The sequence below is a fragment of the Schistocerca nitens genome, chromosome 4, assembly GCF_023898315.1.
Source record: "Schistocerca nitens isolate TAMUIC-IGC-003100 chromosome 4, iqSchNite1.1, whole genome shotgun sequence".
NCBI lineage: Eukaryota > Metazoa > Arthropoda > Insecta > Orthoptera > Acrididae > Schistocerca > Schistocerca nitens.
Window position 1 is genome coordinate 913,069,177 of NC_064617.1, and position 1,153,433 is coordinate 914,222,609.

The 1,153,433-nt window shown below is 42.4% G+C and overlaps 2 protein-coding genes, 4 long non-coding RNA genes and 2 pseudogenes across 15 annotated transcripts; 6 read left to right on the forward strand and 2 right to left on the reverse strand.

The window, feature by feature from the left end:
• Window positions 1-4,980: 4,980 nt before the first annotated feature.
• On the reverse strand, window positions 4,981-487,719 carry LOC126253494 (cytochrome P450 6k1-like). Of its 9 annotated transcripts, XM_049954876.1 has the most exons (9): window positions 487,565-487,719; window positions 474,698-474,924; window positions 456,478-456,716; window positions 451,900-452,162; window positions 438,189-438,388; window positions 431,149-431,370; window positions 429,602-429,853; window positions 418,912-419,020; window positions 225,757-226,152 (listed from the first exon to the last, which is right to left on the reverse strand). In XM_049954876.1, exons 2-9 carry the CDS (start codon window positions 474,915-474,917, stop codon window positions 226,095-226,097), a joined length of 1,563 nt encoding a protein of 520 aa, XP_049810833.1. In that variant the 5' UTR covers window positions 474,918-474,924; window positions 487,565-487,719; the 3' UTR covers window positions 225,757-226,094. The 9 variants fall into 9 exon arrangements, with proteins under 9 accessions (XP_049810830.1, XP_049810832.1, XP_049810831.1 ...); XM_049954873.1 differs by lacking the exons at window positions 225,757-226,152; window positions 418,912-419,020 and adding an exon at window positions 4,981-5,384; XM_049954875.1 differs by lacking the exons at window positions 225,757-226,152; window positions 418,912-419,020; window positions 429,602-429,853; ... (3 more) ...; window positions 456,478-456,716; window positions 474,698-474,924 and adding exons at window positions 4,982-5,384; window positions 25,053-25,304; window positions 28,420-28,641; ... (2 more) ...; window positions 55,169-55,407; window positions 78,180-78,406 and having other exon boundaries at window positions 487,565-487,691.
• Window positions 150,093-150,210, forward strand: LOC126254862 (5S ribosomal RNA; annotated as a pseudogene).
• On the forward strand, window positions 351,459-351,576 carry LOC126254306 (5S ribosomal RNA; annotated as a pseudogene).
• Window positions 487,720-660,511: 172,792 nt separating the features above from the next.
• LOC126253507 (uncharacterized) lies at window positions 660,512-688,793 on the forward strand. Its single transcript, XR_007545985.1, has 2 exons — window positions 660,512-660,591; window positions 688,524-688,793. It is a non-coding gene; the product is annotated as an uncharacterized LOC126253507 (long non-coding RNA).
• Window positions 688,794-732,397: 43,604 nt separating this feature from the next.
• On the forward strand, window positions 732,398-753,778 carry LOC126253511 (uncharacterized). Of its 2 annotated transcripts, none has more exons than XR_007545990.1 (2): window positions 732,398-732,433; window positions 753,477-753,778. It is a non-coding gene; the product is annotated as an uncharacterized LOC126253511 (long non-coding RNA). The 2 variants fall into 2 exon arrangements; XR_007545989.1 differs by lacking the exon at window positions 732,398-732,433 and adding an exon at window positions 747,409-747,544.
• A 194,443-nt stretch (window positions 753,779-948,221) lies between these two features.
• On the reverse strand, window positions 948,222-964,831 carry LOC126252658 (uncharacterized). The gene is made up of 3 exons (XM_049953561.1): window positions 964,748-964,831; window positions 953,460-953,664; window positions 948,222-948,528 (listed from the first exon to the last, which is right to left on the reverse strand). The coding sequence occupies exons 1-3, from the start codon at window positions 964,829-964,831 to the stop codon at window positions 948,293-948,295; spliced, it is 525 nt and encodes a 174-aa protein (XP_049809518.1). The 3' UTR covers window positions 948,222-948,292.
• Window positions 964,832-1,044,347: 79,516 nt separating this feature from the next.
• Window positions 1,044,348-1,056,650, forward strand: LOC126253509 (uncharacterized). The gene is made up of 2 exons (XR_007545987.1): window positions 1,044,348-1,044,388; window positions 1,056,400-1,056,650. It is a non-coding gene; the product is annotated as an uncharacterized LOC126253509 (long non-coding RNA).
• Window positions 1,056,651-1,086,400: 29,750 nt separating this feature from the next.
• Window positions 1,086,401-1,099,450, forward strand: LOC126253512 (uncharacterized). Its single transcript, XR_007545991.1, has 2 exons — window positions 1,086,401-1,086,509; window positions 1,099,125-1,099,450. It is a non-coding gene; the product is annotated as an uncharacterized LOC126253512 (long non-coding RNA).
• Window positions 1,099,451-1,153,433: the final 53,983 nt, after the last annotated feature.

The window sequence follows — 1,153,433 nt, forward strand, 5'->3', positions numbered from 1 at the left end:
AACTGCTTTAATCCCAAATGCAACAACTGCAAGCTGAGCATGATAAATAAATAACTGAAAAATATTGTTGTTTTCTGAGTGTGCTGCATATCGAAAAGGTAATTCATCAGATGCGATGAAGATTTCTGGAGCATCTGTGATAGTTATAGGGTAAGCACTATGCATGAGCAACAGATCTTCTGATCTTTACAGATTTCATAAGAACGCTGTCATTGACACTGCCCCCCCCCCCCCCCAAAAAAAAAAAAAAACAAAAAAAAACGGAAGCGAAAATGAGATGGCAATAACAGGGCACTGATTGCAAAACACAGACATCCACAGAGATATTCTGTTAGCCACGATTATACAAAGCCTCACGTCCTTCATGTATGCTGTGCAGATAAACAATGCGCAATGATCAAAAGGTGCGCTACAGAGGCATAGAGAAATGAAAGCTGGGACTGTGAAAAGGGACGCAATACATTGAAAGTAAAGTCTTTAATGCAGTGAACACATAGTGTGTAGTGGGGCTTCTTGGAACGTAGGACAGCCGTTGTAGGTAGCTGAATGATCGCCATGACGATTTGCGCACTTTTGACTTCCGAATGCGTGGCTTGTTACATGACTACTATCGGTGGTTGTTCTCACACTGAACATATCTGGTAGGTAGCTGACAGTAATTAGCTGTATGAAAAAATTTGAGAGAACGCTTCCATTGTGTTTCCACCTTCATTCGAGCATTATATGGCGAAGGTCATAGATAGAGTCATTTGTTGGTGCTGCAAGCAGGGAGACACGGCAAATGGGCTGAGCCACCAACATACACTCCTGGAAATTGAAATAAGAACACCGTGAATTCATTGTCCCAGGAAGGGGTAACTTTATTGACACATTCCTGGGGTCAGATACATCACATGATCACACTGACAGAACCACAGGCACATAGACACAGGCAACAGAGCATGCACAATGTCGGCACTAGTACAGTGTATATCCACCTTTCGCAGCAATGCAGGCTGCTATTCTCCCATGGAGACGATCGTAGAGATGCTGGATGTAGTCCTGTGGAACGGCTTGCCATGCCATTTCCATCTGGCGCCTCAGTTGGACCAGCGTTCGTGCTGGACGTGCAGACCGCGTGAGACGACGCTTCATCCAGTCCCAAACATGCTCAATGGGGGACAGATCCGGAGATCTTGCTGGCCAGGGTAGTTGACTTACACCTTCTAGAACACGTTGGGTGGCACGGGATACATGCGGACGTGCATTGTCCTGTTGGAACAGCAAGTTCCCTTGCCGGTCTAGGAATGGTAGAACGATGGGTTCGATGACGGTTTGGATGTACCGTGCACTATTCAGTGTCCCCTCGACGATCTCCAGTGGTGTACGGCCAGTGTAGGAGATCGTTCCCCACACCATGATGCCGGGTGTTGGCCCTGTGTGCCTCGGTCGTATGCAGTCCTGATTGTGGCGCTCACCTGCACGGCGCCAAACACGCATACGACCATCATTGGCACCAAGGCAGAAGCGACTCTCATCGCTGAAGACGACACGTCTCCATTCGTCCCTCCATTCACGCCTGTTGCGACACCACTGGAGGCGGGCTGCACGATGTTGTGGCGTGAGCGGAAGACGGCCTAACCGTGTGCGGGACCGTAGCCCAGCTTCATGGAGACGGTTGCGAATGGTCCTCGCCGATACCCCAGGAGCAACAGTGTCCCTAATTTGCTGGGAAGTGGCGGTGCGGTCCCCTACGGCACTGCATAGGATCCTACGGTCTTGGCGTGCATCCGTGCGTCGCTGCGGTCCGGTCCCAGGTCGACGGGCACGTGCACCTTCCGCCGACCACTGGCGACAACATCGATGTACTGTGGAGACCTCACGCCCCACGTGTTGAGCAATTCGGCGGTACGTCCACCCGGCCTCCCGCATGCCCACTATGCGCCCTCGCTCAAAGTCCGTCAACTGCACATACGGTTCACGTCCACGCTGTCGCGGCATGCTACCAGTGTTAAAGACTGCGATGGAGCTCCGTATGCCACGGTAAACTGGCTGACACTGACGGCGGCGGTGCACAAATGCTGCGCAGCTAGCGCCATTCGACGGCCAACACCGCGGTTCCTGGTGTGTCCGCTGTGCCGTGCGTGTGATCATTGCTTGTACAGCCCTCTCGCAGTGTCCGGAGCAAGTATGGTGGGTCTGACACACCGGTGTCAATGTGTTCTTTTTTCCATTTCCAGGAGTGTAGTAACATAATTTTACGTGAACGGCGCGACTAACAATGCAGATCTCGGTCCTGGTATCTCAGATAGTAATTTCGGAATTTCTTGTTTCATTGGAGGTCTGGAAACTGCCCTGATTTCGGCGGGCGTATTGTCTGTCTTATTTGCGCTCTGTCTCGCTGCTTGCGGGATAACTTCACTGCGTGTTAAAATCTCAGTTTGGAGGTTACTAAACTGCTTCTGCAGATCTTCTTCGTTTCGTATAAATTGTTTTTCCTTTTGAACCTATTTGAAGTTCAAATGTGTGTGAAATCTTCGGTTTGACTCAATGCCCAGGCGTATCAAGGCCGTTATTACGACCAGAGGTGGTTGTTCTGGGTACTGATTTCTCAGGATCTATGCACCCAAATTGCGTGAAAATGTAATCTCATGTCAGTTCTAGTATAATAAAAATGTTCAAATGTGCGTGAAATCTTATGGGACTTAACTGCTAAGGTCATCAGTCCCTAAGCTTACACACTACTTAATCTAAATTATCCTAAGGACAAACACACGCACCCATGACCAAGGGAGGGCTCGAACCTCCGCCGGGATCAGCCGCACAGTCCATGACTGCAGCGCCTGAGACCGCTCGGCTAATCCTGCGCGGCTGAACCTATTTTAAGTTATGATGCTAAGTCATTATTGAACATCGTTCGTTAACTCGGGTTTCTATCTCCCTTTGTGTTCGTGTCATCAATTTACAGGAGTCTTCCATAAGACACACAGTAACAGTTCACTGGTTTACTGGTTTATTTTTAGGTTTCGACAACGGCAAACTGCCAAAGAAAACTAAGAGAAAACCTAAAAAATTAGCAAAGTTACAACAGTAGACCAAATAACTACAAATGGACTTATAATACTTGTTACAAGTCGATGCTTCCGTCGCATTCCTGAGGTGGACGTCGCATATCTAGCTGCATCTCTGTGTACATCTTGTCACACATGTCAATAAATTTATTCTTCCCACCTTAATATGTCCCCTCTACAGTAATGCAGTTCATGTCACTACATTCCAAGCACACATCATCATATTACCAGTCGGCTTGATACTCTTACCAGAAACAAAAGTCTTTGCGTTGCCATCGCGGTCCTTTTACAGACACAATCAAAATGTTTATTTGCTTTTGTTTTCCTCACTGCACATTCTACTATTTCGTCGCCCTTCAACCTTGTATAAAATACATCACAAAAATTTCAAAAAATTGCAGTTACATGTTTGCTCAGATAGAAAATGAAAACATGTATACAAACTGTTCCTTATACCAGTAACAGGTTTTGTTATTCGTTCGTTTACAACAGGTAGATGTATGTTTTGAAATACTTCAGATAACTTCTTTAAAATTTGGCAGATGAAAGAAAAATATCTTACGTATTACTGTACAGAATATGTGTTTATTGTCAGCTAAGATGTTTGCCCCATTGCAAATTTTCGTATTCTTTCTTACAGTTGGTTTCTGCATACCTGTTATCCCATCTAGAGAAAATCTAAAAAATAAAAAATATCCTTGTGTTTAATTTTTCTGTCACTATCGCGTATACTAAAGTTTTAATATTTTAAGTGAAACATAGAAAATGTTCATAACTATTTGTTTAATCAACTCCATATTTTATTTGAAAACATAGTAGTTCCAGATGCTGCGATTTCTCCTGCTTGTCAGTTTCGCACCTAGGACCTTAACTTAAGGTATACAAAGGTACGCCACAACAATACTGGAGACACATAAAGGACTCATTGTCATTAGTCTACCACATAGGTCAACTTGAGATTAATATTTAGGTTGTTATCCACTGGCATTCAGGCAAATGACAGTGTTCACTTCTCTGGCGACAGAATATCATGAATCTTGCTTCTTTTTTGTAAGAAATTGAAAGTGCACCTATCTGGTGCGTGAAGTTAATGAAGTTCCAGTAAAATGAGTTTAAGGAAATCGTCATAGATTTTCGGAATTATTTCTAAACATAAGAACCTACATGTTCATACCATTATTGAAATTATACGTACGAGTATAAATAGCTGACTACCTCTCGGAAGTGAGAAAGTATTAATTTGAGCAATAGTTCCTAATGTTCAGCGTATACACTTTAGAGCAGTGGTAGTCAACTTGGTCCCTTCCTCCAACTAGTGAGCGTTCCAGCTTTCATGGTGAATTGGTCGGTGGTAAGGCTTTTAAATATTTTTTACAACGTTTTCGTAAAATTTTGATGTAAAATATTGGGAAGTAATTTTTATTATGTGTTTAACTTCCAGTAACTCTGCTTTATATATTTTCGGAGGTTAACTTTACTTCAGTACTTTGTAAAACACCATTACTGTGGAACTGGAGGGCGCTTTGAAAATTTTGCTACCAGCAAATGCACAAAATTTCGTGGTACGTAAAAAAGATAGACTGCCTCTGATTTAGAAAATAGCCCCGTCATTTAAAAACCCTCTTTTCCGCAAATATCCTTTTAATAAAATCACTAAATCACTTTCCAATGGTGTTTTACAAAATCGTATACTTTCGACTGCCTGACGCACCTGTTTTCATGTGAGCCTGGCATCTCACAATTTCAACTGGCATCTTTCGCCTATGCATTCAACAGAGAGAGGGTTGTATAAAATTGCCGTCCAGTGGCAGGAATAGACAATGACCACTGGATATTTCCATGTTCATAATCTTCCGAAAAGCTGTTGAAATAATAACCATTATCTTACCCAAATAGAAAAAACTTTTAATGCTTGGACTAGAGAAACGTGTTTCTTTATTTGCAATAAGCGCAAAGACGTAATACAGGCTGGCCAGTATTGAACACTTGTTTGCTATACAATCATAAACAATTCATTCTTTCCGGAAAGCCAATATGTGAGAAATTTGTAGTCCTCTGCAAGTCATAAAGCACACGATTACATGGTCACAACAGAAACAGTGTACCACAGTTTAAGACATAAAATTTGACACCCTGCAATTTTCTATTGTTATTTAATGTTGTCGTCCTAGATTCGCTTTTTAAACTGAACATGGATGCCAGTTTTAGACATGAGGATGGCGGATCTAGGGTGGAAATCCAGATTTGCTTTCGTCTTCCCTGTCGGTCGCACGTTGTACTTTGACAGCAAGTTCACGAGACCCACTTTGGTTTGCAACAGGCCGAGCCTCATACCTGAAACACACAAAAATCAGACGGTTAAATAGATACATCGAAATGGGATGCTTAAAAGCTGCATAGCAATCGTTGTGAACAGCGAGGCACTATGTTTGTTTATAGCGACATCGAGATCGAAGGAAAGGTGGAAACGTCACTATATAAACGGTGCACGGAAGGAAACTGTGCAACAGGATCCATATTGTCCGTCCATAAAGTTGGATGAATAGGTTTTCTAGAAGTGAAACGTAATTTTCTCAGTGAAATCACTGAATACAAGGTGATCATCAACACCAAATGTTCCTCCAATACACGTAAAGCATTTAAGAACAAGTGCGATGTATGTGCTGGTCCAATTATAGGAAAGCACTACAAAGTCACGAAGGAGGTATGCTACCATGTTGAAAATGCTGGATAGGTTGCTGAGGGAAAAGTCGTCAACTGAGTGCAAAGTGACTTTATTAATCGAATATTACGCATTTCGGCGTTTGCCATCATCAGACATCTGTAGAACTAAAATGAAATAGATCACATAACCACACATGAAATAAAAATGGGTTACAAAACCAACGTAGAGATACAAATAAAAAAATTACAATCATAAAAAAGGCTCGTACCTTGGGACTTCAAGTAATAAGTGGACATAATAATTACATGTTGTAGTGGTAACAAACATGACAAACAAGACTACTGACCAATATGCAAGGATGCCAATTAGAACACCAGATGGCATTGCAAAAATGGGTGTGGCGCTCTACAGCGCCATCACAGGAATTACATATGGCTCACAAATTTGTATCCTTGTGTAATGGTCTCGTTTGTTACCACTACAACATTTGATTATTGTATCCACTTGTTACCTGAAGTTCCACGGTGCGTGTCGTATTACGATTATAATGTTTTTGTTTCTATGTCTACGTTGGGTCTGTAATCTATTTTTATTTCATATGTAGGTATGTGATTTGGTTTACTTTAAGCGATATGTATGAAGGCAAACGCCGAAACGCATAATATTGAACTGATAAAGTCGTTTTGCATTCACTCAGTGACTTTTCCCTCAGTGATCTATCCAGAATTTTTCAATCTACAAGTATTCAATACAAAGGATTTGATATTGTTAAACTTCAAAATCCAGAACCCTGAAATAGGAGTAACTCTCGATTTCTACGGGTTTCAGGTCTCGGGAAGAAACAGAAATGACGGTTGTTGGCTTCGTGTTAGGAAAGACGGATAACATTCACAGAGATAAGGTGTGAATTGAAAGGATAATTTAACAATACCAACATTAACAGGGTGGTACAACAACGGCGTAAGATTTTCAGTGGTGGAGGTGTCTCAGCGGTTTCAGAAGCTACACTTCTAGTGGTGAGAAGCGGGACTGAGTTCCCCGGAGACAGTCATGAACCGAGGGGCACGACCTGTGATCATGCAGGAAGGAAAGTTATTTTTTAGCAATGCGTTACGGAGCCAGAACGTTGTGAGGTTGAAAGTATGCTGATGAACCACTGTCCACCACGGGCTTGGATGGCACACGTTGCGATTTCGGGTACGTGACTCGGTAGTTAAGGAATATAACCGGAGGAGAGACAAATGGAGAATTATTCTAGCGAAGATATGCGCCACAAATGGGGAAATCCACTAATATAAGGGACTCTGACAAAGGCGAGAGTGTTACGACTTGGCCACTGCGAACACAACTCGTGGATCCGGTCCAAATGATCGGCTGTCACATCCTACTGCCGTAGCCTCTACGGAAATTAGTTGGACAGGGGAACCCACAACCGGCGACAAAGTATTAGACGTCCACGCCTCATTAGAGAACGTGGACGTTTGCAGCTTGCAAGCTCTGCAGAGTACAACAGTCGCCGATCGAGACAAGCCCGACGACACAGTTCAGACAGAAACGTTTTAGAGGACACCGTTCATCGAATACTATTTAACATGGGGCTCTGCAGTACACGATCCCTACGTATGTTACCCAAAGACATAATCAAATACGATTGCAGTGGGCACGGAATCTTGGACGGGAAATGTCGCCTGGTGGTATGAATGAACTTCCTTGTTTCACCAGACTGACAATCAAGTCCAGATAGTCTATCAAATAAATGAACAGTTGGTCGTAAGACGCAGCGCATCATAGACGCAGGCCCGTAGAGGCGGTATTACACTGTGGGCGTCACTCACCTATGACCTGTGACCCGTGGTAGCAATCGAAGGCACCACGGCAGCTGAGGACTATATGAACATTACTGAGGTCCACCTACATCCTTTCTTGCTTGATACGATATTGCAGTGCCTGTGTTGTTCAGGAGTACTATGCAATGTTCCATCGGACATACACGCGTGTTCGAAGGAACAGGCACCGCGGCGACTGCAGCCGTTATGCAATACGTGAAACGTGTTCGCATTTGGAAATATGGACAACCATCAGTTGTATAATGGAACGGCGACGGACTTCCTGCTTATCGCGAGCGGTTGTCTTACCTCCGAGCGGGGTGGCGCAGTGGTTAGCACACCGGACTCGCATTCGGAAGCACGACGGTTCAATCCCGCGTCCGGCCGTCCTGATTTAGGTTTTCCGTGATTTCCCTAAATCACTCCAGGCAAATGCCGGGATGGTTCCTTTGAAAGGGCACGGCCGACTTCCTTCCCCGTCCTTCCCTAATCTGATGAGACCGATGACCTCGCTGTCTGGTCTCTTCCGCCAAACAACCCCAACCCTCGCCTTACCATTAGGCTACCCGTGGGTGCTGCATGGCCAAACTGAAACTTCTATAAAGAGAGTTATATTAATACCGGGCTCACGGGCGTTGATATATATCAACGGGGACAGGTGAAAGTGTGTGCCCCGACTGGGACTCGAACCCGGGATCTCCTGCTTACATGGCAGACGCTCTATCCATCTGAGCAACCGAGGGCACAGAGGATAGCGCGACTGCAGGGACTTATCCCTTGCACGCTTCCCATGAGACCCACTTTATCACCTTGTATATCCACACACTACATGCGTAGTGTCCCACCCCAACACACTTATTACACGTGGAAGACATTCTTTCCAAGTCGCGTAAGAGTTCGGAGAATATGTGTGCACCTGTACAGAAGAAGAAGGTCGTCATGGCCGGTATTGCCAGAACTATAAAAAAATGTGTGAAATCTTATGGGACTTAACTGCTTAGGTCAACAGTCCCTATGCTTAAACACTACTTAACGTAAATTAGCCTAAGGACAAACACACAAACCCATGCCCGAGGGAGGACACGAACCTCCGCCGGGACCAGCCACACAGTCCATGACTGCAGCGCCCAAGACCGCTCGGCTAACCCCGCGCTGCACCAGAACTATATATTTATACGGATATGGTGTCTGTTCTTTCGGACATGTCCCAAAGAACAGACACCATATCCATAGAAACTTCTATCGTATATGTCGTCAAAGATATGGTCGTCCATATTCGCAACTGCGAATATATTTCACGTGTTTCGTAAAGGCTGTAGTCACCGCAACGTCTGTTTCTTCTGATATTCTTGCATTTCCGAGGAACACTGCATCACGCTTATGAACAATACAGCCACTGCAATATCGTCTGTATCCGCCGACACCATGCAAATCGACTTTCAGGTAAAATGTTTCCGCTGTACAGGGATATACATGGATGTACCAGTGTAGGTGGTAGACACACGGTTGACGACATACGGAAGTTTGGGTCTGCCCGTGAAGTGTGCACGAATAGCCTAATACGAGTTCTCGGAATCACCACGAGAGGTCAGCGCTAGCCCAGCGAGTTTTCACGTGATATTCATTGGAATGTTGCCTATAAACAGTGCCACACCAGTGCTCTTGGAAGAGAGCTGTTGCGGTGACGTGGCTCTGTTGTTATTCCCGCGTAGTGATTAGCGAAGATGGAAAAAAATCGAGATTCGAGCAGTCATTAAGTACTTCGTAAAGAAAAGCATGAAAGCAAAGGACATTCATGCCGATTACCAGAATACACTGAGGGACTCGGCTCCTGCATTTTCAGCTGTTGCCAAGTGGACAAATCAATTTAAATTTGGTCGGGAGAGCTTAGATGATGATTCGCACAGAGGTCGGCCAAGATGTATCACTACTCGAGAAATCGTTTCAAATGTGTACAAAATGGTCATGGAGGATCGCCGATTAAAAGTGGGTGATATTGCTCACGCTTGCCAGAAGTCATCTGAAAGGTTATATGACTTTTTAACTGAAGAATTATCTGCAAGATGGGTGCCGCGGCTCTTGACGCGTACCCGCACACATGTGCCGTCGCCATGGCAAAATTACACGAACTAAGGTGTGAATTGTTGCCACACCCGCTTTATTCACCTGATATGGCTCCACTTGATATGAGAGGGAAGCAGTGGTTGGGAAGGGAGTGAGACAGGGCTGTAGCATATCCCCGATGTTATTCAATCTGTATATTGAGCAAGCAGTAAAGGAAACAAAAGAAAAATTCGGAGTAGGAATTAAAATCCATGGAGAAGAAATAAAAATTTTGAGGTTCGCCGATGACATTGTAATTCTGTCAAAGACAGCAAAGGGCCTGGAAGAGCAGCTGAACGGAATGGACAGTGTCTTTAAAGGAGGATATAAGATGAACATTGATAAAAGCAAAACGAGAATAATGGAATGTAGTCGAATTGAATCGGATGATGCTGCGGGAATTAGGTTAGGAAATGAGACGCTTAAAGTAGTAAATGAGTTTTTCTATTTGGGGCGCAAAATAACTGATGATGGTCGAAGTAGTGAGGGTATAAAATGTAGACTGGCAATGGCAAGGAAAGCGTTTCTGAAGAAGAGAAATTTGTTAACATCGAGTATAGATTTAAGTGTCAGGAAGTCGTTTCTGAAAGTATTTGTGGAGTGTAGCCATGTATGGAAGTGAAACGTGGACGATAAATAGTTTAGACAAGAACAGAATAGAAGCTTTCGAAATGTGGTGCTACAGAAGAATGCTGAAGATTAGATGGGTAGATCACATAACTAAGGAGGAGGTACTGAATAGAATTGGAGAGAAGAGAAATTTGTGGCACAACTTGACTAGAAGAAGGGATCCGGTTGGTAGGGCATATTATGAGGCATGAAGGGATCACCAATTTAGTATTGGAGGGCAGCGTGGAGGGTATGAATCGTAGAGGGAGACCAAGAGATGAATATACTACACAGTTTCAGAAGGATGTAGGCTGCAGTAGATACTGGAAGATGAAGAACCTTGCACAGGATAGAGTATCATGGAGAGCTGCATCAAAACAGTCTCTGGACTGAAGACCTCAACAACAACAATGGCTCCATTAGACTTCCATGTCTTCCCAAAACTGAAAATTTTTCTTGGTGGACGAAGATTCACTTAAAACGAAGAACTGATAGCCGGAGTTGAAAACTATTTTGCAGGCCTGGAGGAAACCCATTTTCGAGATGGGATCAAGACACTGGTACATCGTTGGACCAAGTGCATTTATCGACAAGGAGACTGGATTTAAAAATAAAACAAATGCAGTGATGTAAGTAGTTTATTTTCTATTCCGTTCCGACAACTTTTCAAACCACCCTCGTAGTAAGGCGACGACTCGCGATAGGCTGGAAATCCGGGTTCGAGTCCCGATGCCGCACAAATTTTCACTGTCGGCATTCCATTGTACAACCGATGGTTATCTATATTCGTAACTGCGAATATTTGTCATGTAATTCGTGTTTGATGTCTTTGCTGGCAGCTGTGGTGTCTTCAAAAAGCGTAACTTTCGATGTCATAAGACCAGAATCGTGTTAGTGGTTTGAGGAGCATGATAGTGTACTCGTGCTGTTGTCTTGGCTACAAAATGTGCCTTATCTGTACTTGATTTAATACACTGGGGACGCTATGGAGCACCAGATTTGCGTCCACAAATTGAGTCACGAGTGTACAGATGTCTGCCGCCACAACCTCGGGAAACCCAACAATGACTTGTCGAACCCATGACACTCACAACTGCTGCTGTATTGCCTTCCGAAGGTGGACCAACACGCTTTTAACCAGGAGATTGGTCATAATGTTCTGTCTCCCCCGTGTAAAGAAAACATACATTCCTTTCCTGGATTTCAATCTAGGTTCTTCATAAAATGCTAAAGAAACTTCTCTGGTAACATGACAATGAACAGATCACCGTTTCGTTACTGGCCATGTTCTTAATGGTATTTTGAAATTTATTAACCATGTTGCGTGTTATTCTGAAGTGGGAAAATCAGTACTGGTTTTCGTTGTCTCTGATATACTTTGAGCCGTAGCTCGGTGAGTATCTTTTATGCACGCCGAACTGCACCCAGCCCTGTCATACAGAGTTAAGATGTACACTATCTGATCAAAATTATTCAGACACCCCTGTGTAACGCGGATCTAACCGCTACACATCATGAGAGGCGGATATGCCAGTATAAGAGTAGGTGGTAGGTATTAAGTTATCAGTAGGGGAGCAGTAACGGCAATGACTTCGAATGTGGACTACTCATTGCATGTCACCCGTGTAACATAAGGTGACTTCTGGTGGAAAGTGGACGATTAGAAACAAGTGATTTGGAGTGATGAATCACGTTATACCCTGCGGAAATCCGACAGAAGGGTTTACCCGAGAACGATGCTTCTCTCATGTGTAGCGCCAGTACTGAAGTACAAAGAAGGTGGTGTTACTATATGAGTATGTTTTTCGTGGTGGAGTTTGGTCCTTTATTACTCTTAAAAAAAACGTTAAATGCGGTAGGATATGAACATATTTCACAGCATTGTGAGGAACAGTTTTTATGTGCACGACAGTGCTACCTGTCTCAAAGCAGCATTTGTGAGGCAGTGTTTTGTGGAAAATAACATTCCTGAAATGGACTGACCTGCCCAGAGTTTCTGGCCTGAAGCCAGTCGTCTTTGCTGTGAGTTAGATCGTCGACTTCGCTCCAGATTTCAGCTTCCAACACCACTGCCTTCTCTGATCTCGACTCTTGAGGGAGAACGGGCTGCCATTCCTCCTCAGAAATTCAGACACCTCATTGAAAGTGTCCCCAGGAGAGTTCAAGCCGCCATGAAAGCGAACGGTGGACACAACTCATATTATTGTCCGCTAGTAGGTGTCCAGATTCTTTTGATCAGATAATATATATATATATATATATATATATATATATATATATATATATATATATATATATATATATACACTCCTGGAAATTGAAATAAGAACACCGTGAATTCATTGTCCCAGGAAGGGGAAACTTTATTGACACATTCCTGGGGTCAGATACATCACATGATCACACTGACAGAACCACAGGCACATAGACACAGGCAACAGAGCATGCACAATGTCGGCACTAGTACAGTGTATATCCACCTTTCGCAGCAATGCAGGCTGCTATTCTCCCATGGAGACGATCGTAGAGATGCTGGATGTAGTCCTGTGGAACGGCTTGCCATGCCATTTCCACCTGGCGCCTCAGTTGGACCAGCGTTTGTGCTGGACGTGCAGACCGCGTGAGACGACGCTTCATCCAGTCCCAAACATGCTCAATGGGGGACAGATCCGGAGATCTTGCTGGCCAGGGTAGTTGACTTACACCTTCTAGAGCACGTTGGGTGGCACGGGATACATGCGGACTTGCATTGTCCTGTTGGAACAGCAAGTTCCCTTGCCGGTCTAGGAATGGTAGAACGATGGGTTCGATGACGGTTTGGATGTACCGTGCACTATTCAGTGTCCCCTCGACGATCACCAGTGGTGTACGGCCAGTGTAGGAGATCGCTCCCCACACCATGATGCCGGGTGTTGGCCCTGTGTGCCTCGGTCGTATGCAGTCCTGATTGTGGCGCTCACCTGCACGGCGCCAAACACGCATACGACCATCATTGGCACCAAGGCAGAAGCGACTCTCATCGCTGAAGACGACACGTCTCCATTCGTCCCTCCATTCACGCCTGTCGCGACACCACTGGAGGCGGGCTGCACGATGTTGGGGCGTGAGCGGAAGACGGCCTAACGGTGTGCGGGACCGTTGCCCAGCTTCATGGAGACGGTTGCGAATGGTCCTCGCCGATACCCCAGGAGCAACAGTGTCCCTAATTTGCTGGGAAGTGGCGGTGCGGTCCCCTACGGCACTGCGTAGGATCCTACGGTCTTGGCGTGCATCCGTGCGTCGCTGCGGTCCGGTCCCAGGTCGACGGGCACGTGCACCTTCCGCCGACCACTGGCGACAACATCGATGTACTGTGGAGACCTCACGCCCCACGTGTTGAGCAATTCGGCGGTACGTCCACCCGGCCTCCCGCATGCCCACTATACGCCCTCGCTCAAAGTCCGTCAACTGCACATACGGTTCACGTCCACGCTGTCGCGGCATGCTACCAGTATTAAAGACTGCGATGGAGCTCCGTATGCCACGGCAAACTGGCTGACACTGACGGCGGCGGTGCGCAAATGCTGCGCAGCTAGCGCCATTCGACGGCCAACACCGCGGTTCCTGGTGTGTCCGCTGTGCCGTGCGTGTGATCATTGCTTGTACAGCCCTCTCGCAGTGTCCGGAGCAAGTATGGTGGGTCTGACACACCGGTGTCAATGTGTTCTTTTTTCCATTTCCAGGAGTGTATATATATATATATATATATATATATATATATATATATATATATATATATATATATATCACAGAATCTGTCATATGTCATGAACGGTTCAAGATGTCGAGACAGAGTGTGAGGTGGCCATCCCATCGGACACCTCAGCTGTCACTTCACATTTTTATTAATGCAAAGACGAAACTCAATGCCCCTTTAATGTAGCTGTTTAAATGTAAAGGTACCGTAAGAGTAGAAATTGCTCATAAGAGTACTGCGCTCCTCTAATGATCACGTGAACCCTCATGTTTTGTTGGAGCCTATCACTGTGTGCTGTTAATGATACAACTACAGGCATTATACCAGTCTCTGATGAAGTGTATAAAATGACTACTCGAGGCTCTGCTACTGATACTAGTTTTGTACAGTAACAGTTGATGCCGAGAAGCAAAGTGAACAATAATAATTTAAAATTAAAACAACGGTTAATCGTCGGTTTCTTCTTTAATTTAATCGTCTTCCCCCAAAAATTAATGCAATTAAAATTTAAAATGACGTAATCAGGAAATGTATGACTCACTCAACCGGTTTTCTCTGTCATTGATCCAGATAAAACAGCACGTTATTGACATGCACCATAAACCATCAATTCAAGCGCAGAAGGCAGACTGAGACACACTTTAACGTACAGGCTATGGGATTCAGTGCTCAAGAGTAGATGTTGCATGCTGCTGATTCTTTCACTAAGATTTCGTTTTGTACTCCTATTAGATCATACAAAAATAAAACAATTGCGGAAATAAAAGAAGACATATGCTGCGACATAGGCATAAATACACAGTTCTTATACTAAACGACGCAATCAATTAATTATACACAAACTGCAGTAACAACTTCACGTCTCAGAAATGCGGTCGCAGTATACCGGCTTTTGACAAAAGATATCAGGCAAAAGCAAGATTGTTATTGCAATATGGCGTAAAACTTTTTTATTTTACTGAGGTATAGTAGTAACTTAAGTTTATTTCAGAGGAACTGTTCAAGTTTAAGGATATTCGGTAAGTCTTGGCAAAAGAAGTGCAATGATACAAAGTAATGTTTATAGAGGAACATTTCGTAAAATCTTGAAGACGGCTGGAAATTATAAGTAGTACGGGTTTAGTTGTGGTGTAGTAATTTTGAATGTCTACCATCGATGTCTGTGGTAATACAGCTATATCAAGAAATCCCTTCCCCTCTCTCCTCTTTCTCTTTTGCAGGTAAAAAATAGCAGAGAAAATTCCAAGCTGGTGGAAATAGCCTAGTTATGATAGCTAAAATTAGCATAAAAATTCTATATGACGGAAACGGCAAAATGTACCGATGCAAAAATATAAATTTCCAATTTTGAGACGTAACTAAAACATAAATTATACGTGGTATCTGTTCTTGGTCCTCTACAGCTCCCTGTAGTACCATGGAAGTCATTCCCTGACGTCTTAACAGATCCCCTAGCATCTTCTCCCCTCTCCTGTCAGTGTTTTCCACATACGAAGGTTGCCCAGAAAGTAATACGCCGCAATTTTTTCCTTCTACAGTTCTCTTTTGAACATAATACTACACACACGAAAGAATAGTGTTTTATCTTCACGCCCTATTTTTCCGTGTAATCTCCATCCCATTCTATGGCCTTCCTCCAGCGCGAAACAAGGGCGTGTATGGCCTGCCAGAACCAATCCTTGTCCTGGTGGCGGAGCCAGTGCTTCACTGTGTGTGAATCACCTCCTCATCGTCCTCAACATGTCTTCCACGAATGGCATCATCATTTAAAGGCCGAAACAAGTGAAGTCCGAGGGGGGGGGGGGGGGGGGTACGTTGGATGAGGTAACACTGTCCAGCTCTGTTTTGCGATGTGTTCAGCAGTCCTCAGACTTGGATGGGACCCAGCGTTATCGTGTAGCGGCAAAACATCTCCTGGGTTGCTATGGCGCCGGAAGCGCGCCTTGAGTTTTGTTAACGTGTTGACATATGCTACTGAATTAATGGTACTGCCTCTTGGCATCACATTAATGAGAAACGCACCTTCAAAGTCCCAGAACACGGTGATCATCACCTTACCGGCGGAAGCAGTTGCTTTGAATTTTTTTCTTCTGTGGGGAATGGGAATGTCGCCATTCCATCGACTGTCGTTTAGTTTTGGACTCAAAATGGGGAAGCAAGGTTTCGTCATCTGTCACAATCCAGGACAAGAAGGCCTCCCCCTCAGCTTCAAAACATTGCAACAAATTAAGACAAATGTTTTTTCTGTGCCATTTGTGACCTACCGTTAGACACCGCGGGACCCACTCCCACACTTTTGAATATCCAAGAGTGCGAATAATTGCACCCACTCTTCCTTTGCTGATTGACAGATGAGGCGCCAACTGCCGAGTACGTAATGCGTCTGCACTCCCGAATGACAACATCAGCTCGCTGCAACAAGTCAGGTGTGTCAGCCTTGGATGGTCGTCCCGACCACTGCAAATCGTGGAGCTCCGCCGAACAGCCTTCTGATAATCTCAACTTCCGTGCCCAGCGACTAACTATACTTCTGTTGGCTTCTGCTCCACAGAATTTGCACAAGCGTTTGTGAATATTCCCCACAATTTCTTTCTATGCAGTGAGAAATTCACCGGTCGGTGTGGCGGAGCGGTTCTAGGCGCTTCAGTCTGGAACTGCGAGACTGCTGCGGTCGCAGGTTCGAATCCTGCCTCGGGCATGGATGTTTGTGATGTCCGTAGGTTAGTTAGGTTTAAGTAGTTCTAAGTTCTAGGGGACTGATGACCTCAGATGTTAAGCCACTGACGGTACGTTACTTGTAACGTACATCACCTGGAGACGCCATTTTGAACCTGTCCTGCAGGTACTGTGTCTGTCGGAAGTGACGGAAGTTGTCGCGCTCACTCAGGAGAGTACACATAATACATGCGTAACGTTTCGCATTCATAGCGTTGTTTTCGGCTCAGAAAAAAAAAATGCTCGCATTACTTTCTGGGCAACCCTCGTATTTCTTTCCTCTATGTTCCTGCGCAGAGCCTGCTCATTTCTACGTTATCATTCCACCGAATTTTCAGCATTAATCTGCAGCACCACATCTCAAATGCTTCGATCGTCTTCTGTTCCGGTTTTCCCTCAGACCATGTTTCACTACCATACAATGCTGTGCCCCAAAAGTACACTCTCAGAAATTTCTTTCTCGGATTGAGGCCTATATTTGATGCTAGTAGACCTCTCTTGGCCAGGAATACCATTTTTACCAGCGCTAGTCTACTTTTGACGTTCTCCTTTCTCCATCCATCATTGGTTATTTTGCTTCCTATGTATTAGGATTCCTTAATTTCATCTTCTTTATGACCATCAATCCTGGTGATAAGATTCTCGCTGTTTTCATTTCTGCTACTTCTCATTACTTTTTTCTTTCTTCGATTTACTCTCAATCCATGTTCTGCACTCATCAGACTGTTCATTCCATTCATCAAAACATGTAATTTTTCTTCACTGTCACTCATGATAGCAGTGTCGTATCATTGATATCCTTTCACCTTGAATTTTAGTTCCACTCGTCAATCTTTTTTCTATTTCCATCATTGCTTCCTCAATGTACAGATTGAACAATAGGGACGAGTAAGATTACATCCCTACCTTACACGCATTTTAATCCGAGCATTTCGTTCTTGGTCGTCCAATCTTATTATTCCCTCTTGACTCTTGTACATATTGTATGTTACTCGTCTCTCTCTACAGCTTAGCCAATTTTTCTAAGAATTTCGAACGTCTTGCACCAGTTTACATTATCGAACGCATTTTCCTGGTCGATATATCCTATGAACGTGTCTTGATTTTTCTTGCTTCCATTATCAACCGCTACGTCAAGATTGCCTCTCTGGTGCCTTTGCTTTCCTAAAACCAAACTGATCGTCATCTAATACACACTGAATTTTCTTTTCCATTCTTCTGTTTGTTATTCTTGTAAGCATCTTGGATGCATGAGCTGTTAAGCTGATTGTGTGATAATTCTCGCACTTGTCAGCTTTTGAAATATTCGGAATTGTATGGATGATATTTTTATGAACGTAAGATGGCATGTCGCCAGACTCATACATTCTACACACCAATGTGAATAGTCGTTTTGTTGTCACTTCACCCAATGACTTCAGAAATTCTGATAGAATGTTATCTATCCCTTCTGTCCGCCCCGATAGCTGAATGGTCAGCGTGATGGACTGCCGTCCTAAGGGGCCCGTGTCTGATTCCCAGCTGGGTCGGGACTGGGTGTTGTGTTATCATCATTTCATCTCCATCCGGCGCGCAGATCGCTCAGTGTGGCGTGGAATTTAATAAAACCTGCACCAAGTCGGCCGGACCTGCCCCGCAAGGGGCCTCCCGGCCAATGACGCCAAACGCTCAATTCCATCTACCCTTCTGCCTTATTTGATCTTAAGTCTTCCAAAGCCCTCTTTAATTCTGATTCCAATACTGGATCCCCTATCTCTTCTAAATCGACTCTTGATTCTTCTCTTCTATCATACCAGACAAATCTTTCCCCTTATAGTGGCCTTCGATGTACCCTTTGCACCTAACCGCTATCACTGTGCATTTTACAGTGGAATTCCAGTTGCACTCTTAATGTTACCACCTTTGCTTTATATTTCTCGGAAGGTTGTTTTGACGTTTCTATATGCTGAGTCAGTCCTCCAACAAACATTTCTTTTTCGATTTCTTCACATTTTTTCATGCAGCCATTTCATCTTAGTTTCCCTGCACATCGTATTTCATCCCTCAGCGACTTGTATTTCAGTATTCCTGAATTTCCCTGAACATTTTTGTCTTTTCTTCTTTCATCAATCAGCTGAAGCATTTCTTCTGTTACCCATGGTTTCCTCGCAGCCACCTTCTTTGTACCTATGTCTTTCTTTCCAACTTCCGTAGCTGCCGTTTTTAGAGATGTCTATTCCTCTTGAACTGTACTGCCTACTCAGCTATTCCTTATTGCTGTATCTGTAGCCTTATAGAACTTCAAGCGTATCTCCTCATTCCTTAGTAGTTTTTTATCCTACTTCTTTGTGTATTGATTCTTCCTGACTAATCTCTTAAACTTCAGGCTACTCTTCACTACTACTAAATTGTGGTTTGAGTCTGTATCTGTCCTGGGTACGCATTACAATCCAGTATCTGATTTCGGAATCTCTGTCTCACCCTGATGTAATCTAACTGATATCTTCCCGTATCAGCCGGCCTTTTCCAAGTACACTTCCTCCTCTTGTGATTCTTGAACAGAGTATTCACTTTTACTAGCTGTAATTTATTGCGGAACTCAATTAGCCTTTCTCCTCTCTTATTCTTTTTCGCAGTCCATATTATCCTGTAGCCTTTTCTTCTGCTCCTTCTTCTACAACTGCATTCCAGTCCCCTATGATTATCAGATTTTCATCTCCCTTGACATACTGTATTACCGTTTCAATATCCTCATATTCTTTCTTTCTCTCTTCATCTTCAGCTTGCGACGTCTGTATGTATAGCTGAACCATCGTTGTCGGTATTGGTTTGCAGTCGATTCTGTTAAGTACTATCCTATCACTGAGCTCTTCACAGTAGCACACTCTCTGCCCTACCTTCCTATTCATAACGAATCCTAATCCCGTTATACCATATTCTGCTGCTGTTGATATTACCCTATACCAGAAATCTTTTTCTTCTTTCCATTTCACTTCACGGACCCTTCTATATCTAGATTGTTCCTTTGCATTTCGATTTTCAAATTTTCTAGCTTCCCTACCACCCTCAAGCTCCTAACGTTCCACGCCCCGACTCGTAGAACGTTATCCTTTTGATGGTTATTCATTCTTCTTATCATGGTCACCTCCCCCTTGGCAGTCCCGTGCCGGAGATCCGAATGGAGGGCTATTCCGGAATCTTTTTGCAATGGAGAGATCGTCATGACACTTTTTCAATTACAGGCCGCATGTACTGTGGATACATGTTACGTTTCTTTTACGCAGTGTTTCCAGTTCCCCACCGCAAGGACAAGAAAGTGCCCTGAAACTCTGTAGGTTCCTCCACCCTCTTTGACAAGGCCATTGGCAGAATGAGAGTGACTTCTTATGCCGCAAGTCTTCGGCCTTCAATGGTGATTATTAAGCAAAATTTAAGGGCTGGCAAGTTTCAAACCTGGGACCGAGGACTTTTTGATTACTGATCAAAGTCGCTACCACTAGATCACGGGCGATCAGCTCTGTTCATCTGAAATCTGATCTCACCTGTCCACAACACTGTTTTTCAGTCGCATAGGATCCAACCGATACGGTCACGAACCCAGGAGAGGCAGTGCTGGCGATGTCGTGCTGTTAACAAAGGTACTCGCGTCGGTCGTTTGCTGTTATAGCCCAGTAATGCCAAATTTCCCTGCACTGTCCTAACGGGTACGTTAGTCGTATGTCACACGTTTCTGTGGTTATTTCACGCAGTGTTGCTTGTTTGTTAGGATGCAAAACTCTATAAAGACCGCTGCTTTCGGTCGTTATGTGAAGGCCGTCGGTCTTTGCGTTGTGCTTGATGAGAGGTAACGCCTGAAATTTGGTATTCTCGGCACACTTTTGGTACTGTGGATCTCGCAATATTGAATTCCCTCACGATGTACAAAATGGAGTATCCCATGCGTCCAGCTCCAACTACGATTCCGCGTTCGAAGCCTGTTAATTCCCGTCATGGGGCCATAATCACGTCGGAAACCTTGTTACGAAAGACAGCTTCGCCAGAGCACTGCCCTTTTACAACTTCTGTCTGCAATGCTACCGCCATATGTTTATGGACATATCCCTGGCACAGAGAAGCAACTGAAAGAGTTGAAGTTGAAGACAAATAAGTCGTCAGGTCAAGATTGAATCCCATGCGATTTTAAAAAGAATACTCTGCAGCACTGGACTCTTTTTACGAGGGTCATTCAATAATTAAAGAGACGAATTGGTCTGGAGAAAAAAGCGTTTATTTTCACAAAACAATACTTTTTCTACTTTTCAACATAATTCCCTTAAACATTTATGCACTTATTCCAAAGGGCTACAAGCTTTTTGATTCCGACTGCAAAGAACTCTTTAGCTTGATGTTTGAAGCAATTTCAATCAAACGTTTTCACGTCCTCGTTGTCCTAGAACCTCTTCCCACGTAATGCCTAATTCAGTGCACCAAAGAAATGGAAATCACTAGGTGCTAAATGTGGACTGTAAGGGGGATGAGGCAGTACTTCCCAGCCCATTTTGTCGATGATTTCACGCGTTAGTTGCGCAATATGAGGACATTCGTTGTCTTGCTGGAGAATCGCACCTGTCCTCTGAGATCCACGACGTCTCTCTCTCAAATCTGTCTTCACCTTGTTTAAAAGCAAAGTCGAGTAGTATTGGCTGTTCATTGTACGCTGCTCTTCGAGATAATCACAAAAAACTGGACCTTCATCATCGCAAAATACCGTTAACATGATTTTTCCTGCTGATGCTTGGGTTTTGAATTTTTTCTTGACAGTCGAGTTGATGTGCTTCCACTCCATGCTTTGTCTTTTTGATTCTGTCTCATAATAGTGATCCCGAGTTTCATCACAAGTTAAAACTGTGTTGAGGAAGTGCTCACCTTCTCTTTCATAACGTTCCTTCAGCTCTGTATACACTCTCAAACTTGTTTCCTTGTGTAGCCGCGTCAACTCCTTTGTGACCCATCTTGCATTGTTTGGCGGTACTTCAGCTTATCACAGATAATGTTATGAACTGTAGCAGTACGAACTTGAACCTCATCAACTTTCATTTCTACAGTCACATGGCGGTTGGCACGAATAGTGTCATCAATTCGACTCCAAAGTGAGGGAGCTGAAACTGCAACTGATCAGCCAGAACGTCGTTCGTCAATCACGGAGTCCCGACAATTTTTCAACTGCTCTACCCGCTTATAAAAATTTGGGGGATTCGTACAACCTTCACCATAAACTTCAGGCATTCTGCAGTACATATTACCTGGTTTCCCGCCTTCGAAGGTAAAAAACGAATAGCAGAAAGTTGTTCAATTAATGTGGACGTTTCAGGCGGACTCGCCATCTTGAAATGTATTTTTGAAGTTATAAACAAAACAATTTTGGTACATCAGGTGATCAGTGCTCATTCCAGTGACGCCAACTTAAAGCCATAAAAGGACCAAACTTGCCCTACTAACAGTTTTTTCCCCAGAACAATTTGTCTCCTTAATTATTGAATGACCCTCATATATCGGCATATCGCTACCCCATGACGTAAGTCATATCAGTGTATGTCGGAGCTAAGTGTATGCGGACGTGGGCAAATTGCTGATGCTTCTATGGTAGGTGCTTGCCTAATCAAAGGAGCCGACGTCTTTGGTATGACAAGGGGCACTATATCGAAGACTTATACTGCATATAGGAAATGTGGAAAAAATCATCCGGTGAATACCAACGTTGACAAAGGTGTGTTTTCAGTTATAGTGACGGGCGGTCATCAAAGATGATTGTGACGAAAAATAAGATGACTAGAGCTGCAAAAGTCACTGTCGCACTGAATGACGCACTAGCGGACCCTGCCATCACCAAACGAAAGGAGGTCCACAAGAAGGGAACTGTAGGACCCACTGGATTTACGAAACCACTCATCAGTGATTCAGATTCCCGTCACGGAAAAAAAGTGCCGAAGTCATAAAACCTGGACTGTGGAGCCAATGTCGGCTTAAGACCCCAAGGGACATAGGTTGCTGCTTGGGTCCCCAAAGTAAGAGGGGCGCCCGAGAGCAAGATTTGTATACACGGCATCTCAATTGCAATGGAAACTGACGTGAATGAAAGTGTAAGAGGGAAAAGGACGTGGGGAGGGAGGGGGGGGGGCTGTGTGGAAACATGTTCTCGAATCGCCCTGTATGATGGAAAGGAAGAAAGTCGTTTGATGGTGTGAGACTTGTTCCACAATTCTTCCACCTCCCGCGTGATTTTATGTCTGAAGTGTGAAAAGTAGCCGGCGGGGGGGGGGGGGGTAGAGGATTTGGTCACGGACCCCACGGTTACTCTTCAATGTCGCGTTACTGCCAAAGATTATGTGACGATTTTGGCTGATCATATCCATCCCATGGTACAATGTTTGATCCCCCAGTGGTAACGCAGTTCCACACAGTTCGCACCGTTCAGGGCTGGTTTTGTGAGAACGAGGATCAATTGTCACGTCTCCCTGTGCACCACAGTCAGCAGATCTTAATATCTCTGAGCCTTTGTAGTGTACTTTGGAGAGAAGAGTGTGTAACCGCCATACGATACCGCCATCGTTACCTGAACTAGCCACTGTTTTGCAGGAAGGATGGTATAAGATATCCTTGGAAACAATATACGACCTGTGTTTATCAGTTCAATGATGTTGTTTAGAATGCCAACGGTTCTGCTACATTGTACACTCTAAGGGAAAAAAACCGACGCACCACGAAGGAATTGTCTGAATGGGGCAGAAATCGGTAGATGTGATTTACATGCACAAACAGATGATTACAGTTTCAGAAAAAAATGGTCGGTTTATTCACACCTTTGGGCCTTATGCAAGCAGTTATTCCGCTTGGCATTGATTGATAGATTTGTTAGACATTCTCTTGAGGGATTTAGCGTCAAATTCTGCCCAACTGGCGCGTTAGATCGTCAAAATCCACAGCCCGACTTGAGGGCTGTGCCCATGATGGTCCAAACGTTCTCAATTGGGGGAGAGATCCGGCGACCTTGTTCGACAAAGGTAGGGTTTGGCGAGCACGAAAACAAGCAGTAGAAGCCCTCGCTGTGTGTGAGCGGCCATTATCTTGCTGAAATGTAATCCCAGAGTGGCTGGCCATGAAGGACAACAAAACGGGGCGTAGAATAGCGGCGACGACGTATCGTAGTGCTGTAATGGTACCACGGATGACAACCAAAGGGATCCTGCTGTGAGAAGAAATTTCACCCTTGAGCATCAGTCCTGGTTGTCGCGCCGTATAGCGTGCGACACTCAGGTTGGTATCCTACCACTGTCTGGGGCGCCTCTAGACACATCTTTGGCCTGGAATCTCGAGACACATGTTCGGCCTGACTGGAGTAAAATTGTCTTCAGTGATGAGTCCCACTTCGACCTGAGCCTGAGGACCAGCGAGAACGTGTCTGGACACGTCCTGGACAGTGGTGAGATACCAGACTGAGAGCGTTTGGAGCATTATGAACAGGGCCCCCCAGCCAGCTCGGGATTTTGACGACATAAAGCGCCAGTTGGGCAGAATGAGGCACGATATCCTGTAGGTCGACGTCCAACACTCTATCAATCAATGTCAAGCTGAATAACTGGTGTATAAGCGGCAGAGGCGTGGCAACGCGTTATTCACTTGCTCAATTTGGGAAGGTCTTTTTCTCGAATAAATTACGAATTGGGCATTTTTCCTGAAATTATAATCATTTGTGCCTCTGTACATGTATATTACATCTACCGATTTCTGTTCCATCCTGATGTTCGTGGTGCGTCGTTTCTGTTATCTTAGAGTGTATAGTAATGTGTTCTGTTTTCGAATTTTTGTCCAACGCCTGTACCTCCCTTTCCGTAACAGATAGTATCCAGGGACATTAACAAAAATTCCTGTTTAACAGCATAGAACACTGATCGAAATGTTTACTACTTTTCCCACAGGACGTGGACGGTGACTGATCGCTTGTTCGCTAGGTGGTGACTGATGAGGTAGATTTACGGGTGGCGAGCAACTGTGAAGACTGGGCGTTGGTTGGGGAAGCGATCGTCACTACCGCGGCTTGTAAACTGTAAGCATAACAATGTTATCTCGCTACCCTCATTTCCATCCACTGTCTTGTCTAAAGACCTTATAATGTTTCTGTAGCTTGGAAAAATTCGTACGGGGTAACATATTTTGTACTTTGTAATCTGTAAGTATGGCTACACACTGTGTGCCCCATCTTTTCTAAGAGCAACGGTGATGAAGCCCAAACCGATCCAGGATTAGAACGAAGATGATGAATCGACACACTAAAAATCCGAGTTAACGTAAGTGTCGATCTTAGAGCAGGCAGCATCCGACAACGTACGTACCTATGCAATTACGTGGTCCATCCCCAAAAGGCAGGTAGGTATACGGCTGTCGCTGAGCTTTGGCCTCTTCGGAGAATCTCTCAGGGTCGAAACGTTCAGGGTCAGGGTAATACTTGGGGTCACGGTGAAGGCCCAGCACAGACACCGCTATTTTAGTTCCTTTCTCTAGAACGACGTCGCTGTCTGGAATCTTGTAATCTTGGTTACACTCTCTGATCAGAGTGGTCAATGGTGGGTTCTTCCTGAGAGACTCTGGAAACAAAAATAGAAAGAAAGAAATTATAATGCAAGCAACATGACTGTTTGGACTGGTAAAAAGATAGCACACTCTATCACGCCAGGCAACTAATCGCTTGTTTCTCAGTCGAACGCCATAGTTGTGTGAATCAGTGCCATAGAGTGCAGATGTGGCAGGGAAAAGATTTTTTAAATCAAGCATTAAACCGTCATGTCACATTGGCAAGAGAGATTTGTGCATTGCTTCCTACAGTTTCTGGCTGTCACTGGCGATCATTATTTCAATAAATAGGGTCTACCCCGGAGATGTTTGGTGGTAGACAGTATTTCCTTCGGTAGACCACGAGCTGAATGGTACCAAAAGCTAACATAACTCACTCATTTATCATCATTTCCAATTATCAACGTCACGAGGCTTCGCCGTAGAACGATAACGCTATGGTCAACGAACGGTCTGGAACTACGAATTTTTTCTTTAAATTATACGAATGCGTGGTGTCTGTTGTTTAAGACATGTCCGAAAGAATAGACACCATGCATTCACGTAATTGATTCGCCTAGATGAGGAGTTGACAACATCCCATTAGAATTACTGATAGCGTTGTGAGAACCAGCCCTGACAAAACTCTACCATCTGGTGGGCAAGATGTATGAGACTGGCGAAATACCTTCAGACTTCAAGAAGATTATAATAATTCCCATCCCAATGAAAGCAGGTGTTGACAGGTGTGAAAATTACCGAACTGTCAGTTTAATAAGTCACGGCTGCAAAATAATAGCGCGAATTATTTACAGACGAATCGAAAAACTGGTAGAAGCCGACCTTGGGGAAGATCAGTTTGGATTCCGTAGGAATGTTGGAACACGCGAGGCAATACTGACCCAACGACGTCTCTTAGAAAATAGATTAAGGAAAGGCAAACCAACAGTTCTAGCATTTGTAGACGCAGAGAAAGCTTTCGACAATGTTGACTAGAATATTCTCTTTTGAATTCTGAAAGTGGAAGGGGTGAAATTCAGGGAACGAAAGTCTATTTACAATTTGTAGAGAAACCAGATGACAGTTATAAGAGTCGAGGGGCATGAAAGAGAAGCAGTGGTTGGGAAGGCAGTGAGACAGGGTTGTAGTCTATCCCCGATGTTATTCAGTCTGTATATTGAGCAAGCAAATTGGAAACAAAAGAAAAATTTGGAGTAGGAATTAAAATCCATGGAGAAAAAAATTAAAACTTCGAGATTTATCGATGACATTGTATTTCTGTCAGAGACAGCAAAGGACCTGGAAGAGCAGTTGAACAGAATGGACAGTGTCTTAAAATGAGGATATAAGATGAACATTAACAAAGCAAAACGAGGATATTGGAATGTAGTCGAATTAAATCAGGTGATGCTGAGGGACTTAGATTAGGAAATGAGACACTTAAAGTAGTATATGAGTTTTACTATTTGGGGAGCAAAATAACTGATGATGGTAGAAGTAGAGAGGATATGAAATGTAGACTGGTTATGGCAAGGAAAGCGTTTGTGAAGAAGAGAAATTTGTTAACATCGAGAATAGATTTAAGTGTCAGAAAGTCATTTATGTAAGTATTTGTGTGGAGTGTAGCCATGTACGGAAGTGAAACATAAACGATAAATAGTTGCCGGCCGAAGTGGCCGTGCGGTTAAAGGCGCTGCAGTCTGGAACCGCAAGACCGCTACGGTCGCAGGTTCGAATCCTGCCGGCATGGATGTTTGTGATGTCCTTAGGTTAGTTAGGTTTAACTAGTTCTAAGTTCTAGGGGACTAATGACCTCAGTAGTTGAGTCCCATAGTGCTCAGAGCCATTTGATAAATAGTTGAGACGAGAAGAGAACGGAGGATTTCGAAATGTGGTGCTACAGAGGAATGCTGAAGATTAGATGGACAGATCACGTAACTAATGAGGAGGTACTGAACAGAACTGGGGACAAGAGAAATCTGTGGCACAACTTGACAAGAAGAAGGGATCGGTTGGTAGGACATGTTCTGAGGCATCAAGAGATCACAAATTTAGTACTGGAGGGCAGCGTTGAAGGTAAAAATAGTAGAGGGGGACCAAGAGATGAATACAGTAAGCAGTTTCAGAAGGATGTAGGTTTCAGTAGTTATTTGGAGATGAAGAAGCTTGCACAGAATAGGGTAGCATGGAGAGTTGCATCAAACCAGTCTCTGGGCTGAAGACCACAACAACAGATAAGGAATCCGATCCACCTTCTTCAGTGCGGATGCACAAGTCCGTTCGATCTCCTGCGGAGAGTAGCGAGCATGAAGGAACTGGACAGGGACTGCGGATAGATCGCACTCGGTGGGAGTTTGAGTCGGCCATGGGGCGTGCCGAGATAGTGCGCGCAGTTGCGATAAAAACTGTGTCCGGGTGGCGCAGTGGTTAACGCACCTGCACAGAAAGCTGGAGGTCCCTGGTTCGGTACACTTTTTCACAAGTCGCCCCTGATTCCGCCTGTTGTCCTGATGCAGCTGACATCAGTAATTCCTTTCCCTTCTCCCCCCCCCCCCCCCCGCCACTTTCAATTTACATATTACTCTTTCAAGGTTTCCCGATGAAATTACTGTCATTTTTCACATTATTTCTACAGTTTCTCTACTCATCCTTCTACACATTCCTCGTGTACTCATCACTTACATGTTATCTGAGCTCTAATTAAAAGTTTGGCTACTTTAACCCACACATAGACATCTCTACAGTTTCTTGTAATTTTTTTTTTTTCCACGATTTTTGTGAATCTCTTCAGCGATGAGATGGTTCACCAAACAATACTTAAATTCCAGCTATTGCCCATTCTGTGAAGAAATAGACGTTCACGGAGCGTTTAATTTGTGACATTCCATTCTCCTCCGGCCATATGATCTAAGTGTTGAAGAACCAAAGCCCTCCCACACTCATCCCCTGCACCACCAATTCCGCTCCCCCCCCCCCCCCCCTGCTCTGACTGAGGATGCGTTTTCTTCTGTCCTGTCTGTGCATGAAGAGTAAACAACACAAAGTGTCAAAATATTTTGGACAAAAGGTTGTTCTTTTAATGGTTTGAAAAGAAGGTAAAACGCTTCAGAACTGATGGCTAATTACGATTTAAAGATTGTTTTTCCTTACCTGATAAAACCTTGTCAAGGTAGGTCATTCTGGCGATGGCGTCGTAAGTAATTTCGCCCTCGTTTTCCCTGAGCACTGTGTCGATTTCATCGTGTAGTTTGCTCTGTATGTCAGGGTTGAAAGCCAGCTCGTGCAGAGTAAAGCTCGTCGCTGTCGAAGACGTCTCGAAGCCCGCCACAAAGAAGATAAACGCCTGTGCAGCCAAGTCTCCCATCGATAATTCTGCAAAAAGACGGACGATACTTAAACATGAAAATGTGAACGGCAATGTCATTTGGTGTAAGTCAAATTTGTATTAAATTGATCAGAAACATTTTAGAGCCTAAAATTATGATCTGAGACAGTGTTATCCAATCACATCTGACATAGCACATCCGTTGGTGAAATAGTTAATACTGTAGCTCCTTTGAGGTAGTGCTTTATTCTATTGAAACCTGCGCAATTTCTTTTAAAATACACCTCCAACAATTAAGGTAGTAGTGTAGCCTTAACAGGGCTTAACTGTTTCGTGATTCGATAGTGAAATGAAAGTAAATAATATTAGTATTGTCGATTACACGTACGGACTACATATAACTAAGAGTGAAAATTCCTAGGTAGGTGAATTACTGAGAGGTCGGGAGAAAGCAGAAAATTAAGACTAATAAATTCATTTCAAATCCGAGAATAGTTCCATCATATAACGTAAGATCCAGCTTTGTAAGTCTTATCTCAGTACGTGTTGTTACTACACTCCTGGAAATTGAAATAAGAACACCGTGAATTCATTGTCCCAAGAAGGGGAAACTTTATTGACACATTCCTGGGGTCAGATACATCACATGAACACACTGACAGAACCACAGGCACATAGACACAGGCAACAGAGCATGCACAATGTCGGTTCTAGTACAGTGTATATCCACCTTTCGCAGCAATGCAGGCTGCTATTCTCCCATGGAGACGATCGTAGAGATGCTGGATGTAGTCCTGTGGAACGGCTTGCCATGCCATTTCCACCTGGCGCCTCAGTTGGACCAGCGTTCGTGCTGGACGTGCAGACCGCGTGAGACGACGCTTCATCCAGTCCCAAACATGCTCAATGGGGGACAGATCCGGGGATCTTGCTGGCCAGGGTAGTTGACCTACACCTTCTAGAGCACGTTGGGTGGCACGGGATACATGCGGACGTGCATTGTCCTGTTGGAACAGCAAGTTCCCTTGCCGGTCTAGGAATGGTAGAACGATGGGTTCGATGACGGTTTGGATGTACCGTGCACTATTCAGTGTCCCCTCGACGATCACCAGTGGTGTACGGCCAGTGTAGGAGATCGCTCCCCACACCATGATGCCGGGTGTTGGCCCTGTGTGCCTCGGTCGTATGCAGTCCTGATTGTGGCGCTCACCTGCACGGCGCCAAACACGCATACGACCATCATTGGCACCAAGGCAGAAGCGACTCTCATCGCTGAAGACGACACGTCTCCATTCGTCCCTCCATTCACGCCTGTCGCGACACCACTGGAGGCGGGCTGCACGATGTTGGGGCGTGAGCGGAAGACGGCCTAACGGTGTGCGGGACCGTAGCCCAGCTTCATGGAGACGGTTGCGAATGGTCCTCGCCGATACCCCAGGAGCAACAGTGTCCCTAATTTGCTGGGAAGTGGCGGTGCGGTCCCCTACGGCACTGCGTAGGATCCTACGGTCTTGGCGTGCATCCGTGCGTCGCTGCGGTCCGGTCCCAGGTCGACGGGCACGTGCACCTTCCGCCGACCACTGGCGACAACATCGATGTACTGTGGAGACCTCACGCCCCACGTGTTGAGCAATTCGGCGGTACGTCCACCCGGCCTCCCGCATGCCCACTATACGCCCTCGCTCAAAGTCCGTCAACTGCACATACGGTTCACGTCCACGCTGTCGCGGCATGCTACCAGTGTTAAAGACTGCGATGGAGCTCCGTATGCCACGGCAAACTGGCTGACACTGACGGCGGCGGTGCACAAATGCTGCGCAGCTAGCGCCATTCGACGGCCAACACCGCGGTTCCTGGTGTGTCCGCTGTGCCGTGCGTGTGATCATTGCTTGTACAGCCCTCTCGCAGTGTCCGGAGCAAGTATGGTGGGTCTGACACACCGGTGTCAATGTGTTCTTTTTTCCATTTCCAGGAGTGTATTTTTCCACCCGTCGGAACGTCTAACTGCTGATTAAATTTATTTGCTTTAAGGAAAATTACGGAAAGGATAAACTTGGATCTAATAAACGTATATTAACAGTGGGTGTAACGATGTTACATGTGTCGTACTCTGACTCAGTCAGGTGTGACGACAGAGCTACCCACAAAAGATAACACGGACCACAGAAGCTACAAGCCCTGTGCGGCTGGTCCCGGCGGAGGTTTGAGTCCTCCCTCGGGCATGGGTGTGTGTGTTTGTCCTTAAGATAATTTAGGTTAAGTAGTGTGTAAGCTTATGGACTTATGACCTCAGCAGTTAAGTCCCATAAGATTTCACACACATTTGAACATATTTTTAGCTACAAGCAGTCTTCAAAGTGAATCGTAGAATATCTGGACATTAACTGCGAAGAATTTTTTTTTGATCGTGGTGAATTAAAAGATGCTCCATTGTCCGTAATAAAATCGTCAACGTAAATTTTATCGAGAGTATTATCGGACCTGGTCATTGGTGTTTGTGACATATAACACTGAATTCGTTTTCTACATGTACTGGAAGATAGCAACAAGAGCTTCCTTCAATTCTCAAGACAGATATGGTGTTCGAACAGCGTTGGTAAATAGTGTGTAGATTCATAGTTGGAGATTTTTTTTGATGATACGTAGAAGGCAACGTCTGAAGAGGAAAAAGTCTATTTATGGTGGTTTCTTCCCCCCCCCTTTTTTTTTTTTTTTTTTTTTTTGATGAGTAAGAGTAATGCCACTAAAGCAGCGTTGTTAAACACGGTTTTCCGAAACTCCATCACCAAAGAAGGCGAAGTAAATATTCTTGAATTCAAATCAAGAACAACTGGAGAGATGAGAAACATAGAAGTAGGTATCTTCGATGTAGCAAAGCAGCTTAAATCACTTAATAAAGCCAAGGCTTCCAGACCAGATGGTATACCAGTTAGGTTCCTCTCAGAGTATGCTGATATAATAGCTCCATATTTAGCAGTTATATACAACCGCTCGTTCACTGAAAGATCCGTCCTAAAGAATGGAAAATTGCTCAAGTCACATCAATACCCAAAAAGGGAAATGGGAGTAGTCCGCTGAATTACAGGCCCATATCACTAACGTCGATTTGCAGTAGGGGTTTGGAACATATACTGTATTCGAACATTATGAAGTATCTCGAGGAAAACGAGTTATTGACACATAGAACGGATTCAGAAAATATCGTTCTTGCAAAACACGACTAGCTCTTTATACTCATGAAGTAATGAGTGCTATCAACAGGGAATGTCAAATTGATTCCGTATTTTAGATTTCCAGAATGCTTTCGACAGCGTTCCTCACATGCGTCTTGTAACCAAACTGCGTGCCTACCCAGTATCGCCTCAGTTGTGCGACTGGATTCGTGATTTCCTGTCAGGAAGGTCACAACTGGTAATCGAGTAAACCAGAAGTAGTATCCGGCGTTCCTCAAGCAAGTGTTCTAAGCTCTCTACTGTTCCTGATCTATATTAACGACATAGGAGACAATCTGAGTAGTCGTCTCAGATTGTTTGCAGATGATGCTGTCACTTATCGTCTTGTAAAGTCATCAGATGACCAAAACGAATTGCAAAATAATTTAGATAAGATATCTGTATGGTGGGAAAAGGGGAAATTGACCCTAAACAAAGAAAAGTGTGAAATTATTCACACGAGTACTAAAAGAAATCCGCCAAATTTCGATTACGCGATACGTCAGACAAATCTGCTTTCTCGTTTGCTTCTCCGAAGAAAATCTCGTGGCGTCAGATATAATCGTGTTGTTGTTCTGGTCTTCAGTCCATACACAGGTTTGATGCAGCTCCCCATGCTACCCTATTCTGTGCAAGCCTCTTCATCTCCGGACAACTACTGCAACTTACATCCTTCTGAATCTGCTTAGCGTATTCATCTCTTACTCTCCCTCTACGATTTTTACCCTCCACGCTTCCCTCCAGTACTAAATTGGTGATCCCTTGATGCCTCAGAACGTGTTCTACCAACCGACCCTTCTTCTAGTCAAGTTGTGCCACAGATTGCTCTTCTCCCCAATTCTGTGTATAATCATACGTGCATGATTATGAAGAACATACTCTGCTGTGAAGATTGCGGTGCAGTGGTATGTTGTAAAGGGACATGTAGGGAAGCAGTCTACTCATGCTGTATAAAATTCACATCAGTCTTTCCATTGTGTGCCAGCCTAGTTCGCTGTAACTAGCTCTGGCGTCATAAATGTTGCGCAATAATGAAATCATTTTCGAGTGAAGTGTTAATTCTGGGATGACTTTAATGATCTATCTTCAGTTTGCGTATGTCGTATTTTCACGTGCCGCCGCGGGACAAACATTCTATCATTATTTAGCGTGGCGTTTGATGAACATTATCATCAAATTATGGCGAGCATTCACTTAAACATTTAATTTGGACAGTTATAGTTGCATCAGCGCATTAGACTCTGAACTGCTCTAGTAGTTGGATTGTGTGGATGTTTTTTTTTTTTTATCTGTGACTTTCAGAATATAGCGAACGTTTTTACAGGATCGTTTTTGATTACGAATCCCAGACAATCTCCTAATTCCTCAGAGCTATAAGTGTATTTCTCAGATGAAGTGGGCACTAGGAATTCTAATTACAGGCTTCACGTTTTGCTAATCACTTTCTGGTTGCCAATATTAGAGAGCCAGTGTCGAGAACGGCAAAAGACAGCATAAATAATAGGAACATTTATACTGGGTGGCCCAAAAAGGATGGTCGGATTTGAACTGCGTAGTACCATTGAAAGGTGAGGAGGGGGGACCACTGCCGGCCGTCTGCAAGTCGGCCATTACACCCAGTTTGCCACGAGATGGCGCAGTGGACGGTCGAGCATCGTGTTTTTGCTGTGGAACAGTTTTTCAGAAATTATGAATCGTTTATTACTGTGCAACGATTGTTTCGACAACGTTTTGGTGTAGCGCGTGATGGACCCATTCCAGATCGCAGATCCATATCACGTTGGGTGACTGCATTCCGGACAACAGGGTCTGTCAAAAGTGGCAAATCTACAGGGCGTACACGTACGGCAGTTACTCCACAGAACATTGATGATGTTAGAGCGTCAGTGCTGCAAAGCCCGCGTCGTTCCACTAGGCGTCGTGCTCAAACTTTAGGACTCAGCCGTAGTTCGTTGCAGCGTATTTTAAGCCGTGAGTTACAGTTTCACCCATACAAAATTATGATCACGCAAAAGCTGTATGATCGTGATTTTGAGCAGCGAAGACGATTTTGTGAATCAATGCTTGACATCTTGTACTCTAATAATGATGTTGTGCTTCTATGTCAGATGAAGCCCATTTCCATTTAGACGGCTATGTCAATAAACAAAACTGCGGGTACTGGGCAGCAGATAATCCCAGAGAATTGCACCAAAAGCCTCTTCATAGTGCTAAGGTAACAGTCTGGTGTGGAATTTCAAGATTGGGGATTGTTGGTCCTTATTTTTTTGAGGAGAACAACGCTACAGTCACAGTGACCTCGAAACGTTACGTTAACATGCTACGTAGCTTTTTGGTGCCGAAACTGCGAGAGTTATATGTAAATCGAGATCGAATTTGGTTTCAACAGGACGGGGCCATGGCCCACACAGCCAATGACTCCATGTGTGTTTTAAGGCGGATGTTCCCCCACCACATCATCTCGCGTTTTGGAGAAGTCCACTGGCCCGCGAGATCACCTGACCTCTCAGCCTGTGATTTTTTTCTTTGGGGATACCTAAAGTCAAAAGTCTACGTACAGAAGCCCCGAAACTTAATTGATCTGAAGGAGGCAATCAGTGCGGAAATTATGGCAATTCAAGAAGAAACAGTAGTGAAAGTGATGGAAAATTTCGAGGAAAGACTTGTGGAATGCATCACCGAGGAAGGACACCATCTTCCGGAAGTCATTTTCCGTACATGATTTTTTGTGGTTAGTTCTTGTAATTGGGTGCCTGGGAGCATTTAGTTACGTAATTGAATAAAATTAATTTGTAAAACTGATGGAGTTATAGTTATTTAAAATGTGACCATCCTTTTTGGGCCACCCTGTATAACAATTAATTCCACCCGCCGCCCCACATAAGGTTAATCGGCCGGGAAATGCATCTTTTCTACATTACATTACAAACCAAACATTATATAACAACATAAAATCCACCAGCCGCCCCACAGATAGCATCGAGCACTGTTAATGTGAGCAGGTCAGCAACAGAATGTCACCCCTTTCGGAAAGACTGGCTGGAATCGACCAGCACACATGACGCGCCTGCGTTTCTGTACAAATGCCACGTTATTCTACGGAAGCTGTGTCTTTCATTTCGTTGTCAGTGCCCAAACTAAAGCTAAGATATAACAGTAACTTACATCACAACTACCTGACACAATTACCTGCTGCAACGGAATTTCGTCAAATGTTTTTTTGAATTAATTAGGCTAAGTTATAAGGAGATACAGTGTGTAAAATTTAAATAACACTTCCTAACTGTACTTTTCGTACATAGTTACATTCTTGGGAATGGAGATTTTCATATTGCATTTTCCAAGATACTTTTCTACCTAAAAGCCCATAGCTCTAAATCCGAGAAATAAAAGTGGCTGCTGAGGAAAGATATTGTGTCGTAACACACTACTTCTAAAGCTTAAAACAAATAGTACATCGGCTACGAGTGTGTGATATGTGAAAGCAGTTTATATAATAAGCACATTGTACGTTTTTATATCTAAGTGCTCATCTCTGAGTAGACACGTAGGTGACCGAGTCTAGGATAGAATTAACGACCCATTCACGACGGTTCGACTGGCATGTCCTGTTTGTGGTTTTAGGAATTTTCGTATATGTGTTTAGCTAAACATTGGACTCTTTCCCAATATCCAATACAGGAGTGCAGCAGATAACTTGTAGAACTTGAAAATACATGGAACAGGATTTATACGACCCTTAAACAAATGGTGTACATCGTTTTACCTCCGCCTGCCACATCCTCTTCCTATAGACAATGAAGACCTAGAAACAACAGGAAGTATTGATGATGATGATGAGGTCCCATAGTCCGAGGAGCGTAGGGAACGATGCGGGAGACCCGCACCGCCTTACTAGGCAAGGTCCTAGCGGAGGTGGTTTGCCATTGCCTTCCTCCGACCGTAATGGGAATGAATGATGATGATGAAGACGACACAACATCACCCAGTCATCTCGACGCAGGCAAAATCACTGACCGATCTGGGGAATCGAACCCGGAACCCCGTGCGCGAGAAGAGGGAACGCTACCGCAAGTCCACTGGTACTGTGAATATGCCACAAAGCCGCAAGGCGATAAAAAAGAAGAACTTACTGTCGGTAGTGTCGATGTCCTTCTGCTGCTCACCCTCCGCTGCCTGTCCTTTGTCAGGATCGACGTACCCCTTATTTTTGAGCTGAATAAGAAGATCCATGAAATCTTTCCGTCTAAAGTTATTCTTCTCTCTGTAAGTGACAGTGTCTACAACCATTTGCTGAAAATATTTGCTGACTGCCGACGGTCCACCTTTTAACCTGCAAAGGAAAAGTAACAGTTAATTAATATTAATACAACAACTCCTAAAATGTACCCTGTGTCACACAAGGTTTCACCTCCGCGCCACTTCGTAGTCACTGAAGGATGCCCAGAGCTTGCGGCTACAGAAGAATGTCGGCGCTCACCACTCCCTAGGTAGGAAAAACCATATTCACCACGTCTCTACCAAGCCAACGAAGGTTGACTTCCCTTCGTACTCCGCTAAGAAACTTTGAGCTCCCTGAGGTGCGTGACCTTCGGCATGGTCCAGAAACAATGAAAATTTTTCCCCAGCGCTCCACGGTATTGGGAGGGGAACGACAGCATGCGGAAGTTTTTTTTTTTTTTTTAAAATCACTGAGAACTAAAGAGGATCTGTGTAGTGGATGGTCAAATTTTTATTTTATTGGTTGTTTTGGACTCGTTTTTTAGGTATTCTCAGGTCCATCAACATCAGTACAGTTGTACGTTGTCTATCTAATGGCTCCCAGTGGCAAAAAAATTGGTTTTCAGTATCTCATCAATTACTGACAAATTTTAAAAATTGAAAATACTGTCGTAATCTAGTCATTAACAGCTATAATCGTACGTAAGAGATTTAACCCAATTAGACAAGTATTACAGTTAAAAACTGTGCAAATGGGTTGAGACAGCATAATACGTGGCGAGCAAATCACCCAGAATACATTTATCCAGTACTGGCTTCCCTTGATTTTCATTTCTTCGCTCAAGTGAATCGCTGGCTAAGGGCATAGGATTTTTGCACAGACAACGAGCTACAGACCAGCTTACGCAATTGGCAGAAATCACAGGCGACTACCTTTTATTACTAGGGTATTGGAATACTGGTACCACGCTACGACAAATGTCTAAGTCGAAGCGGTGGCTATGTAGTGAAGCAACTGGAATGTGTAGCTAAATGTTACAAATGAAGCATTTTTGTTTTTACCGTGGTTTGCATTTCGCGATCAGTTGGAGGCTGAAAAAAAGCCCTCTTACAAAAAGAACCAGCTTCGAATTATAATACATATTCACTGGTTGCCTCCCAGAATGGATAACCATACCTACAAAGCACCCACTTTCTTTTGTCGCATCTCCCCTACACTGTTAGAGGTTCTGGACCATTATGACACAGGCGTTTCCGATCCATGAAAAGCTACGTAAGAGAGCATGGCTCTTGTTTCCGAATTGTCGCAGCAGTTTTGCATTCCTCAACATAAAAAAAAAAAAAAAAATGGTTCAAATGGCTCTGAGCACTATGGGACTCAACTGCTGAGGTCATTAGTCCCCTAGAACTTAGAACTAGTTAAACCTAACTAACCTAAGGACATCACACACATCCATACCCGAGGCAGGATTCGAACCTGCGACCGTAGCGGTCTCGCGGTTCCAGACTGCAGCGCCAGAACCGCGCGGCCACTTCGGCCGCCCAACATAAACCCGGCAATTTCTTACCACTTGCCTGGGTTCCAAGGAGGAGGGATATTTCTAACTCCTTCGACATCAGTAGTGTCACTATCGATAGGGTCACCGAGCTGCACAGTTCGCGATGCAAACATTGTTCCCTGTCATAACCAGATACCCTGGGCCAAGCAGCACAACTACATTAACTACTGGCGCCCTATAAAAACAAACACCTCAGGTCGTACTGTCAGCCCGTGTATTCCAGACATTGCTGCCACCAGCATTTCTGATGACTACTGATGCTATGGAACTGTTTTAGGGTTGGACATTGAATCTCGATGCGCTTGTTCCTGTATTCTTTCGATGAGTTGGCTGTCGTCCAGTAACCAACGCCAGTATACTTTTACCAGTGATTCCGGTCTGGTTTGGCTTACATTAAATAAAGTATATCACTCGGGCATCTTCAAAACAGAGAGAGCTACTAACTTTGGAAGTTAGGTCTGCCCAGAGTGTTACAATAAAGACGAGGCGCCACAAGAGCCTTTGCGAAGTCATACGAACAAACAGAGCACTAAACTGGAGCTCACAGGGCGTGATAAGGGTCGTCAACAACGCGGTTTGGAGGTACAATAAGAAATTTTTCTTCCCAGTGCTGTGGTATCAAGGTCATCATTTGCATGAACGATACCTCCACACACATGTAGGCTCTACAGCAGAGAAACCGCTATCTCAGAGAGTCTTTTTCTTTTGTATAGTTAATCACGTTCAACGAGAGTCCTCTGGTTTTTCATTATTTACCAAATTTATTTTACTTCGTCTTTGTGGGCAGTTGCCCTTCCTGTCCCCACAGAAGTTAGTTAACCTGAAAGGTGTCAGTATGGCAACATAACACCGCGACACCCAAATTGATAAGTAAATGACTTAAACAATTAGGTATAATAATTAAGAAAAGAAATTAGCTAGAAAACTGAGGCAGTATTATATTACAATAAGAATAGCGAAAACAGAATAAGGATCGCAGTATACGTAGAGGAAATATTTGAATTTTAATTCCTGGAGCCTACCACAATTTAATCGCCAGCGGCTGAAGCGCGAGAAAACAAGACAGCGCATTCGGGGGTAGAAGCAGCCAGTGTACCCAGAACTGCAAGTCAGCACGGCGAGCTAAGTCTCGAAAGTGGAGGAGCTGGTGCAGGGATATTGAAAAAGGATTCGGAGTATAAGACCTAGTTTCCACCCTTTCACGTTGGATCCTGTGGACGACTCCAGAAGTGCACCCAGGCCAAAGGTTAAACAGTCAACGCTGAGTTTTATTGTTGTGGACAGTAGAGAATTTGCAGTGTTTATTAAAGTAATTAAAGTAACATTTATAGTTTGTCTCCATGTCGGTCAGTCGTAGTGAATAATGTACAGAAGTCATAGGATACTTCCTAATGTCGTATCGGACCTGCTTTGGCCTGGTTTAGTGCATCAACTGATGTGGCACTGACTCTACAAGTCGTTGGAAGTCCATTGCAGAAATACTCAGCAAATCTGTGTCTATAGCCGTCCATAATTGCGAAAGTTCTGCCAGTGCAGAATTTTGGGCACGAACTGAACTCTCGGTTACGTACGGTAGATGTACAATGAGGTTAATGTCTGGAGGTTTGGGTGGCCAAATCATGATCTCGAGTTGCCCAGAATTTGGTTCCAAGCAAATCTCGAATAATTGTGTCCCAGTGACAAACATCGTCGTTTGGGAACAGGAAGTCCATGAATGGCTGAAAATGTCTGCAGGTAGCTGAACACAAGCATTTCCAGAGAATGATCGGTTGAGCTGGGCCAGAGGTCCCAGTCAGTTCCACGTAAACATAGCTCACACCATTAAGGACAACTTGATTCCATGGCTTCGTCGGGTCTCGCTACACTCGAACCCTAGCATCAGTTCTTACCAACTGAAATCGAGGCTCATCTGACCACACCACGATTTTCCAGATGTGTATGATCCAACTGATATGCTAACGAACCGAGGACAGGTTTTGTAGGCGATGTTGTGCTGTTAGGAAAGTCACTCTTGTTGACAGTCCGCTGCCATAGCCCATTAACGGCAAATTTAGCCGGACTGTCCTAACGGATACATTCGTCGTACGTCCAACATCGATATCTGCGGTTATTTCACGCAGTGTTGTTTGTCCATTAACAATGACAGCTCTACGCAAACAGCGCTGCTTTCAATCGTTAAGTGGAGGCCATCGGCCACTGCGTTGACGGTGGTGAGAGGTGATGCCTGAAATCTGGTATTCTCAGCACGCTCTCGACAAAGTGGATCGTGGAATACTAAATTTCGCAACGATTTCCGAAACGGAATGTCCCATGCATCTAGCGCCAACTATCATTCCACGTTCAAAGTCTGTTAATTCTCGTACTGCGACCATAACAACGTCGGAAACCTGTCCAGATGTATCACCTGAGTACAAATGACAGCTATGCCAGCGCACAGCCCTTTTATACCTTGTGTACGTGGTACTGCCGCCATCTGTATACGTGCATATTGCCTTCCCATCAATTTTGCCACATCATTATAATTGAAAATATTTGGAAACTGTGGTGTTTCACTTCACTGCCACCAAGAATCGTGAGTAGTGGGGTGATACGCCACTATCAAGATAGATACAGGTCGATTGGTTGGTTTGGACTGGAGGAGACTAAACCGCAAGGTCATCAGTCCCTTCATCCGCTAAGTGACAAATCAGGAGTAGTCGTCAAAGGCAGGAAGCGAAAGGTAAATCATGGAAAGGCTAAGGTTAGCTAACACAATAAAAAGCCATATATAAAATCCTGAAAAAAAAACAGCACAGGCAAGTCGTTAAAAGATCAGTCAAGGCAAGGTATTAAAACCAGGAAATTAAAAGGAATAAAGAGAACAAAAAGGTGGAGAGTCCAGGCTGGGACACCGAGGAAGGTCTGCCAAGGCACTCGTGGAGGGGAGGGAGGGAGCATGAGAGGGTGCCACCAACCTCTCAGGTTGACAATGAGGCCAGAATGAACTACCTTACAGGGATGAATAGAGACTACCTTTGTGAGCGAGACATAACACCAGATCAGCTGTTTTGGCATAGTCTGTTAGCACCAGAGGTAGCGTGCCATGAAGATTGTGATTCCCTCTCAAAACAGCCAAATGACAGCAGTCTATGGGAAAGTGAGCCAATGTCACGGGGCTTTGAATCAGCAGTGAAGGGTATTCTCACACCAGAGAATGTGGCCATGAGTCAGCCAAGTGTGGCCAATGCAGAGTCTATGGAGGATGATAAATGTAGTGTCGGCAGACTTGCCAACACTACGCACACTAATTGAAAGGGGCGGCCAAGATGCACGCGCTAACTCACGAAGGATGGAGTGAGGTCTGAAACAGGATACGTAATGTATGCTATAAAGAAAAGTACGTAGCTTCTGAAATACTTAACTTTAATCCATCATTTGTATACATCGTTCTTGATGAGACATCTGGAGATTGTGGCGATACAAGTGAGACTCTTTAGAAACAAGCTATCTAAGGCTAATGGCGCCTTGCTAGGTCGTAGCCATGGACTTAGCTGAAGGCTATTCTGTCTCTCGGCAAATGAGAGAAAGGCTTCGTCAGTGTAGTCGCTAGCAAAGTCGTCGTACAACTGGGGCGAGTGCTAGTACGTCTCTCTAGACCTGCCGTGTGGTGGCGATCGGTCTGCGATCCTGACAGTGGCGACACGCGGGTCCGACATGTACTAATGGACCGCGGCCGATTTAAGTTACCACCTAGCAAGTGTGGTGTCTGGCGGTGACACCACAATAAATCCCTGTGAGACGTTCGCAGGAAAGACTGTCATGTGGCTGTGGTCTCCTTAACTGTCCTCAATTTGTAGGGGGAGATTGGGGTAGAACATACAGAGTTCCAGACTTCCAGCAGTCGTTGGTGTATAAAAGACCAAAGGTCCAGTTCTGGGAGCCCCATTTCCAGACTTGGCATCCTGGTGGACAGCTTGACTAACTGTTCATCTCGTTCAATTCCCGAAATGCCACCATGACTTGGGGTCCAGACGAATACGACTGGCCATCCAGCTTCATGGAACTGTGAGCCAAGATCCTGGATAGCAGTAACCAGTGGATGAGGAGAGTAGTATTAGTCTATAGCCTGAAGGTTGCTAAAGGTGTCACTACAGATTGGGATATCCTTGCCAATGCAAGAAGGAACATGACTAAGGGCTAGTTTTATGGCCATCAATTCACCAGTGAACACACTGCACCCGTTTGGCAGAGAGCGGAGTTAACTGCACTCTGCAGGACCAATGGAGCTTTCGAGACAAATGCGAAGTTGGAGTGCAACCTTGTGTGGGGGCAGATGCGCTTTCTTCCTCACCAGAGGCGACAGTGGAGGGAGTTACACATCTGGAAAGAGACATTGCAGGCGTGCAACAACTTTAGGCGCAGTTCTGGGTCACTGGTGTGTGAGATGGAGCTCGCTTATAGGGAAAAGGACAGAATCATGAAGGGGGTTTAGCAGCCGTAATGCTAAGGGTGATGCTGAACCACAGACAAGACTCCCACAATCAAGATGTAAGAGAATCAAGGCTTTGTAGAACCACAAAAGAATAGAGCGATCAGCCACGAAAGCTGGGAACCAGAGACCAGTCCTAAAAAGCGGTGTATCTCAACTACAATTCACAACTAAGAGAAGATCTGGATGTGGATGGGCAGTACGATAGCAACATAAGTGCATGGCATGAGTCTTGTGAGCTGAAAACGGAAGCCATGGGTGAGAGCCCATGACTGCGCCTTTTGCAAGGCACCCTTTAGGTGACTCTCAGGAACACCCATGATAAAGGGCCAATAATAAAAGCAAAAATCATCAACATATAAGGAGGGTGATACCGAAGACATCACAGCTACCACCAGAAAGCGGAAGATACTCGCACAGTGCCCAGCAGTACCATGTTATCTTGGATGTGAGGGGTACTGAGTGAAGCACCCACTTGAACCTGGAACATACAGTATGGCAGGAAGTTTTTGGCCAAAATGGTGAATAGATCTTTGAGACCCTACTCGTGTAACGTACTAAGGATGTGGTGACTCCATGTCGTGACATAAGCCTTCTGAATGTCGAAAAAGACAGCGATGACATGCTGACGACGTGGAAAGCCCGACCGTCTGGGTGGTGGAGTCCAGGTGAACCAAATTATCAGCAGTGGAGCTGCCTTTGCGAAAACCAGCCTGAGATGTAGCCAAAAGGCCTTGAAACTCAAGGAGCCAACACAGCTGCTTGCTCACCATGCAGTCGAGCAACTTATAGAGAACGTTGGTAAGGCTGATCAGGCGATAACTGTTCATCTCTAGGAGGTTCTTGTTTGGTTTCAGTACCGGAACTATCCCGCTTACTCGCCACTGAGATGGGAACTCACCCTTGTTCTATGTCCATTTAAAGAGCGCAAGGATGTGACACTGACAATCCACTGAGAAATGTTTCAGCATTTGATTCTGGATGTGATCTGGCCCTGTGGGAGTATCAGGACAATGGGCTGGGGCACTGGAGAATTCCCATTCACTGAATGTAGGATTATCTGGTTCCAGATGGCGGGTACTAAGAGATGGTGCATTTGCTCCACTCGCTGTTTTATGTGCCAAGTGTGGGGTGGTAGGCCTCAGACACAGATGCACAAGCATAATGCTCAGAAAAATGATCAGCGACAGAGTCTGGATCAATATAAACAGCCCCATCTAAGGAAATACTTGATACAACTGTAGGGGACTGGACGCTGTAAAGGTATCTGATCTTTACTTTTACCTATGATAGAGATGTATATGGTCCAATAGTGTAAATGTTCCATTCCCAGGATTTTTGCTTTTGTTGTTTTATGAGACAGTGAAAGCAGGCACAGAGCCATTTTGAAGGCAGTGAGGAGCTCTAGTGTTGGAGAGCCTGCCTATGATCTCTAATGGCTGCAGCAATCCCTTAGGTCCACCATGGTACTATCTTATGACAGGGAGATCATGAGGAAGAGAGGATGGCTTGATGGCTGCCAAAAGAATGGCTGCCACTGTATGCTAAACAGCCGCGTCGATGCTCCCATGTGATGGGGAGCCAAGGACAACAGCAGTGAACCATCTCAGTCAGCATTATGGAGAACCCATCTGGGTGGGCGCCCAGCTGAGCAACGCTGAGGGAGGGACAGGTTGACAGAGAAGTAGTTACTACCACACAGGTCATCATGGAACCTGCAGTGTACAGATGGTAGAAGACCAGGGCTGTAAAATGAGAGATCAATGGCCAAATAATTGCAGTGTGCCACACTGAAGTGTGTTGGGCAATAGAGTTCAAGGGACGAAGGTCGACCCATGCCAGTAAAGTTTCAATGTCGTTACCATGGCCAGTGATCATTGTGCCACCCCACAAAGAGTAGTGGGCGTTGAAGTTGCCTAAGACTATAAAAGATGGGAGGAGCTGAGAGAGTAATGCAGTGAATCCTGGAGCATGATATCATTGGGAGGGAGATAAACGTTAAAGATGGTAAAATCCTGATGGGCCCTACCCAAACAGCTATAGCCCCCAAAGGTATATTAAGAGGGACAAGGTCGCTATATAGAGAGTCCAGCATATACACACAAACTCTACCTGATACCCTCTCATAGTATGATTCTTAAATTAACATGGGAGCCATGAAGAGCAGGCATTAGAGTTCCTGGGAACCATGATTAGAAAGGTGTCCCCAATTTGGTTTCGTGGCAAGAGGAAGAATGAGAAGTCCAACAGCCAGCAGCCGTGGTTCCTTCAACCACCAGCTGGAATCTGACTGTGGACCTGTAGGAGCCTGTAGGAGAGTTCTGAGGTGCCTCTTCCTAGCCTGAGAAGCCAGAGGAGGATATGGAGTCTTCAGCTGGGGGATGGTGACCAGTGTCCTCGGCAGATGGAGAGGCAATGTGCCTGAAGTGGGTGCAGTGGAACACAAGAAGGGCACCCAATCTCCTGGTGGGGCAGGTATCAGCGGGCAACTCTGAGGGCTCACTGTAAGAGGTCCAACAGATGAAGGCACCATCGATAGAGAAGGCGAGGATGTTGCACCTGTATGGTAAGATTGTGTCATTTGTATCGAATTAAGATGTCCATACTTTTTTCTGGCCTCTTATGAGATTGTCAAGGGTCTTATACCTCTGGAGTTTCTTCTTAAAAATGGAGTAATCTCGTGAGCAGGGAGATTGGAGTTCGCCACAGTTTACACAGATGGGGGGAGGAGGGGGGAAGCGTGATACAAGGAATGTTTCATGCAGCAGATGTCCACAATCCTTGCAGACAGGGGTCTGAACTTAAAACATCTGAAGCATCTCATTTGAGGAAGAACATAGGGTTTCACATTACATTGGCAGACCATCGCCTTGAACTTCTCAGGTAATGTATCACCATCTAAAGCCAAGATAAAGGCCCCAGTAGCAACTCTGTTTTCCCTTGGTCTCCTTTGGACACAACAGATGAAGTATACACCCCATCACACAGATGAGAATGAAAAAGATCATACTGAAAGATGACACTCTGGTCCATTTTGAGACTCTTGTGGGGAGTGACAGTTACAGGAATGTTACACAACATTTCAAAAGAGAGCAGTGCCTGTAACTGGGCAGAAGATAACACTTCAATAAAAAGAGAACCGCTCTTCGTTTTAGAAAGGGCTACAACGTCCCTGTATTTATCTTGAATGTGGCCTTTGAGGCCATAAAGGTGACCCCATCGATTCTGGTACAGACCACGTATTGGAGGAAGGACTTTTCCCCTTGTTATCTATTCCTGGGTTCCTCCCATGACGTGGCCACGGAAGGAAATCCATGTGGATTGTATTTAATTGCATCATACATGGCCTTTCCATCCTTAGAGACTGCTAGAACCGTGAGCCCACCAGCAGGAGAAAGTTTAAGTAGCTTCATGTGTTAACTATCTGCCATGGTGCTACTCGTTCCGAATGGGGGTTCTCCCCTTAGGCATCACCCAGCCACTGTCATACTGCATGGCATACATGGTGAGTATGCAGTGCAGGCACCAACGTATGATCCCTGCGTGGAAGGGGGCTAACATCGTGTAGGTATTTGACGACCTCTCCCCCGCCCCCAGAACGGGATGGCTACCAAGCTGGGTTTTGGGCATACTATGACAAGACAACTGTAAGGGAGGGTGCCAGGGTGGAAGGACAAAGGTGGAGCATATACCACAGTTAGCGACTTTCACTGCACAACATGCAAATCTGTAAAATTTGGAAAAGATGGAAGGTAAAACCCAATAATGGGTACCATATAATCGTTAATAGAAGGTGAAGATAGCGCTGGGGCTGAAACCAGAAATCAAGACCAAAATCGTGAACCAATTCCAGGCAGGGTCTGCACTAAAAGGGTGAACCATATCCAGGCACGGTCTGCATCGAAAGGACCATCCGCCGGGATGTCGGAAGAAGTGACGGATAGTCGAATTATAGGTTTCAAGCAGAGAAAGAGGAAGTGATGCTGAATCAGGTGGGGCCCCATGGTAGCAAACACGTGCTCACCAAAGTGTGGTGAGCCCCTTGGGGGTAACAGAGACACAGCTCGAAGGTTGAACCGGATGGGCGAGTAGAATGTCGCTCCATCTTGATTGCACAGTAAGCTTTGTTAATTTTCATAATCGGTAGTAACGCCGTCTAAGTAACGTCGCGCAGGCAGTGAACTTTAGGAATGTGTTTAAGTGGTTAAGTTTATTTCTGCTAATGAGGAGAAACTACTAAGGCTTGGCTGCAAGTATTTAAGGAGCGAAGTTATGTTGTATGTGGAGTATCAGTCGCGATTATTATGGTAGGTTGGGCACGGCATACTATCAGTCTGTTAACTCTTCCGGTGTTGTGATATTGTCGTCGATAATGGAGTTTTGGTCGTGACTTGTATTGCAGTGGATCTTTTCCGCTTGGAGTATACCTAATCAATTGCTTCCGGCTTTTCCAAACAAATCTGGAGAGGTGTGCTGAGTCCTGCGTGGCAGAGAGCATTACTTGAATCTCCCCAACGTAGATCAGCTTTGCTATGACATTTATACAAACTAAATTCTTACATGAGTGAAATTTTACTGTGTGGGTTTTGTACCACTGGTATCGGTATACTCGCTTTTGAGCAAGTTCCATGAATTATGATAAGCGACATCTTTGGTTTAGTTTCGATGCAATTACAAATGTACAACCACTTTTCTTGGCCCACTGGGTCTCCAAAATACGGATAACTTCTGTCGGAATTAGTTTTTCTAGCGGTCCTAGGCGCTTAAGTCTGTAACCGCGCGAGCGCTACGGTCGCAGGTTCGAATCCTGTGTGTGATGTCCTTAGGTTAGTTAGGTTTAAGTAGATCTAAGTTCTAGGGGACTGATGACCCCAGATGTTAAGTCCCATAGTGCTCAGAGCCATTTGACCCAAATAGTTTTTCTTCGTTTGTAGGTCTATTACATTTCCCCAATTGTGGTCGTATTGGAAACTTAATTAGGGTGCATTCATACTGAGAACCGTACTGGAAGTAAGATCAGGTGGGATGATAGACTGAGGAAGTGCGGCTAGTCTTCAAGGACGCAGTACTGGTTGGAGGTCAGAGTCAATATTTGATAACGCACTCCTGTAAACTGCCACTTGCTGTAACAATGCGTTATGCCAATGTTCGTTATGAATTAGGGTTTGACTTTATAATTTCTCTCAGTCAGTCGAAGTATTTTCGTTGTCTTCGTCGGTAACGTATTTGTCAAATTCAGATTGCGAATCAGTCTGGTCACGAAAGGATACGAGAAATGTTTCAAACCTTAGGAAGGGAAATGACGTGCGCCAAATATCTATGATCCGAGTAAACATTGTTTTGTTTTTTATCGCATTTAAATATTTGTGTATCGTATTTTAAAAATCGGAGATCTGGGATCACCCCTGGACCTGTCTAAACGAACTTGGAAAACCGTCTAAAAGTCTAACTCACGTTGGCGCGGGTAACAGACCAATAGTTGTCAACCAGTCGCACAGATTTGCTTTCTGTGCTAATGTACTGTGTCAGAGCCGGTCACCTCTGCCTCAGAGACTATTTTAAGAAAAAAGTCGTGTCAGAATGAGAAATTAAAAATCCTCCCACTGTAAGTGGGTGGCGAAAGACGTCCTGTCAATTTTGGATTAGCATTAGACTGTATTACTTGAGGACAACCACCTTAGTGGTTGGGGCCTCCCGTTAAATATTGCTTGCGAGTGTTCTGCTCCCATGCTGCCCAACACCATTAAAAGGAAAATAAAGACCAAATGCAGCAAAAACGAAAATAATCCAGATATACCTAAACACATCGTACAATAAAACCTCATAACGAAAAACTCACTCCACAATAGAAACAGAAGATTGCATTCCATGTCAAAGAAAATCAGAAAGATCTTCGGAAAAACGAGAAATTAAAAGAGTCTTTACAATAAATAGTTTTAACAAAGAAGTCTTTATAAATTATAAAAAAGGTACAACAGTTAAACAAATGTAGGAAGGATGCTATGTGTCAGCATAGACGCTTACGATGCCAGTGTGGACAAAAATAACAAATTCTAAGGTGTGTGTAAGAGGTGCGGACTGTTAGGATGATAAACTCTAAAAGTGCTTAAATACTTTTCACTGGGAGTGATGTGAAAGGCTATGTATGTATGTGAATTGAAATCGTAAGGAAATCATCGTGATTTGCATTATGTTTAGTGGGTTGCTATGCTTGAGCTATGTAGTGGAGGCATACTTGGAGGATCTCAGAAATGATTTATTGTGCCTCGTGCTTCACTTTGTACACAGACAAGATTTTCCTGGTTCGCATAATAGACATAACGAGGGCACCAACACTTTAGAAGCAAACACGCGGCGGATGTACCATGCAAAGAAAATCCGTCAGGAACAGCTGCGCATCATCACATTGTGAGAGGGCGACAAAAAGTTCCCAAACTCCCACACAAAAAAGCGAAGATGCGTTTCCTCATTTCTTTAGAGTACACAGCTGAACATTAAGGGGACCACACCGTGGTTCAGGTAAAAAAAAATCGATTTTCTGTTTTCATCATATTTAGATAGATTAAGGTTTTATTTAACTACTCTGGAAAGGATTTTGCTGAAAATAAATTTTTCGAGCATTCGGAGAGCATTTTCCTACCATGTGTGTTTATGTGCCACACCCACTTTTCTGTCACCCACTATCAACTCTAAGCCATATTGAGATGCCATTATTAGCAAAATAGAATGTGTAGGCCATGTTCAAAAATGTTTGGGAACAAGACTGATATGCGAGGAAAAAAATTAGAAGATGGAAAACTGTTGACCAGACAGGGTTGGTTAACTATGAAATAGAAAACTTGCAGGTATACTATGGGCACGCAATTAGGAGAAATAAAGAAAATCTGGCGGCAATGAAGAGAGATGTTTGGGCCACATTCTTCCATAAGTCCTGTACTGATGATAAGCCATGTTATGGATTGTGTCCATCAGGAGAAAACTCGTGGTGCAAATACAATAGGGCTCAGGCAACTGGAGAATCTTATTCTCACCAGCATTCTCTTCCTGCTGCTGTTATTACAGCAATTAAACCTATTTTCAGAGACTTGGCTCATCCTCACCTTCTAAGGAAATGTGTGCGTGGGCAGACACAGAACCCAAATCAATGTTTCAGCAGCATAATTTGGAACAGCCCTTCCTAAAACTGTAATTGCAGGCATGCATACAATGAAACTAGGAGTTCATGATGCTGTTGTTACATTAAATTGTGGTAATATTGGAAAGTGTTGGGTACTGAAAAAGCTGGGAATTAATCCTGGTGAAAATATGTTCACTGGACTGCTACATTGCGATAAAATGAGGATAGCCGCTGCAGACAGGTCTGCATCTAATATGGCCAAGAAAGCAAGACAAACATCCAGGAAGGTGAAAAAGAAGCTGGAAGACCTGCTAGAGGCCAAAGAAGGGCCATAATATGCAGCAGGACAATTTTAGTTAACTGTAAGTAGCAAATTTCAGAAGCTTTTTCTTTAAAGTCAATTTCCCGCAAACTAAAATTTTCAGTACATGTGTCCCATTATATCAGAAACTATCATAGATAAATGAATGAAATTTTCAGAGACTCTGCATAACATAAAAAGCCACCTCTAGTACTACATTCATTAATGTTTACCCATTAGGAAGTTCACAAAAAAATATTTTCTGCAGAAAAAACTTAATATTTTTTGTTGATAAATTTAAAAAAGTATTTCTTAAAATCTATAAAATGGATAAAGTAGATTTTGGTACAGTTGACTCTATTAGCATCATGTAACATACAGTACAAATATTAAGGTTCTGCATCAAATAGTTTTTTCTGAAATGGGTCAAATACTTGCCTAAATTAACGTGGAATAAATAGGCAGGGTGTGGTTCCCTTAACTCCCCACGGAGAGTACCTCCCAGAAGCTAGGGACGAGGTAACGCATGTGACAAACGGGTTCTTGGATTCCTAACGTCCTCAGAATAAGCATCACTCCAGTTTTCGTCAGCGAAATACGCCACCATCCTAGATGCTGACATAGACATGTGTGCCACAGTGGTATCTGAGTGCTAACACAAAAGTTTCACGTTGTCAAATAGTTGTAAGGAACTCTGTTTCCCCGCTGTAGCTTAAATTTGAATTCCACGTGTCACAGCAGAAAACTACTGTTTGGCTATTGAAAGCTCTTTGTTTCCTCAGCTTTGAGCTCCTCATACGTGGTAAGAACCACTGGCTGGATGTTAAGATCTATCGACATCTACTGGTAAGTTTAAGATGCACTTTGTGACACAGCTCGATGGGGGTTTGAACCACTGCGCAACTTCGCTGATCATATCAGCCCTTTTGTATCAACTTATTTACTTTGCTGGAATGGAGTATGAGAGATCTTACCCGAGGCTGGCAAGTAGCGTTGGTCTGAGAAACATCAGAAGGACAAAGATGCCCGTGGCCGTAGAGGGCTCGAACATCTTTCTGCCCCACTGCCGGAACTCGTGCTCCGGGTTCCGCAGGCAGTTGCACTCCTGGCCGAAGGCGACGGAGGAGATGACGTCTGTGGTGAACCGCGCTATCAGCTCCCGAACTTCCACAGACTCCCCGCGGTCCGCCATTTCCCCCACCACGTCCGCCATCTCCCTCCCGCAGTCCTGGATAATCTGTCAGACAAACAGACAAAATGTCTCGCTGCCAATGCACATAGCAGGATACCGTGCTTCAGCAAACTAGCATATTACAGGGTTATGAACGCGTCTGTAAATATTTCATTTTTTTATTCGACGTCATTGAAACATACACTCTGTGATCAAAAGTATCCGGACGCCCCCAAAAACATACGTTTTTCATATTAGGTGCATTATGCTGCATTCTACTGCCACGTACTCCATATCAGCGACCTCAGTAGTTATCAGACATCGTGAGAGAGCAGAATGGGGCGATCTGCGAAACTCTCAGGCTTCAAAAGTGGTCAGGCGATTTGGTGTCACTTGTGTCATACGTCTGTACGCGAGATTTCCACACTCCTGAACTTCCATACTTAATCTGTGAAGTGGAAACGTGAAGGGACACGAGCAGCACAATAGTGTACAGGCCTACCTTGTCTGTTGACTGACAGAGACCGCCGACACTTGAATGTGTAATAGACAGACATATATCCAGACCATCACGCAGGAATTCTAAACTGCTAAGGATCCACTGCAAGTACTACGACAATTAGGCGGGAGGTGAGAAAACTTGGATTTCATGGTCGAGCGGCTGCTCATAAGCCACACATCACTATGGTAAATGCCAAATGACGCCTAGCTTGGTGTAAGGAGCTTAAACAATGGACGATTGAACAGTGGCAGAACGTTGTGTGGAGTGACGCATCACTGTACACTATGTGGCGATCCGATGGCAGGGTGTGGGTACGGCGAATGCCCGATGAACGTCATCTGACAGCGAGTGTTGTGCCAACAGTGAAGCTAGGAGGCGGCGGTGTCATGGTGTGGTCGTGTTTTTCATGAAGGGGGCTTGCACCCCTTGTTGTTTAGTGGGGCACTATCACAGCACAGGCATACACTGATGTTTTAGGCACCTTCTCGTTTTCCACTATTGAAGAGCAATTCGTGGATGGCGATTGCACCTTTCAACACGATCGAGCACCTGTTCATAACGCACGACCTGTGGTGAAGTGGTAACACGACAATAACATCCCTATAATGGACTGGCCTGCACAGAGTCAAATGGGTCAAATGGCTCTAAGCACTATGGAACTTATCTGAGGTCATCAGTCCCCTAGACTTAGAACTACTTATACCTAACTAACCTACGGACATCACACACATCCATGCCCGAGACAGGATTCTAACGTGCGACCGGAGTAGCAGCGCGGCTCCAGACTCAAGCGCTTAGAACCGCTCGGCCACAGCGGTCGGCCCTGCACGGAGTCCTGAACCGAATCCTATAGAACACCTTTGGGATGCTTGGAACACAGACCTCGTGCCAGGCCTCACCGACCGACATCGATACCTCTCCTCAGTGCAGCCCTCCTTGAAGAATGGGCTGCCATTCCGCAAGAATCCTTCCAGCACCTGATTGAACGTATGCCTGTGAGAGTGGAAGCTGTCATCAAGGCTAAAAGTGGAACAACACCATACTGAATTCGTGCATTACCGATGGACGGCGTTGTAAGCCACTTCCCGTCAGGTGTCCTGATACTTTTGATCACATAGTGTATCTTCCACGCTAAGGACATATAAATACTAAAATACACACAATACTGAAACGTCGCAGTGCAAAGGAAACAAAATCACTCATTAGAATTGAGATCAGAGATGATCAAACTAGGTAAGCAATGCAGTTGAAGGTGTACTTCATGAACATCCACACAACAGTTGCGCTGACAGTTTGAGTACAGTTGCAGTCAAAGGTAGGTGATTCTGATCGGCAAAAGGAACACTTCAACCAGAGAAAACTATAGACTAGGAGTTTGCAAAATCAACCAATAATAGACCTGATGTCGCACAAGTCGCACAAATTATTTGTGGAACAGATGACAGTTTCTCACTGGTGGCAAGGCGGTAGGGAAGAGAAGATTAGCGGTGGGACAACTGGAACATGTGTGCTTTATCTGAAATCGGTGAAAAGACACTCCCCCCCACGCTGCCTTCTACACGCAGTACTGGTCAGCATACCTGTGGATCGGGGACGACCAAGAATTCGGCATGCGAGTAGTGCTCTTGCTCGTGTGCCATAGCTCTCTTGCCTGGTTGCAAACTAGCCCTACCGCAACGCCACGGAGTCTCAGCGAGAGGAGGGGGAAGAGAGGAAAACGGCGAAAGTTTCGCATTTAAATGGCAATACAGTCTCAAATTTCACAGCACTATAGACCACAAACAAAACAAATTTTTAGTGTTATTTTATTTATTTTTGGAGTGCTGAAGACTTAACACAAGTTTTGTCTGCTACAAGCAGTCAGTAGCGTAGTGACACAGACAGTTTCACAGATTTTCGCACTCTGGTTGCCACATAATCGTGATGAATTTAGTTTCATAATCGGAAAGAAGTCTTTCATATTGATCCATACATTGCTACCGCATTTTCAGTCTCATTATGGAGATGTGCAAACTCTTTCTGATGGAAACAACATAGTCCTCCGGGACATTTTTAACGTAAAAGAATTTGGCTTTTAAACAGAAATTACATTGCAGATCAGTCAGTTCCATTTGTAAATACACAGAGGCACTTTCATCTGAAACTGCAAACGGTATCGAAAACAGTTCGAGTCCGCAGCTCGTGGTCGTGCGGTAGCGTTCTCACTTCCCGCGCCCGGGTTCCCGGGTTCGATTCCCGGCGGGGTCAGGGATTTTCTGTGCCTCGTGATGACTGGGTGTTGTGTGATGTCCTTAGGTTAGTTAGGTTTAAGTAGTTCTAAGTTCTAGGGGACTGATGACCATAGATGTTAAGTCCCATAGTGCTCAGAGCCATTTGAACCCTTTGAAACAAAGCAGTTCGAAAACAGGGGTAAGTTGGGAAATGTCCGCAAAACGTTTAGAAAACTGTCCATATGATTATTTCAAGGCCACAATGAATTCTCCAAACCGCACGTTTTCTTTAACGCCAGTGCTATTAGGAAATTTGACGGTGTGCTTTCTTCAGAATTTTTCACTGCGATTTTATTTTTAAACGCACCTCCATAAAATCAGAAATGACTTGTGTCTCATCTCGCAATATCTTACTGTGGTAGTGTGTAGTCGAATTCACTTAAAATGCGAGGTCTGCAATCCATTCCACGTGTTATACTTTTCGTTTCTGCGTCCCTTTTTCATCCTTAAATTCAAAAATAGGTGGTTTCAAATCGCAAATCCCTCCAGGCATGGTTCAAATGGCTCTGAGAACTACTTAAACCTAACTAACCTAAGGACATCACCCAGTCATAGAAAATCCCTGACCCCGCCGGGAATCGAACCCGGGAACCCGGGCGGGGGAAGCGAGAACGCTACCGCACGTCCACGAGCTGCGGACCCTCCAGGCATGCCGTTTGACTTAACTAAAGTACTTTGAAGTAATACTCAGGATGATTCTCGAAGATATGCAAATATTTTAATATGTTATTCTACAAGTCAAACGAAAGAAAAAAGTTCATATAAACTTAGGTCCGGAAATGTTTGGTTACGGAGTTAGGCAAATAAAATATTTTGCCTGAAATTTAGCAACTTCTCTAATCTGAAGCCATCGCAAAAGTGTTCGAGATTAAAGTATAGCACGATTTCCATTTACTTTGTTGTTATTGGTCTGGCGAATCTAATAATATATATCATGTATGACGCTCTATAAACTTTAGGCCAAAACTGACCTTCTGCGAAGCAATATTTGATCAAGTCATCATTCCATCATTATGACATATACCTTGGAGTATTGTTCTGATCACTAGAGTGTGAGCCGGCTTCCTGGATTACGTCTGACCTCTCGCCTTACGACTGTATATAATTAACATTCAGACATGCTGGTGGCAATAGATGAATGGAATGGGAACATTACGCTCTGCACGAGACTTTCAATTTACTTAGAGAACATAGCTGTGAGCAAAGAGAGATGGCGTTTTCAGGTTAATTATTCACTGGGTAATTAGCTGGAAAATGTGAAAAGTCAGTTCTGCTATTTCCTCATGGACGGCAATCAGCCTAGAAGAGTGTGACGTAGGAACTACCGATTTTTTCGAGTGAAGCCTACAGGGAAAGCCATAATATCGATATAAAATGGTTGCATATTTCGTCATGCAGATTAAAATTTATTATTTGTAAGGTTTAATCTATACTTGCATAAGAGGCATAAACACTAAAGGGAAACATAAATATAATTTCCATTGTCTATCCAAACATTACTGCGGATTAAGGCAAAACATTTTTCTGCTGGAAAGTGCCAAAATTACCAAGTGATGATTTGAGGAAACAATGAAACTACAATCGGTTCGGGACCTATGGATTCTAGCAGGATTCACATTCTGCCTACACTCTTCCATCAATCTTGATATAAGAAAAATATTTACAGGCTACGAGAGATAAGTTTTGTCTCTCGACCTTTGAATCTGTAGCAGAAAATGATTACACCGTGCCCTAGCACCGCATAACGACTCACCTTGAACATGCCCTTCAGTTTGCCAGATGTGAACGTGGGGCTTAACTTGGTTCTCAGCTGTCGCCACTCCTTTCCTTCCAACGCGGCGAGGTGCCTGTTCAGCGGATCTCCGTTGTCGATGAAATTTCCCCTGTCGTGGAACGTCGTGAAATCCTTGACAAGGACGTTGCGAAGCAGGTCTGGGTCGCGGATAAGCAGCATAGGACGATCAACTCCATAAAATCCGACATACCTCTCACCTGAAATGGCAGGGGAAGACGAGATAAACTAACAACTCTCTCGTATAATAACAATTACAGGTCACCAAAATTATCGTATTCACTCTAAATGTGAACTAGGTTCATGGAAGAGACTAATAGAACAACAGGTGCATATCAACGCTTCAGTGTCGTTTGAAAACCCTCACGCTGCCCCGCCCCTTTTTATACATATGTTAAATCCCGAAAACCCCAAGGAACTCGGTTAGTCATTGTTGGCTATGTAAGGTCAGCTATAATATATTTCAGCGATCACTATGAGTTGTGACACTGAAACGTTTGTCCCAAAGACAATATAGTGAACAGTCATATCCAGAAAGTTGGGGCTCCGCCTACGTCGAATTGTGCATCCCTAGGTACTAATGGGCCATAAGTGACTGCTATCACTGCCCCCCATAGCCTTCCAATCTATCCAGAAGGTCTGCTGGATGCTACGGATGCCCAAGTTCACAAACGTGTTCGCATGGCCAATCTGTCACAAGAAAGATGGAGAACTCGACCGACCACCAATACCTTTAAAATGCTTCATTTTTCTTTTTGTGTTTTTTTCCTTTGTTGCATTTCAGTTCCTCATCTGGGACAGGCTGGCACTTGCATAGGTGCTGCTCTTCAGCCGAGAGACATTAAGTACATAAAAGGAAGACATTTAAAACAAAATAAACGCATAAACGCATTCTCTGAAAATTATTTCGAGCAGTTAGTTCATGAGCACATGCGAATAGTAAACGGTTGTGAGAACACCCTTGACCTCTTAGAAACAAATAATCCACAGTTAACAACCAGCATCAAAACCGATATAGGGATTAGTGAACACAGGGTTGTCGTAGCGAGATTGATACTGTAATCTCCAAATCCTCGAAAAATAAGCGAAAAACATACCTATTCAGAAAAGCAGATAAAAATTCACTTGACGCCTTCCTGAGAGACAATCTCCACTCATTCCAAATTAATAATACAAGTGTAGACGAGATGTGGCTTAAATTCAAAGAAATAGTATAGACAGCAATTGAGAGGTTTCTACCAAATAAATTAACAAACGACGGAGCTGATCCTCCTTGGTACACAGAACGGGTTAGAACACTGTTGCAGAAACAATGAAACAAACATGCCAAATTTAAACAGACGCAAAATCCACAAGATTGGCGATCCTTTACAGAAGCTCGAAATTTAGCGCGGAGTTCAATGCGAGACGCCTATAACAGTTTCCACAACGAAACTTTGTCTCGAAACCTGGCAGAAAATCCACAGAGATTCTGGTCGTATGTGAAGTACGTTAGCAGCAAGAAACAATCAGTGCCTTCTCTGCGCGACAGCAACGGAGATACTATCGAAGACAGTGCTGCCAAAGCAGATTTACTAAACACAGCCTTCCGAAATGCCTTCACAAAAGAAGACGAAGTAAATATTCCAGAATTCTAATCGAGAACAGCTGCCAAGATGAGTAACGTAGAAGTAAATATCCTCGGAGTAGTGAAGCAACTCAAATCACTTAGTAGAACAAGTCTTCTGGTCCAGACTGTATACCAATTAGGTTCCTTTCGGAGTATGCTGATGCACTAGCTCCATACTTAACACTCATATACAGCCGTTCGCTAGACGAAAGATCCGTACCCAAAAACAGGAAAGTTGCACAGGTCACACTAATATTCAAGAAAGGTAGTTGGAGTAAGCCACTAAATTACAGGCCCCTATCGCTAACGTCGATATGCACCAGGATTTTAGAACATATATTGTGTTCGAACATTATGAATTACCTCGAAAGAAACGGTCTATTGACATACAGTCAACATGGGTTTAGGGAACATCGTTCCTGTGAAACACAACTAGCTCTTTATTCACATAAAGCGCTGAGTGCTATTGACAAGGGATTTCAGATCGATTCCGTATTCCTCGATTTCCGGAAGGCTTTTGACAATGTACCACACAAGCGGCTCGTAGTGAAATTGAGCGGTTATGGAATATCGTCTCAGTTATGTGACTGGATTCGCGATTTCCTGCCAAAGAGGTCACAGTTCGTAGTAATTGACGGAAAGTCATCGAGTAAAGCAGAAGTGATTTCAGGCGTTCCCCAAGGTAGTGTTAAGGCCCTTTGCTGTTCCTTATCTATATAAACTATTTGGGAGACAATCAGAGCAGCCGTCTTCGGTTGTTTGCAGATGACGCTGTCGTTTATAGACTAATAAAGTCGTCAGAAGATCAAAACAAACTGCAAAACGATTTAGAAAAAATATCTGAATGGTGCGAAAAGTGGCAGTTGACCTTAAATAACGAAAAATGTGAGGTCATCCACACGAGTGCTAAAAAAAAACTCGTTAAACTTCGGTTGCACGATGAATCAGTCTAACCCTAAAAGCCGTAAATTCAACTAAATACCTAGGTATTACAATTACGAACAACTTAAATTGGAAAGAACACATAGGAAATGTTGTGGGAAAGGCTAACCAAAGGCTGCGTTTTATTGGCAGGAGACTTAGAAAATGTAACAGACCTACTAAGGAGACTGCCTACACTACGCTTGTCCGTCCTCTTTTAGAATACTGCTGCGCCGTGTGAGATCCTTACCTGGTAGGACTGACGGAGTACATCGAAAAAGTTCAAAGAAAGGCAGCACGTTTCGTATTATCGTGAAATATGGGAGACAGTGTCACTGAAATGATACAGAATTTTGGTTGGAAATCATTAAAAGAAAGGCTTTTTTTGTTGCGACGGAATCTTCTCACGAAATTCCAATCACCAACTTTCTCCTCCGAATGCGAAAACATTTTGTTGACACCGACCTACATTGGGCGGAACGATCACCACGATAAAATAAGGGAAATCAGAGCTCGTACATTCTTTCCGCGCGCTATACGAGATTTGAATAATAGAGAATTGCGAAGGTGGTTCAAAAATGGCTCTGAGCACTATGGGAGTTAACTGCTGTGGCCATCAGTTCTCTAGAACTTAGAACTACTTAAACCTAACCAACCTAAGGACATCACAAACATCCATGCCCGAGGCAGGATTCGAACCTGCGACCGTAGCGGTCACGTGGTTCCAGACTGTAGCGCCTAGAACCGCATGGCCACTCCGGCCGGCGTGAAGGTGGTTCAATGAACCATCTGCCAGGCACTTAAATGTGATTTGCAGAGTATCCATGTAGATTTAGATGTAGATGTAGATAAAGGAGAAAACATGGTGGAACGTAGATCTAAAAAGGGGAAATATAATGGAAGAGAGCATATCGAAAATGGGATGACTGTGAAAATGGAGATAAAAATCTAAAAAGGTATTTTACACAAAAAAATCACACACTGTAAGGATTAAAAGAACACAAGACGAAGTATGACCAGAGCATAAAAGTTGCAGAATGATTATAGCAGCCACGCGATGGGAGACAAAGCGCAGAACAATCATGGACAGCAAAACTATATACAATTCAAACACAAGATTAAAACCACAGCACTAGATGTCACTGTAGAACGGCACCGAACACAACGCTGATGAAGCACACTGATGATGAAGAACAAACTGGGAGGATCTGCCAGGGGTAGGGATAAGAGGGAAAAGGAAGAAAGGGGGACAAGGGGCAGTGGTAAAGGGGAGACACAAGGGGGATTGTGTGGGGGACGCGCCAGAAGGGGGCCAGGGAGGAAAGGACAGGAGAGTAAAACAGCCGAGGAGGAAGTGCAGAGACTCAGGGGGGAAGAAGGAAAAACCAGTCTGGGACAGGGGATTTGGAGGATCCATCTTGGTGGCAGCTGTGAAAAATCTGGGCACTCTGGGTGAAGAGGTGGTCGATGGAGGGGGTGGACTCCAAAAAGACCTGCATGAGGTAAGTGGGACTGGAGGCATTGTGGATACAGCAGGCAGAGTAGGTTTCCAGGTCAGGGTGAGAGATTATATCAGCCATCACCTCATCCTCCATGATTACTGGACTGAGCTTGCTGATCATGGCCATGTAGGCTGGGGGGCAATGGGGAGGCTGGGGCTGACAAGGAGAGGAAGAGGAGAGGAAGGGTATCAGTGATGCAGAGGAGGTCCATATGTAAGAAGGGGAGGGGGATTTGATGAGGACTGTCCCCATGGGGAATCAGTTGGTAGATGGAGCACCTGGGAGATATTTTTGTATCTCCATGGTAAGGGTGCAGGCATCGAGGAACTTGGGGTCTGAGGTTCACAGGACAAAGGTGTGGAGTGGGGACTGGGGTATGGGTGACAGTAGGAGGGGTGGTATCCATGGTGACGATGGCAGGAGGGGGAGGTGGAGGGTGAGGGTAGCCTGGGAGGAGAGAGAGATCAGTCAGGCATGGTGGTGGATGTGCTGGGAAGTGCAGTTGGTTCTGTGGTGTCAGTTGTGGCCAGGTGTGACACAGTGCAGGTGGGGAGGCAGACGATGAAGTGATTGGTTGGGGGGTGGGGGTGAGAGGGGAGAAGCTGACCATCTGAGAGGTTGCAGTGGAGGTGGCAGCTGAGGCATACGTGAAGGCAGGGGTAGGAGTGAGAGCCATTGCGCGTGAGGAGGCTGGGGAAAGGGAGTAGAGGTGGAGGTAGACAGGAGGGGAGTGAGATGGGGGAATAGGTGAGTGGGGGGAGGGAAGGCAAGGTGGAAGGGGGGATGCCAGGGGGGGCACTCCAGGAAGTGATAGTGGAAGTGGGGAAGGGGGATTTCATTTTTCATCCAAGAGCGATTATATTACAGTACTTCTTTAGTAGCATGCTGTCCGCTCCTGCAGTTTGTGCTAGTGAATGGTGTTTCGTCTCGTTTTCGTGCTTGTGCATTTTTTGGAGAATGCAAGAAGCGTTTAAGCGTAAACAGTACACACATTTAGAACAAACAAACATATGTCAAAATGCTGTGACCTGCAGTAGAAACGGTGGGCACACATACACGTAGAGGGCTTTACGCTGCCAGTCTACAGTGTGGTTCCAGTTAGTAACGATCAGAACTCCTTAGAGGGCGCTTGCAATGGACCACATTATGATTTCGAGGGCCACGAGATGGGCCGTGGTGTAGTGTCACTGCATGTGACACTGCATTTCTTATGGTTGCCAGCAGATATCTCCAGTGGGAAGCGAGTAAGTATTTCTGACGAGTTTAGTAATTCTTGACAGTGCGTTTAAATACACCCAAGCTCTCGGTAGTACATGACAAGTTGAGACCTGTAGTGGGTACCTTTTCAATTGCATATTGACTTACAAACATTGGCGCATCGTGCAAGAGTAATATCAGACGACGATAACCTGCCCCATGAACTGAGCCATCTACACAAGGTTTTCAGGAAGAACAGCTACAGCGCCCATCAGGTGAAAGAAGTGATTTCTGGGAAATATCAGAATAGGACCACCGACGAAGAGCAGGAAAAGAAACTGCTTTGTTGCAATTCTGTGGCTCTGTGTCGGGCAAAATAAGCCGCCTGTTGAAAATATACAAGATCAAATCAATCTTCAGGCCTCCAAAGAAAATCCGTCAATTACTGAGACCAGTTAAAGATGCAGTAGGTCTCAGAACACCTGTAGTCTACGAAATACCTTGTGAGTGTGGCCAGAAGTACGTCGGACAAACAGTGCGCACTGTGGAATAACGGAGGAAAGAACATGAGAGGTATTATCACCTACACTATCCAGAGAAATCTGCATTAGCTGAGCATGCGTTAGAAAACGGTCACCACATAAAATCTGACGATACCCCTGTCGTGGCTCGCACTAATGGCTTCTGGGACAGTTTAATAAAGTAAGCTATTGAAATAAAAATTACCGCAAACACCCTGAATAGAGACGGTGGCTTGAAGCTCTGCGCTGCGTGGGATCCAGCGATCGCGTGGTTAAAGAGGGCTGATCGAGCGCCAACTCAAAACATGTCCATATATGGCAATGTCACGGGCATCAGTGATGTCACAGCCGGCAGCTAGCGTATATAAGGCGCACCAACAGCCCACTGACAGCTCCCCCTCCCGGATGAAGAACTTCGCCGTGACATCTACCCTTCCTTCCAACTATAATCTGGCCTTGTTCCCCCCTCCCCCCTCCCCAGGGCCCCTTTCCCTCTTTCCTCCTTCTCCCAGAGCGGATTTTCCTGTCCCCCCCCTCCCCTGAGACCCTGCACCCCATCCTTGCCTCTCTCCTTCCCACATCCCTCCCTCCCTAGCCCTCTTCCACGCGCCCCCCCCCTGGTCACCTCCCCCATCTCTTCCCCTCCCTCCCTTCTTCAGGTCTCCCTCATCTCCTAGCGCCTGGCAGATCCTCTGTGTTGCTCTTCATCAGTGTGCCACATCAGTGTTGTTTAGTGCTGTTTCTCGTGTGCGTCAAGAGGTGTGATTTTAATTGTGTCCTGCCTTGCGGTTCGCCGTCAGTGTTACATTATGTGCTATGCCATACGTCGCTACCTTTATGCTCCAGTCATACTGTGCCTCGTGTTCTTTTAACCGTCGCAGTGTGTGGCTTTTTGTGTGTGCTACTTTTGAACAGTTTTTTATCTCCATTTTAGTCACCCCGTTTTTTTGTCTATTGCCTTCCATGATGTTCCCCTTTTTTATATCTATGTTCACCTTATTCTCTCCTTTGCTGTTTTTAACTGTCTTCTATTGTTTTGTTCTATGTCTTTCGGCTGAAGAGCAGCGCCTATGCTGCTGCCAGCCCGCCCCGATGGGGAATTGAAATACAATAAAGGAAAAAAAAACCCACTGACAGTCACACCACTTGACAACAGGGTGATTTCCTCACGATGTTACGAGCTCTCAAGGATTATGGAGAAGTGTAAAATATCAGTCTGATATAAGGGACCATGGTCTGGAAACTACTGGGTCGATAGTTATAAGTGAAAATCGTTCTGGTACCTCTGGCAGTGGACCTACCCTACTGCTTTCCATATTTTGAGAAATGGTAAATAAAATAAGCAAAAATGGTCTCTTAACATGGGCTCTAAAATGAATACCTTAAGAGCTACGAGCACTTGTTCATTTTCTTTCTGCTATGAAACATCTTCGTTCCGTTGAACAAGTGTTCATAGCTTTTAAAGTATGCATTTTAGAGCCAATATACACTGTACATTTTTCTTCTTGTTTCAGTCAACACTACCTTCTTCCGAAGTATGGAAAGCAAGGAGCCAGCAGTAGAAGAGGTCCACTGATATAACTTTCGAATCGATCGTTTCCGGATCAGAATACCTTACCGTTCTTCATCGTTCCTGAAAGTTTGTAACGTCGTCACTGAATCACCCTGCATACTGCCACTGCTGGCAGAGCCATACTGGACATTCTACTAGTTAGTCAGCTGTTTATTTGACAGTACGATAGTGAAGCCATAGTCACACTACATAACATTTTTCTTTAAAATAGAGAGTTACATTAGCGGTTTCAACGAACTACGTCATTTTCAAATGTAAAACATTGGTTGTAGAATATATAATGGGAATTGTGACCATACATCTAACAACAATTACGAAAAATGATGATAGCAGGCAACTGAGGCAATGGCGGCACTATCAAGTCACAACAAGTTATTCCCATGATTACCCAACCGTTCATTCCATATCCTAATGTAGAACAGATAAAAACTACATCACAGTAAAAATTGCAAAAGATTCTTGCAAATGTATCCTGTGTGATACAAATTCAGAAATCTAAAAATTAAATTTTTTTCTTTATTAGATTTCAATCCCCCCTCCCAAAAGAGGGGGGAGGCTAGCAGCAACGCAATATGTTGCTCTACAGCCTACAGAAAAGTTAAAACACATAATGAGAATAGAAACAAAGAAGAAAACAGGCGATAAAACGGTGACATTGTAAAAAACGGTAAAATGGCGGTAAGGTGTGGAATTTAAAGTATAAAAAAAACATTGCGGTGATGATGTGGATGAAGAAGTAGACGGACACAAGTAAAAAACATGGTGACAGTCTGGTTCCTGTCCGCACCAGATAAAAAAACACAACTAGCGACAGTATGGTGGCTGATCGCAACACTGAGAGGAGATGCACAACACTGAACACTCACTTATAACAGCACTAGATACGTGACCCAGACCTATGACGGTGAAAAGGGGGGCCCGATGGAGGGAGGGGACATAGAAGAGAGGGGGCTGGTAAGAATTATTTTTTTTTTCTTTATTGTGAATTCATTCCTGTGTCCCATATGGGCAGGGGAGGGCTGTCAGCAGCACAATCCGCCGCTCTTCAGCCAAGTGATATAACAACTAATACAATAATAAAATGTTACATATAAGGCAGTAAAAAGGGAACCATAAAACAGAGCAGGGGGAGATAATGGAGGTAAAAGTACACTGACATGGAGACGTTCATGGGAAGACAATTAAAATGTCGACCAAAAGTTAAAGAACACAGTTGGCGATTCATAGAATACAAAAAAGTCACTGAAGTCACACGCACAGGATAAAAGTTGGACACAGTATTAAAAACACTCCAGAACAACACACTTTAAACCCAGTTGGAGCCCACACGATGAAGAATAAAACTGCCAGGTGGGACCTGCCAAGGGAGACGCCTGAGAAGATGGAAAAGGAGGGGAGAGCAAGGGGTGGCAGGGGAGGGGGTGGGATGAAAAGAGAATGGGGGTCATCAGCGGGTGCACCAAGAGGCAGGAAACAGGTGGGGCAGGAGAGTAAGACGGAAGACAAGGCAGAAGGAAGCTCAGAGACACTGAAGGGGAGCACAAGAGAGGGAGGGGGAGTAGGAGGGGAAAGCCACTCAGGAGAAGGGAGGGGGAGGAGAGGGAGCCCTGAGGAGGAGGCAGGAGGACTGTGGGGTTAGAGTTGGTAGCAAGGATAGATGTTGGGGCAAAGCTTATCATCTGGGATGGGTAGATGGTGGAAGTTGCATTGGGAAAGGAGGCGGAGGGTGTGGAGATGGAGAGAGGGTGGGATATAATGGTAAAGGCGCGGCAATGGGCTGGGGGTGGAGAGGAAGGGAGACACCAGGGGGTGAGGGGGATCAAGGACAGCATATAGTGTGTGGATATGTTCAAGGAAAAGGAGAAGGTGGGGGAAGGGGGATGAGGTCGTAGAGGATGCGCGTGGGGGGCGGACTGTGGATGCATAAGGCGAGGCAGAGTGCATGGCGTTCGAGGATTTGTAGTGATTTACAGAACCTGGGAGGGTGGAAAGGCAGGCAATGCTGGCATAACAGAGGGTGGGAGGCATCAAGGATTTGTAGATGTGAAGGGTGGTGGAAGGATGCAGACCCCATGTCTGGCCGGACAGAAGTTTCAGGAGGTGGACCCTGTTGTGAGCCTTGTGTTGGATGGTAAGGAGATGGGGAGTCCAGGTGAGGTGGCTGTCGAGGGTGAGGCCAAGGTATTTTCGGGTAGGAGTGAGATTAATAGGACGGCCATAAATGGTGAGGTAGATATCATGGAGATGGAAAAAGTGGGTGGTGCGTCCTATGATGATCGCCTGGGTCTTGGAGGGGTTGATACGGAGGAACCACTGGTTGCACCAAGCAGTGAATTGGCCAAGGTGGGTTTGGAGGGAACGTTGGAACCGTTGGAGGGTAGGATATAGGGCTAGGAAGGAGGTGTCATCAGCATATTGGAGGAGATGAACAGGCAGGGGAGGTTTGGGCGTATTAGCAGTGTACAGGAGATAGAGGAGAGGGGAAAGGATGGAGCCTTGGGGCAGGCTGGCAGAGGGATTAAAAATTATTTTTTTTTCCTTTATTGTAATTTTTACACCTATACATATACATAGGTAGGCTGGCAGCAGCATCTTACGCTGCTCTTCAGCCTTCAAGTTGACAATGAGAAAAAACATGAAGAAGATACATAATACACCCCTGGAAATTGAAATAAGAACACCGTGAATTCATTGTCCCAGGAAGGGGAAACTTTATTGACACATTCCTGGGGTCAGATACATCACATGATCACACTGACAGAACCACAGGCACATAGACACAGGCAACAGAGCATGCACAATGTCGGCAAGAGTACAGTGTATATCCACCTTTCGCAGCAATGCAGGCTGCTATTCTCCCATGGAGACGATCGTAGAGATGCTGGATGTAGTCCTGTGGAACGGCTTGCCATGCCATTTCCACCTGGCGCCTCAGTTGGACCAGCGTTCGTGCTGGACGTGCAGACCGCGTGAGACGACGCTTCATCCAGTCCCAAACATTCTCAATGGGGGACAGATCCGGAGATCTTGCTGACCAGGGTAGTTGACTTACACCTTCTAGAGCACGTTGGGTGGCACGGGATACATGCGGACGTGCATTGTCCTGTTGGAACAGCAAGTTCCCTTGCCGGTCTAGGAATGGTAGAACGATGGGTTCGATTACGGTTTGGATGTACCGTGTACTATTCAGTGTCCCCTCGACGATCACCAGTGGTGTACGGCCAGTGTAGGAGATCGCTCCCCACACCATGATGCCGGGTGTTGGCCCTGTGTGCCTCGGTCGTATGCAGTCCTGATTGTGGCGCTCACCTGCACGGCGCCAAACACGCATACGACCATCATTGGCACCAAGGCAGAAGCGACTCTCATCGCTGAAGACGACACGTCTCCATTCGTCCCTCCATTCACGCCTGTCGCGACACCACTGGAGGCGGGCTGCACGATGTTGGGGCGTGAGCGGAAGACGGCCTAACGGTGTGCGGGACCGTAGCCCAGCTTCATGGAGACGGTTGCGAATGGTCCTCGCCGATACCCCAGGAGCAACAGTGTCCCTAATTTGCTGGGAAGTGGCGGTGCGGTCCCCTACGGCACTGCGTAGGATCCTACCGTCTTGGCGTGCATCCGTGCGTCGCTGCGGTCCGGTCCCAGGTCGACGGGCACGTGCACCTTCCGTCGACCACTGGCGACAACATCGATGTACTGTGGAGACCTCACGCCCCACGTGTTGAACAATTCGGCGGTACGTCCACCCGGTCTCCCGCATGCCCACTATACGCCCTCGCTCAAAGTCCGTTAACTGCACATACGGTTCACGTCCACGCTGTCGCGGCATGCTACCAGTGTTAAAGACTGCGATAGAGCTCCGTATGCCACGGCAAACTGGCTGACACTGACGGCGGCGGTGCACAAATGCTGCGCAGATAGCGCCATTCGACGGCCAACACCGCGGTTCCTGCTGTGTCCGCTGTGCCGTGCGTGTGATCATTGCTTGTACAGCCCTCTCGCAGTGTCCGGAGCAAGTATGGTGGGTCTGACACACCGGTGTCAATGTGTTCTTTTTTCCATTTCCAGGAGTGTAGATAGATTGACAGACAAAAAACAGTAGACACAGAAATACAAAACACGGAGCCGTTCACATTCGACGAAAATTACACTGAAGCACGTTGGCACGGCGCACAAATACATGATTCGACGTCACAGGTGAACGTTGGAGTGTGACGGTGAACACTAACACAAACATGACGGCACACACACGAGAAACTGATGGCGATGATCTCTGGTGCGCGAATGTCCATGTAGTGTGTACAAATCCGGGGACCTGCCAAGAGGGGAAGAATGGTGAGGGGGAGGGAGAGGGGTGAGCAAAGATGCCAATGGCAGAGGAGACGGGAGTAGGAACAGAGGGAGGGGAAGCCCGGGGGAGGAGTGGGGATAGAGGGAGGAGGGAGAGAAGGGAGAGGTTACCAATAGGAACAAGACACAGGAGGAGGGAGGGAGGATCAAAGTTGGTAGGAGGGATAGATGGAGGGGTGGAGGGCATCATCAGGGAGGGGAGCTGGCGGAAGCCACCTTGGGAGAGGGTGTGGAGAGTGGAAAGATGGAGAGCAGGTGGGACATGGAAGTACAGGCGCAGCAGCAGACAGGGGCGGGAGAGGATGGGAGAGACCAGTGGGTGAGGAGGATCGAGTTTACGGGAGGTGTAGAGGATCTGTATCCGTTCGAGGAAAAGGAGGAGGTGGGGGAAGGGAATGAGGTCATATAGGATCCGTGTGGGGGAGGGGAGAGGGATGCGATAGGCGAGTCAAGGAGCATGGCGTTCTAGGATCTGAGGGGATTTGTAAAAGGTAAGGGGAGCGGAGATCCGGGCAGGGTGGGCGTAGCAAAGGATAGGGCGAATGAGAGATTTATAGGTATGGAGTATGGTGTAGGGGTCCAGACCCCAAGTTTGGCTGGAAAGGAGTTTGAGGAGACAGAGGTGGGAGCGTGCCTTGGCTTGGATTGTCCGGAGGTGGGGGGTCCAGGAGAGGCGACGGTCGAGGGTGACACCAAAGTACTTAAGGGTGGAGGTGAGGGCGATAGGATGGCCATAGATATGTAGAAATCGAGGAGGCGGAAGGAAGGGGTGGTTTTGCCTACAATGATCACCTGGGGTTTGGCAGGATTGACCTTAAGCAACCACTGGTTGCACCAAGCGGTGAACCGGTCAAGATGGGATTGGAGAAGGTGTTGGGAGCGCTGCAGGGTGGGGGCAAGGGCAAGGAAGGCAGTGTCATCGGCGTACTGGAGAAGGTAAATGGGGGGTGAAGGCGGCGGCGTGTCCGTTGTATACAAGAGGTACAGCAGAGGGGAGAGGACGGAGCCCTGGGGCACACCGGCTGAGGGGAAAAAGGTGTAGGAATCCGTGTTGTGGATGGTGACGTAGGAAGGACGTTGGGAAAGAAAGGAGCCGATCAGATGGACGTGGTTAATAGGGAGGGCGAAGGTTTGGAGCTTGAAGAGGAGACCGGAATGCCACACGCGGTCATAGGCTCGTTCGAGGTCAAGGGAGAGGAAGAGAGCGGAACGACGGGAATTAAGCTGTTCGGAGAGGAGATGAGTGAGGTGAAGGAGAAGGTCATCGGAAGAGAAGGACGGCCGAAAGCCACACTGTGTAACGGGAAGGAGGCGGTGCTGGCGGAGATGCTGGTGGATGCGTCGGGTGAGGATGGATTCCAGAAAAATTAAACACATATATGTATATTTAATCATTATCATGGCGCCAACTCCGATGAGATAAACACATATAATAACCAAACCATAAGTTTAATAAGAACGGCAAGCTCTATATTGAATGCAGCACATAATTTTACTACGAATGTCAATTTTACTATCAATTTCAAAACACGCTGCACTCTCATATAGGACTGACACACTACTAACTTGCTAACATAACATTGCTCCATTTTCCTGGTAACCCATTCTGTGACTAGAGGGCATGACTGTAGTATAGAAACACACAACACAAGACAGGATCTTCATAAAAATAATAGGCGCTTGATGTCGCCACTGTCAAGTTTTAACGAAACTAGTCTCTAGTTGAAACACAAACACAAACCAAAAACTGGTATACAAACCAAAATACTGGTATACAGCTTTAAAATTAGATAGAAAAGCATAGTCGATAAAGTATGAAAACAAAGAAATACAGCATTATAACAACTAAAATATTGTTATACATACATTACAAAATACCAGTTCGTTGCTTCCAATTAAGAAATCCTATGTTACAGTCTTTCACAGAGACAAGTACAAAAAACAAATTAAAGTCCTATTTACTAGATACATTAACTATGTATTACGTCAAAACACTATATATCACAAGCATAATTCTTTTAAAGAAAAAATTATGTACTGTGACTATAGCGTCGCTACTGTAGTGTCAAATAAACATTTAACTCATATTATAGTCACACTCCTTTGCGACAATTATGGTCAACTACCTTCAAGAATAGACTGGCGTTCATAGTTGGTGACCAAACTTGCCATGACTCAACTTCAGTGTTTGTAAAGTTATTTTAAACTTCTCCTTTTTCTTGCGATTTGGCCCACATCGTCGCTTGATTGGCATGATTAGGGTCGGATTTGGCATAGATGCCCTTCCTATCGCACCCTGTTACCCCTGGGACGGAATACGTGTACAACTGTCTGTGTGTAGTGTTATTGATGTGAAAGTGCGCTTTAGTTTTCTAAAATCCTGGGAATCATGTAACTGAGATGGGACTTGGGTATCAGTCTGGTATTCAGGCAGTGAGATGAAGGAAACCACCTAAAAATCACATCCACGCTGAACGGCACACCGATCCTCGACGTGAATCCACTGGGCGGATTCGATCCGCATTTCCGAATGCGCCTCTTTATCCCGCATGGCTCTCCGGGCGGGCATTGTACAGTTATTTTAATAAATTATTGATAATTGTGTCTTAGTCTCTGTTGCCACCATTATTCTGTACAGTTCCATTTTGCCTTGAGACGAAGCTATATGATTACTGAGTGCTTAGCAAGCCACTTCAATACAGCATCTTCTTTCTGTGGTATAGGGCTACCACGTTTATGTTCGACACCAAGCTTATTTGGTGAACACAACATCAATATTTTTCATGGCAACTGCTGTTTACATTACATGTGAAACACATTTTTCTTTCCATTCACTACAGTATCTCTCTTTCACTAGGAAAAGGATATTAAATTACTGTCAAGACTGAAAAACTTAATATGTTGTTGTATACTGATAAGTGATATTAAGATGGCTAAGCAGGGTTGGCTAGAGCACAAATGTATGTAGAGGCTTATCTCACTAGGGGTAAGATAGATACTGCCTACAGGAAAATTAAAGAGACCTTTGGAGCAAAGAGAACTACTTGTATGAATATCAAGAGCTCAGATGGAAACCCAGTTCTAAGCAAAGAAAGGAAAGCAGAAAGGTGGAAGGAGTATATAGAGGGTCTACACAAGGGCGATGTACTTGAGGACAATATATTAGGGAAATGGAAGAGGATGTAGATGAAGATGAAATGGGAGATACGATACTGCTTGAAGAATTTGACAGAGCACTGAAAGACCTGAGTCGAAACAAGGCCCCGGGAGTAGACAACATTCCATTAGAACTACTGATGGCCTTGGGAGAGCCAGTCCTGACAAAACTCTACCATCTGGTGAGCAAGATGTATGAGACAGGCGAAATACCCTCAGACTTCAAGAAGAATATAATAATTCCAATCCCAAAGAAAGCAGGTGTTGACAGATGTGAAATTTATCGAACTATCAGTGTAATAAGTCACAGCTGCAAAATACTAACGCGAATTCTTTACAGACGAATGGAAAAACTGGTAGAAGTCGACCTCGGGGAAGATCAGTTTGGATTCCGTAGAAATGTTGGAACCTTTACAGACGAATGGAAAAACTGGTAGAAGTCGACCTCGGGGAAGATCAGTTTGGATTCCGTAGAAATGTAGGAACACGTGAGGCAGTACTGACCCCACGACTTATCTTAGAAGCTAGATTAAGGAAAGGGAAACCTACGTTTCTAGCATTTGTAGACTTAGAGAAAGCTTTTGACAAAGTTGACTGTAATACTCTCTTTCAAATTCTGAAGGTGGCAGGGGTAAAATACAGGGAGCGAAAGGCTATTTACAGTTTGTACAGAAACCAGGTAGCAGTTATAAGAGTCGAGGGACATGAAAGGGAAGCAGTGGTTGGAAAGGGAGTGAGACAGGGTTGTAGCCTCTCCCCGATGTTATTTAATCTGTATATTGAGCAAGCAGTGAAGGAAACAAAAGAAAAATTCGGAGTAGGTATTAAAATCCATGGAGAAAAATAAAAACTTTGAGGTTCGCCGATGACATTGTAATTCTGTCAGAGACAGCAAAGGACTTGGAAGAGCAGTTGAACGGAATGGATAGTGTCTTGAAAGGAGAATATGAGATGAACATCAAGAAAAGCAAAACGAGGATAATGGAATGTAGTCTAATTAAGTCGGGTGATGCTGAGGGAATTAGATTAGGAAATGAGACGCTTAAAATAGTTTTGGAGTTTTGCTATTCGGGAAGCAAAATAACTGATGATGGTCGAAGTAGAGAGGATATAAAATGTAGACTGGCAATGGCAAGGAAAGCGTTTCTGAAGAAAAGAAATTTGTTACATCGAGTACAGATTTAAGTGTCAGGAAGTCGTTTTTGAAGGTATTAGTATGGAGTGTAGCCATGTGTGGGAGTGAAACATGGACGATAACTAGTTTGGACAAGAAGAGAATAGAAGATTTTGAAATGTGGTGTTACAGAAGAATGCTGTAGATGGATAGATCACGTAACTAATGAGGAGGTATTGACTAGAATTGGGGAGAAGAGAAATTTGTGGCACAACTTGACTAGAAGAAGTGATCGGTTGGTAGGACATGTTCTGAGGCATCAAGAGATCACCAATTTAATATTTCAGGGCATCGTGGAGGGTAAAAATCGTAGAGGGAGACCAAGATATGAATACACTAAACAGATTCAGGAGGATGAAGGCTGCAGTAGGCACTGGGAGATGAAGAAGCTTGCACAGGATAGAGCAGCATGGAGAGCTGCATCAAACCAGTCTCAGGACTGAAGACCACAACAACAACAAGAAGATTTGTTCCATTATATACATCCACTTACAGATTTATTGTGATAGCCGGAATGTGTAACTTTAACACACTCCTCGAGCCGTTACTGTGACTAGCGCGATTTGTCTGGACTGAGTTCTGTTGAATGCAGCGATCATCAGGGAGCGTAGAAAATGATAAAGAAGGTACACGGAATTGACGAGGACGTTGCAGTATATCTGATCACTAAGCGTCCAGTTTCACTCAACGAAGCGCTCGCTAAAGCGAATATGAAATGTGTAGCGTGGTCAGTACTGCGCGGATAGCGTGCTGAAAGGAAATCAGCAGTACTTTGTTTCTATGTGCCCGCTGCATTGTGCGCCGTGGCAGTGAAGGATATGAAAAGGAAACCGTCACTAAAGATGAAAAAATGGATTAGCAGACGGGAGAACCTCTTTTGGAGGACTTATCATTGAATGTAATAAAAATACTTAATTTAAATAATTGTAAGATATAACCATTTTTCACTGTACATAATCGACTGTGTTTATTCAGAAAACCCTTCTTAGCTGTGTGTTATATACAGGACTCCTGACAAGTGAACAACCGAAATTCGAAAGCTGTCAAAAAAAAGTTGTTGTACGTAAACATCATCATTGCCAGCTTCACTTCAGTTTCTCACCTGTTAAATGTAACTCCATCTTGGGCTCAGGATTGTGGAACAGCGGCTGATCGATAAAATGTAATAGTACTGTACCAGCAGCCGTTATTTTGATATTGTTTTCTTAGGCAACCAGTTTTGACGTTCCAATTACGTTATCTTCAGGCCTGTAGCATGGATGACACCAAGTACCACTCGTGCATGTCTAACACAAAGCACCAAAATACATATCTAGTTCCGTAGATACCCGAAGTTAATGATGGTGTGTGCTCGTTATAAATGTGACAGAAACTCATACGTTGTTGATGCAGAGTTTTCCTTTCCTTTCTAATTTCATCCACTGTTGTTGTGGACTCTACACTTCTACTCTTGTAACAAATGCGAAGTTTAATTTAATCCTGTAACGCGCTTTTTGCTTTTGTGGTAATCTTTACTTCCGATTATTACAATGAAGGCTTTCATGATCGGTCGTGGAAGTTGCTGGTGAATATTTCCTCTTTTATTTCCTGACGTTTCGTGCCGAGCTGCGTTGGATATCTTTAGAGGAGCCCTCGTTTCATTGAGACTTGACGACTGATTGATCGGACGTCAGAGAGCGACTTAAAAACTGAAAATGGGGCGTGGAACAAGTCTACCACTGCCGATCACGTGTAAACTTCCACCAAGCCTCTTTTTTAACCGCCGACGCAAACAGAAGGCTCTTACAAGTTTAACGTGTGTATCTGTGGCAGCGTAGCTCCCAAACTAAAGGTCGAATTGTAATTTTTTAAATTTGAAATCGGGATGGTTCTTAGCTAGTCCCATGAATGTGTGTTTAGCTGTTCAAACTTCGTCAGCTAAATTAAGTAAAAATGTTTTCCGCCAGCGCGCTCTCTTTATTCACGCGACGTAATACGTAAGAGCTGCTTCAGGCATCGTAGTAGTAGATTGTAGAGCTCAAAAATGTCTAAGTAAAAGCACACGAGAACCTATGTTCATCTTTTACGGTTGGCCAACAATGGTAATTTTTGTCATTTGAAGTCCTACGTTCAGCACCTATAAAGGAGAAGAAGGGTGGTAGTGATTCAACTGTAAAAGATAAACATATGCTCTCGCAGATATTTTTGTACCTCTTTTTGAGATCTACAGTCAGTACTAAATCAAATAATTTTTATGTAATGGTTTAGGCAGCCTACTGCAAGAGAGCGCAGTGGCAGCTCACTTTCTTCCAACTTGATTTAGAATTATCGCCTGTACTTATGTTTCCTGAAACGTAGCGATTAAATGTATGCCGGCCGCTGTGGCCGAGCGGTTCTAGGTGCTTCAGTCCGGAACCGCGCTGATGCTACGGTCGCAGGTTCGAGTCCTGCCTCGGGCATGGATGTGTGTGCTGTCCTTAGGTTAGTTAGGTTTAAGTAGTTCTAAGTTCTAGGGGACTGATAACCTCAGATGTTAAGTCCCATAGTGCTTAGAGCCATTTGCTCCAATAAATGTATGTGAGAATTAAAGAAAGAAACACATAAATCACATAAGCGAAAACGATCCCGCGTCGCAATTTCGTGTTTCATCCCGGAAAGTATTTGTGTGAATGCGGGGATAGAGTGTCGATAGTACCGTGTCTTCTAGTAAAATATAAAGTTTAAAAAGTGTGAAATAAAACTTAAAGACTAAAAAACTCTAAAAAAATGTATTGCCATTTAAGTTTAACATAAGTGATAACGTTTAGAACCAAGTGTCGTCGCGTCGAAGTACCGCTAAGTAAATAAATCAAAAAGAAATATATATAAAACTGATAAAGTATGAAATTGAAATACGAGTAAGCTACCTGGGCAACGTAGGTAAATATCAAAACGACGATATCATATCGTTGGGTCTAAGTCTTAAGTAATTTACTCGGAAAAATTCGGAATACAGACACAATTGGCAACGACGTATGCCCTCAGGCGACTGGCCGTTGTGGTCGCCGCATACGTCACGCCCCACGCGTTGCATGCCACACGGCGTGCGATTCGTGCTCGCCTTTTAATGAAGCGTGAGTTAGTACGCTATCATCAAACCACTGCAGGACATAGTTAGACCAGTGCATGAAACCAGGTTCGTACGTAATTACGTAAAAGTATGATGGAAAAAAAACTAGGTACACTACTTGCCATTAAAATTGCTACACCACGAAGATGACGTGCTACAGACGCGAAATTTAACCGACAGGAAGAAGATGCTGTGATACGCAAATGATTAGCTTTTCAGAGCATTCACACAAGGTTGGCGCCGGTGGCGACACCTGCAACGTGCTGACATGAGGAAAGTTTCCAACCGATTTCTCATACACAAAGAGCAGTTGACCGGCGTTGCCTGGTGAAACGTTGTTGTGATGCCTCGTGTAAGGAGGAGAAATGCGTATCATCGCGTTTCCGACTTTTATAAAGGTCGGATTGTAGTCTGTCACGATTGCGGTTTATCGTATCGCGACATTGCTCCTAGCGTTGGTCGAGATCCAATGACTGTTAGCAGAATACGGAATCGGTGGGTTCAGGAGGGTAATACGGAGCGTCGTGCTGGATCCCAACGGCCTCGTATCACTAGCAGTCAAGATGTCAGGCGCCTTATCCGCAGTTACAGCCGTAACGGATCGTGCAGCGACGTCTCGATTCCTGAGTCAATAGATGGGGTCGTCTGCAAGACAACAACCATCTGCACGAACAGTTCGACGACGTTTGCAGCAGCATGGACTATCAGCTCGGAGACCATGGCTGCGGTTACCCTTGACGCTGCATCACAGACAGGAGCACCTGCGATGGTGTACTCAACGACGAACCTGGGTGCACGAATGCAACACGTAATTTTTTCGGATGAATCCAGGTTCTGTTTTCAGCATCATGATGGTCGCATCCGTGTTTGGCTACATCGCGGTGAATGCACATTGGAAGCGTGTATTCGTCAACGCCGTACTGGCGTATCACCCGGCGTTTTGGTATGGGGTGCCATTGGTTACACGTCTCGGTCAGCTCTTGTTCGCCTTCACGGCACTTTGAATAGTGGACGATACATTTCAGATGTGTTACGACCCGTGTCTCTACCCTTCATTCGATTCCTGCAAAACCCTACATTTCAACAGGATAATGCACGACCGCATGTTGCAGGTCCTGTACGGGCCTTTCTGGATACAGAAAATGTTAGACTGCTGCCCTCGCCAGCACATTCTCCAGATCTCTCACCAATGGAAAACATCTGGTCAATGGTGGCCGAGCAACTGGCTCGTCACGATACGCCAGTCTCTACTTTTGATGAACTGTGGTATCATGTTGAAGCTGCATGGGCAGCTGTACCTGTACACGCCATCCAAGCTCTGTTTGACTCAATGCCCATTCGTATCAAGGCCGTTATTACGGCCAGAGGTGGTTGTTTTGGTCACTGATTTCTCAGGATCTATGCATCCAAATTGCGTGGAAATGTAATTACTTGTCAGTTCTAGTATAATATATTTGTCCAATAAATACACGTTTGTCATCTGCATTTCTTCTTGGTGTAGCAATTTTAATGGCCAGTAGTGTAACTCTCCTCCTTAACAATGTTAGGCTAATTAAAGACGGATTGGTTTTTCATATTTTACATAATAAGTAATTATAACTTCATAGCGATTTTGAGGTGTGGATGTGGGACGCACAGGACTGGAAGAGATGACGCCAAATAGAAGACGCTTATACCCAGCAATAGCGGAAGTGTGCTGTTCTAGAAAAGATAGCTGCTAATAAATTCTTTTTTTTAAAAAAAAAAATTAGTTAGCGGCATAGAGAGAGAGAGAGAGTATTTTTTTGTGCAGGTTTTTTAAAATTTTGGAATTTAAGTTATATCGAAGTATTTATTTCGCTCTCCGACGTCCGATGTTAGCTCACATTTATGTCTGATGCGCCGTTGTTCTATGAGCCTCACGAGTTTGCTTTTGACTGCGCTACGACCTGCTTCACTAAGAGCGCCGGTGCCACTATAGGACATCCCAGCGCCCCTCTTTTATATAGGACGTTTCTATTTAGAACAAAGTTATTGCAGTGTAGCGCTCACGACACCACAAATGGTCACAACTCGACGCCTATATCATGACATGGTGCAACGACGCCCCCTAAATGTGGTCGAACTAAAATATCCTGACGTACGGTGGCGCGTGATGTGGAAGACTGTACACGATGCCATGCTTCATTCCGATGTCGTTTCCCAATGGTACGTAGTCGTTAATGGGAAGCTGGTGACGCAAGAACATCTCTACAATATCCACATAGCAGAATCTCCCAATTGTGTGGGTTGTAATACGGTAAATTCTGACGAGCACCGCCTCACCTGTGGAGAGGCGGAACCGGTTTGGCACCTAGTGCGGCAGATGCTGGCTTATCTCTTGCGAGTTAGGCCGGTGCATATATCTGCACGCGCGTTATTATTTCCGGATGAGACATTTTACCCCAAGACTCGAACCAACTCCGTCACCTTGATACGTGGACATGCGGTCCATTACCTCTGTCGTGACGGACACAAGAATTTACTTGACTTCTGGCACTATTTGCAAGAAAGACATCATACTATTTCCGGGCATAACAGATATCGACAATACTTCGCAAACTACCTATGGAGTGCCTTTCACAGCCCGCCGTGTAGCTGGAATGTTCCAGGCAATCGCAGATGAGGTCAGAACGAACTGCAAACGATCATATATTGAACAATCTTTATCAGTGGGCGCAGTCGCTGGGAAGCCCAACTACGAAGTGGTAGCTTTATTTTCATGTTATTTACGTTTACTATCTTCGATGGTGTCTTCATTCTGTTTTAGTTTTCCAGTCCTGATTAACTATGACTGTTCACACATTGATATCTATATAAATAAATAAAAACTAAAAAAAAAATCCGTCAGTCGGCAAGAGTCAGCGGAAACAAAAACTGAAGCTGCTCTGGACAAGACGCCAGCAACAAAAATGTTTCATAGACCACGACCATACAAGTGTCACCAGCAGCTAATTTTTACTTCTGATGTCAAAAAGAGACTGATTCAGTTAATACTGTCCAACTAAAACATTCACGCGTTCTGTGCACTTCGTTGGCACACACTGGCGACTAGGATCTTTAGTCGTTATAGATCCTGAATTTATGGTAGGAAAATATGACGTGCTAAATTTAACTGGATTCAATATTCGAAATATGGACTTCTTCATGAAGACTAAAATACGGAATTACCAAGCAATCGGCAGTGAAGTGCTATTACTACAAACATGTCTTATGTATTACATTATAGAAATTACATATTATCAGCTAATAAAGTCAATGAGTTTCTTGCTAGTTGTCGTGATCGACTGTGCTAAATAATCGATGGTCGAGTATGAAAAGAAATCACATGCTTTCTGTTCGAAATCATTTTGATGGTTCGCCGCGGGAGCTTATGAACACACAGCTACAGACGCCCTCGCCGTTTGAAAGCACACGTGTAAGTGAATGCTTCGGCTTCTCTCGGCATAATTCGTGTGTCATCGTACACGCTATCACGCACGCATATACAATAGAGTTGCCGTCGGTTCTGCAGCAGCCAGTTTCAGCAACTCCGCAGACTCGAGGAACGTATAACTGGGCTCTAGCAACACACGTTTCACTCAGCTCACGGATCGAGACCGTAAAAAATCATCTCTTGAGTACTATAAACTTACCGATAAAGTAAGCCCTATGATTCTTAATCCGCTCTGTACGCACATTGGTTTCTCAACACGCCCTGAATACAAAAGATAAGTGATGAATCTCCAGGAAGAGCTCGCGATTCCGGGCGGGAGATTCAGTTCGCAGTAAATAATGCACAAAAGATGCAAGAATTAACACAGCTGCTATTATAATCCCACTTAATAATGCCCAATGAAAATTCTACGAAAATTACTTACTTGGCAGTCGATTGTATATTCTCTGCATGGTCACACCGAAAGCTTCCCTGCCGAGAAAGGTTCTCGTGAAGTTTCCAAACGGGAGAGTAGGTTCCGCGTACGGCACTCCCTTGTTCTTCCAGCACTTGTAGCTACTGGAGAACCACAGGTAGAGAGCGAGCACGGCCGCCGACAAAACGACGACCAAGTCGCCGATCCAGGATTCCAGAAGCAGCGCCATCTGCAGTCTGGAAAAAGGAAAAGAAGAAACGGTGTCAGCATCCAGCGGAAATTTAGCAAGGTGTCTTTGGACGCGCGCGCCGTGTTAGGTAAGCTTTTTGCAGGCTTCGGGGTTCACGACAAAAGTAACTGACTGAGTGTAAGTATGTGTATTTGTAAACTATACATAAACGAGGATCTAACTATGTTTATAGATGTATGGAAACGCTGTGTGAAAAGCAAACCCTTGTTCCGCACTCCGTTCCCGTACTGCGGGCAGTATGTTTTTTAAAACTAACATGGAAACCTCACCTACTGATAATTCAACAAAAGCGCCCAGTAGAATAAAACTACTAGCAGGCCAAACACGGGGATTGCAACCCTCCACTATCCTTCACGCACACGAAACCTTGATCCGACTTATCCTTTGCTATGCCAATGTTGTATGAGTATTCGTTCCACCCAGCTTCTGTCAGTTCCTCGAAATACTTGAACGCCGTGCATTCCGCCTCGCTTTCCACGACCGTTCTTTCTCTTACGAGGATCCTCTATCATTTCATCAAATTCCCATCTCGTCTCACTCACACCTCTGTACTTTGTACCGGGTTCCCGGGTTCGATTCCCCGCGGGGTCAGGGATTTTCTCTGCCTCGTGATGACTGGGTGTTGTGTGATGCCCTTAGGTTAGTTAGGTTTAAGTAGTTCCAAGTTCTAGGGGACTGATGACCTCAGATGTTAAGTCCCATAGTGCTCAGAGCCATCTGTACTTTGTTGGCACACTCCATCGTCTCAACATCCCTCAAATACAAATCTCTGCGCATATTTTAAGACACCGCACACCGAATTCTACCCAGATCTCGGAAGGCTTGCATTGAGAATAACAGGTCATAACACGATGCTACTAATATACACTCCTGGAAATGGAAAAAAGAACACATTGACACCGGTGTGTCAGACCCACCATACTTGCTCCGGACACTGCGAGAGGGCTGTACAAGCAATGATCACACGCACGGCACAGCGGACACACCAGGAACCGCGGTGTTGGCCGTCGAATGGCGCTAGCTGCGCAGCATTTGTGCACCGCCGCCGTCAGTGTCAGCCAGTTTGCCGTGGCATACGGAGGTCCCTCGCAGTCTTTAACACTGGTAGCATGCCGCGACAGCGTGGACGTGAACCGTATCTGCAGTTGACGGACTTTGAGCGAGGGCGTATAGTGGACATGTGGGAGGCCGGGTGGACGTACCGCCGAATTGCTCAACACGTGGGACGTGAGGTCTCCACAGTACATCGATGTTGTCGCCAGTGGTCGGCGGAAGGTGCACGTGCCCGTCGACCTGGGACCGGACCGCAGCGACGCACGGATGCACGCCAAGACCGTAGGACCCTACGCAGTGCCGTAGGGGACCGCACCGCCACTTCCCAGCAAATTAGGGACACTGTTGCTCCTGGGGTATCGGCGAGGACAATTCGCAACCGTCTCCATGAAGCTGGGCTACGGTCCCGCACACCGTTAGGCCGTCTTCCGCTCACGCCCCAACATCGTGCAGCCCGCCTCCACAGTGGTGTCGCGACAGGCGTGAATGGAGGGACGAATGGAGACGTGTCGTCTTCAGCGATGAGAGTCGCTTCTGCCTTGGTGCCAATGATGGTCGTATGCGTGTTTGGCGCCGTGCAGGTGAGCGCCACAATCAGGACTGCATACGACCGAGGCACACAGGGCCAACACCCGGCATCATGGTGTGGGGAGCGATCTCCTACACTGGCCGTACACCACTGGTGATCGTCGAGGGGACACTGAATAGTGCACGGTACATCCAAACCGTCATCGAACCCATCGTTCTACCATTTTAGACTGGCAAGGGAACTTGCTGTTCCAACGGGACAATGCACGTCCGTATGTATCCCGTGCCACCCAACGTGCTCTAGAAGGTGTAAGTCAACTACCCTGGCCAGCAAGATCTCCGGATCTGTCACCCATTGAGCATGTTTGGGACTGGATGAAGCGTCGTCTCACGCGGTCTGCACGTCCGGCACGAACGCTGGTCCAACTGAGGCGCCAGGTGGAAATGGCATGGCAAGCCGTTCCACAGGACTACATCCAGCATCTCTACGATCGTCTCCATGGGAGAATAGCAGCCTGCATTGCTGCGAAAGGTGGATATACACTGTACTAGTGCCGACATTGTGCATGCTCTGTTGCCAATGTCTATGTGCCTGTAGTTCTGTCAGTGTGATCATGTGATGTTTCTGACCCCAGGAATGTGTCAATAAAGTTTCCCCTTCCTGGGACAATGAATTCACGGTGTTCTTATTTCAATTTCCAGGAGTGTATTAACAGCTAGCCAGCGATTTCTCATGGTAACAGCACAGCTAGCGACTGATTAAACCAGAAAAGTGCTGGAACAGAGAAGTGCTGTGTATAAAAGATGTGTAAAAGATATGTACATAATTATTCATTCTCTATATAGTGTAGTCGTGTTTCATCCATTTAATAAATGTTTGTAATGTCTTCGTTATGTCTCATCAACTACAGACACAACATTACCAACTGCCATCTTTCCCCACCTCTCTGCCGGCCGGTGTGGCCGAGCGGTTCTAGGCGGTTCAGTGCGGAACCGAACGACCTCTACGGTCGCAGGTCTGAATCTTGCCTCGGGCATGCATGTGTGTGATGTCCTTAGGTTAGTTAGGTTTAAGTAGTGGTAAGATCTTGGGTACTGATGGCCTCAGATGTTAAGTCCCATTGTGCTCAGAGACATCTGAAACATTTTTGAACCCACCTCTCTCACACTTCATCAAGCCTACCCCTTCTATTTCCATCTTACGCTACCACTCTCCTCTTCATTCTACTGTCTTCCTCATAGGTAATTCTCCTACTTCTTTTCTGTCTCCCTTTAATGGCTCAAAATGGCTCTGAGCACTATGGGACTTAACATCTTAGGTCATCAGTCCCCTAGAACTTAGAACTACTCAAACTTAACTAACCTAACGACATCACACACATCCATACTCGAGGAAGGATTCGAACCTGCGACCGTAGCGGTCTCGCGGTTCCAGATTGAAGCGCCTAGAACCGTTCGGCCACCTACGGCCGGCCTCCCCTCAATCCACCCAAAAATAAACTCTCATCTCTACAGTTACAATCCAACGGACCTCTAAACCTATACGGATATCCTACATCTAATGTTTCTGTCACCCAAATATGTTTCCACTAGAGCAGTTACTTCATGTTTTAGTCAAAGTGTAGTGCTGCTTCTTCGTGTTTCTTTACTTTCATTCTGCCTTTTAGATTTTTTTCATTTCATGAAATATCGAAAACTCTGCTTTAAAATGCACGCTATTTCAATGATAAACGGTGCCGTGCGGTTCATGGCACCAGTCCCTTCCTTGTCCAGTTCCATGCGACGACGGAATCCTAAATGCCGTTGACTCATTAACGTGGCAGTAGTCGCAGAGTGAGCCAGGCGTGTGATTGATCCTGTATCTTTTCCGCTTTTTCGAGATCGTTTCCGTAACTGCATCGTACCAGACGGAGCGCACGGAAGATGGCAGCCCCGCGTGAAGCACGTTTTCCCTGGGCAGCGATGAGTCTGAAGCGTAACAGAGGCGGGCGAGTGTGCCGGGACTTAGCCCAGTTCACTGCTAGTAGCTCCACTTCACCTTAATGCGTCTGCGCGTAGCGCGCAAATATTGCACAGTAATTAATTATAAAATTAAGTCAAAATTTCTTTATCACACTTTGTTAACATATACTTTAATGTAATAACATTTTAAATGTCAAGTCTTAAAGTAATTAAATCAATAGTTTTCATAAAAAATACCGTTTTAAGAAAAAATAAGTGGCGCTAAATAATAATGATAGAAAGCCAGAATTTGGTCATAATGTTCCAATGCATGTCAGAAATAAATGGTGCAAGTTTCAATAGGATAGAATAAAAATTATCTTCAGAATCCACATTTTTAAGAAAAATTGAAGGCGCTAAATATTAGACTTAGAAATGTAAAAATATGTATGATGCTTCAGTTCAAAATAAAAATAAGAAACTAAGAGACCACGTTAAGCTACCTCTAATAGTTTTCGAGTAATTTAATGAAAGCCAAATTTGTAACTAAAACATACCCATTTGTAGTAGATTAAGTACCTGTAATTTTAATGCTAGAAAATTTATAGAGTGATAGAGCTACAGTACACGTGGTCTAGGGGTAGCGTCTTTGATTCATAATCAAAAACGTCTTCGGTCCCGGGTTCGATCCCCGCCACTGCCTAAATGTTGATAAATAATCAGCATTGGCGGCCGAATACTTCCGGCATAAGAAGTCAGCCTCATACTGCCAACGGTCTTGTCAAAGAGGGCGGAGGAGCGGATAGAGGTTCAGGGCACTCTCTTGTCCTAGGGGTGGGAAATTGCCCCTAAAGGCGGAAGAATCAGCAATGATCAACGACATGAGGATGCAGAAGGCAATGGAAACCACTGCATTAAACACACGTAACGTGTATCCACAGGACATGTGGCCTGTAATTGAAGAAGTGTCATGATGATCTCTCCATTGGTTTGAGAGTAAATCGGAGAAAGACGAAGGTAATGAGAAGTAGTAGAAATGAGAACAGCGAGAAACTTAACATCAGGATTGATGGTCACGAAGTCAATGAAGTTAAGGAATTCTGCTACTTAGGCAGTAAAATAACCAATGACGGACGGAGCAAGGACATCAAAAGCAGACTCGCTATGGCAAAAAAGGCATTTCTGGCCAAGAGAAGTCTACTAATATCAAATACCGGCCTTAATTTGAGGAAGAAATTTCTGAGGATGTACGTCTGGAGTACAGAATTGTATGGTAGTGAAACATGGACTGTGGGAAAACCGGAACAGAAGAGAATCGAAGCATTTGAGATGTGGTGCTATAGACGAATGTTGAAAATTAGGTGGACTGATAAGGTAAGGAATGAGGAGGTTCTACGCAGAATCGGAGAGGAAAGGAATATGTGGAAAACACTGATAAGGAGAAGGGACAGGATGATAAGACATGTGCTAAGACATGAGGGAATGACTTCCATGGTACTAGAGAGAGCTGTAGAGGGCAAAAACTGTAGAGGAAGACAGAGATTGGAATACGTCAAGCAAATAATTGAGGACGTAGGTTGCAAGTGCTACTCTGAGATGAAGAGGTTAGCACAGGAAAGGAATTCGTGGCAGGCCGCATCAAACCAGTCAGTAGACTGATGACCAAAAAAAAAAAAAAAAAAAAGAGCTACAACAAATTTTAGGAGCGAAATATTAATAACAACCAATACAAGGGCTTTTAAAGTTACAATTCAGAGGTAATGATCTACTGTCAGTCCCACTCTATAAATTCTAGAAGGCAAATTTTTTATTCAAGCGAGCTGAAACTTTTTCTTTTGTTTCTAACAACTTACCTGAATTCAGGTGACAATTAAGAAGATTCTAAATTAATTCATAACTTTGATATTACAGATTATGTGTCCGAGAAAACGGTCGTTCAGGGACTGCTGCTGTGTGCATAAGGCAGATGACAGCAGATGTTCCCTTGGCCGTCTGCTGCGGCACATATATAAGTACAGTCCGAGAGGCAGGAAGAGGTCCACCTCTACAGCTCTACAACCTTCAACTCCTTCCATCAATTCCCCCTCCCAGATGATGCCCTCTCTCCTTCCATTTATCCCTCCTATCAACTCTGATCCTCACCTCCCCCTCCATCCGTGTGTCCTTTTCCCGGGCTCTCTCTACCCCCCCCCTTTCTATCCTGTTTTTCCCCATCTACCCTCTCTCTGACTCCTTTCTCTCCCCTCCCCCCTGCCCCCATCTGCAGCCGTGTCACCTCTGTAGTGCTGTGAATGTTCAGTGCTGTGCGTCCCCTGTCAATGTTGCGAACAACCACCATACTGTTGCTAGTTGTGTTTTTTATCTCGTGCGAACAGAAACCAGACTGTCGCCGTGTTTTTTTCATTGTGCCTGTCTACTTACTGTGTGTCTCATCCGCAGCGCCAACGACGTGTTTTTATATTTTAAATTCCACAACATACCGACATTTTATAGTTTCTTACAATGTCACTGTTTTATCACCTGTTTTTATTGTTTTGTTTATATCCTCATTATGTTTTTCAACTTTTCTGTAGGCTGTAGAGCGACCTATTACGCTGCTGTCAGCCCCCCCCCCCGCCCCCCCGCCCCCCCATCCCCTCCGCGAGGGGGGGGGAGAATCGAAATGTAATAAAGGAAAACAAAAAAAAGGAAGAAGTTCACTTCGGACTCAGCCACTGTAAGATCCGCGTCTGTCAAACGCCGGATTGCGCTCTGCCTTGGATGACGTCAGAGAAGGACTGTGACAAAACGCATATTTTCCGTACTAACTGATAGTGCACTCGCGAGGTCTGTACACCATCCTGGTTCGCTTAGATTTGTGCGCCGTCCGTGAATTCTCCAAATTGGCGTGGCAAGTGGTGGCTATTACTTCCACTTGTGTGGCGAGTATTTATTTCGAACATTTATTCGAGTATTAGTAGTCAGGACTAAAGACAATTTGGTGGGAACGTACTGTAGAGGTCGCCTCTGAACTGATAACAATGCTGTTTAGGATATAAAGACTTACTGTTAGTTGAACATTTTGACTTTCAAAATGTTGTGCATGAGATACTTTACTAAATATGTGTATGAACTGGAACTTTATACCCTCATTTATTATCATAGTCCTGATCCCGCTAAGCAGAAAGAGAATAGAAACATTTCTTTCAGTTGGTTGGACAAGAATGTGGACGTGCAGACTGGGAACTATTGTCAGTATGTTCTCCATCGCTTTCTGGCTGACCGCAAAAATAGTTGCCAGGCTCGAGTGAGAAAGACGGCGAACTGCAAACACTAACTACATAAACTAACAACTAAAAGTTATATACATTTTACCCTCCGCCCCACAAGTCAGACGGGAACTTGGGGACTTCTGTGTGAGGTGGATGTTGCAGCAGGTCATCGTAAACGTGGTCCGTTGATTTTCCTCGTCATTATAGCTCTTTTCGAGGCACTATAGCTAGATATACCTTGGTTATAAATTATTCCGCTGCATGCTCTGGTGTTGAAAAAGAAACCAGAAACTATGAGAGAGTCTTATATGCCCAATTTAAATATAAATTTTTATCTACATCTAAATCATTGTCTACAAAAGTTGTTTGTAATTCACACTTAAGTGCTTGGCAGAGGGTTCATTGAACGATCTGCAGACTATTTCTCTACCGTTCCACTCTCGAAGAATGCGCAGGAGTAACGAACACCTTTTCGTGCGAATTCCGATTTCTCTTATTTTATTGCGATGATAATTTTTTCTGTCCAGGAGGGCGGCAAAAAAAATTTTCGCATTCGGTGGAGAAAGACGGCGATTTAAATTTCGTGAAAAGGTCTCGCCGCAACGAAATACGTCTTGTTTTAATGATTGCTATTCCATCTCGCCTATCAGATCCGTGCTACTTTCTCCACTATTTCGCGATTACACAAAACGAGCTGCCCTACATTACAAATTCGATGTTTTTTCGTCACTTACTGTGAATGGGGGAAATCACGAATACATTCACAGAACTGAAATAATACTCCATTCAAAAGCCGTCTGGAAAACTAGAAATATGGAATCAATTTTAGTTCCTTTGTTCACAGCACTCATTACTTCGTGTGAATAAAGCGGTAGTTGTGTTTTGCAAGAACGATACTTTCTGAATCCGTACTCTCTATGTGTCAAAAGATCTTGGGCAAATTTCATCGCTAATAACTTTAAAAAAGCAGAATTTACAATAAATAAATAAATAAATAAATAAAAATAGTCGTACTGTAGATGAAATCTCTCGTCATCGCTCTCATAAATTGATCATCTCTACCAACCAACTGTCTGCACTTGCAATCTTGGATTTTCCCTGACCGTAATGAAAACCGAAAGAAAGGTAGGACTTTCGGGCGAACGCTTGCATGACCACTAAACACTTTACAGGAGGATATGAAGCGTACAGTTGGACGCGAAGTTCGGCTGGGTGGAATATAAACACGACAGCCACCGACCATTGCCGCAAGCGAACCGTGCGACCTCGTTGCGGAGTCCGAAAGAGCTCGCACTGCTACTACCCCTGTCTATGAGTGACTGCAAGGATGTTTTTACGTTTGGCCACGTGTGTCTATAAGTAATTATCCGTAATTTCAAAGGCACTGCGAGGAACCCATTGAAGATGCGTGATACGCATTGCTGAAACAGGGAAACACATCGTTCTGTTTAACGCTAGCCAAATAAAAGTTAGAAAGTAACTGGCACTCGATATTTTTTTCGTGTTGTCCTCGTCCGACAAGCACGCTTTACTTATCTACAGCGATCTAAAAACTTCAAGCACTGTCTTTATCAGGAGCGGAAGGGAAAGCCGAACATGATAAGAGCGATAAAAAAAACATACGCCGAATCGGTCTATCTCACAATAATTACAAATAATGTGTGAAACTCTTTTTACTGCTAATGTGTTTAAAATGTGTCGTGTAAAATGTTTATTTCAGTACCGGAGTTGCCGTTGTTTAGGTGCACAGATTCAGAGCTATTATAAATGATTCATTCATTTTCAAAGCTACATATTTTCCCAACTGTTACATGTGCAGATATGATCGATGCATTAATAGAACTCACCGTGTCTGCATTTTGCACTTCACAAATTGTCTATGAGTGCCCCTCTACTCACACGACACTCGTCCAAGAAATAGGTAAGTCCTTTCCATAGCTCATGTCCTTAGGTTAGTTAGGTTCAATTAGTTCGAAGTTCTAGGGGACTAATGACCTCAGAAGTTGAGTCCCATAGTGCTCAGAGCCATTTTTTGAAATTCTCGGATTCAGCAGCCGGTTGTGTAAACAGCCACAACTGCAGCATATCAAGATAAGAGGTATCTGTCACAATCTTCTGATTGAAAATCGGCTCATACAGCTTCGTTTGTGACATTTCACAGCAAACATCAACCTTCGGCCGATTCTCGTTCATGTGCCACAGTTTCACGATGATGTTCCGTGCCCCATATGTTTATAGAGACAACAGTGCCCCTAAACTGTCGATACGAACACAAAGCGCTCTGTTTATATGGCGTTTCTCCATAATTCCTCCTGAAAGTAAACTGCTCTGTTGCAACAGATAAACATCTCAAATTTTCAACACACAAAAGCTTTTTTCTTGCTCTGATGCCATTTTTTTAAGCCATTACATCGTAACGCCAAATAGTGGGCACAATAAAAAATGGCTCTGAGCACTATGGGACTCAACTGCTGAGGTCATTAGTCCCCTAGAACTTAGAACTAGTTAAACCTAACTAAGGACATCACAAACATCCATGCCCGAGGCAGGATTCGAACTTGCGACCGTAGCGGTCTTGCGGTTCCAGACTGCAGCGCCTTTAACCGCACGGCCACTTCGGCCGGCAGTGGGCACAATACAGACTCAGTAAGTTTCCGGTTGTATTCATGCATCAGTCATACGTTTTTCATATTAGATGCATTGTGCTGCCACCTACTGCCAGGTACCCCATGTCAGGGGCCTCAAAAGTCATTCCATATCGTGAGAGAGCAGAATGGGGCACTTTGCGGATCTCACAGTCTTCGAACGTGGTCAGACGATTGGGTGTCACTTGTGTCATACGTCTGTACGTGAGATTTCCACACTCCTAAACATCCCTAGGTTCACTGTTTCCGATGTGATAGTGAAGTGGAAACGTGAAGAGACACGCACAGCACAAAAGCGTACAGGCCGACCTCGTTTGTTGACTGACATAGAGAGTCCAGTTGAGGAGGGTTGTAATGTGTTATAGGCAGACATCTGTCCAGACCACCACATAGGAACTCCAAACAGCATCAAGATCCACTGCAAGTACTATGACAGCTAGACGAGAGGTGAGAAAACTTGAATGTTAAAGTCGTGTGGCTGCTCATAAGCCACACATCACGCCGGTAAATGCCAAACAACATCTAGCTTGGTGTAAGGAGAGTAAACATTCGACGATTAAACAGTGGAAGAACGTTGTGTGGAGTGACGAATCACGGTACACAATGTGGCGATCCGATGGCAGGGTGTGGATATGGTGAATGCCCGGTGAACGTCATCTGCCAGCGTGTATAATGCCAACAGTAAAATTCGGAGGCGATGGTGTTATGGTGTGGTTGTGTTTTTCATGGAGGGGGCTTGCACCCCTTGTTTTGCATGCCACTATCACAGCACTAAAGTGATGTTTCAAGCACCGTTTTGCTTCCCACTGTTGAAGAGAAATTCGGGGATGGCGATTGCATCTTTCAACACGATCGAGCACCTGTTCGTAATGCACGAACTGTGGCGGAGTGGTTATGCGACAATAACGTCCCTGTAATGGACTGGCCTGCACAGAGTACCGATCTGAATGTGTAGGAACGCCGACTTCGTGCCAGGCCTCACCGACCGTCATCGATACCTCTCCTCAGTGCAGCACTCCCTGAACAATGGGCTGCCATTCCCCAAGAAGCCTTCCAGCACTTGGTTGAACGTATGCCTGTGAGAGTGGAAGTTGTCATCAAGGCTAATGGTGGGCCAACACCATATTGAATTCAAGTATTACCGATGGAGGGCGCCACGAACTTGTAAGTAATTTTCAGCCAGGTGTTCGGATACTTTTGATCACATAGTGTATTTGTAAACGTAATACTTTGGAAAATAAACAGCTTTGAAAACGAATGTATCATTTATAGTATCTCTGTATTCTTCTCAGAAGAAACAGATCGCTCCTTGAAAAAATATTTGTCTCAGCTTCAGAGAACTTTATGTTTTGCCTTCATATTCTTTTCACAGATTTATCAGTTGGGATATTATGCATGGCTGTTAATATAGTTCCGTCACGCTAAACAGCTATAGTTGTTCAAGGTAGTCAATGTCATTTCAGCATTCCAGATATGCACCTGCTGTGAATATGGCCAATTTGTGAACTAAAATAGGAACTGGAGCGTCACCTACAGTCTCAGGAGCCCTATTTCGTTATTGAAGATGTACTAAATCCTGTTAAATAAATCCTTAACGAAGTTGGAAGACGTCTGTCATGACTAGATGTGCGCAGTTAACAAAAATAATGACGAATCTGACTGATCCGTTTATAGGAATTCAGGCTACCCATTCAGCAAACAGCTGTTACTTACAAATGCCCGAAGGGATTTCAGCACTTTTGTACCACTGTCACTGGGTACCTTTACTCAGTTCTTATTTTCTGGACTACTGGGTTCTGCTGAACTCTCTTTACATTATTGTGTAACTGTAGCTTTTCATCTGCATAGGGAACTGCTCTCGCAAATTACACTTTTGAACATCACATAACACGATGATTATGTCATTTATAAACAACAATTATTTGCTTAGTAGGCAAATCTGAATTCCTATAATGTAGTCTCCAAACACGGCTATTATTAGAGTTTAAAAACAAAGCCAACTGAATCTTCCTTCTCTCGTCAACTATGAGCCGAAGGAGTCGATAATTTAATTCCTCAGTAACGCTATTGCTTCCAGTGCGTTTTATGTAACGAGCGGTCTGGCGGAATACGGAACTGCACCCTCCATCATCTTGTTTACTTGGTTCTTTCACAGCAAGAGAACATCTACTGCGGTCTTGAATGGTTACGTCGTTGGTTTGTAACGTGGGACGGAAAGAGGGATTGAGGATTAATTACGGTTGAACTTCACCTCAACGTCGAAGTCATCAATGAAGGAACACTGGCTCAGAATGATGACTCTTACTTCACATGATTTAGGAAAACCTCATGGAACCTAAATCTGAATTTACAATACTATGAGGTGGCAACGCATATAAAGCTTTTCATTACGTCTGGAGAACCATGATTTTGCACAATAGCTGTACGTCATTTTACTGAAACCCCGACTTCCAGTGAAACAGCAGACCATCCTCATACTTCTTAAAGAGGATAATAGGCACAATGATCAAAAATTGTTGTCCATGAAAATCAAATTTGTAGACCAAACACCACTGTCGTAGGTCTGAACTGTTTTTAATCAAGTCTTAACATGCTATAATTCCTATGAAAAAATAATGTATCCGCATTATTTTATGAGAAAGTAACTAATATGTAAGAATATATTTATTATCAACGTTAATTCACAAAATTTCCGTGTATGGTGTGGTTGTAAAGCTTGTAATTAATGTGAAGCTAGAATTAGAACATAAAAAAGAGACACTAAATGGACCAGACATGCAATGATAACCTATATCAAGAGTTCACAGTCTTCGTTACAATAATTTTCATGAAGGACGTTCTGTGGCTTGAGGAAAAGATTAAACTGACGATACATTGTAAAGTATGGACATCGTACACGATGTGGACACTAAACTATATTGTAAATCCCAGATAACAATGGAGCACTGCAGAGCCCTGTGCCCATATAGAAATGAATATCCGAGAATTCGGTGAGACAGATTTTCATGAATGTTCATGTATAGACAAAGCTGGTACGCCATAAGTTCAACAAATGTCAGATACATGCACATATGTTACAATTTCAAAATCGGTGACGGTTTTCCTTGGGCACTTATGGTTCTCAATTGTTGAGGTGATGTTCTGCCGCCATACACACCACTGACGAAAAGAAGTTATGTGGAATTTTGCGGACGGCGATGACTTCTGGACTTTCTACAAAAAGTATGCTGATGAGTTCCGATATCAGCGTGATCATCCAGAGTCATAGACGGGCTCGAAGATTGTGTATTGTATTACTAAAACCGGGTGAATATAAACGAGCCAGTAAATACGGCTGATGGTCTTATTGTTACGTCGCTAAAAATAATAACTCACTGATGGTCTCCGCCAATAATACAGCAAATTTTAACCATCTTGCATCTTAGCTGTAGTGCTTGAAACGAAGAAGATGGATGTGAGAATTGTGATACGAAAGGCGAGTGGCTAATTACGGTTTATTGGGAGAGTTTTAGGAAAGTGTAGTTCATCTGTGAAGGAGGCCGCTTGTAAGATGCTGGTGCGACCTAGTCTCGGGTACTGCTTGAGTGTTTGGACTCCACACCAGGTGGAAGCAATTCAGAGGCGGGCTGCAAGATTTCTTACCGTGAGGTCCGAATAACACGCCGGTGGGTTAGAACAACACGAAAGTGTTACAGATATGCTTTGGGATCCCAGATGGGAATCCCTGGAAAGAAGGCAACGTTCTTTTCGAGGAACCCTATTGAGAAAATATAGAGCACAGGCATTTGAAGCTGCCTGCAGAGCGACCCTACAACCAACGTATATTTCGCCTAAGGACCACGAAGATAAGATACGAGAAATTAGAGTAAAGGGTACCCTCCGCAAAGCAAGTGGTTTGTGGAGTATGTATGTAGATACAGATGTAAATGAAGTGTTTGAGGTGAGATGTTGCACAAGGGTGCTGAAAAATAAGATGGAAAACGAGGAGTTGACGAGGAACGGAATATGTGGAAAATACTAACTTTGAGAAGGGAGAGGATGATAGGATATGTTTTGAGACGTTCGGGAATAGCTACCACATTATAAGGGGTACCTGAAGATGGAAAACAAATGTAGGAAATGCCAGAAATTAATGTACAACAAATAACTGAGGAGGTTTGCCAAGGAGAGAAAATAATGGCAAGCTGCATCAAACCAGCCAGAAGACTAATAAAAATAAGGTGTAAACAGAATAAAAACGACAGCCCAGGCTACACAAATAACATACTGAAACAAAGTGTGAAGGACAATAAAAGAAACTGCTGACCTGTAACGTCAAGGTTCCTCGGTATTTGCTCCAATGAAAAGCCAGAAGGAAAGCAGCTTCTACCACAGGCAGCTAGTAGGCTGCACTCCTCAGGTGCTGAACTTCTTCCGAAGCTGTCAGAAGCCGGTGTGTGGTGAAACTGCAGCCGCGTCGCTACGACGCCGTATTTAAGTCTCTGAGGACGCGGCACAGGCTGTGACGCGTCAGAAGCACACTGAGATAAAGGCGGCACACCCAGGTCAGCTTCCTACACAACTTATCTCTGGCCAACGAGGAGAATCTGCGATAAACACGTTATCTCACATTTCGTTGCGTCATTACTATTACTGCCTTAGTCTGGAGACTGACATGATGCAGTACTATCCAGTGCAAGACTCCTCGACTCTGCGTAACTGTGCCTGCCTATACCCACGAGCAGTCGCAGAGGAAGTTCGACTGCAACTCTGGCGGAAATATCGGTTTTATTGACTGACAGTTATTTTAAAACACGGCGCGGAACCAGACCCGCAAAAACTATTTACTAACAAACTACGGCAGTCGAAGCCTATGCACAGACAACTTACATTCATTTCAACATGCTAGCTCTAGTGAGGCCTTGGTCGCATCTAGGATTTTCTCCTACACCTCCCTCTCTCAGCAAACTGACTATTCCTTGATGCCTCAGGATGTGTCATTTCAATAGACCCCTTCTTCTAGTCAAGTTGTGTCCTAAATTTTGTTTTTTCCACAGTTCATCCAGTGTCTCATGAGTTACATGACCTACACCATCCTTCTCAAAAGGAATGATAGTAAAGAAATGGACGCTAACTTGAAATAACTTTATACTGATCGACAATAATCTCACGAAGAGTATTAAGTGCCAGATATAGAATCATACTTGAAGTTCTTTGCATAACGATTCAACTGTATTCAGGGACGTAACTCTTGGAACATTCAGAAGGCTTGTAGTTGCCATAGTAGTTTTTTCCTTCTTGAGTTTAGTATCCTGAACGGGTAAAATTCTCTGCTATACTTTGAATAATGCAGTGGTTATACAGCTTCCTGGAGAATGTAGTTGATTCGTCAGTGGAGCTGCAACTTTTCGGCTAAAGCTGAAACCTGGTTAAAGTCGTTAATCTCTCGCTATGAACCTTCCGGAATCGGTCGATTGGTATGACAGCGTAGTTAATGAAAACTAGATGGTAGGTCCTCGAATTCATTAACCCATCCAGAAAAGAATAATAGTATTCTTCGAAATAAAACTGACCATGTCTGCAGGTGCATGCTACTAATCCAATTGGCATTAATCCGAACGATCTATAGGACATCGCAGTGCTTCGTAAAAAGGAATTAAGGTTTAGATAAAAATAATCATCAACACGTTCCTTTTTGCATATAAATCAGTTTTTATTCTTCAGACAATACTTTCCCAACGTAAGTTCGAATAAATCTAACAGTGATTCGTTAGTATTAATGACTTAAGCTTTCCTGAGATCAAAATTTTCGCCATGGCGGTTTACAACAGTGCCTTGATTTTACAAAGAATCTCAACTCTGTTCTCTGCATTTCGGTTCTCGCTGAAATGCGTCCGCTGCATTCCAGCTTGCTATTAACATTGGTAATTCTCAGGATACTAGTAATGCTGTGAGTGTAAGAGCGCTGAGCGTATTCGCAGGCATTTATCTTTGATTTTCAATGTTCTTGATGGAATGTTTCTTAATATCGTGTCAGTCCAAAATTTGCCTGGCGTAATGCAGCAACTACACGTGGCGTGGATTCAACAAGTCGTTGTATGTTCCCTGCAGAAATATTAAGCCACGCTGCCTCTATAGCCGTCCATAATTGCGAAAATGTTGCCAGTGCAGGATTTTGTGCACGAACTGACCTCCCGATTATGTCCCATAAATGTTCGATGGAATCATGTCCGACGATCTGAATGGGAAAATCATTCTCTCTAATTGTTGAGAATGTTCCTCAAACCAATTGCGAACAACTGTGGTTCGGTGACATGACGCACCGTCATCCATAAAAAATTTCATGGTTGTTTGGGAACATGAAGTTAATGGATGGCTGCAAATGGTCTCGATGTAGCCGAACATAGCCATTTCCAGTCAATGATCGTTTCAGTTGGACCAGGAGACACAGTCTGGTGCATGTAGAATTTTAGATTTTTTTTTTTTTGCTCGCGTATCATGTCATTTCTGAAAACCCAGAATCTACTCTGAAGGAATCAACATGGATTCCGGAAACAGCGATCGTGTGAGACCCAACTCGCTTTGAAACTTCCTGGCAGATTAAAACTGTGTGCCCGACCGAGACTCGAACTCGGGAGTGAAAATCTCATTCTGTAAACATCCCCCAGGCTGTGGCTAAGCCATGTCTCCGCAATATCCTTTCTTTCAGGAGTGCTAGTTCTGCAAGGTTCGCAGGAGAGCTTCTGTAAAGTTTTGAAGGCAGGAGACGAGATACTGGCAGAAGTAAAGCTGTGAGAACGGGGCGTGAGTCGTGCTTCGGTAGCTCAGATGTTAGAGCACTCGCCCGCGAAAGGCAAAGAGGTCCCGAGTTCGAGTCTCGGTCGGGCACACAGTTTTAATCTGCCAGGAAGTTTCATATCTTCGCACACTCCGCTGCAGAGTGAAAATCTCATTCCCCAACTCCCTTTATTTGTTCATGAGACCCAGAAAATATTAGATACAGGCTCCCAGGTAGATGCCATTTTCCTTGACTTCCGGAAGGCGTTCGATACAGTTCCGCACTGTCGCCTGATAAACAAAGTAAGAGCCTACGGAATATCAGACCAGCTGTGTGGCTGGATTGAAGAGTTTTTAGCAAACAGAACGCAGCCCGTTGTTCTCAATGGAGAGCGTCTATAGACGTTAAAGTAACCTCTGGCGTGCCACAGGGGAGTGTTATGGGACCATTGCTTTTCACAATATATATAAATGACCTAGTAGATAGTGTCGGAAGTTCCATGCGGCTTCTCGAGGGTGATGCTGTAGTATACAGAAAAGTTGCAGCATTACAAAATTGCAGTGAAATGCAGGAAGATCTGCAGCGGATAGGCACTTGGTGCAGGGAGTGGCTAATGTAATGTATTGCGAATACATAGAAAGAAGGATCCTTTATTGTGTGATTATATGATAGCGGAACAAACACTGGTAGCAGTTACTTCTGTAAAATATCTGGGACTATGCGTACGGAACGATTTGAAGTGGAATAATCACATAAAATTAATTGTTGGTAAGGCGGGTACGAGGTTGAGATTCATTGGGAGAGTCCTTAGAAAATGTAGTCCATCAACAAAGGAGGTGGCTTACAAAATACTCGTTCGACCTATACTTGAGTATTGCTCATCAACGTGGGATCTGTACCAAGTCGGGTTCACAGAGGAGATAGAGAAGATCCAAAGAAGGGCGGCGCGTTTCGTCACAGGGTTATTTGGTAAGCGTGATAGCGTTACGGAAATGATTAGCGAACTCAAGTGGCAGACTCTGCAAGAGAGGCGCTCTGCATCGCGGTGTAGCTTGCTGTCCAGCTTTCGAGAGTGTGCGTTTCTGGATGAGGTATCGAATATATTGCTTCCCCCTACTTATACCTCCCGAGGAGATCACGAGTGTAAAATTAGAGAGATTCGAGAGCGCACGGAGGCTTTCCGGCAGTCGTTCTTCCCGCGAACCATACGCGACTGGAACAGTAAAGGGAGGTAATGACAGTGGCACGTAAAGTGCCCTCCGCCACACACCGTTGGGTCGCTTGCCGAGTATAAATGTAGATGTAGATGTAGATGTAGAACTCACATCATATGGAGCACCACCAGCTTGCACAGTGTCTTGTTGACAACTTGTGTCCATAGCTTCGTGGGTCGGCGCCTCACTCGAATCCTACCATCTCCGCTTACGTCGTACGCCCCACATTATTTCACGCAATGTTGCTTGTCTGCTAGCACTGACAACTCTACTTAAACACTACTGCTTTCGGTAGTTAACCGAAAGCCTTCGGCCACCGCTCCGTCCGTGGTGAGAGGTAATGTCTGAAATTTGATATTCTCAGCATGTCTTGACGCTCTAGATCTTGGAATGTTGACTTCCCTAACAACTTCGGAAATGGAATGTCCCACGCCTCTAGCTCCAACTACCATTCCGCGTTCAAAGTCTGTTTATTATCAACGTGCGGCCATCGTCACGTCAGGAACCTTTCCCCATGAAAGATGTGAGTGCAAATGAGAGCACCGACAATGCTCCGCCCTTTTGTGCCTTGCGTACACGATATTACCGTCATCTGTATATGTGCATAGCGCTATCCCATGACCTTTGTCGCCTCAATGTAACATACTGTGTTCTTTGATGAAAAAGTTTCACTGCTGATGCACCACCAACTTCCGAACTCCTAAGGCAATCATAAATCTGCGAGTAGGGGTTTAACGGGCGGGGGTCGTTGTCGTTGGAGCGCCGAGTAGCTCGGTAATTGGGTCTGATGGAAAGCGTGTCCGGATGGCCGAAGCGGCTAAGATAACCTTTCTAGAGAAGCGGAGCATCCGGTTCCGAGTCACAGTGTAAGGTGGTCATGCCATTTGGTTTTTGCGTGTCACCGATGTGCACATCAGAGACCGAGCAATTGATGTTACTGTTAAACAGTCTTTGGTCTCGCCGTGGCACAGTCTTTGCATCTGAGCAGTCTGATACTTTTTTAATTTAAGCGTGGTAGGTGATGGACGTATTTAGTAGCACCTGTGTGGACTTGTGATTGTATCTGTTAGTTGAAGAAATGAGCAAGGATGTATATGATATATACAACGAAAGCGAAAGGAATCTATATTTTGAGTAATGTGACTGATTTTAAAGAGACGAAGTACGAGGTAAGACTGCAGCACTGCCTATCTAATTTGTCGGAATGATTACTGTCACTCAGTTAACTTTCTCAGAGCTGAGAGAAATACATCCCCCCCCCCCCTCCTCCACCGCTTCGCTTCCCTGAGTCATGCAGTAACATTTTAACTGATTAAGCTATTTGGTTTTTTATGGAAATTCTCTGTTAACGTTGTACCCTTTCTAAATCTCTCTTCACTTTGCTGAGCATAGTATTGTTGAGAAAAGTGTTGTGTGTGAAGATTATGCGAGCTTTTACTCTGTCTTTTTTTGATTATATACTTTCATCTAAAATCGTTGTCTTGGAATATCATTCAATAGCAATAGTTACTCTCCCCAACTCACTGTTTATCATTACGCATTACCTCATGCAACAGTTCTGGTATATCATTTAGAAACAGAAATGTAGCTTAGCCGCTGCCTGCTTGCTGTTTACTGTTGTGCTTTCAAATGGTTCAAATTTCTCTGAGCACTATGGAACTTAACGTCTGAGGTCATCTGTCCCCTAGAACTTAGAACTACTTAAACCTACCTAACCTAAGGACATCACACACATCCATGCCCGAGGCAGGATTCGAACCTGCGACCGTAGTGGTCGCGCGGTTCCAGACTGTAGCGCCTAGAACCGCTCTGCCACTCCGGCCGGCATGTTGAGCTTTCGAGAAATCTGCAACAATGTTGTCAAGACGAGAGATAAGTGGAAATTTTGATAAGGACCAGATAATTGTTTTATTTCTGTTGCGCGTTTAATACAAAGCAAGCTGCATTCAGATCAGTTACAGTTCACTTCAAATTAGGTTCTTTTTAGTCAAAGGTTAGCATACGAGTGTAAGCTGGATAACAGTTTGTGAATACATATTTTTGGTAATACGTAGACTTTTATAGAATGGTAGATAAAGTTGGACTAAATTTCATACCAAAACAAATTTAATGACGAGGTTACACTAGTTTACCAGAAATTTTCAACTCTCGCCGTTGGTTTGCCGCAGTGCCTTGTGCAGGCGGAAATCCTTATTTCCTTCCCATTCATTTGCCACCCAGTACCCTTCCCATTCCTTTCACCCGAATTACTCATGTAATAAATCCCAGCTGACTCATCGTGAATGGCGTCAGACAGCACTCATATCTATAAAAACATAAGTCAGTTTTTGTCTTCAGAGCGTGGCTTTCTTGAAGATATACGGGCCATGCACATGGATGGTTGTTAGTATGGCGCTGCCAATACTCAAGTTAGCAGACGCCACTTCATTTTAGTCTGTTTAACCAGTTGCCAGTGATATGGAGGTACATCTTAAGAGGACACCATTGCACAGGAACTAACCTTACTATTTTACTATTCTTATTTATATTTAGTCTTGATCGCTTTTAGAGATTATAGTATCATAGTTTTGATGGTAAAGACTTGACCTTCGATACACATAAATTTATGAAACGTCCCCTTAAAACAATTATACATGACTGTCCTTAAACTGACACACAATATTTTTAGCGCAACGCAGTCTGGCTTTCAATAATCCCTACAAAAGAATGGCCCTGACTAACATTAACCTATACCTTTCACAAATCACTTACCTCACAAAAATCTTCGTTACTCGAAGTACTGCAATACAGCGAGCGCCACTACTGCCAGCTAAATAAAAGATTCAAACTACTGAAGGCACTAACTATTAATAGGTATAGTTAGCAAATGAAAGATTTTGATAGAGAACAAACAATGTATTTACCTCAATAGTGTTCAAAAGTCATAATGTATATAGCAGTTCATGACATCCAGTCTTACAAATTTCAAAACTCCGCCATCTCTCTCCCCACATCCACCACTGTTGGCGGCTCACCTCCAACTGCGCAATGCTACGCGCTGTTCTGTCGAGCCCAACACTAAAATGGCAGACAACAATGCAAACTAGCCACAGACTGCACACAGCACAGCCAGTGATTTTCATACAGAGCGCTACGTAACGTTGCCAATAAGAAAACATAAACAGCCTACTTACAACGGCTTCGGCCTGTATGCTCACGCTACTCTCAGAACTACTTTATGGATTTTGATACGATTTTAGTGATAGACAGACGGATTTAGCTTTATGTATATAATTGATTACCGCTAAGTAATGACGAGTGTGTGTATTGTCTACTGTTTCTCATTTAATTGGCATTTGGAGTGACATCACGTGGCAAAGATGAGAGGTAAGAGCTGGAGAGCAGCAGAGAAGGCAGCATCTGGCTGGAAAACCAGTAAGGTAAACAACCGCCGAAACTCCAGAGAGCTGCAGAGCGTGACCAGAATTTATCTTGGGCCTGGTGGTCTAGCAATAAAGCGTATATGGAGATCGAAAGATCGTGATGTAGAATCCTGGTCGGACGATGGATTTTTCTTCATTTTCTTCTCAGGGCACCTTTTCCTGACGGAGGTCGGCGGTCCACGTAGTCAGCAAAACCTGGGTGTGATGTTGCAGCATCGACGAAGTGTCGAGCAGTTGTACTATCTCCACACGACCTTCAGACACGAGTTCCTTCATCTTCGAACGGAACGTTTTCCCTTGTATTTTCCATTCAATGACAAATTATAGCAAGTGGTATTGCTCGCCTCTTGTAATGTGCCGCCATAGGTATTGAGTTTCCCTTTGTTTTATAGTGAGCAATAGTTCCTTTTGCTTTTTCATCCGATGAAGGACATCTTCGTTTGAAATTTTCAACACTCAAGGTATGCGAAAGAAACAGCGACACATATATGTTTGAAAAGCATCAATTCTTGTCTCTAGATATTGTTCATGGATTCAGCTTTTGAATCCCTACAGAAAAATGGAGATCAAGTAGCAAGAATCATTCATATTCACATTATCAGAATGAGAAGTTTTCTTCATACAAATAAATTGTCTCCTGGCCTGTTATATTCTAGGTCTGTTCTTTTAACCTAGCATTCACCACTCAACAGGTGGAGATTTGACAGAAAGGACACGTAGTTCGGATTCCAAACCAAACTGTAGGTCCTCTCTCTCCAATTGGATAATTGGGATATGTCGCCGAAGTGGCGATGGACATTGAGCGACATTTGTTTGCTTGTTATGGCGTACATCTCTCGTACTCGACTGCCATTACTTTCGATTATTACCTATACTTATTTCGTATTTTTTTCGGCATTCGTAAGTACTTGTACTTGATGTCGTGTTATGCGGCCTCTTCATGGTGTTTACCACAAATAAATCCCGCAGCGTTACTTCTCAGTCCTCTTGCCGTAGCTACATGGGTATCAGCAACTGTTGTCCTCGAACGTTTCCGCCTTTTCCTCGTGGTTACCCATATCAGGTTTATAGTTGACTAGCTGCAGTGCCCGGCATTGCCGGGACGTTTAATACCTGTCACTCAAAGTGAGTGGTCTTGAGCCTTGTTGATCCTCATAGCGAAACGTACTGCACAGGAAATTGTAATCGCTTGCAATCGAAGGGCATATTTGAGTCACTGTGTCAGCGGAATGCAGTGAATACTTCTTCACCTGTAAGGAAAGATGATTAGCTCCACCATCTTTTATTACATTTTGCAACAAGTATCTCATTTTGTTTTTTTGGAGGATTCGTCTTCTATTGTTTCAACTCCGCTTTCACTGTTACAAGTAGGGCTATGGTTTGGCACGGCTAGAATTGTTCGAACAGTTTACGTCACATTTCGGCAATTCTGTACGATCTGTACGATCTTTCGATCGACCCGCGATATAATGACTTTTATTGGTACTATATCCACGACCTACCTCAACGTTTGTATGACACTGTGGATTTAACTGCGAAACACGGATTGAAATATCTTCTAGGGTGTATGTCATTGTAACAAATTCTCGAGCTTTCCCTCTCCGTGTGATCTAGTGGCATCTGATGGTACTCTCTTCAAGACGGGTATTGCCCCTGTAATTTATTCTCGCGATAGGAATTGCGGTCAGTTTACCAGGACATATTTTGTTTGTTGAGTTTCTAATTTTTCGGTAGTGTTCTTCATTGTTTGAACTGAATGTAGAAATTTGAAGTAAATCGGCTAAGAAATTGAAGTAAATGGGTCAAGTACGTTTCTCCTCTATATATTTAACGTATATATTTATGTATTTTGTATATTTAAAAAACTAGCCTACGTCTGACCCAATGTTCATTCAAGCATCGTCTAGAAATATGAAGTAAATCGGCCAAGAATTTTTAGAGAGTTTTGGTAACAATCTTTCCCCTTTATACATTTCCTATCCATATGTTTCCACACAGATTAAAAACTCGTATGTCGACAGTGATCTTCCTCTTCTCTTGAAGGTTAAGTGTGCAAAATTTCATCAAGATCTGAATAAAACTGTAGATTTGTATGAATTACCAACAAACGGATACTCTTCTTTATACAATTATATAGATTTGTTTTTGGCAGGCAGGGTCTCTATTTAGTTCAACTTTGGTTCAGCCTGTGACTTCCACCCAATGTCCTACGGTGGCTTTATTTTTGTAGACAGCATGAATAACTGGTGGCAATTTTAGGACAAGAGACATTTTTCCAGGCCGCGCTTGAAGGTTGGGGTTCCTTGCAGCTATCATTTGCAATGCTCTTATGGTGGTCCACCCACGATAGATGTTTGCCTACTCGTTGTGTGGGCATGGAACCACATTTTGCTGTTGCTAGGTAAGCTATTTTTTATCCATTTCAAATGATTGTTCTAGTTTCTAAATTTTAATTTTTTAAATTTTTTAACTGTTTAAAGAAGTAGGTTACAACTATTGTTTTCCGATGAACATGATGCTGGGGCTAACAGCCCGAAACTGTGGTACGTATTGCGACTTCTGTCATGTGAGATTTCGGTCAGTAAAAGTAATTTACAACTGTGGCGGATTTGTTTACCATGAACATGTTGCAGAACAGTTGTGGATGTCCCACAATGTCTGTGTGTCCAAGCTAATGTCAGGAAGTACTGTAGCGATTTCACTAATATACTGATTTAGAAGCAAGATTCCTGTGTATAATTTATTACCGCCACGCCCATTAGCCCGGTCGTAGTTATTTAATGCTACCCGTTCGAAGGCGGGACGGGTCGCTAGCATGCGATAATTCTAACAACTGGTATCAACATTCCTCTCTCAGTTCTTTTATCAAAATCGTGGTGTGGCTAAAAGCATAAAACTTTGATCGTGATTGTTAGGTTAGTTCATTGCAACGCTTTCTAGAATTCGGAATTAGTTGAGTGGAAACGAAAGTGTCCATATACCAGTCGAAGTTTTTAGACTTGTGATGCATACAGAACGAAAGTATTGTGTTATCTGTATCTTGTTTTCCCATCAAAACTTTTCTAAGCGTCAATGTAGAAAACCGGATGCTCATTTTCAACATACAGTTTCACACGAAGCTTCAAAGTCAGATTATATTAATCGCGTTTTGAGCACTGTTCTTGTTTTGATGTGATAGTAGCTTGAATCTTATTTAAGCCACTAGTGTCTGTTTAGAAACTGGGGAAGTAACAGAATGTAACAGTAACGTTATAGCATTAGAAGAATAGCAGTTCAGATTTCATTATTTCAGGACAAACTAAAGCACTCTGCACACACACTATTTGTTCAAAAGTATCCGGACACCTCTATGCAATGTGTAATAGATCACTAGATGTCAAGAGAGGAGGATCCACCAGTATAAAAGGAGGGGGGTAGTATTGTGCTAGCCGGCCGTTGTGGCTGAACGGTTCTAGGCGTTTCAGTCCGGAACCGCGCTGTTACTACGGTCGCAGGTTCCAATCCTGTCTCGGGCATGGATGTGTTTGATGTCCTTAGGTTAGTTAGATTTAAGTAGTTCTAAGTTCTAGGGGAATGATGACCTCAGCTGTTAAGTCCCATAGTGCTTAGAGCCATTTGAACCATTTTAGTATTGTGCTGTTAGTAGAGAAGAACTGGCAGCAGAATGGGTCGATCAGGAGAGCTCAGTGACTTCGGACGTGGACTAATCATTGATGTCCCCTGAGTAAAATACCCATCAAGACATTTAAACCCTTCTAAAGCTACTAAAGTTGGCTGTTGTTGATGTGAATGTGAAACGTAAACGCGGGGGAACAAACCATAGCTAAACGGAAAGCAGGCAGAACTCACGTGCTGACAGATAGGGACCTTCGAGCGTTGAGGAGGATGTTTATAAATAATCAAGTGAAATCCGAGGAAGAAAGTACTAGTGAGTTCCAAAGTGCAACCAGTAGGCCAGGTACACAATGACTGTGCGTTGCGTAGGTAGTTAAAACAGCGGGGTACACTGGTCGAGGAACTCCCCATAAACCACACATTTCTGCAATCAGTGCTAAGTGACGCTTCATATGGTGTAAAGGGTGACGACACTGGACAATGGATGACTGGGAACGAGTGATCTGGAGTGATGAATCACGCTACATGCTGTGGCAATTCGATGGGATGGTTTGAGTATGCAAATGGCTGGAGAACTTTATAGGCCATCAGGGTGTAGCGCCAACAGTGAAGCACGGAAGAAATACTGTAATCGCATCAAGGTGGTTTTAACGTTAAGCGCGTGGTCCCGTTACTGCGATATAGAAGTCGCTAAGTGCATTGTGTACTGAGTAAATCAGAGCAACGGCTTTATGACACACCTGGCGTCAGAATCGGTGCATGCGGTCCACTCCATAGAGCGTGCAACGTCGTCCTGGCAAGTAGTCTCATCGTACCAAATTCTTTAAAAATTTGAACGCTGTATTATAATCACTGAAATAACAGCACTTCGGAGACGATCAGCATGACAGTGCACCGTTTCATAAAGTAACATCTGGGAGGCGATGCTTTGTGGACAGTAACACTCCTTAAACAGACTGGCCTCCCCAGAGTCTCAATTGCTGCCGATACTATTTCTTTGAATTAAAGTCACATCTGGACTACACTTATATTATTAATTTGGAAGCGGTGGAGATTGTCTCCCAGGAAGGCGTCAAGTGAATTACTGGAAAAATTGGAAATTTGTGGTAAGATCTTATGGGACCAAACTGCTGAGGTCATCGGTCCCCAATCTTACACTCTACTTAATCTAACTAACTTACGCTAAGGATAACACACACGCCCATGTCCGAGGGAGGACTCGAACCTCCGACAGAGGGAGCCGCGGGGACAATGACAAGGCGCCCAGACTGCTCGGCTACCCCGCGCGGCAAATGAATTTCTCTCTGCTTTTTTGAATAGGTAATTTTTCGTTTATTTTTGAAGGGTTTGCAGGTTACAATATTAAATCTCTATACGACAACCCTGTGTTCACTAATCCCTGTATCCGTTTTGATGCTCGTTATTAACTCAGGATTATTTGTCGCTTAGAAGTCAAGTGTGTTTTCACAACCTTTTACAATTCGCGTGGGCTCATGAATTAACTGCATGAAATAATTTTCAGAGAATGCGTTTAGCACAATTTAGGATGATGTTTTATGCGTATCTCCGGAATTAAACATGTATTTTCTCCAACATGTCGAGGGTGCATTAAAGTCACCACCAACTATAATCGTAAGAGTTGGGTTCGTGTTTGAAATCAAACTCAAGTTTTCTTTGAACCTTTCAGCAACTGTATCATCTGAATTGGGAAGTCGGTAAAAGGATCCAATTATTATTTTATTCCGGTGACTGAAGCCCTTTCTTGTTTCTTTTTCCCCCAGACCCTCTAACCTCAGAAACCACCCAGTCCACGGTACACAGCCCCTGCTACCCGTGTAGCCGCCTCCTGCGTATAGTGGACATCTGACCTATTCAGCGGAGCCCGAAACCCAACCACCGTTTGGCGCAAGTCGAGGAATCTGCAGCTTACGCGGTCGCTGAACCGTCTGAGCCTCTGATTCAGACCCTCCAATCGGCTCTGTTCCAGAGGTTCGCAATCGGTCGTGTCGACTATGCTGCAAATGGTCAGCTCTGCTTTCATCTTGCAAATACGACTGGCAGCCTTAACCACTTCTGTTAGCCGCTCGAAACCAGAGAGAATCTCTTCTGATCTAAAGTGACACACATCATTGGCACAGACGTGAGCAACCACCTGCAGCTGGCTGCACCCTGTGCTCTTCATGGCATCCTGGAGGACCCTCTCCACATCTGGAATGACTCCACCCGGTATGCACACGGAGTGCACATTGGTTTTCTTTCCCTTCTTGGTAGCCATGTCCCTAAAGGGCCCCATAACGCGCCTAACATTGGAGCACCGTCTGTGATTGTCCGGATCTTTCATGCTGAGAGGTTTCCTCTGACGCAGGACAACGACAGCATCTGGCTCAGCGACAGTGTCAGCCACAGACAGCGCCTGGAAGCTGTTTGTCAGACTAACCGCGGAGGTCTTACGCGCGGCGGCCTGGAAAGTCTTTCGCCGCCTGCTTCGCCCCGGGGCGACCTCCCACTCGACCACAGGTGAGGGGTCAGCCTCAGTGGGAGCAGTAACTGGGCTGGCCTCCGGTGAGGACCGATCGGAGGACTCTGACGTGCTGGACGTCCATTGGATCCCAACGGCCGGCCCACAACAGTGGTGCCCATCCACTGCAGGCTCAAGCTGTGTAACCTAAGCCATCACAGCCTGAAGCTGAGAGCGAAGTGTCACCAACTCGGATCGCATCAGCACACAACAATCGCAGTCCCTGTCCATACTTAAGACCGTGGAAAAGTAAACTATGCAGATAAACGGACTATCGGCACGTGCTGCGCAAACGCAGGAACTATGTCTAATAAATTAGATTAATACGCAGATATTCAAAAACCTAACTACCGAAGCACTCAGGTGAAACTAAATAATTCGCCCCTGATTAGAAACTTGTAATATGTCATAAAAATCGGTTTACTTTCCGACGCAAGCGAAAACGAAAGAAGTGTTGCTATTAGATTTTAAACAAACATGCAGTAACTGAAGAAACGAAACTATTAAAGCACACAGATGATATTATAAAATTCGCTGCTGGTTAGGAACTCGTAAAAGTCACAATGTCGGTTACTTCCCTGTTACTGCTTGGGTCTCGGCCGCCTACTGCTACCTGACTGTTCCTTCACGTTTCCACCTCACAATCGAAACGGTCGACGTGAGCATCTGTAGGAATGAAATGTTTCCGATGGATCTGTTGCGCGTTGCGAGCGGGCGCGTGTGTGTACCTCTGTATTCGATGTTACTGGCTCCCCTGACAGACTCATTTTTCTGTTACTGCTTCTCTACTAACAACACAATATTTACTGTCCGCTTTTATACTGCTGAATCCGCCTCTCGTGGCATCTAGGGATAAACTCGGTGTGACATAGAGGTGTCCGGATACTTTTGATCACATAGTGAGTAAAGAACCACGCAATTGCATTCAGTCTTCAAGATGCTGTCTACTCCTGTTCGTCGCATCTGTAAGGAGGCTTATGATGTAGACGTTAAGTATAATACTGATGGTGTAACTGCCGCCAGTCAGCAATTATTACGAGTATTCCTTATCTGCGCGTACGGGATTAACCTCCGCTCGGCGCTGAAGTTATCTGCGAGTCAAGTCATCCTGTGAATTTGCCAATATTTCCATGCCCTTTAATCCAAATACATATCATCACCACTCAGCTTACAACAACATGTAGAACGAGCATGCAACGGTTTCAACAACAAGACTTGCACCAGTGGAGGCATAGTTTGATCAGTCACGGATAACATTGAAGTCTTGACGATATCTCGAGGTGGGAAATTTTCCAAGCCATATATTTTCCAGGCGAGAAATGGATTCAGAAGTGCTAATATTGAGGTATTTACAGACGGGGCAATAGACTGCCTCGTCACGTCTGCTTGAGCAGCCTGAGCTATAAATGCACAGGACGTGCATGAGTAAAATTACCGTAGTTATATCGGTAGGGGCGTAATTATGGAACCAGTCATTATAAATATCCGGGAGCGCGAACCATATACGTGAGGCATTCAGCACGACGATCTTGATTTCTCACTTTTAACTTTCTCCGTCCGAGTAGACCTTGGAAGGCGCAACGGCACCGACCGTCCACCATGTCATCTTCAGCCGATAGGCGTCACTGGAGGCGGATATGAGGGGCATGTATGTGGTTACTATATCGCTCTCCCAGTCGATGTCAATTTTCGTAGCCGGAGCCGCCTTTTCTCAGTTAAATAGCTTCTCAACTGGCCTCAGCAACTGAGCACTCCACTTGCCAACGGCACAGCGCACGGCACACCCGGACCGTTACCCACCCAATTGTTAGCCCAGAACGACAGCGCTTAACTTCGGTGATGTGACGAGAACTGGTATTACCACTATGGTAAGGCAAATGCTCTCAGTGTTAACTACGTAGGTATTAATCACTGGTACCTACTCTTTTTGCTGTTCCTAAGCTAATCTCCCTCCAAACAGGCCTTGGAATGCCCAACGGTACCGACCGGCCACCGTGTCATCCTCAGCCCACAGGCGTCACTGGATGCGGATATGGAGGAGTATATGGTCAGCAGACCGCTCTCCCGGCCGTACGCCAGCGTACGAGACCGGAGCCGCTACTTCTGAATCAAGTAGCTCCTCAGTTTGCCTCACAAGGGCTGAGTGCACCCCGCTTGCCAACAGCACTCGGCAGACAATGGTCACCCATCCAAGTGCTAGCCCAGTCCGACAGCGCTTAACTTCGGTGATCTGACGGGAACCGGTGTTACCAGTCGGCAAGGCCGTTGGCTTTGCTGTTCCTAATTTTTATAAAAGATTTAGGAGACCATATGAGCAACCCTCTTAGATTGCTTGCAGATGACGCTGTCGTTTACCGTCTAGTAAAGTCATCAAAACCAATTTAAAAAAGACTTAAAGAGATAACAACTACGTGTAGAACCAGCATACACTTTGTAGACTGCAGAAAGTAGCCGTTGGTCTAAATATATAAGATTCCGTTAAATTTCGGTTACATGATAAATCATAAAAATCTAAAGGCTGTAAATTCAACTAAGTGACTGCGTTCTGTCGGCAGAACATTTAGATGATGCAAACGATTTACTAATGCGGCTGCCTACACTACCGTTACACATCCTTTTCCGGAGTACTGCTGCACGGTATGGGATTCTTACCAGATAGGATCGACGGAGGAAATCGAAGAAGTTCAAAGAAGGGCAGCTCGTTTTGTACTTGTATTATTGCTAAACAGGGGCGAGAGCGTCGCCAATGTTATAATCGTGTTGAGATGGCAGTCATTAAATTAAAGGCGTTTCTCGTGGCGGGAAGACCCTTTCAAGAAATTCCAGTCACCAATCTTCTCCTCTGAATGTGAAATTATTTTTTTGATGCACACATACACAGGCAGAGATGATCATCGTAATTAAATAAATCAGAGCTCACATGGAAAGGTTTAAGGGTTCGATAGCGAAACGGTAGAGAAATTTTCTGAAGGTAGTTAGATGAACATGCTGGCAAGTAGACATGTAGATGTATGGCTTTATCTATGTGAGAACATACACAGCTACACTGTGGATTACTTGTGGTCGTGGCTTCATCTAGCGACTAGTAATAATGAAGTTTTCTTTACCCGGTCAGAATCCGAACCAGTGTACGATACGCCTTGGACCCATGGATGCCCACGTGAACGTTCCCCAGACCATAATGCAGCCGCCGCCAGCTTGTCTCCGTCCCACAGTATACGTGTCAGGGAGCTGTTTCCATGGGAGAAAAGGGATTAGCGCCCTCCCATCGGCACAATGAAAATGGTACCGGGATTTATCAGACCGTCCAACGCACTGCCACTGTGCTAACGTCCAGCACCGATGATCACGTGCCCAATTTAATTGTAGTTGGCGAGGTCGTGGTGTTAACATTGCCACATGCGTGGGTCGTCAGCTGCGTAGGCCCATCATTAGGAGTGTCTGGTGCACTGTGTTCAGACACACTTGTACTCTGACCAGCATTAAAGTCTGATGTTAGTTCCGCCACAGTTCGACCCCTGCCCTGTTTTACCAGTCTGTTCATACGAGGTGCATTCAAGTTCTAAGGCCTCCGATTTTTTTTCTCCGGACTGGAAAGAGATAGAAACATGCCCATTGTTTTAAAATGAGGCCGCATTCATTGTCAATACGTCCCAGAGATGGCAGCACCGTACGGCAGATGGAATTTTACCGCCAGCGGCGAGAATGAGAACTGTTTTAAATACTTAAAATGGCGACGTTTTCCTTACTTGAACAGCGTGCAATCATTCGTTTTCTGAATTTGCGTGGTGTGTAACCAATTGAAATTCATCGACAGTTGAAGGAGACATGTGGTGATGGACTTATGGATGTGTCGAAAGTGCGTTCGTGGGTGCGACAGTTTATGAAGGCAGAACATCGTGTGACAACAAACCGAAACAACCTCGGACTCGCACAAGCCGGTCTGACGACATGATCGAGAAAGTGGAGAGAATTGTTTTGGGGGATCGCCGAATGACTGTTGAACAGATCGCCTCCAGAGTTGACATTTCTGTGGGTTCTGTGCACACAATCCTGCATGACGACCTGAAAATGCGAAAAGTGTCATCCAGGTGGGTGCCACGAATGCTGACAGACGACCACACGGCTGCCCACGTGGCATGTTGCCGAGCAATGTTGACGCGCAACGACAGCAGGAATGGGACTTTCTTTTCGTCGGTTGTGACAATGGATGAGACGTGGATGCCATTTTTCAGTCCAGAAACAAAGCGCCAGTCAGCTCAATGGAAGCACACAGATTCACCGCCACCAAAAAAATTTCGGGTAACCGCCAGTGCTGAAAAAATGATGGTGTCCATGTTCTGGGACAGCGAGGGCGTAATCCTTACCCATTGCGTTCCAAAGGGCACTACGGTAACAGGTGCATCCTACGAAAATGTTTTCAAGAACAAATTCCTTCCTGCACTGCAACAAAAACGTCCGGGAAGGGCTGCGCGTGTGCTGTTTCACCAAGACAACGCACCCGCACATCGAGCTAACGTTACGCAACAGTTTCTTTGTGATAACAACTTTGAAGTGATTGCTCATGCTCCCTACTCACCTGACCTGGCTCCTAGTGTCTTTTGGCTTTTTCCAACAATGAAAGACACTCTCCGTGGCCGCACATTCACCGTGCTGCTATTGCCTCAGCAATTTTTCAGTGGTCAAAACAGACGCCTGAAGAAGCCTTCGCCGCTGCCATGGAATCGTGGCGTCAGCGTTGTGAAAAATGTGTACGTCTGCAGGGCGATTACGTCGAGAAGTAACGCCAGTTTCATCGATTTCGGGTGAGTAGTTAATTAGAAAAAAAATCGGAGGCCTTAGAACTTGAATGCACCTCGTACTACGACGTCCGACAGCTCCAATGAGTGGCGGCCGCCCAATCCCACGACTTCCGGACGTGGTTTCACCTTGATTTCCCGCCACGTGTTGAAGACACTCACCACAGCACTCCTCGAACACCTGACAAGTTGTGCAGTTCCCGAAATGCTCTTCCGTGCCTCTGGTTCATCATAGTCTGCCCTCGGTCAAACTTAGATAGGTCGCGAGCCTTCCCCATTATACACATGGACAGCTCACTCACTGATGCTACGTACACCGTTCGCGCGTCTACCGGCAGTCTTTCCTCGCCAGGTGACGCTGCTATCGCCTGGACAGATTTATTTCGATGGTAGGTATGTGCTGCTGGTCGCGTACTGTGTACGACAAACACCAATACTACATTTTTTTTTAAATTCTTCCACATAGTCTTCATTCTCATTACTATCAGTGTTTCTGATTCATGAGTTGAACAACACAAACATCTTCAGATGTCTTCCAGTACTTGTGTTCTCTCTGTTGTTAGCTGCTGTGTGAACTGATATCTTCATTGATTAAATGTGATCTCCAGCGAACATGGGTATCTATTTCATCGTCTTCATACTTTTATTTTTTTAGTTATTTGGCTTATCAAATTAGGATTATATTTTCTCACATTTTCACGAAGAAACATTTTCTTGTTTAACTCAACATTTCGTATCATGTTGTTAAAATAATTTGCTTGTAACGCTCGCCTTTTCTTTAATAGTTTTCAGTTTCTTTTTTTACACTAAGGCCTACAAAACAGGCCATCACAAAACAATTGTTTTCAAATGTTCTACGCAGCCTTTCCATAAAATTGCCACTCTCACCCGACCTTACAATTCCGGGCACGGAAAGTTTATGTCTCACTGCCACCAGTTCGGACTAGCGCCGAATGTTGCTTACACATGCTCTGAGGTGACGAGCCTGTAGATCGCCTTCTATGGATATGTCGTGGGTTTAAGAACGAGGAAGATTCGCTAAAGAAATGTATAACAGACGAGAGCTTCAGCTGGCCAGTCGAGAAACCGATTTTCAGAAATTGTGGAACGAAGTTAACGTTCCCAATATATAAATAATTATATTAGTTACCGAAGTTAAAAAAAAAGTTCTGCTTGTAAGACTTACGTGTCCTCCACACTTAATATTCCACAAAAATTACGATATTTTTCTGATTATTATGATACTTAGCATTAAAGAATGTGAAGCACACTTAAGTGCACTGTTACGAACGTAAAGCATTATATTCCCAAGGCTGCACAATTATAATTAGTTATATTGAGTACTGCAACATTGAAAAGGTAATGACATCTACTCTCGTTGGTCACGGATCTTGAATGAAAACTAAACCTAAATTCGTGGCAATAGAAAAAACCGAAATGGAGTGTGTCCTAAAATAAATAATAAGGCCAATATCTAAATTTTTTTCCTGCTCTGTTTTGCTTTAATGTCCTGATACAATTTTTCCTTGTACTTCTGATAGTCCTTCTATATCCTGCTTGATGTTATTTAGTATCTCTTCCAATTTCATGAAAGTATAATTGAATCTTAGTGTTTTGTAATTAATTAAATATTGTAGAAGCACTCCGGTTTCTCTCATCGCTGTTGTACAAGGTTCTTATAATTAAACTTTCGATACTGAGAGGGCCCCCATAAAAACTGTGATAGAAGGGCAATGAAACATTTTGGAAACATTTATAAGGACGCACGGAAGAGAAATAACGAAAAAAACTTTGAAAGAAACAGATTTCAATTTCGAAATTAGAGGGTTCCATTTGTTAATTGCGTACCATGATTACGTTCTAGGTTACAAACGTTGCTCAGTGAGACGACCATCTGCATTCACGATTTCCTGGTACCACACTAGACAGCTCTACTGCTGCCCGAAACAACGCTGGACCGTAGAATGTTCAACTGTCGTGGCACAGCACGTGCATTCCTTCAAGATCGCACAACGCATCCAGCATTATCAGCCTTGGCGACTGTAACTTCAACAGTTTGTGGCTCATGAGCAATTCCCAAATCACCAGTTAATTCGAACTTCCGAAACATATTCTTCAACCGCGGTGCGGAAAGAGGGCCTCTCCGTATTCCTTTAACGCGTCGATACTCGCGAAGTGCAGCAGGGCTACTGCTGTTGTTTCTATACAACAGATTTACGAGTGAAGCCCTGCTCAGATTCTCCAGACCCTTGTTGACTGTCTGCAACTGTAATGCAGTGTTTCAGCCCTACGTCGCCTTACCAGTACCGGCACCTAACGGCACGTTAAGGCAATAATACTTCAAACAACGCTAATGCTACAACGCAGTCTTAATATCTTTCCTGTGATGTTGCGTACCCATACAGTACGTACTTCCATCTAAACTGGCTCAAGTAGCAAAATTTTAGGTTTTACCACCCAGTAGATTTATTAACACTTTTTTTTTTTTTAGCGAGATGCCAGTACAGAAGATAGCCTGAGTTCCCTCGAAAAACTAGCTTCAAAAATGTTTCACTCATCCTGGAGTACGAACATCTCAGGATATTTTACTGGCATAAGGTCAGGTAAACAATTTTAATTTAAAAATGACAAGAAGAGGATTGCGGATGAGTTATATACCGCCACCAAGGTAGTTGCCAGAGAATGAGCACAGCAACAGATTTTGTAAAGGTGGAGAAGGAAACCAGCACGTTCTTGTCAAAGCTACCAGCTCGGAATTCGCGTTTGGTGATTTAGATAAACTACAGGAAACCTAAACCAAATCGGTGAATCCGAGCCTCATTCCTCCCGCAAGAAAGAAGAATAAGAATAAGAGAACACATCCATAATCGCGGCACACCGCTAAAAAGACCGTTAAATGGTGTCCGTTCTCACATCTTGAGTATATGCTGTCTCTGTGCCGCGTGGCGTGTAGGTTCCGACAACAAGCATGTTGTACCAAAAAGTATTTATGAAAACCATGCTGCATCGCGCATGTCTATTGTAATTAATTCAACTAAAAATGTGAAAAGCGAAGTTTTATCCGGTTGCTTCATTGTTAGCGTTACAACTGTCTCACTTTGTTAGAGATACTATTTTCTCTAACACAGCAAGAATTTTTTTCTCCTACCTCAGTCAGCTGTCCAGATCGTGTCCAAACTGCGTAATTCATTGCACACTGTTTCATTGTTCGGTGAACAGAGCCCACACTTCTCAAGCGTTAGTACTGCTGACAGTGTAACCACATGGGTGTAGTACGGCATACGTGACATTCTCACATTATTCCACTGACATTCAAACGCTGTCGGAGGTAAAACATTCGGGCAACTTATTACTTCTTCCAATATGCATCTCGCGAAATTATCGCGACGGGGCGACCTTGGCTGCTGGAGCCCCTTATAAGGGCCTCACCAGCGATCGTGCACTATTCGCAACTTGAACAGATTGAAGGAGGGGGGGGGGGGCGATGAGAGTGCAGCGAGAACTACCTGCTGCTTCGCATTGTAAGGTGGCTTGTGGAGTATAGATCAGATGTCAATGTAAACGAAATGTGGGTTAATTAGCAAGGGAGACCACTGAGAAAGACGAAATGATGCATTATGGGGTAATTCCACGTTAGATGGATTTGATTACGTAGTTCTGCTCAAAATCTTTAATACACTATGTTATGACAAAATTTCACCCAATTTTAAGTAGCTTGCTATCTTCATATAGTTGGTTTAGGAGGTTCTATTGCTGTATTTTGTCGTTTCTTCTTCTTCTTCTGCATCTTGCACTCTTCAGGTACAGTATTAGGCAAAATTGCCTGCTACGAAAGCCACCTCTGTCGGGGTCTTCCTCTATCTCTTCTTCCTTTCTAGCCCCTCGCTCTCCGTTCTTTCTAGGTCCTCGTTCCCTTTTCTCCTATAATCAAGAATTTCATGATTTTGACATAATTTTTAGTTATCTTCTAATATCGTGATTACGTAGTCCGTCTTCTGTAGTAGAACCATTAACTCTTCTCAGGAGTTTCATTTATTGTGCCTGAATACGGCTTTCTTGCCTTTTGTTAATCACTTAGGTCTCGCTTCTATAGGACAGTGTGAGGACTGCAATAGTTTTGTAGTATATCTTCCCTAGTTTTGTTTTTAAGGCTTCTGTTACTTGTTGCACACTACCAGTTGAATTTAATAATCTTAAATACCATTTCACATGCTAAGTATCTGAAGTGGTTCACTTCTTCTAAAATCTCGTGATATATCACTATTTTGGGTCCAATTCTCCTTTCTCCTTGGAGGCCATTTTCTTAGTTTTTTCTGTTGAGATCTTCATCTTAGATTCGCACTTATTATGTTTCCGTAAGTAATTTCCTTTGTGTAGTTGCTCTTCTTTATGTGCTACGGATCTCTATATCATCAGCATACAGAAAGTTATTTAAAGGAGTTGTCCTTTCTTTGTACATACTTTTTTGGTGGTGGTGGTTGTTAGTGTTTAACGTCCCGTCGACAACGAGGTCATTAGAGACGGAGCGCAAGATCGGGTTAGTGAAGGATTGGGAAGGAAATCGGCCGTGCCCTTTCAAAGGAACCATCCCGGCATTTGCCTGAAACGATTTAGGGAAATCACGGAAAACCTAAATCAGGATGGCTGGAGACGGGATTGAACCGTCGTCCTCCCGAATGCGAGTCCAGTGTGCTAACCACTGCGCCACCTCGCTCGGTATACTTTTTTGTAATTTTGCTATGCATAAATGCATTATCTCATTCATATAATCGTTCAACAAATTTGGGAAGATCAGGAGCCTCAATAGTTATGTTTCCGTTGAGATCTTCAGTGACAATGGTGTTCTGATATTAACTTTTATCGAATTTATTAGATGTTTCTGAAATCCGATATTCATCATTGTCTTCCAAAGTTTCTGTCTATTGGCATTGTCAAAAGCTATTTTTAAAAAAATCAGTAATAGGAATCACTGTTTCTTTATTATATTCTCTGTGTTTCTGTATTATTTGCTGTAAAAGACAAACTGCGTCTATCAATGAGCGTCCTTTCCCAAAACCCGTTTGTCCTTCATCAAGTATTACTTCTGTTATGTTTTAAATTTTGTGTTTAAAATCTTAGTATGTATCGGCACGCTGGATCCATTAAACTTTTCCCTCTTCAGTTACTGCGTAAGCGTTTGTGTTTAATTTAAAAACCGATGTAAATCTAGCAATCTTCTAGACTTTGGGAATACCCTTGCTATTCCAATATTCGTTTAATAGATGTAGCAATCGTAGGTGTAGCCTCATTCCTGCATATTTTAGCAATTCACCATTAATACCATTTCTTCCTGTAATTTTTCTGTTTCTTCTTTTTTTATTCTTTTTACATTCTCCTCACCCCAGAGAAGCACTTGCAAATCCTCAATTATTTGTTGGGTGTATTCCAATTTCTGTCTTCCGATACAGTTTTTACCCTCAGCAGCTTCCCCAAGTCCAATGGGGTATCCTGATGTAGTATCATCGTATCTATTCTTTTTGTCAGTGTTTCCCATATGTTCCTTTCTTCTCCGATTCTGAGGCAAACATATTTCTATTTATTACCTTATCAGTCCATCAGAGTTTCTAAGTTCTTCCGTAACATCACATCTCAAAGGCTTTTATTCTCTTCTGCTCTAGCTTTCCAACGGTCCATGATTCACTATGTTCCAAACGTACTTTTCTTAGAAATTTCTTTCTCAGATTAAAGCTACTTTTGATACTAATATTCTTATCTTCGCGAGAAATACCGTTTTTGTCTGTTGTAGTCTGCTTTTTTTGTCCTCCTTGCTTTACCCATCATGGGTTGTTTTTCTACATAAATTTTGCGTACCAACTTGAAGAGATGTTTGGTTGCTACAGCCCCCCATAATTTTAGAACTTTTGATGGATGGCTGTGTATATCTTGAGCATTATTTGATCACTAGTCTTCCAAAGCTCTTTTAAATTCTGTCTCTGATCGTAGATCATCTACCACTTCCCTATCGACTGCAGTGTACTCTGCTCTCACGTCTTCAGATAATTCCTCCCCCCCCCCCCCCCCAATAGAAGCTTTAAATGTGCGCTCTCTCCTGACTCCTGAGTTCGTGGAATTCCCATCATACTTTTAATGTTGGCAACATCGATTTTAATTTCACCGAAGGCTGATCTGCGTTTTCTGCAAGCTGATTTAGTCCTTCCGACGATCATTTCTATTTCGATTTCTTCACCTCTTTCCTGCTGCCATTTCGCCTTAGCTTCCCTGCACACCCTACTTATTTCATCACTAAGTGATTGATAGAAATGTATTACTGTCTTTCAATGAATATTATTGTACTTCTTTCCTTCGCCTATAAATTGAAGTATTTCTGTTGTTACCCGAGGCTTCTTCACAGTTACTTTCCTAGTACCTCGAGACGTGGCAATGTGCTGTCATAACATTGCGCTTACTCAAATTTAAAATCTACAATTTAAACCATTAAGAAATGCAATTCACTAGAAAACATGTTAATTGATGTAGAATTGTATTGTAATAAAACTGATAAAAAGAGCATAACTATCGTAGTATACAGAATGGAGATATTTGAGTATTAACTAAGTGACCCTCCAGAACTGACTCAGGGGTGGCTGGAGCGCGAATATGCCGGATAGCATGTACGGGGTGCGATGTTACTGATCTGCTTGTAACGAGACTGTGGGGCAGATGTACGGCTCTGAATTATGCTTGGCTGGTGAATGTCCTAGGGAGGAGCGGTACATCGTCTGCTTTATGCCCTGTTGCTGTATAAACAAAATATTTTACCCTGCTGCTGTATTAAAAAAATATTTTATTAAAAGATGAACCTGATGTTAGATAGTTGAGGGTAGACAAGTTTTGTGAATTATAAATTAATGAACATAAACAAAAAAGGAACATTTGTAATAAACTAGGCAGCACTGCATATTTAACTTTTAAGAACGGATGGCTCAGTCTCCTACTGAATGGTGGTCCTACAAGAACGCGTAAATCAATTATTGAAATCTATCACAGTCGTTCAGTTATCCTGTGTGATACGAAACACGACAAACTCACCTCATAGATTTAGCCACGAGGTGTACTCGATACATACGTTTCTTTATCTGCGTTCTTATATGCCTGTAAGTTAGATCCGATTAGCGATCCAAAGTCTCTCCACATACATTCAGTCACATCACGCTGCTCGTACACTCCGATGGTAGAAAACCAGAGTCTCCCGTCTTCATCACGTGGTGTTATCACTTCTCTTCGACTATCCTGCTCCAAAGACTACTTTTTCCACCCACCAACGTCATGATACTTCAGCCAATGAGAGCTCGATCAGCCCCCCCCCCCTCCCATCACCGGCCTTGGTGGCCGAGCGGTTCTAGGCGCTACAGTCTGGAACCACGCGACCGCCTCGGTCGCAGGATCGAATGCTGCCTCGGGCATGGGTGTGCGTGTGATGTCCTTAGGTTAGTTAGGTTTAAGTAGTTCTAAGTTCTAGGACTGATGACCTCAGAAGTTACGTCCCATAGTGCTCAGAGCCATTTGAACCAACCCTCCTCTCCCCCCCCTCCCCCCCCACGCCAAATAACACACTTCGTACGATATTGTGGCACATATGCAAATTGACCACCATTCCTACACTAATGATTTTGTAACTAAAATACATATTCAATTGATAGGTTATGTCATGACGCGTCTGTTGACACCAATGCTTATCATTTTTATTACATATCTTCTTAACATCAGCCTATCAGCCTATTTGTGCTTCTAACGGACCCTCATTGTAGTCAACATTGATCATAGATTAATAAATCGATTCACTAATAACTACACACTGCTTCATTTTACAAGAGTAAGTGTGGAGAACGATCTGGTTCGACACGCTTAGACATATCAGCTAAACATTATAGAATATTTAATAACAATAATGTAATATTCGTCGTTTGTCTCTATGATGACTACCGTGCAATGCCATTACCAGCCATATGGTTTGTTGTCTATCATCACTCAGTATCTGTAAACATTTGTAATGAAATAAATGATTTAACTGTAAATATATTTGTGATTTCAGTTGGAAATTTTTTTATACGGTGTGTAATGCACTCTGTTGATTGACCTGATTCTCTTGTATTTACTGCGCCAGTCTTTCTAACCTCATGTCATGTTATTAAAGTGTGTTCCGTGTTTGCCGTTAGCCAGCCCTATACCTTAGTGTCCAACTACTGCAGTCCATCGCAGCTGACCTGTGGCAGCCTGTGATTGCCCTGCTGGTAAAATCCGGTAGCTCGTTCGCACTAATCTCGTCATCGTCATTGACCATAGGCCCTTTCCACAGCGGCTTAGCGTAAATCATTTTCAAGCTTCTAGCTCTTTCTCAATGTTTACTCAGACTCAAAACCCACTTAACTCTCTGTTACGTTTCACTGTAGTCTTTGGAATCTCCCAAGACTCGTCCTCCACCGCTCAACAAACATTAACTACTTCTTATGTTCAGTTCCATCAAGTGATTCTCCATGGCTACAGGAGTCGGGCCTCCAATATCACCAGCACAGTTGAGAAGAGTAAGAGCAGCCACAGGGATACACAGAAGGGATACAATGTGTAAGTTAAGAAACAGCTGACAACATGGTTACGATGACGCGACCTGTACTTCAGAAAATCGGAATTCCAGAAGAGATAAACGAAGCAGCTACTCGTAATCAATATTTTTATATCTGCACGTGATCACGAGATTCGTCACTGATACGGCAGAGTCGTGCTCAGCGTGACATTGCACTTCTCTGTCAGGTGGCACGTTTACAGATTCTGTGTAGTGGGGTGATCTCATACTCACTGTATTTTGTCAGCTCTATTAATGGAAATCAAGCTGTTGACTGATATAGATAGTAAATTTCAAGTCAGCATGACACTGCCTTTTGCCGTGTGAACTATTGGTTAAAATACGATAACGTAGTTTGCTTATGACGATACCAGTAGACGCTCTGCATTTTATCAACAAAATTCAAGTATACTTGTGGTGATGGCAATGTAAATGCTAGCCATTTTATTGAGAATGGGAGTGGGTCTCGTTCGGTATTCTCTATGGTAGATAGTGGTGAAATCGTAGACAGCTTAAGTATTGCATAAAAATCAAAAGAGCTGTAATGCTGCGCTTGTTTACGATAATTTTACGCGTGGGAGACGTTTAACATTTGTAAAATGTTATACTTGACGAACTGATGACACCAGGTAGTTATATTTAAAGTGCAACTACTAACAGAGGCCAGTGTGCGCTGTAATTAGGCAGGGAAACTTGATAGATAATCTAATGCGTTAATGCGGAACAGATTAATGCTGGAAAAAAATTTGTTCCAATTATAGCCACCAGGTGCAAACCTGGCGCTGTATAACATCTCGTCGACGTCTCCGGTGCTCAGGTGAAAAAGTTGTGTAAGCAGCGGTTGATAATGACATGAACATTGCGCCTTTCCCGCTTGTTTGACCTTTCCTGCCCACGTCCGGTCCCTAATCCATTACATGCGCAAACATTTCTATACGTCTTTTCTCCATTCATAGCGCTAGATTTGCACCCGATGGCCAAATCTGAAATGATTTTTTTCCAGTGTGAATTGATTAAACATTAAGGCATTGGAATATCTAATACGTTTCTCAGCTATATGGTAGTAACAGCCCACGCTGTATCTCTGTGAGTAGCTGCAGTTTTATTACAACCACCCAGTAGGTTTGAGAGCTCTCTCTCCAAAAGGTTAGTTTACTCGGGCTGTATTTGACCCGTATAGCGTTGTCGTCAACATTGCTGTACTGTGGTAGGCAATATACGGTTTTCGCGATATGGCCGGACAATATTACTGGTATTGCAGGTAACTGCTGATGTTCCTCCGAAGAACTGCCAGTGTTGTCCACCAAAGGTGGAGAATATTTCGTATTGTCGGACAACATCTATCTCTGTCATTGTCACTAATTCCTTCTCGTCTTGCTGTCATCTCTGTTTCCTGCTTCTCTTCAGCACAGCGCTGCTGTCACGTATCTGAACAAAACAACATCGTTTCGCTTTTGTTTGAAAGTTTGCGCGCATATGTTGTTGTTGTTGTGGTCTTCAGTCCAGAGACTGATTTGATGCAGCTCTCCATGCTACTCTATCCTGTGCAAGCTTCTTCATCTCCCAGTACCTACTGCAACCTACTTCCTTCTGAATCTGTTTAGTGTATACATCTCTTGGTCTCCCTCTACGATTTTTACCCTCCACGCTGCCATCCAATACTAAATTGGTGATCCCTTGATGCCTCAGAATATGCCCTACCAACCGATCCCTTCTTCTAGTCAAGTTGTGCCACAAATTTCTCTTCTCCCCAATCCTATTCAATACTTCTTGATTAGTTATGTGATATACCCATCTAATCTTCAGCATTCTTCTGTAGCACCACATTTCGAAAGCTTCTATTCTCTTCTTGTCCAAACTATTTATCGTCCATGTTTCACTTCCACACATGGCAACACTCCATACAAATACTTTTAGAAACGACGTCCTGACACTTAAAACTATACTCGATGTTAAAAAATTTCTCTTCCTCAGAAATGCTTTCCTTGCCATTGCCAGTCTACATTTTCTATCCTCTCTACTTCGACCATCATCAGTTATTTTGCTCCCCAAATAGCAAAACTCCTTTACTACTTTAAGTGTCTCATTTCCTAATCTAATTCCCTCAGAATCACCCTACTTAATTCGACTAAATTCCATTATCCTTGTTTTGCTTTTGTTGATGTTCATCTTATATCCTTCTTTCAAGACACTATCCATTCCGTTCAACTGCTCTTCCAAGTCCTTTGCTGTCTCTGACAGAATTACAATGTCATCGGCGAATCTCAAAGTTTTTACTTCTTCTCCATGGATTTTAATACCTACTCCGAATTTTTCTTTTGTTTCCTTCACTGCTTGCTCAATATACAGATTAAATAACATCGGGGAGAGGCTACAACCCTGTCTCACTCCCTTCCCAACCACTGCTTCCCTTTCATGTCCCTCGACACTTATAACTGCCATCTGGTTGCTGTACAAATTGTAAATAGCTTTTCGCTCCCTGTATTTTACCCCTGCCACCTTCAGAATTTGAAAGAGAGTATTCCAGTCCATATTGTCAAAAGCTTTCTGTAAGTCTACAAATGCTAGGAACGTAGGTTTGCCTTTCCTTAATCAGGCTTCTAAGATAAGTCGTAGGGTCAGTATTGCCTCAGGTGTTCCGATATTTCTACGGAATCCAAACTGATCTTCCCCGAGGTCGGATTCTACCAGGTTTTGCATTCGTCTGTAAAGAATTAGTGTTAGTATTTTGCAATCGTGACTTATTAAACTGATAGTTCGATAACTTTCACATCTGTCAACACCTGCTTTCTTTGGGATTGGAATTATTATATTCTTCTTGAAGTCTGAGGGTATTTCGCCTGTCTCATACATCTTGCTCACCAGATGGTAGTGTTTTGTCAGGACTGGCTCTCCCAAGGCTGTCAGTAGTTGTAATGGAATGTTGTCTACTCCCGGAGCTTTGTTGCGAATCAGGTCTTTCAGTGCTCTGTAAAACTCTTCACGCAGTATCTTATCTCCCATTTCGTCTTCATCTACATCCTCTTCCATTTCCATAATATTGTCCTCAAGTACATCTCCCTTGTATAAACCCTCTATATACTCTTTCCACCTTTCTGCTTTCCCTTCTTTGCTTAGAACTGGGTTTCCATCTGAGCTCTTGATAGTCATACAAGTGGTTCTCTTTTCTCCAAAGGTCTCTTTAATTTTACTGTATGCAGTATCTATCTTCCCCTAGTGAGATAAGCCTCTACATCCTTAAATTTGTCCTCTAGCCATCCCTGCTTAGCCATTTTGCACTTCCTGTCGATCTCATTTTTGAGACGTTTGTATTCCTTTTTGCCTGCTTCATTTATTGCATTTTTATATTTTCTCCTATCATCAATTAAATGCAATATTTCTTCTGTTACCCAAGGATTTCTACTAGCCCTCGTCTTTTTACCTACTTGATCCCCTGCTGCCTTCACCACTTCATCCCTCAAAGCTACCCATTCTTTTTCTACTGTATTTGCTTCCCCCATTCTTGCCAATTGTTCCCTTATGCTCTCCCTGAAACTCTGTACAACCTCTGGTTTAGTCAGTTTATCCAGGTCCCATCTCCTTAATTTCCTACCTTTTTGCAGTTTCTTCAGTTTTAATCTACACTTCATAACCAATAGATTGTGGTCAGAGTCCACGTCAGTCCCTGGAAATGTCTTACAATTTAAAACCTGGTTCCTAAATCTCTGTCTTACCATTATATAATCTATATGAAACCTGTCAGTATCTCCAGGCTTCTTCCAAGTATAAAATCTTCTTTTATGATTCTTGAACCAAGTGTTAGCTATGATTAGGTTGTGCTCTGTGCAAAATTCCACCAGGCAGCTGCCTCTTTCGTTTCTTACCCCCAATCCATATTCACCTACTATGTTTCCTTCGCCGGCCGCGGTGGTCTCGCGGTTCTAGGCGCGCAGTCCGGAGCCGTGCGACTGCTACGGTCGCAGGTTCGAATCCTGCCTCGGGCATGGATGTGTGTGATGTCCTTAGGTTAGTTAGGTTTAAGTAGTTCTAAGTTCTAGGGGACTGATAACCACAGCAGTTGAGTCCCATAGTGCTCCGAGCCATTTGAACCATTTTTTTTTGTTTCCTTCTCTCCCTTTTCCTACTGACGAATTCCAGTCACCCATGACTATTAAATTTTCATCTCCCTTCACTATCTGAATCATTTCTTCTATTTCATCATACATTTCTTCAATTTCTTCGTCTCTGCAGAGCTAGTAGGCATGTAGACTTGTACTACTGTGGTAGGCGTGGGCTTCGTATCTATCATGGCCACAATAATGCGTTCACTACGCTGTTTGTAGTAGCTTACCCGCATTCCTATTTTCCTATTTATTATTAAACCTACTCCTGCATTGCCCCTATTTGATTTTGTGTTTATAACCCTGTAGTCACCTGACCAGAAGCCTTGTTCCTCCTGCCACCGAACTTCACTAATTCCCACTATATCTAACTTTAACCTATCCATTTTCCTTTTTAAATTTGCTAACCTACCTGCCCGATTAAGGGATCTGACATTCCACACTCCGTAGAACGCCAGTTTTCTTTCTCCTGAAACGACATCCTCTTGAGTAATCCCCGCCCGGAGATCCGAATGGGGGACTACTTTACCTCCGGAATGTTTTACCCAAGAGGACGCCATCATCATTTAACCATACAGTAAAGCTGCATGCCCTCGGGAAAAATTACGGCCGTAGTTTCCCCTTGCTTTCAGCCGTTCGCAGTACCAGCACAGCAAGGCTGATTTGGTTAGTGTTACAAGGCCAGATCAGTCAATCATCCAGACTGTTGCCCTTGTAACAACTGAAAAGACTGCTGCCCCTCTTCAGGAACCACACGTTTGTCTGGCCTCTCAACAGATACCCCTCCGTTGTGGTTGCACCTACGGTACGGCTATCTGTATCGCTGAGGCACGCAAGCCTCCCCACCAACGGCAAGGTCCATGGTTCATGGGGGGGGGGGGAATAAATATAAATAAAAATAGTATACTTATTTTAAAGTTACCTTAATGACATCCTTCAGTCCTCCTACCAAAGTATTGCATACTTCTGGCACCAAGAGTCATTTCTTTTCGGTTCATCATTCGTCGTTAGCCAATAGGTAATGGACGTTGAACGTTCTTTCTCTGTCCACAAAATTTTCTTCCCGCTTAGTTGTTCACGAAAGAAAGTGCTTCTTATAACGCTGCACCAGACGGTGATTGAGTTACTCGCATGTAAGCCTTCATGATACATAAAGTATAGTTTTGCTTTCACTCCCAAGTGCTACTTGGTCATCTGCAACAGTTGTACTTCCACCGACAAACCCAACCTTGCGGCTGACAGAAGGTCATCTATGGACACATCCTACGTTGCCTTGCCAGGAAAGCGACTAATGGGACGAGCGGAAGCTGAATATAATCAGGTAGCAGTCAAACTGAACGAGACCTGGCCCTGTGTATTTTTGTATCATCAATTCCCAACTGAGGTACCTGTCATAGCACCTTACGTGGTAAATCTTAGTGTGCTTGACTCAGACCTTATGTAACCTCTATACAATACCAGGAATTAAAAAGGAGAAAAAATTGAAAACACAACAACATAGGCAACTGTAACTTAAAAAAAAATCTCTAATTCTTACAACTAATCGTGCCCCATCTTAACTTGGACGCTGTCTAGCATAATGTCTATGACTGCAGCAAATGTAACGCTTGACTGTTGCTGACCATGCACACGGTGCATGTGATCTAGCTGCGTGCTCCTCGGCAGTCACATGTCGTTGCAATCTTAGCATTACCTCAAAATTGTGCGAGGTCTACGGCTTCTTCACGTTTATTATTAAACTTCACCCTCAAGTTCCTTCAGCAATCTTGTCTCTCAGTCATAACCCTTACATACGAAACATGGGAGCGAGAAGCAGAAGAAGAGGAGGAAGAAAAACAGTTAATCCACTCACCCTGAAAGTTGGACTGTATGATAATGCTGTGTGCATAAAGAAATTCTGTGTCTCAGATATTATCATCACGTGTAGTTGCGAGCGAACGGTTGTCGAGGGGAGTCGTAAGTGCCGGCCGGCGTGGCCGTGTGGTTCTAGGCGCTACAGTCTGGAACCGCGTGACCGCTACGGTAGCAGGTTCGAATCCTGCCTCGGGCATGGATGTGTGTAATGTCCTTAGGTTAGTTAGGTTTAAGTAGTTCTAAGTTATAGGGGACTGATGACCTTAGAAGTCATTTTTTTGGAGTCGGAACTGATTCTACGCAGCGTGAGGTAGAGAGAGGCCGCGCGACATGAGAGGTAGCAGCCTGCCGTGATTGTGCTTGTATAGTCGGAGGGGACTTTAGTATTAATTGAGGAGTTTTGGGAATTTGCCTTTCTGCCGCACGTAATTGTTGATTGCTCGTGCACTGGAGGGATTTTGTCAGATTTTTGCAGGCATACATTGAGAGGAATATTCGTATCTTTGTTGTGGCCAGAAACGTGTTTGTTGAGTGTAGACATTGTGGAATAATTAAAAGTCTGTGTAAGGTTTGTCAGTGTTTAAATAATGTACTGAAAATATAATAGTCTATAGACTTTATAGGTTTCTTCATTTTTCTCTGCATCGTTTAAGGCTAGTTGACCAAACTCCTTCTGATCATTCAGTTTCTATGTATAAAAAATATGACAGTACTTATTATAATTGGCCCGTGCATTGCATTTTACATGATCGCATTTTGGATGTGAAATATTTTAGCATGTTGCTAATCATGCAATTGCAACGGAAAGACGAGGAAAGTTGTCTGTTGCGTACAGGAGCATTGCAGAACAGTTGTTAGGAGACGTTAGAGAATTTTTTTTAAACTCGCAGTCCTTTAGTTGAGAATTGAATTCTTTATATTTCGTGGGAGGCCAAATTAATTTTTCGTTTATATTTCTTTTTGTTCTCAATTAGATTGCTAGTACTGTCAGATGCAAAGTCACATATTTCCATGCGTTTTTCAACAGAACTAATAATAATTATTTAAAAGATTTACGAATGCGTTCTTGATGCTCCCTGCTGCATTTGCTGTCGCTGTCCTCGCTACAGGTGTCCATGGAGAAAAGCTTCTGACATCACTTGTGGGAAAGGGTGGTAGATGACCTCTACAGAGAGGGAAGGGGCGGGGGGGAGCTGGTCCGCTGGTGATCAGGAGTGCCTTCAGCTCCATATATTCTATTTGCATACGTTCCTTTCTATCCCAACAGACTACACCAATCGTGAGATGCTAGATGAAGAGATGATGATCACTGGCCCCAAGGCTCTGGCTAGTGTCAGTGCAGCATGCTTATAAGCAAGCAGCCTCTTCTCAAGGCACCCATGTGGCGTAATCTTGCACAGCAGGTGTTGAGATTGCACGGTCAGCACTGCAGTGGTATAGTGCCACATCAGTTCCTATACATCAGTCATGGTGGACTTATGTGGCAGTAAGCGTCCTTCCTACTACCCGGCCGGCCGGTGTGGCTGTGCGGTTATAGGCGCTTCTGTCTGGAACCGCGGACCGCTATGGTCTCAAGTTCGAATCCTGCCTCGGGCATGGATGTGTGTATTGTCCTTAGGTTAGTTAGGTTTAAGTAGTTCTAGGGGCTGATGACCTCAGAAGTTAAATCACATAGTGCTCAGAGTCATTTGAACCATTTGATTTGAACCCCCCCTCCCCCTTAAGGCTCTGGCTGGCCAGACAGTACAGCATGCTTAAGTCAACATGTGGCATCGCCTCACCCAGCAGGTGGGCATATTATATGGCCAGCAGTTCAGTGGTTTAGTGCAGGATCAGCTCCCAAACATCATACGTGATGGGGCTAATGGGGCTAGGAGGTGATCAGCGCCCCCAAGACTCTGGCTGATCTCAGACAGTGGATCATGTCTAAATCAGCCTCATATCTGGCTCCCATGAGGCATTTCCTCTTAATGCAGGCAGTGCCGTCGGCAATCTAATGGTATAGTGCTGCGTCAGCTCCCAGGCAATCGTTGGTGCTCCATTGTGAACGACTCCACAAAGTTAGTCATTAAGAATCGGCAGATGCGTGACAGTGCCTGACGCCTCAAGGTGTGTGCACTTGAACCACAGGATGTCAGCATCAATGCTGGCAGCAGCAGAGTTTATCTAGACGTGGTATTCATGGCTGGGTGGTTCAGTGTCCCAGTCACTAACTATCTTCCCTCAAATCAAGCAGCATCCAGATGGAGGATCCATCAGCTGGAAGGCATCAAGTCATTTTGATTTGGACGCAGGCAGATCCACAACTGGCAAAGACAGTGTCTAGTGGAGACAGCTGGATGATCCATTTTGGGATGTTGGCTGGTGCAGATTTCCCCTAGTAGCCGGCTCCTAAGGTGTCTACTACTATTTGTCTATAATGGGCAGTATTATTGAGAGTTCAGTTCACTACTACTGCTGAATTGGCAGGTCTTCTCTCCAGCAGACTTCGGCAGAGCGACCTTTATTGTCAGAGACCTGCTGTATGTGTACCTCTGACGCGTCTTCACAGAAGGGAACGTCTAGAGTGGAGTCTTCAGTATGCCACCTGAATGGTCGAACAGTGTTCAAATGTTTGCTTCACATGTGAGTCTCAGTTTGGTCTCGAGAATGAGTCTCGAGAGATATGCATCTGGAGGGAACCTGTAACATGATTTTGGGACCCAAAAATTGTGGAAATAGACCGATATCTGAGAGGATCGCTAATGGTTTGGGCAGGCATTCTGTTGATTATTAGAACACCTCTTCATGAGATTGTGTAGGTGAATTGCCAGGCATCGTGACGAGATCTTGGGATATTATACGCTGTTGTTGCGAGGTACTGTGGGCCCAGACTTCGTATTGATGGACGCTAATGCTGTACCTCAAAGAGTACGGTGGCTGATGTTTTCTTGGAAGCGGAAGATATTGCACGTATAGCGTGGCCCGCTCGCTCTCCCGGTTTGAATTCCATGGAGCATGTCTGGGATGCCTAGAGAGACAGATTGCATCGCGTCAGCTTTCACCATCCATTCTCCAAGAGTTGCGAGCAGCTCTGCATGAAGAATGGACGTTTTTGCCTCAACATGAAATCGATGACTTCATTCACAGCATGCCCAATCGCTGTCAGGCCTGTACTGCTGCCAGAGGAGGTCACACGCCTTACTGAGGACATTAACCAGTTGTCGGAAGGTGTGTGCAAATCCGTTGAGTTGGTAAAAACGAAGAACATTTTTGTCTACCGTTATGCATGTTGCAACTGTTTATGTTCTGTATTCTTCACATTGGTCCTACTTTACTATCATCTGTTTGTACTGCTTGGTTGTAAAATGAATGTAAGCTTTCAAAATTTCCCTTTATTGCTTTAATTTTCGACTCCAGGGTAGATCATCCAGGATTTAGATGAGACGTGAATATAGAAATTGCAGCGCCATTTTCTGTACAGAAAAGATTACGGTGTACCACATTTTAGAAGAATTTAAGTGACTTAGAAATGTTACAGCCATAGTATCTATCATTATCTTCGAAATAAGTTGGTATACTTTTAGCTTGATTAAATTATCACTGTGAATAGTTGGTGTCATATCGGTAGTGCGAATCTGTCTCACAGCAGTGGTTTTTTATCATTCGACTTTATCTCTCTGCGCGTTGTCGTCTTCCAAATATTGTAGAAATTATTGTCTCTCTAATATATGTGTTTTTCTTTTCATATTTAATGGACGTACCAAAATTATAACGAAACAAATGAGAAAGAGGAAGGGAGGGTGCCAGGTACTAACTAATATCACGAAATTCCGATCCTGTGCGAGACGAACAAGACTACCTACAGGTCAGACCTTTTCTTTTATCATGTGTTTTGGTTTATTTCTAGAGTAGTAGCGTTTCTGAATTTCATTTGTACATTGTAGCCACAATTTTTCAAATCTAAATCCATTTATTACGCATCAATTTCCGTATTGCACTTAATGACGGAGAAAAAACGCAAGCTAGTATAAAGCGAAGTGCTCTGAGTTTTCTTGTAGACTGGCAACCATTACCCGACTTTTTAACACGAGACATTTCACGGCGGGTGGTACTGCTTTATTAATTCTACAACATAGTAACAATTCCTATCTTTTATGCACTTAGTTTGCAATAATTTTAAAAATGAAAATGGGCGAACAGAATCAGCCGCCAATAAAGCCTGTAGACCAAGTTAATGAAATTTTGGAGAAAGGTGCAATGAAGATTTTGAACTATGGAGCAGGAATGCTAACAAAAATCGAACAAATCTCTACATCATAGGAACAACTATATACTGCTCAGTTCGACACCGTACATGTGCCAACTAATGAGGGGAGCATGGAGGGGTGGCAGCAAGTAAGGGGAGCTTTGAATGAAAAAAGGAGAATTATTGAGGTAAGAAACACGGTATAATTAATTATAAAGGGTACAAAAGGCGTGCCTAAGGAAAATGAGCAGAATAGCAAGTGCTGGGAGGAGCCGTTATAACCCTACCACTGCTATTGTAATTTAGTATGCTTTTACCAAAATAGCAGAATCCTGTCTCTATGTTGACACGTATAACCCTCTTACTAAAATTTAGTTTAGTTTCCAAATAAAGTACACTATGGGAGGATAGTCCTGTTTATAGGAAAAGCTAATCAATAATCCTTTTTACAGGATTTGACCGTGTGTTGTGTCTAATGGATAAGTAAATCAGACTATTCACTTCTTTTGCTAAGATCTTACCCAGCAGTTAGACAGAAACGCAGTATGAATAATATTATGCTGTATCTAGGACAACTTAGTTCCAAGTTCATTTAGTGGTTTAAAACATGTACTAATGGTCGCCAGCCTATCCAGGCAATGAAAAGTGAAGTATTGGAAAAGCAGAAGTATGAATTTTGCCTATTTTCTTGCTACTGTTTAATTTGGTTCTTCAAAAAAAGAATATTACTCCACTTAAACAATGTTGGAGTACACCCTTATACATTACGTTTTGAAAAGAGAGAAAGTCCAATGGATAACTTCAAGGAAGCAAAAAAATTTGGGCAGTGGGGAACTTTAGAAAAGCACTTTCCATAATAAACAAACTTAAATACCAAAAAACTTAGATAATAAAGCACACACTTTTTATACCGAACGTTTAACTTCAAGAAAACCTCTTTCTTAGTGGTATTTACTTTCAACAGCTATTACTCTTAGAACTAATTCTGTATATTCATTTAACAGATTCTAGTAACTTGGCTTCACTCTGACTGAATTTTACGTAATCAAACTTTTACTATAACACTTTGTAATAGTTAAAAAAACTTTTTTATTATTTACACAAAAACTGTTTAAATGGTGTCTCTTTATATTAACTTGGCACTTCATAAGTCTGTAAAACAGGATACTCGGATTAATCAAACACCAGGAAGGAACCCTATATGAAATAACAGGGTGAAGCAGTTTAAAGTTCAAGAATGATTATTGAAACACAGTTTAAATTAATGGTTCACGCTGTACAAAAGTAAAAACAAAAACAAATCTTATCTGTTGGCTGTAGGCTTGGGTGTGGCGAACAATTCAGACGGCTATACTACCCACAGTACGGTCTACAGGCATCTTGCTGTATGGGCTCAATTTCTCTTCTTGGCGTCGTTCAGTTTACATAAAGTAACCCAACAACAGGCAGCTAGGCCGTAAGACGTTTGCAGTCTTCATCCGAGGCATTTCTGTGCAAATTTGCAGGCAAGTCTTCTGCTGCTCCACAAAGGTGTTGCCTCAATCAGTGTGTGACTTACTTGCTCTAGGTAGCGCGCCAGTTCGCCCTTGCCACGTTTCCGCTCCCCAGAGACACTTTCGTTTCAAACAAAAGCACACTGGATTTTACATAACACCGATTGCTTACATTATTCCCAAGCGTGACCGTCCCTTAAATTGTCAAATTTACACCTACATGAACAATTTACACACACAAATATTTTTGAATACATAATTTCATTAGAAAATTATTTAACGTAATAAACAATTTACATAGTATTTTACATACATTACTCACTTACACTGCAAAGAACTTCAAAGTCCAGTATAGCATACTTTACTTTACATTTACAGAAAATATAGTACGAATATGCGAAAATTTAAAGCAAAAAAAAAAAAAATAGAAATTTAAACGAACCATAAACAAATAATGTTATACCATCAAAACAGAGTTGCGACGGATCAAAATCTGCAGTGCTAGGAGGTTGCGTGTTGACAGGTCCGATGCTGAAGGCAGAGTTCCTTCTGGAAGCGACACTACACCCACAATCCCCAGAACCTCTTGCGACCTTCCCACTTCGCTGCAGGCGACGCTTGTAAAGCGTGCCTCGCCAGCAATCTCTAGCCAGTACGAAGTACTCTTGAGCAGTAATAAAGGCCAATTCTGATGGGCAAGATGAAATAAAATAAAGTAACTAAAAATCACTACCAAAAAGCTTTCTAATTTCTCAGATCAAGTGACCCCCTGCGCAACCTTTTCCCCTTCCACATGAGTGATGACTCACAATGTTGACGGGATAGCACCAGATGCTCCCTAGAAACGACGGGTTGCCCCGATATCTGACTTACAGACTGGAGGAGGGCGAGTGTTATACAGTCTATAGCTTTTGAGGTAGGGGCATAAATTCACAAAAAATGTATAATGCGACAGTTTAGGGAGCACAATGTACAACTGGGGGCCTGAGATGGTGTAACTTGCCTGCGCAGAGCAAACTTCAGAAATCAGTGACGAACGTGGGGGGGGGAGGGAGGCATTATCTGACCACTGACAAGTACATCAGAAATCGGTGGTAGAAAACACTCAGGGCAATGGGTATTAGAGGGGTGCATCGTACAAATAGAGGCGTGTAATTGTGAAAGGCTCTATTTTATTGATAATTAACATCTCATTTCATCCAGAAGAGCGTTAAATTTTCGAAGTACAGTTAAATTTGAACTGGTGATGCAAGTGAAGGAGATTACTGTTGTTACTGAAGTTGTGTTGTAGGCAGTGTGCGATTTGTGCTTTTACCAGGGGGGGGGGATGTCTTGGGGGTTAGTATAATTATATATGTTACTAGCTTGGACTGTGGCGTTACCCATGGATAAACAGTTATTTATAAATAGATGTTAATGCCGAAACTCACTATTCACGCGTATGCACTATCAGAAAAGCCACTTTGTGAGATGTTTTAGTAAACCTTCAAATTTAGATCTCTCCTGTGTTGATCAGGAACCATCATGTCTCAGTTTTTCAAAGAGATGGACAAGAGAACTGTGACTTTCAAGAAAAGCTCGAAAAGCATTAAATGAGGAAGCAACCCAACGTACGTGAAAAATATGGCCTACTTTTAATAGCTGCGAGGATAATTCTTGTGAAACACTTTGTAGTAGTCTGATTTTTGGGACTTCGAGAAAACACAGAATATAAGGAATCTAAAAAAACCTTTATATGGTATACATCTGCTACATCATTCATAACATCGTGGACAGCTAATTTCATTTTATGGTTCATACAATGAACGACAGTTAAATCCTTATGTAAATGACTACGCAGTAGAGCGGCTACGGCTTTGTAAGGTGCAAGCATTGTTGAGCCACCATCCGTTGCGACACCTACAAGGTGGTTTTTTAGTTCATAATTTGTAATGCCATACTTTTCAAGAGCTGCTAACAGTGTGCTGAAATGCATTCTCCTGTCCCACTTTCTCATTCAACGATGTCAAAAAAATAATCGCAAGCAACTCCCTCAAAGGACAAACGTATATATATTATTATTCAAGTTTTATTGGAAACCGTTGTACTTTCGTCCATCATGATACAAGCTCGCAAGTAAACGGATGACGCACCTTAGACCAAAGCAACAATGACAACATGTTAATGATGATTTAGTTCTAAATGTTTTGAAATGCTTAACTACTACATGCATGGAGAGCTGCATCAAATCAGTCTCTGGACTGAAGACAACAACAATAACTACTAGATAAAACTTTTTCAAAATTAATAAGCAAACATATTAATAGTATTAATAGTAAGACCGTATTAAAAACTTTCAGTGTCGGCGCCACAAATTTAAATTATATGTGCGTGGGAAAACAAACATCCCAGGTTGGGATGCATAAACTAAAACCAGAGGAGGGGATGGTCTGATGCAGAGAGGGGGAAATCCCCCCCCCCATCCCCCCCTGCAAATCGCACACTGGTTGTAGATCACTTCGAAGTGTCTGGAGAACAATATGACACAGGAGCAGGAGTTGGAGCAGATCTCATTTCACAGGTCAGGGAGGCATCAAAATACGCAGCGCACATAGTTATCATAGTGATTATAACAGGAAGGTTTAAAAGAATGTACTGCCATTTAGACATAAGTTAATTTAGAAAGGTATCAAATTGATGTTCTTAAGTTTTACCTTCCACAAGAAAGCAAAAATGGGTAATTCTGTTTTAAATTCATTTTATATTCAAAATCTGATATAGTAGAACCGTAACGGCCAGTAATGTCGTTCGGGACTGGGAGGAATGGGTGTTTGCTGCTGAGCAGACATCTGTTTTCACATTTTTTATTTAATATTTTCAACTCAGATTTCGTTAACAACAAAACTTTGAGGTCGGATTCCAAGCTGGAGCGTACGACGTTGGAGTAAGCTGGACGCCAGATGCGAGAAGCCGCCCATCTCGACCACAGCGGACACCGTCGCAACGGCAGCGCGCACCCATGAGCCGCTGAGTACAGGACGAACGGGTAGCAGAGGCACTCTCATTCTGAAACGGAGAACTGAGTAAGAAATTTTATCTCACCTCAGGCAATAACACCACTGGCTGACGACGCTTAAAATCACATCAAAATATTTAACTAAGCATCGTCCGAAAACTTAAGCAGAACTGGATTAAATAAAAGTTCTGGCCTCAACGAACATTGAACGTGGTAACAACCCGTACAGTGGTTCAAAACCTAGCATTCATAATGAATAGTTCGCATACTTATGATTTTTCCAAGCGCCTAGTTATTAATAAAAGTTACTAGGCGTTAGTAGCTGTCGCTCTTTAACCACAACGACAGATACTTAAGCTAGACCGCTCACTTATGAACTTCAATGAGGTTAGCGTCACTTAATATTGTGATAGTAGGCGCTCATAATGAAATGTGATTGAAATAAGCACTAGCCGCAGCTTAAACTAGGTTTTTAGTTTAGATCAGGGTCTTAACCTCTTTATAATTGAGCAGATACTGGCTTGCTCAAATGACAAAACAGGCCTTAGCCTGGTCGATTCTGACACTGGCCCAGTATAGGGCTGTAGCTTTAATAGTAACCAACGCTCTATTCACACGACATTTACATTTAGTAGGGATAGTGAAGTTAATGGCAGAATGAAATTGAGTACGTGAATGAAATGTGAAACTATTTCCTAACATAAAACTTTTTACAGTATACAGTCTACGGTAACTCAGCGTGTTCGGTCAGAGTGTTAGCTGCCCTCTGTAATAAAAAAAAAATGCGTTAATGGATCAACGACGAACTGAAACTGGTGTCTTGCGACGCCCGCTACGAGCAGCTGCAACGAACGAAAACGAACAAAATGAGACTAAAAAAGAGAGAGAGAGACAGAAAGAGAGAGAGAAAGGGTAACGACCACGACAACAGCGACCACACATCCGTTGTTCCAACGCAACACAAAGGCACAAATTAATGAATGTGCACAAATGGTTCAAATGGCTCTGAGCACTATGGGACTTAACATCTGTGGTCATCAGTATCCTAGAACTTAGAACTACCTAAACCTAACTAACCTAAGGACATCACAAACATCCATGCCCAAGGCAGGATTCGAACCTGCGCGGTTCCGGACTGAGCGCCTAGAACCTCTAGACCACCGCGGCCGGCGAATATGCACACAGTTGTGAAAGAAATAGCATGGACAAGTATACCAAATGTCACATAAAACAGCCAACAAGGACATCGTTCCTTAGAACTAGCTAAAACATACAATGGTAATTCTCAAGCCATACGCTGATCAATAGAAAAGTAATATCAAGAACACCCAGAGTAAATACAGACCAAAAAGGCGACAACGCAAGGAAACGCTCCCATGTTCTCTAACAACCAAACAGTCAACAAGATCATATTACTAAAATGCAGGCAGTTAATTTTTTCTGTTTAACACGGCTGTTGCAAGCCATGTATCATCAAACACCACCACATAGTTATCATCTAACGTACGGTAGTGCTTCCAGTCTTAATTCAGTTACTCAAGATTCCACACAGTACACAAGTGAGGATTTCTGGTCGTTCCTCTCGAATGACATGCAACTTATTTCCTCGCCAATACTCTTATCGTACCACTAAGATGGGCAATCAGATTTTAAACATATGCCATAAGGACTTCGAAACACATCACCTAATACAAGGAACCAGACAGACAGACTATAAACTAATAATCTTTCACGTAGCTGAACTACTAAAACACAAACGACACCTGTGTGCTTAATCACCGATCACATGTCATAGCGGAACGACTCACGCGGGAGCTACAACCGATTCTTGAAAACGTGTTACATGATAGAGTAGGAACGTACGCCAACCAAATTCACTACAGATCCACTCTGACAACAGCCTGTCGGTGCCTGCAGCAGGAAAGCAACCTTTATCTGCTGCTGATAGAACATGGCCGAGACTGGCAGGACTTCCACGTTTCAAAATAAGCTAACGAGCAATGTGGCAGCAAAGAGAAACAATTGAAGAGCACTCCCACTTACAGACGCATACTGCATAAGATCTAACACTACGCCGATTTCGTTGCACATGACCTAACTCACTACGTGAATGGTGCTACCACAATTAAGTAAATCGACTACAGGATTTCAAGAAGATTGCGCAGCTCAGACCTCTAGGTGCAGCTGACAGCAGCATCAGGGATAAACTTTCGAGGAGTAAACCTCCAAATGTTTGGCACGCATGTTAAGCGTAAATATTCCAATAGGAATTGAACGTCACGCTGGAAACCTCGCCAAGCAATCGAAACGATTTGACTACACGTGGTGCCAAAAAAAGCCAGCAACACTCACTCTCATTGGTGCAAAACATGGGACCGATACTAAATTAAGAATTATTCCTACACGCGGCTCACAGACCAAACAAACATCACGTATTCCTAATCACTCTCGACGCGTCGATTACTAAACCACTCTCAGTGGAGCCGTCGCATTTGAGAACATGTATTTAATTTTTTTTTAATTTATTGGATTTCTGGAGGTGCCTATTCAGCCAGATCAACAGTGGAATGTCAATTATGACGACACGGACACCCAGTCCCTGAGCGGAGAAAATCTCCGATCAGGCCGGGAATCGATCACAGTGCTTTTTGCTAATTTATGACAGATGATAGATTAGGAACAGAAACACGCACAACATCCACTGCAAACCATGAGAACTTCAGCTTGGGCGGCCGTTGTGACAGAGTGGTTCTAGGGGCGTCAGTTTGGAACCGCGCGACCGCTACGTTCGCAGGTTCGAATACTGCCTCGGGCATGGATGTGTGTGATGTCCTTAGGTTAGTTAGGTTTAAGTAGTTCTAAGTTTTAGGGGACTGATGACCTCAGAAGTTAAGTCCCACAGTGCTCAGAGCCAATATATATGTGCACAAAGTCTTCAATGTATTTAGTGTTTTCCACATTTTTTATTAGAAGATACAAATCATAAGGTCACTACAGCTCAGTCAGTGGGAAGCTAGTAAACTGAATAACCTGATTTGTATAAATTTATTTTCTGCTTAAGAATAAGTTTCCTTTGAACTTACTTATTCCGCTTAAGACCAAGTTATCTGACTGATTTCGCTATAATTACCACACGTGTTCATAAATTTGACACTCCCGTCACATTCTCTTCATTGTAAACATTTACAATTGGGACATAGTGGGTAAAACTTACTTTTTGAAAGAACAGTGCAATTGCACATTCAGAAAGGTTGACGCTGGGTGCAGAAATAGACTGACGGTTGTTTTTGTCAGTCAGGTTAAGTGCATACGTGAGTGGCACTAGAAAAAAATCCAAAGTAGTTTGTACATCCTGAACAGGCATTCAGGGGGCACTGAGACTGAGTTTATTCCAGAAATAGATCGAAAACCTGTCTGAACAAGCAGGTGCTCAGGCGGACTGCTTCCACATGTAGTCTTATGGAGCTGCCTCAAATAGGTCTAAATCTATATGGAGATCATTCGTCTGTGACGCCTTAGGTACCGGCATTAAACACTAGTGTGGTGGGTGTACATCTCCATGCATTTCCCCCTCAGCTTCCTTTGTACTGCGGTGAGGCAGCCGCCTGGATTGGGGGCCAGACAGTGTGGTGGGGAACCTAGAGCAACATGTGTGGCTAACTGTTGTCAGTACACGTGCAGGCACTGTGGAGAGCAGACGTGCTTGGGATGGTGTGGCGATCATGACACTGCTCACAGTTGACAGCTCGCCTCAGGCAAGGTGTTTGGCTTAGCTGTTCTGCAAACATCTTAGTGCCCTACAGACAAAGCAGCCCCATATATTTACATAAATTAAACAACGCCCTATCCTAGTCCGCCTCACACTGACATCTGCATTGCTGGCAGTGCAGCCTAATTTATCTACATCGTTCGAAAACAAAACCCACTGACACACTAGTGAAAAAAATTATTGATTCAAAACTCAAACTCAACATGTGTAACTGATGAAGCAAATAATTTCAGTGAGGGAAAGCTTATTAAAATTACAAGATAAAAGTAGTGAAATGAATGACTGAATAAAGAAATTCAAAGCTGATAACTATAATATAGTATTCACTTTGTGGTGTCACAGCCAGACACCACACTTGCTAGGTGGTAGCCTTTAAATCGGCCGCGGTCCGGTAGTATACGTCGGACCCGCGTGTCGCCACTATCAGTGATTGCAGACCGCGCGCCGCCACACGGCAGGTCTAGAGAGACTTCCTAGCACTCGACCCAGTTGTACAGCCGACTTTGCTAGCGATGGTTCACTGACAAATTACGCTCTCATTTGCGGAGACGATAGTTAGCATAGCCTTCAGCTACGTCATTTGCTACGACCTAGCAAGGCGCCATTGTCATTTGCTATTTATCTTGTGATGCATGTACCGTCAGACCGATATTTACCAATTATGGATTAAAGTTAAGTATTCCAGAAGCTACGTACTTTTTTTACTAGACTCAACTCCTTTAACTGTTCCAGACCTCACGCCAGCCTGCGTGAGCTTAAATGCGTGCCTTTCGGCTATCTCATAGTGGCTTGGCTGTCTTGCCAAGTCACAACACACTTTCCAAACAGATCGCCAGCCCCTGAGTAACACTCAAAGAGAAAAGTGCTTCTAAAGTATACAAATTACTCGGTAGCCTGTAATGAACGCACATTTTTGTTCTAAGTCAGCGATAACAGGAAAAAAAATAGTGTTTCTTTAAGATACCCTCACTGCAAAGCAAAATAATATACATATTGACAGTAAAAAACTTTTTCAGTTTTGACTGAACAGGCAAAGACTTAACAACCTGAAGCATTCGGCGTCAAAGCAGCAAAAGCCTGCACTACGTGTTCCGGCGTAACATCGTCCCCGGCACGTCGGCCTGGAACGTTACAGCAGAGAGGGCTGCGAGACAACGTCAGCCAGCAGTAGGACGACACCAGGACAGGAGCAGCCCCTATTCGAAGAGAATATAAGCGCCGCACAGCACAGCCGCGGCCGCACTAGAAGACGAGCCGTCATCCAAAGGCTTTATTCGTGACTTACGAACTGTTGTGTTCTGCTAGCATTGAAACTGTATATACCAAAGGACATAGATTAGTTGCATGTCGCCAATAGCTTGCGACACCTCTTTGTGAAAACGCAAAGGCCAGTCGTTGTGGCCGAGCGGTTCTAGTCGCTTCAGTCCAAAACCGCGCTGATACTATGGTTGCAAGTTCGAATCCTGCCTAGCGCATGGATGTGTGTGATGTCCTTAGGTTAGTTAGGTTTAAGTAGTTCTAAGTTCTAGGGGGCTGATGACCTCAGATGTTAAACCCCATAGAGCTTGGAGCCATTTTTATTTGAAAACGCGAAGTTAAGTATTTGTCAATTTACCATCTGTAATAAACTCCTTTAATAAGGTTTGCTTGAATCGTTGTCTAGCTATCCGCGAAAACAGATTCCTAGACGAGTGGGCGGGATATGACATTTGGTGACGAGTTATATGAAGGACTCAGTGCCAGGCGGCCACGGAATTTTATTTTGTGTTTTGCTGGCGCCAACCCTTCAAGTGGGCATGACGGATATATCCGTCGCGCTCTGCTAATTCACAGCGGATTGGACGGATGTATACGTGCGCTGTGCTCTGTGGCTAGTAGCTGCTGGGGATGACGAGGTATCAGTCTGCAGCTGAAACTGTTATATTTTTTGAGCTTCGTCCACTGGACGACAGCTCTCTTCACCCAACAGTGCGTATTCTGGACTAGCTATAACATTTTCCACTCGATCACGCGTCGACAGTATGCGTCCTGTGAAGAAGCAGTAAAAGCGAGCATTTTTCATATGTGTTGACCGCCGCTTTAATGAGTCATCTTTTCAATGACGAAAAAAGTCATTTATCACATTCGGAAATAGTGCAGCTCCGTTTAGAAATTTTCCTGACAGTTCTCAAAGTTTTAAAGCTGTGGATGCTGAGCCTAGAGAAAGTGACTTCGATTTAGAAACATCTGACGACTGTACCCTAATGCGGCAGGCGGTGCCTAGAACATCTGTGCATGCTGGTTCACCTCGTGACCAATATTTGTCCAGTGGTAGTAGTGGTACACTTCTGCCTATAAAATAATATAATATGATGAGTTGTTTTGTGGATGGTGCTTTGAGCAAAATAATAGATGAACAGACGATTTTATTGCACAACAGTTCATAGCTTTTCAACACATTTTAGCAGGTCGCCCCAGGATTCTTAGCTGACAGGATACTTCAAGGGATGATGTAAAAACACTTACTGGAATGCTCATACTTTAAGGAACTATTCACGAGCCACAACACAAGACATATTTTTCTTCAGGAACCTGATGGGTGTAAAGCGGTTTCATCTTTAATTGAAATGTCTCCACTTTGCAGACAATACCTCGTATGATCGACTAGGTACTACAAGCAGAAAACTATTCAAAAGTCATCCTATTATGAAGCATCTGTGGTGTAAATTCAGATCAGTATACATCCAGGAAGGAACATCACCGTTGACGAATCTTTGTCGCTCTGGAAAAGACGGCTTGGATGGTGGCTGATTATTCTATCAAAACGCAGCAGATTCGGAACTCTTTGAAAGCATCTCCGTATATGTATGGGACTTTATTGTTTACACTACAAAGGACGCTAATTGTTGTAGCTACTATCCAGAAGAAGCAATAACGTCTAGAATTGTTTTCGACCGCACGCATGATCTACTCGGGAAAGATCGCTGCATTTATCTTGACAGCTGGTAAACCAATCAAGATTTGTTTGACAAACTGACCAACAAAACATGGATGTTGTCAGCACACGGCGGAAAGACAGGATCGGGTTCCCTGACTTCCTAAAAAAGGAAAAACTGAAGAAAGGGCAGTACTAACAGGGTACAGAGGTAAAAAAAATAGTAACGAGAAGGAAGGAAAAAGAGACGTTGTTATGGTCAGCACCTCTCATGACGATACATTTTTAAAAGTAAAGTCTAAGAATAGAATCGTTAAAAAACCACATTCGTTGATTACAACAAGAATATAGGAGGTATGGATAGGGCGATTCTCACTTGCACAGCTGTTATCATAAGCTTTTCCCCTACTTGTTGGACACTGTACGCTTCACTGCACAAGTTCTGTACAACAAGCACGGTGGCGAACAAAGTAGAATGGGCTTCGTGATTAGTCTTGCCCAACAGGTGGCCACGTCTTCACCACAAAAAGCGACGTCGGTAGGACGGCCACCTCTAACGACGAAAGCAACACGCCTAACAGCCAGCCATTTTCCAGACATTCTGCCGCCCACGTCGAATGCGAAGTTTCCTTGTGCGTATCACCTTGCTGTACAATATTTTACACTGAAAACGACTTGTAACATGGTGAAAATAAGTTTTAGTTAACTTCTGCTATATATGTTATTCATTCTCACTCAGTATCAATCTAAATTACAAAAGGTATACATGAAGGAAAAGGGTGAGAAAAATACACAGCGCGCTGGTGCGAATTACCCACTGAAGACGGGGCGCGTGCACGCAAACTACACACTTAACAGGTTAATTCTCTCTTGTCTTTATTTGCTGGCGTGTTTACTTGCTTTAACAGTCTCTTACCGTGCTTTTGCTAAGCACTGTTTTCAGGAGGGTGTTGCAGAAAATTTCTTTGATTTTGTACTTATTTTTCTTGCTTGCCTTGTCTGTTTCTTGCATTTGTCTCTTCCAACATATCCACCCCATCAATCCCATCCCTTGCTCAGGCGCCACAGCTGCCAGCGTTAGATGCAGCACAGCTAATGCAGATGTTTCACTTCTAGACTCAGCAAATATCTACCCTGCTCAACACGGTGCAGCAGCTACTGGCCAACGCTGTGCGCCCGACGGAACAAGCAACACCTACAGCAGCTATACCGCATTTTCGTCAGTTTCTTGAAGAAGAAGAGGAATGTCTCTAGTTGTTGCACCAGTCTGAAGCCCAAATACACTCCTGGAAATTGAAATAAGAACACCGTGAATTCATTGTCCCAGGAAGGGGAAACTTTATTGACACATTCCTGGGGTCAGATACATCACATGATCACACTGATAGAACCACAAGCACATAGACACAGGCAACAGAGCATGCACAATGTCGGCACTAGTACAGTGTATATCCACCTTTCGCAGCAATGCAGGCTGCTATTCTCCCATGGAGACGATCGTAGAGATGCTGGATGTAGTCCTGTGGAACGGCTTGCCATGCCATTTCCACCTGGCGCCTCAGTTGGACCAGCGTTCGTGCTGGACGTGCAGACCGTGTGAGACGACGCTTCATCCAGTCCCAAACATGCTCAATGGGGGACAGATCCGGAGATCTTGCTGGCCAGGGTAGTTGACTTACACCTTCTAGAGCACGTTGGGTGGCACGGGATACATGTGGACGTGCATTGTCCTGTTGGAACAGCAAGTTCCCTTGCCGGTCTAGGAATGGTAGAACGATGGGTTCGATGACGGTTTGGATGTACCGTGCACTATTCAGTGTCCCCTCGACGATCACCAGTGGTGTACGGCCAGTGTAGGAGATCGCTCCCCACACCATGATGCCGGGTGTTGGCCCTGTGTGCCTCGGTCGTATGCAGTCCTGATTGTGGCGCTCACCTGCACGGCGCCAAACACGCATACGACCATCATTGGCACCAAGGCAGAAGCGACTCTCATCGCTGAAGACGACACGTCTCCATTCGTCCCTCCATTCACGCCTGTCGCGACACCACTGGAGGCGGGCTGCACGATGTTGGGGCGTGAGCGGAAGACGGCCTAACGGTGTGCGGGACCGTAGCCCAGCTTCATGGAGACGGTTGCGAATGGTCCTCGCCGATACCCCAGGAGCAACAGTGTCCCTAATTTGCTGGGAAGTGGCGGTGCGGTCCCCTACGGCACTGCGTAGGATCCTACGGTCTTGGCGTGCATCCGTGCGTCGCTGCGATCCGGTCCCAGGTCGACGGGCACGTGCACCTACCGCCGACCACTGGCGACAACATCGATGTACTGTGGAGACCTCACGCCCCACGTGTTGAGCAATTCGGCGGTGCGTCCACCCGGCCTCCCGCATGCCCACTATACGCCCTCGCTCAAAGTCCGTCAACTGCACATACGGTTCACGTCCACGCTGTCGCGGCATGCTATCAGTGTTAAAGACTGCGATGGAGCTCCGTATGCAACGGCAAACCGGCTGACACTGACGGCGGCGGTGCACAAATGCTGCGCAGCTAGCGCCATTCGACGGCCAACACCGCGGTTCCTGGTGTGTCCGCTGTGCCGTGCGTGTGATCATTGCTTGTACAGTAGAGATGGGGGATCCGCTCTTGAACTAATTCATAGAGTTGGATCTTTCAAAGGAGTGAACAATCAGTGATTCAGAAAAAAAGAACGGTAGCTCCAAACGTTTCCCACGGCAGTGAGAGAGAGAGAGAGAGAGAGAGAGAGAGAGAGAGAGACGGAGCATATCAGCAGCGCCTCTGCTGGTCAGAGCACAGTGCACGCCACACAACACAGCCAGCGCCGGCCTCTGCCCTGCTTCTACCTTGGCTGCCTGCATTGTGCAGTGCCCCATTGGATTTTGTGTTTCACATATGCCGTGCCGTCTCTGTGCGTCGTCTGCCGTGTGCAGTGTCTGGCGCAGCTTAACTTCGCATCGCACTCTGTCGGCGATCGTTTCAGTCGCACGTCCTGCCCTCTGGGCAGTTGATGCGAGCAACAGGACAGAGAGCCACCTAGCGGATAACATAGGAACTACTTGCAAAAACCTGCTCGCAAGGGAACCGACGATTTGGCTCGGAGCGGGTGAGCTCCCCCCACCCTCGGAACTCGCCCGCTCAACGCTCACCCCACCGTCTCGACTCTAGCCAGAGCATTGAGCAAAGCGACTCAGGTGTCACTCTGGTCTCTGCGGTCTCAGCTCATGCAGTAATACAGCTCGCGGATCGACCTGCTCGACTCAGCGCCTCTGCATCGGAGTTCCTCTCTACTGGATATTGTTCTTCGTAGTAATACCGCTATGTATATTACATTATTATGTTATGGATACATCAATCGTTTTTATTTTATTTTTATTTGTTTAAACTGATTAGATTAGGTTCCTGATGACTCCTCTTACCATAGGATTTTTATTATGGATACTCGAATTTACGCCTTAATTACGAGCGAACCGATAAACGTATCGCAAAATGTGATACACCAATATTTTCCTTGTTTTATTCTGCGTAAGGCTATATGCAGCACTTTCGTTTTACAGTCAAATTTATATTTTTTTTTCTTATCCTGGTACGGATTTTGCGATTTTAGGCGTCTTCGGAAGGAAACGTTCACTTTAAAAATATATGGCTTGCGATGTATTTGTATGAGGTTAATGAAATTTTAATACATTATAGCCAAATATATTGTTAATGTAAATCTCAAGTTACAACATTTTCCGATCGCCCAAAAAACCACGATAGTGCAAAATAAATCAATAATCAAAAACTTTGTTATATCGTGGAAATTTCAATAAACAATACAAAATTCTTACTCATTATCTGTGTTACTTCAAAATAGGATCAAATAAGATCAAAATACAGGTATAGTACTGGAATAAACCAAGTTTAAAGGGCAATGTGCCTTCCATTTATTTTCTATTGCAAGTGAGTGGTGAGTCATGAAAAAGAGCTAATTCATTTCAGGGAGCGAACAGTTCTGATCCAATCTCTGAAAAGAACAGTTTTGCCCATCTCTATTGTACAGCCCTCTCGCAGTGTCCGGAGCAAGTATGGTGGGTCTGACACACCGGTGTCAATGCGTTCTTTTTTCCATTTCCAGGAGTGTAATTGCTCACAATGTACCAGGTACTGTGAAACTTCCCTATTTCTTGTCCACAGTAGGAAGTGCACTGTTAAGACATATCCAGAAGTTAGAATATAACTTCACTCCACTTTAAATGAACTTTCGTATAACCAGGTTGCAGATTCGCTAACTATTATGGCCAACAAGTGGATGTGGTAGCAGCTAGGCATCATTTCTTTAACTATAAAAAGCAGTCAGAACAAACTTATTGAGTGTTGGTAACAGATTTGCAGCATATGACTAGGAAATGCAAATGCAAATGTGCTTGTGGGGCTTTATATTCAGATGTAATGTTGCGTGATGCGATGATCGTGTACAATGTACCTGATTTCAAACTCAGAGAACAGATTTTGAAACAGTCTAATCTATTTTTTTCAACAGGTAGTGCAAATACTAGATCAGTACGATTCAGGTGCCCTGTCGGCCGATAAATTTGGTGGGTTGAGTCCCTTGTTTGCGATCAGCCCATTCGGTAGTAGCAGCTTGCGCTCGGCACGCAAGGTAAACAAAGCTCCACACCACGTAAGGGGCACGCTAAACAGGCGGCTACACAGGCGAACAGATAGGTCTTGCCCTCGGTGTTATTCATGGCAGAAACGTGATGACTGCCCCTCCTGCCAACCTCAGTGTTGTGCTTGTGGCAAGAAAGGAAATCTACAATTCATAGGTTTACAACGGAACAAACATAATTCGACCCACTCACAAAAATCTAGTCACAAGGCCCATGTCACTAATGCAGTATATTTAAAGTCTGCGCTGGCCAGTGTGGCCGAGCGCTTCTGGGCGCTACGGTCGCAGGTTCGAATCCTGCCTCGGGCATGGATGTGTGTGATGTCCTTCGTTAGGTTTAAGTAGTTCTAAGTTCTAGGGGACTGATGACCTCAGAAGTTAAGTCCCATAGTGCTCAGAGCCATCTGAACCATTTAAAGTCTGCAGCAGGCATAAGCAAAACTGACACGTGAGCAGTTTATTCAGTGATACACCAGCCCAGCAAACTTTTTGTTCAGTTGCTTCTTTGTGGGAAATTTCAGTTGGACAAGGTGCCTCTTTGTGAGCGGACGCAAGGAGAATTGGCCACTCTTCGGGAGCAGGTGGAGGCTCTGTCTGTTAGGCTCATCGAGCTCGAGGCGCAGGCGTCGGCTCGTAGTGACGTTGGGGCAACTGTGGTGAGACCTATGCCTACTTCGGTGGCCTTGGAATCACATGGAACCCCTGATGTCGCTGCGTCTTCCGGCAGTGAGCATCTTACCGGTCAGCCATCACTCCAGGGTGAATGGCGGACAGTGGTGGGCTCGCGCGAGCCTGGCCGAAAGGCGAAGGTGGGATCTGGCCGCGTGGCAGCTGCCTTACCCCTTTCCAACAGGTACGGGGTGCTTCCTAGTGGTGATGACATCGTTTCCGAGCCACCACAGGATGCCTCGCCTGTTGGGCCAGTGGCCGATTCTCCGGCAAGGTCCCGACGGTCACAGAGGGCGGGCCTATTAGTTATAGGGAGCTCCAACGTTAGGCGGGTTATGGAGCCCCTCAGGAAAATAGCGGGTAGGTCGGGGAAGAATGCCAGTGTGCACTCGGTGTGCTTGCCGGGGGGTCTCGTCCGTAATGTGGAGGAGGCCCTTCCGGCAGCTATTGAACGCACTGGGTGTGACCGGCTGCAGATAGTAGCACATGTCGGAACGAATGACGCCTGCCGCTTGGGTTCTGAGGCCATCCTTGGTTCCTTCCGGCGGCTGGCTGATTTGGTGAAGACAACCAGCATCGCACGCGGAGTGCAAGCTGAGCTTAATATCTGCAGCATAGTGCCCAGAGTCGATCGCGGTCCTCTGGTTTGGAGCCGTGTGGAGGGTCTAAACCAGAGGCTCAGACGACTCTGCGACTATAATGGTTGCAAATTCATCGACCTCCGTTATTGGGTGGAGAACTGTAGGGCACCCCTAGCCAGGTCAGGCGTGCACTACACACCGGAAGCAGCTACTAGGGTAGCAGAGTACGTGTGGCGTGCACACGGGGGTTTTTTAGGTTAGAGGGACCCCCCCTTGGGCGAAACGATAAAATACCTGACGGCTTACCAGAGAGAACATTATCATCGTTGATAAAGAACGTCCGTCCTCAGAGACCAAAAACAGGAAAAGTTAACGTAATATTGGTAAACTGCAGGAGTATCCAGGGCAAGGTTCCTGAATTACTATCTCTTATTGAAGGAAATAGTGCACATATAGTATTAGGAACGGAAAGTTGGTTAAAACCGGAAGTGAACAGTAACGAAATCCTAGACACAGAATGGAATATATACCGCAAGGATAGGATAAACGCCAATGGTGGAGGAGTATTTATAGCAGTAAAGAATTCAATAATATCCAGTGAAGTTATTAGCGAATGCGAATGTGAAATAATCTGGGTTAAGTTAAGTATCAAAGGTGGGTCAGATATGATAGTCGGATGCTTCTATAGACCACCTGCATCAGCAACCGTAGTAGTTGAGCGCCTCAGAGAGAACCTGCAGAACGTCGTGAAGAAGTTTCGTGATCATACTATTGTAATAGGGGGAGACTTCAATCTACCAGGTATAGAATGGGATAGTCACACAATCAGAACTGGAGCCAGGGACAGAGACTCTTGTGACATTATTCTGACTGCCTTGTCCGAGAATTACTTCGAGCGGATAGTTAGAGAACCAACCCGTGAAGCTAACGTTTTAGACCTCATAGCAACAAATAGACCGGAACTTTTCGACTCCGTGAATGTAGAAGAGGGTATCAGTGATCATAAGTCAGTGGTTGCATCAATGACTACAAGTGTAATAAGAAATGCCAAGAAAGGAAGGAAAATATATTTGCTTAACAAGAGTGATAGGGCACAAATCGCAGAATATCTGAGTGACCACCATCAAACGTTCATTTCTGAGGAAGAGGATGTGGAACAAAAATGGAAAAAATTCAGAAACATCGTCCAGTACGCCTTAGATAAGTTCGTACCGACTAAGGTCCAAAGCGAGGGGAAAGATCCACCGTGGTATAACAATCATGTACGAAAGGTACTACGGAAACAAAGAAAGCTTCATCATAGGTTTAAGAGTAGTCGAATCATAGCTGATAAGGAAAAGCTGAACGAAGCGAAAAAGAGCGTAAAGAGAGCAATGAGAAAAGCATTCAACGAATTCGAACATAAAACACTGGCAAACAATCTAAACAAGAACCCTAAAAAGTTTTGGTCATATGTAAAATCGGTAAGCGGATCTAAATCCCCTATTCAGTCACTCGTTGACCACGATGGCACCGAAACAGAGGACGACCGAAGAAAGGCAGAAATACTGAATTCAGTGTTCCGAAACTGTTTCACTGCGGAAAATCGTAACACGGTCCCTGACTTCAGCCGTCGCACGGACGCCAAAATGGAAAATATTGAAATAAACGATATCGGAATTGAAAAACAACTGCTATCACTTAGTAGCGGAAAAGCATCCGGACCAGACGAGATACCCTTAAGATTCTACAGTGATTATGCTAAAGAACTTGCCCCCTTTCTATCAGCAATTTATCGTAGATCTCTGGAAGAACGTAAAGTACCTAGCGACTGGAAGAAAGCGCAGGTCGTTCCCATTTTCAAGAAGGGTCATAAATCAGATGCGAATAATTATAGGCCTATTTCGCTTACGTCAATCTGTTGTAGAATAATGGAACATGTTTTGTGTTCTCGTATTATGACGTTCTTAGATAATGCAAATCTCCTTCATCATAACCAACATGGATTCCGCAAACAGAGATCATGTGAAACTCAGCTCGCCCTATTTGCCCAAGAAATTCACAGTGCCGTAGACACTGGCGAGCAGATTGATGCCGTATTCCTGGACTTCAGGAAGGCATTTGATACGGTTCCGCACTTACGTTTAGTGAAAAAAATACGAGCTTACGGAATATCGGACCAGGTTTGTGATTGGATTCAGGATTTCCTAGAAGAAAGAACACAACATGTCATTCTTAACGGTTCAAAATCTGCAGATGTAGAGGTAATTTCGGGAGTACCGCAAGGAAGCGTGATAGGACCTTTATTGTTTACAATATACATAAATGACTTAGTTGACAACATCGGTAGCTCCGTGAGGCTATTTGCAGATGACACGGTTGTCTACAAGAAAGTAGCAACATCAGAAGACTCGTACGTACTCCAGGAAGACCTGCAGAGGATTAATGAATGGTGCGACAGCTGGCAGCTTTCCCTAAACGTAGATAAATGTAATATAATGCGCATACATAGGGGCAGAAATCCATTCCAGTACGATTATGCCATAGGTGGTAAATCATTGGAAGCGGTAACGACCGTAAAATACTTAGGAGTTACTATCCGGAGCGATCTGAAGTGGAATGATCACATAAAACAAATAGTGGGAAAAGCAGGCGCCAGGTTGAGATTCATAGGAAGAATTCTAAGAAAATGTGACTCATCGACGAAAGAAGTAGCTTACAAAACGCTTGTTCGTCCGATTCTTGAGTATTGCTCATCAGTATGGGACCCTTACCAGGTTGGATTAATAGAAGAGATAGACATGATCCAGCGAAAAGCAGCGCGATTCGTCATGGGGACATTTAGTCAGCGCGAGAGCGTTACGGAGATGCTGAACAAGCTCCAGTGGCGGACACTTCAAGAAAGGCGTTACGCAATACGGAGAGGTTTATTATCGAAATTACGAGAGAGCACATTCCGGGAAGAGATGGGCAACATATTACTACCGCCCACATATATCTCGCGTAATGATCACAACGAAAAGATCCGAGAAATTAGAGCAAATACGGAGACTTACAAGCAGTCGTTCTTCCCACGCACAATTCGTGAATGGAACAGGGAAGGGGGGATCAGATAGTGGTACAATAAGTACCCTCCGCCACACACCGTAAGGTGGCTCGCTGGGTATAGATGTAGATGTAGATTGCTAAATCGTCACACTTATGAACTGTTAGGCTTCCTACGCCTGTCAAAAACTAGCAAGCAACTGATGGCTTATAAAGGACAAGACATTTCCATTCTCAGAAAATGTACTTTGCCTGCCATGTATTACTCGCATATTCAAACAGTGACTTTTATGGTGCTACAATGACGCGATTGTGAGAACATATTTGGTCTTGATTAATTTGATTTGTTTGTCTTTAACATTTAGTGTTGTCAGTGTCTGCATTCCATGTACAAGACAGTGTAGCTAGCTTGCTAAAAGAATTTTGAAGGTTTAGGCACGGCTAACAATTTTGCTGCACGTGTTACTCTGGCATGAACGTCCATAGAAAGAAGGTGTTCGAAGTGATGACCATTGATATCATTGCAGTGCTGAAATCTTTTTATCATGGATTGAGTGGTATTCCTTATCACTTTGGCACTTATGGAAGAACGTGCTCTGACAATTCTCTCTCGCATGTCTTCAGGTGTCGTTGGAACGCCTTTATAAACAATGTCTTTTACGAATCCCCGCAAGAAAAAATCCAGAGGCATCAAGTCTGGCGAACGAGCCGGCCGCGATACATCTCCTCCGCATCCAATCCAACGATATGGGAACTGTGTCTACAACTCTTTTCTAGCCATCAGCAAAAATTGTGCCGGACACCCATAGTGTCGATATCACATTCTGTTCCTCGTTCCTAAAGGTATTTCTTCCAATAATAGAACTACTGGTTCTTGCAGGAATGGTGTATTTCCTACCATTAAGATTTCCTTCAATGAAATAAGGGCCTATAATTCTGTCCTCCAGAATCCCACACCATACATTCACCGAGCACGGTTTTTGGTGTGCAACTTGCCGCAGCCAACATGGATTTTTAGTTGCCCAATAATGCATGTTGCCAACGACCCTGCCGCAGTGGTAACACCGGTTCCCGTCAGATCGCCGAAGTTAAGCGCTGTCTGGCTGGGATAGCACTTGGATGGGTGACCACCCCGTCTGCCGAGTGCTGTTGGCAAGCGGGGTGCACTCAGCTCTTGTGAGGAAAGCTGAGGAGCTACTTGATGGAGAAGTAGCGGCTCCGGTCTCGTAAACTGACATACAGCCGGGAGAGAGGTGTGCTGACCATATGCCCCTCCATATTCGCATCCCGTGACGCCTGTGGGCTGAGTATGAGACGGCGGCCGGTCGGTACCGTTGACCTTCCAAGGCCAGTTCGGACGGAGTTTAGTTTCGTTTTTTTTATGCAGATTAACACATTTCCATGGTTCGCGAATGTAGCATCATCAGCAAATAAAATCAAATTAATAAATGTCTCATCCCTCTGAATCTGAAGTTGACCCCATCGGCAGAATTCAGTGCGACGCAAACAATCTGTACCAGTTAATTCTTGGTGAAGACTGACAGGGTAAGGGTGATATTTACGGCGATGCAGAACACGAACAACACTACTCCGGCTCATGCCAGATTCCCTTGCGATTTGACGGAAACTAACACAAGGATCTCTAACCACAGTGGCCAGAGTACGAATTTCCTTTTCCTTGTCAGTAACTTTGCTTTGCCAGATATTTTTCCGATGCGTTAAAGATCCCGTTGTTCTCAATTTATCGTACACATATTTAAATGTACGACGTGTAGGGTTAGTATGCTGAGTATATCTTTTAGCGTATAAATGGCAAGCATATCGACTTGTTCTTCGAAGGAATATATCATTCACATTCGCTTGATTCGACGATACTAGTCTTACAGTTCCTGTCAGTGTTGTAATGCGAAACCGTCAAATGTTGCTTACATGTTAATGGCACGTTAGATGGATATGCCGTATTCGGCGAATATTTACTATTTGCACGATATACGAGAGAGAGTTGTCAGAGCATGTGCTTCTATAAGTGCTGAAGTGATAAGGAATACCATTCAATCCATGATAAAAGGATTGCAGGCCGCGCGGAGTGGCCGTGCGGGTAGAGGCGCCGTGTCACGAATTGCACATTGCACCCCCCCCCCCCTCCCCCGCGACGGAGGTTTAAGTCCTCCCTCGAGCATAGGTGTGTGTATGTGTTGTTCTTACAAGGGAACCTCCCCATCGCACCCCCCTCAGATTTAGTTATAAGTTGGCACAGTGGATAGGCCTTGAAAAACTGAACACAGATCAATTGAGAAAACAGGAAGAAGTTATGTGGAACTGTGAAAAAATAAGCAAAATATACAAACTGAGTAGTTCATGGGAAGAGAGGCAATATCAAGGATACTGGGATCGCAGGAGCGGCGTGGTCTCGTGGTAACGTGAGCAGCTGCGGAACGAAAGGTCCTTGGTTCAAATCTTCCATCGGGTGAAAATTTTAATTTTTTATTTTCAGTTTATGTGACAAACTCTTATGTTTTCATCACTTTTTTGGGAGTGATTATCACATCCACAAGAAAACCTAAATCGGGCAAGGTAGAAGAATCTTTTTACCCATTCGCCAAGTGTACAAGGTAGGTGGGTCGACAACATATTCCTGTCATGTGACTTACATGCCGTCACCAGTGTCGTATAGAATATATCAGACGTGTTTACCTGTGGAGGAATCGGTTGACCTTGCGATCAAATGTTTTCGGTTCCCATTGGAGAGGCACGTCCTTTCGTCTACTAATCCCACGGTTTTGCGATGCGGTCACAAAACACAGACACTAAACTTATTACAGTGAACAGAGACGTCAATGAACGAACGGACCGATAATAACTATGCAAAAATAAAGAAAGTAAAATTTTAACTCGAGGGAAGACTTAAACCAAGGACCTCTCGTTCCGCAGCAGCTCACGCTTCCACGGGACCACACAGCTCCTGTACTGAGATCGTCCATTATGTTGCCTATGTGGCACATGGACTACTCAGTTTGTATATTTTGCTTATTTTTTCACAGTTCCACACAACATCTTCCTGTTTTCTCAATTGATCTGTGTTCAGTTTATCAAGGCCTATCCACTGTGCCAACTTATAACTAAATCTGAGGGGGGTGCGATAGGGAGGTTCCCTTGTTAGCATAAGTTAGTTTAAGTAGTGTGTAAGTCTAGGGACCTATGACCTCAGCAGTTTGGTCCCATAGGAATTCACACAAATCTGAACAACTGAAGATTGCAGCACTGCACTGATACCAATGGTCATCACTTCGAACATCTTCTGTAAATGGACGTTCATGCCACCTTTTTGACCTCCCTTGACCTGCAAAGACCTTACTGTTACACATCACTGGATTCGGCTCGATACCCGCTATCAGAAAATAAGTACCGAACTACAGCATCTCAGTTAAAAAAGAACAAAGTTCGCCTTCATATTTCTGACGCGACCCCACCTAGCAACAAAAAACCAACGTCATATTATGGCCGCCTTTGTTCCATGCAACACTTTTCCTACAAACTCTTCAGCTACAGATGTTCTAGGTGGCAATTGTTAGTGACTGACCCTGTATAAAATACCTTACATATAAGCTACTAGAAAACAAAATGCACTTAATAAATCACAGTGTTGCAATGAGTTCATTGTAATGAAAACCCTGTTTGCAAACACAATAATTAAAAAATATTAGCATTTATGATTATTGCGGTTTATAAAGTTTCTAGTAATTGAGCCTAGTACACAATTTACATTTGTAGTACGTTAAATGGAAGCAGATACGCAAGAAATTATGACAGCAAGTTACTTGTACTATTAAAAAAAATTACTAACAGTTATAAACAATTTATCTAATTATGTTCCATAACTACGGATTCCTGACATCAACACTGTTTATAAAATAAGCACCAGCGTCCCAGTCCATGATTTAACAAAAGTCTTATGTGTAGTTAACCATCTTCGATTTTTTAATGTATCTGAAGTTAGTAGGTTGACTAGGAATATGTTAGAGGTTTTGATGTGGTTTTATAGTCATAAATAAGTACACACATGCTAAAAATAATGTAACAATACTTATTATGGGGTCGCAAACTGACCGTGAATGTTTATTTTCTGTTCTAGAATGCATGTATACACTCTAAGACAGAAGAAGAACGCACCACGATGGAAGCATCTAACTACCTGAACAGCACGGAAATTGGTAGATGTGACGTATACGTACAGACAAACAAATTATTGGAATTTCGGCAAAAAACGACGATTTATTCGAGAGGAAGTGCTTCAGAAGTTGAGCAAGTCAATAACATGTTGGTCCAAAAATGGCTCTGTGCACTATGGGACTTAACATCTCAGATCATCAGTCCCCTAGAACTTAGAACTACTTAAACCTAACTAACCTAAGGACATCACACAAATCCATGCCCGAGGTAGAATTCGAACCTGCGACCATAGCGGTCGCGCGGTTCCAGACTGAAGCGCCTAAAACCGCTCGGCCACACTGACCGGCCATTTTGGTCCACCTCTGTCCTTTATAAAAACAGTTTTTCATTTTGTCACTGATTGATAGAGTTGCAAGATGTCCTCCTCAGGTATATCGTGCCGCATTCTGTCCAATTGGCGCATTAGTTCATCAAAATCTCGACCTAGTTGAAGGGCCCCACCCATAATGGTCCGAAGGTTCTCATTTTGAGAGAGATCCGGCGATCTGGTCAATATAGGGTTTGGCAAGCGTGAAGACAAGCAGTAGAAATTCTCACCGTGTGCAGGTGGACATTATCTTGCTGAAATATAAGCCCAGGATTACGTGCCATGAAGAACAAAAAAACTTGGTGTAGAATATCGTCGACGTACCGCTATTTTGCAAGGGTACCACAGATGACAATCAAAGAGCTCCTGCTGTGAAATGAAGTATCACGCCAGACCATCATTCCTGGCTGTCGGACTGAATGACGACTGACAGTGAGGTTGGCATGCCACTGCCGCCTGGGGCGTCTCCAGACACGTCTTCACTGGTCACCAGGCCCTGGAATCTCATTGACTGGAGTCCCACTTCGAGCTCAGTGCCGATGGATAGTGCAACATACATTATGCAAATACATCTCAATACTTCTCCATTGTCGGCATAATATACAGGGTGTTACAAAAAGGTACGGCCAAACTATCAGTAAACATTCCTCACACACAAAGAAAGAAAATATGTTACGTGGACATGTGTTCGGAAATGCTTACTTTCCATGTTAGAGGTCATTTTATTACTTCTCCTCAGATCACATTGATCATGGAATGGAAAAACACAGAAACAGAATGTACTGTGGGGCGGCTGGTGGATTTAATGTTGTTATTTAAATGTAGAATGTAATGTAGAAAAGATGCATTTCCCGGCCGATTAACCATATGTGGGGCGGCGGGTGGATGTATTGTTATTTAAAATGTTCCTATTATTTATGCTGTCTTTTGCCGTTCTCAACACTGGCTCTCTAACTACAATATTGGCAACCAGAAAGTGATTAGCAAAACGTGAAGCCTGTAATTAGAATTCCTAGTGCCCAATTCATCTGAGAAATACACTTATAGCTACAGCTTATAGCTCTGAGGAATTAGGAGATTGTCTGGGATTCATAATCAAAAACGATTCTCTAAAAATGTTCACTATATTCTGAAAGTCACAGACCAAAAAGTATCCACACAATCCAACTAACAGAGCAGTTCAGAGTCTGATGCGCTGATGCAACAATAACTGTTCAAATTAAATGTTTAAGTGCATGCTCGCCATAATTTGATGATAATGTTCATCAAACGCCACGCTAAATAATGGTAGAGTGGTTGTCCCGCAGCGGCACGTGAAAATACGACATACGCAAACTGAAGATAGATCATTAAAGTCATCCCAGAATTAACACTTCACTCGAAAACGATTTCATGGTTACGCGTATCCCGAGTAACTTATTACGGCATCCGAGGCTGTTTATAGCAATGATACCGACGCGACGCGACTCCCGACACAGGTGGTGCGCTAATCAGCGTCTGGAGAGAACTGGGGCCTTACTTCCTTTCGCAGCGTTCTTATATATAAAGCCGCGGTGCGGACGGCTAAGGGAACGCCTGATCAAATCGGCTGTCCCGACTAGCCGCTGGGCTAGTAATGCACCACTTTAAGTTATTGAATAAATCATCGATTCCTTTTCTGATGGCCGATGAAGCTCTCAATTTAAATGTGCATTCAGCACACAGGTAAGTAATCATAATAAAAGTCTGACGTGGCTAAGTCAAATATTTTGGGCGAGAGAATTAATTTAATTACACTACACGCAGTAGACGAGCTCTGAACTTGCCCTTTGGAGATAAGTTATCGCTATAGTTTTATAGTTATTCAATTGAAACTTCTCACATCTTTATGATTATAGCGGATCTCCCTTCTACATAAATTTAAACATCCTAGCCTTATTTATTCGCCTACTTAATCTATCTTGCTTCCTTAATTTCTAAGACAAAAACCAGAAAATCATGAATTTCAACAAAAATTTTAATTTGTGAGATCCTGAATACTTTTTCTACTAAATTATTATGAAAAAGGAATCTAAATATAAATTTTTAAGTTTCTAGCTCTTTTCTGTTGCGCCAATGATTTTTACAGAAAAACGTCCAAATTTCGAAAATAGTTAAAGTTATTGAACTGACATTCAACACATATTGATATAGCTAGAAAAGTTTCAGGTTATTTACTTGATTTTTAAAGTATTGCGCAACATTTATGACGTCAGAGCTAGGCTGGCACACAATGGGAAGACTGTTGTGAATTTTATAAGGCGTGAGTAGGCTGCGTCCCTACAGTACCAGCGTGACTTCAAACACTTTGTTACAGGAAATGTTCAAAATGTCCTCCGTTTGCGAGGATACATGCATCCACCCTCCGTCGCATGTAATTTCTGATGCGCTGATGCAGCCCTGGAGAATGGCGTATTGTATCACAGCCGTCCACAATACGAGCACGAGGAGTCTCTACCTTCGGTACCGGGGTTGTGTAGACAAGAGCTTTCAAATGCCCCCATAAATGAAAGTCAAGAGTGTTGAGGTCAGGAGAGCGTGGAGGCCATGGTCTTGGTCCGCCTCTAACAATCCATCGGTCACCGAATCTGGTGCTGAGAAGCGTAGGAACACTTCGACTGAAATGTGGAGGAGCTCCATCGTGCATGAACCATATGTTGTGTCGTACTTGTAAAGGCACATGTTCTAGCAGCACAGGTAGAGTATCCCGTATGAAATCATGATAACGTGCTCCATTGAGCGTAGGTGGAAGAACATGGGGCCCAATCAAGACATCACCAACAATGCCTGCCCAAACCACAGAAAATCTGTGTTGATGACGTGATTGCACAATTGCGTGCGGATTCTCGTCAGCCCACACATGTTGATTGTGAAAATTTACAATTTGATCACGTTGGAACGAAGCCTCATCCGTAAAGCGAACATTTGCATTGAAATGAGGATTGACACATTGTTGGATGAACCATTCTCAGAAGTGTACCCGTGGAGGCCAATCAGCTGCTGATAGTGCCTGCACACGCTGTACGTGGTACGGAAACAACTGGTTCTCCCGTAGCACTCTCCACACAGTGACGTGGTCAACGTTACCTTGTACAGCAGCAACTTCTCTGACGCTGACATTAGGGCTATCGTCAACTGCACGAAGAATTGCCTCGGCCATTCCAGGTGTCCTTGTGTTCTAGGTCTTCCCCAGTCGCAAGTCATAGGCTGGAATGTTCCGTGCTCCCTAAGACGCCGACCAATTGCTTCGAACGTCTTCCTGTCGGGACACCTTTGTTCTGGAAATCTGTCTCGATACAAACGTACCGCGCCACGGCTAATGCCCCGTGCTATTCCATACATCAAATGGGCATCTGCCAACTCCGCATTTGTAAACATTGCACTGACTCTAAAACCACGTGCGTGATGAACACTAACCTGTTGATGCTACATACTGATGTGCTTGGTGCTAGTACTGTAGAGCAATGAGACGCATGTCAACACAAGCACCGACGTCAACATTACCTTCCTTCAATTGGGCCAACTGGCGGTGAGTAGAGGAAGTACAGTACATACTGACGAAACTAAAGTGAGCTCTAACATGGAAATTAAGCGTTTCCGGACACATGTCCACATAACATCTTTTCTTTATTTGTGTGTGAGGAATGTTTCCTGAAAGTTTGGCCGTACCTTTTTGTAACACCCTGTATACACATGAAATATTCAGGTGTTTGTGTGCGATCTAGGGTATTGTGAAATATAAAAGTAAAACCTTCAAGGACCAAGAATGCTAAGTATGTTTTTATTTTTGAAGAATGGTTGGGACAAATCTAAGTTGCCATCATTGTATGTGTAAAGCATACAGATCGCATTTTACAATCATAATGAGGTCAGATATAATAAGGTGGGGTACATACACTGGTCAGCCAGAACATTCTGACCACCGAACCACTATCGATATCAAACCATCCAGGCAGCAGCAGCGTCTTCTGGCGACGAATGACTGCTAGATAGATACAAGCACGAAGCGTGTAGTATCAATGAGACTACTGTCCCTATGTAGAATGGGGAAGGATCGCGATCTGAGTGTGACTGAAGGCAAACTGCGTGGACCCAGAAGTTCGGCACGAGCATTTCGGAAACTGCATGTCTTGCTGGGTGTTCGAGGAGTGCTGTGGTGAGTGTCTTCAACACGTGGTGAAACCAAGATGATACCACTTCCAGACATTGTGGGGTTGGGCGACCACCGCTCATTATAGAAGTCGGATGGCGTGGGCTGGACAGACTGGTAAAACAGGATAGGCGGCGAACTGTGGTGGAACTAACATCAGACTTTAATGCTGGGCGGAGAGCAAGAGTCTGAACACACAGTGCAGTGAACACTCTTAACAATGGGCCTCCGTAGCTGGCGACTCATGCGTATGCCAGTCGGCAACTATGACTGAAATGGGCATGTGACCATCGACAATGGACGGCGGCTCATTGGTAGAGAATTGCTTGGTCTGATGAATCCCGATACCTTCATCATACCGGTGAGAGGACGCGAATCCGTAGTCTTCCAGGCTAACAGCTTCTTGACACCTGTAGTGTGTGACGGAGACAAACTGGTGGCGGCTCCATCATGCTCTGGGGAACATTGACGTGGGCATCTATGGATCCAGTGGAGCTCATTGAAGGCACCGTGATGGCCAAGGAGTATCGTACACTGGTTGCAGACCGCATACACTCCTTCATGACGATAATGTGTCCTGATGGCAGTGGCATATTTCAACAAGATAATGCATCATGTCACTAGGTCAGGAACGTGATGTGTGATGGAGTGGTTCGAGGAAGGCAGTTCAGAGTTCCAGGTGATGTGCTGGCCTCCCAGCGCGCCAGATCTGAACCCGACCAAACACATCTGGGATGTGATTGGACGTGGCATCAGAGCTTATCGCTCCCCTCCCCATAATTTACGGGAGGAAGGCGACTTGTGTATGTGCATGCAGTGTCAACTTCCTACAGCGACCTACCCATGCCTCACTGCTTGATGTCAGAATCCATCGCCAGTGGACATAGTGGACATAGTGGTTATTAGTTGCGTGGTCATAGTGTTCTGGTGGTTAGTGTACGTTGGAGATGTATTTGCGTAAGGTATGTTGTTTGTATCCAGTTCGTGAAAATACAGGGTGTCCCAGCTATCTTGTCCACCCAAAATATCTCTGGAACAATAACAGCTATTGGAAAACGACTTTCACCGGTATCAATGTAGGGCTGGAGCCCATGAATGTACATATTTGGAAACATTCTAAAACGAAAGCATATGTGTTTTTTAACACAAACTTATGCTTTTCTAAATGGACCTCCTATATTTTTTCTTCAGCAACCCATTGCATGACAAAGCACATACACAATGGCGTTAATTGCATCGCAATATTCCCATTACATCCCGAGATATTGAGACACGAAGTTGACGCTTGAAACACCCGACATGCGCTGCTAGCTCACGTCCTGAGGCTCAGGCGTGAACCCCATGCTGCCCGTAATCGCGATGTGATTGACATGTGTAATCACACCTCCATACTTATCAAGAGGTCCGAAATGAATAATACGGTCTGCTGCCATCAACTCTCATGAGCACATAATGGTTTCCCTCTTGCACGTTTTACGTATCTACGTACACAATATGAACCAGTACCGATCGGTGTACACCCGTCAGGTTGTCTTATTTATCCTGCACACCCAAAATAAGGATTATCTAATGCGGTATATGACCCATTGTGCCTGTCGCGCAGGGCCTGGCTCTACCTAGTCAAGTGTCCAACGTAGTTCCCACTACTGCCACAGTTACCACTTCGCCTTGTTTATGATTTGCGACCCATGCAAACTCCTGCACTCCACCACCCTCCGAGCATCCCATTTGTTGGTGCTTTGGCGTGCAGTACACCGCTCGCCAGTGTAGTCGTGCATCAGAGTAATCTAGTGACGGCACGGATGTAGTACACATTGTGAATAAACGTTGTGTTGTGGAACTTATACTGTACAGTATAATGTACACACATGAAGATATGGTAGAAATGCTGCTGATCTATGGAGAATGTACGTTGACGGGAAATACGTTATGAGATTGCTTGTTTGTTGATAGTACTGTTAGCGAACATTATGATTATTAAGTTAATATGTCTGTTTTGTACCCTACTCTACATACCTGTACTGTACCCTGTTATAGGTGGACGAAATGCTGTTCAGGCAGAACGACTGTACAGAAGACGATTCCCTGACAAGCCATCGCCTTCGCGCCGGATGTTTGGTCGTCTCGCATCTCGTCTACGTGAAACGGGAAGCTTAAATCGAAGACCTCGACATCGTCATAGAACACGCACAGATGAACGTGCTGAAGTTGCTGTGCTCGCTACCATAGCTGTGAATCCTCAAATCAGCACACGTCAAATTGAACTTGAAGTTGGTGTGTCGAAATCAAGTGCACAGCGTATTCTTAAACGTCATAAATTTCATCCTTACCATGTCCATTTACACCAGGATCTTCATGGAAATGACTTCCGCAATAGGGTAACATTTTGTCGGTGGGCTCATGAAAAACTTCTGACTAATCCAAATTTTTTTGCAGATGTTCTCTTTACCGACGAGGCATCATTCTCCAACAAAGGAATTGTCAATATGAGGAATATGCATTATTGGTCCGCAGACAATCCAAAATGGCTCCGTCAGGTAGAGCATCAACGTCCGTGGAAAGTTAATGTTTGGTGTGGGATTATTGGAGATACCATTATCGGACCTTTCTTTATAAATGGCATCCAAAATGGCAGACAATACTCCAGATTTATACGACACAATCTTCCTGTTCTCTTGGACACCGTACCTCTGAACCGGAGAATGGTCATGTGGTATCAGCATGACGGATGCCCTGCACATAACGCCTTACGAGCACGACGACTTCTGAACCGTAAGTTACCTGGTAGGTGGATTGGACGAGGTGGCCCAGTTAGGTGGCCTGCCCAATCTCCGGACCTTACACCGCTGGATTATTTTTTTTGGGAAGCAGTGAAGGATTCTGCTTACCAACATGAACCAACAACACCAGAGGACATGAAGTAACGCATTATTGATGCTTGTACAGCCATCAAAGAGGAAACAGTTGCACGAAGTAGGGCATCCTTCATCTGCAGAGTGACCCTATGTATGCAAGCCAATGGGCATCACTTTGAGCATGAGATGTGAACGCTATGTTTAGTATGTAGTGCTGGTATCACATTGGAAGTTTCTACAAAGGGCCATCTTACCCAGTGATGTTAAGAAACATTTGTTTGCAACAATTTGTCATTTAACGCATTAGATAAACATAACATTGATAATTATGTGATAATAAAACTAATTGGTTAAACATGTTTACATTCATCTTCTATGTCCTACCTGAACTTCCCAAATCAAATCATTTTTACCTAAACAACGGTAAAACTTTTAGTCCACTTGCTCGTTTCACTAAAACCATCAACATGAATTTTACTATTACGAGTGAATGATATACTGTCACTTGCGCTAGATCTACAGTAAAGTGAAGTTTTAACGTTGAACGGCATTACCTTTTTAGTAACGGATTAACGATAAGCGAAGTTAACTTTGTGACTAACGTTGCGATACACAGATATGTTACAGAACCGCATCAGCCATAGCCTATGGGATAAATACCTGCTGGAATGTACGACGTTAATGCAGGATGGCAGCAGACCGTATTATTCGTTTCGGACCTCTTGATAAGTATGGAAGTGTGATTACGCATGTCAATCACATCGCGATTACGGGTAGCATGGGGTTCACGCCTGAGCCTCAGGACGTGCGCTAGCAGCGCATGTCGGGTGTTTCAAGCGTCAACGTCGCGTCTTAATATCTCGGGATGTAATGGGAATATTGCGATGCAATCAACGCCATTGTATATGTGCTTTGTCATGCTATGGATTGCTGAAGGAAAAATATAGGAGGTCCATTTAAAAAAAAACATAAGTTTGTGTTAAAAAACACATATGCTTTCGTTTTAGAATGTTTCCAAATATGTACATTCATGGGCCCCAGCCCTACATTGATACCGGTGAAAGTCGTTTTCCAATGGCTGTTATTGTTCCAGAGATATTTTGGGTGGACACGATAGCTGGGACACCCTGTATATACCCCACCTTAATGTATGTGACCTGATTATGACTGTAATTCACGATCTATGTGCTTTACAGATCCGATTATAGTAACTTAGAGTTATTCCAACTAGTCATCAATAATAAATTTATAATTAGCGATCTTGGCTGTTCAAGGTTTTACTTCTATATTTTATGGTTTGGCTGTGGACAGTCAGGGTAAGAGGTTGGCGGGGTTACTTTCGTGGCCAGAGTGCTGCAGAGCCTAATACAGCGTTGGTGGAACAGAATGTGTCGTGTGTTGAACACTTGGAAATATTTTTGTGCTTTGTATTTCTGTTGGGGCTTACAATTTTTGAAGCCACTTTCAGTGACTGGTTCTTTTGTGACCAGCAATATTCATCATTGCTTAACTGTTGATTCACAGCTGTGAATTTTAAATTTTGCTGCATGTCGTGAATTAAAACTGTGTGATGAACTTGTTCTGTGTTAGTTGCAATGCTCATGATGATTGTGAACTCTGGATTTCGCAACGAATTTCAGTGAAATTTCGTGCCAATGAACTCTGACATTTGTCTACAGGTTCTTTGTCAGTTAAAGCGAAGATTTATGCACTTATTCTGGATGTTCTACTGTGTGTAAATGCTTTGTTTGCACTAAGTAGCTACATTTTGCTCTGCTATTCGAATATTTTTCAGTTGAGCTATCAAATTTGTATGATGATGATATTTGATTTGTGTGGTGCTCAGAGTCCTAGTTTTACACAGTACAATTTTTTTACACAGTCCAATCTAGCCAATGTCACGAATGATGATGATGATGATGACGATGATGAAATGATGAGGACAACACAAACACCCAGTACCTGCTCAGAGAAAATCCCCACCCCGGCCGGGAATCGAATCCAGGACGCCATGATCCAGAGGCAGCAACACTACGCGCTAGACCACGAGCTGCGGACTCCTATTCATATGAGTCTACTTTTGAAAAATGTATTTATGTGCTTACTGAAATAAATGTTTTGCTCAAATTGTAAACAGACTGTTTTAGGCAACATCAATAGCCTATGGGGCCTTTTTCATACATTTCATCCTTATTCATCTACTTATTTACTGCACACTTTGTTGTTTGCTCACTAAATTGGTCTCTCTGTTAAATAACGTTTCAGGATTAACATTTTGATTGGATTTAGACTTAAAAGTGATAGTGTTCGACCACATCCTACTGATTTGCCGGCCGGAGTGGCCGTGAGGTTCTGGGCACTACAGTCTTGAGCCGAGCGACCGCTACAGTCGCAGGTTCGAATCCTGCCTCGGGCATGGATGTGTGTGATGTCCTTAGGTTAGTTAGGTTTAATTAGTTCTAAGTTCTAGGCGACGGATGACCTCAGAGGTTAAGTCGCATAGTGCTCAGAGCCATTTTCACCTACTGATTTCAGCTAGCCACACTAATTTTATGTCATGTGTTGCACACATCAGGCAGACTGCCCAGTCACATCTGAGTTGTGAAATTTTAAGGCGTCTGCATGTTCCGTCGTAATTGGGTTGGTTCGACCAGGATTGGACTGCATTTGTCGTTTTGTGATTTCTTTTGGGACTGGACGTCCCGTTAAATTCTTTCCAAGCCTTAGTATTAGGCAAGGTATGGAGGTCAGGTCTTAATGTTGTGTGGCAAAGGCAGCTGTTGTACCGCATTCAGTGTGATCATTAGGCATGATAAAACATCGCAAAGTTTTAAACATGGCTGCTTCGTTCAGAGACCGTTTCTAAATTAAAACTGAAACAAATGAGCCCTCTGTCACTATTATTAGTCAATAAGACTAAAAATAATATTATTAGTCAATAAGACTAAAATAATAGTGACTGAGGGCTCATTTGTTTCAATTTTAATTGTGATAAGACATGTTAGGATCAGCAGGTGGAGACGGAAGCTACAATTAGCATCTATGAGCAGCAGGCAGTTGTCCATGTGGGAGTTGGGATCACTTCTAGGCAGCCGTCAGCAGTCCATGTCCCAAGCAATGGATCACGTCACTGCAAGCAGCATCTTCAAACAGTGGCACTGTCTTCACACAGTGGTGACCCCATGATGCGGCATCTGAAGTCAGCAGTGTCTCAACACGAGCCACAACATCTTACAGAGGCAGCTTCACGAAGGCAGTATCTCCACAAAACTGCTTCTGAAAGTGGACAGCCTCACCCAGTGGCATGTTCATAGAGCAGCGTCTTTATGCAGTCGTTGTGACTGTCAGACAGAGGGCATAGATCATGATACAGAACCTAGAATGCAAAGATAAAAAATAGATCTGGAAACTCAGTGTGTGTTAGGAAATCAGCTTGAATTAATGATAAATATGTGACTTAATATCGCAGTAACATTGGGGAAATACAATCTAATTGTGAGGAAATGAAATCGGAATTTGAGAATATACAGTCTGAATTAGTTGGGGAATTCGAAACAAAGACTGGGAATCTGGAAACTAGCATTGAGAATATAAAACCCGAACTAGTTGAGGAAATGGAATAAAATCTCGTTAATAGTTTTAAGGAATTAACATCAGAACTGGAGGATGAAATAAATAAAGTGAGGGAAGAAATTGATTAAGTGGAGTGAGCCGTGCTGGAGCTTGCATTGGTGCTGTTCGTAGGGTTCCGCCCTCTGTTGGAGGCCAGACGGTATCGTTTGGTTGGCATGGTCGTGGTTGTTTGTCTTCTTCTCGTGTTGACTGGTGCCCCTCGGATTCGTAAGCGTTGCCTGACCGCTAGTGCCAGCAGCGGTGGTTATCGATACGTAGTAACTGTTGCCCTATCTTTGGGGCGACGTCGTTGTTTTTCCGGATTGTGTGAGTAGGCAGCTCGGTTGGGGACTGAGTAGGAGCCAGGTCTGCACAGTTGGTGAACCCGCCAGAACAGCTGGCGGCGCGCATGGACTGCCGCATGGAAGGGCTGTGGTCACGAGGTCCTGCAGGCTTTGAGATGAGTGCATTTCAATTCAAGTAGAGAAACCTCCACCATTGGGATATCTCGCGATTCTCCAGTGACTCGGATTCGTGTTTCTGCTCGTAGTGTCAATGAGGCGAAGAGCAGCAAGTGGAGTGCTTGGGGAAAGCGGATCTGATTACCTTTCAAAAATTGTTCAAATGGCTCTGAGCACTATGGGACTTAACATCTGAGGTCATCAGCCCCTAGACTTAGAACTACTTAAACCTAACCAGCCTAAGGACATCACACACATCCATGCCCGAGGTAGGATTCGAACCTGCGACCGTAGCAGTTGCGCAGTTTCAGACTGAAGTGCTCGGCCACAACGGCCGGTGATTAGCTTTCCTCGACTTCTTATTACTATTTACTGCGTTCAGCTTGTTACAATTTGTTAAGTTGAACCAGCTGTATTCTTCCCGCCTAGTGGTCGCTAACGCCCCAGTTGCCTGCCCTGGGAGTTAGTGTATGTAACAGCAGTGTACGTTTCCTCGCCTTGCCGCTGCTGTCCGGTAAGACGAGTATTTTTCACAGCTTTCTTGATAGTAGGCCGGTTGGTGATTCTTCTACTCTGGTGGTAGTGAATCCTTCCCCGTTCTGGGCGCTCTAAGCACAGTATTCTGAGGGCATAGTGCAGTCCGCCGCTTCCGGCTTTGGCGTGTTGTGCCATTCTTGCATTTAGTTTATTGGATGGCAGGTAGCTTCAGCGAGATTATCATTAGTTATTCGTTAGACTACCACTAGTCTGAGTTACCATCTTGTGCATTGAATGTAACTCTTGGCTGCCTATCTCATCACTTGCGAAAGTGTTTGTTGCCAGACCTTTCACAGTGGTTGATTCATGTAGCACCGTCTGGATCAGTTGCTTGTTTTCTTAATTAACTTTTGCTGTTGTATTTGCTGTTTTACAGCAGGTTTCAAAATGTTTCATATTACTGCCGTTCCGAGCGTGTAAGGTCTTCAACCGTGATTGTGGTCATTTGATTTGAAAAAATAATTCGATATTTGTATTTTATTTACTGCCATTCCTGGCGTTTGATACCTTCTGCTGTGTTTGTGGCCACTTACTTTTAATATTTCAATACCTGTAAGTTGTAATTGCAGCGAGCTCTTAAACATTCTTAATTTATTGTCATTCTTGGCGTGTAAGGCCTTGAGCCATGATCACAGTGGCTTGTTTTTTTTTAAACATTGTCTGTATCTGTATTTTATGGTGGTTTGCTAAATTGCAATGCACTGAAAACACTATTATTATCACAGTTGTTTATTCCTTCATTAATAATGTGTGGTAGTTTTTTATTTATTGTTGAGTCTGGAATAAATGTTTCAAAAATAAATGTGTAACTGCAAAAGGCAACCTATAGTAACCGGTTACGGCCCCGTCCACAGTCGTAACCGATTCCTGCTTTCCCTTGACTACCAGGTTTCATGGAGGAAGATTTACAAAATGGCTCTGAGCACTATGGGACTTAACTTCTGAGATCATCAGTCCCCTAGAAGTTAGAAATACTTAAACCTAACTAACCTAAGGACATCACACACATCCATGCCCGAGGCAGGATTCGAACCTGCGACCGTAGCGGTCGCGCGGTTCCAGACTGTAGCTCCTAGAACTGCTTGCCCACCCGGGCCAGCTGGAAGATTTACAGAAACTGCAAGTAAAAGTGAAATTAATGCCAAACTGGTAGAGGGAGTTAGTAATAAATTTAATGAGGTAGAAAATGGATTGGTAGCCAAGGTGAAAGGCGTGCAAAGTGATCCTGTGGGGCAAATCGAGACACAAGAGTGGAAGTTTAGGGACTATGTATTACAAGTAGATGCAGAGTTTAAAGTTACGAATGTAGAGAGGGAGGGTAGTGGAAGCTTTAAGACCTACAAAAGTGGTGAGGGGAATGGAGGGGAAGAGGTGGGGAGGGTATGTTAAGGAGGGGGTGTGGGATGGGGGATATGTGGTAGCATATAAAGGTAAAGGTCAAATGCCAAATTTTTCATTTCTACTGGTGGCTCTAGATTCAAAGGAACAGACGTTGTTTATGATTCGTCTCAGGGGCCCCTTAAATGTAGAACTCTGTATGCGCACCACAGCCATCTGTCAAAAACTGACAGTTGTATAATAGCTATTTATTTAGTTGTAATAAAATCCAGAAGTATTGCAGAAATTAGATGATAATTCCATAAAACGAGGGAAAGGTAACTTTTAATGAACCTACCGTATAATTAAGACCTCCAGTCATGGAGGCTGCTACCATAACTCCTGCAATCGCTACCGCATCGACCGTGGCAGATGTTCAACCCTGACACAAAATTAGTACACTCTTTAGAACAAAGGCAGCTCATCCGATTAAAGGACGCACGTTTTTCTAAGCGCAGTCTTCAGTATGTATGAATGCTCAGTGCTGTGTGCCATAAACGTTATGGGTTGTTTCATCAGAATTATACACTCTATGTATGGTATCGTTCCTACTTTGCGTGCTGGTATCCTTATATCACAGTTCAACACTTCTTAAATACTGATCGATGTAGCTCTTGATTCACTTTCTCTGGTTCATTTAATAGCAATGCTGTTGGTTGGGATGCCTGAATGGCAGGTTTTTCTTCAGTCAGTTTTATTTTTATTTCTGTAACTGCGCTCCACTATAACCTACACTTTCTGTGTGTGGTTTTTTTTCTCCTGTCTAGTTTAAAAGCCTGTCTTCTATGTTGGTCACCGTTCCAAAGGCAGATTGTCTGATTGCAGGCGTTAAGAAATTCCTGTTTTGCATGGTTATAAAAATATAAGAAACCGACAATGACATAAGTAATTTCGTGTAGAAAATGCTTACAGTTACAATGCTGTGAGGTCTTTGAAAGAAGACATCAACACTCCCAGAAGTCCCATCGAGCGGAGTGGTTAAGATACACTACCTGCCATTAAAATGGCTACACCACGAAGATGACGTGCTACAGACGCGAAATTTAACCGACAGAAAGGAGATGCTGTGATATGCAAATGATTAAATTTTCAGAGCATTCACACAAGGTTGGCGCCGGTGGCGACATCTACAACGTGCTGCCATGCGGAAAGTTTCCAACCAATTTCTCATACACAAACAGCAGTTGACCGGCGTTGCCTGGCGAAACGTTGTTGTGATGCCTCGTGTAAGGAGGAGAAATGCGTACCATCACGTTTCCGACTTTGATAAAGGTCGGATTGTAGCCTATCGCGATTGCGGTTTATCGTATCGCGGCACTGCTGCTCGCGTTGGTCGAGATCCAATGACTGTTAGCAGAATATGGAGTCGGTGGGTTCAGGAGGGTAATACGGAACGCCGTGCTGGATCCCAACGCCCTCGTATCACTAGCAGTCGAGATGACAGGCATCTTTTCCACATGGCTGTAACGGATTAGCCACGTCTCGATCCCTGAGTCAACAGATGGGAACGTTTGCAAGACAACAACCAGCTGCCCGAACGGTTCGACGACGTTTGTAGCAGCATGGACTCTCAGCTCGGAGACCATGGCTGCGGTTACCCTTGACGCTGCATCACAGACAGGAGCACCTGCGATGGTGTACTCAACGACGAACCTGGGTGCACGAATGCAACACGTAATTTTTTCGGATGAGTCCAGGTTCTGTTTACAGCATCATGATGGTCGCATCCGTGTTTGGCGACATCGCGGTGGACGCAAATTGGAAGCATGTATTCGTCATCGGAAGACTGGCGTATCACTCTGCGTGATGGTATGGGGAGCCATTGATTACACGTCTTGGTCACCTCTTGTTCCCATTGACGGAACTTTGGATAGTGGACGTTATATTTCAGATATGTTACGATCCGTGGCTCTACCCTTCATTCGGTCCCTGCGAAACCCTACATTTCAGCAGGATGATGCACGACCACATGTTGCAGGTCCTGTACGGGCCTTTCTGGATACAGAAAATGTTCGACTGCTGTCCTGGCCAGCACATTCTCTTGATCTCTGACCAATTGAAAACGTCTGGTCAATGGTGGCCGAGCAACTGGCTCGTCACAATACGCCAGTCGCTACTCTTGATGAACTGTGGTATTGTGTTGAAGCTGCATGGGCAGCTGTACCTGTACACGCCATCCAAGCTGTGTTTGACTCAATGCCCAGGCGTATCAAGGCCGTTATTACGGCCAGAGGTGGTTGTTCTGGGTACTGATTTCTCAGGGTCTACGCACCCAAATTGCGTGAAAATGTAATCACACGTCAGTTCTAGTATAATATATTTTCCAATGAATACCCGTTTATCATCTGGATTTCTTCTTGGTGTAGCAATTTTAAAGGCCAGTAGTGTAGAACACAGCGCCTTGTGCAGCAGCTACCAGCGGGACTTGATATGTGTTGCACGTTTAGTGGCAGTGTAACTCATATACGACCAGCAGTTAATGGTGGACTGGCTATCTCTGGCACTGATAACATAGTGCCTCTGTTCACCAGTCTTATTGGAGGTATCTGCGTCGCGGAGGTCCGCATTCTCAACACCGACGTTTTTGAGTTTCCCGTTTCTCGCGCAATTTGTCTGCTACTGATGTGCGGATTAGCCGCGACAGCAGCTAAAACACCTACTTGGGCATCATCATTTGTAGCAGGTCGTGGATGACGTTTCACATGTGGCTGAACACTTCCTGTTTCCTTAAATAGTGTAACTATCTGGCGAACGGTCCGGACACTTGGATGATGTCGTCCAGGATAACGAGCAGCATACATAGCACACGCGCTTTGGGCATTTTGATCACAAGAGCCATACATCAACACGATAGCGACCTTTTCCGCAATTGGTAAACGGTCCATTTTAACACGGTTAATGTACACGAAGCAAATACCGCCCGCACTGGCGGAATGTTACGTGATACCACGTACTTATACGTGTGTGACTATTACAGCGCCATCTATCAGAAAGCGAAGAAAGTGGTCCAACTAAAGCATTCATATTTCTTTACGTACACACGAATATGTAATAAAAATGGGGGTTCCTATTTTAAAAAGCGCAGTTGATATCCGTTTGACCTATGGCAGCGCCATCTAGCGGGCCAACGATAGCGCCATCCGGTTTCCCCCTTTCAAGCTAGACGAGTTTCGTTCTTTGTAGTTTTTTTCGTTCGATGCTTATTTCGTGAGTTATTTGGCTCGGTCACTATTAAATGATCACCCTGTTTAAAAGGAAAGTCATTGGAATTGCTTATTAAGTAAACTGTTGACAACAGATAAATTTGGAAGAAGAATTTTCGCCTTTGAAGTTAGTGTATTTCGTATAAAAGGTCTCTGCGTACGAATCGAGAAGTTCCCCTGAATAATTACCCCGGAATGAAAGTCTCCACCGCGATATATTTGTTTCCATCTCATTTAGCGTGTTGTAATTACCTGTTAGTTGACGATCCGTTTTGCTTTATTAACAGTAATGCCACGAGAGAAGCAGTTCTGACTTTGCCCTTCATAACGGAACAAAGACCGAAGAAAAGTCGAGATACACTCATAGGATTCGTCGATCTAGAAAACGCCTTCTGCAACGTGACATGGAGCAAGTTGTTCGAAGTTGTGAGAAAAACAGGAGTAAGCTATAGGTAAGAGGAGTAATAAACAATATATACAAGAACCGTGAGGGAACAATAAGAGTGGAAGAACAAGAACGAAGTGCTCGGATTAAAAAGGGTTTAAGACTAGGATGCAGTTTTCGCCCCTACTGTTCAAGCTATACGCGAACAAGCAATAACGGAAATAAAAGACCGGTTCATGATAAGATTCACTGATGACATTACTATCCTTAGTGAAAGTGAAGAACTATTAACCATCTAGAATGAGATTTTGGCTCTACAGCGGAGTGTGCGCTGATATGAAACTTCCTGGCAGGTTAAAACTGTGTGCCGGGCCCAGACTCGAACTCGGGACCTTTGCCTTTCGCGGACAAGTGCTCTACCAAACATGACTCACACCCCGTCCTCACAGATTTACTTCTGCCAGTACCTCGTCTCCTACCTTTCTTTCAGGAGTGCTAGTTGTGCAAGATTCACTGGAGAGCTTCTGTAAAGTTTGGAAGGTAGAAGCGGAGTACTGGCAGAAGTAAAGCTGTGAGGACGGGGCGTGAGTCGTGTTTGGTAAAGTACTTGCCCGTAAAAGCAAAGGTTCCGAGTTCGAGTCTCGGTCGGGCACTCAGTTTCAATTTGCCAGGAAGTTTTATTAACAATCTGTTGAATAGAATCAACAGTCTAATGAGAATAGAATTAGGATTAAGAGTGAACCGGAAAAAAAGATGAAAATAATGAGAAGCAGCACAAATGAAAATGGGGAGAAACTTAGTATCGAAATTGGGGGTCAAGAAGTAGACAAAGTTAAGGAGTTCCGCTACCTTGGAAGCAAAATAATCTATGACGGACAACGAAATGAAACATAGAAATGAATCATAAACAGCGGTATAACTGAAACAGAATAGAATCGAAGTGTTTGAGATGTGGTGCTACAGAAGAATGTTGAAAATAAAGTGGACTGATAAGACTAGGAATCGCGAAGGTTTCTGCAGAATCAGCGAAGAAAAGAACATATATCGTCGGTAAAGCAGATGCCAGGCTGAGATTCATTGGAAGAATCCTGAGAAAATGCAGTCCGAAAAGAAAGGAAGTAGGTTACAGTACACATGTTCGCCCACTGCTTGAATACTGCTCACCGGTGTGGGATCTGTACCAGATGGGGCTGATAGAAGAGATAGAGAAGATCCAAAGGAGAGGAGCGCGCTTCGTTGCAGGTTCATTTTGTAATCGCGAAAGCGTTACGGAGATGATAGATAAACCCCAGTGGAAGACTCTGCAAGAGAAACGCTCAGTAGTTCGGTACGGGCTTCTGTTGAAGTTTCGAGAACATACCTTCACCGAGGGGTCCAGCAGTATATTAGTATATTGCTCCCTCCTACGTATATCTCGCGTGGAGACCATGAGGATAAAATCAGAGAGATCAGAGCCCACACAGAGGCATACCGACAGTCTTTCTTTCCACGAACAATACGAGAATGGAATAGAAGGGAGAACCGATAGAGGTACTCAAAGTACCCTCCACCACACACCGTCAGGTGGCTTGCGGTGTATAGATGTAGATGTAGATATGGAAAACACTGCCAAGAAGAAGGGGCAGTGCAGTAGGACAGATGTTAAAATGTCAGGAAATAACTTCCCAGGTACTAGACTGAATGCTAAAGGGTAAAAACTCTAGGGGGAGACAGACTGAAATTCATCCAACAAACAATTCAGCACGTAGGGTGCAAGTGCTACCCAGAGATAAAGAGGTTAGCGTAGGAGACGAATTCGTGTTGGGCTGCATCAAACCATTCAGAAGACTGACGAGTCAAGAAAAAAAAAGTTACCTGTTACAGGAGGGACAATGGTTGCACTTTCACGCCGCGACTGCCTGTCGTCGCAGTCACAGAGCGCTTCCAGCAGCTGCAGCCGGGGCAGAATGTCAAGGAAGACTCGGACGGCGAACCGGTCTGTGGCGGTCAAGGGCGTGGCTGTCGCCTGACTCACGGCCAGACCCGCCCAGAAACTACGTCGCACCCTCTAGGCTACTAGTTCCTCACCCATGATAGACTTTGGCGGGTCGCCAATGGACGACTCCAGCCTACCTGCTACGAGGTCGGCGCTGCACGGGTAAACAGCGACAGCGCCATCAGGCGCAGCTCAGCCCTGGTCTCCACGCGAAAGGAAGAGGAAGGAAGGAAGGCCACAGCTTAAGAGCTCGTCATTAAGGGCTGATCACATTCTTGAATTAGGATAAGGAAGCGTACCAGCCGTGTCTGAGCTGTGCAGGTTTTCTCACAATGTATCGATTTCTGTTCTTGCGATCTTTGGCTAGCATGTTGCCGCTGGAGTCTACCGCCCGGTGGCGTGGCGGCTCCGGGCGTGGTGGCCAGATCGGTGGCCATTATGACCTGAGGAATTAAGCTGTAACTATCTTTCCGTGGGCCCTCTTCGCTGTGGTGTTAGCTGTTGGCAGCCCACCAGTACTGGCATCATGTTACCCAGAAGATCCAACGGAAAGCAGCACACTTCGTTACAGAATCATTTAGTAACCGCGAAAGCGTTTCGGAGGTGATAGATAAACTCCAGTGGAAGACTCTGCAGGAGAGACGCTCAGTAGCTCGGTACGGCCTTTTGTTGAAGTTTCGAGAACATACCTTCACCGAGGAGTCAAGCAGTATATTCCTCCCTCCTACGTATATCTCGCGAAGAGACCATGACGATAAAATCAGAGAGATTAGAGGCCACACAGAGGAATACCGACAATCTTTCGTTCCACGAACAATACGAGACTAGAATAGAAGGTTCAAATCGCTCTGAGCACTATGCGACTTAACTTCTGAGGTCATCAGTCGCCTAGAACTTAGAACTAATTAAACCTAACTAACCTAAGGACATCACACACATCCATGCCCGAGGCAGGATTCGAACCTGCGACCGTAGCGGTCGCTCGGTTCCAGACTGTAGCTCCTAGAACCGCACGGCCACTCCGGCCGGCGGAATAGAAGGGAGAACCGATAGAGATACTCAAAGTTCCCTCCGCCACACACCGTCAGGTGGCTTGTGGAGTATCGATGTAGATGTAGATGTAGATGTACGTTACTGTGTACCGAAGGGCACCGAGCTGTCAGAGGAGGGCTCACTGTCATTTTCGTCTGTCCTCCTTCTGTCGTTGGGTATGGACGCCCGCGTCTCCATGGTATTCGAAGGCCAATCAGTCTCCAAGATCTGTTAGATATTTTAGACTGATTCATTGGCTGATATCTTATTATAATTTGTTCTATGTGTTAAACTTATCTATCTGTGGTGCTTGTGAACCTTTAGCCACTGTATACCGCCCTGTTCCAGAAGGAAGCTTTTCTTGTCCGCCTCCCGTTAATTCTTCTGAGTCTTAAGGTAAATTATTGCTGATGTAGTTTTCAACTGAAGGAGCAGTGAAATGTTTAGTTTTACCACTTACCATGGATGTTTAATTGTTCATGTTGGAATGTATGTCTGCTTTCCTATTTTATTGGCCTGTTCATAATTTGTTTTTGTTGTTCTGGTTTTCTTGAAGCTAATGCTGACGGCCAATGATGTCTAAGAGATTGTGTGGTGTGTCTGTTATATTTAAGTGGCTCATATAAATTTTAGTCTGTTCCAGGATGTATTTCTTCTCTGCAAACCGCTATAGTCTAATGTGTGTATGGATGAGCTTTGAATGTCATGCGAGTGTCTTTTTGCCTGCTTTAATGTGCTAAAAAAGAATTCGATATTTCTATTTTACTGCTGAAATTATTTTTTTAAGGTATCTGTACCTGGTTTCTTAAATCTTTTAGTTGTTATGGTTTTTGGTAAGAGCTCAGATAATTAATTCTAGCATGAGAGTTATTTTTTTGATGAATGGCCCTGTTGGTATTCTGTGTAATTAAAGCTATTTGTGCCCCAGGGAACTGTCGTTAATGATATTTTGTACTACGTTGCTGGTACGTGTTACTCAGGATCGGGCCCTACTTACTGATGTGTCGTCGACTTGCTTAGCCGGCTTTTTATGTTACTTGGAGTGCATACGCTCGGTAGCTCTCGCAGCTGTCTGTCTTTCATGCCGTTTCCTCCAACCGCAACCGCACTACTTAATGTTTCTCTTCAAGTTATGTTTATACTTGGAATAACTCTGAATTCGTATCCGTTAGCTTGTGGCCTTCATCTTAAGTGAATTTGGATGTGTGTTGGGATCCCGACATATACCTTAATCCGTTGTAAGTAATTATTCTTGTGTTATTGGAAAATTTGTTAAATCATCAATTGATGTGTGTTCCTGGGCTCAAAATTATCTTAGATAGATATTGGTGTTAAATTGTTTTTCGTTGTCCTAAGTATGATTTTAGCTTTTTCTTTTGTCAGTCAAGTTTAAGTCATGTTTTATTCTGACCATTTGGTAATTAAGGCCCTTCTGATGCGCCCTGGTGCTGTTGTTTAGATTTACATCTGGTTTCAATACAACTTTACCCTTACTTCATTTTGTGTCTTATGTAGGGCATGTCTTGCCTTTAGGAATAGTAAGTCATATGGAGTTACAGTTAACTTTCAATTTTCTGTAAGTTATTTAAATTGACATTGACTTTTAAGAGTCTCATTTCTTCGGCTTTTAATTAATTAAAACAGACTTAATTAGCCCGTTATGTGACCGAAACCGTGTAAAGTAAATTTGTGTTCTACTAGTGAATGAAGTGTGTAAAATCCCCACCGGCCGTTGTGGCCGAGTGGTTTTAGGCGCTTCAGTCCGGAACCGCGCTGCTGCTACGGTCGCAGGGTCTAATCCTGCCTTGGGCTTGAATGTGTGTGATGTCCTTAGGTTAGTTACGTTTAAGTAGTTCTAACTCTATGGGACTGATGACCTCAGATGTTAAATCCCATAGTGCTCAGGGCCATTTGAACCATTTGTAAAATCTCCCTTTTTGGTTTTGTCATCGTTTTTGGTAGGATCACAGATTAATTAATTCTAGATTAACTAATTCTATTCTAAGAGTTACTTATTTGATTCATGGCTGTGTGTTGGGGTTCTAATGAAAATTATTTGTGCTGCAGGGAACTATAGTTAGTAATTTTTTGTTCCTCATTAATGGTACGTGTTGCCTAGGACCGGGTCCCACTTATTCATGGCCCATCAGCTTGCTTAACCGGGTGTTTGCGTTATTTGGAGTACATATACTCGGCAGCTCTCGCAGCTGTCTGTCTTTCGCACTGTTTCCTCCAACCGCAGCCGCACCATTTAATGTTCCCTTTAGAGTTAAGTTTGTACTTGGAATAATTCTGAATTTGTATCCGTTAGCTTGTGGCCATCACCTTAAGCAAGTTTTGATGTGCTTCGAGATACCATTAAATACCTTCATCTGTTGTAACGTAATTACTTTGTGACATAGGAAAATGTGTTAAATCTTCAATTGATGTGTGTTCCTGGACTCAAAATTACCTTCCCTAGATATTGGTGTTGAATTGTTTTCCATTGTTTTAAATATGATTTTAGTTTCTTTCTTTTTTTCAGTGAAGTTTAAAGTCATGTTTTATTCTCACCATTTATTAATTAAGGCCTTACTGATCTGTTCTGGTACTGCTGTTTAGATTATTACGAGTTTACGCTTATTCCATTCTGTCTTATATAAGACGTGTCTTTCCTGGAAGAATATCAAGTCATGTTGGTTAAAGTCACCCATAAATTTTCTGTAAATTATTTAAATTGACACTGAATTATAAGTCTCTTTTCTTGGACTTTTAATTAATTAAAATCAGGGTTAATTGGCTGCTATGTGATTAAATCTGTTTGAAATAAATTTGTATTCTACCAGCGAATGAAGTGTGTAAAATCCCCAGTGGTCCAGTTCTTCGCGGTTTTCCTACGAGGCTGACATAAGAGGCCGCAATTATCTCACTACCTCCGTAATTGGTTATTTTGCTGCCCAGTAGCATAATTCATTAATGTCATCTACTTCGTGACCATCAATCCTGGTTTAAGTTTCTCGCTGCTCTCATTTCTGCTACTTCTCATTACTTTCGTCTTTCTTCGATTGTTTCTCAATCCATATTCTTTACTCATTAGACTGTTCATTTCATGCAGCACATCATATAACTTTTTTTCTCTTTCAATAAGGGTAGCAATGTCATCAGTGTATCCTTTCACTTTCAATTTTAATCCCACTCCTGCACGTATCTTTCATTTCCAACATTCCTTCTTCGATGTACAGATTGAACTATTGGGGTGAAAGACTACAGTCCTATGTTACACCTTTTTTAATTCGGACACTTCATTTTGGTTGTCCACCGTTATTATTTGCTCTTGGCTGTTGTAAATATTGTGCATTACCCGTTTTCCCCTATAGCTTACCTCTCTTTTTCTCAGAATTTCGTACATATTGCAACATTTTACATTGTCGAACGCTTTTTATAAGTCGACACTTACTAAGAACGTGTATTGATTTTTCTTTAGCCTTGTTTCCATTACACTGGCCAACAACGAAAATGTTTCGGACTCAAAAAATCTGATTCTTATGTATTTACATCTGCTGGATTAACAAATCATTATAAAAATGAGAGATTGGCTTTTGCTTTTGTGATAAGGTGACATTTCATTTTTATAGTGAACATTTTCAGTTTGGGGAAAGTTTTCTATTCGGAGTTGGCACACCTGTCCAATCAGATAAACGCAAATGCTCTTAAGTTGCGGTGACTGTAAGTTTCATATAGTTTCTGCTGTAATTATCATAAAGCTGAATTTCTTTTTTGAGAGTACTTTTTGTAGCGTAAAAATGCCACCAACATTTGTAAATAAGGTGAATAATTTTTCTTACATTTGTGGTGAAATATTTTCCTCACAGAAACGAAATCTGACGGCTCTTGTGAAGACCGCCTGTCAGCATTATTTCGGTATAACAATAGGGTACCAGGATAAGTCTTGGGCTCCACATATATGTAGCAACGCTTGGTCAGATACTGTGCGAGAATGACTGAAAAACATAGAAACGATCTATAGCTTTTGCTGTGCCTATGGTTTGGCTAGTAGAAACCCTTGGGTAACAGAAGAAATATTGAATTTAATTGATTAAAGGAGAAAATATAGAAATACAGTAAATGAAGCAGGCAAAAAGTAATACAAACGTCTCAAAAATGAGATCGACAGGAAGTGCAAAATGGCTAAGCAGGGATGGCTAGAGGACAAATGCAAGGATGTAGAGGCTTATCTCACTAGATAGATACTGCCTACATGAAAATTAAAGAGACCTTTGGAGAGAAGAGAACCACTTGCATGAACAAAATGGCTCTGAGCACTATGCGACTTAACTTCTGAGGTCATCAGTCGCCTAGAACTTAGAACTAATTATACCTACCTAACCTAAGGACATCACACACATCCATGCCCGAGGCAGGGTTCGAACCTGCGACCGCAGCGGTCGCGCGGTTCCAGACTGTAGCGCCCAGAACCGTACGGCCACTCCGCCCGGCTTTGCATGAACATCAAGAGCTTTGGTGGAAACCCAGTTCTAAGCAAAGAAGGGAAAGCAGAAAGGTGGAAGGAGTATATAGAGGGTCTATACAAGGGCGATGTACTTGAGGACAATATTATGGAAATGGAAGAGGATGTAGATGAAGATGAAATGGGAGATACGATACTGCGTGAAGAGTTCGACAGAGCACTGAAAGATCTGAGTCGAAACAAGGCCCCGGGAGTAGACAACATTCCATTAGAACTACTGACAGCCTTGGGAGAGCCAGGCCTAACAAAATTCTACCATCTAGTGAGCAAGATGTATGAGACAGGCGAAATACCCTCAAACTTCAAGAAGAATATAATGATTCCAATCCCAAAGAAAGCAGGTGTTGACAGATGTGAAAATTATCGAACTATCAGTTTAATAAGCACGGCTGCAAAATACTAACACGAATTCTTTACAGACGAATGGAAAAACTGATAGAAGCCGACCTCGGGGAAGATCAGTTTGGATTCCATAGAAATGTTGGAACACGTGAGGCAATACTGACCCTACGACTTATCTTAGAAGAAAGATTAAGGAAAAGCAAACCTACGTTTCTAGCATTTGTAGACTTAGAGAAAGATTTTGACAATGTTGATTGGAATACTCTCTTTCAAATTCTGAAGGTTGCAGGGGTAAAATACAGGGAGCGAAAGGCTATTTACAATTTGTACAGAAACCAGATGGCAGTTATAAGAGTCGAGGGGTATGAAAGGGAAGCAGTGGTTGGGAAGGGAGTGAGACAGGGTTGTAGCCTATCCCCGATGTTATTCAATTTGAATATTGAGCAAGCAATAAAGGAAACAAAAGAAAAGTTTGGAGTAGGTATAAAAATCCGTGGAGAAGGAATAAAAACTTTTAGGTTCGCCGATGACATTGTAAATCTGTCAGAGACAGCAAAGGACTTGGAAGAGCAGTTGAATGGAATGGACAGTGTCTTGAAAGGAGGATATAAGATGAACATCAACAAAAGCAAAACGATGATAATGGAATGTAGTCGAATGCTGACGAAATTAGATTAGGAAATGTGACACTTAAATTAGTAAAGGAGTTTTGCTATTTGGGGAGCAAAATAACTGATGATGGTCGAAGTAGAGAGGATATAAAATGTAGACTGGCAATGGCAAGGAAAGCTTTTCTGAAGAAGAGAAATTGTTAACATCGAGTATAGATTTAAGTGTCAGGAAGTGGTTTCTGAAAGTATTTGTATGGAGTGTAGCCATGTATGGAAGTGAAACGTGGACGGTAAATAGTTTAGACAAGAAGAGAATAGAAGCTTTCGAAATGTGGCGTTACAGAAGAATGCTGAAGATTAGATTGGTATCACATAACTAATGAGGAGGTATTGAATAGAATTGGGGAGAAGAGGAGCTTGTGGCACAACTTGACTAGAAGAAGGGATCGGTTGGTAGGACATGTTATGAGACATCGAGGGATCACCAACTTAGTATTGGAGGGCAGCGTGGAGGGTAAAAATAGTAGAGGGAGACCAAGAGATGAATACACTAAGCAGATTCAGAAGGATGTAGGCTGCAGTAGGTACTGTGAGATGAAGAAGCTTGCATAGGATAGAGTAGCGTGGAGAGCTGCATCAAACCAATCTCAGGACTGAAGACCACAACAACAACATGGTTTGGCGGGAGGGTACAAACCATACAGATCACTGTTTTTCCTGCTGGACTCCTCTTATAAAGGCAGGATCGCATTCAGATAGTTTACTAGTTCCTACTCCATCCGAAAATTGTGTGTCTGAAGTAGAAAATGAAGACAGTGTGGAACAACAAGAAGGAGAACCAAACAAGCTTCCACGTCCAGCAACCCTGATTTTGAGGGAAAATACGATAAACCGCACAGAGTCAAGCGGAACAAAGTGATCTCATTATAGACCCTGACCTGTCAAAGCAGAGGGCAGAAATTCTTGAGAGGCGACTGCAGCAGTGGAATCTTCTCGAAACTGATGTCACAGGCTCACGGTACAGAAAACGCACAATGAAATGCTTTCCTTTGTGGAGAAGGAAAACAATCTTGTTGATTGCTACGACTTTAATGGCCTGATGGAATCCTTGAATTTGAACCACGATACAATTAAGTGGAGCTATTGATAGACTCCTCCAAGCTTAGTCTGAAAGCCATGTTACTTCACAAAGACAAGCGTCTTCCTTCTATTCCTGTTGGTCATGCAGTTCGCATGAAGGAGGCATGTAAATATGACAATCTTCTTTGACTCAGTCAAATATCATGAACACAAATGGAAAAATCTATTGTGATCTAAAAGTCATCGCCATACTCTTACGAATACAACTGAGGTACACAAAACATTGCTGCTTCTTATGTGTGTAGGACAGTAGGGATAGGAAATTGCGTTATATTAAAGCAGACTGACCTGCAAGAAATCTTACCCCTTAATAGAAAAATGTCGTTGCCGAGCCTCTCGTGAACCCAAAAGACGTTCTTCTTCCGCGCCTGCATATCAAGCTGTGTTTGATGAAAAATTTTGTCGAAGATATGAACCAAGAAGGATGGGCCTTTAAGTAAATAAGAGAAAAATTTGCGAAATTAAGTTATGCAAAAGTTAAGGAAGGCATTTTCATCGGAACACAAATTCGAGAACTTGCAATGGATCCTGCATTAGACCACGCTTTAGAGTGGAAAGAAAAGGAAGCTTGTGAAGCCTTCAAGGGTTGTTCGTGGACTTGTAGACAACTAAAGAGATGATAACTATACTCAGTTGTTTACAGTGCTCCTGCAAAAATACCATAACCTTGGATGCAACATATCCCTTAAAATCCATTTTCTCCACACTCACCTAGACTTTCTCCCTTCTGGTTGTGGAGCTGTCAGTGATGGACATGAAGAAAGACTCCATCAGGACATTTCTGTTACGGAACAAAAACATCAGGGCCATTGGAACGAAACAGTTCTTGCGTTACAAGAGGAACGCAAAAAACGACGATCTCATGCAGCCACCATATGATTTTCTTCAGACCCAACCATCTGCGAGATATTCTTCCTGCAATTTAGAACTCTTAAATTGCAACTACCATTTAAAAAAATTCTAATACACTTTCAATGTTGTTAGCATATGTAATTAAAATGTATCTTTTTCTCTTAATTCGTTAATATGAAGAACTTCCACACAGTGCGTATCACAGAAACTAGAGCTAACAAAAATTTTTCATTGTCATATTCTTTTTTCTCGTCTCAAATTTAGTATGAACTGAGTCATGAAGTGCAGGGAACATTCAAAAATTGTTGTTTTGTTGACCAGTGTTGTCAGCCGCAGCGTCAGAATTGCCTCTGTGTTGACGTTACCGTTCCTGAAGTCAAACTGATAGTCATGTAACACATCCTCAGTTTTCTTTCCTGTTCTTGTGTTTGTTATTATTGTAAGCAACTTTAATGCATCAGCTATTAAGCTGATTGTGTGATAATTCTCGCACTTGTCATCTCTTGCAGTCTCCGGAATTGTGTGGAAAAAAATTTCCGAAAGTCAGATGGTATGTCGCCAGACTCGTACATTGTACACACCAACGTTGCAAAGTCTCTCAATGATTTTAGAAATTCTCTTGTGATGTTATCTGTCCGCTCTGCCATATTTCATCTTACGTCCTCCAAAGCTCTTTTAAATTCTGATTTTTGTACTGGATCCCCTATCTCTTCTAATTCGACTCCTGTTTCTTCTTCTATCACGTTATGAGACAATTGCTTCCCCTCATACAGATCTTCACTGTACTCTTTCCACCTATCTGGTCTCTCCTTTGCATTTAACTGTGGAAGTCCCCTTGCACCCTTAATGTTACCACCCACACTTTTAATTTCACCCAAGGTTGTATTAATTTTCCCACATGCTGAGTCAGTCCTTCCGACCATCATTTCTTTTTCGAGTTCTTAATATCTTTGATGCAGCCATTTTGCCGTAGCTTACCTGCACTTCCTATTTATTTCATTACTCAGTGACTTTTATTTCTGTATTCTTGAATCTCCCTGAACCTTTTTGTACTTCCTTCTTTCATCACTCAGCTGAAGTACTTCTTCTGTTACCTATGGTTCTTTCGCAGTTACTTCCTTTGTACCTATGTTTTCATTTCCAACTTCTCTTACTGGAATTTTTAGAGATGTCCAGTCCTCTTTAACTGTACTGCCTGCTTAGCTATTCATTATTGCTGTATTTATATCCTTAGAGAACTTCAATTTTATCTCACCATTCCTCAGCACTTACGTATCCCATTACTTCCATATTGATTCTTCCTTACTTATCTCTTAACTTCAGCCTACTCTTCATCACTACTACATTGTGATCTGTGTGTATATCTGCTTCTGTGTAGTCCTTACGATTCAGCATCTGATTTCTGAATATATCTAACCATGATGTAATCTAACTGAAACCTTCAGGATCCTCAGGCCTTTTCCACGTATACCTCCTCCTCTTGTGATTCTTGAACAGAGTGTTCGCTATTACTATCTGAAATTTATTACAGAATTCAATTAGTCTTTCGCCTCTCTCATTCCTTGCCCCAAGCCCATATTCTCCTGTAACCATTTCTTCTACTCCCTCTCCTACAACTGCATTCCAGTCCCTCATAACTATTAGATTTTCATCTCCATTTACGCACTGTATTACCCAATCAGTATCCTCATACACTTTCTCTAGCTTTTCAACTTGCAGCGTCGGCATGTATACCTGAATTATTATTGTCTGTGTTGGTTTTCTGTCGGATTCTGATAAGAACAACCCTATCAAGGAAGTGATCACAGTACCACACTCTCAGTCCTACATCCCTAGTCATGACGAATCCTACTCCCATTATACCATTTTCTGCTGCTGTTGATCTTACCCATTACTCATCTGAATAGAAATCCTTGTCTTCTTTCCATTTCACTTCACTGACCCCTACTACATCCAGATTAAGCCTTTGCATTTCCATTTTGAAATGTTCTAGTTTCCCTACCACGTTCAAGCTTCTGACGGATTTCCTGCCTGGCTGAGATAAGAGGCCGTAATTATCACATTTCAGTGTGCTTTCGAAGGAGCAATTCCGACATATACCTTGATTTCCCGGCATGGCATCACACAGCATCATGTCTCAAGTGAACAGAGGAGAAAGTCTCGAACTGAATTCACTCGTCCACAACGATATTATTGTAGGATCTATGTAGCCTAACCGAAGGAGCCTTTTTTGTTGTTGTGTAGTCACCAGTCTGAAGACTGGTTTGTTTCTATCTGTCAGCCTCTTCATCTCTTAATAACTATAGCAATGTACGTGCATTTGAACCTGATTATCGAAATCAAGCACAGGTCTGCCCCCCATTACTAAATTGCGATTCCTTGATGCCTCAGCTTGCATCCTATAAAATGACCCTTACTTTAAGTCAAGTTCCGCCATAGGTTTCTTTTAGCCGCAGCTTGACTCAGCACCTCCTCATTACTGAGGCATTCTTCTGTGACATCACATTTCAAAAGCTTCTAATATCTTACAATCTTGAAGGCTTTTCGTTCACGTTTCATTTCCGTTTGAGGTTACAGCACAGAACAAATACTTTCAGGAATTACATCGTTCACTTATAATTAGATATTAACAAATTCCTCTTTTTCAGAAATGTTGCCATTCTACATTTTGTATCCTCTCAGCTTCTTCCATCATTAGGGTTTTTCAGCTCAACTAGCAAAATTCATATATTCCTTTTAGAGCCTCATTTTTTAATCTAATTCCCTCAGCATTACCTAATTTAATCGACTAATGTTTTGCATTTGTTAATGTTTACCTTATATCCTCCATTCAAGAGGCTGTTCCTACCTTCGAACTTGTCTTCAACTCGTTTGCCATCTCTATCAGAATTACGCTATACATTTAAAAAGAAAGAAAGAGAGATGTGGTATTACTGACTGGGAGAGGGCAGGTTCAGCCACATAAGCCAGAACGCTTTCATCATCTGCATGCAATATCATGATTCATCTAGGTGTATGAGAGCTGCTTCTTAAGTTTATCTGTTGAGTGTATGTTACTGTAATGGATTTGTGTGTAGTGTGGCGTCATGTCTGTGTTTTATGATGATGAGAGAAGGTAGGAAGTGAAACTTGGTGATGTTACATAGCACCAAGGGGGATGCTGAGCCTAAATTCCCATCTGATGGATTTATCACTATCAGCTGTGTCTGATACCGTCACTACAGGACGCGAGCACAAGGACTGGTTTTCTGGAACTCAACATCACCCTGTCTCCTCCCCTTGTCAGTTAAATATTGGTAGTGAAAATTTCTGCTACATTAGGGCGCTAGCATGACACAAATTATGCGGGTATTGTCCTGCATATCATGCGACGTGGAAACCTGAATAGATGCTATGTTGATGTTAAACACAGTACAGGGTGAAAGTCTTGACTGCAAGTAACAATACTTCAAGTCATTACTGAAGAACACATGCAGAATCGTCTTTAACAGTAACACATAATCACACACAGTTGCAAACCAAAGTCCAGATCAAAAAATGGGGCAAAAATAAGTACTCTACCTTGGTGACGTATGGGGCAATTTGTTACAGTTTTGATGTAACGTAGCAATATATGGGGCAATTTGTCATAATTTTTTTCTGTATGCATAAATACGTTATAATTTTGGTGTATTATGTTGCTGTAGAGGTCAAATTATAACAACTTTGCTGTAACATGTCTATGTATGGGTGATTTGAAACATGTTTGTTGTACCAGGGGCTATTTGATACACTTTGAGTGTAACACACATACATCATCACATTTTTGTTCAAATTTTAAAACAAAATTGTCAAAATCGTTTAGTGCCTAGGTTGAAATTTAATAAAAAATGTGATGGCCAGTTACCTTCTGTTGCAAGTAACAATCGCGCTCAGATCTGCGAATAAGCAAAATGCAGAAAATCCTCTTGCGAAAACCTCTTATAACTTAATGTTCAAGATGAAAGTGTTCAAAGACAGCATAAGATACATACAAAGGTGAAACCTACTACTCTAATGAAGAAAGGCATTACACAACACTGTGGGTGAAAGAACCATGGTATATAAAAATGAACAAGCATTAAACCAACACAAAATATTATGCTTTTAAAATAACCTACATGCTCATCTTAAATGGTGACTACATAGGGAGATAGATTTACTTAAGGAATTGGAGATAAATAATTGCATGAAGAAGGCCGTGGTAGAGTTTTAAATAAGCTGAAAGATTTCAATCAAAATTACTACTTTCAGTATTAAGGAGATGGGACCTGGATAAACTGAAAGAACCAGAGGTTGTACAGAGTTTCAGGGAGAGCATAAGGGAACAATTGACAGGAATGGGGGAAAGAAATACAGTAGAAGAAGAATGGGTAGCTTTGAGGGATGAAATAGTGAAGGCAGCAGAGGATAAAATAGGTAAAAAGACGAGGGTTAGTGTAAACCCTTGGGTAACAGAAGAAATATTGAATTTAATTGATGAAAGGAGAAAATATAAAAATGCAGTCAATGAAGCAGGCAAAAAGGAATACAAACGTCTCAAAAATGAGATCGACAGGAAGTGCAAAACGGCTAAGCAGGGGTGGCTAGAGGACAAATGTAAGGATGTAGAGGCTTATCTCACTAGGGGTAAGATAAATACTGCCTATAGGAAAATTAAAGAGACCTTTGGAGAAAGGAGAACCACTTGCATGAATATCAAGAGCTTTGGTGGAAACCCAGTTCTAAGCAAAGAAGGGAAAGCAGAAAAGTGGAAGGAGTATATAGAGGGTTTGTACAAGGGCGATGTACTTGAGGACAATATTATGGAAATGGAAGAGGATGTAGATGAAGATGAAATGGGAGATATGGTACTGCATGAAGAGTTTGACAGAGCACTGAAGGACCTTATTCGAAACAAGGCCCCCGAAGTAGACAACATTATATTAGAACTACTGACAGCCTTGGGAGAGCCAGGCCTGACGAAACTCTACCATCTGGTGAGCAAAAAGTATGAGACAGGCGAAATTCCCTCAGACTTCAAGACGAATATAATAATTCCAATCCCAAAGAAAGCAGGTGTTGACAGATGTGAAAATTACCGAACTATCTGTTTAATAAGTCACGGCTGCAAAATACTAACACGAATTCTTTACAGACGAATGGAAAAACTGATAGAAGCCGACCTCGGGGAAGATCAGTTTGGATTCCGTAGAAATGTTGGAACACGTGAGGCAATACTGACCCTACGACTTATCTTAGAAGAAAGGTTAAGTAAAAGCAAACCTACGTTTCTAGCATTTGTACACTTAGAGAAAGCTTTTGACAATGTTGGTTGGAATACTCTCCTTCAAATTCTGAAGGTGGCATGGGGTAAAATACAGGGAGCGAAAGGCTATTTACAATTTGTACAGAAACCAGATGGCAGTTGTAAGAGTTGAGGGGTATGAAAGGGAAGCAGTGGTTGGGAAGGGAGTGAGACAGGGTTGTAGCCTACCCCCAATGTCATTCAGTCTGTATATTGAGCAAGCAATAAAGGAAACAAAAGAAAATTTCGGAGAAGGCATTAAAATCCATGGAGAAGAAATAAAAACTTTAAGGTTCGCCGATGACATTGTAATTTTGTCAGAGACAGCAAAGAGCTTGGAAGAGCAGATGAACGGAATGGACAGTGTCTTGAAAGGAGGGTATAAGATGAACATCAACAAAAGAAAAACGAGGATAATGGAATGTAGTCGAATTAAGTCAGGTGATGCTGAGGGAATTAGATTAGGACATGGGACACTTAAAGTAGTAAAGGAGTTTTGCTATTTGGGGAGCAAAATACACTACTGGCTATTAAAATTGCTACACCAAGAAGAAATGCAGATGATAAACGGGTATTCCATGGACAAATATATTATACTAGAACTGGCATGTGATTACATTTTCACGCAATTTGGGTGGATAGATCCTGAGAAATCAGTACCCAGGACAACTACCTCTGGCCATAATAACGGCCTAGATACGCCTGGGCATTGAGTCAAAGAGAGCTTGGATGGCGTGTACAGGTACAGCTGCCCATGCACCTTCCACACGATACCACGGTTCATCAAGAGTAGTGACTGGCGTCTTGTGACTTGCCATTTCTTCGCCCACCATTGACCAGACGTTTTCAATTGGTGAGAAATCTGGAGAATGTGCTGCCCAGGCAGCAGTCGAACATTTTCTGTATCCAGAAAGGCCCGTACAGGACCTGCAACATGCGGTCGTGTATTATCCTGCTGAAATGTAGGGTTTCGGAGGTATCGAATTAAGGATAGAGCCACGGGTCGTAACACATCTGAAATGTAACGTCCACTATTCAAAGTGCCGTCAATGCGAACAAGAGGTGACCGAGACGTGTAACCAAGGGCACCCCATACCCTCACGCCGAGTGAAACGCCAGTATGGCGATGACGAATAAACGCTTCCAATGTGCGTTCACCGCCATGTCGCCAAACACGGATGCGACCATCATGATGCTGTAAACAGAACCTGGATTCATCCGAAAAAATGACGTTTTGCCATTCGTGCACCCAGGTTCGTCGTTGAGTACACCATCGCAGGCGCTCCTGTCTGTGATGCAGCGTCAAGGGTAACCGCAGCCATGGTCTCCGAGCTGATAGTCCATGCTGCTGCAAACATCGTCTAACTGTTCGTGCAGATGGTTGTTGTCTTGCAAACGTCCCCATCTGTTGACTCAGGGATCCGTTATAGCCATGCGGATAAGATGCCTGTCATCGCGACTGCTCGTGATACGAGGCCGTTGGGATCCAGCACGGCGTTCCGTATCACCCTCCTGAACCCACCGATTCCATATTCTGCTAACAGTCAGTGGATCTCGACCAACGGGAGCAGCAATGTCGCGATACGATAAACAACAATGGCGATATGCTATAATCCGACCTTTATCAAAGTCGGAAACGTGATGGTACGCATTTCCCATCGTTACACGAGGCACCACAACAATGTTTCACCAGGCAACGCCGGTCAACTGCTGTTTGTGTATGAGTAACCGGTTGGAAACGTTCCTCATGTCAACACGTTGTAGGTGTCGCCACCGGCGTCAACCTTGTGTGTGTGCTCTGAAAAGCTAATCATTTGCATATCACAGCATCTTCGTCCTGTCGGTTAATTTTCACGTCTCTAGCACGTCATGTTCGTGGTGTAGCAATTTTAATGGCCAGTAGTGTAACTGATGATGGTCGAAGTAGAGAGGATATAAAATGTAGACTGGCAGTGGCAAGGAAAGCGATTCTGAAGAAGAAAAATTTGTTAACATCGAGTATAGATTTAAGTGTCAGGAAGTCGTTTCTGAAAGTACTTGTATGGAGTGTAGCCATGTATGGAAGTGAAACGTGGACCATAAATAGTTTAGACAAAAAGAGGATAGAAGCTTTCGAAATGTGGTGCTACAGAAGAATGCTGAAGATTAGATGGGTGGATCACATAACTAATGAGGAGGAATTGAATAGAATTGGGGAGAAGCGGAGCTTGTGGCACAACTTGACTAGAAGAAGGGATCGGTTGGTAAGACATGTTCTGAGACATCGAGGAATCACCAATTTAGTATTGGAGGGCAGCGTGGAGGGTAAAAATCGTTGAGGGACACCAGGAGATGAATACACTAAGCAGATTCAGAAGGATGTAGGCTGCAGTAGGTACTGGGAGATGAAGAAGCTAGCAGAGGATAGAGTAGCATGGAGAGCTGCATGAAACCAGTCTCAGGACTGAAGACCACAACAACAACAACAGTATTAATCATGAATTGCAATAGAATTCTTGGCAAGTTTAGTGATGAAAGACGTTAGTATCTCCAGCATTTGGACTATGTGGCCACGATCTGCCATATAACTGCACCTGCATGTACATCTGCAAACTGGATCACTTCACCCACAAGACAATACCTGCATGACATAGGTGTGAATGTGGTTGTACAGATGGAAGCTCGTTATCGTATAAGTGACTGGACGGCAAAGACACGGAAAGTTCTTGAACGTTAGGACAGTATGTCTCTCCGTATAACGGCTCTCTCCAATTTTTAAAATTTCATAGTAGATATTCTGCGTTCTTCGACAGACCAGCATTCCTGTAGGATAAAATATCGCCAACAGATGGAAAGAGTTTATAGTCTGTCAATGTTTTATTGCTCTACGTTTTTGTACAAACTTATCAATGTGAAAAACGACAGTGCTTTGTGTAGGAAATCTAGGCAACTGCAATGTTGTATGATGTTTGAAAGGAGATATTCAGAATACCCAGTAGTTCCGTCGAACCAAATGATCGAGATGGAATATATGGCCCTGAGTGGCAGCTACTGGTAGGACTTGAAACGAGACACCCGTTAAGTGGCACAGTGACTCACATACAACCAGCAGTTAATACAGGACCCCCAACCTCGGACGCTGGTTACGGGGTGTCTCTGCCCACGAGTGTTACTGGAAGTGTTTACGACACGGAAGTCTCATAGAATACTGGACAATTCTTACACATATGCTGTACACACTGAAAATTTATGCCGCCTTAAGTATGCAAGGCCGCTGTCATTGAATGTACAATATTCTGAGTGATCAGGCTGCGTCATTCCTAAAAGGTATAACCATGTTTGCATGCCCGTAAGTGCAAGATATCAGTTGTGTAGTGCTGCCGTGACAGGTCGAATTACGTAAGACTTTGTAAGTTTGACGGTTTACTAACGGGCCATGAGACTACATTCCACCGAAGCCGTGCGTCTAGTGAGAGAAAAGAAATTTGTGGACGTGTACTGTTTTCAGATCAATATTCTTCATTAAGCAAAGACATCTTAAAAGAGCAAAAATTGTTATATTAATAATTTTTATTATTCTCGCCTCATTCCGAATTAAAATTCTTATCAGGTCGATAAATACACTGACGAGAAAAACCGCAACACCGAAAGTAATTAATATAGAGTAGTGAAATTTCTGGAATACATTTGTCTATGTACATATTTCAGTGATTAACATTGCAAGACTACAGATTAAGGTAAGCGCGAGATAAGGTATTGCAAATGTGAGGTGCTGGTACATTAAAAACCTATGTAAAAGTCAGAAAGTCGAATGGAAGGATGCAAACGTGCATGCATTGTGTTGTACAGGTACCAGACGTCAGTTTGTGGGATGGAGTTCGGTGCTGTTGCACTTGGTCGGTCAATACAGAGACGGTTAATGCCGTTTGCGGATGACGTTGGAGTTGGCGTGCTCGACTGGAGAGAGATCTGATGACTGAGCAGACCAAGGCGACATGTCGACACAATGTAGTGCATGCCGGTTTAAAACAGTGGTACGTGGCGAGCGATATTATGTTGGAAAATACCACTTGGAATGCTGTTCATGAATGGCAGCACAACAGGTCGAAACACCAGACTGACGTACAGATTTGTCGTCAGGGTGGGTGGGACAATAACGAAAGCGGTCCTGCTGTCACACGACACTGCACCCCAGACTGTAACCACAACTGTACGTAGAGTGTGTCTAGCACGCAGACAGGTTGGTTGCAGGCCCTCAACTGGCCCCGTGCTAACCAGTACGCGGTCATCACCGGCACCGAGGCAGAACCAGTGTAACCTCCCCTCACTTATCGACCTTAATGACAGTGAAAAATTAAACCACGTCTACCTAATGGAAATTTGGGAAAAGCAATCGTTACCGAAGTTAATCTGTCGGCAAAGAGGGAGGAAAGGGTTACACCTAAATGAAAGGAAAAATGCAAATGTAACTGGTGGAAATTAATTTTGAAAAGGGGTAAAGTTAATAAAGAAAGTAAATGTGCGGTCGTTACGTTAACAATTAACTGGCGTTAATTAGATATTTGTGATTTGGGGAAAATTGCGGCCGCCAGTCCTATGGACAACTACTATAATAACTGAAAAAGAAAGGTTATTGCACATATAATTAGCTCTAAAAGCGTGGCAACTGAAGGTTGACACGTGTTGTGTGAAAACTGAATGTTTGTCAGAAGTAATAAATTTCGCTACACTCTGACTTAATTTATCAAAAGAATTAATAAAACCGGAAAATTGAAAGTTAATTTAGTGACTGAAATTAATAGTGAACTTTGTTTCTGAAGCACTACAAAATTCAATAAAATAAGGTTAGTCTTGGGCTACCTCAACAATCATTTCAAAAGCTACTTGAATCTAAGCAATTTAGAAGTAAGGGATTTAACTTTGAACTTGCATTAAATGATTCTGAACAATTAACAGTAGTAAAATTTAGTACGTACCAAGCTGACCTGCAGTCACAGGTAAGCTAAAATATCGTAACAAAACTCGCACTCTTAATTTGTGCTTGTGTAATCTAAATATTGTAGCCAGCTATAAATAATTTAACTGAACTTTGAAATTAAGGCAGTGAAATTGAATTATATTATTTTAATGCTGGCGTTTGAATTTCAACGACACTCGGGTTCATTTCGGAAAAGGAAGGGACCCTGCTTGGCAATACGATTGGGACAATGAGCAACAAAGGTTCATGCTAAGTTGCTGTAATTTTGTGATGCAACAATTTTAAAAGCTGAGGTCTGCCATACAGTTCTGAAACTTTACGTGCTTTTAGTCTTCCTTGTTGGTTGGTTGAAGGTATGAAGCCATCGGTCGAGGAGGTGGCGACAGTCACTCATTGTCGGCCGTCGCAGTTGCAGAAGCTGGATGTTGGCGCGCCTTCTTCTCGACACGGTCACCAGGCGAAACGGGCTCTTGGTGTGCGCCAGCTAATGATTCCCGACTGCAACACCGTGTCAAAATCTATCATGGTAAGTCGAGGGCAATTACATGCTGCCAAACCACGGAAGCACGGCAACTCGCGGGAGCGTCACTCAACACACCTGGTACACCGCCCTACTCCAGACAGACTGCTCTGCCCGCGCTCCATGCGGCAGAGTTAACACTACCAAAGATATTAAACACTTTGGTTCTCCACACGACCTATCGATGTATTCGTTCGATAGAATAGTTTTCCCTAGGCAAGACCAGCGTATAAATACAAATAGCATTTACAAAACAAACCAATTATACATCGTCATAAATGCATGAACATGTATATACTAGTAGTAAAACAATTGTTGTTGTTGTGGTCTTCAGTCCTGAGACTGGTTTGATGCAGCTCTCCATGCTACTCTATCCTGTGCAAGCTTCTTCATCTCCCAGTACCTACTGCAACCTACATCCTTCTGAATCCGCTTAGTGTATTCATCTCTTGGTCTCCCTCTAAGATTTTTACCCTCCACGCTGCCCTCCAAGACTAAATTGGTGATCCCTTGATGCCTCAAAACATGTCCTACCAGCCGGTCCCTTCTTTTTGTCAAGTTGTGCCACAACTCCTCTTCTCCCCAATTCTATTCAATACCTCCTCATTAGTTATGTGATCTACCCATCTAATCTTCAGCATTCTTCTGTAGCACCACATTTCGAAAGCTTCTATTCTCTTCTTGTCCAAACTATTTATCGTCCATGTTTCACTTCCATACATAGCTACACTCCATACAAATACTTTCAGAAACGACTTCCTGACACTTAAATCTATACTCTATGTAACAAATTTCTCTTCTTCAGAAACGCTTTCCTTGCCATTGCCAGTCTACATTTTATATCCTCTCCACTTCGACCATCATCAGTTACACTACTGGCCATTAAAATTGCTACACCACGAACATGACGTGCTACAGACGCGAAATTTAACCGACAGGAAGAAGATGCTGTGATATGCAAATGATTAGCTTTTCAGAGCATTCACACAAGGGTGACGCCGGTGGCGACACCTACAACGTGCTGACATGAGGAAAGTTTCCAACCCATTTCTCGTACACAAACAGCAATTGACCGGCGTTGCCTGGTGAAACGTTGTTGTGATGCCTCGTGTAAAGTGGAGAAATGCGTACCATCACGTTTCCGACTTTGATAAAGGTCAGATTGTAGCATATTGCGATTGCGGTTTATCGTATCGCGACATTGTTGCTCGTGTTGGTCGAGATCCAATGACTGTTAGCAGAATATGGAATCGGTGGGTTCAGGAGGGTAATACGGAACGCCGTGCTGGATCCCAACGGCCTCGTATCACTAGCAGTCTAGATGACAGGCATCTTATCCGCATGGCTGTAACGGATCGTGCAGCTGCGTCTCGATCCCTGAGTCAACAGATGGGGACGTTTGCAAGACAACAACGATCTGCACGAACAGTTCGACAACGTTTGCAGCAGGATGGACTATCAGCTCGGAGACCATGGCTGTGGTTACCCTTGACGCTGCATCAAAGACAGGAGCGCCTGCGATGGTGTACTCAACGACGAACCTGGGTGCACGAATAGCGAAACGTCATTTTTTCGGATGATCCAGGTTCTGTTCACAGCATCACGATGGTCGCATCCGTGTTTGGCGGCATCGCGGTGAACGCACATTGGAAGCATGTATTCGTCATCGCCATACTGGCGTATCACCCGGCGTGATGGTATAGGGTCTGTAACATTATGTGATTGCCTTATCATTTTAAATCATTAATTAATCGAGCAGTCGCTCGGCAACAGCTACAGTTAGCAAATAATGTTGCGAAAATGTAAAAGGTGAACGACCTGTGACGTAACTTGTTTATTGTCGAAGCGCCGTCAGAGATACTGTGAGTTATTGACTTTGAAAACCGCGGCGCGAAAAACGGACAGAAGAAGAACATTTTTACACATTTTGTTTAGATGTACGAGATATTCTCGATGAACAGTTACTCATTCTTCTCTTGTCTCCTGTAACTTGTGTCGGACGCGCATGTCTTGCCGCCGTATTATTATTGTCAAAATTAATATTGTTCTAGTGTAAAGTAAATGTGTAATACTAAAAGTGCCTAGCAGTAGATTTATTGTGCGACGTGTATGTGAAAACGTCAAAGGAATTGTTTTCATTAAGAGAAGTGCCAGTCAAAACGGCATCCATGTTAAATCCGTCATTGCAGTGTAAGTTTGTCTATTACTTGCCATAAATTCAGAGTTAAATGGAACTGGTGTATGGACTATTCATTTACTATAGAATCTATGTCTCACTTCTTCATGAAATTATTTAATTTTCTTTATATTTCTGCCAAATAGAGAGTTCACAGTCACGAATTCTTTCGTCGAGTTCGGACGGAAGTTGCATGCGGCGAAATATTTTCTCCGCACCATATTCTACTGGTAAATGCATGATAAACTACGGTCCCTTAGGAAATTTATGTTGAGCTATCCAAAAATAATTATATTTTGAATAGGCATTTACTCTCCTCTGCAATGCAACTTCCGACTGATCAGACGATCCAACAAGAAACAGCCGCACACGGTCGGCGTTCGCAAATATGTTTCCACCGCTGATTATAGCTATATGTTACAGCACAAAAGTAAACATTTTGTTATAATTAGCGGCTACGAACAGGGACATTTATAACTGTATGTTTATGTATACACATTACGTTAACATATCGTTATAATTGGCGCCCGAACAGGGACTCGAATTAAAAAAAAAAACTTAAAGGAATAAAAATTTGTGTAAGATAGGCATTGTGGAAATATTCATAAATAATTGTAGCTAATCTTGTGCTTTTTATTTGTTACATGACATCAAACGCCATCCAATAAAATTTCCATTGAGCGAAAGAAACGAGATATTCAGAGAAAATTACGGAAGAGATTTTTTTTTTGGAACAGAATTTGTGCGAACATCTAGTTGCAACGCCCAAGGCAGTCATCAGTAACGTAAGTTAAAATTTCGTTAGCCGTAGCCAAGCTTCCTTAATTTCAGCCGACATTAATCAATTTGTGACGATCTTTATTAGTTGCAGTAAAATTTGCTTTGAATTCAGTAGATTGCATTTAGTAGATTAGTAATTTCTTCAAGTACTGTTTAAATTCCATTGTTGTGTATTGCATATCATTTGTTTTTAAATGTCCGCTGCCTGTTCACGGAGGTGACCAGCCTGTTTTCATTTATTTTGACCAGTGTGCAGCCATACTTTCTTTACGGTCCAGAATAGTCTCTTGTTCTCGTGACGTGCAACTCCCGACATTCCGAACTTGGACGTAGCAGTGACAACCGACTCGCAACCGATAAATTACATCTCTGTCGACAGCTGACGGCCGTAGCTCAAACGAACTTCATTGACTTACTGTTTATAAATAAGTGAGCTATGGCAGACGATAAAATGTCATCACTAGATTCAAATGAACAGAATGGAATGAGTGAAGTGTCGCGTCGCTTACGGTCCCGCAGGGTAATTAATAGGGCTGAGACACCAATAGAAACAATTGTAGAAAGTGAAGTGGGAAATCTTACGGACTTTGGTGCCTCACACCATAATGTTACCGGTACTGAACTAGACAATGCCAGCATAGTTTCTGCCACTAGTAGTCGTAGCCATATACCGGTTACAAGGGAGGCAGGTGAAAGCAATTCAGGGATAGTGACAGACGATGTATTCAAACAGCTACTGACTCAAATAAGTCAAATGATGCAGGACGGAAATAGCCAATTGAAAGAGGAAAATCGCCAAATGGTGAATTCCATTAAAAATGATTTGAAAGAGGAAAATCGCCAAATGGTGAATTCCATTAAAAATGATTTGAAAGACGAAAATCGCCAAATGTTAGCCTCGATTGAAGATAAACTGTCTACAGTAAGCGAAGAAATAAAAACTGTTAGAGAAAACGTAGCCAAAGAAGTAGCAAAGCAAGTTAAGGATGCTGTTTCTCAAATGCGAAGTGGAATAATTATCGAACTGAATGACACTTTAGCTACCATGCAAAGCGAGACAGCTGACATCCGAAACGCAACCAAGAATCTGGATTCCACCGTAACCACGGTTAATCACAGATTAGACAGAGTAACTACGCAGGTAGAAAAATTAACCGAGGGAATGTCAAACTTGACTCTGGAAACGGAAACGAAAGTAAAGGAGAGGCTAGATAGTCATGAGAGAGAATTTAGAGAAAAGTATGAGAACTGGATTGCTGGAAAGGACAAATTTGTCGAAGATAAAATTAACAAAGACCTAGTAGAGACTGTGAAAGCAACCACTCTTGGTATCTTGTCAGCTCCTGGAAGCTCCGGAGATACCGTAATGTCTGAACTCGGTAGCATTAGGCGTACCCTTCAGCAAGAATTACCAAATTGGAAGGAAGAGGTAACGGAACAGCTAAATAACCTGAAGGCACAAGTGAGTAGTAGTTCCCGAATACAGAGACCGAATTATCCTAACTCTTTAGCCTCAGAGGAAGAAGAATTATTTCGGCAATTCCGAATACCTGTTGTATCTAATGAACACACTTCACCACCACATATTCTAGTTAGTCACCGAAACCAAGAATCTGACTCAGTAGTAAAAATGATGAAGGAAGAAAGCATGATAAAGCATCGAGTTTTTCAAACCTTTAACCCAGAAAAACGAAATATCCACCCAATTGTCTTTCTTCGTGGATTCTCCGGCATTTTTCCAAATTCGTGGACTGATAGACAGCGTATCCAATTTGTTACCGGATATATAGGTGGCGAATCGGCAATATGGGGAACAGAAATGGTTGATAAGTGTCGAACATATGAGGAGTTTGAGCACTGTTTCCTCAGCAAATTTTGGAGCGAAGGTGTTCAGAAGCGCCTTCGTAAAGAAGTCTATAATGCAGAACAATTGGACCCCAGGAATAGTAGCCTGAGAATGTACTTCGAAAAATATCTTGGCAAAATTAGGTATTGGGATAACCCTATCAATAGTAAAGATGTAATTATGATTCTCAAGTCTAAATTACCCATTTCGATTCGTGAAAAGCTGATAGCCATACCAGATGATGATCCAGATACCTTTCTGTCGATATTAGATTCCCTAGATCTGATCTATGTGGACATGAGAGCTAACAAACCGCGGAATACTCCGCACAATTCTTGGCCACAACATTACGACAGTAACGGCTATGAAAAGCCAGGGAACGGTTACAAAAATAGTAACGATTGGCAAAACGGAAATAAAGGCAATGGGTATCCGCACAAAAGGAATAGACATAATCAACACAACCGATTCAATCCCGTGTATAACACGACTGGTAACCAGTACGGCAATCAATCGTACAAGCAGAAGTTTGGAAACGGTTTCAGTCAAAAAGGTTGGCAACAGCAGAGCGGATCGCAATGGAATGCACCGTACTCGCGCAGCCAACACTCAGATTACGGTCAGCAACAAACAGCTGATAACGCCCACTCATACCAATACAACTCCGCGCCTAGTAAAAATCAAGCGCAGGGAATGTACAGAAACACACAGTTTAACGGCAAACCACAGTGTGAAGGTGGATTTCACAGTAACAATTCCGGAAATCATAATAGTAATAAAAATCATCAGACCCCGCGAAGGCATTACAATCCCCCTGTATTTTTCGCAAACGCGGAAGACAGTAACATACGAAGCTCTCAATTAGCAAGCTTCAAAGTGAGACAAACTATTTGATTATGAACTGTAAAAAAAATTGTGTACATAGTAGTGTATAAGTGAAGGCTTAAAATGCTGTGGAAGTCCACCACAGACACGAAGCAATGCATCGTTGTTATAAGTAAGTGATAATTTAATTCACGATGAAGATAAAAAGTGTTAAACGTGCAGATAGGCCGACGGACAATGATAGTCCGGTTGTGTAACCGAAGGCGGTGATGTGATGACGTGCAGTGCATCGGAAACCAGGTGTGTTAGCTGCTTTACAAAGTGCGAGCGCTAGCCTACCTTAAAATCTTCAAAATCGGCTGGAAAATGAGGAGACAGGGATGGTTTCAATGGAGTCTCTGTCCCTGGTAATCCTCGTCCCTCCGCACCAGCTCAGCAAACCACAAAATACCACAACACCATCGACGCAACGTGTTCACTGAACCGTGCGCGGAAAAGCTGAAGTACCGCGTGGAGGCTGGTGAGCGCCTCGAGTTGCGATTCAGCTCTAACAATCAGCCTGTGTCAACGTCCATCGACGCAACAAACGCGTTAAATTTAAAGTGATGTACTTGCACAGCACTCCCGCTGCAGTTCGACGAAACGGACTTTCCATGAAAGCCGCTCCCAAAATAAAAGACTCTTATATGAGTTCACAACATATCACATACTATGCTAATGTTATATCCCGTGGATGAAATGCGAACAGCCAAACCACACGCGAATAGTGACAAAGTCAAATTCCTATGAATCCCAAGTCCTAAAATTAGATTTAAGCTTAGTTCTTAGACTAATGGGTATTTATATTTTTTGTTACATGTAACGTGTGTACGTAACGTGCGAGTGAGCCTCGCCCGCCAGAGCTGATGAAAAGTTTTCTACTCGGAGACCGCAAAGTAGCGATTCAACTTCTCAAGGCATAAGCTTCACCTGGAGAATAATCAAATTTTAACTTTCCTGTCAATACACAAACAATGAAAGCGTAAAAATTATAACAACTAGTGAGCAATGGAAAATGGACACGTGTGAGAAATTCCATGTGTGAGAAGTATATGTGTATAAAAATGGACACGTGTGAGAAATTCCATGTGTGAGAACTATGTGTGTATAAAAAGATGAATCCTATGTGTTTTCTTTCAGGAGAAAAGAGCCTATGAGCTCTGGACAATAACTTGAGGCCACAAAGATGGTCGTTATGAACTCTGTGAAAAAAAAAAGACTGTAATGAGTATAATTGTAAACTTCGTAGATTTACTGTCTTAGTCTTTAAATTTTTTTTTTTGTGTATCTTTACCTTAAGAACTGACTTTGTCTATGAATGAGAGATCACCATATTTGTGTAATCCTAATAATCAAATGACAGGAATACTGTGTTTGATCAATGTAAATCTGTAAAGTACTCAATCCCATAATGTTAACGGCGACATGTGAATCTTGGTAATCTCCTTGATTTCCAAGATTCCCATGGAAGGCAATGTAACATTATGTGATTGCCTTATCATTTTAAATCATTAATTAATCGAGCAGTCGCTCGGCAACAGCTACAGTTAGCAAATAATGTTGCGAAAATGTAAAAGGTGAACGACCTGTGACGTAACTTGTTTATTGTCGAAGCGCCGTCAGAGATACTGTGAGTTATTGACTTTGAAAACCGCGGCGCGAAAAACGGACAGAAGAAGAACATTTTTACACATTTTGTTTAGATGTACGAGATATTCTCGATGAACAGTTACTCATTCTTCTCTTGTCTCCTGTAACTTGTGTCGGACGCGCATGTCTTGCCGCCGTATTATTATTGTCAAAATTAATATTGTTCTAGTGTAAAGTAAATGTGTAATACTAAAAGTGCCTAGCAGTAGATTTATTGTGCGACGTGTATGTGAAAACGTCAAAGGAATTGTTTTCATTAAGAGAAGTGCCAGTCAAAACGGCATCCATGTTAAATCCGTCATTGCAGTGTAAGTTTGTCTATTACTTGCCATAAATTCAGAGTTAAATGGAACTGGTGTATGGACTATTCATTTACTATAGAATCTATGTCTCACTTCTTCATGAAATTATTTAATTTTCTTTATATTTCTGCCAAATAGAGAGTTCACAGTCACGAATTCTTTCGTCGAGTTCGGACGGAAGTTGCATGCGGCGAAATATTTTCTCCGCACCATATTCTACTGGTAAATGCATGATAAACTACGGTCCCTTAGGAAATTTATGTTGAGCTATCCAAAAATAATTATATTTTGAATAGGCATTTACTCTCCTCTGCAATGCAACTTCCTACTGATCAGACGATCCAACAAGAAACAGCCGCACACGGTCGGCGTTCGCAAATATGTTTCCACCGCTGATTGTAGCTATATGTTACAGCACAAAAGTAAACATTTTGTTATAATTAGCGGCTACGAACGGGGACATTTATAACTGTATGTTTATGTATACACATTACGTTAAAATATCGTTATAGGTCCCATTGGTTACTCGTCTCGGTCACCTCTTGTTCGCATTGACGGCACTTTGAACAGTGGACGTTACATTTCAGATGTGTTACGACCCGTGACTCTACCCTTCATTCGATCCCTGCGAAACCCTACATTTCAACAGGATAATGCACGACCGCATGTTGCAGGTCCTGTACGGGCCTTTGTGGATACAGAAAATGTTTGACTGCTGCCCTGGCCAGCACATTCTCCAGATCTCTCACTAATTGAAAACGTCTGGTCAATGGTGGCCGAGCAACTGACTCGTCACAATACGCCAGTCACTACTCTTGATGAACTGTAGTATCGTGTTGAAGCTGCAAGGGCAGCTGTACTTGTATACGCCATCCAAGCTCTGTTTGACTCAACGCCAAGGTGTATCAAGGCCGTTATTACGGCCAGAGGTGGTTGTTCTGGGTACTGATTTCTCGGGATCTATTCATCCAAATTGCGTGAAAATGTAATCACTTGTCAGTTATAGTATAATATATTCGTCCAATGAATACCCGTTTATCATCTTCATTTCTTCTTGGTGTAGCAATTTTAACGGCCAGTAGTGTATTTACCTTAATAGTTTTCAAAAGTCATAATATATACATAAATTCGTGGCATGCAGTTTGACAAATTTCCTTTTTCTGACGGACACACGTACAGACTGTCCGCTCATATTAACATCTCAAAACTCTGGCAGCTCTCTCCCCACACCTCACTGCAGGCGGCTCACCTCCAACTGCCCAGCGCTACGGGCTGTTCACATCCAACTGCCCAACACTACACTAGCGAATGTTCCAACAATGAGTCCAACCAGTCACAAACTGCACACAGCACAGTCAGCGATTTTAATACAGAGCGCTACATGGCGTCACCAACATAAAAACCTAAACAGCCTACTTACAGTAGTACCATGTGGCCGCCCGAAACCCAGGCTTCTGGCGACCGTACATTCTCGTGTCCACCACTGCCAGCAATTATGTACAGTGGCTACATTCCTGCCAAGTATTTCCGCTATACCGAAAAAGGAACTCCCAGCTTCTCTTAGTCGTATTACACGATCTCGTTCAAACTCAGCGAGGTGCTGACAACGGCGTCTTTGTCACCTTATATACATTTTGTCTAACATCAACTCACCACGTCCAGTCTCAAAAGTAACTAACGCGCACGACCTTTACATCCGGTACTTGAAGCAGACCTGATTTACTTCCTCATAGTGGTACTACTAATGCCACTATTATGCGAACGGCGCGAAAATTGGATGGACACTATCGTTCAGTTGTAGAAACATGGCTACTAAGTCTGCTTTATGACGCACAATTTCTTTTTGGTGTTGCAACTTGTTTTGCCGTCAGTGTATTGTCAACATAGCATGGGTGGGCGGTTTGTTGACACAAAAAGTAAAGGCAGAAAAGCGGAATCTTTTGCATCAAGTGTCATGTTTCACAGTGTACTTCCGTTTCTTAAACCTCCATGAAAGGTAATTCCATTGCCCACCCTGACTGCTACGCAGTCAGTGTCACTTATCGTCAACTTATTTGGACTGTTTTCAAGTGCATGCTTCTATACTCGTAGATTTACACTGTCACTCTTAGTGGAAAACACTGGTGAGTACTGTTCTCTGCACTGATCGCTCTCCACCGGCCTCCAGTAACTGGAAATGCTGATTCTCGCAGTACTTGCATCAACAGTAGGACGCTGTTTTTACGTCTCAGGAAATTGGCTACTGTGTTTCCAAGGGGGGAGGGGTAATTCCAATGGTCACCAACTAGCCAACTCTTGGACTTGCTTCATCTCTACCACACTTTATTTTCTTTCTTTTTTCAGGTGCCTATCTTTCCTTTTTGTCACCATCATGTCCTCTTGCTCAATTGTTTCCATTTCTTTCGTTTTAAATGCTCATATGTATTTCTACTGGTTTGCTACCTGTGTGCGTCTCTATCCGTTTTGTCGTAATATATCTGCATCGACATTTATATTCCACAAGTCATTTTGTGGTTTGTATCGGAGGGTACTTTGTGTTCTATTGTCATCTCTTCCCTTTTCTTTTCCAGTTGTGAATGGTGCGGGGGAAGAATGAATGTTGGTAAGCTTTCGTAGGAGCTCTAACCTCTCTAATTCTATGTAGTCTTTTCGAGAGATGTGTCTAGGAGGAAGCGTTATATTTGTTGACGCTTCTAAGAACGTCGCTCTCGGAATTTAAAAGCAGCCAACATCGTGGTACACTAAACGAACGTATAATGAAAGGCGTTGTTCTCGTTTGGATCTTCCAGATTTCTTCTATCAGTCTCTCTTCGTATATGTAGACTTTCACGGCCGCAACTATTATGTCCATTATAATTATCCGAGCTGTTATGCCGTGGTGTGTTGGACCTTACATCGAGCTACGGACCCCCTTGAAGATGTCTTCCGCAGTCGGAGACGAAACGTTGGGAATTGACAGAGAATTCATCAACCGACCACGGCATAACAGCCCGGATAATTATAATGGGCATTTTTAAATATTATTGTTATTATATTCTTGTTGTTATTCGTTTAAGATAGTTTTAAAACATTCTGTTCTGAATGGCAGTAAACTATTCCAATCCTTTCTTCATTCGAATCTGGTTCATTCGTTCTTCTGGTTCTATACTGACTCTGGTTAAAACATGTTCATCTTCCTCCAGGCACGTTATAACCAGTTTCAATGTCTGGTACATCATTATAAGTTTGCAATATGCAGAAATTTCTAAACAATGGTTTTGGCATCAAAGCCATTTTGAATAAGAAATTTTCAGTTGGCCAATTGAATCTCTTTCTGTGCTATTTTTTTTACAAATGTGAATATCAGTGAGGTTCAGTTCTACGTTTTCTCCCATTTTAATGCATATCATCATTAATCAGGATTCCTGCCCAAGTCGATAATTACGAGCACAAGATCCCACCATTAAACTGGTGTATTTCTTACATCTTGATCCAGAGCGTATTGCGTGAATAAGTTGTAACGTTTGTTATTGTTACTTGCGGTTCCTCCAAAGTCAGGTGTCTCCTTAACAGAGTAATGTAAGTATCATACTTACATAACTAATCTTGCAATGACGGACGTAGCGTTTAGTTTGTGGGTGGACTACACATCCTGAGGATTCTTTCAATGAGTCTCAGACTGGCATCTGCCTAAACTGCGATCGGTTTTAAATGGTCGTTGCTCCTTAAACTGCTCCGTACTCTTACTCTCAGGTATTTAATTGATGTGACTGCATCCAGTGACAGTTCGGCAATTGTGTGATCATAGAATAAAGTGTTTATCCGCCTGTTTGTGTGCGATGCGTTACGTTTATGATGAGGGTCAACTTCCAATTCCTGCACCAAACGTCGATCCCCTGGAAGTCATTCTGTGTTTCGCTAGTTTCCTAGCGTTGCGATTCTCTGTATGCTGCGGCATCATTCGCAGAAAACATTATGACATTATGCAGCTGTCGACCTCATCTACTTCGTAATTTATATACTGTATATTGCGAACATTAATGTTTCTATAGCACTCTGTTGGGACACGGGCGAAGTTACTTTGAGGCTTCAAGATTGCTCTTCGTTAAGAATGAGATGTTGTGTTCTGTTTCTAAGATGTTTTTAACCCAATCACAAGACTTGTGTGACATTCCATACGTTTGTATTTTGTCCATTAGGTAACAGTATATCCCTCTCTCTCCCAGTAATTCCCATCACGCAGCTCTCATTTCTCGGAGAGAAATCCTCGGTGTTTGATCGGTTTTGCGTAAAAGTCCATATCTCACTGCCATAAATCAAACCTGTCAATACCCACTTCCCATTCCACAGACGTTGGATGCTCTGTATGATAAACTAATTAATTTTGCAACTGCAAGACTATTTTTGATCTTACGTTTACATCTGCCGCTCAAAAAATGGTTCAAATGGCTCTGAGCACTAAGAGACTTAACTTCTGAGGTCATCAGTCGCCTAGAACTTAGAACTAATTAAACCTAACTAGCCTAAGGACATCACACACAGCCATGCCCAAGGCAGGATTCGAACCAGCGACCGTAGCAGCAGCGCGGTTCCAGACTGAACCGCCTAGAACCGCTCGGCCACAGCGGCCAGCTAACCACGAAACATGGGCGTTCCTATGCACAGTATCCTACAGGTAGTGTAACACATTCTCCCCTAATTTTCTTTCTGCAAACGCCGTGCATAAGAAACCTTCTCCCTAAATCTCAACGAGCGACATGGTGCTGCGGTCCACCCACACTTTGGTTTTCTGCGGCTTCCGTTTGAAAAGTGCGCTGGCATATTACTGCCCGTGCTTCCCTAAACCGAGCTTGTGCTTCATGGCTAATGAACTCGTCATCGACAAGGCGTTAAAGCATTATTTTCCTCCTGGCCCGAGACAGCCAAAGATTCTCAGTGACCTCCAGCCTCCTAGCAGGGTGGAGCCAGCAGCTGTATCAGCGTTTCATTTAGTTTAGTTCTTCTCTAACTTACTTCTGAGCAGAAGTGGACAGTAGCTGATCATTAACCTGTTTTTAAAAGTGCCGTTTATTTTTGTTGTAAGGGCTATCGTATTTTCCGACCATTTGTATTGGATGCTGTAACGTTCCCTGGCAAACTCACGATATTAATAAAATAAAATTTATTTGTACCATATACGCCGCTCTGAGCAATCTGTATATACTGTAATTATTTAACAAAAATATTATTGAATTTTGTGTAAAAGACATTTGTTATTATCGTAATATTTTTTTTGTAGTAATATTCTTTCTGTATTTAGGATAGTAATTTTTCTATATTTATTATGTGATTGTAAAATGTGACAGTATCAGCGATAACAGAGATGTGAAATTTAGCCAGAGGAGAATAATATTGTCAAATTACGAAGAAATGTTAATAGTCAGCAGTCGTATAAAAGAACCATGTACAGCGTATTCTTTGGTCTTCTCTATGTAGAGGCGCATGCGAGAAGAAGCTGTGTCGATGCGATTCATGAAAGGGTAGAAGTCTTTTGTCTCTGTCTAGACTTAGCCGCCATTAGAGGAGGCGTTACGAATTAATGTGAGTTCAATTATTGTTTGATCTAAATATATCAGAATTTATCAAAAGTGTGTATTATTAATGTAAATTAGCTTGCCCATGTCATCTATATTATTTCTTTAAAGAATTTTCAGCATTTTTAGCGGTGTTGCTGGGCTGTGCCGCGACCGATCGATTTGCAGCGGCGGCACATTTAAAAAAATTGTTCCGCTAAAGAAAAAATCAACCAAACCCGTAAATCGGGAACAGATAGATAAAAATTAACAGTGGATTAAGAAATTGTTCTTCCTTTACAGTGATCCTGAGACTGAAGAATTTTTAACCTAATAATACATTTGTGCATTCCTAGACGGATAGTTAATGTTAGTTAACATTGAAATTTAACAATTTTGGTTCTTTCAAATAGCTTAACTGTATAGCGAAGTAGGTTTGATCAGTGATAATTAAATGTCGGCTTGGCAATAATTAACCATTTTCTGCTAATAGAGATAACCTTGTGTTCTATAGTTAACGCCGGGATAGAATTCAGTAATTATTTAACAAAAAAATTCACTGCATTTAGAAAATGTGTGTCAAGGCCGTGAAATTTCGTTAAAATGCGTTTACTTTGTTGTGTAGCTTCCCGCCGCATAAGTCGCAGGTGTCGCTTTACTTAATTGATTCCGTGACTGTTGCAAACAGCAAATATTCAGTAGATCTCCAGCCTCCTAACACAGGGCAACTAAGCTAGCAGCTTATCGTCTGTATACAGATTATATATATATATATCGTTTGGATTAGTGATAATCTTACTTACTTCTATATCTGCATCTGCATCTACATCAACACGATTACACGAAATGGCAGAGAGTTCATCGAACCACCTCTAAGCGATTTCTCTATCGTTCCACTCTCGAACAGCGTGCGGGAAAACAGAGCACTTAAATTGTTCTGTGCGAGCTCTGATTTCTCTTGTTTTATCAACATGATAGTTTCTCCGTATGTAGGTGGGTAACAAAAAATTATCTTCACGATCGGAGGAGAATGTTGATGATTGAAATTTCACGACATCTTGCACAACGACAATCGCCTTTGTCTTAGATTGCCACCAGAATTCACCTATCATATCTGTGGCACCCTCTCCCCTATTTCGCGATAATACAAAACGAGCTGCCCTTCTTTGAACTTTGTCGATGTCCTCCGTCAGTCGTCCCATGTGATGCGGATGCCCCACTGCACTGCAGTACTCTAGAAGAGGACGGACAAGCTTGTTGTAAGCAATTTCTTTAGTAGACCTGTTGCAGTTTCTACGTATTTCTGACAGTAAATCGCCGTCTTTCGTTTGCTTCACCCACAACATTACCACTTCGAGTTCTTCATAATTGTAAGCTCTAATATTTGTTTGAATTTACAGCCTTTTGATCTTTGTGATTTATCGTGTAACAGAGATGTAGCGGATTTCTTTTAGTAATGGTTTGGGTGAATTCACAGTTTTCATTATTTAGAGTCAGTTTTCACTTTCCGCACTGTACAGACATCTTGTCTAAAACGATTTTGCAATTGGTTTTGACCATATGATGACTTTACAAACCGTTATGTGACAACATCATCTGTCAACCATCTAAGTGTTTCCTATCTCGTTTATATAGATCAGGAACAGCAGACGATCTACAGCACTTCCTTGGGAACCACCAGATATTACTTCTATTTTACTTGACGACTTTCCGTCAGTTACTACAAACTGTAAGCTTTTGGCAGGAAGTCACTAATCCAGTCACATTCCATAGGCACGCAATTTGATTAGAAGTCGCTTGTGAGGAACGGTGTCAAAAGCCTTCCGGAAATCTAAAAATATGGAATCAATTTGACATCCCCTGTCGACAGCATTCATTACTATGCGAGAATAGACAAGTAGTTGTGGTGTTTCGCAAGAACGATATTTTCTGAATCCGCGTTGACTATTTGTCAATAAATCGTTTTCTTCAAGGTAATACAGAATGTTCGAACGCAGTATATGTTCCAAAACCCTACTGCAAATCGACGTTAATAGTATGAGTGTAGTTCAACGGATTACGCCTATTTCCTTTCTTGGTTGGCGGTGTGACTTTCCACTCTTTCGGTACGGATATTTCGACGAGTGAGCGGTTGTACGTGTTTACCAAGTATGGAGCTATTGTATCAGCATACGCTGAAAGGAATCTGACTAGTATACAGTCTGGACGGTAGAGTAGAAGCGAACAGTAGTGAACAGTAGGTGGTTATTTAGCTGTTTTTAGTACAGCTGTTAATTTTTATTGTAAGAGCTGGGGAATTCAGTTTTCCTTGGTTAGGGTCACGTTACATTACCTTGGTTCAGACGATAACTGATTAAAGATGGATGATGTTGTGTACGGATGAATGGGAGTTCAGCACTGTCATTAACAGTCGGAACATGTACTGGCCATGGTCGACCAGCTTCAGGCTGCTGCCCTGGGCTGCCGTGGCGTTTGGGCATAAACGAATGTCCTGGCGCCTCTGGAGGCGACGGTTTCACCTAAGATCTCTGATGCTGCTGCGTCTTTCGATTCGCGCGCCCCCGCTGATCGAAACTTACTTGACTGTGATTGGCGAACAGAGGCTGGGGCGCGAATCTCTGGGTGGAAGGCGAAAGAGGCTACCAATCGCACAGCTGTCCCATTACGCCTTGAAAGCAAGTTTGAGGCATTACCTGCTCCTGCTGGGTCAACAGTGGACGCCTCATTTGTTGGAACTACAGTCGATCTTCCTGAGAGGTCTGGACAACCGCAGACAATGTGACGGTCTGTCATTGCGAACTTCAGTGTTAGGATTCCCTCAGCAACAAAGATGGCAAATCGGGGGAGGGAGTGTTGTCTCATCTGAGATGTAGAAGTGGCTCTACCGGGATCGGTTTTCCACAGTCGGTGCACCCTGCTGCAGATTGCGGCTCATGTAGACACGATTGACGTCTGCCGCCTCGGTTCCCACAGGCAGTTTACTGATTTGGTGAAGCGATCGGAGTCCTCTGTTTTGGAGCAGAGTGGAAGGTGTAAAGCAGAGGCTCAGACCTTTCTTCTAGGATATTGGAGACAAATTTTTCCACCCCTCTGCCCCCCCCCCCCTCCTACAGGGTGGATAATTGTAGGTTTCCTCTTAATAGGCCAGGCATGGACTACATTCAAGAAGGGGCTACTAGGATAGCGGGGTAAATTTGGCGTGCCAGTGTGGCTTTTTTAAGATAGAGAAATCCCTTGATAAGTCCTCTAAGTTACACGTGAGACCAGACAGCGTAACATTCGTCACAACAGATTGGATATAGAAAATCTTAACATAGTATTAGTTAACTGCAGGAGTGTCTATGCAGAGATCCCAGAATTAGTCTCGCCTCGTATAAACGGTAACAAGGTCTACAAAGTACTAGGGACAGAAAGCTAGTTGAAACCGAAAGTCAATAGTAATGGAATTATAAATTCCGATTGCAATATACGTCGCAAAGATAGGTTGAACGGTGATGGTTGAGGCGTCTTTATACTAAAGAAAAAAGAGGACAATGCCTAGTGAGATTAGTACAGATTCCGAATGAAGAATAATTTTAGCGACAACAAGGCTTAAAGGTGGATAAGACATGGTCATTGGATGCTTTCACAGAACCCCTGCCTCACCACCAGTGGTTGAGAAGAAACTTCGAGAATACTTCGCTTCAACTTTCTTGTGATATTATAGTTGTAGGTGGGGATTTTTACCTACCACCTACAGACTGTCAGGCTCAACTGATTACGACGGGTGGTAGGGACAGAGAATTATGTGAAATTGTTCTAAGTGCTTTATCCGAAAATTACCTTGGCAGTTTTTCAGAGAACCAACTAGTGGGGATAAAGTCATATAACTTAATGACAGATCCGATCTTTTCTACTCAGAACAGGAAATCAGTGATCACGAAGCTGTTACTATTGTTACAGCATCGCTGAATAGTGCTGTAAATAGTAATACAAAGAAAGGCAGGATCATCTTCCTGCTTTGCAAGAGCGAGAAAGAACAAAATTCAGATTACTTGACCGGTCAGCACCAATTTCATCTCCAGCACTGACAACGTTGAGTATCAATGATCCTCGACACCTAATGCATAAGCACCGAAAACAACGTGTCCGGCTGAAATCCCGCAGGAGTTTCATTGAAACTACTGAAGAGCTTGCCACCAAGCCCGTCGCAAGGCGGCTATCTCTCTGGGAAGAAATGGTGCCACACTCCACAATGGAACTACTTGAGGAGGGATCTGCAGGATTTCAACTACCTTTTACAACTTGGAGGTCATTAAACCGGCTGCGCACTGGAGTAACTGGGTGCAAATCAAACCTATTTAAATGGGGCTACAGTGATAGCGATAGGTGTGAATGCGGAGCAATACAGGACTTGGACCACCTATTGATTTGCCCAGATATGTCTATAACATGCACTAAAGATGATATTTTGAAAGTCAATGACAAAGCAAACTACGTTGCTAAGTACTGGGAAGGGAAGATATAATTGGTGCATCCGGATACGGAAGAAGAAGAAGAATGGACGCCTCCTAACGAAGTGGATCCGGGTTCGATTCCTGGCCGGGTTGGCGATTTTGTCCGCTCGCGGATTGGGTATTGTGTGGTCCTCATCATCATTTGATCCTCATCACCGGCGCGCAAGTCGCCCAATGTGGCGTCGAATGAAATAAGACTTGCACTTGGAGGCCGAACTTCCCCGAATGGGGCCTCCCGGCCAACGACGCCATACGATCATTTCAAATCAGTAGACGGATCGAAGCCGTCTATCCAGACCTTTTGTGACCATAACAGCAGTGAAACTCAGGACGACACAAGAAAGGCCGAAATACTAAACGTTGTTGTTTTAGAACCCTTTCACAGCGGAAGATTGCACTGTAGTGTCTCTTTTGAACTACAAAATCACAGACATGGGACAGAAAAGCAGCTAAAATTGCTCAACGGGGGGAAGGTCACTGGACCTGACGAGATACCAGAACTGTTCTAAACAGATCATGCAAAAGAAGTTGTCCCTCTTCCAGCAGTAGTGTACCGTAGGTGTTGCACGAGCGAAGTGTTTCTGATGACTGGAAAAAAGCATGGGTCACTCTCGTTTTGAAGAACTGTCGGCCAACAGACGCCCAAAACCATAGGCGTACCTACATTCTGATTTCGGTCAGTTGCAGAATTTTGGAACTTGTATTATGGTCGTGTATTATGACATTTATGGAGGCCGAAAATTTCCTTTGTAGGAAGAAAGATGGGTTCCGGAGACTACGATCGTGGGAAACCAAGTTCGCTCTGTTCGTTCACGAGACCCAGAAGGCATTAGGTACAAGATTCTTGACTTGGATTCCATACAGTTCCGTACCGCTGCCAAATGAAAAAAAAAGACGATGGTGATGATGTCTGGTTTGTGGGGCGATCAACTGCGCGGACGTCAGCGACCGTACAAAGTCACAATTTTTACAGAGTTCAATTTTGTTTTCCCACAGTCCAATCTAGACACTGTCACAGGTGATCATGATGATTATGCAGCGATGAGCACAACGCAAACACCCAGTCCCCGAAAAAAAAGATAAGCATACTAAATCAGACCTTCTGTGTGACTGGACTGAAGAGTTTTTAGCAAACCATATCCCCTACGACAGATCTCATTATACGTGTGTATGAATTACACCTTATAGACGTGATTCTCTTCCCCCATGAACCATGGACCTTGCCGTTGGTGGGGAGGCTTGCGTGCCTCAGCGATACAGATGGCCGTACCGTAGGTGCAACCACAACGGAGGGGTATCTGTTGAGAGGCCAGACAAACATGTGGTTCCTGAAGAGGGGCAGCAGCCTTTTCAGTAGTTGCAGGGGCAACAGTCTGGATGATTGACTGATCTGGCCTTGTAACATTAACCAAAACGGCCTTGCTGTGCTGGTACTGCGAACGGCTGAAAGCAAGGGGAAACTACAGCCGTAATTTTTCCCGAGGACATGCAGCTTTACTGTATGATTAAATGATGATGGCGTCCTCTTGGGTAAAATATTCCGGAGGTAAAATAGTCCCCCATTCGGATCTCCGGGCGGGGACTACTCAAGAGGACGTCGTTATCAGGAGAAAGAAAACTGGCGTTCTACGGATCGGAGCGTGGAATGTCAGATCCCTTAATCGGGCAGGTAGGTTAGAAAATTTAAAAAGGGAAATGGATAGGTTAAAGTTAGATATAGTGGGAATTAGTGAAGTTCGGTGGCAGGAGGAACAAGACTTTTGGTCAGGTGATTACAGGGTTATAAATACAAAATCAAATAGGGGTAATGCAGGAGTAGGTTTAATAATGAATAAAAAAATAGGAATGCGGGTAAGCTACTACAAACAGCATAGTGAACGCATTATTGTGGCCAAGATAGACACGAAGCCCACGCCTACTACAGTAGTACAAGTTTATATGCCAACTAGCTCTGCAGATGATGAAGAAATTGATGAAATGTATGACGAGATAAAAGAAATTATTCAGGTAGTGAAGGGAGACGAAAATTTAATAGTCATGGGTGACTGGAATTCGTCAGTAGGAAAAGGGAGAGAAGGAAACATAGTAGGTGAATATGGATTGGGGGGAAGAAATGAAAGAGGAAGCCGCCTTGTAGAATTTTGCACAGAGCATAACTTAATCATAGCTAACACTTGGTTCAAGAATCATAAAAGAAGGTTGTATACCTGGAAGAATCCTGGAGATACTAATAGGTATCAGATAGATTATATAATGGTAAGACAGAGATTTAGGAACCAGGTTTTAAATTGTAAGACATTTCCAGGGGCAGATGTGGATTCTGACCACAATCTATTGGTTATGAATTGCAGATTGAAACTGAAGAAACTGCAAAAAGGTGGGAATTTAAGGAGATGGGACCTGGATAAACTGAAAGAACCAGAGGTTGTAGAGAGTTTCAGGGAGAGCATAAGGAAACAATTGACAGGAATGGGGGAAAGAAATACAGTAGAAGAAGAATGGGTAGCTCTGAGGGATGAAGTAGTGAAGGCAGCAGAGGATCAAGTAGGTAAAAAGACAAGGGCTAATAGAAATCCTTGGGTAACAGACGAAATATTGAATTTAATTGATGAAAGGAGAAAATATAAAAATGCAGTAAATGAAGCAGGCAAAAGGGAATACAAACGTCTCAAAAATGAGATCGACAGAAAGTGCAAAATGGCTAAGCAGGGATGGCTAGAGGACAAATGTAAGGATGTAGAGGCTTGTCTCGCTAGGGGTAAGATAGATACTGCCTACAGGAAAATTAAAGAGACCTTTGGAGAGAAGAGAACCACTTGTATGAATATCAAGAGCTCAGATGGCAACCCAGTTCTAAGCAAAGAAGAGAAGGCAGAAAGGTGGAAGGAGTATATAGAGGGTTTATACAAGGGCGATGTACTTGAGGACAGTATTATGGAAATGGAAGAGGATGTAGATGAAGATGAAATGGGAGATAAGATACTGCGTGAAGAGTTTGACAGAGCACTGAAAGACCTGAGTCGAAACAAGGCCCCGGGAGTAGACAACATTCCATTAGAACTACTGATGGCCTTGGGAGAACCAGTCATGACAAAACTCTACCATCTGGTGAGCAAGATGTATGAGACAGGCGAAATACCCACAGACTTCAAGAAGAATATAATAATTCCAATCCCAAAGAAAGCAGGTGTTGACAGATGTGAAAATTACCGAACTATCAGTTTAATAAGTCACAGCTGCAAAATACTAACGCGAATTCTTTACAGACGAATGGAAAAACTGGTAGAAGCGGACCTCGGGGAAGATCAGTTTGGATTCCGTAGAAATGTTGGAACACGTGAGGCAATACTAACCTTACGACTTATCTTAGAAGAAAGATTAAGAAAAGGCAAACCTACGTTTCTAGCATTTGTAGACTTAGAGAAAGCTTTTGACAACGTTAACTGGAATACTCTCTTTCAAATTCTGAAGGTGGCAGGGGTAAAATACAGGGAGCGAAAGGCTATTCACAATTTGTACAGAAACCAGATGGCAGTTATAAGAGTCGAGGGGCTTGAAAGGGAAGCAGTGGTTGGGAAAGGAGTGAGACAGGGTTGTAGCCTCTCCCCGATGTTATTCAATCTGTATATTGAGCAAGCAGTAAAGGAAACAAAAGAAAAATTCGGAGTAGGTATTAAAATTCATGGAGAAGAAGTAAAAACTTTGAGGTTCGCCGATGACATTGTAATTCTGTCAGAGACAGCAAAGGACTTGGAAGAGCAGTTGAACGGAATGGACAGTGTCTTGAAAGGAGGATATAAGATGAACATCAACAAAAGCAAAACGAGGATAATGGAATGTAGTCAAATTAAATCGGGTGATGCTGAGGGGATTAGATTAGGAAATGAGACACTTAAAGTAGTAAAGGAGTTTTGCTATTTAGGGAGTAAAATAACTGATGATGGTCGAAGTAGAGAGGATATAAATTGTAGACTGGCAATGGCAAGGAAAGCGTTTCTGAAGAAGAGAAATTTGTTAACATCGAGTATAGATTTAAGTGTCAGGAAGTCGTTTCTGAAAGTATTTGTATGGAGTGTAGCCAGGTATGGAAGTGAAACATGGACGATAACCAGTTTGGACAAGAAGAGAATAGAAGCTTTCGAAATGTGGTGCTACAGAAGAATGCTGAAGATAAGGTGGGTAGATCACGTAACTAATGAGGAGGTATTGAATAGGATTGGGGAGAAGAGAAGTTTGTGGCACAACTTGACTAGAAGAAGGGATCGGTTGGTAGGACATGTTTTGAGGCATCAAGGGATCACAAATTTAGCATTGGAGGGCAGTGTGGAGGGTAAAAATCGTAGAGGGAGACCAAGAGATCAATACACTAAGCAGATTCAGAAGGATGTAGGTTGCAGTAGGTACTGGGAGGTGAAGAAGCTTGCACAGGATAGAGTAGCATGGAGAGCTGCATCAAACCAGTCTCAGGACTGAAGACCACAACAACAACAACAACAGACGTGATTCTTGCGACGCAAATGTAGTTGTAGTCTGTATCCTACAGCAAATGGAAAAGATCCGAGATAGTGTGGTAGCAGAATTTTATCTGCGCAGACATGTGTCTTGAAGTTCAACAACAACATGAACTAACTAGCGTAGCTGAAAATTTTATTTAAAATAAAAATAGCATACTTCTCTCGGCTTTAAATATATTATAACTGACGTAGCACGTTCGTGAACTTCGTATTTACGAGAATACTTGTAGACGTGTGGAAGACGTGAAAGGTTAACCTGAATAACGATAATGGACTAAGAAATAAGTTCGTAAGAACACCAAATTATATGTACACTTAATACGAGATGGTTCAAAAAGTAAATAAAAAATTTCATGTTTCATTTGCAAACCCTGCTCAACGCACCAAGTGTATTTCCATGACCATCCATATACAATAAACAAAGAAGAATCAACATTTATTAGCATTAATGCTCGAAATGTTATTTGATGGGTAAAAGAGCAACGCAGTCTGAAAATTTGGATGACTCAATCAAAATTGTATATTGATTCCTAAGTGTTCTTACGAAGTTATGCCCTCGAATAAAGACCTAAATTTTACCATGTTCAACACAAACTGAAAAAGCACGTATCGTACTCTACAGCAAATAAATTTAGGCATTATGGGTAAAACTGCAGAAAATTTGGAGCATTTGGCAATAGTAGCGGAAAAACCGGTTCAGAGCGTGACGTCAGGCAGAGAGACAGAATCATAGATCCAGGAGATGTGCGATGTGCAGTGTTCACACTGTAAGGACTGGTTACTTGGCTGGCTCGAAGAGGGCGCTTTAACGCGCCTGCTGAGCACAAGACGGATTATGGACCTGGCTGAACGATCTGAAAGCGACGACAGCAACTCGATACCAACACATGTGAAGCATGACAGATGCAAAATTTTAAAGAATGCGTTTATAACGACTAACTACACTCCTGGAAATGGAAAAAAGAACACATTGACACCGGTGTGTCAGACCCACCATACTTGCTCCGGACACTGCGAGAGGGCTGTACAAGCAATGATCACACGCACGGCACAGCGGACACACCAGGAACCGCGGTGTTGGCCGTCGAATGGCGCTAGCTGCGCAGCATTTGTGCACCGCCGCCGTCAGTGTCAGCCAGTTTGCCGTGGCATACGGAGCTCCATCGCAGTCTTTAACACTGGTAGCATGCCGCGACAGCGTGGACGTGAACCGTATGTGCAGTTGACGGACTTTGAGCGAGGGCGTATAGTGGGCATGCGGGAGGCCGGGTGGACGTACCGCCGAATTGCTCAACACGTGGGGCGTGAGGTCTCCACAGTACATCGATGTTGTCGCCAGTGGTCGGCGGAAGGTGCACGTGCCCGTCGACCTGGGACCGGACCGCAGCGACGCACGGATGCACGCCAAGACCGTAGGATCCTACGCAGTGCCGTAGGTGACCGCACCGCCACTTCCCAGCACATTAGGGACACTGTTGCTCCTGGGGTATCGGCGAGGACCATTCGCAACCGTCTCCATGAAGCTGGGCTACGGTCCCGCACACCGTTAGGCCGTCTTCCGCTCACGCCCCAACATCGTGCAGCCCGCCTCCAGTGGTGTCGCGACAGGCGTGAATGGGGGGACGAATGGAGACGTGTCGTCTTCAGCGATGAGAGTCGCTTCTGCCTTGGTGCCAATGATGGTCGTATGCGTGTTTGGCGCCGTGCAGGTGAGCGCCACAATCAGGACTGCATACGACCGAGGCACACAGGGCCAACACCCGGCATCATGGTGTGGGGAGCGATCTCCTACACTGGCCGTACACCACTGGTGATCGTCGAGGGGACACTGAATAGTGCACGGTACATCCAAACCGTCATCGAACCCATCGTTCTACCATTCCTAGACCGGCAAGGGAACTTGCTGTTCCAACAGGACAATGCACTTCCGCATGTATCCCGTGCCACCCAACGTGCTCTAGAAGGTGTAAGTCAACTACCCTGGCCAGCAAGATCTCCGGATCTGTCCCCCATTGAGCATGTTTGGGACTGGATGAAGCGTCGTCTCACGCGGTCTGCACGTCCAGCACGAACGCTGGTCCAACTGAGGCGCCAGGTGGAAATGGCATGGCAAGCCGTTCCACAGGACTACATCCAGCATCTCTACGATCGTCTCCATGGGAGAATAGCAGCCTGCATTGCTGCGAAAGGTGGATATACACTGTACTAGTGCCGACATTGTGCATGCTCTGTTGCCTGTGTCTATGTGCCTGTGGTTCTGTCAGTGTGATCATGTGATGTATCTGACCCCAGGAATGTGTCAATAAAGTTTCCCCTTCCTGGGACAATGAATTCACGGTGTTCTTATTTCAATTTCCAGGAGTGTATTTGCTGCTTAGAATTAACTGCGTAATTGGGAATAACTAAAGCTGAATGTCTAATAATACCCACATGTTTCTTGCTAAAATCACCTTTCTCCGTCTTTTTCAGAACTGAAATAATAACTTTGCACGTTTTGGAATACAGACTAACGCCAATAAATTATCTTTCTCGAGTATGATCCTGTGATCGTGGAAACACTCTCTCGTCTTTACTTTCGCCTGGTGTAATGGTTTACGGAGTGGAGTAGTGGTTGTGGTGGTGGTTATCCGAAAATGCAGAGATTTTTACAATTTCGGGGAACGAATTCACTAGAAAAAAAAAAGACCGCGAAATTTAGGAGAATGTTGTCAAACTGTGCAGTCGAATGGTAGAGTAAAGGAAGAGTGTTACTGAATATGGGCTGCAGTCTAATTCAAGAATTTTTCTTCTTCAGGAGACACTGAGGGATATGGTATCATATGTTAAAAATGTATCCAATCACTAAAATAAATGTAGGCGCTTCAGTCTGGAACCGCGCTGCCGCTACGGTCGCAGGTTCGAATCCTGCCTCAGGCATGGATGTGTGTGATGTCCTTAGGTTAGCTAGGTTTAAGTAGTTCTAAGTCTAGGGGACTGATGACCTCAGATGTTAAGTCCCGTAGTGCTTAGAGCCATTTGAACCATTTGAACTAAAATAAAACTTCGGAGAGCGATTTCTAAATGAAAGAATCGAGCTTGAATTTCTCCTCTCCTCCTTCCCTTTATCCCTCTCTCTCTCTCTCTCTCTCTCTCACACACACACACACACACATACACACTCCTCCCTTTCCCTTTAACCCCTTGCTTTCAAAAATAAAAAATAAAATTTAAAATTTAAAAATCCAGCAGTTTTAGTTTAAATTGTTTAAATTACACTTTTTCTCTTAATCTCTCTCTCTCCCTTTGTCTCTCTCTCTCTCTCACTCACTCACCCCTCTTTTACTTTCCTTCCCTATCATTAACATCAAAATCTAGGAAATACTTAGTTTTAAATCCCCTATCACATTACCGATTCTTCATTCTCAATTTATCCGTTCCTCATATCCTTTCCTCTCTCCTTTAACATAAACGGAATCATGATATACTTCTCTTTAACGTCTATTTTGATTACTTTTGTTTTGAAGTTCCACCTCACTCCCCATTCGTTGCTATCTCTCTACCCTTTTATTTCACATCTCTTCCTCTCTGTTTCCCTTCTTCTTCTTCTTCTTCTTTTTCTCTCTGTCTATCTCTTACTCTGTGTCTCTCTCCATCTCTTTCCTGCACACACACACAAATACATACACACACGAGTCGAAGGTGTAAGAGAGGTCTTTGCATAAAGAGAGATGCACGATACAGTGATTCATTTCGGCAGCATATCGATTTCTCAAGTGAGGCATGGAGATTCGCTATTAGTTTCCGACTTCTGAAGGCGAGTCTTGTTATTTAGTGCAGAGGTGAAAGACTTTACGGCAGCTTCGGGTAGTGATGGCTGATCGCGGAAACTTTATAATTGTAAGTAGAGTGTGTGGAGAGTTAGAAGAAACTGAAGTATTATAGAAGGCACCCATTCGTGATTTGTGTAACTAACTGCACATAGTAGGCTTCCTTAAAAAAAAAATTGTTTCCGTGAGAAGTGATATGTTTGGCTTCTTGTCACTACAGGTTTTTTTTTTGCTTTGAACATTGGTTTTGAGATTGTTCTTTGCTGACACTTTTTAATAATATTGTGGTGTTAAATTTGGGAGTCAAATAGCATGTAGTGGCGATGTATGTTTCCACTCTACTGATAGGGCTTATGAACTTGACTGAGTATAAAGAGATTAAAAGTGAGGTGACGTTCTTTATCCTTGTCTCACGGGTCAACACGAGGTAGATGTCTCTTGTCCAGGTCTGCGAATAAATTTTTCCCATAATAGCGTAATTGCCTCGTATATTGAGGCTGCATACGTTATCGCACTGGGACTGTACCGACATTCGCCAACGTGAACACAAGCAGTGTAACTAAGAAAAAAAAACGTTTATGACATGTATTAGGGGCCGCGTGGGATTAGCCGAACGGTCTCAGGCACTGCAATCGTGGACTGTGCAGCTGGTCCCGGCGGAGGTTCAATTCCTCCCTCGGGCATGGGTGTGTGTGTTTGTCCTTATGATAATTTAGGTTAAGTAGCGTGTAAGCTTAGGGACTGATGACGTTAGCATTTAAGTCCCATAAGATTTTTTTTTAAAAAACATCTATTAGGGATTTGTTTGCCACGAAGGGACAAGTAGAACTAGGAGAACTAACAGTCACAATAAACTTGTTTTTGTGCCAGGATCTTTAATCACACCATGGGGTTCAAGGTGCTGAGATTGTCTAAAATTGTTGCTAACTGCTTCTACGATGAGGTCTCAGTTTTATACAGAAGAAATTGTCCACCTACTTAACAAATTGGTCAGTGCCATTCAGTAATTAATGCAGTTATATATTCACAAAACTCTAAAATTCTGTTGGCTGAAGCAGAAAAACTCTGGTTGTAACTATCGCATAATTCAATAATTTTGTAAGTTTTTCATCTTTAGATCTGCAAGTTACTGAATCAAGTTTATGAGAAGAATTATGATGCAGCGTTTTCTTAACATTCCTTTGTCAACTCTCGGTCTGATGGCTTGCAGATGCAGAATATTAGTCCTCCAGCGAGTTTCGACCCAACACATAATACGGCCATTACTTCATATGACAGCCACAACACCACCTTTTCTCCGTTATTACCTGTCTTTTTGTTCGTCACTTTTCGGCTAGCAGTTTTGTGTCGTTATGGTATGACACCTCTTTCACTCCGTGGATGAAAACTTCATTCAGCTTTCTTATTACATGGAGTGGCCAGTCCCGCGAGCGAACACGCTGTGCTACACTGCTGACGTCACTAAGCTAGCGAGCCATTAATGTAACTTCTCCTCTGTTACTGCCACGGTGACTGGTATGGTAGATAATTAGAGACGAGATTAGCTTTATTTTCTGAGTGAAATAACGTTTTTGAACTCAAACCATAAATCTGATAACCCGAAATCTCATCTTACATGAAAATTACTTGCTTTATTTATGGAAATGACAAGATAACATCAAACAGATTTAGCAAGACAAGTCTGTACCCCTTCAGGAAGAAAAATATTCTTCAATGAAACATGCCCACTGCCGATCCATTTCCTGAGTGGGCTTGGATGTGTGGAATGCAGCTCGCGCCATAAACGCTGCCGTCAGTTTGGGTCAGGGAACAAATATCAAACGAACAAGCTACCTGTTTCAATCCCAATTTCTGTAACTAGCCTTCGGGATTAGGGTGTAGATAGTAAGCATACTCAAATGCAGCAACTGAAAGCTGGGCGCGATAAATCAATAGCTGACAAAATTATTGTTGTTTCCTGTCCTGAGTGTACTGCAAATCGAAAAGCTAATTCATCAGATACGATCAAGATTTTTGGAGCATCTATGATAGTTATAGTGTAAACACTATGCATGAGTAACAGATCTTTTGATCTTTACAGACTGAAAACCGATTTCTTAAGAACGCCGTCATTGCCACCGCCCTCCCCCTCCCCCCCAACCCCCGAAAAAAAAAATAGGAAGTGAAAATGAGATGACAACGACAGGGCACTGATTGCAAACCACTGACATCCACAGAGATATTCCGTAAGCCATGATTATATAAAGCCTCACGTCCTTCATGTATACTGTGCAGATAAACAATGCGCAATGACATAAAAGGTGAGCTATAAAGGCATACAAAAATGAAAGCTGGGACTGTGAAATGGAGCGCAGCACAGTGACAGTAAGGTCTTTAGTATGTCATTCTAAAGCAAAACTGTCATTCAGTCTACAGTAATAAGTAGAACTAAAAGTAGCTTCTGCCCTTAATGATTAAGAAAGAGTCAGTTCTGATGCATGGCCAATAAAGTGAAAACCTCATGACGAATGAAGTGTTCAGTTTGCAGTACGCTTAAGATACAGCCAAACCACAACAACAACGAGCTCCACTTAGACGAGCGTTGAACACGTTGGCTGGTAGTTTCATGTTAAGGAAGTCTCTAGGCTATCACTACAGTCGTATGAGAATCATTGAGAAGTAACTGCTGAGTATTGAGCATTATCAGTGTAACTGTGCTGGTGTACGCCTTTGCCAGCACACTAGTGGGGACTTGTAGGCCGTGGCCCTACTAAAGGTGCTGGTTATCATTGATTCCAGTTACTGGTGGCCTCGATTATTGCACGAGGGACTCGCACTCGGTGTCATTGTTATGGAACAGTAGAGCCAGTATATTCCAGATCTCGTGTAGTGGGCCTGAGTTCATCGATCCTATGAAGGAGTTCCTGCGTTGCGTATGCGATGTGATCGGAGATGCGTGGGATGTTCGGTTCGGCGTGAAGGTCGGCAATCAGGGTTCATGTTGGAGCTCCTAAGATGAGGCGGAGGCATGTCCTTTGAATGACTTGTAGTGGCCGAAGGTGGATGGGCTCGTAGTTGCCCACGTGGAGCAGCCATAAAGAAGTGCAGGTAAAGCTGTCGCCCGATGTAGCCGAAGCTTCATTCGAACATTCATCTGGGAACATGTAGTTCATGCAAGACGGAGCTCGATTCCATCGAAGCAGGAGACTGTTTGATGTGCTGGAGGAGCACTTTGGGTACCGCATTCTGACTCTCGGGTACCCAGAGGCCACTGGAATAGGCCTCGATTGGCCGCCATAATCTCCGGATCTGAAAACATGCGACTCCTTCTTGCGAGACTCTATTAAAGACAAGGTGTACAGCAATAACCCCAAAACCAATGCTGAGATGAAAACAGCTATTCAGGATGTCATCGACTACATCGATGCTCCGACAATTCAGCGGGTCATGCAGACTTTCGCTATTAGTCTGGGCCACATCATCACCAATAATGGCAGACATATCGAATATGTCATAAACTAAATCCGAATATCTGTAGTGACCTTTACATGTTGAATAAAGTGTGTGCACGCCATAGTTTGTAACCAGTTTATGTTTTTTTTCGTACAGTTCAATAATTGTCACCATGTATATCCGAATCTGAGTCGATAAGGAAGCAACAATACTTGCCTCTTCATCACACATACAAAGAGCGTTGTTGTTAACAAAGATGTGTGATTCTCTGCGCGTGTGGCCATAGTTGATTTGTTGCAGACAACTGGGCCGATTTTGAGTACGGTGCCACGGTTTCTTTTGGTTATGTGGCCGGTGGCGATTCCAGGCCTAACGATGGCTTCTTCGTTTACGACTGGCGCTTTTGTGCAACAGTGAGGCGAGCTGGAGCTGTGCCTGTACTGTAGGGCGCTGAGGTCGTATGCGAACGAGCATGGAGACGTGCAGACTGTGTGGGCTGACCTTCAAAACGCCTGGGGTATCTGTACACCGGGCGACGTTGCTTCCCTTCCGCCGTTTGGTCCTCCGGCTCAGCGAGCGACTATCTTCTTTACCTTTCCTTGTGTGGGCCCACTTGTTTACCGTCATTGTCAACGACTGCTTCTGAAGTGTGTTCATTTAACATTGCAGACCCTGGAGCTGTTCGTTAATGTTCAGTTGCTGCTAGAGTCGTATAGCAGCGGTGTCATAAAGGCTGACGCCATCACTTGCTTGCGTCACCAGCAAAGTGTTTGCCTGTTACGTCATTGGACGAACTTTTTCTGCTACTGATGTTAAAGAATTAAAATGTTTTTCTGCGTCGCCATGTTTTTTTTACCGATAATGGTAGTTGTGTTCAAAAGGTGACGCAGCGTTGCATCCAAAAATGCTTCTTCCTCGACGATGTTCCTCAAGTGGCACCAGAATTCCGACGGTGTTATAAAGCCGATACATTCAAACAGGAATACTTGTTTACATGCGCTGGTTCACTGATTTATAGCCGGCCGCGGTGGTCTAGCGGTTCTAGGCGCTCAGTCAGGAACCGCGGGACTGCTACGGTCGCAGGTTCGAATCCTGCCTCGGGCATGGATGTGTGTGATGTCCTTAGGTTAGTTAGGTTTAAGTAGTTCTAAGTTCTAGGGGACTTATGACCACAGATGTTGAGTCCCATAGTGCTCAGAGCCATTTGAACCATTTGAACTGATTTACACATTCGGCTGATTAAGGTGTCCCTCAGGTTGGGACATTTGTATTGCGTGTTGCGAGGTGGTTTTAATATAATGTGCGAAATCATTGTGACTGCTCTTATATCCAAGATGTTAACTGCCACAGAAAAGTTTGTGTGATCGCTAATAATAATTTTGCGTGAACGCCACGACTAACAATGCAGATCTCGGTTCTGGTTTCTCAGATAGGAATTTAAGAATCTTTTCTTTCATTGGAGGTCTGGAAACTGCGCTGGTTTCGGCGGGCGTATTGTCTGTCTTATTTGCTGTGTGTCTCGCTGCTTGCAGGAATAACTTCACTGCGTGTTACAATATGAGTTTAGAGGTTACTAAACTGCTTTTGCAGATCTACGTTCCGTATAAGTTGTTTTTCCTTCTGAACCTGTTTGAAGTTATGATACGAAGTCATTACTGAACATCGTTCGTTAACTCAGGTTTCTATGTTCCTTTGTGTTCCACGTGTCACCAGTCTATAGGAGTCTACCATAAGACACACAGCAACAGTTCTCTAGTATTCCCATAACCGGATGAGCTGGTTCATTTTTAGGATTCGAAAGAACACTTCGACAACGGCAAGCTAGCAAAGAACTGTCAAAGAAAACCTAAAAAATCAGCAAAGTTACAACAGTAGACCAAATAACTACAAATGGACTTTAAATGCTTGTTACAAGTCGATGCATCCGTCGCATTCCTGACTTGGACGTCGCATATCTTAGTGGCAACTCTGTGACTCTTTTACATCTTGACACACACGTCAATAAATTTCTTCTTCACACCTTAATATGTCGCCACCGCAATAATGCAGTTCAAAATTTCACGTCTTCATATCACTACATTCTAAGCATACATCATCATATTACCAGTCGGCTGCAGAATGCTACTGCTTGATACTTTTACCATAAGCAAAAGTCTTTGCGTAACCATTGCGGTCCTTTTACAGACGTAATGAAAACATTTATATGCTTTTGTTTTCCTCACTGCACATTCTACTATTTAGTCACCCTTCAACTTTGTTTAAAATACATCACAAAAATTTCAAAAATTGCAGTTACATGTTTGCTCAGATGGAAAATGAAAACATTTATACAAACTGTTCATTATGCCAGTAACAGGTTTTGATATTCGTTCGTTTACAACAAGTAGACGTATGTGTTGAAATACTTAGGAAAACGTATTCAAATTTTGGCAGATGAAAGAAAGAAAAATATCTTACGTATTGTTGTTGTTGTGGTCTTCATCCTGAGACTGGTTTGATGCAGCTCTCCATGCTACTCTATCCTGTGCAAGCTTCTTCATCTCCCAGTACTTACTGCAACCTACATCCTTCTGAATCTGTTTAGTGTATTCATCTCTTGGTCTCCCTCTACGATTTTTACCCTCCGCGCTGCCCTCCAATGCTAAATTTGTGATCCCTTGATGCCTCAGAACATGTCCTACCAACCGGTCCCTTGTTCTTGTCAAGTTGTAACCGCAAACTCCTCTTCTCCCCAATTCTATTCAATACCTCTTCATTAGTTATGTGATCTTCCCATCTAATCTTCAGCATTCTTCTGTAGCGCCACATTTAGAAAGATTCTATTCTCTTCTTGTCCAAACTATTTATCGTCCATGTTTCACTTCCATACATGGCTGCACTCCATACAAATACTTTCAGAAACGACTTCGTGACACTTCAGTCTATACTCGATGTTAGCAAATTTCTCTTCTTCAGAAATGCTTTCCTTGCCATTGCCAGTCTACATTTTATATCCTCTCTACTTCGACCATCATCAGTTATTTTGCTCCCCAAATAGCAAAACTCCTTTACTACTTTAAGTGTCTCATTTCCTAATCTAATTCCCTCAGCATCACCAGACTTAATTCGACTACATTCCATTATCCTCGTTTTGCTTTTGTTGATGTTCATCTTATATCCTCCTTTCAAGACACTATCAATTCCGTTCAACTGCTCTACCAAGTCCTTTGCTGTCTCTGACAGAATTACAATGTCATCGGCGAACCTCAAAATTTTTATTTCTTCTCCATGGATTTTAGTACCTACTCCGAATTTTTCTTTTGTTTCCTTTACTGATTGCTCAATATACAGATTGAATAACATCGGGGAGAGTCTACAACCCTGTCTCGCTCCCTTCCCAACCATTGCTTCCCTTTCATGCACCTCGACTCATATAACTGCCATCTGGTTTCTGTACAAAATACTTACGTATTACTGTACAGAATATGTGTTCATAGCCAGATACGATGTTCTGCCACATTGCAAATTTTCGTATTCTTTCTTACGGTTGGTTTCTGCATACCTGTTACGCTATCTACAGAAAATCTAAAAAATAAAAGAAATATCCTCGTGATTAATTTTGTTGTCAATAACGCATATGCTACAGTTTTAATATTTTAAGTGAAACATAGAAAATGTTGATAACTATTTGTTTAATCAGTTCCATATTTTATTTGAAAATACGATAGTTTCGGATGCTGCGATTTCTCCTGCATGTCAAAAAAAAAAAAAAAAAAAAAATGGCCCTGAGCGCTATGGGACTTAACATCTTAGGTCATCAGTCCCCTATAACTTAGAACTACTTAAACCTAACTAACCTAAGGACATCACACACAACCATGCCCGAGGTAGGATTCGAACCTGCGACCGCAGCAGTCCCACGGTTCCGGACTGCAGCGCCTAGAACCGCAAGACCACCGCGGCCGGCTCCTGCTTGTCAGTTTAGCACCTAGGCCATTAATTTAACGTATACAAAGGTAAGCCACAACAATACACAACACACATAAGGGGTTCATTGTCATTGGTCTACCACTCAGGTCAATTTGAGTGTAATATTTAGGTTTTTATCCACTGGCATCCAGGCAAATGACAGTGTTTGCTTCTCTGTCGATACAAATCATGAATGTTGCTTCTTTGTTGTAAGAAATCGAAATTGCACCTATCTGTTGGATCAAAGGCCACCCCCCCTCCCCTCCCCCCTTCTTACAGGCGTGCAGTTAATGAAGTTCCAGTAAAATGACTTTAAGAAAATCGTCATAGATTTTCAGAATTATTTCTAAACATAAGAACCTACATGTTCATACCATTACTTAAATTATACGTATAAATAACTGATTACCATTCGGAAGTGAGAAAGTATTAATTTCAGCAATAGTTCCTGATGTTCAGCGTATACACTTTAGAGCAGTGGTAGTCCACTTTGTCCCGTTCGTCCAAATGGTGGGCGTTCTAGCTTTCATGGTGGATGGGTCGTCGGTAAGGCTCTTAAATATTTCTCATAACGTTTTCGTAAAATTTTGATGTAAAGTATTTGGTAAGTAATTTTTAATATGTGTTTAACTTCGTGTAACTCCGCTTTATAAATTTTCTAAGGTTAAATTTACTTCAGTACTTTGTAAAACAACATTGCTGTGGAACTGGCGGGCGTTTAGAAAATTTTGCTACCACCAAAGGTACAAAATTTCGTGGTACGTAAAAAAGGTTGACTTCCTCTAATTTAGAAAATGGCCCCGTCATTTAAAGACCCTCATTTCCACAAATATACTTTTAATAAAATCACAAAACCAATTTCGAACGGTGTTTTACAAAATCGTAGACTTTTGACCGCCTGACGCACCTGTTTTCAAGTAAGCCTGGCATCTCACAATTTCAACTGGCATCTTTTGCCTATGCATAAAATTGCCATCCGGTGGCAGGACCAGACAATGACCTCTGGCTATTACGATTTTCATATCCTTCCGAAAAGCAGTTGGAGTAATAACCATAATCTTACCCAAACAGAAAAAAGTTTTAATGGCTGGACTAGAGAAATGTGTTTCTTTATTTGCAATAAGCGCAAAGACGTAATACAGTCTGGCCAGTGTTGAACACTTGTGCGCTATACAATCATAAACAATTCATTCTTTCCGGAAAGCCAATATGTGAGGAATTTGTAGTCCTCTGCAAGTCATAATGCATAGGATTACATGGTCACAACAGAAACAATGTAACACAGTTTAAGACATAATTGTTATTTAATGTTGTCGTCCTAGAATCGCTTTTCAAACTTAACATGGATGCCAGTTTTAGACATGAGGATGCCGGACCTAGGGTGGAAATCCAGGTTTGCTTTCGTGTTCCCGGTGGGTCGCACGTTGTACTTTGACAGCAAGTTGACGAGACCCACTTTGGTTTGCAACAGGCCGAGCCTCATACCTGAAACACACAAAAATCAGACGGTTAAACAGTCATCGAAACGGGATGCTTAAAAGCTGCATAGCAATCGTTGTCAACAGCAAGGCACTACGTTTGTTTATAGCGACGTCGGAATCGAAGGAAAGGTGAAAACGTCACTATGTAAACGGTGTACGGAAGGAAAGAGTGCAGCAGGGCCCATGTTGTCCGCCCATAAAGTTGGATGATAAGGTTCTCAAGAAGTGAAACGTAATTTGCTCAGTGAATTCAGTGAATACGAGATGATCATCAACACGAAATGTTCCTCCAATACACGTAAAGCATTTAAGAACAAGTGCGCTGTGTGTGCTGGTCCAATTATAGGAAAAGCCTACAAAGTCATGAAGGAAGTATGCTACCATGTTGAAAATTATGCATAGTCTGCAAAATGCTGGATAGGTCGCTGAGTGAAAAGTTGTTGACTGAATGCAGAGTGACTTTATTAATCGAATATTATATCTGTAGAACTAAAATAAAATAGATCACAATATCACATATGAAATAAAAATAGGTTACAGAACCAACGTAGAGATACAAATAAAAACATTAATATCATAAAAAAGGCTCGAACCTTGGGACATAATTACATGTTGTAGTGGTAACAAACATGACAACAACAATGGCTCCATTAGACTTCCATCTCTTCCCAAAACTGAAAATTTTTCTTAGTGGACGAAGATTCACTTAAAACGAAGAAATGATAGCCGGAGTTGACAACGATTTTGCAGGCCTGGAGCAAACTCATTTTCGAGATGGGATCAAGACACTGGTACATCATTGGACCAAGTGCATTTATCTACAAGGAGACTGAATTTAAAAATAAAAAAAATGCAGTGATGTAAGTACTTTTTTTGTATTCCGTTCCGAGAACTTTTCAAACCACCCTCGTAGTAAGGCGACTACTCGTGATAGGCTGGAAATCCGGGTTCGAGTCCCGACGCGTCACAAATTTTTACTGTCGTCATTCCATTATACAACCGATGGTTGTCTATATTCACAATTGCGCATATGTTTCATGTAATTCGTGCTCGATGTCTTTGCTGGCAGCTGTGGTGTCTTCGAAAAGCGTAACTTTCGATGTCACAAGACCAGAATCGTGTTAGTGGTTTGAGGAGCATGATAGTGTACTTATGTTGATGTCTTGGCTACAAAATTTGCCCTATCTGTACCTGATTTAATACACTGGGGACGCTATGGAGCACCAGATTTGCGTCCACAAATGGAGTCACGAGTGTACAGATGTCTGCCGCCACAACCTCGGGAAACCCATGACACAACAGCTGCTGTATTGCCTTCCGAAGGTGGACTATAAATTGTTAAAGAAACTGCTATGGTAACATGCTAATGAACAAATCATCATTTAGTTACTGGCCACGTTCTTGATAGTATTTTTAAATTAATTAACCATGTTGCGTGTTATGATGTCGTGGGAAAATCAGTACTGGTTTTCGTTGCCTCTGATATACACTACTGGCCATTAAAATTTCTACACCACGAAGATGCCGTGCTACAGACGCGAAATTTAACCGACAGGAAGAAGATGCTGTGATATGCAAATGATTAGTTTTCAGAGCATTCACAAAGGGTTGGCGCCGGTGGCGACACCTACAACGTGCTGACATGAGGAACGTTTCCAACCGATTACTCATACACAAACAGCAGTTGACCGGCGTTGCCTGGTGAAACGTTGTTGTGATGCCTCGTGTAAGGAGGAGAAATGCGTACCATCACGTTTCCGACTTTGATAAAGGTCGGATTGTAGCCTATCGCGATTGTGGTTTATCGTATCGCGACACTGCTGCTCACGTTGGTCGAGATCCAATGACTGTTAGCAGAATATGGAATCGGTGGGTTCAGGAGGGTAATACGGAACGCCATGGTGGATCCCAACGGCCTCGTATCACTAGCAGTCGAGAGGACAGGCATCTTATCCGCATGGCTGCAACGGATCGTGCAGCCACGTCTCGATCCCTGAGTCAACAGATGGGGACGTTTACAAGACAGCAACCATCTGCACGAACAGTTCGACGACGTTTGCAGCAGCATGGACTATCAGCTCGGAGACCACGGCTGTGGTTACTCTTGACGGTGCATCACAGACAGGAGCGCCTGCGATGGTGTACTCAACGACGAACCTGGGTGCACGAATGGCAAAACGTCATTTTTTCGGATGAATCCAGGTTCTGTTTAAAGCATCATGATGGTCGCATCCGTGTTTGGCGTCATCGCGGTGAACGCACATTGGAAGCGTGTATTCGTCGTCGCCATACTGGCGTATCACCCGGCGTGATGGTATGGGGTGCCATTGGTTACACGTCTCGGTCACCTCTTGTTCGCACTGAGGGCACATTGAACAGTGGACGTTACATTTCAGATGTGTTACGACCCGTGGCTCTACCCTTCATTCGATCCGTGCGAAACCCTACATTTCATCAGGATAATGCACGACCGCATGTTGCAGGTCCTGTACAGGTCTTTCTGGATACAGAAAACGTTCAACTGCTGCCCTGGCCAGCACATTCTCCAGATTTCTCACCAACTGAAAACGTCTGGTCAATGGTGGCCGAGCCACTGGCTCGTCAGAATACGCCAGTCACTACTCGTAATGAACTGTGGTATCGTGTTGAAGCTGCATGGGCAGCTGTACCTGTACACGCCATCCAAGCCCTCTTTCACCCAATGCCCAGGCGTATCAAGGCCGTTATTAAGTCCAGAGGTGGTTGTTCTGGGTACTGATTTCTCAGGATGTATGCACCCTAATTGCGTGAAAATGTAATCACATGTCAGTTCTAGTATAATATATTTTTCCAATGAATACCCGTTTATCATCTGCATTTCTTCTTGGTGTAGCAATTTTAATGGCCAGTAGTGTAAATTTCTAATTTTGAGACGTAACTAAAACATAAATTATACGTGGCATCTGTTCTTGGCCCTCTACAGCTGCCTGTAGCACCATGGAAGTCATTCCCTGATGTAATAACAGATGCCCCATCATCCTCTCCCCTCTCCTATAGTGTTTTCCATACACGAGGGTTGCCTAGAAAGTAATGCACCGCATTTGTTTCGTTCTACAATACATTTTTGAAGATAATGAGAATTACACACACGAAAGAATGGTGTTTTGTCTACACGTTCTATTTTTCCACATCTCCATCCCATTCTATGGCCTTCGTCCAGTGCGAAACAAGGGCGTGTATGCCCTGTCGATACCAATCCTTGTCCTGGTAGCGGAGCCAGCGCTTCACTGTGTCAATCACCGTCTCATCGTCCTCAACATATCTTCCACAAATGGCATCATTTAATGGCCAAGACAAGCGAAGACCGAGGGGCTAGGTCAGGGTTGTGCGGTGGATGGGGTAACACTGTCCAACTCTGTTTTGCGATGTGTTCAGTAGTCCTCAGACTTGGGTGGGGCCGAGCGTTATCGTGTTGCAGCAAAACATCTCCTTGGTTGCTGTGGCGCCGGGAGCGCGTCTCGAGATTTGTCAACGTGTTGACACATGCTTCTGAATTAATGGTACCTTCTCTTGGCATCACATCTATGAGAAACACACCTTCACAGTCCTAGAACACGGTAATCATGACCTTACCGGCGGAAGCAGTTGCTTTGAATTTTCTCTTCTGTGGCGAGTGGGAATGGTGCCATTCCATCAACTGTCGTTTTGTTTCAGACTCAAAATGGTGAACCAAGGTTTCATCATCTGTCACAGTCCAGGACAAGAAGGCGCCCCACTCAGCTTCAAAACGTTGCAACAAATCAAGACAAATGTTTTTTCTGTGCATTTTGTGATCCACCGTTAAACACCGCGGGACCCATCTTGCACACACTGAATCTCAAAGAGTGCAAATAATTGCACCCACACTTCCTTTGCTGATTGACAGATGCATCGCCAACTGCCGACTCGTAATGCGTCTGCCCTCGCGAATAACAACATCAGCTCGCTGCAGCAAGTCAGGTGTGACAGCCTGGGGTGGTCTCCCTGATCGCTGAAAATCGTGGAGCTCCGCCGAACCGCCTTCTGATGACGTCACCCCCGTGCCCAGCGACTAACTATACTTCTGTTGATACCAGATGCTCCACAGACTTTGCACAAGCGTTTGTGAATATTCCCCACAGAGAAATTCAATGACGATACGTTGCTTGTAACGTACATCACTTAGAGACGACATTTTGAAACTGTCCTACAGGTACACTATGCGTCGGAAGTGACGCAGCTTGGCGTGCTCACGCAGGTGACTACACATAATACATACGTAACGTTTCGCATTCGTAGCTTTGTTTTCGACTGTGGAAAAAAATGCGGTGCAGAACTTTCTTTCCTCTCTGCTCCTGCGCAGAGCCATCTCATTCCTACCTTATCAGTCCTAATTTTCAACATTCGTCTGCAGCACCACATCTCAAATGCTTCGATTGTCTTCTGTTCCGGTTTTCCCACTGTCTATGTTTCACTACCATACAATGCTGTGCCCCAAAAAGTACATTCTCACAAAAATTTCTTCCTCGAATTGAGGCCTTATTTGATGCTAGTTTACCTCTCTTGGCCAGGAATGTTCTTTTTACCAGTGCTAGTCTACATTTGATGTTCTCCTTGCTGTATCCGTCGTTGGTTATTTTGCTTCCTAGGTATTAGGATTCCTTAATTTCATCTACTTTATGACCATCAATCCTGATGATAAGATTCTCGCTGTTTTTATTTCTGCTACTTCTCATTACATTCGTCTGTCTTCAACTTACTCTCAATCCATATTCTGCACTCATCAGACTGTTCATTCCATTCATCAAATCATGTAATTCTTCTTCACTCTCACTCACGATAGCAATGTCATTAGCGAATCGTATCATTGATATCCTTTCACCTTGAATTTTAATTCTACTCCTTTATCATTCTTCTATTTCCCTTATTGCTTCCTCGATGTACAGATGGAACTTTAGGGACGAGAAAGAGTACATCCCTGTCTTACACCCTTTCTAACCCGAGCATTTCGTTCTTGGTCGTCCAATATTATTATTCCCTCTTGGCTATTGTACATATTGTATATTACTCGTCTCTACATAAAGCTTAGAATACACTCCTGGAAATGGAAAAAAGAACACATTGACACCGGTGTGTCAGACCCACCATACTTGCTCCGGACACTGCGAGAGGGCTGTACAAGCAATGATCACACGCACGGCACAGCGGACACACCAGGAACCGCGGTGTTGGCCGTCGAATGGGGCTAGCTGCGCAGCATTTGTGCACCGCCGCCGTCAGTGTCAGCCAGTTTGCCGTGGCATACGGAGCTCCATCGCAGTCTTTAACACTGGTAGCATGCCGCGACAGCGTGGACGTGAACCGTATGTGCAGTTGACGGACTTTGAGCGAGGGCGTATAGTGGGCATGCGGGAGGCCGGGTGGACGTACCGCCGAATTGCTCAACACGTGGGGCGTGAGGTCTCCACAGTACATCGATGTTGTCGCCAGTGGTCGGCGGAAGGTGCACGTGCCCGTCGACCTGGGACCGGACCGCAGCGACGCACGGATGCACGCCAAGACCGTAGGATCCTACGCAGTGCCGTAGGGGACCGCACCGCCACTTCCCAGCAAATTAGGGACACTGTTGCTCCTGGGGTATCGGCGAGGACCATTCGCAACCGTCTCCATGAAGCTGGGCTACGGTCCCGCACACCGTTAGGCCGTCTTCCGCTCACGCCCCAACATCGTGCAGCCCGCCTCCAGTGGTGTCGCGACAGGCGTGAATGGAGGGACGAATGGAGACGTGTCGTCTTCAGCGATGAGAGTCGCTTCTGCCTTGGTGCCAATGATGGTCGTATGCGTGTTTGGCGCCGTGCAGGTGAGCGCCACAATCAGGACTGCATACGACCGAGGCACACAGGGCCAACACCCGGCATCATGGTGTGGGGAGCGATCTCCTACACTGGCCGTACACCACTGGTGATCGTCGAGGGGACACTGAATAGTGCACGGTACATCCAAACCGTCATCGAACCCATCGTTCTGCCATTCCTAGACCGGCAAGGGAACTTGCTGTTCCGACAGGACAATGCACGTCCGCATGTATCCCGTGCCACCCAACGTGCTCTAGAAGGTGTAAGTCAACTACCCTGGCCAGCAAGATCTCCGGATGTGTCCCCCATTGAGCATGTTTGGGACTGGATGAAGCGTCGTCTCACGCGGTCTGCACGTCCAGCACGAACGCTGGTCCAACTGAGGCGCCAGGTGGAAATGGCATGGCAAGCCGTTCCACAGGACTACATCCAGCATCTCTACGATCGTCTCCATGGGAGAATAGCAGCCTGCATTGCTGCGAAAGGTGGATATACACTGTACTAGTGCCGACATTGTGCATGCTCTGTTGCCTGTGTGCCTGTGGTTCTGTCAGTGTGATCATGTGATGTATCTGACCCCAGGAATGTGTCAATAAAGTTTCCCCTTCCTGGGACAATGAATTCACGGTGTTCTTATTTCAATTTCCAGGAGTGTATTTTTCTCAGAATTTCTAGCATCTTGCACCAGTTTACATTATCGAACGGATTTTCTGGTCGATATATCCTATGAGCGTGTCTTGAGTTTTCTTTAGAATTGCTTCCATTATCAACCGCAACATCAGGATTGCCTCTCTGGTGCCTTTGCTTTCCTAAAGCCATACCGATCGTCATCTAATACAAACTAAATTTTTTTCCATTCTTCTGTATATTATTCTTGTAAGCAACTTGGATGGATGAGCTGTTAAGCTGATTGTGCGGTAATTCCCGCAATTGTCAGCTCTTGAAATCTCCAGAATTGGATGGATAATATTTTTACGAGAGTCAGATGGTATGTCGCCAGACTCATACATTCCATACACCAACGTGGATAGTCGTTTTGTTGGCATTCCCCCCAATGACTTTAGAAATTCTTATGGAATGTTATCTATCCCTTCTGCCTTATTTGATCTTAAGTCGTCCAGAGCACTCTTAAATTCTGATTCTAATACTGGAGCCCCTATTTCTAAATCGACTCCTGTTTTTTTCTCTTCTATCACATCAGACAAATTTTTCCCTTTATAGTGGCCTTCGATGTACCCTTTCCACCTATCCGCTATCTCCTTTGCATTTAACAATGGAGTACCGGTTGCACTATTAATGTTACCAGTCTTGCTTTTAATTTCGCCGAAGGTTGTTATGACGGTCCTATATGCTGAGTCAGTACTCCGACAATCATTTCTTCTTCGATTCTTCACATTTTTCTTGCAGCCGTTTCGTCTCAGTTTCCTGCACATCCTATTTCATTCCTCAGAGACTTGTATTGCTGTATTCCTGAATTTCCCTGAACATATTTGTCTTTCCTTCTTTCATCGATCATCGATGTCTTCTGTTAACCATGGTTTCCTCGCAGTTACCTTCTTTGTACCTAATTCTTCTATATCTTTCTTTCCAACTTCTGTGATTGCTGTTTTTAGAGATATCCATTCCTCTTGAACTGTACTGTCTACTGAGCTATTCCTTATTGCTGTATCTATAGCCTTAGAGAACTTCAATGGTATCTCCTCATTCCTTAGTAGTTCTTTATCCCACTTCTTTGCGTATTGATTCTCCCTGACTAATCTCTTAAACTTCACCCTACTCTTCATTACTACTACATCGGGGTTTCAGTCTATATCTGCTCCTGGGTACTACGCCTTGCAGTCCAGTATCTGTCTGATTTCGGAATCTCTGTCTGACTTAAATCTTTCCGTATCACGCGGCCTTTTCCAAGTATACTTCCTCCTCTTGTGATTCTTGAACAGAGTATTCACTATTACTAACTGTAATTTATTACGGAACTCAATTAGTCTTTCTCCTGTCATTCCTTTTATCAGTCCATATTCTCCCGTGGCCTGTTCTTCTACTCCTTTCTCTACAACTGCTTTCGAGTTTCCCATGATTATCAGATTTTCATCTCCCTTGACGTACTGTATTACCATTTCAGTATCCTCACATACTTATCTCTTCATCTTCAGCTTGCGTCGTCGGCATGTATAGCTGAACCATCGTTGTCGGTGTTGGTTTGCAGTCGATTCTGTTAAGTACTATCCTATCACTGAGCTCTTCACAGTAGCACACTCTCTGCCCTACCTTCCTATTCATAACGAATCCTAATCCCGTTTTAACATATTCTGCTGCTGTTGATATTACCCTATACTCACCTGACCTGAGACACTCGCGTCGGTCGTTTGCTGCTATAGCCCAGTAATGCCAGATTTCCCTGCGCTGTCCTAACGGGTACTTTAGTCGTATGCCACACGTTTGTTTCACGCAGTATTGCTTGTTTGTTAGTATGGAAAACTCTACGCAGACCGCTGATTTCGGTCGTTATGTGAAGGCCGTCGATCACTGCATTGTGCTTGATGAGAGGCAACGTCTTAAATTTGGTATTCTCGGCTCACTCTTGAACTGTGGATCTCGGAATATTGAATTCTCTCACGATTTCCGAAATGGAATGCCCCGTGCGTCAGGCTCCAACCACCATCCCGCATTCGAAGCCTGTTAATTCCCGTCTTGGGGCCATAATCACGTAGAAACCTTGTGACGAAAGACAGCTCCGCCAACGCACTGCCTTTTTGCAACTTCTGTACGCGGTGCTACCACCATATATATATATATGTGTGTGTGTTTGTGTGTGTGTGTGTGGACATATCGCTGTCCCATGATTTTAGTCACATCAGTGTATGTCGGAGCTAAGTGTATTCAAACGTGGGCAAATTGCTGATGCTTATTTAGCAGGTGTTTGGTGTGTCAAGAGGCTCTATATCGAAGACTTATACGGCGTATAGGGAAAGTGGAAAAACATCATCCGGTGAGTACTAACGTTGCCAAAGGTGTGTCTTAAGTGATCGTGACGGGCGGTCATCGAAGAGGATGGTGACGAAAAATAAGGTGACAAGAGCTGCAAACGTCACTATCGCACTCAATGACGCACTAGCGGACCCTGCTATCACCAAAACGAAAGGAGCTCCATAAGCAGGAAACTGTAGGGCCCAATGGATTTCCGAAATCACTCATCAGTGATACGGATTCCCGTCACGGAATAAAATGCGCCGAAGCTATAAAAGTTCGACTGCGTAGCCAGAGTCGGTTTAACAACCCAAGGGTCACCAGCCGTCGCTTGGGACTCCAAGCTGAGAGGGGCGCCAGACGTCCCACTACCGAAACATTTCTATATATGGCGTATCACAGTTAGTAGCGGCCGCTTTGTTCTCCAGACTGAAGGGGCGTCCGAGTGCAAGATTTGTCTACACTGCATCTCAATTAGCAGCGGAAACTGACGAGAATGAAAGCGTACGCGGGAAAAGGGCGAAAGAGGGGGGTTGTGTGGAGACATGTTCTCGAATCGCCATGTATGATGCAACGGAAGAAAGTTATTTGATCGGATGAGTCTTGTTCCAGACTCCTTCCAACTTCTGGGTGAGTTTATGTCTCAAAAGTGTGAAGCATGGCGGGCGGTTCGGTGAGGATTTGGTAATCTGCAGGAGTATCCAGGGCAAGGTTCCTGAATTAGTATCTCTTATTGAAGGAAATAGTGCGCATATAGTATTAGGAACGGAAAGTTGGTTAAAACCGGAAGTGAACAGTAACGAAATCCTAGACACAGAATGGAATATATACCGCAAGGATAGGATAAACGCCAATGGTGGAGGAGTATTTATAGCAGTAAATAATTCAATAATATCCAGTGAAGTTATTAGCGAATGCGAATGTGAAATAATCTGGGTTAAGTATCAAAGGTGGGTCAGATATGATAGTCGAATGCTTCTATAGACCACCTGCATCAGCAACCGTAGTAGTTGAGCGCCTCAGAGAGAACCTGCAGAACGTCGTGAAGAAGTTTCGTGATCATACTATTGTAATAGGGGGAGACTTCAATCTACCAGGTATAGAATGGGATAGTCACACAATCAGAACTGGAGCCAGGGACAGAGACTCTTGTGACATTATCCTGACTGCCTTGTCCGAGAATTACTTCGAGCAGATAGTTAGAGAAACAACTCGTGAAGCTAACGTTTTAGACCTCATAGCAACAAATAGACCGGAACTTTTCGACTCCGTGAATGTAGAAGAGGGTATCAGTGATCATAAGTCAGTGGTTGCATCAATGACTACAAGTGTAATAAGAAATGCCAAGAAAGGAAGGAAAATATATTTGCTTAACAAGAGTGATAGGGCACAAATCGCAGAATATCTGAGTGACCACCATCAAACGTTCATTTCTGAGGAAGAGGATGTGGAACAAAAATGGAAAAAATTCAGAAACATCGTCCAGTACGCCTTAGATAAGTTCGTACCGACTAAGGTCCAAAGCGAGGGGAAAGATCCACCGTGGTATAACAATCATGTACGAAAGGTACTACGGAAACAAAGCTTCACCATAGGTTTAAGAGTAGTCGAATCATAGCTGATAAGGAAAAGCTGAACGAAGCGAAAAAGAGCGTAAAGAGAGCAATGAGAGAAGCATTCAACGAATTCGAACATAAAACATTGGCAAACAATCTAAACAAGAACCCTAAAATGTTTTGGTCATATGTAAAATCGGTAAGCGGATCTGAATCCCCTATTCAGTCACTCGTTGACCACGATGGCACCGAAACAGAGGACGACCGAAGAAAGGCAGAAATACTGAATTCAGTGTTCCGAAACTGTTTCACTGCGGAAAATCGTAACACGGTCCCTGACTTCAGCCGTCGCACGGACGCCAAAATGGAAAATATTGAAATAAACGATATCGGAATTGAAAAACAACTGCTATCACTTAGTAGCGGAAAAGCATCCGGACCAGACGAGATACCCTTAAGATTCTACAGTGATTATGCTAAAGAACTTGCCCCCTTTCTATCAGCAATTTATCGTAGATCTCTGGAAGAACGTAAAGTACCTAGCGACTGGAAGAAAGCGCAGGTCGTTCCCATTTTCAAGAAGGGTCATAAATCAGATGCGAATAATTATAGGCCTATTTCACTTACGTCAATCTGTTGTAGAATAATGGAACATGTTTTGTGTTCTCGTATTATGACGTTCTTAGATAATACAAATCTCCTTCATCATAACCAACATGGATTCCGCAAACAGAGATCATGTGAAACTCAGCTCGCCCTATTTGCCCAAGAAATTCACAGTGCCGTAGACACTGGCGAGCAGATTGATGCCGTATTCCTGGACTTCAGGAAGGCATTTGATACGGTTCCGCACTTACGTTTAGTGAAAAAAATACGTGCTTACGGAATATCGGACCAGGTTTGTGATTGGATTCAGGATTTCCTAGAAGAAAGAACACAACATGTCATTCTTACCGGTTCAAAATCTGCAGATGTAGAGGTAATTTCGGGAGTACCGCAAGGAAGCGTGATAGGACCTTTATTGTTTACAATATACATAAATGACTTAGTTGACAACATCGGTAGCTCCGTGAGGCTATTTGCAGATGACACGGTTGTCTACAAGAAAGTAGCAACATCAGAAGACTCGTACGTACTCCAGGAAGACCTGCAGAGGATTAATGAATGGTGCGACAGCTGGCAGCTTTCCCTAAACGTAGATAAATGTAATATAATGCGCATACATAGGGGCAGAAATCCATTCCAGTACGATTATGCCATAGGTGGTAAATCATTGGAAGCGGTAACGACCGTAAAATACTTAGGAGTTACTATCCGGAGCGATCTGAAGTGGAATGATCACATAAAACAAATAGTGGGAAAAGCAGGCGCCAGGTTGAGATTCATAGGAAGAATTCTAAGAAAATGTGACTCATCGACGAAAGAAGTAGCTTACAAAACGCTTGTTCGTCCGATTCTTGAGTATTGCTCATCAGTATGGGACCCTTACCAGGTTGGATTAATAGAAGAGATAGACATGATCCAGCGAAAAGCAGCGCGATTCGTCATGGGGACATTTAGTCAGCGCGAGAGCGTTACGGAGATGCTGAACAAGCTCCAGTGGCGGACACTTCAAGAAAGGCGTTACGCAATACGGAGAGGTTTATTATCGAAATTACGAGAGAGCACATTTCGGGAAGAGATGGGCAACATATTACTACCGCCCACATATATCTCGCGTAATGATCACAACGAAAAGATCCGAGAAATTAGAGCAAATACGGAGACTTACAAGCAGTCGTTCTTCCCACGCACAATTCGTGAATGGAACAGGGAAGGGGGGATCAGATAGTGGTACAATAAGTACCCTCCGCCACACACCGTAAGGTGGCTCGCGGAGTATAGATGTAGATGTAGATGTAGACATATGATGGTATTCCACGGACCCCATGGTTACTCTGCAAGGTCGCATTACTGTCAAGGGTTATGTGACGATTTTGGCTGATCCCATGGTACAATGTCTGATACCCAATTGTTACGCTGTTCCACAAAGCTCACATCGTCCAGTGTTGGTTTTTTAAGCACGAGAATCAATTGCCACGGCTCCCCTGGGCAGCACAACTACCAGATATTAATATTTCTGAGCCTTTGTAGTCTACTTTGGATAGACTGATCGCCATACTCCTCCATCGTCGTTACCTGAGCTTGCTACTGTTTTACAGGAAGAATGGTATAAGATCTGTGTTTATCCATTCAATGACCTTCTTTAGTAGGCCAACAGTTTTACTACAATGTACTCTCTTAGGGGAAAAAAGCCGAGGCACCACGAAGGAGTTATCTGAATTGGGCAGAGGTTGGTAGATGTGTTTTACATGCACAAATATACTATAACAAAACTTCCTGGCAGATTAAAACTGTGTGCCAGACCGTGACTCGAACTCGAGACCTTTGCCTTTCTCGGGCAAGTGCTCTACCATCTGAGCTACCCAAACACGACTCAGGCCTCGTCCTCACAGACTTACTTCCGCCATTACCTCGTCTCCTACTTTACAAACGTCACGGAAGCTCTCCTGCGAACCTACCTCCCCAGGCTGTGGCTAAGCCATGTCTCCGCAATATCCTTTCTTCCAGGAGTGCTAGTTCTGCAAGGTTCGCAAGAGAGCTTCTGTAAAGTTTAGAAGGTAGGAGACGAGGTAATGGTGGAAGTAAGGCTGTAAGGACACGGCGTGAGTCGTGCTTGGGTAACTCAGATGGTAGAGTACTTGCTTCCGAAAGGCAAAGGTCCCGAGTTCGAGTCTCGGTCCGCCATACAGTTTTAATCTGCCAGGAAGTTTCATATCAGCGCACACTTCACTGCAGAGTGAAAATCTCATTCAGACTATTACAATTTCAGAAAAAATGGTCGGTTTGTACAAGAAAAAGGGATTCACAAACTGAGCAAGCCAATAACGCATTGTCCCACCTCTGAGCCTTATGAAAAACGTTATTCCGCTTGGCATTGATTGATTGATTTGTTGGGTTTCCTCTTGAGGGATATAGCGTCAAATTCTGTCCAATTGGCGCGTTAGATCGTCAAAATCCATAGCTGATTTGAGGGCTGTGCCCATAATGGTCCAAACGTTCTCAATTGGGGAGAAATCCGGCGACCTTGTTTGCCAAGGTGGGGTTTGGCGAGCACGAAAACAAGCAGTGTTAAACGGGGCGTAGAATATCGTCGACATATCGCAGTATTGTAAAGGTGTCACGGATGACAACCAAAGGAATCCTGCTGTGAGAAGAAATTTCACCCCAGAGCGTCACTCCTGGTTGTCGCGCCGTATGGCGTGCTACACTCAGGTTGGTATCCTACCACTGTCTGGGGCGCCTCTAGACACATCTTTGGCCTGGAATCTCGAGACACATGTCCGGCCTGACTGGAGTAAAATTGTCTTCAGTGATGTGTCCCACTTCGACCTGCGCCTGAGGACCAGTGAGAACGTGTCTGGACACGCCCTGGACAGTGGTGAGATACCAGACTGAGAGCGTTTGGAGCATTATGAGCAGCGCCCCCCAGCCAGCTCGAGATTTTGACGACATAAAGCGCCAGTTGGGTAGAATGAGGCACGATATCCTGTAGGTCGACGTCCAACACTCTATCAATCAATGTCAAGCTGAATAACTGGTGGTATAAGCGGCAGAGGCGTGGCAACGCGTTATTCACTTGCTCAATTTGGGAAGGTCTTTTTCTCGAATAAATTACGAATTGGGCATTTTTCCTGAAATTATAATCATTTGTGCCTCTGTACATGTATATTACATCTACCGATTTCTGTTCCATCCTGATTACTCGTTCGTGGTGCGCCGTTTCTGTTATCTTAGTGTGTATAGTAATGTGTTCTGTTTTGGAATTTTTGTCCAACCCCTGTACCTCCCTTTCCGTAACAGATAGTATCCAGGGACATTAACAAAAATTCCTGTTTAACAGCATAGAACACTGATCGAAATGTTTACTACTTTTCCCACAGGACGAGGACGGTGACTGATCGCTTGTTCGCTAGGTGGTGACTGATGAGGTAGATTTAGGGGTGGCGACCAACTGTGAAGACTGGGTGTTGGTAGGGGAAGCGATCGTCACTACTGCGGCATGTAAACTGTAAGCATAACAGTCTTACCTCGCTACCCTCATTTCCACTCACTGTCATGTCTAAAGACCTTATAATCTTTCTGTAGCTTGGAAAAATTCGTACGGGGTAACATATTTTGTACTGATGTAATCTGTAAGTATGGCTACACACTTTGTGCTCCATCTTTTCTGAGATAAACGGTGATAAAGCCCAAACCGATCCAGGATTCGAACAAAGGTGAGGAATCGACTCACTAAAAATCCGAGTTAACGTAAGTGTCGATCTTAGAGCAGGCAGCATCCGACAACGTACGTACCTATGCAATTACGTGGTCCATCCCCAAAAGGCAGGTAGGTATACGGCTGTCGCTGAGCTTTGGCCTCTTCGGAGAATCTCTCAGGGTCGAAACGTTCAGGGTCAGGGTAATACTTGGGGTCACGGTGAAGGCCCAGCACAGACACCGCTATTTTAGTTCCTTTCTCTAGAACGACGTCGCTGTCTGGAATCTTGTAATCTTGGTTACACTCTCTGATCAGAGTGGTCAATGGTGGGTTCTTCCTGAGAGACTCTGGAAACAAAAATAGAAAGAAAGAAATTATAATGCAAGCAACATGACTGTTTGGACTGGTAAAAAGATAGCATACTCCATCACGCCAGGCAACTAATCGCTTGTTTCTCAGTCGAACGCCATAGTTGTGTGAATCAGTGCCATAGAGTGCAGATGTGGCAGGGAAAAGATTTTTTAAATCAAGCATTAAACCGTCATGTCACATTGGCAAGAGAGATTTGTGCATTGCTTCCTACAGTTTCTGGCTGTCACTGGCGATCATTATTTCAATAAATAGGGTCTACCCCGGAGATGTTTGGTGGTAGACAGTATTTCCTTCGGTAGGCCACGAGCTGAATGGTACCAAAAGCTAACATAACTCACTCATTTATCATCATTTCCAATTATCAACGTCACGAGGCTTCGCCATAGAACGGTAACGCTATGGTCAACGAACGGTCTGGAACTACGAATTTATTCTTTCAATTATATGAATGCGTGGTGTCTGTTGTTTAAGACATGTCCGAAAGAATAGACACCATGCATTCACGTAATTGATTCGCCTAGATGAGGATTTGACAACATCCCATTAGAATTACTGATAACGTTGTGAGAACCAGCCCTGACGAAACTCTACCATCTGGTGGGCAAGATGAATGAGACTGGCGAAATACCTTCAGACTTCAAGAAGATTATAATAATTCCCATCCCAATGAAAGCAGGCGTTGACAGGTGTGAAAATTACCGAACTGTCAGTTTAATAAGTCACGGCTGCAAAATAATAGCGCGAATTATTTACAGACGAATCGAAAAACTGGTAGAAGCCGACCTTGGGGAGGATCAGTTTGGATTCCGTAGGAATGTTGGAACACGCGAGGCAATACTGACCCAACGACGTCTCTTAGAAAATAGATTAAGGAAAGGCAAACCAACAGTTCTAGCATTTGTAGACGCAGAGAAAGCTTTCGACAATGTTGACTAGAATATTCTCTTTTGAATTCTGAAAGTGGAAGGGGTGAAATTCAGGGAACGAAAGTCTATTTACAATTTGTAGAGAAACCAGATGACAGTTATAAGAGTCGAGGGGCATGAAAGAGAAGCAGTGGTTGGGAAGGGAGTGAGACAGGGTTGTAGTCTATCCCCGATGTTATTCAGTCTGTATATTGAGCAAGCAAATTGGAAACAAAAGAAAAATTTGGAGTAGGAATTAAAATCCATGGAGAAAAAATTAAAACTTCGAGATTTGTCGATGACATTGTATTTCTGTCAGAGACAGCAAAGGACCTGGAAGAGCAGTTGAACAGAATGGACAGTGTCTTAAAATGAGGATATAAGATGAACATTAACAAAGCAAAATGAGGATATTGGAATGTAGTCGAATTAAATCAGGTGATGCTGAGGGACTTAGATTAGGAAATGAGACACTTAAAGTAGTATATGAGTTTTACTATTTGGGGAGCAAAATAACTGATGATGGTAGAAGTAGAGAGGATATGAAATGTAGACTGGTTATGGCAAGGAAAGCGTTTGTGAAGAAGAGAAATTTGTTAACATCGAGAATAGAGTTAAGTGTCAGAAAGTCATTTATGTAAGTATTTTTGTGGAGTGTAGCCATGTACGGAAGTGAAACATAAACGATAAATAGTTGAGACGAGAAGAGAACAGAGGATTTCGAAATGTGGTGCTACAGAGGAATGCTGAAGATTAGATGGACAGATCACGTAACTAATTAGGAGGTACTGAACAGAACTGGGGACAAGAGAAATCTGTGGCACAACTTGACAAGAAGAAGGGATCGGTTGGTAGGACATGTTCTGAGGCATCAAGAGATCACAAATTTAGTACTGGAGGGCAGCGTTGAGGGTAAAAATAGTAGAGGGGGACCAAGAGATGAATACAGTAAGCAGTTTCAGAAGGATGTGGATTTCAGTAGTTATTTGGAGATGAAAAAGCTTGCACAGAATAGGGTATCATGGAGAGTTGCATCAAACCAGTCTCTGGGCTGAAGACCACAACAACAGATGAGGAATCCGATCCACCTTCTTCAGTGCGGATGCACAAGTCCGTTCGATCTCCTGCGTAGAGTAGCGAACATGAAGGAACTGGACAGGGACTGCGGATAGATGGCACTCGGTGGGAGTTTGAGTCGGCCATGGGGCGTGCCGAGATAGTGCGCGCAGTTGCGATAAAAACTGTGTCCGGGTGGCGCAGTGGTTAACGCACCTGCACAGAAAGCTGGAGGTCCCTGGTTCGGTACACTTTTTCACAAGTCGCCCCTGATTCCGCCTGTTGTCCTGATGCAGCTGACATCAGTAATTCCTTTCCCTTCTCCCGCCCCCCCCCCCCCACGTTCAATTTACATATTACTCTTTCAAGGTTTCCCGATGAAATTACTGTCATTTTCACATTATTTCTACAGTTTCTTTACTCATCCTTCTTACACATTCCTCGTGTACTCATCACTTACTTGTTATCTGAGCCTAATTAAAAGTTTGGCTACTTTAACCCACACATAGACATCTCTACAGTTTCTTGTAATTTTTTTTCCACGATTTTTGTGAATCTGTTCAGCGATGAGATGGTTCACCAAACAATACTTAAATTCCAGCTATTGCCCATTCTGTGAAGAAATAGACGTTCACGGAGCGTTTAATTTGTGACATTCCATTCTCCTCCCGCCATATGATCTAAGTGTTGAAGAACCAAAGCCCTCCCACACTCATCCCCTGTGCACCACCAATTCCGCTCCCCCCCCCCCCCCCCTGCTCTGACTGAGGATGCGTTTTATTCTGTCCTGTCTGTGCATGAAGAGTAAACAACACAAAGTGTCAAAATATTTTGGACAAAAGGTTGTTCTTTTAATGGTTTGAAAAGAAGGTAAAACGCTTCAGAACTGATGGCTAATTACGATTTAAAGATTGTTTTTCCTTACCTGATAAAACCTTGTCAAGGTAGGTCATTCTGGCGATGGCGTCGTAAGTAATTTCGCCCTCGTTTTCCCTGAGCACTGTGTCGATTTCATCGTGTAGTTTGCTCTGTATGTCAGGGTTGAAAGCCAGCTCGTGCAGAGTGAAGCTCGTCGCTGTCGAAGACGTCTCGAAGCCCGCCCCAAAGAAGATAAACGCCTGTGCAGCCAAGTCTCCCATCGATAATTCTGCAAAAAGAAGGTCGATACTTAAACATGGAAATGTGAACGGCAATGTCATTTGATGTAAGTCAACTTCGTATGAAATTGATCAGAAACATTTTAGAGCCTAAAATTATGATCTGAGACAGTGTTATCCAATCACGTCTGACATAGCACATCCGTTGGTGAAATAGTTAATACTGTAGCTCCTTTGAGATAGTGCTTTATTCTACTGAAGCCTGCGCAATTTCTTTTAAAATACACCTCCAACAATTAAGGTAGTAGTGTAGCCTTAACAGGGCTTAACTGTTTCGTGATTCGATAGTGAAATGAAAGTAAATAATATTAGTATTGTCGATTACACGTACGGACTACATATAACTAAGAGTGAAAATTCCTAGGTAGGTGAATTACTGAGAGGTCGGGAGAAAGCAAAAAATTAATAAATTCAGTTCAAATCCGAGATACGATCCACCATATAACGTAAGATCCAGCTTTGTAAGTCTCATCTCAGTACGTGTTATTACTATTTTTCCACCCGTCGGAACGTCTAACTGCTGATTAATTTTATTTGCTTTAAGGAAAATTACGGAAAGGATAAACTTGGATCTAATAAACGTATATTAACAGTGGGTGTAACTATGTTACATGTGTCGTACTCTGACTCAGCCAGGTGTGACGACAGAGCTACCCACAAAAGATAACACGGACCACAGAAGCTACAAGCCCTGTGCGGCTGGTCCCGGCGGAGGTTTGAGTCCTCCCTCGGGCATGGGTGTGTGTGTTTGTCCTTAAGATAATTTAGGTTAAGTAGTGTGTAAGCTTATGGACTTATGACCTCAGCAGTTAAGTCCCATAAGATTTCACACACATTAGAACATATTTTTAGCTACAAGCAGTCTTCAAAGTGAATCGTAGAATATCTGGACATTAACTGCGAAGAATTTTTTTTTTTTTAAGTGGTGAATTACAAGATGATCCATTGTCCGTAATAAAATCGTCAACGTAAATTTTATCGAGAGTATTATCGGACCTGGTCATTGGTGTTTGTGACATTGGTGTGACATTGTGTCATTGTGACATTGTGTCATTGGTGTTTGTGACATATAACACTGGAAGATAGCAACAAGAGCTTCCTTCAATTCTCAAGACAGATATGGTGTTCGAGCAGCGTTGGTAAATAGTGTGTAGATTCATAGTTGGAGATTTTTTTTGATGATACGTAGAAGGCAACGTCAGAAGAGGAAAAAGTCTATTTATGGTGGTTTCTTTTTTTTCCCCCTTTTTGTTTTGATGAGTAAGAGTAATGCTACTAAAGCAGCGTTGTTAAACACGGTTTTCCGAAACTCCATCACCAAAGAAGGCGAAGTAAATATTCTTGAATTCAAATCAAGAACAACTGAAGAGATGAGAAACATAGAAGTAGGTATCTTCGGTGTAGCAAAGCAGCTTAAATCACTTAATAAAGGCAAGGCTTCCAGTCCAGATGGTATACCAGTCAGGTTCCTCTCAGAGTATGCTGATATAATAGCTCCATATTTAACAGTTATATACAACCGCTCGTTCACTGAAAGATCCGTCCTAAAGAATGGAAAATTGCTCAAGTCACATCAATAGCCAAAAAGGGAAATGGGAGTAGTCCGCTGAATTACAGGCCCATATCACTAACGTCGATTTGCAGTAGGGGTTTGGAACATATACTGTATTCGAACATTATGAAGTATCTCGAGGAAAACGAGTTATTGACACATAGTCAGAACGGATTCAGAAAATATCGTTCTTGCAAAACACGACTAGCTCTTTATACTCATGAAGTAATGAGTGCTATCAACAGGGGATGTCAAATTGATTCCGTATTTTTAGATTTACAGAAGGCTTTCGACAGCGTTCCTTACATGCATCTTCTAACCATACTGATTGCCTATGTAATATCGCCTCTGTTGTGCGACTGGATTCGTGATTTCCTATCAGAAAGGTCACAGTTCGTAATAACAGACGGAAAGCCATCGAGTAAAACAGAAGTAATATCCGGCGTTGCTCAAGGAAGTGTTCTAGGCTCTCTCACTGTTCCTGATCTATATTAACGACATAGGAGACAATCTGAGTAGTCGTCTTAGATTGTTTGCAGATGATGCTGTCACTTATCGTCTTGTAAAGTCATCAGATGACCAAAACGAATTGCAAAATAATTTAGATAAGATATCTGTATGGTGGGAAAAGGGGAAATTGACCCTAAACAAAGAAAAGTGTGAAATTATTCACACGAGTACTAAAAGAAATCCGCCAAATTTCGATTACGCGATACGTCACACAAATCTGCTTTCTGGTTTGCTTCTCCGAAGAAAATCTCGTGGCATCAGATATAATCGTGTTGTTGTTCTGGTCTTCAGTCCATACACACGTTTGATGCAGTTTCCCATGCTTCTCTATTCTGTGGAAGCCTCTTCATCTCCGATTAACTACTGCAACTTACATCTTTCTGAATCTGGTTAGCATATTCATCTCTTAGTCTTCCTCTACGATTTTTACCCTCCACACTTCCCTCCACTACTAAATTGGTGATCCTAAGGTGCCTCAGAACGTGTTCTATCAACCGACCCTTCCTCTAGTCAAGTTGTGCCACATATTGCTCTTCTCCCCAATTCTGTGTATAATCATACGTGCATGATTATGAAGAACATACTCTGCTGTGAAGATTGCGGTGTCGTGGTATGTTGTAAAGAGACAGCATCGAGCACTGTTAATGCGAGCAGGTCAGCAACAGAATGTCACCCCTTTCGGAAAGACTGGCTGGAATCGGCCAGCACACATGACGCGCCTGCGTTTCTGTACAAGTGCCACGTTATTCTGCGCAAGCTGTGCCTTTCATTTTGTTGTCAGTGGCCAGACTAAAGCTAAGATATAACAGTAACTTGCATCACAATTACCTGACACAATTGCCTGCTGCAACTGAATTTCCTTAAATGTTTTCTAGAATTAATCAGGCTAAATTATCAGGAGATACAGCGTGTAAAATTTAAATAACACTTCCTAACTGTACTTTTCGTACATAGTTACATTCTTGGGAATGGAGATTTTCATATTGCTTCTTCCAAGACACTTTTCTACCTAAAAGCCCATAGCCCTAAATCCGAGAAATAAATGAGGCTGAGGAGGAAAAATATTGTGTCGTAGCACACTACTTGGAAAGCTACGAGTGTGTGATATGTGACAGCAGTTTATATAATAAGCACATTGTACGTTTTTATACCTAAGTGCTCATCTCTGAGTAGACACGTAGGTGATCGAGTCTAGGATAGAATTAACGACCCATTCACGACGGTTCGACTGGCATGTCCTGTTTGTGGTTTTAGGAATTTTCGTATATGTGTTTAGCTAAACATTGGACTCTTTCCCAATATCCAATACAGGAGTGCAGCAGATAACTTGTAGAACTTGAAAATACATGGAACAGGATTTATACGACCCTTAAACAAACGGTGTACATCGTTTTACCTCCGCCTGCCACATCCTCTTCCTATAGACAATGAAGACCTAGAAACAACAGGAAGTATTGATGATGATGATGAGGTCCCATAGTCCGAGGAGCGTAGGGAACGATGCGGGAGACCCGCACCGCCTTACTAGGCAAGGTCCTAGCGGAGGTGGTTTGCCATTGCCTTCCTCCGACCGTAATGGGAATGAATGATGATGATGAAGACGACACAACATCACCCAGTCATCTCGACGCAGGGAAAATCCCTGACCGATCTGGGGAATCGAACCCGGGACCCCACGCGCGAGAAGAGGGAACGCTACCGCAAGTCCACTGGTACTGTGAATATGCCACAAAGCCGCAATGCAATAAAACAGAACAACTTACTGTCGGTAGTGTCGATGTCCTTCTGCTGCTCACCCTCCGCTGCCTGTCCTTTGTCAGGATCAACGAACCCCTTATTTTTGAGCTGAATAAGAAGATCCATGAAATCTTTCCGTCTAAAGTTATTCTTCTCTCTGTAAGCGACAGTGTCTACAACCATTTTCTGAAAATATTTGCTGACTGCCGACGGTCCGCCTTTTAACCTGCAAAGGAAAAGTAACAGTTAATTAATATTAATACAACAACTCCTAAAATGTACCCTGTGTCACTCAAGGTTTCACCTCCGCGCCACTTCGTAGTCACTGAAGGATGCCCAGAGCTTGCGGCTACAGAAGAATGTCGGCGCTCGCCACTCCCTAGGTAGGAAAAACCATATTCACCATGTCTCTACCAAGCCAACGAAGGTTGACTTCCCTTCGTACTCCGCTAAGAAACTTTGAGCTCCCAGAGGTGCGTGACCTTCGGCATGGTCCAGAAACAATGAAAATTAATCCCCAGCGCTCCACGGTATTGGGAGGGGAACGACAGCACGCGGAAGTTTTTTTTTTTTTTAAAAAAAATCAATGAGAACTAAAGAGGATCTGTGTAGTGGATGGTCAAATTTTTATTTTATTGGGTTCCTTTGGACTCGTTTTTTAGGTATTCTCAGGTCCATCAACATCAGTACAGTTGTACGTTGTCTATCTAATGGCTCCCAGTGGCAAAAAAAATTGGTTTTCAGTATCTCATCAATTACTGACAAATTTTAAAAATTTAAAATACTGTCGTAATCTACTCATTAACGGCTATAATCGTACGTAATAGATTTAACCCAATTAGACAAGTATTACAGTTAAAAACTGTGCAAATGGGTTGAGACAGCATAATACGTGGCGAGCAAATCACCCAGAATACATTTATCCAGTACTGGCTTCCCTTGATTTTCATTTCTTCGCTCAAGTGAATCGCTGCCTACGAGCATAGCATTTTTGCACAGACAACGAGCTACAGACCAGCTTACGCAATTGGCAGAAATCACAGGCGACTACCTTTTATTACTAGGGTATTGGAATACTGGTACCACGCTACGACAAATGTCTAAGTCGAAGCAGTGGCTATGTAGTGAAGCAACTGGAATGTGTAGCTAAATGTTACAAATGAAGCATTTTTGTTTTTACCGTGGTTTGCATTTCGCGATCAGTTGGAGGCTGAAAAAAAGCCCTCTTACAAAAAGAACCAGCTTCGAATTATAATACATATTCACTGGTTGCCTCCCAGAATGGATAACCATACCTACAAAGCACCCACTTTCTTTTGTCGCATCTCCCCTACACTGTTAGAGGTTCTGGACCATTATGACACAGGCGTTTCCGATCCATGAAAAGCTACGTAAGAGAGCATGGCTCTTGTTTCCCAATTGTCGCAGCAGTTTTGCGTTCCTCAACATAAACCCGGCAATTTCTTACCACTTGCCTGGGTTCCAAGGAGGAGGGATATTTCTACCTCCTTCGACATCAGTAGTGTCACTATCGATAGGGTCACCGAGCTTCACAGTTCGCGATGCATACAGTGTTCCCTGTCATAACCAGATACCCTGGGCCAAGCAGCACCACTACATTAACTACTGACGCCCTATAAAAACAAACACCTCAGGTCGTACTGTCAGCCCGTGTATTCCAGACATTGCTGCCACCAGCATTTCTGATGACTACTGATGCTGTGGAACTGTTTTCGGGTTGGACATTGAATCTCGATGCGCTTGTTCCTGTATTCTTTCGATGGGTTGGCTGTTGTCCAGTAACCAACGCCAGTATACTTTTACCAGTAATTCCGGTCTGGTTTGGCTTACATTAAATAAAGTATGTCACTCGGGCATCTTCAAAACACAGAGAGCTACTAACTTTGGAAGTTAGGTCTGCCCAGAGTGTTACAATAAAGACGAGGCGCCACAAGAGCCTTTGCGAAGTCATACGAACAAACAGAGCACTAAACTGGAGCTCACAGGGCGTGATAAGGGTCGTCAACTACGCGGTTTGGAGGTACAATAAGAAATTTTTCTTCCCAGTGCTGTGGTATCAAGGTCATCATTTGCATGAACGATACCTCCACATACATGTAGGCTCTACAGCAGAGATAACCGTTATCTCAGAGAGTCTTTTTCTTTTGTATAGTTAATCACGTTCAACGAGAGTCCTCTGGTTTTTCATTATTTACCAAATTTATTTTACTTCGTCTTTGTGGGCAGTTGCCCTTCCTGTCCCCACAGAAGTTAGTTAACCTGAGAGGTGTCAGTATGGCAACATAACACCGCGACACACAAATTGATAAGTAAATGACTTAAACAATTAGGTATAATAATTAAGAAAAGAAATTAGCTAGAAAACTGAGGCAGTATTATATTACAATAAGAATAGCGAAAACAGAATAAGGATCGCAGTATACGTAGAGGAAATATTTGAATTTTAATTCCTGGAGCCTACCACAATTTAATCGCCAGCGGCTGAAGCGCGAGGAAAAAAGACAACGCATTCGGGGGTAGAAGCAGCCATTGTACCCAGAACTGCAAGTCAGCACGGCGAGCTAAGTCTCGAAAGTGGAGGAGCTGGTGCAGGGATACTGAAAAAGGATTCGGAGTATAAGACCTAGTTTCCACCCTTTCACGTTGGATCCTGTGGACGACTCCAGAAGTGCACCCAGGCCAAAGGTTAAACAGTCAACGCTGAGTTTTATTGTTGTGGACAGTAGAGAATTTGCAGTGTTTATTAAAGTAATTAAAGTAACATTTATAGTTTGTCTCCATGTCGGTCAGTCGTAGTGAATGATGTACAGAAGTCATAGGATACTTCCTAATGTCATATGGGACCTGCTTTGGCCTGGTTTAGTGCATCAACTGATGTGGCACTGACTCTACAAGTCGTTGGAAGTCCATTTCAGAAATACTCAGCAAATCTGTGTCTATAGCCGTCCATAATTGCGAAAGTGCTGCCAGTGCAGAATTTTGGGCACGAACTGAACTCTTGGTTACGTACGGTAGATGTACAATGAGGTTAATGTCTGGAGGTTTGGGTGGCCAAATCATGATCTCGAGTTGCCCAGAATTTGGTTCCAAGCAAATCTCGAATAATTGTGTCCCAGTGACAAACATCGTCGTTTGGGAACAGGAAGTCCATGAATGGCTGAAAATGTCTCCAGGTAGCTGAACACATGCATTTCCAGAGAATGATCGGTTGAGCTGGGCCAGAGGTCCCAGTCAGTTCCACGTAAACATAGCTCACACCATTAAGGACAACTTGATTCCATGGCTTCGTCGGGTCTCGCTACACTCGAACCCTAGCATCAGTTCTTACCAACTGAAACCGAGGCTCATCTGACCACACCACGATTTTCCAGATGTGTATGATCCAACTGATATGCTAACGAACCGAGGACAGGTTTTGTAGGCGATGTTGTGCTGTTAGGAAAGGCACTCTTGTTGACAGTCCGCTGCCATAGCCCATTAACGGCAAATTTAGCCGGACTGTCCTAACGGATACATTCGTCGTACGTCCAACATCGATATCTGCGGTTATTTCACGCAGTGTTGTTTGTCCATTAACAATGACAGCTCTACGCAAACAGCGCTGCTTTCAATCGTTAAGTGGAGGCCATCGGCCACTGCATTGTCCGTGATGAGAGGTGATGCCTGAAATCTGATATTCTCAGCACGCTCTCGACACTGTGGATCGTGGAATACTAAATTTCGTAACGATTTCCGAAACGGAATGTCCCATGCATCTAGCGCCAACTATCATTCCACGTTCAAAGTCTGTTAATTCTCGTACTGCGACCATAATAACGTCGGAAACCTGTCCAGATGTATCACCTGAGTACAAATGACAGCTATGCCAGCGCGCAGCCCTTTTATACCTTGTGTATGTGGCACTGCCGCCATCTGTATATGGGCATATTGCCTTCCCATCAATTTTGCCACATCATTATAATTGAAAATATTTGGAAACTGTGGTGTTTCACTTCACTGCCACCAAGAATCGTGAGTAGTGGGGTGATACGCCACTATCAAGATAGACACAGGTCGATTGGTTGGTTTGGACTGGAGGAGACTAAACCGCAAGGTCATCAGTCCCTTCATCCGCTAAGTGACAAATCAGGAGTAGTCGTCAAAGGCAGGAAGCGAAAGGTAAATCATGGAAAGGCTAAGGTTAGCTAACACAATAAAAAGCCATATATAAAATCCTGAAAAAAAAAAACAGCACAGGCAAGTCGTTAAAAGATCAGTCAAGGCAAGGTATTAAAACCAGGAAATTAAAAGGAATAAAGAGGACAAAAAGGTGGAAAGGTAGAGTCCAGGCTGGGACACCGAGGAAGGTCTGCCAAGGCACTCATGGAGGGGGGGGGGGGAACATGAGAGGGTGCCACCAACCTCTCAGGTTGACAATGAGGCCAGAATGAACTACCTTACAGGGATGAATGGAGACTACCTTTGTGAGCGAGACATAACACCAGATCAGCTGTTTTGGCATAGTCTGTTAGCACCAGAGGTAGCGTGCCAGGAAGATTGTGATTCCCTCTCAAAACAGCCAAATGACAGCAGTCTATGGGAAAGTGAGCCAATGTCACGGGGCTTTGAATCAGCAGTGAAGGGTATTCTCACACCAGAGAATGTGGCCATGAGTCAGCCAAGTGTGGCCAATGCAGAGTCTATGGAGGATGATAAATCCCTGTGAGACGTTCGCAGGAAAGACTGTCATGTGGCTGTCGTCTCCTTAACTGTCCTCAATTTGTAGGGGGAGATTGGGGTAGAACATACACAGTTCCAGACTTCCAGCAGTCGATGGTGTATAAAAGACCAAAGGTCCAGTTCTGGGAGCCCCATTTCCAGACTTGGCATCCCGGTGGACAGCTTGACTAACTGTTCAGCTCGTTCAGTTCCCGAAATGCCACCATGACTGGGGGTCCAGACGAATACGACTGGCCATCCAGCTTCATGGAACTGTGAGCCAAGATCCTGGATAGCAGTAACCAGTGGATGAGGAGAGTAGTATTAGTCTATAGCCTGAAGGTTGCTAAAGGTGTCACTACAGATTAGGATACCCTTGCCAATGCAAGAAGGAACATGACTAAGGGCTAGTTTTATGGCCATCAATTCACCAGTGAACACACTGCACCCGTTTGGCAGAGAGCGGAGTTAACTGCACTCTGCAGGACCAATGGAGATTTCGAGACAAATGCGAAGTTGGAGTGCAACCTTGTGTGGGGGCAGATGCGCTTTCTTCCTCACCAGAGGCGACAGTGGAGGGAGTTACACTTCTGGAAAGAGACATTGCAGGCGTGCAACAACTTTAGGCGCAGTTCTGGGTCACTGGTGTGTGAGATGGAGCTCGCTTATAGGGAAAAGGACAGAATCATGAAGGGGGTTTAGCAGCCGTAATGCTAAGGGTGATGCTGAACCACAGACAAGACTCCCACAATCAAGATGTAAGAGAATCAAGGCTTTGTAGAACCACAAAAGAATAGAGCGATCAGCCACGAAAGCTGGGAACCAGAAACCAGTCCTAAAAAGCGGTGTATCTCAACTACAATTCACAACTAGGAGAAGATCTGGATGTGTTTGGGCAGTACGATAGCAACAGAAGTGCATGGGATGAGTCTTGTGAGCTGAAAACGGAAGCCATGGGTGAGAGCCCATGACTGCGCCTTTTGCAAGGCACCCTTTAGGTGACTCTCAGGAACACCCATGATAAAGGGCCAATAATAAAAGCAAAAATCATCAACATATAAGGAGGGTGATACCGAAGACCTCACAGCTACCACCAGAAAGCGGAAGATACTCGCACAGTGCCCAGCAGTACCATGTTATCTTGGATTTGAGGGGTACTGAGTGAAGCACCCACTTGAACCTGGAACATACAGTATGGCAGGAGGTTTTTGGCAAAAATGGTGAATAGATCTTTGAGACCCTACTCGTGTTACGTACTAAGGATGTGGTGACTCCATGTCGTGACATAAGCCTTCTGAATGTCGAAAAAGACAGCGATGACATGCTGACGACGTGGAAAGCCCGTCCGTCTGGGTGGTGGAGTCCAGGTGAACCAAATTATCAGCAGTGGAGCTGCCTTTGCGAAAACCAGCCTGAGATGTAGCCCAAAGGCCTTGAAACTCAAGGAGCCAACACAGCTGCTTGCTCACCATGCAGTCGAGCAACTTATAGAGAACGTTGGTAAGGCTGATCAGGCGATAACTGTTCATCTCTAGGAGGTTCTTGCTTGGTTTCAGTACCGGAACTATCCCGCTTACTCGCCACTGAGATGGGAACTCACCCTTGTTCTATGTCCATTTAAAGAGCGCAAGGATGTGACACAGACAATCCACTGAGAAATGTTTCAGCATTTGATTCTGGATGTGATCTGGCCCTGTGGGAGTATCAGGACAATGGGCTGGGGCACTGGAGAATTCCCATTCACTGAATGTAGGATTATCTGGTTCCAGATGGCGGGTACTAAGAGATGGTGCATTTGCTCCACTCGCTGTTTTATGTGCTAAGTGTGGGGTGGTAGGCCTCAGACACAGATGCACAAGCATAATGCTCAGCAAAATGATCAGCGACAGAGCCTGGATCAGTCCATCTAAGGAAATACTTGATACAACTGTAGGGGACTGGACGCTGTAAAGGTATCTGATCTTTACTTTTACCTATGATAGAGATGTATATGGTCCAATAGTGTAAATGTACCATTCACAGGATTTTTGCTTTTGTTGTTTTATGAGACAGTGAAAGCAGGCACAGAGCCATTTTGAAGGCAGTGAGGAGCTCTAGTGTAGCGCGCCGTTTATGGTGTTGGAGAGCCTGCCTATGATCTCTAATGGCTGCAGCAATCCCTTAGGTCCACCATGGTACTATCTTATGACAGGGAGATCATGAGGAAGAGAGGATGGCTTGATGGCTGCCAAAAGAATGGCTGCCACTGTATGCTAAACAGCCGCGTCGATGCTCCCATGTGATGGGGAGCCAAGGACAACAGCAGAGGTGAACCATCTCAGTCAGCATTATGGAGAACCCATCTGGGTGGGCGCCCAGCTGAGCAACACTGATGGAGGGACAGGTTGACAGAGAAGTAGTTACTACCACACAGGTCATCATGGAACCTGCAGTGTACAGATGGTAGAAGACCAGGGCTGTAAAATGAGAGATCAATGGCCAAATAATTGCAGTGTGCCACACTGAAGTGTGTTGGGCAATAGAGTTCAAGAGACGAAGGTCGACCCATGCCAGTAAAGTTTCAATGTCGTTACCATGGCCAGTGATCATTGTGCCACCCCACAAAGAGTAGTGGGCGTTGAAGTTGCCTAAGACTAGAAAAGGTGGGAGGAGCTGAGAGAGTAATGCAGACAGTGCATCCTGGAGCATGATATCATTGGGAGGGAGATAAACGTTAAAGATGGTAAAATCCTGATGGGCCCTACCCAAACAGCTATAGCCCCCAAAGGTATATTAAGAGGGACAAGGTCGCTATATAGAGAGTCCAGCATATCCACACAAACTCTACCTGATACCCTCTCATAGTATGATTCTTAAATTAACCTTGGGAGCCATGAAGAGCAGGCATTAGAGTTCCTGGGAACCATGATTAGAAAGGTGTCCCCAATTTGGTTTCGTGGCAAGAGGAAGAATGAGAAGTCCAACAGCCAGCAGCCGTGGTTCCTTCAACCACCAGCTGGAATCTGACTGTGGACCTGTAGGAGCCTGTAGGAGAGTTCTGAGGTGCCTCTTCCTAGCCTGAGAAGCCAGAGGAGGATATGGAGTCTTCAGCTGGAGGATGGTGACCAGTGTCCTCGGCAGATGGAGAGGCAATGTGCCTGAAGTGGGTGCAGTGGAACACAAGAAGGGCACCCAATCTCCTGGAGGGGCAGGTATCAGCGGGCAACTCTGAGGGCTCACTGTAAGAGGTCCAACAGATGAAGGCACCATCGATAGAGAAGGCGACGATGTTGCACCTGTATGGTAAGATTGTGTCATTTGTATCGAATTAAGATGCCCATACTTTTTTCTGGCCTCTTATGAGATTGTCAAGGGTCTTATACCTCTGGAGTTTCTTCTTAAAAATGGAGTAATCTCGTGAGCAGGGAGATTGGAGTTCGCCACAGTTTACACAGATGGGGGGAGGAGGGGGGAAGCGTGATACAAGGAATGTTTCATGCAGCAGATGTCCACAATCCTTGCAGACAGGGGTCTGAACTTAAAACATCTGAAGCATCTCATTTGAGGAAGAACATAGGGTTTCACATTACACTGGCAGACCGTCGCCTTGAACTTCTCAGGTAATGTATCAAAATCTAAAGCCAAGATAAAGGCCCCAGTAGCAACTCTGTTTTCTCTTGGTCTCCTTTGGACACAACAGATGAAGTATACACCCTATCACACAGATGAGAATGAAAAAGATCATACTGAAAGATGACACTCTGGTCCATTTTGAGACTCTTGTGGGGAGTGACAGTTACAGGAATGTTACACAACATTTCAAAAGAGAGCAGTGCCTGTAACTGGGCACAAGATAACACTTCAATAAAAAGGGAACCGCTCTTCCTTTTAGAAAGGGCTGCAACGTCCCTGTATTTATCTTGAATGTGGCCTTTGAGGCCATAAAGGTGACCCCATCGAGTCTGGTACAGACCACGTATTGGAGGAAGGACTTTTCCCCTTGTTATCTATTCCTGGGTTCCTCCCATGACGTGGCCACGGAAGGAAATCCATGTGGATTGTATTTAATTGCATCATACATGGCCTTTCCATCCTTAGAGACTGCTAGAACCGTGAGTCCACCAGCAGGAGAAAGTTTAAGTAGCTTCATGTGTTAACTATCTGCCATGGGGCTACTCGTTCCGAATGGGGGTTCTCCCCTTAGGCATCACCCAGCCACTGTCATACTGCATGGCATACATGGTGAGTATGCAGTGCAGGCACCAACGTATGATCCCTGCATGGAAGGGGGCTAACATCGTGCAGGTATTTGACGACCTCTCCCCCGCCCCCAGAACGGGATGGCTACCAAGCTGGGTTTTGGGCATACTATGACAAGACAACTGTAAGGGAGGGTGCCAGGGTGGAAGGACAAAGGTGGAGCATATACCACAGTTAGCGACTTTCACTGCACAACATGCAAATCTGTAAAATTTGGAAAAGATGGAAGGTCAAACCCAATAATGGGTACCATATAATCGTTAATAGAAGGTGAAGATAGCGCTGGGGCTGAAACCAGAAATCAAGACCAAAATCGTGAACCAATTCCAGGCAGGGTCTGCACTAAAAGGGTGAACCATGTCCAGGCACGGTCTGCATCGAAAGGACCATCCGCCGGAATGTCGGAAGAAGTGACGGATAGTCGAATTATAGGTTTCAAGCAGAGAAAGAGGAAGTGATGCTGAAACAGGTGGGGCCCCATGGTAGCAAACACGTGCTCACCAAAGTGTGGTGAGCCCCTTGGGGGTAACAGTGACACAGCTCGAAGGTTGAACCGGATGGGCGAGTAGAATGTCGCTCCATCTTGATTGCACAGTAAGCTTTGTTAATTTTCATAATCGGTAGTAACGCCGTCTAAGTAACGTCGCGCAGGCAGTGAACTTTAGGAATGTGTTTAAGTGGTTAAGTTTATTTCTGCTAATGAGGAGAAACTACTAAGGCTTAGCTGCAAGTATTTAAGGAGCGAAGTTATGTTGTATGTGGAGTATCAGTCGCCATTATTATGGTAGGTTGGGCACGGCATACTATCAGTCTGTTAACTCTTCCGGTGTTGTGATATTGTCGTCGATAATGGAGTTTTGGTCGTGACTTGTATTGCAGTGGATCTTTTCCGCTTGGAGTATACCTAATCAATTGCTTCCGGCTTTTCCAAACAAATCTGGAGAGGTGTGCTGAGTCCTGCGTGGCAGAGAGCATTAATTGAATCTCCCCAACGTAGACCAGCTTTGCTATGACATTTATACAAACTAAATTCTTACATGAGTGAAATTTTACTGTGTGGGTTTTGTACCACTGGTATCGGTATACTCGCTTTTGAGCAAGTTCCATGAATTATGATAAGCGACACCTTTGGTTTAGTTTCGATGCAATTACAAATGTACAACCACTTTTCTTGGCCCACTGGGTCTCCAAAATACGGATAACTTCTGTCGGAATTAGTTTTTCTAGCGGTCCTAGGCGCTTAAGTCTGTAACCGCGCGACCGCTACGGTCGCAGGTTCGAATCCTGTGTGTGATGTCCTTAGGTTAGTTAGGTTTAAGTAGATCTAAGTTCTAGGGGACTGATGACCCCAGATGTTAAGTCCCATAGTGCTCAGAGCCATTTGACCCAAATAGTTTTTCTTCGTTTGTAGGTCTATTACATTTCCCCAATTGTGGTCGTGTTGGAAACTTAATTAGGGTGCATTCATACTGATAACCATACTGGAAGTAAGATCAGGTGGGATGATAGACTGAGGAAGTGCGGCTAGTCTTCAAGGACGCAGTACTGGTTGGAGGTCAGAGTCAATATTTGATAACGCACTCCTGTAAACTGCCACTTGCTGTAACAATGCGTTATGCCAATGTTCGTTATGAATTAGGGTTTGACTTTATAATTTCTCTCAGTCAGTCGAAGTATTTTCGTTGTCTTCGTCGGTAACGTATTTGTCAAATTCAGATTGCGAATCAGTCTGGTCACGAAAGGATACGAGAAATGTTTCAAACCTTAGGAAGGGAAATGACGTGCGCCAAATATCTATGATCCGAGTAAACATTGTTTTGTTTTTTATCGCATTTAAATATTTGTGTATCGTATTTTAAGAATCGGAGATCTGGGATCACCCCTGGACCTGTCTAAACGAACTTGGAAAACCGTCTAAAAGTCTAACTCACGTTGGCGCGGGTAAAAGACCAATAGTTGTCAACCAGTCGCACAGATTTGCTTTCTGTGCTAATGTACTGTGTCAGAGCCGGTCACCTCTGCCTCAGAGACTATTTTAAGAAAAAAGTCGTGTCAGAATGAGAAATTAAAAATCCTCCCACTGTAAGTGGGTGGCGAAAGACGTCCTGTCAATTTTGGATTAGCATTAGACTGTATTACTTGAGGACAACCACCTTAGTGGTTGGGGGCCTCCCGTTAAATATTGCTTGCGAGTGTTCTGCTCCCATGCAGCCCAACACCATTAAAAGGAAAATAAAGACCAAAGGCAGCAAAAACGAAAATAATCCAGATATACCTAAACACATCGTACAATAAAACCTCATAACGAAAAACTCACTCCACAATAGAAACAGAAGATTGCATTCCATGTCAAAGAAAATCAGAAAGATCTTCGGAAAAACAAGAAATTAAAAGAGTCTTTACAATAAATAGTTTTAACAAAGAAGTCTTTATAAATTGTAGAAAAGGTACAACAGTTAAACAAATATAGGAAGGATGCTATGTGTCAGCATAGACGCTTACGATGCCAGTGTGGACAAAAATAACAAATTCTAAGGTGTGTGTAAGAGGTGCGGACTGTTAGGATGATAAACTCTAAAAGTGCTTAAATACTTTTCACTGGGAGTGATGTGAAAGGCTATGTATGTATGTGAATTGAAATCGTAAGGAAATCATCGTGATTTGCATTATGTTTAGTGGGTTGCTATGCTTGGGCTATGTAGTGGAGGCATACTTGGAGGATCTCAGAAATGATTTATTGTGCCTCGTGCTTCACTTTGTATACAGACAAGATTTTCCTGGTTCGCATAATAGACATAACGAGGGCACCAACACTTTAGAAGCAAACACGCGGCGGATTTACCATGCAAAGAAAATCCGTCAGGAACAGCTGCGCATCATCAGGCGACAAAAAGTTCCCAAACTCCCACACAAAAAAGCGAAGATGCGTTTCCTCATTTCTTTAGAGTACACAGCTGAACATTAAGGGGACCACACCGTGGTTCAGGTAAAAAAAAATCGATTTTCTGTTTTCATCATATTTAGATAGATTAAGGTTTTATTTAACTACTCTGGAAAGGATTTTGCTGAAAATAAATTTTTCGAGCATTCGGAGAGCATTTTCCTACCATGTGTGTTTATGTGCCACACCCACTTTTCTGTCACCCACTATCAACTCTAAGCCATATTGAGATGCCATTATTAGCAAAATAGAATGTGTAGGCCATGTTCAAAAATGTTTGGGAACAAGACTGATATGCGAGGAAAAAAATTAGAAGATGGAAAACTGTTGACCAGACAGGGTTGGTTAACTATGAAATAGAAAACTTGCAGGTATACTATGGGCACGCAATTAGGAGAAATAAAGAAAATCTGGCGGCAATGAAGAGAGATGTTTGGGCCACATTCTTCCATAAGTCCTGTACTGATGATAAGCCATGTTATGGATTGTGTCCATCAGGAGAAAACTCGTGGTGCAAATACAATAGGGCTCAGGCAACTGGAGAATCTTATTCTCACCAGCATTCTCTTCCTGCTGCTGTTATTACAGCAATTAAACCTATTTTCAGAGACTTGGCTCATCCTGACCTTCTAAGGAAATGTGTGCGTGGGCAGACACAGAACCCAAATCAATGTTTCAGCAGCATAATTTGGAACAGCCCTTCCTAAAACTGTAATTGCAGGCATGCATACAATGAAACTAGGAGTTCATGATGCTGTTGTTACATTAAATTGTGGTAATATTGGAAAGTGTTGGGTACTGAAAAAGCTGGGAATTAATCCTGGTGAAAATATGTTCACTGGACTGCTACATTGCGATAAAATGAGGATAGCCGCTGCAGACAGGTCTGCATCTAATATGGCCAAGAAAGCAAGACAAACATCCAGGAAGGTGAAAAAGAAGCTGGAAGACCTGCTAGAGGCCAAAGAAGGGCCATCATATGCAGCAGGACAATTTTAGTTAACTGTAAGTAACAAATTTCAGAAGTTTTTTCTTTAAAGTCAATTTCCCGCAAACTAAAATTTTCAGTACATGTGTCCCATTATATCAGAAACTATCATAGATAAATGAATGAAATTTTCAGAGACTCTGCATAACATAAAAAGCCACCTCTAGTACTACATTCATTAATGTTTACCCATTAGGAAGTTCACAAAAAAATATTTTCTGCAGAAAAAACTTAATATTTTTTGTTGATAAATTTAAAAAAGTATTTCTTAAAATCTATGAAATGGATAAAGTAGATTTTGGTACAGTTGACTCTATTAGCATCATGTAACATACAGTACAAATATTAATGTCCTGCATCAAATAGTTTTTTCTGAAATGGGTCAAATACTTGCCTAAATTAACGTGGAATAGATAGGCAGGGTGTGGTTCCCTTAACTCCCCACGGAGAGAGCCTTCCAGAAGCTAGGGACGAGGTAACGCATGTGACAAACAGGTTCTTGGATTCCTAACGTCCTCAGAATAAGCATCACTCCAGTTTTCGTCAGCGAAATACGCCACCATCCTAGATGCTGACATAGACATGTGTGCCACAGTGATATCTGAGTGCTGACACAAAAGTTTCACGTTGTCAAATAGTTGTAAGGAACTCTGTTTCCCCGCTGTAGCTTAAATTTGAATTCCACGTGTCACAGCAGAAAACTACTGTTTGGCTATTGAAAGCTCTTTGTTTCCTCAGCTTCGAGCTCCTCATACGTGGTAAGAACCACTGGCTGGATGTTAAGATCTATCGACATCTACTGGTAAGTTTAAGATGCACTTTGTGACACAGCTCGATGGGGGTTTGAACCACTGCGCAACTTCGCTGATCATATCAGCCCTTTTGTATCAACTTATTTACTTTGCTGGAATGGAGTATGAGAGATCTTACCCGAGGCTGGCAAGTAGCGTTGGTCTGAGAAACATCAGAAGGACAAAGATGCCCGTGGCCGTAGAGGGCTCGAACATCTTTCTGCCCCACTGCCGGAACTCGTGCTCTGGGTTCCGCAGGCAGTTGCACTCCTGGCCGAAGGCGACGGAGGAGATGACGTCTGTGGTGAAGCGCGCTATCAGCTCCCGAACTTCCACAGACTCCCCGCGGTCCGCCATTTCCCCCACCACGTCCGCCATCTCCCTCCCGCAGTCCTGGATAATCTGTCAGACAAACAGACAAAATGTCTCGCTGCCAATGCACATAGCAGGATACCGTGCTTCAGCAAACTAGCATATTACAGGGTTATGAACGCGTCTGTAAATATTTCATTTTTTTTATTCGACGTCATTGAAACATACACTCTGTGATCAAAAGTATCCGGACGCCCCCAAAAACATACGTTTTTCATATTAGGTGCATTATGATGCCATCTACTGCCACGTAGTCCATATCAGCGACCTCAGTAGTCATTAGACATCGTGAGAGAGCAGAATGGGGCGATCTGCGAAACTCACAGACTTCAAACGTGGTCAGGTGATTTGGTGTCACTTTGTCATACGTCTGTACGCGAGATTTCCACACTCCTGAACTTTCATACTTAAACAGTTTCGATGTGATAGTCAAGTGGAACCGTGAAGGAACACGTACAGCACAAGAGTGTACAGGCCTACCTCGTCTGTTGACTGACATAGACCGCCGACACTTGAAGAGATCGTAATGTGTAATAGGCAGACATATATCCAGACCATCACGTAGGAATTCCAAACTGCTCAGGATCCACTGCAAGTACTAAGACAATTAGGTAGAAGGTGAGAAAACTTGGATTTCATGGTCGAGCGGCTGCTCATAAGCCACACATCACTCTGGTAAATGCCAAATGACGCCTAGCTTTGTGTAAGGATCTTAAACATTGGACGATTGAACAATGGCAGAACGTTGTGTGGAGTGACGCATCACTGTAGGCTATGTGGCGATCCGATGGCAGGGTGTGGGTACGGCGAATGCCCGATGAACGTCATCTGCCAGCGAGTGTGGTGCCAACAGTAAAGCTAGGAGGCGGCGGTGTCATGGTGTGGTCGTGTTTTTCTTGGGGGGGGGGGGGGGGGGGCTTGCACCCCTTGTTGTTTAGTGGGGCACTATCACAGGCATACATTGATGTTTTAGGCACCTTCTCGCTTTCCACGGTGGAAGAGCAATTCGTGGATGGCGATTGCACCTTTCAACACGATCGAGCACCTGTTCATAATGCACGGCCTGTGGTGAAGTGGTTAGACGAGAATAACATCCCTATAATGGACTGGCCTGCACAGAGTCAAATGGGTCAAATGGCTCTAAGCACTATGGAACTTGACATCTGAGGTCATCAGTCCCCTAGACTTAGAACTACTTAAACCTAACTAACCTGCGGACATCACACACATCCATGCTCGAGACAGGATTCTAACGTGCGACCGGAGCAGCAGCGCGGCTCCAGACTCAAGCGCCTAGAACCGCTCGGCCACAGCGGCCGGCCCTGCACGGAGTCCTGAACCGAATACTATAGAACACCTTTGGGATGCCTGGAACGCAGACCTCGTGCCAGGCCTCACCGACCGACATCGATACCGCTCAGTGCAGCCCTCCTTGAAGAATGGGCTGCCATTCCGCAAGAATCCTTCCAGCACCTGATTGAACGTATGCCTGCGAGAGAGGAAGCTGTCATCAAGGCTAAAAGTGGAACAACACCATACTGAATTCCTGCATTACCGATGGACGGCGTTGTAAGTCACTTCCCGTCAGGTGTCCTGATACTTTTGATCACATAGTGTATCTTCCACGCTAAGGACATATAAATACTAAAATACACACAATACTGAAACGTCGCAGTGCAAAGGAAACAAAATCACTCATTAGAATTGAGATCAGAGATGATCAAACTAGGTAAGCAATGCAGTTGAAGGTGTACTTCATGAACATCCACACAAAAGTTGCGCTGACAGTTTGAGTACAGTTGCAGTCAAAGGTAGGTGATTCTGATCGGCAAAAGGAACACTTCAACCAGAGAAAACTATAGACTATAAGTTTGCAAAATCAACCAATAATAGACCTGATGTCGCACAAATTATTTGTGGAACAGATGACAGTTTCTCACGGGTGCCAAGGCGGTAGGGAAGAGAAGATTAGCGGTGGGACAACTGGAACATGTGTGCTTTATCTGAAATCGGTGAAAAGACACACTCCCCCCCCCCCCACGCTGCCTTCTACACGCAGTACTGGTCAGCATACCTGTGGATCGGGGACGACCAAGAATTCGGCACGCGAGCAAGAGCTCGTGTGCCATAGCTCTCTTGCCTGGTTGCAAACTAGCCCCACCGCAAAGCCACGGAGTCTCAGCGTGAGGAGGGGGAAGAGAGAAAAACGGCGAAAGTTTCGCATTTAAATGGCAATACAGTCCCAAATTTCACAGTACTATAGACCACAAACAAAACAAATTTTTAGTGTTATTTTATTTATTTTTGGAGTTCTGAAGACTTAACACAAGTTTTGTCTGCTACAAGCTGTCAGCAGCGTAGTGACACAGACAGTTTCACAGATTTTCGCACTCTGGTTGCCACATAATCGTGATGAATTTAGTTTCATAATCGGAAAGAAGTCTTTCATATTGATCCATACATTACTACCGCATTTTCAGTCTCATTATGGAGATGTGCAAACTCTTTCTGATGGAAACAACATAGTCCTCCGGGACATTTTTAACGTAAAAGAATTTGGCTTTTAAACAGAAATTACATTGCAGATCAGTCAGTTCCATTTGTAAATACACAGAGGCACTTTCATCTGAAACTGCAAACGGTATCGAAAACAGTTCGAGTCCGCAGCTCGTGGTCGTGCGGTAGCGTTCTCGCTTCCCGCGCCCGGGTTCCCAGGTTCGATTCCCGGCGGGGTCAGGGATTTTCTGTGCCTCGTGATGACTGGGTGTTGTGTGATGTCCTTAGGTTAGTTAGGTTTAAGTAGTTCTAAGTTCTAGGGGACTGATGACCATAGATGTTAAGTCCCATAGTGCTCAGAGCCATTTGAACCCTTTGAACCAAAACAGTTCGAAAACAGGGGTAAGTTGGGAAATGTCCGCAAAACGTTTAGAAAACTGTCCATATGATTATTTCAAGGCCACAATGAATTCTCCAAACCGCACGTTTTCTTTAACGCCAGTGGTATTAGGAAATTTGACGGTGTGCTTTCTTCAGAATTTTTCACTGCGATTTTATTTTTAAACGCACCTCCATAAAATCAGAAATGACTTGTGTCTCATCTCGCAATATCTTACTGTGGTAGTGTGTAGTCGAATTCACTTAAAATGCGAGGTCTGCAATCCATTCCACGTGTTCTACTTTTCGTTTCTGCGTCCCTTTTCCATCCTTAAATTCAAAAATAGGTGGTTTCAAATCGCAAATCCCTCCAGGCATGGTTCAAATGGCTCTGAGAACTACTTAAACCTAACTAACCTAAGGACATCACCCAGTCATAGAAAATCCCTGACCCCGCCGGGAATCGAACCCGGGAACCCGGGCGCGGGAAGCGAGAACGCTACCGCACGTCCACGAGCTGCAGACCCTCCAGGCATGCCGTTTGACTTAACTAAAGTACTTTGAAGTAATACTCAGGATGATTCTCGAAGATATGCAAATATTTTAATATGTTATTCTACAAGTCAAACGAAAGAAAAAAGTTCATATAAACTTAGGTCCGGAAATGTTTGGTTACGGAGTTAGGCAAATAAAATATTTTGCCTGAAATTTAGCAACTTCGCTAATCTGAAGCCATCGCAAAAGTGTTCGAGATTAAAGTAAAGCACGATTTCCATTTACTTTGTTGTTATTGCTCTGGCGAATCTAATAATATATATCATGTATGACGCTCTATAAACTTTAGGCCAAAACTGACCTTCTGCGAAGCAATATTTGATCAAGTCATCATTCCATCATTATGACATATACCTTGGAGTATTGTTCTGATCACTAGAGTGTGAGCCGGCTTCCTGGATTACGTCTGACCTCTCGCCTTACGACTGTATATAATTAACATTCAGACATGCTGGTGGCAATAGATGAATGGAATGGGAACATTACGCTCTGCACGAGACATTCAATTTACTTAGAGAACATAGCTGTGAGCAAAGAGAGATGGCGTTTTCAGGTTAATTATTCACTGGGTAATTAGCTGGAAAATGTGAAAAGTCAGTTCTGCTATTTCCTCATGGACGGCAATCAGCCTAGAAGAGTGTGACGTAGGAACTACCGATTTTTTCGAGTGAAGCCTACAGGGAAAGCCATAATATCGATATAAAATGGTTGCATATTTCGTCATGCAGATTAAAATTTATTATTTGTAAGGTTTAATCTATACTTGCATAAGAGGCATAAACACTAAAGGGAAACATAAATATAATTTCCATTGTCTATCCAAACATTACTGCGGATTAAGGCAAAACATTTTTCTGCTGGAAAGTGCCAAAATTACCAAGTGATGATTTGAGGAAACAATGAAACTACAATCGGTTCGGGACCTATGGATTCTAGCAGGATTCACATTCTGCCTACACTCTTCCATCAATCTTGATATAAGAAAAATATTTACAGGCTACGAGAGATAAGTTTTGTCTCTCGACCTTTGAATCTGTAGCAGAAAATGATTACACCGTGCCCTAGCACCGCATAACGACTCACCTTGAACATGCCCTTCAGTTTGCCAGATGTGAACGTGGGGCTTAACTTGGTTCTCAGCTGTCGCCACTCCTTTCCTTCCAACGCGACGAGGTGCCTGTTCAGCGGATCTCCGTTGTCGATGAAATTTCCCCTGTCGTGGAACGTCGTGAAATCCTTGACAAGGACGTTGCGAAGCAGGTCTGGGTCGCGGATAAGCAGCATAGGACGATCAACTCCATAAAATCCGACATACCTCTCACCTGAAATGGCAGGGGAAGACGAGATAAACTAACAACTCTCTCGTATAATAACAATTACAGGTCACCAAAATTATCGTATTCACTCTAAATGTGAACTAGGTTCATGGAAGAGACTAATAGAACAACAGGTGCATATCAACGCTTCAGTGTCGTTTGAAAACCCTCACGCTGCCCCGCCCCTTTTTATACATATGTTAAATCCCGAAAACCCCAGGGAACTCGGTTAGTCATTGTTGGCTATGTAAGGTCAGCTATAATATATTTCAGCGATCACTATGAGTTGTGACACTGAAACGTTTGTCCCAAAGACAATATAGTGAACAGTCATATCCAGAAAGTTGGGGCTCCGCCTACGTCGAATTGTGCATCCTTAGGTACTAATGGGCCATAAGTGACTGCTATCACTGCCCCCCCCCCCCCCCCCCCCATAGCCTTCCAATCTATCCAGAAGGTCTGCTGGATGCTACGGATGCCCAAGTTCACAAACGTGTTCGCATGGCCAATCTGTCACAAGAAAGATGGAGAACTCGACCGACCACCAATACCTTTAAAATGCTTCATTTTTCTTTTTGTGTTTCTTTCCTTTGTTGCATTTCAGTTCCTCATCTGGGACAGGCTGGCACTTGCATAGGTGCTGCTCTTCAGCCGAGAGACATTAAGTATATAAAAGGAAGACATTTAAAACAAAATAAACGCATAAACGCATTCTCTGAAAATTATTTCGAGCAGTTAGTTCATGAGCACATGCGAATAGTAAACGGTTGTGAAAACACCCTTGACCTCTTAGAAACAAATAATCCACAGTTAACAACAACAACCAGCATCAAAACCGATATAGGGATTAGTGAACACAGGGTTGTCGTAGCGAGATTGATACTGTAATCTCCAAATCCTCGAAAAATAATCGAAAAACATACCTATTCAGAAAAGCAGATAAAAATTCACTTGACGCCTTCCTGAGAGACAATCTCCACTCATTCCAAATTAATAATACAAGTGTAGACGAGATGTGGCTTAAATTCAAAGAAATAGTATAGACAGCAATTGAGAGGTTTATACCAAATAAATTAACAAACGACGGAGCTGATCCTCCTTGGTACACAGAACGGGTTAGAACACTGTTGCAGAAACAATGAAACAAACATGCCAAATTTAAACAGACGCAAAATCCACAAGATTGGCGATCCTTTACAGAAGCTCGAAATTTAGCGCGGAGTTCAATGCGAGACGCCTATAACAGTTTCCACAACGAAACTTTGTCTCGAAACCTGGCAGAAAATCCACAGAGATTCTGGTCGTATGTGAAGTACGTTAGCAGCAAGAAACAATCAGTGCCTTCTCTGCGCGACAGCAACGGAGATACTATCGAAGACAGTGCTGCCAAAGCAGATTTACTAAACACAGCCTTCCGAAATGCCTTCACAAAAGAAGACGAAGTAAATATTCCAGAATTCTAATCGAGAACAGCTGCCAAGATGAGTAACGTAGAAGTAAATATCCTCGGAGTAGTGAAGCAACTCAAATCACTTAGTAGAACAAGTCTTCTGGTCCAGACTGTATACCAATTAGGTTCCTTTCGGAGTATGCTGATGCACTAGCTCCATACTTAACACTCATATACAGCCGTTCGCTAGACGAAAGATCCGTACCCAAAAACAGGAAAGTTGCACAGGTCACACTAATATTCAAGAAAGGTAGTTGGAGTAAGCCACTAAATTACAGGCCCATATCGCTAACGTCGATATGCACCAGGATTTTAGAACATATATTGTGTTCGAACATTATGAATTACCTCGAAAGAAACGGTCTATTGACATACAGTCAACATGGGTTTAGGGAACATCGTTCCTGTGAAACACAACTAGCTCTTTATTCACATAAAGTGCTCAGTGCTATTGACAAGGGATTTCAGATCGATTCCGTATTCCTCGATTTCCGGAAGGCTTTTGACAATGTACCACACAAGCGGCTCGTAGTGAAATTGAGCGGTTATGGAATATCGTCTCAGTTATGTGACTGGATTCGCGATTTCCTGTCAAAGAGGTCACAGTTCGTAGTAATTGACGGAAAGTCCTCGAGTAAAGTAGAAGTGATTTCAGGCGTTCCCCAAGGTAGTGTTAAGGCCCTTTGCTGCTCCTTATCTATATAAACTATTTGGGAGACAATCAGAGCAGCCGTCTTCGGTTGTTTGCAGATGACGCTGTCGTTTATAGACTAATAAAGTCGTCAGAAGATCAAAACAAACTGCAAAACGATTTAGAAAAAATATCTGAATGGTGCGAAAAGTGGCAGTTGACCTTAAATAACGAAAAATGTGAGGTCATCCACACGAGTGCTAAAAAAAAAAACTCGTTAAACTTCGGTTGCACGATGAATCAGTCTAACCCTAAAAGCCGTAAATTCAACTAAATACCTAGGTATTACAATTACGAACAACTTAAATTGGAAAGAACACATAGGAAATGTTGTGGGAAAGGCTAACCAAAGGCTGCGTTTTATTGGCAGGAGACTTAGAAAATGTAACAGACCTACTAAGGAGACTGCCTACACTACCCTTGTCCGTCCTCTTTTAGAATACTGCTGCGCCGTGTGAGATCCTTACCTGGTAGGACTGACGGAGTACATCGAAAAAGTTCAAAGAAAGGCAGCACGTTTCGTATTATCGTGAAATATGGGAGACAGTGTCACTGAAATGATACAGGATTTTGGTTGGAAATCATTAAAAGAAAGGCTTTTTTTGTTGCGACGGAATCTTCTCACGAAATTCCAATCACCAACTTTCTCCTCCGAATGCGAAAACATTTTGTTGACACCGACCTACATTGGGCGGAACGATCACCACGATAAAATAAGGGAAATCAGAGCTCGTACATTCTTTCCGCGCGCTATACGAGATTTGAATAATAGAGAATTGCGAAGGTGGTTCAAAAATGGCTCTGAGCACTAAGGGAGTTAACTGCTGTGGCCATCAGTTCTCTAGAAGTTAGAACTACTTAAACCTAACCAACCTAAGGACATCACACACATCCATGCCCGAGGCAGGATTCGAACCTGCGACCGTAGCGGTCACGTGGTTCCAGACTGTAGCGCCTAGAACCGCATGGCCACTCCGGCCGGCGTGAAGGTGGTTCAATGAACCATCTGCCAGGCACTTAAATGTGATTTGCAGAGTATCCATGTAGATGTATATGTAGATGTAGATAAAGGAGAAAACATGGTGGAACGTAGATCTAAAAAGGGGAAATATAATGGAAGAGAGCATATCGAAAAGGGGATGACTGTGAAAATGGAGATAAAAATCTAAAAAGGTATTTTACACAAAAAAAATCACACACTGTAAGGATTAAAAGAACACAAGACGAAGTATGACCAGAGCATAAAAGTTGCAGAATGATTATAGCAGCCACGCGATGGGAGACAAAGCGCAGAACAATCATGGACAGCAAAACTATATACAATTCAAACACAAGATTAAAACCACAGCACTAGATGTCACTGTAGAACGGCACCGAACACAACGCTGATGAAGCACACTGATGATGAAGAACAAACTGGGAGGATCTGCCAGGGGTAGGGATAAGAGGGAAAAGGAAGAAAGGGGGACAAGGGGCAGTGGTAAAGGGGAGACACAAGGGGGATTGTGTGGGGGACGCGCCAGAAGGGGGCCAGGGAGGAAAGGACAGGAGAGTAAAACAGCCGAGGAGGAAGTGCAGAGACTCAGGGGGGAAGAAGGAAAAACCAGTCTGGGACAGGGTATTTGGAGGATCCATCTTGGTGGCAGCTGTGAAAAATCTGGGCACTCTGGGTGAAGAGGTGGTCGATGGAGGGGGTGGACTCCAAAAAGACCTGCATGAGGTAAGTGGGACTGGAGGCATTGTGGATACAGCAGGCAGAGTAGGTTTCCAGGTCAGGGTGAGAGTTTATATCAGCCATCACCTCATCCTCCATGATTACTGGACTGAGCTTGCTGATCATGGCCATGTAGGCTGGGGGGGCAATGGGGAGGCTGGGGCTGACAAGGAGAGGAAGAGGAGAGGAAGGGTATCAGTGATGCAGAGGAGGTCCATATGTAAGGAGGGGAGGGGGATTTGATGAGGACTGTCGCCATGGGGAATCAGTTGGTAGATGGAGCACCTGGGAGATATTTTTGTATCTCCATGGTAAGGGTGCAGGCATCGAGGAACTTGGGGTCTGAGGTTCACAGGACAAAGGTGTGGAGTGGGGACTGGGGTATGGGTGACAGTAGGAGGGGTGGTATCCATGGAGACGATGGCAGGAGGGGGAGGTGGAGGGTGAGGGTAGCCTGGGAGGAGAGAGAGATCAGTCAGGCATGGTGGTGGAGGTGCAGGGAAGTGCAGTTGGTTCTGTGGTGTCAGTTGTGGCCAGGTGTGACACAGTGCAGGTGGGGAGGCAGACGATGAAGTGATTGGTTGGGGGGTGGGGGTGAGAGGGGAGAAGCTGACCATCTGAGAGGTTGCAGTGGAGGTGGCAGCTGAGGCATACGTGAAGGCAGGGGTAGGAGTGAGAGCCATTGCGCGTGTGGAGGCTGGGGAAATGGAGTAGAGGTGGAGGTAGACAGGAGGGGAGTGAGATGGGGGAATAGGTGAGTGGGGGGAGGGAAGGCAAGGTGGAAGGGGGGATGCCAGGGGGGGCACTCCAGGAAGTGATAGTGGAAGTGGGGGAGGGGGATTTCATTTTTCATCCAAGAGCGATTATATTACAGTACTTCTTTAGTAGCATGCTGTCCGCTCCTGCAGTTTGTGCTAGTGAATGGTGTTTCGTCTCGTTTTCGTGCTTGTGCATTTTTTGGAGGATGCAAGAAGCGTTTAACCGTAAACAGTACACACATTTAGAACAAACAAACATATGTCAAAATGCTGTGACCTGCAGTAGATACGGTGGGCACACATAGAGGGCTTTATGCTGCGAGGCCAGTCTACAGTGTGGCTCCAGGTAGTAACGATCAGAACTCCCTAGAGGGCGCTTGCAATGGACCACATTATGATTTCGAGGGCCACGAGATGGGCCGTGGTGCAGTGTCACTGCATGTGACACTGCATTTCTTATGGTTGCCAGCAGATATCTCCAGTGGGAAGCGAGTAAGTATTTCTGACGAGTTTAGTAATTCTTGACAGTGCGTTTAAATACACCCAAGCTCTCGGTAGTACATGACAAGTTGAGACCTGTAGTGGGTACCTTTTCAATTGTATATTGACTTACAAACATTGGCGCATCGTGCAAGAGTAATATCAGACCACGATAACCTGCCCCATGAACTGAGCCATCTACGCAAGGTTTTCAGGAAGAACAGCTACAGCGCCCATCAGGTGAAAGAAGTGATTTCTGGGAAATATCAGAATAAGACCACCGACGAAGAGCAGGAAAAGAAACTGCTTTGTTGCAATTCTGTGGCTCTGTGTCGGGCAAAATAAGCCGCCTGTTGAAAATATACAAGATCAAATCAATCTTCAGGCCTCCAAAGAAAATCCGTCAATTACTGAGACCAGTTAAAGATGCAGTAGGTCTCAGAACACCTGTAGTCTACGAAATACCTTGTGAGTGTGGCCAGAAGTACGTCGGACAAACAGTGCGCACTGTGGAATAACGGAGGAAAGAACATGAGAGGTATTATCACCTACACTATCCAGAGAAATCTGCATTAGCTGAGCATGCGTTAGAAAACGGTCACCACATAAAATCTGACGATACCCCTGTCGTGGCTCGCACTAATGGCTTCTGGGACAGTTTAATAAAGTAAGCTATTGAAATAAAAATTACCACAAACACCCTGAATAGAGACGGTGGCTTGAAGCTCTGCGCTGCGTGGGATCCAGCGATCGCGTGGTTAAAGAGGGCTGATCGAGCGCCGACTCAAAACATGTCCATATATGGCAATGTCACGGGCATCAGTGATGTCACAGCCGGCAGCTAGCGTATATAAGGCGCACCAACAGCCCACTGACAGTCACACCACTTGACAATGGCCAAGGAGTGCTTGGCCGAAAGCTCGTGTAGTTTTAATCAGGCAAATAGTCTGCAAATAAATATTCGTCCTCCATCCGTGGATATAAGCGGACACACTGCTTTACTCATAATGTGATCTCCAGAGTCTCACAGCGTCGCAGTATCCTGTCAAGTGTAGCAGTGTGCGTGTACTAAAGGACTGTGCCAGTACTTAAACAGGGTGATTTCCTCACGATGTTACGAGCTCTCAAGGATTATGGAGAAGTGTAAAATATCAGTCTGATATAAGGGACCATGGTCTGGAAACTACTGGGTCGATAGTTATAAGTGAAAATCGTTCTGGTACCTCTGGCAGTGGACCTACCCTACTGCTTTCCATATTTTGAGAAATGGTAAATAAAATAAGCAAAAATGGTCTCTTAACATGGGCTCTAAAATGAATACCTTAAGAGCTACGAGCACTTGTTCATCTTCTTTTTGCTATGAAACATCTTCGTTCCGTTGAACAAGTGTTCATAGCTTTTAAAGTATGCATTTTAGAGCCAATATACACTGTACATTTTCTTCTTGTTTCAGTCAACACTACCTTCTTCCGAAGTATGGAAAGCAAGGAGCCAGCAGTAGAAGAGGTCCACTGATATAACTTTCGAATCGATCGTTTCCGGATCAGAATACCTTACCGTTCTTCATCGTTCCTGAAAGTTTGTAACGTCGTCACTGAATCACCCTGCATACTGCCACTGCTGGCAGAGCCATACTGGACATTCTACTAGTTAGTCAGCTGTTTATTTGACAGTACGATAGTGAAGCCATAGTCACACTACATAACAGTTTTCTTTAAAATAGAGAGTTACATTAGCGGTTTCAACGAACTACGTCATTTTCAAATGTAAAACATTGGTTGTAGAATATATAATGGGAATTGTGACCATACATCTAACAACAATTACGAAAAATGATGATAGCAGGCAACTGCGGCAATGGCGGCACTATCAAGTCACAACAAGTTATTCCCATGATTGCCCAACCGTTCATTCCATATCCTAATGTAGAACAGATAAAAACTACATCACAGTAAAAATTGCAAAAGATTGTTGCAAATGTATCCTGTGTGATACAAATTCAGAAATCTAAAAATTAAATTTTTTTCTTTATTAGATTTCAATCCCCCCTCCCAAGAGAGGGGGGAGGCTAGCAGCAACGCAATATGTTGCTCTACAGCCTACAGAAAAGTTAAAACACATAATGAGAATAGAAACAAAGAAGAAAACAGGCGATAAAACGGTGACATTGTAAAAAACTGTAAAATGGCGGTAAGGTGTGGAATTTAAAGTATAAAAAAGACATTGCGGTGATGATGTGGATGAAGAAGTAGACGGACACAAGTAAAAAACATGGTGACAGTCTGGTTCCTGTCCGCACCAGATAAAAAAACACAACTAGCGACAGTATGGTGGCTGATCGCAACACTGAGAGGAGATGCACAACACTGAACACTCACTTATAACAGCACTAGATACGTGACCCAGACCTATGACGGTGAAAAGGGGGGGCCAGATGGGGGGAGGGGACATAGAAGAGAGGGGGCTGGTAAGAATTATTTTTTTTCTTTATTGTGAATTCATTCCTGTGTCCCATATGGGCAGGGGAGGGCTGTCAGCAGCACAATCCGCCGCTCTTCAGCCAAGTGATATAACAACTAATACAAGAATAAAATGTTACATATAAGGCAGTAAAAAGGGAACCATAAAACAGAGCAGGGGGAGATAATGGAGGTAAAAGTACACTGACATGGAGACGTTCATGGGAAGACAATTAAAAAAGTCGACCAAAAGTTAAAGAACACAGTTGGCGATTCATAGAATACAAAAAAGTCACTGAAGTCACACGCACAGGATAAAAGTTGGACACAGTATTAAAAACACTCCAGAACAACACACTATGAACCCAGTTGGAGCCCACACGATGAAGAATAAAACTGCCAGGTGGGACCTGCAAAGGGAGACGCCTGAGAAGATGGAAAAGGAGGGGAGAGCAAGGGGCGGCAGGGGAGGGGGTGGGATGAAAAGAGAATGGGGGTCATCAGCGGGTGCACCAAGAGGCAGGAAACAGGTGGGGCAGGAGAGTAAGAGGGAAGACAAGGCAGGAGGAAGCTCAGAGACACTGAAGGGGAGCACAAGAGAGGGAGGGGGAGTAGGAGGGGAAAGCCACTCAGGAGAAGGGAGGGGGAGGAGAGGGAGCCCTGAGGAGGAGGCAGGAGGACTGTGGGGTTAGAGTTGGTAGCAAGGGTAGATGTTGGGGCAAAGCTTATCATCTGGGATGGGTAGATGGTGGAAGTTGCATTGGGAAAGGAGGCGGAGGGTGTGGAGATGGAGAGAGGGTGGGATATAATGGTAAAGGCGCGGCAATGAGCTGGGGGTGGAGAGGAATGGAGACACCAGGGGGTGAGGGGGATCAAGGACAGCATATAGTGTGTGGATGTGTTCAAGGAAAAGGAGAAGGTGGGGGAAGGGGATGAGGTCGTAGAGGATGCACGTGGGGGGCGGACTGTGGATGCAGAAGGCGAGGCAGAGTGCATGGCGTTCGAGGATTTGTAGTGATTTATAGAACCTGGGAGGGTGGAAAGGCAGGCAATGCTGGCATAACAGAGGATGGGACGCATCAAGGATTTGTAGATGTGAAGGGTGGTGGAAGGATGCAGACCCCATGTCTGGCCGGACAGAAGTTTCAGGAGGTGGAGCCTGTTGTGAGCTTTGTGTTGGATGGTAAGGAGATGGGGAGTCCAGGTGAGGTGGCTGTCGAGGGTGAGGCCAAGCTATTTTCGGGTAGGAGTGAGGTTGATAGGACGGCCATAAATGGTGAGGTAGATATCATGGAGATGGAAAGAGTGGGTGGTGCGTCCTATGATGATCGCCTGGGTATTGGAGGGGTTGATACGGAGGAACCACTGGTTGCACCAAGCAGTGAATTGGTCAAGGTGGGTTTGGAGGGAACGTTGGAACCGTTGGAGGGTAGGATATAGGGCTAGGAAGGAGGTGTCATAAGCATATTGGAGGAGATGAACAGGCAGGGGAGGTTTGGGCATATTAGCAGTGTACAGGAGATAGAGGAGAGGGGAAAGGATGGAGACTTGGGGCAGGCTGGCAGAGGGATTAAAAATTAATTTTTTTTCCTTTATTGTAATTTTTACACCTATACATATACATAGGTAGGCTGGCAGCAGCATCTTACGTTGCTCTTCAGCCTTCAAGTTGACAATGAGAAAAAACATGAAGAAGATACATAATACACCCCTGGAAATTGAAATAAGAACACCGTGAATTCATTGTCCCAGGAAGGGGAAACTTTATTGACACATTCCTGGGGTCAGATACATCACATGATCACACTGACAGAACCACAGGCACATGGACACAGGCAACAGAGCATGCACAATGTCGGCACTAATACAGTGTATATCCACCTTTCGCAACAATGCAGGCTGCTATTCTCCCATGGAGACGATCGTAGAGATGCTGGATGTAGTCCTGTGGAACGGCTTGCCATGCCATTTCCACCTGGCGCCTCAGTTGGACCAGCGTTCGTGCTGGACGTGCAGACCGCGTGAGACGACGCTTCATCCAGTCCCAAACATGCTCAATGGGGGACAGATCCGGAGATCTTGCTGGCCAGGGTAGTTGACTTACACCTTCTAGAGCACGTTGGGTGGCACGGGATACATGCGGACGTGCATTGTCCTGTTGGAACAGCAAGTTCCCCTGCCGGTCTAGGAATGGTAGAACGATGGGTTCGATGACGGTTTGGATGTACCGTGCACTATTCAGTGTCCCCTCGACGATCACCAGTGGTGTACGGCCAGTGTAGGAGATCGCTCCCCACACCATGATGCCGGGTGTTGGCCCTGTGTGCCTCGGTCGTATGCAGTCCTGATTGTGGCGCTCAGCTGCACGGCGCCAAACACGCATACGACCATCATTGGCACCAAGGCAGAAGCGACTCTCATCGCTGAAGACGACACGTCTCCATTCGTTCCTCCATTCACGCCTGTCGCGACACCACTGGAGGCGGGCTGCACGATGTTGGGGCGTGAGCGGAAGACGGCCTAACGGTGTGCGGGACAGTAGCCCAGCTTCATGGAGACGGTTGCGAATGGTCCTCGCCGATACCCCAGGAGCAACAGTGTCCCTAATTTGCTGGGAAGTGGCGGTGCGGTCCCCTACGGCACTGCGTAGGATCCTACGGTCTTGGCGTGCATCCGTGTGTCGCTGCGGTCCGGTCCCAGGTCGACGGGCACGTGCACCTTCCGCCGACCACTGGCGACAACGTCGATGTACTGTGGAGACCTCACGCCCCACGTGTTGAGCAATTCGGCGGTACGTCCACCCGGCCTCCCGCATGCCCACTATACGCCCTCGCTCAAAGTCCGTCAACTGCACATACGGTTCACGTCCACGCTGTCGCGGCATGCTACCAGTGTTAAAGACTGCGATGGAGCTCCGTATGCCACGGCAAACTGGCTGACACTGACGGCGGCGGTGCACAAATGCTGCGCAGCTAGCGCCATTCGACGGCCAACACCGCGGTTCCTGGTGTGTCCGCTGTGCCGTGCGTGTGATCATTGCTTGTACAGCCCTCTCGCAGTGTCCGGAGCAAGTATGGTGGGTCTGACACACCGGTGTCAATGTGTTCTTTTTTCCATTTCCAGGAGTGTAGATAGATTGACAGGCAAAAAACAGTAGACACAGAAATACAAAACACGGAGCCGTTCACATTCGACGAAAATTACACTGAAACATGTTGGCACGGCGCACAAACACATGATTCGACGGCACAGGTGAACGTTGGAGTGTGACGGTGAACACTAACACAAACATGACGGCACACACACGAGAAACTGATGGGATGATCTCTGGTGCGCGAATGTCCATTTAGTGTGTACAAATCCGGGGACCTGCCAAGAGGGGAAGAATGGTGAGGGGGAGGGAGAGGGGTGAGTAAAGATGCCAATGGCAGAGGAGACGGGAGTAGGAACAGAGGGAGGGGAAGCCCGGGGGAGGAGTGGGGATAGAGGGAGGAGGGCGAGAAGGGAGAGAGGGTGCCCATAGGAACAAGACACAGGAGGAGGGAGGGAGGATCAAAGTTGGTAGGAGGGATAGATGGAGGGGAGGAGGGCATCATCAGGGAGGCGGAGCTGGCGGAAGCCACCTTGGGAGAGGGTGTGGAGAGTGGAAAGATGGAGAGCAGGTGGGACATGGAAGTACAGGCGCAGCAGCGGACAGGGGTGGGAGAGGATGGGAGAGACCAGTGGGTGAGGAGGATCGAGTTTACGGGAGGTGTAGAGGATCTGTATCCGTTCGAGGAAAAGGAGGAGGTGGGGGAAGGGAATGAGGTCATATAGGATCCGTGTGGGGGAGGGGAGAGGGATGCGATAGGCGAGTCAAGGAGCATGGCGTTCTAGGATCTGAGGGGATTTGTAAAAGGTAGGGGGAGCAGAGATCCAGGCAGGGTGGGCGTAGCAAAGGATAGGGCAAATGAGGGATTTATAGGTATGGAGTATGGTGTAGGGGTCCAGACCCCAAGTTTGGCTGGAAAGGAGTTTGAGGAGACAGAGGTGGGAGCATGCCTTGGCTTGGATTGTCTGGAGGTGGGGGGTCCAGGAGAGGCGACGGTCGAGGGTGACACCAAAGTACTTAAGGGTGGAGGTGAGGGCGATAGGATGGCCATAGATATGTAGAAATCGAGGAGGCGGAAGGAAGGGGTGGTTTTGCCTACAATGATCACCTGGGGTTTGGCAGGATTGACCTTAAGCAACCACTGGTTGCACCAAGCGGTGAACCGGTCAAGATGGGATTGGAGAAGGTGTTGGGAGCGCTGCTGGGTGGGGGCAAGGGCAAGGAAGGCAGTGTCATCGGCGTACTGGAGAAGGTAAATGGGGGGTGAAGGCGGCGGCATGTCCGCTGTATACAAGAGGTACAGCAGAGGGGAGAGGACGGAGCCCTGGAGCACACCGGCTGAGGGGAAAAAGGTGTAGGAATCCGTGTTGTGGATGGTGACGTAGGAAGGACGTTGGGAAAGAAAGGAGCCGATCAGATGGACGTGGTTAATAGGGAGGGCGAAGGTTTGGAGCTTGAAGAGGAGACCGGAATGCCACATGCGGTCATAGGCTCGTTCGAGGTTAAGGGAGAGGAAGAGAGCGGAACGACGGGAATTAAGCTGTTCGGAGAGGAGATGAGTGAGGTGAAGGAGAAGGTCATCGGAAGAGAAGGACGGCCGAAAGCCACACTGTGTAACGGGAAGCAGGCGGTGCTGGCGGAGATGCTGGTGGATGCGTCGGGTGAGGATGGATTCCAGAAAAATTAAACACGTATATGTATATTTAATCATTATCATAGCGCCAACTCCGATGAGATAAACACATGTAATAACCAAACCATAAGTTTAATAAGAACGGCAAGCTCTATATTGAATGCAGCACATAATTTTACTATGAATGTCAATTTTACTATGAATTTCAAATCACGCTGCACTCTCATATAGGACTGACACACTACTAACTTGCTAACATAACATTGCTCCATTTTCCTGGTAACCCATTCTGTGACTAGAGGGCATGACTGTAGTATAGAAACACACAACACAAGACAGGATCTTCATAAAAATAATAGGCGCTTGATGTCGCCACTGTCAAGTTTTAACGAAACTAGTCTCTAGTTGAAACACAAACACAAACCAAAAACTGGTATACAAACCAAAATACTGGTATACAGCTTTAAAATTAGATAGAAAAGCATAGTCGATAAAGTATGAAAACAAAGAAATACAGCATTATAACAACTAAAATATTGTTATACATACATTACAAAATACCAGTTCGTTGCTTCCCATTAAGAAATCCTATGTTACAGTCTTTCACACAGACAATTACAAAAAACAAATTAAAGTCCTATTAACTAGATACATTAACTATGTATTATGTCAAAACACTATATATCACAAGCATAATTCCTTTAAAGAAAAAATTATGTACTGTGACTATAGCGTCGCTACTGTAGTGTCAAATAAACATTTAACTCATATTATAGTCACACTCCTTTGCGACAATTATGGTCAACTACCTTCAAGAATAGACTGGCGTTCATAGTTGGTGACCAAACTTGCCATGACTCAACTTCAGTGTTTGTAAAGTTATTTTAAACTTCTTCTTTTTCTTGCGATTTGGCCCACATCGTTGCATGATTGGCATGATTAGGGTCGGATTTGGCATAGATGCCCTTCCTATCGCACCCTGTTACCCCTGGGACGGAATACGTGTACAACTGTCTGTGTGTAGTGTTATTGATGTGAAAGTGCGCTTGAGTTTTCTAAAATCCTGGGAATCATGTAACTGAGATGGGACTTGGGTATCAGTCTGGTATTCAGGCAGTGAGATGAAGGAAACCACCTAAAAATCACATCCACGCTGAACGGCACACCGATCCTCGACGTTAATCCACTGGGCGGATTCGATCCGCATTTCCGAATGCGCCTCTTTATCCCGCATGGCTATCCGGGCGGGCATTGTACAGTTATTTTAATAAATTATTGATGTGTCTTAGTCTCTGTTGCCACCATTATTCTGTACAGTTCCATTTTGCCTTGTGACGAAGCTATATGATTACTGAGTGCTTAGCAAGCCACTTCAATACAGCATCTTCTTTCTGTGGTATAGGGCTACCACGTTTATGTTCGACACCAAGCTTATTTGGTGAACACAACATCAATATTTTTCATGGCAACTGCAGTTTACATTACATGTGAAACACATTTTTCTTTCCATTCACTACAGTATCTCTCTTTCACTAGGAAAAGGATATTAAATTACTGTCAAGACTGAAAAACTTAATATGTTGTTGTATACTGATAAGTGATATTAAGATGGCTAAGCAGGGTTGGCTAGAGCACAAATGTATGTAGAGGCTTATCTCACTAGAGGTAAGATAGATACTGCCTACAGGAAAATTAAAGAGACCTTTGGAGCAAAGAGAACTACTTGTATGAATATCAAGAGCTCAGATGGAAACCCAGTTCTAAGCAAAGAAAGGAAAGCAGAAAGGTGGAAGGAGTATATAGAGGGTCTACACAAGGGCGATGTACTTGAGGACAATATATTAGGGAAATGGAAGAGGATGTAGATGAAGATGAAATGGGAGATACGATACTGCTTGAAGAATTTGACAGAGCACTGAAAGACCTGAGTCGAAACCAGGCCCTGGGAGTAGACAACATTCCATTAGAACTACTGATGGCCTTGGGAGAGCCAGTCCTGACAAAACTCTACCATCTGGTGAGCAAGATGTATGAGACAGGCGAAATACCCTCAGACTTCAAGAAGAATATAATAATTCCAATCCCAAAGAAAGCAGGTGTTGACAGATGTGAAATTTACCGAACTATCAGTTTAATAAGTCACAGCTGCAAAATACTAACGCGAATTCTTTACAGACGAATGGAAAAACTGGTAGAAGTCGACCTCGGGGAAGATCAGTTTGGATTCCGTAGAAATGTTGGAACCTTTACAGACGAATGGAAAAACTGGTAGAAGTCAACCTCGGGGAAGATCAGTTTGGATTCCGTAGAAATGTAGGAACACGTGAGGCAGTACTGACTCCACGACTTATCTTAGAAGCTAGATTAAGGAAAGGGAAACCTACGTTTCTAGCATTTGTAGACTTAGAGAAAGCTTTTGACAAAGTTGACTGTAATACTCTCTTTCAAATTCTGAAGGTGGCAGGGGTAAAATACAGGGAGCGAAAGGCTATTTACAGTTTGTACAGAAACCAGGTAGCAGTTATAAGAGTCGAGGGACATGAAAGGGAAGCAGTGGTTGGAAAGGGAGTGAGACAGGGTTGTAGCCTCTCCCCGATGTTATTTAATCTGTATATTGAGCAAGCAGTGAAGGAAACAAAAGAAAAATTCGGAGTAGGTATTAAAATCCATGGAGAAAAATAAAAACTTTGAGGTTCGCCGATGACATTGTAATTCTGTCAGAGACAGCAAAGGACTTGGAAGAGCAGTTGAACGGAATGGATAGTGTCTTGAAAGGAGAATATGAGATGAACATCAAGAAAAGCAAAACGAGGATAATGGAATGTAGTCTAATTAAGTCGGGTGATGCTGAGGGAATTAGATTAGGAAATGAGACGCTTAAAATAGTTTTGGAGTTTTGCTATTCGGGAAGCAAAATAACTGATGATGGTCGAAGTAGAGAGGATATAAAATGTAGACTGGCAATGGCAAGGAAAGCGTTTCTGAAGAAAAGAAATTTGTTACATCGAGTACAGATTTAAGTGTCAGGAAGTCGTTTTTGAAGGTATTAGTATGGAGTGTAGCCATGTATGGAAGTGAAACATGGACAATAACTGGTTTGGACAAGAAGAGAATAGAAGCTTTTGAAATGTGGTGTTACAGAAGAATGCTGTAGATGGATAGATCACGTAACTAATGAGGAGGTATTGACTAGAATTGGGGAGAAGAGAAATTTGTGGCACAACTTGACTAGAAGAAGTGATCGGTTGGTAGGACATGTTCTGAGGCATCAAGAGATCACCAATTTAATATTTCAGGGCATCGTGGAGGGTAAAAATCTTAGAGGGAGACCAAGAGATGAATACACTAAACAGATTCAGGAGGATGAAGGCTGCAGTAGGCACTGGGAGATGAAGAAGCTTGTACAGGATAGAGCAGCATGGAGAGCTGCATCGAACCAGTCTCAGGACTGAAGAGCACAACAACAACAACAAGATTTGTTCCATTATATACATCCACTTACAGATTTATTGTGATAGCCGGAATGTGTAACTTTAACACACTCCTCGAGCCGTTACTGTGACTAGCGCGATTTGTCTGGACTGAGTTCTGTTGAATGCAGCGATCATCAGGGAGCGTAGAAAATGATAAAGAAGATACACGGAATTGACGAGGACGTTGCAGTATATCTGATCACTAAGCGTCCAGTTTCACTCAACGAAGCGCTCGCTAAAGCGAATAGGAAATGTGTAGCGTGGTCAGTACTGCGCGGATAGCGTGCTGAAAGGAAATCAGCAGTTCTTGGTTTCTATGTGCCCGCTGCATTGTGCGCCGTGGCAGTGAAGGATATGAAAAGGAAACCGTCACTAAAGATGAAAAAATGGATTAGCAGACGGGAGAACCTCTTTTGGAGGACTTATCATTGAATGTAATAAAAATACTTAATTTAAATAATTGTAAGATATAACCATTTTTCACTGTACATAATCGACTGTGTTTATTCAGAAAACCCTTCTTAGCTGTGTGTTATATACAGGACTCCTGACAAGTGAACAACCGAAATTCGAAAGCTGTCAAAAAAAAAAGTTGTTGTACGTAAACATCATCATTGCCAGCTTCACTTCAGTTTCTCACCTGTTAAATGTAACTCCATCTTGGGCTCAGGATTGTGGAACAGCGGCTGATCGATAAAATGTAATATTACTGTACCAGCAGCCGTTATTTTGATATTGTTTTCTTAGGCAACCAGTTTCGACGTTCCAATTACGTTATCTTCAGGCCTGTAGCATGGATGACACCAAGTACCACTCGTGCATGTCTAACACAAAGCACCAAAATACATATCTAGTTCCGTAGATACCCGAAGTTAATGATGGTGTGTGCTCGTTATAAATGTGACAGAAACTCATACGTTGTTGATGCAGAGTTTTCCTTTCCTTTCTAATTTCATCCACTGTTGTTGTGGCCTCTACACTTCTACTCTTGTAACAAATGCGAAGTTTCATTTAATCCTGTAACGCGCTTTTTGCTTTTGTGGTAATCTTTACTTCCGATTATTACAATGAAGGCTTTCATGATCGGTCGTGGAAGTTGCTGGTGAATATTTCCTCTTTTATTTCCTGACGTTTCGTGCCGAGTTGCGTTGTATATCTTTAGAGGAGCCCTCGTTTCATTGAGACTTGACGACTGATTGATCGGACGTCAGAGAGCGACTTAAAAACTGAAAATGGGGCGTGGAACAAGTCTACCACTGCCGATCGCGTGTAAACTTCCACCAAGCCTCTTTTTTAACCGCCGACGCAAACAGAAGGCTCTTACAAGTTTAACGTGTGTATCTGTGGCAGCGTAGCTCCCAAACTAAAGGTCCAATTGTAATTTTTTAAATTTGAAATCGGGATGGTTCTTAGCTAGTCCCATGAATGTGTGTTTAGCTGTTCAAACTTCGTCAGCTAAATTAAGTAAAAATGTTTTCCGCCAGCGCGCTCTCTTTATTCACGCGACGTAATACGTAAGAGCTGCTTCAGGCATCGTAGTAGTAGATTGTAGAGCTCAAAAATGTCTAAGTAAAAGCACACGAGAACCTATGTTCATCTTTTACGGTTGGCCAACGATGGTAATTTTTGTCATTTGAAGTCCTACGTTCAGCACCTATAAAGCAGAAGAAGGGTGGTAGTGATTCAACTGTAAAAGATAAACATATGCTCTCGCAGATATTTTTGTACCTCTTTTTGAGATCTACAGTCAGTACTAAATCAAATAATTTTTATGTAATGGTTTAGGCAGCCTACTGCAAGAGAGCGCAGTGGCAGCTCACTTTCTTCCAACTTGATTTAGAATTATCGCCCGTACTTATGTTTCCTGAAACGTAGCGATTAAATGTATACCGGCCGCTGTGGCCGAGCGGTTCTAGGTGCTTCAGTCCGGAACCGCGCTGATGCTACGGTCGCAGGTTCGAGTCCTGCCTCGGGCATGGATGTGTGTGCTGTCCTTAGGTTAGTTAGGTTTAAGTAGTTCTAAGTTCTAGGGGACTGATAACCTCAGATGTTAAGTCCCATAGTGCTTAGAGCCATTTGCTCCAATAAATGTATGTGAGAATTAAAGAAAGAAACACATAAATCACATAAGCGAAAACGATCCCGCGTCGCAATTTCGTGATTCATCCCGGAAAGTATTTGTGTGAATGCGGGGATAGAGTGTCGATAGTACCGTGTCTTCTAGTAAAATATAAAGTTTAAAAAGTGTGAAATAAAACTTAAAGACTAAAAAACTCTAAAAAAATGTATTGCCATTTAAGTTTAACATAAGTGATAACGTTTAGAACCAAGTGTCGTCGCGTCGAAGTACCGCTAAGTAAATAAATCAAAAAGAAATACATCTAAAACTGATAAAGTATGAAATTGAAATACGAGTAAGCTACCTGGGCAACGTAGGTAAATATCAAAACGACGATATCATATCGTTGGGTCTAAGTCTTAAGTAATTTACTCGGAAAAATTCGGAATACAGACACAATTGCCAACGACGTCTGCCCTCAGGCGACTGGCCGTTGTGGTCGCCGCATACGTCACGCCCCACGCGTTGCATGCCACACGCCGTGCGATTCGTGCTCGCCTTTTAATGAAGCGTGGGTTAGTACGCTATCATCAAACCACTGCAGGACATAGTTAGACCAGTGCATGAAACCAGGTTCGTACGTAATTACGTAAAAGTATGATGGAAAAAAAAACTAGGTACACTACTGGCCATTAAAATTGCTACACCACGAAGATGACGTGCTACAGACGCGAAATTTAACCGACAGGAAGAAGATGCTGTGATACGCAAATGATTAGCTTTTCAGAGCATTCACACAAGGTTGGCGCCGGTGGCGACACCTACAACGTGCTGACATGAGGAAAGTTTCCAACCGATTTCTCATACACAAACAGCAGTTGACCGGCGTTGCCTGGTGAAACGTTGTTGTGATGCCTCGTGTAAGGAGGAGAAATGCGTACCATCACGTTTCCGACTTTGATAAGGGTTGGATTGCAGCCTGTCGCGATTGCGGTTTATCGTATCGCGACATTGCTGCTAGCGTTGGTCGAGATCCAATGACTCTTAGCAGAATATGGAATCGGTGGGTTCAGGAGGGTAATACGGAACGCCGTGCTGAATCCCAACGGCCTCATATCACTAGGAGATGACAGGCATCTTATCCGCAGTTACAGCCGTAACGGATCGTGCAGCCACGTCTCGATTCCTGAGTCAACAGATGGGGACGTTTGCAAGACAACAACCATCTACACGGATAGTTCGACGACGTTTGCAGCAGCATGGACTATCAGCTCGGAGACCATGGCTGCGGTTACCCTTGACGCTGCATCACAGACAGGAGCGCCTGCGATGGTGTACTCAACGAAGAACCTGGGTGCACGAATGGCAACACGTAATTTTTTCGGATGAATCCAGGTTCTGTTTACAGCATCATGATGGTCGCATCCGTGTTTGGCTACATCGCGGTGAACGCACATTGGAAGCGTGTATTCGTCATCGCCGTACTGGCGCATCACCCGGCGTAATGGTATGGGGTGCCATTGGTTACACGTCTCGGTCAGCCCTTGTTCGCCTTCACGGCACTCTGAACAGTGAACGATACATTTCAGATGTGTTACGACCCGTGTCTCTACCCTTCATTCGATCCCTGCGAAACCCTACATTTCAGCAGGATAATGCACGACCGCATGTTGCAGGTCCTGTACGGGCCTTTCTGGATACAGAACATGTTCGACTGCTGCCCTGGTCAGCACATTCTCCAGATCTCTCACCAACTGAAAACATCTGGTCAATGGTGGCCGAGCAACTGGCTCGTCACGATACACCAGTCTCTACTCTTGGTGAACTGTGGTATCGTGTTGAAGCTGCAAGGGCAGCTGTACCGGTACACGCCATCCAAGCTCTGTTTGACTCAATGCCCAGTCGTATCAAGGCCGTTTTTGGCACTGATTTCTCAGGATCTATGCACCCAAATTGCGTGGAAATGTAATTACATGTCAGTTCTAGTATAATATATTTGTCCAATGAATACACGTTTGTCATCTGCATTTGTTCTTGCTGCAGCAATGTTAATGGCCAGTAGTGTAACTCTCCTCCTTAACAATGTTAGGCTAATTAAAGACGGATTGGTTTTTCATATTTTCCATAATAAGTAATTATAACTTCACTAGCGATTTTGAGGTGTGGATGTGGGACGCACAGGACTGGAAGAGATGACGCCAAACAGAAGACGCTTATACCCAGCAATAGAGGAAGTGTGCTGTTCTAGAAAGGATAGCTGCTAATAAATTCTTTTTTTTTAATTTAGTTAGCGGCATAGAGAGAGAGAATTTTTTTGTGCAGGTTTTTTTAAAATTTTGTAATTTAAGTTTTTTCGCAGTATTTATTTCGCGCTCCGACGTTCGATCGGTCAGTCGGCAAGAGTCAGGGAAAACAGGGCACCACTGAAGATGGCCAGCCCCACTCTCGACAAGACGCCAGCAACAAAAATGTTTCATAGGCCACGACCATACAAGCGTCACCAGCAGCTAATTTTTACTTCTGATGTCAAAAAGAGACTGATTCAGTTAATACTGTCCAACTAAAACGTTCACGCGTTCTGTGCACTTCGTTGCCACACACTGGCGTCTCCTAAACCCGACGTCCATAAACAATTATATTCTCATATAAAACTTTAGGACGTGATAACAAGATGAACTAATTAGCCTGGCTGCAGTCCTTTTGAAGGAGTTTGGTCTCAAGGTTCACTTGTGCTGGCAGTGTGTTTGCTGTTGTTGTTGTTGTTGTTGTTGTGGTCTTCAGTCCTGAGATTGGTTTGATGCAGCTCTCCATGCTACTCTATCCTGTGCAAGTTTTTCATCTCCCAGTACCTACTGCAACCTACATCCTTCTGAATCTGCTTAGTGTATTCATCTCTTGGTCTCCCTCTACGATTTTTACCCTCCACGCTGCCCTCCAATACTAAATTGGTGATCCCTTGATGCCTCAGAACATGTCCTACCAACCGATCCCTTCTTCTGGTCAAGTTGTGCCACAAACTTCTCTTCTCCCCAATCCTATTCAATACTTCCTCATTAGTTATGTGATCTACCCATCTAATCTTCAGCATTCTTCTGTAGCACCACATTTCGAAAGCTTCTATTCTCTTCTTGTCCAAACTATTTATCGTCCATGTTTCACTTCCATACATGGCTACACTCCATACGAATACTTTCAGAAATGACTTCCTGACACTTAAATCAATACTGGATGTTAACAAATTTCTCTTCTTCAGAAACGCTTTCCTTGCCATTGCCAGCCTACATTTTATATCCTCTCTACTTCAACCATCATCAGTTATTTTGCTCCCCAAATAGCAAAATTCCTTTACTACTTTAAGTGCCTCATTTCCTAATCTAATTCCCTCAGCATCACCTGACTTAATTAGACTACATTCCATTAACCTTGTATTGCTTTTGTTGATGTTCATCTTATATCCTCCTTTCAAGATACTGTCCATTCCATTCAACTGCTCTTCCAAGTCCTTAGCTGTCTCTGACAGAATTACAATGTCATCGGCGAACCTCAAAGTTTTTATTTCTTCTCCATGAATTTTAATACCTACTCCGAATTTTTCTTTTGTTTCCTTTACTGCTTGCTCAATATACAGATTGAACAACATCGGGGAGAGGCTACAACCCTGTTTGCTGTATCAACCAGTAATCAACAGCTTTATTCATATTACGACGTTTTATTAGTAAATACAGATCATACAATTGTACACAGCTATTATTGTAAAAAAGTTTTTACTACTATGCTGGGCTCAAAAGAGGAAAGTACTCTTATTATGGTATATCTTTCAAGCCGTTCATGCCAGCTCATACTTGATAATGGTCATTTGACCGAAACTAGTTGTTGTTGTTGTTGTGGTCTTCAGTTTCTTCATCTCCTAGTACCTACTGCAGCCTACATCCTTCTGAATCTGCTTCGTGTATTCATCTCTTGGTCTCCCTCTACGATTTTTACCCTCTACGCTTCCCTCCAGTACTAAATTGGTGATCCCTTGATGCCTCAGAACATGTCCTACCAACCGATCCCTTCTTCTAGTCAAGTTGTGCCACAAACTTCTCTTCTCCCCAATTCTATTCAATACCTCTTCATTAGTTATATGATTTACGCATCTAATCTTCAGCATTCTTCTGTAGCACCACATTTCGAAAGCTTCTATTCTCTTCTTGTCCAAACTATTTATCGTCCATGTTTCACTTCCATACATGGCTACACTCCATACAAATACTTTCAGAAATGACTTCCTGACACATCTATACTCGATGTTAACAAATTTCTCTTCTTGAGAAACGCTTTCCTTGCCATTGCCAGTCTACATTTTATATCCTCTCTACTTCAACCATCATCAGTTATTTTGCTCCCCAAATAGCAGCAAAGTGAATTAACAATTATTTGACTGGTGAATGTCCCTACCTCCAACCATACATAAAAGAATTTACAGCGTCAACAAAAATCAGGCCTCGACCAAGTTTTTCCAATGGTGCCAACCAAACTTTGGTAGATAATCACAAAAATGCACGATTTGTCGGTCACATGATCTACATTAAGGTTACCTAAACAACCTGTGGCGTCGGTTAAACATCTATATGTAATCATGACTCTCTCCACCAGTTTAGGGTATGTCAGGTCACAAAAACAAAGTATAAATACATTCTTCATAGTGGAAGTAGTTTTATGGCTACCAACGATTCAGTTTATGTTAGTTTTTAAGTAAAATAGCTTCTCCTTTGTACATAACAGTAATCTAAATGTGTAATAATGTGTTAGCAACAATAGTTATCATCCATTCGTTCCATAAATATTTCTGCCTTATTAATAAAATACAAAAAGTGTAATTTTAACCAAATTTAAAAAGACAGTGAAATGATGTGTAAAATATCTCATCTTATAGGAATTTTTCTGTTGATTCCTAAACCGGCCTTAGAGTTTGATAGTCTGTAATATTTACGAATTTATGGAGAAACAAAACTGGCGTCTACGGATAGGAGCGTGGATTTGATGTTACAGAAGAATGCTGAAGTTTAGATGGGTAAATTACATAACTAATGAGGATGTTCTGAATAGAGTTACGGATAAAAAATTTTTGAGGCACAGCCTGACTAGCAGAAGGGATCGGTTGATAGGACACATTCTGAGACATCAAGGGATCACCAATTTAGCAATGGGGGTAAAAATCGTGGGCCGAGAGCAAGTGAAGAATACAGTAAGCAGATTCAGAAGGATGTAGGTTACACTAGTTATTTGGAGACGAAAAGGGTTGCACAGGGCAGAATATCATAGAGAGCTGCATCAAACCAAACTTCAGACGGAATGCTACAACAACAATGGGGGATTTAACTTTGAGATTGATATTTTATTAAGAATAACTCACCTGAAGCATTTAGGTTACAGTTTATTGCTTAAAACATATTCTTTTGGTGTGTTGCATTGGTTGAATGAACGTTACTTTTCAAAACGATCATTTTAGTGAATTCTGTTGTTGTATCATAAATTCTCTTGTTGATACTTGACACAATTTTGTAATTAGCTTAAGGAATAGGTGTCCCATGAAAGCAATGACCTAACTATGATCTTTAGTCGTTTATGGTAGGAAAATATGACGTGCTAAATTTAACTAGATTCAATATTCGAAATATGGACTTCTTCATGAAGACTAAAATACGGAATCACCAAGCAATCGGCAGTGAAGTGCTATTACTACAAAGATGTCTTATGTATTACATTATAGAAATTACATATTATGAGCTAATAAAGTCAATGAGTTTCTTGCTAGTGGTCGTGATCGACTGTGCTAAATAATCGATGGTCGAGTATGAAAAGAAATCACATGCTTTCTGTTCGAAATCATTTTGATGGCACGCCGCGGGAGCTTATGAACACACAGCTACAGACGCCCTCGCCGTTTGAAAGCACACGTGTAAGTGAATACTTCGGCTTCTCTCGGCATTAATCGTGTGTCATCGTACGCGCTATCACGCACGCATATACAATAGAGTTGCCGTCGGTACTGCAGCAGCCAGTTTCAGCAACTCCGCAGACTCGAGGAACGTATAACTGGGCTCTAGCAACACACGTTTCACTCAGCTCACGGATCGAGACCGTAAAAAATCGTCTCTTGAGTACTATAAACTTACCGATAAAGTAAGCCCTATGATTCTTAATCTGCTCTGTACGCACATTGGTTTCTCAACACGCCCTGAATACAAAAGATAAGTGATAAATCTCCAGGAAGAGCTCGCGATTCCGGGCGGGAGATTCAGTTCGCAGTAAATAATGCACAAAAGATGCAAGAATTAACACAGCTGCTATTATAATCCCACTTAATAATGCCCAATGAAAATTCTACGAAAATTACTTACTTGGCAGTCGATTGTATATTCTCTGCATGGTCACACCGAAAGCTTCCCTGCCGAGAAAGGTTCTCGTGAAGTTTCCAAACGGGAGAGTAGGTTCCGCGTACGGCACTCCCTTGTTCTTCCAGCACTTGTAGCTACTGGAGAACCACAGGTAGAGAGCGAGCACGGCCGCCGACAAAACGACGACCAAGTCGCCGATCCAGGATTCCAGAAGCAGCGCCATCTGCAGTCTGGAAAAAGGAAAAGAAGAAACGGTGTCAGCGTCCAGCGGAAATTTAGCAAGGTGTCTTTGGACGCGCGCGCCGTGTTAGGTAAGCTTTTTACAGGCTTCGGGGTTCACGACAAAAGTAACTGACTGAGTGTAAGTACGTGTATTTGTAAACTATACATAAACGAGGATCTAACTATGTTTATAGATGTATGGAAACGCTGTTTGAAAAGCAAACCCTTGCTCCGCACTCCGTTCCCGTACTGCGGGCACTATGTTTTTTAAAACTAACATGGAAACCTCACCTACTGATAATTCAACAAAAGCGCCCAGTAGAATAAAACTACTAGCAGGCCAAACACGGGGATTGCAACCCTCCACTATTCTTCACGCACACGAAACCTTGATCCGGCTTATCCTTTGCTATGCCAATGTTGTATGAGTATTCGTTCCACCCAACTTCTGTCAGTTCCTCGAAATACTTGAACGCCGTGCATTCCGCCTCGCTTTCCACGACCGTTCTTTCTCTTACGAGGATCCTCTATCATTTCATCAAATTCCCATCTCGTCTCACTGATACCTCTGTACTTTGTCCCGGGTCCCCGGGTTCGATTCCCTGCGGGGTCAGGGATTTTCTCTGCCTCGTGATGACTGGGTGTTGTGTGATGTCCTTAGGTTAGTTAGATTTAAGTAGTTCCAAGTTCTAGGGGACTGATGACCTCAGATGTTAAGTCCCATAGTGCTCAGAGCCATCTGTACTTTGTTGGCACACTCCATCGTCTCAACATCCCTCAAATACAAATCTCTGCGCATATTTTAAGACACCGCACACCGAATTCTACCCAGATCTCGGAAGGCTTGCATTGAGAATAAAAGGACATAACACGATGCTACTAATATATTAACAGCTAGCCAGCGATTTCTCATGGTAACAGCACAGCTAGCGACTGATTAAACCAGAAAAGTGCTGGAACAGAGAAGTGCTGTCTATAAAAGATGTGTAAAAGATATGTACATAATTATTCATCCTCTATATAGTGTAGTCGTGTTTCATCCATTTAATAAATGTTTGTAATGTCTTCGTTATGTCTTATCAACTACAGACACAACATTACCAACTGCCATCTTTCCCCACCTCTCTGCCGGCCGGTGTGGCCGAGCGGTTCTAGGTGGTTCAGTGTGGAACCGAACGACCGCTACGGTCGCAGGTTCGAATCTTGCCTCGGGCATGCATGTGTGTGATGTCCTTAGGTTAGTTAGGTTTAAGTAGTGGTAAGATCTTGGGTACTGATGGCCTCAGATGTTAAGTCCCATTGTGCTCAGAGACATCTGAAACATTTTTGAACCCACCTCTCTCACACTTCATCAAGCCTACCCCTTCTATTTCCATCTTACGCTACCACTCTCCTCTTCATTCTACTGTCTTCCTCATAGGTAATTCTCCTACTTCTTTTCTGTCTCCGTTCAATGGCTCAAAATGGCTCTGAGCACTATGGGACTTAACATCTTAGGTCATCAGTCCCCTAGAACTTAGAACTACTCAAAGTTAACTAACCTAACGACATCACACACATCCATACTCGAGGCAGGATTCGAACCTGCGACCGTAGCGGTCGCGCGGTTCCAGATTGAAGCGCCTAGAACCGTTCGGCCACCAACGGCCGGCCTCCCCTCAATCCACCCAAAAATAAACTCTCATCTCTACAGTTACAATCCAACGGACCTCTAAACCTATACAGATATCCTACATCTAATGTTTCTGTCACCCAAATATGTTTCCACTAGAGCAGTTACTTCATGTTTTAGTCAAAGTGTAGTGCTGCTTCTTCGTGTTTCTTTACTTTCATTCTGCCTTTTAGATTTTTTTCATTTCATGAAATATCGAAAACTCTGCTTTAAAATGCACGCTATTTCAATGATAAACGGTGCCGTGCGGTTCATGGCACCAGTCCCTTCCTTGTCCAGTTCCATGCGACGACGGAATCCTAAATGCCGTTGACTCATTAACGTGGCAGTAGTCGCAGAGTGAGCCAGGCGTGTGATTGATCCTGTATCTTTTCCGCTTTTTCGAGATCGTTTCCGTAACTGCATCGTACCAGACGGAGCGCACGGAAGATGGCAGCCCCGGGTGAAGCACGTTTTCCCTGGGCAGCGATGAGTCTGAAGCGTAACAGAGGCGGGCGAGTGTGCCGGGACTTAGCCCAGTTCACTGCTAGTAGCTCCACTTCACCTTAATGCGTCTGCGCGTAGCGCGCAAATATTGCACAGTAATTAATTATAAAATTAAGTCAAAATTTCTTTACCACACTTTGTTAACATATACTTTAATGTAATAACATTTTAAATGTCAAGTCTTAAAGTAATTAAATCAATAGTTTTCATAAAAAATACCGTTTTAAGAAAAAATAAGTGGCGCTAAATAATAATGATAGAAAGCCAGAATTTGGTCATAATGTTCCAATGCATGTCAGAAATAAATGGTGCAAGTTTCAATAGGATAGAATAAAAATTATCTTCAGAATCCACATTTTTAAGAAAAATTGAAGGCGCTAAATATTAGACTTAGAAATGTAAAAATATGTATGATGCTTCAGTTCAAAATAAAAATAAGAAACTAAGAGACCACGTTAAGCTACCTCTAATAGTTTTCGAGTAATTTAATGAAAACCAAATTTGTAACTAAAACATACCCATTTGTAGTAGATTAAGTACCTGTAATTTTAATGCTAGAAAATTTATAGAGTGATAGAGCTACAGTACACGTGGTCTAGGGGTAGCGTCTTTGATTCATTATCAAAAACGTATTCGGTCCCGGGTTCGATCCCCGCCACTGCCTAAATTTTGATAAATAATCGGCATTGGCGGCCGAATACTTCCGGCATAAGAAGTCAGCCTCATTCTGCCAACGGCCTTGTCAAAGAGGGCGGAGGAGCGGATAGAGGTTCAGGGCACTCTCTTGTCCTAGGGGTGGGAAATTGCCCCTAAAGGCGGAAGAATCAGCAATGATCAACGACATGAGGATGCAGAAGGCAATGGAAACCACTGCATTAAACACACGTAACGTGTATCCACAGGACATGTGGCCTGTAATTGAAGAAGTGTCATGATCATCTCTCCATTGGTTTGAGAGTAAATCGGAGAAAGACGAAGGTAATGAGAAGTAGTAGAAATGAGAACAGCGAGAAACTTAACATCAGGATTGATGGTCATGAAGTCAATGAAGTTAAGGAATTCTGCTACTTAGGCAGTAAAATAACCAATGACGGACGGAGCAAGGAGGACATCAAAAGCAGACTCGCTATGGCAAAAAAGGCATTTCTGGCCAAGAGAAGTCTACTAATATCAAATACCGGCCTTAATTTGAGGAAGAAATTTCTGAGGATGTACGTCTGGAGTACAGAATTGTATGGTAGTGAAACATGGACTGTGGGAAAACCTGAACAGAAGAGAATCGAAGCATTTGAGATGTGGTGCTATAGACGAATGTTGAAAATTAGGTGGACTGATAAGGTAAGGAATGAGGAGGTTCTACGCAGAATCGGAGAGGAAAGGAATATGTGGAAAACACTGATAAGGAGAAGGGACAGGATGATAAGACATGTGCTAAGACATGAGGGAATGACTTCCATGGTACTAGAGAGAGCTGTAGAGGGCAAAAACTGTAGAGGAAGACAGAGATTGGAATACGTCAAGCAAATAATTGAGGACGTAGGTTGCAAGTGCTACTCTGAGATGAAGAGGTTAGCACAGGAAAGGAATTCGTGGCAGGCCGCATCAAACCAGTCAGTAGACTGATGACCAAAAAAAAAAAAAAAAAAAAAAAAAAAAAAAAAAAAAAAAAAAAAAAAGAGCTACAACAAATTTTAGGAGCGAAATATTAATAACAACCAATACAAGGGCTTTTAAAGTTACAATTCAGAGGTAATGATCTACTGTCAGTCCCACTCTATAAATTCTAGAAGGCAAATTTTTTATTCAAGCGAGCTGAAACTTTTTCTTTTGTTTCTAACAACTTACCTGAATTCAGGTGACAATTAAGAAGATTCTAAATTAATTCATAACTTTGATATTACAGATTATGTGTCCGAGAAAACGGTCGTTCAGGGACTGCTGCTGTGTGCATAAGGCAGATGACAGCAGATGTTCCCTTGGCCGTCTGCTGCGGCACATATATAAGTACAGTCCGAGAGGCAGGAAGAGGTCCACCTCTACAGCTCTACAACCTTCAACTCCTTCCATCAATTCCCCCTCCCAGATGATGCCCTCTCTCCTTCCATTTATCCCTCCTATCAACTCTGATCCTCACCTCCCCCTCCCTCCGTGTGTCCTTTTCCCGGGCTCTCTCTACCCCCCCCTTTCTATCCTGTTTTTCCCCATCTACCCTCTCTCTGACTCCTTTCTCTCCCCTCCCCCCTGCCCCCATCTGCAGCCGTGTCACCTCTGTAGTGCTGTGAATGTTCAGTGCTGTGCGTCCCCTGTCAATGTTGCGAACAACCACCATACTGTTGCTAGTTGTGTTTTTTATCTCGTGCGAACAGAAACCAGACTGTCGCTGTGTTTTTTTCATTGTGCCTGTCTACTTACTGTGTGTCTCATCCGCAGCGCCAACGACGTGTTTTTATATTTTAAATTCCACAACATACCGACATTTTATAGTTTCTTACAATGTCACTGTTTTATCACCTGTTTTTATTGTTTTGTTTATATCCTCATTATGTTTTTCAACTTTTCTGTAGGCTGTAGAGCGACCTATTACGCTGCTGTCAGCCCCCCCCCCGCCCCCCCCGCCCCGCCATCCCCTCCGCGAGGGGGGGGGGGGAGAATCGAAATGTAATAAAGGAAAACAAAAAAAAGGAAGAAGTTCACTTCGGACTCAGCCACTGTAAGATCCGCGTCTGTCAAACGCCGGATTGCGCTCTGCCTTGGATGACGTCAGAGAAGGACTGTGACAAAACGCATATTTTCCGTACTAACTGATAGTGCACTCGCGAGGTCTGTACACCATCCTGGTTCGCTTAGATTTGTGCGCCGTCCGTGAATTCTCCAAATTGGCGTGGCAAGTGGTGGCTATTACTTCCACTTGTGTGGCGAGTATTTATTTCGAACATTTATTCGAGTATTAGTAGTCAGGACTAAAGACAATTTGGTGGGAACGTACTGTAGAGGTCGCCTCTGAACTGATAACAATGCTGTTTAGGATATAAAGACTTACTGTTAGTTGAACATTTTGACTTTCAAAATGTTGTGCATGAGATACTTTACTAAATATGTGTATGAACTGGAACTTTATACCCTCATTTATTATCATAGTCCTGATCCCGCTAAGCAGAAAGAGAATAGAAACATTTCTTTCAGTTGGTTGGACAAGAATGTGGACGTGCAGACTGGGAACTATTGTCAGTATGTTCTCCATCGCTTTCTGGCTGACCGCAAAAATAGTTGCCAGGCTCGAGTGAGAAAGACGGCGAACTGCAAACACTAACTACATAAACTAACAACTAAAAGTTATATACATTTTACCCGCCGCCCCACAAGTCAGACGGGAACTTGGGGACTTCTGTGTGAGGTGGATGTTGCAGCAGGTCATCGTAAACGTGGTCCGTTGATTTTCCTCGTCATTATAGCTCTTTTCGAGGCACTATAGCTAGATATACCTTGGTTATAAATTATTCCGCTGCATGCTCTGGTGTTGAAAAAGAAACCAGAAACTATGAGAGAGTCTTATATGCCCAATTTAAATATAAATTTTTATCTACATCTAAATCATTGTCTACAAAAGTTGTTTGTAATTCACACTTAAGTGCTTGGCAGAGGGTTCATTGAACGATCTGCAGACTATTTCTCTACCGTTCCACTCTCGAAGAATGCGCAGGAGTAACGAACACCTTTTCGTGCGAATTCCGATTTCTCTTATTTTATTGCGATGATAATTTTTTCTATCCAGGAGGGCGGCAAAAAAAATTTTCGCATTCGGTGGAGAAAGACGGCGATTTAAATTTCGTGAAAAGGTCTCGCCGCAACGAAATACGTCTTGTTTTAATGATTGCTATTCCATCTCGCCTATCAGATCCGTGCCACTTTCTCCACTATTTCGCGATTACACAAAACGAGCTGCCCTACATTACAAATTCGATGTTTTTTCGTCACTTACTGTGAATGGGGGAAATCACGAATACGTTCACAGAACTGAAATAATACTCCATTCAAAAGCCGTCTGGAAAACTAGAAATATGGAATCAATTTTAGTTCCTTTGTTCACAGCACTCATTACTTCGTGTGAATAAAGCGGTAGTTGTGTTTTGCAAGAACGATACTTTCTGAATCCGTACTCTCTATGTGTCAAAAGATCTTGGGCAAATTTCATCGCTAATAACTTTAAAAAAGCAGAATTTACAATAAATAAATAAATAAATAAATAAAAATAGTCGTACTGTAGATGAAATGTCTCGTCATCGCTCTCATAAATTGATCATCTCTACCAACCAACTGTCTGCACTTGCAATCTTGGATTTTCCCTGACCGTAATGAAAACCGAAAGAAAGGTAGGACTTTCGGGCGAACGCTTGCATAACCACAAAACACTTTACAGGAGGATATGAAGCGTACAGTTGGACGCAAAGTTCGGCTGGGTGGAATATAAACACGACAGCCACCGACCATTGCCGCAAGCGAACCGTGCGACCTCGTTGCGGAGTCCGAAAGAGCTCGCACTGCTACTACCCCTGTCTATGAGTGACTGCAAGGATGTTTTTACGTTTGGCCACGTGTGTCTATAAGTAATTATCCGTAATTTCAAAGGCACTGCGAGGAACCCATTGAAGATGCGTGATACGCATTGCTGAAACAGGGAAACACATCGTTCTGTTTAACGGTAGCCAAATAAAAGTTAGAAAGTAACTGGCACTCGATATTTTTTTCGTATTGTCCTCGTCCGACAAGCACGCTTTACTTATCTACAGCGATCTAAAAACTTCAAGCACTGTCTTTATCAGAAGCGGAAGGGAAAGCCGAACATGATAAGAGCGATAAAAAAAACATACGCCGAATCGGTCTATCTCACAATAATTACAAATAATGTGTGAAACTCTTTTTACTGCTAATGTGTTTAAAATGTGTCGTGTAAAATGTTTATTTCAGTACCGGAGTTGCCGTTGTTTAGGTGCACAGATTCAGAGCTATTATAAATGATTCATTCATTTTCAAAGCTACATATTTTCCCAACTGTTACATGTGCAGATATGATCGATGCATTAATAGAACTCACCGTGTCTGCATTTTGCACTTCACAAATTGTCTATGAGTGCCCCTCTACTCACACGACACTCGTCCAAGAAATAGGTAAGTCCTTTCCATAGCTCATGTCCTTAGGTTAGTTAGGTTCAATTAGTTCGAAGTTCTAGGGGACTAATGACCTCAGAAGTTGAGTCCCATAGTGCTCAGAGCCATTTTTTGAAATTCTCGGATTCAGCAGCCGGTTGTGTAAACAGCCACAACGGCAGCATATCAAGATAAGAGGTATCTGTCACAATCTTCTGATTGAAAATCGGCTCATACAGCTTCGTTTGTGACATTTCACAGCAAACATCAACCTTCGGCCGATTCTCGTTCATGTGCCACAGTTTCACGATGATGTTCCGTGCCCCATATGTTTATAGAGACAACAGTGCCCCTAAACTGTCGATACGAACACAAAGCGCTCTGTTTATATGGCGTTTCTCCATAATTCCTCCTGACAGTAAACTGCTCTGTTGCAACAGATAAACATCTCAAATTTTCAACACACAAAAGCTTTTTTCTTGGTCTGATGCCATTTTTTAAGCCATTACATCGTAACGCCAAATAGTGGGCACAATAAAAAATGGCTCTGAGCACTATGGGACTCAACTGCTGAGGTCATTAGTCCCCTAGAACTTAGAACTAGTTAAACCTAACTAACCTAAGGACATCACAAACATCCATGCCCGAGGCAGGATTCGAACCCGCGACCGTAGCGGTCTTGCGGTTCCAGACTGCAGCGCCTTTAACCGCACGGCCACTTCGACCGGCAGTGGGCACAATACAGACTCAGTAAGTTTCCGGTTGTATTCATGCATCAGTCATACGTTTTTCATATTAGATGCATTGTGCTGCCACCTACTGCCAGGTACCCCATATCAGGGACCTCAAAAGTCATTACATATCGTGAGAGAGCAGAATGGGGCACTTTGCGGATCTCACAGGCTTCGAACGTGGTCAGACGATTGGGTGTCACTTGTGTCATACGTCTGTACGTGAGATTTCCACACTCCTAAACATCCCTAGGTTCACTGTTTCCGATGTGATAGTGAAATGGAAACGTGAAGAGACACGCACAGCACAAAAGCGTACAGGCCGACCTCGTTTGTTGACTGACATAGAGAGTCAACAGTTGAGGAGGGTTGTAATGTGTTATAGGCAGACATCTGTCCAGACCACCACATAGGAACTCCAAACTGCATCAAGACCCACTGCAAGTACTATGACAGCTAGACGAGAGGTGAGAAAACTTGAATGTTAAAGTCGTGTGGCTGCTCATAAGCCACACATCACGCCGGTAAATGCCAAGCGACATCTAGCTTGGTGTAAGGAGAGTAAACATTCGACGATTAAACAGTGGAAGAACGTTGTGTGGAGTGACGAATCACGGTACACAATGTGGCGATCCGATGGCAGGGTGTGGATATGGTGAATGCCCGGTGAACGCCATCTGCCAGCGTGTATAATGCCAACAGTAAAATTCGGAGGCGATGGTGTTATGGTGTGGTTGTGTTTTTCATGGAGGGGGCTTGCACCCTTGTTTTGCATGCCACTATCACAGCACTAAAGTGATGTTTCAAGCACCGTTTTGCTTCCCACTGTTGAAGAGGAATTCGGGAATGGCGATTGCATCTTTCAACACGATCGAGCACCTGTTCGTAATGCATGAACTGTGGCGGAGTGGTTATGCGACAATAACGTCCCTGTAATGGACTGGCCTGAACAGAGTACCGATCTGAATGTGTAGGAACGCCGACTTCGTGCCAGGCCTCACCGACCGTCATCGATACCTCTCCTCAGTGCAGCACTCCCTGAACAATGGGCTGCCATTCCCCAAGAAGCCTTCCAGCACTTGGTTGAACGTATGCCTGCGAGAGTGGAAGTTGTCATCAAGGCTAATGGTGGGCCAACACCATATTGAATTCAAGTATTACCGATGGAGGGCGCCACGAACTTGTAAGTAATTTTCAGCCAGGTGTTCGGATACTTTTGACCACATAGTGTATTTGTAAACGTAATACTTTGGAAAATAAACAGCTTTGAAAACGAATGTATCATTTATAGTATCTCTGTATTCTTCTCAGAAGAAACAGATGGCTCCTTGAAAAAATATTTGTCTCAGCTTCAGAGAACTTTATGTTTTGCCTTCATATTCTTTTCACAGATTTATCAGTTGGGATATTATACATGGCTGTTAATATAGTTCCGTCACGCTAAACAGCTATAGTTGTTCAAGGTAGTCAATGTCATTTCAGCATTCCAGATATGCACCTGCTGTGAATAAGGCCAATTTGTGAACTAAAATAGGAACTGGAGCGTCACCTACAGTCTCAGGAGCCCTATTTCGTTATTGAAGATGTACTAAATCCTGTTAAATAAATCCTTAACGAAGTTGGAAGACGTCTGTCATGACTAGATGTGCGCAGTTAACAAAAATAATGACGAATCTGACTGATCCGTTTATAGGAATTCAGGCTACCCATTCAGCAAACAGCTGTTACTTACAAATGCCCGAAGGGATTTCAGCACTTTTGTACCACTGTCACTGGGTACCTTTACTCAGTTCTTATTTTGTGGACTACTGGGTTCTGCTGAACTCTCTTTACATTATTGTATAATTGTAGCTTGTCATCTGCATAGGGAACTGCTCTCGCAAATTACACTTTTGAACATCACATAACACGATGATTATGTCATTTATAAACAACAATTATTTGCTTAGTAGGCAAATCTGAATTCCTATAATGTAGTCCCCAAACACGGCTGTTATTAGAGTTTAAAAACAAAGCCAACTGAATCTTCCTTCTCTCGTCAACTATGAGCCCAAGGGGTCGATAATTTAATTCCTCAGTAACGCTATTGCTTCCAGTGCGTTTTATGTAACGAGCGGTCTGGCGGAATACGGAACTGCACCCTCCATCATCTTGTTTACTTGGTTCTTTCACAGCAAGAGAACATCTACTGCGGCCTTGAATGGTTACGTCGTTGGTTTGTAACGTGGGACGGAAAGAGGGATTGAGGATTAATTACGGTTGAACTTCACCTCAACGTCGAAGTCATCAATGAAGGAACACTGGCTCAGAATGATGACTCTTACTTCACATGATTTAGGAAAACCTCATGGAACCTAAATCTGAATTTACAATACTATGAGGTGGCAACGCATATAAAGATTTTCATTACGTCTGGAGAACCATGATTTTGCACAATAGCTGTACGTCATTTTACTGAAACCCCGACTTCCAGTGAAACAGCAGACCATCCTCATACTTCTTAAAGAGGATAATAGGCACAATGATCAAAAATTGTTGTCCATGAAAATCAAATTTGTAGACCAAACACCACTGTCGTAGGTCTGAACTGTTTTTAATCAAGTCTTAACATGCTATAATTCCTATGAAAAAATAATGTATCCGCATTATTTTATGAGAAAGTAACTAATATGTAAGAATATATTTATTATCAACGTTAATTCACAAAATTTCCGTGTATGGTGTGGTTGTAAAGCTTGTAATTAATGTGAAGCTAGAATTAGAACATAAAAAAGAGACACTAAATGGACCAGAGATGCAATGATAACCTATATCAAGAGTTCACAGTCTTCGTTACAATAATTTTCATGAAGGACGTTCTGTGGCTTCAGGAAACGATTAAACTGACGATACATTGTAAAGTATGGACATCGTACACGATGTGGACACTAAACTATATTGTAAATCCCAGATAACAATGGAGCACTGCAGAGCCCTGTGCCCATATAGAAATGAATATCCGAGAATTCGGTGAGACAGATTTTCATGAATGTTCATGTATAGACAAAGCTGGTACGCCATAAGTTCAACAAATGTCAGATACATGCACATATGTTACAATTTCAAAATCGGTGACGGTTTTCCTTGGGCACTTATGGTTCTCAATTGTTGAGGTGATGTGCTGCCGCCATACACACCACTGACGAAAAGAAGTTATGTGGAATTTTGCGGACGGCGATGTCTTCTGGACTTTCTACAAAAAGTATGGTGATGAGTTCCGATATCAGCGTTATCATCCAGAGTCATAGACGGGCTCGAAGATGGTGTATTGTATTACTAAAACCGGGTCAATATAAACGAGCCAGTAAATACGGCTGATGGTCTTATTGTTACGTCGCTAAAAATAATAACTCACTGATGGTCTCCGCCAATAATACGGCAAATTTTAACCATCTTGCATCTTAGCTGTAGTGCTTGAAACGAAGAAGATGGATGTGAGAATTGTGATACGAAAGGCGAGTGGCTAATTACGGTTTATTGGGAGAGTTTTAGGAAAGTGTAGTTCATCTGTGAAGGAGACCGCATGTAAGATGCTGGTGCGACCTAGTCTCGGGTACTGCTTGAGTGTTTGGACTCCACACCAGGTGGAAGCAATTCAGAGGCGGGCTGCAAGATTTCTTACCGTTAGGTCCGAATAACACGCCGGTGGGTTAGAACAACACGAAAGTGTTACAGATATGCTTTGGGATCCCAGATGGGAATCCCTGGAACGAAGGCAACGTTCTTTTCGAGGAACCCTATTGAGAAAATATAGAGCACAGGCATTTGAAGCTGCCTGCAGAGCGACCCTACAACCAACGTATATTTCGCCTAAGGACCACGAAGATAAGATACGAGAAATTAGAGTAAAGGGTACCCTCCGCAAAGCAAGTGGTTTGTGGAGTATGTATGTAGATACAGATGTAAATGAAGTGTTTGAGGTGAGATGTTGCACAAGGGTGCTGAAAAATAAGATGGAAAACGAGGAGTTGACGAGGAACGGAATATGTGGAAAATACTAACTTTGAGAAGGGAGAGGATGATAGGATATGTTTTGAGACGTTCGGGAATAGCTACCACATTATAAGGGGTACCTGAAGATGGAAAACAAATGTAGGAAATGCCAGAAATTAATGTACAACAAATAACTGAGGAGGTTTGCCAAGGAGAGAAAATAATGGCAAGCTGCATCAAACCAGCCAGAAGACTAATAAAAATAAGGTGTAAACAGAATAAAAACGACAGCCCAGGCTACACAAATAATATACTGAAACAAAGTGTGAAGGACAATAAAAGAAACTGCTGACCTGTAACGTCAAGGTTCCTCGGTGTTTGCTCCAACGAAAAGCCAGAAGGAAAGCAGCTTCTACCACAGGTAGCTAGTAGGCTGCACTCCTCAGGTGCTGAACTTCTTCCGAAGCTGTCAGAAGCCGGTGTGTGAGGAAACTGCAGCCGCGTCGCTACGACGCCGTATTTAAGTCTCTGAGGACGCGGCACAGGCTGTGACGCGTCAGAAGCACACTGAGATAAAGGCGGCACACCCAGGTCAGCTTCCTAAACAACTTATCTCTGGCCAACGAGGAGAATCTGCGATAAACACGTTATCTCGCATTTCGTTGCGTCATTACTATTACTGCCTTAGTCTGGAGACTGACATGATGCAGTACTATCCAGTGCAAGACTCCTCGACTCTGCGTAACTGTGCCTGCCTATACCCACGAGCAGTCGCAGAGGAAGTTCGACTGCAACTCTGGCGGAAATATCGGTTTTATTGACTGACAGTTATTTTAAAACACGGCGCGGAACCAGACCCGCAAAAACTATTTACTAACAAACTACGGCAGTCGAAGCCTATGCACAGACAACTTACATTCATTTCAACATGCTAGCTCTAGTGAGGCCTTGGTCGCATCTAGGATTTTCTCCTACACCTCCCTCTCTCAGCAAACTGACTATTCCTTGATGCCTCAGGATGTGTCATTTCAATAGACCCCTTCTTCTAGTCAAGTTGTGTCCTAAATTTTGTTTTTTCCACAGTTCATCCAGTGTCTCATGAGTTACATGACCTACACCATCCTTCTCAAAAGGAATGAAAGTAAAGAAATGGACGCTAACTTGAAATAACTTTATACTGATCGACAATAATCTCACGAAGAGTATTAAGTGCCAGATATAGAATCATACTTGAAGTTCTTTGCATAACGATTCAACTGTATTCAGGGACGTAACTCTTGGAACATTCAGAAGGCTTGTAGTTGCCATAGTAGTTTTTTCCTTCTTGAGTTTAGTATCCTGAACGGGTAAAATTCTCTGCTATACTTTGAATAATGCAGTGGTTATACAGCTTCCTGGAGAATGTAGTTGATTCGTCAGTGGAGCTGCAACTTTTCGGCTAAAGCTGAAACCTGGTTAAAGTCGTTAATCTCTCGCTATGAACCTTCCGGAATCGGTCGATTGGTATGACAGCGTAGTTAATGAAAACTAGATGGTAGGTCCTCGAATTCATTAACCCATCCAGAAAAGAATAATAGTATTCTTCGAAATAAAACTGACCATGTCTGCAGGTGCATGCTACTAATCCAATTGGCATTAATCCGAACGATCTATAGGACATCGCAGTGCTTCGTAAAAAGGAATTAAGGTTTAGATAAAAATAATCATCAACACGTTCCTTTTTGCATATAAATCAGTTTTTATTCTTCAGACAATACTTTCCCAACGTAAGTTCGAATAAATCTAACAGTGATTCGTTAGTATTAATGACTTAAGCTTTCCTGAGATCAAAATTTTCGCCATGGCGGTTTACAACAGTGCCTTGATTTTACAAAGAATCTCAACTCTGTTCTCTGCATTTCGGTTCTCGCTGAAATGCGTCCGCTGCATTCCAGCTTGCTATTAACATTGGTAATTCTCAGGATACTAGTAATGCTGTGAGTGTAAGAGCGCTGAGCGTATTCGCAGGCATTTATCTTTGATTTTCAATGTTCTTGATGGAATGTTTCTTAATATCGTGTCAGTCCAAAATTTGCCTGGCGTAATGCAGCAACTACACGTGGCGTGGATTCAACAAGTTGTTGTATGTTCCCTGCAGAAATATTAAGCCACGCTGGCTCTATAGCCGTCCATAATTGCAAAATGTTGCCAGTGCAGGATTTTGTGCACGAACTGACCTCCCGATTATGTCCCATAAATGTTCGATGGAATCATGTCCGACGATCTGAATGGGAAAATCATTCTCTCTAATTGTTGAGAATGTTCCTCAAACCAATTGCGAACAACTGTGGTTCGGTGACATGACGCACCGTCATCCATAAAAAATTTCATGGTTGTTTGGGAACATGAAGTTAATGGATGGCTGCAAATGGTCTCGATGTAGCCGAACATAGCCATTTCCAGTCAATGATCGTTTCAGTTGGACCAGGAGACACAGTCTGGTGCATGTAGAATTTTAGATTTTTTTTTTTTTTGCTCGCGTATCATGTCATTTCTGAAAACCCAGAATCTACTCTGAAGGAATCAACATGGATTCCGGAAACAGCGATCGTGTGAGACCCAACTCGCTTTGAAACTTCCTGGCAGATTAAAACTGTGTGCCCGACCGAGACTCGAACTCGGGAGTGAAAATCTCATTCTGTAAACATCCCCCAGGCTGTGGCTAAGCCATGTCTCCGCAATATCCTTTCTTTCAGGAGTGCTAGTTCTGCAAGGTTCGCAGGAGAGCTTCTGTAAAGTTTTGAAGGCAGGAGACGAGATACTGGCAGAAGTAAAGCTGTGAGAACGGGGCGTGAGTCGTGCTTCGGTAGCTCAGATGTTAGAGCACTCGCCCGCGAAAGGCAAAGAGGTCCCGAGTTCGAGTCTCGGTCGGTCACACAGTTTTAATCTGCCAGGAAGTTTCATATCAGCGCACACTCCGCTGCAGAGTGAAAATCTCATTCCCCAACTCCCTTTATTTGTTCATGAGACCCAGAAAATATTAGATACAGGCTCCCAGGTAGATGCCATTTTCCTTGACTTCCGGAAGGCGTTCGATACAGTTCCGCACTGTCGCCTGATAAACAAAGTAAGAGCCTACGGAATATCAGATCAGCTGTGTGGCTGGATTGAAGAGTTTTTAGCAAACAGAACGCAGCCCGTTGTTCTCAACGGAGAGCGTCTATAGACGTTAAAGTAACCTCTGGCGTGCCACAGGGGAGTGTTATGGGACCATTGCTTTTCACAATATATATAAATGACCTAGTAGATAGTGTCGGAAGTTCCATGCGGCTTCTCGAGGGTGATGCTGTAGTATACAGAAAAGTTGCAGCATTACAAAATTGCACTGAAATGCAGGAAGATCTGCAGCGGATAGGCACTTGGTGCAGGGAGTGGCTAATGTAATGTATTGCGAATACATAGAAAGAAGGATCCTTTATTGTGTGATTATATGATAGCGGAACAAACACTGGTAGCAGTTACTTCTGTAAAATATCTGCGACTATGCGTACCGAACGATTTGAAGTGGAATAATCACATAAAATTAATTGTTGGTAAGGCGGGTACCAGGTTGAGATTCATTGGGAGAGTCCTTAGAAAATGTAGTCCATCAACAAAGGAGGTGCCTTACAAAATACTCGTTCGACCTATACTTGAGTATTGCTCATCAACGTGGGATCTGTACCAAGTCGGGTTCACAGAGGAGATAGAGAAGATCCAAAGAAGGGCGGCGCGTTTCATCACAGGGTTCTTTGGTAAGCGTGATAGCGTTACGGAAATGTTTAGCAAACTCAAGTGGCAGACTCTGCAAGAGAGGCGCTCTGCATCGCGGTGTAGCTTGCTGTCCAGCTTTCGAGAGGGTGCGTTTCTGGATGAGGTATCGAATATATTGCTTCCCCCTACTTATACCTCCCGAGGAGATCACGAGTGTAAAATTAGAGAGATTCGAGAGCGCACGGAGGCTTTCCGGCAGTCGTTCTTCCCGCGAACCATACGCGACTGGAACAGTAAAGGGAGGTAATGACAGTGGCACGTAAAGTGCCCTCCGCCACACACCGTTGGGTGGCTTGCCGAGTATAAATGTAGATGTAGATGTAGAACTCACATCATATGGAGCCACCACCAGCTTGCACAGTGTCTTGTTGACAACTTGTGTCCATAGCTTCGTGGGTCGGCGCCTCACTCGAATCCTACCATCTCCGCTTACGTCGTACGCCCCACATTATTTCACGCAATGTTGCTTGTCTGCTAGCACTGACAACTCTACTTAAACACTACTGCTTTCGGTAGTTAACCGAAAGCCTTCGGCCACCGCTCCGTCCGTGGTGAGAGGTAATGTCTGAAATTTGATATTCTCAGCATGTCTTGACGCTCTAGATCTTGGAATGTTGACTTCCCTAACAACTTCGGAAATGGAATGTCCCACGCCTCTAGCTCCAACTACCATTCCGCGTTCAAAGTCTGTTTATTATCAACGTGCGGCCATCGTCACGTCAGGAACCTTTCCCCATGAAAGATGTGAGTGCAAATGAGAGCACCGACAATGCTCCGCCCTTTTGTGCCTTGCGTACACGATATTACCGTCATCTGTATATGTGCATAGCGCTATCCCATGACCTTTGTCGCCTCAATGTAACATACTGTGTTCTTTGATGAAAAAGTTTCACTGCTGATGCACCACCAACTTCCGAACTCCTAAGGCAATCATAAATCTGCGAGTAGGGGTTTAACGGGCGGGGGTCGTTGTCGTTGGAGCGCCGAGTAGCTCGGTAATTGGGTCTGATGGAAAGCGTGTCCGGATGGCCGAAGCGGCTAAGATAACCTTTCTAGAGAAGCGGAGCATCCGGTTCCGAGTCACAGTGTAAGGTGGTCATGCCATTTGGTTTTTGCGTGTCACCGATGTGCACATCAGAGACCGAGCAATTGATGTTACTGTTAAACAGTCTTTGGTCTCGCCGTGGCACAGTCTTTGCATCTGAGCAGTCTGATACTTTTTTAATTTAAGCGTGGTAGGTGATGGACGTATTTAGTAGCACCTGTGTGGACTTGTGATTGTATCTGTTAGTTGAAGAAATGAGCAAGGATGTATATGATATATACAACGAAAGCGAAAGGAATCTATATTTTGAGTAATGTGACTGATTTTAAAGAGACGAAGTACGAGGTAAGACTGCAGCACTGCCTATCTAATTTGTCGGAATGATTACTGTCACTCAGTTAACTTTCTCAGAGCTGAGAGAAATACATCCCCCCCCCCCTCCTCCACCGCTTCGCTTCCCTGAGTCATGCAGTAACATTTTAACTGATTAAGCTATTTGGTTTTTTATGGAAATTCTCTGTTAACGTTGTACCCTTTCTAAATCTCTCTTCACTTTGCTGAGCATAGTATTGTTGAGAAAAGTGTTGTGTGTGAAGATTATGCGAGCTTTTACTCTGTCTTTTTTTGATTATATACTTTCATCTAAAATCGTTGTCTTGGAATATCATTCAATAGCAATAGTTACTCTCCCCAACTCACTGTTTATCATTACGCATTACCTCATGCAACAGTTCTGGTATATCATTTAGAAACAGAAATGTAGCTTAGCCGCTGCCTGCTTGCTGTTTACTGTTGTGCTTTCAAATGGTTCAAATGACTGTGAGCACTATGGAACTTAACGTCTGAGGTCATCTGTCCCCTAGAACTTAGAACTACTTAAACCTACCTAACCTAAGGACATTACACACATCCATGCCCGAGGCAGGATTCGAACCTGCGACCGTAGTGGTCGCGCGGTTCCAGACTGTAGCGCCTAGAACCGCTCTGCCACTCCGGCCGGCATGTTGAGCTTTCGAGAAATCTGCAACAATGTTGTCAAGACGAGAGATAAGTGGAAATTTTGATTAGGACCAGATAATTGTTTTATTTCTGTTGCGCGTTTAATACAAAGCAAGCTGCATTCAGATCAGTTACAGTTCACTTCAAATTAGGTTCTTTTTAGTCAAAGGTTAGCATACGAGTGTAAGCTGGATAACAGTTTGTGAATACATAGTTTTGGTAATACGTAGACTTCTATAGAATGGTAGATAAAGTTGGACTAAATTTCGTACCGAAACAAATTTAATGACGAGGTTACACTAGTTTACCAGAAATTTTCAACTCTCGCCGTTGGTTTGCCGCAGTGCCTTGTGCAGGCGGAAATCCTTATTTCCTTCCCATTCATTTCCCAATCAGTACCCTTCCAATTCCTTTCACCCAAATTACTCATGTAATAAATCCTAGCTGACTCATCGTGAATGGCGTCAGACAGCACTCATATCTATAAATACATAATTCAGTTTTTGTCTTCAGAGCGTGGCTTTCTTGAAGATATACGGGCCATGCACATGGATGGTTGTTAGTATGGCGCTGCCAATACTCAAGTTAGCAGACGCCACTTCATTTTAGTCTGTTTAGCCAGTTGCCAGTGGTATGGAGGTACATCTTAAGAGGACACCATTGCACAGGAACTAACCTTACTATTTTACTATGCTTATTTATATTTAGTCTTGATCGCTTTTAGAGATTATAGTATCATAGTTTTGATGATAAAGACTTGACCTTCGATACACATAAATTTGAGTCTTTTCTGCACTGTAAATCGGTGGTTGAGCCGACGTTTTAACGTTTAATGTGCTTTTATCTACACATAGTATAAATTGAAGTCCTCCACCACGGCTTCGGCCTGTGTGCTCACGCTACTCTCAGAACTACTTTAGGGATTTTGATGTGATTTTAGTGATAGACAGACGGATTTAGCTTTATGTATATAATTGATTACCGCTAAGTAATGAAAAGTGTGCGTATTATCTACTGTTTCTCATTTAATTGGCATTTGGAGTGACACCACGTGGCAAAGATGAGAGGTAAGAGCTGGAGAGCAGCAGAGAAGACAGTATCTGACTGGAAAACCAGTAAGGTAAACAACCGCCGCAACTCCAGAGAGCTGCAGAGCCTGCAGCTTGGGCCAGGTGGTCTAGCAATAAAGCGTATCTGGAGATGGGAAGGTCGTGATGTTGAATCCTGGTCGGACGATGGATTTTTCTTCATTTTCTTCTCAAGGCACCTTCTCCTGACGGAGGTCTGCGGTCCACGTAGTCAGCAAACTCTGGTTGTGATGTTGCAGCATCGACGCCATCTTCTGTCGAGCAGTTGTTCTATCTCCATACGACCTTCAAATGGTTCAAATGGCTCTGAGCACTATGGGACTCAACTGCTGTGGTCATAAGTCCCCTAGAACGTAGAACTACTTAAACCTAACTAACCTAAGGACAGCACACAACACCCAGCCATCACGAGGCAGAGAAAATCCCTGACCCCGCCGGGAATCGAACCCGGGAACCCGGGCGTGGGAAGCGAGAACGCTACCGCACGACCACGAGATGCGGGCCAATACGACCTTCAGCCACGAGTTCCCTCGTCTTCCAACGCAACCTTTTCCCTTGTATTTTCCCTTCAATGACAAATTATAGCAATTGGTATTGCTCGCCTCTTGCAATGTGCCATAGGTATTGAGTTTCCCTTTGTTTTATAGTGAGCAATAGTTCTTTTTGCTTTTTCATCGCATGAGGGACATCTTCGTTTGAAATTTTCAACACTCAAGGTATGCGAAAGAAACAGCGACACATATATGTTTGAAAAGCACCAATTCTTGTCTCTAGATATTGTTCATGGGTTCAGCTTTTGAATCCACACAGAAAAATGGAGATCAAGTAGCGAGAATCATTCACATTCTCATTATCAGAATGAGACGTTTTCTTCATACCAATAAATTGTCTGCTGGCCTGTTCTAGTCCAGATCTGTTCTTTTAACGTAATATTCATCACTCAGCGGGTTGAGATTTGACAGAAAGGACACGTAGTTCGGATTCCAAATCAAACTGTAGGTCCTCTCTCCCCAATTGGATAACTGGGATATGTCGCCGAAGTGGCGATGGACATTGACCGACATTTGTTTGCTTGTTACGGCGTACATCTCTCGTACTCGACTGCCATTACTTTCGGATATTACCTATACTTATTTCGTATTTTTTTCGCCATTCGTAAGTTGTTTCAAATGGCTCTGAGCACTATGGGACTCAACTGCTGAGGTCATTAGTCCCCTAGAACTTAGAACTAGTTAAACCTAACTAACCTATGGACATCACAAACATCCATCCCCAAGGCAGGATTCGAACTTGCGACCGTAGCGGTCTTGCGGTTCCAGACTGCAGCGCCTTTAACCGCACGGCCACTTCGGCCGGCCATTCGTAAGTACATTTACTTGATGTCGTGTTATGCGGCCTCTTCATGGTGTTTACCACAAATACATCCCGCAGCGTTACTTCTCAGTCCTCTTGCCGTAGCTACATGGGTATCAGCAATTGTTGGCCTCGAATGTGTCCGTCTTTTCCTCGTGGTTCCCCATATCAGGTTTATAGTTGACTAGCTGCAGTGCCCGGCATTGCCGGGACGTTTAATAACTTCCACACAAAGTGGGTGGTTCAAATGGCTCGGAGCACTATGGGACTTAACTTCCGAGGTCATCAGTCCTGTAGAACTTAGAACTACTTAAAGCTAACTAACCTAAGGACATCACACACATCCATGCCTGAGGCAGCATTCGAACCTGCGGCCGTAGCGGTCGCGCAGTTCCAGACTGTAGCGCCTAGAACCGCTCGCCCACTTCGGCCGGCAAAGTGGGTGGTCCAGAGCCTTGTTGATCCTCATAGCGGAAGCATGCTGCACAGGAAACTGTAATCGCTTCAAATCGAAGGGCATATTTGAGTCACTGTGTCAACGGAATGCAATGAATACGTCTTCACCTGTATGGACAGATGATTAGCTGCACCATCTGTTATTACATTTTGCAACAAGTATCTCATTTTGTTTTTTGGAGAACTCGTCTTCTGTTGTTTCAGCGCTGTTTTCACTGTTAGTAGTTGGGCTGTGGTTGAGCATTACTCGAATTGTTCAAACCTTTTACTTCACAGTTCGTCAGTTCTCGTGTTCTGTACTATCTTTCGGTCGACCCGCGATATAATGACTTTTGTTGGTACTATATCCACGACCTACCTCGGCGTTTGTATGACACTGTGGGTTTAACTGCGAAACACGGACTGAAATATCTTCTAGGGTATATGTGATTGTAACAACGGCAACCATCAATCGATAAGAGTCTGCAATCACGTTTCTGTCAAATTCTCGAGCTTTCGCTCTCCCTGTGATCTAGTGGCATCTGATGGTACTCTCTTCAAGACGGGTATTGCCTCTGTAATTTATTCTCGCGATAGGAATTACGGTCAGTTTACCACGACATATTTTGTTTGTTGAGTGTCTAATTTTTCAGTAGTGTCCTTCATTGTCTGGACTGAATTTGAAGTAAATCGGGTAAGAACTTCAAGTAAATGGGTCAAGTACTTCTCGAGTATTTGGTATGAACGTTTCTCCTCTATATATTTCATGTATATAGTTATATATTTTGTATATTTAAAAAAGTAGCCTACGTCTGCCCCAATGTTCATTAAAGCATCGTCTAGAAATATGAAGTAAATCGGCCAAGAATTTTTAGAGAGTTTTCGTAACAATCTTTCCCCTTTATACATTTCCTATTCATATGTTTCCACACAGTATGTCGACAGTGATCTTCCTCTTCTCTTGAAGGTTAAGTGTGCAAAATTTCATCAAGATCTGAATAAAACTGTAGATTTGTATGAATTACCAACAAACGGATACTCTTCTTTATACAATTATATAGATTTACTTTTTGCAGGCAGGGTCTCTATTTAGTTCAACTTTGGTTCAGCCTGTGACTTCCACCCAGTGTCCTACGGTGGCTTTATTTTTGTAGACTGCATGAATAATCGGTGGCAATTTTAGGACAAGAGACATTTTTCCAGGCCGCGCTTGAAGGTTGGGGTACCTTGCAGCCATCATTTGCAATGCTCTTATGATGGTCCACCCACGGTAGATGTTTGCCTACTCGTTGTGTGGGCGTGGAATCACATTTTGCTGTTGCTAGGTAGGCTATTTTTCAACCATTTCAAATGATTGTTTTAGTTTCTAAATTTTAATTTTTTAAATTTTTTTAACTGTTTAATGAAGTATGTTGCAACTACTGTTTTGCTTCAGATTTCAGATGAACATAATGCTGGGGCTAACACCCCGAAACTGTGGTATGTATTTCGACTTCAGTCATGTGAGATTTCGGTCAGTAAAAGTAATTTACAACTATGGCGGATTTGTTTACCATGAACATGTTGCAGAACAGTTGTGGATGTCCCACAATGTCTGTGTGTCCAAACTAATGTCAGGAAGTACTGTAGCGATTTCACTAATATATTGATTTAGGAGCAAGATTTCTGTGTATAATTTATTACCGCCACGCCCATTAGCCCGGTCGTAGTTATTTAGTGCTACCCGTTCGAAGGCGGGACGGGTCGCTAGCATGCGATAATTCTAACAACTTGTGTCAATATTCCTCTCTCAGTTCTTTTATCAAAATCGTGGTGTGGCTAAAAGCATAAAACTTTGATCGTGATAGTTAGGTTAGCTCATTGCAATGCTTTCTAGAATTCGGAATTACTTGAGTGGAAACGAAAGTGTCCACATACCAGTTGACGTTTTTAGATTGAGATGGATACAGAACGAAAATATTGTCTTATCTGTATCTTGTTTTCTCATCAAAACTCTTCTAAGCGTTAAAATAGAAAACTGGATCCTCATTTACAACATACAGTTTGACACGAAGCTTCAAAGTCAGCTTGTATTGATCGCGTTTTGAGTACTGTTCTTGTTTTGATGTGATAGTAGCTTGAATTTTATTTAAGTCACTAGTGTCTGTTTAAAAACTGGGGAAGTAACATAATGTAACAGTAACGTTATAGCATTAGAAAAATAGCAATTCAGATTTCATTATTTCAGGACAAACTAAAGCATTCTGCAGACACACTATTTGTTCAAAAGTATCCGGACACCCATATGTAACGCGTAATAGATCACTAGATGTCAAGAGAGGAGGATCCGCCAGTATAAAAGGAGGGGGGTAGTATTGTGCTAGCCGGCCGTTGTGGCTGAACGGTTCTAGGCGTTTCAGTCCGGAACCGCGCTGCTACTACGGTCGCAGGTTCCAATCCTGTCTCGGGCATGGATGTGTTTGATGTCCTTAGGTTAGTTAGATTTAAGTAGTTCTAAGTTCTAGGGGAATGATGACCTCAGCTGTTAAGTCCCATAGTGCTTAGAGCCATTTGAACCATTTGCGTATTGTGCTGTTAGTAGAGAAGAACTGACAGCAGAATGGGTCGATCAGGAGAGCTCAGTGACTTCGGACGTGGACTAATCATTGATGTCCCCTGAGTAAAATACCCATCAAGACATTTAAACCCTTCTAAAGCTACTAAAGTTGGCTGTTGTTGATGTGAATGTGAAACGTAAACGCGGGGGAACAAACCATAGCTAAACGGAAAGCAGGCAGAACTCACGTGCTGACAGATAGGGACCTTCGAGCGTTGAGGAGGATGTTTATAAATAATCAAGTGAAATCCGAGGAAGAAAGTACTAGTGAGTTCCAAAGTGCAACCAGTAGGCCAGGTACACAATGACTGTGCGTAGGTAGTTAAAACAGCGGGGTACACTGGTCGAGGAACTCCCCATAAACCACACATTTCTGCAATCAGTGCTAAGTGACGCTTCATATGGTGTAAAGGGTGACGACACTGGACAATGGATGACTGGGAACGAGTGATCTGGAGTGATGAATCACGCTACATGCTGTGGCAATTCGATGGGATGGTTTGAGTATGCAAATGGCTGGAGAACTTTATAGGCCATCAGGGTGTAGCGCCAACAGTGAAGCACGGAAGAAATACTGTAATCGCATCGAGGTGGTTTTAACGTTAAGCGCGTGGTCCCGTTACTGCGATATAGAAATCGCTAAGTGCATTGTGTACTGAGTAAATCAGAGCAACGGCTTTATGACACACCTGGCGTCAGAATCGGTGCATGCGGTCCACTCCATAGAGCGTGCAACGTCGTCCTGGCAAGTAGTCTCATCGTACCAAATTCTTTAAAAATTTGAACGCTGTATTATAATCACTGAAATAACAGCACTTCGGAGACGATCAGCATGACAGTGCACCGTTTCATAAAGTAACATCTGGGAGGCGATGCTTTGTGGACAGTAACACTCCTTAAACAGACTGGCCTCCCCAGAGTCTCAATTGCTGCCGATACTATTTCTTTGAATTAAAGTCACATCTGGACTACACTTATATTATTAATTTGGAAGCGGTGGAGATTGTCTCCCAGGAAGGCGTCAAGTGAATTACTGGAAAAATTGGAAATTTGTGGTAAGATCTTATGGGACCAAACTGCTGAGGTCATCGGTCCCCAATTTTACACTCTACTTAATCTAACTAACTTACGCTAAGGATAACACACACGCCCATGTCCGAGGGAGGACTCGAACCTCCGACAGAGGGAGCCGCGGGGACCATGACAAGGCGCCCAGACTGCTCGGCTACCCCGCGCGGCAAATGAATTTCTCTCTGCTTTTTTGAATAGGTAATTTTTCGTTTATTTTTGAAGGGTTTGCAGGTTACAATATTAAATCTCTCTACGACAACCCTGTGTTCACTAATTCCTGTATCCGTTTTGATGTTCGTTATTAACTCAGGATTATTTGTCGCTTAGAAGTCAAGTGTGTTTTCACAACCTTTTACAATTCGCGTGGGCTCATGAATTAACTGCATGAAATAATTTTCAGAGAATGCGTTTAGCACAATTTAGGATGATGTTTTATGCGTATCTCCGGAATTAAACATGTATTTTCTCCAACATGTCGAGGGTGCATTAAAGTCACCACCAACTATAATCGTAAGAGTTGGGTTCGTGTTTGAAATCAAACTCAAGTTTTCTTTGAACCTTTCAGCAACTGTATCATCTGAATTGGGAAGTCGGTAAAAGGATCCAATTATTATTTTATTCCGGTGACTGAAGCCCTTTCTTGTTTCTTTTTCCCCCAGACCCTCTAACCTCAGAAACCACCCAGTCCACGGTACACAGCCCCTGCTACCCGTGTAGCCGCCTCCTGCGTATAGTGGACATCTGACCTATTCAGCGGAGCCCGAAACCCAACCACCGTTTGGCGCAAGTCGAGGAATCTGCAGCCTACGCGGTCGCTGAACCGTCTGAGCCTCTGATTCAGACCCTCCAATCGGCTCTGTTCCAGAGGTTCGCAATCGGTCGTGTCGACTATGCTGCAAATGGTCAGCTCTGCTTTCATCTTGCAAATACGACTGGCAGCCTTAACCACTTCTGTTAGCCGCTCGAAACCAGGGAGAATCTCTTCTGATCTAAAGTGACACACATCATTGGCACAGACGTGAGCAACCACCTGCAGCTGCCTGCACCCTGTGCTCTTCATGGCATCCTGGAGGACCCTCTCCACATCTGGAATGACTCCACCCGGTATGCACACGGAGTGCACATTGGTTTTCTTTCCCTTCTTGGTAGCCATGTCCCTAAAGGGCCCCATAACGCGCCTAACATTGGAGCACCGTCTGTGATTGTCCGGATCTTTCATGCTGAGAGGTTTCCTCTGACGCAGGACAACGACAGCATCTGGCTCAGCGACAGTGTCAGCCACAGACAGCGCCTGGAAGCTGATTGTCAGACTAACCGCGGAGGTCTTACGCGCGGCGGCCTGGGAAGTCTTTCGCCGCCTGCTTCGCCCCGGGGCGACCTCCCACTCGACCACAGGTGAGGGGTCAGCCTCAGTGGGAGCAGTAACTGGGCTGGCCTCCGGTGAGGACCGATCGGAGGACTCTGACGTGCTGGACGTCCATTGGATCCCAACGGCCGGCCCACAACAGTGGTGCCCATCCACTGCAGGCTCAAGCTGTGTAACCTAAGCCATCACAGCCTGAAGCTGAGAGCGAAGTGTCACCAACTCGGATCGCATCAGCACACAACAATCGCAGTCCCTGTCCATACTTAAGACCGTGGAAAAGTAAACTATGCAGATAAACGGACTATCGGCACGTGCTGCGCAAACGCAGGAACTATGTCTAATAAATTAGATTAATACGCAGATATTCAAAAACCTAACTACCGAAGCACTCAGGTGAAACTAAATAATTCGCCCCTGATTAGAAACTTGTAATATGTCATAAAAATCGGTTTACTTTCCGACGCAAGCGAAAACGAAAGAAGTGTTGCTATTAGATTTTAAACAAACATGCAGTAACTGAAGAAACGAAACTATTAAAGCACACAGATGATATTATAAAATTCGCTGCTGGTTAGGAACTCGTAAATGTCACAATGTCGGTTACTTCCCTGTTACTGCTTGGGTCTCGGCCGCCTACTGCTACCTGACTGTTCCTTCACGTTTCCACCTCACAATCGAAACGGTCGACGTGAGCATCTGTAGGAATGAAATGTTTCCGATGGATCTGTTGCGCGTTGCGAGCGGGCGCGTGTGTGTACCTCTGTATTCGATGTTACTGGCTCCCCTGACAGTCTCATTTTTCTGTTACTGCTTCTCTACTGACAACACAATATTTACTGTCCGCTTTTATACTGCTGAATCCGCCTCTCGTGGCATCTAGGGATAAACTCGGTGTGACATAGAGGTGTCCGGATACTTTTGATCACATAGTGAGTAAAGAACCACGCAATTGCACTCAGTCTTCAAGATGCTGTCTACTCCTGTTCGTCGCATCTGTAAGGAGGCTTATGATGTAGACGTTAAGTATAATACTGATGGTGTAACTGCCGCCAGTCAGCAATTATTACGAGTATTCCTTATCTGCCCGTACGGGATTAACCACCGCTCGGCGCTGAAGTTATCTGCGAGTCAAGTCATCCTGTGAATTTGCCAATATTTCCATGCCCTTTAATCCAAATACATATCATCACCACTCAGGTTACAACAACATGTAGAACGAGCATGCAACGGTTTCAACAACAAGACTTGCACCAGTGGAGGCATAGTTTGATCAGTCACGGATAACATTGAAGTGCACTGTTACGAACGTAAAGCATTATATTCCCAAGGCTGCACAATTATAATTAGTTATATTGAGTACTGCAACATTGAAAAGGTAATGACATCTACTCTCGTTGGTCACGGATCTTGAATGAAAACTAAACCTAAATTCGTGGCAATAGAAAAAACCGAAATGGAGTGTGTCCTAAAATAAATAATAAGGCCAATATCTAAATTTTTTTCCTGCTCTGTTTTGCTTTAATGTCCTGATACAATTTTTCCTTGTACTTCTGATAGCCCTTCTATATCCTGCTTGATGTTATTTAGTATCTCTTCCAATTTCATGAAAGTATAATTGAATCTTAGTGTTTTGTAATTAATTAAATATTGTAGAAGCATTCCGGTTTCTCTCATCGCTGTTGTACAAGGTTCTTATAATTAAACTTTCGATACTGAGAGGGCCCCCATAAAAACTGTGATAGAAGGGCAATGAAACATTTTGGAAACATTTATAAGGACGTACGGAAGAGAAATAACGAAAAAAACTTTGAAAGAAACAGATTTCAATTTCGAAATTAGAGGGTTCCATTTGTTAATTGCGTACCATGATTACGTTCTAGGTTACAAACGTTGCTCAGTGAGACGACCATCTGCATTCACGATTTCCTGGTACCACACTAGACTGCTCTACTGCTGCCCGAAACAACGCTGGACCGTAGAATGTTCAACTGTCGTGGCACAGCACGTGCATTCCTTCAAGATCGCACAACGCATCCAGCATTATCAGCCTTGGCGACTGTAACTTCAACAGTTTGTGGCTCATGAGCAATTCCCAAATCACCAGTTAATTCGAACTTCCGAAACATATTCTTCAACCGCGGTGCGGAAAGAGGGCCTCTCCGTATTCCTTCAACGCGTCGATACTCGCGAAGTGCAGCAGGGCTACTGCTGTTGTTTCTATACAACAGATTTACGAGTGAAGCCCTGCTCAGATTCTCCAGACCCTTGTTGACTGTCTGCAACTGTAATGCAGTGTTTCAGCCCTACGTCGCCTTACCAGTACCGGCACCTAACGGCACGTCAAGGCAATAATACTTCTAACAACGCTAATGCTACAACGCAGTCTTAATATCATTCCTGTGATGTTGCGTACCCATACAGTACGTACTTCCATCTAAACTGGCTCAAGTAGCAAAATTTTAGTTTTTACCACCCAGTAGATTTATTAACACTTTTTTTTTAGCGAGATGCCAGTACAGAAGATAGCCTGAGTTCCCTCGAAAAACTAGCTTCAAAAATGTTTCACTCATCCTGGAGTACGAACATCTCAGGATATTTTACTGGCATAAGGTCAGGTAAACAATTTTAATTTAAAAATGACAAGAAGAGGATTGCGGATGAGTTATATACCGCCACCAAGGTAGTTGCCAGAGAATGAGCACAGCAACAGATTTTGTAAAGGTGGAGAAGGAAACCAGCACGTTCTTGTCAAAGCTACCAGCTCGGAATTCGCGTTTGGTGATTTAGATAAACTACAGGAAACCTAAACCAAATCGGTGGATCCGAGCCTCATTCCTCCCGCAAGAAAGAAGAATAAGAATAAGAGAACACATCCATAATCGCGGCACACCGCTAAAAAGACCGTTAAATGGTGTCCGTTCTCACATCTTGAGTATATGCTGTCTCTGTGCCGTGTGGCGTGTAGGTTCCGACAACAAGCATGTTGTACCAAAAAGTATTTATGAAAACCATGCTGCATCGCGCATGTCTATTGTAATTATTCAACTAAAAATGTGAAAAGCGAAGTTTTATCCGGTTGCTTCATTGTTAGCGTTACAACTGTCTCACTTTGTTAGAGATACTATTTTCTCTAACACAGCAAGAATTTTTTTCTCCTACCTCAGTCAGCTGTCCAGATCGTGTCCAAACTGCGTAATTCATTGCACACTGTTTCATTGTTCGGTGAACAGAGCCCACACTTCTCAAGCGTTACTACTGCTGACAGTGTAACCACATGGGTGTAGTACGGCATACGTGACATTCTCACATTATTCCACTGACATTCAAACGCTGTCGGAGGTAAAACATTCGGGCAACTTATTACTTCTTCCAATATGCATCTCGCGAAATTATCGCGACGGGGCGACCTTGGCTGCTGGAGCCCCTTATAAGGGCCTCACCAGCGATCGTGCACTATTCGCAACTTGAACAGAGATTGAGGGAGGGGGGGGGGGGATGAGAGTGCAGCGAGAACTACCTGCTGCTTCGCATTGTAAGGTGGCTTGTGGAGTATAGATCAGATGTCAATGTAAACGAAATGTGGGTTAATTAGCAAGGGAGACCACTGAGAAAGACGAAATGATGCATTATGGGGTAATTCCACGTTAGATGGATTTGATTACGTAGTTCTGCTCAAAATCTTTAATACACTATGTTATGACAAAATTTCACCCAATTTTAAGTAGCTTGCTATCTTCATATAGTTGGTTTAGGAGGTTCTATTGCTGTATTTTGTCGTTTCTTCTTCTTCTTCTGCATCTTGCACTCTTCAGGTACAGTATTAGGCAAAATTGCCTGCTACGAAAGCCACCTCTGTCGGGGTCTTCCTCTATCTCTTCTTCCTTTCTAGCCCCTCGCTCTCCGTTCTTTCTAGGTCCTCGTTCCCTTTTCTCCTATAATCAAGAATTTCATGATTTTGACATAATTTTTAGTTATCTTCTAATATCGTGATTACTTAGTCCGTCTTCTGTAGTAGAACCATTAACTCTTCTCAGGAGTTTCATTTATTGTGCCTGAATACGGCTTTCTTGCCTTTTGTTAATCACTTAGGTCTCGCTTCTATAGGACAGTGTGAGGACTGCAATAGTTTTGTAGTGTATCTTCCCTAATTTTGTTTTTAAGGCTTCTGTTACTTGTTGCACACTACCAGTTGAATTTAATAATCTTAAATACCATTTCACATGCTAAGTATCTGAAGTGGTTCACTTCTTCTAAAATCTCGTGATCTATCACTATTTTGGGTCCAATTCTCCTTTCTCCTTGGAGGCCATTTTCTTAGTTTTTTCTGTTGAGATCTTCATCTTAGATTCGCACTTATTTGTTTCCGTAAGTAATTTCCTTTGTGTAGTTGCTCTTCTTTATGTGCTAGGATCTCTATATCATCAGCATATAGAAAGTTATTTAAAGGAGTTGTCCTTTCTTGGTACATACTTTTTTGTAATTTTGCTATGCATAAATGCATTATCTCATTCATATAATCGTTCAACAAATTTGGGAAGATCAGCAGCCTCAATAGTTATGTTTCCGTTGAGATCTTCAGTGACAATGGTGTTCTGATATTAACTTTTATCGAATTTATTAGATGTTTCTGAAATCCGATATTCATCATTGTCTTCCAAAGTTTCTGTCTATTGGCATTGTCAAAAGCTATTTTAAAAAAAAATCAGTAATAGGAATCACTGTTTCTTTATTATATTCTCTGTGTTTCTGTATTATTTGCTGTAAAAGACAAACTGCGTCTATCAATGAGCGTCCTTTCCCAAAACCCGTTTGTCCTTCATCAAGTATTACTTCTGTTATGTTTTAAATTTTGTGTTTAAAATCTTAGTATGTATCGGCACGCTGGACCCATTAAACTTTTCCCTCTTCAGTTACTGCGTAAGCGTTTGTGTTTAATTTAAAAACCGATGTAAATCTAGCAATCTTCTAGACTTTGGGAATACCCTTGCTATTCCAATATTCGTTTAATAGATGTAGCAATCGTAGGTGTAGCCTCATTCCTGCATATTTTAGCAATTCACCATTAATACCATTTCTTCCTGTAATTTTTCTGTTTCTTCTTTTTTTATTCTTTTTACATTCTCCTCACCCCAGAGAAGCACTTGCAAATCCTCAATTATTTGTTGGGTGTATTCCAATTTCTGTCTTCCGATACAGTTTTTACCCTCAGCAGCTTCCCCAAGTCCAATGGGGTATCCTGATGTAGTATCATCGTATCTATTCTTTTTGTCAGTGTTTCCCATATGTTCCTTTCTTCTCCGATTCTGAGGCAAACATATTTCTATTTATTACGTTATCAGTCCATCAGAGTTTCTAAGTTCTTCCGTAACATCACATCTCAAAGGCTTTTATTCTCTTCTGCTCTAGCTTTCCAACGGTCCATGATTCACTATGTTCCAAACGTACTTTTCTTAGAAATTTCTTTCTCAAATTAAAGCTACTTTTGATACTAATATTCTTATCTTCGCGAGAAATACCGTTTTTGTCTGTTGTAGTCTGCTTTTTTTGTCCTCCTTGCTTTACCCATCATGGGTTGTTTTTCTACATAAATTTTGCGCACCAACTTGAAGAGATGTTTGGTTGCTACAGCCCCCCATAATTTTAGAACTTTTGATGGATGGCTGTGTATATCTTGAGCATTATTTGATCACTAGTCTTCCAAAGCTCTTTTAAATTCTGTCTCTGATCGTAGATCATCTACCACTTCCCTATCGACTCGACTGCAGTGTACTCTGCTCTCACGTCTTCAGATAATTCCTCCCCCCCACCCCCCCCAATAGAAGCTTTAAATGTGCGCTCTCTCCTGACTCCTGAGTTCGTGGAATTCCCATCATACTTTTAATGTTGGCAACATCGATTTTAATTTCACCGAAGGCTGATCTGCGTTTTCTGCAAGCTGATTTAGTCCTACCGACGATCATTTCTATTTCGATTTCTTCACCTCTTTCCTGCTGCCATTTCGCCTTAGCTTCCCTGCACACCGTACTTATTTCATCACTAAGTGATTGATAGAAATGTATTACTGTCTTTCAATGAATATTATTGTACTTCTTTCCTTCGCCTATAAATTGAAGTATTTCTGTTGTTACCCGAGGCTTCTTCACAGTTACTTTCCTAGTACCTCGAGACGTGGCAATGTGCTGTCATAACATTGCGCTTACTCAAATTTAAAATCTACAATTTAAACCATTAAGAAATGCAATTCACTAGAAAACATGTTAATTGATGTAGAATTGTATTGTAATAAAACTGATAAAAAGAGCATAACTATCGTAGTATACAGAATGGAGATATTTGAGTATTAACTAAGTGACCCTCCAGAACTGACTCAGGGGTGGCTGGAGCGCGAATATGCCGGATAGCATGTACGGGGTGCGATGTTACTGATCTGCTTGTAACGAGACTGTGGGGCAGATGTACGGCTCTGAATTATGCTTGGCTGGTGAATGTCCTAGGGAGGAGCGGTACATCGTCTGCTTTATGCCCTGTTGCTGTATAAACAAAATATTTTACCCTGCTGCTGTATTAAAAAAATATTTTATTAAAAGATGAACCTGATGTTAGATAGTTGAGGGTAGACAAGTTTTGTGAATTATAAATTAATGAACATAAACAAAAAAGGAACATTTGTAATAAACTAGGCAGCACTGCATATTTAACTTTTAAGAACGGATGGTTCAGTCTCCTACTGAATGGTGGTCCTACAAGAACGCGTAAATCAATTATTGAAATCTATCACAGTCGTTCAGTTATACTGTGTGATACGAAACACGACAAACTCACCTCATAGATTTAGCCACGAGGTGTACTCGATACATACGTTTCTTTATCTGCGTTCTTATATGCCTGTAAGTTAGATCCGATTAGCGATCCAAAGTCTCTCCACATACATTCAGTCACATCACGCTGCTCGTACACTCCGATGGTAGAAAACCAGAGTCTCCCGTCTTCATCACGTGGTGTTATCACTTCTCTTCGACTATCCTGCTCCAAAGACTACTTTTTCCACCCACGAACGTCATGATACTTCAGCCAATGAGAGCTCGATCAGCCCCCCCCCCCCCTCCCATCGCCGGCCTTGGTGGCCGAGCGGTTCTAGGCGCTACAGTCTGGAACCACGCGACCGCCTCGGTCACAGGTTCGAATGCTGCCTCGGGCATGGGTGTGCGTGTGATGTCCTTAGGTTAGTTAGGTTTAAGTAGTTCTAAGTTCTAGGACTGATGACCTCAGAAGTTACGTCCCATAGTGCTCAGAGCCATTTGAACCAACCCTCCTCTCCCCCCCCCCCCACGCCAAATAACACACTTCGTACGATATTGTGGCACATATGCAAATTGACCACCATTCCTACACTAATGATTTTGTAACTAAAATACATATTCAATTGATAGGTTATGTCATGACGCGTGTGCTGACACCAATGCTTATCATTTTTATTACATATCTTCTTAACATCAGCCTATCAGCCTATTTGTGCTTCTAACGGACCCTCATTGTAGTCAACATTGATCATAGATTAATAAATCGATTCACTAATAACTACACACTGCTTCATTTTACAAGAGTAAGTGTGGAGAACGATCTGGTTCGACACGCTTAGACATATCAGCTAAACATTATAGAATATTTAATAACAATAATGTAATATTCGTCGTTTGTCTCTATGATGACTACCGTGCAATGCCATTACCAGCCATATGGTTTGTTGTCTATCATCACTCAGTATCTGTAAACATTTGTAATGAAATAAATGATTTAACTATAAATATATTTGTGATTTCAGTTGGAAATTTTTTTATACGGTGTGTAATGCACTCTGTTGATTGACCTGATTCTCTTGTATTTACTGCGCCAGTCTTTCTAACCTCATGTCATGTTATTAAAGTGTGTTCGGTGTCTGCTGTTAGCCAGCCCTATACCTTAGTGTCCAACTACTGCGATCCATCGCGGCTGACCTGCGGCCGCCTGTGATTGCCCTGCTGGTAAAATCCGGTAGCTCGTTCGCACTAATCTCGTCATCGTCATTGACCATAGGCCCTTTCCACAGCGGCTTAGCGTAAATCATTTCCAAGCTTCTAGCTTTTTCTTCATGTTTCCTCAGACTCAAAATCCACTTAACTCTGTTACGTTTCACTGTAGTCTTTGGAATCTCCCAAGACTCGTCCTCCACCGCTCAACAAACATTAACTACTTCTTATGTTCAGTTCCATCAAGTGATTCTCCATGGCTACAGGAGTCGGGCCTCCAATATCACCAGCACAGTTGAGAAGAGTAAGAGCAGCCACAGGGGTACACAGAAGGGATACAATGTATAAGTTAAGAAACAGCTCACAACATGGTTACGATGACGCGACCTGTACTTCAGAAAATCGGAATTCCAGAAGAGATAAACGAAGCAGCTACTCGTAATCAATATTTTTATATCTGCACGTGATCACGAGATTCGTCACTGATACGGCAGAGTCGTGCTCAGCGTGACATTGCACTTCTCTGTCAGGTGGCACGTTTACAGATTCTGTGTAGTGGGGTGATCTCATACTCACTGTATTTTGTCAGCTCTATTAATGGAAATCAAGCTGTTGACTGATATAGATAGTAAATTTCAAGTCAGCATGACACTGCCTTTTGCCGTGTGAACTATTGGTTAAAATACGATAACGTAGTTTGCTTATGACGATACCAGTAGACGCTCTGCATTTTATCAACAAAATTCAAGTATACTTGTGGTGATGGCAATGTAAATGCTAGCCATTTTATTGAGAATGGGAGTGGGTCTCGTTCGGTATTCTCTATGGTAGATAGTGGTGAAATCGTAGACAGCTTAAGTATTGCATAAAAATCAAAAGAGCTGTAATGCTGCGCTTGTTTACGATAATTTTACGCGTGGGAGACGTTTAACATTTGTAAAATGTTATACTTGACGAACTGATGACACCAGGTAGTTATATTTACAGTGCAACTACTCACAGAGGCCAGTGTGCGCTGTAATTATCGTATGGCAGGGAAACTTGATAGATAATCTAATGCGTTAATGCGGAACAGATTAATGCTGGAAAAAAATTTGTTCCAATTATAGCCACCAGGTGCAAACCTGGCGCTGTATAACATCTCGTCGACGTCTCCGGTGCTCAGGTGAAAAAGTTGTGTAAGCAGCGATTGATAATGACATGAACATTGCGCCTTTCCCGCTTGTTTGACCTTTCCTGCCCACGTCCCGTCCCTAATCCATTACATACGCAAACATTTCTATATGTCTTTTCTCCATTCATAGCGCTAGATTTGCACCCGATGGCCAAATCTGAAATGATTTTTTTCCAGTGTGAATTGATTAAACATTAAGGCATCGGAATATCTAATACGTTTCTCAGCTATATGGTAGTAACAGCCCACGCTGTATCTCTGTGGGTAGCTGCAGTTTTATTGCAACCACCCAGTAGGTTTTGAGAGCTTTCTCTCCAAAAGGTTTGTTTACTCGGGCTGTATTTGACCCGTATAGCGTTGCCGTCAACATTGCTATACTGTGGTTGCAATATACAGTTTTCGCGATATGGCCGGACAATATTGCTGGTATTGCAGACAACTGCTGACGTACCTCCGCAGAACTGCCAGTGTTGTCCACCAAAGGTGGAGAATATTTCGTATTGTCGGACAACATCTATCTCTGTCATTGTCACTAATTCCTTCTCGTCTTGCTGTCATCTCTGTTTCCTGCTTCTCTTCAGCACAGCGCTGCTGTCACGTATCTGAACAAAACAACATCGTTTCGCTTTTGTTTGAAAGTTTGCGCGCATATGTTGTTGTTGTTGTGGTCTTCAGTCCAGAGACTGATTTGATGCAGCTCTCCATGCTACTCTATCCTGTGCAAGCTTCTTCATCTCCCAGTACCTACTGCAACCTACATCCTTCTGAATCTGCTTAGTGTATTCATCTCTTGGTCTCCCTCTACGATTTTTACCCTCCACGCTGCCCTCCAATACTAAATTGGTGATCCCTTGATGCCTCAGAATATGCCCTACCAACCGATCCCTTCTTCTAGTCAAGTTGTGCCACAAATTTCTCTTCTCCCCAATCCTATTCAATACTTCTTGATTAGTTATGTGATATACCCATCTAATCTTCAGCATTCTTCTGTAGCACCACATTTCGAAAGCTTCTATTCTGTTCTTGTCCAAACTATTTATCGTTCATGTTTCACTTCCATACATGGCAACACTCCATACAAATACTTTTAGAAACGACGTCCTGACACTTAAACCTATACTCGATGTTAAAAAATTTCTCTTCCTCAGAAATGCTTTCCTTGCCATTGCCAGTCTACATTTTCTATCCTCTCTACTTCGACCATCATCAGTTATTTTGCTCCCCAAATAGCAAAACTCCTTTACTACTTTCAGTGTCTCATTTCCTAATCTAATTCCCTCAGCATCACCCTACTTAATTCGACTAAATTCCATTATCCTTGTTTTGCTTTTGTTGATGTTCATCTTATATCCTTCTTTCAAGACACTATCCATTCCGTTCAACTGCTCTTCCAAGTCCTTTGCTGTCTCTGACAGAATTACAAGGTCATCGGCGAATCTCAAAGTTTTTATTTCTTCTCAATGGATTTTAATACCTACTCCGAATTTTTCTTTTGTTTCCTTCACTGCTTGCTCAATATACAGATTAAATAACATCGGGGAGAGGCTACAACCCTGTCTCACTCCCTTCCCAACCACTGCTTCCCTTTCATGTCCCTCGACACTTATAACTGCCATCTGGTTGCTGTACAAATTGTAAATAGCTTTTCGCTCCCTGTATTTTACCCCTGCCACCTTCAGAATTTGAAAGAGAGTATTCCAGTCCATATTGTCAAAAGCATTCTGTAAGTCTACAAATGCTAGGAACGTAGGTTTGCCTTTCCTTAATCTGGCATCTAAGATAAGTCGTAGGGTCAGTATTGCCTCAGGTGTTCCGATATTTCTACGGAATCCAAACTGATCTTCCCCGAGGTCGGATTCTACCAGGTTTTGCATTCGTCTATAAAGAATTAGTGTTAGTATTTTGCAGTCGTGACTTATTAAACTGATAGTTCGATAATTTTCACATCTGTCAACACCTGCTTTCTTTGGGATTGGAATTATTATATTCTTCTTGAAGTCTGAGGGTATTTCGCCTGTCTCATACATCTTGCTCACCAGATGGTAGTGTTTTGTGAGGACTGGCTCTCCCAAGGCTGTCAGTAGTTGTAATGGAATGTTGTCTACTCCCGGAGCTTTGTTGCGAATCAGGTCTTTCAGTGCTCTGTCAAACTCTTCATGCAGTATCATATCTCCCATTTCATCTTCATCTACATCCTCTTCCATTTCCATAATATTGTCCTCAAGTACATCGCCCTTGTATAGACCCTCTATATACTCTTTCCACCTTTCTGCTTTCCCTTCTTTGCTTAGAACTGGGTTTCCATCTGAGCTCTTGATAGTCATACAAGTGGTTCTCTTTTCTCCAAAGGTCTCTTTAATTTTCCTGTAGGCAGTATCTATCTTCCCCTAGTGAGATAAGCCTCTACATCCTTAAATTTGTCCTCTAGCCATCCCTGCTTAGTCATTTTGCACTTCCTGTCGATCTCATTTTTGAGACGTTTGTATTCCTTTTTGCCTGCTTCATTTATTGCATTTTTATATTTTCTCCTATCATCAATTAAATGCAATATTTCTTCTGTTACCCAAGTATTTCTACTAGCCCTCGTCTTTTTACCTACTTGATCCCCTGCTGCCTTCACCACTTCATCCCTCAAAGCTACCCATTCTTTTTCTACTGTATTTGCTTCCCCCATTCTTGCCAATTGTTCCCTTATGCTCTCCCTGAAATTCTGTACAACCTCTGGTTTAGTCAGTTTATCCAGGTCCCATCTCCTTAATTTCCTACCTTTTTGCAGTTTCTTCAGTTTTAATCTACACTTCATAACCAATAGATTGTGGTCAGAGTCCACGTCTGTCCCTGGAAATGTCTTACAATTTAAAACCTGGTTCCTAAATCTCTGTCTTACCATTATATAATCTATATGAAACCTGTCAGTATCTCCAGGCTTCTTCCAAGTATAAAATCTTCTTTTATGATTCTTGAACCAAGTGTTAGCTATGATTAGGTTGTGCTCTGTGCTAAATTCCACCAGGCAGCTGCCTCTTTCGTTTCTTACCCCCAATCCATATTCACCTACTATGTTTCCTTCTCTCCCTTTTCCTACTGACGAATTCCAGTCACCCATGACTATTAAATTTTCATCTCCCTTCACTATCTGAATAATTTCTTTTATTTCATCATACATTTCTTCAATTTCTTCGTCATCTGCAGAGCTAGTAGGCATGTAGACTTGTACTACTGTGGTAGGCGTGGGCTTCGTATCTATCATGGCCACAATAATGCGTTCACTACGCTGTTTGTAGTAGCTTACCCGCATTCCTATTTTCCTATTTATTATTAAACCTACTCCTGCATTGCCCCTATTTGATTTTGTGTTTATAACCCTGTAGTCACCTGACCAGAAGCCTTGTTCCTCCTGCCACCGAACTTCACTAATTCCCACTATATCTAACTTTAACCTATCCATTTCCCTTTTAAATTTGCTAACCTACCTGCCCGATTAAGGGATCTGACATTCCACACTCCGTAGAACGCCAGTTTTCTTTCTCCTGAAACGACATCCTCTTGAGTAGTCCCCGCCCAGAGATCCGAATGGGGGACTACTTTACCTCCGGAATGTTTTACCCAAGAGGACGCCATCATCATTTAACCATACAGTAAAGCTGCATGCCCTCGGGAAAAATTACGGCCGTAGTTTCCCCTTGCTTTCAGCCGTTCGCAGTACCAGCACAGCAAGGCTGTTTTGGTTAGTGTTACAAGGCCAGATCAGTCAATCATCCAGACTGTTGCCCTTGCAACAACTGAAAAGACTGATGCCCCTCTTCAGGAACCACACGTTTGTCTGGCCTCTCAACAGATACCCCTCCGTTGTGGTTGCACCTACGGTACGGCTATCTGTATCGCTGAGGCACGCAAGCCTCCCCACCAACGGCAAGGTCCATGGTTCATGGGGGGGGGGGGGGAGGGGGGGGGGAATAAATATAAATAAAAATAGTATACTTATTTTAAAGTTACCTTTCTGACATCCTTCAGTCCTCCTACCAAAGTATTGCATACTTCTGGCACCAAGAGTAATTTCTTTTCGGTTCATCATTCGTCGTTAGCCAATAGGTAATGGACGTTGAACGTTCCTTCTCTGTCCACAAAATTTTCTTCCCGCTTAGTTGTTCACGAAAGAAAGTGCTTCTTATAACGCTGCACCAGACGGTGATTGAGTTACTCGAATGTAAGCCTTCGTGATACATAAAGTATAGTTTTGCTTTCACTCCCAAGTGCTACTTGGTCATCTGCAACAGTTGTACTTCCACCGACAAACCCAACCTTGCGGCTGACAGAAGGTCATCTATGGACACATCCTACGTTGCCTTGTCAGGAAAGCGACTAATGGGACGAGCGGAAGCTGAATATAATCAGGTAGCAGTCAAACTGAACGAGACCTGGCCCTGTAATGAAGCATTCAGTTTCCTGTGTATTTTTGTATCATCAATTCCCAACTGAGGTACCTGTCATAGCACCTTACATGGTAAATCTTAGTGTGCTTGACTCAGACCTTATGTAACTTCTATACAATACCAGGAATTAAAAAGGAGAAAAAATTGAAAACACAACAACATAGGCAACTGTAACTTAAAAAAAAATCTCTAATTCTTACAACTAATCGTGCCCCATCTTAACTTGGTAGGCTGTCTAGCATAATGTCTATGACTGCAGCAAATGTAACGCTTGACTGTTGCTGACCATGCACACGGTGCATGTGATCTAGCTGCGTGCTCCTCGGCAGTCACATGTCGTTGAAATCTTAGTATTACCTCAAAATTGTGCGAGGTCTACGGCTTCTTCACGTTTATTATTAAACTTCACCCTCAAGTTCCTTCAGCAATCTTGTCTCTCAGTCATAACCCTTACATACGAAACATGGGAGCGAGAAGCAGAAGAAGAGGAGGAAGAAAAACAGTTAATCCACTCACCCTGAAAGTTGGACTGTATGATAATGCTGTGTGCATAAAGAAATTCTGTGTCTCAGATATTATCATCACGTGTAGTTGCGAGCGAACGATTGTCGAGGGGAGTCGTAAGTGCCGGCCGGCGTGGCCGTGTGGTTCTAGGCGCTACAGTCTGGAACCGCGTGACCGCTACGGTAGCAGGTTCGAATCCTGCCTCGGGCATGGATGTGTGTAATGTCCTTAGGTTAGTTAGGTTTAAGTAGTTCTAAGTTATAGGGGACTGATGACCTTAGAAGTCATTTTTTTGGAGTCGGAACTGATTCTACGCAGCGTGAGGTAGAGAGAGGCCGCGCGACATGAGAGGTAGCAGCCTGCCGTGATTGTGCTTGTATAGTCGGAGGGGACTTTAGTATTAATTGAGGAGTTTTGGGAATTTGCCTTTCTGCCGCACGTAATTGTTGATTGCTCGTGCACTGGAGGGATTTTGTCAGATTTTTGCAGGCATACATTGAGAGGAATATTCGTATCTTTGTTGTGGCCAGAAACGTGTTTGTTGAGTGTAGACATTGTGGAATAATTAAAAGTCTGTGTAAGGTTTGTCAGTGTTTAAATAATGTACTGAAAATATAATAGTCTATAGACTTTATAGGTTTCTTCATTTTTCTCTGCATCGTTTAAGGCTAGTTGACCAAACTCCTTCTGATCATTCAGTTTCTATGTATAAAAAATATGACAGTACTTATTATAATTGGCCCGTGCATTGCATTTTACATGATCGCATTTTGGATGTGAAATATTTTAGCATGTTGCTAATCATGCAATTGCAACGGAAAGACGAGGAAAGTTGTCTGTTGCGTACAGGAGCATTGCAGAACAGTTGTTAGGAGACGTTAGAGAATTTTTTTTAAACTCGCAGTCCTTTAGTTGAGAATTGAATTCTTTATATTTCGTGGGAGGCCAAATTAATTTTTCGTTTATATTTCTTTTTGTTCTCAATTAGATTGCTAGTACTGTCAGATGCAAAGTCACACATTTCCATGCGTTTTTCAACAGAACTAATAATAATTATTTAAAATATTTACGAATGCGTTCTTGATGCTCCCTGCTGCATTTGCTGTCGCTGTCCTCGCTACAGGTGTCCATGGAGAAAAGCTTCTGGCATCACTTGTGGGAAAGGGTGGTAAATGACCTCTACAGAGAGGGAAGGGGCGGGGGGGGAGCTGGTCCGCTGGTGATCAGGAGTGCCTTCAGCTCCATATATTCTATTTGCATACGTTCCTTTCTATCCCAACAGACTACACCAATCGTGAGATGCTAGATGAAGAGATGATGATCACTGGCCCCAAGGCTCTGGCTAGTGTCAGTGCAGCATGCTTATAAGCAAGCAGCCTCTTCTTAAGGCACCCATGTGGCGTAATCTTGCACAGCAGGTGTCGAGATTACACGGTCAGCACTGCAGTGGTATAGTGCCACATCAGTTCCTATACATCAGTCATGGTGGACTTATGTGGCAGTAAGCGTCCTCCCTACTACCCGGCCGGCCGGTGTGGCTGTGCGGTTATAGGCGCTTCTGTCTGGAACCGCGGACCGCTATGGTCTCAAGTTCGAATCCTGCCTCGGGCATGGATGTGTGTATTGTCCTTAGGTTAGTTAGGTTTAAGTAGTTCTAGGTGACTGAAGTTAAATCACATAGTGCTCAGAGTCATTTGAACCATTTGATTTGAACCCCCCTCCCCCTTAAGGCTCTGGCTGGCCAGACAGTTCAGCATGCTTAAGTCAGCATGTGGCATCGCCTCACCCAGCAGGTGGGCATATTATACGGCCAGCAGTTTAGTGGTTTAGTGCAGGATCAGCTCCCAAACATCATACGTGATGGGGTTAATGGGGCTAGGAGGTGATCAGCGCCCCCAAGACAGTGGATCTCAGACAGTGGATCATGTCTAAATCAGCCTCATATCTGGCTCCCATGAGGCATTGCCTCTTAATGCAGGCAGTGCCGTCGGCAATCTAATGGTATAGTGCTGCGTCAGCTCCCAGGAAATCGTTGGTGCTCCATTGTGAACGGCTCCACAAAGTTGGTCATTAAGAATCGGCAGATGCGTGACAGTGCCTGACGCCTCAAGGTGTGTGCACTCGAACCACAGGATGTCAGCATCAATGCTGGCAGTCAAGGGTTACAAGGTGACAAACAGCAGCAGAGTTTACCTAGACGTGGTATTCGTGGCTGGGTGGTTCAGTGTCCCAGTCACTAACTATCTTCCCTCAAATCAAGCAGCATCCAGATGGAGGATCCATCAGCTGGAAGGCATCAAGTCATTTTGATTTGGACGCAGGCAGATCCACAACTGGCAAAGACAGTGTCTAGTGGAGACAGCTGGATGATCCATTTTGGGATGTTGGCTGGTGCAGATTTCCCCTAGTAGCTGGCTCCTAAGGTGTCTACTACTATTTGTCTATAATGGGCAGTATTATTGAGAGTTCAGTTCACTACTACTGCTGATTTGGCAGGTCTTCTCTCCAGCAGACTTCGGCAGAGTTACCTTTATTCTCAGAGACCTGCTGTATGTGTACCTCTGACGCGTCTTCACAGAAGGGAACGTCTAGAGTGGAGTCTTCAGTATGCCACCTGAATGGTCGAACAGTGTTCAAATGTTTGCTTCACATGTGAGTCTCAGGTTGGTCTGGAGAATGAGTCTCGAGAGATATGCATCTGGAGGGAACCTGTAACATGATTTTGGGACCCAAAAATTGTGGAAATAGACCTATATCTGGGAGGATCGCTAATGGTTTGGGCAGGCATTCTGTTGATTATTAGAACACCTCTTCATGAGATTGTGCAGGTGAATTGCCAGTCATCGTGACGAGATCTTGGGATATTATACGCTGTTGTTGCGAGGTGCTGTGGGCCCAGACTTCGTATTGATGGACGCTAATGCTGTACCTCAAAGAGTACGGTGGCTGATGTTTTCTTGGAAGCGGAAGATATTGCACGTATAGCGTGGCCCGCTCGCTCTCCCGGTTTGAATTCCATGGAGCATGTCTGGGATGCCTAGAGAGACAGATAGCATCGCGTCAGCTTTCACCATCCATTCTCCAAGAGTTGCGAGCAGCTCTGCATGAAGAATGGACGTTTTTGCCTCAACATGAAATCGATGACTTCATTCACAGCATGCCCAATCGCTGTCAGGCCTGTACTGCTGCCAGAGGAGGTCACACGCCTTACTGAGCACATTAACCAGTTGTCGGAAGGTGTGTGCAAATCCGTTGAGTTGGAAAAAACGAAGAACATTTTTGTCTACCGTTATGCATGTTGCAACTGTTTATGTTCTGTATTCTTCACATTGGTCCTACTTTACTATCACCTGTTTGTACTGCTTTGTTGTAAAATGAATGTAAGCTTTCAAAATTTCCCTTTATTGCTTTAATTTTCGACTCCAGGGTAGATCATCCAGGATTTAGATGAGACATGAATATAGAAATTGCAGCGCCATTTTCTGTACAGAAAAGATTACGGTGTACCACATTTTAGAAGAATTTAAGTGACTTAGAAATGTTACAGCCATAGTATCCATCATTATCTTCGAAATAAGTTGGTATACTTTTAGCTTGATTAAATTATCACTGTGGATAGTTGATGTCATATCGGTAGTGCGAATCTGTCTCACAGCAGTGGTTTTTTATCATTCGACTTTATCTCTCTGCGCGTTGTCGTCTTCCAAATATTGTAGAAATTATTGTCTCTCTAATATATGTGTTTTTCTTTTAATATTTAATGGACGTACCAAAATTATAACGAAACAAATGAGAAAGAGGAAGGGAGGGTGCCAGGTACTAAGTAATATCACGAAATTCCGATCCTGTGCGAGACGAACAAGACTACCTACAGGTCAGACCTTTTCTTTTATCATGTGTTTTGGTTTATTTCTAGAGTAGTAGCGTTTCTGAATTTCATTTGTACATTGTAGCCACAATTTTTCAAATCTAAATCCATTTATTACGCATCAATTTCCGTATTGCACATAATGACGGAGAAAAAACGCAAGCTAGTAGAAAGCGAAGTGCTCTGAGTTTTCTTGTAGACTGGCAACCATTACCCGACTTTTTAACACGAGACATTTCACGGCGGGTGGTACTGCTTTATTAATTCTACAACATAGTAACAATTCCTATCTTTTATGCACTTAGTTTGCAATAATTTTAAAAATGAAAATGGGCGAACAGAATCAGCCACCAATAAAGCCTGTAGACCAAGTTAATGAAATTTTGGAGAAAGGTGCGATGAAGATTTTGAACTATGGAGCAGGAATGCTAACAAAAATCGAACAAATCTCTACATCATAGCAACAACTATATACTGCTCAGTTCGACACCTTACATGTGCCAACTAATGAGGGGAGCATGGAGGGGTGGGCAGCAAGTAAGGGGAGCTTTGAATGAAAACAGGAGAATTATTGAGGTAAGAAACACGGTATAATTAATTATAAAGGATACAAAAGGCGTGCCTAAGGAAGACGAGCAGAATAGCAAGTGCTGGGAGGAGCCATTATAACCCTACCACTACTATTGTAATTTAGTATGCTTTTACCAAAATAGCAGAATCCTGTCTCTACGTTGACACGTATAACCCTCTTACTAAAATTTAGTTTAGTTTCCAAATAAAGTACACTATGGGAGGATAGTCCTGTTTATAGGAAAAGCTAATCAATAGAGTTATCCTTTTTACAGGATTTGACCGTGTGTTGTGTCTAATGGATAAGTAAATCAGACTATTCACTTCTTTTGCTAAGATCTTACCCAGCAGTTAGAAACGCAATATGAATAATATTATGCTGTATCTAGGACAACTTAGTTCCAAGTTCATTTAGTGGTTTAAAACATGTACTAATGGTCGCCAGCCTATCCAGGCAATGAAAAGTGAAGTATTGGAAAAGCAGAAGTATGAATTTTGCCTATTTTCTTGCTACTGTTTAATTTGGTTCTTCAAAAAAAGAATATTACTCCACTTAAACAATGTTGGAGTACACCCTAATACATTACGTTTTGAAAAGAGAGAAAGTCCAATGGATAACTTCAAGGAAGCAAAAAAATTTGGGCAGTGGGGAACTTTAGAAAAGCACTTACCATTATAAACAAACTTAAATACTAAAAAACTTAGATAATAAAGCACACACTTTTTATACCGAACGTTTAACTTCAAGAAAACCTCTTTCTTAGTGGTATTTACTTTCAACAGCTATTACTCTTTGAACTAATTCTGTATATTCATTTAACAGATTCTAGTAACTTGGCTTCACTCTGACTGAATTTTACGTAATCAAACTTTTAGTATAACACTTTGTAATAGTTAAGAAAACTTTTTTATTATTTACACAAAAACTGTTTAAATGGTGTCTCTTTATATTAACTTGGCACTTCATAAGTCTGTAAAACAGGATACTCGGATTAATCAAACACCAGGAGGGAACCCTATATGAAATAACAGGGTGAAGCAGTTTAAAGTTCAAAAATGATTATTGAAACACAGTTTAAATTAATGGTTCACGCTGTACAAAAGTAAAAACAAAAACAAATCTTATCTGTTGGCTGTAGGCTTGGGTGTGGCGAACAATTCAGACGGCTATACTACCCACAGTACGGTCTACAGGCATCTTGCTGTATGGGCTCAATTTCTCTTCTTGGCGTCGTTCAGTTTACATAAAGTAACCCAACAACAGGCAGCTACGCCGTAAGACGTTTGCAGTCTTCATCCGAGGCATTTCTGTGCAAATTTGCAGGCAAGTCTTCTCCTGCTCCACAAAGGTGTTGCCTCAATCAGTGTGTGACTTACTTGCTCTAGGTAGCGCGCCAGTTCGCCCTTGCCACGTTTCCGCTCCCCAGAGACACTTTCGTTTCAAACAAAAGCACACTGGATTTTACATAACACCGATTTCTTACATTATTCCTAAGCGTGACCGTCCCTTAAATTGTCAAATTTACATCTACATGAACAATTTATACACACAAATATTTTTGAATACATAATTTCATTAGAAAATTATTTAACGTAATAAACAATTTACATAGTATTTTACATACATTACTCACTTACACTGCAAAGAACTTCAAACTCCAGTATAGCATACTTTACTTTACATTTACAGAAAATATAGTACGAATATGCGAAAATTTAAAGCAAAAAAAAAAAAAAAATAGAAATTTAAACGAACCATAAACAAATAATGTTATACCATCAAAACAGAGTTGCGACGGATCAAAGTCTGCAGTGCTAGGAGGTTGCGTGTTGACAGGTCCGATGCTGAAGGCAGAGTTCCTTCTGGAAGCGACACTACACCCACAATCCCCAGAACCTCTTGCGACCGTCTTCCCACTTCGCTGCAGGCGACGCTTGTAAAGCGTGCCTCGCCAGCAATCTCTAGCCAGTACGAAGTACTCTTGAGCAGTAATAAAGGCCAATTCTGATGGGCAAGATGAAATAAAATAAAATAACTAAAAATCACTGCCAAAAAGCTTCCTAATTTCTCAGATCAAGTGACCCCCTGCGCAACCTTTTCCCCTTCCACATGAGTGATGACTCACAATGTTGATGGGATAGCACCAGATGCTCCCTAGAAACGACGGGTTGCCCCGATATCTGACTTACAGACTGGAGGAGGGCGAGTGTTATACAGTCTATAACTTTTGAGGTAGGCGCATAAATTCACAAAAAATGTATAATGCGACAGTTTAGGGAGCACAATGTACAACTGGGGGCCTGAGATGGTGTAACTTGCCTGCGCAGAGCAAACTTCGGAAATCAGTGACGAACGCGAGGGGAGGGGTGGGGGGGGGGGGGCGGGGTGGGAGGGAGGCATTATCTGACCACTGACAAGTACATCAGGAATCGGTGGTAGAAAACACTCAGGGCAATGGGTATTAGAGGGGTGCATCGTACAAATAGAGGCGTGTAATTGAGAAAGGCTCTATTTTATTGATAATTAACATCTCATTTCATCCAGAAGAGCGTTAAATTTTCGAAGTACAGTTAAATTTGAACTGGTGATGCAAGTGAAGGAGATTACTGTTGTTACTGAAGTTGTGTTGTAGGCAGTGTGCGATTTGTGCTTTTACCAGTGGGGGGGGGGGGGGATGTCTTAGGGGGTTAGTATAATTATACATGTTACTAGCTTGGATCGTGGCGTTACCCATGGATAAACAGTTATTTATAAATAGATGTTAAGGCCGAAACTCACTATTCACGCGTATGCACTATCAGAAAAGCCACTTTGTGAGATGTTTTAGTAAACCTTCAAATTTAGATCTCTCCTGAGTTGATCAGGAACCATCATGTCTCAGTTTTTCAAAGAGATGGACAAGAGAACTGTGACTTTCAGGAAAAGCTCGAAAAGCATTAAATGAGGAAGCAACCCAACGTACGTGAAAAATATGGCCTAGTTTTAATAGCTGCGAGGATAATTCTTGTGAAACACTTTGTAGTAGTCTGATTTTTGGGACTTCGAGAAAACACAGAATATAAGGAATCTAAAAAAACCTTTATATGGTATACATCTGCTACATCATTCATAACATCGTGGACAGCTAATTTCATTTTATGGTTCATACAATGAACGACAGTTAAATCCTTATGTAAATGACTACGCAGTAGAGCGGCTACGGCTTTGTAAGGTGCAAGCATTGTTGAGCCACCATCTGTTGCGACACCTACAAGGTGGTTTTTTAGTTCATCATTTGTAATGCCATACTTTTCAAGAGCTGCTAACAGTGTGCTGAAATGCATTCTCCTGTCCCACTTTCTCATTCAACGATGTCAAAAAAAGAATCGGAAGCAACTCCCTCAAAGGACAAACGTATATATATTATTATTCAAGTTTTATTGGAAACCGTTGTACTTTCGTCCATCATGATACAAGCTCGCAAGTAAACGGATGACGCACCTTAGACCAAAGCAACAATGACAACATGTTAATGATGATTTAGTTCTAAATGTTTTGAAATGCTTAACTACTACATGCATGGAGAGCTGCATCAAATCAGTCTCTGGACTGAAGACAACAACAATAACTACTAGATAAAACTTTTTCAAAATTAATAAGCAAACATATTAATAGTATTAATAGTAAGACTGTATTAAAAACTTTCAGTGTCGGCGCCACAAATTTAAATTATATGTAAAGTTTTACTTCAGTGCGTGGGAAAACAAACATCCTAGGTTGGGATGCATAAACTAAAACCAGAGGAGGGGATGGTCTGATGCAGAGAGGGGGAAATCCCCCCCCCCCATCCCCCCCCTGCAAATCGCACACTGGTTGTAGATCACTACGAAGTATCTGGAGAACAATATGACACAGGAGCAGGAGTTGGAGCAGATCTCATTTCACAGGTCAGGGAGGCATCAAAATACGCAGCGCCCATAGTTATCATAGTGATTATAACAGGAAGGTTTAAAAGAATGTACTGCCACTTAGGCATAAGTTAATTTAGAAAGGTATCAAATTGATGTTCTTAAGTTTTACCTTCCACAAGAAAGCAAAAATGGGTAATTATGTTTTAAATTCATTTTATATTCAAAATCTGATATAGTAGAACCGTAACGGCCAGTAATGTCGTTCGGGACTGGGAGGAATGGGTGTTTGCTGCTGAGCAGACATCTGTTTTCACATTTTTTATTTAATATTTTCAACTCAGATTTCGTTAACAACAAAACTTTGAGATCGGATTCCAAGCTGGAGCGTACGACGTTGGAGTAAGCTGGACGCCAGATGCGAGAAGCCGCCCATCTCGACCACAGCGGACACCGTAGCAACGGCGGCGCGCACCCGTGAGCCGCTGAGTACAGGACGAACGGGTAGCAGAGGCACTCTCATTCTGAAACGGAGAACTGAGTAAGAAATTTTATCTCACCTCAGGCAATAACACCACTGGCTGACGACGCTTAAAATCACATCAAAACATTTAACTAAGCATCGTCCGAAAACTTCAGCAGAACTGGATTAAATAAAAGTTCTGGCCTCAACGAACATTGAACGTGGTAACAACCCGTACAGTGGTTCAAAACCTAGCATTCATAATGAATAGTTCACATACTTATGATTTTTCCAAGCGCCTAGTTATTAATAAAAGTTACTAGGCGTTAGGAGACAGTAGCTGTCGCTCTTTAACCACAACGACAGATAAGCTAGACCGCTCACTTATGAACTTCAATGAGGTTAGCGTCACTTAATATTGTGATAGTAGGCGCTCATAATGAAATGTGATTGAAATAAGCACTAGCCGCAGCTTAAACTAGGTTTTTGGTTTAGATCAGGGTCTTAACCTCTTTATAATTGAGCAGATATCGGCTTGCTCAAATAACAAAGCAGGCCTTAGCCTGGTCGATTCTGACAGTGGCCCAGTATAGGGCTGTAGCTTTAATAGTAACCAACGCTCTATTCACACGACATTTACATTTAGTAGGAATAGTGAAGTTAATGGCAGAATGAAATGGAGTACGTGAATGAAATGTGAAACTATTTCCTAACATAAAACTTTTTACAGTATACAGTCTACGGTAACTCAGCGTGTTCGGTCAGAGTGTTAGCTGCCCTCTGTAATAAAAAAAAAAATGCGTTAATGGATCAACGACGAACTGAAACTGGTGTCTTGCGACGCCCGCTACGAGCAGCTGCAACGAACGAAAACGAACAAAATGAGACTAAAAAAGAGAGAGAGAGAGAGAAAGAGAGAGAGAGAGAGAGAGAAAGGGTAACGACCGCGACAACAGCGACCACACATCCGTTGTTCCAACGCAACACAAAGGCACAAATTAATGAATGTGCACAAATGGTTCAAATGGCTCTGAGCACTATGGGACTTAACATCTGTGGTCATCAGTCCCCTAGAACTTAGAACTACCTAAACCTAACTAACCTAAGGACATCACAAACATCCATGCCCGAGGCAGGATTCGAACCTGCGCGGTTCCGGATTGAGCGCCTAGAACCTCTAGACCACCGCGGCCGGCGAATATGCACACAGTTGTGAAAGAAATAGCATGGACAAGTATACCAAATGTCACATAAAACAGCCAACAAGGACATCGTTCCTTAGAACTAGCTAAAACATACAATGGTAATTCTCAAGCCATACGCTGATCAATAGAAAAGTAATATCAAGAACACCCAGAGTAAATACAGACCAAAAAGGCGACAACGCAAGGAAACGCTCCCATGTTCTCTAACAACCAAACAGTCAACAAGATCATATTACTAAAATGCAGGCAGTTAATTTTTTCTGTTTAACACGGCTGTTGCAAGCCATGTATCATCAAACACCACCACATAGTTATCATCTAACGCACGGTCGGTAGTGCTTCCAGTCTTAATTCAGTTACTCAAGATTCCACACAGTACACAAGTGAGGATTTCTGGTCGTTCCTCTCGAATGACATGCAACTTATTTCCTCGCCAATACTCTTATCGTACCACTAAGATGGGCAATCAGATTTTAAACATATGCCATAAGGACTTCGAAACACATCACCTAATACAAGGAACCAGACAGACAGACTATAAACTAATAATCTTTCACGTAGCTGAACTACTAAAACACAAACGACACCTGTGTGCTTAATCACCGATCACATGTCATAGCGGAACTACTCACGCGGGAGCTACAACCGATTCTTGAAAACGTGTTACATGATAGAGTAGGAACGTACGCCAACCAAATTCACTACAGATCCACTCTGACAAAAGCCTGTCGGTGCCTGCAGCAGGAAAGCAACCTTTATCTGCTGCTGATAGAACATGGCCGAGACTGGCAGGACTTCCACGTTTCAAAATAAGCTAACGAGCAATGTGGCAGCGAAGAGAAACAATTGAAAAGCACTCCCACTTACAGACGCATACTGCATAAGATCTAACACTACGCCGGTTTCGTTGCACATGACCTAACTCACTACGTGAATGGTGCTACCACAATTAAGTAAATCGACTACAGGGTTTCAAGAAGATTGCGCAGCTCAGACCTCTAGGTGCAGCTGACAGCAGCATCGGGAATAAACGTTCGAGGAGTAAACCTCCAAATGTTTGGCACGCATGTTAAGCGTAAATATTCCAATAGGAATAGAACGTCACGCTGGAAACACGTGGTGCCAAAAAAAGCCAGCAACACTCACTCTCATTGGTGCAAAACATGGGACCGATACTAAATTAAGAATTATTCCTACACGCGGCTCACAGACCAAACAAACATCACGTATTCCTAATCACTGTCGACGCGTCGATTACTAAACCACTCTCAGTGGAGCCGTCGCATTTGAGAACATGTATTTAATTTTTTTTAATTTATTGGATTTCTGGAGGTGCCTATTCAGCCAGATCAACAGTGGAATGTTAATTATGACGACACGGACACCCAGTCCCTGAGTGGAGAAAATCTCCGATCAGGCCGGGAATCGATCACAGTGCTTTTCGCTAATTTATGACAGTTGATAGATTAGGAACAGAAACACACACAACATCCACTGCAAACCATGAGAACTTCAGCTTGGGCGGCCGTTGTGACCGAGTGGTTCTAGGGGCGTCAGTTTGGAACCGCGCGACCGCTACGGTCGCAGGTTCGAATACTGCCTCGGGCATGGATGTGTGTGATGTCCTTAGGTTAGTTAGGTTTAAGTAGTTCTAAGTTCTAGGGGACTGATGACCTCAGAAGTTAAGTCCCACAGTGCTCAGAGCCAATATATATGTGCACAAAGTCTTCAATGTATTTAGTGTTTTCCACATTTTTTATTAGAAGATACAAAACATAAGGTCACTACAGCTCAGTCAGTGGGAAGTTAGTAAACTGAATAACCTGATTTGTATAAATTTATTTTCTGCTTAAGAATAAGTTTCCTTTGAACTTACTTATTCCGCTTAAGACCAAGTTATCTGACTGATTTCGCTATAATTACCACACGTGTTCATAAATTTGACACTCCCGTCACATTCTCTTCATTGTAAACATTTACAATTGGGACATAGTGGGTAAAACTTACTTTTTGAAAGAACAGTGCAATTGCACATTCAGAAAGGTTGACGCTGGGTGCAGAAATAGACTGACGGTTGTTTTTGTCAGTCAGGTTGAGTGCATACGTGAGTGGCACTAGAAAAAAATCCAAAGTAGTTTGTACATCCTGAGCAGGCATTCAGGGGGCACTGAGACTGAGTTTATTCCAGAAATAGATCGAAAACCCGTCTGGACAAGCAGGTGCTCAGGCTGACTGCTTCCACATGTAGTCTTATGGAGCTGCCTCAAATAGGTCTAAATTTATATGGAGATCATTCGTCTGTGACGCCTTAGGTACCGGCATTAAACACTAGTGTGCTGGGTGTACATCTCCATGCATTTCCCCCTCAGCTTCCTTTGTACTGCGGTGAGGCAGCCGCCTGGATTGGGGGCCAGACAGTGTGGTGGGGAACCTAGAGCAACATGTGTGGCTAACTGTTGTCAGTACACGTGCAGCCACTGTGGCGAGCAGACGTGCTTGGGATGGTGTGGCGATCATGACACTGCTCACAGTTGACAGCTCGCCTCAGGCAAGGTGTTTGGCTTAGCTGTTCTGCAAACATCTTAGTGCCCTACAGACAAAGCAGCCCCATATATTTACATAAATTAAACAACGCCCTATCCTAGTCCGCCTCACACTGACATCTGCATTGCTGGCAGTGCAGCCTAATTTATCTACATCGTTCGAAAACAAAACCCACTGACACACTAGTGAAAAAAATTATTGATTCAAAACTCAAACTCAACATGTGTAACTGATGAAGCAAATAATTTCAGTGAGGGAAAGCTTATTAAAATTACAAGATAAAAGTAGTGAAATGAATGACTGAATAAAGAAATTCAAAGCTGATAACTATAATATAGTATTCACTTTGTGGTGTCACAGCCAGACACCACACTTGCTAGGTGGTAGCCTTTAAATCGGCCGCGGTCCGGTAGTATACGTCGGACCCGCGTGTCGCCACTATCAGTGATTGCAGACCGAGCGCCGCCACACGGCAGGTCTACTGGTCTAGAGAGACTTCCTAGCACTCGACCCAGTTGTACAGCCGACTTTGCTAGCAATGGTTCACTGACAAATTACGCTCTCATTTGCGGAGACGATAGTTAGCATAGCCTTCAGCTACGTCATTTGCTACGACCTAGCAAGGCGCCATTGTCATTTGCTATTTATCTTGTGATGCATGTACCGTCAGACCGATGTTTACCAATTATGGATTAAAGTTAAGTATTCCAGAAGCTACGTACTTTTTTTACTAGATTCAACTCCTTTAACTGTTCCAGACCTCACGCCAGCCTGCGTGAGCTTAAACGCGTGCCTTTCGGCTATCTCATAGTGGCTTGGCTGTCTTGCCAAGTCACAACACACTTTCCAAACAGGTCGCCAGCCCCTGAGTAACACTCAAAGAGAAAAGTGCTTCTAAAGTATACAAATTACTCGGTAGCCTGTAATGAACGCACATTTTTGTTCTAAGTCAGCGATAACAGGAAAAAAATAGTGTTTCTTTAAGATACCCTCACTGCAAAGCAAAATAATATACATATTGACAGCAAAAAACTTTTTCAGTTTTGACTGAACAGCCAAAGACTTAACAACCTGAAGCATTCGGCGTCAAAGCAGCAAAAGCCTGCACTACGTGTTCCGGCGTAACATCGTCCCCGGCACGTCGGCCTGGAACGTTACAGCAGAGAGGGCTGCGAGACAACGTCAGCCAGCAGTAGGACGACACCAGGACAGGAGCAGCCCCTATTCGAAGAGAATATAAGCGCCGCACAGCACAGCCGCGGCCGCACTAGAAGACGAGCCGTCATCCAAAGGCTTTATTCGTGACTTACGAACTGTTGTGTTCTGCTAGCATTGAAACTGTATATACCAAAGGACATAGATTAGTTGCATGTCGCCAATAGCTTGCGACACCTCTTTGTGAAAACGCAAAGGCCAGTCGTTGTGGCCGAGCGGTTCTAGTCGCTTCAGTCCAAAACCGCGCTGATACTATGGTTGCAAGTTCGAATCCTGCCTAGCGCATGGATGTGTGTGATGTCCTTAGGTTAGTTAGGTTTAAGTAGTTCTAAGTTCTAGGGGGCTGATGACCTCAGATGTTAAACCCCATAGAGCTTGGAGCCATTTTTATTTGAAAACGCGAAGTTAAGTATTTGTCAATTTACCATCTGTAATAAACTCCTTTAATAAGGTTTGCTTGAATCGTTGTCTAGCTATCCGCGAAAACAGATTCCTAGACGAGTGGGCAGGATATGACATTTGGTGACGAGTTATATGAAGGACCCAGTGCCAGGCGGCCACGGAATTTTATTTTGTGTTTTGCTGGCGCCAACCCTTCAAGTGGGCATGACGGATATATCCGTCGCGCTCTGCTAATTCACAGCGGATTGGACGGATGTATACGTGCGCTGTGCTCTGTGGCTAGTAGCTGCTGGGGATGACGAGGTATCAGTCTGCAGCTGAAACTGTTATATTTTTTGAGCTTCGTCCACTGGACGACAGCTCTCTTCACCCAACAGTGCGTATTCTGGACTAGCTATAACATTTTCCACTCGATCACGCGTCGACAGTATGCGTCCTGTGAAGAAGCAGTAAAAGCGAGCATTTTTCATATGTGTTGACCGCCGCTTTAATGAGTCATCTTTTCAATGACGAAAAAAGTCATTTATCACATTCGGAAATAGTGCAGCTCCGTTTAGAAATTTTCCTGACAGTTCTCAAAGTTTTAAAGCTGTGGATGCTGAGCCTAGAGAAAGTGACTTCGATTTAGAAACATCTGACGACTGTACCCTAATGCGGCAGGCGGTACCTAGAACATCTGTGCATGCTGGTTCAGCTCGTGACCAATATTTGCCCAGTGGTAGTAGTGGTACACTTCTGCCTATAAAATAATATAATATGATGAGTTGTTTTGTGGATGGTGCTTTGAGCAAAATAATAGATGAACAGACGATTTTATTGCACAACAGTTCATAGCTTTTCAACACATTTTAGCAGGTCGCCCCAGGATTCTTAGCTGACAGGATACTTCAAGGGATGATGTAAAAACACTTACTGGAATGCTCATACTTTAAGGAACTATTCACGAGCCACAACACAAGACATATTTTTCTTCAGGAACCTGATGGGTGTAAAGCGGTTTCATCTTTAATTGAAATGCCTCCACTTTGCAGACAATACCTCGTGTGATCGACTAGGTACTACAAGCAGAAAACTATTCAAAAGTCATCCTATTATGAAGCATCTGTGGTATAAATTCAGATCAGTATACACCCAGGAAGGAACATCACCGTTGACGAATCTTTGTCGCTCTGGAAAAGACGGCTTGGATGGTGGCTGATTATTCTATCAAAACGCAGCAGATTCGGAACTCTTTGAAAGCATCTCCGTATATGTATGGGACTTTATTGTTTACACTACAAAGGACGCTAATTGTTGTAGCTACTATCCAGAAGAAGCAATAACGTCTAGAATTGTTTTCGACCGCACGCATGATCTACTCGGGAAAGATCGCTGCATTTATCTTGACAGCTGGTAAACCAATCAAGATTTGTTTGACAAACTGACCAACAAAACATGGATGTTGTCAGCACACGGCGGAAAGACAGGATCGGGTTCCCTGACTTCCTAAAAAAGGAAAAACTGAAGAAAGGGCAGTACTAACAGGGTACAGAGGTAAAAAAAATAGTAATGAGAAGGAAGGAAAAAGAGACGTTGTTATGGTCAGCACTTCTCATGACGATACATTTTTAAAAGTAAAGTCTAAGAATAGAATCGTTAAAAAACCACATTCGTTGATTACAACAAGAATATAGGAGGTATGGATAGGGCGATTCTCACTTGCACAGCTGTTATCATAAGCTTTTCCCCTACTTGTTGGACACTGTACGCTTCACTGCACAAGTTCTGTACAACAAGCACGGTGGCGAACAAAGTAGAATGGTCTTCGTGATTAGTCTTGCCCAACAGGTGGCCACGTCTTCACCACAAAAAGCGACGTCGGTAGGACGGCCACCTCTAACGACGAAAGCAACACGCCTAACAGCCAGCCATTTTCCAGACATTCTGCCGCCCACGTCGAATGCGAAGTTTCCTTGTGCGTATCACCTTGCTGTACAATATTTTACACTGAAAACGACTTGTAACATGGTGAAAATAAGTTTTAGTTAACTTCTGCTATATATGTTATTCATTCTCACTCAGTATCAATCTAAATTACAAAAGGTATACATGAAGGAAAAGTGTGAGAAAAGTACACAGCGCGCTGGTGCAAATTACCCACTGAAGACGGGGCGCGTGCAAGCAAACTACACACTTAACAGGTTAATTCTCTCTTGTCTTTATTTGCTGGCGTGTTTACTTGCTTTAACAGTCTCTTACCGTGCTTTTGCTAAGCACTGTTTTCAGGAGGGTGTTGCAGAAATTTTCTTTGATTTTGTACTTATTTTTCTTGCTTGCCTTGACTGTTTCTTGCATTTGTCTCTTCCAACATATCCACCCCATCAATCCCATCCCTTGCTCAGGCGCCACAGCTGCCAGCGTTAGATGCAGCACAGCTAATGCAGATGTTTCAGTTCCAGACTCAGCAAATATCTACCCTGCTCAACACGGTGCAGCAGCTACTGGCCAACGCTGTGCGCCCGACGGAACAAGCAACACCTACAGCAGCTATACCGCATTTTCGTCAGTTTCATGAAGAAGAAGAGGAATGTCTCTAGTTGTTGCAACAGTCTGAAGCCCAAATACACTCCTGGAAATTGAAATAAGAACACCGTGAATTCATTGTCCCAGGAAGGGGAAACTTTATTGACACATTCCTGCGGTCAGATACATCACATGATCACACTGATAGAACCACAAGCACATAGACACAGGCAACAGAGCATGCACAATGTCGGCACTAGTACAGTGTATATCCACCTTTCGCAGCAATGCAGGCTGCTATTCTCCCATGGAGACGATCGTAGAGATGCTGGATGTAGTCCTGTGGAACGGCTTGCCATGCCATTTCCACCTGGCGCCTCAGTTGGACCAGCGTTCGTGCTGGACGTGCAGACCGTGTGAGACGACGCTTCATCCAGTCCCAAACATGCTCAATGGGGGACAGATCCGGAGATCTTGCTGGCCAGGGTAGTTGACTTACACCTTATAGAGCACGTTGGGTGGCACGGGATACATGTGGACGTGCATTGTCCTGTTGGAACAGCAAGTTCCCTTGCCGGTCTAGGAATGGTAGAACGATGGGTTCGATGACGGTTTGGATGTACCGTGCACTATTCAGTGTCCCCTCGACGATCACCAGTGGTGTACAGCCAGTGTAGGAGATCGCTCCCCACACCATGATGCCCGGGTGTTGGCCCTGTGTGCCTCGGTCGTATGCAGTCCTGATTGTGGCGCTCACCTGCACGGCGCCAAACACGCATACGACCATCATTGGCACCAAGGCAGAAGCGACTCTCATCGCTGAAGACGACACGTCTCCATTCGTCCCTCCATTCACGCCTGTCGCGACACCACTGGAGGCGGGCTGCACGATGTTGGGGCGTGAGCGGAAGACGGCCTAACGGTGTGCGGGACCGTAGCCCAGCTTCATGGAGACGGTTGCGAATGGTCCTCGCCGATAACCCATGAGCAACAGTGTCCCTAATTTGCTGGGAAGTGGCGGTGCGGTCCCCTACGGCACTGCGTAGGATCCTACGGTCTTGGCGTGCATCCGTGCGTCGCTGCGGTCCGGTCCCAGGTCGACGGGCACGTGCACCTTCCGCCGACCACTGGCGACAACATCGATGTACTGTGGAGACCTCACGCCCCACGTGTTGAGCAATTCGGCGGTGCGTCCACCCGGCCTCCCGCATGCCCACTATACGCCCTCGCTCAAAGTCCGTCAACTGCACATACGGTTCACGTCCACGCTGTCGCGGCATGCTACCAGTGTTAAAGACTGCGATGGAGCTCCGTATGCCACGGCAAACCGGCTGACACTGACGGCGGCGGTGCACAAATGCTGCGCAGCTAGCGCCATTCGACGGCCAACACCGCGGTTCCTGGTGTGTCCGCTGTGCCGTGCGTGTGATCATTGCTTGTACAGCCCTCTCGCAGTGTCCGGAGCAAGTATGGTGGGTCTGACACACCGGTGTCAATGTGTTCTTTTTTCCATTTCCAGGAGTGTAATTGCTCACAATGTACCAGGTACTGTGAAACTTCCCTATTTCTTGTCCACAGTAGGAAGTGCACTGTTAAGACATATCCAGAAGTTAGAATATAACTTCACTCCACTTTAAATGAACTTTCGTATGACCAGGTTGCAGATTCGCTAACTAACTACTATGGCCAACAAGTGGATGTGGTAGCAGCTAGGCATCATTTCTTTAATTATAAAAAATGGTCAGAACAAACTTATTGAGTGTTGGTAACAGATTTGCAGCATATGACTAGGAAATGCAAATGCAAATGTGCTTATGGGGCTTTATATTCAGATGTTATGTTGCGTGATGCGATGATCGTGTACAATGTACCTGATTTCAAACTCAGAGAACAGATTTTGAAACAGTCTAATCTATTTTTTTCAACAGGTAGTGCAAATACTAGATCATTACGATTCAGGTGCCCTGTCGGCCGATAAATTTGGTGGGTTGAGTCCCTTGTTTGCGATCAGCCCATTCGGTAGTAGCAGCTTGCGCTCGGCACGCAAGGTAAACAAAGCTCCACACCACGTAAGGGGCACGCTAAACAGGCGGCTACACAGGCGAACAGATAGGTCTTGCCCTCGGTGTTATTCATGGCAGAAACGTGATGACTGCCCCTCCTGCCAACCTCAGTGTTGTGCTTGTGGCAAGAAAGGACATCTACAATTCATAGGTTTACAACGGAACAAACATAATTCGACCCACTCACAAAAATCTAGTCACAAGGCCCATGTCACTAATGCAGTATATTTAAAGTCTGCGCTGGCCAGTGTGGCCGAGCGCTTCTGGGCGCTACGGTCGCAGGTTCGAATCCTGCCTCGGGCATGGATGTGTGTGATGTCCTTCGTTAGGTTTAAGTAGTTCTAAGTTCTAGGGGACTGATGACCTCAGAAGTTAAGTCCCATAGTGCTCAGAGCCATCTGAACCATTTAAAGTCTGCAGCAGGCATAAGCAAAACTGACACGTGAGCAGTTTATTCAGTGATACACCAGTCCAGCAAACTTTTTGTTCAGTTGCTTCTTTGTGGGAAATTTCAGTTGGACAAGGTGCCTCTTTGACATTGCTAAATCGTCACACTTATGAACTGTTAGGCTTCCTACGCCTGTCAAAAACTAGCAAGCAACTGATGGCTTATAAAGGACAAGACATTTCCATTCTCAGAAAATGTACTTTGCCTGCCATGTATTACTCGCATATTCAAACAGTGACTTTTATGGTGCTACAATGACGCGATTGTGAGAACATATTTGGTCTTGATTAATTTGATTTGTTTGTCTTTAACATTCAGTGTTGTCAGTGTCTGCATTCCATGTACAAGACAGTGTAGCTAGCTTGCTAAAAGAATTCTGAAGGTTTAGGCAAGGCTAACAATTTTGCTGCACGTGTTACTCTGGCATGAACGTCCATAGAAAGAAGGTGTTCGAAGTGATGACCATTGATATCATTGCAGTGCTGAAATCTTTTTATCATGGATTGAGTGGTATTCCTTATCACTTTGGCACTTATCGAAGAACGTGCTCTGACAATTCTCTCTCGCATGTCTTCAGGTGTCGTTGGAACGCCTTTATAAACAATGTCTTTTACGAATCCCCGCAAGAAAAAATCCAGAGGCATCAAGTCTGGCGAACGAGCTGGCCGCGATACATCTCCTCCGCATCCAATCCAACGATATGGGAACCGTGTCTACAACTCTTTTCTAGCCATCAGCAAAAATTGTGCCGGACACCCATAGTGTCGATACCACATTCTGTTCCTCGTTCCTAAAGGTATTTCTTCCAATAATAGAACTACTGGTTCTTGCAGGAATGGTGTATTTCCTACCATTAAGATTTCCTTCAATGAAATAAGGGCCTATAATTCTGTCCTCCAGAATCCCACACCATACATTCACCGAGCACGGTTTTAGGTGTGCAACTTGCCGCAGCCAACATGGATTTTTAGTTGCCCAATAATGCATGTTGCCAACGACCCTGCCGCAGTGGTAACACCGGTTCCCGTCAGATCGCCGAAGTTAAGCGCTGTTTGGCTGGGATAGCACTTGGATGGGTGACCACCCCGTCTGCCGAGTGCTGTTGGCAAGCGGGGTGCACTCAGCTCTTGTGAGGAAACCTGAGGAGCTACTTGATGGAGAAGTAGCGGCTCCGGTCTCGTAAACTGACATACAGCCGGGAGAGAGGTGTGCTGACCATATGCCCCTCCATATTCGCATCCCGTGACGCCTGTGGGCTGAGTATGAGACGGCGGCCGGTCGGTACCGTTGACCTTCCAAGGCCAGTTCGGACGGAGTTTAGTTTCGTTTTTTTTATGCAGATTAACACATTTCCATGGTTCGCGAATGTAGCATCATCAGCAAATAAAATCAAATTAATAAATGTCTCATCCCTCTGAATCTGAAGTTGACCCCATCGGCAGAATTCAGTGCGACGCAAACAATCTGTACCAGTTAATTCTTGGTGAAGACTGACAGGGTAAGGGTGATATTTACGGCGATGCAGAACACGAACAACACTACTCCGGCTCATGCCAGATTCCCTTGCGATTTGACGGAAACTAACACAAGGATCTCGAACCACAGTGGCCAGAGTACGAATTTCCTTTTCCTTGTCAGTAACTTTGCTTTGCCAGATATTTTTCCGATGCGTTAAAGATCCAGTTGTTCTCAATTTATCGTACACATATTTAAATGTACGACGTGTAGGGTTAGTACGCTGAGTATATCTTTCAGCGTATAAATGGCAAGCATATCGACTTGTTCTTCGAAGGAATATATCATTCACATTCGCTTGATTCGACGATACTAGTCTTACAGTTCCTGTCAGTGTTGTAATGCGAAACCGTCAAATGTTGCTTACATGTCAATGGCACGTTAGATGGATATGCCGTATTCGGCGAATATTTACTATTTGCACGATATACGAGAGAGAGTTGTCAGAGCATGTGCTTCTATAAGTGCTGAAGTGATAAGGAATACCATTCAATCCATGATAAAAGGATTGCAGGCCGCGCGGAGTGGCCGTGCGGGTAGAGGCGCCGTGTCACGAATTGCACATTGCACCCCCCCCCCCCCCCCCCCCACCACCGCGACGGAGGTTTAAGTCCTCCCTCGAGCATCGAGCATAGGTGTGTGTGTGTGTTGTTCTTACAAGGGAACCTCCCCATCGCACCCCCCTCAGATTTAGTTATAAGTTGGCACAGTGGATAGGCCTTGAAAAACTGAACACAGATCAATTGAGAAAACAGGAAGAAGTTATGTGGAACTGTGAAAAAATAAGCAAAATATACAAACTGAGTAGTTCATGGGAAGATAGGCAATATCAAGGATATTGGGATCGCAGGAGCGGCGTGGTCTCGTGGTAACGTGAGCAGCTGCGGAACGAAAGGTCCTTGGTTTGAAATCTTCCATCGAGTGAAAATTTTAGTTTTTTATTTTCAGTTTATGTGACAAACTCTTATGTTTTCATCACTTTTTTGGGAGTGATTATCACATCCACAAGAAAACCTAAATCGGGCAAGGTAGAAGAATCTTTTTACCCATTCGCCAAGTGTACAAGTTAGGTGGGTCGACAACATATTCCTGTCATGTGACGTACATGCCATCACCAGTGTCGTATAGAATATATCAGACGTGTTTACCTGTGGAGGAATCGGTTGACGTATGACCTTGCGATCAAATGTTTTCGGTTCCCATTGGAGAGGCACGTCCTTTCGTCTACTAATCCCACGGTTTTGCGATGCGGTCACAAAACACAGACACTAAACTTATTACAGTGAACAGAGACGTCAATGAACGAACGGACCGATAATAACTATGCAAAAATAAAGAAAGTAAAATTTTAACTCGAGGGAAGACTTAAACCAAGGACCTCTCGTTCCGCAGCAGCTCACGCTTCCACGGGACCACACAGCTCCTGTACTGAGATCGTCCATTATGTTGCCTATGTGGCACATGGACTACTCAGTTTGTATATTTTGCTTCTTTTTTCACAGTTCCACACAACATCTTCCTGTTTTCTCAATTGATCTGTGTTCAGTTTATCAAGGCCTATCCACTGTGCCAACTTATAACTAAATCTGAGGGGGGTGCGATAGGGAGGTTCCCTTGTAAGTTAGTTTAAGTAGTGTGTAAGTCTAGGGACCTATGACCTCAGCAGTTTGGTCCCATAGGAATTCACACAAATCTGAACAACTGAAGATTGCAGCACTGCACTGATACCAATGGTCATCACTTCGAACATTTTCTGTAAATGGACGTTCATGCCACCTTTTTGACCTCCCTTGACCTGCAAAGACCTTACTGTTACACATCACTGGATTCGGCTCGATACCTGCTATCAGAAAATAAGTACCGAACTACAGCATCTCAGTTAAAAAAGAACAAAGTTCGCCTTCATATTTCTGACGCGACCCCACCTAGCAACAAAAAACCAACGTCATATTATGGCCGCCTTTGTTCCATGCAACATTTTTCCTACAAACTCTTCAGCTACAGATGTTCTAGGTGGCAATTGTTAGTGACTGACCCTGTATAAAATACCTTACATATAAGCTACTAGAAAACTAAATGCACTTAATAAATCACAGTGTTGCAAGGAGTTCATTGTAATGAAAACCCTGTTTGCAAACACAATAATTAAAAAATATTAGCATTTATGATTATTGCGGTTTATAAAGTTTCTAGTAATTGAACCTAGTACACAATTTACACTTGTAGTACGTTAAATGGAAGCAGATACGCAAGAAATTATGACAGCAAGTTACTTGTACTATTAAAAAAATTACTAACAGTTATAAACAATTTATCTAATTATGTTCCATAACTACAGATTCCTGACATCAACACTGTTTATAAAATAAGCACCAGCGTCCCAGTCCATGATTTAACAAAAGTCTTATGTGTAGTTAACCATCTTCGATTTTTTAATGTATCTGAAGTTAGTAGGTTGACTAGGAATATGTTAGAGGTTTTGATGTGGTTTTATAGTCATAAATAAGTACACACATGCTAAAAATAATGTAACAATACTTATTATGGGGTCGCAAACTGACCGTGAATGTTTATTTTCTATTCTAGAATGCATGTATACACTCTAAGACAGAAAAAGAACGCACCACGATGGAAGCATCTAACTACCTGAACAGCACGGAAATTGGTAGATGTGACGTATACGTACAGACAAACAAATTATTGGAATTTCGGCAAAAAAGGACGATTTATTCGAGAGGAAGTGCTTCAGAAGTTGAGCAAGTCAATAACATGTTGGTCCAAAAATGGCTCTGTGCACTATGGGACTTAACATCTCAGATCATCAGTCCCCTAGAACTTAGAACTACTTAAACCTAACTAACCTAAGGACATCACACAAATCCATGCCCGAGGTAGAATTCGAACCTGCGACCATAGCGGTCGCGCGGTTCCAGACTGAAGCGCCTAAAACCGCTCGGCCACACTGACCGGCCATTTTGGTCCACCTCTGTCCTTTATAAAAACAGTTTTTCATTTTGTCACTGATTGATAGAGTTGCAAGATGTCCTCCTCAGGTATATCGTGCCGCATTCTGTCCAATTGGCGCATTAGTTCATCAAAATCTCGACCTAGTTGAAGGGCCCCACCCATAATGGTCCGAAGGTTCTCATTTTGAGAGAGATCCGGCGATCTGGTCAATATAGGGTTTGGCAAGCGTGAAGACAAGCAGTAGAAATTCTCACCGTGTGCAGGTGGACATTATCTTGCTGAAATATAAGCCCAGGATTACGTGCCATGAAGAACAAAAAAACTTGGTGTAGAATATCGTCGACGTACCGCTATTTTGCAAGGGTACTACAGATGACAATCAAAGAGCTCCTGCTGTGAAATGAAGTAGCACGCCAGACCATCATTCCTGGCTGTCGGACTGAATGACGACTGACAGTGAGGTTGGCATGCCACTGCCGCCTGGGGCGTCTCCAGATACGTCTTCACTGGTCACCAGGCCCTGGAATCTCATTGACTGGAGTCCCACTTCGAGCTCAGTGCCGATGGATAGTGCAACATACATTATGCAAATATACAGGGTGTTACAAAAAGGTACGGCCAAACTATCAGTAAACATTCCTCACACACAAAGAAAGAAAATATGTTACGTGGACACGTGTTCGGAAATGCTTACTTTCCATGTTAGAGGTCATTTTATTACTTCTCCTCAGATCACATTGATCATGGAATGGAAAAACACAGAAACAGAATGTACTGTGGGGCGGCTGGTGGATTTAATGTTGTTATTTAAATGTAGAATGTAATGTAGAAAAGATGCATTTCCCGGCCGATTAACCATATGTGGGGCGGCGGGTGGATTTATTGTTATTTAAAATGTTCCTATTATTTATGCTGTCTTTTGCCGTTCTCAACACTGGCTCTCTAACTACAATATTGGCAACCAGAAAGTGATTAGCAAAACGTGAAGCCTGTAATTAGAATTCCTAGTGCCCACTTCATCTGAGAAATACACTTATAGCTACAGCTTATAGCTCTGAGGAATTAGGAGATTGTCTGGGATTCATAATCAAAAACGATTCTCTAAAAATGTTCACTATATTCTGAAAGTCACAGACCAAAAAGTATCCACACAATCCAACTAACAGAGCAGTTCAGAGTCTGATGCGCTGATGCAACAATAACTGTTCAAATTAAATGTTTAAGTGCATGCTCGCCATAATTTGATGATAATGTTCATCAAACGTCACGCTAAATAATGGTAGAGTGGTTGTCCCGCAGCGGCACGTGAAAATACGACATACGCAAACTGAAGATAGATCATTAAAGTCATCCCAGAATTAACACTTCACTCGAAAACGATTTCATGGTTACGCGTATCCCGAGTAACTTATTACGGCATCCGAGGCTGTTTATAGCAATGATACCGACGCGACGCGACTCCCGACACAGGTGGAGCGCTAATCAGCGTCTGGAGAGAACTGGGGCCTTACTACCTTTCGCAGCGTTCTTATATATAAAGCCGCGGTGCGGACGGCTAAGGGAACGCCTGATCAAATCGGCTGTCCCGACTAGCCGCTGGGCTAGTAATGCACCACTTTAAGTTATTGAATAAATCATCGATTCCTTTTCTGATGGCCGATGAAGCTCTCAATTTAAATGTGCATTCAGCACACAGGTAAGTAATCATAATAAAAGTCTGACGTGGCTAAGTCAAATATTTTGGGCGAGAGAATTAATTTAATTACACTACACGCAGTAGACGAGCTCTGAACTTGCCCTTTGGAGATAAGTTATCGCTATAGTTTTATAGTTATTCAATTGAAACTTCTCACATCTTTATGATTATAGCGGATCTCCCTTCTACATAAATTTAAACATCCTAGCCTTATTTATTCGCCTACTTAATCTATCTTGCTTCCTTAATTTCTAAGACAAAAACCAGAAAATCATGAATTTCAACAAAAATTTTAATTTGTGAGATCCTGAATACTTTTTCTACTAAATTATTATGAAAAAGGAATCTAAATATAAATTTTTAAGTTTTTAGCTCTTTTCTGTTGCGCCAATGATTTTTACAGAAAAACGTCCAAATTTCGAAAATAGTTAAAGTTATTGAACTGACATTCAACACATATTGATATAGCTAGAAAAGTTTCAGGTTATTTACTTGATTTTTAAAGTATTGCGCAACATTTATGACCTTCAGAGCTAGGCTGGCACACAATGGGAAGACTGTTGTGAATTTTATAAGGCGTGAGTAGGCTGCGTCCCTACAGTACCAGCGTGACTTCAAACACTTTGTTACAGGAAATGTTCAAAATGTCCTCCGTTTGCGAGGATACATGCATCCACCCTCCGTCGCATGTAATTTCTGATGCGCTGATGCAGCCCTGGAGAATGGCGTATTGTATCACAGCCGTCCACAATACGAGCACGAGGAGTCTCTACCTTCGGTACCGGGGTTGTGTAGACAAGAGCTTTCAAATGCCCCCATAAATGAAAGTCAAGAGGGTTGAGGTCAGGAGAGCGTGGAGGCCATGGTCTTGGTCCGCCTCTAACAATCCATCGGTCACCGAATCTGGTGCTGAGAAGCGTAGGAACACTTCGACTGAAATGTGCAGGAGCTCCATCGTGCATGAACCATATGTTGTGTCGTACTTGTAAAGGCACATGTTCTAGCAGCACAGGTAGAGTATGCCGTATGAAATCATGGTAACGTGCTCCATTGAGCGTAGGTGGAAGAACATGGGGCCCAATCAAGACATCACCAACAATGCCTGCCCAAACCACAGAAAATCTGTGTTGATGACGTGATTGCACAATTGCGTGCGGATTCTCGTCAGCCCACACATGTTGATTGTGAAAATTTACAATTTGTTCACGTTGGAACGAATCCTCATCCGTAAAGCGAACATTTGCACTGAAATGAGGATTGACACATTGTTGGATGAACCATTCGCAGAAGTGTACCCGTGGAGGCCAATCAGTTGCTGATAGTCCCTGCACACGCTGTACGTGGTACGGAAACAACTGGTTCTCCCGTAGCACTCTCCACACAGTGACGTGGTCAACGTTACCTTGTACAGCAGCAACTTCTCTGACGCTGACATTAGGGCTATCGTCAACTGCACGAAGAATTGCCTCGTCCATTCCAGGTGTCCTTGTGTTCTAGGTCTTCCCCAGTCGCGAGTCATAGGCTGGAATGTTCCGTGCTCCCTAAGACGCCGACCAATTGCTTCGAACGTCTTCTTGTCTGGAAACCTTTGTTCTGGAAATCTGTCTCGATACAAACGTACCGCGCCACGGCTAATGCCCCGTGCTATTCCATACATCAAATGGGCATCTGCCAACTCCGCATTTGTAAACATTGCACTGACTCTAAAACCACGTGCGTGATGAACACTAACCTGTTGATGCTACATACTGATGTGCTTGGTGCTAGTACTGTAGAGCAATGAGATGCATGTCAACACAAGCACCGACGTCAACATTACCTTCCTTCAATTGGGCCAACTGGCGGTGAGTCGAGGAAGTACAGTACATACTGACGAAACTAAAATGAGCTCTAACATGGAAATTAAGCGTTTCCGGAGACATGTCCACATAACATCTTTTCTTTATTTGTGTGTGAGGAATGTTTCCTGAAAGTTTGGCCGTACCTTTTTCTAACACCCTGTATACACATGAAATATTCAGGTGTTTGTGTGCGATCTAGGGTATTGTGAAATATAAAAGTAAAACCTTCAAGGACCAAGAATGCTAAGTATGTTTTTCTTTTTGAAGAATGGTTGGGACAAATTTAAGTTGCCATCATTGTATGTGTAAAGCATACAGATCGCAATTTACAATCATAATGAGGTCAGATATAATAAGGTGGGGTACATACACTGGTCAGCCAGAACATTCTGATCACCGAACCACTATCGATATCAAACCATCCAGGCAGCAGCAGCGTCTTCTGGCGAGGAATGACTGCTAGATAGATACAAGCACGAAGCGTGTAGTATCAATGAGACTACTGTCCCTATGTAGAATGGGGAAGGATCGCGATCTGAGTGTGACTGAAGGCAAACTGCGTAGACCCAGAAGTTCGGCACGAGCATTTCGGAAACTGCATGTCTTGCTGGGTGTTCGAGGAGTGCTGTGGTGAGTGTCTTCAACACGTGGTGAAACCAAGATGATACCACTTCCAGACATTGTGGGGTTGGGCGACCACCGCTCATTATAGAAGTCGGATGGCGTGGGCTGGACAGACTGGTAAAACAGGATAGGCGGCGAACTGTGGTGGAACTAACATCAGACTTTAATGCTGGGCAGAGAGCAAGAGTCTGAACACACAGTGCAGTGAACACTCTTAACAATGGGCCTCCGTAGCTGGCGACTCATGCGTATGCCAGTCGGCAACTATGACTGAAATGGGCATGTGACCATCGACAATGGACGGCGGCTCATTGGTAGAGAATTGCTTGGTCTGATGAATCCCGATACCTTCATCATACCGGTGAGAGGACGCGAATCCGTAGTCTTCCAGGCTAACAGCTTCTTGACACCTGTAGTGTGTGACGGAGACAAGCTGGTGGCGGCTCCATCATGCTCTGGGGAACATTGACGTGGGCATCTATGGATCCAGTGGAGCTCATTCAAGGCACCGTGATGGCCAAGGAGTATCGTACACTGGTTGCAGACCGCATACACTCCTTCATGACGATCATGTGTCCTGATGGCAGTGGCATATTTCAACAAGATAATGCATCATGTCACTAGGTCAGGAACGTGATGTGTGATGGAGCGGTTCGAGGAAGGCAGTTCAGAGTTCCAGGTGATGTGCTGGCCTCCCAGCGCGCCAGATCTGAACCCGACCAAACACATCTGGGATGTGATTGGACGTGGCATCAGAGCTTACCGCTCCCCTCCCCATAATTTACGGGAGGAAGGCGACTTGTGTATGTGCATGCAGTGTCGACTTCCTCCAGCGACCTACCCATGCCTCACTGCTTGATGTCAGAATCCATCGCCAGTGTTATCCGTCCTAAAGGTGGACATAGTGGTTATTAGTTGGGTGGTCATAGTGTTCTGGTGGTTAGTGTACGTTGGAGATGTATTTGCGTAAGGTATGTTGTTTGTATCCAGTTTGTGAAAATACAGGGTGTCCCAGCTATCTTGTCCACCCAAAATATCTCTGGAACAATAACAGCTATTGGAAAACGGTATCAATGTAGGGCTGGGGCCCATGAATGTACATATTTGGAAACATTCTAAAACGAAAGCATATGTGTTTTTTAACACAAACTTATGTTTTTTTAAATGGACCTCCTATATTTTTTCTTCAGCAACCCATTGCATGACAAAGCACATACACAATGGCGTTAATTGCATCGCAATATTCCCATTACATCCCGAGATATTGAGACGCGAAGTTGACGCTTGAAACACCCGACATGCGCTGCTAGCGCACGTCCTGAGGCTCAGGCGTGAACCCCATGCTGCCCATAATCGCGATGTGATTGACATGCGTAATCACACCTCCATACTTATCAAGAGGTCCGAGACGAATAATACGGTCTGCTGCCATCAACTCTCATGAGCACATAATGGTTTCCCTCTTGCACGTTTTACCTATCTACGTACACAATATGAACCAGTACCGATCGGTGTACACCCGTCAGGTTGTCTTATTTATCCTGCACACCCAAAATAAGGTTTATCTAATGCGTTATATGACCCATTGTGCCTGTCGCGGAGGGCCTGGCTCTACCTAGTCAAGTGTCCAACGTAGTTCCCACTACTGCCACAGTTACCACTTCGCCTTGTTTATGATTTGCGACCCATGCAAACTCCTGTACTCCACTACCCTCCGAGCATCCCATTTGTTGGTGCTTTGGCGTGCAGTACACCGCTCGCCAGTGTAGTCGTGCATCAGAGTAATCTAGTGACGGCACGGCTGTAGTACACATTGTGAATAAACGTTGTGTTGTGGAACTTATACTGTACAGTATAATGTACACACATGAAGATATGGTAGAAATGCTGCTGATCTATGGAGAATGTACGTTGACGGGAAATACGTTATGAGATTGCTTGTTTGTTGATAGTACTGTTAGCGAACATTATGATTATTAAGTTAATATGTCTGTTTTCTACCCTACTCTACATACCTGTACTGTACCCTGTTATAGGTGGACGAAATGCTGTTCAGGCAGAACGACTGTACAGAAGACGATTCCCTGACAAGCCATCGCCTTCGCGCCGGATGTTTGGTCGTCTCGCATCTCGTCTACGTGAAACGGGAAGCTTAAATCCAAGACCTCGACATCGTCATAGAACACGCACAGATGAACGTGCTGAAGTTGCTGTGCTCGCTACCATAGCTGTGAATCCTCAAATCAGCACACGTCAAATAGAACTTGAAGTTGGTGTGTCGAAATCAAGTGCACAGCGTATTCTTAAACGTCATAAATTTCATCCTTACCATGTCCATTTACACCAGGATCTTCATGGAAATGACTTCCGCAATAGGGTAACATTTTGTCGGTGGGCTCATGAAAAACTTCTGACTAATCCAAATTTTTTTGCAGATGTTCTCTTTACCGACGAGGCATCATTCTCCAACAAAGGAATTGTCAGTATGAGGAATATGCATTATTGGTCCGCAGACAATCCAAAATGGCTCCGTCAGGTAGAGCATCAACGTCCGTGGAAAGTTAATGTTTGGTGTGGGATTATTGGAGATACCATTATCGGACCTTTCTTTATAAATGGCATCCAAAATGGCAGACAATACTCCAGATTTATACGACACAATCTTCCTGTTCTCTTGGACACCGTACCTCTGAACCGGAGAATGGTCATGTGGTATCAGCATGACGGATGCCCTGCACATAACGCCTTACGAGCACGACGACTTCTGAACCGTAAGTTACCTGGTAGGTGGATTGGACGAGGTGGCCCAGTTAGGTGGCCTGCCCAATCTCCGGACCTTACACCGCTGGATTATTTTTTTTTGGGAAGCAGTGAAGGATGCTGTTTACCAACATGAACCAACAACACCAGAGGACATGAAGTAACGCATTATTGATGCTTGTACAGCCATCAAAGAGGAAACAGTTGCACGAAGTAGGGCATCCTTCATCTGCAGAGTGACCCTATGTATGCAAGCCAATGGGCATCACTTTGAGCATGAGATGTGAACGCTATGTTTAGTATGTAGTGCTGGTATCACATTGGAAGTTTCTACAAAGGGCCATTTTACCCAGTGATGTTAAGAAACATTTGTTTGCAACAATTTGTCATTTAACGCATTAGATAAACATAACATTGATAATTATGTGATAATAAAACTAATTGGTTAAACATGTTTACATTCATCTTCTATGTCCTACCTGAACTTCCCAAATCAAAACATTTTTACCTAAACAACGGTAAAACTTTTAGTCCACTTACTCATTTCACTAAAACCATCAACATGAATTTTACTATTACGAGTGAATGATTAACTGTCACTTGCGCTAGATCTACAGTAAAGTAAAGTTTTAACGTTGAACGGCATTACATTTTTAGTAACGGATTAACGATAAGCGAAGTTAACTTTGTGACTAACGTTGCGATACACAGATATGTTACAGAACCGCATCAGCCCTAGCCTATGGGATAAATACCTGCTGGAATGTACGACGTTAATGCAGGATGGCAGCAGACCGTATTATTCGTTTCGGACCTCTTGATAAGTATGGAAGTGTGATTACGCATGTCAATCACATCGCGATTACGGGTAGCATGGGGTTCACGCCTGAGCCTCAGGACGTGCGCTAGCAGCGCATGTCGGGTGTTTCAAGCGTCAACGTCGCGTCTTAATATCTCGGGATGTAATGGGAATATTGCGATGCAATCAACGCCATTGTATATGTGCTTTGTCATGCTATGGATTGCTGAAGGAAAAATATAGGTGGTCCATTTAAAAAAAAACATAAGTTTGCGTTAAAAAACACATATGCTTTCGTTTTAGAATGTTTCCAAATATGTACATTCATGGGCCCCAGCCCTACATTGATACCGGTGAAAGTCGTTTTCCAATAGCTGTTATTGTTCCAGAGATATTTTGGGTGGACACGATAGCTGGGACACCCTGTATATACCCCACCTTAATGTATGTGACCTGATTATGACTGTAATTCACGATCTATGTGCTTTACAGATCCGATTACAGTAACTTAGAGTTATTCCAACCAGTCATCAATAATAAATTTATAATTAGCGATCTTGGCTGTTCAAGGTTTTACTTCTATATTTTATGGTTTGGCTGTGGACAGTCAGGGTAAGAGGTTGGCGGGGTTACTTTCGTGGCCAGAGTGCTGCAGAGCCTAATACAGCGTTGGTGGAACAGAATGTGTCGTGTGTTGAACACTTGGAAATATTTTTGTGCTTTGTATTTCTGTTGGGGCTTACAATTTTTGAAGCCACTTTCAGTGACTGGTTCTTTTGTGACCAGCAATATTCATCATTGCCTAACTGTTGATTCACAGCTGTGAATTTTAAATTTTGCTGCATGTCGCGAATTAAAACTGTGTGATGAACTTGTTCTGTGTTAGTTGCAATGCTCATGATGATTGTGAACTCTGGATTTCGCAACGAATTTCACTGAAATTTCGTGCCAATGAACTCTGACATTTGTCTACAGGTTCTTTGTCAGTTAAAGCGAAGATTTATGCACTTATTCTGGATGTTCTACTGTGTGTAAATGCTTTGTTTGCACTAAGTAGCTACATTTTGCTCCGCTATTCGAATATTTTTCAGTTGAGCTATCAAATTTGTATGATGATGATACTTGATTTGTGTGGTGCTCAGAGTCCTAGTTTTACACAGTACAATTTTTTTACACAGTCCAATCTAGCCAATGTCACGAATGATGATGATGATGATGACGATGATGAAATGATGAGAACAACACAAACACCCAGTACCTGCTCAGAGAAAATCCCCACCCCGGCCGGGAATCGAATCCAGGACGCCATGATCCAGAGGCAGCAACACTACGCGCTAGACCACGAGCTGCGGACTCCTATTCATATGAGTCTACTTTTGAAAAATGTATTTATGTGCTTACTGAAATAAATGTTTTGCTCAAATTGTAAACAGACTGTTTTAGGCAACATCAATAGCCTATGGGGCCTTTTTATACATTTCTTCCTTATTCATCTACTTATTTACTGCACACTTTGTTGTTTGCTCACTAAATTGGTCTCTCTGTTAAATAACGTTTCAGGATTAACATTTTGATTGGATTTAGACTTAAAAATGATAGTGTTCGACCACATCCTACTGATTTGCCGGCCGGAGTGGCCGTGAGGTTCTGGGCACTACAGTCTGGAGCCGAGCGACCGCTACAGTCGCAGGTTCGAATCCTGCCTCGGGCATGGATGTGTGTGATGTCCTTAGGTTAGTTAGGTTTAATTAGTTCTAAGTTCTAGGCGACGGATGACCTCAGAGGTTAAGTCGCATAGTGCTCAGAGCCATTTTCACCTACTGATTTCAGCTAGCCACACTAATTTTATGTCATGTGTTGCACACATCAGGCAGACTGCCCAGTCACATCTGAGTTGTGAAATTTTAAGGCGTCTGCATGTTCCGTCGTAATTGGGTTGGTTCGACCAGGATTGGACTGCATTTGTCGTTTTGTGATTTCTTTTGGGACTGTACGTCCCGTTAAATTCTTTCCAAGCCTTAGTATTAGGCAAGGTATGGAGGTCAGGTCTTAATGTTGTGTGGCAAAGGCAGCTGTTGTACCGCATTCAGTGTGATCATTAGGCATGATAAAACATCGCAAAGTTTTAAACATGGCTGCTTCGTTCAGTGACCGTTTCTAAATTAAAACTGAAACAAATGAGCCCTCTGTCACTATTATTAGTCAATAAGACTAAAAATAATATTATTAGTCAATAAGACTAAAATAATAGTGACTGAGGGCTCATTTGTTTCAATTTTAATTGTGATAAGGCATGTTAGGATCAGCAGGTGGAGACGGAAGCTACAATTAGCATCTATGAGCAGCAGGCAGTTGTCCATGTGGGAGTTGGGATCACTTCTAGGCACCCGTCAGCAGTCCATGTCCCAAGCAATGGATCACGTCACTGCAAGCAGCATCTTCAAACAGTGGCACTGTCTTCACACAGTGGTGACCCCATGATGCGGCATCTGAAGTCAGCAGTGTCTCAACACGAGCCACACCATCTTACAGAGGCAGCTTCACGAAGGCAGTATCTCCACAAAACTGCTTCTGAAAGTGGACAGCCTCACCCAGTGGCATGTTCATAGAGCAGCGTCTTTATGCAGTCGTTGTGACTGTCAGACAGAGGGCATAGATCATGATACAGAACCTAGAATGCAAAGATAAAAAATAGATCTGGAAACTCAGTGTGTATTAGGAAATCAGCTTGAATTAATGATGAATATGTGACTTAATATCGCAGTAACATTGGGGAAATACAATCTAATTGTGAGGAAATGAAATCGGAATTTGAGAATATACAGTCTGAATTAGTTGGGGAATTCGAAACAAAGACTGGGAATCTGGAAACTAGCATTGAGAATATAAAACCTGAACTAGTTGAGGAAATGGAATAAAATCTCGTTAATAGTTTTAAGGAATTAACATCAGAACTGGAGGATTAAATAAATAAAGTGAGGGAAGAAATTGATTAAGTGGAGTGAGCCGTGCTGGAGCTTGCATTGGTGCTGTTTGTAGGGTTCCGCCCTCTGTTGGAGGCCAGACGGTATCGTTTGGTTGGCATGGTCGTGGTTGTTTGTCTTCTTCTCGTTTTGACTGGTGCCCCTCGGATTCGTAAGCGTTGCCTGACCGCTAGTGCCAGCAGCGGTGGTTATCGATACGTAGTAACTGTTGCCCTATCTTTGGGGCGACGTCGTTGTTTTTCCGGATTGTGTGAGCAGGCAGCTCGGTTGGGGACTGAGTAGGAGCCAGGTCTGCACAGTTGGTGAACCCGCCAGAACAGCTGGCGGCGCGCATGGACTGCCGCATGGAAGGGCTGTGGTCACGAGGTCCTGCAGGCTTTGAGATAAGTGCATTTCAATTCAAGTAGAGAAACCTCCACCATTGGGATATCTCGCGATTCTCCAGTGACTCGGATTCGTGTTTCTGCTCGTAGTGTCAATGAGGCTAAGAGCAGCAAGTGGAGTGCTTGGGGAAAGCGGATCTGATTACCTTTCAAAAATTGTTCAAATGGCTCTGAGCACTATGGGACTTAACATCTGAGGTCATCAGCCCCTAGACTTAGAACTACTTAAACCTAACCAGCCTAAGGACATCACACACATCCATGCCCGAGGTAGGATTCGAACCTGCGACCGTAGCAGTTGCGCAGTTTCAGACTGAAGTGCTCGGCCACACCGGCCGGTGATTAGCTTTCCTCGACTTCTTATTACTATTTACTGCGTTCAGCCTGTTACAATTTGTTAAGTTGAACCAGCTGTATTCTTCCCGCCTAGTGGCCGCTAACGCCCCAGTTGCCTGCCCTGGGAGTTAGTGTATGTAACAGCAGTGTACGTTTCCTCGCCTTGCCGCTGCTGTCCGGTAAGACGAGTATTTTTCACAGCTTTCTTGATAGTAGGCCGGTTGGTGATTCTTCTACTCTGGTGGTAGTGAATCCTTCCCCGTTCTGGGCGCTCTAAGCACAGTATTCTGAGGGCATAGTGCAGTCCGCCGCTTCCGGCTTTGGCGTGTTGTGCCATTCTTGCATTTAGTTTATTGGATGGCAGGTAGCTTCAGCGAGATTATCATTAGTTATTCGTTAGACTACCACTAGTCTGAGTTACCATCTTGTGCATTGAATGTAACTCTTGGCTGCCTATCTCATCACTTGCGAAAGTGTTTGTTGCCAGACCTTTCACAGTGGTTGATTCATGTAGCACCGTCTGGATCAGTTGCTTGTTTTCTTAATTAACTTTTGCTGTTGTATTTGCTGTTTTACAGCAGGTTTCAAAATGTTTCATATTACTGCCGTTCCGGGCGTGTAAGGTCTTCAACCGTGATTGTGGTCATTTGATTTGAAAAAATAATTCGATATTTGTATTTTATTTACTGCCATTCCTGGCGTTTGATACCTTCTGCTGTGTTTGTGGCCACTTACTTTTAATATTTCAATACCTGTAAGTTGTAATTGCAGCGAGCTCTTAAACATTCTTAATTTATTGTCATTCTTGGCGTGTAAGGCCTTGAGCCATGATCACAGTGGCTTGTTTTTTTTTAAACATTGTCTGTATCTGTATTTTATGGTGGTTTGCTAAATTGCAATGCACTGAAAACACTATTATTATCACAGTTGTTTATTCCTTCATTAATAATGTGTGGTAGTTTTTTATTTATTGTTGAGTCTGGAATTAATGTTTCAAAAATAAATGTGTAACTGCAAAAGGCAACCTATAGTAACCGGTTACGGCCCCGTCCACAGTCGTAACCGATTCCTGCTTTCCCTTGACTACCAGGTTTCATGGAGGAAGATTTACAAAATGGCTCTGAGCACTATGGGACTTAACGTCTGAGATCATCAGTCCCCTAGAAGTTAGAAATACTTAAACCTAACTTACCTAAGGACATCACACACATCCATGCCCGAGGCAGGATTCGAACCTGCGACCGTAGCGGTCGCGCGGTTCCAGACTGTAGCTCCTAGAACCGCTTGCCCACCCGGGCCAGCTGGAAGATTTACAGAAACTGAAAGTAAAAGTGAAATTAATGCCAAACTGGTAGAGGGAGTTAGTAATAAATTTAATGAGGTAGAAAATGGATTGGTAGCCAAGGTGAAAGGCGTGCAAAGTGATCCTGTGGGGCAAATCGAGACACAAAGTGGAAGTTTAGGGACTATGTATTACAAGTAGATGCAGAGTTTAAAGTTACGAATGTAGAGAGGGAGGGTAGTGGAAGCTGTAAGACCTACAAAAGTGGTGAGGGGAATGGAGGGGAAGAGGTGGGGAGGGTATGGGAAGGAGGGGGTGTGGGATGGGGGATATGTGATAGCATATAAATATATAGAAGCCGACCTCGGGGAAGATCAGTTTGGATTCCGTAGAAATACTGGAACACGTGAGGCAATACTGACCTTACGACTTATCTTAGAAGAAAGATTAAGGAAAGGCAAACCTACGTTTCTAGCATTTGTAGACTTAGAGAAAGCTTTTGACAATGTTGACTGGAATACTCTCTTTCAAATTCTAAAGGTGGCAGGGGTAAAATACAGGGAGCGAAAGGCTATTTACAATTTGTACAGAAACCAGATGGCAGTTATAAGAGTCGAGGGACACGAAAGGGAAGCAGTGGTTGGGAAGGGAGTAAGACAGGGTTGTAGCCTCTCCCCGATGTTATTCAATCTGTATATTGAGCAAGCAGTGAAGGAAACAAAAGAAAAATTCGGAGTAGGTATTAAAATCCATGGAGAAGAAATAAAAACTTTGAGGTTCGCCGATGACATTGTAATTCTGTCAGAGACAGCAAAGGACTTGGAAGAGCAGTTGAACGGAATGGATGGTGTCTTGAAGGGAGGACATAAGATGAACATCAACAAAAGCAAAACGAGGATAATGGAATGTAGTCGAAGTAAGTCGGGTGATGTTGAGGGTATTAGATTAGGAAATGAGACACTTAAAGTAGTAAAGGAGTTTTGCTATTTGGGGAGCAAAATAACCGATGATGGTCGAAGTAGAGAGGATATAAAATGTAGACTGGCAATGGCAAGGAAAGCGTTTCTGAAGAAGAGAAATTTGTTAACATCGAGTATAGATTTAAGTGTCAGGAAGTCTTTTCTGAAAGTATTTGTATGGAGTGTAGCCATGTATGGAAGTGAAACATGGACGATAAATAGTTTGGACAAGAAGAGAATAGAAGCTTTCGAAATGTGGTGCTACAGAAGAATGCTGAAGATTAGATGGGTAGATCACATAACTAATGAGGAGGTACTGAATCGGATTGGGGAGAAGAGGAGTTTGTGGCACAACTTGACCAGAAGAAGGGATCGGTTGGTAGGACATGTTCTGAGGCATCAAGGGATCACCAATTTAGTATTGGAGGGCAGCGTGGAGGGTAAAAATCGTAGGGGGAGACCAAGAGATGCATACACTAAGCAGATTCAGAAGGATGTAGGTTGCAGTAGGTACTGGGAGATGAAGAAGCTTGCACAGGATAGAGTAGCATGGAGAGCTGCATCAAACCAGTCTCAGGACTGAAGACCACAACAACAACATAAAGGTAAAGGTCAAATGCCAAATTTTTCATTTCTACTGGTGGCTCTAGATTCAAAGGAACAGACGTTGTTTATGATTCGTCTCAGGGGCCCCTTAAATGTAGAACTCTGTATGCGCACCACAGCCATCTGTCAAAAACTGACAGTTGTATAATAGCTATTTATTTAGTTGTAATAAAATCCAGAAGTATTGCAGAAATTAGATGATAATTCCATAAAACGAGGGAAAGGTAACTTTTAATGAACCTACCGTATAATTAAGACCTCCAGTCATAGAGGCTGCTACCATAACTCCTGCAATCGCTACCACATCGACCGTGGCAGATGTTCAACCCTGACACAAAATTAGTACACTCCTTAGAACAAAGGCAGCTCATCCGATTAAAGGACGCACGTTTTTCTAAGCGCAGTCTTCAGTATGTATGAACGCTCAGTGCTGTGTGCCATAAACGTTATGGGTTGTTTCATCAGAATTATACACTCTATGTATGGTATCGTTCCTACTTTGCGTGCTGGTATCCTTATATCACAGTTCAACACTTCTTAAATACTGATCGATGTAGCTCTTGATTCACTTTCTCTGGTTCATTTAATAGCAATGCTGTTGGTTAGGATGCTTGAATGGCAGGTTTTTCTTCAGTCAGTTTTATTTTTATTTCTGTAACTGCGCTCCACTATAACCTACACTTTCTGTGTGTGGTTTTTTTTCTCCTGTCTAGTTTAAAAGCCTGTCTTCTATGTTGGTCACCGTTCCAAAGGCAGATTGTCTGATTGCAGGCGTTAAGAAATTCCTGTTTTGCATGGTTATAAAAATATAAGAAACCGACAATGACATACGTAATTTCGTGTAGAAAATGCTTACAGTTACAATGCTGTGAGGTCTTTGAAAGAAGACATCAACACTCCCAGAAGTCCCATCGAGCGGAGTGGTTAAGATACACTACCTGCCATTAAAATGGCTACACCACGAAGATGACGTGCTACAGACGCGAAATTTAACCGACAGAAAGGAGATGCTGTGATATGCAAATGATTAAATTTTCAGAGCATTCACACAAGGTTGGCGCCGGTGGCGACATCTACAACGTGCTGCCATGCGGAAAGTTTCCAACCAATTTCTCATACACAAACAGCAGTTGACCGGCGTTGCCTGGCGAAACGTTGTTGTGATGCCTCGTGTAAGGAGGAGAAATGCGTACCATCACGTTTCCGACTTTGATAAAGGTCGGATTGTAGCCTATCGCGATTGCGGTTTAACGTATTGCGACATTGCTGCTCGCGTTGGTCGAGATCCAATGACTGTTAGCACAATATGGAATCGGTGGGTTTAGGAGGGTAATACGGAACGCCGTGCTGGATCCCAACGCCCTCGTATCACTAGCAGTCGAGATGACAGGCATCTTTTCCACATGGCTGTAACGGATTAGCCACGTCTCGATCCCTGAGTCAACAGATGGGAACGTTTGCAAGACAACAACCAGCTGCCCGAACGGTTCGACGACGTTTGCAGCAGCATGGACTCTCAGCTCGGAGAGCATGGCTGCGGTTACCCTTGACGCTGCATCACAGACAGGAGCGCCTGCGGTGGTGTACTCAACGACGAACCTGGGTGCACGAATGGCAAAACGTCATTTTTTCGGATGAATCCAGGTTCTGCTTACAGCATAATGATGGTCGCATCCGTGTTTGGCGACATCGCGGTGGACGCAAATTGGAAGCATGTATTCGTCATCGGAAGACTGGCGTATCACTCTGCGTGATGGTATGGGGAGCCATTGGTTACACGTCTTGGTCACCTCTTGTTCCCATTGACGGAACTTTGGATAGTGGACGTTATATTTCAGATATGTTACGATCCGTGGCTCTACCCTTCATTCGGTCCCTGCGAAACCCTGCATTTCAGCAGGATGATGCACGACCACATGTTGCAGGTCCTGTACGGGCCTTTCTGGATACAGAAAATGTTCAACTGCTGTCCTGGCCAGCACATTCTCTTGATCTCTGACCAATTGAAAACGTCTGGTCAATGGTGGCCGAGCAACTGGCTCGTCACAATACGCCAGTCGCTACTCTTGATGAACTGTGGTATTGTGTTGAAGCTGCATGGGCAGCTGTACCTGTACACGCCATCCAAGCTGTGTTTGACTCAATGCCCAGGCGTATCAAGGCCTTTATTACGGCCAGAGGTGGTTGTTCTGGGTACTGATTTCTCAGGGTCTACGCACCCAAAGTGCGTGAAAATGTAATCACACGTCAGTTCTAGTATAATATATTTGTCCAATGAATACCCGTTTATCATCTGGATTTCTTCTTGGTGTAGCAATTTTAAAGGCCAGTAGTGTAGAACACAGCGCCTTGTGCAGCAGCTACCAGCGGGACTTGATATGTGTTGCACGTTTAGTGGCAGTGTAACTCATATACGACCAGCAGTTAATGGTGGACTGGCTATCTCTGGCACTGATAACATAGTGCCTCTGTTCACCAGTCTTATTGGAGGTATCTGCGTCGCGGAGGTCCGCATTCTCAACACCGACGTTTTTGAGTTTCCCGATTCTCGCGCAATTTGTCTGCTACTGATGTGCGGATTAGCCGCGACAGCAGCTAAAACACCTACTTGGGCATCATCATTTGTAGCAGGTCGTGGGTGACGTTTCACATGTGGCTGAACACTTCCTGTTTCCTTAAATAGTGTAACTATCTGGCGAACGGTCCGGACACTTGGATGATGTCGTCCAGGATAACGAGCAGCATACATAGCACACGCGCTTTGGGCATTTTGATCACAAGAGCCATACATCAACACGATAGCGACCTTTTCCGCAATTGGTAAACGGTCCATTTTAACACGGTTAATGTACACGAAGCAAATACCGCCCGCACTGGCGGAATGTTACGTGATACCACGTCCTTATACGTGTGTGACTATTACAGCGCCATCTATCTGAAAGCGAAAAAAGTGGTCCAACTAAAACATTCATATTTCTTTACGTACACACGAATATGTAATAAAAATGGGGGTTCCTATTTTAAAAAGCGCAGTTGATATCCGTTTGACCTATGGCAGCGCCATCTAGCGGGCCAACGATAGCGCCATCCGGTTTCCCCCTTCAAGCTAGACGAGTCTTTGTAGTTTTTTTCGTTTGGTGCTTATTTCGTGAGTTATTTGGCTCGGTCACTATTAAATGATCACCCTGTTTAAAAGGAAAGTCATTGGAATTGCTTATTATGTAAACTGTTGACAACAGATAAATTTGGAAGAAGAATTTTCGCCTTTGAAGTTAGTGTATTTCGTATAAAAGGTCTCTGCGTACGAATCGAGAAGTTCCCCTGAATAATTACCCCGGAATGAAAGTCTCCACCGCGATATATCTGTTTCCATCTCATTTAGCGTGTTGTAATTACCTGTTAGTTGACGATCCGTTTTGCTTTATTAACAGTAATGCCACGAGAGAAGCAGTTCTGACTTTGCCCTTCATAACGGAACAAAGACCGAAGAAAAGTCGAGATACACTCATAGGATTCGTCGATCTAGAAAACGCCTTCTGCAACGTGACATGGAGCAAGCTGTTCGAAGTTGTGAGAAAAAGAGGAGTAAGCTATAGGTAAGAGGAGTAATAAACAATATATACAAGAACCGTGAGGGAACAATAAGAGTGGAAGAACAAGAACGAAGTGCTCGGATTAAAAAGGGTTTAAGACTAGGCTGCAGTTTTTCGCCCCTACTGTTCAAGCTATACGCGAAGAAGCAATAACGGAAATAAAAGACCGGTTCATGATAAGATTCACTGATGACATTACTATCCTTAGTGAAAGTGAAGAACTATTAACAATCTAGAATGAGATTTTGGCTCTACAGTGGAGTGTGCGCTGATATGAAACTTCCTGGCAGGTTATAACTGTGTGCCGGGCCCAGACTCGAACTCGGGACCTTTGCCTTTCGCGGGCAAGTGCTCTACCAAACACGACTCACACCCCGTCCTCACAGATTTACTTCTGCCAGTACCTCGTCTCCTACCTTTCTTTCAGGAGTGCTAGTTGTGCAAGATTCACTGGAGAGCTTCTGTAAAGTTTGGAAGGTAGAAGCGGAGTACTGGCAGAAGTAAAGCTGTGAGGACGGGGCGTGAGTCGTGTTTGGTAGAGTACTTGCCCGTAAAAGCAAAGGTTCCGAGTTCGAGTCTCGGTCGGGCACTCAGTTTCAATTTGCCAGGAAGTTTTATTAACAATCTGTTGAATAGAATCAACAGTCTAATGAGAATAGAATTAGGATTAAGAGTGAACCGGAAAAAAAGATGAAAATAATGAGAAGCAGCACAAATGAAAATGGGGAGAAACTTAGTATCGAAATTGGGGGTCAAGAAGTAGACAAAGTTAAGGAGTTCCGCTACCTTGGAAGCAAAATAATCTATGACGGACAACGAAATGAAACATAGAAATGAATCATAAACAGCGGTATAACTGAAACAGAATAGAATCGAAGTGTTTGAGATGTGGTGCTACAGAAGAATGTTGAAAATAAAGTGGACTGATAAGACTAGGAATCGGGAAGGTTTCTGCAGAATCAGCGAAGAAAAGAACATATATCGTCGGTAAAGCAGATGCCAGGTTGAGATTCATTGGAAGAATCCTGAGAAAATGCAGTCCGAAAAGAAAGGAAGTAGGTTACAGTACACATGTTCGCCCACTGCTTGAATACTGCTCACCGGTGTGGGATCTGTACCAGATGGGGCTGATAGAAGAGATAGAGAAGATCCAAAGGAGAGCAGCGCGCTTCGTTGCAGGATCATTTTGTAATCGCGAAAGCGTTACGGAGATGATAGATAAACCCCAGTGGAAGACTCTGCAAAAGAAACGCTCAGTAGTTCGGTACGGGCTTCTGTTGAAGTTTCGAGAACATACCTTCACCGAGGAGTCCAGCAGTATATTAGTATATTGCTCCCTCCTACGTATATCTCGCGAGGAGACCATGAGGATAAAATCAGAGAGATCAGAGCCCACACAGAGGCATACCGACAGTCTTTCTTTCCACGAACAATACGAGAATGGAATAGAAGGGAGAACCGATAGAGGTACTCAAAGTACCCTCCGCCACACACCGTCAGGTGGCTTGCGGGGTATAGATGTAGATGTAGATATGGAAAACACTGCCAAGAAGAAGGGGCAGGGCAGTAGGACAGATGTTAAAATGTCAGGAAATAACTTCCCAGGTACTAGACTGAATGCTAAAGGGTAAAAACTCTAGGGGGAGACAGAGACTCAAATTCATCCAACAAACAATTCAGCACGTAGGGTGCAAGTGCTACCCAGAGATGAAGAGGTTAGCTTAGGAGACGAATTCGTGTTGGGCTTCATCAAACCATTCAGAAAACTGACGAGTCAAGAAAACAAAAGTTACCTGTTACAGGAGGGATAATGGTTGCACTTTCACGCCGCGACTGCCTGTCGTCGCAGTCACAGAGCGCTTCCGGCAGCTGCAGCCGGGGCAGAATGTCAAGGAAGACTCGGACGGCGAACCGGTCTGTGGCAGTCAAGGGCGTGGCTGCCGCCTGACTCACGGCCAGACCCGCCCAGAAACTACGTCGCCCCCTCTAGGCTACTAGTTCCTCACCCCTGATAGACTTTGGCGGGTCGCCAATGGACGACTCCAGCCTACCTGCTACGAGGTCGGCGCTGCACGGGTAAACAGCGACAGCGCCATCAGGCGCAGCTCAGCCTTGGTCTCGACACGAAAGGAAGAGGAAGGAAGGAAGGAAGGCCACAGCTTAAGAGCTCGTCATTAAGGGCTGATCACATTCTTGAATTAGGATAAGGAAGCGTACCAGCCGTGTCTGAGCAGTGCAGGTTTTCTCACAATGTATCGATTTCTGTTCTTGCGATCTTTGGCTAGCATGTTGCCGCTGGAGTCTACCGCCCGGTGGCGTGGCGGCTCCGGGCGTGGTGGCCAGATCGGTGGCCATTATGACCTGAGGAATTAAGCTGTAACGATCTTTCCGTGGGCCCTCTTCGCCACGGTGTTAGCAGCCCACCAGTACTGGCATCATGTTACCCAGAAGATCCAACGGAGAGCAGCGCACTTCGTTACAGAATCATTTAGTAACCGGGAAAGCGTTTCGGAGGTGATAGATAAACTCCAGTGGAAGACTCTGCAGGAGAGTCGCTCAGTAGCTCGGTATGGCCTTTTGTTGAAGTTTCGAGAACATACCTTCACCAAGGAGTCAAGCAGTATATTCCTCCCTCCTACGTATATGTCGCGAAGAGACCATGACGATAAAATCAGAGAGATTAGAGGCCACACAGAGGAATACCGACAATCTTTCGTTCCACGAACAATACGAGACTAGAATAGAAGGTTCAAATCGCTCTGAGCACTATGCGACTTAACTTCTGAGGTCATCAGTCGCCTAGAACTTAGAACTAATTAAACCTAACTAACCTAAGGACATCACACACATCCATGCCCGAGGCAGGATTCGAACCTGCGACCGTAGCGGTCGCTCGGTTCCAGACTGTAGCGCCTAGAACCGCACGGCACTCCGGCCGGCGGAATAGAAGGGAGAACCGATAGAGATACTCAAAGTTCCCTCCGCCACACACCGTCAGGTGGCTTGTGGAGTATCGATGTAGATGTAGATGTAGATGTACGTTACTGTGTACCGAAGGGCACCGAGCTGTCAGAGGAGGGCTCACTGTCATTTTCGTCTGTCCTCCTTCTGTTGTTGGGTATGGACGCCCGCATCTCCATGGTATTCGAAGGCCAATCAGTCTCCAAGATCTGTTAGATATTTAGACTGATTCATTGGCTGATATCTTATTATAATTTGTTCTATGTGTTAAACTTATCTATCTGTGGTGCTTGTGAACCTTTAGCCACTGTATACCGCCCTGTTCCAGAAGGAAGCTTTTCTTGTCCGCCTCCCGTTAATTCTTCTGAGTCTTAAGGTAAATTATAGCTGATGTAGTTTTCAACTGAAGGAGCAGTGAAATGTTTAGTTTTACCACTTACCATGGATGTTTAATTGTTCATGTTGGAATGTATGTCTGCTTTCCTATTTTATTGGCCTGTTCATAATTTGTTTTTGTTGTTATGGTTTTCCTGAAGCTAATGCTGACGGCCAATGATGTCTAAGAGATTGTGTGGTGTGTCTGTTATATTTAAGTCGCTCATATAAATTTTAGTCTGTTCCAGGATGTATTTCTTCTCTGCAAACCGCTATAGTCTAATGTGTGTATGGATGAGCTTTGAATGTCATGCGAGTGTCTTTTTGCCTGCTTTAATGTGCTAAAAAAGAATTCGATATTTCTATTTTACTGCTGAAATTATTTTTTAAGGTATCTGTACCTGGTTTCTTAAATCTTCTAGTTGTTATGGTTTTTGGTAAGAGCTCAGATAATTAATTCTAGCATGAGAGTTATTTTTTTGATGAATGGCCTTGTTGGTATTCTGTGTAATTAAAGCTATTTGTGCCCCAGGGAACTGTCGTTAATGATATTTTGTACTACGTTGCTGGTACGTGTTACTCAGGATCGGGCCCTACTTACTCATGTCTCGTCGACTTGCTTAGCCGGCTTTTTATGTTACTTGGAGTGCATACGCTCGGTAGCTCTCGCAGCTGTCTGTCTTTCATGCCGTTTCCTCCATCCGCAGCCGCACTACTTAATGTTTCTCTTCAAGTTATGTTTATACTTGGAATAACTCTGAATTCGTATCCGTTAGCTTGTGGCCTTCATCTTAGTGAATTTGGATGTGTGTTGGGATCCCGACATATACCTTAATCCGTTGTAAGTAATTATTCTTGTGTTATTGGAAAATTTGTTAAATCATCAATTGATGTGTGTTCCTGGGCTCAAAATTATCTTAGATAGATATTGGTGTTAAATTGTTTTTCGTTGTCCTAAGTATGATTTTAGCTTTTTCTTTTGGCAGTCAAGTTTAAGTCATGTTTTATTCTGACCATTTGGTAATTAAGGCCCTTCTGATGCGCCCTGGTGCTGTTGTTTAGATTTACATCTGGTTTCAATACAACTTTACCCTTACTTCATTTTGTGTCTTATGTAGGGCATGTCTTGCCTTTAGGAATAGTAAGTCATATGGAGTTACAGTTAACTTTCAATTTTCTGTAAGTTATTTAAATTGACATTGACTTTTTTGAGTCTCATTGCTTCGGCTTTTAATTAATTAAAACAGACTTAATTAGCTGTTATGTGACCGAAACCGTGTAAAGTAAATTTGTGTTCTACTAGTGAATGAAGTGTGTAAAATCCCCACCGGCCGTTGTGGCCGAGTGGTTTTAGGCGCTTCAGTCCGGAACCGCGCTGCTGCTACGGTCGCAGGGTCTAATCCTGCCTTGGGCTTGAATGTGTGTGATGTCCTTAGGTTAGTTACGTTTAAGTAGTTCTAACTCTATGGGACTGATGACTTCAGATGTTAAATCCCATAGTGCTCAGAGCCATTTGAACCATTTGTAAAATCTCCCTTTTTGGTTTTGTCATCGTTTTTGGTAGGATCACAGATTAATTAATTCTAGATTAACTAATTCTATTCTAAGAGTTATTTATTTGATTCATGGCTGTGTGTTGGGGTTCTAATGAAAATTATTTGTGCTGCAGGGAACTATAGTTAGTAATTTTTTGTTCCTCATTAATGGTACGTGTTGCCTAGGACCGGGTCCCACTTATTCATGGCCCATCAGCTTGCTTAACCGGGTGTTTGCGTTATTTGGAGTACATATACTCGGCAGCTCTCGCAGCTGTCTGTCTTTCGCACTGTTTCCTCCAACCGCAGCCGCACCATTTAATGTTCCCTTTAGAGTTAAGTTTGTACTTGGAATAATTCTGAATTTGTATCCGTTACCTTGTGGCCATCACCTTAAGCAAGTTTTGATGTGCTTCGAGATACCATTAAATACCTTCATCTGTTGTAACGTAATTACTTTGTGTCATAGGAAAATGTGTTAAATCTTCAATTGATGTGTGTTCCTGGACTCAAAATTACCTTCCCTAGATATTGGTGTTGAATTGTTTTCCATTGTTTTAAATATGATTTTAGTTTCTTTCTTTTTTTCAGTGAAGTTTAAAGTCATGTTTTATTCTCACCATTTATTAATTAAGGCCTTACTGATCTGTTCTGGTACTGCTGTTTAGATTATTACGAGTTTACGCTTATTCCATTCTGTCTTATATAGGGCGTGTCTTTCCTGGAAGAATATCAAGTCATGTTGGTTAAAGTCACCCATAAATTTTCTGTAAATTATTTAAATTGACACTGAATTATAAGTCTCTTTTCTTGGACTTTTAATTAATTAAAATCAGGGTTAATTGGCTGCTATGTGATTAAATCTGTTTGAAATAAATTTGTATTCTACCAGCGAATGAAGTGTGTAAAATCCCCAGTGGTCCAGTTCTTCGCGGTTTTCCTACGAGGCTGACTTAAGAGGCCGCAATTATCTCACTACCTTTTGCTGCCCAGTAGCATAATTCATTAATGTCATCTACTTCGTGACCATCAATCCTGGTTTAAGTTTCTCGCTGCTCTCATTTCTGCTACTTCTCATTACTTTCGTCTTTCTTCGATTGTTTCTCAATCCATATTCTTTACTCATTAGACTGTTCATTTCATGCAGCACATCATATAACTTTTTTCTGTTTCAATAAGGGTAGCAATGTCATCAGTGTATCCTTTCACTTTCAATTTTAATCCCACTCCTGCACCTATCTTTCATTTCCAACATTCCTTCTTCGATGTACAGATTGAACTATTGGGGTGAAAGACTACAGTCCTATGTTACACCTTTTTTAATTCGGACACTTCATTTTGGTTGTCCACCGTTATTATTTGCTCTTGGCTGTTGTAAATATTGTGCATTACCCATTTTCCCCTATAGCTTACCTCTCTTTTTCTCAGAATTTCGTACATATTGCAACATTTTACATTGTCGAACGCTTTTTATAAGTCGACACTTACTAAGAACGTGTATTGATTTTTCTTTAGCCTTGTTTCCATTACACTGGCCAACAACGAAAATGTTTCGGACTCAAAAACATCTGATTCTTATGTATTTACATCTGCTGGATTAACAAATCATTATAAAAATGAGAGATTGGCTTTTGCTTTTGTGATAAGGTGACATTTCATTTTTATAGTGAACATTTTCAGTTTGGGGAAAGTTTTCTATTCGGAGTTGGCACACCTGTCCAATAAGATAAACACAAATGCTCTTAAGTTGCTGTGACTGTAAGTTTCATATAGTTTCTGCTGTAATTATCATAAAGCTGAATTTCTTTTTTGAGACTACTTTTTGTAGCGTAAAAATGCCACCAACATTTGTAAATAAGGTGAATAATTTTTCTTACATTTGTGGTGAAATATTTTCCTCACAGAAACGAAATCTGACGGCTCTTGTGAAGACCGCCTGTCAGCATTATTTCGGTATAACAATAGGGTACCAGGATAAGTCTTGGGCTCCACATATATGTAGCAACGCTTGGTCAGATACTGTGCGAGAATGACTGAAAAACATAGAAACGATCTATAGCTTTTGCTGTGCCTATGGTTTGGCTAGTAGAAACCCTTGGGTAACAGAAGAAATATTGAATTTAATTGATTAAAGGAGAAAATATAAAAATACAGTAAATGAAGCAGGCAAAAAGGAATACAAACGTCTCAAAAATGAGATCGACAGGAAGTGCAAAATGGCTAAGCAGGGATGGCTAGAGGACAAATGCAAGGATGTAGAGGCTTATCTCACTAGATAGATACTGCCTACATGAAAATTAAAGAGACCTTTGGAGAGAAGAGAACCACTTGCATGAACAAAATGGCTCTGAGCACTATGCGGCTTAACTTCTGAGGTCATCAGTCGCCTAGAACTTAGAACTAATTAAACCTACCTAACCTAAGGACATCACACACATCCATGCCCGAGGCAGGGTTCGAACCTGCGACCGCAGCGGTCGCGCGGTTCCAGACTGTAGCGCCCAGAACCGCACGGCCACTCCGCCCGGCTTTGCATGAACATCAAGAGCTTTGGTGGAAACCCAGTTCTAAGCAAAGAAGGGAAAGCAGAAAGGTGGAAGGAGTATATAGAGGGTCTATACAAGGGCGATGTACTTGAGGACAATATTATGGAAATGGAAGAGGATGTAGATGAAGATGAAATGGGAGATACGATACTGCGTGAAGAGTTCGACAGAGCACTGAAAGATCTGAGTCGAAACAAGGCCCCGGGAGTAGACAACATTCCATTAGAACTACTGACAGCCTTGGGAGAGCCAGGCCTAACAAAATTCTACCATCTAGTGAGCAAGATGTATGAGACAGGCGAAATACCCTCAAACTTCAAGAAGAATATAATGGTTCCAATCCCAAAGAAAGCAGGTATTGACAGATGTGAAAATTATCGAACTATCAGTTTAATAAGCACGGCTGCAAAATACTAACACGAATTCTTTACAGACGAATGGAAAAACTGATAGAAGCCGACCTCGGGGAAGATCAGTTTGGATTCCATAGAAATGTTGGAACACGTGAGGCAATACTGACCCTACGACTTATCTTAGAAGAAAGATTAAGGAAAAGCAAACCTACGTTTCTAGCATTTGTAGACTTAGAGAAAGCTTTTGACAATGTTGATTGGAATACTCTCTTTCCAATTCTGAAGGTGGCAGGGGTAAAATACAGAGAGCGAAAGGCTATTTACAATTTGTACAGAAACCAGATGGCAGTTATAAGAGTCGAGGGGTATGAAAGGGAAGCAGTGGTTGGGAAGGGAGTGAGACATGGTTGTAGCCTATCCCCGATGTTATTCAATTTGAATATTGAGCAAGCAGTAAAGGAAACAAAAGAAAAGTTTGGAGTAGGTATAAAAATCCATGGAGAAGGAATAAAAACTTTTAGGTTCGCCGATGACATTGTAAATCTGTCAGAGACAGCAAAGGACTTGGAAGAGCAGTTGAATGGAATGGACAGTGTCTTGAAAGGAGGATATAAGATGAACATCAACAAAAGCAAAACGATGATAATGGAATGTAGTCGAATGCTGACGAAATTAGATTAGGAAATGTAACACTTAAATTAGTAAAGGAGTTTTGCTATTTGGGGAGCAAAATAACTGATGATGGTCGAAGTAGAGAGGATATAAAAAGTAGACTGGCAATGGCAAGGAAAGCTTTTCTGAAGAAGAGAAATTGTTAACATCGAGTATAGATTTAAGTGTCAGGAAGTGGTTTCTGAAAGTATTTGTATGGAGTGTAGCCATGTATGGAAGTGAAACGTGGACGGTAAATAGTTTAGACAAGAAGAGAATAGAAGCTTTCGAAATGTGGCGTTACAGAAGAATGCTGAAGATTAGATTGGTATCACATAACTAATGAGGAGGTATTGAAGAGAATTGGGGAGAAGAGGAGCTTGTGGCACAACTTGACTAGAAGAAGGGATCGGTTGGTAGGACATGTTATGAGACATCGAGGGTTCACCAACTTAGTATTGGAGGGCAGCGTGGAGGGTAAAAATAGTAGAGGGAGACCAAGAGATGAATACACTAAGCAGATTCAGGAGGATGTAGGCTGCAGTAGGTACTGTGAGATGAAGAAGCTTGCATAGGATAGAGTAGCGTGGAGAGCTGCATCAAACCAATCTCAGGACTGAAGACCACAACAACAACATGGTTTGGCGGGAGGGTACAAACCATACAGATCACTGTTTTTCCTGCTGGACTCCTCCTATAAAGGCAGGATCGCATTCAGATAGTTTACTAGTTCCTACTCCATCCGAAAATTGTGTGTCTGAATTAGAAAATGAAGACAGTGTGGAACAACAAGAAGGAGAATCAAACAAGCTTCCACGTCCAGCAACCCTGATTTTGAGGGAAAATACGATAAACCGCACAGACTGAGTCAAGCGGAACAAAGTGATCTCATTATAGACCCTGGCCTGTCAAAGCAGAGGGCAGAAATTCTTGAGAGGCGACTGCAGCAGTGGAATCTTCTCGAAACTGATGTCACAGGCTCACGGCACAGAAAACGCATAATGAAATGCTTTCCTTTGTGGAGAAGGAAAACAATCTTGTTGATTGCTACGACTTTAATGGCCTGATGGAATCCTTGAATTTGAACCACGATACAATTAAGTGGAGCTATTGATAGACTCCTCCAAGCTTAGTCTGAAAGCCATGTTACTTCACAATGGCAAGCGTCTTCCTTCTATTCCTGTTGGTCATGCAGTTCGCATGAAGGAGACATGTAAATATGACAATCTTCTTTGACTCAGTCAAATATCATGAACACAAATGGAAAAATCTATTGTGATCTAAAAGTCATCGCCATACTCTTACGAATACAACTGAGGTACACAAAACATTGCTGCTTCTTATGTGTGTAGGACAGTAGGGATAGGAAATTGCGTTATATTAAAGCAGACTGACCTGCAAGAAATCTTACCCCTTAATAGAAAAATGTCGTTGCCGAGCCTCTCGTGAACCCAAAAGACGTTCTTCTTCCGCGCCTGCATATCAAGCTGTGTTTGATGAAAAATTTTGTCGAAGATATGAACCAAGAAGGATGGGCCTTTAAGTAAATAAGAGAAAAATTTGCGAAATTAAGTTATGCAAAAGTTAAGGAAGGCATTTTCGTCGGAACACAAATTCGAGAACTTGCAATGGATCCTGCATTAGACCACGCTTTAGAGTGGAAAGAAAAGGAAGCTTGTGAAGCCTTCAAGGGTTGTTCGTGGACTTGTAGACAACTAAAGAGATGATAACTATACTCAGTTGTTTACAGTGCTCCTGCAAAAATACCATAACCTTGGATGCAACATATCCCTTAAAATCCATTTTCTCCACACTCACCTAGACTTTCTCCCTTCTGGTTGTGGAGCTGTCAGTGATGGACATGAAGAAAGACTCCATCAGGACATTTCAGTTACGGAACAAAAACATCAGGGCCATTGGAACGAAACAGTTCTTGCGTTACAAGAGGAACGCAAAAAACGACGATCTCATGCAGCCACCATATGATTCTCTTCAGACCCAACCATCTGCGAGATATTCTTCCTGCAATTTAGAACTCTTAAATTGCAACTACCATTTAAAAAAATTCTAATACACTTTCAATGTTGTTAGCATATGTAATTAAAATGTATCTTTTTCTCTTAATTCGTTAATATGAAGAACTTCCACACAGTGCGTATCACAGAAACTGGAGCTAACAAAAATTTTTCATTGTCATATTCTTTTTTCTCGTCTCAAAATTAGTATGAACTGAGTCATGAAGTGCACGGAACATTCAAAAATTGTTGTTTTGTTGACCAATGTTGTCAGCCGCAACGTCAGAATTGCCTCTGTGTTGACGTTACCGTTCCTAAAGTCAAACTGATAGTCATGTAACACATCCTCAGTTTTCTTTTCTGTTCTTGTGTTTGTTATTATTGTAAGCAACTTTAATGCATCAGCTATTAAGCTGATTGTGTGATAATGCTCGCACTTGTCATCTCTTGCAGTCTCCGGAATTGTGTGGAAAAAATTTCCGAAAGTCAGATGGTATGTCGCCAGACTCGTACATTGTACACACCAACGTTGCAAAGTCTCTCAATGATTTTAGAAATTCTCTTGTGATGTTATCTGTCCGCTCTGCCATATTTCATCTTACGTCCTCCAAAGCTCTTTTAAATTCTGATTTTTGTACTGGATCCCCTATCTCTTCTAAATCGACTCCTGTTTCTTCTTCTATCACGTTATGAGACAATTGCTTCCCCTCATACAGATCTTCACTGTACTCTTTCCACCTATCTGGTCTCTCCTTTGCATTTAACTGTGGAAGTCCCCTTGCACCCTTAATGTTACCACCCACACTTTTAATTTCACCCAAGGTTGTATTAATTTTCCCACATGCTGAGTCAGTCCTTCCGACCATCATTTCTTTTTCAAGTTCTTAATATCTTTGATGCAGCCATTTCGCCGTAGCTTCCCTGCACTTCCTATTTATTTCATTCCTCAGTGACTTTTATTTCTGTATTCTTGAATTTCCCTGAACCTTTTTGTACTTCCTTCTTTCATCACTCAGCTGAAGTACTTCTTCTGTTACCTATGGTTCTTTCGCAGTTACCTCCTTTGTACCTATGTTTTCATTTACAACTTCTCTTACTGGAATTTTTAGAGATGTCCAGTCCTCTTTAACTGTACTGCCTGCTTAGCTATTCAATATTGCTGTATTTATATCCTTAGAGAACTTCAATTTTATCTCACCATTCCTCAGCACTTACGTATCCCATTACTTCCATATTGATTCTTCCTTACTTATCTCTTAACTTCAGCCTACTCTTCATCACTACTACATTGTGATCTGTGTGTATATCTGCTTCTGTGTAGTCCTTACGATTCAGTATCTGATTTCTGAATAAGTCTAACCATGATGTAATCTAACTGAAACCTTCCGGATCCTCAGGCCTTTTCCACGTATACCTCCTCCTCTTGTGATTCTTGAACAGAGTGTTCGCTACTACTATCTGAAATTTATTACAGAATTCAATTAGTCTTTCGCCTCTCTCATTCCTTGCCCCAAGCCCATATTCTCCTGTAACCATTTCTTCTACTCCCTCTCCTACAACTGCGTTCCAGTCCCTCATAACTATTAGATTTTCATCTCCCTTTACGCACTGTATTACCCAATCAGTATCCTCATACGCTTTCTCTAGCTTTTCAACTTGCAGCGTCGGCATGTACACCTGAATTATTATTGTCTCTGTTGGTTTGCTGTCGGATTCTGCTAAGAACAACCCTATCATGGAACTGTTCACAGTACCACACTCTCAGTCCTACATCCCTATTCATGACGAACCCTACTCCCATTATACCATTTTCTGCTGCTGTTGATCTTACCCATTACTCATCTGAATAGAAATCCTTGTCTTCTTTCCATTTCACTTCACTGACCCCTACTACATCCAGATTAAGCCTTTGCATTTCCATTTTGAAATGTTCTAGTTTCCCTACCACGTTCAAGCTTCTGACGGGATTTCCTGCCTGGCTGAGATAAGAGGCCGTAATTATCACATTTCAGTGTGCTTTCGAAGGAGCAATTCCGACATATACCTTCATTTCCCGGCATGGCATCACACCGCATCATGTCTCAAGTGAACAGAGGAGAAAGTCTCGAACTGAATTCACTCGTCCACAACGATATTATTGTAGGATCTATAGCCTAACCGAAGGAGCCTTTTTTGTTGTTGTGTAGTCACCAGTCTGAAGACTGGTTTGTTTCTATCTGTCAGCCTCTTCATCTCTTAATAACTATAGCAATGTACGTGAATTTGAACCTGATTATCGAAATCAAGCACAGGTCTCCCCCCCATTACTAAATTGCGATTCCTTGATGCCTCAGCTTGCGTCCTATAAAATGACCCTTACTTTAAGTCAAGTTCTGCCATAGGTTTCTTTTAGCCGCAGCTCGACTCAGCACCTCCTCATTACTGAGGCATTCTTCTGTGACGTCACATTTCAAAAGCTTCTAATATCTTACAATCTTGAAGGCTTTTCGTTCACGTTTCATTTCCGTTTGAGGTTACAGCTCAGAACAAATACTTTCAGGAATTACATCGTTCACTTATAGTTAGATATTAACAAATTCCTCTTTTTCAGAAATGTTGCCAGTCTACATTTTGTATCCTCTCAGCTTCTTCCATCATTAGGGTTTTTCAGCTCAACTAGCAAAATTCATCTACACTCCTGGAAATTGAAATAAGAACACCGTGAATTCATTGTCCCAGGAAGGGGAAACTTTATTGACACATTCCTGGGGTCAGATACATCACATGATCACACTGACAGAACCACAGGCACATAGACACAGGCAACAGAGCATGCACAATGTCGGCACTAGTACAGTGTATATCCACCTTTCGCAGCAATGCAGGCTGCTATTCTCCCATGGAGACGATCGTAGAGATGCTGGATGTAGTCCTGTGGAACGGCTTGCCATGCCATTTCCACCTGGCGCCTCAGTTGGACCAGCGTTCGTGCTGGACGTGCAGACCGCGTGAGACGACGCTTCATCCAGTCCCAAAGATGCTCAATGGGGGACAGATCCGGAGATCTTGCTGGCCAGGGTAGTTGACTTACACCTTCTAGAGCACGTTGGGTGGAACGGGATACATGCGAACGTGCATTGTCCTGTTGGAACAGCAGGTGCCCTTGCCGGTCTAGGAATGGTAGAACGATGGGTTCGATGACGGTTTGGATGTACCGTGCACTATTCAGTGTCCCCTCGACGATCACCAGTGGTGTACGGCCAGTGTAGGAGATCGCTCCCCACACCATGATGCCGGGTGTTGGCCCTGTGTGCCTCGGTCGTATGCAGTCCTGATTGTGGCGCTCACCTGCACGGCGCCAAACACGCATACGACCATCATTGGCACCAAGGCAGAAGCGACTCTCATCGCTGAAGACGACACGTCTCCATTCGTCCCTCCATTCACGCCTGCGCGACACCACTGGAGGCGGGCTGCACGATGTTGGGGCGTGAGCGGATGACGGCCTAACGGTGTGCGGGACCGTAGCCCAGCTTCATGGAGACGGTTGCGAATGGTCCTCGCCGATACCCCAGGAGCAACAGTGTCCCTAATTTGCTGGGAAGTGGCGGTGCGGTCCCCTACGGCACTGCGTAGGATCCTACGGTCTTGGCGTGCATCCGTGCGTCGCTGCGGTCGGGTCCCAGGTCGACGGGCACGTGCACCTTCCGCCGACCACTGGCGACAACATCGATGTACTGTGGAGAACTCACGCCCCACGTGTTGAGTAATTCGGCGGTACGTCCACCTGGCCTCCCGCATGCCCACTATACGCCCTCGCTCAAAGTCCGTCAACTGCACATACGGTTCACGTCCACGCTGTCGCGGCATGCTACCAGTGTTAAAGACTGCGATGGAGCTCCGTATGCCACGGCAAACTGGCTGACACTGACGGCGGCGGTGCACAAATGCTGCGCAGCTAGCGCCATTCGACGGCCAACACCGCGGGTCCTGGTGTGTCCGCTGTGCCGTGCGTGTGATCATTGCTTGTACAGCCCTCTTGCAGTGCCCGGAGCAAGTATGGTGGGTCTGACACACCGGTGTCAATGTGTTCTTTTTTCCAAATCCAGGAGAGTATTCCTTTTAGAGCCTCATTTTTTAATCTAATTCCCTCAGCATTACCTAATTTAATCGACTAATGTTTTGCATTTGTTAATGTTTACCTTATATCCTCCATTCAAGAGGCTGTTCCTACCTTCGAACTTGTCTTCAACTCGTTTGCCATCTCTATCAGAATTACGCTGTACATTTAAAAAGAAAGTAAGAGAGATGTGGTATTACTGACTGGGAGAGGGCAGGTTCAGCCACATAAGCCAGAACGCTTTCATCATCTGCATGCAATATCATGATTCATCTAGGTGTATGAGAGTTGCTTCTTAAGTTTATCTGTTGAGTGTATGTTACTGTAATGGATTTGTGTGTAGTGTGGCGTCATGTCTGTGTTTTATGATGATGAGAGAAGGTAGGAAGTGAAACTTGGTGATGTTACATAGCACCAAGGGGAATGCTGAACCTAAACTCCCATCTGATGGATTTATCACTATCAGCTGTGTCTGATACCGTCACTACAGGACGCGAGCACAAGGACTGGTTTTCTGGAACTCAATATCACCCTGTCTCCTCCCCTTGTCAGTTAAATATTGGTAGTGAAAATTTCTGCTACATTAGGGCGCTAGCATGACACAAATTATGCGGGTATTGTCCTGCATATCATGCGACGTGGAAACCTGAATAGATGCTATGTTGATGTTAAACACAGTACAGGGTGAAAGTCTTGACTGCAAGTAACAATACTTCAAGCCATTACTGAAGAACAAATGCAGAATCGTATTTAACAGTAACACATAATCACACACAGTTGCAAACCAAAGTCCAGATCAAAAAATGGGGCAAAAATAAGTACTCTACCTTGGTGACGTATGGGGCAATTTGTTACAGTTTTGATGTAACGTAGCAATATATGGGGCAATTTGTCATAATTTTTTTCTGTATGCATAGATACGTTATAATTTTGGTGTATTATGTTGCAGTAGAGGTCAAATTATAACAACTTTGCTGTAACATGTCTATGTATGGGTGATTTGAAACATGTTTGTTGTACCAGGGGCTATTTGATACAATTTGAGTGTAACACACATACATCTTCACATTTTTGTTCAAATTTTAAAACAAAATTATCAAAATCGTTTAGTGCCTAGGTTGACATTTAATAAAAAATGTGATGGCCAGTTACCTTCTGTTGCAAGTAACAATCGCGCTCAGATCTGCGAATAAGCAAAATGCAGAAAATCCTCTTGTGAAAACCTCTTATAATTTAATGTTCAAGGTGAAAGTGTTCAAAGACAGCATAAGATACATACAAAGGTGAAACCCACTACTCTAATGAAGAAAGGCATTACACAACACTGTGGGTAAAAGAACCATGGTATATAAAAATGAACAAGCATTAAACCAACACAAAATATTATGCTTTTAAAATAATCTACATGTTCATCTTAAATGGTGACTACATAGGGAGATAGATTTACTTAAGGAATTGGAGATAAATAATTGCATGAAGAAGGCTGTGTTAGAGTTTTAAATAAGCTGAAAGATTTCAATCAAAATTACTACTTTTAGTATTAAGGAGATGGGACCTGGATAAACTGAAAGAAACAGAGGTTGTACAGAGTTTCAGGAAGAGCATAAGGGAACAATTGACAGGAATGGGGGAAAGAAATACAGTAGAAGAAGAATGGGTAGCTTTGAGGGATGAAATAGTGAAGGCAGCAGAGGATAAAATAGGTAAAAAAGACGAGGGTTAGTGGAAACCCTTGGGTAACAGAAGAAATATTGAATTTCATTGATGAAAGGCGAAAATATAAAAATGCAGTCAATGAGGCAGGCAAAAAGGAATACAAACGTCTCAAAAATGAGATCGACAGGAAGTGCAAAATGGCTAAGCAGGGGTGGCTAGAGGACAAATGTAAGGATGTAGAGGCTTATCTCACTAGGGGTAAGATAAATACTGCCTATAGGAAAATTAAAGAGATCTTTGGAGAAAGGAGAACCACTTGCATGAATATCAAGAGCTTTGGTGGAAAACCAGTTCTAAGCAAAGAAGGGAAAGCAGAAAAGTGGAAGGAGTATGTAGAGGGTTTATACAAGGGCGATGTACTTGAGGACAATATTATGGAAATGGAAGAGGATGTAGATGAAGATGAAATGGGAGATATGGTACTGCATGAAGAGTTTGACAGAGCACTGAAGGACCTTAGTCGAAACAAGGCCCCCGAGGTAGACAACATTATATTAGAACTACTGACAGCCTTGGGAGAGCCAGGCCTGACGAAACTCTACCATCTGGTGAGCAAAAAGTATGAGACAGGCGAAATTCCCTCAGACTTCAAGATGAGTATAATAATTCCAATCCCAAAGAAAGCAGGTGTTGACAGATGTGAAAATTACCGAACTATCAGTTTAATAAGTCACGGCTGCAAAATACTAACACGAATTCCTTACAGACGCATGGAAAAACTGATAGAAGCCGACCTCGGGGAAGATCAGTTTGGATTCCGTAGAAATGTTGGAACACGTGAGGCAATACTGACCCTATGACTTATCTTAGAAGAAAGGTTAAGTAAAGGCAAACCTACGTCTCTAGCATTTGTAGACTTAGAGAAAGCTTTTGACAATGTTGATTGGAATACTCTCCTTCCAATTCTGAAGGTGGCAGGGGTAAAATACAGGGAGTGAAAGGCTATTTACAATTTGTACAGAAACCAGATGGCAGTTATAAGAGTCGAGGGGTATGAAAGGGAAGCAGTGGTTGGGAAGGGAGTGAGACATGGTTGTAGCCTATCCCCGATGTCATTCAGTCTGTATATTGAGCAAGCAATAAAGGAAACAAAAGAAAATTTCGGAGAAGGCATTAAAATCCATGGAGAAGAAATAAAAACTTTGAGGTTCGCCGATGACATTGTAATTTTGTCAGAGACAGCAAAGAGCTTGGAAGAGCAGCTGAACGGAATGGACAGTGTCTGAAAGGAGGGTATAAGATGAACATCAACAAAAGAAAAACGAGGATAATGGAATGTAGTCGAATTAAGTCGGGTGATGCTGAGGGAATTAGATTAGGAAATGAGACACTTAAAGTAGTAAAGGAGTTTTGCTATTTGGGGAGCAAAATACACTACTGGCCGTTAAAATTGCTACACCAAGAAGAAATGCAGATGATAAACGGGTATTCCGTGGACAAATATATTATACTAGAACTGACATGTGATTACATTTTCACGCAATTTGGGTGGATAGATCCTGAGAAATCAGTACCCAGGACAACTACCTCTGGCCATAATAACGGCCTAGATACGCCTGGGCATTGAGTCAAAGAGAGCTTGGATGGCGTGTACAGGTACAGCTGCCCATGCACCTTCCACACGATACCACAGTTCATCAAGAGTAGTGACAGGCGTCTTTTGACTTGCCATTTCTTCGCCCACCATTGACCAGACGTTTTCAATTGGTGAGAAATCTAGAGAATGTGCTGCCCAGGGCAGCAGTCGAACATTTTCTGTATCCAGAAAGGCCCGTACAGGACCTGCAACATGCGGTCGTGTATTATCCTGCTGAAATGTAGGGTTTCGGAGGTATCGAATTAAGGATAGAGCCACGGGTCGTAACACATCTGAAATGTAACGTCCACTATTCAAAGTGCCGTCAATGCGAACAAGAGGTGACCGAGACGTGTAACCAATGGCACCCCATACCCTCACGCCGAGTGAAACGCCAGTATAGCGAGGACGAATAAACGCTTCCAATGTGCGTTCACCGCCATGTCGCCAAACACGGATGCGACCATCATGATGCTGTAAACAGAACCTGGATTCATCCGAAAAAATGACGTTTCGCCATTCGTGCACCCAGGTTCGTCGTTGAGTACACCATCGCAGGCGCTCCAGTCTGTGATGCAGCGTCAAGAGTAACCACAGCCATGGTCTCCGAGCTGATAGTCCATGCTGCTGCAAACATCGTCTAACTGTTCGTGCAGATGGTTGTTGTCTTGCAAACGTCCCCATCTGTTGACTCAGGGATCGAGACGTGGCTATACGATCCGTTATCGCCATGCGGATAAGATGCCTGTCATCGCGACTGCTACTGATACGAGGCCGTTGGGATCCAGCACGGCGTTCCGTATCACCCTCCTGAACCCACCGATTCCATATTCTGCTAACAGTCAGTGGATCTCGACCAACGGGAGCAGCAATGTCGCGATACGATAAACCACAATCGCGATATGCTATAATCCGACCTTTATCAAAGTCGGAAACGTGATGGTACGCATTTCCCATCGTTACACGAGGCACCACAACAATGTTTCACCAGGCAACGCCGGTCAACTGCTGTTTGTGTATGAGTAATCGGTTGGAAACTTTCCTCATGTCAGCACGTTGTAGGTGTCGCCACCGGCGTCAACCATGTGTGAATGCTCTGAAAAGCTAATCATTTGCATATCACAGCATCTTCTTCCTGTCGGTTAAATTTCGCGTCTGTAGCACGTCATGTTCGTGGTGTAGCAATTTTAATGGCCAGTAGTGTAACTGATGATGGTCGAAGTAGAGAGGATATAAAATGTAGACTGGCAGTGGCAAGGAAAGCGATTCTGAAGAAGAAAAATTTGTTGACATCGAGTATAGATTTTAATGTCAGGAAGTCGTTTGAAAGTATTTGTATGGAGTGTAGCCATGTATGGAAGTGAAACGTGGACCATAAATAGTTTAGACAAAAAGAGGATAGAAGCTTTCGAAATGTGGTGCTAGAAGAATGCTGAAGATTAGATGGGTGGATCACATAACTAATGAGGAGGTATTGAATAGAATTGGGGAGAAGCGGAGCTTGTGGCACAACTTGACTAGAAGAAGGGATCGGTTGGTAAGACATGTTCTGAGACATCGAGGAATCACCAATTTAGTATTGGAGGGCAGCGTGGAGGGTAAAAATCGTTGAGGGGGACCAAGAGATGAATACACTAAGCAGATTCAGAAGGATGTAGGCTGCAGTAGGTACTGGGAGATGAAGAAGCTTGCAGAGGATAGAGTAGCATGGAGAGCTGCATGAAACTAGTCTCAGGACTGATGACCACAACAACAACAACAGTATTAATCATGAATTGCAATAGAATTCTTGGCAAGTTTACTGATGAAAGACGTTAGTATCTCCAGCATTTGGACTATGTGGCCACGGTCTGCCATATAACTGCACCTGCATGTACATCTGCAAACTGGATCACTTCACCCACAAGACAATACCTGCATGACAGGTGTGAATGTGGTTGTACGGATGGAAGCTCGTTATCGTATAGGTGACTGGACGGCAAAGACACGGAAAGTTCTTGAACGTTAGGACAGTATGTCTCTCCGTATAAGGGCTCTCTCAAAATTTTAAAATTTCATAGTAGATATTCTGCGTTCTTCGACAGACCAGCATTCCTGTAGGAAAAAATATCGCCAACAGATGGCAAGAGTTTATAGTCTGTCAATGTTTTATTGCTCTACGTTTTTGTACAAACTTATCAATGTGAAAAACGACAGTGCTTCGTGTAGGAAATCTAAGCAACTGCAATGTTGTATGATGTTTGAAAGGAGATATTCAGAATACCCAGTAGTTCCGTCGAACCAAATGATCGAGATGGAACATTTGGCCCTGAGTGGCAGCTACTGGTAGGACTTGAAACGAGACACCCGTTAAGTGGCACAGTGGCTCACATACAACCAGCAGTTAATACAGGACACCCAACCTCGGACGCTGGTTACGGGGTGTCTCTGCCCACGAGTGTTACTGGAAGTGTTTACGACACGGAAGTCTCATAGAATACTGGACAATTCTTACACATATGCTGTACACACTGAAAATTTATGCCGCCTTAAGTATGCAAGGCCGCTGTCATTGAATGTACAATATTCTGAGTGATCAGGCTGCGTCATTCCTAAAAGGTATAACCATGTTTGCATGCCCGTAAGTGCAAGATATCAGTTGTGTAGTGCTGCCGTGACAGGTCGAGTTACGTAAGACTTTGTAAGTTTGACGGTTTACTAACGGGCCATGAGACTACATTCCACCGAAGCCGTGCGTCTAGTGAGAGAAAAGAAATTTGTGGACGTGTACTGTTTTCAGATCAATATTCTTCATTAAGCAAAGACATCTTAAAAGAGCAAAAATTGTTATATTAATAATTTTTATTATTCTCGCCTCATTCCGAATTAAAATTATTATCAGGTCGATAAATACACTGACGAGAAAAACCGCAACACCGAAAGTAATTAATATAGAGTAGTGAAATTTCTGGAATACATTTGTCTATGTACATATTTGAGTGATTAACATTGCAAGACTACAGATTAAAGTAAGCGCGAGATAAGGTATTGCAAATGTGAGGTGCTGGTACATTAAAAACCTATGTAAAAGTCAGAAAGTCGAATGGAAGGATGCAAACGTGCATGCATTGTGTTGTACAGGTACCAGACGTCAGTTTGTGGGATGGAGTTCGGTGCTGTTGCACTTGGTCGGTCAATACAGAGACGGTTAATGCCGTTTGCGGATGACGTTGGAGTTGGCGTGCTCGACTGGAGAGAGATCTGATGACTGAGCAGACCAAGGCGACATGTCGACACAATGTAGTGCATGCCGGTTTAAAACAGTGGTATGTGGGCGAGCGATATTATGTTGGAAAATACCACTTGGAATGCTGTTCATGAATGGCAGCACAACAGGTCGAAACACCAGACTGACGTACAGATTTGTCGTCAGGGTGAGTGGGACAGTAACGAAAGCGGTCCTGCTGTCACACGACGCTGCACCCCAGACTGTAACCACAACTGTACGTAGAGTGTGTCTAGCACGCAGACAGGTTGGTTGTAGGCCCTCAACCGGCCCCGTGCTAACCAGTACACGGTCATCATCGGCGCCGAGGCAGAACCAGTGTAACGTCCCCTCACTTATCGACCTTAATGACAGTGAAAAATTAAACCACGTCTACCTAATGGAAATTTGGGAAAAGCAATCGTTACCGAAGTTAATCTGTCGGCAAAGAGGGAGGAAAGGGTTACACCTAAATGAAAGGAAAAATGCAAATGTAACTGGTGGAAATTAATTTTGAAAAGGGGTACAGTTAATAAAGAAAGTAAATGTGCAGTCGTTACGTTAACAATTCACTGGCGTTAATTAGATATTTGTGATTTGGGGAAAATTGCGGCCGCCAGTCCTATGGACAACTACTATAATAACTGAAAAAGAAAGGTTATTGCACATATAATTAGCACTAAAAGCGTGGCAACTGAAGGTTGACACGTGTTGTGTGAAAACTGAATGTTTGTCAGAAGTAATAAATTTCGCTACACTCTGACTTAATTTATCAAAAGAATTAATAAAACCGGAAAATTGAAAGTTAATTTAGTGACTGAAATTAATAGTGAACTTTGTTTCTGAAGCACTACAAAATTCAATAAAATAAGGTTAGTCTTGGGCTACCTCAACAATCATTTCAAAAGCTACTTGAATCTAAGCAATTTAGAAGTAAGGGATTTAACTTTGAACTTGCATTAAATGATTCTGAACAATTAACAGTAGTAAAATTTAGTACGTACCAAGCTGACCTGCAGTCACAGGTAAGCTAAAATATCGTAACAAAACTCGCACTCTTAACTTGTGCTTGTGTAATCTAAATATTGTAGCCAGCTATGAATAATTTAACTGAACTTTGAAATTAAGGCAGTGAAATTGAATTATATTATTTTAATGCTGGCGTTTGAATTTCAACGACACTCGGGTTCATTTCGGAAAAGGAAGGGACCCTGCTTGGCAATGCAATTGGGACAAGGAGCAACAAGGGTTCATGCTAAGTTGCTGTAATTTTGTGATGCAACAATTTTAAAAGCTGAGGTCTGCCATACAGTTCTGAAACTTTACGTGCTTTTAGTCTTCCTTGTTGGTTGATTGAAGGTTTGAAGTCGTCGGTCGAGGAGGTGGCGACAGTCACTCATTATCGGCCGTCGCTGTTGCAGAAGCTGGATGTTGGCGCGCCTTCTTCTCGACACGGTCACCAGGCGAAACGGGCTCTTGGTGAGCGCCAGCTAATGATTCCCGTCTGCAACACCGTGTCAGAATCTATCATGGTAAGTCGAGGGCAATTACATGCTGCCAAACCACGGAAGCGCGGCAACTCGCGGGAGCGTCACTCAACACACCTAGTACACCGCCCTACTCCAGACAGACTGCTCTGCTCGCGCTCCATGCGGCAGAGTTAACACTACCAAAGATCTTAAACACTTTGGTTCTCCACACGACCTATCGATGTATTCGTTCGATAGAATAGTTTTCCCTAGGCAAGACCAGCGTATAAATACAAATAGCATTTACAAAACAAACCAATTATACATCGTCATAAATGCATGAACATGTATATACTAGTAGTAAAACAATTGTTGTTGTTGTGGTCTTCAGTCCTGAGACTGGTTTGATGCAGCTCTCCATGCTACTCTATCCTGTGCAAGCTTCTTCATCTCTCAGTACCTACTGCAACCTACATCCTTCTGAATCTGCCTAGTGTATTCATCTCTTGGTCTCCCTCTAAGATTTTTACCCTCCACGCTGCCCTCCAAGACTGAATTGGTAATGCCTTGATGCCTCAAAACATGTCCTACCAGCCGGTCCCTTCTTTTTGTCAAGTTGTGCCACAACTCCTCTTCTCCCCAATTCTATTGAATACCTCCTCATTAGTTATGTGATCTACCCATCTAATCTTCAGCATTCTTCTGTAGCACCACATTTCGAAAGCTTCTATTCTCTTCTTGTCCAAACTATTTATCGTCCATGTTTCACTTCCATACATAGCTACACTCCATACAAATACTTTCAGAAACGACTTCCTGACAATTAAATCTATACTCTATGTAAAAAATTTCTCTTCTTCAGAAACGCTTTCCTTGCCATTGCCAGTCTACATTTTATATCCTCTCCACTTCGACCATCATCAGTTACACTACTGGCCATTAAAATTGCTACACCACGAACATGACGTGTTACAGACGCGAAATTTAACCGACAGGAAGAAGATGCTGTGATATGCAAATGATTAGCTTTTCAGAGCATTCACACAAGGGTGACGCCGGTGGCGACACCTACAACGTGCTGACATGAGGAAAGTTTCCAACCCATTTCTCATACACAAACAGCAATTGACCGGCGTTGCCTGGTGAAACGTTGTTGTGATGCCTCGTGTAAAGAGGAGAAATGCGTACCATCACGTTTCCGACTTTGATAAAGGTCGGATTGTAGCATATTGCGATTGCGGTTTATCGTATCGCAATATTGTTGCTCGCGTTGGTCGAGATCCACTGACTGTTAGCAGAATATGGAATCGGTGGGTTCAGGAGGGTAATACGGAACGCCGTGCTGCATCCCAACGGCCTCGTATCACTAGCAGTCTAGATGACAGGCATCTTATCCGCATGGCTGTAACGGACCGTGCAGCTGCGTCTCGATCCCTGAGTCAACAGATGGGGACGTTTGCAAGACAACAACGATCTGCACGAACAGTTCGACGACGTTTGCAGCAGCATGGACTATCAGCTCGGAGACCATGGCTGCGTTTACCCTTGACGCTGCATCAAAGACAGGAGCGCCTGCGATGGTGTACTCAACGACAAACCTGGGTGCACGAATAGCGAAACGTCATTTTTTCGGATGATCCAGGTTCTGTTTACAGCATCACGATGGTCGCATCCGTGTTTGGCGACATCGCGGTGAACGCACATTGGAAGCATGTATTCGTCATCGCCATACTGGCGTATCACCCGGCGTGATGGTATAGGGTCCCATTGGTTACTCGTCTCGGTCACCTTCTGTTCGCATTGACGGCACTTTGAACAGTGGACGTTACATTTCAGATTTGTTACGACCCGTGGCTCTACCCTTCATTCGATCCCTGCGAAACCCTACATTTCAGCAGGATAATGCACTACCGCATGTTGCAGGTCCTGTACGGGCCTTTGTGGATACAGAAAATGTTCGACTGCTGCCCTGGCCAGCACATTCTCCAGATCTCTCACTAATTGAAAACGTCTGGTCAATGGTGGCCGAGCAACTGGCTCGTCACAATACGCCAGTCACTACTCTTGATGAACTGTAGTATCGTGTTGAAGCTGCAAGGGCAGCTGTACCTGTATACGCCATCCAAGCTCTGTTTGACTCAACGCCAAGGCGTATCAAGGCCATTATTACGGCCAGAGGTGGTTGTTCTGGGTACTGATTTCTCGGGATCTCTTCATCCAAATCGCGTGAAAATGTAATCACATGTCAGTTATAGTATAATATATTCGTCCAATGAATACCCGTTTATCATCTTCATTTCTTCTTGGTGTAGCAATTTTAATGGCTCGTAGTGTATTTACCTTAATAGTTTTCAAAAGTCATAATATATACATAAATTCGTGGCATGCAGTTTGACAAATTTCCTTTTTCTGACGGACACACGTCCAGATTGTCCGCTCATATTAACATCTCAAAACTCTGGCAGCTCTCTCCCCACACCTCACTGCAGGCGGCTCACCTCCAACTGCCCAGCGCTACGGGCTGTTCACATCCAACTGCCCAACACTACACTAGCGAATGTTCCAACAATGAGTCCAACCAGTCACAAACTGCACACAGCACAGTCAGCGATTTTAATACAGAGCGCTACATGGCGTCACCAACATAAAAACCTAAACAGCCTACTTACAGTAGTACCATGTGGCCGCCCGAAACCCAGGCTTCTGGCGACCGTACATTCTCGTGTCCACCACTGCCAGCAATTGTGTACAGTGGCTACATTCCTGCCAAGTATTTCCGCTATACCTAAAAAGGAACTCCCAGCTTCTCTTAGTCCTATTACACGATCTCGTTCAAACTCAGCGAGGTGCTGACAACGGCGTCTTTGTCACCTTATATACATTTTTGTCTAACATCAACTCACCACGTCCAGTCTCAAAAGTAACTACCGCGCACGACCTTTACATCCGGTACTTGAAGCAAACCTGATTTACTTCCTCATAGTGGTACTACTAATGCCACTATTATGCGAACGGCGCGAAAATTGGATGGACACTATCGTTCAGTTGTAGAAACATGGCTACTAAGTCTGCTTTATGACGCACAATTTCTTTTTGGTGTTGCAACTTGTTTTGCCGTCAGTGTATCGTCAACATAGCATGGGTGGGCGGTTTGTTGACACAAAAAGTAAAGGCAGAAAAGCGGAATCTTTTGCATCAAGTGTCATGTTTCACAGTGTACTTCCGTTTCTTAAACCTCCATGAAAGGTAATTCCATTGCCCACCCTGACTGCTACGCAGTCAGTGTCACTTATCGTCAACTTATTTGGACTGTTTTCAAGTGCATGCTTCTGTACTCGTAGATTTACACTGTCACTCTTAGTGGAAAACACTGGTGAGTACTGTTCTCTGCACTGATCGCTCTCCAACGGCCTCCAGTAACTGGAAATGCTGATTCTCGCAGTACTTGCATCAACAGTTGGACGCTGTTTTTACGTCTCAGGAAATTGGCTACTGTGTTTCCAAGGGGGGGAGGGGTAATTCCAATGGTCACCAACCAGCCAACTCTTGGACTTGCTTCATCTCTACCACACTTTATTTTCTTTCTTTTTTCAGGTGCCTATCTTTCCTTTTTGTCACCATCATGTCCTCTTGCTCAATTGTTTCCATTTCTTTCGTTTTAAATGCTCATATGTATTTCTACTGGTTTGCTACCTGTATGCGTCTCTATCCGTTTTGTCGTAATATATCTGCATCGACATGTATATTCCACAAGTCATTTTGTGGTTTGTATCGGAGGGTACTTTGTGTTCTATTGTCATCTCTTCCCTTTTCTTTTCCAGTTGTGAATGGTGCGGGGGAAGAATGAATGTTGGTAAGCTTTCGTAGGAGCTCTAACCTCTCTAATTCTATATCGTCTTTTCGAGAGATGTGTCTAGGAGGAAGCGTTATATTTGTTGACGCTTCTAAGAACGTCGCTCTCGGAATTTAAAAGCAGCCAACATCGTGGTACACTAAACGAACGTATAATGAAAGGCGTTGTTCTCGTTTGGATCTTCCAGATTTCTTCTATCAGTCTCTCTTCGTATATGTAGACTTTCACGGCCGCAACTATTATGTCCATTATAATTATCAGAGCTGTTATGCCGTGGTGTGTTGGACCTTCCATCGAGCTACGGACCCCCTTGAAGATGTCTTCCGCAGTCGGAGACGAAACGTTGGGAATTGACAGAGAATTCATCAACCGACCACGGCATAACAGCCCGGATAATTATAATGGGCATTTTTAAATATTATTGTTATTATATTCTTGTTGTTATTCGTTTAAGATAGTTTTAAAACATTCTGTTCTGAATGGCAGTAAACTATTCCAATCCTTTCTTCATTCGAATCTGGTTCATTCGTTCTTCTGGTTCTATACTGACTCTGGTTAAAACATGTTCATCTTCCTCCAGGCACGTTATAACCAGTTTCAATGTCTGGTACATCATTATAAGTTTGCAATATGCAAAAATTTCTAAACAATAGTTTTGGCATCAAAGCCATTTTGAATAAGAAATTTTCAGTTGGCCAGTTGAATCTCTTTCTGTGCTATTTTTTTACAAATGTGAATATCAGTGAGGTTCAGTTCTACGTTTTCTCCCATTTTAATGCATATCATCATTAATCAGGATTCCTGCCCAAGTCGATAATTACGAGCACAAGATCCCACCATTAAACTGGTGTATTTCTTACATCTTGATCCAGAGCGTATTGCGTGAATAAGTTGTAACGTTTGTTATTGTTACTTGCGGTTCCTCCAAAGTCAGGTGTCTCCTTAACAGAGTAATGTAAGTATCATACTTACATAACTAATCTTGCAATGACGGACGTAGCGTTTAGTTTGTGGGTGGACTACACATCCTGAGGATTCTTTCAATGAGTCTCAGACTGGCATCTGCCTAAACTGCGATCGGTTTTAAATGGTCGTTGCTCCTTAAACTGCTCCGTACTCTTACTCTCAGGTATTTAATTGATGTGACTGCATCCAGTGACAGTTCGGCAATTGTGTGATCATAGAATAAAGTGTTTATCCGCCTGTTTGTGTGCGATGCGTTACGTTTATGATGAGGGTCAACTTCCAATTCCTGCACCAAACGTCGATCCCCTGGAAGTCATTCTGTGTTTCGCTAGTTTCCTAGCGTTGCGATTCTCTGTATGCTGCGGCATCATTCGCAGCTGTCGACCTCATCTACTTCGTAATTTATATACTGTATGTTGCGAACATTAATGTTTCTATAGCACTCTGTTGGGACACGGGCGAAGTTACTTTGAGGCTTCAAGATTGCTCTTCGTTAAGAATGAGATGTTGTGATCTGTTTCTAAGATGTTTTTAACCCAATCACAAGACTTGTGTGACATTCCATACGTTTGTATTTTGTCCATTAGGTAACAGTATATCCCTCTCTCTCCCAGTAATTCCCATCACGCAGCTCTCATTTCTCGGAGAGAAATCCTCGGTGTTTGATCGGTTTTGTGTAAAAGTCCATATCTCACTGTCATAAATCAAACCTGTCAATACCCACTTCCCATTCCACAGACGATGGATGCTCTGTATAGTAAACTAATTAATTTTGCAACTGCAAGACTATTTTTGATCTTACGTTTACATCTGCCGCTCAAAAAATAGTTCAAATGGCTCTGAGCACTAAGCGACTTAACTTCTGAGGTCATCAGTCGCCTAGAACTTAGAACTAATTAAACCTAACTAGCCTAAGGGCATGACACACAGCCATGCCCAAGGCAGGAATCGAACCAGCGACCGTAGCAGCAGCGCGGTTCCAGACTGAACCACCTAGAACCGCTCGGCCACAGCGGCCAGCTAACCACGAAACATGGGTGTTCCTATGCACAGTATCCTACAGGTAGTGTAACACATTCTCCCCTAATTTTATTTCTGCAAACGCCGTGCATAAGAAACCTTCTCCCTAAATCTCAACGAGTGACATGGTGCTGCGGTCCACCCACACTTTGGTTTTCTGCGGCTTCCGTTTGAAAAGTGCGCTGGCATATTACTGCCCGTGCTTCCCTAAACCGAGCTTGTGCTTCGTGGCTAATGAACTCGTCACCGACAAGGCGTTAAAGCATTATTTTCCTCCTGGCCCGAGACAGCCAAAGATTCTTAGTTACGTCCAGCCTCCTAGCAGGGTGGAGCCAGCAGCTGTATCAGCGTTTCATTTAGTTTAGTTCTTCTCTAACTTACTTCTGAGCAGAAGTGAACAGTAGCTGATCATTAACCTGTTTTTAAGAGTGCCGTTTATTTTTGTTGTAAGGGCTATCGTATTTTCCGACCATTTGTATTGGATGCTGTAACGTTCCCTGGCAAACTCACGATATTAATAAAATAAAATTTATTTGTACCATATACGCCGCTCTGAGCAATCTGTATATACTGTAATTATTTAACAAAAATATTATTGAATTTTGTGTAAAAGACATTTGTTATTATCGTAATATTTTTTTTGTAGTAATATTCTTTCTGTATTTAGGATAGTAATTTTTCTATATTTATTATGTGATTGTAAAATGTGTCAGTATCTGCGATAACAGAGATGTGAAATTTAGCCAGAGGAGAATAATATTGTCAAATTACAAAGAAATGTTAATAGTCAGCAGTCGTATAAAAGAACCATGTACAGCGTATTCTTTGGTCTTCTCTATGTAGAGGCGCATGCGAGAAGAAGCTGTGTCGATGCGATTCATGAAAGGGTAGAAGTCTTTTGTCTCTGTCTAGACTTAGCCGCCATTAGAGGAGGCGTTACGAATTAATGTGAGTTCAATTATTGTTTGATCTAAATATATCAGAATTTATCAAAAGTGTGTATTATTAATGTAAATTAGCTTGCCCATGTCATCTATATTATTTCTTTAAAGAATTTTCAGCATTTTTAGCGGTGTTGCTGGGCTGTGCCGCGACCGATCGATTTGCAGCGGCGGCACATTTAAAAAATTGTTCCGCTAAAGAAAAAATCAACCAAACCCGTAAATCGGGAACAGATAGATAAAAATTAACAGTGGATTAAGAAATTGTTCTTCCTTTACAGTGATCCTGAGATAGTTAATGTTAGTTAACATTGAAATTTAACAATTTTGGTTCTTTCAAATAGCTTAACTGTATAGCGAAGTAGGTTTGATCAGTGATAATTAAATGTCGGCTTGGCAATAATTAACCATTTTCTGCTAATAGAGATAATCTTGTGTTCTATAGTTAACGCCGGGATAGAATTCAGTAATTATTTAACAAAAAAATTCACTGCATTTAGAAAATGTGTGTCAAGGCCGTGAAATTTCGTTAAAATGCGTTTACTTTGTTGTGTAGCTTCCCGCCGCATAAGTCGCAGGTGTCGCTTTACTTAATTGATTCCGTGACTGTTGCAAACAGCAAATATTCAGTAGATCTCCAGCCTCCTAACACAGGGCAACTAAGCTAGCAGCTTATCGTCTGTATACAGATTATATATATATATATCGTTTGGATTAGTGATAATCTTACTTACTTCTATATCTGCATCTGCATCTACATCAACACGATTACACGAAATGGCAGAGAGTTCATCGAACCAACTCTAAGCGATTTCTCTATCGTTCCACTCTCGAACGGCGTGCGGGAAAACAGAGCACTTAAATTGTTCTGTGTGAGCTCCGATTTCTCTTGTTTTATCAACATGATAGTTTCTCCGTATGTAGGTGGGTAACAAAAAATTATCTTCACGATCGGAGGAGAATGTTGATGATTGAAATTTCACGAGATCTTGCACAACGAAAATCGCCTTTGTCTTAGATTGCCACCAGAATTCACCTATCATATCTGTGGCGCCCTCTCCCCTATTTCGCGATAATACAAAACGAGCTGCCCTTCTTTGAACTTTGTCGATGTCCTCCGTCAGTCGTCCCATGTGATGCGGATGCCCCACTGCACTGCAGTACTCTAGAAGAGGACGGACAAGCTTGGTGTAAGCAATTTCTTTAGTAGACCTGTTGCACTTTCTACGTATTTCTGACAGTAAATCGCCGTCTTTCGTTTGCTTCACCCACAACATTACCACTTCGAGTTCTTCATAATTGTAAGCTCTAATATTTGTTTGAATTTACAGCCTTTTGATCTTTGTGATTTATCGTGTAACAGAGATGTAGCGGATTTCTTTTAGTAATGGTTTGGGTGAATTCACAGTTTTCATTATTTAGAGTCAGTTTTCACTTTCCGCACTGTACAGACATCTTGTCTAAAACGATTTTGCAATTGGTTTTGACCATATGATGACTTTACCAACCGTTATGTGACAACATCATCTGTCAACCATCTAAGTGTTTCCTATCTCGTTTATATAGATCAGGAACAGCAGACGATCTACAGCACTTCCTTGGGAACCACAAGATATTACTTCTATTTTACTTGACGACTTTCCGTCAGTTACTACAAACTGTAAGCTTTTGGCAGGAAGTCACTAATCCAGTCACATTCCATAGGCACGCAATTTGATTAGAAGTCGCTTGTGAGGAACGGTGTCAAAAGCCTTCCGGAAATCTAAAAATATGGAATCAATTTGACATCCCCTGTCGACAGCATTCATTACTATGCGAGAATAAACAAGTAGTTGTGGTGTTTCGCAAGAACGATATTTTCTGAATCCGCGTTGACTATTTGTCAATAAATCGTTTTCTTCAAGGTAATACAGAATGTTCGAACGCAGTATATGTTCCAAAATCCTACTGCAAATCGACGTTAATAGTATGAGTGTAGTTCAACGGATTACGCCTATTTCCTTTCTCGGTTGGCGGTGTGACTTTCCACTCTTTCGGTACGGATATTTCGACGAGTGAGCGGTTGTACGTGTTTACCAAGTATGGAGCTATTGTATCAGCATACGCTGAAAGGAATCTGACTAGTATACAGTCTGGACGGTAGAGTAGAAGCGAACAGTAGTGAACAGTAGGTGGTTATTTAGCTGTTTTTAGTACAGCTGTTAATTTTTATTGTAAGAGCTGGCATATTTTTCCACTGTTGGGGGAATTCAGTTTTCCTTGGTTAGGGTCACGTTACATTACCTTGGTTCAGACGATAACTGATTAAAGATGGATGATGTTGTGTACGGATGAATGGGAGTTCAGCACTGTCATTAACAGTCGGAACATGTACTGGCCATGGTCGACCAGCTTCAGGCTGCTGCCCTGGGCTGCCGTGGCGTTTGGGCATAAACGAATGTCCTGGCGCCTCTGGAGGCGACGGTTTCACCTAAGATCTCTGATGCTGCTGCGTCTTTCGATTCGCGCGCCCCCGCTGATCGAAACTTACTTGACTGTGACTGGCGAACAGAGGCTGGGGCGCGAATCTCTGGGTGGAAGGCGAAAGAGGCTACCAATCGCACAGCTGTCCCATTACGCCTTGAAAGCAAGTTTGAGGCATTACCTGCTCCTGCTGGGTCAACAGTGGACGCCTCATTTGTTGGAACTACAGTCGATCTTCCTGAGAGGTCTGGACAACCGCAGACAATGTGACGGTCTGTCATTGCGAACTTCAGTGTTAGGAATCCCTCAGCAACAAAGATGGCAGATCGGGGGAGGGAGTGTTGTCTCATCTGAGATGTAGAAGTGGCTCTACCTGGATCGGTTTTCCACAGTCGGTGCACCCTGCTGCAGCAGATTGCGGCTCATGTAGACACGATTGACGTCTGCCGCCTCGGTTCCCACAGGCAGTTTACTGATTTGGTGAAGCGATCGGAGTCCTCTGTTTTGGAGCAGAGTGGAAGGTGTAAAGCAGAGGCTCAGACCTTTCTTCTAGGATATTGGAGACAAATTTTTCCACCCCTCTGCCCCCCCCCCCCTCCTACAGGGTGGATAATTGTAGGTTTCCCCTTAATAGGCCAGGCATGGACTACATTCAAGAAGGGGCTACTAGGATAGCGGGGTAAATTTGGCGTGCCAGTGTGGCTTTTTTAAGATAGAGAAATCCCTTCATAAGTCCTCTAAGTTACCCTCTGAGACCAGACAGCGTAACATTCGTCACAACAGATTGGATATAGAAAATCTTAACATAGTATTAGTTAACTGCAGGAGTGTCTATGCAGAGATCCCAGAATTAGTCTCGCCTCGTATAAACGGTAACAAGGTCTACAAAGTACTAGGGACAGAAAGCTAGTTGAAACCGAAAGTCAATAGTAATGGAATTATAAATTCCGATTGCAATATACGTCGCAAAGATAGGTTGAACGCTGATGGTTGAGGCGTCTTTATACTAAAGAAAAAAGAGGACAATGCCTAGTGAGATTAGTACAGATTCCGAATGAAGAATAATTTTAGCGACAACAAGGCTTAAAGGTGGATAAGACATGGTCATTGGATGCTTTCACAGAACCCCTGCCTCACCACCAGTGGTTGAGAAGAAACTTCGAGAATACTTCGCTTCAACTTTCTTGTGATATTATAGTTGTAGATGGGGATTTTTACCTACCACCTACAGACTGTCAGGCTCAACTGATTACGACGGGTGGTAGGGACAGATAATTATGTGAAATTGTTCTAAGTGCTTTATCCGAAAATTACCTTGGCAGTTTTTCAGAGAACCAACTAGTGGGGATAAAGTCATATAACTTAATGACAGACCCGATCTTTTCTACTCAGAACAGGAAATCAGTGATCACGAAGCTGTTACTATTGTTACAGCATCACTGAATAGTGCTGTAAATAGTAATACAAAGAAAGGCAGGATCATCTTCCTGCTTTGCAAGAGCGAGAAAGAACAAAATTCAGATTACTTGACCGGTCAGCACCAATTTCATCTCCAGCACTGACAACGTTGAGTATCAATGATCCTCGACACCTAATGCATAAGCACCGAAAACAACGTGTCCGGCTGAAATCCCGCAGGAGTTTCATTGAAACTACTGAAGAGCTTGCCAACAAGCCCGTCGCAAGGCGGCTATCTCTTTGGGAAGAAATGGTGCCACACTCCACAATGGAACTACTTGAGGAGGGATCTGCAGGATTTCAACTACCTTTTACAACTTGGAGGTCATTAAACCGGCTGCGCACTGGAGTAACTGGGTGCAAATCAAACCTATTTAAATGGGGTTACAGTGATAGCGATAGGTGTGAATGCGGAGCAATACAGGACTTGGACCACCTATTGATTTGCCCAGATATGTCTATAACATGCACTGAAGATGATATTTTGAAAGTCAATGACAAAGCAAACTACGTTGCTAAGTACTGGGAAGGGAAGATATAATTGGTGCATCCGGATACGGAAGAAGAAGAAGAATGGACGCCTCCTAACTAAGTGGATCCGGGTTCGATTGCTGGCCGGGTTGGCGATTTTCTCCGCTCGCGGATTGGGTATTGTGTGGTCCTCATCATCATTTGATCCTCATCACCGGCGCGCAAGTCGCCCAATGTGGCGTCGAATGAAATAAGACTTGCACTTGGAGGCCGAACTTCCCCGAATGGGGCCTCCCGGGCAACGACGCCATACGATCATTTCAAATCAGTAGACGGATCGAAGCCGTCTACCCAGACCTTTTGTGACCATAACAGCAGTGAAACTCAGGATGACACAAGAAAGGCCGAAATACTAAACGTTGTTGTTTTAGAACCCTTTCACAGCGGAAGATTGCACTGTAGTGTCTCTTTTGAACTACAAAATCACAGACATGGGACAGAAAAGCAGCTAAAATTGCTCAACGGGAGGAAGGTCACTTGACCTGACGAGATACCAGAACTGTTCTAAACAGATCATGCAAAAGAAGTTGTCCCTCTTCCAGCAGTAGTGTACCGTAGGTGTTGCACGAGCGAAGTGTTTCTGATGACTGGAAAAAAGCATGGGTCACTCTCGTTTTGAAGAACTGTCGGCCAACAGACGCCCAAAACTATAGGCGTACCTACATTCTGATTTCGGTCAGTTGCAGAATTTTGGAACTTGTATTATGGTCGTGTATTATGACATTTATGGAGGCCGAAAATTTCCTTTGTAGGAAGAAAGATGGGTTCCGGAGACTACGATCGTGGGAAACCAAGTTCGCTCTGTTCGTTCACGAGACCCAGAAGGCATTAGGTACAAGATTCTTGACTTGCATTCCATACAGTTCCGTACCGCTGCCAAATGAAAAAAAAGACGATGGTGATGATGTCTGGTTTGTGGGGCGATCAACTGCGCGGTCATCAGCGACCGTACAAAGTCACAATTTTTACAGAGTTCAATTTTGTTTTCCCACAGTCCAATCTAGACACTGTCACAGGTGATCATGATGATTATGCAGCGATGAGCACAACGCAAACACACAGTCCCCGAAAAAAAAGAGAAGCATACTAAATCAGACCTTCTGTGTGACTGGACTGAAGAGTTTTTAGCAAACCATATCCCCTACGACAGATCTCATTATACGTGTGTATGAATTACACCTTATAGACGTGATTGTTGCGACGCAAATGTGGCTGTACTCTGTATCCTACAGCAAATGGAAAAGATCCGAGATAGTGTGGTAGCAGAATTTTATCTGCGCAGACATGTGTCTTGAAGTTCAACAACAACATGAACTAACTAGCGTAGCTGAAAATTTCATTTAAAATAAAAATAGCATACTTCTCTCGGCTTTAAATATATTAAAGCTGACGTAGCACGTTCGTGAACTTCGTATTTACGAGAATACTTGTAGACGTGTGGAAGACGTGAAAGGTTAACTTGAATAACGATAATGGACTAAGAAATAAGTTCGTAAGAACACCAAATTATATGTACACTTAATACGAGATGGTTCAAAAAGTAAATAAAAAATTTCGTGTTTCATTTGCAAACCCTGCTCAACGCACCAAGTGTATTTCCATGACCATCCATATACAATAAACAAAGAAGAATCAACATTTATTAGCATTAATGCTCGAAATGTTATTTGATGGGTAAAAGAGCAACGCAGTCTGAAAATTTGGATGACTCAATCAAAATTGTATATTGATTCCTAAGTGTTCTTACGAAGTTATGCCCTCGAATAAAGACCTAAATTTCACCATGTTCAACACAAACTGAAAAAGCACGTAACGTACTCTACAGCAAATAAATTTAGGCATTATGGGTAAAACTGCAGAAAATTTGGAGCATTTGGCAATAGTAGCGGAAAAACCGGTTCAGAGCGTGACGTCAGGCAGAGAGACAGAATCATAGATCCAGGAGATGTGCGATGTGCAGTGTTCACATTGTAAGGACTGGTTACTTGGCTGGCTGGAAGAGGGCGCTTTAACGCGCCTGCTGAGCACGAGACGGATTATGGACCTGGCTGAACGATCTGAAAGCGACGACAGCAACTCGATACCAACACATGTGAAGCATGACAGACGTAAAATTTTGAAGAATGCGTTTATAAGGACTAACTATTTGCTGCTTAGAATTAACTGCGTAATTGGGAATAACTAAAGCTGAATGTCTAATAATACCCACATGTTTCTTGCTAAAATCACCTTTCTTCGTCTTTTTCAGAACTGAAATAAGAACTTTGCACGCTTTGGAATTCAGACTAACGCCAATAAATTACCTTTCTCGAGTATGATCCTGTGATCGTGGAAACACTCTCTTGTCTTTACTTTCGCCTGGTGTAATGGTTTACGGAGTGGAGTAGTGGTTGTGGTGGTGGTTATCCGAAAATGCAGAGATTTTTACAATTTCGGGGAACGAATTCACTAGAAAAAAAAAGACCGCGAAATTTAGGAGAATGTTGTCAAACTGTGCAGTCGAATGGTAGAGTAAAGGAAGAGTGTTACTGAATATGGGCTGCAGTCTAATTCAAGAATTTTTCTTCTTCAGGAGACACTGAGGGATATGGTATCATATGTTAAAAATGTATCCAATCACTAAAATAAATGTAGGCGCTTCAGTCTGGAACCGCGCTGCCGCTACGGTCGCAGGTTCGAATCCTGCCTCAGGCATGGATGTGTGTGATGTCCTTAGGTTAGCTAGGTTTAAGTAGTTCTAAGTCTAGGGGACTGATGACCTCAGATGTTAAGTCCCGTAGTGCTTAGAGCCATTTGAACCATTTGAACTAAAATAAAACTTCGGAGAGCGATTTCTAAATGAAAGAATCGAGCTTGAATTTCTCCTCTCCTCCTTCCCTTTATCCCTCTCTCTCTCTCTCTCTCTCTCTCTCACACACACACACACACATACACACTCCTCCCTTTCCCTTTAACCCCTTGCTTTCAAAAATAAAAAATAAAATTAAAAATTTAAAAATCCAGCAGTTTTAGTTTAAATTGTTTAAATTACACTTTTTCTCTTAATCTCTCTCTCTCCCTTTGTCTCTCTCTCTCTCTCTCTCACTCACTCACCCCTCTTTTACTTTCCTTCCCTATCATTAACATCAAAATCTAGGAAATACTTAGTTTTAAATCCCCTATCACATTACCGATTCTTCATTCTCAATTTATCCGTTCCTCATATCCTTTCCTCTCTCCTTTAACATAAACGGAATCATGATATACTTCGCTTTAACGTCTATTTTGATTACTTTTGAATCTTTTGTTTTGAAGTTCCACCTCACTCCCCATTCGTTGCTATCTCTCTACCCTTTTATTTCACATCTCTTCCTCTCTGTTTCCCTTCTTCTTCTTCTTCTTCTTTTTCTCTCTGTCTATCTCTTACTCTGTGTCTCTCTCCATCTCTTTCCTGCACACACACACACAAATACATACACACACGAGTCGAAGGTGTAAGAGAGGTCTTTTCATAAAGAGAGACGCACGATACAGTGATTCATTTCGGCAGCATATCGATTTCTCAAGTGAGGCATGGAGATTCGCTATTAGTTTCCGACTTCTGAAGGCGAGTCTTGTTATTTAGTGCAGAGGTGAAAGACTTTACGGCAGCTTCGGGTAGTGATGGCTGATCGCGGAAACTTTATAGTTGTAAGTAGAGTGTGTGGAGAGTTAGAAGAAACTGAAGTATTATAGAAGGCACCCATTCGTGATTTGTGTAACTAACTGCACATAGTAGGCTTCCTAAAAAAAAAAAAAAAAAAAAAAAAAAAAAAAAAAAAAAAAAAAGAAAATATTGTTTCCGTGAGAAGTGATATGTTTGGCTTCTTGTCACTACAGGGTTTTTTTTTTGCTTTGAACATTGGTTTTGAGATTGTTCTTTGCTGACACTTTTTAATAATATTGTGGTGCTAAATTTGGGAGTCAAATAGCATGTAGTGGCGATGTATGTTTCCACTCTACTGATAGGGCTTATGAACTTGACTGAGTATAAAGAGATTAAAAGTGAGGTGACGTTCTTTATCCTTGTCGCACGGGTCAACATTAGGTAGATGTCTCTTGTCCAGGTCTGCGAATAAATTTTTCCCATAATAGCGTAATTGCCTCGTATATTGAGGCTGCATACGTTATCGCACTGGGACTGTACCGACATTCGCCAACGTGAACACAAGCAGTGTAACTAAGAAAACAAAACGTTTATGACATGTATTAGGGGCCGCGTGGGATTAGCCGAACGGTCTCAGGCACTGCAATCGTGGACTGTGCAGCTGGTCCCGGCGGAGGTTCAATTCCTCCCTCGGGCATGGGTGTGTGTGTTTGTCCTTATGATAATTTAGGTTAAGTAGCGTGTAAGCTTAGGGACTGATGACGTTAGCATTTAAGTCCCATAAGATTTTCTTTTTTTAAAAACATCTATTAGGGATTTGTTTGCCACGAAGGGACAAGTAGAACTAGGGGAACTAACAGTCACAATGAACTTGTTTTTGTGCCAGGATCTTTAATCACACCATGGGGTTCAAGGTGCTGAGATTGTCTAAAATTGTTGCTAACTGCTTCTACGATGAGGTCTCAGTTTTCTACAGAAGAAATTGTCCACCTACTTAACAAATTGGTCAGTGCCACTCAGTAATTAATGCAGTTATATATTCACAAAACTCTAAAATTCTGTTGGCTGAAGCAGAAAAACTCTGGTTGTAACTATCGCATAATTCAATAATTTTGTAAGTTTTTCATCTTTAGATCTGCAAGTTACTGAATCAAGTTTATGAGAAGAATTATGATGCAGCGTTTCATTAACATTCCTTTGTCAACTTTCTGTCTGATGGCTTGCAGATGCAGAATATTAGTCCTCCAGCGAGTTTCGACCCAACACATAATACGGCCATTACTTCATATGACAGCCACAACACCACCTTTTCTCCGTTATTACCTGTCTGTTTGTTCGTCATTTTCCGCTAGCAGTTTTGTGTCGTTATGGTATGACACCTCTTTCACTCCGTGGATGAAAACTTCATTCAGCTTTCTTATTACATGGAGTGGCCAGTCCCGCGAGCGAACACGCTGTGCTACACTACTGACGTCACTAAGCTAGCGAGCCAGCGAGCCATTAATGTAACTTCTCCTCTGTTACTGCCACGGTGACTGGTATGGTAGATAATTAGAGACGAGATTAGCTTTATTTTCTGAGTGAAATAACGTTTTTGAACTCAAACCATAAATCTGATAACCCGAAATCTCATCTTACATGAAAATTACTTGCTTTATTTATGGAAATGACAAGAAAACATCAAACAGATTTAGCAAGACAAGTCTGTACCCCTTCAGGAAGAAAAATATTCTTCAATGAAACATGCCCACTGCCGATCCATTTCCTGAGTGGGCTTGGATGTGTGGAATGCAGCTCGCGCCATAAACGCGGCCGTCAGTTTGGGTCAGGAAACAAATATCAAACGAACAAGCAACCTGTTTCAGTCCCAATTTCTGTAACCAGCCTTCGGGATTAGGGTGTAGATAGTAAGCATACTCAAATGCAGCAACTGAAAGCTGGGCGCGATAAATCAATAGCTGACAAAATTATTGTTGTTTCCTTTCCTGAGTGTACTGCAAATCGAAAAGCTAATTCATCAGATACGATCAAGATTTTTGGAGCATCTATGATAGTTATAGTGTAAACACTATGCATGATTATCAGATCTTTTGATCTTTACAGACTGAAAACCGATTTCTTAAGAACGCTGTCATTGCCACCGCCCTCCCCCCCCCCTCCCAACCCCCGAAAAAAAAAATAGGAAGTGAAAATGAGATGACAACGACAGGGCACTGATTGCAAACCACTGACATCCACAGAGATATTCCGTAAGCCACGATTATATAAAGCCTCACGTCCTTCATGTATACTGTGCAGATAAACAATGCGCAATGACCAAAAAGGTGAGCTATAAAGGCATACAAAAATGAAAGCTGGGACTGTGAAATGGAGCGCAGCACAGTGACAATAAGGTCTTTAGTATGTCATTCTAAAGCAAAACTGTCATTCAGTCTACAGTAATAAGTAGAACTAAAAGTAGCTTCTGCCCTTAATGATTAAGAAAGAGTCAGTTCTGATGCATGGCCAATAAAGTGAAAACCTCCTGACGAATGAAGTGTTCAGTTTGCAGTACGCTTAAGATACAGCCAAACCACAACAACAACAACAAGAGCTCCACTTAGACGAGCGTTGAACACGTTGGTTGGTAGTTTCATGTTAAGGAAGTCTCTAGGCTATCACTACAGTCGTATGAGAATCATTGAGAAGTAACTGCTGAGAATTGAGCATTATCAGTGTAACTGTGCTGGTGTACGCCTTTGCCAGCACACTAGTGTGTGTGTGTGGGGGGGGGGGGGGGGAGGGGTGAGCCGAAGTACTGCCATGCATTAAGGCTGGAATTCTGGGATGGCTGGGTACAGGCATTTATGCAAGCTTTATTCAGACTTAAGCTGGGAGGGGGGGGGGGGACTTGTAGTCCGTGGCCCTACTAAGGTGCTGGTTATCATTGATTCCAGTTACTGGTGGCCTCGATTATTGCACGAGGGACTCGCACTCGGTGTCATTGTTATGGAACAGTAGAGCCAGTATATTCCAGATCTCGTGTAGTGGGCCTGAGTTCATCGATCCTATGAAGGAGTTCCTGCGTTGCGTATGCGATGTGATCGGAGATGCGTGGGATGTTCGGTTCGGCGTGAAGGTCGGCAATCAGGGTTGATGTTGGAGCTCCTAAGATGAGGCGGAGGCATGTCTTTTGAATGACTTGTAGTGGCCGAAGGTGGATGGGCTCGTAGTTGCCCACGTGGAGCAGCCATAAAGAAGTGCAGGTAAAGCTGTCGCCCGATATAGCCGAAGCTTCATTCGAACATTCATCTGGGAACATGTAGTTCATGCAAGACGGAGCTCGATTCCATCGAAGCAGGAGACTGTTTGATGTGCTGGAGGAGCACTTTGGGTACCGCATTCTGACTCTCGGGTACCCAGAGGCCACTGGAATAGGCCTCGATTGGCCGCCATAATCTCCGGATCTGAAAACATGCGACTCCTTCTTGCGAGACTCTATTAAAGACAAGGTGTACAGCAATAACCCCAAAACCAATGCTGAGATGAAAACAGCTATTCAGGATGTCATCGACTACATCGATGCTCCGACAATTCAGCGGGTCATGCAGACTTTCGCTATTCGTCTGGGCCACATCATCACCAATAATGGCAGACATATCGAATATGTCATAAACTAAATCCGAATATCTGTAGTGACCTTTACATGTTGAATAAAGTGTGTGCACGCCATAGTTTGTAACCAGTTTATGTTTTTTTTCGTACAGTTCAATAATTGTCACCCTGTATATCCGAATCTGAGTCGATAAGGAAGCAACAATACTTGCCTCTTCATCACACATACAAAGAGCGTTGTTGTTAACAAAGATGTGTGATTCTCTGCGCGTGTGGCCATAGTTGATTTGTTGCAGACAACTGGGCCGATTTTGAGTACGGTGTCACGGTTTCTTTTGGTTATGTGGCCGGTGGCGATTCCAGGCCTAACGATGGCTTCTTCGTTTACGACTGGCGCTTTTGTGCAACAGTGAGGCGAGCTGGAGCTGTGCCTGTACTGTAGGGCGCTGAGGTCGTATGCGAACGAGCATGGAGACGTGCAGACTGTGTGGGCTGACCTTCAAAACGCCTGGGGTCTCTGTACACCGGGCGACGTTGTTTCCCTTCCGCCGTTTGGTCCTCCGGCTCAGCGAGCGACTATCTTCTTTACCTTTCCTTGTGTGGGCCCACTTGTTTACCGTCATTGTCAACGACTGCTTCTGAAGTGTGTTCATTTAACATTGCAGACCCTGGAGCTGTTCGTTAATGTTCAGTTGCTGCTAGAGTCGTATAGCAGCGGTGTCATAAAGGCTGACGCCATCACTTGCTTGCGTTACCAGCAAAGTGTTTGCCTGTTACATCATTGGACGAACTTTTTCTGCTACTGATGTTAAAGAATTAAAATGTTTTTCTGCGTCGCCATGTTTTTTTTTTTTACCGATAATGGTAGTTGTGTTCAAAAGGTGACGCAGCGTTGCATCCAAAAATGCTTCTTCCTCGACGATGTTCCTCAAGTGGCACCAGAATTCCGACGGTGTTATAAAGCCGATACATTCAAACAGGAATACTTGTTTACATGCGCTGGTTCACTGATTTACACATTCGGCTGATTAAGGTGTCCCTCAGGTTGGGACATTTGTATTGCGTGTTGCGAGGTGGTTTTAATATAATGTGCGAAATCATTGTGACTGCTCTTATATCCAAGATGTTAACTGCCACAGCAAAGTTTGTGTGATCGCTAATAATAATTTTGCGTGAACGCCACGACTAACAATGCAGATCTCGGTTCTGGTTTCTCAGATAGGAATTTAAGAATCTTTTCTTTCATTGGAGGTCTGGAAACTGCGCTGGTTTCGGCGGGCGTATTGTTTGTCTTATTTGCTGTGTGTCTCGCTGCTTGCAGGAATAACTTCACTGCGTGTTACAATATGAGTTTAGAGGTTACTAAACTGCTTTTCCAGATCTACGTTCCGTATAAGTTGTTTTTCCTTCTGAACCTGTTTGAAGTTATGATACGAAGTCATTACTGAACATCGTTCGTTAACTCAGGTTTCTATGTTCCTTTGTGTTCCACGTGTCACCAGTTTATAGGAGTCTACCATAAGACACACAGCAACAGTTCTCTAGTATTCCCATAACCGGATGAGCTGGTTCATTTTTATGATTCGAAAGTACACTTCGACAACGGCAAGCTAGCAAAGAACTGTCAAAGAAAACCTAAAACATCAGCAAAGTTACAACAGTAGACCAAATAACTACAAATGGACTTAAAATGCTTGTTACAAGTCGATGCATCCGTCGCATTCCTGACTTGGACGTCGCATATCTTAGTGGCATCTCTGTGACTCTTTTACATCTTGACACACACGTCAATAAATTTCTTCTTCACACCTTAATATGTCGCCACCGCAATAATGCAGTTCAAAATATCACGTCTTCATATCACTACATTCTAAGCATACATCATATTACCAGTCGGCTGCAGAATGCTACTGCTTGATACTTTTACCATAAGCAAAAGTCTTTGCGTAACCATTGCGGTCCTTTTACAGACGCAATGAAAACATTTATATGCTTATGTTTTCCTCACTGCACATTCTACTATTTAGTCACCCTTCAACTTTGTTTAAAATACATCACAAAAATTTCAAAAATTGCAGTTACATGTTTGCTCGGATGGAAAATGAAAACATTTATACAAACTGTTCATTATGCCAGTAACACGTTTTGATATTCGTTCGTTTACAACAAGTAGACGTATGTGTTGAAATACTTAGGAAAACGTATTTAAATTTTGGCAGATGAAAGAAAGAAAAATATCTTACGTATTGTTGTTGTTGTGGTCTTCATCCTGAGACTGGTTTTATGCAGCTCTCCATGCTACTCTATCCTGTGCAAGCTTCTTCATCTCCCAGTACTTACTGCAACCTACATCCTTCTGAATCTGTTTAGTGTATTCATCTCTTGGTCTCCCTCTACGATTTTTACCCTCCACGCTGCCTCCAATGCTAAATTTGTGATCCCTTGATGCCTCAGAACATGTCCTACCAACCGGTCCCTTGTTCTTGTCAAATTGTAACTACAAACTCCTCTTCTCCCCAATTCTATTCAATACCTCCTCATTAGTTATGTGATCTTCCCATCTAATCTTCAGCATTCTTCTGTAGCGCCACATTTAGAAAGATTCTATTCTCTTCTTGTCCAAACTATTTATCGTCCATGTTTCACTTCCATACATGGCTGCACTCCATACAAATACTTTCAGAAACGACTTCGTGACACTTCAGTCTATACTCGATGTTAACAAATTTCTCTTCTTCAGAAATGCTTTCCTTGCCATTGCCAGTCTACATTTTATATCCTCTCTACATCGACCATCATCAGTTATTTTGCTCCCCAAATAGCAAAACTCCTTTACTACTTTAAGTGTCTCATTTCCTAATCTAATTCCCTCAGCATCGCCAGACTTAATTCGACTACATTCCATTATCCTCGTTTTGCTTTTGTTGATGTTCATCTTATATCCTCCTTTCAAGACACTATCAATTCCGTTCAACTGCTCTACCAAGTCCTTTGCTGTCTCTGACAGAATTACAATGTCATTGGCGAACCTCAAAATTTTTATTTCTTCTCCATGGATTTTAATACCTACTCCGAAATTTTCTTTTTGTTTCCTTTACTGCTTGCTCAATATACAGATTGAATAACATCGGGGAGAGTCTAGAACCCTGTCTCACTCCCTTCCCAACCATTGCTTCCCTTTCATGCACCTCGACTCATATAACTGCCATCTGGTTTCTGTACAAAATACTTACGTATTACTGTACAGAATATGTGTTCATAGCCAGATAAGATGTACTGCCACATTGCAAATTTTCGTATTCTTTCTTACGGTTGGTTTCTGCATACCTGTTACGCTATCTACAGAAAATCTAAAAAATAAAAGAAATATCCTCGTGATTAATTTTGTTGTCAATAACGCATATACTAAAGTTTTAATATTTTAAGTGAAACATAGAAAATGTTGATAACTATTTGTTTAATCAGTTCCATATTTTATTTGAAAATACAGTAGTTTCGGATGCTGCGATTTCTCCTGCATGTCAAAAAAAAAAAAAAAAAATGGCCCTGAGCGCTATGGCACTTAACATCTTAGGTCATCAGTCCTCTATAACTTAGAACTACTTAAACCTAACTAACCTAAGGACATCACACACAACCATGCCCGAGGTAGGATTCGAACCTGCGACCGCAGCAGTCCCACGGTTCCGGACTGCAGCGCCTAGAACCGCAAGACCACCGCGGCCGGCTCCTGCTTGTCAGTTTAGCACCTAGGCCATTAATTTAACGTATACAACGGTAAGCCACAACAATACACAACACACATAAGGGGTTCATTGTCATTGGTCTACCACTCAGGTCAATTTGAGTGTAATATTTAGGTTTTTATCCCCTGGCATCCAGGCAAATGACAGTGTTTGCTTCTCTGTCGATACAAATCATGAATGTTGCTTCTTTGTTGTAAGAAATCGAAATTGCACCTATCTGTTGGATCAAAGGCCACCCCCCCCTCCCCTCCCCCCTTCTTACAGGCGTGCAGTTAATGAAGTTCCAGTAAAATGACTTTAAGAAAATCGTCATAGATTTTCAGAATTATTTCTAAACATAAGAACCTACACGTTCATACCATTACTTAAATTATACGTATAAATAACTGATTACCTCTCGGAAGTGAGAAAGTATTAATTTCAGCAATAGTTCCTGATGTTCAGCGTATACACTTTAGAGCAGTGGTAGTCCACTTTGTCCCGTTCGTCCAAATGGTGGGCGTTCTAGCTTTCATGGTGGATTGGTCGTCGGTAAGGCTCTTAAATATTTCTCATAACGTTTTCGTAAAATTTTGATGTAAAGTATTTGGTAAGTAATTTTTAATATGTGTTTAACTTCGTGTAACTCCGCTTTATAAATTTTCTAAGGTTAAATTTACTTCAGTACTTTGTAAAACAACATTGCTGTGGAACTGGCGGGCGTTTAGAAAATTTTGCTACCACCAAAGGTACAAAATTTCGTGGTACGTAAAAAAGGTTGACTTCCTCTGATTTAGAAAATAGCCCCGTCATTTAAAGACCCTCATTTCCACAAATATACTTTTAATAAAATCACAAAACCAATTTCGAACGGTGTTTTACAAAATCGTAGACTTTTGACCGCCTGACGCACCTGTTTTCAAGTAAGCCTGGCATCTCACAATTTCAACTGGCATCTTTTGCCTATGCATAAAATTGCCATCCGGTGGCAGGACCAGACAATGACCTCTGGCTATTTCGATTTTCATATCCTTCCGAAAAGCAGTTGGAGTAATAACCATAATCTTACCCAAACAGAAAAAAGTTTTAATGACTGGACTAGAGAAACGTGTTTCTTTATTTGCAATAAGCGCAAAGACGTAATACAGTCTGTCCAGTGTTGAACACTTGTGCGCTATACAATCATAAACAATTCATTCTTTCCGGAAAGCCAATGTGTGAGGAATTTGTAGTCCTCTGCAAGTCATAATGCATAGGATTACATGGTCACAACAGAAACAACGTAACACAGTTTAAGAGATAATTGTTATTTAATGTTGTCGTCCTAGAATCGCTTTTCAAACTGAACATGGATGCCAGTTTTAGACATGAGGATGGCGGACCTAGGGTGGAAATCCAGGTTTGCTTTCGTCTTCCCGGTGGGTCGCACGTTGTACTTTGACAGCAAGTTGAGGAGACCCACTTTGGTTTGCAACAGGCCGAGCCTCATACCTGAAACACACAAAAATCAGACGGTTAAACAGTCATCGAAACGGGATGTTTAAAAGCTGCATAGCAATCGTTGTCAACAGCAAGGCACTACGTTTGTTGATAGCGACGTCGGGATCGAAGGAAAGGTGAAAACGTCACTACGTAAACGGTGTACGGAAGGAAACAGTGCAGCAGGGCCCATATTGTCCGCCCATAAAGTTGGATGATAAGGTTCTCAAGAAGTGAAACGTAATTTGCTCAGTGAATTCAGTGAATACGAAATGATCATCAACACGAAATTTTCCTCCAATACACGTAAAGCATTTAAGAACAAGTGCGCTGTGTGTGCTGGTCCAATTATAGGAAAACCCTACAAAGTCATGAAGGAAGTATGCTACCATGTTGAAAATTATGCATAGTCTGCAAAATGCTGGATAGGTCGCTGAGTGAAAAGTTGTTGACTGAATGCAGAGTGACTTTATTAATCGAATATTATATCTGTAGAACTAAAATAAAATAGATCACAGTATCACACATGAAATAAAAATAGGTTACAGAACCAACGTAGAGATACAAATAAAAACATTAAAATCATAAAAAAGGCTCGTACCTTGGGACATAATTACATGTTGTAGTGGTAACAAACATGTCAACAACAATGGCTCCATTAGACTTCCATCTCTTCCCAAAACTGAAAATTTTTCTTAGTGGACGAAGATTCACTTAAAACGAAGAAGTGATAGCCGGACAACGATTTTGCAGGCCTGGAGCAAACTCATTTTCGAGATGGGATCAAGACACTGGTACATCATTGGACCAAGTGCATTTATCTACAAGGAGACTGAATTTAAAAATAAAAAAATGCAGTGATGTAAGTACTTTATTTTCTATTCCGTTCCGACAACTTTTCAAACCACCCTCGTAGTAAGGCGACGACTCGGAATAGACTGGAAATCCGGGTTCGATTCCCGTTGCGGCACACATTTTCAATGTCGTCATTCCATTATACAACCGATGATTGTCTATATTCGGAAATGCGAATATGTTTCATGTAATTCGTGCTCGATGTCTTTGCTGGCAGCTGTGGTGTCTTCGAAAAGCGTAACTTTCGATGTCATAAGACCAGAATCGCGTTAGTGGTTTGAGGAGCATGATAGTGTACTTATGTTGATGTCTTGGCTACAAAATTTGCCCTATCTGTACCTGATTTAATACACTGGGGACGCTATGGAGCACCAGATTTGCGTCCACAAATTCAGTCACGAGTGTACAGATGTCTGCTGCCACAACCTCGGGAAACCCATGACACTCACAACAGCTGCTGTATTGCCTTCCGAAGGTGGACTATAAATTGTTAAAGAAACTGCTATGGTAACATGCTAATGAACAAATCATCATTTAGTTACTGGCCACGTTCTTGATAGTATTTTTAAATTAATTAACCATGTTGCGTGTTATGATGTCGTGGGAAAATCAGTACTGGTTTTCGTTGCCTCTGACATACACTACTGGCCATTAAAATTGCTACACCACGAAGATGCCGTGCTACAGACGCGAAATTTAACCGACAGGAAGAAGATGCTGTGATATGCAAATGATTAGTTTTGAGAGCATTCACAAAGGGTTGGCGCCGGTGGCGACACCTACAACGTGCTGACATGAGGAAAGTTTCCAACCGATTTCTCATACACAAACAGCAGGTGACCGGCGTTGCCTGGTGAAACGTTGCTGTGATGCCTCGTGTAAGGAGGAGAAATGCGTACCATCATGTTTTCGACGTTGATAAAGGTCGGATTGTAGCCTATCGCGATTGTGGTTTATAGTATCGCGACACTGCTGCTCGCGTTGTCAAGATCCAATGACTGTTAGCAGAATATGGAATCGGTGTGTTCAGGAGGGTAATACGGAACGCCGTGCTGGATCCCAACGGCCTCGTATCACTAGCAGTCGAGAGGACAGGCATCTTATCCGCATGGCTGCAACGGATCGTGCAGCCACGTCTCGATCCCTGAGTCAACAGATGGGGACGTTTGCAAGACAACAACCATCTGCACGAACAGTTCGACGACGTTTGCAGCAGCATGGACTGTCAGCTCGGAGACCACGGCTGTGGTTACTCTTGACGGTGCATCACAGACAGGAGCGCCTGCGATGGTGTACTCAACGACGAACCTGGGTGCACGAATGGCAAAACGTCATTTTTTCGGATGAATCCAGGTTCTGTTTAAAGCATCATGATGGTCGCATCTGTGTTTGGCGTCATCGCGGTGAACGCACATTGGAAGCGTGTATTCGTCATCGCCATACTGGCGTATCACCCGGCGTAATGATATGGGGTGCCATTGGTTACTCGTATCCGTCACCTCTTGTTCGCACTGAGGGCACTTTGAACAGTGGACGTTACATTTCAGATGTGTTACGACCCGTGGCTCTACCCTTCATTCGATCCCTGCGAAACCCTACATTTCAGCAGGATAATGCACGACCGCATGTTGCAGGTCCTGTACAGGCCTTTCTGGATACAGAAAACGTTCAACTGCTGCCCTGGCCAGCACATTCTCCAGATTTCTCACCAACTGAAAACGTCTGGTCAATGGTGGCCGAGCCACTGGCTCGTCAGAATACGCCAATCACTACTCGTAATGAACTGTGGTATCGTGTGGAAGGTGCATGGGCAGCTGTACTTGTACACGCCATCCAAGCCCTCTTTCACCCAATGCCCAGGCGTATCAAGGCCGTTATTAAGGCCAGAGGTGGTTGTTCTGGGTACTGATTTCTCAGGATGTATGCACCCTAATTGCGTGAAAATCTAATCACATGTCAGTTCTAGTATCATATATTTTTCCAATGAATACCCGTTTATCATCTGCATTTCTTCTTGGTGTAGCAATGTTAATGGCCAGTAGTGTAAATTTCTAATTTTGAGACGTAACTAAAACATAAATTACACGTGGCATCTGTTCTTGGCCCTCTACAGCTGCCTGTAGCACCATGGAAGTCATTCCCTGATGTATTAACAGATGCCCCATCATCCTCTCCCCTCTCCTGTAGTGTTTTCCATACACGAGGGTTGCCTAGAAAGTAATGCACCGCATTTGTTTCGTTCTACAATACATTTTTGAAGATAATGAGAATTACACACACGAAAGAATGGTGTTTTGTCTACACGTTCTATTTTTGCACATCTCCATCCCATTCTACGGCCTTCGTCCAGCGCGAAACTAGGGCGTGTATGCCCTGTCGACACCAATCCTTGTCCTGGTAGCGGAGCCAGTGCTTCGCTGTGTCAATCACCGTCTCATCGTCCTCAACATATCTTCCACAAATGGCATCATTTAATGGCCAAGACAAGCGAAGACCGAGGAGCTAGGTCAGGGTTGTGCGGTGGATGGGGTAACACTGTCCAACTCTGTTTTGCGATGTGTTCAGTAGTCCTCAGACTTGGGTTGGACCGAGCGTTATCGTGTTGCAGCAAAACATCTCCTTGGTTGCTGTGGCGCCAGGAGCGCGTCTCGATATTCGTCAACGTGTTGACACATGCTTCTGAATTAATGGTACCTTCTCTTGGCATCACATCTATGAGAAACACACCTTCACAGTCCTAGAACACGGTAATCATGACCTTACCGGCGGAAGCAGTTGCTTTGAATTTTCTCTTCTGTGGCGAGTGGGAATGGTGCCATTCCATCAACTGTCGTTTTGTTTCAGACTCAAAATGGTGAACCAAGGTTTCATCATCTGTCACAGTCCAGGACAAGAAGGCGCCCCACTCAGCTTCAAAACGTTGCAACAAATCAAGACAAATGTTTTTTCTGTGCATTTTGTGATCCACCGTTAAACACCGCGGGACCCATCTTGCACACACTTTTGAATCTCAAAGAGTGCAAATAATTGCACCCACACTTCCTTTGCTGATTGACAGATGCAACGCCAACTGCCGAGTCGTAATGCGTCTGCCCTCGCGAATAACAACATCAGCTCGCTGCAGCAAGTCAGGTGTGACAGCCTGGGGTGGTCTCCCTGATCGCTGAAAATCGTGGAGCTCCGCCGAACCGCCTTCTGATGACGTCACCCCCCGTGCCCAGCGACTAACTATACTTCTGTTGATAGCAGATGCTCCACAGACTTTGCACAAGCGTTTGTGAATATTCCCCACAGAGAAATTCAATGACGATACGTTGCTTGTAACGTACATCACTTAGAGGCGACATTTTGAAACTGTCCTACAGGTACACTATGCGTCGGAAATGACGGAGCTTTGCGTGCTCACGCAGGAGACTACACATAATACATACGTAACGTTTCGCATTCGTAGCTTTGTTTTCGACTGTGAAAAAAAATGCGGTGCAGTACTTTCTTTCCTCTCTGCTCCTGCGCAGAGCCACCTCATTCCTACCTTATCAGTCCTCCTAATTTTCAACATTCGTCTGCAGCACCACATCTCAAATGCTTCGATTGTCTTCTGTTCCGGTTTTCCCACAGTCTATGTTTCACTACCATACAATGCTGTGCCCCAAAAAGTACATTCTCAGAAATTTCTTCCTCGAATTGAGGCCTTATTTGATGCTAGTTTACCTCTCTTGGCCAGGAATGTCCTTTTTACCAGTGCTAGTCTACATTTGATGTTCTCCTTGCTGTATCCGTCGTTGGTTATTTTGCTTCCTAGGTATTAGGATTCCTTAATTTCATCTACTTTATGACCATCAATCCTGATGATAAGATTCTCGCTGTTTTCATTTCTGCTACTTCTCATTACTTTCGTCTGTCTTCAACTTACTCTCAATCCATATTCTGCACTCATCAGACTGTTCATTCCATTAATCAAATCATGTAATTCTTCTTCAGTCTCACTCAGGATAGCAATGTCATTAGCGAATCGTATCATTGATATCCTTTCACCTTGAATTTTAATTCTACTCCTTTATCGTTCTTCTATTTCCATTATTGCTTCCTCGATGTACAGATGGAACTTTAGGGACGTGAAAGAGTACATCCCTGTCTTACACCCTTTCTAACCCGAGCATTTCGTTCTTGGTCGTCCAATATTATTATTCCCTCTTGGCTATTGTACATATTGTATATTACTCGTCTCTACATAAAGCTTAGAATATTTTTCTCAGAATTTCTAGCATCTTGCACCAGTTTACATTATCGAACGCTTTTTCCTGGTCGATATATCCTATGAGCGTGTCTTGAGTTTTCTTTAGAATTGCTTCCATTATCAACCGCAACATCAGGATTGCCTCTCTGGTGCCTTTGCTTTCCTAAAGCCATACCGATCGTCATCTAATACAAACAGAATTTTTTTCCATTCTTCTGTATATTATTCTTGTAAGCAACTTGGATGGATGAGCTGTTAAGCTGATTGTGCGGTAATTCCCGCAATTGTCAGCTCTTGAAATCTCCAGAATTGGATAGATAATATTTTTACGAGAGTCAGATGGTATGTCGCCAGACTCATACATTCCATACACCAACGTGGATAGTCGTTTTGTTGGCACTCCCCCCAATGACTTTAGAAATTCTTATGGAATGTTATCTATCCCTTCTGCCTTATTTGATCTTAAGTTGTCCAGAGCACTCTTAAATTCTGATTCTAATACTGGATCCTCTATTTCTAAATCGACTCCTGTTTTTTCTCTTCTATCACATCAGACAAATTTTTCCCTTTATAGTGGCCTTCGATGTACCCTTTCCACCTATCCGCTATCTCCTTTGCATTTAACAATGGAATACCGGTTGCACTATTAATGTTACCAGTCTTGCTTTTAATTTCACCGAAGGTTGTTATGACGGTCCTATATGCTGAGTCAGTACTCCGACAATCATTTATTCTTCGATTCTTCACATTTTTCTTGCAGCCGTTTCGTCTCAGTTTCCTGCACATCCTATTTCATTCCTCAAAGACTTATATTGCTATATTCCCGAATTTCCCTGAACATATTTGTCTTTCCTTCTTTCATCGATCATCGATGTCTTCTGTTAACCATGGTTTCCTCGCAGTTACCTTCTTTGTACCTAATTCTTCTATATCTTTCTTTCCAACTTCTGTGATTGCTGTTTTTAGAGATATCCATTCCTCTTGAACTGTACTGTCTACTGAGCTATTCCTTATTGCTGTATCTATAGCCTTAGAGAACTTCAATGGTATCTCCTCATTCCTTAGTAGTTCTTTATCCCACTTCTTTGCGTATTGATTCTTCCTGACTAATCCCTTAAACTTCACCCTACTCTTCATTACTGCTACATCGAGTTTTCAGTCTATATCTGCTCCTGGGTACTACGCCTTGCAGTCCAGTATCTGTCTGATTTCGGAATCTCTGTCTGACTTAAATCTTTCCGTATCACGCGGCCTTTTCCAAGTATACTTCCTCCTCTTGTGATTCTTGAACAGAGTATTCACTATTACTAACTGTAATTTATTACGGAACTCAATTAGTCTTTCTCCTGTCATTCCTTTTATCAGTCCATATTCTCCTGTGGCCTGTTCTTCTACTCCTTTCTCTACAACTGCATTCGAGTTTCCCATGATTATCAGATTTTCATCTCCCTTGACGTACTGTATTACCGTTTCAATATCCTCACATACTTATCTCTTCATCTTCAGCTTGCGTCGTCGGCATGTATAGCTGAACCATCGTTGTCGGTGTTGGTTTGCAGTCGATTCTGTTAAGTACTATCCTATCACTGAGCTCTTCACAGTAGCACACTCTCTGCCCTACCTTCCTATTCATAACGAATCCTAATCCCGTTTTAACATATTCTGCTGCTGTTGATATTACCCTATACTCACCTGAGCTGAGACACTCGCGTCGGTCGTTTGCTGCTGTAGCCCAGTAATGCCAGATTTCCCTGCGCTGTCCTAACGGGTACTTTAGTCGTATGTCACACGTTTGTTTCACGCAGTATTGCTTGTTTATTAGTATGGAAAACTCTACGCAGACCGCTGATTTCGGTCGTTATGTGAAGGCCGTCGATCACTGCATTGTGCTTGATGAGAGGCAACGTCTTGAATTTGGTATTCTCGGCACACTCTTGAAGTGTGGATCTCGGAATATTGAATTCTCTCACGATTTCCGAAATGGAATACCCCGTGCGTCAGGCTCCAACCACCATCCCGCATTCGAAGCCTGTTAATTCCCGTCTTGGGGCCATAATCACGTAGAAACCTTGTGACGAAAGACAGCTCCGCCAACGCACTGCCTTTTTGCAACTTCTATACGCGGTGCTACCACCATATATATATATATATATATATATATATATATATATATATATATGTGTGTGTGTGTGTGTGTGGACATATCGCTGTCCCATGATTTTAGTCACATCAGTGTATGTCGGAGCTAAGTGTATTCAAACGTGGGCAAATTGCTGATGCTTATGTAGCAGGTGTTTGGTGTGTCAAGAGGCTCTATATCGAAGACTTATACGGCGTATAGGGAAAGTGGAAAAGCATCATCCGGTGAGTACTAACGTTGCCAAAGGTGTGATCGTGACGGGCGGTCATCGAAGAGGATGGTGACGAAAAATAAGTTGACAAGAGCTGCAAACGGCACTGTCGCACTCAATGACGCACTAGCGGACCCTGCCATCACCAAAACGAAAGGAGCTCCATAAGCAGGAAACTGTAGGGCCCACTGGATTTCCGAAATCACTCATCAGTGATACGGATTCCCGTCACGGAATAAAATGCGCCGAAGCTATAAAAGTTGGACTGCGTAGCCAGAGCCGGTTTAACAACCCAAGGGACACCAGCCGTCGCTTGGGACTCCAACCTGAGAGGGGCGCCACTACCGAAACATTTCTATACATGGGGTATCACAGTTAGTAGCGGCCGCTTTGTTCTCCAGACTGAAGGGGCGTCCGAGTGCAAGATTTGTCTACACTGCATCTCAATTAGCAGCGGAAACTGACGAGAATGAAAGCGTACGCGGGAAAAGGGTGAAAGAGGGGGGTTGTGTGGAGACATGTTCTCGAATCGCCATGTATGATGCAACGGAAGAAAGTTATTTGATCGGATGAGTCTTGTTCCAGACTCCTTCCAACTTCTGGGTGAGTTTATGTCTCAAAAGTGTGAAGCATGGCGGGCGGTTCGGTGAGGATTTGGGCAGACATATCATGGTATTCCACGGACCCCATGGTTACTCTGCAAGGTCGCATTACTGTCAAGGGTTATGTGACGATTTTCGCTGATCCCATGGTACAATGTCTGATACACAATTGTTACGCTGTTCCACAAAGCTCACATCGTCCAGTGTTGGTTTTGTAAGCACGAGAATCAATTGCCACGGCTCCCCTGGGCAGCACAACTACCAGATATTAATATTTCTGAGCCTTTGTAGTCTACTTTGGATACACTGATCGCCATACTCCTCCATCGTCGTTACCTGAACTTGCTACTGTTTTACAGGAAGAATGGTATAAGATCTGTGTTTATCCATTCAATGACCTTCTTTAGTAGGCCAACAGTTTTACTACAATGTACTCCCTTAGGGGAAAAAAGCCGAGGCACCACGAAGGAGTTATCTGAATTGGGCAGAGGTTGGTAGATGTGTTTTACATGCACAAATATACTATAACAAAACTTCCTGGCAGATTAAAACTGTGTGCCAGACCGTGACTCGAACTCGAGACCTTTGCCTTTCTCGGGCAAGTGCTCTACCATCTGAGCTACCCAAACACGACTCAGGCCTCGTCCTCACAGCCTTACTTCCGCCATTACCTCGTCTCCTACTTTCCAAACGTCACGGAAGCTCTCCTGCGAACCTACCTCCCCAGGCTGTGGCTAAGCCATGTCTCCGCAATATCCTTTCTTCCAGGAGTGCTAGTTCTGCAAGGTTCGCAGGAGAGCTTCTGTAAAGTTTAGAAGGTAGGAGACGAGGTAATGGTGGAAGTAAGGCTGTGAGGACACGGCGTGAGTCGTGCTTGGGTAACTCAGATGGTAGAGTACTTGCTTCCGAAAGGCAAAGGTCCCGAGTTCGAGTCTCGGTCCGCCATACAGTTTTAATCTGCCAGGAAGTTTCATATCAGCGCACACTTCACTGCAGAGTGAAAATCTCATTCAGACTATTACAATTTCAGAAAAAATGGTCGGTTTGTACAAGAAAAAGGGATTCACAAACTGAGCAAGCCAATAACGCATTGTCCCACCTCTGAGCCTTATGAAAACAGTTATTCCGCTTGGCATTGATTGATTGATTTGTTGGGTTTCCTCTTGAGGGATATAGCGTCAAATTCTGTCCAATTGGCGCGTTAGATCGTCAAAATCCATAGCTGATTTGAGGGCTGTGCCCATAATGGTCCAAACGTTCTCAATTGGGGAGAAATCCGGCGACCTTGTTTGCCAAGGTGGGGTTTGGCGAGCACGAAAACAAGCAGTATTAAACGGGGCGTAGAATGTCGTCGACATATCGCAGTATTGTAAAGGTGCCACGGATGACAACCAAAGGAATCCTGCTGTGAAAAGAAATTTCACCCCAGAGCGTCACTCCTGGTTGTGGTGCCGCATGGCGTGCGACAGTCAGGTTGGTATCCGACCACTGTCTGGGGCGCCTCTAGACACATCTTTGGCCTGGAATCTCGAGACACATGTTCCGCCTGACTGGAGTAAAATTGTCTTCAGTGATGAGTCCCGCTTCGACCTGAGCCTGAGGACCAGCGAGAACGTGTCTGGACACGCCCTGGACAGTGGTGAGATACCAGACTGAGAGCGTTTGGAGCATTATGAACAGGGCCCTCCAGCCAGCTCGGGATTTTGACGTCACAAAGAGCCAGTTGGGCAGAATGAGGCACGATATCCTGCAGGTGGACGTCTAACACTCTATCAATCAAAGCCGAATAACTGGTGGCATAACCGGCAGAGGTGTGGCAACGCATTATTGACCTGCTCAATTCGTGAAGCTCTTTCTTTCGAATATATTATGAATTGTTTATTTTTTTCTGAAATTATAATCATCTATGTCGCTGTACATGTATATTACATCTACAGATTTCTGTTCCATTCTGATAACTCGTAGGTGGTGCGTCGTTTATTTTATCTTAGAGTGTATGGTAATGTCTTCTCATTTCATATTTTTGGCCAACTCCTCTACCACCCTTTGCATAACAGATAGTATCCAGTGACGTTAACAAAAATTCCTGTTTAGCAACATAGAACACTGCTCAAAATGTTTACTATCTTTCCCACAGGACGTGGGCGGTGACTGTTCGCTTATGCTCGAGGTAGTGACTGATGAGGTAGATTTAGGGGTGGCAACCAACTGTGAAGACTGGGCGTTGGTTGGGGAAGCGATCGTTACTACCGCGGCATGTAAACTGTAAGCGTAACAGTCTTACCTCGCTTCCCACATTTCCACCAACTGTCTTGTCTAAAGACCTTATAATCTTTCTGTTGTTTGGAAAAATTCGTACGGGGTAACATATTTTGTGTTGTTGTAATCTGTAAGTGTGGCTACACACTGTGTAGTCTTTCCTAAGAGCAACGGTGATACAGTCCAAACCGATCCAGGATTCGAACAAAGGTGAGGAATCGACGCACTAAAAATCCGAGTTAACGTAAGTGTCGATTTTAGAGCAGGCAGAATCCGATAACGTACTTACCTATGCAATTACGTGGTCCATCCCCAAAAGGCAGGTAGGTATACGGCTGTCGCTGAGCTTTGGCCTCTTCGGAGAATCTCTCAGGGTCGAAACGTTCAGGGTCAGGGTAATACTTGGGGTCACGGTGAAGGCCCAGCACAGACACCGCTATTTTAGTTCCTTTCTCTAGAACGACGTCGCTGTCTGGAATCTTGTAATCTTGGTTACACTCTCTGATCAGAGTGGTCAATGGTGGGTTCTTCCTGAGAGACTCTGGAAACAAAAATAGAAAGAAAGAAATTATAATGCAAGCAACATGACTGTTTGGACTGGTAAAAAGATAGCACACTCTATCACGCCAGGCAACTAATCGCTTGTTTCTCAGTCGAACGCCATAGTTGTGTGAATCAGTGCCATAGAGTGCAGATGTGGCAGGGAAAAGATTTTTTAAATCAAGCATTAAACCGTCATGTCACATTGGCAAGAGAGATTTGTGCATTGCTTCCTACAGTTTCTGGCTGTCACTGGCGATCATTATTTCAATAAATAGGGTCTACCCCGGAGATGTTTGGTGGTAGACAGTATTTCCTTCGGTAGGCCACGAGCTGAATGGTACCAAAAGCTAACATAACTCACTCATTTATCATCAATTCCCATTATCAAGGTCATGAGTCTTCGCCACAGCACGGTAACGCTATGGTCAAAGAACGGTCCGGAACTACGAATTTATTCTTTAAATTATACGAATGCGTGGTGTCTGTTGTTTAAGACATGTCCGAAAGAATAGACACCATGCATTCATGTAATTGATTCACCTAGATGGGGAGTACACAACATTCCATTAGAACTACTGATAGCGTTGTGAGAACCAGCCCTGACAAAACCCTACCATCTCGTGGCCAAGAAGTATGAGACTGGCGAAATTCCCTCATACTTCAAGATCAGTAATACCTTTCGCTTCACCCGCTGCCCCCCCCCCTCCCCCCCCTACACTTTCAATTTATATATTACTCTTTCAAGTTTTCCCATTTAAACTTCCGTCATTTTTTACATTATTTCTATAGTTTCTCTATCCATCTTTCTTACACATTCCAAGTGTACTCATAGTTTGTTTGTTATCTGAGCTCTAAGTAAGTTTGGCTACTTTAACCCGCATATAGACGTCTCTACAGTTTCTTGTAATTTGCTTTCCATGCTTTTTGTGAATCGGTTCTGTGGTGAGATGGTTCACCAAATAAGACTTAAATCCGAGCTAATGCTCAGTCTGCGAAGGAAAAGACGTTGACGGAACGTTTAATCTGTGACCTTCAATTCCTCCCGCTATATGACCTAAGTGTTGAAGAACCACCCCTCCCCCTCCCTATCCCCTCCACCATCAATTACCGCCCCCCCCCCTCCCAGCTCTTACTGACGATGCCTTTTTTTCTGTCATGTCTGTCCACGAAGAGTAAATAACTCATAGCGTCAAAATATTTAGGACAAAATGTTGTGCTTTTAATGGACTGAAATAAAGGTAAAACGCTTAAGAACTAATAGCCAACTACGATTTTAAGAATGCTTTTCCTTACCTGATAAAACCTTGTCAAGGTAGGTCATTCTGGCGATGGCGTCGTACGTAATTTCGCCGTCGTTTTCCCTGAGCACTGTGTCGATTTCATCGTGTAGTTTGCTCTGTATGTCAGGGTTGAAAGCCAACTCGTGCAGAGTAAAGCTCGTCGCTGTCGAAGAAGTCTCGAAGCCCGCCGCAAAGAAGATAAACGCCTGTGCAGCCAAGTCTCCCATCGATAATTCTGCAAAAAGACGGAAGATACTTAAACATGGAAATGTGAACGGCAATGTCATTTGTTGTAGGTCAACTTTGTATGAAATTTATCAGAAACATTTTAGAGCCTAAAATTATGATCTGAGACAGTGTTATCCAATCACGTCTGACATAGCACATCCGTTGGTGAAATAGTTAATACTGTAGCTCCTTTGAGGTAGTGCTTTATTCTATTGAAACCTGCGCAATTTCTTTTAAAATATACCTCCAACAAGTAGGGTAGTAGTGTAGCCTTACCAGGGCTTAACTGTTTTATGATTCGATGGTGAAATGAAAGTAAATAATATCAGTATTGTCGATTACACGTACGGACTACATATAACTGAGATTGAAAATTCCCAAGTAGGTGATTATTTGAGAGGTTGGGAGAAAGCAGAAAATTAAGACTAATAAATTCATTTCAAATCCGAGAATAGTTCCATCATATAACGTAAGATCCAGCTTTGTAAGTCTTATCTCAGTACGTGTTGTTAGTACTTTTCTACACGTCGGACCGTCTAACCACTGATTAAATTTATTTGCTTTACGGAAAATTACGGAAAGGATAAACTTGGATCTTATAAACGTATATTAACAGTGGGTGTAACTATGTACAGGGTGTTTCAAAATGACCAGTATATTTGAAACGGCAATAAAAACTAAACGAGGATCGATAGAAATACACCGTTTGTTGCAATATGCTTGGGACAACAGTACATTTTCAGGCGGACAAACTTTCGAAATTGCAGTAGTTACAATTTTCAACAACAGATGGCGCTGCAAGTGATGTGAAAGATATAGAAGACAACGCAGTCTGTGGGTGCGCCATTCTGTACGTCGTCTTTCTGCTGTAAGCGTGTGCTGTTCACAACGTGCAAGTGTGCTGTGGACAACATGGTTTATTCCTTAGAACAGAGGATTTTTCTGGTGTTGGAATTCCACCGCCTAGAACACAGTGTTGTTGCAATAAGACGAAGTTTTCAACGGAGGTTAAATGTAACCAAAGGACCGAAAAGCGATACAATAAAGGATCTGTTTGAAAAATTTCAACGGACTGGGAACGTGACGGATGAACGTGCTGGAAAGGTAGGGCGACCGCGTACGGCAACCACAGAGGGCAACGCGCAGCTAGTGCAGCAGGTGATCCAACAGCGGCCTCGGGTTTCCGTTCGCCGTGTTGCAGCTGCGGTCCAAATGACGCCAACGTCCACGTATCGTCTCATGCGCCAGAGTTTACACCTCTACCCATACAAAATTCAAACGCGGCAACCCCTCAGCGCCGCTACCATTGCTGCACGAGAGACATTCGCTAACGATATAGTGCACAGGATTGATGACGGCGATATGCATGTGGGCAGCATTTGGTTTACTGACGAAGCTTATTGTTACCTGGACGGCTTCGTCAATAAACAGAACTGGCGCATATGGGGAACCGAAAAGCCCCATGTTGCAGTCCCATCGTCCCTGCATCCTCAAAAAGTACTGGTCTGGGCCGCCATTTCTCCAAAGGAATCATTGGCCCATTTTTCAGATCCGAAACGATTACTGCATCACGCTATCTGGACATTCTTCGTGAATTTGTGGCGGTACAAACTGCCTTAGACGACACTGCGAACACCTCGTGGTTTATGCAAGATGGTGCCCGGCCACATCGCACGGCCGACGTCTTTAATTTCCTGAATGAATATTTCGATGATCGTGTGATTGCTTTGGGCTATCCGAAACATACAGGAGACGGCGTGGATTGGCCTCCCTATTCGCCAGACATGAATCCCTGTGACTTCTTTCTGTGGGGACACTTGAAAGACCAGGTGTACCGCCAGAATCCAGAAACAATTGAACAGCTGAAGCAGTACATCTCATCTGCATGTGAAGCCATTCCGCCAGACGCGTTGTCAAAGGTTTCGGGTAATTTCATTTAGAGACTACGCCATATTATTGCTACGCATGGTGGATATGTGGAAAATATCGTACTATAGAGCTTCCCAGACCGCAGCGCCATCTGTTGTTGACAATTGTAACTACTGTAATTTCGAAAGTTTGTCTGCCTGAAAATGTACTGTTGTCCCAAGCATATTGCAACAAACGGTGTATTTCTATCGCTGCTCGTTTAGTTTTTATTACCGTTTCAAATATACCGGTCATTTTTGAAACACCCTGTAGCATGTGTCGTTTTCTGACTCAGTCAGGTGTGACGACAGAGCCACCTACAAAAGATAACATGGACCACAGAAGCTACAAGCCGTCTTCAAAGTGAATCGTAGAATATCTGGACATTAACTGCGAAGAATTTTTTTATGATCGTGGTTACTTAAAAGATGCTCCATTGTCCGTAGTAAAATGGTCTATGTAAATTTTATCTAGAGTATTATCGGAGCTGGTCATTGGCGTTTGTGACGTATAACACTGAATTCATTTTCTAAATATACTGCAAGATAGCAACAAGAGCTTCCTTTAATGATCAAGTCAGATATGGTGTTCGAGCAGTGTTGGTAAATACTGTGTAGATTCATAGCGGGAGATTTTTTTTTGGATGATAAGTAGAAGGAACGTCTGAAGAGGAAAAAGTCTGTTTTTGTTTTATTTATTTATTTATTTTTGGATCAGTAAGAGTAGTGCCACTAAATCAGCGTTGTTAAACACGGCCGGCCGTTGTGGCCGTGAGGTTAAAGGCGCTTCAGTCTGGAACCGCGTGACCGCTACGGTCGCAGGTTCTAATCCTGCCTCGGGCATGGATGTGTGTGATGTCCTTAGGTTAGTTAGGTTTAAGTAGTTCTAAGTTCTAGGGGACTGATGACCACAGAAGTTAAGTCCCATAGTGCTCAGAGCCATTTGAACCATTTGTTAAACACGGTTTTCCAAAAGTCCATCACCAAAGAAGACGAAGTAAATATTCCTGAATTCAAATCAAGAACAACTGCTAAGATGAGAAACATAGAAGTAGGTATCTTCGATGTAGCAAAGCAGCTTAAATCACTTAATAAAGGCAAGGCTTTCGATCCAGATGGTATACCAGTCATGTTCCTCTGAGAGTATGCTGATACAATAGCTCCATATTTAGCAATTATATACAACCGCTCACTCACTGAAAGATCCGTCCTATAGAATGGAGCCGAACATTATGAAGTACCTCGAAGAAAACGAGTTATAGTCAGAACGGATTCAGAGAATATCGTTCTTGCGAAACACGACTAGCTCTTTATACTCATGAAGTAATGAGTGCTATCAACAGGGGATGTCAAATTGATTCCGTATTTTTAGATTTCCAGAAGACTTTCGACAACGTTCCTCACATGCGTCTTCTAACCTAACTGAGTGCCTATGGAATATCACCTCTGTTGTGCGACTGGATTAGTGATTTCCTATCAGAAAGGTCACAGTTGGTAATAACAGACGGAAAGCCATCGATTAAAACAGAAGTAATATCCGGCGTTGCTCAAGGACGTGTTCTAGGCTCTCCACTGTTCCTGATCTATATTAACGACATAGGAGACAATCTGAGTAGTCGTCTTAGATTGTTTGCAGATAATGCTGTCACTTATCGTCTTGTGAAGTCATCAGATGAACAAAACGATTTGCAAAATGATTTAGATGAGATATCTGTATGGTGGGAAAAGGGGAAATTGACCCTAAACAAAGAAAAGTGTGAAATTATTCACACGAGTACTAAAAGAAATCCACCAAATTTCGATTACGCGATACGTCACACAAATCTGCTTTCTCGTTTGCTTCTCCGAAGAAAATCTAGTGGCGTCAGATATAATCGTGTTGTTGTTCTGGTCTTCAGTCCACACACAGGTTTGATGCAGCTCCCCATGCTACCCTATTCTGTGCAAGCCTCTTCATCTCCGGACAACTACTGCAACTTACATCCTTCTGAATCTGCTTAGCGTATTCATCTCTTACTCTCCCTCTACGATTTTTACCCTCCACGCTTCCCTCCAGTACTAAATTGGTGATCCCTTGATGCCTCAGAACGTGTTCTACCAACCGACCCTTCTTCTAGTCAAGTTGTGCCACAGATTGCTCTTCTCCCCAATTCTGTGTATAATCATACGTGCATGATTATGAAGAACATACTCTGCTGTGAAGATTGCGGTGCAGTGGTATGTTGTAAAGGGACATGTAGGGAAGCAGTCTACTCAGGCTCTATAAAATTCACATCAGTCTTTCCATTGTGTGCCAGCCTAGTTCGCTGTAACTAGCTCTGGCGTCATAAATGTTGCGCAATACTTTAAAAATCAAGTAAATAACCTGAAACGTTTCTATCATGTCAGGAGTAATACTAAAACAATATGTGTTGAATGTGAGTTCAATAACTTTAACCATTTTCGAAATTTGGACGTTCTTCTGTAAAAATCATTGGCGCAACAGAAAAGTGCTAGAGACTTAAAAATTTATATTTAGATTCCTTTTTCATAATAATTTAGTAGAAACAGTCTTCTGGATCTCACAAATTAAGATTTTAGTTGAAATTCAATATTTTGTGGTTTTTGTCTTAAAAATTAGGGAAGCAAGATAGATTAAGTAGGCTAATAAATAAGGCTAGGATGTTTAACTTTAAGTAGAATGGAGATCCGCTATAATCATAAAGATGTGAGAAGTTTCAACTGAATAACTATAGAACTATAGCGATAGTGTATCTCCAAAGGGCAAGTTCAGAGCTTGTCTACTGCGTGTAGTGTAATTAAATTAATTCTCTCGCCCAAAATAATTGACTTAGCCACGTCAGACTTTTATTATGATTACTTACCTGTGTGCTGATTGCACATTTAAATTGAGAGCTTCATCCTCCATCAGCAAAGGAAGCAATGATTTATTCGATAACTTAAAGTGGTGCATTACTAGCCCAGCGGCTAGTCGGGAGAGCCGATTTGATCAGGCGTTCCCTTAGCCGTCCGCACCGCGGCTTTATATATAAGAACGCTGCGCGAGGAAGAAATGCCCCAGTTCTCTCCAGACGCTGAATAGCACACCATCTGTGTCGCTATCATTGCTATAAACAGCCTCGGATGCCGTATTGAGTTACTCGGGATACGCGTAACCATGAAATCATTTTCGAGTGAAGTGTTAATTCTGGGATGACTTTAATGATCTATCTTCAGTTTGCGTATGTCGTATTTTCACGTGCCGCCGCGGGACAAACATTCTACCATTATTTAGCGTGGCGTTTGATGAACAGTATCATCAAATTATGGCGAGCATTCACTTAAACATTTAATTTGGACAGTTATAGTTGCATCAGCGCATTAGACTCTGAACTGCTCTAGTAGTTGGATTGTGTGGATGTTTTTTTTTTTATCTGTGACTTTCAGAATATAGCGAACGTTTTTACAGGATCGTTTTTGATTGTGAATCCCAGACAATTTCCTAATTCCTCAGAGCTATAAGTGTATTTCTCAGATGAAGTGGGCACTAGGAATTGTAATTACAGGCTTCACGTTTTGCTAATCACTTTCTGGTTGCCAATATTAGAGAGCCAGTGTCGAGAACGGCAAAAGACAGCATAAATAATAGGAACATTTATATAACAATTAATTCCACCCGCCGCCCCACATAAGGTTAATCGGCCGGGAAATGCATCTTTTCTACATTACATTACAAACCAAACATTATATAACAACATAAAATCCACCAGCCGCCCCACAGATAGCATCGAGCACTGTTAATGTGAGCAGGTCAGCAACAGAATGTCACCACTTTCGGAAAGACTGGCTGGAATCGACCAGCACACATGACGCGCCTGCGTTTCTGTACAAATGCCACGTTATTCTGCGGAAGCTGTGTCTTTCATTTTGTTGTCAGTGCCCAAACTAAAGCTAAGATATAACAGTAACTTACATCACAACTACCTGACACAATTACCTGCTGCAACGGAATTTCGTCAAATGTTTTTTGAATTAATTAGGCTAAGTTATAAGGAGATACAGTGTGTAAAATTTAAATAACACTTCCTAACTGTACTTTTCGTACATAGTTACATTCTTGGGAATGGATATTTTCATATTGCTTTTTCCAAGATACTTTTCTACCTAAAAGCCCATAGCTCTAAATCCGAGAAATAAAAGTGGCTGCTGAGGAAAGATATTGTGTCGTAACACACTACTTCTAAAGCTTAAAACAAATAGTACATCGGCTACGAGTGTGTGATATGTGAAAGCAGTTTATATAATAAGCACATTGTACGTTTTTATACCTAAGTGCTCATCTCTGAGTAGACACGTAGGTGACCGAGTCTAGAATAGGATTAACGACCCATTCACGACGGTTCGACTGGCATGTCCTGTTTGTGGTTTTAGGAATTTTGTTATATGTGTTATGCTAAATATTGGACTCTTTCCCAATATCCAATACAGCAGTGCAACAGATAACCTGTAGAACTTGAAAATACATGGAACAGGATTTATACGACCCTTAAACAAACGGTGTACATCGTTTTACATCCACCTCCCACATCCTCTTCCTATAGACAGTGAAGACCTAGAAACAACAGGAAGTATTGATGATGATGATGAGGTCCCTTACTCCGAGGAGCGTAGGGGACGATGAGGGAAACGCGCACCGCCTTACTAGGCAAGGTCCTAGCGGAGGTGGTTTGCCATTGCCTTCCTCCGACCGTAATGGGGATGAATGATGATGATGAAGACGACACAACATCACCCAGTCATCTCGAGGCAGGGAAAATCCCTGATCCCGCAGGGAATCGAACCCGGAACCCCGTGCGCGAGAAGAGGGAACGCTACCGCAAGTCCACTGGTACTGTGAATATGCCACAAAGCCGCAAGGCGATAAAAAAGAAGAACTTACTGTCGGTAGTGTCGATGTCCTTCTGCTGCTCACCCTCCGCTGCGTGTCCTTTGTCAGGATCGACGAACCCCTTATTTTTGAGCTGAATAAGAAGATCCATGAAATCTTTCCGTCTAAAGTTATTCTTCTCTCTGTAAGCGACAGTGTCTACAACCATTTGCTGAAAATATTTGCTGACTGCCGACGGTCCGCCTTTTAACCTGCAAAGGAAAAGTAACAGTTAATTAATATTAATACAACAACTCCTAAAATGTACCCTGTGTCGCTCAAGGTTCCACCTCCGCGCCACTTCGTAGTCACTGAAGGATGCCCAGAGCTTGCGGCTACAGAAGAATGTCGGCGCTCACCACTCCCTAGGTAGGAAAAACCATATTCACCACGTCTCTACCAAGCCAACGAAGGTTGAGTTCCCTACGTACGCAGCTAAGAAACTTTGAGCTCCCTGAGGTGCGTGACCTTTGGCATGGTCCAGAAACAATGAAAATTATTCCCCAGCGCTCCACGGTATTGGGAGGGGAACGACAGCATGCGGAAGTTCTTTTTTTTTTTTTAAAAAAATCACTGAGAACTAAAGAGGATCTGTGTAGTGGATGGTCAAATTTTTATTTTATTGGGTTGTTTTGGACTCGTTTTTTAGGTATTCTCAGGTCCATCAACATCAGTACAGTTGTACGTTGTCTATCTAATGGCTCCCAGTGGCAAAAAAAATTGGTTTTCAGTATCTCATACAATTACTGACAAATTTTAAAAATTTAAAATACTGTCGTAATCTAGTCATTAACAGCTATAATCGTACGTAAGATATTTAATCCAATTAGACAAGTATTACAGTTAAAAACTGTGCAAATGGGTTGAGACAGCATAATACGTGACGAGTAAATCAACCAGAATACATTTATCCAGTATTGACGTCCCCTGATTTTCATTTCTTCGCTCATGTGAATCGCTGGCTAAGGGCATAGGATTTTGGCACAGACAACGAGCTACAGACCAGCTTACGCAATTTGCAGAGATCACAGGCGACTACCTTTTATGACTACGATATTAGAATGCTGGTACCATGCTACGACAAATGTCTTAGTCGAAGCGGTGGCTATGTAGTGAAGCAACTGGAATGTGTGGCTAAATGTTGCAAATGAAGCATTTTTGTTTTTATTGTGGTTTGCATTTCGCGATCAGTTGCAGGCTGAAAAAAAGCCCTCTCACAATAAGAACCAGCTTCGAATTATAATACATATTCACTGGTTGCCTCCCAGAATGGATAACCATACCTGCAAGGCTCCCACTTTCTATTGTTGCATCTCCCCTACACCGTTGGAGGTTTTGGACCATTATGACACAGGCGTTTCCGATCCATGAAAAGCTGTCTAAGAGAGTATGGCTCTTGTTTCCCAATTGTCGCAGGCGTTTTGCATTCATCAACATAAACCCGGCCATTTCTTACCACTTGCCTGGGTTCCAAGGAGGAAGGATATTTCTACCTCCTTCGACATCAGTAGTGTCACTATCGACAGGGTCACCGAGCTGCACAGTTCGCGATGCAAGCAGTCTTGGTTTTCTCTGTCATAACAAGGTACCCTAGGCCAAGCAGCACCACTACATTAACTACTGACGCCCTATAAAAACAACCACCTCATGTCATACTGTCAGCCCGTCTATTCCAGACATTTAATATTGATGCCACCAGCATGTTATTCTGATGACTACTGATGCTATGGAACTGTTTTGGGGTTGGACATTGAATCTCGATGCGCTTGTTCCTGTGTTCTGTCGATGAGTTAGCTGTTGTCCAGTAACTAACGCCAGTATACTTTTACCAGTGATTCCGGTCTGGTTTGGATTACATTAAATAAAGTATGTCATTCGGGCATCTTCAGAACACAGAAAGCTACTAACTTTGGAAGTCGGGTCTGCCCAGAGTGTTACAATAAAGAACTATACTGGAGCTCACAGGGTGTGAAAAAGGACCTCAACAACGCAGTTTGGAAGTACTATAAGAGATTTTTCTTCCCAGTGCTCTGGTATGAAGGTCATCATTTGCATGAACGATACCTCCACATACATGTAGACTCTAGAGCATTGATAACCGCTATCTCAGAGAGTCTTTTTCTTTTGTATAGTTAATCCCGTTCTATGAGGGTCCCCTGGTTTCTCATTACTTATCAAATTTATTTTACTTTGTCTTTGTGGGCAGTTGCCCCTCCTGTCCCCACAGAAGTTAGTTAACCTGAGAGGTGTCAGTATGGCGACATAACACCGCGACACCCAAATTCATAAGTAAACGACTTAAACAATTAGGTATAATAATTAAGAAAAGAAATTAGCTAGAGAACTGAGGCAGTATTATATTACAATAAGAATAGTAAAAACAGAATAAGGATCGTAGTATACGTAGTCGACATATTTGAATTTAAATTCCTGGAGCTTACCACAATTTAGTCGGCAGCGGCTGAAGTGCGATAAGACAAGATAGCGCGTTCGGGGGTAGAAGCAGCCAGTGTACCCAGAACAGCAAGTCAGCATCGTGGGCTAAGTCTCGAAAGTGGAGGAGCTGGTGCAGGGATACTGGAAAAGGATTCGGAGTAGAAGACCTTGTTTCCACCCTTTCACATTGGATCCTGTGGACGACTCCAGAAGTGAACCCAGGCCAAAGGTTAAACAATCCACGTTAAGTTTTATTGTTGTGGACAGTAGAGAATCTGCAGTGTTTATTATTAAAGTAATTAAAGTAACATTTAGAGTTTGTCTCCATGTCGGTCAGTCGTAGGGAATGATATTCAGAAGTCATAGGATATCTCCTAATGTCGTATGGGACCTGCTTTGGCCTGGTTTAGTGCATCAACTGATGTGGCACTGACTATACAAGTCGTTGGAAGTCCATTGCAGAAATACTCAGCAATTCTGTGTCTATAGCCATCCATAATTGCGAAAGTGCTGCCAGCGCAGAATTTTGGGCACGAACTGAACTCTCGGTTACATACCGTAGTTGTTCAATGAGTTTAATGTCTGGAGGTTTGGGTGGCCAAATCATACTCTCGAGTTTCCCAGAATTTTCTTCCCAGCAACCGCGAATAATTGTGTCCTAGTGACACAAAATCGTTGTTTGAGAAGGAGAAGTCCATAAATGGCTGCAAATGTCTCCGGGTAGCTGAATATAAGCATTTCCAGAGAATGATCGGTTCAGCTGGGCGAGAGGACCCAGTCAGTTCCATATAAACATAGCCCACACCATTATGGACAACCTGATTCCATGGATTCGTGGGGTCTCGCTACACTCGAACCCTACCATCAGTTCTTACCAACTGAAATCGAGGCTCATCTGACCACACCACGATTTTCCAGGTGTGTATGATGCAACTGATATGCTAACGAACCGAGGACAGGTTTTGTAGGCGATGTTGTGCTGTTAGGAAAGGCACTCTTGTTGATAGTCCGCTGCCATAGCCCATTAACGGCAAATTTAGCCGGACTGTCCTAACGGATACATTCGTCGTACGTCCAACATCGATATCTGCGGTTATTTCACGCAGTGTTGTTTGTCCATTAACAATGACAGCTCTACGCAAACAGCGCTGCTTTCAATCGTTAAGTGGAGGCCATCGGCCACTGCGTTGACGGTGGTGAGAGGTGATGCCTGAAATCTGGTTTTCTCAGCACGCTCTCGACACTGAGGATCGTGGAATACTAAATTTCGTAACGATTTCCGAAACGGAATGTCCCATGCATCTAGCGCCAACTATCATTCCACATTCAGAGTCTGTTAATTCCCATACTGCAGCCATAACAACGTCGGAAACCTGTCCAGATGTATCACCTGAGTACAAATGACAGCTATTCCAGCGCGCAGCCCTTTTATACCTTGTGTATGTGGTACTGCCGCCATCTTTATATGTGCATATTGCCTTCCCATGAATTTTGCCACTTCAGTAAAATTGAAAACAGAGTTAATATTTCGTAAACTGTGGTGTTTCACTTCACTGCCACCAAGATTCGTGAGCAGTGGGGTGATACGCCACTATCAAGAGAGACACAAGCTGATTGGTTGGTTTGGAGTGGAGGAGACTAAACTGCAAGGTCATCAGTCCCTTCATCTGCTAAGTGACGAATCAGGAGTAGTCGCCAAATACAGGAAGCGAAAGATAAATCCTGTGTAGCAAACACAATAAAAAAGCCAAAGATAAGAACCCAGAGAAAAACAGCACAGGCAAGTCGTTAAAAGATCAGTCAAGGCAGGGTATTAAAACGAGGAAATAAAAGAGAATAAAGAGAATAAAAAGGTGGAAAGGTAGAATCCAGGCTGGGACACCGAGCAAGGTCCGCCAAGGCACTCGTGAGAAGTGGGCAGGGAGCATGAAAGGGTGCCACCAACATCTCAGGTTGTCAATGAGACCAGAAAGGCGTACCTTACAGGTATGAATAGAGACTACGCAGATCAGTTGCTTTGGCATAGTCTGCTAGCACCAGAATTAGTGTGCCAGGAAGATTAAGATTCCCCCTCAAAACAGCCAAATTACGGCAGTCTATGAGAAAGTGAGCCACTGTCAGGGGTCTTTGCATCAGCAATGAAGGGTATTCTCACATCTCACATCGGAGAATGTGGCCATGAGTCAGCCAAGTGTGGGCAATGTAGAGTCTATGTAGGATGATGAATCCCTGCGAGAAGCATGCAGGAAAGACTGCCATGTCATTGTGGTCTCCTTAACTGTCCTTGATTTATTTGGGGAGATCAGGATAGACCATTCTGAGTTCGAGACCTCCAGCAGTCGATGGTGTATAAAAGGCCAAATGTCCAGTTCTGGGACCACCATTCCCAGAATTGGCATCCTGGTGGACAGCCTGACCAACTGGTCAGCTCATTAAGTTTCCGAAATCCCTCCACGACTGAGGGTCCAGACAAATACGACTGGCCATCCAGCTTCATGGAACTCTGAGACAACATCCTGCATAGCAGTAACCAGTGGATGGGGAAAGTAGTATTAGTCTATAGTAGTCTATAGCCTGAAGGCTGTTAAGGGAGTCGCTTCAGATTAGGATACCCTTTCCAGTGCAAGAACGAACATGACCAAGGGCTAGTTATATGGCCATCAATTCATCAGTGAAGACACTGCAGCCGTTTGGCAGAGAGCGGAGTTCACTGCACCCTGCATGTGTGTATGTCGACTGTTGAGCCATTGGTGAACACCGCTTCTGAATCAAGATGCGTCTCAAGGACAGCCATGAATAGGCAGCGAAAAATTGTGGGGTCAGTGGAATATTTTGGACCAATGGAGATTTCGAGACAAATCCGAAGTCGGGGTGCAAGCTTGTGCGGGGGCAGATGCGATTTCTTCCTAACCAGAGGCAACAGCAGAGGGAGTTGCACTTCTGAAAAGAGACACTGCAGGCGTGCAACAATAGTAGACGCAGTTCTGGGTAACTGGTGTTGGATATGAAGCAACCTTCTAGGGAAAAGGACACTGTAGTTGCAATGTTCAAGGAAGCTACGAACGCTTACAGGGTAATTCAGCAGCTGTTGTTAGCACCTGATAGGTAATGAACTGTAGCCTCGGTTGTTCACAGCGCGAGTTCAGAAGGCTCCTATCGCTAGTCGGACCTCACCCCATGATGAAGGGGTGAGGGTGAAGCTGAACCATAGACAAGACTCCAACAATGAAAATAAAAGAGAATCAAGGCTTTGTAGAGCCACACAAGGATAAAGCGATCTGCACCCCAGTTATTGTTACTGAAGCAGTGAATTTTATTGAAGTGTCACCAGCACTTTCACTTAAGTTGGCGAAGGTAGCGAAGCCACGTAAGCTAAGAATCAAAGAACAGTCCTAAAAAGCGGTGTACCTCAACTAAAATTCGCAACTAGGTGAAGCTCTGAGTGTGGATGGACAGTACGATAGCGACAGAAGTGCATTTAAAGAGGGCAAGGGTGTGACACTGACAATCCACTGAGAGATGTTTCAGCATTTGATTGTGGATGCGATCTGGCCCTGTGGCAGTATCAGGGCAATGGGCTGGGGCACTGGGGAGTTCTCATTCACTGAATGTAGGATTATCTGGTTCCAGATGGCTGTTAGAAAAATATAGATGCATTTGCTCCACTCGCTGTTTTATGAGACAGAAGGTGGGATGGTAGGCCTCAGACATAGATGCACGAGCATAATGCTCAGCAAAATTATCAGCGACAGAGACTGGATCAGTATAAGCGGCACCATCTAAGGAAATACTTGATACACCTGCAGGGGAGTGGACGCTGTAAAGGTATCTGATCTTTCAAAAATGTGTGTGAAATCTTATGGGACTTAACTGTTAAGGTTATCAGTCCCTAAGCTTGCACACTACTTAACCTAAATTATCCTAAGGACAAACTCACACACCCACGCCCGAGGGAGGACTCGAACCTCCGCCGGGACCAGCCACGTAGTCTATGACTGCAGCGCCTTAGACCGCTCGGCTAATCCCGCGCGGCTATCTGATCTTTGCCTGTACCTATGATGAAGATGTATGTGGTCCAAGAGTGGAAATTTACCATTACCAGCATTTTTGCTTTTGTTGTTTTATGAAACAGTGAAAGTAGGCACAGAGCCATTTTGAAGGTAGCGAGGTGCTCTAGTGAAGGGCGCCGTTTATGGCATTGGAGAGCCTGCCTATGATCTCTAATGACTGCAGCAATCCTTTAGGTCCACCGTGGTAGTATCTTCTGAGAGAGCGATCATGAGGAAGAGGGGATGGCGTTTTGGCTGCCAAAAGAATGCCATTGTATGCTAAACAGCTGCATCGATGGGGAGCCAAGGAGGACAGCAGAGGTGAACTATCCCAGTCAGCATTATGGAGACCATCTGGGTGGGCACCCAGGTGAGCAACGCTGAGGGAGTAATGGGATGACTGGGAAGTGGTCACTACCACACAGGTCATTATGGAACCTCCAGTGTACACATGGTAGAAGACCATGGATGTAAAATGAGAGATCAATGGCCAAATAATTTCTGTGTGCCACGCTGAAGTGTGTTTGGCATTAGAGTTCAAAAGATAAAGGTCGAGCCATGCCACTAAAGTTTCAATGTCTTTACCACGGCCAGTGATCATTGTACCACCCCACAAAGAGTAATGGGCGTTGAAGTTGCCTAAGACTAGAAAATGTGGGAGGAGCTGAGAGAGTAATGTAGGCAGTGCATCCTGGAGCATGACATCATTGGGAGGATGATAAACGTTGAAGGTGGTAAAATCCTGATGGGCCCTAACCAAACAGCTATAGTCTCCAAAGGTATATTAAGAGGGACAAGGTCGCTGTATGGAGAGTCCATCACATACACACAAACTTCACCTGATACCCTCTCAGCCAGCTGGGGTGGCTGAGCACTGCTAGGAGCTACAGTCTGGAACCGCACGACCAATACGGTCGCAGGTTCGAATCCTGCCTCGGGCATGGATGTGTGTGATGGCATTAGGTTAGTTCGGTTTAAGTAGTTCTAAGTTCTAGGGGACTGCTGACCTCAGAAGTTGAGTCCCATAGTGCTCAGAGCCATTTGAACCATTTGATATGATTCTTAAAATAACATTGGGAGCCATGAAGGGCAGGCATTCCAGTTTCTGGAAACCACGTTTCTTGGATGGCAATACGGAATGCAACGTAAGTGTTCAAAAACTGCCATAGCTCTGCCAGGTGGTGGAAAAATCCGCTACAACTCCATTGGAGGATGAGATAAACAGAATATTGTGGATGCATGAAGCGACCAAGGGGGGTGGGGGGAGTCAGGGTTATGTGCTGCCACCACCTGAAATGTCAGAGGATCCACTGGCATAGGTTCTGTCACACCTTGCCTGATGAGATCTCCACCTTGGAAGCAGAAGGAATACATGCACAGTCTGGTGGCGTGGAGGCCATTCTAGTTTCCTTCATCTTAGAGGATTGGGAAGGTGCTCCCAATTTGGTTTCGTGGCAAGAGGAAATATGAGAAGACCAACAGCCATCAGCCAGGGTTCCTTCAACTACCAGCTGGAATCTGACTGTGGACGAGGAGGAGTCATGGAAGGAAGACTTCTGAGGGGCCTCTTCCTAGCTTGAGAAGCCAGAGGAGGATATGGGGCCTTCAGCTGGGGGATAGCGACCATTGTACCTGGCAGGTTGGGAGGCTATGCGCCTGAAATGGGTGTAGTGGCAGCACCAGAAGGGCCCCCAATCGCCTGGCGGGGAATGTATCAGATGGCAGCTCTGAGGGCTCTCAGTAAGAGGACCAACAGAGGAAGGCACCGTCGATAGATAAGGCGACGATGTTGCAGCTGTATTGCAAGATTGTATCATTTGTGTGGAATTAAGATATTCATACTCTGACCTCTTAAGAGATTGTCAAGTCTTATACCCCTGGAGATTTTTCTTATACATCAAAATGGAGTAATCTGATTAGCAGGGAGAGTGGAGTTCGCCACAGTTTACACAGATGGGGGGGATACAAGGAATGTTTCGTGCAGCAGATGTCCACAATCCTTGCAGACAGGGATCTGAACTTCATACATCTGAAGCATTTCATTTGAGAAAGAACATAAGGTTTCACATTACACTGGTAGACCATCACCTTGACCTTCTCAGGCAATGTATCACCATCTAAAGCCAAGATGAAGGCCCCAGTAGCAACTTTGTTTTCCCTTGGTCCCCTTTGTACACAGCAGTTGAAGTACATGCCCCATCACCCAAAGCTGGCCCGCAGCTGAGAATGAAAAAGAAGATCATACTGAAAGATGACGCCCTGGTCAATTTTCACTCTTGTGGGAAGTGACAGTTACAGGAATGTCACACAACATTTCACAAGAGAGCAGCGCCTGTGACTGGGTAGAAGATAACGTTTCAATAAAGAGGGAATCGATCTTCATCTTAGAAATGGCTGCAACTTCCCTGTATTTGTCTTGAATGTGGCCTTTGAGGCCAAAAAGGTGACCCCATTGATTCTGGTACATACCAGGTATTGGGGGAAGGATTTTTTCCCCTTGTTATCTATTCCTGGGTTCCTCTCATGGCGTGGCCAGGGAAGGAAATGCATTTGGATTGTATTTAATTACATCATAACATGGCCTTTCCATCTGAACAGACTGCTGGAGCCGTGAGCCCACCAGCAGGAGAAAGTTTAACTAGCTTCTTGTGTTAACCATCTGCCATGGTGCCACTCATTCCGAATGATACCACAGTTAGCGACCTTCTCTGCACAACATGCAATTCTGTAAAATTTGGAAAAGATGGAAGGTCAAACATAATAATGGGGACCATATAATCGTTAATAGAAGGTGAAGATAGCGCTGGAGCTGAAACCAGAAATCAAGACCAAAATCTTGAACCAAGTCCAGGCAGGATCTGCACTAACAGGATGAACCAAGTCCAGGTAGGATCTGCATCGAAAGGATTATCCGCCGGAAAGTCGGAGGAAGTGAGAGATAGTCGAGGGTAGGTTTCCAGCACAGAAAGAGGAAGTCGTGCTGAAATAGCTGGAGCCCCGTGGTAGCCAAACAAGTACACACCAATGAGTGGTGAGCCCCATGGGTGTAACAGAGAGACAGCTCGAAGGTTGAACCGGATGGGCATGCTTAGAATGTCGCTCCATCTTGATTGCACAGTAAGGTTTATTAATTTTCATACTGGTAGTAACACTGTCTAAGTAACGTCGCACAGGCAGTGAACTTTATGAACGTATTTAAGTATATTTCTGCTGGTGAGAAATTACTAAGGCTTAGCTTTAAGTATTTAAGGAGCGAAGTTATGTTGTATGCGGAGTATCACTCCCGAGTATAATGGTAGGTTGGGCACGGCGTACTATCAGCCTGTTAACTACTCAGGTGTTGTGATATTGTCGTCGATGATGGAGTTTTGGTCGTGACTTGTAATTTAGTGGATAGTTTCCGCTTGGAGAATATCTAATCAATTGCTTCCGGCTTTTACAAACAATCCTGGCGAAGTGTGCTGAGTCCTGCGTGGCAGAGAGCATTAATCTCCCCAACGTAGATTAGCTGTGCTATGACATCTATACAAAATAAAGTTTACGTGAGTGAAATTATAGTGTGTGGGTTTTGTACCACTGGTATCGGTATACTCGCTTTTGAGCAAGAACTATGAATTATGATAAGCGACATCTTTTATTTGGTTTCGATGCAATTACGAATGTACAACCACTTCTTTTGCGCACACTGGGTCTCCACAATACGGATAACTTTTGTCAGATTAGTTTTTCTTTGTTCGTAGGTCTATTAAAATTCCCCAATTGTGGTCGTGTTGTAAACTTAATTAGGTAACATTCATACTGACAACCGTACTGGAAGTAAGATCAATTGGGATGATAGATTGAGGAAGTGCGGCTGGTCTTGAAGGACGTAGTACTGGTTGGAGGTCAAAGTCAATATTTCATAACGTACCCCTGTACTCTGCCGCTTACTGTAACAGTGCGTTATGTCAATTTTCGTTATGAATTAGGGTTTGGCTTTCTAATTCCTCTCAGTCAGCCGATGCATTTTTGTTGTCTTCTTCGGTAACGTAATTTTCAGATTCAGACTGCGAGTCAATCTGGTCACGACAGATATGAGAAATGTTTCGAATCTTATGGAGGGAAGTGGCGTGCGCCAAGTACACTCCTGGAAATGGAAAAAAGAACACATTGACACTGGTGTGTCAGACCCACCATACTTGCTCCGGACACTGCGAGAGGGCTGTACAAGCAATGATCACACGCACGGCACAGCGGACACACCAGGAACCGCGGTGTTGGCCTTCGAATGGCGCTAGCTGCGCAGCATTTGTGCACCGCCGCCGTCAGTGTCAGCCAGTTTGCCGTGGCATACGGAGCTCCATCGCAGTCTTTAACACTGGTAGCATGCCGCGACAGCGTGGACGTGAACCGTATGTGCAGCTGACGGACTTTGAGCGAGGGCGTATAGTGGGCATGCGGGAGGCCGGGTGGACGTACCGCCGAATTGCTCAACACGTGGGGCGTGAGGTCTCCACAGTACATCGATGTTGTCGCCAGTGGTCGGCGGAAGGTGCACGTGCCCGTCGACCTGGGACCGGACCGCAGCGACGCACGGATGCACGCCAAGACCGTAGGATCCTACGCAGTGCCGTAGGGGACCGCACCGCCACTTCCCAGCAAATTAGGGACACTGTTGCTCCTGGGGTATCGGCGAGGACCATTCGCAACCGTCTCCATGAAGCTGGGCTACGGTCCCGCACACCGTTAGGCCGTCTTCCGCTCACGCCCCAACATCGTGCAGCCCGCCTCCAGTGGTGGCGCGACAGGCGTGAATGGAGGGACGAATGGAGACGTGTCGTCTTCAGCGATGAGAGTCGCTTCTGCCTTGGTGCCAATGATGGTCGTATGCGTGTTTGGCGCCGTGCAGGTGAGCGCCACAATCAGGACTGCATACGACCGAGGCACACAGGGCCAACACCCGGCATCATGGTGTGGGGAGCGATCTCCTACACTCGCCGTACACCACTGGTGATCGTCGAGGGGACACTGAATAGTGCACGGTACATCCAAACCGTCATCGAACCCATCGTTCTACCATTCCTAGACCGGCAAGGGAACTTGCTGTTCCAACAGGACAATGCACGTCCGCATGTATCCCGTGCCATCCAACGTGCTCTAGAAGGTGTAAGTCAACTACCCTGGCCAGCAAGATCTCCGGATCTGTCCCCCATTGAGCATGTTTGGGACTGGATGAAGCGTCGTCTCACGCGGTCTGCACATCCAGCACGAACGCTGGTCCAACTGAGGCGCCAGGTGGAAATGGCATGGCAAGCCGTTCCACAGGACTACATCCAGCATCTCTACGATCGTCTCCATGGGAGAATAGCAGCCTGCATTGCTGCGAAAGGTGGATATACACTGTACTAGTGCCGACATTGTGCATGCTCTGTTGCCTGTGTCTATGTGGCTGTGGTTCTGTCAGTGTGATCATGTGATGTATCTGACCCCAGGAATGTGTCAATAAAGTTTCCCCTTCCTGGGACAATGAATTCACGGTGTTCTTATTTCAATTTCCAGGAGTGTATCTACGATCCGTGTAAACATTATTTTGTTTTTTATCGTATTTAAATGTTTGTATATCGTATTTTAAGAACCGGAGATCGGGGATCACCCCAGGAACTGTCTAAACGAACTTGGAAAACTGTCTAAAAATCAAACTCACGTTGGAACGTGTAACAGACCAATGGTTGTCAACCAGCCACAGAGTTGTGATCCCTGTGCTAATGCAATGTGTCAGAGGTGGTCACCTCTGCCTCAGAGACTACTTTAAGGAAAAGTCGTGTCAGAATGAGAAATTAAAGATCATCCCGCTATAGGTGGGTGGCGAAAGACGGACAGTGAAGTTTGGATTAGCATCAGAGTACATTACTTAAGGACAACCACCTTAGTGGTTGGGGGCCTCCCGTTAGGTACTGTGTGGGAGTGTTCTGTTCCCATTAAAAGGAAAATAAAGACCAAAGCAGAAAAAGCGAAAATAAACCAGATATACCTAAACACAGCATAAAGTAAACTCTCATAATGAAAAATTTGCTCCTCGCTAGAAACAGAAGACTGCATACCATTTCAAAGAAAATCAGGAGGATCTTCAGAAAAACAAGAAATTAAAACAGTCTTTAGAATAAATAGTCGTAACAAAAAGGTATTTATAAATGGCAAAAAAGGTACAACAGTTAAACAAATATAGGAAGGATGCTATGTGTCAGCATAGACGCTTAGGATGCCAGTATGGACAAAAATAACAAATCCTAATGTTTGTATAAGAGGTGCGGACTGTTAGGACGATAAGCTCTAAAAGTGCTTAAATATTTTTGACTGGAAGTGCTGTGAACGTCTATGTGTGGGTGTGAGTTGAAATCGTAAGGTATCGTCGTGATTTACATTATGTTTTTGCGGGATGCGATGCTTGGGCTACGTAGAGGAGGCATGCCTGGCGGATCTCAGAAATGATTTATTGTGCCCTGCGCTTCACTTTGTATACAGACAAGATTTCCTGGTTCGCATAACAGACATAGCGAGCGTACCAACACTTTCCGAGCAAACACGAGGTGGATGTACCATGCAACGAAAATCCGTCAGGAACAGCCGCGCATCATCACATTGTGAGAGCGTGACAAAAAATTCCCAAACTCCCAGACAAAATAGCAATGGTGCGTTTCCTCATAACTTCTTTAGAATACACAGCTGAACATTAACTCCCCACGGAGAGTGCCTCCCAGAATGTAGGGGAGAGGTAACGTATGTGACAAACGGATTCTTGGATTCCTAACGTCCGCAGAATAAGCATCACTCGAGTTATTGTTAGCGAAACACGCCACCATCCTAGATGCTGACATAGACATGTGTGCCACAGTGGTATCTGAGTCCTAAAACAAAAGTTTCACGGTGTTCAATAGTTGTAAGGAACTCTGCTTCCCGCTGTAGCTTAAATTCGCATTCCATGTGTCACAGCACGAAACTACCGTTTGGCGATTGAAATCTCTTCGTTTCCTCAGTTTTTATCTCATCATACGTGGCAAGAACCACTGGCTGAAAGTTAAGATCATTGATCTATCGACATCTACTGGTAGGTTTAAGCTGCACTTTGCGACACAGCTCGAAGGGGGTTTGAACCGCTATGCTTCTGATTGCGAGACCGGTACAGCGCAACTTCGCTGATCATATCAGCCCTCTTGTATCGACTTATTTTCTTTGCTGGAATGGAGTATGAGAGATCTTACCTGAGGCCAGCGAGTAGCGTCGGTCTGAGCAAGACCAGAAGGAAAAAGATGCCCGTGGCCGTAGAGGGCTCGAACATCTTTCTGCCCCACTGCCGGAACTCGTGTTCCGGGTTCCGCAGGCAGTTGCACTCCTGGCCGAAGGCGACGGAGGAGATGACGTCTGTGGTGAAGCGCGCTATCAGCTCCCGAACTTCCACAGACTCCCCGCGGTTCTCCATTTCCCCCACCACGTCCGCCATCTCCCTCCCGCAGTCCTGGATAATCTGTCAGACAAACAGACAAAATGTCTCGCTGCCAATGCACATAGCAGGATACCGTGCTTCAGCAAACTAGCATATTACAGGGTTATGAACGCGTCTGTAAATATTTCATTTTTTTTATTCGACGTCATTGAAACATACACTCTGTGATCAAAAGTATCCGGACGCCCCCAAAAACATACGTTTTTCATATTAGGTGCATTATGATGCCATCTACTGCCACGTACTCCATATCAGCGACCTCAGTAGTCATTAGACATCGTGAGAGAGCAGAATGGGGCGATCTGCGAAACTCACAGACTTCAAACGTGGTCAGGTGATTTGGTGTCACTTTGTCATACGTCTGTACGCGAGATTTCCACACTCCTGAACTTTCATACTTAAACAGTTTCGATGTGATGGTGAAGTGGAACCGTGAAGGAACACGTACAGCACAAGAGTGTACAGGCCTACCTAGTCTGTTGACTGACAGAGACCGCCGACACTTGAAGAGATCGTAATGTGTAATAGGCAGACATATATCCAGACCATCACGTAGGAATTCCAAACTGCTCAGGATCCACTGCAAGTACTAAGACAATTAGGTAGGAGGTGAGAAAACTTGGATTTCATGGTCGAGCGGCTGCTCATAAGCCACACATCACTCTGGTAAATGCCAAATGACGCCTAGCTTGGTGTAAGGAGCTTAAACATTGGACGATTGAACAGTGGCAGAACGTTGTGTGGAGTGACGCATCACTATACGCTATGTGGCGATCCGATGGCAGGGTGTGGGTACGGCGAATGCCCGATGAACGTCATCTGACAGCGAGTGTTGTGCCAACAGTGAAGCTAGGAGGCGGCGGTGTCATGGTGTGGTCGTGTTTTTCATGAAGGGGGCTTGCACCCCTTGTTGTTTAGTGGGGCACTATCACAGCACAGGCATACACATGTTTTAGGCACCTTCTCGCTTTCCACTGTTGAAGAGCAATTCGTGGATGGCGATTGCACCTTTCAACACGATCGAGCACCTGTTCATAATGCACGGCCTGTGGTGAAGTGGTTACACGAGAATAACATCCCTATAATGGACTGGCCTGCACAGAGTCAAATGGGTCAAATGGCTCTAAGCACTATGGAACTTGACATCTGAGGTCATCAGTCCCCTAGACTTAGAACTACATAAACCTAACTAACCTGCGGACATCACACACATCCATGCTCGAGACAGGATTCTAACATGCGACCGGAGCAGCAGCGCGGCTCCATACTCAAGCGCCTAGAACCGCTCGGCCACAGCGGCCGGCCCTGCACGGAGTCCTGAACCGAATACTATAGAACACCTTTGGGATGCCTGGAACGCAGACCTCGTGCCAGGCCTCACCGACCGACATCGATACCGCTCAGTGCAGCCCTCCTTGAAGAATGGGCTGCCATTCCGCAAGAATCCTTCCAGCACCTGATTGAACGTATGCCTGTGAGAGTGGAAGCTGTCATCAAGGCTAAAAGTGGAACAACACCATACTGAATTCCAGCATTACCGATGGACGGCGTTGTAAGTCACTTCCCGTCAGGTGTCCTGATACTTTTGATCACATAGTGTATCTTCCACGCTAAGGACATATAAATACTAAAATACACACAATACTGAAACGTCGCAGTGCAAAGGAAACAAAATCACTCACATCAGAATTGAGATCAGAGATGATCAAAATAGGTAAGCAGTGCAGCTGAAGATGTACTTCACGAACATCCACACAAAAGTTGCGGTGACAGTTTGAGTACAGATGCAGTCAAAGGTAGGTGATTCTGATCGGCAAAAGGAACACTTCAACCAGAGAAAACTATAGACTAGGAGTTTGCAAAATCAACCAACAATAGACCTGATGTCGCACAAATTATTTGTGGAACAGATGACAGTTTCTCACTGGTGGCAAGGCGGTAGGGAAGAGAAGATTAGCGGTGGGACAGCTGGAACATGTGTGCTTTATCTGAAATCGGTGAAAAGACACCCCCCACGCTGCCTTCTACACGCAGTACTGGTCAGCATACCTATAGATCAGGGACGACCAAGAATTCGGCACGCGTGTAGTGCTCTTGCTCATGTGCCATAGCTCCCTCCCTTGCCTGGTTGCAAATTTGCCCCACCGCAACGCCACGGTGTCTCAGCGTTAGGAGGGGGAAGAGCGGAAAACGACGAAAGTTTCGCATTTAAATGGCAATACAGTCCCAAATTTCACAGTACTATAGACCACAAACAAAACAAATTATTAGTGTTATTTAATTTATTTTTGGAGTGCTGAAGACTTAACACAAGTTTTGTCTGCTACAAGCTGCCGGCAACGTAGTGACACAGACAGTTTCACAGATTTTCGCAGTCTGGTTGTCACATAATCGTGATGAATTTAGTTTCATAATCGGAAAGAAGTCTTTCATGCAAATATATTGATCCATACATTGATACCGCATTTTCAGTCTCATTATGGAGATGTGCAAACTCTTTCTGATGGAAACAACATAGTCCTCCGGGACATTTTCAGCGTAAAAGAATTTGGCTTTTAAACAGAAATTACATTGCAGATCAGTCAGTTCCATTTGTAAACACACAGGGGCAATTTCAACTGAAAAAGCAAACGGTATCGAAAACAGTTCGAAAACATGCGTAAGTTGGGAAATGTCCGCAAAACGTTTAGAAAACTGTCCATATAATTCTTTCAAGGCCACAATGAATTCTTCAAACCGCACGTTTTCTTTAACGCCAGTAGTATTAGGAAATTCGACGGTGTGCTTTCTTCAGAATTTTTCACTGCGAATTTCTTTTTAAACGCACCTCCATAAAATCAGAAATGACTTGTTTCTCATCTCGCAATATCTTACTGTGGTAGTGTGCAGTCGAATTCACTTAAAATGCGAAGTCTTCAATCCATTCCACGTGTTCTACTTTTCGTTTCTGCGTCCCTTTTTCCTCCTTAAATTCAGCAATAGGTGGTTTCAAATCGCAAATCCCTCCAGGCATGGTTCAAATGGCTCTGAGAACTATGGGACTTAACATCTATGGTCATCAGTCCCCTAGAACTTAGAACTACTTAAACCTAACTAACCTAAGGACATCACACAACACCCAGTCATCACGAGGCAGAGAAAATCCCTGATCCCGCCGGGAATCGAACCCGGGAACCCGGGCGCGGGAAGCGAGAACGCTACCGCACGACCACGAGCTGCGGACCATCCAGGCATGCCCTTTGACTTAACTAAAGTACTTTGAAGTAATACTCAGGATGATTCGCGAAGATACGCAAATATTTTAATATGTTATTCTACAAGTGAAACGAAAGAAAAAAGTTCATATAAACTTAAGTCCGGAAATCTTTGGTTACGGAGTTAGGCAAATAAAATATTTTGCCTGAAATTTAGCAACTTCGCTAATCTGAAGCCATCGAAAAAGTGTTCGAGGTTAAAGTAAAGCACGATTTCCATTTACTTTGTTGTTATTGGTCTGGCGAATCTAATAATATATATCATGTATGACGCTCTATTAACTTTAGGCCAAAACTAACCTTATGCGAATCAATATTTGATCAAGTCATCATTCCATCATTATGACATATACCTTGGAGTATTGTTCTGACCACTAGAGTGTGAGCCGGCTTCCTGGATTACGTCTGACCTCTCGCCTTACGACTGTATATAATTAACATTCAGACATGCTGGTGGCTATAGATGAATGGAATGGGAACATTACGCTCTGCATGAGACTTTCAATTTACTTAGAGAACATAGCTGTGAGCAAAGAGAGATGGCGTTTTCAGGTTAATTATTCACTGGGTAATTAGCTGGAAAATGTGAAAAGTCAGTTCTGCTATTTCCTCATGGACGGCAATCAGCCTAGAAGAGTGTGACGTAGGAACTACGGATACTTTTGAGTGAAGCCTACAGGGAAAGCCATAATATCGATATAAAATGGTTGCGTATTTCGTCATGCAGATTAAAATTTATTATTTGTAAGGTTTAATCTATACTTGGATAAGAGGCATAAATACTAAAGGGAAACATAAATAAAATTTCCATCTTCTGTCCAAACATTACTGCGGATTAAGGCAAAACATTTTTCTGCTGGATAGTGCCAAAATTACCAAGTGATCATTTGAGGAAACAATGAAACTACAATCGGTTCTGGACCTATGGATTCTAGCAGGATTCACATTCTGCCTACACTCTTCCATCAATCTTGATATAAGAAAAATATTTACAAGCTACGAGAGATAAGTTTTGGCTCTCGACCTTTGAATCTGTAGCAGAAAATGATTACACCGTGCTCTAGCACCGCATAACGACTCACCTTGAACATGCCCTTCAGTTTGCCAGACGTGAACGTAGGGCTTAACTTGGTTCTCAGCCGTCGCCACTCGTTTCCTGCCAAAGCGAGGAGATGCCTGTTCAGCGGATCTCCGTTGTCGATGAAATTTCCCCTGTCATGGAACGTCGCGAAATCCTTGACAAGGACGTTGCGAAGCAGGTCTGGGTCGCGGATAAGCAGCATAGGACGATCAAATCCATAAAATCCGACATACCTCTCACCTGAAACGGCAGGGGAAGACGAGATAAACTAACAACTCTCTCGTATAATAACAATTACAGGTCACCAAAATTATCGTATTCACTCTAAATGTGAACTAGGTTCATGGAAGAGACTAATAGAACAACAGGTGCATATCAACGCTTCAGTGTCGTTTGAAAACACTCACGCTGCCCCGCCCCTTTTTATGCATGTGTTAAATCCCGAAAACCCCAAGGAACTCGGTTAGTCATTGTTGGCTATGTAAGGTCAGCTATAACATATTTCAGCGATCACTATGAGTTGTGACACTGAAACGTTTGTCCCAAAGACAATATCGTGAACAGTCATATCCAGAAAGTTGGGGCTCCGCCTACGTCGAATTCTACATCCGTAGGTACTAATGGACCATAAGTGACTGCTATCACTGCCCCTAGAGCCCTCCAATCTATCCAGAAGGTCTGCTGGATGCTACGGATGCCCAAGTTCACAAACGTGTTCGCATGGCCAATCTGTCGCAAGAAAGATGGAGACCGAGCGAGGTGGCGCAGTGGTAGCACACTGGACTCGCATTCGGGAGGACGACGGTTCAATCCCGCGTCCGGCCATCCTGATTTAGGTTTTCCGTGATTTCCCTAAATCGCTCCAGGCAAATGCTGGGATGGTTCCTTTGAAAGGGCACGGCCGACTTCCTTCCCCATCCTTCCCTAATCCGATGAGACCGATGACCTCGCTGTTTGGTCTCTTCCCCCAAACAATCCATCCAATCCAAAGATGGAGAACTCGACCGAACACCAATTCCTTTAAAATGCTTCATTTTTCTTTTTGTGTTTTTTTTTCCTTTGTTGTATTTCAGTTCCTCATCTGGGACAGGCTGGCAGTAGCATAGGTGCTGCTCTTCAGCCGAGAGACATTAAGTATATAAAAGGAAGACACTGAAAACAACATAAACGCATAAACGCATTCTCTGAAAATTATTTCCAGCAGTTAGTTCATGAGCACACGCGAATAGTAAACGGTTGTGAAAACACACTTGACCTCTTAGAAACAAATAATCCACAGTTAATAACCAGCATCAACACCGATACAGGGATTAGTGAACACAGGGTTGTCGTAGCGAGATTGATACTGTAATCTCCAAATCCCCGAAAAATAAATGAAAAACATACCTATTCAGAAAAGCAGATAAAAATTCACTTGACGCCTTCCTGAGAGACAATCTCCACTCATTCCAAATTAATAATACAAGTGTACACGAGATGTGGCTTGAATTCAAAGAAATAGTATCGACAGCAATTGAGAGGTTTATACCAAATAAACCAACAAACGACGGAGCTGATCCTCCTTGGTACACAGCACGGATTAGAACACTGTTACAGAAACAACAAAACACACATGACAAATTTAAACAGACGCAAAATCCACAAGATTGGCGATCCTTTACAGAAGCTCGAAATTTAGCGCAGAGTTAAATGCGAGACGCCTATAACAGTTTCCACAACGAAACTTTGTCTCGAAACCTGGAAGAAAATCCAAAGAGATTCTGGTCGTATGTGAAGTGTGTTAGTGGCAAGAAACAATCAGTGCCTTCTCTGCGCGATAACAATGGAGATACTATCGAAGACAGTGCTGCCAAAGCAGATTTACTAAACACAGCGTTCCGAAATGCCTTCACAAAAGAAGACGAAGTAAATATTCCAGAATTCTAATCGAGAACAGCTGCCAAGATGAGTAACGTAGAAGTAAATATCCTCGGAGTAGTGAAGCAACTCAAATCACTTAGTAGAACAAGTCTTCTGGTCGAGACTGTATACCCACTCACTTACAACCGTTCGCTCGACGAAAGATCCGTACCCAAAGACTGGAAAGTTGCACAAGTCACACCAATATTGAAGAAAGGTAGTAGGAGTAAGCCACTAAATTATAGGCCCATATCGTTAACGTCGATATGCACCAGGATTTTAGAACATATATTATGTTCAAACATTATGAATTACCTCGAAGGAAACGGTCTATTGACACACAGTCTACATGGGTTTAGGAAACATCGTTCCTGTGAAACACAACTAGCTCTTTATTCACATAAAGTGCTGAGTGCTATTGACAATGGATTTCAGACCGATTCAGTATTCCTCGATTTCCGGAAGGCTTTTGACACTGTACCACACAAGCGGCTCGTAGTGAAATTGCGTGCTTATGGAATATCATCTCAGTTATGTGACCGGATTCGCGATTTCCTGTCAGAGAGGTCACAATTCGTAGTAATTGACGGAAAGTCATCGAGTAAAACAGAAGTGAGTTCAGGCGTTCCCCAAGGTAGTGTGAAGGCCCTTTGCTGTTCCTTTTCTATGTAAACGATTTGGGAGACAAACAGAGCAGCCGTCTTCGGTTGTTTGCAGATGAAGCTGTCGTTTATCGAGTAATAAAGTCGTCAGAAGATCAAAACAAACTGCAAAACGATTCAGAAAAAATATCTGAATGGTGCGAAAAGTGGCAGTTGACCTTAAATAACGAAAAGTGTGAGGTCATCCACACGAGTGCTAAAAAAAACTCGTTAAACTTCGGTTACACGATAAATCAGTCTAATCTAAAAGCCGTAAATTCAACTAAATACCTAAGTATTACAATTACGAACAACTTAAATTGTAAAGAACACATAGAAAATGTTGTGGGGAAGGCTAACCAAAGGCTGCGTTTTATTAGCAGGACACTTAGAAAATGTAACAGACCTACTAAGGAGACTGCCTACACTACACTTGTCCGTCCCCTTTTAGAATACTGCTGCGCGGTGTGGGATCCTTACCAGACAGGACTGACGAAGTACATCGAAAAAGTTCAAAGAAAGGCAGCACGTTTCGTATTATCGTGAAATATGGGACAGAGTGTCAGTGACATTATACAGGATTTTGGCTGGAAATCATTAAAATAAAGGCGTTTATTGTTGCGACGGAATCTTCTCACGAAATTCCAATCACCAACTTTCTCCTCTGAATGCGAAAATATTTTGTTGACACCGACCTACATTGAGCGGAACGATCACCACGATAAAATAAGGGAAATCGGAGCTCGTACAGAAAGATATAGGTGTTCATTCTTTTCGCGCGCTATACGAGATTGGAATAATAGAGAATTGTGAAGGTGGTTCAATGAACCCTCTGCCAGGCACTTAAATGTGATTTGCAGAGTATCCATGTAGATCTAGATGTAGATAAAGGAGAAAACATGGTGGAACGTAGATAAAAAAAGGGGAAATATAATGGAAGAGAGAATATCAAGAAGGGGGTGACTGTGAAAATGGACATAAAAATCTAAAAAGGTATTTTACACAAAAAAATCACACACTGTAATGATTAAAAGAACACAAGACGAAGTATGGCCAGAGCATAAAAGTTGCAGAATGATTATAGCAGCCACGCAATGGGCGACGTAGCGTAGAACAATCATGGACAGCAAAACTATATACAATTCAAACACAATATTAAAACCACAGCACTTCATGTCACTGTAGAATGGCACCGAACACAATGCTGATGAAGCACACTGATGATGAAGAACAAACTGGGAGGATCTGCCAGGGGTTGGGATAAGAGGGAAAAAGGAAGAAAGGGGGACAAGGGGCAGTGATAAAAGGGAGACACAAGGGGGGATGGTGTGGGGGACGCGCCAGAAGGGGGCCAGGGAGGGAAGGACAGAAGAGTAAAACAGCCGAGGAGGAAGTGCAGAGACTCAGGGGGGAAGGAGGAAAAACCAGTCTGGGACAGGGGATTTGGAGGATTCATCTTGGTGGCAGCTGTGAAAAATCTGAGCGCTCTGGGTGAGGAGGTGGTCGATGGAGGGGGTGGACTCCAAAAAGACCTGCATGAGGTAAATGGGACTGGAGGCATTGTGGATACAGCAGGCAGAGTAGATTTCCAGGTCAGGGTGAGAGTTTATATCAGCCATCACCTCATCCTCCATGATTAGTGGACTGAGCTTGCTGATCATGGCCGTGTAGGTTGGGGGGGGGGGGGCAATGGGGAGGCTGGGGCTGACAAGGAGAGGAAGAGGAGAGGAAGGGTATCAGGGATGCCGAGTAGATCCATATGAAAGGAGGGGAGGGGGATTTGATGAGGACTGTCCCTGTGGGGAATCAGCTGGGAGATGGGAGCATCTGGGAGATAGTTTTGTATCTCCATGGTGAGGGTGCAGGCATCGAGGAACTTGGGGTCTGAGGTTCACAGGACAAAGGTGTGGAGTGGGGACTGGGGTATGGGTGACAGGAGGAGGCGTGGTATCCATGGAGACGATGGCAGGAGTGGGAGGTGGAGATAATTTTTTGTTGGAAGTGGCAGGAGCAGAGTTGGCATTGATACGCTTCTAGTGTTGGTTGGGGGGTGGGGGTGAGAGGGGAGAAGCTGACCATCTGAGATCTTGCAGTGGAGGTGGCAGCTGAGGCATATGTGAAGGCAGGGGTAGGAGTGAGGGCCATTGCGGGTGTGGAGGCTGGGGAGAGGGAGTAAAAGTGGAGGTAGACAGGAGGGGAGTGAGATGGGGGAATAGGTGAGTGGGGGGAGGGGAGGCAAGGTGGAAGGGGGGATGACAGGGGCGGCACTCCAGGAAGTGACAGTGGAAGTGGGGGAGGGGGATTTCAGTTTTCATCCAAGAGCGATTATATTACAGTATTTCTTAAGTAGCATGCCGTCCGCACCTGCAGTTTGTGATAGTGAATAGTGTTTCGTCTCGTTTTCGTGCTTGTGCATTTTTTTGAGGATGCAAGACGCATTTAAGCGTAAACAGTACACGCATTTCGAACAAACAAACATATGTCAGAATGCTGTGACCGGCAGTAGATACAGTGGACACCCATACACACAGAGGGCTTTTCTCTGCGAGGCCAGTCTACAGTGTGGCTCCAGGTAGTAACGATCAGAACTCCTTAGAGGGCGCTTGAATTGGACCACATTATGATTTCGAGGGCCACGAGATGGGCCGTGGTGCAGTGTCACTGCACGTGACACTGCAGTTCTTATGGTTGCCAGCAGATGTCTCCAGTGGAAAGCGAGTAACTATTTCTGACGAGTTTAGTAATTCTTGACAGTGCGTTTAAATACACACAAGCTCTCGGTAGTACATGACAAGTTGAGACCTGTAGTGGGTACATTTTCAATTGTATATTGACTTACAAACATTGGCACGTCGTGCAAGAGTAATATCAGACGACGATAACCTGCCCCATGAACTGCGCCACCTACGGAAGGTTTTCAGGAAGAACAGCTACAGCGCCCATCAGGTGAAAGAAGTGATTTCTTGGAAATAACAGAATAAGACCACCGATGAAGAGCAGGAAAAAAATTGCCTTGTTGCCATTCTGTGGCTCTGTGTCGGGCAAAATAACCCGCCTGTTACAAGATCAAATCAATCTTCAGGCCTCCAAAGAAAATCCGTCAATTACTGAGACCAGTTAAAGATGCAGTAGGTCTCAGAACACCTGTAGTCTACGAAATACCTTGTGAGTGTGGCCAGAAGTACGTCGGACAAACAGTGCGCACTGTGGAATAACGGAGGAAAGAACATGAGAGGTATTATCGCCTACACTATCCAGAGAAATCTGCGTTAGCTGAGCATCCGTAGGAAACGGTCAACACATAAAATTTGACGATACCTCTGTCGTGGCTCGCAGTAATGGCTTCCGGGACAGTTTCATAAAGGAAGCTATTGAAATAAAAATTCGCAAACACCCTGAATAGAGACGGTGGCTTGCAGCTCTGCGCTGCGTGGGATCCAGCGATCGCGTGGTTGAAGAGGGCACATCGAACGACGGCTCAAAACATGCCCATATAAGGCAATGTCACGGGCACCAGTGACGTCACAGCCGGCAGCTAGCGTATATAAGGCGCACCAACAGCCCACTGGCAGTCACACCACTTGACAATGCCCAAGGAGTGCTTGGCCGAAAGCTTGTGTAGTTTTAATGACGCAAATAGTCTGCACATTAATATTCGTCCTCCATCCGTGGATGTAAGAGGACACACTGCTTTACTCATCATGTGATGTCTCCAGAGTCTCACAGCATCGCAGTACTCCGTCAAGTGTAGCAGTATGCGTGTACTAAAGGACTGTGCCAGCCCTTGAACAGGGTGATTCCCTCACGATGTTACGAGCCCTCAAGGATTATGGAGAAGTGTAAAATATCAGTCTGATATAAGGGACCATGGTCTGGAAACGACAGGGTCGATAGTTCTAAGTGAAAATCGTTCTGGTACCTCTGGCAGTGGACCTTCTCTACTGCTTTCCATATTTTGAGAAATGGTAAATAAAAGAAGAAAAAATGGTCTCTTAACATGGGCTCTAAAATGAATACCTTAAGAGCTACGAGCACTTGTTCATTTTCTTTCTGCTATGAAACATCTTCCTTCCGCTGAACAAGTGCTCATTGCTTTTAAAGTATGCATTTTAGAGCCAATATACACTGTACATTTTTCTTCTTGTTTCTGTCAACACTACCTTCTTCCGAAGTACGGAAAGCAAGGAGCCAGCAGTAGAAGAGGTCCACTGATATAACTTTCGACTCGATCGTTTCCGGCTCAGAGTCGCTTACCGTTCTCCATCGTTCCTGAAAGTTTGTAACGTCGTCACTGAATCACCCTGCATACTGCCACTGCCGGCAGAGCCATAATGGACATTCTACTAGTTAGTCAGCTGTTTATTTGACAGTACGATAGTGAAGCCATAGTCACACTACATAACATTTTTCTTTAAAATAGGGGGTTACATTAGCGGTTGCAACGAAGTACATCATTTTCAAATGTAAAACATTGGTTGTAGAATATATAATGGGAATTGTGACCATGCATCTAACAACAGTTACGAAAAATGATGATAGCAAGTAACCGAGGCAATGGCAGCACTATCACGTCACAACAAGTTTTTCCCATGCTTGCCCAACCGTTCATTCCATATCCTAATGTAGAACAGATAAAAACTACATCACAGTAAAAATTGCAAAAGATTCTTGCAATGTATCCTGTGTGATACAAATTCATAAATCTAAAAATTTAATTTTTTTTCTTTTTTGGATTTCAATCCTCCCCCTCCCAAAAGAGGGGGGAGGGGGCTGGCAGCAACGTAATATGTTGCTCTACAGCTTACAGAAAAGTTAAAACACATAATGAGAATAGAAACAAACAAGAAAAACAGGCGATAAAACGGTGACATAGTAAAAAACTGTAAAATGGCTGTAAGGTGTGGAATTTAAAACATAAAAAAACACTGCGGTGACGATGTGGATGAAGAAGTAGATAGACACAACAAAAACACGGCGACAGTCTGGTTTCTGTTCGCACGAGATAAAAAAAACACAACTAGCGACAGCATGGTGGCTGATCGCAACACTGAGAGGAGATGCACAACACTGAACACTCACTTAGAACAGCACTAGATAGGTGACCCAGACCTATGATGGTGAAAAGGGGGGGGGGCCGATGGAGGGAGGGGACATAGAAAAGAGGGGGTGGTAAGAATTATTTTTATTTATTTATTGTGAATTCATTCCTCTGCCCCATATGGGCAGGGGAGGGCTGACAGCGGCACAATCCGCTGCTCTTCAGCCAAGTGATATAAGGCGATAAAAAGGGCGACATCAAACAGATCAAGGGGAGATAATGGAGATAAAAATACACTGACATGGAGACGTTCATGGGAAGACAATTAAACAAGTCGACATAAAGTCAAAGAACACAGTTGGCGATTCGTAGAATACAAAAAGAAGTCACTGAAGTCACACGCACAGGTTAAAAGTTGGACTCAGTATTAAAAACGCTCCAGAACAACACACTTTAAACCCACTTGGAGCCCACACGATGAAGAATAAAACTGCCAGGTGGGACCTGCCGAGGGAAAGGCCTGAGAGGATGGAAAAGGAGGGGAGAGCAAGGGGCAGCAGGGGAGGGGATGGGATGAAAAGAGTAGGGGTCGTCAGCGGGTGCACCAAAAGGCAGGGGACAGGTGGGGCAGGAGAGGAAGGGGGAAGACAAGGCAGGAGGGAGTGCAGAGAGACTGAATGGGAGCACAAGAGAGGGAGGGGGAGTAGGAGGGGAAATCCACTCAGGAGAAGGGAGGGGGAGGAGAGGGAGCCCTGAGGAGGAGGCAGGAGGAATGTGGGATTAGAGTTGGTAGCAAGGATAGATGTCGGGGCAAAGCTCATCATCCGGGAGGGGTAGATGGTGGAAGTTGCACTGGGAAAGGAGGCGGAGGGTGTGGAGATGGAGAGAGGGTGGGATATAACGGTAAAGGCGCAGCAATGGGCTGGGGGTGGAGAGGAAGGGAGACACCAGGGTGTGAGGGGGATCAAGGCGGCGGACAGCATATAGTGTGTGGATGTGTTCAAGGAAAAGGAGAAGGTGGGGGAAGGGGTGAGGTCATAGAGGATGCGCATGGGGGACGGAAGGTGGATGCAGAAGGCGAGGCAGAGTGCATGGCGTTCGAGGATTTGGAGTGATTTATAGAACCTGGGAGGGGTGGAAATGCAGGCAATGCTGGCATAACAGAGGATGGGGCGAATCAAGAATTTGTAGGTGTGAAGGATGGTGGAAGGATGCAGACCCCATGTCTGGCCGGACAGAAGTTTCAGGAGGTGGACCCTGTTGTGAGCCTTGTGTTGGATGGTAAGGAGATGGGGAGTCCAGGTGAGGTGGCTGTCGAGGGTGAGGCCAAGCTATTTTCGGGTAGGAGTGAGATTGATAGGACGGCCATAAATGGTGAGGTAGAAATCATGGAGATGGAAAGAGTGGGTGGTGCTCCAATGATGATCGCCTGTGTCTTGGAGGGGTTGACATGGAGGAACCACTGGTTACACCAAGCAGTGAATTGGTCGAGGTGGGTTTGGAGGGAACGTTGGGATAGTTGAAGGGTAGGATATAGGGCTAGGAAGGCGGTGTCATCAGCATATTGGAGGAGATGAACAGGCAGGGGAGGTTTGGGCGTATTAGCAGTGTACAGGAGATAGAGGAGAGGGGAAAGGATGGAGCCTTGGGGCAGGCTGGCAGAGGGATTAAAAATTAAGCACATATATGTATGTTTAATCATTATCATGGCGCAAACTCTGATGAGATAAACACATGTTATAACCAAACCATAAGTGTAATAAGAACAGCAAGCTCTATATTGAATGCAGCACATAATTTTACTATGAATTTCAAAACACGCTGTACTCTCATATAGGACTGACACACTACTAACTTGCTAACATAACATTGCTCCATTTTCCTGGTAACCCATTCTGTGACTAGACGGCATGACTGTAGTGTAGAAACACACAAGACAGGATCTTCATAAAAATAACAGGCGCTAGATGTCGCCACTGTCAAGTTTTAACGAAACTAGTCTCTAGTTGAAACACAAACACAAACCAAAAACTGGTATACAAACCAAAATACTGATATACAGCTTTAAATTTAGATAGAAAAGCATAGTGGATAAAGTATGAAAACAAAGAAATACAGCATTATAACAACCAAAATATTGTTATACATACATTACAAAATACCAGTTCCTTAATTCCCATTAAGAAATCCTATGCTACAGTCTTTCACACTGATAATTTCAAAAACAAATTAAAATCCTATTTACTAGATACATTAACTATGTATTACGTCAAAACACTATATATCACAAGCATAATTCTTTTAAAGAAAAAATTATGTACTGTGACTATAGCGTCGCTACTGTAGTGTCAAATAAACATTTAACTCATATTATAGTCACACTCCTTTGCGACAATTATGGTCAACTACCTTCAAGAATAGACCGGCGTTCATAGTTGGTGACCAAACTCACCATGACTCAACTTCATATTCAGGTTCAGTGTTTGTAAAGTTAATTTAAACTTCTTCTTTTTCTTGTGATTTGGCACACATCGTCGCATGATTGGCATGATTAGGGTCGGATTTGGCATGGTTAATTTAAGTGGTGCAGATGCCATTTCTATCGCACCCCGTTACCCCTGGGACGAATAGGTGTACAACTGTCTGTGTGTAGTGTTACTGATGTGAATGTGCGCGTAAGTTTCCTAAACGCTTGCGAATCATGTAACTGAGGTGAGACTTGGGTAGCAGTCTGGTATTCAAGTAATGCGACGAAGGAAACCACCTAAAAACCACATTCACGCTGAATGGCACACCGATCCTCGACGCTAATGCACTGGAGGGATTCAGTCCGGCGTCAGTGCATTTCACCTTTCTGAATGCACCGGTTTAACACGCACGGCTATGTGGGCAGGCGTTGTAGACTTATTTTAATAAATTATTCTTAACTGTATCTTAGTCTCTGGTGCCAGGATTATTCTCTATAGTTCCATTTTGCCCTGAGACGAAGCTATTTGGTTACTGAATGCTTAGCAAGCCACTTCAATACAGCACCTTCATTCTGTGGTAGAGGGTTGCCACGTTTATGTTCGACACCAGGCTTATTTGGTGAACACAACATCACTTTTTTCTTGGCAGCTGCAGCTTACATTGGATGTGAAGCACATTTTTCTTTCCATTCACTGCGGTATCTTTCTTTCACTACGAAAATAACAATTAAATTATTGTCGAGGCTGATACGCTTAATATGTTGTTGTATACTGGTAAGTGATATTAATATTTATTCCATTATATACATCCACTTTCATATTTTTTGTGATATCCGGAATGTGTTAAAGTTATGTCCTGTCAAAAAATGGTTCAAATGGCTCTGAGCACTATGGGACTTAACATCTATGGTCATCAGTCCCCAAGAACTTAGAACTACTTAAACCTAACTAACCTAAGGACATCACACAACACCCAGCCATCACGAGGCAGAGAAAATCCCTGACCCCGCCGGGAATCGAACCCGGGAACCCGGGCGTGGGAAGCGAGAACGCTACCGCACGACCACGAGACGCGGGCAGTTATGTCCTGTCCTCGAGCCTTTACTGTGAGTAGCGTGATTTGCCTGGACTGAGTTCTGTTGACTGCAGCGAGCATCATCAGGGAGTGCAGAAAATGATAAAGAAGATACAACGAATTGAGGAGGACGTTGCTGTATATCTGATCACTAAGCGTCCAATTTCACACCACGAAGCTCTCGCTAGAGCGAATAGCGTGGTCAGTACTGCGCGGATAGCGTGCTGAAAGGAAATCAGCAGTTCTTGGTTTCTATGTGCCCGCTGCATTGTGCGCCTTGGCAGTGAAGGATATGAAAAGGAAACCGTCACTAAAGATGAAAAAATGGATTAGCGGACGGGAGAACTTCTTTTGGAGGACTTATCATTGAATGTAATAAAAATACATAATTTCAATAATTGTAAGAAACAGCCATTTTCCACTGTACACAATCGATTGTGGTTATTCAGAAAACCTTTCTCAGTTGTGTATTATATACAGGACTCCTGACAAGTGAACAATTCGAAATCTGAAAAAAAAGAAAAAATAAATTCTTGTACGTAAACATCATCATTGCCAGCTCCACTTCAGTTTTTCACCTCCTAAATGTAGCTCCATCTTGGGCTCAGGAATGTGGATAAAATGTGATAGTACTGTACCAGCAGCCGTTATTTTTATATTGTTTTATTAGGCAACAAGTTTCAACGCTACAATCACGATATCGTCAGGCCTGTCGCATGAATGACACCAAATAACACTCGTGCATGTGTAACACAAGGCACCAAAATCCGTATCTAGTTCCGTACATACCCGAAGTTGATGATGGTGTGTGCTCGTTATAAATGAGACAAACTCATACGTTGTTGACGCAGAGTTTTCCTTTTCTTTCTAATTTCATCCACTGTTGTTGTGGCCTCTACTCTTCTACTCTTGTAACAAATGATAAGTTTCATTTAATCCTGTAACGCGCTTTTTGCTTTTGTGGTAATCTTTACTACCGATTATACGATGAAGGCTTTGATGACCGGTCATGGTTGTTGCTTGTGAATCTTTCGGGCTTTTTTTTCTGATGTTTCGTGTCGAGCTGCATTGGATATCTTTAGAGGAGCCCTCGTTTCATTGAGACTTGCCGACTGATTGATCCGACGTCAGAGAGCGACTTAAAAACTACGAAAATGGGGCGTGGTACAAGTCTACCTCTGCCGATCCACCAAGCCTCCTTTTTAACCGCCGATGCAAACAGAAGGTTGTTACAAGTTCAACGCGTGTATCTGTGGCAGCGTAGCTCCCAAACGAAAGGTCCGATTGTAATGCAGTTTTTTATTGTGTGAAATCGGGGTAATTCGTAGCTAGTTACATAAATGTGTGCACAGTCGTTTAAATTTCATCAGCTAAATTAAGAAAAAATGCTCTCTCTTGATATACGTGACGTAATACATAGGAGCTACACCAAGCTACGTAGCACCAGATTGTAGAGCTCAAAAATGTCTAAATAAAAGCCCACGAGAACCTATGTTTATCTTTTACGGTTGACCAACAATGATGACTTTTGTCATGTGAAGTGGCCTGTTTCAGCACCTACAAAGCAGAAAAACGGTGGTTGTGATTCGGCTGTAAAAGATAAACATATTCTCTCGCAGATATTTTTGTAGTTCTTTTTGTGGTCTACAGTTCAGTACTAAATCAAGTGATTTTGCTATAGTACGTGTAGGCAGCATACTGCAAGAGAGCTCAGTGGCAGCCCACTTTCTTCCGACATGATCTAGAATTATCACCAGTGCTTATTGCTTATGTTTCCTGAATTAGCTAAATGTATACTAAAACATAGTGGATGATTATATGCGAGAATTAAAAAAGAAACATATAAATGAAGGCAGTGAAAACCATCTCACGTCGCAATTTCGTGTTTCGTCCCGAAAAGTATTTGTGTGAATGCGGGGACAGAGTGTCAATCGTACCGTGTCTACTAATAAAATATGAAGTTTAAGAAGCACGAAATAAAACTTTAAGATTAAAAAAACTCTGAGACAAAAAAACCTATAAAAATTTTTTTTGGCCCATATAAGTTTAATGTAAGTAGTAATATTTTGATCCACGTGTCGTCGCGTCGGGATAATGCTAAGTAAATAAAATAAAAAAGAATACATTTAAAAATCATAAAGTATGACATTCAAATACAAGTAAGCTACCTGGGCAACGTAGGTAAATAAGTAAGCTACCTGGGCAACGTAAGTAAATATCAAAACAACAGTAACAAATCGTTGGGTCTAAGTCTTAAGTAATGTACTCGGAAAAATTCGCAATACAGACACAATCGGCAACGCCGTCTGCCCTCATGCGACTGTCCTTTCTGGTCGCCGAATACGTCACGCACCACGCGCCGCATGCCACACACTGTGAGATTCGTGCTCGCCTTTTAATGAAGCGTGAATTACTGCGCTATCATCAAACCACTGCAGGACATATGACTCGTAAGGTAGATTATTGCTTGAAACCAAGTTCGCATACAATTATGTAATAGTAACTCTAAGAGTAACTCTACTCCTTAACAATGTTAGGCTAATTAAAGACGGATTGGTTTTTCATATTTTATATAATAAGTAATTAAAACTTTACTAGCGATTTTGAGGGGTGGATGGGGGACGCACAGGACTGGAAGAGATGATGCCAAACAGAAGAGGCTTATACCCAACAATAGCGGAAGTGTGCTCTTTTACAAACGATAGCTGCTGATAAATCCTTTTTTTTTTTTTTTTTTTTTTTTTTTTTTTTTTTTTTTTGCGTCCCCCTACGTGACGACGCTTGGATCAAAATATTACTACTTACATTGAACTTAAAGGGGCAATATATACAGGGCTATTACAAATGAATGAAGCGATTTCATAAATTCACTGTAGCTCCATTCATTGACATATGGTCACGACACACTACAGATACTTAGAAAAACTCATAAAGTTTTGTTCGACTGAAGCCGCACTTCAGGTTTCTGCCGCCAGAGCGCTCGAGAGCGCAGTGAGAGAAAATGGCGACAGGAGCCGAGAAAGCGTATGTCGTGCTTGAAATGCACTCACATCAGTCAGTCATAACAGTGCAACGACACTTCAGGACGACGTTCAACAAAGATCCACCAACTGCTAACTCCATTCGGCGATGGTATGCGCAGTTTAAAGTTTCTGGATGCCTCTGTAAGGGGAAATCAACGGGTCGGCCTGCGGTGAGCGAAGAAACGGTTGAACACGTGCGGGCAAGTTTCACGCGTAGCCCGCGGAAGTCGACGAATAAAGCAAGCAGGGAGCTAAACGTACCACAGCCGACGGTTTGGAAAATCTTACGGAAAAGGCTAAAGCAGAAGCCTTACCGTTTACAATTGGTACAAGCCCTGACACCAGATGACAAAGTCAAACGCTTTGAATTTTCGGCGCGGTTGCAACAGCTCATGGAAGAGGATGCGTTCAGTGCGAAACTTGTTTTCAGTGATGAAGCAACATTTTTTCTTAATGGTGAAGTGAACAGACACAATGTGCGAATCTGGGCGGTAGAGAATCCTCACGCATTCGTGCAGCAAATTCGCAATTCACCAAAAGTTAACTTGTTTTTTGCAATCTCACGATTTAAAGTTTACGGCCCCTTTTTCTTCTGCGAAAAAAACGTTACAGGACACGTGTATCTGGGCATGCTGGAAAATTGGCTCATGCCACAACTGGAGACCGACAGCGCCGACTTCATCTTTCAACAGGATGGTGCTCCACCGCACTTCCATCATGATGTTCGGCATTTCTTAAACAGGAGATTGGAAAACCGATGGATCGGTCGTGGTGGAGATCGTGATCAGCAATTCATGTCATGGCCTCCACACTCTCCCAACTTAACCCCATGCGATTTCTTTCTGTGGGGTTATGTGAAAGATTCAGTGTTTAAACCTCCTCTACCAAGAAACGTGCCAGAACTGCGAGCTCGCATCAACGATGCTTTCGAACTCATTGATGGGGACATGCTGCGCCGAGTGTGGGAGGGACTTGATTATCGGCTTGATGTCTGCCGAATCACTAAAGGGGCACATATCGAACAATTGTGAATGCCCTAAAAAACTTTTTGAGTTTTTGTATGTGTGTGCAAAGCATTGTGAAAATATCTCAAATAATAAAGTTATTGTAGAGCTGTGGAATCGCTTCAATCATTTGTAATAACCCTGTATAATTTCTTTTACTTTTAGAGTATTTCTGTGTGCAGATTTTTTAAAATTTTTAATTTAAGTTTTTTCGCAGTATTTATTTCGCGCGCCGACGTTCGATCGGTCAGTCGGCAAGAGTCAGGGAAAACAGGGCACCACTGAAGATGGCCAGCGCCACTCTCGACAAGACGCCAGCAACAAAAATGTTTCATGGACCACGACCATACAAGAGTCACCAGCAGCTAAGTTTTACTTCTGATTTCAAAAAGAGACTAATTCAGTTCCTACTGTCCAATTAAAACATTCACGCGTTCTGTGTACTTCGTTGACACACACTGGCGTCTCCCAAACTCGACCGCGTGGAGTGGCCGCGCGGTTAGAGGCGCCATGCCACTGACTGCGCGGCTCCTCACGTCGGAGGTTCGAGTCTTCCCTCGCCAATGTGTATGTGTGTTGTTCCTAGCAAAGTTACTTTAAGTAGTGTGTAAGTCTAGGGACCGATGACCTCAGCAGTTTGGTCCCTTAGGAATTCCCACACATTTGAACATCCCAACCTCGACGTTCATAAACAATTAAATTCTGATATAAAACTTTAGGATGTGATAACACGATGAGTTAATTAGCCTGACTGCAGTCTTTTTGTAGGAGTTTTGTCTCAAGGTTCACTTGTGCTGTCAATGTGTTGGCTGTACCAACCAATAATCAGCAGCTTTATCCATATTACGACGTTTATTAGTAAACACAGATCATAGAATTGCACACAGCTATTATTACAAAAAAATTTTTTACTACTATGCTGGGCTCAAAAGAGCAAAGTATTATTATGGTGTAACTTTCCAGCCGTTCATGCCAGCTTATGCTTCATAATGAGTAGCGAAGTTAATCGTGCAAAATAAAGGATATCTGAAGGTTCAACATCAATCGTAACAGTTATTTGCCTGATGAATGTCCCCAACTTCAAACACACATAAAAGAATTTACAGCGCCAACGAAAATCAGGCCTCGGCCATGTTTGTTCATTGGTGCCAACCTAACTTTGGTAGACAATCGCAAAAATACACGGTTTGTCGGTCACATGATCACCTCAAAGTTACGTGAACAGTCTGTGGCGTCATTTAAACATCTATATGTAAGCATGGCTCTCCCCACCAGTTTAGGGCATGTCACGTCGCGACAACAAAGTATAAATATGTATTTCGTAGTGGGAGTAATCTGTTTTATGGCTACCAATGATTCAGTTTATGTTACTTTTAAGTAAAAGAGCTTTTCCTTTGTATATTACAGTAATCGTAACGTATAATAATGTGTTAGCAACAATATTTGTCATCTATTCCTTCCACAAATCTTTCTGCTTTATTAATGAAATACAAAAAGTGTAATTTTTACCAAATTTAAAACGACAGTGAAATTATGTGTAAAATGTCTCATCTTATAGGAATTTTTCTGTTGATTCCAAAACCTGCCTTAGAGTTTGATAGTCTGTAATATTTACGATTTTATGGAGAAACAAGACTGGAGTCTACGGATAGGAGCGTGGGCGTGATGTTACAGAATAATGCTGAAGGGTAGATCACATAACTAATGAGGAGATTCTGAATAGAATTGGGGAGAAAAAAATTTTTTGAGGCACAGCCTAGCAGAAGGGCTCGGTTGATAGGACACATTCTGAGACATCAAGGGATCACCAATTTAGCAATGGAGGGACGTTTGAGAGGTAAAAATCGTAGAGCAAGAGTAAGAGATGAATACAGTAAGCAGATACAGAAGGATATAAGTTACACAAGTTATTTGGAGACGAAAAGGCTTGCAAAAGACAGAATAGCATGGCGATCTGCATCACACCAGACTGAATTCCACAACAACAATGGAGAATTTAACATTGTGGTTGCTATTTTATCAATACTAACTCACGTGAAGCACTTAGGTTACAATTTATTGCTTAAAACATATTCTTTCGGTGTGTAGCTTTGGTTGAATAAACGTTACTTTTCGAAACGATCATTTAAATGAATTCTGTTGTTGTATCAGAAATTCTCTTGTTGATACGTGACATAATTTTGGAATTAGCTAAAGGAATAGGTCTCCCATGAAACCAATGACCTTATTAGGATCTTCAATCGTTATATATCCTCAAGTCATGGTAGCAAAATATGGCGAGCTAAATTTAACTGATTTCAACATTCGAAATACGGACTTATTCATGAAGACTAAAATACAATTTCGGAAGAATTGTGTGCTATCTACGGAATCACCAAGCAATCAGCAGTGAAGTGCTATTACTACAAACATGTCTTATGTATTACATTATAGAAATTACATATTATCAGCTAATAAAGTCAATGAGTTTCTTGCTAGTGGTCGTAATCGCCTTTTTAAATAATCGATAGTCGAATATGAAAAGAAATCGCATGCTTTCTTTTCGAAATTATTTTGATAGCACGCAGTGCGAGCTTATGAATGCACAGCTATAGACGCTCTCGCCGTTTGAAAGCACACGTGTGTGTGAATGCTTCGGCTTCTCTCGGCATAATTCGTGTGTCATCGTACGCACTATCACGCACGCATGTAGAGTTGCCGTCGGTACTGCAGCAGGCAGTCTCAGGAACTCCGTAGACTCTAATGCGCTTAAGGAACGTGTAACTGGGCTCTAGCAACACACGTTTCACTCAGCTCACGGATCGAGACCGTAGAAAAACGTCTCTTTATTTGAGTACTATAAACTTATCGATATAGTACGCCCTATGATTCTTAGTATGCTCTGCACGCACATTGATTTCTGAACACGTCCTGAATACAAAAGATAAGTGACTCATCTCCAGGAAAAGCTCGCGATCCCGGGCGGGACATTCCATTCGCAGTAAATAAGGTACAAAAGATGCAAGAATTAACACAGCTGATATAATAATCCCACTGAATAATGCATAATGAAAATTCTTAGAAAATAACTTACTTGGCAGTCGACTGTATATTTTCTGTATGGTCACGCCGAGAGCTTCCCTGCCGAGAAAGGTTCTCGTGAAGTTTCCAAACGGGAGAGTGGGTTCCACGTACGGCACTCCCTTGTTCTTCCAGTACTTGTACCTACTGGAGAACCACAAATAGAGAGCGACCACGGCCGCCGACAACACGACGACCAAGTCGCCGATCCAGGAGTCCAGAAACAGCGCCATTTGCAGTCTGGAAAAAGCAAAAGAAGAAACGGCGTCAGCATCCAGTAGAAATTTAGAAGGGGTCCTTGGACGCGGGCGCCGTGTTAGGTAAGCTTTATACATTCTTCGGGGTTCACGACAAATGTAAAGGAGTGTAAGTGTGTGTGTTTGTAAACTACATATAAACGAGGATCTAATTATGTTTATAGATGTATGGAAACGCTGTGTGAAAAGCAAACCCTTGTTCTACACCCCGTTCCCGTGCTGAAAACTTTTCCGGGGATTGCACCCCGCCACTGTTCTTCACGCATACGAAACCTTAATCCTCTGCTATGCCAGTGCTGCATGGGTATTCGTTCCACCCAACTTCTGTCAGTTCCTCGAAATACTTGGACGCCGTGCATTCCACCTCGCATTCCACGACCGTTCTTTTCTCTTACGTAGATCTTCTATCACTTCATCAAATTCCCATCACGACTCACTCACACCTCTGTACTCTGTACGCTAAACTCGATTCCAAGAATCCTATGGTGGCCCCTCTAATTTCCAATAAAAGTACGCTGCCGAGTCTGTACAGGCGCATTCTATCGTCTCAACATCCCTCAAATATAAACCTCCGTACATATTTTAAGACACCGCACACCGAGTTCCGCTAAGATCTCGGAAGGCTTGCATTGAGAACAAAAGGACGTAATACGATGTTACTAATATATTAACAGCTAGTCAGCGATTGCTCATGGTAACAGCACCGCTAGCGACTGAATAAACCAGAAAAAGTGCTGGAACAGTGAAGTGCTGTGTATAAAAGATGTGTAAAAGATATATTACATAATTATTCATCCTGTGTATAGTGCAAATAAATATGCTCGCGTTTTATTGATTTAATAAATGTTTGTAATGTCTACGTTATCTCTTATCAATTACAGATACAATATTACCGAGTGTCATATTTCCCTACCTCTCTCACACTTCATCAAGCCTGCCCCTTCTATTTCCATCCTACACTACCACTCTCCTCTTCATTCGACTGTCTTCCTCACACGTAAGTCTCCTACTCCTTTTCTGTCTCCCCTCAATACACCCAAAAATCAACCCTCACCCCTACAGTTACAAACCAACGGACCTCTAAACCTATACGCATATCATACATCTAATGTTTCTGTCACCCAAATATGTTTCCGCTAGAGCAGTTACTCCATATTTTAATGAAAGTGCAGTGCTGCTTCTTAAGATCGTGTTTTAAATATATTTTCATTATTTTCATTCTGCCTTTTAGATTTTTTCATTTCTGTGATATGTCGAAAACTCTGCTCTAAAATGCACGCTATTTCAATCATATTCGGTGCCGTGCGGTTAATGGCACCAGTCCCTTCCTTGTCCAGTTCCATGCGACGATGGAAGCCTAAGTGCTATTGACTGATTAACGTGGCAGAGTGAGCCAGGCGTGTGATTGATCCTGTATCTTTACCGCTCTTTCGAGATCGTTTCCGTAACTGCATCGTACCAGACGGAGCGGGCGGAGGATGGAAGCACCGCGTTAAGCACGTTTTCCCTGGTCAGCGATCAGTCTGAAGCGTAACAGAGGCGGGTGAGTGTGCCGGGACATACCCCAGTTCACTGCTAGTAGCGCCACGTCACCTTAATGCGTCTGCGCGTAGCGCACAAGTACTGCACCACAATTAAGTATAAAATTAAAAGGCAAAATTTCTGTATCACACTTTGTAAACATATACTTTAATGTAATAACGTTTTAAATGTCAAGTCTTAAAGTAATTAAATCAATAGTTTTCATAAAAATATAGTTTTAAGAAAAAATAAGTGGCGCTAAATAATAAAGATAGAAAGCCACAATTTGGTCATAATGTGCCAATGCATACCAGAAACCAATGGTGCATGTTTCAAGAGGACAGAATAAAAATTATTGTCAGAATCCACATTTTTAAGAAAAATTGAAGGGCTAAATGTTAGAAATGTAAAATTTTGTATGATGCTTCAGTTCAACCTAACAATAATAAGCAAGAGACCACGTTAAGCTATCTCTAATGGTTTTCGAGTAATTTAATGAAAACCACATTTCTAACTAAACCATACCCATTTGTACTATATTCATGCTCATAAATTAAGGATAATTGCAGAATGTGGTGCCACACAACGTTGCACTACACAGAACTGGCGCTAATAGCATAAACACATAGGGAACACACAGGACACAGATCTGTAAGTCCACGGTATTTGTGATACGTTGAGAAAACCGTCCCGAAACACATGTGGTACAAAACGCCACTGTTTCCTGCGCATGGGATATGATCACGATGCACACGTACACAGGCCGCACAACGGGCTGGCGTACTCTGGATCAGGTGGTCGAGCAGCTGCTGGGGTATAGCCTCCCATTCGTGCACCAGTGGCTGTCGGAGCTCCTGAAGTGTCCTAGGGGTTTGAAGACGTGCAGTTATACGTCGACAGAGAGCATCCCAGACGTGCTCGATGTGTAACACTTTCATGCCGATGTGCTCTTTGACCCTTGTACATATACTTGCTTTTATCTTTATGTAAATTTATATGTACACGATGTATGAATTAATTTGTTTGTTTTACAGTATAATCAATTATGTATATTACGTAAATATCGATGAGTAATCGCTGAGGGAATATTAGGGAAACGTTAGGTTTTTGTCAACGAATAAGTATCGTTGGAGTAGCGGCGTCTGTGGACGCGGGAGGATGTTACGTCACAGCCCGCGCTACAGAGAGAGAGAACTCTGGTGTGAGACTAGGTGAAGTGCGGACGCATGGATGGCGTGCACTGTACTGGAGGAGTGATTGTTTAGCAGCACGTGGCAAGTGATGAGCGCGGGCGGTGGAAATATTGGCTGCAGAAACATCAAGAACCCGCCACCCAATATCATTGCCAATAACTCCCGTGCTCGCTAATTATCATGGAAAGGAGCCAGCAGCAGTAACGTCGGCAGTAACTTCGTGACGGCGAGAATGGACTTAAGTAAGATTGCTGCGTCACAGCTTATTGTCAACTAGTTTTGTAACGGTGTTACTCAGCTTTGTGATGTTTTGCGAATGAGTAATTACCATAGTTTAATCAAAACTGTTTACCCGTGATTTTCCTAAAATCATTCACCAAGTAGGTTCCTGTCCTGTCCTATTCATACAATAATCCGAGTACCGTTTATGAAAAATAAAAATTGCAGTGCCAGTTAATTTTGCTTATGAACTAAATGATTCAGTTAGATTAAAGATTTGAACTTAAAGCATTCAGTAATTTCAGTCTCACTAACTTTAAATTTGAACTTTAATCTGAGGTGATCTATTTGTCGCAAATAGTAAATCAACTAATCAAATTAAAATGATTCCTGGCACTATGAACAAAAGCACTAACTAGAATTAATGAGTGAGTGAAAATATCAGTGATTATTGTAATTTATTGTTAGTAACGCTCTGGTTCACATTTTGACTTGTAGTCGTGCTAAAGTATAATAATTACCTTTTGATACAGTAATTATCAATTTCTACTTCCCTGTTCAGAAGTCAATAGAGTTTCTTTTAATTATTTTTTGCCATTTTCCAAAATTCATATGGAAATAGTAGAGTTATTGTGAGGTAGCGCCATTTTCACTTACAACAGTAAGTAAGCATTAATCTAAGTGTTATCTTGCGTGTTTTCAAAATTTCAACTCTATTAGCTAATGATATTTCGAGAGCAAACTATTTTCTTTCTCGCTTTATTACGTAAATGTTTCAGTTGTTTTTGGTAACGTGCAGCCCTCTGTTGCCGCGCGTGTTCGAGTAATTCTTGACGCTGACTGTTCGGCTCATTCATTAATTCACCCACCGAACAGAAATTTTGCCCAATTGGGCTGGCGACAGTGTTTCTTTTAGCTATAATTATTTCAGTAACTCTTATTACTCTGTTCCGATTCACGTGGTACCCAATCTCGTTGGCACAGTACGTGAACCATACTAGAAAGCATCTTGTTGTTAACCTCCCCCTCATTTATCGACTTTATATTGAATCTTTGGAACGATAGCCTTTTCAAAATTTTATTCCAATTGCTTAGGCACATGCTTACACGGTCATATATTTCTAACATTGTCGATAGAAGGGAAGGGAGACGTTACAGATGGAGTTTAGGTCTGGGGAACAGGCAGGCCACTCCATTCTCCTGATATCTTCTGTTTCAAGGTACTTCTCCACGATGTCAGCTCGGTGGGGCGTGCATTATCATCCACCAGGAGGAAGGTGGGACCCACTGCACTCCTGAAAAGGCGGACATACTGGTAGAAAATGACGTCCCGATACACCTGACCTGTTACAGTTCCTCTGTCAAAGACGTGCAGCTAATATCGAACTCGCGAGGTCCGTACATCATCCTGGATGGCTTAGATTTGTAGTAAAGTATCTGTTAGCGTGCCGTCCGTGAATTCTTCAAATTGGCGTGGCAAGTGGTGGCTCTTACTTCCACTTTTGTGGTGAGTATTTATTTCGAACATTTATTTGAGTATTAGTAGTCAGACAATTTGGTGGGAATGTACCGTAGAGGTCACCTCTGAACTGATAACAATGCTGTTTAGTATATAAAGATTTACGGTCAATTGAACACATTGACTTTCAAATTGTTGTGCTTGAGATACTGTAGTAAATATGTGTATGGAATGCAACTTTATACCTTCATTTATTATGACAGTCCTGGTACGGCTAAGCAGAAAGAGAATAGAAACATCTGTTTCAGTTGGTTGGACAAGAATGTGGACGTGCAGACTGGGAACCACGGTCAGTATGTTCTCCATCGCTTTCTGGCTGACCACAAAAATAGTTGCCAGGCTCGCGTGAGAAAGACGGCGAACTGCAAACACTAACTACATAAACTAACAACTAAAAGTTATATAAATTTTACCCGCCGCTCCACAAGTCGGACGGGAACTTTGGGACTTTTATGTGAGGTGCATGTTGCAGCAGCTCATCGTAAACGTGGGCCGTAGATTTTTTAAGAACTTTCTCTTCATTATAGCTCTTTCCGAGGCACTAAAGGTAGATATACCTTGATTACAGATTATTCCGTAGCATGCTCTGGTGTTGAAAAAGAAATCAGAAACTATGAGAGAATCTTATATGCCCAATTTAAATATAAATTTTTATCTACATCTACATCATTGTCTACAAGAGTTGTATGTAATTCACACTTAAGTGCTTGGCAGAGAGTTCGTTGAACGACCTCCAGACTATTTCTCTACCGTTCCATTCTCAAAGAATGCACAAGATAAACGAACACCTTTTCGTGCGAATTCTGATTTCTCTTATTTTATTGCGATGATCATTTTTTCCATCCAAGTGGACGGCAAAAAAATATTTTCGCATTCGGTAGAGAAAGATGGTGACTTACATTTCGTGAAAAGGTCTTGCCGCATCGAAACACGTCATGTTTTAATGATTGCTATTCCATCTCGCCTATCAGATCCGTGACACTTTCTCCCCTATTTCGCGACTACACAAAACGAACTGCCCTACACTGAAATTTTCCCATGCTCTCAGTCAGCCTTCTCTGAAGTGGATCGCACACAATGCAGAAGAGGACGGACAGGCGTAGTGTAAGCATTCTCTTTAGTAGTCGTGTTGCCTCTTCTAAGCATTCTGTCAATAAACCGCAGTCTTTGGTTCGCCTTCCCCACAACATTATTAATGTGATCTTTCCGATTTAAATTGTTCGTAATTGTTATCCCCAGGTATTTAGTTTAGTTTACAGCCTTTAAATTTGTGCGATTTATCGTGTAACCGAAATTTAATGCATTTGTTTTAGCGCTAATGTTGATGACTTCACACCTTTCATAATTCAGAGCCATTTACAACCTTTCGCTTCATAGAGACATCTTGGCTGAGCCCTTTTGAAGTTGGTTTTGTTTTTCTGATGACTTTACTACGCAGTAATAACAGTATCATCTATAAACACACTTGGGTGACTGCTCAGATTATCTCCTAAATCGTTTATATCGATTAGGAAAAGCAGAGGTCCTATAACACTCCCTTGGCGAACATGAGACATTACTAATTCGGTGTTTTTTCGTCACTTACTATGAGTGGGGGAAATCATGAATAAAGTCACAGAAGTGAAATGATACTCCATTCAAAAGCCTTCTGGAAAACTAGAAATATTGAATCAATTTTAGTTCCTTTGTTCACAGCACTCATTACTTCGTGTGAATAAAGCGGTAGTTGTGTTTCGCAAGAACGATACTTTCTGAATCTGTACTATCTGTGTGTCAAAAGATCTTGGACAAATTACATCGCTAATAACTTTAAAGAAAGCAGAATTTAGAAAAATAAAAACAAAAAATAAAAAAAAATAAAAAAATAAAAATAAAAAAATAAAAAATAAAAGGAATCGTACTGTAGATGAAATGTCTCACTCTCATAAATCGATCATCTCCACCAACCAACTGTCTGTACTAGCAGTCTTGGATTTTCCCTGACCGTAAGGAAAACTGAAAGAAAGGTAGGACTTTCGGGCGAACGCTTGCATAACCACTAAACACTTTACATGAGGATACGAAGCGTACAGTTGGCAGCGAAGTTCGGCTGGGTGGAATATAAACACGACAGCCACCGACCATTGCCGCAAGTGGACTGTGCGACCTCGCTGCGGAGTCCGAAAGAGCTCGCACTGCTACTACCCCTGTCTATGAGTGAGTGCGAGAATGTTTCTACGTTTGGCCACGTGTGTCTATAAGTAATTATCCATAATTTCAAAGGCACTTCGAGGAACCCATTGAAGATGCGTGATATACATTGCTGAAATAGGGAAACACATCGTTCTGTTAAACGATATCCAAATAAAAGTTAGAAAATAACTGGCACTCGATATTTTTTTCGTGTTGTTCCTCATATGACAAGTACGCTTTACTTATCTACAGCGATCTAAAAATTGCAAGCACTGTCTTTATCAGGAGTGGAACGGAAAGCCGAAAATGATAAGAGCGATAAAAAAGCATACGCCGCATCGGTCTATCTCACAATAATTACAGATAATGTGTGAAACTCTTTGTTACTGCTGATGTGTTTAAAATGTGCCGTGAAAAATGTTTATGTCAGTGCCAGAGTTGGCGTTGTTTAGATGCACAAATTCAGGGCTATTATAAAAAAATGGTTCAAATGGCTCTGAGCACTATGGGACATAACTTCTGAGGTCATCAGTCCCCTAGAACTTAGAACTTCTTAAACCTAACTAACCTAAGGACATCACACACATCCATGCCCGAGGCAGGATTCGAACCTGCGACCGTAGTGGTTGCGCGGTTCCAGACTGTAGCGCCTAGAACCGCTCGGTCACCCTGGCCGGCTATTATAAAAGCTTCATTCATTTTCATAGCTACATATTTTCCCAACTATTACATGTGCAGTTATGATCGATGCATAAATAGAACTGTAAACTCACCGTGTCTGCATTTTGCACTCCATAAATATTCTATGAGTGCCCCTCTTCTCACACGACACTTGTCCATACCTCATGTAGCAACAAGTTGTCGATGATCATCGCAGAGCATTGACGCACCCTTGAGTGTCCTTGGCAGTGGAGGAACCTAAACACGGTCCTTAATATACCGGCAAAGGAAAAACTCACAAGGCATTAGGTCGGGTGAAGGGAAGAGATTCACATCATTCCAATTCAGCGATGCGGAAATTCGTCGTTTAGGTAGCAACGAACGTTGGTGCTCCAGCGAAGTGGTTCTCCGTCGTTGTGTAAACAACCACATCTGCAGCATATCAAGATAAGAGGTATCTGACCTAGTCTTCTGATTGAAAATCGGCTCAGACAGCTGCGTTTGTGACATTGCACAGCAAACATCAACCTTCGGCCCATTCTCGTTCATGGGCCACAGTTTCACGATTATGTTTCGTGCCCCATATGTTTATAGAGAAAACGGTGCCCCTAAACTGTCGATACGAACACAAACCGTTCTGTTTATATGGAGTTTTTTCCGTAATTCCTTTTGAATGTAAACTGCTGTGTTGCAACAGTTAAACATCTCACATTTTCAGCACACAAAAGCTTTTTTCTTGCTCTGAGGCCATTCTCTGATGGTATTATTTCGTAACGCCAAATGGTGGGCACAATACAGACTCAGAACGTTTACGGTTGTATTCATGCATCAGTCATACACTATGTGATAAAAAGTATCGGGACACCTCCAAAAACATACGTTTTTCATATTAGGTGCATTGTACTCCATATCAGCGACCTCAAAAGTTATTACATATCGTGAGGGAACAGAATGGGGCGCTGTGCGTAACTCACAGGCTTCGAACGTGGTCAGGTGATAAGGTGCCACTTGTATTATACGTCTGTACGCGAGATTTCCAGACTCCTAAACATCTCTAGGTCCACTGTTTCCGATGTGATAGTGAAGTTGGAACGTGAAGGGACACAAAGGACATAAGTGTAAAGGCCTGCCTCGTCTGTTGACTGACAGTTACCGCCGACAGTTGAAGAGGACGTCGTGTGTAACAGGCAGACTTCTATCCAGACCATCATTCAGAAATTCCAAACTGCATCAGGATTCACTGCAAGTACTATGACAGTTATGCGCGAGGTGAGAAAACTTGGATTTCGTGGTCGAGCGGGTACTCATAACTCACACATCACGCCGGTAAATGCCTACGACTGAACAGTCGAAAAACGTTGTGTGGAGTGACGCGTACGATGGCAGGGTGTGGGTATGGCGAATGCTCAGTGAAAGTCATCTGCCAGCGTGTGTAGTGCTAACAGTAAAATTCGGAGGCGATAGTGTTATTGTGTGGTCGTGATTTCCATGGAGGGGGCTTGCACCCCTTGTTGTTTTGCGTAGCGCTATCACAGCACACGCCTACATTGATGTTTTAAACACATTCTTGCTTCCCACTGTGGAAGAGCAATTCGGGGATGGCGACTGCATCTTTCAACAGGGTCGAGCACCAGTTCATAATACACGGCCTGTCGCGGTGTGGTTACACGCCAATAACATCCCTGTAATGGACTGGCCTGCACAGAGCCCTGATCTGAACCCTACAGAACGCCTTTGGGATGTTTTGGGACGCCGACATCGTGGCTGGCTTCACCGACTGACATCGATACCTCTTCTCAGTGCAGCATTCCTTGAAGAATGGGCTGCCATTCCCCAAGAAATCTTCCAGCACTTGATTGAATGTATCCCTGCGAGAGTGGAAGTGATCATCAAGGCTAATGGTGGGCCAACACCATATTGTATTCAAGCATTACCGATGGAGGGTGCCACGAACTTGTAAGTCATTTTCAGCCAGGTGTCCGGATACTTTTGATCACATAGTGTATTTGTAATTGTAATACTCCGGAAAATAAACAGCTTTGAAAACGAATGTATCATTTATAGTAACTCTGTATTCTTCTCAGAAGAATCAGATCGCTCCTTGAAAAAATATGTGCCTGAGCTTCAGAGAACTATGTTTTGCCATCGTATTCTTTTCACAGATTTATCAGTTGAGACATTATGCATGTCTATTAATATAGTTCCATCACGCTAAAGTTGTTCAAGGTAGTCAATGTCATTTCAGCATTCCAGATATGCAACTATTGTGAATATAGCTAATTTGTGAACTAAAATAAGAACTGGAGCGTCACTTACAGTCTCGGGAGCCCGATTTCGTTATTGAAAATGTACTAAATCCTGTTAAAACATTCTTTAACGAAGTTGGAAGACATCTGCCATGACTAGATGTGCGCAGTAAACAAAAATAATGACGGATCTGATTGATCCGTTTATATGAATTCAGGCTGCCCATTAAGCGAAAAGCTGTTGTTTACAAATGTCCAAAGAGATTTCAGCACTGTTGTACCACCGTCAGTGGGTACCTTTACTCACTTCTTATTTTATGCACTACTGGTTATGCACTCTCTTTACATTATTGTATAATTGTTGCTTGTCATCTGCAAAGGGAACTGCTCTCGCAAATTACACTTCTGAACATCACATAACACGGTGATTATGTCACCCATAAACAACAGTTATTTGCTTAGTAGGCAAATCTGAATTCCTATAGTGTAGTCTGCAAACACGGCTGTTATTAGAGTTCAAAAACAAAGCAAACTGAATCTTCCATCTCTCTTCAACTATGAGCCCAAGGAGTCGATAATTTAATTCCTGAATAACGCCATTGCTTCCAGTGCGTTTTGTGTAACAACCGGTCTGGCGGAATACGGAACCGCAACCTCTATCATCTTGTTTATGAGGTTCTTTCACAGTATGAGAGCATCTGCTGCGATCTTGAATGGTTACGTCATTGGGTCTGTTAGAGCCAATAACGTTTGTAAAGCGGGACGGAAAGAGGGACTGAAGATTAATTACGGTTGAACTTCATCTCAACGTCGAAGTCATCAGTGAAGGAATACTAGCTCAGGATGAGGGCTTCAGATGATTTAGGAAAACCTCATGGAACCTGAATCTGAATTCGCATTACTATGATGCTGCAACGCACATAAAGCTTTTCATTACGTCTGGCAAATCATGATTTTCCACAATAACTGTATGTCATTTTACTGAAACTCTAACTCCCAGTGAAACAGCAGACCATCCTCATGCTTCTAAAAGAGCGTAATAGGCACAATTATCAAAAATAGTTGTCCATGAAAATCAGACTTGTAGACCAAACACCAGTGTCATAGGTCTGAACTTTTTTTAGCCAAGTCTTAACATGCTATAATTCCTATGTAAAAATAAAGTACCCCCTTTATGTTATGAAAATGTAACTAATATTTAAGAATATATTTATTATCAACGTTAATTCACAAAATTTCCGTATACAGTCTAGTTGTAAAACTTGTAACTAATGTGAAGCTAGAATTAGAACATAAAGAAGAGACACTAAATGGACCAGACACGCAATTATGACCTATATCAAGAGTTCACAGTCTTCGTTACAATAATTTTCATGAAGGACGTTCTGTGGCTTGAGGAAAAGATTAAACTGACGATACATTGTAAAGTATGGACATCGTACACGATGTGGACACTAAACTATATTGTAAATCCCAGATAACAATGGAGCACTGCAGAGCCCTGTGCCCATATACAAATGAATATCCGAGAATTCGGTGAGACAGATTTTCATGAATGTTCATGTATAGACAAAGCTGGTACGCCATAAGTTCAACAAATGTCAGATACATGCATATATGTTACAATTTCAAAATCGGTGACGGTTTTCCTTGGGCACTTAGGGTTCTCAGCGCCTCAATTGTTGAGGTGATGTTCTGCCGCCATACACACCACTGACGAAAAGAAGTTATGTGGAATTTTGCGGACGGCGATGTCTTCTGGACTTTCTACAAAAAGTATGCTGATGAGTTCCGATATCAGCGTGATCATCCAGAGTCATAGACGGGCTCGAAGATGGTGTATCGTATTACTAAAACCGGGTGAATATAAACGAGCCAGTAAATACGGCTGATGGTCTTATTGTTATGACGCTAAAAATAGTAAGTCACTGATGGTCTCCGCCAATAATACGGCAAATTTTAACAATCTTGCATCTTAGCTATAGTGCTTGAAACGAAGAAGATGGATGTGAGAATTGTGATACGGAAGGCGAGTGGCCGATTACGGTTTATTGGGAGAGTTTTAGGAAAGTGTAGTTCATCTGTGAAGGAGACCGCATGTAAGATGCTTGTGCGACCTATTCTTGAGTACTGCTTGAGAGTTTGGAATCAACTCCAGTCCGAAGCAATTCAGAGGCGGGCTGCAAGATTTTTTACCGTTAGGTCCGAATAACACGCCGGTGGGTTAGAACAACACGCAAGTGTTACAGAGATGCTTTCGGATCTCAGATGGGAATCGCTGGAACGAAGGCAACGTTCTTTTCGAGGAACCCTACTGAAAAAATATATAGAGCACAGGCATTTTAAGCTGCCTCCAGAGCGATCCTGCAGCCACCAACATATATTTCGCGTAAGGACCACGATGATAAGGTACGAGAAAATAGGGTAAAGGGTACCCTCCGCCAAGCACAGTACGGTGGCTTGTGGAGTGTGTATGTAGATACAGATGTAGATGAAGCGTTTGAGGTGAGATATTGCAGAAGGGTGCTGAAAAATACGATGAAAAATGGGGAGTTGACGAGGAACGGAATATGTGTGGAAAATACTAACTTTGAGAAGGGAGAGGATGATAGGATATGTTTTGAGACGTTCGGGAATAGCTACCACACTATTAGAGTTACCCGAAGATGGAAAAAGAATGTAGGAAATGCCAGAAATTAATGTAACAAATAATTGAGGAGAAACCTCAAATGGTTCAAATGGCTCTGAGCACTATGGGACTCAACTGCTGAGGTCATTAGTCCCCTAGAACTTAGAACTAGTTAAACCTAACTAACCTAAGGACATCACAAACATCCATGCCCGAGGCAGGATTTGAACCTGCGACCGTAGCGGTCTTGCTGTTCCAGACTGCAGCGCCTTTAACCTCACGGCCACTTCGGCCGGCGAGGAGAAACCTGGAGGGTTGCCAAGGAGAGAAAATAATGGCAAGCTCCATCAAACCAGTCAGAAGACTAATAAAAATAAGGTGTAAACAGAATAAAAACGGCAGCACAGGCGACACAAGTAACATACTGAAATAGAGCGTGAAGGACAATAAAAGAAACTGCTGACCTGTAACGTCAAGGTTCCTCGGTGTTTGCCCCAACGAAAAGACAGAAGGAAAGCAGCTTCTACCACAGGTAGCTAGTAGGCTGCACTCCTCAGGACCCGAACTACCTCCGGAGCTGTCAGAAGCCGGTGTGTGGTGAAACTGCAGCCGCGTCGCTACGACGCCGTATTTAAGCCACTGAGCACGCGTCGCGGGCTGTGACGCGTCAGAAGCACACTGAGATAAAGGCGGCACACCCAGGTCAGCTTCCTAAACAACTTATCTCTGGCCAACGAGGAGAATCTGCGATAAACACGTTATCTCACATTTCGTTGCGTCATTACTATTACTGCCTTCAGCTTCGAGACTGATATGATGCAGTTCTATCCAGTGCAAAACTCCTCGACTCTGTGTAACTGTGGCAAGCTATAACCACGAGCAGACTCGGAGGAAGTTCGACTGCGACTCTGGCCGAAATATCGGTTTTATTCACTGACAGTCAGTTTCAATCATGACCCAGAAAAACTATTTACTAACAAACTACGGCAGTCGAAGCCTATGCACAGACAAAAAAATGGCTCTGAGCACTATGGGACTTAACATCTGATGTCATCAGTCCTCTAGAACTTAGAACTACTTAAACCTAACTAACCTAAGGACATCACACACATCCATGCCCGACGCAGGATTCGAACCTGCGGCCACAGCAGCAGCGCGGTTCCGGACTGAAGCGTCTAGAACCGCTGCACAGACAACTTACATTCATTTCAACATTCTAGCTGTAGTGAAGCCTTGGTCGCATCTAGGATTTTCTCCTACACCTCCCTCTCTCAGCAATCTGACTATTCTTTGATGCCTCAGGATGTGTCATTCCAACAGACCCCTTCTTCTGGTCAAGTTGTGTCCTTAATTTTGTTTCTTTCCACTTCAGCCGGTATCCTTCATTAGTTATATCACCTAAACCATCCTCTCAAAAGAAAAGAAAGTAAAGAAATTGACGCTAGCTTGAAATAACTTCCTACTGATCGACAATAATCTCACGGAAAGTACTAAGTGCCAGATATAGAATCATACTTGAAGTTTTCTGCAGAAGGACTCAACTGTATTCAGTGACGTAAGAAGTCTTGGAACATTCAGGATGCTTGTAGTTGCCATAGTAATTTATTTCTTCTTGAGTTTAGTATCCTGAACGGGTACAATTGACTGCTATACCTTGAATAATACAGTGGTGATCCTCAATGGAACTGCAACTTTTCGGCTCATGCTGAAACCTCGTTAAAGTCATTAATCTCTCGCTATGAATCTGCCGGAATCCGTCGATTGGTATGACAGCGTAGTTAAAACTAGATGGTAGGTCCTCAAGTAGAGTTCACTAATACATTCAGAAAATAACAATAGTATTCTTCAAAATAAAACTGACCATGTCTGCAGGTGCATGCTACTAATCCAATTTACATTAATCCGGACGATCTATAGGACATCGCAGTGCTTCGTAGAAAGGAATAAAGGTTCAGATGAAAGTAATCATCAACACGTTCCTTTTTGCATATAAATCAGTTTTTATTCTTCAAACAATACTTTCCCAACAATAATTCGAATAAATCTAACAGTGATTCGTTAATATTAATGACCTAAACCTTCCTGAGATCAAAATTTTCGCCATGGCGGTTTACAACAATGCCTTGATTCTACAAAGAATCTCTCTGTAACACATCAACTCTGTTCTCTGCATTTCGGTTCTCGCAGAAATGCGTCCGCTGCGTTCCAGCGTGCTATTAACACTGGTAATTCTCAGGATACTAGTAATGCTGCGAGTCTAAGAGCGCTGAGCTTATTCGCAGGCATTTATCTTTGATTTTTAATGTTCTTGATGGGATGTGTCTTAATATCGTGTCAGTCCAACATTTGCCTGGCGTAATGCAGCAACTATATGTGGCATGGATTCAACAAGTCGTTGTATGTTCCCTGCAGAAATATTAAGCCACACTGCCTCTAAAGCCGTCCATAATGGCGAAAATGTTGCCAGTGCAGAATTTTGTGCACGAACTGACCTCCCGATTATGTCCCATAAATGTTCGATAGAATCATGTCTGACGATCTGAATGGGCAAATCATACTCTCTAATTGTTGAGAATGTTCCTCAAACCAATCGCGAACAACTGTGGTTCGGTGACACGACGCACTGTCATCCATAAAAAGTTCATGGTTGTTTGGGAACATAAAGTAAATGGATGGCTGCAAATGGTCTCGATGTAGCCGAACATAGCCATTTCCAGTCAATGATCGTTTCAGTTGGACCAGGAGACACAGTCTGGTGCATGTAGAATTTTAGAACATTTTTTTTTTGCTCGCGTATCATGTCATTTCTGGAAGCACAGAATCTACTCTGAAGGAATCAACATGGATTCCGGAAACAGCGATCGTGTGAGACCCAACTCGCTTTATTTGTTCATTAGACCCAGAAAATATTAGATACAGGCTCCCAGGTGGATGCCATTTTCCTTGACTTCCGGAAGGCGTTCGATACAGTTTCGCACTGTCGGCTGATGAACAAAGTAAGAGCCTACGGAATATCAGACAGCTGTGTGGCTGGATTGAAGAGTTTTTAGCAAACAGAACGCAGCATGTTGTTCTCAGTAGAGAGACGTCTACAGACGTTAAAGTAACCTCTGGCGTGCCACAGGGGAGTGTTATGGGACCATTTCTCTTCACAATATATATAAATGACCTAGTAGATAGTGTCGAAAGTTCCATGCGGCTTCTCGCGAATGATGCCGTAGTATACAGAGAAGTTGTAGCATTAGAAAATTGCAGTGCAATGCAGGAAGATCTGCAGCGGATAGGCACTTTGTGCAGGGAGTGGCACTTAACATAGACAAATGTAATCTATTGCGAATACATAGAAAGAAGGAGCCTTTATTGTATGATTATATGATAGCGGAACTAACACTGGTAGCAGTTACTTCTGTAAAATATCTGGGAGTATGCGTGCGGAACGATTTGAAGTGGAATGATCATATAAAATTAATTGTTGGGTGCCAGGTTGAGATTCATTGGGAGAGTCCTTAGAAAATGTAGTCCATCAACAAAGGAGGTGGCTTACAAAATACTCGTTCGACCTATACTTGAGTATTGCTCATCAACGTGGGATCTGTACCAAGTCGGGTTCACAGAGGAGATAGAGAAGATCCAAAGAAGGGCGGCGCGTTTCGTCACAAGGTTATTTGGTAAGCGTGATAGCGTTACGGAGATGTTTAGCAAACTCAAGTGGCAGACTCTGCAAGAGAGGCGCTCTGCATCGCGGTGTAGCTTGCTGTCCAGCTTTCGAGAGTGTGCGTTTCTGGATGAGGTATCGAATATATTGCTTCCCCCTACTTATTCCTCCCGAGGAGATCACGTGTAAGATTAGAGAGATTCGGGAGCGCACGGAGGCTTTCCGACAGTCGTTCTTCCCGAGAACCATACGCAACTGGAACAGGAAAGTGAGTTAATGACAGTGGCACGTGAAGTACCCTCCGCCACACACCGTTGGGTGGCTTGCCGAGTATAAATGTAGATGTAGATGTAGATGTAGAACTCACATCATATGGAGCCACCACCAGCTTGCACAGTGTCTTGTTGACAACTTGTGTCGATAGCTTCGTGCGTCGGCGCCTTACTGGAATCCTACCATCTCCGCTTACGTCGTACGCCCTACATTATTTCACGCAATGTTGCTTGTCTGTTAGCACTGACAACTCTACTTAAACACTGCTGCTTTCGGTAGTTAACCGAAAGCCTTCGGCCACCACTCTGTCCGTGGTGAGAGGTAATGTCTGAAATTTGATATTCTCAGCATGTCTTGACACTCTAGATCTTGGAATGTTGACTTCCCTAACGACTTCCGAAATGGAATGTCCCACGCCTCTAGCTCCAACTACTATTCCGCGTTCAAAGTCTGTTTATTATCAACGTGCGGCCATCATCACGTCAGAAACCTTTCCCCATGAAAGATGTGAGTGCAAATGACAGCTCCGACAATGCTCTGCCCTTTTGTGCCTTGCGTACACGATATTACCGTCATCTGTATATGTGCATAGCGCTATCCCATGACATTTGTCGCCTTAGTGTAACATACTGTGCTCTTTGATGAAAAAGTTTGACGGTTGATGCACCACCAACTTCCGAACTCCTAAGGGAATCAGAAATCGGTGAGTAGGGGTTTAACGGGCGAGGGTCGTTGCGGTGCGGCGCGCCGGGTAGCTCGGTAATTGGGTCTGATGGAAAGCGTGTCTGGATGACCGAAGTGGTTAAGACAACCTTTCAAAAGAAGCGGAGCATCTGGTTTCGAGTCATAGTGTAAGGTGGTCATGTCATTTGGTTTTTGCATGTCACCGATGTGCACATTAGAGACAAAGTAAGTGATGTTACTGTTAAACAATCTTTTGTCTTGGTGTGGCATAGTCTTTGCGTCTGAGCAGTGTGATTCTTTATTAGTTATACTGTGGTAGGTGATGGAGGTATTTAGTAGCAGCTGTGTGGACTTGTGATTGTATCTGTTAGTTGAAGAAATGAGCAAGGATGAATATGATATATACAACGAAAGCGAAAGGAATCTATATTTTGAGTAATGTGACTGGTTTTAAAGAGACGAAGTACGAGGTAAGACTGCAGCACTGCCTATCTAATTTGTCGGAATGATTACTGTCACTCAGTTAACTTCCTCAGAACTGAGAGAAATACATCCCCCCCCCCCTCCTCCTCCGCTTCGCTTCCCTGAGTCATGCAGTAACATATTAACAGATTAAGTTATTTGGTTTTTTATAGAAATTATCTGTTAACAATGTATTCTTTTTAAATCACTGTTCACTTTGTTAAGCATAGTATTGTTCACAAAAACGTTGTGTGTGAAGGTCACGTGAACTTTTACACTATCTTTTTTTGATTATATACTTCCATCTAAAATCGCTGTCGTGGAATATCATTCAGTAACAATAGTTACTCTCCCCAATCCACTGTTTATCATTATGCATTACCTCATACAACAGTTCTGGTATGTATTTAGAAACAGAAACGTAGCTTAGTCGCTGCCTGCTTGCTGTTTACTGTTGTGCTTTCGAGAAATCTGCAACAATGTTGTCAAGACGAGAGATAAGTGGAAATTTTGATTAGGACCAGATAATTGCTTTATTTCTGTTGCGCATTTAATACGAAGGCAAGCTGCATTCAGATCAGTTACAGTTCACTTCAAATTAGGTTCTTTTTAATCAAAGGTTAGCATAAGAGTGTAAGCTGGGTAACAGTTTGTGAATACATAGTTTTGGTAATACGTAGACTTTTATAGAATGGTAGGTAAAGTTGGGCTAAATTTCATACCAAAACAAATTTAACGGGGAGGTTACACTAGTTTACCACAAATTTTCAACTCTCGCCGTTGCTTTGCTGCAGTGCCTTGTGCAGCCGGAAATCCTTATTTCCTTCCCATCCCTTTCTCACCCAGTACTCTTTCCATTCCTTTCACCCGAATTATTCATATGATATGTCCCAGATGGCTCATCGTGAGTGGCATCAGACAGCACTCATATCTATAAAAACATCAGTCAGTTTTTGTCTTCAGAGCGTGGCTTTCTTGGAGATGTACGGGCCATGCTCACGGATGGTTGTTAGTATGGCGCTGCCAATACGCAGGTCAGCAGACGCCACTTCATTTTAGTCTGTTGTGTCAGTTTCCAGTGATGTGGAGGTACATCTTAAGAAGACAGCATTGCACAGGGATGACCATACTATTTTACTATTCTTATTATATTTAGTCTTGATCGGTTTTAGATATTATAATATCATAGTTTTGATTGTAGTGACTTGACATTCGATACCCATAAATTTGAGTCTTTTCGGCATTGTAAATAGGTCGTTGAGCCGACATTTTAACATTTAATGCGCTTTTATCTGTACATAGTATAAATTATAATCCTCCATCACTGCTTTCCTGTCAGAAAGGTCACAGTTCGTAGTAACAGACGGAAAGTCAGCGAGTAAAACAGAAGTAACATCCGGAATTCTCCAAGGAAGTGTTATAGGCCCTCTATTGTTCCTGATCTATATTAACGACAAAGGAGACAATCTGAGTAGCCGTCTTAGATTGTTTGCAGATGACGCTGTCATTTACCGTCTTGTAAAGTCATCAAAACGACTTGCAAAATGATTTAGATAAGATATCTGTATGGTGCGAAAAGTGGCAATTGACCCTGAATAAGGAAAAGTGTGAAGTTATTCACGTGAGTACTAAAAGAAATCAGCTAAATTTCGATTACGCGATAAGTCACATAGATCTGAGGGATGTAAATTCAACTAAATACTTAGGGATTACAATTACAAATTACCTAAATTGGAACGATCAAATAGATAATACTGTGGGTAGAGCAAACCAAAGACTGCGATTCATTGGCAGAACACTTAGAAGGTGCAATAGGTCTACCAAAGAGACTGCTTACACTACGCTTGTCCGCCCTATTCTGGAGTACTGCTGTACGGTGTGGGATCCGCATCAAGTGGGACAGACAGATGACATCGAAAAAGTACAAAGAATCGCAGCTCGTTTTGTATTATCGCGAAATAGTGGAGATAGTGTCACAGACATGGTACGTGAATTGGAGTGGCAATCATTAAAACAAAGGCGTTTTTCGTTGCGACGGGATCTTATCATGAAATTTCAGTCACCAGTTTTCTCCTCCGATTGCGAAAACATTCTGTTGGCACCCACCTACATAGGGAGAAATGATCATCACGATAAAATAAGAGAAATCAGGGCTCTCACGGATAAATTTAAGTGCTCGTTTTTCCCGCGTGCCGTTCGAGAGTGGAACGGTAGAGAGACAGTATGAGGGTGGTTCATTGAACCCTCTGCCAGGCACTTTATTGTGAATAGCAGAGTAATCACGTAGATGTAGATGTTCTGCCTTTATGCTCACGCTACCCCCAGGAACTACTTTAGGGAATTTTATATGATTTTTAGCGATAGACAGACGGATTTAGTATTATGTATATAATTGATTACCGTTAAGTAATGACGAGTGTGTGTATTGTCTACTGTTTCTCATTTAATTGGCATTTGGAGTGAGATCACGTGGCAAAGATGAGAGGTAAGAGCTGGACAGCAGCAGAGAAGGCAGTATCTGGCTGGAAAACCACTAAGATAAACAACCGCCGCAACTCCAGAGAGCTGCAAAGCGTGACCAGAATTTATGTTGTGACTGGTGGTCTAGCAATACAGCGTATCTGGAGATCGAAAGGTCGTGATATTGAATCCTGGTCGGACGAAGGATTTTTCTTCATTTTCCTTGTAAGTCGCCTTCTCCTGACGGAGGTCGGCGGTCCACGTAGTCAGCAAACTCTGGGCGTGACGTTGCAGCATCGACGATATCTGCTGTCGAGCAGTTGTACCAAGCGGTTGTGTTATGCGGCCTCTTCACGGTTTTTACCACAAATACAGCCCGCAGAGTTCCTGCTCAGTCCTCTTGTCGTAGCTACACGGGTATCAGAAACTGTTGGCTTCCAATGTTTCCGCCTTTTCCTCGTGGTTCACCATATCAGGTTTATAGTTGACTAGCTGCAGTACCCAGTGTTGCCGGGACGTTTAATAATTGCCTCACAATGTGGGTGGCCCTATGCCTTGTTGATACAGCGAAAGCATGCTGCACGGGAAGGTGTAATCGCTTTAAATCGAAAGGCGTATTTGAAAAACTGTGCATCAATGGAATGCAAGGAATACGTCTCCACCTGTGTGAAAAGATGATTAGTTGCACCATATGCTGTTACATTTTGCGACAAGTATTTCATTGTGTTTATGGAGAATTAGTCTTCTATTGTTTCAGCTCTGTTTTCACTGTTACAAGTAGGGCTGTGGTTGAGCATGACTCCAATTGTTCGAACAGTTTACGTCACAGTTGAGCAATTCTCGAGTTCTTTTGATCGACCAGCGATGTATTGATTTTTGTTGGTACTGTACCCACGACCTACCTCAGCGTTTGTATGACTCAGTGGATTTAACTGTGAAACACGCATTAAAGTATCTTCTAGGGTATATGTCATATGTGACAACGGTAACCATCAATAGATAAGAGTCTGGATTCACGTTTCTGTCAAATTCTCGAGCTTTCGCTCGCCCTGTGATCTAGTGACATCTCATGGTACTATCTGTAAGATAGGTATTTCCTCTGTAATTTATTCTCACGATAGTAATTACGGTCAGTTTTCGAAGATATATTTTGTTTGTTAGGATTTTAATTTTTGATTAGTGTTCTTCGTTGTTTGAACTGGATGTAGAAATTTGAAGTAAATCGACCAAGAGCTTGAAGTAAATCGGTCAAGTACTTCTCGAGTGTTTGGTATCAACGTTTCTCCTCTATATATTTTATGTACATATTTATATATTTCGTATGTTTAAAAATGTAGTCTATGTCTGCCCCAATGTTCATTAAAGCATCGTCTAGTAATACGAAGTAAATTGCCCAAGAATCTTTAGAGACTTTTGGTAACAATCTTTCCCCTTTATACATTTTATAGTCATACGTTTTACCACAGACTATAAACTCTTATGTATACAGTGATCTTCCACTTGTCGTCAAGGTTAAGTGCGCAAAATTTCATCACGATCTGAATAAAACTGTAGATTTGTACGAATTACAAACAAACGGATACTCTTCTTTATACAATTATATAGATTTGCTTTTTGCAGCGCTGGGTCATTAATTAGTTCAACTTTGGTTTAGCCTGTGATTTCCACCTAATGTCCTATAGTGGCTTTATTTTTGTAGACTGCATGCATAACCGGTGGTAATTGTAGGAGATTTTCCAGGCCGTGCTTGAAAGTTGGGGTTCCTTGCAGCCACCATTTGTGATGATCCACCTGCGGTAGATGTTTGCCTACTCGTTGTGTGTTTAAACGAAACATTCACAAAATTTTATAATAATCATTTAACAAAAATGTTCACATTACAGAATAAATAAAAACAAATACCCACTGATGATGGCACAGTGGTGCCGAAACATGTTTGGGTACTGAGAAAAAACGGCGTTTTTCATAACTGGCGGACCTCACATCCAACAATTTTAACTGCAAAAACGGGCAACACAAGGAGCTGCAAAGCAAGATGATAAATATCACTAGTGCCTGTTTAAAAACTGGGGGAGTTACAGAATGTAACTAACGTTATAGCATTAGAAAAATAGAAATTCACATTTCATTATTTCAGGAGAAACTAAAGCACTCTGCACACACACTGTTTGTTCAAAAGTATCCGGACACCCCTATCTAAAGCGTAACTGATCACTAGATGTCAAGAGAGGCGGGACCGCCCGTATACAGGGTGGTCCATTGATCGTTACCGGGCCAAATATCTCACGAAATAAGCGTCAAACGAAAAAACTACAAAGAACGAAACTTGTCTAGCTTGAAGGGGGAAAGCAGAAGGCGCTATGATTGGCTCGCTAGGTGGCGCTGCCATACGATATCAACTGCGTTTTTTTAAAATAGGAACCCCCATTTTTATTACATATTCGTATAGTACGTACAGAAATATGAATTTCTTAGTTGGACCACTTTTTTCTGAGAACGCATGCTATTTCAGCGTGATTACCTGGAAATACTACATTAATGCAATAAATGCTCAGAATGATGTCCGTCAACCTCAATGCATTTGGCAATACGTGTAACGACATTCCTCTCAACATCGAGTAGTTCGCCTTCCATAATGTTGGCACATGCATTAACAATGCGCTGACGCATGTTGTCAGGCGTTGTCGGTGGATCACGATAGAAAATATCCTTCAACTTTTCTCGCAGAAAGAAATCCGGGGATGTCAGATCTGGTGAACGTTCAGAAAATATGCTACTCAATACCGCTTCAACCGCAGGCGAGCTATGTGCCGGACATCCATCATGCTGGAAGTACATCGCCACTCTGTCATGCAGTGAAACATCTTGTAGTAACATCGGTAGAACATTACGTAAGAAATCAGCATACAATGCACCATTTAGATTGCCATCGATGAAATGGGGGCCAATTATCCTTCCTCCCATAATGCCACCGAGCGAGGTGGCGCAGTGGTTAGCACACTGCACTCGATTCGGGAGGACGACGGATCAATCCTGTCTCGAGCCATCCTGATTTAGGTTTTCCGTGATTTCCCTAAATCGTTTCAGGCAAATGCCGGGATGGTTCCTAACCCGAGCTTGCGCTCCGTCTCTAATGACCTCGTTGTCGACGGGACGTTAAACACTAACTACCACCACCACCACCCATAATGCCACACCCTACATTAACCGGCCAAGGTCGCTGATGTTCCACTTGTCGCAGCCATCGTGGATTTTCCGTTGCCCAATAGTGCATATTACGCGGTTTATGTTACCGCTGTTGGTGAATGACGCTTCGTCGCTAAATAGAACGCGTGCAAAAAAATCTGTCATCGTCCCGTAATTTCTCTCGTGCCCAGGGCACAACTGTACACGACGTTGAAAGTCGTCGCCACGCAATTCCTGGTGCATAGAAATAAGGCACGGGTGCAATATATGTTGATGTATCATTCTCAGCACCGACGTTTTTGAGATTCCCGATTCTCGCGCAATTTGTCTGCTACTGATGTGCGGATTACCCGCGACAGCAGCTAAAAGACCTACTTGGGCATCATCATTTGTTGCAGGTCGTGGTTGACGTTTCACATGTGACTGAACACTTCCTGTTTCCTTAAATAAAGTAACTATGCGGCGAACGGTCCGGACACTTGGATGACGTTGCCCAGGATAGCGAGCAGCATACATAGTATATAGGCCGTTGGGCATTTCGATCACAACAACCATACATCAACACGATATCGACCTTTTCCGCAATTGTTAAACGGTCCATTTTAACATGGGTAATGTATCACGAAGCAAATACCGTCCGCACTGGCGGAATGTTACGTGATACCACGTACTTATACATTTGTGACTATTACAGCGCCATCTATCACAAAGCGAAAAGAGTGGTCCAACTAAAACATTCATATTTCTTTACGTACTGCACAAATATGTCATACAAAATGGGGGTTCCTGTTTTAAAAAAACGCAGTTGATATCCGTTTGACCTACGGCAGCGCCATCTAGCGGGCCAACCATAGCACCATGTGGTTTCCCCCTTCAAGCTAGACGAGTTTCGTTCTTTGAGTTTTTTCGTTTGATGCTTAGTTCGTGAGATATTTGACCCGGTCACTATCAATGGACCACCCTGTAGATGGAGGTGGGTAGTACTGTGCTGTTAGTAGAGAAGAACTGACAGCAGAATGGGTCGTTCAGGAGAGCTTGTAATGCTATTGTAAATATAATACTACCATTAATCTGTATATTTTAAATTTTTTTTGTTCCGTAATAATTTTGAAAAATTAAGCAAATACTATAACGAGAGTAAGTTTTTGTTAAGTGTAGTTTATCTGTTTACGATAACCTCTTTGACATAGGTGGAATAAACGTATTAAAACATATTTTGTAAATAATTATGTAATATTTCAAGTACAACTGTAATTAATTATGTCAATTTTGTATGTATATGGTGTCATGCAATTGTAGATGGTTCATACTTAGGGTTTTTGTAAGCAGAGGTGTAAATTGAAAAGGTGTAGGGATCAAAGGTAGAACGGAACTCCGTTCTGTGGTGGGATGGAAAAGGTGGTGGGGCGCGCGAGTGAGATTTGACGCGCAAGTGTGGCTTACACAGTCGGTAGCTGCCCTGCAAGTGGTGAACACGCATTACGTTGGTCAAGCACTAGAGGCACCGAATTTACCTGCAAGACTGGGTTTTTGGCCTTGGACGTGTTCTACATGATTGGCGCAGTACGGCAATAAATTAATAGCTTAGAAATTTGAAATTTTATCGTCCCCACCAAGAGGAAGACAGAGTTATGTACATCAAGAGCCGTACCTGCGCAATGTTACTACGCTGCACCGCCTCACGCCACCTCCGACATCAGTAACATGCAAAGTACTTTATTTAGAAGTGTATAACAGTGTGAACCATCCATCTTCAATCAGTGGAATATAAGTGTTAAATGTACATTTGTGTTTAACCGTGATTTTCCTATGTCATTTATCTCAGTAGGGTCCTTACCTAAACGAATTTATTCCGAGAATCCTGATGTTTATTGAAGCTCGAATAATAGTAAATTACTGGCAAGAGTACTGTTTTGGTAGTAAATTGTGAAAATCATTATTAAATACTAAAGTTTGCACGTATCAGTTTAAGGGCCACCGCTTTGCGTGACTATGAGGATGTTTTCAATAGTATTTCCGAAAGTAAAGTGATATAATTGTTAAACTGCAACAATTTTAACAGTAATTGAAACTTCCTGGCAGATTAAAACTGTGTGCCGGGCCGAGACTCGAACTCGGGACCTTTGCCTTTCGCGGGCAAGTGCCCGCGAAAGGCAAAGGTCCCGAGTTCGAGTCTCGGCCCGGCACACAGTTTTAATCTGCCAGGAAGTTTCATATCTTCGCACATTCCGCTGCAGGGCGAAAATCTTATTGTGAATTTTAACAGTAATTGTTCGTGTTGTTTATCCACGTCAAAGAAAGCCAGACAAATATTACTGTTAGTAAAACGTTAACAAATAACAGTCCTAAAGAAATGAAATTTAGTCGTGTTAAATTATAGTTTTGGTCATATGAATGATAGCTATAAGTTTAATATTTTTTTGCATCCTTGTTGAAACATATGTGTGTCTTCTTTAAATAATTACTGAAGTATAGTGATAAATTCCATAAGTAACAGAAAGTGGGATTAATAGTACTTACTGCCAAGTGACCGTAGTAAGTGAAAGTAGATGTTTATTCAGTGTCAAAAATTGACTTCATCTTTTTGTGTAGACACTGTGCCCGATTTGGGCTGACGGCCGTTTTATTAAGCGAAACAGTTTATTGTTATAACAGGCTTTGTCTTATAAAAGGTTTCCAAAACTAATTATTCTCACTGCTTTTCCCTCAAACTGTATGATCCGGAGAAAAATAGTTCGATACTTTACCATTGGGTTGAACACGGTTAAAATCTCTCTCCGAGAGTCGATGGTTTGGAGTGTTAGTGCTGAGTGATGTTGTGGTGGTGTTCCTGCCGCTACTTACTGCACAGTTCTGACATTCCGAATCGCGGATCTTCCGTCTTTACAGTGGTAGAACTTAAACGTTCTGGTACCGTATTGACGAGAACGCGAAACTACTGTTGCAAGTTCAATGACTTCGGACGTAGCAATCGTAGGTGTAGCCTCATTTCTGCAGATTTTAGCAATTCACCATTAATACCATGTCTTCCTCTCATTTTTCTGTTCTTTTTTTGTTACGTTCTCCTCATCTCAGAGAACTACTTGCAAAACCTCAATTATTTGTTGGATGTATTTCAATTTCTGTCTTCCCATACAGTTTTTACCCTCAACAGCTCCCGCTAGTACAATGCGATATCCTGATGTAGTATCATCGTATCTATTCTTTTTGTCAGTATTTTCCATATGTTCGTTTCTCCTCAGATTCTATGGCAAACATACTCATTTCTGTTTATTACCTTATCAGTCCACCAGAGTTTCATCGTTATTCCGTAACATCACATCTCAAAGGCTTTTATTGTCTTCTGCTCCGGCTCTCCCACAGTCCATGATTCACCACCATACAATGCTGTGTTCCAAACGTACTTTTTTAGAAATGTCTTCCTCAAATTACAGTTACGTTTGATACTAGTATTCTTTTCTTGGCCAGAAATGCCGTTTTTGTCTGTTGTAGTCTGCTTTCTTTGTCCGCCTTGCTTTATCCGTTATGGGTTGTTTTTCTACATAAATTTTGCACAGCAACTTGAATAGATGTTTCGTTGCCACAACCCCCAATAATTTTGATGTAAGGCTGTCTATACCATGAGCCTTATTTGATCTCAGGTCTTCCAAAGTTCTTTTCAATTTTGACTCTGATCGTAGATCCCCTACCACTTCCGTAAACACTGAAGTTTACTCTTCTCTCACGTCTTCAGATCATTCCTCCCCCCCCCCTCCCCCACCCATAGAAGCTTTCAATATGCGCTCTCTCCTGCGGTCGTGGAATTCCCATCGTACTTTTAATGTTCCCAACCTTGGTTTTAATTTCACTGAAGGCTGTTCCGCGTTTTCTGCCAGCTGATTCAGTCCTTCCGATGATCGTTTCTATTTCGATTTCTACACATCTTTCCTACAGCCATTGCTCTTGGCTTCCCTGCACATCTTACTTATTTCATTACTAAGTGACTGATAGTGCTATATTCCTGTCTTTCAATGAATATTATTGTACTTCCTTCCTTCACCTATAAATTGAAGTATTTCTGTTGTTACTCAATGTTTGTTCGCAGTTACCTTCCTAGTACCTCGAGACGTGGCAATATGCTGTCATAACACTGCACATACTCAAGTTATAATCTACAATTTAAACCATTAAGAATGATAATTAAGAAACGTAATTCACAAGAAAACATGTTAATTGATGTAGAATTTTATTGTAATAAAACTGATAAAAACAGCGTAACAGGACGGAGATATTTAACTATTAAACTAAGTGACCCTAGCAGACCTGACTCAGGGGTGGCTAGAGTGCGCATACGCCGGACAGCACGTACGGGGTGCGACGTTACTGATCTGCTTCTAATGAGATTGTGGGGTAGATGTACGGCTCTGAATTAAGCTTGGCTCGTAAATGTCTTAGGAAGGAGCGGTACATCGTCTGCTTTAAGCCTTATTGCTGTATTAACAAAATATTTTATTAAAAGATGAACCTGGTGTTAGAGAGTTGAGGGCAGACAAGTTTGGAGAATTATAAATTAGTGAACACAAACAAAAAAGATGGAGTGTAGCCATGTATGGAAGTGAAACATGGACGATAACCAGTTTGGACAAGAAGAGAACAGAAGCTTTCGAAATGTGGTGCTACAGAAGAATACTGAAGATAAGGTGGGTAGATCACGTAACTAATGAGGAGGTATTGAATAGGATTGGGGAGAAGAGAAGTTTGTGGCACAACTTGACTAGAAGAAGGGATCGGTTGGTAGGACATGTTTTGAGGCATCAAGGGATCACAGATTTAGCATTGGAGGGCAGCGTGGAGGGTAAAAATCGTAGAGGGAGACCAAGAGATCAATACACTAAGCAGATTCAGAAGGATGTAGGTTGCAGTAGGTACTGGGAGATGAAGAAGCTTGCACAGGATAGAGTAGCATGGAGAGCTGCATCAAACCAGTCTCAGGACTGAAGACTACAACAACAACAAACAAAAAAGGAACATTTGTAATAAACTAGGCAGCACTGTAAATTTAACTTTTAAGAACGGATGGTTCAGTCTCCTACTGAATGGTTGTCCTACAACTACTTTTACTCATAAATAAAGATAATTATTGAAATGTATCACAGTCGTTCAGCTATCCTATGCGAGACGAAGTATGACAGAGTGACCTCATAGATTTAGCCACGAGGTGTACTGTATACATAAGTTTCTTCATCTGCGTTCTTATATGCCTGTAACTTATATCCGATAACTGATCCAAAGTGTCTCCACATACATTCAATCACATCACGCTGTATGCACCCCGATGGTAGAAAACCAGAGTCTCGCGTCCCCACACTGTGGTGTTATCGCTTCTCCTCATCTATCATGCTCCAAAGAGTACCTCTTCCACCATCAACACCCACCAACGTCATGATACTTCAGCCAATTAGAGATTACATTAGATTAGATTAGTACTTGTTCCATAGATCATGAATAAGACACTTCGTAATGATGTGGAAGTGTCTGGTTAATAAAAGGTGTCTATACAAGATATTACATTACACAAAATATTACATGACACTCAGTATTTTTAATTTTTTTTATGAGGGAAGGGAAATTACCCACTTACTATATCCAAAAATTCATCTAATGAGTAGAAAGAGTTGCCATTAAGAAATTCTTTTAATTTCCTTTTCAATGCTATATGGCTATCTGTCAGACTTTTGATGCTATTAGGTAAGTGACCAAAGACTTTTGTGGCATCATATTTTACCCCCTTCTGAGCTAAAGTTAGCCATATGGCTTGTTGTGTATCATAAAATTATTTATCACTAACTGTAAACATCTGTGATGAAATGAATGATTTAATTGTAAATATATTTATGATTTCAGTTGGCAATTTTTTTATACGGTTTGTAATGCACGCTGTTGATTGACCTGATTCTCTTGTATTTACTGCGCCAGTCTTTCTAGCCTCATGTCATGTTATTAAAGTGTGTTCGGTGTCTGCCGTTAGCCAGCCCTATACCTTAGAGTCCAACTACTGCAGTCCATCGCAGCTGACCTGTGGCAGCCTGTGATTGCCCTGCTGGTAAAATCCGGTAGCTCATTCGCACTAATCTCGTCATCGTCATTGACCATAGGCCCTTTCCACAGCGGCTTAGCGTAAATCATTTTCAAGCTTCTAGCTCTTTCTCAATGTTTACTCAGACTCAAAACCCACTTAACTCTCTGTTACGTTTCACTGTAGTCTTTGGAATCTCCCAAGACTCGTCCTCCACCGCTCAACAAACATTAACTACTTCTTATGTTCAGTTCCATCAAGTGATTCTCCATGGCTACAGGAGTCGGGCCTCCAATATCACCAGCACAGTTGAGAAGAGTAAGAGCAGCCGCAGGGGTACACAGAAGGGATACAATGTGTAAGTTAAGAAACAGCTCACAACATGGTTACGATGACGCGACCTGTACTTCAGAAAATCGGAATTCCAGAAGAGATAAACGAAGCAGCTACTCGTAATCAATATTTTTATATCTGCACGTGATCACAAGATTCGTCACTGATACGGCAGAGTTGTGCTCAGTGTGACATTGCACTTCTCTGTCAGGTGGCACGTTTACAGATTCTGTGTAGTGGGGTGATCTCATACTCACTGTGTTTTGTCAGCTCTATTAATGGAAATCAAGCTGTTGACTGATAGTAAATTTCAAGTTAGCATGACACTGTCTTTCGCCGTGTGAGTTCTTGGTTAAAATACGATAACGTAGTTTGCATATGACGATACCAGTAGACGCTGTGCATTTTGTCAACAAAATTCAAGTATACTTGTGGTGATGGCAACGTAAATGCTAGCCATTTTATTGAGAATGGGAGTGGGTCTCGTTGGGTATTCTCTATGGTAGATAGTGGTGAAATCGTAGACAGCTTAAGTATTCCAGAATGAGATTTTCACTCTGCAGCGGAGTGTGCGCTGATATGAAACTTCCTGGCAGATTAAAACTGTGCGCCCGACCGAGACTCGAACTCGGGACCTTTGCCTTTCGGGGGCAAGTGCCTCACAGCTGTGAGGACCGGGCGTGAGTCGTGCTTCGGTAGCTCAGATGGTAGAGCATTTGCCCGCGAAAGGCAAAGGTCCCGAGTTCGAGTCTCGGTCGCGCACACAGTTTTAATCTGCCAGGAAGTTTCATATCAGCGCACACTCCGCTGCAGAGTGAAAATTTCATTCTGGAAACATCCCCCAGGCTGTGGCTAAGCCATGTCTCCGCTATATCCTTCCTTTCAGGAGTGCTAGTTCTGCATGGTTCGCAGGAGAGCTTCTGTAAAGTTTGGATGGTAGGAGACGAGATACTGGCAGAAGTAAAGCTGTGAGGACCGGGCATGAGTCGTGCTTCGGTAGCTCAGATGGTAGAGCACTTGCCCGCGAAAGGCAAAGGTCCCGAGTTCGAGTCTCGGTCGGGCACACAGTTTTAATCTGCCAGGAAGTTTCAGGTTAAGTATTGCATAAAAATCAAGAGAACTGCAATGCTGCGCTTGTTTACGATGATTTTACGCGTGGGAGACGAACTGATGAGACTAGGTAGTTAAAGTGCAACTACTCACAGAGGCCAGTGTGCGCTGTAATTAGGCAGGGAAACTTGATAGATAATCTAATGCGTTAATGCGGAACAGATTTATGTTGGAAAAACATTTGTTCCAGTTACAGCTACCAGGTGCAAACCTGGCGCTGTATAACGTCTCGTAGATGTCTCCGGTGCTTAGCTGAACAAGTTATGTAAGCAGCGGTTGATAAGGACGTGAACATTGCGCCTTTCTCACTTGTTTGACCTTTCCTGCCCACGTCCCGTCCCAAATTCATTACATACGCAAACATTTCAATACGTTTTTCCTGCATTCACAACGCTAGATTTGCACCTGATGGCCGAAAACGGAATTAATCTTTTCCAGTGTAAATCGGTTCCACATTAAGGCATTGGAATATCTACTAAGTTTCTCAGCTATATGGTAGTAACAGCCCACGCTGTATCTCTGTGAGTAGCTGCAGTTTTATTACAACCACCCAGTAGGTTTTGAGAGCTGTCTCTCCAAAAGGTCAGTTTACTTGGGGTGTATTTGACCCGTATAACGTTGCCGTCAGCATTGCTGTACTGTGGTTGCAATACACGGTTTTCGCGATATGGCCGGACAATATTGCTGGTATTGCAGATAACTGCTGACGTACCTCCGAAGAACTGGCAGTGTTGTCCACCAAAGGTGGAGAATATTTCGTATTGTCGGACAACATTTATCTCTGTCATTGTCTCTAATTCCTTCTCGTCTTGCTGTCATCTTTGTTTCCTGCTTCTCTTAAGACAGCGCTGCTGTCACGTATATGAACAAAACAACATCGTTTCGCTTTTGTTCGAAAGTTTGCGCGCTATGTTGTTGTTGTTATCGTCTTCAGTCCAGAGACTGGTTTGATGCAGCTCTCCATGCTGCTCTATCCTGTGCAAGGTTCTTCATCTCCCAGTACCTGTCGTAGCACCTCACGTGGTAACTCTTAGTGTGCTTGACTCAGACCTTATGAAACCTCTATACAATACCAGGAACTGAAAAGGAGAACAAAGTTGAAAGCACGACAACACAGGCAACTGTAAAACAATAACTCTAATTCTTACAACTAATCGTGCGGCATCTTAACTTGGTACGCTGTCTAGCATAATGTCCATGACTGTAGCAAATGTAACACTTGACTGTTCCTGACCATGCACATGGTGCATGTGATCTAGCTGCGTGCTCCTCGGCAGTTACATGTCATTGCAATCCTAGTATTACCTCAAAATTGTGAAACGTCTACGGCTTCTTCACGTTTGTTATCAAACTTCACCATCAAATTCCTTCAGCAATCTTGTCTCCCAGTCATAAAACTTACATACGAAACATGGGAGCGAGAAGAAGAAGAAGAAGAAGAAGAAGAAGAAGAAAGACAGTTAGTTCACTCACCCTGAAAGTTGGACTCTATGTTTCTGCTGTGTGCATAAACAAATTCTGAGTCTCAGATATTATTATCACGTATAGTGTCGAGCGAACAGTTGTCGAGGGGAGTCGGAAGTGGTTCTACCCAGCGTGAGGTAGAGCGAGGCCGCGCGACATGAGAGGTCGCAGCCTGCCATGATTGTGCTTGTAACACCGGAGGGGACTTTAGTATTAATTGAGGAGTTTTGGTAAATTGCCTTTCTGCCGCACGTAATTGTTGATTGCTTGTACACTGGGGGGATTTCGTCAGATTTTTGCAGGCATACATTGAGAGGAATACTCGTAACTTTGTTGCGGCCAGAAACGTTTTAGTTGAGTATAGACATTGTGGAATAATTAAAAGTCTGTGTAAAGTTTGTCAGTGTTTAAATAATATATTGCAAATATAATAGTCTATAGACTGTATTGGTTTCTTTCATTTTTGTCTACATCGTTTAAGGCTAGTTGACCAAACCCCTCCTGATCATTTAGTTTCAATGTATAAAAAATATGACAGTAGTTGCTGCAATTAGCCCGTGCATTGCATTTGGTATGGATTGGAGTTTTGATTTAAAATATTTTGGCATGTTGCCGATCACGCAACTGCAACGGCAAGACGAGGTAAGTTGTCTGTTACGTACAGGAGCATTGCAGAACAGTTGTTACGAGACGTTAGAGAATTTTTTTAAAGCTCGCAGTCCGGTAGTTCAGAATTGATTTCTTTATAATTCGTGGGAGGAGTAATGATTTTTCTGTTACTATTTCTTTTTGTTCGCAACGAGATTGCTAGTATTGTCAGATGCAACGTCACACATTTCCATACATCTTTCAGCAAAACTAATAATAACATTAACTTAAAAATAATCACGAACACGTTTCACCTCTCGACCTGCGTGACAGGATTTCGTTCATTGGACGATTTCGTAGTTAGAATGCTTTGTCTTTCTAGTGCATTTGCAAAATTTTATGCATTAGTACTTAGACAGTAGTTGCATAGCATTTTTTTGTGACGTGCGTGCTGCTTCGCGTTCCTTCAGAACTTTTATTTCAGCAGTTTTCTAGTTCAGTATTTATTTTGTAACAGTGAAGGTGACAGTTTTTGTTAAGATGTCTATTTTGCACTTTGTGGCATTTTCTTTATTGCTACAACGGCAATGAACACTAGAGCACAGGAAGGAATGGACAAGACAGTAGAAGTGGCTCCAAACGACGTTACGGAGAATTTGAGACATTGGTGTAAGGAATTCTTCTCAGGGTAATGGAGTCAGGGAACTTTCGAATAATACTGTGGATAATCAGAGTATAAGGTATTATTTACGATCATGCGTGATGAACTGCAGAGAACTACACGCAATTCAGGCGATCAAAATACCGTAACAAAGTCCGATTTTGTTATGAGAGATTCAGGTGTTGCTTCTACTTCTACAGAGCAAAGTAATTTCATTTTCCCCTCTTTCAGTAATAATGTTATACAATTAATAACAGCTCAACTTGTCGAGATCAAAGAATCTAGTAGCAGACAGGAATAACATTTCAAGCTACAAGAAGAGTACTTCAAATTGTTTCGTGATGAGATTAAATTCAATTTAAATTGTAAATTCAAGGAAATGACGGAACGGATTCCAGACTAGATCATGTACAGTCTGTTGATATTGTTGAGATAACAGACGCCACAACAAGAATTACAAATAGAGGAACTAGCACAAAAGTTCGAGTCATTACAGTTACAGTGTAACACTGAAGTTTCAAAGAAGCAAAATCAGTTGACGACTGTTGAAAAACGTGTCACAGAATTACTCGAGAGAGTGACGCAAATGAACAATGATTCAGATAAAATGTCAGACGATACTCTGCCGGCTCCGTTCACTGTTATCGAAGAATTTCAGTCTCTGCAACTTTTTAAAGAAGGTCGGGTGACGACTAATCAGCAAAATAAACGTGATATAAGAAAGATACGGGAACAGTTTTCCAGTATCGAAGAAAAGATCGGTTGCGATAACGATACCAGTAGTTTCAATAATTAGCATTTGCGAAATCACAATGAACGCACAAATTTTGGAAATGCTGATGACTTCCCTCGTGAACGAGATATGTGTGCAGGACGCAACAACTCTAATGCGAGTTATGGTAGAGAGAAAACTCATCTGTTCAGAAAATTTATGGTTTTGGTCACAATCATTTTTCGCAACTAAATTACGGGATACAGGTTGCTTCATCCAACATGGACTAGCGAAAGCTAATTGCATAAGATGGTCAAGCCATCTGCCATTACGCACGGAATACCACTAGCTCGATCATTCCTGTGAAACTGAGAGAATTAGCTGCTGTTGACAATTTCGGCCGTGTTACGATATCTTAATATGGTCATCCATTTATTTTTGTAGCTGTTGAGCTCACCTTTAAGGAAATATTCTTTTCTATATCATTCGTAAAGATTTCTCTGAAAGAAGTAGGGCATGTTAACAAAGTAATGTCTGACAATGGCCTTTCATTTCGTTCCAACATATGGCTAAAGACTTTGAGAAGTAGAAGAATTAGGTCAATATTTGTATCCTGTTTTATGCCATCTTGTAACCTCTCAGAACGCATTATGAAAGAATGAGGTAAACTTTGCAGTATGTATTGCTATCGTCAATACAGAAATTGGGATTCACACCTATCTGATTTTCAAAATATCATTAACCAACTACCGAATGATTCTACAACTTTACCTCTACTCCTTACATTAAAGAGTAAACCACCACCAGATCGTACAAATCAGTTAGTAGCCTTCCCGACACAGCGACGTTGAAGACACCTTGAAATACGTAATTTAGCATTGGAAAACATCAAGGAGGCCGCAGAGGAAAGGGAGAAGCTACAGAACCCACGAGTGTACATCAAGAGTTCACAGGTAGGTCAGAAAGTGTTCCTCAAATTGCGTCGTTTGTCCCGTAAAGGAAAGTCTGTAAGCAGCAAATTTTTCTTGTTGTATGAAGATTTTCGCATACGGTGAATCGCACATGCAAATACTATAGAACTTGAAATCATAGGCACACATAAATCACGAAATCTTCATCATATATCGCACATCAAAATGTACAAAGAGTAGTACCCTAGGTGGTTTACTGTAGTTTGGTAAATATATACAGCAGCGAAAATAGGTGCCCCAGGTGTTCCAGTGCATTTTTTTGCTTTAGCTTTCAGCAGTGTTTCATACTATGAACTAATCTGCATACCTGTTAATGTATCTCTTACTGGCAATTTACTTATTACGGAATTTTAAAGAATCCTGATGACCTATGATTTGTATTGTGTGAAGAAGAGCACTTTCTATTTGCTAAGCACAGTCTGATAAGCTGATAATACATTGGAGACAGACAATTGTTTTGCATCTATATTTGCACTTTGACAATAAGGAATGGTAAGCCATTTGTGAACAATGTGAATTCAGTGGGTATTATTCTAACTTTACTGCTGAAGTATTTGATTGAAATGTAATACTATTATCTTATTTCATGGATCTGGAATTTTCCTTTTGAGATCGTGGTATAGCAGAGTAGACTTTGGTTTGAGGTTCTCAGATACTCATATTTTTCTTGAGGAAATTTGCACTTACAACGAAGTTTCTTGTGTCTTGTAGTTACTTGAGATGAACATTTTACTTTATCTTTACAGAATACTGTGTTATTTTTGAGGAAATTGCATGAGATGACTTTTTTTTGTAAGTAAATATTATGTGAAGTAGGTCATGAATTGTAGAGATATAACTGCTGACTTTGCTTTGAATGAGAGCCTGTGTATGAATGGTTCCGGACTGAGAAAGGTATTTCTGATGGAAAATAGTTTAACTAGGAACATTACTGATTGATGCTTGTTCCGCTATTTATGAAGTATTTTGAAGAATGATTATTTTAGAGTTGTATGCACACACATGATGAATCTAAGGAATAACGTGCGTGGTAGATATGGAATACGATGAGGAATTTTTGTTTAGGATTGCCTTGTGAGGCTTATAATTTATTATTATGGGTTATTACGGTGCAACTATTGTACATTATGGTGTCATTATGGCATGTTATGTGTACTGAATTATGATACTTAGGATATTATGCTGAAGGTTAATGAAATGTGATGGTCCGAGGACGACTGACGAAGCATGATATACGATTAAGTCAGAAAGCATTTCTTGCAGCTATTTATGGAACTAGACAAGGTAAGGAATGTACCGGGTGATCAAAAAGTCAGTATAAATCTGCAAACTGAACGAATCACGGAATAATGTAGATAGAGAGGTACAAATTGACACACATGCTTAGAATGACATAGGGTTTTATTAGAACAAAAAAAAGTCACAGAATGTGCGACAGATGGCGCTGGACAGCAAAACGTCAGTGACTGCGCATGACAATCGTCATGCTTGGCCTCCCAGGTCCCCAGACCTCAGTCCGTGCGATTATTGGCTTTGGGGTTACCTGAAGTCGCAAGTGTATCGTGATCGACCGACATCTCTAGGGATGCTGAAAGACAGCATCCGTCGCCAATGCCTCACCATAACTCCGGACATGCTTTACAGTGCTGTTCACAACATTATTCCTCGACTACAGCTATTGTTGAGGAATGATGGTGGACATATTGAGCATTTCCTGTAAAGAACACCATCTTTGCTTTGTCTTACTTTGTTATGCTAATTATTGCTATTCGGAGCAGAAGAAGCGCCATCTGTCGGACATTTTTTGAACTTTTGTATTCTTTTGCTTCTAATAAAACCCCATGCCATTCCAAGCACGTGTGTCAATTTGTACCTCTCTATCTACATTATTCCGTGATTTATTCAGTTTTCAAATTTATACTGACTTTTTGATCACCCGGTACACTCTTTAAACGAAGCAATCCACAGCTGTACTAGGTACATGCAGGTTCTGTGTGTGCAAACTTTAAACGAAGGTAGAGTCACAGTGATATCTTCAAAAGAGATTTATTTTGTCATAAAAGAATTTCAGAGAGAACACAAAAAATTGAAGTTTTGGTGCTACTGACGAGATGTATTAAGACGTTAACAGATATCAATTATGAAAAGAAAACGAATTACACTGTGTGGTACCAGACATATCTGCGATAAACATTGTGATCTCTAGAAAACACGAAACTTTTACCTGTATGAAACACTAGCGCTTGCAGATGACAAATTTTCGGAGATAAGAGTATATATGTGGATGTACATGTCGACTAATGACGATGGATAGTTTTTCAAAGATTTTTTGCTCTACTGCTGGATTATGTGAGATACGCGTGAAATGAAATTTCTAGCTTTGCGAAGTTCCGGAATGGAATTGTCTCAGTAAGAAAAAAATGCTTTTCTACTTATTAGTGTTTACGCTCACTGTAGTTTCTTTTGTGTGTGACATAATCAAAATTGAATTTTTCTCTGTTGCAGAAGTAATTAAAAAACACAGAACGCTACGCGTCTGTAGGAGGTAAACAATATTTTTTTTCAGATCGGAATGTAACGTGTGTAGCGAACGAGTTACATTATAACACTAAGAATGTTGCAGTTGTCTAGTCTGGAGAATTAGACATTCCAGAAGTAGCCAGTCATACTAAAAACATTAATCCATAACGTCTGTATAAATATGTTATGCGTTTTGACAACCCTTTCTTTTCAGCGTGTAGAGCTTTTATGCCTTTTGAAGCTGATCAGGTAGATTTTTATGCATGTTGTAAATAACTGCATAAAATAAACTTCTTCAATATTTTAGTGTCTTTCTATTTAAACAATTTTATTTCGGACTTTCTCTTATGGTTCTGCTACAGCAGTGATTCAGTGCCGATTCTATCACGTTAAGTTAATAATTGTAAGATAATGATTTTTTTCTCTTGTCATTAAGCGTATTGAAGGTCAAGGGAAGTTATTTGCTTCACTTTCGGTTAATAAAGTGTTTCTTTCAGTTACTACTGAACAGTTCGAGGATATATCTTTTTTGTATTGCGTCTTAGATAAGTTATGTTATTATCAGTTTCTTTATAAGATATGTTTTTGAATGCCGTATTTATTTTGCTGTTGTGGCTAACTACACATGGCCCTACGATTCTGACTCCACATACAGACAAGTCGACATTTGACATCTGACGATATTGACCTTATTTTGCTACCTGCTATTTTTTCTTCGACGATCAGTATGTAAACATTAGTTTGATTGTTGGGAAATGAAATATTTGTGTTATAATAATAACGAAGTGCTTATGATAATCACAGACCCATAACTCAATGACTGAATGTGTAATAAGTTAAAAGAACTAAATTGTGTTTAGTCCAGGGTGGATCCGCATCAGGTGGGACTGGCGGATGACACCGAAAAAGTACAAAGAATGGCAGATCGTTTTGTATTATCGTGACATAAGGGAGATAGTGCCACAGACATGATACGTGAATTGGAGTGGTAATCATTAAAACAAAGGCGTTTTTCGTCGCGACGGGATCTTTTCATAAAATTTCAATCACCCTTTTTCTCCTCCGATTGCGAAAACAATCTGTTGGCATAAACCTACATAGGGAGAAATGATCATCACGATAAAATAAGAGAAATCAGGATTCGCACAGAAAAATTTAAGTGATCGTTTCTCTCGCGCGCCGTACGAGAGTGGAACGGTAGAGAGACAGCTTGAAGGTTGTTCAGAGTAATCACGTAGATGTAGATGAAACTGAATATGCAGTCATAAGAAATGACACTCTTTACAAACTTACGTTGAGCAGAGCTCAAGTCACTTATAGTGTATAAGAAGGAATTGTATGTATGGTCACATATATTTTTTCATACATATCTCCAACAGAAATTGGATTATTTGAACTTCATATTTTGATTGTTTACCTGCAATTCTACTGTGTATGTAAACGTATCTTCGAGTAATACTAGTTTTCTGTAGTATGATATGTAAATGCTGTGTATGTATCAACTCTGGGATCTATGATTAATTGTAACCTTTTTTAGATATGTCACCATTATAGTCTTTGTACACATCTGTGTGTAAATCAATGATGTGATATGTCACATATTTTGTATGTTCTGGATCAAGACAAGTACTTTATGGTACGTTGTATATTGTACCATCAGAAAGTGAATTTGTATAGAACACGTTTGCCACTATGTTATTGGCCTAAACTTCACATTTACAACTGTACTTCAAGGAAATTGCCGCACTTGGCTAATTACCTGGAGTCATACATATTAGAGTCGTTTACTGAGCTGTGCCTAATCACATAATGTTGACTTTTATATTCAAGTGTATGTAATTTAATATTATTCATTTATTCATTATGATTTGTTCCTGTTGCTCTGTTATATATGAGACTTTTGATCTATGGTGTCAAATAATGAGAACCTGTTTCCTCGAAGGGATACGACATCAATGCTTTTATGATCATCATGAATTCTTCGGTACTCAGCAAGGTATACTTGTACCTTATACTATTACCACTGATTCTGTACATTGTCTTTATCGAATATGAAAAGGAGTGACGCACCAAACAGTTTTGGTATGGTTGTCGGTGGACATAATGTATGTGCTGAGTCCCTGAGCCTTCTTACGCTTCAAACTTGTGTGTCGTCAAATGAATATATTAACATTTTTATTGTGTTTGTCAATGTGTTTGGCCCTGCGCCTTTGCATCTAAAACATGTGTTTCTTTACCTGGATTTCTGTCGCCAGATGATTTTTACTGAGTCGAAGAACTGTAAATAACATTTTGTTATCTGGTCAAATGAACAACCGCCAATGCCAGGCACATTTGAGAGCTCACCAGCTCAATGATACTTGTATATCTATTTTCTCTTTCTTTGCACTATTTGTAGTTGTATGAAATATTTGTATCTACACAACTAAAAGACATTTCTAAACTCTTGGAGAACTAAAATTTTGTTACGCTGTCAAATTAAGTAATATTAATGTCAGCTGGAGATTAGTGGTTACAAGCAGTAGATGATAGTTGTATATACAAATTTTTGACTACATTGTACAGCTTATCACTTTTCTATTATGTACAGAACTTATATAATCTTAGACTTCTGTTTATGTATTCTACCACTATTGCGAATGAGCTGATGCTATTCTTCTTCTCAATTTTGTTATGTAGGAATTTTGTGTTTACTCCTTGCCAGCGTGTCAGGCAAAAATAACTCCACGAAATTCTTAAAAGTGAGATTGGGGGTTATGAAAGTTCGAAGTCTATGATTCTGATGTGTGCATACATAAACACTGAGCCTGAAATACTATTATCGCATACAGTAGCGATTCAACAGTTGTCGAGGGGAATCGGAAGTGGTTGGACGCAGTGTACAATGGAAAGGAGCCACGTGACATGAAAGGTCGCAGCCTGCCGTGATGGTGCCGGTAGTGCCTGAGGTGACTTTGCTATTAATTGAGGATTTTTGGTAATCTGCCCTTATGCCGCACGTAATTGTTGATTTCTTGTGCACTGAATGGATTTTGTCAGATTTTTGTATGCTTACATTGAGAGGAATATTCGTATCTTTGTTGTGGCCAGAAACGTGTTTATTGAGTACAGACACTGTGAAATAATTAAAAGTCTAAAGTTTGCCAGTGTTTAAATAATGTATTGCAAATGTAATAGTCTATAGACTTTACTGCTTTCTTTCATTTTTCTTTACGTCGTTTAATGCTAGTTGACCAAACGCCTCCATCATTCAATTTGTATGTGTAAAAAATATGGCAGTAGTTGTTGCAGTTAGTTCGTGCATTGCATTCTGCATGGAATGCAATTTTGCTTTTAAAATATTTTAGCATGTTGCTCATCACCCAATTGCAACGGCAAGGCGAGGTAATTTGTCTGTTGCGCACAGGAGCATTGCAGAATAGTTGTTAGGAGACGTTAAAGAATTTTTTTTTAAAGCTCGTAGTCCAGTATTTGAGAATTGATCTTTTTATAATTCGTGGGAGGAGTAATTAATTTTCCTTTCGTATTTCTTTTTGTTCTCAATCAGATTGCTAGTACTGTCAGATGCACACACATTTCCATGCGTCTTTCCGCAGAACTAATAGTAATAATTTAAAATAATAACAAATGTTTTCTTGATGCTTCCTGGTGCATCTGCTGTAGCTGTCCTCGCTACAGCTGTCCGTGGGGAAAAGCTTCTGACATCACGTGTAGGAACGGGTGGTAAATCACCTCTACGGAGAGGGGGGAGCTGGTCTGCTGGTGATCAGGAGTGCCTTCAGCTCCATATATTCTATTTGCATATGTTCCCTTCCATCCCAGCAGACTACATCAATCGTATGATGCTAGATGATGGTCACTGCCCCAAGGCTCTGGCTAGTGTCAGACAGTGCAGCATGCTTATAAGTAAGCAGCCTCTTCTCAAGGCACCCATGTGGCGTAATCTTGCACAGCAGGAGTCGAGGTTATATGGACAGCACTGCAGTGGTATAGTGCCACATCAGTTCCCATACATCAGTCATGGTGGCGTTATGTGGCAGTAAGCGTCCTCCCCCCTCCCCCTCAAGGCTCTGGCTGGCCACAAGCCCACAGACAGTACAGCATGCGTAAGTCAGCATGTGGCATCGCCTGACCCACAAGGTGGGCATATTATATGGCCAGCACTCCAGTGGTATAGTGCAGGATCAGCTCCCAAACATCATACGTGATGGGGCTAATGGGGCTAGGTGGCCCCAAGACTGGCTGATCTCAGACAGTGGATCGTGTCTAAATCAGCCTCATGTCTGACTCCCATGAGGCATTGTCTCATAATGCACGCAGTGCCGTCGGCAATCTAATGGTATAGTGCTGCGTCAGCTCCCAGGCAATCGTAAGTGCTCCATTATGAATGACTCCACAAAGTTAGTCACTAAGAATCGGCAGATGCGTGACAGTGCATGACCCCCCCAGGGTGTATGTACTCGAACCACAGACTTTGGTAAGGATGTCAGCATCAATGCTGGCAGTCAAGGGTTACAAGGTGACAAACAGCAGCAGAGTTTACCTACATGTGGTATTCATGGCTGAGTGGCTCAGCGACCCAGTCACTAACCCTCAAATCAAGCAGCATCCAGATGGAGGATCCATCAGCTGGAAGGCACCAAGTCAGATGATTTGGACGCAGGCAGATCCACAACTGGAAAAGACAGTGTCTAGTGGAGACAGCTGGATGATCCATTTTGGGATGTTGGCTGGTTCAGATTTCCCCTACTAGCTGGCTCCTAAGTCGTCTAAAACTATTTGGCTGTAATGGGCAGTATTCGTGAGAGTTCAGTTCACTACTACTGCTGAATTGGCAGGTCTTCTCTCCAGCAGACTTCGGTAGAGTGGCCTTTATTGTCAGAGACCTCCTATATGTGTACCTCTGACGCGTCTTCACAGAAGGGAACGTCTAGAGTGGAGTCTTCAGTATGCCACCTGAATGGTCGAACGGTGTTCAAATGTTTGCTTCAGTTTAGTCTGGAGAGTGAGTCACGAGAGATTTGCATCTGGAGGGAACCTGTAACGTGATTTTGGGACCCAAAAATTGTCGAAAGAGACCGATATCTTGGAGGATGGCTAATGGTTTGGCAAGCATTACCTTGATGATTCGAACCCCTCTTCATGAGATTGTGCATGTGAGTTATCAGGCATCGTGACGAGATCTTGGGATATTATATGCTGTTGTTGCGAGGTGCTGTGGGCCCAGGCTTGACCTCAAAGAGTACGGTAGCTGATGTTTTCTTGGAAGCGGAAAATATTGCATGCATGGAGTGGCCCGCTCACTCTCCCGGTTTGAATTCATTCAATGGAGCATGTCTGGGATGCACTAGGGAGACAGATTACATCACGTCAGCTTTCACCATCCATTCAGCTCTGCATGAAGAATGGATGTTTTTGCCTCAACATGATATCGATGGCTTTATTCACAGCATGCCCAATCGCTGTCAGGCCTGTACTGCTGCCAGAGGAGGTCACACGCCATACTGAGCACATTAACCAGTTGTCGGAATGTGTGTGTAAATACGTTCAGCTGGAAAAAACGAAGAACATTTTTGTCTACCGTTATGCATGTTGAAACTGTTTATGTTCTGTATTATTTACACTTTCCCTACATTGCTATCGCCTGTTTATATTGCTTTGTGGCAAAATGAATGTAACCTTTGAAAATTTCCCTTTATTGCTTTAATTTTCGATACCAGGGTAGATCATCCAGGATTTAGATGAGACATGAATTGCAGCACCATTTTCTGTACAGAAAAGATTACGGTGTACCACATTTTAGAAATGTTACACCCATAGTATCCATCATTATCTTCGAAATAAGTTGGTATGTTTTTAGCTTGATTAAATTATCACTGTGAAAAGTTGATCTCATATAGGTGGTGCGAATCTGTCTCACAGCACTAGTTTTTTATCATTCGGCTTTATTTCTCTGCGCATTGTCGTCTTCTTTTATGGATGTGCTAGCGGACACTACGAAAATTTTGACTGCTAACGAAATCGCACGCATTAACATGTATTCAGTTAGACGGTCAACTTGGGGATCTGGTCTTACACATGTTAAATGACTGTGAAAGATGTTGAATAAATTCAAAATGACTTAAAAGTCATCGTCATTACTTATTTGTAGTGGCCACTCGATTATTTAGTATTATTAATAATAAGTAAACTTTTTCTGTCGAGTTCTTGATAACAGGAACCAATTTCTATGTGGCGTCCAGTATTACTGATTTCTAACACTGCTGAGAGAAAAATATTAAAAATGTAATTTGCATTATTATCCACGCATGTCTGCAGCACGGTCCTAGTTTATCTATCTCTAATAGTAAATAAAAATGTTATTTATTTTGATGGACAGTACATTGGCGACCATTAAACGGACTAAAATTGTCTTCCAATTATTGTAAAAATTATTGTCTCTCTAATATATGTGTTTTTTTCATGTTTAATGGACGTACCAAAATTGTAACGAAACAAATGAGAAAGAGGAAGGGAGGATGTCAGGTACTAACTAATATAACGAAATTCCGATCCTGTGCGAAACGAACAAGACTAGCAACAGGTCAGACCTTTTCTTTTATCATTTGTTTTGGTTTATTTCTAGAGTAGTACCGTTTCTAATGTCATTTTTACATAGTAGTCAGAATTTTTCAAATCTAAATCCATTTATTACGTATCAATTTCCGTACTGCACATAATGACGGGGAAAGAAACGCAAGCTTGGAGAAAGCGAAGTGCTCTGAGTTTTCTTGTAGATTGGCAACCATTACCCGACTTTTTAACACGAGACATTTCATGGCGAGTGGTACTGCTTTATTAATTCAACAACATAGTAACAATTCCTTTCTTTTGTGCACTTAGTTTGTAATAATTTTAAAAATGAAAATGGGCGAACAGAATCAGCCACCAATAAAGCCTGTAGACCAAGTTAATGAAATTTTGGAGAAAGGTGCCATGAAGATTTTGAACTATGGAGCAGGAGTGCTAACAATATCCGAACAAATCTCTACATCACAGGAACAACTATATACTGCTCAATTCGACACCGTACATGTGCCAACTAATGAGGGGAGCAGGGAGGGGTGGGCATCAAGGAAGGGGAGCTTTGAATGAAAACAGGAGAATTATTGAGGTAAGAAACACGGTATAATTAATTATAAAGGGTACAAAAGGCGTGCCTAAGGAAGATGAGCAGAATACCAAGTGCTGGGAGGAGCCGTTATAACCCTACCACTGCTATCGTAATTTAGTATGCTTTTACCAAAATAGCAGAACCCTGTCTCTATGTTGCCTCTTACTAAAATTTAGTTTAGTTTCCTAATAAAGTACACTATGGGAGGATAGTCCTGTTTATAGGAAAAGCCAATCAATAGAGTTATCCTTTTTACAGGATTTGACCGTGTGTTGTGTCTAATGGATAAGTAAATCAGACTATTCACTTCTTTTGCTAAGATCTTACCCAGCAGTTAGACAGAAACGCAGTATGAATAATGTTATACTGTATCTAGGACAACTTAGTTCCAAGTTCATTTAGTGGTTTAAAACATGTACTAATGGTCGCCAGCCTAACCAGGCAATGAAAAGTGAAGTATTGAAAAAGCAGAAGTATGAATTTTGCCTATTTTCTTGCTACTGTTTAATTTGGTTCTTCAAAAAAAAATATTACTCCACTTAAACAATGTTGGAGTACACCCTTATACATTACGTTTTTAAAAGAGAAAAAGTCCAATGGGTAACTTGAAGGAAGCTAAAAAATTTGGGCAGTGGGGAACTTTAGAAAAGCACTTTCCATAATAAACAAACTTAAATACTAAAAAACTTAGATAAAAAGCACACTCTTTTTATACCGAACGTTTAACTTCAAGAAAACCTCTTTCTTAGTGGTATTTACTTTCAACAGCTATTACTCTTTGAACTAATTCTGTATATTCATTTAACAGATTCTAGTAACTTGGCTTCACTCTGACTGAATTTTACGTGAGCAAACTTTTACTATAACACTTTGTAATAGTTAAGAAAACTTTTTTATTATTTACACAAAAACTGTTTAAATGGTGTCTCTTTATATTAACTTGGCACTTCATAAGTCTGTAAAACAGGATACTCGGATTAATCAAACACCAGGAAGGAACCCTATATGAAATAACAGCAGTTTCTTTAAAGTTTAAGAATAATTATCGAAACACAGTTTAAATTAATGGTTCACTCTGTACAAAAGTAAAAACAAAAAACAAATCTTATCTGTTGGCTGTAGGCTTGGGTGTGGCGAACAATTAAGACGGCTACATTACCCACAGTACGGTCTACAAGTATCGTGCTGTATGGGCTCAGTTTCTCTTCTTGGCGTCGTTCAATTTTACATACAGTAACCCAACAACTCGCAGCTAGGCCGTAAGACGTTTGCAGTCTTCATCCGAGGCATTTCTGCGCAAATTTGCAGGAAACTCTTCTCCTGCTCCACAAAGGTGTTGCCTCAATCAGTGTGTGACTTACTTGCTCTAGGTAGCGCGCCAGTTCGCCCTTGCCACGTTTCCACTCCCCAGAGTCACTTTCGTTTCAAACACAAGCACACTGGCTTTTACGTAACACCTATTGCTTACATTGTTCCTAAGCGTGACCATTTCCTAAATTGTCAAATTTACATCAGCATAAACAATTTATACACACAAATATTTTTGAATACAAAATGTCATCAGAAAATTATTTAACGTAATAAACAATTTACATAGTTTTTTTACATACATTACTCACTTACACTGCAAAGAGCTTCAAACTCCAGTATAGCACACTTTACTTCACATTTACAGAAAATATAGTACCAATATGCGATAATTTTAAAGCAAAAAAAAAAAAAAAAAAAGAAAAAATAGAAATTCAAACGAACCATAAACAAATAATGTTATAACATCAAAACTGAGTTACGACGGATCAAAGTCCGCAGTGCTAGGAGGTTGCGTGCTGACAGGTCCGACGCTGAAGGTAGAGTTCATTCAGGAAGCGACACTACACCCAAATCCCCCAGAATATCTTGCGACCGTCTTCCCGCATACTTTATTGGTCGCTGCAGGCGATGCTTGTAAAGTGTGCCTCGCCAGCGATCTCTAGCCAGTACGAATTACTCTTGAGTAGTAATAAAGGCCAATTCTGATGGGAAAGATGAAAGAAAATAAAATAACTAAAATTCACAACCAAAATGCTTTCTAATTCCTGAGATCAAGGGACCGCCTGTGCAACCTTTTCCTCTTCCACATGAGTGATGACTCACAATGTTGACGGGATAGCACCAGATGGTCCCTAGAAACGACGGGTTGCCCCGATATCTGACTTACAGACTGGAGGAGGGCGAGTGTTATACAGTCTATAACTTTTAATTTAGGGAGCACAATGTACAACTCGGAGCTTGAAATGGTGTAGCTTGCCTGTCCAGAGCAAACTTCGAAAATCAGTGTCGAACGCGGGGGGAGGGGGGGGGGGGGGGAAGCTGGGAGGGAGGCATTATCTGACTACTGACAAATGCATCGGGAATCGGTGGTAGAAAACACTGAGGGCTATGGGTATTAGAGGGTTGCATCGTACAACGAGAGCTGTATACTTGAGATAATTTTATTGATAATTAACATCTCATTTCATCAAGAAGAGCGTTAAATTTTCGAAGTACAGTTAAATTTGAGCTGGTGTTGCAAGTGAAGGAGATTACTGTTGTTACTGAAGTTGTGTAGTCGATCACTACGAAGTGTCTGAAGAACAATATGACATAGGAGTTGGAGGAGATCTCATTTCACAGATCAGAGAGGCATCAAAATACGCAGCGCCCATAGTTATCGTAATGATTATAACAGGAAGGTTTAAAAGAATGTACTGCCATTTAGACATAAGTTAATTTATAAAGGTATTAAATTGATGTTCTTAAGTTTTACCTTCCACAAGAAAGCAAAAATGGGTAATTCTGTTTTAAATTCATTTTATATTCAAAATCTGATATAGTAGAACCGTAACGGCCAGTAATGTCGTTGGGGACTGGGAGGACTGGGTGTTTGCTACTGAGGGCGGTTGAGCTGACACATTTATATTCCCATTTTTTAAAATATTTTTAACTCAAATTTCATTAACAGCAAAATGTTGAGATGAGATGCCAAGATAGAATGCACGACGTTGGAGTAAGCTGGGAGCCAGATGCGAGAACCCATCTCGACCACTGCGTACACCGGCAACAACGACGGCGCGCACCCCTGAGCCGCTGAGTACAGGACGAACGGCAAGCGGAAGCATTCTCACTCAGAAACGGAGACCTAAGTTGTTAATGTTGTTGTGGTCTTCAGTCCAGAGACTGGTTTGATGCTACTCTCCATGCTGCTCTATCCTGTTCCAGCCTCTTTATCTACGAATAACTGCTTCAACCTACATCCTTCTGAATCTGCTTAGTGTATTCATCTCTTGGTCTCCCTCTACGATTTTTACCCTCCACGCTGCCCTCCAGCACTAAATTGGTGATCCCTTGATGCCTCAGAATGTGTCTTACCAACCGATCCCTTCTTCTAGTCAAGTTGTGTCACACATTTCTCCCCCCCCCCCCCCCCCCCCAAATGCTATTCAAAACCTTCTCGTCAGTTATTTGATCTAATCTTCAGCATTCTTCTGCAGCACTACATTTCGAAAGCTTCTATTCTCTTCTTGTCCAAACTATTTAACGTCCATGTTTCACTTCTATACATGGCTACACTCCATACAAATACTTTCATAAACGGCTTCCTGACACTTAAATCTATACTCGATGTTAACAAATTTCTCTTCTTCAGAAACGCTTTACTTGCCACAGCCATTCTACATTTTATATCCTCTCTACTTCGACCATCATCAGTTATTTTGCTCCCCAAATAGCAAAACTCATTTAAGTGTCTCATTACCTAATCTAATTTCCTCAGCGTCACCCTACTTAATTCGACTACATTCCATTATCCTCGTTTTGCTTTTGTTGGTGTTCATCTCATATCCTCCTTTCAAGACACTGTCCATTCCGTTCAACTGCTCTTCCAGGTCCTTCGCTGTCTCTGACAGAATTACAATGTCATCGGCGAACCTCAAAGTTTTTATTTCTTCTCCGTGGATTTTAATTCATACTCCGAATTTTTCTTTTGTTTTCTTTTTGCTTGCTCACTATACAGATTGAATGACATCGGGGATTGGCTACAACCCTGTCTCACTCCCTTCCCAACCACTGCTTCCCTTTCATGCCCCTCGACTCTTTATAACTGCCATCTGGTTTCTGTACAAATTGTAAATAGCCTTTCGCTCCCTGTATTTTTCCCCTGCCACCTTCAGAATTTGAAAGAGAGAATTCCAGTCAACATTGTCAAAAGCTTTCTCTAAGTCTACAAATGCTAGAAACGTAAGTTTGCCTTTCCTTAATCTAGCTTCTAAAATAAGTGATAAGGTCAAATTTCTACGAAATCCAAAGTGAACTTCCCCGAGGTCGGCTTCTACTAGTTTTTCCATTCGTCTGTAAAGAATTCGCGTTAGTATTTTGCAACCATGACTTATTAAACTGATAATTTGGCAATTTTCAAACCTGTCAACACTTGCTTTCTTTGGGACCTAAGCAAGAAATTTTATCTCACCTCAGGCAATAACACCACTGGCTGATGACGCTTAAAATCACATCAAACCTTTAGTCAAGCATCGTCCTAAAACCTAATCAGAACTGCACTAAACAAAAGTTCTGGTCTCAATAAACATTAAACGTGGTAACAATCCACACAATGGTTAAAAACCTAGCATTCATAATGAATGGTTCACATATTTATGATTTTTCCACGCTCCTAGTTACTAATAGAAGTTATTAGGTGTTAGCAGACAGTAGCTGTCGCTCGTCAACCACAACCTAATGTACTTAAGCTAGACCGCTCACTTATTGACTTCAATGAGGTTAGCACTAGCCGTAGCTTAAACTAGGTTTTTGGTTTAGTTCGGGGTCTTAACTTCATCATAACTGAACAGATACTGGCTTGCTCAAATGACTGAACAGGCCTTAGCCTGGTCGATTCAGACAGTGGCCCAGTATAGGGCTGTAGCTTTAATAGTAACCAACGCTCTACTCACACGACATTTACATTTAGCAGGGATAGTGAAGTTAATGGCAGAATGAAATGGAGTACACGAATGAAATGTGAAACTATTTCCTAGGACAAAACGTTTTACAATTTAATTGTTTCTAAGGGCCCTGGTTCGATTCCCGGCTGGGTCGGAGATATTCTCCGCTCAGGGATTGGGTGTTGTATTGTCCTGATCGTTATCATTTCTACCGGCACGGTATCTCAGCGTGTTCGGTCAGAGGGTTAGCTGCCCTCTGTAATAAAAAAACTGAGTTTATGGATCAACGACGAACTGGAACGGATGTCTTGCGACGTCCGCCACGAGCAGATACAACGAACAAAAACGAACAAGGACCTCGTTCCTTAGAAGTAGCTAAAACATACAATGGTAATTCTCAAGCCACATCCTGACGAATAGAAAAGTACACTACTGGCCATTAAAATTGCTACACCACGAAGATGACGTGCTACGGACACGAAATTTAACCGACTGGAAGAAGACGCTGTGATATGCAAATGATTAGCTTTTCAGACCATTCACACAAGGTTGGCGCCGCTGGCGACACCTTCAACGTGCTGACATGAGGAAAGTTTCCAACCGATTTCTCATACACAAGCAGCAGTTGACCGGCGTTGCCTGGTGAAACGTTGTTGTGATGCCTCGTGTAAAGAGGAGAAATGCGTACCATCACGACTTTGATAAAGATTGGATTGTAGCCTATCGCGATTGCGGTTTATCGTATCGCGACATTGCTGCTCGCGTTGGTCGAGATCCAATGACTGTTAGCAGAATACGGAATCGGTGGGTTCAGGAGGGTAATACGGAACGCCGTGCTGGATCCCAACGGCGTCGTATCACTATCAGACGGGATGACAGGCATCTTATCCGCGTAGCTGTAACGGATCGTGCAGCCACGTCTCGATTCCTGAGTCAACAGATGGGGACGTTTACAAGACAACAACCATCTGCACGAACAGTTCGACGACGTTTGCAGTAGCATGGACTATCAGCTCGGAGACCATGCCTGTGGTTACGCTTGACACTGCATCACAGACAGGCGCGCCTGCGATGGTGTACTCAACGACGAACCTGGGTGCACGAATGTCAAAACGTCATTTTTTCGGACGAACCCAGGTTCTGTTTACAGCATAATGATGGTCGCATCCGTGTGTGGCGACATCGCGGTGAACGCACATTGGAAGCGTATATCCGTCATCGCCATTCTGGCGTATCACTCGGCGTGATGGTATGGGGTGCCATTGGTTACACGTCTCGGTCACCTCTTGTTCACATTGACGGCACTTTAAACAGTGGACGTTACATTTCAGATGTGTTACGACCCGTGGCTCTACCCTTCATTTGATCCCTGCGAAGCCCTACATTTCAGCAGGATAATGCACGACCGCATGTTGCAGGTCCTGTACGGGACATTCTGGATACAGAAAATGTTCGACTGCTGCCCTGGCCAGCACATTCTCCAGACCTCTCACCAACTGAAAACGTCTGGCCAATGGCGGCCGAGCAACTGGCTCGTCACAATACGGCAGTCACTACTCTTGGTGAACTGTGGTATCGCGTTGAAGCTGCATGGGCAGCTGTACCGGTACACGCCTTCCAAGCTCTATTTGACTCAATGCCCAGGCGTATCAAGGCCGTTATTACGGCCAGAGGTGGTTGTTCTGGGTACTGATTTCTCAGGATCTATGCATCCAAATCGCGTGAAAATGTAACCACATGCCAGTTCTAGTATAATATATTTGTCCAATGAATACCCGTTTAATCATCTGCATTTCTTCTTGGTGTAGCAATTTTAATGGCCAGTAGTGTAGTTATATCTAACGCACAGTAGTGCTTCCAGTCTTAATTCAGTTACTCAAGATTTCACACAGTACACATGTGAGGCTTTCTGGTCGTTCCCCTCCAATAACAGCAATTTCATCGCCAATACTCTTAACGTGCCACTGAGATACGGAATCAGATTTTAAACATATGCCGTAAGGACCTGGTAACACATCACCTAATACAAGGCACCAGACAGACACACTATAAACCAATAATCTTTCACGTAGTTGAATTACTAAAACACCAACGACACCTGTGTGCTTAATCACAGATCACACGTCATAGCGGATCGACTCCCACCGGAGCTACAACTGATTCTTGAAGACGTGATAGATTATAGAGTAGGAACCTACGCCAACCAAATGCACCACAAATCCACTCTGACAACAGCCTGTCGGTGCCTGCCGCAGAAAATAAACCTTTATCTGCTGCTGATAGAACACGGCCGGGGCTGGCAGTACTTCCACGTTTCAAAATAAGTTACCAAGCAATATGGCAGTGAAGAGAAACAAATTAAAAGCGATCCTACTTCCAGACGCATACTGCATAAGATCTAACACTATGCCGATTTCGTTGCACATGACATAACTCACTACATGAATGTTGCAACCACAATTAAGGAAATCGATTTAAAGCGGACTGCTCAGCTCAGACCTCTAGGTAAAGCTGACAGCAGCATCGGGGATAAACTTTCGATGAGTATATCTTCAAATGTTTGGCACGCATGTTAAGCGTAAATATTCCAATAGGAATAGGATGTTATGCTGGAAACCTCGCCAAGCAATCGAAACGATTTGACTAGTCATGGTACTAAAAAAAGCCAACAACACCCACTCAATTTTGGTGCAAAACATGAGACCGTCACTAAATTAAGAGCTATTCCCACACGCGGCTCACAGACCAGACAAACAACGACGCGTCGACTACCACCCACTCCTAGTTGAGACGTCGCATTTCAGAACACGTATTACATTTTTTTTTAATTTATTGGATTTCTGGAAGTGCCTATTCAACCAGATCAACAGTGGACCCACTACTGATATAAAACCGTTCAGGCAGCAACAACGTCTCCTGGCGACCAATGACTGCCAGACAGATACAAGCAGAATGCATGTATATCAATGAGAGGGCTGTCTGTGTGTATAATGGGGAAGGAGCGCGATCTTAGTTTCTAACAGCCGTGTACCGCAAGTCTCTAGAGGAACGGAGGGTTCCAAATGATTGGAAAAGAGGACAGGTAGTCCCAGTCTTCAAGAAGGGTCGTCGAGCAGATGCGCAAAACTATAGACCTATATCTCTGACGTCGATCTGTTGTAGAATTTTAGAACATGTTTTTTGCTCGAGTATCATGTCGTTTTTGGAAACCCAGAATCTACTATGTAGGAATCAACATGGATTCCGGAAACAGCGATCGTGTGAGACCCAACTCGCGTTATTTGTTCATGAGACCCAGAAAATATTAGATACAGGCACCCAGGTAGATGCTATTTTTCTTGACTTCCGGAAGGCGTTCGATACAGTTCCGCACTGTCGCCTGATAAACAAAGTAAGAGCCTACGGAATATCAGACCAGCTGTGTGGCTGGATTGAAGATTTTTTAGCAAACAGAACACAGCATGTTGTTATCAATGGAGAGACGTCTACAGACGTTAAGGTAACCTCTGGCGTGCCACAGGGGAGTGTTATGGGACCATTGCTTTTCACAATATATATAAATGACCTAGTAGATAGTGTCGGAAGTTCCATGCGGCTTTTCGCGGATGATGCTGTAGTATACAGAGAAGTTGCAGCATTAGAAAATTGTAGCGAAACAAAATGCAGGAAGATCTGCAGCGGATAGGCACTTGGTGCAGGGAGTGGCAACTGTCCCTTAACATAGACAAATGTAATGTATTGCGAATACATAGAAAGAAGGATCCTTTATTGTATGATTATATGATAGCGGAACAAACACTGGTAGCAGTTACTTCTGTAAAATATCTGGGAGTATGCGTGCGGAACGATTTGAAGTGGAATGATCATATAAAATTAATTGTTGGTAAGGCGGGTGCCAGGTTGAGATTCATTGGGAGAGTGCTTAGAAAATGTAGTCCATCAACAAAGGAGGTGGCTTACAAAACACTCGTTCGACCTATACTTGAGTATTGCTCATCAGTGTGGGATCCGTACCAGATCGGGTTGACGGAGGAGATAGAGAAGATCCAAAGAAGAGCGGCGCGTTTCGTCACAGGGTTATTTGGTAACCGTGATAGCGTTACGGAGATGTTTAAGAAACTCAAGTGGCAGACTCTGCAAGAGAGGCGCTCTGCATCGCGGTGTAGCTTGCTCGCCAGGTTTCGAGAGGATGCGTTTCTGGATGAGGTATCGAGTATATTGCTTCCCCCTACTTATACATCCCGAGGAGATCACGAATGTAAAATGAGAGAGATTAGAGCGCGCACGGAGGCTTTCAGACAGTCGTTCTTCCCGCGAACCATACGCGACTGGAACAGGAAAGGGAGGTAATGACAGTGGCACGTAAAGTGCCCTCCGCCACACACCGTTGGGTGGCTTGCGGAGTATGGATGTAGATGTAGAATGAGGGTAAACTGTGTTGACCCTGAGGCTCAGCCTGAGCATTTCGGAAACTGCGCGACTTGCTGGGTGTTCTAGGAGTGCTGTGGTGAGTGTCTTCAACACGTGGTGAAACCAAGATGATACCACTTCTAGACATTGTGGGGTTGGGCGACCACCGTCCATCACAGATGTTGGATGGCGTAGGCTGGACAGACTGGTAAAACAGGACAAGCGGCGAACTGTGGTGAAACTTATATCATTACTTTAGTGCTGGGCAGGGTGCAAGTGTCTGAAAACACAGTGCACTCAACACTCTTAACAATGGGCCTCCATAGCCGGCGACCCATGCATGTGCCAATGTTAACACCACAAAATCGGCAACTACGACTGAAATGAGCACTTGACCACGGCCTGATGAATCCTGATACCTTCTTCATCATGCTGATCTACATCTACATTTATACTCCGCAAGCCACCCAACGGTGTGTGGCGGAGGGCACTTTACGTGCCACTGTCATTACCTCCCTTTTCTGTTCCAGACGCGTATGGTTCGCGGGAAGAACGACTGTCTGAAAGCCTCCGTGCGCGCTCGAATCTCTCTAATTTTACATTCGTGATCTCCTCGGGAGCTATAAGTAGGGGGAAGCAATATATTCGATACCTCATCCAGAAACGCCCCCTCTCGAAAGCTGGACAGCAAGCTACACCGCGATGCAGAGCGCGTCTCTTGCAGAGTCTGCCACTTGAGTTTGCTAAACATCTCCGTAACGCTATCACGGTTACCAAATAACCCTGTGACGAAACGCGCCGCTCTTCATTGGATCTTCTCTATCTCCTCCGTCAACCCGATCTGGTACGGATCCCACACTGATGAGCAATACTCAAGTATAGGTCGAACGAGTGTTTTGTAAGCCACCTCCTTTGTTGATGGACTACATTTTCTAAGGACTCTCCAAATGAATCTCAACCTGGTACCCGCCTTACCAACAATTACTGATTTAACGTAAGACCAGAACTTCCAAGGGTTTTCTGTCAAGTCGGTACATGGAATTTTACTTTCGAATTCACTGAACGCTTCACACATAGCCCTTCTTACGTTAACTTTGACATCGTTTAGCTTCTGTTTGTCTGAGAGGTTTTGGCTGCGTTTAAACTTGGAGTGAAGCTCTCTTTGCTTTCGCAGTAGTTTCCTAGCTTTGTTGTTGAACCACGGTGGGTTTTTCCCGTCCCTCACAGTTTTACTCGGCACCTACCCGTCTAAAACGCATTTTACGATTGCCTTGAACTTTTTCCATAAACACTCAACATTGTCAGTGTCGGAACAGAGATTTTCGTTTCGATCTGTTAGGTAGTCTGAAATCTGCCTTCTATTACTCTTGCTAAACAGATAAACCTTCCTCCCTTTTTTTATATTCCTATTAACTTCGATATTCAGGGATGCTGCAACGGCCTTATGATCACTGATTCCCTGTTCTGCACATACAGAGTCGAAAAGTTCGGGTCTGTTTGTTATCAGTAGGTCCAAGATGTTATCTCCACGAGTCTGTTCTCTGCTTAATTGCTCGAGGTAATTTTCGGATAGTGCACTCAGTATAATGTCACTCGATGCTCTGTCCCTACCACCCGTCCTAAACATCTGAGTGTCCCAGTCTATATCTGGTAAATTGAAATGTCCACCTAAGACTATAACATGCTGAGAAAATTTATGTGAAATGTATTTTAAATTTTCTCTCAGTTGTTCTGCCACTAATGCTGCTGAGTCGGGAGGTCGGTAAAAGGAGCCAATTATTAACCTAGCTCGGTTGTTGAGTGTAACCTCCACTCATAATAATTCACAGGAACTATCCACTTCTACTTCACTACAGGGTAAACTACTACTAACAGCGACAAACACGCCACCACCGGTTGCATGCAATCCATCCTTTCTAAACACCGTCTGTGCCTTTGTAAAAATTTCGGCGTAATTTATCTCTGGCTTCAGCCAGCTTTCTGTACCTCTAACGATTTCAGATTCGGTGCTTTCTATCAGCGCTTGAAGTTCCGGTACTTTACCAATACAGCTTCGACAGTTTACAATTTCAGTACCGATTGCTGCTTGGTCCCCGCATGTCCTGACTTTGCCCCGCACCCTTTGAGGCTGTTGCCCTTTCTGTACTTGCCCGAGGCCATGTAACCTAAAAAACCGCCCAGTCCACGCCACACAACCCCTGCTACCCGTGTAGCCGCTTGCTGCGTGTAGTGGACTCCTGACCTATCCAGCGGAACCCGAAATCCCACCACCCTATGGCGCAAGTCGAGGAATCTGCAGCCCACACGGTCGCAGAACCGTCTCAGTCTCTGATTCAGACCCTCCACTCGGCTCTGTACCAAAGGTCCGCAGTCAGTCCTGTCGACGATACTGCAGATGGTGAGCTCTGCTTTCATCCCGCTAGCGAGACTGGCAGTCTTCACCAAATCAGATAGCTGCCGGAAGCCAGAGAGGATTTCCTCCGATCCATAGCGACACACATCATTGGTGCCGACACGAGCGACCACCTGCAGATGGGTGCACCCTGTACCCTTCATGACATCCGGAAGGACCCTTTGCACATCTGGAATGACTCCACCCGGTATGCACACGGAGTGCACATTGGATGAGAGGACGCGAATCCGTCGTCTTCCGGGCTGACAGCTTCTTGACACCTGTACTGTGGGACGGGGACAAGCTTGTGGCAGCTCCGTTATGCTCTGGAGAACATTCTAGTGGGTATCCATGAGTCCAGTGGAGCCCATTCAAGGCATCATGATGGCCAAGGAGTATTGTACACTGGTTGCAGACCACATACACAGATGACGATCACGTTTCCTGATGGCAGTGGCATATTTCAACAAGATGGTGCAGCATGTCACTAGGTCAGGAACGTGATGTGTGGTGGAGTGGTTCGCGGAAGACAGTTGCGAGCTCCAGATGATGTGCTGGTCTCCCAACTTGCCAGTTCTAAACCCGACCAAACAAAGCCGGGATGTGATTGAACGTGGCATCAGAGTTTATCGCTCCCCTCCCCGTAATTTACGGGAATAAGGTGACTTGTGTACGCACATGCGGTGTCATCTTCCTGCAGCGATCTACCTAGGCCTCACTGCTTCCATGTCAGAACACATCGCCACTGTTATCCGTGCTAAAGGTGGATATACTGGCTATCAGTTGGGTGGTCATAGTGTTCTGGTGATTAGTGTACGTTGGAGATGTAATTGCATAAGGTATGTTGTATCCATCCAGTTTGTGAAAATATGTACCCCACTTTATTGTATGTGACTTGATTATGACTGAAATTTACGATCTATGTCCTTTACAGATCCGATCGTAGTAACTTAGAGTTACTTAAACCATTCATCAAAAATAAAATTATAATTAACGATCTTGTTTGTTCAAGTTTTCACTTTTATATTTCATGATTTTTTTGGTTGTGGACAGTCAGAGTAAGACGTTGGCGGATTACTTTCGTGGCCAGAATGCTGCAGAGCCTAATACAGCGTTGGTGGAACAGAATGTGTCGTGTGTTGAACACTTGGAAATATTTTTGTGCTTTGTGTTTCTGTTGGGGCTTAGAATTTTTGAAGCCACTTTCAGTGACTGATTCTTTGGGAACTAGCGATCTTCATGATTGCTTAACTGTTGATTTGCAATTTTCCTGCATGCTGTGAATTAAAACTATGCGATGAAATTGTTCTGTGTTAGTTGCAATGATCATGATGATTATGAACTCCAGTTTACGCCACGGATCTTAGTGAAATTTCGTGCCAGTGACCTCTGAGACTTGTCTACAGGTTATTTGTCAATTAATGCGAAGATTTATGCACTTATTCTGGATATTCCGCTGTGTTTAAATGCTCTGTTTGCACTACGTAGCTACATTTTGCACTGCTATTTCAATACTTTTCAGTTGAATTATCAAATTTATACGAAGATGATATTTGGCTGGTGGGGCACTCAACTGCGCGGTCATCAACGCTTGTACAAAGTCCAATCTTTACACAGTCTTTTTCACACAGTCCAATGTAGGCACTGTCACGAATAATGATGATGATGATGAAATGATGAGGATAACACAAACACCCAGTCCATGAGCAAAGAAAATCCCCACTCCGGTCAGGAATCGAACTCAGGACCCCGTGATCCAGAGGTAGCAACTCTAGCCACTAGACCACGAGCTGAGGGCTCAAATTTATATGAGCCCACTGTTGAAAAATGTATTTATGTGCTTCTTGAAATAAACGTCTTGCTCAAATCGTAAACAAACTGTTTTCGGCAACATCAATAGCCTATGGGGCCTTTTTCATACATTTCATCCTTATTCATTTACTTTTTTATATCATGCTTTATTGTTTGCTGGCTAAATTTTTCTCTCTGTTTAATAGCCTTTCAGGATTAACATTGTGATTAGATTTAGACTTAAAAGTGATAGTGCACGACCACATCCTACTGACTTCAGCTCGCCAAACAAGTTTTATCTCATTTATTGCCCACATCAGTCAGACTGCGCAGTCACAACTGAGTTGTGACATATTAAGGCATCTGCATGTTCCGTCGTCATTGGGTTGGTTCGTCCAGGATTGGACTGCATTTGTCATTTTGTGATTTCTTTCGGGATTGGACGTCCCGCTAAATTCTTTCCAAGCCTTAGTTGTAGGCAAGGTGTGGAGGCTCAGGTCTTAATGTCGTGTGGAAAGGGCAGCTGTTGTAGCGCATTCAGTATAATCATTAGGCGTGATAAGACATGTTAGCGTCTGGGGGAGGAGACGGCAGCTACAAGTAGCATCTATGAGCAGCAGGCAGTAGTCCATGTGGGAGTTGGCATCACTTCCAAACAGCAGTCGGCAGTCCAAGTCGTAATCAATGGATCACGTCACTGCAAGTAGAATCTTCAAACAGCTGCACTGTCTTCACATAGTGGTGCCCCCATGCAGCAGCGTCTGCAAGCAGCAGTGTCTCAACACGAGCCACACCATCTCGCAGAGGCGGCTTCACAAAGGTAGTGTCTCCACAAAGTTGCTTCTGAACGTGGATACCGTCACCCCACAGTGGCATCTTCACAGAGCAGCGTCTTTATGCAGGGCGTAGATTGTGATGGAGGCAGCCTTAGAATGCAAAAATAAAAAGATAGGTCTAGAAATTCATTGTGTATTAGGAAATCAGCTTGAGTTAATGATGAAGATGTGCCTGAATATGGACGTAACTTTGGGGAAATACTATCTAACTATGAGAAAATGGATTCTGAATTTGAGAATATACAGTCTGAAGTAGTCGGGGAAATGGAATCAGAGATTGGGAATCTCGAAACTAACTTTGAGAATATAAAACCTGAATTAGTTGGGGAAATGGAATCGAAGCTCGTTAATAGTCTTAAGGAACGAAAATCAGAACTGGAGGATGAAATAAATAGAGGGAAGAAATCGATCAACTGGAGGAAGATTTACAGAACTTGAAAGCAAAAATTCATATTATTGCTAAACTGGTAGAGAGATTTAGTAATAAATTTAATGAGGTAGAAAATGGATTGGTAGCCAAGGTGACAGGCTGCAAAGTGATCTTGCGGGGAAATTCGGGGCACAACAGTGGAAGTTTAGGGACTATAAATTGGGAGTAGATGCGGAGTTTAAAGCTATAAATATAGAGAGGAGAGGGTAGTGGAAGGGGTGTGACCTACAAAAGCCGTGAATGGAATGGGGGGAAGGGGTGGCGAGGAGTGTGAGAAGGAGGGAGTGTGGGAGGGGGGAATGTGGTAAAGATCAAAGTCCAAATTTGCATTTCTACTTTTGGGTCTGGATTCAAAGGAACAGATGTTGTTTATGTTTGGTCTCAGGAGCCCCTTCAATGTAGAGCTCTGTTTACGCACCAGATCCATGTGTCAAAAGCTGACAGTTGTGTAATAGCAATATATGAAGTTGTAATTAAATTCAGAAGTATCGCAGAAACTAGACGATAATTCCATAAAACGAGGAAAAGGTAACCTTGAATGAACCTACCACATAATTAAGATCTCCAGTTAGGGAGGCGGCCACCATCACCCCTGCAATGACTGCCACATTGACCGTGGCAGAAACTGACACAAAATTCGACCCTCGACTTGTTTTAATTCTGATTACGTTTTATCCTGATCATTTGAGGTTCTAAATACGATGAGGCATACAGTACATGTAACGCGCCTACTGGCGGTACCAAAGATAGAACTTACAACGACAATGGATCGTACTGTACCAATGTCGCTATGCCGTTAATGTATGGCTTCCTGCCACGCAAAATACTTGGGCGAACCAATCGCCCACTACAGCTTTAATTAGGTACAGTTTTTAATTTCAGAGTCGATGTTATGACTGTGGATCGCTATCTGATTTTAGAAGATTCCAGTCGTAGTGGGGCGCCTGGCGACTACTCGAAGTCTAGCTCGTACCGTAATCGCACTCTCAAGGAACAAAGTGAAGACAGATCACACTCAGTATAATTACTACTGTGCCAACCTCAACCACTGACTATGCAGCCGGCTCGAATAATGATAGACAGCGCCCTTACTTTACACAAACTCGAGATTGAACAATGACACGATAACACTACGAGTAGACACATCCAAACATTCTAATGACAATGATCACCAATATCAAGCAGTAATTACGAGATAGGCCAATTTAGATAACAACTCTCGTTATCTAAGCTACAGGTCGAATCCAAGCATCAAATCTCTTTAAATACAGTACCTGTTTATATTATGTCGAGATAAATGCCCCATCTAGCTTGCAATTGTTCTCCCACACAACGAAATTCTCACAATGCAGTACATTATCTCTGGAAAAGACGCGTAACTTTTTAATTACTTACAAAATTCCTATCCCATATACTGTCGTGTTATGACCACTTTTTATTAAGACGGTTCCACCAATGTCGATAAGAATTGAAATAGTTTATGCTACCACTAAATTTCTTCCCACTTAGCCCAGCGTTGCTATGTATATAATACGATGTCACGTACTTCACTGATTTACTAATCTTTGTCCTTGGTGTAATCGTTGACCTTTCCGTAATAAATTACAACTTCAATTCTACTTCCATTTACTTAGACACTCTTTCCATCAATGAAATCGTTTTAACTTTTTAGAATATCCACCCTCTGTAGGTTTGTCGTGGTTCCACTCAATGAATGAAATTTTGATTAGGCAAACTTACAAATACCAGAGTATACTTATGTCCTGCAACGCTGTATTAAGATCTCTGGAATTCACCCTTTTCTTTTCTCGTAAAATATATATATACACACACACCAGATTCACTTTCAAGTTTTTCGTTTAATATTTTATCTCCATATTTTCTGTAATGCGAATATATCCTCATTATATTTTCTGCAATGTGAATATATCTCCATTACAGAAAATATGAAGATAAAATATTAAACGAAAAGCTTGAAAATGGTCAGTGAATTTCTTCAGATGTTTCGATAGTATACTTAAATAAAAATACTAAAACATAGAAATAAGTACAACTATAAAATCGATATACGTAATTTATGAACCAAATTGTTAAGATAAATAACCTGTGTACAAAACCATATCATGATCTGTGGGAGACCTATAATGTTATCTCTGTGGACTACTTGTAAGATGTTTGTAACTGTTTTGTTTATATAAGATATTATCGACCTTGTAAAGTGTACAAGAAGTTGTGTGTGATGTTTAGTGTGTGTGAGACTCTACACCAATTCCATTAGAAAACTGTAAGTACAAATTTTTCAAAATTTCGCCCCTAACTTCACCAAAAGGATCGATAACCAACTAAAAATCGCGTGTTTCTTATGGATTGCAGTAAAAGTCAACGAAATGAAGGAGACTCTCACACATTGACAAAATCAATAGAAATGACATAATACACACAAGAAACGCATTTGAAAATGGGAATCATTTCCCGAAACTCGTCGTGTGAAAAGTAAATAAAGAAAAATCGTGACTGGTAGCAGAAGATTTATCTATTACCAAGCCTACTGACACACATTGTTTCTAAGCGCCATCTTCAGTATGTATGGATGTTCAGTGTTGTGCGCCATACATGATATGTGTTGTTTGATCAGAATTTTACACTCTATGTATGGTGTCGTTCCTACTTTGTGTACTGTTATCTTCGCATTACAGTTCAACACCTTTTAAAAACTGGTCAACATAGCTCTTGATTCACTTTCTCTGATTCATTCATTACCAATGTTACTGCTTGGGATGCCAGAATGACAGGTTATTCATCAGTCACTTTTATATTTATTTCTGCAACAGTGCTCAATTATAATGGAAACTTTCTGTGTGTGATTATTTTTCTCCTGTATAATTTAAAACCCTATCTTCTATGTTCCTCGCACTTGCAAAGATGGATTCATCTGGTGGCAGGTGTTAAAAAATTACTGTACGAAGTTGTTCTCTCCTCATCCTTGTAGTATTTAAAAGCAATATCTCACGGTTTGCTCAGGATATCTTATAATCAGGTCAGGACAAGAATCCGAAATCGTGATTTTCGCAGAAAATTTTCTCGCCGATTGAGCTACCCAGCCACGAATCTTAATATAGCCTACTCTCAAAGAATAAATTCCTCTGCTTACTAGAGCCTAATGATAATTTCGTCGCTGTCACGGTCGCACGCCAATTGTAAACAAAGGGCTTCAGTCTGTGCGATCATGTTTAAATCTGTGGTGATCAAAAACTTTTTTTTGTAACTCATCATTTAGTTATGATTACGGAAGTCTGTTTTACTGACTTGTCTTATCGACGCGCGACAGCGATGACAAAAAACGGTTATTAAATACTAAAATTTGTTGATCCGCTGAAACATGTGTTTCCGTGTTAAAACTCTCTCGAATGTTCTTATCTTCACAGTTCCCCTGTATACCTTTCTGGAGCAGCACCCTAGGAAGAAAAGATATCATGGAGAAATAGAATGTGCCTTTGAACTGTCAACGTGTTTTCATGTTAAGAAAAGTTTAAGAAACTGACAATGATGTAGGTACTTTCGTGTAGAAAATGCTTGCAGTTATAATGCTATGAGATCTTTGAAAGAAGACACCAACACTCCTAGAAGTCCCATAGAACCAAGTGGTCAAGACAGAGTACAGCGCCTTGTGCAGCGGCTACCAGCAGGACATAATATGTGTTGCACGTTTAGTGGCAGTGTAACTCACTTGTGACCAGCAGTTAATGGTGGACTGGCTGTCTCAAGCACTGATAACATAGTGTCTCTGTTCACTATTCTTATTGGAAGTATCTGCATCGCGGAGCTCACATCGAAAACTGTGCAGAACTCACAATTTATACCGCCGTGAGTCTACTTTCGAGGCATTTGTCATTTAATTTAAAATATTCTGGGCAATCAGGTTGCGTCTTTCTTGAAATGTCTAATCACTTGCATGGCCCTACAGGCATAATCTCAGTAGTGTTCTGCTGCCATCACATGTTGAGTTACGTAAGTCTCCTTTAGGAGCATGCGGACGATTTAACACGTTCGACCTAGGCCAAGACACTGCTGAACAATGCTGGCTTGCACCGATGGTTTGCACCGATAGAAGTGAAATTCAAGTCAATATGTGAAATACAGGCACTTTTTCTTTATTTGACATAAAAACATCAGTAGTGAATGTAAGTATGGGTAGATAACTATTTCCCAGATATCACAGTGAATTTCAAGAGTGCTTTTTTCATTGCTTGGAAGTGAAATGCTTTCAGTTGTTTTGAATGCTAAATCTGTATTTTGTTTTACTAAATATACTAAGAGTCTGTGTTACACTACAAGAGGACTTAACAGTGCCAACGGCCTGTATTTGCCTGTTCCTTCCAAAATGGAACTGAATGTTCTCCAGTCCATATATTGTCGTGTAGTAGGGTTGTGGTAACCAAACTATTATTCAAGTTAGTGTGTAGAATGTATGAGATCGTCGACGAACCATCAGAGTTTTGGAAAAATATCTACCACATAATTCTGAAGACAGCAAGGGCAGACAAGTTCGAGAACTATTGTACAGTCAGCTAAACAGCTCATGCATCCAAGTTGCTGACAAGAATAATATATGGAAGAATGGAGGAGAAAATTGAGAAACTGATATCTGGCGACCAGTTTGACTTTAGGATAGGTACGGCCACCAGAGAAGAAGGTATGACGTTATCTTGATAATGAAAGCAAGACTGACGAAAAATCAAGACACACTCGCAGAATTTGTCGACCACGATAAAGCGGCATAAAAGAAGCTATTGAAATAAAAACTTTTGAAAACACCAACAACAAGGACGGCGGTTTGCAGATCAGAACAGCCTGGGACCCGGCCATCGTGACGCTGAAACGGGCGCGACTGACTCAGGATGAAAACATTACCATATATGGCGAGGAAGAGAGCACTAGTGACGTCACAGCCACCAATGACTTCTCTGTCACCACTGCGACACAGCAGTCATTCTTACCAACTGACAATGACTGAGAAGAGCTCTGTCGAAAGCTCGTGGGATTTTAACCACCTGATGCGGCTGGAAGCCCGAGAAAATTTTATCAGTTCCTATCGCCGCGAAACCATGCATTCATACATTCCTTCCGAATTTTTTGAAACATTTGGGGAAACTGCAACCAATCGTCTATTCAGTTTAGTTTGTAGAATCTGTAAGTGTGGACACATTGAGTCGTGTTGTGGCTCGATTTCATTCACGCGCCGATTATAGATATTTGATATGACTGCTGCACTTGTGCTTCCCCCTGTCGCCGTGTGGGCACCGAGGGCGTGGCAGTAAGTATGCATCTAGCGTCGGCCGCGCCTCTGTGATGGGAGTGTCTGTCGCTTCCCCTTTAGGACACTGGTGCGGCAGTTGATGGATGGAAACACGGCCGGATACTGACGAGCGGCTAGGAGCGCCACGTCCTTGATGTAGGACGAACTATTGGTTGGACGAGTGAATGGATGTTCTCGGCCCACGTCGCCCCTGAGTGCGCTGTACGTGACTGTTCATCCATGGTCGCTGCCAAAAGGGTGCTTTCTACTATTACATGTAACTGAAACCGATGAGCATCTGCCTGTGACAAAATCTTGTGATGGTGTTCAGACCCGCGTGTTCTTGTAATTCCTCCGGCCGTGCTCTAACATTTATTTCCTACGTGCTAGCCTGTTTCCTTAGTGAGATAGTGTATACATTTGAAAGCAGGCAAGCAATTAGTTGCTCCGCTTATATGACTGCTTAACCGTAGTACCTTCAGCAGTCAGATTCTCAGTTCGTGTTCTGCTTCAGCTACTTTTTGATGTCAATTGTACAGAACAGTGGTAAAATATTGTTGTCTCTTTTGCTTCCGTAATTCCACAGTATCTATTGTGAGCTGTGATTGCCGTTCTGGTAACTTGTTTTTTTTTCCTATGTTACAGTAAGCCGAGTGATTCCTTGTCTGTATTAAACTGGGTCCTATTAACAGTTAGATGAGCGTGTCAGGTACAAGCAGCATGGAGCCATTTCATTCCCTCCTACGGAAGGCAGTTCATTCACCGATTTGGTTCACGTGTTTCTTGACATTGAATTTTATTACTTTGTAGCAGAGGTATGTCCTCTTAAGTGTATCAGATGCTTGTGTAATTTCTTTAAATAAATTGGAAGTAATGCTTTCAGAGTCTTAAGTTTTATCTGCTCAATTTGTATATAAATGCATATTGAATACTGAAAGATTCACTAAAGTCCATTTGCGTTAAAACAGGTTAGATTATCTTAATTGTATCTTTTGTTTCAGCTGAAACCTTTTATTCTAAACTGAGATAAAATACAGTAATAACTGAGTTCAGTACATTGATCTCGTGATTGTTGATGAAGTGTTGATTTCATATAAGGGACAGTATCGAAATTAGTAATGGCAGATACGTGTGAGAAATATTGCACAATCAGCTTAACAGCTCATGCATAGAAGTTTCTGAATCTCCAGAATCAGAGAGGTGTGGACCATGGGAACACTGACAAGAAGGGGCGCTAGCACAGAACATGCGTGAAGGCATCAAGAAATAACGTCCATGGTACTTGAAAGAACTGTAGACGGTAAAACCTGCAGGGAAAGGCAGCGACTAGAATACATCCAACAAGTACTGGGTGCAGCTGCTGCTGTGAGGTAGGGAGGCTGCCATGGAAGAAGTAGTCGTGGCGGCTTGCAGGAAACATGTTGGCACACTGATAAAAAAAAAAGTAGCGACTTGTCAATCCCTGGCACCGTGTCTCCGAATTCGTTCAGTGTCTCTTGTCACATAGGCAATACTTTCGAATTATGCAGAAAACCTAACGACGTACTGTACAGAGAGTGTTGAAAGCAATCGACACAATATATATACCTCTTATCAGGCAAACCAATATTTATGGAGGTATCGCTACTTTTGTGTAGTTCAGATACGACAAGTCGGAAGAACATCAAATAACTTTCACTTTTAACTGACATCGAAAAATGTGGCTGTTTCTGTACAAAGAAAATCATTGGAATTGCTAATTGAATAAACTGGTGACTAAAGATAAATCTGGAAGAAGACTTTTCGCCTTTGAAATTAGTGTATTTCGTGTAGAAGGTCGCTGCGTACGAATCGAAAAGTTCCCCTGAATAATTACCCCGGAATAAAAGTCTCCACCCCGAAATCTCTGTTACCACCTCATTTAGCATGTTGTAATTACCTGTTAGATGACGATCCGTTTTGCTTTATTAACTGTAATGTCACGAGAGAAGCAGTTCTGACATTGCACTTCATAACGGAAGAAAGACTGAAGAAAAGTCGAGATACACTCATAGGATTCGTCGATCTACGAGTAGAAAACGCCTTCTGCAACGTGAAATGGCGCAAGTTGTTCGAAGTTGTGATATAAACAGGTGTAAGCTACAGGTAAGACGAGTAATAAACAATATGTACAAGAAGCATGAGGGAACAATAAGAATGGAAGAACAAGAACGAAGTGCTCTGATTAAAAAGGGTGTAAGACAAGGATGCAGTCTTTCGCCCCTACCGTTCAATCTATACGTCGAAGAAGCAATCACGAAATAAAAGACAGGTTCATTTTAAGATTCGATGATGACATTACTCTCCTTAGTGAAAGTGAACTACTATTAACAATCTAGAATGAGATTTTCACTCTACAGCGGAGTGTGCGCTTATATGAAACTTTCTAGCAGATTAAAACTGTGTGCCGGACCGAGACTCAAACTCGGGACCTTTGCCTTTCGCCGGCAAGTGCTCTACCAAACACGACTCACGCCCCGTCCTCACAGCTTTACTTCTGCCAGTACCTCGCCTCCTACCTTTCTTTTAGAAGTGCTAGTTCTGAAAGGTTCGCAGGAGAGCTTCTGTAAAGTTTGGAAGGTAGGAGACGAGGTACTGGTAGAAGTAAAGCTGTGAGGATGGGGCGTGAGTAGTGTTTGGTAGAGCACTTGCCCGCGAAAGCTAAGGTCCCGAATTCGAGCCTCGGTTCGGCACTAAGTTTTAATCTGCCAGGAAGTTTTATTAACAATCTGTTGAAAAGAATCAACAGTCTAATGAGAATAGAATTAGGATTAAGAGTGAACCGGAAAAAAATGGATGAAAATAATGAGAAGCAGCGCAAATGAGAATAGGGAGAAAACATAAAAATTGGTGCTCAAGAAGTAGACAAAGTTACGGAGTTCCTCTACCTCGGAAGCAAAATAATCTGTGACGGACAAAGAAAGGGGACATGGAAATGGATCATGGACAGCGGCAAAACTGAAACAGAATGGAATCGAAGTGTTTGAGATGTGGTGCTACAGAAGAATGTTGAAAATAAAGTGGACTGATAAGACTAGGAATTGGGAAGGCTACTGCAGAATCAGCCAAGAAAGGAACATATGGAAAACACTGCCAAGAAGAAGGGACAGGACAATAGGACAGATGTTAAAATGTCTGGAAATGCTAGAGGGTAAAAAGTGAAATACATCCAACAAATAATTCAGGACGTAGGGTGCAAGTGCTGCCAAGAGATGAGGAGGGTAGCGTAGGAGACGAATTCGTGTTGGGCTGCAATAAGCCATTCAGGAGACTGATCAGTCAAGGAAAAAAAGTAACCGGTTTCGGTTTCAGGAGGGATAATGGTTGCACTTTCACGCCGCGACTGCCTGTCGTCGCAGTCACACAGTGCTTCCGGCAGCTGCAGCCGGGGCAGAATGTCAAGGAAGACTCGGACGGCGAACCGGTCTGTAGCGGTCAAGGGCGTGGCTGTCGCCTGACTCACGGCCAGACCCGCCCAGAAACTACGTCGCTCCCTCTAGGCTACTACTTCCTCACCCCTGCTATAGTTTGGCGGGTCGCCAATGGACGACTCCAGCCTACCTGCTACGAGGTCGGCGCTGCACGGGTAAACAGCGACAGCGCCATCAGGCGCAGCTCAGCCTTGGTCTCGACACGAAAGGAAGAGGAAGGAAGGAAGGCCACAGCTTAAGAGCTCGTCATTAAGGGCTGATCACATTCTTGAATTAGGATAAGGAAGCGTACCAGCCCTGTCTGAGCAGTGCAGGTTTTCTCACAATGTACCGATTTCTGTTCTTGCGATCTTTGGCTAGCATGTTGCCGCTGGAGTACAGTGCTCGCTGGCGTGGCGGCTCCGGGCATGGTGGTCATATCGCTGGCCATTATGACCTGAGGAATTAAGCTGTAACGATCTTTCCGTGGGCCCTCTTCGCCGTGGTGTTAGCAGTTTGGCAGCCCACCAGTACTGGTATCATGTTACCCAGAAGATCCAACGGAGAGCAGCGCGCTTCTTTACAGGATCATTTAGTAACCGCGAAAGCGTTACGGAGGTGATGGATAAACTCCAGCGGAAGACACTGCAGGAGAGACGCTCAGTGGCTCGGTACGGGCTTCTGTTGAAGTTTCGAGAACATACCTTCACCGAGGAGTCAAGCAGTATATTCCTCCCTCCTACATATATCTCGCGAAGAGACCATGAGGATAAAATCCGAGAGATTAGAACCCACGCAGAGGCATACCGACAATCTTTCGTTCCACGAACAATACGAGACTGGAATAGAAGGCAGAACCGATAGAGATACTCAAAGTACCCTCCGCCACACACCGTCAGGTGGCTTGCGGAGTATCGATGTAGATGTAGATGTAGATATAAGTTACTGCGTACCGACGTGGCTTGTGGTGTGGTTTATCAGAAGGGCACCGAGCTGTCGGGGGAGTGCTCACTGTCATTTTGGTCTCTCCTCCTTCTGTTGTTGGGTATGGACGCCCGTGTCTCCGTGGTATTCGAATGCCAATCAGTCTCCAAGATCTGGTAGACATTTTAGACTGATTCATTTGGTGATATATTATTATAATTTGTTTTATGTGTTAAAATTACGTATCCGCGGTGCTTGTGAACCTTTAGCCAGTGTGAAGCGCCCTGTTCCAGAAGGAAGCTTGTCTTGTCCGCCTCGCATTAATTCTTCTGATTTTTAAAGCAAATTATCCGTGATGTTTTCAATTGGACGCGCAAGAAAATGTTTAGTTTTACCAGTTACCATGGATGTATAATTGTTCATTTTGGAATGTCTGCCTGTTTTGCTATTTTATTGGCCTATTTATAATTTGTTTTTGTTGTTCTGGTTCTCGTGAAGCTAATGCTGACGGCCTATGATGCCTTAAGAGATTGTGTGGTGTGTCTGTTATATTTAAGTGGCTAATATAAATTTTAATGTGTTCCAGGACGTATTTGTTCTCTCCAAACCGCTATAGTCTAATGTGTGTATGGATGAGCTTTGAATGTCATGCGAGTGTCTTTTTGCCTGTTTTAATGTGCTAAAAAGAATTCGATACTTCTATTTTACTGCTGAAATTATTTTTTTAAGGTATCTGTAGATGGATTCTTAAACCTTTTAGTTATTATGGTTTTTGGTAAGAGCTCAGATAATTAATTCTAGCATGAGAGTTATTTTTTGATGAATGGCCCTGTTGGTATTCTGTGTAATTAAAGCTATTTGTGCCCCATGGAACTGTCGTTAATGATATTTTGTACTACGCTGCTGGTACGTGTTACTCAGGATCGGGTCCTACTTACCCATGTCTCGTCGACTTGCTTAGCCGGCTTTTTATGTTACTTGGAGTGCATACGCTCGGTAGCTCTCGCAGCTGTCTGTCTTTCATGCCGTTTCCTCCAACCGCAGCCACACTACTTAATGTTTCTCTTCAAGTTATGTTTATACTTGGAATAACTCTGAATTCGTATCCCTTAGCTTGTGACCTTCATCTTAAGTGAATTTGGATGTGTGTTGGGATCCCGACATATACTTTAAATTATTCTTGTGTTATCGGAAAATTTGTTAAATCTTCAATTGATGTGTGTTCCTGGGCTCAAAATTATCTTAGGTAGATATTGGTGTTAAATTGTTTTCCGTTGTCCTAAGTATGATTTTAGCTTTTTCTTTTGTCAGTCAAGTTTAAGTCATGTTTTATTCCGACCATTTGGTAATTAAGGCCCTTCTGATGTGCCCTGGTGTTGTTGTTTAGATTTACGTCTGGTTTCAATACAACTTTACCCTTACTTCGTTTTGTGTCTTATGTAGGGCATGTCTTGCCTTAAGGAACAGTAAGTCATCTGGGGTCAAAGTTAACTTTAAATTTTCTGTAAGTTTTTTAAATTGACATTGAATTTTAAGAGTCTGATTGTTTTGGATTTTTATTAATTAAGACAGACTTAATTGGCTGTTATGTGATTCAAACCGTGTAAAATAAATTTGTTTTCTACCAGAGAATGAAGTGTGTAAAATCCCCACTGGTCCAGCCCTTTGCTGGTTTCCTACGTGGCTGAATTAAGAGGCCGTAATTATCGCATTTCAAGTAGTTAATTCCTCTGCTCGGGCGGAATTTGTTTTGCCTAAGCACTCCTATTCCCTGTTTTCCTTATTTTCTCAGAATTAATGTAATGTAATTATTGCGCTATGGAGGCTCGGCGTGTCCTGGAATAGCTGTGCTTCGCCGCGGGAAACTCGAGTATCAGTTAAAAATAAGTGGCCAGGTAACTGATTGGAATGTAAATGAATTAGTAGCACGTTTACGTCTCGTGACCCAACACCCAGTGAACACCGCTCTTGACAGTATCGGTGAGGCAGGTCCGGCTACTGTTTTTACGCTTCAGCTATTTTAGAAGTGGCTCAAAATATTGCCTTTCATAGTGTCAATCAACCTACCTGGAGACAGTAGTAACAGGTGCAAGCGCAATTGGCGCATTGGAGTAACCGAGTGGCTGACTTAAAACAATCAGAGCTAACAGCCGAACGGGGTAGTTTGGTGGGACAAATGGATAGCCAAATTAAAGAGTTGTAGGTTAAGGCTAGTTTTTTTGGATTAGAAGAGGTAGTAAGAGCTATTCAGGATCGGGGGGTGGGAGTGGGGGGGGGGGATTACTAGACAGGTTTCGCGGAATACTGTTGATGTCGCGGAATTACCGGCAAGTGGGTCTGTTGGTAAAGAGTATGCTACGGAGAGGGGTCACTGATCTTCCGGTAGAGAAATTTAGCCAGCTTGAGAGCTTTTTGTGGTTAACAGTCCGATTTGAACATCATGCGAACGCGTTAGGCGTTTCACAAAAAAATATTATGGCGGTATTATATCCAATAACACTGGTGTTGTTAACTAGGAATTTTTCCGAGATCTCTCAAAGCAAGGTTCATTAAGTGCACCCAGGAAAAGAATAATACATCTTAAATTACTCCCTCGAATTAAAAGAGAACTTGAGTATAAATATTTTTGGCGTGTGTAATCTGTTGATGAGAACTTAGTTGATTATATTGAGGGGGTTCGCACCGCTTAGACCGGTTTAGAGCTTCTGGTCACTGATATAGACATTGTTCGTAATGTTCTTGGGGGGATGAAACCGGAGGACCGCTCACAGGTTACCTTTCTCACTAATCACACTTCTCTGGCTGAACTTGATCATTTGCCTGTCTTTACTAAAGAAATGCGTTTGGCCGATGAATGCTGCGACAAAATGCCCGTCTTGGTGTTTGCCGAAATCTTGATAGCTCGGTAGGAGTCCGTTACGTCTAAACTAAAGACAGCAAATGTTATCTATGTGGTAATACAGGGCATTTGGTATGAGACTGTACGGTCAAGCGCGGTCCATGTCCAAGCAGCTGACGCCAGAAGAACACGGATGTAGGTAAAGCCCCTAAACCACCAAAACAGTGCGCCCATATTAGACCGGCAGAGGGTGTAAGATTTTAATCAGGAACCTGTTTGTGCTCTTCTTGATTCTGGGAGTACCTTTTCTTTGCTTGATTATCAGTGGTATGTATCTTGAGTTTCGTGCCATTTGCAAGATGCCCTCCTTGCGTGCTTCCGATCAGGGATGCCGTGCGGTCAGTGGGCAAATGTTGCCTCTTATAGGTGAAGTGCGGGGGAAACGTAGTATCATGGGGTTTTCATGGCCCATTAATCTGTTGGCAGTTGATGGTGTCACTGATAATTTACTTTTAGGGTGAGATTTTGTACACCATACTGGACATGTTCTTGATTATGGGAGTAACATGTTCTATTTCAAGTTTTGTCCTAGTGTACGCATTGCTCTTTGCTCTTGTCAGGTTCTGTTTTTTGTTAATATGGTGGACGAAAAAGGTCAAGGTTTCGATCTTGCTCACTTGGACGCTGATCGAGGTAGGAAGTTTGTAAATATTGTGCATTGCCCATCTTTCTCTATACCGTAACTCTCTTTTTCTCAGAATTGCGAACATCTTGCACCATTTTACACTGTCGAACGCTTTTTCCAAGTCGACAAATCCTAAGAACGTGTCTTGATTTTTCTTTAGCCTTGCTTCCATTACATTGGCCAACAATGAAAATGTTTCGGGCCCAAAAACAGTTAATTCTTATGTATTTACATCTGCTGACATAACAAAATGCTAAGTTCTTATGGGACCAAACTGCTTAAGTCACTGGTCCCTAAGCTTACACACTACATAACATCACTTAAACTAACCTACGCCATGGACAACACACACACCCATGCTCGAGGGAGGACTTGAACCTCCGACGGGGGCAGCCGCGCGGACCGTGACAAGACCCCCGAGACCGCGCAGCTACCCCGCGCGGCCACTGAATTAACAAATCACCATAAAAACGACAGATTGGCTTTTGCTTTTGATAAACTGGCTTTGATAAAGTGACATTTCATTTTTACAGTGAACATTTTCAGTTTGGGGAAAGTTTTGTTTTCGGAGTTGGCACACCTGTACACTAACAAAGCACAAGTACTCTTAAATTGCTTGTAAGTCATAAACATAGATACTGATGCTGTGATCGTGAGTTTCATATAGTTTCTGCTGTAATTAAAGGTGAATTTCTGGTTCGATAATGCTTTTTGTAGCGTAAAATTCGTAAAGTTGCCACCAAAATGTGAAAATAACGTGAATAATTTTTCTTACATTTGTGGTGAAATATTTTCCTCACAGAAACGCAATCTGCCGCCTCTTGTTAAGACTGCCTATCAGCATTACTTCGGTATGACAGTAGGGTACCACGATTAGTCTTGTGCTCCACATATATGTTGCAACGCTTGTTCAGTTACTCTGCGAGAATGGCTGGAAAATAAGAAACGATCTATGGCCTTTGCTGTGCCTATGGCTTAGCGGGAGGCTACAAACCATACAGATAACTCTTTTTCCTGCTGGACTCCACCTATAAAAGCAGGATCGTCTACGAAGAAAGAAGAACACTTCAGTAACCGAATCTTCGATCTGCTAATGGACCCATTCAGATAGTTTACCAGTTCCCACTCCATTAGAAAACTGTGTGTTTGAAGTAGAAAATGAAGACAGTCTGGAACAAGAAGAAGAAGAATAACAGAACAAGTTTCCACGTCCAGCAACCCTGATTTTGAGGGAAAAGTAGATAAACCGCGCAGCCTGAGTCAAGTGGAAGTGAGTGATCTCATCACAGACCTTGACCTGTCCAAGAAGAGGGCAGCAATTCTTGAATCTAGATTGTTGTTGTTGTTGTTGTTGTTGTTGTGGTCTTCAGTCCTGAGACTGGTTTGATGCAGCTCTCCATGCTAATCTATCCTGTGCAAGCTCCTTCATCTCCCAGTATCTATTGCAACCTCCATCCTTCTGAATCTGCTTAGTATATTCATCTCTTGGTCTCCCTCTACGATTTTTACCCTGCACGCTGCCCTCCAATGCTAAATTTGAAATCCCTTGATGCCTCAGGACATGTCCTACCAACCGATCCCTTCTTCTAGTCAGTTGTGCCACAAACTTCTCTCCTCCCCAATCCTATTCAATACCTCCTCATTAGTTACGTGATCTACCCACCTAATCTTCAACATTCTTCTGTAGCACCACATTCCGAAAGCTTCTACTCTCTTCTTGTCCAAACTATTTATTGTCCATGTTTCACTTCCATACATGGCTACACTCCATACAAATACTTTCAGAAACGACTTCCTGACACTTAAATCTATACTCGATGTTAACAAATTTCTCTTCTTCAGAAACGCTTTCCTTGTCATTGCCAGTATACACTTTATATCCTCTCAACTTCGACAATCATAATTTATTTTGCTCCCCAAATAGCAAAACTCCTTTACTACTGTAAGTGTCTCATTTCCTAATCTAATTCCCTCAGCATCACCCGACTTAATTCGAATACATTCCATTATCCTCGTTTTGCTTTTGTTGATGTTCATCTTATACCGTCCTTTCAAGACACTGTCCATTCCGATCAACTGCTCTTCCAAGTCCTTTGCTGTCTCTGACAAAATTACAATGTCATCGGCGAACCTCAAAGTTTTTATTTCTTCTCCCTGGATTTTAATACCTACTTCAAATTTTTCTTTTGTTTCCTTTATTGCTTGCTCAATATACAGATTGAATAACATCGGGGAGAGGCTACAATCCTATCTCACTCTCTTCCCAACCACTGCTTCCCTTTCATGACCCTCGACTCTTATAACTGCCATCTGGTTTCTGTACAAATTGTAAATAGCCATTCGCTCCCTGTATTTCACCCCTGCCACCTTCAGAATTTGAAAGAGGGTATTCCAGTCAACATTGTCAAAAGCTTTCTCTAACTCTACAAATGCTAGAAACGTAGGTTTGCCTTTCCTTAATCTGGCTTCTAAGATAAGTCGTAAGGTCAGTATTGCCTCACGTGTTCCAACATTTCTACGGAATCCAAACTGATCTTCCCCGAGGTCGGCTTCTGCCAGTTTTTCCATTCGTCTGTAAAGAATTTGCGTTAGTATTTTGCAGCTGTGACTTATTAAACTGATAGTTCGGTAATTTTCACATCTGTCAACACCTGCTTTCTTTGGGATTGGAATTATTATATTGTTCTTGAAGTATGAGGGTATTTCGCCTGTCTCGTACATCTTGCTCACCAGATGGTAGAGTTTTGTCAGGACTGGCTCTCCCAAGGCCGTCAGTAGTTCTAATGGAATGTTGTTTACTCCCGGGACCTTGTTTCGACTCAGGTCTTTCAGTGCTCTGTCAAACTCTTCACGCAGTATCGTATCTCTCATTTCATCTTCATCTACATTCTCTTCCATTTCCATAATATTGTCCTCAAGCACATCGCCCTTGTATAGACCCTCTATATACTCCTTCCACCTTTCTGCTTTCCCCTCTTTGCTTAGAACTGGGTTTCCATCTGAGCTCTTGATATTCATACAAGTGGCTCTCTTTTCTCCAAAGGTCTCTTTCATTTTCCTGTAGGCTGTATCTATCTTACCCCTAGTGAGATAAGCCTCTGCATCCTTACATTTGTTCTCTAGCCGTGCGTGCTTAGCCATTTTGCACTTCCTGTTGATGTCATTTTTGAGACGTTTGAATTCCTTTTTACCTGCTTCATTTACTGCATTCTTATATTTTCTCCTTTCATCAATTAAATTCAATATTTCGTCTGTTACTCAAGGATTTCTACTAGCCCTCGTCTTTCTACCTACTTGATCCTCTGCTGCCTTCACTACTTCATCGCTCAGAGCTGCCCATTCGTCTTCTACTGTATTTCTTTCCCCCATTCCTGTCAATTGTTCCCTTATGCTGTCCCTGAAACTCTGTACAACCTCTGGTTTACTCAGTTTAACCAGGTCCCATCTCCTTAAATTCCCACGCTTTTGAAATTTCTTCAGTTTTAATCTACAGTTCATAACCAACAGATTGTGGTCAGAGTCCACATCTGCCCCTGGAAATGTCCTACAATTTAAAACCTGGTTCCTAAATCTCTGTCTTAACATTATATAATCTATCTTTTAGTATCTCCAGGATTCTTCCATGTATACAACCTTCTTTTATGATTCTTGAACCAAGTGTTAGCTATGATTAAGTTATGCTCTGTGCAAAATTCTACCAGACGGCTTCCTCTTTCATTTCTTAGCCCCAATCTATATTCACCTACTATGTTTCCTTATCTCCCTTTTCCTACTCTAGAATTCCAGTCACCCATGACTATTAAATTTTCGACTCCCTTCACTACCTGAATAATTTCTTTTATCTCATCATACATTTCTTCAATTTCTTCGTCATCTGCAGAGCTAGTTGGCATATAAACTTCTACTGTCGTAGGCATGGGCTTCGTGTCTATCTTGGCCACTATAATACGTTCACTATGCTGTTTGTAGTAGCTTACCCGCACTTTTTTTTATTCATTATTAAACCTACTCCTGCATTACCCTTATTTGATTTTGTATTTATAACCCTGTAGTCACCTGACCAGAAGTCTTGTTCCTCCTACCACCGAACTTCACTAATTCCCACTATATCTAACTTTAACCTATCCATTTTCCTTTTTAAATTTTCTAAGCTACCTGTCCGATTAAGGGATTTGACATTCCACGCTCCGATCCGTAGAATGCCAGTTTTCTTTCTCCTGATAATGACGTCCTCTTGAGTTGTCCCCCCCGGAGACCCGAATGGGGGACTATTTTACTTCCGGAATATTTTACCCAAGAGGACGTCATCATCATTTAACCATACAGTAAAGCTGCATGCCCTCGGGAAAAATTACGGCTGTAGTTTTCGCTTGCGTTCAGCCGTTCGCAGTACTACAACAAAAATGGTTCAAATGGCTCTGAGCACTATGGGACTCAACTGCTGAGGTCATTAGTCCCCTAGAACTTAGAACTAGTTAAACCTAACTAACCTAAGGACATCACAAACATCCATGCCCGAGGCAGGATTCGAACCTGCGACCGTAGCAGTCTTGCGGTTCCAGACTGCAGCGCCTTTAACCGCACGGCCACTTCGGCCGGCTAGTACTACAACAGCAAGGCCGTTTTGGTTAGTGTTACAAGGCCAGATCAGTCAATCATCCAGACTGTTGCCCCTGCAACTACTGAAAAGGCTGCTGCCCCTCTTCAGGAACCACACGTTTGTCTGGCCTCTCAACAGATGCCCCTCCGTCGTGGTTGCACCTACGGTACGGCTATCAGTATCGTTGAGGCACGCAAGCCTCCCCACCAACGGCAAGGTCCATGGTTCATGGGGGGAATCTAGAGTACAGAAATGGAATCTTCTCGAAAGTGATGTCACAGTCTCACAGTGCAGAAAACGCACATGGAACTGCTTCCGTTTTTGATGAAGAAAAACAATCTTGTTGTTTGCTACGACATTAATGGCCTGTTGGAATCTTTGAATTTGAATCATGAGACAACCGAATGGAGGCTAGTCACAGACTTCTCAAAGCTTAGTGTGAAAGCTGTGTTACTTCACAATGGTAACTATCTTCCTTCTAATCCTGTTGGTTATGCAGTTCACATGAAGGTCACAAGCAAATATAACAATCTTCTTTTACTCAGTAGCCGGCCGAAGTGGCCGTGCGGTTAAAGGCGCTGCAGTCTGGAACCGCAAGACCGCTACGGTCGCAGGTTCGAATCCTGCCTCGGGCATGGATGTTTGTGATGTCCTTAGGTTAGTTAGGTTTAACTAGTTCTAAGTTCTAGGGGACTAATGACCTCAGCAGTTGAGTCCCATAGTGCTCAGAGCCATTTGAACCATTTTTTTTTTTTTTTACTCAGTAAAGTATCATGAATACAACTGGAAAAATCTATGGTGATCTAAACGTCATCGCCATACTCTTAGGAATGCAACTGGGGTACACAAAACATTGCTGCTTCTTATGTGTGTAGGACAGTAGGGATAGGAAATCTTAACCCCTTGCTAGAAAAATGTCATTGCCGAGCCTCTCGTGAACCCAAAAGACGTTCTTCTTCCACCCCTGCATGTCAAGCTGGGTTTGATGAAAAATTTTGTCGAAGATCTAACCAAGAAGGATGAGCCTTTATGTACATAAGAGAAAAATTTCCGAAATTAAGTTATGCAAAAGTTAAGGAAGGTATTTTTATCAGAACACAAATTCGAGAACTTGTAATGAATCCTGCATTTGACCAGGCTCTGGAATGGAAAGAAAAGGAAGCTTGTGAAGCCTTCAATGGAGTAGTTCATGGATTTTTAGACAACTAAAGAGATGGTGATTACACTCAGTTGATGACAGTGCTCCTGCAAAAATACCATAACCTTGGATGCAACATTTCCCTTAAAATCCATTTTCTCCATTCTCATCTAGACTCCCTCCCTCCTAGTTGTGGAGCTGTCAGTGATGGACATGAAGAAAGACTCTATCAGGACATTTCTGTTATGAAACATAGACATCAGGGCCACTGAAATGCAACAGATCTTGCGGATTGCAGTTGGTCTTTCTGTAGGGATGGTCCGGAACTCCGTTACAAGAGGCAAGCTAAAAACGACGATCTCATGCAGAAAACCACATGATTCTCTTCAGACCCAACTATCTGCGAGGTATTCTTCCAGCAATTTAGAACTCTTAAGGTATAACTACCATTTAAAAAAAATCTAATACACTTTTAATGCTGTTAGCATATGTAATTAAAATATATCTTTTTCTCTTAATTCGTTAAAAAATGTGTGTGAAATCTTATGGGACTTAACTGCTAAGGTCATCAGTCCCTAAGCTTACACACTACTTAACCTAAATTATCCTAAGTACAAACACACACACCCATGCCCGAGGGAGGACTCGAACCTCCGCCGGGACTAGCTGCATAGTCCATGACTGCAGCGCCTTAGCCCCTCGGCTAATCCCGCGCGGCTTAATTCGTTAATATGGAGAACTTCCACATAGCGCGTATCACAGAAACTAGAGCTAACAAAAATTTTTCGTTGTCATATTCCTTTCTCTCGTCCCAAAATTAGTGGGAATTGACTCTTGAAGTGTAGGGAACATTCTTTTGTTGGCCAGTGTTATCGGCCGCAACCTCAGAATTGCCTCTCTGGTGCCTTTACCTTTCCTAAAGCCAAGCTCATCATCATCCAACACATCCTCAATTTTCTTTTCCATTCTTATGTATATTATTCTTGTAAGCAACTTGGATGCATGAGCTGTTATGCTGATTGTGCGATAATTCTCGCACATGTCAGCTCTTGCAGTCTTCTGAATTGTGTGGACGATACTTTCCTGAAAATCAGATGGTATGTCGCCAGACACATATATTCTACACACCAACTTGAATAGTCGCTTTGTTGCAAATTCCCCCAATGATTTTAGAAATTCTCATGTGATGTTATCTGTCCGTGCTGCCTTATTTCATGTTACGTCCTCCAAAGCTCTTTTAAATTCTGAGTTTAGCACTGGATCCCATATCTCTTGTAAATCGACTCCTTTTTCTTCTTCTATCACATTATCAGATAAGTACTTCCCATCACACAGATCTTCAGTGCACTCTTTCGACCTATCCGCTTTCTTATCTGAATTCAAGAGTGGAAGTCCCCTTGCACTCTTAATGTTACCACCCACACTATTAATTTCACCCAAGGTTGTATTAATTTTTCTACCTGCTGAGTCAGTCCTTCCGACAACCATTTCTTTTTCGAGTTCTTAATATTTGTGATGCAGACATTTTGCCATAGCTTTCCTGCGCTTCCTATTTATTTCATTCCTCAGTGACTTGTATTTCTGTATTCCTGAATGTCCGTAAACATTTTTGTACTTTCTTCTTTCATTATTCAACTGAAGCACTTCTACTGTTAGCTATGGTTCTTTCGCAGTTACCTCATTTGTACCTATGTTTTTGATTCCAACTTCTCTGATTGCATTTTTTAGAGATATCCAGTCCTCTTCAACTGTACTACCTGCTTAGCTATTCCTTATTGCTGTATTTATATCCTTAGAGAGTTTCAAGTTTATCTCGCCATTCCTTAGCACTTCGTATCCCACATCTTCCACATTGTTTCTTCCTGAATTATCTCTTATACTTCAGCCTACTCTTCATCACTACTACATTGTGATCTGAGTGTATATCAGCTTCTGCGTAGTCCTTACAATCCAGTATCTGATTTCGGAAAATGTCCATGATGTAATGTAACCGAAATCTTCCGTATCACCAGGCCTTTCCGAAGTATACCGCCTCCTCTTGTGATTCTTGAACAGAGTGTTCGCTGTTACAATATGAAATTTATTACAGAATTCAATTATTCTTTCTCCTCTCTCATTCCTTGCCCCAAGCCCATATTTTCCTGTAACCATTTCTTCTACTCCTTCTCCTACAACTTCATTCCAGTCCCACATGACTATTAAATTTTCATCTCCGTTTACGTACTGTATTATCATTCCAGTATCCTCATACACTTTCTCTAGCTCTTCATCTTCAGCTTGCAGCTTCGACATGTATGCCTAAAATATTATTGTCTGTGTTGGTTTGCTGTCGATTCTGATAAGAACATCCCTATCATTGAACTGTTCACAGTACCACACTCTCTGTCCTACCTTCCTATTCATAACGAATCCTATTCCCATTATACCATTTTCTGCTGCTGTTAATATTACCCTATACTTATCTGAATAGAAATTCTTGTCTTCTTTCCATTTCACTTCATTGACCCCCACTACATCCAGATTAAGCCTTTGCATTTCCCTTTTGAGATGCTGTAGCTTCCGTATCACGTTCAAGCTTCTGACATGTTTCCCTGCCTGGCTGATTTAAGAGGCCGTAATTATCACATTTCAGCGTCCTTTGGAAGGAACAATTCCGACATATACCTTCAGCCATTTCCCGACATGGCGTCATACCGCACCATGTCTCAAGTGAACCGAGGAGAAAGTCTTGAGTTGAATGCACTCGTCCGCAACGATATTATTATAGGATCTATTTAGCCTAATCGAAGGAAACTTTTTTGCTGTTGGGTAGTCACTAGTCTGAAGACTGGTTTGTTTCTATGTTAAGCCTCTTCATCTCTGGATAACTACAGCAATATACGTGCGTTTGAACCTGGTTATCGTAATCAAGCACGGGCCTCCCTCCACACAAGTCAGTCCATTACTAATTGGCGATTCCTTGATGCCTCAGCTCGACTCAGCACTTCCTCATAAGTGAGGGATTCTGTGGCATCACATTTCAAAGGCTTGTACTCTCTTCTAATCTTGAAGGATTTTGGTTCACGTTTCACTTCCGTTTGAGGTTAGACCTCAGAAAAAATACTTTCAGGAAATACATCATTCACTTATAGCTGTGCTAGATATTAAAAAATTCCTCTTTTTCAGAAATGTTGCCACTCTGCATTTTGTATCGTCTATGCTTCGTCCATCATCACTGTTTTGTAGCTCAACTAGCAAAACTCATCTACTCCTCCTACAACCTCATTTTTTAATCTAATTCCATCAGCATTGCCTAGGTTTGTTCGACTACTTTGTTTTGTATTTGTTTTACTTATGTTGATGTTTACCTTATATCGTCCATTCAAGAGGCTGTTCCTACCTTTCAACTTGTCTTCCACTCCTTTGCCATCTCTAGCAGAATTACACTATACATTTAAAAATAAGGAGAGAGAGATGTGACGTTACTGGCTGAGAGAGGGCACGTTCAGCCACATAATCCGAAAGTGCTTTCATCGTCTGCATGCAATATCCTGATTCATCACGATGTGTGAGAGTTGTGTCTTAAGTTTGTGTTACTCTAATGGATGTGTGTGTAGTGTGGCGTCATGTCTGTGTTTTATGATTGTGAGAGAAGTGAGGAAGTGAAACTTGGTGATGTTCTGTAGCACCAAGGGGGATTCTGAGCCTAAGATCCCTATATAATGGATGTATCACTATCAACAGTATCTCACATTGTCACTACAGGAGGCTGGCACAAAGACTGGTGTTCAGGAACTCAGTTTCACCTCCTCTCCTCCCCTTGGCAGTCTGGTAGTGAAAATTTCTGCCACATTAGGGTCATAGAATGACACAGACTATGCAGGACTGTCCTGGACATCATGCTACGCCGAAACCTGGATCGACGCTATAGTGATGTTCAATACAGAAAAGGGTGAAAATTATGACTGCAAGCAACATTACTTCAAATCATTACTGAGGAACAAATGCAGAATCGTCTTTAATAGTAACACACAATGACACACAGTTCCAAATCAAAGTCCAGTTCAAAAAATGTGGTAAAAACATATGCAGTACCTAGGTGACTTATGAGGCAGTTTGTTAGAGTTTTGCTGTAACGTAGTGATGTATGGGGCAATTTGTTACAATTTTTTCTGTACACATAAATGTTATAATTTTTGTGTATTATGTTGCTGTATAGGGCAAATTATAGCAAGTTTGCTGCAACATGTCTTATATATTGGGGATTTGACACATGTTTTTTGTAACAGGGGCTATTTGGTACACTTTGAATATAACATTGATACATCTTCACATTTTTGTTGTAAAACAAATTGACATTTAATACAAAATGTGATGACTAGCTAGCTTCTGTTGCAAGTAACCACCGGTTTCAGATCTGCGCATAAGTAAAATGGCGAAACTCCACTTACGAAAACCTCTTCACATTTCAATGTTCAAGATGAAAGTGTTCAGAGTGAGCGTAAGATACAAAGGTGAAATCTACTACTCTAGTAAAGAAAGTCAGTACACATCACTGTGGGTAAAAGAACCATGGTATTTAAAAATGAACACGCAGTAAACCAATACAAAATATTATGCTTTTAATATAACCTCGCACGCTCATCTTAAAAAGTGACTATACAAGGGATAGATTTACTTGAGGAATTGGAGATACATAGTTGCATGAAGAAAGCCCGGGTAGAGTTTTAAATGAGCAGAAAGATTTTAATCAAAATTACTTCTTTTGGTATTAATCATAAATTGCAATAGATTTCTTGGCATTATCTCCAGCACTTGGACTACGTGATTACACAGTCACCGACTGCCATCTAACTGCACCTGCATGTAGATCTGCAAATAGGATCACTTCACCCACAAGACAATACGTACATGACATAGGTGTGAATGTGGTTGTAGAGATGGAAGCTCGCTTGTAAGTGAGTGGAAGGCAAAGACACCAAACGTTCTTGAACGTTATGACAGTATGTGTCTCCATATAACGGCTCTCTCCAATTTTTGAAATTTCATAGTAGATATCTTGAGTACTTCGGCAAACCAGCATTCCTGAAGGAAAAAATGTCACCGACAAATGGCAAGAGTTTATAGTCTGTCAATGTTTTATTGCTCTACGTTTTTGCACAGATTACGCTGATACAATAGCTCCCTACTTAGCAATCATATACAACCGCTCGCTCACCGATAGATCTGTACCTACAGATTGGAAAATTGCGCAGGTCGCACCAGTTTTTAAGAAGGGTAGTATGAGTAATCCATCGAACTACAGACCTATATCATTGACGTCGGTTTGCAGTAGGGTTTTGGAGCATATACTGTATTCAAACATTATAATCACCTCGAAGGGAACGACCTATTGATACGTCATCAGTATGGTTTCAGAAAACATCGTTCTTGTGCAACGCAGCTAGCGCTTTATTCGAAGTAATGGCCGCTATCAACAGGGGATCTCAAGTTGATTCCGTATTTCTAGATTTCCGGAAAGCTTTTGACACCGTTCCTCACAAGCGACTTCTAATCAAGCTGCGGGCCTATGGTGTATCGTCTCAGTTGTGCGACTGGATTCGTGATTTCCTGTCAGGAAGGTCGCAGTTCGTAGTAATAGACGGCAAATCATCGAGTAAAACTGAAGTGATATCAGGTGTTCCCCAGAGAAGCGTCCTGGGACCTCTGCTGTTCCTGATCTATATAAATGACCTGGGTGACAATCTGAGCAGTTCTCTTAGGTTGTTCACAGATGATGCTGTAATTTACCGTATAGTAAGGTCATCCGAAGACCAGTATCAGTTGCAAAGCGATTTAGAAAAGATTGCTGTATGGTGTGCAGGTGGCAGTTGACGCTAAATAACGAAAAGCGTGAGGTGATCCACATGAGTTCCAAAAGAAATCCGTTAGAATTCGATTACTCGATACATAGTACAATTATCAAGGCTATCAATTCAACTAAGTACCTGGGTGTTAAAATTACGAACAACTCCAGTTGGAAAGACCACATAGATAACGTTGTCGGGAAGGCGAGCCAAAGGTTGCGTTTCATTGGCAGGACACTTAGAAGATGCAACAAGTCCACTAAAGAGACAGCTTACACTACACTCGTTCGTCCTCTGTTAGAATATTGCTGCGCGGTGTGCGATCCTTACCAAGTGGGATTGACGGAGGACATCGAAAGGGTGCAAAAAAGGGCAGCTCGTTTTTTATTATCACGTAACAGGGGAGGGAGTGTGGCAGATATGATACGCGAATTGGGATGGAAGTCTATAAAGCGAAGACGTTTTTCGTCGCGGCGAGATCTATTTACGAAATTTCAGTCACCAACTTTCTCTTCCGAATGCGAAAATATTTTGTTGAGCCCAGCGTACATAGGTAGGAATGATCATCAAAATAAAATAGGAGAAATCAGAGCTCGAACAGAAAGCTTTAGGTGTTCTTTTTTCCAGCGCGCTGTTCGGGAGTGGAATGATAGAGAGAGATAGTATGATTGTGGTTCGATGAACCCTCTGCCAAGCACTTCAAAGTGAATTGCAGAATAGTCATGTAGATGTAGATGTAGAAAAATGTAAGAAACGACAGTGCCATAGGTACTTTCGTGTAGAAAATCTTGGCAATTGCAATGCTGTAAGATGTTTGAAAGGAGATTTCAGAATCCCCAGTAGTTCAGTCAAACCATATGATCGAGATGGAACATGTCGACTTGTGTGGCAGCTACCGGTAGGACTTGAAAGAAGCCGAACGTTGAGTGGCGTAGTAACTCATTCACAACCAGCAGCTGTTAGAGGACCCCCCAACCTCAGACGCTGGTTAAGAGTGTCTCTGCCCACAAGTGTTACGGGAAGTGTTTACGCCACAGAAGTCTTATAGAATATCGGAAAATTGTTGCACATATGCTGTGCACACTGAAAATTTATGCCGCCATAAGTATGCAAGGCCGCTGTCATTGAATGTTCAATATTTTGTGTGATCAGGCTGCGCCATTCCTAAAAGGTATAACCATGCTTTCATGCCTGTAAGTGCAAGATATCAGTTGTGTAATGCTGCCATGACATGTCGAATTACGTAAGACTTTATAAGTCTGACGGTTTACCGACAGACCATGAAACTACATTCTACCTAAACCGCGTGTCTAGTGAGAGAAAAGAAATTTGTGAACGTGTACTGTTTTTAGGTCAATGTTTTTCACTCAGCAAAGATATCTCAAAAGAGCAAAATTTGTTATATTAGTAATTTTTATTATTCTCGCCTCGTTCCGAACTAAAATTATTATCAGGTTGATAGATACACTGACGGAAAAACTGCAACACCGAAAGTAATTAATATAGAGCAGTGAAACTTCTGAAATACATTTGTCTATGTACATATTTGAGTGAGTAACATTGCAAGACTACAGATTACAGTAAGCGCGAGATAAGGCATTGGAAATGTGAGGTGCTGGTACATTAAAAACCTATGTAAATGTCAGCATGTTGAATGGAAGGATGCAAACGTGCATGCATTGCTTTGCACAGGTACCAGACGTCAGTTCGTGGGATGGAGTTCGGTGCTGTTGCACTTGGTCGGTCAATACAGAGGCGGTTAACGCTGTTTGCGGATGACGCTGGAGTTGTGTCGTCGGATGATGTCCCATATGTGCTCGACTGGAGAGAGATCTAGTGACGCAACAGACCTAGGCAACAGTGGGCACTGCTTAGTGCATGTCGGGTTAAAACAGTGGTATGTGGGCGAGCGTTATTGTGTTGCAAAATACCACATGGAATGCTGTTCATGAATGGCAGCACAACAGGTCGAATTACCAGACTGACGTACGAATGTGTCGTCAGGGTGAGTGCTACGGCAACGAGAGTGCTCGTGCTGTCACACGACACTGCAACCCAGACCTTAACTACAACTGTATCTACATCTAAATGGATACCGTACGAATCACATTTAAGTAACTGGCAGAGGGTCCATCGAACCACCTTCACAATTCTCTGTTATTCCAATCTCGTACAGCGCGCGGAAAGAATGAACACCTATATCTTTCCCTAAGAGCTCTGATTTCCCTTATTTTATCTTGGTGGTCGTTCATCCCTATGTAGGTCGATGTCAACAAGATATTTTCGCATTCAGTGGAGAAAGTTTGTGATTGGAAGTTCGTGAGAAGATTCCGTCGCTACGAAAAACGCCTTTCTTTTAATGATGTCCAGCCCAAATCATGTATCATTTCTGTGACATTCTTTCCTTTATTTCGCTATAATACAAAACGTGCTGCCTTTCCTGGAACATTTTCGATGTACTTCGTCAGTCGTACCTGGTAAGGATCCGACACCGCGCAGCAGTATTCTGAAAGAGGACGGACAAGCGTAGTGTAGGTAGTCTTCTTAGTAGATCTGTTACATTTTCTAAGAGTCCTGCCAATAAGATGCAGTCTTTGGTTAGCCTTCCCCACAACATTTTCTGTGTGTTCGTTCCAATTTAAGTAGTTCGTAATTATAATACCTAGGTATTAATTGAATTTACGGCTTTTAGGTTAGACTGATTTATCGTGTAACCGAAGTTTAACGAGTTCCTTTTAGCACTCATGTGGATGACCTCACACTTTTCGTTATTTAGAGTCAATTGCCATTTTTCTCACCATTCAGATATCTTTTCTAAATCGTTTTGCAGTTTGTTTTCGTATTCTGATGACTTTATTAGTCTATAAATGACAGCGTCATCTGCAAACAACCGAAGACGGCTGCTCAGATTGTCTCCAAAATCATTTCTATAGATAAGGAACAGCAAAGAGCCTATAACACTACCTTAGGCAACGCCAGAAATCACTTCCGTTTTACTCAATGACTTTCCGTCAATTGCTATGAACTGTGACTTCTCTGACAGGAAATCACAAATCCAGTCACACAACTGAGACGATATTCCATAAGCACGCAATTTCACCACGAGCCGCTTGTGTGGTACAGTGTCAAAAGCCTTCCGGAAATCCAGAAATACGGAATCGATCTGCAATCCCTTGTCAATAGCACTCAACACTTCATGTGAATAAAGAGCTAGTTGTGTTTCACAGGAACGATATTTTCTAAACCCATGTTGACTGTGTGTCAATAGACCGTTTTCTTCGAGGTAATTCATAATGTTCGAACACAATATATGTTCTAAAATCCTGCTGCATATCGACGTTAACGATATGGACCTGTAATTTAGTGGATTACACCTACTACCTTTGTTGAGTACTGGTGTGATCTGTGCAACTTTCCAGTCTTTGAGTATGGATCTTTCGTCGAGCGAAAGTTTGTATATGATAGTTAAGTATGGAGCTAATGCATCAGCATACTCCGAAAGGAACCTAATTGGTATACATTCTGGACCAGAAGACTTGCTTTTATTAAGTGATTTAAGTTGCTTCACTACCCCGAGGATATTTACTTCTACGTTACTCATGTTGGCAGCTGTTCTCGATTCGAATTCTGGAATATTTACTTCGTTTTCTTTTGTGAAGGCATTCCGGAACGCTGTGTTTAGTAACTCTGCTTTGGCAGCACTGTCTTCGATAGTATCTCCATTGCTATAGCGCAGAGAAGGCATTGATTGTTTCTTGCCGCTAGCATACTTCACATACGACCAGAATCTCTTTGGATTTTCTGCCAGGTTTAGAGACAAAGTTTCGTTGTGGATACTGTTATAGGCATCGCGCATTGAAGTCCGCGCTAAATTTCGAGCTTCTGTAAAAGGTCGCCAATCTTGGGTATTTTGCATCTGTTTGAATTTGGCATGTTTGTTTCGTTGTTTCTGCATGTGTTGTAACCCGTTTTGTGTACCTAGGAGGATCAGCTCCGTCGTTTGTTAATTTATTTGATATAAATCCCTCAAGTGCTGCCGATACTATTTCTTTGAATCCAAGCCACATCTGGTCTACACTTATATTATTAATTTGGAATGAGTGGAGATTGTCTTCAGGAAAGCGTGGAGTGAAATTTTATCTGCTTTTTTAAATAGGTATATTTTTCGCTTATTTTTCTAGGATTTGGGGATTACAGTATTCAATCTCGCTTCGACAACCCTGCGTTCACTAATCCCTGAATCGGTTTTGGTGCTCGTTATTAACTCAGGATTATTTGTTGCTAAGAGGTCAAGTGTCTTTTCACAACCGCGTTGGCTCATGAAGTAACTGCTCAAAATAATTTTCAGAGAATGCGTTTAGCACAATTTCGGATGATATTTTATGCGTACCTTCGGAGCTAAACATGTATTTTCGCCAACATATCGCAGATAAATTAAATTCACCACCAACTATTATCGTATGAGACGGTATGTCTTTGAAATGAAACTCAAGTTTTCTTTAACCTTTCAGCAAGTGTATCATCTGAATTGGGAGGTCGGTAAAAGAATCCAGTTATTATTTTATTCCGGTTTCCAACAATGATATCTGCTCATACTAACTCACAGGAAGTATCTACTTCAATTTCGGGACAAGTTAAACTACTTCTGACGGCAACAAACACGCCACCGCCAACCGTCTTTAGCCTATCCTTTCGGAACACCGTTAGGTTCTTCGCGAAAATTTCGGATGAGCTTATATCCGGCTTTAGCCAGCTTTCAGTGCCTATAACGATTTGAGCATCAGTGCTTTCTATTAGCACTTGGAACTCTGGTACTTTCCCAACATAGCTACAACAATTTACAACTGTTATACGAATGGTTCCTGTATCTACGTTTTTCCTGTGTTCAGCCTACACCCTTTGCGACTGAAGTCCTTCTTGTGTTTTCCCGAAACCCTGTAACCTAAAAAACCGCCCAGACCACGCCACACAGCCCCTGCTACCCGTGTAGCCGCCTCCTGCGTATAGTCGACACCTGACCTATTCAGCGGAACCCGAAACCCAATCACCCTATGGCGCAAGTCGAAGAATCTGCAGCCTACACGGTCGCAGAACAGTCTGAGCCTCTCTCTGATTCAGACCCTCCACTCGGGTCTGCACCAGAGGTCCGCAGTCGGTCCTGTACGTAGAGTGTGTCTAGCACGCAGACAGGTTGGTACCGGATTAGATTAGATTAGATTAGATTAGATTAATACTAGTTCCATGGATCATGAATACGATATTTCGTAATGATGTGGAACGAGTCGATTTTTTTTTTCTGTAACATCATATTTCTAAAGCTTCTATTCTCTTCTTGTCAAAACTGTTTATGATAACGTTTCACTTCCATTCCAGACTCCACACAAACTTCCTAATGCACAGATCTATCCCTAAGCACCACCTGATTTAATTCGACCACATTCCATTATCCTTGTTTTCCTTTTGCTGAATTCATCTCATATCTTCCTTTCAAGACACTATCAATACCATTCAACTGCTGTTCCACATTCCTTGCTGTCTCTGACAGAATTACAATGTTATCAGCGAACCTCAAAGTTTTCATTTCTTGTCCCTGAACTTAAATTATTACTCCACATTTTTCTGTGCTTTTTTTCTTACTTGCTCAGTGCACAGATTGAGTAACATTGGGGATAGGCTACAAACCTGTCTCACTCATTTCTTAATCAATCCTTCCCTTTCACAACCATGATAACACGTAGCCATAATTTATTCAGAAAATACACTTTGAAAGAGACACCAATATCATAAGCATAATAAAAACATAAAGACACAAAACACAAGAAATTTGAAGATATCACTTTGCACCCCTCCCCACCCATCAGCCCTTGGAAAGTTGTACGTTGTGCCTCAACTTTCTTCTGTCCTCACTAATGACTTTGGGATGGTGACAAACACATCCCCTTGGCAGGCTGCTGGAGCAGATACATCACTGGCCCATTTCAGAATCAGTCAAGGAAAGAAGAAAGGGGGCAACCAACAGAGAATGTAGAAATTTTTACAGGAATTTCATTCAGCTAAGTGACAGTGTCCTGACACTGTCTGTCTGCATGAGATCCTGGCATTCTGGGAACATCCGGGTACTTGCATGTGATCAGTCTGCCTGTGCAAGTCATTACAGGAGGAGTATGGGGTGGGGAGGGGGAGGGAGAGGGGTCGGGAGAGCAGAAAGTATGACAGATCCCACCCAGGTATTGCAGGATTTAGAGTGAAGAGGAGCATAACTGCTGTTTGTTGGTGTCATGCTCGTGCCAACCCAGAGAATTGTCAAACTGTCAAGGAAAGCAGACGTTAAGTCATTCAATGGATACATTTTGGTAAATGCTGTCTTTGCAGATGATGAAGACATTTGTTCCTTTTGATGTCACTTGTGGGGGTGGGTGGAATATGGAGGAGTAAGAGGCAGATGTAGAGTGTCATTACACAACCAATCTGTTTGTAGTTTTCAGTTCTTTGAAAATGAAAGGATGGCATTGTCTGTGGTGTTGTCGGTTATGTGGCTGAAGATCCTGTGTGGTCACAAGATGGCTGAGTTGTATGGAGTGTTAACATGGTAGAGTCAACGGGAACACACAGCTGTTTGCCAAATACCAGTTGCATTCATGATAAAGACAAATCATCCTTTATGGCCGTCCATAGCCCTAGCTGAGCTCACAGCAATTAATTGATCCAAGCATCTTTGTGCCACATGAGAATAGATTTCAGGGAGCGGTGCATGAACTCCATCCTACCGTTACTGGCCGTGTGATAGCTTGTGGTATAAATGTGATGACTACCACAAAGATTACATAGCTCATTGAACATAGAACCCTCAAACTGTTGCCTGCAGCCCATGGTGGTTATAAGAGAAATTCCATGATGAGGAAACCAGATGCTGACAAGTGGCTTGACAAAGAGTTCAGCCATGATGTCTGCAAGTGGTACAGCCTCTGGCAAATCAGGAAAAAGGTGTAATGAGATCTCTCATGCACCATAGGAATTGATGTGTGCATTGTTTGCTGCTGTCAAGGAATGGTAAGTAGCTGATATCAGCTCAGATCACAGATGCCATGAAAAAACGCTAATCTCAGATCCTCAGTCGACTAAAACATTGCATCCTGTGTTTCTGTTTTTAACTAACAACCTGTTGCACTGTCTGAGCTGCTACTGCAGCGTTGAAGCACTGTACACGGTGAATGTCTGTGTTCTTATTGAAGTTCCCACTAGCAACATTGTGTGGTATTGCATGTTCAGTAGCTTTCTGTCAAAACTTTTTGTTGATCCAATATCAAGTAGCATCTTTTGTGCAGCATTTGTATTGTCATTAGAGTTCAGTTCTCTATACACAAGAGATTTTTTTGGCAGGTGCAGACCTAGGTGAGAAGTCATATGAACTGGCATTGGTAGCACTGGCTGAGGTGGCATGTGTGGTTCAAAGCTGGTAGCAACAGCACTCAGTATATGCATCCTAGGGTCACACCCAGAAAATGGAGAAACCTCATCACTGAAATCATCTTCTTAGTAGCTAGCCATAATGTCAGCCTCCTTTGCAAGTTTTACCAAAGGTCGATTAGTATCTGCCACCAACACGGGGCATAAACTGGCCTCCTGCTAACCAATACACAGTCACCATGGCACCGAGGCAAAATCAGTTTTCATCAGAAACGCAATATACTCGTACATCCACCCTGCCCTACTCTCACTTGATGCCACTGAAATCGTAAATAGCGGTTGCTTGGGGTCAGTTGAACGCACGCTACAGGGTGTGTGGCTCGGAGCCGTCCTTGAAATAACCGATTTGCAACAGTTCATTGTGTCACTGTGGTGCCAACTACTGTGCAAAATGTTGCTGCAGATCCAATTCGATGAGCCAGAGCCACACACTGAACACGATTTTCTCCCCTTGTGCCCGTCCAGAAACCAGCCTTCTGGTGACCACACATTCTCGTGCTCTCCGCTGCTAGCAATTATGTACAGTAGCTACATTCCTTCCAAGTCTTTCTGCAATACTGCAACAGTAACTTCCAGCTTCTCTTAGTCCTATTACACGATCTCGTTCAAACTCAGCGAGGTGCTGGCAACGGATTCTTTGTCACCTTATAGACATTCTTGTCTAACATCAACTCACCACGTCCAGTCTCAAAAGTAACTAACGCTCACGACCTTTACATCCAGTATTTAAAGCAAACCTGATTTACTTCCCTCATAGTGGCACTACTAATGCCACTATTATGCGAATGGCACGAAATTTGGATAGACACTATCGTTCAGTTGTAGAAACTTGGCTACTAAGTCTCCTGTATGGAGCACATTTCTTTTTGGTGTTGCAACTTGTTTTGCCGTCAGTGTATTGTCAGAACAGCGAAGTCTTTTGTATCAAGAGTCATGTTTCACAGTGAACTTCCGTTTCTTAAACCTCCATGAAAGGTACTTCCATTGCCCACCCTGACTGCTACGCAGTCAGAGTCACTTACCGTCAGCTTATTTGGACTGTTTCCAAGTGCATGCTCCTATACTCGTAGATTTAAACTATCAGTCTTCTTGGAAAACAGAAATGTACAGCGATTGGACAAAAATATGGAAAGCCCGCGAGAAATGCATGCTCGCGCGTAGATGCAATTGACAGTCGAGCCTGCAGTTGGTGTGTTGGATCACAAACGGCACCTGTGCAATGTCCTCAATACATCGCAGATGTGAGTCGTGATCAGTGCTATGTAGTTGTGAATACTTTACGTAGGAGAGAAGTGAATTCGAAAGTGGGCAGATAATCCTTACTCTTGTGCTGAGGTAGCCCGAGCGTTTGGTGTTTCAAGAGGCGACGTATAAAAGATCTACATCCCGTGCAGCGGAAGAGGGGAAAACATTATTAGCTAAGTCACAATATCAACGAAAGTTTATGCTGATTGATCGTGACAGACGGTCATTGAAGATGATTGTGACTAAAAATAGAAGGACGGCAGCTGCAATACTCATTGCAGGAGTGGATGTAACACTCGTCAGCCTGCGAGCTAACATCCCTAACATGTTCGAGCTCAGATTCGGTTCCTCTTCGTCGAAATGTTTTGGCTCAAACTCGTCACATTACACACCATAAATTAGACACTTGTGACCCTTTGGTTACATTGTCTTGCTCATAGCAAGTTTGCGAAATACAAAGTCAATATAACGTATAATAACAGTAATAATAATACCGGGAACTAAATTAACGACCCATAAATGACGTAGGCCACACAGTGGCGATTTGGTTACAATAAAGTTTATTCTGAAAGCAGACTAATAGCGAAAGTGGTCGTATTTACAGTTACTGCTATACTCGAGCGCATATCCATTTGACACAGTTCGATCATTCACAGTCTCATCGCGAATTACAAGTACAGTATTCCACCTCTTTAACTACACGAAAAGTTAGAGTTCGCCCCATGGGCGTGGCTGCTCACTGCTCAGATACTAAGTCCCGCGATACCACACAACGTGAAGTTTTCTAAGTCGTTTCACTTCATAGCTACCTAAAGACCGACCGTCCGCTTTCGCGTGTGTCTAGACCAGACCTGAACTGTCCGCTTTTGCGTCTGGACCTGCACTGTCCCTCTGCCTGTCTCCAGCCGCGTCTTCCACGCGCCGAATATACTCACTCAATTAACTAGGCAGTTCCCTTCCCTGAAGCCGTCCATCTCATTGGGTACAGCTTATTCTACATTATTTTACATTTTAACATACTTAAATAATCAAAGTTGACCACTTTCACTTTCTAAATAAAGTAACAGTCACATCAATTTAATAATAAACGTCAAATTCTTTTACATAAAACCAATACAATTTCCTTCATGACTTTGAATGTCACGGCCAGTAGCCTTGCACGAATGTGCTTTCTGATAAATAAATAAAGAAAAAAAGTAACTATTATGCACTAAACGTTACAACATATGTTCTGTTACCTAATGATCCAGTCATGCTGTAATCGTTCAATGTGTTTTGTGTGGAGCAAACGACGATCTGATGCTTAACTGAAAATACAGATAATTTAAATTTACTATATCTTTTCAACAAACGAAGTTACAGAGTTTATATTTACAACATTTGCATTTTAATGATGTGTTTTTATATGAAATGTCGATCGTTAAGATCGACCAAAGCGTTTAGATTTTAGCATTCAGGTCTTTGTTACAAAACGTGTTAATTTCACTTTAACAGTAAATCCTAAACTATTGTAGATATGATCAATATTCAAGTTTTATTGGGATTACGATGTAAATTTATGAAATACGGCAGATTAAAATTACTGTGGCTTCATTCCCTGAATTACTACAGAATTATGTAGTTTTCATAAATGCTCCCTTTATGGACGATCTTAGGTCCGCCATATTTAACACTGCTACTTCTCGCTGGCCACAAGCGGCTTCTATGGGGTTGCCACAAGCGGCTTCTATGGGGTTTCCGTATGAGTAGGCTCTCGTCTGTCTCACTCACACACTACGGCGCCTAGGCCTCATTCAGCCAATGGACGCCTGTGAATTACCCCATCTCGTGTTGAATCTGCGCTCTTTGTGGCACACGGTCCTGGGCGACAGGCTGTCTCTTTCGGCCATATACTCAAACGAGAGCGAAATGCTCGATAACTCACAAACCCTATGAACCCCATAGCAACACGCAGCAGGGATTGCAGATCAAGCTGGAATTCCAAAACTACCCATCAGTGATGCAAATGCCAGAAACGTGTCCTCGAAGAAATAAAAGATGGGCTATGTAGCAACGGAAGAATGTCATTTGGTCATATGAATCTTGTTTTCCATTATTTCCATCTGACCCATTTTACGTCCCAATAGTATAATATCACGCGGGTTTGGTAATGATTTGAGCAGGCATATCATGTTATCCCATGGTTGTTCTGTTACGTCGCTTCGCTCCCAAGGAGAATGTGACCATTTCGATTGCTCAAGTTCATCTCGTGTTAGAATGTTGGTTCCACAATGCCGATGCTGTGTTACAAGTCGACGAGGACCCTGTTAACACAATTGGCACCGTACAGAACTGTTATTGTCAGCACGAGGTTGAATTGTCGCGTCTCTCCTGGCCGCCACAGTCGTCAGTTCTCAATATTATCGAGCCTTTGTGATCTGCTTTGAAGAGAAGGGTACGTGGTCGCTCTCCACCTCTATCATCGCGTCACCGGGACCTGTCACTTTTTTGCAGGAAAAATGATATAATTAAGCATGTTAATTTGATGTGTATTTAGCATTTCGATATCTCTGTCCACCCTCTGTACATTTCTCATCTTAATATGTAACCGCTGTCGTAGTAAACTTGGGCGAGAGCAATATTCCATTTTCGCGAACACTTTGAAATAACAATGCTGCCGTTGTGGCGTACCTGCGTTAACATAAAACTCTGTATATATCGCATAAGGCATCGCTCTCCCTGAGATAATTGCACACGGTCTGCAAGTGTCTAGAATACCTTGAGAGACAAGGACTCACGAGAAAAGTTGAGTATTTTTATCTGGTTCCTAAATTGGAACTCCTTTTGTTGTGGGTTGGCAGGAGAGCCTACCCCGTGTTACTAGAGGAAGCCGAAAGGCACGCGTTTTAGCTCACGCAGGCTGGCGTGGGGTCTGGAACAGGCAAGGAAATTAGAATTTAGAAAAACGGACGTAGCTGGTGGAATACTTAACTTTAATTCATTAATGATGAACGTCGCTCTGGACGGTACATGATTACAGTATCAATAGTAACTGGTAATGGCGCCTTGCTAGGTCGTAGCAAATGACGTAGCTGAAGGCTATGCTAACTATCGTCTCGGCAAATGAGAGCGTATTTTGTCAGTGAACCATCGCTAGCAAAGTCGGTTGTACAACTGGGGCGAGTTCTAGGAAGTCTCTCTAGACCTGCCGTGTGGCGGCGCTCGGTCTGCAATCACTGATAGTGGCGACACGCGGGTCCCACGTATACTAACGGACCGCGGCCGATTTAAAGGCTACCACCTAGCAAGTGTGGTGTCTGGCTGTGACACCACACCTTTCAACAGTGAAATGCTCATCAATGACGATCGATCTGTCAGAATAAACAGATTTGAGGACAGATCCCCGAACCGCCATTGAGTTTCAGTCTCCCAGGCAAGTCATGTAGAATCTGTGTGGCAATGGTATTCCTCATCCGACAAGACTATAGCAAGAGCGAGTTCATCTTCTGACTAAACAGCACGAAGAAGAACTCTAGTGGTAAACGCTTTCTTTCTCTTGACTTAAGGTTGCCGTACACTCCCCGACGGGACATCCGTCTTATCGTATTTGTATACGCCGATCCACGACAGACACTTGTGGAGGAAATTAAACACACGGGATCACATCGTATGAAAAAGTGCGAGTAAGCTAGATTGTACAGACCAGGACTTTAGGAATAAAACCCTGTGCATCTTATTAAGGAAGGAGGATCTGGTGCCGAAAGCTGAACAGACTTACAGACAAATATCAAATTACGAATTGCAGGCAAATCTAGCTCAGGAATGAACTGGAAGAAGCCATACATCATGACGCACAGAGCACCGAGACAAGACAGTCTCCTCGTGAAGGACCAGGAATAATTTCCTGAGACCCTGACTGTCACCACACAAATGTCACTGTATCTACAGCCTCGCACGGGAACGAAGAGTAATGGCGCCGCGTAAGTACAGTCTCTGTGATTCGTGAACTTACTTCAGTCTGATGTGGGCCAACAATCTAGAATAACTCCATCATCACGGGCTAAGCCGTATGGTCAGTTCCATTTGAACAACGCACCTCCTTCTGCGTACGGCGTATTCCTGACGGGATATAATGTAAGGCAACTTTTCGTACACTATTTTCATCCGTTCTTATTTCATTTACTTCGATGCTCATTATTTTTGCCTCCTTCAGTATTAATGTAAAATTCGTTTATGATTTTCTCATTTCTTTTGGAATATGCTAAGAAATCTCATATCTGCTGCTGGAATCTCGTACTCGTCTCTACAGTTCCGCACCCATTTCTCGCTCCCATGCGGCAGAGATGGAGCAGCCGTAAGTACAACTTTATCCTATTTCTCTTCTACTGCGCCATCACAGCTTTCTAAATAGTGTGCAGCTTAAATCGGAACAAATTGACAAACAACAGTTAAGCTCCTAACTTTCTGAGCATTATTATTGTGTAGTGTGTTGCAGTGATATGTATAGCAGTGCAGAATTGTAAATCACAAAATCTGCTAGTACAACAGGTAAAGTGCCTTCTTTATTCTGACACTACACTTTTTGTGTCTCAGAGGGCTAGAACAAAGCAAATATATTTCTTGCCATAAAAGGTTTTCCCCACCCCTCCCTCCCTCTTCCTATCCTTCTTTGGAAATTTGTGGTAATACTTGTGGGATCAAACTGCTGAGATTATCGGCCCCTAGGATTACACACTACTTAATCGAAATTAAAATAAATTACTCTATGGGCAATACACACATCCACACCCGATGGAGGATTCGAAACTCCGACGGGGGGAGCCAGCGAACCGTGGCAAGGCGCTTGAGACAACGCGGCTACCCCGCGCGGCTCCACCTCTTTCTACTTTTCCTTCGTAGCAGGCAAAACAGCCTGATTCCCTAATATATTTTACATTTTATGTAAATATGTAACTTGTTACGTGTACAATTTTGTGTGAATAAAATAATCTGATTTAGAACCCAGAATTATAAATCTGTCTTTAGCTCTCCATCTTCCTTTCTGTGTCTCTGAACACAGAATTGTACGCTGAGCGGATTTGATGTCTGAAGGCAATATTAATACTTCGAAGTAATAACACATTTATCACTATTGTGGACTTTAACAAGACGTTGACTCTCTCGTCATCAGAAAAATAAAACTGGCGTTCTATGGATCGGAGAGTGAAATGTTAGATTCATTATTCCTGTAGATAGATTGGAAAATTTAAGAAGGGAAATGGATAGGTTCAGATTAGAGAAGATTAGAGAGTTGGATGGGAGGATAATAAGACTTCTGGTAAAGCGAGTACACACAAGTACAAAATCAAACAGGATAATGCAGGAGTGAATCTGATCATGAATAAGAAAATAGAAATATAGGTGAACTGTTACGAGCAGCATAGTGAATGCATTATAGTAGCGAAGATAGACATAAAACCAACACGCACCACAGTAGTAAAAGTAGATGATGAAGATATTGAAAGAATATATGGTGAGACGACAGAAATTATTTAGATACTTAGGGAGACGAAAATTTAATTCTGATGGGTGTCTCGAAATCGGTGGTAGGAAGAGGTGGAGAATGAAAAACAGTAGGAGGATATGCACTGGAGTAAAGGAATTAAAGAGGGCGCAGCCTAGTACAATTTTGCGCAGAGCATACTTTAATCATCACTAACACTTGTTGTATGAATCATGGAGCAGGTTGTATACGTGGAAGAGACCTTGAGACATCGATAAATTTCAAATTAAAGACCTGGCAGCTGGATATATGAAACAAGGAGAGGTTGTTGAGAGATTCAAAGACATCGATAAGTTTCAAATTAAAGACCTGGCAGCTGGATATATTGAAAGAAGGAGAGGTTGTTGAGAGTTTCAAAGGGAGTATTAGGTAAAGATTGATTGAAACAGGTGTTAGGAATATAGTAGAAGAAGAATGAGTAGTTTTCAGAGATGAAATACACACATCAAAAAAAGTTTTGCCTCACCCCGGTTCCCAGAACTCCTGAAGATAGACGTTGACTGTGGATATTGTATCACTGACACAGTCCCTTTGAATGTTCAGAGATGTCACTAAACCGGCCCAGAGATGCAAAAAACCACGCATCAGCAGCGCGTATTAGACGGAGGGAGTCCGACAGCCGATCAGTTCGTCATTCCACCAGGAAGGAGGTACATCGTTCGTGTGGTCTGTAGTTCAACCATGCCTAGACGGTCAATACCGCTGTTCGATAGCGTCCGCATTCTTACTTTGTGCCAGGAAGGGCTCTAGCAAGGGAAGTGTCCAGGCATCTCGGAGTGAACCATAGCGATGTTGTTCTGACATGGAGGAGATACAGAGAGACAGGAACTGTCGATGATATGCCTCGCTCAGGCCGCCCAAGGGATGATACTGCAGTGGATTACCGCTACCTACGGATTATGGCTCGGAGGAACCCTGACAGCCACGCCACCATGTTGGATAACGCTTTTCGTAGAGCCACAGGACGTCATGTTACCACTCAGACTGTGCGCAACTTCCCTTCCGACGTCCATGGCGAGGTCCGTCTTTGCAACCAGGACACCATGCGGGGCGGTGCAGATGGGCCCGACAACATGCCAAATGAACCGCTCAGGATTGGCATCACGTTCTCTTCAACGATGAGTGTCGCACATGCCTTCAACCAGACAATCGCCGGAGATGTGTTTGGAGGTAACCCGGTCAGACTGAACGCCTTAGAAACACTGTTCAGCCAGTGGAGCAAGGTGGAGGTTCCCTGTTGTTTTGGGGTGGTATTATGTGGGGCCTACATACGCCGCTGGTGGTCGTGGAAGGCGCCGTAACGGCTGACCGATAGTGCAGCATATAGGCGAGGTATTCATGGACGAAAATTCGAGCCCCCATCGTGCACATCTTGTGAATGACTTCCTTCAGGATAACGACATCGCTCACTTAGAGTGACCAACATGTTCTCCAGACATGAACCCTATCGAACAAGCCTGGGATATATTGAAAAGGACTGTTTATGGACGACGTGAGCCACCAGCCACTCTGAGCGATCTACGCCGAATCGCCGTTGAGGAGTGGGACAATCTCAACCTCCACTGCCTTGATGAACTTGTGGCTCGAGTGCCACGACGAATACAGGCATGCGTCAATGCAATAGGACGTGCTACTGGATATTAGAGGTGCCGGTGTGTAGAGCAATCTGGACCACCACCTCTGAAGGTCTAGTTGTACAACATGCAATGTGTGGTTTTCATGAGCAATAAAAAGAGCGGAAGTGATGTTTATGTTGATCTTCATTCCAGTTTTCTGTACAGATTTCGGAACTCTCGGAACCGAGGTGATGAAAAACATTTTTTATGTGTGCAGTTAAACCTGTAGAAGATCAAATAAATAAAAAGACAAGTAGATAGCATTGGGCATCACAGGGGATTTGAATCTAATTGACGAAAGGAGAAAATATAAAAAAAAGCGACAAATGAAGCAGGTGAGAAAGAATACAGGGGGTTGAAAAATGAGATTGACAGAAAGTGGAGATTGATTGAGCAGAAATTGGTAGAGAACAAAATGTAAGTCTGTAGAAGCATGTATAACTAGAGGAAATGTAGATACTGCCTACAGGAAAATTGAACAGGAGTTTGGAGGAAAGAGAAACAGTTGTATATACACCAAGAGCTGAGATGGAACACCAACACCGAGTAAAGAAGGGAAAGTTGAAAGCTGTAAGGAATATATGCGAGGGCTACACAAAGGAAATAAACTTGAAGTCAGTATTACAGAAAGGCGAGGTGTAGAAGATTAAGACGTGATGGAAGATGTAACACTGAGGGAAAACTCAGGAAGAACACGGAAAGACCTAAGGTGAAACGAGGCCTCTGGAGTAGACGGCCTCCCCTCACAACTGGTGATATCCTTGGGAGAGCCAGCCATGAAATAACTATTCCAACTGGTGAGGAAGATGTATGAGACAGGAGAAATACCGTCAGGCGTTATGAAGAATGAAGTGTTTGGTTGGTGTAGATGTTTGTAGCGTTGTTTCATGGGTGTGATGAACATAACAGATAAACGTAACTTTAGTCATCAATAGTATATTCTCCTTCATTATTTGCAACAGTCTGCCAACGCTGGGGTAACTTTCCGATACCATGAGTGTAGAAATCAAGTGGTTTTGAGGCGAAAACTTGTCAAGCCATGCTCTAAGAGCATTTTCTCCCGGAATGGAACTTCGTTGAAGAGAGCGGAAAATGTAAAAAGCTGAGAACGCAAGATCACGTGAATAAGGTGGGTGCAGAATGACTCCCCGACCCAACTCCTGTCGTTCTTGGATCGCCTCTGCAAGACGTCTCAGTTGTTCACAATAAAAGTCATCAGTGATGGTTACACCTCGGGCAAGCAGTTCGGAGTACACAGTACAGTCGCTGTTCGACCAGATGCATAACATTATCTTTTATGGATGAGCGCATATCTTTGTACGTGGAGTTGCTGCTTTGTGTGGATTCAACCGTTCCTTTCTTTTCCTCTTGTTGGTAGAAAGACGCCCCAGTAACGATTCTGCATATAAATGGTTGGTGTTGTACACAAACCAATTGATGACGAGCAAGCAGAGATGCAAATATGGCCACACGCTGAGTTTTGTAATTTCGGCTTAGAGCGTCCGGTAATCAGACACCCATTTCTTAACCTTCCCCATTGCATGGAAATATCACACGAAGGCAGAATGATCGCAGTTAATCACATTTTACAGTTCCCGAGTTCACTGACGTGGATCATTGTGGATTAATGTGTTTAAACGATCTTCATCAAACCCCAAAGTTCTTCCTGAGGGTGGAGAGTCAGTAATGTCGAAACGATCCTCCATAAAACGAGAAAACCATTTTATTGCAGTGCTTTGTCCAATGGCGTTATCCTCAGACACGGCACAAATGTTTCTGTTTGCCTCCTCTGCTGTTCCCCCTCTATTGAACTCAAACGAAAGAATATGTCGGACATGTTCCAATTTCTCTACTTAGCATTGCAAGTAAGTCCACAGCTACATTATGTAAACTAGCACCAATAAGCTACAAATAAAAAAAATGCTAATAGATAAATAAAGCCGTAGCAACCAGAATACCAACATGCATAACAAAAACGGTAAGAACTTAATCACCAGCCTAATAATTTCAATTCCAAAGAAAGCAAGTGCTCTCAAGTGTGAACATTACCGACCTATCAGTGTATCAGTCATCATTACAAAATACTGACACGAATTATGTACAGAAGAATGGAAATAGTGTAAGAAGTTGATTTCGGGGAATATCAGCCTGTGTTTCGGAGAAATGTTGGAACACGTGAGGCAATGCTGACCCTACGAATTATCGTAGAAGATAAGTTAGAGAAAGTCAGATCTACATTTATAACCTTTGTAGATTTACAGAACATTTTGAAATTGTTGACTGGAACACATTCTTTTAAAATTCTGATCGTAGCAGGGGTGAAGTACAGCAACAGGTTAGATACAGCCTGTACAGAAACCAGACGGCAGCTATAAGAGTCGAGGGGCATGGAAGGGAAGCAGTGGTTGAGTAGGGAGTGAGACAGTTTGTAGTCTATTCCTGATGCTATTCATTATGCATAATGAGCAAATAGTAAAGGAAACCAAAGGAAAATTTAGAGTCCAGGGTGAAATCCAGGGAGAGGAAATAAATAATTTGAGTTTTACCGATGACATTGCAATTCTGTCACAGACAGTAAAGGGACTGGAAGAATAGTTGAACGGAATGGACAGTGTCTTGAGAGAATAATATAGAATAAACATTAACGAAAGCAAAATAAGGGTAATGGAATGCAGTCGAATTAAATCAGGTGATGGTGACGCAATTAGGTTAGAAAATGGGACACTGAAAGTTGTAGAGGTATTTTGCTGTTTGGGGAATAAAATAACTGATGATACTTAAAATCATTTTCACTGCTGGCTCGTCAGTTTAGTATTGGAGGGGAGTGTGGGGAATAAAAATTGCAGAGGGAAAACGAGAGACGAGCGCTATAAGCAAATTCGAAAGAATGTGAATTGCAGAAGTTATTCGGGGATGAAGAGGCTTGCACAGAATGGAGTTGCATGGAGAACTGTATCAGTCCAGACTTCTGACTGAAGACCACAGAAACAACATGAGACTGCTGAGACAGAGAACCACTTTGGGCATTTTAGAAGAGCTCAGACAAGACAGAAAAACTACAAACTGGTTTGCCAGAGTCACACACACAGCTTCTTAATTGAAACTTCTCATTGAAATATCTGAGTGTTTTGAAGTACGTATAGGAATTCGACAAGGAAATGATCTCCCCCCGCTTTGTTTAACATAGTGTTAGACAAAGTCATCAGATAATGGAGTAATGTAATCGAGGGTATGAACATCGGTACCTCGGAACACACAATCAAAGTGAAGTGCCTAGCTTTTGCTGACGCACAAGTTATCTTAGCTGAGAGTAGTGAAGAAACCACGCCTGAGAGAAGTTATACGGGCAGCATCAAAGACAGGCTTTCAAACGCAGCATGAAAGACAGCACATCGAACATCGCATGAGAAGACAAATTTGATTTAATTTTAGACCGATATATCAGAAGATCCTCATTACAAACGAAATACGGGAAACTTTAATGTATATGTCTCCTTCCTAAGAAATCGTACAGAACAAAATGGAATCACTAAAGCAAACGAGTGATACGCTTTAATTTGAAACTTCGGTGTTATAAAACAGTTTTTTTTCCTCAAATATTATACGCCACACAAGCTACATCTCTTGGAGGTCACTCAAGAATTGATGAAATTGGAAGGGAAGAACGAAAAATTCTCAGAACAAAAGTTCCATTAAAGCAAATGACGTATGGATTAAAAGGAGAACTACAGACTATACAAAGAAATAGATTTACTGATACAGTACGCAGAGGAGCCTTGAAAGTCTATGCTCACATCTGCAGAATGGGCAACACTTGATTAGAAAAAAAAATCTGCTTAATGCAATAAATGCTGGGAGGGTAAAAATCTCTGTGTAGCAGAAATTAAGCTGGACATACCAGAAATGAACGCTGCGGACGATACCGACAGAGAACGTGTAGCTTTTGGAATTCAACTGTATGTTGTATATTCGCAGAGAAAGCTGAAAATACTACTAGTAGACATTGGACACACGAACGCACGAAACGAAACAGAGTGTTCATGACGAGATTTTCGGAAGAGAAAAAGAAAATGAAGCTGCCAACTTAAAAATTTCAAACGTTGTCTTTAAATGGGCATAACGAAGAAAAAATAAGTAACTGTAGTTCTGGTAGAACAGAATTGTGAAATTTGAATGTCGTGAACAACCAAATTCGATATCTTGCGATAAAAATTACATTTCTTCGTGAATCGAAACATATTAGGCCCTGTAGTCTAGGTTACAGAAGCAGATAATCGGGATGAAGTGCGTTTAATAAAAATTGGTTTTTACAAGACTATGGTGCTCATGGGCTGGACACATTCCAGGTGGCGAGAGTCACGGCTGCGCGTGGAGACGACCAGCTGGCTGTGGAAGACGACCGTGGTGAGGCGACTAGCTTTGAAATGCCAAGTCACAGATAGGTGTCGCGAACTGGAACGATGCCCGACGAGCGGTAGTAACATATATCCCAGTAACCTGGCTTGGCTACCGGGTATTTGCAAGTCGTTAAAGTCGCACTAACACAGCTCTCTGCATAAAGTGTCATAGAGCCAAGAGTCCATGCAGTAAACACGATAATTCAAGAACATTATGTGGTTTCGAACAGAGTAATTAATTAAATTGTTTAGAAGAAAATAATTTCAAAAGTTAACATTCGGTTTGAAATTTGATGTTACTGGTACGAAAACCGCTGATTAAGCAGCTCAAGGAAATAGACTCAGTTTACGAAATAGTGTCAATGAACAGAAAGCAGAAATCTCTCTTTGGCTGTATCTTCGATTGCGGAATTGGTGACCGATCTCAAAACTCATAAAAAAGCAATATATGATCTTTCATATTTGGTGCAGCGTTAAAAATCACAATCAAAGGTTTCTTTTAGGTTTGTGTCTTTCTGACAACGTAACACTTTTGAAAATATTACAGTTTGCTCACGGGGCACGGTCTCATTTGAACATTATTATCTTTCATAAACTATGTAGTGTTATTAAACATTAACAGCAAATGGTTGATAATCAAAGTGTAGTAGTTGCGTGACTTACGGAAGTTCGTCGTTTCGTGGTCTATGGTAGCCGTAATAGCGGTCAGATCGTGATTCATTTCAGACGAATTTCATTCAGACCTGGCACTTGTTATTTATTTGTAAGTTTACGACAGTAGTTTCGCCCTTTGGCCATTTTCAATTGAACACTAGGAAAATTTATTGCTTTGGCGCTACTAAAAATTCTCACGTATCGGACAATGAATGCATGTCATCGTCTCGTCTTCCATTACCATTGGTTGTGTATATGGTTTTGTCAGTCTTAGCACAAATAACAGCAAACTGTTGTACACATTCACCATTTGGCAGCGAAATGGAAATATCCAAACGCCGAAATTACAGTTGTATAATCTGACAACCATAAAGTTCACCTTTATGTCAGTGCCAAAGTAGCCATGTAGCAACAGTTAGCAAATGCTACTGACCCCGCGCATGCAGGGCCCTGCTCCTGGGAGTCCAGTGGAAAGAAGGTGGTATCCAAGTCCACAACGATTAGTAACAATTTTAGCTCATTTCTAAACGCGACCGAAGACCACACTATACTTTACAGGGGACAAACCCAAAAAACTTTACAGAGTAGCTGCCTCATGTTGCCAAGCTAGTCGTAGTGTCCAGGTGAATTACAAATGGTTCTACTGATAAACCATAATTAATGGATATCGTATTTATTTTTGTAAGTTTACTAGTACAGTCTTTAATCCTTCATTCTGTTTCTCTTACAGCGTTTCTGATACCAGCCGCCTAGACTGGCTAGACTGAAGGTTGTTTTGTTGTTGGTTGGGCTACTGTTGTATAACGTGTTGTAGCTTCACATTTCCTGCGTTTTTTTGTTCTTGTTTCTTTGTCGGTCGCTGTGGCCTAATACGATAAATGCCACTAGCAGACTATATTAAGCGAGTGAAATATAGTTTTATTTAGTGAGTATGATGTATCCCTATGAATACAATTAAGATTTATTTGCCACTGAGACACGAGGAATAGGATTAACTTTTAGAAACCTAGTGTCGAATTGGATGCCAGGTTTCACACCGTGAAGCCACCTAACTAGGTGCAGCTTCGTTTGTGAAAATGTGATGAAACCAATTTCTAGTGAGACATAAATCATAACATGGTTTTACGCAATAGCTCCCTAACATAATGGCTAAGGGTCTAGGATTGTAAGTTACAAGTTGCGTGTTCAGTACTTACTGAATGGTGATTTTTTAGCCCTTATCAGAATTACTATGGTCTTTATTTTTATCCGTTTAATTTTCTTCACTATAATTCTTTCATTAAATTTAAATTAAGAATCTGGAATGCCTCATTTCGATCGTTGTATTTACTTTATTATTTTTTACAAACTTACTGAAGTGAATTTGTATAAAAAATGCGATTGCATTAAGGTAGCTTTTATATTTTCTGATTGCATGAAAACAATTTATGTTTTTAATTTTTGTTGGACGATAACCATCCAAAGAAAATGTACGTATACTTTGGGACCAATGAAGTGCTCCTTTATGTATATACTAAATTTTGCCACCTGAAGCAAACCAGTGGCCTCTTCTTAGCATTTTCTGCTAGGCCCACGCTGTTTTATCTGGCATTGCATCACCTGTGATTACGAAAGTGGTGGGAGTATCCGTGCAATTTTCAACAATTTTGCGACACAACTACACACTTTGAAATCTTTGCTGTACCATTTTCAAGATTATAAGGAAGTAGAGAAACTATAATCATTTCTAACTGATAATTACAACCTTGAGTACCATGAAATCGAGTTTCTATAAATCCGATACGATGAAGATAAGCTGGCATATGCCATAAAGCAGGTGACCTGCTGCAGCGGATTGACTCGTGCTTGCTAACTTTAAAGTTGTACGGAAGTACTCGTAAGCAATTATGCTGTAGATAACTCCTATATTAGAGACAGAGCGCGGCTGTAGTCACTGTGAATCGATAAGTTCAACGGGGCCCGTGACTAAGAAGTCGTCGGCAAGACAGTCGAGTGCAGATTGGCAAGACGAGCGACAACAGCGTATTAGGTCTCGGGTGGATCGTGGTTGCCCGGCTAATGGAATCCTCAAATTCTGTGCTCCTGTAGACATTCTGCATTGCAAGTTGTGATATTCGCTATTTTTGACTTAATTAAAACAGCAAATACGAGTAGTTAATACTTTCAGCCAGAAGGCAAATACTTGTTTGTAAATAATGATTAATGTATAATGAGGCGTCGCATGGCGACGGTGGAATTTTCTAAATAATGTAATTCGTCGTCTTTGGGCGGCAATATAAACAGAAAAATACGGATAGATATGCGATCCTTCACTATTTTGTTCGCTGGAGAACAAATGAAGCCTTGAGCGCTAAAGAGACTTCTACTGTTTTTCTTGAGTAATACGGACGCAGATTTGTGGCGGTCTGATCTAATTTTTTACTAAACGTATAAAAACGTGTTATGTCTAAGTTTGAGTGAAGTGTAAATAACTGTTATAACTTACCGTGACGACGCACGAGCGACTCAAAGAAGACAATGGCTATATAAAAGAGCGCTCAATGGACATGATACGGACATAAAAATCTACTGTCATTGTAGTACTAAGCTTAAGGTACGATATATGTTTTAGTTATAATAAATATTTGTTCTGGGAATACTGAATCATTTAGCAGTGCTCATTCCTATCATCTCCTCAGTATTATTTTCATTTTAATTATGCATTTTGCTAAGATTACAGACACGGAGATCAGCAGTCCAATGTGCGTGTTACATTGATAAAAAGAAAATTGTTTTATCGTCTTCTTCTTTTGTGTGATGTTACAGTTGTTTTTGCGCCCTTAAGAACTTTCTGGTCCCTTAGGAAATTGTTTTGTCATAACAATAACTTCACAACCGGGTATGATCGTATCTACGATCATGAAGTAATTATAAAGACGATAATGCGATTTCTTAATCAATAGCACGCTAGTTGTGACTGCCTCAAGCCACGCGAAACTGCAAGTAAAAACTAATCACATCTCATAATGCAATATTTTATGACAATGGTCAATCCATGATACTTACGCCAATTGTGATTGATAAAACAGTAAGCTAAATCTCAATTTCCAACTTTCCATTGAATAACAACATCACTTTTATTTTGTAACATCACACTTGGCGCCCGAACAGGGACTTGACCAAAAATTAGTTCATATACTTGGAAAATTTTCTATGTGCTTGTGTTAATAAATGTTCTGTCGTTTCATGTACACATCATCTCTCTGTGAGAATGACGGAAAATATGCTGGTCAAGAATGCAGTTTAATTATCGAGGAAAAGAAAAGAGACGCGAATTTGCTGAGACAACCTAGTGCAAACCAAGCCATCAAAAAGTAAGTCAGAATTTTGCATACGCAGTGTAGTGCTTCAGTAGCAACGTTGCTTTTCCAAGTCGATCCACATCCTTTCTATCTCCTTCCCGCTATAGAAAATCTGCTTTATTTTATCTTTCAAAGTAAAATTCTTCGTAGTCTGATGATAGAAATTATTTCTCCCCTTTTGTTAGTATAGCTGTATTACATTTTCAACATGGTGGATAGTGTGTGCAATTTGCAGTGAAGAGCATCTTCATTCATTTGTCTGAAACGTTTAGGTTCCATCTTGTCTTCTCGCTAGATAGAATTTCATTTGTTGCTCACGCGAGAGCGTTGCTCTTAGCGGACTCACCACGTCACTGACAAACGACGAAAGCCTTGCGTAGCACGCGGTTTACTGACGAAAACGGCAGATAGTAAACACAGACAGGTGACAACAGGAGACGGGAGTGAAGACGTTAATAGTATTCCATACCCTTTACGATCGCGAACGGTAGGTTCCCGTGTGGAAACTGAACTAACCATGTCTGTAACAGGGGAAAGTGACCCTAAAGTCCAAATTCTTCCCGCTGCAGCTACAAATGACCTCGGTGCGTTAATGGAAATGCTGAAACAACAGTTTGACGCATTAAATGAGACTATAAAAACACAAAATGAGACTGTTAACGCCCGATTAGATGCTGTAAGCGAATCAGTAAAAACACAAAATGAGACTATAAAAACACAAAATGAGACTGTTAACGCCCGATTAGATGCTGTAAGCGAATCATTAAAAACACAGCTAGGCATAATCAAAACAGATCTGCATAAAGAAATTACGGCTGAATTAAATACCCATTTGGGTGAGGTGCAAACTAAGATCAGTTATCAAATTCAGAAAATGCAGAAACAGGTGAAAAGTGAAATAGCTGAAGTATCTGGAACATTAAACACAAAAATTCAGGCAGCTACCAAAGAAATAAACTCAGTTAGAAATGCAGTATCTGACATTGAAGGTGTAGTGGAGGATCTGTCGAGGCAGATAGACTCAATCAATATTGAAGAACAGGTTAAGAGCACCGTGAAAGCACACGCGGAGGCACTGTCGGAACACTACGGTGAATGGATAAAGGGTAAAGATATTTTTATCGAGAAGAAGGTCAGGGAGGAGCTTAGGGAGACTGTCAAGGATGTAACTTATGAAATCTTAGCTGCTCCTGGTAAGTCGGGAGACACAGTGGTTTCTGAATTGGGACAGATTCGGAGAACACTTACACGGGATCTTCCCGAGTGGAAGCAGCAAGTAGTGGACGAAGTCAGAATGCTGAGAAACTGGGTAGAAAATCCGCACACGCATACGCAAACTATAGGGAACAACTCTTTAGACGGTGACGAATGTCAGTCAACTCCTTATCGTTCACCGCCTGATTACATGCAAAACAACAGTCCTGTTGAGTCCCGAGTAGGGAAAATAAATGATCCGCCCACAATTGTGAGTTTAATGCAAGAGGAAAGTGTGATTAAGCATCGCACTTTTCCTGTTTTTCATCCGCAGAAGCGAGAAATACACCCCATCGTGTTCCTAAAGAATTTTTCCGGCATATTTCCCAGGAGCTGGACAGACAGACAGCGTATTCAGTTCGTCACTGGCTTTGTTTCTGGTGATGCAGCATTATGGGGAACGGAAATGGTAGACACGTGTAGGAATTATGAAGAGTTTGAGAAAATGTTCTTGGCAAAATTTTGGAGTAATGGGGTACAGCAAAGATTAAGGAAGGAGGTGTATGGTGCGGAAATTTTCAATGAGAAGCATGGAAGTCTCCGGCGATACTTCGAGAAGTATCTAGCAAAAATTAAATTCTGGGATTCTCCGATTTCTTCCAAGGACGTAATTATGATTCTCAAAAGCAAACTCCCTGTGTCTATTAGAGAGAAACTAGTAAATGTGTCCGAAGAAGACACGGATGCATTCCTTTCTGTGCTGGATTCCTTAGATTTAATTAGCGAGGATGTGCGCTCCAAGGTTGGCAGCGGCAAATTCTTCCCTGGCAGCCAGCAGAATGCATCGCACGCGGACAACAATGCGCCGAAAGAGAGAGCGAGCTACTGCGACCGCTGTTGCCAACCTGCCAGCCGTTATGAAAACGCAAACGGCAATAACTTTAAACGGAAGCAGAAAACCAATTACAGTAATCAGCAGAGATACCACCCAATTTACAACCACCAGGTACAACATCAGTACGGAAACCCACCCTTTATTTCTGCGCCTGAGCAGCATGGAAATTCTCCACAAACTAGTGGTAATTTTTCAAATGGGCCAGTGTACAATCAAAGTTATAGGTCGAAAAATAGCAAGTGGCATGGGCAAGGCGGAGGCCACCCAGCACATCAGAACAACTTTTCACAGAATAGAGGACCGCGGAACAATTTTCAAACGGTACCAAATGCGAACTTTCCTTCACAAGGAAATGGTTCTGCCGGCAACCAAAAGATTGGGCGACAGCAGCCGTCTCAAGTATTTTATTCACAAGTGAATGCACCCAGTGGATTTTACCCCTTTACACCGGCATTTGTACCACATAACCAGCACCAATATGAAACGGAACAAACACTTAAGGCCATGAATGACAAACAGGTTAAACATCCTGCGGAAAATTAGAGGCAGCGCCTTTCAGCCTCCTAGATGTCGCATTCGGTTCCAGTGGGGGTACTAACGAATACTCTGATTCTGAGTATGTTAATGCGATACGGTACGACCATGAGACCGACTTACGAGATGACCTTGCACCTGACCTAGAAGCTCAAGACATTAATGACATTTATGATGAACAGGTCCAGGCTTCGATTAAGATTTCTATTGCCAACATTCCTGTCACAGCCATTGTCGATACAGGAGCAAACATCAACTTCATGTCACCATGTCTCTTCAGACAGGTGTCTTCTGTTTCAAAAGTTTTATCATTGCCGATTCAGGGTTGCTCCATATCGGGAGTAATTGGTCTATTGAAACAGAGAGTTAGTTTACAGACAGCCTCAACTGCAGATAGAATCTGTTTTGGTTTCTTGCCTCTTGCTTACTGGAAATTTCCTTGTGTGAACTGTTAATGATAAGTATTGTGTTGAACAGCGCACTGACTACATGGTAACGGCTACTACATGTAAACTTTAAGTATTAAATGCTATGTATGGAAAAATTGTTTATAGTGATGGACATGAACTGATATTTCTTCAACAAGCTGAAGCAGGAAATTAAGGTTGCAGAAAGAATTTCAATTTAGATTTAAGTTAGTATAAAAAAAATGTGCTTGCGATGTGATTTCCAGGATCTATATAAATATGTAAAGGTGAGAAATGGAGGAGGATGCGTAAATAAGCACTTCTCTCAAGGTACAAGAAGATTTATAGATTTATTTTTAGTAATGAAAGTACTTGAAGTTCTGTTGTAAAAGCCCAAATTACCTGCTTAAAAAAAAAAGGGTACATGTTCAAACAGTCCAGACAGTGGACAGAAGTAGAAGAAATAGCTAAAATTTCAGTTAAAGCGTGCTGTTAAATGGAAAAACAAGTGGTAACCCGCATGTGTTCACGCAAGGAGACAATAAGCTGTAGTAAACTAAGTTAGGTGAAATACAGTACAAATAGAGGCAAACCATGAAGCATTAATGATGTAGCGTAAGTACTCCACGAGGCCATTAATTGATATGAAAGTAAACTATTTCCCTGTAATCTGAGCCCAATGTAAAGAGTATATGAGGAATGTTAGCTGACGAATTGATTTCAGTAGAATCAAGGTACTAAATAACCACACAGCAAGCCCCCTGTATCATAAATAAGTCCAAGTAAAGATCTTCAGAAGATTTGTAGTGTAATCTAGCGACCATTCAATACCCTAATTGAAGGCTAATCTAAAGAACAAGCAATGCAGTGATATTTAAACTTAATACTGACTATAACAAGAGTAAGACGTAGAAGTAGCAAAGCATGCTGTAATGAAAGGGGTTGAAATTTATCTATGTGCCTATGTTTATTATGATAATTTTATTTACATACAGATTTTATTGCAAAAATGTCTCCTAAGACACTCCTCTTATGAAATCCATTTTCCTTGTGCCCGTTCCTTTTGATCCTGGTTCATTAACCCAGACCAAGGGTCGACTTGTAAAAGGCACGTGTGCTTCGAGGCAAAGCAGTGCTTATGAGAAATGAGACACGTAGCGTGATGAACTTCGCTAGCTTTGGTAATGTTTGTTATGGACCGGTTGCGTAAACCCAGTGAACTGTCGGTAATTCCATTCATGCGAAAAATAGTAGACACGCGTTACCCTACTTTTTTTTAACAGAGAACGATTGCTGAGTACATGAAGCGAAGAGGGAGACCTATTGTTATCCAGTCTGCCCTCAAATAAAAAATAAAAAATAAAAAAAAAGATTCAGCGTTAAATGCGTACTCGTTAAGTAGTAGATATGCTGCGTGGCAGTAGAAAATGATCTTGGGTGCACTAAAGAATAAATGCAACGAGTGTTGCGAAATCTGTAGTTTTCATAATGAGGAGATGAGCCCTTAAAAGAAAGTTTGAAAGAATATTTTTAGGTTCACTAGTGAAAGTAAACCTTGAGATATAAAGAGTCCATTCATGAAGCAGTTGTTCACTGGACTTAACAAAAGGAGTGACCATTAATTGTAAATATTAGCTCGTAAGTGATCTTTTGTAAATAGTAGAATATAAGTCTTTCTGTACCAATGGAGGAAACCTGCAAAATTGATTGTTTTGTAAATGAACTCTATCGGCGAAGGAACTAAGCACGAATGCTGTGTGAAGATGCACACTAAAGTGCGACGTGCATAATAAAAATGACTGTTCACTGTATATTAGTGGTAGTGTTGTACTGCAAGTGTAAAAAGAAGTCAAGGCTACGACAACAGGTGCAACGCAAAGTTCAGTGTTGTTCTAAGTGCAGCGACAGCTAAAACATTCGTCGTCACTTACCTGTGAGCCTCATGGGAGGCAGTTGACAGAGAAGTATGGAGGCAGCTTCAGTGTCCGGCTCCTCCGATGGAAAACGCGCGCGAGGTGTTTCTAGCGATGCACTCGTGTGATACGAAGTTCACAAAAAAAAAAAAAAAAAAAAAAAAAAGGAGCAATCGACGACCAGCAGCTCTGTTACAGCCTGAGCGCGAACGGATACTGAGTATTGTAGTTCATGCAACACTGTGCAGCCGCTGTGAGTGGCTGACGTGTGGGTGACGAAACAATCCAAACTTTAAACTGCTAACCGCCATGACTTCCATCGTACATACTGGAGGAAAGACATTTGTACACTTGTGTGACTACATTTTCATACGTAAATTAAGCAATTTTCTTGAGTTGAAGTTAAGATGAGTGAGAAGTAGATTGTTAAATTACTCAGGCCTTAAAGCCATTAATACCGGCACTCCTGAACACTGCTAAAATGAATTATAATCCTGTCTCTTGATGGACAAAGAAAATGAATGTGCACTATAGGAAGACCCTAAACTCCAGTCCAGTCCCGATCCTTAACAAATGTATCCAATAAGTTGTAAGTTATACTAATAATTTTCCACTTCTTCTGTTTCATATTGTAAATAAAAACCCGGGAAGCCACTTGAATTCCTGGCACCACAGTGGAAAGGACAGATGTACTGCATGATGAACGCCGTAGACAGCTAACACAGAAAGTGAAAGCATCACGAAGTGTAGTGCTACGCTATTAAACTGTAATTGAACCACAATGAGTCAACAGATGCTCGAACATTGTCCACTCTAGTTTAGTGAAAATAAGCACTCACTGTACTCATGTATTAGTTGTTAAGCTCAAGAGAAAGTAATTTCTGATTTCTATCCCCTGAAGAGCGAAACGAACGTTCACTTATTGTTATAAGCAAATATGGACCAAACTTAAATATGCTCATAAATGTTAATCTTGGTATTATGACTGATGAACAAAGAATGAAAAAGTTTATTTTGAAAAATGATAAATATCTGATATATGTTTATAAATGTAATTTCAATTTATGTACATAGTACGCCAGTAACATGATGTAAATGTCACACCAAAAATCACGAATATCTCATGAGGACATGAGGATCGAGGTAATCCTTCGGCATTCCCTCTCTCCTCATGGGAGGCAATGTGATATTCGCTATTTTTGACTTAATTAAAACAGCAAATACGAGTAGTTAATACTTTCAGCCAGAAGGCAAATACTTGTTTGTAAATAATGATTAATGTATAATGAGGCGTCGCATGGCGACGGTGGAATTTTCTAAATAATGTAATTCGTCGTCTTTGGGCGGCAATATAAACAGAAAAATACGGATAGATATGCGATCCTTCACTATTTTGTTCGCTGGAGAACAAATGAAGCCTTGAGCGCTAAAGAGACTTCTACTGTTTTTCTTGAGTAATACGGACGCAGATTTGTGGCGGTCTGATCTAATTTTTTACTAAACGTATAAAAACGTGTTATGTCTAAGTTTGAGTGAAGTGTAAATAACTGTTATAACTTACCGTGACGACGCACGAGCGACTCAAAGAAGACAATGGCTATATAAAAGAGCGCTCAATGGACATGATACGGACATAAAAATCTACTGTCATTGTAGTACTAAGCTTAAGGTACGATATATGTTTTAGTTATAATAAATATTTGTTCTGGGAATACTGAATCATTTAGCAGTGCTCATTCCTATCATCTCCTCAGTATTATTTTCATTTTAATTATGCATTTTGCTAAGATTACAGACACGGAGATCAGCAGTCCAATGTGCGTGTTACATTGATAAAAAGAAAATTGTTTTATCGTCTTCTTCTTTTGTGTGATGTTACAGTTGTTTTTGCGCCCTTAAGAACTTTCTGGTCCCTTAGGAAATTGTTTTGTCATAACAATAACTTCACAACCGGGTATGATCGTATCTACGATCATGAAGTAATTATAAAGACGATAATGCGATTTCTTAATCAATAGCACGCTAGTTGTGACTGCCTCAAGCCACGCGAAACTGCAAGTAAAAACTAATCACATCTCATAATGCAATATTTTATGACAATGGTCAATGCATGATACTTACGCCAATTGTGATTGATAAAACAGTAAGCTAAATCTCAATTTCCAACTTTCCATTGAATAACAACATCACTTTTATTTTGTAACATCACAAAGTGTTACCGTGTACTTCGATTTGGGAAAAGCACTGCTGCTACAGTCAACTGCCTTGGGCAACACCGTGTTGATGACAATAATCGCCGTCGATTATTCTGTATTGTAACAGCGAGTAGAGGGACCACAGTATAACAATCACTTCATAATTCAGTACTCTGACGGGCAAACCGTAACATACGGATCTACCTCTTCGTTATGGGTTACAGAAGCCACCAACTGTTCCATCTACTTCTGTTCATAGAACGTAGATAGTTAGAGAGAATCCCATGAAAGCAATATCACCGCCATTAAAAGCTCGAAGCATGTAAGATGGTTGCTGAAATCAAGAGTCACAGTACACTCTGGCGCACTTCAAAGCCGTGGTGGGAGCAGCTCTAAACCCACACGAGCCGATCCGATACATTCTGCTTGCCAACAGAGCACAGTTTTGGCAGCTGGTGTAAGTTATAGCGAGGAAGGGGGGGGGGGGGGGGGGACGGAGTTGTGTCTGGTCTGTGATGTCATCAGTCTTCTGACTGGATTGATTCGACCCGCCACAAATTCCTCTAATGTGCCAACCACTTCATCTCAGAGTAGCACTTACAATCTGCGTTCTCAATTACTTACTGGATATATTCCAGTCTATGTCTTCCTCTACGATTTTTCCCCTCTGTAGCTCCTCCTAGTACGGGAAGTTTTTGCCTGACATCTTAGTACATGTCCCATCGTTCTGTCCCTTCTTCTTGTCAGTGTTTTCCGTTAATTCCTTTCCTCGCCGATTCTTCAGAGCATCTCCTCATTCCTTAACTTGTTGTTGCACTTAATTTCCAACATTTTTGTAAGACACAACATCTTAAATACACTCCTGGAAACTGAAATAAGAACACCGTGAATTCATTGTCCCAGGAAGGGGAAACTTTATTGACACATTCCTGGGGTCAGATACATCACATGATCACACTGACAGAACCACAGGCACATAGACACAGACAACAGAGCATGCACAATGTCGGCACTAGTACAGTGTATATCCACCTTTCGCAGCAATGCAGGCTGCTATTCTCCCATGGAGACGATCGTAGAGATGCTGGATGTAGTCCTGTGGAACGGCTTGCCATGCCATTTCCACCTGGCGCCTCAGTTGGACCAGCGTTCGTGCTGGACGTGCAGACCGCGTGAGACGACGCTTCATCCAGTCCCAAACATGCTCAATGGGGGACAGATCCGGAGATCTTGCTGGCCAGGGTAGTTGACTTACACCTTCTAGAGCACGTTGGGTGGCACGGGATACATGCGGACGTGCATTGCCCTGTTGGAACAGCAAGTTCCCTTGCCGGTCTAGGAATGGTAGAACGATGGGTTCGATGACGGTTTGGATGTACCGTGCACTATTCAGTGTCCCCTCGACGATCACCAGTGGTGTACGGCCAGTGTAGGAGATCGCTCCCCACACAATGATGCCGGGTGTTGGCCCTGTGTGCCTCGGTCGTATGCAGTCCTGATTGTGGCGCTCACCTGCACGGCGCCAAACACGCATACGACCATCATTGGCACCAAGGCAGAAGCGACTCTCATCGCTGAAGACGACACGTCTCCATTCGTCCCTCCATTCACGCCTGTCGCGACACCACTGGAGGCGGGCTGCACGATGTTGGGGCGTGAGCGGAAGACGGCCTAACGGTGTGCGGGACCGTAGCGCAGCTTCATGGAGACGGTTGCGAATGGTCCTCGCCGATACCCCAGGAGCAACAGTGTCCCTAATTTGCTGGGAAGTGGCGGTGCGGTCCCCTACGGCACTGCGTAGGATCCTACGGTCTTGGCGTGCATCCGTGCGTCGCTGCGGTCCGGTCCCAGGTCGACGGGCACGTGCACCTTCCGCCGACCACTGGCGACAACATCGATGTACTGTGGAGACCTCACGCCCCACGTGTTGAGCAATTCGGCGGTACGTCCAAACGGCCTCCCGCATGCCCACTATACGCCCTCGCTCAAAGTCCGTCAACTGCACATACGGTTCACGTCCACGCTGTCGCGGCATGCTACCAGTGTTAAAGACTGCGATGGAGCTCCGTATGCCACGGCAAACTGGCTGACACTGACAGCGGCGGTGCACAAATGCTGCGCAGCTAGCGCCATTCGACGGCCAACACCGCGGTTCCTGGTGTGTCCGCTGTGCCGTGCGTGTGATCATTGCTTGTACAGCCCTCTCGCAGTGTCCGGAGCAAGTATGGTGGGTCTGACACACCGGTGTCAATGTGTTCTTTTTTCCATTTCCAGGAGTGTATTTCGATTCTCTTACGTTCTGGTCTTCCCACTGTCCACGATTCAATACCACACAATGTTGTATTCCAGACACATTCTCAGAAATTTCATCCTCATTTTAAGCCCTATGTTTGATACTTGTAGACTTCTTTTGGTAAATAATGCCCTTTTTCCCAGTGCTAGTCTGCTCTTAATATCCGCCTTGCTCCGTCCGTAAGGGTTATTTTGCTGGCAAGGTAACAGAGTTCCTTAACTTCGTCTACTTCGTGATCACTAATTTTGGTGTTAAATTGCTCGCTGTTCTCATTCCTGCTACTTCTCATTAGTTTCATCTTTCTTCGATTTACTATCAACCCATTTCTGTACATGTTAGACTGCTCTTTAAATTCAGCAAACCCTGTAATTCTTCTGCACTGTCAGTGAGGACAGCAATGTCGACAGCGAATTTTAACATTGATATCCTTTAACCTTGAATTGCAATACCATTCTCGAATCTTCCTTTTACTTGTTTTCTACTGAACAGCAGAGTGCCAAAGAGTACATCCCTGTCTTACACCCTTTTTGATCCTAGCACTTCGTTGTTAGTCTTCCAGTATTATTGTACGCTTTTGGTTCTCGTATATACTGTACATTACCAGTCTTTGCCAAAAGCTTGTCCCTATTTTTCTCACAATTACTAACACCACTTCCGAAAGCTTTCTCTAGGTCAACAAACCCTTTGATGGTGTCTGGATTTTTCTTCAGTTTTGCGTCCATCATCGACCGCAACGTCCAACTGGCTCTCTCGTGCCTTTATCTTTCCTAAAATCAAACCGACCGTCATCTAACGGATCTTCAATTTTCTTTTCCATCCTTCTGTATATTATTCTCGTCACCAACTTGGGTGCATGAGATGTTAATTTGGTTGTGCGATAATTCGCGCAATGCCGACTCTTTCAATCTTCGGAATAGTTTTTCCGAAAGTCTGATGGTATGTCGCCAGTCTAATACATTCCACACATCGATGTGAACAGGCATTTTGTTCCCATTCCCTACGCACCATAATTTTAGAAATTCCCATGGAATGTTAATTACACACTCTGCCATATTAGATCTTAAGTCGTCCAAAGTTCTTTTACATTCTGTTTCTAGTACTGGATACCTATTTTTTCCCTGTCGACCCCTGTTTCATCTTCTATCACGGTATCAGACAAGTACTTCCCTCAAACAGGTCTTCAATGTACTCATACCACTTGTCCGCTCTCTCCTCTGCATTTAACAGTAGAATTCCCATTGCACGTTTATTCTTTTCGCCCTTGCTTTTAATTTCTCTGAAAGTTATTTCGACTTTTCTATATGCTGAGTCAGTCCTTCCAACAATCATTTCTTTTTCGATTTCTTCACATTTTTCATGTAGCCATTTCGCCTTTGCTTCCCTAGATTTCCTATTTATTTCATTCCTAAGTGACTTGCATTTCTGTACTCCTGGGTTTCCCTGAACATTTTTTAACTCCTTCTTTCGTCCATCAGTTGAAGTATTTCTTTTGCTATCCATAATTTCCTCGCAGTTACATTTCTCATACCTATGTTTTTCTTTGCAATTCTATGGTTGTTCTGTTTAGAGATGTCCATTCCTCTTCAACTGAATTGCCTACTGAGCTATTCTTTACTGCAGTATCTGTAACCTCAGAGAATTTCAAGTGTATCTCTTTATTCTGTAGTACTCCCATATCCCACTTCTTTGGGCACCGAGTCATTCCGACTATCTCTTAAACTTCAGCCTACTCTTCATCATTAATGGATGAGCCTGGATAAGCCTTACAATCCAGTATGTGATTTCAGACCTCTGCCTGCCCAAAATGTTATCTAACAGGAATCTTCCCGTATCTCTCGGCCTTTTCCAAGTATACCATCTGCTCTTGTGATACTTGAACAGAGTATTCGCTGATACTGGGTGAAATTTATTCCGGAAATCAATTAGTCTTTCTCCTCTCTCATTTTTACTACCAAGACCATATTCTGCTGTGATCCTTTCTTCTACTCCTTCCCCTACAACCCCTTTCCAATCCTAGATAAATATTATATTTTCATCTCCTTTTACGTACTGAATTACCCATTCAATATTCTTTTATACTTTCTCTTTTCTCCTCAGCTTCGTCTTGCGACGTCAGCATGTAAAGCTGAACTACCGTTGTCGGTGTTGGTTTGCTGTTGATTCTGATGAGAACAAGTCTGAAACTCCCTGGCAGATTAAAACTGTGTGCCGGACAGAGACTCGAACTCGGGACCTTTGCCTTTCGCTGGCAAGTGCTCTACCAACTGAGCTAGCCAAGCACGACTCACGCCCCGTCCTCACAGCTTTACTTCTGCCAGTACCTCGTCTCCTACCTTCCAAACTTTACAGAAGCTCTCCTGCGAACCTTGCAGAACTAACACTCCTGAAAGAAAGGTAGGAGGCGAGGTACTGGCAGAAGTAAAGCTGTGAGGACGGGGCGTGAGTCGTGTTTGGTAGAGCACTTGCCGGCGAAAGGCAAAGGTCCCGAGTTCGAGTCTCGGTCCAGCACACCGTTTTAATCTGCCAGGAAGTTTCATATAAGCGCACACTCATTCTGGATAACAAGTCTGTCACTGAACTGTCCGCAGTCACTCACTCTCTACTCTGTCTTATTATTCACAATGTGTCCTACTCTCTATACCACTTTCTGCTGCTGTCGATATTATCTTATACTCACCTGATGAGTATCTTTGTCTTCTTTTCATTTCAATTCACTGACCCCCACTACATCCAGAATGACACTTAAAATTTCCCTTTTCAGATTTTCTACTTTCGCTACCACGTCCAAACTTCTGACAGTCCACGCCCCGACTCGTAAAATGTTAACCTTTCTCTGGCTATAAAATTTTTTCTCATGGCCACCTCTCACTTGGAGTTCCATCCTGGAGATCTGAAAGGGGAACTAGTCCTTAATCTTTTGTCGGTGGGAGATCATCACGACACTTTTTCAATTATAGGCCACGTCTCCTGTGGATATGGTTCAAATGGCTCTGAGCACTATGGGACTCAACATCTGAGGTCATCAGTCCCCTATAACTTAGAACCACTTAAACCTAACTAACCTATCACACACATCCATGCCCGAGGCAGGATTCGAACCTGCGATCGTAGCGGTCGCGCGGTTCCAAACTGTAACGCCTACAACCGCTTGGCCACACCGGCCGGCTCCTGTGGATACATATTATGTGTATGTATGTAATGCAATGGTTTGCATTGCCTTCTTCATCCTCATAGCGTTTTTAATTGCTAATTCTTTCTTTAACGAAGTCTTAGTGCTAAACTGCCGACCCAATCGTGTTTGTAATGCTTTCAATTATGCGAAACGCGAGTATCATCTTGCGCGAGTGCTATAAACATGGTGATTCGCGCCAGATAGATTAATAGGGGAATATTGCCTTTGCAATACCACTGGTGCCATGCACAGTCTTATGTTAGAAAATATAGAAACAGAATACGATGGTAGATTCTGTGGCTGAAGTCAACTACTTTTAAGGGAATTCTTACAATATTGCACATTAAAATACGCAAGAGTGTAAAGCAGTTATTTGGCTTAATAAAAATATTTAAAACCAATCAAATGTGTATTGTCAATCTCCTTGAGAGTTTGAGGTAAGAGGAACGGAAACAATAAGGCGACATATGTTGCAGGGTGTGTAATAACCACCTATTGTTGCTGTCAGAAGTTTAATTTGCTGTTTACAGGACGGTCTGGAAAGTCTGAGAATAGGGTTATCAAAACAAAGCTTCTGATGTGTTTGTAACCGGAACTTTATACTGAGTATGTAAAACAAGTTTTGACTCGCGCGAGTGAGTCACCGACGTTAAATACAAAAATCATGCAGAAGCTGAGGATTTCTCAGCGAGCAATATAATGACGCATATAGGCATTACTCTAAGAGGCAGTGCTACAAACAAATGGATTAGGATAGAGAATGGAGTAGAATAAGTAATTCTGGTTCCAATAAAAATAAAACGGAAGTGGGCGGGAGATTTAGTTAGGGCACGAACGACACAATGGACTTCACAAGCAATTTTCTGTATGCCATGAGACGACAAAAGGGCAAGACGACGAGCTAGTGGGATGTACGTGCCTTACAAGAGGAAACGTGGAGGATCAGCATAAACGTGTGTCGCTTAAGACCACGTCACTTGGAGGAATCCGGAATAGATGTATATCGAGGGGCGGAGGTGTAAATACTTACGGTAACGATGACTGGCGATGATGGTAATGATATCCATGATGACGCTGACGCGGATTGTGTAATCTAGATTTGATGCTGTATTGCTATGTCGAAAATAATAATGGAGAGGAACAATGGCGTCAAACAAACATGGCATGTAAAAACAAACTGAAAGAAATTATTTGGCTTACATAATTAATTAAGAACAACGAGAAGTAGTTAAAAACGAATAAAAGAACCAAAATAAATCATGAGAGATATTAAGTACGTCGACGTAGCCGAATTACGCTTTTGAAGGTCAAAGGACATGGTAGCACGTTATGGAAGTCACAGGAAGCGGACGGAAAAGGTTTCAGCGCTCCGTGTGCCAATCACAGTTTAAGTTTTCCTCGTACTCCCAAATCTTCGACGTGAATTCAGGAAAATATGTTTGCATAAGACCACAGTGACTTCTTCCTGATCTGTGACTGAAGCACACTGGGCGAAAATCGCTCGCATTCATTCCTTCCCTTCGGAAGTCCAACTAAGAAAATCAAATACTGAAAATATTTGTGCTAATGTTTTAGCATGTACGTGTTGATAAGCCTTAGTTTCTGCTAGTTATAGTTAATAATTGTCCTAATTTTATCTGGCAATAGTAAGAGGTGCAGTAGACCATGATAAAATTGGCTGTACAGGTAGACAGAAGATACACCTAAGGACACATCTCATAAGCAGTATCGTAAGAAAAGTATCGTACTCTTAATAGTGTTGAAAGAAAACTATCGAGATCTTGAGGTATAGATATTTATCTTTGATATAACATGATTAGAATATCTAGAATGAAATTTTTACTCTACAGCGAAGTGTGCGCTGATATGAAACTTCCTGGCAGATTAAAACTGTGTGCCGGACCAATATCAGCGCACACTCCGCTGTAGAGTGAAAATTTCATTCTAGAAACATCCCCCAGGCTGTGGCTAAGCCATGTCTCCGCAATATCCTTTCATCCAGGAGTGCTAGTTCTGCAAGGTTCGCAGGAGAGCTTCTGTGAAGTTTGGAAGGTAGGAGACGAGGTACTGGCGGAATTAAAGCTGTGAGTACGGGGCGTGAGTCGTGCTTGGGTAGGTCAGCCGGTAGAGCACTTGCCCGCGAAAGCCAAAGGTCCCGAGTTCGAGTCTCAGTCCGGCACACAGTTTTAATCTGCCAGGAAGTTTCAAGATTAGAATAGACGTTCTCTGTCGGATCCAGTCGTTCCATCCCTGTTTCTAAAATTTATCTGTTATGGAGGTAGAGAGAGAGAGAGAGGGAGAAAGAGAAAGTCGGTTTTCACAAGTCTGAGATAATCTGCGTGACAAAGGTGTGGAGTACCCAGAATGATTAGAGTTACAATTCTCTGGGACAGGTAGAACGGGCTCCAGAGTGCGTTAGCGTTGGTCTTGTTTAGTGTTGCCACCAGTCCTTTTAGGGTATATGACAGGCGTGAACACCGTTACATGTTGCATTGGTGAAAATGCACTTGTAGATGCCATGTCATCACCAGAGACAGCGTTATCAGCACTACAGAGTTTGAAAGCAACCTCATTATGGGTCTCCATTTGGACGGTTGAATTGTGCAATACACAGATTTATGGGGCATTGGGGTGTGAGAGTAGTCCGATACTTGGCTGCCTGTGAACGTAATGGCAGGCGTACTCGTGATCAAACATTCCAGTCAACAACGTCTGACCACTATAAGGGATGGCCGTATTGTGTCCCAAGCACAACATAATTTTTTCACGTCTGCGGTTGCCATCCGAGCACAAGCAATGGACCCCCGGCAACACTGTGTCATCTTGCTCCATTGGTCAGAGATTACCCCTTACTGAAGTACCATCCAGCGCTTAGGCTGCCGTTAACCCTACAACACAAACGGTTCCATTTGGAGTGGTGTCGTGACCGGAAAGAGTGGACTGCTGATGAATGGCGTCGCAGTTTGTTCAGCGGTGGACCAAGTTGTGCACTGCCTACAGATTGGAAAATTGCGCAGGTCGCACCAGTGTTTAAGAAGGGTAGTAGGAGTAATCCATCGAACTACAGACCTGTATCATTGACGTCGGCTTGCAGTAGGGTTTTGGAGCATATACTGTATTCAAACATTATGAATCACCTCGAAGGGAACGATCTATTGATACGTAATCAGCACGGTTTCAGAAAACGTTGTTGTGCAACGCAGCTAGCTCTTTATTCGCACGAAGTAATGGCCGCTATCGACAGGGGATCTCAAGTTGATTCCGTATTTCTAGATTTCCGGAAAGCTTTTGACACCGTTCCTCACAAGCGACTTCTAATCAAGCTGCGGGCCTAGGGGGTATCGTCTCAGTTGTGCGACTGGATTCGTGATTTCCTGTCAGGAAGGTCGCAGTTCGTAGTAATAGACGGCAAATCATCGAGTAAAATTGAAGTGATATCAGGTGTTCCCCAGGGAAGCGTCCTGGGACCTCTGCTGTTCCTGATCTATATAAATGACCTGGTCGACAATCTGAGCAGTTCTCTTAGGTTGTTCGCAGATGATGCTGTAATTTACCGTCTAGTAAGGTCATCCGAAGACCAGTATCAGTTGCAAAGCGATTGCTGTATGGTGTGGCAGGTGGCAGTTGACGCTAAATAACGAAAAGTGTGAGGTGATCCACTCGAGTTCCAAAAGAAATCCGTTGGAATTCGATTAATCGATAAATAGTACAATTCTCAAGGCTATCAATTCAACTAAGTACCTGGGTGTTAAAATTACGAACAACTTTAGTTGGAAAGACCACATAGATAATATTGTGGGGAAGGCGAGCCAAAGGTTGCGTTTCATTGGCAGGACACTTAGAAGATGCAACAAGTCCACTAAAGAGACAGCTTACACTACACTCGTTCGTCCTCTGTTAGAATACTGCTGCGCGGTGTCGGATCGTTACCAGGTGGGATTGACGGAGGACATCGAAAGGGTGCAAAAAAGGGCAGCTCGTTTTGAATTATCACGTAATAGGGGAGAGAGTGTGGCAGATATGATATGTGAGTTGTGAGTTAGGATGGAAGTCTTTAAAGCAAAGACGTTTTTCGTCTCGCCGAGATCTATTTACGAAATTTAAGTCACCAACTTTCTCTTCCGAATGCGAAAATACACTCCTGGAAATGGAAAAAAGAACACATTGACACCGGTGTGTCAGACCCACCATACTTGCTCCGGACACTGCGAGAGGGCTGTACAAGCAATGATCACACGCACGGCACAGCGGACACACCAGGAACCGCGGTGTTGGCCGTCGAATGGCGCTAGCTGCGCAGCATTTGTGCACCGCCGCCGTCAGTGTCAGCCAGTTTGCCGTGGCATACGGAGCTCCATCGCAGTCTTTAACACTGGTAGCATGCCGCGACAGCGTGGACGTGAACCGTATGTGCAGTTGACGGACTTTGAGCGAGGGCGTATAGTGGGCATGCGGGAGGCCGGGTGGACGTACCGCCGAATTGCTCAACACGTGGGGCGTGAGGTCTCCACAGTACATCGATGTTGTCGCCAGTGGTCGGCGGAAGATGCACGTGCCCGTCGACCTGGGACCGGACCGCAGCGACGCACGGATGCACGCCAAGACCGTAGGATCCTACGCAGTGCCGTAGGGGACCGCACCGCCACTTCCCAGCAAATTAGGGACACTGCTGCTCCTGGGGTATCGGCGAGGACCATTCGCAACCGTCTCCATGAAGCTGGGCTACGGTCCCGCACACCGTTAGGCCGTCTTCCGCTCACGCCCCAACATCGTGCAGCCCGCCTCCAGTGGTGTCGCGACAGGCGTGAATGGAGGGACGAATGGAGACGTGTCGTCTTCAGCGATGAGAGTCGCTTCTGCCTTGGTGCCAATGATGGTCGTATGCGTGTTTGGCGCCGTGCAGGTGAGCGCCACAATCAGGACTGCATACGACCGAGGCACACAGGGCCAACACCCGGCATCATGGTGTGGGGAGCGATCTCCTACACTGGCCGTACACCACTGGTGATCGTCGAGGGGACACTGAATAGTGCACGGTACATCCAAACCGTCATCGAACCCATCGTTCTACCATTCCTAGACCGGCAAGGGAACTTGCTGTTCCAACAGGACAATGCACGTCCGCATGTATCCCGTGCCACCCAACGTGCTCTAGAAGGTGTAAGTCAACTACCCTGGCCAGCAAGATCTCCGGATCTGTCTCCCATTGAGCATGTTTGGGACTGGATGAAGCGTCGTCTCACGCGGTCTGCACGTCCAGCACGAACGCTGGTCCAACTGAGGCGCCAGGTGGAAATGGCATGGCAAGCCGTTCCACAGGACTATATCCAGCATCTCTACGATCGTTTCCATGGGAGAATAGCAGCCTGCATTGCTGCGAAAGGTGGATATACACTGTACTAGTGCCGACATTGTGCATGCTCTGTTGCCTGTGTCTATGTGCCTGTGGTTCTATCAGTGTGATCATGTGATGTATCTGACCCCAGGAATGTGTCAATAAAGTTTCCCCTTCCTGGGACAATGAATTCACGGTGTTCTTATTTCAATTTCCAGGAGCGTATTTTGTTGAGCCCAACCTACATAGGTAGGAATGATCATCAACATAAAATAAGAGAAATCAGAGCTCGAACAGAAAGGTTTAGGTGTTCGTTTTTCCCGCGCGCTGTTCCGGAGTGGAATGGTAGAGAGATAGTATGATTGTGGTTCGATGAACCGTCTGCCAAGCACTTAAATGTGAATTGCAGACTAATCATGTAGATGTAGATGTAGATGCCCAGGATGACCATTGTCAGCAAATACTGTTGTGACCTGGGGAGAGGTCACAAGCTTCCCATGTTTAGCAGAAGTTCGCTGGTGCTAAGGCCCGCGTCATGGTATGGGTATGACTTCAGGTCACGGGTTGGGGTGATTGAGGGAACTGTAACGGCACAAATGCATGATACCAGTATACAGTGTCGTCATGTGTTACCTCTAACGTGGCGGTGTGACGGTGCCATTTTTTAACAGGACAGTGCTCGTTCATACACTGGACGTGTCTCTGTCTACAGCCTGCGTGATGCTGAGGTACTCCCGGGGTCAGCAAGATCCCAAGATATCTGGCGGTAGAATGGGTGTGAGACCAGATCAGGTGTCCACTCCTTGCCAGTGCCAGTATTCACGAAATCAAGGACCAGCTGAAACAGGTGCGTGCCAGTTTGCCTCAGGGGAGGATGCAATGGATTTATATCTCCAAATGAAAGCAGTGCATGCGTACGGACCGTAGGGGCTACTACTACCAAATTCTCTGTAAATATGTACTCTCTTTTGTAAGCACAACAATAACAAAACATCAAATGGCTCTTAGCACTATGGGACTTAACTTCTGAGGTCATCAGCCCCCTAGAACGTAGAACTACTTAAACCTAACTAACCTGAGGACATCACACACATCAATGCCCGAGACGGTCGCGCGTTTCCAGACTGAAGCGCCTAGAACCGCTCGGTCACACAAGCCGGCCTACAAAAACATCACGTGTCCTTCACACCCGTAAAGTTTCCTTCTTTCTTCCTGAATGCTTCACTTTTTCGCAAGGCTGTATAGAATAACACAAGCATTAACTAAAGTAATGTCTTTATTTTCATTATAAATTTCAATTTTGAACATGTGGAACCTGAAAAATATCATTACAGAGCAGATTATCGGAAAAACAGCTGAATAGTACCTAAAGATAAATAAATTCGTACCTAAGTTTGCTATTCACCCTCTCTACAGTCACTCAAAAACAATATCTTATCTACTCGTTCCGCCAATAATTATTTACCTGACGTCAATAACGTGCTGCTCGACTTTGGACATATATCTCCGGAGGACACTGGTGTCTCTGGAAATGTTAGGTACTCGATGGCTAGCCTGTCTTATACAAGTGGGAAAATGTAACCTTTACGAAGAAACCAGTTCGATTTTACACAGAGTACGCGAAGGAACTTGCCCCCCCCCCCCCTTCTTGCAGCGGTGTACCGTAGGTCTCTAGAAGAACGTAGCGTTCCAAAGGATTGGAAAAGGGCACAGGTCATCCCCGTTTTCAAGAAGGGACGTCGAACAGATGTGCAGAACTATAGACCTATATCTCCAACGTCGATCAGTTGTAGAATTTTGGAACACGTATTATGTTCGAGTATAATGACTTTTCTGGAGACTACAAATCTACTCTGTAGGAATCAGCATGGGTTTCGAAAAAGACGATCGTGCGAAACCCAGCTCGCGCTATTCGTCCACGAGACTCAGAGGGCCATAGACACGGATTCCCAGGTAGATGCCGTGTTTCTTGACTTCCGCAAGGCGTTCGATACAGTTCCACACAGTCGTTTAATGAACAAAGTAAGAGCGTATGGACTATCAGACCAATTGTGTGATTGGATTGAAGAGTTCCTAGATAACAGAACGCAGCATGTCATTCTCAATGGAGAGAAGTCTTCCGAAGTAAGAATGATTTCAGGTGTGCCGCAGGGGAGTGTCGTAGGACCGTTGCTATTCACAATATACATAAATGACCTTGTAGGCCGGCCGCGGTGGTCTAGCGGTTCTGGCGCTGCAGTCCGGAACCGCGGGACTGCTACGGTCGCAGGTTCGAATCCTGCCTCGGGCATGGGTGTGTGTGATGTCCTTAGGTTAGTTAGGTTTAAGTAGTTCTAACTTCTAGGGGACTTATGACCTGAGATGTTGAGTCCCATAGTGCTCAGAGCCATTTGAAACATTTTTTTGACCTTGTAGATGACATCGGAAGTTCACTGAGGCTTTTTGCGGATGATGCTGTGGTATATCGAGAGGTTGTAACAGTGGAAAATTGTACTGAAATGCAGGAGGATCTGCAACCAATTGAATCATGGTGCACGGAATGGCAATTGAATCTCAATGTAGACAAGTGTAATGCGCTGCGAATACATAGAAAGAAAGATCCCTTATCATTTAGCTACAATATAGCAGGTCAGCAACTGGAAGCAGTTAATTCCATAAATTATCTGGGAGTAGGCATTAGGAGTGATTTAAAATGGAATGATCATATAAAGTTGATCGTCGGTAAAGCAGATGCCAGACTGAGATTCATTGGAAGAATCCTAAGGAAATGCAATTCGAAAACAAAGGAAGTAGGTTACAGTATGCTTGTTCGGCCACTGCTTGAATACTGCTCACAGGTGTGGGATCCGTACCAGATAGGGTTGATAAAGAGAGAGAGAAGATCCAACGGAGAGCAGCGCCCTTCTTTACAGGATCTTTTAGTAATCGCGAAAGCGTTACAGAGATGATAGACAATCTCCAGTGGAAGACTCTGCAGGAGAGACGCTCAATAGCTCGGTACAAAATGTAACAGGTCATAGACAGTGTTCCACTGAACAATTAGAGGTAAGGAACCTGGGGTGGGAGAAGGCAGTTTAAGGAGATATGTAAGCAAACTTGTCTACCGTTTTGCCTAGAATTACTGCTTCTCAGCTTATTTACAACTAACATGTGTGCAAGTTTACACGTACTGTGCTGTTTATTTACATATATGTGCTTTATTTCCCGTAAGGAAACAAGGAGAACGAGCCTGATTACTAGGATGTCATGATGCAGGTTTTGTTTACTTGTCCTTAAGGGGCGTACGTACGTCCTATACCCGCAGTATTAAATTTGCAATATTGATGACCCTTTATCTCAGAACCTGTGACAGATAGAGATCTGAAATTTTTGGGATGTATAGTAGCACTCCTTTTCTGATTACTGAACCAGAATCAAAATGTACAGAGAAATAATTAGCTAGTTATGATTTTTTTAAAATGTTGTTCAATATTTTCTTTTAAAAGTCGACTTTTTCTTCCGTAAGTAAAAAACCGTTAGAGGTAGAGATGTTTTGGGAGGTTCAGTAGCTGCAGTATACTAAGTGGTAACTTAGTGTAAAATTAGAAATATGTATCTGTAATAGTTCCTCAGATAATGGGTAAAATAATTTTAAAAATGTCATTTCCGGCAAATCAAGTTTAATCATTTTATTTGATATTAACTTACCCATGGAGCATAACAGCTTCTAGAAACAGCCAGACCCATAATCAGCATTATCTGGATCCTGTTCTTGACTATCCTGCAAACCTAGAAGCTTCCTTCTTTTCCTGCCTCTTGCTTATTTAGTCATTTCCTCTGCTGCACGCTGGGCTTTAATGATCCTAAGTCGATCCATTCACTGAAAGGCTTGCAGTTTGTTGGCACCTGGAGTGATACCAAGTTCCTCTAGTACTCCAATTCTTCCCTTTATACCACCATTACACGTTATCACAGCATCACAAACACCCAAGCATAGAGTTTTGCTTCTTACAAAGACATTTTCTGGTATGCGGGTCCAAATTACATTATTGAAAGACTCATTCGGGTTTTGTGTTCGACCATGGAGTAATTTGGAACATAACCTAAACTATTTTGATCTTTGCCAATAAATAAATCCTCATGGTCTCCAAGTTTCCCCTTTGAAGCACTAGTAGGCGTGTCCTTATCACGGGTATGTGAAAAATCTATTTCAGGATCAACACTGGATTCAGATTTTATGATATGCTGATTTCCATGGAAACGTCGCTCCTTAAAACAACCCTTTCTTTTCGTCATGTTGAAAAGAGGTATAAGAGCGTGTAATAACACACCAAACCACTATGTTTTCAGTTCGAAACTTATGCAACACGACAACCACAAAGTAAATAAACAAAATGCATGTGCTAAACCGCCATTTCTGTTTACACAGTACATCCAACCTCTTAACACGAACATTAACATGATTTCAAGGAATAAATAGCTGAAAACCACAGCCTTCTAGATTGAATAGTTGAAGAGAGAGAGATACTTAGGCAAGTCAGTGCAGAACGACCGGATAATTTTACACACTCACTATTAACTTTGAAATGATAAAAACTACACTTCCAATTGGAATTTTTCGACAAATAATGCATCAAATTAATCAGGAGGGATCAAATATTAATAAGAGACAATAAGCCGAAAATGTCACTTTTTGACAATTCCGTCATACGTACTCCCCTTAAGGTGGCTCTGTTGTATTTACATTGCACCGCCTCACTTCAGTGTTGATGTCAACATCCATCTCAAAGCTGTCTGCTGCATTGGAAGTGGAGGTCCTTTTCCAGGGCCTGCGAGGTCACCTGACCTGAATCCCCCTGATTACTTCCTATGAGGATACCTAAAGCGACTTGTGTGTAAGATACCAGTGGATATGGAGATGGGATTACGTGCCAGAATTGTAGCTGCCTGCGATGTGATTCGAAACACACCAGAGATGTTTGTCTGGGTGCGTCAGTATCTTGTTCGCTGCTGCTGGAAGTAATAGGAAGATTACTTCTGATAAAGGCCTTATTGTAGATATTGTCCTTACACACGGTTTGAAACTTATTTATATTTGTTAATCTTCGGTCAAGCAAGTATATATCAGCGAAATGATTACCTTCAGTTTGTGCAAATATGCACCTAAAGCTGTAATAAATCATTACTAGTGTCTTCAGTATTTAAAAGCACATTTTTAGCCACATAATGTAAATCAATTTTTTAAAAATCAGAGAACCCTGTTTAACAAACCATGAAAGCCAATGCAAGTTATCTTGTGGGCGGTCGCATGTGATCGCTGGTGAGACACAGAAAGGTTGTCTAGTCTTTTGTTAATTACTTCTTTTGTTATCTGTTCTGGAATGGAGTCGATGGAAAGCCTCGCGCGTTAGACTGGCCGCTCTAATTTAAACTCTTTAATTTTATAAAAAGTCACTGCGTACTGCAGGGCGCATACTCGCGCGTACTAGTAATTATATAAGGAAATTTCCACTGCACACGGACGAGATACCGACGTGCGGATAATCAACATATCACTAGTGATTAATATTGTATTCCCAATGTAAGCAGCATAGTGCGCTTCAGTAATTATAGTTATGATTAACGCTATTGTGATTTCATTATTTGTTTAATCCATGATCCTAAAATTTCAACATTATATGTAAACTGTATTTTCAGTATTTATCTCATTTTAGCTCAGAAATAACGTGGCCCACGAACCTCCTTCTTACGGCGACGAAATTCTCAAAGTATATGTCCGATGCCACCTTATCATGGTTTAAATATATTCACTGATTTTTAAATATTTCCATCCATCTATATTCAATTCAACAAAAATAATAATAAAAAAACCAAGATAATATAAATACTCATATTTACACACACACACACACAAACACACACACACACACACACACATATATGTTTATATATATAATTATTTACAAGTACTATACATGCTATAAGCACTGATCTGACTAAAAATGCCAATAGAAATGTAAAGTGTTGAAACATGTCGATATCAAGATGAAATTACGCGATATCAAGGTCGACACTTTTTCGGTGTTCCATACTCTGTGGCCTATAAAGACGCATTCTCGAACCCGTTTACAGCAACGCTGCGCTGGTTGCCTATCGGCGCTTCCTACACGCAAAATTTACGGACGCGAAGACGCAACTGCAGTTGCACAATTTGCAGACAATTGGCATTCACGACAGTACTCCTCTTTTACAAAAGTTACGCTGTAACAATTAAGTTTATTGTAGTAATATATTCACAGAAATGTTCCTACAAATAACACGGTTTCGACATATCAGTCGTCAAAGTGAACTGGTAAAATAAGAGATGAATTAACATATTCTGACGTACCCTTAAGCACAAAAATTATCCTTGTACTATGGAAAATGAGAGCATTCAGAACCAGTTTCACCATTGAGACAATTCATTCGAAAGTTTCACTGCAATAGTCTTAACTTTTAAAGGTAAGTTCTCGGTTCTGCTACGTCTTTCGGTAACAACACTAATATGAAAAGAATCGCATTGTAGCGCAAAGGGCTTGGTGTGTGGTGGGGTAATCAAGCAATAGAAACAAAAGTGAAATGTATAATGTCCACTGATCAGGTGTAAATCCAAAATGGGATAAAGCTAGGCAGAATGGCCGCCACTAATCCCATAAAATATTATAAACCGATAACTGGCAGAAGAACCAGTATAAATTTGCAAGTCATCAGAAACTCTGTCAAGTGACAGGGATTGACAACAGCTTCTTAGACTGTGGAAGCACTGCTTAGACAAATGAAGAAGCAGGGAGGTCTAATTCAGTAGCTGCAACACCACTGTTGTGAGTGCCCATATACATTCATTAATAGCCCAAACCGAAAAAGAATGACAAACCTTCGCTCTATGGACAAACTTCCCACATGCTGCGCATTTCGATTGTCAGTGTTTACGTTGCTGCCATTCCACTGGCTACATGATGGAAGTCGGCAAAAGTCGATGGGACCAGGGGGATCTTTGTACAGCGTCTGAGGTTTTATGAGTTAGGAAGAGCTACTGCAGGAAGAGTAGGAGGCAAAGACCAGTGCTGGATCCTGCAGTGTTGCTGAATAATGCAAAGACACTTCGAACGCTGGCACAATAGGGAGGCATTCCTCCAAGGACTAGTCTTGAGTTTAAGCAAATGACGGCATAAATTCTCACTTGAGGATTGGGTCAACACCATGTTTCTAACAAGGGTGGAAGCATAAGACTGCCAGCACTGGCTACTGCTGCTGTGGAATCGACACTCCCGTGATAAACCCTGCAGACATGCGCTCCAATCCCGATAGAATTCGTAAGGCAGTTTGCGACAGCTGGAAAAGTTGTGCCTAGCCGCTGTCATGCGCACTTTTGAACAGAAATAGTCTGACGAACATGCTTTAGTGTGGCATAGGGAGGTAAAGGGGTCAGCTATTAGATTTGTGGTCCTGCATTGGTCAGCAGGAAAGGGCGTAGCTGCTTATCACCTGTACTATCGTCGATGAATAAACGTTGCTCCATCTTGGCGATGTAACAGGACCAAAATGTTTACGGGCGGCGACATCGGCCGGATGCTGCGCACAGAGAAGTTGATCTGCAGGAGGAGCCCAACGAACATTGGACTCGACTGGGTGGTAGCCGCCAGTCGTTCAAGGAGGAATTCATCTGTGTCTTGCGTTCTCTGCAGCGGAATGATCACAAAATGGCTGGTTCTCCAGCAATTGCTATGTTGGAAAGTGTTCTTGAAACAGAGGAAGACTAAGACAGAGAGAAAACTTGTTCTTTAAATTCTTGTCACCGACTGTTTTATCCCATTCCATGGAGAAATCTGCTAAAGAAGCAAGTAACCACAACAACACCAGATTTATTTCTCGAACACAGCTTAAAAACAATTCTCAGTTAATGGTGGAGTAACTTTTCCTTTAAATCTGAATGTAAAACATTGTTCCTGGCCAAGTGGAACAAAAGAAATAATTGTTTATCGATAGCACACACACTTGAAGTTCCATATTCCAAAAGTAATTAAATAAGTTCCTCAGTACTTGAAAATAATCAGAACACTCTTTAAAGTGGGCTAATCCTTTGGTATTAAGAAAGTTAAATGTAACATTAAACAAGTCGCTTAGTTCTGGACTTTGAAAATAAAGTCTGTATTAAAGCTTCAGTCACGAACACAAAACACTTTTAAAGGATCTTACAGTCAGGCTTCAGAGAAGAACTATCGACGATCAAACTGTATAGAAAAATTTCTAAGCCCACCAAGAATAGAAATACGATATATAGTCTTGGCACTATCTTGTCGGTAAGTCAAACGAAACAGAAGAATTTATGTCAAATCCTAAAGAGCACGTCGTCGATCACTTAGAGCAGGGGTTCCAAACTGTTCCTCTGTTGGGACACTTTGAGAATCCTGATACTTTGATGGAGCACCATGTTTATTCTGAAGGTTAGTAAAATTGATAAAATCTTGAAAAATGTGAGAAAAATCGTTTCATTCAGTGACTACTTCCACTTTAAACCATAACTTGGAGCGACGTTGGAGATCTCGTGCTAGGTTGATCGCTGCGATGGAACTGCCTGGCCAGAACACTGTTTTCGCTCTGGGCTGGTCTGCCCGGGAAGCTCCGGAGTTCTGAGGTCTTGTGGCGCCTGCTTCACAGGGGCTGGGCTCGCGGCAACCCGAACGACGTAGAAGTTGCGTGGTGCCGTCATCTCCTGATGTCTATGGTGCCACGGTAGATACAGCGCGGATGCATACCACAATAAGCATTTCAACTGAAGAGGAATTGACTTTAAAAAGGACAAACGCGGAATTTGTATAGGCATATAGAGGCGGAGGGAAAGTAACTACGAAGAAACCTGGGTAGCGGAACAGGAAAGTACAAAATTGAAAAGGGAAAGACAAGTACACAGGAATATAAGTCACATATAAATGAAGCAAATAGGAAATGCAGAGTACCGAAGGGTGAAATGGCTGAGGAATAACTGTGAAGAAATAAAAAAAGAAATGGTCGTTAGGACTAATTCAAAGTAAAAACAGCCTTCGGTGAAATTGAAAGCAAAAACCTTAAAATTAAGAATGCAAGAGGAATTCCACAGTTGAGTGCAGATGAGGAAGCGAATAGGTGGAAAGAGTACGCTGAAGATCTATACAAGGGGAGGAAGGATTCGAACCTGCGACCGTGGCGGTCGCGCGGTTCCAGACTGAAACGCCTAGAACCGCTCGCCCACAGCGTCCGGCTAATAGGTGAGGAGTGGAACATGGGTATACGTGTTTCACAAGAGAAGGGACACTATGAGAGGACATGTGTTGAGACATCTAGAAATAACGTCCATGGTATTTGGGGGAGCTTCAGACGGTACAAACTGTAGGGGAAGAAATAATTTGAATATATCCAACAAATACTGAGGACACTGAGTCCAAAGTGGTTGGTCCAGGAGATGGGCTCGTGAGAAACATTTTAGAAGGCTGATAAAAGATTCGACCTATTAGTCTCTGGCAATGTGTGTCTGAATTCATTCGGTATATGTTGTCATATACAGGATGCTATCGAAGTGTGTAGAGAATGTAACGATATAGTGTACAGAGAATGCTTTCCTTCAGACAGAACAATATTTATGGAGGTATCGCTGTTTTCTTGTAGCTCAGTAACAAGTCGGTAAAAGATCAACTAACTTATATATACAGTTGACATCGAGAAAACATACTATCTTTGATGTTAAATATTGAATAAACTGTTGGCCAAAGAAAAATTTTGAAGACTAATTTTTGTCTTTAAAATGTGTTTTTCCTGTAGGTAGCCTCTGAGTACGAAATGATAAACCACCCTCCATTATTACGTCAAGAGGCCTGTTATAATTAATTACCTGATAGATGACGATCAGTTTGGCTTTATTAAAGGTAAAAAACAGAGAGAACCAGTTATAACTTTGCACTTGATAATGGAAGCGAGACTGTATTTGTCATTCTAGAAAATGCCTTCGAAAACGTGAAATGGTGCAAGTTGTTCGAAATTGCGAGAAAAATAGCAGTAAGCTACAGGGAAAGAGCAGTGATGTGCAATATGCGCAAGAAGCACGAGGGAGTGTAAGTAGGCTGTTTAGGTTTTTTTATTGGTAACGCCACCTCTGTATGAAAATCACTGGCTGTGCTGTGTGCAGTCTGTGGCTGCTTTGCATTGTTGTAATACTCGCCATTGTAGTGTTAGGCAGCTGTCTGTGAACAGCGCGTAGCGTTGCGCAGTTGGAGGTGAGCCGCCAGCAGTGGTGGATGTGGGGAGAGAGATGGCGGAGTTTTGAAATTTGTCATGAACTGCTATATATATATATATATATATATATATATATATATATATATATATATGATATTAAGGTAAATACATTGTTTGTTCTCTATTAATATCTTTCATTTGCTAACTATCCCTATCAGTAGTTAGTGCCTTCCATAGTTTGAATCTTTTATCTAGCTGGCAGTAGTGGCGCTAGCTGTATTGCAGTAGTTCGAGTAACCAAGATTTTTGTGAGGTAAGTGATTTGTGAAACGTATAGGTTAATGTTAGTCAGGGCCATTTTTTTGTAGGGATTTTTGAAAGTCAGATTGCGTTGCGCTAAAAAAAATATTGTGTATCAGTATAAGCACAGTCTTGTATACATTTTTCAAAGGGGACGTTTCATATGTCGACCCTTAGCCGAGGATACCTCACTGGAATCTTCTGATTTTTTTCTTGTAGTTTGTGTAATTAGTGTAGCTTTTGTTTATTGCTAGCGCGTAATTGTAGAGAAAATCTCTTTTGTAGTTGCAGTCTTTCATTGTTGTACAGTAAAACAGTTGTGGCATGCATGTAGATTTGCACCAAGTATTTCGCAGCTGCGCTTGCAATTAACTACATATTATTTTCAGTGCTATGTTAATGTGTTCTCTTATTTTTGCTCTTCAAATTGTGCTTTTCTGTGTTATCGTGTGAAATATTGTGACAATAAAGGCGTGTGAAAAACGTAACACTAGGCTCCAAAGTAAACTGAGAAATAATAGTGACGACGAGCGTAGCTTGCCAGCACCACTGTGTAATGAATTAACAGACGTTCAAAGTAGTAATTTGGTAACTGTGCATAGGGAAATGGAGCGGGCTGTAAACATTGGCGTAGACAGTGAAACAGGTAGTGAACAGGGAAGCATTATCGATCGATCGCTCGGCAACAGCTCGCCTCAGGAATCCGAAATGACAGGACACAATTTTGCAAATACTGTTGATTCAGGTTTTGCGTCCTCACCGTTTTTTCAAATGAGTCAAAACACATTTTCCGCTTGTCAAAATGTGATTGTTGCCGGTGCAAATTCACTGCCGAAAAGCACTGAGGAACATGTTTCAGACACCAGTGCATTGTTATTACAATTAATGCAACAAATGGGACAAAAGCTTGAAAAGTTAGACACAATGGAACAACACTAGAGACAAATACAGCAACAATTAGACACAATAGAACAACACCAGAGACAAACACAGCAACAGTTAGACACAGTGGAACAAAATCTCAAAAAGTTAGACACAGTGGAACAAAATCTTAAAAAGTTAGACACAATGGAACAAAATCTTCAAAAGTTAGACACCACACTTGAACAAACACGTGAAGATTTAACTACTGAGTTACATAACATTGAATCGAAATGTCAAAAGTCTGTAATGACGTAAAAACACAAATTTGTGAGCATTTTCAACCTATTTTTTTGCGGCATGAAAATGCATTACAGAATCACGAAGCAGCCATAAAAGAACTGCAAACTATTGTTCATCAAAATCATGAGAACCTGCAAGCTAAAATTGACTCAGTTGCATCTACCGATTCGGTTATGCAACTTGCAAAAACTCAAGAAAACTTAAAGGACACAGTAGATACTCTGAAAATTGGTTCAGAAAGACACATGGAGGAAATTAGTTCATTATCAGAGAAAGTAGTTGAACTTTCGGATCAGCTAAATAATTTATCTACGAAGGTAGATGATAATCTGAATGACACAAAACCGGTAGTCTTTAATGACACAGAAGAGAGCGAACAAATTAGGAAACTGAAACAAAATCTGAATCAAATTAATACGCAACACCAAAGAGAAATCCGGGAAGTACAAGATCAGCTGACACAGGTAATACAAGAATTACGTATTTCAGAGGACATTCGCGCTCCAACACGGGAAGAGGGACATAGAAATACGGAACAGCCACAAAATAATAACACAGCGCATTTCGGAAATTATGAAAGAAATTGGCAAGGTGCACCGAATTTTGAAATGGAACCGCCGAAACGACGTAACAATTACCGATATGCGACTCACCGACATCATGATTTTGACTATAAGCTGTTCATTACTGCACGTAAATTCAAAACATTTAAGAATTCCGGCAACGACATTCATCCACAAGCGTGGCTCCATCAATTCTCTCATTGTTTTCCTCCCAACTGGTCATTAAAGCACAGATTAGAATTTATGTGTGGCTATTTAGAGAATGAACCAGCTGTAAGAATGCGATCGGTCATTCACGATTGTCACAGTGAAGGAGAATTTTACCGTGCCTTCCTCTCAGCATATTGGTCTCAAACTACACAAGACCGCGTAAAACATAGCATCATAATGATGAAACAGTTCGAACAATCAGAATTTTCCAGTCTTGTGAAATATTTTGAAGACATGTTGCACAAGAATCAGTACCTGTCAAACCCATACAGCCCCTCAGAGCTCATCCGCATTTGCTTAATCAAATTACCTGAACATTTGCGACATATTATTTTGGCAGGACGTTGCAAAGACGACATTGAAGCTTTTCAGGGACTTTTACAAGAATTAGAAATTGACACTGACATTCGCGGAACGCGAAAACAGGAACACAACAATTACAGGTCACATCCGTCGCAATTCCGCGATGAAAGAAATAATAACTGGACACGACAAGGCTATTCTTACAACATAAATCGTGACCAAAACAGACACCACCCGTACGCCAACCGTTGGCAGAATAGTAGTTACAGATAAAGATCGCATTTCCGTAGTAATGAATATGACAGAGATTACCTTAGAAACAGACAATATGGGAACCAAAACAATTATTATCAAGGGAGACAGAATAACTTCAGACGCAACAGTTCAGCGCGCAGTTACGATTCAGGAAGAAATTCTCCACCACATGACCGACAAGAAAGAAATTATGAAATCTACCGACATGACGACAGACGAGATAATCATAACGACAGACCTGAATTTCATCAGAACTGGCGGGATTCAAACAGAGCAGGGCACATTCGACAGCGTGAATTTGTAGAAGCTAGGTCTCCTAATCCCAATAACGACGCGCACCAAGAAAGGAACAGACAATGACTCGCACCGCAGGCAGCCACCTGCGCCGGCTGGCTCAGAGAAAAATAACACAGACGCTAACCTTGAGAAAAGATTTAACATTCCTTACCGACGTATAAAACATGACAATTGCTTTTCAGTTGAAAGTCTGCGTACTAGGAAGAGTAAAGGTTTACACCACATTTCACATGTAAAACCGTTTATTGAATGATAATCTGCTGTTTAACTTTGTCTTTGGCATATAACTTTTCACTTTACATTGCTAGTATGCTTTGTCCGACTTAGAATCTGTTAACATACAACAATGTTTGAAGTTAAATATCCAATCAAGAACCAAGAGAACTTATTTAAACAGAAATTACGAATGCATTGTTATAGTGAACAGATGTCACAGTGTTATTGTGTGTGTACATTCTTGCTTGTTAATTGCACGATTATGTAACGACTATAAGGCTTACATACTTAGAACATTTACCAGTACTTCTAATGAGATTTTAATGCAACATTTTGGTTTACTTGAAAATACATTCTGGATTTAAAGTACTTTCTGTGAGATACCAGATGACACAGAGGTTAGTTTATGTGACAGCTACACGATTTTATCACGACACTACTAATGAGTGACAATTTACAATGTTGCTTTTGCAGTGTATCTGTTTTATATCTGCACAGTTTTTCTGTATTATTCTGGAAAGTAAAACATGTTTTAGTAGCAACTTTTGTGGCATAGCTACAATGAGACTGCCTTTTCCGTAGCACAACAATACGTCACAGCACAGTACTTTCTTCATCACGGCAATAAGCGTATTAACTAAGATATCTATACGCAAAGCATTTCACTTCTGTTTATCATGAGGTAAGTACATTGACTTCAGCAGAACTTTGCTTACGGAGGACGATAACTACGAGACTTCCACAGAGATTATCTTACAACATGACGCACAGTTTAGCGCTACAGTACACGTATTTGAGTGATTAATTTCGCACTTAAAACATTTATTTTTTAAGATATTTGAAGTACAATGATACAAGGGTTTTCCGTGACACATTTCATTCCATTGTTGTAATCTGTAACACCTGAGGGTATAATTACATTAATCCTCAGGTGGGTACACGCTTACTTTGTGTACCATGTGTTTGGCAAGCACAAGGAGCCCTAGCTAATATGGTATTTGCTTATACAACTTTACACGTCGGTACCATATTTCTCTAACACATAAATTACACAGCTATCTGATCATTTAACTGGGAGAGACAAACATTTATTTTACTACATCACTGACAGATGCTTACGCAATTACACCGTTGGATAACTTCACACTTACGAAATTGTATTTTGTCTGCACTGTGTGAACTGTTCATACTTTTTTCGGAACCATTGTGATACTATGAGAGCTTTGAATGATGTATTTGGTAAGGGAGCATGATTTTAAAGTACGTTTGAGGTAGATGACACTATTGAAATAATCAGAGAATTTTCTTAGGTTTTGACATTATTGCAGAAAGCTACGACGTTTTTGAGATTTGACTGATGTGTTATGATGTTATTTTTACGACGACGATGTGTATTATGCTGTTGAGGTATGTTTATGATCAATAAGCTGATGCTAAATGAGGAATTTGATTATGCTACGTATTTATTATGATGAAATATTGAAGAAGTGTCGACGAATATTGATATGTGTAACAAGGTAAGGAATAATGAGTGGTGGTTAGGCACTCTGATTTGTGGAAAAGGATGTTGGAAACCAAGAATCGTACTTTAAGAGTTATGAAATGTGTGTAAATGCGCGAATGTATCACAATGTCGACGAAAACTTTTTGAACACTGTTATGCTCATAGGATTTTATTTTCTACACATTTGTAACGCAAATTCTCAACCTGTGAAAATATTTTTAGATGAGACTGTCACTGTAGCGGAAACTGCTGTCGTAAATATTTCAGTAAGAAAGGTAAGTGACCTTGACGTAATGCGTTTTGGGCGCCCAGCTGAGAGGTAGTCGTCTGACAAAAGAAAGCCATTAGGTGAAAAAAAAGAGGCCATTATCCTCGCTATTGACATTCCTTTGTAGAAAGCATCGCAAGTACGACACGCCCATTACTTGGAAAGATACTTACATCTGCACACCTGATTATGACAAGTGTCTTTCTACGAGAATTGAGAGAATTTCTACTAACTTATGAAATGCCACATGACTATTGAATGATATTTTTATGCTTTGTACATAGTTGCTTATTTCATTTGATATCTAGTTTCTAGATGCACTGCAGCATTGGTTAAAATAAAATTTTATAGATGTGCTAATATAAATATTTTCTGTCTACAGATCGAGTAAATAATAACTTTTTTCAAAAAAATGAGGAAGCACAAAAAGACATTTACCTTCACAGGAACTGCAATCATAGTTTTCTTTTCAAGTACTTGGTAATTTCTTTTGTAGAATAAATCGTGATGCATCACTCTAGTATTAAGATGTGACATAGGTATTAGACATGGCCATTTTTAGTGTAATATTTTTTTCTGCTTGAGGTCTAGGTTTAAATTTTATTTGCTGCTGCTGTTTGCCAGGCATAGTGTTACTGAATGTCATTTTGTATTATTCTTTTAAGCCAGTTTTACTACTGATTGATTTTTCTTGTTTGCTGCTCATTGCCTTATATTAGTTGTAATTTATGCTGCTTGCTTTGCCTTTTATATTTTTTATCATTGCTCTTTGTGTTAATTGTTTTGTGCTGCTGCATTGCCTCATTCCTTAGTTTAGCATCTGAGCTCAGTAGATTTAAATTAGCTTAAGATGGGGTAGGCTATATGTGAGAACGAGTTGTGATAAATTGGAAGAAATGCATTGAGAAGTTATTTGAAAACGATTTGGGCCAAAATGAGTATTTTACAATGAGTCATAATTATTTTGAAAGAAATATGGTTAGAATACAGAAAAGAGGTATAGATAGGACTTTTTGGGAATAATGATGAATGAAGGGAGAGCTCCAAGAAGTAAAGAAAGTTTTGTTTGCAAAATACTGCAGTAAAACAAACCCTGTCCTTTCCTTTTGTATTATTATGCTATGCGTTTGTGTACCCTTGTGTATTTGTGTACTTCCTGTATTTATATGTTTATCTGATAAGACTTATGTTGTACAATTTTTCTAATACTAAGCTACATTCACTATGATGAGGAATACTGTTATCCTAAAATATAATTGGCATTAATAATATGTTATTTACCTTGTAAATATGCTTAGACATTATTTATTCTGTTTTGTTTTAATGCTCATGTGTGAAGTTGTTGTTTCAAAATTTATTCTGATCTTTTATGTATCTACTTATCTCATAATTACTGTAACATTGATGTATATGTTTATTTCTATTCTGTTGTAAAACCTGTACTACAAATGTTATCTGTATTGTTATGTTCTTTAATGATGTATTTTGTACCTTTGTAATTGTATTCTTATGTTATAAAATTGTAATTGACACCAGTTCATCAAATTAAGTAACTTGTAAGTTACATTTCACTGCACACGTTTCTTTTGGTCATAGTATATGGACAATATGTGAGAAGTAGGGACTGTTAGTGTTTGCACGTGTGTTAATAATTCAGCAAGGGACTGGATAACAGCATTGCTGGTTCTAAGGACAATTAAAAAACTTTGTGAGTGCACAAGTGGTGGTTTATGGACTTGCTATATTGTCCGCAAGACTCTTCGATGGTGATTGTGCAACTGCACAGTCGCAGCAGATGGCTGCTGGCCGTCTCTACAAGGACTACAGTGGGTCTGCGTCTTTGCTGACTCACCAGTACCATTATTTCTACAAGGACTGCAGTGGGTCTGCACCTATGGTGGCCCACCAATACCATACTCTCTACCAGGACTACAGTGGGTCTGCTCTGTGATGACCTACCTACCAATATTCTTCAAAACGTCGAATGACTCTGCTGTGGGTTTGCTCTGTTGTGGCCAATTACCTGTCAGCATGTGAAGAGTCAGCACTGTCTTTCCGTTGAAAGGACAACACTACTTCTTCAAGACTGCATGGAAATCCACTACTTCTGTGTGCAATTTCTTTTACTAATGAGACTTTGTGAAAAAAACTGTAATTACTATTATGATGAATGATCAGAACTATCTTTATGGACTGTGAGAAAATTTTAGCTTTTGACCAACATTGTATCAATAAGTTTGTGCATTTGATTTCTTTGTTATTGTAATTACGATTATGAAAAATTTTAACAAATATGTATTGCCCAGTGCCCAAAAAAATTGTAAAATTTTTTGTGGGGAGCATGGGGGCTATGTAAGTAGGCTGTTTAGGTTTTTTATTGGTAACGCCACCTCTGTATGAAAATCACTGGCTGTGCTGTGTGCAGTCTGTGGCTGCTTTGCATTGTTGTAATACTCGCCATTGTAGTGTTAGGCAGCTGGCTGTGAACAGCGCGTAGCGTTGCGCAGTTGGAGGTGAGCCGCCAGCAGTGGTGGATGTGGGGAGAGAGATGGCGGAGTTTTGAAATTTGTCATGAACTGCTATATATATATATATATATATATATATATATATATATATATATATATATATATATACACTCCTGGAAATAGAAAAAAGAACACATTGACACCGGTGTGTCAGACCCACCATACTTGCTCCGGACACTGCGACAGGGCTGTACAAGCAATGATCACACGCACGGCACAGCGGACACACCACGAACCGCGGTGTTGGCCGTCGAATGGCGCTAGCTGCGCAGCATTTGTGCACCGCCGCCGTCAGTGTCAGCCAGTTTGCCGTGGCATACGGAGCTCCATCGCAGTCTTTAACACTGGTAGCATGCCGCGACAGCGTGGACGTGAACCGTATGTGCAGTTGACGGACTTTGAGCGAGGGCGTATAGTGGGCATGCGGGAGGCCGGGTGGACGTACCGCCGAATTGCTCGACACGTGGGGCGTGAGGTCTCCACAGTACATCGATGTTGTCGCCAGTGGTCGGCGGAAGGTGCACGTGCCCGTCGACCTGGGACCGGACCGCAGCGACGCACGGATGCACGCCAAGACCGTAGGATCCTACGCAGTGCCGTAGGGGACCGCACCGCCACTTCCCAGCAAATCAGGGACACTGTTGCTCCTGGGGTATCGGCGAGGACCATTCGCAACCGTCTCCATGAAGCTGGGCTACGGTCCCGCACACCGTTAGGCCGTCTTCCGCTCACGCCCCAACATCGTGCAGCCCGCCTCCAGTGGTGTCGCGACAGGCGTGAATGGAGGGACGAATGGAGACGTGTGGTCTTCAGCGATGAGAGTCGCTTCTGCCTTGGTGCCAATGATGGTCATATGCGTGTTTGGCGCCGTGCAGGTGAGCGCCACAATCAGGACTGCATACGACCGAGGCACACAGTGCCAACACCCGGCATCATGGTGTGGGGAGCGATCTCCTACACTGGCCGTACACCAAAGTCAACTACCCTGGCCAGCAAGATCTCCGGATCTGTCCCCCATTGAGCATGTTTGGGACTGGATGAAGCGTCGTCTCACGCGGTCTGCACGTCCAGCACGAAGGCTGGTCCAACTGAGGCGCCAGGTGGAAATGGCATGGCAAGCCGTTCCACAGGACTACATCCAGCATCTGTACGATCGTCTCCATGGGAGAATAGCAGCCTGCATTGCTGCGAAAGGTGGATATACACTGTACTAGTGCCGACATTGTGCATGCTCTGTTGCCTGTGTCTATGTGCCTGTGGTTCTGTCAGTGTGATCATGTGATGTATCTGACCCCAGGAATGTGTCAATAAAGTTTCCCATTCCTGGGACAATGAATTCACGGTGTTCTTATTTCAATTTCCAGGAGTGTATATATATATATATATATATATATATATATATATATATATATATGATATTAAGGTAAATACATTGTTTGTTCTCTATTAATATCTTTCATTTGCTAACTATCCCTATCAGTAGTTAGTGCCTTCCATAGTTTGAATCTTTTATTTAGCTGGCAGTAGTGGCGCTAGCTGTATTGCAGTAGTTCGAGTAACCAAGATTTTTGTGAGGTAAGTGATTTGTGAAACGTATAGGTTAATGTTAGTCAGGGCCATTTTTTTTGTAGGGATTTTTGAAAGTCAGATTGCGTTGCGCTAAAAAAAATATTGTGTATCAGTATAAGCACAGTCTTGTATAAATTTTTCAAAGGGGACGTTTCAGGAGTAATAACAGTGGAAGAACAAGAATGAAATCCTCACATTAAAAAGAGTGTAAGACAGTAAAGTATTTTTTTGCCCCTACTGTTCAATCTGTGCATCGCAGAAACGATCAAGAAAATAAAATACAGGTTCAACTAAGAAATTAAAACTCAGGGTCAAAGGCTATCAGTGATAAGCTGTCCTCAGTGAAACTGAAGAACAATTACAGGCCGGCCGGAGTGGCCGTGCGGTTTTAGGCGCTACAGTCTGGAGCCGAGCGACCGCTACGGTCGCAGGTTCGAATCCTGCCTCGAGCATGGATGTGTGTGATGTCCTTAGGTTAGTTAGGTTTAAATAGTTATAAGTTCTAGGTGACTGATGACCTCAGAAGTTAAGTCGCATAGTGCTCAAAGCCATTTGAACCAACAATTACAGAATCTGTTGAACAAGATGGTCTAATGAGAATAAAATATGGATAGAGAGCGAAACGGAGAAAGAGAAGCAGCAGATATGAGAATAGCGAGAAACAACATTAAAATTGGTGGTCATGAAATAGACGAATGTAAGGAGTTCTGCTACGTTAAGGGGCTCCGGAACGCCCTATACTTGCAATGTTAAAATAACGCTTATAAATTACATCTTTCCTCACAAAGTATTTGAGGTAGGAAGTTGAACTTTTTACAGATTATTTATTGGAATATGGGCTACAACTTAACACAGGGATTTTACAAAATTTTAGTTCAGTTATTAAAGATGATTGTTTTTTAATTGTAATGAAAATTCACAACAATTTTTTGCAATTTTTTATTTATATATTAAAAAATTTACAGTTTTTTGGGAAAAGGCTGTGTTAAATTATGCAGAAGGTACTGTGTAACATTTACTGAAAGTTTGAAACAAATATGTTTGGAAGATCCTTAGAAAACATGTAATTAGTATGAGAAAATAAAAGTTTTGGGAATCGAGCGACAAAGATTGGATTAACTTTAGTGCATTCCAGGTCCATAGGATGGATTATCTTCATCCTCTGCAAACTCCTCCTCCAGCTTCCTCTTGTTCCTCCTCCTGTTTACTCTTGCTTGTATTTCTAGACTCTTTACAGCCCTGTCTGCAGCCCGAAGGCGTTCCTTGCCTAAAGCAAGCATCGCTCGTACCATGTTAGAACCTATCTTCATTCCCATATTTCTAAATACCTTGCACCTTACAATGTTGCCATCATTGAAAGTCGCAACAGCATCATACACACCAAAGTGAAGTGTTTCTATTCCAACAAATACAGTCTTGGGGATTCTCGACCATATAACACTATTTACACTTTCATTGGGGTTTCGAGTTTTTCCGTGAATACACATTTTCAACAGTTCAGGTGCTGCTAAGTCTCTGAAAATAGGTTTTATCACCTCCATTATTGCATGAGGCAGACTATGCTTATGAGTGTACACTTCACCAGTTAGCAATCCTTTGTTATATTTACACCAAATGTCTTCTTCTTTGGGACACAAGGTATGTTGGGGATTTTCATCGTCTTTATTGTTTACAGTAATAACACATACCTTTGGCTTTCCAACATTTCTCCTTTTCTTAAAAGCCTTCAGAGGATTTCTAATAACTTTAATTTTACTCATTATTATACTTCAACAAAACAGAGACTCAATAAACAGAATTAATTACGAATATTTTCGAGATAACGACAGAGTAAATAAACATGAAACAATCGACAATCACACCAGCGATATATATTGAACCATCACAGGTTAGCCACAACACATACTTTATCTCACATAACTAAAATGTACCTGATGAACACGGACGTTAATAATAACACCATTTGACAGCAGTTTAACAGCGTCACAGTGGGTCACGCCCATGTAGAACACATTTCAAAAAAAAAATTAAAAATAGTTGTAGTCTTTGGAATTGAATAAATTATATATCTATTAAAAGTTAATAGTCTGCAGATTCAGAAAACGCAAAAAAGTAAAAATTGAACTTTTCATGATTTTGAGCCTTGCCGGAGCCCCTTAAAGGCAAAATAATCTATGGTGAGCAAAACAGTGATGGCATAGTAGTGAAACAGAATAAAATCGAAGTGTTTTGTGGTGCTGGAGAAGAATTTTTCAAATCAAGTGGAGTGATAAGGTAAGTGACGAGGAATATCTCTGCAGAATCGTCGAAGAAAGGAAGATATGGAAAACACTGTCAGGAAAAGGGACAGGACCATAGGACAGATGTTATATGATCAGGAAACGACCGCCCTGGTACTAGGCTGATGGTAGAGTGTAAAAACTGTAGGGGAGAACAGAAACTGAAGTACAGTCAACAAATAATTGAGGAGACAGGGTGCAAGTGCTACTCACAGATGAAGAGGTTTGCGCAGGAGGGGAATTCGTGGTTTCCTGATTCAAACAATTCCGAAGAATGACGATTCAAGAAACAAAAAGAGGTACCTGTTTCAGGGAGCTGCAGCCGGGGCAGAATGTCAAGGAAGACTAGGACGGCGAACCGGTCTATGGCGGTCAAGGGCGTGCCTGCCGCCTGACTCACGACCGGACCCGCCCAGAAACTACATTGCCCCCTCGACGCTACTAGTTCCTCACCCCTGCTATAGTTTGGCGGGTCGCCAATGGACGACTCCAGCCTACCTGCTACGACGCCATTGCTGTTGTTTGTGCGGTCTTTAGTCTGAAGACTGGTTTGTTTCCTATCTGCAAGCCTCTTCATCTCTAAATAACTACAGAAATATACGCGCACTTGCACCTGATTACTGTAATCAAGCCCAGATATTCCCACACACAACTCCATCCATTAACAAACTCCTATTCTTTGATGTCTCAGCTTGTATACTACAAAACGACCCTTGCTTTTACTAAAGTTGTGCCGTACATTTCTTTTTTCCGCTACTCGACTTAGCACATCCTCATTATTGAGGCATTCTTCCATGACATCACATTTCAAAAGCTTCTACTGTCTTCTAATCGTGAAGGCTTTTCGTTCACGTTTCACTTTCGTTTGAAGTTACACCTCAGAAAATATGCTTTCAGGGAATACCTTTCCCGAAATGTGGCGTCTGCATTTTGTATCCACCCTACTTCAACCATCAGCGTTTTTCAGCTCAACTAGCAAAACTCATCTACTCCTTTTAGAGCCTCATTTTTTAATCTAATTCCCTATGCATTGCCTAATTTTATTCGACTACTTTTCTTTGCACTTGTTTTATTTTTGTAGATGTTTACCTTACACACTTCTTTCAAGAGCCTGTTCCTTCCTTTCAACTTTCCTTCCACTCCTTTGCCATCTCTGGCAAAATTACGCTATCCATTTAAAAAGAAAGAAAGATGTGACATTATTGGGTGGGAGAGGGCAGGTTCAGCCAGATAATTCAAAAGTGCTTTAATCATATGCATGCAGTAGCCTGATTCATCATGCTGTGTGAGAGTAGCTTCTTAAGTTTATCTCTTGAGTGTCTGTCACTGTAATGGATGTGTCTGTAGTGTGGCGTCATGTCTGTGTTTTATGATGATGAGAAAAGGGAGGAAGTGAAACTTGGTGATCTTAAATAGCACCAAGGGGGATACTGAGCCTAAAATTCCCATACGATGGATGTATCACCGTTAACTGTGTCACATACCGTCTCTACAGGACGTTGGCAGAAAGACTGGTGTTCAGGAACTCGACGTCACCCCCTCTCCTCATCTTGGCAGTAAAATGTTGCTAGTGATAATTTCTTCTACATTAGGGCCCTAGCATGACACACTCTATGTAGGTCGCTGTCCTGGATATTATGCCGCGTGGAAACATGGATCTTATGTTGATATTCAACACAGTACAGGGTGAAAGTCTTGACTGCAAGTAACATGACTTCAAATCATTACTGAAAAACAAAGGCGTAATCGTCTTTAACAATGACACATAATCACACACAGTTCCAAGCCAAAGTCCAGATCAAGAATATGGGATAAATATATTCTCTGTAATACGATGATGTATGGAACAATTTGTTACAATTTTGGTGTGAAGTAGCGATATATGGCAAAATTTGTTATAGATTTTTTTTGTATATATGAATATGTCATAATTTTGGTGTAATAATTTGCTGTACAGAGCAAATTGTAATAATTTTGCTATAACACGCGTTTGTACAGGAGATTTGAAATATGTTTGTTGTAACACGGGAAATTTGATGCAGTTTTGCTGTAACAATGAACATTAGTTACATTTTCTTTTAAAATTTTAAAACAAAATTACCAAGATCATTTAATGCCGAGGTTGACACTTAAATTAAAATGTGATTACAAGCTAGCTTCTGTTGCAAGTAACAGATCTATGAACAAGGAAAATATAGAAATGTTCAAGATGGTTCAAATGGTTCAAATGGCTCTGAGCACTATGGGACTCAACTGCTGTGGTCATCAGTCCCCTAGAACTTAGAACTACTTAAACCTAACTAACCTAAGGACATCACACACATCCATGCCCGAGGCAGGATTCGAACCTGCGACCGTAGTGTTCAAGATGAAGATGTTCAATGAAAGCACAACATATAAAGGTGAAACCTACTACTCTAGCAAAAATTGGGAGTTCACAACACTGTGGGTAAAAGAACCATGACAATTAAAAATGAACATGCATTAAACCAATACAAAATATTATGCTTTTAATATAATCTACAATGCTCATATCATGTGGTGACTGTGTAGGAAGCTTGATTTACTCAAGGAATTGGAGATATATCGTTATACGAAGAAGGCCTTGACAGTGTTTTAAATGAGCTGAAAGATTTTAATCCAAATTAATTGTTTTTGGTATTTTTCATTAATTCCTATAGAATTCTTGGCAAGTTTACTGATGATAGACTTCAGTATCTGCAGCCATTGGACTACATGGCTACAAAGCCACAGTCTGCCGTTTAACTGCACGTGCATGTACGTCTGCAAACTGGATTACTCCTACATAACGAAATCTACATGACCGTAGGTGTGAATGAGGTTCTGCAAATGGAAGCTCGTTATCTTATAAGTGACTGTGGCGGCAAAAAGACCAAAAGTTCTGGATCATTCTGGACAATATGTGTCTCTATATAGCGACTCTCTCCAATTTTCCAAACTTCATAGGAGACATCTTGTCTGTTTTGACAGACCAACAATCCTGGAGGAAAAAATATCACCGACAAATGGCAAACGTTTATAGTATGTCAATGTTTCATTTCTCAATGTTTTTGCATAAGTAGATAAATGTAAGAAACCGACAGTGATGTAGGTACTTCCGTGTAGAAAATCTTGGCAACTGCAATGTTATAAGGTGTTTGAAAGGAGATATTCAGAAACCCTCGTACTTACATCGAACCAAATGATGAAGATGGAACATAGTGCCTTGTGTGGTGGCTAGCTGTAGGATCTGATCCTGAGCCACAGTTTGAGTGCAGTAACTCACACACAACCAGCAGTTAATAGGACTCCCAACCTCAGACACTGGTTACTTGGTCTCTCTGTTCGCGACTGTTATTGGAAGTGTTTACGTCACGGAAGTCACGTAGAATACTGGACAATTCTTACACATGTGCTGTACACACTGTAAATTTATACCGCCATAAGTCTGCATGGCCGTTGTCATTAAATGTACGCCGGCCGGGGTGGCCGAGCGGGTCTAGGCGCTACAGGCTGGAGCCGCGTGACCGCTACGGTCACAGGTTCGAATCCTGCCCCGGGCATGGATGTGTGTGATGTCCTTAGGTTAGTTAGGTTTAAGTAGTTCTAAGTTCTAGGGGACTGATGACCTCAGCAGTTAAGTCCCTCAGCGCTCAGAGCCATTTGAACCATTAAATGTACAATGTTCTGCGTGGTCAGGCCGCGCCATCCCCAAAACGAATAACCACTTGCATTCTTGTAATATCATATATCATTTGTGTACTGCTGACGTAACAGGTCGATTTACACGGTTTACCGACAGCCCCTGAGTCTACATTCTACCTAAGGCGTGTGTACAGTGGAAGAAAAGAAATTTTGAACATGTATTGTTCTCAGATCAATGTTTTTCACTCAGTTAAGATATCTGAAAAGAGCAAAAATTATTATATTAATATTTTTTATTATTTTCGCATCGTTCCAAACTAAAATTATTATCAGGTAGAAAAATATACTGACGCATAAAAAATCACAACACTTACAATTAATTAATGCAGAGTGATGGAATTTATGGAATATATTTGCCTATGTAAAATATTAAGTGATTAACATTGCAAGAGTACCGGTCAATGTAAGCGCGAGATAAGATATTGAAAATGAGAGCTACTGGTACATTAAAAACCGGTTTAACCGCCAGAATGTTGAATAGAAGGATGCAAACATGTATGCTTTGTGTTGTGCAAGTACCGGATGTCAGTTTGTGAGATGGAGCTCCATGCCCGTTGCTCTTGGTCGATCAATACGAGGCCGGTTCATGCAGTTTGTAGATGACGCTGGAGTTGTAGTCCGAAGATGTCCCATATGTGTTCGACTGGAGAAGACCTGTGATCGAGCAGGCCAAGCCAACACGTCGACGCTCTGTTGAGCATCTTGGTGTGAGCGAGCATTATCCTGTTGGAAATAACCCCTGGATTGCTCTTAATAAATAGCAGCATAACAGATCGAATCAGCAGCCTGAAGTATAAATTTTCAATCAGGATGCGTGGGATAAGAACGAGAGGGCTCCTACTGTCATACGAAATCGTACCTTAGACCATAACTCCAGCTGCACGTTCAGTGTGTCTAGCACGCAGGCAGGTTGGTTTTATTTATTCATTTACACGTCAAGTTCCGTAGGACCAAATTGAGGGGCAAATCTCCAAGGTCATGGAAAATGTCAGTACATGAAATTACAACATAAGAGCAATAACAGATAAAAATAAAATGTTTATGAACCTGAAAAAATCAGTCCATAATTTTAAGTAAACGCAATCAACAATACAACAAGAATCAGCTTACTTTTTCAAGGAACTCCTCGACAGAATAGAAGGAATGACCCATGAGGAAACTTTTCAGTTTCGATTGGAAAGCGCGTGGATTATTGCTAAGACTTTTGAATTCTAGTGGTAGCTTATTGAAAATGGATGCAGCAGTATACTGCACACCTTTCTGCACAAGAGTTAAGGAAGTCCGATTCAAATGCAGGTTTGATTTCTGCCTAGCATTAACTGAATGAAAGCTGCTTATTCTTGGGAATAAGCTAATATTGTTTACAAGAAATGACAATAAGGAATATATATATTGAGAGGACAATGACAAAATACCCAGACTCGTGAACAGGGGTCGACAAGTGGTTCGCGAAGTTACACCACTTATTGCCCGAACCGCCCGTTTCTGAGCCAAAAACATCCTTTTAGAATGGGAAGAGTTACCTCAGACTATAATACCATACGACATAAGTGAATGAAAATGAGCAAATTAGACTAATTTTCGTGTCGAACGATCACTCACTTCAGATACCGTTCGAATAGTAAAAGTGGCAGCATTAAGTCTTTGAACAAGATCCTGAACGTGGGCTTTTCACGACAGTTTACTATCTATCTGAACAGCTGAAAATTTGAACTGTTCAGTTTCACTAATCATATGTCTATTCTGTTAAATTGAAACGTCAGGTTTTGTTGAATTGAGTTTTACTGTGACTTAGCGTTACTTTATTTTCTACAAGAAATGAATTTAGGTCATGAACTGCACTATTTGAAACCGAGCCAATGTTGCACACAAGACCCGTTACTACCAAGCTAGTGTCATCAGCAAACAGAAATATTTTAGAGTTACCCGTAATACCAGAGGGCATATCATTTATACGAGGGTTGGAACTTTAATAGTGGCAACTATTTATTTACAGCTCGTACAAAATAGATACGTGTTTCAAAGTTTTACTGACCTTCAAAGTAGTCACCATCACTGTGTATAACCCTTTCCCAGCGATGTGGAACCCATAGAATACTCTTAGCAGTGCCAGTTGTGTTGACAGTTCGAGCGGCGCGGTCTATTGCCCGACGGATTTGTAGCAGTTCTGAAGCGAATGGCGTGAAGTGTTTCCTTCAGTTTAGAAATCGAACTTACGAGGACTTAAGTCAGGGGAGTGCAGTACGTGGTATAGTACTTAGCTGCCCCATCAGTCAAACTAATCGGTAAAAGCTTGTATTGTATGTGCTTGAGTATTGTCCTGCAAAATGATGGTCCGATCCTGCAGAAAGTGTCATGACTTCTGTCTCTAAGTTGATCGTAAGTCGTGTTCCAAAAATGAACAACATAGAGACAGACGTGATGACACTTGCCGTCAGTGTTACTTACACTACTGGTCACTAAAGTTGCTACACCACGAAGATGACGTGCTACAGACGCGAAATTTAACCGACAGGAGAAGATGCTGTGATATGTAAATGATTAGCTTTTCAAAACATTCACACAAGGTTGGCGCCGGTGGCCACACCTACAACGTGCTGACATGAGGAAAGTTTCGACAGGCGTTCTCTGGTGAAACGTTGTTGTGATGCCCTCGTGTAAGGAGGGGAAATGCGCACCATCACGTTCCCGACTTTGATATAGGTCGGATTGTAGCCTACCGCGTTTGCGGTTTATCGTATCGTGACATTGCTGCTCGCGTTGGTCGAGATCCAATGACTGTTAGCAGAATATGGAATCGGTGCCTTCAGGAGGGTAATACGGAACGCCGTGCTGGATCCCAACGGCCTCGTATCACTAGCAGTCGAGATGACAGGCATCTTATCCGCATGGCTGTAACGGATCGTGCAGCCACGTCTCGATCCCTGAGTCAACAGATGGGGACGTTTGCAAGACAACAACCATCAGCACGAACAGTTCGACGACGTTTGCAGCAGCATGGACCATCACCTCCGAGACCGCCGCTGCGGTTACCCTTGACGCTGTATCACAGACAGGAGCGCCTGCGATGGTGTACTCAACGAGGAACCTGGGAGCACGAATGGCAAAACGTCATTTTTTCGGATGGATTCAGGTTCTGTTTACAGCATCGTGATGGTCGCATCCGTGTTTGGCGCCATCACGGTGAACGCACACTGGAAACGTGTATTCGCCATCGCCATACTGGCGTATCACCCGGCGTGATGGTATGGGGTGCCACTGGTTACACGTCTCTGTCACCTCTTGTTCGCATTGAAGGCACTTTGAACAGTGGACGTTACATTTCAGATGTGTTACGACCCGTGGCTCTAACCTTCATTCAATCCCTGCGAAACCCTACATTTCAGCAGGATAATACATGACCGCATGTTGCAGGTGCTGTACCGGCCTTTATGGATACAGAAAATGTTCGACTGCTTCCCTGGCCAGCACATTCTCCAGATCTCTCACCAACTGAAAACGTCTGGTCAATGGTGGCCGAGCAACTGGCTCGTCACAATACGCCAGTCACTACTCTTGATGAACTGTTGTATTGTGTTGAAGCTGCATGGGCAGCTGTACTTGTACACGCCATCCAAGCTCTGTTTGACTCAATGCCCAGGCGTATCAAGGCCGTTATTACGGCTAGAGGTGGTTGTTCTGGGTACTGATTTCTCAGGATCTGTGCATCAAATTGCGTGAAAATGTAATCACATTTCAGTTCTAGTATAATGTATTTGTGGAATGAATGCCCGTTTATCATCTGCATTTCTTCTTGGTGTATCAATTTTAATGGCCAGTAGTGTATATCACATCAGATGATTTCGGCTGTTTTCAAATGCATGCTCCTATACTTGTAAATGTACTCGGTCATCGTTCTTGGATAAATGGAAATGTGCAAGGTTTAGAGAAAAATAAGGAAAGACTGCAAGAAATGCATGCTTCCACATAGATGCGGTCATGAACTGTGAGGCTGATCCCGGCGGAGGTTCGAGTCCTCCCTCGGGCATGGGTGTGTGTGTTTGTCCTTAGGATAATTTAGGTCCCATAAGATTTCACACACATTTGAACATTTTTGAACATAGATGCAGATTATAGTCGAGCCTGCAGGTTGAGCTGTTGTGTTTTAACACAAACGGTGCTTGTGCAACTTCCCCAATACGTTGCAAATGTGTACCATGATCAGTACTGTGTAGTTGTGAATTAGAGCTTTGGCAAATTGTTCGTGCTTGTGTGCTGGATGCTTCCGTTATCAAGGTAGCCGAAGTATTTTGTGTTTCAAGATTCACCATATAGAAGATTTACACCCCCCTGTAGCGAAAGCGGGAAAACATCGTTTTCTAAGGCGCAACAGGAACGAAAGTGTGTGCTGACTGATCGTGACAGACGGTCAATGAGGAAGACTGTGACAAGAAATAGAAGGACGACAGGTGCAAAAATCACTGCAGAAGTGAATGTCGCACTCGTGAACCCAGTGGGCACCAAAACAACACGATGCAGGCAATTGAAGGGCAAGCTGGAATTCCACAACCAGTCATCAATCATGCAAATGCCGTAAACGAGGTGCCGAACCCATAAAATCTGGACTACGAAGCGTTTGGTCGGATGAGTCATGTTTCACACTGTTTCCATATTCTGACCGAGTTTACGGCCCACGAGTGAAATAGGATGAGGTTCGTTGCCGATTTGAGCAGTGATATCATGGTATTCTATGGGCCGCATAGTTGCTCTGAAGCTCGCATTGCTCCCAAGGATTACTTGACCATTTTGGCTGACAAGGACCATCTCGGAGACGAGAATCCTGTTAACGCAACTGGAATTTCACAGTACCGTTTTTATAAGGACGAGGTGGAATTCTGACACCTCCCTGTGCAAACTCCCCATCACTTATCGACCTTAATGACAGTGAAAAATTAAACCGCGTGCACCTAATGGAAATTTGGGAAAAGCAATCGTCACCGAAGTTAATTTGTCGGTAAAGAGGGAGGAAAGGGTTACATCTATATGAAAGGAAAAATGCGAATCAAATTGGTGGAAATTAATTTTGAGAAAAGGGTAAAATTAATAAAGAAAGTAAATGTGCAGTCCACCCCCATGAACCATGGACCTTGCCGTTGGTGGGGAGGCTTGCGTGCCTCAGCAATACAGATGGCCGTACCGTAGGTGCAACCACAACGGAGGGGTATCTGTTGAGAGGCCAGACAAACATGTGGTTCCTGAAGAGGGGCAGCAGCCTTTTCAGTAGTTGCAAGGGCAACAGTCTGGATGATTGCCTGATCTGGCCTTGTAACATTAACCAAAACGGCCTTGCTGTGCTGGTACTGCGAACGGCTGAAAGCAAGGGGAAACTACAGCCGTAATTTTTCCCGAGGACATGCAGCTTTACTGTATGATTAAATGATGATGGCGTCCTCTTGGGTAAAATATTCCGGAGGTAAAATAGTCCCCCATTCGGATCTCCGGGCGGGGACTACTCAAGAGGACGTCGTTATCAGGAGAAAGAAAACTGGCATTCTACGGATCGGAGCGTGGAATGTCAGATCCCTTAATCGGGCAGGTAGGTTAGAAAATTTAAAAAGGGAAATGGATAGGTTAAAGTTAGATATAGTGGGAATTAGTGAAGTTCGGTGGCAGGAGGAACAAGACTTTTGGTCAGGTGATTACAGGGTTATAAATACAAAATCAAATAGGGGTAATGCAGGAATAGGTTTAATAATGAATAAAAAAATAGGAGTGCGGGTTAGCTACTACAAACAGCATAGTGAACGCATTATTGTGGCCAAGATAGACACAAAGCCCATGCCTACTACAGTAGTACAAGTTTATATGCCAACTAGCTCTGCAGATGATGAAGAAATTGATGAAATGTATGACGAGATAAAAGAAATTATTCAGGTAGTGATGGGAGACGAAAATTTAATAGTCATGGGTGACTGGAATTCGTCAGTAGGAAAAGGGAGAGAAGGAAACATAGTAGGTGAATATGGATTGGGGGGAAGAAATGAAAGAGGAAGCCGTCTGGTAGAATTTTGCACAGAGCATAACTTAATCATAGCTAACACTTGGTTCAAGAATCATAAAAGAAGGTTGTATACCTGGAAGAATCCTGGAGATACTAATAGGTATCAGATAGATTATATAATGGTAAGACAGAGATTTAGGAACCAGGTTTTAAATTGTAAGACATTTCCAGGGGCAGATGTGGATTCTGACCACAATCTATTGGTTATGAACTGCAGATTGAAACTGAAGAAACTGCAAAAAGGTGGGAATTTAAGGAGGTGGGACCTGGATAAACTGAAAGAACCAGAGGTTGTACAGAGTTTCAGGGAGAGCATAAGGGAACAATTGACAGGAATGGGGGAAAGAAATACAGTAGAAGAAGAATGGGTAGCTCTGAGGGATGAAGTAGTGAAGGCAGCAGAGGATCAAGTAGGTAAAAAGACGAGGGCTAATAGAAATCCTTGGGTAACAGAAGAAATATTGAATTTAATTGATGAAAGGAGAAAATATAAAAATGCAGTACATGAAGCAGGCAAAAGGGAATACAAACGTCTCAAAAATGAGATCGACAGAAAGTGCAAAATGGCTAAGCAGGGATGGCTAGAGGACAAATGTAAGGATGTAGAGGCTTGTCTCACTAGGGTTAAGATAGATACTGCCTACAGGAAAATTAAAGAGACCTTTGGAGAGAAGAGAACCACTTGTATGAATATCAAGAGCTCAGATGGAAACCCAGTTCTAAGCAAAGAAGGGAAGGCAGAAAGGTGGAAGGAGTATATAGAGGGTTTATACAAGGGCGATGTACTTGAGGACAGTATTATGGAAATGGAAGAGGATGTAGATGAAGATGAAATGGGAGATAAGATACTGCGTGAAGAGTTTGACAGAGCACTGAAAGACCTGAGTCGAAACAAGGCCCCGGGAGTAGACAACATTCCATTAGAACTACTGATGGCCTTGGGAGAGCCAGTCATGACAAAACTCTACCATCTGGTGAGCAAGATGTATGAGACAGGCGAAATACCCACAGACTTCAAGAAGAATATAATAATTCCAATCCCAAAGAAAGCAGGTGTTGACAGATGTGAAAATTACCGAACTATCAGTTTAATAAGTCACAGCTGCAAAATAGTAACGCGAATTCTTTACAGACGAATGGAAAAACTGGTAGAAGCGGACCTCGGGGAAGATCAGTTTGGATTCCGTAGAAATGTTGGAACACGTGAGGCAATACTAACCTTACGACTTATCTTAGAAGAAAGATTAAGAAAAGGCAAACCTACGTTTCTAGCATTTGTAGACTTAGAGAAAGCTTTTGACAACGTTAAGTGGAATACTCTCTTTCAAATTCTGAAGGTGGCAGGGGTAAAATACAGGGAGCGAAAGGCTATTTACAATTTGTACAGAAACCAGATGGCAGTTATAAGAGTCGAGGGGCATGAAAGGGAAGCAGCGGTTGGGAAAGGAGTGAGACAGGGTTGTAGCCTCTCCCCGATGTTATTCAATCTGTATATTGAGCAAGCAGTAAAGGAAACAAAAGAAAAATTCGGAGTAGGTATTAAAATTCATGGAGAAGAAGTAAAAACTTTGAGGTTCGCCGATGACATTGTAATTCTGTCAGAGACAGCAAAGGAGTTGGAAGAGCAGTTGAACGGAATGGACAGTGTCTTGAAAGGAGGATATAAGATGAACATCAACAAAAGCAAAACGAGGATAATGGAATGTAGTCGAATTAAATCGGGTGATGCTGAGGGGATTAGATTTGGAAATGAGACACTTAAAGTAGTAAAGGAGTTTTGCTATTTAGGGAGTAAAATAACTGATGATGGTCGAAGTAGAGAGGATATAAAATGTAGACTGGCAATGGCAAGGAAATCGTTTCTGAAGAAGAGAAATTTGTTAACATCGAGTATAGATTTAAGTGTCAGGAAGTCGTTTCTGAAAGTATTTGTATGGAGTGTAGCCATGTATGGAAGTGAAACATGGACGATAACCAGTTTGGACAAGAAGAGAATAGAAGCTTTCGAAATGTGGTGCTACAGAAGAATGCTGAAGATAAGGTGGGTAGATCACGTAACTAATGAGGAGGTATTGAATAGGATTGGGGAGAAGAGAAGTTTGTGGCACAACTTGACTAGAAGAAGGGATCGGTTGGTAGGACATGTTTTGAGGCATCAAGGGATCACAAATTTAGCATTGGAGGGCAGCGTGGAGGGTAAAAATCGTAGAGGGAGACCAAGAGATGAATACACTAAGCAGATTCAGAAGGATGTAGGTTGCAGTAGGTACTGGGAGATGAAGAAGCTTGCACAGGATAGAGTAGCATGGAGAGCTGCATCAAACCAGTCTCAGGACTGAAGACCACAACAACAACAACAAATGTGCAGTCGTTACATTAAAAATTTATTGGCGTTAATTTGATATTTGAGATTTGGGGAAAATTACTGTCGCCAGTCCTATGGACAACTACTATAATAACTGAAAATGAAAGAGTAATGCACTTATAATTAGCACTAAAAGCGTGGCAACTGAAGGTTGACACGTGTTGTGTGAAAACTGAATGTTTGTCAGAAATAATAAATTTCGCTACACTCTAACTTAATTTAGCAAAAAGAATTAATAAAACAGGAAAATTGAAAGTTGATTTAGTGACTGAAATTAATAGGGAACTTTGTTTCTGAAGCACTAGGAAATTCAATAAAATAAGGTTAGTCTTGGGCTACCTCAACAATCATTTCAAAAGCTACTTGAATGTACGCAATTTAGAAATAAGAGATTTCACTTTGAACTTGAATTAAATGATTCTGAACATTTAACAATAGTAAAATTTAGTACGTACCAAGCTGAGTTGCAGTCACAGGTAAGCTAAAATACGGTAACAAAACACGCACTCTTAATTTGTTCTTGTGTAATCTAAATATTGTAGCCATCTATGAACACTCTAACTGAACTTTGAAATTAAATCAGTGAAATGGGATGATATTACTTTAATGCTGGCGTTTGAATTACAACGACACTCGGGTTCATTCCGGAAAAGGATGGGAGCCTGCTTGGTAATGCAATTGGGACAATGAGCAACAAAGGTTCATGCTACGTTGCTGTAATTTTGTGAGGCAAATTGAACAGTTTGAAAAGCTGAGGTCTGCCATGCAGTTCTAAAACTTTACGTGCTTCCAGTCTTCCTTGTTGGTTGATTGAAGGTTTGAAGTCGTCGATTGAGGAGGTTGCAACGGTCACTCATTGTCGGCCGTCGCTATTGCAGAAGCTGGATGTTGGCGCGCCTTCTTCTCGACATGGTCACAAGGCGAAACGGGCTCTTGATGTGCGCCAGCTAATGCTTCCCGTTCGCGACACCGTGTCAGAAACTATCATAGCAAGTCGAGCGCAATTACATGCTGCCAAACCCCGAAAGCGCGGCAACTCGCGGGAGCGTCACACAACACACCTGCTCCACTGCCCTACTCCAGCCAGACTCCCTCTGCCCGCGCTTCATGTGGCAGAGTTAACACCACCAAAGATCCTAAACACTTGTGATTCTTGACACGACCTATCGATGTAATCGTTCGATAGCATAGTTTTCCCTAGGCAAGACCCAGCGTAAAAATACAAACAATATTTACAAAACAAAGCAATTATACATGAACATATATATATATATATATATATATATATATATACAAATAGTAAAACAATTACAATATATAAAGACACAGAAATGTCATATCTTCGGGTAACAAAATAAGGAAAAAATTTATAGTACAATAGATGGAAATAGGAGGATATGCATTTCCAGCGTTACACCTGGACACCACAGTCACGGATCTCAACATTACTGAGCCACTGTGGTCTGCTTTAGAGAGAAGCGTACGTGATCACTATCCACTCCTATCACTGCTACCGGGACTTGTCACTATTTTGCAGGAAGAATGGCATAAGAGTCCCTTGAAAACAATACAGGACCTGTATTTACCTAGATTGGAAGCGGTCTTTTGTACCAACGGATTTCCTGTGCTGTATGACATACTTTCGCCCATCCCCTGTGCATTTGTCATTTTACTACGTAATCGCTGTCGTAGTAAACACGAACAGAACAACATTCCGTTTTCGTGAACCTTTTAAAATAACATTGCTGCCGTTATGGCATACTTACATTAGCATAAAGACTCATAATATATCGTAGAGAACATCACTCTACCTGAGTCGATTGCACATTGTCTCCAAGTGTCTGGAGTGGTTTGAGAGAGAAGGGCTCACGAGAACAGTTTATTTTTTATCTGATTCCTGAATTGGCGAATGCTGAACTTGCTGACAGACAAAATATCAAATTAAGAATTGCGAGTCAATCCAGATGAGGGATGGACTGGAAGAAGCCATACATCATAACACCGAGCGCACAGAGACAAGAAGCAGTCGCCGCGAAGCAGCTAGGAGATGATCCTCGGGGTGCACCAGGAAGAACTTCCTGTGACCCTGACAGTCACGCCCTTCTCACTGCCTCTGCAGCTTCGTACGGAAACGAAGAGCAATGGCACCGCGGCTGTACGAAGTAAGTAATCCGTGAACTTATTTCAGCCTATGGGGGCTAACAATCTAGAACAACATCATCACGGGCTAAGCCGTCTAATCCGATCCGATATAACAACGCACCTCTTTCTGGGCAGTCCCACTCGGCGTACGGCACCTTCTTGACGGGATATAACGTAAGACAACTTTTTATATACGATTTCCATCCATTCTTATCACATTTACTTCGATGTTCATAAATTTTCCCTCTTTCAGAATAACTGCAAAAGTCCTTTACGATATTTTAATTTCTTTCGGAAGATTAGTAGGGAATCTCATCTCTGCTGCTGGAAACTCGTTCTCGTCACTACAGTTTAACACCTATTTCTCGCTAACATACAACAGAGATGGAGCAGCCGTTGTCCAAGTACAACTTTAATCCCCTTTCTCTTATGCAGAGCAGTCACAGATTCATACGTATTTTGCAACACAAATCAGAACGAATGAAAAATCAACAGTTTCGCTCGTAACTTCCAGAGCATTAGCATTGTGTCGTGTAGTGCAGTGAGATGTAAAACAGTGTAGAATTGTAAATCACAGAATCTGTCATACATCAACATAACATTTAAAGTGCCTTCTTCATTCTGGCACTGCAGTTTCTCAGGATGCCAGAGGAAATAGATTTATTGCCTTCGAATGTACTTCCACCCCTTCCTCCCCGTTTTTCTACTATTAGTTTGTACCTGGTAAAACAGCCTGACACGCTAATACATTTTACATGTTCTTAAATATACAATGTACCTAGCAGAGTTTAAAAGGAGTCTAATTGTGGGTCTGTATTAACCGTCTGGTTGAATTGTGCATTATACTTGAAGGTTGCCCAGAAAGTAATGCACCGCATTTTCTTCTTCAACTATTCTTTATAGAATATAATGAGAATTACACACACGGAACAATGGTGTTTTATCTACACACCCTGTTTTCTCACATAATCTTCATCCCGTTCTACGGCATTCCTCCAGCGCGAAACAAGGGCGTTTATGCCTTGTCGGTACCGATCTTTGTCCTGGTGGCGGAGCCAGTACATCACTGTATGAATCACCTCCTCATCGTCCTCAAAATGTCTTCCACAAGTGTCATCCTTTAATGACCCAAACAAGTGGAAGTCCGAGGGGCTAGGTCAGGTGTGGCAGGTAAGACAACCGTACGTGGTCTCCCCGACCGTGCAAGTCATGGAACTCCACCGAACCGCCTTCTGATGATCTCACCCTCCGTGCCAAGCGACTAACTGTACTTCCGTGAACAGCAGGTACTCCATAGACTTTGCACAACTGTTTGTAAATATTCCCCACAGTTTTTTTCTCTGCAGTAAGAAATTAAATGACTGCACGTTTCTTGTAACGTTCATAACCTACAGACGCCATTTCGAATCTGTCCTGCAGCTGCGCTATCTGTCGGAAATGACGGAAACTTGGCGCTCTCACTCAGAAGACTTCGAATAACACATACGTAACGTTATGCATTCGTAGCATTGTTTACGGCTGAGAAAAAAAGTGCGGTGCTTACTTTCTGGGCAGCGCTCGTAGATTTCCGTGGCGTTCAGATGTGAGAGTGGTCCGATATTGAACTTCGTGGGAACGTGAGAGCAAGCGCTCTCGAGTTCAAGGTTCTCGTCGACCACGTCTGACCATTACAAGGAAGGATCGCCGTTTTGTGCACCAAGCGCATCGTAACCCCTTCCCATCTGCGCTTGCCGTCTGAGAAGAAGCAATGGATCCTCTGCAGCCCTCTGTGTCATCTCATGTGATTGGTCTTCCATTAGCGGCAGCCGGACTAGGGAATTACTGCCCCGCATCTGGGCTGCTGTTAAACCCACAATACAGATGGCTTTGTTTGGAGCGGTGTCATGGCTGAGGAGCGTGGACTGCTGATTAATGGCGCCGCATTCTGTTCAGTGATAAAACGGGGTACTGCGCTACCTTGGATGACCATCTTTGGCGAGTAGAGTTGCGACCTAGGAAGTAGTCACATTCTTCCAGTGTTTTGGAGAGGTTAAGGTGTGCTACTCCAGGCGTCACGCTGTGGGGATCCCTTGGGTATTACGTCACGTCACGGCTGGTGGTGACTGAGGGAATTCTGATGGCACAACGGTATATCATGAACGTCATACATTCCCATGTGTTATATCTCAAGTGACAGTGTCGTGGTGTTTTTTTACAACGAGGCCACATATTGCTCGTGGCTCTATGAACTGTCTGCTTGTTGCTGAGATACTCCTACGACCAGCGAGATCTGAAGAGCTGTGCCCTGTAGAACATATGTGGGAACAGCTCCGATATCAACTCTACACTAGTGGCCGTATCAAGCATGTCAAGGAATAATTAGCCTCAGGTGTGAATAAAATGGATTTATGACACCCTTTCCAACAGAATCAGAGCGTGCGTGCAAACCAGAAAGTATGTAACTCCGTACTGATAAGTGAGCTCATACTATCGAGATCTCCGTAAATTTTACTCGATTTTGCAATGACTGCAATAACATCACATAATGCCCACACCTGTGAAACTTCCTCCTCTCCTACTGTGTACTTCTGTTTATTTTTCAGGAAATGTAGTACAACTGTTACTTCAAGCCATGTTTTTCTTTTCAATACAAAATCAAATTTTAAACATCGGATACTTGAAAAATATTATTAAAGGACAGATTACCATAAAGGTAAAAACCTGTTGAATACTAACCAAAGGTAAATAAATTATTTCTTACTTACGTTTCCCAGTACTTCTCCGTATAGGCACCCAAAAATAATACTTTATCTGGGTTTTTCACTGATAATTAATTACGTGGTTTCGACAACGTACTGCTAGCCTTCGGAAATAAATGTTCGGAGGACATTGATGCCGCTTGAACTGTCAGGTACTTGTTGCTTGGCTTATACAACTGGAAAAGTATAACTTTCATGTCCTCCCTTTGGTATGAAGGATTAGCCAGCAGTAGTGACACAAATATTGACAAACAGAGGCTCATTCGACGATCTTGTCAACGTAAACTTGTTGGCATAAATAAAACTGAGGCTACATTTACAAATTCAGCCAGAGCAGTTTCGAAAGAGGCAACTGCTCCACATATTTTTCTTTTGTTTCGTATGTGCTGAAGTATTATGACTATTCTAACAGTTATACACCGTTTCAAGAGAAGAAACGCTATACGGTTCGCTGCTGGTGGTGATAAACGACGTATTGTAGATGAGCACAAGGTTTGAAATCCTGTGAATGTGCATTGGTGAATTTTCAATCAAGCAAGTAGGACCCTGTGGTGAAATAATTATCTTCAATTTTTGCAGATGTGCGCTTTTACTGCTTCAGTTACACTGATGCCAGTGCTGTAATTCTGGATAAATAATAAAACAGTAACTAAATGATTAAAATTGTCATTCTTTACGTTATCTGCTATAATGTACTGATATGACTAAAAACGTCAATAGAAAAACGTCAAGTACAAAAAGCATCGATATCAAGATGAGTTTACTCGATACCAAGGTCAATACTTTCCCCGTGTTCCAGACATATGTGCCACGACGTGTGGCCTTTTAGAAGCTTACCCACACTCGTTTACGGCAATGCTGCGCTGGTTGCCTACTGGCGTCTCCCACACGCTAACTGCAGGAACCAAAGATTCAGCTAAATTGCACAAGTTGCAGACAGTTGGCACTCTCTACAATAAGATTGCGTTGTAACAATTCAATTCGTTGCAGTAAAATATTCACAGAAATATTTCAAAGAATAACACAGGTTAGAATTATCAGTCGTTAAAGTGAATTGGTAGGAGCCTGACAGGAAAGGTGACTTACCGTATTTTGTGCAGCGTCATTCCAAAAATTTACAGTGACCTATTAAAAACCAGTTTAATCATTGAGGTATGTCATTCGAGTATTTCACTGCAATAACCTTGATTTTTAAAGAACTTAATTTTTGAACAAATGTGCTTGCTTCTGCTTTCTGTCGGTAACGGGGAAAAAACTGAAAAAAGCGACTTTGTAGTATGACTGGTTTGGGGAGAGGTGGGGGAATCCAGCCATTGAGACAAAAGTGAAATGAATGATGAGTATAGATCAGGTGCAAATCCAAACTGGGATAGCACCTGACAGAATAAGTTCCACTAATGCCATTAAATATTGTAAACCGCTAACTGACAGTAATGTGCTTCCACACATATCTCTGTGTTTGAATTCTTATAGAGAAAACTGAAATTAAAGAATAGGTGCAGTGTTAAGGTTGAGTTGAGTCAGCAGTTTGTGGAACATTTAGCTTTAGAATAAACTTGTTTTCAGGAGAATAGGTGAAGAAATTGCACTAAAATTATAAAGTATAACGTAGCTCTGTTCAGTTGAAAACGATTTGGAGTGATATTCCTCTGTAGTGATAAGTCTGATGAAGTGAAGGTAGAATGTACACTTGTGATAAAATATGTATTATCTCCTCCACTCCCCATGTACCACGGACATTGACATTGATGGCAATACAGATAGTTGTACCGTTGATGGAACCACAATGGAGGGATGTGTGCTGAGAGGCCGGACAAACGTGTGGTTCCTGAAGAGGGCCTTCAGCCTTTAAGTTGCAAATATGTTAATTACAAGCAACGTTGAACTCAAAATTTGTGACTGCAAGATGGCTGCTGGTGCGTTACAATATCAATGCGACGCTAGTTTTTTGAAACTTCAGCGTGTTTTTTCTTACGAGTTGAGTGAAATAATTTAATAATATCTTTTGCGGGATTTATAAGTACGCTACTGCAAGCAAATCGAGTGGACTTAAACTTTAAGGCATATTCTGTGTTATGACTAAAACTGTTAAAAGAGAAACCATGGATCTACATCTACATTCATACTCCGCAAGCCACCCAACGGTGTGTGGCGGAGCTGCAGTTCAGATTCTAGAAAATGTCGAAAACGACAACATGGAGGAACAGAAAACCAAAGCTATAAAAGCGAGCGCTAATGAGCTTGAAGCGAAAATTCATGCAGACCCTATACAAACAGTTTCGCAACAACCATCTGCAGCGCCAGATTCTATGACTTCACTATTCTACAGAAACAGAAAATATGATGGAACATTATTTCGAACTTATGGCACAGCAACAATCTATTCAAGTAAAGAACGGTTTAAAGCTTATGGAATAAAATCTCGATAGTAAACGAGGCATGCATAAAAAACAACAGGCCTACCAATTGAGAAACAATTTCGAGCTCATGGCACGAATCTTGACAGTAAAATAGGTACGCGAATAAAGTAGAATTTCGAAAAAGTAACACCAGGACAAAAAATCTATATCTGATCACATCGAGAAGAAAAATTAGGAAAAACGGCCACGAATTTCGCAGCAGATAGTACATGACATAAATGTGTTATAAGAAACTACTGCACTTTACTGCTGACAATACAACAATTATCAGGTGAAGCGGTCACAGTGAAAACAAAACATACCAATACGAAAACTTATATACAGCACACTGCGAACCAGTTAAAAACTTTAACTATAGAACACATAAACAAAATCGATGAAATTTTTGACACGATGAATCAGGAACTGACAAATGACTGAAAGTGCAGGAAAATCATATAAATCCATCTCTTATCACAGAATTACGTGTCGCAGCACAGAATTTACGTAATTAAGAAACAGCATATGAGTGTAGTAGCCCTAGTAATCATGTAAACATGAATTAGAACAAGATAAAACACAAGTCAGCAACTTACGGCAAGAGATAGCTGCCATAAGGGATGTAGTTCATGAACCATCAATAGTATGTGCAGGTGATGTTTCGTAACGCCTCTTGGATGTAGGGAAGAAGCTGGACCAGTTAGTTCTAGCACTGATAATACATTTGACCAGATGGGGGCAAGACCAACCTTATCTTCAATATTAGTTGAAAAAAGCCTATTGAAACAAAGGTATTTCAGGCATTCATACCAGAAAATAAGTCATTCCATCCAGTTGTCTTCATGAGAAGTTTCAAAGGTGTCTTACCACAAACGTGGAATGACCAAGAAAAATAAGGTTTTTCATGGCATACATACATGGTGAGGGGTAACGAAAGAACCGACAAATGCGCAACATATGCAGAATTTGAAAGGGCCCTCCTAAATAACGAATGGTCTGTGCCAAATCAAAAATTACAAAAACAACGTATACGATCTGGAGTTCTACAATCCAGTACAAGGCAACTATAGAAAATATTTTGAGCGCTACTTAAAAAAACTCGGTACTAGGACGATCCGATGCCGAACGAATGTGTAATTAAGTTATTGAAGTCCTAGTTGCCAGCGCACGTTAAAGAGAAACTCGTAGATCCGCAGGAAGATAACGTGTGACACTTCATGTACGTTCTGGACTCGTTATATTTGATACACAAGGACGTGAAGTGCAGCCCTGAAGGGGGTAGTGGCGTATCAATGCAACCTACAGTGGCAATAGTAATCATGGTCATAACGGAGGTTGGTACAGGACATATCAACACAAACAAACCGGGACAAAATAATAACCTTCCGAAACGGACTGGCTTCTGAATCTCTCGCAAGAGTGAAAGGGCATAAGTTCCTCATATTTCTGGTACCTCTCTGTACAGACTCTGTAGGAAGAAATATTAATTTCCTACATGGTTACATAGCATATCGTTAAGTTTCCAAATGGTTTTCTTGCACTGCCCAGACACGCTTCAGACTGTAAACCTTCACACCTGCTGCGTCCCATATTACAGAATCGTCGTCTTGTGACAGAGAGCTACCACTGAATTGTTCTCCACAGCCGACAGGGGAATAGACTGCCAGCTGAACCAGTCGGACGCCGTGACGCCTTCCTCCAGGCGTGTGCCAACGAAAGTGAAAGGCCGGTCACCAGGTTTCCACTACTTGGTCTATCGCTTCTCGCCGGGTGGCCGTGACGACACATGCCGCCAGCTCCCTATGACGTATGTGCCTGTGCCGATCAAGTCTCTGACTTGACTGCGATCGAGGATCGCGTGTTTGTTCATTACTCATACAGACCCATCGCAATATTGTACTAATAAAATGGTTATCAAAACAAAATAATATTATCAAGTTTATTTTACATTGATAAGTGTCCTATTATGATTTACAAATATCTATTCTATTCTAATTAGCATGTCCAACACCGCAAAAAAAAAAAAAAATGAAAAATCACTGCATGGATGTAATTTGTTTTGCATAATACTCAACTTTTTAAAGACATCATGATTTTTCTACAATGACGAAAAAAATCACAACACCAAAAAAAAAATTGTTAATGTAGAGTTGATATGATGAGAAAGCGTAAGGAGATGCGCAAGTACACTGAACCGTAAGGTACATAACCGACTTAGGATCCCAGAAGACCGTGAGCACTGCGGAATAATGTCCACAGCAAATTTCATACGTCCATTTTGTTCATTTTTATTTCATAAATGTGTTGTGTTTGTGAACTTATTGTTCACAGATTTTGACGATGAAGCGTGGGGCACACAAATCAAAAGAAAAATAGTCATCGACAACAGGGTTAAGATCACGAACATTACCTGATTATACAAACAGCTGGTGACGGTCTTTTGATAGGTATTTTACACATCTTGTCTTAGGAAAATGCACACAATTACAGGCCTATATAATTGACGTCAAGCTTTTGTAGCATTATGGAACATGTTTTATGCTTAAGAATTATGATTTTTTTTGGAAAATCTCCTATCAACATGGATTCTGCAAACAGAAATCTTGCTAAACTTCTCTCGCCTGATCTGTGACTGGATTCAAGGCTTTGTTCATATAGAACTCAGAACGTTGCTCTTAACGGAATGAAATCGACGGATGTAAAGGTAATTTCCGGAGTAAGAAAAGGAAGTTTCATGGTGTCGTTAGTGTTTACAGTGTATATGAAAAGGAAAAGTCGGAAGTTATTTAAGATTGGGCTACATCTACATCTACATACATACTTCGCAATCCACCATACGGTGCGTGGCGGAGGGTACCTGGTACCGTAACTACCATCTTCTCTCCCTATTCCACTCCCAAACAGAACGAGGGAAAAATGACTACCTATATGCCTCTGTACGAGCCCTAATCTATCTTATCTTTGTGGTCTTTCCGCGAACTGTAAGTTGGTGGCAGTAAAATTGTACTGTAGTCAGCCTCAAATGCTGGTTCTCTAAATTTCCTCAGTAGCGATTCACTAAAAGAACGCCTCGTTTTCTCTAGAGACTCCCACCCGAGTTCCTGAAGCATTTCCGTATCACTCGCGTGATGATCAAACCTACCAGTAACAAATTTAGCGGCTCGCCTCTGAATTGTTTCTATGTCCTCCCTCAATCCGACCTGATAGGGATCCCAAACGCTCGAGCAGTACTCAAGAATAGGTCGTATTGGTGTTTTATAAGCGGTCTCCTTTACAGATGAACCACATCTTCCCAAAATTCTACCAATGAACCGAAGACGAGTATCCGCCTTCCCCACAACTGCCATTACATGCTTGTCCCACTTCATATCGCTCTGCAATGTTACGCCCAAATATTTAATCGACTTGACTGTATCAAGCGCTACACTACTAATGGAGTATTCAAACATTACGGCATTCTTTTTCCTATTCATCTGCATTAATTTACATTTATCTATATTTAGAGTTAGCTGCCAATCTTTACACCAATCACAAATCCTGTCCAAGTCATCTTGTATCCTCCTACAGTCACTCAACGACGACATCTCCCCATACACCACAGAATCATCAGCAAACAGCCGCACATTGCTATCCACCCTATCCAAAAGATCATTTGTGTAGATAGAAAACAACAGCGGACCTACCACACTTCCCTGGGGCACTCCAGATGATACCCTCACTTCCGATGAACACTCGCCATCGACGACAACGCACTGGGTTCTATTACTTAAGAAGTCTTCGAGCCACTCACATATTTGGGAACCAATCCCATATGCTCGTACCTTAGCTAGGAGTTTGCAGTGGGACACCGAGTCAAACGCTTTCCGGAAGTCAAGGAATATGGCATCCGTCTGATACCCTTCATCCATGGTTCGCAAGATATCATGAAAAAAAGGGCGAGTTGTGTTTCGCAGGAGCGATGCTTTCTAAAGCCGTGCTGATGCATGGACAGCAACTTCTCTGTCTCAAGGAAATATGTTGGAGAATCCTGCAACAAACCGATGTAATTTTGAGGCTCCGTCCTTCTACCCTTCTTATATACAGGCGTCACCTGCGCTTTATTCCAGTCGCTCGGGACTTTACGTTGGGTAAGAGGTCCGCGATAAATGCAAGCTAAGTAAGGAGCCAGTGCAGTAGAGTACTCTCTGTAAAACCGAATTGGAATCCCGTCAGGACGCTGGTGTCTAAAAGAAAGTAGCACACCAGAAAACTGTCCAGATTTCCAGATCGACCAGCGGAGGGTTGATTAATATGCAGGCTGTGCCAGTTGATGCTGAACGTATAAAAATGTAACAAATTGCGCGCACATAGGAAAAGAAATCCACTTCCACGACTCTGTTGCTGACAAACTGCTGGAAACAATATCTACCGCAAAATATCTAGCAGTAACAATCCAAAAGTGACCCTAAGAGCAATGGCCACATTTAACAAATAGTTAGAGAAGCAAATGACACTCTGATATGCATAGGAAGTATCTTAACGAAATGTAACTCATCCCCTAAGGAAGTGGCTTACAAGGCGCTTGTTTGACGGATTAATGAGTATCTGGGATTCTTACCAGGTAAAGCTGATAGAGCAGATAGAGAAGACCTAATGAAGAGCGGTGCGTTTCGTAACGTGATCGTTTAGCTGGCGTGAGAGCGTTAGAGAGGTGCTCAACTAACTCTAGTGTCAGGCGTTTCAAGAGACACTGAGGATCACGGAGGGATTCACTATTGAAATGCCGAGAAGCTTATTTCCTGGAAGAGTTGGACAACATATTACTTCCTGCCACATATACGAGGGTCACTCCAAAAGAAATGCACACTATTTTTTGTAAAAATGCAGTTTTTATTCTGCATGTGTGTAGATACATCCTTCCCACTTGTTTTCAAACTTAGTTCAACCTGTTCCCGTGAGTGGCGCCGTCACAGCATGTCTTCAGAAGCAACGTGCTGTCATAGAATTCCTGTACTGTGAAAACGAGACAGTGGGAAACATCCACAAGAGGTTGAAAAAGGTGTATGGAGATGCTGCTGTCGATCGCAGTACAGTTAGTCGGTGGACAAGCAGGTTACGTGATGAAAGCGGGCACGGCTATGTTGAGGATTGTCCTCACAGCGGCAGGCGGCGTACTGCACACACTGCAGACAATGTGCAGAGAGTTAGCGAGTTGGTGACTGCTGACAGACGCATCACAGTGAACGAATTGTCACACTACGTTGGGATATGGGAAGGAAGTGTTTGCAGAATACTGAAAGCGTTGGCGTTAAAAAAAGGTTTGTGCCGGGTGGGTTCCCAGGATGTTGACAGTGGGTCACAAAGAAACAAGAAAAACGGTATGCAGCGAACTTTTGAAACAGTACGAGAAGGGTGAAGATGAATTTCTTGGAAGAATTGTGACAGGTGATGAAACATAGCTGCACCATTCTTCACCAGAGACGAAGAGGCAATCAATGCAGTGGCATCATGCAAATTCACCCAAGAAAAAAAAATCACGCCTTCTGCTGGAAAAGTTATGGCTACGGTGTTTTTCGATTCCGAAGTCCTCATGCTTGTGGACATGATGCCAAGTGGAACCACCATAAATTCTGATGCATATGTGACGACACTGAAGAAACTTCAAGCTCGACTGAGTCGTGTTCGACCACATCGGCAAAAGCAGGATGTTTTGCTGTTGCACGACAATGCACGGCCACATGTCAGTCAAAAAACCATGGAAGTGATCACAAAACTAGGATGGACAACACTGAAATACCAGCCTTACAGTCCTGACCTGGCTCCATGTGACTATCATCTCTTTGGGAAACTGAAAGACTCTCTTCGTGGAATAAGGTTTGAAGATGATGACTCCCTTGTGCACGCTGCCAAACAGTGGCTCCAACAGGTTGGTCCAGAATTTTACCGTGCGGGTATACAGGCGCTGGTTCCAAGATGGCGTAAGGCAGTTGAGAGGGCTTGGAAATTATGTGGAGAAATGAAAATATTGTGCCTAAAGGATGTATCTACACACTGTAAAACTTTCAAACATGTAGAATAAAAGATCGATTTAAAAAAAAAATAGTGTGCATTTCTTTTGTGGTGAGCCTCGTATCTCGCAAAAAGAACACAACGAGAAAATGCGACAAATTAGACCTAATAAGGATGCTTACTGACACTCATTCTTCCCGTGCGCCATTCGCGAGTGGAGCAGGGAAAGGGGGATCAGTTAGTCGTGCTAGAAGTAGCTTCGGCCGCCGACAATGAGGCGGCTTGAGGAGTATGATGTAGTCGTAGAATATGTTGAAGCGCCATTAAGACGAACCCAAAAGCCAACGACTACAAATCATTCATAAGGGTCGTGTTGGGGATCTTAGGTAAACGTTCATACACAGACGGAAAAAATTGCAACACCAAGAAGGATGTGTGCGACATAAACGAAAGGTGGTTGATGTGTTTCTACATCTGAAACATGATGTCTATCCAGATTTCGCGCCAGTCGCATAAGAACGGCGCTAGTAATGTAATGGTCGTGAGCGTTAGTTAGCTTTGAGAGTAATTTGGTAAGTTGATGTTAGTCAAGAATGCCTTGAAGGCGACATGGAAGCCGTTATCAGCAGTTAACTGAGCTTGGACAAGATCGTGTAACAGTGGTAAGATAAGCTGAACGTTGCTTCTGCGATACTGCAGAAGGACTTGGCAGGAATGTAGCCACTGTACGTGACTGTTGGCAGGGGTGTTCACGTGAAGCCACGTGGCACTGCCGAGAGGAAAGACCATCGTGCTCGGTATGGATTTGGCGCTTCTTACTGTATCTGCAGCAGTACTCTGTACAGCGGTCGGCGCTACAGTGACACAACGAACTGTTAAAAAAAAATTAGGTTACGGCTGGTCCCGGTGGAGGTTCGAGTCCTCCCTCGGGCATGGGTGTGTGTGTTTGTCCTTAGGATAATTTAGGTTAAGTAGTGTGTAAGCTTAGGGACTGATGACCTTAGCAGTTAAGTCCCATAAAACTTCACACACATTTGAACATTTTGAAAAAATAGGTTACATCGAGGGTAGCTCCGAGCCAGGCACCCTGTAGCATGAGTTTCACTGATCCCAAATCACCACCGTTTGCGACTGCAGTGGTGTCAACCGAGAGCTCATTGGAGAACCGTTTGGATATTTTCTGTTGTGTTTTCATTCTCGTTTGCGGCCCTCTAGTCTCTCAGTCTCATAATATCTTGTACGTCTCCAGCCTGCTGAATTCTAAACAAATGTAGACAAAACATTATTATGTAAAAATATTCCTCATCACATCTGACAGGTCACAGCTTTTAGTCGCATTGCTGTTATGACAGTCGTTCGTCTCTACTCACCAGTGTTCTCTTGTTGTCCCGTTGCCCTTTACATTGCTTGTAAGACAAGAGATTTTGCTTACTACTCAAGAACGTGCATATTTTGTGTTCTTATAACAAAACAAATAAAAATGTCCCCATCGAACTGACATAAGGCTGAAATGTGCGCATGACGTTGAACGTCTCAATATACTCAGTTCCAAATAAATACTGTCCAACCACAACTCTGGTGAGGACATCAATACAACATATGTATCAGGTCGTCAAAAAATCGGTCCTCTTCCGCGAAAAAAAAATACTTATCACTTCCTACACAAACTTCTTACCAGCTAAAGGACAACCAAGCAACTCATGAAATACTAACACTACCTGTCTGTGTTAGTGTGCAATCTTCCTCTTCTGCAGTCAGTCTGATACGAACTACGAACTCGTACATTGCTGCTTTCCTAGCTTAAATTTAACAACATAATCTCATTAGCCGTCGTCAATGCATTCTGATAGCTACCTATGTCTCTTCTCCTTGACCACGGAAAAATATCAGCATTCTAAGCCATATCTTCTCTCCCCGTCTTCCTGATTACTTTTAATCCTATACCATGTACCACAACTTACGCACAGATTATTAAGCATCACCATACACCTCCAAACGTTGCTAGGCATTTTAACATTTTCACTTTCTTATTTAGCACTCTCTCTTTTTGTCCAAATAACATTTTCTCTTTCATATATTGCTTTCCCGGAGTTAGCAACGTGTAACTTACTCTGAGAAGGGTTTAATATGACCAATGTGGCGTAAACCAGCCGATTTCTTCTTCCTACAATTTCACTTTCGATATGTCGTACTCATACTCGCGAAAGTTTATTTGGTTGATTCTTACATGTTCTGCAGCTGTTTTAACAGCCGTACCCTCTATAAAGATTAGGTCATGTTGCGATGAGCTATTGCCGTGTTCCTCACTTCCTGGATTCAGTGACCTGATTTTTATAATTTCTGCGTATTCTTTCTCTTCTTGTGGAGTAGGTCCATTCTGCTTGAAACGCTGACCATTGTTATGGTAATGGTAATTTCTCCAGCCTACCCTCTGCGGTGTTTGATTACGGAAATGATTTCACATGCTGAGAAACTTTTGAAATTATTTCCTCCTACAGGTGCTCCTTTCCTGTTTTTGCACTTGTTGTTATTGCAGCATCGCGGAGACCTTCGGAAGCTTTTGTGCTCTTTCCTTCATACCCTATTATTGTGCTCATCAAAAGCAAATTCGATTTCATGCAGTGTGCTCTTGAATGCTTTCATACTTCATGGCTGCGAGTTTCTAGCACCTGTTGGTAATTTGTCAGAAGTTTCATATAGTAGTATGAATAATGTTACTTGGGCTGCAAGGAATTTCCTAGGTTCTTCTCAACAATCACCTCGAAAAATTTCACAGGACTCTTGCATCTTGATGCTATTATCCTTGCACATTATCATATTGTGCTTAACACGTTCTAGTGTTTCTTACGACCTGTATTTCATGAGAAAAGTGTCTCTAATTAATTCATGATTCGAGCTACAAGTCGCAGCTATTCATCTCGTTCTTTCCACTGACACTCCTTCAAGGTGTGCAGAAAGAAATTCTAGTTGATGTGTTAAAGGCCAAAGAGGTAGTAATGACAGATCACATTACGCTACCCAAGTTTTAAGGTGAAGCATTTTCTCAATATCCCAATAGTTCTGGAATTTCCATACTGGCATGAAGTCTTTGTAATCGAATGTGTCTTCATCTCTTCTAGGCGACTTCACAGCTCTTCCCGACGTTCTTATCTCTTCTCATTGAGACTCTACATAAAGGACAGATATCATCATTACTGTTCCCGAATTACATTCGCTCCCTCCGACACCACGACTTTTGCTCAGTGGCATGCAGTAGCACGTATCACTAGAATCAGTTTCTGTTCCTACTGCTAGCGATTCCATCCTTCGAAGTTTGCTCTGAATTTTATGTGACTCCTCCTTTCTTCTCTTCTGTCCTTTATCCTATTCTGCTTGTCTGTAACTAAAGAAACCACCACATACCCTGTCATTCTGCTACAGATACTGGGTTAGTAACGTCTGAGCATATACCCGCTTTTCGGATTTCCTATTCGTTCATATCACGGTTTTCAACTTGTAGTTGATTTCGCTTTCTTCTATCTGGCTGTTGAACTGCCCTTAACTGTTTCCATCCGCTTCACGGTCTTGTACACTCGCTTCTCTATTTTCTCCTCCCTCTAAGCAATTTCATCTGATCTTGTTGCAGATATGTAACCTGATGTGTAGTTACTTTACGTTTTTGATTCTAATGGTTAATTTTTGAATCTCTTCCCTCGATTTCTTCGGTAATTTTCTCATTTTGGTGACTGATCCTAGTGTTATTTTCTTGATCCCCTTTCAGTGCTTGTCCTGCCATTTACCTGAACTTCTTTCCTTCACCTCTAATTTCTTTTCTGTCTTCTTGTACTTTCTTCTGTATTCTGTTTCAACTCTCATTTATTTCCTAATTACTTGTTCTACCTTCTGCATTTCATCTGTCCATTTCTGTACTTCTTTTGTTTCATTTTGTATTTCATCTGTTCGTCTCTGCATTTCTTTTATGGTCTTCCTTATCAAGTCTGTCCACTTCTGCACATCATCGTACATTTTCTTTAAGAACTTAGTATTCCGGGATTACTGTCGTTATTCAATATCTGCCTATTTGTAGAGGACGTTTGTGAACTCATTTGAGCATCTCACCTCTCTGGCGTTTATAGCCTATTGCTCTCTTCTATTTCACAATTTCAAATAATTACTACATGTTCGACATGTTGTGTAACGAACTTCTCTTCATCCTTCTTATTCTTTACTTGCGCTTTACTAAATTCATCAAGCGTTTGGATGTGATCTAAATCAAGTACTTCATTATCGCTCATGTTCGGATTCGACCTTTCCATGAACAAGATCAATTATTCCTCTGCTAAATCACCATCTACCTTACCTTGAAAGTGCTCCATGATACTCATCGTCTTATTCTTCATCTGTTATTGTTCCGATCGTGCCTCACTCGGAGTTATCATTCAATTGATAAACTGTCACTATCTTTAACATGAACAAGAAAGCAATGTCGCTACACCTCATCTCTATACCTATCACCTTATTTAACAAATCCTTTGTACATATGCCCACATAAATCACATCCAAAATTTTGCAACGCTAATATTACAAAGCAAGTAAAGCTGACACAAGCAATAGAAGTCACAACAGATGTGGAACAGAATCCACGAAACATAGACAGAAAGCTGAAAGAAATACATGCGTTATTTATTCGCACCAACAAAGTTGTTATAAAGACCACTGCAGTATGAAATGTGCCTCGTTAAAGACTCATTGAAATAAAAGAAGTGCGTCGTCTAATTACTTTCCAGAATGTCCTATTTCAGTCCCCCCTTAATAAGGGTAATCCAGTTTATGCAAAATCCCAAATGTGAGAGGAATGTGCCACCAATTTGAATCTGAAATTAATGGAGAATCAGGCAGTCCTTGAGATCCAGTACTGAATTTACTGTGTGCAACAGATTTACTAACGCTTTAAGTGACTGGCCCTAGCAAAGAATGTGAAGGCGGGGAACTGTCATAGTATTATCTTTAAAAGGAACTGCTAGTGATAATTCAAAATTTATATAACACTATGGTTTATTTTCAAAACATGTGAATATTAACGCGTTAAAACACAATTATGCTGGTAAGAACGTTACTAAGATGGTCTCTACTATACGTACCGCTAACTAACTCTCTGAGCTGGAGGAGCTACTGAAACAGGAGGTGCTGAATCAAATCTCGGCTTTAATTCTCTGAGACAGGCACAGTAGCCTGACCGTCATGACACAGTGACAGTTTGTCCAGAACCAACACTCAAAGATCCTGCACAACTGAGGAAGCACTGACAAATGATCAAGTGGAAGCTATCTTGCAATTGAACTATTTCACTCTCAGTTTCCCCGGGTACGCCGGAGCTGTAAGCGACACTTACCATAATGTTATCTGAACTGTGAACACTATGGAGTCACAGCGAAACCACACCTTGAGAGCACAGCTGCCGTCTACCCTCCACATCTCTCGACCAGATATGACTATCCTCGCCCACTTCTTCCCATCGACCCCTTCCATGCCCACGTCACCCGATCGACTCCCTGTTTCGCACCTCTAAAATCTAAGCTGGTTACTCTCTTCCCGCCAACACTATACATCCTATAAAAAGTTTCCAGTGTCTCCCAGTGGCACAATTGTTTCACAGGCAACGTTCCACGCCCCAAAAACCCTGAAACGCCAATAGGACGACAGATCACATGTTTCCCCTCTTTTCTAAAAATATTTCTGTCATGTGTTACATCCACGTGATGTCACAATTAACACACCAATCGGTGCTCATTATACCATCAGCTAGCCTCGTATTACGGGTTTTGTAAGAAGTCTGCTAGAGTGTCGATCCATAAAGTAGAGTGTTTTAGGAACAGCAGTAGATGTATCACCCAAGTATGGTACTCCAAAAGCTCCTAGTCCCCTGTCAACCACTGGCAGAGTAACGTTTTTTTGGAATGAAGGCCTTTTTATCTTGACCACCCACTGAACACCATAAGCTACAATGGCTTTCCTGCCAGTGCTCTGTCCACCCAAGCGATTTGCATCCCCTGGGGAGGAGATGGGCATCCCATCTGCCATTCTTCCCGACTTCCGACAGGAGCTGGTACGCCTCCAACCCCCTGCGGCTCGTTTCGTCAGCCCTCCCGACAAGATGCCAGTCTCATGTTCACAGCGGTCCGCGCTTCTAAAATAAGCCAAGGAAGTGATTGAAGTTATCAACACCAAGTTAGATTATAAGAGAATTAAGGAAAATAACTGAACTCACCACATCGTGTCACTGTGATAATAAATATCCCATTAAACTATTTCAACTCTCCTACATTTGCATAATTAAAGTTGCCCGAATAATAAAAAGAAAGTCGTAGAGGGGTTATTCACGTTTCGGTGATACAGTTCAAACGCCAATGACTAAACAGCTTCCTTAAAAAATAAATATGTGTTCCTGTGTTCAGTTTAGTTCTTCAGACTTGCTAAAACTCTTTTTTCCGTGACCCAATTTTGATGAAGTAATGTCTCTATATTACCCCAAGCGACGTCCAAGTTACCTGAGAATACCCCATGAAAATTCTTTCATAGTTTTGGAGATTAGCGCGTTCAAATACAAAACTGACATGACAGTTTTAGATACAATTATAAATCACGATAGCCGGCCGGTGTGGCTGAGCGATTCTAGGCGCAGGTTCGAATCCTGCCTCGGGCATTGATGTGTGTGATGTCCTTAGGTTAGTTAGGTTTAAGCAGTTCTAAGTTCTAGGGCACTGATGACCTCAGATGTTAAGTCCCATAGTGCTCAGAGCCATATAAATCACGATATCTTTTTTCGCGCGATACGATTTTGTTGAAATGAAGCCTATACGTTCCTCAAGTTACTCTCAAGTTACCTACAGAAATCCCATGAAAATTCACTTAGTGGTTTCGTAGATTGACGTCTTCTCTTTTAGATATAACTTTAAATTACGGTATATTTTTGCGATCATCAGATTTTGATAAAATAAAGCCTTTGCGTCGTCCCGTCTTACGCTCAAATTACCTCTGAAAACCCAATGAAAATTCTGCTAGTAGTTTTGGAGATCAGGGTGTTCAAAGAGACAAATAGAGAGACTTCATGGTTTTACAGTTCTCTTATTAGTGCAGATATAGATTATTTTTCTTGATGTGTGCGAGGTAAAATCGACTAAGATCCCATGAGCGCTAGTTGGTTATAAAATTATGTTTCTCTTTGGTTTTGGAATGGAATGGACTACGCAGTCAAGAGAGCTATGATGGAAAAGAAAGCAGCCAGATGCAGTAAATTAAGTACTGATTAAGGTGATAAGGATTGTGTCAAATAGTCAAAGCAAAGCTAGAATAAGGCTGTTTACATGTATGTTTGGTGTATGGGTATTAATATGAGAGTTCCTTTGAATATTATTTAACAAGGTAATTGTTTTGGAAAGAGATGTGCATTCACCTTTAGGTTAAAAGTGGTAAACTGGAAATGCTATATGCGTTGAAATGGGAATTGAATGACAATCTTTAATGCCCAACTAACTTGAGATTTCTTTACGTAATAATTCCATAAAATTTTCCTAATATTATGACGATACTTCCAACATTTCCACGGAAATGCAAAGAAAGGAATACTGCATTAATTAGAAGGTTGACCTCACTTAGTAAGAATAAAGGAAAGATAGGCTGACACTTAATAAAGTTTTGTTATGCAGACAGGCAAGATGTGAACTTAGGGAACCGAAGGAGTCCAGTTCTGGTTTTTGTAATCTCTGTCCACAGTTGCATAAAAAGAGAGAAGGGCTTGGAACAGCAGGCTGCATAGGCAAGTGGAGAGCGGGGGGATCTACAGAGGGGACAGGAGTTTCCCCCCACCCCTTTTTCTATCAGCATGCATTACCCCTGTAGGAATAGGAAACTTGGCGAGCAGCTTGCCCTTCTCATCTATTTCTAATCCATCGACTGTCGAGGCAGACAATACTACAAGAGCTAGAGTCTGCTTCTAGTGCTGTAGAGTGGAAAAAGTGCCTGAAAAGTGAGTGGTTCATAGAAATGGAAAAATAGGGAAGAAAGTTTTAAGATGCTTGTCATTTTTTTTAAAAAAAGCAAAACAAACAGGTAGCATATATATAACTTCACGTGTGAACATAAAGTTGCCAGTCAATGAATAACATAATGTAAAATTGAAAACTTTCAGTTTTTATTGTTTTCTAAGATATTCATTAAAACTATATCGTATTTGTACACTGACAACAGTGTGACATTTTAATGACTATAGAATTAACACAATCTGCCATGATAAGATACAAATTCAGACTAAAGCGACGAATGAGAATTTGTACTAAGGTTTGGATTTGAACCCGAGTTTCCTGCTCACTAGGCAGATGTACTAACCACTACACCACCCTGATATAGTGGCTTTGCACAACTTTTCGGACTACACTGGCACGCCTCCCTCCTCAATGCAAATCCCCATTTACACCTCAGCCTACTTGGTATTCCCCTTAAACTCGAACAACACTGCAGAAGCTCTCAAGACACATGTGCTTTAATAAAATGACTGTGTGGTTCCAAAGACCTTTTTACGCCTGAAACATCTTTGATGTATGTATGCAGACTGAAGTGACAAATGAAAATTTGTACCAAGCAAGGAATCAAACCCAGGTCTCCTGCTCATTAGGTAAATGCACTAATCACTATGCCATCCTGGCACAGTGGGTTGGCACAACTAAAGGGACTATGCTAGCATGCCCTCTCCTCAACCCAAATAGTCATTCACGTCCTGGCTCACTTAGTATTCCCCCTAAACTCGAGTGAGCAGGACACCTGTGTTGGTAGAAATTTTCATTCATCGTTTCAATATGCATGTATACATCACAGATTTTTGAGCAATGAAAAGGTCTCTGAAATGTATAGTTTCATTTGATTAAAGCACCTATGCCTGGGTTTCAGGTATTCCCCTATTTCGTTCGATGCTGGGGTGCTATTCCAATACAGTTGGAGAGACTCTGAAATGTTGTTCGAGTTTCGTGGGGAGGGGAGGGGGAACAGCAAGTGAGCTGAGGTGTGAATGGGAATTTGGATTGAGGAGGGAAGTGTGTTAAGGTAATCAGTAAAGTCGCGCAAAACCATTTTCCAGGATGTCGAAGTGGTTAGCGCATCTGCCTATTGAGCAGGAGGTCCAGGTTCGAATAGCGGCCTTGGCACAAATTTTCATTTCCCGCTTTAGTCTGCTTGTATACATCGTAGATTTGGAGACTTGAAAAGGTCTCTTGAAACATACAGTCTCATTTGCGATGGTAAAATCGTGTCTGATTTCTGATGAGTGTTTCAGTAGCAGTAAGAGCACTGAGAGGAATTTTCTAGCTACTGGTGGAAATTGGTGTAGTAGTCCATGTCGTCATTGAAACAAGTTTAGAAATATATTTTTTTGCGAGAATCGAATGTATACCCACAACAGTCAGGATACTTGTATCGATATGTTTTGGCATTCCACTTAGGCAAGTGGTCAGTAGACTCACTTCGTAACATCTTGCGTGGGACAACAGCCCTGGGTCACTTTATCTTTCTCGTCTCTAGTTGCTGCTGAATGTTATTGCTTGGTCTATACCTCTTTCCTCGAGATCTTCCTATGTCACAAAGACATTGCACCACGACATTCCTGAACTGTTTCTGATTTGAAGGTTCCTCAGAGTATTTTTCATCAGTTGCATTAACTTATACAAGATACAAGAATTTATGACTGAAAGATCAAGCAATTGTTAAAACAACCTGATAGCGTTCCGTTTCACCAGAATAATCAAAGTTTGCTTTAAATATCTTTTGCTCATCAGTGAGGGAATGGATCTTTCATTTCGAGGTACAATGGTTGTTGTTTTTTACTTTCGATGTCGCAGTTTTGGTTTACCATCCTTGTATGATTTTTTGTGAGTACAGTCTATGGTTTCGACGATGCGGTGAGCTGTTAGTGGCATAACTTAACAAGGAACATGTCCATGTATGCTACTCGCAGAAAAAATTGCTGTTTCAAGACTTTCTCTTTTAGATTCAGCCGAGAAATCATTTTAAGAACTTGTACAACCATTTAATTAATTTGGATTTATTGTAGGATCATCATTACAGTTTGTGTCAATAACACGGTGCTCATCATCACACCCAGAAATCAAGCTAATAGTAATCTTACAGTCCCTCTGCAGCGTCTTCCTTTAGCAAATCACTGTGACTGAGCAATCGATCCATAACCTAAAACTCAATCTTAAATAATATTAATTAACTGCCATAGTAACTGTACCACCCTAGAAAATAACATCCAACATATAAAGCAAAGCACTGAATGAGAATTTTTATGTAGAAGTCATGACCACGCAAAATAACCTAACCTGTAATATGAGTCAACATTCACGCAATGTTGTACATGCAAAACATACACAAACTGACAGATTAGTCAGAAGTTCAATAATTTGGACAGCTTTTCTTGTTGAATTGATTCTACATATTGCCTTTAGTTTGTGTGATAACCATATTTGTGTGTGATAATCATATAAAGTGAAATTAAGAAAAATGCCGACTCGATTACTTCCTTTGGACTCAATCAAAGAGGCTGTCAGAAGTCCGCAGTACAGCGAGCTACTGCTTACCTTACATTAGAGACACTCCAAGAATTTGAGGAAAATAAATACCGACAGCCGTAATTTTATGAATTATTTTATTTGAAAGTCTTCAGGCTCCTGTATAAATCAACAAAATCAAGCTTACAATAGACAAAAAATCTGATAAGTAACGTCAATTGTCCTTATTTGAAATGAATTAGCCATACACACACATTAGTAAAATATATAAGAAGAGATATCAAAGATATCAAGATGGTTAACTAAAATGCATGTCACACAAACACTTGTCAGAGAATTTTTTGTCGTACAGCCATTCACCATATTAATAAAAACGGCTAACAATGCAATGCTAATGTAATATACGAAATAAAGTAAAACTTCTCATATCGTAGTAATTAGAAAAGCCTTCATTGAAAAGATATGCCGAGTTATGTAGTACAAAAGATGGTATCACATGTAGTGTTCGTACTGTATGAAACCTCCTAAAGGCAAAGAATCTGTGTGAGTTCATGAATACGAAAAAATAAGGAAGCGACATAATTAAAGCATAAACTTGATAAAGGAATTAGGCAAATTAACCCTAGCAGTGTAAATTAATTGTAAAGGACTGTCAAAAGCATTAAGAAGACTAGAAAACCAGAAATGAACGCATTATTTGGATCAAAGTAAAGGCCCGAGATCGGAATAATATTTTTTTTGTAGTGTATAGTGTGATTCACGTTCATCATATCGACCAGTAATAACATATTTGACACAAGAAAATGTAAACCCGGAAGTCATCAGCAGAGTAAACTTTCAAGCTACGTATGCTGGAGTAGAAGCATTGAGGAAGTGAAATCTGAAACTCAGTCCACTCTTTCAGTAGCCATCACTATGTAATGTAATATGAAAAGTATTGTTATAAAAGTCTTGTTAATCATTATAAGCTGTAATAGCATAGAAGCATATGAAGAAAACTGATCTCTTAAAACGTGAGAACAGAGCCTCAGTAAAATGAGTATACGAATAAAGGACCAAGAGAGGCTATATAATATAAATAAGAGAGGACTTGAAACAATATCTGTCAAATGAAAGCTGGCCCGGAAGGACTTAAGTGGTCGTTTTCTCTGGGAGCTGTTCGATAGCGGAACGGTAGCGAAATAACTTGAAGGTGGTTCGATGAAACCCATCCCAGTCACTTAATTGTGAATTGCAGAGTAATCATGTAGATGCAGGTGTAGATACGTGTTCGTGCAGATGAAATATTTCCCCATTTAGGAAGATATTTGTAGCAGTTGCATATAAAATCGTGAAAATTGTATCTTTTACTTTCTCAAACTTCCCTGGGTTTTTCCTGCATGAATAGACGGCGCTATTCCATAGTTTGAATCATGCGACCCATTGCGTGTCCCATTATGTCACAAGGGTTCATATCAACCTATAATTTTTTTAAGAGCGGAAATTTCAGACTGGGAAAAATGCTGTAACTCCTCAGACAGAGTCATGTTAGTGTCATACCCGACCCAGACCTAAATACTTCGTTCAGTGACGCCTTGTACATGACGAGTACCTTGGAGTCAGCTGCTGCTGGAAGAGATTGCCACAGCATAACCTCAGGGTATGCGAGGACAAGGTTTTTACGCTAGGACTTGCTGACAAGGCCTTGAGGGTTATGCAAGGCCATCACTCCTCCCCATCCCCTCCCACACCAACCCTACCTAGCACCTACCACAGCTAGTGTAGGAGTTGACGTCAGCACTGCAGCCCCCATCCAGTAAGCTATAAAAGCAGACGTCAAGTGGAATAAAGCATCAGTTCCAGTTAGAGCAACTGCGAGCAACCAACATGAAGACCATTGTAAGTACGCCAAAATAGGCCTTTGCACTTAGACCCTACGTCCTTTATTATTGACAAGTTTATATCATTCATGGTCACCCCTTACTGTTTTAATTTTTCATTCTCTACAGCTTCCTCTGCTTCTGTGGAAGTTATTCCCTGATGTCTCAACGCAAGCCCTGTCCCCTTGTCTAATTAGTTTTCCACTTATTCCTTTGTAAGTCTCTTCGGTCATTAACTTCCTCTTTTCATATCTGTCTATTTACCATCCTTCTGCAACATCATATCTCAGGCACATCGATCATCTTCTTTTTGCGTTTTCCCACAGACTATTATTCACTTCCATGCAATAGTGTGCTCTAGACGAACATTTTCAGAAATTTATTTCTCGAATTGTGGTCTATGTTTGATGCAAGAAGACTTCCTTTTGTGAGCATTGCCTCATTTGCCTGTGCTACTGTGCTTCTTATATCATTCTTCTGCTTCCAAAGTAATAAATATTCTTCACTCCATCTACTGTATGGTCTCCAATTTTGAAGTTTATTAGTAATTCCATTTATGCTATTTCTGTCTTTCATAGCTTTACTTTCACTCCATTTTATATTATTTAATGCTGGACAACTAACCACTCTGTATTGATTTCAACTGCCATCTTTCCCTACACTTCACTTCCGCTATACGGCCTTATGACTAGAGATAGAACTCTATTTGGTGACGCAGATGCTGCTGGTGTGGTTCAGTTTCGCTGCCTCTGTCTCTAGTACTGCGATTGAATCGACATGAGCTGTCTGAACAGTTTATCTCACAATCTGGGTAATCTCTGGTTCTGTTCGATCTAGCGATTTTCGTTGGTACTATCACAACAACTTTTTCAGCATTTTTAATTCACTGTGAACTGTGATAATAAAATACGGATTGAAACATGCATAACAAAGGCAACTGGTAACTATATAAAGATTGCAATTATGTTTGTTTCTAATTCTGGAGCTTTCGCTCGTCCTATGATCAAGTAACGTCTGATAGTACAAATCTCTAAAACGGGCCTTGCTGTTGTAGTTCATTCTCGCGAAAAAAATTAGTTACCTTATTACGATACATATCATTTGTTCAGAATTTATTTCTTGATAAATTTTTTTGTTTGTTTAATCTGAATGTTGCTGTACTATTGTCAAACTGATTAAAATCTAGTAACTTTTAGCAGTTACTGTAATGTGTGAACAGGGATTGAACTGCTCCTTGTACAATTACTTGACAAATCATGAACGTCCTTTATAAACAAACAAAATATTATACTGTGTTCAGTCACATAGTATTTTTGGGGGACATTTATGTCTGTGTCTGATATATTTACTTAAAAAGAAAGCTAGATGTGTATATATCCATACATACAAGTATTGTATGAGAACTCGTAAATTTATTCAAACACTATAGGAGTGTGTGCAGTAACAGGATTTAATGCCATTTCCTCCTCAGTTTCAAGAAATCGTCAAATTTTAAGTGAGCCATAGCTATTGCTGTGGCTAGTTCGAAGTTACTAGCCTCTTGCACTTGCACCATGCCAGTCAAATGGCATGTGATTGTTCGAATAAGCTCGCTACTGTCTGGAATGGTGCAGCAGATGCGAAATCACGTGTCTCTTCAAATGCGAGTATCATCTGGCTGGTCCTATCTCTCCCTCTCCTTTGCACAGAAGCTGCTAGTGGTGGTGGTCCTGGCTGGTTATCCTGGCTTACCCTGTAACTCTCTGTCCAGCGATGCTACCCCTGTTGTGTGTTTGCAGGTGCTGCTACTGGTGGTGCTGGCGCTGGTGGGCGCTGCTCTGGCCGTACCTTTCCCTCTGCCACGACCCCAGGAAGGCGCTGCTCGTGAGGCACTGCGTCCTAGCGAGCAGTACTACTACCCGGGCTACTATGGATACCTCTATGGCTGAGCAGGCGGACACTGTGAAAGTTGCTAAGGACCACGTCGGATTTTGGCTGCAGTTCATTCGTTTCATTCCACAGACACATTTTGGCAAAACTTAAGAAATAAATTTCTTTTCTCTGCTTTATTTCGGTCTTAATATTCTCCTGTGTGAATTCCAATTCCTCCTCCTGTTGATGTGATGCAGCCATGCATACAAGCAAATTACTTATAAGAAATCTCATGTCAAGTATCTAAATTACACTTGTGAAAAAAAGACAGCTATCCCTTTCATCGTTGACAAATCACTGACTCAAAGCTCTAAACGTGAAGGTTCAGAACTCGGGATATTGAAAGATGAATGGACCACATTCTCTGCAGAAAATTCTCAAGAAATTTCCAATAACACTTGACATGCTTAAGAAGTAGTCTATTGTTTCGAGAATTAAATTTGGGTCTGTAAACAATGTACATATGCCAGAATGCCATTGTTGGAAAAACTGCTTAGAGGGATTTACGCTGTTTCTTGATACCAGAGACATACACAGCAGTCTACCAAGGATCTGATCACTAGTGGAAGAGAGAGGAAAAGGAATACAGTTTCTTACAGAATAAAACTCTAAAGTATTGAACGACTATGTTAATCATCAGGTATACCAATGCTATCACTGCATGTTAAGTTCCTGCTAGCTACTACGTATGTTACTGAGGGGGTATAGTTTGCTTAAATTCGATAAACTTGTTTTGATGTAATGCAAGTAACGTTGAGACATGTGCAGTTACTTTCTACATTGATATTCTTATAAACGTTTGACGCTTTCTCGTAAAACAAAACAAAAAATCGCGAATTGTAGATACAACACTACTGGAAACTTTTAGAACTCAGAGCCTTCTACTTTTTAGATGAGTGACCAAATAGATTTCACAGTTCACGTCAAGTGGCCCTGGGACCCTTTGCTGTAGCTAATATCCATCACAGTTTGCGGGTTACTTGCATCAGTTCAGCTGTCTGTGTGATGTAGTTCGACATGAGATCCCATTACGATGGTGAGTTCTTTCACTGGGGCGGAAGGGGTATGTGGAATGGCTGCAATTCTCAAGTGACACTCACTGGATACTCCTTTTATACGCACGTGGTCTCATGCATTAATTGAGCTGCAGATGTCCACTGCACCAGAAGAGTGTTGCAGCAGGGTGTCTATTCATATTGTATACTGTAGACTCAGCAGTATTTGGCTTTTAATGTGGCAACTACGTATCACAGCCTCTAGAGAACGAAATCACCCATAATTTTTCAATATTTCAACTCTGAGTCGGAGTGTACATAGCTGAGGACCACACCCACACCACAATAATTACATTTCTTTTTCTCAAAAGCCCCCAAAGATCATGCAAATATTAAAACAACCTGATATCGTTCTGTTTCACCAGAGTAATCAAAGTTTTCTTTGAATATCTTTTGCTCATCAGTGAGGGAATAGATCTTTCATTTCCAGGTACAATGTTTGTTTTTTAATTTCTTTGTCGCAGTTTTGGTTTACTAGCATTGTAAGATTGTTTGTGATACAGCCTATGGTTTCGACGATATGGTGAGCTGTTAGTGGCATAATTTAACAAGGAACATCTCCATTCTCAGCCATTTGTAAGCTACTCGCAGAAAATTTGCTGTTTCAAGACTTTGTCTTATATTCAGCTGAGAAATCATTTTAAGAAATAGAACAACTATGTAATTTATTTGGATTTATTGGACGATCCTTATTGTTGTTTGTGCCAATAACACAGCGCTCAACATCACAGCCAGAAATCAGTCTAATAGTAATCTTACAGTCCCTCTGCAGCGTCTTCCTACAGCAAATCACTGTGATTGAATAATCGATCCATAACCTAAAAATCAATTTAAATAATAGTAATTAACTGCCATAGTAACCGTACCAACCTATAAAATAATATCCAACAAATAAAACACAGCACCGAATGAGAATTTTAATGCAGACGTCGTGACCAGGCAAAATAACCACAGCTTTACTATGAAACAATATTCATGCTATGTTGCACATGTACAACATACACAAACTGTCAGGTAAGTCAGAAGTTCAGTGATTTTTACAGCTTTTCTTGTTGAATTGATTCTACATATTTCCTTTAGTTCGTGTGATTTTCTCCTGCTTCTTAAACTAGCTCTTAATAATAATCATATAAAGTGAAATTTAAAAAAGCTGCCGACTCAATTGCTTCCTCTGCACTCATTCAAAAAGGCTGCCAGAAGTCCGCAGTGCAGCAAGCTACTGCTTACCTTACATTACAGACAATCCAAAAACTTGAAGAAAATAAATACCGACAGCCTTAATTTTATGAATTATTTTATTTGACAGTCTTCAGGTTCCTGTATAAATCAACAAAATCAAGCTTACAATAGACAAAAGGTCTGATAAGCAACGTCAATTGTCATTATTTGAAATGAATTAGCCATACACACACATTAGTAATATATATAAGAAGAGATATGAAAGATATCAAGATGGTAAAATAAAATGCTTGGCACACAAACACTTGTCCGAGAAATTTTTGACGTACAGCCATTCATCATATTAATAAAACCGGCTTACAATACAATGCTAATGTAATATACGAAATAAAATAAAACTTTTCATATCATAGTAATTACAAAAGCCTTTATTGAAAAAATATGCCGATTCAGTAGTACATCAATGGTATCACATGTAGTGTTCGTACTGAAAGAAATGTCCTAAAGGCAGACAATCTTCCACAGTTCATGAATATTGAAAAATAAGAAAGCGACATAATTGACACATAAACTTGATAAAGGAATAAGATAATCTAACCCCAACAGTGTAAATTAATTGTGAAGAACTGCGAAAAGCGTTAAAAAGACTAGAAAACTAGAACCCTGCATTCAGATCAAAGTAAAGGCCTAAAATCGAAATAGTGATTTTTTGTAGTGTGTAGCTGTGATGCACGTGTCATATTACACGTCCAACACATCGACCATTAAATAAATAAATAAATGTCATGTGATTAGGGCCTCCCATCGTGTAGACTGTTCGCTGGGTGCAGGTGTTTCGATTTGACGCCACTTTGGCGACTTGCACGTCGATTAGGATGAAATGATAATGATGAGGACAACACAACACCCAGCCCCTGAGCGGGGAAAATCTCCAACCCAGCTGCGAATCGAACACGGGCCACTAGGATTGACATTCTTTCGCGTTGACCACTCAGCTACCAGGGGCAGACATACCGACCAACAATAACATAAGATATTTAACACAAGAAAATGTAACCCCGGAAGTCATCAACAAAGTAAACTTTCAAGCTACATTTTCTGGAGTAGAAGCATAGAGGAAGTGAAATCTGAACTCGGGCAACTCTTTCAGTGGGCATTACTGTGTAATGTAGTATGAAAAGTATTGTTGTAAAAAAAATCTTGTTAATCGTTATAAACTGTAATAGCATAGAATAAATTATTTTATTAAGAAAAATGATATCTTAAATACATGATAACAGAGACTCAGTAAAATGAGTATACGAATAAAGGACGAAGAGAGGCGATATAATACAAATAAGAGAGGATGTGCAACAATATCTGTCAGATCATAGAAAATCCAAAAATGATGTGGGAGATGAGACAAGAACGAGCACATAGAAAACGTGTGCAATTACAAATACGGAGTGTGCTAAAGGAGTCAATATCTAGGGAAGACAGCTCAAGCCATAGTTACCTATAAACGGGCAGAGCGCAAACAATCTCCTGTCAGCTGTTCAAGAAGCTACATAAATATTAAAGATGAGACTATATAACGAAACACAAACGACTCACCTGAACCCTAAATTCCATTGAGAAGCTACACTACGTAAATAAATTGGTTAAAAGTAAGGCACGGTGCTAAAAAGGTAATTGTTACCATATCACGATAGTTCCAATGAAAACTTTCCTAGTTACTACAATGTGAGAACTTTTACTTTAGTTCGTAAATTATGTTAGCACTGTATTGTAATCGATTTTTATTAATGCGGTTCAAGGTACATGACAATTCTGTGACTAGTGTTCGCATGTGATGCATTTTTGTATACCATCTTGATGTCTTTGATGTCTCTTCTTACATTTTTGACGAATGCATACGTATGATCAATTTATTCTAAATAACGACGACTAATGTGGCATATCAAATTTGTTGTTCATTGTAAGCTTGATTTTGTCGATTTAAATAGGTGCTTCAAGATGATGCCAAAGAGGCACCGACACTGGTAGTCAAATAAAATAATTCATAATTTTACGCCGGCGGGTATATGTCTTCTTCAAGCCTTTGACATACGTAGTCCATGTCTTTTCATTGGTTACTATGGCTTCAAATGTCTTCTCTAGAAATTCTCTATGAACGTCATAGCATCTGTGAAACTTGGGTTATTTCAGTAAATCCCATCATAGGAGCACAAAACAATGCTGCAAAAATTGTATTCACAGTTGCAAATGCGGATGACAATTAGTTGCATAATGGAATGACGACAGTGCAAATTATTTCCGGATCGGAATTCGCTCTCGGATATCCCCCTTACTGCGAGTGGCCGTCTTACTATTAGGCTATCTCAGCGTGTTCTGGGGCCAGACCCAAACTTCCATATGTGATCAATGACGTGTCTACAATCTGCTCTCACACATTCATTATGTATATTCCTGTACAGGTGAGACATTTTAATTGAACGTTGCTTGCTAATTGGTGGCGGATAAATTCGATATTGTAGTGTAGAAGTTGTTCAGAAATACGAAAATGCGGGCATGTCCAACGGAACGTCGCATCGTATTTCTGAACTTCAATAGTACGTCAATATCGTATCAAACATTTTATCAATCCATGTTGCAGAAAAGCAACACTATGCAGTTAAGGGTTTGCAATTGTAGCACTATGTCCCTCTGGCGTGCAAAAAGTTCCTGGGTAGTTCAGATTTCTTATAAAGGACTTGTAGAACATGTCATATAGAAATTGGTCTAATATATGATAAAACTCTATATTTCTAAATCGTAAAATTAATGTTATACTCTTATTAGAACACCATAAAAGAAAAATGATCATTTTTACTTCGTTAATGCTTTAAGAAATCCCTTTGAAAGAAAGGAAGTGAAGTACTTACAAAATTTGTGCAGAAAGTTGTTCAAAGAGCAATGATTTTAAAAACTGGAAGTAGCATGAGACATTGCAGTGATATTTCATTTCTCTGCCCATACGTATTACCGAATAGAAGATTATGTAATAACATAGGTAAAGGTAAAGAATAAATTATTGGGTAATTGCTTGTAAAATACTGTACATGTCAGAAAATTTTCTGCTAAGTGATGCAGTCCATGCATAAATCACAGTCATGGACCTATGGACGTAATTCACTACAAGAAACAAACAATAGAGGTGAAAAGAACGTATCTATCAGAGACAGGGTTATTCATAAGTATCTATGGGGTTTCAGAAGATTAATTCGCGAAAGCTACGAGGTACACAGAAAACAAACATTGTCAGTGAATAGAGCGTCTCTCCGACTTTCGATTGGTAATACATGTAGTGCCGTAGTTACAATAGGGGGTGTGCATGTCAGAACCCGTATGCAAATAATCCGTTCCGTCTTGTCGCATCGAATTAGTTCGCACCTACAGATAAACAACCAAACGAACAGATTTTCAAAGAGGACTGTTGTTGTTTCGCAAGCTCACGTTGGCGGTTGCCGCGTGACAAATGGTTCCTATACTGAGCACCTGCAACATGAGACAAGAAATTGAAGAAATGTTCCTGCCACTGATATGTGTTTGTTTTCTGTGTATCATGTAGGTATCACACGGTCGTCTTTTGAAACTCCAGTGGTACTTATGAGTAATCCTGTACAGCTCAAATAGGCAAGAAGAGACGCCCTCATACAGTCATAAACATAAAACAAAATTTCATGCCTACGTGATTATAAATGTGATCACGTGATTATATGAGAACAACTTTCTTCTTAGCATTTCCTACAATAAATGATAAATTTACCATTATTAACTGCTGAAACGGGGGGACAATTTGCTTAGTTGAGACTCGGCACCCCACAAGGTTATTACTCTGTTTTAATTAAATTTTAACGAAGCATTGTTCGCCAAAGTTCGTTTTGAATGTTGCTAGTGGTAGCCACGAGTTAAATGCAGAATTAGGGTAGGACTAAATCCACACAAATTTTATTTTTTGGTTCCTGTTTTTTACATTTATAGTATCGAATCTAGTGATGTTAAATTTTGTTTGGGGCATCACATGTAATACACAACCAAAACTAAATTTTTAACCTTTTGTTAAAAATGACCGATATGAGTAGAAGTAATATATTTTGTATAAATCAAAAATGATTTATCCCATTAGTACTCATACTGAGATAATTTTGCTGTCAATGTTTTAGAAACCTTGTGATACAATGTTTAATATATTTTATACACAATACTGTCGTACATTATTGAATTGGGAAATGTAAGATAAATAATTTTATTATTCAAGAATGGTTCTATTCGTTCTGCAACGGAGTTGGCGGTGTTGTGATAGTCATTGACAGATTGGAGATATGTGCTGCAACTGGAGTTAAATCAAGATATTTATCTTTCGTCTGAAGGGCTCTTTTCGGCTGAGCTACCCAGGTACGGCTCTGAGCCCACCGGTAGAGCTTTATAGAGTCATGAGTAGTGCACAAATAGTTGAACCGATTGTATCATTTCCCACAAAAGAGAAGGTTCAGGGCCCCATTCCAGTGCGCCTCACTTTTAATTTGATTCATTTACTAAGTTCTTCAAATGAGCCTAGTTGATAGGTTCTCCACCACAGCATATACGAGGAAGTGTTACAGGTCTCCTTCTATTCACAATCAATGTCAATGACTTAGGAGACAATCTGAGCAGCTGTTTGCAGATAATGCTGTCGCTTACCGTCTTGTAAAGTCGCAGATGATCAAAACGAACTGCAAAATGATTTAGACACGATATATGTATGGTGGGAAAAATGGCAGTTCACTCTAAATGATTGACAGTGTGAAGTCATCCACATGAATTCGTTAAATTTCTTTTACTCGATAATCGCCAAATGTAAAGGCTGTGATTTCAACTAAATACTTAGGGATTACAATTAGGAAAATTTTAAACTGGAATGACCACATAGATAATGTTGTGGGGAGCGTAAACCAAAAGTTGCAGTATACTGGCAAAACACTTGGAAAATGCAGCAGGTTTACTAAAAGAGACTTCTTACGCTACGCTTGTTCGCCATCTGCTTCCTTACTGCTTGGCAGCGTCAGATCCGTGTCGTATAGCACTAGAGGAGGACATGGAAGAAGTATAAACAACGGAATATTGATGTGTATTTTCACGAAATAGAGAAGAGAATGTCACGGATATGATACGTCAACTGAGGTGGCAATCATTGAAACAAAGACCTTTTTCGTTGCGGTAAGACCTTCTCATGAAATTTCAGTTACCAACTTTCTCCTAAGAATGTGATGGGGAGAAATGATCATCGTCATAAAACAAGAGAAACCAGAGCTGGCCCGGAAAGACGTAAGTGGTCGTTTTCCCCAGATGCTGTACGATAGCAGAATGGTAGTGAAATAGCTTGAAGGTGGTTCGATGACCCCCCCCCCCCCCCTGCCAGACACTTAATTGTGAATTGCGGAGTTCTCGTGTAGATGCAGATGTAGATACGTGTTCGTGCGGATGAAATATTCGCCCAATTAGGGAGGTATTTGTAGTAGTTGCATATAAAATCGCGAAAATCGAATCTTTTACTTTCTCAAACTTATCTGAGTTTTTCCTGCATGAATAGACGGTGCGATTCCCCAGTTTGCATCATGCGACCCTCCGCGTGTCCCATTATGTTAGAAGTTGTTCATATCAACTCATACTTTTCTTAAGAGCTGAAATTTCAGACTGGGAAAAACGCTGTTACTCCTCAGATAGAGTCATGTTAGTGTCGTACCCGACCCAGACCTAAATACTTCGTTCAGTGACGCCTTGTACATGACGAGTACCTTAGAGATAGCTGCTCCTGGGAGAGGCTGCCACAGCATACCTGCAGGGCACGCGAGGACAAGGTTTTTACGCTAGGACTTGCTGACAAGGCCTTGAGGGTTATGCAAGACAATCGCTCCTCCCCATCCCCTCCCAAACCAACCCTACCTAGCACCTACCACAGCTAGCGTAGAAGTTGACGTCTGCACCGCAGCCCCCATCCAGTAAGCTATAAAAACAGACGTCAAGTGGAATAAAGCATCAGTTCCAGTTAGAGCAACTGCGAGCAACCATTATGAAGACCATTGTAAGTACGCCAAAATAGGCCTTTGCACGGTAATCTTCGACTTACTGCAAAGCGTTGTTTCCATAGTGACGGAAGTCATGCCTGGTGAAGGAATCTCTTTATGATAAGTATTTGTAAAGAGATATAGTTTCTGTTGTACAAAAGGCAGATGTAAACTATCACTAATTCCTTTCTGTTTCGACATCGTCTTTAAAATATAATGACACTACTGGAGAGTACAATTGTCTGTAAAATGTTAATGTTTTTTCTTGAGTTGCCACAATATTTTGTGGTCTCCGTTTTGTACGTTATTGATAAGATATTTTTTAAAACCCCATTCCTTCTTTGGACTGATATGATATAGTGTTCGATCTCATCATAAATTGCTACAAATCTTGTCTCTGCAAATACATGGTATTCAGCATCATTGATAATCCCGTGTCATATTTTAGAATATTTTTCTGTCTTCTGATGCTCCTTTCACTGCATAGTTATTTAACTTTTTCTGGACATCGCAGGATATGCTCCACTTACTTTTCCGGTCATTGATATGAGTTGTACACACATAGACTGTTTTCCTACACTTCTAGTACTTCCTGATTCCCTATATTACCTGTTCAGTTCACCCACAAATGGAGCTAGATAAATTTTATGTTGTCTTGTGGTCGTTGCGTAATAGTACAGTTCGACAGTCTGACAAGCATATGGAAATCGGCACTGACACGTAATGTATAGTCTACTACTTTGTAAAGCAGCATTTCAATTCGGTATTAACACTCCTATATTGTAGCCTGCATATCCTTGAAAATTATGATTCTCTCATAGTAATGAGCGACTGCTTTCTCTTTTGCAAATAGCCACACTCCACGTATGTCTCTATGGTAAGAGTCATCGTTTCTACACTTTGCCTTTTATCATTGGTCTACACTAGATAATTTTCTTAGCTGAAATAAGAAGTGACAGTTTCTGTTAAAGAATCTTGTTACTGTCGGTGACCTATCTAAACAGTATAACAGGTCAGCTGTGGTTCTTTACTCATGTACCGTCCTTTTCCAGTCTTACTACAAATACGTTGTGCAAGATATGAAGCAAATTGCGTTTCTATTCAATTTCAGTTTCTTTCAGTATATTGCATAGACGGCCTCAGCAACAGAAACAGTGCCAACTAATGAATCACAGTCGTTGTGTTGGTTTTGAAAACCAGCAGGACTGAGATTTATTAAAATTTCCGTTGATTGCTAGACGAGTATAACTTCAGCATCCACTTGGATTCTGAAAGGATATAAGAAATAAACGTCCGTGGGTTGAGTGAATCATCCCAGCATCGACTGAAATAGTTAGTACAAACCGTGAAACATTAAATGGATTCAGAATGTGATTTTCACTCTGTAGCGGAGTGTGCGCTGATGTGAAACTTCCTGGCAGATTAAAACTGTGTGCCGGACCGGGACTCGAACTCGGGACCTTTTCCTTTCGAGGGCAAGTGCTCTACCAACCTTTTATTTCTGTAATTTTTAGAAAGCCCCTTAATAAAATGGAACTAATGGAAAAACCTAAGTGCCACCGCCACTTTCATCCTATAACGAAAAAATCTGGTCCACTTCAGGCGTTGGCTCCTGACTAAACCTACCCCAGAGAGCTGCCTATATACCAGGGGAAATATGGGAAAGCAAGGTTAGGGCTATCCTTACAAGCAAAACAAAATCTTACTTTTTCTGAATTTTATTTTTATTTTTATTTTTATTTTATTTTGTTTAGTTTTGTTGTGTAATTGATCAGAGGCCTTCTGCGCCCCGCTGGTAACATGTTGAGTCACGTCTTCTCCAACCAACTGAGCTACCCAAGCACTAATCACACTCCGTCCTCACAGCTTTGCTTCTGCCAGTACATCGTCACCTACCTTCCAAACTTTACACTAAATGGATTGTCTCGACTTTGACGTCGGAAGCGAAACAGAGCTCAAGACTACTACTGTTATTTCGGACATCGTGGAATGTGTCGAAAATCCCGCCTTGTTCTGGTGCTAATACAATTACGAATGCAGTGCCGGCAGGTCAAGCCTAACTGTTAATAATGTCCGGAATAATTGCGCTAGCAAACAGTTACACAGTGCTGTGTCTTTATAATCACCGAAGAATTACGGCTGTACTACAAGATTTTCCTGATCTGCTTTTTTTGTATCGCCTGTGATCAGTTACAGCTGGCTTTAAAGCAGTGATTGCCACAATAAGAAACAAAGAGTTTGAATAGAAGAAGAGGAAACTAAAGTGCAACATTTAAGGTACTATTAAATCAGACTTTTAATAAAAGACATTTACGAAAGAGCATTACTTACTTACTTACTAATCGCACAGCCCCTCGTTTGAACGTCCATTACAAGCATGTGTATGGAACAGAATGACCCAAATTTCCTCCTCGGTTCTCTACGAAAGGCGTTCTGCTAAATATTCAGAAACAAGCACTGTTAGCCGGTCTCTGAACGCCCTTAGAGGTCTGAAGCGTACTTCCAGGGGGAAATAGTACTCATATCTCAACAATATACCAATCTCTGATGAATAAACAGTGACAATAAATACTAACACAAGGAACAAGGGTTTAACGTCACGTCGATGAAGATATCTTTGAAAACGAACACGGGTTCGGCAGAACGAATTCAAATGATGAAATGGGCTGCGTCCTTTCCAAAGGAACTATTCCAGCTTTTGAAATAATTGATGTACGAAAACACAAATATGGATGTACGGGATGGAGAACTAAAATGCAGATTCTCTCAGGCCAAGTGCTTGAGCCGCTGCTCCACCTCGGTACGACGGATAATCCAATAATTGTGACCTTGTATTGTAGCGAAAAGCGTATACTTAAGTGGTCCTTAAACTGATACAAAATCACTTTGTGGAATGGCTGCGAATTTTAGGACTACATGACGTGGAAAACGCTATATTCAAAGATAAATTTCATTCTGGTACATTGTGCACATACAAGGTATGCCAAAGACAATATAGAAATTGTTACATTACTAGCAGCGAAAAGCTGAAATTACAACTGTTCACCATTCAAATTCATATGATTGGTACTGTAAACGATAACATGAATGGCTGATTTCTAGCAATTACATCACCTACTTTTTCACACCAGTTCACAGAAATTATCTCCTTTCGTTTGTTATAGATCGTCCTATCCGTTGCCATGACTTTTGTTCATCTCTGCTGGCACTGGCCTGTCGTGGATCTTTTATTAACACAGCTCTTCTATTCAAGCACATAAATTTTTCGTAACCATAGGCGCGAAACCAAAATATCAGAGTGATATTGAATGTCACAAGTGTTGTATGCACCAGTAATGTCGCTATATTTTCTGAAACTGACTCCTATCCCGCAATCTTGGGTTTTTCAACTGGTATTCACCCAGTATTAAATTTTCTATCGAATGAAGACATTACTATCGAGTAGTCTTTACAGAGTCTGTTTTTGAAGCTATATTTCTTCTTTTGGCCATATATCTTATGACTAATTTGGCTTCGCCCACCACTTCCTCCTCTGCGCCAAACTTTCAACTCAGATTAGCACTTAGACCCAACGTCCTCTAGTATTTGTCACGTATACCGTCCACTGTCTTCCCTTACTGTTTTCATTTTCACTCTCTACAGCTTCCTCTGATACCGTGAAAGTTATTCCCTGATGTCTCAACACAACCCCTGTCCCCTTGTCTAATTAGTTTTCCACATATTGCTTTGTAAGTCTACACGGTCATTGACTTCCTCTTTTTATATATGTCTTTTTAGCATGCTTCTGTAACATCACATCTCAGACGCATCGATCCTTTTGAGCATCCTTCTGTAACATCACATCTGAGACACATCGATCCTCTTCTTTTTGCGTTTTCCCACAGACTATTATTCTCTTCCACGCAGTAGTCTGATCTAGACGAACATTCTCAGAAACTTAGTTCTCAAATTAAGGCCTATGTTTGATGGAAGAAGACTTCTTTTAGAGAGCATTGCCTCATTTGCCTGTGCTACTTTGCTTCTTACATCATTCTTTTGGTTCCAAAGTAATAAATATTCTTCACTCCATCTACTATAATGTCTTCAATTTTGAAGTTTATTAGTAATCTCACTTACGCTACTCCTATTATTTCTGCCTTTCATAGTTTTACTTTCACACCATATTGTATTAATTAATGTTGGACGACTAGCCACTCTGTATTGATTTCAGTTGGCACCTTCCTCTACACTTAACTTCCGCTATATGGCCTTATCACCAGAGAAGGTACTCTATTTGGTGTCGCAGATGCTGCTGATGTGGTTCAGTTTCGCTGCCTCTGTCTCTAGTACTGCGATTGAAATCGACTTGAGCTGTTTGAACAGTTTGCCTCACAATCTGAGAAATTTCTGGTTCTGTTCGATTTAGCGATTTTCGTTGGTACTATCACAACAACTTTCTCACGTTTTTAATTCACTGTGAACTGTGATAATAAAACACGGATTGAAACATGCATAACAAAAGCAACTGGTAACTATACAAAGATTGCAATTATGGTTGTGTCTAATTCTGGAGCTTTCGCTCGTCCCACGATCTGGAAACGTCTGATAGTACAATCTCCAAAACAGGTCTTGCTGTTGTAGTTCATTCTCGCGACAAAAATTACAGTTACCATATTACGATACGTGTCGTTTGATCAGAATTTATTTCTTGATAAATTTTTTTGTTTGTTTAATCTGAATGTTGCTGTAGTGTTGTCAAACTGATTAAAATCTAGCAACTTTTATCAGTTACGGTAATGTGTGAACAGGGACTGAACTGCTCTTTGTCCACTTACTTGACAAATCATTAACGCCTCTTATAAACAAATAAAATATTATACTGTATTCAGTCACATAGTATTTTTGGGGGACATTTTTGTCTTTGTTATATTAGTTTAAATATCAAGCTAAATGTGTATATATCCATACATACCAGTTTTGTATGAGAACTCCTAAACTTATTGAAACACATTAGGAGTGTGGGCAGTGATAGGATTTAATGCCGTTTCCTGCTGTGTTTCAAGAAATGGTCAAATTTTAAGTGAGCGGTAGCTATTGCTGTGGGTAGTTGGTAGTTACTAGCATTTCCCTTGCACTTGTACCATGCCCGTCAAATAGCATGTGGTTGTTCGAATAAGCCCGCTACTGTATGGAATGGTGCAGCAGGTGGGAAATCCCGAGTCTGTTGAAATGCGAGTATCGCCTGGCCGGCTGTATCTGTAACTCTCTGAGCAGAGATGTCAGTCTCCTTTGCACAGAAGCTGCTAGTGTTGGTAGTGCTGGCTTCACCTGTTACTCTCTGACCAGCGATGTTACCCCTGTTGTGTGTTTGCAGGTGCTGCTACTGGTGGTGCTGGCGCTGGTGGGCGCTGCTCTGGCCATCCCTTACCCTCTGCCACGACCCCAGGAAGGCGCTGCTCGTGAGGCACTGCGTCCAAGCGAGCAGTACTACTACCCGGGCTACTATGGATACCTCTACGGCTGAGCAGGCTGACTCTGTGGAAGTTGCTAAGGACCACGTCTGATCTTGGCTACAGTTCATTTGTTTCATTCCTCAGACACATTTCGGCCAAACTTACGAAATAAATTTCTTTACTCTGCTTTATTTCGGTCTAAATATTCTCCTGTGTGAATTCCAATTCCTCCTCCTGTTGATGTGATGCAGCCATGCAACCAAACAATATACTTATACGAAATCTCATGTCAAGTATCTAAATTACACTTGTGGAAAAAAAGACACCTATCGCATTCATCATTGTCAAACCACTGACTCAAAGCTCTAAACGTAAAGGTACAGAACTAGGGGTACTGAAAGATGAATGGACCACATTCTCTGCAGAAAAGTCTCGAGAAATTTCCAATAACACTTGACATGTTGAAGAAGTAGTCTATTGTTTCGAGAATTACATTTGGGTCTGTAAACAATGTACATATGCCAGAATGCCATTGTTGGAAAAACTGCTTAGAGGGATTTACGCTGTTTCTTGATACCAGAGACATACACAGCAGTCTACCAAGGATCTGATCACTAGTGGAAGAGAGAGGAAAAGGAATACAGTTTCTTACAGAATAAAACTCTAAAGTATTGAACGACTATGTTAATCATCAGGTATACCAATGCTATCATTGCATGTTAAGTTCCTGCTAGCTACTACGTACGTTGCTGAGGGGGTATAGTTTGCTTAATTTCGATAAACTTGTTTTGATGTAATGCAAGTAACGATGATACATGTGCAGTTACTTTCTACACTGATATTATTATTAACATTTGACGCTTTCTCGTAAAACAAAACAAAAAATCGCGAATTGTAGACACAACACTACTGGAAACTTTTAGAACTCAGAGCCTTCCACTTTTTGGTTGTGAGGAGAATGGCAATGAGTGGCCAAATGGATTTCACATTTCATGTCAAGTGGCCCTGGGACCATTTGCTGTAGCTAATATCAATTACAGATTGCGGGCTACTTCCATTAGTTCAGCTGTCTGTGTGATGTAGTACGACATGAGATCCCTTTAGGATGGTCAATTCTTTCAGTGGGGCGGAAGAGATATGTGGAATGGCTGCAATTCTCCAGTGCCACTGACTGTAATCTCCTTTTATACACACATGGTCTTATGCATTAGATGAGCTGCAGATGTCCACTGCAGCAGAAGAGTGTTGCACCAGGGTGTCTATTCATATTGTATACTGTAGACTCAGCAGTATTTGGCTTGTAATGTGGCAACTACGTATCACAGCCCCTAGACAACGAAACAAGACTTTTTTTTCAATATTTCAACTCGGAGTGTACATAGGTGAGGTCTACACACACACCACAATAATTACATTTGTTTTCTCGAAAGCCCGCAAAGATCATGCAAATATTAAAACAACCTGATATCGTTCCGTTTCACCAGAGTAATTAAAGTTTTCTTTGAATATCTTTTGATCATCAGTGAGGGACTAGATCTTTCTTTTCCAGGTATGCTGTTTGTTTTTTACTTTCTTTGTCGCAGTTTTGGTTTACCATCCTTGTAAGATTGTTTGTGATACAGCCTATGGTTTCGACGATATGGTGAGCTGTTAGTGGCATAATTTAACAAGGAACATCTCCATTCTCAGCCATTTGTAAGTTACTTGCAGAAAAATTTGCTGTTACAAGACTTTCTGTCTTATATTCAGCTGAAAAATCTTTTTAAGAACTTCTACAACTATTTAATTCATTTGGATTTACTGTACGATCCTTATTGTTGTTTGTGTCAATAACACTGCGCTCATCATCACACCCAGAAAAAATCTAATAGTAATCTTACAGTCCCTCTGCTGCGTCTTCCTACAGCAAATCACTGTGATTGAATAATCGATCGATAACCTAAAACTCAATTTAAATAATAGTAATTAACTACTATAGTAAGTGAACCACTCTACAAAATAACATCCAACATATAAAACAAAGCACTGAATGAGAATTTTTATGCAGACGTCGTGACCAGGCAAAATAACCTCACCTTTATTACGAGACAATATTCATGTAATGTTGCACATGTACAACATACACAAACTGTCAGGTAAGTCAGAAGTTCAGTGATTTTTACAGCTTTTCTTGTTGAATTGATTCTACATACTTCCTTTCGTTAGTGTGATTTTCTCCTGCTTCCTAAACTAGCTCTTAATAATAATCATATAGAGTGAAATTTAAAAAAGCTGCAGACTCAATTGCTTCCTCTGCACTCATTCAAAAAGGCTGCCAGAAGTCCGCAGTGCAGCGAGCTACTGCTTACCTTACATTAGAGACACTCCAAGAATTTGAAGAAGATAAATACCAACAGCCGTAATTTTATGAATTATTTTATTTGACAGTCCTCAGGCTCCTGTATAAATCAACAAAATCAAGCTTACAACAGACAAAAAATAAGCAACGTGAATTGTCCTTATTTGAATTGAATTAGCCATACACACATTAGTAATATATATAAGAAGAGATATCAAAGATATCAAGATGGTAAACTAAAATTCTTGGCACACAAGCACTTGTCAGAGAAATTTTTGACGTACAGCCATTCATGATATTATAAAACCGGCTTACAATACAATGCTAATGTAATATACGAAATAAAGTAAAACTTCTCGTATCATAGTAATTACAAAATGCTTTATTAAAAAAATATGCCGAGTCAGTAGTACAAACAATGGTATCACATGTAGTGTTCATACTGAAAGAAACGTCCTGAAGGTAGACAATCTGCCACAGTTCATGGATATTGAAAAATAAGGAAGCGACATAATTGACGCATAAACTTGATAAAGGAATAAGATAATCTAACCCCAAAAGTGTAAATTAATTGTGAAGAACTGCGAAAAACGTTAAAAGGCTAGAAAACCGGAACCCTGCATTCAGATCAAAGTAAAGGCCTAAGATCAAAATAGTAATATTTTGTAGTGTGTAGCTGTGATGCACGTGTCATATTACACGCCCAACATATCGACCATTAAATAAATAAATAAATGTCATGTGATTAGGGCCTCCAATCGTGTAGACTGTTCGCTGGGTGCAGGTCTTTCGATTTGACGCTACTTCGGCGAATTGCACGTCGATTAGGATGAAATGATAATGATGAGGCCAACACAACACCGAGTCCCTGAGCGGGGAAAATCTCTGACCAAGCTGGGAATCGAACACTGGCAATTAGGATTGACATTCTTTCGCGTTGACCACTCAGCTACCAGGGGCAGACATACCGACCAATAATAACATACGATATTTAACACAAGAAAATGTAACCCCGGAAGTCATCAACAAAGTAAACTTTCAAGTTACATTTTCTGGAGTAGAAGCATAGAGGAAGTGAAATCTGAGTCCGTTCAACTCTTTCAGTAGCCATTACTATGTAATGTAAAATGAAAAGTATTGTTGTAAAAAAATCTTGTTAATCGTTATAAACTGTAATAGCATAGAATAAATTATTTTATGGAGAAAAATGATATCTTAAATATGTGATAACAGAGCCTCAGTAAAATGTGTATAGGAATAAAGGACGAAGAGACGCTATGTAATACAAATAAAGGTGGATGTGAAACAATGTCTGTCAAATCATAGAAAAGCTGGTCAGATGTGGAAGATGAGACAAGAACGAGCGACATAGAAAACGTGTGCAATTAGAAATACGGAGTGTACTAAAGGAGTCAATATCTAGGGAAGACAGCTCAAGCCATAGGGAAGTATGAAAGGACAGAGCGCAAATAATCTTCTGTCAGCTGTTGAAAAAGCTACATAAATATTAATGATGAGACTATATAACGAAATACAAAAAGGTTGAAAGCTGAAAGAGATTACTAAAATATGAACTGAAGTAACACACAGGCGGCACACCTGACCCATAAATTCCATTGAGAAGCTAAACAAAACTTGAAGAAATACCAGTCAATGGGGAGTAGAACTTATTGTCCTCAGACAACTATACTACATAAATAAATTAGTTAAAAGTAAGTCATGATGCTAAAAAGGTAACTGTTTCCGTATCACGATAGTTTCAATGAAAACGTTCCTAGTTACTACAACATGAGAACTTTTACTTTATTTTGTAAATTATGTTAGCACTTTATTGTTATGCATGTGATGCATTTTTGTATACCATCTTGATGTCTTTGATGTCTCTTCTTATATTTTTGACGAATGCATACGTATGGTCAATTTATTCTAAATAATGATGACTGATGTGGCATATCATATTTGCTGTTCATTGTAAGCTTGATTTTGTCGATTTATACAGGTGCTTCAAGATGATGCCAAAGAGGCACCAAAACTGGTAGTCAAATAAAATAATTCATAGTATTGAGGCAGCGGGTATATATTTTCTTCAAGCCTTTTATAGACGTAGTCCGATTTCCATGTCTTTTTATTGGTTCCTATGGCTTCAGCTGTCTTCCCTAGAAATTCTCTAAGAATGTCATAGCATCTGTGGAACTTGGGTTAGTTCAGTAAATCCCATCAAAGGAGCACAAAACAATGCTAAAAGAATTGTATTCACAGTTGCGAATGCGGACGACTATCAGTTGCATAATGGAATGACGACAATGAAAATTATTGCCAGATTGGGATTGGAACTCGGATATCCCCCTTACTGCGAATGGTAGTCTTACCATTTGGCTATTTCAGCGTGTTCTGGGGCCAGACCCAAACTTCCATGTGTGGTCAGTCACGTGTCTACGATCTGCTCTGACACATTCATTATGTATATTCCTGTACAGGTGAGACATTTTAAATGAAAGTTGCTTGCCAATTGTCGGCGGATAAATTCGATATTGTAGTGCAGAACTTGATCACAAATATGGAAATGCGTGCATGTCGAAATGAACGTTGCGTCGTATTTCTGAAAAACAAAGGTACTGCATTATCATATCATACATTTTAACAATCCGTGTTGCAGAAATGCAACACTATGCAGTTAAGGGTACCAATTGTGACACCATGTCCCTCTGGTGTGCCAAAAGGTGCTGGCTAATTCAGATTTCTTATAAAGGCTTGTAGAACATCTCATATAAAAATTTCTCTAATATATCATAAAACTCTATAATTTTAAATCGTAAAATTACAGTTATACTCTTCTTGGAACATCATGAAAGAAAAGTTAAAATTTTTACTTCGTTAATGCTTTAAGAAATCCCTTTGAAAGAAAGGAAGTGAAGTACTTACAAAATTTGTGCAGAAAGTTGTTCAAAGAGCAATGATTTTAAAAACTGGAAGTAGCATGAGACATTGCAGTGATATTTCATTTCTCTGCCCATACGTATTACCGAATAGAAGATTATTTAATAACATAGGTAAAGGTAAAGAATAAATTATTGGGTAATTGCTTGTAAAATACTGTACATGTCAGAAAATTTCAGCTAAGTGATGCAGTCCATGCATAAATCACAGTCATGGACCTATGGACGTAATTCACTACAAGAAACAAACAATAGAGGTGAAAAGAATGTATCTATCAGAGACAGGGTTATTCATAAGTATGCGTCTCTCCGACTTTCGGTTCGTAATACATGTAGTGGCGTGGTTACAATAGGGGGTGTGCGTGTCAGAAACTGTATGCAAATAATGCGTTCCGTCTTGTTGCATCGAATTAGTTCGCACCTACAGATAAACAACGCAACGAACAGATTTCCAAAGAGGACTTCTGTTGTTCCGCAAGCTCACGTTGGCGGTTGCCGCATGACAAATGTTTGCTATACTGAGCACCTGTAACGTGAGATAAGAACTTGAAGAGATGTTCTGGCCACTGATATTTGTCTATTTTCTGTGTCTCTTGTAGGTATCAGACGGTCGTCTTTTGAAACTCCAGAGGTTCTTATGAATAATCCTGTACAGTACAAAAAGGCAAGAAGAGACGCACTCATACAGTCATGAACATAACAAAAATTTTCATGCCTATGTGACTATAAATCTGATGACGTGGATCTAAGTACAACTTTGTTTTTAGCATTTCCCACAATAAATAATAAACTTAGTGAGATAATTTACCATTATTATCAGCTGAAACGAGGGGACAGTTCGCTTAGTTGAGACTCAGCACCCCCCAAAGCTGTTAATGCGTTTTAATTACATTTTAACGAAACACTGTTCACCAAAGTTCATTATGAGTGTGGCTAGTGGTAGCCACGAGTTAAATCCAGAATTAGGGTATGACTAAATCCACAAAAACTTTGAGTAATATTTTGGTTCCTGTTTTTTATATTTATATTATCTAATCTAGTGATGTTAAACTTTGTTTGGGGCGTCTCACGTAACGGACAACAAAAAGTAAATTGTTAAACTTTTGTTCAAAATGGCCGATATCAGAAATAATAATATATTTAGTATGAATCAAAAAGGATTTATCCCATTACTACTCATACTGAGATAATTTGTTGTCAGTGTGCTCGAAATCTTGTAATACAATGCTTAATTATTTTATACAGATGGCAGAATACTCTCATAAATTATTTAATTGGGAAATGTAAGCTAAATTACTTTTATTGTTCAGTAATAGCTATTATCGTTCTGCAGCGGAGTTGGTGGTGTTGTGATAGTTTGTGGCAGACTGTAGATATGTGCTGCAACTGGAGTTAAACCAAGAGATTTACCTTTCGTCTGAAGGGCTCTTTCCGACTGATCTACCCAGGCACGACTCTAAGCCCACTGACAGAGCTTTATACAGTCATGAGTAGTGCATAAATAGTTTAACCGGTAATATCATTTCCCACAAAAGAAAAGGTTCAAGACCCGACTCCACTGCGGCTCACTTTTAATCTGCCAGAACCTAGCAAATTTCATTCGTTTCCCACGTTTTTAAAATGAGCCTACTTGCTAGGTTCTCCGCCACAGCTTATATACAGGCACGAGATCCAACCTAGACTACAGAAGTTGGCACTTTTGTTTCCGTGATTCTTAATTATATACTTTGATCGGGTTGAGACACTTTTAATGTTTATGACCCTGTAACTATCAGACCGTTACTAGGTTGACAACTTGAGCTGTCACATTGGGGTCAGGAGTCATTTTATAGAAATCACATGTGCAAAACTTGTAATAAGGAGTCAAAATAAAGATTTCCTCTCATAAAGGTCACAGTTCGTAGTAATAGATGGAAAACCATCAAGTAAAATAAAAGTAATTCTTGCCGTTCCCCAAGGAAGTGTTACAGGTCCCCTTCTGTTCCCAAAATATTTGAATGGTTTAAAAGACAACCTGAGCAGTTCTTTGCAGATGATGTCATTTAGACAAGATGTCTGTATGGTGCGAAAAATGGCAGTTGATTCTAAATGATGAACAGTGTGAAGTCGTCTACGCAAGTGCTTGTAAAGGATCCGTGATCCCATGAACGTAGATGCTAGTATCCGACGCCCAGGTCGATAGTAGACAGGAGTCAATTGTCGTGCGCTGCAGGAAGCAGTGAGACGAGTGTCGAGTGTGGAATAGTACTGGAGAGTGTCGAGCGAGCTGAAGTGCTGGAGAGACGGGCAAGAATGGTGGTCGAGTAAATTCACCGGAGTGAACGCGTCCCCCTGATCGTCGCGGGGTGGACCCTCATCGATACAGATTCGCGAGTGATATGAAACCTAAAGTGACAAGTGCCGAATTACGTGTTTCGCGTCAACCGCGTCGGCCAGCAACAACCATGGATTGCAGTGAGGATTGTTGTGAATGTTTACCATCATCATCGCGTGTGACGAAGTACTTAAAATCAGCAACCAATAAAAAGATATAACCGTAATTAGACGTGTAAGGCAAAGGTAGCAACTGCCTCAGAATTTGTGTGTTAGTAGGAAATATATATCAGTTTGTACATCGCAACCTTTGTGGTCCTTAATATTAGACAAACTTTCGATCATTCCACTATTCAATCTCAGAAAAGCCGCACTTGGTTGAAATACCACCGAAACCAGCAGAAAAACCGATAGCCTTTCATCCATTAAGCACACGGTCATATAATCATAATAATTAGCTGTTTGGCGGCTTAGATAACTTACACAAAATCCAGTAAAGGAATTTAAACGGGGGTGTTTCATGCTAAAAGAAATCCGATAAATTTCGGTTACACGATAAATCACGCAGTTATGAAGGCTGTGACTTCACTTAAATTCAATTACGAATAAGTTAAACTGAAACGACCACATAGATAATGTTGTGGGGAACGTAAACCAAATATTGCAATATGTTGGCAAAACACTTGGAAAACGCAGTAGGTCTACAAAAGAGACTTCTTACGCTACGCTTGTTCGCCCTCTGGTTCAGTACTGCTGTGTAGTGTCAGCTCCGTGTCAGATATGACTGGAGGAGGACAGCGAACATGTAGAAATAACGGCATATTGTGGGGTATTTTCACGAAATAGAGGAGAGAATGTCACGGATATGATACTTGAGCTGAGATGGCAATCATTAAAACAAACGCATTTTTCGTTTGGTAAGACCTTTTCCTTAAAATTTCAGTCATCAAATTTATCCTCAGTGTGTGAAAATATTCTGTGGCCACCCACCTACAGAGGGAGAAATGATCATCGTCATAAAATAAGAGAAATCAAAGGTGGCCCGGAAAGACTTAAGTGGTCGTTTTCACCGGGTACTGTTCGATAGCGGAAGGGTAGCGAAGTAACTTGAAGGTGGTTCGAAGACCCCCATGCCAGTCACTTAATTTTGAATTGTAGAGTAATCATGTAGATGCAGATGTAGATTCGTGTTTGCGCAGATGAAATATTTGCCCAGTTAGGGAGATATTTGTAGTAGTTGCACATAAAATCACGAAAATTGAATCTTTTATTTTCTCAAACTTCCCTGAGTTTTTCCTGCATGAATAGACGGTGCGATTCCCCAGTTTGCATCACGCGACCCTCTGCGTGTCCCATTATGTTAGAAGGGTTCATATCAACTCATAATTTTCTTAAGAGCTGAAATTTCAGACTGGGAAAATTGCTGTTACTCCTCAGATAGAGTCATGTTAGTGTCGTACCTGACCCAGACCTAAATACATCGTTCTGTGACGCCTTGTACATGACGAATACCTTAGAGACAGCTGCTCTTGGGAAAGGCTGCCACGGCATACCTGCAGGGCACGCGAGGACAAGGTTTTTACGCTAGGACTTTCCGACAAGGCCTTGAGGGTTATGCAACGCCATCACTCCTCCCCATCCCCTCCCACACCAACCCTACCTAGCACCTACCACAGCTAGCGTAGAAGTTGACGTCTGCACCGCAGCCCCCATCCAGTAAGCTATAAAAGCAGACGTCAAGTGGAATAAAGCATCAGTTCCAGTTAGAGCAACTGCGAGCAACCATTATGAAGACCATTGTAAGTACGCCAAAATAGGCCTTTGCACGGTAATCTTCGACTTACTGCAAAGCACTGTTTCGTAGTGAGGGAAGCCATGCCTGGTGAAGGAATCTGTTTATGATAAGTATTAGTAAAGACATATGATTTCTGTTGTATAAAAGGCATACATAAACTATCACTCATTCCTTTCTGTTTCGACATCGTCTTTAAAATATAATGACACTACTGGAGAGTACAATTGTCTGTAAAATGTTAATGTTTTTTCTTGAGTTGCCACAATATTTTGTGGTCTCCGTTTTGTACGTTATTGTTAAGATATTTTTTAAAACCCCATTCCTTCTTTGGACTGATATGATATAGTGTTCGATCTCATCATAAATTGCTACAAATCTTGTCTCTGCAAATACATGGTATTCAGCATCATTGATAATACCGTGTCATATTTTAGAATATTTTTCTGTCTTCTGATGCTCCTTTCACTGCATAGTTATTTAACTTTTTCTGGACATCGCAGGATATGCTCCACTTACTTTTCCGGTCATTGATATGAGTTGTACACACATAGAGTGTTTTCCTACACTTCTAGTACTTTCTGATTCCCTTAATTACCTGTTCAATTCCCCCACGAATGGAACTATATAAATTTTATGTGGTTTTGTTGTCGTTACGTAATAGTACAATTCGACAGTCTGGCAAATATAAGGAAATCGGCATTGACACATAGTGGATAGTCTACTACCTTGTAAATCAGCTTCGCAATTCGGAATTAACACTCCAATATTCTAGCCTGCATATCCTTGAAAATTATGATTCACTCACAGTAATGGGCGACTGCTTAATCTTCTGGAAATAGCCACACTCCACGTATGTCTCTGTGATAGTAGTCGTCGTTTCTACACTTTGTCCTTTAATATTGGTCTACACTAAATAATTTTCTAGGCGAAGAAGGAGTGACAGTTACTATTAAAGAATATTGTTACTGTCAGTGGTTTGTCTAAACAGTATAACAGGTCAGCTGTGATTCTATATTCATGTACCGTCCTTCTTCATTCTTTCTATAATTACGTTGTGCAAGATATGAAACAAATTGCGTATCTATTCATTTTCATTTTCTTTTAGTATATTTCATAGACAGGCTGAGCAAGTGACACACTGCTAACTACGTAATCAGAGTCGTAGTGTTAACTTTCGAAACCTGCAGAACTGAAATTTATCGAAAAGTCTATTGATTGCTAGACGAGTATAACTTCAGCATCAACTTGGATTCAGAAAGGGTAGAAGAAATAAACGTCCGTGGGTTGAGCGAATCATCCCAGCATCGACTGAAATAGTTAGTACAAACCATGAAACACGAAATGGATTGTCTCTACTTTGACGTCGAAAGCGAAACAGAGCTCAAGGCTACTACTGTTATTTCGGACATGGTGGAATGTGTCGAAAATACGTCTTGATCTGGTACTGATACAATTACCAATGCTGCGCTGGCAGGTCTAACTTAACTGCTAGCAAACTGTTGCACAGTGCTGTGTCTTTATAACCACCGAAGAATTACGGCTCTACTACAAGATTTTTCCTGAACTGCTGTCTTTGTATCGCCAGTGATCAGTTGTCAGCTGCCTACAAAGCAGTGATTGCCACAGTAAACAACAAAGAGTTTGTATAGGAGAAGGGGGAATTGAAGTGTAACATTTAATGTGCTATAAAATCAGACTTTTAATAAAAGACACGTATGAACGAACATTAGTTACTTAATTACTAATCGTGCAGCCCCTCGTTGGAACATTTAGTTGGCCAGCCACTGCGGCCGAGCGGTTTTAGGCCCTTCTGTCCGGAAATGTGCTGCTGGTACAGTTGCAGGTTCGAATCCTGCCTCGGGCATGGATGTGTGTGATGTCCTTAGGTTAGTTAGGTTTAAGTAGTTCTAAGTTCTAGGGGACTGACGACCGCAGGTGTTAAATCCCTTAGTGCTCAGAGCCATTTGAACCATTTGAATTTCAGTTTTAACACCTAGTTAAAATATTGACTTTTTTGTGAGAATGCACAAGTTACGCCCCAACTCGTACGGGACTTGGTAGATTAATCTGCTACGAGTAATGAGTGTGATCGGCAAACATCTACTAGGCGCACTACGAATGTAGTGGTGTGGACATATTGGGTATGTGGGTCTCACGGGGAGCATGCAGGGTATAAGTCCCTGCAGGACAAATATCCTCTGTGCCCTCGGTGGCTCAGAGGGATAGAGCATCTGCCATGTAAGAAGGAGATCCCAGTTTGGAGTCCTGGTTGGGGCACAAATTTTGAATATGTCTGAATGATGTATGTCAACGCCTGTTAGCAGCTAGGGTGTCGATTTAATTATCATTTCATTCTGGAGAAGCTGCACAGTCATCAATTGTATCAGTTCTTTCGGGAACAGATACTACCTTCATATATATCATATTGTGTTCAGTCACATAGTATTTTTCGGGGACATTTTTGTCTGTATGATATATTTAATTAAAAATCAAGCTAAATGTGTATATATCCATACATACCGGTTTTGTATGAGAACTCGTAAATTTATTCAAACAGATTAGGAGTGTGGGCAGTGATAGGATTTAATGCCGTTTCCTGCTGTGTTTCAAGAAATGGTCAAATTTTAAGTGAGTGGTAGCTATTGCTGTGGGTAGTTGGTAGTTACTAGCCTCTCCCTTGCACTTGCACCATGCCAGTTAAATGGCATGTGATTGTTCGAATAACCTCGCTACTGTATGAAATGGTGCAGCAGATGGGAAATCCTGAGTCTGTTCAAACGGGAGTATCATCTGTCCCTCTCTGACCAGAGATGACACTTTCCGTTGCACAGTAGCTGCTAGTGGTGGTGGTGGTGGTGCTGGCTGGTTATCCTGAATTCCCCTGTTACTCTCTGACCAGCGATGTTACCCCTGTTGTGTGTTTGCAGGTGCTGCTACTGGTGGTGCTGGCGCTGGTGGGCGCTGCTCTGGCCATCCCTTACCCTCTGCCACGACCCCAGGAAGGCGCTGCTCGTGAGGCACTGCGTCCTAGCGAGCAGTACTACTACCCGGGCTACTACGGATACCTCTATGGTTGAGCAGGCAGACACTGTGAAAGTTGCTAAGGACCACGTCGGATTTTGGCTACAATTCATTTGTTTCATTCCACAGACACATTTTGGCAAAACGTATGAAATAAATTTCTTTTCTCTGCTTTATTTCGGTCTTAATATTCTCCTGTGTGAATTCCAATTCCTCCTCCTGTTGATGTGATGCAGCCATGCAACCAAGCAATATATTTATACGAAATCTCATGTCAAGCATCTAAATTACAATTGTGGAAAAAAAGACACCTAACCCTTTCATCGTTGACGAACCACTGACTCAAAGCTCTAAACGTGAAGATTCAGAACTTAGGGTATTGAAAGATGAATGGACCACATTCTCTGCAGAAAAGTCTCGAGAAATTCCAATAACACTTGATATGTTTAAGAAGTAGTCTATTGTTTCGAGAATTAAATTTGGGTCTGTAAACAATATACATATGCCGGAATGGCATTGTTGGAAAAACTGTTTAGATCGATTGACGCGGTTTCTTGATAGCAGAGACATACACAGGAGTCTACCAAGTATCTGATCATTAGTGGAACATAGAGGGAAATGAATACAGTTTCTTACACAATAAAACTCTGAAGTACTGAACAACTCTATTAATAATCAGGTATACCAATGCTATCACTCCATGTTAAGTTCCTGCTAGCTACAACGTACGTTACTGTGGGGGTATACAGGTAGTTTGCTTAATTTCGTTAAAGTTGTTTCGATGCAATGCAAGTAACGTTGAGTCATGTGCAGTTACTTTCTACACTGATATTCTTATTAACTTTTGACATTTCACCGAAAAACAAAACAAAAAATCGCGAATTGTAGACAGAACACTACTGGAGACTTTTAGAATCCAGAGCCTTCTACTTTTTAATTGTGAGGAGAATGGCAATGAATGGCAAAATGGATTTCACAGTTCACGTCAAGTGGCCCTTGGACCATTTGCCATAGCTAATATCCATTACAGATTGCGGGTTACTTCCATCGGTACAGCTGTCTGTGTGATGTATTAAGACAATTCTTTCAGTGGAGGTGGAAGGGGTATGTGGGATGGCTGCAGTTCTCCAGTGATACCCACTGGATACTTCTTTTAAAAACACCTGGTCTCATGCATTAGATGAGCTGCAGATGTCCACTGCAACAGAAAAGTGTTGCACCAGGGTGTCAATTAGTGTAACACATCAGAATCTCACTTGCTCACGATAGATATACAGAGGATTATTTGACACCTATATGTTGAATATTATCTTCAAAGAATGTATAATTGTATGCCTATGTGTGTATGACACAGAGATATTATGGAAATTGTTAATGTTCTTTAAAGAAGATCAGATTGTGGTATAAGTGAACGTGAAGTGCGGATGCACTGTCAATTTTTCACTGATGCTGGAAGAAAAATACATATGGTAAAAGGCTCATGGAATGTTTTTCACAGCTCCATAGTTCCGAGTTGGTTCGGTGAAGCGTTAGGTGTTTCAACTCTTCCAGAAGAGTGTTTAAACCAAGTGAATCTACGTCAGAGTAAATTGCTTGGTGACGCCACATAACTAAGACGCTCACTGAATCCTGCAAATTTTTCTCCCACTCTAGATAATGTATCAGTTTTCAATAAATCTGTAAAAAGAATTTACAACAGAAAATATTTTCCTCGTACTTGCGACTACAATCATTGAACCTTGATCAAAGGGCAGATATGCTGAACCTATGGAATATTTTGAATAGGTTTACCATTGACCACCAATTTGAAGCTAGCTAGCGGTCATTTTAAAGAGAACATCAACATGTAAGCGTGCATATGCAATTAATACACCATACATGAAGTGAAGAATAAAGAGAAAATGATGAGTAATTTTCAAAAATATAGTGAGTTGGACTCATTGGAATGACACTCAGCAATTTTCTAATTTTTTTGACCACATGTATATGATAATAAATATGTATTGTCATATCCACGTGTTCACTTGGAAATCACCAACAGCTCAAAATTAGCCAACAATGGCATCTTATCCAATTATTTCACTTTTCTTTTCACTAATGAATTTTTTAATTAGTTTTACCATAATGGTTCAAATATGTCTTGCAGGCAGTCGTGGCCCTGATTCGTATAACCTATGGAGAATTGTAGGACATTTCCAGGGGCAGATGTGGACTCTGACCACAATCTATTGGGTGTGAACTGTAGATTAAAACTGAAGAAATTGCAAAAAGGTGGGAATTTAAGGAGGTGGGACCTGGATAAATTGACTAAACCAGAGGTTGTACAGAGTTTCAGGGAGAGCATAAGGGAACAATTGACTGGAATGGGGGAAGAAATACAGTAGAAGAAGAGTGGGTAGCTCTGAGGGATGAAGTAGTGAAGGCAGCAGAGGATCAAGTAGGTAAAAAAGACGAGGGCTAGTAGAAATCCTTGGGTAACAGAAGAAATATTGAATTTAATTGATGAAAGGAGAAAATATAAAAATGCAGTAAATGAAGCAGGCAAAAAGGAATACGTCTCAAAAATGAGATCAACAGGAAGTACAAAATGGCTAAGCAGGCATGGCTATAGGACAAATGTAAGGATGTAGAGGCTTATCTCACTAGGGGTGAGATAGATAATGCCTACAGGAAAATTAAAAAGACCTTTGGAGAAAAGAGAGTCACTTGTAAGAATATCAGGAGCTCAGATGGAAACCCAGTTCTAAGCAAAGAGGGGAAAGCAGAAAGGTGGAAGGAGTATATAGAGGTCTATACAACGGCGATGTACTTGAGGACAATATTATGGAAATGGAAGAGGATGTAGATGAAGATGAAATGGGAGATACGATAGAGCATGAACAGTTTGATAGAGCTCTGAAAGACCTGAGTCGAAACAAGGCCCCAGGAGTAGACAACTACTGATGGCCTTGGGAGAGCCAGTCCTGACAAAACTCTACCATCTGGTGAGCAAGATGTACGAGACAGGCGAAGTACCCTCAGACTTCAAGAAGAATATAATAATTCCAATCTCAAAGAAAAGGGTGTTTACGGATGTGAAAATTACCGAACTATCAGTTTAATAAGTCACAGCTGCAAAATACTAACGCGAATTATTTACAGACGAATGGAAAACCTGGTAGAAGCCGACCTCGGGGAAGATCAGTTTCGATTCCGTAGAAATACTGAAACACGTAAGGCAATACTGACCCTACGACTTATCTTAGAAGCTAGATTAAGAAAAGGCAAACCTACGTTTCTAGCATTTGTAGACTTAGAGAAGGCGTTACACGATGTTGACTGGAATGCTCTCTTTCAAATTCTAAAGGTGTCAGGGGTAAAATACAGGGAGCAAAAGGCTATTTATAACTTGTACAGAAACCAGATGGCAGTTATAAGAGTCTAGGGGCATGAAAGGGAAGCACTGGTCGGGAAGGGAGTGAGACAGGATTGTAGCCTCTTCCCGATGTTATTCAATCTGTATATTGAGCAAGCAGTGAAGGAAACAAAAGAAAAATTCGGAGTAGTTATTAAAATCCATGGAGAAGAAGTAAAAACTTTGAGGTTCGCCGATGACATTGTAATTCTGTCAGAGACAGCAAAGGACTTGGAAGAGCAGTTGAACGGAATGGACAGTGTCTTGAAAGGAGGATATAAGATGAACATCAACAAAAGCAAAACGAGGATAATGGAATGTAGTCAAATTAAATCGGGTGATGCTGAGGGGATTGGATTAGGAAATGAGTCACTTAAAGTAGTAAAGGAGTTTTGCTATTTCGGGAGCAAAATAGCTGATGATGGTCGAAGTAGAAAGGATATAAAATGTAGACTGGCAATGGCAAGGAAAGCGTTTCTGAAGAAGAGAAATTTGTTAACATCGAGTATAGATTTAAATGTCAGGAAGTCGTTTTTGAAAGTATTTGTATGGAGTGTAGCCATGTATGGAAGTGAAACTTGGACAATAAATAGTTTGGACAAGAAGAGAATAGAAGCTTTCGAAATGTGGTGCTACAGAAGAATGTTGAAGATTAGGTGGGTAGATCACGTAACTAATGAGGAGGTATTGAATAGGATTGGGGAGAAGAGAAGTTTGTGGCACAACTTGACTAGAAGAAGGGATCGGTTGGTAGGACATGTCCTGAGGCATCAAGGGATCACAAATTTAGCATTGGAGGGCAGCGTGGAAGGTAAAAATCGTAGAGGGAGACCAAGAGATGACGCAGATTCAGAAGGATGTAGGTTGCAGTAGGTACTGGGAGATGAAGGAGCTTGCACAGGATAGATTAGCATGGAGAGCTGCATGAAACCACTCTCAGGACTGAAGACCACAACAACAACAACATGACAGAATTCTTAGTCCAAGAGCATATACAAGTACAACAAGAAAGGTGGCACTTTAGTGAAGTATTATGGCTTAATTTATACGATAAAATCATTCATGTGTTTTTCTAAAGGAGAAAATTATTATTAAATTATTTCAATAAATGGTTGAGGAATAATGTTAAATGTGATACAGCGAAGATGAGAGGAGTAGCAAAGCAAATTATAAATTTATATTCTAGGATATAGGTTCCTCCTTTTGCAAAATCACTGTCTTCTTTTTGCTCAAACATGTTTCGGCACTTCTGTGCCAGCATCAGTGGGTTTTGTTTATTGAAAACTCTATTAATTGGACATAGTTTAGATTATAACTGAACTAGCAAAGTAAAGCCTAAGGAAAGTTTTTGCTCATTTTGCTTCTTACCGTGATTTTACATTATATTGTTTTGCAGGACCATCAGTATAGCGTCCTGCACTGTCAGCATTTTATCTGCAAACCAAATGATGTAAATGTGAATTTCAATTGCGGGTTAACACGTCTTTTGATTTTTAAATAATGTGGTCTTGGCGTGTCAAAACTTTTTGCTTATATATTTGTTATTACTCACGTTTTGTTGTGACTGGTCCTTCTTCTTTTGCTTTCTGAGGGAACTGCACATACACATTAATGTACTTTGTGTAATTTAGTTTTCTATAAACTCCTATTCACTTCGCAAAATGCGGTGAGCATTATGTTGCTGTGTTTCCTAACCCAGTCGATGTTCGCTTGTTCACCAGAGGAAACCATAGCCAACAAGCTAAAACAAAAATTCAAACAAAAGAATGCCATACTAACAAGTGCAGACAGAGGGAACATTACACTGATTGTGAATGAGGAGGAACACATAGATAAACCACAGGCGTTTCTGATGAACAACAATATCATATACTGGTAGTGTTACATCGATGACCTAATACGCCCTGACTGATGAACCACATACACACATATAGAACAGCAACGCAATGAAATAAACAAATTATACTCTGAAACTCACTTCACATGAGAAACAGGAAGAGACAACACACTAAATTTTCTGGATCTCACAAAAACCGAACAACATCCATGACCTCACGGTGTTCAGGGAACCGAAAACCATGAGCATCACCATTTACAGTCTGTCAATCCACTTGGTGACACACACGCAAATAAGCTTCATATTCATGCTCTACAGATTGAACAGAACACCAGTAAGTAAACAGAGTTACACATAGAAGCAAAACACAATAAAACAGATAGCAGAGAAAAATGGTTACAAACCTACAAATTTGTAAACAGAAAAAGAACGAACGCACAACACACACAGAAAACCTTACACAAAACAGATCAGCACAACATACAATGACCAAATACAAGAAACAACAGAACAATAACACACAAACAAAATAAAATGGCACATACTCACCTACAGTAACAATACTGTCCATGAAGTAGGCAACATATTGCAGAAACAAAGACTTCAAGTAGGATATGGGACAGGCAACTGAACACAGAAAAACTCAGAACAAAGAACACATCCACAGATAAATTCAACAGATCAGGAATATATGAACTCACTTGCAACACTTGTCAGTCAGTATACATAGGAGAGATATGAAGGAACTTTAAAAGAAGATACTCAGAACGCCTCTGAGACCTAAACGTAACAGCATCCATACGTTTGCTGGCCACCTAATAGTCCATAACCACCACCTAACATACACACACACACACACACACACACACACACACACACACACACACTGAGAGAGAGAGAGAGAGAGTAAACAAATTTCAAATTAGGCGCCAAATTCTCTTGGGGACAAATGAACGTTGACGGGGTTAGGAAACACAACACGTAGTGCTCATCGCGTTTTGCGACGTGAAAAGGCGTATATAAGAAACTAAATAATCACAGTATAATAATATATGTGTGCGGTACCCTCAGAACGCAAAAGAAGAAGGACCAGTCACAACAAAACGTGAGTAAGTACAAATACGTAAGCAAAACATCTTGACACGCCAAAATCACGTTATTTAAGAATCAAGGGATATGTTAATTTGCTGATGAAATTCACATTTACATCTTCTGGTTTGCAGATGACAGGATACCAGTGCAGGGTACCATGCAAATGGTCCTTCAGAACCATATAAAGTAAAATCACGTTAAGAAGCAAAATGAACAAAAGCTTTCTTTAGGTATTCACTTCGTCAGACCAGTTACAACCTAAAGCATATTCACAGTTTTGCAGTTTTCGATAACGAAATCACTCTGATGATGGCACAGAGGTGCCAAAACATGGCTCAGGAAATAGAAAAAAGAGTGATTTTGCAAAAAGCCAAAACGTATAACCTACAATTTAGCTGCAGACACGCAAAGGGAGGCAAGAGCTGCAGATCCAAAAGATAAATATTGATTTATAATTTACGTAACTAGACAAGAGCGCAGCTGAAAGCTGAAGACTATGCAACAATTATTAATGATTATTTGAAAAAATAACAAATTTGAAAATTTAAAATTTTTTTCAGTGTTTTGTCTATATGTGATTATTTTTTGTTTTACGTTGTCTTATTTCCTCTACTTTGAACTAGTAATAATCGGCGTTGTATTTGCATTGCTTCAGATCTCGTTTGAGAAAACTCCATGACCCTCAGAAAGGGTGATTTAATACGTAAATGTAGTGAGGGTCCTGATTTTTTACTTTGGTTTCTGTTCATACTGTGGTTCATTTGTTCCCCTGCTGATGGCATCTTTCGATATTGCGTAGAATAGTTTAGTAGCGTATTGATGGATGTACTCTGCAAATTGTAAATTTGTTCCCGTTCGGTTTTTAAGGGCGTGCCGCCACTCTGTCTTCAGGGTATGTGACTACACTAAGCTTAAAAGCTGGTATTCATTCTCTGACAAAGGCTAAGATGCCTTATTAGTGGGTAGTAATGGAACGAGATATGTAATGTCAAAGTAGTGATGTCAGTGGCCACATCGAAAGACGTTCGTTATTTTGAGCAACTCGATATTGGTAGTTATTTCCAAATAAAAGCAGTTTCTACCATTACTCAAACGTTTATTTGTAAATAGAGGATCGTTAAGGTGATCAAAGGCTTATGTTGCTATTCTATGGACGATTACCTCTTTCACCATATCACACGGATTTTGATCGATCACTCAGAATTCTCAATCTTATCGTCGATCACCACACGTGCATTGTAGTACGAAACCATGCTAAAATTTACATATCGAGCGAAATTGATGGCTGAACATATAACGCACAAGGGTAAAAGACTATTGTCTCTGTAAGACTACACAGTGGAAATCGATTCTTTGTAGATATATAACTCATTTCGGAGCGCCGTACACTGCTTGGAAATTTCTGTGGCAGGAAGTCTTCCATGGAATAGGCTGAAGGGATTACTGAACATAGATTACAAAGGAAATCAGTCCCTGATAGGGAATCAGACTAACTGGAGATCATATCTGGTAGACATTTATTATGACGGAACTATATTACCACATCGAACACATATTATCACATAGAACAGTATTGATTCTGCATGGTCCGTTATACATATTCAGAAAACACTGCGCAACACAAAAGACCTTTTGGGAAGGTTTAAGACATGCCAATTTGGATTTGTTAGGGAATGAATAATTCTGAACCACACTGAATAATCGATCACGGAAGCTGGAAACAACGGAAAACTACTGCACGCTTTTCCATAACAAGAAGCGAAATACAGCACTACCATGGACTCCGACTGAAAAATATCTTGATCTCCAGCTGACCTGGAAACATCACCTAAATGAAGTCTGGAAGAGATAATGTAATATCTTGTTTGCCATATACCCAATGATTAATGAAGGATCTATGTGGATTTTTAATCTTTAGAGCGTTAGTGGGATCAGACATGGACCTTGGTTGTCCTCTACTAAGAATCGCAGCCAAGGCACATTTAGAAGAAGATCAACGGTCCACAATACATCTCCCTAGCACGTCTGCCACGTTTCAGGAAATTTTCCAGCCTGTTCCTCCCGCAAAGCTGTAGGGGAAAGACATGTATTCCAAAGATTCAATGAGAACGCTGAAAAGTTACTATAAGTCGCACCACCCGCCAAATTAGTCCCTATTTCGACGGCTAGGTCAAAGTAACGAAGAATCTGCTCCTTGAATCGTTGGAGCACTTGTCTTGCCCCTGCAGCTTCACGGAAGTAGCATGCTGGAGAATGTCTTGAAACGTGGTAGACGCATCAGAGTGCCGTTTCTGGATCCACTGATGTTTTTCTATACGTGTTTTGTCTGCGATTCAGTAAAGAACAGGCCGGGTGTTTGTGTTGTCCTCATTATTTTCATCGCATCAAATCGACACTCATGTCGTCGAAGTGGCGTCAAATACAAAGACTTGCACTAGTATGTTTACCTAATCCAGACGAGGTCTCCCTGCCGATAACGGTTGGCTTCTAGTGGTCTTTAACTTGGTATGGACAGGTTACAAACTATTTCACTTATTGTGGTGTGACTCCATTGATTAAAACAATGTACTTGATTTCAACCAACGTGAATGGGAGTGTCAGCGATCTCACTTGTGATAATTACTGATGAAGGAACAGTCACGATCGCAAAATATCGTTTATTTAAAGTGACATGTTTCGGCAGATTCAGGAGCCAACTTACGATTGACTGCACAATTTGATAGAGCAGGAGACATTGTGAGCAGCTGTCTGTTGTCAAGACGATAACTGCTCATTTTTACAGTTTTCGTCTTGACAACACACACCTGCTCAGCACGTCGCCAGCTCCGGCAAACGGTGCAATCAATCTGAAGATGGATCACTGTATGTGCCGAAACCTGTCATTTTAAATAAACGATATTTTGCGATTTGTGACAGTTTCTTCATAAATAATGAAAACAGTGGATTCGCCAATTTCAGTATCTAGTACATAAACCTGTTGTTTTATTGAGCCAGTCAGTTAGTTAGTTACTTAGTTAGTTACATGTCCCACTAACCAAATGAGCAATTCTGTTATCGATATAACTTGAAATGAATCAGATTACCGTATATGTGTCATTTGAACTCGCCCAAAAAACTTGTGCACAGAAAGTAGCGTTTCTTTAAATAACTGTAATATTTACAGGTACTAATATTTTGCTGTGCTGGTACTGCGAACGGCTGAAAGCAAGGGGAAACGACAGCCGTAATTATTCCTGAGGGCATGCAGCTTTACTGTAGATAGCTGCATCAAACCAGTATCAGGACTGAAGACCACCACACAAAACAACTAATATCTACACTGACATGCATATTTATACTCGTAAATAAAATACGTAATACGTCGAACTTCATAACAAAACAATCTTTGCTCTACAGCTATTAATTATTGTAAAACATTAACAGTAATACCATATTTTAGGACATAGTTATTTTTATATCCTGTTCTTTAATGAGTTCAAATGGTGCAAATGGTTCTGAGCACTATGGGACTTAACTTCTGAGGTCATCAGTCCCCTAGAACTTAGAACTACTTAAACCTAACTAACCTAAGGACATCACACACATTCATGCCCGAGGCAAGGTTCGAACCTGCGACCGTAGCGGTCGCGAGGTTCCAAACTGTAGCGCCTAGAACCGCTCGTCCACTCCGGCCGGCTTTTAAAGAGTCTTGCGGGATGCAACATGCAGGGTGTCCCATAAATGTTGCGACAAACTTCTAGGGGTGGTGGGACAAATCATAAGGACGGAGAATTGCATAGCATCACGCAGTCACAAACGACATCTTACGTCGCTAAGTGTTATTGTACACTAGAGTACTGGAGAGAAACGCCCAGCGGATTTACCGAGACATGATTTATTTCTGTGGGAACCATGAATTTCCTCATGTATCGCGATCGTGTGAAGTCTCAAACGGATCTCGTCGCAAGAATCGGTCACGCACCTGTTACAGTCAACGACACTCCCTTTGTGTTTGATCGTGTCCGGTAGTAAGTGCTGCACTGGTCTCAGGAACGCGTGGTGTCCGATACTGTAAACTTCGAGCAACTATTGTAACACTAGAGCTGTATTCATGTCGTACAACATCTGTACTCACTGTTGTTGTTGTGGTCTTCAGTCCTGAGACTGGTTTGATGCAGCTCTCCATGCTACTCTATCCTGTGCAAGCTTCTTCATCTCCCAGTACTTACTGCAACCTACATCCTTCTGAATCTGCTTAGTGTATTCATCTCTTGGTCTCCCTCTACGATTTTTACCCTCCACGCAGCCCTCCAATGCTAAATTTGTGATTCCTTGATGCCTCAAAACATGTCCTACCAACCGATCCCTTCCTCTAGTCAAGTTGTGCCACAAACTTCTCTTCTCCCCAATCCTATTCAATACCTCCTCATTAGTTACGTGATCTACCCACCTTATCTTCAGCATTCTTCTGTAGCACCACATTTCGAAAGCTTCTATTCTCTTCTTGTCCAAACTAGTTATCGTCCATGTTTCACTTCCATACATGGCTACACTCCATACAAATACTTTCAGAAACGACTTCCTGACACTTAAATCTATACTCGATGTTAACAAATTTCTCTTCTTCAGAAACGATTACCTTGCCATTGCCAGTCTACATTTTATATCCTCTCTACTTCGACCATCATCAGTTATTTTACTCCCTAAATAGCAAAACTCCTTTACTACTTTAAGTGTCTCATTTCCTAATCTAATTCCCTCAGCATCACCCGACTTAATTCGACTACATTCCATTATCCTCGCTTTGCTTTTGTTGATGTTCATCTTATACCCTCCTTTCAAGACACTGTCCATTCCGTTCAACTGTTCTTCCAAGTCCTTTGCTGTCTCTGACAGAATTACAATGTCATCGGTGAACCTCAAAGTTTTTATTTCTTCTCCACGGATTTTAATACCTACTCAGAACTTTTGTTTCCTTTATTGCTTGCTCAATATACAGATTGAATAACATCGGGGATAGGCTACAACCCTGTCTCACTCACTTCCCAACCACTGCTTCCCTTTCATACCCCTCGACTCTTATAACTGCCATCTGCTTTCTGTACAAATTGGAAATAGCCTTTCGCTCCCTGTATTTTACCCCTGCCACCTTCAGAATTTGAAAGAGAGTATTCCAAGCAACATTGTCAAAAGCTTTCTCCAAGTCTACAAATCCTAGAAACGTAGGTTTGCCTTTCCTTAATCTTTCTTCTAAGATAAGTCGTAGGGTCAGTATTGCCTCACGTGTTCCAACATTTCTACAGAATCCAAACTGATCTTCCCCTAGGTCGGTTTCTATCAGTTTTTCCATTCGTCTGCAAAGAATTCGCGTTAGTATTTTGCAGCTGTGGCTTATTAAACTGATAGTTCGGTAATTTTCACATCTGTCAACACCTGCTTTCTTTGGGATTGGAATTATTATATTCTTCTTGAAGTCTGAGGGTATTTCGCCTGTCTCATACATCTTGCTCACCAGATGGTAGAGTTTTGTCATGACTGGTTCTCCCAAGGCCATCAGTAGTTCTAATGGAATGTTGTCTACTCCCGGGGCCTTGTTTCGACTCAGGTCTTTCAATGCTCTGTCAAACTCTTCAAGCAGTATCTTATCTCCCATTTCGTCTTCATCCTCTTCCATGTCCATAATATTGTCCTCAAGTACATCGCCCTTGTATAGACCCTCTATATACTCCTTCCACCTTTCTGCCTTCCCTTCTTTGCTTAGAACTGGGTTGCCATCTGAGCTCTTGATATTCCTACAAGTGGTTCTCTTCTTTCCAAAGGTCTCTTTAATTTTCCTGTAGGCAGTATCTATCTTACCCCTAGTGAGACAACCCTCTACATCCTTACATTTGTCCTCTAGCCATCCCTGCTTAGCCATTTTGCACTTCCTGTTGATGTCATTTTTGAGACGTTTGAATTCCTTTTTACCTGCTTCATTTACTGCATTCTTATATTTTCTCCTTTCATCAATTAAATTCAATATTTCTTCTGTTACTCAAGGATTTCTACTAGCCCTCGTCTTTTTACCTACTTGATCCTCTGCTGCCTTCACTACTTCATCGCTCAGAGCTGCCCATTCGTCTTCTACTGTATTTCTTTCCCCCATTCCTGTCAATTGTTCCCTTATGCTCTCCTTGAAACTCTCTGCAACCTCTGGTTCTTTCAGTTTATCCAGGTCCAAACTCCTTAAATTCCCACCTTTTTGCAGTTTCTTCAGTTTCAATCTCCAGTTCATAACCAATAGATTGTGGTCAGAAATCCACATCTGCCCCTGGAAATGTCTTACAATTTAAAACCTGGTTCCTAAATCTCTGTCTTACCATTATATAATCTATCTGATACCTTTTAGTATCTCCAGGATTCTTCCATGTATACAACTTTCTTTTATGATTCTTGAACCAAGTGTTAGCTATGATTAAGTTATGCTCTGTGCAAAATTCTACAAGGCGGCTTCCTCTTTCATTTCTTCCCCCCAATCCATATTCACCTACTATGTTTCCTTCTCTCCCTTTTCCTACTGACGAATTCCAGTCACCCATGACTATTAAATTTTCGTCTCCCTTCACTACCTGAATAATTTCTTTTATCTCGTCATACATTTAATCTATTTCTTCATCATCTGCAGAGCTAGTTGGCATATAAACTTGCTGTACTCATTATGTCCAATAAATCTTTCTTTTCGACCTTCGACCTCTTCCACCACTTACGCCTACTCCTGATGTTTGCGAGCATGGGATGCTATGCAATACTTTTCTCAATCCTTATTAAGTGCCTCTACTCCATAAGAAGTTGGCCGCTGCGTTTCTGGTACACATGTTTTCAAATCTGGAATTTTTTATTTCTAGGTCTGTAATATAAGAACTAGTTTGACAATCGAAATATCTAATACATTCTAAAGTATAACTCCGTTTAACTTTTCACTAGCTCTCTACTCCAGCAAATAGTCACTGTCGCCTCGTCTTGTATTATTTAAAACATTGTGGTTCTTGTACATAGGACTTTTAATTGGTGAGATGCTCTTCGAAAATCGTGTTCCATTTATTTAGGAATTAAAGCACAATATAAACACGCCACACTTTTAATACTCTGTCTGATAATTTGTTTCCCCATGCCTGTATCCGATTTTAGGTTGCTATTATAGTTAAAAAGTCGTAGTAAGGTGTTTAAGCTATAAAAATTTCTTAATTCACCTGAAACAGCGTTACAACCTTGAGTGATAGGTTCGCTGTTCCGCAATCAGAAGTCACCTCTACGGCCACTTCCAGCCTCTGGCAAAGACACACCCATTGAGCATTATGCAACCGTCGCACTACACTGGCTGGTAACTAGATCCTGGTGGCAGCCTGTCAAAGACATTATATCTACGACAATATTGCAACAGTGCCTCCGACCACATTCACAACCACTACCAGTATGCACCAAGCTCGTATCTGCTACCGCAGAGCTACTTTTCTACACCCTACTTCACTGAAACTGTCTGAAGAAATGTATAAATAATTAAAATCTCCGGTTCCTACGAAGGTTCAGGGAATGCTTATCAAGTGAATGGTGGGACTAGGAATCCCTTCCCAAATAGTCCTAATATAGAATCCCTTTTCCCAACTCCCAGCCTAATGGAATATTTGGACAGAAATAACAGAATTCTGCAACAGTCCGCCCGGTACTTTCAGCAGAGAATAGAAGTTATTATAAAAACAAAGCTCTTCCTGCAAATTTGCTTTTAATTTATTCGGATTTTTTACACAGCACACATTATACATATACTGAATGTAATAAAATTTAATTTCAGTTCATCTGCTATATAGCTCAAATCATTCAGTACGATGGTGGGGGGGGGGGGAGGGAGGGGGAGAGGAGAGAATAGGTATACTGAATGTATAGTATATTTTCATCTGTTCTAATATATTTTTCTACTTTTTCAGATATTCTGATAATCATGGCTGGTAATTTAAGCAAAGACCGCCGGAAGTGGATAAGTGAACAACACTGGAACACAGAGAATGCTGAATAATTCGACAGATATGCACAGAAGAATTAAATACATTTCCATCTAGTAGACTATCAGTTTACAAGTTTCGTGACAAATCTGATTGAACTGGGCCTATCTGTAATGTGCCAAAGAGTGGTCGACCGGTGAGTGTTTCTACTCATGAAAAAAAGTTAGCTGCGCAGGGATTTATCTAAAGCCCAGAGAAATCCAACGGAGGTTAGATGGCCTCGGGCAAGTACAGAAAGGGCAACAGCCTCAAAGGGTGCGGGGCAAAGTCAGGACATGCGGGGACCAAGCAGCAATCGGTATTGTAATTGTAAACTGTCGAAGCTGCATTGGTAAAGTACCGGAACTTCAAGCGCTGATAGAAAGCACCGAATCTGAAATCGTTGTAGATACAGAAAGCTGGCTGAAGCCAGAGATAAATTCTGCCGAAATTTTTACAAAGGCACAGACGGTGTTTAGAAAGGATAGATTGCATGCAACCGGTGGTGGCGTGTTTGTCGCTGTTAGTAGTAGTTTATCCTGTAGTGAAGTAGAAGTGGATAGTTCCTGTGAATTATTATGGTTGGAGGTTACACTCAACAACCGAGCTAGGTTAATAATTGGCTCCTTTTACCGACCTCCCGACTCAGCAGCATTAGTGGCAAAACAACAGAGAGAAAATTTGGAATACATTTCACATAAATTTTCTCAACATGTTATAGTCTTAGGTGGAGATTTCAATTTACCAGATATAGACTGGGACACTCAGATGTTTAGAACGGGTGGTAGGGACAGAGCATCGAGTGACATTATACTGAGTGCACTATCCGAAAATTACCTCGAGCAATTAAACAGAGAACCGACTCGTGGAGATAACATCTTGGACCTACTGATAACAAACAGATCCGAACTTTTCGACTCTGTAAGTGCAGAACAGGGAATCAGTGATCATAAGGCCGTTGCAGCATCCCTGAATATGGAAGTTAATAGGAATATAAAAAAAGGAGGAAGGTTTATCTGTTTAGCAAGAGTAATAGAAGGCAGATTTCAGACTACCAAACAGATCAAAATTAAAATTTCTGTAAATGCTATTTTCCTTGACTTCCGAATGGCGTTCGATACAGTTCTTCACTGTCGCCTGATAAACAAAGTAAGAGCCTACGGAATATCAGACCAGCTGTGTGGCTGGATTGAAGAGTTTTTAGCAAACAGAACACAGCATGTTGTTATTAATGGAGAGACGTCTACAGACGTTAAAGTAACCTCTGGTGTGCCACAGGGGAGTGTTATGGGACCATTGCTTTTCACAATATATATAAATGACCTAGTAGATAGTGTCGGAAGTTCCATGCGGCTTTTCGCGGATGATGCTGTAGTATACAGAGAAGTTGCAGCTATTAGAAAATTGTAGCGAAATGCAGGAAGATCTGCAGCGGATAGGCACTTGGTGCAGGGAGTGGCAACTGACCCTTAACGTAGACAAATATAATGTATAGCGAATACATAGAAAGAAGGATCCTTTATTGTATGATTATATGATAGCGGAACAAACACTGGTAGCAGTTACTTCTGTAAAATATCTGGGAGTATGCGTGCGGCACGATTTGAAGTGGAATGATCATATAAAATTAATTGTTGGTAAGGCGGGTACCAGGTTGAGATTCATTGGGAGAGTCCTTAAAAAATGTAGTCCCTCAACAAAGGAGGTGGCTTACAAAACACTCGTTCGACCTGTACTTGAGTATTGCTCATCAGTGTGGGATCCGTACCAGATCGGGTTGACGGAGGAGATAGAGAAGATCCAAAGAAGAGCGGCGCGTTTCGTCACAGGGTTATTTGGTAACCGTGATAGCGTTATGGGGATGTTTTGCAAACTCAAGTGGCAGACTCTGCAAGAGAGGCGCTCTGCATCGCGGTGTAGCTTGCTCGCCAGGTTTCAAGAGGGTGCGTTTCTGGATGAGGTATCGAATATATTGCTTCCCCCTACTTATACCTCCCGAGGAGATCACAAATGTAAAATTAGAGAGATTCGAGCGCGCACGGGGGCTTTCAGACAGTCGTTCTTCCCGCGAACCATACGCGACTGGAACCGAAAAGGGAGGTAATGATAGTGGCACGTAGAGTGCCCTCCGCCACACACCGTTGGGTGGCTTGCGGAGTATAAATGTAGATATAGATGTAGAGCCTGTGTTGAGCTTGATACCTTGCGTTGGCCTTAGATAGTCTACTTCAACTTCTAGATTTGCATCTGTATTGGAGAAGACTACTTCAAGATCATCGTTTAGAATTCTGTGAGATTCTTTTGAATGAATAAATACAAGGTGATGACGTAATTCGGAAAATTTGTTGGTATGACCAAGCAAATTTTGAGTTGTCAGGCGCTGTTAATAGACATAACTGTGTGTACCACTCCACTGAAAATCACCATACTGGAATTAAAAAGCAAGTGAATCAAGTTTAGGTTACAGTTTGGGCTTTCCTTTCTTGTTAAGAGATCATTGGACCTTTTTTTATTTTTTTATACATCTGCTATGAAAGACGCCTGTCTTAAGATGTGGGATAGTGAAATTCCACTATTACGTCTACAACAGACTAATGAAGAGTTCTAGTTCCAACAGGATGGGCATGCTACCAACTGTGCTTTAACAGAGCGTGGTTACCCAATAGGCGGACAGGCTCACGAAGGACAGCGGAATAGCCACCGCGATCATCGGACCTTACTCAATGGACTTTTTCTTTCGGGCTGCTATCAAAGATAAAGTCTGTGCAAGGAAACCACACACTGTTGTGATATACGTCAATTAATAACAGAAGCACGCAGAGATATTCACAAAAATAAGGAACTCTGTGTCATAGAGTGTACAAACGAGACTATAGGAAAGTGCAAATGATGAAGATCAGCAGTTTTTGTATATTGCGCGTCTTAAGACATTGCATTTATTGTGAGCCCATAAACGTATTTTCTGTAATTCTCTATACTAAATTTTTCATTCTCATTTCTTTTCTATCATATCTTCCACGATACACAATAATAATAATATAATAACAATATCTTCTGTATACCTACTTACGCATCCCATTGTGTATATAATGAATGTAATCGTGGTTTGTCCGTGCCTGATATTATAAATCTGCAACCCACCTCAGCAGCTCCATGGAGGTTGACTTGCATAGTTGCATTTCGCCCCCTTTCATGAATAACACTTCAGTTTGAAACTGCAGGGCTTGTGTTCATAGAAATGGTTGTAAAAAAGAAGTCATCGCACCAATGAACTCCTTATGAGATGTCGGCAAGGCATCTGGAAGTTGTGTGCTGAAGTGGCCCTTGACTGGCCACAGTATTCCCTTTAGAGATATCAAGAATCTTCGACAATTGTCTAGTGCGTTCTTGAATGTTATAGAATCTTCAGGAATATTCTGATGGTTTGAAATATTCTCTGGTTCTGTAAAGCGATTAATAAGTGAGCAACGATGTACTTTATTTCATATTAAGGTATTGCTGAATACTTAAGCGGTTTTAAGAGTGCTTAAGATTGTTTTTGAGCAGTCGAGAGCATGAAACTTTCTGTCAGATTAAAACTGTGTGCCACACCGAAACGTGAACTCACCACCTTTGCTTTTCGAGGACAGGTGTTCTACCAAATGTCCCGAGTTCGAATCTCAGTCCGGCACAAAATTTTATTCTGCTATGAAGTTTCAAATCAACTCACACTCAGTTGCAGGGTGAAAATTTCAATCTCACTCGAGATTATGTTTGACTACTAAAAGTTGTACAGTTCCTGCTTCTTAATGTCATTTTTACGAGGTCCTGGAATATTGTCGAGTGATCAATAATATGCTCGGAAAACAAATGAAAATGAAAATAAAGCTAGGCGTGTCCTTTCCAGCTAGTGGGATAATAAATTGAAAGGGACATACGCGGATACCAGAATTATTTTATGTAATTCACAGTTTTTAATTCCTAATATTTAGTTCTAGTTTTTTCGTAATATTGGCTCAGCAGAATATTTGCGGTTTTCTCTCAGAATAGTTCCCAGGCGATACAGCAGACTCAACAGTCCACATTCTGTTAATACTGACTCCTAATGAACGTTATCATTTCTCTACTATTTCCTTATTCATATTGACAGAAGAATGTTACGCATGGAACTAACAAATTTTGAAACTTTCTAACTGTAAACTGTGAGTGTCAAAACCTTTCGCCGGTAATATAAAAGCAAGAACTTTTTAAAATTCCGATTACTGAATCTGATCTAGGATCGTGTTTGCTACCCTACTTGTAAATACGAACATAACTGTGCAAATTACTTTTGATGTGTGTGATAACAGTTAAACTAAATTGCACCTGTTTGTAAGTGGAAATGAAGTATAGTTATCAAGAATACTCAGAATTGCTCTGTCATGAAACAGTCGCCCACAATGGCTAACTGTATTTAAGAATGTTTCCTGTTAAAAAAACACATATCTCAGACAACGTAAATAAAGTGTTCCCAACAAAAACTGTTTCCAATTTTCTCTCAGAAAGTTCATTCTGGCCCTACAAGAGATTCTTACCTTGCAACGGATAAAGCGGCTTTAGTCTGTCTGCACACTAAAAGAATGTGAAGTGCCGAACTGCATCATCTTCAAATAAATTACTACGCCACAAACTGTCCTAGTTTATTTATTTTCTATTTTAGACTGCATTAGCAAATTAAACCTTTATTCCTGTTTCTTAATACTTTTCACTGTCAACGCGGTAGTTCTTGGCGTGACAGAGCAGGATTTATCAGGTACCCTTTTCATTTAACAGTGAGGATAAGCTAAACGAAACATTTATGAATGACAAAAGGAAGTATTTCGAAATTATATAGAAGCTTTTAATGATATAGAAATGACTATTTCTAAATAATTATAGCCCTTCCTTTGAACTGTCACACACCATAAAATTTACTTTTGTACACGATCTTTAAATTACATAAGAGTCACTCTTTGTCTTTCTTAATGAAACACTTTAACTATCAGTGGAGGAAGGAAGCTAACAAGATTACTGAACACTTAACTGATAATTGACACTGGATACTAACAAGTAGATATTGTTAGGCACAATGAAATCTTTACACTACGATAATTCCTCGACTAATATTTTCAACAAAAAAGATCCAATCGAAATTACGTTTTATCCCAAATACGCCAGCTCTCCAAGAACCCCTCTTAAATCATCCTCTGTCCGCAATTACACATCAGGGATAATCTCAGTTCTCTGTGCGGTACGTCCGACATACACACTTTTCACTCTACACTGATGGAATACTTCCTCTCTCTCTGCTCGACAACTGTTTTCGACTCCTCCGCATCCCCGAGCTCTACGCGATATCAACAAAACCTCTGAATAAACTTTCAAATGTACCGAACAAACAGTCATTTATCGTGATATGTACACCTTTCATAACCATTTCTTACAATATGTACACCTTTCACGTAATCAGTGATACCACTGGCATAATTTACTTCTTTTTATTTTAGACATACTCACATAATATGGCAACAGTCATAACCTGTTCCGGCGGTAGGCTGGTCAACTTTAGAACGTAGGTAGCTTACAAAATTCTCGTTCTTAAATATTGCTCGTCAGTCTAGGTTACGTACCATTCAGGACTTATAGAGGAAACAGAGAGGACCCGAAGAAGAGCACCTCGTTTCGTTACAGGTTGATTTAATAACCGCTAAAGCCGTAGATGGTCAGCATACTCCAGTGGCAGACCCTGCAAGAGAGGCGTCCTGCATCGCGGTGTGGTTTTCTTTTAAAATACCGAGAGTGCACCTTCCTAGAAGAGTCAACCAGTATATTCCTGCTTCCTACTAATATCCCTATGAAAGACCACGAAGTTGAAGCTAGAGAAATCAGAGCTCACACACAGGCCTCCCAGCAATCGTTCTTCGTGCGAATCACTCGCGATTGGAACGTAAAGCAGGGGAACTGACACTGGAACACAAAGTACCATCCGCCACACACACCTTGACACGCATTACGGAGTAATGATGTACACTCCTTGTGGTGTCACCGCCAGACACCACACTTGCTAGGTGGTAGCTTAAATCGGCCGCGGTCCATTAGTATATGTCGGACCCGCGTGTCGCCACTGTCAGGATCGCAGACCGAGCGCCACCACAAGGCAGGTCTCGAGAGACGTACTAGCACTCGCCCCAGTTGTAAGGACGACATTGCTAGCGACTACACGTACGAAGCCTTTCTCTCAACTGCCGAGAGACAGTTAGAATAGCCTTCAGCTAAGCCCATGGCTACGACCTAGCAAGGCGCATTAACCATGTCTGGAGAGAGTCTCACTTGTATTATCAAGAGCATGTACAACAAGAAATTAAAGTCAAGTATACGAGAAGCTCCGTTCTTTTCTTTATAGCTTTCATCACGTATCCTGTTTCAGACTTAACGCAAGACGGCTTGAGTTGACGCGTGCCCTTCCGGCTACCTCCCTTGTGTCTAGACTGTCTTGTCTAGACACAGCACTACTGACCATTAAAATTGCTACATCACGAAGATGACGTGCTACAGACGCGAAATTTAACCGGCAGGAAGAAGATGCTGTGATATGCAAATTATTAGCTTTTCAGAGCATTCACAAAAGGTTGGCGCCGGTGGCGACACCTACAACGTGCTGACCTGAGGAAAGTTTCCAACCGATTTCTCATGCACAGACAGCAGTTGACCGACGTTGCCTGGTGAAACGTTGTCTGTGATGCCTCGTGTAAGGAGAAATGCGTACCATCACGTTTCCGACTTTGATAAAGGTCGAATTGTAGCCCATCGCGATTGCTGTTTATCGTATCGCGACATTGCTGCTCGCGTTGGTCGAGATCCAATGACTGTTAGCAGAATATGGAATCGGTGGCTTCAGGAGGGTAATACGGAACGGATCCCAACGGCCTCGTATCAGTAGCAGTCGAGATGACAGGCATCTTATCCCCATGGCTGTGACGGATCGTGCAGCCACGTCTCGGTTGGTTGGTTTGGTTGGTTGGGGGAAGAGACCAAACAGCGAGGTCATCAGTCTCATCGGAGTAGGGAAGTACGGGGATGGATGTCGGCCGTGCCCTTTCAGGGGAACCATCCCAGCATTTGCCTGGAGCGATTTAGGAAAATCACGGAAAACCTAAATCAGGATGGCCGGACGCGGGATTGAACCGTCGTCCTCCCGAATGCGAGTCCAGTAGCCACGTCTCGATCCCTTAGTCAACAGATGGGGGCGTTTGCAAGACAACAACCATCTGCACGAACAGTTCGACGACGTTTGCAGCAGCATGGACTATCAGCTCGGAGACAATGGCTGCGGTTACCCTTGACGCAGCATCACAGACAGGAGCGCCTGCGGTGGTGTACTCAACGACGAACCTGGGTGCACGAATGGCGAAACGTCATTTTTTCGGATGAATCCAGGTTCTCTTTACAGCATCATGATGGTCGCATCCGCGTGAGGCGACATCGCGTTGAACGCACATTGGAAGCGTGTATTCGTCATCGCCATATTGGCGTATCACCCAGCGTCATGGTATGGGGTGCCATTGGTTACACGTCTCAGTCACCTCTTGTTCGCATTGACGGTCTTTGAACAGTGGACGTTACATTTCATATGTGTTACGACCCTTGGCTCCACCCTTCATTCGATACTTGCGAAACCCTACATTTCAACAGGACAATGCAAGATCGCATGTTGCAGGTTGTGCACGGGTCTTTCTGGATACAAAAAATGTTCGAATTCTGCGCTGGCCATTCTCCAGATCTCTCACCAATTGAAAACGTCTGGTCAATGGTGGCTGAGCAACTGGCTCGTCACAATACGCCAGTCACTTCTCTTGATGAACTGTGGTATCGTGTTGAAGCTGCATGGGCAGCTGTAGCTGTACACGCCATCAAAGCTCTATTTGAGTCAATGCCCAGGCGTATGAAGGCCGTTATTACGGCCAGAGGAGGTTGTTCTGGGTACTGATTTCTCAGGATCTATGCACCCAAACTGCGTGAAAATGTAATCACATGTCAGTTCTAGTATAATATATTTGTCGAATGAATACCCGTTTATCATCTGCATTCTTCTTGGTGTAGCAATTTTAATGGCCAGTAGTGTAGATATAGATGCAGATGTACAATATGAAAAGAAAAGAAAGTAAATAACTATCTTGGAAGTTGTGAAAAAGATACAGTTCAATTTGAAAAAGAATAAAAGAAAAAGAAAAAGATTTGCGGTTCGTCCCTGTTCGTCATAAACAGCATTTAGTGTACAAATCTTTGTCATGCGAAATCAAAGATTTTCTTATTTTCGTTAGAACCTTTTCTACAGATCATAAATGTAGCAAAACAGTCTGTTGAATAATTCTAAATTACTTATGTATATATATAGATAGCCTTCAGTAATACGCTCGAAACTAACAACTCACTTACAAAATTGTACTTAACTCAGAACGGATTTCTAATCACCTGCTTTTAGTTCACTTTTGACAAATAATTCCAAATTTTTGTGTTTTTGTTTTTCATTCACTTTCATCTTGATGATGTGTCTCATTTTCCGGAAAGGCAAAGGATAGGCATGGCGGAACGATTTCTTTCCCGCACACTCTGCCGTCACATGAACGCATTTCAGTGGCTCCGCGAGCATGATAACGCGTTTTCTCGATCACTTTGTCTGTCCAGTATACCCATCTCACTTAGCTGTTCACATTTTGGTCCATAGGCAAGTTTTTGTCATCAGCATTTTCACAACCACGGACTTATATTCTAAACGAAAACATTCGATCTAGTTATAACAGACTAAATAATGTTTAGTTCCTCTTTTTTTCTCAAAAATCACCGAACTTCTCACGGATAATTCATACGCCGGATAGTTCACACCCAAACGTTCGAGAGCTTGCTGTAAATATAGAGATCATTTTCTGGCTCTGAGTACTGTGGGACTTAACATCTGAGGTCATCAGTCCCCTAGAACTTAGAACTACTTAAACCTAACTAACCTAAGGACATCACACACATCCATGCGCGAGGCAGGATTCGAACCTGCGACCGTAGCGGTCGCGCGGCTCCAGACTATAGCGCCTAGAACCACTCGGTCACATCGTCCGGCTATAGAGATCACATACAACTACAAAACGAGAAAGAGTTTAAAAATATGTCACTGACATTTTTACAAAAATCCTTATTTCTTGGTTTCGTAGTGTCTGTTCTTAGATTTCGTACGACAATATTCTTGTCATAAAATGGCCTTATGGTGTATAGATATAAGCGGCAAGCATTTTGATATTTATTTTACATTAATTGTAGGTATATGCGGCACACATATTTCTGATTTTATGTTTAATGCAGATTTTTTCTTTTTCTGACTAGAATCATAACGTGTCCGAAATCTGTTGCAAGAGGTACTATCTTACGGTTTTGTGTCCAAAATAACGAAAATAGATGTATAATATCTCAATAACTCTTCTCCCAATACAGAGTGTTGAGGAACAAAAACTCGCTGATAGAGCGAGAGGAAGATCACAAGGCATAATTACGCACATACTAATTGGAATATTAATATCTGCTGACAAGGGAGATGTATGGGGATTACGTACATTGCCTAAGAAAAAGAAAACGGAGCACCTAGAAGACAAGGTCGGATGTTGATGTATCTTCGTTCACGTGCACGCCACTGACGAGTATTTAAATGATTAGAGTGACAGGTAGAACAGCCACTAGTGTGCATTAGATCTGATAGTTTTCTGGTAGGGTATACAAGAGAGGTAGATAATGTCAGATCGTGAGTGAAAACTATGAAAGACACGGTAATGCCGCATACTCGTGTGAGACAGCGTCATCAGCACCTGACAGTGATTGAAAGCGTCCTCATGGTAGGGCTCTCCTGGTCGAATCGTACACTCTTCAAATTTGGGAGGGACCCTGATGTGACAGCGGCCTGCGTGGGAACATGAGAGCAGCCATATTTGTCGTCCAGGTCCCGGTCGACCACGTCTAATCACCACAAAGGAGGATCACTGTAATGTGTACCTAGCAAATCGTAACCCTTCCACTTCTGCGACTGCCTTCCGGGTACAGGTAATGGAGACCCAACAACACTCTATGTAATTCCACGCCATTGGTTGGAGACCAGCAGTGGCTGGACTAGAGAATCACCGTCTCATGCGGAGGTTGCCGTTGAGGGATGCGTTTGGTGTGGTACCACGACAGGAAAGCACTTACTGTTGATGAATGGCGTCGCAATGTGTTCAGCGATGACTCGCGGCTCTGCACTGCAGGAGATCCCGGTCGGTGGCCAGCATGGCGGCGACATGAGAGGAGGTCCAATTCTTCCAATGTTTTATAGAGGCGCAGTGGAGTTACTCTTGGTGTCATTGTGTCGGGAGTCATCGGATATGACTTCAAGTCACGCCTAGTAGTTACAGAAGGAACTCTGACGGCACAAAGGTACTCACGGGCATCCTGCATCCTCATGTGCTGTCTCTATCGTCTTGCAGGACAGTGCTCGCCATACAAGGCACGTGCGTCTATGAACTTCCTGCGTGATGTTGAAGTCGGCAGGATCTCCAGATCTATGCCCGAAATAACATGTATTGTACCACGTCGGACGTGAACTCCATGGCGGTGCCAGTATCTAGAATATCAAAGGATGGCATACAATAGTAGTGGGCCATCTTGCCTCAGGAGAGCATATAACGGTTTCGCGACACCCGTCCCCATCGAGAAAGTGCATGCATCAAGGTGAGAGGAGGCGCAACGTCGGACTTATCAGTGCGTCCCTACTAGAAGTTCTTTGTAACTTTGACATTATTCTGTAATAACTGCAATAACATCAGGTACCCTCTCAGTAAAACAAGTTTCATTCCATCTCCTTTGCTTTAAATTTCTTGCCAGGTAGTGTGTAAAAGTGATGCCAGCGATGAGGGAGGCAAATTGTGCTTCCGTCACTTTTAACCAGCTCTTTTACGATTTTTTGCATTTGTAATTCTGAATCACTTATCTGCAACTTCTTCTGATGAGACATCATCCCTACAGATGAGTATGTCATAGTGGGTGAACAGTGCGTTCGCATTGTGAGGAAACCCCGAAGCTCCGAGATTCCATGGTTCAGTTTTGTAGCCTGTATTGGTTCCTCGCCCGCGTCCATATGCGAACACACAGCGCAACACCCAGGACAGCTTCAATAGACGCACTTAATTACTGTTGCGACATTTTACAGCTTAAATTTGTGATACACTCCAATTTCTACTTGAGGTTCAGCTGAAAATTCCCTCCGATTGATCCACAACAGACCTCACATCGTTTCGTTTTATGTCACTTTCAGTATTTTGTTATGGATCGTTAAATAACTGTAATATATTTTTGCACCCTTCGGTTCTTTTATAGTGTGTTGATTATTGCCATAAACTTTATCCTTTCCATTTCTCCAAAGGTAACACTGGTGGTAACGGTGGGTGGGGCACGATTTGGGGAAAACTTATATAGTGTAGGAGCGAATTGAAAACAACAGATCTTATTTATTATGTGCTATATAAAATAAGCCTTCTGAAATAATACAACAAGGTAGATTTCACCAACAGACTGTTCGTAGGATCATCAAAAATTTCAACAATACATATGTCATGAGGCGTACAGCAGTAGGTGTTGTGGCACTGTATTGCAGAAAATATCTGATGGACTTTTGCTTACGTATTTTCTTCTCTATAAATGATGTGATTGTTGTTATTACTCATACAAAAGAAACTGCAGTTTCATTAAAGGAAACAGGCCAAATTATTCACCGTGCTCCTGACTGTGGACCCTTCCGCTATTTTATGATTATTTACAGGCTCCTCCTATAAGAAATCAGGGGTCTTTGCATCGTATCGCATACGTCCGGAACAGAGCTGCCCGCCAAGTTGAAACTACGCAATGTCATACATAGACAATATCTGAGGAATTGCGTAGGCGTTCATCTTTCCGTGAAACCAATTATAAAAATTAATTCTGTTGGTGAAATCGACCTTCTTGCATCATTTCATAGGGCTTATTTTATATAGCACATGATAAATAAGATCTGTTGTTTTCAATTCGATCGTGCAGTATATATGTTTCTTACACAAGACAATGAAGAGAATGTTCTCTACAAAGAGTCCTAATACCTCCTTATCAGACTGTACGTCGGTACTAAGATCTCAGTGATTTCTGTCGAATGTAATTTCTTTTTAAACGGCATCTGTCGAAGATACTACAGCTACGTCTACGTTTACATGTATACTATGCAAACATCTACATGCCTGAAGATAACTAATATCTGTGAAGTGTTTAGAATAAATTGCTGAGTAAGTCTAAGTCAGGGCCAACAGGGGCAAGAAGTGGTTGCCCATGATTATTCTTCCGCAGTCTTTGTGGCTGTTAGCCAGAACATTGCATAAGCTCAACTGTAATAAATTTACTTGCCAAAGAAATTAAAAGTAGTTAACTGTGTTGTTTGCAGCAATAAGCAGCTATTATAATAAAACTTTGTACAATTATATCAGCTGACAGTCCAGTCTTAAGGCGCATAACAAATGATCGGTCACAATTTTTATAGGGTATTTGCAAGGTTATTTCAGACGAAATATTTGGTAGTTTCTTGGTATCAAATGTGTACAGACTCTAAAACCCAAACTCACCAACCAGGATGTAGAAACAGATTTTAATTTCTGATAACTTTACTCCGAATTGACGTTGTAATTGAATCCTATAAGTGGCTTGTGTCATATCTCACGTTAGTGGAAATATGACTTTCACAAACGTACTTTGTTGTAATACGCCCAACTTACAAACAAAATATTGAGATCGCTAAACGCTAATAGTCTTCTGACCGCCATGCTTGACGATTAAATTATCAGATAATGATCAAAAGGCGCAATTAGTTTACAATATTCTCCTGCGATGTTGAGCCATGCACCAGTTCTGGATCAGTATTACTGTCTTGAAAATCAGAGCCATTTCTACGGAGTAACCTGAAATTCGCACATTAGTTCTTTGTAACGTGAGGCGTTTTCCTCCCGGGTCGGGGATTTTGTCCGCTCGGGGAGTGGGTGTTAGGTTTTCATCATCGTCTCATCATCACTGACATGCACTAGGCGGCCGAACAACCCCAGATAGGGCCTCCGTGCCAGTGATGACATACGAGGTGTGGCTAGAAAAAAACCGGACTAGTACTGGTGAAACAATAAAACGACTGCAATAAGGCTGAAAGTCGCGTGGCCTGTCACGTGACTCTCGCTCCGCCTACTGCTCGAGTTTCATCTGCCTCCTGCACTCAGTCTGCCCGTGGCGTCTGTTTTAAGTAGTTGACGCTTTGTCTGTGAGTCGGAAAATGTTGAGTGTACAGAAAGAACAGCGTGTTAACATCAAATTTTGTTTCAAACTAGGAAAATCTGCAAGTGAAACGTTTGTAATGTTACAACAAGTGTACGGCGATGATTGTTTATCGCGAACACAAGTGTTTGAGTGGTTTAAACGATTTAAAGATGGCCGCGAAGACACCAGTGATGACACTCGCACTGGCAGACCATTGTCAGCAAAAACTGATGCAAACATTGAAAAAATCGGTAAACTTGTTCGACAAGATCGCCGTTTAACAATCAGAGCAGTGTCTGAGTTAACAGGAGTTGACAAGGAAAGTGTTAGGCAGATTCTTCATGAAAGTTTCAACATGAACAAAGTGTGTTCAAAAATGGTTCCAAAGTGTCTCACAATTGAACAGAAGGAACGCCGAAGAATGATTTGTTCTGACATCCTGGAGAACATTGAAAGTGATCCCACCTTCTTACAAAATGTTATTACTTGCGATGAATCGTGGTTTTTTACTTACGATCCCGAAACTAAACGCCAATCGATGCATTGGAAAACTCCTGGTTCTCCACGACAAAAAAAAGCACGAATGTCAAAATCGAAATTCAAGGCAATGATGATTGTTTTTTTTTGACATCAAAGGGATTGTGCACATTGATTGGGTACCAGAGGGACAAACAGTGAATCAGCATTACTACATTAGCGTCCTGGCTACCCTTCGTGAGCGAGTACGGAGAAAACGGAACGATTTGTGGAGAAAAAAGTCATGGATCCTTCACCAAGACAATGCCCCAGCTCACAGTGCGTTGTCAGTGAAGACGTTTTTGGCAAAACACAACATTCCCATCTTAGATCATCCACCCTACTCACCTGTTTTGGCCCCCTGTGACTTTTTTCTTTTCCCTAAAGTCAAGTCAGCTTTGAAAGGAACTAGATTTGAGACTGTTGAAGCAGTAAAAGAAAAAGCGACGGAAGTAATGTATGGACTTACCGAAAATGATCTGCAGCATTGCTATGAACAGTGGAAAATTCGTATGGAGCGGTGTAGAGACCGAGGAGGAGAGTACATTGAAGGAGATAACATGAAATTGTAAATAACTGTAAATAAATGTTTTTTCCAGCATCAGTCCGGTTTTTTTCTAGCCGCACCTCGTATGATCATTTCCCTTACCCGTGAACGATCGCCGATGAAAAAAACTGTTAAAATGAAGTCTGAGCAAAAAATACAGGGAGAAGAATGTTACACCCTGTCAAGTTCGTTTCCCTTCAAGTTAATGATCTTTCATTCGTGGCGACCACACTCTTAACCAATTGTCATTTGTCATTTCTGTTTATTAACAGAAGTGACAAACGCAGGCTGTTAAATACGCATAATTTGTGTTAATGATTTTTCACCGTGCACAATATCAGCCATATTATGTATCTTTGACATGTAGTCATATCCTATAGTACAACTGATCTGTAATACGAGAACTATGTTTTTTCGACGATGACATGCCACAGACAGGTTAGACATATTTTAACATTTCAGCTAGCTCCTGAGAATGACTGTAAAGTCGAAATCGTGATTGTGTAAAATAAATGAACAATTAACAGAGAAATGGTGGAAATCTCTTCCTTTGTCCTTGTCTTTTTTTATGTTGATGACCCTCTGTCGACCCTCTGCTTGCTGGTGACAATGCATTTTTGGTTTCTAGAAACTGATATTAAGTTGAATATCCTTACTGGGAATGGTAATTCCGTAGAGAAGGAATTGTTAAGTCTTGTATGTGTTACAAGCAAGTATAACAAAATTGTTCAAATGACTCTGCGCACTATGGGACTTGATATCTGAGGTCATCAGTCCCCTAGAACATAGAACTACTTAAACCTAACTAACTTGAGGACATCACACACATCTATGCCCGAGGCAGGATTCGAAACTGCGACCGTAGCAGTAGCCCGGTTCCAGACTGAAGCGCCTAAAACCGCTCGGCCGGCTAAGTATAACACTGTAACCTGTGTAGTGAATACAGTGTAAGAATTTTCCATTGTACTTTAATCATGTATGCAAAGCACTTCGAGAGAGTGATTCATAGTAGAGCCTGAAGAGTGTTAGTGATAATATGCATCCTTTTCTGACGCCTTTCAGTATTATGATGTGGTCTGAAACAAGGGGTCCAATATTTGTCGGAGTCTTTCGTTGAGAGTATAGTTGTTTAATTATTTTACATCTTTACTATCAAGTCGTATCGCTTTCAGCTCATCAACAAGCTGTGAGTTTTGACACCCTCAAATACCCTGTCGTAATCGAAAAAATAAGCAACAACATTTGTTTGCCAGTAGATGTTATTTTTGAACTGAGGTCGCGACAGAAAACAGGGCATCCCATTGTCGAAGGTCATTCCTAAATTCGAACTGTGCTCCAAAGGTGTTTCGCTTTTTCTGCGCAGAATTCTCAGGAGGACTTTCAAAGCGCGTTACATGAGGCTAATCTGTAGTCATCATGTACCCGTGGTCTAGGCGTAGTGTCTTTGATTAGTAATCAAAAACGTCTTTGGTCCCGGGTTTGAACCTTGCCTTACCTTAAATCTTGAATAATAATCAGCAATGGCGGTCGAAGACTTCCGGTAGAAGAAGACACCCTTGTTTTTCCAACGGCCTTGTCAAAGAGGGCGCCCGAGTGAGATGACGCAGTGGTTAGCACACTGGACTCCTATTCGGAAGCCGTGCGGGGTAGCCCGGCGGTCTTGGACACCTTGCCACGGTTCGCGCGGCTTCCCCCGTCGGAGGTTCTAGTCCTCCCTCGGGCATTGTGGGGCGGCATGTTGGAATATATGTTGCTGTTATATAATTATGTTTGAATGTAGAAACCACTGCATTTCCCGGCCGATTAACCATATGTGCGGCGGCGAGTGGAATTATTGTTGTTAAAAATGTTCCTATTATTTAGAATGTTAATTATACTGTCTTTCGCCGTTCTCAACACTGGCTCTCTAACTACAATATTGGCAACCAGAAAGTGATTAGCAAAACGTGAAGCCTGTAATTAGAGTTCCTAGTGCCCACTTCATCTGAGAATACACTTATAGTTACAGCTTATAGCTCTGAGGAATTAGGAGGTTGTCCGGGATTTATAATGAAAAACGGTCGTGAAAAAAAAAGTTCTGTATTCTGAAAGTCACAGATGAAAACAAAAGAATCCACACAATTTCACTAACAGAGCAGTTCAGAGTCTAATGCGCTGATGCCACTATAACTGTCCAAATTAAATATTTAAATGAATGCTCGCCATAATTTGATGATTAGGTTCATCAAACGCCACGCTAAATAATGGTAGAATGTTTGTCCCGCGGCGGCACGTGAAAATACGACAATACGCAAACTGAAGATCGATAATTAAAGTCATCCCAGAATTAAAACTTCACTCGAAAATGATTTCATGGTTACGCGTATTCCGAGTAATTTAATACGGCATCCGAGGCTGTTTGTAGCAATGATACCGACGCGACGCGACTCCCGACACATACGGCGTGCTATTCAGCGTCTGGAGAGAACTGGGGCCTTCCTTCCTCGCGCAGCGTTCTTATATATAAAGCCGCGGTGCGGACGGCTAAGGGAACGCCTGATCAAATCGGCTCTCCCGACTAGCCGCTGGGCTAGTAATCATAGCTTCTTTTGCTGATGGCCGATGAAGCTCTTAATTTAAATGTGCATTCAGCACGCAAGTAAGTATTGATAATAAAATTTTGACGTGGCTAAGTTAAATATTTTGGGCGAGAGAATTAATTTAATTACACTGCACGCAGTAGACGAGCTCTGAACTGGCCCTTTGGAGATATGCTATCGCTATAGTTTTATAGGTATTCAAATGAAACTTCTCACATCCTTATGGTGATAGCGGATCTCCATTCTACGTAAATATAAACATCCTAGCCTTATTTATTAGCCTACTTAATCTATCTTGCTTCCATAATTTTTAAGACAAAACCCAGAAAATCATGAATTTCCACTAAAATTTTAATTTGTGAAATCCAAAGTACTGTTTTATTAAATTATTATGAAAGAGGAATCTAATTATAAATTTTGAAGTCTCTAGCTCTTTTCTGTTGCGCCAATGATTTTTACAGAAAAACGTCCAAATTTCGAAAATGGTTAAAGTTATCGAACTGATATTCAACACATATTAATTTAGTATTACTCCTGACATGCTAGAAATATTTTAGATTATTTACTTGATTTTTAAAGTATTGCGCAACATTTATTACGTCAGAGCTACTTACAGCGGACTGGCTGGCACACAATGGAAAGACTGCTGTGAATTTACTACGGCGTGAGTAGGCTGCTTGCCTACAGCATGGGTGTGTGTGTTGTCCTTAGCGTAAGTTAGTTTAAATTAGATTAAGCTGTGTGATCCCATAGGAATTTACCACCAATGCCACTCCCATTTGGGAGGACGACGGTTCAAACAAGCGTCCGGCCATCCTGAATTAGGTTTTCTGTGACTTTCCCAAATCGCTTCAGGCAAATGCCAGGATGGGTCCTTTGAAAGGGCGCGGCCGACTTCCTTCCACATGCTACCCTAATCCGATGGGACCCATTACCTCTCTGTCTCGTCCCCTCCTCTAGATCAACCAACCACCCAAAGAGGAAGGAGGAGCAGACAGAGGTTCAGGGCACTCTATTGCCCTTTGTGGCAAACTGCCCCTAAAGGTGGAAGAATCGGCAATCGTCGATGGCATCAGGATGCAGAAGGCAATGTAAACCACTGCATTAAAGACACATAATGTGTATTCACAGGACATGTGACTATAACTGAAAAACTGTCATGATGATCTCTCCATTGGCAAATGATTCCGGAATAGTCCCCCATTCGGATATCCCGGGACTGACAAGGGGGAAGGAACCATGAGAAACAGATTGAATAAGCAACGAACGAATAACGTTCTTCGAGACGAGGTGTGGAATGTCGGAAGTTAGATTGTGATAGAGAAGCTATGAAATCTGAAGATGAAAATTCTAAAGCTTAATCTAGATACAGTGACGGGTCAGTGAAGTGAAGTGAAAAGAAGACAAGGATTTATCGTCATATGAATATTGGGTAATATCGACAGCAGCAGAAAATGGTACAAAGGGAATAGGATTCGTTATGAATTGGAAGGTAAGGCAGGGTGTGTGTTACTGTGAACAGTTCAGTTATACCGTTGTTCTCATCGGAATCGACAGCAAACCAACACTGACGACAATAATTCAGGTAAACTTGCGACGTCGCAAGCTGAAGATGAAGAGATAGAGAAATTATATGAGGATATTGAACGGGTAGTCCAGTACGTAAAGGAAGATGAAAATCTAATAGTCATGGGGACTGGAATGTGGTTGTAGGGGAAGGAGTAAAAGAAAGGGTTTCGGAAGAATATGGACTTGGTACTAGGAATGAGAGAGGAGACAGACTAATTAAGTTTTGCAATAACTTTTAGCTAGTAATAGCGAATACCCTGTTCAATAATCGCAAGAGATGCAGGTGTACTTGGGAAAGACGTGGTGATACAGGAAAATTTCGGTTGTATCACATCATGGACAGGCAAAGATTCCGATATCAGACACTGGATTGTAAGGAGTACCCATGAGCAAATATAGATTCAGATTACAATTCAGTAGTGATGAACAGTAGGAAGTACTAAGGAATGAAAAGATACGCTTAGATGGCTATAGATATACAATAAGGAATAGCTCAGTATGCAGTATAGCTGAAAAGTAATGGACATCCCTAAAAAGGGCAATCACTGAATTAGGAAAGAAGGCCATAGGTGCAACGAAGGTACCTTGAAGAAACCTTCGTAAGAAAAAGAAATAGTTCAGTTGATCGATGAAAGGAGGAGGTACAGAAATGTTCAGGGGTTGAAGGAATACAGAAATACAAGTCGCTACGCAATGAAATTAGTAGGAATCGCAAGGAAGCTAACAGGAAATGGATGCATGAAAAATGTGAAGAAATCGAAATAGAAATGATTGTCGGAAGGACTGAGTCAGCATACAGGAAAGTCAAAAAAACCTTCGGTGAAATTAAAAGCAAGGGTAGTAAATTAAGTGTGCAACGGGAATTGAACTGTTAAATGCAAAGGAGAGAGCGGATAAATGGAAAGATTACATTGAAGGCCTCTGTGAGGGGTAGATTTGTCTGATGAAGAAGAAACACAAGTCGATTTGGAAGAAAAAGAGAATTCAGTATTAGAATCAGAATTTAAGAGACCTTTGGAGAACTTAAACTCAAATAAGAGACAAGGGATGGATAACATTCCATTAGAACTTCTGAAATCAGTGAGGCAAGTGGCAACAAAGCGACTATTCACGTTGGAGTGTCGAATGTTTGATCTGGCGATATACCACCTGATTTTCGGAAAAAATATCATTCATATAATTCCTAAGACTGCAAGAGCTGACAAGTGCGAGAATTAGATCACAGTCAGCTTAAGAGCTCGTGCATTCAAGCTGCTGACAATAATAATATACAGAAGAAAGGAAATGAAATTTGAAGATGGGTTGGATGACGATGAGTTTGGCTTTAGAAACGGTAAAGGAACCATAGAGGCAATTCTGACGTTGCGACTGAAAATACAAAATCAGGACACGCTCACGTGATTTACCAACCTGGAAAAACCATTCGACAGTGTCAAATGGTACAAGATGTTCGGGATCCTGAGAAAAGTATTGGTAAGCTATAGGCAAGACGTGTAATACACAATATGTACAAGAACCAAGAGGGAACAATAAAAGTGGAAGGCCAAGAAAGGAGTGCTCGGATTACGAGGCGTGTAACACAGGATTGTAGTCTTTCGCCCCTACTGTTCAACCTACACATAATGAAGAAGCAATGATGGAAAGAAAAGAAAGCGTCAGGAGTAGAATTAAAATTCAAGGTGAAAGGATATCAATGATACGATTCGCTGATGACATTGATGTCCTCAGTGAAACTGAAACAGAATTACATGATGTGATAAATGGAATGAACAGTACAGTACAGTACAGAACATGGACTGAGAGTAAATCGAAGGGAGACGAAACTAATGAGATGTAGCAGAAATGAGAACAGCGAGAAACTTAACATCAGAATTGATGGTCACGAAGTGGATGAAGTTAAGGGATTTTGCTACGTAGGCTGCAGAATAACCGATGACGGACAGAGCAAGAAGGACATGAAAAACAGGCTGCAAATGGCAAAAATGATATTCCTGGCAAAAAGAAGTCTACCAGTATAAAACATGAGCCTTAATTTGAGCAAGAAATTTCTCAGAATGTACGTTTGGAGCACAGCATTGTTTGGTAATGAAACATGGACTGTGGGAAAACCTGAACAGAAGATAATCGAAGCAATTGAGACGTGCTGCCACAGACGAATAAGGGACTGATAAAGTAAGGATTGAGTGGTTCTGCGCAGAATCGGAGACGACAGGAATATGTGGAAAACACTGACAAGATAAGTGGCATGGAGATGGTACATCTGTTAAGGTGTCAGAGAATAACTTCCGCAGTGCTAGAGGGAGTTATAGAGGGTTTCTGTAGAGGAAGACAGAGGCTGGAATATATCCAGCAAATAAATGAGAAAGTAGATTGCAAGTGCTACTCCTAAATAAAGAAGTTGGCACAGGAGTGGAATTCGTGATGAGCTGCATAAAAGAAATAGTATAGCATTGTACTCGTAAGTATGGCTGAGAGACTACAGGGAGATGTACGTATTATCTATATCCTCAGTTTTGATAAGCTCTACTTTCCCCTCACCTGGTCTCCCAGCTTTTTCTTTTTTCACCTAATTAAACATTCCCTTAATTCTTCCATCACAATTTCCGACCCCTGCAGTTCTCATTAAGCATTATTACACGTCTCACGAATATTAGTGAAACGAAACTTCCTGGCAGATTGAAACTGTGTGCCGGACCGAGACTCGAACTCGGGACCTTTGCCTTTCGCGGGCAAGTGCTCTTCGCAGGAGAACTTCTGCGAAGTTTGGAAGGTAGGAGACGAGGTACTGGCAGAAGTAAAGCTGCGAGGACGGGGCGTGAGTCGTGGTTGGGTAGCTCAGATGGTACAGCACTTGCCCGCGAAAGGCAAAGGTCCCGAGTTCGAGTCTCGGTCCGGTACACAGTGTTAATTTGCCAGGAAGTTTCATATCAGCACACACTCCGCTGCAGAGTGAAAATCTCATTAGTGAAACGTTTTGCAATGTACGTGCTCCACACTGTGATACGCTCTGCTTTTTCTGCAATGAATTTCTTGCCACTGCCAACTAATTTTGTTGTGGCATGTTACCTTTTCATGCAAATGAAAACTGTTGTATTTAATAAGAAGTTCTTCTATTTGTGTTTCTCATTTACCCATGCTTCCTCTGCTTCTCTTATTTTCTTCCTGATGGCTCTTTCAATAATATCGTAAACTGTTTCACTATTAATGTTTCTTTTTCCATTAGAATGAGGGTGTCGTTGATCATTCATTCTTTTCTCTTCCTTGGTCTACAGCCGTGTGCCTTTAGGCTGACAGTGACGCATCTTAGTGTTAGCCAAGCTCGACAGCTCTTAACTTCGGTGATCGGACGGGAACCGGTGTTGCCACTGCGGCAAGGCCGTTGGCCATACTGACAGCAAAAGACGGAAAAAATGACCTTCTTACCAATTACTAAAGCTTTCAGTGTCTCAGAGAGGAGTTCAGTATGCACAAACAAAAATTTTTGATCATTTGCCCAGTAACATAAAATGTCTGGCAGGTAACATAGTAAGTGCTAAATCTACATTAAAATCATTTCTTCTGTATCACACCTTCTACCCCACTGACGAATGTCTGCTTAAAAACTACTGGTATAAAAAAACTGGTTTTTAAGCGTAATTGCATGAGAGAGCTAAAATAATAATTTTTTCATCAAGGTAACACGAATCATGTAACATACCTTGTAAATTGATTCTTTCTACATAATCTCGACAAAAGAATCGTTCAGATAATTTATGGAACCTGTAAGTAACTGACTACGAGTAACTGTCCATTAGTGATCATCTATTGAGCAGGCGACAAGGTGGCAGCTGAAACCAAGTTTTAGTAACTACAATTTGATAGTATTGACAGAACCACTATAAGCTGTGACATCTTCCAGCCCTCTGGCGAAGTGCAAGTAGACCTACAATCTTAACAACTTTTCCGTTGCAGGCTTTTGCACTGAGGTTTCACATTATAATGTTGATACCATGATCTTTTTGTGCCCTCGTTAGCCCTGTAATTTCATCTTACTGCGGTTTATCAGGGGAGGATGCATAGAAGTGTATTAGATTTATATTATTCAGGTGTCCATTTAGTTGAAGAAGTATGATTTAGGGGGACATATATGACCAACAACTTCTTCACCAGGGTAGCAACGTCGTGTTGGTGGTTGGGAACCTTTTTAGTTACATTCGAGCAGTACGTTGTTGCTTGGTCTGCACTGCGCTGCCCATTACCTGTCCAGCCGATCTCAGGATGCCGCCATCCATACTTTCTACCTTTTGGGCCATGTTTCTCAGCTTTTCTGCTCGGAAGATAAGTATGTACATTCACTCTCTCAGTATTCACTGGTTTGTGCTTATCATTTTTGGTGAGCAATAGCACAGTTTCCAAATAAAGCCTGATTACTAGTTCCTCTTCGTTGGTGTCACATTTAACACCTTTAAACAGAGAAATTCCGAGGCACTGGCTGTCAACCATATCGCATGGTAGATTGTTCTCCTTGCTCAGAACTGATGCTGTTTTATTGTATACTGATGATACACTTAGCATGGCGAAAGAAGACTGCTGACTACGGACAGTCGTGTTCCCTGCTTTCTACTGAGAATAACATAAGGCTGCTGGCGCTACCGAAGCTACGTAACTGGAAACAATAGTCATCTATAGTTTTGCGATTGGGACTTTGTCATAGAAACGTATTCAAAATCGTGTTATCTGGTTGGTTGTGGCAGGTACGAGAAGCAGTAGAAACAAGGCCATTTGAACTGTCGCGGCTCTTCTTTCGCCGTACGGACTTCAGGGGCGTTGGCTTTTTAGTCTTCCTGCCCACTTACGCTCAGTGTCCCAAACTTCTTTAGACACTGTTTGTAACCGACCACTGCGGGTACAGATGCTACTGTTGCCTGTCGGTCTGCCGAAGACATTTCATCACGTTCGATTCCACGGGAATGACTGTGCCCCACAACCGTGATGTAATCCAGAACACAAACAGGGTCATGATCAGTCGTAACGTCATCTGTCTCTCTTATTGATTGGAGATCTAGATTTAAACTGACAGTGCAGCTCCCAGAACTGCAACCTCAGGACGCACTCCATAGTGGTTATAGCCTCCCTCGAGGGAGTGAAACGATTTACTTGACATTGCAGGGGGAAAGGAGATTGTTAATGGATAATAACGCTAATGTTATAATACAGCAACAATAATAATAGCAGCAGCAATATAAATAACTCCATACTACTGATACGATAATTAAACTCTATACAGCACTTACAGTTATGGGTTGCAGAAAATGAAAAACTGAAACATTACTGGGGCAGTAGTATAATAACCGATAAAAAATTCATTTTAATTAATCAGTCATAACAATGATCAATGAAGCTGAACAAGTCACATTCCTCACAGGCACCGATATTCCCAACATCCATAATTTACAAACCAATGAGACTAAGGCGAAATACAGGAATGTAGCAGATGAGGTTAAAGACGTGTCAGCCAGAAGTCTGTACACATCGTAACTGCAGTAGTATCCGGCAAGGGTATTGCACCAAAGCCGACTGCAAAGAGCCTACAAGACTTATAACAGTATCCTTCGCCCCGTCGACAGTTGTAGAAACTGAACAGAAAATCTGCAGAACAGAAAAGAGAGTTCTTCCAGAAAATAATTAACTTAGTGATAAACTATTGTTGAAGCCATTATCATTAGATCAGCACCGTATCAAAGTGACTGAGCCAACAGCAATAATAATAGTAAAAAACTCAAGAACCAAAATATCACAGAGAAAAATTCATCAAATTCTCACAGAAATATGGATTACAGATAAAATCCGACGGGAAGAGAAAAGCGCTTTGATCCACCACTGTAAGTAAAGGTGACAAGACTGAGTCAACTACTGACGTATCTCATTATTACCGGAGATTTACAAAATTCTCTCCAAGGCATTACTCAACAGACTAGAACCACATGCTGAAACAAAGATAAATGAATAGCACGGAGGCTTCAGAAGAGGAAAAACATGTGTTGGACAGATTTGCAGCTTATGAGCACTCCTGGCTGTCGGGCAGATTAACTACACTGTAATCACATTTGTGGGCTTTAAAAAGGTTTAAGACACCACAGACATGTTGACTCTCTTTGAAATGCCAGAATAAGGAATGGAACGAAAAAACTAGGGCAGTGTTACAGCAGACACTCAACGACACAACACCCAAAATAAAATTTATGGAAAAAGTCTCAGAATCATTCATTCGTGTTAGATGCAGAGGTCAGGATGGAAATTGACTATCCTCGATTTTATTTAACAAGATCCTCGAAAAAATCGTCAAACAATGGTAACAAAAAGTAAAAAGATATTAAGTTAGGAAGAAAATGTGTAAGGAGAACATTAATAAAATGCATGGCATTTGCAGATGACTTGGAAATACTCAGCAACAACAGACAAGAAGCACTGGAACACTTACATGAAATCTCTGCCTAAACAGGCCTACAGACATTGTACGAGAAAACGCAGCACACTGAAAAATGAACAATACACAAGTCACGCACACAAAATAAGAAAAGATAAAATACTAGAAAGATACAAGTACAAATGAGGCTATATGCGAATAGGGGGATCAGACAATGCGCCCAACACCGAAAGAACAGAAAAACTTCGGAAAGTGTACAAACTGACGGGGACACACTGCAATAACAGAAACAAATCAAGACAGTGCAAACTCAGGCACGTCAATACAGTTGTACTCTAAGCGTCACAAATTACCATAATAGGAGCATCAGGTATCACGGAGACAAAAAAAAATTAAATTATTAGAATTTTTTTTAGAAATAGAGGGGGCGATATATGGATGAAGAGATCAACCAAAGAATCATATGAGCACACAGAAGAGAGATTTTCAGAAAACACCGACGAGCATTCTATGGTCGCATGCATACAAGTAAAATGGATAACGACAGACTCTGAAAGGGGACATTAGATGAACTATGTAGGTCAATAAGAAGACCAAGTTCGCTTCAAGAAGTAGTAGAAGACTTAAAACCAGCAGAAATCAATAGGTAACTGATAACTGAAAGAGGCGAATTAAGGAACAGAGTTAAAGTAGATGAAAGGAAGAAAACAGGGAAAATGTAGACAGGAGAAAGGAAATCGAAACACAACTAAAGAATGACTAGATTTAGATTCAACTTCAAACACTGGCTACTGGGAAAAAATGTGTAACAATAATAATAATAATGATAATAATAATAATAATAACAGTTATAATAATAGTAATAGCAAAGAGAAAAATAGAAAGGCCGTCTGAAGCGAGTGGAAAATAGTAAATAACACAAATAAATAATGAAACACTATCCACTAGGGTAGAGGAATGTACGAAGGCCATTAGATAGAAAGACCATAGCGTAAAGTCGTTACAGCCTGTAACCTCCCACTCACTTATCGACCGTAATGACAATGAAAAATTAAACCGCATGTACCTAATGGAAATTTGGGAAAAGCAATCATCACCGAAGTTAATCTGTCGGTAAAGAGGGAGGAAAAGATTACATCTAAATGAAAGGAAAAATGCAAATGAAACTGGTGGAAATTAATTTTGAAAAGGGGTAAAGTTAATAAAGAAAGTAAAGGTGCGGTCGTCACGTTAACGATTAATTGGCGCTAATTAGATATTTGAGATTTGGGGGAAATTATGGTCGCCAGTCCTAAGGACACTTACTATAGTAACTGATAAAGAAAGGTTATTACACATATAATTAGCACTAGAAGCGTGGCAACTGAAGGCTGACACGTGTAGTGTGAAAACTGAAAGTTTGTCAGAAGTAATAAATTTCGCTACACTCTGACTTAATTTAGCAAAAGAATTAATAAAACTGGAAAATCGAAAGTTTATTTAGTGACTGAAGTTAGTAGTGAGCTTTCTTTCTGAAGCACATTGAAATTCAGTAAGATACGATTAGTCTTGGACTACCTCAACAATCATTTCAAAAGCTACTTGAATCTACGCAATTAAGAAATAAGAGATTTAACTTTGAACTTAAATTAAATGATTCTGAACAATTAACAATAGTAAAATTTAGTACGTACCAAGCTGAGCTACAGTCATAGGTAAGCTAAAATACAGTAACAAAACTCGCACTCTTAATTTGTGCTTGTGTAATCTAAATATTGTAGCCAGCTATGAATACCTTAACTGAACTTTGAAATTAAAGCAGTGAAATCGAATGATGCTGGCGTTTGAATTTCAACGACACTCGGGTTCATTCTGGAAAAGGAAGGGACCCGGCTTGGTAATGCAATTGGGACAATGAGCAACAAAGGTTCATGCTACGTTGCTGTAATTTTGTGATTTGAACAGTTTTAAAAGCTGAGGTCTGCCATACAGTTCTAAAACTTTACGTGCTTCCAGTCCTCCTTGTTGGTTGATTGAAGGTTTGAAGCCGTCGATCGAGGAGGTGGCGACAGTGACTCATTGTCGGCCGTCGCTGTTACAGAAGCTGGATGTTGGCGCGCCTTCTTCTCGACACGATCACCAGGTGAAACGGGCTCATGATGTGCGCCAGCTAATGCTTCCCGTCCGCGGCGTCGTGTCAGAAACTATCATAGCAAGTCGAGCGCAATTACATGCTGCCCAACCCCGAAAGCGCGGCAACTCGCGGGAGCGTCACACAACACACCTGCTCCACTGCACTACCCCAGCCAGACTCTCCCTCTGCCCGCGCTCCACGCGACAGAGTTAACACTACCAAAGATCCTAAACACTTTGGTTCTCCACACGACCTATCGATGTATTCGTTCGATAGCATAGTTTTCCCTAGGCCAGACCCAGCGTAAAAATACAAATAATATTTACAAAACAAAACAATTATACATCGACATAAATGCATAAATATATACAAATAGTAAAACAATTACGAGGGCAGTTCAATAAGTAATGAAACACATTTTTTTTCTCGGCCAATTTTGGTTGAAAAAACCGGAAATTTCTTGTGGAATATTTTCAAACATTCCCGCTTCGTCTCGTATAGTTTCATTGACTTCCGACAGGTGGCAGCGCTGTACGGAGCTGTTAAAATGGCTTCTGTAACGGATGTGCGTTGCAAACAACGGGCAGTGATCGAGTTTCTTTTGGCGGAAAACCAGGGCATCTCAGATATTCATAGGCGCTTGCAGAATGTCTACGGTGATCTGGCAGTGGACAAAAGCACGGTGAGTCGTTGGGCAAAGCGTGTGTCATGATCGCCGCTAGGTCAAGCAAGACTGCCTGATCTCCCGCGTGCGGGCCGGCCCTGCACAGCTGTGACTCCTGCAATGGCGGAGCGTGTGAACACACTCGTTCGAGATGATCGACGGATCACCATCAAACAACTCAGTGCTCAACTTGACATCTCTGTTGGTAGTGCTGTCACAATTGTTCACCAGTTGGGATATTCAAAGGTTTGTTCCCGCTGGGTCCCTCGTTGTCTAACCGAACACCATAAAGAGCAAAGGAGAACCATCTGTGCGGAATTGCTTGCTCGTCATGTGGCTGAGGGTGACAATTTCTTGTCAAAGATTGTTACAGACGATGAAACATGGGTTCATCACTTCGAACCTGAAACAAAACGGTAATCAATGGAGTGGCGCCACACCCACTCCCCTACCAAGAAAAAGTTTAAAGCCATACCCTCAGCCCGTAAAGTCATGGTTACAGTCTTCTGGGACGCTGAAGGGGTTATTCTGTTCAATGTCCTTCCCCATGGTCAAACGATCAACTCTGAAGTGTATTGTGCTACTCTTCAGAAATTGAAGAAACGACTTCAGCGTGTTCGTAGGCACAAAAATCTGAACGAACTTCTCCTTCTTCATGACAATGCAAGACCTCACACAAGAATTCGCACCCGAGAGGAGCTCACAAAACTTTAGTGGACTGTTCTTCCTCATGCACCCTACAGCCCCGATCTCACACCGTCGGATTTCCATATGTTTGGCCCAATGAAGGACGCAATCCGTGGGACGCACTACGCGGATGATGAAGAAGTTATTGATGCAGTACGACGTTGGCTCCGACATCGACCAGTGGAATGGTACCGTGCAGGCATACAGGCCCTCATTTCAAGGTGGCGTAAGGCCGTAGCATTGAATGGAGATTACGTTGAAAAATAGTGTTGTGTAGCTAAAAGATTGGGGAATAACCTGGTGTATTTCAATGCTGAATAAAACAACCCCTGTTTCAGAAAAAAAATGTGTTGCATTACTTATTGAACTGCCCTCGTACAATATACAAAGACACAGAAATGTTATATCTTCAGGTAACAAAATGAGGAAAAAAATTTGCAGTGCAATAGATGGAAATAGGAGGATATGCATTTCCGGCGTTACAAGCCACCCACCACATCCCTGAAGCGCGAGATATTGATATCAGTAATAACAAAATTTGATTTAAGTGCTGAAAATAATTGTGTGGTGCTGTTGACTGTATTTCAGAAGAAAGGATTCATCTGTTGAAATGAAAGACAGTCGCTACCTCTCATGCACACAATACAAGCAGCCCCTGAGACAAAATAACAGCGTATTTCCCTTTCAAACTTGATCCGCAGCCTTTTGGCTCTCAGCCAGTGGCTATTGATCACGCTTCTTGTGCAGAGAGCGATTAGCATTAGAGACGTTTGAGACTGGTCAGTGCACAAATTATAGTTTTTAGTGTAACAAAGGAGTTGTTGGACGAGCCAAGTTTCCTCGTTTTTTCCGTAGAACTGCAAGTCGTGACTCACTGACCTCGGCGACCTTCGTGACTAGGTTCCTTGTGGGGCGACTCCTGGGTGCTGTCTATTGTAACGTCATAGAGACGACCCACCACGCCTTTGCCTGGGGCAATGCAGGTACCCTGTCCTGGTGACCACCCCGCGGGTATAAATTCGCAGAGCACTGTTCTGAGAGCATCAGTTGGCGGCGACGACAACAGAAGGCAACAACATGAAGGCTATCGTAAGTATATCTTAATCTGTCTTCTGGGATATATATTTCAATGAAAGTGTTGTAGGATACGTCAAGGTTTTGATAATGTGTTGGTCTCGACCTATGTATCTTTCATAGACAAACTAGCTTTCAACGTTCTAGCTGGAATAATTGACTGTTGTACCACCAGTAGGCATTAAAAGCATGTAATACAAGTTCGGCCAGTGGACGCTTCAACATATTAATATCACCGCCCTAAATAATATCTAAAATTCATGAACATGGATATTCAGAGCGGTCAAATTGGCCGCACGTGTAAAGTGGTAAAGTCCCAGTTCAGCACAAATTTTCATTGTCATCATTCCCTTACACAGCTGATGTTTGTTCACATTCTCAGCTGCGAATGTTTTTCTTGTATTTCACAACTGCTGTAGTCGCCACTTTGCCTGTTCCTTCGGACAAGCAAGCATTTCCGAAGGAACTTTGTATTGTTCTTAACAACACAGGCACTGAAATACAGGAATATCTAAAAGATTTCTCGTTTTCTCAAGTGGATGAGTTACGAATATCCCCATACTTTATAACTGAGGCTTTGCTGCATGCCATTGATACGTGGAACGAATTATAAATTACCAGCAATGTATCTCCGTTAGCTCCTTATAGCCCATATCAAACAACCTTCAAAGCAATATATTAAATTTCAAAATGGCACACACTCTGCATCAGAGTGAACGATTCATTCTGAAAGCAGGTCTTAACTGTTTTGTGTAGAAAGTGTAGACGCAAGTCATTTGCGCCTTGTTGGATTTTATTTATGTCAAAAACCAAAATAAGAGGCAATGTAATCATTTTCGTAAAAAAGTGTTAAATGAAGTACACCTAGGGCCAGCTGTACTACGAGTGTATACGTGAACAAGATAGCTACCTAAGATAACGAAATCCGTAGTTCGCCAAATGTTAAGAGGCAATCCAGAAAATTTCCACAAACTGGATTCGTCACTTTAACCCATTAGCTAGTTCCCGGCCCCCTGTCCATTATCATACAAAAGCTTCTGTCTTGCAGATACGCAAGCACCTACCACTTGCCGCCCCACTTAGGTGAAGAAGACCACTCCGCATAGAAATCTTTTGCAAAAATGTTGAAACCGTTGTATAAAAATAGAAAGGACTTTCACCTAAATATCTAGCCTGCCAACTGTTTGGAGCCGCACGAACATGTTTTTGGAAAAGAAAGTTACATTCGTTACTTTCCCATAAAATGTGAGTCGAGAGAGTATGGGAGAGGAGACTCATGTCTTAAGTATTTACATGGGGATAAATTATGATACAGTCAAGGAGTAATGGTGCAAGTACGAAGCATAATATCCCTCCATCAGTCTGCGTCCGTACCGTGGTGCATGTTTCGAGCAGACTTTCGCCTGTATGACGGCGTATTCGGCCTCTGGCATCTACCTGATGTAGTACCAAACGTGATTCACCGTTCTAATGTAATATTTAGTCGTATTTTTCTGCTATATTTATCGGCAAAATCACGAACGAATTCCATACTCTTCGCGTGGCCAACGACGAAAAAGTTATTGTAATATGGGGATCATAAAATAAAATATTGTAATATAGTGCTGAGGTCATAGTCCTCTGCTGAGACGCTGTTACTGTAACAACGTATGGACGTTTCTCGTCTCTAACCACAGATAACCTTTTTGTTCCGGTGGTTTTGTGTGTGTTAGCACGCACGCGATCACTCGTGTGTGTGTGTGTGTGTGTGTGTGTGTGTGTGTGTGTGTGTACAGGATGCCGCTGACTTCCCAGCGACATTGTGTTAGCGAGCAGTACTGCTACATGCTCTCTGTGACCAGAGATATTGTTTTTCACAGGTACTCCTGTTTGTGGTGCTGGCTGTGGTGTGCGCAGCCCTGGCGGTGCCTGGCCCAGCGCCCTTCCCGCGCCCTGGCCCTATTCCAGTAGCTGCTGAGCCCAGAGAGACTCTCCGTGGCAGCGAGCAGTACTACTACTACCCCTATGTCTACGGATAAGTTTGGACCGAATTACCTCGAGCTGTTAATAATGGATTTATCGACTTGGCACTGAAATGAAAGCAAACATCTCCTGGCCATTTTCTCTCTGTCTGTTGTATTCTTAATGTTCTCAGTTACTCAATAAATTTCACTTCTTCTATCACAATGTGTCCTTTTCTTTAAGAGGAATTAACACATCAATTTCCCGTTCCAGTTACTACTCATTCTAATAAATTAAAAGCACGAGTTTGCTTTTTTTAAATACAATATTACTTTTATTGTGTTAACCGGTTTTCGGCTTACAAGGCCATCTACAGAAATTGTGGTGCTTTTCATTTATTATAATGTTGTTCTACCAAGAACCGACGGAAGATTCTGTTGACATCCTACTCATTCAGTTATTTCTAAAATTAAATTTTTACTGATAATACAGATCACACTGCAACAATGATTCTGTATCTAAAATAACTTACCTGTGTAATAATCCTTTGGTTGGATGAGAAAGAAACTTCTTTCTGCTGGTGTTAAAAATTTTGCCTCCAGTATATCTACAGACACAGCAATTAAAATTTTAAATTCTCTTTGTATGTTCTCCAATTCATTTAGCTTTCTTCTAGCAATGTGGTGATCAATTAGATTCTAAGATACATAATTTTTTTCACAATAGGATTCCAGATCTGCTTAATAGGACTAGGACAAGACTGATTTACCAAAATTCTTGAAGATTTCATCGAACCTAACGCCGTTCTCGATAAATGGACACCTTTCTTTTTTATGAACTGACACATTTCAGCAGGATTTCTGTAAATGAATAATGATACACCAAAACTGGTCCATTGTTACACATGCTTTTTTTAAACCCTGTTAGCACACCAGTCGCAGCTCGAGTAGTGCTCGTGGTCTTCGCCTAGTTCCACCGATTAGGAGAAGTACAAGCTCTATGTATAGCGAGAAAATTTATAAAATAGTCCCAATTTTCACGATTTATTGACGTCAAACATTCAACTGGTGAAAATCTCCCCCAGCAGTAAAATGATATATAATCTGCCACGTTGAAAACAGTGTATTAGGCACCAATATCTGAGGTTATCGATGACTTCTCAAATGTATGAGGAGCAGTTAAATGAAAAGGTCCATTTCCACGTACAGACATTATTACTGGATAGAACTATATATAGCTGTTGTGGCAATTATCTCACATTGGCACAAGATGATTGCTCTAGAAGAAGAACTCCTTGCATTGAGTATGGAACCACTCTGTCACAGCTTGCTGAACATGTTCGTCCGATCCATAGTGGTGCTGCCGGAGATGTTTCTCGTGTGGCCCAAAAACCTGGAAATCACAGGGACTCAGGTCAGGACTGTACGCTGGTGGTCTAGCACTTCCCACTTCCACGACGCCAAAAGATCCCGTGTTTGTTTGGCAACATGAGGTCGAGCATTGTCGTGCAATAAGATGATGGGCTTTTTGAGATTATCCTGGTGTTTATTCTTGACTGCTAGTCGCAGCCGTCGGAGAACGTCGCAGTACTTGTTGGTGTTCATTGTTTCTACTTTGGGGATTAATTCCACAAGCAGAGGCCACTGCTCATAGAAGAACACAGTCATCGTGACCTTAACAGCTGATATTATGGAAAGGATTTTCTTTGTTTTGGCGTCCCTGCATGATTCCACCGCATACTCTCACGTTTCTACTGCGGTTGAAACATTGGGCATATGGATTCGTCTGCAGCCTCGTTCATTGATATTCCCAGTCTATTATGTTGCTGTTCCACAGACAAACGTTAGGAGACCTATCGATCGCAAACCTTCCGGTAACCAAGTCTATTGCCCACAGTGGCATGTACACTGGAATGGGAGAGCTGTACTTGAGCACTAATGGCATTCAAGGTGACCCGTCTATCAGTCTGAATCCAATTGTCACTAGCAGAAATTGTCTCATCAGCAATACGATTCATCACCTGCCCGGGTCGCTCATAATCCGACAGTGTCTCCCTGCCATAACGAAAACGCAAACACCACTTACACACTGTTTTGTTTGAAATACACTTCGCACCATACACAACAAATATTCTCCTGTGTATATCCACTGGATGGACACCTTCCACACAAAGAAAGGGTATAACACCCAACTGTTCTTCCTAGGTAGCGTTCATCAGTGGCACCTCCGCTGGTGTTTAATACGGTGCCACATCTTACCTGGAGGAGAGAAAGGAACAGTGATAAGTTATCAACCTCTGCTAACGAGCCACATATGCCCATGTGCAACACATGGAACATTTATTATATCCTACACATAGCTGGATATAAACATCATACAGGACAAACACGTTCACTGGACATCTGCAACTGGAACTTTTCATTTGATTCAACCTTATTCATTATGGACACATAGATAACACAAGTGTCCAAAGTGTACGTTCAAGGCAGAACTACGCCACTTCCGTTTACGACCAGAGACTATCACACGCTTTGGAAGCGACGTCGAGATGATTTGATACTTGATGTGGCAAACGCCAATTTTATTTTGCCATATTTATCTATTTTGTACTACAACTTGCTGTATGCTGTTTCAAGGCAACGGCGCGTTGAAGATTTACTACAAACATGTCGCCTTCATAATTAAATGTCGGTTATGACGTATCAATCAAATAAGCCTTCAAGAGACGACACGATAACCGATACAAAAGTCAAAATTCGCTTTTTTTAGTGTAGTGTAGTTGGTAAGGACGTGAATTATAGTTTCATGTCCCACTATATACTAATTTTAATCATCGTAGCATTTTAACACGTTCTGGAACTTTCTTACGAATATAACACAAGTATGTACTGGAATATTATTTGTTATTTAAGCACAAATGCTCGCTCTCTGAGGATTGGGTTTCTTTTTTCTGTCTGGTTGGAAAACGAAGAATGAAGTAAATAATTGGTTGTTGATTTCCGAATATGTTGCGATTTCCGAGTGTGTGGTTATGCAGGAAACTGAAAGGGCAGCTTAAAATTCTGCAAGCAAAACGAACAGTCATAAAATCGATACTCTTCCTTGTCACAAATATTTGCCTTTTTATTTGCGAAGCAAAAATCTTGAAGAGACAGATACTTCACAAGTTACAACAAATCACAGGCACTTCTCGTTGGTACATCTGTGTCGGTAACGACGCACGATAGTCAGTAGTGATACTGAAGTGGTTCGAAACTTTGGTAATGTCTTTTGCATCAAACGCAGAAAGGCTTACGCGCGACATAATCATATTTACCGCTGGCTTCTCAATGTTTTGCTTGATTTCAGGGAAAGTACATCACGACTCGTTAGGAAAGTCAATGTACTGAGACGCTATTCTCTCTGTAGCTTTAGTAAACCATTGCCACAACGTAATGATGTCCTAGCTAAATTGTATACATTCTAAAGCGTACAAGTTAAACCGACGATATATTGAAACATATCGGCACGCTGGTATGGAATTCAACCTGGGCAGCGTCCATGTTGTCCATGGAGCACTTTCTTGGAACAGCGCCAAACCCACCATCGTATGGGACAGTTTCCTGCCTGTTTGCAGTGGGCTTAACGGATCATCCATCTGCCTATGCCTACGACAACGCGGGAATTTTCAGACTTAATTCCTGTCACAGTGTAGCTACACATTAAAAGTAGTGTACAACTGGCATGACTGCACATGTACATACATCGTGTTGGGGAAACCTTTGGTTTCCAGACCAATTTTTACTAGGATTATTTGCTTGCTGCATTTTCCTCTACTCGCGACTTTTCATTTGTACCTGTAATAACCTGACACTCCGTATACTGTAACAGAGTCGTGATTAATTTAATCAGCCAAACTATTTGGATTGCAGGATGACTTTAGGTTACCGATAACGAGACTCCCCTTCCAGATTCCCAGTAGATACGCCATGTTTGGTGTTCCTGTAGGTTCCACAAACAGTTGACGTCTTGTTCTGTTCCCATCAATCTTGATGACAATCGGGAGCAGTGGATGTAGTGTAACGACGTACGTTTTGTATGAATGAATTTCTTTTGACATATGACCATGTGCAGACTTCGTCACCAACGTCAGTTATAAAACACTTCAGAATTATTTAAACTCTTTTTAAAGTGGTCGCTGAATGGTTCTTGAACGAAACTGTAATTAAAACATCATCATTTGAGTCGTATACGCAGAACTACCTCACTCAGTCCAATTGGTTTGCGCAAACTTTTTTCAGTTTAGATGTCGTTTGTTTCTTCTCAGAAATTATATTAATGCAAGTGATCTGCTTTAATAAATATTAGAACCACATTGAATAAACTTTCGAGATTCAAACTCGCGATGAACGTTGTCAAAATTAATAATCTTGTCAAATCAATTAATAATTCATTAACATAATTCTTCATAAATAAATTCTTGGAACACGTATTTAAACTTTAGTAGCATCCACTAGTTTATTATCTTCCTACATATAGACGTGAACCTGAGCCTTGACAAGATAGGACTGAACATTTACAACATGATTAACTTTCTATGACGTCATTGTTGTACAAACATTACAAATTCTTATTTTTTCAGTTTTTAGAAGCACGACGCAACATCTCGGTTTCAGGATCTTCTGTTGCTCTCTGGCTGTCGACCCGCGACGTATAGTGGCCAGCAATTTTCTCTCTGGCCCCGGCAGTGAAGATGCTGTCTCCGTTCGTTGCGCCGCCCTCTCCGTACATGAAACATAAAAAATAAATACAAAACTTTAGATAATTCACAACAATTACAAAGATTACAAAAATACATAAACAAACCACTAAATGAAACTTATATTCACCTGCAAACTGGGCTGACACTAGTGGATGGGTGACGTTTCAATTTCGTGTCCCACTACACGGAGAAGCAGATGGCTTGCAAGTAGGCAGAAGGATTTATATTTTTGCTGGAAGGTGCAAGTGGGCAGAAAGACATTTGTATTTGATGGAAGGTATATTATAATTTCACGGTACCTCTGTGTTGCTCGTACAGACCGCGGTATGGACATTCCGTAAGAAACTGCACAGATTAGCGATAACGTGACGTACGTTACATTTTGGAATGCTTAAACAGTGAGATATCGGTCGTATCTGTAATATGAGCTTCAATGCGAAAGGAGTATCTAGAACTACAAGAAAGTTTGAATGGATTAAAATGAGTGTTCATCTCATTGGGAACATTTAACCTGCTCCAACGTACAAGTAATACTTATTTCAAGTGACTCTATTGTTTTCAAGAGTTTCGAAGTTAGGAAATTACACTCTGTTCACAACACATGTTAGTTTGGGGCACATCGTTTAAATTTAACTATGGTATGTGGACCTGGCATGCAACTGTTAAACCTGCACTGACCGACAGGTGGAAGGATTTTTGCGTGAAGTTCTTTCTTATGTTGTTCATAATGATTTTTAATTGTAATTTAAAAAAGGCAAATGTAGTGCTTATCAGAAACAGATCTCTCAGTCTGTCATTTATTTGCGGTTAGTTAGAGTGTAATTACGTTTCTTGCTTGTGATACTGATCTCTTAATTGCGATGAGATTTTTGACGAGGTGGTGTAATTACTGTGCTCTGATGCATATTTTCGCATGACAGACTGGGAATATGTACACGTATGTAAACGCACATTGTTTATCCTTGAGCTGAAAAAGTATTTTATTTGTAAATGTCTTACTTGTTAAAAGCAAAGTACGGAGAAGGATATAAAATAAGTATTATTACAATAAAACGTAGGTGTTAAGTACTAATTTAGCTTAATTAATAACTACTGCAAGGACTGTTTGAATTGTAGTCACATAATTTTACATACAATCTGACTTTTGCTGTGATCCGAGGACTGCGATCTCTAATGTGTTACATAGTGAGGGTTCGATGCAAATCAATTCAGTCTGCATTCGCTGATTGATACACAGCACTGACTGTTTGGAACGCTTGTGAACTGGAAGTCAGCTTAGGTAATGGTTTGGGAACACAGATTACAGCAGTGTATGCAGTGATTGTGATAAATCATTTATCTTTCACTTACAAGACGGTCTTTGTTAGAAGTTCTGTCACTGTGTGGTTGATGAGTGCCGTTGCTCTCATGAGCAAAAAACTTGCCGTGTCTGGCGGGATATGTACAAACACTCCGCACTAGCATCTGCGGAGTGTTATCTACATCTACATCTGCACTCTGTGAAATACTGTGACGTTTATGGCAGAGAGTACGTACCAGGTACCAGTTATTAGAGTTTTTTTGCCATTCCATTCCGCATAAAGTTCTGGAAGAATGATTGTAAAAAGTCTCCGTGTGTGCTGTTATTAATGTTACCTGATGCTGACGACCCCTAAGAGAGTGATACGTAAATGATTCTCGCATATTCTTAAAAAAATGGTTCAAATGGCTCTGAGCACTATGGGACTTAACATCTGTGGTCATCAGTCCCCTAGAACTTAGAACTACTTAAACCTAACTAACCTAAGGACAGCACAAACATCCATGCCCGAGGCAGGATTCGAACCTGCGACCGTAGCGGTCGCGCGGTTCCGGACTGCGCGCCCAGAACCGCTAGACCACCGCGGCCGGCGCATATTCTTAGAGTCATAATTTAAAGCTAGTTCTTGAAATTGTGTAAGTAGGCTTTGTCTACACTCCTGGAAATGGAAAAAAGAACACATTGACACCGGTGTGTCAGACCCACCATACTTGCTCCGGACACTGCGAGAGGGCTGTACAAGCAATGATCACACGCACGGCACAGCGGACACACCAGGAACCGCGGTGTTGGCCGTCGAATGGCGCTAGCTGCGCAGCATTTGTGCACCGCCGCCGTCAGTGTCAGCCAGTTTGCCGTGGCATACGCAGCTCCATCGCAGTCTTTAACACTGGTAGCATGCCGCGACAGCGTGGACGTGAACCGTATGTGCAGTTGACGGACTTTGAGCGAGGACGTATAGTGGCCATGCGGGAGGCCGGGTGGACGTACCGCCGAATTGCTCAACACGTGGGGCGTGAGGTCTCCACAGTACATCGATGTTGTCGCCAGTGGTCGGCGGAAGGTGCACGTGCCCGTCGACCTGGGACCGGACCGCAGCGACGCACGGATGCACGCCAAGACCGTAGGATCCTACGCAGTGCTGTAGGGGACCGCACCGCCACTTCCCAGCAAATTAGGGACACTGTTGCTCCTGGGGTATCGGCGAGGACCATTCGCAACCGTCTCCATGAAGCTGGGCTACGGTCCCGCACACCGTTAGGCCGTCTTCCGCTCACGCCCCAACATCGTGCAGCCCGCCTCCAGTGGTGTCGCGACAGGCGTGAATGGAGGGACGAATGGAGACGTGTCGTCTTCAGCGATGAGAGTCGCTTCTGCCTTGGTGCCAATGATGGTCGTATGCGTGTTTGGCGCCGTGCAGGTGAGCGCCACAATCAGGACTGCATACGACCGACGCACACAGGGCCAACACCCGGCATCATGGTGTGGGGAGCGATCTCCTACACTGGCCGTACACCACTGGTGATCGTCGAGGGGACACTGAATAGTGCACGGTACATCCAAACCGACATCGAACCCATCGTTCTACCATTCCTAGACCGGCAAGGGAACTTGCTGTTCCAACAGGACAATGCACGTCCGCATGTATCCCGTGCCACCCAACGTGCTCTAGAAGGTGTAAGTCAACTACCCTGGCCAGCAAGATCTCCGGATCTGTCCCCCATTGAGCATGTTTGGGACTGGATGAAGCGTCGTCTCACGCGGTCTGCACGTCCAGCACGAACGCTGGTCCAACTGAGGCGCCAGGTGGAAATGGCATGGCAAGCCGTTCCACAGGACTACATCCAGCATCTCTACGATCGTCTCCATGGGAGAATAGCAGCCTGCATTGCTGCGAAAGGTGGATATACACTGTACTAGTGCCGACATTGTGCATGCTCTGTTGCCTGTGTCTATGTGCCTGTGGTTCTGTCAGTGTGATCATGTGATGTATCTGACCCCAGGAATGTGTCAATAAAGTTTCCCCTTCCTGGGACAATGAATTCACGGTGTTCTTATTTCAATTTCCAGGAGTGTATATAGTTCATATCTAAGAGCTCCAAGAGCCTGCCGGTTCAGTTTGTTCAGCATCCCTGCCACAATCTACCACTGATCAAACGAATCTATGACCGCTCATGTCGTCCTTCTCTGTATACGTTACGTATCCACTGTGACTCCTGTTTGATACGATTTGCACGCCCTTGAAAAATATTCTAAGATAGATCACATGAATGACATGTAAGCGGTCTCCTTTCTAGATTGACTGCATTTCCCCAGTATTCTTCCAATAAAACGCATTCTACGGTATGCTCCATCCAGGACTGCGCTTACGTGATATTTCCATTCCGCATCCCTACTAATTGTCACACCCAGATATTTGTATGTGTTGACGCATTCCAACTGTGACTCATTGGTATTATAGAATACTACAAGTTTTTGTTTTGTGAAGTGCATAATTTTACGTTTATAGACATCTAAAGCTAATCTTACAATCCTTGCGCCACTTTGAAGTTTTATCAAGATCTGACTCTAAGCAATTTCTTCCAGACAGTAGTTCATTACTGATAACTGCATCGTCTGCAAAAAGTCCATGGTTACTATTAATATTTTACGCAAGATCTTGAATACATAACATGAACTGCAAAGGCCCCAAAACACTAACCCAGTGGCACACCCGAACTCACTTCTTTCTACATCTGTGGATGACGTCTCGTCCAAGACAGGATGATGTGTCCTCCCTATCAAAAAATCCTTAATCCAGAAACAAATTTCGCTTGACACACCATACGATCATACTTTTGACGATGAGCGTGGATGTGGTACTGAGTCAAAAACTTCTCTGAAATCTTCTGCATCCACCTGACTGTCTTGACTCAAAGCTTTCAGTATGTTATCTGAGAAAAGTTCTAATTGAGTTCCACAGAATCGATGTTTTCGGAATCCATGATGGTTGGCGCGGAGGAAGTAATTTTATTCGAGATATTTCTTTATATTTGATCTCTAGGATACTGGTCAGTAGTTTTGTGGATCACTTCTAGCAATCCTTCTTGTTAGGATGTAACCTCTGTTTTCATCCAACTACTGAGCACGTTTTTCTGTTCGAAGGATCTACGACAGATTCTAGTTGAAAGAGAGGCTAATTCCACCGCAAATTCAGTTTAGAGCCTGACAGCGATTCCACAGAGCCCTGAATCTTTCATCAGTTTTATCGATTTCAGGTGTTTGTCAACACCACTGACCAGATCACTCATTTCACTGGTACTTTAAGGGAATAAAACTGGGGTAATTTTCCTTATTTTCCTTTGTGAAGGGGCATTTGAAAACGGAGTGAATCATTTATGCTTCTGGTTTGCTACCCTCAATTTCAGTTCCAGTGTCATCGACGAGCGACTCGCCACTAACTTTGCTGCTACTAACGAACTTTGCATACGATCATAATTTTTTTGGGTTTTGTGAAAAATCGTATGACAGTATTCTCCTAAGACAACCATTCAAAACTTCACGCATTTCTCTCTTGACACGCAATGTCATTTTATTCAACATCTCTTTATCTATAGCCCTGTGCTTTGTTTTACACTCTGCAGTAGTCACTTTCCCTCATAAGTTTTTTATTGCACGCTGTATATAGCTTCCATATTTTTGTACTTGTTGCAGTTGCTCTTTATACTTTGGTAATCATTGTGGTCGGTTTTGATGTGGACATCCTCAAAGAGAGCAGGTCTATTTGTTGCATAAGATCTAATACATTTCCATGATGAGTGGGGTTCTCAATTATCTGTTCTAAGCAATTTTCAAAGAAGGTATTCAGTAATGTATCATTAGTCTATCGTTTCGGTATACACTTAAGGTTTCCCCAAAAATCGTACTGCTGTTAACTCCAGGTTTCAACAATCTTTGTATACATAGTATTACGTGAGCTTCACTGCTTTTCATAGTTCTTTAAACTCTGGCATTTTGTTGCGAATGCTTCGGCTGTTGACTGCTAGGATGTTAAAGCTATCACGTGTGGTGATTTGAAGTTGGGGTATCATTCCTCTGGATATTACGCTAGTATTTCTGGGTCTCGTACAGCTGTCGTTTTCTCGTTATTTGGACTTTTCGTAAAGGTGTCTTTTAATTTATTTCTTTAATCATCAGTCTTCTGGCGGGTTTCATGCAGCCCGCCACCAATACCACTACTTTTATGCACCAACCTCTCCATCTCATAGCAAAACTTGTGACTTGTGTCCCCAGTTATTTGTGGGATGTATTCCAGTCTTTATCTTCCCCTACAGTTTCCATATATTCCTTTCCTAGCCGATTTTACGGATAAGCACTTCGTCCCTTACCTTATCAGAACCTAATTTTCAATATTCATTTGTAGCACCACATGTCAAATGCATCGATTCTCTTCTGCTCCGTGTTTCCTACAGTCCACGCTTCAGTACCATACAAAGCTTCACTCCAAAAATATAGTCTCAGAAATATCTTCTTCATATTACGACCTACGTTTTACACTGTCACATGTCTTGGCAAGTAATTCCGTTTTTGCCAGAGCTGGTGACCCTTGCTCGGTCTATCATTGTTTATTTTGCTGCCTAGGAAGCAGATCCCCTTAACATAATCTACTTCGTGATCATCAGTGTTCTAATGCCAAGTTTCTCGCTGTTCTCATTTCTGCTATACCTCATTACTTTCGTCTTCCTTCGATTTATTCTTGAATCATATTCTGTACTCATTACACTTTTCATTCCATTCAGTAGATCCTGTAATTCTTCTTAAGCAACGCAACGGGCTTCTCACCTTATGAGAACATGAGAGACTGCAAACCTAAGTTTCCGATAACCGAGATTATTGAACTCCGACAGAGCGCAGTATTGACGGTTGCTGAAAGAGAAAGTAGTACAAGTATACGAAAGAAAAGACGACAGGATGGTCGGTATAAAGTTCTTAGAGGAAATAGTTAACTTAGAAATATACTATTGTTGAAGCCTTTCCCATTTCATCAGTACCGTGTCACAATGACTGAGATAATAATAATAATAATAATAAACTCATGGACCGAAACGTAACAAAGAAAATTCATCAAATCCTTACAGAAATATGGATTACGGAGAAAATCCACAGAAGGAGGAAAGCACTCTGCAAATAAATTGCGACAAGACAGACTTAACTACTAACGTTTATGATTATTACCCGTCATTAACAAAATTATCTCCAAGGCCTACAAGCTGAAACAAAGATAGGTGAATTCCAAGCAGGCTCAAGAAAAAGAATGACGTGTATCGAGCAGATTACGAAAACTGGCGTTCAGACAAGTGAACAGCAGTGTAGCCATATTTGTAGACTTTAAGGAGACTTACGACTCCACAGAGAGGACACACTAGAAGAGTATGGAACAAACGGAAGAACTAGGGCACTCTTACGGTATACAATCAAAGACACCCCATCCAAATTAAAATTTTTGGGCGAAGTTTTAGTACTAATAGGAACAAACGCAGAAGTCAGAAAATGAGATTGATTTTCTGCCTTTATTCAAGAAGAATTTGGACAAAACTGTCAGACAATGGAAAGAAAAAGTAAAAGAGATTCAGTTAGGAAGAACACATACAAAGAAAACAATAATAAAATGCCTGTCATTTACACATAACCTGGTAATACTCTCAACAACAGATCACATGGGATGGAACAATCACAAGAAATTTCTGCCAAAACAGGTGTACAGATATCCAGAGAAAACTCGATATATGGAGAGAAAAAACAACACACAAGTCATGAACAAAAAATTAGGAAAGGTCAAAGAGTGGAAAAATTCAAGTATCTAGGGGAATATGACGAATACAAATAGGAGGTAAAAAAACACATCCATCACAGAAAGAACAGAAGAGACAAACTCACCTGGACACGTTACAATAAACTACTACGATAAAACAAACACGAATACCATAAAATAAATTACACTAAAACAAAAGAAAAGGCCAATTAAGGCGCTAAAATAAAATTTTAAAACACAGACATTTTCAAAAATTGCAGACAACCGTTCTGTAGATGAACATACATGTAGAGTGGACAATAACAAACGAGGATTTTCAAGACTTAAAGGAAGCAGGAATCAATAGGGAACTAACAAATTAAAGAGGCAAATTCAGAAACAAAATTAATGTGCACGAAATTTGAAATATTTGGTTGGAAGAAAACGGGGAATAAATATAAACAGAAAGAGGGAAACAGAAACACAGTTAAAGATTGAAGAGATTTTGGGAAGAGAAAAATGAGGAAACAAGACAAAATTGAATTATCACGTAACATTCAAGTTCAATCGCTGTCATAGGGACAAAACTGTGTAATAATAACAATAGTAATAATAATAACAATGATGTAATACTAATAGTAAAGTGAAAAATTGGAAGACAATATGGAACGAAGGGAAGATATTACATCCCCAAAAGAAATAAAAAGGGGCATCTGCTAGGGAAAAAGGACCGTAGGAGGACCATTAGGCAGATAGATCAGTGTGTGAAGTCGTAACGCCAGCCAACCACTTAATCCCTGAAGTGCGAGGTAATGGCAGCAATAATAATGAAATTCGATTTAAAAGCTAAACATAATCATTGTGTTATTGGACGCAGCTCAGCATAAAGGATTCATCGGTTCAAATGAAGGGCAATGGGTATCTCTTATACACACAGTAAAAGCAGCCACCAGCTCAGAGTTCTCATTTTAAGCTGGATCCATCATCTTTTGACTCTCACCCTGTACCTATAGAGTTTCCTCCTTATGGCGAGGCCAATTAACATGAAATACGATGGGAAATGACCTGAAAGTATCAATGCATAGATTATAATGTTTAGAATAACAAAAGACTCGTCGCACTAGCCAACGTTTCTCGTTTTTCCCGTAGAACTGCAAGTCCCGACTGACTGACCTTGGTTGCTAGGTCCCTTGTAGGGCGACACCTGGGTGCTGGCTATTGTAACGTCATAGGGACGACCCACCACGCCTTTGCCTGGGGCAATGCAGGTTCCCTCTCTCGGTGACCACCCCGCGGGTATAAATTCGCAGAGCTGCGTTCTGAGGGCATCAGTTGGCAGCGACGACAACAGAAGGCAACAACATGAAGGCTATCGTAAGTATTTCCTCGTCTGTCTTCTGGGATATGTATTCCATTGAAAACGTTGTAAGCTGTTCCAAAGTCTTGAACAAGATTGTGTTAGCTCGACCTACATATCTTTCATACATAAAATGCTTTTTAATGTTCTACCAGTAATAACTGATTCTTATATCATCGGTGGCCACTAAAAGCATATGATGTCGTAAGTTGGACCAGCGAATAATATCTAAAAGACTTCTCGTTTTCTAAAGTGGATATACTACAAAGATTCTGATACTTTATGATTGTCACAGGCCACTGATATATGGCATCAATTCTATGTTACCAACAAGATCTCTCAGTTAGCTTCCTACAGCTCATATCAAACAACTTTCGGAACAATATGTGAGTAATCTGGCAGGAAATTTCAAAATAGCGAACAGAGTGAACGATTTTTTCTGAAAGTAGGTACTAACTTTTTTGAATACTACGTACAGATGCAAGTCACTTGCAAGATATTAGATTTCATTGATATCACGAACCGTAATAACAGGTAATGTAATAATTTTGGGAAAAAAAGTGTTAAATGAGCTACAGCTAGGATATTATGTAGATAAACTAGCTATCCACCTTAGGTCCCGATAATTGTCGATTGCTAAATGTTTAGTGGGAATCCAGGAAATTTGTGCCAACTGGATTCGTCAGTTTCCCTAGTAGTTAGTTCCTAGCCTCCTGGCCATTATAATATAAAAGCTTATCTATTATAGCCTCCCAGGCACCAGCCTCTTGATGCTCAACTTAAGCGTGTAGAAGAGCGCTCCGACAAAAACTTTGTACAAAAATATTGAAAGAGTTGTATACAAATAAAAAGTACTTTCCACTAAATGTCTAGTCTGACAACTGTTTGTCGTCGAACTAATATCTTTTTGATACAAAAAATTTGCATACGTTACTTTCCAATAAAATGTAAGTGAGGAGAGGGAAGAAGAGTCAAGTCTTAGAGACTAACACAGGAATAAATTATGATACAGCCGAAGAGTAATGGTAGAAGCAGGCATGTCGTCAGGAGGTATTCTAATGTATGTATAAGTATCACGAGATACGTTTCCAGAAAACAATTTGGCAATATGATAACCCAAAAGAACATGAGCACTTGCTTAATAGCGTGTTGGTGCATCTCTGGAACGCAATATAGTAGCAGTTCTGCGTGGCATGGATGGTGCAATTCCTTGAAAGGGTTCCCAGAGTTATGTTGCACCAGATGTCTAAAAACAGGTTACTAAATTCCTCTAAATAGCGGGTCGGGTATTTGTGGGTGCATATGTGGTTCATAAAAAGCGAATTTGGTGGCTAAGACATCAACTCGGTCTGCGTCCGTGCCGTGCTGTACGTTCCGAGCAACCGTTCGTCTGGATAACAGCGTATTCTGACTCGGTGCTCGACCTGATGTAACAAAAACCGCGATTCATCCGACCAGGCGCCATGTTTCTATCACACAACGGTCCAGTTCGATGATCCTATGTCCACTGGAATCGTAATTGACGTTGTCGTTGGATCAACGTAGAACGCATAATGATCGTCTGCTGCGGAATCCCTTGTTTAGCAATGGGTGTTTTAAGATATGCCCCAAACATTTTACCTTTATCAGCATTGTAATCGACCGTCGGATCTGCCACAGATCGCCGCTATCCTGCTTTACACAACTAAGTTTCGTTGTCCGTCAATCACATTCCACGGGTGCTCAAGACTGTAGCAGGCGAACAGCCGGAAAGAGTTGGCGTTTCCGAGATGCTCTTTCTCAGGAGTTGGGCCGTATCGATTTGCCTTTCGATTTGCCCTTCCTCAAAGTATCTTGTTGTTGTTGTTGTGGTCTTCAGTCCTGAGACTGGTTTGATGCAGCTCTCCATGCTACTCTATCCTGTGCAAGCTTCTTCATCTCCCAGTACCTACTGCAAGCTACATCCTTCTGAATCTGCTTAGTGTATTCATCTCTTGGTCTCCCTCTACGATTTTTACCCTCCACGCTGCCCTCAAATGCTAAATTTGTGATCTCTTGATGCCTCAAAACATGTCCTACCAACCGATCCCTTCTTCTAGTCAAGTTGTGCCACAAACTTCTCTTCCCCCCAATCCTATTCAATACCTCCTCATTAGTTACGTGATCTACCCACCTTATCTTCAGCATTCTTCTGTAGCACCACATTTCGAAAGCTTCTATTCTCTTCTTGTCCAAACTAGTTATCGTCCATGTTTCACTTCCATACATGGCTACACTCCATACAAATACTTTCAGAAACAACTTCCTGACACTTAAATCTATACTCGACGTTAACAAATTTCTCTTCTTCAGAAACGATTTCCTTGCCATTGTCAGTCTACATTTTATATCCTCTCTACTTCGACCATCATCAGTTATTTTACTCCCTAAATAGCAAAACTCCTTTACTACTTTAAGTGTCTCATTTCCTAATTTAATTCCCTCAGCATCACCCGATTTAATTTGACTACATTCCATTATCCTCGTTTTGCTTTTGTTGATGTTCATCTTATGGTAACAGATTTCCCCGTGTGCAGATCACATCATCACTAGACTGATTCTCCATTCATCACCACGCTGTTGATATACAAGCAATACAGAGTCACGACTCAACACGGCCACGAGGGGGCATTCAACATCACGGTTGGAAGTGTTCATAATGTTTCGACACACCAATGTACGCCAGCTGTGCAAGGGTAACAAGAGGCTTTGGCAGAAGTTATGTGATAGTGAAGATTGTGGCAGTGACGACTAATAATGTAGAATGACAGAAGGCAATTCAGACTTGAAAATGGCAAGGGCGTTACCTACCGAAATATTGGTGTTTGACGAAATTGCCTAAAGTTATTTAGAAGCATACGCCAGGAGAAGCTTAAAGTTCACACTGTTTTGTGTATCCCATTTCTGACCTTAAATTATCTTTTTTCCACGAGTGTGGCGCACGATACCCAGAATCACTCGGAAGCAGTAAGCAGTAGTATACATCATATCTCTGCCCAGAGACGCTCTTCTTTCGCAGCTCTTCCTATATGACTACTAGTAAAGGTTACAACACTCAGTCGCAAATAAGTTTTGTTGCAATTTCAGATTTAGATCATTGTATGACCATCTTCAGAGCAGTAAATGTAAGTTAAATCATTAAAACTGCACACAATAGAGCAACACAGTGACCGGAACCTTGTCTGGAACGAACATTATTTTCGACTGATTGTTGTACCCTTTACTACCTGAAGTAAGTACAGTCGTTATTCACACCTGTTTTCACATAGAGTCAAATCTTCCTTTTTGTGATATTGCCTATGGTATGTGTAGGCTTAGCTGTGCTTAATGAGCACAGGCAGAGGTTCTGTGAAAATTTATTGCACTTCTAGTGATTTCTATCTAGACCGCATGCCAAGCGACGGTTGTTCGAGTGAGTCACACAAAGATCTTCGCTCTTAATTTCGTGCCTAACAACATCATGGTAGGCACAGCAACGCAGAACAAAATGGATCTGTCACACTGGATGTTTCAGACTTCTGGAGAGGGACCAATATGAAACATATCGACCTTAGTGGCAGTTTCAAACAGTGTACCTGACAGCGACTAGAACCTAGGACTATTACCTTTCGAAACTAGAGCAAAAACCGATGGTCCTTCTGCTGTATCATTCTAGAACTCGAGTGTAATCGGCGAATTGAGGGATTAGAAAAACCATTCTCCAATATTTGCACTTATTCTTTCTAATTTCGGGTCATAAAAATGCCTTGAGATGTAGCGAAACCAATTAATTAATTGCTATATTATGCAAATGTGACTGGTCAACCAAGTGGTCTCAAACATATAGACATCTCTTGAACGAAATTATTCGGACATGCCATAACTCATGGTAACTTTTTCCCCTGAACAATTTAAATACTCATTAACTAGAAACTATTATTGACATGTAAGAAACATCTACCTCGCACTCTTAATCGACGTACATATTTGCGTACTTGGCCTCTGAACTGATGTGTTGCTTAACAAGATTTATGTGTCCATTAAGTGCCACACTCTCAGTTTCAGAGAGATACAACGTATTCATCTCTGTACACCTAGAGGTATTGTACTAATGATAAGTGTTTAACACGTAACAAGGAAATAATAAAAAAGGATTGCAAAAATTTTACGTGTCCGTATTGATGATAATTTATGCTGGAAAACCACATTTTGGAGCTTGTAAAACAAGTCATATTTACTCTTCGAACATTACAAAGTACACTGATTTACTTTGCATATTTTCAGTCAACAGTCAATAATGTCAGATGGAATATTGTTCTGCGCAATTCGTGTTTAAAAAGCAAAAGTTTTCATTGCTCAAAAAGTCGTGTAAGAATGATATGTGGTACTCACCCACGATCATCTTGTCGACATCTGTTTAAGGAGTTGGGCATACTGACTACTGCTTCGCAATTCATTTATTCTCTCATGATGTTTATTGTAAATAACCCACTGCAGTTTGAAAAGGAATAGCACTGTGCACAATTACAATACTGTAAGAAAAAATGTCATTCATTAATCTGCTTTAAGGTTATCTTTAGCAAAAAAAGGGTGCACAATGCTGCACCCAAAATATTTCATCTCTCATGTGGTGATACACAAGTAAAATTTACATACAAACTGAAAAAGTTTGTCTTTGTCAACACCTTATATACTGTAAAACAACTTATGTTATTTTAATGTATGAAAGTTGGTGGGCATGAATTAATGTCTCACATCTTTATATTAAAATAATGGCCAGCATGTAGCCCTATATATAAATTAAATTGTTATTTGAATGAAAAATGATTGTTTCCAATGCATTACGATTTAACATGCAAATTATCCAGGGAACATAAGATTAATTAACATCGACATGTACTGCAAATATATCAAGGTATTTCTGTCACAGTTACACTAAATATCGAGTTTTCAGGAAGATGATCTGCAGTATTGGGTTCTAAATGCCAGTTTTGACAAAAGAGAGACTTGTGCAACCTGATAATAATGCATTTCGAGAATATTGTTGTAAATGGTTGTCCATTTCCTGTAGGATGTCCACAACGACTGCAATTCATTACTTTAATATAGTATCTTTGTCATATTTTTCTGTTACTATTTACTGACAAACTAAAAAAAATATTTATATATTCCTACCAAAGCACACTAAGAGTTAATTATTACGTGAAGATTCATAAAATTAAATGGTGTAAATATTGTAATAAATGAAAAGCACCAGTTTGCTTTTGTTCTACAATATTACTTTTATTGTTAACCGGTTTTCGGCTTACAAAGCCATCTTCAGACATTTACTCAGTAAATGTGTGTGGCCATACTCAGTAAATGTGGTGATACACAAGTAAAATGGCCTTGTAGTAAGTAAGATGGCCTTGTAAGCCGAAAACCGGTTAACAATAAAAGTAGTATTGTAGAACAAAAGTAACCAGGTGCTTTTCATTTATTATATTGTTGTTCTACCAAGAAAAGACGGAAGATTCTGTTAATATATAAATATTGTGCTGAGTTCATATTTCGCTGCTCACACACTGGCACTGTCAGTGTCATAAGATTTACAATCAGAAATAAAATAATAATCCTTAATCACCTACAGACCCAAGGAAATTTCTCGCCTAACTGCAATATAGTCGTCAATACAGCCGACGCTGAAATTCTACTTTCAGAGATCCGAGTTCCGCATCCAGATGCTATGGCATTCACTGAGTACTATTACATATTTTGTATCTAACCATAGATATTCTTTTTACTCTGGTGGTGTTTGTTTGTTTGTTCGTTTGTGTGTGTGTGTGTGTGTGGGTGGGTGGGTGGCCACAACCATGCCCTGTGGGGGCTACAGCTGGCCCGAGAGAGAGACTTTGGCAGCTAGCAGTACTGCTACACGTACTATCTCTGATCAGAGATATTGTCTCTCTACAGGTGTACCTTTTGGTGGTGCTGGCTGTGGTGTGTGCAGCCCTGGCGGTGCCTGGCCCGGCGCCCTTCCCGCGCCCTGGCCCTATTCCAGTGGCTGCTGAGCCCAGAGAGACTCTCCGTGGCAGTGAGCAGTACTACTACTACCCCTATGTCTACGGATAAGCTTGGACCGAATCACCTCGAGCTGTTAATAATGGATTTATCGACTTGGCACTGAAATGAAACTTCTCCTGGCCATTTTCTCCATGTTTGTTATATTCTTAATGTTCTCACTCACCCAATAAATTTCACTTCTTCTTTCACAATGTGTCCTTTTATTTAAGAGGAATTAACATATCAATTTCCCTATCCAGTTCCTACTCATTCAGTTATTTCTAAAATTAAATTTCTTACTGATAATACAGAGCACGCTGCAACAATGGTTATGTGTCTAAAATGACTTATCTGTCTAATAATCGTCTAGTTCAATGAAAAAAGTCTTCTTCCTGCTAATGTCAACAATTTTCCCTACAGTATAGACTATGTGTAGACAGAATAATTAATTTTTTATTCTTTTTGCATATTGTTCAGTTCATTTAGTTTTCTTCTAGCAACGTTCAACAGCCACTTCAGCACTGTTGACAGTCGCCACACATGCAACCATGGGAAAACTGTCTGGTGATCGATCATATGCTAAGATGCAAAAATTTTTCAGAACAGGATTCCAGATCTGCTTAACAAGACTGAGACAAGACTGATTTCTCCGAGGCCTTGAAGATTTCATCGAACCTAACGCCATTCTGGATAAATTTTTTGATGAAGCTACACATTTATGTAGGTATTCAATAAATGAATGATGTAGTCACTGTGCCAAACACCAAAACTGGTCCATCATCGTGTTTACATTTGAAACCCTGCCAGCACTTTGGCGCAGCTAGTGGTCTTGCATCCATACGTATCTCTGTGACCTAGCTGTACCACTTAAAACAAGTAGAAGTTCCATCTCTAGCGAGACAGCCGTATAAAATAATCCCAGGTTTCACCAATTATTGATGTCAAGCATTCAACTGACGAATAATTCGCTCCAGCGTTAAATTTATGCGTACTTGTGACATCGAAATGACTTGACACTTGATGGGGCAGATGCGAGCTGATTTTGGCGTATTTATTTTAACTTGCAGGACGCTGTTTCAAGGCAATGGCGCATTGAAGGCTTCTCACAAACATGTCACTCTCATACTTAAATGTAAGTTATGGACGTATCAAAAATATAAACGTTCCGTAGATAATATTACAACCGACACAAGAGACAAAAACCACATTTCTTTAACGTAGTGTAATGGGTAAGGACGTGGATTAAAGATTCACGGCACACAATATAGAATTTTTTCATATTGGTGTTTTTTATACTTTCTAGGATTTTCTGATGAATGTAACACAAGTACGTTCTACCATTTCTATGTTATTTACATGTGTATACGCACTCTCTGAGGATTGACTTTCTTTCTTCTACCTGGTTATAAAACAAAGGATGAAGTAAATATTTGGCTGCTCATCTCAGAACATGTGGCGATTTCCTAGTGCGTGATTAGGCAGGAACCTAAGAGGACCGTTTAAATTACCGCGAGTAAAACGAGCAGTGATTAATTCAATAATCTTCCTTGTCACAAACATTTGTCTGTTTACTTCCGGACGCAAAACTATAGAAGAGGCAGATACTTCACACGCTACAACCAATCACAGGCACTTCTGGTTGGTGTTACTGTGTTAATAACGACGTGTGGTGGTCAGCAGTAATACCGAAGTGGTCGCAAACTTCCACAATGTCTTTTCGTGTCAAACGTAGAGAGGCTTTACTAAATATGATCTCTCCAGCTAGAGCCAGGCTTGTACGGCACATAATCTTGTTTGATGCAGGCGTGTCAGCGTGATGCTTGACTTCAGCGAATGTGGTTAAAACTTGTACGACTCGACATCTCTCTGAAAAGTCGACCATTCTTTCGGCGGAGCTTCATCAAACCTCCAATACAACATAATTATGTCCTAATCAAACAGTATACACCCCAAAGTATACATCTGAAATGGGTGATGTAATGAAACTTATGGACTGGCTGATATGGAATCCAACGTGAGCAGCATCAATGTTATCCAAGGAGAACTTCCTTCGAACAACGCCACATCACACAATTATCTGCGCATCGTTTCACTTTGGGAGAGTTTTCTGTATCTTCGCAATGGACTGTCACGGATCATCCACTTGCCTAGGACAACGCGGTGACCGTCGAACTTATTGTTTGTCACAGTGTAGATGCACATTAACATTATTGTGAAATTGGCTTGACTGCAATTGAGCATATGTTATATCTGGGAAACCTTTGGTTCCCAGATCTCTGTTTCTTAGGATTATTTGCTTTTTTGATTGTCCTCTGCTTGCCCCTTTCGTTTACACCTACACTCCTGGAAATTGAAATAAGAACACCGTGAATTGATTGTCCCAGGAAGGGGAAACTTTATTGACACATTCCTGGGGTCAGATACATCACATGATCACACTGACAGAACCACAGGCACATAGACACAGGCAACAGAGCATGCACAATGTCGGCACTAGTACAGTGTATATCCACCTTTCGCAGCAATGCAGGCTGCTATTCTCCCATGGAGACGATCGTAGAGATGCTGGATGTAGTCCTGTGGAACGGCTTGCCATGCCATTTCCACCTGGCGCCTCAGTTGGACCAGCGTTCGTGCTGGACGTGCAGACCGCGTGAGACGACGCTTCATCCAGTCCCAAACATGCTCAATGGGGGACAGATCCGGAGATCTTGCTGGCCAGGGTAGTTGACTTACACCTTCTAGAGCACGTTGGGTGGCACGGGATACATGCGGACGTGCATTGTCCTGTTGGAACAGCAAGTTCCCTTGCCGGTCTAGGAATGGTAGAACGATGGGTTCGATGACGGTTTGGATGTACCGTGCACTATTCAGTGTCCGCTCGACGATCACCAGTGGTGTACGGCCAGTGTAGGAGGAAGGCTCCCCACACCATGATGCCGGGTGTTGGCCCTGTGTGCGTCGGTCGTATGCAGTCCTGATTGTGGCGCTCACCTGCACGGCGCCAAACACGCATACGACCATCATTGGCACCAAGGCAGAAGCGACTCTCATCGCTGAAGACGACACGTCTCCATTCGTCCCTCCATTCACGCCTGTCGCGACACCACTGGAGGCGGGCTGCACGATGTTGGGGCGTCAGCGGAAGACGGCCTAACGGTGTGCGGGACCGTAGCCCAGCTTCATGGAGACGGTTGCGAATGGTCCTCGCCGATACCCCAGGAGCAACAGTGTCCCTAATTTGCCGGGAAGTGGCGGTGCGGTCCCCTACGGCACTGCGTAGGATCCTACGGTCTTGGCGTGCATCCGTGCGTCGCTGCGGTCCGGTCCCAGGTCGACGGGCACGTGCACCTTCCGCCGACCACTGGCGACAACATCGATGTACTGTGGAGACCTCACGCCCCACGTGTTGAGCAATTCGGCGGTACGTCCACCCGGCCTCCCGCATGCCCACTATACGCCCTCGCTCAAAGTCCGTCAACTGCACATACGGTTCACGTCCACGCTGTCGCGGCATGCTACCAGTGTTAAAGACTGTGATGGAGCTCCGTATGCCACGGCAAACTGGCTGACACTGACGGCGGCGGCGCACAAATGCTGCGCAGCTAGCGCCATTCGACGGCCAACACCGCGGTTCCTGGTGTGTCCGCTGTGCCGTGCGTGTGATCATTGCTTGTACAGCCCTCTCGCAGTGTCCGGAGCAAGTATGGTGGGTCTGACACACCGGTGTCAATGTGTTCTTTTTTCCATTTCCAGGAGTGTATAATAGTCAGACACACTGTACAAAGAGTCGTCCGGCCAAGCTGCAGTTAATCTAATTTTGTTTTCATGATTGCTATGAGAGAGCATGTAAGGGATTGCAGTATATTCCCAGAGTCATAGTTTAAAGCCGGGTCTTGGAACTGCGTGAGTAAGCATTCTCTTGATAGTTTATGTCATCTTGAAGACTCTACCAGTTCAGTTTCTTTAGTATATCCGTGACCTCTGCCATGGATGAAACAAACATCCGACCATTCGTGCTGCCCTTCTCTGGATACATTCAGTATTCCCTGTTAGTATGGGTCTCACACACTTGGGAAGTATTGTAGGATGGGTTGCACAAGTGATTTGTAAGCAGTCTCCTTTGTAGACTGATAACTGCATCATCTGCAAAAAGTCCAACGTTACTATTAATATTGTCCACAAGGTCTTTAATACATAACATGAACTGCCCAACACGCTTCGCGGGGAACACCCGAAGTTGCTTCTACCTATGTGGATGACTCTCCATCCGAGATAATACTACCAACAAATAATACTACCAAAAAATTCTCAATTCAGACTCAATTTTAGCTTGATCCACCACACGAGCGTACTTTTGATAGTAAGCGTGGATGTGGAACTGAGACGAATGTTTTCCGGAAGTCAAGAAATACTGCAGCTACTAGACTGCCGTGATGGAAAGCTTTCAGTATGCCATGTGCGAAAAGTTCGAGCTGGTTTCCACATGATCCAGCCCAGCTACTGCTCACACTGAGGTTGATCCCTCACCTGTGGTCGAGGGGGAGGTCGCCTCAGGACGTGGAAGTCGATGAAAGACTTCCCTGGGGGCCGCACAGACAAACAGGTTCCAAGTGCTGTCTGTGGCTGACATTGTCGCTTAGTCAGATGCAGTCGCCTGTCCTGTTTCAGAGGAGACCTCGTAGCTTTGGAGATCCAGGCAGTTACATAGGGTGGGATTATTGCTAGTTGGGAGCTCCAATGTTAGATACGTTATGGGCCTCCTTAGGGACATGGCTGCCAAGAAGGGGCAGAACGCCAATGTGCACTCCATGTGCATACCGGGTGGAGTCATTCCAGATGTTGAACGGAATGCCATGAAGGACGCAGGGTGCAGCCACCTGCAGGTGGTGGTTCACGTCGGTACCAATGGTGTGTCTCTTTGAATCTGAAGAAATTCTGTCTGGTTTCGAGCGGCTAACAGAAGTGGTAAAGGCTACGAGTCTTGCTTGCAAAATGAAAGCAGAAAGTATTTGCAGCATAATCGACAGGACCGATTTCAGATTGGTATAGAGCCGCGTGGAGGATCTAAATCAGAGACTCAGACGGTTCTGTGACCGTGTCGGCTGCAAATTCCTCGTCTTGCGCCATAGGGTGGTTAGGTTTCGGGTTCTGCTGAATAGGTCAAAAGTCCACTACACACAGAAGGCGGCTACACGGGTAGCAGGGGCTCTGTTCGTGGACTGGGCGTTTTTTTAGGTTAGAGGGCCTTGCAAAAACACAAAAAGGGCTTCAGTCTCAGAGGGTGCAGGTCGAACACAGAAACAACTTAGATACAGTAGTTATAATTGTCGTAGCTATGTCGAGAAAGTACCATAGCTCCAAGTGCTAATAGAAAGCACTGATGCTCAAATCATTAAAGGCACTGAAAACTGGCTAAAGCCGGACATAAGTCGATGTAGAGTTTTGTACCACAAGGAAGCAGAGAAGAGGATGTTGTTATGGGTGGCCGGTATCGTCTTTCTACAACGTAAATGCACACATTGATTGATACCTTTTTTGTTTAGATAAACTGGAAATTTTACTTAACTGGAATCTTCATCTACATCTACATGATTACAGTGCAATTCACATTTAAGTGCTTGGCAGAGGGTTCATCGAACCACAATTATACTATCTCTCTACTATTCCACTCCCGAACAGCACGCGGGAAAAACGAGCACCTAAACCTTTCTGTTCGAGCTCTGATTTCTCTTATTTTATTTTGATGATCATTCCTACCTATGTAGGTTGGGCTCAATAAAATATTTTCGCATTCGGAAGAGAAAGTTGATGACTGAAATTTCTTAAATAGATCTCGCCGCGACGAAAAACGTCTTTGTTTTAATGACTTCCATCCCAACTCGCGTAGCATATCTGCCACACTCTCTCCCCTATTACTTGATAATACAAAACGTGCTGCCCTTTTTTGCACCCTTTAGATGTCCTCCGTCAGTCCCACCTGGTAAGGATCCCACACCGCGCAGCAATATTCTAACAGAGGACGAACGAGGCAATGAAACGCAACCTTTGGCTGGCCTTCCCCACAATATTATCTATGTGGTCTTTCCAACTGGAGTTGTTCGTAATTTTAACACCCAGGTACTTAGTTGAATTGACAGCCTTGAGAATTGTACTATTTATCGAGTAATCGAATGCCAACGGATTCCTTTTGGATCTCATGTGGATCACCTCACACTTTTCGTTATTTAGCGTCAACTGCCACCTGCCACACCATACAGCAATCTTTTCTAAATCGCTTTGGAACTGATACTGGTCTTCGGATGACCTTACTAGACGGTAAATTACAGCATCATCTGCGAACAACCTAAGAGAACTGCTCAGATTGTCACCCAGGTCATTTATATAGATCAGGAACAGCAGAGGTCCCAGGACGCTTCCCTGGGGAACACCTGACATCACTTCAGTTTTACTCGATGATTTGCCGTCTATTACTAGGGACTGCGAGCTTCCTGACAGGAAATCACGAATCCAGTCGCACAAGTGAGACGATACCCCATAGGCCCGCAGCTTGATTAGAAGTCGCTTGTGAGGAACGGTGTCAAAAGCTTTCCGGAAATCTAGAAATACGGAATCAACTTGAGATCCCCTGTCGATAGCGGCCATTACTTCGTGCGAATAAAGAGCTAGCTGCGTTGCACAACAACGATGTTTTCTGAAACCATACTGATTACGTATCAATAGATCGTTCCCTTCGAGGTGATTCATAAAGTTTGAATAGAGTATATGCTCCAAAACCCTACTGCAAACCGACGTCAATGATATTGGTCTGTAGTTCGATTGATTACTCATACTGCCCTTCTTAAACACTGGTGCGACCTGCGCAATTTTCCAATCTGTAGATACAGATCTATCGGTGAGCGAGCGGTTGTATATGATTGCTAAGTAGGGAGCTATTGTATCAGCGTAATCTGAAAGGAACCTAATCGGTGTACAATCTGGACCTGAAGACTTGCCCGTATCAAGCGATTTGAAGTGCTTCGTAGCCCCTAAGGTATCTACTTCTAAGAAACTCATGCTAGCAGCTGTTCGTGTTTCAAGTTCTGGAATATTCCATTCGTCTTCCCTGGTGAAGGAATTTCGGAAAACTGCGTTCAATAACTCCGCTTTGCCGGCCGAAGTGGCCGTGCGGTTAAAGGCGCTGCAGTCTGGAACCGCAAGACCGCTACGGTCGCAGGTTCGAATCCTGCCTCGGGTATGGATGTTTGTGATGTCCTTAGGTTAGTTAGGTTTAACTAGTTCTAAGTTCTAGGGGACTAATGACCTCAGCAGTTGAGTCCCATAGTGCTCAGAACCATTTGAACCATTAACTCCGCTTTAGCGGCACAGTCGTCGGTAACAGTACCATCGGCACTGCCTAGCGAAGGTATTGACTGCGTCTTGCCGCTTGTGTACTTTACATACGACCAGAATTTCTTCGGATTTTCTACCAAATTTCGAGACAATGTTTCTTTGTGGAACGTATTAAATGCATCTCGCATTGAAGTCCGTGCCAAATTTCGCGCGTCTGTAAATTTTAGCCATTCTTCGGGATTTCGCGTTCTTCTGAACTGCGCATGCTTTTTCCGTTGCCTCTGCAACAGCGTTCGGACCTGTTTTGTGTACCATGGGGGATCAGTTCCATCTCTTACCAATTTATGAGGTATGAATCTCTCAGTTGCTGTTGCTACTATATCTTTGAATTTGACGTGATTTTGATCAGTTTTGCGAACGAAATGTCATTCGTCATCTAACAAGTGCTCAATTTCACCCCCAGTCCAATGGAGAAGCATGTTTGTGGTATTAGCTCATCGGTAACAGTCCTCTTGCAGATAATATCGGTAATCTTGCAATTGCAAACTTTAGTCTCGCTATATCTTAGCCGACCGGTGTGGTGGCGACTGGTTATGCCAGCACATTCCTCCCCCCCCCCCCACCCCCACTCCCCAATAAAAAATGTCAAACCGTTGTCCTGTAGGGAAGATGCGAACGACACCAGGGAGGGGGGCAGAACTCTGGATGTAGAGAAGAGCCGGGAGCCGGGAGTGTGGAAGACGGCTTACTCCCGAGCGTACTCCGCCACCTGGCTTGAGAGGCAACAGAACTATCCTACGGAAAACGTGTGCCAGGGCACCCTTCCAAGCCTGAGGGAGTGTCCTGGAGCGATGACGGCGACGGCGACGATGGGCCCAAGTCCATCGAGTCAGCGAGCGGGGACGGCGGAGGCGAGGGAGCATCGTCCATCCCCTCCTCACAGGGTGCCCTGGTGGCATCAACGGGCGGCTGCGAAGGCCGCGCTGTCCCGAGAAACCGCGAACCTAGGGGACGAAAAGCTGCAGAATCACGGGGCCAATAATGTACACGAATTTGGTTCTGGAGGCGGCGCTGCAAACCATCAGGACCTGCAATCAAGTACATACAGGGTGTTTCAAAAATGACCGGTATATTTGAAACGGCAATAAAAACTAAACGAGCAGCGATAGAAATACACCGTTTGTTGCAATATGCTTGGGACAACAGTACATTTTCAGGCGGACAAACTTTCGAAATTACAGTAGTTACAATTTTCAACAACAGATGGCGCTGCAAGTGATGTGAAAGATATAGAAGACAACGCAGTCTGTGGGTGCGCCATTCTGTACGTCGTCTTTCTGCTGTAAGCGTGTGCTGTTCACAATGTGCAAGTGTGCTGTGGACAACATGGTTTATTCCTTAGAACAGAGGATTTTTCTGGTGTTGGAATTCCACCGCCTAGAACACAGTGTTGTTGCAACAAGACGAAGTTTTCAACGGAGGTTTAATGTAACCAAAGGACCGAAAAGCGATACAATAAAGGATCTGTTTGAAAAATTTCAACGGACTAGGAACGTGACGGATGAACGTGCTGGAAAGGTAGGGCGACCGCGTACGGCAACCACAGAGGGCAACGCGCAGCTAGTGCAGCATGTGATCCAACAGTGGCCTCGGGTTTCCGTTCGCCGTGTTGCAGCTGCGGTCCAAATGACGCCAACGTCCACGTATCGTCTCATGCGCCAGAGTTTACACCTCTATCCATACGAAATTCAAACGCGGCAACCCCTCAGCGCCGCTACCATTGCTGCACGAGAGACATTCGCTAACGATATAGTGCACAGGATTGATGACGGCGATATGCATGTGGGCAGCATTTGGTTTACTGACGAAGCTTATTTTTACCTGGACGGCTTCGTCAATAAACAGAACTGGCGCATATGGGGAACCGAAAAGCCCCATGTTGCAGTCCCATCGTCCCTGCATCCTCAAAAAGTACTGGTCTGGGCCACCATGTCTTCCAAAGGAATCATTGGCCCATTTTTCAGATCCGAAACGATTACTGCATCACGCTGTCTGGACATTCTTCGTGAATTTGTGGCGGTACAAACTGCCTTAGACGACACTGCGAACACCTCGTGGTTTATGCAAGATGGTGCCCGGCCACATCGCACGGCCGACGTCTTTAATTTCCTGAATGAATATTTCGATGATCGTGTGATTGCTTTGGGCTATCCGAAACATACAGGAGGCGGCGTGGATTGGCCTCCCTATTCGCCAGACATGAACCCCTGTGACTTCTTTCTGTGGGGACACTTGAAAGACCAGGTGTACCGCCAGAATCCAGAAACAATTGAACAGCTGAAGCGGTACATCTCATCTGCATGTGAAGCCATTCCGCCAGACACGTTGTCAAAGGTTTCGGGTAATTTCATTCAGAGACTACGCCATATTATTGCTACGCATGGTGGATATGTGGAAAATATCGTACTATAGAGTTTCCCAGACCGCAGCGCCATCTGTTGTTGACAATTGTAACTACTGTAATTTCGAAAGTTTGTCTGCCTGAAAATGTACTGTTGTCCCAAGCATATTGCAACAAACGGTGTATTTCTATCGCTGCTCGTTTAGTTTTTATTGCCGTTTCAAATATACCGGTCATTTTTGAAACACCCTGTAAAAGAGCCAATGCGTTCCTGGGCCATGACCCTTTCCCAGGGCCCACGCTTGACATAAACCCTAAAAAGAACAATATCGAGCGGCACAAAACGATATTTGCGGACCACTGGCGGCGCGGAATGCTGCGGTGGGTGTAGCAAGTGAAGCAGCGACCGATGACGGCTGTCATACGGAGTTCCGTCGGTGATGGCCCGTCTTGTGGGAGGGAGCGACAGGAAGCGAGAAAGAGTTGCAGCGCCTGTTCCCGTGAATGGGTACTCCGAAGCTTGGCCGTCTGTTGTTTAAAAGTGCGTAAAAAGCGTTATGCTTCCCCATTGGAATGGGGGTAAAATTGAGCACTTGTTAGATGACGATTGACATTTCGCTCGCAAAACCGATCAAAACCACGTCAAGTGAACGGTGGTCCACTGTCCGACATCAGTACTTCTGGCAAACCTTCTATGCGAAATGTGGAGGACAATGCTTGCACGGTTCTACGAGACTCAGAGGGCCATAGACACGGGTTCCCAGGTAGAAGCCGTGTTTCTTGACTTCCGCAAGGCGTTCGATACAGTTCGCCACAGTCGTTTAATGAACAAAGTAATGTCAAAGCATGTCATTCTCAATGGACAGAAGTCTTCCGAAGTAAAAGTGATTTCAGGTGTGCCGCAGGGGAGTGTCGTAGGACCGTTTCTATTCACAATATACGTAAATGACCTTGTGGATGACATCGGAAGTTCACTGTGGCTTTTTGCGGATGATGCTGTGGTATATCGGGAGGTTGTAACAATGGAAAATTGTACTGAAATGCAGGAGGATCAGCAGCAAATTGACGCATGGTGCAGGGAATGGCAATTGAATCTCAATGTAGACAAGTGTAATGTGCTGCGAACACATAGAAAGAAAGATCCCATATCATTTAGCTGCAATATAGCAGGTCAGCAACTGGAAGCAGTTAATTCCATAAATCATCGGGGAGTACGCATTAGAAATGATTTAAAATGGAACGATCATATAAAGCTGATCGTTGGTAAAGCAGAAGCCAGACTGAGATTCATTGGAAGAATCCTAAGGAAATGCAATCCGAAAACAAAGGAAGTAGGTTACAGTACGCTTGTTCGCCCACTGCTTGAATACCGCTCAGCTGTGTGGGATCCGTACCAAATAGGGTTGATAGAAGAGATAGAGAAGATCCAATGGAGAGCAGCGCGCTTCGTTACAGGATCATTTAGTAATCGCGAAAGCGTTATGGAGATGATAGATAAACTCCAGTGGAAGACTCTGCAGGAGAGACGCTCAGTAGCTCGGTATGGGCTTTTGTTGAAGTTTCGAGAACATACCTTCACCGAGGAGTCAAGCAGTATATTGCTCCCTCCTACGTATATCTCGCGAAGAGACCATGAGGATAAAATCAGATAGATTAGAGCCCACACAGAGGCATACCGACAATCCTTCTTTCCACGAACAATACGAGACTGGAATAGAAGGGAGAACCGATAGAGGTACTCATGGTACCCTCCGCCACACACCTTCAGGTGGCTTGCGGAATATGGATGTAGATTTAGATGTGGCAGAAGCTATAGGCGCCCCAAATGCGAACTTGCTAAAAGAGTCTACCACTATGTGCCAACGAGTGTTCCAGAATGGTCCTGCAAAGTCTGTGTGCACTTGTTGCCATGGTGATTGAGTCTTAAGCAAAGCTGAGAATGTCTGTGGCGGAGCGGATTGGTTTTCCGCGCATGAGCGACACTGTGACGTCATCTGTTCAATGTGGGCGTCGATGCTCTGCCAAGTACAGTGCGGTCGCGCTAACTGTTTATTGCGAACGATTCCCCAATGTTCTTCGTGCAGCAATCGGCACACATAGTTTTGCAACACTTCGGGAATAAGCACACTCGATTGTCCCTCTCATTTTTAACTAGAATCACACCCTGTTCAGCTGAAAGGTTATGTCTGCGTGCAAAATACTGGTGCACAACTGAGTTCTGGATACCGTTCAATGAACGAGACCAAGACGTGCTAACGTGATGCAACAAAATCTTCAGATGAGGTTCTGCTTCTGTAGCCTGTGCAATTTTTCTGTAGTGCAAGGGAAAAGATTCCAGCAATTCAGAGTCCTGTCCATCGATCTGGTAACAAGATGCTCCAGATGCATCAAAATCAGATTCTGGGCCAATCGGAAGCCTAGACAACGTTTGTTGTAACGTCTTTGCATAGCACTAGAACGAGAAGGAAGCACAACCTAAATCTTCCGTTTGTCAGTACCTTTTGTAGGTTTCGAAAACACAGAGTTCACTGCGTGTGCACGAGCCCGTTTGTTTCTGGGAGCGGGCAAAATTGGTTTTTTTGTGTCGTTGCAAACAAACTGCTTGGATATGGCCTTTTTGTCGACACGTGTAACACGTTCCGTTACGTGATGAGCAATTCTGTGTTTAGTGGTGAGCAACACATCTAGGGCAGACTTCACTAAATTCACAGGCCTGTTTACATGTCTACATGCGTGTCCGCGCAGTTGTGTACGCGTTCATTGTTGTGGCTGTTTGGGGCGGTAGCGAACAAGGGGCGACTCGACCCGACAAACCGGGGTCTGGTCAAACTTGTCGGCCGCTACGGCACCCGTATCATATTGCTCTAAGATTTGCAATACTTGGGGAACTAATCGATCAGAGTACTTTAAGATCTGTTCCCGTAAAATGGAATAGAGTCCATGTTTGTGGTACAAGCTCATCAGTGATAATCCTCTTGCAGACAGTATCGACCGAGCGAGGTGGTGCAGTGGACTCACATTCGGGAGGACGGCGATTCAATCCCGCATCCGGTCATCCTGACTTAGGTTTCAGTGATTTCCTTAAATCGCTCCACCACGCGGGATTAGCCGAGCGGTCTGAGGCGCTGCAGTCATGGACTGTGCGGCTGGTCCCGGCGGAGGTTCGAGTCCTCCCTCGGGCATGGATGTGTGTGTTTGTCCTTAGGATAATTTAGGTTAAGTAGTGTGTAAGCTTAGGGACTGATGACCTTAGCAGTTAAGTCCCATAAGATTTCACACATATTTGAACATTTTTTCTTAAATCCCTCCAGGCAAACGTCGGGTTGGTTCCTTTGAAAGGGCACGGCCGACTTCCTTCCCCGTCCTTCCATAATCCGATGAGACCGATGACTTCGCTGTCTGGTCTCCTCCCCCAAAACAACCAAGACAATGCCGGTAATCTTGCAGTTACAAACTTTAGTCTCGCTATATCATTGCCGACTGGTGTGCTGGCGGCAGCTTACGCCACCTCCGTTCAACTGAAATTTTTGCGAAGAACGTGACGGTGTTCCGAAAGGATAGGTTAAATAAAATTGGCGGTGCCATGTTTGCTACTGTTAGAAGTAGTTTATCTTGACGCGAAACTGAAGTAGATAGCTCCTGTAAGTTAGTATGGGGAGAGATCATTCTCGGCAACCGGAATAAAATAATAGTCGGATCCTTTTAACGACCTCCAAATTCAGATGATACAATTGCTGAAAGGTTCAAAGAAAGCAAACTTGAGTTTAATTTCAAACATATACCCGACTCATTCAATAATTGTTGGTGGTGACTTTAATTTACTCTAGATATGTTGACGAATATACATGTTTAAATCCAGAGGTACGCATAAAACATCATCCGAAATTGTGCTAAATGCGTTCTCTGAAAATTATTTGAAGCAGTTAGTTTACGAACCCACGACAATAATAAACTGTTGCGAAAACGCATTTGATCTCTTAGCAACAAATAATCCTGAGCTAATAACAAGCATCAAAACAGATGCAGGGATTAGCGGACACAGGGTTGTCGTAGCGAGATTGAATATTGTAATCCCCAAATCCTCTAAAAATAAACGAAAAATATCTTCAAAATTAAAAAAAAAAACAGATAAAAATTCACTTGACGCCTTCCTGAAAGACAATCTCCACTCCTTCCAATTAACAATGTAAATGTAGACCAGATTTTGCTCGAATTCAAAGAAATAGTATCGGCAGTAGTTGAGAGATTTATGCCAAATAAATTAACAAATGTCGGAGCTGATCCTCTTGGTACACAAAACGGGTCAGAACACTGTTGCAGAAACAACGAAAAAAGCATGACAAATTTAAACGGACCCAAAATTCCTAAGATTGGCGATGTTTAACAGAAGGTCGAAATTTTGGGCGGACTACGATGCGAGATGTTTATAATAGTTTCCACAACTAAACTTTGTCTCGGAACCTAGCAAAAAACCCACAGAGATTCCGGTAGTATGTGACGTATGCTAGAGGCAAGACACAATCAATGTCTTCTCTGCACGATAGCAATGGAAATACTATCAACGACTGAGCTGCCAAAGCAGAGCTTCTAAACACAACCTTTCGAAATTCCTTCACCAAAGAAGACGAAGTAAATATTGCAGAATCCGAATTAAGAACATCTGCAAACACGAGTAACTTAGAAACAGATATCATCGAAGTACTGAAGCAATTTAAATCACTAAACAAAAGTAAGTCCTCCGGTACAGACTGTGTACCAGTTAGGTTCCTTACAGAGTATGCTGATAATATAGCTCCATATAGCTCAATAGTTAACAATCATATACAACCGTTCGCTCGAAGAAAGATTTGTACCCAGAGACTGGAAAGTTGCACAGGTCGCACCAGTATTCAAGAAAGGAAGTAGGACTATTCCGCTAAATTACAGGCCCATAGCATTAACGTCGATATGCAGCAGGATTTTAGAACATATACTGCATTCGAACATTATGAATTACAAGGAAGAGAACAGTCTAATGACATCGTTCTTGGGAAACACAACTAGCTCTTTACTCACACGAAGTGTTGAGTGCTATTGACAAGGGATTTCTGATTCATTCCGTATTTATATATTTCCAGAAGCCTTTTGACACTGTACCACAAATGCGGCTTGTAGTGAAATTGCGTGCTTATGGAATATTGTCTCAATTATGTGATTGGATTCGTGTTTTCCTGTCAGAAAGGTCACAGTTCGTAGTCACTGAGGGAAAGTCATCGAGTAAAAAAAAATGTTATTTCTTGCGTTTCCGTCAGCAGCGGTCTTAGGTTATTTGCAGATGATGCTGTCGTTTATCGACTAGTAAAGTCATCGGAAGAGCAAAATAAATGCAAAAATATTTAGAAAAGATATCTATGGCGAAAAAAATGCCAATTGATCCTAAATAAGGAAATGTGTGAGGTCATCTACTTGAGTGCTACAACGAATCCGTTAAACTTCGGTTAGACTGTAAATTAGTCAGATTTAAAGACCGTAAATTTAAATAAGTACCTAGGAATTACAATTACAAACAACTTAAATTGGAACGAACACATATAAAATGTTGTGGGGAAGGCTAAAAAAAGACTGCGTTTTATTGACAGGACACTTAGAAAATGTATCAGCCCTACTAAAGATACTGCGTACACCACACCTCTGTTAGAATGCTGCGGTGTTGGATCCTTACCAGATAGGACTGACGGAGTACATTGAGAAAGTTCAAAGAAGGTTAGCACTTTTTGTATTATCACGAAATAGGGGGGATAGTCTCACTGAAATAATACGGGATTCCGGGGGACATCATTAAAACAAAGGTGTTTTTGTGGCGGCGGAATCTTCTCACGAAATTGCAATCAGCAACTTTCTCCTTCGAATGTGAAAATATTTTGCTGACACCGATCGACATAGGGAGAAAGCATCACCATGGCAAAATAATGGAAATCAGAGCTCGTACGGAAAGATAAAGGTGTTCGCCTTTTTCCGCGCTCTATACGAGTTTGGAATAATAGAAAATTGTGAAGATTGTTCGATGAACACTTAAATGTGATTTGCAGAGTATCCATGTACACGTAGAGGTCGATAAGGGTGTAGATGGCATGTATATATTTGTACTTGTTATAGTATTTTATACTTTGGTAATCATTACTGCCACAACTGCCTCTTCGTCACTGATATCAGTGACCTCAAAGAGGTCAGGTCTATTTGTTGACGTTAGATCCAGTATATTTCCATCATGAGTGGGGTTGTAAAATATCTGTTCTAAGCAGTTTTCAAAAAAAGGCATTTATTTACGTTTCACAGGATGTCCTGTCACACCAACCACTAAAAAAACTGTAATTATCCTAATTGATTGTTGAATAATTAAAGTCACCAATGATGAATAAAGTATGGTTATTATGTCCACACCTAATACTGAGTCTTGCCCAAACAATTTCTTCTTCTTTTATCTCGGTGGATTTGAATGTCTTGTCTAGTGTGACAAATTCACTGCATATCTTTTGTGATATGCACTTAAGGTTCCCCTATAAATGTCACTGCTATAGACTCCAGGTTATAACCAGCTTTCTGGACCCAGTATTCTGTAAGTTTCAAGTTTGATGAGATCGCTTCAAAACTCAGGCAGGATATTTCGAATGCTTCGTCAGTTGACTACTGGGATATTAACACCCTCGCCTATGGTGGATCACCGGCCGGAATGGCCGACCAATTCTAGGCGCTACAGTCTGGAACCATCCGACCGCTACGATCGCAGGTTCGAATCCTGTCTCGGGCATGGATGTGTGTGATGTCCTTAGGTTAGTTAGGTTTTAGTAGTTCTACATTCTAGGGGACTGATGACCTCAGCAGTTAAGTCCCATAGTGCTCAGAGCCATTTGAACCATTTATGGTGGGTCGAGGGATCGGGGATAGCATTCCTCTGGATCTGACACTAATTAGCTCTGGGTCTTCTATAGCTGTTTATCTGGACTTGATGGAGAGTAGCCTAGTCCAAAAATCAGACTGTCAGAATAGCCTCCTCAGCATGTTGGGTGAGGCTCTCAGGCATAGACACTGAGTGTATCTGTTGTTTATTCCTGTCCCTTGCTATCGTCTCCCTAAGGGTACCATTATACGTTTGAACTGATGACAATTAAAGAGACACCTCACCTTTTGCGTTTGCATCCCCTTGACACAGGACAAAACAGGCGAGGTGAGTCCCATTGGCTCAATTTCAGTTTCACTGAAAGACAGCGCCTGGAACTTGTTCGTTAGGAGTATCGGAACAACAAGCTTAGTCCTGCAAAGGACTTCTGCACCTAACTCTAGCGAGATCCATTACTTCCTGCAGAGGATACCGGATTCACAGGAGGGGTCAGTGCTTGAGGTGTCTGGTGCCATGCCTTACAGGTCAGTCAACAATTTTAAACTAAGCCTGTTGATTATGTTGAGCTAAAAATATTACTAATTCTCTGTAGGTGCTTACACAGTTAGTACAATAACGAGATTTCCGTTAAGGCAGTAGAAAAACTTGTGGTGATATTACTAGTTTCCTAAGACTTTTTTGAGTTTATAGTGGCTAACAAACACGAAACAAAGTTAATTCACTCTGTCTGTAAATGTAGATAACATACATTTCTGTTGAATGGGAAAAATAGATGTAACATGATATGTTAGGCATAGTATGTGCTACAGTATCTACAACACAAACGTCAATTTACTACGAAATATCTGCTGCACACGAAAAATGGCAGCCCCCAAAACTTTTCAAATATGTCTGTTTACTCGCGCTGACGTACACTGAAATTCAGAGTGAAATACTCTTTGACAGTAACTGTAAATCATAAATGCGGACATGTTATACCAAATAAGTTATCCACAACACAAATTTTCAAACATATACGTTTACCAACCTCCGAAAATTCTCAAAAATTAACGTATTTCTCCTGTAAGCAGACAATCATATTAGGGAAAGATTGACGATTTTAACGAGGATAGGCCTACTGTTGCCAAAATTTTTAAAACAGTACAGTTTAAGTTTGTGGCTACAATTGTTGGCAACAGTATAAGTTTATTGCGGCCCTCGCAAAATTCGCAGTTTACCACGATACACACGGAGGCATTGATGCAGTTCAAAAATGGTTCAAATGGCTCTGAGCACTATGCGACTTAACTTCTGAGGTCATCAGTCGCCTAGAACTTAGAACTAATTAAACCTAACTAACCTAAGGACATCACACACATCCATGCCTGAGGCTGGATTCGAACCTGCGACCGGAGTGGTCGCTCGGTTCCAAACTGTAGCGCCTAGAACCGCACAGCCACTCCGGCCAGCATTGATGCAGTACATGAAAACTTACGCAGTAGCGACGCAGACCTTAAAATGTTAGAATCTACAATTTCTAACTCACACACGAATTTCATACATGGTCTCACAAAAATTAAAATTTGGAAGTGGCTTTTTACATAAACTTAAACGAGAGAATTACACGCAACTTCTCTTCGGGCACACCGAAGATGGACACCGCAGCGTCAGTTTAACTGTGTCAAAATTGTGAAAACTGTGCAGTGCCTACAAAGCACTTCGTGTAGTTGCAGAAGCGCACCTAACTGCTGCGTGAACAATAATGAGACGCTGTCAGACTGTGTTGTTGCTGTTCAGCTAAGTGAATTGGGAACCACAGCCGTAAGAATGGCGGAATTTAAACAAATATTAACGACAAACGTCTAAGGTAATCCATGAGGGTGCTTGTAGCCTGTTATGAACAGGGTATCTGCTTGTTGTCAGAGTGATTCTATAGGAGCTATGCTAGCTGGTAGACTTCGTAAAAATTCAGAACTGTAAGAGCCACCGACAAACGTAGCATATACATAGACCGTTTCTTCGTGTATCCTATTGATTTAAAGTTGTATAAGAATAATAATAAAGACTTTCGTAAAATATGTGTACTTCTCACTCCTTACTTCTTGCAAATAGTGACACCACAATTTAGATCTTGTTGTAAGACTTTAATTCCAGGAAGATAATTATGTAAGGTGTTTCCTGATATATGTTGGTTATAAGTGTTGCAGCCATCTCATATACTGGATGGCGATTTCGAGATACTGGGCCTGAGATTTCCACTAGAGGCCCTTTCTTAAGCCAGATGATAAAAAATATCGTACACACTAGGCTTACTTGGTTCAAGAGAAAGTTTCACATTAAGAAATTCTTTCGTGCCCTCGTCAGACATATATTTTAACATTTAAATTCGCCTAAACATTATACCCTCCAATAAATTTACGTCGATCGTCCTTTTTCTCGATTTATACTAATGAGTTTCTTCTACGTGCACCTTATTTCTGGTAATCCTGAATAGTCCTACACTCATACGTAAAAATACTATACAGTGTACCAATAAAAGACTGAAATTGACTTTCTGATCCTGTACAACTATATAAGCTGATAATGCCATCTACAAACTAACACTCTGGACAAAACATTTTGTAATTAATATACCAGTAACATGTAGCATGAGGTTGACAGCCCTGCCTGCAACATAATACATGTGCTAGAGATGGCTATGTCAGCTAAATTTAAATCTTAGAATCCTGAGAGCGCGAAAGTATAGTTCGTCTGCGGGTTGACGGTCCGACCACCAGCTTTAGCGGCACCAAGGTACTCCTAACGCAATGACAGTTAGCGACATCACACAAAGGAGTGATCAGTCAGGAAGAAGGCGGGGCTTTCGATGCTCGTTAAGGGCACAATGATGGGCAGGAAGCGTGGCAGCGCTAATAACTGAAACTTCTGTTACTCTCAAAAGTGAAGTAATATCAAAACGTTAAGACTCAACCGTAATTCAACTACTCATATTACACTGATATGACTATTCCACTGAATAGCGAAATGCACTTACATAGATGGCAGTAGTATCGCGTACACAACGTATAAAAGTGCAGTTCAATGATGGAGCTGTCAATGCCAATTCCCACACCTTCTACCCCTCTGCAGGTGTGCCCCAGGGCTCTGTCCTCTCCCCTCTCCTCTACCTCCTGTACACGGCAGATATGCCCCAACCTCCTCCCCCTCTTCCCCAGTACACCTCTTGCAATATGCCGATGACACCGCATTCCTCGCACTCGCTCCTACCCTCCAACGGTCCCAACGCCTTCTCCAGAATCACCTTGAACTTTTAGCTGCATGGTGTAACCAGTAGCTCCTGAAAATCAATCCTTCCAAGACCCAGGCAATCATCGTAAGTCGTACCACTTGCTCCTTCCGGCTCCTGGATTTCTCCCTTACTGTCTGCGCCTGTCCTGTCCGCCTCTCCCCCACTCTCCCCTACCTTGGCTTCACCATGGACCGTCACCTCACCAGGATCCCTCATCTCCGCTCTATCCAATCCAAAGCCCACAACCGCCTCCGACTCCTCAAACTCCTCTCTGACAGGACATGGGGGTTACATCCCTCTACCATCCTCCACACCTACAAATCCTTAATCCGTCCCATCCTCATTATGCCAGTCCCACCTGGATATCTGCCCCCCCCCCCAAATTCTGTAAGTCCCTCCAGATTCTTGAGCGTCATGCACTCCGCCTCACCTTCCGTATACACCTCCCGTCCCCCACACGGATCCTCTATGACCTCATTCCTTTCCCCCATCTGCTCCTATTCCTCGAACATATCTGCATATTCTACACCTCCCGCCACCTTGATCCCCCTCACCCCCTGGTTGCTCCTCTCCTCTCTCGTCCCTGCCCCCTGCCACACCTTCACTATTGTGTCCCCCCTGCCCTCCATCTCTACAGCCTTCATCTCCTTTCCCATGGTGGCTTCCATCAACTCCCCCTCCCGGATGACGCCCTCTCTCCCTCCATCTATCCCTCCTATCTACTCTGATCCTCACCCTCTCTCCTTTCTTCCGTCCTTTCCCTGGGCTCCCTCTTCCTCCCCCCTTCCATCCTGTTTTCTCCCCACCAAATCTCTCCCTACCTCCCCCCCCCCCCAGTCCTTTGTATTCCCCTCCTCTGCCTTCCCCACTCCCTGTCGCATATGCCCAGCACCCCCCACCCCTTTTATGGGTCCTCATCCTCCATTGGCTCCCCCCTCTCCCCTTCATTTTTCCTCTCCTTTCCCCACTTTTTTACTTTTCCATCATCTGTCCAGTTTCCCCCCACCTGCTCTCGGCTGTGGTATGTCACATTTGCCAACTTTTTAGTGCAGTGTTCCAGTGAATGTTCAGTCATGTTTGTTTTTCTAGTGTTATGAACAGAAACCATGCTGTCGCTGGGTGTGACTTTTACGTTTTTTGCGAACAGAAAGGAGACTGTCGCTGGGTTTTTTTAATTATCTGTCTCTCATTTTACCTGTCTGCTTCGTATGTATTTTATTAGCGTCATCACCCCTCTGTTTTATGTTTTAAGTTCCACAATTTTTTTATCCATATTACTATTTAAGTCCCCGCTTTTATCGCCTGTTTTTATTATTTATTCTCTTCATCTCATTAAACCAAAGTCTGTAGGCTGGAGAGCGGCATACTAAGCTGCTGCCAGCCCGCCCCTTCGCGGGGAATCGAAATTCAATAAAGGAAAAAAAAATGGAGCTGTCATTTGTACTCAGGTGAGTCATGTGAAGAGGTCTCCGGCGTCATTAATTGCTGCACGAGGGTAATTAACAGGCTTTTAGCTCGTAATGGTAGTTGGCGCTAGACGCAGTGTGTGCGAATAATACCAAATATCAGGCAGTGCCTCTCACCACAGGCAAAGCAGTCTCCGACAATATTCGCTTAGCGACAGAGAGCAACGGTGTTTGCGTAGAGAAGTCAGTGCTAACAGACAAACAACGCTGCGAGATACAACCGCAGAAATCAATGTGGTACGTATGACGAACGTATCCGTTACGGCAATGCGGCAAAATATGCTGTTAAAGGGCTATAGTAGCAGACGACCAACGCAAGTGCCTTTGCTAACAGAACGACATCGCCTGCAGCGCTTCTGCAGGGCTCTTGACCACACTGGCTGGACTCTAGACGACTGGAAAAACATGGCATGGTCAGAAGAGTCCCAATTGCAGTTGGTTAGAGCTCATGATAGAGTTCGAGTGTGGCACAGGTTCCACGAAACAGTGGATCCAAGTTGTCAACAAGGTACTGTACAAGCTAGTGGAGGCTCCATAATATTGTGGGCCGAGTTTAATTGAAATGGATTCGGTGCTCTGGTTCAACTGAATCGATCATTGACTGGAAATGGTTACCTTCGGCTTCGTGGACACCATCTGCAGTCATTAATGGACTTCAGGTTCCCAAACAGCAATGGAATTTTTATGGATAACGATGTGCCATGTCATGGAGCCACAATTGTTCGCCACTGGTTTGAAGAACATTCTTGACAGTTCAAGGGAAAGGTCTTGCCATACAGATGACCCCGATATGAATTCCATCGAACTTTTATGAGAAGTAATCGCGAGGTCAGTTCGTTTCACAAAATGCTGCACTGGCAACTCCTTCTCTATTATGGACGGTTATAGAGGCAGAATGGCTCAATATTTCTTCAGTGGACTTCCACCAACTCGTTGAGTCGCTGCGACATCTAGCTGGTGCAACATGTCGGCAAAACGGAGGACAGACACATTTGGAGGTATCCATTTTCTTTTTTCACTTTAATGTAGAACTAATCTGAGTACACCAAAATCACCAAGCAATCGTAACGACTCCATTGAAATATTGCGTCTGTAATATCTTTACTAACATGAAAATTTGCTTTTGAATGCAAGTAAACCAACTGAGAATTATATAACGCTTAATGACGAACAAATGCTACGCGTGATCTCGATAGACTCTGTAGCAGTGCAGTCTAACTATTATCGGTCGTGAATGTCACACAGACAGAATCAATCCAGTTTAAGTTATAACACAGATGCAGTGCATACCAGGGACAGATCATCATGTCTTCCACATGAAAACAGTCAATGAATGCCAGCATGATGCTTTTACCATTCATGAACTGCAGTTGTTAATTATTTCTTTAATACCACATTGTATAGTAGTACATTATTAATTACTTATATGACATTGTTGATTGTAATATACACTCCTGGAAATGGAAAAAAGAACACATTGACACCGGTGTGTCAGACCCACCATACTTGCTCCGGACACTGCGAGAGGGCTGTACAAGCAATGATCACACGCACGGCACAGCGGACACACCAGGAACCGCGGTGTTGGCCGTCGAATGGCGCTAGCTGCGCAGCATTTGTGCACCGCCGCCGTCAGTGTCAGCCAGTTTGCCGTGGCATACGGAGCTCCATCGCAGTCTTTAACACTGGTAGCATGCCGCGACAGCGTGGACGTGAACCGTATGTGCAGTTGACGGACTTTGAGCGAGGGCGTATAGTGGGCATGCGGGAGGCCGGGTGGACGTACCGCCGAATTGCTCAACACATGGGGCGTGAGGTCTCCACACTACATCGATGTTGTCGCCAGTGGTCGGCGGAAGGTGCACGTGCCCGTCGACCTGGGACCGGACCGCAGCGACGCACGGATGCACGCCAAGACCGTAGGATCCTACGCAGTGCCGTAGCGGACCGCACCGCCACTTCCCAGCAAATTAGGGACACTGTTGCTCCTGGGGTATCGGCGAGGACCATTCGCAACCGTCTCCATGAAGCTGGGCTACGGTCCCGCACACCGTTAGGCCGTCTTCCGCTCACGCCCCAACATCGTGCAGCCCGCCTCCAGTGGTGTCGCGATAGGCGTGAATGGAGGGACGAATGGAGACGTGTCGTCTTCAGCAATGAGAGTCGCTTCTGCCTTGGTGCCAATGATGGTCGTATGCGTGTTTGGCGCCGTGCAGGTGAGCGCCACAGTCAGGACTGCATACGACCGAGGCACACAGGGCCAACACCCGGCATCATGGTGTGGGGAGCGATCTCCTACACTGGCCGTACACCACTGGTGATCGTCGAGGGGACACTGAATAGTGCACGGTACATCCAAACCGTCATCGAACCCATTGTTCTACCATTCCTAGACCGGCAAGGGAACTTGCTGTTCCAACAGGACAATGCACGTCCGCATGTATCCCGTGCCACCCAACGTGCTCTAGAAGGTGTAAGTCAACTACCCTGGCCAGCAAGATCTCCGGATCTGTCCCCCATTGAGCATGTTTGGGACTGGATGAAGCGTCGTCTCACGCGGTCTGCACGTCCAGCACGAACGCTGGTGCAACTGAGGCGCCAGGTGGAAATGGCATGGCAAGCCGTTCCACAGGACTACATCCAGCATCTCTACGATCGTCTCCATGGGAGAATAGCAGCCTGCATTGCTGCGAAAGGTGGATATACACTGTACTAGTGCCGACATTGTGCATGCTCTGTTGCCTGTGTCTATGTGCCTGTGGTTCTGTCAGTGTGATCATGTGATGTATCTGACCCCAGGAATGTGTCAAGAAAGTTTCCCCTTCCTAGGACAATGAATTCACGGTGTTCTTATTTCAATTTCCAGGAGTGTATGTCGTTTCGTACCGTTCGAACCAGAGAGAACAAAACTTTTGTATTACATAAATACTTTTGTTGTAATATCACAAGGTAAAGTGTGGTGGTCCACTTCATTAATCATTCCAGTTTATTAAGCTCTAGATTTAAGGAAGACGGTGAGTTGGAAGGGAGACAGACTGTAGCCCCTTGGCGCAGGCCTATATGCGTTCGCGCGTCTTATTGGCGCTGAGAACCGCTAGCGGAGTGTCTGGAAACCAGCCGGTAGGCAGTGGACGGTGCAAAACGGGGAGTTCATGTTACGAGAGCGAAGAAGGAGCTAGATTCAAGGAGTCGTAAAACCAGTTTTCAACTGATGGTTTAAATTGGGCGGCACATGGTCGCACTAGATTTTTTAACAATCGATGGGACTCTGAAAATGTTCATATGATTTGGGACTTAGTCAAAATTTAGAAGTTGAGACGTGTTGTCAAGTTGGCTCTACGAACGTTTAATATTGGGTTAGCTGATGCTCTATCAAATTAATGCGCTATAGCAAGCTTCACAGTGTGATTTACTTTCTTATTAATTGTTTGAATAATTTAAATATGACCTCTACTTTTGTTTCAAAATCCTCTTGAATGAATAAACTAATCATATCAGCTGAAACCTTCTTGTTCGACTATATCATTTAATTTGTGACGTCACCTGATATTATTTACATTAATTAGTGCAACCAGTTATACTTTGTGTTAAATGTTATTCGCAGTGACTGGCCAATGTCTGATAAACTAGGTTGCAAGATCACAGGCACTTGTTGCATATCACCCATTCAAGCTACTGCAGGGGGTTGATCTAACGTCTGCGACTCACTCTCCACGACAACAGCGAGCGAAATTTCTAATCTGAGTCAAACATTGCCCAATAGTGGCCTTCATTACACCGTGATAATCAAGTGAGATATTAGCTTTCTTCATTCGCTCCATTCTTTTCACCGGTAAATCGCAAATGGGGGTTCCTCGTCCAGAATTTTCCGAGAGATCTTGAATCAATGTTTCGACGAACATAGTTTTGTCCGTTTCCAGCTTTAAATGAGATTGACATTACAGTGATACATGTCTAGAAGCCAGTACAAGATAGGCAGTATAGCGCAGAGATGGAAAAAACTGACACTTTAAACCCGATACAGGTAGTTTAGTTCTGAATAACCGGTCCTTTTTGGGATTTATTTGATCTCAGTTTTAATAGGCTTTTTTTATGTTTTCGTAACCATTGGGTAAAAACGAACCGGAATACCAATTACCCAAAGCAGCGGTGGTGAAACCTTTTTCTGTTTTAAATACAGATATTTTTAAAAAGGGTAATATTTATTCGCAAACTTTTGCTTTGATTGTAATACTGCGTTATTATAAAAAATTGGGAAAGCGAGCAGTACTATTTCAATAACAATGCTGACAAAACGAGCAACAAACATATGGCATAAGAACTGGTACAGCATTGCTGAGACAGTAGTGTGCCTGTTGCCGTGTGTCTTGGCTTAAGGTACGCGTGTACCTGCAGTGTGCAGGAGTCGCTCCTACCTGGTCTGTATCGTTGTCGTCGCCGGACAACCGTTGTACTGAAGAATGGCACCAATCCTAGACTATAGATGTTTGTACGAAGTGACATAGCAGTGAAGTTCAATGCTTCATTTGCTTTAAAAAGTAAAGGATGTGTCTGCCATTTGTATGAAATAATAAAAGCGGAAGTAACAGAATGTAACAAAAATGAAATAAGAACTTGACAAACAATTCACTCATAGTACACGATAGAAATAGAAAATAGCTGATGTGCTGCCTGTGTCTACATATAATGCATTTACATTTCCTTGTAGCCCTTGAAAACGGACAAATTTGACTATTCGCATTGCCTAAATAGTGGCGTGATGCCCGATTACAAAATGATTTACAGGAGAGTTTAAGAAAATAAGAATCAATAGGAGAATACAGCTTTTTTTTTAGTGTTCAGCCAATTATTATTTTTCGAGAGAGGCAACGAACGGTGGACAGACAAAGTTTCCTTTTACTTGCCCTTTTCAATTTAATATTTTGATTCAATGTATCTTGAAACTGAGTGAGTCAAATATTTTCGATGTTCATTCGATTTCTATGTTTATTACAAAAAAATAATAGAAATAAAAAACTGAAATTCGGTTGTTTCATAAACCGGACTTTTTGAGCGGTTTTAACACTGAAGTGGAAAAGAAACGGTATAACCGGAAACCGGTCGTTTCAGTGATAAACGCCATCCCTAGTATAGCGAGGGCTCTCCGAGCAAAAGATTAACAGCAGTTTGTGCGCATGTGAAGTGTGTCAGAAGGAAGAAAGGGAAAAAAGAGTCGCGAGACAAGTAGAAAGAAAGAGGCAGACGGCAGCGTGGTTCCAGTACACAATAATCGACGGCGGGCATCAGCGGGTACATAGGTAGCAGGGCAGACATCGGCATCGGTTCCAGCATCCGAGGCGACGGCAGCAACTTCGGCGCTTCCAGTTGCGGCTGCAGCAGCATCGCAGCAACAGACGAAATGACAGACAGGTACTGACGCAAACAGTGGAACCATGTGTCACTTTGCAGGGCCGACGTGGGAACTGGAGAGTATACTGATAAAGCAATCACCGAGCCTGTATGAATCGGAGAGGTGAAGTGCGCCAAAAAGTCCTAAATCCGATAGGGAAAGTGTAATTGAGGAAAATATTATTCCATGGTTGAATCAAGCATTCGTTGATTTAAACTCTAGTCTTTCAAACGTAAAAACAGAACTGAGTACTATGACTGATAGTGTCGTTGATGTCAAGACGAAAAAAGGGAATGGGTATTGTAATAAAAAGGTGGCCTAGGAAAACTTAAATCGGAGATGAATGATGCGAAGGAGAAAAAAATAACAGGTGTGCAAACCTAAATGCGAAAACTTTCAGACGAAATGGGTGTGTCGCAGAGGAAAGTGGAAACAGTAGATAGTTAAGTAGATACAAGAACATGAAAACTGCAGATTGAATTGCGTGGCATGTGGGAGAGTGTCTTCAAAGGCAGAACAAGCTGGAAGTCGCGACTGGCAATGCTTTCAATAATTTATTTGGGAGAGTTAACGCACGTAAAATCACAATCGCTGAGTTAAAGCAGAGGCAGACAACTATAGACAACAAATTAAAGAGATGGGTGCGAAAATGGGTCCCGTGGCAAAAGGTCAAGTTGCAAATATAATAAATGCACCATGGCTTAAGGAAGTAAAGCCAAGTGTTTTGTAACGATGGTAAACTCTATGCGGTGAATTTTACTACCGCATTTAGAGATGGATTCTTGCCGGGTATATCGGATGATGCAAAGATCTTAGAAGTGAAAGCACAGTCCTCGGCGAATTTTAAGAGCAGCTCTTTTACTAATTATGAAACGTCTAAAATGGTGTTCTTTAATAAATTTTGGAGCGAAGCCAAACAAACCCGACTACAGAACGAAGTCTTGAACAGCACTAGTTATCAAAATAGAGGTTCACTCACGCGAGAATTTTACGCTCGGAGACTGGCAAAACTAGTTGATGCAAGCAAGCCGTTGGGTACCTGAAGAGAGACGATTACTTTTAGGATTACCAAAATACTCTCAACAGGATTTATCACATAGTCTGTAACAATCCATAGAAAGTTTTGTAGATTTTATTGAAAAACTGGAGCAGACGTTAAAACACAAGCCGCAACAAAATTCCAATTATGAGCGTGGAGGTAGATAATTTTAATAGGCAGAATTTTGAATGGGTAAACTTACGAAAAAGAGCGGAGATTCTAGTGGGTAGGTGGGGGGGGGGGGGGGTGAAGACGTTCAAATGACTCTGAGCACTATGGGACTTAACATCTTAGGACATCAGTCCCCTAGACTTAGAACTATTTAAACCTAACTAACCTAAGGACATCACACACATCGATGCCCGAGGCAGGATTCGAACCTGCGACCGTAGCAGCAGAGCGGTTCCAGACTGAAGCGCCTAGAACCGATCGGCCACTGCGGTCGGCGCGACGGAATAAGGAATTTCAGAAAGGAAAGCTGTACAGAAGGAAAGGTGGAAGGGTTATAAGTAACAAGGTGATCGAAAGGTGAAATGGGGCTAAATAGTCAATCTCATACATAGATTTGGGGTGGAATCAGTACGGGGAAATAACACAGAATAGACGTGATACCGGAATCAGAGTCAGCGATAGAACTTGTCTTGACAGGAGGTGAATTTTTAGAGAGGTTTGGAAGCATCAGTTTAAGGCAATATTTTTTTTCACGGAAGTGGAAGATGTTAATGTGAAAGGTTGTATCTGTGATGGTGAGGCTGCGACTGACTAATCAGCCGGAGATTGATGCTTTAATGTAGCGGCGGAAGTAGATGATTTAGTTGTAAATGGAGATCTCGATAGTGAGTTTCATTGTGAAAATATCGCAGTGACTGAAATTGATGCATATGACGAAGATATCAATAGATTTGTTTCCTAAAAGGAAGGTGAACCAGTCATAACTGATAGGAATGAGGATACAATGAATTTGTTGGAGGTGAATGATGAACATGGAGTTGTTTGCATTGAGGATACACAAATTTTGGGTAAGGTTACGGATGCGAAATGCTGCCTGAAATGTGAAGGTGAATATTTAGATGAAGAATGGAGATCATATGCCTTAGTCACAAAAACCTTGTTACCGGTACCCGGTTTCTGGAACCGCGAGAAATTCGAAGTGACGAGGTGAATTAGGTGCGGAGGAGGCATATTATGAATTATTTAATTATGTTTGTGAGGTAGAGGAGTTGTCAGGAGCAAATGGGTGTAGGAAGGAAGATATCCTTGTTATTTCTACCCATGATGAGAATGAAACCGAAGAGACAGATGATAATGCGAGTGATGACTGGAGGAAGAAAATTTTGAATAATTATAGGTAGCCAGGCTTATAGGGAGTGTAGATTTATGTGGGAAACTGAAAGAGGTTAAACAGTGATTTAAGTGAGGAATTAAGAGCATAAATAATGATAACGACTGAGCAGAAGACTTAGTGCGGGTGTGCTAGACGTAGGAGAGAAGGGAAGTGACGTTAAAAATAATTTGTTGTGGGAAATGTGCTCAAGAAAGGAAAACATTGAAAGTGTTCAACCTATTATAGAAATAGAAGGTGGTACAGAGAAAGTATCTGCTCTATTACACTCTTGGAGTAACGTGTGGGCGGTAGCAGAAGTTCGTAGTGGAAATCAAGAGCGTGTAATTGTCAAATGTTCCCAGTGGCGGGAGTGAAAATCAAAACCGTCACATGTAGGCTCAGCAAGCCAATGAAAAACGACATGCTTTTAGAATTTATATGTAGTAATTGTAAGTTTAACATGATATGCTTGATCTTAAATAGGTTTGACGAAAGACGTAATTTTGGCACAGATTTTGACGAAAGATGTAATGTTGGCACAGATTTTATTTATATATAAGTCGTCGCTAAACTGCGAGGAAAAGTATTGCAAGATAAAAGGCATAGACTAAGAAAGCGAACAACGAATTGCGCACGCGGAAAGAATGGATGATTAGAGTGAAGCAGGACCTGTGACTGAATAAATCAGAGAAATGGTGGAACCATAGAAAGTGTCACTAGCGAGGGGAAAGACGAACACTGTAAGTCTCTGGGGTGGCATTCGGATGTTTTCTGCGACAAACTTGGCAGACTTGTTGATTTCGAATACACAATCAAAGTAAAACAGTACAAGCCTGTAAACGTAAAGCCGTACTGTGTCGTAATTTTGGACAGGGAACTAGTAAAAGTCAGGTTGACCCAGATGTCGGAATGGGATGTCGTAGATCAATGTGGGAGTGATTGTTGTAGTCCGACTGTCATAGTTAAGGAAAAGAACTATTCGGTGAGGACAGTGCTTGACACGTAGATATTTAAGTACTAGAGAACACGATCATCTGGGTAACATGGCTGAACTGCTGCAGAACTTCGACGGTGTTAAAGTGATGTCAAGAGTAGACCTAGCCTTGCTGTTGTGGCAGGTGGCAGTGGCGGGAGGAAGTGGGCGATGTACTGCATTCCAATCTGAAGGAGGAAGTTTCAGGCCTAAGGTGGTACCTTTCTAACTCACCACATCTGTGTCAGCATTTGTGAGTCATTTAAGTCATGTGTTGAATGCAGGATTAATGAGCAAACTGGTAGTGTATGTTATGACATATCGACTGCAAGAAATTCTTGGCACGAGCATTGTGAACTAATGGTAAAAGGTGCTGATAGCTTTAAGACAAAGTGGAATGACTTTGAAATACGGAATTGTGAGTTTGTAGGGACTGAGACACAAATCTTTTGGCATAAATTAACATCGGAAGGAATATTGTTGGAGGTTCCCATGGATGGAAAATTAAATACACTGAACTTGTGAAGGCTGTTGAAAACGAACTCGTTACGGAATTGCAGTGAGGACTGTGGGAGAGAATTTATGAGAATAAAAGATAGCATTAGCAACAGCAAAGTTATGTATTACCCCGATAAGGACGTTATCGTTTTGTCTAGCGATGGATAGCTCAGACTAGGGAATTGGATGCGAGGCCTGGCAGGAGAAAATGACGAATGGGTACTACAGCATTGAAGTGTAGGCTTTGACAGTCATATGCGAAACAATCATGAGAGAGGCTACAGTATTTCGGAGAAGGAGTTCCAAAGCATACTGAAGTACCGCCTTTATATAGAGGGTCAAGAGGTAGTGGTGTTGTCGTACCATAAGGCTTCGAGTTATCTGCAGGAGTACCGGTTGCTGAACGGGAGACTGATACATAGAATGACGTTTTTTCAACGATTTAGTTATACAATCCACTGCATCAAAGGGAAAAGAATCGCTTCACTAATGAGCTGTACCATTTACCCATTGGAGACGAAGATGTTGTTGTGGTCTACAGTCCTGAGACTCGTTTGATGCAGCTCTCCATGCTATTCTATCCTGTGCAAGCTTCTTCATCTCCCAGTACCTACTGCAGCCTACATCCTTCTGAATCTGCTTAGTGTCTTCATCTCTTGGTCTCCCTCTACGATTTTTACCCGCCACGCTGCCCTCCAATACTAAATTTGTGATCCCTTGATGCCTCAGAACATGTCCTACCAAACGATCCCTTCTACTAGTCAAGTTGTGCCACAAACTCCTCCCCAATTCTATTCAATACCTCCTCATTATTCCTTGTAGGCTTTCACGGCCGGCGTCTTCATCAATAAACACTTCCGGGCTAAGTTGCCGTGGTCGATCTGTAGAACTTCTTCTCCCTGACGTTTCGTTCTCAACTACGGAGAACATCTTCGGAGGTGAGTCAACGACTGGCTGCTAGGAGCTGGGGCCACCGCTTATAGGATATCGTAGAGGGCGCCACCGCACGTCACGTGGCGTCGATGTGCAGCTCTGGCTATCGTCTGTTCTCTCGATTGCAGGCAATCGATTGTCACGTGATTGATGCAACGTCGACCGCCATATCTCATCCAATTTTAATCCTTCTTCTTTACGATTAAAATTGTATTGATGTTTGTGGATTTCAATTGCCTCTCTACACATACGTGTATAATAATGCGACGTCCTCGCTAGCACGCTTGTTTCACCAAATTTTATTTCGTGATCTCCATCCTTAAAAACATGTTCCGCTACTGCCGATTTGTCGATATGTCCCAAGCGACAGTTTCTTTTGTGCTCCGTCAACCGTGTATTGATGCTTCTTTTTGTAGTTCCTATGTAAACCCTGCCACAACTGCACGGAATTTTATATACCCCTGGGGTGGCTAGGGGGTGACGAGCATATTTTGTTGATCTTAGGCATTCACTAATTTTCTTAGTAGGTCTGAAAATGGTCTCTACGTGAAACTTGGCTAGTACTTTCCCAATGCGATCCGTGATATTATGGATGAACGGAAGAAGTACTTTTCCAGCTGATGGTTGTTGCTGTCTCCTATTTTTAGGCATTTTTGTATTTGGGTGAAGTGCTCGGTTAATCTCGTTTTTCGTATAACCATTTTTCGCAAAGGCCATTCGTAAATGATTTAGTTCTTCTTGTAAGTAGCCTGGTTCGCAAATATTATTGGCCATATCCACTAATGTTTTTATGACCACCCTCTTTTGCCTAGTGTGGTGGTTTGAGTTCTTATGGAGGTAGCGATCAGTATGTGTACCTTTCTTGTAGACCTTATGGCCTAAGGCCCCATCCGCCCGTTTGGTAACTGATACATCCAAGAAGTTAAGTTGTCCGTTCTTCTCCTTCTCCACAGTAAATTTAATCTTTGGGTTGATGCTATTTAAGTGTACCAGGAAATCATTCAAGTCTTCTTCCTCATGATTCCATATTTCAAAGGTGTCATCCACATACCGATACCACTTCGAGGGGCTTTTTTTGGCCGACTGCAGTGCTTGATTTTCAAAATATTCCATGAATAAATTCGCAATTGCGGGACTTAGGGGGCTTCCCATGGCTACCCCATCGATCTGTTCATAAAATTCACCATTGTACTGAAAATAGGTCGAGGATAGACAGTGTTGGAACAAGGCTACTACATCAGTAGGGAACATATCGGCTATATGGGAGAGAGCTTCATCAACTGGAACCATCGTGAACAAAGACACTATATCAAAACTGACAAGGATGTCATTAGGACCGACAGTAATTTCCCTCAATTTCTCAATGAAGTGTAGAGAGTTTTTAATATGACTTTCAGTTTTGCCTATGTAAGGTTGTAACAAAGAGGCAAGGTGTCTGGCAAGGTGTCTGACGAAATTAGAATGGAAACCTCCAGGATATTACGCAAAGCTAAGCCACCCAGCAGCAATCTGTCTCAAGGGGAAACGAAGGCATTGCGAGAGATCAATGCAGACAAGAATGTTATTATAGTTGCCGCTGACAAGGGAAATGTTACTGTTTTAATGAATACTGAGGATTATCACAAGAAGATCAGTGATCTCCTGGGATCCAGCACATACAAGAAGTTGAAAAAGGATCCCACAACGAATGTGCTGAATGTCACCAATCGTCTGATAAAACAGTCTTCCATTCCTACAGAAGTTAAAAAGTATCTTTGTAAGACGGAGGCTTATCCTCCGAGATTATATGGATTACCAAAGATACATAAGCCTGATGTTCCTTTGAGACCAATAGTCAGCGCAATTGGAGCTCCTACCCAAGAACTAGCCAGACACCTTGCCTCTTTGTTACAACCTTACATAGGCAAAACTGAAAGTCATATTAAAAACTCTCTACACTTCATTGAGAAATTGAGGGAAATTACTGTCGGTCCTAATGACATCCTTGTCAGTTTTGATATAGTGTCTTTGTTCACGATGGTTCCAGTTGATGAAGCTCTCTCCCATATAGCCGATATGTTCCCTACTGATGTAGTAGCCTTGTTCCAACACTGTCTATCCTCGACCTATTTTCAGTACAATGGTGAATTTTATGAACAGATCGATGGGGTAGCCTTGGGAAGACCCATAAGTCCCGCAATTGCGAATTTATTCATGGAATATTTTGAAAATCAAGCACTGCAGTCGGCCAAAAAAAGCCCCTCGAAGTGGTATCGGTATGTGGATGATACATTTGTAATATGAAATCATGAGGAAGAAGACTTGAATGATTTCCTGGTACACTTAAATAGCATCAACCCAAAGATTAAATTTACTATGGAGAAGGAGAAGAACGGACAACTTGACTTCTTGGATGTAACAGTTATCAAACGGGCGGATGGGACCTTAGGCCATAATGTCTACAGGAAAGGTACACATACTGATCGCTACCTCCATAAGAACTCTAACCACCACCCTAGGCAAAAGAGGGTGGTCATAAAAACATTAGTGGATAGGGCCAATAATATTTGTGAACCAGGCTACTTACAAGAAGAACTAAATCATTTACGAATGGCCTTTGCGAAAAATGGTTATACGAAAAACGAGATTAACCGAGCACTTCACCCAAATACAAAAATGCCTAAAAATAGGAGACAGCAACAACCATCAGCTGGAAAAGTACTTCTTCCGTTCATCCATAATATCACGGATCGCATTGGGAAAGTACTAGCCAAGTTTCACGTAGAGACCATTTTCAGACCTACTAAGAAAATTAGTGAATGCCTAAGATCAACAAAATATGCTCGTCACCCCCTAGCAACCCCAGGGGTATATAAAATTCCGTGCAGTTGTGGCAGGGTTTACATAGGAACTACAAAAAGAAGCATCAATACACGGTTGACGGAGCACAAAAGAAACTGTCGCTTGGGACATATCGACAAATCGGCAGTAGCGGAACATGTTTTTAAGGATGGAGATCACGAAATAAAATTTGGTGAAACAAGCGTGCTAGCGAGGACGTCGCATTATTATACACGTATGTGTAGAGAGACAATTGAAATCCACAAACATCAATACAATTTTAATCGTAAAGAAGAAGGATTAAAATTGGATAAGATATGGCGGTCGACGTTGCATCAATCACGTGACAATCGATTGCCTGCAATCGAGAGAACAGACGATAGCCAGAGATAGCTGCACATCGACGCCACATGACGTGCGGTGGCGCCCTCTACGATATCCATATAAGCGGCGGCCCCAGCTCCTAGCAGCCAGTCGTTGACTCACCTCCGAAGATGTTCTCCGTAGTTGAAAACGAAACGTCAGGGAGAAGAAGTTCTACAGATCGACCACGGCAACTTAGCCCGGAAGTGTTTATTGACGACCTCCTCATTAGTTATGTGATCTACCCATCTGATATACAGCATTCTTCTGTAGCGCCAAATTTCGAAAGCTTCTATTCTTGCCATTGCCAGTCTACATTTTATATCCTCTCTACTCGGACCATCATCAGTTACTTTGCTCCCCAAATAGCAAAACTCCTTTACTACTTTAAGTGTCTCATTTCCTAATATAATTCCCTCAGCATCAAACGACTTAATTCGACTACATCCCATTATCCTCGTTTTTCTTTTTTTGATGTTCATCTTATACCCTGCTTTCTAGACACTGTCCATTCCGTTCAACTGCTCTTCCAAGTCCTTTGCTGTCTCTGACAGAGTTACAATGTCATCGGCGAACCTCAAAGTTTTTATTTCTTCTCCATGGATTTTAATACCTACTCCGAACTTTTCCTTTGTTTCCTTTACTGCTTGCTCAATATACAGATTCAATAGCATTGGGGTGACGCTACAACCCTGTCTCACTCCCTTCCCAACCACTGCCTCCATTTCATGTCCCTCGACTCTTATAGCTGCCATCTACAAATGCTAGAAACGTAGGTTTGCCTCTCCTTCATCTTTCTTCTAAGATAAGTCGTTGGGGTCAGTATTGCCTCACGTTTTCCAACATTTCTACGGAATCCAAACTGATCTTCCGCGAGGTCGGTTTCTACCAGTTTTTCCATTCGTCTGTAAAGAATTCGCGTTAGTATTTTGCAGCTGTGACTTATTAAACTGATAGTTGGGTAATTTTCACATCTGTCAACACCTGCTTTCTTTGGGATTGGAATTATAATATTCTTCTTGAAGTCTGAGGGAATTTCGCCTGTCTCATACATCTTGCTCACCAGATGGTAGAGTTTTGTCAGAACTGGATCTCCCAAGGCGGTCAGTAGTTCTAATGGAATGTTGTCTACTACCGGGGCCTTGTTTCGACTTAGGTCTTTCAGTGCTCTGCCCCCCCCCCCTCCCCCCATGAACCATGGACCTTGCCGTTGGTGGTGGGGGGCTTGCGAGCCTCAACGATACAGATAGCCGTAGCGTAGGTGCAACCACAACAGAGGGGTATCTGTTGAGAGGCCAGACAAACATGTGGTTCCTGAAGAGGGGTAGCAGCCTTTTCAGTAGTTGCAGGGGTAACAGTTTGGATGATTGACTGATCTGGCCCTGTAACACTATCCAAAACGGCCTTGCTGTTGTGGTACTGCGAACGGCTGAAAGCAAGGGGAAACTAAGGCCGTAATTTTTCCAGTGGGTATGCAGCTTTACTGTATGAAAAAGATGAAGTGAACAAGAGGAATATCTACTAAGGGGCAGAAAGGGGAACATTGCGCACAAGCTTATGCAGACATATGAGATGCATGCAGAATGATGCCCTGCAGTTAAAAAAATAAAAGTGGATTTTAACGGGAAAGGATGAGACAAAATATCACTGTATTACAAAGTCCATAAAGGGATGCTTTTCAGCAGAGATCACTACAGTGCTCAGAAATGTATCAGAGTTCTAGACGAAATTGTCCACATTAACAATCTAGCAAGGAAAGTACGTGCTTGTTAAACACTTGCGACAAGTGCCAAAGAGAGAAGCACAGTAAAGTGATGCATGAAGTGGCGATACAAGGTACCTGAGTAATGCAGGAGAGTTACTGACAGTTGATAGTTTATGTCCACTACTGATAGGTCGTGCGGGGGTTGAGATACGTCTTCGTAGTTGTGGATGTATATTCATAGTTCATTAATCTGTAAGACTTTAACTGCAATGTTATGGGAAGATCGTGCGCAGCTCGTGGTCGTGCGGTAGCGTTCTCGCTTCCCGCGCCCGGGTTCCCGGGTTCGATTCCCGGCGGGCTCAGGGATTTTCTCTGCCTCGTGATGACTGGGTGTTGTGTGATGTCCTTAGGTTAGTTAGGTTTACGTTGTTCTAAGTTCTATGGGACTGATGACCATAGCTGTTCAGTCCCATAGTGCTCAGAGCCATTTTTTATGGGAAGATTACGTAATGAAGGTAGTAAAACCGGAAAAAATACTATCGAAGAGTGATTCGCAGCTTACATTAAGTGCCTGGGATAACTTTTTGACACATCAGAGGATAAAACATGTTAAAGTATCAGCGCATCACCCGACGAGTAAACTGGTGGAGTGCTATTTGAGGGAGATCGGGCAGCTGTGCAGGACATATGCGAGTAATACACACTCACGATGGATAGAAATTGGACCCGCATTTGAGGATGTGCTCAACACAGTGAAAGGCAACCTCACTGGCTTCTCACGCTATGAGTTCATGAGCAATTGCAAACATAAGTTCATGATATCCAAAACTATTGAGAAAAGCATGGACAGCTGCTGAGGGTGAGAAAGCAATACAAGAGCAGGTGGAAAAGATGACACAGGAAAGAAAAAGAAGGTAAGTGGTCGGTACAAAGTTCTTATAGAAAAAAAGTAACTTAGTGATAAAGCCATTCTCATCACTTCAGTACCGTGTATAAATGACAGCCAATAATAATAATAATAATAATAATAATAAACCCAAGGACCAAAACTTAAAAAAAATCGTCGGATTATAATAGAAATATGGATTACAGAGAAAGTCTCAGGAGAAGAGGAAAGCGCATTAATCCACACACTGCATATATAGGGCGACAAGACAGGTTTCATTTCTGACGTCTCTCATTGTTACCGGTCATTTACAAATTACCTTCTTTCCAAGGCTTTATTCAATAGACTACAACCACAAGTCGGAACAAAGCTACAGAATAACTAGTAGGCTCCAAAAAAGGAGTAATGTGCGTCAATCATATGTGGATACTTCGAAAACTCCGAGCGCTCAGACAAGATGAAAAGCACTATAGTCACACTTTTGGACTACAAAAAGGCCTACGAATCCACAGACGGGTAGACTCTCTTTAGCACACTAGAAGAATACGGAACAGACGGAAAAGGTATGTAACCTTTAAAAACAGATACTGATAGATACTACATCTAAATTAAAATCTAAGGGAGAATTCTCAGTAACATTCGGGACAGACACAGCAGTGAGAGGAGATTGACTCTCACCGCTTTTATTCAACAAGATCTTGGACGAAATTCCAAACAATGAGAAGAAAGTTTAAAAGAGATTCGGTTAGAAGCAACCCGTACAAGGAAAACAATAATAAAATGCCTGGAATTTGCAGATGACGTCGCAATACTCATAAACAATAGACGAGAAGTACTGGACCACTTACATGAAATCTATGCCAAACAGGCAAGCATGTTTGTACATAAATCAAATGAGAAAGCGAAATACGTGAAAACAAAGAAGAACAACACACAAGCCATGTACACGAAATAACAAAAGTTAAAACACTGGAAAAATGCAAGTATCTGGTAGAATATACACAAACACGAGTATCGAACATCGTATGCAACACAGAAAGAACAGAAAAACTTCAGAAGCGTGCAAACACATTTGGAAGCCATGCAATAAAAGAAACGTATCAAGAAAGTCAAAATTCATGGCCTACAGTACAATTGTTGTACCAAATGCATTCTATGCATCAGAAACGACCAGAACCGGAGCCTCAGATATCATACAGACAGTAAAGACGGTACTAAAGTCCTTAGAAAATTTTTGAAGAAATAAACGCAGGCGGTATATGGATGAAGAGAACAGCTAAAGAATTGTACGAACGCATAGGCACATTCACAAACATTTCCAGAAAACGCCGACCAACATTCTATGGGCACATTTTCGATTTAAGTGGATAGCCACAGAATCACAAAGAGGATTTTCGATGTAGTCAATCAGAAAACCAAATTATCTTCAAGAAACACAAGAAGACTTAAAACAACCAGGAATCAATAGAGAATCAATAAATGAAACAGGCAATTTCAAGAACGCCATTATGAGCACGAAATTTGCAATATTTGAAAGAAAGCAAATGGGGAAAATATAGACAGGATAAAATAATCAGGAACGAAGTAAAAGAATGAAGAGACTTTGAGAAAAATAATTAAACAAACAAAGAAAATTTGAATAATAAATCCTAAAATTGTCTTACTGGCAAAAACGTCTAATAATAATTATTATTATTATAACAGTAATGTTGTTGTTGTTGTCTTCAGTCCTGAGACTGGTTTGATGCAGCTCTCCATGCTACTCTATCCTGTGCAAGCTTCTTCATCTCCCAGTACCTACTGCAACCTACATCCTTCTGAATATGTTTAGTATATTCACTCTTGGTCTCCCCTACGATTTTTACTCTCCACACTTCCCTCCAACACTAAATTGGTGATCCCTTGATGCCTCAGAACATGTCCTACGAACCGATCCCTTCTTCTTGTCAAGTTGTGCCACAAGCTTCTCTTCTCCCCAATCCTATTCAATACCTCCTCATTAGTTATATGATCTACCCATCTAATCAAAAATGGTTCAAATGGCTCTGAGCACTATGGGACTCAACTGCTGAGGTCATTAGTCCCCTAGAACTTAGAACTAGTTAAACCTAACTAACCTAAGAACATCACAAACATCCATGCCCGAGACAGGATTCGAACCTGCGACCGTAGCGGTCTTGCGGTTCCAGCCTACAGCGCCTTTAACCGCACGGCCACTTCGGCCGGCACCCATCTAATCTTCAGCATTCTTCTGTAGCATCACATTTCGAAAGCTTCTATTCTCTTCTTGTCCAAACTAGTTATCGTCCATGTTTCACTTCCGTACATGGCTACACTCCATACAAATACTTTCAGAAACGACTTCCTGGCACTTAAAGCTATACTCGACGTTAACAAATTTCTCTTCTTCAGAAACACTTTCCTTCCCATTGCCAGTCTACATTTTATATCGTCTCTACTTCGACCTTCATCAATTATTTTGCTCCCTAAGTAGCAAAACTCCTTTACTACTTTAAGTGTCTCATTCCCTAATTCCCTCAGCATCACCAGACTTAATTCGATTACATTCCATTATCCTCGTTTGCTTTTGTTGATGTTCATCTTATATCCTCCTTTCAAGACACCATCTATTCATTTCAACTGCTCTTCCAAGTCCTTTGCTGTCTCTGACAGAATTACAATGTCATCGACGAACCTCAAAGTTTTTATTTCTTCTCCATGAATTTTAATACCTACTCCGAATTTTTCTTTTGTTTCCTTCACTGCTTGCTCAATATACAGATTGAATAACATCGGGGAGAGGCTACAACCCTGTCTCACCCCTTTCCCAACCACTGCTTCCCTTTCATGCCCCTCGACTCTTATAACTGCCATCTGGTTTCTGTACAAATTGTAAATAGCCTTTCGCCCCCTGTATTTTACCCCTGCCACCTTCAGAATTTGAAAGAGAGTATTCCAGTCAACATTGTCAAAAGCTTTCTCTAAGTCTACAAATGCTAGAAACGTAGGTTTGCCTTTCCTTAATCTTTCTTCTAAGATAAGGCGTAGAGTCAGTATTGCCTCACGTGTTCCAATATTTCTACGGAATCCAAACTGATCTTCCGCGAGGTCGGCTTCTACCAGTTTTTTCCATTCGTCTGTAAAAAATTCGCGTTAGTATTTTGCATCCGTGACTTATTAAACTGTCTGTTCGGTAATTTTCACATCTGTCAGCACCTTCTTTCTTTAGGATTGGAATGATTATATTCTTCTTGGAGTCTGAGGGTATTTCGCCAGTCTCACACATCTTGCTCACCAGATGGTAGAGTTTTGTCAGGACTGGCTCTCCCAAGGCCGTCAGTAGTTCTAATGGAATGTTTTCTCCCCCCGGGGCCTTGTTTCGACTCAGATCTTTCAGTGCTTTGTCAAACTCTTTACGCAGTATCGTATCTCCCATTTCATCTTCATCTACATCCTCTTCTATTTCCATAATATTATCCTCAAGTACGTCGCCCTTGTATAGACCCTCTATATACTCCTTCCACCTTTCTGCTTTCCCTTCTTTGCTTAGCACTGGGTTTCCATCTGAGCTCTTGATATTCATACAAGTGGTTCTCTTTTCTCCAAAGGTCTCTTTAATTTTCCTGTAGGCAGTATCTATCTTACCCCTAGTGAGATAAGCCTCTACATCCCTACATTTGTCCTCTAGCCATCCCAGCTTAGGCATTTTGCACTTCCTGTCGATCTCATTTTTGAGACGTTTGTATTCCTTTTTGTCTGCCTCATTTACTGCATTTTTATATTTTCTCCTTTCACCAATTAAATTCAGTATTTCTTCTGTTACCCAAGGATTTCTACTACCCTTCGTCTTTTTACCTACTTGATCCTCTGCTGTCTTCACTACTTCATCCGTCAGAGCTACCCATTCTTCTTCTACTATATTTCTTTCCGCCATTCCTGTCAATTGTTCCCTTTTGCTCTCCCTTAAACTCTGTACAACCTCTGGTTTAGTCAGTCTATCCAGCTCCCATCTCCTTAAATTCCCACCTTTTTGCAGTTTCTTCAGTTTTAATCTACAGTTCACAACCAATAGATTGTGGTCAGAGTCCACATCTGCCCCTGGAAATGTCTTACAATTTAAATCCTGGTTCCTAAATCTCTGTCTTACCATTATATTCTATCTGAAACCTGTCAGTATCTCCAGGCTTCTTCCATGTATACAGCCTTCTTTTATCGTTCTTGAACCAAGTGCTAGCTATGATTAAGTTGTGCTCTGTGCAAAATTCTACCAGGCGGCTTCCTCTTTCATTTCTTATCCCCAATCCATAGACACCTACTCTTTTTCCTTCTCTCCCTTTTCCTACTACCGAATTCCAGTCACCCATGACTATTAAATTTTCGTCTCCCTTCACTATCTGAATAATTTCTTTTGTTTCATCACACATTTCTTCAATTTCTTCGTCATCTGCAGAGCTAGTTGGCATATAAACTTGTACCACTGTAGTAGGCGTGGGCTTCGTGTCTATCTTGGCCACAATAATGCGTTCATTATGCTGTTTGCAGTAGCTTACCCGCACTCCTATTTTGTTATTCATTATTAAACCGACTCCTGCATTACCCCTATTTGATTTTGTATTTATAACCCTGTATTCGCCTGAGCAAAAGTCTTGTTCCCCCTGCCAACGAACTTCACTAATTCCTTCCATATCTAACTTTAACGTATCCATTTCCCTTTTTAAATTTTCCAACCTACCTGCTCGATTAAGGGATCTGACATTCCACGCTCCGATCCGTAGAACGCCAGTTTTCTTTCTCCTGATAACGATGTTCTCCTGAGTAGTCCCCGCCCGGAGACCCGAATGGGGGACTATTTTACCTCCGGAATATTTTACCCAAGAGGACGCCATCATCATTTAACCATACAGTAATAGTGAAGAGAAAAATAGGGAAACCATTTGGAGCAAGTGGAAGATATTAAATCACCCAAACAGATAATAAAACTGCATACACTACGTAAGATTAAAGTAGTAAGACCGTTAGGTAGATTTACGTACACTAGTATAAAGTCATAACAGCCAGCGTGCCATCCAGACCGTGAAATGCGAAGTAATGACGTCAATAATAATAAAATTTAATTTAAAAGCTAAGAATAATCAAGGGATTATTAACTGCAGCTCAGAAGAAAAAATTCATCAACGGTAATGAAGCCTAATCGCTATCTCTCATCCACATAGTAATGGCAGCCACTAGGTCCTGAATAACAGCATATTCCACTTTCAAGCTTCGTTCGCCACCTTTTGAGTCTCAGCCAGTAACTATTGAGTGCCCTTGATGTGTTGAAAACGATTAATGTGGAAGATTATTAAGAACGCCCGGAAGGTATCAATACATAGATTATAGTGTATAGAGTAATAAAAGAGTTGTAGGACGAGCCAGCATTTCTCGTTTTTTCCGTAGAACTGCAAGTTCTGAGCAACTGACCTTGGTTGCTAGGTCCCTCGTGGGGCGACACCTGGGTGCTGTTTATTGTAACGTCATAGAGAAGACCCACCACGCCTTTGCCTGAGGCAATGCAGGTGCTCTCTCCCGGTGACCACCCCGCGAGTATAAATTCGAAGAGAACAATTCCGTGGGCATCAGTTGGCGGCGACAGCAACAGAAAGCGACAACATGAAGGCTATCGTAAGTATTTCTCCATCTGTCTTCTGAGACATATATTTAATGGGAAGTGTTGTAGGGTGTGCCAAGGTTTTGAACAAGATTGTGCTGGGCTCGACTTGTATATCTTGCATACATAAACTAGCTTTTAATATTCTACCAGGAATAATTGATTGTTGTATAACCAGGAAGCATTACATGCACGTAATAGCCTAAGTGCGATCAGCGAACACTTTATCATATTTCCAGAATGAGATTGTCAATCTGCAGCGGAGTGTGCGCTGATATGAGACATTCTGGCAGATTAAAACTGTGTGCCGGACCGAGACTCGAACTCGAGACCTTTGCCTTCCGCGGGCAAGTGCTCTGCCATCTGAGCTACCCAAGTACGACTCACTCCCCGTCCTCACAGCTTTACTTCCGCCAGTACCACGTCTCCTACTTTCCAAACTTCACAGAAGCTCTCCTGCGAGCCTTGCAGAACTAGCACTACTGAAAGAAAGGTCCCGAGTTCGAGTCTCGGTCCGGCACACAGATTTAATCTGCCAGGAAGTTTCACTTTATCATATTACCGTCATCGTCGTAAATAATATCTAAAACACTTCTCATTTTCTCAAGTGGAAGCTTAACAAAGATTCTGATATTTTGTAGGCGAGGCTGTACCACATGCCACTGATATGTGAAACTGTTTGTATGTTACCAACTAGATCTTTATGTTAGCTTCTTACAGCTCATATCAAACAACATGTGAAACAATGTATTATTAATCTGGTAGGATATTTCAAATCAGCGCGCAGTCTGCTACAGAGTGAACGATTCGTTCTGAAAGTAGGAGTTAATTACTTAATGTTGAATGTTAATAATTTGGACCATACAAATTCTGCGCCAGTAACTGGAAGGTTAACTGTTTTTGAATGCCAGTGGCGGTATACGCTGATTCTTCATGAAGCTACAACGCTTGTGCCAGTTACTGCATTCTTCTTGCTATCTCTGAAGCACCACGGTTTTTTAATTTTCTCTCTCATGTACAAATTTATTCAGGCATTAAGGGGTAAACTATTTTTATAGCAAGAATAGCCACCAGTCACGATATTAGGCATTATTTATGGCAATGACTGAAATAGCAGACAGTGTAACTGCTTCGAAGAAGAAGTGTTAAATGAGCTACACCAATGGCCATCTGTACTATATACATGAACTAGCTAGTAATTTAAGGTGCCAAAATTTGTAAGTTGTGAAATGTTTTGCGGAAATTCAGGGAAATTCGGCAAACTAGATTTGTGAGTTTATGCCATTAGCCAGCTCCTGGCCTCCTAGCCGTTATCATACAAATGTGTATCTCTTCTAGCCACGCATTAGAAGAGCACTTCCGCAAGAAAGTTTTTACAACAATATTGAAACCGTTGCATACAGATAAAAAGGACATTCTCCATAATGTCCAGTCTGACAATCGTTTGGCGTCACACAATTTATTTATTTACTTTTCTTTTTTCTTGGAAAAAATTTCATACGTTACTTTAATATAAAATGTAAGTGAAAAGGGCGAAGGAAGTAGACCCAAGTGTTAGATACATACATGAGAATAAATTCTAATACAGCCGAGGAGTAGTGGTGAAACAGGCAAGGTGGTATTCAGATGTATACACATGTAGCACATGACCGGTTTTCAAAAAGCAAATTGGTAATACGGTGAGCCACAACATTACGATTGACTGCTTAACAGTGTTTTGGTCCACCTTTCTACACCATACGGTAGCAGCTCTGCGTGGCATGCTTTCTGCAATTCCTGGAAAGTTTTCCGTGGCTATGTTGCACAAGACGTGTACACACTGGTCACGCAGTTCCCGTAAATGGCTTTTCGGGTGACTGCGATCTTGTATTTAGCGTTTAGTAGAGTCACATGTGTGTTCCATTTGGTTCATATCAAGAAATTTGGTGGCTAAGATACCAACGTGAGTTCACTATCAAGCACCTCAAACCACTAGAACACGATACTCGTCTTGCTACATGGACGTCGTTGAGGAAAATTCCATCGCGGCTGGGAAAGACTTCAAGCACGAAGGGGTGTAGGTGGGCCCCAATTATTTTCACACAGTCCACGGCCATGACGCCTTAAATTGCTATCACAGTTCCCAAGGAAGCACAGACGAACGCCCCTAATGGCATACTGCTACCTCTGTCTGCGTTCGTCAGCGTTGCGTCTATCAAGCAACAGTTCTTCTGGATGACGGCGTATTCTGACTCAGTCATCTACGAGATGTAGCAACAAACGCGATTCATCCGACCAGGCGACGTGTTTCCATTTAACTACGGTTTACTCTCGATGATTCTGTGCCTACTACTATCGTAACTGGCGTTTTTGTTGGATCGACGTAGGAACGAACACGTAGGGGTTGTCTGCTGCTGAGCCTTTCGTTCAACAATGTGCGCTGAACACTGTGCTCCACACATTGGTGCTTGCCAACAGCGATTTTCTCTGTTGTCGTATCTGCCACAGGTCGCCCCCTGTCCGGATTTACACAGCCAGGGTTCATCGTTCTTCAAACACTTTCCTTGCATACTCACTGCAGTAACTGGCGAGCAGCTCATTAGCTTTGTCGTTCCCGAGATACTTTTTCCCAGGCGCAGGGCCACAACTATACTATCTGTACCGAGTCAGGCCTCCACCTGGATGTCACGGTGACACGGTGGGATGCGTTCGTAATATTTTGTGCCGTCAGTGTCTGTCAGTGGTGCAAGAAGAACATAAGTCTTTGACAGGAGCTATGTGCTGGTGAAGAACGTCGACAATAGCGAAAACTAATGTAAATGAAAGAGGGCAGCTCCGGCCTTGAAAATGGCAGAGAGTCAGTTGTCGAAAAATCGGTGTTTGACGAGCCGCAATACCGTGAGTTATTTACAAGTATAACCCAGGAGAAATTTCTCATATGGAACGAGACAAAGGTATATGAAAAAAATCAGTAGTTTCGTGCAACCAATTTCTGGTCAAAAATTATCATTTTTCCACAAGTGTACGTCTTTGACGGCGCATGATGCCTAGAATCACTCTGAAACGGTAAGCGGTAGTATATATCATATCTCTGCCCAAATATATTCTTCTTTCGCAAGGTAAGCGGTAGTATATATCATATCTCTGCCCAAAGATATTCTTCTTTCGCAAGTCTTCTTATTTGTTGTACTGGCTGGAGTATGTGTAGCGTTGGCTGTGCCTGATGAGCCAAAGGAGAAGTTATGTGGAAATACATCGAAGTACCAATCATCTCTAGCTAGACAGCATGTCAAGCTGCACTTGATCGAGTTTGTAAGGCACAGATTCTCGCACTTAGTTTCGTACGTACAACAACATGGCGGACACTAGTAGGCAAAATAAATTGTATTTATCACATCGGATGTTTCAGACTTCTTGAGAGCAACAAATTCGAACTGTTTCAAAAGTGAGGCTTTCTGGCAGTTTAAAACAATGTAACCGACTGAAACAAGAACCAGGGACTTTAGCGTTTCGAAATTGGTGAAATAAGGGGTGACAGTTCTGCCGCGTCACTCTACAACTTGAGTGTGATCTGGAAATTGGTGGATTAGAAAATTCATTCTCCAATAGTTTCACTTATTCTTTGTATAGTGTCGTAGCAATCTCATGAGATGTAAGAAATCAATGAATTAATTACTATATTACGCAGATATTTAAATAGGCGTGATTGGTGAACTGAAGGGTCTCAAAAACCTTGAACGAAATTACACAGACATACCACTACCGATGATAACAGTTCCGCATGAACAACATAAGCATTTCTTAACTAGAAACGGCTGCGAATATAAAATGTCAGTGTCCGTACTTGTCACTCTTAACTGATGTACATTCCTACCTATACTTCGCACCTGCATTGATGCATTGCTTATGTGTCCTTTAATTTCCACACTCTCACTTTCAAAAAGAGACGACATATTTGTACATCTAGAGGTATTACACCAATGAAAAATAAAGCACATAATGAGAAAAACAGTAAACAAGTGGAAAAAATTTAGGTGCCCATATTGATGAGAATTTAAACTGGAAAAGTCACGTTTTGGAGCTCCTGAAACAACACAGCCACATTTGCACTTACAACATAGCAAAGCTGGGAGAGAGGCAAATCAATAAGTTGACATATTTTGCATACTTTCATTCAGTGATGTCACATGGAATAATGTTCTTTGGTAACTCATCTTTAAGGAGGGAAAAGTCTTCATTGCTAAAAAAAATTATGCTGCAAGAATAATGTGTGGGGCTCACCCACGATCATTTTGTAGACATCTGTTTAAGGACTTGCGCATTTTGACTACTGCTTCACACTATATTTATTCTCCCATGAAGTTTGTTCTAAATAACACAATAGAGTTCAAAAGGAGCAATAGTGTAAATTATTACAGTACTGGAAGAAAAAATAACATTCTTTACTCTACATTACGGTTGACTTTATCACAAAAGAGCAAAAATTAAATTGCTACTTGAATGTAAATTGACTTTTTCACGTTATTACGATTTAATCTGCAAAAGATCTGTGGAACATGAGAATAACTAACTAACAGTGACATATACCTCCAATATACTACCGTATTTCTTTCAACAGTACACTAAATGCCGAGTTTTCATAAAGGTGGTTTGAATAATTGCCGTCTACATATTTATTTTGACAAAGGAGAGACATGTACAGCCTGACAGATAATGAATTTCAGTGTAGTGTTGCAAATGGTTGTCAATTTCCTGTAGGATGTTCGCAAAAAATGTAACTCACAATTTTAATGCAATATTTTGTCATATATTTCTGTTACTATTTACTGACAAAATCACAAAAAACATATTCATGTTCGTAATAAAGCAGACAAAGAAGTTATTCTTATTTGCGGAGTCATAAAATTAAATATTATATTGTGCTGAGCTCATACTCCTCCGCTCAGACATTGTTACTGTTAATGTAATACGATTTTGAACCTGAACTAAATTAATAATCCTTTATCTCATATAAACCTATGGAAACTTCTCATCTCTAAGCATGGATACTCTTTCATTCAGGTGGTGTGTGTGTTTGTGTGTGGCACTGATGGTTCAAATGGTTCAAATGGCTCTGAGCACTATGGGACTCAACTTCTGAGGTCATTAGTCCCCTAGAACTTAGAACTAGTTAAACCTAACTAACCTAAGGACATCACATACATCCACGCCCGAGGCAGGATTCGAACCTGCGACCGTAGCGGTCGCGCGGTTCCAGACTGGAGCGCCTAGAACCGCTGGGCCACCTCGGCCGGCGGCACTGATGGTCGCAGAGGGATACTGCAGTAGTGAGCAGAGTGCTATACATAATACTGTCTCTGACCAGAGATATTGTCTCCCTGCAGGTACTCCTGTTGGTGGTGCTGGCTGTGGTGTGCGCCGCTCTGGCGGTGCCTGGCCCAGCGCCCTTCCCGCGCCCTGGCCCTGTTCCAGTGGCTGCTGAGCCCAGAGAGACTCTCCGTGGCAGCGAGCAGTACTACTACTACCCCTATGTCTACGGATAAGTTTGGACCGAATTACCTCGAGCTGTTAATAATGGATTTATGAACTTGGCACTGAAATGAAATCAAACTTCTTCTGACCGTTTTCTGTCTGTCTGTTATATTGTTAATGTTCTCAGTCAGCCAATAAATTTCACTCTTTCTTTCACAATGTGTACTTTTCTTTAAGAAGAATTAACGTAACATTTTCCCAACCCAGTTATTTCTTAGTCACTTATTTCTAAAATTAGATATCTCGCTGATAATAAAGAGCAAATTGCAACAATGATTCTGTGTCCAAAATAACTTATCTGTATAGTAATCCTTTAGTTCAATAACAAAAGTCCTCTCCCTGTTAATGTCAAAAATTTTCCAGCCCTCTGCTCGTCCCTTTCATTTGTAATTGTAATAGTCTGACACCCTGTATACTGTAGCAGAGTAGTGACTAATTTAACCTACCAACCTATTTCGATTGTAGGATGATGTAAGGGTACCAATAACTAAATCCCTCTCCAGAATTCCCAACAGTTACACTACGTTTTGTTTTCTGGTAGGTTCTGGAAACAGTTGGCGACTTCTTCTGTTTCTATCACTAGCGGCAACAATCGGTAGTAGCAGAGAGGTGGGAGGCCCTCAAGTGGGCAGAAGGACTATGGTTTCTCGTGAAAGGTGTAAGTGGGCAGAAGGACATTTGTTTTTATTTGAAAGTATATCGTAAGTTAACCATACATCTGCGACACTCCTGCTGACCGCAGTAGGGACATTCAATCATAAACCTCTCAGATTAGTGACAGTAAGTTACATTTTGGAATGTTTAAACATTTGCGCAATACGAGCTTCAATGCTAAAGAGATAGCTAGTTCTGGAAGAGGGGTTGGACGTACTAAAATAAGTGTTAGTATCATTGGGAACATTTAACTTATTCAAACGATTAAGTAATGCTTTTCTCAAGTCACTTTATAGTTTGCAAGCACTTTATTGTTAGGAAATAACACTTCGTTTATGACACATTGTAAGTGTACTGTCATATCGCTAGCTTAGTTGTGGAGTATCTTTGTGGGCAGCCGCGTCTGCAGAGTCGAGCGCGGGACTCGGAACTGTTATGGTGTGTGGTGTGTAGCTCTGCATGTGAGAGGCTTTGTTAGTATGGAAGTTGAAGTGTTGATACAAGTGCTGTTACAGTAAAGTAATAAAATAAGCAAATTGTACAGAGGAAAGTGCATCAAGAAGTAATTTAAAAATGAGCAGTGCTGCTACTAAAGTACATGTGTATCCTCTCGTTGCGTGTCGTACCGCACAGTATCACTCATACGTGCCGTGTTCGGTCTCCCAGAATGACCTGATGTGAATCAGTAGAAATTAGTTACCATAAAAGAGTGCAGTCAAGTGCCAGTGATTTGTATCAACAATCAGCCGCGACGCGACGGTTACGCGCACGCGCACGCGAACTGAGAACTGAAAAATTAACTTTACGAACAGTGTTAAAATATCGTTACTAGTGTCAAGGAAGACTCGTACGAAATATCTGTGTATGCATGACGAACGTAAGAATTTTCGTGCGATCATTCGGCTTCCGCGTCATCAACAATCACCCACGTCGTGTCGGTTACGCGTACGCTCGTCCGAATGACACTGTTGACTGTTAACCATCCATTAATTCGGATAATACTTCTGAATTAGAATGTAAACTGTGCAACCTGCGATTTTCCTTTAATCGTCTCAGAATATAGTTGTTTATACCAGGCGTCGAACAGTGTTGTGTTTTAACGTTGAGTGGCTCCCCTAAACCCGCTTGCATAATTCGATAGATAATTTCAGGCAAGCCAGCAGCAGCGTGCAGCAGAACAATACGACCGTCACTGGATTATCAGGTACGTGGTGTGGACAAGGCGCAAGGTCCAGAAACGACAAACAGTTTAAGGGTCCCCCATCCCCAATTATACTCCCGGGCGTATTACAACATGTTAGTGTGGGGCGCACGATTTAAATTTAACCACCTCATGTGGACCTGACATGGGAGAATTAAACCTTCACTGAGTGAAAAGTATAAAGATCTTAAAGTGTAGTTCATTCTTATGTTGTTCATAGTAATTTTTAACTATAATTTAAAAAAAAAAAGCAAAATGTAATCTTCATCACAAACACATCTGTAAGACTGCCACGAACTTGTGTTTAGTTAGTGTGTGATTATGTTTCTTGTTTTTGATATTGGTCTTTTAATTGATTTGCGATTTCTGATGACGTGATATAATTACTGTACCTCGGTGCATGTTTTCGCATGACTGACTGGGAATAGGTAAAATGTAAACTGTGAATGCCTGAGCTGACAATGTATTTTATTTGCAAAGGTCCATCTTGCTAAAAAGCATAGATAGGGAATACCAATTTAGCTTCATTAATAATTAAGTAAGGACAGTTTGCGTCATTGTAGGATAGTTCTACACGCAATCTGGTTTTCGCAAGTGATTTTGAGGACTGCGACCTACAGTATGTTATATTCTGCGTGTTCGATGCAGGTAATCCGACCTGTATTCGCTGGTTGACAACAAGCACATTCGCAGCATTGACTGTTCGGAATGCTCGTGAATCGGAAGTCAACATAACTGATGGAGTGAGGACAGACATTACTGTAGTGTATGCTTAAGGATTGTGACAAGTCACTTACCTTTCATCTGGAAGACGGACGTTGTGCTGTCGTCTTCATTAACAGAAAATTTTGTCCTGTCTGGCGGCACATGCGCAAACACTCTGCACTAGCATTTGGAAAGTGTCATCTACATCTAAATCTGTACTCTGCAAAACACTGTGAAGTGTATAGCAGAGGGTACGTCTCACTGTACCAGTTATTAGAACTTTTTCCCTTGCATTCACTTATGGAGTGCTGGAAGAAAGATCGTTTAAATGCCTCCATGTCTATTGCAATTAATCTAATGTCACCCTCACGATCCTTACGAGAGTGATATGTAGGGGGTTGTATATTCCTAGGATCGCCATTTAAAGCCCGTTCTTGGAACTATGTCAGTAATATTTCTCTAGCTAGTTTACTTCTATCTCCAAAAATCTTCCGTTCAGTTCCTTCACTATTTCTGTGACACTTTCTCGTTGGTCAATAAACTTATGACTATTTATGCTGACCTCTGTAAAAGATCAGTATCTCCTGTTAGTCATATTTGGTAAAGGTCCCACACACTTGAGCAGTATTCTACAACCGGTCGCACGAGTGATTCGTATACAATCTCCTTGCACTTCCCCAATATTCCACCAATAAACCAAAGTCTGCCACCTGCTTTACTCACGACTGTGCCTATGTGCAAATTCCAGTTCATATTTCTATAAAGTATAACACCTGGTATTTTTATGAGCTGGCCGATTCCAACACAAGCTCCACGAGTGCAGCTTTTTCCTTATAGATAACTGCATCATCTGCAAAAAGTCTAAGATTAGTGTTAATATTGTCCACAATGACTTCAGTATATAACGTGAACTACAAGGACTCCCACACACTTCCCTGGGGCACACATGAAGTTACATCTACAACTTTCGATGACTCTACTCCAACATAACGTGCTGCATCCTCCGTATCAAACATCCTCAGTCCAGACGCAAATTTCGCTTGATACAGCTGACCACTATACTTTTCGTAATAAGCGTAGATGTGGTACTGAGTCAAATGCTTTTCGGAAATCGAGAAATACTACCTCTACCAGACTGACTTTATCCAAAGGTTTCAGGATGTCATATGAGGAAAGCTTGAGTTGGGTTATACAGGATCTATGTTTACGGAATCGATGCTGGTTGGCGTGGAGGACGTCATTGTCTTCAAGATATCTCCTTATGTTTGAGTTCAGAATATGTTCTAAGATTCTAAAACACGTTGTAGGATACTGGACAGTAATTTTATGGCACACTTCCACTTCTTGTAAATGGATATAGCCTATGCGTTTTTCCAGCTACTGGACACAGATTTTTGTTAGGGGTATCTAAGACAGATTGTAGTTAAAAGCCCCAAATTCAGTATAGGATCTGATAGGGATTCCATTCGGCGCTGGAGCTTTCTTCAGGTTTAACGATTTCAGTAGTTTGTCAACAACATTGACAATAAGATTTATTTCATTCATATTTTAAGGGGATGGAAATGGAACAACTCTCCTCAATTATCCTCCAACATTTGAAAACGGAGTGAATTATTTCTGCTTTTACTTTTCTACCCTCAATATCAGTTTCAATTTCATCTGCGAGCGACTCAACACTAACTTGGGTTCTAATGAATTCTCTGATTACTTTGTTTTGTGGTTTTGTTTCTGATGAAAGTCTTTGTGTGTGAATGCAGCTTGCCGCTAACTTGGTGTAATGTTTGTCTGTACGGAAGTGTGTCTGTCGTCTTTATCGCTCCTTCACTCTCACACCTGAATCAGTACAGTAAAGTCAGGGCTTCGTGTATTATGATTGGCTGATCCGTAAAAGGACAGACAAACAATTATACTACTGGAGGATTCTAAGTAATTTCTAGAATTACATTCACTCTCTCTCTCTCTCTCTCTAATTTATCTGTGTACAATTCAAATATAAATTACTTGAGATCAGCCTGGTCGAATCTCCGGTAGAGCCCTTCGTCTTAATACTCAGCGGCGGTCTTGCTAGAAAAAATCTTTACATTTGTTATTATTATTAAGCGCTGCATTCAGTTGGGAAAAATCGATCGTTTGAACAATTCGTTCAGTTTACGACAGATCTAATATTTCAGATGTGGACGAAGCCTTTTTGGACGATTTATAAAACTCATAGATTGCAGGTTCTCTTCGTCACAGCTGAAACTTCCCAATTAATTACAGGCCTAGACAATCATCAATGATTCATATAGAGAACTCATTCTTCATTCACTCTGTAATAAAATGGTCACAAACCTTATTTCTGATGAAAGATGTATATTGAATCCTTGTTAATTACAGGTTCCGTTTCCGTGTATTTTAAGTCTCAGGAAATTTACTTTTTTCACATGTTTACCATTTCTTTATCTATCCCGCTATCGGCACAAATTTCCCTTGTTCGCTTTAGTGCGAAGAAGAGTACCTAAACTTCTTTAGCAATCCAAAATTCCTCCCACCGATATTTCCGAAAACTGTTCCCTTCTCTCTCCCTCTCCAAACTATATTAACCATGGAGCATACATATCTGTACCTCTGTTGTTCCAAAGAATAAACGTACTAGAAAAATACCTTGGCGTCGACTAGCTGTCGGCGCATATTTTACTAGAAAAATCTAATCCGATACTTTTCAAACGTAAATAAATGTGGATAATTTGATTGATCACTATTAATTAGTGCGTGGTAGAGGGTAATTTTCCGTGGGGGATATTACAATGCCCCTCGCAGCGAGCGAAGTTTGTGAGCTCAATTTGGATTCACCGAACACACTTCGCGAGCTATCTATTAGCGTGGATAACCCGGAAGTGATTATTGTCAGTCCTCCGACTGAAAAAGAATATTCTGTTTGAGACATACGAAGAAAAGAAATGTGGAAAACAGAAGAAATGAAGAGACCGGTACCGCGACTGTATTGCTTTTACGTGCATCTCGGTGTTATGTTTGCTGTGCACAACCAAGGAAGATGATCTTTCATGAACTGTTGTCAGGGTCTACCCATTCGGGAACTTTCTTAAGCAGGGAAACCTTGGAAAACCTCTTAAGCTTAGACCCCCAGCCTACGGTACATAGAAGATAGGAAAGCCTATAGAAGAACAAAAATAATTTTGAAATTTATCTCTAAAGAAAAGATAGGGATCAATTTGTATTACGATTTGGAAAAGGGTAGTTTGTGCCTCTAGCAAAAAAAACTTTTTACAATAAATAACGTGAATTTGCGTTTTACAATCTTGCTCCTAGTACAATATCTTGCGGTGCTAAACTCCCCCAGGTCTTGCATGTCCCCGACGTCCACATTTGTAGTCGGTCTTCTACGCGGCCCCCTTTGTAGTTGATCTTCTACGCGGCCCACAATGGGAAGATTAGAAGGAACAGGGATACTCGAATTCACATGCAACATTCATTCCAAAAGAATTAGCAGTGACCAAAAGGAAGACTCTTCCTGTAAGAGAACTGATTAGGTTGCACCATCCAAGATTCTCCTTTTTGAAAGCAAAATCCTTATGGCTTCATGGATCCTTTTTGTTACGACGTATTTCAATGAATTCAACTCTTAATTAATGATGTTGCCAAAAGCATCATCCGATTTACTCTCGTTTGAATACTCCTTTTTACTTTGCCTCCCCACTGGTACTTATAAGTCCAAACGTTTTAACAGATTTTCTATGACTGATTTGTTCTTCGTAATTTAAAGGATTCATGTAACTTACTATAGATTTTGGATTCAAATCATCGAATAATGGAAAGTGTAGTTCATTTTATACCCAGACATCATCCATATTCCCTTAATAAGTCATATAATTTAGCTATCCTCAAAACCTTTTATTCTAAACACATATATTTCCTCGCTTTAGTGCTGAAATGTAAAAATTATTAGCATTGAGGAATGCGGATTCGCTTCTTTCATTTACTCTCTGATTCATACTGCGTTCATCCATGCTCATCTATGGAAATGAATTTTTCAAACATAATTCCCAAACGAACACAAACCATTAAACAACTATTAATTCTATGTATATTACTTTTTTTATTTATTCATTAATAAATTAAAAACTCTTAACTTCTAATTATAACACCTATTCCTTTTAAAGTTCAACATGAATCAGTTTATCCTCGCGTTTGGTGCGAGTCTCTTATAAAGCATATCTGTGTCGTTTCTATCGATTTTAATTCTCGCGCCGACGTCAACTGTTTTGCGCGGGAAATTGTCTTTGCAGCGTTAACCGTCACTCACGATTCACTACCACAACACATCCCTTCACACGTTTACCCTTCTAAGCGTTCACATGAGAGTATATATGAATATTCACTTTAAACCTTTTTTTGATTATTCAGCGTCATTTGCGGGAAACATTTCATTCTTCTCGCAGGTCAGTCAGATACTTTATACATCTTGATCACATTAGCAAAGCTAAAGTTCTATATTCACTCAAACCACAGGTGAAGCCTATCTCCACTATCCTTCTTACAACACTCAATAGTAATAATTAGTCACTATTTCTATATTCTATGTCATTGATTAACTATTTCACTTTAAAGGTTTTTAACACTACACACACAGAGTTTATTGTTATATTTTTACGAGCGTTCATCTCTGTCACTCAGAACACCATTCCTCCCTATCTCCTATTCTTCATTATATCTTTTTAAGTCATTATGAGGAAATAACCCTTTTATTTTGTTCGATCCCGTGTATGCTTTTGGCACGACCAACAATAGTGAGCAGTAGGGGCTTGTAGAGGGTTCGATCAAACCCCATTTCAACATGCGATCTATTTCTTTTTGAACTTGAGCCTTTAACCTCCAGGGAACAGGATAGAAAGTTCGACAATATGTTTCGTGCGGCTTAACGTAGAGATGGCATATGTATCCTTTAATCACTCCTGGCCTTTCATCAAACACGTTTTCATAAACTAATAATAATTCTTTGAGCTGCTTCTTCTTATCTTCAGTGATGCAGTCGGATTCATTTAACTTCTCATACACTAATTGACCGAAATCTCCTTTGACTTGGAACTCATTATTTGCGTGCTGTTTAGAATTCTATGCAGTCCTGATTACTTGCACACTGATCCCACTATTATATTTTCTGGTAAGGCTTTCTTTTTTCAACAAGTCCAACTCAATTTCTTGTTTATTTATATTTAACCAAATTTTTCCTGGTTTAAAATCTATTCTGCATCCGTATTGACGTAGGCTGTCGACTCCGATAATGCAGTCTACCACCAAATTTTTCACAACAAGGAATGTGCTTAATATTGCTACATTTCCTACTTCTACACTAAGTAGTGACTGCACTTTTACATTCGCCGATCGAGCCCCAACGGCGCCTATTATTCTGCAATTTTGAACTGGAAAAATTGGTACTCGTCTTATATTTCTAATCTTGTTGAATAGAGCCTCCGAAATAACATTTGTGGTTGCAGCTGTGTCTAAAACCGCCACTATAGGTACAGTCTCCAAAATTACTTGCACTTCGGCTACTGCCACCTGTCCCTTATCCTCATCTTTGGGTTCTAAGCCTTCGGTCAATTCATCTGCCAGTAATCGTCCATCATTATACGTTAGCATGGGTACACATATCCTGTTGCCCCTCAACCTATTGTTGACCGCTCCTCCGGGGCACGAGTGGGTCCTTACAAGTTTGTTGGATTTTGATTCGCCTGGTGGTTGACATCGTCCGTTACTTCGGTAATTACCGGTTGATTCGTAGATGTCCGTCCCCACTGATGTTGGTTGTTGGAGTTTATTCCCCCCGGTTGATTCCACTTTCTATTACCGTTATTATTCCAAGCTTGCGGTCTAAAATTCCTTTCGTTTCCCCATACGGGATTGTATCGTTTCCCATTCCTGTTATTCCTTGGATAGCCCCTCGCAAGACTATTGCCGGTATTATTGTTGAGATTTTGAGGGGTTTCTCCACTATTTATCGATCTCTGTGCGTTCCCTTGCCTACCATTTGCCGGAAGTTCTATCTCCCTATACTGGTATCTGTTATTACGTGCTTTCTGGCTGTTCTCTTCTATAATGTCTATATGATCTAACGTCGTGAGGAACGACTCCAGGTCTTTATCGTTGCCGTAAATTAATTGATTCCGGATGCTAGTTGGTAATCTTGCCTTAAGTATGTTTATTATGTCTGGCAAAGGCATAGGTCTGTCCCAATATCTTGTTTTATTTATATATTTCTCAAAATACTTCCTAAGGCTTCCTTTCGAAAAAGAGAAAGGCTCTGGGTAGAGCACCTCCTGCCTTAGGCGTTCCTGTACCCCTTCTGACCAGAATTTTGCTAAAAACGCCTTTTCAAAATCTTCATAGGTCGAGCAAACAGAAGTCATGTCCGAGGCCCAGATCGCCCCCGAACCTTGTATATACCCAGTAACGAAACTGATCTTCTGCCACTCCGACCAATTTCTGGGTAGCACTCCTCTAAAACTTCGAATAAAAACAATCGGGTGGACCCCCCTTTTGTCAGTGTTAAAAATCTGAAATTGCCGATGCTTTATCATTTTTTCTTCTGCATGACAAAGGCTTTCATAATCTCCATCCGCTAAAACGTCACGCGAACAACTAGCTCGTGGCCATTTGATATTCGAGTTACTAACACATGTCGGTATTGTGTGCGAATGTGCAGTAACGGGGTCTATAGTCGCTGACAACTTCTGCTGTTGGCCTGTATTCATTTGTTCTGAGCCTTGTTGTGAAACGCGTATCAACTCTTCGATCGTTTGTTTCCAATGCTCGAAATCAGCACCTAACTGCTGTCGCACTTCCTCAAGTCCTTTCGCAAACAAATTCTCTTCCTGTTTGCCGCATAGACTCTGGAATGCTGCTTTAACATTTTGCTCAACGTTTTCACACATTATCCTTTTGTTTTCTAATGTGATTTTGGATAATTTACCCGTTAATACATTAAGCTGGTGGTCAATAACGTCTTGACGTTCTGTCAGATGTTCCACACTTTCCTTTAGGTTCGTCTGCGTACGTGCCAATTCAGGGAGTTGCGCAATTGCACATGACATGGCATCTTGCTTTTGTACTAACTGCGGAACCATTTCAACCTGTTCGCGTACTGTATCTATCTTAATTGCCACATACTCCTTCATTTCTACACGTACGCGTTGAGTAGATTCCTCACATTGAGCTTTAACTAATTCGATTTGTGCAGTTAATTTTCGTTCCGTCTCTTCGGCCTGATCTTTTAGTTCCTTTGTCTTTTCCTCTATCCGCTGCTCTAATTCGGAAAAACTATCATGTAACTGCTGCTTAATCTCAGCTTTCAAATTTTCCTGCCCTTCAGTAACTGAGGCTAATTTTGTATTCAAATGGTCTTGCCCTTCAGTAACTGAGGCTAATTTCGCGTTAATGTCGGTTTTCAAATTTTCCTGCCCTTCCGTAACTGAGGCTAATTTTGTGTTCATATTATTCATGGTCTCAGTTAACATTTGCATCTGCCTCATTATAATTACTAATGGATCTAATCCATGTTGCATCCCTGCTGTTACATCTCCAGCCGTGTCTACCGGGCGTTCTATTGCGCTATCTGTAGCTATCGGCTCTACAACACTTCTTACTACCTCATTATCATCGGTGCTCACAGCTGAAGGCTGTTGCGTGTTGTTCTGCTCTGCTTGACTCATCTTAAACATTGCCCTAGTTAAAACCATATAAATGTTCTACAGTACAGATTTATATATATCTCCCTTCACACAAGAATACTTTCGTATAGTACTTATACAGTTAAATGCAACTAGTGCAGTTCAATCAAACTACGTCTTGTATGAACACAATTAGTAAATGTTCAAATCTACGTCTACTTCCAGAATACTAGCAAGCTTTAATTAAAAAATAATAGATCTGGCCTTGTATCTGCGCCCTGCGTGTTGTTTATCTGTGGATCCAAGTAATTCGACTGCGAGTATTTCTTCTCTTTTTTTTTTTTTTCAAGTTAGGTTGTCTCGTCGTCGTTCACATGAAACAAAGAACAAAATTATTTTAACAACGTCCAAAAACGTGTCCTGTCACGGATTGGCCATTCTAATGAATTCTCTGATTACTTTGTTTTGTGGTTTTGTTTCTGATGAAAGTCTTTGTGTGTGAATGCAGCTTGCCGCTAACTTGGTGTAATGTTTGTCTGTACAGAAGTGTGTCTGTCGTCTTTATCGCTCCTTCACCCTCACACCTGAATCAGTACAGTAAAGTCAGGGCTTCGTGTATTATGATTGGCTGATCCGTAAAAGGACAGACAAACAATTATACTACTGGAGGATTCTAAGTAATTTCTAGAATTACATTCACTCTCTCTCTCTCTCTCTCTAATTTATCTGTGTACAATTCAAATATAAATTACTTGAGATCAGCCTGGTCGAATCTCCGGTAGAGCCCTTCGCCTTAATACTCAGCGGCGGTCTTGCTAGAAAAAATCTTTACATTTGTTATTATTATTAAGCGCTGCATTCAGTTGGGAAAATCGATCGTTTGAACAATTCGTTCAGTTTACGACAGATCTAATATTTCAGATGTGGACGAAGCCTGTTTGGACGATTTATAAAACTCATAGATTGCAGGTTCTCTTCGTCACAGCTGAAACTTCCCAATTAATTACAGGCCTAGACAATCATCAATGATTCATATAGAGAACTCATTCTTCATTCACTCTGTAATAAAATGGTCACAAACCTTATTTCTGATGAAAGATGTATATTGAATCCTTGTTAATTACAGGTTCCGTTTCCGTGTATTTTAAGTCTCAGGAAATTTACTTTTTTCACATGTTTATCATTTCTTTATCTATCCCGCTATCGGCACAAATTTCCCTTGTTCGCTTTAGTGCGAAGAAGAGTACCTAAACTTCTTTAGCAATCCAAAATTCCTCCCACCGATATTTCCGAAAACTGTTCCCTTCTCTCTCCCTCTCTAAACTATATTAACCATGGAGCATACATATCTGTACCTCTGTTGTTCCAAAGAATAAACGTACTAGAAAAATACCTTGGCGTCGACTAGCTGTCGGCGCATATTTTACTAGAAAAATCTAATCCGATACTTTTCAAACGTAAATAAATGTGGATAATTTGATTGATCACTATTAATTAGTGCGTGGTAGAGGGTAATTTTCCGTGGGGGATATTACAGGGTGCCACTAACAGACTTTACTATGACCTAGAATGTCTTTGGTTTTTGTGGCAGATCGTACGGCAATATTCTGCCAAGAGAGCTATGGAAAGCTTCATGCGTTGCTTTCTTGACAGCCATACGCGTTTCATTCAGCATCTCTCTATCTGTAGCCCTATGCTTTGTCTTTCACCTATTGCGCAGAAGTCGCTGTTCCTTTAGAAGTTTCTTTGCAGCCTATATATAGCCTATATATCTTCGTACTTGTTGCAGTTGCTCTTCATACTTTAGTAATCATTGTTACCATTAGATCTAATATATTTTCAACATGAGTGGATAACTACCTGTTCTAAGTGGAATTCAAAGAAGACAGTAGTAAAGTTTCACAGTATGTCTTTTCACGCCCACCAGTAAAAACGCCGTAGTGTTTCCAAGTGGCTGTTGGATCATTAATGTCTCTAATGATGATTAAACGATTACTGAGGAAAAGAATTATTTTTTATGTACCTTACCAGAGATAATTATTCTTAATATAAAATTACCAGAATACTCGTAATAGGATTTGGTATAATGTACGAAACACTCCATAGAAGAGTTTTTAGATTTTATTCTAAAACTTGATCAGGCATTAAAATACAAACACGCTACAAGAGAGTTCCAGTAATTGGCATAGAGGTGGATACAAGTGGAGATTTTCATGGAGAAGACCAGAATAATAATAATTTTAATCGGCAAAATGATGATAATTTTCAAAGGGAAAACTTCCAAAGTTGGAAAAGCGAAGTCACTAAAGAGAACAGAGATTTGAGGGGACGAGTCAGCACAGGCCAGAAATTCAAGTGATAAATTGGAAAGAAAACTAGATCCTGCAATATCTCAGATATGAGAGACCAGGAAACGGAGCTATACAGAAGGAAAGGAGGAAGGGTTAGAAGTAACAAGGTGATTGGCAGGAGATATAGTACTAAATAATGTATTTCGTACGGAAGAGGAAGATAAGTTTAAGGAAATTAAAGTAGAAAAGACGGGAAGCCAAAATAAGAGTCTGCAGTAGACCCCACCTTCATGCGAGGTGAATTTGTGGAGAAGTCCGAGGAAGCATCAGTTTATGGCAGTAATTCGGTGGAAGTAGAGGTTGTTAGTGTAAACAGTTGTATCAGTGATGACGATGTTACGACTGATGCGTCAGCTGGAGATCGATATATTAATATAGAGGCTGGAGAGGATGATTCAGTTGTTAATGGAGATGTTGACAGTAAGTTTTATTGCGAAAATAACGTAGAGGCTGAAACTGATGCATCTGAGGAAGGTACCTACAGATGTGTTTCCTCAAAGGAGGGTGAACCAATGGTAACTGATAAGAATGAAATTGTAATGAGAATGCTGAAGGTAAATGATGAAAACAGAGTTTCTCTCATTGAGATTAGATTATATTCAATTTTCGTCTCGTAGACCCAAAAACGAGATGATTCTCATGGGTGCGGAACAAGTCAGAAAATGTAGCATAAAAAACATAAAACATGTGAATATAATACTTGATACTCTGATCGTTTGTCAGGAAATCGTCAGAATAGATTAATACACTACAGTACAATGGAACTGATAATATTTACAGAATTAATACACTGTGAGAATGAATCAGAGTTATGTACTTTTAATAAATTTATCACGCAGAAAATACCTAATCTTGACTGTTGCGACCAAGTACTGTCAGAACTGAAATCTAACAGACATTTTTACTTAAGCTGGTCCGACAAACAGTCCCTGTTAAGATATTCATATGTAGAGTAGAAGGAGTTGCCTTTCAAACTCTGTTTAAACTGTGCTTTATCTGAAAACAAATTTTTAATGGTTGCTAGCAATTTATTGAAAATCTGTGTTCCTGAATATTGGACCCCTTTTTGGATCAAGGTAAGTGATTTTAGATCTTTATGTAGATTGTTCTCATAGCTAGTATTGATACTATGTAATGAGCTATTGGTTGGAAATAGAGGCATAATACTTCCAACAAATTTCACTAAGGAATAAATATACTGAGAAGCTGTGGTTAAAATACAAAGTTTCTTGAACAGATTTTACAATTTATACCACAAATAATTCTTGCTACACGCTTTTTCATGCTAAAAACTTTTGCTAGGTTTGATGAGTTACTCCATAATATAATTCCATGTGACATAATAGAATCAAAGAAAGCAAAGTAGCAAAGTGTGCAAGTTCTTTTATATTTATATCTCCTACATCTGACATCATTCCCATTTTACAAATATTGACTTCTTTAGGCGCTTTAGCAATTCTGTGGTAAGTCCTTCCCAGCTGAATTTATTATCAAGTTGTAATCCCAGAAATTTAAGACTGTCTTCCTCTTACATCTGCATGTCTTTATATGTTATACACATGCTGGAAGAAAATCTCTTACAGGTTCTGAACTACATGTAGTGGGTCTTTTCGTAGTTTAACGACAGTGAAATTAGCTTTAAATAATTTATTAACATCAGTAAAAATGCGACCAGCAGCCATTTCTAACTCTGTACTTGACTTGCTACTTATTCCAATGTTTGGGTCATCTGAAAACAAAACATGTTTAGGATCTGGCACTGTAGTAGATGAGAGGTCATTAATGTACTCAAGAAAAAGCAATGCATCCAAGATGAATCTTTGAGGAATACCACATGTAATAATTCCCAGTCAGAGGAAGACTGACTAGTTGCTGCACACGTATTTTGCAACGACTCTCTTTCTTTAATGTTAGTAAGATATGACCCAAACGATTTCGCTGCGTTACCAGTAACACCATAATATGCTAATTTACTTAAAAGAATGCTGTGATTCACGCAGTCAAAGACTTTTGACAGGTCACAGAAAATGCCACTAGCCTCAAATTTGTTGTGTAATGAATTAAGTACATTCTCACTATAAATGTAAATAGCTTTCTCTGTATCAGAATCCATAAGAAACCCAAACTGTGACTTGGACAATATATTATTTCCAGTCATATACTTAAGGGGATGGTTGAACACAACCTTTTCATATATTTTTGAAAAATCAGGCAAAAGTGAGATTTGCCAATAGTTTGATGGTATCCACTTATTCCCTTCTTCTAAAGAGGCTTAACTTCAGCATATCTTAGCGAGCCTGGAAATATTCCACTGATAAGAGATTGGTTACACATATAACTTAAGTTCTATCTTAAGTTAAGTTCTAACTTATATGAGCACTCATTGATTAAATTCATTGACACGTTATCATAACCACTCTCCTTGTTCCCCCTTTTTTTTAAAAAAAGAGGCTCAACTTCAGTATATTTTAGCAAGCTGGAAATGTTTTGCTGATAATAGATTGGTTACACAAATAACTTGAGATAGAACTTAACTTGCATGAGCATTCTTTGATTAAATACATTGATATGTTCTCATAACCACTAGAATACTTTGATTTTAGGGATTTAATGGTGGATAATACTTCTTTCGGAGATGTGAGCGTCATTTCCTTTTTACTGAAGTTATTTGTAAAGTCTGGTCTCAGATACTCCATTACATTGCTTACCAACCCCAATAATCCAAAACTGTCAGTAATAGAAACAAAGTACTTTTTTAAGAGGTTTGCTACACTACATGCACTTCTTACCAATTTCTCATTTATTTTTAGAACTATCTGCTCCTCTTCCATTTTGGCCCCACCTGTATCTTTCTGCATTATATCCCATAGAGTTCTTATTTTGTTGCCTGATGTAATTATCTTTTTCTCATAAAAAATCTGCTTTGACTTCTGGATTACTTGTTTCAATATTTTGCTGTATTCTTTGTAATGCATTATAATGCTAGCATCAGAGTTGTTCCTAGATAGCAGATACAGTTTCCTTTTTGTCTCACATGATTTATTTATTCCTTGTGTAATCTATGGATTATTTTTAGACCTGTTTGATTTGAGTTACCTTTAGGGAAAACAATTTTCAAATGAGAAAGTAACTTTATTAATGAATGCTCTGTATTTTCCATTGGAGTCAGTAGTATTGTAAACATCTATCTGGTTCGTGTCTTTGAGCAATCTCCTAAAATTCTCAATTTGTGGCTCCCTCATTCAGATTTAATAGACTTTTTTCCTGACAAGATGATATGTGACGTGATCAGATAGGCCATTTACTATTAGTTTTGTGAGATGACTTTTTTTCATATATTTGTCTATAAAGATATTACCAATATCAGTATCAGAGCATTTACATACCCTAATTGCAAAGTTCACAGTAGACATTAAAATGAATGACAGTGCTACTGATTGCAATAACCATTCACTGACAGAGCTTTTCAGTAAATCCACATTAAAATCACCAGCATCTACTATTCCCTTGTTTTTTTATGAAGAGGTTTAAAGTTTCTTGAAGATGCTCTATGCATACTTTCTATAATGAAGGACTTATTGTGAAAAACTACTTCTGCCATACAGGCTCATAAGTGCTGCACTGAGAAAAATTTGTTAATATCAGTATGATCGAAATCAAAACAGTTTCTGACAAATGTGGCGACTCCTCCTTTCTTTATACTTACACTACAGAAGTAAGAAGCCAACTTGAATCCTGCAACATTTAACATATCTACACCAGTGGTCACATGATGTTCAGAGAGTCAGATTATATCACCTGAATTCTTCAACAACTCATAATAAAAATAAGCAACTCATTAAGCTTACCCCTTAGTCCCCAGATATTCTGATGCAATAACTGGCCATCAGTTTTAGATAACAATATGGATACGAAATGGTACATTAAAGATGAAGGTAAATATTTAGATAAAGATTTGAGATCATATAGCTTAGTGACAAAAACTTTATTACCGGTGTCTGATTTCTGAGAGTGCAAGTGATTCAAAATGGCAAGATGGTTGGAAGAGTGCAGAGATGGTTAGGTGCAGAGGTGGGATACTATGAATTATTTAATGATTATTGTGGGGTAGAGGAGTTGTCAGGAGTAAATAGGTGTAGCAATGACGCTGTGGAGGAAGATATTTGTGTTTTTTACACCCACGATGAGGATGAAACAGATGAAATACACGATGACGCGAGTGATCACTGGAGAGAGAAAATTTTGAATAATTAAACAATAGACGGCTGGCGGTTCCGTAGCCAGGATTATAGGGAGTGTAAATATATGTGATAAACTAAAAGAGGGGAAATAGTGATTTAAGCGAGGAATTAAGAGCATAAAGTAATGACAATAACGACTGGTCAGAAGGATAAGTATGTGTATGCAAGACTCATGACGAAGGGAAGAGACGTTGAAAATGATTTCTTGTGGGAAAAGTGTTTAAGAAAGGAAAGCACTGACAAAAGTATATGCTCTTTTAGACTCATCGAGTGACGCGTTGGCAGTAGCATAAATATTTGTACAGGAAATAAAATCGAGAAATTGACAAATTTTCCAGTGATGGGATTGAAAATCAAAACCAAGACGTGTGGACTTAGCACATAGCTTCCAGAATTTGTCAGTAATTCTGTCGTCCAATTGCAAAACCTGCTAAACGAATCATAAGCTGAACCGAGCAAACCTAAAAATAGTGGACAGCATGTTTTCTACAAGATAAATAAAATATTCTATTTAAAAAAATTGGGAGAAAACTCTTTCTTCAAGTGTAGAAATCTGTATAATCTCAGACTGAATGTCTTTTTTATATTTTGATACAAAATTTCTATATTGCAGATTTTGCAACAGTTTTCGTTCGTAAAACGTGGTTATATTGCTTTGATGTTCGCTCTAGTACTGCAGCTACGCAAATTTTTTAAATAAAATAAATAAATAATGGAATAAATAGCTGAATAAGTAATTAAATAAATAGTAAAGGTTAAATAAATAATATTGTTAGCAAAGGTTCAGCATTGAAACTGCCATTTGAATTTACAGAATTTTTTAGGGAGTCAGAGGAAATAATAAAGGGGAGAAAAATAATTCTATTATAGATTTATTGTAGGAAAACACAGTGTACTCACTTAAGAAGAAAATAATTTGAAAAACAGAACAAAAACATGTATATCATAAAAGAAACATCTCAAATCTGACAGTTGTCTTTAGAGACCGGTTATAATCACTGCCGGTACTAAAAGTAAAAAATGTCCAACAAAAATGCCAGACAATGGTTGAAAAGAAAAGCTTACAATATCTCAATTATTTTCGTTCCATTAACTCGAATGTCTCCTCCTCTCTTTCGTTAGGTACTTGTACTTCCTCTTGACCTTGAAAGACATCAAAATGAAATTTAAATTTGTCTCGTTGTTCCTAGTTACCACTATAATCCTTACGTAATAAATCTTTTACATCCTTTACTTAAACAGTTTTCAATACTGCACCTTTCAGGACAAGAGCAGGCCTTCCATTGCCTTACAACGACTTTCCTTTCTTGAGGATGCTTTTTAGTTCTTGACTGTCCAAGGTATCAGACCGTTCCCCTTGTACAAGACAAATCTTTTTGTTCTTGCTTTTGGTTACAAATATCCTTTAAACCTTTTGAAAGGCGAAATGCCATCTACCTGTTTCTTTAAGCATATGATTCGCGATTGCTTTCCAATATCTTAAATCACAATCGTCTCCTAAGCAAACAATCTTCGCACATTTCCTCATGATTTCAATTTACCCGTTACAGTTTTCAACAACTTCCGGTTTTTGGAATTTTCTTCCATGATTCCGAACATTCTGTCTAGGGGAGAAAAGAATGTCCCACAATGGGGAACCACATTTCAGTCTTTAGCACCGCAGGGGCGTGCTGATCAAAAACCATTGCATTATCATTGCGATCATGGTTTTTTTCTTGTTCTGACCTCTACAGCCATTAGCGAACAAACGAACCTTTCTAATACTGTCGAGATTTGATTCACACAGTGAGTGGTGGACAGCAGACTCTATCTAGTTTGACCCCCTCTCAAGCCACACATGCGAGTAGGCACTTTAGGAGTCTGGGGAGCATGAGAATCGCCGATGCAAACATGTGAAGTTACACAGTGTAAGCATGCATCGAGTAGCGCTGATCTCGATTATGATGACAGCGCTATGGTCGCTTCTTTGTTTCTTTCGCGCCAGAACGAGCGAGGGAGTCACGTGGAGGTGTTTAACCGTGTGCTTGATGTGAAGATGTTAGGGAATCAGGCTAAGAGAACAAGTACATTTTGTGACTATAAAGGTGTCTGATGCTGTGTAATCATTCGTGTACCTCACGAGACGTAATCCGCGGTGCACGAAGTTAAAAACCACGAGAACAATCGCGAGAACATGATTAGGTGCCCGCGAGCATCTCATCCCCGTCGGTAAATGAAACTTGGATTACCTATATTGCCACGAACGCCGCATTTGGATTGCAGTGTGGAATGATGTATTGTGGTGTAGTGTTACTGTATGTATCAGTGTATCAACATATTTGTCATTTTGTGAAACGTGTAACAGTGCAGCTCTGTGTAGTGTAAGTGTTAAAAAATACATCAATGGATTATACTAGGCTGAAAATTAAATTTCCGCAATTGGCACTCCTTTATTCTCCTTGTTAGTTATCATTTATTACGGTAATACTCAAGCTACTGCTACTAGACTGCTAGGGACGAAGCGAATGACGATTGGATTTACGAGATGAGTGGGTACAATTAGCAAACACAGACGGAACAATAACCCCACCCTACCGCATTCGCCTACAACAGGTACATCTGACTTCAGAAATAAGTGGCTTCATCAGACAGTTTTGGAAGAGGCGTGTTCTTTTGGCAATCAGCTTATAGTGTATACTCCTTTTTCGTATTGTTTTAACCTTTCATAAAAAGAATAGCGGTTCTTTCCTTATTAACGACGAGCGCCGCTTCAAGTTTCTTCGTTTCGCTCAGGTCTTTTTCTACACTTACTAGAGACTCCACACACGCACATGCCGAACACCTGTCTACAGCAGAAGGACCAAATCCAATGTTAAAACGTTTGCTGAAACTGCTTCTGTAAAAGTCGTAATGTACCTGTGTTTCTGGGTAAGTGGGGTTGTACATCTCCCACAGTGTCTTGATTGACAGGTCTGAGCTCAGAAATTTGCTACTACAATTCTTTGCTCTGGAGTAGTGCTTTTTGAGAGATTTAAAACATTTAATGTGGTTGATCACCTTTTCATTTCAACCTGTGCTTAAGTAGAAAAGTACGTTTTAGATTGTGTATAAGTTATGTTGCACAGAATATTTATGAAAAGCAGTTTTTACCATTGTTCTCTGAGTTACGATAACTCATCTTCTTGCTTTTTTTTCAACATTTCTTTTCCAATCCTGAGGCTTTGCCTTCCGTTTGCGACCTCTATCAGATTCCTCAAAACGATCTGAGGTTGTGGTGTTATTAGGGCCAGTTACCACGGCATCGATGATCTGAACATCCATAACCTGTGTGTCTCTGTTTTTATTGACATCTTCCAAGCTATTTTCACTGACATCCGTTATCAAAATATCCTAAAATCACAGGAACAACGACTGTAACGTTTCGGCTTCCCAAAGCAAGCAAAACAAATCTCTGAGAAGTCGCGACAAGGCAGAAAAAACCCCGACGAAAACCTTAGTACAAAAACACCGTCTAAAAGTATTAAAAAGATTAATTTCACTTGTTATTTACCTTCCATGACAACGTTGGTGACATACACATTATAGCAGGTTTTGTAGCAGCACACCGCGTAGCGCCTACATTGCTAGCGTACTATAGCGGGTCTTGCAACCGTTTCACTTTTTGGCAGGTTTTTCATCCGCACGTTCTTTGCATTTTGCAGGCTTTGTAACTGAACGACTAAATTATAAGTTTAACATGACTTGCTTTGTTGTATAGGGTGACAATTATTGAACTATAAGAAATAAAATCGTCATAACTTTTGAACGGTTTGCGTTATTACGTTCACTGTACGGTTGTCCGTGGGCATGTGGGAATTAGTAACCGCATGCATGGTTTGGTTTAGCGACGAAGCCCACTTTCATTTGGACGGGTTCGTCAACATGCAGAAATGGCGCATTTGGGAGTCTGAGAATCCACATTTCACCATCGAGAAGTTTCTTCACCCTCTACAGGTGACTGTGTGGTGTACAATGTCCAGTCATGGAATAATCGGTGCGATATTCCTTGATGGCACTATGGGTACCGAACTGTACGTAAGGGTTTTGGAAGATGATTTCATCCCCATTATCCAAAGTGACCCTGATTTCGATAAGACGTGGTTCACGAAAGATGGAGCTCGACCCCTCGAAGCAGGCGAGTGTTTGATGGCCTGCAGGAGCACTTTGGAGACCACATTCCAGCTCTGGTGTACCCAGAGGTCACTGGCATGGGACCCGGTTGGCCGCCATATTCTCCGGATCCGAACACATGCGTCTCCTTTTTGTGGGACCACATTAAAGACAAGGCGTACATCAATAACCTCAGAACCACTGCTGACCTGAAAACAGCCATTCAGGAGGTCATCGACAGCATCTATATTGCGGCGCTTCAGAGAGTCATGCAGAATTTCGCTTTTTGTCTGCGGCACATCATCACCAATGACGGCAGTCACGTCGAACATGTCATAACTTAAATCCGAATATCTGTAGTGACGTTTATATGCTTAATAAAGTGTGCGCACGTCTTGGTATGTAACTAATTTACGTTTTTTTTCACACAGTTCAATAATTGTCATCCTGTAAATATGTTGACGAAAGATGTAATTTTAGACACAGATTTTTTTAACATAATAAAATGCGAAGAAAAGTTAATTGTGTATTTTTTTGGAGGAGAAAAGACATTGAGGACGTACTCAATGCCGAGCAGCGAATTGCACACATTGTAAGAATGTGGAGGCTGGAGTGAAGCTGGACCTGTGACTGAACAAATTAGAGGTGTGGTGGAACCAATAAAAAGTATCACTAGAGAGGGCAGACGAACTTTGCAAGTTACTGGGGCAGTGTGAGGATGTTTTCTCCGACAAACGTAGCAGAGTTACTGACTTTGAATACACAGTCAAAGTAAAACAGCTCGAGCCTGTACGTGTAAGGCCATACTGTGTCGTGACTGCGGGTAAGGAACCAGTCAGGTTGAACCAGATGTCGGAATGGAATGTCATAGAACAATGTAGGAGTGGCTATTGTCATCCGATAATCATATTTAAGAAAGAGCTGAGGATAGTGATTGACACGTAGAAATTAAAGTAATAGAGAACACGATTAGCTGGATAACATGGCCGCTACAGAACTTCGACAGTGTTAAGCCGATGGCGTTGTGGCAGGTGGCACTGGCAGAAGGAAGAAATACGCGATACACTGAATTCCTATTTGAAGGAAGAAGTGATACCTTTCGAACTCACCACATCTATGTCAGTATTTGTGAGGCCGTTAACTCATGTATTGTGTGCAAAATTGATTGGCAAATTGGTAGTGTATGTCGATGACACATTAACTGCAACGAATTCTTGGCACGAGCATTTTGAACTAAAGTAAAGGGTACTGACATCTTTAAGGCGTCGTGAAATGGCTTTGAAAATAGGGAAATGTGAGTGTGTAAGAGCTGAGATACAATTCTTGGGGCATAAACTAATATCGGAAGGAATTCTGTAGGAAATTCCTCGGGGATAGTAGCTTGAATACACTAAACCTATGCGGGCTGTTGAAAAAGAACTGGTTGTGGAAGAGGAGTGAGGACTGTGAGGGAAAATTTATGAATAAAAGGTAGTATGAGCAACAGTAAAGTGTTGTACCACCCCGACACAACGTTACCGTTTTGTCTAGCCACGGATAGCTCCGACAATGAATCTGGATGTAAGGTCGTGAAGGAGAAAATGATGAACGGCGTACTAGAGCATCGAAGTGTAGGCTTTGACATTAATTCTCCAAACTAGAATGAGAGAGGCTATAGTATTTCAGAAAAGGAATTGCTCGCTCTAGTGTATGAATTCCAGAAATTCTGCCTTTATCCGGAGGGTCAAAAGGCAGTAGTGTTGCTGGATTGCTGGACCATAAGGCTTCGAGTTACGTGCAGGAGTGTCAGCAGTTGAACGGGAGATTGATGAATAGCGTGACGTTTCTTCAACAATTTATGTATACAATCCATTACATCAAAAGGTAAATAATTGAATCACTGATGAGCTGTAGCATTTACCCATTGGGGCTGAAGATTAAGTGAGCAAGAGGAATATCAGTTGCTATCTACGAAAGGGGCAGAAAGGGAACATTTCATACAAGCTTATGCAAAACACATGAGATGCATGCAGAATGAGGTCCTGGAGTTAAAAAAATAAAAGTGTATTTTAAAGCAAAAGGATGAGAGAAAATATCACTGTATTAGGAACTCCACAAAGGGATGATTTTCAGCAGAGGGTCAGTACAGTGCTCAGAAATGTATCAGACTTCTACACAGAATCATTCACATTAACAATCTATCAAGGAGAGTGCGTGCGTAGTTAACCACTTGTGACAAGTGGGGAAAAGAGAAGCACAGTACAGTGACGTATCAAAGGGGAGGTAGAAAGTATTACTCCGAAGAGGGCGGGAGAGTTATTTGCAATTGATAATTTCTGTACCTACCAAGTGGTCGTTGAGGGATGAGATACATCTCCGTGGTTGTGGATGCGTTTTCAAAGTTCATCGTCTGTACCTGATATGGAAAACAAATAGCAAGATTGTGACTGCAGAGTTAGAGGAAAATTGCTTAATGAAGGTAGCAAAACCAGAAAGAAAACTATCGGACAGTGTTTGGCAGCTTACATCAAGAGCCTCGGATACCTTTGTAACAAATCATGGGATGAAACATACTAAAACATCAGCACATCACCCGGCAAGTAATTTGGTCGAGTGCTATATGGTGGACACAGGGCGATTGCGCAGGACATACGCTAGAGATAAGCACTCATGATGGATAGAAATTGTACCCGCATTAAAGGATGTCCTCAACGGTGTGAAAAGCAACGTCAAGGGCTTCTCACGCTTTGAGATCATGAGGGACCGCAAATCTAAGTCCCTGATACCCTATATTACTGAATACCCACAGAGAAAAGCATTGACGGCTGCTGAGAGAGAGAAAGCAATGCAAGAGCAGATGGGAAAGACGGCACATGAAGGAAAAAGACTACACGATGGTCGGTGTAGAGTTCTTACAGAAAATGTCTAACTTATTGATAAATTATTGTCGAAGTCATTCTTAATACATTTAAAAAATGACTGAGCCAATAACAATAAGAATAATAATAAAATCAAGGACCAAAATATCACGAAAAATTCATCAAATTGACACATAAATATGAATTACAGACAAAATCTCACAGGATAGAAAAGTGCGCTAATCCACCCACTGCAAATACAGAGCGATAAGACAGACTTATTTACTGACGTTTGTCATTATTGCCGGTCATTTACAAAATCGTCTCCAAGGTTTTAATCAACAGACTTAAACCACAAGGTGAAACGTGAGTACCAAGTAGGCTTCAGAAAAGGAGTAACGTGTATCGAACAGATTTCGAAACCAAGTGCACTTCTGGCGCTCAGACAAATGAACGCACCCGTTGTTACATTCGTAGCTTTTAAAAAGACACGTCTCCACAGACAGGCAGACTCTCTTCGACACAATGGAAAAATATGGAGTAGACAGGAAAACTAGGGCTCTCTTACGACAGATACTCAGAGACACAACATCCAAATAAAGTTTATGGGAGAAGTATCAGTAGCATTCGCGAAGTCACAGAGGTCAGAGAAGGAGATTGACATTCACTGCTTTTATCCAACAAGATCTAGAACAAAATTGTCAAACAATGGGAAGAAAAAGTAAAAGAGATTCACTTAGGAAGAACACGTACGGAGAAAACTACAGGGTGATTCACCTAACATTGCCGCTGGATATATTTCGTAAATCACATCAAATACTGACGAATCGATTCCACAGACCGAACGTGAGGAGAGGGGCTAGTGTAATTGGTTAATACAAACCATAAAAAAATGCACGGAAGTATGTTTTTTAACACAAACCTACGTTTTTTTAAATGGAACCCCGTTAGTTTTGTTAGCACATCTGAACATATAAACAAATACGTAATCAGTGCCGTTTGTTGCATTGTAAAATGTTAATTACATCCGGAGATACTGTAACCTAAATTTGACGCTTGAGTACCACTCCTCCGCTGTTCGATCGTGTGTATCGGAGAGCACCGAATTACGTAGGGATCCAAAGGGAACGATGATGGACCTTAGGTACAGAAGAGACTGGAACAGCACATTACGTCCACATGCTAACACCTTTTTATTGGTCTTTTTCACTGACGCACATGTACATTACCATAAGGGGTGAGGTACACGTTTGACGGGCGTTTCATAGGACGTGGAGGACGCATAAATTGGCCAGCCCGTTCTCCTGATCTTACACCTCTGGACTTCTTTCTGTGGGGTACGTTAAAGGACAATGTGTACCGTGATGTGCCTACAACCCCAGAGGATATGAAACAACGTATTGTGGCAGCCTGCGGCGACATTACACCAGATGCACTGCGGCGTGTACGACATTCATTACGCCAGAGATTGCAATTGTGTGCAGCAAATGATGGCCCCCACATTGAACATCTATTGGCCTGACATGTCGGGACACACTCTATTCCACTCCGTAATTGAAAACGGAAACCACGTGTGTTAGAAAAACGTAGAGTGGACAGCAACAGACTCACAAAGAGGATTTTCAAGACTTAAAACAAGTAGGAACCAATAGGGAACTCGTAAATGTAAAAGGTAAATTCAGAATCAAAATTGTGAACACGAAATTTGACGTATGTGAAAGGAGGAGAACAGGTAAAAGTATAAAGAGAAGAAAGGAAACATGGAAACAGTCAAAGAATGTAGAGAATTGGGGAAGAGAAAAAGAGCGAAACAAGAAAAAATTGAATAAGCCTATAAAAATCAAGTTCAAAAACAGTCTTACGGGCAAAAAAGTATATTAATAATAATAATAATTGCAATAGTAAGAGCAAGAGTAAAGAGAAAAGTAGGAAGACCATTTGAAGCTGATGGAAGATATTACATCACCCAAACAAATAATGAAACACCTTCCACTAGGGAAGATAAACGTAAGAAGTCTGGTAGGCCGATATAGTGTAAAGTCGTAACGCCAGCCAGTCACTTAATCCCTGAAGTGCGAAGTAATGACACCAATAATAATAAAACTTGATTTAAAAGCTAATGATAATCATGGTATTACTGGCCGCAACTAAAAGAAATGATTCATTAATTCAAATTAAGGACAATAGCTACCTCTCATCCACAATAAAAGCGGCCACTTCGACCTAAATGACAGCGATTCCCGTTTCAAGCAGCATCCGCCACTTTACGGCTCTCGGCCAATAGGTTTTGAACACCTTTCTTATGCTGAGAGCAATTAACATGAAGTACGTTCAAGAATGACCGAGAATTATGAATGCACCTATTATAGTGGTTAGCGTAATAAAAGAGCTGTCGGAGGAGCGAACGTTTATCGCTTCTTCCGTAGAACTGACCTTGGTTACTGGGTCCCTTGTGGGGCGACAGCTGGGTGCTGGCTGTTGTAACGTCCTAGAGACGACCTACCACGCCTTTGCCTGGGGCAATGCAGGTACCCTCTCCAGGTGATCATCCAGCGCGTATAAATTCCCGGATCGCCATTCCGTCGGCTCAGTTGGCGGCGACGACAATAGAAGGCGACAACATGAAAGCTATCGTAAGTATTTCTCCGTCTGTCTTCTTGGATGTAATTACATTGAAAGAGTTGTAGGATGTGCCGAGTTTCTGGAAAAGATCGTATTGTGTTCGACCTTTATATCTTTCATATGTATACTACCTTTCGAAGTTCCAGTAGGAATAATTAATAGTTCTATCACCAGTGGGAATTACATGCACATACCGTCATAAGTTCGTTCAGCGAACACTTTACCACGATACTGGCATCGTTGTAAATAATATCTAAAAGATATTTCTGAAGAAGGTGAATTACGAAAATTCTGATACTTTGTAGCTGAGGCTTGGAACATGTCACTGGCACGTGGAATGAGTTATATATTACCAACAAGATCTCTCTGTCAGCCTCTTAGAGCTCATGTGGAAGAATCATCGAAACGAAAATATCATTACTCTGGCAGGAAATTTCAAAATGGAGCACACTCGGCTTCACAGTGAACGAATCATTCTGGAATTAAGTGTTAACTTTTTTGTGTAGCAAGTACTGCTAGCTATGGTCGAAATAACAGGCAATGTAATCATTTTGGGGAAAAAGTTTTAAATGAGCTACAGCTAGTGTTAGCTATATTATGTATATGAATTAGTTAGCCACCAAAGGTGCCGAAATTTGTAGGTCGCCAAACGTTTACTGGAAATCCAGGAAATTTCCACAAACGGTGTGCGTCAGTTTAAGCTATTGGCTAGTTCCTGGCCTCCTGGCCTTTATCATATAAAAGCGTGTCTCTTGTAATCACACATGACCAACTACTTGCCACTCAAGATTATTTTTAAAAAGTCTATTAAAAGATATCCAAACAAATTAAACAGGATTTCTACCCAATGTATAGTCTGACAGTGTTTGACATCACATTAATCCTTTTGTGTCTCTTATGTCTAATATAATTATGCGGGCTGTTATGCCGTCGTCGGTTGATGAATTCTGTGTCAATTCCCAACGTCTCCTTTTTTGGAAAAGAAATTGCGTATGTCACTTTCCAATAAAATGCAAGTTGAGGCTGAAAGGGGGGGGGGGGGGGGAGAGAAGACTCAACTATTAGACAGTTACATGGGGATAAATAATTATACAGTCGAGGAATAGCGATGAAGCCAGCAAGTGGTTAAGTAACATCGAAATGTATTCACATGTAGCATAAGTTTTCAAAGAACTGTTTATAATTATGAACGGAGTGTAGTAGCAGTTCTATGTAGCATGAATTTTGTAGTTCGTTGAAAGTTTGCCGGAGCTATGTTGCTCTCAAATGGCTCTGAGCACTATGAGACTTAACTTATGAGGTCATCAGTCCCCTGGAACTTAGAAGTACTTAAACGTAACTAACCTAAGGACATCACACACATCCATGCCCGAGGCAGAATTCGAACCTGCGACCGTAGCGGTCGTGCGGTTCCAGACTGTAGCGCCCCGAACCACTCGCCCACTCCGGCCGGCAGCTATGTTGCACCCGATGTCAATGCACAGGTCACCTAATTCACAGAACTAACAGTTCGGGTGATTGTGGGCGCGTAGCTGTCTCCCAAAAGCGCCCCAAAAGTCTTCCATTTGGTTCTTATCAAGCGAGCCGGCCTCTGTGGCCAAGCGGTTCTAGGGGCTTCAGTCCGGAACCGCGTGACTGCTACGGTCGCAAGTTCGAATCCTGCCCGGGCATCGATGTGCGTGATGTTCTTAGGTTACTTAGGTTTAAGTAGTTCTAAGTTCTAGGGTCTGAAGACCTCAGATGTTAAGCCCCATAGCGCTCAGAGCCATTTGAACCATCTTATCAAGCGAATTTGGTGAACAGGACACCAATGTAAGTTCACTATCACGCCCCTCAAACCACTGGAGCATGATACTAGCCTTGTGAAGTGGACGTCCTCGTGGAAAATTCCATGGCTGTCGGGAAAAATAGTATGAATGGATGCAGGTAGTCCGCAGTAACGTTCACGCAGTTCATGCCTTAGATTACTACCACGGGTCTCACAGAAGCCAGGGAGAAAATCGGCCTTTCGTCTGGATGAAGGCGGATCGTTCGCGTGGATGATGGCGGATTCGCACTCGTCATCGACATAGTGTAACAACAAACATCATTCATCCGACCAGGCCACATGTTCCTTTTAAACAACGATCCAGCCTCAACGATAGTGTGCCCACTGCAGTTGTAATCGACGTTTTCGTTGGATCAACGTAGGAAGACGTAGAAGTCGTCTGTGGGTTTAACGATGTGTCCCAAACCCCTGTGCCTGCACCAGCATTATACTCTATCCGATCTAGCACAAATCGCAGCTTATCCTGCTTTACATATCTAGGTTTCACTGTCCGTCAAGGACTTTCCGCAGAAGCTCATGAGAGCATCACCCCAACAGCCAATCTGTTTCGTCGTTTCCTAGAAGTTCTTTCCAGGACTATCTGTCCTCACTCATTGCCGCTTATGGCAATGGATTTCCCCGTTTGCAGCCCATATCATCCCTAAACCCACTCTCCATTCGTCTCTGCGCCGCTTATATACTTTCTTGTACGGCGTTGCGCGCCCGCACCGCCAATAGAGGACATTCAACGTGACGGTAGCACGGTGGGAAGTTGCCGTAATATTTAGGTTCATCGACGTTTGTTAGTGCTGCAAGGGCTTGGGCAGCAGTTATGGGATGATGAAGATTGCGGCAATGGTGAAAAATAATGTAAATGACTGAAGACAATGACGAGTCGCATTATCACGAGTTATTGAAATGCGTATACCAGGAGAACCTCAAAGTCCACATATGTGTCACATATGTGAAAAATTTAGTAGCTTTCTGTATTCCATTTCCGACTGTATGATCACTATCCCCAAAAGTGCGCCTTTTTTGATAGTACGTAATGCCCATATGCAGTTTCTCTGAGAGAGTAAGCATCGAAAATGCATACCCTATCTGTTCCCAGAGACGTTCTACTGTCGCAGATCTTCCTGTTTGGGATGCCGGCTGTAGTATGCGCCACCTTGACTGTGCTTGATGCTCAAAGCGAGGAGCTTGTGAAAATATGCTGTACTACCAGCGATCTCTATCTAAACTGCATGTCAAACTGCAGTTGTTTGATTGTGTAAGGCAAAAGTCTTCGTACATAATTTCAAGCTTCTCTGCAAAATGGCGCACATTAAAACGCAAGAGGCATTGAATCTATAGCATCGGGCGTTTCGACCGAGCGAGGTGGCGCAGTGGTTAGCACACTGGACTCGCATTCGGGAGGACGACGGTTCAATTCCGCGTCCTGCCATCCTGATTTAGGTTTTCCGTGATTTCCGTAATTCTCTCCAGGAAAATACCGGGATGGTTTCTTTAAAAGGGCACGGCCGACATCCTTCCCCATCCTTCCCTAATCCGATGAGACCGATGACCTCGCTGTTTGGTCCCTTCCCGCAAACAACCCAACCCAATCGGGCGTTTCGGAGTTCTGGAGAGCAACATATGTGAAGTGTTTTAAAACTGGAACTTTCTAACAGCTTCCTAACAGATTAAAACGATGCACCGGACCAGGTCTTGAACCTGGCACCTTTCCCTTTCAAAAGTTGTACAAAAATCTGTGCCAGTTCTGCTGAGCCACTGTAGTACTCGAGTGTGATCTGGAAACTGACAGATGAATCAAGAATATGAACCTCCAATGTGTTGATTTATTCATTCAGTGTCGTGCCATAGCATGTTATGAGATCTAACAGAATCAATAAATTAAATACTATATTACACAGATACTTAAATAGATGTGACTGGTAAACCGAAGTGTCTAAAACAATGAGGACTCAGGCACGACACTGCTGATAAAAATTACAAATACACTACACAAGTACTCTTTGGATATAAACTTTTAACAAACATGAAGGAACCTACTTTACACTCTAAACTGATGTTCACTTTTACGTACTTGGCGTCTGAACCGATGCTTTGCTTACCTTTAAGTGTCACAGAGATATCTAGTGCAAATATGACTTTGTATTTCCTCAACAGCACATCGAACATCGAGTTTTCGAGGAGATGATTTGCAATAGTGTGTACTACAAGTTTATTTTGATAAAAGAGAGACGTGTAAAATCTGACAGATTTATGGATTTCAGGAATAGTGTTGTAAACGATTGTCAGCATCCTACCAAACGTCCAGAGTAAATGTGACTTACAATCTTATTATAATACTTCTTTAACGCAATAATTTTTCTGTTATTGTTTATCGAAAAAGATCATAACAGAGATTTCCATATTCTTAACAATGCAAACGAAAGGAATTACTGTTATGTGACGTCATCAAACGAAATATTTGTGCTGTGCTGAGCTCATAGTCCTCTGCTCAATGACTCTTACAGTTAATGACCTAAGGCTTGTAACGAGGAATAGATTCAAGATCCTCAGCCGCACACAAGAGTTGCTAAATTTCGTCCGAACAGGGCTCTGATGCCCCAACGGCAGCAACCGACCACTGTGTCATCCACAGACGATAGGCGTCACTGGGTGCGTACATGGAGGAGCATGTGGGCAGCACATTGCCCTGCCAGCCGTCATCACTCAACAGAGGAAAGTCCACTGGACCTGACGGGATACCAATTCGATTCTACACAGAGTACGCGAAAGAACTTGCCCCCCTTCTAACAGCCGTGTACCGCAAGTCTCTAGAGGAACGGAAGGTTCCAAATGATTGGAAAGAGCACAGGTAGTCCCAGTCTTCAAGAAGGGTCGTCGAGCAGATGCGCAAAACTATAGACCTATATCTCTGACGTCGATCTGTTGTAGAATTTTAGAACATGTTTTTTGCTCGAGTATCATGTCGTTTTTGGAAACCCAGAATCTACTATGTAGGAATCAACATGGATTCCGGAAACAGCGATCGTGTGAGACCCAGCTCGCTTTTTTTGTTCATGAGACCCAGAAAATATTAGATACAGGCTCCCAGGTAGATGCTATTTTCCTTGACTTCCGCAAGGCGTTCGATACAGTTCCGCACTGTCGCCCGATAAACAAAGTAAGAGCCTACGGAATATCAGACCAGCTGTGTGGTTGGATTGAAGAGTTTTTAGCAAACAGAACACAGCATGTTGTTATCAATGGAGAGACGTCTACAGACGTTAAAGTAACCTCTGGCGTGCCACAGGGGAGTGTTATGGGACCATTGCTTTTCACAATATATATAAATGACCTAGTAGATAGTGTCGGAAGTTCCATGCGGCTTTTCGCGGATGATGCTGTAGTATACAGAGAAGTTGCAGCATTAGAAAATTGTAGCGAAAAGCAGGAAGATCTGCAGCGGATAGGCACTTGGTGCAGGGAGTGGCAACTGACCCTTAACATAGACAAATGTAATGTATTGCGAATACATAGAAAGAAAGATCCTTTATTGTATGATTATATGATAGCGGAACAAACAATGGTAGTAGTTACTTCTGTAAAATATCTGGGAGTATGCGTGCGGAACGATTTGAAGTGGAATGATCATATAAAATTAATTGTTGGTAAGGCGGGTACCAGGTTGAGATTCATTGGGAGAGTCCTTAGAAAATGTAGTCCATCAACAAAGGAGGTGGCTTACAAAACACTCGTTCGACCTATACTTGAGTATTGCTCATCAGTGTGGGATCCGTACCAGACCGGGTTAACGGAGGAGATAGAGAAGATCCAAAGAAGAGCGGCGCGTTTCGTCACAGGGTTATTTGGTAACCGTGATAGCGTTACGGAGATGTGTAACAAACTCAAGTGGCAGACTCTGCAAGAGAGGCGCTCTGCATCGCGGTGTAGCTTGCTGTCCAGGTTTCGAGAGGGTGCGTTTCTGGATGAGGTATCGAATATATTGCTTCCCCCTACTTATACCTCCCGAGGAGATCCCGAATGTAAGATTAGAGAGATTAGAGCGCGCACGGAGGCTTTCCAACAGTCGTTCTTCCCGCGAACCATACGCGACTGGAACAGGAAAGGGAGGTAATGACAGTGGCACGTAAAGTGCCCTCCGCCACGCACCGTTGGGTGGCTTGCGGAGTATAAATGTAGATGTAGATGTAGATGTAGAGTTGCTACTTCTCAGCCACGTAGCTCCTCGATTGCCTCACAAGGGCTGAGTGCACCGCGCTTGCCATCAGCTCTCAGCAGTCCCGGGCAGCCATCCATCATAGTGCTAGCCAAGTCCGACAGCGCTTAACTTCGGTGATCTGTCGGGAACCAGTGTTAACACAGCGGCAAGGTCGGTGGCAGTTGCACACAAACCTATGGAAAGTTTTCGTCTACCTACATTGTGATCGACAAGGCAGATCATAAGAATCTATAGGCAGGTTGATATTCTACGTCGAGATAATATAACATCCACTGACTACTGTTACAATGATTCAAAATTTCCAATACAACTTGTATGGGTTGTAGAGGGGTCTCAGCAGATGAAGGTTTCATAAGGAACTTATGTCTGGAACGTACCTTGGATGTAAAGTCAGTTTGAGGATCGGATCACTTTCAAATCTCCCACTTCTCAGTACGCACACAGCGGGGACAATGAGCTTTGACCTATGTGCTGCAGGAGCACATGGCATGGGAAATGTTTCAAGTGCTTGTCTTTTGGTTCTCTTCTACGACAAAGGGTGTTCTCTCCAAAGTCAAGAGCGCAACATGTGCATGCAGTTCCACAGCCATCCCTCAGAGTTTCGAACATATCGATGATTCACAGCCATTATCATAGATGGGCGAAGATGTTACATGATGTCATAATTACAAAAGGGAGTGATGAGAGCGTCCTCTTCTCAGCTTATTTGAATACGGTGAAATTGGAGATGTGAAAACGATCCGATCCTCAAACGGATCCTACAGACAAATGGTACATTTCTGGGCATGGATTCCTTATCAGAATTTCATCTATTAAGTCTTCTCTACAGCTCATAGAAGTTTGTAATACAAATTTTGACTCACTCTGTATATTTCGTCTCTATCTGAAGATATTCTTTTAGATCTGGTCTTGTTGATGGTGATGGTGATGTGTGTGTGTGTGTGTGCTGCCGCAGAGGAACACTGCGATAGCGAGTATTACTGTTATACACACTGTCTCTGACCAGAGATATGGTCTCTCCTCAGGTGTTCGTGTTGGTGGTGCTGGCTGTGGTGTGCGCGGCCTTGGCAATGCCTGGCCCGATGCCCTTCCCGCGCCCTTTCCCTATTCCAGTGGCTGCTGAGCCCAGAGAGACTCTCCGGGGCAGCGAGCAGTACTACTACTACCCTGTTCTCTATGGATAAACTTGGACCGAATCGTCACAAGCCGTCAACAACGGATTTATGGACTTGGCACTGAAAAGAAATCAAACACCTCCTGGTCAACATTTTCTTTCTGTATGTTATATTCTTAATGTTCTCAGTCACACAATAAATTTTCTTCTTCTCTTATAAAGTGGTCTTTTCTTTACGAGGAATTAACGCACAAGCTTGTAAATCCAATTCCTTTTTAGTTATTTCTAAAATTAAATTTTTCACTTATGAGACAGAGCACACAGCAACAATGATTTCGTAACTAGAATGACTTATCTGTGTAATAATCCTCTAGTTAAGCACTAACGTTAAAATTTTTCCCTCCAGTCCACCTATAGACAAAGTAATTAGATTTTTTTAAACTTGTATGTCGTTCAATTCAAATCTGTTATCATCTAGGAACGTTCAACAACCCCTTTTGTACTGTTGCAAAAAATACACCTATGGGAAAACTACGTGGTGATCGATAAAATTGTAATATGGAGAAATTCTTCGCACCAAGATTCCAGATCTACTGCCGGCCGGTGTGGCCGAGCGGTTCTAGACGCTACAGTCTGGAACTGCGCGACCGCTACGGTCGCAGGTTCGAATCCTGCCTCGGGCATGGATGTGTGTGATGTCCTTAGGTTAGTTAGGTTTAAGTAGTTCTAAGTTCTAGGAGACTGATGACCTCAGAAGTTAAGTCCCATAGTGCTCAGAGCCATTTGAACCATTTGAACCACATCTACTTAACAGGACTGAGGCAAGACTGATTTCTCTAGAGGCTTCAAGGCTTCATCGAATCTAATACCGTTCTGGATAAATGGGGTGCACATTATTTTGATGAAGCTATACATTTCTGCAAGTGTTCTGCAAATGATAATGAATTCACATTGCCAAACACCAAATCTGCTCCATCGTCGCGTATCCATTTTGAAGCATATTGGGAGTAATTTGCCCAGTACTCCTGGTTTTGCATACATATGTATTCTGTGCCCAAGCTGTACCGATTAAGGGACGTACAAGCTCTATCTGCAGTAAGGAAGCTGTGTAAAGTTGTTCCACTTTTGACGAGTTATTAATATCAAGTACTCAGCTGGTGGATAATCAGCCCCAGTATTAAACTGATGAGTAACCTGACACATTGAAAGCAATGTATCAGGTACAAAAATCAGAGGTTACCGATGGCAATACTTGATGGACATATTGTAAAAGCAAGATGGCCATAATATACATAATGGCAGACTTATTCCACTTACCTTTAGGGCAATAGGCTATTGCACCATGTGGAAATGACACAAAAAATGACGTGTCACTCAATGCCGCAGACGCCATATTGGTTTTATCATATTCAGCGGTTGTGTATTATTACTTGCAGTATGCTGTTTAAAGGCAATAGTTCATTGGAGATTTATCACAAGCCTAGCAGCCTTATAATTAAATGTTAGTTAATGGCGCAACGTTTGATATAAAGCTTCAAGAGATACTGTGATAACCGAAACCGGTACGAAAGACGAAAGGCCTTCGGCGTAGTATACTGAGTGAAGACGATTATGAAGTCGAAGGAAGTAGGTTCAAAAATTGTTCAAATGGCTTTGAGCACTATGGGACGTAACATCTGTGGTCATCAGTCCCCTGGAACTTAGAACTACTTAAACCTAACTAACCTAAGGACATCACACACATCCATGCCCGAGGCAGGAGTCGAACCTGCGACCGTAGCGGTCACGCGGTTCCAGACTGAAGCGGCTAGAACCGGCCGGCGAAGTAGGTTCACGGCCTGCTATGTGCTAATCTTTTTTCTTTAATTTAGAGTTTTAACACATTCTGGGACTTTCTTATGACTGTAATACAATTACGTTTTGCAGTATTTACATACTAATGCGAGCTTCCTGAGGAATGAGTTTCTTTGTTCCATCTAATTAGAAAACGCAAGGTGAAATAAATACACTGTGAAACAATATTAAGAGGTCACTTTTTGGAAATCCCATAATTCACACCCACTACGACGCATAAGTTTGGAATTAGATTTAAAAGTGCGTAAAACCTTCCTCTGTAATGAGGCAAAAGCGTGGCGTCCCGAGACGTCAACCTCGGGCTCGACAAAGCTTCAAAGAGTAATGTGTCGACACATGCGCAGCTCTGAAGTTCGTTGGACGTGTAAGGTGGGTAAATCATGCCAGATTGGCACCAAATTTCTCTACAATTCTGCTCATTGCCAGCGTGGGTGACTAAGGCGATCGGAAGATCGTCACACCTGCCGACATTTCACTCCCTCTTTTGACGCAATTGCGTTGGATTTTGTACGTATAATATTCTCATTAGTCTGCAGGACTTTGGCCATTCACTAGCGTAATAAAATGAAACACGTGCAGCAGTCGTTTTGATGTTATTATATTGCAACCAGTTTCGGTGACCCAATACACCACAATTAGGGCTTAACTCAAGCTGAGGGGATGAACTCCAATTGTATACACGATCCCATCAGTGACCAACATGTGTTAACTGGCTTCTGAAGATTACTGTAAAAGAGATGTTGTGTCTGTAGCTTTCATCTACCAACTACCAACTTCAGTCACCAGACTAGTTCAAATATGGCAAAATAACGTCAGAACGAAGGCTGCAGTTGTTCCATTTCATTACACATCCGCGATAGAAATCAGAACCGCGACTCCTAGAGTTAAAATCAGGCGGTTTTCTTATGAGTTGCCGAGGAAAACATTCCAGACACACTGCCACTTTGGGACAGTTTTGTTTGTTTGTGTGTGAAATCTTACGGGAGTTAACTCAAAAAAAATGGCTCTGAGCACTATGGGACTCAACTGCTGTGGTCATTAGTCCCCTAGAACTTAGAACTACTTAAACCTAACTAACCTAAGGACATCACAAACATCCATGCCCGAGGCAGGATTCGAACCTGCGACCGTAGCAGTCGCACGGTTCCGGACTGCGCGCCTAGAACCACGAGACCACCGCGGCCGGCGTGGGAGTTAACTGCTAAGGTCATCAGTCCCTAAGCTTACACACTACTTAACCTAAATTATAATAAGGACAAACACACACACCCATGCGGGAGGGAGGACTCGAACCTCCGCTGGGACCAGCCAGGACGGTTTTCTGTGTAACTCCAGTGGACTATACAGGATCATCCAAATGCCTATGACAACGTAGGTAGAACGAGACCTTGTGCTTGTTATAGTCTTGTGCTTGTTATAGTGAAGCTGCATATTAACGGATTATGTTCGCAAAATGACTTCAGTTTTCAAAGTGACCCTCCACTGCATCAACACACAGCTGAAAGTGTTTCAAAAGCATTTTGAAACCGCCACTGCAGTCATTTCTTGGAAGAGAATTTAGTACTGCAGTGCACTTTCCTTGGATGTCCTTAACTGGGTCCTAATGATGTCATTTCGCTGTCAACTTTGATTTCGGGAACAACCAGAAGTCGGGTGGGACCAAATCCAGCGAATACGGCGGGTGATCTAGGAGTGTAATTCTTTTGCTGGTGAAACACATACCCACGATCATTTGGAGTTTGCGGACTGGGACGTAGTCATGAAGCAGCCATTAGGAACTGCCTCTCCTCTCGGTGTTCGAGTCGAATTTGAAGAATTCTCTGATACAAACACAAAAGTTAACACAGAATTTGATGTTGTCCCACTGCTCCACCGCCATATTCCAACGAGTGACAGAGATGTATTGGTGCATTCGTGGGCAGGATGCCTTTGGCACTGGAGTTGTTCAAAGCATGAAGCTGTCTCCACCAGTACTGTATACTTGCTGAGAACTATTGGACAGTTTCGACTATAGATACATTTTTAAGTGGCCTTATTTCAAACGTATTTTCCTACGGAGTTCCAGTTTTCTGATTTATTGAATGCTATACCTGTCTGTGTGGGTTTTGTGAATTGTACTGTAGTTGTGTGAATCTGTGAGTACTCTGTGTATCTGGTCTCAACAACAGGCCTGGTACAGCGCGCGCCACCGTGCAGTGAGTGTTGTGCAGCACCCGTAAGTAGTGGGACAACCTTCGTGTCACGCCACTCTGCATTCTTGCCAAATGTATTCAAGATGGCGGCGATGACGTCATCTAAGATGGCGGCATGTAGACATGGCAACAGTGCATGACGTCATCCAAGATGGCGGATTTTGGCGGGAAAATAGGCCAACTGGGCTAGGTCCACTAACCTAACGCCCAGAAAAAATGGCGGGAAATTTGAATTCTGGCTGGAAAAAAGGCCAATTCTGCTACGTCCAGTAACCTAACCCACCAGAAAAATGGCGGCAAATTTGAATTCCAACAGGATAACGTATGCAAAATCGTACTCTGTCTTTATTATTATTCATTATTTTCATTATCATTCATTATCACTTATTATTATTATTTATTATTATTATTATTAGCCTACCTCCACTAGAAAATTCACGCCAAATTCAAATTCCAACATGATAATTCCTGCAAAACCGAACTTGCATTTATTATTATTCATTATCATTCATTATCATTTACTATCATTCATTATCATTTATTATTATTTATTATTATTATTATTATTAGCGTACCTCCACTAGAAAATTCGCGCCAAATTCAAATTCCTATATGATAACCGCTGCAAAACCGTACTTGTCTTTATTATTATTCATTATTATTCATTATCATTCATCATTTATTATTGTTGGTCTACCTCCACTAGAAAATTGCGTCAAGTTCAAATTCCGACACGATAATATCTCGAAAACTGTGCTTTTATTTTTTATTATTTATTATCATTTATTATTATTTATTCAAGATGTGTCATTTTCGCAGCCAGAAGGCCATTTCCGTTACATCCATAACAAAAATCTATCACAAGTTCAAATCCCAACACCATAATCGATCACACGTATGAAATAGTTCACATCCTACGAACATCTACACTTACTTATCTTTTTCACTGCTAACCTATCAAAATTGCGTCAAATAATAAAGTGCACTTATAGTAACCTAAGCCCCGTCCTTTGATTTTACAGGGGAAAAGGGACTGAAGTCTTTATTTCAAGCAGTACTGTCATCATTTGTTCTCCAACACAATCAGTACACATCTTCGAGATTGCATCAACACCCAGTGTAGTCTCCGTGACGTCCGCACTCCAACTGAATTAGTTCAAATCGTCACCACCCCTTCGCCCCACTGGCCAGCGTGCGGGCCATTGCCGACAGCGGTCACATGAGGCGGCTGCTCATACGCTGGACTGGCGGCGTGCTGGGGCCGGCCCATGCTACCCATTGGACCAGCGATTGCTCCCACATCGTAAACATGTTTTCGCTGAACATGCTGGAACTTGCTGAGGTCGATGTCACAATGGTCCGTTGTCTGTTCACCACATGTATTCGTCGCCTCCTGACGTTTCCCGCAAAAATTGTTTGCCTGGGAGCGGAATCACACAACAGTCGGCCATTCGGCTCAGCACGTGGTTCGACAAAGAACGCCCTGCCACACTTTGGGCGCGAAAGTTGTTTTGCTGGACACGTTCAAACTGTTGATGCTGACCATTCGCCATCCGCCACATGTCTTTGTCCGACCAAGAATGCCCTGCTACACTTTTGGCGCCAAAGTTTTCTCTAGACTGGAATCCACTACGACTGTACAACTGCACGTTTGGTCACCACGAGTCCCCTCGCTAAGTTAATTGATCAGCGGACTCTCATTACTCAATCCACATGATCCCACTGCCTAATCCAAAATCTTCCCGAAAAACACATGCCCGTATACATAAGCCATCGCTCTCGCCAATTTAATACAACGCAAAGTTCTCAACTCAAATCCCTATTTAAGCAAAAACCAAGAACTCACTCAATATAGCGCCCTTCCTACCTGCAAGTGAATCTAACTCATAGTTCTCAACTCTAATTTCTGTCTATAGAAAATAAGAACTCACCCAAATTCTATATTCGCCTTCAAATACTTAACCTTCTCTTTATTCACACAAAATTCTCTCTTTAACAAGAAAAAAAATTCATCTCCAGACTTTCTAAATCATTTACTTCAGCGCTTACTAACGCCATTCTTAATACCATCAAACTCCAATTACACTTATATAACATACTTTTTAATAATAAATGATTCATCATAATACAATATCTCCTAACATACACACACAATATTATCTCAAATCCTTAATTCACTCTCTATTCTAAATACGATCATTTATTTGTCTATAATTTTATAAAATGCTCAGCTATAAATGATGACTAACTGACAACCTCAGCTGCCGACAGGTGTTGTTGTTATACCTCGATGTGGACAGCTGAAAATGTGTGCCCCAACCGGGACTCGAATCCGGGATCTCCTGCTTACATGGCAGACGCTCCATCCATCTGAGCAACCGAGGACAGGGATGAATAGCGCGACTGCAGGCACTTATCCCTTGCACGCTTCCCGTGAGACTCACATTCCCAACTGTCCACAATTCTACATATGTATTGTACCTTATAGACATTTGCCCACCCACTCATTACTCGCGCACGCTTTGGCGATTCCCGTAAGAGTTTGGGCAACCTGTGCGCATTCGCACAGACGAAGGTCAGTGGCTGGGTAGCCTTTAACTATACAGGGTGTTACAAAAAGGAACGGCCAAACTTTCAGGAAACATTCCTCACACACAAATAAAGAATACATGTTATGTGGACATGTGTCCGGAAACGCTTACTTTCCATGTTAGAACTCATTTTAGTTTCGTCAGTATGTTCTTCCACCTACGCTCAATGGAGCACGTTATCATGATTTCATACGGGATATTCTACCTGTGCTGCTAGAACATGTGCCTTTACAAGTACGACACAACATGTGGTTCATGCACGATGGAGCTCCTGCACATTTCAGTCGAAGTGTTCGTACGCTTCTCAACAACAGATTCGGTGACCGATGGATTGGTAGAGGCGGACCAATTTCGTGGCCTCCACGCTCTCCTGACCTCAACCCTCTTGACTTTCATTTATGGGGGCATTTGAAAGCTCTTGTCTACGCAACCCCGGTACCAAATGTAGAGACTCTTCGTGCTCGTATTGTGGACGGCTGTGATACAATACGCCATTCTCCAGGGCTGCATCAGTGCATCAGGAATTCCATGCGACGGAGGGTGGATGCTATAGTTTGTATCTGGCGCAACGCATTTTGTCACTCCTTTCTTTCACAGATCATCGGCAATTTATTGCTCTTTGTTGTAATTGTGTTTGTTCCATTTTTGCTTCGTCATTGTTTCATTTTGTGCTTAATGTTGATTTGTGAAAAATGCCGCGAAAAACTGTTAACACAACATCGCGATGTGCAATGAGTGAAATAGCCGACTCGAATACTTTGACCGATAATACTAGCGACACTCAGTGCAATAGCGATAATCCTCTAATTACAGATAATCAGTGCGTACCGACCACTAGTAATGATTTTAATCCTAATCATCAGCAAACAAATTCAGTTGTGTTCACTGTTAATTTAACGACAATTGATGACGTGTCACTTTCCGTTACAATGAACGCTGCCCAGTTTGACACACCTGACTTGCAAAATTTACGCAGTGAACAGATAAATGTTTCTAACGAAGATGAACAATGTACTCAAAGTACGTCAAATTTATTTGATTCCGATTTAGTGACCAATAGTGCACATCCGATTAGCAAACCTTTTCAAGAATCAGAGGATGACCTAATGGTTACACAAACGTGACAAATGCACATACACCATCACACAGCACAGAAAATACAGCAGCTAATTTTGGCATGGATCAAGTTATGGCATTATTACTGCAACTCAATGAAAAACTAGACAACCATTACAAATAACTTAATGAAAATCTCAAACAACAAATTAATGAAAATCTCAAACAGCGGAATTAAATACTCGACAACCAATTCAAACAACTTGCTGAATCGTGCAAACAACTTAATGAAAGTTTAAAACAGTCGAATGAAAAACATGACAACCTTACCGAACAGAACAAACAACTTAGTGAACAGATTACAGCCGTTACCGTGCAACGTCATGATACTAAAGAACAATTACGTGACGATACTAAGGTTTGTGCTAGGAACAGCAGTGAAGAAATTAGATCTGTTGCACAAGAATTAAGTAGTACACGTGTAACCACAACGAAATTACTTAGAGATGAAAGTAGTGCAGTTACTGAACAATGTTCAGAAAACGCAACGCAGATACGCGTCGAGTTTAAATTAATGTCAGCAGAACTTTCACTCTGGATGCGAAAGTCGATAAGAAATTCGAACAACAGAACAGCCAAATTGACGAACGTTTTAAATTGACAGAAATGAAAAATGTTTCACCCTCTAACACGGCACAGCATATGCCACATATTGAACATTTGTCACACTCACACAGCCAGTGTAACTTAGGTAATTTACAGAGACTACGTGGCGTAGAATCCGAACAGACACAGACAAATAGACTCTCATGCAATCCTGAACCTGTTCACACATTCAGAGACGATAACGTTGATTATAAGCAATTTTTATCCGTAAAATAATCTAAGGTATTTAAAAATGACAGAACACAAATACATCCTTTGGACTGGATACGACAAATTGCTTTTGTATTTTTATCAGCTTGGCCTGTAATGCAGAAACTAGAATTGGATTGGATACAACAACTTGCTTTTGAATTTTCACCGGCATTGCCTGTAACACAGAAACCAGAATTTATTTGCAGTGCGTAAATGACCTCGGGGGATTCATTACACTTCGATGAATATGTGCCGTAGCGTGCATAGGGCCCCGAGCCGTAGTAGTGCTATTTCAATTTTAGTTTTCTGCACTGCTGCCTTCTCTTTTACTATCCTTTATATCTATCAAAACAGCTCTTCAACTATCGATCTATCTAGGATTAAGAATGAGTAAAGAAAACCCGATATGACAAGTTTTAACGAAAATGACAATTTTCATTAGACACTCCACAACTACCAGCGTAATTTTAATGAAAGGCAGAAGTGTAATCATCAGTATGTACAAAATTTTCAGCCATCGCAGACGCATTTTGGTAACAATAGAGGTTTCTTCCCACAACAGCAGCAAAGCCAGCCGGTTAGCATACATAACCAACTATATGGTTTGCAAGGTCAACCAAGCTTTAATGTTTCGCCGCCTACACGTATAGCGTCGGCTCCACCAAATAGTAACGCACAGCAGCAAGGAAATCACTACGTACAGAAGACACATCATTTCAACTCGTATCGCAACGCGCCGTATAGCAATGATTATCATGACAGACGTAAAAGTAATGAGCACAGTTTTCAGCGTAACAGTCGGTCTTACCAGCAGCAGAATCAACCACAACAACAGATAATCATGAATGAACCAGACAGTAGGTATCATCAGGAAACCAATATGTCAGGAAGAAATAACAGAACAGTACAAATAGTCGAAATGCCACAGCATCCTCCCGCAAATAACAGCACGTCAGAAAGAATTTGACTAGATACAGTACAGAATGAATCTTCCCGCAACGTAAGCTATACTTCAGATAGACAGAATCTTATTCACGAAATTGTTATTACTTTTGACGACATCCGAGACTCTCTTTGCATAAAAAAACCTGTTATTCAAAAAACCATTTCCCACCCTATCATTGAAGTAAAGATTGGATCATCCAAATTTTAATTACCGTTCGGTTTAACTATTTCTTCAGCAGCATTTATTCGCGGTTTGAATAGTATACTTCAGACAGAACTAAAAGACAGAATCACAACGTATGTAGACGACATTCTTATTGCAGAAGCTAACTGGCCTGAACACAATCTGATTCTTGAACAACTGTTGCAAACTTTTCGTGCACAAGGACTCACAGGTAATCTTAACAAATCGCACTTCGGCAAAACTTCTATAAAATTTCTTGGACATGTAATTTCAGCAGAAGACATTGCGCCTGACCCGGAGAAAGTTCAAGCTTTACGTGACATTACTGTTCCAACGACGAAGAAACAACTACGCAGCTTTTTGGGATTAATTAACTTTTTCCGTAAATTTATTCATTACTCTGCTTTAGACACCCCTCAATTATGCCAATTGACGGGTAAAAACGCTATTTGGTCGTGGGATAGCCAAGCACAGACAGAATTTGTCAATCTGAAACAAGCTTTGTTGAATGCACCACTTTTATCACACCCAGATCTTCCTAGAAATTTTTCCATTGCCACCGATAGTTCTAACACCGCTTTAGGCGTACACATTTTTCAGGAAATTGAAGAAGATGGTACTACAGTAATTAAAAACATCGCCTTTGCAAGTCGCATTCTGTCACCTGCTGAACGCAATTATTCTGTCTGGGCATTTACGTTATTTCGGCATTTTCTTTATGGAAGACATACGACCGTTTACACAGGTCATAGAGCGATACAGTTTTTACTCTCCGCTAAATTTACACATGACAGGTTAAGCAGATGGAAACTTTATTTACAGGAATTTAATTTTACAATTGTTCACATTCCCGGTACACAAAATATTGTAGCAGACGCACTATCCCGTTCTCTCAGCAACAATCAGCAAGACATCGCAACCAACTTCTGCCAAGCAAATTTTAGCGTCATGCATATTCAACAAGTCGCATTTTAAAACTTCATTTCATCGTCATTACGAGACATAGGACAAGAGCAGAGCAAAGACAACGTGTGGAAAGAAATTAAACACCTTTGGTAAGATAGGAATAATGTTACCATCAGAAACCATTACACTGTACGCAATAACATTCTGTTTCGCCGCTCTCACCCTGTCAGCAACAATTGGTTATTATGTATTCCTGACGAGCTTGTTAACAAATTAATTTGGTATACTCACTTAAGTTACGCACATTACGGAGCCAGAAAATGTTTTCTTATACTGAGACAGAACTGTTATTTTGCCAACATGGAGAAACGTATTCGACGAGTTTTAGCGTCATGTAAAATCTGCCAGAAAGCTAAATCAGACACGACTTCACATATTCCTCCATTACATCCCATTGTACCCGTTAAATTGAGACACATGGCCGCTGTAGACATTTTTGGTCCGATTCCCAGAACTAATAGAGGTTTTTGATACATCTTTGTCGCTGTTGAACTCACTTCGAAATTTGTTACCTTCACTCCGTTACGCAAAGATACTGCTAAATCTATTTCGAATGCATTTGTAAAACATTTTTTATTTTATGTAGGGCATGTATTGAAAGTAATTTCCGACAATGGACCACAATTTCGATCTGTTATATGGACACATATGTTACGAACAAGAAACATTTCTCCGATCTATATATCCAGGTATCACGCTTCTTCGCATCCTTGTGAACGTCTAATGAAAGAAATTGGTAAACTATGTAGAATATACTGCCATAAAAAGCATATTGATTGGGATACACACATACTGTCATTCCAGGATGTAATTAACTCCATACCAAATGAATATACTATGCTATCTCCGACTGTTATATTGAAAAATGTCGAACTACCCAACAAAATTAAAGAACTAGTATCTTTTCCTACATCTCGTCGACTACGCCACCATTAAATAATTGACATTGCGCTGAACTACATCAAACGTGCCGCAGAGCGCCGGAGGAGACAGCAAAAACAGGTTTGTACATGCCGTGACTTTCACATTGGACAGAAGATATTAGTACGCACACATTATTTATCCAACAGAGGAAAGAGTAGATGCAGTAAATTTGAGCTTCTATACGCAGGTCCATATCGAATTCGCAACATTCCTCACCCCAATGTAGTACACGTCGAAACTTTGAGAACCAGAAAAAGCAAGGGCAATCACCATGTCTCCAATATTAAACCCTTTATTGAATGAACATACTTTATGATTTATCACACTGTAATGCCATTTGCAGATATTTGTATGAACACTTACTGATGATTATCATATTTTTTCCTGGCAAGTGCCCGGCAAGGTAAGGTTAGTAGGTCGCTTTTCTTGTCGTTATATATCAGACCGTGCACATTTTCCATATTTTGGTGTATGTATGATTGTTTTCCTATCGAAAGTAGAATTTTTGTCTGTATGCACTATGTAATCTTTAAGATATGACAAACACCAGTTGACTTTGACATTTTTTCTTATCTCAATATCTTGACTATTCTACACCTTTTGCCACTACATTATGATACTGTGTGTACATTTTTTCACTTGAAAACTGTCTATGTTTTTGACCTAATACGTTTTCTGTCATGCTATGCTGTATGCTTAATTATATCACTAGAAACAAGTTTTTATTTAATGGGTATATGATTTAAATGCAAGATATTAATCCATATTCATCATTTTTCAGAAATCAATAACGTGTACAAGAAATAAACGAAACAAACCACAGTGGTTTACTCTGAAATGGAAATTCTACCATCGGAATGGACGAAAGAAAATGCAATATCTTGTCATGAAGAGTAAATGGATCAGAATTAACAAGCATTAACCAGAATATACTATACACATCGTATGATAGCAGTCTTGACAAATTATTTTTCTTTCAGAGTACGAGGTGATTGAGCAAGCTGTCAGACAGAACTACACATCTTAGTTTTAGTGATGAAATATGCTAGAAATAAGAAACTCTATAGTATGAACAGTTGTATGAAGTAAATGGTAGTATGAATAATGAAGTTTTTCTTTGCAGATAATGATAATGATGGCGTTTATATATTTACTATTAGTTGAGAGATGCTATGTAGTTATTTACGTATTTGTTGCAGTTCGTTTTGACAGTATGTTTTATGTCGCATGGTATAATGACTGAATGTTTTGGAAAGGACAGCTAGAGTACATACATATTGAGTACACGTTTCATTACCTGTTAATTCGAAGTTCACTACTTTTCAGCATAATATGCGTTTCTTCTTTCAGCTCAATAATCCATTTTGTATTTTTTCCAGGAGAAGCTATTCATGAAATTAATGTGTTATAAGCAGATATTAAACCTGTTCTAGTACTTGCATTTTTTTTTACCCATTTGTGTGTATCATTCATGAATTTGATCACATATACCCTACTTGTTTCATAACCTTGCTACAGCTGACTCATGACGAATGACGTTATTAATCCTTATTTCCAGCAATAAGTCAAAAGCAAATATTTTCATGCCCCAGCAATTAATTATCGATCCCAACGCAATGCATTGCTAGCAAAAAAAAAAAAAAAATTATTACCAGTCCCAACTATTACCAGTATACAACCAACTGAATGATGACTTATGCATTAATGCTATTCAAGTAATTAACTTTTTTTTGAATGATGGCTTCTGAATAATACTGAATAATGTTTTGTAAAACTATATGAATACTTTGTAACTGGCCAATGAGTGCCAATAATTACCGCAATCAGATGAGTTATGAATAGTGTTTTGTAATATTCAATACTTGCTACATATTTAGTAACTGGCCAATGAATGCCAATGATTACTATAATTAGATGAATTATGTATAAATGCTATGCCAATAATTAACTCATTTTGAATGATGACTTCTGAATAATGCATAAAACAATGCTTTGTAACTGGCCAACGAGTGCCAATAATTACTATATTGAGATGGCTTATGAATAATGTTCTGTAGTACTCCATACATACTTCTTAAATGCTGTGTAAATAGCCAATGAATGCCAATAATTACTCAAATCGGTTGAGAGACTAGTGTAATTCTCAATTATGACTAGCATAAGACTTAATGTCCTTCACCTTCTGACCTAATTACCAGAAATTACTGCGATATCCGTTTGTCTTGTCCATCCTCATGATCATGGAGCACTATATTTGGTTTTTGCACTAATTCTACGTTGCTGTAAGAGTATGGATTCTGCAAGAATGTGGTGTTGACACATCAAGCTGTCCACCACCTTGAACGATGGAGATGTTATTATGGTCCTACTGTTTGATGTACCTAATGTGCTACCAAAATGATAACATTGAATATTAATACAACATTTCAGTGTCTTGGCTACACTGATAAATACTTCAGGAAAGAGAAATTCAGATTGTCTCACTTTGTGTTGTGCTTCTGTAGAAAGATATGGACTGTCAGTGCAGCTACGTGCAACCTACTGTGCTACAACCATGATGCAATCCTTCCCATTCCTTTCCTAGTTCCTAAATATGCTAAAGAGTTCTACAGTGCGTGTGCACTTTATTTCACTTCATGATATGTTGTAAATATGCTAAAGACTTCTACAGTGCGTGTGCACTTTATTTCACTCCATGATATGTTGTAAATATCCTAAAGACTTCTACAGTGCGTGTGCACTTTATGTCATTTGTTAATGTATTTTGTATTCAGTGCGTGTGCACTTTATTTCACTTCATGATATGTTATGTAAAAATGCTAAAGACTTATACAGTGCGTGTGCACTTTGTCATTTGTTAATATCTTTTGTACTCATTGCGTATACTTTTTGTCATTTTTTGATATATTTTCTACTCAGTGCGTGTGCACTCTATTTCATTACTTAATATGTTCTGCACTTACATATATGTTTATACTCTGGGACTGTAGACTTAGTTAATTAGATTATAGAAAAAATTGTTGCTCATGGCAAGTCCAATTGACTCACCATCGCTGCAAAATTTTTGCCCCCCCCCCCCCCCCCCCCCCAGTGGAGGGTTATGTAAGAGGTCCGAGCAGATGTAATTTCGATGTATTGCTCACATGCTGCCTGCGATATGTAAGGTATAAGAGAATCTCAGACCAGAGAGCAGTGTTGACTGCAGTAGGAACTGTGTAGCTGTAGCAGTAAGTTGTTGCTTGCGAGCAGTCTGGTCTGGTGTTTCGTGTTGGCTGGCCCAGTCGTGGTGCAGCGATGCCGGAGCCTGAGCATTATTGTATAAGGTAAAAAAAAGCAGCCTCGCGCATATGTAGTATTGTTATCACAAGTCCCATGTAAATGTTTTAAAAATCTCCTAATAATAGTCTTTGTCATAAAAAGTAACTTTTAACAACCATTCATTTCAATTTAAGAATTTACTAATTTCTCCACTCCATGATCATCCCGATTATTGCAAAAGAAAAATCAGTTGTTTCCTTTCATAAATGACACATCTATCGGCCAGCATTGCACAGGGCTGTGCCAGAAAAAAATATTGTAAGAGCAGATATATATGCGTTATCCGGCGACTTCATTGAGGTAGGAATTTTTCCTTTTTTATTCAGAATGATCTTTCAGGACCATGACGCAACACTGCTGACGTCCAAAATTTACCAGGTTAAATTCACAATCAATTATTGAAAAGTTATAAGTGAGCGACAATTTAATTGAGAGGTTAGTTACATTGTATTATTACCAGGTTACTGAATTTATTATTGTTGGGACGTTACACTGAATGTGAACGACATAATTATAATTTTTACTGTTGAGAAGTCTAGGAATTTTTTTTTTCTGTTTTGAGGTTACACTAAATGAGAATGATTTTTGTGGGGAGGTTACAACCTGCCGCGTGGGACTGAGCAGCCACCGCAGCTACCGAGGCCACGGGCCCCGGCTGCTCGCGCTGGGGCAGGCTAGCTGGTCCCTCACAGCGGCCACCGCGTGCGTCATCTCCAGTGTGCGAGGTACAGCACGCCTCGCCTACTTATAGCAGTAGTAATAGTGATCCTGTGGCTAGTGGCAGTTCTCTCACCCGCCCTTTTAGTCAACTAGATCAGGTCGGTGACACCATACCTCAGTTGCAGTACTTGGCGATTTCCGACGCCTTTGAGGAGCGCATCTCGATCAGTAGGATCGAAAACCCAGCAGGGGGGTACCGTGATCCTGTTGGATTTTTTAACGCATGCCTTCCTGTCCTGGAAATGGAGCTCCACAAGGCAGTCGATAATCCACGTTATTCCGACATTAAATGCAGTTCAGTACTATGCATTGAGTTATCGCACCCCCCCAAAGTCGAGTCTGTTGATGGAGAGACCAGCATCCATTATCTTTGGGGGGATAATGGCGTGATAACGCGGAGCACATCAATCGCCAAGTGGTTTCGTAATTCCACCTTGAGTGTCATATTGGTCATGTTTTCCGAGATGGGAGTCAACGGCTCAGCTAAGGCACTCAGCTGAATTCTACACCTGGATGTCCATATTCATGTCCACGATTCAATAAATGGAGGGTCCAATTATATCAAGCTACTTCAAGATATAACTAATAAGCGGGTGTGCATTAATGTCCAAAATACAAAAGATCAGGCTTGTTCTGCATGGTCAATCCTGGCTTGCGAGAGAAAGCACAATTACAGAGATCACCCTCATCGTCTGGGTACATACAAAGTCAGTGACATTAACACATATTATAAGTTTGATGGTATTGAGTTCCCCGTCAGGATCCAGGACATACCTAAATTTGAGGTGCAGAATATCGGAATATCGGTACACGTTTATGGCCTGGAGAAAAAGAGCAAAAGCAAGTCGGATGAAAAAGACAAGCATATCATAGTTGGCCCCCTCCATTTCTCAAAATTTGCTGGTGAGCGAGAGCTGCATGTAAATATGCTTCTCTTTTCTGATGGTGTTAATTATCGCTATGTTTGGATCAAGGACATGTCCCGACTCTTCTCTTTCCTGGTGGTGATAATTATCACTATGTTTGGATCAAGGACATGTCACGACTCCTGTCGTCCCAACTATCAACTGATCATAGTGTAAAACATATTTGTTTAAGGTGTCTTAATTATTTCTCCTCCGAACAGTTATTACCTACCCATCTAGTAGACTGTACCTCCAAGGATGTGGTACTTGTTATCATGCCCACCGAGGAAAACAAATTCATAGAGTTTAGGAATGCTCACCACCAGGAGCGGTGTCCGTTCGTTGTGTACGCCGACTTTGAATGCCTCCTCGCTCCTGTAACCCGCTGTGAAGGTGATCCTACGACCTCACACACTACCTTTACAGAGAAACATGTACCATTTGGGGCAGCGTACCAAATTGTATCGTCATATGACCCCAACCATAACAGGTACAAATATCATGTAGGTGATAATCCAGCTGTTTGGTTGTCCCTGAGCTTGAAAAATTTTCATGGTAAGTTGATACGGTGTACAGCGACAAAGTTCCCATCTCCAAATCGAAGGAGAATGAAGATTTGTGTAATAACGCCACCAAGTGTCATATTTGTGGGCTTCCGTTAGACAGGAACGCGGAACCTCCTCGTAGGGATCACTGTCATCTTACGGGGAAATTCCACGATGCAGCTCACAATGCATGCAATTTGAAGTACCAGTTACCTAGACACATACCCGTTATCTTCCATAATTTAAGTGGGTATGACTGCCACTTTCTAGTGGAGCACTTGTCCGATTTCCGTTTGGAGAAGGATCAGGTCAGTTTCCTACCTGAGGGCGTTGAGAAGTATATTTCATTCTCTAAACGAATGACGCCAACAATAACACTGCGCTTCCTCGATACACTACGTTTTATGCAGGCACCACTACAGAAACTTGTTGAGACTCTACCTCGTGAGGAAATGCATATCGCTCAAGCTGCATTACACAACGAGGAAAATTTTCAACTTGTGACTAGGAAGGGGGTTTTCCCATATGAGTATGTGGATAGTATGGCCAAACTCAACGAAGCCAGGCTACTCGACATAACTGCATTTTCCAGCAACCTCACCATAATGAATGCGGAGTATGAGCTTGCCGTGAATGTCTGGCAGGAATTCAGTATTTCTAATTTAGGAGAGTACGCACGGCTTTACATGAACACAGACGTGTGCTTGCTTGTGGACATTTTCGAGAAGTTCCAAAAATGGTTCAAATGGCTCTGAGCACTATGGGACTCAACTGCTGAGGTCATTAGTCCCCTAGAACTTAGAACTAGTTAAACCTAACTAACCTAAGGACATCACAAACATCCATGCCCGAGGCAGGATTCGAACCTGCGACCGTAGCGGTCTTGCGGTTCCAGACTGCAGCGCCCTTAACCGCACGGCCACTTCGGCCGGCGAGAAGTTCCAGAGTCTATGTATGACCACATATTCCCTGGACCCCACCTTCTATTACACGGCACCTGGGTTGTCTTGGAACGGGATGCTCAAGAAAAAAAAAGTGCAGTATCAAATTATTGACAGATTCTGACATGCTTCTTTTCTTGGAGCGGGGGATCCGTGGGGGGCTCTGCCAATGTATTCATATACATGTGAAAGCAAATAACCCACGGATGGGTGACAGGTTCAAAGCATCCCTTGATTCAAGTTACATAATAATATATAGACATCAATAATTTATATGGGCACGCCATGCAGCAATCACAGCCAATTGGCGAGTTTACCTGGCTGTCGGAAGATGAATGCAAGGGATTGGGTGGAAAATCAGTGGAGGAATGGCCACCGATTCCGATGTAGGGTATGTTGTGGAGGCAGAACTCACATACCCTATTAGTTTGCATGACGCGCATACCGATTTGTCGCTGTGTCGAGAGCAACTAGATCCGCGAGAAGGCTCCACACCGAAACCGATGACAACGCTGGGGGACAACCAGAGGCACATTATTCATTATCGGAACCTCCAGCAATGCCTCAGCTTGGGTATGGAGCTGGTTAAAATCACCCGGGCCATCTTCTTCAAGCAGTCCCCCTGGTTGAAGGAGAATATTGATCTGAATACGAGACAGAGAACTTCCGTGTCGTGTGACTTTGAGAAAGATTTTTATAAATTAATGAATAATTCAGTTTTCGGTAAAACTATGGAGAATTTGAGGGAACAACGTGAAATTTTTATTACAACGCAATGGGATGGGCGTTATGGCGTAAGAAAATGCATTGCCAGACCAAATTTTAAATGGGTCACCATTTTCAATAAGAACTATGTTGCTGTGGAGGTGGCTAAAACTGCATTAGAGGTTATCAAAAAACTAGAAACCCGCCTCGATTGCGAAAAAAGCACCTAGTGTTAACCTAGGTTTCGGCGTAGATAACTACAGCCTCTTCAGAACTAAGAAGACCTTTGTCAATGATTAAAAGAACACCATAGCTATACATTTATAAACGAACATAGGCCGGTGTGAGGTGGAGGTTACACCATTAAGTTAAGTAGTGGTTTAGACTTTGTACATATGTACTGTTTGTGTTTTCCTTTTTTTCGTTTATAAATGTATAGCTATGGTGTTCTTTTAATCATTGACAAGGTCTTCTTAGGCACTTGTGGGTTTTATTGTTCTGAAGAAGGTGTAGTTATCTGCGCCAAAACCTAGGTTAACACTAGGTGCTTTTTACGCAATCTAGGAGGGTTTCTAGTTTTTTAATATACACTCCTGGAAATGGAAAAAAGAACACATTGACACCGGTGTGTCAGACCCACCATACTTGCTCCGGACACTGCGAGAGGGCTGTACAAGCAATGATCACACGCACGGCACAGCGGACACACCAGGACCCGCGGTGTTGGCCGTCGAATGGCGCTAGCTGCGCAGCATTTGTGCACCGCCGCCGTCAGTGTCAGCCAGTTTGCTGTGGCATACGGAGCTCCATCGCAGTCTTTAACACTGGTAGCATGCCGCGACAGCGTGGACGTGAACCGTATGTGCAGTTGACGGACTTTGAGCGAGGGCGTATAGTGGGCATGCGGGAGGCCGGGTGGACGTACCGCCGAATTGCTCAACACGTGGGCGTGAGGTCTCCACAGTACATCGATGTTGTCGCCAGTGGTCGGCGGAAGGTGCACGTGCCCGTCGACCTGGGACCGGACCGCAGCGACGCACGGATGCACGCCAAGACCGTAGGATCCTACGCAGTGCCGTAGGGGACCGCACCGCCACTTCCCAGCAAATTAGGGACGCTGTTGCTCCTGGGGTATCGGCGAGGACCATTCGCAACCGTCTCCATGAAGCTGGGCTACGGTCCCGCACACCGTTAGGCCGTCTTCCGCTCACGCCCCAACATCGTGCAGCCCGCCTCCAGTGGTGTCGCGACAGGCGTGAACGGAGGGACGAATGGAGACGTGTCGTCTTCAGCGATGAGAGTCGCTTCTGCCTTGGTGCCAATGATGGTCGTATGCGTGTTTGGCGCCGTGCAGGTGAGCGCCACAATCAGGACTGCATACGACCGAGGCACACAGGGCCAACACCCGGCATCATGGTATGGGGAGCGATCTCCTACACTGGCCGTACACCACTGGTGATCGTCGAGGGGACACTGAATAGTGCACGGTACATCCAAACCGTCATCGAACCCATCGTTCTACCATTCCTAGACCGGCAAGGGAACTTGCTGTTCCAACAGGACAATGCACGTCCGCATGTATCCCGTGCCACCCAACGTGCTCTAGAAGGTGTAAGTCAACTACCCTGGCCAGCAAGATCTCCGGATCTGTCCCCCATTGAGCATGTTTGGGACAGGATGAAGCGTCGTCTCACGCGGTCTGCACGTCCAGCACGAACGCTGGTCCAACTGAGGCGCCAGGTGGAAATGGCATGGCAAGCCGTTCCACAGGACTACATGCAGCATCTCTACGATCGTCTCCATGGGAGAATAGCAGCCTGCATTGCTGCGAAAGGTGGATATACACTGTACTAGTGCCGACATTGTGCATGCTCTGTTGCCTGTGTCTATGTGCCTGTGGTTCTGTCAGTGTGATCATGTGATGTATCTGACCCCAGGAATGTGTCAATAAAGTTTCCCCTTCCTGGGACAATGAATTCACGGTGTTCTTATTTCAATTTCCAGGAGTGTATTAACCAACGATTGCTGACGCGATACGATGTTGAAGGCAGTAGAGTTTACTAAACCTATCTATGTGGGGATGTGCATACTAGACGTCTCCAAACTCCACATGTATCGTTTTCATTATGAGTTCGCGAGAACTCATTTCGCAGATCCTAAATTACTTTATATGGATACATATAGCTTCATCTATTGGGTGAAAAACTGCAATCCATATGAAGTAATTAGGTACCACGGCAATGAATTCGACAAGTCTTCTTATGCGGCTGATAATCCTTATGATATTGTTCCACAAAACAAGAAGGTTATCGGTCTGAAGAAAGACGAATCGAATGGATTGCCGATTGTGGAGTAGTAGGTCTTCAGTCAAAAACGTATGCATATCGCACATTGGAAGGTCCTACTCAGAGACAGGCTAAGGGGGTACGGCGGATGGCCTTGAGAGTCCTATCTATTGAAGACTATTTGCAGTGCCTATATATTTGTATATATATTTCTTGACAAGAATTACTAGTTGATGTATATACGAGTAAAAATATAAAATTTTAGATCTTCACTTCCATATTTTATAATGAAGGAGAAGAAAATACAGTTTTGCGCAGTTCATTTCTGCTTCGATCTGAGTAGTTGTTATGGATTTTAGTTTGCAAGTTTCACCTGCCACTAGCCATCCAGTCAGAACTAGTTTTAAGTATGTAAGTTCCAACAATTTCCCAGCTATCTTGTCCACCTAAAATATCTCTGGAACAATAACAGCTATTGGAAAACGACTTTCACCGGTATCAATGTAGGGCTGGGGCCCATGAATGTACATATTTGGAAACATTCTAAAACGAAATCATATGTGTTTTTTAACACAAACTTATGTTTTTTTGAATGGACCTCCTATATTTTTTCTTCAGCAGTCCATAGCATGACAAAGCACATACACAATGGCGTTGATTGCATCGCAATATTCCCATTACATCCCGAGATATTAAGACGCGAAGTTGACGCTTGAAACACCCGACATGCGCTGCTAGCGCACGTCCTGAGGCTCAGGCGTGAACCCCATGCTGCCCGTAATCGCGATGTGATTGACATGCGTAATCACACTTCCATACTTATCAAGAGGTCCGAAACGAATAATACGGTCTGCTGCCATCCTGCAGCATGGGGTTCACGCCATTGTGTATGTTCTTTGTCATGCTATGGATTACTGAAGAAAAAATATAGGCGGTCCATTTAAAAACCATAAGTTTGTGTTAAAAAACACATATGCTTTCGTTTTAGAATGTTTCCAAACATGTACATTTATGGGCCCCAGCCCTACATTGATATATATATATATATATATATATATATATATATATATATATATATATATATATATATATCAATGTAGGGCTGGGGCCCATGAATATATATATATATATATATATATATATATATATATATATATATATATATATTCATTGTATTGGAAGAAATGTTTATAATGACACATATATATTCACCTAGTTGTTGTAGTGAAAAAAAAATCTTTAGACCAACTTACTTGAATGAAATGTATCTTCAATTGGTCTTTGTAGTCGAAAATGTTTTAAAGCCACTAACTTGAAGTAAAAATACGTTTGCCTTTAGTTAAAAAAAGTCTTTCCCGTGGAACTTCACTAGCGATACTATTATTTACCTTGTAAGATAGTGTAATTAGCTTGTGATACCTCAGCTTTAGTTGTAAATGCTTATGAATAATGTAAAACACTTATCTGCAAAAGAACAGAAATTTCATATTTTACGTGAAAAGAAATAATGTATCTGTAAACTCATATAGTGTGAAAAAAAACGAATGATTGTACTGATATTTCGAAAACACTGTAAAAAAATTCTGAATTCAATAACTAACTTATTTTATTGTAAAAAATCTCGAATGTTCTTATTTTTCACCCTGAATCATGATCCTTCTTTTTTATTAAAAAAATGATAAATATGTACAAAACGTTGATAGAGCCACAGTGCACTACAGAGAGACCTATAATGTTTTTACTGCTTTAAAGACAGAAATAAATTCTGTGTGACGAGTCCTGGACTTCGCCCGCTGGTCGCAAACAGACAACAGCACTGTCTTTTAAGCCCTGTCACTTTAAACGGCAGACGCCTGATGAAATGGACCCTACCACTTTCCCTCTTTCAGGTCCTGTCACTTTCATTGCCGAGCAGGCAAGGTGGAAGCAGGTAAACTGGCTCAGCCAGCTCCAATGGAACGCGCTTCACACACAGTATAATGAATAAACTTAGTTCTATGGATGTAGGTGTCACAGAAAGAAAACAACAAGAATTCTTATCGAGAAAAAAATTATTTATTTGTGAGCCATTTTAAAAGTATTTTTACATTTTCATATGCAGACACAGCACTATTTTCTTCTTCGTCTTCACACGTTCGCCGTCTAAGTTGATGGAGAGGTGGACAATCGTAGTATTCCAGGTTCCGAATAGCCGCATACTTGAAGATTGGACGCAGCCAGGTAATCTTCTTATCGCCTTTACCGTATATGATTGTCTCCTTTTGATCAAATACTCGCAACACTTGCACCAAATCTTTGTAATAGATGCCAGGGTCATCCCAGTGAATTCCATGGTACAATCTTGTTAACCACATCGCACTTCTAACCGTCTTATTGCGCTTGACATCTTTGAATGGTTTCGGTGATTCAACTCTTGATGCAAATGTTCCTGTTACTCCATCACTTTGCGTGAATGCTACTAATGCGCAGTCTTTAATTATGAATTGCCTGCACTCATTGTAGAAAAATACTTGAATGTCAGCTATGATCCTCACACCTTGAGGTAACATCGTGATCTGCCTTAGAGCTAGCAGAGTGTCTATTAATTTATACAACTTGTTGCACTACACCCATGACTGGGCAGTAGTTAACAAGACGATCATGCAGAACGAGAGCATACGCTGAAGTCTGATCAGGGAAGTTTGCTGAAGATTCAAATTCAATCCGTACATCTACAGGCCCTGATTTAATTATCTCATTCTGTTTTGAACAGTCAATCACGATTATTGGTGTTAGCTTCTTGAAACTCTGTGGGCTGAGTAGGCATCCTTCATTTTCAACCCCTTCATCGTAAGATGCTCGGAATCTCGCATACATGTCAAATGCCAGACTGTATACACTGCTGTCCCACTGTAGATGTAGATTCTCGTATGGGTAGTATTCTGAATTCAAGTAGACTCTGGCATTAGTTGACTTGCAATGGTCAAATTCAGTAGAGTCCTTTGATACATTACCATGCCTTTTGAGTTTGAAATGCGAGTACGATGAATCGAGGTGCTTCCAACTGCACTGATGTCTTAATAGTCCAAGTATGTCTAGACGCTGTAGGTGGGACTGGGTATTAAAAAATCTCCCATGATCGGAAAGTTAGTGGTAGGTAGGTGCCAGAATTCAGAACTTTTAAGAGCTTCAAGCGCTCCTCGTCGGCAATGGTGATGTGAGGCATTTTCCATGCTACGATATTAATCTTGATTTGAACATTCTCTGCAGCTGTTTGAGAGAATGAATTCGTATCACTTGCACTCCACACCAAAATAAGTTCCTGTTTAGCGTTGATAATTATTCGCTGCATATCCTCAAAATAACCCATAAGCATTTTTAGTGGTACACACACGGTAAATCGGCTGTGTCTCCCCTCACCATCCGGCGCATCTATGAACCACCCAGCATTTTCCAAGCTGTTTGAATCAGAGGGTGAGGTTGAAACGTACGTCTTAAGGGTTGACGTAATACCGACATTGTGTGTCCGGTCGAGTTCGATTCCATTGGGTTCATAACGTATCTCTTGAAACAAGATTGCTACAGCATTTCGAGTGAGGTTCGAGAGCTCTACCGCAGCCCTGTCAGCTTTCTTAAATGTTCAGTCCAGAAACAGGAAACTCTTGCAAGTCAGTGTTACTGCGTCCTGATGCTAGATAACAATCCTAATTTCATCATTTTTGTTAAATGTGCTTGAAGCGTAGGGTTTGTGTGAGTGGTATTCATGACGTATAATTAGGTCATCATACTCTACTGACTGAGTTACGTTGAGCGACGTCATTCTGCGGTTTTAAACCTGCTGAAATGAGGAATTTGTAATTAAGGCGTGTTATCACCTTGCCCTTCCGCGATGCACTGACGGGTTGTGAGCTCGGTGTGCTAGCTTTATACCTTATTCCCATCTTGCCTTAGATGCAAGCTTACAATGGTGTCTTCTCCTCTAAGTTAACAAGGTGATTATTCTGGTCCACAATACGCAGTTCTAGGTAGTCCAATGTCTGAATTGTCACCGGGAGATATATAGCGTTTGTGGGGTCTTGAACTATTTTATACCCTGTACCGACTGTGCGAAAGAATCTGTAAATTGAGTGAATCAACTTATCGTTCAGGTATGAGTTTGTGGCAAAATTACACTCAACGTGGATTGTGATCACTGGGAGTATATCTACAGCTTGATCCGATGCATAAAATTTACTGGCGTCCTTCACCAAAACACGATCCTTTGCAAAACCTAGCAGTGGACCTACTGAATCTTTCTGTGTAAAGTCAATCGTAGCACTCTCTGTCTGTATTTCAGATTTAAGGGTATTAATGTTCGCCCGTAGTTCAATACGTTTTACTGACTGTTTTAAGACTTCGTTTAAATCATCAATATCGTAGGCACCAGGTTGTATTTGTAGAATCTCCTTCCGGCCGTCAATTTCAAGATGAAGTTTATTGTTGCTCTTTGTGATATTCGGAATGCTGTTATATGTCTCTAGACCAATTAGCGCAATACTCCACACCCCTGCACTTAAATCAATCGGTGGAAAGTAATTTGCACGTAATACTGATCCTCGATCTTTTAAAGTCAGAGTGTACGACATTGCGTCTAAACATCAAATGATGGTCAGGTGTTCAATGACAGCTCTTTTATATGTCGCACCCCTGCTCTGACGAGGACAGGAGAAAGCGCACAGTCGGGACTTCTAGGTCTAAATATAGCGCGCATTCCGGGGGTTCGCCGTTACTGTGATGAGGAACATAACGCAGAGATGCCCACACAGGTATGTGTTAAAGACCTGATATCGCCGGAAACTGTAGGAGACGCGTAAAGTAGCGTTGTAATTCTTCAGGTGGATGTAAATCCCTGAATGAATCGAAATACTGCACTATATTTGCACTTTTCTTAACGCCACCCAATGGGTCCCAGGACCACCAGCAACATCTAAATTTACAATTCCGCACTCATTAGTCCGCTACATGGTCTTCGGTAACGTATCGCGCATAAAGAGCACTCGGAATGCGGGAATGTGAAGTTTTTCTTTAACAATTTTAACTAGATCTTTATTCGTGAGCGCTCCATCAGGTAGGATAACTAACGGACTTTTTTTTTTATTTATGAAAAGACCTAGTCCTTTCCTGTATGGTTTCAACTAGAGACCTTTTCAGATGGCCGCTGCCTCCATAGCGCGATTATGTCTTTTGGCTTCATGTAGTTGGGCCTGTGCATTCTGGGCGTTTTTCACCATTTTGGCGACAGCTGCGGCCCCGCCTGTAAGCGAACCAACAGCGGACAGGGCTGCAAGGGCTGGAACGAGGAACGGGATAATTCCACCTGAAGTCTTTGGTAGTAGTAGGACCCTAGGCGGTTTAATTGAAGTCTTGTTCTTCTCCTTGGTCCCACCGTTCAACACACGTTTAGCTGCACACATAGAAGTGAGAATACAGTTTTTCAAGCAACTGTGCTTGTTCTTATTGTTCTTCGCCCTCAAATCTGTTCGCGCTGCTTTCATAATTCGTTCGAAATTCATCACCCCCAAGCCCAACTTAATTTTTCCACGCATTGTTTTATCAACTACGAATGCAGCAACGCGTTGGCCTATTCCGAGATCTTTTCTTCGCCTTATTTGCTTGGCTTTATATGTTAATATTCGGTCGGTGACGTGGCGTGCTGAGAGATCCTTATTTGCAGAGTATGCGAGGTCGTGCTCAAGGGAGGCTTCGCCTAGTGTGTTAATACCTTTATCACCACATGCCAGGCTTTTCTGAAGCTTTGTTCCAGGCCAACAGAAGTTATATCCAGGGACGTGTAATTCAACAGGCAATTTGTCGAGAACACCAACTCCACCTCTTATTATGATGTGCATCCTATCGCGCATGGTACGCTACTGAGGAGATAGAGGACTAGGCTCCCTGTTATATACCAACTTGTCGGCGTCAATCCGTTTTCTGATGATGGAAATCCTAAGCATTTAATTAGCGCTCTATTCCCGTGACGTCTTATCATGCGTTCGATGAGAAATACATCTGGTTCAGAACTCTTCTGCAATTCCTCTGTGTAAAAGCATCCTGCAATTTCTTCACCCTTGCCGTCCTTTAAGATATATGTCGTAGGGTTCGTTCTCTGCACTTTGGATACTATGAATATCACTGCGCACCAGTTTGGTAAGTACGATTTCTCGAACGCTGTCTTCTGTTTTGAAATACTTACTAAGTCGCCTACATTGAACCTCTGTTTGCGAGGGTACAGCATTTTAATGCGGAAATATACTGTGTCCAGGAGTGAATTGTCGCGAACATCGATCGGTCTCATTTTTATTGTACTATGTTTGGTTCGATTATACTGTGCAATTATCTGTGGGAGGATATCTAGCCACCTGTACGAACCCTGAAGATTAGACCGCATCCACATTTGAGCTTTGACTGTTCTGTTCAAACGCTCCACGATGCTAGCTTTCAGGTGGCTAAACGTAGTGATGTATCCCGTACTGCTCCATAGCAGTCTTGAAATGTTCATTGCAAAATTCGCCACCGTGGTCGGTTTGAAGATTGTTCGGGCATCGATTCGTTCCTGTCTGCAGCAAACGCTCAATCACCGAAGCAACGTCTCTACCAGCTTTAGTTTTCGCAGGTAATGCCCATGCAAATTTAGAGCATGTATCAATAACCATTAAAATGTGTTTGAATCCATTATTATCATGTGAATATTGGCTCATATCTACAACATCAGCTTGCCACAAGTCATCCAGCCCTTTAATCATAACATGCCTGCGAGGGTATGTTTTGCGTGCTGGCTTGTGCAGTTCTCGAACTACTGTCTCCATACTTATTCGATGATATCTCTCTCTCGAAGCTCAGAGATTATCGAAACAACCTCATTCGAATGAGCTGTATTGCCCACAGCAAGTGAAGCGATCATCAGTTGAAGTCTGTCTATTAGTTCATCTGGGTCATCATAATATATATACTCGGGGACTTGATTGATCACTCCTTTATGCTGGAAGTCTACACCCTCACCGATGAATTTAGGTTGTTCATTCAGTAAAGGTTGTATAATGGTCGTGTATTTAGAGTTTTCCGGCTTTCTAAGTGTTCCGTCAGGATTTTTATATAGATCAGTCAAGTGAAGTATTTCACGATAGACTTTGCGATCATCGGCAGAGTATTTTAATTTTTTTGATGGCCTTAGGAAGATTAGGTTCATTAAGCCAGGCGTTCTTTTAAACTCTGTACTCCGATGCTATCGGATAAATTTATAGTTTGAGAGCCTAGCATGTACGGCCTCTCTCTGCTGACGCCAAATGTTCTATCTATCTTACAGGTGGATACTGGTTGGTGAATTCTGCTATTGGGTCATTATCACGCGAAGCCATTTTGGTGATCGATATGTCCCAACTTCAGCAAACGTAATTTATGTCGAACTGCTTTGTGCGCCTGAATGACTTTATGCTTTGTCGACGTCTCTAAGGATACTAATCAGAGCTCTGAATATCACGTGGTTTTATATATGCTTTGTTGTTCTTCTTTTTCTTGTTTCATACGCTACCTTCTTCAATAACAACAGCCTCGGCTCCTATCTGCCGCTCAATTGCGCTAATTCTGTTCTCTATCCGGTTTTGGTTAATCGTAAGACGTTTCTGAGTGTCCTTTAATTCCCGTACAACCTTAACGAGTCTCGCCTCAGGATTGTTAAATTTGACATCGGTGTACATGTGCGCATTCTGTCTCTGCACACCTAACCTCTCAGACTGAGCGTGCGCCATGCGTGCGAATTTGTCCATGCTGTAGCGACAACTGACGCACTAAGCTATTTTGCACGTTTATATATGGAGAAAGTCTTGAAAGTTCCGGCTATACCTACCGTCATTCAGTTTGCGAGTTTTATCAATAACGAAAAACGCGTATTGTGAGTGGTTCCAACAATCAGCGCATGTCTTTACAAATTCATTGTATGACATGTCGGTCCCTACGCGAGCACGATAAATGTGCTTTAAATTGAGATTGTCTTGTTTGAATACTGTAATAAGGTTGGCGTTATCCCTCACCAACTGTTTTGGGATCCTGGAATAGGTCTGACTCAGATAAAATACATCAACACCCATATGACGGCCAAAGTAGAAATATTTACGGATTTGGTTTTGCTTTTCAACAGCGACATCATAAAATATGAAGACAGTGTTATGCTTTACCTCTTCAAGTGGGGGGATGTCGTCGCTTTCACTGAATGCTCTGTACGTTACACTATCTATTCTATCTAATATTTTCTTCAGCAACTGGTACTTGGGCTGAAAGAGTGTTTTGGAGAAGACGAAAAGGTGCTCGACGCGGACTCCGTCTATGTGCGTTAACCGAGCCATGAGGACATTTGTCTTACCAAAGTTGGAAGGGCCTACAATTATCTCTCGTATGCTGTCAGGAAGGAGTGGTCCATTCTTATTGGTCTTCTGGTCTTGGTCATCATCACAGGACCAGTCACCTGCAAGAAAGTCCCGGCGGCGTGGTTGTTTCACCCAGCCTGCCACGATGTCTACTGTGCTAGGTCCTTGCGTGCAGTAGGCTTTTATAAGATGAACAATATGTGTGTGTGTAGCCACTATAGCGCAGTCACCTTACCAACTGAGCTACAACGGCTACACGATAGAATGAACTCCATGTGGTACATTTAAAGAGAAGGGTCTCATATAGATTAACGTAGGTGACATTTTGTCTTGACAAATAAAAACACAAGGGCAAATTTAATATTATAAATATATTTATTTATTGAAATATTTACAAATATGATCAGCGTGAGAAAAATTGCTTGATTCTTTTTTAAACGGTGCAGCAGAAGTACAGTATTTGGAAAATAGCTGCTTTTTGTACACTCCAAATCCAACATATATATCTCGTAATGTTATTGGTGCATTGCAATAGTCCGGTATTCCATCAGTAAATTTGATTTCAACATTTTGAACACCTATTCGAGGAATAACGCAAGACTTGGGCACTGGTGTTATACAGATACTAAAACAATGTTCTATATCTTCTACGTGGATGCTACATGTGTGAAGCCAGTTAATGATATCACTGTATACTGCTTGAATATATGGACACCATCTATTTAGTCTTTCTATCGTACTAGTTACAGCCATGTCTACATTGGACCAGTTATCAACAGTCGAGTGCTGCATGAATATACTAGAACTGTCTTCACTTTTAATTCTTAGTGTAGCATAATCATACATTGATAGAATACTCACAGTTAGAGTGCCACAGTACATGTCGTGGTAGAATTGAGATGGATAATATTCGGTAGTCATATGTTTCTTGATCTGTGTTTTTACACGACACAGTTCATGCCACTCGTAGTCAGAAAATTTCACTTCAATATTTTTGAGCACATTTTCCAGCACTGAAACAGTTGACAAGCTACCGTATTGTGAAACTTCGAGTCCTACATAAAGACGTTTTGAAGTGACTAACTGCTAACACATATCTAAAGGTTGAGGTGCACTGGCGGTCGGTATCTTCTCATCGACGACATGCACACCAGCGCGGTTAGCCTGCTGTTCTTGCACTGATGGTGGGAGGTCTCTTGGGCGATGATCAATGGATGGTGCGTATGAAGGAGCCCAGTACTGTGAAGCTCCGTCAAGCATAGCCTCAAGCACTGACATTAGCACCACGCTATCCTGCTCCAGCATGCTGAGAAGCTGCGCTACAGGATCCTGCGTGGACGAGTCCGAGGTCTTCACGTGAGTAGATCGGAACAGGTCAGAACCTGCTGATGCTGAAGTCACGGGTGCAGCTACAGGACAGGACCGGTACAGGTTGAAACCTGCTGATGCTGACGTCGCGGGTGCAGCTACAGGACAAAGACAAATATTCATAAGCATCATATGTTGTTGGCACAGAAATAATAATGATAATAATAATAATTTTGGGACTTACTTTTCTGCTGCTTCTTCCTCCTATTCTCCTGTGGCGAGTGACGCTTCATCTTGACTGACTGAGTGGAACAGAGATGGAGGAGCTGCTGAGTCCTCCTTATATACAATCCACATATGTAACCATGATGCTGTGCTCCTATTGGCTGAATGATGTGACCACGTAACCTATTGAAGCGTACTCTAGCGGTGAACTTGTGAACTAGATCAGTTCTTCGCTCTGCTGGATGAGAGACAGTTGTCTCTTCTGGGCTGGGAGCTTATACGTAGGCTTTAGAAAAGGCAAGCAGATCCAACAGTAGCAGATGTTTCCATGAGATGGGTAATGCACTTTTATAACATCTCGCTGCATGAATTTATTTGGAGGACAGTATTTTTGTTCATGTGTTCAAGAATTAATGAGCGATTCCATTCTACATGTAGGAGGCTATGGAGGCAGTCCTCAGCCGTATGCTTGCAAACCACACAGCTGTTAAACTCATCATGGTCCAACACCAATAACTCATCGATAGAACACATTCTGCACAATGGTCTTCAATGGTATATACGGAGTATACGAATATGTTTAGACCGAAGTGAATTGACATCAACTGAACATCTCTTGCGTTTTGGAAGAGTGAATGCTTGATGGTAAATATGTCTGCAGTTTGCACATGCGCATGAGTGTATGCTGGTTATGGGATGCATCCTGGCTCCATCCTTCTGCATTGCCAAAATCTGCTGAACAGAATTCTTGTACTTATTCCTCCGACACTCCTCCATTATCATATGCTTCCACACCTCATGCAGTGAACAGTGGCTACAGTCCTCCCTCAAATGTTTACATAAAATGCAGTTATTGAAAGCTGCTCTATCACCCACATTCATCTCGATGATCAAACACATGGCTATGGTTTGACAACGACAGCTCAGCAAAGACTGAATGCGGAGGAGAATTTAAGGTCATAACGGTAGTTGAGTGGATGTGGCCCAATCGGCTTTCTTCCCGCCAAAATCCGCCATCTTGAATGACGTCACAGCAGCGCTCCCTGGTGTTAGGGGTACGATCTAAACCATTGGACCCCAGACCCTGTAGTGAAGACACATGCATTGTATAAATAATAATAATAATAAATGATAATGAATGATAATGAATGATAATAATGATAATAAATTATAATGAATAATAATGAATAATAATAAAGAAAATTGCAGGCATTATCATGTTGGATTTTGAATTTGGAGCCAATTTTTTCTGGAGGGTTAGGTTAGTGGACGTAGCCCAATTGGCCTATTTTCCCGCCAAAATCCGCCATCTTGGATGACGTCATGTGCTGTTGCCAAGTCTACATGCCGCCATCTTGGATGACTTCAGCGCCGCCATCTTGAACAAATTTGGCAACAATACAGAGTGGCATGACACAAAGGTTGTCCCACTACTCCCGTGGTATGTATGAAAGTCAGTCGCTATGTGAACACCTGTCCAGCACATCGAACTGGACTGGTGCGTTTAGTGAGTAGCATGATTTGTATTGCGTGTAGGGCTGCCCATATAGACTGGCATATGGTCAGTAAAGAAATTAATAATGTATTGTGTAACAGTCACCCACCATGTCACAAGGTCAATGGGTGTCGAGGTTGGACAGGTGAGGCGGTGACAAGTGCTAGAGTCTGAGCTCCGAGGGCTGGTGAATATTTTAGTGTTAGACCAGTAGGCATCATGTCAGTGAAACAGCGGTATCTGTAGTAACATTTTATTAACGTGATTGCTATCCACTTCCACGTCTTGTGTCAGCTAACATCCTCCGGATCCTATCTGCAAGCCAGCCGGTGTGGTCGAGCGGTTCTAGGCGCTAAAGTCTGGAACCGCGCGACCGCTACGGTCGCAGGTTCGAATCCTGCCTCGGGCATGGATGTGTGTGATGTCCTTAGGTTAGTTAGGTTTAAGTACTTCTAAGTTCTAGAGGACTGATGACGTCAGAAGTTAAGTCCCATAGCGCTCAGAGCCATTTGAACCAATTGACCCTATCTGAAAAGTTTTCCACTAATTCCGTATGTTTTGGTGGTAAGGTACAAAATTTTTCGCAGATTATCCTTGGTTTGTTTCGCTACTGATAACGTTGCCTCAAACCCTCGGCTAACTACTGGAATTTTTCTGCCTTACTGAGAACCAAGTAGTACAACACGTGTGTCCTTGCTTTGACTATAATCTCGTTTGACCAATCACTCTTTGCAGTGATAGCTTTAACACTGTCAAGGAATACTCTTGCATCCTCTGTTAACTTCCAGAAAAAAGTATTATTAAGGCAGCTGCCGATGGATGGAAAGAAGGAGGGGAAGAGATTCACACTACTGCCTTCGCTTCGCCAGAGCCTGTTTGCAGTTGCCTGACCACAGAATGTAAGCATGTAAAACTTCTACGTCCATACGTAGCTCCTCTTTCCCTGCTGTTGCACAGAATTCAACCCTGCAAATACTTGTACCAGCCCTATCAGAATGGCAACAGTCTCACTCGTAGTAACAGAACGTTTGTGTCTGGCACTTTTCGTGGTTTTTTTTAGTGAATAATAACATACAACTATTTTACAGAACGCATTTATTCTTAAGAGTGATAATTTGATAACGATCTTACAAGTACTATTTCTGTCCATCACGTTCTATGGGTTTACGCCAGAGTTGTGGAAGAGCTTGTATTCCCTGTTAGTAAAAGCTCCTGTGCTGTATTCATAGTAAAGTTTACACTGCAGGAATAACCCTCTTATCGTCTTCATGGCATGTCCCACATACAGCGTCCTTAAGTGGCTCAAATAGTTGGAAGATCGAGGCCTCCAGGTCAGCGCTGTAGGGTGGTCGAGGATGACTGTACATCAGGATCGTGATCGCTCTTGGAGCTCAACTTCTGCATTTCCTGCCGCCTTAATTCTCTTCCTCCATTGCCCAATAGTACTCCTGTCAACTGCATCATTATCATACACTACCCTCAAACTTTTGTGGATGTTCACTAAGTTTCTTTTTCCGGAGCCAAGAATTCAATTACAGAAACTTGCTTTTAGCGAGTGACTTGCACAGACGTCACTTTGATGGTTCACTACCACTCTACTCTCTGTTGGAATTTTTCGAAACTTCTCTCTTGTACAGAAGAAGCAGGAGACTTAATGCCCCTGTAACGACTTTTTCATTTATACAAGGTGAAGAAAGAATATCGCACTTGGCAGTCGGTTTGCGATTCCTCATCACAGTTTGAGGCAAAAGTGTATGTAGCTAAACCTACAGAAATGTGATTTTAAAGACGAGACTCTGGAACGCTGTAACTACGTGCAGCGTGCCGGCCGGGGTGGCCGAGCAGTTCTAGGCGCTACAGTCTGGAACCACGCGAGTGCTACGTTGGCAGGTTCGAATCCTGCCTCGGGCATGGATGTGTGTGATGTCCTAGGTTTAAGTAGTTCTACGTTCTAGGGGACTGATAACCTCAGAAGTTAAGTCCCATAGTGCTCAGAGCCATTTGAACGATTCTAATGCGCCAGACAACGTGTTGGAAAAGAATGCATGATATAGTGGCGCAATCATCTTGTCCTACAATAGTTAAGGGGCTAAAAGTACTTCTCTCACGATTCGAGCCCACAGGTTTATGTCAAGCGTACCTGAAGGCAATACGTGGGTTGTGTTCCGTCCAGTAATGGCTGCTGCGGAGGTTGATAACACCTTCATGAGTGGAACTAGAGTTGTCAGTCCATATCCCGTTATTTATAAAATGTTGGTTATCTCTCATCCGGAGCAAAAGTCATTACCAAAACTTTACTCGTCGAATGCAGCCTTGAGGCCGTTGTTGTTGTGCTAAAGTGAAATGATATGGGTGCACCCGACGAATTTTCTGCAGCAAAAGCAGAGTTTGAACATATGCTAGAAGAGGGCATCATATGCAGATCAGATTTCCCACTGCATTTGGTAAAAAGGAAATGGTTAAATGATGATGGCCTCCTCTTGGGTAAGATATTCCGGAGGTAAAATAGTCCCCCATTCGGATCTCCGGGCGGGGACTACTCAAGAGGAAGTCGTTTTCAGGAGAAAGAAAACTGGCGTTCTACAGATTGGAGCGTGGAATGTCAGCTCCCTTAATAGGGCAGGTAGGTTAGAAAATTTAAAAAGGGAAATAGATAGGTTAAAGATAGATATAGTGGGAATTAGATACGTTAGGTGGCAGGACGATCAAGACTTTTGGTCAGGTGAATACAGGGTCATAAATACAAAATCAGATAGGGGTAGCGCTGGAGTAGGTTTAATAATGAATAAAAAAAATAGGAGTGCGGCTAAGCTACTACAAAGAGCTTAGTGAAAGCATTATTGTGGCCAAGATAGATATGAAGCCCACGCCTACTACAGTAGTACAAGTTTATATGCCAACTATCTCTGCAGATGACGAAGAAATTGATGAAATCTATGATGAGATAAAAGAAATTATTCAGATAGTGAAGGGAGACGAAAATTTAGTAGTCGGGGGTGACTGGAATTCGATAGTAGGAAAAGGAAGAGAAGAAAACGTAGTAGGTGAATATGGATTGGCGGTAAGAAATGAAAGAGGAAGCCGCCTGGTAAAATTTTGCACAGAGCATATCATAATCGTAGCTAACACTTGGTGCAAGAATCATGAAAGAGAAAAGTATACATGGAAGAAGCCTGGAGATACTGCAAGGTTTCAGATAGATTATATAATGGTAAGACAGAGATTTAGGAACCAGGTTTTAAGTTGCAAGACATTTCCAACGGCAGATGTGGACTCTGACTACAATCTACTGGTTATGAACTGTAGATTAAAATGAAGAAACTGCAAAAAGGTGGGAATATAAGGAGATGGGAGCTGGATAAACTAAACCAGAGGTTGCACAGAGTTTCAGGGAGAGCATAAGGAAACGATTGACAGTGATGGGGGAAAGAAATACAGTAGAAGAAGAATGGGTAGCTTTGAGGGATGAAGTAGTGAAGGCAGCAGAGGATCAAATAGGTAAAAATACAAAGGCCAGTAGAAATCCTTGGGTAACAGAAGAAATATTGAATTGATGAAAGGAGGAAATATAAAAATGCAGTAAATGAAGCAGGCAAAAGCGAATACAAACGTATCGAAAAAGAGATCGACAGGAAGTGCAAAATGGCTAATCAGGCATGGCTAGAGGACCAATGTAAGGATTTAGAGACATATCTCACTAGGGATAAGATAGGTACTGCCTACAGGAAAATTAAAGAGACCTTGGGAGGAAACAGAACCACTTGTATGAGTATTAAGAGTTCAGATGGAAACCCAGTTCTAAGCAAAGAAGGGAAAGCACAAAGGTGGAAGGAGTATATAGAGAGTGTATACAAGGGCGATGTACTTGTGAACAATATTATAGGAATGGTAGAGGATGTAGATGAAGACGATATAGGAGATATGATACTGCGTGAAGAGTTTGACAGAGCACTGAAAGATCTAAGTCAAAACAAGGCCCCGGGAGTAGACAAAATTCCATTAGAACTACTGACAGCCTTGGGAGAGCCAGTCCTGACAAAACTCTACCATCTGGTGAGCAAGATGATGGCAGTTATAAGAGTCGGGGGACATGAAACGGTAGCAGTGGTTGGGAAGGGAGTGAACAGGGTTGTAGCCTATCCCCAATGTTATTCAATCTGCAGATTAAGCAAGCAGTAAAGGAAACAAAAGAAAAATTCGGAGTAGGCATTAAAATCCATGGAGAAGTAATAAAATGGTTCAAATGGCTCTGAGCACTATGGGACTCAACTGCTGTGGTCATCAGTCCCCTAGAACGTAGAACTACTTAAACCTAACTAACCTAAGGACATCACACACATCTATGCCCGAGGCAGGATTCGAACCTGCGACCGTAGCAGTCGCACGGTTCCGGACTGCGCGCCTAGAACCGCGAGACTACCGCGGCCGGCCAAGTAATAAAAACTTTGAGGTTCGCCGATGACTGTAATTCTGTCAGAGACAGCAAAGGACTTCGAAGAGCAGTTGATCGGAATGGACAGTGTGTTGAAAGGAGGATGTAAGATGAACATCAACAAAAGCAAAACGAGTATAATGGAATGTAGCCGTATTAAGTCGGGTGATGCTGAGGGAAATAGATTAGGAAATGAGACACTTCAAGTAGTAAAGGAGTTTTGACATTCGACAAGCAAAATAACTGATGATGGTGGAAGTAGAGAAGATATAAAGTGTAGACTGGCAATGGCAAGGAAAGCGTTTCTGAAGAAGAGAAATTTGTTAACATCGAATATAGATTTAAGTATCAGGAAATCGTTTCTGAAAGTATTTGTATGGATGTGAAACATGACGATAAATAGTTTGGACAGAAAGAGAATTGAAGCTTTCGAAATGTGGTGCTACAGAAGAATGTTGAAGATTACATGGGTAGATCACATAACTAATGAGGGGGTATTGAATAGAATTGAGGAGAAGAGAAATTTGTGGCATAACGTGACTAGAAGAAGGGATCGGTTTGTAGGACATGTTGTGAGACATCAAGGGATCACCAATATAGTATTGGAGGGCAGCGTGGAGGGTAAAAATCGTAGAGGGAGACCAAGAGATGAATACACTAAGCAGATTCCGAAGGATGTAGGTTACAGTAGGTACTGGGAGATGAAGAAGCTTTCACAGGATAGAGTAGCATGCAACAACCCTGCAATATCACGGGTACTTCGCCGAGGTGGATGGTGAACGATTTCAAGAATCGCGTCCTCTGTGGAATAGTTTAGGTTTTGAATGACCTCTGTCCTTTACCTGTGGACAAAGATTAGCGGTTGCCTGAAGGCGTTGCTCCAGGCAACGAAAAACAATCAGGACGGCGCCTTTGTGAGTACCATGCAGCTTACTCAAAAGTAGCAGCAGCTTGGTTATCAGACGCAGCCAGTAGCAAACGCATATCGACGCATTCTTCGTTTGTGTACTCCATCGGAAAGCCGCCCTACGTGAACCTGATAGGACCAGTTATGGCTTTGCACTGCGAGGACACATTCATGCAGTTTAATTCATCTCACTACCATATGATAACGCTATTGTCATGTGACGAAATGATGTCCAGCTATTGTTATGTGACAAAATGACCCATAGCTCATGAACGACGAGAACTAAGTAACCCAAGTCTGAATAATAAAACATGAACCCGACGAGGATTAGAACTATAGCTGGATAAGGGATGTTGCTTTAAAAGCAGTCCGGTTAGTGAGCTACGACGGCTGTTGCAATAGAGTTGCATGTTACACCTCCTTCTGTACATTCCAATGAGCTGCACGATGTGACTTCCCTGCTCCTCGAATTCATACTTGTGTTTTCCAAATGAACCCAATGTGACAGGCGTCTATCATTCTAGAGCAAGAAGAAGGACAGGTGGTAAAAGGGAAGCAACGTAACCCAGTGTGCTGGTATCACCGGCGCCTTGGAGATCGGTCTACCAGATGCACGTCCATATGAGTACCGAAGTGGCTTCAGTAGCAGGCGCGGCAGGTAGCAGAATTCTGCAAGAGCGCCAAGTTACAAGTAAAGGCAGAACGATAAAGATTGGCCTAGTAAGCTATGACAAATCGATCATACATGTAGAGAAGCAATCATGCTTGTTCACGTTAACGTACCGGTTACACTTAATGGACTAAAAGGCAAGCCATTGCTTCCTGATCTACTCAGGTTCTGGCGTAAGCGTGCTTGCAGTCGGCTAGGACGAGAACGCATTGGCATCCAACGATTCGTCTATAACAATGTGCGATACTTGTGAGCCCGGGTTTCAGCAGAAAGTTCCAGGGGACGTTCATGCTCCCAAACGTGGTGGAAGCGATATTAAGAGTAGACCTTATTACTGAACGACGGCTGGAGACCTATCTCAGGATGGTGCAGAGTACCAAGGATGGTGAAGTCATAACAGATGCTATAGGAAAAGGTGCTAGAAATACAATCGCCTGGCCACGAAACTCGATTGCACAGATGGACAGACAGTAAGTTGATATCTAAAGTGCGACACACCACGGTGCATCATATCAAAACAACACCTGACCAGCAAGTCTCTCATTGGATGAGATGATTAGCACCCGACCAATTTTCTGCAGCAAAAGCAGAGTTTGAACATATGCTAGAAGAGGGCATCATATGCAGATCAGATTTCCCACTGCATTTGGTAAAAAGGAAATGCTACCTGGAAGCGCTATGGAGACCCGAGTACATTAAACACTCTTAAGACTGCAGCTCGTGGTTTGCGGTAGCGTTCTCGCTTCCCGCGCACTGCGTCCCGGGTTCCATTCCCGGCGGGGTCAGGGATTTTCCCTGCCTCGAGATGACTGAGTGTTGTGTCGTCTTCATCATAATTCTTTTCCATTGCGGTCTGAGGAAGGCAATGGCAAACCACCTCTGCTAGGACGTTGCATCTCCCGTTGCATCTCCCGCATCGTCCCCTACGCTCCTCGGAGTATGAGACGCCATCCTCCTCCTCCTCATCATCAAACACTCTTACGATCACACACTACAGTTCACTCCCTAAATATAAGAGATTTCAGAAATGTGCTAGCTTGTGCCGTGGTATTCAGTGTGTTTCTTTGTAAGAAGGTCTAAAATCACATACCTGTAACAGAAGAGGAATAGCCAGGATTGCTGTAATGATACTGTTTAGTCTTTATCTACATCTACATATGCCATTCGGTTTAAAAATTTCCGCCCAGACATGAGAGCTTTTCGTGGATGAGGTGTTAAGGAGACTGGACTTATTTTTCGTTTATCTTGATGATATCCTAATATTTTCTCAAGTGAGAGCATAGCATGTGGAACACCTCACAGCAGTGATCAGCTGGATAAGCGGATGTGGTCTACTGATAAAGGAAGCAAAATGTATTCTGCACCAGAAGCAGATAACATTCTATAGGCATACAGTTTTAGCTGTCAGTATTTGTCCATTAAAGGAGAAAATAGAGGTCATTAATGGTTTAATGACATATCACACCACCACTCTCAATCGATTTGCAGCAAACAGGGAGGGAAAAATTAGGGAGGGATAGTGACATTTATGACATTTATTACCAATTATTAAAGCTGTCAGTGCTGAGAAAGGAGTTCAATATGCAGCAACAAAATATTTTCATCACTTTCACAACAAAATTAAAGCAGATTTTTAATCAAAATTTAAGTCATTTCTCCTGGACAACTCATTTTATTAGATTGACAAATTTCCGTTTTAAAACTGGTATCCAGTAAAAATAAAATAACTTAACAACTTATTTTTAAGTGTAGTTGTATGAGTTCATGTGTTCATGACTTCATTAACTTTAACACTAATCATATATTGTCAACTCACTCATCCCACATTGTTCTGATAAAAAAAATCATTCACATGGTCTATGGGAAATGCAACCAATTAACTGATACGATTCCTGGGAATCTCGAACTTCTGTTGAAAACACATACAGGGAGCGGTGAAGAGTGTGGCAGCTCTGTCACGCAACGACGCCACAAACTGGCGTCCCTAACAAAGGACACTAGAGATGCAGTGTGCCTTTGAAAATGTAAAAGCAATGCTGTCGACCCACCCTGTCCGCGATGCATCATTAGCTATAATGGAACACGCTAGCCAGCAGGCTATCGGCCCAACTCTACCAGTACGTCGGAAAGACCCGATACCCCTGGGTTTTTCTCCTGTAAGATCAAGTGGAGAGCATATGACAGAGATCTGTTAGTCACATACAAAGCAGTGTGGCACCTCTGTCTTTACGTCAAGGCTAGAACATTCATAATTAATATGGACCACAAACCAGTCACATTTCCGCTGTCTAGAGCTTGTCAGCCATTTTACAACAGAGAAAAGACATTTAAAAGGGGTAGAAAACACTACGGAAGGTTAACTGAAAGAACAGTTACATAAAAATTCAACTGTTCAGCCCCTTAAGCGACTACATTTCTTTGACTCTGTGGGCCTTATTTGGTGTGTTGTTGTCAGACCATGTCCCAGATCTTTTGTGCCTGAAATCCTTCACAGAACAATATTTTTTACAATATCCATAACTTCGTCCACCGTCGAACTAAAGTAAGCACTAAGCTTGCGGGCTTTCAAATAATAAACGATGAAATGGTGAGGGTGTGGCCCTCAACTACGTACCCTCTGACTCAGAGTTGAAATATGAAACGTTTTGGCTGGTTTTCTTCTCTAGGGTCTGGGATACGTAGTTGCCGCATTACAAGCCAAATACTGCTGAGTCTACAGTACACAATATGAATAGACACATGAATCGAATGGTCGAAGGTTCCTATCACTCGGCAATTGCAAATTTTGAACGTAATACAGACATTTATGAATGAAATATTGCAATTAAATAAATTCTGCAGGTTCTATCTTATCGACTTTAAATGATGAGTACAATAGTAGAAATACTTTTGAGAATGCGGTATATTTCTGCCAAACACTTACTGGTGTCTATGGTCCAGCAATTAAATAAAATATAAATTTAATAGCAGGGAAACAATAGATTCCTACTGCACGTAATTTGTTATGAACGACAACATAGCTCGCAAAATATTCACTTCTGAACGCATACTAAGGCTTCACTGCGGAAGACACAGAGATCTAATAAGTTCTCAAGTCGGCACTAGGAAATATTTCTATCTCACAGGCTCACGCGCAAACTGCTCCACTGTCCAAGTCTTTCCGCGACTGTGTGTCCGTTGCGCCGTACTGTCCAAGGCTCTCCCGTGTCGTTTGCCGTACCGTCCGAGTCCTGTGCCGCCCTGCCCAGAACTCTTCTCACGCTTCCATCCAGTCTCCCCAATCACGAGCGCTGTGACTGGCTAGAGTGCTCGCGCCATTTCTTCAAGCCGACGCACCCACACAGACATAATGAAACACATTCGAAGTACTGGATTTACATTTAAATAACTTGAAATTAAATAAATATTTCTAAGACTGGACCATAAACACGCTCTAACCCACATTATTAAATACATAAACAATTAAATAAACATATATTTAAAGAATAGAACAGAAGTAAGTCAGTAGCCTAATGTCTCTGTGCTTCCTAAAAAACAGTAAATTATTGACCAATTTCTTCATGAATAGTATATATCGGTTACAAACAAATGCATAGATGAATAAATATATTTACAAGCATGCTGCTGCCTTTTTTTCGTGTAACTGTGGAGCACTTATTACCTGACGCAATCAATAGTGATCGGCCACTTTGATCTCCATTACCTCATGTACTATTCAATTTACGTGCCTGTAATTAATGCCAATATAGGTTTAAAGTAATAGCTTTCCAAACACACGTCGATCGACGAAACCGGACTAAGCTTTTAGATTTTGTAAATTTGTTGCTGGGTGTTACTTGTATAATTTACCGTCATATACTAAACTTTAAACTAATAAAGACACAGAAAATCTGATTACACCATCAGAATCGTCTTGCAAATAATAGTAATGTACATGTTTCTTTTTGAGGTATCATCATTCATCTGGCTACTATTAATTTCTATACGAACTGTGAAATGTTTGCCACGGTGGTTTTACAAAGTTCGCCATCTTTGGCTCTCTCGGCATACAAGTCCCTTTTATTGATACAGTATCATAATGCAATTGCCAGCCACGTGGTTCGTAGACCCCAGATAACGTTCGGTACCACGTGTTTGCTACCGGACCCCGGCTTGCCAGCCGCCCGGAGTGGCCGTGCGGTTCTAGGCGCTACATTCTGGAACCGGGCGACCGCTACGGTCGCAGGTTCGAATCCTGCCTTGGGCATGGATGTGTGTGGTGTCCTTAGGTTAGTTAGGTTTAATTAGTTCCAAGTTCTAGGCGACTGATGACCTCAGAAGTTAAGTCGCATAGTGCTCAGAGCCATTTGAACCATCTGACCCGGCTTTCCAAGCGACCCGTGCGGCCACGCAACTCAAAACTTAGAATACTTCCAGGGCGCCACAACCCGCCCATTACCTCACAAGATGATAATGGAGAGGTATTTGGAGCCCAGCACAAACAAGAACTGTCGTCAATGGATGAGAACGTGTGTAGTATGACAGCGGTGCAAAGTAGGCAGACATGCGCATAAACCGTTGAGAGGCTTGCAGAGATAACAGAGCATTTCTGACATGTCGAAGTAGGGTCTGTTACCGCCATCAGATGGATAGCGCTATACATTTACCGCAGTTGCAGGTACGTTCTGTAGGTAGAGGCAGTTCTAATTAGTAACAAAGGGGCAAGACCACGGCAAAGCCCTTTTTAACGGCATGAGCAATTCGTTTTGGCTGTCTAGCTAACGTCACCACATATCAAGAACGGCCATTACAGTCGACACTGTTCCTTGAACAGTGGATCTGTGCTGTTTCCAACATCATACGACCAGCTACCAACCGGTAAGCAATGAAAAGGTAGATGTTGGCATACAACATTAAAACCTGCACTTAAGTGGCTTGCACATGTGTGTTGCCACTTGTTTTACTGGGTCCTCTCAAAGCATATGAGCCAGACATTGGAGCATTGACAGCAGAGATAGTTTAGAGAAAATCCTTTCGCCAGCCATTCGATGTTATCCCAACTCATATGCTTAATGTGGAAATAGAACTGTCGTATTTGTTGCGACGAATCAAAGTCCAGTTATCCAACTTATGACCTTCACCAGCATCCTGTAATGTGGAGTAGGATGTTTCTGTTCACATAGATCTGGAAACGTCGTTTCACGTAATGTTAAGAACCGATGCAGTGCGCCCACCGTTGCAGGCACCGTATCTCTGGCCGTTCGAAGTTTTTAAGGAATGAAGAGCGTGCAGTACAGAAAATGTATAACGATAAGCCAAAACGGTGTCATTCGAAAGAATGAAACGACCGTATTTGCTAACATTGCATACCAGTGTATAACACTGGGAAACCTACAACCCCTCATCAGTGACTTCGAGTCCATCTTGTAGTTGGGCTGGTATGGAACCCCAGTGGCATCCTCAGCTCAGCAAGCAAGCGCGCAAGAAACACCAGGGCGTCAGCAGTCTACACGAGTGCAAACCAACGAATTCACAAGGGTGTGCGGTGGGGTACTTCATTTGTTCTTTGGACTGCAGATGCATCTTACTGCTGTTGTATTAACTCTTTGTTTTTGTATCTGACATTTCTCTGTTTACTCGAGTTCTCGTGAATTCTCATTTACCTAACTGTGTAAAATAAAACAGTTAACGCGAATATTGCTGACTCTTTCAATCGGTATAATCGAATAATTTAACTCGGCTATAAGTTTAATTTTTATAATTTCCCAACTTCACGAAAGTATTTTGAATTTTGGTGTTATTGAAGACAAAATATAGGACTTTTCATAAATATTAGAACTAAAGGAACGTAGCGGAAAATTATTAATCCTTTTTCTATATTTTTAAACAGGTAAAAATTTAGTACAGTGACCTTGAAATAAAAAGGCGGCGCGCCTTCGTTCCTTTATTTTAGTAAGTGAATGGGGAATGATGTGCCATGAAACAGAGCTAGTTCATTGCAGTGAGTAATCGGTACCTATCCGAAGCTTGAAAATAAATAAATAAATAAATAAAAACACGTTTTGTCAATCTGTAATGAAATTCAGTGTAGTATGCAGCAGACTGGTTTATGATACTGCAGTTCGCACTGATGTGCTATTCATAGGCACGTATTTTAATGTTATTATGGCTCATAAGTCATTATCATGAATCGAATGTTAATAAAAATGCAATCAAGAGGGTATTTTTATATTACCAACTGCAGTGTGATCGCTACATTCCATTGACAGTGTCACCAATTCACTATAGAGCCTTTGTCCATGCTTCACTTCCACTACCATTATTTTAGTGGCAGGGTATTTACAAAACCCATGAAAAGAATTAATTGATCTATGATACAATACCACCAATTTACAACACAACTCCGTGTATTACAAATTTTTTCCTATCAGTTTTGGAGCTACAATGTGTTTCTTCTGTGAAAAAAACTGTAAATAATATTACTAATTTTTTCTTACGAAATGTTAAAAAGTTATACTTTTTTATATTGTAAAACTGAATGATTACTATATGTAAGCAAGTTGTGTGTAACACTCTGGCTTAGTCAGCGTTATACGTTGATGTCAAACAGTATACTATGTCGCAATCGCGTTACCGCTGGGGGTACAAGCGCGCCACAAGTCCAGTTTAGAATGGTGGTGAGATGACAACAGTCGGGTCGAGTCACTGCACAGAAAGATGGAGAGAATAGTGAGGCGGCACGTGTGTTGAGACATGGTCGTGAGGCAGAGATGCTCCAATATGGAATGCCTCGGCAGAAGTTTGGTGTGACGAGCCACAGTTTAAGATGTAACCAATTATTTGATTAGACTTGTATACGGCTAGCCGGTATCATGGTTAACATTGTGAACGAATAATAGCAAGATATTTCAAAATTTTCCAATTAAGAAAATTTACCAAAGTATTTTCCTTCCTAATCATTATTACCAAACTGAGAAAACCCTAATGAATGAGAAGTAGTCACAATGGTTTTTTTTAATAAATTAAGTCAAATAAAATAACTAACCAGTGAGGAACTTTCCATGCTGAAAGAAGTAACACTACTTAAAGTTTCAGTTGTTTGCTAGACAATAATTAACTAAAGTTTTTACGCCTAGTAATTGGAACAATAATTTCGAAAACAGTGCTCAACAAAGTAAAATTCAGTGAAATATAATTTTTGCGTATTTTTTCAATCTTAAGTTTTCATTTAACGAATCTGCAATCGGTCAGAAGAGTTTAAGTCTTGAGCAAATCATAGCAGTAACTGTACAAAGTGCATACTTTTGCAATTGAAACTTAGCTTTGTAGATTATGTAATTGTGAATTACGTGAAAGTGATTATTGCACACGGTTCTAACCTTGATGACGTTATCCAATTTAAATAACAGCATTTAGTAACGAGTAAGTATAAACGCCGTTTGCACAAAACTAATGACAGTCAATAATGCCACAATTTTTATATTATACTTAACCATCCACAGCTAATCGAATTTTGTTGTGCTTTACTCGTTACTAAACTGTTTCTACACTTTACGATTTCACTGAAAAGTGTTGGATCACTGTGACATATTCGTCTGAAGCTGTGCAAACGTAACATATAACAATTTCTTGACATTTTCGCCTGATAACAAATCAAGTAGTTACAAAAATTTACCACTCATACTATACAGGAACAGTAATTTTGTTCACATAGTGAGCTGGAAACTGTTAATTTTCTTTATTCATTTACTAAATTCTTAATTTTTTTTTTCAAATTTTGCTGTCTACTGTGATTCCATTTCATTCTTTACTTTTATTTCACTTTAACCGAATTGCATTTCCTTATCCTCATTGCAGAAAGAACTCGGCATTGGCGATTCGACTGTAGCAGCACGTACATTTCGCGAATTTCATTTATTCTTCCCGCTCAACAGAGGACTTAAGGTACACGGTAGGAAAGGGAAAAACAGCGCAGTCAAAACCGATACCGGTGTTTTAGTTCTCAATAACCGCTATTTTTCTGTGTTTCTTTAGTATCATAACAGGTGTTCTTTTTCTATTTTTTGCTAATATCCGACTAAAACACCGAAATATCAATTATCCAAGCAGCAGCGCTACAATTTTTCATTTTTAAATAAACCGTTTTCTAAAAATGAGTAATTTTTGCATAAAATTTGCTCAGAAATATTGCGTCATTATAGAAAATGGGAAAAGCGCTCAGTGCAGTTTTAATAACAATGCCGACAGAAACGAGCAACAAACACATGGCATAAGATTGATAGAATATTGGTGAGACAATAATGTCCATGTTTCAGTGTGTCATGGCTTAATATATGCGTGTATGTCCTCTGTGCAAGACTTGCGCCTACCTGATTCATACCATAGTTCATAGCATAAGCACAGTTACTCACTGTCGTCGGCGGACGCCCGTTGTACTGCAGACTGGCACCAACTGTATCCTGGAAATATTTTTATGAAGTGACTCAGTAATAAAGTACAACGCTTCATTTGCTTTAAGAGGTTAAAGATTTGTCTGCCACTTCTATGAAATAATGACAGAGGAAGTAATAAATTCTAAACTTAATAACAATTCATTCATAGTATACAATAGAAACAGAAATCAACTGATCTGCTGTCTATTAGAATAACAGAAAAATACTAGAGACATTTCGAGAGAAACAGAAGACTGTTGACAGACTAAATTTCCTTTTATTTGCTGTTTAATTTAATATTTTGATTCTATGTATCTGAGAGAGTCAAAAATTTTCAATCTTCTTTCGATTTCTACATTTACTGCAGAAACAATAAAAAATGAATATCGGTTATTGCAAAAACCGGACCTTTCGAGAAGATATAAAAGGCGGATTAAACTGGCTTGGAAAAAAGAATATAGGTATAAGCGAAAACGATGTCCGCCCTCGGTAGCTGAGTGGTCAGCGTGACAGAATGCCAATCCTAAGGGCCAGGGTTCCATTCCCGCCTGGGTCGGAGATGTTCTCCGCTCAGGGGCTGGGTATTGTGTTGTCAAAATCATTATCATTTCATCATCAGCGACGCGCAATCCGCCGAAGTGGCGTCAAATCGAAAGACCTGCACCGAGTGAACGCTCCACCCGACGGGAGGCCCCAGTCACACGACATTTATTCTACCGAAAACGATTGTTTCGGCGATAATCACCATCCTTAGTACACGGTTCATTGAAATCCCTATCTAACCGGAAGTGTAGAGGGTTGCTATAACTGACTATCCGTTGCAGTAAGAGGAGGCGATTCGTATGTATTTCCGCAGATGGTGAGACGTTGTTGTTGTTGTCTTCAGTCCTGAGACTCGTTTGATGCAGCTCTCCATGCTACTCTATGCTGTGCAAGCTTCTTCATCTCCAAGTACTTACTGCAACCTACATCCTTCTGAATCTGCTTAGTGTATTCATCTCTTGGTCTCCCTCTACGATTTTTACCCTCCACGGTGCCCTCCAATGCTAAATTTGTCATCCCTTGATGCCTCAGAACATGTCCTACCAACCGATCCCATCTTCTACTCAAGATGTGCCACAAACTCCTCTTCTCCCCAATTCTATTCAATACCTCCTCATTAATTATGTGCTCTACCCATATAATCTTCAGCATTCTTCTGTAGCACCACATTTCGAAAGCTTCTATTCTCTTCTTGTCCAAACTATTTATCGTCCATGTTTCACTTCCATACATGGCTACACTCCATACTAATACTTTCAGAAACGACTTCCTGACACTTAAATCTATACTCGATGTTAACAAGTTTCTGTTCTTCAGAAGCGCTTTCCTTGTCATTGCCAGTCTACATTTTATATCCTCTCTACATCGACCATCATCAGTTATTTTGCTCCCCAAATAGCAAAACTCCTTTACTACTTTAAGTGTCTCATTTCGTAATCTAATTCCCTCAGCATCACCCGACTTAATTCGACTACATTCCATTATCCTCGTTTTGCTTTTGTTGATGTTCATCTTATATCCCCCTTTCAAGACACTGTCCATTCTGTTCAACTGCTCTTCCAAGTCCTTTGCTGTCTCTGACAGAATTACAATGTCATCGGCGAAACTCAATGTTTTTATTTCTTCTCTATGGACTTTAATACCTACTCCGAATTTTTTCTTGTTTCCTTCACTGATTGCTCAATATACAGATTGAATAACATCGGGGACAGGATACAACCCTGTCTCACTCCCTTCCCAACCGCTGCTTCCCTTTCATGCCCCTCGACTCTCATAACTGCCATCTGGTTTCTGTACAAATTGTAAATAGCCTTTCGCTCCATGTATTTTACCCCTGCCACCTTCAGCATTTGAAAGAGAGTATTCCAGTCAACATTGTCAAAAGCTTTCTCCAAGTCTACAAATGAGACAGTCGGCCGAAAATGAGACTGGCTGTTGAACATTGTCCGATGTTGCAAATGACCGTAGTCGACCACCTCCTTTCCTTCAAGCACAGGTGCCTGTGTTTTGGAACGCTCCCGATGCACGTAAAAACAATACCGTGTGCATTACCAAACTCCCGGGCTACACTTGTGACACTTCGTCTTTCTTCCAGTTTACCCATGATTCTTCCCCGTTTGAAGCCATCTAAATGTTGTCCCCAGTCCCCGTAGTAAAGAACACCGCCACAGTGCACTGTAACTGCTCACTGATTGACCCAGCTCAGCATCCACAAACATAAGCAGTAGAAGTTTAGAAGCTTACAGACTCTCAGACCACCAACCCATTCTCACAAATGTAGAGGAAACCAGTAATTCTTCAAATGCGGTGAGCACACTTACCGCAGTCATACATAACACGACGAACCGGATCTCAGCCCTCGGTGAGCAACTCCAGTTACTACGCGCACCAGCGGACAAACAGAGCACGAGAGATCACTCTTGCGCTTAATTCATCTGTCTCCTTCTACACCCTGCTGCTAGCATTCCTACCTAAAATCTGTCTTTGTCATAATGTCTACTTATAACAGATTATCTACGAATATAAACTGTATGTGTATGTATTTTTCAGAGTGTACCTTTGTTATTGTTTATTTCACTTTTTGTACTACATGTAGTTTAACATGACTACTAAAACATATGAAAGCAAAATAAGTAGACTGCCTGGTTAGATGTAAGACGGGACCTGATGGTCCTAATCTTGCCAGGTTAAATAAAATCAACTCGGCGTGCAGCGACGATGTCCCTCGCAAGGCACCGAAGAAGCCGTCACTAGGATACGACGAGCAGAGAGGTTTAATGAGAGGCAGAAATCGATTCTAACGCACGCTCAACTTACCTATTCACTCCATTACCTTGTTCCAAACTGAATGGTTTCAGAGCGTGATTTCGCAGAACCGTCTGTTTTTCCGTCTTCGTTTCGTTAAATGAAGGACCTTCTGCTAATTCTTCCAATTTTGTTAACAAAAGACCCAATTTACGTTATCGTTTAGTGTAAAACAATCTGTTTACCTCCTGCATCATTTGATCTTCTGGGTATAATACTGCGTCAAATTTTTTTCCTCTTTCGAAACCAAATGTGCTAGAGAAAAACGATACGAAGTTATCAGACCAACGAAGGCGGTTCAGACACATTCTGCTTATACAATTCTTTCTACAAATTCTCAACTTAAGTAATGTATTATGTCTGAGTACATCAACACCTTATAACAGAATCCCCATGGGTCAAAACTACAGATATGCACTTGAGGACCAACAAACTGACAAATGTTCCCCTTCACCATCTTACATGTGAATTCTGGGTTCACAATGTCTATGTCCGCACATTACGGGAAGCTGAGAAAAAAGAGAGGAAGATATATATCATAAACCATTTCTCTCGAAAATATTTCTCTTCTTCACCCATCCTCTGTGTTACCACGGACGACGTATCATTGATCTCATTTGTACTAAGATTTCAGTACAGGCGAGGTGCGTATTCGCTTTCAGCGCCCTCAGTGGAATGCATAAGTTGTAATAAATGTTCACCGACCTGCAGTCTTCTACAGTTGTTGTCCCCTGCGCAGAAAACAGCACGTAGGTCGTGAACCCGAAACTTGAGGCTGTAAGAAACACTTAGCGAGGAACTGTTATTTTATAAATGATTAAATTTCCAATCTGTTTGTTTATACGGAATGCCACTTGCTTTTTATTGGCAGAACACGAGACTCTGCGCAATTACATTCTAATTTAGAGTCACAAATAATTTCTATTGTTCATCAAATTAATGAACTGCGTATTTCTGCAATTACAGTCACACTGCTTTCAACTACACGTCCACATAACCGCAAATTGCTAATAAAGTCTTAACATGACACCGACCGCAGCAGACATGTCTGTTCTCCGAGTCTTCCTAACCAGCTCTCACATTTACAAACTAGACACTGAAAATTAAGCCTTAACTAATTCCACGGCCGACCAGCTCTATGTTTCTAAATGATAGTGGCTGGCTCTGAGCACTATGGGACTAACATCTGAGGTCATCAGTCCCTTAGAACTTGGAACTATTTAAAGCTAACTAACCTAAAGACATCACACACATCCATGCCCGAGGCAGTATTCGAACCTGCGACCGTAGCTGTCGCCTGGTTCCAGACTGAAGGGCCTAGAACCGCTAGGCCACAGCGGCCGGCTGTAAATGATATATTACTAACGAAATCTTAACTGAAACTGACCGCGGCGGACAACACGTCTGTCCTCCGACACTGCCGAACCAGCTCTGATCTTACAGCCGAACCACTTCGCCCGTCATCCAAGTTAGGTGCGATCCGATGATCACAGAAGTGATTCGTCTGCCTTTTCGTTTAGCAGTTGCTTATTATTCTGCTGGGTATTCATACTTCCAAAATAATGGTATAACAACACGCTAATGAGAGGTGCTTTAATTTAAAATGCAAGTAAATCCGGTGTTTAGTTTGCGTAAAATTAATAAAAGGAGACTATCATTTGGCCGCGCAACTTCCGATCGCAGCAGCCAATCGCGGAGGGGACCTGAATTTGCGTGGTCGTCCTCACGAAACTGGTACCGAACAAACCGTCTGTCATCGGAACTTCACACCACATTACGTCATCTCGTCACTTCTGCCTTATCAACTGCACTAAGAAGAGCATCTTTCATCTGAATATGATGGTTGCAAAAGCCATAAATATTACAACATGTTCAAACAACCAAGGCGTGTTCCGAATGTATTGACCCTTTTACACAATGTGTCACAGATTTCATCGAGTCTATCAATAGGGATAGAATACACCGAATCTTTCAAGTATCCCCACACCAAAAAAATCCAAAAGGGTCAACTGGAGAGACCTAGGAGGTCCTAGTATCAGTAAACCACGACAGCCACGATCGCTGCATTAACTGTCAACCATTTGTTCCACGTATTCCTGCACAACGACGTCAAAGTCTTCCGGTAACAATAAGGAACATCATACAAATAGTCGATTAGCTTGTACATGACTGTGTTTCTGCATTAATCGTATGGGGAAACCAGTGCTTTCCGGACGTATGTTTATTAGGATTATTTGTTTATTTCACTGTCTCCTCCTTGCCTCCTTCGTTTGTATCTACAATACGCAAACACTGTGTATAATGCTGTGTCAAACTGTTTCGGTGTTTCTTGAAATTTATGCCTGCTAGAGAGTGACAGGGTGGTTCAGAGAGATTCTACTTACACATGTTGCTTCTTCGTATTACCAACTTAACCAACTCTAAATTTACTCTAGGATGACAGAGAATAGACTTGGTGGTTTGGGTCGTCTAAAATGTGTTTCCAGGCTACGTGACAGTTTTTCTAGATAGTGTGACCTTGACTGGAGGCTGGTGCACGTGTGACGCCCTCGCAGCGACAGCGCGGGACGCTCTCCAGGCTGTGGTCGCGCTGGCTGGTGCCACGTTCCGCTGGCCAGCCTTCCGCCACGCCCATCCCCGTCGCGCTCTGCGCACGCGTAACCACCACCAATATAAAGGCGGGGCCGCCAGCCCCCGGCATCAGTCGACGACACCAAACCGAAGGCGACACCATGAAGACTCTCGTGAGTACACTTGCGTATGATGCCGAACACGGTAGAAGCGGCCTCGTCGCATTTGACACAATCTTGTTACCTTCCATAGTTGGAAACATATGTGTCATTATCACATATGTTATTATATAGCTACATCCACCGTGTACTCCACGAACCACAGTACCATGTGTGGCACAGGGTACATTTCGACCGAAAATCGTTTCCGCCCCCCGCATAATACCCCGTTCATGTCTACGGTTGCTCTAAATTCTTCCACGTCTACATCTACATCCACACTCTACAAATCACCCTTATGCGCATGGCAGAGGGCACTCCCTAGTGTATGACGTGGAATGAATTGATCGCGTGGCATTATACGTCGGGAGGCGGACAGTGTATGCTGTATTAGGTTTTGATGCCGTTCCATTCACTGATGAAGTATGGGAAGAAAGACGACTTACATACCTCGGTGCACGTATAGATTAGACTAAACCTGACTACACGGGAATGATTCATATGCTGCATTAGGAGCAGTCCTCAATACTTCATGGGCTCTTGAAACTTCCCAAGTATGCCTTTGGGGGACTGTTGCGTATATCTTGAAGGTAGTCGACACACATTTTATCGTCAGAAGTATGTAGGTCTTAAGTTACAATGAACGCTACACTCTGTTTGGTTTGTAATGAAAAAATATCCAATAGATTTCAGAAATGCTCTTATTATTACTAACGGTAATCGCATTTACTGAGATTGAGACATGCACGATGATCAGTTTCTTTCATCAAGTGTAAACTCAAATAGATCTAACGTAATAAGAGGGTCATCAATGATGGTTTCAGTAAATGTTAGTCATTAAATCATATATATCCGTACAGTAGTATCAAAGGGGAATTATTAAGAAATATATCCGTGGTTTACACTAAGATGATTTAAGACAACTATGACTCCGTTATTTTCTTTGTGCCAAAAGAAAATAAATTGCCTCACTTGGCACGCAGGTTTTCATTAGCAGCTTCAATGAAAAATCATGGTTCATAAACCATATACGTTAACGCCTGTGAAATACTTCATGGGAATGAGTTTCGGTAGGATATAGGGTAGAATTCTGTTATCATGAAAGCGTAGGAAATACTCTATCTTATGAAGGTTAATTCTACTGTTATCCTAAGGGCCATCATAAATAATGCTGGAGTTAACAGAGAGCGAAGGCAGGTAAGTTTTTGATATCTCATCAACATTAATATCGTTAGAGACAGAACAGAAATTCGTATGGACCATGGAGGTCGTTGAGGGCTGGATGAAAGACTAGCGACGGTGTGTAAGACATCAGTTCTCAGTTCTTTGAGGAACCATCCCATAATGTGCCGCATGTGAGTTAGGGAAACAACGGGAAGGACCTCGATTTTAAACCTACCCGTTTATCATACCAATGTAGTGTGATGTTCCCAATGCTAATAGAGGTAATCCTCATTATCTTACTCGCTTAGTTTCATGGAGTTAAATACTGTGGTTACTTTATAAAGTATGCCGTCGCTCGTTGTGACTGTTTCCATGGCACCGTAAAGAATCACATTTCTACTCTTTCACCAGCGATACGAAGGCGAGGAACTTTGCCTGCGTGGGAACGTAGGATAATCTACAAAATACTGACTGAAACCACATAAGGACTGCGTTACAAAGAAGTAGCCTCACTGTCATGTGAAACATGAGATTTCGCACAAATGTATATAGCAGTATGGTTAGATTGTGGTTTCTACAAAAAATAAATGAAACTTATGTACAGTATATATCCACTACTCAGAAAATGAAATATTGATGTCACAACAAATACAGCTACTGTAAAATATAAGTGATGTGTATCCTACACAGTCAGCCTTTTTGATATTGCAGACTGAGATGCATCATCACAGACCAGAGATATTAGTCTTGCAATAGACACTCGAGCTGATGTAGCGTACACTGTGTTGACTATGGTTCTTTTCATCGAAAGTGTGCCTGTTCTAGAGTTCTTGTGGTACACTGTCACTGAACCGAGATGTTATTCTTGTGATAGATCTGGCTGTGCTATGAAGCCTCCGATTTCTTACTGCCACAGATGTTCCTGCTGTCGTGCCGGCTGATGTGTGCAGTCCACTCTCTGACCAGAGGTGTTCTCTTTGCCACAGGTGTTCCTGTTTGTGGTGCTGGCTGTGGTGTGTGCGGCTCTGGCTGTGCCAGGCCCTCTGCCCCTACCACGTCCTGGCCCAGTGCCTATCCCTGCTGCGCCCATGGAGACCCTGCGTGGCAGCGAGCAGGTCTACTACGGATACGTCCCATACGTCGTCGGCTGAGCACAATGACAATGGAGAACGGCTTCCTAATCGGCATCACTGTGGACTTGATACACACATCTTTTGGATAATGTTTACTATTTCTCTATTACATCCGAAATTGCGTTTAATTCTCAATAAATTTTACACTTCCTATTAAGAAGCCTCTTTTATTTTTATTTTATTTGTTAATATCTTGTAGTTGACCCTGTTAACGGTGCTCCTTTACATGGTGTTGTAACTGTACATTGTTTTAAGTAAGTATTCAGTTTAAAAATTTGCGAACATGCCGTAATGAAGGTGATCCACTCTATGCCACCTGCAGCCACACAACGTATCTTCCATCTAAAACAATGAAAAGATAAATTGATTTAAGATTTTCGTTATTACTGTAGACCTATACGAATACGTACTATGACCAGCTATCGGACAACAAAGTGATAACAAGATTTTTTCACTGTCACATTTAGTAATGTACTCTCCGGACAGCAAAATAGCGGTTAATATCAAAAATCCCACAATCATCTCCCTATTAACATGTCATTTAAAGGGCGACTACAGGACAGGTTCCAGTTACCCATGACATCGTTACATCTAAACCACCAATCAGACACGCAGGCCGCGGTGGCGGTGCGGTTCTAGGCGCTCCAGTCCGGAGCCGCGCTGCTGCTACGGTCGCAGGTTCGAATCCTGCCTCGGGCATGGATGTGTGTGATGTCCTTAGGTTAGTTAGGTTTAAATAGTTCTAAGTTCTAGGGGACTGATGACCACAGCAGTTGAGTCCCATAGTGCTCAGAGCCATTTGAACCACCAATCAGACAACGGTATCGTAAACGAAAATACGATATAAATAATGCAGGTCATTAGTATAATCTGCTTCGATTCAGTATTTCCTCATATTAACATATTAAACTGTTGAATAAGTAGTAACCACGACTGGTCCTTAAGAAAGTAATATTGTTGACTGCAAATGGGATTAATGATGCAGACGGGCTGGCGATGAGGAAAAATGATATAAACGGTAACTACAGAACAGCTGAGTACAGAAAGATGTACAAAATATTGGCTCTAGAAGCCGTAGAACTGTGTAGGAAAATTAATAAAAAAATCTGAAATAGATTCATTTCGCAATCAGAGAATGTTGTCTACAGCTAGAGAGGAACCTGCTTATCAGATGACGATGAACTTGAATAAGAATTTACGAAATATAATGTAAGAAGAGAAATGATAAGTAAGAGACAACGGCTGGACTACTATGATAAACTTTAAACAATAGAACACGAAGTAAATTAAAATCTGGACCAAAATGATAAGCATCAAGAAGAGGAAGAGATCACTGCAGGTGTAAAATAAGTAAAGAAATTAGAGATAAAAAATAAGTAAAGAAATTAGAGATAAAAAATAAAATAAACAGTGGCGATGGATTGAATTAACGCGTAATTCATTGATTATGCCTCTTCCAAAGTGAAAGTTTGATTCCTCAACTATATTAACGGAAGCTGGGCAAACCAGAATATTCCAGATGACAGGAAATTAGCAACAATAATTCCTATTTACACGATCGGTTTCAGACTAATTACGAAAGCTATAGTGCCTCACCCTGCTAAACACAGGGTACAAAGTATATCCTAAAACGCCACAGAAACTAGAAGTAATTGTTGAAAATGCCCTATTAGAAGAGAAAACGGGCTTTAAGAGAGGTAGGTAGTACTCAGACATTGTGTTCACTGTTAGGCAATTCACTGAGGAACACAGAATTTAATACAGACACATTTATTGAAAATAGCAATGAAAAATTTGATTTCAGTTTGCTAATGGGATATTATTTTCAAATTAAAATATGAAGCTCTAATGACTCTTTGGTAATTAAGTAACTAAAACTGCAGCACAATTAGTCTTCCCTTTAGTAACTAAGATGAATGATACTCTTGTTATTCATTAACTACCTCTCCAAGATCGTTTGTTTTTTTTATTTTGACAGTTTCTTTCTTTCAACACTTTCAGAGGATATCTCGAAAATTCAGGCAGAAACATTTTTAGAGGACTAAGAACAGTTCAATATTTTATAACTACAACACGCTGCCACGCATGAGATCTTAGAGGTTGTATTTCTATTAACCTGTGCGATTCTGAGCCGCCCATACAGCTGTGCGTGTTGCAATTCGCTTCTAGGATTCAGGGAGGCATCCGGCTCAGTGAGGAAGAGTAGACTGAAGTTTAAGACATTAGTCAGAATGAATCAATACGCAAGTAAGTGGAACACGGAAGTACTAAAGAATGACGATATACGCTTGAAGTTCTCTAAAGCTATAGATACAGCAATAAAGAATAACTCAGTAGGCAACACAGTCACTTTCGAATGAAATAAACAGGAGGTACAGGGAAGCAAAGACAAAGTGGATGTATGAAAAACGTGAAGAAATCGAAAAAGAAATGACTGTCGGAAGGACAACTTTCGTTGACATTAAAAGGAAGGGTGGTAATATCAAGAATGCAAATGGAATTCCGCTGTTAAACGCAGAGAAGAGCAGATAGGTGGAAATAATACATTGAAAACCTCTTTGAGTGGGGGAATTTGTCTGATCGAATAACAGAGAAAACATGAATCGATTTAGAAAATGTAGGGGATCCAGTATTAGAACCTGAATTTAATAGAACTTTGGAGGACTGAAAATCAAATAAGGCAGAAGGGATAGATAACATTCAATCAGAATTTCTAAAAATCATTTGCAACAAAACGACTATTCACGTTGGTGTGTAGAACGTAGGACTCTGGCGGCATACCATTTGACTTTCGGAAAAATATCATCCACAGAATTCCGAAGACTGCAAGAGCGAGATATATCACACAATCAGCTTAACAGCTCAAGCATTCAAGTAGCTGACAAGAATAATATACAGAAGAATGGAACATAAAATTGAAGATGTGCTAGATGAAGATCAGTTTGGCTTGTAAAAGCACAATAGAGGCAACTCTGAAGTTGCAAGACTAATTCCGAGAAAAATAGTGTTAAGCTATAGGAAGAGATGAGTAATACACAATATGTGTAAGAGGGAATAATAAGACTGGAAGACCAAGAACGGAGTGTTCGGATTAGAAAGGGTGTATGACAGGGATGTAGTTCACTCTGTTCAATCTGAACATCGAAGGAAGAATGATGGAAGTAAAAAAAAGGTTCAGGTGTGGAATTAAAATTCAAGGTGATGACATTGATATCCTGAATGAAATTGAAGAAGAAATACATAATATGCTGAATGGAAAGAACAGGCTAGCGAGTACAGGATATGTATTGAGATTAAATCGAAGGAAGACGAAAGTAACGAGAAGTAGGGGGAAATGAGAACAGCGAGAAACTTAACATCGGGATTGATGACCACTAAGTAGATGAAGTTAAAGAACCCTGCTACCTAGGCAGCAAAATAACCCATGGCGAACGGAGCAAGGAGGACATCAAATGCAGACTAGCATTGGCAAAGAGTGCATTTTTGGTCGAGAAAAGTCTACTAGTATCAAGCATAGGTCTTAATTTGAGGAAGAAATTTCTGAGAATGTACGTTTGGAGCACGGCATTGAATGGTAGTGAAACATGGACCGTGGGAAAAACGAAAGAGAAGAGAATTGAAGCATTTGAGACGTGGTGCTACAGACGAATGTTGAAAATTAGGTGGACTGATAAGGTAAGGAATGAGGAGGCTCTGCTCAGAATCAGACTGTAAACGAGTATATGGAAAACAGTGACAAGGAGAAGGAACAGGATGGCAGGAGATCTGTCAAGACATGTAGAGGAAGGTAGAGATTTGAATACATCCAGGAAATAATTGAAGATGTAGGTTGCAAGTGCTACTTGGAGATGAAGGGTTGGGCATAGGAGAGGAATTCGTGGCAGGCCGCGTCAAACTAATCAGAAGACAGATGACCCCAAAAAAGAATGTCACTTATGGACGTTCTTGCATCCACTCTCTCTCTCTATCTCTCTCACTTTCTGACAGATGTAGCTAAAATAGGGCTTCCAATAGACACAATTCCAAATCCACATCCACTCCTTTAAATCCTTAAGACCTATACCTACCTCATTTAGTTTCTTCATTTAAAATCATCAATTTACTCTTCTCTCCTTGTATCTTGTAAGGAATACGCATTTAATTCTTCAAATCTTTCTTCTCTTCTGTACCATTCTTAAATATAATTACTGGCTCTGTCCTGTGACTGATCGTTACTTGTAGTCCCATTTCACCCTTAAATAAATTTAAAATATCTTTAACTCTCACCATCGTTGCCTACATGGTCCCACCTCTCCTTCCAGCGGGCAGTGCCATCAACAAGATAAATACTTGCTCCTGTCTTTCATTTATTTAAATTCATTTTCTATTTGCTCTCTTAAAAGGTCATTTATCATTACATTCTAGTCCTTTCAAAATTACTTAAACTTTATTATACAATATTGAACAGTTATTTATAATAATTATTTTATTTTCCTGTAATTTAGCTTGGCATTAAAACGAAAGCAAAGTTGATGCTTTCTTATCCTGTTTAATATGACCATATCATCATCATCAGATGATTCAATTATTAGGTGATGAGACCTCTATGAATCAGAATGCAAAATATGTTCTTTCATGTCTGGGGATCTTAGGCTTCCCATTGCATTTTAATCTAGCTTACTTTCGTAAGTCTGTATCCCAGCTGTCTTCTTTGGTAAACTGGGCTTCAATCTATGATTATTACTTTCTTTACCACCTCCCATCCCCTCTTTGAGTGCCGTTTCAACGTATTTATTCTTTCCATTATGTCAATGAACTTTAATTCAACATCTGATACCTACTGCTTTCTTCCTGTCTTTTTTTGTGCTTTCCTACATTGATCTTACAATTCCTGTTCGACCTATCACGTATTTTCTGACAATGAGCTCATTTATTGTCCGAGCCTCATAGCCATATATTTATTAATGGTAGTATACATCACTCAAAAACTGTTTTCTTCAGCTCAGTTGACATTTTAAATTTGAAAAATGAGCCGTAAGTTCCTCAAGCTTGTGGCACTATTTAATACGTCAAGGTGTTTCCGGTTGTAAGTTTAGTTTCACATATGCGAGTAGACCCAGATAGAGATACCCTTTGACAATCAGCAGCTGTATGCCTCCAAAACATATATTTCCGTATGGCGTCAATTCATTCATGGTGATCTTAGTTTTGTCAAAGTTCATTTTATACCAGCTTCAGAGAAGACTATCGCAAGTTCGGTAAATAAGATTTAAAGTTTTAGTATCCTATTTGAAAACAAAATAATATCATCAGAAACTCTAAAGTTACTTAATCTCTTTCCCAGACCATTGATTGCCTTAGTTCTCCCATACGGTTTCGATACTGCTTTTTCTAGGACTGCTGAAAATAGGTTTGGAGATACAGGGTCACCTGGTTGTGGCCTTATTCATCCACAGTCAGCAAGAATATTATCTTTTTAGTCACCCCCCCCCCCCCCCGCCCTTAAAATTCTCTCTATCGGATCTTCTTCCATTTCCTTTCATTGTCACATTATATCCTACTGAAGATTGTACTGCAGGAAAACACGTGCTGATGAGTTCCTTTACACGGTAGCCTCAGTTGCTGTTCTGCAATACGTAACTCCGCTTCTTGCTTAAATCGCCAGTCTAGAGCGAATAAAATAACTTTACCACTCTCTTTTTCATTCACTCCTTGTATGTGTAGTCACGCTACAGAATACCACGTATCATTCTGTTCTCCAGTGCTGTTATAAAATTCTGCTTCAACTAGCCTAGAAGTACTGCTGTGTCCAATATTATAATAACTTCGGCTTTATTCACCATTCCCTTGACTATAGACTGCAAGTTTAGCCCTTCTACTTAAACATCTTAAGTCAATTTATATTGTGTTTGTCCATGCTGTGATCGTAATTCAAATAACATGTCGTACCTCTGCCTGCATTCGCTTTGTCCATTCTAGATTTCACCGCTTACCTGTTTATACATTTTATTCATGAGCTTTCTTTCATCTGATACTAACACATACATTTGTGTTCTTGCTTCCTCGACATCATCTTAATGAACCTATCGTCCCTTGTACATCTACTCCAAGCACTGATGCTGGTTCACAAAAAAATGGTTCAAATGGATCTGAGCACTATGGGACTTAACTTCTGAGGTCATCATTCCCCTAGAACTTAGAATTACTTAAACCTAACTAACCTAAGGACATCACACACATCCATGCCCGAGGCAGGATTCGAACCTGCTACCGTGGCGCTGGTTCACATTTCAATATAACCTTCACATGTTTTCCCGCATACATTACACCAGTGTTTTGAATGATAAAATTATATTAATTTATCTTTTCAGGTTGTACTACCAACAAACTCTGTACACCCCAAGCCCGATACCAGATACATTCGATGCTGAAACTCCATACCCTTTATGGAAAATTACACTTAACCAATCCAGCCACTTTTCTGTTTCAGTTCCTCACCATCTCTTGTAAATTTATTCCCTCAACTGACCAAGACGTTAGCCCCTCCTGTCTTCTACTTCAGTCCCCCAAGTTCTGTCTCAGAAACTCAATCGGTTAATAAATTTACAGTCTTCTGATTCATTTGGTCCTCAACAACAGGTCGAGATTAACTTCACACTCCCCCTCTTTTTCTTCTAACAATGCGTTCCTCAATAATTCCCTCCCCTGAAGTCACAGAAATGTCGACCAGTGCACAGTTCCTCTCCTCTCAGAGGGTTCTGCACGATTTATTTGATTAGCTACAATGATTTAATCATGAATTACTGTCCTGATTACATTCATAGTGCCCTCTTGATTACATACTGCTCATGGGGTTTGCCAAGAACGCTACCTCATACATAACTCTTCTCAATTTTTTTCTGTTTTGGCCGCTTGGCATGCGTGCCTATCAACTATAAACTATTATTAAAAATTTGGAGAAGGAATATGAGAGACAACAGTTTACCTCAGATATACCCCTGCTCTATTATCTGTTGTCCATTTCTGGACATCGAGGTTTTATGTCTTCCACTTAATCCAGATATTCTAAACATTTTATCACATTCGTAAAGTTTAAAAATTAAATTTATCGTTTCTTTCCATTATTTGATAATACCGATTCAAAAAGTCAGTAATATTCGAGTTAGCTGTTTTATTTTACATAAATGGTTAAATGAGACTTGACAAGAACTCGAGTAAACAGGGAACTGTCAAACAAAAAAACAAAGAGTGAACATAACAGCAGTGGAAAGTGATGCAATTCAAAGAAAAAATAAAATACATGTTGCACCTTAGTCCGAAGTCTATGCTAACCCTCCTTTCCCCTCAACCCTTCCTCTCCTCTCGCTGTCCCTGGGATTGCATAACTAGCCCTACTACATGTTGGACTCGAAGTGACTGATGAGGAGAATTTGAATGGTCTAGGTGGCGGCAATATGCGTCTACATTAAAGCGTATTGTCGAAGGACGGCCTGTTACTGTTAATGTTTAGAATAAACCGGGAATGGTTATTAAACACCGTGGCTTGGTAATATTTGTATCCAATGAGTTTAGTTTTGGAGATGAAGCTTTAATACCACGTTTGGAGGTCGTGCATGCAGATTGTCATATTGTTCATTGTCGTTCATTTAAGGAGGATGTGGATGCGTCGGACACGTCGGACGTGGAAACCCCAGAGGAAATTTTCTGTATATCGTCGGATGAGGACGTACCAGAAGTTTCGCGCTGCACGCCCGAGGCGTTGGATACGCCGACGGACGAATGTAACTAGGCCTATATTTGGTCGAATGTGTAGATGGCGCACAGAGTTCACACAAACTTATGGTGTTCGATTTGAGTATGGTAAAATGGGTGCCGTTGAGAAGCATGACGAAACTGCCAAAAACTTTGCAAGGCTTCAGCATTATGATATCGCAGATGAATTTAAGTTTTTTTCTAATAAGTATGCTTCTGTAATTATTAATAAGGTTGTAACATATGTTTATAGAATTAATGTTCGGATTGAGCGACTAACTTTGGATGAAAGAGCTAACAAGAAGATATTCGAAGATCAGTGCGCACTAGAGAAAGTGCCTATAGCTTGTACCAATAAAATCGATTCATTTGACCTTAATCCTGAGCGTTCAGCAGGTGTTCCATGGCGTAAATACACGAGGAAGAATAGGTTTAAGTTTGTAACATATTCTAAACCTGAGACTAGTGCAGATATATCTAAAGTCAAATCCTGGACAGATTTAGAGACTCAATGTAAAGTTAAGAATTGTTTGTTCCAAGGTACTAATCCATTTTATATTGGTCTTCAAATAGCGGGTGATGAACCTGAGAAGTCAGATAATGTCCAGAGCCAAGTAAAATACTTAACCCATGTTGCAAGAAATAGAGTGTATATGACATTTTGTAAGAGGAAAGGTACTGATACATTCTGAATAAAGGTTATTGTTTACAGCTAATGTCTGCGATTGAGTTTTTTTATGCCAACTGGGACCATATCCGAAATGATCCGGACGACCTGCGCCTGCCTTTCCTTGTTCCCAACAATCAACAGAGGATTGATGAATTAGCTATAACATTCTATGGCAACTGGATTAATTATGCAGCAGCTGTTATTGTTTTAGAAGAGTTGTGGTATTATAAACCTAATTTGGACGATTTAATTCGTCAATTTAGGGACGCATACAGAGAATATGTATTTATGCCTAATGGTATAAGGTGTGCTAATAGGTATTTTGATTTTAGGCAAGGTCGTTATAGGCCATTGTGGTACAATTATTAGAACCTCAATAAATTAACCTCAAAAGTCATACCTCAGACGCACAGCCGAAGGCCATCCTAGAAAATGGCCTCACGGGTAGTGAGGTCCCCCGATCAGGGTAGAAATAAATATAGGCTTGTACACAAGTTATCAAAAGAGAAGTTGCATTGGCATTGTAAATGTTCATATGAATTTTGTTTACATTTGAGGTAGCAATTGTTGCGACGTTTGTATTATTTATTGGATATTGCAGGATGGCGTACAACCTGCGTCCCGCTGTGGGATTCAGAAGAGCAGACTATGAAAGCCTTACCAATAATAACCAACAAACCCAAAGTGAAGAACATAACACAATTAATTCTTCAACGCACGACGGGAGAAGTGAAGACTCTTCACAATCTCAATTTGACGGCGGATGGGACGTGTCGCTGTCGCGCATGCCAGCGTACCTACTCGGAACTGCAGGGGCATCCGCTGCGAGTGAAAACCCTGTGGGAGTCCCATTAGAAAGTGAATCCTTTTGAGTGACATCGTCTGTGACTTATCGTTATTCTGTACATTATGTGTACCGTATGCTGATTACGCTTTAAATCCCTGAACGGCGAAGAGTGTGGTGGTTGTAACGCTGGGAGCACTGCATCGATTCTTAACATTACATGAGGACACGTTTCCATATCTCTGTGCACAAAAACTTCCTGCTCCCATGGAGATATAATGGTGAAAGTCGCAGTTTGCGTGTCTGGACTTTTATTTGCTGCATCTAATTTGGCAGTGCTCTCTCCGCTGGAATCTGATGTGTTGGGAAAAGCTCCGATGGTAGGCGGAAAGCTTCTTTGTAAACCATCTCTGTTGTCTATGCCCCTATGTCTGGCTTATACACGGGCACCTAACAGCAGTTTTTGATGTTATATGCCCCCATTCTACCATTCCGTTGCTTGCCTTGTGGTGTCTGGTGGTATTATGGTGTTGGAAACTGCACAACTGCACACCACAAGGAACAGCGTCGACTCGAATTGTCGTCCGTGATACATTCTGCTAGACAGTCAAAACGGGTTATGCACCCGTTAAAAAAATCCTTGCTGCTGTCTTTGCCGATATGTCATTAATTGGAATTGCCTCTGCACAGAGAATGTATATGCTGTAAATATATATCGAAATCCTTCTGATTACAGTAGTAGACCCATGTAGACGTGGGAGAAAAGTCCTGTTGTGTCTGCGAACTCTTGCAAATGTTTGTATACATGTCTACCTACTTTGCACCGCTGACAGGCTACGCACATTCTCAACCACTGATGGCAATCTTTTGTTACATTTGGCCATTCACACCTTTCCTCATGAGCTTAATGTTTCCTTTTGCGCTAGGTTGGGCAATGTTACGGGTACTTGCAAAAACAGTTTTAAGCAGCGTTTCAGGCATAAAAGATGTGAGGTCCTCAGCACCTGATAACTGCACTCGCTTAAGAAACAGCGGAACTGAAGAATTCTGTAACTATTCTTGCAGTCGACTATCCGTAGCTTGCTCTGTTCTGTGTCGCCTCTAGTTAGTGGTACACGAGATAGCCCCAATTTTCGAGAAACAAAAATCCACTACCACGTTTCCTGCCCCTTTTATGTGTCCGGCTGTTAAATTCTAGTAGGCGTAACTATGGTGGAGAACAGCTATTCTTGAGCTTACTAAAAGAAAATTTGATTTTTTCAACAATGGTTCAAATGGCTCTAAGCACTTAACATCTGAGGTCATCAGTCCCCTAGACTAAAAACTACTTAAATCTAAATAACATAAGGACATCACACACATCCATGCCCAAGGCAGGATTCGAACCTGCGACCGTAGCAGCAGCGCGGTTCCGGACTGAAGCACCTAGAACCGCTCGGCCACAACGGCCGGCTTGATTTTTTCCTACTCCACATTAATTGCAGGTGACCTATCTTCGACGTATGTACGAAAGTGCCGCACAGTTCTGTATATGGGTAACAGTTCTAGGTCATATGCGTTCGATTTGGTCGGAGCACCTGTGAAACTATAGGAGAAAAACAACCAAATACTTAGAACTCTTTCCGACATGTTGGTGTGGAGTTGCGCCGATGGCCTACTGGCTAGCATCTACAACTGTAGAGAGACTGGGTGGAGCAAGAGCACTGTTTTCTGCAAGTTTGCTTTTCTCTTTCCGAAGGCACTCTGCATCTCTGGCGTCTTCTGCAGGGGACGTCAGTTCGCAGTACCATTGCCTGACAGTGCTGCAATCAGCACCACCAGAGACTACACCGCTGCCAGGAGATGCATTCAATAGAAGTTCATGATCCCCAGGAATCTTATTACTTTGCTAGTTGGTTGCATGTTCCATAGATCATGTCAACGAGACTTTTATCGAAATAATGTGGAACGATTCAGTTTATAGGAGTTTAGTGTTAACATCAATGAACACAATATGTTTTTAGCCCTACTCGTGCAACTATACTTACGAAGAAGTTATTTTTGTTACTGGTTACCAGTTTTCAAATATAAATACGCCAACTGGAGAAATGATGTTAAATATGATTTTAAAATTGCTTTCATGTTATTCGGAAACTGCTTAAAATTTTTTATGGTTCTATAGTGAACTCCTTCTGACAGCAGGTAAAAAAGATAATTTTTCCCACCTTAAGTTTTCTTTTCCTAACTGCTGGAAATACGTTGGGAGTAAAGATGTGTTATGCCTTTAATGACTTCGATTTTCTCCTTCAACGGATAAATACGGACTGCTCAAACCGTATGCCTGTAGAATGTTCCCTGCTTCTGCTACAGAATGTCTTTCTCTTTGTTTACTGCTAGACCATGTATCTAACAGAACACTACTCTGCCATGTAGGTGCTGCCATTTGAGAAACTTTTAGTATATCATCAAGATCAACAGAACAGGAAACCAATTCTCTTAACACCTCACCTACAAAGCGCATGCATTTTTGGGTGGCATGTTTCAGGACGAATGGAATACATAGATATTCAAAAAGACCGAACGGTGTTATTATTGCAGTTTTGGGTGTATCCTCCTCCGTTAAAAATATCTGATTGTAAGCCCTCTCACAATCAACCACGCTGAAGACTGCAGCTCTGACTAACACACTGGTGACATCTATTTTATTAGGGACTGGATGGCGGTCAGTGACGGTAAGTGCGTTTAATATATGGTAATCTCCACAGGGCCTCAAATTACAGTCCTTCTTTTTCAGCAAATGGAGTGACGATGCCCACCAGCTGCCTGATCTGCATATAATGCCCACTTGCAGCATCTCTTGAAACTCTCCTTTTGCTACAGTAAAACTGTCGGGTGTTAATCTTCTCTGACGTTGAGAGACTCGCTGGACAGGTGTAGATTTGATTTGGTGCACCATGGTACGCTGCATTTTACCTATCTGGACATCAACTTCTTGTCTAGCTTTTTGTTTTATGGAGGTAAGTCGCCTGTAGTAACTCTAATGACTTCACCATCCGTCATAATCTGCGCCATTCTGACAAGGATCAATCTCAAGCGTTTCGCGACTGCTACGGTCGAAGGTTCGAATCCTGCCTTGGGCATGGATGTGTGTGATGTCCTTAGGTTGGTTAGGTTTAAGTAGTTCTAAGTTCTAGGGGACTGATGACCACAGATGTTAAGTCCCATAGTGCTCAGAGCCAATCTCAAGCGTTTGTTGACTCATTAAATCCGTACCTAATATTATTTCTGCCACATGCGTACATGAATTTAAACTTGTACTTCTTGCTGACCAGGCCCATTCCACCTCACAAGTATCATACATTCTTAAACCCTAGTTGCTGGCTGCCATAAGATGGATAGGTGTGGTTGGCAATGTGTTATCATACTGGCTGACTAGTCAGAACGCTCGTCGATCACGTAGAACAGCTAGCTTTTTCGTCCTTTAAATATAACGGGTGCAATAAATTCACAAGCATGGTTGATTCTTCGCATGTAGAATCGAGTTATCCTTACTGATTGTACTAATCATGATCAGTGTGCCTTCACTTGTAACTTGGCGCTCTTGCAGAATACTGCAGCCTGTCGCGCCTACTACTGCTTAGTCTTTATGAATATCTGCATATGCCATTCGATTTAAAAATTCCCGCTCTGACATGAGAGCTTTTCGTGGATGAGGTGTTACGGCGACTGTATTTATTTTTCGTTTATCTTGATGATATCCTAATATTTTTACCGATGGGGGCATTGCATGAGGGAAACCTCACAGCAGTGATCAGCTGGATAAGCGGATATGGTCTATTAATGAAGGAAGCAAAATGTATTCTGCACCAGAAGCAGATAACATTCTATAGGCATACAGTTTTAGCAGTCAGTATTTGTCCATTAAAGGAGAAAATAGAGGTCATTAATGGTTTAATGACATATCACACCACCACCACTCCCAATCGATTTGCATAAATAGGTAGCGAAAAATTAGGGAGGGAAAAATGACATTTATTACCAATTATTAAAGTATATATATATATATATATATATATATATATATATATATATATATATATATATATATATATATATATATGGTGTCCCAGCTATCTTGTCCACCCAAAATATCTCTGGAACAATAACAGCTATTGGAAAACGACTTTCACCGGTATCAATGTAGGGCTAGGGCCCATGAATGTACATATTTGGAAACATTCTGAAACTAAATCATATGTGTTTTTTAACACAAACTTATGTTTTTTTTAAATGGACCTCCTATATTTTTTCTTCCGCAATCCATAGCATGACAAAGCACATACACAATGCCGTTGATTGCATCGCAATATTCCCATTACATCCCGAGATATTGAGACGCGAAGTTGACGCTTGAAACACCCGACATGCGCTGCTAGGGCACGTCCTGAGGCTCAGGCGTGAACCCCATGCTGCCCGTAATCGCGATGTGATTGACATGCATAATCACACTTCCATACTTATCAAGAGGTCCGAAACGAATAATACAGTCTGCTGACATCCTGCATTAACGTCGTACATTCCAGCAGGTATTTATCCCATAGGCTAGGGGTGATGCGGTTCTGTAACATATCTGTGTACCGCAACGTTAGTCACAAAGTTAACTTCGCTTATCGTTAATCCGTTACTAAAAAGGTAATGCCATTCAACGTTAAAACTTTAATTTACTGTAGATCTAGTGCTAGTGACAGTTAATCATTCACTCGTAATAGTAAATTTCATGTTGATGGTTTTAGTGAAACGAGCAAGTGGACTAAAAGTTTTACCGTTGTTTAGGTAAAAATGTTTTGATTTGGGAAGTTCAGGTAGGACATAGAAGATGAATGTAAACATGTTTAACCAATTAGTTTTATTATCACATAATTATCAATGTTATGTTTATCTAATGCGTTAAATGACAAATTGTTGCAAACAAATGTTTCTTAACATCACTGGGTAAAATGGCCCTTTGTAGAAACTTCCAATGTGATACCAGCACTACATACTAAACATAGCGTTCACATCTCATGCTCAAAGTGATGCCCATTGGCTTGCATACATGGGTCACTCTGCGGATGAAGGATGCCCTACTTCGTGCTACTTTTTCCTCTTTGATGGCTGTACAAGCATCAATAATGCGTTGCTTCATGTCCTCTGGTGTTGTTGGTTCATGTTGGTAAACAGCATCCTTCACTGCTCCTCAAAGAAAATAATCCAGCGGTGTAAGGTCCGGAGATCGGGCAGGCCACCTAACTGGGCCACCTCGTCCAATCCACGTAGCAGGGAACTTACGGTTCAGAAGTCGTCGGGCTCGTAAGGAGTTTTGTGCAGGCCATCCGTCATGCTGATACCACATGACCATTCTCCGGTTCAGAGGTACGGTGTCGAAGAGAATAGGAAGATTGTGTCGTATAAATCTGGAGTATTGTCTGCCATTTTGGATGCCATTTATAAAGAAAGGTCCCATAATGGTATCTCCAATAATCCCACACCAAACATTAACTTTGGTTCAAATGGCTCTGAGCACTATGGGACTTAACATCTGTGGTCATCAGTCCCCTAGAACTTAGAACTACTTAAACCTAACTAACCTAAGGACATCACACACATCCATGCCCGAGGCAGGATTCGAACCTGCGACCGTAGCAGTCGCGCGGTTCCGGACTGAGCGCCTAGAACCGCTAGACCACTGCGGCGGACATTAACTTTCCACGGACGTTAATGCTCTACCTGACGGAGCCATTTTGGATTGTCTGCGGACCAATAATGCATATTCCTCATATCGACAATTCCTTTGTTGGAGAATGATGCCTCGTCGGTAAAGAGAACATTTGCAAAAAAATTTGGATTAGTCAGAAGTTTTTGCTGAGCCCACCGACAAAATGTTACCCTATTGCGGAAGTCATTTCCATGAACATCCTGGTGTAAATGAACATGATAAGGATGAAATTTATGACGTTTAAGAATACGCTGTGCACTTGATTTCGACACACCAACTGCACGTTCAATTTGACGTGTGCTGATTTGAGGATTCACAGCTATGGTAGCGAGCACAGCAGCTTCAGCACGTTCATCTGTGCGTGTTCTAGGACGATGTCGAGGTCTTGAATTTAAGCTTCCCGTTTCACGTAGACGAGATGTGAGACGACCAAACATCCGGCGCGAAGGTGATGGCTTGTCAGATTGTCTGGAGATATTTCGGTAAAAGAATCATTCACATGATCTATGGAACATTCAACCAACTAAGTAATAAGATTCCTTGAAATCTCGAACTTCTGTTGAATACACCTATTGGGAGCGGTGAAGAGTTTGGCGCCATTGGCAGCAGCTCTGTCACGCAATGACACCACAAGCTGACCTCCCCAGCAAAGGACACTAGAGATGCAGTGCGCCTTTGAAAATGTAAGAGCAAACTTATAGAGAGCAATGCTGTTGACCCACCCTGGAAGCAATGCATCATTAGCTATAGCGGCCCACCTCTACCAGTACGTCGGAAAGACTTGTAACCCCTTGGGTTTTTCTCCTTTCTCCTGTAAGATCAGGTGGAGAGCATATGACAGAGGGCTGTTAGCCACATACAAATCAGTGTGGCATTTCTGTCTTTACGTCAAGGCTAGAACATTCATAATTAATATGGACCACAAACTAGAAACATTTCCGCTATTTAGAGCTTGTCAGCCATTTTACAACATAGAAGAAACACTTAAAAGGAGTAGAAAACACTGCGAACAGTTAACTGAAGAAACAGTTACAGACTACATTTATTAGAAGCTGAGGAACTTATTTGGTGTGGTGTTTTCAGACCCTGTCCCAGACCTTTTGTGCCTGAAATCCTACATACAACAGTTTTTACAATATGCATAACTTCGCCTACCCTAGAACAAAAGTAAGCATTAAGCTGATGATGGGGAGGTATGTGTAGCGCAGCATAAACAAGAACTGTCGCCAATTGTTGGGAACTTGTGTAGTATGACAGCGGTGCAAAGTTTGGCAGTCATGCGCATAAACCGTTGGGAGGTTTCCCAGAGATAACAGAGCATTTCTGACACGTCCACATACACATTGTTGGTCTGTTACATCCATAAGACGGATACCGCTATACAGGGTGTTACAAAAAGGTACGGCCCAACTTTCAAGCAACATTCCTCACACACAAAGAAAGAAAATATGTTATGTGGACATGTGTCCGGAAACGCTTATTTTCCATGTTAGAGCTCATTTTATTACTTCTCTTCAAATCACATTAATCATGGAATGGAAACACACAGCAACAGAACGTACCAGCGTGACTTCAAACACTTTGTTACAGGGAATGTTCAAAATGTCCACCGTTAGCGAGGATACATGCATACATGCATACACCCTGATGCGCTGATGCAGCCCTGGAGAATGGCGTATTGTATCACAGCCGCCCACAATACGAGCACGAAGAGTCTCTACATTTGGTACCGGGGTTGCGTAGACAAGAGCTTTCAAATGCCCCCATAAATGAAAGTCAAGAGGGTTGAGGTAAGGAGAGCGTGGAGGCCATGGAATTGGTGCGCTTCTACCAATCCATCGGTCACCGAATCTGTTGTTGAGAAGCGTACGAACACTTCGACTGAAATGTGCAGGAGCTCCATCGTGCATGAACCACGTGTTGTATCGTACTTGTAAAGGCACATGTTCTAGCAGCACAGGTAGAGTATCCCGTATGAAATCATGATAACGTGATCCATCGAGCGTAGGTCGAAGAACATGTGGCCCAATCAAGACATCACCAACAATGCCTGCCCAAACGTTCACAGAAAATCTGTGTTGATGACGTGATTGCACAATTGCGTGCGGATTCTCGTCAGCCCACACATGTTGATTGTGAAAAATTACAATTTCATCACGTTGAAATGAAGCCTCATCAGTAAAGAGAACATTTATACTGAAACGAGGATTGACACATTGTTGGATGAACCATTCTCAGAAATGTAGCCGTGGAGGCCAATCAGCTGCTGATAGTGCCTGCACACGCTGTACATGGTACGGAAACAACTGGTTCTGCCGTAGCACTCTCCATACAGTGACGTGGTCAACGTTACCTTGTACAGCAGCAACTTCTCTGACGCTGACATTAGGGTTATCGTCAACTGCACGAAGAATTGCCTCGTCCCTAGCAGGTGTCTTCCTGTCGGGACACTTCGTTCTGGAAATCTATCTCGATACAAACGTACCGCGCCACGGCTATTGCCCCGTGGTAATCCATACATCAAATGGGCATCTGCCAACTCCGCATTTGTAAACATTGCACTGACTGCAAAACCACGTTCGTGATGAACACTAACCTGTTGGTGCTACGTACTGATGTGCTTGATGCTAGTACTGTAGAGCAATGAGTCGCATGTCAACACAAGCACCGAAGTCAACATTACCTTCCTTCAATTGGGCCAACTGGCGGTGAATCGAGGAAGTACAGTACATACTGACGAAACTAAAATGAGCTCTAACATGGAAATTAAGCGTTTCCGGATACATGTCCACATAACATCTTTTCTTTATTTGTGTGTGAGGAATGTTTCCTGAAAGTTTGGCCGTACCTTTTTGTATCACCCTGTATATTGGCTACAGTTGACACATACGTTCTGTAGGGAGAAGCAATTCTAATTAGTAACAGAGCTTCAATACAACAGCAAAGCCCTTTTTAACGGCATGAACAATACGTTTTGGCTGTCTAGCTAACGCCACTTCATATGACGAACGGCATTTACAGTCGACACTGTTCCTTGACCAGTGCACTTGTGCTGTTTCCAACATCATACGACCGGCTAACAACCGGTATGCAATGGAATGGTAGATGCTGGCATACAGCATTAAAACCTGCACTCAAGTGGATTGCACCTTTGTGTTGCCACTTTTTTTACTGAGACCTCTCAAAGAGTATCAGCCAGATATTACAGCATTGACCGCAGGGATGGTTTAGAGAAAATCTTTACGCCTGTCATTGGATGTTTGCTAACATCCGAGTAAATCACCGAAATATCAATTAGCCAAGCAGCAGCGATAAAGGTTTTAATTTTTAAATAAACCGTTTTTTGAAAAAGAAGTCATTTTTCATAAAAGTTGCTTATAAATATTGCTATATTATAGAAAATGGGAAAAGTGATCACTGCTGTTTTAATAAAAATGCCAACAGAAACGAGCAAAAAACACATGGCATAAGATTGGTAGAATATTGGTGAGACAATAATGTCTATGTTTCAGTGTGTCATGGCTTAAGATACGCGTGTACGTCCTGTGTGCAAAACTTGCGCCTACCTGATTCATACCATAGTTCATACCATAGGCATAGTTACTCACTGTCGTCGCCGGACGCCCGTTGTACTGCAGACTGGCACCAACTGTATCCTGGAAATATTTTTATGAAGTGACTCAGTAATAAAGTACAACGCTTCATTTGCTTTAAGAGGTTAAAGATTTGTCTGCCAAATTAAAACATAATTTCTTAAGCAGAGATTCAAAAAATTATAATAAATGGAGAATACTAGTGACATTTCGAGAAAAGCAACAGACTGTGGACGGACTAAATTTTCTTTTATTTGCCTGTTTCATTTAATATTTTAATTCTATATATGTGAGAGAGATTAAAATTTTTGACGTTTAGTACAGAAACAATCGGGAAAAAACCGAAAATCGGTTATTTCAAAAACCGGTCTTTCCGAGAAGGTTTAACAGACGGATTAAACTGGCTTGGAAAAAATTACCGGATGAAACGATTGTTTCGGCGATAGTCGCCATTGCTAGCGCACGGTTCATTTAAATCCCTATCTAACCGGAAGTGTATGTTGGAGTAGGAGGAGGCAAATCAAATTTATTTCACGGAATGGTGAATCACACGGCCGAAAATGAGGCAGGCTGTTGAACATTGTCCGATGATGCAAATGACGGTGGTCGACAGCCTCCTTTCGTCCAAGCACTGGCGCCTGTGTTTTGGAACGCTCCCCATGCCCGTGAAACAATGCTGTGAGCATTACCAAACTCCCGGGCTACACTTGTCACACTTCGTCTTTCTTCCAGTTTCTCCATGATTCTTCCCCGTTTGAAGCCATCTAAATGTTGTCGCGTCCCTGTAGTAACGAAGACCACCACCACAGTGCACTGTAACTGCTCACTGGTTGACACAACTCAGCATCCACAAACCTAAGCAGTAGAAGTTTAGAAACTTACAGACTCTCAGAACACCAACCCATTCTCACAAAGGTAGAGGAAACCAGTAATTCTTCAAATACGGCGAGCACACTTACCGCAGTCATACATAACACGACGAACCGGATCTCAGCCCTCGGTGAGAAACTCCAGTTACTACGCGGACCAGCGGACAAACAGAGCACGAGAGTTCACTCTTGCGCTTAATTCATCTGTCTCCTTCTACACCCTGCTGCTAGCATTCCTACCTAAAATCTCTCTTTGTCATAACGTCTACTTATAACAGATTATCTACGAATATAAACTGTATGTGTATGTATTTTTCAAAGTGTACCTTTGTTATTGTTTATTTCACTTTTTGTACTACATGTAGTTTAACATGACTACTAAAACATATGAAAGCAAAATAAGTAGACTGCCTGGTTAGATGTAAGACAGGACCTAATGGCCCTAATCTTGCCAGGTTAAATAAAATCAACTCGGCGTGCAGCGACGATGTCCCTCGCAAGGCACCGAAGAAGCCGTCACTAGGATACGACGAGCAGAGAGGTTTAATGAGAGGCAGAAATCGATTCTAACGCACGCTCAACTTACATATTCACTCCATTGCCTTGTTCCTAACTGAATGCTTTCACGGCGTGATTTCGCAGAACCGTCTGTTATTCCGTCTTCGTTTCGTTAAATGAAGAACCTTCTGCACATTCTTCCAATTTTGTTAACAAAAGACCCAATTTACCTTATCGTTTAGTGTAATACAATCTGTTTACCTCCTGCATCATTTGATCTGGGTATAATACTGCGACAATTTTTTGTCCTCTTTCGAAACCAAATGTGCTAGAGAAAAACTTTACGAAGTTATCAGACACATTCTGCTTATACAATTCTTTCTTCAAATTCTCAACTTAAGTAATGTATTATGTCTGAGTACATCAACACCCTATAACAGAATCCCCATGGGTCAAAACTACAGATATGCACTTGAGGACCAACAAACGGACAAATGTTCCCATTGACCATCTTACATGTGAATTCTGGGTTCACAATGTCTATGTCCGCACATTACGGGAAGCGAAAAAAGAGAGGAAGATATATATCATAAACCATTTCTCTCGAAAATATTTCTCTCCTTCATCCATCCTCAGTGTTACCTCGGACGACGTATCATTGATCTCATTTGTAGTAAGATTTCAGTACAGGCGAGGTGCGTATTTGCTTCCATTGCCCTCAGTGGAATGCATAAGTTGTAATAAATGTTCACCAACCTGCAGTCTTCTGCAGTTGTTGTCCCCTGCGCAGAAAACAGCACGTAGGTCGTGAACCCGAAACTTGAGGCTGTAAGAAACACTTCGCGAGGAACTGATATTTTAGAAATGATTAAATTTGTTTGTACGATATTCCACTTGCTTTTTATTGGCAGAACACGAGGCACTACGCAATTACATTCGAATTTAGAGTCACAAATAATTTCTATTCTTCATCTAATTAATGAACTGCGTATTTCTGCAATTACAGTCACACTGCTTTCAACTACACGTCCATATAACCGCAAATTGCTTATAAAGTCTTAACATGACACCGACCGCAGCGGACAAGTCTGTTCTCCGAGTCTTCCTAACCAGCTCTCACGCTTACAAACAAGACACTGCAAAATAAGCCTTAACTTATACCACGGCCGATGACATTTCTGCCCTCCGAGACTACCGAACCACCTCTATGTGTGTAAATGATAGATTACTAACGAAATCTTAACTGACACAGACCGCGGCAGACAACACGTCTGTCCTCCGACACCGCCGAACCAGGTCTCATCTTACAGCCGAACCACTTCGCCCGCCATCCAAGTTAGGTGCGATCCAATGATGACAGCAGTGATTCGTCTGCCTTTTCGTTTAGCAACTGCTTATTATTCTGCTGGGTATTCATACTTCCAAAATAATGGAATAACAACACGCTAATGACTGGTGCTTTAATTTAAAATGCAAGTAAATGCGGTGTTTAGTTTGCGTAAAATTAATAAAAGGAGACTATCATTTGGCCGCGCAACTTCCGATCGCAGCAGCCAATCGCGGAGGGGACCTGAATTTGCGTGGTCGTCCTCACGAAACTGGTACCGAACAAACCGTCTGTCATCGGAACTTCACACCACATTACGTCATGTCGTCACTTCTGCCTTATCAACTGCACTAAGAAGAGCATATTTCATCTGAATATGATGGTTGCAAAAGCCATAAATATTACAACATGTTCAAACAACCAAGGCGTGTTCCGAATGTATTGACCCTCTTACACAATGCGTCACTGATTTCATCGAGTCTATCAATAGGGATAGAATACACCGAATCTTTCAAGTATCCCCACACCAAAAAAATCCAAAAGGGTCAACTGGAGAGACCTAGGAGGTCCTAGTATCAGTAAACCACGACAGCCACGACCGCTGCATTAACTGTCAACCATTTGTTCTACGTATTCCTGCACAACGACGTGAAAGTCTTCCGGTAACAATAAGGAACATCATACAAATAGTCGATTAGCTTGTACATGACAGTGTTTCTGCATTAATCGTATGGGGAAACCAGTGCTTTCCGGACGTATGTTTATTAGGATTATTTGTTTATTTCACTGTCTCCTCCTTGCCTCCTTCGTTTGTATCTACAATACGCAAACACTGTGTATAATGCTGTGTCAAACTGTTTCGGTGTTTCTTGAAATTTATGCCTGCTAGAGAGTGATAGGATGGTTCAGAGAGATTCTACTTACACATGTTGCTTCTTCGTATTACCAACTTAACCAACTCCAAATTTACTCTAGGATGACAGAGAATAGACTTGGTGGTTTGGGTCGTCTAAAATGTGTTTCCAGGCTACGTGACAGTTTTTCTAGATAGTGTGACCTTGACTGGAGGCTGGTGCACGTGTGACGCCCTCGCAGCGACAGCGCGGGACGCTCGCCAGGCTGTGGTCGCGCTGGCTGGTGCCACGTTCCGCTGGCCAGCCTTCCGCCACGCCCATCCCCGGTGCGCTCTGCGCTCGCGTAACCACCACCAGTATAAAGGCGGGGCCGCCAGCCCCCGGCATCAGTCGACGACAGCAAACCGAAGGCGACACCATGAAGACTCTCGTGAGTACACTTGCGTATGATGCCGAACACGGTAGAAGCGGCCTCTTCGCATTTGACACAATCTTGTTACCTTCCACGGTTGTCAGCTTGTTTGTAATTATCACATATGTTATTATGTAGCTACATCCACCGTGTGCTCCGCAAACCACGGTACCATGTGTGGCAGAGGGTACATTTCGACCGAAAATCGTTTCCGCCTCCCGCATAATCCCCCGTTCAAGTCCACGGTTGCTCTAAATTCTTACACGTCTACATTTACATCCACACTCTACAAATCACTGTGATGCGCATGGCAGAGGGCACTCCCCAGTGTATGACGTGAAATGAAATGATCGCGTGGCATTATAGGTCGGGAAGCCCCATCCGGGGAAGTTTGAGCGGCGGGTGCAAGTCTGAAGTCAGGTGACGTCACATTGAGCGACTTGCGCGTCGGTGATGATGAGGTGATGATGAGGACAACAGAACACTCAGTCCACATGAGGAGAAAATCTCCACCGCGGCTGGGAATCGAACCCGTGCTCTCTGCAAGGTAGGCAAGCACGTGCTCTCTGCAAGGTAGGCAAGCACGTTGTCACTCAGCTGAGCAGGCGGTCAGTGTGTGCCGTATTAGGTTTTCATGCCGTTCCATTCACTGATGACATATGGGAAGAAAGATGACTTACATACCTCGGAGCACGTATAGATTAGACTAAACCTCACTACGCGGGAATGAATCATATGAGGTATTAGTACGGTCCTCAATTCTTCATGGGCTCTTGAAACTTCCCAAGTATGCCTTTGGGGGACTGTTGCTTATATCTTGAAGCGTTACTCAGTTCATCATTTCCAGAATTTCCGTGGACCCCACGGATCAAGCTAACCAGTGACCGTTTCGGCTGTCCTTCTCAATATAGTTAGCCAAATTTGGTATGGATCCCATACATTTCAGCAATATTCTATGATGTGTCGCGCATTTTAGCATTGGTCACTCTAGCGGTCTAGTGCGGTAATGTGGTAGGGGGATTTCAGTGTATACCAAGAATTCAGACGCTGACCTGCAGGTGGATAAAAAACAAATTATGCAAATTTATTTTTTGTTGTAATAGTTAAAACGTTACGACTACGCTTCATATAGTAGACAGTAATGATCCTATCACTGCTGTTTGGGGCCTCGGGACGTTATTATCTATAGTGGCGCTGATTCTCATTCTGCGTTTTCGTTCCTATGAAGTGTTCTAACCAAATGTTATACCATCAGCATGGTATTATTGTTACTGCGCAACGGTGAGAAAGTTTATCGAAGACTTTACAGCAGCCTAGAAACGTCATACGAAATTGAAAGTTGGCTTTAACAGTATCGGTGCATCCGTCATCCATGTTAATTCCTACATAGGACACGTTTGGTCTCCAAGAAACTATCAAACACGGGCGCAAAATATGCACAACAAAGGTACGGCTTGCTCAGATCAGTGAGTTAGGCTGATAGTGTTACAGAGCCCTTCTTCAACCGTTCCTAACGACTGAAGGAGGACCTGTATCCCTCTGATAGCCTCCGAATATTCCCCGTGGTTCCAGCACCTCTGATAAAACAGCTGCTATAAGAGATACTAGTTATTTTACGTGTTTGACATGTGTCTAACCAGGAATGTAGGGTAAAGCCGCTGAAGTTGGGAAGTTAAATTTTGTTCCACTTGTTGACCATTTGAGAAAGGAAAGACTATAAATAGTAATATTCATTTTTATTTCTTCACTAAGTCTCTGTGGTAGCTAACATATTAGCCTTGAGTTAATTCCTGCAGTTGTTCTAGCTTGTGAAACGTGAAGCTTTTCGAAATGTACCTAAGGTAGCGTGTTCTTGTTCTGTGACTCCAAGCAGAACATTTTTGTATTTGCTTGTCCACTACATAGTGTTCTGCTAATAAAGGTACTACAGATACTGCAGAGTTACCACCGAGAATCTATACCAACCATTCGTCTCGCACGCCTAACTGACCAAAAATTCTGTGTGTCGGTGTAATAACACACAGCCATTTATTTCGATTTGTGCTACTGAGAGAGGAAACGATCTTCGATTGTCAGGGTAGAATATTTAACGCGACCATAAAGAGTCGTAGTTTTGGGCCACCTCTGTACTGCAGTCCTAATCCTAAAAAGGGATTTATAATTGTAATGAGAGGACTTAGAAGGATATCGAAAAATCATGGCTGTCTGTTTTTTCTGTCGATTGACTGAGAACGTGTTAGGTAATATGATGCAGTGATTGTGACGTTAGCTTCGTCTTTCCCTCAGTGGACGTTGACGTAACAAGTCCGCAAAGGAATTCAGCACTCACTCTTGAAACTACATACGTTAATTACGCATTCCCGGTATGAGTAACTCAGGTCTTCATATTGGAAAAAAAAATATTAAAGTTTCAGATTCTGTAAACATTTCATTAACTATGCCAGTTTAACCAAGATCCAATCAACATAGGCAGTAAATCTTTGTGTACGCTTCAGATTCTTTGAAGAACTTTATTCAGGATCCAGATCCTCACTCATCATGGAAGCGCGTCCAGTTCTTATACCGCTGTACTAACTCGTTGTGTTTTACTTAAATATAACAGCGCTGACTGACAAAAAGAAGTTTACCTATAAAGTTAGCCTGTCACCGTAGCAACAAGGATGTACATAACGCTGAAAACATGTAAACTGATTTACAGTAATATAATGCTCAATTTCAGTCCCAATCTCCGTGATGCCGATGATACTTCTATGTTTTGACTAGATATCTAAGGTCTGGATGTTTATATGTAATATCATCGATGGGGTATCAGGTAATCGACATACATTTTATCGTCAGAACTATGTAGGCCTTAAGTTACAATGAACGCTACACTCCATTTGGTTTGTAATGTAAAAATATCCAATAGATTTCAGAAATGCTCTTATTATTACTAACGGTTATCGCATTTACTGAGATTGAGACATCCGTGATGATCAGTTTCTTTCATCATGACTAAACTCAGAATAGGTCTAACGTAAGAAGAAGGTTATCAATGATGGCTTCAGTAAATGTTAGTCATTAAATCATATATATCCGTACAGTAGTATCAAAGGGGAATTATTAAGAAATGTATCCGTGGTTTTCACTAAGCTGATTTAAGACAACTACGGCTACGTTATTTCTTTGTGCCAAAAGAAGATGAATTGGCTCACTTGGCACACAGGTTTTCATTAGAAGCTTCAATGAAAAATCATGGTTCATAAACCATATACGTTAACGCCTGTGAAATACTTCAGGGGAATGAGTTTCGGTAGGATATAGGGTAGAATTCTGTTATCATGAAAGCGTAGGAAATACTCTATCTTATGAAGGTTAATTCTACTGTTATCCTAAGGGCCATCATAAATAATGCTGGAGTTAACAGAGAGCGAAGGCAGGTAAGTTTTTGATATCTCATCAACATTAATTTCGTTAGAGACAGAACAGAAATTCGTATGGACCATGGAGGTCGTTGAGGGGTGGATGAAAGACTAGCGACGGTGTGTAAGACATCAGTTCTCAGTTCTTTGAGGAACCATCCCATAATGTGCTGCATGTGAGTTAGGGAAACAACGGGAAGGACCTCGATTTTAAACCTACCCGTTTATCATACCAATGTAGTGTGATGTTCACAATGCTAATAGAGGTAATACTCATTACCTTAATCGCTTAGTTTCATGGAGTTAAATACTGTGGTTACTTTATAAAGTATGCCATCGCTCTTCGTGACTGTTTCCATGGCACCGTAAAGAATCACATTTCTACTCTTTCACCCGCGATACGGAGGCGAGGAACTTTGCCTGCGTGGGAACGTAGGATAATCTACAAAATACTGACTGAAACCACATAAGGACTGTGTTACAAAGAAGTAGCCTCGCTGTCATGTGAAACATGAGATTTCGCACAAATGTATATAGCAGTATGGTTAGATTGTGGTTTCTACAAAAAATAAATGAAACTTATCTATATATCTACTACTCAGAAAATGAAATATTGATGTCACAACAAATACAGCTACTGTAAAATATAAGTGATGTGTATCCTACACAGTCAGCCTTTTTGATATTGCAGACTGAGATGTATCATCACAGACCAGAGATATTAGTCTTGCAATAGACACTCGAGCTGATGTAGCGTACACTGTGTGGACTATAGTTCTTTTCATCAAAGTTGTGCCTGTTCTAGAGTTCTTGTGGTACACTGTCACTGAACCGAGATGTTATTCTTGTGATAGATCTGGCTGTGCTATGAAGTCTCCGATTTCTTACTGCCACAGATGTTCCTGCTGTCATGCTGGCTCATGTGTGCAGTCCACTCTCTGACCAGAGGTGTTCTCTTTGCCACAGGTGTTCCTGTTTGTGGTGCTGGCTGTGGTGTGCGCGGCTCTGGCTGTGCCGGGCCCTCTGCCCCTACCACGTCCTGGCCCAGTGCCGATCCCTGCTGCACCCAGGGAGACCCTGCGTGGCAGCGAGCAGGTCTACTACGGATACGTCCCATACGTCGTCGGCTGAGCACAATGGCAATGGAAAACGGCTACCTAATCGGCATCACTGTGGACTTGATACACACATCTTTTGGCTAACGTTTACTATTTCTCTATTGCATCCGAAATTGCGTTTAATTCTCAATAAATTTTACACTTCATATTAAGAAGCCTCTTTTATTTCTATTTTATTTGTTAATATCTTCTAGTTGACCCTCTTAACGGTGCTCCTTTACATGGTGTTGTAACTGTACATTGTTTTACGTAAGTATTCAGTTTAAAAATTTGCGAACATGCTGTAATGAAGGTGATCCACTCTATGCCATCTGCAGCCACACAACGTATCTTCCATCTAAAACACAAATGCAAAGATACATTGATTTAAGATTTTCTTTATTACTGTGGACCTATGCGAATTCGTACTATGACCAGCTATCGGACAACAAAGTGATAACGAGAATTTTTCACTGTCACATTTAGTACTGTACTCTCGGAAACAGCAAAATAGCGGTTAATATAAAAAAATCCCAGAATTATCTCCCTATTAAAAACACCTTATCTAAAGGGTGACTACAGGACAAGTTGCAGTTACCCATGACATCGTTACATCTAAACCAACAATCAGACAACGGTATCGTAAACGAAAATACGATATAAATAATACAGGTCATTAGTATAATCTGCTTCGATTCAGTGTTTCCTCATATTAACATACCAAAATGTTGAATAAGTAGTAACAACGACTGGTCCTTAAGAAAGTAATGTTGTTGACTGCAAATGGGAATAATGATGCAGGCAGACTGACGATAAGGAAAAATGATATAAACGGTAACAGAACAGAACAACTGAGAATAGGAAGATGTACAAAATATTGGCTATAGAACCTGTAGAACTGTGTCGTAAAATTAATCAAAAAAGCGGAGAATGATGTATGTGGCTAGAGTGGAACCTGCTTATCAAATGACGATGAATTTGAATAAAAATTTACGAAATATAATGTAAGAATAGAAATGGTAAGCAAGAGATAACGGCTGGACTACTATGATAAACTTTAAACAACAGCACACAATGTAAATTAAAATCTGGGCCAAAATGATAAGCATGAAGGAGAGGAAGAGATCACTGCAGGTGGAACAGAAGTAAATAAATCAGAAGAAATGGGAGATAAAAAATAGAAAACCACTGGCGATGAATTGAATTAACGCGTAACACATTAATTATGCCTCTTCCAAACTGAAATTCAGATTTCTCAACGGAAGCTGTACAAACTAGAAAATTCCAGAGGACAGGAAATTAGCAACAATAATAGCTATTTACACGATCGGTTTCAGAAGTATTTACGAAAGCCATAGAACATCACTCTGCTAAACACAGGGTACAAAATATATCGTAAAACAACACAGAATCTAGCAGTAATTGTTGAAAATGTCCTATTAGAAAAGCAAAAGGGCTGTAAGAAAGGTAGAACACAAACATTGAGATTACTATTAGACAATTCACTTAGAAACACAGAATTTAATACAGAGACACATTTACTGAAAATAGCAATGAAAAGTTAGATTTCAGTTTGCTAATGGTATATTCGTTTTAAATTAAAATATGAAGCCGTAATGACTGTTTGGTAATGAAATAACTAAAACTGCAGCACAGTTAGTTTTCCCTTTAGTAACTAAGATGAATGATACTATTGTTACACATCAACTAACTCTCCAAGATCATTTGCTTTTTTTTTGTTTTGACAGTCCCTTCCTTTCAACACTTTCAGAGGATATCTCGAAAATTCAGACAAAAATATTTGTAGAGGACTAAAAACAGTTCACTGTCTTATAACCTACAACACATTGTTACAAATATGATCTTAGACGCTGTTTTTCTATTAACCTGTGCGATTCTGTGCCGCCCAGACAGCTGTGCGTGTTGCAAGTCGCTTCTAGGCATCCATCCCGGGTCGAACCCACCGAGTGTATTAACCATTAGTGCCGGTGTTCTAGTTAGGGTGGAAGTGGTTTTCCGGTGGTGAGTATCAATGATACCCGTGTTCTACCTCAGTTACACGATTCTCAAACACTTTCACACGGAATAACACTAGATTTGATGGCGCACACAAATTCCGCCTCTCGGGCTGGGGATGGGAAGCAGTGGCAATAGGAAGTTGCATATAGCATTTATCGCCTCTGGAGTTTGATCTGCACTACGTCGCAAATATTTTAGCTGTTCCTTGAACTCTATGTCCACATATAAATCTCCAAAATCGCTTTGCTTCACGTCAAATCTATTAGAGACATTGAAAAGTTTACAATCTTTTTAGTACAAAGAGATTTTCTTTCTCATTACTCTTCCTCTACTAATACCAGGGTGAAGAGCAAAATAAAAGGAAAGAGAAACAAATACGCAAGTGCAATGCATTGTAGATCAATGTGTGACCTGACAATGTCTCCCTACGGTAATGAGTTACCGAATGTATGTCTTTCCATCAATGTATCACACATAAAAAATTAAATTTAATTTGTAGATCAAATGATTTGAACATCCTTTCAAACTAATTACTTGGTTCATTAGTGCCCCTCCCTAGCGTTTCAAAATGGGTTTGATTGCTCCAAAGTACTTTATATAAAAACAAATTGTTTTACATTCGAAATTTTTAAAATTTTCCGCTAACTTAGCGTTGCAAGTTATTTCCTTATACATTCTTCCACTTTACAAAACCGCTTTTATCAGTACATATGCTGCATAAGCTGTCTAATGACATTTTTAATCCTCACGAAATGCTCTGTGCAATATAGATAGTAACTACGACAATTAGCTCTGAAGCTACTTTCTGTATAAAATCAACGATGGAATAAATTTCTATGAGGCAGTGAGTGGAATGTCGGAAGCTAGAACGTGATAGGGAAACTAGAAAATCTGAAAATGGAAATGAAAAGCCTCAATCTACGTAGATAGAGGTCATTGAATTGAAATGGGAAGAAGACAAGGATTTCTGGTCAGATGAATAAAGTATAATATCAACAGCAGCAACAAATTGTATAACGGAAGTAGGAGTCATCGTTGTGAATCGGAAGATAGGGCAAAGAATGTGTTAATGCGAACCGTTCACTGATAGGGTTGTTCTCATCATACGTGCTGACGTCGCAAGCAGAGAATGAAGAGATAGAGAAAGTATATGAGGATACTGATAGGGTAATACAGTAGGTAAAGAGAGACGAAAACCTAATAGTCCTGGAGGAATGAAATGCAGTTGTGAGAGAAGGAGTAGAAGTAAAGGTTACAGGAGATAATGGCCTTGGGACAAAGCATGAGAGAGGAGAAAGACTAATTGAGTTCTGTAGTAAATTTCAGCTAGTAATAGTGAATAATCTGTTCAAGAATCACGAGAGGAGGACGTATGCTTGGAAAACACTTGGTGATACGGGAACATCTCAGTTAAATTACATCATGATCAGACAGAAATTCCGAAATCAGGTACTGAATTGTAAAGTGTACCCAGGAGCAGATATAGACAAAGATCACAACGTAGTAGTGATGAAGAGTAGGCTTAAGTTTAAGAGATTAATCAGAAAATCAATACGCAAAGAAGTGGAATACGGAAGTACTAAGCAGTGACGAGATTTACTTGAAGTTCTCTAAAGCTATAGATACAGCAATAAGGAATAGCCTAGTAGGCAACACAGTTGAAGAGCAATGGACATCTCGAAAAAGGGCCGTCACAGAGATTGGAAGGAAAAACACAGTTACAAAGAAAGTAACTGCGAAGAAAAGATGGGTAACAGAAGAAATACTTCAGTTGATCGATGAAAGAAGGAAGTACAAAAATGTACACGGAGACTCAGGAGTAAAGATACACCAGTCACTTTGGAATGAAATAAACAGGAGATGCAGGGAACCAAAGACGAAATGGACGTATGAAAAACGTCACTGAGTAATGAAATAAATAGGAGATGATAGGAAGCTAAGAAGAAATGTATAAAAAATGTGAAGAAATCGAAAAAGAAATGATTGTCGGAAGGACGGCCTTCGTTGACGTTAAAAGGAAAGGTGGTAACATTAAGAGTGCAACGGGAATTTTACTGTTGAAGTAGAGAAGAGCAAATAGGTGAAAAGAATACACTGAAAGCCTCTATGAAGGGGGAAATTTGTCTGACGGAAAAGAAGAAAAAAAAACATGAATCGATTTAGAAGAGGTAGGGGGTCTAGTATTAGAACCAGAATTTAAGGGAGCTTTGGAGGACTGAAGATCAAATAAGGCAGAAGGGGTAGATAACATTCCATCAGAATTTCTAAAATCATTTGCAACAAAAGGACTATTCACGTTGGTGTGTAGAATGTAGGAGTCTGGCGACATACCATCTGACTTCTGGAAAAATATTATCCACACAATTACGAAGACTGCAAGAGCTGAAAATGTGAGAAATATCGCACAGTCGGCTGAACAGCTCATGCATACAATTCTCTGACAAGAATAATATACAGAAGAATAGAAACTAAAACTGGAGATGTGCTACACGAAGATCAGTTTGGCTTTAGAAAAGGTCAATGCACAATAGAGGCAATTCTGACGTTGCAAGACTAAAAAAAAAAAAAAGAAAATGCTTTCACATGATTTGTCGACTTGGAAAAAACATGTGACAATTTAAAATGGTGGAAGATGTTCGAAATTCTGAGGGAAAATAGTGGTAAGCTATAAGGAGAGATAGGTAATATACAATACGTATAAAAGTGAGTAATAAGAGTGGACGACCAAGAACGAAGTGCTCCTATTAGAAAGGGTGTAAGACAGGGATGTAGTTCAATCTGTATATCGAGGAATCAATGATGGAAGTAAAAGAAAGATTCAGGTGTGCAGTTAAAATGCAAGGTGAAAAGATATCAATGATACGATTCGCTGATGACATTGCTATCCTGAGTGAAATTGAAGAAGAATTACATACACTACTGGCCATTAAAATTGCTACACCAAGAAGAAATGCAGATGATAAACGGGTATTCATTGCACAAATATATTATACTAGAACTGACATGCGGTCGTGCATTATCCTGGTGAAATGTAGGGTATCTCAGGGATCGAATGAAGGGTTGAGCCACGGGTCGTAACACATCTGAAATGTAACGTCCACTGTTCAAAGTGCCGTCAGTGCGAACAAGAGGTGACCGAGACGTGTAACCAATGGCAACCCATACCATCATGCCGGGTGATACGGCGATACGCCAGTGTGTCGATGACGAATACATGCTTCCAATGTGCGCTCACCGCGATGTCGCCAAACGCGGATGCAACCATCATGATATTATAAACAGAACCTGGATTCTTCCGAAAAAATGACGTTTTGCCATTCGTGCACCCAGGTTCGTCGTTGAGTACACCATCGCAGGTGCTCCTGTCTGTGATGCAGCGTCAATGGTAGCCGCAGCCATGGTCTCCGAGCTGATAGTCGATGGTGCTGCAAACGTCGTCGAACTGTTCGTGCAGATGGTTGTTGTCTTGCAAACGTCCCCATCTGTTGACTCAGGGATTGAGATGTGGCTGCACTATCCGTTACAGCCATGCGGATAAGATGCCTGTCATCTCGACTGCTAGTGATACGAGGCCGTTGGGATCAAGCACGGCGTTCCGTATTACTCTCCTGAACCCACCGATTACATATTCTGCTAACAGTCATTGGACCTCGACCAACGCGAGCAGCAATGTCGCGATACGATAACCGGCAATCGCGATAAGCTCCAATCCGATTTTTATCAAAGTCGGAAACGTGATGGTACGCATTTCTCCTCCTTACACGATGCATCACAACAACGTTTCACCAGGCAACGCCGGTCAACAGCTTTTTGTATATGAGAAATCATTTGGAAACTTTCCTCATGTGAGCACGTTGTAGGTGTCGCGGCCGGCGCCAGCCTGGTGTAAATGCTCTGAAAAGCTAATCATTTCCATATCACAGCATCTTCTTATTGTCGGTTAAATTTCGTGTCCGTTTCACGTCATCTTCGTGGTGAAGCAACTTTAATGGCCAGTAGTGTAATATGCTGAACGGAATGAAGAGTCTAATGAGTACAGGATATGTATAGAGATTATATCGAAGGAAGACGAAAGTAATGGGAAGTAGCAGAAATGAGAACAGCGAGAATCTTAACATCGGGATTGAAGCTCACTAAGTAGATGAAGTTAAGGAAGTCTGCTATCTAGGCACCAAAATAACCCATGACGGACAGAGCAAGGATGGTATCAAAAGCAGACTAGCACTGGCAAAGAGTGCATTCCTGGTCGAGGGAAGTCTACTAGTATCAAGCATAGGTCTTAAGTTGAGGAAGAAATTTCTGAGAATGTACGTTTCGAGCACGGCATTGTATGGTAGTGAAACATGGACTCTGGGAAAAACGGAACAGAAGAGAATCGAAGCATTTGAGATGTGGTGCTACAGGCGAATGTTGAAAACTAGGTGAACTGGTAAGGTAAGGAATGAGGAGGTTCTGCGGAAAACATTGACAAGGAGAAGGTACAGGATGATAGGACATCTGTTAAGACATTAGGGAATATCTTCCATGATACTAGAGGGAGTTGTAGAGGGTAAGAAATGTAGAGGAAGACAGCTACTGGAATACATTCAGCAAACAATTGTGGATGTAGGATGCAAGTGCTACTCGAAGGGATTGGCACAGGAGAGGAAATCGTGGCGGGTCGCATCAAACTAATCAGAAATTGATGACCCCAGAAAAGAAAGTCACTTGTAGACTTACTTGCATTCACACACACACACACGCACGCACGCACACACACACACACACACACACACACACACACACACACACATACTATCTGACAGATGTAGTCAAAATATGGCTCCCAAGATAATAGAGACAGTTACATATCCAAATCCACTCCTTAAAATCCTCAAGACCTATACCTACCTCATTTGGTTTCTACATTTATAATTAACCATTTATCCTTCTCACTTTCTATCTTATATTGAATATTCATCTAATTCTTCAAACCTTTCTTCTCTTCTGTACCATTTTTAAATATAATTTCTGTCTCTGTCCTATGACTGATCGTCTCTCTTACCCCCACATTCATCTTCAAATAAATTTAAAATATCTTTTACTCTCATCATCGTTTCCTTCTGGTCCCTCCTCTTCTTCCAGTGGGCAGTGCTATCAACAAGATAAATAACTGCCCCTGTCTTTCATTTACTTAACTTCATATTGTATCTACTCTCAAAAAACGTCATATATCATTACATTCTAGTCCTTTCAAAATTACTTAAACTTTATTACACAATACTGCACAGTTATTTATAATGTATTACTTAATTTTCTTGTATTAAAACGAATACAAAGTTGATGCTTTGTTGTCTTGTTTAATGTGCCCATTTCATCATCCTCATCATCATCATAAGATGATTCAGTTATTAGGTGATGTGGCCTCTCTGAGTCAGCATGCAGCATATGTTCTCCCATTTCTGGGGATCTTCGGCTTCCCATTGCATTTTAATCTAGCTCACTTCGGTGAGTCTGTATCCCATGTGTCTGGTATACTTCCCTTCGGTCTTCTTTAGTAAACTGGGCTTCAATCTATGATTATTACTTTTTTTACCACCTCCCATCCTTTCTTCGAGTGAAGTTTCAACGTATTTATTCTTTCTGCTATCTCAATGAACTATTATTGAACATCTGATACCTACTGCTTTCTTCCTGTCTTTCTTTGTGCATTCCTACATTGATCTTACAATGCCTATTTGACCTACCATGAATTTTCAGATAATGCGGTGATTTATTGTTCTCCCTTAGTAGCCAAAAATTTATTACAAGTAGTATACATTGATCAAAAACTGTTTTCTTCACCTGAGTTGACATTTTAGGTTTGAAAAATGAACGGTACTGATGCTTGTGGCACAATTTAATACATCGAAATGTTTCTGGTTGTAGGTTTCCTTTCACATATGCAAACAGTCCTAGATAGAGGTATCCTGTGACCCTTTGTAGTTGTATCCCTCCAACACATATACTTCCCTCTGGTGTCAAATCATTCATAGTGATCTTGCTTTGGCAAAGTTCATTTTAGACCTGCTTCAGAGAAAACTATCGCAAGTTTCCTAACTAACATTTGAAGTTTTACTATCCTATTTGGAAACAAAATTATATCATCAGAAACTCTCAAGTTTCTTAATATCTTTCCCAGAACTTTGCATTAGTTTTCCCATTCAGTTTAGATATTGCTTTTTTCTAGGGCTGCTGAAAATACTTTTGGAGACACAGGGTCACCTGGTTGTGGCCTAATTCATCCACAGCCAACAAGAATACTTTTTTATTCTCCCCCCCCCCACCCTAAAATTCTCTCTAACGTATCTTATTCCAATTCCTCTCCTTGCTGCATTATATGCTGCTGCTGATCAGCTCCTTTACGCTGTAGAATCAGTTGCTGTTCTGTAATACATTACTCCGCTTCTTGCTTAAATAGCCAGTCTAAAGGTAATAAAATGTCTACCCTTACATTTTCTAACATAAACATCGATTGTATAGAATTTGTATCACTGGTGCTGAAGTTAATAAATGGTTCTTTCGTAACTGTACTACTCTTTCTTTCATTCACTCCTTGTACGTGTAATTACGCTACAGAATACCACATCTCATTCTGTTCTCCAATGCCGTTCCAAAATTGCTCTTCAGCTAGCCTAGAAGTACTACTGTGTCCCATATTATACTAACTTCGACTATAACCTCGACTATACTGGTAGACTGCAGGGTTAGCCCTTCTACTTAAACATCTTCTGTCAGTTTATCTTGTGTTTGTTCATGCCGTGACCGTAATTCAAATAACATGTCGTACCTCTGCCTGCATTCCCTGTGCTCATTCTTGATTTCATCGCTTACCTGTTTACACATTTTATCCACTAGCTTTCTTTCATCTGATAGTATCACATACCTTTGTATTCTCGCTTCCGCGACATCAGCTTAATGAAACTGTTGTCCCTTGTTCACCTTCTCCAAACCCATGGTTTGTCCCGATCCTGGTTCACATTATAATACAACTTTCACATATTTTCCCTCATACATTATATCTATAAGCTGAATGATAAAAATACATTAATTTTTCTTTTCAGGTAGTGTTCCCAACAAAGTTTGTAGATCCAAGCCTGATAAAAGTTACATTCGATGCTGAAACTCATACCCTTTATGGGAAATCGCACTCTAATCATTCCAGCCACCTTTCTGTTTCGGTTCCTCACTACCCCATGTAAATGTATTCCCTTAACTTACCAATACGTTACCCCCTCCTGTCTTTTACTCCAGCCCCCAAGTTCTGCCTCTCAAAATCAGAAACTCTATCAGTTTATAAATTTACAGTCTTCTGATTCATTTGGCGCTCAACAACAGGTCGAGATTAACTTCACACTTGCCCTCTTTTTCTTATGACAATGCATTCCTTAATAATTCCCTCCTCTGAGGTATCAGGAATGTCGACTGTTACACTGTTCCTTTCCATTCGCAGGATACTGCACGATTTACTTGATGATCGACAATAATTTGATCATGAATTACTGTCCTGATCACAGTTATAGTCCCTTCTTGATTACATACCACTCATGGGATTTGCCAAGGACGCTACCTCACACTTAACTCTTCTCAAATTTTTACTGTTTTCGCTGCTTGGTACGCATACCTATCAACTCTAAATTTATTATTATAATTTGGGGAAGGAACATGAGTGGCATCATTTTACCTTAGGTATGCCACTTCTCTATCATCTGTTGTCCATTTCTCGACAATACAGTAATTTGTCTTCCACTTACTCCCATAAGCAACCAAGCTGACCGAGAATTCCAAAAACCTGCGAACTTCTCCCAAGTTCCACCTATTAGTTTTCTTTAGCTCGTATGGTAGCTTGCTAAATACTACCTCAATCAAATATGACTCATGAGTTCTTTGATCTATGTATTTGGTTTGATTTATATCCCATTCTATAAAATTACTGTGTCCACCCCGCGGTACATTACAAACTCAGGAACTAATAGCTATAGCCTTAAGGGTTTGTGGGTTGCTGATAACTAAAATTTTATTTTGAGCTCCTTCTCATTGCTCGTATGACTGAAATCTCTCCACCCTTAATAATACTCATTGTAACACACAAAGCTTTAAGTGGTTAGCCACAACCGATTTTCCTTCCATACGACCACGAAGAATGTAAAGTAGCTTCAATGGCTTCATAAACCAAACAGCTCGAGTTTTGTCTTGACGATCCAAGGTAAGAAGTTTCTACGTGGTACCCAGGGCCAGCTTAACTACCTAGCAACCAAGGCGCCCCTTGAGACTCCAAGCTTGAAAATTCTATTCAAGACATATCACTATTACTAGTGGTGGCTTGGGGCCCAAACAGAGGGATGCCCCAGGGACTTGCAAGTGAAAGAGTTGTATGTAGTACATATAACTATTACTAGCGAAAAGAGCACATAGCGAAGGGTGGATGTAGGAGGCACCAAATCGCAATCGCTTGTGTCGAAATATGTTCTCGAACTTGCCTTTGAGATACCGTTGCTCATTTCAAAGTGGAACTACGCACACCAAGCGCGCCTCACATTAGAATTCATATTTTCTGATCTGAATTACGTACGCACCCCTTCTGACACACTAATATGCGATTCAGGCTTTAAGTTTGTTGTTACTGTACTGTCACCTTTTAACACTTCTACTTAATTATTATCTACTCGTCGGTAATGAAATTCTCAAAACTTCGAAGACAGATGATCTGACTTATCGAAAGTGCATGTCGTCTGATGTTATCTGGAATCAAAAGTAGAAGGTTAAAACGAAAGTTTACTCCACATAACTGAAATATTCGTAGATTGCCTGGTTCTTCATGAAGTGTGTGGTTTACAGTGAAAGTGATTGGTTCCAGTTTTTAAACATTTATTCTTCCGTTCGTACGAGCTAATCAAATCCATAATGACACTTTGCAAAGAGGCCGAGTTGTACAGTACGTCTTCGTAAAACAACTGACTGGTTCACAAATAAAGAAACATACTTTTTCACAGTAATATTCAAGTAACTAACTTAGGTTACACTTCGCGATATCAGCTCAAACTGCCTGACCCAGCAGCCTCGCTGCTTCATTATTTATATATTCCAAATAATGGATGGTCACTTGAACCATTATTACTTAATAATGACAACATATTTTTAATCGTATTTCCAATTAAAAGTTCCTAAGCTAAGAAGTTCTGATTACACAGAATAATACAACTAAAATTGCAGAATTGAATAATATGTGAAATTTATAATGTAAAAATGTTTTTAAATGTGAAAATTCCATCTAAACATGAGTATAATAATGAACTTCACAAAATTAATTAATACACGCTAATTACACAATGACTCACATTCCAAACAATAATTGAAGCTAAGAGGGTAAAACGAAACAGGTTTTGATTGACAGAATTTGTAACAGATGCCTAGAATTTTATAATTAGGCGTATATCTGGTTATAACAATACAAGTTTAATTAATAAAGTCATTAAGATGGAATGTTCTTTACAGCTTTCATCCTAAATTTACGTTTTAGAATGTGTGCCTTCATTTGCAAGCGACAGAATAACTTCTTGAATGAGTAAACTACATTCATAAATGTCCAATTATTTGAATAATTACAGTTGGTGATTAATACCATATATTTTATTCCTACCATTTTCACTTATTCAAGTCTTTCCCATTACTACAATGAATGCCACAGTATGATAAAATACATCGTCGTTTGTTTTATTTTGTAATAGTGTCTGCTAATTAGTCTCCAATTTAGTGTCATTTTTATGAAATTCACGAATCACCACAATATCAATCATTCTAAAGTGAGGTATTGTACTACACGATGTCAGGGAATCGAAGTTTTCACTAAGTCTTTGTATATTAGGTATATTACATGAACCCCACAGCTACTCTTACAAATTTATTTTTGATGAGTAGCTGCTTTCTCAGGAGTAAAAAAATTTTCTTATTTTTTTGAAGTCTCCAGGTTGGCAGCACACTTCTGTCACTCCATAACGCTGTCCATCTCGTGACTACCATCCCTCGTTCACAGGCAACTTCTGGAATTTTTCTAATCTCATTCTCATCTTTTACCCCTTTTAAATGCATTATTGTGAATTCTTTCTCATATTCACTATTCTTGTTCTCATCTTTACCCCCTCACTGGTAATCTAGACAAAGCATTGGCAATTAAGTTATCTTCCCCTTTAATATGTCTTATGGAATAATCAAGGAGTACCCATCTAGTTATCCTACCATGGTGCAAGGAACACTCTTGTATGTATATTAAGGCCTTGTGGTCAGTATATACTATTACTCTGTGTCCCAACAGGTAATTTTTAAATTTTGTGAATGCCCAGTGTATTGGTAATAACTCCTTCTCAGTAACAGTGTATGACTTCTCATGCTTTTCCGATGTTCTGCTGGCAAATGGTATGGACCTGTGCTCTGTTACTTCATCCACAGACTGTTCCTGAAGAATATGAGCCCCAAGTCCATAGTCACTGCTATCAGTCATAATATAAAAGGATGCTGACAAATCAGGTCGGTACAAGATCTTACTGTTACATAGTTGTTCCTTTATACTGTCTCTTGGCAGTCTTTATCCCAAACCCAGACAGTGTTCTTTTTCAATAATTTGTTCAAACTAGATGCATTTAAAACTTGTGTACTCAGAAATTTCCGGTAGTATCCACAGATCCTGAAAAATGACTGTAATTGCTTTTTGGTTTTTGGTACTGAAAATTTTGCTATGGCTTCTAACTTATCTTTGTCTGGTAATATCCCTTTTTCTGAAATTGTATGCCCCAGAAATATTAATTCCTTAACCCCAAATTTACACTTTTCTAATTTTAATGACATACCCCCTCCTCTCTCAATCTATGACATACCTCATGCAGTACACTAATGCGTTCTTCCCAACTTTTCCCCGTTACAAGAATATCATCTACATATACAATCAATTAATTCAAAAGTTATTTTCCTAGTACAAAGTCTAATGCTCAAATGAACTCAGCCACAGATACATTAAGCACAATAGGAACAACAAAATAACAATAAATCTCCCCCATACAAGAATGCAGTATATTTTTTGGAATTGACTTCTAACGGAATTTGATAGAAACCTGCTGTTAAATCTAGGCTGAACATATTTTTAATGTGTTCAAATTTGTTTAGTAATTTGTTTATGTTTTGTGGATGGTCTGTCTCTCTCTCTCTCTCTCTCTAGGTATTTGTTTAAACGTCTGGAGTCTAAAACAAGCCTAACACCTCCATCACGTTTTGATACTACTACCAAAGGGTTATTATACTCACTGTTGCAGCTTTCTATCACTTCCCAATCTTCCATCTTTTGCAAACTCTTTTTCTATAGCGCTCCTTTTGGAGATTGGTGCACCATAACGCTTAACGAAAAATGGTTTATGTGGTTTTAAGCTTAGTCTACACTCATAGTTTCTTACTCAGCCTGGTCTGTCACTAAACACATCTTTATGCTGTCATAGTAAATCACTTAAGAGTTCAGGCTGATCACTACTTAAATTTCCTGCTTCCTTGATTTTATTCTTTAGTAATTCAGCATAATCCTCAGTACTACAGTCTTCTTCATACCTCTCCCCATTTGACCATAACTTTTCATTAGCACAAATTGCTTTTCTAACCTGAAAATTTGGATCAGTACGATTTTGAATAATTAATTTTGTTTCCTGTGTTACTTGTGTTTTAGGGTTAGTAATTCTTACTTTTCTATTACACTAATCAAACTCTACATTAACATCAGGTAACCAGTTCAAGCCAAACAAAATATTTTCAGTTAAATCAGGTACCACAAAACATCCTTGAATGTACTTTACATCACCAACTGAGAAAAATATTAGTGAGTGCTTATTCACAACTTTACTATGTCTCCCAGTAGCTCCCTTGATTTTTATTCCAGTTATTGGATATTCTTCAAAATCACAATTATTTTTCAGTTGGTCCCTAAATTTCTCTGAGATGGCACAAATAGAGTTACCTGTATCCAAAAGGCAAACTCCCTCACAATTAGCAATTTTGATTTGAATATATGAACAGCCTAAAACTTTTTTCTATTATCTTCTTCCTCCTTTAATAAATCACCCTCAATTTCTTTAAACCCCATGTCATTAACATTACCTTAATTCATAAATTTAGCTTTACATTACAAAATTTTATTCAGAGTCATATCAGTTGCCTGCTTAATACGTTTACTTTCACACACAGATTGTATACCATTTAAATCACATTGTTTGCTATTTTGCACACTGCAAGACTGTTGATAAGTTTCCCTATTACAATTTGAATGCAACTCTTCGCAAATGATTTTAATTACTCTCTTTACCCTGTCACAATCACTGTATTCCTTATATGCATCCCATAACATCTTTAACACTACATCTAAATCATTATAGTCACTCATTTCACCCTCACCTGATGATGCTGAATTAGTCTTGACTGGCACATTCTGATTTTCAAAAACTTCACTTACACTACTATTCTCCTCTCTTCCACAGTTAACCAAATCTTTCTTAACTTCTAAATACACAATACCATCTAATTCCTTTTCCTAATCATCAACACTACAAATACTTCCATCATCATTCTCCTCACAAGTCCTCACATCACTGACATCCTCATCAACATCAACATTTCCACAAATACTATCATTTTCACAATTCGACACCTCCTCATGCAAACATCATCAGGTAAGTGCTCCTTAATGATTAATTCTTCCTCCATTAATTTCTTTAACCCAAATTCATCAAAACGTTTTTAAAATTTAATCCATCCCTCGTTACATTCATTATTTTGATCATATAAATTAGTAATAGTTTCTTCTTCAACATTCCTATAGCTACTGACACACTTCTCGTTTACAGTAGTATACATCTCTTTCCAAAATTGACTGTCAGATTCTGTCTTATTTATCTGATGCGCTCTTTCCTTATTTCTGTTACTACTCTCCCTCTAGTGCTTTTTTCTCTTGCTCATTCACTATGATACTGTTTAGTCCGGTTAAGTCTAGCCTTGTTTTTGTGTAAATCTCTCACCCTAAACTGACAGGCTCCCAATGGTACGTCTCTCAGTTTAAATTGTCTCTTCAAGGATTAGGATTTTCTGTTTGCCTACCCCTGTTCTCCCACTGTCTATCTTTATTTTTAAAACCCCTGGTTCCATTCCAATTCCCATTTCCTCTGTTATCCCCCCTGTGATAACTATTATTATTATTGTTATTTTAATAGCCCCCAACTCTTCTTCCCTGATTCCTGTTACCATTCCACCCCCCAAATGGCTGATTCTTAAAGCTACCCTGCTCACGTCTCTCATTTCTCTGAAATGCACAGTCCAACTTATCAATGTATCTTAAAAATTGTTCCAATGACTCATCGGCCCATACACCAGTCCACACTGAACTCTCTTAGGTAATCTCGTCTTTAAAGCATCAATTTGGGTTAACTCATCAAAAGGCTTCTTTAAATGGATTAACTTCCTCAATTGCTTCTCACGAAAACTTTTCATACTACCTTCACTTTCCCTATAAATAGGTCCATTCAAAAATTCACACCTAATCCTAGCCTGTTCAGATTCTTACCAAAATATATTTAAAAAAGTTTTCTCAAACTCACAGAATGTCACTTCAGGGTAGGTATTTTGATTGGCCCAGGAAATTGCTTTGCCATCTAAACATCTTTTTACAAATTTGATTTTAACAGAGTCAGTCATGTCACTATTGAAATTGTCTATAAGATGTTGCATAAAATCAGCTGGGTGCAATGTCCCATACCCGGAAAGCATTTCAATGGTATACCCCCCCCCCCCCCAACATACAATTAAAATTGTTAGCAAAAGTCTTTTGAGCAAAATTCTCCTGTAAATTTTCAAATTTTCTTGCTAAGATTTACAGCATTTTCAGTACATTTTACATTTACATTATCTACTTCTTTTCTCTAAGTCTGATACTTTTGTGTGTACTTTTAATTTATGAGAACCTAATTTTTCTTCAAGCAATCTCCCTGTTTGTACAATTTGCGCTTTTATTTTGCAATTCTCCTCATCTACATGCTTATGCAACTTATCAAATTTGACATCGGTTTTAGACACTTCCTCAGTAAAGTTATTTTCTAAAGTTTGCATTCTTTTCCCTGCCCTGACTTAACAGTGTTTTTCAAAGCTTCTAGCTCATCTTTAATCACTTTGATTTGTTCTACATTCCCAGAAACTGAGTTTTTCACTTCAGAAATTTGTTGGCTAAGCTGTTGATTCATTTGGCTTAGTTGCTTACTTTGCTGACTTTGTAGATTGATATTTTCGTTTTCATTGGCCAATCTCCTGTCTTATCTGTTGGTTTTGTTCGCTGAACTGCTGACCTAACTGACCCTCATATGTTGCATTAGCATCAAAAATAACTCATTTTCATTCACATTCCCTAATGTAATCGGCGTACTGGTAGCAACATTTTCGCTAGTAAACCCCCCCCCCCCCCCACTGTAACTTTGCTCACTAACTTCAACACTGTTACACACATTTGATGACATTTCGCCACAACTGGTTCCTAAATCCGAAGTATTTAGTGCTGAATCGCTTCCTACCATCTTATTCTGATCCGTTTCAATACTAACTTCTTTAATCTGTTCCATTTTAACTTTTTTTTTTTACAAAATGTCACACGCTGTTATGTACTTACTCAAAACAAGTAAAAAAATGTACTCATCGTTTGATGCTGTTGCAGTCCAAAAGTTCAGTCCTTGAGTTAATCTTCTCCTCTTTACACTTACCAGGTCGTCAAATAGTTTTCTTCAGAATTTTGGCTATCGTCTTCCATTGTATTTTGATGATGTAGTAGTTTATAGCATAGTCTGGAACGACCACTTTTTTTATACTGTCACACATCGCTGATTCAATTCCAGCTGTCCCCTGCCAAGTTTAACACTTCTACTTAATTATTATCTACTAGTCAGTAAGGTAATCCTCAAAACTTCGAAGACAGATGAACTGACTTATCGAAAGTGAAAACCGTCTGATGTTATCTAGAATCAAAAGTAGAAGGTTAAAACGAAAGTTTTCTCGACATAACTGAAATATTCGTAGATTGCCTGGTTCTTCATGAAGTGCGTGGTTCACAGTGAAAGTGATCGGTTCCAGTTTTTAAACATTTATTCTTCCGTTCGTACGAGCTAATCAAATCCATAATGACACTTTGCAAAGAGGTCGAGTTGTACAGTATGTCTTCGTAAAACAACTGACTGGTTCACAAATAAGGAAACATACTTTTTCACAATCATATTCAGGTAACTAACTTAGGTTACACTTCGAGTTATCAGCTCAAACTGCCTGACCCAGCAGCCTCGCTGCTTCATTATTTATATATTCCAAATAATGGATGGTCACTTGAACCATTATTACTTAATAATGAGAACACATTTTAATCTTATTTCCAATTAAAAGTTCCTAAGCTAAGAAGTTCTGATTACACAAAATAATACAAAAAAAATGGCAGAATTGAATAATACGTGAAATTTATAATGTAAAAATGTTTTTAAATGTGAAAATTCCATCTAAACATGAGTATAATAATGAACTTCACAAAATTAATTAATACACGCTAATCACACAATGACTCACATTCCTAACAATAATTGCAGCTAAGAGGGTAAAACGAAACAGGTTTTGATATACAGAATTTGTAAGAGATGGCTGGAATTTTATAATTAGGCGTATATCTGGTTATAACAATACAAGTTTAATTAATAAAGTCATTAAGATGGAATGTTCTTTACAGCTTTCATCCTAAATTTACGTTTTGCAATATGTGCCTTCATTTTCAAGCGACAGAATAACTTCTTGAATGTGTAAACTACATTTGTAAAAGTAAAATTATCTGAATAATTACAGTTGGTGATTAATACCATATATTTTATTCTTACCATTATCACTAATTCAAGTCTTTCCCATTACTACAATGAATTCCACAGTTTTTTTAAAATACATCGTCGTTTCCAGAATGAGATTTTCACTCTGCAGTGGATTGCGCGCTGATATGAAACTTCCTGGCAGATTAAAACTGTGTGCCCGACCGAGACTCGAACTCGGGACCTTTGCCTTTCGCGGGCAAGTGCTCTACCATCTGAGCTACCGAAGCACGACTCACGTCCGGTACTCACAGCAGGTACTGGCAGAAGTAAAGCTGTGAGTACCGGGCGTGAGTCGTGTTTCGGTAGCTCATATGGTAGAGCACTTGCCCGCGAAAGGCAAAGGTCCCGAGTTCGAGTCTCGGTCGGGCACACAGTTTTAATCTGCCAGGAAGTTTCACATCGTCGTTTGTTTCATTTTGTAATAGTGTCTGCTAATTAGTCTCCAATTTAGTGTCATTTTTATGAAATTCACGAATCACCACAATATCAATCATTCTAAAGTGAGGTATTGTACTACACGATGTCAGGAAATCGACGTTTTCACTAAGTCTTTGTATATTAGGTATATTACAACCTTCCCGACAGCTGTATTGTGGTGGACCATCATTATTGTTGACTGTTCTATTTTCCTGTTCTTCCCATCGTGGTGGCTTGAGCAATACTTTTAGGTACTATCTGATGTCAGATCTTTAACGCCCTTTTCATACTCTCACATTTCTTTTTACACTTTTCTGGTTCCTTTTGTAGACACCTAATCCCATTCCAATCCTCCTGTTTTCTGAGAATTATTTCAGCCGCTTAAGCAGTCAATATTATCAAATTATTTATTTATTTCCATTCATCGCTGATTAAGGTTAACATTAACGTCTTCTCTAAATTCATTAAATCATTTCTGCGAAAATTATAAAAATACTTTCTTCTTGCCTCTCCATTTCTCCCTTCTGCTTGTCCTTTTCATTTTTCTGCCCTCTGTTCTGCCTCCCCTTTTGTATTTCCTTCTCTATCTCTCCGACTTTTTCTTCTGTTCACTTAGCCAAACACCTGAATATTTTTTTAGATAACTGATGTTATATCAGCAAATGTCCTGACTGACTGACTGACACACTGAATCATTATCACCCAACCTGAAACGCTAAAAATAGTAACTTGAAATTTAGGAGGGTGTTGATCCTTTATTGTGGTGTCATTTAAAAAGGGATTGTTCGAAATTCCAGCGCTAAGGGGATGAAGGAGGGAATGAAAGTTTTTTTGAAAATATTTCGCTATTAAGGCCATTTTGAAGCTAGACCTATGAAAATACGTACTTGATTTCTCAGTCAGAAATAAAACAAATCATGCACCAGCATTTTTGGAAAATCAACCACTAAGGGTGCAATATAGCAGACGAAATTTTATTTTAAAAATAAATTGTTCTTAAAGTACTCCTAAACCTTTTTTAATGTACATCTACGAAAATTGGTATTTGACTTCTTAGCTAGAATTAAAAAAAGTATGTCTTCAGGTGTTTCTTGGAAATTGAATCCATAATGGGGTGAAGTAGAGAATAAAATTTTTTGTGACAGTATTTCGCTGTACTGAAATACATTTAAAGCAAAAGACACATAAACTGGTGTTTGACTTCAAAAGAAATATGTGGTACGGTACGAAGGTTTTTGTGGAAATAGGGCCAAAAAAGCTGAAAAGGTAGGATTAACAAAGACCTCCGACTGCACCTACTAGAATCGGTTTCTGGCCAGCATTAAATCCAGAGAAGACTATGCTTCTTAATAAGCTTGAAAATTTTAGGAGATGTTGAAATTTGTGAACATAAAAATTTAATTAAAGAGAAACAAAGAAATATGCAACCATACAGTGCACGAGAGGAAAGCATTGAACCCTAATCTAGTATATATATATATATATATATATATATATATATATATATATATATACTAGATTAAAGAGAAACAAAGAAATATGCAACCATACAGTGCACGAGAGGAAAGCATTGAACCCTAATCTAGTATATGTATATACGACCGGCCCAGCCAACTTCATACACACGACTGCTAGCAACTACTAACTACTCCTGCTACAGACACTGCTCTTACTGCATACAACACTTCTCTCTGGTCTGAGATTGTCTTATAGCTTACATATCGCAGGCAGCGCCTGAGCAATCCATCGAAATTACATCTGCTCGAGTGCGCTAGCAACAAATTCTTTAATCATGGACCTCTTACAGGAGTTACTGTTCACAGAAACAGTTGTATCACAGATTTGCAATAACATTTACTTATAGTGTAAAGTGTACGGAGTTAAAAGTCTCTCCAGAGTGGCAGCCAATGACCAGGTATAAACTTGCACGCCCCAAAGAAGTGCTGATGCCTCATCAGCAGGACATGACATCACCCACAGTCAGTGCCATGGGTGCGTGCTGAGCTTGCCAAGTGGTGGGGGCGTGGTGAGGGGGGATGATAAGGCATCGCTAGGCTAGACGTTCCGTCACATAGTGCGGTTACCATCTTGACACTCCTGAAGACAGCCTGTCGCATGCTCAGATGGAGAGAGCCACCTGTAGTCCAGGAAGCTGACTCATTCACGATTCAGCCAGGAGACTGCACAGACACCACATACCTTATCTGTGTGGGGATGGCAGCTAGCACATACCACGATGTTTCAGTAGACAGCTATAGGAGACCACAGCTGTGTATGCATCAGGTTGGCTGTTTCTCAGTGTTCATGTCAGCAAGCAGGTAGCAAGCAGACCATCATCAATCAGCTTGCCATGGCTTCACTGAAATTTGACAGACTGTCGTTCCCTCTCATTACACACCTACAGGGACCGAATGGTCAGAATGGTAGCTTCATTGAATGTGTCTTTGAGCTCCAAAGGCCTCATTATTTAGAGCACCAAGCCCAGGCCTATGACGTGGTGGCTGTGAGTATTTGAGAACATTTCCCCTCATTTATTAGGTATGCTCTTTGCTGCACTGTGGTAATTCTATAATTCTATTAGGTCGCTAAGCACAGTTTCTTTCTGTCCACATTTCATTTTGCAGTGGCGCTTTTGGGTTGAAGTTACATAATGTTACCTCACAGCGCCTTCTCATACAGCATGGCAAAGTCTGCCTTTCTACCTGCCTCGCTCTGAGGGTGCGTGGCAAAGCTCACCTCTTGCCTTGACGTCCATTACATTGACGGACACTCTGCTGAAGTTCTGATTGCTACACTGGCATAGAAATAACCTTCCGTGTTCTAAGTCGCTTTGTAGAATTTTTAAGATTATCTGCTGTGCAACACTCCTTCCCTGTGCCAAAAAATTATTCTACAGTTTCACTTTTGGGTATTCTCTCCATCAATTTCATAGATCTACTTACATTACTGTACATTTTGTCCAGTGCACCATTATTTTTTCTAGTGGTATGTGACTTACATGGAATGTCTCTTTGTTTCCTAATTCTATATCATTATCCTTAAGTTTCGGTTTGCTGTACCTTTTTACATTTGCGCCACTATAAGTAAAGTAAAGACCGGAAAGATGTTAATAGTTTGGAGCTTGCATAAGGTCATGATTTTATGTCACTGACGGGCCTACAAGAGTGAAGTTAAATATCACCATTTGTCCAGCCAGAGAAGTGTAATTCTGTTTCTGCGGAGAACAGATGCAACGGAGTATCAGCAAGAAATAGTGGCACAATTTCAGAAGGTGGAAACAAACAGGATACATTCAATTTATACATCAATACTGTGATAAAGAATTGCAATAAAAACGGAAACCTGCAAAGAATGGTGAAGTTCTAGTTTTGTAAAAGCGGTATTTTAATATATGGCACAGCTTGTGAGATAGCCGGGACGAACTTCTGCCTTCCAGCTACGCTCAGAGGTACGGTTGCATTACAGCCAACTCTTTCTGCCTTGTATTAGCCAGAGAAACTGTTCAAAGCACGGCCAACGCTAATGTAACCGACCTTGACAACACCCTTAATCATGATCTCATACACTCTTTAGAGAGACTAATATCATCGCAGCAAGACAAAAATCCCATGGGAAAATGTTGCAAATCTTCAGAAATGTCAAGAGAACCAATGTCGAAATGTGATAACCACAATTTGAACGAGGAAGAGGAGATTAGTGTTTAACGTCCCGTCATTAGAGATGGAGCACAACCTCAGATTAGGCAAGGATGTGGAAAGAAGGCAACCATGCCCTTTCGAAGGAACCATCGAGGCATTTGCCTTAAGCGATTTAGTGATATAGTGGAAAACCTTAATCAGGATGGCCGGAGGCGGGTTTGAACCGTCGTCCACCCGAATACGATTCCAGTGTGCCAACTGCTGCTCTATCGCGCTCACTGTAACTATAAGCATTGCAACCATTTGTCTTACCGTATTTCTGACAGCAATTTGCGTTCTTTATTTTTGTGGCAGACTTAGAAGTATACATCTTCCACACTTACCAATACCTCAGATATTTGAAAAGTGGTTGACTAATACTAATACAAATCGTGAAAAGGAGACTAAGAAAATTGTAAAATTTGCATGAAATCTGAAATGTGAACAACTGTAAAAAGGTACAACAAACCGAAACTAAAGATTAATGATACAGACTTACGAAGCAAAAGGACAATGTATATAAGCCACGTCTCGCGAGCAAATATGGTGGTCAATGGGCACAATGTATAATTATGTGAGTAGATATATGAGATCAGTGCAGAGCAGAACCAAGGGAAAAATTAGAGACGTATTTTTTGAAACAGTTGTGAAGTGTTGTACAGTGGATAATTTTATTGTATATGTTTACATTTTTTAAGAGTTCTACTAAACTAGCTTAGAACAGAGAAGATTATAAGAGGGTCAGTGTGTCAATTAGAATATCAGCAAGCTTTCCGTTAATGTTAACAGACGTCAAGAGAAGATGCGAGAATTGCCACATAATCTCAGAGTGATGCAAGCATAAATGCAAACGTTGCCTTGTTACATGATAAAAGCACTGTGAGGTAGTGCTACACAGCTGCTGATAAATGAGGGCAGATGTGCTCATATACTCAGAACAATGACTTCATCGGCACAGGCTTGGCCCTTTAAATAGATAAGGCTTTCGGGACTCAAAGGTACATTTAGTCGTGCTACCATTGTGTCTGTGCAGCTAGAACCAAAGAGAATGACAGTACATTGAACTTCAGTGAAATCGTGATAAGCTGAAGGATGATGGTCTGTCTGCTAGCTGCTTGCTGATTTCAACGCTGAAGTGTAGTCAACCTGATGCATACCACAGTTGTAGTCTGCTGTTGTTGTCTATTAGGACATTGTGGATGAAAAGACTCGTGTGCGTCTAGCCGTCTGATAAGAAAGGGAATCACGGATAATCTGCAAGCTGCCAATTCCACACGGCCAGGCATTAGGTGTTTGTGCAGCCTCCGGGCCAACCTGTGGGCATCTGCTGCGGTCTTTGTTGATCAATGATGAATGATCAGAGCACAGTCTTCATGACAGCCGACATCCTGGTCTACAGTCAGCTGTGTCCACCTGAGAAAGCAGACTGTCTTTGAGAATGCTGACGTAGAACCCTCACACCTGTGTCGTAGACAGTCTGGGCCTCCAATGCCCCCTCGTCCCCGTGGTGCTGCCAGCACAAAACGTGGCTGTGGCACTGACTAGTCAGCAGACATCATGTCTCGCTGATGAGGCATCGACACTTCCTTGTGGCATGTGCAATTAAGCCTAGCCGCTGACTGTCACTCTTAAGACACTTATAGCTCTGTACACTTTAGCTGGCCGTTGTGGCTGAGCGGTTCTAGGCACTTCAGACTGGAACCGCGCGACCGTTACGGTCGCAGGTTCGAATCCTACCTCGGGCATAGATGTGTGTGCTGTCCTTAGGTTAGTGAGGTTTAAGTAGTTCTAAGTTCTAGGGGACTGATGACCTCAGATGTCAAGTCCCATAGTGCTCAGAGCCATTTTGAGCATATTATCTGTACACTTTACACGATAAATAAATGTTATTGCCGATACCACGGTATCACTGACGCTTCTGGATGTGAAGTGGAACTTTCATCCACATTCCATGCTCAGTCTCGCGTTCACGACGTGACCTCGGCTCCCTCGCCCACCACACTAGTAAGTGTGCCACAACGTTGGTGTATGTGCATGAATTATGTAATTGCTGTAATTTCTGCATTGTGAAAAGCATTCAGCCCTTAATGCTTAATTTCCAAAAAAACACTTACACATATTTTTTTTATTTTTAACTTAGAATCCGAACACAAATTTTCAGAGGTTTAGTTTCAAATATACTTTTGTAATGAAACATTTCGATAAAAAAAAATTATCCCCTATTTCAGCCCCTTATGGGTTGAATTTCCAAAAACACTGAAACACATGTATTGTATTTCTAAATGAGAAATCAAATACAAATTTTCTTAGATTTAACTTCAAAATGCCTCCATAATGAAACACATTCATAAAAATTTTTAGCCCGTATTTTGTCCTCTCATAGGCCGAATTTCCAAAAGCACTGAAACATGTATGTTTTTATCCGTAATCGAGAAGTTACATACCAGTTTTCAAGTATGTAGCTATAAAAATCCTTTAACAGTACTTTTAAAAATGATTTATTTTACAATTAAACTTTGATCCACTATTTTATCGCCCTAGAGACTGAATTTCCAAAATGCTAAAACATTAATTTTATTATTTCTGATAGAGAAGCCAAGTACCAATTTTCATAGATCTAGCTTCAAAACTGCCTTAATAGCGGAATATCTTCATCAAATCTTTCATCCCCTCCCTCACGCCCTTTGGAATAGAATTTCGCTAGATCGCTTCTTAAATGACACCTACAGAATAAGATCGACACCCTTTTCAAATTTCAGTTTTCCTTAGCTATTTGGGTTGGGTAACGATCTGTGAGTCAGTTAGTCAGTCAGTCAGCAACCCAGTACATTTCTTTTTATGTGTTATATTTTTTATGTGTATACTTTTACTAACACGAGGTAGCTGGGAAACATCCAGAACTTTAAGGTCAAGTGAACAGGAGAACATATATCAGAGAAAGAGAGAAAGAAAAGACAAGAGTAAGGCCAGGAGAGGCAGTAGAAAACGCAGGAAGTGATGCAGGAGACAGAAAACGAGAGCCAAGAAAAGAGTAAAGAATTTTTCATATATTTGCAAAAATCCTTTTAAGGAATTTTGTTTAAAGATTGTTTAAAAATGATAGTAAATGCATTTTTTTCAGCTAATTGTCAGAGGTTTCTATCTGTATTGCGTACTATACTTTTTTATGACGAAAATAGGTCATCGGACAGCATATTCTCTGACAAAAATAGATTTGTAAAGTGAGAGATTGTGTAAGAAAATAGCTTACACTCCAACGTTTAGTGGATAATTTGGCTTCCAGCTCTCAACCCCATGCGGAAAAGCCCAGAAATGGTACCAACAAAATAAATAATTGAACTGAAAGTAAATTCAAAACACACACACACACAAGTATAAAGAGGTGCTGTAGGGAACTGACACCACGAATTCTGCAGGACTGTCTATGAATCCGTAAGAGTACGAGGGAGGGGGAATTTCTTCTGAACGGCACGTTACAAGGCTTCCCAGACATGCTCAATAATGTTCATATCTCTGGACTTTGTTGGCCAATGGAAGTGTTTAAGCTCAGAAGAGGGTTCCTGGAACCGCTCTGTAGCAATTCTGGACGTTTGGGGTGTCGCATTGTCGTGCTGGAATTGCCCAAGTCTGTCGGAATGCACAATGGACATGAATGGATGCACGTGATCAGGCATGATGCTGTCAGAGTCGTATTTATAACTGCAACTGCACACGCCCCACACCATTAGAGAGCATCCACCAGCTTGAACAGTCCCCTGCTGACTTGCAGGGTCCATGGATTCATGAGATTGTGTCCATACCCATAAACATCCATCCGCTCGATACTATCTGAAACGAGACTCGTCCGACCAGGCAACATGTTTCCACTCATCACAGCCAAATGTTAGTGATGTCGGGCCCAGACGAGGTGCAAAGCTTTGTGTGGTGCAGGGTATACGAGTGGGCCTTCGGCTCCGAAAGCCCATATCCATGGTGTTTCGCACGCTGACAGTTGTTGATGACCCAGCATTGAAATCTGAAGCAATTTGCGGTAGAGTTGCGATTCTGTAACATTGAACGATCCTTTCAATCGTAGTTGGTCCCATTCTTCCGGGACCATTTTTCGGCCACAGCGATGTCGGAGAATTGATGTTTTAGCGGATTCCTGATATTCACATTACACTCGTGAAATGGTGGTACAGGAAAACCCCCACTTCATCGCTAACTCGGAAATGCTGTGCCACGTCACTCGTGCGGTGACTGTAACACCACGTTCAAACTCGCCTGTCGTAACAGCAGTAACCGATCTAACAACTGCGGAAGATACTTGTTGTCTTACATAGGCACTGACGACCGCAGGGCCATATTCTGCCTGTTCACATATCTCTGTGTTTTAATACACTTGCCTGTACCTGTTACTTTGGCAATTTAGCGTACTTGTCCCTCTTTCATTTTACTCTTGAGCCCGTTAATAGTACAGGAGGACGAATGAAAACGAAAGTTTGTCAGTACAAAAATAAGAATCTATGGTTCTTTATGTTTGATGTGAGGCAAAGTGATTTTGGCGAGTAGAGTGTGTAACACCATAGCTTTAATGCTGTAATGATTTATTTTGCTTTTTGTTCATTTTATGTTTCATCATTGAGCTTCTGTAAATGTGTTTGATTGAATAGATAACACAAAATTGTATACTCATTTCTTTGTACAAACTTTGACGTCATGTTTTGGTTCAATGCAAAGTAGTGTATCTACAATTTATATTCTTTGTCCCATTTGGAGGGAACAAAACTTACTGTATATGATTGTAATTTTGTGTGAATAATTTTTGTAGACATGTTAATATGTGCAAAGGTTCTGTCTTATTTAATGTATTTGTTTGCTGTTATGTAAACTGCTGATCCTCACTTAGGGCTCTTAGTTATTCTGTATGTAAAAGGTGTAGGGGTTCCCCTCGGGAACGGAACAGCGCAACGCGCGCAAAATGTGGTTGGCATAGGTGGAAAAAGTCGGAGACAAGCAGTCAGTCAGGGACGAGCCAGCAGTCAGAGATGAGCTACGAGTCCGTGCACTGCCGTGAGAAAGTTGCATAGTGCTGGTTTTGAGAGAGGCTTTTCTGTTATTTTCCAATGCCTCGGATGGATGGATAAATAGCTGGGCTATTCTGGAATTCGTATCTATCTTCGCCACCAAGAAATGACAGAGTCCAGCAATTCTGCTTGCAATTCCACCTACCAACATGCTGTGGCCACCACATTGCGCAATCATTGCAACATATCACTATAATGATGTACAGTGAAGGATCAGCGTAATGGATGTGTGATTGTGCTGAAATATAAGGTAATTTATATCTGAATTTATGTACCAACCTTGATTTTCTCCTCTTCATAACACCTCTCAGGGTCCTCTCCGTTTGAACTAAAGTGATTACCGAGTGTCCTTATTGAAAGTACGTTAAAACTCAGTTTGCTAATTAATGCCTATTGGACAGAGTAAAGTTAATGTGGCAAGAGAGTGAGTTAAAGTAAATATTATTTGCTCAAAATAATTTTCCTAGTAAAACTGATTATTAATGTGTTGTTGCCAAATTCAAACTAAAATTTCTCAAGACTGAGGCTTATAACGTTTTGCTTAGTAAATGATCACATTACTACCTGTTGTTAATCTTAGAAAGTGAGTCAGTATCTTACAGTAATATTAATTTTATGCCTCATGGTAGTAAAAGTGGAAAATTGCATAGTAGGAAATTATATACTCATGATTACTAAGTGTTTGTCTCTCTTGTGTGCATATTAACAGTATAAAGACCACTCAGTTTGTGTAAGCCTTGAAAGTGATAGTGTTTTCCTGTACGTGTTATAATTTTGCAAATAGTTTGTGCTGCTCCAGTTGTTAGCTTCAATCTTAAAACATATGTGTGTCAGAGTTCATTGCACTCCCGTGTGGCCAAGTCTAGGTTGCGTTTGTCCGTTATAGTTACTTATACCTACTTTCTAAAACGAGAATGTTAATCATTCTCTTGCCTAGTTAGGCTGGCGGCCGTTTTCTTTATCAGTTGAACAGTGCAGATAGGCAAAATTTTGTTTGATACTGTTCAAATATTTACGTAATTCTGACTTTCATTTCCGATAAGCCACTTCCGTTAGGTACAACACGGTCAACTTAACAAAATTCCTCCCAGAGGGTAACACTGCTCTGCTGCTTTGTACCATAATTGCTTTTACAAAATAGTTTTATGTCACAACCTGTTTCTAGCATTGAGGTTATGGTGCAGTAGTAACAGCAGAATGGAGTGTTATACGTGGCGACCGTGACAGGACTATTTGTTCTGTTAGGGTATACTATGTAATAGACCAAACTTGGTACTTCATAGTATAAGCTATGTAAATACGCTGTTGCAGTGTTATAAGTGGAAGAAAGATTTGCAGTATTTGTCGACAAAATGCAGCTTTTGATTCAGAGACGTTAAATACTCCACACAGCTTCTGATACAGAGACAATAAACGCTACAGAGAGAGTCGTTAAAAGAATTGCACAGAGCCTTTTTCTTCTTCTTCTTCTTTTTCCCGACCTGATCCCGTGTCTTCACGGGTCTGCATGTAAATCTGGCCGTGGCATTGTTAGCGATAGCGGTTCGCCAGATGGCCTTCCTGTCGTCCCTTCCCCACCCTGGAGGACGGATGTGTGCCCCATTTGTCTGGGTCTAATGTTATCCCATGTGAAAATGTGAGAGTCGTTTTTGAATTGTTCTGCGAATCGTGTAGCTGAGGTGGGACAAAAGGCTCAGCTTGATATTCACCAAGTCGAATGTACGAAAACACCTATAACCCACTTACAGGCTGACTGCTACACCGGCCGCCATGAGTTAATCCGTCGTGTGGATTCGAAGCAGGACTGCTTGCCTCCCCCAATGCCAGAAGTGACGTGCTAACGCAAGTAGCTAATCGGGGTGTCATAATCGCACAGGGTAATAAGAAGCAACCTCTACGGACTTACAAGTGGCAATGTGTTGTAGGTAAGAAGACATTGGTCGTTTCTGGTTCTTTTATCAATATTTCTCTCTGAACTTTCGAGGTTGCTCCTGAAAGTACTGAAAGAAAAGAACTGTCAAAATAAATTGAAAATGGAAAGGGGGGGGGGAGGAAAGTAAAGAGAAGTGATTACTGACTTCAGCTGCATCGGGACATTTCGTAGAATCAGCGGCGACGAATGAAAGTGATTCGAACCCGGGATTTCCTGCTTACTTGGCAGTTGCGTTAACCACGGCACCATCTCGGCACACCTCACGGCCGACCCACATTCCCACCGAGAGCCATTGATCCGTCGTCCCTGTCCATTTCCTCCGTGCTCGCTACTCAGATTTTCGTAGGAGGTCGGACATACTCGTGCATCTGAACTGAAGAAGGTGGATCCAATGTCATTTAGGCGAATCAGTTATATGAATTAATAACGTCTGTTCTTTCCTACATGTTGAAAAGAACAGAGATTACCCATTCATATGATTAAAACTAACTGTATTGTAGTTTCAGTTATTTAATTACCAATGAATCATTACAGCTCCATATTTTAATGTAAGATAAATCATGACATTAACAAAACTGAAATCTAACTTTTCATTGCCCTTAACTGTAAATGTTTCTCTGTATTAAACTCTTTATGTTTCTCAGTGATTTGTCTAATAGTGAGCATAATATCTGTGCTCTAACTACTTTTCTCAAAGCCCGTTTGCTCTTCTAGCAAAATACTTTCAGAAATTGCTGCTAGTTACCGTCATTTTAGAATACATATTATACCCTGTGTTTAGCAGAGTTCTCGCAATTACTTCTGTCTCCGATCTTCTAAACAGGTGTTATTCAAGCTGATTTCCTGTTCTCTTTAATTTTCCTTTTGATCCAGCTTCCATTGACATAGTTTAGTAAAATATATTTCAGTGTGGGAGATGTATATTTAAACAGTTCTGAGTCCAACACTACCCAGTTTTTCTGTTTCTCATTTTACGCATTGCATCTTCTAATTCCTTCGCTTCTGTCCTTCTCCTGCATTCTCTTCTTCTTTTCCACATTTTTATTTCCATCATGTCTACTATTCAAAGTTTGTATAATAGCACAGACGATCTGTCTTATTTATCACTTCTAATCTTGCATCATATTTTGTATTTCTGTTCAAATTCATCATCATTTTACAAGCAAGTGTCTATCTGACGTAGACATCATTTACCGATTACAAAATGAATCTATCCCAGCTTTCTTGATTGATTTGCCGACGTAGTTCATTAGCTTCTTTAAGCAATATTTTACATCCCTTTCTATATTCAGCTATCCTGTTTTGTGAACAATTCAAACTTGTAAAATTCGTTCTCTTAATCAATATATGCAATTCATTATGCCTATTTTTGTTAAAAATATTGTTTTCTTAAGGATTAGTCGTGGTTTTACTCATTCAATGGTTTAATATGTTAATATGAGGATGAAACAAATCGAAGTAGATTATATTAACCAGTTGCTTCATTTCACATCGTATTATGGTTTTGCTTTATCATTGCCTGTTATTTGTTTGCAAGTAAAAAAACCACCTGTACTAAACCCTATCAATGCCACCTGTCCTATCGTCGAGCCGTGGATGCAAAGTTTGTTACATAAGTAAATTTGGGATTTGTAATACTCACCGCTATTTTGCTGTTCCAGAGAGTACACTACTGAGTGTGATAGTGAAAAAAATCTCGTTAGCGCTTCGTTGTGTGACTGCTGGTCATAATACAAAACCATACAGATCCAAAGTAATAACAAGATTCTTAAGTCAACGTATTTTTGCACTTGTCGTTTTAAATGAAAGATATACTGTGTAGATCTAGACAGCATAGAGTAGACCATGTTCATTATGGCACAATCATAATTTTTTAATCTGAATACATGCGTAAAGCCACCAGATAAAGTAGCAGCGATAATAGGATCAGCCACAAGATAATACGAAATAAAACAAAAATAAAAGAGGCTTTTCAATAGGAAGTGGAAAATTTATTCAGAATTAAAGTCAGTTTCATATGTAATAGACAAACAAAAAAAGTTAGCCAAAAGGTGTCTGTATGAACTCCACAGTGATGCCAATTTGGAAGCCGTTCGCCATTGTCATTGCACTTAGCCGACGACGTATGGGTAGTATCCGTAGTAGACCTGTTCGCTGCCACGCAGTGCCTCCCTGGGCGCAGCAGGGATCGGTACTGGACCAGGACGTGGTAGGGGCAGAGGGCCAGGCACAGCCAGAGCCACGCACACCACAGCCAGCACCACAAACAGGAACACCTGTGGCAAAAAGAGAACACCTCTGGTCAGAGACTGCACAATTCAACCAGCACAACAAAAGGAACATCTTTGGTAGAAAGAAGTCAAAGACTCACAAAAGGCAAAATGTTACAAGAATATCGTCTCTGTTCAGAGACATTCCACCAAAAGAACACTACAAACAGCCACACCTCTGACGAAAAGAGCCATTCAACACAGTACGCACTACTGCACGACAAGTGTCTGTTGCAAGAGCAACATCTCAATCAGTCTCATTGGAAGAGTTGGCTGTGATAGAATACACATCTCTCATCACTTACATTGCAAAGTAGCTGTCTTCGCTTTCATATCTGTATTTAATTCTCTGCTTAGTGGACATTTGCATCAGCATCAATCATATTTACTAGGATCCACAAGCTAGGCATACTCCTATACATAATTTCAGGCTCATATACATTTCTGCAAAATCCCATATTTTACACATCAGCGAGGCTGCTTTTTGCATTACAAGTCTTGCTCGGTTTCATTCAGTATTTAGTAGATTCTCTAACATTTCCATGCAGGCAATATACTTGGACTGTCATATAACTGTGGGAAGTGCAGAGATGTGAAACTATGGAAATCTTACAATAATTACCACTAGAGTCTCTCTAAGATGGACGGAAACAGTCACAAATAATGTTGACATACTTCATAAAGCGACCATAGAATTTAGCTACATGTAACTAAGAACTCAAAACTGATGTCTTATATACCCTCATTCCTCCTTCATCCGCCCTTCCCCGACCTCTGTGACACATATCACCAACGATGAAACAGCAAAAACTAACCTTCCTTTCGTGTTTTTGTCAATTTTAGAGTAATTCATGTTAGCCCTGACGATAACAGCAGAATTAATCCTCCAAAGATATTTCCTACATTTTGACGATAGAATTCTACCCAATTTCCTATTCAAACATGGTTTCCTGAAGTATGTTACAAGTGTGAGGCATATAATTTGAGGCCTCTGTTCTTTACTGCAACTTATAATGGATATGTGGGAGTCAAGAGTACACTTTATCTTGCCTTGGAACAGAGAAAATAATGGATCCATGCTCGATTCTTAAATCAATATAGCCCAAACCAATGAAATGCTTCTTAAGAATTCGTCTTTATGCTAGTACACTAATACTGGTCATCCTGTGTGTGGCATTCACTGGAACCGTCATTCATAACCTTCTTCTTACATTATACTTATTCCGAGTTCAGTCGTGATAAAAGAAATTGATCACCATGGTAGTCGCAATCTGTGTACATGCAATACCCATTGGTAATAATGAGAGCATTATTGAAATCTATTGGACATTTTAATGTTACACAATCAAATATAGAGTAATGTTCATTGCAACTTAAGACCTACGTATTTCTGGTAGTAAAATGCATGCAGGCTCCCTGACGCCTCATCGATGCTGTTACACATAAACATCTAGGTCTTACACATCTCATCAAAACATGGAAATATCATCAGCATCACGAAGATTGGGAGTAAAATTGCGCATTATATCACTGGAAAACGATACTGCAACTGAGTATGTTTTCAACATTATTTACACCATCATTGCTATGGACAAAGAGGAATTTTATTGGTAAATTTCTCTTTATCAGTCAGCACTACTATATTTATGTCAAACATGACAAGGTAGCATTGTGGTTCAGGTACTGGACGCTTATTCATGACATCGAGGCTAGGGATCCAAATTTAGTATCTGCAAACAATTTGAAGCCAACACCAAGATGTACAAACTATGTTTCTTCGATCCTACTTAAAGCTCCATAGTTAATGAGCTAATCGTTCACAGAATCTTAAACTTTAACATTTTTTATAATGTGAAGACGTGTAAGTTATACTTACCAAGAATACGCAATCAACGTATTTAGTTGTAAGAATGAGTGCTGATTCCTCAACAGGCTTGTTACGTCGACGTCTACGGAGGGTAGGACGAGACAAACAGGAAGATAAAGACACAATCACTGCAATGTACTACCTAATCCATTCTCAATCGATCGATGGAAAACACTGACAACCTTGATTTTTCGACATTCTGCTGCATACATAAACTTATTACGATTGCAAATTCCTTATTTGTTTTGGGACTGCACAAATATGACGAAGCTATACTCGCTACAAATATTCTGCCCAGAGAGTCGTACATACTTTCCTCTCTCAGTAGGGTAAATCGAAAAGAATGTCTGTTTTACTACACTCTCACAGAAATTTTTACCCATTAGGTGCGCTTCAGAGAAATAGTTGACACAGAGTCTCCGTGATAACTATAGAAGAACTGTACTACAGGCACTGTTCGCTATTTGACAATTTTACGAGCGGGGCACTCTGTACTCGACAGGAAGATACAAATATGTTCTGCTTGGAGTCTGACAAAACTATTCTTGACCTCGCTAACTTCTGTACGTTTCTAAAATATGTAGTTTCACAAGCTAGAATACGTGCAAGAATTAGCTTTACTCTTTCTTGTTTTTCCATTTTCTTGAGAATGACCAACAAGTGGACCAAATTTACCTTCAGAACGTCAGTGGCCGCACCCTATATTCTTGGTTAGCGATATGTGTAACATGTTAAATTATTAGTCTCTCTTTTAGCAATAGTTTGCCATGGGTAATTGGAACCCGGAAGAATCCTGTGTGCTAGCAAATGACCCAGGTCTCAGTTCTTAGAAAAGACTGAAAGAGAGACGTGCAAACTATCAGCCTGTCAGGGCAATGTCAGTAAACCGTGCGTATTTTCCATTTGTGTTTGATGCTTTTTTGGAAAACTAGATGTCTCCTATATAGGAATCCACATGGATGACGGATGCAACGATCGTGTGAAACCTAGTTTTCGATTTTGGTTCACGTGATCCTTTAAGGGTGAAACTATCAGAGCTCAAGTTGATACGGTGTTTGCACGCTAGTGCAAGCCCTACGATAAAGTTACAGACCGTCGCATACTAATATGTGCTTACGGAATACGAACACGATACACGATTGACTCTAAAACTTATTAGCAAACAAAACTTGTATTGGGGCATCAGCGACTGTAGAGATAATAGGATCTGGCTTGCCTCAAACAACTGTGAGGGAGCCATTACAGTTTAATGTGTGAGGCGTAGTCATCTTTTAGATGCCAGCACGAAAAAATACGTAATTAGTCTTTGGTTTGGTTTGTCTACAGGCAAATGTTTTCAATATTGGTACGTATTGAAATCCGTGCACCACAATACCGCAGCAGACCGCTAGAGGCCCCAAACCAAACTTGTGCCACCCATCAAAGAATATTGCCCGGAAGTGTGGACGTGTACCAAATAAGACTAAATGGAGATACTAAACGTATTGTAATGGACAGCGCGAACGGTTACAAGTTTGGTTGAAGCATGGGAGTGTGTCATGGAAGTTCTGGAAAAACTGAGTTAGCAAATGCTAGAAAATAGACTCCAATCGTCCCCCGAATACCAAAATTTTAAGAACCCATGAATAATTTATTACAGTACTAGTGCTTCATATATATTATTCCAGCAGGGAGCAAGAAGGCAACTTTAGTCTGATTGCTACGTGCACAGAGGAATGTAAGTAGTCGTTATTTCCACGCTTCAACTGTGCACGCAGTGGGAAGAATGAAACTTGCTGGCAGATTAAAACTGTGTGCCGGACCGAGACTCAAACTCGGGACCTTTGCCTTTCTCGGGCAAGTCCTCTACATCTAAGCTACCCAAGCACGACTCACGCCCCATCCTCACAGCTTTACTTCTGCCAGTACCTCGTCTCCTACCTTCCAAACTTTACAGAAGCTCTCCTGCGAACCGCCGGCCGGTGTGGCCGTGCGGTTCTAGGTGCTTCAGTCTGGAACTGCGTGACCGCTACGTTCGAAGGTTCGAATCCTGCTTCGGGCATGGATGTGTGTGTGTACTTAGGTCAGTTAGGTTTAAGTAGTTCTAAGTGCTAGGGGACTGATAACCACAGCTGTCAAGTCCCATAGTGCTCAGAGCCATTTTTTTTTCTCCTGCGAAGCTTTCAGAACTAGCACTCCTGAAAGAAAGGATGGTAGAGCACTTGCCCGTGAAAGACCAAGGTCCCGAGTTCGAGTCTCGGTCCGGCACACAGTTTTAATCTGCCAGGAAGTTTCATATCAGCGCACACTCAGCTGCAGAGTGAATATCTCATTCTTAGTGGGAAGAATGGTAAAAATGGCTTTGAGCACTATGGGAATTAATATCTGAGGTCATCAGCCCCCTAGACTCAGAACTACGTAAACCTAACTAACCTAAGGACATCACGTACATTCATGCCCGAGGCAGGATTTGAACCTGCGACATTAGCAGGTAGTGGGAAGAAACACTAAAATGCGGTACAATGGAAGTATTCTCTGCCATGTGCATCACACTAGAACCCTTTAGAGAAACCTCAGATTTGGGTAGAAGGTCGGGGGGGGGGGGGGGATGATGATTCTCAGACGAAAAGTATCCTCTGTCACAGGCGCTACGGTGGTTTGCAGAACACAAACGCAGCTGTGGAAGTAGCTTTAGCTTTATAAGACCTTACGTGATAATCACACTTTGATAGAAGTGATAGAAGTTTCTAACAATAGGAGGCAACAAGATTGGGTCAAATGTGACGATACCACTTCTACAGTTGGTTGGTTGGTTTTGGGGACAGAGACCAAACAGCGAGGTCATCGGTCTCATCGGATTAGGGAAGGACGGGGAAGGAAGTCGGCCGTGCCCTTTGAAAGGAACCATCCAGGCATTTGCCTGGAGCGATTTAGGGAAATCACGGAAAACCTAAATCAGGATGGCCGGACGCGGGATTGAACCGTCGTCCTCCTGAATGCGAGTCCAGTGTCTAACCACTGCGCCACCTCGCTCGGTACTTCTACAGTGTAAGGCATCGAACGAAATTATAGATGTGGGCGCTGTACTCACGAGAGTCTTCATGGTGTCGCCTTCGGTTTGCTGTCGTCGACTGATGCCGGGGTCTGGCGGCCTCGCCTTTATACTGGTGGTGGTTACGCGAGCGCAGAGCGCACCGCTGCTGCAGAGAAGGGCGTGGCGGAAGGCGGTACAGCGAAACGGGGCGGTAGCCAGCGGAGACCAGAGCCTGGCTGGCGGACGTCCCAGGGGGCCCGGGCTGTCGTCACGAGGGCGACCCGCGACCACCGTCCACTCAAGGTCACCCACACTAGAAACACTACTGCGCAACCAGAAGATATTTACGCAAATATCCCACCCCAACAAAACTATCTCAGTTGCCCTAAAGAAAATTTCTAGTTAATTGCAGTAACTGATGTGACAAGTAACTCAACATTGTTGTTGTTGTGGTCTTCAGACCAGAGACTGGTTTGATGCAGCTCTCCATGCTACTCTATACTGTGTAAGCTTCTTCATCTCCAAGTACCTACTGTAGACTACATCCTTTTGAATCTGCTTAGTGAATTCATCTCTTGGTCTCCCTCTACGATTTTTACCCTCCACGCTTCCATCTAATAATAAATTGGTGATTCCTTGATGCCTCAGAACATGTCCTACCAACCGATCCCTTCTTCAAGTCAAGTTGTGTCACAAACTCCTCTTCTCCCCAATTCTATTCGATACTTCCTCATTAGTTATGTGATCTACCCATCTAATCTTCAGCATTCTTCTGTAGCACCACATTTCGGAAGCTTCTATTCTCTTCTTGTGTAAACTATTTATCGTCCAAGTTTCATTTCCATACATGGCTACACTCCATACAAATACTTAAAATGTCCCCTTAGAAAAATTAATGAATTACTGTGCTGATAAACCTTTTACATTATTTGATTTTCAAACAGCTGAGCAGACAGTCAATATTTTTAGCGCAACGCAATCTGAATTTCAATAATCCCTACAAAAGAATGGCCCTGACTAACATTAACCTATATGTTTCACAAATCACTTACCTCACAAAAATCTTCGTTACTCGAACTACTGAAATACAGCGAGCGCCACTACTGCCAGCTAAATAAAAGATTCCAAGTACTGAAGGCACTAACTACTGATAGGCATAGTTAGCAAATGAAAGATTTTGATAGAGAACAAGCAATGTATTTACCTTAATAGTGTTCAAAAGTCATAATATATATAGCAGTTCATGACATCCAGTCTTATAAATTTACTGTCTCTGATGCTCACACGTCCATATCATCCGCTCTCAAAACTCCCCACATCCACCACTGCTGGCGGCTCACCTCCAACTGCGCAACGCTACGCGTTGTTAACAGCCAACTGCCCAACATTACAATAGCATGTACTCCAACAATGCAAACCAACCACAGCCTTCACACAGCACAGTCAGTGATTTTCATATAGAGCGCTACGTGGCGTTACCAACTTCAAAACCTAAACAGCCTACTTACATACTTTCAGAAACGACTTCCTGACACTTAAATTTATACTCGATGTTAACAAATTAATCATCTCCAGAAACACTTTCCTTGGCATTGCCAGTCTACATTTTATATCATCTCTAATTCGACCAGTATCAGTTACTTTGCTATCCAAATAGCAAAACTCATTTTCTACCTTAAGTGTCTCATTTCCTAATCTAATTCCCTCAACATCACCCGACATAATTCGACTACATCCCATTATCCTCTTTTTGCTTTTGTTGATGTTCATCTTATTTCCTCCTTTCAGGACACTGTCCATTTCGTTCAAATGCTCTTCTAAGTCCTTTGCTGTCTCTGACAGAATTACAATGTCGTCGGTGAACCTCAAAGTTTTTGTTTCTTCTCCATGGATTTTAATACCTACTCTGAATTTCTCTTTTGTTTCCTTTACTGCTTGCTCAGTATACAGATTGAATAACATTGAGGGTAGACTACAACCCCGTCTCACTCCCATCCCAACCACTGCTTCCCTTTCATGCCCCTCGACATTTACAACTGCCATCTGGTTTCTGTACAAATTGTAAACAGTTTTCTGGTCCTTGTATTTTAACCCTGACATCTTCAGAATTTGAAAGAGAGTATTACAGTCAACATTGTAACTCACCATCTGATGGCAAATTCAGATGAAATGAAAGAGATATGTCACAATAAAGAGAATCCAAACAGTCGCTTCAATAGAAAATGTACCTCACTTTAGATGAAACGAAAGCACGTATTCTTGCATGTCAACGACGGTCCTAAGCATCAAGCACTTATTGTTGCAATTCAGCCGAATCTGGAGAACGAACAAGTTCCTACTCCATCATGTCCAATACACGTTGATTTGACAAGAGATTCGGTGATCTTGCTGACTACGAAGTTCACGTTGCATTGCAGCAGCTGTATGTGGACGTGGACTGTCCAGCAGAAGAAGCAAAAAAAGGTTCAAATGTGTATGAAATCTTACGGGGCTTAACTGCTGAGAAAGTCCCTAAGCGTACACACTACTTAATCTAAATTATCCTAAGGACAAACACACACACCCATGCCCGAGGGAGGACTCGAACCTCCGCCGGGACCAGCCGCACAGGCAGAAGAAGCAAGTGACTGATGGCCGACCTAACTACACTTGCCTTACACTTTTAATTTTGTTGCTGGCGTAAAGAAAAAAGTCCATCGAGGTTGGTAACAGATGTGGTAGACCTCACAACAGTCAAAAGGCAGACATTATGCTCCAGTACAGCCAAGAACTCCACGAAAAACCTGGTTCTCCCAAATCAAGCTATGTAGGCGCCACATCACTACTACAACGCACATCTGGCTGGGTCAAGACTGTTATCCGTTACATCTTCATAGGATGGAAGGTGAACTATCTCCACGCTGCGGAGTCCGCACAATTGGGATTGCATACCTCAGCCACGTGATACTAGGATGATCACGCTGTGAGAGACAATGCCAAAAGTTTTTTAAGGCCTTGAGCAGAGCAGGAATCCCGAAACCTCCAACCGTGACGTACCAGTTTCGACAGCTATCCTCAGCTAATTACGTCAGTATTGCACGGGTTCTGTGAGAAACAGATATCCTGTAATACGTCACACACAAAAGATGCAGTGTGCAAAATTGTGATGTATGGACTACTCACGGTAAATGGTAACAGCCAAACAGTTGCAGGATAAAGATTTATTGAACTCCTTGACCACGGTTTCGGTATATCTAAATATATCTTTATCAGAAGCAAAAATACACTGAAATCACATCCTGCAGTGCAGGTGCATAAAGCAATCGTGCCAAAGGCGTCGTCAGTAGTTAAAATTAAAATATCATCTGTAAAGCATATTTATGAAGAGATGGTCGATGCCAACACGACATACTATCAGTACTTAGTTCACAGGCTAAGTACTGACAGTATGTCTCGTTCGCATCGACCATCTCCTCATAAATATGCTGTACAGATGGAGGTGATATTTTATTTTAACTACTGACGACGGCTTTGGCACGATTGTTTTATGCACCTCCTCTGCAGGATGTGATTTCAGTGCACTTTTGCTTATGATGAAGGTATATTTAGATATACCGAAACCGTGATCAAGGATTTCAATAAATCTTTATCCTGCAACTGTTTGGCTGTTATCATTTGCCGCGAAGATTTTCAACAGTTGTTGCTTCATCCATGTTTAAAATTTTGAAATGTATGGACTGTGCTGAGTGTGGGAATGTACAAAGTGTCCCATGACGTTGCCTGCAATTAATGTAATTTCTAATGTGCGCTGTATGTATGATACTGTATACCACATCTGTAGTAACTCACGTCTCTTGCTAAATGGTTAATGCCCTGGTTACCCTTCCCCCCCCCCCCGCCCCCCCAAAAAAACCTCCTCACCAGGAGGACTGGGGTGGGACCTGTTTCCTGTGTGTGAATACACTCCAGAATAGGCCGCTCACCAGGACTCGGCCGTACATCACTCGCTTACAGGCAGAACCTACTTAGTTTACAGAAAACATGAGAGAGTGCCATTCCACTCTCCAGTCTAGTCTTTCACGATCTCAGAATAGCCGTTCTTGGCTGTATCGCGGCATCAGTGGTATTCTGGCCAGAGGTTTATTTGATTTTAGTACTTATGCTAGCAGAATGTTTCCAACAGTCCTTGGAGACACACCAGGTGCAAAATGTGCCCAGATTTCCTCCCTTGATGATATTCAGCCGACCACTGCTGCTCGAGAAATGCATTCTTGACGTGCTTCTGTATTACACGAATGTCCAGAGCCAGGTCTGCTGGTGTTACAGCGTTCCACAGACCACTGCTGAAATCACTGACACACCAACGATACACTGTGCACAAAACATGCAGCAATTTCTTGTTATGTCCATCCAGCTCCCCACAAGACCGCAACGTGACGTCGTTCAAGAGACGTACGTACTCGACGGTGTGGCATTGTTGTATCCTAGAATGAAGCTTGCACTGTTCACCTCTAAACTTAGCACAATTACTTCCTGCAGAGTGGAAACAGAATGTGCACATACAGGCCTTCTGAAAGTTATTTGATCACTGACGACCGTACATACGAATCACTAATACTACAAACCTCGGTACGCAGCCATTGTACCCTGGTTCGACTGAACACAGTCCTTGTGGGTATTGCGTTTTTCTGCCAGTGTAGAAGTAGACTCTGCCTGAACCACCCTCGTTTCTCTGATAAGTTTGTACTGTTTCTCTCTAGTACAGATAAAAAAAAAGCGAAAGAACTTGATACACCATAGAACGTGTGACGAGGGCGTCCCGTCGGGTAGACCGTTCACCTGGTGCAACCATAATACAAGGTGTTTAACTATTGTAGGTACAAACGAAATCGGCGAGTGGAGTGCAATAAAAGAAGAAATAATAACAATAAAAGCTTATTCAGAAGGCAGTAGTTTCCCCGATACAATATTTTTGCAAATGCATGAATTCACAAGCTAATAGACAATTTGAATCATGTTTCCTTTTGATGAAAGGAAGCGTAATTGGTACTGGCAAGATGGCGCACCAGAAGACTTCCACGTGGCTGTTCTGGGTTACATAGCACAAATCTTTGACAATAAGTGTAAGGTCGTTGATCTTCGATATCATCTCCTCCAGGCTTGAAACCGTTGGATTTCTTTATTTATGGATTACAAATATATTGATAATGTCGATGAACTCCGGGAACATATTGTGTCATTGTGAATAGTATCAATGTGTTCGGAACACGCTTGGGATTTTTGAACGTGTACGGTACTTGATGAAGCTTGTCTTCAAATGAAAGTTGGTCATGTGGAATATTTGTTGTAATTAGTTTGTCCTCATGTCTACATCTGCAGTTTGAATCCGTGGGGACTCTGTTATACGGCGTTGATACCCTCAGTTGTAATACAGTACTTAAGCTGGGAATACGAAGAAGGAATATGTATAAAGTGAATACGAAGGAATCACCTTTCTCTCTTTGATAGCTCTGCCAGCTTCTTAATGTTTTCCTCTAGTACAGAAAAATTTCTAAAGAGAGTGAAGAACTTCCCACAGCATCCATATCAAACAGGGCAGGTGATGGAAATGGTAAACGGATGTGTCGCAACTACAAAGAAATATGTTCAGATGTGTGAAATCTTATGGGACTTAACTGCTAAGGTCATCAGTCCCTAAGCTTACACACTACTTAAATTATCCTGAGGACAAACACATACACTCATGCCCGTGAAAGGACTCGAGCCTCCGCCGAGACTAGCCGCGCAGTCCATGACTGCAGCCCCCGAGACCGGTCGTCTAATCCCGCGCGGCGTCGCAATAACGCCATAGTGGATGATTTGTTAATGAACTGGAAGAAATCGTTAATAGAGTAACACGTCAGCCCTCAAGGTTTGTCCCCATTGAGATTCTGTTCGGAAAGAGCCGAATAGTTCGACAAGGAACGATATTCAAGGCTTGCCATTAACAGGCATTACTAAGAGCGAAAAACTTAAACAAATCTAACAAGGGCAGAAGCAATAAAGATAGAGTAACACGTCAGCCCTCAAGGTTTGTCCCCATTGAGATTCTGTTCGGAAAGAGCCGAATAGTTCGACAAGGAACGATATTCAAGGCTTGCCATTAACAGGCATTACTAAGAGCGAAAAACTTAAACAAATCTAACAAGGGCAGAAGCAATAAAGATAACACTTGATCGGATGGTTCAAATGGCTCTGAGCCCTACGCGACTTAACATCTATGGTCATCAGTCCCCTAGAACTTAGAACTACTTAAACCTAACTAACCTAAGGACATCACACAACACCCAGTCATCACGAGGCAGAGAACTTGATCGGATGATTCAGCCGTGTAAGCGATCTGGTGTGGAGAAAATCACCCCAAAAGACAAAGAAGGAAGAATCATCGCTGAAAAAGTTTCAGCTCGTGTATCAACAACGGTACAGAATAAGAGGAATAAGGTATCCAGATAATGTAAAAATGGTAACAGATAGAGGCTGTGAGGAGGAACACGTTGAAAATATTTAAAAAGTGGTAGAAGAAGAAGGAATTTTTTCATTTAACGAAAGGAAATTCGAAATCTACGAAATCAACTTACGAAAGCAGTCAGGTTGGAACAAGGGTGACGACGACACCAACAAAACTGCAGTGGCCCAAAGAAAGTACGAAGAAGGAAGAGATAAATAAGACAAAACAAATAATTGGTAATCAGAAAAAGGAAGAGGAAATTAAAACGACGTGGTGACATAGAGCGAAAAAAAGGGAAAGAAAAAAAAAAAAGAAAAGAAAAAAAAAGATTTGTACTCACTGATAACGTCAAATACGTAAAACAGAAGAGAAAAGCATACAACGTATATGACAGAATATAATGCAACAGGAGAAGGAATATAAAGACCAACAGCAAGAACATAGTAATCTTTCATATAAAATGTATAACACGTTTCATTGCGTTTTAATTGAGTAACTTTAAGGATGACATTTTTGCTGACAATGTATATGTATGCATTAGAGCTAATTTAAAAAGAAAAACATAAGAATTGCGATAATGTGTTTGGCAAAAATGGCTTGTTTCATTGAAATGACGAGATTTTGTTCTTGGTCTGTTATTCCATACATTTATTCGCAATAACGATTGCGGTCTTCCATGCCATTATCAAATGTCAGCACACTATGGTGTGCGTCAATGCGTAATCGTTCCTTTTAAGAGTACACTGTCCCCACGTATATGTAAACATTGTGGAAAGGCCCACAGTGTCTTCTCAAAAGGAACAATTATGCGTTGACGCACATCGCAATGTGGTAATAGCAAAACAAGACAAAACCGCGATTGTGAATAAATACATTGGATAAGAGTCCATGAGAGAAACTTTGTCATTTCTGAAACGCTGGCCGTCACATAGCATGAGGTCAGTATGACTATAGTGCCTGGCCCCGCAACAGGAGGCAGTTGAAGGAATGGGAAAAGGCAGTGTGTGTCAATCAGTGAACAGTTACGGTGCACTGTGATGGTGTTAATCATTACAACATTGGCCGGAGACATTTCGATGACTTCCCGTGGGGAAGAATCATCGGGAAAGTGGAAGACGGGCGAAGTGCGACTAGTGTATCCCAGAAGTTAGGAACTGCGCATAGCGTTGTTTCACTTGCATGGGGAGCGCTCCGAACCACAGGTGCTTCTGTCCGAAGGAGAGGAGGTGGTTGACCACAGTCAACTACGGCAGGAGATGGCCGCTGCGTTATGCAACAGGCAACTACATTTAACAAGACTGCACGACACGAAATCTCACGCTCTACAGTGGCCCGGCGACTATAGGTGGGTGGCCTCTGTGACCGACGACCAGTACACTGTGTTTCTTTGACACCCGCACTTCGGCGGCATCATTTTGGATGGTGTCACGAGCGTAGGGGATGGGCCGACGAGGAGTGGGGTCGTTTGCTCTTTCCGGATGGAAACAGTTTCAGCCCGAGAAGTGATCCTGGACGTGTTCTCATACAGCGAGAAGTACGAAAACGTAAGGCACCCAGGAACACTGTCAAACATGATCGACTTGGTGGTCCAAGTGTTATAGCGTGGGGAAGAATAATGTTGCGTTGACGTATTGACCTCCAGTTCTTTGAACACGCCACATTCACCAATGTTATTGCGAGACTGTTCTCCTTTCCTCATGTGGTCTTCAGGTGTATATTCGGCCCTCACTTCGTTTCACGCATGACAATGCGGGACCACACCGGACAGCACAGGTGGAGAAGTGCTTAGAGCGAGAGGATATTCGGCGAATGGAGTGGCCTGCCCTTTCCCACGGCTTAGCTCCCATAGAGCAAGCATGGGGTGCATTGGGGAGTCATAGTACAACACGTTCACATCTAGCAACGACCAGCCAGCAGCTGTTAGTCGCGCTGGTGGTAGGAATGGAAGGCCCTACCACAAGGACTCCTTACGAACCTTGTGGCCCGCATGGGTGCACGTTGCAGAGGCATGCACTATCGTCCACAGTGATCAGACACTCTAAGAAGAACCGCGTACCACCTTTTGTTACGTCCAGGGGACCATTATCAATCGCGGTGGCTGCAGTGTAATCATTGTCGTTGAACAAGAGTCTCATTTCTGTTCGTCTCATTGCGTATTTTTTTGCGTTACCTTCTGTATTATGCTGCATCAGTTCTTTCTATGTATGGTCTAAGTTCCATCAAGCTGTGTTATTTGCCAGTGCCACATCACGTGATAATTACTTTCGTCCTTCAAGCTTTGCACACCAGGATGAAAAAGACTTCTGTGCACTTTACATATGAGTTAAGGTCCAAAATCCGGCCGGAGTGCTCGTGCGGTTCTAGGCGCTACAGTCTGGAACCGAGGGACCGCTACGGTCGCAGGTTCGAATCCTGCCTCGGGCATGGATGTGTGTGATGTCCTTAGGTTAGTTAGGTTTAATTAGTTCTAAGTTCTAGGCGACTGATGACCTCAGAAGTTACGTCGCATAGTGCTGAGAGCCATTTGAACCATTTAAGGTCCAAAATATTTGACGTTAAGCATGTAAGAGAGAAAAAATTGAGGAAAGGTCAGAAATTATGTTCAAAGTTTGTCGGAATCTGCTAAGTGTTCTCACTATCAAACACTGCTTGGGTACAATCTGGGTAATTTAAGCTCCTTTTAAGAAAAAAAACTAGTTTTCCACGCATCGCAATGTCTATGACGTGAAATCTTACGAACTGTATGTCGTACAATTATATAATTTTGCAGGTGCGCTCACCTATCATCCTGAAATACTCATGAACAGAGTGCGGGTATTTGCATGCGCTCATCTGCACCATCTCAACACATGTACAGTGTCAGTAATTGCAACACTTGCCTTATTGTGTTAAAGGTTTGACACTAAATTATCCCTCATGTGAAACTTCCTGGCAGATTAAAACTGTGTGCCGGACCGAGACTCCAACTCAGGACCTTTGCGTTTCGCGGGCAAGTGCTCTGTCAACTGAGCTATCCAAGCACGACTCACGCCCCGTCCTCACAGCTTTACTTCTGCCAGTACCTCGCCTCCTACCTTCCAAACTTTACAGAAGCTCTCCTGCGAACCTTGCAGAACTCGCTCTCCTGAAAGAAGTGAAAATCTCATTCTGGAAACATCCCCGAGGCTGTTCCTAAGCCATGTCTCCGCAATATCCTTTCTTTCAGAAGTGCTAGTTCTGCCAGGAAGTTTCACATCAGCGCACGCTCCGCTGCAGTCTTGCGAACCATACGCAACTGGAACAGGAAAGGGAGGTAACGACAGTGGCGGGTAAAGTGCCCTCCGCCACACACCATTGGGTGGCTTGCGGAGTATAAATGTAGATGTAGATGTAGATTACCCTCCTGAACTCACCGATTCCATATTCTGCTAACAGCCATTGGATTTTGATCAACGTGAGCAGCAATGTCGCTATATGATAAACCGCAATCGCGATAGGCTACAATCCGACCTTTATCAAAGTCGGAAACGTGATGGTACGTATTTCTCCTCCTTACACGAGGCATCACACCAACGTTTCACCATGCAACGTCGGTGAACTGCTGTTTGTGTATAACCAATCGATTGGAAACAATCCTCATGTCAGCACGTTGTAGGTGTCGGCACCGGCGCCGACTTTGTGTGAATGCTCCGAAAAGCTAATTATTTGCATACAATAGCATCCTCTTCCTGTCGTTTAAATTTCGCGTCTGGAGCACGTCATCTTCTTGGTGTAGCAATTTTAATGTCCAGTAGTGTAGTACCCGCTGTACCAAGACAGCAGGAGCCGCTAGAGGCCACACGCTGTAACCGGCTGGCTTCAAGTGAGGACGCTCACGTTGGTGATGCTGGAAATATCGTGAGTCAAAAGCTAGTGAACTATTAACTAAAATCCATGTGCAGGTAATGTGATATACACAAAATGTGTTTCTCGGTATCTTACAAAATAATAACAGAAAGAAATTTTTATTCGTCTAGGTAAAAGTAACAAAAGTTATTCTTTCTCTGCAAGTTATTTAGTTACTAGCCTTGAAATTTCCCTTAGAAAAATTGATAATGACTGTGCTGGTAAACTTCTACGTTATTTGTTACTGAAACAGCTGAGTAAAACTAAACGTACTCAGACAGTTTTCTCTTCAATTATTCTGATCATGTCCAAACTGACGCACAATATTTTAGCTCAACGCAATCTGACTTTCAATAATCCCTACAAAAGAATGGCTGTGAGTAACAATAACCTATACCTTTCATGAATCACTTACCTCACAAAAATCTTCGTTACTCGAACCACTGCAATACAGCGAGCGCTAATACTGCCAGCTAAATAAAAAATTCTAACTACTGAAGGCATTAATTACTGATAGTCATAGCAAATGAAACATTTTGATAGAGAACAAACAATGTATTTACCTTAATAGTGTTCAAAAGTCATTATATATATATATATATATATATATATATATATATATATATATATATATATATATATTCGTAACATGCAGTTTTACGAATTTCATTTTTCTGGCGGACACACACCCAGATTGTCCGCTCATAGCAACCTCTCTCCCCAATGCTGGTGGTTCGCCTCCAACAGTCCAACGCTAAGCGCTGTTCACATCCAACGGCCCAACTCTACACAAGCGAATATTACAACAATGAGTCCAGCCAGCCATAGACTGCACACAGCGCAATCAGCGATTTTCATACAGAGCACTACATGGCGTCACCAAAATGAAAACCTAAACATCCTACTTACAGCATTTTAATCGCGGCTTCGCCCAGATGCGTGTACTCCACTCTGACTGCACCATCCTCCGCCCCCTACATGTATCAACGTCCTTCTACTCACCTCTCTCTCTGACCACCTCCTCGGCCCCCCTTTCTCCATCCCTATCCTCCTTCCTCTTTTCTTTGTTCACCTCATCTTCCCCACTGTCACTATCCATTTCCTCCTTCCATCTCTCTGCTCAGTGTGCCTATCCACATGTATATCCCTTGGAACGTATTTTAGTACTACCGCATAACATGCTGTTCATCCAGGGTAGCCTAAATGTTAGGGGTTACCAATCCTCCTCACCCGCACCCCTAACCCTATGGCGGTAAGGTGATAAGGTACCAAATTTGGCCGATATCGATCCAGTGTTTAGGAGGAGATGTAGAATATTCACATACACTTACAATCATCCATTTTTATATGTGTGTATGACATGATTTTCCAGGAAGTTACAGCAAGAAGTGGTATTTTTTAAACAGAATACTATATTTTTCTCTCTTGTAGCTGATGTGTTAAACTATTATTTAGGTGAAACAATTTTTTGTGCAATCTTCAGGACAAATTTTGATGTACATTAAGTGTATTCGCAATTTCGAATGTGAACTACCGTCACCTATAGAATGGACTGACGACAATGTAAATTTATGGAAGACCGGACCCGAATGCGGAATTCCCGCTTATCACAAGCGGTCGCCTTACCATTTGGCTACCCGTGCAAATTGCCATATGTCGTCAGCCACGCATCTGGGTATGAATACCGCACAATTAGCCAAATGGTAAGGCGACCGCTCGCGACAAGCGGGAATTCCGCATTCGAGTCCCGATCCGGAATAAATTTTCATTGTCGTCATTCATTATAAAACCGATGAATGTTCATATTCGCAATTGCGAATGCATTTAACGTATTTCATAACGGCTGTAGTCGTACCAGTGCATGTTCCTTTGGACATGTATGCATGTTCAGAGGAACTTTGCATCGTAATTCAGAATAACACAGCCACTGCAACATCGTATCAAATTTTGGTATTTACTTGATTTAGGGGTTCATAATATGAGACACTTAAAATAGTAAAGGAGGTTTGCTATTTGGGGAGCAAAATAACTGATGATGGACGAAGTAGAGAGGATATAAAATGTAGACTGGCAATGGCAAGGAAAGCATTTCTGAAGAAGAGAAATTTGTTAACGTCGAGTATAGATTTAAGTGTCAGGAAGTCGTTTCTAAAACTATTTGTATGGAGTGTAGCCATGTATGGAAGTGAAACATGGACGATAAGTAGTTTGAACAAGAAGACAATAGAATCTTTCGAAATGTGGTGCTACAGAAGAATGCTGAAGATTAGATGGGTAGATCACATAACTAATGAGAAGGAATTGAATAGAATTGGGGAGAAGAAGAGTTTGTCGCACAACTTGACTAGAAGAAGGGATCGGTTGGTAGGACATGTTCAGAGGCATCAAGGGATCACCAATTTAGTATTGGAGGGCAGCGTGGAGGGTAAAAATCGTAGAGGGAGACCAAGAGATGAATAGACTAAGCAGATTAAGAAGGATGTAGGTTGCAGTAGGTACTGGGAGATGAAGAAGCTTGCACAGTATATAGTAGCATGAAGAGCTGCATCAAACCAGTCTCAGAACTGAAGAACTCAACAACAACAACAATATGACCTGCATAACATTTTCGTATATTTGGATAAATACCCTGAGTACTCGTGGAATTATATGTTTGTTTGTTCTTTTCAATATTAGCTACTTAACGGGATTGATGATTTTGATGCTGTGTGCAAGAAGGAAAATAACTCTTTCTGACCATTGTTTTATTAGTGTGGAAGAGGGTGGAAGTCATAGAGGTAGTTGGTATTGTATTTTGGTTTGCCTTTTAGGTTGTCTAGCTTGGTTGAAATTTTTATCTTAAAATTAGTGCCAATAATTAGTAACGTTATTCATCAGAATTATTAAATACAATCATACACACATTCTATTATTGATTAAATTGTAATGAAAAATAATAATACTATGTAGAAAACGAATTAGGGCCATTGGATTTACACCAGGCACTCGGCCGCAGTTCTTAACCTTCCTATATTTATCTGTACGTGCTTTACAGTACATAGATCGCCAAGATTCAATGGGCAACAATATTCAGGAACAATGAAGATTGTTTAAAACCGCTGTTTGGATTCAACACAATGACGAAAGTATTAAAAGTTGCCACCAGTTTTTATAATTATTTGGTGGGTCCCACTTCCGCCCGATAATGGGGACGTTTCGCACCAGTAACCTTCCTATTGAGAAGTTATAGTTTTTAGTATTTCAATCTGAAGCTGAGTACCAAACAGCCTGAAGGTCTACCAGTATGAATTAAAATTTAGTCCTAAATTTCTACATTAAAGATAAAAGCGCAACAAAAACCTAACTTCTAACTACAGATCTACCGATCAGAGTTTACATTTCACTGAATGTTTCCTAGTAAGTCTCTAGGTCCAGGTACGAGAGCTTAGAGGTCAGAGGAGGGGGGAAGATGTCTGATATGCACATTGTGGCGAAATTTAAAGAACTGAATAGCTTTATTAAAAACATTTATTCCTCAACTGCATTCAACACAGAACACATTAAAAACCTAACACCATAATTCCTTAATAACAAACTGTAATAACTTAACGATTAACATTATTCAGCAATGATTGGGTTCACCATGGAACGCAACATGGACATGCAATTGCTCACACACAAAGATTCAGGCTCACAGAATATTCGAAAGGAAAGATCACCGTAATGACTGAATCATCAAAGCAGACTTGTGACTCTTACTGAAACGGATCATGAAATTCAGGACACATGAGGCAGGAAGTGAAACGTGGGCGATAAAGAACAGGTTCTGATATGAAAGCAAAAATATAACTTTCGAGAATCCCACATTGTTCCTAACAGCAGGGACTGACTGTTATACAGAAACGTAACTCAGAATTGAACTAACTCCCATTCAAAACTGCAGTTCAGATATGCACAGAAGCTGCACATCGGACTGAAGAAACAGCAACTCTCCATTGCAATAATCAGCAGCCTGGTACCTTCTGTCCAAAATCTAAGCTGCCTTGCCACCAAACACTGAGACCGGGCAGGCCTGACCAATAATCAAGATGGATTGCTAGTAATAGCAAGCGTTTCCTCCAGTCAGAAGGCAGGAAAGACAACGCATAATTCTTTCGCCTCAAACGTTTCTACTCGGTTTAACTTCCGAAGTCCGAACACACAGCGTCGCCTCCGTGCGAGTTCGGAAGAACCAACCACGGCGCCGCACGTTTAAAACGCTTGGCAGACGGCTTTCGCGATTGAGCTGCGCTACTGATCAGCTTCTAAGATAACATCCAACCGCATTTCTCAGACTTCTACTGCGAACTTAAACCAGGAATTTCCATCTGAATTCACCCAGTCGCACACGTTATAATTGCACTCACATTCTTTTGGTCCAGCGATCATGAATGTTTATGTCATGTGGATATGATTACATAGTGTACTCAATGTCAAACACCGTAACAATTAGAATAAAACACACTTATTTACAGTTACCAGCGTCATCTTCCTCCCTGGCATATAAAATACAGAAAATCTCAGGAGGAGAAAAAAAGTCCTGCCTACTTGATCAAATCACGAAATTGTAGAACTTCAAGGTTACATGAAAAGTTGACTAATTCATGCCACTTGATATAGCTATATGAAGATTCTAAGAATGCAGCATTTGATCAACATTAAGAACGTTCGTGAAGAACGCAAGTCACAGAGACTTTTTAAAGGCTTTATTTTATGTCGTTACCAGTTTTGGGTTACCTTGACCCTGTTCATATGGCTAATGTTTCCATTTGCAGTTAGCTTAGTAAACTAGTTTAACATTCCATGGATTGTTTGTATTATTACCCGCAGTGATGAGGAACGAGTCATTTTACGTCCACATTACTCATTCATATGTAAATACGGCTACTTTGTGACTGTTTACAATGGTTTCAAGTTAGTTATTCCTATCCATCACCTTCTGCACATTATAAAAATGCAAATTCTACGGAATACGGGGAATTATCATGCAGAAAATTTTTCTAATTTGACTCCGCTGTCTGTCAGACATTTTATGTCATGGGATAAGTGATGAAAAATTCCGATGCAGCATTATTATGCTAAACACAATGTCAATTAATGAACGCCATCTTTCTCGTATTGTAATTATTTACATCAATGCTGCTTTTGAGTTGCAGTGGGTTATTTGCAATAAACTTCACAAGGGACTAAATACTGGGTGACGCAAAACTCAGAAACGCCTAACTCGATGAACTGTTGTCTACAATGTGATAGTTGGTGAGCACTATACAACATTCTTACAGCTTCCTTGGAAGCTATGAACACTTTATTTCTCAAAGATGAGTTGCACCAGAACACTATTCCATATTACATTTTTAATGAAAGTATGCAAAATGTGTCAATATACTAATTTGTCTCTCCTCGAGATTTACCATAATTCGAAGTCAAAATATGGCTGAACAAAGCTGTTTTAAGAGTTGCACAATCTATTTTGTTTTCAGTTTCAATTCTCGAGAATATGGACATCTAAAATTTTTAAAGTTCCCGTCCTAGTTATTACATCCACGCCGTGTCTTACACTCATCAACCGTGTAGAACCTCTGGGGGTGCGCAATTGACTATCATGTGTCTTCCTTGAAATCGAGAGTTGGATTATTTGCAGAAAACCTCTCAGTAATACTTTTCGTTCTTTTGTTGTTGTGTGTATGTTTGGAGTGACTACAGTATTAGCGTCTTCCGCCAAAAGTACTAATCCTGATAATTCTGTTGAAGATAAACATGACCGCCCGAAAGCGGCTATGGCATTAAAATGAAACTTTTTACAAGTATTTGTGGGTGTTTACGTTCTTCACTAACCATCCTTAAGGCCGTGGAGCTGAAGAAGATCCAGAACGAATAAAATAACATTAAGATTTCTAAGACATACAGAACGATATCTACTGAAGCTCTGTGGGTTCTACGAGGATTTACACCAACAACCATTAAACTTTGGATACCAAAACTAATGTCTCCTATTTTTTTGTAAGTACAGAACTCTGTTTGTGTGGCAGTTGGTCACGCTGTTATGAAGAGTGCTTCACGCACTGTGTGTAAACATGAGCAAGCCGCACTAAGGCGCTCAGTCTTGGCTTGGCAGTGATTGAGGATGGAGCTCCCGTTGGATGTTACCGTCAAGTGCGAATTGTGCGCAGTTACTCGGTTTTTGAACACAAAGGGAATTGCACCGATTGAAATCCATCGCCAATAGACGGAAGTGTATGGTAAGTCGTGCATGGATGTCAAAAGTGTTATTTATTAAGTGGTGTAGAGAGTTTGCAGGAGGTCGGACCGAAATTCACGACAAACAAAGGGAGCGGGAGACCGTCAATTTCTGAGGAGACAGTGTTGAAGGTTAAGCAAAGCATGCGTGAAGATCGGCGGATCACCCTGGATGATCTCTGCACGTTGGTTCCTGAGGTTTCCCGAAGCGCCGCTCACAGAATTTTAACGGAAACATTGAACTACCGGAAGGTGTGCGCTAGATGGGTACCACACATGCTGACTGAGGACCACATGCTGCAACGAGTTGATGCGTGCCGCGCATTTCTTCACCGCCTTGCAGCCGAACGGGACAACTTTCTGGACTCAGTTGTCACCGGTGACGAAACCTGGGCATACCACTTTACACCTGAGACCAAGCAACAATCACGCCAGTGACGGCATCCTTCTTCGCCAAAGCCGCAGAAATTCAAACAAACGCACTCTGCCGGCAAAGTGATCACAACAGTTTTTTGGGATCGGAAAGGGGTATTGTTGGTCGACTTTATGCCCACTGGGACCACAATTAACGCTAACAGGTACTGTGAGACTCTGAAAAAACTCAAACGGGCAATTCAGAACCGGAGAAGAGGAATGTTGAGCAAGGGCGCATACATTCTCCATGACAACGCTCGCCCACACATCACTCGGCAAATCGTTGCTCTCCTGCAACAGTTTCAGTGAAACATAATCAGCCACCCACCCTATTTAGGGGGATCCTGTTCGGTCTGTTTAACATGTATCTAATTACAACTTGTATGTGATTCTGTGGGTGGTTTGAGGTTGCAATTAAGGTAATGTCACTTATTGTGTGTTGAGTGAGTTTTCTTGGACTTCATCTATTGTGAACTTTGTGTTTTTGTGCACAGTATTTATGTCTTTCTGTAGTTGCTGTATCCTATTTTTAGATTCATCTACTATGCATATTACTTCATCCATGTATCTGTACCAGTAGAAGATAACGTAGCTTTACTTTGTTATTATGCCAGCAAATATTAATTTCTCTGTATGATACATGAAAATGTCGGCTAATGTTCCTGAGAAAGATGAACTCATGGGTAAATCTTCTTCTTGTAATTAGTACTCTTGGTTGAATTCAAAATAATTTTGTTGTGTTCTTAACTAACAATTTTATTCATTCATCTGTGTGTTCATGGAGTAGCTGGTTGCACATTTTCAGGTTTCCTTCAATTATTTTTATGGTTTCATTAACTGGCATGCAACTGTACATATTTTCTACAACAAAGGTGGGCAGTGTTGCTCTCTTATACGTTCTACTAGTTGAGAGGTATTTCTTATTGTGATACCATTTTCTAGTTTATAGTAGTAGGTGAGCTGTGACTGCACTTATTTTGCTAGTAGCGATGTAGAAACTGCTCTGAAATTCACTATTACACGGGCTGGATAATATTCTTTGTGGACCTTTGGTTGACATCTAATGTTGAGGGCTTGAGGATTTTGTTGTACAAGTCTCTGTTTCTCTCTGTTGTGTACTCTATATTTTCCAGTTTCTTTTCAACATGTTTTTTTGATAGTGAATCCTTCTTTTTATTTTTTCTAAATAGTCTTCTGTTTTCATGAGGGAGACACTATTACCTTTGTCAGATTTTCTTATAGTGACGATTTTGCTTGCAGTTTTTTTAGATTTTTAGCTTTTGTTTCATCACAATTATTTTTTAATTTATTGTTAACTTTTTTAATTTGTGTTACTATGTTTTTAATATATTCTTTTGTTAAATCTATAGTTAGGCATGTGTTTACATTACTGTTGTCATTTTTTGCTTGTATAGTGGGAATATATTCAGATTCTATAATGAGATCTTCTATCTCTTGTTCATTTGTTGGTAAGTCAAAAATGGGATTTAGACCTTCTTCTAAGAACTATTGTTCGTTTTTATCTAGTTTAATATCTTTAAGATTGACTACCCTAGGATAGAAATGGAGTGTGTGAACATGTTTGTTGCTATGGGATTTTGTACAGTCCAATTTGAGATTTCCAATTTCCTTATTAGGCTTTTATTAGTCGCATTTTGTTTATATCTCTGGATGTGCAGCATTCGACTTTTTCCACAACTGAAGCGAAAATAGCAGAATTATTTAATTTTTTGTGCTAGCTGAAGGTGAATTTCGTACAATTCTTGGCTTAGTTTCTGTTTCTTTCGACACAGTGACTTAATTTCGTGTTTTAGGCATGCGAAATATGTTCAAATGGCTCTAAGCACCATGGGACTTAACATCCGAGGTCATCAATCCCCTAGACTTAGAGACCGAGCGAGGTGGCGCAGTGGTTAGCACACTGGACTCGCATTCGGGAGTACGACGGTTCAATCCCGTTTCCAGCCATCCTGATTTAGGTTTTCCGTGATTTCCCTAAATCGTTTCAGGCAAATGCCGGGATGGTTCCTTTGAAAGGGCACGGCCGATTTCCTTCCCCATCCTTCCCTAACCCGAGCTTGCGCTCCGTCTCTAATGACCTCGTTGTCGACGGGACGTTAAACAACACTAACCTAACCTAACCTAGACTTAGAACTACTTAAACCTAACTAACCTAAGGACACCACACACATCCATGCCCGTGGCGAGATTCGAACCTGCGACCGTAGCAACAGCGCTGTTCCGGCTTAGGCAAGCATTTTTAGCGTCCTGTCTGGTAACTGTTGGTTAGAGCCAGTTGATGAAACAAGTTTTAACTGACGCTGGTACTTTACACGCACTGAAGTGCGCTGTAGACCTAATTGTATTCTTCCAACACTCCACAGCCCTTATATAAGAAGTTAAAGAAGCTAGTTCAGTCAGGTAATATTGTTGTTAAGAATAAGGCACACCAATGCGCCAATCATGAGAGAAAAATTAAGCACTGTAATTTTTTAAACCAGCAGGTCATTCGACGAAAGACACGAAAGGCAGTTCATTAAGCTTATCCATTACGGATGCTTACGAACACGTTACTGCTTATTCAATACATATATGGAAAACTGTACCAACCGTTTTTTTAAATTTTGTATTCCGTAAACCGGTTTTCGAAACTTTTCCTTCTCATCTGCAGACGGAAGGAGTCTCATCTGTAGATGGTGTATAGGAGGTTACATGACTCAGTAACAAGAAGGCAAAAAATGCTGTAATGTATCGCCATCTCCACGAGAAATACTATACAAGAAAGGCAACGTTTTTCCACAGGATGAAGAGATTGAAAATAACTCCTGTCAAAAGTAAACACAATGTGAATAATGTTGCGATGGATTCTTTTAAATGATATTCGCTCATCAGTTCCTCCATCCGTGTTTGTGATAGATTGTTTAGTCCTACATGTCTCTTCCTGCTGCAGGTAGCAGAAATAAGATAGCTTTTGTTGGTTACAGTAATATACTCCCACAATAGAATGGTGTATCCAGAGGTAGATAATGGCTAAGTGCAAATTCGATAAAGTATTTGTTTCACGAAGGATAATAGAGGAGTTTGGGATAAAGCATAATGTCCTCTCAGTTCATAGCTTCATTACAAAGAAATCAATCTCGTTGTTACTTAATCCCACCGACGTTTTAACGTATTTCTAAACTGCACTACTTTCTGACGTTCAGCTATATGCTACGACTGTGCTTTTTATTTCGAAATAGCATACCGGTGCCCATTTTCTGGAAATACCTCCATTCACGAACCGACACTTTCATATAAGAGCAAATGTAATTACTTGCAGCAAGCAAAGGAAGGAAGGAAGATTGGATTTAACGTCCCGCCGACATAGATGTCATTAGAGAGGGAGCACAAGCCAGGATTGTGTCAAGGAAGGGGAAGGAAATCATCCATGTCCTTTGAAAGGACCTGTCCCGGCATTTGGCTGCAGTGATTCAATGAAATCACGGAAAACCTAAATCTGGACGGCCAGATGTGGGTTTGAACCTCGGTCCTCCCGAATGCGAGTCCATTGTGCTAACCACTGCACCACCTCGCTCGGCACTCACAGGAAGTGACCATTAAAAGTGTAGGTGACCACTAATAGTGTATACAAAGATGACTCAAACCTTTTGAGGCAGATTGAAACAGGTGGTAGTGGATCCACAGCTGATTATATTGAGACGGGGAACCAGTAGTCGAAAATTCACATTTATTGTTTCGTGGAACTACACAGCTCACACGAGCTAACAACAACGTAGCTCATAGTATAAGAATTGTTCAGAGCGACGACCACCAGTCAAGGCATATATTGCAATGTCTGGAGTAAGGACAATCCCCATGCCACCTACTTGGGTTACCACCAGCAACAATTCTCTGTCAATGTATGGGTATGGGCGGGCGGTGTCCAGGATCACATAATAGGACAATATTCGCTATCATCCTGTTTTATTAACCCGTATTAACTGGTGTTCATGTTAGATGTGCTGCCACAGTTCTTGGAGATTGTACCCTATGTTTTCCGCGTAAGTATGTGATTCCAACACGACGATACACCAGCCCACTCCGATGTTAGTGTCTACGAGCACTTCAACAACACGTGCTCTCATTGTTGGATTCGAAGGGGACGTCCTGTCCCATGGCCAGCGCGAGTGCTGGATCTCACACTCTGAAGTTTTTGCTGTAGGATTACGTCAAAACGTTGCTGTTTCAGACCTCCGTGGAATCGGATGATGACCTGTTTGCTAGGATCCAAGCTGCCTGTCTCCTGGTACCACAGAAATCATGGACCTTTGAGAGAATGCGACTGAACTTCATGCGCCGTTGCCATGCATCCACTGAGACTCGTGGTCACCACTTTAAAATATTACTGTGATCTATGTTGTTGCTATGCAGTATACGCTTGTATGTCCATAACACAACAAATGCCCATTTACGACCATTGGTTCCCTATGGCATAAAAATCGGTTGTGGACTCACTATCACCTGTTTCAATGTGATCCAGTAGGTTTGAGACGCTGTGTATGGAAATAAAGAATGAAGTACATATCAAATGAAGTGTCGTGTGGCTAGGACCTCCCGTCAGGTAGACCGGTCGTCTGGTGCAAGTCTTTTGAGTTGACGCAACTTCGGTGACTTACGTGTTGATAAGAATGACACGATGATGATGAGGACAATACAACATCTACACACTGAGCGGAGAAAATCTCCTATCCAGCCGGGAATCGAATCCGGGCCCCTTTGCAGGGCACTCCGTCGCACTGTCCACTTTCCCTTTTTTTGTTTTTTTTTTGTTTTTGTTTTTGATAGTTGTGTTTTGGTCGTTGCGGACGTCACATGACATCCGACAAGTTCGTTGGTTGATATTTCGACTCAGTTTTTTATTACAGAGCCCAACCAGCTCTCTGACCGAACACGCTGAGCTACCGTGCCGGCATTGACTCAGGTATCGGGTCGGACCTGAAGTACACCCGAAATAGATTAACTTTACAAGTTCTGCTGCAAAACAGATGGACACCTAAATCATTGAAAATTTTTAAAGAAACCGAATCTTTCCAGTGATTACATCTGTCAAAGTTAACACATCAGATAATCGGAACTGAACGAGTTGTAAGGTTGCATTGCGTTCAGATAAGGATTTTTGGTACGACTACTACTTGTATGACCATTCCCGAAATAAGTAAACAATCTTCAGTCATTAAATATCAGAAGCCACCCATCACAGACAGTCTTGCATTCAGCAGGTAATAGTTGTCCATTTATATTTCCTGTTCATCTCCTGCACGATATGCTTAGCGCGAACTTACAGACGTCGAATACAGAATGAAGATTTGTACAGGGTGACAGTTATTGAAATATATGAAATAAAATCGTTATAACTTCTGAACTATTTGCGTTCGGACGTTCAAACTGCACGGTTAGCCGTGGGGCATGATGAGAATGAGTATGCGCTATTTGAACGTGAAAGTGAACAAAATTGGTGCTTTTGGGGGACTGAGAATCCACATTTCGTCATCGCGAAGTCTCTTCTGTCCCAACGGGTGAATGTGTGGTGTGCAACGTCCGGTCATGGAATAATCAGTGCGACATTCTCTGATCGCACGGTGCCTAACGAACGGTAAGTGAGGGCTTTGAAAGATGATTTCACACCCATTATCCAAAGTGACCATGAATTCGACGAGACGTGGTTCATGTAAGACGGAGCTGGAACCCATCGAAGCAGAGAGTGTTTGATGCCCTGGAGGTGCACCCTGGCGACAGCATTCTTGCTCTGGGGTGCCCAGACACCACCGGCAAGGGCCTCGATTGGCTGCCGTGTTCTCCGGATCTTAACACGTGCGACTCCTTTTTGTGGGTCTATATTGAATACAAAGTGTACAGCAATAACCCCAAAACCATTGTTGAGTTGAAAAGAGCCATTCAGGAAGTCATCGAGAGCGTCGATGTTCCGACACTTCAGCGGGTCATGGAGAATTTCGCTATCCGTCTGCTCCACATCATCTCATCAATGATGGCAGGCATATCGAACATGTCATAACGTAAATCCGAATAGCTCTAGTGACGTTTACAGTTTGAATAAAGCTTTTGTAAACTGTAGTTTGTAATAATTTACTCTTTTTTCATATAGTTCAATAATTGTCACCCTGTATCATTGGACAATGTATATAGTTAACTATTTGAAGTTTTTGTTGTCATAAATATTGGTAAATAATATTAAAGTGGTTTTATCGTTACACTGGGTAACGAGTCTGGTAATAATCAATGAAAATGGAACCATTGAAACAGTACTCAGTAGATAGAATAATGTTTATTGACAAGTGGGAGTCCAGACAAAGTATACAGAAAACACATTTTGGCCAGGAGCTTTAGAGGGGATGTCCGTGTCGATGCCAAGTCGATAATGCCGTCACTGGATGATGCTGGAGTACAGTGTCAGGTCATCAGACGACATACGGGTAGTAAGCACCGTAGTAGACCTGCTCGCTGCCACGCAGTGTCTCCCTGGGTGCAGCAGGGTTCGGCACTGGGCCAGGACGTGGTATGGGCAGAGGTCCCGGCACAGCCAAAGCCGCGCACACCACAGCCAGCACCACAAACAGGAACACCTGTGGCAAAGAGAACATCTCTGGTCACAGACACTGCAGCACAGCCACAACAAAACAGCAATATCTCTGGTCAAAGATGTAATAAGGGAACTAGCCACGGAGGTATAATAACAGGAGATAGTGCTAAATACATGCGCTATGCGTTGCTTTAAAGCTAGCATAGCCATGTTAGATGCCCCAGTTTATTACTAGACTGCCGTCTACGACTGTTTCTTGTTTTTAATTTCAATCTTTTGATCTCAAAAGTTTTAAATAGAAAATATTACGGTGGTTTCGTGAATAATACAGTGTGAAGAAGACGTTTATCTCATCCTAAACACATATGTGATCCAGTAATGCGACGCGTTTCGCTTCCTTAATGAAACTTTCTCTTTGTTATACGTTTCGAATAACCAAGAAGAGAAGTGTGTTATATGAAAAGGGTGCTTTCGTAATCCAGCATTTTCCTTAATATGGACAGACGAAACTGATGTTCGGTCAGTGTCCTCCTCCCGAAACTGCTAAGAACATATTTTACTATGTTTGGTAGGTTTCCAGTCTTTCCTTCTCGTAGCGTTCACCGAGAGAGCTTTCCGACTTGGATTGGTAGGAAATCTAAAGTCAAACAACAGAAATAGAACCACTACAGTAAAAGTAAGCACTGCGACCAAAATTCATGTATATAACACAAAACGAGTCTACTTACGAATGAAATGTGATTCAAATCAAATGGTTCAAATGGCTCTGAGCACTATGAGACTTAACTCTGTGGTCATCAGTCCCCTACAACTTAGAACTACTTAAACCTAACTAACATAAGGACATTACACACATCCATGCCCGAGGCAGGATACGAAACTGCGACCGTAGCGGTCGCGCGATTCCAGACTGTAGCACCTAGAACCTCTCGGCGACTACGGCTGGTCGAAATGTGATTCCTTTACAGTTCAGAGTGTAATCAAAATGATTAGTACGTCCGCAAATTATGTAAGTTCTCATTTTTTATCAAAGCGCTTCCACTAGAAGCTAATGTTCAGGACAACTAACATGACGGACATAGGCTTCAATTTTGTGACGTCATGACAATTCCGCTTAATAAACCTCCATGAAACCAGCAGTAAAAACAGGAACACCTCTGGAAAAACAACAGTTTTGGTCACAAAAATTACATCGTAGCTAACACCTCAAATAGGAAGAGCATTAAAGAATAACTCTGGTCCGCACATCACACAACGTACCACAGATTCATTCAGTCACCGACAACATCATTCGTGATGCAGAAAGATGAACATCTCTAGTTAAAGATGGATACATTTTAGTAGTCCTGTATAACTATATAAGTTCTTGAGAAGCTCAGAATAACGGTTTACAGGTAGGCGATTTGACGGAAAGAACGTTATCTAAGAGGACTATGTAGCACGTCGCCTCTGAGATTAAGACTGCTTGCTATCAACTTGTTGGACACGTGAGTCCATTTGAGGCAGTCCTACCAAGGCACAGAGAGCCATGGCATGCGTTGAACATAGTGAGATCTGCAGCTTCGGGAAGCTAAAGAACAGGAAATGCGGCTTTACCCTTTTGCGAGTCTTGCTAAGCTGCACCATATTGCTGACATGGTGTGCCACTGAGGTCCAAACTGCCGTTTAATAACGTTTCAGAAATGTCTCTCTTCATACATTTGTAATGTCCGTCTTCAAAGCATCCGTTCCATACAATTTGCTCACTTCAATGTATTATTTTATCTAAATTGTGCACACGTTAGCTTTTTATGCAATAACGCTTTTATCATCAAACTGTGATTCTCCTAACGCGAGTAAAATAAACAAACATTCAATATCTTTCTCACTGTACTTGTATTACTGTGGTTTACAGAATGTTATCAGTAATGAATCAAAATTATAAACAAACCAAAATTGGAGCATCCGTCAAATGACCTCCTATGAATTGGTACTAATCAAATAATGAATATCAGCTCGGTTATATTGTTCTCCTTGATCATTCCTCCACGCACGGCATGTTTCGTGCATCTTGTTGGGTGAACAGGAGAGTATATGTAACCGATTGGTATATTACGATAGTTATATTCTTCCTACGAATCTGTAACACAGCATATTTAAGCATTTATCGCACTATCATCAAGCATAACAAACCATCTGCATGCATGAATGTGCTCAGACATTATTGACAGTCTGCAGCTCGAGTCTTCTCACACGACCTTCCTAAATAAACAATCACCCTAATAACGTGCACTTCTATGTGCTGTTGTGATAATCACTCGAAATATCTCTCATCTGTTCGCTGACGTTGTGATGCGTCCTCTTAGACAGATAAAACGGCAGGAGTGAATGCTGCGGTATACTTACGAGGGTCTTCATAGTTCCGCTTTGAGTCGACTGATGCCCCTCGGCTGTCGGGCAGCACATTTATAGCGGCTGGAGATGCACACAGCTCTGCCCTGGGGCATGGGCGTGGCTGGCGCTCCTTCTCTCGGGGTATGAGGTGAGGTGGCGGGGGCGGCTGGCAACGAGGGCTGCGGCGGAACCTGTAGTCCGGGCTGCGTCGCCAAGGACGCTCAGGCGGGACTCTGCCAGCTAGGCGCACCCGCTAATATACGATTGCGGGATGAGTGGTAAACTATATATGCAACTTGTCATGTCATATAAATTTACAGGATTTCGCCCTACTAAGAGAACTTTACGAAGAAAGAACATATGAAATCTAAAGCTGCGAGAGCAAGACATTCGTTCCTCAGTATTATTTTCTTTAATGTCGTTTGTTGTTAACAAGATGAGCTTATTCTCAGCACAAAAAAAACCGCGGTTTGTCGATGTGAAATCGTACCGGAATGATGGAACTCTGCCCAGACTGGTTTACGCATCGCTTAAGATCTGAAGCTGAATTTTAACTGCTCAGTGGAATCGCTGTCACTGAAATGATCATATCATGGAATCCTAAGATAAGGAATCGCTATAAAACGCTAATGAGTATATTTACTAAATCGACAAATACTACACTACTTGCCTTTAAAATTGCTACACCATGAAGATAACGTGCTAAGGACGCGAAATTTAACCGACAAGAAGAAGATGCTGTGATATGCAAATTATTATCTTTTCAGAGCATTCACACAAGGTTGGCGCCGGTGGTGGCACCTACAACATGCTGACATGAGGAAAGTTTCCAACCGATTTCTGATACACAACCAGCAGTTGACTGGCGTTGCCTGGTGAAACGTTGTTGTGATGCCTCGTGTAAGGAGGAGAAATGCGTACCATCATGTTTGCGACTTTGATAAAGGTCGGATTGTATCCTATCGAGATTGTGGTTTATCGTATCGCGACATTGCTGCTCACCTTGGTCGACATCCAATGACTGTTAGCAGATTTGGAATCGGTGGGTTCAGGAGAGTAATACGGAACGCCGTGCTGGATGCCACTGGCAGTCGAGATGACAGGAATCTTATCCACATGGTTGTAGCGTATAGTGTAGCCACGTCTCGATCCCTGAGTCAACAGATGGGAACGTTTGCGAGACAACAACAATCGGCACGAACAGTTCGACGCCGTTTGCAGCAGCAAGGATTATCCACCCAGAGACCATGGCTGCGGTTACCCTTGATGCTGCATCACAGACAGGAGCGCCTGCGATGGTGTACTCAACGACGGACCTGGGTGCACGAATGGCAAAACGTCATTTTTTCGGATGAATCCAGGTTCTGTTTACAGCATCATGATGGTCGCATCCGTGGTTGGCGACATCGCGGTGAACGCACATTGGAAGCGTGTATTCGTCATCGCCATACTGGCGAATCACCCGGCGTGATGGTATGGGGTGCCATTGGTTACACGTGTCGGTCACCTCTTGTTCGCACTGACGGCACTTTGAACAGTGGACGTTACATTTCAGATGTGTTACGACCTGTGGCTCTAACTTTTATTCGATCCCTGTGAAACCTTACATTTCAGCAGGATAATGCACGACCACATGTTCCAGGTCCTGTACGGGCCTTTCTGGATACAGAAAATGTTCGACTGCTGCCCTGCCCAGCACATTCTCCAGATCTGTCACCAATTGAATACGTCTGGTCAAAGGTGGCCGAGCAACTAGCTCGTCACAATACGCCAGTCACTATTCTTGATGAACCGCGGTATCGTGTCGAAGCTGCATGGGCAGCTGTACCTGTACACGCCATCCAAGCTCTGTTTGACTCAATGCCTAGGTGTATGAAGGCCGTTATTACCACCATAGGTGATAGTTCTGGGTACTGATTTCTCAGGATCTATGCACCCAAATTGATTGAAAATGTAATCACATGTCAGTTCCAGTATAATATATTTGTCCAATGAATACCTGTTTATGATCAGCATTTATTCTTGGTGTAGCAATTTTAACTGCCAGTAGTGTATTTATGTAGCTCGTCATGTCGTGTATATTTATAGTGCTAACCCTACAAAGAGAACTTTAAGAGTAAAGAACATGTGATATCTAAAGCAGGGAGGGCAAGTCATTGGTTCCTCAATATATATTTTCTTTAGCGTCGATTGTTGTTAACAAGATGAGCTTATTCTCATAAAAAATCGCGGTGTGTCGATGTGAAATCGTACCGGAATGATGCAACCGCCCAGACTGCTTTACGCAACCCTTAAAATCTGAAGTTAAATTTTAATTGGCCAGCGGAAACGCTGTCTCCGAAATGATCATGCAATCCTAAGGTGATAAATTCCTATAAAACGCTACTGAATTAGTATACTTACTAATTTCACAAGCTGCGAAATTGTTGCGAAAAAACAGTGACCCGTGTATGTAATAAGTTTCCTTCAATTTACGTCTCTGGTCACAAACTTTTTGTTAACAGGTTACCGGTTTCGGTCTTTAATGACCATTTTCATACCTGTTTCATAAAAACAAAGTCCTAATGTACTGCAGCCATAGTGGCATCGTCAAATGTTAAATGTGGAATCAGCACCACGATCGTCAAATACATATAAATAAAGACGGAAACCGGTAATCAGTTAACAAAACGTTTGTGACCATAGACGTAAATTAAAGGAAACTTATACTTACTAAATCGAAAAATATTAATGATAATGAATTGAAGCAAATTACATGTTACTTCAAATGAAGTACAAATAAAATTAAACTGATGTTTTATCATATTAAAAGCAATGGCATTGCATAAGATTCGGAGGCACGACCACAGAAAAAGTGTTTGCAATTAAGGTATGAAGCAATTGGTGGGGGGTCTACACTGTCCTAATTGGAAATTCAATCACTAATACGAAAGCAGCCCACCAAAAGTCTTAGTTACTCCAGTGTTTGAATAGTAAGTCAAATGATAATATCACTGCAACCGGGATTAACTGTTCTGTGGCAACACTATGTACCCTTTGTAAACATCAACGCCTACCTATCGCCAGTACTCATGCATATTCTCACCAATGAGCTGTGGCAGGAAATCGGCCGTTGGTGGTCGCATGTGAAGAATAGACTGCGTTTTATTGGCAGGACACTTAGAAAATGTAACAGACCTACTAAGGAGACTGCATACACTACGCTTGTCCGTCCTCTTTTAGACTATTGCTGCGCAGTGCGGGATCCTTACCAGACTGGACTGACGGAGTACATCGAAAAAGTTCCAAGAAGGGCAGCTCATTTTGTATTATCGCGAAATAGGGGAGAGAGTGTCACTGAAATGAAACAGGATTTGGGCTAGACATCCGAAAGGCGTTTTTCATGAAGACGGAATCTTCTCACGAAATTCCAATCACTAACTTTCACTTCCAAATGCGAAAATATTTTGTTGATACTTACCTACATAGTGATAAACGATCACCACAATAAAATAAGGGAAATCAGAGCTCGTACGGCAAGATGTAGGTGTTCGTTCTTTCAGCGTGCTATACGATATCGGAATAACAGAGAATTGTAAAGGTGGTTCGATGAACCCTCCTCCAGGCACTTAAATGTGATTTGCAGAGTATCCATGTAGATGTAGATGAACCAGAATGTCACTCGTCAGAACTCGGACACCACGATGTCCCATCCACCGTCTTTGACGTCTAAAACCAATGACATTCCACCTTCCGCATCCAAACCAAGAGCATCTGTCTTTATGTGCCCTGCTCACGAATCTGTGGCTTACGGCGTTCTGGCTGCAACCGCAAATCAAGCAAAAACTTATTGTTTTCCACAGTAGCGTGAAAACTGCTATGTGTAGTAAATTGTACCACAGAATGTCTCAAGATGTGGGCCAATCAAAGCTCATCTTCTCCGCCAATTTCCTCTCGAAATTCCCGTCTCACGTCAGTAGGCGTTGGGCAAATCAGAGGGTTGTTCTGATTTTCCAGAAGCCTGACGAACGTGACGGGATCCACGCGAGGCTTCCCCTCCCACCATGTAGGCCCAGATAGATCCGGACTTATCACTTGAGACTGCCACCTCCAGCCTTCTAGGAACCGAAACGTACTGTGCCGAATACCGCGGACCCCGTCTTACCTTGATTGACCTGGGAACTCCTTGAACGCTCTCAGGTGGCTCGTGACAAGCGTAAGACCGATTTAAACCTGTGAATGCCATGTGGTCTCCTCCTTTATCTTCAGAATTCTATGCGAACTGAGCGGTTCTCGCGGATTCTTAGAACGGAAATACAAGCCTCGATCAACAACTATTGCAGTTCTGTAAAGTAAATTCCCGAGTACTAAATTCCGTCATGAGACTTGTAGCGTGATGAAACTAAAGTGTCCTGCTGTTACCAGGAGCAGATGAATGTAGCATACAAATGGAAAGAGGCAAGCCAGATGGCTTGTGACCGTTCACCTCAACAATTAGCAGCTTTCACTCAGTCAATACTAAGTAGAAACCCAATCTACATCTGGGGCGTATCTCCTTGACTCTGGTGTAGAAAGGTGTGCAATATTCACTGTACCCATTTTCAATAAGCGACCAAAATAAAATATAAATATGCACTAAATGAATCAGGAAAAAAGGAATACAAACGTCTCAATAATGAGATCGACAGGAAGTACAAAATGGCTAAGCACACAGACAAGAGGACAAATGTAAGGATGTAGAGGCTTATCTCACTAGGGGTAAGATAGATGCTGCCTACAGGAAAATTAAAGAGACCTTTGGAGAAAAAAGAACCACTTGTATGCATATCAAGAGCTCAGATGGAAACCCAGTTCTAAGCAAAGAAGGGAAAGCAGAAAGGTAGAAAGAGTATATAGAGGGTCTGTACAAGGTTGATGTACTTGAGGACAATATTATGGAAATGGAAGAGGATGAGATGAAGATGAAATGGGAGATATGATACTGCGTGAAGAGTTTGACAGAGCACAGAAAGACCTGAGTCGAAACAAGGCCCCGGGAGTAGACAACATTCCATAAGAACTACTGACAGCCTTGGGAGAGCCAGTCCTGACAAAACTCTACCATCTGGTGAGCAAGATGTATGAGACAGGCGAAATTCCCTCAGACTTCAAGACGAATATAATAATTCCAATCCCAAAGAAAGCGGGTGTTGACAGATATGAAAATTACCGATCAGTTTAATAACCCACGGCTGCTAAATACTAATACGAATTCTTAACAGATGAATGGAAATACTGGTTGCAGCCGACCTCGGGGAAGATCAGTTTGGATTCCGTAGAAATGTTGGAACACGTGAGGCAATACTGACCCTACGACTTATCTTAGAAGCTAGATTAAGGAAGGGCAAACCTACATTTCCATCATTTGTAGACTTAAAGAAATCTTTTGACAATATTGACCGGAATACTCTCTTTCAAATTCTAAAGATGGCAGGGGTAAAATACAGGGAACGGAAGGGTATTTGCAATTTGTACAGAAAGCAGATGTCAGTTATAAGAATCGAGGGGCATGAAAGGGAAGCAGTGGTTGGGTAGGGAGTGAGACAGGGTTGTAGCCTATACCCGATGTTATTCAATCTTTATATTGAGCAAGCAAAAAAAAAAAAAGAAACAAAAGAAAATTTCGGAGTAGGTATTAAAATCCATGGAGAAGAAATAAAAACTTTGAGGTTCACCGATGACAGTGTAATTCTGTGAGAGACAGCAAAGGATCTGGAAGAGCAGCTGAATGGAATGGACAGTGTCTTGAAAGGAGGATATAAGATGAACATCAACAAAAGAAAAACGAGGAAAATGGAATGTAGTCGAATTAAATCGGGTGATGCTGCGGGAATTAGATTAGGAAATGAGGCGCTTAAAGTAGTAAAGGAGGTTTGCTATTTGGGAGGCAAAATAACTGATGATGGTCGAAGTTGAGAGGATATAAAATGTAGACTGGCAATGCAAGGAATGCGTTTCTGAAGAAGAGAAATTTGTTAACATCGAGTACAGATTTAAGTGCCGGGAAGTCTTTTCGGAAAGTATTTGTATGGAGTGAAGCCGTCTGCGGAAGTGAAACATGGACGGTAAATAGTTTGGACAAGATGAGAATAGAAGCTTTCGAAATGTGGTACTACAGAAGAATGTTGAAAGTTAGATGGATAGATCACATAACTAATGAGGAGATATTGAATAGAATTAGGGAGAAGAGAAATTTGTGGCACAACTTGACTAGAAGAAGGGATCGGTTGGTAGGAATTGTTCTGAGGCATCAAGGGATCACCAATTTAGTATTGGAGGGCAGCGTGGAGGGTAAAATTCGTAGAGGGAAGACCAAGAGATGAATACTGTAAGCAGATTCAGAAGGATGTAGGTTGCATTAGATACTGGGAGATGAAGAAGCTTGCACAGGATAGAGTAGCATGGAGAGCTCCATCAAACCACTCTCTTGACTGAAGACCACAGGAACAACAACAACCACAAGTGTTAAAAATTTTAGCAGTAATACAAGCACTTTGAAGTCTAAACGAAATAATTCCCTCATAGCTCACTCCTATTCTGTCAGAGAGTTCTGGTAAAAGATTAAGCTAATTCCCGTGGTATATTGTTGACTGCGCTAAAGGAAACTTCTAGTGTGTCGTCTGCATAGGGTTTATATACACGCCCTTTTTATCTATTATTACTTTTCTGGTGTTACTTTCCTGCACTGACTCGTTCCACGGCCACAGAGATTTGCTCCTAAGTTTTATGTTACGGAATCGTTCACGAATCAGAGATGCTCATGGGATTTATGTGAGATTATTTAGAAGAAAATCCAAACCTGTTCCGACGCATGGCTGTCGGATGAATTTAAGGAAATGATAATCGAGGAAGACTGTGTGAGACTTGTACTAATTCCACAGTATAACCCACGTAGGGTTGATGACAGTAATATGAGAGAGGTTAAAGGAGGGTCGGCGGTATTGTGGAAAACCACACGCTTGCACAATGTGCTTCCTATGTGTCATCCAAAGCTCGGCACACTACGGCTTTGGTCTTCCCTTCGCGGAAGCACTCTGTCCAGCGCGACATTCCATTTAGCTGTGCGGTTTGGCATTTTTCGATCTGCACGACTTCCTTAAGTTTGGCAGAGTCGTGGTGTCAGCGCTGTTTGGCCTTCACTATTTGTTCGTGGTATAAAAGAAGTTCCCAGGTCCAGTGACCGTTTGCACAAAAAGAGGCACTTTAACGATCGTCGCAAGTCTTTAGAAATTAACTGGTATCGCTGAAGAAGAGAAGGATGACCTATTATGAAGCCGGATAATCGGTGAGTTCTGCAAGTTTTCTATGGAACAGCATTACAATACAATGTAGAAAAAATTGAAAGACTTAGTTGACGATGAAAGATAAAAAAATTTGAACGCTCTAAAGAGCGGAGTTCATTGTTCTGGATATCAAGATGCACTTCGTGCTGAATTCGCAGGTATGATGAAATTGGTGGTTCAAAAATGGTTCAAATGGCTCTGAGCACTTTGGGATTTAACTCCTGAGGTCATCAATCCCCTAGAACTTAGAACTACTTAAACCTAACTAACCGAAGGACATTACACACACCCATGCCCGAGGCAGGATACGAACCTGCCACCGTAGCGGTTCCATACTGTAGCGCTTAGAACCTCTCGGCCACTCCGGCCGACGATTTTGGTGGTGTGAATAGTAAATTTTCTACTGTCGCTCTTATCACTACATTGCTAGTTGCAACAATTGCAGATGTTATTGAAAAGGGAGTGTGGAGACTTATACATTACTTCAGAGTACGTTGGTTGAGTCAGTGGGCAAGTCTGAAACATTTTTCGATTCAAAACCCAGTATCGTTGAATTTCTGAAGCAAAAAAGAAAGCAAGAACGTATACTAGAGTATCCAGAATGGATTGAAGACCTCTGATTTTAAGTGAACTTGACTGCACACTGCCGAACGTACGGCGTTCAAAGGTCAACGGAAGTGGTTCCAAGATAAGGGAGACCCACCGCCCTTTAGACTGAGGTTCCGCTGGCCCCTGCGTCAGACATTCCTTGAAAACTAGACAGGTAAAGGAGATTATGTTTTGTGGCCATCAGACTCACCTCATCTCTTGACACTTGGTTTCTTCATGTGGGCGATGTGGAAAGTCTTCTGTACGAGACGACTATCGAGATTGACGGGGAACTCTTGGCAAGAATACTAAGTGCCTGCGACTCTATACGAGCGCCACCGAGGCTATTAGAAATAGTATAACAGAACGTTGTGCGACAATGCCTGCATTGATACTGAAGAGAACGGCACTATAAACAACTTTTTTAACATACAGAAGCTTGTGAAACTTGTGCAGATAAATGGAATTAATTATTACCGTACTGTATAGAATTTTTGGACTCTGTGACTCAAGTTACGGGACCATCAGCAGAGGAAATTATCTCAGAGTACGGTGGAGTGATCAGTGGAAATTCTGCATGTCACAATACGGATTCGGAAGTCGGAGCACATAGTTTGAGCAGGTTAAGGCACAACTGGTGTCGATTTTCGCTTGTACCTTTTGATTCACTTGTTTATGTACTGGGGTCCTTTACCGCAAATTGATACGTTTACCCTTCTCCATCATCCCTGCAAGGTTATAAGACGGAATCAACCTCTACGTCTAATACTCAACATTTTAGAGCATTCCTACGGCCCCATGTGCCCGAGAGGAGATTGACATTTTGTTCGTTCGGCCTTGCAGGATCGTACAGCCACATCTTGTACCATAGGTTAGAAAGAGCGCTTGTTTGGAGCCAGATATGTATCCACAGGGAGTGGATTAGAAAGAACTGTACGACTATAACAGCCTATCGACAACAATGGCCATAGGTATTGCACCACGTCGTCTTTCCTCATTGGTCCCAGTTACGTGTACATAACAATAGGGATACACATTAATGTGACCACATGTCAAAAACCTGAATAACCAACTTTTGCATCGTCGGACGCTAAAAGACGTGCAGATGACAGTCACTGACATTCTGGAAGGTACTGACAGGGACGTGGAGTCATGACGACCCCAGTGACTAGGTCAGCTGCGCTAGGTTTCTGCACTGAGAATCCGTGGCGCAAACAGCCCGATCGTGATGGGTCCGTGGATCCTTGATTGGGCTTAAATTCGGGAAGTTTGGTGGCCAGGGGAGTTCGGTAAATGTATCCTAGTGATCTTCGAAGCACAGACGTACATTACAAGCAGTGTGACTCATTGCATTGTCCTGCTGGTAGACGCCATCATGACGAAGAAACACAAACCGCATGTAGGGGCGGACGTGATCACCAGTGATAGACGCATAATTGTGTTGATTAGTTATGTCTTCGAGAATGACGAGGTCATCTAGGGAATGGCTCTGAGCACTATGGGACTTAACATCTGAGGTCATCAGTCCCCTAGAACTTAGAACTACTTAAACCTATCTAACCTAAGGACATCACACACATCCATGCCCGAGGCAGGATTCGAACATGCGACCGTAGCAGTCCCGCGGCTCCGCATCTAGGGAATGCCACGAGAACATTCCCCAGCCCACAATGTTCCCTCTCAGCCCTGGACTCTTTCGACGATTGTTGCAGGGTGTTTGCTTTCAGACGATTGTGTAGAGGAATGTGGGACAAGGATGGGAACTGCCAGGATGCGCCATATTAAAACTCGTCTGAGTTTCCGAGATGATTTATTATTTACAGCTACAGTGCCCCCATTCCTTTTGGTCTGCATCACCAGGTCCAGCAATGCTGAGGACACCACTTTGCTTTCTGCTAAGCTCAGCACGAAATGGCTGCCTCAGTGACCCGTGCAATGCACTACTGTGTGTCGGCCCTCTTCAGCCGCGGGGACATGGCGACGACAGGATGTGCTGGCAGTCGACTCAGCATTCTTTGGGCCTGCCACTTCAGTGCAGCCCGCTGGGAGCTGCAAGGCGGTCCGTGACGTACTTCCTCGCCAGCATGGCTAAGATCGTGGCGAAAACAAGCGCCCACAATCCGGCATCCGAACTTGCAGCCCTCGCTTCGGGATGCCTCCAGCATATGTTGGGAGCCAATAAGACTGTCTGCTGTAGCGAGCCGTGGCGTGGCCCTCCAATGGCTGGCTGTGGTCAACACATTGCACATTGGCCTCAGAGAGTCATACCAGTGAACCGCTGAACCGCTGTGGACTGGAACGCTGGCGCCCTATCTGCTGCTGCGCGTAGACGGTGGTGTGACGTGCCCTGCCATCCAGGAGAGCTGTCACACTTGAATGCCTCGTTAGCGAACCGGCGCCTATTTATACATGGCTATGCGCCTCTGTTTTGCTAACGCACCGCTCCGAGTCATGTACTCATAACACCTGGGTTGGGCCAGGGGGCCCCTTCTGCCTCTAACTTGCGTCATGCAAACCGCTGCATTTACTTTTTCCATCGGGTCTATGGCTCTGTGGCCTCCATTCTACTTTGCAACCACTGGTGGCATAACTTACTGTCAGCAGGCCTGCACCTGGCTGTAAATTGTGTGCTCAGAAATTTTGCACTGAAGCTAACCTTTTCCTATTTTAAACGGTGGTGCCGCTACAATTCAGTCTGTACACGCCGACGGCCATCTGCCCCATGGAGCTAAAACGTGATTGATCTGAAAAGATCACCCGCTGCCACTCAGTGGATGCTGTGGAGGCCTGTACACAGCAACGCTCGATGAACGGTCGTCAAGGAGACACTCTTGGTGGCTACTGGGCGGTCAGTTGCCCAACAGCTGCACGTCCATTCGCCCGTAGACATCGTCGCAGACGTCGCTCAGCCCTGTCGTATATGTACCGTGGTCCACCACAGCTGCCTCAGCGTCGGTGTTGGATAGCACCATTTTACCATGAGCGGTGTGCGACAAGCGAACAGTTCACAAACTTAGCAGTTTCGGAAACGCTTCTACTCTTGTCCCGAAAGTCAACGATCAATCCTTTTAGGATGTCAGATAAATCGCTCTGTTTCCGCATTACTACAACGACTGCGAGCCTCCACTCTACACTGCTAGTGCTGCCACTTAGGCGTTTGTGACTGGACTGTCTACGTGTAAGCGTTGATAGATTTCATTCAGCTTTGTTACTGCCATCCATGACGGTATTGGGTGACATTGGATGCACAAATGATCACCACTGGTTCGTATAGACAATAATTCTGATAGCTTGCGTTGCCTATGGTTCAAATGGCTCTGACCACAATCGGACCTAACATCTGAAGTCGTCAGTCCCCTAGAACTTAAAACTACTTAAACCTAACTAACCTAAGGATATCACACACATCCATGCCCGAGGCAGGATTCGACCCTGCGGCCGTAGCGGTCGCGCGGTTCAGACTGAAGTGCATGGAACCGCTCGGCCACACCGGCTGGCTGCGTTGCCTTTCTGAGGTGTTAAAGCCGCTGGTTGTGTCCCATCTTTGTTTTCTTTCAACAAGATAACTCAAGATCTACCTCTATGCAGAGAGTGCTCGATTGTTGCCCTGGACAGTACGGTTTCCAGAAGTCGCGCCCACTGGAAACATCTGGCCACCAGTTGCCGAGAGCCTGGCATGTCACACCCGTCAGCTACCATGCCCAATTAGCATTGGAATTAGAGTCGTAGCAGTATCTAATGACATATCTCTGACTGTCATTTCAGCTGAGTTCGACTTGAAGAGCAAGCGTGTTAGAGCTGCTGTTGTTGGTTGAAGCGACAGCTCTGTACACTAAATTTTGCACTATGTATAACACCTGATCACCTGCAATTTTAAATGCGTGTTTTTATTACTTACACAGTAAAAAAACAATAATGTAAAATTTTGTAGTTTGCAATTGTTTCTTGTTTTCTAGTTGCCATGTCCAGCAATGTAGCATTGAGGAATATTGAAAATGTCCGTATAATAGATTTAGAAGAGGTTGGCAGTTGAAGGTGACTGGGGGTTGTAGGGACAGATATGTTTCTTATCAGAATACACAATTTATTAAGAAGAGAATCACCAAGAAAATACCAAATAAGTGACAAAACCTTCTATTATAAAAGTGTACAGTAATAATAGAACGTCAACAGACAGTCTATAAATAACACGCAGAGAATCGGAACGCATGCAACAGCATGCGTGCCAATACATTCCAACACCCCGAGCATAAAAACGGAATATTCTGGTGTTCATACCTCGGGTTCTATTGGTAATAAAAACGTAGAGCCAATTGTTTTGGCTAGTCCTTGGGTTAGGGACCATTTGTACCCCTAACAGTAGGATCGTCTTGGTGTCGCTATCCTACATTACAGGCTCAAGGTATGAATATTACACATTTCCTCCTGCTTTAGGAACATGGAGCAAATCGGTGGTTTCTGTTTGCTGACGGTGCGCTTGTTGAGACCTATAGAGACTCCAGTAGCTCATGGGTGATTCGTCATTAAACTGAAGAAAAGGGTTCTTTTTACTATAACTTCGCCGTCAGCAGCGGACCGAAACCGAGTCAAGGATCCCAAGATGGATATGCAAAGTACGTACCTAACATTCTTGTGATATATTCCTAAGATCTCGATATCGAATAACCTTAAAAATTTTCCTGATATCATTATCCGTTTCCAACATACAAAGGTTCAAATTACCCCACTTCTACATGTGAAATCCGGTATGAGGCAAAATCTAAATAATAACCAACAAATTGTTCAAATTTTAATTATGTATCCCCTAGACATTTGTCTAGGATATCTATCTCCTCAACTCCAAAAATTTTTATTTGTTGTCGAGAAACACCACCAAAACTTTTTTTTTTTTTGTACCAAAACCCAGTCGCTGATTCCGAAACATCTATGCACAGCAAATGGCTGTAATTTTTGCGATGTATACCTGAGAATCTTGAAAATTTTTATATCTTCACCTGTTTCTGAAATACAGAGATTCAAAGTTACCCTAATGTCACACGTAAGATACGAACGTAAAATCCGGTGTGAGGCGAAAACGTAGTTTACGAATTGACGCAGAATGGAGAAATATGCTGTAAAGCGTCTCCGTTAGCATTTGGGAACTCCGTGTTGAACTACTGAAACACATGCAAAATTTTTTTTCCACATAAAATCCGGTTTGAAGTGTAAAATTTGTTTTGGTGTAATTTCAATTTCATATGAGTAAACATCTAAATTTTACTGACAAATACATTGACTTTCATATGAGTTACATGTCCTGCTGCAGCAGGGAAAGGAAGGGAGTGAGTGGAAAAATGCTTCTTTGAGAGCACAAAAAAATTCGAATCTGATCCTCACCGAAAAGTAACTCTACCTTACTCAGTACGTTTCAAAATTTTCCGAAATTTTTGCCATGCGAACATGTTCCGCTTTTTTATGCAGAGAGAGAAGAAGGCACCGACAATGCCAAAGACACGGAAAAGTAATCAATAACTGGAAGAGAGTATACAATGGTTATTTTATAGCAAGAGCAAAGGAGACAATGGCAGTGTGTGAGGCAGTGGAACATAGTTGACAGTGACACATTATTTCTAGGAATACAGTGAAGGAGTCAGAGTCAAGAGGATTGGGGTGGGGGCGGGAATGAGCAGAAAGTGGAGGTAGAAGTGGATGAGATCAAGTGATAATGAGAGATAGAGTATATGAGAATGACAACGAGGAAGAGAGAGATAGTGACAGCGAGAAGAGATAGCAGCAGTGGGAAGGAAGGAATGAGATATTAACAATAAGAGAGAGCAAGAGAGATAAAGTGACCGTAAGAGGAGACTGTAGACAGAAAGACACAAAGAGATAATGACAATGAGCTGGGTTGAATGAGTGAGTGAGAAACAGCAATTTGGAGTGGATGGATATGAGTGACTTATAGCGATGGACTAGTGGGTGTGAGTGAGTTACAATTATGGGAGTTCGTGGAGTTTGAGGTGAGCTGCAAATTATAAACAGCGTGAATACGTTCTCATGCCAAAGTTTTTAAAGGTGACGAGGAAGGTAAAATGAGGAAAGAGGAACCCCAATTTTCAGTCAGAGTCTTTTAAATAAATAGGAAAATATTGGAAACTTTTTTTCTCCGATAAGAGCATTTTCCTGCTGTCATAGCATATACATAGCCTACAGCTAAGATATAGGAACAGCATACAAAAGCTTGCCAGACAAATGCAGAACAGCTAGAAGTATGAGTAAAACAAGCCAATGCCTAAGTCTTACGTAACAGTGCTTAAAATCAACTATGAACGTAACAAGATACTATGAGTGAAAGGTCAGTACTTCTGATATCAGAAGAATGAAAGTACACAAAAATCCAAAGTGGGTATCAACATCTACATCTACATACATAGTCTGCAGTCACCGTACGGTGCGTGGCACTGTACCACTACCAGTCATTTCCTTTCCTGTTCCACTTGCAAACAAAGTGGCAGTAGAATTGGTGTGCAGCCAACTTTAAATGCTGGTTCTCTAAATTTTCTCAGCAGTATTCCTCCAAAACAACAACGCCTTACCTCCAGGGGTTCCCATCTGCGTTCCCGAAGCATCTCAATAATACTTGCGAGTTGTTCGAATCTATCGGTAACATCCTAATAGCCGGTCTCTGAACTACTTTAACATCTTCCTTTAATCCGATCGGGAGTGGATCCCAAACAGTCGAGCAGTACTAAAGAATACAGTACTTAGATTGTTTGCAGATGATGCTGTCATTTACCGTCTTGCAAAGTCATCAGATGATCAAAATGACTTGCAAAATGACTTAGATAAGATATCTGTATGGTGCGAAAAGTGGAAATTGACCCTGAATAATGAAAAGTGTGAAGTTATTCACATGAGTACTAAAAGAAATCAGCTAAATTTCGATTAAGCGATAAGTCATACAAATCTGAAGGCTGTAAATTCAACTAAATACTTAGGGATTACAATTATAAGCAACCTAAATTGGAACGATCACATAGATAATATTGTGGGTAGAGCAATCCAAAGACTGCGATTCATTGGCAGAACACTTAGAAGGTGCAACAGGTCTACTAAAAAGACTGCTTACACCACGCTTGTCCGCGCTATTCTGGAGTATTGCTGTGCAGTGTAGGATCCGCATCAGGTGGGACTGACGGATGACATCGAAAAAGTACAGAGAAGGGGAGCTCGTTTTGTATTATCGCGAAATAGGGGAGGAAGTGTCACAGACTTGATTTGTGAATTGGAGTGGAAATCATTAAAACAAAGGCGTTTTTCGTTGCGACGGGATCTTCTCTTGAAATTTGAATCACCAGTTTTCTCCTCCGATTGCGAAAACATTCTGATGGCACCAACCTATATAGGGAGAAATGATCATCATAATAAAATAAGACAAATCAGTGCTCGCACAGAGAAATTTAAGTGCTCGTTTTTCCCGCGTGCCGTTCGCGAGTGGAACGGTAGAGAGACAGCTTGAAGGTGGTTCATTGAACCCTCTGCCAGGCACTTAATTGTGAACAGCAGAGTGATCACGTAGATGTAGATAGATGTACATCGCATTAGCGTCCTATATGCGATCTGTTTCACAGATAAGCCACACTTTCTCAAAAGTCTCCCAATAAACAAAGCCGACAATTCGCCTTTCCTATAAATGACAACTGTCACAATGCTTGGAGCCTTGAGGGTGTTTTCGTTCTGTCGTTGCAACTACAAAAGATGCGTGTTTTTTTTCACCAGACTCATTTCGCTTTATTGTGGTAAAGCATTATAAGTGGTCTGTAAACAGTTATTTGCATTTTGATTTGCTTTGAGATCGAAAAACAGTTCGTTAACAACATGTTGGTTTTTACTTACGTTGATTTCAGCTTGATTTTCTCATCTTCATCGGTAAATGCCGTCTGCTAGAACGTCATGGACGTTTTTCTTCTTTAGATTCTGATTGTTACAGTCTAATTTTCAGGTGCTTTGCAGAACTATATATTTTTTATGTTTTGCACAGCACAACTTTTCGCACATCACTATTTTCTGCTTGTTTTTGTACTTCTAAGTATGTATCGTGATTTGTGTTTTGTAGAGTTGCCAATGTAACATTGCCACCAGTTTGTCTTTGACCTACTCTTTGTTTTAATTTTTTCTTCTGACGTTTATTGTATGTGCGTAGTTTTTTTTAACTATGTTGCTGTGTAAGAGTAGTTAAGTATTAGTGCTGGAGTTTTTTTGGGTGGGGGAGTTTCGCTGGCTCTCTTCTGTTATTGCTCGCGTAACAACTAATTTATGAGATAAAATATGTTGCTACGAAAAGAGCACCGAAATACTTTTTAGGGATGCTGTGCTGTGACATTCTTTGGATCATTAATTTACAAAAAAACAACATATATTATGTTCTTATTATTCTGGATCTGGCTTTCTATTAACCTTTGCCTTTCGCGGGCAAGTGCTCTACCAACTGAGCTACTCAGGCACGACTCACGCCCCGTCTGCACAGCTTTACTTCTGCCAGTATCTCGTCTCCTACCTTCCAAACTTTACAGAAGCTCTCCTGCGAACCTTGCAGAACTAGCACTCCTGAAAGAGAGGATATTGTGGAGACATGGCTTACCACAGCCTGGGGGATGTTTCCAGAATGAGATTTTCACTCTTCAGCGAAGTGTACGCTGATATGAAACTTCCTGGCAGATTAAAACTGTGTGCCGGACCGAGACTCGAACTCGGGACCTTTGCCTTTCGCGGGCAAGTGCTGTACCAACTGAGCTACCCAAGAACGACTCACGCCCCGTCTGCCCAGCTTTACTTCTACCAGTACCTCGTCTCCTACCTTCCAAACTTTACAGAAGCTCTCCTGCGAACCTTGCAGAACTAGCACTCCTGAAAGAGAGGATATTGCGGAGACATGGCTTAGCCACAGCCTGGGGGATGTTTCTTGTTGAAAGAAAACAAAGATAAGACACAACCAGCGGGTTTAACACTTTTTCGTTACTGTAACTCGCCATAAAGTTCAACATACCTTCTTTACTTTACAGTTATTGAAAAGGTTACTGAAAATTATTCCGTTATCAATACTGATGTTACAGTACGCAATGTTTGTTCAACATCACAATTTTGCAGTGTATTTTTGTTAACAGTAAAACACCAATAAGTACCACGACTAACGCGAGAACATGAGACTATTATCAGAAAAAAGATGTTTTTACAATAATGTTTGCCAGACCAGAACTACGCACAGCAAGATTTCTTTTATGTTATGAAGGTAAATTATCTTTTTGCACTGTTAACAATATATCATCCGCAGCCCACGTCCACCTGTAAAACACATCATAAAATCTGCTGCTCTGCCCTGCAATTCCGAAACTGAAAGAAATAATCTTAGTTCACTATTACCTGTCCATCTCTTTGCGTCACGATTGGTTTCATTTAATGCAGTGTGAATGCGCCGAGCAGCGGCTCGTTCGTTCGTAGCGCAGCTCTGCACCACGAATAATATTTAAATAGCTGAAAATGTCTTAAAAGGATGGGATAAAATACCAGGCAAGCTTATTACAAATCATAATGCAAGTTTTCACTAAGTAACTCTATTCAAAACATTTAAACAGATTAAATTATTACACACCTTTACAAATCAGTACCTAATGGCGTGCGTCTCTCAATCTTGACAAAAGAATGCTACACAAGCGTGCAGTGTAACGTCACATGTTCTTCCCATTCACGTAACTCCAATAAGACGACAGAGAAATTAATGTTCGGTCACTACTGTTTATACTCGTTGTGACATCTTCTCATCTTTGTTTGATATTTAATAAGTATCTTCGGTGCGGTTTCAATACTCGCCGACGCAGATATTATCTTTAAAAATCGGTACATAATTCTATACAAGTATAAAACATGACACACAATGGTTTCTCTTTATTACATAAAGTTCACACAATCATTGTCCACGCCATTTAATCATCCAGTTCAATTATTCTTTTCTCCTTTTTTACCACATATAATGTGTGTTTTGCCAGGAAACGTAACAGGAGGGAGAAGTCATGATAAGTGGACAAAAGTGTATAGTAGCTTGTTGGTTTGCGAGTTGGAGAAGAAGGCGAAGAGCAAGAAGTGAAATAACTGGGAGGGGGTCGGGTGGGAGATTGGGAGAGGGTGAAGAATAAAAAAGGCTCTTCTCTTTGTCATGTAATTTCATCAAATATTTTATATCGATTCTGGTTTCCAGTACTTATCTGGTCATTGGGCAACTGTTTATTTTGTGTCAATGCTTTGTGTACGTGGAAATTTTCTTAGAAAGGGAGGAGGTATCCGTCTTTATTAAGTCTTATGAAGTCATACCTTTTTCAGTATTGCTAGGGCTATGGTGTTCCTGTTTTAGATGACCTGCAAATGTTGAAAGGTTTGTATCGTATTTAAATGCTCTGAAGTGTTCATTATATATTGTGTCGAGTGTCCTGCCAGTCATTCCAATGTCCATCTTTGCAACTGAGCTGACAGATACCAGATTATTTTTATCTGTGTGGTTTTGATTTCAGTTTTGGAATATGATTTTGTACAGAGTTCTTTGTTTTGCAGCCGGCCGGGGTGGCTGAGCGGTTCTAGGCGCTACAGTCTGGAACCGCGTGACCGCAACGGTCGCAGGTTCTAATCCTGCCTCGGGCATGGATGTGTGTGATGTCCTTAGGTTAGTTAGGTTTAAGTAGTTCTAAGTTCTAGGGGACTGATGACCTCAGAAGTTAAGTCCCATAGTGCTCAGAGCCATTTGAACCATTTTTTTTTGTTTTGTAAGCAATGTTCATGCCTTGTTTTTTGAATATGTTACCTATTTTATGTGCGAATTTGTTGTGGTAGATCATTGTTTACCATTTTTTGTAGTCGTGCAGGTTGTGTGTGTTCGTGTGGTTTATTTTTCTGTTTAATTTGTCTACCATAGTTTCTTCTTGTTCATTTTTTAATGCTATTTCTTTTATAATAGTTAGCTCTTTCTGGTAATGAGAAGTGTTTAGGGGGATCCTGTTCGGTCTGTTTAACATGTATCTAATTACAGCTTGTATGTGATTCTGTGGGTGGTTTGAGGTTGCAATTAAGGTAATGTCACTTATTGCGTGTTACCTGCATATGTCAAATGTGTGTTTGTTATTGTCTTTTCTTTTGGTTATGTCTAGAAAGTTGAGTGAGTTTTCTTGGACTTCTTCTATTGTGGACTTTATGTTTTTGTGTACAGTATTTATGTGTTTCTGTAGTTGCTGTATCCTATTTTTAGATTCATCTACTATGCATATTACTTCTTCTTTGTATCCGTACCAGTAGAAGATAACATAGCTTTACTTTGTTATTATGCCATCAAATATTAATTTCTCTGTATGATGCATGAAAATGTCGGCTAATGTTCCTGAGAAAGATGAACTCATGGGTAAATGTTCTTCTTGTATGTACTACTCTTGGTTGAATTCAAAATAATTTTGTTGTGTTCTTAACTAACAATTTTATTCTTTCATCTGTGTGTTCATGGGGTAGCTGTTGGCACATTTTCAGGTTTCCTTCAATTATTTTTATGGTTTCGTTAACTGGCATGCAACTGTACATGTTTTCTACATCAAAGGTGAGCAGTGTTTCTCTCTTTTACGTTCTACTAGTTGAGAGGTATTTCTCATTGTTATACCATTTTCTAGTTTATAGTAGTAGGTGAGCTGTGACTGCACTTATTTTGCTAGTAGCGATGTAGGAACTGCTCTGAAATTCACTATTAGACAGGCTGGATAATATTCTTTGTGGACCTTTGGTTGACATCTAATGTTGAGGGCTTGAGGATTTTGTTGTACAAGTCTCTGTTTCTCTCTGTTGTGTACTCTACATTTTCCAGTTTCTTTTTAACATATGTTTGAAATCCGTTACTTGGGTGGGTTTCAACTTTTTTATGTTTTTTTGATAGTGAATTATTCTGTTTATTTTTTCTACGTAGTCTTCTGTTTTCATGAGGGAGACACTATTACCTTTTCCAGATTTTCTTATAGTGACGTTTTTTGCTTGCAGTTTTTTCTTTAGATTTTTACCTTTTGTTTCATCACAATTATTTTTTAATTTATTGTTTACTTTTTTAATTTGTGTTATTATGTTTTTAATTTCTTATTTTATTAAATCTATAGTTAGGCCTGTGTTTACATTACTGTTGACATTTTTTGCTTCTATAGTGGGAATATATTCAGATTCTATAGTGAGATCTTCTATCTGTTGTTCATTTGTTGGTAAGTCAAAAATGGGATTTAGACCTTCTTCTAAGAACTATTGTTCGTTTTTATCTAGTTTAATATCTTTAAGATTGACTACCCTAGGATAGAAATGGAGTGTGTGAACGTGTTTGTTGCTATGGGATTTTTTACAGTCCAATTTGGGATTTCCAGTTTCCTTATTAGGCTTTAGTCGCATTTTGTTTATATCTCTGCATGTGCAGCATTCGACTCTTTCCACAACTGAAGCGAAAATAGCAGAATTATTTAATTTTTTGTGCTAACTGAAGGTGAATTTCGTATAATTCTTGGCTTAGATTCTGTTTCTTTCGACACAGTGACTTAATTTCGTGTTTCAGGCATGCAAAAAATGTTCAAATGGCTCTAAGCACTATGGGACTTAACAGCCGAGGTCATCAGTTCCCTAGACTTAGTACTACTTAAACCTAACTAACCTAAGGACATCACACACATCCATGCCCGAGGCAGGATTCGAACCTGCGATCGTAGCAACACGGACTGAAGCTCCTAGAACCGCTTGGTCACAGCGGCCGGATTAGGCAAGAGTTTTAGCGTCCTGCCTGGTAACTGTTGCTTGGAGCCACTTCATGAAACAAGTTTAAACTGACGCTGGTACTTTACGTGTTGGATTTCTTCACAATTACTACTCACGTTCACTGAAGTTCGCTCTAGACCTCATTGTCAGCTTCCAACACACCACAGCCCTTACATAAGAAGCTACAGAAGCTAGTTCAATGTTGTTCTTAAGAATGAGGCACACCAATGCGCCAATCACGAGAGAAAAATTAAGCACTGTAATTTTTTTAAACTACCAGGTCATTCGACGAAAGACACTTAAGGCAATTCATTAAGCTTATCCATTAGGGATGCTTAAGAACACGTTACTGCTCATTCAATACATATATGGAAAACTGTACCAGCCTTTTTTTTAAATTTTGTATTCCGTATACCGGTTTTCGAACCTTTTCAGTCTCATCTGCAATTGGAAGGAGTCTTATCTGTAGATGGTGTATAGGACGTTACATGACTCAGTGACAAGAAGACAAAAAATGCTGTAACGTGTCGCCATCACCACGAATAATACTATACAAGAAAGGTAACGTCTTTCCACAGGACGAAGAGATTGAAAATAACTCCTGTCAAAAGTAAACACAGTGCGAATAATGTTGCGATGGATTCTTTTAAATGATATTCGCTCATCAGTTCCTCCATCCGTGTTTGTGATAGATTGTTTAGTCCTACAGTCTCGTTGTTACTTAATCCCACCGACGTTTTAACGTATTTCTAAACTGCACGACTTTCTGACGTTCAGCTGTATGCTACGACTGTGCTTTTTATTTCGAAATAACATATCGGTGCCCATTTTCTGGAAATACATCCATTCACGAACCGACATTTTCAGATAAGATGGTTCAAATGGCTCTGAGCACTATGGGACTCAACATCGTAGGTCATAAGTCCCCTAGAACTTAGAACTACTTAAACCTAACTAACCTAAGGACATCACATACACCCATGCCCGAGGCAGGATTCGAACCTGCGACCGTAGCAGTCCCGCGGTTCCGGACTGCAGCGCCAGAACCGCTAGACCACCGCGGCCGGCCATTTTCAGATAAGAGCAAATGTAATTACTTGCAGCAAGCACAAGAAGGAAGGAAGATTGGATTTAACGTCCCGCCGACATAGATGTCATTAGAGACGGACCACAAGCCAGGATTGTGACAAGGAAGGGGAAGGAAATCGGGCATGCCCTTTGAAAGAACCTGTCCCGACATTTGGCTGCAGTGATTCAATGAAATCACGGAAAACCTAAATCTGGACGGCCAGATGTGGGTTTGATCCTCCGTCCTCCCGAATGCGAGTCCATTGTGCTAACCACTGCACCACCTCGCTCGGCACTCGCAGGAAGTGGCTACTAATAGTGTAGCTGACCACTAATAGTGTATACAATGGTGACTCAAACCTTTTGAGGCAGATTTAAACAGGTGGTAGTGGGTCCACAACTGATTATATTGAGACGGGCAACCAGTAGTCGGTAACGCACATTTTACTGTGTTGTGGAACTACACAGCGCACACGACCTAACAACAACGACGTCTACCAGTCTCAAGGCATATATTGCAATGTCTGGAGTGAGGACAATCCCCATGCCAGCTACTTGGGTTACCACCAGCAACAATTCTCTGTCAATGTATGGGTATGGGCGGGCGGTGTCCAGGATCACATAATAGGACAATATTCGCTATCATCCTGTTTTATTAACCCGTATTAACTAGTGTTCCTGTTAGATGTGCTGCCACAGTTCTTGGAGATTGTCCCTCACGTTTTCCGCGAAAGTATGTGATTCCAACACGACGATACACCAGCCCACTCCGATGTTAGTGTCTACGAGCACTTCAACAACACGTGCTCTCATTGTTGGATTCGAAGGAGACGTATTGTCCCATGGCCAGCGCGATTACTGGATCTCACACTCCGAAGTTTTTGCTGTAGGATTACGTCAAAACTTTGCTGTATCAGACCACGTGGAATCGGATGAAGACCTGTCTGCTAGGATCCAAGCTACCTGTCTCCTGGTCCTGGTACCACAGACATCATGGATCTTTGAGAGAATGCGACTGAACTTCATGCGCCGTTGCCATGCATCCACTGAGACTCGTGGTCACCACTTTGAACTATTACTGTGATCTATGTTGTTGCTATGCAGTATACGCTTGTATGTCCATAACACAACAAATGCCCATTTACGACCATTGGTTCCCTATGGCATAAAAATCGGTTGTGGACTCACTATCACCTGTTCCAATTTGATCCAGTAGGTTTGAGACGCTGTGTATGGAAATAAAGAATGAAGTACATATCAAATGTAATGTCGTGTGGCTAGGACCTCCCGTCAGGTAGACCGGTCGTCTGGTGCAAGTCTTTTGAGTTGACGCAACTTCGGTGACTTACGTGTTGATAAGAATGACACGATGATGATGAGGACAATACAACATCTACACCCTGAGCGGAGAAAATCTCCGATCCAGCCGGGAATCGAATCCGGGGCACTTTGCAGGGCACTCCGTCGCACTGTCCACTTTTCCTTTTCTTTTTCGTTGGTGATCGTTGTGTTTTGGTCGTTGCGGACGTCACATGACATCCGACAAGTTCGTTTGTTGATATTTCGACTCAGTTTTTTATTACAGAGGCCAACCAGCTCTCTGACCGAACACGGTGAGCTACCGTGCCGGCATTCACTCAGGTATCGGGTCGGACCTGAAGTACATCCGAAATAGATTAACTTTACAAGTTCTGCTGCAAAACAGATGGACACCTAAATCATTGAGATTTGTTAAAAAAACCGTATCTTCCCAGTGATTACATCTGTCAAAGTTAACACATCAGATAATCGGAACTGAACGAGTTGTAAGGTTGCATTGCGTTCAGATAAGGATTTTTGGTACGACTACTACTTGTATGACATTTCCCGAAATAAGTAAACAATCTTCAGTCATTAAATATCAGTAACCACCCATCACAGACAGTCTTGCATTCAGCAGGTAATAGTTGTCCATTTATATTTCCTGTTCATCTCCTGCACTATATGCTTAGCGCGAACTTACAGACGTCGAATACAGAATGAAGATTTGTACAGGGTGACAGTTATTGAAATATATGAAATAAAATCGTCATAACTTCTGAGCGATTTGCGTTCGGACGTTCAAACTGCACGGTTAGCCGTGGGGTATGATGAGAATGAGTATGCGCAATTTGAACGTGAAAGTGAACGAAATTGGAGCTTTTAGGGGACTGAGAATCCACATTTCGCCATCGCGAAGTCTCTTCTGTCCCAACGGGTGAATGTGTGGTGTGCAACGTCCGGTCATGGAATAATCAGTGCGACATTCTCTGATCGCACGGTGCCTAACGAACGGTAAGTGAGGGCTTTGAAAGATGATTTCACACCCATTATCCAAAGTGACCATGAATTCGACGAGACGTGGTTCATGTAAGACGGAGCTCGAACCCATCGAAGCAGAGAGTGTTTGATGTCCTGGAGGTGCACTCTGGTGACAGCATTCTTGCTCTGGGGTGCCCAGACACCACCGGCAAGGGCCTCGGTTGGCCGCCGTATTCTGCGGATCTTAACACGTGCGACTCCTTTTTGTGGGTCTATATTGAATACAAAGTGTACAGCAATAACCCCAAAACCATTGTTGAGTTGAAAAGAGCCATTCAGGAAGTCATCGAGAGCGTCGATGTTCCGACACTTCAGCGGGTCATGGAGAATTTCGCCATCCGCCTGCTCCACATCATCTCACCAATGATGGCAGGCATATCGAACATGTCATAACCTAAATCCGAATAGCTCTAGTGACGTTTACAGTTTGAATAAAGTTTTTGCAAACTGTAGTTTGTAAGTAATTTACTCTTTTTTCATATAGTTCAATAATTGTCACCCTGTATCATTGGACAATGTGTATAGTTAACTATTTGAAGTTTTTGTTGTCATAAATATTGCTAAAGAACATTAAACTGATTTTATCGTTACACTGGGTAACGAGTCTGGTAATAATCAATGAAAATGGAATCATTTAAACAGTACTCAGTAGATAGAATAATGTTTATTGACAAGTAGGAGTCCAGACAAAGTATACAGAAAACACATTTTGGCCAGGAGCTTTAGAGGGGATGTCCGTTTCGATGCCAAGTCGATAATGCCGTCACTGGATGGTGCTGGAGTACAGTGTCAGGTCATCAGACGAGATATGGGTAGTAAGCACCGTAGTAGACCTGCTCGCTGCCACGCAGGGTCTCCCTGGGTGCAGCAGGGATCGGCACTGGGCCAGGACGTGGTACGGGCAGAGGGCCCGGCACAGCCAGAGCCGCGCACACCACAGCCAGCACCACAAACAGGAACACCTGTGGCAAAGAGAACATCTCTGGTCACAGACACTGCAGCACAGACAACAACAAAACAGCAATATCTCTGGTCAAAGATGTAATAAGGGAACTAGCCACGGAGGTATAATAACAGGAGATAGCGCTAAAGACATGCGCTATGCGTTGCTTTAAAGCTAGCATAGCCATGTTAGATGCCCCAGTTTATTACTAGACTGCCGTCTACGACTGTTTCTTGTTTTTAATTTCAATCTTTTGCGCTCAAAAGTTTTAAATAGAAAATATTACGGTAGTTTCGTGAATAATACAGTGTGAAGAAGACGTTTATCTCATCCTAAACACATATGTGATCCAGTAATGCGACGCGTTTCGCTTCCTAAACACATATGTGATCCAGTAATGCGACGCGTTTCGCTTCCTTAATGAAACTTTCTCTTTGTATATGTTTCGAATAATCAAGAAGAGAAGTGTGTTATATGAAAAGGGTGCTTTCGTAATCCAGCATTTTCCTTAATATGGACAGACGAAACTGATGTTCGGTCTGTGTCCTCCTCCCGAAACTGCTAAGAACATATTTTACTATGTTTGGTAGGTTTCCAGTCTTTCCTTCTCGTAGCGTTCACCGAGAGAGCTTTCCGACTTGGATTGGTAGGAAATCTAAAGTCAAACAACAGAAATAGAACCACTACAGTAAAAGTAAGCACTGCGACCAAAATTCATGTATATAACACAAAACGAGTCTACTTACGAATGAAATGTGATTCAAATCAAATGGTTCAAATGGCTCTGAGCACTATGAGACTTCACTCTGTGGTCATCAGTCCCCTACAACTTAGAACTACTTAAACCTAACTAACATAAGGACATTACACACATCCATGCCCGAGGCAGGATTCGAACCTGCGACCGTAGCGGTCGCGCGATTCCAGACTGTAGCACCTAGAACCTCTCGGCGACTACGGCTGGTCGAAATGTGATTCCTTTACAGTTCAGAGTGTAATCAAAATGATTAGTACGTCCGTAAATTATGTAAGTTCTCATTTTTTATCAAAGCGCTTCCACGAGAAGCTAATGTTCAGGACAACTAATATGACGGACATAGGCTTCAATTTTGTGATGTCATGACAATTCCGCTTATTAAACCTGCATGAAACTAGCAGTAAAAACAGGAACACCTCTGGAAAAACAACAGTTTTGGTCACAAAAATTACATCGTAGCTAACACCTCAAATAGGAAGAGCATTAAAGAATAACTCTGGTCCGCACATCACACAACGTACCACGGATTCATTCAGTCACCGACAACATCATTCGTGATGCAGAAAGATGAACATCTCTAGTTAAAGATGGATACATTTTAGTAGTCCTGTATAACTGTATAAGTTCTTGAGAACCTCAGAATAACGGTTTACAGATATGCGATTTGACAGAAAGGACGTTATCTAAGAGGACTATGTAGCACGTCGCCTCAGAGATTAAGACTGCTTGCTATCAACTTGTTGGACACGTGAGTACATTTGAGGCAGTCCTACCAAGGCACAGAGAGCCATGGCATGCGTTGAACATAGTGAGATCTGCAGCTTCGGGAAGCTAAAGAACAGGAAATGCGGCTTTACCCTTTTGCGAGTCTTGCTAAGCTGCACCATATTGCTGACATGGTGTGCCACTGAGGTCCAAACTGCCGTTTAATAACGTTTCAGAAATGTCTCTCTTCATACATTTGTAATGTCCGTCTTCAAAGCATCCGTTCCATACAATTTGCTCACTTCAATGTATTATTTTATCTAAATTGTGCACACGTTAGCTTTTTATGCAATAACGCTTTTATCATCAAACTGTGATTCTCCTAACGCGAGTAAAATAAACAAACATTCAATATCTTTCTCAGTGTACTTGTATTACTGTGGTTTACAGAATGTTATCAGTAATGAATCAAAATTATAAACAAACCAAAATTGGAGCATCCGTCAAATGACCTCCTATGAATTGGCACTAATCAAATAATGAATATCAGCTCGGTTATATTGTTCTCCTTGATCATTCCTCCACGCACGGCATGTTTCGTGCATCTTGTTGGGGGAACAGGAGAGTATATGTAACCGATTGGTATATTACGATAGTTATATTCTTCCTACGAATCTGTAACACAGCATATTTAAGCATTTATCGCACTATCATCAAGCACAACAAACCATCTGCATGCATGAATGTGCTCAGACATTATTGACAGTTGCACCAGTGTCTGCAGCTCGAGTCTTCTCACACGACCTTCCTAAATAAACAATCACCCTAATAACGTGCACTTCTATGTGCTGTTGTGATAATCACTCGAAATATCTCTCATCTGTTCGCTGACGTTGATATGCGTCCTCTGAGACAGATAAAACGGCAGGAGTGAATGCTGCGGTATACTTACGAGGGTCTTCATAGTGCCGCTTTGAGTCGACTGATGCCCCTCGGCTGTCGGGCAGCACATTTATAGCGGCTGGAGATGCACTCGGCGCTGCCTCGGGGCATGGGCGTGGCTGGCGCTCCTTCTCTCGGGGTATGAGGTGAGGTGTGGCGGGGGCGGCCGGCAACGAGGGCTGCGGCGGAACCTGTAGTCCGGGCTGCGTCACCAAGGACGCTGAGGCTGGACTCTGCCAGCTAGGCGCACCCGCTAATATACGATTGCGGGATGAGTGGTTAACTTTTTCTGCAGCTTGTCACGTCGTTTAAATTTATAGTGTTAACCCTACAAAGAGAACCTGAAGAGAAAATAACATGTAAAATCTAAAGCAATCAGGGCAAGACATTCCTTCCTCAATATATATTTTCTTTAATGTCGTTTGTTGTTAACAAGATCAGTTTCTTCTCAGCAAAATACCGTTGTGTGTCGATCTGAAATCGTACCGGAATGATACAACTGCCCAGACTGTTTCGCGCATCCCTTAAGACCCGGAGCTAAATTTTAATTGCTCCGCGGAATCGCTGTCTCTGAAATGATCATAACATGCAATCCTAAGCTTATAAATTCCTATAAAACGCTACTGAATGACTGTACTTGCTAATTTCACAACCTGCGACATTGTCGCGAAAAAACAGTGACCCGTATATGTAATAAGTTACCTTTAATTTACGTCTATGGTCACAAACTTTTTGTTAACAGACTACTGGTTTCGGTCTTTAATGACCATCATCAGATCTGTTTCATAAAAACAAAGTCCTAATGTACTGAAGCCATAGTGGCATCGTCAAATGTTAAATGTGGGATCAGCACCACCATCGTCAAATACATATAAATAAAGACGGAAACCGGTAATCAGTTAACAAAACGTTTGTGACCATAGACGTAAATTAAAGGAAACTTATACTTACTAAATCGAAAAATATTAATGATAATGAATTGAAGCAAATTACATGTTACTTCAAATGAAGTACAAATAAAATTAAACTGATGTTTTATCATATTAAAAGCAATGGCATAGCATAAGACTCGGAGGCACGACCACAGAAAAAGTGTATGCAATTATGTTTTGAAGCAATTGGTGGGTTGTCTACACTGTTCTAATTGGAAATTCAATCACTAATACGAAAGCAGCCCACCAAAAGTCTTAGTTACTCCAGTGGTTGAATAATAAGTCAAATGATAATATCACTGCAACCGGGATTAACTGTTCTGTGGCAACACTATGTACCCTTTGGAAACATCAACGGCTACCTATCGCCAGTACTCACGCTTATTCTCACCAATGCGCTGTCGCAGTAAACCGGCCGTTGGTGGTCGCATGTGAAGAATAGACTGCGTTTTATTGGCAGGACACTTAGATAATGTAACAGATCTACTAAGGAGATTAACAAACTTCGTGGCAGATTAAAACTGTGTGCCGGACCGAGACTCGATCTCCGGACCTTTGCCTTTCGCGGGGAAGTGCTGTACCAACTGAGCTACCCAAGCACGGCTCACGCCCCGTCCTCACAGCTTCACTTCTGCCAGTATCTCGTCTCCTACCTTCCAAATTTTACAGAAGCTCTCCTGCGAACCTTGCAGAACAAGCACTCCTGAAAGAAAGTATATTGCGGAGACATGGCCTAACCACACCCTTGGGGATGTTTCAAGAATGAGAAGAATGGTACAGCACTTGCCCGAGAAAGGCAAAGGTCCCGAGTTCGAGTCTCGGTCCGGCACACAGTTTTAATCTGCCAGGAAGTTCCATATCAGCGCACACTCCGCTGCAGAGTGAAAATCTCATTCTGGAAACTAAGGAGATTGCCTACACTACGCTTGTCTGTGCTGTTTTAGAATACTGCTGCGCGGTGTGGGATTTTTACCAGACTGGACTGAACGAGTACATCGAAAAAGTTCAAAGAAGGGTAGCACTTTTTGTATTATCGCGAAATATGGAAGAGAGTGTCACACGAATGATACAGGATTTGGGCTGGACATCATTAAAAGAAAGGTGTTTTTCGTTGCGACCGAACCTTCTCACGAAATTCCAATCACCAACTTTCACCTCCCAATGCGAAAATATTTTGTTGACACCGACATGCATAGTGAGAAACGATCACTACGATAAAATAATGGAAATCAGCGCTCGTACGGAAAGAAATAGGTGTTTGTTCTTTCCGCGCTATACGAGATTGGAATAATAGAGTATTGTGAAGGTGATGCGGTGAACCTTCTACCAAGCACTTAAATGTGATTTGCAGAGTATCCATGTAGATGTACGTGTAGCTGAACCAGAAGGTTGCTCGTCAGGACGTGGATACCATGCAGTCCCATCCAAATCGTCGACGTCTAAAACCAGTGACCTTTCACCTTCCACATCCAAACCAAGAGTGTCTATCTTCCCATGCCCCTGCCCCCGAATCTGCGGTTTGCGACGTTCTGGCCGAAACCGACAATCAGGCAAAACTTATTGTTTTCTCCAGTAGCATGAAAACTGCCCTTAGTAGTAAATTATACCACAGAATGTCTCCAGATGCGGTCCAATGAAAGCGCATCTTCCCCGCCAGTTTGCTCTCGAAATGCCCGTCTCACGTTAGTAGGCGATGGGGGAATCAGAGCGTTGTCTATACACTTCTGATTTTCCGGAAGCCTGACCAACGTGACGGCAACTACGTGAGGCTTCCTCTCCCACCGCGTAGGCTCTGGCTCTGAGCACTATGGGACTTAACATTTGAGGTCATCAGTCCCCTAGAACTTAGAGCTACTTAAACCTAACTAACCTAAGGAGATCACACACATCCATGGCCGAGGCAGGATTAGAACCTGCTACCGTAGCAGTCGCGCGGTTCCAGACTGAAGCGCCTACAATCGCTCGGCCACACCGGCCGGCACCACGTAGGCCCAGATATTTCAGGACTTATCATTTCTCACCATAAATTATTATCTGGCAGCCAGCACTTGAGACTATCTCCCCCAGGCTTCTACGAGCCGAAGCGTACCGAATACAGCGTACCCGGCCGTAGCTTGGTTGACATGGGAACTCTGTGAGCCATTTCACGTGACAAGCGTAAGACCGATTTAAACATCTGGATGCCGTGAGGTCTCCCCTGTTGCTCTCTGAATTCTATGCGAACTGAGCGTTTCTCGCTGATTCTTAGAACGGAACTACAAGCCTCGAAAACCAACCACTGCAGTTTTATAAACTAAATTCTCCAGCGTTAAATGTCGTCATGAGACCTGTAGCGTGATGAAACTAAAGTGTCCTGCCTGTCGTTAGTGATGACAAGGGGAAGATGAATTTAGCATATAAATGGAAAGAGGCAAGCCAGACGGCTTGTGACCTTTCACCTCAACAGTTAGCAGCTTTCACTCAGTTAATACTAAGTAGAAACCCAATCTGCATCTGGATCGTATCTCCTTGCCTTTGGTTTAGAAAGATGTGCAATATTCACTGTACCCATTTTCAATGAGCTACCACAAGTATTAAAAATGTTAGCAGTAATTCATGCACTTTCAAGTCTAAACTGAAGACTTTCCTCATGGCTTACTCCTATTCTGTCAGGGAGTTCTGGTAAAAGATTAAGCTAACACCCATGTTATATTGATGATTGCGTTAAAGAAAACTTGTATTTTGTCGTCTGCATAAGGTTTATATACTCGCACTTTTTATCTATTATTAATTTTCTGGAGTTACTTTCCTGTACTGACTCGTTCCACGGCCACAGAGATTAGCTCCTAAGTTTTATGTTACGGATTTGTACACGTATCAGGGATGCTTATGGGATTTATGTGGGATTATTTAGAAGAAAATCCAAACCTATTCTGACGCATCCCTGACGGATGAATTTAATGAAATGATAATCGAGGAAGACTGTGTGACCTCCCCAGTATAACTCACGTAGGGTTGATGACAGTAACATCAGAGAGGTTAAAGCAGTGTCGGCCACATTGTGAAAAATTACACGCTTGTACAATCTGCTCCCTATGTGTCATCCAAAGCCCGGCATACTACGGCTTTGGTCTTCCCTTCGCGGAAGCACTCTGTCCAGCGTACATTCCATTTAGCAATGCGGTTTGGCATTTTCGATCTGCACGACTTCCTTAAGTTTGGCAGAGTTGTGGAATCAGAACTGTTTAGCCTTGACGAAGATGTGGCGCAGAAGAATAGCGAAATTCTGCATGACACGCTGAAGTGTCGGAACATTGACGCTCTCGATGACTTCCTGAATGGCTGTTTTCAGCTCAGCAATGGTTTTAGTGTTATTGCTGTACACTTTGTCTTCGATATAGCCCCACAAAAAGGTGCCGCATGTGTTAAGATCCGGAGGATACGGCGGCGAATCGAAGCCCATGCCGGTGGTGTCTGGGCACCCCAGAGCAAGAATGCTGTCAACAGACTGCTCCTCGAGGGCATCAAACACTCTCCTGCTTCGATGGGTTCGAGCTCCGACTTACATGAACCACGTCTTGTCGAATTCATGGTCGCTTTGAATAATGGGGATGAAATATTCAAAGCCCTCACTTACCGTTCGTTAAGCACCGTGCAATCAGAGCATGTCGCACTGATTATTCCATGACCGGACGTTGCAGACCACACATTCACCCGTTGGGACAGAAGAGACTTCGCGATCGCGAAATGTGGTTTCTCAGTCCCCCAAATGCGCCAATTTTGTTCACTTTCACCTTCAAATTGCACATACTCATTCTCATCATGCCCCGCGGCCAACCGTGCAGTTTGAACGTCCTAACGCAAATCGTTGAGAAGTTATGACGATTTTACTTCATATAGTTCAATAATTGTCGCCCTGTACAAATCTTCATTCTGTATTCGACGTCTGTAAGTTCGCGGTAAGCATATCGTGCAGGAGATGAACAGGAAATATAAATGGACAACTATTACCTTCTGAATGCAAGACTGTCTGTGATGGGTGGCTTCTGACATTTAATGACTGAAGATTGTTTACTTATTTCGGGAATGGTCATACAAGTAGTAGTTGTACCAAAAATCCTTATTTGAACGCAATGCAACCTTATAACTCGTTCAGTTCCGATTATCTGATGTGTTAACTTTGACAGATGTAATCACTGGAAAGATTCGGTTTCTTTAACAATTCTCAATGATTTACGTGTCCATCTGTTTTGCAGCAGAACTTGTAAAGTTAATCTATTTCGGATGTACTTCAGGTCCGACCCGATACCTGAGTGAATGCCGGCACGGTAGCTCAGCGTGTTCGGTCAGAGAGCTGGTTGGGCTCTGTAATAATAAACTGAGTGGAAGCATCGACAAATGAACTTGAGCGGATGTCATGTGACGTCCACGACGACCAAAACACAACTATCAAAAACGAAAAAAAAGGAAAGGTGGACAGTGCGACGGACTGCCGTGCAAAGGGGCCCGGGTTCGATTCCCGGATGGTTCGGAGATTTTCTCGGCTCTGGGACTAGATCTGTGCTGCGATCATCATCATCATGTCATACATATCAACGCGTAAGCCGCCGAAATGGCGTCAACTCAAAAGAGTTGCACCAGGCGACCGGTCTACCTGACGGGAGGTTCTAGCCACACGACATTTAATTTGATATGTACTTCATTCTTTATTTTCATTCACAGTGTCTCAAAGCTACTGGGTCAAATTGAAAAAGGTGATAGTGAGTCCACAAACGATTATTATGCCATAGGGCACCAATTGTCGTAAATGGGCATTTATTGTGTTATGGACATACACTGCGTATACTGCACAGTAACAGTGTAGATCATAGTAATAGTTCAAAGTGACGACTACGAGTCTCAAGTGATACATGGCAACGGAGCATGAAGTTCAGTAGTCGCATTCTCTCAAGGGTCCCTGGTGTCTCTTGTACTGTCTCTTGGACAACGTGGGGTACAATCTCTAATAACTGTGGCAGAATATCTAAGAGGAACACCAGTTAACACGGGTTAATAAAACAGGATGACAGCAAATACTGTCCTATTAGGTGATCCTGGAAAACGCCCGCCCATACCCATACATTGACAGAGAATTGTTGCTGGTGGTAACCCAAGTAGGTGGCATGGGGATTGTCCTCACTCCAGACATTGCAATACATGCCTTGAGACTGGTGGACGTCGCTCTGAACAGTTCTTATACTATGAACTACGTTGTTGTTAGGTCGTGTGAGCTGTGTAGTTCCACAAAACAATAAATGTGAATTTCCGACTACTGGTTCCCCGTCTCAATATAATCAGTTGTGGACCCACTACCACCTGTTTCAATCTGCCTCAAAAGGTTTGAGTCACCTTTGTATACACTATTAGTGGTCACCTACACTATTAGTGGACACTTCCTGTGAGTGCCGAGCGAGGTGGTGCAGTGGTTAGCACAATGGACTCGCTTTCGGGAGGTTGAAGGTTCAAACCCACATCTGGCCATCCAGATTTAGGTTTTCCGTGATTTCACTGAATCGCTGCAGCCAAATGCCGGGACAGGTCCTTTCAAAGGGCATGGATGATTTCCTTCCTCTTCCTTGACACAATCCTGGCATGTGCTCCGTCTCTAATGACATCTATGTCAGCGGGGTGTTAAATCCAATCTTCCTTCCTTCTTGTGCTTGCTGCAAGTAATTACATTTGCTCTTATCTGAAAATGTCGGTTCGTGAATGGAGGTATTTCCAGAAAATGGGCACCTGTATGTTATTTCGAAATAAAAAGCACAGTCGTAGCATATAGCTGAACGTCAGAAAGTCATGTAGTTTAGAAATACGTTAAAACGTCGGTGGGATTAAGTAACAACGAGACTGATTTCTTTGTAATGGAGCTATGAACTGAGAGGACGTTTTACTCTATCCCAAATTCTTCTATTGTCCTTCGTCACACAAATACGCTATCGAATTTACACTTATCCATTATCTACGGCTGGATGCACCATTCTATTGTGGCAGTAAAGTACTGTAACCAACAAAAGCTATCTTATTTCTTCTACCTATAGCAGGAAGAGACATGTAGGTTTAAGCATTCTATCACAAACACGGATGGAGGAACTGATGAGCGAATATCATTTAAAAGAATCCATCGCAACATTATTCACACTGTGTTTACTTCCGACAAGGGTTATTTTCAATCTGTTGGTCCTGTGGAAAAAATGTTGCCTTCCTTGTACAGGTATTTTTCGTGGTGATGGCGATACATTTCAGCATGTACTGTCTTCTTGTCACAGAGCCTTCACCCAGATTTACGGTACGAAATAGTCATGTAATCTCGTGTACACCATCTGCAGATGAGACTCCTTCCATCTGCAGATGAAGCTGAAAAGATTAGAAAACCGACTTACGGAGTAAAAATTAAAAAGAAAATGACTGGTACAGTTTTCCATATATGTACTGAATACGCGGAAACGTGTTCTTAAGCATCCGTAACGGATAAGCTTAATGGTTCAAAATGGTTCAAATGGTTCTGAGCACTATGGGACTTAACATCTATGGTCATCAGTCCCCTAGAACTTAGAACTACTTAAACCTAACTAACCTAAGGACAGCACACAACACCCAGCCATCACGAGGCAGAGAAAATCCCTGACCCCGCCGGGAATCGAACCCGGGAACCCGGGCGTGGGAAGCGAGAACGCTACCGCACGACCACGAGATGCGGGCGATAAGGTTAATGAACTGCCTTTCTTGCCTTTCGTCGAATGACCTCCTAGTTTAAAAAGCTACAGTGCTTAATTTTTCTCTCATGATTGCGGAATTAGTGTGCCAAATTCTTAACAACAATATTGCCTGATTGAACTAGCTTCTTTAGCTTCTTATGTACGGGCTGTGGTGTGTTGGAAGCAGACAGTTAGGGCTAGAGCGCACTTCAGTGGACATGAGTAGTAAGTGTGAAGAAATCCAACAAGTTAAGTACCAGCGTCAGTTTAAACTTGTTTCATGAAGTGGCTCCAAGCGAATTTTACCAGACCCAGTCCCATCGGCTGGTGGAACAAACTTCGAGCATAGAATACTTGTCCGGACGTAACGCGTGCTTGGTCCACCCGCGAACCCTATCGCGGATGCTGCGTGTCGTGGATCCGCCCCCGGACACAGCTCCGGATATATAGTACGCAGCAGATCCACAATCGAACGCTAACTCGGGTATTGTATACTGTGGATCTGCATTCGAATACAGATTCCTACCTTGCGCGAGGCGGATCCACCTTTCAAACACTACCCTGTGAGTGGCGTATTGTGGATCCGCATCTGAACACCGCTCTCGATGTAACTCGCGGCGGATCCACATTCGAACGTTAACCCTACTCTATCGCCGGTCCTGGGAGCCTTCCGCGAGACGTGCATGTACTTAGAGATACAGAAAACAGAGCAAGCGCTCTCCGGATGTGGAGGTGACTGCATACGCCTGGGTTACATTTACAGTAAATTTTAGAACACAGAACGATAGGTTATGTCGCGGCCGCATGGATGGATGTGACATAAAATCGAAAGAAATGCGAAAACTGATTAGCGCATAGGTATAAACTAACCAAATATACACCGAAATGCGGCGAAAATGAGGACGTACTTGCTTATCTTCTGGTTCGCAGGGAGCAATTTTTACATGGAGTCAAGTATGCTGCAACAAGAAGAATGTAGGAAAACGATGACATCGATGCGAGCCGAATAAGGACGGTAGTCAACTTTTTCTCGTTGAGTTCGTATTATAGTGTATGTCTACTGAGGTAGCAGTGATACACGCGAATTGAATACTGTATTTGATGCTTTTGAGGAGGACAGATAATCTATCACGTCTAAACTTACTCACCTCTGTGTTAAAGGATAACAGAGAGTGTACGGGATGATTGATGGAGACAGAGCTGTAACTAGGTACGATTTAAACGTTGACTCATTTATTCTAGAGAAAGACAAGTTGCTGAAGGTCGATTTTTTTTCCAGTGTTCTATCTGGCAGCTTTAGTCACGTGATATAGCCTGCGTTCTAGTCGTATGCAGCTACAATACTTTACACATGGTACATTGGGCGATTTACGTAAAAATGTGTCCAACTACGTTGCGTATAAATATCACTCCGTTCTTGTTCTTCTTAACTGTATGCTATTAAATTAAGGCACTTTGAGATCTGTTACTATAGATCGATATGGTGTGCAAAGCTCCAAGACTTGGTTACATCTCGAGAAATGGGGTGCACTTGGAGGGGTTAGGACTAGGAAAGCTCTATATCAGTCAAGAGAAGAGAAGCATAGCTATATTCGTCTGCTCGGTTGAGGATTAATTGGGTAGCGATGTTGCGGGGTAGGCTGGTCAATGCCGAGGTGAGGACGGTTGTTTAACATAGGACGGCGAGATTGCTCTGTGACCGCCATATGCATAGAGATTGATCGAGTAGTATGCGCAAGGTCTCAGAAATATGTATAGCATTGTCTGGTATAATTGTATCGTTTTTATGTGTTCGAGAATTAAGTGTGAATGGATGTACTGAGCAGTCATCTATCAATGCTCGCAATGATACTTGCAAAGTAGACTAGGTATGATTTAACTATGATACTGAAATTAGGAAAACATGCTGTCACATGATTGGCCAGTGTCAGACTTGCTGTAAAATTACAGAAGATCTGTGGTGTCTTATCCATACCATCCGTGCGTTGGGTACCACGTAATGATTGAGTGACAATGCTTGTATAAGTTGGGGAACAAATTTTGGTTAATGGACCGCAACTTCTGGGGTTGCTAGCACCGAAAACGGTGATCCAGTACTTGTGCGCAAAATAAACACTCACTAGGGATGGATGGGAGAGTTATCAACTATTGGGTCATTGCGACATATAAGTTTAAATGTAGAGGCCCTCAATCACTTTCGGGGGGTAGTTCGGAAAGTCGCCACAACGCCACCAGGCTCTTCTAGTTTCCTTGTGTTGTGGCTGTCCTTTATTTAAAATCATTCAATGTTATGCTATCGACTGTAAGAATATGATTTACAAGGTGCAAGGTATAGTTTCCTGTGAGAGGCCGTGCATCAGTCTGTGTTAATGTATGTGCAGGGCAGGAATTCTAGCTAGTCAGAGGTGTACGGCGCGCTAAAGTACTAGGACTGTGCTTAATATCGACGAGTACGACGTGAATTTTATAATATTATATTAAAATATTTTAGGTCTTCTAATACGCGAGTCTGGAGATGTATGTATAAAAGGGGAGCAGGCTCTGATCAGAAAGACTGACGCGTTTCTGCCAACGGGAAAAGGCTCTCGAATTAGCTGAACTGTTCTGAGAGCGACTTGGGTCGACTGAGGGTGCATTGATGTAAAATGGCTATTTTGTACCATATAGGAAAATGAATTTTATCTTTATTACAAGGACAAGGTGCGAGTCGGAATATTGTTATCATTGGTCTGTGTTTAAGTATGTAATATTAAATGCCCTATCCTCGGTGAGAGGGGTGTGTATGTAGGTAAAAGTATTTGCTTGTTCACCGATTATGACTATCTGTGGAAAAAAGAATTATTATCTTCTATTGAGCTGGGTTGTATGTGGGGGGGGGGGGCGTAAATGTTTGTACAAAATTATTACAACAGGGTGGGTGGCATATAAGTCGAAGAAGTTCCGTGAAAGTGTGTGTTGAAGGACTGAGCGAGTGGATAATGCAACTCATCTACTACTGTATCATTAGGACATGTAAATAAATGTCGGATAACCTAAATTGAGGTCTTTTTTTTAATCATATGACTTCTGCTTGGAATTATGTTTGTCTATTTGTTCTAAATACATACTAATATATACTTAGAAAGGGAGAATGTTTTTTTATTATTAAGGGGCTCCGGAAAGGCTCAAAATCACGAAAAGTTCAATTTTTACTTTTTTGCGTTTTCTGAATCTGCAGACTATTACCTTTTAATAGATATATAATTTATTCAATTCCGAAGACTACAACTATTTTTAAATTTTTTTTGAAATGTGTTTTACATGGGCGTGACCCACTGTGGCGCTGTTAAACTGCTGTCAAATGGTGTTATTATTAACGTCCGTGTTCATCAGGTACATTTTAGTGATGTGAGATAAAGTATGTGTTGTGGCTAACCTGTGATGGTTCAATATATATCGCTGGTGTTACTGTCGATTGTTTCATGTTTATTTACTCTGTCGTTATCTCGAAAATATTCGTAATTAATTCTGTTTCTTGAGTCTCTGTTTTGTTGAGGTATAATAATGAGTAAAAGTAAAGTTATTAGAAATCCTCTGAAGGCTTTTAAGAAAAGGAGACATGTTGGAAAGCCAAAGGTATGTGTTATTACTGTAAACAATAAAGACGATAACCAAGTGAGTGAACCTAACCTCTCAAGTAAACCTGCCCATAGCAGTCAAAGTGGGAAAGAAAATACTTCACAGAAGAAGCTTGGTTCAATGAGTGAAAACTATGAATGTTTTATGGGCGAATCGGATGTGAATGAAATATTTGATATGTCGGTTCTCAAAAAGTGTATTCACGGAAAAACTCAAAACCCCAATGAAAGTGTAAATAGTGTTATATGGTCGAGAATCCCCAAGACTGTATTTGTTGGAATAGAAACACTTCACTTTGGTGTGTATGATGCTGTTGCGACTTTCAATGATGGCAACATTGTAAGGTGCAAGGTATTTAGAAATATGGGAATGAAGATAGGTTCTAACATGGTACGAGCGATGCTTGCTTTAGACAAGGAACGCCTTCGGGCTGCAGACAGGGCTGTAAAGAGTCTAGAAATACAAGCAAGAGTAAACAGGAGGAGGAACAAGAGGAAGCTGGAGGAGGAGTTTGCAGAGGATGAAGATAATCCATCCTATGCACCTGGAATGAACTAAAAAGTTAATCCAATCTTTGTCGCTCGATTCCCAAACCTTTTATTTTCTCATACTAATTACATGTTTTCTAATGATCTTCCAAACATATTTGTTTCAAACTTTCAGTAAATGTTACACAGTACCTTCTGCATAATTTAACACAGCCTTTTTCCAAAAAACTGTATATTTTTGAATATATAAATAAAAAATTGCAAAAAAATGTTGTGAATTTTCATTACAATTGAAAAAAAATCATCTTTAATAACTGAACTAAAATTTTGTAAAATCCCTGTGTTAAGTTGTAGCCCATATTCCAATAAATAATCTGTAAAAAGTTCAACTTCCTACCTCAAATACTTTGTGAGGAAAGATGTAATTTATAAGCGTTATTTTAACATTGCAAGTATAGGGCGTTCCGGAGCCCCTTAAGTGAGTTTTGGCAGGAGTGAATAGGCTTTTATATATGAGAGTGTTTAAGATTTGTGAGTGGAAATTGTCAGCGCGGCGTGAATGACGTCGGGTTCGCTGGCTGGGGGAGAGACAGTGTTTACATGTCGAGTTGGAGATGCAGGGGAGGATAGAGATCTGCGCTATTCAGGAATCCATTTGTGCAGTGTATGTGATTAGACAATAGCTGGAGAGCAGGTATAGAGAGAGCCCGCTTCTGCATGCTGGTCCTGGGGCTGGAGTGGACGGCTATTTAGATGGACAGATATGTGGCTTTGAAATGCCGCCGACGGCGCTCGCATTTCCGGCGGATGGTCGAGACCAGATCCTGTTGCAATAAACGAGGTCGTTCTGTTTCTAAACAGGCTGCAGAGGGTAATGGATATGTCTTTCTCGGAATTAAATTGCAGATATCAGATGCGCAAAGATCTGGAAATGGGATCAGCTGAAAGTTGTGTAGGGTTGACTAAAGCCAAGTTGGAATTTTACTGTAGCATGCAGGTTCGGGAAAGGTGACACGTTTCGCACTGGATGAAGCCATCTTGAATAATGGTAATTGCGTAATCATCTGACGTGATGACAGAGCGCTCTGGTGCTTGCGATAGGAGCTAAAAACAGTTGAACTCGGGAGCCATTTTTGTTAGGTAAACGAATTGTATGATCTTCCGCCAAAATTCAAACTCCCTACCAGCCCTCTGCTGGTGTCGATGTGTACTAACCCAGTTGGACTCCGAACCTCGTGGCTAACACACGCACATGATATAAATAATAATAAATTATAATAAATAATAATAAATGATCATAAATGATAATAAATAATAATAAATAACTGGAGCAGCTGCCCGAATGCAGAGACCTGTTGAACTTTATCGATCTGTAAGGGTTAACTTTGATGTCCTCTAGACGACCGAATAGCGAAGTAATAGTATGTGTTGGGCGGCTTTGGTGATCAAGTCAGAATTTGAGAAGATGATTGATTTGGATTGGAGTGTTATTCGATGGGATGTAGATTGTTCGGTTGACTACTTCTGCGCATTTGCTTCCTTTATTTAGTTGAGTGAAGATCGATTGTGGTGTGTTGGATACACGCTTGTCTGTTCTCTAGACCTGGGACAGACCTTATTTGACATGTAAATTATAGCCAAGATCTCGAATATGTTACATGACTGAGACCGGTATTCGAGAGTGGAAATATCATTTTGCATATGTTTGTTTCTAGTTAGTCAGTTATTTACAGCATGCTGCACATACACTCCTGGAAATGGAAAAAAGAACACATTGACACCGGTGTGTCAGACCCACCATACTTGCTTCGGACACTGCGAGAGGGCTGTACAAGCAATGATCACACGCACGGCACAGCGGACACACCAGGAACCGCGGTATTGGCCGTCGAATGGCGCTAGCTGCGCAGCATTTGTGCACCGCCGCCGTCAGTGTCAGCCAGTTTGCCGTGGCATACGGAGCTCCATCGCAGTCTTTAACACTGGTAGCATGCCGCGACAGCGTGGACGTGAACCGTATGTGCAGTTGACGGACTTTGAGCGAGGGCGTATAGTGGGCATGCGGGAGGCCGGGTGGACGTGCCGCCGAATTGCTCAACACGTGGGGCGTGAGGTCTCCACAGTACATCGATGTTGTCGCCAGTGGTCGGCGGAAGGTGCACGTGCCCGTCGACCTGGGACCGGACCGCAGCGACGCACGGATGCACGCCAAGACCGTAGGATCCTACGCAGTGCCGTAGGGGACCGCACCGCCACTTCCCAGCAAATTAGGGACACTGTTGCTCCTGGGGTATCGGCGAGGACCATTCGCAACCGTCTCCATGAAGCTGGGCTACGGTCCCGCACACCGTTAGGCCGTCTTCCGCTCACGCCCCAACATCGTGCAGCCCGCCTCCAGTGGTGTCGCGACAGGCGTGAATGGAGGGACGAATGGAGACGTGTCGTCTTCAGCGATGAGAGTCGCTTCTGCCTTGGTGCCAATGATGGTCGTATGCGTGTTTGGCGCCGTGCAGGTGAGCGCCACAATCAGGACTGCATACGACCGAGGCACACAGGGCCAACACCCGGCATCATGGTGTGGGGAGCGATCTCCTACACTGGCCGTACACCACTGGTGATCGTTGAGGGGACACTGAATAGTGCACGGTACATCCAAACCGTCATCGAACCCATCGTTCTACCATTCCTAGACCGGCAAGGGAACTTGCTGTTCCAACAGGACAATGCACGTCCGCATGTATCCCGTGCCACCCAACGTGCTCTAGAAGGTGTAAGTCAACTACCCTGGCCAGCAAGATCTCCGGATCTGTCCCCCATTGAGCATGTTTGGGACTGGATGAAGCGTCGTCTCACGCGGTCTGCACGTCCAGCACGAACGCTGGTCCAACTGAGGCGCCAGGTGGAAATGGCATGGCAAGCCGTTCCACAGGACTACATCCAGCATGTCTACGATCGTCTCCATGGGAGAATAGCAGCCTGCATTGCTGCGAAAGGTGGATATACACTGTACTAGTGCCGACATTGTGCATGCTCTGTTGCCTGTGTCTATGTGCCTGTGGTTCTGTCAGTGTGATCATGTGATGTATCTGACCCCAGGAATGTGTCAATAAAGTTTCCCCTTCCTGGGACAATGAATTCACGGTGTTCTTATTTCAATTTCCAGGAGTGTAGATGAAGTTCGGCGTTTGTAGAGGATTAATTTGAAGTCTGTATCTTGGGAATTATGATGAACTAGTGATCGGTAGGGTGTAGCCTAGTGCATGATATTGAGGAGTACAGCTAAAATCGTGTAATATTATGGGGAAAGTACATGTGTTCTTGTAGTCTATGAGTCTGAGGTTGTTTGTACAAATGCGAACAGACAAGGAAGGAGAGACAGTAAGGCGTTTGTGCTGAGGGGGGGGGGGGATGATACTGAATTTGTAAAAAGAGTTCTGAGGGTGACTTAGGTCCGTTGATGTAAGAGGGAAGATTAGCTCTGAGTGTCGGGTCTGTAGAGAGAAAGAGCAGGTTGACGGTGCTTTCCTAAGATTGGAGAGCATTGGGGTATATAGACGCTGTAGGAATAGGAAATTTTTTTCGCATGCTGTAGAGATATACTGGATAAGTACACTGTTTTGTGTCAAATGTGTATATACTGTATTGTAAAGTTGATGTGGTATACATTGTGTAGCGTCTATATATGGCATTGTAAAGTTAATATTGTTTATGTTATGTGATGAGTAGAGAGAAAGTCGGAAGGACGGTAGAGATATTTCCAGAGTAACTGGGGTCAAGAGAGTGTATTTCCGATACTTAGCTCATTGTCGAATGCCAGTCATTTGAGACCGCGATCGTAAGATTTAACTGTAAGTATAATGACATCAACGACTTCGGTATTCGAGAGTGCGAATATCATTTTTTGGTCTGTTTGTTTCTAGTTACTCAGTGGTTTACAGGCTGCTGTACTTCGAAAAATTTTGATATGTTCTTATGTTCTTGTAGTGTATGAGTGTGGAGATGTTTCTAGAAAAAAAGCGAGAAGGCAAGGAAGAAGAGAAAGTAACGCATTTGTATGAAGGCTTTCACGACCGGATGACATATCTTCTGGTAAACCTTCCGGGATGTAAGGTCGTGGTCCATGAAACTCTTCGGCTCCTAACGTTTGGTCCAGAGCTGCGCTGGACATCTTCAGAGGGGTGTTTCTCCTCCGGTGAGTCTTGCCGACTGACGGGTCGGACGTCTGAGAGCGACTCATATATCGTAGAAAGTGGGCGTGACCAGAGTTACACGTGATATGCAGAGATTGACTTGGCTCTTATCTTTTTTTTTTTTTACGTAGTATGATGATCGTTTTAGATTGTGAGGGTAGGGCAGCACTGGGATGTATGTGGACGGTGTGTGTGTGAACTCACTCTCGGCTATTCTGACAACAGACGTGAAGGTGGAGATGTGTCGCAAATAGGCCGGCAAGCAATGCAATGCGGCCTTAACATGTTTTTTGGACCGCACTGAGTTAGGACGGTGGCAGACGACGCGCGCGGCCTGGCTTGAATAGTCATGTTCGGCGTCTAGGTGATATGAATTTCTCAGGTGTTAGGTGTGAACGCGGCTGTCATCAAGTCATGTCTGAGGGGTCGAAGAGAGACCTTTGAGTGAATTGAGAGCTGTCGGACGTGTGTCTTAGTGTGGGACAGGTTGATTGCGCGCGTCTGTTCAGTTATTTTGCTATGCGTTATTTGAACAGATGACGAGTACTGACGATGTTTACAGTTATGTGTACTGCATTATTTAGGAGCAGTATGATATTGAGCACTGAAATTAGGAGCTTTTTTCGTGTCCGCCGACTGTGCAACATGACACCAGGTCCGTCAGGGCGAGTGTTTTTTGTTTGAGAGTGATAGATATACTCGATGCCTAAATAAAATGTACGTTAAGTATTTGTGGGACGATATAGAATATGAGAGAGTTCGAGTTGGTTATTACTTTTTTTTGTACTTGGAGGTTTTGTTAGATCGAATTGCTGAGGAAAGTAGCTACGAGAGCGCGAGGGATGTGATTGCAGCATATCTCCGTCTCTCAGCGGTTAACTACAGGTGGGGCGAGCGATGTTCTCGGCTTAGGTACTGGGGGTGTGCTCTGGCCATGTCCTGGACCGTGTGGATTGAACAACAGTATTCGGGCCATAGTTTAGCTAGAATATTTACAGAGGAGTATGTCCGACGCGAGTATAAAGGTCCAGGCTGTGACGTGGGCGGTCTCGCGCTCGTGGTGTGTGAGAGAGGCAAAGCCGACGACTTTGAGTCATCACAGGTGACTTAGGTTAGTGGCTTCCTTTCCACAATTTTCTTGTGTTGGTAGCGAAACACGAACTGAGCATCAGAATTCAAACTTGGCTTATTTGTATAGAAAAAATGTGATATACGTTAATGTAGGTTGGCGCACGTTAGTACACGGCAGTACACATTAATACATGTTAGCCAACGAACATGGGTCGGTAAGAGGCCGTGGTGGTCGGTAGGGACTTTTAACTATTTCATTCCAAGTCCAGGTGTGTGTGGCACTGGTGAAAATTGATTCCTGGTCTAGGTGGACGTGGAAGGTTTCCGCATCACAGAGGTTAATTAATTGATCAATTTAATTAAGTAGTCATGGGAACTTTGTTACATCCACTAGCGGAGGTACTAAGCTCGGCATGCGCGAAGGCTCACGTGTACGGGCGTGCGTTTTCGCGACGATCTTCGATTAGGTAAGTGCAGAATGTGGATTGAATAATGAGAGTGCGTTGATCAATTAACTTAGCGAGGGACGTCGTGGCGGGCACTTGTGCTGGACCACTTGTTGTGACGTCATGGCGGATTCCATTTTCGAGCAACCTTTGGGGCCAAACGTGCTGCAGGGCATTCTTTGTCAACCAGGTGCTGGATCAACCGACCGATTGTTATGAAGGCTGCATCAGCAGGTTCCAACCTGTCCAGCGAACAGCTTTGGCGCCAACTGGTCGGTGGGGGCGGACTCCATTGTCCACGAAAACATGTTTACATTGCTGGACCAATGCGAGCCTGCGGCAGTAGGCTGTGACGTGAGCGGCCGCTGGACCGGCAGCGGGCACTGACGCATCCGACGGCCATCACGTGAGGCGACTGCTCGCTTGTCGGTGGCGCGCGGTCCGGTGCGGGTCGGCGGCGACCATATGAACTAATTCAGTTGGACTGGGGACCTCGTGGCGGCTGGACTGCGACCTCTAGAACGTGTACTAACTCTGTTGGAGAACAAGTGATGACGGTACTGTTTGAAATAAAGACTTCAGTCCTTTTCCCACGAATTCGCAGGAGGTGACTTACGTCAGTAAATTGGTTTCTTTTTCTTTTCTTTTTTTGTAGGTGTGACAGTTTATCGTGTTTGAATTTGAGTTTGTGACAGATTTTTTGTTATGGATGTAAGTGAATTGCCTTTCTTGCCACAAAAATCGACCATCTTGAATAGATGATAATAAATAATAACAAATGATAATAAATGCTAATAAATAATAGTAAATGATAATAATAATAAATAGAAGTACGGTTTCCCAGAGATCATGGCGTGTGAATTTGAACATGGCGGGATTTTCTATGTTAGTGGAGGTAGGCCAATAATAATAAATAATAATAAATGATAGCCGGCCGCGGTGGTCTCGCGGTTCTAGGCGCGCAGTCCGGAACCGTGCGACTGCTACGGCCGCAGATTCGAATCCTGCCTCGGGCATGGATGTGTGCGATGTCCTTAGGTTAGTTAGGTTTAAGTAGTTCTAAGTTCTAGGGGACGAATGACCACAGCAGTTGAGTCCCATAGTGCTCAGAGCCATTTGAACCATTTTTTAATAAATGATAATAAATAATAATAGCTAATAAATGATAATAAATAATAATAAGTAATAATAAATGAAGAATGATAATGAATAATAATAAAGACAAGTATGGTTTTGCAGCCATTATCGTTTTGGAATGTGAATTTGGGATGAATTTTCTCGTGGAGGTAGGCCAATGATAATAAATGATAATAAATGAGAATAAATGATAATGAATGGTAATGAATGATAATAAATGATAATGAATGTTAATAAATGATAATTAATAATAATAAAGAAAAGTAAGGTTTTGCATCACTATCCTGTTGGAATTTGAATTTCGCGCCTATTTTTTCTGGAGGCTTAGGTTAGTGGACATAGCCCAAATGGTCTATTTTCCTCCAAAATTCAAAATTCCCGCCATTTTTTCTGGAGGTTAGGTTAGTGGACGTAGTACAATTGGCCTATTTTCCCGCCAAAGCCGCCATCTTGGATGACGTCATGCGCTGTTGCCAAGTCTACATGCCGCCATCTTGGATGATGTCATCACCGCCATCTTGAATAAATTTGGCTACAACGCAGCATGTTGTCATACGAATGTTGTCCTACTACTATCACTGAGACACAGTTGTGCGCGACGGATTTTAAAAACATTCTTGATAATTCGAGCGAATGATTCGGGCCCCCCAGATCACCCTTCATGAATCCCATCAAACAGTTACGGGACACAACTAGAGGACAGTTGGTGCATGAGATCCTGCACCGGCAACAACAAAAATTGTTCAAATGGCTCTGAGCACTATGGGACTCAACATCTCATGTTGTCAGTCCCCTAGACTTAGAACTACTTAAACCTAACTAACCTAAGGACATCACACACATCCATGCCCGAGGCAGGATTTGAACCTGCGACCGGAGCAACAGCGCGGTTCCGTACTGGAGCGCCTAGAACCTCTCGGCCACCAGGGCCGGCGCACCTACAACGCCTCAGAAATTATGGATGGTTATAGAGGCAGCATGGCGCAGTATTTCTGCAGGGACTTCCAAGGGCTCGCTGTGTCCATGCTACGTCGAACTGCTGCACTACGCCGGGTAAAAGAAGATCCGACTATACATTAGGAGGTATTCGGTGACTTTCGTCACCTCGATGTAAGCATGTCATTATTACAAAATATGCAATTGAGACTGGAGAATAAATGAGAATTGTTTTAAAATTCAAGTCTTCAATTCGCACTTCACAAATTCGTCGATTTTGTCATTGATTCTTAGATTTTCACCGATGTTTGCAGACGATGTAACTTGCTGCAAATCTTCACTGTTATTCATGTAATAAGATTCTATTAGTTTAGTTCTAGTTGTTGAAAGCCTTATCTTGAATTCATTCCCTTATTTAAAAAGTGCTGAAATTCATTATAGCAAGAAGAATCTTCAAGAAATCTAATACTCTTTTGGCAGTGGTGGAGACCGAGGATGGCGGTAATGTACCCCCAAAACTAGTCGTGTAATACAATACACACTCTCAAGATACAGTTCTCATACATATCACCAGATGAGGCCCCTTGTCCATGCGATAGGGTGGACGTCCATAAATTTATCCCTTTCTTCATTTCCTAATAATCGTACAACGACGATGCGTTCCCACAGACAGCAGCAACGGCAGTTAACAATAAGAGAGTGCTTCCTTGGGGCACTAGCCCCAGTCTCATTCGTGTTGAACATTCTGTAACACTTACGTCACGTATCAGGTATCTGGCACTGTTGAAGGTTGTGCAATATCTTCTAAAGTGTACAATCTGCAGAGGAGGACAATGTGGCTTCAGAATGACACGGGGATTGCAGCGTAACACCTGGAGACGTAGCCTGGTTCAAATGGCTCTGAGCACTATGGGACTTAACTTCTAAGGTCATCAGTCCCCTAGAACTTAGAACTACTTAAACCTAACTAACCTAAGGACGTCACAGACATCCATGCCTGAGGCAGGATTCGAACCTGCGACCGTAGCGGCCGCGCGGTTCCAGACTGTAGCGCCTTTAACCGCTTGGCCACCACGGCCGGCGTAGCCTGGCATCACAGCATCGCCCACGTGAGAAACTCCGACTGGCTGAAATAGGCCCCAGTATAAACGAACAGTCAGGACATTATGGCCACCGACCTTGCCACCACCCACCCATCCAAGCGATATCAGCGTCACCTAGTGAGTAATGACTGCTAGTCAGACACAATCACAGTGCACGTATTATCAGTGAGCCTGCTGTACGTGTATAGAATGGGGAAGGTGCGCGATCTATCTGAATTTCACTGAAGGCAGATTGTAATGGCCCAGAGGCTTGGCACGAACATTTCGGAAACTGCGCGACTTCTCTAGTGTAAGAGGAGTGGTGAGTGTTTTCAACACCTGGCGAAACCAAGATGAAACCACGTCCCGACGTCCTGGGATTGCGCGGCCACACGTTATCGCAGATGTCGGAAGTCGCAGGCTGGACAGACTGGCAAAACTGGAAGACAACTAACTGTGGTGGAAGTGACATCAGACTTTAATGTTGGAAAAAGGACAAGCGTGTCTGAAAACGCTGTGCACCGAACAGTCCTAACGTTGGATCTCTGCAGCCAACGAGCCATGCACGTGCCAATGATAACACCGCGATATCGGAAACTAGGACTGAATTGGGCACATGACTATTGGCACTGGACGTTAGGCAGTGGCAGAACGTTACATGGTCTGATCAATCCCGACACCTCCTTCATCATGCCGATGGGAGGGCGCGAATCCGTCCTCTCTCAAAGGGACAAGCCTTTGACACCTTTACTGCAGGACGGAGCCAAGCTGACTGGGGCTCCATTTTGCTCTGGGAAACATTCACGTGAGAATTCATGGGTCTAGTGGAGCTCGTGCAAGACACGTGGTTGCAGAACACTGACACCCCTCCATGACAATCCTGTTTCCTGACAGCAGGGTGTAACCTCCCCCTCTCTTATCGACCTTAATGACAGTGAAAAATTAAACCGCGCGTACCTAATGGAAATTTGGGAAAAGCAATCGTCACCGAAGTTAATCTGTCGGTAAAGAGGGAGGAAAGGGTTACATCTATATGAAAGGAAAAATGCAAATGAAACTGGTGGAAATTGATTTTGAAAAGGGGTAAAGTTAATAAAGAAAGTAAATGTGCGGCCGTTACGTTAACAATTAACTAGCGGTAATTAGATATTTGAGATTTGGGGGAAATTACGGTCGCCAGTCCTATGGACAATTACTATAGTAACTGAAAAAAAAGGTTATTACACATATAATTAGCACTAGAAGCGTGGCAACTGAAGGTTGACACGTGTAGTGTGAAAACTGAAAGTTTGTCAGAAGTAATAAATTACGCTACACTCTGACTTAATTTAGCAAAAGAATTAATAAAACCGGAAAACTGAAAGTTAATTTAGTGACTGAAATTAATAGTGAGCTTTGTTTCTGAAGCACATCGAAATTCAGTAAAATACGGTTAGTCTTGGGCTACCTCAACAATCATTTCAAAAGCTACTTGAATCTACGCCATTTAGAAATAAGAGATTTAACTTTGAACTTGAATTAAATGATTCTGAACAATTAACAATAGTAAAATTTAGTACGTACCAAGCTGAGCTGCAGTCACAGGTAAGCTAAAATACGGTAACAAAACTCGCACTCTTAATTTGTGCTTGTGTAATCTAAATATCGTAGCCAGCTATGAATACCTTAACTGAACTTTGAAATTAAAGCAGTGAAATCGTATGATATTACTTTAATGCTGGCGTTTGAATTTCAACGACATTCGGGTTCATTCCGGAAAAGGAAGGGACCTTGCTTGGTAATGCAATTGGGACAATGAGCAACAAAGGTTCATGCTACGTTGCTCTAATTTAGTGGGAAAAATTTAACAGTTTCAAAAGCTGAGGCCTGCCATACAGTTCTAAAACTTTACGTGCTACCAGTCTTCCTTGTTGGTTGATTTAAGGTTTGAAGTCGTCGATCGAGGAGGTGGCGGCAGTCACTCATTGTCGGCCGTCGCTGTTGCAGAAGCTGGATGTTGGCGCGCCTTCTTCTCGACACGGTCTCCAGCCGAAACGGGCTCTTGATGCGTACCAGCTAACGCTTCCCGTCCACGACACCGTGTCAGAAACTATCATCGCAAGTCGAGCGCAATTACATTCTGCCAAACCCCGAAAGCGCGGTAACTCGCGGGAGCGTCACACAACACACCTGCTCCACTGCACTACTCCAACCAGACTCCCTCTGCCCGCATTCCACGCGACAGAGTTAACACTACCAAAGATCTTAAACACTTTGGTTCTCCACACGACCTAACGATGTAATCGTTCGATAGCATAGTTTTCCCTAGGCCACACCCAGCGTAAAAATACAAATAATCTTAACACATCACACCAATTATACATCGACATAAATGCATATATATACAAATAGTAAAACAATTACAATATACAAAGACACAGAAATGTTATATATTCAGGTAACAAAATAAGGAAAAAAATTTGCAGTGCAATAGATGGAAATAGGAGGATATGCATTTCCAGCGTTACAAGGGGCATTTCTCAACAAGATAATGCTCCAAGATACAAGGTCACGAGTGTGATAGAGTGGTCCAAGGACCACAGTGACGAGTTCCAATTGATGTGCTGGACCCCAGCTCACCAGATCTGAACCCGAAGGAACACATCTAGGATGAGACTGAACGTGGTGTCAGAGCTCATCGCTCCCCTCCCCGGAATTTACGGGAATTAGGTCAAATGAGTGTGCAGATGTGGTGCCAACTCCTTCCAGCGACCTACAAAGGCCCCATTGCTTCCATGCCACGACGCGTCGTCCTCTAATCCGTGCCAAAGGTGGACATATCGATTGTTAGGTAGATGGCTGATCAGTATACATTGAAACGAAGTTTCTGTGGCTCGAATTCGCTGAAACGGGTAAAACAAAAGTTCCCTTGTTTCGGCATGCCCGAGGACTGTGCTGATGGTTGCAGTTCCGCAGTGGGGGTCACCGTGAACGGGCGCGTGTATGGCGGCTCTCATCAATTGTTAATAATATCAATAAATATTCATAATCGTACAGCCACCACACGCGGTAAAATTTTCTGATCCAGTGAAAGTACTCCATATGATGATGTCATTCTCAGCAGTAAGCGACGTAGAAGATTATCGAACGCATTTTGGAAATCTAGAAACACGGGGTCTATCTGTTCTACGCATCTATGGTTTACAATATATCGTGTGTGAACACAGCACTCTGTGTTTCATATGTATTGCTCTTCCTGAATCTGTGCTAATTTTTTGAACGAAACTTACTGTTCTCCAGAAAGATGTAATGTTTGTGAGCCGTGCGCAGCTCGTGTTCATGCCATCTTGTCTTTACGATACTGTCGCCTCGTTTCTTATTCGATTTACTGGCGTCACTAACTTGCTGGTTTGCTTGCCCTTGAGTGGCAGCAGCGGCGCTTATCGATAAGTGCACTGTCGTTCTATCTCTGGAGCGACCGCTAGTAATTCGGGGGCGTCCTTTTCAGAGTTCAGTCGCGACGGAGCACTAGTGAGGCGCGGACAGCCAGTACTCGCAGACCGCTGCCGACATACATGCACTGTCCGACGGAAGGAGACTGAAGTGGGAACGACCGTTGGTTGGTTGGTCGTTCGGTCGGTCGTCTCATGGGGCGACGTGTATTTGGTCTTTTGACCGTTTCTGGGCCTCGTCAGTTGGTCATCTTGCTGGACGTGGGTCGGTTCCTTCCTTGTGCAGAGACGTCGGGTGGCCAGTGGGCAAGTGTTCCCTCTGCATGGTTGGGTCCGAGCCAGTGTGCCCGGGTCGCCGTATCTCCGAGTTCCTAACGGACGTGGAGTTGAGTCGGGATGGAGCTGCAGTGAGGTCCGGACAGCCAAGACTCGCCCGACCGTTCCTGACACACATGAGTGGGGACGACCTTGGTCGGTCGTTCAGTCGGTCGGCTCATCGGACGACGTATATTTGGACCCCGACTGCTTCGGGTTCTCTGTATGTATCGACTTGTCATTCGTCCTTGTTGTTCCACAGTGATTGATTTTACGATTGTTCGAGTTCTTGTGGAAGTGTTTCGTGGAACTGTGTCTTCCTTGTGTAATTTCGACTGAGCAGTTATGTCAATGCTGTCTGCGTACTGAGTACGCAGTCGGTCGGTTGGGACAGAGCAGCGAGGAAGTCTCCGCGACGAGGTCATTAGCGTAGTGTTCCGCAGTGTGTTTTTCCTCGGCGTGTTGATGCTGTCCGTACCGCTTGTAGTTCGACAGCCTTTGGTGTTGTTCATATTTTTTTGATTGGTTATTGTGCCTTGGCTGTTTTTAGACTCCAATTTTGAAGACGTAGTGCTGCTGGTATCTTCGTCCTCGGCTGATATTTTCCGTTGTGCGTTGGTCGGCGAAAGGGAATTGATTAGGTTGTTGGTCTGTCCTTCAGCCTTCCCTGGGTCGGGTTGCCATCTGATTACTTAATGTTGTTCTTGGCTGCCTATCTCACCTAACCTTACGTTAGAGTTACCTCCTCACGCCGACACTTGGAGCACTTCTGAGCATCATTGTTCTGTTGTTTTTGGATTGTGATTTTCTTTTAGTCTCAAGTACTGTGCCATGCCGTCAGCCGTCTATTAGTTCAGTTTGTTTTAATGTTAAAATAAGGCCTTCAGCCGACTTAGATCAAGGTTTCAAGATTGATTTCTTTAAAACTCATCTTAAAAAATGCGTATATTCTGCTCTATTGGAAATCCTTATTGTCCAGGCCTTAAGCCTTGAGTTGTTCTATTTTCAGTATGTGGCCTTCAGCCGAACTTTTACATGAAATATTTTAAGATAAGGCCTTCAGCCGTCTTAAATAAAATTTGAAAATTCACTTGTTTAAAACCTTTTAAAGTTTTCTTCTCTATCTGAAATTTTTTTATCCAGGCCTTAAGCCCTGAGTTCTTCTATGTCCAGTGTGTGGCCTTCAGGCGAGTATTTATGTAAAATTTTTTGTAACTAAGGCCTTCAGCCGTGTGTACTCCTTAAGGCAATTTTAATAACTCGTGTTGGGGCCTTCAGCCGTATTGTTTTTGAATCCTTTTAAGAGCATGTGTGATTAAGTGTTTTTAGGAAAATAAAGTTTGTGTGTTTTGTGCAACTGACAGTAACTGATTTTGGCCCCTTTCCACAACCATAACCAGACCCGCTCTGTCCTGCGAAATCAGATTTCAGTTTGAGATTAGACTATGCTCTGTAATCCTGTGAATACGACCTCTTACCCTTTTCGTAAACAAGAATGGCCCGTGCAGCAACTTGGTACTATTCGCTGCGGAAGACATTCTCGGTAAATGTGAACTACGAAAGAGGCCGATGCCACAGCGTATCCAGTGTGAAAGCTAAGTGGTAATCCGTCAGGGCGTGATGGCTTGTTTGCTTCGAGTAGTCGTATTTGTCAACACCAGGGGGTGGATATTTCATTCTCTCTCATTTGTGAGGCTCTGTGGCGATCGAACGTTGGTACGGCAGAGTTACGAGGGATAGGAAAGAGCCGCCGTGGTCCGACAGCCGCGTTAGAAAGCTGCTACGAAATCAAAGAAAATTCCACTACAAATCTGAACGTAGCCAAATACAGAAGAACAAAAACTGATTGACGCAAACTTAGCGTAAGGAAAGCCATGCGTGAAACGTTGAAATAAATGTTCTATCTACCGACTTGACAGAAAATCTTAAGAAGTTTTAGTCTTACGTTAAATCAGTAAACGGATCGAACTCGTCTGTCCAGACACCTCATGGCAATAGTGACACTGAAACAGTTGTTGAAACAGAAAACGCCGAAGTACTAAACGCCTTTTTTCCAAAACTGATTCACTTAGGAAAACTGAAATGTATTACTTCGTTCAGTTCGTCACACGAACGCGAAAATGACAGATAGCGAAATAAACGACCATGAAAAGCAGTTCAAATTGCTCAACAGAAGAAAGGCCACTGGACCTGACAGGACACCAGTACCATTATACTTACAGTATACGAAAGAAGTCGCTCGTCTTGTACCAGCAATACACAGTAGGTTGCCGAAGGGGCAAAGTGTTTCTAGTGATTGGTAGAAAAAAAAGGTAAGTCACGTCTGTTTTCAGGAAGAGTCGTCGAACAGGGGCACAAAGGTATAGACCTACATCTCTGATGTAGTTTTGTTGTAGAATTCGGAACATTATTGTAGGACCATTTCTTTTTACAATATACGTGGGCTGGAACTTTAGTAGTGGCAACTATTTATTTACAGCTCTTACAAAATAGATACGTGTTTCAAACTTTTACTGACCTTCAAAGTAGTCACCAGCATTGTGTATAACACGTTGCCAGCGATGTGGAAGTCGTAGGATACTCTTAGCAGTGCCAGTTGTGTTGACAGTTCGAGCGGCGCGGTCTATTACCCGACGAATTTGTAGCAGTTCTGAAGCGAATACCGTGAAGTGTATCCTTCAGTTTAGAAATCGAGCTGAACTCACGACGGCTTAAGTCAGGGGAATGCAGTAGGTGGTATAGCACTTGGCAGCCCCATCAGTCCAACAAATCAGTAACAGCTTGCCCTGCACGTGCTTGAGCATTGTCTTCCAAAATGATGGTCAGATCCTGCTGAAAGAGTGATCACTTCTGTCTCTACGCTGTTCATTTTTGGAACGCAGCCTACGACCAGCTTAGAGACAGACGTGATGACACTTTCTGCAGTACCTGACCATCATTTTCCAAGACAATGCTCAAGCACGTACGGTGCAAGCTATTACTGTTTTGTTTGACTGATAGGTCTGCTAAGTGCTATACCACCTACTGCACTCCCCTGACTTAAGCCCTCGTGAGTTCAACTCGATTTCTAAACTGAAGCAAACACTTCACGGCATTCACTTCAGAACAGCTACAAATTCGTCGGACAATAGACCGCGCCGCTCGAACTGTCAACACAATGGCACTGCTAAGAGTATCCTGGGACTTCCACATCGCTGGCAACGGGTTATACACAATGCTGGTGACTACTTTGGTCAGTAGAATTTTGAAACACGTATCTATTTTGTACGAGCTGTAAATAAATAGTTGCCACTATTAAAGTCCCAATCCTCGTATATAAATGACCTAGTGGATAATTTACGAAGTTCCGTTCGGAAGCTTGCGGACTATGGTGTTCTCTGTAGGAAGACTGGCACACCAGAAGACAACAGTGAAACGTAGGAGACTGGTATAACTCATGTTTAAGAGTAAAGTCTTCACTGCTCACCCACTGCTCACCCACTATCATTTAATTAGATAGGTATTTTGACTACTGCTTCACAGTATATTTATTTCCTCATGTAGTCTGTCGTAACTAACCCATTACAGTGCTAATGGAACTAAACAGCTACAATCATTACTCCAAATTAATGTTTTCTTCGGCACAAGAAGGGGTGCACAATGCTGCCATCACAGTTTTTGATCAATTATCCAAAGATATAAAATGTCTGGGAAACAGGAACTTTAAATCTGAAAACTGAAAAACTTTGTTCTTGAAATTCCTTCTATTCCACAGAAGAATCTCTGTTTTGGTAACGTGTGAAACGTAATGGAGAGAAATTATTAAATCACATCTGTATTTAAAATATATAAAAATAAAACACAGAAATAAAGAGCTGCTTAAGGAACAAGCCGAAAAAGCAGGTTTACAAATCCATTTTCAGAAAACCAAGTTTATGACAAATATTAAGGCAGTCCCAAACATAACGAACACTAAACAGGGAAAAATTGAGAGGACTGATTGGTTCGGGTATCCAGGAGAGGTAACTGAACAAGACATTTCGGAGAAGGAAGCCCTTAAAGCAGGAGCTAGTAAGCTGAGGACAGTATACTACCTTACTAAGAACATATACAGTAATAAGAAATCGACATCCAACAATGTTAAAGTAACAGACTGCTCTACCGCAATTCGCCCAGAAGCACTTTATGTAGCAGATGGCTTAACTTTGCACACAAGGGCGTGCGGTGGCGCGGTTTAGGCGCCACGCCTCAGGCGGTAATGGAAGCAATGGAAGTTTCAGAAAGAAAAATGCTAAGGAAAATTTTGAGAACAGTTAAAGAGCAAAAATTGTACAGAAGACGCCATATTAATGAACGTAATATAAATATTGAAAAAAATTACATACATGACTACGAAAAGAAGAATGGCTTTCTACGGCACACCCAAAGGTTGGATCCCGACACTGTGACAAAAAGGCTGTTTACTTCGCTAAATAAATCTTGGGCAGGTGCAAATAGGATTCACGCACTGAGGGTTCCGTACAAACTTAATTATGTGTATAGACAGTTCATCCATTCCGGAAATCGAGTATATCGACGATTTTTGACTGTTATTGACATTGATATTGGTAAGATGACGGCCTCACTTATCCCGAGACTTTCGAGAATGTTTTTATTTCAAGTTTGAATTCGGACATCAAATGACGAACGAAATGATGTTCTTCCGTATGATGTAATTATAAATTAACATTGATTTATTTTGTACGGTACCTTCTTGTTAATGATTCTACATCAAGGGGAAGTATCCTACAGGTCCTAGTGAGCGAGTTTGCCAATATCGAATTACGTGACACAAATCGGTCTATCTTTTGGTTTTATTGACTTAGAAGCTTATGTTTTTTATACAGCCAAGTGAGAACAGATCTTAGTATATGACATAAATTTCATCTTGATACGTCTACCCCTTCCTGAGAAAAAGCTGTGTTAACAAACAGACAGAAAGAGAGTCTGATAACATTTTTTTCCTTGTTATGTAATTACAAACACACAATTTCGGAATTTTTCCTTTACTTGTATACTGAATCGTTGCTTCTGCGCAAATTTCATGAATGAACTGGAGGTAACCTATAGGCTTTGATAACTGAATATGGGAGTATCAAAATATGTGACATTAATGGCGTATCTTTTGATTGCATTGACTTAGATGTTTCACTGTTTTTCATCGCCAGGAATCTTAGACCTTAATATGGGACATAAATTTCAACTTGATACGTCAACCCGTTATTGAGAAAGGGGCTTTTAACATTCGGACAGACAGAGGGTCAGATGGACAACAAAGTGATCCTGTTAAGCTTGGTTCAAATGGCTCTGAGCACTATGGGACTTAACATCTGAGGTCATCAGTCCCCTAGACTTAGAACTACTTAAACCTAACTAACCTAAGGACATCACACATCCATGCCCGAGGCAGGATTCAAATCTGCGACCGTAGCAGCAGCGCGGTTCCGGACTGAAGCGCCTAGAACCGCTCGGCCACAAAGGCTGGCGATCCTGTAAGCATTCCTTTTTTACCGACTGAGGTACGGAATCTGAAAAATGGATAACACATGGCACAATGAAGTTGAAACGGACATGAATGAACTCTAAATTACTACACAAAAATTGAGGAACGACTGCCACCCAGAAAGAAATTACAGGACTCCAAAGTTTTCGATGAAAAACCAAACAAGGAGACGGAAGCCACTTGTATAGAAGAAAAAAGAAAGAAACGTCGAGAAATGCTGCGGGAAATGCGGAACAAAAAGAAAGGAAAACAGTTGGAATACAAGTAAAAGAAGAACAAAAAAATAAAATGAAAACACTTTTCAATGATCGGCATGTAGCCATACTTACATATAAATGATTTCTATGTAAAATGATTCGCTCTTCGTCATTACAATTAATCGTACAAACGACCTATGGAACATGTAGCTCACTAACTGCTGCAATTGCGCGATAATACGTTCCAAGAAGAACTGGCCAATTATCGTTTCCACCCACATTCAACTCGTGAAAATCTCGTTGCGTGAAAAACAAAATAGAACTCAAACAGAAGATCACTGGCAGCTATTCCTCGCAACGCACCATTAGAAAGCGGCACAGAAACAGTAGAAAATAAAAGGACTACACTCCACTAAACAGCATAAGGTGGCTTGCGCTATATAGAATCAAATGTAAAATCAGATGTAGATGAGAACAAAGAATGAAATTCTACAAGCCAATGGTAGCAAAGAGGATCAAGGAATTAAAATATCAGGAACCAAATTCACGGAAAGTACATGAAGTGAAACAGTTAGGGTGGGCAGAATCCAAGAATGTACACTGTGGCCATTAAAATTGCTACACCACTAAGATGACGTGCTACAGACGCGAAATTTAATCGACAGGAAGAAGATGCTGTGATATGCAAATGATTAGCTTTTCAGATGATTCACACAAGGTTGGCACCGGTGGCGACACCGACAACGTGCTGACATGAGGAAAGTTTCCAACCGATTTCTCATACACAAACAGAAGTTGACCAGCGTTGACTGGTGAAACGTTGTTGTGATGCCTCGTGTAAGGAGGAGAAATGCGTACTCTCACGTTTCCGCATTTGATAAACGTCGGATTCTAGCCTATCGAGATTGCGGTTTATAGTATCGCGCCATTGCTACTCGCGTTGGTCGAGATCCAATGACTGTTAGCAGAATATGGAATCGGTGGGTTCAGGAGCGTAATACGGAACGCCGTGCTGGATTCCAACGGCCTCGTATCACTAGCAGTCGAGATGACAGGCATCTTACTCGCATGGCTGTAACGGATCGTGCAGCCACGTCTCGATCCCTGAGTCAACAGATGGGGACGTTTGCAAGGCAACAACTATCTTCAAGAACAGTTCGGCGACGTTTGCAGCAGCATGGACTATCAGCTCGGAGACCATGGCTGCGGTTACCCTAGTATCTGCATCACAGACAGGAGCGCCTGCGATGGTATACTCAACGACGAACCTGGGTGTACGAATGGCAAAACGTCATTTTTTTGGGATGAACCCAGGTTCTGTTTACAGCATCATGATGGTAGCATCCGTGTTTGGCGACATCGCGGTGAACGCGCATTGGAAGCGTGTATTCGTCATCGCCATACTGGCTTAGCACCCGGCGTGATGGTATTGGGTGCCATTGGTTACACGTCTCTGTCACCACTAGTTCGCATTGACGGCACTTTGAACATTGGACGTTGCATTTTAGATGTGTTACGACCCGTGGCTCTACCCTTCATTCGATCCCTTCGAAACCCTACATTTCAGGAGGATAATGCAGGACCGCATGTTGCAGGTCCTGTACGGGCCTTTCTGGATGCAGAAAATGTTCGACTGCTGCCCTGGCCATCACATTCTCCATATCTCTCACGAACTGAAAACGTCTGGTCAATGGTGGCCGAGCAACTGGCTCGTAACAATACGCCAGTCACTACTGTTGATGAACTGTGGTATCGTGTTGAAGTTGCATGGGAAGCTGTACCTGTACACGCCATCCAAGCTCTGTTTGACTCAATGCCCAGGCGTATCAAGGCCGTTATTACGGCCAGAGATGGTTGTTCCGGGTACTGATTTCTCAGGATCTACGCAAACAAATTGCGTGAAAATGTAATCAGATCTCAGTTCTAGTGTAATATATTTGTCCAATGAATACCCGTTTATCATCTGTATTTCTTCTTGGTATAGCAATTTTAATGGCCAGTAGTGTAATAAGTGTTTCTACTCATTGAACAAACTTAAGAGTTTTCGGAGCATATCCAGAGCGTTCACGTTAAGACTTAAAACACTATAATCACTGTTGATCGTAATGGATCAAAAAAGCAGATAAAAATTCACTTGGCGCTTTCCTAAGACACAATCTCCACTCATTCAAAATTCGTAATATACGTGTAGACCAGATGTGGCTTAAATTCAAAGAAATATTATCGGCAGCAATTGAGAGATTTATACTAAATAAATTAATAAACGACGGAGCTGATCCTCCTTGGTACACAATACGTGTTAGAACACTATTGGAGAAACAACGAAACAAACATGGCAAATTTAAACAGACGCAAAATCTCCAAGATTGGCGACCTTTTACAGAAGTTCGTAATTAAGTGCGGACTTCAATGCAAGATGCTTTTAACAGTTTCCACAATGAAATTTTATCTCGAAATCTAGCAGAAAATCCAAAGAGATTCTGGACGTATGTGAAGTATGTTACGGGCAAGAAACAGTCAGTGCCTTGTATGCGCGATAGCAATGGAGATACTATCTAAGACAGTGCTGCCAAAGCAGAGTTACTAAACACAGCCTTCCGAAATGCCTTCACAAAAGAAGACGAAATAAATATTCCAGTATTCGAATCGAGAACAGCTGCCAACATGAGCAACGTAGAAGTAAATATCCTCGGAGTAGTGAAGCAACTTAAATCACTTAATAAAAGCAAGTCTTCTCGTCCAGAATGTATACCAATTAGGTTCCTTTCGGAGTATGCTGATGCATTAGCTCCATACTTGACAATCATATACAACCGTTCGCTCGACGAAAGATCCGTACCCAAAGACTGGAAAATTGCACAGGTCACACCAATATTCAAGAAAGGTAGTATGAGTAATCCAATAAAATACAGGCCCATATCGTTAACGTCGATATGCAGCAGGAGTTTAGAACATATATTGTGTTCGAACATTATGAATTACCTCGAAGAAAATTGTCTATCGACACGCAGTCAACATGGGTTTAGAAGACATCGTTCCTGTGAAACACAACTATCTCTTCATTCACTTGATGTGTTGAGTGCTATTGATAAGGGATTTCAGATCGATTCCTTATTGCTGGATTTCCGGAAGGCTTTTGACACTATACCACACAAGCGGCTCGTAGTGAAATTGCGTGCTTATGGAATATCGTCTCAATTAGGTGACGGGATTTCTGATTTCCTGTCAGAGAGGTCACAGTTAGCAGTAACTGACGGAAAGTCATCGAGTAAAACTGATGTGATTTCTGGCGTTCCCCAAGGTAGTGTTGCTGTTCCTTATCTATACGAACGATTTGGGAGACAATCTGAGCAGCCCTCTTCGGTTGTTTGCAGATGACGCTCTCGTTTATCGATTAATAAAGTCATCAGAAAATCAAAACGAACTGTAAAACGATTTAGAAAAGATGTCTGAATGGTGCAAAAAGAGGCAGTTGACCCTAAATAACGAAAACTGTGAGATCATCTGCATGAGTGCTAAAAGCAACTCGTTAAACTTCGGTTACACGATAAATCAGTCTAATCTAAAACCCGTAAATTCGGCTAAATATCTAGGTATTACAATTACGAACAACTTAAATTGGAAGGAAAACATAGAAAATGTTGTGGGGAAGGCTAACCAAAGACTGCGTTTTATTGGCAGGACACTAAGAAAATGTAACAAATCTACTAAGGAGACTGCCTACACTACGCTTGTCCGTCCTATTTTAGAATACTGCTGCGCGGTGTGGGATCCTTACCAGTTAGGGCTGATGGAGTACATCGAAAAAGTTCAAAGGAAGGCAGCACGTTTTGTATTATCGCGAAATATGGGAGGGAGTGACACAGAAATGATACAGGATTAGGGCTGGACATCATTAAAAGAAAGGCGTTTCTCGTTGCGACGGAATCTTCTCACGAAATTCCAATCATCAACTTTCTCCTCTGAATGCGAAAATATTTTGTTGACACCGACCTACATAGGGAGGAACGATCACCACGATAAAATAAGGGAAATTAGAGTTCGTACGGAAAGATATAGGTGTTCGTTCTTTCCGCGCGCTATACGAGATTGGAATAATAGAGAATTGTCAAGGTGGTTCGATGAACTATCTGCCAGGCACTTAAATGTGAATTGCAGAGTATCCATGTAGATGTAGATGTAAGAGGGCAGTTCAATAAGTAATGCAACACATTTTTTTTCTGAAACAGGGGTTGTTTTATTCAGCATTGAAATACACCAGGTTATTCCCCAATCTTTTAGCTACACAACACTATTTTTCAACGTAATCTCCATTCAATGCTACGGCCTTACGCCACCTTGAAATGAGGGCCTGTATGCCTGCACGGTACCATTCCCCTGGTCGATGTCGGAGCCAACGTCGTACTGCATCAATAACTTCTTCATCATCCGCGTAGTGCGTCCCACGGATTGCGTCCTTCATTGGGCCAAACATATGGAAATCCGACGGTGCGAGATCGGGGCTGTAGGGTGCATGAGGAAGAACAGTCCACTGAAGTTTTGTGAGCTCCTCTCGGGTGCGAAGACTTGTGTGAGGTCTTGCGTTGTCATGAAGAAGGAGAAGTTCGTTCTGATTTTTGTGCCTACGAACACGCTGAAGTCGTTTCTTCAATTTCTGAAGAGTAGCACAATACACTTCAGAGTTGATCGTTTGACCATGGGGAAGGACATCGAACAGAATAACCCCTTCAGTGTCCCAGAAGACTGTAACCATGACTTTACCGGCTGAGGGTATGGCTTTAAACTTTTTCTTGGTAGGGGAGTGGGTGTGGCGCCACTTCATTGATTGCCGTTTTGTTTCAGGTTCGAAGTGATGAACCCATGTTTCATCGCCTGTAACAATCTTTGACAGTAAATTGTCACCCTCAGCCACATGACGAGCAAGCAATTCCGCACAGATGGTTCTCCTTTGCTCTTTATGGTGTTCGGTTAGACAACGAGGGACCCAGCGGGAACAAACCTTTGAATATCCCAACTGGTGAACAATTGTGACAGCACTACCAACAGAGATGTCAAGTTGAGCACTGAGTTGTTTGATGGTGATCCGTCGATCATCTCGAACGAGTGTGTTCGCACGCTCCGCCATTGCAGGAGTCACAGCTGTGCACGGCCGGCCCGCACGCGGGAGATGAGACAGTCTTGCTTGACCTTGCGGCGATGATGACACACGCTTTGCCCAACGACTCACCGTGCTTTTGTCCACTGTCAGATCACCGTAGATATTCTGCAAGCGCCTATGAATATCTGAGATGCCCTGGTTTTCCGCCAAAAGAAACTCGATCACTGCCCATTGTTTGCAACGCACATCCGTTACAGACGCCATTTTAACAGCTCCGTACAGGGCTGCCACCTGTCGGAAGTCAATGAAACTATACGAGACGAAGCGGGAATGTTTGAAAATATTCCACAAGAAATTTCCAGTTTTTTCAACCAAAATTGGCCGAGAAAAAAATGTGTTGCATTACTTATTGAACTGCCCTCGTAGATGTCGGACGTGGTGTATGGGAAAGTGAAAACAGAAGTAGTACCTAACTTTTGAGACGAAAGTCCTCAGCATAATTAACACGCCGGATTCGCTGCGTAGAGTTCTCATCGGTGCACAGCTAGAGTATTGGTATCTGCAACCCAACACTGTAGAGATGGCCTATCTAGTATAGACTGGGATGTCTATGGATTCATTACAGGTGGTACAGAGAAGCCGTCGTGTGAATTACTTTTGAACACATTATCCGTAAACTGTCTTGAGCAGCTAAATCGAATCTCTTCCACAACGTAAAGTCCCGAGCGACTGAAAAAAAGCACAGGTGACGCCTGTATATAAGAAGGGTAGAAGGACGGATCCTCAAAATTACAGACCAATATCCTTAACATCGGTTTGTTGCAGGATTCTCGAACATATTCTCAGTTCGAATATAATGAATTTCCTTGAGACAGAGAAGTTGCTGTCAGTGCATCAGCACGGCTTTACAAAGCATCGCTCCTGCGAAACGCTACTCGCCCTTTTTTCACATGATATCTTGCGAACCATGGATGAAGGGTATCAGACGGATGCCATATTCCTAGACTTCCGGAAAGCGTTTGACCCGGTGCCCCACTGCAGACTCCTAACTAAGGTACGAACATATGGTATTGGTTCCCAAATATGTGAGTGGCTCGAAGACTCCTCGATGGTGAGTGTTCATCGGAGGTGAGGGTATCATCTGGAGTGCCCCAGGGAAGTGTGGTAGTTCCGGTGTTGTTTTCTGTCTACACAAATGATCTTTTGGATAGGGTGGAGAGCAATGTGCGGCTGTTTGCTGATGATGCTGTGGTGTACGGGAAGGTGTCGTCGTTGAGTGACTGTAGGACGATACAAGATGACTTGGACAGGATTTGTGATTGGTGTAAAGAATGGCAGCTAACTCTAAATATAGATAAATGTAAATTAATGCAGATGAATAGGAAGAAGAATCCCGTAATGTTTGAATACTCCATTAGTAGTGTAGCGCTTGACACAGTCACGTCGATTAAATATTTGGGTGTAACAATGCAGAGCGATATGAAGTAGGACAAGCATGTAATGGCAGTCGTGGGGAAGGCGGATAGTCGCCTTACGTTCATTGGTAGAATTTTGGGAAGATGTGGTTCATTTGTAAAGGAGACCGCTTATAAAACACTAATAGACCTATTCTTGAGTACTGCTCGAGCGTTTGGGATCCTTATCAGGTCGGATTGAGGGAGGTCATAGAAGCAATTCAGAGGCGAGCTGCTATATTTGTTACTGGTACGTTTGATCATTACGCGAGTGTTACGGAAATGCTTCAGGAACTCGGGTGGGAGTCTCTAGAGGAACTGAGGCGTTCTTTTTGTGAATCGCTACTGAGGAAATTTAGAGAACCAGCATTTGAGGCTGACTGCAGTACAGTTTTACTTCCGCCAACTTATATTTCGCGGAAAGACGACAAAGATAAGATAAGAGAGATTAGGGCTCGTACAGAGGCATATAGGCAGTCATTTTTCCCTCGTTCTGTTTGGGAGTGGAACAGGAAGAGAAGATGCTAGTTGTGGTACGAGGTACCCTCCGCCACGCACCGTATGGTGGATTGCGGAGTATGTATGTAGATGTAGATGTAGAATCACAAACGAGCAGTGGGCAAAGATTCCTGTTGACATGGTGACAGGTGGGAGAAAACGCGTGGGAGTTGGAAAGAGGAGAGGGACAGAGACAGACAGCTCGGCAGGCGTGGCCTCCGCTGCACGCGCTGGCGCCACTCCATGCAGCGCTTCCTCGCCCCCTGTCGTCGCCGGCTGTGTTGACGGCCTTGGGGACTCCACACTCGGGGATCGTGCCAGCTGCGCGGTATTAGGTAACCGACGCGGCTGATCTAGCCGCTCTGACCTTGGCCTAGACGTCTTGGACGACCTCCGGCGTCGTATATAAGGCCAAGGCACCGGCCAGTCTCCAGCAAGCCCCGCTTCGAGACTCATCGCTGCACTATGAAGGCTTTCGTGAGTATCTCTCGTCGGGGGCAGGGAGATGATTTTCCATTGTATCATTCATTCATACACTGCTGTTCAAGGCAATTTCCGATGTCCACGTTATTGTGAAATGATGCAGCCTCACAATATCTATATCGTTCGGATTGGTGTTGCAAGTACCACGTTTCCGATAAAAAAAAATCGATGTGCTACATTTCTAATAGAGGACGGCTGATCAAATCACCGGCCGAAACTTTCTGTCAGATTAAAACTGTGTGCCGGACCGAGACTCGAACTCCGGACTTTTGCCTTTCTCGGGCAAGTGCTCTACCAACTGAGCTACCCAAGCACGACTCAGGCCCCGTCCTCACAGCTTTACTTCCGCCAGTACCTCGTCTCATACCTTCCAAACTTTACAGAAGCTCTCCTGCGAACCTTGCAGAGCTAGCACTCCTGAAAGAAAGGATATTGTGGAGACATGGCTTAGCCACAGCCTAGGGGATGTTTCCAGAATGAGAGTTTTCACTCTGCAGCGGAGTGTGCGCTGATATGAAACTTTCTGGCAGATTAAAACTGTGTGCCGGACCGAGACTCGAACTCGGGACCCTTGCCTTTCGCGGGAAAGTGCTCTACCAACTGAGCTACCCAAGCAGGACTCAGGCGCCGTCCTCACAGCTTTACTTCCGCCAGTACCTCCTACCTACCGGCCATCCATCTAGATTTAGAATTTCCGTGATTGTCCTAAACCGCATAAGGGCCGGGGTGGTTCCATTGAGAAGGGTATGCCCGATTTCGCTTCCTTTCTTTCTCCAGTCTAAGCTTGTGCTCCGTCTCTAAGGACCTCGTCGTCGAAGAGACGGTTAGCCCTAAAAAGTCTTTCTTCCTTACCCCTACAAATCATCTACGAACGAAGATTCAGTCATCTTTCAGTACCTAATATTTCCATTCACTTCACTAATATGACTTCCAATCTGTTCCCTAACTCCTGCTCAGCCCATTTTTAGAGTTGCCTTTGAATGGGCACTCTTGACATTGCTGTCGTTTGAACTAGACTCATTTCACTGTGACTCGTCAGCACCTAATTATCGTAGTATTAAGAAAACAGTCTTAATCGCGTTGTAAACTTAACACAAACTGTATTTATACTTCAATTTTTAAGGCTAGAAGTCTACCATTGGTCATCGCCGGAGGCGTTGCTAACGCTTACGTGCTCATAGCTTGCTATATAAACCCAGACATAGGGTAAACTCTTTACAGTCTCCTGCCACACCTTGGCAGACGTGACGCCGCCAGTAGTCGACCAGCGGGTAAAACATTATATTTACGTAATCCATTCTTATAAGATGGTTGTAATTAGTTTTTTTCTAAGATATGTATTGTAATTTCACATGTTCACCCTCAACATGGCCCCTGCGATGGGCTGAAACCGGTCGGCACTAAATAAATAAATGAAAACGTGATTAAGACTGTTTTCTTAATACTAAGTTAATTTTATATCAATCGCTGTTATTCCACAATCATGTTGTCCAATCAGCTAACCAAATTATCTGTTTACGTCTACTGTACCCCATTTGTAAAGGTCCTTTCACACGAGCTACTTTCTGATCTCAGTTGACTAACTGTGCCAGTTGTACCTACTGTAACGTCCCTGGTGTGTTATTCCGGAATTCAGACTCGTTCGTCACGAGTGGTCACTTGTGCTTACACATCGGCGTCAGAACTGTGAGAGCTATGAGCGCTGTCTGCAGCTTAGCTGACTACAGCACGCCGGACGTAAAGCGTATGATGAACTGCTGTAACAAAAGGCTGAAATACAGTAACAGCATAATATACGAGCTAGCAATCACAGCAGAGTTTGTTAAAGACGGAAGCGAAATACATAGTGAGCATTCTTGTCAATGGTGATATGGAAACGTCACCACACTGCTGAGAACTGAAAGAATACGAAAATTGTCGTTCAAACATTTCAAAATATCAACATTTATTTTCTAGAGAAAACATACAAAAGTGTCTTTCCGCCAATGTGGTGACATGAACTGCCGCGAGTTTGTTGAATTGTAACGAAACTGCACTGAAGATAGCTACTTATAGCCAAAATCTAGATTTACAATAATAATAAATCCTAATAGAATTGCGACTGACTGCTGAGTGCCATTCCTTCCCTACTGTCTACACTCACTGTGCACAATGGTTCCTGATGGAATCAAAGTTGAATATAAATAAAATCACCTCGTGCAATATTTACAAGTAATTACATACCGGTAGTACCTTTTTAGTGCGCCCGGGTTCCCGGGTTCGATTCCCGGCGGGGTCAGGGATTTTCTCTGCCTCGTGATGACTGGGTGTTGTGTGATGTCCTTAGGTTAGTTAGGTTTAAGTAGTTCTAAGTTATAGGGGACTGATGACCATAGATGTTAAGTCCCATAGTGCTCAGAGCCATTTGAATCATTTTTTTTTAGTGCCAAGTAACATAAAAATATGTTGTTTTCTTCGTTCAGAACAGCTGTCGCTATCACTGTTGAAAAAAAAATTCTATTTATGTTCTTGCGTAAATAAATGTAGGATTTTTATTTTCAAGGTATTGTAAAAAATGAAATATTTTTTTGCATTTAAATATTTGGTCCTTCTTGTGAGAGCATACATAGGACAAAAATGAAATCCTAATGCAGTCTTAAGCAGTGTGTCAGAAAAACGGAGCGTACAATAAGACGAAGATTAGTAAGACAGAAAAGCACGAAGTCCTCTACCACAACGTTTGTGAACATGACTGTCAAGAGTCGGTTAACTTGCGATGTTAATATATGATGGAACCGTTCCCTGTTTAGAACGTTCGCTGTCTTCATCACACACAGAACTTTACAGCTCTGCACTGGGCGCAATCAATTAGTCAGTGACATCATCGACTCACTCGTGGCTTTGTCGGCGGCTGATTTACTCGCTAGCGCACGATGCTCACTCACCACAAGTAGTCGATTTAGTCAACACAGTCGCTCATGTAAAACAGGCTTGAGATATCAGCATTTTGACGTAAGACGCGTCTAATATCACCAAATGCAGCTCCTTCGGTGAATTACTTATTTGTGTGTAATGTTATGTATAGCAAACACATCGTCGGTATTCAGAACACAGGAGCGCTTGCGACATCTCCACCAGATTCGAAGTCCCTATGTACTATAACTGTGAGGGCACGGTGATGATTTCGTACAAGGAACTGATCAGGTCGTTCAGAAACAAATGCCGATTCAACTAAAAATAAATGTATTATAAACCTCGAACGAAATTTCAGTTCCCCTGAGGCAACAGTTTCAAATGGATGACAGAAGTGCTGCGTACAGTACATAGCATGTAACAGAACGATACAGACAAGTCTCGGAGGTTTTATGCACCAACACCTGCCTTTCGGCAGCAAGTGTGACTGTGTATGAGGTGTGTTCAAAAAGTAACACGAGTGTTGTACTTTCTTGTATTGTGTGTTACACATATAGGATGTTTACTTGTAGAAACGTTAAATATTGTTTTTTGTGAGTCCGCTATGAGTAAAACAAGGATGTACCAGCGGCCGAAGCATCTCAATGATGGCTATGAAGACGTGGATGATGACAAGTGCCATGGATTCTCTAGCACATCGTCAAAGACGAAATCGTGGAAGAAGTGAAAGAAATGATTATGAACGATCACCGAATCACAATCAGAGAAGTCGTTGATGATGTCGGCATATCAGCTGGCTCATGCCATGAAATGTTTTCGGATACTGTGGGTATGAAAAGCATAACAGCGAAATTTGTTCCAAAATTGCTAAATTTCGAACAAAAGCAACGGCGAATACATGTTGCTCGTGAGTCGCTAGGTTAAATCAGCGACGACGCAGAACTAATGAACGTATCATAAAAGAAGGTAAAACATGGGTCTGTCGATAATTTCCTTCCATCCACACTGGGGAGTCCGGGAAGGTGGGCAGGTCTTCGGAACGTGCTAGATGCAGTATATCATTCCTGCTCTTCAGTCAAATGCAGTACATGTAGATGTAGATTTCAAGTAGATTATGTGAAGCTAATAAGATTAAAAGAAATAAAAATGCTTGTTTTTATTATCTAATAGAGCACATAGTTGGCGATATCGAGCTGGTGTTACAATGACGATGGTGATAATGATGATACTTGTGAGAAGACCAGGTAAGTCAGCTCTAGGTGTGTGGGTAGGAAGGAAGGATAGAGGAATGAGGGAGAATGGGAGAATATAGACAAACAGACTGCTATGGCTGAGAGTGGTGTAATGATGTAGCGCTGGGAAGTGGAATGTGTAACTTGGGGCTGTAAGAGGATGAAGCGAGAGTGGGTACGGAGGCTTGTTGAGGTATTGGAGTCGGTTCTACGTGATGAGTATAAGACTAGGGTTATATCTGGTAGATGTCGAGAGGGAGGCGTGGATAGGATATGGAGGATGTGGGGGGTGAACGGTGATATATGTTGGCGTAGCCGCGGCAGTAACCAAGTATTGCATTAGAGAGTCAGTAGGATTTCGATCTTAGAGATTACGGGATGTATGGGTTTTACGAAGATGTTTGAAAAATCTGAGGAAGCAGTCTGAAAGAATTTTCCAACCGGTAGAGGAAGCGTGCAGGAGCGATAAGATGGATTCGGAAGATGAGGCGGTGTGCACGGTATTCTCGAACTAGTAAGGAATAATAAAGATTTCGTGATGAGTAGATCAAGGCAACTTTGTCAGTTCTATGTGTGGCTGCGGGACGTAGATACTCAGACACATAAGCTTCTTGCGGAGTCGCCATGGTTTAAACGTGAGTGGCGTCTAAATTCGAGTGGAAAATCATTACTCGAACCAACTTCTGTCTCACTTCGTTCTCAACCACCACTTCCATGTCACCTGCTTCGGCTGCAGTCTGGTTTTTGTACTAGTTGTGTATACTCTTGAGCTCTCTCTATTTTATCTCTGCTACCTATATAATTTCAAAGAGCGTAATTCGATCAACGTTGCCAAATGCTTTCTCTAAATCTACAGATTCTATAAACACAATTTGCCTTTCTTCAAACTCTCGTTCTAAACACGTCGTACGGTCAGTATTGCCTCACGTGTTCATTCATTTCTCCTCGGTTCAAACTGATCTTCCGTCGCGTCGGCTTTTGCCAATTTTTCCATTATTCTGTAAATATTCAAGTCAGTATATTGCAAGCGTGACTTTTAAACTGATTCTTCGGTAATGTTCTCATCTGTTTGCTCTTTGCTCTTACCGTCGTTTTCATGGGAATTCTTGACGTCTACGAATATTTCGTCTGTCTCATACATCTAGCATACGAGCTGGAATAGTTTTATCACGGCTAGCTCCCCAACGACTTTGAATGATTTTGAGGGTATGTTATCTATTCCAGGATCCTTGTTTCGATTTTCAGTGCCATCTATAGCAACTTTTTTTATTTGGATCATCACCCTTCTGATTGGTTGATGCGAACCTTCCCGAATTCCTCTCCTGCGCTAACCTCTTCGTCTGAGTGCTCACCTTACTTCCCCATTTATTTGCTGGATGTGTTTCAGTCTCTGTCTTTCCCTAAAGTTTTTAAGCTCTACTGTTCAATCTAGTACCAAGGAGGTTATTTCCTTGTGTCTTAACAGATGTCCTATCATCTCCACCTTTTTCTTGTCAGTGTTTTTCATACATTCCTTTCCTCGTCGGTTCTGCTGAGAGCCTTCCCATTTCTTGTCTTATCAGTCCACCAAATTCTCCACATTCTTTTTTAGTGCCGCATCTCACACTCTTCGATTCTCTCCTGTTCCGGTTTTCCCACAGCCCATGTTTCATTATCAAACAATGCTGTGCTCCATACATACGTTCTCATAAATTCCTCCCTCAATTAAGGGATACCAATAGGCTTCTTATCCAAGAGTACCCTCTTTTTCAGTGCTAGTCTGCTTTTCATGTCGTCCTCGCTCCGTGCGTCATGGGTTATTTTACTGCCTAGGTACCAGAATTAACTTCGTCTACTTAGTGACCCCAATTTTGATGCTAAGTTTCTCGCTGTCTATAAGCATTAAACTGTTCATCCCATTCAACACATCTTGTAATTCTTCTTCACCTTCTCTGAGGATATCAATTTCATCAGGATATCTCCTCATTGACAGCCTTTCGCCTTGAATTTTAATTCCACTCTTGAAACACTCTTTTTTCCATTATCGCTTACTCTATGTGCAGATTGAATAGTAGGGGTGAAACACTACACTCCTGCTTTACATCTTTTTAAATCCAAGCACCTCTTTCTTCGTCTTCCAGTCTCATTGTTCCCTTTTGGGTTTTGTACATATTGTATTTATTCGTCTTTTCCTCAGAATTTCGAACATCTTTCACCATTCCACATAGCCGAACGCTTGTTCTAAGAAACAGTATGAGTAGATTATACACCAGGCTTTTACTGACAGAGATAATTCTGCAAACTTCTCTTATGATGAAATGGTGGTGTAGTTATTTCCCGCCCCCACCCGTGTATCAGATGTCAGACGAGCGTTCTACGTGATTTTCGTAAATGCCTTTGTATTATAGAGTGATATTTGTGTTGATGTTACTGAATCGAGAACAGGAAGTATTGGTAAGTAGCGTGCAGTACTGTTACCTGAACCTTGCCTTTCGCGATCAATGTTTTTGCTACTGAACTATCCAGAAACGCGTTACGATTCGCCCTCACAGCTTCACCTATGTCAATAGCTCTTTCCTACTTTCTCAACTTCGCAGAAGCTCTGCTGAATATCTTTCGGGGATAGTGGCCACCAGTGAGTCATATGATACCCCTCAATCCCCTCTGCAGCGCTCGCTGTTTTGGATCCCTGACCGCAGTCTGCAGAGGTAAGTTCGGCTAGCCCGCAACACAGTAGGCCGCAGTATCGGTTGACAACCAGCTCCGCGTAAGTTTAAGAGATGCAATACTCCACATGAGCTTAAAAGACGCCACTGTGTTGCCAATGAATTGTTAACAGTTGCTGTGATCCTCTAGAGCAATAATTCTCCTGTGGCTTGCATAACATTGAAACATAAACAAAGAGGGAATTCAAGGAACATTTTCATTGACGGGTGTAAAGCAACTGAGATAATACTATTGATAGCACAAACAATTTGAAATTTCGTTACTATTATTATTTTGCAATGTTTTCAACAACGCGGTTGAGAATGAACCGACTCCTTCACAGTCAACGTTCAAATATGTTATGGTGTTTAACGAAACGCCCACTAATTATAAAATGCTTGTCACTGCAACGGCTGGCGACTAACGCACCATCAATAATCATAATTTGCATGTACGAAGCTCGCTCAGTGTGACGAAATGGAGGGGCAATATTACAAAGGATGTCTCCTCTCGTCAGACAGATATCACGAGATTCAGTTAAAACATAACCATTCGTCATTAATGCAGCATAGCCTGCATGGATGCGTAAAATGTCAACGCTTTATTACTTGACCTACTCCTCCGTTTCATTATTCAGCAGCGTGTGCAGGTCAACGCTTGCCTGTGTGCTAAATTTCATGTAAATTTATTTCAATCCCACCCGCTCCTAGCGTCCATCAAAACATCGTTCCTCTATCGCTTCGGATAGCATAAGCAGACTGATCTTGTCTCGACAAATGATGTAGGCCCTACCATTTCCATTGCTTATGTGTCTAAATCGTTTAAAATCCCAAGGCGTACCGTGAAAACTTACTCCCTCTCGGTTTCGTGCCTTGAGAGAGTTGAGTAATATTAAGGACGTTCATCGTACGTGAAGGAGCTACGTAAGACTTGCTGTCAGTTGGCAGATGTAGTCCTAGGGTCGTCGGCATTTTAATTGTGTGATGACCTTGACGAATGAAGTTATACTGCTGATACTTGTGCCACTACATTCCGTATTCAATATTCTTGATCATTACACAATATTTTAACTTGCATTGACCATCCGTACTGCATAGTGCATGTAGCTGTTTTAAAAGTTGATTTAAGATTATCATTTAGATTTTTAGTATTTTAGAATTACTTTCTTTCCTATCTTTCACTATTATCATCTGATTATGACTTTCTTAGAAATCTTAAGTCGATTATGATTAATTCATGTCACCCAAAGTTAGAGAAATACAACAAAAGTATTTTATTTTCGTACTGTTTTTGTAATAAATATTTACATTGCAACTAACATTTGGTACCTGTATACAGTCGTTTTTATTGATGATGAACAGACTATTGCCTTCTTCTGATTAAATCACTAAAGCGTTGTTACTCGTTAATTTTTCATTAATATGGCGTAGTGTTTTATTATCAAGATATGTGTTGTACCTTTTCCTGATTTTGAGTTCTCTGTTTCGTTCGCTAATATATAGTAATTTCATTATGCTGTTTTATAGGTAAATTTGCTTAGTATAGTGCTACTACAACAGACGCTGTTGACGTATGCTATCTAACCTTGATCCCACAATAAGTACCAAAAACAACTAATAGCATCTGTGAAAGTAACATTTAGTACTAAACGAAGCAATTTTGCTGGAACCGGCGGCCATCCTAACAAAACATTAGTGTTATAGCGATGTTTTCTTGACAATATACTTTTATGTATCTTTCTCCTTCGTCCACGTAGCGCTATACGTTACACTGCATGAGACCTGCATTCCGATTGCTTTAAGTAACCTCTCTGGCTATTGTAAAAATCGAAAATAGTATTTCGTATTTGGTAAGTTTTGCTCTATCTTTTTTCTGTGAAGGGTTTCTGTCAGCACGTCTGTAACACAAGGTGTTCAGGAATGACTGAATGAAATGTTGGGTTCGTTGAGACGTCAAATAGCAAATTTCCTGCCGTTTGTTGTGTTTTAACATTTATTGCGATATCCTGTTTATAGCCTAAAATGAGAACCCGTAGGCTAAGAAACTGTGAAGTAGTAACAGGGATTAAGAAAAAAGGTTTTGTCTTTCTAAGGAGTCTAACAGAAAATAAGTCTATCGAGAAATTTTCAGAAGTGCCACTGCAGTATTCCCACACGTCACTACATGACAGGTTGGTGGATAGAAAGCTTCCACACCTTCCTTTGTTTTGGTATTTACTATTCGTAATACAAGTGATCAATTAATCATCTGTGGTAAGTCTAGGAACCTAATGGTCAGCCACGCTTCGACTGGAGGTAAAGCTGTTCACTCTGCTCCCGTCAGTCAACAGTTTAGAAAAATACGTCTCAGATAGTGGATAACTCTTCCAGTATGGTCCTTCGTGTTTCATATTGCTATGGCACCGTAAAGCTACGCAGAAATTCATTATATTGTTGTGGATCGAAAGTTACGGAAGACCAGCAATCAACGATTATGTACAAGATTCTGCAGCTTTTTCTGGAGAAGAACAAGCTGGAAGAATTCGAAATGTGATGTTTTCGAAGATTTTTAAAAATGAAGTGGACAGATAAAATGGTAAATGAATAAATGCTAGAAAGAATAGATTATGAAAAGAGTCTATGGAAATTTTTTCTTGAAGAAAGGACAGGTTAGTGGTACATCTCCTACAGCAACTAAAATTCGTTAAGTCGGTTCTGAAGGAGCAGTTGAGCGGAAGAAGTAGTAGGGGTAAAGAAAGACTCTGTCCAAAGTAAGTTTCACTGCCTGTAAAAATTTGATTGCAGACTACAGGTGAGAGTTATTTCATCTGTTAGTCATTCACGAATATTACAGTTGCACAGCTAAGTCGATGACCTCAACTGCATTCATTACTGAGTTCGCAGCATTACCTGTGTATACTTCTTCCAGTTCTATTAGTGCATCTCTTCCTTCAGCCCCTCTCTGTTCGTCTCCTCCACTCTCCTCTCTCACCACTGCCTTCACGCCCTATCTCTGTCGACCTCCTCCACCCCCTCTCTCTTCATACCTCCTCCTGCCACTCTCTCTGCCCATCTGCTACTCCCCACTTTCTCTGTCCATCTGCTCTTGCCCCCTCTGTCCATTTGCACCTCTGTGCTTCTACACATCCCCCCTGTAAGTCAAACCTCCTGCTACTCCCACTACCTCCTCCCCCACTCTCTGTTCCCTCCTGGCCCCTCTCTCTGTCCACCTTCCCCCTCACAGTCCATCTCCTCCTCTCCCCCCCCCCACTCTCTCTCTCTCTCTTTCTGTTGATCTCCTCCTCTCACTTTCTCCAGCAATCCCTTCTGTCTGTCTGCTCCACATATCTGTGTCCATCTTATCCTTCTCCATCTTTGTCTGTCCCTCTGTTTCTCCCCCCCCTCCCCCCTCCACCATTCTTTCTCCACATTATCACGATCTCTGCAGTAGGTGGTTGCTGCTTCTTACTCCCCACAGTATTTTTTGCCAGATAGTGAGTAACATGTGTACCAAGTTTGGTTGAAATCTATCAATCGATTATGATCTTTGCAGTTTGCCTAAATTTACGGACGTGCCTTTGTAATTTTTCCTGAAATCTTTTTCAGAATCATAATGAATAAAGCAAAAAAATTACGCATATCCATCGTTGGAATCGTGAGTTGTGGTCTTGAGTTCATACAAAATTCCTATAGCAAAAGCGCTTTCTAATTTTTGTGAATTTTCCAAGCGATTTTTCTTTCCTTAAAAGGCGTATATGAATTATTGCAAACATTTTTTAGTAATTAAGATATTATTATCTTTCTCAATTGATGTGTTTATCAATGAAAAGCATTTACTTTTTATTTATATAGATGGACTTACCACTTTAATTTTCAATGTACATAATCATACTCAGTTGCACTAGTAACAGTTGGCGAACCTCAGGTACACAGTATACACCTTTTCGATAGCAGATATGGAAAATCGACAGTTTAAAAGAAAATGTAATTCTAAATGCATTCCGACATCTGCATCTACATCTAAATACATACTCCGCAATCCCCCATACGGTGCGTGGCGGAGGGTACCTCGTTTCCGACTTCTTCTCTCCCTGTTCCACTCCCAAACAGAACGAGGGAAAAATGACTGCATATATGCCTATGCCTCTGTACGAGCCCTGATCTCTCTTATCTTATCTTTGTGGTCTTTCCGCGAAATGTAAGTTGGCAGCAGTGAAATTGTACAGCAGTCAGCCTCAAATGCTGGTTCTTTAAATTTCCTCAGTAGCGATTCACGAAAAGAACGCCTCATTTCCTCTAGAGATTCCCACCCGAGTTCCTGAAGCATTTCCGTAACACTCGCGTGATGATCAAACCTATCAGTAACAAATCTAAAAGCCCACCTCTGAACTGCTTCTATGTCCTCCCTCAATCCGACCTGATAGGGATCCCAAACGCTCGAGCAGTACTCAAGAATAGGTCTATTAGTGTTTTATAAGCGGTCTCCTTTACAGATGAACCATATCTTCCCAAAATTCTACCAACGAACCGAAGACGACTATCCGCCTTCCCCACAACTGCCGTTACATGCTTGTCCCACTTCATATAACCGAGCGGGGTGGCGCAGTGGTTAGACACTGGACTCGCATTCGGGAGGACGACGGTTCAATCCCGCGTCCGGCCATCCTGATTTAGGTTTTCCGTTACTTCCCTAAATCACTCCAGGCAAATGCCGGGATGGTTCCTCTGAAAGGGCACGGCCGCCTTCCTTCCCAATCCTTCCCTAATCCGATGAGACCGATGACCACGCTGTCTGGTCTCCTTCCCCAAACCAACCAACCAACCAACCACTTCATATCGCTCTGCAGTGTTACGCCCAAATATTTAATCGACGTGACTGTCTCACACTTTCGAGGCGCGTTACTGCCGTTACATTTTAACGCAACTGTGTAGATTCCAAGTTTCCTTACCCAGTTGCTGGGCGACTCGCCTATTTCCCAATAGCGAGAGCTCAACTCATGCGATGGTGAGGGAAGGAACAGCCGGAAAGGTCTTCCCGCACCGCGTGCAAAGCAAGTGACGGAGAACGAATACCGCTCACACGGTTGCGCCGTGCAGATGCTGTGCTTGCTCTAGCTGTTAATAAATACGTAATTCTGCTATGTGTACCCCTCATACAGAGATACCTTGTCATTGTGGCCCGTGCCGTTGACTCAGACCATTTTTCTTTTGTCGGCAGGTGTTTGCGCTGCTGCTGTTGGCCGCCGTGGCGACCGCGCTGGCCGGCCCGCTGCCGCTGCCTGTGCCTGTGGCCTTCCCAGCTGAGGCCCGCGAGACGCTGCGCCCCAGCGAGCAGGTCTACTACTACGGCTACCCCTACTACGTGGTGGGCTAGGCGCCCGCTGCACCTCGTCTCACGGCTTCGACGACGATCGGCTTCGCTTGCACCTCTCCCTCCCCAACTGGTCAATAAACTCTCTCTCTTAGCAATTGGTGTTCACAGTTATTGCACCACCTAAAACCAACCCGATCAGAATGTACTGTGTAGCGGAGAGTATTTGTCATGGCTCTAAAATGGTTCAAATGGCTCTAAGCAATATGGGACTTAACATCTGAGGTCATCAGTCCCCTAGTCGTAGAACTACTTAAACCTAACTAACCTAAGGACATCACACACATTCATGGCTGAGGCACGATTCAAATCTGCGAACGTAGCAGCAGCGCGGTTCCGGACTGAAGCGCCTAAGACCGCTCGGCCACACCGGTCGGCTATGTTACGGCTTCTAAAAATGGTTCAAATGTCTCTGAGCACTATGGGACTTAACTCCGGACGTCTTCAGTCAGCCGGCCGAAGTGGCCGTGCGGTTAAAGGCGCTGCAGTCTGGAACCGCAAGACCGCTACGGTCGCAGGTTCGAATCCTGCCTCGGGCATGGATGTTTGTGATGTCCTTAGGTTAGTTAGGTTTAACTAGTTCTAAGTTCTAGGGGACTTATAACCTCAGCAGTTGAGTCCCATAGTGCTCAGAGCCATTTTTTTCTTCAGTCACCTAGAACTTAGAATTACTTAAACCTAAGTAACATAAGGACATCATACACATCCATGCCCGAGGCAGGATTCGAACCAGCGACCGTAGCGCTCGCGCGGTTCCAGACTTATATATATATATATATATATATATATATATATATATATATATATATATATATATATATATATATACAGGGTGGTCCACTGATCGTGACTGGACCAAATATCTCACGAAATAAGCCTCAAACGAAAAAACAACAAAGAACGAAACTTCTCTAGTGTGAATGGGGAAACCAGATGGAGCTATGGTTGGCCCACTAGATGGCGTTGCCACAGGAAAAACGGATATCAACTGCGTTTTTTTAAATAGCAATTCCCTTTTTTTATTACATATTCGTGTAGTACGTAAAGAAATATGAATGTTTTAGTTGGACCACTTTTTCGTTTTGTGAAAAATGGCGCTGTAATAGTCACAAACATATGGCTCACGATTTTAAACGAACAGTTGGTAACAGGTAGGTTTTTTAAATTAAAATACAGAACGTAGGTACGGTTGTTCCAATGTGATACATGTAGCTTTGTGAACTTATCATTTCTGAGAACGCATGCTGTTACAGCGTGGTTGCCTGTAAATACCGCATTAATACAATAAATGCTCAAAATGATGTCTGTCAACCTCAACATTCCTCTCAACAGCGAGTAGTTCGCCTTCCGTAATGTTCGCACATGCATTGAAACGCGCTGACGCATGTTGTCAGACGTTGTCGGTGGTTCACGATAGGAAACATCCTTCAACTTTCCCCACAGAAAGAAATCCGGGGACGTTAGATCCGGTGAACGTGGGGGCCATGGTATGGTGCTTCGACGACGAATCCACCTGTCATGAAATATGCTATTCAATACCGCTTCAACCGCACGCGAGCTATGTGCCGGACATCCATCATGTTGGAAGTACATCGCCATTCTTTCATGCAGTGAAACATTTTGTAGTAAAATCGGTAGAACATAACGTAGGAAATCAGCATACATTGCACCATTTAGATTGCCATCGATAAAATGGGGGCCAATTATCCTTCCTCCCATAATGCCGCATCATACATTAACCCGCCAAGGTCGCTTATGTTCCACTTGTGGTAGCCATCGTGGATTTTCCGTTGCCCAATAGTGCATATTAAGCCGGTTTACGTTACCGCTGTTGCTGAATGACGCTTCGTCGCTAAATAGAACGCGTGCAAAAAATTTGTCATCGTTCCGTAATTTTTCTTGTGCCCAGTGGCAGAACTGTAGACGACGTTCAAAGTCGTCCCCATGCAACTGCTGGTGCATAGAAATATGGTACGGGTGTAATCGATGTTGATGTAGCATTCTCAAAACCGAAGTTTTTAAGATTCGCGATTCTCGCGCCATTTTTCTGCTACTGATGTGCGGATTAGCCGCGACAGCAGCTAAAACACCTACTTGGGCATCATGATTTGTTGCAGGTTGTGGTTGACGTTTCACATGTCGCTGAACACTTCCTGTTTCCTTAAATAACGTAACTATCCGGCGAATGGTCCGGACACTTGGATGATGTCGTCCAGGATATCGAGCAGCATACATAGCACACGCCCGTTGGGCATTTTGATCACAATAGCCATACATCAACACGATATCGACCTTTTCCGCAATTGGTAAACGGTCCATTTTAACAAGGGTAATGTATCACGAAGCAAATACCGTCCGCACTGGCGGAATGTTACGTGATACCACGTACTTATACGTTTGTGACTATTACAGCGCCATCTATTGAAAAGCGGACAAAGTGGTCCAACTAAAACATTCATATTTCATTACGTAGTGCACGAATATGTAATAAAAAATGGGGGTTCCTATTTAAAACAACGCCGTTGATATCCGTTTCATCTATGGCAGCGCCATCTAGCGGGCCAACCATATCGCCATCTGGTTTCCCCCTTCAAATTAGAGAAGTTTCGTTCTTTGTAGTTTTTTCATTTGGCGCTCATTTCGTGAGATATTTGGCCCGGTACACTGAGATGACAAATGTCATGGGACAGCGATATGCAAACATGCAAATGGCGGTAGGATCGCGTACACAAGGTATTAAACAGCAATGGATTGGGGAGGTGATTCATGTGAAAAGGTTTCCGACTTGATTATGGCCGCCAGACGGCATTTAACGGAGGGAATTCACTATTCTGAGATCCACGGTGTCAAGATCGTGCCGAGAATATCAGGGTTCAGGCATTGCCTCTCACGGCGGAAAAGATACTGGTCGATGCCTTTCACTCAAAGACCGAGAACAGCGTGGAGTTCTCAGCGCAAACAAGCAAGCCACACTGCGTCAAATAACTGCAAGAATCAGTGTGGGACGTACGACGAACGCATCCCGTTAGGACAGTGCAGCGAAATTTTGCGTTAGTGGCCTACAGCAGCAGTCGACCGACGCGAGTGCATTTGCTAACGCCACAACACCTCGTGCAGCGCCTCTCCTGGGCTCTTGACCACATCTTTATGGGTCCTATACGATTGGAAAACCGTGGCCTGGTCACATGAGTCCCAATTTCAGTTTGTAAGAGCTGATGTTAAGGTTCGCAAATCCCCCGAAGCCATGAACCCAAATTACCAACAAAGCGCTGTGCAAGCTGGTAGTGGCTCCACAGTCGTATGGGCCGCGTTTACATGGACTGCACTGGAATGGAATGTTCGCTCACTTGGAGACCATTTTCTCACATTCATGGACTTCACGTTCCGAAACAAAAATGGTTCAAATGGCCCTGAGCACTATGGGACTTCTGAGGTCATCAGCCCCCAAGTCGTAGAACTACTTAAACCTAACTAACCTAAGAACAACATCCATGGCTGAGGCACGATTCGAACCTGCGACCGTAGCGGTCGCACGGTTCCAGACTGTAGCGCCTAGAACCGCTCGACCACCCCGGCCGGCGTTCCCAAATAACAATGGAATTTTTACGGATGACAATGGGCCATCTCACCGGGCCACAACTGTTCGGGATTGTTTTGAGGAAATGACAACTCGAGCGAATTATGTGGCCACCCGTCAAACATTTAAGGCCATAATCGAGAGTCCAGTTCGCACACAAAATCCTACACGGGCAACTCTTTCGCAGCTATGAACAGCCGTAGATGCAGTACAGCTCAGTATTTCTGCAGGGGACTTCAACGACTTGAGTCCATGTAACGTCGAGCTGCTGCATTACATATGGCAAAAAGATGTCCGACACGACATCAAGAGGTATCTCATTACTATTGTCACCTCGGTGCATGTGTATGCCATTTGAGTAGTCGGACTTACTTCGACAGCCGTATGGACGCCTCAAGAGGAGGTGGCAAAACTCCAAACTTGTTAACATAATACACTCCTGGAAATGGAAAAAAGAACACATTGACACCGGTGTGTCAGACCCACCATACTTGCTCCGGACACTGCGAGAGGGCTGTACAAGCAATGATCACACGCACGGCACAGCGGACACACCAGGAACCGCGGTGTTGGCCGTCGAATGGCGCTAGCTGCGCAGCATTTGTGCACCGCCGCCGTCAGTGTCAGCCAGTTTGCCGTGGCATACGGAGCTCCATCGCAGTCTTTAACACTGGTAGCATGCCACGACAGCGTGGACGTGACCCGTATGTGCAGTTGACGGACTTTGAGCGAGGGCGTATAGTGGGCATGCGGGAGGCCGGGTGGACGTACCGCCGAATTGCTCAACACGTGGGGCGTGAGGTCTCCACAGTACATCGATGTTGTCGCCAGTGGTCGGCGGAAGGTGCACGTGCCCGTCGACCTGGGACCGGACCGCAGCGACGCACGGATGCACGCCAAGACCGTAGGATCCTACGCAGTGCCGTAGGGGACCGCACCGCCACTTCCCAGCAAATTAGGGACACTGTTGCTCCTGGGGTATCGGCGAGGACCATTCGCAACCGTCTCCATGAAGCTGGGCTGCGGTCCCGCACACCGTTAGGCCGTCTTCCGCTCACGCCCCAACATCGTGCAGCCCGCCTCCAGTGGTGCCGCGACAGGCGTGAATGGAGGGACGAATGGAGACGTGTCGTCTTCAGCGATGAGAGTCGCTTCTGCCTTGGTGCCAATGATGGTCGTATGCGTGTTTGGCGCCGTGCAGGTGAGCGCCACAATCAGGACTGCATACGACCGAGGCACACAGGGCCAACACCCGGCATCATGGTGTGGGGAGCGATCTCCTACACTGGCCGTACACCACTGGTGATCGTCGAGGGGACACTGAATAGTGCACGGTACGTCCAAACCGTCATCGAACCCATCGTTCTACCATTCCTAGACCGGCAAGGGAACTTGCTGTTCCAACAGGACAATGCACGTCCGCATGTATCCCGTGCCACCCAACGTGCTCTAGGAGGTGTAAGTCAACTACCCTGGCCAGCAAGATCTCCGGATCTGTCCCCCATTGAGCATGTTTGGGACTGGATGAAGCGTCGTCTCACGCGGTCTGCACGTCCAGCACGAACGCTGGTCCAACTGAGGCGCCAGGTGGAAATGGCATGGCAAGCCGTTCCACAGGACTACATCCAGCATCTCTACGATCGTCTCCATGGGAGAATAGCAGCCTGCATTGCTGCGAAAGGTGGATATACACTGTACTAGTGCCGACATTGTGCATGCTCTGTTGCCTGTGTCTATGTGCCTGTGGTTCTGTCAGTGTGATCATGTGATGTATCTGACCCCAGGAATGTATCAATAAAGTTTCCCCTTCCTGGGACAATGAATTCACGGTGTTCTTATTTCAATTTCCAGGAGTGTATAAATACGAATATTACAAATGACAGATCAGTGACATATTCTAAAAGATACGTTATTAGTGAATACAGCAGAACGTTAAGTGGTAAATGTGGGAAGCTGAATTACACAACAATATCAATAGACTTTCAGAAAAGAATTTGCGGTTCAAGTTAAATTATGATGTACTATAATGTTGTGGTTGGATATAATACAAAACAGAATCAATTCCTTGCCACACCAAAAGAAAGCGTAGTCGTGTTAGCTTAGGAACCTGTGAGCACTACAGTAAACGATTTTTTTCTTTTATATAACCCATAATTTCATTAATTTCGGTCTCTAGCATATATGAACAATAGAACCTCGTTTTTACTGGAATCAGTTGAATGATTTGTTATTTCGTTGGTTCTTGGTAGAATACTTTATACACTATGAACGAGAAAACACACCTGACATTTGTGTAATATTCTAAAATATTTATTGTTTTACGCCACGTTTTAAATAATAAATGGTGCACTGTTCCATATTTAGGAAAAGTGTCTCCGAACTTGAACAAGAAACGTAAATCCAAGAACTTTAAAACATCATTTCATGTGTACAACACTATTGGACACTTTTTCCCAATGATAGAGACAGAACTTCAGCTTTGGAAAAGAGTGGAATGTACAAAATTACACGTAGTTGTGACAAAATCTACATAGGCCAGTCTGGCACGGTAATATCCACCCGCTTGAAGGAACACCAGAAAAGTTAGAGCTTAGGAAAGGAGATTCCACTTTTGTAGACGACCTCCTGAAAGAGGGCTGAAGTTTCAAGGTGCAAAATGAGGGCTTACACATTATGTCCACAAAGGGAGGAATGATTAAAATTAACACACGTATATCATTTGTTCACATAATCAGACACATTTCCCTTACACGCCACTTGCACACGCTGTTAGTAATCCCAGACATATCACTTCGTAAATTACTCCTCCCACTCACATGACGCACCTTTTTCATCAGTTTTGTGATTTCTCTGGAAATCTATCGAAGACGGTGAGACAGCAGCTTGTACTTGAATAATGATAATTAAAATCAACAGCTGCATCGTGGCCCATCGTTGTTTTTTTCGAAACATGCTAGCAGTTTGCCGTCGCAGTGGCCGTGCGGTTCTAGGCGCTGCAGTCTGGAACCGCGAGACCGCTACTGTCGCAGGTTCGAATCCTGCCTCGGGCATGGATGTGTGTGATGTCCTTAGTTAGGTTTAACTAGTTCTAAGTTCTAGGGGACTAATGACCTCAGAAGTTGAGTCCCATAGTGCTCAGAGCCATTTGAACCAGCTACCAGTTTCGACGTCAAAAAGCAGCTTCTGTCTGGTTTCATGCGGACTGCCACGAATTGCTCTCATGTGCCAACTTTCTCATCTCTATTGCAACCTACGTCTTCAGTTATTTGCTGGGTGGAGTCCGATCTCTGTCTTCCTTTATTGATTTTACTCTCTAAACTCCCTCTAGTGTAATGAAAGTTATTCCATGATGTCTTCACAGATGTCCTATCACCTGGTCCCTTCTCCTTTTCAGTGTTTCCTATATATTCCTTTCGTCGCTGCTTCCGTGGACGATCTCCTCATTCCTTACCTTATCATTAGAGACGGGGAAAGTCGTTCCTCCTCGGGAACTAGTTCACTGGTGATCGCTCTTTTTTGGGAACCGTTCATTTTTACTCGTTCACCGTTCATTGTTCTTGGTATACGGTTCTTATGAAAAATTCAAAATTAGTACCATAGGTGACTGAAGATGGAAGGCGACAAGAAGGGGCACTTGCCTCCCCCCTGGAGTACAGAGTTTTTATTCATAACAGAATTCTCACACACTTGTAACTGTCGTGATTCTGCAAAACATCTCGTTTAGCCAACTGTAGCGTTATGTGGCTGATCGCAGTGAAATAATATAAAGTGGCGCGTGAAAAACCGGCCCCGAGTACAGACTGCTCGCCAGTTACGCACGATTTGTTGACCGCTACGAGCAGAATAGATAAACATGTAGTAATTAGGCAGTGAAGAAATAACAAGCTAATGCAAACAACTTCGAAACAAGAGATGACGATTGGCAAGCGACAATGAGCAGTCTAGAACTCGGGGCCGATTTTTCGTGCGCCACCCTGTACCACTGAAATAATATTGTAGGAGTTATCATATCCTCTTTACAAAATGTGACAACATACACTCGATTACGAAGCGCGGGCTTCATTCGATTGTAAGTCGGTCTGTCTTCCATTACGATGAACATGCTCTTTTGCACTGGATCAAAAAAAGACGGAAAGCGGAGACGTGCCGTTCGGGAACGAGACCGACCGTTTCCCGTTCCCGGGAACTGTAAGTAGAAAGCCGCTACCGAAGTTAACTATGAAAGACCGTTCCGTAGAATTCGTTCCTCGCTTGCTCTGTTCATCTTGGTGAACCGTTCCTTTGGACCCGTTAGTTCGCCAACGACCCATCTCTACTTATCATTCCACCAAATTCTCAACATTCGTCTGTAGCACCACATCTCAAATCTTCCATTTCTCTTTTGTTCAGGTTTTCCCACAGTCTCTGTTTCACTACCATACATTACTGTTCTCGAGACGTACATTCTTAGAAACTTCTTCAAATTAAGGTCGATGTTTGATACAAGTACGCTTCTCTTTGCCAGGAATGTCCTTTCTGCCAGTGCTAGTCCGCCTTTTATGTCCTTCGTCCGTCCATCACGTGTAATTTTGTTGCCTAGGTAGCAGAATTTATGAACTTCAGCTACTTCGTGATCTCCAATTCTGATGTTACGTTCTTCGCTGTTTTCATTTCTGCTACCTCTCTTTACTTTCGTCTCTCTTCGATTTACTCTCAATCCATATTCTGTAACCATTAGACTGTTTCATTCAACAGATCCTGTAATTCTTCTTCACTTTCACTGAGGACAGCAATGTCATCAGCGATTCTTAACCTTGGTATTTTTTTTTCAATTTGAGTTTTAATCTCTCTTGAACATTACTTTTATTTCCGTCATTGCTTCTCAGGTGAATAGATTGAACAGGAGAGACGAAAGAGCGCATCCTCCCTTATACTGTTTTTAATCCGAACATTTCCATCTCGATCTTCCAGGCTTATTATTACCTCTTGGTGTATTACCAGTCTTTTCCTAAGCTTATCCCTATTGTTCTTAGACTTTCGAACATCTTGCACAATTTTAAATTGTGGAGCGCTCTTACCAGGTCAACGAATCCTATGAACGTGTCTTCATTTTTCCTCAGTCTTGCTTCTATTACCAACGGAAACGTCAGAGATGTCTCTCTGTCACCTTTAGTTGTCCGAAAGCAAAACTGCGTCGTCTGACTGATCCTAAGTTTTTCTTACCATTCTTGTGTCTGTTATTCTTGTTAGCAACTTGTATGCATGGACTGTTACGCTGATTTCGCGATAATTCTCACACTTTTCGACTCTATCTTCAGAACTGAGTGGATGATGTTTTTCCAGAAATCTAAAGGTAAAGGGTGTCCACAATTTAAGTTCCAGCCTCAAAACGTTGTAGAAAGAGAACTATTGCTCAGAATGACACGAATGTAAAGAGCATATTATTGGCGCAGAGGGAAACATCAAAAAAATAAAATAAAATAAAAATATGTTGTTGTTGTTGTTGTTGTTGTGGTCTTCAGTCCTGAGACTGGTTCGAAGCAGCTCTCCATGCTACTCTATCCTGTGCAAGCTTCTTCATCTCCCAGTACTTACAGCAACCTACATCTTTCTGAATCTGCTTAGTGTATTCATCTCTTGGTCTCCCTCTACGATTTTTACCCTACACGCTGCCCTCCAATGCTAAATTTGTGATCCTTGCTGCCTCAGAACATGTCCTACCAACTGGTCCCTTCTTTTTATCAAGCTGTGCCACAAACTCCTCTTCAAACAAATCCTATTCAATACCTCCTCATTAGTTATGTGATCTACCCATCTGATCTTCAGCATTCTTCTGTAGCACCACATTTCGAAAGATTCTATTCTCTTCTTGTCCAAACTAGTTATCGTCCATGTTTCACTTCCTTACATGGCTACACTCCATACAAATACTTTCAGAAACGACTTCCTGACACTTAAATCTATACTCGATGTTAACAAATTTTTCTTCTTCAGAAACGCTTTCCTGGCCATTGCCAGTCTACATTTTATATCCTCTCTACTTCGACCATCATCAGTTATTATGCTCCCCAAATAGCAAAACTTTAAGTGTCTCATTTCCTAATCTAATTCCCTCAGCATCATCTGACTTAATTCGACTACATTCAATTATCCTCGTTTTGCTTTTGTTGATGTTCATCTTATATCCTCCTTTCAAGACACAGTCCATTCCGTTAAACTGCTCTTCCAAGTCCTTTGCTGTCTCTGACAGAATTACAATGTAATCGGCGAACCTCAAAGTTTTTATTTCTTCTCCATGGATTTTAATACCTACCCCGAATTTTTCTTTTGTTTCCGTTACTGCTTGCTCGATATACAGATTGAATAACATCGGGGAGAGGCTACAACCTTGTCTCACTCCCTTCCCAACCACTACTTCCCTTTCATGCCCCTCGACTCTTATAACTGCCATCTGGTTTCTGTATAAATGGTAAATAGCCTTTCGCTCCCTGTATTTTACCCCTGCCACCTTTAGAATTTGAAGGAGAGTATTCCAGTCAACATTGTCAAAAGGTTTCTCTAAGTCTACAAATGCTAGAAATGTAGGTTTGCCTTTCCTTAATCTTTCTTCTAAGATAATAAAAATAAGAAAAAATAAAAATAAGAAAATAAAAAACTTTAAAGAAAACTTTATCTATAGGTGGTACATAGGAGGCACTGTAATCGTCTTATCGTAAATAGGATCGGCTACAAATGACAGATAAATCGCATTACGACGGCTGTGATTTGAATTACACATTACACCAGTCGTGTTGTTCAATGTGAATGACTGCACAAGTTTCGCAGTCAGTAGTTGTGGTACTGAAAGTAAGCTCATCCAGCACGGTAAGGTGGTATTATGAAACTTCCTGGCAGATTAAACCTGTGTGCCGGGCCGAGACTCGAACTCGGGACCTTTGCCTTTTGCGGGCAAGTGCTCTACCGACTGAGCTGCCAAAACACCACTCACGACCCGTCCTCACAGCCTCAGTTCTGCCAATACCTCGTCTCCTACCTTGTTGGCAGAATTAAAGTTGAGAGGTCGGGTCGAGAGTCGTGCTTGGGTAGCTCAGTCGGTAGAGCACTTGCCCGCAAAAGGGAAAGGTCCAGAGTTCGAGTCTCGGTCCGGCACACAGTTTTAATCTGCCAGGAAATTTCATGTCAGCGCGCAATCCGCTGCAGAGTGAAAATCTCATTCTGGCAAGGTGGTATTACATTGGACGGTATAAACTGGATTTTAACAGTCCCGATTCCAAAAGCGCATAAAAAGCAAAATGACGTCAGTTTCTGTCGTGAGACTGGCGCAAAACATGTTCAGTATGCTATCAACCGTTTTCTGCCACATGTTGCAATCGAGAAACAGCATGTTCCACACCAGATCGACTTTATCGGTGTTGGTCATGTTCAGAGTGCGTTGCGCATGGTGTTCCTTCAGTTCAGCTACGCTCGTAATTGGAGCACTGGACACAACATCTTTCAGGCTGAAACCGATAACAGTGGCTAACGGGCAAAAATTCTAACAATAAAGGAAGTAAGGAGCCACTAGGATCGGGCGAGGAAGCAGGTCCAAGTGCTGGTAGAAGTAACACAACACCTTACTTCTAATGCATTTATTAAAACTAGGTAAAATACAATATACAATCTGCCAAGATAATGAATATAGGGAGAATCAAACCTTAAGAAACTAGTTCATCAACAATTTAACATTGTACCACGCAACATAGTACTGCGTATGCCTTAAGGGGTTGCAGTCGCAAAGAAAGCCTGAAGGGCCATTTAGCAAGAATACATATAACGTGTTCAGCCTGAAGGGCTAGTAAATTTGCAAACCAAAATTCACTTCACTTCAAAGTTTATGATATAAAAAGCCAATACCACAGGCAAAGGAAATATTCAAATATAAACGTATGAACAGAAGGTTTAAGCCTGAAGGGCCACCAAAATAGTTAACTAGACTTTAGTTAAAGAGCAGATTTTCCAACAGTTTGGGCAAGCCAGTGTGAAACAATAAAGAGGCCTGAAGGGCCGTGCAACTTCCAAGCAAGGGGCCAAATTAACAAGATAAGAAAATCTTAAAAATATCAACTGGAAAATAACAAGTGCTTATTAACAAATCGACCTTAAGGGCCAGGTAATAAATGAAATTAGTCAATCAAATTCTGCAATAAGTAAGTAATGGCCAGGAATTTATCAGTAAGCCGGCCTCAAGGGCCCCAGTACACTAAAGAGGGAGGTTAAGTATTAAAACTGGATTTCAAAGCCTTAAGGGCTGTAGAGCTTCGAAAAGAGGAGGGGGGGGGAGGGGGGGCTGAAGGACCAATTCATCAAGGTACTTAATAAACAGCTCAGCCTGAAGGGCTGGCCGATGGTTAACGTTAGGCAAATTCTCAAAAATAGAAGGCAAATCAACAAATTTGTCAGTAATCGAGCCTTAAGGACCACAGTACATTTAGAATCCACATTAAGCATTAAGAACTATCATACAGCGAAGCAATTCCCTAAAACTTAGCAGCCTTAAATAAATCAATTGATACTATCCAGCTTAAAACCTAGGGACAACAATACATGCATATACTTCTAAAAGGTAAACTTGCATAAAATCTAAATTTAAAATGCAAACAATCGCACACCAACGTATTGGCCAGCAAATTTACAAAATTTTAACCACAGTTGCTGAGTATGAAATACAAGCAGCTGCAAGGCTACCAATCAGTCATCGTGCCTTAATATCATGATTGTAGTACGAAACAGGAAAAATACAAGGCGAGCCCCAAAGAGGAATTAAATGATGCCCTTCAATTACAAATCATTAAACCGCAGCGTAAAGCTGCCACATTTCACAAACTGGCGTAAAAGCCACCAGCTCAATCGACACTGTTCATATAGGCAAACATAGAAATAAAATTCTCTAACCCTGTAAAATTTTCAGTCTCAAAGGGGGCTGATAATAACATACGGTATTAAAACAGTCTTTAAGATAGTATTAAGGCTTTCACGACCGGATGACATATCTTCTGGTAAACCTTCCGGGATGTAAGGTCGTGGTCCATGAAACTCTTCAACTCCTAACGTTTCGTCCAGAGCTGCGCTGGACATCTCACCGGAGGAGAAACACCCCTCTGAAGATGTCCAGCGCAGCTCTGGACGAAACGTTAGGAGCTGAAGAGTTTCATGGACCACGGCCTTACATCCCGGAAGGTTTACCAGAAGATATAGTCTTTAAGATAAACAGATGTACCAACAACTTTTAAGGTGTGCACAGCCACGTACTTCACAAATTTGTTTTCTTTCTCTCACATACATAGAACGCGTTAGCTTGGATCTGACTACCAAACTGGTCACAAGAATCAATAGATAGCCACCAATACATCAGTACCTAAATTAGACAGTCTCCTAGTGTGACATGTCAGAGGAACAGTTCGCATTCACATGTTCTACTATCCTCGTTGTACAGCATCAACCATGCCCAGAGTGCCTACTGCAAATTTTAACCAAGCAATTCACGCTCACGTCGACGCCTAACCGAGGAACCAGCCCAGCAGTACAAAAACAACCTACACACTCGAAGTCAAACTCCATAAACGCAGAGCAGAACTAACATTCAACCTTTTCCTTCATAGGTTCAGAACCGGCGAGCTAAACCGGTGGACGGAAAACACACAATGTCGGCGGCAGCAACATAAAGGAAGTCGCAAACACCACCCTAATACAAGGCAATAGCAAGTCAAAAGCACGACGGCAATAGCGAAATATACTCAACGTCAGTCCCGGAGGAAAACCTGCCGCCCTCAGTGCTCAAAACATTCCCGGAGCAACCGTCCTCGGCGACTCCCACTATTCTCCGGAACTGCAACATCACAGCTCCTTATTTCAATTCTCTTCCGACAAGAACAAGCATAATCGGAGCTAACGGCTTCTCCAAGTCAGACACGCTATGCCGCAGAACCTCACGGTGGAAAGAGCCGGCCGACACGACACAAACCAACGCAAGTAAGGCAAACAAGCACTTCCGGAGTCGATGGCGCACTGCTACGCTTCACGACTCAGTCACTCCACTCCACCGACCTAGAGGGCGGGGCATGAGACAAGGAGAACAGACGGCGCCGCCACGCGGAAAAGCGCCGGCGGGAAGCCAAGGCGTAACTAGGGCGTGTGTTTAAACGAGACGGACACAAGCACGTCTCACAGACAACCTCAACAAACCCAATCTTGCATGAACTCTCGCAGTTAATAAGTCACTACTGCTCCAGCTATCCATCCCACTGTCGCAGAGGTTTCTTTCCCACGGCACGAGCCTTGGCAGTCTTTCCCCTCTGCTCTTCAAATTGCTACCCTCATTCGTGTTTCGTCCATTATCTATCACCTGATGGACCGTGTTAATGCGTAGTCTTACCCAGATGCACAGATAATATCACAGCCCAGCATCTTGTGTGTGATCCACCTATTACACTACTGGCCATTAAAATTGCTACACCGCGAAGATGACGTGCTACGGACGCTAAATTTAACCGACAGGAAGAAGATGCTGTGATATGCAAATGATTAGCTTTTCAGAGCATTCACACAAGGTTGGCGCCGGTGGCGACACCTACAACGTGCTGACATGAGAAAAGTTTCCAACCGATTTCTCATACACAAACAGCAGTTGACCGACGTTGCCGGGTGAAACGTTGTTGTGGTGGCTCGTATAAGGAGGAGAAATGGATACCATCACGTTTCCGACTTAGATAATGCTCAGATTGTAGCCTATCGCGATTGCGGTTTATCGTATCGTGACATTGCTGCTGGCGTTGGTCGAGATCCAATGACTGTTAGCAGAATATGAAATGGGTGGGTTCAGGAGGGTAATACGGAACGCCGTGCTGGATCCCAACGGCCTCGTATCACTAGCAGTCGAGATCTTATCCGCATGGTTGTAACGGATAGTACAGCCACGCCTCGATCCCTGACTTAACAGATGGGGACCTTTGCAAGACAACAAACATCTCCACGAACACTTCGACGACGTTTGCAACAGCATGGACTATCAGCTGGGAGACCATGGCTGCGGTTACCCTTGAGGCTGCATCACAGACAGGAGCACCTGAAGTAGTTTTACTGACAACATGACTCGTGCATGTGATGTGATTTATATGTATTTGACGATGCTGGTGCTGATTCCGCATTTAACATTTGACGATGCCACTATGGCTGCATTATATTAGGACTTTGTTTTTATGAAACAGATCTGATAATGGTCATTAAAGACCGAAACCGGTAATCTGTTAAACAAAAAAGATTGTGACCATAGACGTAAATTAAAGGAAACGGGTCACTGTGTTTTTTTCGCGACGATGTCGCAGCTTGTGATATTGACTGTATTTCACAAGAACGCATTTCCCTCCTTTACATCGTGAGGGAAATAAGGCGAGGACAACAGAAAATAAATAAACGTTTGATAGACGAGGAAGTCGCGGTCTACAACGATCAATTTGAGATAAAACGTCACGCTGAGACAAGCTACAGCGAACTGTACGCCGAACAAGATGTCGACTTGTCTGTCGGTGAGGAACTGCTGTTGGTACTCCCGGCCACACAGACTTTGGATGCCGACGTGGAACTTCTGGGAAGAATAGCTCATCACGAAATTGAAAGTACAATAAAGGAGGCACTGCAGAGGAGAGCAGACGGACCAGATGATCTGCCGGTAGATGAGTGTGGAATGTAATTGGTCCAGAGACGACGGAGATGTGTAACGAATTGTTAACAGGCACGCCTCTCCCGCCCACATTCACTTAGGGGAAGGTCAGACTTGTCAAAAAAACGACAAGACGAGAAAAGTTAAAAGAGTTTCGTCCAGTGACATTACTACATGCAGATTTTAAAATTTTCGCTCGCATCTTGAATGCAAGATTGAAGCCAGTCCTGCAGAAGGTAATAGGATGGTATGAAACCAGCGCCCCAATAAGACGATCAGTGTGAATATAGAGATCTTATTAACTTTACGTAGATCTGTAAGTGTCAGCTTGCTTAAGCGTTTTTTAATCATGAATTTTTATTGGAAACTATGAGAAAAATGGGATTTTGTGGAAGATTTTACATATGAAATGCTGATGTGGCACCAATTCAAGGATTAAGATTAATGGGCAACTAACTGTGCCGTTTCCAACTAACCAATCAGTCTGTCAGGATTGTCCTCTTTCCATGACGTTGCATGCCTTATTTAAGGACCTTTACTCCGGAATCCGCAAGCGACTTTAACAGGATTAACAGTATTCAATGTCAAAACCGTATGCAATGCTTACGCAGACGATATAGTTGAGGTCGTAAATACAACTGAGGAAATGAACGACCTGTGAAGGATTCTGTCAGTATATGCCAGCCCTTCTGTTGCTCAGCTCAATCTTCAAAAATCCCAGCGATGTATCTAAGCTCACACGGCAGCAAAGTAGACACGAAATTGCTCAAGGGAATCACAGAAAGATTTCAACTCGAAATGAACCACATGCGAAATCTATGAGCAATGATTTCTACTAACTGGTCAAATAAATTGAACGCCATTCGTGGCATTCTTCGGGAGGACAACACGCGAGTCTTAGATCTACTTCAAAGAGGTTTTTTGTTTTGCTTTTTGAGTCATCGATCTTCTGCTAGGTTTGATGAGGACCGCCACGAATTTCTCTCCTGTGCTAACCTCTTCATCTCAGAGTAGCAGTTGCAGTGTACGTCCTCAATTATTTGGTGGATGTATTTCCAATCTCTGTCTCGCTGTACAGGCTTTCCCCTCTACAGCTCCCTCTATTACCATAGAAGTCATTTCCTGATGTCCTAACAGATTTCCTAATCCCCTGCCGCTTCTCCTTGTCAGTGTTTTCCACATATTACTTTTCTCTCCGATTCTGCTCAGAACTTCCTCATCCCTTACCTTATCAGTCTGCTTAATATTCAACATTGGTATGTAAAATCACATCTCAAATGCTTCGGTTCTCTTCCGTTCCGGGTTTCCCACAGACCATACAAGCTGTGCTACAAACGTACATTTTCAGAAATTTCTTTATCAAATTAAGGCTTATGCTTGACACCAGTAGACTTCTCTTCACCAGGAATGACCTTTTTACCATTGCTAGTTTGCTTTTGATGTCCTCATTGCTCAGTACATAATTGATTATTTTCCTGCATTGGTTATAGAATTCCGTAACTTTATCTATTTTGTGACCAACATTCCCGATGTTATTGTTCTCGCCCTTCTCATTTCTGCTACTTCTTCTTACTCTCGTCTCTCGTCGATTTACTCTCAATATGTATTCTGTACTCATGAGATTGTTCATTCCATTCAGTAGATCATGTAATTTTTCTTCACTTTCAGTCAGGATAGCAATGTCGTTAGCGAATCGTATCACTGATATCCTTTCACCTTGACCGAGCAGTGGTTAGCTCACTGGACTCGCATTCGGGAGGACGACGGTTCAAATCTGCATGCGGCCTACCTGAAATTGTGTTTCTGTGATTTCCCTAGGCAAATAGTTATGTTCGACTTTATCCGTTGTATTTCCAATACATCGATGGTTACGTGAGAAGGGCTGGAATACAGGTCGCACGAACAGTATAAGTAGTATTCAGTCGTGCACTTATACCAAAATGCTCGATCTCTGGCCCTTTGGACGACATATTTCCGGAGGTGTGGCTTGGTATACTGAACCCACCAACAAATCCGTTCTCTGTAACGTAACTGATATCAAGACAAGTGCTCCAAGTTCCTTTGACGGCCTGTTTTATACCGTCCTTGAGCAATAAGGAGGTGTTAAACTGCCAGGTTCCGTGTCCGAGAAACGTTCGTTGCTTCAAGTGTCTGAAGGTTGTATGGTAAGCCACGAAAGTTCACTGTCCAATTACTCTCAGTCTGTTAGCCGAAATTCTTCTAAAGGCAGCTGCGCCGGCGCCGAATGCGGAGCCCCGCACGGAGATGGTCCGATACACTGCAGCGCCATCAAGTCCGCGGCTGGCCCTCGTAAACAACAAGTGCTTTGTAGCCACATGACGTTGACGTAGGACGGAATATGAGAACTTAAATCAGTCTTCACAGTACTAATGGCATTAAATACATTGAAGTACCTGTTGTTTGTCCAGTAATAACAGTGTACACAGATCCCCCCGCTTTATGTACGTACTTTCGATTGTAAATGGCAGATTGTGAAACTTGACAGACCTTAAGGCCAAACCAGCATAAGATATTGAGAATGGACTCGCCCCTCCCTTGTATACAGCTTCTTCCATAATCCAATCGCACACTGCAGCTCTGGTAAACTTCAGTTGGAACGAATTTTCAAGAAAATCGTACTGCATGCCATATACATCATCTTGGAAACGGAACTCGTCATGCACCCATACGTCGAAACCATAAATATTCAGACGCGAAACGTCATACTTCAAGTGGAACTTGAGGGTCTGTTTACGAATTTGCGATTACATTTTCACAATCAGTAATGTGCACTTACATGACACAAGTGACAGCGAAAGTTGTGCACGCTTACTGAATCCCTAGATCACAGGTGCAAGTTAACTATTCAGGATGGATCACCTAGAACTCGGAAATGTAAGTGCTACTGATGTGCGGTTTTCGCAGAATGGATTATTAGTCAGGGGCTCGTACTGTCACCTATATAAACAGATGGTAATAATACATAGAAAGTGTATTTTTGTGCGAACATACACTTTTTTAACTGGAACAGTGCCTACTCACATCAACAAACTAAAATTAGGGAAATCAGAATGTCAGTGGTGTTTGCTGCAGGATTCTAGTGCGAGTCGTTTACGAGATATCGCATTTTCAAAAGTTCAAAAAAATGGCTCTGAGCACTATGGGACTCAACTGCTGTGGTTATCAGTCCCCTAGAACTTAGAACTACTTAAACCTAACTAACCCAAGGACATCACACACATCCATGCCCGAGGCAGGATTCGAACCTGCGACCGTAGCAGTCGCACGGTTCGGGACTGCGCGCCTACAACCGCGAGACCACCGCGGCCGGCTTCAAAACTTCCCACACCAACACTTAAACGATACTTGCGGTAGCAACAACTAAAGAACGGCGCCACTGCATACATTAGTTATGTGGATTCTGACCAGTAACGAGACAACTGACCATCACAATTTGTATTCAAAATGACCAGCAGCAGTAGCTAACATGCTTGCATTCTAGTATGGCACGACTGCTGCAAAAGTGCTACCATTTCAGCAGCGATGTCAGAGCAGGCTGCAGTAATACGTCGTTGTACATCAAGGGTGTAGCTGGTATGTCTTTGCAGACAGCGCCTTTCAGCTTTCCCCACAGAAAAAAAGTCTACGGACATCAAATCCACGGAACGGGTCGGCCAAAGTACAGGTTTTCTGCATCCAATCCAACAATTGGGAAACAATTAATGAAGACATACTGTAATACTTCGCGCACTATGGGCTGGACAATCATTATGTTGGTACCACAAGTTCCTCCCATTCTTCATGGGAACGTCTTCTAGCATCCGTGGAAGATCGTGTCTTAGGAGGCTACGATACTTGTGAGCTTTCAGTGTTCCGTCTATGAGAAAGCGACCTATGATCTTGTAACTTTCCTTTAAAAATGTTATAATAAACTTTACGATTGCATTGAATGAGCGTCTGAACTGTGGAATGGATACAAAGCACAAATTGTCGTGTTGCGTGTTGTAACTGCAAGTGGTGTGCTTACACTGTGTTGTTGTTAGCAACACTTCACACTAAACGATTGGGCAATGCAACTCCCAATACCAGTAACGAAATATAGTCACTGCAAAATACATTAGCCCCTTAGGCACTGAGTCATCTGACTCTGTTCAAAACTGATAACTATGGTCCCTGCGCACGTAACAAATAAGTTAAACTGTCTTACTTCTAGAGCATCAACAGACTAACGCGATATAATCTGGTCTATCATAAAAAAATATAAATATGCTAGATACACGCTCAGCAGTGTGCCCGCGCATTGTCGTGCAAAATGATGGGTGGGTTGCGCAGAAAGTGTCACCAGATTTTTTTTTCATTTTTTTTTTTTTTTTTTGAGAATCACCTGCGACCACCTTTGCGAAAGAAGCGGCAACACTTTCTGCGTAACCCACCCATAATTGTGCACGACAATGCGCGGGCGCATACAGCGCAAGCTGTGGCTGCTCTGTTCGGTCGATGGGACTGGGAAGTGCTGTACCATCCACCATACTCCCCGGACTTAAGTCCTTCTGACTTTGATTTGATTCCGAAGGTGAAGGAACGACTTCGTGGCATTCGCTTCAGAACTGTTCCAGAGATTTGACAGGCAGTAAACCGCTCCACTCGCACCATCAACAGAACAGGCTCTGCTAACGGTATACTACGCCTTCCACATCGCTGGCAACGGGTTCTACACAATGCGGGTGATACTCTGAACTACAGTAAAAGGTGCAAACATGTAACTCTTTTGTATCGGTTGCGAATAAATAGTTGCCACTATTTAAATTCCAACCCTCGTAGCGTTACATCGCATTTGACTGAAACAGTTCCTCTCATTTCAGCGCTAAATATAACATTATAACATTAACCATTATCATCTTTGGACACGAAGTGTAGATGCACTTATTTTGAAATATCTGTTCCCAGAAAAATTTCACAGCTATCCATATTTATCTTTGTACCTGAAGGCGGCGTAACAAATGAAAACTGGTATCCAAAATAATAAATATTTTAGAATTGTACACCAGTGTCCCATGTTTTTTTTTTTTTTATTAATAGAGAGAATCATTTGTTCTGAGTAGTATGATGTGGGTCACCATGGTTTCCTCTCCTGTGAAAATTTCCTTATCTTAGAGTAATAGTTGCACCCAACACTGTTAATTGTTCGCATTATCCAGAGTGTGAAACCTAAGGCAACCCACCCAAAACACACCGCAGAATTAGCAAATCTATCGATATACTGTTTCCACTCAGTTAAGATGAACAATATGGGAAATCTTGTGCAGTATGCAAATAATTTTTAACGTTTATAGCTGTCGAAGTATGACACCGAATTTTTCTTATAGAGCTGTATACTTTTCTCTAAGAAGAGCTTCCGAAAAGGAGCTTGATGACATAGTAACAGGATAATAGCTCCACAAACCATTGTCCCTTCGCCAGTAGATGAAGTCTCATTACCATCTGGCCTACTGTGCCAAGAATAAGCAAGCTTCTAACTCAATTACGGTTTTTGTTTATTATTATGGTTGTCACATCAAGAATTCAAAATGTTGACCTTGAGCATGTTGACATGACGCAAAGCGATTCCAGCCAGACACTACTGCACCTAGAATTTTATCGAACTCATAGCAGTAGAGGCCTGTGTTATATAGCCATTCTTGTATTTGGTAGTCGTCATTCCATCCTTCAAGACTTTTTATAAAATTTGGTCCACAGACGAAAGACCAGAGGAGTTTACTGGTGAGCGTAAGGGTAATTTTATGTTTTTCGGGCGCCTGATTATATCAAAATGTGCTGTTACGACTTGTGATTGGTTCAGTGGAATGGGTGGGACATCTTTCATATTAGAGCCTTACGTTTTACGGCAAGTGGAATTTCTTCTGATAACAGTAATAGCATGCCTGTTAGAAACTGTAGGTACTTGTAGCTATTTAGAGTTCCATCGACAAAATAGGGACCTCCCCTACATATTGACTGACCAAGGTTGTTGTTTATCCTCTTTTTCCAACTGGTGAGGATTTCCAACTGACCAGCAGTGTGTACTGCAAAGTTTGATTTGCCTGTGACATGTGTATCACAATTCATCAATAAACAAAATCTTTCACAGAAAATCTGTATCACTTTCCATTTTTTATGGACAACATTGGTATTACTGTAATTGATTTTGAAAGTGATTTTCATGGAACTGATGATGAAGTAGATCGCGGAAAATATGAAAAGCTGTTGAACATAGTATTCACAGAACTCTCCTTTGGCTGATACCGATATTTACAAGTAGATTGTATATTACAGCTGTCAGTATGTGAGTTGCATTTCTTTGATCGATTTCTGTTGTCTTTTTATTCTTCACATTACCAATTTGTTGAAAAGTTTTGTATAATGTATACAAAGACAGATCATGAAGGCTTGTTACAATCAGGATATTCCTCAGTACACAAATATACCACTGCTGAAGCAGTTTGGTGACATCCACATCAACACAAACAATGCCCTCTTTCTTTTGACAGTCCTATGCATCGTGTCAGGAAGTCATTTCTGAAAGTATTTGTATGGTTCAAATGGCTCTGAGCACTATGGGACTTAACAGCTATGGTCATCAGTCCCCTAGAACTTAGAACTACTTAAACCTAACTAACCTAAGGACATCACACACATCCATGCCCGAGGCAGGATTCGAACCTGCGACCGTAGCAGTCGCGCGGTTCCGGAATGCGCGCCTAGAACCGCGATACCACCGCGGCCGGCGTATTTGTATGGAGTGTAGCCATGTATGGAAGTGAAACATGGACAATAAATACTATGGACAAGAAGAGAATAGAAGCTTTCGAAATATGGTGCTACAGAAGAATGCTGAAGATTAGATGGGTAGATCACATAACTAACGAGGAGGTATTGAATAGGATTGGGGAGAAGAGAAGTTTGCGGCACAATTTGACTAGAAGAAGGGATCGATTGGTAGGACATATTCTGAGGCATCAAGGGATCACCAATTTAGCATTGGAGGGCAGCGTGTAGGGTAAAAATCGTAGAGGGAGACCAAGAGATGAATACACCAAGCAGATTCAGAAGGATGTAGGTTGCAGTAGGTACTGGGAGATGAAGAAGCTTGCACAGGATAGAATAGCATGGAGAGCTGCATCAAACCAGTCTCAGGACTGAAGACCACAACAACAACAATGCATTGTGAAAGTCTGAATAGCTCCACAAGTATGGTATCTAGCCACTACAGCAGCAGAGTACAGACTGGCTTTAAGCATACATAAAGACATAGAAATCATACCTCAGTTACATGTTTGCTTACATTTCATAATGTAGGGCAGATATTTGTGGGCTCTAGTCTCCTGAAGACAGCAGGGTGGTTTGTGTGAAACACTGGAAGCGTGCTCAGCCTATAACACAGTTAGTTCATGAATTGAAACCACACTCTGCTACAAGTTGTAGGGTAGGTTTTCCATTGAGTGTAGTTTGGACTGCGAGTTGTGCAGTTGTCAGCTCAATTTTACAACGAATTTGTTAGACATAAAATATTTTTCTTGACAATAGAAAAATTACAACAGACCTGAACTTAATTTATAGCCCAGTACAGTTCTTGAAGGCAGTGCTCAACAAGAGAATAACAACACAGCTTTAATCCAATGAAAATGAAATTCATGGCGACTTTGCCCCAGCATATAGCACTGGACGAAAAACAGTTTGCAATACTTGTTTACAATATCTGGCCACCAGCCACGGGCATAAAAAAACGAAATGAGTGTTGGTCGAGAGGCCCCATCCAGGGAAGTTCAGGCGCCGAGTGCAAGTCTCATTTCAGTCGACGCCACATTGGGCGACTTGGGTGCCGGTGATGAGGTTGAAATGATGATGAGGACAACACAACACTCAGTCCACGAGCGGAGAAAATCTCCAACCCGGCCGGGAATCGAACGCAGGCCCGCTGCATGGGAGGCTATGACATTACCACTGAGCTAAGAAGGGTACTGCAGGCATGAAAATGGTTATAAAAGAGATCAAGAAACTATGAGACCACATTCATACTGAAATAAGCTTACTTACATTAGCACTCAAGTAATTATAGGTCCGCCGGCCGGTGTGGCCGTGCGGTTCAGTTTGGAACCGCGTGACCGCTACGGTCGCAGGTTCGAATCCTGCCTCGGGCATGGGTGTGTGATGTCCTTAGGTTAGTTAGGTTTAAGTACTTCTGAGTTCTAGGGGACTGATGGCCACAGATGTTAAGTCCCATAGTGCGCAGAGCCATTTGAACCATTTTTGAATTATAGGTCCACCACCGCTCCCATCATCAGCTGAATCAAATCTGCCATCAACCATCTACAAACCTACATATGCAAATTTTACAATACAGTTTTCTGTACAATATGACATATAAAACAGATCACTCTTACAGGGTAAATTAACAAAAGATTTTCGCTAAAATTGCATAAACAAAATCAGTCACACTTCCTCAGTAATAATTTGATCGCCTTCTGTCAATGGCACATACAAAATCAATCTGGTTCATGGCACATATACAGAAAACTCAATAGTGCTCTCGCTTTTAAAGAAAACATTTGCAAACACAACGACCATAACATGGTACACAGTACCCACAGACCTTCCATGGATAATATAACTGTACATCCGATATACTGAATGCACAGCCAGTATTCTTCACCACAGACTACAGTGCATCACTCGACCGATCAAAATACGGCTGTCGGTCACTATAACACCCAGTTATTGCTCCTCTTCTAATCTAGAAGCCCCTGTCTGAACCTCTACTGGAATCGCAGCTGTGTCACCTGGTAAAAGACACCAACCGCTCCAATGGGTTGCTTGTGTCCTCACACTCACCACGTGCTATCCTGGCCGTTAATGTACGGTGAATAGCTACATGGCATACCGGCTGGAGAAGGCTTCCCATACTTGGCTGTCGTCAAACTCACTGCACACATCCACAGCTCTGTGGGCAACACCAGACTGCATGGCCCAATCTGCTTACGGAGTTAGACAGCATCAGGAAGAGCCCATGCTGTCCCCAGGACAACTCAGCCGACTGCCCATTGCCGCCACCAGAATGAAGTTCGCTGCGTGCCACTGCTCACGGTCCAACGCCCGAGTGCTCTGTCTGGCTCACTCGTTGGTCAATCCAATCTTGCCGCTTGAGTGCTGGTCAGCCGAAGACTCTGCGCTCCCGCCTCACGCTGTCCCATCCAAGCTCGGAGCGGGACCGACAATGCATGCGATGTAGGGTAGATACATTTTAGGATGACGGTAAAAGATCTTCTGAGTGTTTTTGAGAACAGTGCCAGAGAAAGTCAGCGATCAAAACAGAATATTTGAAATTAATTATGAAACGGTATGGATCGCAAAGGTACGATTCGATAATCATATGATCATATTCAGACTTCCAAATCCTTATTGATGAACACTGGCTGCACACGAAGCAGGAATCACTGAATGACAATAGTCAACTGCTCTTGTCATTCAACGGTTCCTGCTCGGTGTACAGCTATTGTCCATCAATAAGTTTTTGAATATCTGAAGATAATCATGTGATGATCGGAACTAGTCACCTTGTAATAAACGTTCCTTTCTGATGTAGAATGTTTTGTAATTAATTTCAAATTGTCAGTGTAAATTTCAGTGATTGACGGCATACACGATAACACATGAGACAAGTGGTAATGTTCTGTCTGTACTAGTGTTTTAGCTTCTCACTCAAGAGGCCTGTGAGCTGAAGTGCCGTCATGAAGCAACCATATCTTCCTTCTTACCATATCAACAAAGGCTCGCTTTCCAGCAAGGAATGCATAATCACCCGGGGGAAGTGCAAATATGCCTCGCTCCTGAGGGTTGTGGAAGGATGACTGGTCGCACGATGCGATCGCCAATACTTTGAGGCCCACACTTTGAGGCAGAAGCGGAGCTGACGATACTAAGGTTTCTAGCTTGTTTTTGGTTTTTGGCATTCAATGAAAGTGATACGAACTCTGTTTCGCCGGCCGCGGTGGTCTCGCGGTTCTAGGCGCGCAGTCCGGAACCGTACGACTGCTACGGTCGCAGCTTCGAATCCTGCCTCGGGCATGGATGTGTGTGATGTCCTTAGGTTAGTTAGGTTTAAGTAGTTCTAAGTTCTAAGGGACTGATGACCACAGCTGTGAAGTCCCATAGTGCTCAGAGCCATTTTTTGAACTCTGTTTCCATTCGATGTATCATACTTATCTGTACAATGGATATTTTTCAAAGTCTCCATTAGGTGCTATGTTATTCCATCGAGGTTTTGAGTACAATCAATGTGACCGTTGGTTGACCCACCAGGTTTGCCCAGAGCGCTAATGTGCTGCTTCCTGGACTCGGGTCGGCGCGCCGGCCCCGGGTCGAATCCGCCCAGCGGCTTCACGACGGAGGCCGGTGTGCCGGCCAACCTGGATGTGGTTTTCAGGCGGTTATCCACATCCCACTAGGTGAATACCGGGCTGGTCCCCACGTCCCGCCTCAGTTACACGACTTGCAGACATCTGAACACATTCGAACCATTCCACGGATTACACTAGACACAGACAGTTGGGGTACACTAATTCTGTCCTGGGGGGGGGGGGGAGGTGGGATACAGGGTGGCGGCAGGAGGGCATCCAGCCACCCCTTAAATTAACCTTGCCAAATTACGATTAACCATGCTGACCCTGCATCATTGTGGGACAAAGGCACAAACAAAAGAAAGAATGTGACCTTTCGTTGTCACTGGCATTTTCGTTGCTAGTAGGAATGAGTGATAAATAAGAGAGTGAGATGGGTGCTGGCCACGCTACTGAATCGTCTGGAAATAGGTAGCAGGACGTTCAGGTGCAAAAAATGGCTCTGAGCACTATGGGACTCAACTGCTGAGGTCATTAGTCCCCTAGAACTTAGAACTAGTTAAACCTAACTAACTTAAGGACATCACAAACATCCATGCCCGAGGCAGGATTCGAACCTGCGACCGTAGCGGTCCTGCGGTTCCAGACTGCAGCGCCTTGAACCGCACGGCCACTTCGGCCGGCCAGGTGTAAACGTAGAGTATGTTGAATACGATATTGCAAAGACTGATTTGAGGAGTGTGGAGCTGTTCGAGTAATGTTGTCACTGCACTGTTTGCTTTTGCATAGTTTATGATGTGTTTGAATAAGGGAAAGTTTAGGATTTTTGTTTATTGGTTCTGGTTCGTTAGTTCGACTGTCGAAATGTGATTAAGAAAAATTGCCTGTTCACATGGCTTGCACTCAGAACTTTAAATTTACCACCACTTTACTATTTCAGAAACTAATTTCAAGGCAGAGTAATATTTTTGATAAAAAGTAGTGACTGACGCAAGGATTCCTTTTGTTCAGCTGGTTTGCTGCTGCGTTGCATTTTAATGTTCATCACCTGCGGGGAATGCAGACATTCTGTTGCTACAGGTAAGCCGTGAAAATTTGTTGGGGACAATTTAACATCTGCTAGGAAACAATAAAATTATTCACAGTCAGGTGTTACATTTCAAAATTAATATCAGTTTCGATTCAGGTAAAGTTCATTATAGATCTAATACCGTATACCGACATTCTCGTCCTTACAGTGCAGCGTTGCATTCGCGTGTGTGTCATTTAGCGTTTAGAATTTTATTTAGTTACTTTGCATATGTAAATTCACAGGGAATTTTCACAGAAGCATTTTGGACATCTATTCTTTCACAATTCGATTTATAATTTTATCAAGAATTTTTGTCCTGATAGCTTTGTGTGTTGGAAGTGCAAGTCAAGGTCTGTGACGTCACACATTGTAGCACTGTTCACGGCACTGCGCAATATAGAATTCCACAGCAGAGCTGATTTAGTATGTGCTTTACGTTTTCTAAAAGTTAATTCAGATGCAAAATGCGGTCGTTCTCCTTGTTTGGTTAGATTCGGAGATCGCCACCAACACAGCTGACAATGTAGGTAATCATCATAATTCAAATACAGTTGTAGAATTTCAGACAACTAGCTGCTCCTTTTATCGGACAGCATTTACATAATCACGCTACTCGCATTGTTTAGGACTACAGTACAGACAAACACGAAGTTTGGAATACAAAACCAGTTCAGTTGACAACCACAAACCCAACAAACTGCACGGCGCACTGCCACCGTACCATCGAACATAGATGGGTGTTGCGAAGGTTGGTGACACCACCCCTCGTAAAAGCAGCCTCTTATCTGGATACGATGGATGACAAAAACCTCAGCTCCGTGATGGCCTGCGCGACGAACCAGTGACAAAACCGTCACCGCGGAAGCAAATTCGTTGGTAATAATCCCCTTAGTCGTTACGTGATACGGAAAGTGGCGGTTGTCTTGAGAACGTTCCACTACGTCGTCTGGCCTAACCCAAGTTGGCGGGCCAGCTGCGGCGTGCTGATACCGTGAACACTGTCAAAGACATTTTATATCCACATTCAAATGGACGTATCTCCGTTGGAACAAATTTCCGGCCCATTTGTCTATACGATCATTTTTGGCACATTATCCTCTAAGAATTGTTTCCTGAAGTTTTTCCTCATTCTGAAAAATCACTCTGTATTTCGGGTGGCTCTACTGCTCCACCCCATATACAGGGTGCGTCAAAAAAATGTATACACACTTTGAAGCGTCATAGAAATTTTTTTTTTTCCGTTCTACAATGCTAAATTTCTGGAAATGGAAAGCTTAAAGTCCAGTTGGAAAAATAAGTGTATTTTGCAAATGTGATTAATGTTCAAATTGGTGGCCTTCAGCATCAATACATTTCTGAGTACGAGTCCAATGGGATTTCTGCGCACACCGCCTGAATCTCATTCCAAAGTGTGTCCAGGTTACGTGGTTTACGTTTGTACACTTATCTTTTACTGTGCCCCATAAGAAGAAATCCAGCGGCGTGAGGTGTGGAGAGCGTGCAGGAAACTCGATTGGTCCCCTGCGTCCTATCCACTGCCCTGGCACATTGTGATCCTGGTATGCTGGTACGGCCCTATGATAGTGCGGCGGGGCGCCATCTTGTTGGAAATAAAACTCATCATTACCGTATAATGCACGAATGCCAGGGAATATGGAGTCAGCAAGCATTGTTAGGTACGTTTCTCCAGTAACACTACCTTCAAAGGGGAAAGGCCCAATGAGTCTCCTTGCAGACAAACCACACCACACATTTACACCAGTCAAATTCACAGATTTTTCAACTGTAATGTGAGGATTATCTTCAGCCCAGTACACACAATTGTGCCTATTGACAGTTCCATTGAGTTTGAATTGGGCTTCATCCGACCAAATTATGCTACCCATAAATCCCGGTTCACGTCTCACCATCTCCTGAACCCATTCACAAAATTCTAACCTTCGATCGTCGTCACTTAGCTGTTGCACCAGCCTTGGAATGTACACACGAAACTTGGCTTTCTTCAGAATGCGTAGCACACTACTAGCACTTACATTACTCTCACGTGCCGCTTGCCTTGAAGATTTTTGAGGCGAACGCTGAAACAGTTCCAAGACTGCAGTTGTGGAATCATCACTTGTAGCTGTACGAGGTCGCCCTGATCGGCCTTTATGCACATCACACACTGTTCCATGAATTTCGAATTTGTCTCGTAGACGTGTAATTGTTAACTTTGAAGGTGGTTCTGTACCATACTCATTTCTCCACTGTCTTCGAACCGCAGCTACATTCTCAAACTTCCAGTACCACTTAATTATCTGCTTCCGCGCTTCAAAGCTCAAACGCATGTCCGCCATGTTGCAGTTACTTTCTTTCCACTGCTGCCACCTGTTGAAGAAACATAACATTACTTTCTCACAGATATTTAACCTTGTAGAACGGGAAATAAATTGTCTATGATAGTTCAAAGTGTGTATACATTTTTTGACCCACCCTGTATTTTTGTCTCCTTCCGCTACAACAGCACCACACAGCAAGTTGTGACATAGTCACGAAACACAGTTGGTTTTATTAAAATTCCTGTCTTGAATCACAATGTTTATTTGCCATCAGGTTATTAATTTAGGGCGGTAATAACCATCTTCAGATCCGAGTACCAACGTGTTGCATTAACACATAACGACATTAGAAGTGGTCGGGCAATGATTTTGACTGCAACATCACACCCAGTGGCGAGATATGTACAATGCAACACGCTTCTACTCAGTTCTGATGATGTTCATTACCGACCGAAATTAATAACCTGATTACAAAATAGACGTTGTGTTCCAAGACTGGAAGTTATTCCTTGACTTCGTAACTCTTGTCCTACCATCCCGGCCCTCCTCTAGTCAGCATTAGCTACACATTCCTTTGCCCATCGATTCCGCGAGAATCACCTCATTTCTTATCAGTGCAAATAGTAACAGTAGAACTGACGTTAGCAAATTTCAGTTTATAATTCCTTGGTTAAGAAAGGCAGCTGAAGGAAGTAGGGCACGCTCTCCATGTATTTTGCAGGATCACACGCCAGCATTGCATACGTAATAGACTTCTGGCTGATCGTGTTCGATAAACCTCGAAGCAAAGAGTGACAAGGACGAGCCCAGCCCTGTCGTTAGGCCTAACGGCACAGCGCAGCTCAGCGCGGCGCTGCGCGGTATAAAAAGCCGCCCGCGGCAGCTTCTGGCAGCTTCTGCCAGCATCAGCACAGCCACACCGTCAGACATGAACAGCTTCGTCGTGAGTATCGCTCCTTCTCTGTGTTCCGTACTCGCTTTTTTGTCCCTTTTGCCTCCTTATTAATAACACCCCACAGTCTCAACCTACACCTGAAACTGACCCCAGCCTTCAACTGTTTGGCTGCCTCGTGATGACTGGGTGTTGTGTGGTGTCCTTAGGTTAGTTAGGGTTAAGTAGTTCTAAGTTCTAGGGGACTGATGACCTCAGCAGTTAAGTCCCATAGCGCTCAGAGCCATTTTTTCAACTGTTTGGCGCTTTCAGCGACTCTGATTCTCAGTTAACGCTGGTTGTAACAAACAACGTAGCGTTATTTCTATAAGCTCTCTTTTGTTCACCAGCTGCTCAGCCTGCTTTCACTACGTTACCTCTCCTCGTACACTAAATTCCAATAATCTCATCGTGACAGCACTAAGTTTCACTCTATATAGTTTATTGGATCCATCTATTCATAAAATGAAACATCAACTAAATCTATTCGTTTACTCATCTCGAGTCATAATGGGCGATCTGTATTAACTGCTTGAGAGAAGGTGAACTTCTTAGTCAAGATCGCTCGTAAACAGCCTTTACTGTAGATTACCGGTTTCGGGACTCATGGTTATCACCTTCAGATCTTCATAAAAGGTTATTACATGTCCCTATACTTGTACAGCTGGTATAGCAAGTATGTAATAATCTTTTATTGAGATCCGAAGGTGGTACCCGTGCTTACCGAAACCAGTAATCGACAAGAAAAGTTGTTCACAAGCGATCTTGGCTAAAAAGTTCAACTTCTCTCAAATAATCCGCTAAATCCTTCTTCATTTGCAGTGTCCCCGCAGTGGCACTATAAATTGCCACTCTGTGTGCCATCTCATTTTGAGAAGGATGTGACTGTTATTTCCTTCGAATCGATAATGGCGGAGAAGAGTTCCTTTGCCGTGCAACAATTTCTAAAGTTTCTCTTCTTGTCTTTTTCCCCATCTGATATTACCGGTTCTTTTTTTATAAATTCCTTCATTTCGTCTTTCTGGTTTTCTTTCTCCCATTATCATTTCTACTCTTATCCTCGTTTTACTCTCCCATTTCTTCTGTCTTCCTGTGACTACTTTGCTTTCACGCTCCTCATATTATTATCTCACGTATGTTGTCACCTGATGCGTTAAGTACTTACTTATGTCTATGTTGGTTGTGCGGTCAGATAACGATCATGTGGACAGTAGATTCGTTCTAGGCCGCACACACCGGCTCTTTTCATAAAATGATTTCCTACTGTCTGTAACAAAAAGGCTGTCACTTCTTGGTTAACAACTCTCTCAGGCAGTTACAAGATCTTGGAATTTTTCTTAACATTCATAGGTTATTATTATCCATTATGGCTGTGGAACACTGCAGCTGAGATGAATAAATATTTGCAGAAATAACTGCAAATAATCGCGTTTCCTAATGCTTCAATTTTAATTTACCATGACGGGTTTTGAATGACTTAGCGCCTCATCATCAGATGTACACACCTTTAATGAATGTTTGTAGCATTGTGGAGATCATGTAAATTTATGAACATACGCCGGCTTATCCCTCTTGCACATTTTACTCTGGAAAACGTAATTGATGTTTTATTCCTGCTGCACATTTTACTCTGAAAAACATAAATTATGTTTTCCAGCTACGTTAAATCTATAGCACTACAAAAAGTTTGCCCGTGGATCAAAACTAAAGAAATTGTAGAAAGGTAGGAAATTAGGGAGACAGGACCTGGATAGATTGAAATAACCACAGATAGTAGAGTGTTTAAGAGGGAGCATTAGACAACGATTGATTAGAACAGGGGAAAGATATACAGTAGAAGATGAATGGGTAGATTTGTGAGATGAAGTAGTGAAGGCAATGGAGGATCAAATAGACCTTAATTTGTCAAAATTTGTAATAGACACTAACTGTAAGCTTTTCGTACAAGTTTTTTGTTAGTTTCAAAACAAAGCTTTCCGTGGGTCTGAAAGTCTATCTATTACTAGTTTAGAATTATGACATGAGACACCGACATTTACTGTGAAAACCTTTAAAAAAACGAGGCTTGTTGAGCGAGCAATGGAAGGGTTCATGGTAGAAAGAATTAAAAGGCATTACGGAAGGTGAGTAAATAACGGTACAAAACATGGCTTGGATGTAAATCTTTATAGTTTGTGCAGGCGTGCCCAGGTCAGGATAACTCAGAAGCCATTCGAAGGTAATACAATCGCTTTATTACTCCAATAGTTCGTGTGACACTATCTGGCCCACATCTGGCGGCGCTGGAAGGTGGTCCACGACACATGGAACCAGCAGCGAAGTTTTGTAGCAAGTGCTGTGTTCAGTACGGCCCAGGCGTGGTGGGAGCTTGCGCAGTCAACATCCCCGGCTGGAGGTCAAGTAGTCTCAGAGATGAAATGGCCGCGTGGAACAGCCCGCCTGCTACGAGATGGTTGGCTGCGTTGGTGGTGAGAGAGGCCTCAGCTCAGCACGACGCTCAGGCGATTAGTTTGCAGTTGGAACCCTTGGTAGATGGTCCTGTCGAGATGATTAACCATACGTACAAACAGTGAGGACTGAGGGCGCCATTTAGCTGGATCTTCCCCCTGTTGAGTCCAGGTTACTGTAGATGTTGTACCAGTGTTCATGGAAGGCACAGAACGCATGCTAATTAATATGTGTTGGCAGGACTACTCTCATCACGGTTTCCCCGAGGGAACCATTTCTGTATTTGACTTAAAAGAATCAGTGCATCAGTGATATAAATACCTGGGTGTAATTTGTAGGTAGGCCTCATACAGAGGCACACAGACAATCGTTTCTCGTTTGCTCTATTTGCAAGTGGAACAGGACAGGAAATGACGAGTAGTGGTACAGGGTACTACTGTATGGCGGCTTACGGAGTGCATAGATGTAGATATGAAATGGAATCATCACATAAGTAAAACAGGTGGCATACTTCAGTCTACTAAAGCGCTTGGGTATAACAGCAGATGTTTAACTTATACTAGGAAGAGAAGCACAAATGATCGGCCGCGCAGGATTAGCCGAGCGGTCTAGGCGCTGCAGTCATGGACTGTGCGGCTGATCCCGGCGGAGGTTCGAGTCCTCCCTCGGGCATGGGTGTGTGTGTTTGTCCTTAGGATAATTTAGGTTAAGTAGTGTGTAAGCTTAGGGACTGATGACCCCAGAAGATTTCACACACGTTTGAACATTTTTGAACAAATGATCGCATATGTTTGTTGTCAAACCTGAACTGGCAGACATTTAAAGACAGGCGCCAACTGCCACGCAGTAACCTTCTTATAAAGTTCCAAGAAACACAGTTAATGAAATAATGCATTGCAAACGGGAAGCTTTACTGACACAAATTTATTTCTCTGTCGGTTTCAGTACATAAAATCATCGTCACTGGGGGGGGGGGGGGGGGGGGGGGGGGGTGGCGGGGCAAAGGTGGAAATTGGTGATTTACACGGACATATCCGTACAATGGAACTATGAATTTGTCATTGTACCAGCATGTTTGTGTAAATCACCAATGTCCAGCTTTTTCTACAGTGATGATGGTTTTATTGAACCGAAAACGGTAGCTGCTGTTTTGTAATACATTATTTCAAGTACTTGACAGATGCATATTGTTACTTCAAGAAAATTGTAAAGACAGTTAAGTGAGAAATCTAGAATGTACCATAGCCCAATGCGTATACTGCGAGGTCAAAATTAGTCTAATAACAGGGCTCAGAGAGTCAATCTTCCATATACGAATGGAATAGGAAGAAACCCTCTGCAGAGTACGGATGTAAATGTAGACGTGGAAGTGATTTAGAGAAACCGCGGGAAACCTAAATGTGAATGGCCGGGCAGCGGTTTTAACCCTCAGTTGGTAACACCCGTTTGTTAGGCGGGTATACAAGCTCTCAATGTATCGTTGACAGACGTGTATTGTTACTTGGATACGATATTTCAGCTATGCTTCATTCGTGAGTTGAACTTTCTACTGTGTGGTAGTCATTGTTTCATTTGCACGATATGCACTACAGTGGACATTCTTTGAAAAATTTTGTCATCTTAGTCTCCCAGATGGATGTTACCATAAACGCCAGTTTTTCACACGTTACCAACTAAGGGTTAATCCAGATCCTTTCGTATGCGTTTCCTGTTTTTTACCACCGCACTAACTTGCTCGGCCCGTACCGTAAGACGCTACCTCGTCGCAGCTTTGAGGCGTCCTCAGAGGAAAAGCCTCTGTGTCCTTGCGACGTGACTGCGTGCCGCCAGCTTCCGCCAGCACGCGCGCACATTTGCACACAAAGCGCCGCTCTTAACGCAAACAATGACGCCTCAAACGCGACCCCTGCAGCCACAGACTGATCGAATCACAGCGGCCTGGGGCAGCAACTCAGGCCCTTCTAACAAAGCGTTCCCTATAGCATTAAATACTAGGCTGGGAACTTTATGCTATAGGAGTTCGGTAAGTAATGCCACACTTTTTTTTCTGAAAGCAGGTTAGTTTTATTCAGTATTCCAACACACCATGTTATACGCCACTCTTAACCTCATTATTTTTTATAGAATAAACAAACCTGTTGTTTTTTCAGTCGCAGGCTTTCACTGACCATTTGTAATAAGTAAAATAAACAACACCAGAGACATACTAAACTTTGATATCTAAACGGTCTGAAGTAAATTTTTCAGTTGCGAGAGCATTCAGTGGATTCTGCTCGAATGTTTCCTGTGTCATGATGCTGAGATGAATGAGCTCATACAAATTTCTATTCTCACTATGTTGCACAGTTCTGCATTGGATTTAAAGTGGTCCTCACTCGCCTTCCTATCGGCTGCTAGTCAATGTCACTGACTATCTCTTGCGACAAAAACACTCACCAGAATGCAGTGTTTGCGGCGTGACACTTACGGTGCACCATGTTTTAGCGTCCTGCTTGTTGTACGGTAAATGGAAATGAGGGTTTGGCGTCATTGGCCGGGAAGCCCCTTGCGGGGCAGGTTCAAAAATGTTCAAATGTGTGTGAAATCTTATGGGACTTGACTGCTAAGGTCATCAGTCCCTAAGCTTACACACTACTTAACCTAAATTATCCTAAGGACAAACACACACACCCATGCCCGAGGGAGGACTCGAACCTCCGCCAGAACCAGCCACACAGTCCATGTGGGGAAGGTCCGGCCACCTTGATGCAGGTCTTATTACATTGGGCGACCTATGCGCCGGATGGAGATGAATTGATGATGAAGACAACGCAACACCCAGTCCCTGAACGTAGAAAATCTCCGACCCAGCCGGGAATTGAACCCAGGCTCGTAGGACCGCAAGTCGTCACGCTGACCACTCAACTATCGGGGCGGACGTTGTATGGCGATAGGAGGGAAGCCTTTGGTCTCCCGGGGGACTTACACCCCATTTTAGGCGATGACGAAACAATGGCATGACAGTTTCTGACGTTTTGTGAGTCGTCAGGACTCGTGCTCAGTTTAATGGACGGGGGTCTTAACGTGTTTTTTTAGTCGCTGGCTCATTCTTTTAGTTCCGCGACGAGCCACCTTCTTACTGAATTTTACTGTTTTATTAATTCTTTTAACATGTGACAACGGTATGACTAGATCTACTGAAACTTGTATGTGACGTTTTCTGCCAGCCGGTGTGGCCGAGAGGTTCTAGGCACTTCAGTCTGGAACCGCGCGACTGATACGGTCGCAGGTTCGAATCCTGCCTCGGGCATGGATGTGTGTGATGTCCTTAGGTTAGTTAGGTTTAAGTAGTTCTACGATTAGGGGCTGATGACCTCAAATATTAAGTCCCATAGTGCTCAGAGCCATTTGAACCATTTTTTTGTTGTTGACGTTTTCTATTGCTGTAGCTATCGTTGTATGATATTTGCTATTTGTTCCATCACACCGCGATCTTGTGAAAGGACGCCGATGTGCAAGCTGTTTAGGGCTAACATTTTTAAATCCATCCATACATATTTATTTCCTCCCGTCTTTTATACACGCCCTTGACAAACAGCACATTAGAATCATACCTTGCTGAGGCGCGGTGACTTGCGTGCTTCAGCAATAGTGGTAATCATACTGTAGATGCAGCTATATCGTAGGGTACCTGTGGGGACGCCAGACTTATTATGGAAGGTATAAAATGCAGATTTCCCCCATGAACATGTACCTTGCCGTTGGTGGCGAGGATCGCGTGCCTCAAGGATACAGAGAAAGGTACCGTAGGTGTAACCACAACAGAGGCCAGGCAAACGTGTGGTTCCTTAAGAGAGGCAGCAGCCTTTTCAGTAGTTATACGGGCAACAGTCTGGATGATTGTCTGATCTGGCCTTGTAACATCAACCACAATGGCCCTGCTATGCTGGTACTCCGAACGGCTGAAAACAAGGGCAAACTAAAGCTGTAATTTTTCCCGAGGACATGCAGTCCTACTACATGGCTAAGTGATGATGCCACTCTCTTGGGTGAAATATTGCGGAGGTAAAACAGTCCCCCATTCTGATCTCCGGCAGGGGACTCCTCAGGAGGATGTCGTTATCAGGACAAACAAACACGTTCTACGGATCGGAGCATGGTGTGTTAGACCCCTTCATCGGGCAGGTAGGTTAGAAAATTTAAAAAGGGAAATGTAGATGTTACGCTTAGATATAGTGGGAATTAGTGAAGTTCTGTGGCAGAAGAAACAGGACTTCTCGTCAGCCGGCCACTGTGACCGAGCCGTTGTAGGCGCTTCAGTCCGGAACCGCGCTGCTGCTACGGTCGCAGGTTCGAATCCTGCCTCGGTCAGATTTAAGTAGTTCTAAGTCTAGGGAACTGATGACCTCAGATGTTAAGTCTCATAGTGCTTAGAGTCATTTGAACCATTTTTGAACTTCTGGTCAGGTGAATACAGGATTATAAAACATATGAGCAGTAGACGTTCGTGGAGTTCATTACGCCTGCTCCGTCCGCCACCACTGCCTACCAACGTGGTATGAGATCTGAGGGTCGTCAGTAACTAACCGAGACCTATAATCAAAAAAGTAAAAGATTCTTGCGGTCAAGACTATTCATGTTCATATTTAAGTACTTAGAAAAACCTCAGTTCTTCACGAGCAATGTCAGATGAATACAGGGTTGTAAATACAAAATCAAATAGGGGTAATGCAGAAGTTGGTTTAATAATCAATAAAAAAAATAGGAACGCGGATAATCTTCTATGAACAGCATTGTGAATGCATTATTGTTGCCATGATAGACACGAGGTCCGCACCCACCACAGTAGTACAAGTTTAAATGCTAACTAGCTCCACAGATGATGAAGACATTGAAGAACTGTGTGATGAGATAAAAGAAATTATTCAGATACGTAAAGTAGACGATAATTTAATAATCTTGGGAGAGTGGATTTAGTTAGTAGGAAAAGAAGGAAAAATAGCAGGTGAATATGGACTGTGGGAAAAGAATGAAACAGGAAACCACCTGATACAATTATCCACAGAATATACTTTCATCATCGCTATCACTTGGTTTAAGAAGATTGAAAGAAAGTTGTAAACGTGGAATAGTCCTGGAGACACCTGAAGGTTTCAGACTGATTATATCATAGTAAGCCAGATATTTCGGAACCAAATTTTAAATTCTAGGACATTTCCCGGGTCACATGTGAGCTCTGACCACAATTTATTTTTTTATGAAGTGTAGATTAAAACTGAAGAAACTGGAAAAAGGTAGGAATTTAAAGAGATGGGGTGTGAATAAATTGAAAGAAGTAGTGATTGTAGAGAGTTTCATAGGAAGCATTAAAACGATTGACAAGAACAGGGTAAAGGAATACAGTACAAGAAGAATGGGTAGCTTTGAGAGATGAAATAGTGAAGGCAGCAGAGGATCAAATAGGTAAAATGACGAGGACTAGTAGAAACGCTTGGATAACACAAGAGATATTGAATTTGGTTGGTGAAGGAGAAAATATAAAACTTCAGCAACTGAAGCAGGCGACAGGGAATACAAAATTCCAGAAAATGATGTTGACAGGGAGTGCAAAATGACTAAGCAGGAATAGCTAGAGGACAAATGTAAGGATTTAGAAGCGTTCATCACTAGACGAAGATAGATGCCACCCTAAGCAAAGAAGGGTAAGCAGAAAGGTGAAAGGAATGTATAGAAGGTCTGTACATGGTAAATGCACCTGAGGGCAATATTATTGAAATGGAAGAGGAGATGGGAGATATTGCACTGCGTGAATAATTTGGCAGAGCACTGAAAGACCTAAGTCGAAACAAGCCCCAAGGACTTGACAACGTTTCATTAGAGCTATTGATAGCTTTAGGAGAGCCAGCCACAACAAACGTCTTGCATCGGGTGAGAATTATGTATGAGACAGGTGAAATACCCTCAGACTTCAAGAAGAATATCATAACTCAAATTCCAAAGAAAGCAGGTGCTGACAGGCGTTGAAATTACCGAGCTATCAGTTTAATAAGTCGCGGCTGCGAAATACTACCATGAATTGTTTACAACAGAATGGAGAAACTGGTAGAAGCCGACCTCGGAGAAGATGAGTTTGGATTCCAGAGAAACGTAGGAACGTGCGAGGCAATACTTATACTATGGCTTCTCATACAAGACAGCTTAAGGAAAGGAAAACCTACGTTTATAGCAACTGTTGACTTAAAGAAAGCTTTTGACAATGTTGGCTGGAATAGTCTTTTTGAAATTATAAAGGTGGCAGTGGTAAAATACAAGGAGCGAATGGCTATTTATAGTTGTATAGAAACCAAAGGGCAGTTCTAAGAGCCGAGTGGCATGAAAGGGACGCAGTTGTTCAGAAGGGAGTAAGACCTGGTTATAGCCTATCCCCTATGTTATTTTGTCTGTATACTGAGTAAGCACTAAAGGAGACAAAAGAAAAATTTGGAGTAGGAATTAAAGTCCAGGGAGAAGAAATAAAAACTTTGAGGTTTGCCGATGACATCTAATTCTGTTACAGTCAGCAAAGGACTTGGATAAGCAACTGAACGGAAAGGAGGATATAAGAGAAATACCAACAAAAGCAAAACGAGGATAATGGAATGGAGTCGAATTAAACCAGGTAATGCAGAATACAGAGAATATATCGTAAATTGCTGACTGGCAATGGCAAGAAAAGCGTTTCTGGAGAAGAAGCAGTTGTTAACATCGGGTATAAATATGTCAGGAACCCTTTTCTGAAAGTATTTGTATGGAGTGTAGCCATGTGTAGAAGTGAAACATGGACTATAAACAGTTTAGACAAGAAGAGAGTAGAAGCTTTTGAAATGCGGTGCTAAAGAAGAATGCTGAAAAGGAGGTCGATAGATCACGTAACTAATGAGGAGGAACTGAATAGAATTTGGAAGAACATAAATTTGTGGCGCAACCTGACTAAAAGAAGGGACTGGTTGGTAGGACACATTCTGAGAATCAAGGGATCACTAATTTAGCGTAGAGGGACACCAAGAGATGAAGACAGTAAGCAGATTCAGAAGGATGTAGGCTTCAGCAGTTATTCGGAGATGAAGAGGCTTACACAGGGTAGAGTAGCATGGAGAACTGCATCAAACCAATCTTCGGACTGAAGACGACAGCAACGACGACATAAAATGCAGACTGTCAATAAAAAGAAAAAAATGAGTAACATAAATTTCAGTTTCAGAAAGTCTTTTCTGTTGTTATTTGCCTGAAGTGTAGTCTTGCACGCAACTGAAATATGGACCGAAAACCAGTTCACGTAAGAAGACAATTGAAGTTTTTGAAAGACGGTGCTAGAGAAGAATGCTGAAAATTAGATAAGCCAGTCGAGGAGTGAATTGGTGAAAAAAGAAATTTATGACATAACTTGATTGAAAGAAGGGATCGGTTGATAGGACACATCCTGAGGCATCACGGAATCACAAATTTGTTAATGGAGGGAATTGGTGGGGGTGGGTGGGATGAGTTGGGTAGAGGATAAGAACTGTAGAGAGAGACCAAGGCATGAATACAGCAATCAGTTTAAAACGGATGTAGTTTGTGGTGGTTATGCAGAAATAAAGCGGCTTGAAATACGATAGACAAGTGTGGGGAGCTTCATCAAACCAGTCTTCGGACTGAAGGCCACAAGAACGATATATAAATTTCCTGCAGTTAGTATTTGGCATTAGTTTTCAGTTACATACAAGGAACAGATGTACAGATACCAAGTCTCCTAAGTCGAAATAAACTCACATAAAATTCATCTGCTATGTTCTTGAATTATAATGTTGAATACACGAACAATAGTCCTGTAACTGAAGTAGCGCCGAAGCATTGAAGATATATTATCATAATAATCTCAGTTGACAAAATGTTAGTGACCCCCTTAAAAGCCAGCCTTTGTGGCCGAGCGGTTGTAGGCGCTTCAGTTTGGAACCGCGCGACCGCTACGGTGACAAGTTCGAATCCTGCCTCGGGCATGGATGTGTGTAATGTCCTTAGGTTGGTCAGGTTTAAGTAGTTCTAAGTCTAGGGGGCTGATGACCTCAGATGCTAAGTTCCATAGTGCTCAGAGCCATTTGAACCATTTGTTTATTTCAACTTTCTCCGTGACCATGTGGTACCCCTTGCTTTTATATATCTTCGGGGTGCGTATGCAGTGGACATGCTCGTCTTCGTAAATGACAGGAGCAGTATTCACAAGGCTGCATGTGTACATCCCTGTTCTGACGAACAGACGCGTACCGTAGTGCACCTCGACTGGCCCGCTAAATCACCAGGTTTCTCGGTACTGCAGTGTCTGTGTTGTCCAGAAATACGATGCAATGTTCCTTCGGAGAAGCAAAACAGCCACTGTGACGACTACAGCCCTTATGAAGTGCATGAAATGTATTAAATGGCTCTGAGCACTATACGACTTAACAGCTGAGGTCATCAGTCCCCTAGAACTTAGAACTACTTAAACCTAACTAACCTAAGGACATCACACACATCCATGCCCGGGGCAGGATTCGAACTTGTCACCGTAGCGGTCACATGATTCCAGACTGTAGGCCCTAGAGCCGCTCGGCCACACGGACAACCATCAGTTTCATAATGAATGATGCCAATATAAATTTGTGCCGGACCAGGACTCGAACCCGAATTTCCCGCTTATTACGAGCGATTGCCTAACCATTAGGCTATCCGAGCACACTTCAAGGGCAGACTCAATCTTCCATATGTCGTTATCCATGTGTCGTACACCCATTATGTATATTCCCGATGCATGTCCAAAGAAGCATTGCATCGTATTTCTGAAAAAGACAGGCACTTCAGTATCCTATCTAACCGACGGCAGAGGCAAGCGAGCTACAATTAAAATGTCTCCATTCTATGGGAAAGTACATAACGTGAGTACAAGTGGAGGTTGTAGATTCATGGTTGCGGACGTATGGAAGTTTGGGTCTAGCGTGCTCGAATAGCCCAATGGTAAGCCGAGATCTAGCGATAGGCGGGAAATCCGAGTTCAAGTCCCGGTCAGACACAAATTTTCATTGTCATCATTCCAGTATACAGCTAATGGTTGTCTATAATCACAGCTTTGAGTACCTCTCAAGCATCGGCAGATTTTAATCCAATAGAGAATGTTTGAGACTATCTGGAACAGCGAGTGAAACTTAGCAGTCAGCATTCCCGCTGTCCATGACCCAACCATCAATGAGGTCTTGATCTGGATATGACATACCGGAAGGAATTATACAGGGTGATCAAAAAGTCAGTATAAATTTGAAAACTGAATAAATGGCGGAATAATGTAGATAGAGAGGTACAAATTGACACACATGCTTGGTATCATATGGGGTTTTATGAGAACAAAAGAAACGTTAAAAAAATGTCCGACAGATGACGCTTCATCTGATCAGAATAGCAATAAATAGCATAACAAAGTAAGACAAAGCAAAAATGATGTTCTTTACAGGAAATGCTCAATATGTACACCATCATTCCTCAACAATAGATATAGTCGAGAAGTAATGTTGTGAACAGCACTGCAAAGCATGTCCGGAGTTATGGTGAGGCATTGGCGTCGGGTGTTGTCTTTCAGCATCCCTAGAGATGTCGGTCGATCACGATACATTTGCGACTTCAGGTAACCGCAAAACCAATAATCGCACGGACTGAGGTCTGGGGACCTGGGAGGCCAAGCATGACGAAAGTGGAGGCTGAGCACACGTTCATCAACAAATGATGTGCGCAAGAGATCTTTCACGCGTCTAGCAATACTTTTTTTTTGTTCTAATAAAACCCCATGTTATTCCAAGCATGTGTGTCAATTTTTACCTCTCTATCTACATTATTCCGTGGTTTATTAAGTTTTCAAATTTATACTGACTTTTTGATCACCCAGTACATTCTCTTCCTCGACGAACTGTAGCCCTTGTCGAGGTTAGAGGTAGTATTGCACTGTATTAGCGTTATATGTTCTAGAGATAACTGATTTCTTGTCTTTATATCAAAGAGTTGTTAGGGAAAAAGGCGTGACACCAGTTTACCAGTCGCCAGGAAGGAGTTCCTCGTGGTCTTACCTAAGGAGCAATAGTTCCACGCCTACAGCGTGACACTGTCAAGAGTTGTGGTGACGTGACGTGATGCGACGACATGTTTGTGTGTTGGTGACAGGTGCGTATGGTGGCGGCGGCGGCGGCGCTGCTGCTGGTGCTGGCTTCGCTGGCGTCTGCGGCGCCTGCGGCCGTGGCTGCGGGGGCGGCGGGGGCGCCGCAGCGCGAGTCGCTGCAGCCGGCCGAGACGCTGTACTACTCGGCGTTCGGCAGCGTCGTGCCCGGCATCTACCCGGGCGCCGTCTCCTACCTGGGCTGAGCCCTCGTCACCACTCGCCTGCCACCCACACCGCCACAGCCACTCCGCCCGGCGCCGTCCCCGGACTCTCCTAGCTCCAAGCAGCCGTGTCACTCTAAATAGGCAATAAAGCAGCACTTTCAAAAATACGATCTCGTCTTTGTTTTATTCGGGGAGCAATCCTTTCTACATTTCAACCGTTGTGATACGCAGCGAAGTGGAACGAGACGTGTTACACTGTACCTTGTTGCAATGATATGCATTTACCCTCGAATTTAGGAGGTTTAAGTGATTCACTTCACCGCACGTTGTAGTAGGTAGGGTTACAGCACTGCAAAATGACGAGATCTGTCGTCACATCACATATGCAAGTACACATACAGCAACATAAAAAATGGAAAATAATGTTCTTAAAAGTATTACTCATGGGTTTCCCGTGAATAATCTAACTCTTGTAAAATGACATCTTAATAATATGAATATTTATATATGTATTTGGAGAGAGACAGAGAGAGATTGATTTTTAATTGAGATTTTTACTGTAAGTCATAACTGGTACCTGAATTTTGGTTGCTGCCTCCTTGAATGATCAGCTTCTGCACCAGTTGGTGACGTATTATAATTTGGAGGAAGTTATTTTTATTTAAGGTTTAAAATACGACTCTGTTTTTTACTTGGCCGTATTGCGGATAGCTTTGAGCCCAAGTTTTCGTAGCTTTTCATACCAAAGGGACCACTGTTGTAAGCAAATGAGATCAAACAGCAATCTGCTTTTCGTGAGAAAAGGAGATTGCTTGGCACACAAACTTCCTTCAAGCTGCACGTCCTGCTATATCAAAATTGGTCAGTGGAATTCAGCACCATATTATTGTACAAGAACGTAATCCAGTTACTGTAATTAAGAAATTATGAGATGTTGTTACTTATTGAATGAAAACTATAGAGAAGGAATTTCTTTTCCTGTATTTTAGTGAACTTTGTACACTTACAATTCTATCGATTGATAGAGGGCGACGACAATGAAGTTCACCTCCTTTTTCAGAAACAAGATATTTCTATTCTTCACTTCCAAAAAATTTGTATACATAAATGTTTGGCAACTCTTACACATACTTTACTCGGTTTTATCACTAAAATATCAATTTTCATTAAATGTAACAATACGTTCTGAGCGACGACCTAGCAACACGCCCTCTTTCTACAAGATACAGATTAACAGTCCTCTTCTTTTTTTTAAATAAATCAATTGTCTTTTTTTAAGAGTCCATACTCAAAGATTCACAACTACTATCGTTGCTTGGATTGCGCGCTAAAGAGTCTCTGGCTGTCCAGCTGCGCTTCACTCCACTTCAAGTACTTTTTGAATCACATTTACGTTTACTGTATTTACATACATTACTGAGCTTCTCAGAATAAAATCAGGCACAAATTAGTTAAAAAAAAGCAGTGAGGCACACATAACATCACACTCTCAATTTCAAGAAGACAACATATTCACTTCCTTACGTCCGTACCTACTACATCAATGATAACTGTAATAAATGGTGAGGAAATACCAAGTAGCGTGGAATACCGACAATATTGTGTCATATTGATTAGAATTTAAACTGAAAGAAAAAAATATTTTCCAAGTCCCAAAACAACTTATTTCAGCCACATTGGCAATCGCATCACTGAAAAACTTGCAGAGAGGCAAATGAGTAAGTTGATATATACTGCATATTTTCTTTCAGTACTGTCATATGGAATAGGGTTCTCGGGTGACTCCGCTTTAAGAAAGGAACTGTTCATTGCTCAAAAACGTGCTGTAAGAATAATATGTGGTGCTAACGCACTGTCATCATGTACACATCTATTTAGGTTCAAATGGCTGTGAGCACTATGGGACTTAACTTCTGAGGTCACCAGTCCCCTAGAACTTAGAACTACTTAAAGCTAACTAACCTAAGGACATCACACACATCCATGCCCGAGGCAGGATTCGAACCTGCGACCGTAGCGGTCACGCGGTTCCAGACTGAATCGCCTAGAACCGCACGGCCACACCGGCCGGCTCTATTTAGGGAGTTGAGCATTTTTACTACCGCTTCACATAATATTTATTCCCTCACGCATTTTCCTGTAAATAATTAACTGCGGTCTAAAAATACCAATGATGTACAGAGTTCCAATCTTTAGCAGCAAAATTTTTGCTCACTTAATCCAATATTATTAAACGTCTGACCGACAGCAAACTTAAATTTCAAAACTTACTAAAATGTTTCTGCTTGACAACTCATTCTACTCCGTAGAAGAATTTATAATTTTATGATGTTAAAAGTTGACTGGCTGGAATTATCAAATCACAACGGTTCTAAAAGAACGCTAGATAATCAGTATGTATCCATATTTACATATAAATGTATGATGTGTATATATAATGACTCGTATCACATTATTAAGATTAATCATAAAAGTGATCCACGGGGCATCAAACTAATTTACTAATTAGTTGGGTATTTCAGAAGAACTAGTATATACACTAATTCGAATACAGCATTCCATATCAGATATATTCAAGTTTTGTTGATTACAGTAGTACAGCTGTCATTATGTAACCAAAACAAATGCTCACAGAATGTTTTGTGCAAAAGTAACTATTAAGTTGATGTTAATTTTCACAAATTCCAGCTTCTACTTCAGTACAACGAGTTCTCTTGACAACACCACACGTAGCTCTTCAGTTGTCTACATTCCTCTGTTCATAATATGAACGATCATTTCGTCTCTTGTATTTAATTTTTCTTTGTAGCCTTCGCTTTTCTACCGTCCCCACCACATAATGCGAACTGTCCTACAAGGTGGAAAGTATCTCTCTCAGAAATATATTTCAGCACTGGCGCAGACAAGGGGAAGATTGGAAGCAACGAGGTACGTTCCGTTAACTAGTAGTTGATTACAGCCACTCATAAGTTCACTGTCAATCTGAGCTGATGGCTCTATAAAAACGTATCTTGGAAATCCTCAACACCCCATACCTGACTATCGTTACCACTGAGCATTCAGTCCCTGGTGAAGCACCCTGTATCCGAGAAATGTATACACGTAACAAAGTCAGGATATGTCACTTCAGCACCCATTAGCCCAAAACGACTCGAGGTTCAGAGTCAGTAGTAGTTAAGACCTGCAGACTGTGTGAATGGTAAGAACTGTCACCTCGCTCGTTCTGATGAGACACCTCGTTCCCTCTTACCATTAATATCTACTAATTTACTCTTCACGTGTTCCAACATTTTGGAACACGTGAGGCAATACTAACCTTACGACTTATCTTAGAAGAAAGATTAAGAAAAGGCAAACCTACGTTTCTAGCATTTGTAGACTTAGAGAAAGCTTTTGACAACGTTAACTGGAATACTCTCTTTCAAATTCTGAAGGTGGCAGGGGTAAAATACAGGGAGCGAAAGGCTATTTACAATTTATACAGAAACCAGATGGCAGTTATAAGAGTCGAGGGGCATGAAAGGGAAGCAGTGGTTGGGAAAGGAGTGAGACAGGGTTGTAGCCTCTCCCCGATGTTATTCAATCTGTATATTGAGCAAGCAGTAAAGAAAACAAAAGAAAAATTCGGAGTAGGTATTAAAATTCATGGAAAAGAAGTAAAAACTTTGAGGTTCGCCGATGACATTGTAATTCTGTCAGAGACAGCAAAGGACTTGCAAGAGCAGTTGAACGGAATGGACAGTGTCTTGAAAGGAGGATATAAGATGAACATCAACAAAAGCAAAACGAGGATAATGCAATGTAGTCAGATTAAATCGGGTGATGCTGAGGGGATTAGATTAGGAAATGAGACACTTAAAGTAGTAAAGGAGTTTTGCTATTTAGGGAGTCAAATAACTGATGATGGTCGAAGTAGAGAGGATATAAAATGTAGACTGGCACTGGCAAGGAAATCGTTTCTGAAGAAGAGGAATTTGTTAACATCGAGTATAGATTTCAGTGTCAGGAAGTCGTTTCTGAAAGTATTTGTATGGAGTGTAGCCATGTATGGAAGTGAAACATGGACGATAACCAGTTTGGACAAGAAGAGAATAGAATCTTTCGAAATGTGGTGCTACAGAAGAATGCTGAAGATAAGGTGGGTAGATCACGTAACTAATGAGGAGGTATTGAATAGGATTGGGGAGAAGAGAAGTTTGTGGCACAACTTGACTAGAAGAAGGGATCGGTTGGTAGGACATGTTTTGAGGCATCAAGGGATCACAAATTTAGCATTGGAGGGCAGCGTGGAGGGTAAAAATCGTAGAGGGAGACCAAGAGATGAATACACTAAGCAGATTCAGAAGGATGTAGGTTGCAGTAGGTACTGGGAGATGAAGAGGCTTGCACGGGATAGGGTAGCATGGAGAGCTGCATCAAACCAGTCTCAGGACTGAAGACCACAACAACAACAACAATTTACTCTTGACTGATTCTTTCTCCATTAGAATGGTTTGATGTGGCCCACCACTAATTCCTCTCCTGCGTCAATTTCTTCATCTCAGAGTAGCTCATGAGCCCAACGTTCTCAGTTATTTGTTGGATGTATTGCGTTTTCTGTCTTGTTCTACAGTTTTTACCCTCTATATGCTCCTCAAGTACGGTGACTGTTATTCCTTGATATCATTGCACATGTTCAATCAAGCTGTTTTTCTTCTTGTGACCTTGCTGATTCTGCAGATATCTTTCTTACTCCTTAAATAATTTATCTGTCTTTGCTAATCTATGTGAAGTAATTTTTTGCCTCTAATTTCGCTTTTTTAAGCACATGGGACACAGCTTTCGATGTAATGGTCGACATCTTGCTTTCGCGTGTTCCATCAGCAGTTTTGGCCATCTCTGAATTCTGTGCCTTGGCGGCTCTGTGTCTGGCTATAACTGAATCATGGGATTCCGTACTACTAATTGTCATCCACCATATCAATGTATGAACGTTTTACCTACACTGGTCAGTTGAGCTTGTGCTATTTCGGATTCTGATAATTTGACTCAGGAATTGGATAGTCTTAAGGTTGTTTAAAGGCAAAACGGATATACTGATTATCATATTCTTTGTGCTTCCCAATTTGGACCACCATGGAAGCAACAATGGACGTCTATAAATTAGTTGCTTTTTTTACCCTTTGTGGGGTGTAGCTCTTCCAAAATTTCTAGAATACTCAGAAAATACGGTGTTAAAAGTGTTCTTGTGCCTCTGGCCAAAACTAGAGCCCTTCTTGGATCTGTTAGAGATGGTTTGGGAATGAGGATGCCTGGATATTGCGGAAAGGCTAACTTTGGACAGAGTATTCGTAAGATTCATGACGGATGTGTGAAACATCAACGTCAAACACGTTTGTTCCAGTCGTTTGCTTCAGTGTGAAAAACCTGCCGTCGTTGACATTGTCTCAATAAAGGGCATTGTATGTCTTTTAAAGAGATTCAAATTTATTGCTCCGGCTTCCCTTTACAGGGACCACGTACTTCTGGAATCAATCGAAATTATTATTAATAGAAAAAAGATGTTCCTTTAAGCAAGGAGTGCTGTCCTATTTTATTAGATACAAAACAACGACGGTCAGGTTTTCGACTTGCTGCGTCTTAATCTGCGATTCATCGCTTTTGTTAGTTTCTACTGTAAATCTTTTACCTCGTAAAGGTCAACCCTCCCGTTTATAACCCAAAAGCAGCAACCTGTTACGGAGGTACACTACTGGCCATTAAAATTGCTACACCAAGAAGAAATGCAGATGGTAAACGGGTATTCATTTGACAAATATATTATACTAGAACTGACATGTGATTACATTTTCACGCAATTTGGATGCATAGATCCTGAGAAATCAGTACCCAGAACAACCACCTCTGGCCGTAATAACGGCCTTGATACGCTTGGGTATTGAGTCAAACAGAGCTTAGATGGCGTGTACAGGTACTGCTGACCATACAGCTTCAACACGATACCACCGTTCATCAAGAGTAGCGACTGGCGTATTGTAACGAACCAGTTGCTCGGCCACCATTGACCAGACGTTTTCAATTGGTGAGAGATCTGGAGAATGTGCTGGCCAGGGCAGCAGCCAAACATTTTCTGTATCCAGAAAGGCCCGTACAGGACCTGCAACATGCGGTCGTGCATCATCCTGCTGAAATGTAGGGTTTCGCAGGGATCGAATGAAGGGTAGAGCCATGGGTAGTAACACATATGAAATGTAACGTCCACTGTTAAAAGTGCCGTCAATGCGAACAAGCGGTGACGGAGACGTGTAACCAATGGCACCCCATACTATCACGCCGGGTGATACGCGAGTATGGCGATGAATACACGCTTCCAATGTGCGTTCACCGCGATGACGCTAAACACGGATGCGACCATCATGATGCTATAAACAGAACCTGGATTCATCCGAAAAAATGACGTTTTGCCATTGGTGCACTCAGGTTCGTCGTTGAGTACACCATCGCAACGCTCCTGTCTGTGACGCAGCGTCAAGGGTAACCGCAGCCATGGTCTCCGAGATGATAGTCCATGCTGCTGCAAACGTCGTCGAATTGTTCATGCAGATGGTTGTTGTCTTGCAAACGTCTCTATCTGTTGACTCAGGGATCGAGACGTGGCTGCACGATCCGTTACAGCCATGCGGATAAGATGCCTGTCATCTCGACTGCTAGTGATACGAGGCCGTTGGGATTTAGCACGGCGTTCCTTATTACCCTCCTGAACCCACCGATTCCACATTCTGCTTACAGTCATTGAATCTCGACCAACGCGAGCAGCAATTTCGCGATACGATAAACCGAAATCGCGATAGACTACATCCGACCTTATCAAAGGCGGAAACGTGATGGTACGCATTTCTCTTCCTCACACGAGGCATCACAACAACGTTTCAACAGGCAACGCCGATGAACTGCTGTTTGTGTATGAGAAATCCGTTGGAAACTTTCGTCACGTCAGCACGTTGTAGGTGTCGCCACCAGCGCCAAACTTGTGTGAATGCTCTGAAAAGCTAATCATTTGCATATCCCAGCATCTTTTTCCTGTCGGTTTATTTTCGCGTCTGTAGCACGTCATCTTCGTGGTGTAGCAGTTTTAATGGCCAGTAGTGTATAAACGAGCCTCTATATCTGATATTACCTCAGTTCCGGCGTGATTGTGCACCTGCAATCTTATCTGAAGTTAGCGGCCAGTTGGGCCGTCGAAATATTGTGACGTCAGGACGATGAAGTCCGGCTGCATACCCTGAAGAGCATCCAATTTTCCCATGGAAACCAATATCTGTCTCATTTGAAATAATAACATCTTAAAATTACATTCTTTGTGAGTTCCAACACTAATTTCTTCATCACTGCTTGACAACCATGTAGATTCAACACTACTTAAACCTTCATTGACTGCCTTTACTGCAACAATATCGTCATATGCTTCGTAATGAACTTCACTAGAAGTTACTAGAGTTTCACTCTCATTGGTAAATATTTCGTTAATAGTGTTCTCAGTATTAGCAACCTCATGCCATGCATTTTCATTAATAGACCTCATCTGACTTACATAGCATTTATTCACAAATCAAAAAATTTACGTCTTACAATTACAAGATGAATTTCTGCTAAAACTACGACAAAAGTTACTTTATTTAATAATATTTCAAGTACGACTTACATTAATGACCGCGCGCTGTCATGAAGCTGGAGGCACGTGCATTGATCTGGTCAACCAGCCAGTCTTTCACTGGTTACTGGTAAAGTGCATCTACCAAGTGCTATACTCGGAATCAGTCATACAGTACAGAATGTGCTGCTGATGCCACCAATATGATGCCGTACTCGTTGAACTGATTTGCTGGTCAGACCACCGCCAGCTGCAAGTAGTGCAGCTCCGTCGTCGCTGCAGTCGTAGAGTCAGCCGAACACTGTCCATCGTGCGAGGCGCCTGTACTAATCCATTTCTACTTCACACGCTAACACCAGCCCAACATCGTGGTGATTAACATCCACTCAGTATTTTTTCTCACTGTTCCATAAACATCGCCTGAACACATCTACTGTTCTCAGTGTTAACACACCATCTTATAGAACGGTCTTCAGGATCACACTTGAGTTCATTACAGATCTAACATCGCTTGCAAAGCGGCATCTACGTCTACTGCTTGTCAAAAGTTCTACCATCAATGTCCATTAATATTGTTCTACAACAGCAGTCTAAAACCAATGTTTTCCCCTAATGAACAGTGTCATAATTTACAATACGTTTTGTAATATTTATTATTGTAAAGAAATATTCAAAGTCAATGTTCATAATAATGTTACTAAAATGTAGACTTTCACGGCCGGAAATGTCATGTCCATTAAAATTATCCGGGCTGTTATGCCGTGGTCGGTTGGTGAATTCTTCGTCAAATCTCAACGTTTCGACCCCGTCTGCGGAAGACATCTTCAAGGGGGTCTGTAGCTCGATGAAAGGTCCAACACACCCAGTAGCGAGCCAGTGGGTGTGATGGACCTTCCATCAAGCTACAAACCACCTTGAAGATGTCTCCCGCAGACGGGGACGAAACGTTGGGATTTGACAAAGAATTCACCAACCGACCACGGCATCACAGCCCGGATAATTATAATGGACATAATAATGTTATCATAAATAACATTCCAACTTCAAAGTTTTATCCTAACATTCAATGTTCAATGTCTCATAGTAGCTATTCAATGTTTAATCGTAATATTCACTGTTCAAAATGTTTCCTGCCATGCTTATTGCACACTGCTTAATGATTGTTTTCCAGAAGCTCCACAATAATATTCACTATTCAAAATGTTTCGTGTTATGCCAGTTACACACTATTTAATGGCTGTTTCACAACAAGAAATGCCAATTGTAGCGTCCCCTTTACCTCACCGCCTTAATAATTAACAAATCAAGAAGAGATGTGGAATGTTCCTGGCAAGACACATTACCATGTCAGACACGCTAACATCTTCTACTTGTACTGGACAGAAGGGCATGAATGTTTATATCATGTCTTCTAAAATTGTCTCAGTTTCACCATTAACTTTTTTCTCTGTCGACTGCAGCTTCTAAAATCATGGAATAAACAGCGAATAATGGAATGAGAAACAGGAAAATCTCAACGCCACTACAGTGGATGTCTCGAAATAAATCAAGAAAATGAATCTTTACGATTATAAAGTATTCGACAGCCAGTCTAGCGTCAATTTTAGCCTTTAAGTTCACCGATTCTAATTGCCATTAAGGGAGCACCATGGGAGTTCCCAGAAATATCTCCACGTGATTTTGATGGAATTGTGAGGTTGTACACATTTTTAAACTTTCACTTAATTCCAACAAAATAAATAATCACTCGTAGCAACGACATGTACAGGCCGGCAGAAAAACTATGAACACTAGACTGACTGATGAGTTAGCCTGACTCATTACCTCATGCTCAGAGTGCGCTTGTGATTGGTCAATGTAGTCCGTCAGTGATTTATAACTTTAAATTAAATCATTAATTTAAGTTTTTATCTTGAATTTAGAATCACTGAAAATATAATTAGAAAGCCTTCTGGATGGATAATGTCATTAGTATGGTTGTAACTCTGCGCATCCATTTAAACAATAAATATAAAGTATGCCATTGGTGCCAAGGCAAGCATATGAATCACAGCACACTCTGTATATGCTCCAGTATGACACTGCTTCTACTCACGCTGTAGCGGTTCCATTTGCTTTTATTTATTCATCGATCGATTGTTGTACTCGTGGGCGACGTACTGCGTTGCTACACAAGTTGAAAAATGGATTGTGGATTCCGACACACTACTGTAAATAATGTAGCCTACAGGTGTACAGTCGCGTTTCACCGTACTTTCATTTCACTTTGCACAACACGCCAATAATACACAATTATATTGCCAGTGCACTATTGTTTAACTTTCGATAAGCCTCATTAATAGTTTGCAAGCAAACTCCACGTACTGCTACAAAAATTTACTGTTGAACATCTACGAGATGCAAAAACGTAACCACAAAGTTCACAGTTCTTGAAGAGTAATAAGGTACATATGGAGCAGACACTGTCACCGTTTTTACACACGGCCTAATTGTTTAACAATTGTTCCTCAGTTAATTTGAAGCATTGTTGTTGTTCTAACCAGCACAGGTTACTCGTCTGAATCTCGGCAGCGGACTGACTGTCACGTGACCAAAAATCATGTCCTTGTACATCACCACAATAATAGGTGCTGGAACTACACATTGTTTGAAGTGAAATTTACAATTAAAACTTAAGTCATTAAGTTAATTGAATACATAGAAAAATTGGTTCTTTTTAGCAGTTTCTTCTACTACGAGGGTTATGCCAAATTATTTGTTTAAATCGTGAAATTAACAAATATAGTTACATAAACAATACTATTGACAAAACTGTTAATTACTTTGGAATTAATGAAGGGCTGATTTTGCTAACATGTTTTGAATAGAGCTAAATAGAGACTTTAGGATAACTAGTACTTCGTCTTCCAAATGCTTACAATTATTAAGGAATTTATACTTGTTTAAATGTCAACAATAGAGTTTAAGTTACGAAACAATCACTGATTTCATCCTATAACAAATGATACTAACTAGTAGCAGTCAAAAAATTAGAAAATCAATTACATGCATAAAACTAAGCAAAAAATTAGATCTGGTGTTATGTTCATTAAAACTGAGGGCCGACCTTTCTCTATTATGGAAATACAGATCATATTCACTAATGTTAATGGTAAGTAGTAAAAAGTAACAAAACGAATTTAAGGAAGCAGATGGCAAAATAAGAGGAGAATTAAAATTATCCCAACTTGCTTCGTCACAACACCACCTATCCCCCTCTTCGTGACCACACCGGCTGCTGCTTTCTGGTCTGTAAATGCCACACACGGAGAAACGAGTTTTGAAATAACACATATTGTGCTAGCTTTTATTTTTTCGTAGTAGTATTCGGACAGCTCTTCTAAACTCCTCTAGGGATCTTGCAGCAGCTGACATCATACAAACGTACTCAGTAGAATAATGTGAGCGGAATAGCTCCCAGCCATACCACTGATCCATTTAGGGGCACACTACAGTTACAAACCCTCTGCTTCAAGCCTCTGCCTGGATGAGAACGAGAGAGTCACAATCAGTTGTGAATACAATGCTGCAGATCGTGAAATTCGTTGATACTCCATGACGAAGACTGGTCTTCTCCATCCTTTCTGTCATTCACTGCAATGAATCATGAATGACACGAGAGCCCAGGCGACAGGTATCGTTTCTTGTAATATATGCCACAAGCTGCAGCTGCCTGCTCGCTGCTGTTCCATCAATGGCTGCCGGGACGCCTTCTGTAACACATTTAATGAAGCCCCAAGACATAATACACAATGAGTGCCCAAGGCGATGCTTCCTCTCCCTCGCTAAAATGCTGAAGATTAATATATCTTTGTCCTTTTATTTCCGCTATTACTTCAACCTGACGCGACATAGCAGACTTCCTTCCAAATAAAGTGTGTCGCATTGGCTTAGTGATAAGCTGAAGATTAATATATCTTTGTCCTTTTATTTCCGCTATTACTTCAACCTGACGTGACATAGCAGACTTCCTTCCAAATAAAGTGTGTCGCATTGGCTTAGTGATAACTGTAGAACCTTCATTTCTCCTTGTTCTCTGTCGCTCTTGTAAACGGACCTGAGATCTATCACTGCCTAGCCATTCACAGCCTAGTTCCCCATAGTGACAGGTCGTCCAACATATTCGCACCAGCTTCCAATCGCCTGATGGTAGTCAAACCGATTTATAGCTGCAAAGAGTAGCAACTTAAACAGCTCGAGCGCGAGAACAGCATTCGCAGTGCATCCAGACTTGTGTGATGTTCATCGGCGCTGTCTTACTTTTAGGCTTCGTTACGGTACAAATAATACAAATTCCCTTTAAGATTTGAAGTTACAACGCCGGATCTGTATTATAACAAGAGGAAAATCTGGGATAAATTTTACTGATTCCTAGATGACAACTTCGGATAGAAAATTTTTATCAAGGCTATACGCACAGAATCACTTTAACAACATCTAAAACGGTGCTAATGTACGAAAATGTGAAAAATATCATTAATTCTGGAGGTAAAAACTAAATGAATCGGGTTAACATAATATGCGCAAAATACAGTATTACACAATATTAGTTACTCCGTAAAATGTTTAAGTTGCAATCATAAAATTTTAAACGCTTACTTAGAAGAAATGGTCAGATAGCGGAAAAACCAGTTACCCGTGATCTAGGTGTACCGTCTTGGATCCGTAAGTAAAATGTCCTCGGTCCTGGGTCCTAATCCCGTCAACGCTTAAATTTTGGATAATAGTCAGCACTCATGGATGAAGACCTTCACTATAAGAGGTCACCCTCATTTTGCCAACGGCCCCGTCAAAGAGCGCGGGAGAGCGGACAGAGGTTCAGGGCAATCTCTTGCCCTTTTGGGTGGGAAACTGCCCCTAACGGCGGAAGAATCAGCAGTGATCAGCGGCATGAGAATGCAAAAGGTAATGGAAACCACTGCATTAAACACATAATGTGTGTCCGCAGGACATGTGGTCTGTAATTGAAAAAGTGTCATGATGATCCCTCCACTGGCTAAAGATTCCGGCCGGCCGTTGTGGCCGTGCGGTTAAAGGCGCTTCAGTCTGAAACCGCGTGACCGATACGGTCGCAGGTTCGAGTCATGCCTCGGGCATGGATGTGTGTGATGTCCTTAGTTAGGTTAAAATAGTTCTAAGTTTTGGGGGCTGATGACCACAGATGTTAAGTCCCATACTGCTCAGAGCCATTTGAACCATTTTTTTAAATATTCCGGAATAGTCCCCCATGCGAATCTCTAGGAGTGAGGTGACTATGAGAAAAAGATTGAATAACCAACGAAAGGCTAATGTTCTAAGAGTCCGGGCCTGCAGTGTCAGTGGTGGGGAAGCCAGAAAGTCTGCAAGAGGAAATTCTGAGGCTCATCCTAGATATAGTGGGGTCAGTGAAGTGAAATGAAAAGAAGATAAGAATTTATGGTCAGATGAGCATAGCGTAATATCGACAGCGGTAGAAAATGGTATAACGGAAGTAGGATTCGTTATGAATAGGAAGGTAGGCCAGAGACAGAATTATTGCAAACAGTACAGTGATACGGTTGTTCTCATCAGAATCGACAGCAAACGAACTTCGACAATGGTAGTTCAGGTACGTGCCGACGATGCAAGCTGAAGATGAAGAGATAAAGTATATGAGCATATTGAAAGGATAATGCAGTACGTAAAATGAGGAGAAAATGTAATAGTCATGGGGGAATGGAATGCAATTGTAGGGGAAGCAGTACAGGAACGGGGCTTCGTGCTAGGAATGAGAGAGGAGAAAGCTGATTGAGTTCTGTAATAAATTTCAGCTAATAATAGCGAATACTCTGTTCAAGAATCAGAGGAGGAGGGCCGGGTGTTACGAGAAAATTTCAGATTACATCATGGTCAGACAGAGATTTCGAAATCAGATACTGAATTATAAGGCGTACCAAGGATCAAATAAAGACTCACATTACAATGTGGCACTGTTGAAAAATGTGAAGAAATCGAAAAGGAAATAATTGCCAGAAGCACTGACTCAGCATATAGAAAAGTCAAAATAACCTTCGGTGAAATTAAAAGCAAGGGTGGTAACATTAAGAGTACGATGGGAATTCAGCTGTTAAATGCAGAAGAGAAGGCGGATACGTGAAAAGAGTACACTGAAAGCCTATATGAGGGAGACAATTTGTCTCAGAATTTAAAAGAGCTTTGCAAGGCTTAAGACCAAATAAGGCAGAAGGGTTAGACAACATTCCATCGGAATTTCTAAAATCATTGAGGGAAGTGGCAACGAAAGGACTATTCACGCTGTCGTGTCGAATGTATGAGTCTTGCGATATACCATCTGACTTCCGGAAAAAGCATCAATCATGCAACTCAGAAGACTGCAACAGCTTACAAGTCGAAAAGTGAGAGAATTGTCGCACAATGAGCTTAACGGCACCTGCATCGATGTTGCTGACAATGATGTATAGAAGAATGGAAAAGAAAATTAAGGATGTGTTAGAAGACGATCATTTTGGGTTTAGGAAAGGTAAGGGCACCAGGGGGGCAATTCTGACGTTGTGGTTCATAATGGAAGTGAGACTAAAGAAAAATCGAGACATGTCCATAGGGTTTGTCTACCTGGAAAACGCGTTCGACAGTGTCAAATGGTGCAAGATGTTCGAAAAGCTGAGGAAAATAGCGTTAAGTTATAGGGAGAGACGCATAATATACAACATGCACAACAGCCAAGAGAAGTATGTGCTTGGATCAAAAATATTGTAAGACAGGGATGTGGTCTTTCGGCCCTACTGTTCAATCTATACATGGGAGAAGCAATGATGGAAGGTTAAGGAGTGGAATTACAATTCAAGGTGTAAGGATATAAATGATACAATTCGCTGATGACTCAAAGTGAAGAAGAATTACATGAACTGCTTGCAAAATGGAATGAACAGTCTAATGAGTACAGAATATGGATTGAGAGTAAATCGAAGAAAGACAAAAGTAATGAGAAGTATCAGAAATGAAAACAACCAGAAACTTAACATCAGGATTTATGGCCACGAACTAGATGAATTTAAGGAATTCTGCTACCTAGGCAGGAAATAACCAACCACGAAAGGAGATTACCAAGGGCAGAAAGAGCATTCCTACTAGTATCAAGCAGAGGCCTTAATCTCAGGAAGAAATTTCTGAGAAAGTACGTTTGGAGCACAGCATTGTAAGGTAATGAAACATAGACTGTGGTAAAACCGGAACAGAAGGGAATGGAAGCATCTGAGATGTGGTGCTACAGACGAATGTTGAAAATTAAGTACACTGATAATATACGGAATGAGGAGGTTCTGCGCAGAATCGGAGAGGAAAAGAATATGTGGAAAGCAGTGACAAGGAGAAGGAATAGGATGGTAGGGCGTATGTTAAGACATCAGGGAATAACTTACGTGGTACTAAGAGTTGTGGAGGGTAAAAACCGGAGTGGAAGACAGAGATTGGAATATATCCAGCAAATAATTGAGGACGTAGCCCGCAAGTACTACTCTGATATGAAGAGGTTGGCACAGGATAGGGCCTCGAAGCGAGCCGCGTCAAACTACACAAAAAAGTAATCACATATTTACCTACATTGTACACTCTAAAAGGCGCAACGACTTTCCTAAAATACACTCCTGGAAATGGAAAAAAGAACACATTGACACCGGTGTGTCAGACCCACCATACTTGCTCCGGACACTGCGAGAGGGCTGTACAAGCAATGATCACACACACAGCACAGCGGACACACCAGGAACCGCGGTGTTGGCCGTCGAATGGCGCTAGCTGCGCAGCATTTGTGCACCGCCGCCGTCAGTGTCAGCCAGTTTGCCGTGGCATACGGAGCTCCATCGCAGTCTTTAACACTGGTAGCATGCCGCGACAGCGTGGACGTGAACCGTATGTGCAGTTGACGGACTTTGAGCGAGGGCGTATAGTGGGCATGCGGGAGGCCGGGTGGACGTACCGCCGAATTGCTCAACACGTGGGGCGTGAGGTCTCCACAGTACATCGATGTTGTCGCCAGTGGTCGGCGGAAGGTGCACGTGCCCGTCGACCTGGGACCGGACCGCAGCGACGCACGGATGCACGCCAAGACCGTAGGATCCTACGCAGTGCCGTAGGGGACCGCACCGCCACTTCCCAGCAAATTAGGGACACTGTTGCTCCTGGGGTATCGGCGAGGACCATTCGCAACCGTCTCCATGAAGCTGGGCTACGGTCCCGCACACCGTTAGGCCGTCTTCCGCTCACGCCCCAACATCGTGCAGCCCGCCTCCAGTGGTGTCGCGACAGGCGTGAATGGAGGGACGAATGGAGACGTGTCGTCTTCAGCGATGAGAGTCGCTTCTGCCTTGGTGCCAATGATGGTCGTATGCGTGTTTGGCGCCGTGCAGGTGAGCGCCACAATCAGGACTGCATACGACCGAGGCACACAGGGCCAACACCCGGCATCATGGTGTGGGGAGCGATCTCCTACACTGGCCGTACACCACTGGTGATCGTCGAGGGGACACTGAATAGTGCACGGTACATCCAAACCGTCATCGAACCCATCGTTCTACCATTCCTAGACCGGCAAGGGAACTTGCTGTTCCAACAGGACAATGCACGTCCGCATGTATCCCGTGCCACCCAACGTGCTCTAGAAGGTGTAAGTCAACTACCCTGGCCAGCAAGATCTCCGGATCTGTCCCCCATTGAGCATGTTTGGGACTGGATGAAGCGTCGTCTCATGCGGTCTGCACGTCCAGCACGAACGCTGGTCCAACTGAGGCGCCAGGTGGAAATGGCATGGCAAGCCGTTCCACAGGACTACATCCAGCATCTCTACGATCGTCTCCATGGGAGAATAGCAGCCTGCATTGCTGCGAAAGGTGGATATACACTGTACTAGTGCCGACATTGTGCATGCTCTGTTGCCTGTGTCTATGTGCCTGTGGTTCTGTCAGTGTGATCATGTGATGTATCTGACCCCAGGAATGTGTCAATAAAGTTTCCCCTTCCTGGGACAATGAATTCACGGTGTTCTTATTTCAATTTCCAGGAGTGTATATTCGTGCCTAAGTTTTCAGAACACACAGTTATAGCTTACAACTGTTGATTTATGCACAAAACAAATAATCTGCCGGAAACTGTCTAAAATATGCTTTGTATCACTTAAATCAGAAACGTCTGAAGATAATACGACGTCGAGTTGCTGAAATATCGGTCCTTCTGGACAACGACACCCGCGAAACGTTCCAAATTTTGCTACGTCACGAAAACCTGAAATCACAAAAAAACACACCCTGAGATTGTGGAGGGGGGGGGGGGAGCGGTGAATTAATGTTTGAATGAGCATACTATTTCCAAAATTGAAAGAAGCACATAAATAGTTGACAGTTGGCAATAGAGTATGAATTTTGCTCAACACTGGTATGTAATACAATAGATCACAGTGCACCTAATAGTTTGACACTATCAATAAAAGATAGTGAGTCAGTGACATCAAAGGTAAAATGTTAGTATAGTCTGGAATATCAAATTGAATCTATCTGGCACAAGTGGTCTCACAGAAAGCAAACACTGGAGGACTTTTTACTTAGGTGAATTTGTGACATCTTATACTCTAGCCTGCTAAATAAAAAAATTAACACTGTAGTGTCAATTTATATCACTCAAAATAATTACTGAAAATCGTCCTCCGAAGACCTACAGTTACTTATGATTTTGAATTTCTAATTTATGCAACATTCTGGGACTTACTTATTTCATTAACATCATAATGTACTGGGACATTGTATGTTTGTATAATACGGAGAAAGTTCTGTTGAGGCAGGCAGCTCAGCTCCTCTTGTAGTTTGTGTCTGCTCAATATACGTGCCTTGAGTATGAAGAGTAAGTTTTCCTGACGACTCTACTCTCATTACTGGTACTGTATTAGGAATTCTACGTCACAATATATTCCTTCTGCCGAACAAATATCTCCTCTGTAGGAATCAAAATGGATCCTTATGAAACTTAAATCCTTCTATTCGTCCTCGACATAAATTCGGCATTAGATAACGGCGTCCAGCTAGTCACAGTATTTGTTTAAGACTTTTCATATAGACCAGCAGCGACACCTGGTGAACAACATACGAGCTTACGCAATGTCAGATCATCTTATGATCTTTTATATGAGATTCAACACTTTCTAGGAGACGGATATCAAAGTGTAATTGCTAATGGAGAGAAACTATTTGATTGTAAATTACGTAGGGCAAATCAAAAGCAATGTATATATATGGCATGGCCTTCGGAAAGGTAAGGGAAGCAGAGAAGCAGATCGGACGTTACGATTGATAGTATAACCAACACTTAAGAAAATTCTAGACACATTCATATGATCTGTCTACCTAGAAAAAGCGTTTAACAACGCAGAATGGTGCAAGATCTTCGAAATTTTGAGCAAAAATAAAAGTTAGCCATTGGGAAAGACGAATAACACAAGAGATACAACAACAATAAGAAGGAAAGACAAAGAAGGGTAGAGATGTAGTCTTTCGCACCTACTTTTCAGTCTGTAGATCGAGTAAGCAATGACGGTAATAAAAAAAAACTTGGGTTAAAATCGAAACTGAAATGAAATGAATGATAAGATTGGCCGATGGCACTCTTATCCTCATTAAATTGAAAATTAATTTCAGGACCCATTGAATATAATGGACAGTCTAACGAGTGCACACCATGGGTTGTGAGTAAACCGAAGAATGACGAAAATACTGAAGAGTAACAGAAATGAGATTAGCAGTAAACTTGACATAAAAATTGGTGACTCGAAGTTAACGAATTGTGCTGTCTTGGAAGCAAAGCAACATATGATGGTTGAAGCAAGGAGGACACAAAATATAGGTAAGCATAAGCAAAGGGGGTATTCCTAGCTAAGAGAAGTTTGCTGGTATCAAACAACGGCCTTAATTAGAGGAAGAAATTTCTGAGAATGCATTTGTGGAGCACAGGAAAACACTGGCAAGGAGAAGGGACAGGATGTTTGGACCCATGTCAAGGCATCAGGAAATAATGTCCATGGTACTAGAGAGGGCTGTAAGGGGTAAAAACTGTATAGAAACAGACAGAGATACATCCAAAAATTCTTGAGGCCGTAGGGTGCAAATGGTGCTCTAACATGAAGAGGTGGACGCACTAGAGAAACTCGTGGTGTGTAGCATCGATCCAGTTGAAGAGTGATGACTCCAAAAAGAAAAAAAAGATGTGATAGATTATATCTAAAGCTCCGTGATGTAAATCAGGATACTCTAGTACATAGGCAAGTCGTAATCCCAAAAACTGTAAAGAAATGCAGGAAGACTACATAGGATGACGCTTGGAATTGGTACCGATAGATGTTCCTCACCTTGAACAAATGTAACACAGAGAGCGTAATTAGGACGAAAGGCCCATTATTGACCGATTAAACGATTTCAAGTCAATTTAAAATGTGATGAACGTAAAATTATTAAGGATATACGTCCGTACCCACTACCTAAAGTGGAACAAGCACGTAACATTAGTCGCAGGAAAGGCAGATACTGTACAGAGAACTATGGCAAAAAATATACAGGAAGTTCCATAGGTGTGGAACCATCTTTAAAGAAAATCGGGTGAATAAACTGAAATTTAACTGAAGTAGTATGAGGTGGGGAAGACGGAAAAGCCTGCGAGGCTGTGTTACAAACATGCGGACCATTCCGGAAGCCGCCGTCTTGGATGCAACTCGTAAATTTCCAATCAAAATGGGGTGGTGTGACGTACGTAACGGATGGAAAATCGCACGGGAGAAATAATGGTGTTGTTCATTTGAGCACCGCTTTACTCATTCACGAGTTATCACTTTGTATCTTCCTTAGATGTGACTTCATAGTTGATGGTGTTAACACAACCTGTGTGCATGAGATCATCCTCATATCAAGAGAGAGGATCATCGGTGCTGACGCAGAGGATTTCAATCAATGCCAGGCAGCCACGTCAACGATTAGCCGCTGCGCAGCGGTGAAACTCCTCGGAAAATTCCGTGAAACTGGTTCTGTCACAGACAAATTGAATGCTGACCGATCGATTACGGATATGGATTAAGCAACATTAACCGCTATTCTGGCATCGTTCAGTAGGAGTACAGGGCAGAGTACTCACTGCGAAACTCACAGGCTGCAGAAATGGCACCCAAAACAGAAAGTAAATGTTAAAACATCTCACCGAGGGCATTCGGATCTTATGGCCGTGCTTGGGTGACACGTAAGTTTGACGATATTGTCGTTTCCCATATGACGCAATATTTTGGATGAATCTAACTTCTGTGTGAACGTAGAGGTAAGTAAACAGGATCACAAATACTGGTCAAATATCACTACTTACTGGATGGAGATTGTACAGAGTTTCAGGGAGAGCATAAGGGAACAATTGACAGGAATGGGGGAAGGAAATACAGTAGAAGAAGAATGGGTAGCTTTGAGGGATGAAGTAGTGAAGGCAGCAGAGGATCAAGTAGGTAAAAAGACGAGGGCTAGTAGAAATCCTTGGGTAACAGAAGAAATACTGAATTTAATTGATGAAAGGAGAAAATATAAAAATGCAGTAAATGAAGCAGGCAATAAGGAATACAAACGTCTCAAAAATGAGATCGACAGGAAGTGCAAAATGGCTAAGCAGGGATGGCTAGAGGACAAATGTAAGGATGTACAGGCTTGTCTCACTAGGGGTAAGATAGATATTGCCTACAGGAAAATTAAAGAGACCTTTGGAGATAAGAGAACCACTTGTATGAACATCAAGAGCTCAGATGGAAACCCAGTTCTAAGCAAAGAAGGGAAAGCAGAAAGGTGGAAGGAGTATATAGAGGGTCTATACAAGGGCGATGTACTTGAGGACAATATTATGGAAATGCAAGAGGATGTAGATGAAGATGAAATGGGAGATATGATACTGCGTGAAGAGTTTGACAGAGCACTGAAAGACCTGAGTCGAAACAAGGCACCCGGAGTAGACAACGTTCCATTGGAACTACTGACGGCTTTGGGAGAGCCAGTCCTGACAAAACTCTACCATCTAGTGAGCATGATCTATGAAACAGGCGAAATACCCTCAGACTTCAAGAAGAATATAATAATTCCAATCCCAAAGAAAGCAGGTGTTGACATGTGAAAATTGCCGAACTATCAGTTCAATAAGTCACAGCTGCAAAATACTAACGCGAATTCTTTACAGACGAATGGAAAAACTAGTAGAAGCCGACCTCGGGGAAGATCAGTTTGGATTCCGTAGAAATGTTGGAACACGTCAGGCAATACTGACCTTACGACTTATCTTGGAGGCTAGATTAAGTAAGGGCAAACCTACGTTTCTAGCATTTGTAGACTTAGAGAAAGCTTTTGACAATGTTGACTGGAATACCCTCTTTCAAATTCTGAAGGTGGCAGGGGTAAAATACAGGGAGCGAAAGGCTATTTACAATTTGTACAGAAACCAGATGGCAGTTATAAGGGTCGAGGGACATGATAGGGAAGCAGTGGTTGGGAAGGGAGTGAGACAGGGTTGTAGTCTCTCCCCGATGTTATTCAATCTGTATATTGAGCAAACAGTGAAGGAAACAAAAGAAAAATTCGGAGTAGGTATTAAAATCCATGGAGAAGAATAAAAACTTTGAGGTTCGCCGATGACATCGTAATTCTGTCAGAGACAAAAAAATGATTCAAATGGCTCTGAGCACTATGGGACTTAACATCTATGGTCATCAGTCCCCTAGAACTTAGAACTACTTAAACCTAACTAACCTAAGGACATCACACAACACCCAGTCATCACGAAGCAGAGAAAATCCCTGACCCCGCCGGGAATATTTGGTGTGGAATAGGAGTTCTCTAATTGGTGGGATCTTCTTCATTCAGGGTGAACTAACAGCAGTCAGTTAGCTGTTGTTGTTAGACGAATATTTGCTCTAGTCGCTGCTGTCTGAAGACGGTTCAAAATGGCTCTGAGCACTATGGGACTCAACATCTGAGGTCATCAGTCCCCTAGAACTTAGAACTATTTAAACCTAACTAACCTAAGGACATTACACACATCCATGCCAGAGGCAGGATTCGAACCTGCGACCGTAGCGGTCGCTCGGTTCCAGACTGAAGCGCCTAGAACCGCTCGGCTACACCGGCCGGCTCTGAAGACGGAATATTAACTTTATTTCACCACTTCTCTGCGGGCTAGTGTCTGAGCGCTTGAATATCAGTTTCCCTAGAGATGGATGGGTCCTTCTGGTCTAACAGAGAAATCGCCACTTTCCTCGTATTTGAATTCATTAGAGATCGATGAATGGTATGCGTGGTGCATGAGAAGGCAATTGAATGTGTGCGGTGAAGATCATAAAACTTGCACTCCTCGGAAACCAATTTATTGATGCTTTTGCTCTAGAATTAATAAAGTTATGCTCAAATGGAAACCTCAGCTATTTTTCTAGCGAAATTCTCTATTGTATGACAAGCTACATGACTCCCTTTCCGTATGAAAAGTACAAGTTGCATCCAATACGGCGACTTCAAAAGAGGTTGCAGTGTTGGTATTTTATTACTTGTAATTTGGCAAATTTAATTTCGACTACTTTTTCCGGCTTGTGGTCACGTCAGTTCCTGGCCAATAGTAGATGGTAATTTTGGCATACGTTTCAGTGTGAAACTTCTTTATTTAAATGTGGGAGTCTGTACTTAAATTGCTGAATGGCTGAGACCCACAATATCCTAGCGCAACGCAATCTGACTGCTCAAAAAAATTACAACCTTACTTCAAATAATTAATTCAAAAGAATGGCCCTGACTAAAAAGATATCTTAACAATAACCTATACATTTCATTAAGCACTTACCTCACAAAAATCTTCATTACACCGACTAGTGCAATACGGCGAGCGTCAATACTGCCAGCTAAATAAAAGATTGTGACTACTAAAGCCACTAACTACTAATAGGCACGTGATAGCAAAGGAAAGATTTTGTTGCAAACCAAATAACGTTCAAACACGAATATAAATCGTCATTGACATCCAGTACAAAGGTATATAATCATGAATAATATTCAGTCTCCAAGTAGAAAATGTACAGATGGTTAGCCCACGCTAACACTTCAGACCTCTACCTTCCATCAACGGTAACTTCTCACATCCAACATCCATCAGTGCTGGCGCCTAACTTCCAACTGTCCAACACTACTGGCAATTAACTTCCAACAACGAGTCCAACCAGCCACAGAGTCTCTTACAAAGAAAGTGCAGTCAAACAACCAATGCAAAGCGCTACACAGCCAACACAGAAGCATCCCACTTACAAGTGGACCATTCGTACCATAACATTGTGGTTCTGTTTGTAACCCGTCTGAACTGTTGCAAAACGTTTATTGTTATTATGTGTTATTCACAGTGGTCAGACATAAACCATTGGCAGGCTGAAGTCTTTCAATTTCTGCCAGTAGAGAAGTAAGGCGTCCAGCATCAAGTGATTTACAAACAGTAGGCCTAAGTGTAGCGCACACATTTTAATCTGGTTGATTTTAAGTGGGGGTATAGGGTGTAGGTGAAGCAATTGCCGCTAGGGAGTGGAGTCCTGAAGAGGAAGAAAATTTTGTAACAAGTGCGGACCCTCACTGTGGGTAATTAGAGTTCTTTTCTGAGAAGCAGTTGTAGTTAGCACTCGCGATGCACTGAGAATAACTTCGATATTCTATAACAAGATATTATTAGAAACAAGCAATAAGGGAGAATGTTGTACCTAGAGAACAGTGTATCTACGAGAACATGATGCTTTTTTGTCGGTACTTAGGTCAACAGATTGATTTTAGAATCACATGAACGAATGTGCTTGAGACCACCATAAGCAGTTTCTTCCATTTTACGTTGTTTTTAGAGGTTGCGTTTAGTATAAAGCTATCCGGCGTATACTGTTAATTCTTCAGATACAGAATTTTATGGTGAATACAATGCTACATATTTTGAGATTTACACTACTGGCCATTAAAATTGCTACACCAAGAAGAAATGCAGATATAAAGGGGTATTCATTGGACAAATATATTATACTCGAACTGACATGTCATTACATTTTCACACAATTTGGGTGCATAGATCTTGAGAAATGAGTACCCAGAACAACCATCTCTGGCCGTAATAACGGGCTCGATACGCCTGGGCATTGCGTCAAACAGAGTTTGGATGGCGTGTACAGGTACAGCTGCTCATGGAGCTTCAACAAGATACCACCGATCATCAAGAGTAGTGACTGGCATATTGTGACGAGCCAGTTGCTCGGCCACCATTGACCAAACGTTTACAATTGGTAAGAGATCTGGAGAATGTGCTGGCCAGGGCAGCAGTCGAACATTTTCTGTATCCAGAAAGGCCCGTACAGGACCTGCAACATGCGGTCGTGCATTATGCTGCTGAAATATAGGGTTTCACAGGAATCGAATGAAGGGTAGAGCCACGGGTCGTAACACATCTGAAATTTAACGTCCACTGTTCAAAGTGCCGTCAATGCGAACAAGAGGTGACCGAGACGTGTAACCAGTGGCACCCCATACTGTGGTGTCACCGCCAGACACCACACTTGCTAGGTGGTAGCTTAAATCGGCCGCGGCCCATTAGTACATGTCGGACCCGCGTGTCGCCACTGTCAGGTTCGCAGACCGAGCGCCACCACAAGGCAGGTCTCGAGAGACGTACTAGCACTCGCCCCAGTTGTACGACGACGTTGCTAGCGACTACACTGACGAAGTCTTTCTCTCATTTGCCGAGAGACAGTTAGAATAGCCTTCAGCTAAGTTAATGGCTACGACCTAGCAAGGCGCCATTTGTACCATTGCATGTATCTCAAGATAGTCTCACTTGTATCATCAAGAATGCTGTATACCAAAGGACGATATAAAAGTTAAGTGTTCTAGTAGCTACGTTCTTTTCTTTATCACATTCATTACGAATCCTGTTTCAGACTTCGCGCCAGTCGCCGTGTGTGTACGTGTGCCCTTTCGGCTACCCGTCTCTGTGGACTGGCTGCCTTGTCAGTCCACTACACATACCATCACGCCGGGTGATACGCCAGTATGGCGATGACGAATACATGCTTCCAAGGTGCGTTCACCACGATGTCGCCAAACACGGATGCGACCATCATGATGCTATAAACAGAACCTGGATTCATCCGAGAAAATGACGTTTTGCCATTCGTGCCGTCGTTGAGTACACCATCGCAGGCGCTCCTGTCTGTGATGCAGCGTAAAGGGTAACCGCAGCCACGGTCTACGAGCTGATAGTCCATCCTGCTGCAAACGACGTCGAACTGTTGGTGCAGATGGTTGTTGTCTTGCCCATCTGTTGACTCAGCGATCGAGACGTGGCTGCACTATCTGTTACAGCCATGCGGATAAGATGCCTGTCATCTCGACTGCTAGTGATACGAGGCCGTGGGGATCCAGCACGGCGTTCCGTATTACCCTGCTGAACCCACCGATTACATATTCTGCTAACAGTCATTGGATCTCGACCAACGCGAGCAGTAGTATCGCAGTACGATAAACCGCAATCGCGATAGGCTACAATCCGACCTTTATCCAAATCGGAAACGTGATGGTACGCATTTCTGCTCCTTACAAGAGGCATCACAACAACGTTTCACCAGGCAACGCCGGTCAACTGCTGTTTGTGTATGAGAAATCGGTTGGAAACTTTCCTCATGTGAGCACGTTGTAGATGTCGCCACCGGCGCCAGCCTTCTGTGAATGCTCTGAAAAGCTAATCATTTGCATATTGCAGTATCTTCTTCCTGTCGGTTAAATTTCGCGTCTGTAGTACGTCATCTTCTTGGTGTAGCAATTTTAATGGCTAGTAGTGTATTATGTAAGTGTGGATGGTTAAGGCTTACTTTGTCTGTCGTGCAATATCTTTTCCCTTGAAACAGAAGATGTTTTAGCACAAAACATATGACACTGACACTGAACTGAGTTTCTTTAATGTCTTAACAGTTTTATACGTTTTGAAAATTGAAATTTGTGTTAGTTTCTGTGGTATCGTCCAAAGATCGTGGTGCCACATCCAAGTCGACAACGCCCATCTACACCACGGACATTAGCGATGTCTCTCTGAAATTCGCAGTGACTAGAGCGAGACGCTCCCGATGACACGCCTTCTCTCCCAGTACCAAGCGCCATCGCACAGAGGTCGATGTAGAGCCGAGCATCGACTCACCCAGACCTAATTCGTGACCTCCGATCGAGCAGTCAGAAACTACTGCTTAGGACAACAGTGATATTCAAGTCTCAGATCGATCTGTACTTTTGTAAATATTAAACTTCTGCTACAAGAGAAGAGTTTTAGGCCCTAATTGTGTGCATAGAGTGATACTGTACTATTCAAAGACAGTTGTTAATATTCACCCCACCTGCGCATGGATTGTACGAAGGCAAATAAATATTTTTATAATTACTGTAATAAAGTGAACTAATTTTCATATGTTTTAGTTCCTATCAGGCACCTCCCAGAGCAATCAAAGGACCCACAGCTACGACCAGATGATTGTAGTTCCGTCAGGTCATAATTCTGCTATTTTAAAATATATTTCAGAAAAAGACTGTAACACAAACAAAGTTGAGCCGTGTTACGGCTTGCTTGTTGGAGGCCAAACGGTATCGTTTAGTTGGCACGGTTACAGTTCTTTGTCTTCTTCTGATGTTGACTGTCGCCACTCGTTTTCGCAAGCGTTGCCTGTCCGCTACTGGCAGCAGCGGAGGTTATCGATATGTAGTATCAGTTGCCGTATCTTTGGGGCGGCGTTGTTTTTCCGTGTCGTGTGAGTGGGCCAGTTCGGTTGGGGATTCAGGAGGAGTCAGGTCCGCGCAGTGCGAGAACACGCCGGGACCGCTGGAGGCACGCTTGGACTGCCGGATGGAAGGGCTGTGGTTAGAAGGGTGCACGACCTCATCGTAAACCGGATCCAGCGAGCTTTAAGATGAGTGCAAGTAGAGAAACCTCCACCACTGTGATATCTCGCGATTCTCCAGTGACTTGGGTTCGTGTTGCTGCTCGTAGTTTCGCTGGGGCGAAGAGCAGCAAGTGGAGTGCTTGGGGGAGGCGGATCTGATTAGCACTCCTCCACTTCTTATTACTATTTACTGCGTCCAACTTGTTACAATTTGTTAAGTTCAAGCAGCGGTAATTTTTCTTGCCTGGTGGCTGCTAACTCCTCAGTTACCTGCCCTGGGGGTTAGTGTATGTAACGGCAGTGTACGTTTCCTCGCCTTGCCGCTGCTGTCCGGTAAGGCGTGTAGTTTTGACAGCTTTCTTGATTGTAGGCCGATTGGTGATTCTTCTCCTCTGGTGGTAGTGATTCCTTTCTCGTTCCGGGCGCTCTAAACACAGTATTCTGGGGACGTAGTGCAGACCGCCGGTTCCAGCTTTGGCGTATTGTTCCATTATTGCATTTGGTTAATCGGACGTCAGGTAGCTTCAGCAAGATTAACATTAGTCATTCGTTAGACCGCCACTAGTTTGAGATACCATACTGTGAAGTGAATGGAACTCTTGGCTGCCTATCTCATAGCTCGCGAAAGTGTTTGCTGCTGGACCTTCTCAGAGGTCGATTCCTGGAGCACCGTCTGTGGCCCCTTGGTTAAAAGGAGGTCTGATGGCCAGCAGTTCAGTGTAACGCTCCTTCAGTCTACGCCTTCTTCGGGTATAATCTAACTTACGTACTGGCCATTGTGTTTTATTATTGTATTATTTATTGCAATACCTTGTAATGCCTACATTAAAGGTCATATATGTATGTCTAGTTAATAGTTCTGGTCGCCTTCTAGAATAAATCTAGCAGTCTAGTGTTCAGTGGATGTTAATGGTTGTGTTGCAAAGTTTACCATCATCTTATTTCACCCATTTGGTGACCAGTTGCTTGTTTTTCTAATTAACGTTTGTTATTGTATTTGCTGTTTTACATCAGGTTTCTAAATTTTTTGTATTATTGCCGTTCCTGGCGTGTAAGGCTTTCAGCCGTGATTGTGGTCATTTGCCTTAAAACTCTAATTTGGTATTTGTATTTCAGCGGTAAGCCTTGAAACCTTATTTACTGCCATTCCTGGCGTCTGATGCCTTCTGCTGTGTTTGTGGCGAGTTGCCTATAATATATCAATACCTGTAATTTGTAAGTTGCAGCGAGTTTTAAACAATTCTTAATTTATTGCAATTCCTGGTGTGTAAGGCTTTCTGCCCAGATCAAAGTGGTTTGCTTTTAAAACATTATCTGCTGTACCTGTATTTAATTGTGATTTGCTAAAGTGTAGCTCACTGAAAACACTATTATTTACGCAGTTGTTTATTCCTTAATTAATTACGTTTAGTATTTTTATTTATTGTTGAGTCTGGAATTACTGGTTTAAAATAAATTGTGTGTAACTGTAAAAGTCAACCAATAGTAACTGATTACGGCCCCGTCCACAATCGTAACCGAATCCTGCTTTCCATTGACTACCACCAGGTTTCAAAAGTGAATGCTGCAATTTCAAAACGGAATAAGAAAATACACTTGTGAGAAAACTTAAGGACTTTAGAAACTTTCGCATGATACGTCACTGCCGCGTAACACACCTCGATGAAATTTGGGCCATACATAGAAAGAAGTGCTACAGTATACTACAGAAGGTAACTGGAAGAAATAAGCAGTGCAAAGAACAGGAAATAACACATTCATTCTAAGAAAATAATTACGCTGAAGTCATATTGCAAAAGGCTGGCTGTGGTAATTAATAGAGAGGTTACCATGGACAGCCATGCTCGTACTGCAACGTGCTCCGGTCTGGCTGCAAGGTCCATTAGTTCTTGTTGCAGGGCGTACCATTACCCACAGAGCGGTTGCAGCTTCTGGTTGGTGCTCGTTGCATTGCGTCTCCACAACGCGTCCCACAGGTGCTCGACGGGATTTAAGTCGGGGAAACGGGCAGGCTGGTCCTAGAGACCCTCCACCCCTGCTGTTCAAGGGGGTCGCGCACTGTCATCCGTACAAACGAAGTCAGAGCCGAATACACCCCTCAAAATATGCACTTGGGGAACGAGTACAGTGTCACAATAAATTTGGCCGGTGGATGTACCGTGTTCAGGGATTTGGAGGTCTGTTTATCCATTCAACGTTATGGTTGCCCACACCAGCAAAACGATCATGTTCGACAACGTTCCTGGGTGTATTACGTGTCTCCATCTTTCGCCATATGAGGGTGCGTCCAGAATCTCTTGTCACGTTGAATCTGCTCTTATCCGAGAAGTGCACACGGCCCCACTACTCGTTGATCCAATTCCTGTGTTCTCGGCACCATCCCAAATGGTGCCGTAGATGCGCCTGTGTCAATGGAACGCAACGCACTGGTCGCCGAGCAAAGAGGCCACTCACATGCAGTGGCCGTGCCACTTTGCAGCGTCAGATTACGTGCCTTGCGGTCCTCTTAACGGGAAACGGAAGGCAAGAGGACTTCAAAAATTCGATTTTTAGATTTTAGCATATTTGAAATGCCGGGTCTTTCCTGCGTGAAACAGTTTTTGTTTTATATAAATATGACAATTTTTTCGTGAGATATGATGGTTTTCCTGACGCTCTGTGCAATCTGGCATTTAAATGCCATGCCTTCTTTTTTATGCCATGCAGAGATAATGCACAGCATTTAACTAATCATCATATCATCATCATCATAATTTAAGACTGATTATGCCTTTCAGCGCTCAGTCTGGAGCATAGACCCCCTTATAAAATTCGTCCATGATCTCCTATTCACTGCTAACATTGGTGCCTCTTCTGATGTTAAGCCTATTACCTCAAAATCATTCTTAACCGAATCCAGGTACCTTCTCCTTGGTCTGCCCCGACTCCTCCTACCCTCTACTGCTGAGCCCATGAGTCTCTTGGGTAACCTTGCTTCTCCCATGCGTGTAACATGACCCCACCATCTAAGCCTTTTCGCCCTGACTGCTACATCTATATAGTTCATTCCCAGTTTTTCTTTGGTTTCCTCATTGTGGACACCCTCCTGCCATTGTTCCCATCTACTAGTACCTGCAGTAATCCTAGCTACTTTCATATCCGTAACCTCAACCTTATTGATAAGGTAACCTGAACCCACCCAGCTTTCGCTCCCATACAACAAAGTTGGTCGAAAGATTGAACGGTGCACAGACAACTTAGCCTTGGTACTGACTTCCTTCTTGCAGAAGAGAGTAGATCGTAGCTGAGCGCTCACTGCATTAGCTTTGCTACACCTCGCTTCCAGTTCTTTCACTATGTTGCCATCCTGTGAGAATATTTATCCTAAGTACTTGAAACCGTCCACCTGTTCCAACTTTGTTCCTCCTATTTGGCACTCAATCCGTTTATATCTCTTTCCCACTGACATTACTTTCGTGTTGGAGATGCTAATCTTCATACCATAGTCCTTACATTTCTGATCTAGCTCTGGAATATTACTTTGCAAACTATCAATCGAATCTGCCATCACAACTAAGTCATCCGCATATGCGAGACTGCTTATTTTGTGTTCACATATCTTAATCACACCCAGACAGTCTATTGTTTTCAACATATGATCCATAAATAATATGAACAACAGTGGGGACAGGTTGCAGCCTTGTCTTACCCCTGAAACTACTCTGAACCATGAACTCAAGCATTTAACTAAATGAAATGAAATTAAACCCATATTTAGAGACATTTGTAGAGATACCCTTGTGAAGAAATGTCGTCATGGGAAAATCCAAAATTTAAATTAATGTGTGAATTCCGTCATTTGGAACTGGTAACCGAAAACTGTATTTGTTCAGCTTACAACCCTCAAATTTGGTGTATATGATGCTATTTTATGGTTTAATGATGCTGTAATTAGAAATCTGGGTGTTTTGGAATTATTGGGCATGAAATCTAGCGTAAATACTGCAAAATCCTTGGTGCAAATAGATAAAGAGAGAATCCGTAAAGCAGATATTGCTAATTTAAAATGCACAAAAGAAGCCAGACAGAACAGAAGAGGGACCAAGAGAAGAAAAGAAGATTAGTATGATTTAGATGATGCTCAGTATGGTGCAGGAAAATATTAGTGGTAAGAAATCCTCATCAATAACTATAGTAGAATTGCAATATTAAACTTTAAATGGACTTTTCTCAAAACTGCATTTTTTTTTACTTTCAGGTACCATTATTTGATAAACTAATGGGGTTACAAACATGGCATTTGGTCAATTTGTACTGCAGGGTGTAATACGTTATTACAAGTAAATTGAGAACCACTAAACAATCAGAAACTGTTTTATAATAATTAATGCACAAGACATTTAAATTTTACTAGTGAAAGAATAATTTTTTTTTTTGTTCTTCAAAACCATAACAGGTATTATGTTCATTTTACTTGTAAATTGAGACATATATATATATGCAGTAAACATTTCATTGTTTTATCACTTATAGTTCTTTTGAAAAGTTTACCTATTCAAAGGGTAAAATAGCATTGGCAGAATAGGGATAAAAATTGCCTTCCGTCTCCCGTTAAATGTGATTTCAGTTGCACCCACTGTTTGACGTAAATCCTTACTCGCCTGTAGCATAATGTAACGGTCATCTGCTGCTGTATTTGACCGTTGTTGACCACCTACTCTCCTTCGGCAACAGTGCTTGTGGTCAGAAACAATTCCCGTGCAAGTAAAACAATGCTATGAGCAGTACCAAACTCCTGGGCCACACTCATAAAACGTTCTTCTTACAGTTTTCCGATGATTCATCCTGATGTGAAGTCATCCATATCTTTTCTCCGGGCCATGTTGTAATGAAATACACCACCACAGCGCACCGTAACAGCTCATTGACTAACAAACATTGCTTTTCCTGTTCGTTCAACTGTGTCCTGTTGCGGACCCAGCCCCATTTGGAGCGATAGTCAAGCTGGCCTCACGCCGTGTGAGGGTCCAACTTTCTGTCTTTGGCTGAGAGATATCTGGCAACATGTTCTCGTACTTTTATTCACTTCTACAGAGTGTTTAATATGTTATGTTACTTCATATAGGTCGTCCTTAAGTTTTTCGGAGCAATGTAGACGTACTTGCACGTATGTTTTCGAGACGAATACGACATTATCGAAATCATGATGGATTATAATTACAAATGTTAAGATGACGTTTTGTGATCTGACGATGAGCTTCTAAATCGAAAGTAAAAGAATGGTAAATATATCAACTTAGCAGGTCTCAGAGAAGTCTCCAACACGAATTTCACATTTAGGGAAACTTAATGGATGGTGTTCAAATGGTTCAAATGGCTCTAAGCACTGTGGGGCTCAACATCTGAGGTCATCAGTCCCCTAGACTTACAAGGGAACCTCCCCATAGCACCCCCGTCAGATTTAGTTATAAGTTGGCACAGTGGATAGGCCTTGAAAAACTGAACACAGATCAATCGAGAAAACAGGAAGAAGTTGTGTGGAACTATAAAAAAATAAGCAAAATATACAAACTGAGTAGTCCACGCGAAGACAGGCAACATTAAGGGTATTCCGAGCGGAGGAGCGCCGTGGTCCCGTAGTTAGCGTGAGCAGCTGCGGACCGAGAGGTCCTTGGTTCAAGTCTCCCCTCAAGCGAAAAATTTTTCTTTATTTTCGCAAAGTTATGATCTGTCCATTCGTTCATTGACGTCTCTGTTCACTGTAATAAGTTAAGTGTCTGTGTTTTTCGGCCGCACCGCAAAACCGTGCGATTAGTAGACGAAAGGACGTGCCTCTCCAATGGGAACCGAAAACTTTTGATCGCAAGGTCACAGGTCAACCGATTCCTCCACAGGAAAACACATCTGATATATTCTATACGACACTGGTGACGGCACGTGCGTCACATGACAGGAATATGTTGTCGACCCATCTAACTTGTACACTTGGCGAATGGGTAAAAAGATTCTTCTACGTTGCCCGATTTAGGTTTTCTTGTGGATGTGATAATTACTCCCAAAAAAGTGATGAAAACATAAGAGTTTGTCACATAAACTGCAACAAATGAATCCAAAAGTCTCAGTCTCACACTTTTCCCTGTGCTCTGCCAAACATATGTTTTTAACGTTTTCAAATTTTTCCGTGTGTAGACCGTCAAATCCTGCATATGTCCAAGCAAATCTGAACATGTCCTGGAATTTTGGAGAGCGAAGTTGATTATGTGTGAGTGCCTGAACTTTGATAATTGTCTGAAAATAAAAAATTAAACTTTTTGCTCGAAGGAAGACTTGAGCCAAGGACCTCTCGTTCCGCAGCTGCTCACGCTAACCACGGGACCACGGCGCTCCTGAGTTCTGGCTGTCCTTGATGTTGCCTATCTTGTGCATGGACTACTCAGTTTGTATATTTTGCTTATTTTTTCATAGTTCCACACAACTTCTTCCTGTTCTCTCGATTGATCTGTGTTCAGTTTTTCAAGGTCTATCCACTGTGGCAACTTATAACTAAATCTGAGGGAGGTGCGATGGGGAGGTTCCCTTGTTAGAACTACTGAAACCTAATCAACCTAAGGACATCACACACATCCATGCCCGAGGCAGGATTCGAACCTGCGACCGGAGCAGCAGCGCGGTTTCGGACTGAAGCGCCTAGAACCTAACGGCCACATCGGCCGGCACTGGATGGTGTAACTTGTGGAAATAAATATGTGTTTCCATAAGTTTCGAATAGCGAACTGGCGTTGCTCTATTTAACATGCGGGACGTCAGTCAGAGGTTTGGGCCTCAAGGCCGCCTCTGGTGGCCCTGAACGGCTGTGGTCTCAACGTGACAGGCATGGCGTGCATGTATTACTCTGTTCAGAGCACGTGCACGCCATTCCAGACCGCACACACACACACACACACACACACACAGAGTTTATGTTATGTTTTCTTGTCCGTCTTTTCAAATATGTGTTAATTATAGACACAGCAATAAATGAATTGTAACAACAGCCTGACGTTTTACATTGCAGTACAAAAAATCAAAGAAAAAACTAGAATATAAACTGCCAGGTAACATCAAAAAGTGACACATCATTATGTCCAGCCAAATATCTTTACTGAACGTTACACTACAACTGAAAGTGACATAGATATAAACGACTGTTTATCAACACGGCCTTCAAGTCTCTGTAAAGGGATCGGAACGTTTTATCAATCGTTCAGTTCCTCGACCATGGAAGTCCACTCTTTCGTCACGGAGCTATTCGATGACCTTTTCGTGAACGTCCCTGTGGGTGAAAAGTCGCTCTTGCCCCAGACGTTCTTTCAGTTTGCCTAACAAATGGAAATCGCGTGGTGGCAATGATTTCTATCTTCCCAATCAGTATCACCGTCGTCTGTATGGCCTTAGTCACATTGCTAGCGCCATTTTCCTACGACTAGACGAGACACTGCATGTTTTTCCATACACCGCCAGAATTTCACGGTGACTACGTGCAACTTAGACGTTTTATCCACGAGAATGGTATTGTCGTTACCAGATGGCGCGCCACTTCAGCCTTACATTGTGGGTGGTACACCTGTTACCAGTACCGCATCACAGTTGCTTCGTCAGGAGACACGGGACACAAACCCTCTTCTGCTTAATGCGCCATTCTTGTTGAGCAATGTTCTGCGTATGGGGCGTCTTGTGTAACTTACTTTTTAAAGTCATCTCGTATCTTCCAAGTATTTTATCAAGGGGCTGCGTAGAGTAATACACTACTGGCCTTTAAAATTGCTACACCACGAAGATGACGTGCTACAGACGCGAAATTTAACCGACAGGAAGAAGATGCTGTGATGTGCAAATGATTAGCTTTTCAGAGCATTCACGCAATGTTGGCGCCAGTGGCGACACCTACAACGTGCTGACATGAGGAAAGTTTCCAACCGATTTCTCATACACAAACAGCAGTTGACCGGCGTTTCCTGGTGAAACGTTGTTGTAATGCCTCGTGTAAGGAGGAGAAATGCGTACTATCACTTTTCCGACTTTGATAAAGGTCGGATTGTAGCCTATCGCGATTTCGGTTTATCGTATCGCGACATTGCTGCTCGCGTTGGTCGAGATCTAATGACTGTTAGCAGAATATGGAATCGGTGGGTTCAGGGGGGTAATACGGAACGCCGTGCTGGATCCCAACGGCCTCGTATCACTAGCACTCGAGATGAGGACAGGCATCTTTTCCGCATGGCTGTAATGGATCGTGCAGCCACGTCTCGATCCCTGAGTCAACAGATGCGGACGTTTGAAAGACAACAACCATCTGCACGAACAGTTCGACGACGTTTGGAACGGCATGGACTATCAGCTGCGGTTACCGTTAACGCTGCATCACAGACTGGAGCGCCTGAGATGGTGTACTCAACGGCGAACCTGGGTGCACGAATGGCAAAACGTCATTTTTTCGGATGAATCCAGGTTCTGTTTACAGCATCATGATGGTCGCATCTGTGTTTGGCGACATCGCGGTGAACGCACATTGGAAGCGTGTATTCGTTATCGCCATACTGCCGTATCACCCGGCGTGATGGTATGGAGTGGCATTGGTTACACGTCTCGGTCACCTCTTGTTGCCATTGACGGCACTTGGAACAGTGGACGTTACATTTCAGATGTGTTACGACCCGTGGCTCTACCCTTCATTCGATCCCTGCGAAACCCTACATTTCAGCAGGATAATGCACGACCGCATGTTGCAGATCCTGTACGGGCCATTTGGATTCAGAAAATGTTCTACTGCTGACCTGGCCAGCACATTCTCCAGATCTCTCACCAACTGAAAACGTCTGGTCAATGGTGGCCGAGCAACTGGCTCGTCACAATACGCAAGTCACTACTCTTGATGAACTGTGGTATCGTGTTGAAGCTGCAATGGCAGCTGTACCTGTACACAGCATCCAAGCTCTGTTTGACTCAATGCGCAGGCGTATCAAGGCCGTTATTACGGCCAGAGGTGGTTGTTCTGGATATGCACCCAAATTGCGTGAAAATGTAATCACATGTCAGTTCTAGTATAATATATTTGTACTATGAATACCCGTTTATCATGTGCATTACTTCTTGGTGTAACAATTTTAATGGCCAGTAGTGTATATTCAGCTTTGGCAAAAGAACAATGTAATTTCCAGGCAGGACGATCTTGTGGAATTATACACTGACGGAAAAAAATCGCGACACCAAGGTGTTGTGCGACATAAACCAAAATTGTTAGGCGTATTTCTACATCTGAATGATCTCTATTCAAATTTCGCGCCAATCGCCAGTCGCTAGTAGCGCGACTATGAGGATGCAAATCACGTTTACGTTAAATAAGCACTGTAACGGCCGTGAGCGTTAGTTATCTTTAAAACTGGACGTAGTGAGTTGATGCTAATCAAGAAGGTCTTTTAGGCGACAAAGACGCCATTATCAACGCCTCACTGTGCTTCAACGAAGTAGTATAATAGGGCTACAAGAATCCAGATGTGGCTTTTGCAACACTGCAGAAACACTTGGAAGGAATGTAGCCACAGTACATGATTGCTGGCAGCGGTGGTTACAAGAATGTTTGGTCGCAAAAAGACCGGGTTCTGGACGGCCACGTGGCACTACCTAGAGGGAAGACCATCGTGTTGGGCTATGGCGCATCTTACTGTATCTGCTGCAGCACTTTCAACAGCAATTGGCACCACTGTGACACAACGAACTGTTACACTTCGTCCGCAGCCTGTGGTCGTGCGGTAGCGTTCTTGCTTCCCACGCCCGAGTTCCCGGGTTCGATTCCCGGCGGGGCCAGGGATTTTCTCTGCCTCGTGATGACTGGGTGTTGTGTGATGTTCTTAGGTTGGTTAGGTTTAAGTAGTTCTAAGTTCTAGGGGACTGATGACCATAGATGTTAAGTCCCATAGTGCTCAGAGCCATTTGAGCCATTTTTGTTACACTTCGGTTACATCAAGGACAGCTATGAGGCAGGCACCCTTTAGCATCTATTCCACTGTAACGGTAACACCGACCACCTTAAACGGCAATCGATGGTAACGTTAAAGAATTTTCAACATATTGCAGCCCTGTCAGCAACTCTGACGAATTAATATGTGAAAAATCCATCTTAGTTGTGAAGTGTTACTATTCTTTACCAAGGTTTCAGCTAGAGTAATCTAGCCTTCTTCAGAAGCATAAAATAAACTAATACACGCCAGAATAAGGCACGATCAACGTTGCGTCCACGGCTAACCGACCACTTTCCACGAAGTGGAGCCGGGGCTTTTCCTCAGCTAAGCAACTTAGCTTGTGTAAGGGATCCATGATCCCACGAACATAGATGCTATTATCCGACACTCAGGTCGATAGCACACAGGAATCGATTGTCGAGCGCTGCAGGAGGCGGTGAGACTAGTGTCGAATGACAAGTAGTACTGGACAGACGGGCAAGAATGGCGGTCGAGTGAGTAGTAAACGGTAAATTCACCGGAGTATGACAAATGTGATTGTCCCCCTGATCGTCGTGCGGTTGACACTCATCGATATCGACTCGCGAGTGAAATGAAACAAAAAGTGACAAGTGTCGAATTACGTGTTTCGCGTCAACCGCGTCGGCTAGCAACAACCATGGATTGCAGTGAGGATTGTTGTGAATGTTAAGCATCATCATTGAGTGTGACGAAGTACCTAAAATCAGCAACCAATAAAAAGATATAACCGTAATTAGACGTGTAAGGCGGAGGTAGCAACTGCCTCATAATTAGTGTGTTATTGTAGAAAATACATTTCAGTTCGTACATCGCAAACTTTACGATCTTTAATTATAGACAAACACTCATTAACTTTTCCGTCTCAGAACAGCCACACTCGGTTGAAATACCCCCGAAACCACAGCAGAAAAACCGATAGCCTTTCATCCATTAAGCACACGGTCATATAATCATAATAATTAACTGTTTGGCAGCTTCGGTAAATCACACAAAACCCAATAAAGGACATAACGGTGGTGTTTCACTTGACATGGTACCTTGGTACTTTAGCTTTTTGTGTTTGACCGTGTCATATTCTGGCATGTATTAGTTTCTTTTATGCTTCTGCAGAGGGCTACATTACTCTAGCTGAAACCTGGGTAAAGACCAGTAATATTTCGCAACTGAGGCGGGTTTTTGACATGCTAACGTTAAACCTTGCGAGGAATTTTTGAGGAATTTGTGATCGTGAGATAATCTAATGGGAACATGTATACATAGTCAAAGAATTTCCATGACAGATACAATATTCTGTATAAGCAACACTACAAATTGACATAGGAATATCGATACAGACACAAAAAAGGTCGAATATAGGTCATCAATAAATACTTCCGGGCTAAGTTGCCGTGGTCGATCTGTAGAACTTCTTCCCCCTGACGTTTCGTTCTCAACTACGGAGAACGTCTTCGGAGGTGAGTCAACGAGTGGCTGCTAGGAGCTGGGGCCGCCGCTTATATCGATATCGTAGAGGGCGCCACCGCACGTCACGTGGCGTCGATGTGCAGCTATCTCTGGCTATCGTCTGTTCTCTCGATTGCAGGCAATCGATTGTCACGTGATTGATGCAACGTCGACCGCCACATCTTATCCAATTTTAATCCTTCTTCTTTACGATTAAAATTGTATTGATGTTTGTGGATTTCAATTGCCTCTCTATACATACGTGTGTAATAATGCGACGTCCTCGCTAGCACGCTTGTTTCACCAAATTTTATTTCGTGATCTCCATCCTTAAAAACATGTTCCGCTGCTGCCGATTTGTCGATATGTCCCAAGCGACAGTTTCTTTTGTGCTCCGTCAACCGTGTATTGATGCTTCTTTTTGTAGTTCCTATGTAAACCCTGCCACAACTGCACGGAATTTTATATACCCCTGGGGTGGCTAGGGGGTGACGAGCATCTTTTGTTGATCTTAGGCATTCAATAATTTTCTTAGTAGGTCTGAAAATGGTCTCTACGTGAAACTTGGCTAGTACTTTCCCAATGCGATCCGTGATATTATGGATGAACGGAAGAAGTACTTTTCCAGCTGATGGTTGTTGCTGTCTCCTATTTTTAGGCATTTTTCTATTTGGGTGAAGTGCTCGGTTAATCTCGTTTTTCGTATAACCATTTCTCGCAAAGGCTATTCGTAAATGATTTAGTTCTTCTTGTAAGTAGCCTGGTTCACAAATATTATTGGCCCTATCCACTAATGTTTTTATGACCCCCCTCTTTTGCCTAGGGTGGTGGTTTGAGTTCTTATGGAGGTAGCGATCAGTATGTGTACCTTTCCTGTAGACCTTATGGCCTAAGGTCCCATCCGCCCGTTTGATAACTGATACATCCAAGAAGTCAAGTTGTCCGTTCTTCTCCTTCTCCATAGTAAATTTAATCTTTGGGCTGATGCTATTTAAGTGTACCAGGAAATCATTCAAGTCTTCTTCCTCATGATTCCATATTACAAAGGTATCATCCACATACCGATACCACTTCGAGGGGCTTTTTTTGGCCGACTGCAGTGCTTGATTTTCAAACTATTCCATGAAGAAATTCGCAATTGCGGGACAGGGGGCTTCCCATGGCTACCCCATCGGTCTGTTCATAAAATTCACCATTGTACTGAAAATAGGTCGAGGATAGACAGTGTTGGAACAAGGCTACTACATCAGTAGGGAAAATATCGGCTATATGGGAGAGAGCTTCATCAACTGGAACCATCGTGAACAAAGACACTATATCAAAACTGACAAGGATGTCATTAGGACCGACAGTAATTTCCCTCAATTTCTCAATGAAGTGTAGAGAGTTTTTAATATGACTTTCAGTTATGCCTATGTAAGGTTGTAACAAAGAGGCAAGGTGTCTGGCTAGTTCTTGGGTAGGAGCTCCAATTGCGCTGACTATTGGTCTCAAAGGAACATCAGGCTTATGTATCTTTGTTAATCCATATAATCTCGGAGGATAAGCCTCCGTTTTACAAAGATACTTTTTAACTTCAGTAGGAATGGAAGTGTTTTATCAGGCGATTGGTGGCATTCAGCACATTCGTTGTGGGATCCTTTTTCAACTTCTTGTATGTGCTGGGTTCCAGGAGATCACTGATCTTCTTGTGATAATCCTCAGTATTCATTAAAACAGTAACATTTCCCTTGTCAGCGGCAACTATAATAACATTCTTGTCTGCATTGATCTCTCGCAATGCCTTCCTTTCCCCTTGAGACAGATTGCTGCTGGGTGGTTTAGCTTTGCGTAATATCCTGGAGGTTTCCATTCTAATTTCGTCAGCAGAATATGATGGTAACTGACGAATTCCTGCCTCTATATTAGCAATAATGTCCTCCATAGGAATCTTGGATGGAGTTATTGCAAAATTCCCCTAGCCACCCCAGGGGTATATAAAATTCCGTGCAGTTGTGGCAGGGTTTACATAGGAACTACAAAAAGAAGCATCAATACACGATTGACGGAGCACAAAAGAAACTGTCGCTTGGGACATATCGACAAATCGGCAGCAGCGGAACATGTTTTTAAGGATGGAGATCACGAAATAAAATTTGGTGAAACAAGCGTGCTAGCGAGGACGTCGCATTATTACACACGTATGTATAGAGAGGCAATTGAAAGCCACAAACATCAATACAACTTTTAATCGTAAAGAAGAAGGATTAAAATTGGATAAGATATGGCAGTCGACGTTGCATCAATCACGTGACAATCGATTGCCTGCAATCGAGAGAACAGACGATAGCCAGAGATAGCTGCACATCGACGCCACGTGACGTGCGGTGGCGCCCTCTACGATATCCATATGAGCGGCGGCCCCAGCTCCTAGCAGCCACTCGTTGACTCACCTCCGAAGATGTTCTCCGTAGTTGAGAACGAAACGTCAGGGAGAAGAAGTTCTACAGATCGACCACGGCAACATAGCCCGGAAGTGTTTATTGATGAAGACGCCGGCCGTGAAAGCCTACATGGAATGATTCGAATATAGGTGTTACACAACTGATCCCAAATTACCGCCTTTGGCGATTTGAATGGTGTCAAGCGAAAGCTCACTGGAGGGCAAGGTGGAGGTCTGTTGTGTTTTGTGACGAAGGCAGGTTCTGCCTCGGTGCCAGCGATGGCCGTGTCTTGGTTAGATGGAGACCAGTTGTGCGCTTGCAACCAACCTGTCTGCATGCTAGATACTTCGGACCTACGCCTGGATTTATGATTTAGAGTGCAATTTAATATGACAGCACGAGCACTCTCGTGGCTATCCTACGCACCCTGACAGCGTATTTGTACGTCAGTCTCGTGATTTCACCTGTTGTGCCGCCATTCGTGAACAGCATTCCAGGGGGTTACATTGTGCTGACGTGCTATATTGGCCTGCTCGACCACCATTTCTGTCTCCAACAGAGCACATACGGGACATCATCGGACAACTTGTGTCATCCACAAACAGCATTAACCGTCCCTGTACTGACTGACCAGTTGCAACAGGCATTGAACTCCATCTCACAAACTGAAGTCCGGCACCTGTATAACACAATGCATACACGTTTGCATGACTGCATTCAACGTTCTGGCGATTACACTGATTATCAATGTACCAGCATTTCACATTTTCAATGGCTTATCTCGCACTTACCTTAATCTGTGATCTTGCAATGTTAGTCACTTAAATATGTTTCAGAGACAAATGTACTCCCCAAATTTCATAGCTCAACATTAATTACACTCATGCTCATAAATTAAGGATAATTGCAGAGTATGGTGGCACAGAACGTGGCACTACACAAAAGTGGCGCTAATAGCATAGGCACATAAGGAACACACACGACGACAGGTGGTCGAGCAGCTGCTGGGGTATGGCCTCACATTCTTGCACCAGTGCCTGTCGGAGCTCCTGAAGGGTCCTAGGGGTTTGAAGACATGCAGCGATACGTCGACCGAGAGCATCCCAGACGTGCTCGATGGGGTTCAGGTCTGGAGAACAGGCAGGCCACTCCATTCGCCTCTGTTTCAAGGTACTCCTCCACGATGGCAGCTCGGTGGGGCCGCGCGTTATCATCCATCAGGAGGAAGGTGGGACCCACTGTACCCCTGAAAAGGCGGACATACTGGTGCAAAATGACGTCCCGATACACCTGACCTACAGTTCCTCTGTCAAAGACATGCAGTGGTGTACGTTACCAATCATAATCCCACCCCACTCCATCAAACCACGACCTCCACACAGTTCCCTTTCAAGGACATTAAGGGGTTGGTATCTGGTTCCTGATTCACGCCAGATGAAAACCCGGCGAGAATCACTGTTCAGACTATAACTGGACTCGTCCGTGAACATAACCCGGGACCACAGTTCCAATGACCATGTACTGTGTTCTTGACACCAGGCTTTACGGGCTCTCCTGTGACCAGGGGTCAGTGGAATGCACCTTGCAGGTCTCCGGGCGAATGAACCATGTCTGTTCAGTCGTCTGTAAACTGTGTGTCTGGAGACAACTGTTCCAGTGGCTCTGGTAAGGGCCCGAGCAAGGCTACCTAAAGTACTCCCTGGCCGTCTGCGGGCACTAATGGTGAGATATCGGTCTTCTTGTGGTGTTGTACACTGTGGACATCCCGTACTGTAGCGCCTGGACACGTTTCCTGTCTGCTGGAATCGTTACCATAATCTTGAGATCGCACTTTGTGGCACACAGTGGGCCCGTGCTACGACCTGCTGTGTTTGACTAGCCTCCAGTCGCCCTAGTATTCTACCCTTCATAACGTCATCAATATGTGTTCTTTGAGCCATTTTCAACACACAGTCACCATTAGCACGTCTGAAAACGTCTGCACACTTACTCGCTGCACCGTACTCTGACATGCACCAACACACATCTGCGTATGCGGACTGCTGCCAGTGCCACCGTGCGACTACCGCAAGTCAAATGCACCGCATGGTCATACCCCGTGGTGATTTAAACCGGCAAACCACCCACCAGAGCGTTGTTTCACCATGTATCAGCGTTATCCTTAATTTATGAGCATGAGTGTATTTTTTGTTGCTGTTTCTATTGTTTTTGCGTCAGTGTATGTTCATTCTCCAGCTATTGATTGACAAGAGGAGGGGATACTAACTAAAAGTGGAGTGAGTGGCTCGAAGACGTTTTAAGTAGTAGAACACAGTACGTTTCCCTGGACGGTGACTGTTCATTAGAGACAATGGTATCGTCTGCAGTGCCCCAGGGAAGTGTGTTCTCTATATACAAAGCGAACTGACAAATAGGAAGAGCAGCTATTTGTTTGCTGATGACGCTGTAGTGTACAGAAAATCTGTTTGCTGATATAATTTCTATTTGGTGTGATAAATCGAAGCTTTCTCCAATTGCAGAAAACTGTAAGTTAATGCAGGTGAGTAGGAAATACGATACTGTAATGTTCGAGTACAGCATTAGTAGTGTGCCGCATGGCACAGCCACTCCGTAAAATATCTGGCGGTATTGTTACAAAGTGACGTGTAATGTAACGAGCACTTAAGGTCGGTCGACTCCAGTTTACAGCGGGAATTCTTGGAATTTGTAGCTGACCTATAGCAGAAATCACTGCAGAACACTTGTACAACGCATTCTCGGCTATTGCTATATGCCGGAAGATAACAACTGTACATTCGCTTCCGGGCGCGAACCGCGGATGAAACAGCGGAGATAAAAGCCATGTACCAGCTCCTAGGCAGCCAGTTCATCAGCGCACCTGATGATGACAATGTGGTCACTTGCCGAAATATTGTGTTCGTAGGACACTGACATCCAGCCATTTACCTACGGCCTACTTCATCATGAATTACACCAGGAGAAGTTAAATGTCACATCACATACCTCTAAGTGTTAAGAAGTGTTCGCAGCATGAAGAAACCTGAGTAGCTGCGCCACGGGAAGATATGTTCGCTGAATGCCTTTGCATTCATTATGAGATGCCGTGAAGAAAGTGTGGTACCGAACTTCGCCAAGTTAATGCATAACGTTAATTCTGCAGCGGCCACAAGAATCAAGAAACATACCAGCCTAGCCATGGTATGCCTGTTCTCGACTAACATCTACAACCGGTCAACCAGTACAGTTCCTGGACGTGGTAATCGACTGATCGTGTCACCTGGTCCACAGTGGACTCCAGATATCAAACAACGAAATTCGTACGTGTATTACCTTCTGATGCTCCATGCAAGACTCTCATGAATCTCAAATACAAGCAATTCGATGAGGACACGGTTTCAATTTTTACGAGAGGATTCAGTTTTGTACTCCTATATAAGCACCTGTCAGGGACGTCATCAGCGCAGTAAAACACGACAACTGGACGACTTCCAGGAAACAGATCTGAAGAAGTGTGCCGCAAAACCTGTCAAGCTCCCACGCGAACAAAACCTATGAAACCAAACATCCCTAGCAAGCCATATGGAAAATTAGTTTCAACTATCGTGGTCTTACCATCCGACAAAGGCTGCTAGAAGACCGTGCATATCGGCAGATCGACACTGATCCCATCAAGAGTGTGGAGAGACAGGCGAGTCGCTTCTCGAAGCGTGTGGCCTGCAGATGAAAATATTAAAAAGCTACGACAGAGAACATTAGTTCACAAGGATAGTGTGAATTTTCGCCTCAATTTTAGCAACATTGCTGCCTAAGGTTGTTTTTTGGGTGGGGGCTGGTTTGGTGCGGCCCCACACTAATTCCTCTCCTGTGCTAACCTCTTCATTTGAGAGTAGCACTTGCAACCTACGTCCTCAATTATTTGCTGGATGTATTCCAATCTCTGTCTTCCTCTACAGTTTTTGCCCTCTACAGCTCCCTCTAGTACCATGGAAGTCATTCTCTCATGTCTTAATAGATGTATTTTCATCCTGTCCCTTCTCCTTGTCAGTGTTTTCCATGTACTCCTTTCCTCTCAAATTCTGGGCAGAGCCTCTTGGTCTCTTACCTTATCAGTCCACCTAATTTTCAACATTTGTCTGTAGCACCACATCTCAAATGCTTCGATTCTCTTCTGTTCCGGTTTTCCCTCAGTCCATGTTTCACTACCGTACAATGCTGTACTCCAGACGTACATTCTCAGAAATTTCTTCCTCAAATTAAGGCCTACGTTTGATATTAGTAGACTTCTCTTGGCCAGGAATGCCCTTTTTGCTATTGCTAGTCTGCTTTTGCTGTCCTCCTTACTCCATCCGTCTTTGGCTGTTTTACTGTCTATGTAGCAGGATTCCTTAACTTCATCTACTTCGTGACCATCAGTCCTGATGTTAAGTTTCTCTCTGTTCTCGCCGCGCGGGATTAGCCGAGCGGACGCCGGCACGGTAGCTCAGCGTGTTCGGTCAGAGGGTTAGCAGCCCTCTGTAATAAAAAAGCTGAGCTTATCGATCAACAACGAACTTAAACGGATGTCTTACGACGTCCGCCCCGAGCAGATGCAACGAACAAAATCGAACAAAATGATATTTAAAGAAAAAAAAAAAAAAAAAGCTATCTGGGGCGCTGCAGTCATGGACTGTGTGGCTGGTCCCGGCGGAGGTTCGAGTCTTCCCTCGGGCATGGGTGTGTGTGTTTTTTTCTTAGGATAATTTAGGCTAAGTAGTGTGTAAGCTTATAGAGCGATGACCTTAGCAGTTCAGTCCCATAAGATTTCACACACATTTGAACATTTTTGAACATCTCTGTTCTCATTTTTGCTACTTCTCATTACTTTCGTCTTTCTTCGGTTTACTCTCAATCCATATTCTATACTCATTAGATTGTTCATTCCATTCAGCAGATCTTGTAATTCTTCTTCACTTTCAGTCTGGATAGCAATGTCATCAGCAAATCGTATCATTGTTATCCTTTCACCTTAAAGTTTAATTCCACTCCTGAACCTTTCTTTTAATTCCATGGTCAGATTGAACAGTAGGGACAAAAGACTAAATCTCTGTCTTACACCCTTTTAATCTGAGCACTTCGTTTTTGGTCGTCCACTCTTATTATTCCCTCTTGGCTCTTGTACATACTGTATATAACCCGTCTCTCCCTATCGCTTACTCCAATTTTTCTCAGAATTTCGAACATCTTGTACCATTTCACATTTTCGAACGCCTCTTCCAGGTCGACAAACCCTACGAACGTGTCTTTACTTTTCTTTAGTCTTTCTTCCATTATCAACCGCAACGTCAGAATTGCCTCTCTGATGCCTTACCTTTCCTAAAGCCAAACGGATCGTCATCTATCACATCCTCAGTTTTCTTTTCTGTTCATCGGTATATTATTCTCGTCTGAAACTTGGATGCATGAGCTGTTAAGCTGATCTACACACTAAGATGAATAGTCCTTTTGTTGCCACTTCGCCTAATCATTTTAGAAATTCTGACGGAATGTTATCTATCCCTTTTGCCTTGGGGCGATCTCCTCCAAAGCACTTTTAAATTCTGATTCTAATACTGAATGCTCTATCTCTTCTAAATCGACTCCTGTTTCGTCTTCTATCATATCAGACAAATCTTCCCCCTCATAGAAGCTTTCAAGGTAGTCTTTCCACCTCTCCGCTCTCTCCTTTGCATTTAACTATGGAATTCCGGTTGCACTCTTAATTTTACCACCCTCCATTTTATTGTCACCGAACGTTGTTTTGACTTTCCTGTATGTTGAGTCTGTCCTTCGGACAATCATTTCTCTTTAGATTTCTTGACATTTTTCATGCCGCCATTCCGTCTTAGCTTCCCTGCACTTCCTATTTATTTCATTCCGTAGCGACTTGTATTTCTGTATTCCTGTATTTTTGTATTTCCTCCTTTCGTCGATCAACTGAAGTACTTCCTCTGTTACCGATGGTTTCTTCGCAGTTACCTTCTTTGTAGCTATGTTTTTTCCTTCAAACGTTTGTGATGGCTCTTTTTAGAGATTTACATTCCTCTTCAACTGTACTGCCTACTGAGCTGCCGGCCGGTCTGGCCGAGCGGTTCTAGGCGCTTCAGTCTGGAACCGCGCGACCGTTCAAATCCTGCCTCGGGCATGGATGTGTGTTAGTTAGGTTTAAGTAGTTCTAAGTTCTAGGGGACTGATGACCTCAGATGTTAAGTCCCGTAGTGCTCAGAGCCATTTGAACCTACTGAGCTATTCCTTATTGTTGTATCTATAGCCTTAGAGAACTTCAAGCCTATCTCGTCATTCGTTAGTACTTCCGTATCCCACTTCTTTGCATATTGATTCTTCCTGACTGATGTCTTAAATTTCAGTCTACTCTTCATCACTACTATATTGTGATCTGAGTCTGTATCTGCTCCTGGGTACGCCTTACAATCCAGTATCTGATTTCGGAATCTCTGTCTGACCATGATGTAATCTAACTGAAATCTTCTCGTATCACTCGGCCTTTTCCAAGTAGACCTCATCCTCTTGTGACTCTTGAACAGAGTATTCGCTATTACTAGCTGAAATTTATTACAGAACTTAATCAGTCTTTCTCCTCTCTCATTCCTTGTCCGAAGCCCATATTCTCCTGTAACCTTTTCTTCTACTCCTTCCCTACAACTGCAGTCCAGTCCCCCATGACTATTAGGTTTTTATCTCCCTTACGTACTGTCTCACCCTTTCAGTATCTTCATATACTTTCTGTATCTCTTCACTTTCAGCTTGCGACATCGGCATGTATATCTGAACTACCGTTGTCGGTGTTGGTTTGCTGTCGATTCTGATAAGAACAACCTTATAATTTTACTGTTCACAGTAACGCACTCTCTGGCCTTCCGTCCTGGCCTTCCCACTCCCGTTATACCGTTTTCTGCTGCTGTTGATATTACGCTATAATCATCTGACCAGAAATCCTTGTCTTCTTTCCATTTCACTTCACTGACCCCTATTGCATTTGGATTGAGCCTTTGCATTTCCCTTTTCAAATTTTCTAGTTTCCCTACCGCGTTCAAGCTACTGACATTCCACGCCCCGAATCGTAGATCATTATCCTTTAGTTGATTATTCAGTCTTTTTCGCGTGGTTTCCTCCCCATTGGCAGTCCCATCCCGGAGATCCGAATCGGGGACTATTCTGGAATCTTTTGCCAATGGAGAGATCGTCACGACACTTTTTCAATTACAGGCCACATGTCCTGTGGATCCACGTTACGTGTCTTTGATGCAGTGGTTTCCATTGCCTTCTCCATCCTCATGCCGTTGATCATTGCTGATTCTTACGCGTTTACGGGCAGTTTCCCATCCACAGGACAAGAGAGTGCCTTGAATCTCTGTCCGATCCTCCACTCCCTTGATAACGTAGTTGTCAGAATGAGGGTGACTTCTTATGCCGGAAGTCTTCGGCCGCTAATGCTAATTATTAATCAAAATTTAAGCAGTGGTGGGATTCGAACCCAGAATATTTTGATTACAAACCAATGGTGCTACCTCTAGACTCGCGAGCGCGAAATACGTATATGTTATGTTTAGCCTTTATCTCAGGAAATGTTCATTTATTATTCACAACTCTGTGGATTTTGTTGGGCGCCTGAACAACTTGAGGCTTAAGGATTTCCATATCCTTGAGCACTCTGATGTTTCACGAGAGGGGTTTATAAGATTGCTTGGAATTTGTTGGCTAAAGATTTGACCGAGGAGAGTGGTTTCCATCCTTTCTAAGTACAACTAGATATTAGCTAGTAAGTCTGGTTCCCCCTTCTCCCACCATCACTAATATTAGCACCTAACTTTAGAAGATTTTTCATTTAATTTTTTTCATTTTTAATTTTTTTTTTTTTTGTAAGTGTTTTATTAAGCCACGAACTGATGAGTCAATGTGCTCAATTGGTACAACAGTGTCCTCTACTTTGATGCATATTTCAGACTTCTGCCTCTAGCCTGTCCAGTAAGAGAAATTTAACATACACCGGCGAGCAAAACATTGACATGTGAGTTTACTGTGTTCAAAGATCTGGACGGCAGTACGCTCACGGAACATTACGATTCCCGCACCCTAATTCCTGGATCACCAAAACGATCATTTTCGACGATGATAGGCGCATACTCACATGGAGAGACGTGGGAACATGTAATGCACAGAGGAAGTGTCGAACATGATCGTTTTGGTAACCCAGGTGTTATGGTGCGGGGATGGATACTGTTGCATGGGTGTACTAACCTCCAGATCTCTGTACGGAGTGCACTTACCAGTCGACATCATTGTGATACTGCACCCCTCCTCACGTGCGTCTTTTCAGGGTTTTCTATGGATGACAATGCGTGTTCACATCGAACAGCGCATGTAAGAAGCTCTTGGAACGAGTGGATATTCGGCGAATGGACTGATCTGCTCGTCCCCAGCAGTTAAACGTCGTCGAGCAGCTGTGAGATGGATTGGGGACACGTATTACAAGTCCAGATGCACCAACAGCCATTCAGCAACTGTCAACCGCACTGTTGGAGGAATGCAACGCCCTACCACAACAACCCTTAACAACCTTTGTTGATCCATTATGGACTGTGGGACAACGGCTGGCATGTATTTCTTGATGCAATAATATACCAACAGCCGTATGTATTGTAGGAATTTATTTTATGAACTTCTTATATGCTATCAGTTTCGGCATTACATTATTGCCATCTTCAGGCCTCACACGTCAAAGTCGTAAAATCGCTATACACGGAAGGAGCCTTAACAATCTACCATGGCAGCACGTTGCAGACAGAGCCTGCATTGCCGTCCGTGGTGATCACACACGCTATAAAGAACCGCGTCCCGCCTGTTGTAATGTCCAGGGGACCATCATGAACCGCCGTGACTTCGGTGTAATTATTGTGTTTGAATAAACGTGTCATTTCTGTTTGTCCCATTCAGTATTTCATTCAGTTATCCTCTGTGTTACAATGCAGCAGTTTTATCTATGTATGGCCCAAGTTCCGCAGAGCTATGTCACTTGACAGTGACACATCCTGCGAAAATTACTTACGTCCTCCAGTTTGAACAACGCTACACGTGTCAATCAGTTTCATCATTTCGAGATTGAACTCCGTTGCAGCAACTTTCAAAACCAGTTAATGGTTTCAGAATTGTTATTGAGAAGACTGCAAAGTCAAATGGATTGTACGTGCAAACATTTTTAGGGTAGAAGCATGGTTTACAATCTATTGGCAAATACAGCTTCACAGTGTGCACTGAAAAGGGTCGATAAGACCCACTTTAAGAAAAATTACGCGCAGTTTGTGCCTTCCCGACAGCGACTAGTTTTCTTAGTGTCTGAAATTTCGCTTAGTTATGAATCACGTAACTTCTGGCAAAGAAGAGTGGGCCTTTGTTTATTTGTTCAACATTTATTTAGACAGCTGGACGGCCGGCTTCGAGGGGTACCGGTTCCTATTTTGGCTATGGTCTTTTATCTCTCCGCTCACTCGGAGTGAACGGAGTTTCCACAGAAAGAAGTGACTGCTATTCGAAGAGGCTTGCTAAGTGACAGACGCGCCATATGAGTATCGGTGCAGCATCATGACCAACTCATACCATTAGATTAATTTTATCTTTATCTGTGAATAGCTCGTAACATTTCTTTGCGAAGATAACGTATAGATTTCTTGATTTTTCTTATTTAAAATGTTTCTTGGGATAAATTCATATCTTTCATACACTTCCGTCGGTCTTGCTTTGTTTTGATAGGACGACTGTTGAACTTTCAGTCTACTGGTTCCCTTTGTAGTGTAAACACGGGAAATATTACTTTCAATGTAGTACTACGTTTTTGCTATCCGAAAATTCCATTCCATCTATTCATTTTCTCCCAATGTAGTAGTATCAGCCAACTACATGCTCTCCAGTACAAAATTATCTTCTCGTTGTCTTATTTAATCAATACATCATTTTCCCATGAATTTAACGAATACCCACATGCTTGCGTAATTGTGACGTATTTTTGGTTTCTGAATTTACGAAAAGTGATTGTTTTTTGACAATCAGTCAACCATATGCCCTCCATTTCAGAAGGTTCAAATGGCTCTGAGCACTATGGGACTTAACTTCTGAGGTCATCAATCCCCTAGAATTTGGAACTACTTAAACCTAACTAACCTAAGGACATCACACACATCCATGCCCGAGGCAGGATTCGAGCCTGCGACCGTAGCTGTCGCGCGGTTCCAGGCTTTAGTGCCTAGAACCGCTCGGCCACTGCGGCCGGCCCCTCCATTTCAAAGCTATTTTTTTATGGTCATGTTTAATCGATACATCGTTTTCCCTTGAGCTTAACAAATACCCACATGATGTGTAATTCGGTATTATTTAGCGATTTTTGAATTTACGAAGATAGATCCATTTGTAGGCCCACAGTCGAACACGTATCATGAGTATGCATGCTACTGGAGCGCTACACGAACAGCCACCTGAACATGTTCTTATATAAATAGGATGGTTATGCACGGGAGTTGTTCAGAAAATGAACTCTGATCGGCGTTGAAACGGAAAAGACACTGAAAATCAGATGGAGTTTGGCACAGACGTGTTGTGCAGTTTCTCTAGTATGCCCCGTATATCGCGTCACGTTGTTCTTTTCAGTTCTGGGCACACAGTGAGCATGTACACATGCCTAGGAAATAGTTCCTCCCGCAAAATATGGCTTCCTGCTGAGAGATTTCACCCGATTTCATGCAGCGAACACGCAGAATTACAGACAAATATCTCTAACGTAGGTTTGCTGCAGAATTCTTGAACATACTCTCAGTTCTAATACAATAACTTTCCGTAACAGAGAAAACCTTCTGGCCTCAAATAAACACGGTTTTAGAAAGGAGCCCTCGTGACAAACTCGGCCTGCCCTTTTCTTGCCCTTTTCTCACATGGGATCTCGCGAACCATGGATGTAGGACAGCCGGCGGATTCCCTATTCCTAGATTTCGATAAAGCATTTGACACAGCGCCACACGATACCTGTTAAGAAGGTACAAGAATACGGAACACGTTCCCAGGTATGTGTGTACTCGAAGACTTATTATGTAACAGAACCCAGAAAGTTGTCCTCGACGGCGAGTGTTCATCAGAGACAAGGGTGTAGCAAGGAGTGCCCCAGGGAAGTGTTATTTTCTACACTACTGGCCATTAAATTTGCTACACCACGAAGATGACGTGCTATGGACCCTAAATTTAACCGACAGGAAGAAGATGCCATGATATGCAAATGATTAGCTTTTCAGAGCATTCACACAAGGTTGGCGGCGGCGGCGACACCTACAACGAGCTGACATGAGGAAAGTTTCCAACCGATTTCTCATACACAAACAGCAGTTGGCCGGCGTTGCCTGATGAAACATTGCTGTGATGCCTCGTGTAAGGAGGAGGAAAGCGTACCATCACGTTTCCAACTTTGATAAAGGTCGCATTGTAGCCTATCGCGATTGCGATTTATCGTATCGCGACATTGCTGCTCGCGTTGGTCGAGATCCAATGACTGTTAGCAGAATATGGAATCGCTGGGTTCAGGACGGTAATACGGGGCGCTGTGCTGGATCCCAACGGCCTCGTATCACTAGCAGTCGAGATGACAGGCATCTTATCCGCATGGCTGTAACGGATCGTGCAGCCACGTCTCGATCCCTGAGTCAACAGATGGGGACGTTCGCAAGACAACAACCATCTGCACGAACAGTTCGACGAAGTTTGCAGCAGCATGGACAATCAGCTCGGAGACCATGGCTGCGGTTACCCTTTACGCTGCATCACAGACAGGAGCGCCTGCGATGGTGTACTCAACGACGAAACTGGGTGCACGAATGGCAAAACGTCATTTTCTCGGATGAATCCAGGTTCTGTTTACAGCATCGTGATAGTCGCATCCGTGTTTGGCGACATCGCGGTGAGCGCACATTGGAAGCGTGTATCCGTCATCACCATACTGGCGTATCACCTGGCGTGATGGTATGGGGTGCCATGGGTTACACGTCTCGGTCACCTCTTGTACGCATTGCCGGCACTTTGAACAGTGGACGTTACATTTCAGATGTGTTACGACCCGTGGCTCTACCCTTCATTCTATCCCTGCGAAACCCTACATTTCAGCAGGATAATGCACGACCGCATGTTGTAGGTCCTGTACGGGCCTTTCTGGATACCGAAAATATTCGACTGCTGCCCTGGCCAGCACATTATCCAGATCTCTCACCGACTGAAAACATCTGGTCAATGGTGGCTGAGCAACTGGCTCGTCACAATGCGCCACTCACTACTCTTGATGAAGTGTAGTATCGTGTTGTAGCTGCAATAGCAGCTGTACCCGTACACGGCATCCAAGCTCTGTTTGACTCAATGCCCAGCTGTATCAAGGCCGTTATTACGACCAGAGGTGGTTGTTCTGGGTACTGATTTCTCAGGATCTATGCACGAAAATTGCGTGAAAATTTAATCACATCTCTTTTCTAGTATAATATATTTGTCCAATGAATACCCGTTTATCATCTGCATTTATTCATGGTGTAGCAATTTTAATGGCCAGTAGTGTATCTATACATAAATGATCTGTTGGACATGGTAAGCAGCAATCTGTCACTGTTCGCAGATCACCTGCGGTGTACGGGGCTTTCTCATCGAGGAATGACTGTAGGAGGGTAAAAGATGGTTTACACAAAATTTCTGGTTGGTGTGAAAAAACTTATAATTCTCGGATACAGCACTAGCCTGGAGATTTCTGCTTGGCACGGTCACGGCGTTTAAATATGTGGGCTTACCGTTGCAGAGTAATATGAAATGGAACGAGCATGTGAAGAATGTGGTAGGAAGGCGAATTGTGGACTTCGGTTTATTGGGAGAATTTTGGTAAAGGGTGGGTCATCTGTAAAGGAGACTGCGTATAGAACACTAGTGCGACCCGTTGTTGAGTTGCTGAGTACTGTTCAAATGACTGGGATCCACACAGGCTCGAATTAAAGGAAGATATCGAAGCAATTTACAGGTGTGAAGCTAGATTTGTTACCAGTAGTTTCGAATAACATGCAGGTATTACGGAACGCTTCTTATCGGAGGGAAAATGACGTTCGTTTCGGGAAGCACTATTGAGAAAATTTAGAGAACCGGCTTTTCAGGCTGACTTCAACATGATTCTACTGCCTCCAACGTACATTTAATTTAGGGATCATCAACATAAGATTAGAGAGATATTAGAGGGATTATAGCTAGTACGGAGGCATTGTCGTTTTTCCCACACTCTATTTGCGAGTGGAACAAGAAAGGAAATGACTAGTAGTATACCAAGTACCCTCCTCCACGCACCATACGGTGCCTTGTGGAATATGTACGTAGATGCAGCTGTAGAACCCTACGTAACGTAACTGTCACGCGTTTCCTTCTTCACGACAATTCTCGGCTGCACACTGCAGGAGCATTGAAGACGCCCCTACAGCATTTTCGATGGGATGTGTCTGATCACACGCTCTACTGCCCAGACGTGATTCCCTCTGATTTTCATCTCTGTTCACATGAACCGCTGGCTATCAAGACAGCATTTTTGCGCAGACAACCAGCAGCAGACCAGCATAGAGAATTGACAGAAAG

Excerpts from the sequence above, each read along its gene's own strand:
- LOC126253494 (XM_049954873.1), bottom strand. The coding sequence starts at position 474,917 with ATGGCGCTGTTTCTGGACTCCTGGATCGGCGACTTGGTCGTCGTGTTG. Across the intron at positions 456,717-474,697 it reads AATATACAGTCGACTGCCAA|GTGAGAGGTATGTCGGATTT; the intron begins GTAAGTTATTTT and ends CTGCCGTTTCAG. Across the intron at positions 429,854-431,148 it reads CCTTGACAAGGTTTTATCAG|AGTCTCTCAGGAAGAACCCA; the intron begins GTAAGGAAAAGC and ends TTTTGTTTCCAG.
- LOC126252658 (XM_049953561.1), bottom strand. The coding sequence starts at position 964,831 with ATGGATAGTGACAGTGGGGAAGATGAGGTGAACAAAGAAAAGAGGAAG. Across the intron at positions 953,665-964,747 it reads AAAGGGGGGCCGAGGAGGTG|CCCGGGCCCCCTGGGACGTC; the intron begins GTCAGAGAGAGA and ends TCGTGACGACAG. Across the intron at positions 948,529-953,459 it reads GCGACACCATGAAGACTCTC|GTGTTCCTGTTTGTGGTGCT; the intron begins GTGAGTACAGCG and ends TTTTTGCCACAG.